Raw genomic sequence first — 1,153,433 nt, forward strand, 5'->3', positions numbered from 1 at the left:
AGAGCAAGAAATTAAAAGATATAAAACATGAGACAATGCACTTGATGTTAAGAATTAAGACAGGTGGAGTAACATGGACACCAGAGTTAGCTCAATGGCATCCAGAGAGATTCGGTAGAGCAGAAGGATATGTAGGATGTGAACAAAAAGAAGAAAATCTAGATCACTTTATTTATGAATGTGAAAGGTATAAACACCTGAGAGAGAACACGATTGATGAATTTAATAATGATAAGAAAAACGAAGTGCTCAAAAAAAGCATGAACATTGATAAAGTTTTCAAATACCTCTCAGAATATATAGAAAGGGCATACTAAATAAGATCCCAAATACTCAGGTATTGGGATAAAAACATGTAAATATATCACCCCCACCTTCCCTGAGCTTTCCAGGATGTTCAAGCGGACCATGTGCCTTTTTGGGAGCACATATCTGTGTGAAAAGCTCTTTTGCACCATGAACTTTAATAAGTCAAAGTACAGGTCCAAACTTACTGATGAGCATTTCAAGCCATACTGAGGGTCTCAATTGCTTCCTCCCTCAAGCCAAATGTGGCTCAGCTGTGTAAGAAGAGGAAGCGCTGCCAGGTCTCTGGAAACATGGAGTAGGTAAGAGAAGCCTATGTTCTGAAGAACCGTTCATGTTCTGAACTGTTATTAATAAAGATTGAGAAGATTGGATCAGTTGCACTTTTTTTTGGAATACTTGATGCGGCCCAGCCTCACCCAGACTCTACCTCCAGCGGCCCCCAGGTAAGTTGAGTTTGAGACTCCTGCTCTGAACGCATGTTTCTAAATATGGAGGGAAAAACTGGAAGACCTGGAGAACAATCCACCCGACCACAGGAGAGAGAGAGACATGCAAACTCCAAATATACAGGCGTCAGGGTCCGGATCGAACCCACAACCTCTTGCATACCAGGTGAAGGAGTTAACATCCCACCACCGCGGCACCCTTATGTACCAGGTTACACAGTCACGGACTCAAATGAAGACACAGTCCCTTCATTTAACAGTCTGTTCGATAAATAAGTTCTGTTAGCGAGCACCTATTAAGGCTAGCATGCCACACGAGGGGGTGGGTGGTCAGTTTTACCCAGGATAGCCCAATTGGCTCTTTTCAGGAGGGTTCTACCACATTTCCCAGCAATGATTACTAGGCACAGTATATTCCAACTGGGTAATTTGCGGGCAATTGTATTTAATTCGGTTAATCTGGTCCATGACGCTGGGATCTTCAACGTCCACTGAAGCAGACGGCACATGGTGTCTTTGCGGTGAACACGCCTGTAGCATTAAACAGGGCGGCCGCTGGATTCAAACCGCGAACATCTGCGGCAAGCGGCACACGTACAACTGCTACAGACACACGCCGAGTGTGTAATCACTCAATATGTGAGTGATTACACGCAACATTGTTGCGTGATTAAACACAACGTTGTTGTGTGTGTAATCACACACAAAAATATTGATGAGACGCAACGACGTTGTGTTGAGTGTAATCACAAACAACAACGTTGTGTTGAGTGTAATCACTAAAAACGACATTGTGTTGAGTGTAATCACTCACAACGACATTGTGTTGAGTGTAATTACACACAACGACGTTGTGTGTAATTACACACAGCGACGTTGTGTTTAGTGTAATCACTAACAACGACGTTGTGTTTAGTGTAATCACTAACAACGACGTTGTGTTTAGTGTAATCACTAACAACGACGTTGTGTTTAGTGTAATCACACACAGCGACGTTGTGTTGAGTGTAATCACAGGCAACAATGTTGATGACACACAGCGTCCAACAGAGGGCGTCGTAGTCGTGCCATGGGGAGGCGGCGAGTGATGAACGCCACTGCGGCGCCGCAAAGAGATCAGAGCCGTGATATTTATTTATTTGTACACTGGAGAAGGAATCCGATGAGCTACGAAGTTCTTTATCACAAACGTCCAGCGTCTTGGCCGTCACGATAGAACGAGGCCGATAAACGTGGAGGTATAAATGAGGGTGATGCTAAGTCGGTGTGACGTGCCCTAAGTGAGGTTGCATGGGCGTGTGCGTTGGCCGTGTCAGGAGCGGGTGAGGAGGACGAGGCAAGGGGTGAGGACGAGGTGAAGGGTAAGAGGAACGAGGTCAGGAGGTGAGGGGTGAGGAGGACGAGATGAGGGGTGAGGAGGACGAGGAGAGGGGTGAGGACGAGGTGTGAGGAGGTCGAGGGGTGAGGAGGACGAGGGGTGAGGAGGACGAGGGGTGAGGAGGACGAGGGGTGCCGAAGACGAGGGGTGAGGAGGACGAGGGGTGAGGAGAGTGAGGGGTGAGGAGGAAGAGGGGTGAGGAGGACGAGGGGTGAGCAGGACGAGGGGTGAGGAGAGTGAGGGGTGAGGAGTAAGAAGAACGAGCTGTGGGGGTGAGGACGAGGTGAGGGGTGAGAACGAGGTGAGGGTTGAGGACAAGTGAGGTGGACGAGGTGAGGGGTGAGAATGAGGTGAGGGGTCAAGCGGACGACGTGAGGGGTAAGGAGGACGAGGTGAGGGGTGAGGAGGATGAGGAGCAGGGTGCGGTGGACGAGCGAGGGGTGAGGAGGACGAGGGGCGAGGAGGACGGGGGGTGAGAAGTAAGAAGAACGAGGTGTGGGGGTGAGGAGGACGAGGGGTGAGGAGGACGAGGTGAGGGCTGAAGAGAGCGAGGCGTGAGGAGAGCGAGGGGTGAGTAGAGGGAGGGGTGAGGAGAGCGAGGGGTGAGGAGGACGAGGGGTGAGGAGGACGAGGGGTGAGGAGGACGAGGGGTGAGGAGGTGAGGAGCAGGGTGCGGTGGACGAGCGAGGGGTGAGGACGGGGGGTGAGAAGAAAAACGAGGTGTGGGGGTGAGGACGAGGGTTGAGAAGAGCGAGGGGTGAGGAGAGCAAGGGGAGAGCGAGGGGTGAGGAGGACGAGGGGTGAGGAGGACGAGGGGTGAGGAGGACGAGGGGTGAGGACGAGTCGAGGGGTGAGGAGGAAGAGGTGAGGGGTAAGAAGAACGCGGTGTGGGTGAGAAGGACGAGGTGAGGGATGAGGCGGGCGAGGCGTGAGGATGACGAGGCGCGGGGTGCGGTGGACGAGGTGAGGGGTGAGGAAGACGAGCTGAGGGGTGAGGAGAAAGAGGGGTGAGGAGAAAGAGGGGTGAGGAGAACGAGCGGTGAGGAGGACAATGGGTGAGGACGAGGGGTGAGGAGGGTGAGGTGAGGTGAGGGGTGAGTAGGATGAGTCGAGTGGTGAGGAGGACAAGATGAGGGGTAAGAAGAACGAGGTGTGGGGTGAGGAGGACGAGGGGTGAGGAGGACGAGGGGTGAGGAGGACGAGGGGTGAGGAGGACGAGGGGTGAGGATGACGAGAAGTGAGGAGGACGGGGGGTGAGAAGTAAGAAGAACGAGGTGTGGGAGTGAGGAGGACGAGGGGTGAGGAGGACGAGGCGAGGGGTGAGGAGCAGGGTGCGGTGGACGAGCGAGGGGTGAGGACGGGGGGGTGAGAAGAACGAGGTGTGGGGGTGAGGACGAGGGTTGAGGAGAGCGAGGGGTGAGGAGAGCGAGGGGTGAGGAGGACGAGGGGTGAGGAGGACGAGGGGTGAGGAGGACGAGGGGTGAGGAGGTGAGGGGTGAGGAGGACGAGGTGAGGAGGACGAGCTGAGGTGAGAGGTGAGGACGAGTCGAGGGGTGAAGAGGACGAGGTGAAAGGTGAGGCGGACTGTGGTTCACAATATCGTGCATAGTTTGGGTTGCATGGTCACAATCACACTGTGGCTTGACTTTAAATTTCTATTGCGTCGTTTCACGTTGTACGATCTGTTCTGGATGACCACAGTCAAACACTGGAGAGTTTTTAATTTTACATTTGTGCATCAGGTATCCGCATCTGCCATGGTTTGTGCAGATGCGGTTTAGGGGGACCATGATCTTCGTGGAATATCAAGCCCAGGGATCTTCTGCGTTGGGTTTTTCACAAGGTGTGTCAGTTCTTTTGAACTTACACTGATCATGTCAACTCTCTGCAGTGGCAATGTGAAACTATTAAAATAAAAAGGGATACAATTTTTCAAAAGTTGATTCTTACACGTGCAATTCAATACATGAATTGTCAGCTTAATAATAAATATTAATCGATTTAACCGATGTATCGCGCTGTTACTACTAACTAGCACAACTCTTTATTACGATCAGAGCATGTACAAAGTAAAATTTTAAGTAAAAATATATTTCCTGAAGTAATGATGGTTTATTCAAACTGTGTGCAATATCAAGCAACTTCGGAATGATTTCTGAAGCACTGCTGCAATGTTTGGTGCACTGCGATACTAACGCGGCGATCCGAGTTGGATTCCTAGCCATGGCTAACGTCAGTGGTGACTGATATCTGAACCAGTCCTGAACCTAATCCCCGCCCCCTTCACCAAGCGTGGTAAAGTTTGGTGCAACAACCCCCATGACCAAAGCAACGTGGCGAGGCCTTCATCAGGCAGTGGACTGCCAGAGGGGTGTAACACACACAATCATCAGTTTGTCTCGACAATCACTTGCATTGAACATTGAATCCTTAAGTTGCATTACCAATGGCATATTGGTGTGGCTCACTGACCCTTTGATGTGAAAGATTAAAGAACCCCAAGTGTCTGTCGCTGTGGCTCCAGATCCACCCAGGGCAGAGATCACAACCCCAGTCTCCTCCAACAGCTACCACAGACACAATAAAATCCGTCAACATCAGTTGGTTGACACCGCGGCGACCGCAAGGCAAACACCGGCTTAAAGCTAAACGATACGCATGGAGCTGCATCTCACAATGCAGTGCACGAAAACTGATTAAATATTACAGATTTAAGTTTGCATATTAAAACAAAATTCGCTCTCAATTTTAGTTTTCCAAATGCCCTATCGGCGTAATGTCAAGAGACAAATAAATCATCCATTCGTAAATCTCGCATAGCCGTGCAGGCCCTGTGTCATAAAATGCGGTGGGTGGCCTTTTATCTTGTACACAATAGGAGCCAACACTTTCACATTAGCTGTGTTATGAGATTGTGCGGCGCACGAGAGTCAAGCTGAAATTGTTATTCTCAGAGATGGAATTAGGAAAATGAAGTGCAAAACCCAAGTTTAATGAGACTGTAATTTTGTGCAGTCGCTGGTGAATGGGCTCGGACGATCGACTTGATAAGACTTGAGACCTCGGTTTCAACCCAAGCGGTCAAAATCCAGATTCAAGCCCAGAATCTCATTATTGCCAACACACCACTTTGATCTTTGAGCCACCCGTCCACTTTGCATATATAGTGTTATCATATATTTTATCTGAATGTCACCGCTGTACACTCAATTTTAACGGTGATTTTCAATATCTACCTTTGGGATGTTTGCCAAATTCACAGATATTTTTTAAGAGTGACAAGAGAAAACCCATGCATCTTACGTGACACTTTGTTGTGCTCTGCATTGGCAGTGATTACATAACGCTTAAACGTATTCGAGTTATCGACAAATGAGTTTTAAGTTCGTAATAATAAACTAATATTACCCCGCACAATTTTGGAAACAAACTTAACATTGAGCGCCACTCGGAGGCGGTAAGCAAACTCAAACTTTGCACGGGCAGTGTCGTACACCTACTTGCTGTACTGCCTCTTACCAGCTGGAGGCGGGTGGGCTCACGCACGCCACGTACGCACCTGGGCGTTGCGATGGAGGATGTCCAAGGAGCCGAGGCCCAGGCTGGGGAGGTCGCGCGAGTCAAAAGCTCGGCAAGCTGCTTCTCCACGCGTGACAGCGCAGATAGGCTCGGGGGCTCTGCCATCTTACTTGCGTGGCTCAGCAGACGGACCAGATGCTCGGCTACCGCCTCTGCGAAGGAGAGAAGCAATGCCATTGTAGGAGAGGACAACGATGCTGTAACTCGCTCCAATAGGCTCAACAACTGCAACTCTCTCTCTGCCCCCCCACCCCCACGTCTCATCTACGGCCTCCCGATACGTTTCATCATCACTCTCCAGATGACTAAAAAAACAAGTTTAACATGAAGGCCTTCGCGACCAATGATTATCCATAATTGAGATTTTTGGGTAACCATTCATATGAACCTTATGGCGGGACCCCGGGGTCCCATAAGTCCCCGCCTCCCGCATAAACATATTATATATAATATATAATATAATTTAAACATTATATTATAATGTAAACATAAAGTTTGCTCTTTTTCACCAATGGGTTTGAAGGATGGTGGCAAGTGTTGTCTTGTTAAACTACGCCTTTAAAACTGGAAACTACTTACCTACAGTAGCTCTATTTAAATATACTATCGAAAATAAAATTTACTCCCCTCTGTCAATCATCGTGTTTCTCAGTGTGGATTTGTAAACACACTTGTTAAACAATACATAAAATAGTACGCGTTTTCAATGCGCTGTTCATATTGTAAAATGTGTTTATACCAATGTGACTCTACAGCAGTTGCAGAGCCGCACTTTTATATTATTCAGGTCAAAGCCAGATAAACAGTGGAGGATGAACATCCCATGAAGGCGGGGCAATTGTTGTGCAATCATTTCAGGTCAAATTTACAGGTGCGTTTTATTCATGCCACACAGGTAGAGAGTTGAGAGTGAAACCTGGCCCACTGGCATCGTGAATCACGGATCATGAGTCACCCGGACTTGTTGTGTTTGCTTATGGTTGCTATACAAGCCATCAAATCTACACCACGAAGAGAGTTGATGAACAAGTAGGAGAGTGTGTAACTGGATTACATTCATGTGCACAGGCGTTTCACATGTGAATATAAAATAAGGTCGACTCAAACGCTACTCTTTAGGATTTGGCACACTCAATAACATTTTAATTGATAAATAAAGACCAATAAACCACAATCAAATGGGTCATGCATCGATGTATCAATTGTAGCTACGGACTGCTTAAGAAGAAAATGATGAATGCAGATTCGAAGCGAGTTTAAACATGAATCTACACCATTTAAATATATTTTAAACAACCCGTTGCAAACATGACAGTAATTTGAAATGTAGCACTGTACATCAGAACAATTTGAAAGACGTTAGAGATTTGAAACTGTCCAAAAAGAAAGGAGGAAAATAAATGTATTTTTACATAATACAGGTTTTTTGCGTAAGATTGCGTAAATATAAAAATATGTCGGTAAACCCACCACCACCCGACACAGCCAATTAGTAAGGTTTGTCACTTAAACAGAACATGCCAATGCGTTACTAGTACAGCACACCGGTTGTGTGTTAGAGAGCAAAGCCACAACATAAACAATCTGAGTACGTCGTTTCGCCAGTAATTACAACCAGCATCATCAGGAGACAGCCAGATTTGTGGATTTTTAAATGTAGATTTATTCAAATCTATATTTAAAAACATATAGAGAAACTGGAACATTATTATTACAGAATTTGGTTGGACATATGTCGAAAAGAGAATGACCCCAGCTTAGCTTGCAAGAACTAAGAGACACTGTGTGGCCATGTGGCCTTAATGAGAGAGACTGACTCCAGCTTAGCTTCTAATAACTAAGAGACACAGTGTGGCCATGTGGCCTTAATGAGAGAGACTCACTCCAACTTAGGTCGCAAGAACTAAGAGACAGTGGCCATGTGGCCTTAATGAGAGAGACTGACTCCAGCTTAGCTTGTAAGAATTAAGAGACAGTGTGGCCATGTGGCCTTAATGAGAGAGACTGACTCCAGCTTAGCTTGCAAAAACTAAGAGACACAGTGTGGCCATGTGGCCTTAATGAGATAGACTGACTCCAGCTTAGCTTGCAAGAACTAAGAGACACAGTGTGGCCATGTGGCCTTAATGAGAGAGACTGACTCCAGCTTAGCTTGCAAGAACTAAGAGACACAGTGTGGCCATGTGGCCTTAATGAGAGAGACTGGCTCCAGCTTAGCTTGCAAGAACGAAGAGACACAGTGTGGCCATGTGGCCTTAATGAGAGAGACTGACTCCAGCTTAGCTTGCAAGAACTAAGAGACACGGTGTGGCCATGTGGCCTTAATGAGAGAGACTGACTCTAGCTTCGCTTGCAAGAACTAAGAGACACAGTGTAGCCATGTGGCATTAATGAGAGAGACTCACTCCAACTTAGCTTGCAAGAACTAAGAGACACAGTGTGGCCATGTGGCCTTAATGAGAGAGACTCACTCCAGCTTAGCTTGCAAGAACTAAGAGACACAGTGTAGCCATGTGGCCTTAATGAGAGAGACTCACTCCAGCTTAGCTTGCAAGAACTAAGAGACACAGTCTAGCCATGTGGCCTTAATGAGAGAGACTCACTCCAGCTTAGCTTGCAAGAACTAAGAGACACAGTGTGGCCATGTGGCCTTAATGAGAGGGACTGACTCCAGATTAGCTTGCAAGAACTAAGAGACACAGTGTGGCCATGTGGCCTTAATGAGAGAGACTGACTCCAGCTTAGCTTGCAAGAACTAAGATACACTGTGGCCATGTGGCCTTAATGAGAGAGACTGACTCCAGCTTAGCTTGCAAGAACTAAGAGACACAGTGTGGCCATGTGGCCTTAATGAGAGAGACTGACTCCAGCTTAGCTTGCAATAACTAAGAGACACAGTGTGGCCATGTGGCCTTAATGAGAGAGACTGACTCCAGCTTAGCTTGCAAGAACTAAGAGACAGTGGCCATGTGGCCTTAATGAGAGAGACTGACTCCAGCTTAGCTTGTAAGAATTAAGAGACAGTGTGGTCATGTGGCCTTAATGAGAGAGACTGACTCCAGCTTAGCTTGCAATAACTAAGAGACACAGTGTGGCCATGTGGCCTTAATGAGATAGACTGACTCCAGCTTAGCTTGCAAGAACTAAGATACACTGTGGCCATGTGGCCTTAATGAGAGAGACTGACTCCAGCTTAGCTTGCAAGAACTAAGAGACACAGTGTGACCATGTGGCATTAATGAGAGAGACTGACTCCAGCTTAGCTTGCAAGAACTAAGAGACACAGTGTGGCCATGTGGCCTTAATGAGAAAGACTGGCTCCAGCTTAGCTTGCAAGAACTAAGAGACACAGTGTGGCCATGTGGCCTTAATGAGAGAGACTGACTCCAGCTTAGCTTGCAAGAACTAAGAGACACGGTGTGGCCATGTGGCCTTAATGAGAGAGACTGACTCCAGCTTAGCTTGCAAGAACTAAGAGACACAGTGTAGCCATGTGGCATTAATGAGAGAGACTCACTCCAACTTAGCTTGCAAAAACTAAGAGACACAGTGTGGCCATGTGGCCTTAATGAGAGAGACTCACTCCAGCTTAGCTTGCAAGAACTAAGAGACACAGTGCAGCCATGTGGCATTAATGAGAGAGACTCACTCCAGCTTAGCTTGCAAGAACTAAGAGACACAGTGTGGCCATGTGGCCTTAATGAGAGGGACTGACTCCAGCTTAGCTTGCAAGAACTAAGAGACACAGTGTGGCCATGTGGCCTTAATGAGAGAGACTGACTCCAGCTTAGCTTGCAAGAACTAAGAGACACAGTGTCGCCATGTGGCCTTAATGAGAGAGACTGGCTCCAGCTTAGCTTGCAAGAATTAAGAGACACAGTGTGGCCATGTGGCCTTAATGAGAGAGACTGACTCCAGCTTAGCTTGCAAGAACTAAGAGACACGGTGTGGCCATGTGGCCTTAATGAGAGAGACTGACTCCAGCTTAGCTTGCAAGAACTAAGAGACACAGTGTAGCCATGTGGCCTTAATGAGAGAGACTCACTCCAGCTTAGCTTGCAAGAACTAAGAGACACAGTGTGGCCATGTGGCCTTAATGAGAGGGACTGACTCCAGCTTAGCTTGCAAGAACTAAGAGACACAGTGTGGCCATGTGGCCTTAATGAGAGAGACACTGACTCCAGCTCAGCTTGCAAGAACTAAGATACACTGTGGCCATGTGGCCTTAATGAGAGAGACTGACTCCAGCTTATCTTGCAAGAACTAAGAGACACAGTGTGGCCATGTGGCCTTAATGAGAGAGACTGACTCCAGCTTAGCTTGCAAGAACTAAGAGACACAGTGTGGCCATGTGGCCTTAATGAGAGAGACTGACTCCAGCTTAGCTTGCCAGAACTAAGAGACACAGTGTGGCCATGTGGCCTTAATGAGAGAGACTGACTCCAGCTTAGCTTGCAAAAACTAAGAGACACAGTGTGGCCATGTGGCCTTAATGAGAGAGACTGACTCCAGCTTAGCTTGCAAGAACTAAGAGACAGTGTGGCCATGTGGCCTTAATGAGAGAGACTGACTCCAGCTTAGCTTGCAAGAACTAAGAGACACAGTGTGGCCATGTGGCCTTAATGAGAGAGACTGACTCCAGCTTAGCTTGCAAGAACTAAGAGACACAGTGTGGCCATGCGGCCTTAATGAGAGAGACTGACTCCAGCTTAGCTTGCAAGAACTAAGAGACACAGTGTGGCCATGTGGCCTTAATGAGAGAGACTGACTCCAGCTTAGCTTGCCAGAACTAAGAGACACAGTGTGGCCATGTGGCCTTAATGAGAGAGACTGACTCCAGCTCAGCTTGCAAGAACTAAGATACACTGTGGCCATGTGGCCTTAATGAGAGAGACTGACTCCAGCTTAGCTTGCAAGAACTAAGAGACACAGTGTGGCCATGCGGCCTTAATGAGAGAGACTGACTCCAGCTTAGCTTGCAAGAACTAAGAGACACAGTGTGGCCATGTGGCCTTAATGAGAGAGACTGACTCCAGCTTAGCTTTCCAGAACTAAGAGACACAGTGTGGCCATGTGGCCTTAATGAGAGAGACTGACTCCAGCTTAGCTTGCCAGAACTAAGAGACACAGTGTGGCCATGTGGCCTTAATGAGAGAGACTGACTCCAGCTTAGCTTGCAAAAACTAAGAGACACAGTGTGGCCATGTGGCCTTAATGAGAGAGACTGACTCCAGCTTAGCTTGCAAGAACTAAGAGACAGTGTGGCCATGTGGCCTTAATGAGAGAGACTGACTCCAGCTTAGCTTGCAAGAACTAAGAGACACAGTGTGGCCATGTGGCCTTAATGAGAGAGACTGACTCCAGCTTAGCTCGCAAGAACTAAGAGACACAGTGTGGCCATGTGGCCTTAATGAGAGAGACTGACTCCAGCTTAGCTTGCCAGAACTAAGAGACACAGTGTGGCCATGTGGCCTTAATGAGAGAGACTGACTCCAGCTTAGCTTGCAAGAACTAAGAGACACAGTGTGGCCATGTGGCCTTAATGAGAGAGACTGACTCCAGCTTAGCTTGCAAGAACTAAGAGACACAGTGTGGCCATGTGGCCTTAATGAGAGAGACCGGCAGAACAAAGTTGACGTTGGAATGAAGACAAATGGACGAGGAAGGACACGGACTGCGTTTCACGCATCACCGAGTGCGTCTCGAAACCTTACCACGCCTACATATATTAACGGACATCGATTAAAGTGGTCCCATTAGATGTACAATTAGTCTGCATCTTTAGTACACATTTAATGCCTAGGAATATAAAACATGTTGTAAGAGAATACAGGTCGTTTAAACAAATTCAAATATTGCTTACTACAACCAAAGCTCTTTGAAGAGTCGTAATTTAAAATCAAATGGCAGAGCAAAAGATTTTAATTAATTTCACTGCTCAATAAAGTCGTCCGCTCAGAAAGCGCGTTGTGACGGAGCGCGTTCCGCGTTGTGCGAGAAGCGTTCCCTAACGTAAAGAAAACGCGTTGAAGTGAAAACGCGTTATCGTGTGAACACGCGGGACAGACCCAGGTGTTGTGGGTTAACTCCCCGAGAAAAAACTTTCTTCCAACTTTGTGTTTTATACGCCCGGTGCTCCGCCAATAATTGTTGTGAGCGTCGCTCCTCTGCCCTCTGTTGTTCATGGAGGGAGACTGCACCCTAGTGCCCAGTATCATCCTCCGCGAGCCTCTTCAAAATGCTGATATTGATACCGCTGGAAGCAGTCATCGAGCTTGACCTCACCTCACAACAGTGCAATTTTAACAGCTCAACATCAAAACACAATGATGGGTCGCTTGCATCAATCGCACAACATCCCATCATTGACTCTCAGCTGTTACTTGTGTAGAGGGGGTCACGTGTGTCACCATAATTGCCCTAATCCTGCAACACGTGCTGCGTAATATTTTCCTTGCCACATTACCTGTGACACACATAATGAGGACAACCGGTAAGTCAAATGAAACCAGAGGTGGGAAACCTGTTCTTTATTATATTATTAATAAGCAATGTGAACACGACTTTTATAAACACTTATGCAGCTATACACGTGCCACATTGTCCAGAAATTCGGTTTGATACTAATAGGGTTTATTTGCCAGTATTGTAGATTATTTAAATTACATTTGTTTGGGCGGCAGGGTGGTGCAGTGGTCACGCCCATGCATGACATCTTCTGAAGAGCTGCCTGGCTTCGCTTTCCTCATTCTGGTCCCTTTCTCTGTGTGGGTTTACTCCCATAGCAAAACAACAACATACAATGTAACTGGTACTAGCCAAACATCCAAATTACTCCTGCGAAAAGTTGGCAGGCCCCTCCTGAAAAGGAGTCTTGAGACTCAGTGAGATTGCTTGTGTGGCGATCGAAACATCGTGATCCATTATTTTTTTTTCTACCTACGTGACTTTACCGAAAGAACCAAAGAGTAAGGATTCCTGCAGTCACGAAAGCTTCAAATCAAGATTAATGAGTGTTTACATGTGGGAAGAAATCGGAGCACCTGGAGAAATCCAAGCAAATGGGGGGGCCAACGCTCTACCACAAATCTTTAGATGGAACAGGCGGAGTCCACATTATTCCACACCGCCTTCTCTACCTCCTTGACGACCAAGGGGTGGGAGTTGTCGCAACATTTTTGTAATCCACCAACCCTCACCTCCACGCAGTCGTGGATTACAAGCATACATAGCCCCCACAACCACCCGGCTAAAGTAGCTGTAATGCACATCTAAAATTCTGCAAAAGTTGATGGGGCAAAGGTCGTAGGTCAATTGGTTTGATTTCTATGCACATTTAGATTCGCATTCGGCCGCCAATGGAACAGGTGGAGTCCAAAAGCAAAGTGGATGTACTGATTGTATCTTCATTGCGGGACTCATCCAGCAGTGGATTGACATGGGCTTCAGGTATCCACGTGTGGACGGGTAATAAACACTGGGGCCACCTGGCGGTAAATGTTTGCCGGTGCACATTGACACCGACACACGTCACTGGCCCCAGGCAGCCCCCAGCCACTGGCGTGCAACACAGCGAAGGGAATCTCCCACCAATGAGAACCACGCACAACCCAGGGTGCAGTCCTATAACTTGGACTCGCAAACACAACAAAACCCATGGCCGCCAACCCACACGGTTTACCCGTATTCTGTTGGGGGAAAGTGAGTTGTGAGGTCCATACGGCAGACGACCGTTTCAATACGGGCAACATTTTTGTTAAGTTTATTTGTGTGTTTCTCCCTTGTCATGGGACTTATAAGGGGCACGGGGTGACCAACAAGGTCTGAATTGTTCTGTAATAAGGTAGGCACTGATGAGGGGTTGACAGCAATGCAAACACCACACAATACAAAACGCCAAACGGCCAGTACCAATAAAAAATAATAATACATAACTGTCCAATGAGTAATAAGATAATTAAGATCAAAGAAACGCGTTCCTTAAATTGATCAAGTTTATTGTTGCAAGAGTTTGGGAAAACAGGAAGACCGGGTGTGGATTCCAGAGTGGAGCAGTGGAAACTGATAAATCTGAAAAGAAGAGTGAGGTGACCTGCATGGTGGTGAGCGGTTGGGTGAGTAAATGGGTGAGTGTTTGAGTAAACGAGTGGAGGAGTGTGTGATAGGGTGATTGAGTCAGTGACCGGATGAGTGAGTGACTGGATGCGTGGGTGACTGAATGCGTGGGTGATTAGATGAGTGGGTGATTGAGTGGGTGACTAGATGAGTGGGTGACTAGATGAGTGGGTGACTGGATGAGTGGGTGATAGGGTGATTTAATTAGTGACTAGATGAGTATGTGATAGGGTGATTGAGTGGGTGACTGGATGAGTGGGTTATAGGGTGATTGCGTGGATGACTGGATGAGTGGGTGACTGGATGCGTGGCTGATTTGATGAGTGGGTGATAGGGTGATTGAGTGGGTGACTGAATGAGTGGGTGACTGGATGAGTGGGTGACTGAATGAGTGGGTGACTGGATGAGTGGTTAACTGGATGAGTGGGTGATAGGGTGATTGAATTAGTGATGAGATAAGTGTGTGATAGGGTAATTGAGTTAGTGACTGGATGAGTTAGTGACTGGATGAATGTGTGATAGGGTGATTGAGTTAGTGACTGGATGAGTGGGTGACCGAGTTGTTTAGTTGAGTGCGTTGTTGTGAACTGCAGTGAGGCGCGGTGGTTGAACGTGGAGTGGATGAGACGAAGCGGTCAAAGTGTCTGGTAGACCGAGTCCCTTAACGTGGGTGGAGGGGAGAATCAACGAGGTGAAGTTCACTGCAACATTCACCATGGTGGTGCTAGTAGTCGCAGCGAAAGAAAGTGATACAGGGCTGACTGAATGAAGGTTGAGGCAAGGATGCAAGGTGGTGTAGAGGAGGCGAAGAGGAGGGTAGAGGAGGTGAGGTGGTGAGGAGGCGTAGAGGAGGGTGCCCCGCTCTTGGCGTTGATCTTGGTGAACACGTGTCCGCGCCCCGTCTCGTAGCTCTGCCCGGTGCTGATGCAGCCTCCACCGGCCGCAGCGTCCAGCGGCCTCGCCGAGTCCGTGCCCAGCTCCGTTCTGAGCAAGCTCTCCATTGCACGCTGTCTGCTCGCAGCGACAAACACAACGTTAAACTTCCCCCCCCCCCCCCCGTCCCGTGTGGCCTCTAACACAGGGGTCATCAACCCCCGGGTTGCAAGAGCACTTGCTTCAAGTACATTAAAACCCACTTTTGGTGTAGATATGTAGATGACACTTTGGTTGTCTGGCGACATGGTAAAGATACTTAATGAATGAATGTCTAAATCATCTCAATTTACAAAAAACGGCCATCCAGTTCATCATGGAAATGGAGGTGAATAACACACTCCCTTTCCTGGATATTTTGCTCGGACGAGGCCTAAATGGTAAAGTAACACACACAGCGTTTACCGAAAGGGAACACATACTGATGCCTATCTGAATGCAGATTGGCATCATCACCCCGCACAGAAATCCTTTCTCAACGAGATGCTCATACATCTGGCTAAAACAGTGTCAGATGGTCAAAGTTTGAGGAGAGAGATTAAACATGTCAAAGAAACGCTACGATTGAATGTCTACAATAATGCTCAAATTAACAGAGCAATGAATGCTAAACCAAGATCAAACAGCAATACTGCTGAATCAGGTTATTAAACAATTAAAATACCATATATCGTGGGAGTAACTGACAAATTAGCTAGTAGTCGCAGCTAAAAAAAAAGTGATACATTAATGACAGGGCTGAATGAATGAAGGTTGAGGCAAGGATGCGGGGTGGTGTAGAGGAGGCGAAGAGGAGGGTAGAGGAGGTCAAAAAAAAGTGATACATTAATGACAGGGCTGAATGAATGAAGGTTGAGGCAAGGATGCGGGGTGGTGTAGAGGAGGCGAAGAGGAGGGTAGAGGAGGTGAGGTGGTGAGGTGTTGAGGTGGCGTGGTGAGGAGGTGAGGTGGCGTGGTGGGGAGGTGAGGTGGCGTGGTGAGGAGGTGAGGTGGCGTGGTGAGGTGGCGTGGTGAGGAGGCGTAGAGGAGGCGAGGAGAAGGGTAGAGGAGGTGAGGTGGTGAGGAGGCATAGAGGAGGCGTAGAGGAGGGTGCCCCGCTCTTGGCGTTGATCTTGGTGAACACGTGTCCGCGCCCCGTCTCGTAGCTCTGCCCGGTGCTGATGCAGCCTCCACCGGCCGAAGCGCCCAGCGTCCTCGCTGAGTCCGTGCCCAGCTCCGCTCTGAGCAAGCTCTCCATTGCGCGCTATCTGCTCGCAGCAACAGACACAACGATAAACTCCCCCCCCCCCCCCCCTCGGTCCCGTGTGGCCTCTAAATACTTATTTCCTTTGGAGAGGTGATTTATCGGACGAGGCCTAAATGGTAAAATAACACACACAGCGTTTACCAAAAGGGAACGCATACTGATGCCTATCTGAATGCAGATTCGCATTATCACCCCGTACAGAAAACCTCTCTCATCAAGAAGCTCATACATCTGGCTAAAACAGTGTCAGATGGTGAATGTCTGGAGAGAGATTGAACATGTCAAAGAAACGCTACGATTGAATGTCTACAATAATGCTCAAATAATTAACAGCAATGAATGCTAAACCAAGATCGAACAGCAATACTGCTGAATCAGGTTATTAAACAATTAAAATACCATATATCGTGGGAGTAATTGAGAAATTAGCTCGAGTTTTGGAAAATCAAAAAGCTAAACATCTAAGTAAGATTTGGCACGGTACACAAAATTAAAAAAATAGTATCTTGTACTTAAGATGAATTGCCTAAGTTGTCAACGGATGGTGTGTATCGGATTAATGGCTTATGTGGCAGATGTTATATTGGACAGATGGGACGTAACATTAGCGTAAGACTAAAGGAACACCAAATAAATATTAAACACTCTCAAACATAACTGTCGGAAGTTGCAGTACATGCTTGCCAACAAGAACACTTAATGTATTTTGATAACGATGAAGTGTTGTGTAAAACTCATTATTACTGGCCAAGACTAATTCGAGAATCCATTGAAACTGAGAAAATTTGTATTATTTTAACCTCTCTGACAGCTACAGGCTTAGTGCGGCCTGGAAGCGTATTATTAAGTAATTGTGATTTTAAGATGAGGAGATGAAGGCAGAAGAAGACGTGGGGCGATGTGGTGATGCGGTCGAACGTGGTGGCCCGAGGAGCGGAGGGAGAGATGGCGCGGGACGGGGCGGTGTGGAGAAGGTGGCAAGGACGGCGGACCCCACGTGAGTGGAACAAACGCGTGTAGGAAGAAGACATCTTACATTTATCATTACTTATAGAGGAAACATAAACACCTAACCCTTTAAACCCCTTTAACCTTAAAACCCTAACCCTCTAAACCCCTAACTCTAGAATCCCCTAAACCCCTAACACTCTCAACCCCTAAACCCTATAACCCTCGAAATACCTAAACATATAAACCCCTTATCCCCAAAATACCCCAAAACCTCTAAACCCATAACTTTATAAATCCCTAACCCTCTAAACTCCTAGCTCTTTGTGTAGTGTGTGGTGGGTGTCACGGGGTGGGTGGGTGCAGGGTGTGTGTGGTGGGTGGTGGGTATCACAGGGGGGTGTATGTGTGGAGTGTGCATGTGGTGGGTGTGGTGATAGTGGTCGTGGTTCACAACTATCCATGACCATCACCTCTACTGTGTGGTGGACCGGCCACCACACAGCAGCGCGCGTCGGAGGAGTGAACGGATGGTTCTCCCTATGCGGGCCAGGCCCCCTCGCTTCCTCTTCTCCTGCATCACCATCGCCTGATCCTCTTTCCTTGTCATCTCCTTCTCCTCCACCACCATCTCCTGCACCACCATCTCCTCCTCCTGCTCCTTCATCGTCTCCACCTCCTCTGTCTCCCCCCCCATCTCCTCTTCGTCCTGCACCACCAGCTCCTCCACCCGGGTCTCCTCCTCCTGTACCACCAGCTCCTCCACCCGGGTCTCCTCCTCCTGCACCACCAGCTCCTCCACCCGGGTCTCCTCCTGCACCACCAGCTCCTCCACCAGGGTCTCCTCCTGCACCACCAGCTCCTCCAGCAGGGTCTCCTCGTCCTGCACCACCAGCTCCTCCACCAGGGTCTCCTCCTGCACCACCAGCTCCTCCACCAGGGTCTCCTCCTGCACCATCAGCTCCTCCACCAGGGTTTCCTCCTGCACCACCAGCTCCTCCAGCAGAGTCTCCTCTTCCTCCTGTACCACCAGCTCCTCCACCAGGGTCTCCTGCACCACCAGCTCCTCCACCAGGGTCTCCTCTCCCTGCACCACGAGCTCCTCCACCAGGGTCTCCTCTTCCACCACAACCGTCAGCTTCCATTTAGAGGCCAGGGCAAGCGCGGAGGATGGGGGCAGCGCCGGCTCCGCTCTGTGAAGAGATGCGCACGACACCGTTCCAACTTCCTGCTACAGCAGAGATCGCAGTCCGTCCCCCCCCCCCCATCGTCTGCGTACGGACTAACTGTGTGCAGAGATAGATTAACCAGGTTAATAACGATGCTGCAATAATGCAGCATACCATGCCCATCGTGGGTCTGGTTACAAAATGGGCATTAGTCTTGCGATATCACACTGGATGAAGGGCTAAATGGCAAAGATATGGCTGCCTCATTATTTGTCCTCACCCAGGAACCAATTATAAAAATACATCCGTATATAACCGAATGTACACGTGGGGTTTGAACTGTACATGTGTTCGTTTGCGGGCGGCAGGGCTGGAACTCAGTCAAAGAGGGACCTGGGTTTGATTCCCATACTTGGGTCACTTCTCCGTGTGGAATGTGGAGTGTGTTCTACCCCCCCCCCCCGTTTTGTCCTGCATTGGTTTCCAAATCAGAATACATTATTTAGACTGGATGAAGAGGAATCCGATAAGCTATGAAGCTCTTCCTTCACAGATATGCAGTCGAGGCACAGGGTAAGCAAGTTACAACAACAAACAAAAGGAGTGCAACGTGTAAAAATGTAAGCAAGTCACAAAAAATTGAGCACATAAGCACAAAGTACATAAAATCCTGCCAGTTTTCAACACTAACTGTAAATTTGGGCAAGGCAGCAAAACATCAACAAAAACAGCCCCAGACCCCACCAAGACAACACACAGTCCCTCAATAAAATTGTACATTAAAATGTAACTTTCATTCCTTTGGGTTTGGCATTTTCCTCCACGTAACTGAACCCTGACAAACGCAATGCAACCAGTTTTGGATGGACATCCTCGTTAGTGTTAGAAATTGAACCTCCAAATCATTCAATCGGGATCGCATAGCAGCAGTAGCAAAAGCAAATTTGTTCTGTACTGCAAACAACTTGGCAGGACTCTACTGAAAAAGAGTCTTGAGACTGAGTGAGGCTCATGCTGGCTAAATAAGGGTAGTAGTAATAAATATAAATACATTAACAGGAGCAGAGCCGTCCCCCGGGTACGGTGTACTGGGGAAACCGCCCCGGGCACCGTGCTTTTGGCGGCCCTGTGCTTCGATGTCACGGTGTCAGACGTAAAATGTATTTTTAACACGCAAGCTTTCGCACCAGATTGGCTCACAAATGATGACATCACATTCACATTTATCACTATTTAAGACTGAAACAGGAGTATTTCTCCACAATTCTGGCCGTCACCTTATGAGGCTGGTTGCAATCCCCGGCAAAATGTCGTACTCGAATAGTAAATGTGGTGGGTTTACTTTCCAACACACTGGTGTGCTGATCTAGTAACTAATTGGCACATTTTGTTTACATGATACACCTTACTAATTGGCTGTGTTGGGTGGTGGTGAGTTTAACAACACATGTATATCTATGCGATCTAACCGAAAAAAACCCTGTATTGTTGCTAATACTTCCGATTTAATTGTGACTTGCCCCGGGCCCCACACCTCCCTATGGACTGCCTTGAACATTGGACAAGCAGCTCGTGGCTTACCGTCGCTCAGCAGCTCCAAAACACTGTACCCTGCCAGGAGCAGCAATGGTGGTGGCGGTGGCGTTGCTGGTGGTGCTGGTGGCCACGGTCCGGAGCCAGCTGTGACCCAGCGCCTGCGCTGGCGTCATGCGACAATCCGGATCCCATCTGTTGAGAGACGCACCGGGGTCACACACAGCGCACGTGGTGAGAGAGGCGTGGTGAGAGGATTGACGTTCCTTCCCTTCTCCCACGAGGTCCAGGATCGCACGGCATCAGCGGTAGTCTTGGTAGCAGCGGCAATCCTTCATTACGCAGTACTCTAAAAATGCCCTGAGCCTCGCACTGCCGAGGATCATCTTTAACGGACCTCCAAAGAGGGCGATCTTAACAAGGGTGGTACTGGTTATCGGCAGGTTAACTCAGCTCCACATCTTCCTGGTGATCGGTGGAGGGCGATCGTTGATCACCTTGGTGGGAGAAATCCTCATGGGGAGGGGGGAGGGGGTGGGGGATGATTCTTACCGCAGGCAGGAGCTGACAAAGTCAACAAACTCCGGGTCGTGGCTTTTGAGTGCCCCGTGAAGTGACAAGCTCCCTGGCACCCTTCTCTTGACTGGGGAGAACATCATGCCCAAACGATCTGCAGGAGACATGCACAGCAGGAGAGACACACAGTCACCATTCACCACTTTGCCCACCTACCCACTTGCCCACGCGCCCAATTAGCCACCCACTCACCCAAGGAATTGAAAATACAAAGAGGCCCCCCCCCCATGGCCACCCCCCCAAAAAGAACTACAACAGCTCCAGGCCACACCCTAACACTGAATCCGGCCGGTTGCTCGCCCCACCCTTCAACTCACCAAAGTAGTGCATTCCGTCAGGAGATGCATCCATCATGCATCTTGGAGGCAACCCGAGGATCTGCACATGGTTGAAATAAAGGCAAAAGTCACCCGTGTAGCCGCAGCAGACTGTAGGGGCAAGTGCTTATAGTAGTGAGTAGAAACAGCAGCAGCAACAGTAGCGGCACCTGTTGAGGGCCAGGACTGTGGCACACACAGAGAGGGGATGGTTGGCTATATTGAAGCAGGTACACACGGCACCAGGTACTCATTTGAGGCTGATTTGTACTAGGGGATGCCCAGTACCGGTTCAGATAATCGTCACTGATGTTGGCCGTGAATTGGAATCAAACTCGCATTACCGGGTTTGTAGCTGAGCACGCTAACCGCTACACCACTGCTCCCACAACACGTACAGGACACACACGTGTACACACATACAACATACGATGGCTGCCATTCGCCAGATCACCAAGTAGCCAATCGCCCCCCTCTCCTGGCTCCCCACCCCCCCCCCCCATAGCCTACAACTTCAAGAAAGGAGGGGGGAATCACGAGCGGGTGAACGTCCAGTTGGAAATACCTCCATGCAGCACGGGAGGTGGTCGTCGCGGCTGTCCGACTGGAATAATTCCCTGCCGGTCGCCAACTCCGCCACTGTGCAGCCCAGTGCCCACATGTCCACTGCACACGTTAATCTGTAGCCCAGCAATACCTCCGGAGAGAGGTATGGCAGGGTCCCACCCACATACAGAGCTGCACAACAACAACAAATATATATGTACGTGTGTGTGTATACTCACTGTGTCATGAACAGCATCGTTATCACACACTGTCACATGTACAGACACTAAGAGACTTACACACACACACTGGAACACAGACACACCCACATGCAGAAACTCACACCCACACGCAGAAACTCACACCCAGGTGAGGTTACTCACGTTGCCTTTTCACAAAACAGCTGTTGCCAAAGTCCGTGACCCTGACGGTGCCGGTCACGGTATCCTTGAGTAGAACATTTTCCTAAAGGAAGAAAGGCAGAAGGAATTCACACTCGGAGGTTACGCCGATAGCATTCAGCCAGCAGTGGATCAATCACGTACCACGGTACAAGCTAAACAGGGGAACTAGGTGAGGCGTAGCGCCGTCATCAACCTTGAGTCAAGTGCAACATTCGCTGTTTTCTGACAGCTGCCACTGGGGGTGCCCCTTTCAAATGCATCAAGATGAGCGATGTTAGTCGAGGCTCATCATATTTAAAGCTCTCTGAAGCACCATCTAAGTAAAAGGGTGCGGCTCTATCGACAACTTATCCTAGTTGCTCACAGCTGCCCGATAACGAGTTATGGACCAAAAACCACACTCAAGGGCGCACGGATTTCGTGACGCTTTCCACCGCGCGTGTGTCTTGGGAAGTTTTCCATTCACAGCATGGAAACTGACAACGGGCAGCTGTCAGTTCAAACGCGTGTTTGGCACGTTTTGAAAATCATTCTTTTCGGCTCCGGTTTGTGTTTCTCAAAGTTTGGGGCAACGCTGTGATCTACATTGCTAGTTTTATCTGTGGTGAGTCCCCCAATAGCGACACGACTCTACACGACAGTTTAATTCATACCAGATCATCACCAGAGGTAACGTGACCCTGCCTCCTTCCAGATAGACGGACAGAGCTAACACATCGACCCTGTGACCAACGTGGTCGGTTTTCTCTATGGACCGAGTCCCCAATAATGACACAACTCTGGAACAAAGTCACGCTGATTGCTGTGTCCACTCACTGGCTTGATATCTGCATGGATGATGCTCCTGGCCTTGGTGTGGCAAAGGAACTTGAGGATGCCCCTGGTGTAAGTTTTCACCATCCCCATGTGCAATTTCCGGAGCCCCGCTTCCATAATCACATCATAGAGGCTCTCCCTGTGAAAGAGGCAGCAGCAGCAACAACAATGACAACAACGAAGCAGCGTCAGTGTCATACCCTGCAATACTGCGTGGATTCTGATAACGACAATATTAATATTCTATTTGCACATTCACGACTAATATGATTCATAGCTCAGTGTGGGTTTAGGTCATCGGTTTGCTGATAAACCAAATCAGTTAGCACATCTGTCCACTTGCTTTCATTGGCTCTGTTTCCGGGTGGTGGAATTATCCATTAGGAGATACAAACTCCACAGAGAAAGGCGTCCGAGTTGAGAATCGAACTCAGGGATTTTCACCGAGGGGCTCAAGCATTACCACTGCGCTGATCGAGTGGAGGCGTGGCTATATAAAAGTGGGCGGGGCTTATTGAGAAAAGAGGCGTGGCCTCATGCACCCGGGACACATGACAGCTCCACAGTATCACAATGCGTGGGTGGCACAGGAATCCCAAAAGTAACATCTAGCTCCGGTGGTGTGACGTTATCACCCTCCCCTGGTGTGGAAGAGATCGAGGCTTTGATCCCGACCGTGACGCATGTATATTTTGAGTTTGCATGTTCTACCCCTGGTCACGTGGCTTTTTCTCCGGGTTCTCTGGTTTTTCCCTCCACATTTCGAAACATGTGTTTAGAGTATTTGGCTGCTATACATTTCCACATCAGCCACTTTTTTTAGCTATCATTTGTAGCCAGGCCGCTTGTGAAAAATAACTGATAGGGCAGTGGGCTTCACCTGTTAAATAAAAGTTTTAGTTTAGCTAATGAAGTTAACCACGCTATGGGGGGGGGGGGGGGGGGGGTGGGAACACATGGTACGTACTTCAACAGCTCCAGGACAATGCAGTGGTGTCCTCTGAAGTCAAAATGATTCAGGACTTTGACAACGTTGTAGTCCTCATCACTGCCCTCGCCCTGAAGTTCCAGAGCCATCTGGAGCTCCTTTCTCTGAAATTTATAACGCTTGGAGCTGTGCAGAGAAAATCCACAAATGAATCATGACTTAGACTTGCTTAAGGAATGACCAGAAACAAATTCTATTCAGAAATAAATAAATAAATATACGTTCCCCAAGTGTAATGGCATTGTGAGTTCCGGTAGTGCGCTCATGGAAGGTTCCAGAAAGGATCGGGAAGAGGATCAAATAAGCAAGGGATAGAAGGGGGCTTGGGGTGCTGCCTGAACGTAGTGATTCCCTAATGTGTGAATTGAGCCGACTCCGAGCATGGCCCCAGCCACATTCAGGATTCCCAGGAGCTGAGCCAAGCCACGGCTGAGCCACTCATGTATCTTTAAAAGCAGCTGAGCGGCTCAAGCCTGGGCCAAACCACGGCTGAGCTAGAGCTGAGCCTGAGTTTTAGAGACTGAGCCACAGCTGAGTCGTGACTGAATGTGGCTCTCACAGAGCAAGACATTATAACGTGGAATATCATGGGACCTCCTTTGCCAGTACCAAAATATCAGAATATATTTTCTCCTTTTTTCTAGCAAGAAAACAGGTGTTAAGATGTTAAAACACCAAACTGAAACCTTTTACAAGGAATCATTACTGCATTAACCACAATACTTGTGGTCAGAATGCAAACAAAAAACATACTCTGATAATATATGCATTGTCTTTGAAACTGATTGGTCCACACCAGAAACAGCTTTCTTTTGAGCCTCGTCTCAAAAACGGTGTTAGACCAGGGACGCCAAAAGGCGTACAGCACAAAGACAAGCGTTATCAGAGCAATGAGAGCTCGGGGTGAATGGCTACATCATGGGACCTCCTTTGGGAGTATATTTTGGTACTGGCAAAGGAGGTCCAATGATGTAGCTGCTATAGCGCAGAACGCACACGTTATAACACGGAACACGCCCGTTATGACATGGGACAACTCCATTACAGTGTGGAACATGCCTTTTATAGCGTGGAACGTGCCCATGATAACGTGGAAGGCTCCCATTATAACGCGGACCGCACCCATTATAATCCGGAATGCTTCTGTTCTAATGCAGGAAAGCGCCCATTATAACGTGGAATGTGCCCGCTATAAAATTGCACGGCTGAGCGGTATGACACAGTAGGCGGAATGCGGAATGATCACGTGACGTGACAGCATGCCCTCCGTTATTGGTCTCTTCACATCACTGTGTGCGTGTATTATATCTTGCAAAACTTTATCGTTACATTATATATGGGGATATTATGTTTGCTTAATGTGCTTTCCCTTAACGTGGCACTTTTCAGGAATGCCTCTACTAGGTAAAATGAAGACTTAATGTAATGTAAGCGTGAACTGATCCAGAACAGGGGGAGAACATACAAACTCCACACAGGAGGGCACCCGAGTCAGGAGTCGAACCGGGGACCCTCTACGTGAGGCACGAGTTGTCACCACCTCATCACACGGCCGCCCACAGCACTCGACGTAACAACAACGTCGTCCTTGTGACGACACCACTCTGAATTCTTACCTCAATGGTGATACCAAGATCTTCACGGCCACCAGGGTGTTCATCTTGTGGTCAAGGCACCGGATCACCTGGCCTTGACCTCCGCGCCCAATCTTCTTCAGCACCTCATAGCGGTAGTGAAGGTGCTCATGGTGGACCTGCACAAAATTACACAAATTTAGACTGACTATATTTTGAAAATCACAACATGTGAGCATTATTTTACGAAATAATTGCTTTTTTAAGTGTTTGGTTTTCTTAAATCTGTAATTGTGGAATGCTCTGATGTCTGCTGGCCGAGTCACCCTAAAAAAAGCTCTTTAGCTCAATGGGCTTAACTTGGGAAATAAACTTCTGATTGTGAAGTGTGTGGGAGAGTGCACGTGTGCTTTCTCTGGTTGGTTGCTGCTTAAATTGCAATGACAAGAAGCCACGAACCCCGCGACCGCTGCGCCCTGTGACCGCCCCCACGGCGGGGGCTTTGTGGCGAGTCTCACCGGAATGTAATGATGTTCGTGGTCGTCGTATCCATCGTTGTTGTGTCCCCGGGATCTGTTGCTGAGCGCAAAGTACCATACTTTCTGTATGGCGACAAGCTCCAGCTTCTCCCGGTGGGTCATTTGTGGGCCAAAGAGAGCCAGGATTGCTGCAGGCAAGAGAATAACAACAGCTGTCGGTGATCTTTCGTTTACGCAGCACAGCCTCAAAAAGTCTCAAGATTCCTTTTCAGGAGGTTCCTGCAGATGATTTACAGAGAATGGGGGTGACGCTGCTGCCATTACGTCTGCTGTGTGATCCCAATTTGAGGAATTTGCAGGGGATTTGGATGTTTTGGCCAATACCAGTTATGTCCGTATGTTAAACCGTGCTTCGGCAGCCCTGCTAATCAGAAGTGAGGGGGAAAGACAACAAACTAACAAGTTCGCAAAAAATATTGATTTAAAAGTGCATCGCTCCAGTGGCTGCCTAATGTCAGAAGAGCATTCCAGATGACTGCAGAAGCACATCTGAAAGCGTGCCATGCAGTGACCATCTTTGTTTGATGTCCAGCTATATGCAGCTCTGAGGACATCTTAGGTTGCTTGGGTTTGACAACAGGGTTAATGAATTAGATAAATATAACACAGATATGCCATGAAGGATTTTATGAAATAAGAATAGCTTTTACCCTTTCTGGCACAAAAACAGGTTTTAATATGTTCAAACACCAAATAGCTACCTTTTGCAAGGCATCAAGTCTACATTTACCACACGTACTTGTGGAAAAATATGCAAACAAACATGCTCTGATAATATATGGGCATTGTCTTTGAAACTGACTGGCCCGCACCAGAGACAGCCTTCTTTATGACCTTGTCTCGTCGGTGTTAGACCAGAGAACGGCAAAAGTCGAACGGTACATCACCCATGCAACATGGCCACCATGAAGTCCCACCATGCATCATGGTCACTGTGACGTCCCCCTTGAAACATGACCATCGTGATGTCCCACCATTCAGCGTGGCCATCTTGACGTCACTCATTTCTGTTCTTACCTTGTGGCGATTTGCTGCGGATGGAGCCGGTGCGTGCTGAGGACAGCGCACTCCACGTGGTGCAAGACTCGCCGTTACTCCGAGCCTCTCCAGCTCGGCTGATCTACACACACAAAGACGAAGGTCCACCACATGGGCTTGATTAAGATGTTGGAGCAAGTGCAGTGGGCGAGCACTGAGCCAGCATCTCTGACATCCTGGGCTCCACATTCAGGAGGGTCCTGCCGAGATGTTGACAGTTCTCAGCGTTGGGATATTTGGCCAATATCAGTTGCCATGCTTGGATTTACAATGAAAGACGTGTGGATTTCGAGGTCACAGGCAGGTCAATGGGATCGTTCAAACTGTTAAGAGGAGTGAGTGGGACTCGGGCCGGACGAGCCATGGCTAGGAGGGACAACAATGGCTCACGGTCAAGAATAATAACTGAGCGACAACCAAGGAACAGAACACATCAGAGAGGAGAGCCGCCAGAGAGATGGTGCGACGAAATCGGCGCTTGGTGGATTATTCCATCACAGGATGTGAGGAGTAGTAGGGTCTCAGGGAGGGAGGCGTTCATCCATCAGTGGATAGATAACAGCGCTGTGGATGCTCACGCATAGACGGGCACGTACACCAACAGGATCTCAGAGAGACACTCTGATAGACGCGCACACACTTAGGCAGGCAAGGAGAAGCACACCCAGGTATACAGGTGACAGGTAGGCATACGCAGAGGGGAGAACACACGTCCACCCATACTTCACCACACGAGTCAAGGAGCCACATGTACCTCCATAGTTGCAACTTGCAGACGAGGGTGCTCAGAGCTCACTGTGTCTCTCGCGCGGTCCGGGTCTCTGCGTGGAGAGCGGGAGACAGAGGTGAGGGACACGCAGAGTTGAAGGGGCGTGACACACCCACGTCTAAACGCACGTCACGTCACAATGCGGACTCTCATCATCAACACGGACTCACATCCTCACCAGTCACCCACAATACGAAAAACACAAAAAACAACAACTGCCATTCGCCACTAAGTAGCGGTGATGTGACCACGGCGCCTGTGCCAGGCCAGGTGCACTTTGAGACCACGTGAAGTGCCGAAGGCTCACTGACAGGCGGTCGCAGGTCAGACCCAGGTGCCATGAGTTGTCTGACTGAGATGACTGTGCCAACTTGCTGCCTTTTAGATGCCCGGCTCAAAGGTTGTTGTCGTGAGCGTTGCTCCTCTGTTCGGACACCACTACTAACACTACTCCTAACACCACCAACACCACCACTACGAACACCACCACTACGAACACCACCACTACGAACACCACTACTACGAACACCACTACTAACACCACAATTAACACCACGAACAAAGACAACGATCCCCCGTTTAGCCTTAACAGACTGTTGGGGCAAGTGCTGTCCGCGAGCACCTATGAAGGCCGGCACGGCACACGAGGGGGTGGGTGGCCAACACCACGCCCGGCCGCCTTTGTCTCCCCAGTGGCAATGTTTGCACCTCGCACCAGGTACTTATTTAAGGCTGAGTCGATCTAGGGTGAGGCCCAGGACCAGTTCAGATAATCATCACCAATGTTGGCCGTGAGCGGGAATCAAACCCAGGTCGCCAGGTTCTTAGCGCAGCGCGCTAACCGCTACACTACCCCACTAACACCATCACTAACACCACTACTAACACCACCACCAATAATACCACCACCACTAACACCACCACTAAGACCACCACGAACACCACTACCAGCACCAATAATAGCACCATCACTAACACCACCACGACTAAGACCAGCAACAAAAATTCCACCATCACTAACACCAACAACAACAACAACCGACATTCGCCACTAAGTGGCGGTGATGTCACCACGACGCTTGTGCCAGGCCATGTGCACCTTGAGGCCACGTGAAGTGTCGAACGCCCGCCCGCTGGCAGGAGATCACAGGGCAGACCCAGGTGCCACAGGTCGACTGACTGAGATGACTGGCTGATGCACCACCTGTGCCCCTTACTGTGCCAACTTGCTGTGCTTTAGCCATCCGGCGCTCTGCTCGTTGTTGCGAGCGTCGTTCCTGCGCTCTCCGTTGTTGTTGGAGGGCGACTGCCTCCAACTGCCCAGTAGCGTCCTTCACGAGCCTCTTCCACAGAGGCCGATCTTGACACAGCTGGCACCAGTTATCGGCAAGTCCACTCAGCTCCACATCCTGCTGTACCACATCACTCCATCTCTTCTCTAGCCCGTGCCGCGTCCGTTCAGCCCCCTCAATCCGGCCGAATAAAAGCTGCTTGCGCATGCGGTGATTGGGCATGCGGGCTACATGGTCCAGCCAACGCAGCCTTGCCTGCTGGAGCTCACTGATGGGGCTTTGTCCAGATCTTTCGAGGATTTGTGAGCTCCTCACACAATCCAGCATGGGTAAACCCAGGATTGATCGGAGGCAGGCCAGCCTCAACGTTTCTAACTGGCAAAGATGTTCCATTAGGGGGGTCCACGTTTCACAAGCGTAGAGAAGGGAGGGAATGACTGCGGCTGAGAAGACCCGAAGCTTCGTGTGGAGCGACAGACCAGGTAGCTTCCACACAGCGTTACGCAACTGCTGAAAAGATAATGCCGCTCGACTGATTCGGAGTGAGACCTCTGCTGTTAAACCGGAGACGGTCATGAGCACACTGCCCAGGTATGGGAAACTTTCCACTCTCTCCACAACTGCCCCATCACCGATTGGGAGTTGTGGGGGTGGAGTGCCCGATGGTACAAAATACCCAGGCAGGTGCTTCGTTTTGGTGGGGCTGATGGTAAGGCCCCACCTCTTAGTGGCACACTCCAGTTTTAGCAGCAGCGCCTCCAACTCCTCCTCTGAGTGAGCCGCAATTATCACGTCATCGGCATACATAACGTGGTTGACCAATAGGGAGCCATCCCTTGACGGCATCCGGGCATTGATCAGCCTCCCACTGTATCTGTACCAGATGGAAATTCCTCCGGTACAGCTACTGAAGGCCTCACGAACTACGTGGTCGAAATAGATGTTAAATAATGTTGGAGCCAGAGGACATCCCTGTCGCACCCCAAGGTGAACAGGGAATGGCTCCGACTCCCGGCAATGTAGTTTTACCCGGGTCCGCTCACCATAATGAAGGTCCTTAAAGATCGTGAGCAGCGGGTCAGGGACTCCGAAAGCACGAAGGACCCAGAGCCCAGGCCTACTGATGGTGTCATAGGCCTTTACCAGGTCAATAAAGCAGAGATGTAGGTCTTGTTGGAATTCCCTACACCTCTGCTTTAGCAAACGGACAGAAAATATGGCATCTGTGCAGGACCACCCTTTCCTGAAACCACATTGGGGCTCCGCAAGCCTCTCCTCAGCATGCCTGGTAAGGCAGTGTTGAATAATCCTTGCCAGGACCTTTCTCAGCACACTGAGGAGTGAGATGCCCCTGTAGTTGTTACAGTCTGTGCGGTCTCCCTTCTTAAAGATGGGGACCACCATGGCATCCAATCACCTCACTTACACCACCATCATTAATACCACCAACACCAACACCACCATCACTAACACCAGTCACACCACCACTATCACCACTACTAACAACCACAATCACTAACACCACCATCACTAACACAACTAACACCACCACCATCACGAGCACCCCCACCACTAATACCACCAACATTAACACCACCACTCCTCCCCCTGCCAGTATGGGACACCAAAGACAAAGATCCCCGTAGAGACTTAACAGGCTGTAGGGGCAAGTGCTGTTAGCCAGCAGTACGTATGAAGGCCGGCACGACACACGAGGGGGTTGGATTGCCAGCACCACGCCCGGCCGCCTTTGTCTCCCCAGTGGCGATCTTTACACACCACACCAGGTACTCATTCGAGGTTGAGTCAACCTAGGGGAGGCCCAGCACCGGTTCAGATAATCGTTACTGCTGTTGGCCTTTAGAGGGAATCCAACTCGGGGTCGCCGGGTTCATAGCGCGGCGCGCTGTCAGCTCTACGACCGTTCCACACACACACACAGACTCACACAGAGACTCGCACACGTAGAGACTCACACACACAGAGACTCACACAGACTCACACACACAGACTCACACAGAGACTCGCACACATACAGACTCACACACACACAGACTCACACAGAGACTCACACACACACAGAGACTCACACACACACAGACACAGAGACTCACACACACACACAGAGACTCACACATACAGAGAGTCACACACACACAGACTCACACATACAGAGAGTCACACAGAGAGTCACACACACAGAGACTCACACAGAGAGTCATACACACACAGAGAGTCTCACACACACACACAGACTCACACAGAAACTCGCACACATGCAGAGAGTCACACACACACAGATTCACACACACAGACTCACACAGAGAGACTCACACACACACAGACTCACACAGAGAGACACACACACAGAGAGTCACACACACACAGACTCATATAGAAAGCCTCACACACACACAGACTCACACAGAGAGACTCACACCACCACCGCCACCACTCACCCACAGCTCGGTTCCACTCCTGCTCTGGGGTCGGTCCGCGTCTCTCTAACGGCCAAACTGCCAGTCGGAAGCACGTGGCGCGAGGCGCGGGGATGGTCCAAGGTAACCACGCCCCCGTGACGTCATAGCCATGAGCTCCTCCCCCTCACACCTGAGCTCCTCCCTCCCTGCCCCCCCTCGCGACCACGCCCCATGGTCCGCCATTTCCCTCCCCCTCGCTACCCCCCTGCCCCTCCTGCTCCTCCTCGTGACCCCCCTTCCCCCCCCGCCCCTCCACATTCGCAACCCCCCATGCCCCCTCACAACCCCCCATGCCCCCTCACAACCCCCCATGCCCCCCCTTTTTCTCCACCTAACGAACCCCCTCTATGCTCCCCCTCACCCCCCCCTTGCCCCCCCTGCCCCCCCCCTCGTGACCCGCCCCCTCACCCCCCATGCCCCGCCCCCCTCCCCCGCTGCTACTTCCGCTTAGGCCGGGGCCGAGTGGAGGCGGCGCGCGCTGTGGATTGTGGGTGGCGAGCGGCTGATTTGGATTCCCGCTCACGGCCACCGTCAGTGGCTCGCGAAAGCTTCTGAAGCGGCGGCTCGCTGGGCCTCCTCTACGTCGACTCAGCCTGAAGGTGAGAACCTCGCGCGGTGTGTCCACATCAGCAGTGGCGGCGGCGGCGGTGGGGGGAGACAGAGGAGGCGCCTGGCCCACAGCCGTCACGTTCTGCTGAGTTCACGGCGCTGCTTCAAGCAGAGCTCGGCCCTGCTGCTGCTGTTGAGAGGCACTCCCAGAGGGCCGTGTGGCTGATGGGAATTATAGTTGTGGTTAAATTATAGTTGTGGTTACAGTTGTTGGTCGTGGTTATTGTTGTGTGGTTGTTATTGTGGTGGTTGTGCAGGTGGTGGCACACGAGTTAACCCATAGCACCAGGGTCTAGCACTCCGCTTGTACCTAGCCAGGCAGAGCAGTCAACCCATGGCACCTGAGTCTGGCCCGTGGCCTCCTCCTGCACTTAGCCTGGCACAGCCGTCAAACCTTGGCACCTGAGTTATTGTGGGGACATCACCGCCACGTAGTGGTGAATGGCGACTGTTGATGTGTGTGGGCTTGTGTGTGAGTATGATGGTGAATGCGTGAGTATGATGGTGAGTATCATGGTGAGTGTATCATGGTTAGTAATACTGAGTGTGAGTTTGACTAATTCTCCTCTATCTCGCTGTCTCTGCTTTCCCCCCTAACTACCTCGCCTGGTGTACAGGAGGTTGTGGGTTCGACCCCGACCCTGATGCCTGCTGTATATTTGGAGTTTGCGTGTCTCTGTCTCTCCCCGTGGTCGTGTGGACTTTTTCTCCGGGTCCTCTGGTTTTTCCCTCCACATTTAGAAACATTCGTTTAAAGTTTTGACTTAAAACTTTCGTGACTGTGATGATGAGCCACTTCGTTGAGCTGTCATTGGTGCCAAGTCGCTTCTGAAGAAGAGATGTTTAGCTCAGTGGACCTTAGTCTAGTTTTCTCTCTCCTTCCCGAGCACAAAAACAAGCAGGAGCAGGAGTAGGAGCATTCTCCACTTAGTGGTGGTGACGACACCACGGCGCTTGTGCCAGGATATGTGCACCACAGATATCCATCACATAGAGACCCAGAGTCATCACACATAGACCTATACACTCACCACGCACATACCCTCAGACTTGCACAGAGAACCATAGACTCACCACAGAGACCCATAGACTCATCAGACAGAGAGCCACAGACTCAAACAGATCCACAGACTCGCACAGAGTCCTATAGACTCACCAAACAGAGACATAGACTCACCAGATAGATACCCATAGACTCAATCGTACCCATACTCACACAGAGACCCATAGACTCACCACAGAGACCCATAGACTCAGAGAGAGACCTATAGACTCAACAAACAGACCCATAGAATCACCACATAGAGACCCATAGAGTCATACAAAAACGCATAGACTCATCACATAGAGAACCACCGAATCAAACAGACTCGCACAGAGCCCTATAGACTCATAAAACGGAGACACATAAACTCACCACACAGAGACCCACGGACTCTCACAGAAACCCATAGACTCACCACACACAGATCCATCGACTCACAGAGAGACCCAAGGGCTCGCGTGTGTGGTTATTTAGTTGAAGGTGGAGGGGGATTACCAACCCCTTGCACCCATCCAGAACTCCCTGTTGCCACTGTGTGGCTGCGAGGCGACGTGAGGTTTACAGCTGGTCAGGTTTGGCGCCCCCCCCCCCCCCCAATGTCATTTCTCGCAACCACCGCTGCGTTATCGACCGTCGCCATTCGCCAATAAGTGACAGTGACATCACCACGGCGCCTGTGCCAGGCCAGGTGCACTTTGAAGCCACGTGAAGTGTCGAAGGCTCGCTGACCGGAGGTCCTGGAACAGACCCAGGTGCCATGGGTTGGCTGACTGAGATGACTGGCAGATGCACCACCTGTTCCCTGTACTGTGCCAAATTGCTGCATATTTATCATCCGGTGTTCCGCTCGTTGTTGTGAGCGTCACTCCTCTGTTGTTGATGGAGGGCGACTGTCTCCAACTGCCCAGTAAAAGCGTCCTTCACGAGCCTCCCTCGCAGAGGCCGATCCCGACACCGCTGGTACCAGTCGTCGGCAAAGCCCACTCAGCTCCACATCCTCCCGTACCGCATCAGTCCACCTTCACTCCAGCCCATGGCGTGCCCGCCCATCTACTCTCAACCACTTACACCACATATTCGTTAACGATGCGCACCCTAATCTGCCACTACAGTTGTGTGCAGGGTGTTGTGATGTCACGTAGTTAGACGTTTCTCCTGGCCCCCCCCCCTCCGTTATAACGCGCCGTCTATCTATGGCCTCGTCGCATTGGCCTTCATGGACGAGTGGTGATGGTGAAAGATGATTCAGCGGTGGACACTGAATTACCGGGGCCCCATTTAACGTTCAGGTGACACGGGGCACGGTACGTGAAGAACCTCTTATCTGTTCTGTAAGCAGACTCCTCTGCGTGGGATATTTAACACCTCTTAATGCACAGACAACAGCCAACTCAGCCTTGCCTGCCGGAGGAGCTCGCTGATGATCGGACAGTGTCCAGATCTCTCAAGGATCTGTGAGCTACTCGCACACAAAGATCCCCCGTGTAGCCTTTAACAGACTGTTGGGGCAAGTGCTTTATAACATCATCAAAGGGGCGCTGCAATATGATGCAATCAAAATCACCGATCAGAGATTTTCCTATATATGGTCTTTGTTGATCGTGAATCGAGTCTAATTGTATTGATTCCACTCAATCGATCCGGCAGCAAGCTCAAAATGTCCGATTTTATCTGCAATATTCTGCGTTTCACAGATCATTCAAAGCAACGGTATTGATGCCCGATTTGTATGAGTGGGTGGGTGGCAGGGTGAGTGGGTTTGTGAGTGGGTGAGTGAGTGTGTGGGTGGCTTTAGTAGTTGAGCGGGTGGGTGAGTCAGATAATGAGGCGCCGCAGTGGCGAGATGTTAACACCCTCGCCCAGAATACAGGATGTAATCAATTCGATCCCGACCCTGAAGCCTGTATATTTGGAGTTTTCATCTTCTTCCGTGGTCGCGTCGATTTTTTTGATTCCTTGGGGTTTGTTTTACACGTAGGCTTTCGCGACCAATATTATCCATAATAGGGGTTTTTTTGGGTTAGATCGCGTAAATATATAAATGTGTCGTTAAAACCCACCACCACCCGACACAGCCAACTACTAAGGGTTGTCACGTAATCAGAACATTCCAATTTGTAACTAATACAGCACACCGGTGTGTTGGAGAGTCAAGCCACAACATTTACAATCTGAGTACAACTTTTCGCCAGTAATTACGACTAGCTTCATCAGGCGACAGCCAGATTTGCGGAGAAGTTAGTCTGTTTCGTTCCTTATAAAGAGGCATAGATGTGGTGACCACACTTTGGCGCTCTTGATGCAAAGTGGGGAGGGGGGGGAGATTAATGAGTCAACGTACATTATGCATGCACATTATGTGAACCCTTTGCGCTTGTCCTTCTGGTCCATTGTGTGCATTAAAATAGCCGGGTTTTCCCTCCGCATTTCAAATCAACATGCGTTTAAAGGATTTGAATGCAATAAATGTTTACGTGATAAGCCACTTCGTCGACCTATTATTTGTAACCAGGTCACTTGATATACCTCTGTGGGCCTTACCTGGTAAAATAAAAAAAAATTGTTTAGTTTCAGTTTATTGGATGGTTGAGTGGGTAGGTGGGATTTTGAGTGCGTCGGTGGGTCAGTTGGAGATTGAGTGGGTGTCAGGGTGAGTGGGTGGGTAAATTGGTGAGTGAGTGTGTTTGAGATCCAGTGGGTGGGTTTGTGAGTGGGTGGTTGAGTAGGTGGCTGAGTCGGAGAGTGGAGTGCCATGGTGGCGAGATGTTAACTGCCTCGTCTTTTATAAACGAGGTCATGGGTTCGATCCCGACCCTGACGTCTGTATATTTAGAGTGAGTGGGTGTGTAGGTGGGTGCATAAGTAAGTTCTTGAGTGAGTGGCTTGGTGTGTTGATGAGTCAGTGGGTTAGTGAATGAGTGGGTTTGTGAGTGGGTGAGTGAGTGTGTGGGTGGCTTTAGTAGTTGAGTTGGTGGGTGAGTCAGATAATGAGGCGCCACAGTGGCGAGATGTTAACTCCCTCGCCTGGTATATTGGAGTTCGTAGGTTCCCCCCAACCCTAAAGCCTGTATACATTTGGAGTTTGCATCTTCTCCCCATGGTCGGGTGGAATTTTCTCCGGATTCTCCGGGTTGTCCCTCCGTATTTAGAAACATGCATTTATAGAACTTGGCTGCTATAACGTTCTATGTGAAAAGCCACTTCATTGAGCTGTTATTTGTGGGCAGATTGCTTCTGATAAAGATTTATATAGCTGTGGGCCTTACCTGGAAAAAAAAATAATTTTAGTTCAGTGTTTTTTTTTAATGATTGGCTGGGTGCGTGGGTGAGTGGGTTGGTGTGTGGGTGGGTGGATGAGTGGATGGGTGAGTAGCTGGATGCATAAGTGTGAGTTAGAGGTTGAGAGAGTGGCTTGGTGAGTGTGTGAGTGGCTCGGTGGTTGAGTTTGTGGGTGGTTGAGTAAGTAGCTGGTTGAGTAAGTGGCTGGTTGAGTTAGTAGGTGGATGAGTTCATGGGTTGTTGAGTTAATGGGTGGGTATTTGAGTGGGTGGGTGTGTGGGTTCATGGATGGGAGAGTCGGAGAATGGAGCGCCATTGTGGTGAGATGCGAACCACTTCACCTGGAAAACAGGAGGTTGTGGTTTCGATCTCGACCCTTCTGCCTGCATATTTGGAGTTTGCACGTTCTCCCCTTGGTCGCATGGATTTTTCTCCATGTCCTCCGGGTTTTCCCTCCGCATATAAAATCAACATGCATTTATAGGATTTGGCTGCAATAAATGTCTACGTGATAAGCCACTTCGTTGGCCTATCATTTGTAACCAGGTCACTACTGAAAACGATGTACAGTATATAGCTCTGTGAGCCTTACCTGGTAAAATAAAATTAGTTTAGTTTATTGGCTGGGTTGGTGAATGGGTAGGTGGGTTGTTGTGTGCTTGGGTTGGTGGGTTAGAGATTGAGTAGTTGTCAGGGTTGAGTGGGTTTGTTGTGAGTGGGTGGGTGAGTGGGTGGCTACGTCAGATAGTGGAGTGCCATTGTGGCGAGATGTTAACTTCCTCGTATTTTATGCAGGAGGTTGTGAGTTCAATCCCGACCCTGACGCCTGGAAATTTGGAGTGTGCATGTTGTTCCTGTGGTAGCGTGACATTTAATCAGAGTTCTCCGGGTTGTCCTGCTGCATTTAGACACATGCATTTGTAGAATTTAGCTTCTACGTGAAAAGCCACTTCATTGAACTGTTATTTGTGGTCACGTGGCTTCTGAAAAATATCTATTTTGCTGTGGGCTTGACCTGGTAAATTTTTTTTTTTTAAATTTAGTTTAGTGTGTGCATAATTAGGTGGGTGGGTGAGTGGGCAAGTGCATGGGTGAGTGCCTGGGTGGGTTTATGGGTACTGAGTGGCTGGGTGAGTCAGTGCCTGGATACATGTGACGGTGGGTGTTTAAGTGAGTGGGTGACTGTGTGGGTTAGTGGGTGGGAGAGTCATATAGTGGGGGGCCACAGTGGCGATATGTTAACTACCTCGCCTCGCATACAGAAGGTTGTGGGTTCGATCCTGACCCTAATGCCTGTATATTTCCCTCCACATTTGGAAACATGTATTTAGAGGAGTTGGTTGCTATAAATGTATACATGATAAGCCACTTTTTTGAGCTATAATTTTTGGCGATGGTGCTTCTGAAAACAATATTTATAGCTCAGTGGGCCTTACCTGGTAAAATAAACCTGGTTGAGTTAGTGGGTGGTTGAGTTAATGGGTAGTTTAATTATTGGGTGGCTTTATTATTGTTTGGTTGAGTGATGGGTGGGTGGATGATTAGTTATTTGGGTAGTGGGTAATTTGGTGAGTCGGTGAGTGGCTGAGGGAGTTGGAGGTGGTTGGGTGAGTGTGTGGGTTAGAAATGGAGTGGGTGGCAGGGTGAGTGAGTAGGTGAGTGGCTGGGTATGTCCGGAATCACATCTTTTACATACAATACCCTGGTGTCTACAAACTAAGTTGCCTCTGTGGTAGTAGTTACATTGGAGAAACCAAACGCCATGTCTCGGACCGCATTCGTGAACACAAAGCAGACCTTAAACACGGTAGGACCAACACCTCGGCCGTAGCAGATCATTGTTCTAATTCAGTAGGCTCACATGCCATTGACTTTTCCAAGACAGAGGTTCTTTGTAAGCCATCTGGCTTCCATGAGAGATTCGTTCATGAGGCTATCGACATATACAAGCACAGAGACAATTTCAACCGAGAAGATGGATTCTATCTTAGCAATCATTGGAAAGATTTGATAAACCATTTCAGTTCTTAATTGATTGTTCACGCTTACATTGGCTTTCAGACAGCATACATTATAAAATTTCATCTCCCCCCTCCTCTTTTCAAAATATAGATGGACTAGTCCTGGGTAAACTGCCAAATCGCTGCGCGTGACGCTAACGTCTTTTTATATATATATAAATAAATGCGCCGTTTAAAAATACATTTATGCAAACCAACACACCTCAAGATGACCGTTTGAGTTATGGTCGAAACGTCGTGAGAATTTTTTATTGTTTTATATATATTTTATTATTTTGTTGTTTCTCTTCAACGTGACTTTACCGAAAAAACTAAGAATATGAATTACTGCAGTCACGAAAGCTTTAAATCAAAATTTACATGGTATAACATCATATCATAGACAAATTCCACTTTTGAATTATACAATGCATTACTTTACACTACCCTATACTTTAGATTATAAACTATTAGACTTGTGATATTACACTACTATATACCACACTGATGTATATTCATTATGCAATTACGATGCTATATATTGCCTTATGAGTTATGTTAAACATTACAATGTTATACTATTAATTATTATACTACATGTTGTAAACCATACCATTGACCGTGGTGTGTGAAGTATTAAGAGGCAGTGCCAGCGAAAGGTCTGCGGTCTGAAAATCACCATCAAATACAATCAATTAAGAACCGAAATGGTTTAAAACATCTTTCCAATGGTTACTAAGCCAGAATCCATCTTTTCGGTTGAAATTGTCTCTGTGCTTGTATATGTGGATGGCCTCATGAACGAATCTCTCATGGTAGCCGGTTGGCTTGCAAAAAACCTCTGTCTTGGAGAAGTCAATGTCATGTGAGCCCACTGAATTATAACAGTGATCTGCCACGGCAGAGGAGTTCGTCCTACCGTGTTTCAAGTCTGCTTTATGTTCGCGGATGGGGTCCGATATATGTCGTATGGTTTCTCCAATGTAGCTGCTACCACAGAGGCACTTTAGTTTGTAAACGCCCGGGTACTGTATGTCTGGAACCACATCCTTTACAGATGGAACCAGATCACGGATTTTTGTACTGTGTTGAATCGGACCTGGATCTTGTGTTTATTCAGGATTTTGGAGATATTTTTGTGACCCCCGCAATGTACAGTGAGGGAAAAAAGTATTTGATCCTCTGCTGATTTTGTACGTTTGCCCACTGACAAAGAAATGATCAGTCTATAATTTTAATGGTCGGTTTATTTGTGGTGAAGGTTGTTTTGAAAACGAGCTATGTAGCTCATTGGACCTAACCTGGTAAAATAAACATAATTTAGTGTGTAGGTGAGTGAGCGGTGTGTGAGTGCATACGTGTGTAGGTGAGTGGGCGGTGGGTGAGTGAGATATTGGGTTAGAGATATAGTAGTGGGTGGCTTGCTGAGTGGGTGAGTGGCTCGGTGGTTAAGTTAGTGGGTGGTTGAGGTAGTGGGTGGTTTAATTAATAGGTGATTTAGTTTGTGAGTGGTTGAATTATTGGGTGGTTGACTGATGGGTGGGTGAATAATTCCGTGGTAATGGGTGAGTAGATGAGTGGGCGGGTGGTTGGGTGAGTGGGGGATTAGAAAGTGAGTGGATTGCAGGGTAAGTGGATGTGTAAGTGGGGTGGGTAAGTAGGTGAGTGGCTGAGGGAGTGGGCAGCTGGTTGGGTGAGTGGGTGGGTTAGAAATTGAGTGGGTGGCAGGGTTAGTTGATGTGTAAGTACTGGGTGAGAAGGTGAGTGGCTCATTGAGTAAGTGAGTGGATGGGCGAGTAGGTGAGTGGATGGATGAGGGAGTGAGTGGGTGGGTGAATTAGTGGGTGGGTGAGTGGATGTTTGGGTGGGTGGATGAGTGAGTGAGTGTGTGGGTAGGTGGTTAGGTGGTTAGTGTGTGGGCTATAAGTTGAGTGGGTTAGTACCTGAGTGAGTGAGTCGGCGGGTGGGTTGGTGAGTTCGTTGTTGGATGAGTGGGTGAGTATTAGTGGGTAGGTATGTAGGTGAGTGATTGACTGTGTGGGTGGGTGAGTGAGTGAAGAGATGGGTAGGTGGGTTGGTTGGTGGGTGCGTGAGTGAGTGAGTGAGGGAGTAAGTGGGTGCGTGAGTGCATAAATGGGTAGGTGAGTGAGTTAGTGGGTATGAGATTGCGTGGGTGGTTGGGTGAGTGGTTGAGAATTAATTTTGATGAGTTAGTGGGTGGGTGAGTCGGTGAGTGAGTGGTTGGGTTAGCGTATGGGTAAGTGAGCAAGTGGTTGGGTGAGTGTGTGGGGTAGTGAGTGATTGAATAAGTGAGTGAGTGAGGGGCTGGGTGGTTGGCTTGGGTAGTGAGATTGTGGGTGGGAAATGAGTGGGTGAATGGGTGTATTGGTCGGTGAGTGTGTGAGTAAGTTAGTCGGCACGTGATTGAGCGGGTGGCTGGCTGAGTGCGGGAGAAGATGGGTGGGTGAGTTAGTGGGTAGGTGAGTTGGTGCGTGGTTGGGTGAGTGAGGGGGTGGTTGGGTGAATGGGGGAGTGACTGGTGGGTGGGTAAGTTAATGTGGGAGGTTGAGTGGGTGAGTTAGTGTGTAATTGGGTGAGTGGGTCAGAGAGCGGGGTGCCACTATGGTGAGATATTAACTACCTCACTGAGTATACAGGAAATCGTGTATTCGATTCTGACCCTGCTGCTTGTATATTATGAGTTTTAATGTTTTGCCTGTGTCCTCGTGGATCTTTCTCCGGGTCCTCCAGATTTATCCCTCCGCATTTAGAGTCAAGATTTGTTTAGAAGATTTGGTTGCACTAAATGTCAGCTTGATAAGCCACTTCGTTCACGTATCAGTTGTAACCAGATCACTTCTAAAATGTTTTATATAGCTCTGTGGGGATTACCTGGTAAAATACAAAATAGTTTAGTTTTAGTTTATTGGATGGGTGATTGGGTAGGTGGGTAGTTCGGTGCGTGGGTGGGTTAGAGGTTGAGTAGGTGGCAGGATGAGTGGGTGGGTGAGTAGATAAGTGGCTGCTGCGCAGGTGGGTGGGTGAGTGCATGAGGTATAGATTAAGTGGGTGAATGGGTCAGTGTGTGATTTGGGGCATGAATAGGTGAGTGGGTGGGTTAGTGGAGTGTTGAGTGAGTGGGTCGTTGAGTTAGTGAGTGGGGGGTATGCAGGTGGGTTCGTAGGTAAGTGGTTAAGTGAGTGGCTGGGTGTGTTGATGAGTGAGTGGGTTTCGCGATTGAGTGGGTGCCAGGGTGATTGGGTTCATGAGTGCTTGGCTGGGTGTTTGAGTGGGTGGGTGGGAGGCGAGTGGGTGGGTGGGAGGCTGAGTCAGAGTGGAGCGCCAGGGTAGCGGAATGTTAACTCCCTCGCCATTTGTATAGGACATCGTGGGTTCGATCCGGATCGTGACGCCTGTATATTTGGAGTTTGCATGTTCTCCCTGTGGTTGCATGGATTTTTCTCTGGGACCTCCGAGTTTTTCATGCATATTTAGAAATATATATTTAGAGGCTTTGGCTGCTATAAATGTCCACGTGATAAGCCACTTCTTTGAGCTATCATTTGTATGCCACATCGTTTCCGACAAGGATCTGTATAGCTCAGTGGGCCTTACCTGGTGAATTTAAATTAAGTCAATTGTAGTTGAACTATTTAAAGTGAATAGGTGGATGAGTGGGTCGGTGGGTTGGTGAGTGGCTGGTTTAGCAAGTGAGAGGTTGGATGAGTGGGTGGGTGGTTGAGTTGTTGGTTTAGAGATTCAGTACGTGGCAGGGTGAGTGAGTGGGTGGGTGGCTTTACGAGTGGGTGGGTGGGTGGATAAGTCAGAGAATGGGGCGCCATGGTGGCTAGGAGATGTTAACTACCTCGCCTGGTATATTGAACTTCGTAGGTTCAATCCCGACCTTGACGCCTGCTGTATATTTGAAGTTTGCATGTTTTCCCCGTGGTCGTGCAGGGTTTTCTCCAGTTTCTCCAGTTTTTCCCTGCACATTTAGAAACATGAGTATTTTGAGCATTTGGCTGCTATAAATTTCCATGTGATAAGCCACTTCGTTAGGCTATCATTTGTGGCCAGGTCGGTTCTGAAAAATAGCTCTGGTAAAATAAAAAATGGTGTCATTTATAGTCTACATAGGATTGACTTCCCAGGAAGTAACACTCATTGTATAAACCCCAGAAGAATATTGTTTTGAGTCACCCAAACCAGAATGTGAACTGATATATTTGTATTTTCAAACGAGGTTCTCGGCCACAGACCACCTGGACAAATATGATGTAGTTTAGTTTGCATATGAATTATTACTTGGGGTTTGTTGACATGATAAAGTTAATGTTTTCTTTGACAGGTCTATTGTGTTGTACACTCTGACAGGGGCTCAGGCTTGTTGGGGCAGCATCTGGCTGAAATGCACCTTCACAACAGGAAGATTGGAGAGAGGCTTCACAAGGAAGAGAAAACTATCGGTATTGAATCATGAAAATGTAAAACATGTGGAAAACTAGGCCCACCGATCCAACCCTAGCATCATGTCAACTATGTATTATGTTGACATTCCTTCGCACTGAGAGTAGGCATGCTAATCGGATCTAATGAATATGTGTAAACAGGCGATTTGTGTGTAAACAAACACACATTTCATACAGCTGTTTATTAATCGTAAAAATCAAGCGATTGAGCTAGTGAATGAGATACACACATGCTGTCATTATTTCATACATGAACACAACCAGTGAGCCAGCGGTCATGATTTTCCACACCTAATCACATCTCTTTGTTTTAGCCATCTTTGTGATGAAGGGAACTGTATTGTTCATGTGTGTGCAATGTACTTTTATATGAATTATGTTGGGTAATATATGAAAGTCCATCAGGGCAAACTCTTCTGCAAAGGAGACTTAGAGAATTCAACATTGCGTCCCTTTATATTTTTGCTAATCGCAATATTTTTCGATTTAAAGCTTTCGTGACTGCAGGAATTCATATTCTTGGTTCTTTCGGTAAAGTCACGTGGAAGGGAAATAATAAAATAATACAAATAAAACATTATATAATAAAATTTTCACGAAGTTTCGGCCACAACGCAAGCAGACGTCCTCAGATGAAGAAACAGAGCTGTCGGAAAGACAGCGTCTTAATGAACACTGGGCAGTGAACACTGGGCAGTGTTCATTAAGACGCTGTCTTTCCGACAGCTCTGTTTCTTCACCTGAGGACGGCTGCTTGCGTTGTGGCCGAAATGTCGTGAGAATTTTATTATATTATGTTTTATTTGTATTATTTCCCTTCTACGTGACTTTGCCGAAAGAACCAAGAATATAATCGCAATATGTTCAGGAGATAAATGTCAAGGTCTGCTAGCCAAAAGAAGGCTTTAGGAGAGAGTTCATGTAGTTTTGCTATTCATTCATTAAAGGGCAATAGAGTAAATGCTCAAATAAATGTTTTCAGCTAATTTTTTTATATACGCTAGATTTACAAGTCTATAATGTACAGAAAATACCATGGTTGGCCAGACCATCGCTCGGCATCTGCATGTGGCTCCTGGGCAGTTCAAGTGTGGCTTTGCAGAGGCGCTGCTAATTTGTAACTCTTCAATTTAACTTTATATGAAGTGAGAACAATCTGGTATCGGAGGCAGGCCATGAGTACTCCCAGGGCACTGAGATTTCTAAACTCAAAATTCCACAGCCAGTCGACACGAGTCAACTTCTGTATGGCTAATCTTTATCTCTTGTGGCTCCCGCGGCCATCTGAAGATTATGGTATGCTGCTGGTAGGGTCAGGAAAGTTGGTCACCCTTGGTATATATCTGTATATGGGTTGATGATTTTGTGCAATGTTCAGCTGCTCCGTCACAACAGGGGTCCCAGTCAGTTTGAGACTGCTAAATTAAGGTTCTCATGTGCTTTACAGATTTTGATAAAAATTTCAGTCTTGAATTTCTCCCAACAGGTATGGACCCTGGGCAGGAGGATGTAGAGTATGTGGGATTCATACGGCTATATGCTGTGGTTACATCCCACATGTGATCTCCGCTTTAAAGTCATGAAACTGGTTGTAGCCCATTTAAATTTTAATATACCCGTTTAACACGTAGGCTTTCGCGGCCAATATCATCCATAATATCGTTTTTTTTGGGTTAGATCGTTGAAATATAAATTTGTCGTTAAACCCGCCACCACCGACACAGCCAATTCGTAAGGTTTGTCACATAAACAGAACATTCCAATTCGTGAAGGGCTCACAAGTGACGTAATCACATCTATCCCTCCAAGGAATGAAACAGGTGGATTTCTCTACGAATTTGGCTGTCCACCTAATGATGATAGTTGTAATTACTGGCGAAACGTCATACTCAGATTGTAAATGTTGTGGATTTTCTCTCCAACACTTCTGTTTGCTGTACAAGTAGCGGATTGGCATGTTCCGTTTACGTGACAACCTTACTAATTGGCTGTTAGGTGGTGGTGGGTTTAACGGCTCATTTATTTTTATGCGATCTAACCCAGAAAAACTATATTTTAGATTTAATGTACCCTTTTGTTGAAGGACAGCCTGGGTGAGCAAAGTTTTATAGGAACGGCAATAATGTTTACTTGATTAAATTAGTTTTATCATGGAGCGGTGAAATCAGCTGTTGTTCAGATGTCAGTCTAATTAGTATTACATCGTAGAAATATGAGAGTCCTTTGTGTAATAGTCTATTAACCACTGATGATGGTAACATTGGTTTAAGGTTACATTTTAAAAAGAACTAGATTGGCGTACATTTTATCTTGCATAAGTACACAAATTTATAAAACAATATATTTGATTAAAAAAATGCATATATTTTCTTCCATTGCACACAGTTGTACCATTGATAACAGGGCACACAGTTACAACTGACATCACCAGATGTCACTCAAGTTCCCTCAGAGATCGATCTTGCATAACCAGTGTTCACATAATCAGTTATGTTTTCGCTAATTACCAATTACACTCAGCCAGGTTTGACAGACTTGTATGAATGTATGTTGAACTTCCTTTCCACCGTACATAGCCAACCGTGCTAAACGGAGGTGTGGGAATTAAGTGCAGAACCTATCATTAGGATCAATGCTGTTGTATTTTTTATGAGGATATCAATTGGTGGCTGAAATGAGATGTTCAAAGACTACAGCATGATAATCGGTACATAACATGAGTGTCGAATTATGTCTTAAGAATTACCCAGCCATTTGTACGTAAATTTCAACGTTGCTGGGTGACATCTTAAGTCCGTGTTCTTCATTGCAAGGCCCGCGGGCCGGTGGCAGTCCCTGGTGTCCTTTTTACTGCGACCCCTGACGTGCAGTCCCCGACAATACACACAAGTGAAAACACCCCATCATGCTGTCAAACCCCCCAATGGTTTTAAATGTGAGGTGGCTCTTTCACTGATAATGTCTTATTCGCGAAAGTGGCCCCCCTCCGAAAATGAGTGAATATCCCTGTTTTAGGTCAAGGATTGGCCAAATAAAGTAGGTATTATTTGCTTATGTTTCTAAATGTCCGTAATAAACACTATATTTATGCCACCAGCTGAATGAGTGGCAGGAGGACTGGGTGACGTTCTTCTCACGGCAGCGACTGCAGCTTCAGCTGGACATGATAGAGAAGGACTACGGTGAACGGGAAACCCGCGAGCTCTGGTCTCGGCTTCAGGTTCGTAAGCTGTTTCACTCTCGCCCTTAACCCTTTCCTGTTCCGAGACGACTGCTCATTTCAGGATGGGTCTCGTTCACCGAATCTCGGGACGCGCAAGCGGTTCAGCGGTAATTTTATTTAGAGAGGAATAGCGCCGTTGTTTTTAAAGACATTGTACTCGCCACAGAGCACCGTAGCGACAGGACAGCACTCTGTTATAGCTGGTACCAAACTGTGCTACACACCTTCCCGCACGGCCTTGTGGGATCCTCGGTACTAATAAAGTTTTTTAATATTTACTTCCTATTACGTTCCGATGACGTACACGAGATTCAGCGGTGAACGGGATGCACCCCGCAACTTGCAGTCATCTCGGAGCAGGAAAGAGTTAATACATGTAGCAGTGTAGCTCATCATGTGCACAGCCATATGGGAAACCCATTTGATCGCAGTGGGTTTTCGAGGTGACTTTAAAGGTAAAGTGGTGTTTCACACGCAGGCTTTCGCGACCAATATTATTCATGATAAAGTTTTTTTTGGCTTAGATCGTGTCAGTGTAAATGCGTCGTACACCCACATCCACCCAACACAGCCCATTAGTAATGTTTCTGACATGAACAGAACGTGCCATTTATGTTATTGCTTCGGCACTCTGGTGTGTTAGAGAGGAAACGCAGAACATTTTCAAACGAGTACGACCTTTCGCTGGTGATTACACCCAGCATCATCAAGCAATTGCCAGAAGCGTTCTGGCCTCTGGCAATTGCCTAATGGCAATTGGAGGTGGGTGTACGACGCATGTAAATTTATGCGATCTAACTCGAAAACAACGTTATCATGAATAAAGTGGTGTTGTTTTTTGCGTGGTGTGCAGCTTCGGTTGGGGGATTTTTTTCCGGGATGTAGAGGTGGTTCCGGCACTGCTCCACGGTGACCTATGGACTGGGAACGCTGCAGAGATTCATGAAGGGCCCGTGATCTTTGACCCAGCCTCCTTCTATAGGCACTCGGAGTACGAGCTTGCCATCGCTGGGTAAAAAAAGCTACAAACAACCAAAACAATAGCAGCAACTGCCGTTCACTGCCCTGTCTGTGGCATGCAAGGTTCATTCGTATAACCTCTGTGGCAAGGGCTGGCTCATTAAATAAATAACAGAGACCAGGTAGAGTTGTGGTTGAGATCTCTACATGCTGAGGTCTCCATTCTCTATATTTGCTAACTTACAAAGACTCATCCTTCCTTGCTAAGGCTTTTTGGGCAAATCCTGTTAAAGCTGATACGGTGCACAAAACAATAGTGGAACGATAAAACTCTTATTTATCCACGGCGCTTGAGGATGCTTGAATGTTCCAGAAACTCAGTTTATCGAACAAGGAACCCCTGGTTCAGAGACAAGTTGCCACTGATGTGCTTTACCAGGAATCCAAGCTGAAGATAATTCATTACACGTCAAATGGAATTCAAACCCTCAGAGCTGGGATATGCTTCAGTGAACAAAAACACATTTGACATTATGCTTACTGAGCAGCCATTGGTGACCAAGTTGAGACCACAGCATTCCTGCCCTCAATTCGCAGGAACGTTTGTTGATAGATGGCTCACTGAATTTTGAACGGAGGACCTCAATGGCATTGGCTCGGTGCTCTGACATTGAAATTAACCTCGAGCCACTCAATTACCTGCATTACGTTGAATTTGTGAAAATGTTCATTTTGATTTTAAAGCTTTCGTGACTGCAGTAATTCATATTCTTAGTTTTTTCGGTAAAGTCACGTTGAAGAGAAACAACAAAATAATAAAATATATATAACAACTAAAAATTCTCACGACGTTTCGACCATAACTCAAACGGTCGTCTTCAGGTGTGTTGGTTCGCATAAATTAATTTTTAAACGGCGCATTTATTTATTTATAAAAACCGTTAGCGCCACGCGCAACGATTTGGCAGTTTACCCAGGACTAGTCCATCTATATTCTGAAAAGTGGAGGGGGGAGACGAAATTTTGTATAATGTATGCTGTCTGAAAGCCACTGTAAGCGTGAACAATCAATTAAGACCTGAAATGGTTTATCAAATCTTTCCAATTATTGCTAAGATAGAATCCATCTTCTCGGTTGAAATTGTCTCTGTGCTTGTATATGTGGATAGCCTCATGAACGAATCTCTCATGGAAGCCAGATGGCTTACAAAGAACCTCTGTCTTGGAAAAGTCAATGTCATGTGAGCCTACTGAATTATAACAATGATCTGCCACGGCCGAGGTGTTGGTCCTACCGTGTTTAAGGTCTGCTTTGTGTTCACGAATGCGGTCCGAGACATGGCGTTTGGTTTCTCCAATGTAACTACTACCACAGAGGCAACTTAGTTTGTAGACACCAGGGTATTGTATGTCCGGAATCACATCTTTTACAGACGGAACCAGATCACGGATTTTATGTAATGTGTTGAAATGGACCTGGATCTTGTGTTTATTCAAGATTTTGGAGATCTTTTTTTGTGATCCCAGCAATGTAGGGTAAAGTGATGGTTTTGAAAGGCTCCTCAAGAGGGTTCTTCTTCATGGTTTGAGTGATAGCTTTGCGGATTGTATAGTCGGAGTAACCATTAGCCCTAAGAGCTTGGTGTACGTGCTTGAGTTCACTGCTTGTGTGTTCCTGGTCGGATATGCATTGGGCTCTATGATACAGAGTCTTGATGAGAGAATTCTTCTGTGATGGATGGTGGTGGGAATCCGGTTTCAGATAAGCATCCGTATGGGTAGCTTTCCTGTAGACAGAGTGGCTCATTGAACCATCAGGTTTAATTAGGACATCCAAAAAAGGTATCTTGCCATCTATTTCGACTTCCATGGTAAATCTGATGGCTGGGTGTATGGAATTGATGTGGTCGAAGAATTGGTCTAGAGCAGGCCGGCCATGTGGCCAGATGACAAAAGTGTCATCCACGTACCTCTTCCATAAGGTTGGGCGCAGAGTGGCAGTCTGGATGGCGTCAGTCTCAAATTTCTCCATGAAAATGTTAGCTATAACTGGAGAAAGGGGGGAGCCCATTGGGGTGCCCTCAGTTTGTTTGTAGAAAGTTCCATTCCAAGTGCAGTATGTATTGGTTAAACAATGTCTCACCAGGGGGGGTACCTCAGTGTTTAGTCCTTGATGAACTAAGTCTTCAATGATTGCAATGGTGTCAGGTACAGGAACCTTGGTGAATAAGGAAACTACATCAAAACTGACAAGCAGGTCGTCTGGGGACAGGGAAATACCCTTGATTGTCGATACCAGGTGAGTAGAATTTTGTTCTGAAGACGACCGTTTGAGTTATGGTCGAAACGTCGTGATAATTTTTTATTGTTTTATATATATTTTATTATTTTGTTGTTTCTCTTCAACGTGACTTTACCGAAAAAACTAAGAATATGTTGTTCATTGTTATGTTGTTCGTGCTGGAACAGCAGCATTGTAAGATTTTGAATGTTTGGTGTTGTTTGGGTACAGGATGTTCCAGGAGCTTTAGCTCTACGCTTCACTCATCCTACCACGCTCTCATCCCAAAGTCACAAGGCTTCGGCAAGAACCAGAAGCTCTAGCAACTCTTCCACTACCTGAACCACTGGAATCACTTTGGGACAGGATACCGAGGGTCATCCATCTCCACCATGCGCAGTCTCCTCAAGTGAATGAACGGTGCAGGAAATCGTGGGCTATGGTGTATGACTATACAAATTCTTATCGGCCATGATATACATTGTTGAATAAAGGCCTTCCCTAAGCCACCACTCAATCTCACAAAACTAGTCCATTTAAATGCTGTGCAATGCCCTAGGCATTCCACGTGAGTGTGACCGGGGGTCCCTTTGTTCCACATCCTGGCCGTGATCTCCACGCGAAAACTGGGTCAGTTAATGTCCGAATCAGAATCTTTAATTAGGCTGGACGAATCTGATGAGCTATTAAGCTCTTTTTCACAGATGTCCAGTCGGGGCGAGTCAGAAAGTTACAACAACAAACAACAATACAAACAGATAGGAGGGCAAAGTAAAGGAACGCGAAGCAAATTTTGACTTAACTTTCGTGACTGCAGGAATTCATATTCTTGGTTCTTTCGGTAAAGTCACGTAAACACCAAACAAAAACAATAAAATAAAGACCGCTTGTGTTGCGATTGAAACGTCCTGGGTTTTTTGCTTTTATTATTTTCAATTTATTTTTTATTTGTTTTTTTATTGATTTTTTTTATTTAATTTGAATTTTATTTCTTGTTTTCTATTTACGTGACTTTACGGAAAGAACCAAGAATATGAACGCTAAGCAAGTCATGAAATAAAAATATATAAGAGTTCAAATTGCATTAGTGCATCAATTCCTGCCAAATTTTTTTATCACCAAATGCCATTTTGGGCAAGGCAGCATAACAAAAACAATCCCAGATGTTTGACTAGTACCAGTTACAGTGTATGTTTTTGTTGTTGTTTTGCTATGGGAGTAAACCCTTGCAGAGAAAGGGACCAGAATTAGGAAAGCGAAGCCAGGCACTCCTTCAGAAGATGCCATGCACGGGCGTGACCACTGCACCACCCTGACGCCCAAACAAATGGAATTCAAATAATCTGCAATACTGGCAAATAAACCCTATTAGTATCAACCGAATGTCTGGACAATCTGACCCCCTCTACACAAGCAACAGCTGAGAGTCAACGCTGTGATGCTGTGCGATTGGTGCAAGTGACCCATCGTTGTGTTTTAATGTTGAGCGGTTAAACTTGCACTGTTGTGGGGTGAGGTCAAGGCCAATGGCTGCTTCCAGCGGTGTCAAGATCAGCGTTTTGAAGAGGCTCACGAAGGATGATACTTGGCAGTTGGGTGCAGTCTCCCTCCATTAACAACAGAGGGCAGAGGAGCGACGCTCACAACAATTGGCTGAGCACTGGGCGTATACAACGCATGAAGTCGGCAGCAAGTTTATCTCATGGAGTTGACCCGCACACGACAACTGGGTCTGTCCCGCATGTTCACGCTATAACGCGGTTGCCTTCATTTAGGGAACGCGCACCGCCATAAGGCGACTTTCTTGAGCTGCGCGGTTGAGCGAGATGAGACGGTAACGCGGCGGCGTCCCCCCAAGTTATTTGTAACCCAATTCTGACTGCGCGTGGACATTCATTACGGGGGAAATATTTTCGCTTAGCGCTGCACTTTTCAGGAACGCATCTACTGCGTTAAACGAGGACCCGTCGTACAGGTGCTGTGCACACTGTACTCGGAATCAAAATCTGTTTTGACCCTGGAGAAATCCGAAGCGCTATCAAGCTCTCACTCACAGGTGTCCAGTAAGAGGCGGTGGGGGGGTCACCAAGTGACACGCAGCTTTACCGTGGAGTAGACCGCGAGGACGCCAGCGTCGCCTAGGCAATGCCCCCCCCCTCTGGCTCTGCCTGCCTCGCTCTGTGCACGTGAGGTGTCAACCACGTGACGCGGGCCACTGCGCGCGTTGCGTCACCGCCCACCGTGGGGGGCCCCTCTGCTACGTCCACATCGTACAGTCGCACATTCATTAATAGTTACTCTTAATCATGTTTATGGTCATCGTCATTAAAGGTGAGTTTAATAATACTACTACACAATGTGTGCATTAATATATACGGCATGAATAAAATGCACCTGTAAATATTCTAAGTAAGTTTGACCTGACATTATTGCACAACAATTGCCCAGCCACTGTGGGATGTTTATCCTCCAATGTGTATCTGGCTCTGACCTGACTTATATAAAAGTGCAGCTCTGCAATTGCTTGGTCACACCACCACTGGTGAAAAGACCTTCATGAGAGCGAACTCTTTACGAGTATTTGGTCTACTTTTCCATATAACAATAGGGTTTACCCTTTCTGGCAATACAACAGGTGTCAAGATGTTAAAACACCAAACAGAATCCTTATTCAAGGAATCCTGTCTGCATTAACCACACGTACTTGTGGTGAACATGGAAACATGCTCTGATAATATATGCATTGTCTTTGAAACTGATTAGTCCACACCAGGAAGGTCCCATATTCTACTTTTCCACGTTGACCAGATGTGTTGGAAGAGCCGGCTGAAAGCCACACTTTGCTGCATCACACACGACTTGCCGATCAGCTAACTGTGGTGTACCCATTTAGCGACCTCTGGTCTGTGAGTTCAGTTTACTAACCATTAACAGCATGGCAGATTTCTAAGTGGCTTTTGTGACAATTCACCTGTGTCATTATCTCTTGCACAGCCTGAAATAAGTTTTGGCGTAAGGGAAGGAAATTATGACTCACCCACCTGCACCTGCCTTGTGCTCCCAGACACCTAAGGACCTTACTACCGCTGTGAGAAATTGACGGGCGTAGACTGCTGCATGGCGATGATGTATTCACGTCGTTCCTGCTGTTTTCCTCTTTTGTTAGGTGATGCAATTGGTGTGCCAACACCTCCAGATGCAGTTCCTGAAGGACGTGGGCATTCGGGACATGTTCGTTTTGCCTGCGAGTTTGTCCGAACACACAGGGAAGTCAGCCTGTTCATCGAGGTGCGTTTCCCATGTTTATTTAACTCGATTGGTCGTCTGTTTGCAAGGTCATGCTGTGCCCAGAGGTCACCCACTGAGTTTTTTTTACCGTAACATTACCGTCACTTGGGTTTGGTGATCGATTCAACAGGGCAAAAATATTTGTAAGAAGCGTAAACATGGCAACGTGATCATTGTCAGGCCACGGAGGACCTTCAGAATGCCGAGTATGATCTTTAAATTTATCCTGGGCTGGTTCGGGGGATATTTGAACAATTTGAATATTGGGGAGATATCGTCTTGCTACGGGTCTGAGTGAGAAGTCTCCCAGCGGTTTTTTGAGTCCATAATCGAGATTTTTGGGTTAGAGCACGTAAACATGCACTCAATGATACACTAAATATGCACTATTTATTTATATATACAGTGAGGCAAAAAAGTATTTGATCCCCTGCTGATTTTGTATGCTTGCCCACTGACAAAGAAATTATCAGTCTATAATTTTAATGGTAGGTTTATGTGAACAGTGAGAGACAGAATAACAACAACAAAATCCGGAAAAACGCATGTCAAAAATGTTATAAATTGATTGCATTTTAATGAGTGAAAAAAGTATTTGACCCCTCTGCAAAACATGACTTAGTATTTGGTGGCAAAACCTTTGTTGGCAATCACAGAGGTCAGACGTTTCTTGTAGTTGGCCACCAGATTTGCACACATCTCAGGAGGGATTTTGTCCCACTCTACTTTGCAGATCTTCTCCAAGTCATTAAGGTTTTGAGGCTGACTTTTGGCAACTCGAACCTTCAGCTCCCTCCAGAGATTTTCTATGGGATTAAGGTCTGGAGACTGGCTAGGCCACTCCAGGACCTTAATGGGCTTCTTCTTGAGCCACCCCTTTGTTGCCTTGGCCGTGTGTTTTGGGTCATTGTCATGCTGGAATACCCATCCATGACCCATTTTCAATGCCCTGGCTGAGAGAAGGAGGTTCTCACCCAAGATTTGACGGTACATGGCTCTGTCCATCGTCCCTTTGATGCGGTGAAGTTGTCCTGTCCCCTTAGCAGAAAAACACCCCTAAAGCATTATGTTTCCACCTCCATGTTTGACGGTGGGGATGGTGTTCTTGGGGTCATAGGCAGCATTCCTCCTCCAAACACGGCGAGTTGAATCATTCAGATGTTCATTGGCAAACTTCAGACGGGCATGTATATGTGCTTTCTTGAGCAGGGGGACCTTGCGGGCTTTGCAGGATTTCAGTCCTTCACGGCGTAGTGTGTTACCAGTTGTTTTCTTGGTGACTGTGGCCCCAGCTGCCTTGAGATCATTGACAAGATCCTCCCGTGTAGTTCTGGGCTGATTCCTCACGGTTCTCATGATCATTGCAACTCCACGAGGTGAGATCTTGCATGGAGCCCCAGGCCGAGGGAGATTTACAGTTCTTTTGTGTTTCTTCCATTTGCGAATAATCAAACCAACTGTTGTCACCTTCTCACCAAGCTGCTTGGCAATGGTATTGTAGCCCATTCCAGCCTTGTGTAGGTCTACAATCTTGTCCCTGACTTCCTTGGAGAGCTCTTTGGTCTTGGCCATGGTGGAGAGTTTGGAATCTGATTGATTGATTGCATCTGTGGACAGGTGTCTTTTATACAGGTAACAAGTTGAGATTAGGAGCACTCCCTTTAAGAGTGTGCTCCTAATCTCAGCTTGTTACCTGTATAAAAGACACCTGGGAGCCAGAAATCTTTCTGATTGAGAGGGGGTCAAATACTTATTTCCCTCTTAAAATGCAAATCAATTTATAACATTTTTGACATGCGTTTTTCTGGATTTTTGTTGTTGTTATTCTGTCTCTCACTGTTCAAAAAAACCTACCATTAAAATTATAGACTGATAATTTCTTTGTCAGTGGGCAAACGTACAAAATCAGCAGGGGATCAAATACTTTTTTCCCTCAATGTATACTAAATTCTTCTGTTGATATGTAAACTCTGACTTTAACATAGCCACTTCCGTGACCAGTTACATGCTAATTCGTCACATTAACATTATGCTAATCTCCCAGTTACATGCTAATTTCTGACTTTAACATCCTGCTAATCTCTCACATTAACATAGCTACTTCAATGCAAAATTATTCTGTTGATATGTAAACTCCTTTGTCAAGGCGCTCTGCTCCTCCCATCCAGCTTAAAATACGCTGCCAAGCTTAGCAGTGTTCATTGGAGCGCTGTCTTTCCGACAGCTCTGTTTCTTCCCCTGAGGACGGCTGCTTGTGTTGTGGCCAAAACGTCGTGATAATTTTATTTTATTATGTTTTATTATTATTTTATTATTTCCCTTTTACGTGACTTTACCGAAAAAACCAAGAAGATTAATCCCTGCAGTCACGAAAGCTTTAAATCGAGATCAACACACGTGGTAGGAAACAAGTATCGTATGTTATAATAACAATATAAACATGTAATATTCACGGCAATGGCAGTGTTGTTCAGCGTGCTCTGCTGTGGAAGCCAGCCACATGAGTTTGATAACCAGTCATGGCTAGTATCAGTGGAAAGCAAAATCTGAACTGGTTCAATGCTTCGCTGACCCAGACTGAGCAGTATGGAGTACTAATAAGTTAACCCGATGATACATTATTATTTGGCAATGCTGTTGCTGCGTTGGCAGTGGTACCCAAGAACAATTAACTAAAAAGCTCAACACATTAGTCAGTAATGTTGTGGCCTCAATAGACACAACATTATATGCAACGTTTCGGGCAATGGTCCGTCTCCCATTTTTACAATGAAAAAGGGCCATTGCCCAAAAGTCTACATTTTTCCATTTTTATTTAATTTTAAGGTCATTGTTATTTACGAACGTGTTGAGTTCCCATGATAATTAAGAACAAATTTTGGTAAGAAAAGTCCTGTTACTATGATGAATGTATCCTATAGACAAACATACAAATTCATCACAGGGTTGCCTAAAGCTTGCCAATAGAAAATAATGCCGATCAAGTTGTGGGCACCCGACATTCACTTGCCCTGCGGCCACTCCCTCAATGACACGAGTCGCATCGACTCAGGGTCCCGCGGGTAGTTCCACGACTCGGTGGTCCAGGAGAGTGGCACGAGCGATGCGGGCATCAGCTGGGGCGCCACAGGGGCAGCCACGCTTCGAGTCACTCGCACAGCTCTCTGTTCAGCACGACGTGAACGCATTCCCAGCCTTCTGATCTATGTGGCTTTTCCGAATGAAGCAAATTGTCACTGATAATTTAGCACATTTGCTAAGCTATTTAAAAGTATATATAGCGATTCATTTTATATAGCGTCGTTCATGATAATTGCATCTCAGAATTGCTGAGGAGCCAAAGACCAAGCTGGAATATTGCAAGGGAGGTGAGCCTGCGCCAACAATTGCCCTGCATTTCTATATATGTCCAGATGTTGCCAGCCAATTAGTGAGTGTATATATGTGGAAGGAAACTGGAGCACACAGATAAGTCACTGCTGAGTGCATTAATCACCCTTTGTGACATTTGTTTGTTTTTAAGTAAGAGGAGAGCGGAGTTTTAATGCCATGTCCTGAATGGGCCTTCCACAACAAAGTCCTCATTCAGGATCCCAGTCCCACAACATTTCAAGCCTGCCTCTCAGTTCTACTGCTCTTTGCACTGAACATTTAAACCTACTTATTGGACCTTCTGATATGCCTTCTTTGGTATCATGACATGCCATTTCCTATACTGGGTCATTGTAATCAGCGCTCCATCATGCCTCCTTGTCAGTCAGTAAACTTCTAACATTGGTGTCGTGTGTGTCTGTTGCAGGGATACTCTGGGGGGCCCTTTGTTTGCCAGGACTCAAACGGCCGCTGGTTCCTTTCTGGAATCGCCAGCTGGGGCGTTGGCTGTGCACGGGCTTACCAGCCAGGTGTCTAGCGCACCGTCGCCAAGTTCATGGACTGGATTCACCAGAACATGCAGTAGTCTCTTACACATTTCTGCACAAGCAGAATACTATAGACCAGGGATATAAATATTATGGGAACTATACATCAAAATAATTAATTAAGGCAATAAATATATTTTTCAAAAACTGATTTAAAGTTAATGTTTAAAGGTTAATTTAATGAGCTGAATACTATATTTTAACTGCACCATAATGCAAAAATGATTTCCAAGTGAACACGGATTTTGGGTCAAATCAGAAAAGTCTTTTTTTTACATGCGTTGTCAATAGCGTTTTTAACTTTTGGGTTTGCCACACATGTCAACGGGCCTGGCAAAGCAAACATGAGCATGATGTTGGCATTGGCAGAAGATGAAGACAGAGCTTGCTATTTTTCAATGTTGCTTAATTCTTTCAAAACTGACACAATGGACAATGAATGCACTGTCTAAATATTTGGCCCAACCTGATTATACATGATAGCAAAGTGATTGTTGTCCAAACTACGTATGATACATTTATATTCTTGTTTTATTTTGACCTGGGTCATCAACTCGCATCTCCCATACATTAATTGCCATGGATGTTGAGCAGTCGGGGTACTCAGAGGGGGTCTATTGGCCTTCTAGGGGACCACTGCAATGATCGGGGCATCCAGAAGGGATGATGAGTTCCACAGGGAGAACGTCCTTTACAGAGGTTGTCTTAGAGTATGTCCATGGCAAGGTTATTGGTGATTATCTTCACCTCCCCCGGTCAACACAGTCCATGAGTTTGTGAGTTTTGCTTTACTAACGACGTGAAAACAAGACTGGTTTGCACAAGGAGCCTGCAAAAAAATTAATTTAGATAACCTCATGAAATGTGCTGCATGGCACTTATCTGAGACGCCCCTTATCTGAGACGCTCCTGTGTAAATGGCGTGATATCAAAACCATTATTATAGTGAACTACATGACGCGTGTAAGAAAACTATATAAACATCTATTGGAAACATTTCATGAAAATATGTACAAAAATGAACACTTTAATAGTGTTTCATGGTATTCCAAAAATCATAGCATATTTGATTGGTTAAGATGGTTTACTGGTCGGGATGATAAATGGCAATGATCCTTCATCATGTAAAAGACTGTAAGCTGCTCTCAAAAATATATATATTTGAACATTGTATTCACACTCTGCAACAGTCTATTTTCCACATCAAACCATAATGTGTCTGTCGACTGCAATTGGAAATTGATGCATGCTTAGTAGCAATCGGGTAAATAAACATTGAAATGTGTCACATGTTCGTGTCTGGTGGCTTTTTGCTTGAGATTAGGGATCTTGTGAAAACAGTTATAAGACTTTATATGAAAACCTCCTCCACAGAGGCCGATTTTGACACTGTTGGTACAAGTCATCAAAGTCCAATTAGCTCCATCCACATCCTTCTGTACCACATCATTCCATCTCTCTTCTAGCCTATGACACATCCATTTAGCCCCATCCAGCCAAACAAGCTGTATCATGGGACCTTTTTCCAGAATCAGTGTGAAAAATAACAAAAGGTTTTACCCTTTCTGGCAGTAAAACAGGAAGTGGTGTTAAAATGTTCAAACAACCAATTAGAAACCTGTTGCAATGAATCAAGTCTGCATTAACCACACACGGTACTTGTGGTGAATATGCAAACAAACATGCTCTGATAATATTTGAATTGTCTTTGAAACTGATTGGCCTACACCAGAGATCGCCAAAAGGCGAAGAGTACAAAGGCAATGCCACACGTATCGGAGCATTTATAGCTAACCACCGTGCCCACCGCTCCCCACTCACTCGGTGTGCTAACCGCGGTGCCACCACTCCCCCCTCACACAATGTGCAAACCACTACGCCACCAATCTCCACATTCTCACACTGCGCTCACCGCTGCGCCACCGGTCCCCACTCGCATCTAGAATATGAATTAAATGTCCACAGTCATCGTTTTCTGATTTCTGGAATAATTGTGCCAGAAATAATACGAGTTGCATTCCATTCAACATTGGGAAGGGGTCTGCCCTTCGTTTAAGTGCCTGGCTGCTTACAGAATTGTCGCAGACTGTTTTGCCTCAGCAGCTTTCCTCTTTTCTCCTGATGACGATCAAAACGTCGTAGTTTTTTTGTTATTTTTAAAAATTATTTTCTTTCAACTTATCTACGTGACTACCGAAAGACCCAAAGAATATGATTTCATGGATATTTATGAGGTCTGTTGCTGAGGGTTTCAAAGAAGTGGAGGCCTCTCTCAGTACATAAGAGTGAGGGGTTGTAGGTTTCGGCTTGGGTCATGGGTACGGGTTATTTTTTGGCATATTTTATTTTAAAAAAATCGAATTCCAATGTCGTGGATATTGTGATGTTTGGATTATTGACGGTAGAATTAATATTATTGCGAATATTTATTATATTCTCGTTTCATGCCACTGATTATTGATGTAAAAAATAGGTTCAAATTTAAACGGCATGCAAAGAAGGTTACAGTTAATTATGAAACAATTCGCAACTGTTGATTTATGTGTTGTAGTGTATGATTGTCTGCTCGACTCAATTTCTGAGGATCTCACGTTTATTTCTATATTATTGTACATTTTACAGTAGTGCTATAAAAATAAAATGAAAAAAAATGTGAGATTTTCACCACAAACTAGGCTACAATTAATTTTGATTTAAAGCTTTCGTGACTGCAGTAATTCATATTCTTAGTTTTTTCGGTAAATTCACGTTGAAGAGAAACAACGGTTATGGTTATATTACAATGGTTATGATATTGTGATAATTAGATTTTCACCACAAACAAGGCTACAATGGTTATGATATTGTGATAATTTGATTTTCACTACAAACTAGGCTACAATGGTTATGATATTGTGATAATTAGATTTTCACCACAAACTAGGCTATAATGGTTATGATATTGTGATAATTTGATTTTCACCACAAACTAGGCTACAATGGTTATGATATTGTGATAATTTGATTTTCTGCCACCAAATTACAATTAGATTCGTTGCTTCGCATATTCCCTGATATTTTGTTTAGACCGCAAGCGTGTATCTATTTAAACTTTTGCTAACTAGCTTGTTTATGTCATCTAGAAAATGAATACAATTTTCACCATCATCGTTTTCTTATTTCTGGGACAATTGTGCCGTAAATAATAGGAGTTGCATTACATTCAGATCCTGGCTGATGACGTAGTTGACTCCAGTCTGTGATGTCACAGTCATGTGGGTGGTACCTTTGACATCATGATGTCTATGACGTCATGCACCACGTGTCATTCATATTGGAAGAGCTGCGTTTATTGGTGGCTGTGTTTCTTGTCTCAGCTAAAATATGCGTGATATTATTTAGCCTCGTGGTTATTAAAGCCTCCACTACTGTTGATGAAACTGAAATTAATCTCAGCAGTTGTCAGCCTGCACATCATTTAACCGGTGAGCCTGAAAGGGGTGGTTTAAGGATTGTTTGCGTGTTAATGGGGTTTATTATTGAAGCTTTCAAGGGTGTGGGGGTCTCACTCACTACATGAGCATGAGGGGTTTGGGGGTTTAGCTTAGCTTAAGGTAACGTGTTGTAACAAATACTTTTGAATATACAATTTTAGCATATGTTATCAGAAAATCAAACTGCAATGTCGTGGATATTGTGATTCTTGACGGTAGAATTAATATTGATGTGGATATTTCTGACATTGTCGTTTTATGTGACTGATTATTGATGTAAAAATTAGTTTCAAATAGAAACGGCATGCAAAAGGTGAACATTAATCATTAAACAATTCCCAATTGTTAATTTGTGTAGCAGTGTATGATCATCTGCTTGACACAATTTATGATTTTCTCTTTAATTTCTATAATATTGTAAATGTTACAATAGCTTTTTTCATAAGGTGCCATTTTAAAAATATAATTTTACATTGTCACCTCAAACTAGACTCAAATATTCATAATATTGTGGTAATTGGATTGTCTGCCATCAAATTAAGACAATTAGATTCGTAACTTGGAATATCACTTCATATTATGCTGTTTCTAACATTGTTTAGACCGTAACCGTGTAACCATTCAAAACGTTGATAACGAGCCTGTTTAAGTCATCTAGATTACAAATAAAATGTACACAATCATCATTTTCTTATTACTGGGACAATTGTGCCCGAAATAATCTGAGTTACATTACATTTAACATTAGGAAGGGGTCTGCTGTTCAGGTCAGATCCTGGCTGATGACATAGTTGTCTCCAGTCTGTGTCACAGTCATGTGGGTGGTACCTTTGACATCATGATGTCTATGACATCATGTACCACGTGTCATTCATATTGGAAGAGCTGTGTTTATTGGTCGCTGTGTTTCTTGTCTCAGCTAAAATAAACGTGAGATTATTTAGCCTCGTGGTTATTAAAGCCTCCACTACTGTTGATGAAACTGAAATTAATCTCAGCAGTTGTCAGCCTGCACATCATTTAACCGGTGAGCCTGAAAGGGGTGGTTTAAGGATTGTTTGCGTGTTAATGGGGTTTATTATTGAGGCTTTCAAGGGTGTGGGAGTCTCACTCACTACATGAGCATGAGGGGTTTGGGGGTTTCGCTCAGCTTATGGTAACGTGTTGTAACAAATACGTTTAAATATATAATTTTAGCAAATGTTATTAGAAAATCAAACTGAAAGGGCTGGTTTAAGGATTGTTTGCGTGTAAATCGGGTTTATTATTGAAGCTTTCAAGGGTGTGGGGGTCTCACTCACTACATGAGCATGAGGGGTTTGGGGGTTTAGCTTAGCTTAAGGTAACGTGTTGTAACAAATACTTTTGAATATACAATTTTAGCATATGTTATCAGAAAATCAAACTGCAATGTCGTGGATATTGTGATTCTTGGATTCTTGACGGTAGAATTAATATTGATGTGGATATTTCTGACATCGTCGTTTTATGTGACTGATTATTGATGTAAAAATTAGTTTCAAATAGAAACGGCATGCAAAAGGTGAACATTAATCATTAAACAATGCCCAATTGTTAATTCGTAATGCAGTGTATGATCATCTGCTTGACACAATTTATGATTTTCTCTTTTATTTCTATAATATTGTAAATGTTACAATAGTTTTTTTCATAAGATGCCATTTTAAAAATATAATTTTACATTGTCACCTCAAACTAGACTCAAATATTCATAATATTGTGGTAATTGGATTGTCTGCCATCAAATTAAGACAATTAGATTCGTAACTTGGAATATCACTTCATATATTGCTGTTTCTAACATTGTTTAGACCGTAACCGTGTAACCATTCAAAACGTTGATAACGAGCCTGTTTAAGTCATCTAGATTACGAATAAAATGTACACAATCATCATTTTCTTATTACTGGGACAATTGTGCCCGAAATAATCTGAGTTACATTACATTTAACATTAGGAAGGGGTCTGCTGTTCAGGTCAGATCCTGGCTGATGACGTAGTTGTCTCCAGTCTGTGATGTCACAGTCATGTGGGTGGTACCTTTGACATCATGATATCTATGACGTCATGCACCACGTGTCATTCATATTGAAGAGCTGTGTTTATTGGTCGCTGTGTTTCTTGTCTCAGCTAAAATAAACGTGAGATTATTTAGCCTCGTGGTTATTAAAGCCTCCACTACTGTTGATGAAACTGAAATTATTCTCAGCAGTTGTCAGCCTGCACATCATTTAACCGGTGAGCCTGAAAGGGGTGGTTTAAGGATTGTTTGCGTGTTGATGGGGTTTTCATTGAGGCTTTCAAGGGTGTGGGGGTCTCACTCACTACATGAGCATGAGGGGTTTGGGGGTTTAGCTCAGCTTATGGTAACGTGTTGTAACAAATACGTTTAAATATATAATTTTAACAAATGTTATTATAAAATCAAACTACAATGTCGTGGATATTGTGATTTTTGGATTCTTGATGGTAGAATTAATATTGATGTAGATATTTCTTACATTGTTGTGAGAATTAGTTTCAAATAGAAACGGCATGCAAAAGAGGTGAACATTAATCATTAAACAATTCCCAATTGTTAATTTACGTGTTACAGTGTATGATCGTCTGCTTGACACAATTTATTATTTTCTCTCTTATTTCTATAATATTGTAAATGTTACAATAGTTTTTTCATAATAATGCAGATACTCGTGCATTTTGTCTTGTTATTCAACAATTATTTAATTGATGGAAAACATTGTTTGTAAAGCAAAATTATGTAAATGCATTTACAATTAAATAATGTGCAACTGGACGCGATTATTTCGCATTCTAGTTTTTAAAAGATGCACAACCGGTGATAAAAGTAAAGTTAATCTCGTCAGTTGTGAGCCTGGTCTTCATCACATCTGAAAAGTGAGCCCGACACGGGCGTTTTAAAAATGATCAGGGATCGTTGTTAATAATTAGGGGTGAAAAGTTGTGGTTATGGGCTACAGGCTGAGTTTTAGTGTTTGGGGATAGAGTGAAGGGTTAGAGTTCACAGTTATAATTAGAGGTTGGAGTTTGCCAAAAGGGTAGGTGTGATACAGTTACGGTTTAGGAGTTAGAGTTACGGTTGTGTGTTAGGGTTTGTGTATTAAGGGTTAGTGTTCGGTATGAGGGGTTAGGGTTGCCTATCAGGTGTTCGGGTTATGCTTGAGTAATAGTATTTTGATGTTTGGGCGAGGGATATTGCTCAGGTAATTCGATTGGTTGACCTCTGAATAGATTACCTGTTATGTTCCTGATTTCATCAGGTCTCAGATGCTAAGCAGGGTCTAGCTTGGGGAGTGATTGGATGTCCTAGCATTGGGTGGCCACCACGTGCTATAAATGGTGTAATAGCCATTGTGAGCATTGGAGGGCAGTGCAGAAATATATTTTCTTTTGCAGTCTCCCCGACCTTCACCAACCCACAGTGACCAGCGTTTTTAAGTATGGTTACATAACCCTCATCATCCATGAGGCATTAAGAGGCCTTTATCAACCAGTGGATTAATACAAATGGGTTCTACATGAACATGGTTAAGTCTGACGATTATGTTCAATGGAATAGTGGATTGGAATAAACATGTGTGAGTGGGTGAGTGAATGAGTGAGTGAGCGGGTGCACAAGTGAGTGAGTTGGCAGTAAGCAAGTAAATGAAGGGGCTTGTAAATCAACATGCACAAGAGTGAGTGAACTGGTACTGTGAGTGGAAAATGGTAATAATTGAGAGGATGAGTGATTAATTGAGTTGATAAATTTGATCCTTGTTCTAACCCCTCCAGGCCACCACCATCAAACAGACACGACACCTACAACATGGACAGACAACTTAAGTGGGCTGATATCTTGGAGCACTATGAGAGTAAGTTACATATACCTACATAAAATAGTTTGTTAGAATCAGAATATTTATATATTCTGGAGAATTCTGATGAGCTATAAACTTACTTTTCACAAATTACTAGGAAATGCAGAGGAGAACTCCATAATAATGGCATTCAGCAGAACTGGCTTGGTGGGTAAGGGATTAGACACTGATCCAGCATGGCAGAGAACGTTTATTAAGCTCTGGGTTTCAGCAACCTATAATTAAACTAGGGTCTCAAGTTTATGGAATGAATGATCTCAACATGCTCACAAAAATATGACATGTAAAGTGTTAATGCCATGTGATGAATATTTCTCAATAGCAGGGCCTGTAGTGTGATAAGAGGTAACTAGAGGGATCTCAGAATGAGTTCTGTGAAATCTCCATGTGTTTCGTTCTCTAACCCATCACTCATCCTTTGAATGAAATGTCTGTGCTCCGTAGTCCGGAAGTCGCAGCTCCAAACGACCACGTGGGGGGACATTATGGACAGAGTTGACCCTTTCCCGAACCAAGGTGACAAGAATGGCGACCAAAAGGTGTGTATGTGGTCGGTGAGGGTCAAGGACACCATCTGTACACTATAGCACACCATGCCACCACACGATAAAACTACAACATGACTACACATCACATCACCAAACCATCTCTCCACACCACCTTTCCCATCATACCACCCCACCATCCAGTCAATAACCCATCACAGAACCTCACCATGTGTCTACACCATCACATGACACGATCTCTCCATAACATTCCAACACATCACATCTAAATACCACCACATCATCTCCCGACATCACCCCATCTTGCCACCATGTCATGCCATATCCCACTCGTGCATGCACATAAATTGGGCTTTTTTTCAGGCAGTGACGCGACCTCTGTCTGTGAGCTCATTGGAAGGTGCTATTCCAGTTGCCCACGATGAGCGCTGCTGTTAGATTTTTCCAGATTATGGGCAGCTAGATCCTTACAATGGAACATTCTGTGGCACCTATTGCCCGTGATGAATGTTAATAACAATCGCCATTAAATTATCGCAGTTGATCAAGGCCTCAATGGGGTTCATGAGGTCTGTGGGGTCGATAGGTGTCTGTGGGAATATATGAGGGTGTAACATGTATCATTAGTTTGCAGGGTTTAGGTGATTTAGTGGTTAGGGCTACATTAATGCTGTGTTCAAAAGTACTGATTGGTAAAGGTTTGTTTTAACATCGGGTGATTGTGTATATGTATGTGTGTGCTCAGCATATTTTCATGAGTCAATATACATGTTTGCGTCCATGCATAGGTGTGTGAGTATGCATTTGTGTATGGGTGGAAATGCATGTTTGCGTGCGTGTGGGTATTATTTTGTGCATGTGTGTGCATGTTTGAATGTTCCTGTGCTTATCGTTGCGCATATGCACGAATAGAAGCAGCTCAAGTGTAGGCGCCCCAAGAACCAGAGGAGCATTCGGGAGGTGAATAACCTCGGCGAGGTGAAGCCTCTCGAGGAGGAGAAGCGCTTCACAAAATTGAAGCACCACTGCCTCCGGACCACGGCCACCAGCACCACCACCAGCACCACCACCAGCACCACCGCCAGCACCACCACCAGCACCACCACCAGCACCACCGCCAGCACCACCACCAGCACCACCACCAGCACCACCACCAGCACCACCGCCAGCACCGCCGCCAGCACCGCTGCCACCTCCTCCGCTACCGCTGCAACCACCACTACCACTCCTGTGCAGGGCCCAATCACACTGCACATTGGAGAAGATGTCTTTAGAGAAGGAGCCGCTGAGCCAGGGTAAGCAATTCTGCGTGTGTCCTGTGTGTATTTATTATTATTCTTTACGCAGGATAAGCATCAGTGAGTCTCAAGACCTTTTTTCAGCAGGGTCCTGCCAAGTTTTGTTAGTAATCGGGAACAAAATGACTGTTGTTTGCGATCCTAATTGAGTGATTTGCATTGCTTATGTGGGTTCAGTTATGGGGAGAAAGCTGCAGAGCCCACCCAGAACAGGGGGAGAGAACAAACTCCACACAGAGAAAGTGGCCCAGTTGGGAATCGAACCCAGATCCCTCTAGTTATGAGGCAAAGATGTTCCAGCTCTGCCACCCGCACAAACACACAGACAATGCAAACCCCACTTGTACATTCGGCGATAGAAATGTTCTCCATAATTGCTTTCTGGGTGAGACCACGTAACAATTCGGTAATATATTCACCATGTAACCCTACATCCACTATATTGTTGCCAGACTAATGCCCGTTTCCTGGCCAACTACCAAGTGTATTTTTACTGCACAAGGATAGCTGCCATTGGGAGGAGGGGGGTGCCCCCTTTCAAATGCATTAAGACGAGAAATGCAAGATGTGAGTGGCTCATCACGTGTAAAGCGCTCTGAGATGCCATCAAAGTCAAAGGGGGCAACTTAGTCGACCACGAATCACCATAGATATTTTTCCACAATCGTGCATGGGTGAAGCGGGCCAGCGATAGCGGGTTCATCACTCACTGCTTACAGTTCAGCTCTGGCGTCCTGCCCTGGGTATTAGTGCTGCTGCGTAAACCACAAAGACACGCACACTCTCTCCTTTCATAGCACACGTTAAAAATCTCCCCTGATGTCATTGGAAATGAGTATGCCATTGTGTGCCAGGGATCAATTATAGTACACATATACAAATGTCACTGCAAGTAATTCGATTGGATTTACACAGCAATGCCAGCCGCTACTGTGAAAGTACAGCAGTCTGTGTTAGATTCAGCAGCACCTTTCTTCGTGCTAGCCTTGCATTGAGAGAATGACAGCTGCAATGCCAAGCGTACTCACTGATTGTGATGTTTTGTGTGGTTATTAAATTCGAATTAATCCGCCACACAGTCCACCTACAGATTGTAAGGAGACGACTGCGATGTCTGCCATAGCAGGAAGGTTGAACGGTGTCATGCGCGTCTCTTCACAGAGCGGAGTCAGCGCAGCAATCCTCGCAGGCCGTTGAAGAGAAGAGAGAGGTTGAGGAGAAGAAGATGAAAGAGGAAGTGAAGGAGGAGGTGAAAGAGGAAATGGAGAAGGTGGAGAGGGAGTTGGAGAAGACAAATGAGGAGATAGCGGTGGAGGACGAAGAGGACGACAAGGAGATGGAGGAGAAGATGGCTGTGGAGGAGGAAAAGGAGAAGATGGTGGTGGTGGTGGTGATGGTGGTGGTGGTGATGGAAGAGATGGTGATGCAGGAGGTCGAAAAGACGGAGAAAGAGAAGACGGAGGAGACAGAGGAGGCGACGGGGAAGGAGACAGAGGAGGAGACACTCTGATGCCACTCTGCCCTAATGCCCCGCTGTTCCATTGCTCCACTTTCCCACTGCCATCACATCCATCACGAAGCAGCGAGACGTCCATACCACCTCATTAAATATTACCCTGATGTGCACGCAGAGAGAGAGACCCTCGTTTAGCATTGCATACTGGAGGGGGCTGCTGTGATGCAATGGCTCGTAAACTTCACTGGCAATGGAGAGATTGCTGGTTCCACCTTCTGGCACAGCAGTTGAAACAAATGGTCGAGTATCTGAAGTTCCCCTGCCACTGACCCACTGGGTGGGTCAGTGAGTTAGTTTGAATGAATCAGTGGTTGAGTGGCTAATTAAATGAATGGGGAGCTGGATACATGATTTGGTGCTTGGGTGGGTCAGTGGGTAATTGAGCGAGTGGGTGAATGAGTATAGGGGTGAGTGGATTTTTGAATGAGTGATTGGGTGAATGGGTGAGTTCGTAAGTCTGTGTGTGAGAGGGTAATGGAGTGGTTGGATGTGTGAGTGGGTAAATTAGTGGGTGAATGAGTGGTGGGTGAGTGGGGAGGTGATTGAGTGAGTGGGTGAGTTAGCTGGTGGGCAAGTGGGTGCGTGGGTGGGTGGGAGAGCGGGTGGGTGAGTTAGTAGGTGGGTGAGTGAGTGAGCGGGTGAGTGAGTGAGTGGGTGGCTGGGTGAGTGGGTGGTTGAATGGGTGGGTGGGTGAGTGGGTGGGCGAGTGAGTGGGTGGGTGAGTAGTTGAGTGGGTGGGTGAGTGGGTAATTGAGTGAGTGGGTGAATAAGTACGTGGGTAAGTGGTATTTGAATGATTGAGTGATTGGGTGAGTTGGTGAGTGTGTATGAGTGAGTGAGTGGGTGGGTGAGTGAGAGTGGGTGGGTGGGTGAGTCAGAGTGGATGGGTGAGTAGGTGGGTGGATGGGTGGGTGAGGGTGAGTGGGTGGGTGGGAGATTGAGTGAGTGGATTAGTGGGTGGGTGAGTGAGTGTGTCGATATGTGGTGAGTCTGTCCCTGGTGAGTGTCTCTGGTGAGTCTGAGGACCAGACACTGTTCTGACCATTCCGTCCCCTTCGAGCGCCTTGCTGGCCTTCATCGGGGCTCACTACCAACACGAGCTGCCCCAGATATGTATATAAGAATCAAAATCTGAATATGTAATCATACTGGAGGAATCCGATGAGCTATAAAGCTTTTTTCAGAGATGTCCAGTAGGGACGGCTTTGTACGTTACAGCAACAAACAATACAAAAAAACGATCGGAGTGCAACGTATAGGAAAAGTAAACAAATCACTAAACAAAGAATAAACTAAGCAATTTTTAAAAATATTATCAGGTAAAGTCCAATGAGGTATTAGCTTATTTTTCAGAAGCCACTTGACCACAAATGATCACTCATGTCTGGGGGCAGCTATTGAAGGCTGAATTTCTTTCGCACCGTATATAGCCAACCGTGCTAATCGGAGGTGCCGGGGAAGGACACCAAAAGCATTAGGTTAGGGTCAGGGCTATAGGGTCAGGGCTATAGGGTCAGAGCTATAGGGTCAGGGCTATAGGGTCAGGGCTATAGGGTCAGGGCTATAGGGTCAGGGCTATAGGGTCAGGGCTATAGGGTTAGGGCTACAGGATGTAGGGGCACTGCAGGTTCTCCACAAGGCACGTGATGCCCTCTAGTGGACAAATGCATAACTACAGCTGCTGCTGCAGCTCAAGGAACAAGATATCCGAGCTGTACAGCCTCCACATCGCCACTTCTCCACGCACACAATGCGAGTGGTGCTACTCAGCCGCACAAGCTTCTAAGAGTGCATCTCATCATCAACATTAACTCAACACAAGCAGCACCCTGAAACAGGCTTCGTCTCTCAGTGTCTCATCAGCAGTCAGGCTCGCTTGAACTGGTGAACTGCCAGATGTTACTGAGATGGGGGGGGGGGGTTCCATGTGGAGGACGTAACCTGTTCATGATTATTGAGGGCGGCTGTTCGATGTGGAGTGACGTCACTTGTTCATGATTATTAGTGAGGGGGGAGTACTGCATCTTGAGTGACGTCACCCGCTTATGATTATGAATGAGGGGTGGGGGTGTGTCCATTTGGAGGACGTCACCTTCTCATGAATATTAATGAGGGGGGCTGGTCGATGTGGAGTGACGTCACGAACGTTAAGGACATACATTCCTGGGTGATTACAGTAGATATATAACAACAACCGCCATTCGCCACTAAGTGGCGGTGACGTCACCACGACGCTTGTGCCAGGCCATGTGCACCTTGAGGCCACGTGAAGTGTCGAACGCCCGCTGGCAGGAGGTCACGGGGCAGACCCAGGTGCCACGGGTTGTCTGACTGAGATGACTGAGATGACTGGCTGATGCACCACCTGTGCCCCCTATTGTGCCAACCTGCTGTGCCCTAGCCACCCGGCGCTCCCCTCGTTGTTGTGAGCGTCGCTCCTCTGCCCTCCATTGTTGTTGGAGGGCGACTACCTCCAAATGCCCAGTATCGTCCTTCATGAGCCTCCTCCACAGAGGCCGATTTTGACACTGCTGGTACCAGTCATCGGCAACTCCACTCAGCTCCACGTCCTCCTGTACCACATCACTCCATCTCTTCTCTAGCCCGTGCCGCGCCCGTTTAGCCCCCTCGATCCGGCCGAACAAAAGCTGTTTCGGCATGCGGTGGCTGGGCATGCGGGCTACATGACCCAGCCATCGCAGCCTTGCCCGCCGGAGGAGCTCACCGATGGGACCTTGCCCAGATCTTTCAAGGATTTTTGAGCTCCTCACACAATCCAGTCTGGTTAAACCCAGGATGGATCGTAGGCAGGCCTGTCTAAATGTTTCTAACCGGCGAAGATGTTCCATTAGGGGGGTCCACGTTTCGCAAGCGTAGAGAAGTGAGGAAATGACCGTGACCGAGAAGACCCGAAGCTTCGTGTGGCGCGACAGACCAGGCAGCTTCCACACAACGTTACGCAACCGATGAAAAGATATTGCCACTCGACTTATTCAGAGTGAGACCTCTGCTGTTAAACTGGAGCCGGTCATAAGCACACTACCCAGGTATGGAAAACTCTCTACTCTCTCCACAACTGCCCCATCACCGATTGGGAGTTGTGGGGGTGGAGTGTCCGATGGTACAAAATACCCAGGCAGGTGCTTCGTTTTGGTGGGGCTGATGGTAAGGCCCCATCTATTAGTAGCACGCTCCAGTCTCAGCAGCAGCATCTCCAACTCCTCCTCTGAATGAGCAGCTATTACCAAATCATCGGCATACATAACATGACGATTTAAAGCTTTCGTGACTGCAATGATTCATCTTCTTTGGTTCTTTCGGTAAAGTCACGTAGAATGATAATAAAATAATAAATTGATAAAATAAAATAACACAATAATATTCTCACGACGTTTCGGCCACAACACAAGCGGCCTTCATCAGGTGAAGGGGGCGAGATTGTCTGGTAGGACAGCGCTGGAGTGAAAGAGCCACGTTCAGATACGGCCTTTAAGCTGTGTGAGAGGAACAAAGCGCCCTCAAATTTCAGCACCACGGATAGCTACGGGCCCCGTTCAGACGGACGAGTTCGTCCATGGTCGGAACAGAGGAGGGGGAGAGAAACAGCTGCGAGGCCCTAGTATGCTCCATGTTGTAAAACTATACCGTTAACCGTGGTGTGAGAGGTATTAAGAGGCAATGCTGGCGAAAGAGCTGCGGTCTGAAGGTCATCGTAAAAATACAATTAATTAAGAACAGAAATGATTTAAAACATCTTTCCAGTGGTTACTAAGCCTGAATCCATCTTCGCGGTTGAAATTGTCTCTGTGCTTGTATATGTGAATGGCCTCATGAACGAATCTCTCATGGTAGCCGGTTGGTTTGCAAAGAACCTCCGTCTTGGAGAAGTCAATGTCATGTGAGCCCACTGAATTATAACAGTGATCTGCCACGGCAGAGGAGTTCGTCCTACCGTGTTTCAAGTCTGCTTTGTGTTCGCGCATGCGGTCTGAGATATGTCTTTTGGTTTCTCCAATGTAGCTACTACCACAGAGGCACTTTAGTTTGTAAACGCCCGGGTACTGTATGTCTGGAACAGCATCTTTTACAGATGGAACAAAATCACGGATTTTATGTACTGTGTTGAATCGGACCTGGATCTTGTGTTTGTTCAGGATTTTGGAGATCTTTTTAGTGACCCCTGCAATGTAGGGTAAGGTGATGGTTTTGAGTGGCTCCACAAGAGGATCCTTCTTCATGACTGGAGTGATGGCTTTGCGGATTGTGTAGTCGGAGTAGCCATTAGCCCTGAGAGCCTGGTGTACGTGCTTGAGTTCACTGGTAATGTGTTCCTGGTCGGAAATGCATTGGGCTCTATGGTATAGAGTCTTGATGAGGGAGTTCTTCTGGGATGGATGGTGGTGGGAATCCGGTTTCAAGTAAGCATCTGTATGGGTAGCTTTCCTGTAGACAGAGTGGCTCATTGAACCATCATGTCTTCTTTTAATTAAGACATCCAAAAAGGGTAGGACGCACTCTTCTGCCGTGGCAGATCACTGTTATAATTCAGTGGGCTCACATGACATTGACTTCTCCAAGACGGAGGTTCTTTGCAAACCAACCGGCTACCATGAGAGATTCGTTCATGAGGCCATTCACATATACAAGCACAGAGACAATTTCAACCGAGAAGATGGATTCAGGCTTAGTAACCACTGGAAAGATGTTTTAAATCATTTCTGTTCTTAATTAATTGTATTTTTACGATGACCTTCAGACCGCAGCTCTTTCGCCAGCATTGCCTCTTAATACCTCTCACACCACGGTTAATGGTATAGTTTTACAACATGGAGCATACTAGGGCCTCGCAGCTGTCTCTCTCCCCCTCCTCTGTTCCGACCATGGACGAACTCGTCCGTCTGAACGGGGCCCGTAGCTATCCGTGGTGCTGAAATTTGAGGGTGCTTAGTTCCTCTCACACAGCTTAAAGGCCGTATCTGAACGTGGCTCTTTCACTCCAGCGCTGTACTACCAGACAGTCTCGCCCCCTTCACCTGATGAAGGCCGCTTGTGTTGTGGCCGAAACGTCGTGAGAATATTATTGTGCTATTTTATTTTATCAATTTATTATTTTATTATCATTCTACGTGACTTTACCGAAAGAACCAAAGAAGATACATAACATGGTTGAGCAATAGGGAGCCATCCCTTGACCGCACCCGGGCATCGATCAGCCTCCCATTATATCTGTACCATATGGAGATTCCCCCGGTACAGCTATTGAAGGCTTCACGAACTACGTGGTCAAAATAGATGTTAAATAATGTGGGAGCTAGAGGACATCCCTGTCGTACCCCAAGGTATACAGGGAATGGCTCGGACTCCCGGCCACGTAGTTTTACCCGGGCCCGCTCACCCTCATGAAGGTCCTTAATGATCGTGAGCAAAGGGTCAGGTACTCCAAAAGCACGAAGAACAAACCAGAGCCCAGGCCTACTGATGGTATCATAGGCCTTGACCAGGTCAATAAAGCAGAGATGTAGGTCTTGCTGGAATTCCCTACACCTCTGCTGTAGCAGACGGACAGAAAATATGGCATCTGTGCAGGACCGCCCTTTCCTGAAACCGCATTGGGGCTCCGCAAGCCTCTCCTCAGCGTGCCTGGAAAGGCGATGTTGAATAATCCTTGCCAGGACCTTTCCCGGCACACTGAGGAGTGAGATGCCCCTGTAGTTGTTACAGTCTGTGCGGTCTCCCTTCTTAAAGAGGGGGACCACCAGGGCATCCTTCCAATCCTGCGTAACCTGTCAAGTGGTCCTGACTGTTGTTATGATGTCATATAGGGCAGTCTGTGCACCAACGCCACCCTCCCTCAGCATTTCGCTTGGGAGATCATCTTTGCCCGCTGCCTTTCCTGGTCTCAGACTCCGGATTGCCTTCAGTACTTCCTCAACAGATGGCACTTCAGCCAGCCACTCACAGGCGGTGACTTCTTCCAATATTTGAGGCACCGCAGCCTCAGCAGAGTCATCCTCACTTTGTGCCACGATTTTTTCCTGGCTGAGGGATTTTCCCTCCCCCAGGACCTCACAGAAATGCTCAGCAGATCTGCAAACCTGTTTCACCGGGGGGTCAGAGATTGGATCACCGTTTTTTCCCCTAATGATGGTAATAGGTGTGGCGCTGCAGGTTACTTTTTTGATGGAGTTAAATAGAGATTTGTGATCGTGGGCCACTGAGGCAGACTCCATCTCCTCAGCAACCCGCGACCACCACCCATCCTTGCAGCGCCTCACGGCTCTCCGAACCTCCGAGCGAAGGCTGCGGTAAGCCTCCTCATTCTCTGACGTGGGATTCTGTAGCCAATGACAGTGGGCCTGTCGCTTTTTCTCAACCATCTTGAACGCCTCCTCTGTCAACCAGGGTCTCTGGGGAGGTCTGGACCGCGTACCCAAAAGCAGCCATTGCAGCTGCATGAGTCACAGTCCTAAACCTCGCCCATTTACCCTCGACATCAGGAGGAGTGGGGGACGATGCCAACCCCAGCCGCAGGCGATGATGAAATTCTCAGTAGATATATGGGCCCTGCTTCACCCACCCACCCATTCACTCCCTCATCCATCCACTCACCTACTCACCCATGCACTCACTTACTCAATGAGCCGCTCACCTTCTCACCCAGTACTTACACATTAACTGACCCTGCCACCCACTCAATTTCTAACCCACCCACTCAATTTCTAACCCACTCACTCACTCAACCAGCTGCCCACTCCCTCAGCCACTCACCTACTTACCCACCCACTTACACATCCACTTACCATGCAACCCACTCAATTTCTAACCCACCCACTCACCCAACCACCCGCCCACTCATCTGCTTACCCATTACCACGGAATTATTCACCCACTCACCCATCAGTGAACCACCCAATAATTCAACCACTCACAAGCTAAATCACCTATTAATTAAACCACCCACTAACTCAACCACCCACTAACTCGACCACCCACTAACTCAACCACCGATCCACTCACCCACTCAGCAAGCCACCCACTACTATATCTCTAACCCACTATTTCACTCACACACCGACTCACTCACCTATCCACTTATGCACTCACTCACCCACCTCCCACTCACCTACACACTAAACTAAATCTAAATTATGTTTATTTTACCAGGTAAGGCACACTGAGCTATATAGCTCGTTTTCAAAAAAACCTTCACCACAAATGATAGCTCAACAATTTGGCGTATCACGGATACATTTATAGCAGACAACTCCTCTAAATGCATGTTTCTAAATGTTTAGGGAAATAGAGACGCAACAAGGTAGGGATTGAACCTAGAAGCTCCTGGATACCAGGCAAGATAGTATCTCGTCACCATGGCGCTTCGCTCTTGGACTCTCTCACCCACTCAAACACCTACCCACTAACTTAACCACTCACTAACTCAACCAGCCACTTGCTCAACCACCCACAAACTCAACCACCGAGCCATTCACACACGCACCCACTCACCATGCCACCCACTGTTGTTATTCTGTCTCTCACTGTTCAAATAAACCTACCATTAAAATTATAGACTGATCATTGTTTTTGTCAGTGGGCAAACGTACAAAATCAGCAGGGGATCAAATACTTTTTTCCCTCACTGTATATGTGATAAACCACTTTTTTCCTGTCATTTGTAACAAGGTCGCTTTTGAAAAAGATCTATATATCTCTGTGGGCCTTAGCTAGTACGATGAAAAATAGTTCAGTTTTAGTTTATTGAGTGGGTAGGTGTGTGATTGAATCATGGGTGGTTGGGTAGGTGGGTGAGTAGGTAAGTGGCTGGGTGAGCGGGCGTGTGAGTGTGTGAGTTAGAGAGTGGGTGGGTGGATGGGTGGGTTTGTGAGTGGGGGAGTGAATAGGTGAGTGGGTGGGTGAGTGGAGTCTTGAGTGAGTGGGTCAGTGATTGAGTGAGTCGGTTGGTGGGTGGGTCGTAGAGTTAATGAGTGGGTGTGTAGGTGGGTGCACAGGTAAGTTTTTGAGTGGCTGGCTGTGTCCATGAGCGAGTGGGTTGGCGGCTGAGTGGGTGGCAGGGTGACTGGATTTGTGAGTGAGTTTGTGAGTAAGTGTGTGGGTGGCTTTAGTAGTTGACTGGGTGGTGAGTCAGATAATGAGGCGCCACAGTGGCGAGATGTTAACTCCCTCGCTTGGTATATTGGACATTGTAAGAAATAAAATAAAACCCCTCTTATGGATGATATTGGTCGCGAAAGTTGACGTGTTAAACTGGTATATTGGAATTCATAGGTTTGACCCCAACCCTGATGGCTGTATATTTGGAGTTTGCATGTTCTCCCTGTGGTCGTGGGCATTTTTCTCTGGGTTCTCTGGGTTTTCCCTCCACATTTACAAACATGCCTTTATAGGAAATTAGCTGCTATACATTTCTATGTGCTAACCCACTTGGTTGAGCCATCAATTGTGGCCACGTCGCTGCTGAAAAAGATCTATATAACTAACTTGTAGTTTTTGTTTATTGAGTGAGTGAGTGGGTTCCTGGGTGGTTGGGTGGGTGGGTTTGTGGGTGTTTGAGTGAGTGAGTCATTGTGTGAGTGGATAGGTTAATATGTGAGTGGTGAGTAGGTGAATGTGTGGGTGGTTGAGTGAGTGGGTGTTTGGATAAATGGTTGGGTGACTGGTGGGTGGGTAATTTAGTGTGGGAGGTTGAGTGGGTGAGTTAGTGTGTGAGTGGGTGGTTGAGTCAGAAAATGGGTCACTACGGTGTTGAGATGTTAACTACCTCGCCCAGTATACAGGAAGTCATCAATCCCAACCCTGAGCCTGTATATTTGGAGTTTGCATCTTCTCCCGTGGTTGCGTCGATTTTTCTCTGATTCCTTCGGGTTTGTTTAACACGTAGACTTTCATGACCAATATCATCCATAAGAGGTTTCTTTGGGGGTTAGATCGCGTAAATCTATAAATGTGTCGTTAAAACCCACCACCACCCGACACAGCCAACTAGTAAGGGTTGTCACGTAAACAGAACATTCCAATTTGTAACTAGTACAGCACACCGGTGTGTTGGAGAGTCAAGCCACAACATTTACAATCTGAGTACGACGTTTCGCCAGTAATTACAACTAGCTTCAGCAGGCGACTGCCAGATTTGTGGAGGCGTTCACCCTGTTTCGTTCCTTATATAGAGACGTAGATGTCGTGCCCGTCTTTATCATTTGCCTGTTATCAATTTAAAAGTAGAAATAGTTGTTATTATTGTTGTAATCACGTTATAAGGAGAAAAAATTGTGATTATTTCGTTAAAAGAAGAAATAAATATTGTTATCAAGTTGTAAGTGGAAATAATATTATTGGTATCATTCGCCTGTTCTTACCATTCGTCTGTTCTCATTCGCCTGTTGTTCTCATTCGCCTGTTGTTATCAAGTTATAAGTAGAAAGTTATTATTGTTATCATTCGCCTGGTGTTGGTAGCGCACGTCTCTAATCCAGCACTGTGGAAGGTAGCGAGGGTTGGCGAATCACCGCACAATGATGTTGTCAAATCCCCTTCCCGTGGGCGTCAAGGTGCTATAACCTGACTCGCCAGGAGAACGCAGTAGAGCAAGTGGACTAATCACCATCTTCACCTTGTTGTATATCTGTACAGGGATAGAGTGTTTCACCCTCGCACGCATGGGTTATCTATGGGTACTCCGGTTTCCCCCACGTGTATAAACACTCGTAATTAATTGGCGCATAATGCCTCCATAGAGGACAGCAGAGCTTGGACAATCGTTGGTACTGGCTCACCACGTGGCTTCCTTCCTGCACGTTTGTGGTTCCTCATGCCTCTGAGTCGTTCTTGTGCGCGCTAATAAACTTTAAATAATTACTATTATTCACCAGGCGGTCGTGTTGCAAGCCTGTAATCCAGCAGTGGAAGGCAGCAAAGGTTAGTTGACCACACAGTGAATGTTGTGAAACCCCCTTCCCGTGGGCGTCGAGGTGCCTTCTCCTGGCTGGCTGGCCAGGAGAAGACGGTACAGAAATTGGGATAATCGCCATCTTTGCCTGTACGGTTTAAAGTGCTGCCCCCTCGTATGCGTGGGTTTTCTCCAGGTGCTTTGGTTTCACCCACTTGTGTAAGCACTCATCATTCATTATAGCTTCAACCGAGAGGATGGTTTAAAATTAAGCAACCACTGGAAGGACGTTTTAAATCATACCAAAAGTCAACTAATTTCTAACAGCAATTTCAAGTAGTGGTATACCAAGCATATTCCTTCCGAACTTTCTATTTCCCTTTTTTATACTTCCCCCTTACATCACTTTCTTGCCGATCTTTAATTTTTATATATTTTTTCCGTTTCTATTGCACACACACAGTGACCCATCCCACGCACCCTCTACACAACAAAAGACGGATTAACTCAGCCCCGCACCCCACCAAGGTCCCCCTACATGGCTCCTCCCCCGCCCCTTAACCTGCATTTAAGCTGTTCTATTTCCACGGTTTTCTACTCCGCACCTTACAGCACATTCTTGCCGATCTTTATTTTTTTCTATTGTTCCTTTTCTATTGCACACACACAGTGACCCACCCCCTCACCCTCTACACAGCAAAAGACGGATTAACTCAGCCCCTCACCCCACCAAGGTCCCCCTACATGGCTCCCCCCCCCCCTCCCTTAACCTGTATTTAAGCCAGAGGTTCCCAGAGCCTCGCCACTTGGTGCAGCAATTTTTTGCTGTGACTGTTTCCACCTGAAGACGGAAGCTTGTGTTGCCTCCGAAACGTCGTTTTAATTTTTTTCTTTTATTTAATTTTAATTTGTTTTTTACCTACGTGACTTAACCGAATAAAACCAAAGAGTATGAATTCTTGCAGTCACGAAAGCTTCAAATCTAGAATTAACAACTTCTACGGGGAAGATTTTCACCTATCTGTCAGAGCTTTTAACAGACAACGAGACAAGAAGTCACAGCTCATCGAGACGCTGACCTTCCTCAAAAAATGCCGCGACCAGAAGGTAATACCCATCACTTTCACTCTCACATCTGCAGCTGTATCTTCACCGAACTCTAAACAGATTCTATTTAAGGCAAGTCTATCATTAATCTCAGAGAGGATTAGGTTAATTCTAGATTTAAAGCTTTCGTGACTGCAAGGATCCATACTCTTTGGTTCTATTCGGTAAAGTCACGTAGGTAAAAAATAAAACAGCAAAAATCACGACGTTTCGGCCACAACACAAGCGGCCTTCATCAGGTGAAGGAACCAGGCTGTCTCGAGGACAGCGCTGGAGTGAAACACAGCCACGCTCAGACCGCGACATTTAAGCTGTGTGCGAGGAAACAAGATGCCTTGACAAAGGAATTAGCATAAAAATAGCATTTGATTGGCCCACTTAGCATGATGAACGGTGTACATGCGGGTGCACATGCCGGTTGGCGCGGGGGGGGAGGGGGAGTTTACCTATTGATGGTGTGAAAAGGGAATTTTTAAGAGCTGCGAAAGTTTGGGGTACCACTACTTGAAAAATATACTGTACCATTGAAAATTAGTTTAATGTTTGGTTCGATTTAGAACATCTTTCCAATGGTTGCTTAATTTGAAACCATCTTCTCGGTTGAAATTGTGTCTGTGTTTGTAGATCTGAATTGCCTCGTGAACAAATCTCTGATAAAAACCCGTGGGTTTGCAAAGAACCTTGGTATCGGAGAAAATTATATCATGATCAATCACAGCGTTGTAACAGTGATCAGCTACGGCAGAAGAATTCGTTCTGCCGTGTTTCAAATCTGATTTGTGCTCGCGAATTCGGCCAGAGACATGTCGCTTTGTCTCCCCGATATAGCAATCACCGCAGGTACAACTCAATTTGTAAACCCCGGGGTACTGTAAGTCAGGAATGACATCCTTCATGGATGTGATCAGATCACGAATTTTGTCTACTGCATTGAACCGGACCTGGATCTTGTGTTTGTTTAGAATTTTGGAAATCTTTTTGTAACGCCTGCTATATATGGTAATGTGATGGTTTTGACCGGAGTATCAAGTGGTTGTTTCTGTATGGAGGGAGAAACAGCTTGGCGGATGGTACGGTCAGGGTATCCATTCCTTTTGAGGGCCAGTTGTACATGTTTTTCATTCACTGGTCAGGTGGTGTTGGTCCGAAATGCAATGAACCCTATGGTATAAAGTTTTGTTGAGATAATTATTTTGGGCTGGGTGGTGGTGGGAATCAGGTTTCAAGTAGGAATCTGTGTGGGTGGGTTTCCTGTAGACAAAATGCCCCAATGAGCCATCAGGTCTCCTCTCAAACAGAACATCTAAGAATGGTAGCTTGCCATCTTTCTCCACTTCCATGGTGAATTTGATGACGGGATGTCTGGAATTGATGTGGTGTAGGAAAAGGTTCAGAGCTGGGAGGCCATGTGGCCAAATGACGAAAGTGTCATCCACATATCTCTTCCAAAATGGAAGGTCTGAGGGTGGAAGTCTGGATGGCATCTGATTCAAATTTCTCCATGAAAATATTGGCTATCACTGGTGACAAGGGGGATCCCATGGGGGTACCCTTATTTTGTTTGTAGAAGGAGCCATTCCAAGTAAAGTAGGTATTGGTGAGGCAGTGCCTAACCAGTGCAGGTGTATCGGGGTCTAGTCCATGTTGGACCAAATTTTCAATTATTTCAATGGTATCAGGTACTGGGACCTTGGTGAACAAAGAGACCACATCGAAGCTGACAAGAATATCATCAGGGGACAGTACAACGTCTTTGACCATAGAGACCAATTGGGCTGAGTTAAGTACTGCTGAGGCGGTCTTGCCAGTGAAAGGCAGCAAGGTATCTGACAGAAAATGAGCTAGTCTATAGGTAGGGCAGTTGATCGTGGATACGATGGGTCGTAGTGGGGTGCCTTCTTTATGAATCTTGGGAAGACCATAGAATCTAGGAGTTCTTGCAGTAGAAGGTTTTAGGGAGGGACATTTAGTTGGGTCGATTAGGGAGGTCGAACTTGTGATGATCTTGTTGGTTTTCATCGCTAGGCTATTGGTAGGGTCATTTTTTTATTTTTGAGTAACTTCCATCGTTGAGCAGATTCTGAATTTTGTTGTTGTATGAATCTTTATCCATAATTACAGTAGCGTTGCCTTTATAGGCTGAGAGGATGACTATATCACTTCTGTTTTTTAAATTCGCAAGTTCATGACATTCAGTTTTGCTGATGTTACTAATGGGTTTCTTAGCATTCTTAAGAATAGTGGCTATTTCAGCTCTCGCAACGTCTGCTTGGATGTGTCCTACGCCTTTGAGGGCTACATCGACCTGAGAGATGATATCATCTACTGGTATGTGTTTTGAGGTGACAGCAAAATTCAGTCTTCTAGCCAGTACTGTTTCCAGATTATCCGAAATTGGGGTGCTACTCTGATTAATGACGATTTTGTTGACGTCTAGTTTTGTTATATGTGGAACTGGGTTCTTCTTTGATAGGTGGTTGAATTTAGAAATCAGGTTAGCTTTACATTTGACTGACAGTGAATCAGCAGAAGAAGCAGTCATGTTGTCTACGTGATTCCAATCCGCACCAACCGGCATGTGCACAGGCATGTACACCACCTCTACACCGTTCATCATGCTAAGTCGGCCAATCAAATGCTATTTTTTATGCTAATTCCTTTGTCAAGGCACCTTGTTTCCTCGCACATAGCTTAAAGGTCGCGGTCTGAGCGTGGCTGTGTTTCACTCCAGCGCTGTCTTCGAGACAGCCTGGTTCCTTCACCTGATGAAGGCCGCTTGTGTTGTGGCCGAAACGTCGTGATTTTTGTTGTTTTATTATTTACCTACGTGACTTTACCGAATAGAACCAAAGAGTATGGATCCTTGCAGTCACGAAAGCTTTAAATCTAGAATTGATAACCTCTACGGGGAGGGCTTTCACCTATCTGTTAGAGCTTTTAACAGACTACGGGACAAGAAGTCACAGCTCATCGAGACGCTGACCTTCCTCAAAAGATGCCGCAATCACAAGGTAATACCTATCGCTTTCACACTCATTTCTTCTGCTGTATTTTCTCCGAATTCTAAACAGATTCTGTTTAAGGCCAGCCTATCTTTAATCTCAGAGAGGATAAGGCTACTCCGATTTGAACTCGATACTTTAGACAGGACTCTCCTACAAGCTCATTTAATGTTAACACAAAAAATGTCACCTTCTGATTGGAATCACATAGACAACATGACTGCTTCTTCTGCTGATTCACTGTCAGTCAAATGTAAAGCTAACTTGATTTCCAAATTCAACCACCTATCAAAGAAGAACCCAGTTCCACATATAACAAAACTCGACATCAACAAAATCGTCATTAATCAGAGTAGCACCCCGATTTCGGACAATCTGAAAAAGTACTGGCTAGGGGACTGAATTTTGCTGTCACCCCAAAAAACATACCAGTAGATGATATCATCTCTCAGGTCGATGTAGCCTTCAAAGGCGTGGGACACATCCAAGCAGACGTTGCGAGAGCTGAAATAGCCACTATTCTTAAGAATGCTAAGAAACCCATTAGTAACATCAGCAAAAATGAACGCTCTGAACTCGCGAATTAAAAAAAAACAAAAGTGATATAGTCATCCTCTCAGCCGATAAAGGCAACGCTACTGTTATTATGGATAAAGATTCATACAACAACAAAATCCAGAATCTGCTCAACGATGGAAGTTACTCAAAAATTAAAAATGACCCTACCAATAGCCTAGCGATGAAAACCAACAAGATCATCACAAGTTCGACCTCCCTAATCGACCCAACTAAACGTCCCTCCCTAAATCCTTCTGCTGCAAGAACTCCTAGATTCTATGGTCTTTCCAAGATTCATAAAGAAGGCACCCCACTACGACCCATCGTATCCACGATCAACTCCCCTACCTATAGACTAGCCCGTTTTCTGTCAGATACCTTGCTGCCTTTCACTGGCAAGACCGCCTCAGCAGTACTTAACTCAGCCCAATTGGTCTCTATGGTCAAAGACGTTGTACTGTCCCCTGACGATATCCTTGTCAGCTTCGATGTGGTCTCTTTGTTCACCAAGATCCCAGTACCTGATACCATTGAAACAATTGAAAATTTGGTCCAACATGGACTAGACGCCGATACACCTGTACCGGTTAGGCACTGCCTCAACAATACCTACTTTACTTGGAATGGCTCCTTCTACAAAAGATATGAGGGTACCCCCTGCGATCCCCCTTGTCACCAGTGATAGCCAATATTTTCATGGAGAAATTTGAATCAGACGCCATCCAGACTTCCACCCTCAGACCTTCCCTGTGGAAGAGATATGTGGATGACACTTTCGTCATTTGGCCACATGGCCTCCCACCTCTGAACCTTTTTCTACACCACATAAATTCCAGACATCCCGCCATCAAATTCACCATGGAAGTGGAGAAAGATGGCAAGCTACCATTCTTAGATGTTCTGTTTGAGAGGAGACCTGATGGCTCATTGGGGCATTCTGTCTACAGGAAACGCACCCACACAGATTCCTACTTGAAACCTGATTCCCACTACCACCCAGCCCAAAAGAATTCTCTCATCATAACTTTATACCATAGGGTTCATTGCACTTCGGACCAACATCACCTGACCAGTGAATTAAAACATGTACACCTGGCCCTCAAAAGGAATGGATTCTCTGACCGTACCATCCGCCAAGCTGTTTCTCCCTCCATACAGAAACAACCACTTGATACTCCGGTCAAAACCATCACACTACCATATATAGCAGGCGTTACTAAAAAGATTTCCAATATTCTAAACAAACACAAGATCTAGGTCCGGTTCAATACAGTACACAAAATTCGTGATCTTATGTCATTCCTGACTTACAGTACCCCGGGGTTTACAAATTGAGTTGTACCTGCGGTGATTGCTATATCGGGGAGACAAAGCGACATGTCTCTGGCCGAATTCGCGAGCACAAATCAGATTTGAAACACGGCAGAACGAATTATTCTGCCGTAGCTGATCACTGTTACAACGCTCTGGGTGATCACGATATAATTTTCTCCGATACCAAAGTTCTTTGCAAACCCACGGGTTTTTATCAGAGATTTGTTCACGAGGCAATTCAGATCTACAAACACAGACACAATTTCAACCGAGAAGATGGTTTCAAATTAAGCAACCATTGGAAAGATGTTCTAAATCGAACCAAACATTAAACAAATTTTCAATGGTATAGAATATTTTTTAAGTAGTGGTACCCCAACTTTCGCAGCTCTTAAAAATTCCCTTTTCACACCATCAATAGGTAAACTCCCCCCCCCCCCCGCGCCAACCGGCATGTGCACCCGCATGTACACCACCTCTACACCGTTCATCATGCTAAGTCGGCCAATCAAATGCTAATTTTTATGCTACTTCCTTTGTCAAGGCACCTTGTTTCCTCGCACACAGCTTAAAGGTCGGGGTCTGAGCGTGGCTGTGTTTCACTCCAGCGCTGTCCTCGAGACAGCCTGGTTCCTTCACCTGATGAAGGCCGCTTGTGTTGTGGCCGAAACGTCGTGATTTTTGTTGTTTTATTCTTTACCTACGTGATGTTACCGAATAGAACCAATGGATTAGGTTACTCTGATTTGAACTCGGTAGTTTAGACAGGACTTTCCTACAATCTCATTTAATGCTAACACAAAAAATAAAACTTTATGATTGGAACCACTTTGATAATATGACTGTTTCTTCTGCTGATTCACTATCAGTCAAATGCAAGGCTAACCTAATTGCTAAATTCAACCACCTATCAAAGAAAAACCCAGTTCCACAGATCACAAAACTAGACGTGAACAAAATTGTTATCAATTAGAGTTGCACCCCGATTTCGGACAATCTGAAAACTGTATTGGCTAAAGGGCTAAATTTTGCTGTCACCCCAAAATATATACCAATAGATGATATCATTTGTCAGGTCGATGTAGCTCTCAAAGGTATAGGACACATCCAAGCAGACGTCACGAGAGCTGAAATAGCCACTATTCTTAAGAGTGCTAAGAAACCCGTTAGCAACATCAGCAAACATGAACGCTCTGAACTCGCTAAATTAAAAGAGAGAGATGATATAGTCATCCTCTCAGCCGATAAGGGCAATGCCACTGTAATTATGGATGAAGACTCATACAACAATAAAATTCAGGACCTACTCAATGATGGGAGTTATTCAAAAATTAAAAATGTCCCTACTAACAGCCTAACGATTAAAACCAACAAGATCATCACAAATTCGACCTCCCTAATTGAATCAACCAAAATTCCCTCCCTAAAACCCTCTGCTGCGAGACCTCCTAGATTCTATGGTCTTCCCAAGATCCATAAAGAAGGTACCCCACTATGACCCATCGTGTCCACGATCAACTCCCCTACCCACAAACTGGCCCGTTTTCTGTCAGATACTCTGCTTCCTTTTACTGGCAAGACCTCCTCAGCAGTACTTAACTCATCCCAATTGGTCTCTATGGTCAAAGACATTGCACTGGCCCCTGACGATATCCTCGTCAGCTTTGATGTGGTTTCTCTGTTCATCAAGGTCCCAATACCTGACACCATTAAAATAATTGTGGATCTGGTCCAACACGGACTAAACCCCGAGGTACCCACGTTGGTTAGGCACTGCCTCACCAACACCTACTTTACTTGGAATGGTACCTTATACAAGCAAAATGAGGGTACTCCCATGGGTCCCCCCTTGTCACAAGTGATAGCCAATGTTTTCATGGAGAAATTTGAATCGGACGCCATCCAGACATCCACCCTCAGTCCTTCCCTGTGGAAGAGATATGTGGATGACACTTTCGTCATTTGGCAACATGGCCTCCCAGCTTTGAACCTTTTCCTGGACCACATCAATTCCAGACACCCTTCCATCAAATTCACCATGGAAGTAGAGAAAAATGGCAAACTGCCATTCTTGGATGTTCTGTTTGAGAGGAGGTTTGATGGCTCGTTGGGACATTCTGTTTACAGAAAGCCCACCCACACAGATTCCTACTTGAAACCGGATTCCCACCACCACCACCCGGCTCAAAAGAATGCTCTCATCAAAACGTTACACCATAGGGCTCATTGCATCTCGGACCAACACCACTTGACCAGTGAATTAAAATTGGTACGGCTGGCCCTCAAGAGGAACGGATACTCTGACCGTACCATCCGCCAAGCTGTTTCTCCTACCACACAGAAACAACCACTTGATACTCTGATCAAAACCATCACACTACCATACATAGCAGGCGTTACAAAAAGATTTCCAAAATTCTAAACAAACACAAGATCCAAGTCGGGTTCAATACAGTACACAAAATTCGTGATCTGATCCCATCTGTAAAGGATGTCATCCCTGACTTACAGTACCCCGGAGTTTACAAATCGAGTTGTACCTGCGGTGATTGCTATATCGGGGAGGCGAAACGACATATCTCTGACCGAATTCGCGAGCACAAATCGGATCTGAAACACGGCAGAACGAATTCATCTGCTGTGGCAGATCATTGTTACAACGCTATGGGTGATCATGAGATTGTCTTCTCCGATACCAAGGTTCTCTGTAAACCTCTAGGTTATCACCAGAGATGTGTTCACCAAGCCATTCAGATATACAAATACAGGCATACCTTCAACCGAGAGGATAGTTTCAAATTAAGCAACCAATGGAAGGACGTTTAAAATCATACCAAACGTCAACTAATTTCTAACAGCAATTTCAAGTAGTGGTGTACCAAGCATATTCCTTCTGAACTTTCAATTTCCCTTTTTTCTACTTCCCCCTGACAGCACATTCTTGCCGATCTTAAATTTTTCTATTTTTTTCCGTTTCTATTGCACACACACAGTGACCCATCCCCCGCACCCTCTACACAACAAAAGACGGATTAACTCAGCCCCGCACCCCACCAAGGTCCCCCTACATGGCTCCTCCCACCCGCCCCCCTCCCCCCCCTTAACCAGCATTTAAGCTTTTCTATTTCCACGGTTTTCTACTCCGCATCTTACAGCACATTCTTGCCGATCTTTAATTTTTCCGTTTCTATTGCACACACACAGTGACCCACCCCCCACACCCTCTACACAACAAAAGACGGATTAACTCAGCCCCTCACCCCACCAAGGTCCCCCTACATGGCTCCTCCCCCCCCTCCCTTAACCTTTATTTAAGCCAGAGGTTTCCAGAGCCTCGCCACTTGGTGCAGCGATTTTTTGCTGTGACTGTTTCCACCTGAAGACGGAAGCTTGTGTTGCCTTCGAAACGTCGTGTTTAATTTTTTTTATTTAATTTTAATTTATTTTTTACCTACGTGTCTTAACAGAATAAAACCAAAGATTATAAAATAAAACCCCAATTCAGGACCCTACTGTGACTCAGTGTGGATTTCTTGGAGTAAGTCTTTTATTATTATAAAGAATTACAGGGGCTGTTTGATGACACGACTAGGGAGCTGGCTTGCAATGCGGAGAACTTAATATTCAACTTGGATTCTGCAACCCTCAATGGCCTTTTTAAGTTCCATTTGTGCATGTAAAACTCGCACAAACAACCATACCCAGAAACCCATAGACTCCAACAGAGACCCACACATTCCTACAGACACTCAGACTCACACGGCAACCCCATAGACTCACACAGAGTCATTTTGACATGCACAGAGACCAATAGCCTCACACAGAGATCCATACACTCAAGAGACCCAAAAACTCACACAGAAATCCATAGATTCGCACAGAGGTCAATATAATTTTAATCTGAATATTTATTTATACTGGATGAATCTGATGAGCTATAACGATCTGTTTTCACAGACGTCCAATCGGGCGGGTCAGAACATAACAAAAATACAATACAAAAACACGACAGGAAAGGTAAACAAATTGTTTAAATATATACAAATTAAACTGAACTGTTTTTATCTTACCATAGACTAAAATAAACCTGTTGGATTCGCACAGAGACCTTAACCACTAAACCTCGAACAAATAAAACCCTCTAAACCTCTAAACCCCATAACTATCTAAATCCCTAACCATTTAAACCCATAACCATCTAAACCGCTAATCCTCTCAAACCCTTTACCCTTAACCCTAACCCTCCAAAAACCCCTCACTCTCCAAACCCCTTAGTCTTTTAACCCTAACCTTCAAAGCCATTAAAAACCAAACCCTCAACCCTCTGAATCCCTAACCCTCTAAACCTTGAAACTCTATCCTTCTAAAACCCTAAATCCCTAATATTCAAAATACCAACCAATCTAAACCACAACCCTCTAATGAACTAACCCTCTAGACCCCTAACCCTCTGAACTCACAACCTTCTAAATCCTCAACTTCTAAAACCCTAACCCTCAAAACCCTAACGTTCTAAAACCCTAAATCCCTAATCTAATCCCAACACATTTAAACCCCAACCCTCTAAATAACTAACCCTCTAGATGCCTAACCCTTAAAACACCTATACCCCTAAAATGCTAACCCTCTAAACACATAACCCACTAAACCCCTAACCCTCTAAACCCATAAATGTTTTTTGGGGGTTAGCTTGTGTAACTATAAATGTGTCGTTAAACCAGCCACCACCCGACACAGCCAATTAGGAAAATTTGTCACATCAACAAAAAGTGCCATTTAGTGTTGGAGACTAACCCAATATTAGTTGTGAAAGTCTAGGTGTTAAACCCTCAACTCTCAAACCACTAAACCCCTAACACTCTAAATCCCTAACCCTTGAAACCCCTATACCTCTAAATCCCTAAACACATACCCTTATAACCTCCTCAACTCCTAACCATCTAAACCATTCAACCTCTAACAATCGAAACCCATAAACCTCTAAACACGTAACTCTCTAAACCCTCTAAACTCAAAACGTTCTAAACTCTAACGCTCTAAACACCAAATTCTCTAAAGGACTTTACCCTGAAGACTCCAACCGTCTAAACACCTCACCCTTTAGAACCCTAACCCATAAACCCCAAAAACTCTTAACTGTCTAAACCCTTAACCTTCTAAACCAGACATGGGCAAAGTACGGCCCGTTGGGCTTTTTAATCCGGCCCGCCGAACGTGTACAAATATTATTATTAAATTAAATTTTACCTTTCTCCTGTAATGCCCCCATTTCCCCATTAGATGGTGCACTTTGACCGGGAGTTACGACATGTTTTTGTATTGTTCATGTTGGTGCAATTTGTTAAATTGCCTTGCAAATAAATGCTTTGCTACCTGTTAAAGGCCAAATCCTTTCATGTTATTATTTTTACATGACATTTATATTAGTTCACACAAACACTCCATCCATCTGTTCCTGGCCCGGCCCCTCTGTCAAATTTTAGAACCCATTGTGGCCCGCAAGTCAAAAAATTTGCCCACCCCTGTTCTAAACCCTTACACCCCAAATTGTCTAAACCCATAAACCTGTAAAACCATAACCCTTTAAACCCCTCACCTTATAAGCCTCTAATCCCGGAAACACCGAAACCTCTAAACCCATAACCTTCTCAAACTCGTAACCTTGTAAACCAAAACACCGAGCAATCAAAACCCATAAACCCCATAAACCTCTAAACACCGACAGTAACTCTAAACCCTTAACCCTCTAAACCCATAACCTTCTAAACTCTACCAAATAAAGACCTCAACCCCTTCACCCTTAAAACCCTATCTGTCTAAACTCCTCACCCTTTGAAATCCTAACCCAAATACCCCAAAAACCCCAACCCTCTAAACCCCTCACCCTCTAATCCCCTAACCCTCTACACCCTTAACCCACTAAAACCCTAACCCTCAAAACCCCTAATACGCTCAAACCCTAAACATCATAACCCTTAAAACCCCCCAAACCTCTAAACTGCTTACCCCCTAACAACCCCAAAACCTCTAAACCCCTAAGCCCATAACCTTATAAACTCCTAACCCTCTAAACCACTAACCCTTTAACAATCAAACCCCATAAACCCTCTAAACACCTAATTCTCTAAACCGAGAACCCTTTAAAACCATAACCTTCTAAACTGTAACCCTCTAAAACTCAACCCTCAAAACCTCTTTACCCTTAAAACCATAACGGTCTAAACCCATCACGCACTAAAATCCTAACCCATAAACCCCCAAACCTCTAACCTACTGAACCCCTAACCTAAACCCTTAAACACAAAATCTTTAAACCCAAAACCCTCTAAATCCTAACCCTCTTAACCCCTCTACCCTTAAAACCATAACCCTCTGAACCCCTAAACCCCTAACTCTTTAAACCCCTATACCCCTAATAGCCTAATCCTCTAAACACCTAACCCTTTAAACCCCTTTACCCTTAAAACCCTAACCCTCTAAACCCCTAACTCTAGAATCCCCTAAACCCCTAACACTCTCAACCCCTAAACCCTATAACCCTCGAAATACCTAAACATATAAACCCCTTATCCCCAAAATACCCCAAAACCTCTAAACCCATAACTTTATAAACCCCTAACCCTCTAAACCCCTAGCCCTTTGTGTAGTGTGTGGTGGGTGTCATGGGGTTGGTGGGTGCAGGGTGTGTGTGGTGGGTGGTGGGTATCACAGGGGGGTGTATGTGTGGAGTGTGCATGTGGTGGGTGTGGTGATAGTGGTCGTGGTTCACAACGATCCATGACCACCACCTCTACTGTGTGGTGGACCGGCCACCACACAGCAGCGCGCGTCGGAGGAGTGAACGGATGGTTCTCCCTATGCGGGCCAGGCCCCCTCGCTTCCTCTTCTCCTCCTGCATCACCATCGCCTGATCCTCTTTCCTTGTCATCTCCTTCTCCTCCACCACTATCTCCTGCACCACCATCTCCTCCTCCTGCTCCTTCTTCATCTCCACCTCCTCTGTCTCCCCCTCCATCTCCTCTTCGTCCTGCACCACCAGCTCCTCCATCAAGGTCTCCTCCTCCTGCACCACCAGCTCCTCCACCAGACTCTCCTCCTGCACCACCAGCTCCTCCACCAGGGTTTCCTCCCCCTCCTGCACCACCAGCTCCTCCACCAGTGTCTCCTCCTGCACCACCAGCTCCTCCACCAGGGTGTCCTCCTCCTCCTGCACCACCAGCTCCTCCACAACGGTCTCCTCCTCCTGCACCACCAGCTCCTCCACAAGGGTCTCCTCCTCCTGCACCACCAGCTCCTCCACAAGGGTCTCCTCCTCCTGCACCACCAGCTCCTCCACTAGGGTCTCCTCCTCCTCCTGCACCACCAGCTCCTCCACCAGGGTCTCCTCTTCCACCACAAACGTCAGCATCCATTTAGAGGCCAGGGCAAGCGCGGAGGATGGGGGCAGCGCCGGCTCCGCTCTGTAAAGAGATGCGCACGACACCGTTCCAACTTCCTGCTACAGCAGAGATCACAGCCCCCCCACCATCGTCCGCGTACGGACTAACTGTGTGCAGAGATAGATTAACCAGGCTAATAACGATGCTGCAATAATGCAGCATACCTTTGCCCATCGTGGGTCTGGTTACAGAATGGGCATTAGTCTTACGATATCACAAAGGATGAAGGGCTACATGGCAAAGATATGGCTGTCTCATTATTTGTCCTCACCCAGGAACCAATTATAAAAATACATCCGTATATAACCGAATGTATACGTGGGGTTTGAACTGTACATGTGTTCGTTTGCAGGCGGCAGGGCTGGAACTCATTCAAAGAGGGACCTGGGTTTGATTCCCATACTTGGGCCACTTTCTCCGTGTGGAATGTGGAGTGTGTTCTACCCCCTCCCCCCCCCCCCGTTTTGTCCTGCATTGGTTTACAAAATCAGAATACATTATTTAGACTGGATGAAGAGGAATCCGATAAGCTATGAAGCTCTTCTTTCACAGATATGCAGTCGAGGCACACGGTCAGCAAGTTACAACAACAAACAAAAGGAGTGCAACGTGTAAAAATGTAAGCAAGTCACAAAAAATTGAGCACATAAGCACAAAGTACATAAAATCCTGCCAGATTTTCAACACTAAATGTAAACTTGGGCAAGGCAGCAAAACATCAACAAAAACAGCCCCAGACCCCTCCAAGACAACACACAGTCCCTCAATAAAATTGTACATTAAAATGTAACTTTCATTCCTTTGGGTTTGGCATTTTCCTCCACGTAACTGAACCCTGACACACGCCACGCAACCAGTGTTGGATGGACATCCTCGCCAGTGTTAGAAATTGAACCTCCAAATCATTCAATCGGGATCGCATAGCAGCAGTAGCAAAAGCAAATTTGTTCTGTACTGCAAACAACTTGGCAGGACTCTACTGAAAAAGAGTCTTGAGACTGAGTGAGGCTCATGCTGGCTAAATAAGGGTAGTAGTAATAAATATAAATACATTAACAGGAGCAGAGCCGTCCCCCGGGTACGGTGTACTGGGGAAACCGCCCCAGGCACCGTGCTTTTGGCGGCCCTGTGCTTCGATGTCACGGTGTCAGACGTCAAATGTCTTTTTAACACGTAGGTTTTCGCACCAGATTGGCTCACAAATGATGACATCACATTCACATTTATCACTATTTACGACCGAAACAGGAGTATTTCTCCACAATTCTGGCCGTCACCTTATGAGGCTGGTTGCAATCCCCGGCAAAATGTCGAAATCGAATAGTAAATGTGGTGGGTTTACTTTCCAACACTGGTGTGCTGATCTAGTAACTAATTGGCACATTTTGTTTACATGATACACCTTACTAATTGGCTGTGTTGGGTGGTGGTGAGTTTAACAACACATGTATATCTATGCGATCTAACCGAAAAAACCCCTGTATTGTTGCTAATACTTTCGATTTAATTGTGACTTGCCCCGGGCCCCACACCTCCCTATGGACTGCCTTGAACATTGGACAAGCAGCTCGTGGCTTACCGTCGCTCAGCAGCTCCAAAACACTGTACCCTGCCAGGAGCAGCAATGGTGGTGGCGGTGGCGTTGCTGTTGGTGCTGGTGGCCACGGTCCGGAGCCAGCTGTGACCCAGCGCCTGCGCTGGCGTCATACGACAATCCGGATCCCATCTGTTGAGAGACGCACGGGGGTCACACGCAGCGCACATGGTGAGAGAGGCGTGGTGAGAGGATTGACGTTCCTTCCCTTCTCCCACGAGGTCCAGGAATGCACGGCAGCAGCGGTAGTCTTGGTAGCAGCGTCAATCCTTCAATACGCAGTACTCTAAAAATGCCCTGAGCCTCGCACTGCCGAGGAGCATCTTTAACGGACCTCCAAAGAGGGCGATCTTAACACCGGTGGTACTGGTCATCGGCAGGTTAACTCAGCTCCACATCTTCCTGGTTATCGGTGGAGAGCGATCGTTGATCACCTTGGTGGGGGAAATCCTCATGGGGACGGGGGAGGGAGTGGGGGATGATTCTTACCGCAGGCAGGAGCTGACAAAGTCAACAAACTCCGGGTCGTGGCTTCTGAGTGCCCTCTGAAGTGACAAGCTCCCTGGCACCCTTCTCTTGACTGGGCAGAACATCATGCCCAAACGATCTGCAGGAGACATGCACAGCAGGAGAAACACACAGTCACCAACCACCACTTTGCCCACCTACCCACTCGCCCACGCCCCTATTTACCCACCCACTCACCCAAGGAATTGAAAATACAAAGAGACCCCCCCCCCCCATGGCCACCCCCCCAAAAAAACTACAACAGCTCCAGGCCACACCCTAACACTGAATCCGGTCGGATGCTCGCCCCACCCTTCAACTCACCAAAGTAGTGCATTCCGTCAGGAGCTGCATCCATCATGCATTTTGGAGGCAACCCGAGGATCTGCACATGGTTGAGATAAAGGCAAAAGTCACCCATGTAGCCGCAGCAGACTGTAGGGGCAAGTGTTTTTAGTAGTGAGTAGAAACAGCAGCAGCAACAGTAGCGGCACCTGTTGAGGGCTAGGACTGTGGCACACACAGAGAGGGGATGGTTGGCCATATTGAAGCAGGTACACACGGCACCAGGTACTCATTTGAGGCTGATTTGTACTAGGGGATGCCCAGTACCGGTTCAGATAATCCTCACTGATGTTGGCCGTGAATTGGAATCAAACTCGCATTAGCAGGTTTGTAGCTGAGCACGCTAACCGCTACACCACTGCTCCCCCCACACGTACAAGACACACACGTGTACACACATAAAACATACGATGGCTGCCATTCGCCAGATCACCAAGTAGCCAATCGCCCCCCCTCTCCTGGCTCCCCCCCATAGCCTACAACTTCAAGAAAGGAGGGGGGAATCACGAGCGGGTGAACGCCCAGTTGGAAATACCTCCATGCAGCACGGGAGGTGGTCGTCGCAGCTGTCCGACTGGAATAAATTCCTGCCGGTCGCCAACTTCGCCACTGTGCAGCCCAGTGCCCACATGTCCACTGCACACGTTAATCTGTAGCCCAGCAATACCTCCGGAGAGAGGTATTGCAGGGTCCCACCCACATGCAGAGCTGCACAACAACAACAAATATATATGTAGGTGTGTGTGTATACTCACTGTGTCATGAACAGCATCGTTATCACACACTGTCACATGTACAGACACTAAGAGACTTGCACACACACACACACACACTGGAACACAGACACACCCACAGGCAGAAACTCACACCCAGGTGAGGTTACTCACGTTGCCTTTTCACAAAAAAGCTGGTGCCAAAGTCCGTGACCCTGACGGTGCCGGTTACGGGATCCTTGAGTAGAACATTTTCCTAAAGGAAGAAAGGCAGAAGAAATTCACACTCGGAGGTTACGCCGATAGCATTCAGCCAGCAGTGGATCAATCACGTACCACGGTACAAGCTAAACAGGGGAACTAGGTGAGGCGTAGCGCCGTCATCAACCTTCAGTCCAGTGCAACATTCGCTGTTTTCTGACAGCTGCCACTGGGGGTGCCCCTTTCAAATGCGTCAAGATGAGCGATGTTAGTCGAGGCTCTATAGACAACTTATCCTAGTTGCTCAGCTGCCCGATAACGAGTTACGGACCAAAAACCACGCTCGAGGGCGCATGGATTTCGTGACGCCTTCCACCGCGCGTTTGTCTTGGGAAGTTTTCCATTCACAGCATGGAAGCTGACAACGGGCAGCTGTCAGTTCAAACGCGTGTTTGGCACGTTTTGAAAATCATTCTTTTCAGCTCCGGTTTGTGTTTCCCAAAGTTTGGGGCAACGCTGTGATCTACATTGCTAGTTTTATCTGTGGTGAGTCCCCCAATAGCGACACGACTCTACACGACAGTTTAATTCATACCAGATCATCACCAGAGGTAACGTGACCCTGCTTCCTTCCAGATAGACGGACAGAGCTAACACATCGACCCTGTGACCAACGTGGTTAGTTTTCTCTATGGACCGAGTCCCCAATAATGACACAACTCCGGAACAAAGTCACGCTGAATGCTGTGTCCACTCACTGGCTTGATGTCCGCATGGATGATGCTCCTGGCCTTGGTGTGGCAAAGGAACTTGAGGATGCCCCTGGTGTAAGTTTTCACCATCCCCATGTGCAATTTCCGGAACCCCGCTTCCGTAATCACATCATAGAGGCTCTCCCTGTGAAAGAGGCAGCAGCAGCAACAACAATGACAACAACGAAGCAGCGTCAGTGTCATACCCTGCAATACTGCGTGGATTCTGATAACGACAATATTAATATTATATTTGCACATTCACGACTAATATGATTCATAGCTCAGTGTGGGTTTAGGTCATCGGTTTGCTGATGAACCAAATCAGTTAGCACATCTGTCCACTTGCTTTCATTGGCTCTGTTTCCGGGTGGTGGAATTATCCATTAGGAGATACAAACTCCACGCAGAAAGGCGTCCGAGTTGAGAATCGAACTCAGGGATTTTCACCGAGGGGCACAAGCGTCACCACTGCGCTGCAGCCAACCTGCTGATCGAGTGGAGGCGTGGCTATATAAAAGTGGGCAGGGCTGATTGAGAAAAGAGGAGTGGCCTCGTGCACCCGGGACACATGACAGCTCCACAGTACCGCAATGCGTGGGTGGCACAGGAATCCCAAAAGTAACATCTAGCCCCGGTGGTGTGACGTTACCACCCTCCCCTGGTGTGGAAGAGATCGGGGCTTTGATCCCGACCGTGACGCATGTATATTTTGAGTTTGCATGTTATACCCCTGGTCACGTGGATTTTTCTCCGGGTTCTCTGGTTTGTCCCTCCACATTTAGAAACTTGTGTTTAGAGTATTTGGCTGCTATACATTTCCACATAAGCCACTTTTTTTAGCTATAATTTGTAACCAGGCCGCTTGTGAAAAATAACTGATAGGGCAGTGGGCTTTACCTGTTAAATAAAAGTTTTAGTTTAGCTAATGTAGTTAACCACGCTATGGGGGGTGGGGGGGCGGTGGGAACACATGGTACGTACTTCAACAGCTCCAGGACAATGCAGTGGTGTCCTCTGAAGTCAAAATGGTTCAGGACTTTGATAACGTTGTACTCCTCATCACTGCCCTCGCCCTGAAGTTCCAGAGCCATCTGGAGCTCCTTTCTCTGAAATTTATCATCCTTGGAGCTGTGCAGAGAAAATCCACAAATGAATCATGACTTAGACTTGCTAAAGGAATGACCAGAAACAAATTCTATTCCGAATTAAATAAATAAATATGCGTTCCCCAAGTGTAATGGCATTGTGAGTTCCGATAGCGCGCTCATGGAAGGTTCCAGAAAGGATCGGGAAGAGGATCAAATAAGCAAGGGATAGAAGGGGGTTTGGGGTGTTGCCTGAACGTAGTGATTCCCTAATGTGTGAATTGAGCCGACTCCGAGCATGGCCCCAGCCACACTCAGGATTCCCAGAAGCTGAGCCAAGCCACGGCTGAGCCACTCATGTATCTTTAACAGCAGCTGAGCGGCTCAAGCCTGAGCCAAACCACGGCTGAGCGAGAGCTGAGCCTGAGTTTTAGAGACTGAGCCACAGCTGAGTCGTGACTGAATGTGGCTCTCACAGAGCAAGGCATTATAACGTGGAATATCATGGGACCTCCTTTGCCAGTACCAAAATATCAGAATAGATTTTCCATTTTTTTCTGGCAACAAAACAGGTGTTAAGATGTTAAAACACCAAACTGAAACCTTTTACAAGGAATCATGTCTGCATTAACCATAATACTTGTGGTCAGAATGCAAACAAAAACATACTCTGATAATATATGCATTGTCTTTGAAACTGATTGGTCCACACCAGAGACAGCTTTCTTTTGAGCCTCGTCTCAAAAACGATGTTAGACCAGAGGACGCCAAAAGGCGTACAGCACAAAGACAAGCGTTATCAGAGTAATGAGAGCTCAGGGTGAACGGCTACATCATGGACCTTCTTTGGGAGTATATTTTGGTATTGGCAAAGGAGGTCCCATGATGTAGCTGCTATAACGCAGAACGCACACGTTATAACACGGAACACGCCCGTTATGACATGGGACAACCCCATTACAGCGTGGAACACGCCTTTTATAGCGTGGAACGTGCCCATGATAACATGGAAGGCTCCCGTTATAACACGGACCGCACCCATTATAATCCGGAATGCTTCTGTTCTAATGCAGGAAAGCGCCCATTATAACGTGGAATGTGCCCGCTATAAAATTGCAAAGCTGAGCGGTATGACACAGTAGGCGGAATGCGGAATGATCACGTGACGTGACAGCATGCCCTCCGTTATTGATCTCTTTACATCACTGTGTGCGTGTATTTTATCTTGCAAAACTTTATCGTTACATTATATATGGGGATATTATGTTTGCTTAATGTGCTTTCCCTTAATGCGGCACTTTTCAGGAATGCATCTACCGGGTTAAATGAAGACTTAATGTAATGTAAGAGTGAACTGATCCAGAACAGGGGGAGAACATACAAACTCCACACAGGAGGACACCCGAGTCAGGAGTCGAACCGGGGACCCTCTACGTGAGGCACGACTTGTCACCACCTCATCACACGGCCGCCCACAGCACTTGACGTAACAACAACGTCGTCCTTGTGACGACACCACTCTGAATTCTTACCTCAATGGTGATCTCAAGATCTTCACTGCCACCAGGGTGTTCATCTTGTGGTCAAGGCACCGGATCACCTGGCCTTGAGCTCCATCCCCAATCTTCTTCAGCACCTCATAGCGGTAGTGAAGGTGCTCATGGTGGACCTGCACAAAATTACACAAATTTAGACTGACTATATTTTGAAAATCACAACATGTGAGCATTATTTTACGAAATAATTGCTTTTATTAAGTATTTGGTTTTCTTAAATCTGTAATTGTGGAATGCTCTGATGTCTGCTGGCCGAGTCACCCTAAAAAAAGCTCTTTAGCTCAATGGGCTTAACTTGGGAAATAAACTTCTGATTGTGAAGTGTGTGGGAGAGTGCATGTGTGCTTTCTCTGGTTGGTTGCTGCTTAAATTGCAATGACAAGAAGCCACGAACCCCGCGACCGCTGCGCCCTGTGACCGCCCCCACGGCGGGGGCTTTGTGGCGAGTCTCACCGGAATGTAATGATGTTCGTGGTCGTCGTATCCATCGTTGTTGTGTCCCCGGGATCTGTTACGGAGCGCAAAGTACCATACTTCCTGTATGGCGACAAGCTCCAGCTTCTCCCGGTGGGTCATTTGTGGGCCAAAGAGAGCCAGGATTGCTGCAGGCAAGAGAATAACAACAGCTGTCGGTGATCTTTCATTTAAGCAACACTGCCTCAAAAAGTCTCAAGATTCCTTTTCAGGAGGTTCCTGCAGATGCTTTACAGAGAATGGGGGCGACGCTGCTGCCATTACGTCTGCTGTGTGATCCCAATTTGAGGAATTTGCAGGGGATTTGGATGTTTTGGCCAATACCAGTTATGTCCGTATGTTAAACCGTGCTTCGGCAGCCCTGCTAATCAGAAGTGAGGGGGAAAGGCAACAAACTAACAAGTTCGCAAAAATTATTGATTTAAAAGTGCATCGCTCCAGTGGCTGCCTAATGTCGGAAGAGCATTCCAGATGACTGCAGAAGCACATCTGAAAGCGTGCCATGCAGTGATCATCTTTGTTCGATGTCCAGCTATATGCAGCTCTGAGGACATCTTAGGTTGCTTGGGTTTGAAAACGGGGTTAACGAATTAGATAAATATAACACAGGTATGCCAAGAAGGATTTTATGAAATAAGAATAGCTTTTACCATTTCTGGCACAAAAACAGGTGTTAATATGTTCAAACACCAAATAGATACCTTTTGCAAGGCATCAAGTCTGCATTTACCACACGTACTTGTTGAAAAATATGCAAACAAACATGCTCCGATAATATATGGGCATTGTCTTTGAAACTGACTGGCCCGCACCAGAGACAGCCTTCTTTATGACCTTGTCTCGTCGGTGTTAGACCAGAGAACGGCAAAATTCGAACGGTACATCACCCATGCAACATGGCCACCATGAAGTCCCCCATGCATCATGGTCACTGTGACGTCCCCCTTGAAACATGACCGTCGTGATGTCCCACCATTCAGCGTGGCCATCTTGACGTCACTCATTTCTATTCTTACCTTGTGGCGATTTGCTGTGGATGGAGCCGGTGCGCGCTGAGGACAGCGCACTCCACGTGGTGCAAGACTCGCCGTTACTCCGAGCCTCTCCAGCTCGGCTGATCTACACACACAAAAACAAAGGTCCACCACATGGGCTTGATTAAGATGTTGGAGCAAGTGCAGTGGGCGAGCACTGAGCCAGCATCTCTGACATCCTGGGCTCCACATTCAGGAGGGTCCTGCCGAGATGTTGCCAGTTCTCAGCGTTGGGATATTTGGCCAATATCAGTTGCCATGCTTGGATTTACAATGAAAGACGTGTGGATTTCGAGGTCACACGCAGGTCAATGGGATCGTTCAAACTGTTAAGAGGAGTGAGTGGGACTCGGGCCGGACGAGCCATGGCTAGGAGGGACAACAATGGCTCACGGTCAAGAATAATAACGGAGCGACAACCAAGGAACAGAACACATCAGAGAGGAGAGCCGCCAGAGAGATGGTGCGACGAAATCGGCGCTTGGCGGATTATTCCATCACAGGATGTGAGGGGTAGTAGGGTCTCAGGGAGGGAGGCGTTCATCCATCAGTGGATAGATAACAGCGCTGTAGATGCTCACGCGTAGACGGGCACGTACACCAACAGGATCTCGGAGAGACACTCTGATAGACCCGCACACACTTAGGCGGGCAAGGAGAAGCACACCCAGGTATACAGGTGACAGGTAGGCACACGCAGAGGGGAGAACACACGTCCACCCATACTTCACCACACGAGTCGAGGAGCCACATGTACCTCCATGGTAGCAACTTGCAGACGAGGGTGCTCAGAGCTCACGGTGTCTCTCGCGCGGTCCGGGTCTCTGCGTGGAGAGCGGCAGACAGAGGCAAGGGACACGCAGAGTTGAAGGGGCATGACACACCCACGTCTAAACCCACGTCACGTCACAATGCGGACTCTCATCAACACGGACTCACATCCTCACCAGTCACACAATACGAAAAATACAAAAAACAACAACTGCCATTCGCCACTAAGTAGCGGTGATGTGACCACGGCGCCTGTGCCAGGCCAGGTGCACTTTGAGACCACGTGAAGTGCCGAAGGCTCACTGACAGGCGGTCACAGGTCAGACCCAGGTGCCATGAGTTGTCTGACTGAGATGACTGTGCCAACTTGCTGCATTTTAGATGCCCGGCTCAAAGGTTGTTGTCGTGAGCGTTGCTCCTCTGTTCGGACACCACTACTAACACTACTCCTAACACCACCAACACCACCACTACGAACACCACCACTACGAACACCACCACTACGAACACCACTACTACGAACACCACTACTAACACCACAATTAACACCACGAACAAAGATCCCCCGTATAGCCTTAACAGACTGTTGGGGTAAGTGCTGTCCGCGAGCACCTATGAAGGCCGCCACGGCACACGAGGGGGTGGGTAGCCAACACCACGCCCGGCCGCCTTTGTCTCCCCAGTGGCAATGTTTGCACCTCGCACCAGATACTCATTTAAGGCTGAGTCAATCTAGGGTGAGGCCCAGGACCAGTTCAGATAATCGTCACCAATGTTGACTGTGAGCGGGAATCAAACCCAGGTCGCCAGGTTCTTAGCGCAGCGCGCTAACTGCTACACTACCCCACTAACACCATCACTAACACCACTACTAACACCACCACCAATAATACCACCAACACTAACACCACCACTAAGACCACCACGAACACCACTACCAGCACCAATAATACCACCATCACGAACACCACCACGACTAACACCAGCAACAAAAATTCCACCATCACTAACACCAACAATAACAATCGCCATTCGCCACTAAGTGGCGGTGATGTCACCACGACGCTTGTGCCAGGCCATGTGCACCTTGAGGCCACGTGAAGTGTCGAACGCCCGCCCGCTGGCAGGAGGTCACGGGGCAGACCCAGGTGCCACAGGTCGACTGAGTGAGATGACTGGCTGATGCACCACCTGTGCCCCTTACTGTGCCAACTTGCTGTGCTTTAGCCATCCGGCGCTCTGCTCGTTGTTGTGAGCGTCGTTCCTGCGCTCTCCGTTGTTGTTGGAGGGCGACTGCCTCCAACTGCCCAGTAGCGTCCTTCACGAGCCTCTTCCACAGAGGCCGATCTTGACACAGCTGGTACCAGTTATCGGCAAGTCCACTCAGCTCCACATCCTGCTGTACCACATCATTCTATCTCTTCTCTAGCCCGTGCTGCGTCCCTTCAGCCCCCTCGATCCGGCCAAATAAAAGCTGCTTGGGCATGCGGTGATTGGGCATGCGGGCTACATGGCCCAGCCAACGCAGCCTTGCCTGCCGGAGGAGCTCACTGATGAGGCTTTGTCCAGATCTTTCGAGGATTTGTGAGTTCCTCACACAATCCAGCCTGGTTAAACCCAGGATTGATCAGAGGCAGGCCAGCCTCAACGTTTCTAACCGGCAAAGATGTTCCATTAGGGGGGTCCACGTTTCACAAGCATAGGGAAGGGAGGGAATGACTGTGGCTGAGAAGACCCGAAGCTTCGTGTGGAGCGACAGACCAGGTAGCTTCCACACAGCGTTACGCAACTGCTGAAAAGATAATGCCGCTCGACTGATTCGGAGTGAGACCTCTGCTGTTAAACCGGAGATGGTCATGAGCACACTGCCCAGGTATGGGAAACTTTCCACTCTCTCCACAACTGCCCCATTTACCGATTGGGAGTTGTGGAGGTGGAGTGCCCGATGGTACAAAATACTCAGGCAGGCGCTTCGTTTTGGTGGGGCTGATGGTAAGGCCCCACCTCTTAGTGGCACACTCCAGTTTTAGCAGCAGCGCCTCCAACTCCTCCTCTGAGTGAGCCGCAATTATCACGTCATCGGCATACATAACGTGGTTGACCAATAGGGAGCCATCCCTTGACGGCATCCGGGCATTGATCAGCCTCCCACTGTATCTGTACCAGATGGAAATTCCTCCGGTACAGCTACTGAAGGCCTCATGAACTACGTGGTCGAAATAGATGTTAAATAATGTTGGAGCCAGAGGACATCCCTGTCGCACCCCAAGGTGAACAGGGAATGGCTCCGACTCCCGGCAATGTAGTTTTACCCGGGTCCGCTCACCATAATGAAGGTCCTTAAAGATCGTGAGCAGCGGGTCAGGGACTCCGAAAGCACGAAGAACCCAGAGCCCAGGCCTACTGATGGTGTCATAGGCCTTTACCAGGTCAATAAAGCAGAGATGTAGGTCTTGTTGGAATTCCCTACACCTCTGCTTTAGCAAACGGACAGAAAATATGGCATCTGTGCAGGACCACCCTTTCCTGAAACCACATTGGGGCTCCGCAAGCCTCTCCTCAGCATGCCTGGTAAGGCAGTGTTGAATAATCCTTGCCAGGACCTTTCTCAGCACACTGAGGAGTGAGATGCCCCTGTAGTTGTTACAGTCTGTGCGGTCTCCCTTCTTAAAGATGGGGACCACCATGGCATCCAATCACCTCACTTACACCACCATCACTAATACCACCAACACCAACACCACCATCACTAACACCAGTAACACCACCACTATCACCACTACTAACAACCACAATCACTAACACCACCATCACTAACACAACTAACACCACCACCATCACGAGCACCCCCACCACTAATACCACCAACATTAACACCACCACTCCTCCCCCTGCCAGTATGGGACACCAAAGACAAAGATCCCCGTAGAGACTTAACAGGCTGTAGGGGCAAGTGCTGTTAGCCAGCAGTACGTATGAAGGCCGGCACGACACACGAGGGGGTTGGATTGCCAGCACCACGCCCGGCCGCCTTTGTCTCCCCAGTGGCGATCTTTACACACCACACCAGGTACTCATTCGAGGTTGAGTCGATCTAGGGGAGGCCCAGCACCGGTTCAGATAATCGTTACTGCTGTTGGCCTTTAGAGGGAATCCAACTCGGGGTCGCCGGGTTCATAGCGCGGCGCGCTGTCAGCTCTACGACCGTTCCACACACACACAGACTCACACAGAGACTCGCACACATACAGACTCACACACACAGAGACTCACACAGACTCTCACACACACATACAGACTCACACAGAGACTCACACACACACACAGAGACTCACACAGAGACTCACACACACACAGAGACTCACACACACACACAGACACAGAGACTCACACACACACACACAGAGACTCACACATACAGAGAGTCACACACACACACAGACTCACACATACAGAGAGTCACACAGAGAGTCACACACACAGAGACTCACACCGAGAGTCACACACACAGAGAGTCTCACACACACACAGACTCACACAGAGAGACTCACACACACACAGACTCACACAGATAGACTCACACACACACAGAGAGTCACACACACACAGACTCATATAGAAAGCCTCACACACACACACAGACTCGCACAGAGAGACTCACACCACCACCGCCACCACTCACCCACAGCCCGGTTCCACTCCTGCTCTGGGGTCGGTCCGCGTCTCTCTAACGGCCAAACTGCCAGTCGGAAGCACGTGGCGCGAGACGCGGGGGTGGTCCAAGGTAACCACGCCCCCGTGACGTCAGAGCCATGAGCTCCTCCCCCTCACACCTGAGCTCCTCCCCCCCTGCCCCCCCTCGCGACCACGCCCCATGGTCCGCCATTTCCCTCCCCCTCGCTACCCCCCTGCCCCCCCTGCCCCTCCTCGTGACCCCCCTTCCCCCCCCGCCCCTCCACATTCGCAACCCCCCATGCCCCCTCACAACCCCCCATGCCCCTTCACAACCCCCCATGCCCCCTCACAACCCCCCATGCCCCCTCACAACCCCCCATGCCCCTTCACAACCCCCCATGCCCCCTCACAACCCCCCATGCCCCCTCACAACCCCCCATGCCCCCCCTTTTTCTCCACCTAACGAACCCCCTCTATGCTCCCCCTCACCCCCCCCTTGCCCCCCCTGCCCCCCCCCTCGTGACCCGCCCCCTCACCCCCCATGCCCCGCCCCCCTCCCCCGCTGCTACTTCCGCTTAGGCCGGGGCCGAGTGGAGGCGGCGCGCGCTGTGGATTGTGGGTGGCGAGCGGCTGATTTGGATTCCCGCTCACGGCCACCGTCAGTGGCTCGCGAAAGCTTCTGAAGCGGCGGCTCGCTGGGCCTCCTCTACGTCGACTCAGCCTGAAGGTGAGAACCTCGCGCGGTGTGTCCACATCAGCAGTGGCGGCGGCGGCGGTGGGGGGAGACAGAGGAGGCGCCTGGCCCACAGCCGTCACGTTCTGCTGAGTTCACGGCGCTGCTTCAAGCAGAGCTCGGCCCTGCTGCTGCTGTTGAGAGGCACTCCCAGAGGGCCGTGTGGCTGATGGGAATTATAATTGTGGTTAAATTATAGTTGTGGTTACAGTTGTTGGTCGTGGTTATTGTTGTGTGGTTGTTATTGTGGTGGTTGTGCAGGTGGTGGCACACGAGTTAACCCATAGCACCAGGGTCTAGCACTCCGCTTGTACCTAGCCAGGCAGAGCAGTCAACCCATGGCACCTGAGTCTGGCCCGTGGCCTCCTCCTGCACTTAGCCTGGCACAGCCGTCAAACCTTGGCACCTGAGTTATTGTGGGGACATCACCGCCACGTAGTGGTGAATGGCGACTGTTGATGTGTGTGGGCTTGTGTGTGAGTATGATGGTGAATGCGTGAGTATGATGGTGAGTATCATGGTGAGTGTATCATGGTTAGTAATACTGAGTGTGAGTTTGACTAATTCTCCTCTATCTCGCTGTCTCTGCTTTCCCCCCTAACTACCTCGCCTGGTGTACAGGAGGTTGTGGGTTCGACCCCGACGCTGATGCCTGCTGTATATTTGGAGTTTGCGTGTCTCTGTCTCTCCCCGTGGTCGTGTGGACTTTTTCTCCGGGTCCTCTGGTTTTTCCCTCCACATTTAGAAACATTCGTTTAAAGTTTTGACTTAAAACTTTCGTGACTGTGATGATGAGCCACTTCGTTGAGCTGTCATTGGTGCCAAGTCGCTTCTGAAGAAGAGATGTTTAGCTCAGTGGACCTTAGTCTAGTTTTCTCTCTCCTTCCCGAGCACAAAAACAAGCAGGAGCAGGAGCATTCTCCACTTAGTGGTGGTGACGACACCACGGCGCTTGTGCCAGGATATGTGCACCACAGATATCCATCACATAGAGACCCAGAGTCATCACACATAGACCTATACACTCACCACGCACATACCCTCAGACTTGCACAGAGAACCATAGACTCACCACAGAGACCCATAGACTCATCAGACAGAGAGCCACAGACTCAAACAGATCCACAGACTCGCACAGAGTCCTATAGACTCACCAAACAGAGACATAGACTCACCAGATAGATACCCATAGACTCAATCGTACCCATACTCACACAGAGACCCATAGACTCACCACAGAAACCCATAGACTCAGAGAGAGACCCATAGACTCACCATACAGACCCATAGAATCACCACATAGAGACCCATAGAGTCATACAAAAACGCATAGACTCACCACACAGAGAACCACCGAATCAAACAGACTCGCACAGAGCCCTATAGACTCATAAAACAGAGACACATAAACTCACCACACAGAGACCCACGGACTCTCACAGAAACCCATAGACTCACCACACACAGATCCATCGACTCACAGAGAGACCCAAGGGCTCGCGTGTGTGGTTATTTAGTTGAAGGTGGAGGGGGATTACCAGCCCCTTGCACCCATCCAGAACTCCCTGTTGCCACTGTGTGGCTGCGAGGCGACGTGAGGTTTACAGCTGGTCAGGTTTGGCGCCCCCCCCCCCCCCCCCAAAATAGCATTTCTCACAACCACCGCTGCGTTATCGACCGTCGCCATTCGCCAATAAGTGACAGTGACGTCACCACGGCGCCTGTGCCAGGCCAGGTGCACTTTGAAGCCACGTGAAGTGTCGAAGGCTCGCTGACCGGAGGTCCTGGAACAGACCCAGGTGCCATGGGTTGGCTGACTGAGATGACTGGCAGATGCACCACCTGTTCCCTGTACTGTGCCAAATTGCTGCATATTTATCATCCGGTGTTCCGCTCGTTGTTGTGAGCGTCACTCCTCTGTTGTTGGTGGAGGGCGACTGTCTCCAACTGCCCAGTAGAAGCGTCCTTCACGAGCCTCCCTCGCAGAGGCCGATCCCGACACCGCTGGTACCAGTCGTCGGCAAAGCCCACTCAGCTCCACATCCTCCCGTACCGCATCAGTCCACCTCCACTCCAGCCCATGGCGTGCCCGCCCATCTACTCTCAACCACTTACACCACATATTCGTTAACGATGCGCACCCTAATCTGCCACTACAGTTGTGTGCAGGGTGTTGTGATGTCACGTAGTTAGACGTTTCTCCTGGTCCCCCCCCTCCGTTATAACGCGCCGTCTATCTTTGGCCTCGTCGCATTGGCCTTCATGGACGAGTGGTGATGGTGAAAGATGATTCAGCGGTGGACACTGAATTACCGGGGCCCCATTTAACGTTCAGGTGACACGGGGCACGGTACGTGAAGAACCTCTTATCTGTCCTGTAAGCAGACTCCTCTGCGTGGGATATTTAACACCTCTTAATGCACAGACAACAGCCAACTCAGCCTTGCCTGCCGGAGGAGCTCGCTGATGATCGGACAGTGTCCAGATCTCTCAAGGATCTGTGAGCTACTCGCACACAAAGATCCCCCGTGTAGCCTTTAACAGACTGTTGGGGCAAGTGCTTTATAACATCATCAAAGGGGCGCTGCAATATGATGCAATCAAAATCACCGATCAGAGATTTTCCTATATATTGTCTTTGTTGATCGTGAATCGAGACTAATTGTATTGATTCCACTCAATCGATCTGGCAGCAAGCTCAAAATGTCCGATTTTATCTGCAATATTCTGCATTTCACAGATCATTCAAAGCAACGGTATTGATGCCCGATTTGTATGAGTGGGTGGGTGGCAGGGTGAGTGGGTTTGTGAGTGGGTGAGTGAGTGTGTGGGTGGCTTTAGTAGTTGAGCGGGTGGGTGAGTCAGATAATGAGGCACCGCAGTGGTGAGATGTTAACTCCCTCGCCCAGAATGCAGGATGTAATCAATTCGATCCCGACCCTGAAGCTGTATATTTGGAGTTTTCATCTTCTTCCGTGGTCGCGTCGATTTTTTTGATTCCTTGGGGTTTGTTTTACACGTAGGCTTTCGCGACCAATATTATCCATAATAGAGGTTTTTTTTTTGGGTTAGATCGCGTAAATATATAAATGTGTCGTTAAAACCCACCACCACCCGACACAGCCAACTAGTAAGGGTTGTCACGTAATCAGAACATGCCAATTTATCACTAGTACAGCACACCGGTGTGTTGGAGAGTCAAGCCACAACATTTACAATCTGAGTACAACGTTTCGCCAGTAATTACAACTAGCTTCATCAGGCGACAGCCAGATTTGTGGAGAAGTTAGTCTGTTTCGTTCCTTATAAAGAGGCATAGATGTGGTGACCAAACTTTGGCGCTCTTGATGCAAAGTGGGGAGGGGGGGGGAGATTAATGAGTCAACGTACATTATGCATGCGCATTATGCGAACCCTTTGCGCTTGTCCTTCCGGTCCATTGTGTGCATTAAAATAGCCGGGTTTTCCCTCCGCATTTAAAATCAACATGCGTTTAAAGGCTTTGAATGCAATAAATGTTTACGTGATAAGCCACTTCGTCGACCTATTATTTGTAATCAGGTCACTTGATATACCTCTGTGGGCCTTACCTGGTAAAATAAAAAAAATTGTTTAGTTTCAGTTTATTGGATGGTTGAGTGGGTAGGTGGGATTTTGAGTGCGTGGGTGTGTCAGTTGGAGATTGAGTGGGTGTCAGGGTGAGTGGGTGGGTAAATTGGTGAGTGAGTGAGTGTGTTTGAGATCCAGTGGGTGGGTTTGTGTGAGTGGGTGGGTGAGTAGGTGGCTGAGCCGGAGAGTGGAGTGCCATGGTGGCGAGATGTTAACTGCCTCGTCTTTTATAAACTAGGTCATGGGTTCGATCCCGACCCTGACGTCTGTATATTTAGAGTGAGTGGGTGTGTAGGTGGGTGCATAGGTAAGTTCTTGAGTGAGTGGCTTGGTGTGTTGATGAGTCAGTGGGTTAGTGAGTGAGTGAGTGGGTTTGTGAGTGGGTGAGTGAGTGTGTGGGTGGCTTTAGTAGTTGAGTTGGTGGGTGAGTCAGATAATGAGGCGCCACAGTGGCGAGATGTTAACTCCCTCGCTTGGTATATTGGAGTTCGTAGGTTCCCCCCAACCCTAAAGCCTGTATACATTTGGAGTTTGCATCTTCTCCCCATGGTCGGGTGGAATTTTCTCCGGGTTCTCCGGGTTGTCCCTCCGTATTTAGAAACATGCATTTATAGAATTTGGCTGCTATAACGTTCTACGTGAAAAGCCACTTCATTGAACTGTTATTTGTGGTCACGTGGCTTCTGAAAAATATCTATTTTGCTGTGGGCCTGACCTGGTAAAATACAATTTTTTTTTTAAATGTAGTTTAGTGTGTGGATAATTGGGTGGGTGGGTGAGTGGGCAAGTGCATGGGTGAGTGCCTGGGTGGGTTTATGGGTACTGAGTGGCTGGGTGAGTCAGTGCCTGGATGCATGTGACGGTGGGTGTTTAAGTGAGTGGGTGACTGTGTGGGTTAGTGGGTGGGAGAGTCATATAGTGGGGGGCCACAGTGGCGATATGTCAACTACCTCGCCTCGTATACAGAAGGTTGTGGGTTCGATCCTGACCCTAATGCCTGTATATTTCCCTCCACATTTAGAAACATGTATTTAGAGGAGTTAGTTGCTATAAATGTATACATGATAAGCCTCTTTTTTGAGCTATAATTTTTGGCGATGGTGCTTCTGAAAACAATATTCATAGCTCAGTGGGCCTTACCTGGTAAAATAAACCTGGTTGAGTTAGTGGGTGGTTGAGTTAATGGGTAGTTTAATTATTGGGTGGCTTTATTATTGTTTGGTTGAGTGATGGGTGGGTGGATGATTAGTTATTTGGGTAGTGGGTGATTTGGTGAGTCGGTGAGTGGCTGAGGGAGTGGGAGGTGGTTGGGTGAGTGTGTGGGTTAGAAATGGAGTGGGTGGCAGGGTGAGTGGATGTGTAAGTGGGTGAGTGAGTAGGTGAGTGGCTGGGTAATTAGGTGAGTGGCTCGGTAAATAATTGAGCAGCTGGGCGAGTAGGTGAGTGTATGGGTGAGTGTGGGTGGGTATGTGGTTGGGTGAATGAGTGTGTGGGAAGGAGGTTAGGTGGGTAGTGGGTGGGTTATACATTGAGTGAGTGCGTTAGTGACTGGGTGAGTGAGTGGGTGGGTTAGCAATTGAGTGGCTCGGTGAGTGAGTGCTGGGTCGGTGAGTGGGTGAGTAGGTGAGTGTGTGGGTGTTAGTGGGTGGGTGATTGATGGGGTGGGTGTGTGAGTGAGGAGATGGGTGGGTGGGTTGGTGAGTGCATGAGGGAGTAAGTGGGTGGTTGGGCGTGTGCATAAGTGAGTGGGTCAGTGAGTGGGTGTGTGGGTGTGTGTAGATTAGTTTGGTATGAGATTGAGTGGGATGCTGGGTGAGTGGTTGAGAAGATAGGTGGGCAAGTTAATGAGTGAGTGGGTGGGTGAGCGGAGGGGTGAGTGACGGGTTGGGTGAGTGAATGGGTGAGTGACGGCTGGGTGGGTAATTTAACATGGGAAGTTGAGTGGGTAAGTTAGCGTGTAAGTGAGTGGATGGTTGAGTCAGAGAGTGAGGCGCCAAGGTGGTGAGATGTTCACTATTTTGCCTAGTATACAGGAGGTGGTGGATTCGATCCCGACCCTGTCGCCTGTATATTTGGAGTTTGTAAGTTCTCACCCGTGGTCGCCTGGATTTTGTTCTAGATCCTCAGGGTTTTCCCTCTGCATTTAGAAGCAACATGCGTTTAGAGGATTTGGCTGCAATAAATGTATCTGTGATAAGCCACTCGTATATCTATCATTTGTAGCCAGGTCTATTCTGAAAAGGATCTATATAGCTCAATGGGTCTTGCCTGGTGAAATAAAAAGTAAATTTCGGTTTAAAGCTTTCATGACTGCAAGGATTCATCTTCTTGGTTCTTTCGGTAAAGTCACGTAGAATGGTAATAAAATAATAAAATAAAATAAGACAATAAAATTCTCACGACGTTTTGGCCACAACACAAGTGGCCTTCTTCAAGTGAAGAGACAGGTCTGTCCGGAAGACAGAGCTTGAATGAACGCTGACATGCAAGGACCGCGTCTATTAAGCTGTGTGGGCGGAGTTAATATATGAATTTGCATGTTACCTGCATCACCTCCGGAGAGGAGGAGGGAGGGGGCTGGGAACACAGGCAGAGAGGAAACAAGAAAAGGGGCAAGTGCAACAGCCAAGGTGCGCTGTTGTGTCCTGAGTTGCCTTATGACTATGCTGTAAACTGGACTACTATATAATACAATATTATACCTTCCAATCTAAACTACATGGTATAACATCATATCATAGACAAATTCCACTTTTGAATTATGCAATACGTTACTTTACACTACCCTATACTTTAGATTATAAACTATTAGACTTGTGATATTACATTATGTCTTATTCTTTGAACCCAACTATATACCACACTGATGTATATTCATTATGCAATTACGATGCTATATATTGCCTTATGAGTTATGTTAAACATTACAATGTTATACTATTAATTATTATACTACATGTTGTAAACCATACCATTGACCGTGGTGTAAGAAGTATTAAGAGGCAGTGCCAGCGAAAGGGCTGCGGTCTGAAAATCACCATAAAATACAATCAATTAAGAACCGAAATGGTTTAAAACATCTTTCCAACGGTTACTAAGCCAGAATCCATCTTCTCGGTTGAAATTGTCTCTGTGCTTGTATATGTGGATGGCCTCATGAACGAATCTCTCATGGTAGCCGGTTGGCTTGCAAAGAACCTCTGTCTTGGAGAAGTCAATGTCATGTGAGCCCACTGAATTATAACAGTGATCTGCCACGGCAGAGGCGTTCGTCCTACCGTGTTTCATGTCTGCTTTATGTTCGCGGATGGGGTCCGATATATGTCGTATGGTTTCTCCAATGTAGCTGCTACCACAGAGGCACTTTAGTTTGTAAACGCCCGGGTACTGTATGTCTGGAACCACATCCTTTACAGATGGAACCAGATCACGGATTTTTTGTACTGTGTTGAATCGGACCTGGATCTTGTGTTTATTCAGGATTTTGGAGATATTTTTGTGACCCCCGCAATGTACAGTGAGGGAAAAAAGTATTTGATCCTCTGCTGATTTTGTACGTTTGCCCACTGACAAAGAAATTATCAGTCTATAATTTTAATGGTCGGTTTATTTGTGGTGAAGGTTGTTTTGAAAACGAGCTATGTAGCTCATTGGGCCTCACCTGGTAAAATAAACATAATTCATTGTGTAGGTGAGTGAGCAGTGTGTGAGTGAGTGCATACGTGTGTAGGTGAGTGGGCGGTGGGTGAGTGAGATATTGGGTTAGAGATATAGTAGTGGGTGGCTTGCTGAGTGGGTGAGTGGCTCGGTGGTTAAGTTAGTGGGTGGTTTAATTAATAGGTGATTTAGTTTGTGAGTGGTTGAATTATTGGGTGGTTGACTGATGGGTGGGTGAATAATTCCGTGGTAATGGGTGAGTAGATGAGTGGGCGGGTGGTTGGGTGAGTGGGGGATTAGAAATTGAGTGGATTGCAGGGTAAGTGGATGTGTAAGTGGGGTGGGTAAGTAGATGAGTGGCTGAGGGAGTGGGCAGCTGGTTGGGTGAGTGGGTGGGTTAGAAATTGAGTGGGTGGCAGGGTCAGTTGATGTGTAAGTACTGGGTGAGAAGGTGAGTGGCTCATTGAGTAAGTGAGTGGATGGGCGAGTAGGTGAGTGGATGGATGAGGGAGTGAGTGGGTGGGTGAATTAGTGGGTGGGTGAGTGGATGTTTGGGTGGGTGGATGAGTGAGTGTGTGGGTAGGTGGTTAGGTGGTTAGTGTGTGCGTTAGAAGTTGAGTGGGTTAGTACCTGAGTGAGTGAGTCGGCGGGTGGGTTGGTGAGTTCGTTGTTGGATGAGTGGGTGAGTATTAGTGGGTAGGTATGTAGGTGAGTGATTGACTGTATGGGTGGGTGAGTGAGTGAAGAGATGGGTAGGTGGGTTGGTTGGTGGGTGCGTGAGTGAGTGAGTAAGTGGGTGCGTGAGTGCATAAATGGCTAGGTGAGTGAGTTTGTGGGTATGAGATTGCGTGGGTGGTTGGGTGAGTGGTTGAGAATTAATTTTGATGAGTTAGTGGGTGGGTGAGTTGGTGAGTGAGTGGTTGGGTTAGCGTATGGGTAAGTGAGCAAGTGGTTGGGTGAGTGTGTGGGGTAGTGAGTGATTGAATAAGTGGGTGAGTGAGGGGCTGGGTGGTTGGCTTGGGTAGTGAGATTGTGGGTGGGTAAGTGAGTGGGTGAATGGGTGTATTGGTCGGTGAGTGTGTGAGTAAGTTAGTCGGCACATGATTGAGCGGGTGGCTGGCTGAGTGCGGGAGAAGATGGGTGGGTGAGTTAGTGGGTAGGTGAGTTGGTGCGTGGTTGGGTGAGTGAGGGAGTGACTGGTGGGTGGGTAAGTTAATGTGGGAGGTTGAGTGGGTGAGTTAGTGTGTAATTGGGTGAGCGGGTCAGAGAGAGGGGTGCCACTATGGTGAGATATTAACTACCTCACTGAGTATACAGGAAATCGTGTATTCGATTCTGACCCTGCTGCCTGTATATTATGAGTTTTAATGTTTTGCCTGTGTCCTCGGGGATCTTTCTCCGGGTCCTCCAGATTTATCCCTCCACATTTAGAGTCAAGATTTGTTTAGACGATTTGGCTGCACTAAATGTCAGCTTGATAAGCCACTTCGTTCACGTATCAGTTGTAGCCAGATCACTTCTAAAATGTTTTATATAGCTCTGTGGTGCTTACCTGTTAAAATACAAAATAGTTTAGTTGTAGTTTATTGGATGGGTGATTGGGTAGGTGGGTAGTTCGGTGCGTGGGTGGGTTAGAGGTTGGGTAGGTGGCAGGATGAGTGGGTGGGTGAGTAGATAAGTGGCTGGTGAGCAGGTGGGTGGGTGAGTGCATGAGTTATAGATTAAGTGGGTGGATGGGTCAGTGTGTGATTTGGGGCATGAATAGGTGAGTGGGTGGGTTAGTGGAGTGTTGAGTGAGTGGGTCGTTGAGTTAGTGAGTGGGGGGTATGCAGGTGGGTTCGTAGGTAAGTGGTTAAGTGAGTGGCTGGGTGTGTTGATGAGTGAGTGGGTTTCGCGATTGAGTGGGTGCCAGGGTGATTGGGTTCATGAGTGCTTTGGCTGGGTGTTTGAGTGGTTGGGTGGGAGGCTGAGTCAGAGTGGAGCGCCAGGGTATCAGAATGTTAACTCCCTCGCCATTTGTATAGGACATCGTGGGTTCGATCCCGATCGTGACGCCTGTATATTTGGAGTTTGCATGTTCTCCCTGTGGTTGCATGGATTTTTCTCTGGGACCTCAGAGTTTTTCATGTATATTTAGAAATATACATTTAGAGGCTTTGGCTGCTATAAATGTCCACGTGATAAGCCACTTCTTTGAGCTATCATTTGTTTGCCATGTCATTTCCGACAAGGATCTGTATAGCTCAGTGGGCCTTACCTGGTGAATTTAAAATAATTCAATTGTAGTTGAACTATTTTAAGTGAATAGGTGGATGAGTGGGTCGGTGGGTTGGTGAGTAGCTGGTTTAGTAAGTGAGAGGTTGGATGAGTGGGTGGGTGGTTGAGTTGTTGGTTTAGAGATTCGGTACGTGGCAGGGTGAGTGAGTGGGTGGGTGGCTTTACGAGTGGGTGGGTGGGTGGATAAGTCAGAGAATGGGGCGCCATGGTGGCTAGGAGATGTTAACTACCTCGCCTGGTATATTGAACTTCGTAGGTTCGATCCCGACCTTGACGCCTGCTGTATATTTGAAGTTTGCATGTTTTCCCCGTGGTCGTGCAGGTTTTTCTCCAGTTTCTCCAGTTTTTCCCTGCACATTTAGAAACATGAGTATTTTGAGCATTTGGCTGCTATAAATTTCCATGTGATAAGCCACTTCGTTAGGCTATCATTTGTGGCCAGGTCGGTTCTGAAAAATAGCTCTGGTAAAATAAAAAATGGTTTCATTTATAGTCTACATAGGATTGACTTCCCAGGAAGTAACACTCATTGTATAAACCCCATAAGAATATTGTTTTGAGTCACCCAAACCAGAATGTGAACTGATATATTCGTATTTTCAAGCGAGGTTCTCGGCCACAGACCACCTGGACAAATATGATGTAGTTTAGTTTGCATATGAATTATTACTTGGGGTTTGTTGACATGATAAAGTTAATGTTTTCTTTGACATGTCTATTGTGTTGTACACTCTGACAGGGGCTCAGGCTTGTTGGGGCAGCATCTGGCTGAAATGCACCTTCACAACAGGAAGATTGGAGAGAGGCTTCACAAGGAAGAGAAAACTATCGGTATTGAATCGTGAAAATGTAAAACATGTGGAAAACTAGGCCCACCGATCCAACCCTAGCATCATGTCAACTATGTATTATGTTGACATTCCTTCGCACTGAGAGTAGGCATGCTAATCGGATCTAATGAATATGTGTAAACAGGCGATTTGTGTGTAAACAAACACACATTTCATACAGCTGTTTATTAATCGTAAAAATCAAGCGATTGAGCTAGTGAATGAGATAGACACATGCTGTCATTATTTCATACATGAACACAACTAGCCAGCCAGCAGTCATGCTTTTCCACACCTAATCACATTCATCTCTTTGTTTTAGCCATCTTTGTGATGAAGGGAACTGTATTGTTCATGTGTGTGCAATGTACTTTTCAGAATATGAATTATGTTGGGTAATATATGAATTATGGCTATTAAAAGTATCTGTATTTAAGTCCATCAGGGCAAACTCTTCTGCAAAGGAGACTTAGAGCATTCAACATTGCGTCCCTTTATATTTTTGCTAATCGCAATATTTTTCGATTTAAAGCTTTCGTGACTGCAGGGATTCATATGCTTGGTTCTTTCGGTAAAGTCACGTGGAAGGGAAATAATAAAATAATACAAATAAAACATTATATAATAAAATTTTCACGAAGTTTCGACCACAACGCAAGCAGACGTCCTCAGATGAAGAAACAGAGCTGTCGGAAAGACAGCGTCTTAATGAACACTGGGCAGTGAACACTGGGCAGTGTTCATTAAGACGCTGTCTTTCCGACAGCTCTGTTTCTTCACCTGAGGACGGCTGCTTGCGTTGTGGCCGAAATGTCGTGAGAATTTTATTATATTATGTTTTATTTGTATTATTTCCCTTCTACGTGACTTTGCCGAAAGAACCAAGAATATAATCGCAATATGTTCAGGAGATAAATGTCAAGGTCTGCTAGCCAAAAGAAGGCTTTAGGAGAGAGTTCATGTAGTTTTGCTATTCATTCATTAAAGGGCAATAGAGTAAATGCTAAAATAAATGTTTCCAGCTAATTTTTTTATATACGCTAGATTTACAAGTCTATAATGTACAGAAAATACCATGGTTGGCCAGACCATCGCTCGGCATCTGCATGTGGCTCCTGGGCAGTTCAAGTGTGGCTCTGCAGAGGCGCTGCTAATTTGTAACTCTTCAATTTAACTTTATATGAAGTGAGAACAATCTGGTATCGGAGGCAGGCCATGAGTACTCCCAGGGCACTGAGATTTCTAAACTCAAAATTCCACAGCCAGTCAACACGAGTCAACTTCTGTATGGCTAATCTTTATCTCTTGTGGCTCCCGTGGCCATCTAAAGATTATGGTATGCTGCTGGTAGGGTCAGGAAAGTTGGTCACCCTTGGTATATGCGTTGATGATTTTGTGCAATGTTCAGCTGCTCCGTCACGACAGGGGTCCCAGTCAGTTTGAGACTGCTAAATTAAGGTTCTCATGTGCTTTACAGATTTTGATACAAATTTCAGTCTTGAATTTCTCCCAACAGGTATGGACCCTGGGCAGGAGGATGTAGAGTATGTGGGTTTCATACGGCTATATGCTGTGGTTACATCCCACATGTGATCTCCGCTTTAAAGTCATGAAACTGGTTGTAGCCCATTTAAATTTTAATATACCCGTTTAACACGTAGGCTTTCGCGGCCAATATCCATAATATCGGTTTTTTTGGGTTGGATCGTTGAAATAGAAATTTGTCGTTATACCCGCCACCGACACAGCCAATTCGTAAGGTTTGTCACATAAACAGAACATTCCAATTCGTGAAGGGCTCACAAGTGACGTCATCACATCTATCCCTCCAAGGAATGAAACAGGAGGATTTCTCTACGAATTTGGCTGTCCACCTAATGATGATAGTTGTAAATACTGGCGAAACGTCATACTCAGATTGTAAATGTTGTGGATTTTCTCTCCAACACTTCGGTTTGCTGTACTAGTAGCGGATTGGCATGTTCCGTTTACGTGACAACCTTACAAATTGGCTGTTAGGTGGTGGTAGGTTTAACGGCTCATTTATTTTTACGCGATCTAACCCAGAAAAAAGCATATTATAGATTTAATATACCCTTTTGTTGAAGGACAGCCTGGGTGAGCAAAGTTTTATAGGAGCGGCAATAATGTTTACTTGATTAAATTAGTTTTATCATGGAGCGGTAAAATCAGCTGTTGTTCAGATGTCAGTCTAATTAGTATTACATCGTAGAAATATGAGAGTCCTTTGTGTAATAGTCTATTAACCACTGATGATGGTAACATTGGTTTAAGGTTACATTTTAAGAACTAGATTGACGTACATTTTTTCTTGCATAAGTACACAAATTTATAAAACAGTATATTTGATGAAAAAATGCATATATTTTCTTCAATTGCACAGAGTTGTACCTTTGATAACAGGGCACACAGTTACAACTGACATCACCAGATGTCACTCAAGTTCCCTCAGAGATCGATCTTGCATAACCAGTGTTCACGTAATCAGTTATGTTTTCGCTAATTACCAATTACACTCAGCCGGGTTTGACAGACTTGTATGAATGTATGTTGCACTTCCTTTCCACCGTACATAGCCAACCGTGCTAAACGGAGGTGCGGGAATTAAGCGCAGAACCTATCGTTAGGATCAATGCTGTTGTAATTTTTTATGAGGATATCAATTGGTGGCTAGAATGAGATGTTCAAAGACTACAGCATGATAATCGGTACATAACATGAGTGTCGAATTATGTCTTAAGAATTACCCAGCCATTTGTACATAAAATTCAACGTTTCTGGGTGACCGTGTTCTTCATTGCAAGGCCCGCGGGCCGGTGGCAGTCCCTGGTGTCCTTTTTACTGCGACCCCTGACGTGCAGTCCTCGACAATACACACAAGTGAAAACACCCCATCATGCTGTCAAACCCCCCAATGGTTTCAAATGTGAGATGGCTCTTTCACTGATAATGTCTTATTCGCGAAAGTGGCCCGCCTCCGAAAATGAGTGAATATCACTGTTTTAGGTCAAGGATTGGCCAAATAAAGTAGGTATTATTTGCTTATGTTTTTAAATGTCTGTAATAAAACTATATTTATGCCACCAGCTGAATGAGTGGCAGGAGGACTGGGTGACGTTCTTCTCACGGCAGCGACTGCAGCTTCAGCTGGACATGATAGAGAAGGACTACGGTGAACGGGAAACCCGCGAGCTCTGGTCTCGGCTTCAGGTTCGTAAGCCGTTTCACTCTCGCCCTTAACCCTTTCCTGTTCCGAGACGACTGCTCATTTCAGGATGGGTCTCGTTCACCACCGAATCTCGGAACGCGCAAGTGGTTCAGCGGTAATTTTTTTTAGAGAGGCATAGCGCCGTTGTTTTTAAAGACATTGTACTCGCCGCAGAGCACCGTAGCGACAGGACAGCACTCTATTATAGCTGGTACCAAACTGTGCTACACACCTTCTCGCACGGCCTTGTGGGATCCTCGGTACCGATAAAGTTATTTAATATTTACTTCCTATTACGTTCCGATGACGTACACGAGATTCAGCGGTGAACGGGATGCACCCCGCAACTTGCAGTCATCTCGGAGCAGGAAAGAGTTAATACATGCAGCAGTGTAGCTCATCATGTGCACAGCCATATGGGAAACCCATTTGATCGCAGTGGGTTTTCGAGGTGACTTTAAAGGTAAAGTGGTGTTTCACACGCAGGCTTTCGCGACCAATATTATTCATGATAAAGTTTTTTTTGGCTTAGATATAGCGTAAGTGTAAATGCGTCGTACACCCACATCCACCCAACACAGCCCATTAGTAATGTTTCTGACATGAACAGAACGTGCCATTTATGTTATTGCTCGGCACTCTGGTGTGTTAGAGAGGAAACGCAGAACATTTTCAAACGAGTACGACCTTTCGCTGGTGATTACACCCAGCATCATCAAGCAATTGCCAGAAGCGTTCTGGCTTCTGGCAATTGCCTAATGGCAATTGGAGTGGGTGTACGACGCATGTAAATTTATGCGATCTAACTCTAAAAAAACGTTATCATGAATAAAGTGGTGTTGTTTTTTGCGTGGTGTGCAGCTTCGGTTGGGGGAATTTTTCCGGGACGTAGAGGTGGTTCCGGCACTGCTCCACGGTGACCTATGGACTGGGAACGCTGCAGAGATTAATGAAGGGCCCGTCATCTTTGACCCAGCCTCCTTCTATAGGCACTCGGAGTACGAGCTTGCCATCGCTGGGTAAGAAAAAACTACAAACAACCAAAACAATTGCAGCAACTGCCGTTCACTGCCCTGTCTATGGCATGCAAGGTTCATTCGTATAACCTCAGTGTGGCAAGGGCTGGCTCATTAAATAAATAACAGAGACCAGGTAGAGTTGTGGTTGAGATGTCTACATGCTTAGGTCTCCACCCTCTCTATTTGCTAACTTACAAAGACTCATCCTTCCTTGCTAAGGCTTTTTGGGCAAATCCTGTTAAAGCTGATACGGTGCACAAAACACTAGTGGAACGATAAAACTCTTACTTATCCACGGCACTTGAGGATGCTTGAATGTTCCAGAAACACAGTTTGTCGAACAAGGAAGACAAGTTGCCACTGATGTGCTTTACCAGAAATCCAAGCTGAAGATAATTCATTACACGTCAAATGGAATTCAAACCCTCAGAGCTGGGATATGCTTCAGTGAACAAAAACACATTTGACATGATGTTTACTGTGCAGCCATTGGTGACTAAGTTGAGACCACAGCATTCCTGCCCTCAATTCGCAGGAACGTTTGTTGATAGATGGCTCACTGAATTTTGAACGGAGGACCTCAATGGCATTGGCTCGGTGCTCTGACATTGAAATTAACCTCGAGCCACTCAATTTCCTGCATTACGTTGAATTTGTGAAAATGTTGTTCATTGTTATGTTGTTCATACTGGAACAGCAGCATTGTAAGATTTTGAATGTTTGGTGTTGTTTGGGTACAGGATGTTCCAGGAGCTTTAGCTCCACGCTTCACTCATCCTACCACGCTCTCATCCCAAAGTCACAAGGCTTCGGCAAGAGCCAGAAGCTCTAGCAACTCTTCCACTACCTGAACCACTAGAATCACTTTGGGACAGGATACCGAGGGTCATCCATCTCCACCATGCGCAGTCTTCTCAAGTGAATGAACGGTGCAGGAAATCGTGGGCTATGGTGTATGACTATAAAAATTATTATCGGCCATGATATACATTGTTGAATAAAGGCCTTCCCTAAGCCACCACTCAATCTCACAAAACTAGTCCATTTAAATGCTGTGCAATGCCCTAGGCATTCCACGTGAGTGTGACCGGGGGTCCCTTTGTTCCACATCCTGGCCGTGATCTCCACGCGAAAACTGGGTCAGTTAATGTCCGAATCAGAATCTTTAATTAGGCTGGACGAATCTGATGAGCTATGAAGCTCTTTTTTTCACAGATGTCCAGTCGGGGCGAGTCAGAAAGTTACAACAACAAACAACAGTACAAACAGATAGGAGGGCAAAGTAAAGGAACGCGAAGCAAATTTTGACTTAAAACTTTCGTGACTGCAGGAATTCATATTCTTGGTTCTTTCGGTAAAGTCACGTAAATAGAAAACAAAAAACAATAAAATAAAGACCGCTTGTGTTGCGATTGAAACGTCCTGGGTTTTTTGCTTTTATTATTTTCAATTTATTTTTTATTTGTTTTATGTATTTAATTATTTAATTTGAATTTGATTTCTTGTTTTCTATTTACGTGACTTTATTTACGTGACTTTACCAAGAATATGAACGCTAAGCAAGTCATGAAATAAAAATATGTAAGAGTTCAAATTGCATTAGTGCATCAATTCCTGCCAAATTTTTTTATCACCAAATGCCATTTTGGGCAATGCAGTATAACAAAAACAATCCCAGATGTTTGGCTAGTACCAGTTACAGTGTATGTTTTTGTTGTTGTTTTGCTATGGGAGTAAACCCATGCAGAGAAAGGGACCAGAATTAGGAAAGCGAAACCAGGCACTCCTTCAGAAGATGCCATGCACGGGCGTGACCACTGCACCACCCTGACGCCCAAACAAATGTAATTCAAATAATCTACAATACTGGCAAATAAACCCTATTAGTGTCAACCGAATATCCGGACAATCTGGCCTGTGTATAGCTGCATCGGTGTTTCTATAAGTCGTATTCAAATTGCCTGCTATGAATAATATTTTAAAGTACAGGTTGCCCACCTCTGGTTTTATTTAACTTACCAGTTGTACTCATTCTGTTTGTCACAGGTAATATGGCAAGGAAAATATTTCGCAGCACGATTAGGACAATTATGGTGACACATGTGACCCCCTCTACACAAGTAACAGTTGAGAGTCAATGCTGTGATGTTGTGCGATTGGTGCAAGCGACCCCATCGTTGTGTTTTAATGTTGAGCAGTTAAACTTGCACTGTTGTGGGGTGAGGTCAAGGCCGATGTCTGCTTGCAGCGGTGTCAAGATGAGCGTTTTGAAGAGGCTCGCGAAGGATGATACTTGGCAGTTGGGTGCAGTCTCCCTCCATTAACAACAGAGGGCAGAGGAGCGACACTCACAACAATTGGCTGAGCACTGGGCGTATACAACGCATGAAGTCGGCAGCAAGTTTATCTCAGGGAGTTGACCCGCACACGACAACTGGGTCTGTCCCGCGTGTTCACGCTATAACGCGGTTGCCTTCATTTAGGGAACGCGCACCGCCATAAGGCGACTTGTGAGCGGTCGACGCCGAACTACTTTCTTGAGCTGCGCGGTTGAGCGAGACGAGACGGTAACGCGGCGGCGTCCCCTCAAGTTGTTTGTAACCCAATTCTGACTGCGCAGTAAGAGGCGGTGGGGGGGTCACCAAGTGACACGCAGCTTGACCGTGGAGTAGACCGCGAGGACGCCAACGTCGCCTAGGCAACGCCGCCCCCCTCTGGCTCTGCCTGCCTCGCTCTGTGCACGTGAGGTGTCAACCACGTGACGCGGGCCACTGCGCGCGTTGCGTCACCGCTCACCGTGGGGGCCCCTCCGCTACGTCCACATCGTACAGTCGCACATTCATTAATAGTCACACTCTTAATCATGTTTATGGTCATCGTCATTAAAGGTGAGTTTAATAATACTACTACACAATGTGTGCATTAATATATACGGCATGAATAAAACGCACCTGTAAATATCCTAAGTAAGTTTGACCTGACATTATTGCACAACAATTGCCCAGCCACCGTGGGATGTTTATCCTCCAATGTGTATCTGGCTCTGACCTGACTTATATAAAAGTGCAGCTCTGCAATTGCTTGGTCACACCACCGCTGGTGAAAAGACCTTCATGAGAGCAAACTCTTTACGAGTATTTGGTCTACTTTTCCATATAACAATAGGTTTTACCCTTTCTGGCAATACAACAGGTGTCAAGATGTTAAAACACCAAACAGAATCCTCATTCAAGGAATCCTGTCTGCATTAACCACACGTACTTGTGGTGAACATTCTTTGAAACTGATTAGTCCACACCAGGAAGGTCCCATATTCTACTTTTCCACGTTGACCAGATGTGTTGGAAGAGCCGGCTGAAAGCCACACTTTGCTGCATCACACACGACTTGCCGATCAGCTGTGGTGTGCCCATTTAGCGACCTCTGGTCTGTGAGTTCAGTTTACTAACCATTAACAGCATGGCAGCTTTCTAATTGGCTTGTGTGACAATTCACCTGTGTCATTATCTCTTGCACTGCCTGAAATAAGTTTTGGCGTAAGGGAGGGAAATTATGACTCACCCACCTGCACCTGCCTTGTGCTCCCAGACACCTAAGGACCTTACTACCGCTGTGAGAAATTGACGAGCGTAGACTGCTGTATGGCGATGATGTATTCACGTCGTTCCTGCTGTTTTCCTCTTTTGCTAGGTGATGCAATTGGTGTGCCAACACCTCCAGATGCAGTTCCTGAAGGACCTGGGCATTCGGGACATGTTCGTTTTGCCTGTGATGAATGAGTTTGTCCGAACACACAGGGAAGTCAGCCTGTTCATCGAGGTGCGTTTCCCATGTTTATTTCACTCGATTGGTCGTCTGTTTGCAAGGTCATGCTCTGCCCAGAGGTCACCCACTGAGATTTTTTTTACCGTAACATTACCGTCACTTGGGTTTGGTGATCGATTCAACGGGGCAAAAATATTTGTAAGAAGCGTAAACATGGCAACGTGATCATTGTCAGACCACGGAGAACCTTCAGAATGCCGAGTATGATCTTTAAATTGATCCTGGACTCGTTCGGGGGATATTTGAACAATTTGAATATTGGGGCGATATTGTCTTGCTACGGGTCTGAGTGAGAAGTCTCCCAGCGGTTTTTTGAGTCCATAATCGAGATTTTTGGGTTAGAGCACGTAAACATGCACTCAATGATACACTAAATATGCACTATTTATTTATATATATGCTAAATTATTTTGTTGATATGTAAACTCTGACTTTAACATAGCCACTTCCATGACCAGTTACATGCTAATTCCTCACATTAACATTATGTTAATCTCCCATTTACATGCTAATTTCTGACTTTAACATCCTGCTAATATATCACATTAGCATAGCTACTTCAATGCTAAATCGTTCTGTTGATATGTAAACTCCTTTGTCAAGGTGCTCCGCTCCTCCCACCCAGCTTAAAATACGCTGCCAAGCTTAGCAGTGTTCATTGGAGCGCTGTCTTTCCGACAGCTCTGTTTCTTCACCTGAGGACGGCTGCTTGTGTTGTGGCCGAAACGTCGTGATAATTTTATTTAATAGTTTTTATTTTATTATTTTATTATTTCCCTTCTACTTGACTTTACCGAAAAAACCAAGAAGATGAATCCCTGCAGTCACGAAAGCTTTAAATCGAAAATCAACACACGTGGTACGAAACAAGTATCATATGTTATAAGAATAATATAAACATGCAATATTCACGGCAATGGCAGTGTTGTTCAGCGTGCCCTGCTGTGGAAGCCAGCCACATGAGTTTGATAACCAGTCATGGCTAGTATCAGTGGAAAGCAAAATCTGAACTGGTTCAATGCTTTGCTGACCCAGACTGAGCAGTATGGAGTGCTAATAAGTTAACCGGATGATACATTATTATTTGGCAATGCTGCTGCTGCGTTGGCAGTGGTGCCCAAGAACAATTAACTAAAAAACTCAACACATTAGTCAGTAATGTTGTGGCCTCAATAGACACAACATTATATGCAACGTTTCGGGCCATGGTCCTTCTCCCATTTGTACAATGAAAAAGGGCCATTGCCCAAAAGTCTACATTTTTTCATTTTTATTTAATTTTAAGGTCATTGTTATTGACGAACGTGTTGAGTTACCATGATAATTAAGAACAGATTTTGGTAGAAAGGTCCTGTTACTATGATGAATGTATCCTCTAGACAAACATACAAATTCATCACAGGGTTGCCTAAAGCTTGCCAATAGAAAATAATGCCGATTAAGTTGTGGGCACCCGACATTCACTTGCCCTGCGGCCACTCCCTCAACGACACGAGTCGCATTGACTCAGGGTCCCGCGGGTAGTTCCATGACTCGGTGGTCCAGGAGAGTGGCACGAGCGATGCGGGCATCAGCTGGGCGCCACAAGGGCAGCCATGCTTCGAGTCACTCGCACAGCTCCCTGTTCAGCACGACGTGAACGCATTCCCAGCCTTCTGATCTATGTGGCTTTTCCGAATCAAGCAAATTGTCACTGATAATTTAGCACATTTGCTATGCTATTTAAAAAATATCTAGCGATTCATTTTATATAGCGTCGTTCATGATTATTGCATCTCAGAATTTCTGAGGAGCCAAAGACCAAGCTGGAATATTGCAAGGGAGGTGAGCCTGCACCAACAATTGCCCTGCATTTCTATATATGTTCAGATGTTGCCAGCCAATTAGTGAGTGTGTATATATGTGGAAGGAAACTGGAGCACACAGATAAGTCACTGCTGAGTGCATTAATCACCCTTTGTGAGATTTGACGCAGCATGTAATTAAAATATATTTCCAATTTGTCTTCGGGTGATTTTGTAGGTGTTTGTTTTAAGCAAGAGGAGAGTGGAGTTTTAATGCCATGTCCTGAATGGGCCTTCCATTACAAAGTCCTCATTCAGGATCCCAGTCCCACAACATTTCAAGCCTCCCTCTCAGTTCTACTGCTCTTTGCACTGAACATTTAAACCTACTTATTGGGCCTTCTGATATGCCCTCTTTGGTATCATGACATGCCATTTCCTATACTGGATCATTGTAATCATCGCTCCATCATGCCTCCTTGTCAGTCAGTAAACTTCTAACATTGGTGTCGTGTGTGTCTGTTGCAGGGATACTCTGGGGGGCCCTTTCTTTGCCAGGACTCAAACGGCCGCTGGTTGCTTTCTGGAATCACCAGCTGGGGTGTTGGCTGTGCACGGGCATACCAGCCAGGTGTCTAGCGCACAGTCGCCAAGTTCATGGACTGGATTCACCAGAACATGCAGTAGTCTCTTATACATTTCTGCACAAGCAGAATACTATAGATCAGGGATATAAATATTATGGGAACTAAACATCAAAATAATTAATTAAGGCAATAAATATATTTTTCTAAAACTGATTTAAAGTTAATGTTAAAAGGTTAATTTAATGAGCTGAATGCTATATTTTAACTGCACCATAATGCAAAAAAAAATTCCAAGTGAACACAGATTTTGGGTCAAATCAGAAAAGTATTTTTTTTACATGCGTTGTCAATAGCGTTTTTATCTTTTGGGTTTGCCACACATGTCAACGGGCCTGGCAAAGCAAACATGAGCATGATGTTGGCATTGGCAGGAGATGAAGACAGAGCTTGCTATTTTTCAATGTTGCTTAATTCTTTCAAAACTGACACAATGGACAATGAATGCACTGTCTAAATATTTGGCCCAACCTGATTATACATGCTAGCAAAGTGAGTGTTGTCCAAACTACGTATGATACATTTATATTCTTGTTATATTTTGACCTGGGTCATCAACTCGCATCTCCCATACATTAATTGCCATGGATGTTGAGCAGTAGGGGTACTCAGAGGGGGTCTATTGGCCTTCTAGGGGACCACTGCAATGATCGGGGCATCCAGAAGGGATGATGAGTTCCACAGGGAGAACGTTCTTCATTGCCTTTGAGTGTCCATGGCAAGGTTATTGGTGATTACCTTCACCTCCCCCGGTCAACACAGTCCATGAGTTTGTGAGTTTTGCTTTACTAACGACATGAAAACAAGACTGGTTTGCACAAGGAGCCTGCAAAAATTTTATTTAGAAAACCTCATGAAACGTGATGCATGGCACTTATCTGAGACGCCCCTTATCTGAGACGCCCCTGTGTAAATGGCGTGATATCAAGACCATTATTATCATAGTGAACTACATGACGTGTGTAAGAAAACTATATAAACATCTATTGGAAACATTTCATGAAAATATGTACAAAAATGAACACTTTAATAGTGTTTCATGGTATTCCAAAAATTTAGACATTTGATTGGTTAAGATGGTTTACTCGTTGGGATGATAAATGGCAATGATCCTTCATCATGTAAAAGACTGTAAGCTGCTTTCAAAAATATATATTTTTTGAAGATCGTATTCACACTCTGCAACAGTCTATTTTCCACATCAAACCATAACGTGTCTGTCGACTGCAATTGAAAATTGATGCATGCTTAGTAGCGATCGGGTGAATAAACATTGCAATGTGTCACATGTTCGTGTCTGGGTGGCTTTTGCTTGAGATTAGGGATCTTGTGAAAAAAGTTATAAGACTTTATATGAAAACCTCCACAGAGGCCGATTTTGACACTGTTGGTACAAGTCATCAGAAAGTCCAATTAGCTCCATCCACATCCTTCTGAACCGCATAATTCCATCTCTCTTCTAGCCTATGACACATCCATTTAGCCCCATCCAGCCAAACAAGCTGTATCATGGGACCTTTTTCCAGAATCAAAGTGTGAAAAATAATAGGTTTTATCCTTTCTGGCAGTAAAGCAGGAAGTGGTGTTAAAATGTTCAAACAACCAATTAGAAACCTGTTGCAAGGAATCAAGTTACTGCATTAACCACACACGTGACTTGTGGTCAATATGCAAACAAACATGCTCTGATAATATTTGAATTGTCTTTGAAACTGATTGGCCTACACCAGAGACAGCCTTCTTTATGACCTAGTCTCACCACCAGTGTCAGATCAGAGATCGCCAAAAGGGGAACAGTGCAAAGGCAATGCCACACGTATCGGAGCATTTATAGCTAACCACTGCCCACAGCTCCCCAATCACTCGGTGTGCTCACCGCGGTGCCACCACTCCCCCCTCACAATGTGCAAACCACTACGCCACCAATCTCCACATTCTCACAGTGCGCTCACCGCTGCGCCACCGGTCCCCACTCACAGCTAGAATATGAATTAAATGTCCACAGTCATCGTTTTCTGATTTCCGAAATAATACGAGTTGCATTTCATTCAACATTGGGGAGGGGTCTGCCCTTCATTTAAGGCCCTGGCTGCTTACAGAATTGTCACAGACTGTTTTGCCTCAGCAGCTTTCCTCTTTTCTCCTGATGATGATCGAAACGTCGTAGTTTTTTGTTATTTTTAAAAATTATTTTCTCTCAACTTATCTACGTGACTACCGAAAGACCCAAAGAATATGATTTCATGGATGTTTATGAGGTCTGTTGCTGAGGGTTTCAAAGAAGTGGAGGCCTCTCTCAGTACATAAGAGTGAGGGGTTGTAGGTTTCGGCTTGGGTCATGGGTACGGGTTATTTTTTGGCATATTTTATTTTTAAAAAATCGAATTCCAACGTCGTGGATATTGTGATGTTTGGATTATTGACGGTAGAATTAATATTATTGCGAATATTTCTTATATTCTCGTTTTATGCCACTGATTATTGATGTAAAAAATAGGTTCAAATTTAAACGGCATGCAAAGAAGGTTTCAGTTAATTATGAAACAATTCGCAACTGTTGATTTATGTGTTGTAGTGTATGATTGTCTGCTCGACTCAATTTCTGAGGATCTCACGTTTATTTCTATATTATTGTACATTTTACAGTAGTGCTATAAAAATGAAATGAAAAAAATGTTAGCTTTTCACCACAAACAAGGCTACAATGGTTATGATATTGTGATAATTAGATTTTCACCACAAACTAGGCTACAATGGTTATGATGTGATAATTTGATTTTCACCACAAACAAGGCTACAATGGTTATGATATTGTGATAATTAGATTTTCACCACAAACTAGGCTACAATGGTTATGATATTGTGATAATTAAATTTTCACCACAAACTAGGCTACAATGGTTATGATAGTGATAATTAGATTTTCACCACAAACTAGGCTACAATGGTTATGATAGTGATAATTAGATTTTCACCACAAACTAGGCTACAATGGTTATGATATTGTGATAATTTGATTTTCACCACAAACAAGGCTACAATGCTTATGATATTGTGATAATTAGATTTTCATCACAAACAAGGCTACAATGGTTATGATATTGTGATAATTTGATTTTCACCACAAACTAGGCTATAATGGTTATGATATTGTGATAATTTGATTTTCACCACAAACTAGGCTACAATGGTTATGATATTGTGATAATTTGATTTTCTGCCACCAATTTACAATTAGATTCGTTGCTTCGCATATTCCCTGATATTTTGTTTAGACCGCAAGCGTGTATCCATTTAAACTTTTGCTAACTAGCTTGTTTATGTCATCTAGAATATGAATACAATTTTCACCATCATCGTTTTCTTATTTCTGGGACAATTGTGCCCTAAATAATAGGAGTTGCATTACATTCAGATCTTGGCTGATGACGTAGATGAATCCAGTCTGTGATGTCACAGTCATGTGGGAGGTACCTTTGACATCATGATGTCTATGACGTCATGCACCACGTGTCATTCATATTGGAAGAACTGCGTTTATTGGTGGCTGTGTTTCTTGTCTCAGCTAAAATAAGCGTGATATTATTTAGCCTCGTGGTTATTAAAGCCTCCACTACTGTTGATGAAACTGAAATTAATCTCAGCAGTTGTCAGCCTGCACATCATTTAACCGGTGAGCCTGAAAGGGGTGGTTTAAGGATTGTTTGCGTGTTAATGGGGTTTATTATTGAGGCTTTCAAGGGTGTGGGGGTCTCACTCACTACATGAGCATGAGGGGTTTGGGGGTTTCGCTCAGCTTATGGTAACGTGTTGTAACAAATACGTTTAAATATATAATTTTAGCAAATGTTATTAGAAAATCAAACTGAAAGGGGTGGTTAAAGGATTGTTTGCGTGTTAATCGGGTTTATTATTGAAGCTTTCAAGGGTGTGGGGGTCTCACTCACTACATGAGCATGAGGGGTTTGGGGGTTTAGCTTAGCTTAAGGTAACGTGTTGTAACAAATACTTTTGAATATACAATTTTAGCATATGTTATCAGAAAATCAAACTGCAATGTCGTGGATATTGTCATTCTTGGATTCTTGACGGTAGAATTAATATTGATGTGGATATTTCTGACATTGTCGTTTTATGTGACTGATTATTGATGTAAAAATTAGTTTCAAATAGAAACGGCATGCAAAAAAGGTGAACATTAATCATTAAACAATTCCCAATTGTTAATTTGTGTTGCAGTGTATGATCATCTGCTTGACACAATTTATGATTTTCTCTTTTATTTCTATAATATTGTAAATGTTACAATAGTTTTTTTTCATAAGATGCCATTTTAAAAATATAATTTTACATTGTCACCTCAAACTAGACTCAAATATTCATAATATTGTGGTAATTGGATTGTCTGCCATCAAATTAAGACAATTAGATTCGTAACTTGGAATATCACTTCATATATTGCTGTTTCTAACATTGTTGAGACCGTAACCGTGTAACCATTCAAAACGTTGATAACGAGCCTGTTTAAGTCATCTAGATTACGAATAAAATGTACACAATCATCATTTTCTTATTACTGGGACAATTGTGCCCGAAATAATCTGAGTTACATTACATTTAACATTGCGAAGGGGTCTGCTGTTCAGGTCAGATCCTGGCTGATGACGTAGTTGTCTCCAGTCTGTGATGTCACAGTCATGTGGGTGGTACCTTTGACATCATGATATCTATGACGTCATGCACCACGTGTCATTCATATTGGAAGAGCTGTGTTAATTGGTCGCTGTGTTTCTTGTCTCAGCTAAAATAAGCGTGAGATTATTTTGCCTCGTGGTTATTAAAGCCTCCACTATTGTTGATGAAACTGAAATTAATCTCAGCAGTTGTCAGCCTGCACATCATTTAACCGGTGAGCCTGAAAGGGGTGGTTTAAGGATTGTTTGCGTGTTAATGGGGTTTTCATTGAGGCTTTCAAGGGTGTGGGGGTCTCACTCACTACATGAGCATGAGGGGTTTGGGGGTTTAGCTCAGCTTATGGTAACGTGCTGTAACAAATACGTTTAAATATATAATTTTAGCAAATGTTATTATAAAATCAAACTACAATGTCGTGGATATTGTGATTTTTGGATTCTTGACGGTAGAATTAATATTGATGTAGATATTTCTTACATTGTTGTGAGAATTAGTTTCAAATAGAAACGGCATGCAAAAGAGGTGAACATTCATCATTAAACAATTCCCAATTGTTAATTTACGTGTTGCAGTGTATGATCGTCTGCTTGACACAATTTATTATTTTCTCTCTTATTTCTATAATATTGTAAATGTTACAATAGTTTTTTCATAATAATGCAGATACTCCTGCATTTTGTCTTGTTATTCAACAATTATTTAATTGATGGAAAACATTGTTTGTAAAGCAAAATTATGTAAATGCATTTACAATTAAATAATGTGCAACTGGACGCGATTATTTCGCATTCTAGTTTTTAAAAGATGCACAACCGGTGATAAAAGTAAAGTTAATCTCGTCAGTTGTGAGCCTGGTCTTCATCACATCTGAAAAGTGAGCCCGACACGGGCGTTTGAAAAATGATCAGGGATCGTTGTTAATAATTAGGGGTGAAAAGTTGTGGTTATGGGCTACAGGCTGAGTTTTAGTGTTTGGGGATAGAGTTAAGGGTTAGAGTTCACAGTTATAATTAGAGGTTGGAGTTTGCCATACGGGCAAGTGTGATACATATTCTTAGTTTTTTCGGTAAAGTCACGTTGAAGGGAAACAACTAAATAACAAAATATATATAAAACAATAAAAAATTCTCACGACGTTTCGACCATAACTCAAACGGTCATCATCAGTTATGGTCGAAACGTCGTGAGAATTTTTTATTGTTTTATATATATTTTGTTATTTAGTTGTTTCCCTTCAACGTGACTTTACCGAAAAAAACTAAGAATATGAATTACTGCAGTCACGAAAGCTTTAAATCAAAAGTGTGATACAGTTACGGTTTAGAACTTAGAGTTACGGTTGTGTATTAGGGTTTGTGTATTAAGGGTTAGTGTTCGGTATGACGGGTTAGGGTTGCCTATCAGGTGTTCGGGTTATGCTTGAGTAATAGTATTTTGATGTTTGGGCGAGGGATATTGCTCAGGTAATTCGATTGGTTGACCTCTGATTAGATTACCCGTTATGTTCCTAATTTCATCAGGTCTCAGAAGCTAAGCAGGGTCTAGCTTGGGGAGTGATTGGATGTCCTAGCATTGGGTGGCCACCACGTGCTATAAATGGTGTAATAGCCATTGTGAGCATTGGAGGGCAGTGCAGAAATATATTTTCTTTAGCAGTCTCCCCGACCTTCACCAACCCACACTGACCAGCGTTTTTAAGTATGGTTACATAACCCTCATCATCCATGAGGCATTGAGAGGCGTTTATCAACCAGTGGATTAATACAAATGGGTTCTACATGAACAGGGTTAAGTCTGACGATTATGTTCAATGGAATAGTGGATTGGAATAAACATGTGTGAGTGGGTGAGTGAATGAGTGAGTGAGCGGGTGCACAAGTGAGTGAGTTGGCGGTAAGCAAGTAAATGAAGGGGCTTGTAAATCAACATGCACAAGAGTGAGTGAACTGGTACTGTGAGTGGAAAATGGTAATTATTGAGAGGATGAGTGATTAATTGAGTTGATAAATTTGATCCTTGTTCTAACCCCTCCAGGCCACCAACATCAAACAGACACAACACCTACAACATGGACAGACAACTTAAGTGGGCTGATATCTTGGAGCACTATGAGAGTAAGTTACATATACCTACATAAAATAGTTTGTTAGAATCAGAATATTTATATATTCTGGAGAATTCTGATGAGCTATAAACTTACTTTTCACAAATTACTAGGAAATGCAGAGGAGAACTCCATAATAATGGCATTCAGCAGAACTGGCTTGGTGGGTAAGGGATTAGACACTGATCCAGCATGGCAGAGAACGTTTATTAAGCTCTGGGTTTCAGCAACCTATAATTAAACTAGGGTCTCAAGTTTATGGAATGAATGATCTCAACATGCTCACAAAAATATGACATGTAAAGTGTTAATGCCATGTGATGAATATTTCTCAATAGCAGGGCCTGTAGTGTGATAAGAGGTAACTAGAGGGATCTCAGAATGAGTTCTGTGAAATCTCCATGTGCTTCATTCTCTAACCCATCACTCATCCTTTGAATGAAATGTCTGTGCTCCGTAGTCCGGAAGTCGCAGCTCCAAACGACCACGTGGGGGGACATTATGGACAGAGTTGACCCTTTCCCGAACCAAGGTGACAAGAATTGCGACCAAAAGGTGTGTATGTGGTCGGTGAGGGTCAAGGACACCGTCTGTACACGATAGTACAGCATGCCACCACACGATTAAACTACAACATGACTACACATCACATCACCAAACCATCTCTCCACACCACCTTTCCCATCATACCACCCCATCATCCAGTCAATAACCCATCACAGAACCTCACCATGTGTCTACACCATCACACGACACGATCTCTCCATAACATTCCAACACATCACATCTAAATACCACCACATCATCTCCCGACATCACCCCATCTTGCCACCATGTCACGCCATATCCCACTCGTGCATGCACATAAATTGGCCTTTTTTTCAGGCAGTGACGCGACCTCTGTCTGTGAGCTCATTGGAAGGTGCTATTCCAGTTGCCCACGATGAGCGCTGCTGTTAGATTTTTCCAGATTATGGGCAGCTAGATCCTTACAATGGGACATTCTGTGGCACCTATTGCCCGTGATGAATGTTAATAACAATCGCCATTAAATTATCGCAGTTGATCAAGGCCTCAATGGGGTTCATGAGGTCTGTGGGGTCGATAGGTGTCTGTGGGAATATATGAGGGTGTAACATGTATCATTAGTTTGTAGGGTTTAGGCGAATTAGTGGTTAGGGATACATTAATGCTTTGTTCAAAAGTACTGATTGGTAAAGGTTTGTTTTAACATCGGGTGATTGTGTATATGTATGTGTGTGCTCAGCATATTTGGATGAGCCAATATACATGTTTGCCTCCATGCATAGGTGTGTGAGTATGCATTTGTGTATGGGTGGAAATGCATGTTTGCGTGCGTGTGGGTATTATTTTGTGCATGTGTGTGCATGTTTGAATGTTCCTGTGCTTATCGTTGCGCATATGCACGAATAGAAGCAGCTCAAGTGTAGGCGCCCCAAGAACCAGAGGAGCATTCGGGAGATGAATAACCTCGGCGAGGTGAAGCCTCTCGAGGAGGAGAAGCGCTTCACCAAATTGAAGCACCACTGCCTCCGGACCACGGCCACCAGCACCACCACCAGCACCACCACCAGCACCACCGCCAGCACCACCACCAGCACCACCGCCAGCACCACCACCAGCACCACCACCAGCACCACCACCAGCACCACCGCCACCTCCTCCGCTACCGCTACAACCACCACTACCACTCCTATACAGGGCCCAATCACACTGCACATTGGAGAAGATGTCTTTAGAGAAGGAGCCGCTGAGCCAGGGTAAGCAACTCTGCGTGTGTCCTGTGTGTATTTATTATGATTGTTTACGCAGGATAAGCATCAGTGAGTCTCAAGACCTTTTTTCAGCAGGGTCCTGCCAAGTTTTGTTAGTAATCGGGAACAAAATGACTGTTGTTTGCGATCCTAATTGAGTGATATGCATTGCTTATGTGGGTTCAGTTATGGGGAGAAAGCTGCAGAGCCCACCCAGAACAGGGGGAGAGAACAAACTCCACACAGAGAAAGTGGCCCAGTTGGGAATCGAACCTAGATCCCTCTAGTTATGAGGCAAAGATGTTCCAGCTCTGCCACCCGCACAAACACACAGACAATGCAAACCCCACATGTACATTCGGCGATAGAAATGTTCTCCATAATTGCTTTCTGGGTGAGACCACGTAACAATTCGGTAATATATTCACCATGTAACTCTACATCCACTATATTGTTGCCAGACTAATGCTCGTTTCCTGGCCAACTACCAAGTGTATTTTTACTGCACAAGGATAGCTGCCATTGGGAGGAGGGGGGTGCCCCCTTTCAAATGCATTAAGACGAGAAATGCAAGATGTGAGTGGCTCATCACGTGTAAAGCGCTCTGAGATGCCATCAAAGTCAAAGGGGGCAACTTAGTCGACCACGAATCACCATAGATATTTTTCCACAATCGTGCATGGGTGAAGCGGGCCAGCGATAGCGGGTTCATCACTCACTGCTTACAGTTCAGCTCTGGCGTCCTGCCCTGGGTATTAGTGCTGCTGCGTAAACCACAAAGACACGCACACCCTCTCCTTCATAGCACACGTTAAAAATCTCCCCTGATGTCATTGGAAATGAGTATGCCATTGTGTGCCAGGGATCAATTATAGTACACATATACAAATGTCACTGCAAGTTATTCCATTGGATTTACACAGCAATTCCAGCCACTACTGTGAAACTACAGCAGTCTGTGTTAGATTCAGCAGCACCTTTCTTCGTGCTAGCCTTGCATTGAGAGAATGACAGCTGCAATGCCAAGCGTACTCACTGATTGTGATGTTTTCTGTGGTTATTAAATTCGAATTAATCCGCCACACAGTCCACCTACAGATTGTAAGGAGACGACTGCGATGTCTGCCATAGCAAGAAGGTTGAACGGTGTCATGCGCGTCTCTTCACAGAGCGGAGTCAGCGCAGCAATCCTCGCAGGCCGTTGAAGAGAAGAGAGAGGTTGTGGAGAAGAAGATGAAAGAGGAAGTGAAGGAGGAGGTGAAAGAGGAAATGGAGAAGGTGGAGAGGGAGTTGGAGAAGACAAATGAGGAGATAGCGGTGGAGGACGAAGAGGACGACAAGGAGATGGAGGAGAAGATGGCTGTGGAGGAGGAAAAGGAGAAGATGGTGGTGGTGGTGGTGGAAGAGATGGTGATGCAGGAGGTCGAAAAGACGGAGAAAGAGAAGACGGAGGAGACAGAGGAGGCGACGGGGAAGGAGACAGAGGAGGAGACAGAGGAGGAGACAGAGTGGCAGGAGGCGGTGGTAGTGCAGGAACGAAAGGGCCTGGCTCGTGTGGCGAACGCGATCCATGCGCTCTTCCGCAGCATGATGCTGTTTGGTTGCGGCCGGTCGACCGCACAGTTGGGGTGATGGAGGTGCCACTGGGACCGCAGCCGGGGAAGGAAACTGAGCAGCAGATGCCAGGACTGTACTGGACACTGACTGCTGCCAACAGACTAACTCTGTTAAGAGTTAGCATCAATCCAATGCATTATGTAATAATTATCATTGTTGTTTTTATTATAAACTTTATGACATAAACCTATGAGGAAACAATGTAACTTTGCATTGCTTGTGAGCGCTGCCTGGGTTGGTTCAATGTGCCTTGGCTCGTGTGCAGTGTCCCGGCTGTGTGTGCGGCAGTACAATGACAACTATGTCATGAGAGAAGTTTCAGGCAATGGCCCTTCTTCAGAACGTGTACAAGCAGTGGTGGGAAAAGATCATCAGGCGATTCGTCTGACACATCCACCCCTTCACTGCCCCACTGCCCCTCTGCCAAGCTGCTTCCGCTGTCCTGCTGCCCCTCTGCCCACTGCCCCATTGCCTCACTGCCCCTCTGCTCCGCTGCCCCACTGCTTTGATGCCACTCTGCCCTAATGCCCCGCTGTTCCATTGCTCCACTTTCCCAATGCCATCACATCCATCACGAAGCAGCGAGACGTCCATACCACCTCATTAAATATTACCCTGATGTGCACGCAGAGAGAGAGACCCTCGTTTAGCATTGCATACTGGAGGGGGCTGCTGTGATGCAATGGCTCGTAAACTTCACTGGCAATAGAGAGATTGCTGGTTCCACCTTCTGGCACAGCAGTTGAAACAAATGGTCGAGTATCTGAAGTTCCCCTGCCTCTGTCCGCCAAACAGTACAACTGGGTACACCAAAATCGAGTGGCAAGTTGCGTGTGGTGGGTAAAAGTGTGGGTACTCCTTCCTCTTCAAAATCATCTGACGAGTATGGAAGAATAGACCAAAATATCGTTCAAACGCCTTTCTAGAGGTCTCTCTTGTGGAAATTCTTCCTGCCAGCAGAGGCATGAGAAAGCAATTGCAGGACTGCTCCACAATACCAATTGTGTTGGCAAAGTATTCCAATAATGCTGCGTTCTAAACAGGCTGCATATGTATTTAACATGGGGGGAGGTGTTGATTGTTTAGAGATGGTCCAGTGGCTCAGAGGTCAGAGCACTAAAATGGGGTTGAATCCAGGCATTCACCTACGATTAAAGCAGGTTCTCAAGTCTGGTGAATTAATGGTCTCAGCGCGGTTGCCATTGACTGCACATTATAAACCATCACATTACTGCTTGGGTGAGTGGGAAATTGAGTAAGTGGGTGGGTAGGTGGTGGATGAATGAGTGCATCGGTGTGTGGATATGTGGGTGAGTGGATGGGTAATTGGATCAGTTGGTGCCTGGTTGAGTGGATGGTTGGTGGTTGAATGGGTGGATGGGTAATTGAATGAGTTGGTTAGTGTGTAAATTGGTGGATGTGTGAATGTGTTAATGAGTAAGTGGATGGTTGAGTTGGTGAATTATTAGGTGGGTGGATGAGTGAGTGGGTGGGTCAGTGAGTTAGTTTGAATGAATCAGTGGTTGAGTGGCTAATTAAATGAATGGGGAGCTGAATACATGATTTGGTGCTTGGGTGGGTCAGTGGGTAATTGAGCGAGTGGGTGAATGAGTATAGGGGTGAGTGGATTTTTGAATGAGTGATTGGGTGAATGGGTGAGTTCGTGAGTCTGTGTGTGAGAGGGTAATGGAGTGGTTGGATGTGTGAGTGGGTAAATTAGTGGGTGAATGAGTGGTGGGTGAGTGGGGAGGTGATTGAGTGAGTGGGTGAGTTAGCTGGTGGGCAAGTGGGTGCGTGGGTGGGTGGGAGAGCGGGTGGGTGAGTTAGTAGGTGGGTGAGTGAGTGAGCGGGTCAGTGAGTGAGTGAGTGGGTGGCTGGGTGAGTGGGTGGTTGAATGGGTGGGTGGGTGAGTGGGTGGGTGAGTGAGTGGGTGAGTGGGTGGGTGAGTAGTTGAGTGGGTGGGTGAGTGGGTAATTGAGTGAGTGGGTGAATAAGTACGTGGGTAAGTGGTATTTGAATGATTGAGTGATTGGGTGAGTTGGTGAGTGTGTGTATGAGTGAGTGAGTGGGTGGGTGAGTGAGAGTGGGTGGGTGGGTGAGTCAGAGTGGATGGGTGAGTAGGTGGGTGGATGGGTGGGTGAGGGTGAGTGGGTGGGTGGGAGATTGAGTGAGTGGATGAGTGGGTGGGTGAGTGAGTGTGTCGATATGTGGTGAGTCTGTCCCTGGTGAGTGTCTCTGGTGAGTCTGAGAACCAGACACTGTTCTGACCATTCCGTCCCCTTCGAGCGCCTTGCTGGCCTTCATCGGGGCTCACTACCAACACGAGCTGCCCCAGATATGTATATAAGAATCAAAATCTGAATATGTAATCATACTGGAGGAATCCGATGAGCTATAAAGCTTTTTTCAGAGATGTCCAGTAGGGACGGCTTTGTACGTTACATCAACAAACAATACAAAAAAAACGATCGGAGTGCAAGGTATAGGAAATGTAAACAAATCACTAAAAAAAGAATAAACTAAGCAATTTTTAAAAATATTATCAGGTAAAGTCCAATGAGGTATTAGCTTATTTTTCAGAAGCCACTTGACCACAAATGATAACTCATGTCTGGGGGCAGCTATTGAAGGCTGAATTTCTTTCGCACCGTACATAGCCAACCGTGCTAATCGGAGGTGCCGGGGAAGGACACCAAAAGTATTAGGTTAGGGTCAGGGCTATAGGGTCAGGGCTATAGGGTCAGGGCTATAGGGTCAGGGCTATAGGGTCAGGGCTATAGGGTCAGGGCTATAGGGTCAGGGCTATAGGGTCAGGGCTATAGGGTTAGGGCTACAGGATGTAGGGGCACTGCAGGTTCTCCACAAGGCACGTGATGCCCTCTAGTGGACAAACGCATAACTACAGCTGCTGCTGCAGCTCAAGGAACAAGATATCCGAGCTGTACAGCCTCCACATCGCCACTTCTCCACGCACACAATGCGAGTGGTGCTACTCTGCCGCACAAGCTTCTAAGAGTGCATCTCATCATCAACATTAACTCAACACAAGCAGCACCCTGAAACAGGCTTCGTCTCTCAGTGTCTCATCAGCAGTCAGGCTCGCTTGAACTGGTGAACTGCCAGATGTTACTGAGATGGGGGGGGGGGGTTCCATGTGGAGGACGTAACCTGTTCATGATTATTGAGGGCGGCTGTTCGATGTGGAGTGACGTCACTTGTTCATGATTATTAGTGAAGGGGGGAGTACTGCATCTTGAGTGACGTCACCCGCTTATGATTATGAATGAGGGGTGGGGGTGTGTCCATTTGGAGGACGTCACCTTCTCATGAATATTAATGAGGGGGGCTGGTCGATGTGGAGTGACGTCACGAACGTTAAGGACATACATTCCTGGGTGATTACAGTAGATATATAACAACAACCGCCATTCGCCACTAAGTGGCGGTGACGTCACCACGACGCTTGTGCCAGGCCATGTGCACCTTGAGGCCACGTGAAGTGTCGAACGCCCGCTGGCAGGAGGTCACGGGGCAGACCCAGGTGCCACGGGTCGCTGCCTGAGATGACTGAGATGACTGGCTGATGCACCACCTGTGCCCCCTATTGTGCCAACCTGCTGTGCCCTAGCCACCCGGCGCTCCCCTCATTGTTGTGAGCGTCGCTCCTCTGCCCTCCATTGTTGTTGGAGGGCGACTACCTCCAAATGCCCAGTAGCGTCCTTCATGAGCCTCCTCCACAGAGGCCGATTTTGACACTGCTGGTACCAGTCATCGGCAACTCCACTCAGCTCCACGTCCTCCTGTACCACACCACTCCATCTCCTCTCTAGCCTGTGCCGCGCCCGTTTAGCCCCCTCGATCCGGCCGAACAAAAGCTGTTTCGGCATGCGGTGGCTGGGCATGCGGGCTACATGACCCAGCCATCGCAGCCTTGCCCGCCGGAGGAGCTCACCGATGGGACCTTGCCCAGATCTTTCAAGGATTTGTGAGCTCCTCACACAATCCAGTCTGGTTAAACCCAGGATGGATCGTAGGCAGGCCTGTCTAAATGTTTCTAACCGGCGAAGATTTTCCATTAGGGGGGTCCACGTTTCGCAAGCGTAGAGAAGTGAGGAAATGACCGTGACCGAGAGGCTTTCAAGGGTGTGGGGGTCTCACTCACTACATGAGCATGAGGGGTTTGGGGGTTTCGCTCAGCTTATGGTAACATGTTGTAACAAATACGTTTAAATATATAATTTTAGCAAATGTTATTATAAAATCAAACTGAAAGGGGTGGTTTAAGGATGGTTTGCGTGTTAATCGGGTTTATTATTGAAGCTTTCAAGGGTGTGGGGGTCTCACTCACTACATGAGCATGAGGGGTTTGGGGGTTTAGCTTAGCTTAAGGTAACGTGTTGTAACAAATACTTTTGAATATACAATTTTAGCATATGTTATCAGAAAATCAAACTGCAATGTCGTGGATATTGTGATTCTTGGATTCTTGACGGTAGAATTAATAATGATGTGGATATTTCTGACATTGTCGTTTTATGTGACTGATTCTTGATGTAAAAATTAGTTTCAAATAGAAACGGCATGCAAAAGGTGAACATTAATCATTAAACAATTCCCAATTGTTAATTTGTATTGCAGTGTATGATCATCTGCTTGACACAATTTATGATTTTCTCTTTTATTTCTATAATATTGTAAATGTTACAATAGTTTTTTTCATAAGATGCCATTTTAAAAATATAATTTTACATTGTCACCTCAAACTAGACTCAAATATTCATAATATTGTGGTAATTGGATTGTCTGCCATCAAATTAAGACAATTAGATTCGTAACTTGGAATATCACTTCATATATTGCTGTTTCTAACATTGTTTAGACCGTAACCGTGTAACCATTCAAAACGTTGATAACGAGCCTGTTTAAGTCATCTAGATTACCAATAAAATGTACACAATCATCATTTTCTTATTACTGGGACAATTGTGCCCGAAATAATCTGAGTTACATTACATTTAACATTAGGAAGGGGTCTGCTGTTCAGGTCAGATCCTGGCTGATGACGTAGTTGTCTCCAGTCTGTGATGTCACAGTCATGTGGGTGGTACCTTTGACATCATGATATCTATGACGTCATGCACCACGTGTCATTCATATTGGAAGAGCTGTGTTTATTGTTCGCCGTGTTTCTTGTCTCAGCTAAAATAAGCGTGAGATTATTTAGCCTCGTGGTTATTAAAGCCTCCACTATTGTTGATTAAACTGAAATTAATCTCAGCAGTTGTCAGCCTGCACATCATTTAACCGGTGAGCCTGAAAGGGGTGGTTTAAGGATTGTTTGCGTGTTAATGGGGTTTTTATTGAGGCTTTCAAGGGTGTGGGGGTCTCACTCACTACATGAGCATGAGGGGTTTGGGGGTTTAGCTCAGCTTATGGTAACGTGTTGTAACAAATACGTTTAAATATATAATTTTAGCAAATGTTATTATAAAATCAAACTACAATGTCGTGGATATTGTAATTTTTGGATTCTTGACGGAAGAATTAATATTGATGTAGATATTTCTTACATTGTTGTGAGAATTAGTTTCAAGTAGAAACGGCATGCAAAAGAGGTGAACATTAATCATTAAACAATTCCCAATTGTTAATTTACGTGTTGCAGTGTATGATCGTCTGCTTGACACAATTTATTATTTTCTCTCTTATTTCTATAATATTGTAAGTGTTACAATAGTTTTTTCATAATAATGCAGATACTCCTGCATTTTGTCTTGTTATTCAACAATTATTTAATTGATGGAAAACATTGTTTGTAAAGCAAAATTATGTAAATGCATTTACAATTAAATAATGTGCAACTGGACGCGATTATTTCGCATTCTAGTTTTTAAAAGATGCACAACCGGTGATAAAAGTAAAGTTAATCTCGTCAGTTGTGAGCCCGGTCTTCATCACATCTGAAAAGTGAGCCCGACACGGGCGTTTTAAAAATGATCAGGGATCGTTGTTAATAATTAGGGGTGAAAAGTTGTGGTTATGGGCTACAGGCTGAGTTTTAGTGTTTGGGGATAGAGTGAAGGGTTAGAGTTCACAGTTATAATTAGAGGTTGGAGTTTGCCATACGGGCAAGTGTGATACAGTTACGGTTTAGAACTTAGAGTTACGGTTGTGTATTAGGGTTTGTGTATTAAGGGTTAGTGTTCGGTATGACGGGTTAGGGTTGCCTATCAGGTGTTCGGGTTATGCTTGAGTAATAGTATTTTGATGTTTGGGCGAGGGATATTGCTCAGGTAATTCTATTGGTTGACCTCTGATTAGATTACCCGTTATGTTCCTGATTTCATCAGGTCTCAGAAGCTAAGTAGGGTCTAGCTTGGGGAGTGATTGGATGTCCTAGCATTGGGTGGCCACCACGTGCTATAAATGGTGTAATAGCCATTGTGAGCATTGGAGGGCAGTGCAGAAATATATTTTCTTTTGCAGTCTCCCCGACCTTCACCAACCCACACTGACCAGCGTTTTTAAGTATGGTTACATAACCCTCATCATCCATGAGGCATTGAGAGGCGTTTATCAACCAGTGGATTAATACAAATGGGTTTTACATGAACATGGTTAAGTCTGACGATTATGTTCAATGGAATAGTGGATTGGAATAAACATGTGTGAGTGGCTGAGTGAATGAGTGAGTGAGCGGGTGCACAAGTGAGTGAGTTGGCGGTAAGCAAGTAAATGAAGGGGCTTGTAAATCAACATGCACAAGAGTGAGTGAACTGGTACTGTGAGTGGAAAATGGTAATTATTGAGAGGATGAGTGATTAATTGAGTTGATAAATTTGATCCTTGTTCTAACCCCTCCAGGCCACCACCATCAAACAGACACAACACCTACAACATGGACAGACAACTTAAGTGGGCTGATATCTTGGAGCACTATGAGAGTAAGTTACATATACCTACATAAAATAGTTTGTTAGAATCAGAATATTTATATATTCTGGAGAATTCTGATGAGCTATAAACTTACTTTTCACAAATTACTAGGAAATGCAGAGGAGAACTCCATAATAATGGCATTCAGCAGAACTGGCTTGGTGGGTAAGGGATTAGACACTGATCCAGCATGGCAGAGAACGTTTATTAAGCTCTGGGTTTCAGCAACCTATAATTAAACTAGGGTCTCAAGTTTATGGAATGAATGATCTCAACATGCTCACAAAAATATGACATGTAAAGTGTTAATGCCATGTGATGAATATTTCTCAATAGCAGGGCCTGTAGTGTGATAAGAGGTAACTAGAGGGATCTCAGAATGAGTTCTGTGAAATCTCCATGTGCTTCATTCTCTAACCCATCACTCATCCTTTGAATGAAATGTCTGTGCTCCGTAGTCCGGAAGTCGCAGCTCCAAACGACCACGTGGGGGGACATTATGGACAGAGTTGACCCTTTCCCGAACCAAGGTGACAAGAATTGCGACCAAAAGGTGTGTATGTGGTCGGTGAGGGTCAAGGACACCGTCTGTACACGAAAGCACACCATGCCACCACACGATAAAACTACAACATGACTATACATCACATCACCAAACCATCTCTCCACACCACCTTTCCCATCATACCACCCCATCATCCAGTCAATAACCCATCACAGAACCTCACCATGTGTCTACACCATCACACGACACGATCTCTCCATAACATTCCAACACATCACATCTAAATACCACCACATCATCTCCCGACATCACCCCATCTTGCCACCATGTCACGCCATATCCCACTCGTGCATGCACATAAATTGGCCTTTTTTTCAGGCAGTGACGCGACCTCTGTCTGTGAGCTCATTGGAAGGTGCTATTCCAGTTGCCCACGATGAGCGCTGCTGTTAGATTTTTCCAGATTATGGGCAGCTAGATCCTTACAATGGAACATTCTGTGGCACCTATTGCCCGTGATGAATGTTAATAACAATCGCCATTAAATTATCGCAGTTGATCAAGGCCTCAATGGGGTTCATGAGGTCTGTGGGGTCGATAGGTGTCTGTGGGAATATATGAGGGTGTAACATGTATCATTAGTTTGTAGGGTTTAGGCGAATTAGTGGTTAGGGATACATTAATGTTGTGTCCAAAGTACTGATTGGTAAAGTTTTGTTTTAACATCGGGTGATTGTGTATATGTATGTGTGTGCTCAGCATATTTGGATGAGTCAATATACATGTTTGCCTCCATGCATAGGTGTGTGAGTATGCATTTGTGTATGGGTGGAAATGCATGTTTGCGTGCGTGTGGGTATTATTTTGTGCATGTGTGTGCATGTTTGAATGTTCCTGTGCTTATCGTTGTGCATATGCACGAATAGAAGCAGCTCAAGTGTAGGCGCCCCAAGAACCAGAGGAGCATTCGGGAGGTGAATAACCTCGGCGAGGTGAAGCCTCTCGAGGAGGAGAAGCGCTTCACCAAATTGAAGCACCACTGCCTCCGGACCAAGGCCACCAGCACCACCACCAGCACCACCACCAGCACCACCACCAGAAACACCGCCAGCACCACCACCAGCACCACCGCCAGCACCACCACCAACACCACCACCAGCACCACCACCAGCACCACCGCCACCTCCTCCGCTACCGCTACAACCACCACTACCACTCCTGTACAGGGCCCAATCACACTGCACATTGGAGAAGATGTCTTTAGAGAAGGAGCCGCTGAGCCAGGGTAAGCAACTCTGCGTGTGTCCTGTGTGTATTTATTATGATTGTTTACGCAGGATAAGCATCAGTGAGTCTCAAGACCTTTTTTCAGCAGGGTCCTGCCAAGTTTTGTTAGTAATCGGGAACAAAATGACTGTTGTTTGCGATCCTAATTGAGTGATTTGCATTGCTTATGTGGGTTCAGTTATGGGGAGAAAGCTGCAGAGCCCACCCAGAACAGGGGGAGAGAACAAACTCCACACAGAGAAAGTGGCCCAGTTGGGAATCGAACCTAGATCCCTCTAGTTATGAGGCAAAGATGTTCCAGCTCTGGCACCCGCACAAACACACAGACAATGCAAACCCCACATGTACATTCGGCGATAGAAATGTTCTCCATAATTGCTTTCTGGGTGAGACCACGTAACAATTCGGTAATATATTCACCATGTAAACCTACATCCACTATATTGTTGCCAGACTAATGCCCGTTTCCTGGCCAACTACCAAGTGTATTTTTACTGCACAAGGATAGCTGCCATTGGGAGGAGGGGGGTGCCCCCTTTCAAATGCATTAAGACGAGAAATGCAAGATGTGAGTGGCTCATCACGTGTAAAGCGCTCTGAGATGCCATCAAAGTCAAAGGGGGCAACTTAGTCGACCACGAATCACCATAGATATTTTTCCACAATCGTGCATGGGTGAAGCGGGCCAGCGATAGCGGGTTCATCACTCACTGCTTACAGTTCAGCTCTGGCGTCCTGCCCTGGGTATTAGTGCTGCTGCGTAAACCACAAAGACACGCACACCCTCTCCTTCATAGCACACGTTAAAAATCTCCCCTGATGTCATTGGAAATGAGTATGCCATTGTGTGCCAGGGATCAATTATAGTACACATATACAAATGTCACTGCAAGTTATTCCATTGGATTTACACAGCAATTCCAGCCACTACTGTGAAACTACAGCAGTCTGTGTTAGATTCAGCAGCACCTTTCTTCGTGCTAGCCTTGCATTGAGAGAATGACAGCTGCAATGCCAAGCGTACTCACTGATTGTGATGTTTTCTGTGGTTATTAAATTCGAATTAATCCGCCACACAGTCCACCTACAGATTGTAAGGAGACGACTGCGATGTCTGCCATAGCAAGAAGGTTGAACGGTGTCATGCGCGTCTCTTCACAGAGCGGAGTCAGCGCAGCAATCCTCGCAGGCCGTTGAAGAGAAGAGAGAGGTTGTGGAGAAGAAGATGAAAGAGGAAGTGAAGGAGGAGGTGAAAGAGGAAATGGAGAAGGTGGAGAGGGAGTTGGAGAAGACAAATGAGGAGATAGCGGTGGAGGACGAAGAGGACGACAAGGAGATGGAGGAGAAGATGGCTGTGGAGGAGGAAAAGGAGAAGATGGTGGTGGTGGTGGTGGAAGAGATGGTGATGCAGGAGGTCGAAAAGACGGAGAAAGAGAAGACGGAGGAGACAGAGGAGGCGACGGGGAAGGAGACAGAGGAGGAGACAGAGGAGGAGACAGAGTGGCAGGAGGCGGTGGTAGTGCAGGAACGAAAGGGCCTGGCTCGTGTGGCGAACGCGATCCGTGCGCTCTTCCGCAGCATGATGCTGTTTGGTTGCGGCCGGTCGACCGCACAGTTGGGGTGATGGAGGTGCCACTGGGACCGCAGCCGGGGAAGGAAACTGAGCAGCAGATGCCAGGACTGTACTGGACACTGACTGCTGCCAACAGACTAACTCTGTTAAGAGTTAGCATCAATCCAATGCATTATGTAATAATTATCATTGTTGTTTTTATTATAAACTTTATGACATAAACCTATGAGGAAACAATGTAACTTTGCATTGCTTGTGAGCGCTGCCTGGGTTGGTTCAATGTGCCTTGGCTCGTGTGCAGTGTCCCGGCTGTGTGTGCGCCGGTACAATGACAACTATGTCATGAGAGAAGTTTCAGGCAATGGCCCTTCTTCAGAACGTGTACAAGCAGTGGTGGGAAAAGATCATCAGGCGATTCGTCTGACACATCCACCCCTTCACTGCCCCACTGCCCCTCTGCCAAGCTGCTTCCGCTGTCCTGCTGCCCCTCTGCCCACTGCCCCATTGCCTCACTGCCCCTCTGCTCCGCTGCCCCACTGCTTTGATGCCACTCTGCCCTAATGCCCCGCTGTTCCATTGCTCCACTTTCCCAATGCCATCACATCCATCACGAAGCAGCGAGACGTCCATACCACCTCATTAAATATTACCCTGATGTGCACGCAGAGAGAGAGACCCTCGTTTAGCATTGCATACTGGAGGGGGCTGCTGTGATGCAATGGCTCGTAAACTTCACTGGCAATAGAGAGATTGCTGGTTCCACCTTCTGGCACAGCAGTTGAAACAAATGGTCGAGTATCTGAAGTTCCCCTGCCTCTGTCCGCCAAACAGTACAACTGGGTACACCAAAATCGAGTGGCAAGTTGCGTGTGGTGGGTAAAAGTGTGGGTACTCCTTCCTCTTCAAAATCATCTGACGAGTATGGAAGAATAGACCAAAATATCGTTCAAACGCCTTTCTAGAGGTCTCTATTGTGTAAATTCTTCTTGCCAGCAGAGGCATGAGAAAGCAATTGCAGGACTGCTCCACAATACCAATTGTCTTGGTAAAGTATTCCAATAATGCTTCTTACTAAACAGGCTGCTTATGTATTTAACATGGGGGGGGGTGTTGATTGTCTAGAGATGGTCCAGTGGCTCAGAGGTCAGAGCACTAAAATGGGGTTGAATCCAGGAATTCACCTACGATTAAAGCAGGTTCTCAAGTCTGGTGAATTAATGGTCTCAGCGCGGTTGCCATTAACTGCACATTATAAACCATCACATTACTGCTTGGGTGAGTGGGAAATTGAGTAAGTGGGTGGGTAGGTGGTGGATGAATGAGTGCATCGGTTTGTGGATATGTGGGTGAGTGGATGGGTAATTGGATCAGTTGGTGCCTGGGTGAGTGGATGGTTGGTGGTTGAATGGGTGGATGGGTAATTGAATGAGTGGGTTAGTGTGTAAATTGGTGGATGTGTGAATGTGTTAATGAGTAAGTGGATGGTTGAGTTGGTGAATTATTAGGTTAGTGGATGAGTGAGTGGGTGGGTCAGTGAGTTAGTTTGAATGAATCAGTGGTTGAGTGGCTAATTAAATGAATGGGGAGCTGGATACATGATTTGGTGCTTGGGTGGGTCAGTGGGTAATTGAGCGAGTGGGTGAATGAGTATAGGGGTGAGTGGATTTTTGAATGAGTGATTGGGTGAATGGGTGAGTTCGTGAGTCTGTGTGTGAGAGGGTAATGGAGTGGTTGGATGTGTGAATGGGTAAATTAGTGGGTGAATGAGTGGTGGGTGAGTGGGGAGGTGATTGAGTGAGTGGGTGAGTTAGCTGGTGGGCAAGTGGGTGCGTGGGTGGGTGGGAGAGCGGGTGGGTGAGTTAGTAGGTGGGTGAGTGAGTGAGCGGGTGAGTGAGTGAGTGAGTGGGTGGCTGGGTGAGTGGGTGGTTGAATGGGTGGGTGGGTGAGTGGGTGGGTGAGTGAGAGTGGGTGGGTGGGTGAGTCAGAGTGGATGGGTGAGTAGGTGGGTGGATGGGTGGGTGAGGGTGAGTGGGTGGGTGGGAGATTGAGTGAGTGGATGAGTGGGTGGGTGAGTGAGTGTTTCGATATGTGGTGAGTCTGTCCCTGGTGAGTGTCTCTGGTGAGTCTGAGGACCAGACACTGTTCTGACCATTCCGTCCCCTTCGAGCGCCTTGCTGGCCTTCATCGGGGCTCACTACCAACAGGAGCTGCCCCAGATATGTATATAAGAATCAAAATCTGAATATGTAATCATACTGGAGGAATCCGATGAGCTATAAAGCTTTTTTCAGAGATGTCCAGTAGGGACGGCTTTGTATGTTACAGCAACAAACAATACAAAAAAAAACGATCGGAGTGCAAGGTATAGGAAAAGTAAACAAATCACTAAAAAAAGAATAAACTAAGCAATTTTTAAAAATATTATCAGGTAAAGTCCAATGAGGTATTAGCTTATTTTTCAGAAGCCACTTGACCACAAATGATAACTCATGTCTGGGGGCAGCTATTGAAGGCTGAATTTCTTTCGCACCGTACATAGCCAACCGTGCTAATCGGAGGTGCCGGGGAAGGACACCAAAAGTATTAGGTTAGGGTCAGGGCTATAGGGTCAGGGCTATAGGGTCAGGGCTATAGGGTCAGGGCTATAGGGTCAGGGCTATAGGGTCAGGGCTATAGGGTCAGGGCTATAGGGTCAGGGCTATAGGGTCAGGGCTATAGGGTTAGGGCTACAGGATGTAGGGGCACTGCAGGTTCTCCACAAGGCACGTGCTGCCCTCTAGTGGACATACGCATAACTACAGCTGCTGCAGCTCAAGGAACAAGATATCCGAGCTGTACAGCCTCCACATCGCCACTTCTCCACGCACACAATGCGAGTGGTGCTACTCAGCCGCACAAGCTTCTAAGAGTGCATCTCATCATCAACATGAACTCAACACAAGCAGCACCCTGAAACAGGCTTCGTCTCTCAGTGTCTCATCAGCAGTCAGGCTCGCTTGAACTGGTGAACTGCCAGATGTTACTGAGATGGGGGGGGGGGGTTCCATGTGGAGGACGTAACCTGTTCATGATTATTGAGGGCGGCTGTTCGATGTGGAGTGACGTCACTTGTTCATGATTATAAGTGAGGGGGGGAGTACTGCATCTTGAGTGACGTCACCCGCTTATGATTATGAATGAGGGGTGGGGGTGTGTCCATTTGGAGGACGTCACCTTCTCATGAATATTAATGAGGGGGGCTGGTCGATGTGGAGTGACGTCACGAACGTTAAGGACATACATTCCTGGGTGATTACAGTAGATATATAACAACAACCGCCATTCGCCACTAAGTGGCGGTGACGTCACCACGACGCTTGTGCCAGGCCATGTGCACCTTGAGGCCACGTGAAGTGTCGAACGCCCGCTGGCAGGAGGTCACGGGGCAGACCCAGGTGCCACGGGTCGACTGACTGAGATGACTGAGATGACTGGCTGATGCACCACCTGTGCCCCCTATTGTGCCAACCTGCTGTGCCCTAGCCACCCGGCGCTCCGCTCGTTGTTGTGAGCGTCGCTCCTCTGCCCTCCATTGTTGTTGGAGGGCGACTACCTCCAAATGCCCAGTAGCGTCCTTCATGAGCCTCCTCCACAGAGGCCGATTTTGACACTGCTGGTACCAGTCATCGGCAACTCCACTCAGCTCCACGTCCTCCTGTACCACATCACTCCATCTCTTCTCTAGCCCGAGCCGCGCCCGTTTAGCCCCCTCGATCCGGCCGAACAAAAGCTGTTTCGGCATGCGGTGGCTGGGCATGCGGGCTACATGACCCAGCCATCGCAGCCTTGCCCGCCGGAGGAGCTCACCGTTGATACCTTGCCCAGATCTTTCAAGGATTTGTGAGCTCCTCACACAATCCAGTCTGGTTAAACCCAGGATGGATCGTAGGCAGGCCTGTCTAAATGTTTCTAACCGGCGAAGATGTTCCATTAGGGGGGTCCACGTTTCGCAAGCGTAGAGAAGTGAGGAAATGACCGTGACCGAGAGGCTTTCAAGGGTGTGGGGGTCTCACTCACTACATGAGCATGAGGGGTTTGGGGGTTTCGCTCAGCTTATGGTAACGTGTTGTAACAAATACGTTTAAATATATAATTTTAGCAAATGTTATTATAAAATCAAACTGAAAGGGGTGGTTTAAGGATTGTTTGCGTGTTAATCGGGTTTATTATTGAAGCTTTCAAGGGTGTGGGGGTCTCACTCACTACATGAGCATGAGGGGTTTGGGGGTTTAGCTTAGCTTAAGGTAATGTGTTGTAACAAATACTTTTGAATATACAATTTTAGCATACGTTATCAGAAAATCAAACTGCAATGTCGTGGATATTGTGATTCTTGGATTCTTGACGGTAGAAATATTATTGATGTGGATATTTCTGACATTGTCGTTTTATGTGACTGATTATTGATGTAAAAATTAGTTTCAAATAGAAACGGCATGCAAAAGGTGAACATTAATCATTAAACAATTCCCAATTGTTAATTTGTATTGCAGTGTATGATCATCTGCTTGACACAATTTATGATTTTCTCTTTTATTTCTATAATATTGTAAATGTTACAATAGTTTTTTTCATAAGATGCCATTTTAAAAATATAATTTTACATTGTCACCTCAAACTAGACTCAAATATTCATAATATTGTGGTATCTTCTTTGGTTCTTTCGGTAAAGTCACGGCCTTCATCAGGTGATGAAGGCCGCTTGTGTTGTGGCCGAAACGTCGTGATAATATTATTGTGTTATTTTATTTTATCAATTTATTATTTTATTATCATTCTACGTGACTTTACCGAAAGAACCAAAGAAGATGAATCATTGCAGTCATGAAAGCTTTAAACCGAAATATTGTGGTAATTGGATTGTCTGCCATCAAATTAAGACAATTAGATTCGTAACTTGGAATATCACTTCATATATTGCTGTTTCTAACATTGTTTAGACCGTAACCGTGTAACCATTCAAAACGTTGAAAACGAGCCTGTTTAAGTCATCTAGATTACGAATAAAATGTACACAATCATCATTTTCTTATTACTGGGACAATTGTGCCCGAAATAATCTGAGTTACATTACATTTAACATTAGGAAGGGGTCTGCTGTTCAGGTCAGATCCTGGCTGATGACGTAGTTGTCTCCAGTTAGGGGATGTCACAGTCATGTGGGTGGTACCTTTGACATCATGATATCTATGACGTCATGCACCACGTGTCATTCATATTGGAAGAGCTGTGTTTATTGGTCGCTGTGTTTCTTGTCTCAGCTAAAATAAGCGTGAGATTATTTAGCCTCGTGGTTATTAAAGCCTCCACTATTGTTGATGAAACTGAAATGAATCTCAGCAGTTGTAAGCCTGCACATCATTTAACCGGTGAGCCTGAAAGGGGTGGTTTAAGGATTGTTTGCGTGTTAATGGGGTTTATTATTGAGGCTTTCAAGGGTGTGGGAGTCTCACTCACTACATGAGCATGAGGGGTTTGGGGGTTTAGCTTAGCTTAAGGTAACGTGTTGTAACAAATACTTTTGAATATACAATTTTAGCATATGTTATCAGAAAATCAAACTGCAATGTCGTGGATATTGTGATTCTTGGATTCTTGACGGTAGAAATAATATTGATGTGGATATTTCTGACATTGTCGTTTTTTGTGACTGATTATTGATGTAAAAATTAGTTTCAAATAGAAACGGCATGCAAAAGAGGTGAACATTAATCATTAAACAATTCCCAATTGTTAATTTACGTGTTGCAGTGTATGATCGTCTGCTTGACACAATTTATTATTTTCTCTCTTATTTCTATAATATTGTAAATGTTACAATAGTTTTTTCATAATAATGCAGATACTCCTGCATTTTGTCTTGTTATTCAACAATTATTTAATTGATGGAAAACATTGTTTGTAAAGCAAAATTATGTAAATGCATTTACAATTAAATAATGTGCAACTGGACGCGATAATTTCGCATTCTAGTTTTTAAAAGATGCACAACCGGTGATAAAAGTAAAGTTAATCTCGTCAGTTGTGAGCCTGGTCTTCATCACATCTGAAAAGTGAGCCCGACACGGGCGTTTTAAAAATGATCAGGGATCGTTGTTAATAATTAGGGGTGAAAAGTTGTGGTTATGGGCTACAGGCTGAGTTTTAGTGTTTGGGGATAGAGTGAAGGGTTAGAGTTCACAGTTATAATTAGAGGTTGGAGTTTGCCAAAGGGGTAGGTGTGATACAGTTACGGTTTAGGAGTTAGAGTTACGGTTGTGTGTTAGGGTTTGTGTATTAAGGGTTAGTGTTCGGTATGAGGGGTTAGGGTTGCCTATCAGGTGTTCGGGTTATGCTTGAGTAATAGTATTTTGATGTTTGGGCGAGGGATATTGCTCAGGTAATTCGATTGGTTGACCTCTGAATAGATTACCTGTTATGTTCCTGATTTCATCAGGTCTCAGAAGCTAAGCAGGGTCTAGCTTGGGGAGTGATTGGATGTCCTAGCATTGGGTGGCCACCACGTGCTATAAATGGTGTAATAGCCATTGTGAGCATTGGAGGGCAGTGCAGAAATATATTTTCTTTTGCAGTCTCCCCGACCTTCACCAACCCACAGTGACCAGCGTTTTTAAGTATGGTTACATAACCCTCATCATCCATGAGGCATTAAGAGGCCTTTATCAACCAGTGGATTAATACAAATGGGTTCTACATGAACATGGTTAAGTCTGACGATTATGTTCAATGGAATAGTGGATTGGAATAAACATGTGTGAGTGGGTGAGTGAATGAGTGAGTGAGCGGGTGCACAAGTGAGTGAGTTGGCAGTAAGCAAGTAAATGAAGGGGCTTGTAAATCAACATGCACAAGAGTGAGTGAACTGGTACTGTGAGTGGAAAATGGTAATAATTGAGAGGATGAGTGATTAATTGAGTTGATAAATTTGATCCTTGTTCTAACCCCTCCAGGCCACCACCATCAAACAGACACGACACCTACAACATGGACAGACAACTTAAGTGGGCTGATATCTTGGAGCACTATGAGAGTAAGTTACATATACCTACATAAAATAGTTTGTTAGAATCAGAATATTTATATATTCTGGAGAATTCTGATGAGCTATAAACTTACTTTTCACAAATTACTAGGAAATGCAGAGGAGAACTCCATAATAATGGCATTCAGCAGAACTGGCTTGGTGGGTAAGGGATTAGACACTGATCCAGCATGGCAGAGAACGTTTATTAAGCTCTGGGTTTCAGCAACCTATAATTAAACTAGGGTCTCAAGTTTATGGAATGAATGATCTCAACATGCTCACAAAAATATGACATGTAAAGTGTTAATGCCATGTGATGAATATTTCTCAATAGCAGGGCCTGTAGTGTGATAAGAGGTAACTAGAGGGATCTCAGAATGAGTTCTGTGAAATCTCCATGTGTTTCGTTCTCTAACCCATCACTCATCCTTTGAATGAAATGTCTGTGCTCCGTAGTCCGGACGTCGCAGCTCCAAACGACCACGTGGGGGGACATTATGGACAGAGTTGACCCTTTCCCGAACCAAGGTGACAAGAATGGCGACCAAAAGGTGTGTATGTGGTCGGTGAGGGTCAAGGACACCATCTGTACACTATAGCACACGATGCCACCACACGATAAAACTACAACATGACTACACATCACATCACCAAACCATCTCTCCACACCACCTTTCCCATCATACCACCCCACCATCCAGTCAATAACCCATCACAGAACCTCACCATGTGTCTACACCATCACATGACACGATCTCTCCATAACATTCCAACACATCACATCTAAATACCACCACATCATCTCCCGACATCACCCCATCTTGCCACCATGTCACGCCATATCCCACTCGTGCATGCACATCAATTGGCCTTTTTTTCAGGCAGTGACGCGACCTCTGTCTGTGAGCTCATTGGAAGGTGCTATTCCAGTTGCCCACGATGAGCGCTGCTGTTAGATTTTTCCAGATTATGGGCAGCTAGATCCTTACAATGGAACATTCTGTGGCACCTATTGCCCGTGATGAATGTTAATAACAATCGCCATTAAATTATCGCAGTTGATCAAGGCCTCAATGGGGTTCATGAGGTCTGTGGGGTCGATAGGTGTCTGTGGGAATATATGAGGGTGTAACATGTATCATTAGTTTGCAGGGTTTAGGTGATTTAGTGGTTAGGGCTACATTAATGCTGTGTTCAAAAGTACTGATTGGTAAAGGTTTGTTTTAACATCGCGTGATTGTGTATATGTATGTGTGTGCTCAGCATATTTTCATGAGTCAATATACATGTTTGCGTCCATGCATAGGTGTGTGAGTATGCATTTGTGTATGGGTGGAAATGCATGTTTGCGTGCGTGTGGGTATTATTTTGTGCATGTGTGTGCATGTTTGAATGTTCCTGTGCTTATCGTTGCGCATATGCACGAATAGAAGCAGCTCAAGTGTAGGCGCCCCAAGAACCAGAGGAGCATTCGGGAGGTGAATAACCTCGGCGAGGTGAAGCCTCTCGAGGAGGAGAAGCGCTTCACAAAATTGAAGCACCACTGCCTCCGGACCACGGCCACCAGCACCACCACCAGCACCACCACCAGCACCACCACCAGCACCACCACCAGCACCACCGCCAGCACCATCACCAGCACCACCGCCAGCACCACCACCAGCACCACCACCAGCACCACCACCAGCACCACCACCAGCACCGCCGCCAGCACCGCTGCCACCTCCTCCGCTACCGCTGCAACCACCACTACCACTCCTGTGCAGGGCCCAATCACACTGCACATTGGAGAAGATGTCTTTAGAGAAGGAGCCGCTGAGCCAGGGTAAGCAACTCTGCGTGTGTCCTGTGTGTATTTATTATTATTCTTTACGCAGGATAAGCATCAGTGAGTCTCAAGACCTTTTTTCAGCAGGGTCCTGCCAAGTTTTGTTAGTAATCGGGAACAAAATGACTGTTGTTTGCGATCCTAATTGAGTGATTTGCATTGCTTATGTGGGTTCAGTTATGGGGAGAAAGCTGCAGAGCCCACCCAGAACAGGGGGAGAGAACAAACTCCACACAGAGAAAGTGGCCCAGTTGGGAATCGAACCCAGATCCCTCTAGTTATGAGGCAAAGATGTTCCAGCTCTGCCACCCGCACAAACACACAGACAATGCAAACCCCACATGTACATTCGGCGATAGAAATGTTCTCCATAATTGCTTTCTGGGTGAGACCACGTAACAATGCGGTAATATATTCACCATGTAACCCTACATCCACTATATTGTTGCCAGACTAATGCCCGTTTCCTGGCCAACTACCAAGTGTATTTTTACTGCACAAGGATAGCTGCCATTGGGAGGAGGGGGGTGCCCCCTTTCAAATGCATTGAGACGAGAAATGCAAGATGTGAGTGGCTCATCACGTGTAAAGTGCTCTGAGATGCCATCAAAGTCAAAGGGGGCAACTTAGTCGACCACGAATCACCATAGATATTTTTCCACAATCGTGCATGGGTGAAGCGGGCCAGCGATAGCGGGTTCATCACTCACTGCTTACAGTTCAGCTCTGGCGTCCTGCCCTGGGTATTACTGCTGCTGCGTAAACCACAAAGACACGCACACTCTCTCCTTCATAGCACACGTTAAAAATCTCCCCTGATGTCATTGGAAATGAGTATGCCATTGTGTGCCAGGGATCAATTATAGTACACATATACAAATGTCACTGCAAGTAATTCGATTGGATTTACACAGCAATGCCAGCCGCTACTGTGAAAGTACAGCAGTCTGTGTTAGATTCAGCAGCACCTTTCTTCGTGCTAGCCTTGCATTGAGAGAATGACAGCTGCAATGCCAAGCGTACTCACTGATTGTGATGTTTTGTGTGGTTATTAAATTCGAATTAATCCGCCACACAGTCCACCTACAGATTGTAAGGAGACGACTGCGATGTCTGCCATAGCAGGAAGGTTGAACGGTGTCATGCGCGTCTCTTCACAGAGCGGAGTCAGCGCAGCAATCCTCGCAGGCCGTTGAAGAGAAGAGAGAGGTTGTGGAGAAGAAGATGAAAGAGGAAGTGAAGGAGGAGGTGAAAGAGGAAATGGAGAAGGTGGAGAGGGAGTTGGAGAAGACAAATGAGGAGATAGCGGTGGAGGACGAAGAGGACGACAAGGAGATGGAGGAGAAGATGGCTGTAGAGGAGGAAAAGGAGAAGATGGTGGTGGTGGTGGTGATGGTGGTGGTGGTGATGGAAGAGATGGTGATGCAGGAGGTCTAAAAGACGGAGAAAGAGAAGACGGAGGAGACAGAGGAGGCGACGGGGAAGGAGACAGAGGAGGAGACAGAGGAGGAGACAGAGTGGCAGGAGGCGGTGGTAGTGCAGGAACGAAAGGGCCTGGCTCGTGTGGCGAACGCGATCCGTGCGCTCTTCCGCAGCATGATGCTGTTTGGTTGCGGCCGGTCGACCGCACAGTTGGGGTGATGGAGGTGCCACTGGGACCGCAGCCGGGGAAGGAAACTGAGCAGCAGATGCCAGGACTGTACTGGACACTGACTGCTGCCAACAGACTAACTCTGTTAAGAGTTAGCATCAATCCAATGCATTATGTAATAATTATCATTGTTGTTTTTATTATAAACTTTATGACATAAACCTATGAGGAAACAATGTAACTTTGCATTGCTTGTGAGCGCTGCCTGGGTTGGTTCAATGTGCCTTGGCTCGTGTGCAGTGTCCCGGCTGTGTGTGCGCCGGTACAATGACAACTATGTCATGAGAGAAGTTTCAGGCAATGGCCCTTCTTCAGAACGTGTACAAGCAGTGGTGGGAAAAGATCATCAGGCGATTCGTCTGACACATCCACCCCTTCACTGCCCCACTGCCCCTCTGCCAAGCTGCTTCCGCTGTCCTGCTGCCCCTCTGCCCACTGCCCCATTGCCTCACTGCCCCTCTGCTCCGCTGCCCCACTGCTTTGATGCCACTCTGCCCTAATGCCCCGCTGTTCCATTGCTCCACTTTCCCACTGCCATCACATCCATCACGAAGCAGCGAGACGTCCATACCACCTCATTCAATATTACCCTGATGTGCACGCAGAGAGAGAGACCCTCGTTTAGCATTGCATACTGGAGGGGGCTGCTGTGATGCAATGGCTCGTAAACTTCACTGGCAATGGAGAGATTGCTGGTTCCACCTTCTGGCACAGCAGTTGAAACAAATGGTCGAGTATCTGAAGTTCCCCTGCCTCTGTCCGCCAAACAGTACAACTGGGTACACCAAAATCGAGTGGCAAGTTGCGTGTGGTGGGTAAAAGTGTGGGTACTCCTTCCTCTTCAAAATCATCTGACGAGTATGGAAGAATAGACCAAAATATCGTTCAAACGTCTTTCTAGAGGTCTCTATTGTGTAAATTATTCTTGGCAGCAGAGGCATGAGAAAGCAATTGCAGGACTGCTCCACAATACCAATTGTCTTGGCAAAGTATTTCAATAATGCTTCTTACTAAACAGGCTGCTTATGTATTTAACATGGGGGGGGGGGGGGTGTTGATTGTTTAGAAATGGTCCAGTGGCTCAGAGGTCAGAGCACTAAAATGGGGTTGAATCCAGGCATTCACCTACGATTAAAGCAGGTTCTCAAGTCTGGTGAATTAATGGTCTCAGCGCGGTTGCCATTGACTGCACATTATAAACCATCACATTACTGCTTGGGTGAGTGGGAAATTGAGTAAGTGGGTGGGTAGGTGGTGGATGAATGAGTGCATCGGTGTGTGGATATGTGGGTGAGTGGATGGGTAATTGGATCAGTTGGTGCCTGGGTGAGTGGATGGTTGGTGGTTGAATGGGTGGATGGGTAATTGAATGAGTGGGTTAGTGTGTAAATTGGTGGATGTGTGAATGTGTTAATGAGTAAGTGGATGGTTGAGTTGGTGAATGATTAGGTGGGTGGATGAGTGAGTGGGTGGGTCAGTGAGTTAGTTTGAATGAATCAGTGGTTGAGTGGCTAATTAAATGAATGGGGAGCTGGATACATGATTTGGTGCTTGGGTGGGTCAGTGGGTAATTGAGCGAGTGGGTGAATGAGTATAGGGGTGAGTGGATTTTTGAATGAGTGATTGGGTGAATGGGTGAGTTCGTGAGTCTGTGTGTGAGAGGGTAATGGAGTGGTTGGATGTGTGAGTGGGTAAATTAGTGGGTGAATGAGTGGTGGGTGAGTGGGGAGGTGATTGAGTGAGTGGGTGAGTTAGCTGGTGGGCAAGTGGGTGCGTGGGTGGGTGGGAGAGCGGGTGGGTGAGTTAGTAGGTGGGTGAGTGAGTGAGCGGGTGAGTGAGTGAGTGAGTGGGTGGCTGGGTGAGTGGGTGGTTGAATGGGTGGGTGGGTGAGTGGGTGGGCGAGTGAGTGGGTGAGTGGGTGGGTGAGTAGTTGAGTGGGTGGGTGAGTGGGTAATTGAGTGAGTGGGTGAATAAGTACGTGGGTAAGTGGTATTTGAATGATTGAGTGATTGGGTGAGTTGGTGAGTGTGTGTATGAGTGAGTGAGTGGGTGGGTGAGTGAGAGTGGGTGGGTGGGTGAGTCAGAGTGGATGGGTGAGTAGGTGGGTGGATGGGTGGGTGAGGGTGAGTGGGTGGGTGGGAGATTGAGTGAGTGGATTAGTGGGTGGGTGAGTGAGTGTGTCGGTATGTGGTGAGTCTGTCCCTGGTGAGTGTCTCTGGTGAGTCTGAGGACCAGACACTGTTCTGACCATTCCGTCCCCTTCGAGCGCCTTGCTGGCCTTCATCGGGGCTCACTACCAACACGAGCTGCCCCAGATATGTATATAAGAATCAAAATCTGAATATGTAATCATACTGGAGGAATCCGATGAGCTATAAAGCTTTTTTCAGAGATGTCCAGTAGGGACGGCTTTGTACGTTACAGCAACAAACAATACAAAAAAACGATCGGAGTGCAACGTATAGGAAAAGTAAACAAATCACTAAACAAAGAATAAACTAAGCAATTTTTAAAAATATTATCAGGTAAAGTCCAATGAGGTATTAGCTTAATTTTTCAGAAGCCACTTGACCACAAATGATCACTCATGTCTGGGGGCAGCTATTGAAGGCTGAATTTCTTTCGCACCGTATATAGCCAACCGTGCTAATCGGAGGTGCCGGGGAAGGACACCAAAAGCATTAGGTTAGGGTCAGGGCTATAGGGTCAGGGCTATAGGGTCAGGGCTATAGGGTCAGGGCTATAGGGTCAGGGCTATAGGGTCAGGGCTATAGGGTCAGGGCTATAGGGTCAGGGCTATAGGGTCAGGGCTATAGGGTCAGGGCTATAGGGATTAGGGCTACAGGATGTAGGTTCACTGCAGGTTCTCCACAAGGCACGTGATGCCCTCTAGTGGACAAATGCATAACTACAGCTGCTGCTGCTGCAGCTCAAGGAACAAGATATCCGAGCTGTACAGCCTCCACATCGCCACTTCTCCACGCACACAATGCGAGTGGTGCTACTCAGCCGCACACGCTTCTAAGAGTGCATCTCATCATCAACATTAACTCAACACAAGCAGCACCCTGAAACAGGCTTCGTCTCTCAGTGTCTCATCAGCAGTCAGGCTCGCTTGAACTGGTGAACTGCCAGATGTTACTGAGATGGCGGGGGGGGGTTCCATGTGGAGGACGTAACCTGTTCATGATTATTGAGGGCGGCTGTTCGATGTGGAGTGACGTCACTTGTTCATGATTATAAGTGAGGGGGGGAGTACTGCATCTTGAGTGACGTCACCCGCTTATGATTATGAATGAGGGGTGGGGGTGTGTCCATTCGGAGGACGTCACCTTCTCATGAATATTAATGAGGGGGGCTGGTCGATGTGGAGTGACGTCACGAACGTTAAGGACATACATTCCTGGGTGATTACAGTAGATATATAACAACAACCGCCATTCGCCACTAAGTGGCGGTGACGTCACCACGACGCTTGTGCCAGGCCATGTGCACCTTGAGGCCACGTGAAGTGTCGAACGCCCGCTGGCAGGAGGTCACGGGGCAGACCCAGGCGCCACGGGTTGACTGACTGAGATGACTGAGATGACTGGCTGATGCACCACCTGTGCCCCCTATTGTGCCAACCTGCTGTGCCCTAGCCACCCGGCGCTCCCCTCGTTGTTGTGAGCGTCGCTCCTCTGCCCTCCATTGTTGTTGGAGGGCGACTACCTCCAAATGCCCAGTATCGTCCTTCATGAGCCTCCTCCACAGAGGCCGATTTTGACACTGCTGGTACCAGTCATCGGCAACTCCACTCAGCTCCACGTCCTCCTGTACCACATCACTCCATCTCTTCTCTAGCCCGTGCCGCGCCCGTTTAGCCCCCTCGATCCGGCCGAACAAAAGCTGTTTCGGCATGCGGTGGCTGGGCATGCGGGTTACATGACCCAGCCATCGCAGCCTTGCCCGCCGGAGGAGCTCACCGATGGGACCTTGCCCAGATCTTTCAAGGATTTGTGAGCTCCTCACACAATCCAGTCTGGTTAAACCCAGGATGGATCGTAGGCAGGCCTGTCTAAATGTTTCTAACCGGCGAAGATGTTCCATTAGGGGGGTCCACGTTTCGCAAGCATAGAGAAGTGAGGAAATGACCGTGAACGAGAAGACCCGAAACTTCGTGTGGCGCGACAGACCAGGCAGCTTCCACACAACGTTACGCAACCGATGAAAAGATATTGCCACTCGACTTATTCAGAGTGAGACCTCTGCTGTTAAACTGGAGCCGGTCATAAGCACACTACCCAGGTACGGGAAACTCTCTACTCTCTCCACAACTGCCCCATCACCGATTGGGAGTTGTGGGGGTGGAGTGTCCGATGGTACAAAATACCCAGGCAGGTGCTTCGTTTTGGTGTTGCTGATGGTAAGGCCCCATCTATTAGTAGCACGCTCCAGTCTCAGCAGCAGCATCTCCAACTCCTCCTCTGAATGAGCAGCTATTACCAAATCATCGGCATACATAACATGACGATTTAAAGCTTTCGTGACTGCAATGATTCATCTTCTTTGGTTCTTTCGGTAAAGTCACGTAGAATGATAATAAAATAATAAATTGATAAAATAAAATAACACAATAATATTCTCACGACGTTTCGGCCACAACACAAGCGGCCTTCATCAGGTGAAGGGGGCGAGACTGTCTGGTAGGACAGCGCTGGAGTGAAAGAGCCACGTTCAGATACGGCCTTTAAGCTGTGTGAGAGGAACAAAGCGCCCTCAAATTTCAGCACCACGGAGAGCTACGGGCCCCGTTCAGACGGACGAGTTCGTCCATGGTCGGAACAGAGGAGGGGGAGAGAAACAGCTGCGAGGCCCTAGTAAGCTCCATGTTGTAAAACTATACCGTTAACCGTGGTGTGAGAGGTATTAAGAGGCAATGCTGGCGAAAGAGCTGCGGTCTGAAGGTCATCGTAAAAATACAATTAATTAAGAACAGAAATGATTTAAAACATCTTTCCAGTGGTTACTAAGCCTGAATCCATCTTCGCGGTTGAAATTGTCTCTGTGCTTGTATATGTGAATGGCCTCATGAACGAATCTCTCATGGTAGCCGGTTGGTTTGCAAAGAACCTCTGTCTTGGAGAAGTCAATGTCATGTGAGCCCACTGAATTATAACAGTGATCTGCCACGGCAGAGGAGTTCGTCCTACCGTGTTTCAAGTCTGCTTTGTGTTCGCGCATGCGGTCTGAGATATGTCTTTTGGTTTCTCCAATGTAGCTACTACCACAGAGGCACTTTAGTTTGTAAACGCCCGGGTACTGTATGTCTGGAACAGCATCTTTTACAGATGGAACAAAATCACGGATTTTATGTACTGTGTTGAATCGGACCTGGATCTTGTGTTTGTTCAGGATTTTGGAGATCTTTTTAGTGACCCCTGCAATGTAGGGTAAGGTGATGGTTTTGAGTGGCTCCACAAGAGGATCCTTCTTCATGACTGGAGTGATGGCTTTGCGGATTGTGTAGTCGGAGTAGCCATTAGCCCTGAGAGCCTGGTGTACGTGCTTGAGTTCACTGGTAATGTGTTCCTGGTCGGAAATGCATTGGGCTCTATGGTATAGAGTCTTGATGAGGGAGTTCTTCTGGGATGGATGGTGGTGGGAATCCGGTTTCAAGTAAGCATCTGTATGGGTAGCTTTCCTGTAGACAGAGTGGCTCATTGAACCATCATGTCTTCTTTTAATTAAGACATCCAAAAAGGGTAGGACGCACTCTTCTGCCGTGGCAGATCACTGTTATAATTCAGTGGGCTCACATGACATTGACTTCTCCAAGACGGAGGTTCTTTGCAAACCAACCGACTACCATGAGAGATTCGTTCATGAGGCCATTCACATATACAAGCACAGAGACAATTTCAACCGAGAAGATGGATTCAGGCTTAGTAACCACTGGAAAGATGTTTTAAATCATTTCTGTTCTTAATTAATTGTATTTTTACGATGACCTTCAGACCGCAGCTCTTTCGCCAGCATTGCCTCTTAATACCTCTCACACCACGGTTAATGGTATAGTTTTACAACATGGAGCATACTAGGGCCTCGCAGCTGTCTCTCTCCCCCTCCTCTGTTCCGACCATGGACGAACTCGTCCGTCTGAACGGGGCCCGTAGCTCTCCGTGGTGCTGAAATTTGAGGGCGCTTTGTTCCTCTCACACAGCTTAAAGGCCGTATCTGAACGTGGCTCTTTCACTCCAGCGCTGTCCTACCAGACAGTCTCGCCCCCTTCACCTGATGAAGGCCGCTTGTGTTGTGGCCGAAACGTCGTGAGAATATTATTGTGTTATTTTATTTTATCAATTTATTATTTTATTATCATTCTACGTGACTTTACCGAAAGAACCAAAGAAGATACATAACATGGTTGAGCAATAGGGAGCCATCCCTTGACCGCACCCGGGCATCGATCAGCCTCCCATTATATCTGTACCATATGGAAATTCCCCCGGTACAGCTATTGAAAGCTTCACGAACTACGTGGTCAAAATAGATGTTAAATAATGTGGGAGCTAGAGGACATCCCTGTCGTACCCCAAGGTATACAGGGAATGGCTCGGACTCCCGGCCACGTAGTTTTACCCGGGCCCGCTCACCCTCATGAAGGTCCTTAATGATCGTGAGCAAAGGGTCAGGTACTCCAAAAGCACGAAGAACAAACCAGAGCCCAGGCCTACTGATGGTATCATAGGCCTTGACCAGGTCAATAAAGCAGAGATGTAGGTCTTGCTGGAATTCCCTACACCTCTGCTGTAGCAGACGGACAGAAAATATGGCATCTGTGCAGGACCGCCCTTTCCTGAAACCGCATTGGGGCTCTGCAAGCCTCTCCTCAGCGTGCCTGGAAAGGCGATGTTGAATAATCCTTGCCAGGACCTTTCCCGGCACACTGAGGAGTGAGATGCCCCTGTAGTTGTTACAGTCTGTGCGGTCTCCCTTCTTAAAGAGGGGGACCACCAGGGCATCCTTCCAATCCTGCGTAACCTGTCAAGTGGTCCTGACTGTTGTTATGATGTCATATAGGGCAGTCTGTGCACCAACGCCACCCTCCCTCAGCATTTCGCTTGGGAGATCATCTTTGCCCGCTGCCTTTCCTGGTCTCAGACTCCGGATTGCCTTCAGTACTTCCTCAACAGATGGCACTTCAGCCAGCCACTCACAGGCGGTGACTTCTTCCAATATTTGAGGCACCGCAGCCTCAGCAGAGTCATCCTCACTTTGTGCCACGATTTTTTCCTGGCTGAGGGATTTTCCCTCCCCCAGGACCTCACAGAAATGCTCAGCAGATCTGCAAACCTGTTTCACCGGGGGGTCAGAGATTGGATCACCGTTTTTTCCCCTAATGATGGTAATAGGTGTGGCGCTGCAGGTTACTTTTTTGATGGAGTTAAATAGAGATTTGTGATCGTGGGCCACTGAGGCAGACTCCATCTCCTCAGCAACCCGCGACCACCACCCATCCTTGCAGCGCCTCACGGCTCTCCGAACCTCCGAGCGAAGGCTGCGGTAAGCCTCCTCATTCTCTGACGTGGGATTCTGTAGCCAATGACAGTGGGCCTGTCGCTTTTTCTCAACCATCTTGAACGCCTCCTCTGTCAACCAGGGTCTCTGGGGAGGTCTGGACCGCGTACCCAAAAGCAGCCATTGCAGCTGCATGAGTCACAGTCCTAAACCTCGCCCATTTACCCTCGACATCAGGAGGAGTGGGGGACGATGCCAACCCCAGCCGCAGGCGATGATGAAATTCTCAGTAGATATATGGGCCCTGCTTCACCCACCCACCCATTCACTCCCTCATCCATCCACTCACCTACTCACCCATGCACTCACTTACTCAATGAGCTGCTCACCTTCTCACCCAGTACTTACACATTAACTGACCCTGCCACCCACTCAATTTATAACCCACCCACTCAATTTCTAACCCACTCACTCACTCAACCAGCTGCCCACTCCCTCAGCCACTCACCTACTTACCCACCCACTTACACATCCACTTACCATGCAACCCACTCAATTTCTAACCCACCCACTCACCCAACCACCCGCCCACTCATCTGCTTACCCATTACCACGGAATTATTCACCCACTCACCCATCAGTGAACCACCCAATAATTCAACCACTCACAAGCTAAATCACCTATTAATTAAACCACCCACTAACTCAACCACCCACTAACTCGACCACCCACTAACTCAACCACCGATCCACTCACCCACTCAGCAAGCCACCCACTACTATATCTCTAACCCACTATTTCACTCACACACCGACTCACTCACCTATCCACTTATGCACTCACTCACCCACCTCCCACTCACCTACACACTAAACTAAATCTAAATTATGTTTATTTTACCAGGTAAGGCACACTGAGCTATATAGCTCGTTTTCAAAAAAACCTTCACCACAAATGATAGCTCAACAATTTGGCGTATCACGGATACATTTATAGCAGACAACTCCTCTAAATGCATGTTTCTAAATGTTTAGGGAAATAGAGACGCAACAAGGTAGGGATTGAACCTAGAAGCTCCTGGATACCAGGCAAGATAGTATCTCGTCACCATGGCGCTTCGCTCTTGGACTCTCTCACCCACTCAAACACCTACCCACTAACTTAACCACTCACTAACTCAACCAGCCACTTACTCAACCACCCACAAACTCAACCACCGAGCCATTCACACACGCACCCACTCACCATGCCACCCACTGTTGTTATTCTGTCTCTCACTGTTCAAATAAACCTACCATTAAAATTATAGACTGATCATTTTTTTTGTCAGTGGGCAAACGTACAAAATCAGCAGGGGATCAAATACTTTTTTCCCTCACTTTATATGTGATAAACCACTTTTTTCCTGTCATTTGTAACAAGGTCGCTTTTGAAAAAGATCTATATATCTCTGTGGGCCTTAGCTAGTACGATGAAAAATAGTTCAGTTTTAGTTTATTGAGTGGGTAGGTGTGTGATTGAATCATGGGTGGTTGGGTAGGTGGGTGAGTAGGTAAGTGGCTGGGTGAGCGGGCGTGTGAGTGTGTGAGCTAGAGAGTGGGTGGGTGGATGGGTGGGTTTGTGAGTGGGGGAGTGAATAGGTGAGTGGGTGGGTGAGTGGAGTCTTGAGTGAGTGGGTCAGTGATTGAGTGAGTCGGTTGGTGGGTGGGTCGTAGAGTTAATGAGTGGGTGTGTAGGTGGGTGCACAGGTAAGTTTTTGAGTGGCTGGCTGTGTCCATGAGCGAGTGGGTTGGCGGCTGAGTGGGTGGCAGGGTGACTGGATTTGTGAGTGAGTTTGTGAGTAAGTGTGTGGGTGGCTTTAGTAGTTGACTGGGTGGTGAGTTAGATAATGAGGCGCCACAGTGGCGAGATGTTAACTCCCTCGCTTGGTATATTGGACATTGTAAGAAATAAAATAAAACCCCTCTTATGGATGATATTGGTCGCGAAAGCTGACGTGTTAAACTGGTATATTGGAATTCATAGGTTTGACCCCAACCCTGATGGCTGTATATTTGGAGTTTGCATGTTCTCCCTGTGGTCGTGGGCATTTTTCTCTGGGTTCTCTGGGTTTTCCCTCCACATTTACAAACATGCCTCTATAGGAAATTAGCTGCTATACATTTATATGTGCTAACCCACTTGGTTGAGCCATCATTTGTGGCCACGTCGCTGCTGAAAAAGATCTATATAACTAACTTGTAGTTTTTGTTTATTGAGTGAGTGAGTGGGTTCCTGGGTGGTTGGGTGGGTGGGTTTGTGGGTGTTTGAGTGAGTGAGTCATTGTGTGAGTGGATAGGTTAATATGTGAGTGGTGAGTAGGTGAATGTGTGGGTGGTTGAGTGAGTGGGTGTTTGGATAAATGGTTGGGTGACTGGTGGGTGGGTAATTTAGTGTGGGAGGTTGAGTGGGTGAGTTAGTGTGTGAGTGGGTGGTTGAGTCAGAAAATGGGTCACTACGGTGTTGAGATGTTAACTACCTCGCCCAGTATACAGGAAGTCATCAATCCCAACCCTGAGCCTGTATATTTGGAGTTTGCATCTTCTCCCGTGGTTGCGTCGATTTTTCTCTGATTCCTTCGGGTTTGTTTAACACGTAGACTTTCATGACCAATATCATCCATAAGAGGTTTCTTTGGGGGTTAGATCGCGTAAATCTATAAATGTGTCGTTAAAACCCACCACCACCCGACACAGCCAACTAGTAAGGGTTGTCACGTAAACAGAACATTCCAATTTGTAACTAGTACAGCACACCGGTGTGTTGGAGAGTCAAGCCACAACATTTACAATCTGAGTACGACGTTTCGCCAGTAATTACAACTAGCTTCAGCAGGCGACTGCCAGATTTGTGGAGGCGTTCACCCTGTTTTGTTCCTTATATAGAGACGTAGATGTCGTGCCCGTCTTTATCATTTGCCTGTTATCAATTTAAAAGTAGAAATAGTTGTTATTATTGTTGTAATCACGTTATAAGGAGAAAAAATTGTGATTATTTCGTTAAAAGAAGAAATAAATATTGTTATCAAGTTGTAAGTGGAAATAATATTATTGGTATCATTCGCCTGTTCTTACCATTCGTCTGTTCTCATTCGCCTGTTGTTCTCATTCGCCTGTTGTTATCAAGTCATAAGTAGAAAGTTATTATTGTTATCATTCGCCTGGTGTTGGTAGCGCACGTCTCTAATCCAGCACTGTGGAAGGTAGCGAGGGTTGGCGAATCACCGCACAATGATGTTGTCAAATCCCCTTCCCGTGGGCGTCAAGGTGCTATAACCTGACTCGCCAGGAGAACGCAGTAGAGCAAGTGGACTAATCACCATCTTCACCTTGTTGTATATCTGTACAGGGATAGAGTGTTTCACCCTCGCACGCATGGGTTTTCTATGGGTACTCCGGTTTCCCCCACGTGTATAAACACTTGTAATTAATTGGCGCATAATGCCTCCATAGAGGACAGCAGAGCTTGGACAATCGTTGGTACTGGCTCACCACGTGGCTTCCTTCCTGCACGTGTGTGGTTCCTCATGCCTCTGAGTCGTTCTTGTGCGCGCTAATAAACTTTAAATAATTACTATTATTCACCAGGCGGTCGTGTTGCAAGCCTGTAATCCAGCAGTGGAAGGCAGCAAAGGTTAGTGGACCACACAGTGAATGTTGTGAAACCCCCTTCCCGTGGGCGTCGAGGTGCCTTCTCCTGGCTGGCTGGCCAGGAGAAGACGGTACAGAAATTGGGATAATCGCCATCTTTGCCTGTACGGTTTAAAGTGCTGCCCCCTCGTATGCGTGGGTTTTCTCCAGGTGCTCTGGTTTCACCCACTTGTGTAAGCACTCATCATTCATTATAGCTTCAACCGAGAGGATGGTTTAAAATTAAGCAACCACTGGAATGACGTTTTAAATCATACCAAAAGTCAACTAATTTCTAACAGCAATTTCAAGTAGTGGTATACCAAGCATATTCCTTCCGAACTTTCTATTTCCCTTTTTTATACTTCCCCCTTACATCACTTTCTTGCCGATCTTTAATTTTTATATATTTTTTCCGTTTCTATTGCACACACACAGTGACCCATCCCACGCACCCTCTACACAACAAAAGACGGATTAACTCAGCCCCGCACCCCACCAAGGTCCCCCTACATGGCTCCTCCCCCGCCCCTTAACCTGCATTTAAGCTGTTCTATTTCCACGGTTTTCTACTCCGCACCTTACAGCACATTCTTGCCGATCTTTAATTTTTTCTATTGTTCCTTTTCTATTGCACACACACAGTGACCCACCCCCTCACCCTCTACACAGCAAAAGACGGATTAACTCAGCCCCTCACCCCACCAAGGTCCCCCTACATGGCTCCCCCCCCCCTCCCTTAACCTGTATTTAAGCCAGAGGTTCCCAGAGCCTCGCCACTTGGTGCAGCAATTTTTTGCTGTGACTGTTTCCACCTGAAGACGGAAGCTTGTGTTGCCTCCGAAACGTCGTTTTAATTTTTTCTTTTATTTAATTTTAATTTGTTTTTTACCTACGTGACTTAACCGAATAAAACCAAAGAGTATGAATTCTTGCAGTCACGAAAGCTTCAAATCTAGAATTAACAACTTCTACGGGGAAGATTTTCACCTATCTGTCAGAGCTTTTAACAGACAACGAGACAAGAAGTCACAGCTCATCGAGACGCTGACCTTCCTCAAAAAATGCCGCGACCAGAAGGTAATACCCATCACTTTCACTCTCACATCTGCAGCTGTATCTTCACCGAACTCTAAACAGATTCTATTTAAGGCAAGTCTATCATTAATCTCAGAGAGGATTAGGTTAATTCTAGATTTAAAGCTTTCGTGACTGCAAGGATCCATACTCTTTGGTTCTATTCGGTAAAGTCACGTAGGTAAAAAATAAAACAGCAAAAATCACGACGTTTCGGACACAACACAAGCGGCCTTCATCAGGTGAAGGAACCAGGCTGTCTCGAGGACAGCGCTGGAGTGAAACACAGCCACGCTCAGACCGCGACATTTAAGCTGTGTGCGAGGAAACAAGATGCCTTGACAAAGGAATTAGCATAAAAATAGCATTTGATTGGCCGACTTAGCATGATGAACGGTGTACATGCGGGTGCACATGCCGGTTGGCGCGGGGGGGGAGGGGGAGTTTACCTATTGATGGTGTGAAAAGGGAATTTTTAAGAGCTGCGAAAGTTTGGGGTACCACTACTTGAAAAATATACTGTACCATTGAAAATTAGTTTAATGTTTGGTTCGATTTAGAACATCTTTCCAATGGTTGCTTAATTTGAAACCATCTTCTCGGTTGAAATTGTGTCTGTGTTTGTAGATCTGAATTGCCTCGTGAACAAATCTCTGATAAAAACCCGTGGGTTTGCAAAGAACCTTGGTATCGGAGAAAATTATATCATGATCAATCACAGCGTTGTAACAGTGATCAGCTACGGCAGAAGAATTCGTTCTGCCGTGTTTCAAATCTGATTTGTGCTCGCGAATTCGGCCAGAGACATGTCGCTTTGTCTCCCCGATATAGCAATCACCGCAGGTACAACTCAATTTGTAAACCCCGGGGTACTGTAAGTCAGGAATGACATCCTTCATGGATGTGATCAGATCACGAATTTTGTCTACTGCATTGAACCGGACCTGGATCTTGTGTTTGTTTAGAATTTTGGAAATCTTTTTGTAACGCCTGCTATATATGGTAATGTGATGGTTTTGACCGGAGTATCAAGTGGTTGTTTCTGTATGGAGGGAGAAACAGCTTGGCGGATGGTACGGTCAGGGTATCCATTCCTTTTGAGGGCCAGTTGTACATGTTTTTCATTCACTGGTCAGGTGGTGTTGGTCCGAAATGCAATGAACCCTATGGTATAAAGTTTTGTTGAGATAATTCTTTTGGGCTGGGTGGTGGTGGGAATCAGGTTTCAAGTAGGAATCTGTGTGGGTGGGTTTCCTGTAGACAAAATGCCCCAATGAGCCATCAGGTCTCCTCTCAAACAGAACATCTAAGAATGGTAGCTTGCCATCTTTCTCCACTTCCATGGTGAATTTGATGACGGGATGTCTGGAATTGATGTGGTGTAGGAAAAGGTTCAGAGCTGGGAGGCCATGTGGCCAAATGACGAAAGTGTCATCCACATATCTCTTCCAAAGGGAAGGTCTGAGGGTGGAAGTCTGGATGGCATCTGATTCAAATTTCTCCATGAAAATATTGGCTATCACTGGTGACAAGGGGGATCCCATGGGGGTACCCTTATTTTGTTTGTAGAAGGAGCCATTCCAAGTAAAGTAGGTATTGGTGAGGCAGTACCTAACCAGTGCAGGTGTATCGGGGTCTAGTCCATGTTGGACCAAATTTTCAATTATTTCAATGGTATCAGGTACTGGGACCTTGGTGAACAAAGAGACCACATCGAAGCTGACAAGAATGTCATCAGGGGACAGTACAACGTCTTTGACCATAGAGACCAATTGGGCTGAGTTAAGTACTGCTGAGGCGGTCTTGCCAGTGAAAGGCAGCAAGGTATCTGACAGAAAATGGGCTAGTCTATAGGTAGGGCAGTTGATCGTGGATACGATGGGTCGTAGTGTGGTGCCTTCTTTATGAATCTTGGGAAGACCATAGAATCTAGGAGTTCTTGCAGTAGAAGGTTTTAGGGAGGGACGTTTAGTTGGGTCGATTAGGGAAGTCGAACTTGTGATGATCTTGTTGGTTTTCATCGCTAGGCTATTGGTAGGGTCATTTTTTATTTTTGAGTAACTTCCATCGTTGAGCAGATTCTGAATTTTGTTGTTGTATGAATCTTTATCCATAATTACAGTAGCGTTGCCTTTATAGGCTGAGAGGATGACTATATCACTTCTGTTTTTTAAATTCGCAAGTTCATGACATTCAGTTTTGCTGATGTTACTAATGGGTTTCTTAGCATTCTTAAGAAAAGTGGCTATTTCAGCTCTCGCAACGTCTGCTTGGATGTGTCCTACGCCTTTGAGGGCTACATCGACCTGAGAGATGATATCATCTACTGGTATGTGTTTTGAGGTGACAGCAAAATTCAGTCTTCTAGCCAGTACTGTTTCCAGATTATCCGAAATTGGGGTGCTACGATTTTGTTGACGTCTAGTTTTGTTATATGTGGAACTGGGTTCTTCTTTGATAGGTGGTTGAATTTAGAAATCAGGTTAGCTTTACATTTGACTGACAGTGAATCAGCAGAAGAAGCAGTCATGTTGTCTACGTGATTCCAATCCGCACCAACCGGCATGTGCACAGGCATGTACACCACCTCTACACCGTTCATCATGCTAAGTCGGCCAATCAAATGCTATTTTTTATGCTAATTCCTTTGTCAAGGCACCTTGTTTCCTCGCACACAGCTTAAAGGTCGCGGTCTGAGCGTGGCTGTGTTTCACTCCAGCGCTGTCTTCGAGACAGCCTGGTTCCTTCACCTGATGAAGGCCGCTTGTGTTGTGGCCGAAACGTCGTGATTTTTGTTGTTTTATTATTTACCTACGTGACTTTACCGAATAGAACCAAAGAGTATGGATCCTTGCAGTCACGAAAGCTTTAAATCTAGAATTGATAACCTCTACGGGGAGGGCTTTCACCTATCTGTTAGAGCTTTTAACAGACTACGGGACAAGAAGTCACAGCTCATCGAGACGCTGACCTTCCTCAAAAGATGCCGCAATCACAAGGTAATACCTATCGCTTTCACACTCATTTCTTCTGCTGTATCTTCTCCGAATTCTAAACAGATTCTGTTTAAGGCCAGCCTATCTTTAATCTCAGAGAGGATAAGGCTACTCCGATTTGAACTCGATACTTTAGACAGGACTCTCCTACAAGCTCATTTAATGTTAACACAAAAAATGTCACCTTCTGATTGGAATCACATAGACAACATGACTGCTTCTTCTGCTGATTCACTGTCAGTCAAATGTAAAGCTAACCTGATTTCCAAATTCAACCACCTATCAAAGAAGAACCCAGTTCCACATATAACAAAACTCGACATCAACAAAATCGTCATTAATCAGAGTAGCACCCCGATTTCGGACAATCTGAAAAAGTACTGGCTAGGGGACTGAATTTTGCTGTCACCCCAAAAAACATACCAGTAGATGATATCATCTCTCAGGTCGATGTAGCCTTCAAAGGCGTGGGACACATCCAAGCAGACGTTGCGAGAGCTGAAATAGCCACTATTCTTAAGAATGCTAAGAAACCCATTAGGAACATCAGCAAAAATGAACGCTCTGAACTCGCGAATTAAAAAAAAACAGAAGTGATATAGTCATCCTCTCAGCCGATAAAGGCAACGCTACTGTTATTATGGATAAAGATTCATACAACAACAAAATCCAGAATCTGCTCAACGATGGAAGTTACTCAAAAATTAAAAATGACCCTACCAATAGCCTAGCGATGAAAACCAACAAGATCATCACAAGTTCGACCTCCCTAATCGACCCAACTAAACGTCCCTCCCTAAATCCTTCTGCTGCAAAAACTCCTAGATTCTATGGTCTTTCCAAGATTCATAAAGAAGGCACCCCACTACGACCCATCGTATCCACGATCAACTCCCCTACCTATAGACTAGCCCGTTTTCTGTCAGATACCTTGCTGCCTTTCACTGGCAAGACCGCCTCAGCAGTACTTAACTCAGCCCAATTGGTCTCTATGGTCAAAGACGTTGTACTGTCCCCTGACGATATCCTTGTCAGCTTCGATGTGGTCTCTTTGTTCACCAAGGTCCCAGTACCTGATACCATTGAAACAATTGAAAATTTGGTCCAACATGGACTAGACGCCGATACACCTGTACCGGTTAGGCACTGCCTCAACAATACCTACTTTACTTGGAATGGCTCCTTCTACAAAAGATATGAGGGTACCCCCATGCGATCCCCCTTGTCACCAGTGATAGCCAATATTTTCATGGAGAAATTTGAATCAGACGCCATCCAGACTTCCACCCTCAGACCTTCCCTGTGGAAGAGATATGTGGATGACACTTTCGTCATTTGGCCACATGGCCTCCCACCTCTGAACCTTTTTCTACACTACATAAATTCCAGACATCCCGCCATCAAATTCACCATGGAAGTGGAGAAAGATGGCAAGCTACCATTCTTAGATGTTCTGTTTGAGAGGAGACCTGATGGCTCATTGGGGCATTCTGTCTACAGGAAACGCACCCACACAGATTCCTACTTGAAACCTGATTCCCACCACCACCCAGCCCAAAAGAATTCTCTCATCATAACTTTATACCATAGGGTTCATTGCACTTCGGACCAACATCACCTGACCAGTGAATTAAAACATGTACACCTGGCCCTCAAAAGGAATGGATTCTCTGACCGTACCATCCGCCAAGCTGTTTCTCCCTCCATACAGAAACAACCACTTGATACTCCGGTCAAAACCATCACACTACCATATATAGCAGGCGTTACTAAAAAGACTTCCAATATTCTAAACAAACACAAGATCTAGGTCCGGTTCAATACAGTACACAAAATTCGTGATCTGATGTCATTCCTGACTTACAGTACCCCGGGGTTTACAAATTGAGTTGTACCTGCGGTGATTGCTATATCGGGGAGACAAAGCGACATGTCTCTGGCCGAATTCGCGAGCACAAATCAGATTTAAAACACGGCAGAACGAATTATTCTGCCGTAGCTGATCACTGTTACAACGCTCTGGGTGATCACGATATAATTTTCTCCGATACCAAAGTTCTTTGCAAACCCACGGGTTTTTATCAGAGATTTGTTCACGAGGCAATTCAGATCTACAAACACAGACACAATTTCAACCGAGAAGATGGTTTCAAATTAAGCAACCATTGGAAAGATGTTCTAAATCGAACCAAACATTAAACAAATTTTCAATGGTATAGAATATTTTTTAAGTAGTGGTACCCCAACTTTCGCAGCTCTTAAAAATTCCCTTTTCACATCATCAATAGGTAAACTCCCCCTTCCCCCCCCCCGCGCCAACCGGCATGTGCACCCGCATGTACACCACCTCTACACCGTTCATCATGCTAAGTCGGCCAATGATATGCTAATTTTTATGCTACTTCCTTTGTCAAGGCACCTTGTTTCCTCGCACACAGCTTAAAGGTCGGGGTCTGAGCGTGGCTGTGTTTCACTCCAGCGCTGTCCTCGAGACAGCCTGGTTCCTTCACCTGATGAAGGCCGCTTGTGTTGTGGCCGAAACGTCGTGATTTTTGTTTTTTTATTTTTTACCTACGTGATGTTACCGAATAGAACCAATGGATTAGGTTACTCTGATTTGAACTCGGTAGTTTAGACAGGACTTTCCTACAATCTCATTTAATGCTAACACAAAAAATAACACTTTATGATTGGAACCACTTTGATAATATGACTGTTTCTTCTGCTGATTCACTATCAGTCAAATGCAAGGCTAACCTAATTGCTAAATTCAACCACCTATCAAAGAAAAACCCAGTTCCACAGATCACAAAACTAGACGTGAACAAAATTGTTATCAATTAGAGTTGCACCCCGATTTCGGACAATCTGAAAACTGTATTGGCTAAAGGGCTAAATTTTGCTGTCACCCCAAAATATATACCAATAGATGATATCATTTGTCAGGTCGATGTAGCTCTCAAAGGTATAGGACACATCCAAGCAGACGTCACGAGAGCTGAAATAGCCACTATTCTTAAGAGTGCTAAGAAACCCGTTAGCAACATCAGCAAACATGAACGCTCTGAACTCGCTAAATTAAAAGAGAGAGATGATATAGTCATCCTCTCAGCCGATAAGGGCAATGCCACTGTAATTATGGATGAAGACTCATACAACAATCAAATTCAGGACCTACTCAATGATGGGAGTTATTCAAAAATTAAAAATGTCCCTACTAACAGCCTAACGATTAAAACCAACAAGATCATCACCAATTCGACCTCCCTAATTGAATCAGCCAAAATTCCCAACCTAAAACCCTCCGCTGCGAGACCTCCTAGATTCTATGGTCTTCCCAAGATCCATAAAGAAGGTACCCCACTACGACCCATCGTGTCCACGATCAACTCCCCTACCCACAAACTGGCCCGTTTTCTGTCAGATACTCTGCTTCCTTTTACTGGCAAGACCTCCTCAGCAGTACTTAACTCATCCCAATTGGTCTCTATGGTCAAAGACATTGCACTGGCCCCTGACGATATCCTCGTCAGCTTTGATGTGGTTTCTCTGTTCATCAAGGTCCCAATACCTGACACCATTAAAATAATTGTGGATCTGGTCCAACACGGACTAAACCCCGAGGTACCCACGTTGGTTAGGCACTGCCTCACCAACACCTACTTTACTTGGAATGGTACCTTATACAAGCAAAATCAGGGTACTCCCATGGGTTCCCCCTTGTCACAAGTGATAGCCAATGTTTTCATGGAGAAATTTGAATCGGACGCCATCCAGACATCCACCCTCAGTCCTTCCCTGTGGAAGAGATATGTGGATGACACTTTCGTCATTTGGCAACATGGCCTCCCAGCTTTGAACCTTTTCCTGGACCACATCAATTCCAGACACCCTTCCATCAAATTCACCATGGAAGTAGAGAAAAATGGCAAACTGCCATTCTTGGATGTTCTGTTTGAGAGGAGGTTTGATGGCTCGTTGGGACATTCTGTTTACAGAAAGCCCACCCACACAGATTCCTACTTGAAACCGGATTCCCACCACCACCACCCGGCTCAAAAGAATGCTCTCATCAAAACGTTACACCATAGGGCTCATTGCATCTCGGACCAACACCACTTGACCAGTGAATTAAAATTGGTACGGCTGGCCCTCAAGAGGAACGGATACTCTGACCGTACCATCCGCCAAGCTGTTTCTCCTACCACACAGAAACAACCACTTGATACTCTGATCAAAACCATCACACTACCATACATAGCAGGCGTTACAAAAAGATTTCCAAAATTCTAAACAAACACAAGATCCAAGTCGGGTTCAATAAAGTACACAAAATTCGTGATCTGATCCCATGTGTAAAGGATGTCATCCCTGACTTACAGTACCCCGGAGTTTACAAATCGAGTTGTACCTGCGGTGATTGCTATATCGGGGAGGCGAAACGACATATCTCTGACCGAATTCGCGAGCACAAATCGGATCTGAAACACGGCAGAACGAATTCATCTGCTGTGGCAGATCATTGTTACAACGCTATGGGTGATCATGAGATTGTCTTCTCCGATACCAAGGTTCTCTGTAAACCTCTAGGTTATCACCAGAGATGTGTTCACCAAGCCATTCAGATATACAAATACAGGCATACCTTCAACCGAGAGGATAGTTTCAAATTAAGCAACCACTGGAAGGACGTTTAAAATCATACCAAACGTCAACTAATTTCTAACAGCAATTTCAAGTAGTGGTGTACCAAGCATATTCCTTCTGAACTTTCAATTTCCCTTTTTTCTACTTCCCCCTGACAGCACATTCTTGCCGATCTTAAATTTTTCTATTTTTTTCCGTTTCTATTGCACACACACAGTGACCCATCCCCCGCACCCTCTACACAACAAAAGACGGATTAACTCAGCCCCGCACCCCACCAAGGTCCCCCTACATGGCTCCTCCCCCCCCCCTCCCTTAACCTTTATTTAAGCCAGAGGTTTCCAGAGCCTCGCCACTTGGTGCAGCGATTTTTTGCTGTGACTGTTTCCACCTGAAGACGGAAGCTTGTGTTGCCTTCGAAACGTCGTGTTTAATTTTTTTATTTAATTTTAATTTATTTTTTACCTACGTGTCTTAACAGAATAAAACCAAAGATTATAAAATAAAACCCCAATTCAGGACCCTACTGTGACTCAGTGTGGATTTCTTGGAGTAAGTCTTTTATTATTATAAAGAATTACAGGGGCTGTTTGATGACACGACTAGGGAGCTGGCTTGCACTGCGGGGAACTTAATATTCAACTTGGATTCTGCAACCCTCAATGGCCTTTTTAAGTTCCATTTGTGCATGTAAAACTCGCACAAACAACCATACCCAGAAACCCATAGACTCCAACAGAGACCCACACATTCCTACAGACACTCAGACTCACACGGCAACCCCATAGACTCACACAGAGTCATTTTGACATGCACAGAGACCAATAGCCTCACACAGAGATCCATACACTCAAGAGACCCAAAAACTCACACAGAAATCCATAGATTCGCACAGAGGTCAATAGAATTTTAATCTGAATATTTATTTATACTGGATGAATCTGATGAGCTATAACGATCTGTTTTCACAGACGTCCAATCGGGCGGGTCAGAACATAACAAAAATACAATACAAAAACACGACAGGAAAGGTAAACAAATTGTTTAAATATATACAAATTAAACTGAACTGTTTTTATCTTACCATAGACTAAAATAAACCTGTTGGACTCGCACAGAGACCTTAACCACTAAACCTCGAACAAATAAAACCCTCTAAACCTCTAAACCCCGTAACTATCTAAATCCCTAACCATTTAAACCCATAACCATCTAAACCGCTAATCCTCTCAAACCCTTTACCCTTAACCCTAACCCTCCAAAAACCCCTCACTCTCCAAACCCCTTAGTCTTTTAACCCTAACCTTCAAAGCCATTAAAAACCAAACCCTCAACCCTCTGAATCCCTAACCCTCTAAACCTTGAAACTCTATCCTTCTAAAACCCTAAATCCCTAATATTCAAAATACCAACCAATCTAAACCACAACCCTCTAATGAACTAACCCTCTAGACCCCTAACCCTCTGAACTCACAACCTTCTAAATCCTCAACTTCTAAAACCCTAACCCTCAAAACCCTAACGTTCTAAAACCCTAAATCCCTAATCTAATCCCAACACATTTAAACCCCAACCCTCTAAAGAACTAACCCTCTAGATGCCTAACCCTTAAAACACCTATACCCCTAAAATGCTAACCCTCTAAACACATAACCCACTAAACCCCTAACCCTCTAAACCCATAAATGTTTTTTGGGGGTTAGCTTGTGTAACTATAAATGTGTCGTTAAACCAGCCACCACCCGACACAGCCAATTAGGAAAATTTGTCACATCAACAAAAAGTGCCATTTAGTATTGGAGACTAACCCAATATTAGTTGTGAAAGTCTAGGTGTTAAACCCTCAACTCTCAAACCACTAAACCCCTAACACTCTAAATCCCTAACCCTTGAAACCCCTATACCTCTAAATCCCTAAACACATACCCTTATAACCTCCTCAACTCCTAACCATCTAAACCATTCAACCTCTAACAATCGAAACCCATAAACCTCTAAACACGTAACTCTCTAAACCCTCTAAACTCAAAACGTTCTAAACTCTAACCCTCTAAACACCAAATTCTCTAAAGGACTTTACCCTGAAGACTCCAACCATCTAAACACCTCACCCTTTAGAACCCTAACCCATAAACCCCAAAAACTCTTAACTGTCTAAACCCTTAACCTTCTAAACCAGACATGGGCAAAGTACGGCCCGTTGGGCTTTTTAATCCGGCCCGCCGAACGTGTACAAATATTATTATTAAATTAAATTTTACCTTTCTCCTGTAATGCCCCCATTTCCCCATTAGATGGTGCACTTTGACCGGGAGTTACGACATGTTTTTGTATTTTTCATGTTGGTGCAATTTGTTAAATTGCCTTGCAAATAAATGCTTTGCTACCTGTTAAAGGCCAAATCCTTTCATGTTATTATTTTTACATGACATTTATATTAGTTCACACAAACACTCCATCCATCTGTTCCTGGCCCGGCCCCTCTGTCAAATTTTAGAACCCATTGTGGCCCGCGAGTCAAAAAATTTGCCCACCCCTGTTCTAAACCCTTAAACCCCAAATTGTCTAAACCCATAAACCTGTAAAACCATAACCCTTTAAACCCCTCACCTTATAAGCCTCTAATCCCCGAAACACCGAAACCTCTAAACCCATAACCTTCTCAAACTCGTAACCTTGTAAACCAAAACACCGAGCAATCAAAACCCATAAACCCCATAAACCTCTAAACACCGACAGTAACTCTAAACCCTTAACCCTCTAAACCCATAACCTTCTAAACTCTACCAAATAAAGACCTCAACCCCTTCACCCTTAAAACCCTATCTGTCTAAACTCCTCACCCTTTGAAATCCTAACCCAAATACCCCGAAAACCCCAACCCTCTAAACCCCTCACCCTCTAATCCCCTAACCCTCTACACCCTTAACCCACTAAAACCCTAACCCTCAAAACCCCTAATACGCTCAAACCCTAAACATCATAACCCTTAAAACCCCCCAAACCTCTAAACTGCTTACCCCCTAACAACCCCAAAACCTCTAAACCCCTAAGCCCATAACCTTATAAACTCCTAACCCTCTAAACCACTAACCCTTTAACAATCAAACCCCATAAACCCTCTAAACACCTAATTCTCTAAACCGAGAACCCTTTAAAACCATAACCTTCTAAACTGTAACCCTCTAAAACTCAACCCTCGAAACCTCTTTACCCTTAAAACCATAACGGTCTAAACCCATCACGCTCTAAAATCCTAACCCATAAACCCCCAAACCTCTAACCTACTGAACCCCTAACCTAAACCCTTAAACACAAAATCTTTAAACCCAAAACCCTCTAAATCCTAACCCTCTTAACCCCTCTACTCTTAAAACCATAACCCTCTGAACCCCTAAACCCCTAACTCTTTAAACCCCTATACCCCTAATAGCCTAATCCTCTAAACACCTAACCCTTTAAACCCCTTTACCCTTAAAACCCTAACCCTCTAAACCCCTAACTCTAGAATCCCCTAAACCCCTAACACTCTCAACCCCTAAACCCTATAACCCTCGAAATACCTAAACATATAAACCCCTTATCCCCAAAATACCCCAAAACCTCTAAACCCATAACTTTATAAACCCCTAACCCTCTAAACCCCTAGCCCTTTGTGTAGTGTGTGGTGGGTGTCATGGGGTTGGTGGGTGCAGGGTGTGTGTGGTGGGTGGTGGGTATCACAGGGGGGTGTATGTGTGGAGTGTGCATGTGGTGGGTGTGGTGATAGTGGTCGTGGTTCACAACGATCCATGACCACCACCTCTACTGTGTGGTGGACCGGCCACCACACAGCAGCGCGCGTCGGAGGAGTGAACGGATGGTTCTCCCTATGCGGGCCAGGCCCCCTCGCTTCCTCTTCTCCTCCTGCATCACCATCGCCTGATCCTCTTTCCTTGTCATCTCCTTCTCCTCCACCACTATCTCCTGCACCACCATCTCCTCCTCCTGCTCCTTCTTCATCTCCACCTCCTCTGTCTCCCCCTCCATCTCCTCTTCGTCCTGCACCACCAGCTCCTCCATCAAGGTCTCCTCCTCCTGCACCACCAGCTCCTCCACCAGACTCTCCTCCTGCACCACCAGTTCCTCCACCAGGGTCTCCTCCCCCTCCTGCACCACCAGCTCCTCCACCAGTGTCTCCTCCTGCACCACCAGCTCCTCCACCAGGGTGTCCTCCTCCTCCTGCACCACCAGCTCCTCCACAAGGGTCTCCTCCTCCTGCACCACCAGCTCCTCCACAAGGGTCTCCTCCTCCTGCACCACCAGCTCCTCCACTAGGGTCTCCTCCTCCTCCTGCACCACCAGCTCCTCCACCAGGGTCTCCTCTTCCACCACAAACGTCAGCATCCATTTAGAGGCCAGGGCAAGCGCGGAGGATGGGGGCAGCGCCGGCTCCGCTCTGTAAAGAGATGCGCACGACACCGTTCCAACTTCCTGCTACAGCAGAGATCACAGCCCCCCCACCATCGTCCGCGTACGGACTAACTGTGTGCAGAGATAGATTAACCAGGCTAATAACGATGCTGCAATAATGCAGCATACCTTTGCCCATCGTGGGTCTGGTTACAGAATGGGCATTAGTCTTACGATATCACAAAGGATGAAGGGCTACATGGCAAAGATATGGCTGTCTCATTATTTGTCCTCACCCAGGAACCAATTATAAAAATACATCCGTATATAACCGAATGTATACGTGGGGTTTGAACTGTACATGTGTTCGTTTGCAGGCGGCAGGGCTGGAACTCATTCAAAGAGGGACCTGGGTTTGATTCCCATACTTGGGCCACTTTCTCCGTGTGGAATGTGGAGTGTGTTCTACCCCCTCCCCCCCCCCCCCCGTTTTGTCCTGCATTGGTTTCCAAAATCAGAATACATTATTTAGACTGGATGAAGAGGAATCCGATAAGCTATGAAGCTCTTCTTTCACAGATATGCAGTCGAGGCACACGGTCAGCAAGTTACAACAACAAACAAAAGGAGTGCAACGTGTAAAAATGTAAGCAAGTCACAAAAAATTGAGCACATAAGCACAAAGTACATAAAATTCTGCCAGATTTTCAACACTAAATGTAAACTTGGGCAAGGCAGCAAAACATCAACTAAAACAGCCCCAGACCCCTCCAAGACAACACACAGCCCCTCAATAAAATTGTACATTAAAATGTAACTTTCATTCCTTTGGGTTTGGCATTTTCCTCCACGTAACTGAACCCTGACACACGCCACGCAACCAGTGTTGGATGGACATCCTCGCCAGTGTTAGAAATTGAACCTCCAAATCATTCAATCGGGATCGCATAGCAGCAGTAGCAAAAGCAAATTTGTTCTGTACTGCAAACAACTTGGCAGGACTCTACTGAAAAAGAGTCTTGAGACTGAGTGAGGCTCATGCTGGCTAAATAAGGGTAGTAGTAATAAATATAAATACATTAACAGGAGCAGAGCCGTCCCCCGGGTACGGTGTACTGGGGAAACCGCCCCAGGCACCGTGCTTTTGGCGGCCCTGTGCTTCGATGTCACGGTGTCAGACGTCAAATGTCTTTTTAACACGTAGGCTTTCGCACCAGATTGGCTCACAAATGATGACATCACATTCACATTTATCACTATTTACGACCGAAACAGGAGTATTTCTCCACAATTCTGGCCGTCACCTTATGAGGCTGGTTGCAATCCCCGGCAAAATGTCGAAATCGAATAGTAAATGTGGTGGGTTTACTTTCCAACACTGGTGTGCTGATCTAGTAACTAATTGGCACATTTTGTTTACATGATACACCTTACTAATTGGCTGTGTTGGGTGGTGGTGAGTTTAACAACACATGTATATCTATGCGATCTAACCGAAAAAACCCCTGTATTGTTGCAAATACTTCCGATTTAATTGTGACTTGCCCCGGGCCCCACACCTCCCTATGGACTGCCTTGAACATTGGACAAGCAGCTCGTGGCTTACCGTCGCTCAGCAGCTCCAAAACACTGTACCCTGCCAGGAGCAGCAATGGTGGTGGCGGTGGCGTTGCTGGTGGTGCTGGTGGCCACGGTCCGGAGCCAGCTGTGACCCAGCGCCTGCGCTGGCGTCATACGACAATCCGGATCCCATCTGTTGAGAGACGCACGGGGGTCACACGCAGCGCACATGGTGAGAGAGGCGTGGTGAGAGGATTGACGTTCCTTCCCTTCTCCCACGAGGTCCAGGAATGCACGGCAGCAGCGGTAGTCTTGGTAGCAGCGTCAATCCTTCAATACGCAGTACTCTAAAAATGCCCTGAGCCTCGCACTGCCGAGGAGCATCTTTAACGGACCTCCAAAGAGGGCGATCTTAACACCGGTGGTACTGGTCATCGGCAGGTTAACTCAGCTCCACATCTTCCTGGTTATCGGTGGAGAGCGATCGTTGATCACCTTGGTGGGGGAAATCCTCATGGGGAGGGGGGAGGGAGTGGGGGATGATTCTTACCGCAGGCAGGAGCTGACAAAGTCAACAAACTCCGGGTCGTGGCTTCTGAGTGCCCTCTGAAGTGACAAGCTCCCTGGCACCCTTCTCTTGACTGGGCAGAACATCATGCCCAAACGATCTGCAGGAGACATGCACAGCAGGAGAAACACACAGTCACCAACCACCACTTTGCCCACCTACCCACTCGCCCACGCCCCTATTTACCCACCCACTCACCCAAGGAATTGAAAATACAAAGAGACCCCCCCCCCCATGGCCACCCCCCCAAAAAAACTACAACAGCTCCAGGCCACACCCTAACACTGAATCCGGTCGGATGCTCGCCCCACCCTTCAACTCACCAAAGTAGTGCATTCCGTCAGGAGCTGCATCCATCATGCATTTTGGAGGCAACCCGAGGATCTGCACATGGTTGAGATAAAGGCAAAAGTCACCCGTGTAGCCGCAGCAGACTGTAGGGGCAAGTGTTTTTAGTAGTGAGTAGAAACAGCAGCAGCAACAGTAGCGGCACCTGTTGAGGGCTAGGACTGTGGCACACACAGAGAGGGGATGGTTGGCCATATTGAAGCAGGTACACACGGCACCAGGTACTCATTTGAGGCTGATTTGTACTAGGGGATGCCCAGTACCGGTTCAGATAATCCTCACTGATGTTGGCCGTGAATTGGAATCAAACTCGCATTAGCAGGTTTGTAGCTGAGCACGCTAACCGCTACACCACTGCTCCCCCCACACGTACAAGACACACACGTGTACACACATAAAACATACGATGGCTGCCATTCACCAGATCACCAAGTAGCCAATCGCCCCCCCTCTCCTGGCTCCCCCCCATAGCCTACAACTTCAAGAAAGGAGGGGGGAATCACGAGCGGGTGAACGCCCAGTTGGAAATACCTCCATGCAGCACGGGAGGTGGTCGTCGCAGCTGTCCGACTGGAATAAATTCCTGCCGGTCGCCAACTTCGCCACTGTGCAGCCCAGTGCCCACATGTCCACTGCACACGTTAATCTGTAGCCCAGCAATACCTCCGGAGAGAGGTATTGCAGGGTCCCACCCACATGCAGAGCTGCACAACAACAACAAATATATATGTAGGTGTGTGTGTATACTCACTGTGTCATGAACAGCATCGTTATCACACACTGTCACATGTACAGACACTAAGAGACTTGCACACACACACACACACTGGAACACAGACACACCCACAGGCAGAAACTCACACCCAGGTGAGGTTACTCACGTTGCCTTTTCACAAAAAAGCTGGTGCCAAAGTCCGTGACCCTGACGGTGCCGGTTACGGGATCCTTGAGTAGAACATTTTCCTAAAGGAAGAAAGGCAGAAGGAATTCACACTCGGAGGTTACGCCGATAGCATTCAGCCAGCAGTGGATCAATCACGTACCACGGTACAAGCTAAACAGGGGAACTAGGTGAGGCGTAGCGCCGTCATCAACCTTGAGTCCAGTGCAACATTCGCTGTTTTCTGACAGCTGCCACTGGGGGTGCCCCTTTCAAATGCGTCAAGATGAGCGATGTTAGTCGAGGCTCTATAGACAACTTATCCTAGTTGCTCAGCTGCCCGATAACGAGTTACGGACCAAAAACCACGCTCGAGGGCGCATGGATTTCGTGACGCCTTGCACCGCGCGTTTGTCTTGGGAAGTTTTCCATTCACAGCATGGAAGCTGACAACGGGCAGCTGTCAGTTCAAACGCGTGTTTGGCACGTTTTGAAAATCATTCTTTTCAGCTCCGGTTTGTGTTTCCCAAAGTTTGGGGCAACGCTGTGATCTACATTGCTAGTTTTATCTGTGGTGAGTCCCCCAATAGCGACACGACTCTACACGACAGTTTAATTCATACCAGATCATCACCAGAGGTAACGTGACCCTGCTTCCTTCCAGATAGACGGACAGAGCTAACACATCGACCCTGTGACCAACGTGGTTAGTTTTCTCTATGGACCGAGTCCCCAATAATGACACAACTCCGGAACAAAGTCACGCTGAATGCTGTGTCCACTCACTGGCTTGATGTCCGCATGGATGATGCTCCTGGCCTTGGTGTGGCAAAGGAACTTGAGGATGCCCCTGGTGTAAGTTTTCACCATCCCCATGTGCAATTTCCGGAACCCCGCTTCCGTAATCACATCATAGAGGCTCTCCCTGTGAAAGAGGCAGCAGCAGCAGCAACAACAATGACAACAACAAAGCAGCGACAGTGTCATACCCTGCAATACTGCGTGGATTCTGATAACGACAATATTAATATTATATTTGCACATTCACGACTAATATGATTCATAGCTCAGTGTGGGTTTAGGTCATCGGTTTGCTGATGAACCAAATCAGTTAGCACATCTGTCCACTTGCTTTCATTGGCTCTGTTTCCGGGTGGTGGAATTATCCATTAGGAGATACAAACTCCACGCAGAAAGGCGTCCGAGTTGAGAATCGAACTCAGGGATTTTCACCGAGGGGCACAAGCGTCACCACTGCGCTGCAGCCAACCTGCTGATCGAGTGGAGGCGTGGCTATATAAAAGTGGGCAGGGCTGATTGAGAAAAGAGGAGTGGCCTCGTGCACCCGGGACACATGACAGCTCCACAGTACCGCAATGCGTGGGTGGCACAGGAATCCCAAAAGTAACATCTAGCCCCGGTGGTGTGACGTTACCACCCTCCCCTGGTGTGGAAGAGATTGGGGCTTTGATCCCGACCGTGACGCATGTATATTTTGAGTTTGCATGTTCTACCCCTGGTCACGTGGATTTTTCTCCGGGTTCTCTGGTTTGTCCCTCCACATTTAGAAACTTGTGTTTAGAGTATTTGGCTGCTATACATTTCCACATAAGCCACTTTTTTTAGCTATAATTTGTAACCAGGCCGCTTGTGAAAAATAACTGATAGGGCAGTGGGCTTTACCTGTTAAATAAAAGTTTTAGTTTAGCTAATGTAGTTAACCACGCTATGGGGGGTGGGGGGGCGGTGGGAACACATGGTACGTACTTCAACAGCTCCAGGACAATGCAGTGGTGTCCTCTGAAGTCAAAATGGTTCAGGACTTTGATAACGTTGTACTCCTCATCACTGCCCTCGCCCTGAAGTTCCAGAGCCATCTGGAGCTCCTTTCTCTGAAATTTATCATCCTTGGAGCTGTGCAGAGAAAATCCACAAATGAATCATGACTTAGACTTGCTAAAGGAATGACCAGAAACAAATTCTATTCCGAATTAAATAAATAAATATGCGTTCCCCAAGTGTAATGGCATTGTGAGTTCCGATAGCGCGCTCATGGAAGGTTCCAGAAAGGATCGGGAAGAGGATCAAATAAGCAAGGGATAGAAGGGGGTTTGGGGTGTTGCCTGAACGTAGTGATTCCCTAATGTGTGAATTGAGCCGACTCCGAGCATGGCCCCAGCCACACTCAGGATTCCCAGAAGCTGAGCCAAGCCACGGCTGAGCCACTCATGTATCTTTAACAGCAGCTGAGCGGCTCAAGCCTGAGCCAAACCACGGCTGAGCGAGAGCTGAGCCTGAGTTTTAGAGACTGAGCCACAGCTGAGTCGTGACTGAATGTGGCTCTCACAGAGCAAGGCATTATAACGTGGAATATCATGGGACCTCCTTTGCCAGTACCAAAATATCAGAATAGATTTTCCATTTTTTTCTGGCAACAAAACAGGTGTTAAGATTTTGATTTAAAGCTTTCGTGACTGCAGTAATTCATATTCTTAGTTTTTTCGGTAAAGTCACGTTGAAGAGAAACAACAAAATAACAAAATATATATAAAACAATAAAAAAAAAAATTCTCACGACGTTTCGACCATAACTCAAACGGTCATCATCAGGTGTGTCGGTTTGCATACATTTATTTTGAAAACGGCATATTTATTTATATATATATTTATTTATAATATATAAAAAAATATGCCGTTTTCAAAATAAATTTATGCAAACCGACACACCTGATGATGACCGTTTGAGTTATGGTCGAAACGTCGTGAGAATTTTTTTATTGTTTTATATATATTTTGTTATTTTGTTGTTTCTCTTCAACGTGACTTTACCGAAAAAACTAAGAATATAGGTGTTAAGATGTTAAAACACCAAACTGAAACCTTTTACAAGGAATCATGTCTGCATTAACCATAATACTTGTGGTCAGAATGCAAACAAAAACATACTCTGATAATATATGCATTGTCTTTGAAACTGATTGGTCCACACCAGAGACAGCTTTCTTTTGAGCCTCGTCTCAAAAACGATGTTAGACCAGAGGACGCCAAAAGGCGTACAGCACAAAGACAAGCGTTATCAGAGTAATGAGAGCTCAGGGTGAACGGCTACATCATGGACCTTCTTTGGGAGTATATTTTGGTATTGGCAAAGGAGGTCCCATGATGTAGCTGCTATAACGCAGAACGCACACGTTATAACACGGAACACGCCCGTTATGACATGGGACAACCCCATTACAGCGTGGAACACGCCTTTTATAGCGTGGAACGTGCCCATGATAACATGGAAGGCTCCCATTATAACACGGACCGCACCCATTATAATCCGGAATGCTTCTGTTCTAATGCAGGAAAGCGCCCATTATAACGTGGAATGTGCCCGCTATAAAATTGCAAAGCTGAGCGGTATGACACAGTAGGCGGAATGCGGAATGATCACGTGACGTGACAGCATGCCCTCCGTTATTGATCTCTTTACATCACTGTGTGCGTGTATTTTATCTTGCAAAACTTTATCGTTACATTATATATGGGGATATTATGTTTGCTTAATGTGCTTTCCCTTAATGCGGCACTTTTCAGGAATGCATCTACCGGGTTAAATGAAGACTTAATGTAATGTAAGAGTGAACTGATCCAGAACAGGGGGAGAACATACAAACTCCACACAGGAGGACACCCGAGTCAGGAGTCGAACCGGGGACCCTCTACGTGAGGCACGACTTGTCACCACCTCATCACACGGCCGCCCACAGCACTTGACGTAACAACAACGTCGTCCTTGTGACGACACCACTCTGAATTCTTACCTCAATGGTGATCTCAAGATCTTCACTGCCACCAGGGTGTTCATCTTGTGGTCAAGGCACCGGATCACCTGGCCTTGAGCTCCATCCCCAATCTTCTTCAGCACCTCATAGCGGTAGTGAAGGTGCTCATGGTGGACCTGCACAAAATTACACAAATTTAGACTGACTATATTCTGAAAATCACAACATGTGAGCATTATTTTACGAAATAATTGCTTTTATTAAGTATTTGGTTTTCTTAAATCTGTAATTGTGGAATGCTCTGATGTCTGCTGGCCGAGTCACCCTAAAAAAAGCTCTTTAGCTCAATGGGCTTAACTTGGGAAATAAACTTCTGATTGTGAAGTGTGTGGGAGAGTGCACGTGTGCTTTCTCTGGTTGGTTGCTGCTTAAATTGCAATGACAAGAAGCCACGAACCCCGCGACCGCTGCGCCCTGTGACCGCCCCCACGGCGGGGGCTTTGTGGCGAGTCTCACCGGAATGTAATGATGTTCGTGGTCGTCGTATCCATCGTTGTTGTGTCCCCGGGATCTGTTACGGAGCGCAAAGTACCATACTTCCTGTATGGCGACAAGCTCCAGCTTCTCCCGGTGGGTCATTTGTGGGCCAAAGAGAGCCAGGATTGCTGCAGGCAAGAGAATAACAACAGCTGTCGGTGATCTTTCATTTAAGCAGCACTGCCTCAAAAAGTCTCAAGATTCCTTTTCAGGAGGTTCCTGCAGATGCTTTACAGAGAATGGGGGCGACGCTGCTGCCATTACGTCTGCTGTGTGATCCCAATTTGAGGAATTTGCAGGGGATTTGGATGTTTTGGCCAATACCAGTTATGTCCGTATGTTAAACCGTGCTTCGGCAGCCCTGCTAATCAGAACTGAGGGGGAAAGGCAACAAACTAACAAGTTCGCAAAAATTATTGATTTAAAAGTGCATCGCTCCAGTGGCTGCCTAATGTCGGAAGAGCATTCCAGATGACTGCAGAAGCACATCTGAAAGCGTGCCATGCAGTGATCATCTTTGTTCGATGTCCAGCTATATGCAGCTCTGAGGACATCTTAGGTTGCTTGGGTTTGAAAACGGGGTTAACGAATTAGATAAATATAACACAGGTATGCCAAGAAGGATTTTATGAAATAAGAATAGCTTTTACCATTTCTGGCAAAAAAACAGGTGTTAATATGTTCAAACACCAAATAGATACCTTTTGCAAGGCATCAAGTCTGCATTTACCACACGTACTTGTTGAAAAATATGCAAACAAACATGCTCCGATAATATATGGGCATTGTCTTTGAAACTGACTGGCCCGCACCAGAGACAGCCTTCTTTATGACCTTGTCTCGTCGGTGTTAGACCAGAGAACGGCAAAATTCGAACGGTACATCACCCATGCAACATGGCCACCATGAAGTCCCCCATGCATCATGGTCACTGTGACGTCCCCCTTGAAACATGACCGTCGTGATGTCCCACCATTCAGCGTGGCCATCTTGACGTCACTCATTTCTATTCTTACCTTGTGGCGATTTGCTGTGGATGGAGCCGGTGCGCGCTGAGGACAGCGCACTCCACGTGGTGCAAGACTCGCCGTTACTCCGAGCCTCTCCAGCTCGGCTGATCTACACACACAAAAACAAAGGTCCACCACATGGGCTTGATTAAGATGTTGGAGCAAGTGCAGTGGGCGAGCACTGAGCCAGCATCTCTGACATCCTGGGCTCCACATTCAGGAGGGTCCTGCCGAGATGTTGCCAGTTCTCAGCGTTGGGATATTTGGCCAATATCAGTTGCCATGCTTGGATTTACAATGAAAGACGTGTGGATTTCGAGGTCACACGCAGGTCAATGGGATCGTTCAAACTGTTAAGAGGAGTGAGTGGGACTCGGGCCGGACGAGCCATGGCTAGGAGGGACAACAATGGCTCACGGTCAAGAATAATAACGGAGCGACAACCAAGGAACAGAACACATCAGAGAGGAGAGCCGCCAGAGAGATGGTGCGACGAAATCGGCGCTTGGCGGATTATTCCATCACAGGATGTGAGGGGTAGTAGGGTCTCAGGGAGGGAGGCGTTCATCCATCAGTGGATAGATAACAGCGCTGTAGATGCTCACGCGTAGACGGGCACGTACACCAACAGGATCTCGGAGAGACACTCTGATAGACCCGCACACACTTAGGCGGGCAAGGAGAAGCACACCCAGGTATACAGGTGACAGGTAGGCACACGCAGAGGGGAGAACACACGTCCACCCATACTTCACCACACGAGTCGAGGAGCCACATGTACCTCCATGGTAGCAACTTGCAGACGAGGGTGCTCAGAGCTCACGGTGTCTCTCGCGCGGTCCGGGTCTCTGCGTGGAGAGCGGCAGACAGAGGCAAGGGACACGCAGAGTTGAAGGGGCATGACACACCCACGTCTAAACCCACGTCACGTCACAATGCGGACTCTCATCAACACGGACTCACATCCTCACCAGTCACACAATACGAAAAATACAAAAAACAACAACTGCCATTCGCCACTAAGTAGCGGTGATGTGACCACGGCGCCTGTGCCAGGCCAGGTGCACTTTGAGACCACGTGAAGTGCCGAAGGCTCACTGACAGGCGGTCACAGGTCAGACCCAGGTGCCATGAGTTGTCTGACTGAGATGACTGTGCCAACTTGCTGCATTTTAGATGCCCGGCTCAAAGGTTGTTGTCGTGAGCGTTGCTCCTCTGTTCGGACACCACTACTAACACTACTCCTAACACCACCAACACCACCACTACGAACACCACCACTACGAACACCACTACTACGAACACCACTACTAACACCACAATTAACACCACGAACAAAGATCCCCCGTATAGCCTTAACAGACTGTTGGGGTAAGTGCTGTCCGCGAGCACCTATGAAGGCCGCCACGGCACACGAGGGGGTGGGTAGCCAACACCACGCCCGGCCGCCTTTGTCTCCCCAGTGGCAATGTTTGCACCTCGCACCAGATACTCATTTAAGGCTGAGTCAATCTAGGGTGAGGCCCAGGACCAGTTCAGATAATCGTCACCAATGTTGACTGTGAGCGGGAATCAAACCCAGGTCGCCAGGTTCTTAGCGCAGCGCGCTAACTGCTACACTACCCCACTAACACCATCACTAACACCACTACTAACACCACCACCAATAATACCACCAACACTAACACCACCACTAAGACCACCACGAACACCACTACCAGCACCAATAATACCACCATCACTAACACCACCACGACTAACACCAGCAACAAAAATTCCACCATCACTAACACCAACAACAACAATCGCCATTCGCCACTAAGTGGCGGTGATGTCACCACGACGCTTGTGCCAGGCCATGTGCACCTTGAGGCCACGTGAAGTGTCGAACGCCCGCCCGCTGGCAGGAGGTCACGGGGCAGACCCAGGTGCCACAGGTCGACTGAGTGAGATGACTGGCTGATGCACCACCTGTGCCCCTTACTGTGCCAACTTGCTGTGCTTTAGCCATCCGGCGCTCTGCTCGTTGTTGTGAGCGTCGTTCCTGCGCTCTCCGTTGTTGTTGGAGGGCGACTGCCTCCAACTGCCCAGTAGCGTCCTTCACGAGCCTCTTCCACAGAGGCCGATCTTGACACAGCTGGTACCAGTTATCGGCAAGTCCACTCAGCTCCACATCCTGCTGTACCACATCATTCTATCTCTTCTCTAGCCCGTGCTGCGTCCCTTCAGCCCCCTCGATCCGGCCAAATAAAAGCTGCTTGGGCATGCGGTGATTGGGCATGCGGGCTACATGGCCCAGCCAACGCAGCCTTGCCTGCCGGAGGAGCTCACTGATGAGGCTTTGTCCAGATCTTTCGAGGATTTGTGAGTTCCTCACACAATCCAGCCTGGTTAAACCCAGGATTGATCAGAGGCAGGCCAGCCTCAACGTTTCTAACCGGCAAAGATGTTCCATTAGGGGGGTCCACGTTTCACAAGCGTAGGGAAGGGAGGGAATGACTGTGGCTGAGAAGACCCAAAGCTTCGTGTGGAGCGACAGACCAGGTAGCTTCCACACAGCGTTACGCAACTGCTGAAAAGATAATGCCGCTCGACTGATTCGAGTGAGACCTCTGCTGTTAAACCGGAGACGGTCATGAGCACACTGCCCAGGTATGGGAAACTTTCCACTCTCTCCACAACTGCCCCATCACCGATTGGGAGTTGTGGAGGTGGAGTGCCCGATGGTACAATATACCCAGGCAGGTGCTTCGTTTTGGTGGGGCTGATGGTAAGGCCCCACCTCTTAGTGGCACACTCCAGTTTTAGCAGCAGCGCCTCCAACTCCTCCTCTGAGTGAGCCGCAATTATCACATCATCGGCATACATAACGTGGTTGACCAATAGGGAGCCATCCCTTGACGGCATCCGGGCATTGATCAGCCTCCCACTGTATCTGTACCAGATGGAAATTCCTCCGGTACAGCTACTGAAGGCCTCACAAACTACGTGGTCGAAATAGATGTTAAATAATGTTGGAGCCAGAGGACATCCCTGTCGCACCCCAAGGTGAACAGGGAATGGCTCCGACTCCCGGCAATGTAGTTTTACCCGGGTCCGCTCACCATAATGAAGGTCCATAAAGATCGTGAGCAGCGGGTCAGGGACTCCGAAAGCACGAAGAACCCAGAGCCCAGGCCTACTGATGGTGTCATAGGCCTTTACCAGGCCAATAAAGCAGAGATGTAGGTCTTGTTGGAATTCCCTACACCTCTGCTTTAGCAAACGGACAGAAAATATGGCATCTGTGCAGGACCACCCTTTCCTGAAACCACAGTGGGGCTCCGCAAGCCTCTCCTCAGCATGCCTGGTAAGGCAGTGTTGAATAATCCTTGCCAGGACCTTTCCCGGCACACTGAGGAGTGAGATGCCCCTGTAGTTGTTACAGTCTGTGCGGTCTCCCTTCTTAAAGATGGGGACCACCATGGCATCCAATCACCTCACTTACACCACCATCACTAATACCACCAACACCACCATCACTAACACCAGTAACACCACCACTATCACCACTACTAACAACCACAATCACTAACACCACCATCACTAACACAACTAACACCACCACCATCACGAGCACCCCCACCACTAATACCACCAACATTAACACCACCACTCCTCCCCCTGCCAGTATGGGACACCAAAGACAAAGATCCCCGTAGAGACTTAACAGGCTGTAGGGGCAAGTGCTGTTAGCCAGCAGTACGTATGAAGGCCGGCACGACACACGAGGGGGTTGGATTGCCAGCACCACGCCCGGCCGCCTTTGTCTCCCCAGTGGCGATCTTTACACACCACACCAGGTACTCATTCGAGGTTGAGTCGATCTAGGGGAGGCCCAGCACCGGTTCAGATAATCGTTACTGCTGTTGGCCTTTAGAGGGAATCCAACTCGGGGTCGCCGGGTTCATAGCACGGCGCGCTGTCAGCTCTACGACCGTTCCACACACACAGACTCACACAGAGCCTCGCACACATACAGACTCACACACACAGAGACTCACACAGACTCACACACACACACACAGACTCACACAGAGACTCACACACACAGAGACTCACACAGAGACTCACACACACACACAGAGACTCACACACACACAGACACAGAGACTCACACACACACACACAGAGACTCACACATACAAAGAGTCACACACACACACAGACTCACACATACAGAGAGTCACACAGAGAGTCACACACACAGAGACTCACACAGAGAGTCACACACACAGAGAGTCTCACACACACACACAGACTCACACAGAGACTCACACACATACAGAGAGTCACACACACAGAGCCTCACACACAGACTCACACAGAGAGACTCACACACACACAGACTCACACAGAGAGACTCACACACACACACAGAGAGTCACACACACACAGACTCATATAGAAAGCCTCACACACACACAGACTTGCACAGAGAGACTCACACCACCACCGCCACCACTCACCCACAGCTCGGTTCCACTCCTGCTCTGGGGTCGGTCCGCGTCTCTCTAACGGCCAAACTGCCAGTCGGAAGCACGTGGCGCGAGAGGCGGGGGTGGTCCAAGGTAACCACGCCCCCCGTGACGTCAGAGCAATGAGCTCCTCCCCCTCACACCTGAGCTCCTCCCCCCCTGCCCCCCCTCGCGACCACCCCCCATGGTCCGCCATTTCTCTCCCCCTCGCTACCCCCCTGCCCCCCCTGGTGACCCCCCTTCCCCCCCCGCCCCTCCACATTCGCAACCCCCCATGCCCCCTCACAACCCCCCATGCCCCCTCACAACCCCCCATGCCCCCTCACAACCCCCCATGCCCCCCCTTTTTCTCCACCTAACGAACCCCCTCTATGCTCCCCCTCACCCCCCCCTTGCCCTCCCTGCCCTCCCCCTCGTGACCCGCCCCCTCACCCCCCATGCCCCGCCCCCCTCCCCCGCTGCTACTTCCGGTCAGGCAGGGGGCGAGTGGAGGCGGCGCGCGCTGTGGATTGTGGGTGGCGAGCGGCTGATTTGGATTCCCGCTCACGGCCACCGTCAGTGGCTCGCGAAAGCTTCTGAAGCTGCGGCTCGCTGGGCCTCCTCTACGTCGACTCAGCCTGAAGGTGAGAACCTCGCGCGGTGTGCACACATCAGCAGTGGCGGCGGTGGTGGGGGGAGACAGAGGAGGAGGCGCCTGGCCCACAGCCGTCACGTCCTAGACGCCTGCTGAGTTCACGGCGCTGCTTCAAGCAGAGCCCGGCCCTGCTGCTGCTGATGATGAGGCGCTGACGGTGGAAACCGGCCCCAGAGTGGCCCTCGTGTTGAGCCATAGCTGATGAGAGGTACTCCCAGACTGCCGTGTGTTTTTATCCCTGGAGGGACGGGTTTGTTGTGGAGGCGAATCGCCTGCTGCTGGAAAAGGCATCCACTAGAGGCCGCTATATAGAGGTATTTGGTCTACTCTTCCACGCTGGTCCGGACGTGTTGGAGCAAAGTGGCCATGCCCACACTTTACCCCATCACACGCAGGGCGTTAGCTCGCTGGACTTGCAATGCAGAGGTGCAGGTTAGATTTCATTCCCACTCACATACCCACCGACACTCACTCAGCCACCTACTCAGCCACTCTCTGGGCATCTATGAAAAAGAGCTTCATAGCTCATCGGATTCCTCCAGCAAAAACATACTGATTCTCACCCACCCACTCAGCCATTCACCCACCCACTCTGGCACTCATCCACTCACCAATTCACTCAGCCACCCACTCGGCCACCCACTCAGCCACCCACTCTCTCACCCACTTCGTCACCGGTCACCCACTGCCACCCACCCACTTGGTCACCGGTCACCCACTGCCACCCACCCACTTAGTCACCGGTCACCCACTGCCACCGGTCACTCACTCTGCCACCGGTCACTCACTCTGCCACCCACCCACTCTCTCACCAACCCACCGACTCTCTTGCCAACCCACCGACTCTCTCGCCAACCCATCCACTCACCCACAGGGAGACACAAGGAGACAAGGGGACCCACATGGTGTGAGAGTGTATCAGCATCATTGTGGTTGTTGTGGTGGTTATGTTGGTTGTTATGGTTGTGGTGGTTATGGTTATATTTGTGGCAGTAGTGTTTATACTTGTGGTTATGTAGCTGGTGGTTATGATTATATTTGTGGTTACGGCGATTATGGTCGCAGTGATTGTGATTATATTTGTTGTGGTTATAACCCGCGATGTATTTCGTCGAGGATGGATGCCGCCGCGTGCAGGAGTTGGGCGAGGCGGGAGTGAGCCACCTGAAGCGCCCTCTCCGACGGTGGTGAGCCGCCGGGCGGCCGGGCAGTGAGCAGCTCGGCCGGCGTCGCTTCTCCTCCCCCTTCCGGGGCTGCCAACCCCAGTGGTGTTGAGTCGTCCTCCTCTTCCACTGGAGCCCTGGTACGAGTTTTTCTTCGCGTCTCCATTATAGCGATTCATCTTACTATTTGGCTACTTCTGACGCCAGTTGTAGTGGGTGGAACGGAGAGCGAGACTTCTTACCGAAAGAACCAAAGAGTATGAACTTATATGGTTTATTTCATCTATTTTTAGTGGTTTGCTACCATTCCCTTTGCACTCCTATCGTTTTTGTATTGTTTGTTGTGACGTTATGACCCCGTGCCCCCTACTGGCACATCTTTGATCAAAGAGCTTTATAGCTCATTGGATTCCTCCAGCACAGAATCAATACCGATTCTGATGAGACCGGAACGAACACGTTTGAATCGAATCGCGTACTTCGCTTTACTAAAATAGTTGTGGAATCGATTCTTGTGGAATCTGTTCTCGTGGAATCGAATCATCGATATTAATTACAGAGATTCACCATCGATATTAATTACAGACATTAATCAACGACGTCGCTAGGAGTATCGTGGTGCCGCTCTGCAAACCTTCGGGCTACTATCAAAGGTTTGTTCATCAAGCCATCCAGATATATAAACACAGACATAACTTCAACCGAGAAGATGGATACAAATTGAGTAATCATTGGAAGAATGTTATTAACCAGGTAAAACCTTAACTGCTTTATGGTGTTGCCTTAACTTTCCGCATCTCTAATTTCTTAAGCTTCCCACTCCCAGCCCCGCTCTCTTCAGCACTCCCCTCCTCATACCCCCCCTCTCTATCTCTCCTCCCTGATCCTCCCCCCTTCTCTTACCTATATAGTCTCTTGTTTACAGCAGCTCTTTTGCCCACGTCGGCAATTGTTTCTTGCTGTGGTTTGTCCCACCTGATGATGGACGCTTGTGTTGTGCCCGAAACGTCGTGATTTAATTTATTTTATATTTTATGCCTATGTGACTTTACCGAAAGAACCAAAGAGTATAGCCCAAGAGAGTTTGTGTAGGTTGGAGCGGTAGTGTAGCACAGTAGGGGGCACAGGTGGTGCATCGGCCAGTCATCTCAGTCAAGCAACCAATGGCAACCTGGGTCTGTCTGTCTGTGACCTCCTGCTGCCAGCGGGCGTTCGACGCTTCATGTGGCCTTAACCTGCACGTAGCCTGGCACGAGCGCCGTGGTGACATCTCCACCACTTCGTGGCGAATGGCGGTTGTTGTTTATGGTCGTCTCGCGATTAGCACTACGCTGCACTACTAACCCAGCGACCCGAGTTCAATTCCCGCTCACGGCCAACACTGGTGACGATTCCGTTCCTGGGCCTCCCCTTGGTCAACTCAGCCTCAAATGAGTACCTGGTGCGTTGTGTAAACATCGCCACTGGGGAAATTAAGGCGGCCGGATGTGGTGCTGGCCACCTACCCCCCTTCGTGTATCAAAGGTGCTGCTCGTTAACAGCACTTGCACCCGACAGTCCTGTCGAAGGCTACATGGGGGATCTTTGTCTTTGTTTGGTGGTGCAGCTGAGGAGGCGCAACTGCACGGCGAGTACCTCTACCGCAAGGCGCAGGAGGCCAAGAAGGTCCTCGTAGAGGAGAAGGCGCGGCTCAAGAGGGCGCTCGATGGTAACGGGCGGCGAGACGGATCTAGAGATGGGCTCGCGACGACAAGACAGACGAGAGACAGCGAGACAGACTAGAGACGTTGAGACACGCAAGACAGACTAGAGACGGATCTAGAGACAATGAGACACGCAAGACGGACTAAGATGGGACAAGACGGTCTGACAATACAGGCGAGAAGACAACCGCGCGTTGGAAAGCGTTTCCGAATGAATCCATGCGTGCGCATGATTTTTCTTCCTTGTTAATTCTCCCCTGCCCGCCCCCCACCCACTGCCCCCTGTCCCCCTGACGTCGGCACCGAAGAAAACCTGGTGCTGCCTACGGACCTGCGGTGGGAGGCGCTTGAACTCCAGAAGGCCGTGGAGTTCGACCAGGGAGGGGAGGGTGATCTCACATCCCTCACCATCACGTCTCCTCGCATCTCTCTCTCTCTTCCTTCCCGCGAGACTCCCGAGGCAGAGGGATAAGCGTCGCGCGTCTCCGCCCGCTAGACACGCCGAGTCGGCGCGCATCCCCGGCTCGCCGTCGGTCCTTCCTGCCAAGCGGTGGCACCGTGTTTTGCCGCGGAGGTTCGCGGTTCGAGAACGGCGGGCCCTCAACCCCCCCCCCCCCCCACCGGTTTAATGGGTTTAATGCCGCAGTTGCGTTGACCGTAAATACTGCACGGCGATTGCTTCCCAAGTGGACTTTGAAAAATCCCGTGGCGTGAACGTGGAAAAAGAGTCGGCCGTGTGTGTGTGATGGCTGGCGTAAATTTTGGTGGAATGTCAAATGAAGGCCGTGGTCACCACATAACGTGTGCTTCTGGAGCAGTCTTCCTTCTGGAGCGGTCTTCCTTACAATATTAGGAAGCCACTGGAGCTTTGCACTTTTAAATCATCGTCTAGATTGACAAACTCATTTCTTGAGAACTACTTTTTGTGGTTAGTTTGTCACACTTCCGATTACCACGGTTGGCTACGTGCTGTAACAAAGAGGTTTAACATGCACTGACGCACTCATTCACTCACTCATCATTTTACTCAATTTACCCACTCACCTGCCATATCACCCACCCACTCTTGCAATTGGGACTCATCCAGGTCTCATTATTGCTCAGCTCGCTACACAAAATCAACGCGATCACTGCAGAGTGATATTCTCAACCATTCCTGGTCGCTCCTTCCATCCATCCACCCACACACACACCTTCACTCACCTGCACGGTGAAGTATGGCAAATGATAACTTACCCTCTCCGTCCCCCCTGCCCCATCTACCACCTCTTTCTATCCACCCCCCCCCCCCCCCGTGTCAGTAGGAGTGAGCAGCCACATGGATGACGAGTACCGCTGAGCCGGCGTGAAGGACCCACACATCATGGCGACGACCTCACGCGACCCCAGCTCCCTCCTCAAGCAGTTCATCAAGGTGCGGGCACGGGGTCACAGGGGCTACAGGGTTTGGAGTCACACGAGGAATGTGGGTCCTCGTGTATTGCATGTGTACAAGCGCGCAAAGACAGAGGTCCCCCATATAGCCTTAACAGGTTTTTGGGACAGGTGCTGTTTGCGAGGGTGTAGGTGGCTAGCACCACAACTGGCCACCTTTATCTCTCTGGTAATGATGTTTAAACACCGCACTAGGTACTCGTTTGAGGCTGAGTTGATCTAGGGGAGGCCCAGGACCAGTTCAGATAATCGCCACTGGTGTTGGCCATGAACGGAAATAAACCTCGGGTCACTAGGTTTGTGGGGCAGCATGCTAACTGCTAAATTACCGCACACACACACGTGTTCTCTATCGGCTTTAGAATCAGTTCCTTGCACCTCACACGAGTCGTGTCGACCAATCATCGGGCTTGTGCAGTGTGAGACAACTCGCATCCGTTGAGTTAACCAGAAGAAATCTGGTTGTTGATGAAAGGTGGAGGCTGTGTGGGGGGGGTCGTAAGTGGTGGAGCGTTGGACACTTTGGTTTGGTGCATGCAGCTTTTGTCAACTTCATTCCTCGCGATTCAGTCCGCCTTTTCGCGATGACCGATCCCTTCCATTCATCGAAAATGTATCTACTGTAGCACTACGCACGGTCGGTGGTCACGGAAAGATGTACCATTGGGGGCGCCACTGTGGCGAGATGTTAACTCCCTCACCTGGTATACAGGAGGTCGCAGGTTCAATCCTGACCCTGATGCCTGCTGTATATTTGGAGTTGCGTGCCTCTTTCCGAGGAGTCGCGTGGATTTCTCTCCAGGTCCTCCGGTTTTTCCCTCCGCATTTAGAATCAACGTCCGTTTAAGAGTATTTGGCTGCTATAAATTTCCACATGGCGATAAGCCACTTAGTTGAGCTATGATTTGTGGCCAGGTCGCTTCTGGAAAAGAGCTGCATAGCTCAGTGGGCCTTACCTGGTAAAATAAAAATAGTAAAGTTTTTCCAATGGTGCATCCCAGTTGTGCCAACACGGGGTTTGGCGACCCCGTATACCGGCACGGCTCGGCCGTGTCGCAGGTTCAATCCTGACCCTGATGCCTGCTGTATATTTGGAGTTGCGTGCCTCTTTCCGAGGAGTCGCGTGGATTTCTCTCCAGGTCCTCCGGTTTTTCCCTCCGCATTTAGAATCAACGTCCGTTTAAGAGTATTTGGCTGCTATAAATTTCCACATGGCGATAAGCCACTTAGTTGAGCTATGATTTGTGGCCAGGTCGCTTCTGGAAAAGAGCTGCATAGCTCAGTGGGCCTTACCTGGTAAAATAAAAATAGTAAAGTTTTTCCAATGGTGCATCCCAGTTGTGCCAACACGGGGTTTGGCGACCCCGTATACCGGCACGGCTCGGCTCGGCTCGGCTTCCGCAATGGAAAAAACAAACAACACAACCCGAGTCGGATACAGTGGGGGGGCGGGGAAGTGGGGGGGGCGAAAGCAGCGTGGCCGGGACGGACGCCGGTGGGAAGAGCGGACTCGGCGTGTGACCGCTTGCTGTCATGTTACCACACCACCACCACCCTCCCACCACCACCGCAGGAGATGAAGCTGATCCTGCCGAACGCTCAGCCGATGAACCACGGAGGCCACAAGCTGCAGGCGCTGGTGTGGGCGTGCTGCGCCAACGCCGTCAACGACTTCATTGTCCTGCATGAGCACCGCGGTATGCCAGGCACGCGCACGCACCGCAGTCGACAAAGCTCCCCCGTGTAGCCTTTAACAGGCTGTCAGGGCAAGTGCTGTTTGTCGAGCGACCTACGAAGGCCGGCAGGGCACACGGCGGGGTGGGTGGTGTGGTCATTACCGCATCTGGCCCCTTTTGTCTCCCCACTGTCGATGCTTGGACACACCGGAAATCGAAGTCAGGTCACCGGATTTGTAGTGTAATGAGATAGCCACTCCGCTCCCGCTCCCCGGTGTGATGCATGGTGTGACGTGTGTGATGCGGTGCAACAGACGGGGATGGAGGTGTATTTAGCTGTGCGTACGATGTGCGGTGTGTAGTATGACGCTGCAGACATGGAATTGTGGTGTTTTAACTGTGTATGTGGTGTGATGTGGTATGATGCCGCAGATGGAAGGGCAGTCTGTTTAACTCTCCAGTACAGTCTGTGTGACACCCGTGGTGTGTCTAACTTTCCGGCATGCTGTTCATGTGACACGTGGTACGATACCACGGTGTACTTGACACTCTCGAGCGTGGTGATGCGGCACGACATCTGGACGTGGACATGATGTCCGAGGCATTCCAACACCTCGTGATGCACAACTTCACGTCGCGACTCGGAAAGAGGGTGCGTGCGGGCACCGTGCCAGTCTCACCCACATCTTCCTCCCCCATCCCCAAAGCACAAAGATCCCTCGTATAGGCTATAACCCTTTCTCATTTCCATGATGTACATATACGTCGTCGAAACGGAACCGTAAGAAAAACTCAAGTACGTCTTCTGACCTGAAGACATACCTTTTGCTCCCATAAGACTATGCGGGAGGGCGTGTGGCACAGTTTTGTTCCATAGAGTGCCGGTCGTGTCACTACGGTTCTCTGCGGTGAGGGCAACGCCTTTTAAAAACAGCAGCGCTACGCCTCTATAAATAAAATTAACGCCGAGCCGCTCGCGCGTACCGAGATTCAGCGGTGAACGTGACACCTACCACCCGGCAACTTGCAGATGTCTCGGAATGGGAAAGAGTGAGCAGACTTTTGGGCCAGGTGCTGTGTGTCCGCCTGTATATTCGGAGTTTGCATGTTCTCCTCCTGGTCACTTTGATTTTTCTCCGGGTCCTCCGGGTTTTTCCCTACACATTTAGAAACTTGAATTTCGAGTATTTTGCTGCTATACATTTTTATGTGAAAAAGAGCTGCATAGCTCAGTGGTAAAATAAAAATAGTTTCGTTTTACTTTAGTTTTCGAGCAACAGCACAGAGTTTTTATTTAACGCCATCTCTGAAGCTGAAGGCGCGTAATGTTGTTCATTTGTTAATGCATCCGCAGTTTTAAACAGGGTGGCCGCTGGCCTCTAACTGGCAAACGTCTGCGAGGACACGTAATGAGAGTCCAGCGCCGTCCGTGTGACTTGCCGCGACCCCTCCCGTGACTTCTGTGCCCCCCTTCCCCCCTCCCAACAGGCACAACGTCTACAAGTGCGACGGCAAGGACATCGAGTTGAAGGAGGTGGGACCGTGATTCGAGATGGAGCGTAAGTCTGCCTGACACATTGTTACTCGTCTCCACTTTACACCCCTGCAGAGGCGGTGGAAATTCCACATTCCTTGTGGACTTCCCTACGAAGTGGTTGTAAATTTTATCGACCCCTGAGAGGATGATGGGCTGAATGTAAGAGTCTAGCCTCGGGCTAGGTGGCCCGCGGGTGACTTGTAGAGCGGATCGGAACTTGAGTCGGTGGGGTCGCTGCTCTGGTCGCATTCGCTGTACCGTGACCCGACTCGCATTCCCCCACCCCGGATGCGATGTGTAAATTCAAAGATGATCGGACGTAATGCTGGCCACCCACACCCACCCCTTGGTGTGCCGTGCTGGCTTTCCTACATGCTAACACACGAACAGCGCTTTTCCCACGCCGTCTGTTAAAGGCTGCATGGGGGTAATCTTTGCTTTTGTGTGTCGCGCAGTCTATGAGATTAAACTGGGCACGCTGGACAACGCGGCCACCGCCGAGGTGGAGTGGCCTTGGCGACCGTACATGAACACGGCGAAGAAGAGGAAGTTCCTGAGCGTGGAGTGAGGGAGGGGAGCGACTTCCCCCCCCCCCCCCCATGGGCCTGGGGGGAGGGGCATTGGGGGGGGGGGTTTCTCCCTGGAAAGCCGGAGTTGGAGTCGAACCTCGCGGCGCTCTCCGCCGAGGCTCGAGACGTTGAGGAGAGGTCGCCGCGTGGATAGGGCAGTGCGTGAATCGCTGTTCCAACCGTCGTCACACACGCGCATCATACGCGTCACACACACATTGCGGATGTACATTTATCAAACACAAACATGCACATCGTCGCATGCGTCGCACACAGAAGCACACAATTGCACAAAAAGACAAAGGTACTCCGTATCGCCGTTAACAGATTGCTGGGGCAAGTGCTGTTAACGGGTAGCACCTATGATGGCCGGCATGGCACAGAAGTGGTTTTGTGGCCAGCCCCACGTCTGGCTGCCTTTGTCCTCCCCAGTTTTGCGATGTTATACACACCCCACACCACGTACTCAGATGGCTGAGTTTGTAGTGCGCTAACTGCTGCACCACTGCTCCCCAAACGGTGTACATACACGCGTACACAAAACGAAACATTAACATTTATTTAAGTAACAAAAAAGAAAATACCAAGTCAGGCAGATGGAGAAAGTGGCGTGTCGCCGTGCACAGCACCGCTCTCGTAGCTACTCACCTAGGGTGGGAGCTCTTGGCTTCAATGCCACCCGGGATGTTTAGATGTGAAAACCTGCCATAAATAATATTTTTGGGAAGTCACAAGCGCCTTAAGTTGCATCTCATCTCGACCATTTTAATGGGCACCCCCCCCCCCCCTGTAGCTGTCCCCCTGTGGCACAAAATAAACTAACAAAACTAATCTCTTTTTATTTTACCAGGTAAGGCCCACTCAGCTGTATAGCTCTCTTTCAGGAACGACCGGGCCACAAATGAAAGCGCTATAAAGTGGCTTGTCACGCAGAAATATATAGCAGCCAAATACTTTTAAACGCATGTTTCTAAATGTGGAGGGAAAAACCGAAGAACCCAGAGAAAAATCCACGCGGTCACGGGGAGAACATGCAAACTCCAGATATACAGGCGTCGGGATTTAACCCACGACCTCTATACCAGGCGAGGCCCCAAGGCGAATCAGCACTTGGCCTGCGAGCGGGTATTATTAGTCTGTCAGTAGGCGGTAATGATTCCGGATTTCAGTCTCAATTGAAACTGAAATCTGGAACACTTTTGTCATATTTTGCTCGTATAAGTGTGTTCATAAAATACAAGTTTGGTCATTGAGAGAGTTATAAATGTCCTATACGCATTTCATGTTTATTGTGTTTATTGTATTTAATGTATGAAGAAAATACAATTTTGTATATGCTACAGTATGTTTCACACGTTATTCAGTGACACTGCATATGACGGGCAATGTTTGGGGCAATCGGCCTTCAACATGGAAAATACATCGAGGCCACATGACCCGTGGCCACCGCCACTTCAACCGTGGCCCCACCACTTCAACCGTGGCCCCATTGGCACGTTGATGTGTTACTCTGCCTTCACCTGTGGTGAGAATGAGACCAGAAAATTTACAGGAGGCCGACTCCATATGAGTCCGTCACGCTCTGGATCTCGCTAATGGGACGTCGGATGAAAATAAAACATGGAAGCGACAAGTTTCTTCTCTGGCGAGGACATTCCCACAAGATTGGCGCCTTTCCCAATTAATGGAATTTAATGCCCCAACATCACCCTGATCCAAACCAGCGGGAGCTGAAATCTTCCAGAAGGTTCAGGATTTATTGGTACAATCGTTCGGATGTTGGTGTCCGCATGGACTTGCATTTAAAACCCCCGGTCCGCTTGACGTCTTTTAAACAATACCTGTGGTCGGGTCCGCTCCCCCACCTTTCTATCCCCTGCTTTTTTTTTATAACCGGTGTAGTATATGTTGACGGTGTGTGCGTGTATCACAACGCGATGTAACCGGGCCCTCGAATTGCCTCAAGAAATGAATAAACAACACCTGTCGCTTTGCTGTTGTGATGTCACCACGAGGCGCCGAATGACGGTGGGACGGCGTCGTCGCACTCGTCGAGTGGACAAGGGCTCCGTGAAATGACGGTGCGGATTGCGCCAAGCGTATAGAGGTCGCCGATTGCGCGCCCCTGTGGCTCGACCACTCGTGGGTCCACCTCAAAGTTCCTGTGCCCATTTGAACCTCATTGCCTGCGATGATGCTGCTGCTGGCATGGAAGAACACACGTGGCGCCCTCTTGTCTCTCCATGTTGTCTTTCACGTCCCATCGCAGTTTTCAGGTCACTTGATGTTTACAGCCTCCGGTAAGGAGGCAGTGAGGTTCAGCCGCTCGATTTTTCTTCCTTTAGTGCACAGTACCGTACACGGATACGGGCACAGTACGACACCGTAGCTTTATTGATTGTTCAACAAAAAAGACCATCCCTCGCCCAATCTAGTTACCTATACGGTGTAATATATCGCGAGACATTTGTTAACGTAAAAAAATTGGAACTGTAATGCTGAAAATTGTACTCCATGAAACTCGGGGTTTTATGGAGTATCTGAGGGCTTCTCAACGCTTCATGCCTCGCCCCCACTGATGCCCTCTTCTCCTCACTCCTACTACTGACGATTGTATGTAGGGTGTGTAGGCATTTACTTCCGACTGTTGTATGTAGGGTGTGTAGGGTGGTGGTGGTGGTGGGAGTAAATGAGATTTAAAACTGGGTGCTCAACTTGAACTCACCACCACTCACATCATGTATGCACTCATCCGCCATCTCGCTCACTGACCCTGTGTTTCCGTGTTGATGGTGTGAGTCCGTATTGATGCTGTGAGTGTTGATCGTGGGAGTCTGTGTTGATCATGTGAGTCTGTGTTGATGCTGTGAGTCCGTGTTGATGGCTCGGGGGCACGGTACAGAAGGGCAGTACAACTGTAGAGTAATAGTTGTTGTCCAGCAGCGGCAACTGCGGTGGACGGGGAGTACACACGCCAGTGAGCCTCACGCGGGTTTGTCAGCAGGGCGGAGGCACTGGGGCAAGGATCACAGAGACCCTGTCTGGAAGACACTGGAACCCGCTCGTGGGTTGGAGAAGGGAGGCGCGGCCAGGGCGGAGCCAGGCCGCGCCGAGTCGGATAAAAGCAGCGGAGAGCGAGAGCTCGTGGTTGCAGGTTCTGGGAAGTGGAGTTGTCTCGTCGGCACTGTCGTCTTTGCCGACTTGGTCGCTGCCGTCTTCACTAGATAATTGGGCGGCCGAATAGTTGTTGGCTGTCTCGGTCGATGCCGTCAGTGTAACATGGTGAGGGTTGTGTCTAAGCTAGGCTATTTGACTTGGGAGAAGCGAGGGCGAGTCTGTGAACCTGATGGTGTTAAATAAGGAAGGTGCGGAAGGTACGGGAGAGGATGAGGAAGATCGTGGGATGGATGGGGGAGGATGAGAAGATAGTGGGAGGGACTGGGGAGGAAGGAAGTGGGAGGGATGGGAGAGAAAGAAGGAGATAGCGGGGGGGACGGGAGAGGAAGAGGGAGATAGTGGGAGGGAAGGGGGCGGAAGAGGGAGATAGTGGCAGGAAAGGGGAATGAAGAGGGAGATAGTTGGAGCGACTGGGGAAGTAGAGGGAGATAGTGGGAGTTATTTGGGAGGATTAGGCAGATCGGTTAGAGTAAGAAGGTGATAGTGGGAAGGAAGAGGAAGGAAGAGGGAGAGAGTGCGAGGGATTGGAGATGCAGAGGGAGATAGTGGGAAGGATGGGGGAAGAAAAGGGAGATAGTGCGAGGGACGGGAGAAGAGGGAGATAGTAGAGCCAAGTGGGAGGAAGAGGGAGATAGTGGAAGGTACTGGGGAGGAAGTGGGAGATGGTGGGAGGGACGAGGGAGGAAGAGGGAGATGGTGGGACGGATTGGAGAGGTAGATAGTGGGAGGGACGCGGGAAGAAGAGGGAGATAATAGCAGGGACGAGAGAGGAAGAGGGAGATAGCCACTGATGTTCGCCGTGGCCAGAAATTTAAACTCGGTTCACAAAGTTCATGGTGTAGTGGGTGTTGAGGTGGCATATCCTGGCTGGCCAGGAGAAGGCAGTACAGCAAGTGGGATAAGCACCATCTCTGTCTGCATGGGATAGAGGGTTGCCCCCTTGCACGAGTGGGTTTTCTCTGGGTACTCCTGTATCCCCTCACGTTTATGAACGCTCAGTAATTGCCCAATTGAATTATTGCTATGCACCGCGACGTTCGTTTTGCTATGTCATGTGATCAGAATTGGGCGCCACGGTGGCGAGATGTTAACTATTTTGTAGGGTATACAGGAGGTCGTGTATTAAAACCTTACCCTGACACCTTTGTATTTGGAGTTTGTATGTTATCTCCCCGTGGTCGCGTGTATTTTTCTCCGGATCCTCCGGGTTTTCCCTCCACATTTATTAACACATGTTTAGAGTATTTGGCTACTAATGTCCACGTAATAAGCCAATTTGTTGAGCTGTAATTGTGTGGCCGCTTCTGAAAGAGAGCTGTATAGCTCAGTGGGCCTTGCCTGGTTAAAGTAAAAAAAAATAGTCAAATAGTTTGCAATTGTTTATATCTGGGATAAATGCACCCGTGGCTTTAATGATGTGGGGATCTGCACCTGGCATTTTCAGGTGGGATCCGGAGCAATGAATGAGCCCTGACAAGGCAATGGCCCACCCGTTGATTTGCTCCATGAGGAACATTTAGGGGGCTCGGGACCGTGGCGCCAAGAAGACCAGCTATTGGACCATGGAGGCACCGAAGGGGGCGGTTTCCCCCCCACACGTAACGCTCCCTATCTGGTCGATAAAAACGTATCAATAGGGTCACAGAGCTTGGGCAATCGTTGGTGCCAGCTTACCAAGTGGCTTCCTTCCTGATTGTCTGTGGTTCCTCGCACCTCTGAGGCCTGCTTGATCACGTTATAAGTATAAATATTGTTGTTATCAAGTTCTAAGTGTAAATAATAATTGTTGTTATTACTCGCCTGTTCTAAACATACGCCTGTTGTTATCATTCGCCTGTTATCATTCGCCTGTTTTCATTTGCCTGTTATCATTCGCCTGTTTTAATTGGCCTGTTATAATTTGCCTGCTGTTTTCTTTCGCCTGTTGCTACCAAGTAATAAGTATAGTTATTGTTGTTGTTGTTATCATTCGCCTGGTGTTAGTGGTGCACGTCTCAAATCCAGCACTGGGGAAGGCAGCGAGGGTTCGTAAATCACCGCACAATGATGTTGTGAAATCCTCTTCCCGTGGGCGTCGAGGTGCATAACCTGCCTCGCCAGGCGAAGGCAGTACAGCAAGTGGACTCATCGCCATCGTCACCTGTACGGTTTAAAATGCTGCCCCTTCACACACGTGGCTTTTCTCTGGGTGCTCCGATTTCCCCCACTTGTACAAACACTCGTTATTAATTAGCCAATAATGCCTCCATACATAGAGTACCGTAGAGCCTGGACAATCGTTGGTGCTGGCTCACCACGTGGCTTCCTTCTTGCATGTCTGTGGCTCCTCGCGCCTCTTGAGTCGTTCTTGTGAGCGCTATATAGCTTTAAATAATAACTACAAATACTCGCCAGAAGGTGGTGACGCAAGCCTGCGATCCAGCACTGTAGAAGGCAGCAAGGGTTGGTGGATCACACAGTAAATATTGTGAAACCCCCTTCCCGTGGACATTGAGGTGCCTTCTCCTGGCTGGCCAGGAGAAAGCATCTGACTGGCCAGGAGAAGGCATTATAGCAAGTGGGATCATCGCCATCGTCACCTGTACGGTTTAAAATGCTGCCTGCTGCCCCTTCACATACATTTGTTTTCTCCGGGTGCTCCGGTTTCCCCCCACTTGTGTAAGCATTCGTTATTCATTGATTGAAAAGATCTTACAATAAAAAACAAATTCAGGACCTTACTATGACTCAGCGTGGCTTTCCTGGAGTAAGTCTAATTATTATTATAAAGAATTACAGGGGCTGTATGATGACACGACTAGAGAGCTGGCTTGCACTGCGGGAAGCTTAATAGTCAACTTGGATTCCGCATCCCTCAATGCCCTTTTTAAGTTCAGTTTGTGCACTTAAGACTCGCACAAACAACCATACTCAGAGAACCATAGATTCCCACTCAGACCCAGAACCAGAAACCCATAGACTCCAACAGAGACCCATACATTCCTTCAGACACTCAGACTCATACGGCGACCCTATATACTGACACAGGGATCCATAGACTCAGACAGAGACCCATACACTCACAGAGGCCCACAAACTCAGAAATCCATAGACTCGCACAGAGGTCAATAGAATTTAAATGTGAATATTTATTTACACTGGATGAAATCGATGAGCTACAAAGATCTGTTTTCACAGCTGTCCAATCGGGCAGGTCAGAACATAACTAAAAAAATACAAAAAATGACAGGAAAGACAAACTGTTCAAAAATAAACAAATTAAACTAAACTATTTTAATCTTTATTTGAAGCTTTCGTGACTTCAGGAATCCATACTCTTTGCTTCTTTCGGAAAAGTCACGTAGGTATAAATTAAATAAAATAAAACAAATCACGACGTTTCGATCGCAACATAAGTGATATTTTCAGGTGGGACAACCACAGCAAGAAAATGCTGAAGTCGGCGGGAGAGCTGCCGTGGCAAGAGGTTATACAGGTATGAGATGGGGGAGGAGGCAAGGGGGGAGAGAGAGAGGGGAGGGTGTGGGGTAGGGAGAGGAAGGGGAGCCGCGTGAGCGCTAGGAGAAGAGGACGTGAGGCTCGGTTGGGGGGACGTGGGTGGGGCTAGCAGTAATCGGCAGGTAATGATGGAAACAACAACACAAGTTAAGGCATTACCTGGTTGATAACATCCTTCCAGTGATTGTTTAATTTGTATCCATCTTCTCGATTGAAGTTTTGTCCTTGGCCTCCGAAAATAACAATATCATGCGAGCCCACAGCGTTATAACAATGGCCACTACGGCAGAGGTATTGGTTCTGCCATGTTTCAGATCCGCCTTGTGTTCGCGAACACGGTCCGAGACGTGTCGTTTTATTTCTCCAACGTAACTGCGGCCGAAGTTACAACTCAGTTTGTAGACTCCAGGGTATAGACAAAACTTCAACCGAGAAGATGGATACAAATTAAACAATCACTGGAAGGATGTTATCAACCAGGTAATGCCTTAACTTGTGTTGTTGTTTCCATCATTACCTGCCGGTTTTACTGCTGCCCCGCCCATGTCCCCCCACCAGCCTAACGTCCTCTTCCTCTAGCGCTTACGTGCCCCCCCCTCTTCCTACCCCACACCCCCCCCCCTTTTCTCTCTGTCCCCTTGCCTCTTCCCCCCACTCTTAACTATATAACCTCTTGCCATGGCAGCTCTCCCGCCGACTTCAGCATTTCTTGCTGTGGTTGTCCCACCTGATGAAGATCGCTTGTGTTTTGTCCCACCTGATGAAGATCGCTTGTGTTGCGATCAAAACGTCGTGATTTGTTTTATTTTATTTCTACCTATGTGACTTTACCGAAAGAACCAAAGAGTATGGATCCCTGCAGTCACGAAAACTTCAAATCTACATTTAACACCCATACCCTCTAAAGAACTAACCCTCAAGACACCTAACCCTTAAAACACCTATACCCCTAAAACGCTAACCCTCTAAACACATAACACTCTAAGCCCCTAACCCTCTAAACCCATAATAAATATATTTTCGGGTTAGATCGTGTAAATATAAATGTGTCGTTAAACCAGACACCACCCGACACAGCCAATTAGTAAAGTTTGTCATGACAATAAAAAAGTGCCATTAAGTGTCGGAGAGAAATCCAAAACACCTTTAGTATGGATAATATTAGTTGTCAAAGTCTTGGTGTTAAACCCTCTAAACTCCCAAATCCCAAAACCCATAACCCTCTAAACCGCTAAACCCCATTACCCTATAAACCCCTAACCCTCGAAACCCCCATACCTCTAAACCCCTAAACACATACAATTATAACCTCCTAAACTCCTAACCATCTAAACCATTCAACCTCTAACAATCAAAACCCATACATCTCTAAACACCTAACTCTCTAAACCCCCAACCCTCTTTACCCCAAAATCTTCTAAACTCTAACATTCTAAACACCTAATCCTCTAAACGACCTTACCCTTAAAACCCTAACTGTCTAAAAACCTCTCCCTCGAAAACCCCACCCATAAACCCCCAAAACTCTAACTGTCTAAACACCAAACCCTCTAAACTCCACAACCCCTAAAACCGTAACCCTCTCGGCACCTAACCTGCTAAACCCCTCACCCTCTAAACTCCTACACCACTAATAGCCCAATCCTCTAAACACCTAACACTATAAAGCCCTTTAACCTTAAAACCCTAACCCTCTAAACCCCTAACCCTTGAATCCCCTCAAGCGCTAACACTCTCAACCCCTAAACCCTCGAAGTCTATAAACCACGAAACCCCTTATCCCCGAAACACCCCGAAACTTCTAAGCTCCTAACCCTCTAAACCACTTAACCTATAACAATCGAAACCCATAAACCCATTAAACAGCTACTTCTCGAAACCCATAACACTCTAAACCCCTTTATCCTTAAAACCTTCACCCTCTAACCCCCTAAACTTCTAAACCCCTAAACCCATAACCCTGTAAACCTCTAAACGGCTCAACTTATAATCCTCTAAATCCCAAACCCTCTAAACGCCTTTACCCATTAAATCAAATCCTTTCTAAACTCCTCACCCTTTGAAACCAGAACCCAAATACCCTGAAACCCCAAACCCCCTAACACTCTAAACCCCTTTACCGTTAAAATCCGAATTCTCAAAAGCCCTAGATCTCTGCACCCCTAACCCTCTAAACACCAACCCTCTAAACCCCTAACCCTTAAAATCCTCAACCCCTAAAACGCTCAACCCCTAAACACCATAACCCTAGAAACCCCCAAAACATCGAAGATGCTTATCCCCTAAAAACCCCAAAACCTCTAAACCCTTAACACGTAACCTTATAAACTCCAAGCCCTCTAAACCACTAACCCTTTAACAATCGAAACCCATAAACCGTCTAAACCTCAGGACACCAAACTCCTTACAATTATAACCCTATAAACCCATAACCTTCTAAACTGTACCCCTCTAAAACCCTAACCCTCTAAGCTAATCACCTTCTAAACCGCTAAACCTCTAAAACATTTTACCCTTAAAACCCTCAGCCTCTAAACCCCTAAACCTCTAAACCACACACCCTCTAAATACCTAACCCTCTAAACCCCTAAACCCATCACCCTGTAAACCTCTAAACCCTTAACTTATAATCCTCTAAATCCCTAACCCTTTAAACCGATTTACCCATAAAACCCTATCCATCTAAACTCCTCACCTTTTGAAACCATAACCCAAATACAACAAAAAATCCCAAACCCCCTAACACTCTATACCCCTTTACTGTTAAAACCATAATTCTATAAACCCCTAGATCTCTCCACCCCTAATCCTTTAAACACGTAACCCTCAAAACCCTTAACCCTTTGTGTGGAGTGTGGTGTGTGGTGGTTGTCACGGGGTAGGTGGGTGCAGGGTGTGTGTGGAGTGTGGTGGGTGGTGGGTGTCACGGAGTGGGTGGGTGCAGGGGGTGTGTGGAGTGTGGTGGCTGGTGGGTGTCACGGGGTGGGTGCAGGGTGTGTGTGGAGTGTGGTTGGTGTCACAGGGTGAGTGGGTGCAGGGTGTGTGGAGTGTGGTGGGTGGTGCGTGTCACGGGGTGGGTGGGTGCAGGGTATGTGGTGGGTGATGGGTGTCACGGGGTGGGTGGGTGCAGGGTGTGTGTGGAGTGTGGTGGGTGGTGGGTGTCATGGGGTGGGTGGGTACAGGGTGTGTGGTGGGTGATGGGTGCCACGGGGTGGGTGGTTGCAGGGTGTGTGGTGAGTGGTGGGTGTCATGGGGTGGGTGAGTGCAGGGTGTGTGGAGTGTGTTGGGTGTCACAGGGTGGGTGGGTGCAGGGTGTGAGTGGATTGTGGTGGGTGGTGGGTGTCAAGGGGGTGGGTGGGTGCAGGGTGTGTGGTGTGTGGTGTGTGGTGGGTGTCACGGGGTGGGTGGTTGCAGGGTGTGTGGTGTGTGGAGTGTGGTGGGTGTCACGGGGTGGGTGGGTGCAGGGTGTTTGGAGTGTGGTGTGTGGTGGGTGTCACGGCGTGGGTGGGTACAGGGTGTGTGGAGTGTGGTGGGTGTCACGGGGTGGGTTGGTGCAGGGTGTGTGGTGGGTGATGGGTGTCACGGGGTGGGTGGGTGCAGGGTGTGTGTGGAATGTGGTGGATGGTGGGTGTCACGGGGTGGATGGGTGCAGGGTGTGAGTGGTGTGTGATGGGTGGTTGGTGCCACGGGGTGGGTGGGTGCAGGGTGTGTGTGTGGAGTGTGGTGGGTGGCGGGTGTCACGGGGTGGGTGGGTGCAGGGTGTGTGGTGTGTGGAGTGTGGTGGGTGTCACGGGGTGGGTGGGTGCAGGGTGTGTGGAGTGTGGTGTGTGGTGGGTGTCACGGCGTGGGTGGGTGCAGGGTGTGTGGAGTGTGGTGGGTGTCACGGGGTGGGTGGGTGCAGGGTGTGTGGTGGGTGATGGGTGTCACGGGGTGGGTGGGTGCAGGGTGTGTGTGGAATGTGGTGGATGGTGGGTGTCACGGGGTGGATGGGTGCAGGGTGTGTGTGGTGTGTGATGGGTGGTTGGTGCCACGGGGTGGGTGGGTGCAGGGTGTGTGTGTGGAGTGTGGTGGGTGGCGGGTGTCACGGGGTGGGTGGGTGCAGGGTGTGTGTGTGGAGTGTGGTGGATGGTGGGTGTCACGGGGTGGGTGGGTGCAGGGTGTGTGTGGAGTGTGGTGGGTGGTGGGTGTCACAGTGTGGGTAGGTGCAGGGTGTGTGTGGAGTGTGGCGGGTGTCATGGGGTGGGTGGGTGCAGGGTGTGTGTGTGGAGTGTGGTGGATGGTGGGTGTCACGGGGTGGGTGGGTGCAGGGTGTGTGTGGAGTGTGGTGGGTGTCACGGGGTGGGTGGGTACAGGGTGTGTGTGGTAGGTGTGGTGATAGTGGTCATGGATCAGACCGATCAACGACCACCACCATCTCTACTGTGCGGTGGACCGGCCACCACACAGCAGCATGCGTCGGAGGAGTGAGCGGATGACTCTCCCCATGCGGGCCAGGCCCCCTGGCTTCCTCTTCTCCTGCATCACCATCACTTGATCCTCTTTCCTTGTTTTCTCCTTCTCCTCCACCACCATCTCTTCCACAACGATCTCCTCCACCAGGGTGTCCTCCTCCTGCACCACCAGCTCCTCCACCAGAGTCTCCTCCTCTGGCAAAACCAGCTCCTCCACTAAGGTCCCCTCCTCCTGCAAAACCAGCTCCTCCACCAAGGTCTCCTCCTCCTGCAAAACCAGCTCCTCCACCAAGGTCTCCTCCTCCTGCACCACCAGCTCCTCCACCAGAGTCTCCTCCTCCTGCACCACTAGCTCCTCCACCAAGGCCTCCTCCTCCTGCAAAACCAGCTCCTCAACCAAGGTCTCCTCCTCCTGCACCACCAGCTCTTCCACCAGAGTCTCCTCCTCTTGCACCACCAGCTCCTCCACCAGGGTCTCTTCCTCCTGCAACACCAGCTCCTCCACCTGGGTTTCCTCTTCCTCCACAACCTTCAGCCTCCAATCAGAGGCCCAGGCGAGCAAAGAGAATGGGGGCAGCGCCGGCTCCGCTCTGTGAAGATATGCGCACGACATTGTTCCAACTTACTGCTACAGCAGAGATCGCAGCCATCCCCTCCCCCACCATCGGGGGGGAGGGGGGGAGCTGGCGATGTCACAGTGGATGAAGGGTTACCTACATGGCAAAGATATGGCCACTTCATTATTTGTCCTCACCCAGAAAGCAATTATAAAAATACATCCGTATATAACCGAATATACAGGTGAGATTTGAACTCTCCGTGTGTTAGTTTGTGGGCGGCAGGGCTGGAACTCACAGCCAAAGAGGGACCTGGGTTTGATGCCCATACTTGGGCCACTTTCTCCATGTGGGAGTTGTGACTTGCCCTGGGCCCCACACCTCTCTATGGACTGCCTTGAAAATTGGTCAGCAGAATGTGGGTTACCGTCGTTCAGCAGCTCCAAAGCACTGGACACGGCCAGGAGTAGCAGTGGTGGTGGCATTGCTGGTGGTGCTGGTGGCCGCGGTCCGGAGCCAGCTGTGATCCAGCGCCTGCGCTGGCGTCATACGAGAATCCGGAACCCATCTGTTGAGAGACGCGTGGGAGACACACGCGCCACACGTAGTGAGAGAAGCGTGGTGAGAGCATTGAAGTTGCTTCCCTTCTCCTACAAGGTCAGGAATGCACGGCAGCAGCGGAAGCAGCAGGAACAGTGGCAATCCTCTGATGCCCAGTAGACTAAAAATGCCCCGAGCATCGCATTGGCCAGCAGCATCTTGCACGGACCTCCCCATCCTCCACAGAGGGCGATCTTGACACCGGTGGTACTGCACATCGGCAGTCCCACTCAGCTCCACATTTTCCTGGCGATCGGTGGAGAGTGATCGCCGATCAATTGGAGGGGGGGGGGGGATCCTCATTGGGAGGGGGTGGTGGGTGTGTCTTACCGCAGACAGAAGCTGACGAATTCCACAAACGCCGGGTCGTGGCTTTTGAGCACACTTTCAAGTGGGAAGCTCCCCGGTACCCTTTTCTTGCCTGGGCACAACATCTTCCCTTGACGGTCTGCGGGAGCCATGCACAGCGGGACAGATGCAGTCACCAACCACCACGTCACCTACTTACCCACTTACCGACCCATCCATCAACCTACTCACCCACCCACCCACTCTTCCACCTACACAATCACTCACTCACCTACCCACCTACCCAATCACCGAACCACCCCCCCCACTCACCCGCCCACCCGCTTACCCACTGACCAATTCGCCCACTTACCCTACAACCTACTTGCCCACACACCGACTTACCCACCCACTCACCAAAGGAATGTAAAATAAAAAGAGGCCATTCCCCCCCCCCCCTCCCACCAAAAAAATAACAACAGCCGCAGGCCTCTTCTTAAAACTGAATCCGGTCCGTCACTCGCACCACCCTTTAACTCACCAAAAAACTGCCTTCTGTCGGGAGCTGAATTCACCATGTATCGTGGAGGCATTCCCAGAATCTGCACATGGTTGAGACAAAGACAAAGGTCACCCGTGTATCCTCGGCTGACTGTAGGGGCAAGTGATGTTAGTATAGCGTAACAACAGCAGCAGTGCTTGTTGAGGGCAAGCATTATGGCACACAGAGACAGGGGGTGGTGGGCCACATTGACCCAGGTATTTTACACACTGCACTAGGTACTCATTTAAGGCTGAGTCTAACTAAGGGAGGCCCAGGACCGGTTCAGATAATCATCACTAGTGTGGGCCATGAGCGCCGCATGCTAACCGCTACACTACTGCTCCCCTCACACGTACAAGATGGACACGTGTACACTCATACACAACATACGACGGCCGCTATTCGCCAGATCACTAAGTGGCCACCTCCCCTCCTGCCACCCCCAAAACCCACGACTCCAAGGAAAGAGAGGGGCATCACGAGCGGATGGACGCCCAGTGGGAAATACCTCAATGCAGCGCGGGAGGTAATCTTTGTCACTGTCGGACTGAAATAATTGCCTGCCCGTCGCCAACTCCGCCACCGTGCAACCCAGCGCCCACATGTCTACGCCACAGGTCAAGCTGCAGCCCAAGTGCAGCTCCGGAGCCGAGTATTCCAGAGTCCCACCAACATTCATAGCTGCACACCAATCACAAGAACAACACATATATGTGTTTGTGTACTCACTGTTTCTTAAACAGCATCCTCATCACACACATGAACAGTCACATGTACAGACACGCAGATACTCACACATATACACAATCAGACAAACACCCACACGCAGACGCTCACACACCCAGGAGAGGTCACTCACGTTGACTTTCCACAAAAAAGCTCGTGCCAAAGTCCGTGACCCTCACAGTGCCGGTCACGGTGTCCTTGATGAGAACATTTTCCTGCAGGAGAAGGGGCAGAATGAATTCAAATGCAGAGGTTATGCCGATAACATTCAGCCAGCAGTGCAACGATCACGTACCACCACCTACGCTAAACAGGGGAACTAGACGAGGCGTAGTGCCGTCAACGAGCGTCAGTCAAGTGCAACATTTGATGTTTGTTGACAGCTATTACTGGGGGTTGCCCCTTTCAATTGCATCTAGAAAAGAGATTTGATTTGAGGCTCATGTTCAAAGCACTCTAAGGGACCATCGAAGTAAAGGAGGGCAGCTCTATTGACAACTGATCATGGTTCCTCTGACAGGAGAGTGCATTGAGCTCACAGCTGCAATAGTGCCCTTTAACGGGTTACGGACCAAAAGCTACACATGAGAGCTCGCGTATTCCACGACGCTATCCACCGCGCGTTTGTCTTCGGAAGTTTTCCATTCGCAGTGTGGAAGCCGACAGCGGGCAGCTGTCAGGTCAAAATACACGTTTGGCACACTTAGGAAATAGTATTTATTTGCTCCAGTTTCTGTCTCCGAAGGACTGGGGCAACGCTGTGATCAACGTTGCCGGTTTTGTCTATGGTGAGTCCCCAATACCGACACGACTCTACACTACAGTTTAATTCATACCGCATTATCTTCACCAGGGGTACAATGACCCTGCCTCCTTCCAGTTAGATGGAAACAGCGAACGCATAGACCTTGTGACTAATGTGGCCGGTTTTCTCCGTGGAACGATTCCCTACTAACAATACGCCTCTGCAACAAAATCATACTGAATGCTGTGTCCACTCACTGGCTTGATGTCCGCGTGAACTATGTTCCTGGAAGAGATGTGGGACAGGAACATGAGGATTCCCCTGGTATAACTTTTCACCATTTCCATGTCCAACCGGAACCCCGATTCTCTCATCACATCATAAAGGCTCTCCCTGTGAGAGAGACAAAAGCAGAAACAACACCAACACAGTGTCAGTGTCATCTCCTTAAATGCTGTGCTGATTCTGCTAACAACAATCTTAATATTGTTCGTGCATGTTCACGACCAATATTCAGAGTCATAGTTCAGTGTAGGTTCAGGTCGTTGGTTTGTCGATGAACCAAATTAGTTGGCTCATTTGCCCACTTGACAACTTGATTTCATTGGCATTTTTGCCAGGTGGTAGAGGGTTATCCATGGGGAGAAGATAACAACTCCGCCTGGTAAGGTCGTGGGGTTTGATCCCGAACCTGACGCATGTACATTTGGAGTTTGCATGTTCTCCCTGTGATCATGTGGATTATTCTGTAGGTCCTCTGGTTTTCCCCTCCACATTTCGAATCGACATGCATTCATAGTATTTGGCTGCCGTACATTTCCACGTGATAAGTTACTTTGTTAAGCTATCATTTGTGGGCAGGTCGCTTACAAAAAAATAACTAATAGGTCAGTGGACTTTCCCACGAAAACAAAAAAGTTTGTTTAGTTAATCAGTTAACCACGCTATTAGCGGAGGGAGGGGGAGATGGAACACGCGGTACATACTTCAACAGCTCCAGGACAAGGCAGTGGTGTCCCCTGAAATCAAAGCTGTTTAGGACTTTGATGACGTTGTAATCTTCATTGCTGTCCTCACTCTGAAGTTCCAGAGCTATCTGGAGCTCCATCCGCTGCAATGTTTCTTCCTTGGAGCTGCGCAGAGGAAGTCCACAAATTAATAACTTACACTTGCTTAAGGGTCACCCAGAGGCAAATGCTATTCAGAATTAATAATTAAATATATTTTCACCAGGTCTAACGGCATTGTGAGCTAGAGTAGCGTTCTCGACTCTCATTGGTACCATACGGGGCGCAGGAGCTGGCGTAGGGTACCCAATAGGATTTGAAGGTGAAGAGCCATTCAAATCGGATTGGTCATTCGGGAAAACTAAATGCAAACTCCCGTTAAAACGCGTTTTCGTTATAACGTGGTTCTTCAACACTTTTTACACAATGCAGAATGTGTCCGTTGTAACAAGAAACGCGACCATTACAACATGGAACACGCACATTCTAACAAGATACGCACCCATTATAACACGGAATACGCCCATCATAACGTGGTTTGTGAGTAGTCGACAACAAAATACTTTTTTGAGCTGCACTGTTGAGCGGTATGATACAGTACTCGGAATGATAAAAGTAACGTGACAGCATAGCCTCATTATGAGACCTCCTTTGCCAGTAACAAGATATAGTAATAGGTTTTACCCTTTTAACTGGCACAAAAACTGACACCTTTATTCAAGGCATCATGTTTGCAATAACCACAACACAAGCAGTCAAAATGCAAACAAAAGAGACAACTCTGATAATAATATGCACTGTCCTTGAATTTGATTGGTCCACACCCGAGACGGCTTTTCTTAGAGCCTAGTCTCCACTCTTCTGGTCCAACACCAGTGGAGACTAAGCTCTAAGAAAAGCCGTCTCGGGTGTGTTGAGCTCTGTTGTCCCGACAGGTCTGTAACTTTCACCTGAAGACGGCCGCTTGCATTGTGGCCGAAACGTCATGAGAATTTTAGTGTATTATTTTATTATTTTATTCTCATTCTACGTGACATTACCGAAAGAACCAAAGAAGGTGTCAGTTTTTGTGCCAGTTAAAAGGGTAAAACCTATTACTATAGCATAGCCTCAGTTATTGGTCTCATCATCTCACAGTGTATGCATACATTGCATCTCGCCAAACTTTATTGTTACATTATTTATGGAGAGATTCTTTTCGCTCAATGCTTTTTCGCTTAACGCGGAACTTTTCATGAATGTATCTACAGCATTAAATGATGACTTACTGTAATGTGGAGGTAATCTTGTAGCAATGGGATGTTTTGGCCGATACCAGTTCACACTGTGTGTATGTATTTTAAGCTTTAGAGACGAAAAACCAGAGTACCTAGAAGGAACCGATGCAGAACAGGGGTAGAAGGTACACACTCCACACACGATGGTGCCCGAGTCAGGAGCCGAACCAAGGCCCCCCTTCTCGCTGTGAAGCATGAGTGTCACCACCGCATTGCACGGCAATGGACTTAACAACGTCGGCCTCGTGATGGCACGTCTCTGAAGTCTTACCTCGACGGTGACACCAGGATCTTTACAGCTACCAGGGTGTTCCTCTTGTGGTCAAGGCACTGGACCACCTGGCCTTGACCTCCTTCCCCAATCATCTTGAGCACCTCATAGCGGTAGTGGAGGTGATCATGTCGGAACTGAACAAAAGGTACAATCATTTAAACTGACTATTGTTAAAATCACAACGTTTAAGAAGTGCGAATGTAATTTTAACAAAAACATTTGCTTGGAATTATGAAGTTATTTTTAACCATAATTTGGAATGCTCAGATGTCTGCTGGCTGAGTCACCCTTAAAAAGAGCTTCTGAGCTCAATGGGCTTTACTCGGGAAATAAACTTCTGATTCAGATGTGTGCGGGTGAGTGCATTGGTGAGTGGGCGAGTGGGTCGGTGAGTGATTGAGTGGGTGAATGAGTGAGTGAGTCAGCAAATGAGTGCGTCTGGGGGTGGGTGAGTAATTGTGTGAGTGGGTGTAATTGTCGAATGCTTTGATACTGTCTGCTGGCGAAGATTCCCTTGAAAAATTGCTTCTTATCTAAAAGGGCTTTACTCGGGATTAAACATTCTGATTTTGAAGCGCGTTGGTGTGTGCCCTGGTTGGTAATTCAGGTGCAATAATAAGAAGCCACAAACCCCGCTACCTCTGGGCCCTGTGACCGCCCCCAAGGCTGTAGTTTTGTGGTGAGCCTCACCAGAATGTAATTACGTTCGTCGTCATCATATCCATGCCTGTTGCATCCCTTGGGTTTGTTGTCGAGGGCAAAGTACCACACTTCTTGCATGGCTGCGAGCTCCAGCTTTTCGCGGTCGGTCAAGTGAGGGCCAAAGTGAGCCAGGATTTCTGTAGGCACGAGGAGAATAACAACAACAGGTGTGTGAACCTAAATTTTGAGCAATTTATAGGGTAAATATTTCAGGATTGGGATGTTTTTGCCAATCCCAGCTATGTATGTTGAAATTCTTTTGCACCGCATGTAGCCAATGGTGCTAATCAACAGTGTGGGGGAAGGTTAATAAACTAACCACGCAAATAGGTTCCACACATCTGTTAGAACCTTTAACAGACTGCGAGACAAGAAGGCTCACATGATCGAGTCACTCACCTTTCTGAAGAGATGCCGCGACAACAAGATAATACCGACCACATTTAAACTCACATCTGCTTCTGTCACTTAACCCAACTCTAAACGGATCTTATTCAGAGCTAGCCTTTCTCTAATCTCAGAGAGGATAAGAATACTCCGGCTTGAACTTGATAATTTAGACAAATGTCTCCTACAATCACACTTAACATTAACAGATAAAAAGTCATAATCTTAGTTTTTTCGGTAAAGTCACGTTGAAGGGAAACAACAAAATAATAATATATATATAAAACAATAAAAAATTCTCACGACGTTTCGACCATAACTCAAACGGTCGTCTTCAGGTGTGTTGGTTTGCATAAATTTATTTGTAAACGGCGCATTTATTTATTTATAAAAAAAACGTTAGCGCCATGCGCAACGATTTGGCAGTTTATTTAGGACTAGTCCATCTATATTCTGAAAAGAGGAGGGGGGAGACGAATTTTTTTTATTTTTTTATTTTTTATAATGTATGCTGTCTGAAAGCCACTGTAAGCGTGAACAATCAATTAAGACCTGAAATGGTTTATCAAATCTTTCCAATGATTGCTAAGATAGAATCCATCTTCTCGGTTGAAATTGTCTCTGTGCTTGTATATGTGGATAGCCTCATGAACGAATCTCTCATGGAAGCCAGATGGCTTACAAAGAACCTCTGTCTTGGAAAAGTCAATGTCATGTGAGCCTACTGAATTATAACAATGATCTGTCACGGCCGAGGTGTTGGTCCAACACACCTGAAGACGACCGTTTGAGTTATGGTCGAAACGTCGAGAGAATTTTTGATTGTTATATATATTTTATTATTTTGTTGTTTCCCTTCAACGTGACTTTACCGAAAAAACTAAGAATATGAATTACTGCAGTCACGAAAGCTTTAAATCAAAAGATAAAATGTCCGCATCTGATTGGAACCTTGTAGATAACATGACTGCTTCTTCTGCCACAACAATGTCTTCCAAATGCAAGGTTAACCTTATTGCTAAATTCAATAACTTGTCAAAAAAGAAACCAGATCCACACATAAAAAAGACTGCTATTAATCAGAGTAACAGCACAATCTCCGATAGCCTAAAATCGGTACTAGCTAGAGGGCTGAATTTTGCTGTCACCCTCAAACACATCCCAGTGGATGATATAAAAACCCAGGTAGATGTAGCCCTCAAAGGCTTGGGACACATCCCGACAGACGTGGCAAGATTTAAAATTGCCACCATCTTTAAAAATGCTAAGAATCCTATTATTAACATCAGCAAGGACGAGCGCTCTGAATTCACCAAATTAAAAAATAGAGAGGACAAAGTCATCCTCTCAGCCGACAAGGGCAATGCTACTGTCATCATGGATAAAACCACATTCAGCAACATAATCCAGGACCTTCTTAATGATAGCAATTACACCAAAATCAACAAAGATCCGACCAACTGCCTGGCTATAAAAACAAACAATATCATTACCAATTCGACTTCTCTAATCGAACCATTCAAGCAGTTCTCCCTAAAACCTTCTGCTAATAGACCACCCAGATTATATGGTCTTCCAAAAATCCATAAAGAAGATACTCCACTTCGACCCATCGTTTCCACTATCAACTCACCTCCCTACAAACTGGCCCAATTTCTGTCTGAGACCTTGCTTCCATTCACGGGCAAGACTACCTCAGCAGTATGAAACTCAGCTCACTTTATCTCTCTAATCAAAGGCATTTCACTGTCCCCAGATGATTTGCTCGTCAGCTTTGATGTAGTCTCTCTGTTCACCAAGGTTCCAATACCTTACACCTTAGCAATAATTGAAGACTTGGTCCAACATGGACCAACTTTGGTTAGGAACTGCCTTACTAACATTTACTCTTTGTTTTTTTCGATAAAGTCACATATGGATAAAATAAAATAAATGACGACGTTTCGATCGCAACACAAGCGGTCGTCCTCAGGCGGAAAAAAATCATGCAGCAGTAGAAACGCTGAACCGGCACTTACTTCACCAGGAATGGTACTTTCTACAAACAAAATCAAGGTACCCACATGGGTCCCCCCTTATCACCAGTGATAGCGAATGTTTTCATGGAGAAATTTGAAACTGATGTCATCCAGACATGCACCCAACGTCCTTCCTTGGGAAGAGATACATAGATCACACTTTCGTCATTTGGCCACATGGCCTGCCAACATTGAATCAATTTCTCAACAACATAAATTCCATACACCCATCCATCAAATTCACCATGGAAGTGGAGAAGGATGGTAAGCTACTAATTCCTGGATGTTTTGTTTGAGAAGAGACCTATCTAAAACCTAATTCCCACCACCATCCGGCGCAGAAGAATTCCCTCATCAAACCACTACACCATAGGGCCACTGCATTTGCAACCAACACCACCAAGCCAGTGAACTGGAACACGTACACCAGACTCTTAAGATGAATGGGTACTGGGACAGCATTATTCGCAAAGCTGTTTCTCCAACCATGTAGAAACAATCCACTGAGACGCCTATCAAAACCATCACTTTACCATACATAGCAGGTGTTACCAAAAATATTTCCAAAATCTTAAACAAACACAAGATCCAAGTCCGATTCAATACAGTACACAAAATCCGTGATCTAATCCCATCCTGACATGCAATATCCTGGAGTCGACAAACTGAGTTGTACCTGCGGTAGCAGTTACATTGGGAAAACGAATTGACATGTCGCGGACCGTGTTAGTGAACACAAGGCAGATCTGAAACATCGCAGAACCAATACCTCTGCCGTGTCTGACCATTGTTATAACGCTGTGGGCTCGCGTGATATTGTTTTTTTCCGAGACCAAGGTACTCTGCAAACCTTCAGGTAACTATCAAAGGTTTTTTCATGAAGCCATAAAGATATACTAACATAGACATAACTTCAACCGAGAAGATGGATACAAATTGAGCAATCATTCGATGGATGTTATTAACTAGGTAAAGCCTTAACTGGTTGTGGGTGTTTCCATCACACGCGCCAGGTACTGGTAGATTTTTCAGATTTACTTTCCCACCATGTCCCATACTCAGCTTACCACTTCTACCTCCGCCTACGTCCCCCCCAGCCTCACTTCTTCTCCCCCTAGCGCTCACGCAGCTCCCCTCTCTCTCCCCCCCTTGCTCCTCCCCCCTTTCTTACCGATAACCTCTTGCCACAGCAGCTCTCTCACCTACTTCAGCATTTTATTATTGCTGTGGTTGTTCCACCTGATGAAGATTGATTGTGTTGCGATAGAAACGTCGTGATTTGTTTTATTTTATTTCTACCTACGTGACATTACCGAAAGAGCGAATGAGTATAGATATTAGTTGTCAAACTAGATGATTTAAACGCGCATAGCTTCAGTGGTTTCCTAATATTGGAAGAGCATTCAAGATGGCCGCAGAAGCAATTCTGAAAGCGTTTGATGTTGTTTCAGTACTGAGGCCAGAGCACAGATAATTATCCCCATGCAACATGGCCACCATGAAGTCCCCCATGTAACATGGCAACCATTATGCAGTCTCTAATGCAACATGATTACCATATTCTTGGTTCTTTCGGTAAAGTCACGTAGAAGGGAAACAATAAAATAATAAAATAATACAATTCTCACGACGTTTCGACTGCAACACAAGCAATCATCATCAGGTGTGAAAACCACAGCAAGAAAATTTCAATTTTTCTTGCTGTGGTTCTTGCTGTGGTTTTCACACCTGATGATGATTACTTGTGTTGCAGTCGAAACGTCGTGAGAATTTTATTGTTTTATATTTTTAAAATTTTTATTGTTGCCCTTCTACGTGAGTTTACCGAAAGAACCAAGAATATGAATCCCTGCAGCCACGAAAGCTTTAAATCAAAACATGATTACCATTAAGTCCCCCATGTAGCATTGCTATCTTGACATCACCCATACAATCACCATAAAATCTCTCATACACCAAAGGCACTGTGACGTCCCCCATGCAACATGGCCATCGTGATGTCCCACTATTTACCGTGGCCACTGTGACGTCCCTCATTACTGTTCTTACCTTTCGGCGATTTGCTACAGATGGAGCCGGTGCCCTCTGAGGACAGCGCACTCCACGTGGTGCAAGACGTGTCGTTACTCCGAGCCTCTCCAGCTCGGCTCATCTACACACACACAAAGACAAAGGTCCACCACATAGGCTTGATTAAGATGTTGGAGCAAGTGCAGAAGGCGAGCACTGAGCCAGCATCTCTGAGATCCTGGGCTCCACATTCAGGAGGGTCCTGCCGAGATGTTGGCGTTTCTCAGCATTGGGATATTTGGCCAATATCAGATGCCATGCTTGGATTCACAATGAAAGATGCGTGAATTTTGAGGTCACACGCAGGGATTGTTCAAATTGTTAAAGAGTGATTGGGGATCGGGCATGACGAGTCATGGCAAGGAGGGACAACAATGGCTGATAGTGAAGAATAATAACGGAGCAGCAGCCAAGGAAGGAAACACATCGGAGAGGAGAGCCACCAGAGAGATGGTGCGACAAAATCGGCGCTTGGCGGATTATTCCATCACAGCATTTGAGGGGTAGCAAGGTCTCAGGGAGGAAGGCATTCTCATTCATCAGTGGATAGATAATAGTGCTGTAAATGCTCACGCGTAGACAGGCAGGCACACCAACAGGATCTCGGAGACACGCTCTGATAGACATACACATACTCAGGCGGACAAGGAGAAGCACATCCAGGTATACAGGTAGGTGACAGGTAGGCACAAGTCGAGGGGAAAACACACGTCCACCCATATTTTACCACACGAGTTGAAGAGCCACACGTACCTCCATGGCAGCAACTTGCAGAGTAGGGTGCTCAGAGCTCACTGCGTTTCTCGCACGGTCCGGGTCTCTGCGTGGAGAGCGGGAGACGCAGGCGAGGGTCACACAAAACCGATGGTGTGCGACAATACTCATGTCTAAGCACGCGTCATGTCACAATGCGGACTCTCATCATCAACACGGACTCACATCATCATCACAGACTCACAACCTCACCACTCACCCACAACACGAAACACAACAAAAACAACAAAAACCGCCATTTGCCACTAAGTAGCGGCAAATGCCAGGCCAGGTGCACTTTGAGACCACGTGAAATGCTGAAGGCTCACTGACAGGTCACAGGTCAGACCCAGGTGCCAAGAGTTGACTGACCGAGATGACTGTGCCAACGTGCTACATTTCAGCCGCCCAGGTCAAAGGTCGTTGTTGTGACCATCGCTCCTTTGTTCGGACACCAGCAACACCGCGACAAACACCACCACTAGCACCACCACTAACACCACTGCTAACACCACCACCACTAACAAAGACAGATCCCCCGTATAGCCTGAATATACTGTAGGGGCAATTTCTGCTAGCGAGCACCTATAAAGGTCGGCATGGCACACGAGGGGGTGGGTGGCTAACACCACGCCTGGCCACCTTTGTCTCCCTAGCGGCGATGTTTACACATCGTACCAGGTATTCATTTGAGGCTGAATCTACCTAGGGGAGGCCCAGGACCGGTTCAGATAATCGTTACTGGTGTTGGCCGTGAGCGGAAATCGAACCCGGGTCGCCAGGTTTGTAGCGCAGCACGTTAACCGCTACACTACCGCTCCACTCAACTAACACCACAACTAACACCAGCACTAACACCACTCCTAACACCACCACTAACACTACGAACCCTAAAAACACCACCACCAACATCAACTCCACCACCACCAACACCACCACCAAAAACACCACCACCACTAACACTACCACCAATAATACCACCAATAATACCACCATCACTAACACGACCACCACTAATACCACCAACACCACCATCACTAACACCAGCAACAATACCTCGAACAACCACCACCACTAACACCACCATCACTAACACCAACACCACCATTATTAACACCACAAACACCACCACTAACACCACCATCACTAACACCACCACCACTAATACCACCAACATTAACACCACCACTCCTCCTGCTAATACAGGACACCAAAGACAACGATCCTCATAGAGCCTTAACAGGCTGTAGGGGCAAGTGCTGTTAGCCAGCAGTACGTATGAAGGCCGGCACGGTACACGAAGGGGTGGGTGGTTAGCACCATGCCCGACCGCCTTTGTCTCCCCAGTGGCGATGTTTACGCATCGCACCAGGTACTCATTTGAGACCGGGTCACTGCTACACACAGACTCACACTGACCCAGACACACGTACACAGACTCACACAGAGAGACTCACACACAGACTCACTTAGAGAGACTCACACAGACTCACGTAGAAAGACTCACACCACCACCGCCACCACTCACCCACAGCTCGGTTCCACGCCTAACGGCCAAACTGCCAGGGGAAGCACGTGGCGCGAGACGCGGCGTGGTGTAATAGCCATTAGCTCCTCCCCCTCACCTAAGCTCCTCCCCCATGCTCCCCCTTTCCCCCCATGCCCCTCCCCCTTCACAACCCCCCATTCCCCCCACACGACCCCCCCACGACCACCCCCCTTGCCCCCCCTGGCAACCCCCACCTATGCCCCCCTCGTGAACCCCCCTATCCGCTCGTCCAGACGGGGAGAATTCAATCACATTCATTCGATGCGACGTTACTTATGGGATTTAATAAGCGACAACATTTTGACCCCAAACCGAGAGGATTCTGGGATGTTTGTGTTTTTTTGGTAATAACTCTGGAAGGAAACGTCGCAGACCCATCAAGGTGGTACTCGTACTGCTCGCCTCGTCGAAAGGAATCCAAATATATGAATGGTTAAGCTAGGGGATATGAAATGGACGAGCGACCAATAAAACAGCATGTATTATGGGGTTGAATGCTTTTTGCTATTCACAAAATAAAACAAAAGCAGTCATGCAAATATCTGAATTTTCACAGCACAGCAAAATCAGTTGCACCATTCAATTCCGCTCGTCCAGACGGGGAGAATTCAATCACATTCATTCGATGTGACGTTTCTTATGGGATTTAATGAGGGACAACATTTTGACCCCAAACCGAGAGGATTCTGGGATGTTTGTGTTTTTTTGGTAATAACTCTGGAAGGAAACGTCGCATACCCATCAAGGTGGTACTGGTACTGCTCGCCTCGTCGAAAGGAATCCAAATATATGAATGGTTAAGCTATGGGATATGAAATGGACGAGCGACCAATAAAACAGCATGTATTATGGGGTTGAATGCTTTTTGCTATTCACAAAATTAAACAAAAGCAGTCATGCAAATATCTGAATTTTCACAGCACAGCAAAATCAGTTGCACCATTCAATTCCGCTCGTCGAGACGGGGAAAATTCAATCACATTCATTCGATGCGACGTTTCTTATGGGATTTAATGAGCGACAACATTTTGACCCCAAACCGAGACGATTCTGGGATGTTTGTGGTTTTTTGGTAATAACTCTGGAAGAAAACGTCGCAGACCCATCAATGTGGTACTCGTACTGCTCGCCTCATCGAGAGGAATCCAAATATATGAGTTGTTAAGCTATGGGATATGAAATGGACGAGCGACCAATAAAACAACATGTATTATGGGGTTGAATGCTTTTTGCTATTCACAAAATAAAACAAAAGCAGTCATGCAGATATTTGAATTTTCACAGCACAGCAAAATCAGTTGCACCATTCAATTCCGCTCGTCCAGACGGGGAGAATTCAATCACATTCATTCGATGCGACGTTTCTTATGGGATTTAATGAGCGACATCATTTTGACCCCAAACCGAGAGGATTCTGGGATGTTTGTGTTTTTTTGGTAATAACTCTGGAAGGAAACGTCGCAGACCCATCAAGGTGGTACTCGTACTGCTCGCCTCGTCGAGAGGAATCCAAATATATGAATGGTTAAGCTATGGGATATGAAATGGACGAGCGACCAATAAAACAGCATGTATTATGGGGTTGAATGCTTTTTCCTATTCACAAAATAAAACAAAAGCAGTCATGCAAATATCTGAATTTTCACAGCACAGCAAAATCAGTTGCACCATTCAATTCCGCTCGTCCAGACGGGGAAAATTCAATCACATTCATTCGATGCGACGTTTCTTATGGGATTTAATGAGCGACAACATTTTGACCCAAAACCGAGAGGATTCTGGGATGTTTGTGGTTTTTTGGTAATAACTCTGGAAGAAAACGTCGCAGACCCATCAAGGTGGTACTCGTACTGCTCACCTCATCGAGAGGAATCCAAATATATGAGTTGTTAAGCTATGGGATATGAAATGGACGAGCGACCAATAAAAAAACATGTATTATGGGGTTGAATGCTTTCTGCTATTCACAAAATAAAACAAAAGCAGTCATGCAAATATCTGAATTTTCACAGCACAGCAAAATCAGTTGCACCATTCAATTCCGCTCGTCCAGACGGGGAGAATTCAATCACATTCATTCGATGCGACGTTTCTTATGGGATTTAATGAGCGACAACATTTTGACCCCAAACCGAGAGGATTCTGGGATGTTTGTGGTTTTTTGGTTATAACTCTGGAAGAAAACGTTGTAGACCCATCAAGGTGGTACTCGTACTGCTCGCCTCGTCGAGAGGAATCCAAATATGTGAATGGTTAAGCTATGGGATATGAAATGGACGAGCTACCAATAAAACAGCATGTATTATGGGGTTGAATGCTTTTTCCTATTCACAAAATAAAACAAAAGCAGTCATGCAAATATCTGAATTTTCACAGCACAGCAAAATCAGTTGCACCATTCAATTCCGCTCGTCCAGACGGGGAAAATTCAATCACATTCATTCGATGCGACGTTTCTTATGGGATTTAATGAGCGACAACATTTTGACCCCAAACCGAGAGGATTCTGGGATGTTTGTGGTTTTTTGGTAATAACTCTGGAAGAAAACGTCGCAGACCCATCAAGGTGGTACTCGTACTGCTCGCCTCATCGAGAGGAATCCAAATATATGAGTTGTTAAGCTATGGGATATGAAATGGACGAGCGACCAATAAAACAACATGTATTATGGGGTTGAATGCTTTTTGCTATTCACAAAATAAAACAAAAGCAGTCATGCAAATATCTGAATTTTCACAGCACAGCAAAATCAGTTGCACCATTCATTTCCGCTCGTCCAGACGGGGAGAATTCAATCACATTCATTCGATGCGACGTTTCTTATGGGATTTAATGAGCGACAACATTTTGACCCCAAACCGAGAGGATTCTGGGATGTTTGTGGTTTTTTGGTAATAACTCTGGAAGGAAACGTCGCAGACACATCAAGGTGGTACTCGTACTGCTCGCCTCGTCGAGAGGAATCCAAATATATGAATGGTTAAGCTATGGGATATGAAATGGACGAGCGACCAATAAAAGAGCATGTATTATGGGGTTGAATGCTTTTTGCTATTCACAAAATAAAACAAAAGCAATCATGCAAATATCTGAATTTTCACAGCACAGCAAAATCAGTTGCACCATTCCATTCCGCTCGTCCAGACGGGGAGAATTCAATCACATTCATTCGATGCGACGTTTCTTATGGGATTTAATGAGCGACAACATTTTGACCCCAAACCGAGAGGATTCTGAGATGTTTGTGGTTTTTTGGTAATAACTCTGGAAGAAAACGTCGAAGACCCATCAAGGTGGTATTCGTACTGCTCGCCTCATCGATAGGAATCCAAATATATGAGTTGTTAAGCTATGGGATATGAAATGGACGAGCGACCAATAAAACAACATGTATTATGGGGTTGAATGCTTTTTGCTATTCACAAAATAAAACAAAAGCAGTCATGCAAATATTTGAATTTTCACAGCACAGCAAAATCAGTTGCACCATTCAATTCCGCTCGTCCAGACGGGGAGAATTCAATCACATTCATTCGATGCGACGTTTCTTATGGGATTTAATGAGCGACAACATTTTGACCCCAAACCGAGAGGATTCTGGGATGTTTGTGGTTTTTTGGTAAAAACTCTGGAAGGAAACGTCGCAGACCCATCAAGGTGGTACTCGTACTGCTCGCCTCGTCGAGAGGAATCCAAATATATGAATGCGTAAGCTATGGGATATGAAATGGACGAGCGACCAATAAAACAACCTGTATTATGGGGTTGAATGCTTTTTGCTATTCACAAAATAAAACAAAAGCAGTCATGCAAATATCTGAATTTTCACAGCACAGCAAAATCAGTTGCACCATTCAATTCCGCTCGTCCAGACGGAGAGAATTCAATCACATTCATTCGATGCGACGTTTCTTATGGGATTTAATGAGCGACAACATTTTGACCCAAAACCGAGAGGATTCTGGGATGTTTGTGTTTTTTTGGTAATAACTCTGGAAGGAAACGTCGCAGACCCATCAAGGTGGTACTCATACTGCTCGCCTCGTCGAGAGGAATCCAAATATATGAATGGTTAAGCTATGGGATATGAAATGGACGAGCGACCAATAAAACAGCATGTATTATGGGGTTGAATGCTTTTTCCTATTCACTAAATAAAACAAAAGCAGTCATGCAAATATCTGAATTTTCACAGCACAGCAAAATCAGTTGCACCATTCAATTCCGCTCGTCCAGACGGGGAAAATTCAATCACATTCATTCGATGCGACGTTTCTTATGGGATTTAATGAGCGACAACATTTTGACCCCAAACCGAGACGATTCTGGGATGTTTGTGGTTTTTTGGTAATAACTCTGGAAGAAAACGTCGCAGACCCATTAAGGTGGTACTCGTACTGCTCGCCTCATCGAGAGGAATCCAAATATATGAGTTGTTAAGCTATGGGATATGAAATGGACGAGCGACCAATAAAACAACATGTATTATGGGGTTGAATGCTTTTTGCTATTCACAAAATAAAACAAAAGCAGTCATGCAAATATTTGAATTTTCACAGCACAGCAAAATCAGTTGCACCATTCAATTCTGCTCGTCCAGACGGGGAGAATTCAATCACATTCATTCGATGCGACGTTTCTTATGGGATTTAATGAGCGACAACATTTTGACCCCAAACCGAGAGGATTCTGGGATGTTTGTGTTTTTTTGGTAATAACTCTGGAAGGAAACGTCGCAGACCCAACAAGGTGGTACTCGTACTGCTCGCCTCGTCGAGAGGAATCCAAATATATGAATGGTTAAGCTATGGGATATGAAATGGACGAGCGACCAATAAAACAGCATGTATTATGGGGTTGAATGCTTTTTGCTATTCACAAAATAAAACAAAAGCAGTCATGCAAATATCTGAATTTTCACAGCACAGCAAAATCAGTTGCACCATTCAATTCCGCTCGTCCAGACGGGGAAAATTCAATCACATTCATTCGATGCGACGTTTCTTATGGGATTTAATGAGCGACAACATTTTGACCCCAAACCGAGAGGATTCTGGGATGTTTGTGGTTTTTTGGTAATAACTCTGGAAGAAAACGTCGCAGACCCATCAAGGTGGTACTCGTACTGCTCGCCTCATCGAGAGGAATCCAAATATATGAGTTGTTAAGCTATGGGATATGAAATGGACGAGCGACCAATAAAACAACATGTATTATGGGGTTGAATGCTTTTTGCTATTCACAAAATAAAACAAAAGCAGTCATGCAAATATTTGAATTTTCACAGCACAGCAAAATCAGTTGCACCATTCAATTCCGCTCGTCCAGACGGGTAGAATTCAATCACATTCATTCGATGCGACGTTTCTTATGGGATTTAATGAGCGACAACATTTTGACCCCAAACCGAGAGGATTCTGGGATGTTTGTGTTTTTTTGGTAATAACTCTGGAAGGAAACGTCGCGGACCCATCAAGGTGGTACTCGTACTGCTCGCCTAGTCGAGAGGAATCCAAATATATGAATGGTTAAGCTATGGGATATGAAATGGACGAGCGACCAATAAAACAGCATGTATTATGGGGTTGAATGCTTTTTCCTATTCACAAAATAAAACAAAAGCAGTCATGCAAATATCTGAATTTTCACAGCACAGCAAAATCAGTTGCACCATTCAATTCCGCTCGTCCAGACAGGGGAAAATTCAATCACATTCATTCGATGCGACGTTTCTTATGGGATTTAATGAGCGACAACATTTTGACCCCAAACCGAGAGGATAATGGGATGTTTGTGTTTTTTTGGTAATAACTCTGGAAGAAAACGTCGCAGACCCATCAAGGTGGTACTCGTACTGCTCGCCTCATCGAGAGGAATCCAAATATATGAGTTGGTAAGCTATGGGATATGAAATGGACGAGCGACCAATAAAACAACATGTATTATGGGGTTGAATGCTTTTTGCTATTCACAAAATAAAACAAAAGCAGTCATGCAAATATCTGAATTTTCACAGCACAGCAAAATCAGTTGCACCATTCAATTCCGCTCGTCCAGACGGGGAGAATTCAATCACATTCATTCGATGCGACGTTTCTTATGGGATTTAATGAGCGACAACATTTTGACCCCAAACCGAGAGGATTCTGGGATGTTTGTGGTTTTTTGGTAATAACTCTGGAAGGAAACGTCGCAGACCCATCAAGTTGGTACTCGTACTGCTCGCCTCGTCGAGAGGAATCCAAATATATCAGTTGTTAAGCTATGGGATATGAAATGGACGAGCGAACAATAAAACAACATGTATTATGGGGTTGAATGCTTTTTGCTATTCACAAAATAAAACAAAAGCAGTCATGCAAATATCTGAATTTTCACAGCACAGCAAAATCAGTTGCACCATTCAATTCCGCTCGTCCAGACGGGGAGAATTCAATCACATTCATTCGATGCGACGTTTCTTATGGGATTTAATGAGCGACAACATTTTGACCCCAAACCGAGAGGATTCTGGGATGTTTGTGTTTTTTTGGTAATAACTCTGGAAGGAAACGTCACAGACCCATCAAGGTGGTACTCGTACTGCTCGCCTCGTCGAGAGGAATCCAAATATATGAATGGTTAAGCTATGGGATATGAAATGGACGAGCGACCAATAAAACAGCATGTATTATGGGATTGAATGCTTTTTGCTATTCACAAAATAAAACAAAAGCAGTCATGCAAATATCTGAATTTTCACAGCACAGCAAAATAAGTTGCACCATTCAATTCCGCTCGTCCAGACGGGGTGAATTCAATCACATTTATTCGATGCGACGCATAGGATTTAATGAGCGACAACATTTTGACCCCAAACCGAGAGGATTCTGGGATGTTTGTGTTTTTTTGGTAATAACTCTGGAAGGAAACGTCACAGACCCATCAAGGTGGTACTCGTACTGCTCGCCTCGTCGAGAGGAATCCAAATATATGAATGGTTAAGCTATGGGATATGAAATGGAGGAGCGACCAATAAAACAACATGTATTATGGGGTTGAATGCTTTTTGCTATTCACAAAATAAAACAAAAGCAGTCATGCAAATATCTGAATTTTCACAGCACAGCAAAATCAGTTGCACCATTCAATTCCGCTCGTCCAGACGGGGAAAATTCAATCACATTCATTCGATGCGACGTTTCTTATGGGATTTAATGAGCGACAACATTTTGACCCCAAACCGAGAAGATTCTGGGATGTTTGTGGTTTTTTGGTAATAACTCTGGAAGGAAACGTCGCAGACCCATCAAGGTGGTACTCGTACTGCTCGCCTCGTCGAGAGGAATCCAAATATATGAATGCTTAAGCTATGGGATATGAAATGGACGAGCGACCAATAAAACAACATGTATTATGGGGTTGAATGCTTTTTGCTATTCACAAAATAAAACAAAAGCAGTCATGCAAATATCTGAATTTTCACAGCACAGCAAAATCAGTTGCACCATTCAATTCCGCTCGTCCAGACGGGGAGAATTCAATCACATTCATTCGATGCGACATTTCTTATGGGATTTAATGAGCGACAACATTTTGACCCCAAACCGAGAGGATTCTGGGATGTTTGTGTTTTTTTGGTAATAACTCTGGAAGGAAACGTCGCAGACCCATCAAGGTGGTACTCGTACTGCTCGCCTCGTCGAGAGGAATCTAAATATATGAATGGTTAAGCTATGGGATATGAAATGGACGAGCGACCAATAAAACAGCATATATTATGGGGTTGAATGCTTTTTCCTATTCACAAAATTAAACAAAAGCAGTCATGCAAATATCTGAATTTTCACAGCACAGCAAAATCAGTTGCACCATTCAATTCCGCTCGTCCAGACGGGGAAAATTCAATCACATTCATTCGATGCGACGTTTCTTATGGGATTTAATGAGCGACAACATTTTGACCCCAAACCGAGAGGATTCTGGGATGTTTGTGTTTTTTTGGTAATAACTCTGGAAGGAAACGTCGCAGACCCATCAAGGTTGTACTCGTACTGCTCGCCTCGTCGAGAGGAATCCAAATATATGAATGGTTAAGCTATGGGATATGAAATGGACGAGCGACCAATAAAACAGCATGTATTATGGGGTTGAATGCTTTTTCCTATTCACAAAAGAAAACAAAAGCAGTCATGCAAATATCTGAATTTTCACAGCACAGCAAAATCAGTTGCACCATTCAATTCCGCTCGTCCAGACGGGGAAAATTCAATCACATTCATTCGATGCGACGTTTCTTATGGGATTTAATGAGCGACAACATTTTGACCCCAAACCGAGAGGATTCTGGGATGTTTGTGGTTTTTTGGTAATAACTCTGGAAGAAAACGTCGCAGACCCATCAAGGTGGTACTCGTACTGCTCGCCTCATCGAGAGGAATCCAAATATATGAGTTGTTAAGCTATGGGATATGAAATGGACGAGCGACCAATAAAACAACATGTATTATGGGGTTGAATGCTTTTTGCTATTCACAAAATAAAACAAAAGCAGTCATGCAAATATTTGAATTTTCACAGCACAGCAAAATCAGTTGCACCATTCAATTCCGCTCGTCCAGACGGGGAGAATTCAATCACATTCATTCGATGCGACGTTTCTTATGGGATTTAATGAGCGACAACATTTTGACCCCAAACCGAGAGGATTCTGGGATGTTTGTGTTTTTTTGGTAATAACTCTGGAAGGAAACGTCGCGGACCCATCAAGGTGGTACTCGTACTGCTCGCCTAGTCGAGAGGAATCCAAATATATGAATGGTTAAGCTATGGGATATGAAATGGACGAGCGACCAATAAAACAGCATGTATTATGGGGTTGAATGCTTTTTCCTATTCACAAAATAAAACAAAAGCAGTCATGCAAATATCTGAATTTTCACAGCACAGCAAAATCAGTTGCACCATTCAATTCTGCTCGTCCAGACGGGGAAAATTCAATCACATTCATTCGATGCGACGTTTCTTATGGGATTTAATGAGCGACAAAATTTTGACCCCAAACCGAGAGGATTCTGGGATGTTTGTGGTTTTTTGGTAATAACTCTGGAAGAAAACGTCGCAGACCCATCAAGGTGGTACTCGTACTGCTCGCCTCATCGAGAGGAATCCAAATATATGAGTTGTTAAGCTATGGGATATGAAATGGACGAGCGACCAATAAAACAACATGTATTATGGGGTTGAATGCTTTTTGCTATTCACAAAATAAAACAAAAGCAGTCATGCAAATATTTGAATTTTCACAGCACAGCAAAATCAGTTGCACCATTCAATTCCGCTCGTCCAGACGGGGAAAATTCAATCACATTCATTCGATGCGACGTTTCTTATGGGATTTAATGAGCGACAACATTTTGACCCCAAACCGAGAGGATTCTGGGATGTTTGTGGTTTTTTGGTAATAACTCTGGAAGAAAACGTCGCAGACCCATCAAGGTGGTACTCGTACTGCTCGCCTCATCGAGAGGAATCCAAATATATGAGTTGTTAAGCTATGGGATATGAAATGGACGAGCGACCAATAAAACAACATGTATTATGGGGTTGAATGCTTTTTGCTATTCACAAAATAAAACAAAAGCAGTCATGCAAATATCTGAATTTTCACAGCACAGCAAAATCAGTTGCACCATTCAATTCCGCTCGTCCAGACGGGGAAAATTCAATCACATTCATTCGATGCGACGTTTCTTATGGGATTTAATGAGCGACAACAATTTGACCCCAAACCGAGAGGATTCTGGGATGTTTGTGGTTTTTTGGTAATAACTCTGGAAGAAAACGTCGCAGACCCATCAAGGTGGTACTCGTACTGCTCGCCTCGTCGAGAGGAATCCAAATATATGAATGGTTAAGCTATGGGATATGAAATGGACGAGCGACCAATAAAACAGCATGTATTATGGGGTTGAATGCTTTTTCCTATTCACAAAAGAAAACAAAAGCAGTCATGCAAATATCTGAATTTTCACAGCACAGCAAAATCAGTTGCACCATTCAATTCCGCTCGTCCAGACGGGGAAAATTCAATCACATTCATTCGATGCGACGTTTCTTATGGGATTTAATGAGCGACAACATTTTGACCCCAAACCGAGAGGATTCTGGGATGTTTGTGGTTTTTTGGTAATAACTCTGGAAGAAAACGTCGCAGACCCATCAAGGTGGTACTCGTACTGCTCGCCTCATCGAGAGGAATCCAAATATATGAGTTGTTAAGCTATGGGATATGAAATGGACGAGCGACCAATAAAACAACATGTATTATGGGGTTGAATGCTTTTTGCTATTCACAAAATAAAACAAAAGCAGTCATGCAAATATTTGAATTTTCACAGCACAGCAAAATCAGTTGCACCATTCAATTCCGCTCGTCCAGACGGGGAGAATTCAATCACATTCATTCGATGCGACGTTTCTTATGGGATTTAATGAGCGACAACATTTTGACCCCAAACCGAGAGGATTCTGGGATGTTTGTGTTTTTTTGGTAATAACTCTGGAAGGAAACGTCGCAGACCCATCAAGGTGGTACTCGTACTGCTCGCCTCGTCGAGAGGAATCCAAATATATGAATGGTTAAGCTATGGGATATGAAATGGACGAGCGACCAATAAAACAGCATGTATTATGGGGTTGAATGCTTTTTCCTATTCACAAAATAAAACAAAAGCAGTCATGCAAATATCTGAATTTTCACAGCACAGCAAAATCAGTTGCACCATTCAATTCTGCTCGTCCAGACGGGGAAAATTCAATCACATTCATTCGATGCGACGTTTCTTATGGGATTTAATGAGCGACAAAATTTTGACCCCAAACCGAGAGGATTCTGGGATGTTTGTGGTTTTTTGGTAATAACTCTGGAAGAAAACGTCGCAGACCCATCAAGGTGGTACTCGTACTGCTCGCCTCATCGAGAGGAATCCAAATATATGAGTTGTTAAGCTATGGGATATGAAATGGACGAGCGACCAATAAAACAACATGTATTATGGGGTTGAATGCTTTTTGCTATTCACAAAATAAAACAAAAGCAGTCATGCAAATATTTGAATTTTCACAGCACAGCAAAATCAGTTGCACCATTCAATTCCGCTCGTCCAGACGGGGAAAATTCAATCACATTCATTCGATGCGACGTTTCTTATGGGATTTAATGAGCGACAACATTTTGACCCCAAACCGAGAGGATTCTGGGATGTTTGTGGTTTTTTGGTAATAACTCTGGAAGAAAACGTCGCAGACCCATCAAGGTGGTACTCGTACTGCTCGCCTCATCGAGAGGAATCCAAATATATGAGTTGTTAAGCTATGGGATATGAAATGGACGAGCGACCAATAAAACAACATGTATTATGGGGTTGAATGCTTTTTGCTATTCACAAAATAAAACAAAAGCAGTCATGCAAATATCTGAATTTTCACAGCACAGCAAAATCAGTTGCACCATTCAATTCCGCTCGTCCAGACGGGGAAAATTCAATCACATTCATTCGATGCGACGTTTCTTATGGGATTTAATGAGCGACAACAATTTGACCCCAAACCGAGAGGATTCTGGGATGTTTGTGGTTTTTTGGTAATAACTCTGGAAGAAAACGTCGCAGACCCATCAAGGTGGTACTCGTACTGCTCGCCTCGTCGAGAGGAATCCAAATATATGAATGGTTAAGCTATGGGATATGAAATGGACGAGCGACCAATAAAACAGCATGTATTATGGGGTTGAATGCTTTTTCCTATTCACAAAAGAAAACAAAAGCAGTCATGCAAATATCTGAATTTTCACAGCACAGCAAAATCAGTTGCACCATTCAATTCCGCTCGTCCAGACGGGGAAAATTCAATCACATTCATTCGATGCGACGTTTCTTATGGGATTTAATGAGCGACAACATTTTGACCCCAAACCGAGAGGATTCTGGGATGTTTGTGGTTTTTTGGTAATAACTCTGGAAGAAAACGTCGCAGACCCATCAAGGTGGTACTCGTACTGCTCGCCTCATCGAGAGGAATCCAAATATATGAGTTGTTAAGCTATGGGATATGAAATGGACGAGCGACCAATAAAACAACATGTATTATGGGGTTGAATGCTTTTTGCTATTCACAAAATAAAACAAAAGCAGTCATGCAAATATCTGAATTTTCACAGCACAGCAAAATCAGTTGCACCATTCAATTCCGCTCGTCCAGACGGGGAAAATTCAATCACATTCATTCGATGCGACGTTTCTTATGGGATTTAATGAGCGACAACAATTTGACCCCAAACCGAGAGGATTCTGGGATGTTTGTGGTTTTTTGGTAATAACTCTGGAAGAAAACGTCGCAGACCCATCAAGGTGGTACTCGTACTGCTCGCCTCATCGAGAGGAATCCAAATATATGAGTTGTTAAGCTATGGGATATGAAATGGACGAGCGACCAATAAAACAACATGTATTATGGGGTTGAATGCTTTTTGCTATTCACAAAATAAAACAAAAGCAGTCATGCAAATATTTGAATTTTCACAGCACAGCAAAATCAGTTGCACCATTCAATTCCGCTCGTCCAGACGGGGAGAATTCAATCACATTCATTCGATGCGACGTTTCTTATGGGATTTAATGAGCGACAACATTTTGACCCCAAACCGAGAGGATTCTGGGATGTTTGTTTTTTTTGGTAATAACTCTGGAAGGAAACGTCGCAGACCCATCAAGGTGGTACTCGTACTGCTCGCCTCGTCGAGAGGAATCCAAATATATGAATGCTTAAGCTATGGGATATGAAATGGACGAGCGACCAATAAAACAACATGTATTATGGGGTTGAATGCTTTTTGCTATTCACAAAATAAAACAAAAGCAGTCATGCAAATATCTGAATTTTCACAGCACAGCAAAATCAGTTGCACCATTCAATTCCGCTCGTCCAGACGGGGAGAATTCAATCACATTCATTCGATGCGACGTTTCTTATGGGATTTAATGAGCGACAACATTTTGACCCCAAACCGAGAGGATTCTGGGATGTTTGTGGTTTTTTGGTAATAACTCTGGAAGAAAACGTCGCAGACCAATCAAGGTGCTACTCGCACTGCTCGCCTCATCGAGAGGAATCCAAATATATGAGTTGTTAAGCTATGGGATATGAAATGGACGAGCGACCAATAAAACAACATGTATAATGGGGTTGAATGCTTTTTGCTATTCACAAAATAAAACAAAAGCAGTCATGCAAATATTTGAATTTTCACAGCACAGCAAAATCAGTTGCACCATTCAATTCCGCTCGTCCAGACGGGGAGAATTCAATCACATTCATTCGATGCGACGTTTCTTATGGGATTTAATGAGCGACAACATTTTGACCCCAAACCGAGAGGATTCTGGGATGTTTGTGTTTTTTTGGTAATAACTCTGGAAGGAAACGTCGCAGACCCATCAAGGTGGTACTCGTACTGCTCGCCTCGTCGAGAGGAATCCAAATATATGAATGCTTAAGCTATGGGATATGAAATGGACGAGCGACCAATAAAACAACATGTATTATGGGGTTGAATGCTTTTTGCTATTCACAAAATAAAACAAAAGCAGTCATGCAAATATCTGAATTTTCACAGCACAGCAAAATCAGTTGCACCATTCAATTCCGCTCGTCCAGACGGGGAGAATTCAATCACATTCATTCGATGCGACGTTTCTTATGGGATTTAATGAGCGACAACATTTTGACCCCAAACCGAGAGGATTCTGGGATGTTTGTTTTTTTTGGTAATAACTCTGGAAGGAAACGTCGCAGACCCATCAAGGTGGTACTCGTACTGCTCGCCTCGTCGAGAGGAATCCAAATATATGAATGCTTAAGCTATGGGATATGAAATGGACGAGCGACCAATAAAACAACATGTATTATGGGGTTGAATGCTTTTTGCTATTCACAAAATAAAACAAAAGCAGTCATGCAAATATCTGAATTTTCACAGCACAGCAAAATCAGTTGCACCATTCAATTCCGCTCGTCCAGACGGGGAGAATTCAATCACATTCATTCGATGCGACGTTTCTTATGGGATTTAATGAGCGACAACATTTTGACCCCAAACCGAGAGGATTCTGGGATGTTTGTGGTTTTTTGGTAATAACTCTGGAAGAAAACGTCGCAGACCCATCAAGGTGGTACTCGTACTGCTCGCCTCATCGAGAGGAATCCAAATATATGAGTTGTTAAGCTATGGTGTATGAAATGGACGAGCGACCAATAAAACAACATGTATTATGGGGTTGAATGCTTTTTGCTATTCACAAAATAAAACAAAAGCAGTCATGCAAATATCTGAATTTTCACAGCACAGCAAAATCAGTTGCACCATTCAATTCCGCTCGTCCAGACGGGGAAAATTCAATCACATTCATTCGATGCGACGTTTCTTATGGGATTTAATGAGCGACAACAATTTGACCCCAAACCGAGAGGATTCTGGGATGTTTGTGGTTTTTTGGTAATAACTCTGGAAGAAAACGTCGCAGACCCATCAAGGTGGTACTCGTACTGCTCGCCTCGTCGAGAGGAATCCAAATATATGAATGGTTAAGCTATGGGATATGAAATGGACGAGCGACCAATAAAACAGCATGTATTATGGGGTTGAATGCTTTTTCCTATTGACAAAAGAAAACAAAAGCAGTCATGCAAATATCTGAATTTTCACAGCACAGCAAAATCAGTTGCACCATTCAATTCCGCTCGTCCAGACGGGGAAAATTCAATCACATTCATTCGATGCGACGTTTCTTATGGGATTTAATGAGCGACAACATTTTGACCCCAAACCGAGAGGATTCTGGGATGTTTGTGGTTTTTTGGTAATAACTCTGGAAGAAAACGTCGCAGACCCATCAAGGTGGTACTCGCACTGCTCGCCTCATCGAGCGGAATCCAAATATATGAGTTGTTAAGCTATGGGATATGAAATGGACGAGCGACCAATAAAACAACATGTATAATGGGGTTGAATGCTTTTTGCTATTCACAAAATAAAACAAAAGCAGTCATGCAAATATTTGAATTTTCACAGCACAGCAAAATCAGTTGCACCATTCAATTCCGCTCGTCCAGACGGGGAGAATTCAATCACATTCATTCGATGCGACGTTTCTTATGGGATTTAATGAGCGACAACATTTTGACCCCAAACCGAGAGGATTCTGGGATGTTTGTGTTTTTTTGGTAATAACTCTGGAAGGAAACGTCGCAGACCCATCAAGGTGGTACTCGTACTGCTCGCCTCGTCGAGAGGAATCCAAATATATGAATGCTTAAGCTATGGGATATGAAATGGACGAGCGACCAATAAAACAACATGTATTATGGGGTTGAATGCTTTTTGCTATTCACAAAATAAAACAAAAGCAGTCATGCAAATATCTGAATTTTCACAGCACAGCAAAATCAGTTGCACCATTCAATTCCGCTCGTCCAGACGGGGAGAATTCAATCACATTCATTCGATGCGACGTTTCTTATGGGATTTAATGAGCGACAACATTTTGACCCTAAACCGAGAGGATTCTGGGATGTTTGTGTTTTTTTGGTAATAACTCTGGAACGAAACGTCGCAGACCCATCAAGGTGGTACTCGTACTGCTCGCCTCGTCGAGAGGAATCCAAATATATGAATGGTTAAGCTATGGGATATGAAATGGACGAGCGACCAATAAAACAGCATGTATTATGGGGTTGAATGCTTTTTCCTATTCACAAAATAAAACAAAAGCAGTAATGCAAATATCTGAATTTTCACAGCACAGCAAATCAGTTGCACCATTCAATTCCGCTCGTCCAGACGGGGAAAATTCAATCACATTCATTCGATGCGACGTTTCTTATGGGATTTAATGAGCGACAACATTTTGACCCCAAACCGAGAGGATTCTGGGATGTTTGTGGTTTTTTGGTAATAGCTCTGGAAGAAAACGTCGCAGACCCATCAAGGTGGTACTCGTACTGCTCGCCTCATCGAGAGGAATCCAAATATATGAGTTGTTAAGCTATGGGATATGAAATGGACGAGCGACCAATAAAACAACATGTATTATGGGGTTGAATGCTTTTTGCTATTCACAAAATAAAACAAAAGCAGTCATGCAAATATTTGAATTTTCACAGCACAGCAAAATCAGTTGCACCATTCAATTCCGCTCGTCCAGACGGGGAGAATTCAATCACATTCATTCGATGCGACGTTTCTTATGGGATTTAATGAGCGACAACATTTTGACCCCAAACCGAGAGGATTCTGGGATGTTTGTGTTTTTTTGGTAATAACTCTGGAAGGAAACGTCGCAGACCCATCAAGGTGGTACTCGTACTGCTCGCCTCGTCGAGAGGAATCCAAATATATGAATGCTTAAGCTATGGGATATGAAATGGACGAGCGACCAATAAAACAACATGTATTATGGGGTTGAATGCTTTTTGCTATTCACAAAATAAAACAAAAGCAGTCATGCAAATATCTGAATTTTCACAGCACAGCAAAATCAGTTGCACCATTCAATTCCGCTCGTCCAGACGGGGAGAATTCAATCACATTCATTCGATGCGACGTTTCTTATGGGATTTAATGAGCGACAACATTTTGACCCTAAACCGAGAGGATTCTGGGATGTTTGTGTTTTTTTGGTAATAACTCTGGAACGAAACGTCGCAGACCCATCAAGGTGGTACTCGTACTGCTCGCCTCGTCGAGAGGAATCCAAATATATGAATGGTTAAGCTATGGGATATGAAATGGACGAGCGACCAATAAAACAGCATGTATTATGGGGTTGAATGCTTTTTCCTATTCACAAAATAAAACAAAAGCAGTAATGCAAATATCTGAATTTTCACAGCACAGCAAATCAGTTGCACCATTCAATTCCGCTCGTCCAGACGGGGAAAATTCAATCACATTCATTCGATGCGACGTTTCTTATGGGATTTAATGAGCGACAACATTTTGACCCCAAACCGAGAGGATTCTGGGATGTTTGTGGTTTTTTGGTAATAGCTCTGGAAGAAAACGTCGCAGACCCATCAAGGTGGTACTCGTACTGCTCGCCTCATCGAGAGGAATCCAAATATATGAGTTGTTAAGCTATGGGATATGAAATGGACGAGCGACCAATAAAACAACATGTATTATGGGGTTGAATGCTTTTTGCTATTCACAAAATAAAACAAAAGCAGTCATGCAAATATCTGAATTTTCACAGCACAGCAAAATCAGTTGCACCATTCAATTCCGCTCGTCCAGACGGGGAGAATTCAATCACATTCATTCGATGCGACGTTTCTTATGGGATTTAATGAGCGACAACATTTTGACCCCAAACCGAGAGGATTCTGGGATGTTTGTAGTTTTTTGGTAATAACTCTGGAAGAAAACGTCGCAGACCCATCAAGGTGGTACTCGTACTGCTCGCCTCGTCGAGAGGAATCCAAATATATGAATGGTTAAGCTATGGGATATGAAATGGACGAGCGACCAATAAAACAGCATGTATTATGGGGTTGAATGCTTTTTCCTCTTCACAAAATAAAACAAAAGCAGTCATGCAAATATCTGAATTTTCACAGCACAGCAAAATCAGTTGCACCATTCAATTCCGCTCGTCCAGACGGGGAAAATTCAATCACATTCATTCGATGCGACGTTTCTTATGGGATTTAATGAGCGACAACATTTTGACCCCAAACCGAGAGGATTCTGGGATGTTTGTGGTTTTTTGGTAATAACTCTGGAAGAAAACGTCGCAGACCCATCAAGGTGGTACTCGTACTGCTCGCCTCATCGAGAGGAATCCAAATATATGAGTTGTTAAGCTATGGGATATGAAATGGAGGAGCGACCAATAAAACAACATGTATTATGGGGTTGAATGCTTTTTGCTATTCACAAAATAAAACAAAAGCAGTCATGCAAATATCTGAATTTTCACAGCACAGCAAAATCAGTTGCACCATTCAATTCCGCTCGTCCAGACGGGGAGAATTCAATCACATTCATTCGATGCGACGTTTCTTATGGGATTTAATGAGCGACAACATTTTGACCCCAAACCGAGAGGATTCTGGGATGTTTGTGTTTTTTTGGTAATAACTCTGGAAGGAAACGTCGCAGACCCATCAAGGTGGTACTCGTACTGCTCGCCTCGTCGAGAGGAATCCAAATATATGAATGCTTAAGCTATGGGATATGAAATGGACGAGCGACCAATAAAACAACATGTATTATGGGGTTGAATGCTTTTTGCTATTCACAAAATAAAACAAAAGCAGTCATGCAAATATCTGAATTTTCACAGCACAGCAAAATCAGTTGCACCATTCAATTCCGCTCGTCCAGACGGGGAGAATTCAATCACATTCATTCGATGCGACGTTTCTTATGGGATTTAATGAGCGACAACATTTTGACCCCAAACCGAGAGGATTCTGGGATGTTTGTGTTTTTTTGGTAATAACTCTGGAAGGAAACGTCGCAGACCCATCAAGGTGGTACTCGTACTGCTCGCCTCGTCGAGAGGAATCCAAATATATGAATGGTTAAGCTATGGGATATGAAATGGACGAGCGACCAATAAAACAGCATGTATTATGGGGTTGAATGCTTTTTCCTATTCACAAAAGAAAACAAAAGCAGTCATGCAAATATCTGAATTTTCACAGCACAGCAAAATCAGTTGCACCATTCAATTCCGCTCGTCCAGACGGGGAAAATTCAATCACATTCATTCGATGCGACGTTTCTTATGGGATTTAATGAGCGACAACATTTTGACCCCAAACCGAGAGGATTCTGGGATGTTTGTGGTTTTTTGGTAATAACTCTGGAAGAAAACGTCGCAGACCCATCAAGGTGGTACTCGTACTGCTCGCCTCATCGAGAGGAATCCAAATATATGAGTTGTTAAGCTATGGGATATGAAATGGACGAGAGACCAATAAAACAACATGTATTATGGGGTTGAATGCTTTTTGCTATTCACAAAATAAAACAAAAGCAGTCATGCAAATATCTGAATTTTCACAGCACAGCAAAATCAGTTGCACCATTCAATTCCGCTTGTCCAGACGGGGAAAATTCAATCACATTCATTCGATGCGACGTTTCTTATGGGATTTAATGAGCGACAACATTTTGACCCCAAACCGAGAGGATTCTGGGATGTTTGTGTTTTTTTGGTAATAACTCTGGAAGGAAACGTCGCAGACCCATCAAGGTGGTACTCGTACTGCTCGCCTCGTCGAGAGGAATCCAAATATATGAATGGTTAAGCTATGGGATATGAAATGGACGAGCGACCAATAAAACAGCATGTATTATGGGGTTGAATGCTTTTTCCTATTCACAAAAGAAAACAAAAGCAGTCATGCAAATATCTGAATTTTCACAGCACAGCAAAATCAGTTGCACCATTCAATTCCGCTCGTCCAGACGGGGAAAATTCAATCACATTCATTCGATGCGACGTTTCTTATGGGATTTAATGAGCGACAACATTTTGACCCCAAACCGAGAGGATTCTGGGATGTTTGTGGTTTTTTGGTAATAACTCTGGAAGAAAACGTCGCAGACCCATCAAGGTGGTACTCGTACTGCTCGCCTCATCGAGAGGAATCCAAATATATGAGTTGTTAAGCTATGGGATATGAAATGGACGAGCGACCAATAAAACAACATGTATTATGGGGTTGAATGCTTTTTGCTATTCACAAAATAAAACAAAAGCAGTCATGCAAATATCTGAATTTTCACAGCACAGCAAAATCAGTTGCACCATTCAATTCCGCTCGTCCAGACGGGGAGAATTCAATCACATTCATTCGATGCGACGTTTCTTATGGGATTTAATGAGCGACAACATTTTGACCCCAAACCGAGAGGATTCTGGGATGTTTGTGTTTTTTTGGTAATAACTCTGGAAGGAAACGTCGCAGACCCATCAAGGTGGTACTCGTACTGCTCGCCTCGTCGAGAGGAATCCAAATATATGAATGGTTAAGCTATGGGATATGAAATGGACGAGCGACCAATAAAACAGCATGTATTATGGGGTTGAATGCTTTTTCCTATTCACAAAAGAAAACAAAAGCAGTCATGCAAATATCTGAATTTTCACAGCACAGCAAAATCAGTTGCACCATTCAATTCCGCTCGTCCAGACGGGGAAAATTCAATCACATTCATTCGATGCGACGTTTCTTATGGGATTTAATGAGCGACAACATTTTGACCCCAAACCGAGAGGATTCTGGGATGTTTGTGGTTTTTTGGTAATAACTCTGGAAGAAAACGTCGCAGACCCATCAAGGTGGTACTCGTACTGCTCGCCTCATCGAGAGGAATCCAAATATATGAGTTGTTAAGCTATGGGATATGAAATGGACGAGAGACCAATAAAACAACATGTATTATGGGGTTGAATGCTTTTTGCTATTCACAAAATAAAACAAAAGCAGTCATGCAAATATCTGAATTTTCACAGCACAGCAAAATCAGTTGCACCATTCAATTCCGCTTGTCCAGACGGGGAAAATTCAATCACATTCATTCGATGCGACGTTTCTTATGGGATTTAATGAGCGACAACATTTTGACCCCAAACCGAGAGGATTCTGGGATGTTTGTGTTTTTTTGGTAATAACTCTGGAAGGAAACGTCGCAGACCCATCAAGGTGGTACTCGTACTGCTCGCCTCGTCGAGAGGAATCCAAATATATGAATGGTTAAGCTATGGGATATGAAATGGACGAGCGACCAATAAAACAGCATGTATTATGGGGTTGAATGCTTTTTCCTATTCACAAAAGAAAACAAAAGCAGTCATGCAAATATCTGAATTTTCACAGCACAGCAAAATCAGTTGCACCATTCAATTCCGCTCGTCCAGACGGGGAAAATTCAATCACATTCATTCGATGCGACGTTTCTTATGGGATTTAATGAGCGACAACATTTTGACCCCAAACCGAGAGGATTCTGGGATGTTTGTGGTTTTTTGGTAATAACTCTGGAAGAAAACGTCGCAGACCCATCAAGGTGGTACTCGTACTGCTCGCCTCATCGAGAGGAATCCAAATATATGAGTTGTTAAGCTATGGGATATGAAATGGACGAGCGACCAATAAAACAACATGTATTATGGGGTTGAATGCTTTTTGCTATTCACAAAATAAAACAAAAGCAGTCATGCAAATATCTGAATTTTCACAGCACAGCAAAATCAGTTGCACCATTCAATTCCGCTTGTCCAGACGGGGAGAATTCAATCACATTCATTCGATGCGACGTTTCTTATGGGATTTAATGAGCGACAACATTTTGACCCCAAACCGAGAGGATTCTGGGATGTTTGTGGTTTTTTGGTAATAACTCTGGAAGGAAACGTCGCAGACCCATCAAGTTGGTAGTCGTACTGCTCGCCTCGTCGAGAGGAATCCAAATATATGAATGCTTAAGCTATGGGATATGAAATGGACGAGCGACCAATAAAACAACATGTATTATGGGGTTGAATGCTTTTTGCTATTCACAAAATAAAACAAAAGCAGTCATGCAAATATCTGAATTTTCACAGCACAGCAAAATCAGTTGCACCATTCAATTCCGCTCGTCCAGACGGGGAGAATTCAATCACATTCATTCGATGCGACGTTTCTTATGGGATTTAATGAGCGACAACATTTTGACCCCAAACCGAGAGGATTCTGGGATGTTTGTGTTTTTTTGGTAATAACTCTGGAAGGAAACGTCGCAGACCCATCAAGGTGGTACTCGTACTGCTCGCCTCGTCGAGAGGAATCCAAATATATGAATGGTTAAGCTATGGGATATGAAATGGACGAGCGACCAATAAAACAGCATGTATTATGGGGTTGAATGCTTTTTCCTATTCACAAAAGAAAACAAAAGCAGTCATGCAAATATCTGAATTTTCACAGCACAGCAAAATCAGTTGCACCATTCAATTCCGCTCGTCCAGACGGGGAAAATTCAATCACATTCATTCGATGCGACGTTTCTTATGGGATTTAATGAGCGACAACATTTTGACCCCAAACCGAGAGGATTCTGGGATGTTTGTGGTTTTTTGGTAATAACTCTGGAAGAAAACGTCGCAGACCCATCAAGGTGGTACTCGTACTGCTCGCCTCATCGAGAGGAATCCAAATATATGAGTTGTTAAGCTATGGGATATGAAATGGACGAGAGACCAATAAAACAACATGTATTATGGGGTTGAATGCTTTTTGCTATTCACAAAATAAAACAAAAGCAGTCATGCAAATATCTGAATTTTCACAGCACAGCAAAATCAGTTGCACCATTCAATTCCGCTTGTCCAGACGGGGAAAATTCAATCACATTCATTCGATGCGACGTTTCTTATGGGATTTAATGAGCGACAACATTTTGACCCCAAACCGAGAGGATTCTGGGATGTTTGTGTTTTTTTGGTAATAACTCTGGAAGGAAACGTCGCAGACCCATCAAGGTGGTACTCGTACTGCTCGCCTCGTCGAGAGGAATCCAAATATATGAATGGTTAAGCTATGGGATATGAAATGGACGAGCGACCAATAAAACAGCATGTATTATGGGGTTGAATGCTTTTTCCTATTCACAAAAGAAAACAAAAGCAGTCATGCAAATATCTGAATTTTCACAGCACAGCAAAATCAGTTGCACCATTCAATTCCGCTCGTCCAGACGGGGAAAATTCAATCACATTCATTCGATGCGACGTTTCTTATGGGATTTAATGAGCGACAACATTTTGACCCCAAACCGAGAGGATTCTGGGATGTTTGTGGTTTTTTGGTAATAACTCTGGAAGAAAACGTCGCAGACCCATCAAGGTGGTACTCGTACTGCTCGCCTCATCGAGAGGAATCCAAATATATGAGTTGTTAAGCTATGGGATATGAAATGGACGAGCGACCAATAAAACAACATGTATTATGGGGTTGAATGCTTTTTGCTATTCACAAAATAAAACAAAAGCAGTCATGCAAATATCTGAATTTTCACAGCACAGCAAAATCAGTTGCACCATTCAATTCCGCTTGTCCAGACGGGGAGAATTCAATCACATTCATTCGATGCGACGTTTCTTATGGGATTTAATGAGCGACAACATTTTGACCCCAAACCGAGAGGATTCTGGGATGTTTGTGGTTTTTTGGTAATAACTCTGGAAGGAAACGTCGCAGACCCATCAAGTTGGTAGTCGTACTGCTCGCCTCGTCGAGAGGAATCCAAATATATGAGTTGTTAAGCTATGGGATATGAAATGGACGATCGACCAATAAAACAACATGTATTATGGGGTTGAATGCTTTTTGCTATTCACAAAATAAAACAAAAGCAGTCATGCAAATATCTGAATTTTCACAGCACAGCAAAATCAGTTGCACCATTCAATTCCGCTCGTCCAGACGGGGAAAATTCAATCACATTCATTCGATGCGACGTTTCTTATGGGATTTAATGAGCGACAACATTTTGACCCCAAACCGAGAGGATTCTGGGATGTTTGTGGTTTTTTGGTAATAACTCTGGAAGAAAACGTCGCAGACCCATCAAGGTGGTACTCGTACTGCTCGCCTCGTCGAGAGGAATCCAAATATATGAATGGTTAAGCTATGGGATATGAAATGGACGAGCGACCAATAAAACAGCATGTATTATGGGGTTGAATGCTTTTTCCTCTTCACAAAATAAAACAAAAGCAGTCATGCAAATATCTGAATTTTCACAGCACAGCAAAATCAGTTGCACCATTCAATTCCGCTCGTCCAGACGGGGAAAATTCAATCACATTCATTCGATGCGACGTTTCTTATGGGATTTAATGAGCGACAACATTTTGACCCCAAACCGAGAGGATTCTGGGATGTTTGTGGTTTTTTGGTAATAACTCTGGAAGAAAACGTCGCAGACCCATCAAGGTGGTACTCGTACTGCTCGCCTCATCGAGAGGAATCCAAATATATGAGTTGTTAAGCTATGGGATATGAAATGGAGGAGCGACCAATAAAACAACATGTATTATGGGGTTGAATGCTTTTTGCTATTCACAAAATAAAACAAAAGCAGTCATGCAAATATCTGAATTTTCACAGCACAGCAAAATCAGTTGCACCATTCAATTCCGCTCGTCCAGACGGGGAGAATTCAATCACATTCATTCGATGCGACGTTTCTTATGGGATTTAATGAGCGACAACATTTTGACCCCAAACCGAGAGGATTCTGGGATGTTTGTGTTTTTTTGGTAATAACTCTGGAAGGAAACGTCGCAGACCCATCAAGGTGGTACTCGTACTGCTCGCCTCGTCGAGAGGAATCCAAATATATGAATGCTTAAGCTATGGGATATGAAATGGACGAGCGACCAATAAAACAGCATGTATTATGGGGTTGAATGCTTTTTGCTATTCACAAAATAAAACAAAAGCAGTCATGCAAATATCTGAATTTTCACAGCACAGCAAAATCAGTTGCACCATTCAATTCCGCTCGTCCAGACGGGGAGAATTCAATCACATTCATTCGATGCGACGTTTCTTATGGGATTTAATGAGCGACAACATTTTGACCCCAAACCGAGAGGATTCTGGGATGTTTGTGTTTTTTTGGTAATAACTCTGGAAGGAAACGTCGCAGACCCATCAAGGTGGTACTCGTACTGCTCGCCTCGTCGAGAGGAATCCAAATATATGAATGGTTAAGCTATGGGATATGAAATGGACGAGCGACCAATAAAACAGCATGTATTATGGGGTTGAATGCTTTTTCCTATTCACAAAATAAAACAAAAGCAGTCATGCAAATATCTGAATTTTCACAGCACAGCAAAATCAGTTGCACCATTCAATTCCGCTCGTCCAGACGGGGAGAATTCAATCACATTCATTCGATGCGACGTTTCTTATGGGATTTAATGAGCGACAACATTTTGACCCCAAACCGAGAGGATTCTGGGATGTTTGTGTTTTTTTGGTAATAACTCTGGAAGGAAACGTCGCAGACCCATCAAGGTGGTACTCGTACTGCTCGCCTCGTCGAGAGGAATCCAAATATATGAATTGTTAAGCTATGGGATATGAAATGGACGATCGACCAATAAAACAACATGTATTATGGGGTTGAATGCTTTTTGCTATTCACAAAATAAAACAAAAGCAGTCATGCAAATATCTGAATTTTCACAGCACAGCAAAATCAGTTGCACCATTCAATTCCGCTCGTCCAGACGGGGAAAATTCAATCACATTCATTCGATGCGACGTTTCTTATGGGATTTAATGAGCGACAACATTTTGACCCCAAACCGAGAGGATTCTGGGATGTTTGTGGTTTTTTGGTAATAACTCTGGAAGAAAACGTCGCAGACCCATCAAGGTGGTACTCGTACTGCTCGCCTCGTCGAGAGGAATCCAAATATATGAGTTGTTAAGCTATGGGATATGAAATGGACGAGCGACCAATAAAACAGCATGTATTATGGGGTTGAATGCTTTTTCCTCTTCACAAACTAAAACAAAAGCAGTCATGCAAATATCTGAATTTTCACAGCACAGCAAAATCAGTTGCACCATTCAATTCCGCTCGTCCAGACGGGGAAAATTCAATCACATTCATTCGATGCGACGTTTCTTATGGGATTTAATGAGCGACAACATTTTGACCCCAAACCGAGAGGATTCTGGGATGTTTGTGGTTTTTTGGTAATAACTCTGGAAGAAAACGTCGCAGACCCATCAAGGTGGTACTCGTACTGCTCGCCTCATCGAGAGGAATCCAAATATATGAGTTGTTAAGCTATGGGATATGAAATGGAGGAGCGACCAATAAAACAACATGTATTATGGGGTTGAATGCTTTTTGCTATTCACAAAATAAAACAAAAGCAGTCATGCAAATATCTGAATTTTCACAGCACAGCAAAATCAGTTGCACCATTCAATTCCGCTCGTCCAGACGGGGAGAATTCAATCACATTCATTCGATGCGACGTTTCTTATGGGATTTAATGAGCGACAACATTTTGACCCCAAACCGAGAGGATTCTGGGATGTTTGTGTTTTTTTGGTAATAACTCTGGAAGGAAACGTCGCAGACCCATCAAGGTGGTACTCGTACTGCTCGCCTCGTCGAGAGGAATCCAAATATATGAATGCTTAAGCTATGGGATATGAAATGGACGAGCGACCAATAAAACAACATGTATTATGGGGTTGAATGCTTTTTGCTATTCACAAAATAAAACAAAAGCAGTCATGCAAATATCTGAATTTTCACAGCACAGCAAAATCAGTTGCACCATTCAATTCCGCTCGTCCAGACGGGGAGAATTCAATCACATTCATTCGATGCGACGTTTCTTATGGGATTTAATGAGCGACAACATTTTGACCCCAAACCGAGAGGATTCTGGGATGTTTGTGTTTTTTTGGTAATAACTCTGGAAGGAAACGTCGCAGACCCATCAAGGTGGTACTCGTACTGCTCGCCTCGTCGAGAGGAATCCAAATATATGAATGGTTAAGCTATGGGATATGAAATGGACGAGCGACCAATAAAACAGCATGTATTATGGGGTTGAATGCTTTTTCCTATTCACAAAATAAAACAAAAGCAGTCATGCAAATATCTGAATTTTCACAGCACAGCAAAATCAGTTGCACCATTCAATTCCGCTCGTCCAGACGGGGAAAATTCAATCACATTCATTCGATGCGACGTTTCTTATGGGATTTAATGAGCGACAACATTTTGACCCCAAACCGAGAGGATTCTGGGATGTTTGTGGTTTTTTGGTAATAACTCTGGAAGAAAACGTCGCAGACCCATCAAGGTGGTACTCGTACTGCTCGGCTCATCGAGAGGAATCCAAATATATGAGTTGTTAAGCTATGGGATATGAAATGGACGAGCGACCAATAAAACAGCATGTATTATGGGGTTGAATGCTTTTTCCTATTCACAAAAGAAAACAAAAGCAGTCATGCAAATATCTGAATTTTCACAGCACAGCAAAATCAGTTGCACCATTCAATTCCGCTCGTCCAGACGGGGAAAATTCAATCACATTCATTCGATGCGACGTTTCTTATGGGATTTAATGAGCGACAACATTTTGACCCCAAACCGAGAGGATTCTGGGATGTTTGTGGTTTTTTGGTAATAACTCTGGAAGAAAACGTCGCAGACCCATCAAGGTGGTACTCGTACTGCTCGCCTCGTCGAGAGGAATCCAAATATATGAGTTGTTAAGCTATGGGATATGAAATGGACGAGCGACCAATAAAACAGCATGTATTATGGGGTTGAATGCTTTTTCCTCTTCACAAACTAAAACAAAAGCAGTCATGCAAATATCTGAATTTTCACAGCACAGCAAAATCAGTTGCACCATTCAATTCCGCTCGTCCTGACGGGGAAAATTCAATCACATTCATTCGATGCGACGTTTCTTATGGGATTTAATGAGCGACAACATTTTGACCCCAAACCGAGAGGATTCTGGGATGTTTGTGGTTTTTTGGTAATAACTCTGGAAGAAAACGTCGCAGACCCATCAAGGTGGTACTCGTACTGCTCGCCTCATCGAGAGGAATCCAAATATATGAGTTGTTAAGCTATGGGATATGAAATGGAGGAGCGACCAATAAAACAACATGTATTATGGGGTTGAATGCTTTTTGCTATTCACAAAATAAAACAAAAGCAGTCATGCAAATATCTGAATTTTCACAGCACAGCAAAATCAGTTGCACCATTCAATTCCGCTCGTCCAGACGGGGAGAATTCAATCACATTCATTCGATGCGACGTTTCTTATGGGATTTAATGAGCGACAACATTTTGACCCCAAACCGAGAGGATTCTGGGATGTTTGTGTTTTTTTGGTAATAACTCTGGAAGGAAACGTCGCAGACCCATCAAGGTGGTACTCGTACTGCTCGCCTCGTCGAGAGGAATCCAAATATATGAATGCTTAAGCTATGGGATATGAAATGGACGAGCGACCAATAAAACAACATGTATTATGGGGTTGAATGCTTTTTGCTATTCACAAAATAAAACAAAAGCAGTCATGCAAATATCTGAATTTTCACAGCACAGCAAAATCAGTTGCACCATTCAATTCCGCTCGTCCAGACGGGGAGAATTCAATCACATTCATTCGATGCGACGTTTCTTATGGGATTTAATGAGCGACAACATTTTGACCCCAAACCGAGAGGATTCTGGGATGTTTGTGTTTTTTTGGTAATAACTCTGGAAGGAAACGTCGCAGACCCATCAAGGTGGTACTCGTACTGCTCGCCTCGTCGAGAGGAATCCAAATATATGAATGGTTAAGCTATGGGATATGAAATGGACGAGCGACCAATAAAACAGCATGTATTATGGGGTTGAATGCTTTTTCCTATTCACAAAATAAAACAAAAGCAGTCATGCAAATATCTGAATTTTCACAGCACAGCAAAATCAGTTGCACCATTCAATTCCGCTCGTCCAGACGGGGAAAATTCAATCACATTCATTCGATGCGACGTTTCTTATGGGATTTAATGAGCGACAACATTTTGACCCCAAACCGAGAGGATTCTGGGATGTTTGTGGTTTTTTGGTAATAACTCTGGAAGAAAACGTCGCAGACCCATCAAGGTGGTACTCGTACTGCTCGGCTCATCGAGAGGAATCCAAATATATGAGTTGTTAAGCTATGGGATATGAAATGGACGAGCGACCAATAAAACAACATGTATTATGGGGTTGAATGCTTTTTCCTCTTCACAAAATAAAACAAAAGCAGTCATGCAAATATCTGAATTTTCACAGCACAGCAAAATCAGTTGCACCATTCAATTCCGCTCGTCCAGACGGGGAGAATTCAATCACATTCATTCGATGCGACGTTTCTTATGGGATTTAATGAGCGACAACATTTTGACCCCAAACCGAGAGGATTCTGGGATGTTTGTGTTTTTTTGGTAATAACTCTGGAAGGAAACGTCGCAGACCCATCAAGGTGGTACTCGTACTGCTCGCCTCGTCGAGAGGAATCCAAATATATGAATTGTTAAGCTATGGGATATGAAATGGACGAGCGACCAATAAAACAGCATGTATTATGGGGTTGAATGCTTTTTCCTCTTCACAAAATAAAACAAAAGCAGTCATGCAAATATCTGAATTTTCACAGCACAGCAAAATCAGTTGCACCATTCAATTCCGCTCGTCCAGACGGGGAAAATTCAATCACATTCATTCGATGCGACGTTTCTTATGGGATTTAATGAGCGACAACATTTTGACCCCAAACCGAGAGGATTCTGGGATGTTTGTGGTTTTTTGGTAATAACTCTGGAAGAAAACGTCGCAGACCCATCAAGGTGGTACTCGTACTGCTCGCCTCATCGAGAGGAATCCAAATATATGAGTTGGTAAGCTATGGGATATGAAATGGACGAGCGACCAATAAAACAACATGTATTATGGGGTTGAATGCTTTTTGCTATTCACAAAATAAAACAAAAGCAGTCATGCAAATATCTGAATTTTCACAGCACAGCAAAATCAGTTGCACCATTCAATTCCGCTCGTCCAGACGGGGAGAATTCAATCACATTCATTCGATGCGACGTTTCTTATGGGATTTAATGAGCGACAACATTTTGACCCCAAACCGAGAGGATTCTGGGATGTTTGTGGTTTTTTGGTAATAACTCTGGAAGAAAACGTCGCAGACCCATCAAGGTGGTACTCGTACTGCTCGCCTCATCGAGAGGAATCCAAATATATGAATGGTTAAGCTATGGGATATGAAATGGACGAGCGACCAATAAAACAGCATGTATTATGGGGTTGAATGCTTTTTCCTATTCACAAAATAAAACAAAAGCAGTCATGCAAATATCTGAATTTTCACAGCACAGCAAAATCAGTTGCACCATTCAATTCCGCTCGTCCAGACGGGGAGAATTCAATCACATTCATTCGATGCGACGTTTCTTATGGGATTTAATGAGCGACAACATTTTGACCCCAAACCGAGAGGATTCTGGGATGTTTGTGTTTTTTTGGTAATAACTCTGGAAGGAAACGTCGCAGACCCATCAAGGTGGTACTCGTACTGCTCGCCTCGTCGAGAGGAATCCAAATATATGATTGCTTAAGCTATGGGATATGAAATGGACGAGCGACCAATAAAACAACATGTATTATGGGGTTGAATGCTTTTTGCTATTCACAAAATAAAACAAAAGCAGTCATGCAAATATCTGAATTTTCACAGCACAGCAAAATCAGTTGCACCATTCAATTCCGCTCGTCCAGACGGGGAGAATTCAATCACATTCATTCGATGCGACGTTTCTTATGGGATTTAATGAGCGACAACATTTTGACCCCAAACCGAGAGGATTCTGGGATGTTTGTGTTTTTTTGGTAATAACTCTGGAAGGAAACGTCGCAGACCCATCAAAGTGGTACTCGTACTGCTCGCCTCGTCGAGAGGAATCCAAATATATGAGTTGTTAAGCTATGGGATATGAAATGGACGAGCGACCAATAAAACAGCATGTATTATGGGGTTGAATGCTTTTTCCTATTCACAAAATAAAACAAAAGCAGTCATGCAAATATCTGAATTTTCACAGCACAGCAAAATCAGTTGCACCATTCAATTCCGCTCGTCCAGACGGGGAAAATTCAATCACATTCATTCGATGCGACGTTTCTTATGGGATTTAATGAGCGACAACATTTTGACCCCAAACCGAGAGGATTCTGGGATGTTTGTGGTTTTTTGGTAATAACTCTGGAAGAAAACGTCGCAGACCCATCAAGGTGGTACTCGTACTGCTCGCCTCATCGAGAGGAATCCAAATATATGAGTTGTTAAGCTATGGGATATGAAATGGACGAGCGACCAATAAAACAACATGTATTATGGGGTTGAATGCTTTTTGCTATTCACAAAATAAAACAAAAGCAGTCATGCAAATATCTGAATTTTCACAGCACAGCAAAATCAGTTGCACCATTCAATTCCGCTCGTCCAGCCGGGGAGAATTCAATCACATTCATTCGATGCGACGTTTCTTATGGGATTTAATGAGCGACAACATTTTGACCCCAAACCGAGAGGATTCTGGGATGTTTGTGTTTTTTTGGTAATAACTCTGGAAGGAAACGTCGCAGACCCATCAAGGTGGTACTCGTACTGCTCGCCTCGTCGAGAGGAATCCAAATATATGAATTGTTAAGCTATGGGATATGAAATGGACGAGTGACCAATAAAACAGCATGTATTATGGGGTTGAATGCTTTTTCCTCTTCACAAAATAAAACAAAAGCAGTCATGCAAATATCTGAATTTTCACAGCACAGCAAAATCAGTTGCACCATTCAATTCCGCTCGTCCAGACGGGGAGAATTCAATCACATTCATTCGATGCGACGTTTCTTATGGGATTTAATGAGCGACAACATTTTGACCCCAAACCGAGAGGATTCTGGAATGTTTGTGGTTTTTTGGTAATAACTCTGGAAGAAAACGTTGCAGACCCATCAAGGTGGTACTCGTACTGCTCGCCTCATCGAGAGGAATCCAAATATATGAGTTGTTAAGCTATGGGATATGAAATGGACGAGCGACCAATAAAACAACATGTATTATGGGGTTGAATGCTTTTTGCTATTCACAAAATAAAACAAAAGCAGTCAAGCAAATATCTGAATTTTCACAGCACAGCAAAATCAGTTGCACCATTCAATTCCGCTCGTCCAGACGGGGAGAATTCAATCACATTCATTCGATGCGACGTTTCTTATGGGATTTAATGAGCGACAACATTTTGACCCCAAACCGAGAGGATTCTGGGATGTTTGTGGTTTTTTGGTAATAACTCTGGAAGGAAACGTCGCAGACCCATCAAGGTGGTACTCGTACTGCTCGCCTCGTCGAGAGGAATCCAAATATATGAATGCTTAAGCTATGGGATATGAAATGGACGAGCGACCAATAAAACAACATGTATTATGGGGTTGAATGCTTTTTGCTATTCACAAAATAAAACAAAAGCAGTCATGCAAATATCTGAATTTTCACAGCACAGCAAAATCAGTTGCACCATTCAATTCCGCTCGTCCAGACGGGGAGAATTCAATCACATTCATTCGATGCGACGTTTCTTATGGGATTTAATGAGCGACAACATTTTGACCCCAAACCGAGAGGATTCTGGGATGTTTGTGGTTTTTTGGTAATAACTCTGGAAGAAAACGTCGCAGACCCATCAAGGTGGTACTCGTACTGCTCGCCTCATCGAGAGGAATCCAAATATATGAGTTGTTAAGCTATGGGATATGAAATGGACGAGCGACCAATAAAACAACATGTATTATGGGGTTGAATGCTTTTTGCTATTCACAAAATAAAACAAAAGCAGTCATGCAAATATCTGAATTTTCACAGCACAGCAAAATCAGTTGCACCATTCAATTCCGCTTGTCCAGACGGGGAGAATTCAATCACATTCATTCGATGCGACGTTTCTTATGGGATTTAATGAGCGACAACATTTTGACCCCAAACCGAGAGGATTCTGGGATGTTTGTGTTTTTTTGGTAATAACTCTGGAAGGAAAAGTCGCAGACCCATCAAGTTGGTAGTCGTACTGCTCGCCTCGTCGAGAGGAATCCAAATATATGAGTTGTTAAGCTATGGGATATGAAATGGACGAGCGACCAATAAAACAACATGTATTATGGGGTTGAATGCTTTTTGCTATTCACAAAATAAAACAAAAGCAGTCATGCAAATATCTGAATTTTCACAGCACAGCAAAATCAGTTGCACCATTCAATTCCGCTCGTCCAGACGGGGAGAATTCAATCACATTCATTCGATGCGACGTTTCTTATGGGATTTAATGAGCGACAACATTTTGACCCCAAACCGAGAGGATTCTGGGATGTTTGTGTTTTTTTGGTAATAACTCTGGAAGGAAACGTCACAGACCCATCAAGGTAGTACTCGTACTGCTCGCCTCGTCGAGAGGAATCCAAATATATGAATGGTTAAGCTATGGGATATGAAATGGACGAGCGACCAATAAAACAGCATGTATTATGGGGTTGAATGCTTTTTCCTATTCACAAAAGAAAACAAAAGCAGTCATGCAAATATCTGAATTTTCACAGCACAGCAAAATCAGTTGCACCATTCAATTCCGCTCGTCCAGACGGGGAAAATTCAATCACATTCATTCGATGCGACGTTTCTTATGGGATTTAATGAGCGACAACATTTTGACCCCAAACCGAGAGGATTCTGGGATGTTTGTGGTTTTTTGGTAATAACTCTGGAAGAAAACGTCGCAGACCCATCAAGGTGGTACTCGTACTGCTCGCCTCATCGAGAGGAATCCAAATATATGAGTTGTTAAGCTATGGGATATGAAATGGACGAGCGACCAATAAAACAACATGTATTATGGGGTTGAATGCTTTTTGCTATTCACAAAATAAAACAAAAGCAGTCATGCAAATATCTGAATTTTCACAGCACAGCAAAATCAGTTGCACCATTCAATTCCGCTCGTCCAGACGGGGAGAATTCAATCACATTCATTCGATGCGACGTTTCTTATGGGATTTAATGAGCGACAACATTTTGACCCCAAACCGAGAGGATTCTGGGATGTTTGTGTTTTTTTGGTAATAACTCTGGAAGGAAACGTCGCAGACCCATCAAGGTGGTACTCGTACTGCTCGCCTCGTCGAGAGGAATCCAAATATATGAATTGTTAAGCTATGGGATATGAAATGGACGAGTGACCAATAAAACAGCATGTATTATGGGGTTGAATGCTTTTTCCTCTTCACAAAATAAAACAAAAGCAGTCATGCAAATATCTGAATTTTCACAGCACAGCAAAATCAGTTGCACCATTCAATTCCGCTCGTCCAGACGGGGAAAATTCAATCACATTCATTCGATGCGACGTTTCTTATGGGATTTAATGAGCGACAACATTTTGACCCCAAACCGAGAGGATTCTGGGATGTTTGTGGTTTTTTGGTAATAACTCTGGAAGAAAACGTTGCAGACCCATCAAGGTGGTACTCGTACTGCTCGCCTCATCGAGAGGAATCCAAATATATGAGTTGTTAAGCTATGGGATATGAAATGGACGAGCGACCAATAAAACAACATGTATTATGGGGTTGAATGCTTTTTGCTATTCACAAAATAAAACAAAAGCAGTCATGCAAATATCTGAATTTTCACAGCACAGCAAAATCAGTTGCACCATTCAATTCCGCTCGTCCAGACGGGGAGAATTCAATCACATTCATTCGATGCGACGTTTCTTATGGGATTTAATGAGCGACAACATTTTGACCCCAAACCGAGAGGATTCTGGGATGTTTGTGTTTTTTTGGTAATAACTCTGGAAGGAAACGTCACAGACCCATCAAGGTAGTACTCGTACTGCTCGCCTCGTCGAGAGGAATCCAAATATATGAATGGTTAAGCTATGGGATATGAAATGGACGAGCGACCAATAAAACAGCATGTATTATGGGGTTGAATGCTTTTTCCTATTCACAAAAGAAAACAAAAGCAGTCATGCAAATATCTGAATTTTCACAGCACAGCAAAATCAGTTGCACCATTCAATTCCGCTCGTCCAGACGGGGAAAATTCAATCACATTCATTCGATGCGACGTTTCTTATGGGATTTAATGAGCGACAACATTTTGACCCCAAACCGAGAGGATTCTGGGATGTTTGTGGTTTTTTGGTAATAACTCTGGAAGAAAACGTCGCAGACCCATCAAGGTGGTACTCGTACTGCTCGCCTCATCGAGAGGAATCCAAATATATGAGTTGTTAAGCTATGGGATATGAAATGGACGAGCGACCAATAAAACAACATGTATTATGGGGTTGAATGCTTTTTGCTATTCACAAAATAAAACAAAAGCAGTCATGCAAATATCTGAATTTTCACAGCACAGCAAAATCAGTTGCACCATTCAATTCCGCTCGTCCAGACGGGGAGAATTCAATCACATTCATTCGATGCGACGTTTCTTATGGGATTTAATGAGCGACAACATTTTGACCCCAAACCGAGAGGATTCTGGGATGTTTGTGTTTTTTTGGTAATAACTCTGGAAGGAAACGTCGCAGACCCATCAAGGTGGTACTCGTACTGCTCGCCTCGTCGAGAGGAATCCAAATATATGAATTGTTAAGCTATGGGATATGAAATGGACGAGTGACCAATAAAACAGCATGTATTATGGGGTTGAATGCTTTTTCCTCTTCACAAAATAAAACAAAAGCAGTCATGCAAATATCTGAATTTTCACAGCACAGCAAAATCAGTTGCACCATTCAATTCCGCTCGTCCAGACGGGGAAAATTCAATCACATTCATTCGATGCGACGTTTCTTATGGGATTTAATGAGCGACAACATTTTGACCCCAAACCGAGAGGATTCTGGGATGTTTGTGGTTTTTTGGTAATAACTCTGGAAGAAAACGTTGCAGACCCATCAAGGTGGTACTCGTACTGCTCGCCTCATCGAGAGGAATCCAAATATATGAGTTGTTAAGCTATGGGATATGAAATGGACGAGCGACCAATAAAACAACATGTATTATGGGGTTGAATGCTTTTTGCTATTCACAAAATAAAACAAAAGCAGTCAAGCAAATATCTGAATTTTCACAGCACAGCAAAATCAGTTGCACCATTCAATTCCGCTCGTCCAGACGGGGAGAATTCAATCACATTCATTCGATGCGACGTTTCTTATGGGATTTAATGAGCGACAACATTTTGACCCCAAACCGAGAGGATTCTGGGATGTTTGTGGTTTTTTGGTAATAACTCTGGAAGGAAACGTCGCAGACCCATCAAGGTGGTACTCGTACTGCTCGCCTCGTCGAGAGGAATCCAAATATATGAATGCTTAAGCTATGGGATATGAAATGGACGAGCGACCAATAAAACAACATGTATTATGGGGTTGAATGCTTTTTGCTATTCACAAAATAAAACAAAAGCAGTCATGCAAATATCTGAATTTTCACAGCACAGCAAAATCAGTTGCACCATTCAATTCCGCTCGTCCAGACGGGGAGAATTCAATCACATTCATTCGATGCGACGTTTCTTATGGGATTTAATGAGCGACAACATTTTGACCCCAAACCGAGAGGATTCTGGGATGTTTGTGGTTTTTTGGTAATAACTCTGGAAGAAAACGTCGCAGACCCATCAAGGTGGTACTCGTACTGCTCGCCTCATCGAGAGGAATCCAAATATATGAGTTGTTAAGCTATGGGATATGAAATGGACGAGCGACCAATAAAACAACATGTATTATGGGGTTGAATGCTTTTTGCTATTCACAAAATAAAACAAAAGCAGTCATGCAAATATCTGAATTTTCACAGCACAGCAAAATCAGTTGCACCATTCAATTCCGCTCGTCCAGACGGGGAAAATTCAATCACATTCATTCGATGCGACGTTTCTTATGGGATTTAATGAGCGACAACATTTTGACCCCAAACCGAGAGGATTCTGGGATGTTTGTGTTTTTTTGGTAATAACTCTGGAAGGAAACGTCGCAGACCCATCAAGTTGGTAGTCGTACTGCTCGCCTCGTCGAGAGGAATCCAAATATATGAGTTATTAAGCTATGGGATATGAAATGGACGAGCGACCAATAAAACAACATGTATTATGGGGTTGAATGCTTTTTGCTATTCACAAAATAAAACAAAAGCAGTCATGCAAATATCTGAATTTTCACAGCACAGCAAAATCAGTTGCACCATTCAATTCCGCTCGTCCAGACGGGGAGAATTCAATCACATTCATTCGATGCGACGTTTCTTATGGGATTTAATGAGCGACAACATTTTGACCCCAAACCGAGAGGATTCTGGGATGTTTGTGTTTTTTTGGTAATAACTCTGGAAGGAAACGTCACAGACCCATCAAGGTAGTACTCGTACTGCTCGCCTCGTCGAGAGGAATCCAAATATATGAATGGTTAAGCTATGGGATATGAAATGGACGAGCGACCAATAAAACAGCATGTATTATGGGGTTGAATGCTTTTTCCTATTCACAAAAGAAAACAAAAGCAGTCATGCAAATATCTGAATTTTCACAGCACAGCAAAATCAGTTGCACCATTCAATTCCGCTCGTCCAGATGGGGAAAATTCAATCACATTCATTCGATGCGACGTTTCTTATGGGATTTAATGAGCGACAACATTTTGACCCCAAACCGAGAGGATTCTGGGATGTTTGTGGTTTTTTGGTAATAACTCTGGAAGAAAACGTCGCAGACCCATCAAGGTGGTACTCGTACTGCTCGCCTCATCGAGAGGAATCCAAATATATGAGTTGTTAAGCTATGGGATATGAAATGGACGAGCGACCAATAAAACAACATGTATTATGGGGTTGAATGCTTTTTGCTATTCACAAAATAAAACAAAAGCAGTCATGCAAATATCTGAATTTTCACAGCACAGCAAAATCAGTTGCACCATTCAATTCCGCTTGTCCAGACGGGGAGAATTCAATCACATTCATTCGATGCGACGTTTCTTATGGGATTTAATGAGCGACAACATTTTGACCCCAAACCGAGAGGATTCTGGGATGTTTGTGTTTTTTTGGTAATAACTCTGGAAGGAAACGTCGCAGACCCATCAAGTTGGTAGTCGTACTGCTCGCCTCGTCGAGAGGAATCCAAATATATGAGTTGTTAAGCTATGGGATATGAAATGGACGAGCGACCAATAAAACAACATGTATTATGGGGTTGAATGCTTTTTGCTATTCACAAAATAAAACAAAAGCAGTCATGCAAATATCTGAATTTTCACAGCACAGCAAAATCAGTTGCACCATTCAATTCCGCTCGTCCAGACGGGGAGAATTCAATCACATTCATTCGATGCGACGTTTCTTATGGGATTTAATGAGCGACAACATTTTGACCCCAAACCGAGAGGATTCTGGGATGTTTGTGTTTTTTTGGTAATAACTCTGGAAGGAAACGTCACAGACCCATCAAGGTAGTACTCGTACTGCTCGCCTCGTCGAGAGGAATCCAAATATATGAATGGTTAAGCTATGGGATATGAAATGGACGAGCGACCAATAAAACAGCATGTATTATGGGGTTGAATGCTTTTTCCTATTCACAAAAGAAAACAAAAGCAGTCATGCAAATATCTGAATTTTCACAGCACAGCAAAATCAGTTGCACCATTCAATTCCGCTCGTCCAGATGGGGAAAATTCAATCACATTCATTCGATGCGACGTTTCTTATGGGATTTAATGAGCGACAACATTTTGACCCCAAACCGAGAGGATTCTGGGATGTTTGTGGTTTTTTGGTAATAACTCTGGAAGAAAACGTCGCAGACCCATCAAGGTGGTACTCGTACTGCTCGCCTCATCGAGAGGAATCCAAATATATGAGTTGTTAAGCTATGGGATATGAAATGGACGAGCGACCAATAAAACAACATGTATTATGGGGTTGAATGCTTTTTGCTATTCACAAAATAAAACAAAAGCAGTCATGCAAATATCTGAATTTTCACAGCACAGCAAAATCAGTTGCACCATTCAATTCCGCTCGTCCAGACGGGGAAAATTCAATCACATTCATTCGATGCGACGTTTCTTATGGGATTTAATGAGCGACAACATTTTGACCCCAAACCGAGAGGATTCTGGGATGTTTGTGTTTTTTTGGTAATAACTCTGGAAGGAAACGTCGCAGACCCATCAAGTTGGTAGTCGTACTGCTCGCCTCGTCGAGAGGAATCCAAATATATGAGTTATTAAGCTATGGGATATGAAATGGACGAGCGACCAATAAAACAACATGTATTATGGGGTTGAATGCTTTTTGCTATTCACAAAATAAAACAAAAGCAGTCATGCAAATATCTGAATTTTCACAGCACAGCAAAATCAGTTGCACCATTCAATTCCGCTCGTCCAGACGGGGAGAATTCAATCACATTCATTCGATGCGACGTTTCTTATGGGATTTAATGAGCGACAACATTTTGACCCCAAACCGAGAGGATTCTGGGATGTTTGTGTTTTTTTGGTAATAACTCTGGAAGGAAACGTCACAGACCCATCAAGGTAGTACTCGTACTGCTCGCCTCGTCGAGAGGAATCCAAATATATGAATGGTTAAGCTATGGGATATGAAATGGACGAGCGACCAATAAAACAGCATGTATTATGGGGTTGAATGCTTTTTCCTATTCACAAAAGAAAACAAAAGCAGTCATGCAAATATCTGAATTTTCACAGCACAGCAAAATCAGTTGCACCATTCAATTCCGCTCGTCCAGATGGGGAAAATTCAATCACATTCATTCGATGCGACGTTTCTTATGGGATTTAATGAGCGACAACATTTTGACCCCAAACCGAGAGGATTCTGGGATGTTTGTGGTTTTTTGGTAATAACTCTGGAAGAAAACGTCGCAGACCCATCAAGGTGGTACTCGTACTGCTCGCCTCATCGAGAGGAATCCAAATATATGAGTTGTTAAGCTATGGGATATGAAATGGACGAGCGACCAATAAAACAACATGTATTATGGGGTTGAATGCTTTTTGCTATTCACAAAATAAAACAAAAGCAGTCATGCAAATATCTGAATTTTCACAGCACAGCAAAATCAGTTGCACCATTCAATTCCGCTTGTCCAGACGGGGAGAATTCAATCACATTCATTCGATGCGACGTTTCTTATGGGATTTAATGAGCGACAACATTTTGACCCCAAACCGAGAGGATTCTGGGATGTTTGTGTTTTTTTGGTAATAACTCTGGAAGGAAACGTCGCAGACCCATCAAGTTGGTAGTCGTACTGCTCGCCTCGTCGAGAGGAATCCAAATATATGAGTTGTTAAGCTATGGGATATGAAATGGACGAGCGACCAATAAAACAACATGTATTATGGGGTTGAATGCTTTTTGCTATTCACAAAATAAAACAAAAGCAGTCATGCAAATATCTGAATTTTCACAGCACAGCAAAATCAGTTGCACCATTCAATTCCGCTCGTCCAGACGGGGAGAATTCAATCACATTCATTCGATGCGACGTTTCTTATGGGATTTAATGAGCGACAACATTTTGACCCCAAACCGAGAGGATTCTGGGATGTTTGTGTTTTTTTGGTAATAACTCTGGAAGGAAACGTCACAGACCCATCAAGGTAGTACTCGTACTGCTCGCCTCGTCGAGAGGAATCCAAATATATGAATGGTTAAGCTATGGGATATGAAATGGACGAGCGACCAATAAAACAGCATGTATTATGGGGTTGAATGCTTTTTCCTATTCACAAAAGAAAACAAAAGCAGTCATGCAAATATCTGAATTTTCACAGCACAGCAAAATCAGTTGCACCATTCAATTCCGCTCGTCCAGATGGGGAAAATTCAATCACATTCATTCGATGCGACGTTTCTTATGGGATTTAATGAGCGACAACATTTTGACCCCAAACCGAGAGGATTCTGGGATGTTTGTGGTTTTTTGGTAATAACTCTGGAAGAAAACGTCGCAGACCCATCAAGGTGGTACTCGTACTGCTCGCCTCATCGAGAGGAATCCAAATATATGAGTTGTTAAGCTATGGGATATGAAATGGACGAGCGACCAATAAAACAACATGTATTATGGGGTTGAATGCTTTTTGCTATTCACAAAATAAAACAAAAGCAGTCATGCAAATATCTGAATTTTCACAGCACAGCAAAATCAGTTGCACCATTCAATTCCGCTTGTCCAGACGGGGAGAATTCAATCACATTCATTCGATGCGACGTTTCTTATGGGATTTAATGAGCGACAACATTTTGACCCCAAACCGAGAGGATTCTGGGATGTTTGTGTTTTTTTGGTAATAACTCTGGAAGGAAACGTCGCAGACCCATCAAGTTGGTAGTCGTACTGCTCGCCTCGTCGAGAGGAATCCAAATATATGAGTTGTTAAGCTATGGGATATGAAATGGACGAGCGACCAATAAAACAACATGTATTATGGGGTTGAATGCTTTTTGCTATTCACAAAATAAAACAAAAGCAGTCATGCAAATATCTGAATTTTCACAGCACAGCAAAATCAGTTGCACCATTCAATTCCGCTCGTCCAGACGGGGAGAATTCAATCACATTCATTCGATGCGACGTTTCTTATGGGATTTAATGAGCGACAACATTTTGACCCCAAACCGAGAGGATTCTGGGATGTTTGTGTTTTTTTGGTAATAACTCTGGAAGGAAACGTCACAGACCCAACAAGGTAGTACTCGTACTGCTCGCCTCGTCGAGAGGAATCCAAATATATGAATGGTTAAGCTATGGGATATGAAATGGACGAGCGACCAATAAAACAGCATGTATTATGGGGTTGAATGCTTTTTGCTATTCACAAAATAAAACAAAAGCAGTCATGCAAATATCTGAATTTTCACAGCACAGCAAAATCAGTTGCACCATTCAATTCCGCTCGTCCAGACGGGGAAAATTCAATCACATTCATTCGATGCGACGTTTCTTATGGGATTTAATGAGCGACAACATTTTGACCCCAAACCGAGAGGATTCTGGGATGTTTGTGTTTTTTTGGTAATAACTCTGGAAGAAAACGTTGCAGACCCATCAAGGTGGTACTCGTACTGCTCGCCTCATCGAGAGGAATCCAAATATATGAGTTGTTAAGCTATGGGATATGAAATGGACGAGCGACCAATAAAACAACATGTATTATGGGGTTGAATGCTTTTTCCTATTCACAAAATAAAACAAAAGCAGTCATGCAAATATCTGAATTTTCACAGCACAGCAAAATCAGTTGCACCATTCAATTCCGCTCGTCCAGACGGGGAGAATTCAATCACATTCATTCGATGCGACGTTTCTTATGGGATTTAATGAGCGAGAACATTTTGACCCCAAACCGAGAGGATTCTGGGATGTTTGTGTTTTTTTGGTAATAACTCTGGAAGGAAACGTCACAGACCCATCAAGGTGGTACTCGTACTGCTCGCCTCGTCGAGAGGAATCCAAATATATGAATGGTTAAGCTATGGGATATGAAATGGACGAGCGACCAATAAAACAGCATGTATTATGGGGTTGAATGCTTTTTCCTATTCACAAAATTAAACAAAAGCAGTCATGCAAATATGTGAATTTTCACAGCACAGCAAAATCAGTTGCACCATTCAATTCCGCTCGTCCAGACGGGGAAAATTCAATCACATTCATTCGATGCGACGTTTCTTATGGGATTTAATGAGCGACAACATTTTGACCCCAAACCGAGAGGATTCTGGGATGTTTGTGGTTTTTTGGTAATAACTCTGGAAGAAAACGTTGCAGACCCATCAAGGTGGTACTCGTACTGCTCGCCTCATCGAGAGGAATCCAAATATATGAGTTGTTAAGCTATGGGATATGAAATGGACGAGCGACCAATAAAACAACATGTATTATGGGGTTGAATGCTTTTTGCTATTCACAAAATGAAACAAAAGCAGTCATGCAAATATCTGAATTTTCACAGCACAGCAAAATCAGTTGCACCATTCAATTCCGCTCGTCCAGACGGGGAGAATTCAATCACATTCATTCGATGCGACGTTTCTTATGGGATTTAATGAGCGACAACATTTTGACCCCAAACCGAGAGGATTCTGGGATGTTTGTGGTTTTTTGGTAATAACTCTGGAAGAAAACGTCGCAGACCCATCAAGGTGGTACTCGTACTGCTCGCCTCGTCGAGAGGAATCCAAATATATGAATGGTTAAGCTATGGGATATGAAATGGACGAGCGACCAATAAAACAGCATGTATTATGGGGTTGAATGCTTTTTCCTATTCACAAAATAAAACAAAAGCAGTCATGCAAATATCTGAATTTTCACAGCACAGCAAAATCAGTTGCACCATTCAATTCCGCTCGTCCAGACGGGGAAAATTCAATCACATTCATTCGATGCGACGTTTCTTATGGGATTTAATGAGCGACAACATTTTGACCCCAAACCGAGAGGATTCTGGGATGTTTGTGGTTTTTTGGTAATAACTCTGGAAGAAAACGTCGCAGACCCATCAAGGTGGTACTCGTACTGCTCGCCTCATCGAGAGGAATCCAAATATATGAGTTTTTAAGCTATGGGATATGAAATGGACGAGCGACCAATAAAACAACATGTATTATGGGGTTGAATGCTTTTTGCTATTCACAAAATAAAACAAAAGCAGTCATGCAAATATCTGAATTTTCACAGCACAGCAAAATCAGTTGCACCATTCAATTCCGCTCGTCCAGACGGGGAGAATTCAATCACATTCATTCGATGCGACGTTTCTTATGGGATTTAATGAGCGACAACATTTTGACCCCAAACCGAGAGGATTCTGGGATGTTTGTGGTTTTTTGGTAATAACTCTGGAAGAAAACGTCGCAGACCCATCAAGGTGGTACTCGTACTGCTCGCCTCGTCGAGAGGAATCCAAATATATGAATGGTTAAGCTATGGGATATGAAATGGACGAGCGACCAATAAAACAGCATGTATTATGGGGTTGAATGCTTTTTCCTATTCACAAAATAAAACAAAAGCAGTCATGCAAATATCTGAATTTTCACAGCACAGCAAAATCAGTTGCACCATTCAATTCCGCTCGTCCAGACGGGGAAAATTCAATCACATTCATTCGATGCGACGTTTCTTATGGGATTTAATGAGCGACAACATTTTGACCCCAAACCGAGAGGATTCTGGGATGTTTGTGGTTTTTTGGTAATAACTCTGGAAGAAAACGTCGCAGACCCATCAAGGTGGTACTCGTACTGCTCGCCTCATCGAGAGGAATCCAAATATATGAGTTGTTAAGCTATGGGATATGAAATGGACGAGCGACCAATAAAACAACATGTATTATGGGGTTGAATGCTTTTTGCTATTCACAAAATAAAACAAAAGCAGTCATGCAAATATCTGAATTTTCACAGCACAGCAAAATCAGTTGCACCATTCAATTCCGCTCGTCCAGACGGGGAGAATTCAATCACATTCATTCGATGCGACGTTTCTTATGGGATTTAATGAGCGACAACATTTTGACCCCAAACCGAGAGGATTCTGGGATGTTTGTGGTTTTTTGGTAATAACTCTGGAATAAAACGTCGCAGACCCATCAAGGTGGTACTCGTACTGCTCGCCTCATCGAGAGGAATCCAAATATATGAGTTGTTAAGCTATGGGATATGAAATGGACGAGCGACCAATAAAACAACATGTATTATGGGGTTGAATGCTTTTTGCTATTCACAAAATAAAACAAAAGCAGTCATGCAAATATCTGAATTTTCACAGCACAGCAAAATCAGTTGCACCATTCAATTCCGCTTGTCCAGACGGGGAGAATTCAATCACATTCATTCGATGCGACGTTTCTTATGGGATTTAATGAGCGACAACATTTTGACCCCAAACCGAGAGGATTCTGGGATGTTTGTGGTTTTTTGGTAATAACTCTGGAAGGAAACGTCGCAGACCCATCAAGTTGGTACTCGTACTGCTCGCCTCGTCGAGAGGAATCCAAATATATGAATGGTTAAGCTATGGGATATGAAATGGACGAACGACCAATAAAACAGCATGTATTATGGGGTTGAATGCTTTTTCCTATTCACAAAATTAAACAAAAGCAGTCATGCAAATATGTGGATTTTCACAGCACAGCAAAATCAGTTGCACCATTCAATTCCGCTCGTCCAGACGGGGAAAATTCAATCACATTCATTCGATGCGACGTTTCTTATGGGATTTAATGAGCGACAACATTTTGACCCCAAACCGAGAGGATTCTGGGATGTTTGTGGTTTTTTGGTAATAACTCTGGAAGAAAACGTTGCAGACCCATCAAGGTGGTACTCGTACTGCTCGCCTCATCGAGAGGAATCCAAATATATGAGTTGTTAAGCTATGGGATATGAAATGGACGAGCGACCAATAAAACAACATGTATTATGGGGTTGAATGCTTTTTGCTATTCACAAAATAAAACAAAAGCAGTCATGCAAATATCTGAATTTTCACAGCACAGCAAAATCAGTTGCACCATTCAATTCCGCTCGTCCAGACGGGGAGAATTCAATCACATTCATTCGATGCGACGTTTCTTATGGGATTTAATGAGCGACAACATTTTGACCCCAAACCGAGAGGATTCTGGGATGTTTGTGGTTTTTTGGTAATAACTCTGGAAGAAAACGTCGCAGACCCATCAAGGTGGTACTCGTACTGCTCGCCTCGTCGAGAGGAATCCAAATATATGAATGGTTAAGCTATGGGATATGAAATGGACGAGCGACCAATAAAACAGCATGTATTATGGGGTTGAATGCTTTTTCCTATTCACAAAATAAAACAAAAGCAGTCATGCAAATATCTGAATTTTCACAGCACAGCAAAATCAGTTGCACCATTCAATTCCGCTCGTCCAGACGGGGAAAATTCAATCACATTCATTCGATGCGACGTTTCTTATGGGATTTAATGAGCGACAACATTTTGACCCCAAACCGAGAGGATTCTGGGATGTTTGTGGTTTTTTGGTAATAACTCTGGAAGAAAACGTTGCAGACCCATCAAGGTGGTACTCGTACTGCTCGCCTCATCGAGAGGAATCCAAATATATGAGTTGTTAAGCTATGGGATATGAAATGGACGAGCGACCAATAAAACAACATGTATTATGGGGTTGAATGCTTTTTGCTATTCACAAAATAAAACAAAAGCAGTCATGCAAATATCTGAATTTTCACAGCACAGCAAAATCAGTTGCACCATTCAATTCCGCTTGTCCAGACGGGGAGAATTCAATCACATTCATTCGATGCGACGTTTCTTATGGGATTTAATGAGCGACAACATTTTGACCCCAAACCGAGAGGATTCTGGGATGTTTGTGGTTTTTTGGTAATAACTCTGGAAGGAAACGTCGCAGACCCATCAAGTTGGTACTCGTACTGCTCGCCTCGTCGAGAGGAATCCAAATATATGAATGGTTAAGCTATGGGATATGAAATGGACGAGCGACCAATAAAACAGCATGTATTATGGGGTTGAATGCTTTTTCCTATTCACAAAATTAAACAAAAGCAGTCATGCAAATATGTGAATTTTCACAGCACAGCAAAATCAGTTGCACCATTCAATTCCGCTCGTCCAGACGGGGAAAATTCAATCACATTCATTCGATGCGACGTTTCTTATGGGATTTAATGAGCGACAACATTTTGACCCCAAACCGAGAGGATTCTGGGATGTTTGTGGTTTTTTGGTAATAACTCTGGAAGAAAACGTTGCAGACCCATCAAGGTGGTACTCGTACTGCTCGCCTCATCGAGAGGAATCCAAATATATGAGTTGTTAAGCTATGGGATATGAAATGGACGAGCGACCAATAAAACAACATGTATTATGGGGTTGAATGCTTTTTGCTATTCACAAAATAAAACAAAAGCAGTCATGCAAATATCTGAATTTTCACAGCACAGCAAAATCAGTTGCACCATTCAATTCCGCTCGTCCAGACGGGGAGAATTCAATCACATTCATTCGATGCGACGTTTCTTATGGGATTTAATGAGCGACAACATTTTGACCCCAAACCGAGAGGATTCTGGGATGTTTGTGGTTTTTTGGTAATAACTCTGGAAGAAAACGTCGCAGACCCATCAAGGTGGTACTCGTACTGCTCGCCTCGTCGAGAGGAATCCAAATATATGAATGGTTAAGCTATGGGATATGAAATGGACGAGCGACCAATAAAACAGCATGTATTATGGGGTTGAATGCTTTTTCCTATTCACAAAATAAAACAAAAGCAGTCATGCAAATATCTGAATTTTCACAGCACAGCAAAATCAGTTGCACCATTCAATTCCGCTCGTCCAGACGGGGAAAATTCAATCACATTCATTCGATGCGACGTTTCTTATGGGATTTAATGAGCGACAACATTTTGACCCCAAACCGAGAGGATTCTGGGATGTTTGTGGTTTTTTGGTAATAACTCTGGAAGAAAACGTCGCAGACCCATCAAGGTGGTACTCGTACTGCTCGCCTCATCGAGAGGAATCCAAATATATGAATGGTTAAGCTATGGGATATGAAATGGACGAGCGACCAATAAAACAGCATGTATTATGGGGTTGAATGCTTTTTCCTATTCACAAAATAAAACAAAAGCAGTCATGCAAATATCTGAATTTTCACAGCACAGCAAAATCAGTTGCACCATTCAATTCCGCTCGTCCAGACGGGGAGAATTCAATCACATTCATTCGATGCGACGTTTCTTATGGGATTTAATGAGCGACAACATTTTGACCCCAAACCGAGAGGATTCTGGGATGTTTGTGGTTTTTTGGTAATAACTCTGGAAGAAAACGTCGCAGACCCATCAAGGTGGTACTCGTACTGCTCGCCTCGTCGAGAGGAATCCAAATATATGAATGGTTAAGCTATGGGATATGAAATGGACGAGCGACCAATAAAACAGCATGTATTATGGGGTTGAATGCTTTTTCCTATTCACAAAATAAAACAAAAGCAGTCATGCAAATATCTGAATTTTCACAGCACAGCAAAATCAGTTGCACCATTCAATTCCGCTCGTCCAGACGGGGAGAATTCAATCACATTCATTCGATGCGACGTTTCTTATGGGATTTAATGAGCGACAACATTTTGACCCCAAACCGAGAGGATTCTGGGATGTTTGTGTTTTTTTGGTAATAACTCTGGAAGAAAACGTCGCAGACCCATCAAGGTGGTACTCGTACTGCTCGCCTCATCGAGAGGAATCCAAATATATGAGTTGTTAAGCTATGGGATATGAAATGGACGAGCGACCAATAAAACAACATGTATTATGGGGTTGAATGCTTTTTGCTATTCACAAAATAAAACAAAAGCAGTCATGCAAATATCTGAATTTTCAAAGCACAGCAAAATCAGTTGCACCATTCAATTCCGCTTGTCCAGACGGGGAGAATTCAATCACATTCATTCGATGCGACGTTTCTTATGGGATTTAATGAGCGACAACATTTTGACCCCAAACCGAGAGGATTCTGGGATGTTTGTGGTTTTTTGGTAATAACTCTGGAAGGAAACGTCGCAGACCCATCAAGTTGGTACTCGTACTGCTCGCCTCGTCGAGAGGAATCCAAATATATGAGTTGTTAAGCTATGGGATATGAAATGGACGAGCGACCAATAAAACAACATGTATTATGGGGTTGAATGCTTTTTGCTATTCACAAAATAAAACAAAAGCAGTCATGCAAATATCTGAATTTTCACAGCACAGCAAAATCAGTTGCACCATTCAATTCCGCTCGTCCAGACGGGGAGAATTCAATCACATTCATTCGATGCGACGTTTCTTATGGGATTTAATGAGCGACAACATTTTGACCCCAAACCGAGAGGATTCTGGGATGTTTGTGTTTTTTTGGTAATAACTCTGGAAGGAAACGTCACAGACCCATCAAGGTAGTACTCGTACTGCTCGCCTCGTCGAGCGGAATCCAAATATATGAATGGTTAAGCTATGGGATATGAAATGGACGAGCGACCAATAAAACAGCATGTATTATGGGGTTGAATGCTTTTTCCTATTCACAAAATAAAACAAAAGCAGTCATGCAAATATCTGAATTTTCACAGCACAGCAAAATCAGTTGCACCATTCAATTCCGCTCGTCCAGACGGGGAAAATTCAATCACATTCATTCGATGCGACGTTTCTTATGGGATTTAATGAGCGACAACATTTTGACCCCAAACCGAGAGGATTCTGGGATGTTTGTGGTTTTTTGGTAATAACTCTGGAAGAAAACGTTGCAGACCCATCAAGGTGGTACTCGTACTGCTCGCCTCATCGAGAGGAATCCAAATATATGAGTTGTTAAGCTATGGGATATGAAATGGACGAGCGACCAATAAAACAACATGTATTATGGGGTTGAATGCTTTTTGCTATTCACAAAAAAGAACAAAAGCAGTCATGCAAATATCTGAATTTTCACAGCACAGCAAAATCAGTTGCACCATTCAATTCCGCTCGTCCAGACGGGGAGAATTCAATCACATTCATTCGATGCGACGTTTCTTATGGGATTTAATGAGCGACAACATTTTGACCCCAAACCGAGAGGATTCTGGGATGTTTGTGGTTTTTTGGTAATAACTCTGGAAGAAAACGTCGCAGACCCATCAAGGTGGTACTCGTACTGCTCGCCTCGTCGAGAGGAATCCAAATATATGAATGGTTAAGCTATGGGATATGAAATGGACGAGCGACCAATAAAACAGCATGTATTATGGGGTTGAATGCTTTTTCCTATTCACAAAATAAAACAAAAGCAGTCATGCAAATATCTGAATTTTCACAGCACAGCAAAATCAGTTGCACCATTCAATTCCGCTCGTCCAGACGGGGAGAATTCAATCACATTCATTCGATGCGACGTTTCTTATGGGATTTAATGAGCGACAACATTTTGACCCCAAACCGAGAGGATTCTGGGATGTTTGTGTTTTTTTGGTAATAACTCTGGAAGGAAACGTCACAGACCCATCAAGGTGGTACTCGTACTGCTCGCCTCGTCGAGAGGAATCCAAATATATGAATGGTTAAGCTATGGGATATGAAATGGACGAGCGACCAATAAAACAACATGTATTATGGGGTTGAATGCTTTTTGCTATTCACAAAATAAAACAAAAGCAGTCATGCAAATATCTGAATTTTCACAGCACAGCAAAATCAGTTGCACCATTCAATTCCGCTCGTCCAGACGGGGAGAATTCAATCACATTCATTCGATGCGACGTTTCTTATGGGATTTAATGAGCGACAACATTTTGACCCCAAACCGAGAGGATTCTGGGATGTTTGTGGTTTTTTGGTAATAACTCTGGAAGGAAACGTCACAGACCCATCAAGGTGGTACTCGTACTGCTCGCCTCGTCGAGAGGAATCCAAATATATGAATGGTTAAGCTATGGGATATGAAATGGACGAGCGACCAATAAAACAACATGTATTATGGGGTTGAATGCTTTTTGCTATTCACAAAATAAAACAAAAGCAGTCATGCAAATATCTGAATTTTCACAGCACAGCAAAATCAGTTGCACCATTCAATTCCGCTCGTCCAGACGGGGAGAATTCAATCACATTCATTCGATGCGACGTTTCTTATGGGATTTAATGAGCGACAACATTTTGACCCCAAACCGAGAGGATTCTGGGATGTTTGTGGTTTTTTGGTAATAACTCTGGAAGAAAACGTCGCAGACCAATCAAGGTGGTAATCGTACTGCTCGCCTCATCGAGAGGAATCCAAATATATGAGTTGTTAAGCTATGGGATATGAAATGGACGAGCGACCAATAAAACAACATGTATTATGGGGTTGAATGCTTTTTGCTATTCACAAAATAAAACAAAAGCAGTCATGCAAATATCTGAATTTTCACAGCACAGCAAAATCAGTTGCACCATTCAATTCCGCTTGTCCAGACGGGGAGAATTCAATCACATTCATTCGATGCGACGTTTCTTATGGGATTTAATGAGCGACAACATTTTGACCCCAAACCGAGAGGATTCTGGGATGTTTGTGGTTTTTTGGTAATAACTCTGGAAGAAAACGTCGCAGACCCATCAAGGTGGTAATCGTACTGCTCGCCTCATCGAGAGGAATCCAAATATATGAGTTGTTAAGCTATGGGATATGAAATGGACGAGCGACCAATAAAACAACATGTATTATGGGGTTGAATGCTTTTTGCTATTCAGAAAATAAAACAAAAGCAGTCATGCAAATATCTGAATTTTCACAGCACAGCAAAATCAGTTGCACCATTCAATTCCGCTTGTCCAGACGGGGAGAATTCAATCACATTCATTCGATGCGACGTTTCTTATGGGATTTAATGAGCGACAACATTTTGACCCCAAACCGAGAGGATTCTGGGATGTTTGTGTTTTTTTGGTAATAACTCTGGAAGAAAACGTCGCAGACCCATCAAGGTGGTACTCGTACTGCTCGCCTCGTCGAGAGGAATCCAAATATATGAGTTGTTAAGCTATGGGATATGAAATGGACGAGCGACCAATAAAACAACATGTATTATGGGGTTGAATGCTTTTTGCTATTCACAAAATAAAACAAAAGCAGTCATGCAAATATCTGAATTTTCACAGCACAGCAAAATCAGTTGCACCATTCAATTCCGCTCGTCCAGACGGGGAGAATTCAATCACATTCATTCGATGCGACGTTTCTTATGGGATTTAATGAGCGACAACATTTTGACCCCAAACCGAGAGGATTCTGGGATGTTTGTGTTTTTTTGGTAATAACTCTGGAAGGAAACGTCACAGACCCATCAAGGTAGTACTCGTACTGCTCGCCTCGTCGAGCGGAATCCAAATATATGAATGGTTAAGCTATGGGATATGAAATGGACGAGCGACCAATAAAACAGCATGTATTATGGGGTTGAATGCTTTTTCCTATTCACAAAATAAAACAAAAGCAGTCATGCAAATATCTGAATTTTCACAGCACAGCAAAATCAGTTGCACCATTCAATTCCGCTCGTCCAGACGGGGAAAATTCAATCACATTCATTCGATGCGACGTTTCTTATGGGATTTAATGAGCGACAACATTTTGACCCCAAACCGAGAGGATTCTGGGATGTTTGTGGTTTTTTGGTAATAACTCTGGAAGAAAACGTTGCAGACCCATCAAGGTGGTACTCGTACTGCTCGCCTCATCGAGAGGAATCCAAATATATGAGTTGTTAAGCTATGGGATATGAAATGGACGAGCGACCAATAAAACAACATGTATTATGGGGTTGAATGCTTTTTGCTATTCACAAAAAAGAACAAAAGCAGTCATGCAAATATCTGAATTTTCACAGCACAGCAAAATCAGTTGCACCATTCAATTCCGCTCGTCCAGACGGGGAGAATTCAATCACATTCATTCGATGCGACGTTTCTTATGGGATTTAATGAGCGACAACATTTTGACCCCAAACCGAGAGGATTCTGGGATGTTTGTGGTTTTTTGGTAATAACTCTGGAAGAAAACGTCGCAGACCCATCAAGGTGGTACTCGTACTGCTCGCCTCGTCGAGAGGAATCCAAATATATGAATGGTTAAGCTATGGGATATGAAATGGACGAGCGACCAATAAAACAGCATGTATTATGGGGTTGAATGCTTTTTCCTATTCACAAAATAAAACAAAAGCAGTCATGCAAATATCTGAATTTTCACAGCACAGCAAAATCAGTTGCACCATTCAATTCCGCTCGTCCAGACGGGGAGAATTCAATCACATTCATTCGATGCGACGTTTCTTATGGGATTTAATGAGCGACAACATTTTGACCCCAAACCGAGAGGATTCTGGGATGTTTGTGTTTTTTTGGTAATAACTCTGGAAGGAAACGTCACAGACCCATCAAGGTGGTACTCGTACTGCTCGCCTCGTCGAGAGGAATCCAAATATATGAATGGTTAAGCTATGGGATATGAAATGGACGAGCGACCAATAAAACAACATGTATTATGGGGTTGAATGCTTTTTGCTATTCACAAAATAAAACAAAAGCAGTCATGCAAATATCTGAATTTTCACAGCACAGCAAAATCAGTTGCACCATTCAATTCCGCTCGTCCAGACGGGGAGAATTCAATCACATTCATTCGATGCGACGTTTCTTATGGGATTTAATGAGCGACAACATTTTGACCCCAAACCGAGAGGATTCTGGGATGTTTGTGGTTTTTTGGTAATAACTCTGGAAGAAAACGTCGCAGACCAATCAAGGTGGTAATCGTACTGCTCGCCTCATCGAGAGGAATCCAAATATATGAGTTGTTAAGCTATGGGATATGAAATGGACGAGCGACCAATAAAACAACATGTATTATGGGGTTGAATGCTTTTTGCTATTCACAAAATAAAACAAAAGCAGTCATGCAAATATCTGAATTTTCACAGCACAGCAAAATCAGTTGCACCATTCAATTCCGCTTGTCCAGACGGGGAGAATTCAATCACATTCATTCGATGCGACGTTTCTTATGGGATTTAATGAGCGACAACATTTTGACCCCAAACCGAGAGGATTCTGGGATGTTTGTGGTTTTTTGGTAATAACTCTGGAAGAAAACGTCGCAGACCCATCAAGGTGGTAATCGTACTGCTCGCCTCATCGAGAGGAATCCAAATATATGAGTTGTTAAGCTATGGGATATGAAATGGACGAGCGACCAATAAAACAACATGTATTATGGGGTTGAATGCTTTTTGCTATTCAGAAAATAAAACAAAAGCAGTCATGCAAATATCTGAATTTTCACAGCACAGCAAAATCAGTTGCACCATTCAATTCCGCTTGTCCAGACGGGGAGAATTCAATCACATTCATTCGATGCGACGTTTCTTATGGGATTTAATGAGCGACAACATTTTGACCCCAAACCGAGAGGATTCTGGGATGTTTGTGTTTTTTTGGTAATAACTCTGGAAGGAAACGTCACAGACCCATCAAGGTGGTACTCGTACTGCTCGCCTCGTCGAGAGGAATCCAAATATATGAATGGTTAAGCTATGGGATATGAAATGGACGAGCGACCAATAAAACAGCATGTATTATGGGGTTGAATGCTTTTTCCTATTCACAAAATTAAACAAAAGCAGTCATGCAAATATCTGAATTTTCACAGCACAGCAAAATCAGTTGCACCATTCAATTCCGCTCGTCCAGACGGGGAAAATTCAATCACATTCATTCGATGCGACGTTTCTTATGGGATTTAATGAGCGACAACATTTTGACCCCAAACCGAGAGGATTCTGGGATGTTTGTGGTTTTTTGGTAATAACTCTGGAAGAAAACGTTGCAGACCCATCAAGGTGGTACTCGTACTGCTCGCCTCATCGAGAGGAATCCAAATATATGAGTTGTTAAGCTATGGGATATGAAATGGACGAGCGACCAATAAAACAACATGTATTATGGGGTTGAATGCTTTTTGCTATTCACAAAATAAAACAAAAGCAGTCATGCAAATATCTGAATTTTCACAGCACAGCAAAATCAGTTGCACCATTCAATTCCGCTCGTCCAGACGGGGAGAATTCAATCACATTCATTCGATGCGACGTTTCTTATGGGATTTAATGAGCGACAACATTTTGACCCGAAACCGAGAGGATTCTGGGATGTTTGTGGTTTTTTGGTAATAACTCTGGAAGAAAACGTTGCAGACCCATCAAGGTGGTACTTGTACTGCTCGCCTCATCGAGAGGAATCCAAATTTATGAGTTGTTAAGCTATGGGATATGAAATGGACGAGCGACCAATAAAACAACATGTATTATGGGGTTGAATGCTTTTTGCTATTCACAAAATAAAACAAAAGCAGTCATGCAAATATCTGAATTTTCACAGCACAGCAAAATCAGTTGCACCATTCAATTCCGCTCGTCCAGACGGGGAGAATTCAATCACATTCATTCGATGCGACGTTTCTTATGGGATTTAATGAGCGACAACATTTTGACCCCAAACCGAGAGGATTCTGGGATGTTTGTGGTTTTTTGGTAATAACTCTGGAAAAAAACGTCGCAGACCCATCAAGGTGGTACTCGTACTGCTCGCCTCGTCGAGAGGAATCCAAATATATGAATGGTTAAGCTATGGGATATGAAATGGACGAGCGACCAATAAAACAGCATGTATTATGGGGTTGAATGCTTTTTCCTATTCACAAAAGAAAACAAAAGCAGTCATGCAAATATCTGAATTTTCACAGCACAGCAACATCAGTTGAACCATTCAATTCCGCTCGTCCAGACGGGGAGAATTCAATCACATTCATTCGATGCGACGTTTCTTATGGGATTTAATGAGCGACAACATTTTGACCCCAAACCGAGAGGATTCTGGGATGTTTGTGGTTTTTTGGTAATAACTCTGGAAGGAAACGTCGCAGACCCATCAAGTTGGTACTCGTACTGCTCGCCTCGTCGAGAGGAATCCAAATATATCAGTTGTTAAGCTATGGGATATGAAATGGACGAGCGACCAATAAAACAACATGTATTATGGGGTTGAATGCTTTTTGCTATTCACAAAATAAAACAAAAGCAGTCATGCAAATATCTGAATTTTCACAGCACAGCAAAATCAGTTGCACCATTCAATTCCGCTCGTCCAGACGGGGAGAATTCAATCACATTCATTCGATGCGACGTTTCTTATGGGATTTAATGAGCGACAACATTTTGACCCCAAACCGAGAGGATTCTGGGATGTTTGTGTTTTTTTGGTAATAACTCTGGAAGGAAACGTCACAGACCCATCAAGCTGGTACTCGTGCTGCTCGCCTCGTCGAGAGGAATCCAAATATATGAATGGTTAAGCTATGGGATATGAAATGGACGAGCGACCAATAAAACAGCATGTATTATGGGGTTGAATGCTTTTTCCTATTCAAAAAATTAAACAAGAGCAGTCATGCAAATATCTGAATTTTCACAGCACAGCAAAATCAGTTGCACCATTCAATTCCGCTCGTCCAGACGGGGAAAATTCAATCACATTCATTCGATGCGACGTTTCTTATGGGATTTAATGAGCGACAACATTTTGACCCGAAACCGAGAGGATTCTGGGATGTTTGTGTTTTTTTGGTAATAACTCTGGAAGAAAACGTTGCAGACCCATCAAGGTGGTACTCGTACTGCTCGCCTCATCGAGAGGAATCCAAATTTATGAGTTGTTAAGCTATGGGATATGAAATGGACGAGCGACCAATAAAACAACATGTATTATGGGGTTGAATGCTTTTTGCTATTCACAAAATAAAACAAAAGCAGTCATGCAAATATCTGAATTTTCACAGCACAGCAAAATCAGTTGCACCATTCAATTCCGCTCGTCCAGACGGGGAGAATTCAATCACATTCATTCGATGCGACGTTTCTTATGGGATTTAATGAGCGACAACATTTTGACCCCAAACCGAGAGGATTCTGGGATGTTTGTGTTTTTTTGGTAATAACTCTGGAAGGAAACGTCGCAGACCCATCAAGGTGGTACTCGTACTGCTCGACTCGTCGAGAGGAATCCAAATATATGAATGGTTAAGCTATGGGATATGAAATGGACGAGCGACCAATAAAACAGCATGTATTATGGGGTTGAATGCTTTTTCCTATTCACAAAAGAAAACAAAAGCAGTCATGCAAATATCTGAATTTTCACAGCACAGCAACATCAGTTGAACCATTCAATTCCGCTCGTCCAGACGGGGAAAATTCAATCACATTCATTCGATGCGACGTTTCTTATGGGATTTAATGAGCGACAACATTTTGACCCCAAACCGAGAGGATTCTGGGATGTTTGTGGTTTTTTGGTAATAACTCTGGAAGAAAACGTCGCAGACCCATCAAGGTGGTACTCATACTGCTCGCCTCATCGAGAGGAATCCAAATATATGAGTTGTTAAGCTATGGGATATGAAATGGACGAGCGACCAATAAAACAACATGTATTATGGGGTTGAATGCTTTTTGCTATTCACAAAATAAAACAAAAGCAGTCATGCAAATATCTGAATTTTCACAGCACAGCAAAATCAGTTGCACCATTCAATTCCGCTCGTCCAGACGGGGAGAATTCAATCACATTCATTCGATGCGACGTTTCTTATGGGATTTAATGAGCGACAACATTTTGACCCCAAACCGAGAGGATTCTGGGATGTTTGTGTTTTTTTGGTAATAACTCTGGAAGGAAACGTCGCAGACCCATCAAGTTGGTACTCGTACTGCTCGCCTCGTCGAGAGGAATCCAAATATATCAGTTGTTAAGCTATGGGATATGAAATGGACGAGCGACCAATAAAACAACATGTATTATGGGGTTGAATGCTTTTTGCTATTCACAAAATAAAACAAAAGCAGTCATGCAAATATCTGAATTTTCACAGCACAGCAAAATCAGTTGCACCATTCAATTCCGCTCGTCCAGACGGGGAGAATTCAATCACATTCATTCGATGCGACGTTTCTTATGGGATTTAATGAGCGACAACATTTTGACCCCAAACCGAGAGGATTCTGGGATGTTTGTGTTTTTTTGGTAATAACTCTGGAAGGAAACGTCACAGACCCATCAAGGTGGTACTCGTACTGCTCGCCTCGTCGAGAGGAATCCAAATATATGAATGGTTAAGCTATGGGATATGAAATGGACGAGCGACCAATAAAACAGCATGTATTATGGGGTTGAATGCTTTTTCCTATTCACAAAATTAAACAAAAGCAGTCATGCAAATATCTGAATTTTCACAGCACAGCAAAATCAGTTGCACCATTCAATTCCGCTCGTCCAGACGGGGAAAATTCAATCACATTCATTCGATGCGACGTTTCTTATGGGATTTAATGAGCGACAACATTTTGACCCCAAACCGAGAGGATTCTGGGATGTTTGTGGTTTTTTGGTAATAACTCTGGAAGAAAACGTTGCAGACCCATCAAGGTGGTACTCGTACTGCTCGCCTCATCGAGAGGAATCCAAATATATGAGTTGTTAAGCTATGGGATATGAAATGGACGAGCGACCAATAAAACAACATGTATTATGGGGTTGAATGCTTTTTGCTATTCACAAAATAAAACAAAAGCAGTCATGCAAATATCTGAATTTTCACAGCACAGCAAAATCAGTTGCACCATTCAATTCCGCTCGTCCAGACGGGGAGAATTCAATCACATTCATTCGATGCGACGTTTCTTATGGGATTTAATGAGCGACAACATTTTGACCCCAAACCGAGAGGATTCTGGGATGTTTGTGTTTTTTTGGTAATAACTCTGGAAGGAAACGTCGCAGACCCATCAAGGTGGTACTCGTACTGCTCGACTCGTCGAGAGGAATCCAAATATATGAATGGTTAAGCTATGGGATATGAAATGGACGAGCGACCAATAAAACAGCATGTATTATGGGGTTGAATGCTTTTTCCTATTCACAAAATTAAACAAAAGCAGTCATGCAAATATCTGAATTTTCACAGCACAGCAAAATCAGTTGCACCATTCAATTCCGCTCGTCCAGACGGGGAAAATTCAATCACATTCATTCGATGCGACGTTTCTTATGGGATTTAATGAGCGACAACATTTTGACCCCAAACCGAGAGGATTCTGGGATGTTTGTGTTTTTTTGGTAATAACTCTGGAATGAAACGTCGCAGACCCATCAAGGTGGTACTCGTACTGCTCGCCTCGTCGAGAGGAATCCAAATATATGAATGGTTAAGCTATGGGATATGAAATGGACGAGCGACCAATAAAACAGCATGTATTATGGGGTTGAATGCTTTTTCCTATTCACAAAATAAAACAAAAGCAGTCATGCAAATATCTGAATTTTCACAGCACAGCAAAATCAGTTGCACCATTCAATTCCGCTCGTCCAGACGGGGAAAATTCAATCACATTCATTCGATGCGACGTTTCTTATGGGATTTAATGAGCGACAACATTTTGACCCCAAACCGAGAGGATTCTGGGATGTTTGTGGTTTTTTGGTAATAACTCTGGAAGAAAACGTCGCAGACCCATCAAGGTGGTACTCGTACTGCTCGCCTCATCGAGAGGAATCCAAATATATGAGTTGTTAAGCTATGGGATATGAAATGGACGAGCGACCAATAAAACAACATGTATTATGGGGTTGAATGCTTTTTGCTATTCACAAAATAAAACAAAAGCAGTCATGCAAATATTTGAATTTTCACAGCACAGCAAAATCAGTTGCACCATTCAATTCCGCTCGTCCAGACGGGGAGAATTCAATCACATTCATTCGATGCGACGTTTCTTATGGGATTTAATGAGCGACAACATTTTGACCCCAAACCGAGAGGATTCTGGGATGTTTGTGTTTTTTTGGTAATAACTCTGGAAGGAAACGTCGCAGACCCATCAAGGTGGTACTCGTACTGCTCGCCTCGTCGAGCGGAATCCAAATATATGAATGGTTAAGCTATGGGATATGAAATGGACGAGCGACCAATAAAACAGCATGTATTATGGGGTTGAATGCTTTTTCCTATTCACAAAATTAAACAAAAGCAGTCATGCAAATATCCTAATTTTCACAGCACAGCAAAATCAGTTGCACCATTCAATTCCGCTCGTCCAGACGGGGAAAATTCAATCACATTCATTCGATGCGACGTTTCTTATGGGATTTAATGAGCGACAACATTTTGACCCGAAACCGAGAGGATTCTGGGATGTTTGTGGTTTTTTGGTAATAACTCTGGAAGAAAACGTTGCAGACCCATCAAGGTGGTACTCGTACTGCTCGCCTCATCGAGAGGAATCCAAATATATGAGTTGTTAAGCTATGGGATATGAAATGGACGAGCGACCAATAAAACAACATGTATTATGGGGTTGAATGCTTTTTGCTATTCACAAAATAAAACAAAAGCAGTCATGCAAATATTTGAATTTTCACAGCACAGCAAAATCAGTTGCACCATTCAATTCCGCTCGTCCAGACGGGGAGAATTCAATCACATTCATTCGATGCGACGTTTCTTATGGGATTTAATGAGCGACAACATTTTGACCCCAAACCGAGAGGATTCTGGGATGTTTGTGTTTTTTTGGTAATAACTCTGGAAGGAAACGTCGCAGACCCATCAAGGTGGTACTCGTACTGCTCGCCTCGTCGAGAGGAATCCAAATATATGAATGGTTAAGCTATGGGATATGAAATGGACGAGCGACCAATAAAACAGCATGTATTATGGGGTTGAATGCTTTTTCCTATTCACAAAATTAAACAAAAGCAGTCATGCAAATATCTGAATTTTCACAGCACAGCAAAATCAGTTGCACCATTCAATTCCACTCGTCCAGACGGGGAAAATTCAATCACATTCATTCGATGCGACGTTTCTTATGGGATTTAATGAGCGACAACATATTGACCCCAAACCGAGAGGATTCTGGGATGTTTGTGGTTTTTTGGTAATAACTCTGGAAGAAAACGTCGCAGACCCATCAAGGTGGTACTCGTACTGCTCGCCTCATCGAGAGAAATCCAAATATATGAGTTGTTAAGCTATGGGATATGAAATGGACGAGCGACCAATAAAACAACATGTATTATGGGGTTGAATGCTTTTTGCTATTCACAAAATAAAACAAAAGCAGTCATGCAAATATTTGAATTTTCACAGCACAGCAAAATCAGTTGCACCATTCAATTCCGCTCGTCCAGACGGGGAGAATTCAATCACATTCATTCGATGCGACGTTTCTTATGGGATTTAATGAGCGACAACATTTTGACCCCAAACCGAGAGGATTCTGGGATGTTTGTGTTTTTTTGGTAATAACTCTGGAAGGAAACGTCGCAGACCCATCAAGGTGGTACTCGTACTGCTCGCCTCGTCGAGAGGAATCCAAATATATGAATGGTTAAGCTATGGGATATGAAATGGACGAGCGACCAATAAAACAGCATGTATTATGGGGTTGAATGCTTTTTCCTATTCACAAAATTAAACAAAAGCAGTCATGCAAATATCTGAATTTTCACAGCACAGCAAAATCAGTTGCACCATTCAATTCCACTCGTCCAGACGGGGAAAATTCAATCACATTCATTCGATGCGACGTTTCTTATGGGATTTAATGAGCGACAACATATTGACCCCAAACCGAGAGGATTCTGGGATGTTTGTGGTTTTTTGGTAATAACTCTGGAAGAAAACGTCGCAGACCCATCAAGGTGGTACTCGTACTGCTCGCCTCATCGAGAGAAATCCAAATATATGAGTTGTTAAGCTATGGGATATGAAATGGACGAGCGACCAATAAAACAACATGTATTATGGGGTTGAATGCTTTTTGCTATTCACAAAATAAAACAAAAGCAGTCATGCAAATATTTGAATTTTCACAGCACAGCAAAATCAGTTGCACCATTCAATTCCGCTCGTCCAGACGGGGAGAATTCAATCACATTCATTCGATGCGACCTTTCTTATGGGATTTAATGAGCGACAACATTTTGACCCCAAACCGAGAGGATTCTGGGATGTTTGTGTTTTTTTGGTAATAACTCTGGAAGGAAACGTCGCAGACCCATCAAGGTGGTACTCGTACTGCTCGCCTCGTCGAGAGGAATCCAAATATATGAATGGTTAAGCTATGGGATATGAAATGGACGAGCGACCAATAAAACAGCATGTATTATGGGGTTGAATGCTTTTTCCTATTCACAAAATTAAACAAAAGCAGTCATGCAAATATCTGAATTTTCACAGCACAGCAAAATCAGTTGCACCATTCAATTCCACTCGTCCAGACGGGGAAAATTCAATCACATTCATTCGATGCGACGTTTCTTATGGGATTTAATGAGCGACAACATATTGACCCCAAACCGAGAGGATTCTGGGATGTTTGTGGTTTTTTGGTAATAACTCTGGAAGAAAACGTCCCAGACCCATCAAGGTGGTAATCGTACTGCTCGCCTCATCGAGAGAAATCCAAATATATGAGTTGTTAAGCTATGGGATATGAAATGGACGAGCGACCAATAAAACAACATGTATTATGGGGTTGAATGCTTTTTGCTATTCACAAAATAAAACAAAAGCAGTCATGCAAATATTTGAATTTTCACAGCACAGCAAAATCAGTTGCACCATTCAATTCCGCTCGTCCAGACGGGGAGAATTCAATCACATTCATTCGATGCGACCTTTCTTATGGGATTTAATGAGCGACAACATTTTGACCCCAAACCGAGAGGATTCTGGGATGTTTGTGTTTTTTTGGTAATAACTCTGGAAGGAAACGTCGCAGACCCATCAAGGTGGTACTCGTACTGCTCGCCTCGTCGAGAGGAATCCAAATATATGAATGGTTAAGCTATGGGATATGAAATGGACGAGCGACCAATAAAACAGCATGTATTATGGGGTTGAATGCTTTTTCCTATTCACAAAATTAAACAAAAGCAGTCATGCAAATATCTGAATTTTCACAGCACAGCAAAATCAGTTGCACCATTCAATTCCACTCGTCCAGACGGGGAAAATTCAATCACATTCATTCGATGCGACGTTTCTTATGGGATTTAATGAGCGACAACATATTGACCCCAAACCGAGAGGATTCTGGGATGTTTGTGGTTTTTGGTAATAACTCTGGAAGGAAACGTCGCAGACCCATCAAGGTGGTACTCGTACTGCTCGCCTCGTCGAGAGGAATCCAAATATATGAATGCTTAAGCTATGGGATATGAAATGGACGAGCGACCAATAAAACAACATGTATTATGGGGTTGAATGCTTTTTGCTATTCACAAAATAAAACAAAGCAGTCATGCAAATATCTGAATTTTCACAGCACAGCAAAATCAGTTGCACTATTCAATTCCGCTCGTCCAGACGGGGAGAATTCAATCACATTCATTCGATGCGACGTTTCTTATGGGATTTAATAAGCGACAACAGTTTGACCCCAAACCGAGAGGATTCTGGGATGTTTGTGGTTTTTGGTAATAACTCTGGAAGGAAACGTCGCAGACCCATCAAGGTGGTACTCGTACTGCTCGCCTCATCGATAGGAATCCAAATATATGAGTTGTTAAGCTATGGGATATGAAATGGAGGAGCGACCAATAAAACAACATGTATTATGGGGTTGAATGTTTTTTGCTATTCACAAAATAAAACAAAAGCAGTCATGCAAATATCTGAATTTTCACAGCACAGCAAAATCAGTTGCACCATTCAATTCCGCTCGTCCAGACGGGGAAAATTCAATCACATTCATTCGATGCGACGTTTCTTATGGGATTTAATGAGCGACAACATTTTGACCCCAAACCGAGAGGGTTCTGGGATGTTTGTGTTTTTTTGGTAATAACTCTGGAAGGAAACGTCGCAGACCCATCAAGGTGGTACTCGTACTGCTCGCCTCGTCGAGAGAAATCCAAATATATGAATGGTTAAGCTATGGGATATGAAATGGACGAGCGACCAATAAAACAGCATGTATTATGGGGTTGAATGCTTTTTCCTATTCACAAAATAAAACAAAAGCAGTCATGCAAATATCTGAATTTTCACAGCACAGCAAAATCAGTTGCACCATTCAATTCCGCTCGTCCAGACGGGGAAAATTTAATCACATTCATTCGATGCGACGTTTCTTATGGGATTTAATGAGCGACAACATTTTGACCCCAAACCGAGAGGATTCTGGGATGTTTGTGGTTTTTTGGTAATAACTCTGGAAGAAAACGTCGCAGACCCATCAAGGTGGTACTCGTACTGCTCGCCTCATCGAGAGGAATCCAAATATATGAGTTGTTAAGCTATGGGATATGAAATGGAGGAGCGACCAATAAAACAACATGTATTATGGGGTTGAATGCTTTTTGCTATTCACAAAATAAAACAAAAGCAGTCATGCAAATATCTGAATATTCACAGCACAGCAAAATCAGTTGCACCATTCAATTCCGCTCGTCCAGACGGGGAGAATTCAATCACATTCATTCGATGCGACGTTTCTTATGGGATTTAATGAGCGACAACATTTTGACCCCAAACCGAGAGGATTCTGGGATGTTTGTGTTTTTTTGGTAATAACTCTGGAAGGAAACGTCGCAGACCCATCAAGGTGGTACTCGTACTGCTCGCCTCGTCGAGAGGAATCCAAATATATGAATGTTTAAGCTATGGGATATGAAATGGACGAGCGACCAATAAAACAGCATGTATTATGGGGTTGAATGCTTTTTCCTATTCACAAAATTAAACAAAAGCAGTCATGCAAATATCTGAATTTTCACAGCACAGCAAAATCAGTTGCACCATTCAATTCCGCTCGTCCAGACGGGGAAAATTCAATCACATTCATTCGATGCGACGTTTCTTATGGGATTTAATGAGCGACAACATTTTGACCCCAAACCGAGAGGATTCTGGGATGTTTGTGTTTTTTTGGTAATAACTCTGGAAGGAAACGTCGCAGACCCATCAAGGTGGTACTCGTACTGCTCGCCTCGTCGAGAGGAATCCAAATATATGAATGGTTAAGCTATGGGATATGAAATGGACGAGCGACCAATAAAACAGCATGTATTATGGGGTTGAATGCTTTTTCCTATTCACAAAATTAAACAAAAGCAGTCATGCAAATATCTGAATTTTCACAGCACAGCAAAATCAGTTGCACCATTCAATTCCGCTCGTCCAGACGGGGAAAATTCAATCACATTCATTCGATGCGACGTTTCTTATGGGATTTAATGAGCGACAACATTTTGACCCCAAACCGAGAAGATTCTGGGATGTTTGTGGTTTTTTGGTAATAACTCTGGAAGGAAACGTCGCAGACCCATCAAGGTGGTACTCGTACTGCTCGCCTCGTCGAGAGGAATCCAAATATATGAATGCTTAAGCTATGGGATATGAAATGGACGAGCGACCAATAAAACAACATGTATTATGGGGTTGAATGCTTTTTGCTATTCACAAAATAAAACAAAAGCAGTCATGCAAATATCTGAATTTTCACAGCACAGCAAAATCAGTTGCACCATTCAATTCCGCTCGTCTAGACGGGGAGAATTCAATCACATTCATTCGATGCGACGTTTCTTATGGGATTTAATGAGCGACAACATTTTGACCCCAAACCGAGAGGATTCTGGGATGTTTGTGTTTTTTGGTAATAACTCTGGAAGGAAACGTCGCAGACCCATCAAGGTGGTACTCGTACTGCTCGCCTCGTCGAGAGGAATCCAAATATATGAATGGTTAAGCTATGGGATATGAAATGGACGAGCGACCAATAAAACAGCATGTATTATGGGGTTGAATGCTTTTTCCTATTCACAAAATTAAACAAAAGCAGTCATGCAAATATCTGAATTTTCACAGCACAGCAAAATCAGTTGCACCATTCAATTCCGCTCGTCCAGACGGGGAAAATTCAATCACATTCATTCGATGCGACGTTTCTTATGGGATTTAATGAGCGACAACATTTTGACCCCAAACCGAGAGGGTTCTGGGATGTTTGTGTTTTTTTGGTAATAACTCTGGAAGGAAACGTCGCAGACCCATCAAGGTGGTACTCGTACTGCTCGCCTCGTCGAGAGAAATCCAAATATATGAATGGTTAAGCTATGGGATATGAAATGGACGAGCGACCAATAAAACAGCATGTATTATGGGGTTGAATGCTTTTTCCTATTCACAAAATAAAACAAAAGCAGTCATGCAAATATCTGAATTTTCACAGCACAGCAAAATCAGTTGCACCATTCAATTCCGCTCGTCCAGACGGGGAAAATTTAATCACATTCATTCGATGCGACGTTTCTTATGGGATTTAATGAGCGACAACATTTTGACCCCAAACCGAGAGGATTCTGGGATGTTTGTGGTTTTTTGGTAATAACTCTGGAAGAAAACGTCGCAGACCCATCAAGGTGGTACTCGTACTGCTCGCCTCATCGAGAGGAATCCAAATATATGAGTTGTTAAGCTATGGGATATGAAATGGAGGAGCGACCAATAAAACAACATGTATTATGGGGTTGAATGCTTTTTGCTATTCACAAAATAAAACAAAAGCAGTCATGCAAATATCTGAATATTCACAGCACAGCAAAATCAGTTGCACCATTCAATTCCGCTCGTCCAGACGGGGAGAATTCAATCACATTCATTCGATGCGACGTTTCTTATGGGATTTAATGAGCGACAACATTTTGACCCCAAACCGAGAGGATTCTGGGATGTTTGTGTTTTTTTGGTAATAACTCTGGAAGGAAACGTCGCAGACCCATCAAGGTGGTACTCGTACTGCTCGCCTCGTCGAGAGGAATCCAAATATATGAATGTTTAAGCTATGGGATATGAAATGGACGAGCGACCAATAAAACAGCATGTATTATGGGGTTGAATGCTTTTTCCTATTCACAAAATTAAACAAAAGCAGTCATGCAAATATCTGAATTTTCACAGCACAGCAAAATCAGTTGCACCATTCAATTCCGCTCGTCTAGACGGGGAGAATTCAATCACATTCATTCGATGCGACGTTTCTTATGGGATTTAATGAGCGACAACATTTTGACCCCAAACCGAGAGGATTCTGGGATGTTTGTGTTTTTTGGTAATAACTCTGGAAGGAAACGTCGCAGACCCATCAAGGTGGTACTCGTACTGCTCGCCTCGTCGAGAGGAATCCAAATATATGAATGGTTAAGCTATGGGATATGAAATGGACGAGCGACCAATAAAACAGCATGTATTATGGGGTTGAATGCTTTTTCCTATTCACAAAATTAAACAAAAGCAGTCATGCAAATATCTGAATTTTCACAGCACAGCAAAATCAGTTGCACCATTCAATTCCGCTCGTCCAGACGGGGAAAATTCAATCACATTCATTCGATGCGACGTTTCTTATGGGATTTAATGAGCGACAACATTTTGACCCCAAACCGAGAGGATTCTGGGATGTTTGTGTTTTTTTGGTAATAACTCTGGAAGGAAACGTCGCAGACCCATCAAGGTGGTACTGGTACTGCTCGCCTCATCGAGAGGAATCCAAATATATGAGTTGTTAAGCTATGGGATATGAAATGGACGAGCGACCAATAAAACAACATGTATTATGGGGTTGAATGCTTTTTGCTATTCACAAAATAAAACAAAAGCAGTCATGCAAATATTTGAATTTTCACAGCACAGCAAAATCAGTTGCACCATTCAATTCCGCTCGTCTAGACGGGGATAATTCAATCACATTCATTCGATGCGACGTTTCTTATGGGATTTAATGAGCGACAACATTTTGACCCCAAACCGAGAGGATTCTGGGATGTTTGTGTTTTTTTGGTAATAACTCTGGAAGGAAACGTCGCAGACCCATCAAGGTGGTACTCGTACTGCTCGCCTCGTCAAGAGGAATCCAAATATATGAATGCTTAAGCTATGGGATATGAAATGGACGAGCGACCAATAAAACAGCATGTATTATGGGGTTGAATGCTTTTTGCTATTCACAAAATAAAACAAAAGCAGTCATGCAAATATCTGAATTTTCACAGCACAGCAAAATCAGTTGCACCATTCAATTCCGCTCGTCCAGACGGGGAGAATTCAATCACATTCATTCGATGCGACGTTTCTTATGGGATTTAATGAGCGACAACATTTTGACCCCAAACCGAGAGGATTCTGGGATGTTTGTGTTTTTTTGGTAATAACTCTGGAAGGAAACGTCGCAGACCTATCAAGGTGGTACTCGTACTGCTCGCCTCGTCGAGAGGAATCCAAATATATGAATGGTTAAGCTATGGGATATGAAATGGACGAGCGACCAATAAAACAGCATGTATTATGGGGTTGAATGCTTTTTCCTATTCACAAAATTAAACAAAAGCAGTCATGCAAATATCTGAATTTTCACAGCACAGCAAAATCAGTTGCACCATTCAATTCCGCTCGTCCAGACGGGGAAAATTCAATCACATTCATTCGATGCGACGTTTCTTATGGGATTTAATGAGCGACAACATTTTGACCCCAAACCGAGAAGATTCTGGGATGTTTGTGGTTTTTTGGTAATAACTCTGGAAGGAAACGTCGCAGACCCATCAAGGTGGTACTCGTACTGCTCGCCTCGTCGAGAGGAATCCAAATATATGAATGCTTAAGCTATGGGATATGAAATGGACGAGCGACCAATAAAACAACATGTATTATGGGGTTGAATGCTTTTTGCTATTCACAAAATAAAACAAAAGCAGTCATGCAAATATCTGAATTTTCACAGCACAGCAAAATCAGTTGCACCATTCAATTCCGCTCGTCCAGACGGGGAGAATTCAATCACATTCATTCGATGCGACGTTTCTTATGGGATTTAATGAGCGACAACATTTTGACCCCAAACCGAGAGGATTCTGGGATGTTTGTGTTTTTTGGTAATAACTCTGGAAGGAAACGTCGCAGACCCATCAAGGTGGTACTCGTACTGCTCGCCTCGTCGAGAGGAATCCAAATATATGAATGGTTAAGCTATGGGATATGAAATGGACGAGCGACCAATAAAACAGCATGTATTATGGGGTTGAATGCTTTTTCCTATTCACAAAATTAAACAAAAGCAGTCATGCAAATATCTGAATTTTCACAGCACAGCAAAATCAGTTGCACCATTCAATTCCGCTCGTCCAGACGGGGAAAATTCAATCACATTCATTCGATGCGACGTTTCTTATGGGATTTAATGAGCGACAACATTTTGACCCCAAACCGAGAGGATTCTGGGATGTTTGTGTTTTTTTGGTAATAACTCTGGAAGGAAACGTCGCAGACCCATCAAGGTGGTACTCGTACTGCTCGCCTCGTCGAGAGGAATCCAAATATATGAATGGTTAAGCTATGGGATATGAAATGGACGAGCGACCAATAAAACAGCATGTATTATGGGGTTGAATGCTTTTTGCTATTCACAAAATAAAACAAAAGCAGTCATGCAAATATCTGAATTTTCACAGCACAGCAAAATCAGTTGCACCATTCAATTCCGCTCGTCCAGACGGGGAAAATTCAATCACATTCATTCGATGCGACGTTTCTTATGGGATTTAATGAGCGACAACATTTTGACCCCAAACCGAGAGGATTCTGGGATGTTTGTGGTTTTTTGGTAATAACTCTGGAAGAAAACGTCGCAGACTCATCAAGGTGGTACTCGTACTGCTCGCCTCATCGAGAGGAATCCAAATATATGAGTTGTTAAGCTATGGGATATGAAATGGACGAGCGACCAATAAAACAACATGTATTATGGGGTTGAATGCTTTTTGCTATTCACAAAATAAAACAAAAGCAGTCATGCAAATATTTGAATTTTCACAGCACAGCAAAATCAGTTGCACCATTCAATTCCGCTCGTCTAGACGGGGATAATTCAATCACATTCATTCGATGCGACGTTTCTTATGGGATTTAATGAGCAACAACATTTTGACCCCAAACCGAGAGGATTCTGGGATGTTTGTGTTTTTTTGGTAATAACTCTGGAAGGAAACGTCGCAGACCCATCAAGGTGGTACTCGTACTGCTCGCCTCGTCAAGAGGAATCCAAATATATGAATGCTTAAGCTATGGGATATGAAATGGACGAGCGACCAATAAAACAGCATGTATTATGGGGTTGAATGCTTTTTGCTATTCACAAAAAAAACAAAAGCAGTCATGCAAATATCTGAATTTTCACAGCACAGCAAAATCAGTTGCACCATTCAATTCCGCTCGTCCAGACGGGGAGAATTCAATCACATTCATTCGATGCGACGTTTCTTATGGGATTTAATGAGCGACAACATTTTGACCCCAAACCGAGAGGATTCTGGGATGTTTGTGTTTTTTTGGTAATAACTCTGGAAGGAAACGTCGCAGACCCATCAAGGTGGTACTCGTACTGCTCGCCTCGTCGAGAGGAATCCAAATATATGAATGGTTAAGCTATGGGATATGAAATGGACGAGCGACCAATAAAACAGCATGTATTATGGGGTTGAATGCTTTTTGCTATTCACAAAATAAAACAAAAGCAGTCATGCAAATATCTGAATTTTCACAGCACAGCAAAATCAGTTGCACCATTCAATTCCGCTCGTCCAGACGGGGAAAATTCAATCACATTCATTCGATGCGACGTTTCTTATGGGATTTAATGAGCGACAACATTTTGACCCCAAACCGAGAGGATTCTGGGATGTTTGTGGTTTTTTGGTAATAACTCTGGAAGGAAACGTCGCAGACCTATCAAGGTGGTACTCGTACTGCTCGCCTCGTCGAGAGGAATCCAAATATATGAATGGTTAAGCTATGGGATATGAAATGGACGAGCGACCAATAAAACAGCATGTATTATGGGGTTGAATGCTTTTTCCTATTCACAAAATTAAACAAAAGCAGTCATGCAAATATCTGAATTTTCACAGCACAGCAAAATCAGTTGCACCATTCAATTCCGCTCGTCCAGACGGGGAAAATTCAATCACATTCATTCGATGCGACGTTTCTTATGGGATTTAATGAGCGACAACATTTTGACCCCAAACCGAGAAGATTCTGGGATGTTTGTGGTTTTTTGGTAATAACTCTGGAAGGAAACGTCGCAGACCCATCAAGGTGGTACTCGTACTGCTCGCCTCGTCGAGAGGAATCCAAATATATGAATGGTTAAGCTATGGGATATGAAATGGACGAGCGACCAATAAAACAGCATGTATTATGGGGTTGAATGCTTTTTCCTATTCACAAAATTAAACAAAAGCAGTCATGCAAATATCTGAATTTTCACAGCACAGCAAAATCAGTTGCACCATTCAATTCCGCTCGTCCAGACGGGGAAAATTCAATCACATTCATTCGATGCGACGTTTCTTATGGGATTTAATGAGCGACAACATTTTGACCCCAAACCGAGAGGATTCTGGGATGTTTGTGTTTTTTTGGTAATAACTCTGGAAGGAAACGTCGCAGACCCATCAAGGTGGTACTCGTACTGCTCGCCTCGTCGAGAGGAATCCAAATATATGAATGGTTAAGCTATGGGATATGAAATGGACGAGCGACCAATAAAACAGCATGTATTATGGGGTTGAATGCTTTTTGCTATTCACAAAATAAAACAAAAGCAGTCATGCAAATATCTGAATTTTCACAGCACAGCAAAATCAGTTGCACCATTCAATTCCGCTCGTCCAGACGGGGAAAATTCAATCACATTCATTCGATGCGACGTTTCTTATGGGATTTAATGAGCGACAACATTTTGACCCCAAACCGAGAGGATTCTGGGATGTTTGTGGTTTTTTGGTAATAACTCTGGAAGAAAACGTCGCAGACTCATCAAGGTGGTACTCGTACTGCTCGCCTCATCGAGAGGAATCCAAATATATGAGTTGTTAAGCTATGGGATATGAAATGGACGAGCGACCAATAAAACAACATGTATTATGGGGTTGAATGCTTTTTGCTATTCACAAAATAAAACAAAAGCAGTCATGCAAATATTTGAATTTTCACAGCACAGCAAAATCAGTTGCACCATTCAATTCCGCTCGTCTAGACGGGGATAATTCAATCACATTCATTCGATGCGACGTTTCTTATGGGATTTAATGAGCAACAACATTTTGACCCCAAACCGAGAGGATTCTGGGATGTTTGTGTTTTTTTGGTAATAACTCTGGAAGGAAACGTCGCAGACCCATCAAGGTGGTACTCGTACTGCTCGCCTCGTCAAGAGGAATCCAAATATATGAATGCTTAAGCTATGGGATATGAAATGGACGAGCGACCAATAAAACAGCATGTATTATGGGGTTGAATGCTTTTTGCTATTCACAAAAAAAACAAAAGCAGTCATGCAAATATCTGAATTTTCACAGCACAGCAAAATCAGTTGCACCATTCAATTCCGCTCGTCCAGACGGGGAGAATTCAATCACATTCATTCGATGCGACGTTTCTTATGGGATTTAATGAGCGACAACATTTTGACCCCAAACCGAGAGGATTCTGGGATGTTTGTGTTTTTTTGGTAATAACTCTGGAAGGAAACGTCGCAGACCCATCAAGGTGGTACTCGTACTGCTCGCCTCGTCGAGAGGAATCCAAATATATGAATGGTTAAGCTATGGGATATGAAATGGACGAGCGACCAATAAAACAGCATGTATTATGGGGTTGAATGCTTTTTGCTATTCACAAAATAAAACAAAAGCAGTCATGCAAATATCTGAATTTTCACAGCACAGCAAAATCAGTTGCACCATTCAATTCCGCTCGTCCAGACGGGGAAAATTCAATCACATTCATTCGATGCGACGTTTCTTATGGGATTTAATGAGCGACAACATTTTGACCCCAAACCGAGAGGATTCTGGGATGTTTGTGGTTTTTTGGTAATAACTCTGGAAGAAAACGTCGCAGACCCATCAAGGTGGTACTCGTACTGCTCGCCTCATCGAGAGGAATCCAAATATATGAGTTGTTAAGCTATGGGATATGAAATGGACGAGCGACCAATAAAACAACATGTATTATGGGGTTGAATGCTTTTTGCTATTCACAAAATAAAACAAAAGCAGTCATGCAAATATTTGAATTTTCACAGCACAGCAAAATCAGTTGCACCATTCAATTCCGCTCGTCTAGACGGGGATAATTCAATCACATTCATTCGATGCGACGTTTCTTATGGGATTTAATGAGCGACAACATTTTGACCCCAAACCGAGAGGATTCTGGGATGTTTGTGTTTTTTTGGTAATAACTCTGGAAGGAAACGTCGCAGACCCATCAAGGTGGTACTCGTACTGCTCGCCTCGTCAAGAGGAATCCAAATATATGAATGCTTAAGTTATGGGATATGAAATGGACGAGCGACCAATAAAACAGCATGTATTATGGGGTTGAATGCTTTTTGCTATTCACAAAATAAAACAAAAGCAGTCATGCAAATATCTGAATTTTCACAGCACAGCAAAATCAGTTGCACCATTCAATTCCGCTCGTCCAGACGGGGAGAATTCAATCACATTCATTCGATGCGACGTTTCTTATGGGATTTAATGAGCGACAACATTTTGACCCCAAACCGAGAGGATTCTGGGATGTTTGTGTTTTTTTGGTAATAACTCTGGAAGGAAACGTCGCAGACCCATCAAGGTGGTACTCGTACTGCTCGCCTCGTCGAGAGGAATCCAAATATATGAATGGTTAAGCTATGGGATATGAAATGGACGAGCGACCAATAAAACAGCATGTATTATGGGGTTGAATGCTTTTTGCTATTCACAAAATAAAACAAAAGCAGTCATGCAAATATCTGAATTTTCACAGCACAGCAAAATCAGTTGCACCATTCAATTCCGCTCGTCCAGACGGGGAGAATTCAATCACATTCATTCGATGCGACGTTTCTTATGGGATTTAATGAGCGACAACATTTTGACCCCAAACCGAGAGGATTCTGGGATGTTTGTGTTTTTTGGTAATAACTCTGGAAGGAAACGTCGCAGACCCATCAAGGTGGTACTCGTACTGCTCGCCTCGTCGAGAGGAATCCAAATATATGAATGGTTAAGCTATGGGATATGAAATGGACGAGCGACCAATAAAACAGCATGTATTATGGGGTTGAATGCTTTTTCCTATTCACAAAATTAAACAAAAGCAGTCATGCAAATATCTGAATTTTCACAGCACAGCAAAATCAGTTGCACCATTCAATTCCGCTCGTCCAGACGGGGAAAATTCAATCACATTCATTCGATGCGACGTTTCTTATGGGATTTAATGAGCGACAACATTTTGACCCCAAACCGAGAGGATTCTGGGATGTTTGTGTTTTTTGGTAATAACTCTGGAAGGAAACGTCGCAGACCCATCAAGGTGGTACTCGTACTGCTCGCCTCGTCGAGAGGAATCCAAATATATGAATGGTTAAGCTATGGGATATGAAATGGACGAGCGACCAATAAAACAGCATGTATTATGGGGTTGAATGCTTTTTGCTATTCACAAAATAAAACAAAAGCAGTCATGCAAATATCTGAATTTTCACAGCACAGCAAAATCAGTTGCACCATTCAATTCCGCTCGTCCAGACGGGGAGAATTCAATCACATTCATTCGATGCGACGTTTCTTATGGGATTTAATGAGCGACAACATTTTGACCCCAAACCGAGAGGATTCTGGGATGTTTGTGTTTTTTGGTAATAACTCTGGAAGGAAACGTCGCAGACCCATCAAGGTGGTACTCGTACTGCTCGCCTCGTCGAGAGGAATCCAAATATATGAATGGTTAAGCTATGGGATATGAAATGGACGAGCGACCAATAAAACAGCATGTATTATGGGGTTGAATGCTTTTTCCTATTCACAAAATTAAACAAAAGCAGTCATGCAAATATCTGAATTTTCACAGCACAGCAAAATCAGTTGCACCATTCAATTCCGCTCGTCCAGACGGGGAAAATTCAATCACATTCATTCGATGCGACGTTTCTTATGGGATTTAATGAGCGACAACATTTTGACCCCAAACCGAGAGGATTCTGGGATGTTTGTGTTTTTTGGTAATAACTCTGGAAGGAAACGTCGCAGACCCATCAAGGTGGTACTCGTACTGCTCGCCTCGTCGAGAGGAATCCAAATATATGAATGGTTAAGCTATGGGATATGAAATGGACGAGCGACCAATAAAACAGCATGTATTATGGGGTTGAATGCTTTTTCCTATTCACAAAATTAAACAAAAGCAGTCATGCAAATATCTGAATTTTCACAGCACAGCAAAATCAGTTGCACCATTCAATTCCGCTCGTCCAGACGGGGAAAATTCAATCACATTCATTCGATGCGACGTTTCTTATGGGATTTAATGAGCGACAACATTTTGACCCCAAACCGAGAGGATTCTGGGATGTTTGTGTTTTTTTGGTAATAACTCTGGAAGGAAACGTCGCAGACCCATCAAGGTGGTACTCGTACTGCTCGCCTCGTCGAGAGGAATCCAAATATATGAATGGTTAAGCTATGGGATATGAAATGGACGAGCGACCAATAAAACAGCATGTATTATGGGGTTGAATGCTTTTTCCTATTCACAAAATTAAACAAAAGCAGTCATGCAAATATCTGAATTTTCACAGCACAGCAAAATCAGTTGCACCATTCAATTCCGCTCGTCCAGACGGGGAAAATTCAATCACATTCATTCGATGCGACGTTTCTTATGGGATTTAATGAGCGACAACATTTTGACCCCAAACCGAGAGGATTCTGGGATGTTTGTGTTTTTTGGTAATAACTCTGGAAGGAAACGTCGCAGACCCATCAAGGTGGTACTCGTACTGCTCGCCTCGTCGAGAGGAATCCAAATATATGAATGGTTAAGCTATGGGATATGAAATGGACGAGCGACCAATAAAACAGCATGTATTATGGGGTTGAATGCTTTTTCCTATTCACAAAATTAAACAAAAGCAGTCATGCAAATATCTGAATTTTCACAGCACAGCAAAATCAGTTGCACCATTCAATTCCGCTCGTCCAGACGGGGAAAATTCAATCACATTCATTCGATGCGACGTTTCTTATGGGATTTAATGAGCGACAACATTTTGACCCCAAACCGAGAGGATTCTGGGATGTTTGTGTTTTTTTGGTAATAACTCTGGAAGGAAACGTCGCAGACCCATCAAGGTGGTACTCGTACTGCTCGCCTCGTCGAGAGGAATCCAAATATATGAATGGTTAAGCTATGGGATATGAAATGGACGAGCGACCAATAAAACAGCATGTATTATGGGGTTGAATGCTTTTTGCTATTCACAAAATAAAACAAAAGCAGTCATGCAAATATCTGAATTTTCACAGCACAGCAAAATCAGTTGCACCATTCAATTCCGCTCGTCCAGACGGGGAAAATTCAATCACATTCATTCGATGCGACGTTTCTTATGGGATTTAATGAGCGACAACATTTTGACCCCAAACCGAGAGGATTCTGGGATGTTTGTGGTTTTTTGGTAATAACTCTGGAAGAAAACGTCGCAGACCCATCAAGGTGGTACTCGTACTGCTCGCCTCATCGAGAGGAATCCAAATATATGAGTTGTTAAGCTATGGGATATGAAATGGACGAGCGACCAATAAAACAACATGTATTATGGGGTTGAATGCTTTTTGCTATTCACAAAATAAACAAAAGCAGTCATGCAAATATTTGAATTTTCACAGCACAGCAAAATCAGTTGCACCATTCAAGTCCGCTCGTCTAGACGGGGATAATTCAATCACATTCATTCGATGCGACGTTTCTTATGGGATTTAATGAGCGACAACATTTTGACCCCAAACCGAGAGGATTCTGGGATGTTTGTGTTTTTTTGGTAATAACTCTGGAAGGAAACGTCGCAGACCCATCAAGGTGGTACTCGTACTGCTCGCCTCGTCGAGAGGAATCCAAATATATGAATGGTTAAGCTATGGGATATGAAATGGACGAGCGACCAATAAAACAGCATGTATTATGGGGTTGAATGCTTTTTCCTATTCACAAAATAAAACAAAAGCAGTCATGCAAATATCTGAATTTTCACAGCACAGCAAAATCAGTTGCACCATTCAATTCCGCTCGTCCAGACGGGGAGAATTCAATCACATTCATTCGATGCGACGTTTCTTATGGGATTTAATGAGCGACAACATTTTGACCCCAAACCGAGAGGATTCTGGGATGTTTGTGTTTTTTGGTAATAACTCTGGAAGGAAACGTCGCAGACCCATCAAGGTGGTACTCGTACTGCTCGCCTCGTCGAGAGGAATCCAAATATATGAATGGTTAAGCTATGGGATATGAAATGGACGAGCGACCAATAAAACAACATGTATTATGGGGTTGAATGCTTTTTGCTATTCACAAAATAAACAAAAGCAGTCATGCAAATATTTGAATTTTCACAGCACAGCAAAATCAGTTGCACCATTCAAGTCCGCTTGTCTAGACGGGGATAATTCAATCACATTCATTCGATGCGACGTTTCTTATGGGATTTAATGAGCGACAACATTTTGACCCCAAACCGAGAGGATTCTGGGATGTTTGTGTTTTTTTGGTAATAACTCTGGAAGGAAACGTCGCAGACCCATCAAGGTGGTACTCGTACTGCTCGCCTCGTCAAGAGGAATCCAAATATATGAATGCTTAAGCTATGGGATATGAAATGGACGAGCGACCAATAAAACAGCATGTATTATGGGGTTGAATGCTTTTTCCTATTCACAAAATAAAACAAAAGCAGTCATGCAAATATCTGAATTTTCACAGCACAGCAAAATCAGTTGCACCATTCAATTCCGCTCGTCCAGACGGGGAGAATTCAATCACATTCATTCGATGCGACGTTTCTTATGGGATTTAATGAGCGACAACATTTTGACCCCAAACCGAGAGGATTCTGGGATGTTTGTGTTTTTTTGGTAATAACTCTGGAAGGAAACGTCGCAGACCCATCAAGGTGGTACTCGTACTGCTCGCCTCGTCGAGAGGAATCCAAATATATGAATGGTTAAGCTATGGGATATGAAATGGACGAGCGACCAATAAAACAGCATGTATTATGGGGTTGAATGCTTTTTGCTATTCACAAAATAAAACAAAAGCAGTCATGCAAATATCTGAATTTTCACAGCACAGCAAAATCAGTTGCACCATTCAATTCCGCTCGTCCAGACGGGGAAAATTCAATCACATTCATTCGATGCGACGTTTCTTATGGGATTTAATGAGCGACAACATTTTGACCCCAAACCGAGAGGATTCTGGGATGTTTGTGGTTTTTTGGTAATAACTCTGGAAGAAAACGTCGCAGACCCATCAAGGTGGTACTCGTACTGCTCGCCTCATCGAGAGGAATCCAAATATATGAGTTGTTAAGCTATGGGATATGAAATGGACGAGCGACCAATAAAACAACATGTATTATGGGGTTGAATGCTTTTTGCTATTCACAAAATAAAACAAAAGCAGTCATGCAAATATTTGAATTTTCACAGCACAGCAAAATCAGTTGCACCATTCAATTCCGCTCGTCTAGACGGGGATAATTCAATCACATTCATTCGATGCGACGTTTCTTATGGGATTTAATGAGCGACAACATTTTGACCCCAAACCGAGAGGATTCTGGGATGTTTGTGTTTTTTTGGTAATAACTCTGGAAGGAAACGTCGCAGACCCATCAAGGTGGTACTCGTACTGCTCGCCTCGTCAAGAGGAATCCAAATATATGAATGCTTAAGTTATGGGATATGAAATGGACGAGCGACCAATAAAACAGCATGTATTATGGGGTTGAATGCTTTTTGCTATTCACAAAATAAAACAAAAGCAGTCATGCAAATATCTGAATTTTCACAGCACAGCAAAATCAGTTGCACCATTCAATTCCGCTCGTCCAGACGGGGAGAATTCAATCACATTCATTCGATGCGACGTTTCTTATGGGATTTAATGAGCGACAACATTTTGACCCCAAACCGAGAGGATTCTGGGATGTTTGTGTTTTTTTGGTAATAACTCTGGAAGGAAACGTCGCAGACCCATCAAGGTGGTACTCGTACTGCTCGCCTCGTCGAGAGGAATCCAAATATATGAATGGTTAAGCTATGGGATATGAAATGGACGAGCGACCAATAAAACAGCATGTATTATGGGGTTGAATGCTTTTTGCTATTCACAAAATAAAACAAAAGCAGTCATGCAAATATCTGAATTTTCACAGCACAGCAAAATCAGTTGCACCATTCAATTCCGCTCGTCCAGACGGGGAGAATTCAATCACATTCATTCGATGCGACGTTTCTTATGGGATTTAATGAGCGACAACATTTTGACCCCAAACCGAGAGGATTCTGGGATGTTTGTGTTTTTTGGTAATAACTCTGGAAGGAAACGTCGCAGACCCATCAAGGTGGTACTCGTACTGCTCGCCTCGTCGAGAGGAATCCAAATATATGAATGGTTAAGCTATGGGATATGAAATGGACGAGCGACCAATAAAACAGCATGTATTATGGGGTTGAATGCTTTTTCCTATTCACAAAATTAAACAAAAGCAGTCATGCAAATATCTGAATTTTCACAGCACAGCAAAATCAGTTGCACCATTCAATTCCGCTCGTCCAGACGGGGAAAATTCAATCACATTCATTCGATGCGATGTTTCTTATGGGATTTAATGAGCGACAACATTTTGACCCCAAACCGAGAGGATTCTGGGATGTTTGTGTTTTTTGGTAATAACTCTGGAAGGAAACGTCGCAGACCCATCAAGGTGGTACTCGTACTGCTCGCCTCGTCGAGAGGAATCCAAATATATGAATGGTTAAGCTATGGGATATGAAATGGACGAGCGACCAATAAAACAGCATGTATTATGGGGTTGAATGCTTTTTCCTATTCACAAAATTAAACAAAAGCAGTCATGCAAATATCTGAATTTTCACAGCACAGCAAAATCAGTTGCACCATTCAATTCCGCTCGTCCAGACGGGGAAAATTCAATCACATTCATTCGATGCGACGTTTCTTATGGGATTTAATGAGCGACAACATTTTGACCCCAAACCGAGAGGATTCTGGGATGTTTGTGTTTTTTTGGTAATAACTCTGGAAGGAAACGTCGCAGACCCATCAAGGTGGTACTCGTACTGCTCGCCTCGTCGAGAGGAATCCAAATATATGAATGGTTAAGCTATGGGATATGAAATGGACGAGCGACCAATAAAACAGCATGTATTATGGGGTTGAATGCTTTTTGCTATTCACAAAATAAAACAAAAGCAGTCATGCAAATATCTGAATTTTCACAGCACAGCAAAATCAGTTGCACCATTCAATTCCGCTCGTCCAGACGGGGAAAATTCAATCACATTCATTCGATGCGACGTTTCTTATGGGATTTAATGAGCGACAACATTTTGACCCCAAACCGAGAGGATTCTGGGATGTTTGTGGTTTTTTGGTAATAACTCTGGAAGAAAACGTCGCAGACCCATCAAGGTGGTACTCGTACTGCTCGCCTCATCGAGAGGAATCCAAATATATGAGTTGTTAAGCTATGGGATATGAAATGGACGAGCGACCAATAAAACAACATGTATTATGGGGTTGAATGCTTTTTGCTATTCACAAAATAAACAAAAGCAGTCATGCAAATATTTGAATTTTCACAGCACAGCAAAATCAGTTGCACCATTCAAGTCCGCTCGTCTAGACGGGGATAATTCAATCACATTCATTCGATGCGACGTTTCTTATGGGATTTAATGAGCGACAACATTTTGACCCCAAACCGAGAGGATTCTGGGATGTTTGTGTTTTTTTGGTAATAACTCTGGAAGGAAACGTCGCAGACCCATCAAGGTGGTACTCGTACTGCTCGCCTCGTCAAGAGGAATCCAAATATATGAATGCTTAAGCTATGGGATATGAAATGGACGAGCGACCAATAAAACAGCATGTATTATGGGGTTGAATGCTTTTTGCTATTCACAAAATAAAACAAAAGCAGTCATGCAAATATCTGAATTTTCACAGCACAGCAAAATCAGTTGCACCATTCAATTCCGCTCGTCCAGACGGGGAGAATTCAATCACATTCATTCGATGCGACGTTTCTTATGGGATTTAATGAGCGACAACATTTTGACCCCAAACCGAGAGGATTCTGGGATGTTTGTGTTTTTTTGGTAATAACTCTGGAAGGAAACGTCGCAGACCCATCAAGGTGGTAGTCGTACTGCTCGCCTCGTCGAGAGGAATCCAAATATATGAATGGTTAAGCTATGGGATATTAAATGGACGAGCGACCAATAAAACAGCATGTATTATGGGGTTGAATGCTTTTTCCTATTCACAAAATAAAACAAAATCAGTCATGCAAATATCTGAATTTTCACAGCACAGCAAAATCAGTTGCACCATTCAATTCCGCTCGTCCAGACGGGGAGAATTCAATCACATTCATTCGATGCGACGTTTCTTATGGGATTTAATGAGCGACAACATTTTGACCCCAAACCGAGAGGATTATGGGATGTTTGTGTTTTTTGGTAATAACTCTGGAAGGAAACGTCGCAGACCCATCAAGGTGGTACTCGTACTGCTCGTCTCGTCGAGAGGAATCCAAATATATGAATGGTTAAGCTATGGGATATGAAATGGACGAGCGACCAATAAAACAACATGTATTATGGGGTTGAATGCTTTTTGCTATTCACAAAATAAACAAAAGCAGTCATGCAAATATTTGAATTTTCACAGCACAGCAAAATCAGTTGCACCATTCAAGTCCGCTCGTCTAGACGGGGATAATTCAATCACATTCATTCGATGCGACGTTTCTTATGGGATTTAATGAGCGACAACATTTTGACCCCAAACCGAGAGGATTCTGGGATGTTTGTGTTTTTTTGGTAATAACTCTGGAAGGAAACGTCGCAGACCCATCAAGGTGGTACTCGTACTGCTCGCCTCGTCAAGAGGAATCCAAATATATGAATGCTTAAGCTATGGGATATGAAATGGACGAGCGACCAATAAAACAGCATGTATTATGGGGTTGAATGCTTTTTGCTATTCACAAAATAAAACAAAAGCAGTCATGCAAATATCTGAATTTTCACAGCACAGCAAAATCAGTTGCACCATTCAATTCCGCTCGTCCAGACGGGGAGAATTCAATCACATTCATTCGATGCGACGTTTCTTATGGGATTTAATGAGCGACAACATTTTGACCCCAAACCGAGAGGATTCTGGGATGTTTGTGTTTTTTTGGTAATAACTCTGGAAGGAAACGTCGCAGACCCATCAAGGTGGTAGTCGTACTGCTCGCCTCGTCGAGAGGAATCCAAATATATGAATGGTTAAGCTATGGGATATTAAATGGACGAGCGACCAATAAAACAGCATGTATTATGGGGTTGAATGCTTTTTCCTATTCACAAAATAAAACAAAATCAGTCATGCAAATATCTGAATTTTCACAGCACAGCAAAATCAGTTGCACCATTCAATTCCGCTCGTCCAGACGGGGAGAATTCAATCACATTCATTCGATGCGACGTTTCTTATGGGATTTAATGAGCGACAACATTTTGACCCCAAACCGAGAGGATTATGGGATGTTTGTGTTTTTTGGTAATAACTCTGGAAGGAAACGTCGCAGACCCATCAAGGTGGTACTCGTACTGCTCGTCTCGTCGAGAGGAATCCAAATATATGAATGGTTAAGCTATGGGATATGAAATGGACGAGCGACCAATAAAACAACATGTATTATGGGGTTGAATGCTTTTTGCTATTCACAAAATAAACAAAAGCAGTCATGCAAATATTTGAATTTTCACAGCACAGCAAAATCAGTTGCACCATTCAAGTCCGCTCGTCTAGACGGGGATAATTCAATCACATTCATTCGATGCGACGTTTCTTATGGGATTTAATGAGCGACAACATTTTGACCCCAAACCGAGAGGATTCTGGGATGTTTGTGTTTTTTTGGTAATAACTCTGGAAGGAAACGTCGCAGACCCATCAAGGTGGTACTCGTACTGCTCGCCTCGTCAAGAGGAATCCAAATATATGAATGCTTAAGCTATGGGATATGAAATGGACGAGCGACCAATAAAACAGCATGTATTATGGGGTTGAATGCTTTTTGCTATTCACAAAATAAAACAAAAGCAGTCATGCAAATATCTGAATTTTCACAGCACAGCAAAATCAGTTGCACCATTCAATTCCGCTCGTCCAGACGGGGAGAATTCAATCACATTCATTCGATGCGACGTTTCTTATGGGATTTAATGAGCGACAACATTTTGACCCCAAACCGAGAGGATTCTGGGATGTTTGTGTTTTTTTGGTAATAACTCTGGAAGGAAACGTCGCAGACCCATCAAGGTGGTAGTCGTACTGCTCGCCTCGTCGAGAGGAATCCAAATATATGAATGGTTAAGCTATGGGATATGAAATGGACGAGCGACCAATAAAACAGCATGTATTATGGGGTTGAATGCTTTTTCCTATTCACAAAATAAAAAAAAAGCAGTCATGCAAATATCTGAATTTTCACAGCACAGCAAAATCAGTTGCACCATTCAATTCCGCTCGTCCAGACGGGGAGAATTCAATCACATTCATTCGATGCGACGTTTCTTATGGGATTTAATGAGCGACAACATTTTGACCCCAAACCGAGAGGATTCTGGGATGTTTGTGTTTTTTGGTAATAACTCTGGAAGGAAACGTCGCAGACCCATCAAGGTGGTACTCGTACTGCTCGCCTCGTCGAGAGGAATCCAAATATATGAATGGTTAAGCTATGGGATATGAAATGGACGAGCGACCAATAAAACAGCATTATTATGGGGTTGAATGCTTTTTCCTATTCACAAAATTAAACAAAAGCAGTCATGCAAATATCTGAATTTTCACAGCACAGCAAAATCAGTTGCACCATTCAATTCCGCTCGTCCAGACGGGGAGAATTCAATCACATTCATTCGATGCGACGTTTCTTATGGGATTTAATGAGCGACAACATTTTGACCCCAAACCGAGAGGATTCTGGGATGTTTGTGTTTTTTGGTAATAACTCTGGAAGGAAACGTCGCAGACCCATCAAGGTGGAACTCGTACTGCTCGCCTCATCGAGAGGAATCCAAATATATGAGTTGTTAAGCTATGGGATATGAAATGGACGAGCGACCAATAAAACAACATGTATTATGGGGTTGAATGCTTTTTGCTATTCACAAAATAAAACAAAAGCAGTCATGCAAATATTTGAATTTTCACAGCACAGCAAAATCAGTTGCACCATTCAATTCCGCTCGTCTAGACGGGGATAATTCAATCACATTCATTCGATGCGACGTTTCTTATGGGATTTAATGAGCGACAACATTTTGACCCCAAACTGAGAGGATTCTGGGATGTTTGTGTTTTTTTGGTAATAACTCTGGAAGGAAACGTCGCAGACCCATCAAGGTGGTACTCGTACTGCTCGCCTCGTCAAGAGGAATCCAAATATAAGAATGCTTAAGCTATGGGATATGAAATGGACGAGCGACCAATAAAACAGCATGTATTATGGGGTTGAATGCTTTTTGCTATTCACAAAATAAAACAAAAGCAGTCATGCAAATATCTGAATTTTCACAGCACAGCAAAATCAGTTGCACCATTCAATTCCGCTCGTCCAGACGGGTAGAATTCAATCACATTCATTCGATGCGACGTTTCTTATGGGATTTAATGAGCGACAACATTTTGACCCCAAACCGAGAGGATTCTGGGATGTTTGTGGTTTTTTGGTAATAACTCTGGAAGAAAACGTCTCAGACCCATCAAGGTGGTACTCGTACTGCTCGCCTCATCGAGAGGAATCCAAATATATGAGTTGTTAAGCTATGGGATATGAAATGGACGAGCGACCAATAAAACAACATGTATTATGGGGTTGAATGCTTTTTGCTTTTCACAAAATAAAACAAAAGCAGTCATGCAAATATTTGAATTTTCACAGCACAGCAAAATCAGTTGCACCATTCAATTCCGCTCGTCCAGACGGGGAGAATTCAATCACATTCATTCGATGCGACGTTTCTTATGGGATTTAATGAGCGACAACATTTTGACCCCAAACCGAGAGGATTCTGGGATGTTTGTGTTTTTTGGTAATAACTCTGGAAGGAAACGTCGCAGACCCATCAAGGTGGTACTCGTACTGCTCGCCTCGTCGAGAGGAATCCAAATATATGAATGGTTAAGCTATGGGATATGAAATGGACGAGCGACCAATAAAACAGCATGTATTATGGGGTTGAATGCTTTTTCCTATTCACAAAATTAAACAAAAGCAGTCATGCAAATATCTGAATTTTCACAGCACAGCAAAATCAGTTGCACCATTCAATTCCGCTCGTCCAGACGGGGAAAATTCAATCACATTCATTCGATGCGACGTTTCTTATGGGATTTAATGAGCGACAACATTTTGACCCCAAACCGAGAGGATTCTGGGATGTTTGTGGTTTTTTGGTAATAACTCTGGAAGAAAACGTCGCAGACCCATCAAGGTGGTACTCGTACTGCTCGCCTCATCGAGAGGAATCCAAATATATGAGTTGTTAAGCTATGGGATATGAAATGGACGAGCGACCAATAAAACAACATGTATTATGGGGTTGAATGCTTTTTGCTATTCACAAAATAAAACAAAAGCAGTCATGCAAATATTTGAATTTTCACAGCACAGCAAAATCAGTTGCACCATTCAATTCCGCTCGTCCAGACGGGGAGAATTCAATCACATTCATTCGATGCGACGTTTCTTATGGGATTTAATGAGCGACAACATTTTGACCCCAAACCGAGAGGATTCTGGGATGTTTGTGTTTTTTGGTAATAACTCTGGAAGGAAACGTCGCAGACCCATCAAGGTGGTACTCGTACTGCTCGCCTCGTCGAGAGGAATCCAAATATATGAATGGTTAAGCTATGGGATATGAAATGGACGAGCGACCAATAAAACAGCATGTATTATGGGGTTGAATGCTTTTTCCTATTCACAAAATTAAACAAAAGCAGTCATGCAAATATCTGAATTTTCACAGCACAGCAAAATCAGTTGCACCATTCAATTCCGCTCGTCCAGACGGGGAAAATTCAATCACATTCATTCGATGCGACGTTTCTTATGGGATTTAATGAGCGACAACATTTTGACCCCTAACCGAGAGGATTCTGGGATGTTTGTGGTTTTTTGGTAATAACTCTGGAAGAAAACGTCGCAGACCCATCAAGGTGGTACTCGTACTGCTCGCCTCATCGAGAGGAATCCAAATATATGAGTTGTTAAGCTATGGGATATGAAATGGACGAGCGACCAATAAAACAACATGTATTATGGGGTTGAATGCTTTTTGCTATTCACAAAATAAAACAAAAGCAGTCATGCAAATATTTGAATTTTCACAGCACAGCAAAATCAGTTGCACCATTCAATTCCGCTCGTCTAGACGGGGATAATTCAATCACATTCATTCGATGCGACGTTTCTTATGGGATTTAATGAGCGACAACATTTTGACCCCAAACTGAGAGGATTCTGGGATGTTTGTGTTTTTTTGGTAATAACTCTGGAAGGAAACGTCGCAGACCCATCAAGGTGGTACTCGTACTGCTCGCCTCGTCAAGAGGAATCCAAATATATGAATGCTTAAGCTATGGGATATGAAATGGACGAGCGACCAATAAAACAGCATGTATTATGGGGTTGAATGCTTTTTGCTATTCACAAAATAAAACAAAAGCAGTCATGCAAATATCTGAATTTTCACAGCACAGCAAAATCAGTTGCACCATTCAATTCCGCTCGTCCAGACGGGTAGAATTCAATCACATTCATTCGATGCGACGTTTCTTATGGGATTTAATGAGCGACAACATTTTGACCCCAAACCGAGAGGATTCTGGGATGTTTGTGGTTTTTTGGTAATAACTCTGGAAGAAAACGTCTCAGACCCATCAAGGTGGTACTCGTACTGCTCGCCTCATCGAGAGGAATCCAAATATATGAGTTGTTAAGCTATGGGATATGAAATGGACGAGCGACCAATAAAACAACATGTATTATGGGGTTGAATGCTTTTTGCTATTCACAAAATAAAACAAAAGCAGTCATGCAAATATTTGAATTTTCACAGCACAGCAAAATCAGTTGCACCATTCAATTCCGCTCGTCCAGACGGGGAGAATTCAATCACATTCATTCGATGCGACGTTTCTTATGGGATTTAATGAGCGACAACATTTTGACCCCAAACCGAGAGGATTCTGGGATGTTTGTGGTTTTTTGGTAATAACTCTGGAAGAAAACGTCGCAGACCCATCAAGGTGGTACTCGTACTGCTCGCCTCATCGAGAGGAATCCAAATATATGAGTTGTTAAGCTATGGGATATGAAATGGACGAGCGACCAATAAAACAACATGTATTATGGGGTTGAATGCTTTTTGCTATTCACAAAATAAAACAAAAGCAGTCATGCAAATATTTGAATTTTCACAGCACAGCAAAATCAGTTGCACCATTCAATTCCGCTCGTCTAGACGGGGATAATTCAATCACATTCATTCGATGCGACGTTTCTTATGGGATTTAATGAGCGACAACATTTTGACCCCAAACTGAGAGGATTCTGGGATGTTTGTGTTTTTTTGGTAATAACTCTGGAAGGAAACGTCGCAGACCCATCAAGGTGGTACTCGTACTGCTCGCCTCGTCAAGAGGAATCCAAATATATGAATGCTTAAGCTATGGGATATGAAATGGACGAGCGACCAATAAAACAGCATGTATTATGGGGTTGAATGCTTTTTGCTATTCACAAAATAAAACAAAAGCAGTCATGCAAATATCTGAATTTTCACAGCACAGCAAAATCAGTTGCACCATTCAATTCCGCTCGTCCAGACGGGTAGAATTCAATCACATTCATTCGATGCGACGTTTCTTATGGGATTTAATGAGCGACAACATTTTGACCCCAAACCGAGAGGATTCTGGGATGTTTGTGGTTTTTTGGTAATAACTCTGGAAGAAAACGTCTCAGACCCATCAAGGTGGTACTCGTACTGCTCGCCTCATCGAGAGGAATCCAAATATATGAGTTGTTAAGCTATGGGATATGAAATGGACGAGCGACCAATAAAACAACATGTATTATGGGGTTGAATGCTTTTTGCTATTCACAAAATAAAACAAAAGCAGTCATGCAAATATTTGAATTTTCACAGCACAGCAAAATCAGTTGCACCATTCAATTCCGCTCGTCCAGACGGGGAGAATTCAATCACATTCATTCGATGCGACGTTTCTTATGGGATTTAATGAGCGACAACATTTTGACCCCAAACCGAGAGGATTCTGGGATGTTTGTGTTTTTTGGTAATAACTCTGGAAGGAAACGTCGCAGACCCATCAAGGTGGTACTCGTACTGCTCGCCTCGTCGAGAGGAATCCAAATATATGAATGGTTAAGCTATGGGATATGAAATGGACGAGCGACCAATAAAACAGCATGTATTATGGGGTTGAATGCTTTTTCCTATTCACAAAATTAAACAAAAGCAGTCATGCAAATATCTGAATTTTCACAGCACAGCAAAATCAGTTGCACCATTCAATTCCGCTCGTCCAGACGGGGAAAATTCAATCACATTCATTCGATGCGACGTTTCTTATGGGATTTAATGAGCGACAACATTTTGACCCCAAACCGAGAGGATTCTGGGATGTTTGTGGTTTTTTGGTAATAACTCTGGAAGAAAACGTCGCAGACCCATCAAGGTGGTACTCGTACTGCTCGCCTCATCGAGAGGAATCCAAATATATGAGTTGTTAAGCTATGGGATATGAAATGGACGAGCGACCAATAAAACAACATGTATTATGGGGTTGAATGCTTTTTGCTATTCACAAAATAAAACAAAAGCAGTCATGCAAATATTTGAATTTTCACAGCACAGCAAAATCAGTTGCACCATTCAATTCCGCTCGTCTAGACGGGGATAATTCAATCACATTCATTCGATGCGACGTTTCTTATGGGATTTAATGAGCGACAACATTTTGACCCCAAACTGAGAGGATTCTGGGATGTTTGTGTTTTTTTGGTAATAACTCTGGAAGGAAACGTCGCAGACCCATCAAGGTGGTACTCGTACTGCTCGCCTCGTCAAGAGGAATCCAAATATATGAATGCTTAAGCTATGGGATATGAAATGGACGAGCGACCAATAAAACAGCATGTATTATGGGGTTGAATGCTTTTTGCTATTCACAAAATAAAACAAAAGCAGTCATGCAAATATCTGAATTTTCACAGCACAGCAAAATCAGTTGCACCATTCAATTCCGCTCGTCCAGACGGGGAGAATTCAATCACATTCATTCGATGCGACGTTTCTTATGGGATTTAATGAGCGACAACATTTTGACCCCAAACCGAGAGGATTCTGGGATGTTTGTGTTTTTTGGTAATAACTCTGGAAGGAAACGTCGCAGACCCATCAAGGTGGTACTCGTACTGCTCGCCTCGTCGAGAGGAATCCAAATATATGAATGGTTAAGCTATGGGATATGAAATGGACGAGCGACCAATAAAACAGCATGTATTATGGGGTTGAATGCTTTTTCCTATTCACAAAATTAAACAAAAGCAGTCATGCAAATATCTGAATTTTCACAGCACAGCAAAATCAGTTGCACCATTCAATTCCGCTCGTCCAGACGGGGAAAATTCAATCACATTCATTCGATGCGACGTTTCTTATGGGATTTAATGAGCGACAACATTTTGACCCCAAACTGAGAGGATTCTGGGATGTTTGTGTTTTTTTGGTAATAACTCTGGAAGGAAACGTCGCAGACCCATCAAGGTGGTACTCGTACTGCTCGCCTCGTCAAGAGGAATCCAAATATATGAATGCTTAAGCTATGGGATATGAAATGGACGAGCGACCAATAAAACAGCATGTATTATGGGGTTGAATGCTTTTTGCTATTCACAAAATAAAACAAAAGCAGTCATGCAAATATCTGAATTTTCACAGCACAGCAAAATCAGTTGCACCATTCAAGTCCGCTCGTCTAGACGGGGATAATTCAATCACATTCATTCGATGCGACGTTTCTTATGGGATTTAATGAGCGACAACATTTTGACCCCAAACCGAGAGGATTCTGGGATGTTTGTGTTTTTTTGGTAATAACTCTGGAAGGAAACGTCGCAGACCCATCAAGGTGGTAGTCGTACTGCTCGCCTCGTCGAGAGGAATCCAAATATATGAATGGTTAAGCTATGGGATATGAAATGGACGAGCGACCAATAAAACAGCATGTATTATGGGGTTGAATGCTTTTTCCTATTCACAAAATTAAACAAAAGCAGTCATGCAAATATCTGAATTTTCACAGCACAGCAAAATCAGTTGCACCATTCAATTCCGCTCATCCAGACGGGGAAAATTCAATCACATTCATTCGATGCGACGTTTCTTATGGGATTTACTGAGCGACAACATTTTGACCCCAAACCGAGAAGATTCTGGGATGTTTGTGGTTTTTTGGTAATAACTCTGGAAGGAAACGTCGCAGACCCATCAAGGTGGTACTCGTACTGCTCGCCTCGTCGAGAGGAATCCAAATATATGAATGCTTAAGCTATGGGATATGAAATGGACGAGCGACCAATAAAACAACATGTATTATGGGGTTGAATGCTTTTTGCTATTCACAAAATAAAACAAAAGCAGTCATGCAAATATCTGAATTTTCACAGCACAGCAAAATCAGTTGCACCATTCAATTCCGCTCGTCCAGACGGGGAGAATTCAATCACATTCATTCGATGCGACGTTTCTTATGGGATTTAATGAGCGACAACATTTTGACCCCAAACCGAGAGGATTCTGGGATGTTTGTGGTTTTTGGTAATAACTCTGGAAGAAAACGTTGCAGACCCATCAAGGTGGTACTCGTACTGCTCGCCTCATCGAGAGGAATCCAAATATATGAGTTGTTAAGCTATGGGATATGAAATGGACGAGCGACCAATAAAACAGCATGTATTATGGGGTTGAATGCTTTTTGCTATTCACAAAATAAAACAAAAGCAGTCATGCAAATATCTGAATTTTCACAGCACAGCAAAATCAGTTGCACCATTCAATTCCGCTCGTCCAGACGGGGAGAATTCAATCACATTCATTCGATGCGACGTTTCTTATGGGATTTAATGAGCGACAACATTTTTACCCCAAACCGAGAGGATTCTGGGATGTTTGTGTTTTTTTGGTAATAACTCTGGAAGGAAACGTCGCAGACCCATCAAGGTGGTACTCGTACTGCTCGACTCGTCGAGAGGAATCCAAATATATGAATGGTTAAGCTATGGGATATGAAATGGACGAGCGACCAATAAAACAGCATGTATTATGGGGTTGAATGCTTTTTCCTATTCACAAAATAAAACAAAAGCAGTCATGCAAATATCTGAATTTTCACAGCACAGCAAAATCAGTTGCACCATTCAATTACGCTCGTCCAGACGGGGAAAATTCAATCACATTCATTCGATGCGACGTTTCTTATGGGATTTAATGAGCGACAACATTTTGACCCCAAACCGTGAGGTTTCTGGGATGTTTGTGGTTTTTTGGTAATAACTCTGGAAGAAAACGTCGCAGACCCATCAAGGTGGTACTCGTACTGCTCGCCTCATTGAGAGGAATCCAAATATATGAGTTGTTAAGCTATGGGATATGAAATGGACGAGCGACCAATAAAACAACATGTATTATGGGGTTGAATGCTTTTTGCTATTCACAAAATAAAACAAAAGCAGTCATGCAAATATTTGAATTTTCACAGCACAGCAAAATCAGTTGCACCATTCAATTCCGCTCGTCCAGACGGGGAGAATTCAATCACATTCATTCGATGCGACGTTTCTTATGGGATTTAATGAGCGACAACATTTTGACCCCAAACCGAGAGGATTCTGGGATGTTTGTGTTTTTTTGGTAATAACTCTGGAAGGAAACGTCGCAGACCCATCAAGGTGGTACTCGTACTGCTCGCCTCGTCGAGAGGAATCCAAATATATGAATGGTTAAGCTATGGGATATGAAATGGACGAGCGACCAATAAAACAGCATGTATTATGGGGTTGAATGCTTTTTCCTATTCACAAAATTAAACAAAAGCAGTCATGCAAATATCTGAATTTTCACAGCACAGCAAAATCAGTTGCACCATTCAATTCCGCTCGTCCAGACGGGGAGAATTCAATCACATTCATTCGATGCGACGTTTCTTATGGGATTTAATGAGCGACAACATTTTGACCCCAAACCGAGAGGATTCTGGGATGTTTGTGTGTTTTTGGTAATAACTCTGGAAGGAAACGTCGCAGACCCATCAAGGTGGTAGTCGTACTGCTCGCCTCGTCGAGAGGAATCCAAATATATGAATGGTTAAGCTATGGGATATGAAATGGACGAGCGACCAATAAAACAGCATGTATTATGGGGTTGAATGCTTTTTCCTATTCACAAAATTAAACAAAAGCAGTCATGCAAATATCTGAATTTTCACAGCACAGCAAAATCAGTTGCACCATTCAATTCCGCTCATCCAGACGGGGAAAATTCAATCACATTCATTCGATGCGACGTTTCTTATGGGATTTAATGAGCGACAACATTTTGACCCCAAACCGAGAAGATTCTGGGATGTTTGTGGTTTTTTGGTAATAACTCTGGAAGGAAACGTCGCAGACCCATCAAGGTGGTACTCGTACTGCTCGCCTCGTCGAGAGGAATCCAAATATATGAATGCTTAAGCTATGGGATATGAAATGGACGAGCGACCAATAAAACAACATGTATTATGGGGTTGAATGCTTTTTGCTATTCACAAAATAAAACAAAAGCAGTCATGCAAATATCTGAATTTTCACAGCACAGCAAAATCAGTTGCACCATTCAATTCCGCTCGTCCAGACGGGGAGAATTCAATCACATTCATTCGATGCGACGTTTCTTATGGGATTTAATGAGCGACAACATTTTGACCCCAAACCGAGAGGATTCTGGGATGTTTGTGTTTTTTGGTAATAACTCTGGAAGGAAACGTCGCAGACCCATCAAGGTGGTACTCGTACTGCTCGCCTCGTCGAGAGGAATCCAAATATATGAATGGTTAAGCTATGGGATATGAAATGGACGAGCGACCAATAAAACAGCATGTATTATGGGGTTGAATGCTTTTTCCTATTCACAAAATTAAACAAAAGCAGTCATGCAAATATCTGAATTTTCACAGCACAGCAAAATCAGTTGCACCATTCAATTCCGCTCGTCCAGACGGGGAAAATTCAATCACATTCATTCGATGCGACGTTTCTTATGGGATTTAATGAGCGACAACATTTTGACCCCAAACCGAGAAGATTCTGGGATGTTTGTGGTTTTTTGGTAATAACTCTGGAAGGAAACGTCGCAGACCCATCAAGGTGGTACTCGTACTGCTCGCCTCGTCGAGAGGAATCCAAATATATGAATGCTTAAGCTATGGGATATGAAATGGACGAGCGACCAATAAAACAACATGTATTATGGGGTTGAATGCTTTTTGCTATTCACAAAATAAAACAAAAGCAGTCATGCAAATATCTGAATTTTCACAGCACAGCAAAATCAGTTGCACCATTCAATTCCGCTCGTCCAGATGGGGAAAATTCAATCACATTCATTCGATGCGACGTTTCTTATGGGATTTAATGAGCGACAACATTTTGACCCCAAACCGAGAGGATTCTGGGATGTTTGTGGTTTTTGGTAATAACTCTGGAAGAAAACGTTGCAGACCCATCAAGGTGGTACTCGTACTGCTCGCGCATCGAGAGGAATCCAAATATATGAGTTGTTAAGCTATGGGATATGAAATGGACGAGCGACCAATAAAACAGCATGTATTATGGGGTTGAATGCTTTTTGCTATTCACAAAATAAAACAAAAGCAGTCATGCAAATATCTGAATTTTCACAGCACAGCAAAATCAGTTGCACCATTCAATTACGCTCGTCCAGACGGGGAAAATTCAATCACATTCATTCGATGCGACGTTTCTTATGGGATTTAATGAGCGACAACATTTTGACCCCAAACCGTGAGGATTCTGGGATGTTTGTGGTTTTTTGGTAATAACTCTGGAAGAAAACGTCGCAGACCCATCAAGGTGGTACTCGTACTGCTCGCCTCATCGAGAGGAATCCAAATATATGAGTTGTTAAGCTATGGGATATGAAATGGACGAGCGACCAATAAAACAACATGTATTATGGGGTTGAATGCTTTTTGCTATTCACAAAATAAAACAAAAGCAGTCATGCAAATATTTGAATTTTCACAGCACAGCAAAATCAGTTGCACCATTCAATTCCGCTCGTCCAGACGGGGAGAATTCAATCACATTCATTCGATGCGACGTTTCTTATGGGATTTAATGAGCGACAACATTTTGACCCCAAACCGAGAGGATTCTGGGATGTTTGTGTTTTTTTGGTAATAACTCTGGAAGGAAACGTCGCAGACCCATCAAGGTGGTACTCGTACTGCTCGCCTCGTCGAGAGGAATCCAAATATATGAATGGTTAAGCTATGGGATATGAAATGGACGAGCGACCAATAAAACAGCATGTATTATGGGGTTGAATGCTTTTTCCTATTCACAAAATTAAACAAAAGCAGTCATGCAAATATCTGAATTTTCACAGCACAGCAAAATCAGTTGCACCATTCAATTCCACTCGTCCAGACGGGGAAAATTCAATCACATTCATTCGATGCGACGTTTCTTATGGGATTTAATGAGCGACAACATATTGACCCCAAACCGAGAGGATTCTGGGATGTTTGTGGTTTTTTGGTAATAACTCTGGAAGAAAACGTCGCAGACCCATCAAGGTGGTACTCGTACTGCTCGCCTCATCGAGAGAAATCCAAATATATGAGTTGTTAAGCTATGGGATATGAAATGGACGAGCGACCAATAAAACAACATGTATTATGGGGTTGAATGCTTTTTGCTATTCACAAAATAAAACAAAAGCAGTCATGCAAATATTTGAATTTTCACAGCACAGCAAAATCAGTTGCACCATTCAATTCCGCTCGTCCAGACGGAGAGAATTCAATCACATTCATTCGATGCGACGTTTCTTATGGGATTTAATGAGCGACAACATTTTGACCCCAAACCGAGAGGATTCTGGGATGTTTGTGTTTTTTTGGTAATAACTCTGGAAGGAAACGTCGCAGACCCATCAAGGTGGTACTCGTACTGCTCGCCTCGTCGAGAGGAATCCAAATATATGAATGGTTAAGCTATGGGATATGAAATGGACGAGCGACCAATAAAACAGCATGTATTATGGGGTTGAATGCTTTTTCCTATTCACAAAATAAAACAAAAGCAGTCATGCAAATATCTGAATTTTCACAGCACAGCAAAATCAGTTGCACCATTCAATTCCACTCGTCCAGACGGGGAAAATTCAATCACATTCATTCGATGCGACGTTTCTTATGGGATTTAATGAGCGACAACATATTGACCCCAAACCGAGAGGATTCTGGGATGTTTGTGGTTTTTTGGTAATAACTCTGGAAGAAAACGTCGCAGACCCATCAAGGTGGTACTCGTACTGCTCGCCTCATCGAGCGAAATCCAAATATATGAGTTGTTAAGCTATGGGATATGAAATGGACGAGCGACCAATAAAACAACATGTATTATGGGGTTGAATGCTTTTTGCTATTCACAAAATAAAACAAAAGCAGTCATGCAAATATTTGAATTTTCACAGCACAGCAAAATCAGTTGCACCATTCAATTCCGCTCGTCCAGACGGGGAGAATTCAATCACATTCATTCGATGCGACCTTTCTTATGGGATTTAATGAGCGACAACATTTTGACCCCAAACCGAGAGGATTCTGGGATGTTTGTGTTTTTTTGGTAATAACTCTGGAAGGAAACGTCGCAGACCCATCAAGGTGGTACTCGTACTGCTCGCCTCGTCGAGAGGAATCCAAATATATGAATGGTTAAGCTATGGGATATGAAATGGACGAGCGACCAATAAAACAGCATGTATTATGGGGTTGAATGCTTTTTCCTATTCACAAAATTAAACAAAAGCAGTCATGCAAATATCTGAATTTTCACAGCACAGCAAAATCAGTTGCACCATTCAATTCCACTCGTCCAGACGGGGAAAATTCAATCACATTCATTCGATGCGACGTTTCTTATGGGATTTAATGAGCGACAACATATTGACCCCAAACCGAGAGGATTATGGGATGTTTGTGGTTTTTTGGTAATAACTCTGGAAGAAAACGTCGCAGACCCATCAAGGTGGTACTCGTACTGCTCGCCTCATCGAGAGAAATCCAAATATATGAGTTGTTAAGCTATGGGATATGAAATGGACGAGCGACCAATAAAACAACATGTATTATGGGGTTGAATGCTTTTTGCTATTCACAAAATAAAACAAAAGCAGTCATGCAAATATTTGAATTTTCACAGCACAGCAAAATCAGTTGCACCATTCAATTCCGCTCGTCCAGACGGGGAGAATTCAATCACATTCATTCGATGCGACCTTTCTTATGGGATTTAATGAGCGACAACATTTTGACCCCAAACCGAGAGGATTCTGGGATGTTTGTGTTTTTTTGGTAATAACTCTGGAAGGAAACGTCGCAGACCCATCAAGGTGGTACTCGTACTGCTCGCCTCGTCGAGAGGAATCCAAATATTTGAATGGTTAAGCTATGGGATATGAAATGGACGAGCGACCAATAAAACAGCATGTATTATGGGGTTGAATGCTTTTTCCTATTCACAAAATTAAACAAAAGCAGTCATGCAAATATCTGAATTTTCACAGCACAGCAAAATCAGTTGCACCATTCAATTCCACTCGTCCAGACGGGGAAAATTCAATCACATTCATTCGATGCGAAGTTTCTTATGGGATTTAATGAGCGACAACATATTGACCCCAAACCGAGAGGATTCTGGGATGTTTGTGGTTTTTTGGTAATAACTCTGGAAGAAAACGTCGCAGACCCATCAAGGTGGTACTCGTACTGCTCGCCTCATCGAGAGAAATCCAAATATATGAGTTGTTAAGCTATGGGATATGAAATGGAGGAGCGACCAATAAAACAACATGTATTATGGGGTTGAATGCTTTTTGCTATTCACAAAATAAAACAAAAGCAGTCATGCAAATATCTGAATTTTCACAGCACAGCAAAATCAGTTGCACCATTCAATTCCGCTCGTCCAGACGGGGAAAATTCAATCACATTCATTCGATGCGACGTTTCTTATGGGATTTAATGAGCGACAACATTTTGACCCCAAACCGAGAGGGTTCTGGGATGTTTGTGTTTTTTTGGTAATAACTCTGGAAGGAAACGTCGCAGACCCATCAAGGTGGTACTCGTACTGCTCGCCTCGTCGAGAGAAATCCAAATATATGAATGGTTAAGCTATGGGATATGAAATGGACGAGCGACCAATAAAACAGCATGTATTATGGGGTTGAATGCTTTTTCCTATTCACAAAATAAAACAAAAGCAGTCATGCAAATATCTGAATTTTCACAGCACAGCAAAATCAGTTGCACCATTCAATTCCGCTCGTCCAGACGGGGAAAATTTAATCACATTCATTCGATGCGACGTTTCTTATGGGATTTAATGAGCGACAACATTTTGACCCCAAACCGAGAGGATTCTGGGATGTTTGTGTTTTTTTGGTAATAACTCTGGAAGGAAACGTCGCAGACCCATCAAGGTGGTACTCGTACTGCTCGCCTCGTCGAGAGGAATCCAAATATATGAATGTTTAAGCTATGGGATATGAAATGGACGAGCGACCAATAAAACAGCATGTATTATTGGGTTGAATGCTTTTTCCTATTCACAAAATTAAACAAAAGCAGTCATGCAAATATCTGAATTTTCACAGCACAGCAAAATCAGTTGCACCATTCAATTCCGCTCGTCCAGACGGGGAAAATTCAATCACATTCATTCGATGCGACGTTTCTTATGGGATTTAATGAGCGACAACATTTTGACCCCAAACCGAGAGGATTCTGGGATGTTTGTGTTTTTTTGGTAATAACTCTGGAAGGAAACGTCGCAGACCCATTAAGGTGGTACTCGTACTGCTCGCCTCGTCGAGAGGAATCCAAATATATGAATGGTTAAGCTATGGGATATGAAATGGACGAGCGACCAATAAAACAGCATGTATTATGGGGTTGAATGCTTTTTCCTATTCACAAAATTAAACAAAAGCAGTCATGCAAATATCTGAATTTTCACAGCACAGCAAAATCAGTTGCACCATTCAATTCCGCTCGTCCAGACGGGGAAAATTCAATCACATTCATTCGATGCGACGTTTCTTATGGGATTTAATGAGCGACAACATTTTGACCCCAAACCGAGAAGATTCTGGGATGTTTGTGGTTTTTTGGTAATAACTCTGGAAGGAAACGTCGCAGACCCATCAAGGTGGTACTCGTACTGCTCGCCTCGTCGAGAGGAATCCAAATATATGAATGCTTAAGCTATGGGATATGAAATGGACGAGCGACCAATAAAACAACATGTATTATGGGGTTGAATGCTTTTTGCTATTCACAAAATAAAACAAAAGCAGTCATGCAAATATCTGAATTTTCACAGCACAGCAAAATCAGTTGCACCATTCAATTCCGCTCGTCTAGACGGGGAGAATTCAATCACATTCATTCGATGCGACGTTTCTTATGGGATTTAATGAGCGACAACATTTTGACCCCAAACCGAGAGGATTCTGGGATGTTTGTGTTTTTTGGTAATAACTCTGGAAGGAAACGTCGCAGACCCATCAAGGTGGTACTCGTACTGCTCGCCTCGTCGAGAGGAATCCAAATATATGAATGGTTAAGCTATGGGATATGAAATGGACGAGCGACCAATAAAACAGCATGTATTATGGGGTTGAATGCTTTTTCCTATTCACAAAATTAAACAAAAGCAGTCATGCAAATATCTGAATTTTCACAGCACAGCAAAATCAGTTGCACCATTCAATTCCGCTCGTCCAGACGGGGAAAATTCAATCACATTCATTCGATGCGACGTTTCTTATGGGATTTAATGAGCGACAACATTTTGACCCCAAACCGAGAGGATTCTGGGATGTTTGTGTTTTTTTGGTAATAACTCTGGAAGGAAACGTCGCAGACATATCAAGGTGGTACTGGTACTGCTCGCCTCGTCGAAAGGAATCCAAATATATGAATCGTTAAGCTAGGGGATATGAAATGGACGAGCGACCAATAAAACAGCATGTATTATGGGGTTGAATGCTTTTTGCTATTCACAAAATAAAACAAAAGCAGTCATGCAAATATCTGAATTTTCACAGCACAGCAAAATCAGTTGCACCATTCAATTCCGCTCGTCCAGACGGGGAAAATTCAATCACATTCATTCGATGCGACGTTTCTTATGGGATTTAATGAGCGACAACATTTTGACCCCAAACCGAGAGGATTCTGGGATGTTTGTGGTTTTTTGGTAATAACTCTGGAAGAAAACGTCGCAGACCCATCAAGGTGGTACTCGTACTGCTCGCCTCATCGAGAGGAATCCAAATATATGAGTTGTTAAGCTATGGGATATGAAATGGACGAGCGACCAATAAAACAACATGTATTATGGGGTTGAATGCTTTTTGCTATTCACAAAATAAAACAAAAGCAGTCATGCAAATATTTGAATTTTCACAGCACAGCAAAATCAGTTGCACCATTCAATTCCGCTCGTCTAGACGGGGATAATTCAATCACATTCATTCGATGCGACGTTTCTTATGGGATTTAATGAGCGACAACATTTTGACCCCAAACCGAGAGGATTCTGGGATGTTTGTGTTTTTTTGGTAATAACTCTGGAAGGAAACGTCGCAGACCCATCAAGGTGGTACTCGTACTGCTCGCCTCGTCGAGAGGAATCCAAATATATGAATGGTTAAGCTATGGGATATGAAATGGACGAGCGACCAATAAAACAGCATGTATTATGGGGTTGAATGCTTTTTCCTATTCACAAAATTAAACAAAAGCAGTCATGCAAATATCTGAATTTTCACAGCACAGCAAAATCAGTTGCACCATTCAATTCCGCTCGTCCAGACGGGGAAAATTCAATCACATTCATTCGATGCGACGTTTCTTATGGGATTTAATGAGCGACAACATTTTGACCCCAAACCGAGAAGATTCTGGGATGTTTGTGGTTTTTTGGTAATAACTCTGGAAGGAAACGTCGCAGACCCATCAAGGTGGTACTCGTACTGCTCGCCTCGTCGAGAGGAATCCAAATATATAAATGCTTAAGCTATGGGATATGAAATGGACGAGCGACCAATAAAACAACATGTATTATGGGGTTGAATGCTTTTTGCTATTCACAAAATAAAACAAAAGCAGTCATGCAAATATCTGAATTTTCACAGCACAGCAAAATCAGTTGCACCATTCAATTCCGCTCGTCCAGACGGGGAGAATTCAATCACATTCATTCGATGCGACGTTTCTTATGGGATTTAATGAGCGACAACATATTGACCCCAAACCGAGAGGATTCTGGGATGTTTGTGGTTTTTTGGTAATAACTCTGGAAGAAAACGTCGCAGACCCATCAAGGTGGTACTCGTACTGCTCGCCTCATCGAGAGAAATCCAAATATATGAGTTGTTAAGCTATGGGATATGAAATGGAGGAGCGACCAATAAAACAACATGTATTATGGGGTTGAATGCTTTTTGCTATTCACAAAATAAAACAAAAGCAGTCATGCAAATATCTGAATATTCACAGCACAGCAAAATCAGTTGCACCATTCAATTCCGCTCGTCCAGACGGGGAGAATTCAATCACATTCATTCGATGCGACGTTTCTTATGGGATTTAATGAGCGACAACATTTTGACCCCAAACCGAGAGGATTCTGGGATGTTTGTGTTTTTTTGGTAATAACTCTGGAAGGAAACGTCGCAGACCCATCAAGGTGGTACTCGTACTGCTCGCCTCGTCGAGAGGAATCCAAATATATGAATGTTTAAGCTATGGGATATGAAATGGACGAGCGACCAATAAAACAGCATGTATTATGGGGTTGAATGCTTTTTCCTATTCACAAAATTAAACAAAAGCAGTCATGCAAATATCTGAATTTTCACAGCCAGCAAAATCAGTTGCACCATTCAATTCCGCTCGTCCAGACGGGGAAAATTCAATCACATTCATTCGATGCGACGTTTCTTATGGGATTTAATGAGCGACAACATTTTGACCCCAAACCGAGAGGATTCTGGGATGTTTGTGTTTTTTTGGTAATAACTCTGGAAGGAAACGTCGCAGACCCATCAAGGTGGTACTCGTACTGCTCGCCTCGTCGAGAGGAATCCAAATATATGAATGGTTAAGCTATGGGATATGAAATGGACGAGCGACCAATAAAACAGCATGTATTATGGGGTTGAATGCTTTTTCCTATTCACAAAATTAAACAAAAGCAGTCATGCAAATATCTGAATTTTCACAGCACAGCAAAATCAGTTGCACCATTCAATTCCGCTCGTCCAGACGGGGAAAATTCAATCACATTCATTCGATGCGACGTTTCTTATGGGATTTAATGAGCGACAACATTTTGACCCCAAACCGAGAAGATTCTGGGATGTTTGTGGTTTTTTGGTAATAACTCTGGAAGGAAACGTCGCAGACCCATCAAGGTGGTACTCGTACTGCTCGCCTCGTCGAGAGGAATCCAAATATATGAATGCTTAAGCTATGGGATATGAAATGGACGAGCGACCAATAAAACAACATGTATTATGGGGTTGAATGCTTTTTGCTATTCACAAAATAAAACAAAAGCAGTCATGCAAATATCTGAATTTTCACAGCCAGCAAAATCAGTTGCACCATTCAATTCCGCTCGTCTAGACGGGGAGAATTCAATCACATTCATTCGATGCGACGTTTCTTATGGGATTTAATGAGCGACAACATTTTGACCCCAAACCGAGAGGATTCTGGGATGTTTGTGTTTTTTGGTAATAACTCTGGAAGGAAACGTCGCAGACCCATCAAGGTGGTACTCGTACTGCTCGCCTCGTCGAGAGGAATCCAAATATATGAATGGTTAAGCTATGGGATATGAAATGGACGAGCGACCAATAAAACAGCATGTATTATGGGGTTGAATGCTTTTTCCTATTCACAAAATTAAACAAAAGCAGTCATGCAAATATCTGAATTTTCACAGCACAGCAAAATCAGTTGCACCATTCAATTCCGCTCGTCCAGACGGGGAAAATTCAATCACATTCATTCGATGCGACGTTTCTTATGGGATTTAATGAGCGACAACATTTTGACCCCAAACCGAGAGGATTCTGGGATGTTTGTGTTTTTTTGGTAATAACTCTGGAAGGAAACGTCGCAGACATATCAAGGTGGTACTGGTACTGCTCGCCTCGTCGAAAGGAATCCAAATATATGAATCGTTAAGCTAGGGGATATGAAATGGACGAGCGACCAATAAAACAGCATGTATTATGGGGTTGAATGCTTTTTGCTATTCACAAAATAAAACAAAAGCAGTCATGCAAATATCTGAATTTTCACAGCACAGCAAAATCAGTTGCACCATTCAATTCCGCTCGTCCAGACGGGGAAAATTCAATCACATTCATTCGATGCGACGTTTCTTATGGGATTTAATGAGCGACAACATTTTGACCCCAAACCGAGAGGATTCTGGGATGTTTGTGGTTTTTTGGTAATAACTCTGGAAGAAAACGTCGCAGACCCATCAAGGTGGTACTCGTACTGCTCGCCTCATCGAGAGGAATCCAAATATATGAGTTGTTAAGCTATGGGATATGAAATGGACGAGCGACCAATAAAACAACATGTATTATGGGGTTGAATGCTTTTTGCTATTCACAAAATAAAACAAAAGCAGTCATGCAAATATTTGAATTTTCACAGCACAGCAAAATCAGTTGCACCATTCAATTCCGCTCGTCTAGACGGGGATAATTCAATCACATTCATTCGATGCGACGTTTCTTCTGGGATTTAATGAGCGACAACATTTTGACCCCAAACCGAGAGGATTCTGGGATGTTTGTGTTTTTTTGGTAATAACTCTGGAAGGAAACGTCGCAGACCCATCAAGGTGGTACTCGTACTGCTCGCCTCGTCAAGAGGAATCCAAATATATGAATGCTTAAGCTATGGGATATGAAATGGACGAGCGACCAATAAAACAGCATGTATTATGGGGTTGAATGCTTTTTGCTATTCACAAAATAAAACAAAAGCAGTCATGCAAATATCTGAATTTTCACAGCACAGCAAAATCAGTTGCACCATTCAATTCCGCTCGTCCAGACGGGGAGAATTCAATCACATTCATTCGATGCGACGTTTCTTATGGGATTTAATGAGCGACAACATTTTGACCCCAAACCGAGAGGATTCTGGGATGTTTGTGTTTTTTTGGTAATAACTCTGGAAGGAAACGTCGCAGACCCATCAAGGTGGTACTCGTACTGCTCGCCTCGTCGAGAGGAATCCAAATATATGAATGGTTAAGCTATGGGATATGAAATGGACGAGCGACCAATAAAACAGCATGTATTATGGGGTTGAATGCTTTTTCCTATTCACAAAATTAAACAAAAGCAGTCATGCAAATATCTGAATTTTCACAGCACAGCAAAATCAGTTGCACCATTCAATTCCGCTCGTCCAGACGGGGAAAATTCAATCACATTCATTCGATGCGACGTTTCTTATGGGATTTAATGAGCGACAACATTTTGACCCCAAACCGAGAAGATTCTGGGATGTTTGTGGTTTTTTGGTAATAACTCTGGAAGGAAACGTCGCAGACCCATCAAGGTGGTACTCTTACTGCTCGCCTCGTCGAGAGGAATCCAAATATATAAATGCTTAAGCTATGGGATATGAAATGGACGAGCGACCAATAAAACAACATGTATTATGGGGTTGAATGCTTTTTGCTATTCACAAAATAAAACAAAAGCAGTCATGCAAATATCTGAATTTTCACAGCACAGCAAAATCAGTTGCACCATTCAATTCCGCTCGTCCAGACGGGGAGAATTCAATCACATTCATTCGATGCGACGTTTCTTATGGGATTTAATGAGCGACAACATTTTGACCCCAAACCGAGAGGATTCTGGGATGTTTGTGTTTTTTTGGTAATAACTCTGGAAGGAAACGTCGCAGACCCATCAAGGTGGTACTCGTACTGCTCGCCTCGTCGAGAGGAATCCAAATATATGAATGGTTAAGCTATGGGATATGAAATGGACGGGCGACCAATAAAACAGCATGTATTATGGGGTTGAATGCTTTTTGCTATTCACAAAATAAAACAAAAGCAGTCATGCAAATATCTGAATTTTCACAGCACAGCAAAATCAGTTGCACCATTCAATTCCGCTCGTCCAGACGGGGAAAATTCAATCACATTCATTCGATGCGACGTTTCTTATGGGATTTAATGAGCGACAACATTTTGACCCCAAACCGAGAGGATTCTGGGATGTTTGTGGTTTTTTGGTAATAACTCTGGAAGAAAACGTCGCAGACTCATCAAGGTGGTACTCGTACTGCTCGCCTCATCGAGAGGAATCCAAATATATGAGTTGTTAAGCTATGGGATATGAAATGGACGAGCGACCAATAAAACAACATGTATTATGGGGTTGAATGCTTTTTGCTATTCACAAAATAAAACAAAAGCAGTCATGCAAATATTTGAATTTTCACAGCACAGCAAAATCAGTTGCACCATTCAATTCCGCTCGTCTAGACGGGGATAATTCAATCACATTCATTCGATGCGACGTTTCTTATGGGATTTAATGAGCGACAACATTTTGACCCCAAACCGAGAGGATTCTGGGATGTTTGTGTTTTTTTGGTAATAACTCTGGAAGGAAACGTCGCAGACCCATCAAGGTGGTACTCGTACTGCTCGCCTCGTCAAGAGGAATCCAAATATATGAATGCTTAAGCTATGGGATATGAAATGGACGAGCGACCAATAAAACAGCATGTATTATGGGGTTGAATGCTTTTTGCTATTCACAAAATAAAACAAAAGCAGTCATGCAAATATCTGAATTTTCACAGCACAGCAAAATCAGTTGCACCATTCAATTCCGCTCGTCCAGACGGGGAGAATTCAATCACATTCATTCGATGCGACGTTTCTTATGGGATTTAATGAGCGACAACATTTTGACCCCAAACCGAGAGGATTCTGGGATGTTTGTGTTTTTTTGGTAATAACTCTGGAAGGAAACGTCGCAGACCCATCAAGGTGGTACTCGTACTGCTCGCCTCGTCGAGAGGAATCCAAATATATGAATGGTTAAGCTATGGGATATGAAATGGACGAGCGACCAATAAAACAGCATGTATTATGGGGTTGAATGCTTTTTGCTATTCACAAAATAAAACAAAAGCAGTCATGCAAATATCTGAATTTTCACAGCACAGCAAAATCAGTTGCACCATTCAATTCCGCTCGTCCAGACGGGGAAAATTCAATCACATTTATTCGATGCGACGTTTCTTATGGGATTTAATGAGCGACAACATTTTGACCCCAAACCGAGAGGATTCTGGGATGTTTGTGGTTTTTTGGTAATAACTCTGGAAGGAAACGTCGCAGACCCATCAAGGTGGTACTCGTACTGCTCGCCTCGTCAAGAGGAATCCAAATATATGAATGCTTAAGTTATGGGATATGAAATGGACGAGCGACCAATAAAACAGCATGTATTATGGGGTTGAATGCTTTTTGCTATTCACAAAATAAAACAAAAGCAGTCATGCAAATATCTGAATTTTCACAGCACAGCAAAATCAGTTGCACCATTCAATTCCGCTCGTCCAGACGGGGAGAATTCAATCACATTCATTCGATGCGACGTTTCTTATGGGATTTAATGAGCGACAACATTTTGACCCCAAACCGAGAGGATTCTGGGATGTTTGTGTTTTTTTGGTAATAACTCTGGAAGGAAACGTCGCAGACCCATCAAGGTGGTACTCGTAGTGCTCGCCTCGTCGAGAGGAATCCAAATATATGAATGGTTAAGCTATGGGATATGAAATGGACGAGCGACCAATAAAACAGCATGTATTATGGGGTTGAATGCTTTTTGCTATTCACAAAATAAAACAAAAGCAGTCATGCAAATATCTGAATTTTCACAGCACAGCAAAATCAGTTGCACCATTCAATTCCGCTCGTCCAGACGGGGAGAATTCAATCACATTCATTCGATGCGACGTTTCTTATGGGATTTAATGAGCGACAACATTTTGACCCCAAACCGAGAGGATTCTGGGATGTTTGTGTTTTTTGGTAATAACTCTGGAAGGAAACGTCGCAGACCCATCAAGGTGGTACTCGTACTGCTCGCCTCGTCGAGAGGAATCCAAATATATGAATGGTTAAGCTATGGGATATGAAATGGACGAGCGACCAATAAAACAGCAAGTATTATGGGGTTGAATGCTTTTTCCTATTCACAAAATTAAACAAAAGCAGTCATGCAAATATCTGAATTTTCACAGCACAGCAAAATCAGTTGCACCATTCAATTCCGCTCATCCAGACGGGGAAAATTCAATCACATTCATTCGATGCGACGTTTCTTATGGGATTTAATGAGCGACAACATTTTGACCCCAAACCGAGAGGATTCTGGGATGTTTGTGTTTTTTGGTAATAACTCTGGAAGGAAACGTCGCAGACCCATCAAGGTGGTACTCGTACTGCTCGCCTCGTCGAGAGGAATCCAAATATATGAATGGTTAAGCTATGGGATATGAAATGGACGAGCGACCAATAAAACAGCATGTATTATGGGGTTGAATGCTTTTTCCTATTCACAAAATTAAACAAAAGCAGTCATGCAAATATCTGAATTTTCACAGCACAGCAAAATCAGTTGCACCATTCAATTCCGCTCGTCCAGACGGGGAAAATTCAATCACATTCATTCGATGCGACGTTTCTTATGGGATTTAATGAGCGACAACATTTTGACCCCAAACCGAGAGGATTCTGGGATGTTTGTGTTTTTTTGGTAATAACTCTGGAAGGAAACGTCGCAGACCCATCAAGGTGGTACTCGTACTGCTCGCCTCGTCGAGAGGAATCCAAATATATGAATGGTTAAGCTATGGGATATGAAATGGCGGAGCGACCAATAAAACAGCATGTATTATGGGGTTGAATGCTTTTTCCTATTCACAAAATTAAACAAAAGCAGTCATGCAAATATCTGAATTTTCACAGCACAGCAAAATCAGTTGCACCATTCAATTCCGCTCGTCCAGACGGGGAAAATTCAATCACATTCATTCGATGCGACGTTTCTTATGGGATTTAATGAGCGACAACATTTTGACCCCAAACCGAGAGGATTCTGGGATGTTTGTGTTTTTTGGTAATAACTCTGGAAGGAAACGTCGCAGACCCATCAAGGTGGTACTCGTACTGCTCGCCTCGTCGAGAGGAATCCAAATATATGAATGGTTAAGCTATGGGATATGAAATGGACGAGCGACCAATAAAACAGCATGTATTATGGGGTTGAATGCTTTTTCCTATTCACAAAATTAAACAAAAGCAGTCATGCAAATATCTGAATTTTCACAGCACAGCAAAATCAGTTGCACCATTCAATTCCGCTCGTCCAGACGGGGAAAATTCAATCACATTCATTCGATGCGACGTTTCTTATGGGATTTAATGAGCGACAACATTTTGACCCCAAACCGAGAGGATTCTGGGATGTTTGTGTTTTTTTGGTAATAACTCTGGAAGGAAACGTCGCAGACCCATCAAGGTGGTACTCGTACTGCTCGCCTCGTCGAGAGGAATCCAAATATATGAATGGTTAAGCTATGGGATATGAAATGGACGAGCGACCAATAAAACAGCATGTATTATGGGGTTGAATGCTTTTTCCTATTCACAAAATTAAACAAAAGCAGTCATGCAAATATCTGAATTTTCACAGCACAGCAAAATCAGTTGCACCATTCAATTCCGCTCGTCCAGACGGGGAAAATTCAATCACATTCATTCGATGCGACGTTTCTTATGGGATTTAATGAGCGACAACATTTTGACCCCAAACCGAGAGGATTCTGGGATGTTTGTGTTTTTTGGTAATAACTCTGGAAGGAAACGTCGCAGACCCATCAAGGTGGTACTCGTACTGCTCGCCTCGTCGAGAGGAATCCAAATATATGAATGGTTAAGCTATGGGATATGAAATGGACGAGCGACCAATAAAACAGCATGTATTATGGGGTTGAATGCTTTTTCCTATTCACAAAATTAAACAAAAGCAGTCATGCAAATATCTGAATTTTCACAGCACAGCAAAATCAGTTGCACCATTCAATTCCGCTCGTCCAGACGGGGAAAATTCAATCACATTCATTCGATGCGACGTTTCTTATGGGATTTAATGAGCGACAACATTTTGACCCCAAACCGAGAGGATTCTGGGATGTTTGTGTTTTTTTGGTAATAACTCTGGAAGGAAACGTCGCAGACCCATCAAGGTGGTACTCGTACTGCTCGCCTCGTCGAGAGGAATCCAAATATATGAATGGTTAAGCTATGGGATATGAAATGGACGAGCGACCAATAAAACAGCATGTATTATGGGGTTGAATGCTTTTTGCTATTCACAAAATAAAACAAAAGCAGTCATGCAAATATCTGAATTTTCACAGCACAGCAAAATCAGTTGCACCATTCAATTCCGCTCGTCCAGACGGGGAAAATTCAATCACATTCATTCGATGCGACGTTTCTTATGGGATTTAATGAGCGACAACATTTTGACCCCAAACCGAGAGGATTCTGGGATGTTTGTGGTTTTTTGGTAATAACTCTGGAAGAAAACGTCACAGACCCATCAAGGTGGTACTCGTACTGCTCGCCTCATCGAGAGGAATCCAAATATATGAGTTGTTAAGCTATGGGATATGAAATGGACGAGCGACCAATAAAACAACATGTATTATGGGGTTGAATGCTTTTTGCTATTCACAAAATAAACAAAAGCAGTCATGCAAATATTTGAATTTTCACAGCACAGCAAAATCAGTTGCACCATTCAAGTCCGCTCGTCTAGACGGGGATAATTCAATCACATTCATTCGATGCGACGTTTCTTATGGGATTTAATGAGCGACAACATTTTGACCCCAAACCGAGAGGATTCTGGGATGTTTGTGTTTTTTTGGTAATAACTCTGGAAGGAAACGTCGCAGACCCATCAAGGTGGTACTCGTACTGCTCGCCTCGTCAAGAGGAATCCAAATATATGAATGCTTAAGCTATGGGATATGAAATGGACGAGCGACCAATAAAACAGCATGTATTATGGGGTTGAATGCTTTTTGCTATTCACAAAATAAAACAAAAGCAGTCATGCAAATATCTGAATTTTCACAGCACAGCAAAATCAGTTGCACCATTCAATTCCGCTCGTCCAGACGGGGAGAATTCAATCACATTCATTCGATGCGACGTTTCTTATGGGATTTAATGAGCGACAACATTTTGACCCCAAACCGAGAGGATTCTGGGATGTTTGTGTTTTTTTGGTAATAACTCTGGAAGGAAACGTCGCAGACCCATCAAGGTGGTAGTCGTACTGCTCGCCTCGTCGAGAGGAATCCAAATATATGAATGGTTAAGCTATGGGATATGAAATGGACGAGCGACCAATAAAACAGCATGTATTATGGGGTTGAATGCTTTTTCCTATTCACAAAATAAAACAAAAGCAGTCATGCAAATATCTGAATTTTCACAGCACAGCAAAATCAGTTGCACCATTCAATTCTGCTCGTCCAGACGGGGAGAATTCAATCACATTCATTCGATGCGACGTTTCTTATGGGATTTAATGAGCGACAACATTTTGACCCCAAACCGAGAGGATTCTGGGATGTTTGTGTTTTTTGGTAATAACTCTGGAAGGAAACGTCGCAGACCCATCAAGGTGGTACTCGTACTGCTCGCCTCGTCGAGAGGAATCCAAATATATGAATGGTTAAGCTATGGGATATGAAATGGACGAGCGACCAATAAAACAGCATGTATTATGGGGTTGAATGCTTTTTCCTATTCACAAAATTAAACAAAAGCAGTCATGCAAATATCTGAATTTTCACAGCACAGCAAAATCAGTTGCACCATTCAATTCCGCTCGTCCAGACGGGGAAAATTCAATCACATTCATTCGATGCGACGTTTCTTATGGGATTTAATGAGCGACAACATTTTGACCCCAAACCGAGAGGATTCTGGGATGTTTGTGGTTTTTTGGTAATAACTCTGGAAGAAAACGTCGCAGACCCATCAAGGTGGTACTCGTACTGCTCGCCTCATCGAGAGGAATCCAAATATATGAGTTGTTAAGCTATGGGATATGAAATGGACGAGCGACCAATATAACAACATGTATTATGGGGTTGAATGCTTTTTGCTATTCACAAAATAAAACAAAAGCAGTCATGCAAATATTTGAATTTTCACAGCACAGCAAAATCAGTTGCACCATTCAATTCCGCTCGTCTAGACGGGGATAATTCAATCACATTCATTCGATGCGACGTTTCTTATGGGATTTAATGAGCGACAACATTTTGACCCCAAACTGAGAGGATTCTGGGATGTTTGTGTTTTTTTGGTAATAACTCTGGAAGGAAACGTCGCAGACCCATCAAGGTGGTACTCGTACTGCTCGCCTCGTCAAGAGGAATCCAAATATATGAATGCTTAAGCTATGGGATATGAAATGGACGAGCGACCAATAAAACAGCATGTATTATGGGGTTGAATGCTTTTTGCTATTCACAAAATAAAACAAAAGCAGTCATGCAAATATCTGAATTTTCACAGCACAGCAAAATCAGTTGCACCATTCAATTCCGCTCGTCCAGACGGGTAGAATTCAATCACATTCATTCGATGCGACGTTTCTTATGGGATTTAATGAGCGACAACATTTTGACCCCAAACCGAGAGGATTCTGGGATGTTTGTGGTTTTTTGGTAATAACTCTGGAAGAAAACGTCTCAGACCCATCAAGGTGGTACTCGTACTGCTCGCCTCATCGAGAGGAATCCAAATATATGAGTTGTTAAGCTATGGGATATGAAATGGACGAGCGACCAATAAAACAACATGTATTATGGGGTTGAATGCTTTTTGCTATTCACAAAATAAAACAAAAGCAGTCATGCAAATATTTGAATTTTCACAGCACAGCAAAATCAGTTGCACCATTCAATTCCGCTCGTCCAGACGGGGAGAATTCAATCACATTCATTCGATGCGACGTTTCTTATGGGATTTAATGAGCGACAACATTTTGACCCCAAACCGAGAGGATTCTGGGATGTTTGTGTTTTTTGGTAATAACTCTGGAAGGAAACGTCGCAGACCCATCAAGGTGGTACTCGTACTGCTCGCCTCGTCGAGAGGAATCCAAATATATGAATGGTTAAGCTATGGGATATGAAATGGACGAGCGACCAATAAAACAGCATGTATTATGGGGTTGAATGCTTTTTCCTATTCACAAAATTAAACAAAAGCAGTCATGCAAATATCTGAATTTTCACAGCACAGCAAAATCAGTTGCACCATTCAATTCCGCTCGTCCAGACGGGGAAAATTCAATCACATTCATTCGATGCGACGTTTCTTATGGGATTTAATGAGCGACAACATTTTGACCCCAAACCGAGAGGATTCTGGGATGTTTGTGTTTTTTGGTAATAACTCTGGAAGGAAACGTCGCAGACCCATCAAGGTGGTACTCGTACTGCTCGCCTCGTCGAGAGGAATCCAAATATATGAATGGTTAAGCTATGGGATATGAAATGGACGAGCGACCAATAAAACAACATGTATTATGGGGTTGAATGCTTTTTGCTATTCACAAAATAAAACAAAAGCAGTCATGCAAATATTTGAATTTTCACAGCACAGCAAAATCAGTTGCACCATTCAAGTCCGCTCGTCTAGACGGGGATAATTCAATCACATTCATTCGATGCGACGTTTCTTATGGGATTTAATGAGCGACAACATTTTGACCCCAAACCGAGAGGATTCTGGGATGTTTGTGTTTTTTGGTAATAACTCTGGAAGGAAACGTCGCAGACCCATCAAGGTGGTACTCGTACTGCTCGCCTCGTCGAGAGGAATCCAAATATATGAATGGTTAAGCTATGGGATATGAAATGGACGAGCGACCAATAAAACAGCATGTATTATGGGGTTGAATGCTTTTTCCTATTCACAAAATTAAACAAAAGCAGTCATGCAAATATCTGAATTTTCACAGCACAGCAAAATCAGTTGCACCATTCAATTCCGCTCGTCCAGACGGGGAAAATTCAATCACATTCATTCGATGCGACGTTTCTTATGGGATTTAATGAGCGACAACATTTTGACCCCAAACCGAGAGGATTCTGGGATGTTTGTGGTTTTTTGGTAATAACTCTGGAAGAAAACGTCGCAGACCCATCAAGGTGGTACTCGTACTGCTCGCCTCGTCAAGAGGAATCCAAATATATGAATGCTTAAGCTATGGGATATGAAATGGACGAGCGACCAATAAAACAGCATGTATTATGGGGTTGAATGCTTTTTGCTATTCACAAAATAAAACAAAAGCAGTCATGCAAATATCTGAATTTTCACAGCACAGCAAAATCAGTTGCACCATTCAATTCCGCTCGTCCAGACGGGTAGAATTCAATCACATTCATTCGATGCGACGTTTCTTATGGGATTTAATGAGCGACAACATTTTGACCCCAAACCGAGAGGATTCTGGGATGTTTGTGGTTTTTTGGTAATAACTCTGGAAGAAAACGTCTCAGACCCATCAAGGTGGTACTCGTACTGCTCGCCTCATCGAGAGGAATCCAAATATATGAGTTGTTAAGCTATGGGATATGAAATGGACGAGCGACCAATAAAACAACATGTATTATGGGGTTGAATGCTTTTTGCTATTCACAAAATAAAACAAAAGCAGTCATGCAAATATTTGAATTTTCACAGCACAGCAAAATCAGTTGCACCATTCAATTCCGCTCGTCCAGACGGGGAGAATTCAATCACATTCATTCGATGCAACGTTTCTTATGGGATTTAATGAGCGACAACATTTTGACCCCAAACCGAGAGGATTCTGGGATGTTTGTGTTTTTTGGTAATAACTCTGGAAGGAAACGTCGCAGACCCATCAAGGTGGTACTCGTACTGCTCGCCTCGTCGAGAGGAATCCAAATATATGAATGGTTAAGCTATGGGATATGAAATGGACGAGCGACCAATAAAACAACATGTATTATGGGGTTGAATGCTTTTTGCTATTCACAAAATAAAACAAAAGCAGTCATGCAAATATTTGAATTTTCACAGCACAGCAAAATCAGTTGTACCATTCAAGTCCGCTCGTCTAGACGGGGATAATTCAATCACATTCATTCGATGCGACGTTTCTTATGGGATTTAATGAGCGACAACATTTTGACCCCAAACCGAGAGGATTCTGGGATGTTTGTGTTTTTTTGGTAATAACTCTGGAAGGAAACGTCGCAGACCCATCAAGGTGGTACTCGTACTGCTCGCCTCGTCGAGAGGAATCCAAATATATGAATGCTTAAGCTATGGGATATGAAATGGACGAGCGACCAATAAAACAACATGTATTATGGGGTTGAATGCTTTTTGCTATTCACAAAATAAAACAAAAGCAGTCATGCAAATATTTGAATTTTCACAGCACAGCAAAATCAGTTGTACCATTCAAGTCCGCTCGTCTAGACGGGGATAATTCAATCACATTCATTCGATGCGACGTTTCTTATGGGATTTAATGAGCGACAACATTTTGACCCCAAACCGAGAGGATTCTGGGATGTTTGTGTTTTTTTGGTAATAACTCTGGAAGGAAACGTCGCAGACCCATCAAGGTGGTACTCGTACTGCTCGCCTCGTCGAGAGGAATCCAAATATATGAATGCTTAAGCTATGGGATATGAAATGGACGAGCGACCAATAAAACAGCATGTATTATGGGGTTGAATGCTTTTTGCTATTCACAAAATAAAACAAAAGCAGTCATGCAAATATCTGAATTTTCACAGCACAGCAAAATCAGTTGCACCATTCAATTCCGCTCGTCCAGACGGGGAGAATTCAATCACATTCATTCGATGCGACGTTTCTTATGGGATTTAATGAGCGACAACATTTTGACCCCAAACCGAGAGGATTCTGGGATGTTTGTGTTTTTTTGGTAATAACTCTGGAAGGAAACGTCGCAGACCCATCAAGGTGGTAGTCGTACTGCTCGCCTCGTCGAGAGGAATCCAAATATATGAATGGTTAAGCTATGGGATATGAAATGGACGAGCGACCAATAAAACAGCATGTATTATGGGGTTGAATGCTTTTTCCTATTCACAAAATTAAACAAAAGCAGTCATGCAAATATCTGAATTTTCACAGCACAGCAAAATCAGTTGCACCATTCAATTCCGCTCGTCCAGACGGGGAAAATTCAATCACATTCATTCGATGCGACGTTTCTTATGGGATTTAATGAGCGACAACATTTTGACCCCAAACCGAGAAGATTCTGGGATGTTTGTGGTTTTTTGGTAATAACTCTGGAAGGAAACGTCGCAGACCCATCAAGGTGGTACTCGTACTGCTCGCCTCGTCGAGAGGAATCCAAATATATGAATGCTTAAGCTATGGGATATGAAATGGACGAGCGACCAATAAAACAACATGTATTATGGGGTTGAATACTTTTTGCTATTCACAAAATAAAACAAAAGCAGTCATGCAAATATCTGAATTTTCACAGCACAGCAAAATAAGTTGCACCATTCAATTCCGCTCGTCCAGACGGGAAGAATTCAATCACATTCATTCGATGCGACGTTTCTTATGGGATTTAATGAGCGACAACATTTTGACCCCAAACCGAGAGGATTCTGGGATGTTTGTGTTTTTTGGTAATAACTCTGGAAGGAAACGTCGCAGACCCATCAAGGTGGTACTCGTACTGCTCGCCTCGTCGAGCGGAATCCAAATATATGAATGGTTAAGCTATGGGATATGAAATGGACGAGCGACCAATAAAACAGCATGTATTATGGGGTTGAATGCTTTTTCCTATTCACAAAATTAAACAAAAGCAGTCATGCAAATATCTGAATTTTCACAGCACAGCAAAATCAGTTGCACCATTCAATTCCGCTCGTCCAGACGGGGAAAATTCAATCACATTCATTCGATGCGACGTTTCTTATGGGATTTAATGAGCGACAACATTTTGACCCCAAACCGAGAAGATTCTGGGATGTTTGTGGTTTTTTGGTAATAACTCTGGAAGGAAACGTCGCAGACCCATCAAGGTGGTACTCGTACTGCTCGCCTCGTCGAGAGGAATCCAAATATATGAATGCTTAAGCTATGGGATATGAAATGGACGAGCGACCAATAAAACAACATGTATTATGGGGTTGAATGCTTTTTGCTATTCACAAAATAAAACAAAAGCAGTCATGCAAATATCTGAATTTTCACAGCACAGCAAAATCAGTTGCACCATTCAATTCCGCTCGTCCAGACGGGGAGAATTCAATCACATTCATTCGATGCGACGTTTCTTATGGGATTTAATGAGCGACAACATTTTGACCCCAAACCGAGAGGATTCTGGGATGTTTGTGTTTTTTTGGTAATAACTCTGGAAGGAAACGTCGCAGACCCATCAAGGTGGTAGTCGTACTGCTCGCCTCGTCGAGAGGAATCCAAATATATGAATGGTTAAGCTATGGGATATGAAATGGACGAGCGACCAATAAAACAGCATGTATTATGGGGTTGAATGCTTTTTCCTATTCACAAAATTAAACAAAAGCAGTCATGCAAATATCTGAATTTTCACAGCACAGCAAAATCAGTTGCACCATTCAATTCCGCTCGTCCAGACGGGGAAAATTCAATCACATTCATTCGATGCGACGTTTCTTATGGGATTTAATGAGCGACAACATTTTGACCCCAAACCGAGAAGATTCTGGGATGTTTGTGGTTTTTTGGTAATAACTCTGGAAGGAAACGTCGCAGACCCATCAAGGTGGTACTCGTACTGCTCGCCTCGTCGAGAGGAATCCAAATATATGAATGCTTAAGCTATGGGATATGAAATGGACGAGCGACCAATAAAACAACATGTATTATGGGGTTGAATGCTTTTTGCTATTCACAAAATAAAACAAAAGCAGTCATGCAAATATCTGAATTTTCACAGCACAGCAAAATCAGTTGCACCATTCAATTCCGCTCGTCCAGACGGGGAGAATTCAATCACATTCATTCGATGCGACGTTTCTTATGAGATTTAATGAGCGACAACATTTTGACCCCAAACCGAGAGGATTCTGGGATGTTTGTGTTTTTTGGTAATAACTCTGGAAGGAAACGTCGCAGACCCATCAAGGTGGTACTCGTACTGCTCGCCTCGTCGAGAGGAATCCAAATATATGAATGCTTAAGCTATGGGATATGAAATGGACGAGCGACCAATAAAACAGCATGTATTATGGGGTTGAATGCTTTTTCCTATTCACAAAATTAAACAAAAGCAGTCATGCAAATATCTGAATTTTCACAGCACAGCAAAATCAGTTGCACCATTCAATTCCGCTCGTCCAGACGGGGAAAATTCAATCACATTCATTCGATGCGACGTTTCTTATGGGATTTAATGAGCGACAACATTTTGACCCCAAACGGAGAAGATTCTGGGATGTTTGTGGTTTTTTGGTAATAACTCTGGAAGGAAACGTCGCAGACCCATCAAGTTGGTACTCGTACTGCTCGCCTCGTCGAGAGGAATCCAAATATATGAATGCTTAAGCTATGGGATATGAAATGGACGAGCGACCAATAAAACAACATGTATTATGGGGTTGAATGCTTTTTGCTATTCACAAAATAAAACAAAAGCAGTCATGCAAATATCTGAATTTTCACAGCACAGCAAAATCAGTTGCACCATTCAATTCCGCTCGTCCAGACGGGGAAAATTCAATCACATTCATTCGATGCGACGTTTCTTATGGGATTTAATGAGCGACAACATTTTGACCCCAAACCGAGAAGATTCTGGGATGTTTGTGGTTTTTTGGTAATAACTCTGGAAGGAAACGTCGCAGACCCATCAAGGTGGTACTCGTACTGCTCGCCTCGTCGAGAGGAATCCAAATATATGAATGCTTAAGCTATGGGATATGAAATGGACGAGCGACCAATAAAACAACATGTATTATGGGGTTGAATGCTTTTTGCTATTCACAAAATAAAACAAAAGCAGTCATGCAAATATCTGAATTTTCACAGCACAGCAAAATCAGTTGCACCATTCAATTCCGCTCGTCCAGACGGGGAGAATTCAATCACATTCATTCGATGCGACGTTTCTTATGAGATTTAATGAGCGACAACATTTTGACCCCAAACCGAGAGGATTCTGGGATGTTTGTGTTTTTTGGTAATAACTCTGGAAGGAAACGTCGCAGACCCATCAAGGTGGTACTCGTACTGCTCGCCTCGTCGAGAGGAATCCAAATATATGAATGCTTAAGCTATGGGATATGAAATGGACGAGCGACCAATAAAACAGCATGTATTATGGGGTTGAATGCTTTTTCCTATTCACAAAATTAAACAAAAGCAGTCATGCAAATATCTGAATTTTCACAGCACAGCAAAATCAGTTGCACCATTCAATTCCGCTCGTCCAGACGGGGAAAATTCAATCACATTCATTCGATGCGACGTTTCTTATGGGATTTAATGAGCGACAACATTTTGACCCCAAACGGAGAAGATTCTGGGATGTTTGTGGTTTTTTGGTAATAACTCTGGAAGGAAACGTCGCAGACCCATCAAGTTGGTACTCGTACTGCTCGCCTCGTCGAGAGGAATCCAAATATATGAATGCTTAAGCTATGGGATATGAAATGGACGAGCGACCAATAAAACAACATGTATTATGGGGTTGAATGCTTTTTGCTATTCACAAAATAAAACAAAAGCAGTCATGCAAATATCTGAATTTTCACAGCACAGCAAAATCAGTTGCACCATTCAATTCCGCTCGTCCAGACGGGGAAAATTCAATCACATTCATTCGATGCGACGTTTCTTATGGGATTTAATGAGCGACAACATTTTGACCCCAAACCGAGAAGATTCTGGGATGTTTGTGGTTTTTTGGTAATAACTCTGGAAGGAAACGTCGCAGACCCATCAAGGTGGTACTCGTACTGCTCGCCTCGTCGAGAGGAATCCAAATATATGAATGCTTAAGCTATGGGATATGAAATGGACGATCGACCAATAAAACAACATGTATTATGGGGTTGAATGCTTTTTGCTATTCACAAAATAAAACAAAAGCAGTCATGCAAATATTTGAATTTTCACAGCACAGCAAAATCAGTTGCACCATTCAAGTCCGCTCGTCTAGACGGGGATAATTCAATCACATTCATTCGATGCGACGTTTCTTATGGGATTTAATGAGCGACAACATTTTGACCCCAAACCGAGAGGATTCTGGGATGTTTGTGTTTTTTGGTAATAACTCTGGAAGGAAACGTCGCAGACCCATCAAGGTGGTACTCGTACTGCTCGCCTCGTCGAGAGGAATCCAAATATATGAATGCTTAAGCTATGGGATATGAAATGGACGAGCGACCAATAAAACAGCATGTATTATGGGGTTGAATGCTTTTTCCTATTCACAAAATTAAACAAAAGCAGTCATGCAAATATCTGAATTTTCACAGCACAGCAAAATCAGTTGCACCATTCAATTCCGCTCGTCCAGACGGGGAAAATTCAATCACATTCATTCGATGCGACGTTTCTTATGGGATTTAATGAGCGACAACATTTTGACCCCAAACCGAGAGGATTCTGGGATGTTTGTGGTTTTTTGGTAATAACTCTGGAAGAAAACGTCGCAGACCCATCAAGGTGGTACTCGTACTGCTCGCCTCGTCAAGAGGAATCCAAATATATGAATGCTTAAGCTATGGGATATGAAATGGACGAGCGACCAATAAAACAGCATGTATTATGGGGTTGAATGCTTTTTGCTATTCACAAAATAAAACAAAAGCAGTCATGCAAATATCTGAATTTTCACAGCACAGCAAAATCAGTTGCACCATTCAATTCCGCTCGTCCAGACGGGTAGAATTCAATCACATTCATTCGATGCGACGTTTCTTATGGGATTTAATGAGCGACAACATTTTGACCCCAAACCGAGAGGATTCTGGGATGTTTGTGGTTTTTTGGTAATAACTCTGGAAGAAAACGTCTCAGACCCATCAAGGTGGTACGCGTACTGCTCGCCTCATCGAGAGGAATCCAAATATATGAGTTGTTAAGCTATGGGATATGAACTGGACGAGCGACCAATAAAACAACATGTATTATGGGGTTGAATGCTTTTTGCTATTCACAAAATAAAACAAAAGCAGTCATGCAAATATTTGAATTTTCACAGCACAGCAAAATCAGTTGCACCATTCAATTCCGCTCGTCCAGACGGGGAGAATTCAATCACATTCATTCGATGCGACGTTTCTTATGGGATTTAATGAGCGACAACATTTTGACCCCAAACCGAGAGGATTCTGGGATGTTTGTGTTTTTTGGTAATAACTCTGGAAGGAAACGTCGCAGACCCATCAAGGTGGTACTCGTACTGCTCGCCTCGTCGAGAGGAATCCAAATATATGAATGGTTAAGCTATGGGATATGAAATGGACGAGCGACCAATAAAACAGCATGTATTATGGGGTTGAATGCTTTTTCCTATTCACAAAATTAAACAAAAGCAGTCATGCAAATATCTGAATTTTCACAGCACAGCAAAATCAGTTGCACCATTCAATTCCGCTCGTCCAGACGGGGAAAATTCAATCACATTCATTCGATGCGACGTTTCTTATGGGATTTAATGAGCGACAACATTTTGACCCCAAACCGAGAAGATTCTGGGATGTTTGTGGTTTTTTGGTAATAACTCTGGAAGGAAACGTCGCAGACCCATCAAGGTGGTACTCGTACTGCTCGCCTCGTCGAGAGGAATCCAAATATATGAATGCTTAAGCTATGGGATATGAAATGGACGAGCGACCAATAAAACAACATGTATTATGGGGTTGAATGCTTTTTGCTATTCACAAAATAAAACAAAAGCAGTCATGCAAATATTTGAATTTTCACAGCACAGCAAAATCAGTTGTACCATTCAAGTCCGCTCGTCTAGACGGGGATAATTCAATCACATTCATTCGATGCGACGTTTCTTATGGGATTTAATGAGCGACAACATTTTGACCCCAAACCGAGAGGATTCTGGGATGTTTGTGTTTTTTTGGTAATAACTCTGGAAGGAAACGTCGCAGACCCATCAAGGTGGTACTCGTACTGCTCGCCTCGTCAAGAGGAATCCAAATATATGAATGCTTAAGCTATGGGATATGAAATGGACGAGCGACCAATAAAACAACATGTATTATGGGGTTGAATGCTTTTTGCTATTCACAAAATAAAACAAAAGCAGTCATGCAAATATCTGAATTTTCACAGCACAGCAAAATCAGTTGCACCATTCAATTCCGCTCGTCCAGACGGGGAGAATTCAATCACATTCATTCGATGCGACGTTTCTTATGGGATTTAATGAGCGACAACATTTTGACCCCAAACCGAGAGGATTCTGGGATGTTTGAGTTTTTTGGTAATAACTCTGGAAGGAAACGTCGCAGACCCATCAAGGTGGTACTCGTACTGCTCGCCTCGTCGAGAGGAATCCAAATATATGAATGGTTAAGCTATGGGATATGAAATGGACGAGCGACCAATAAAACAGCATGTATTATGGGGTTGAATGCTTTTTCCTATTCACAAAATTAAACAAAAGCAGTCATGCAAATATCTGAATTTTCACAGCACAGCAAAATCAGTTGCACCATTCAATTCCGCTCGTCCAGACGGGGAAAATTCAATCACATTCATTCGATGCGACGTTTCTTATGGGATTTAATGAGCGACAACATTTTGACCCCAAACCGAGAAGATTCTGGGATGTTTGTGGTTTTTTGGTAATAACTCTGGAAGGAAACGTCGCAGACCCATCAAGGTGGTACTCGTACTGCTCGCCTCGTCGAGAGGAATCCAAATATATGAATGCTTAAGCTATGGGATATGAAATGGACGAGCGACCAATAAAACAACATGTATTATGGGGTTGAATGCTTTTTGCTATTCACAAAATAAAACAAAAGCAGTCATGCAAATATCTGAATTTTCACAGCACAGCAAAATCAGTTGCACCATTCAATTCCGCTCGTCCAGACGGGGAGAATTCAATCACATTCATTCGATGCGACGTTTCTTATGGGATTTAATGAGCGACAACATTTTGACCCCAAACCGAGAGGATTCTGGGATGTTTGTGTTTTTTTGGTAATAACTCTGGAAGGAAACGTCGCAGACCCATCAAGGTGGTAGTCGTACTGCTCGCCTCGTCGAGAGGAATCCAAATATATGAATGGTTAAGCTATGGGATATGAAATGGACGAGCGACCAATAAAACAGCATGTATTATGGGGTTGAATGCTTTTTCCTATTCACAAAATTAAACAAAAGCAGTCATGCAAATATCTGAATTTTCACAGCACAGCAAAATCAGTTGCACCATTCAATTCCGCTCGTCCAGACGGGGAAAATTCAATCACATTCATTCGATGCGACGTTTCTTATGGGATTTAATGAGCGACAACATTTTGACCCCAAACCGAGAAGATTCTGGGATGTTTGTGGTTTTTTGGTAATAACTCTGGAAGGAAACGTCGCAGACCCATCAAGGTGGTACTCGTACTGCTCGCCTCGTCGAGAGGAATCCAAATATATGAATGCTTAAGCTATGGGATATGAAATGGACGAGCGACCAATAAAACAACATGTATTATGGGGTTGAATGCTTTTTGCTATTCACAAAATAAAACAAAAGCAGTCATGCAAATATCTGAATTTTCACAGCACAGCAAAATCAGTTGCACCATTCAATTCCGCTCGTCCAGACGGGGAGAATTCAATCACATTCATTCGATGCGACGTTTCTTATGGGATTTAATGAGCGACAACATTTTGACCCCAAACCGAGAGGATTCTGGGATGTTTGTGTTTTTTGGTAATAACTCTGGAAGGAAACGTCGCAGACCCATCAAGGTGGTACTCGTACTGCTCGCCTCGTCGAGAGGAATCCAAATATATGAATGGTTAAGCTATGGGATATGAAATGGACGAGCGACCAATAAAACAGCATGTATTATGGGGTTGAATGCTTTTTCCTATTCACAAAATTAAACAAAAGCAGTCATGCAAATATCTGAATTTTCACAGCACAGCAAAATCAGTTGCACCATTCAATTCCGCTCGTCCAGACGGGGAAAATTCAATCACATTCATTCGATGCGACGTTTCTTATGGGATTTAATGAGCGACAACATTTTGACCCCAAACCGAGAAGATTCTGGGATGTTTGTGGTTTTTTGGTAATAACTCTGGAAGGAAACGTCGCAGACCCATCAAGGTGGTACTCGTACTGCTCGCCTCGTCGAGAGGAATCCAAATATATGAATGCTTAAGCTATGGGATATGAAATGGACGAGCGACCAATAAAACAACATGTATTATGGGGTTGAATGCTTTTTGCTATTCACAAAATAAAACAAAAGCAGTCATGCAAATATCTGAATTTTCACAGCACAGCAAAATCAGTTGCACCATTCAATTCCGCTCGTCCAGACGGGGAGAATTCAATCACATTCATTCGATGCGACGTTTCTTATGGGATTTAATGAGCGACAACATTTTGACCCCAAACCGAGAGGATTCTGGGATGTTTGTGTTTTTTGGTAATAACTCTGGAAGGAAACGTCGCAGACCCATCAAGGTGGTACTCGTACTGCTCGCCTCGTCGAGAGGAATCCAAATATATGAATGGTTAAGCTATGGGATATGAAATGGACGAGCGACCAATAAAACAGCATGTATTATGGGGTTGAATGCTTTTTCCTATTCACAAAATTAAACAAAAGCAGTCATGCAAATATCTGAATTTTCACAGCACAGCAAAATCAGTTGCACCATTCAATTCCGCTCGTCCAGACGGGGAAAATTCAATCACATTCATTCGATGCGACGTTTCTTATGGGATTTAATGAGCGACAACATTTTGACCCCAAACCGAGAAGATTCTGGGATGTTTGTGGTTTTTTGGTAATAACTCTGGAAGGAAACGTCGCAGACCCATCAAGGTGGTACTCGTACTGCTCGCCTCGTCGAGAGGAATCCAAATATATGAATGCTTAAGCTATGGGATATGAAATGGACGAGCGACCAATAAAACAACATGTATTATGGGGTTGAATGCTTTTTGCTATTCACAAAATAAAACAAAAGCAGTCATGCAAATATCTGAATTTTCACAGCACAGCAAAATCAGTTGCACCATTCAATTCCGCTCGTCCAGACGGGGAAAATTCAATCACATTCATTCGATGCGACGTTTCTTATGGGATTTAATGAGCGACAACATTTTGACCCCAAACCGAGAGGATTCTGGGATGTTTGTGGTTTTTTGGTAATAACTCTGGAAGAAAACGTCGCAGACCCATCAAGGTGGTACTCGTACTGCTCGCCTCATCGAGAGGAATCCAAATATATGAGTTGTTAAGCTATGGGATATGAAATGGACGAGCGACCAATAAAACAACATGTATTATGGGGTTGAATGCTTTTTGCTATTCACAAAATAAAACAAAAGCAGTCATGCAAATATTTGAATTTTCACAGCACAGCAAAATCAGTTGCACCATTCAATTCCGCTCGTCTAGACGGGGATAATTCAATCACATTCATTCTATGCGACGTTTCTTATGGGATTTAATGAGCGACAACATTTTGACCCCAAACTGAGAGGATTCTGGGATGTTTGTGTTTTTTTGGTAATAACTCTGGAAGGAAACGTCGCAGACCCATCAAGGTGGTACTCGTACTGCTCGCCTCGTCAAGAGGAATCCAAATATATGAATGCTTAAGCTATGGGATATGAAATGGACGAGCGACCAATAAAACAGCATGTATTATGGGGTTGAATGCTTTTTGCTATTCACAAAATAAAACAAAAGCAGTCATGCAAATATCTGAATTTTCACAGCACAGCAAAATCAGTTGCACCATTCAATTCCGCTCGTCCAGACGGGGAGAATTCAATCACATTCATTCGATGCGACGTTTCTTATGGGATTTAATGAGCGACAACATTTTGACCCCAAACCGAGAGGATTCTGGGATGTTTGTGGTTTTTTGGTAATAACTCTGGAAGAAAACGTCTCAGACCCATCAAGGTGGTACTCGTACTGCTCGCCTCATCGAGAGGAATCCAAATATATGAGTTGTTAAGCTATGGGATATGAAATGGACGAGCGACCAATAAAACAACATGTATTATGGGGTTGAATGCTTTTGCTATTCACAAAATAAAACAAAAGCAGTCATGCAAATATTTGAATTTTCACAGCACAGCAAAATCAGTTGCACCATTCAATTCCGCTCGTCCAGACGGGGAGAATTCAATCACATTCATTCGATGCGACGTTTCTTATGGGATTTAATGAGCGACAACATTTTGACCCCAAACCGAGAGGATTCTGGGATGTTTGTCTTTTTTGGTAATAACTCTGGAAGGAAACGTCGCAGACCCATCAAGGTGGTACTCGTACTGCTCGCCTCGTCGAGAGGAATCCAAATATATGAAAGGTTAAGCTATGGGATATGAAATGGACGAGCGACCAATAAAACAGCATGTATTATGGGGTTGAATGCTTTTTCCTATTCACAAAATTAAACAAAAGCAGTCATGCAAATATCTGAATTTTCACAGCACAGCAAAATCAGTTGCACCATTCAATTCCGCTCGTCCAGACGGGGAAAATTCAATCACATTCATTCGATGCGACGTTTCTTATGGGATTTAATGAGCGACAACATTTTGACCCCAAACCGAGAGGATTCTGGGATGTTTGTGGTTTTTTGGTAATAACTCTGGAAGAAAACGTCGCAGACCCATCAAGGTGGTACTCGTACTGCTCGCCTCATCGAGAGGAATCCAAATATATGAGTTGTTAAGCTATGGGATATGAAATGGACGAGCGACCAATAAAACAACATGTATTATGGGGTTGAATGCTTTTTGCTATTCACAAAATAAAACAAAAGCAGTCATGCAAATATTTGAATTTTCACAGCACAGCAAAATCAGTTGCACCATTCAATTCCGCTCGTCTAGACGGGGATAATTCAATCACATTCATTCGATGCGACGTTTCTTATGGGATTTAATGAGCGACAACATTTTGACCCCAAACTGAGAGGATTCTGGGATGTTTGTGTTTTTTTGGTAATAACTCTGGAAGAAAACGTCTCAGACCCATCAAGGTGGTACTCGTACTGCTCGCCTCATCGAGAGGAATCCAAATATATGAGTTGTTAAGCTATGGGATATGAAATGGACGAGCGACCAATAAAACAACATGTATTATGGGGTTGAATGCTTTTTGCTATTCACAAAATAAAACAAAAGCAGTCATGCAAATATTTGAATTTTCACAGCACAGCAAAATCAGTTGCACCATTCAATTCCGCTCGTCCAGACGGGGAGAATTCAATCACATTCATTCGATGCGACGTTTCTTATGGGATTTAATGAGCGACAACATTTTGACCCCAAACCGAGAGGATTCTGGGATGTTTGTGTTTTTTGGTAATAACTCTGGAAGGAAACGTCGCAGACCCATCAAGGTGGTACTCGTACTGCTCGCCTCATCGAGAGGAATCCAAATATATGAGTTGTTAAGCTATGGGATATGAAATGGACGAGCGACCAATAAAACAACATGTATTATGGGGTTGAATGCTTTTGCTATTCACAAAATAAAACAAAAGCAGTCATGCAAATATTTGAATTTTCACAGCACAGCAAAATCAGTTGCACCATTCAATTCCGCTCGTCCAGACGGGGAGAATTCAATCACATTCATTCGATGCGACGTTTCTTATGGGATTTAATGAGCGACAACATTTTGACCCCAAACCGAGAGGATTCTGGGATGTTTGTCTTTTTTGGTAATAACTCTGGAAGGAAACGTCGCAGACCCATCAAGGTGGTACTCGTACTGCTCGCCTCGTCGAGAGGAATCCAAATATATGAAAGGTTAAGCTATGGGATATGAAATGGACGAGCGACCAATAAAACAGCATGTATTATGGGGTTGAATGCTTTTTCCTATTCACAAAATTAAACAAAAGCAGTCATGCAAATATCTGAATTTTCACAGCACAGCAAAATCAGTTGCACCATTCAATTCCGCTCGTCCAGACGGGGAAAATTCAATCACATTCATTCGATGCGACGTTTCTTATGGGATTTAATGAGCGACAACATTTTGACCCCAAACCGAGAGGATTCTGGGATGTTTGTGGTTTTTTGGTAATAACTCTGGAAGAAAACGTCGCAGACCCATCAAGGTGGTACTCGTACTGCTCGCCTCATCGAGAGGAATCCAAATATATGAGTTGTTAAGCTATGGGATATGAAATGGACGAGCGACCAATAAAACAACATGTATTATGGGGTTGAATGCTTTTTGCTATTCACAAAATAAAACAAAAGCAGTCATGCAAATATTTGAATTTTCACAGCACAGCAAAATCAGTTGCACCATTCAATTCCGCTCGTCTAGACGGGGATAATTCAATCACATTCATTCGATGCGACGTTTCTTATGGGATTTAATGAGCGACAACATTTTGACCCCAAACTGAGAGGATTCTGGGATGTTTGTGTTTTTTTGGTAATAACTCTGGAAGAAAACGTCTCAGACCCATCAAGGTGGTACTCGTACTGCTCGCCTCATCGAGAGGAATCCAAATATATGAGTTGTTAAGCTATGGGATATGAAATGGACGAGCGACCAATAAAACAACATGTATTATGGGGTTGAATGCTTTTTGCTATTCACAAAATAAAACAAAAGCAGTCATGCAAATATTTGAATTTTCACAGCACAGCAAAATCAGTTGCACCATTCAATTCCGCTCGTCCAGACGGGGAGAATTCAATCACATTCATTCGATGCGACGTTTCTTATGGGATTTAATGAGCGACAACATTTTGACCCCAAACCGAGAGGATTCTGGGATGTTTGTGTTTTTTGGTAATAACTCTGGAAGGAAACGTCGCAGACCCATCAAGGTGGTACTCGTACTGCTCGCCTCGTCGAGAGGAATCCAAATATATGAATGGTTAAGCTATGGGATATGAAATGGACGAGCGACCAATAAAACAGCATGTATTATGGGGTTGAATGCTTTTTCCTATTCACAAAATTAAACAAAAGCAGTCATGCAAATATCTGAATTTTCACAGCACAGCAAAATCAGTTGCACCATTCAATTCCGCTCGTCCAGACGGGGAAAATTCAATCACATTCATTCGATGCGACGTTTCTTATGGGATTTAATGAGCGACAACATTTTGACCCCAAACCGAGAAGATTCTGGGATGTTTGTGGTTTTTTGGTAATAACTCTGGAAGGAAACGTCGCAGACCCATCAAGGTGGTACTCGTACTGCTCGCCTCGTCGAGAGGAATCCAAATATATGAATGCTTAAGCTATGGGATATGAAATGGACGAGCGACCAATAAAACAACATGTATTATGGGGTTGAATGCTTTTTGCTATTCACAAAATAAAACAAAAGCAGTCATGCAAATATTTGAATTTTCACAGCACAGCAAAATCAGTTGCACCATTCAATTCCGCTCGTCTAGACGGGGATAATTCAATCACATTCATTCGATGCGACGTTTCTTATGGGATTTAATGAGCGACAACATTTTGACCCCAAACCGAGAGGATTCTGGGATGTTTGTGTTTTTTTGGTAATAACTCTGGAAGGAAACGTCGCAGACCCATCAAGGTGGTACTCGTACTGCTCGCCTCGTCAAGAGGAATCCAAATATATGAATGCTTAAGCTATGGGATATGAAATGGACGAGCGACCAATAAAACAGCATGTATTATGGGGTTGAATGCTTTTTGCTATTCACAAAATAAAACAAAAGCAGTCATGCAAATATCTGAATTTTCACAGCACAGCAAAATCAGTTGCACCATTCAATTCCGCTCGTCCAGACGGGGAGAATTCAATCACATTCATTCGATGCGACGTTTCTTATGGGATTTAATGAGCGACAACATTTTGACCCCAAACCGAGAGGATTCTGGGATGTTTGTGGTTTTTTGGTAATAACTCTGGAAGGAAACGTCGCAGACCCATCAAGGTGGTACTCGTACTGCTCGCCTCATCGAGAGGAATCCAAATATATGAGTTGTTAAGCTATGGGATATGAAATGGACGAGCGACCAATAAAACAACATGTATTATGGGGTTGAATGCTTTTTGCTATTCACAAAATAAAACAAAAGCAGTCATGCAAATATTTGAATTTTCACAGCACAGCAAAATCAGTTGCACCATTCAATTCCGCTCGTCTAGACGGGGATAATTCAATCACATTCATTCGATGCGACGTTTCTTATGGGATTTAATGAGCGACAACATTTTGACCCCAAACTGAGAGGATTCTGGGATGTTTGTGTTTTTTTGGTAATAACTCTGGAAGGAAACGTCGCAGACCCATCAAGGTGGTACTCGTACTGCTCGCCTCGTCAAGAGGAATCCAAATATATGAATGATTAAGCTATGGGATATGAAATGGACGAGCGACCAATAAAACAGCATGTATTATGGGGTTGAATGCTTTTTGCTATTCACAAAATAAAACAAAAGCAGTCATGCAAATATCTGAATTTTCACAGCACAGCAAAATCAGTTGCACCATTCAATTCCGCTCGTCCAGACGGGGAGAATTCAATCACATTCATTCGATGCGACGTTTCTTATGGGATTTAATGAGCGACAACATTTTGACCCCAAACCGAGAGGATTCTGGGATGTTTGTGGTTTTTTGGTAATAACTCTGGAAGAAAACGTCTCAGACCCATCAAGGTGGTACTCGTACTGCTCGCCTCATCGAGAGGAATCGAAATATATGAGTTGTTAAGCTATGGGATATGAAATGGACGAGCGACCAATAAAACAACATGTATTATGGGGTTGAATGCTTTTTGCTATTCACAAAATAAAACAAAAGCAGTCATGCAAATATTTGAATTTTCACAGCACAGCAAAATCAGTTGCACCATTCAATTCCGCTCGTCCAGACGGGGAGAATTCAATCACATTCATTCGATGCGACGTTTCTTATGGGATTTAATGAGCGACAACATTTTGACCCCAAACCGAGAGGATTCTGGGATGTTTGTGTTTTTTGGTAATAACTCTGGAAGGAAACGTCGCAGACCCATCAAGGTGGTACTCGTACTGCTCGCCTCGTCGAGAGGAATCCAAATATATGAATGGTTAAGCTATGGGATATGAAATGGACGAGCGACCAATAAAACAGCATGTATTATGGGGTTGAATGCTTTTTCCTATTCACAAAATTAAACAAAAGCAGTCATGCAAATATCTGAATTTTCACAGCACAGCAAAATCAGTTGCACCATTCAATTCCGCTCGTCCAGACGGGGAAAATTCAATCACATTCATTCGATGCGACGTTTCTTATGGGATTTAATGAGCGACAACATTTTGACCCCAAACCGAGAAGATTCTGGGATGTTTGTGGTTTTTTGGTAATAACTCTGGAAGGAAACGTCGCAGACCCATCAAGGTGGTACTCGTACTGCTCGCCTCGTCGAGAGGAATCCAAATATATGAATGCTTAAGCTATGGGATATGAAATGGACGAGCGACCAATAAAACAACATGTATTATGGGGTTGAATGCTTTTTGCTATTCACAAAATAAAACAAAAGCAGTCATGCAAATATTTGAATTTTCACAGCACAGCAAAATCAGTTGCACCATTCAATTCCGCTCGTCTAGACGGGGATAATTCAATCACATTCATTCGATGCGACGTTTCTTATGGGATTTAATGAGCGACAACATTTTGACCCCAAACCGAGAGGATTCTGGGATGTTTGTGTTTTTTTGGTAATAACTCTGGAAGGAAACGTCGCAGACCCATCAAGGTGGTACTCGTACTGCTCGCCTCGTCAAGAGGAATCCAAATATATGAATGCTTAAGCTATGGGATATGAAATGGACGAGCGACCAATAAAACAGCATGTATTATGGGGTTGAATGCTTTTTGCTATTCACAAAATAAAACAAAAGCAGTCATGCAAATATCTGAATTTTCACAGCACAGCAAAATCAGTTGCACCATTCAATTCCGCTCGTCCAGACGGGGAGAATTCATTCACATTCATTCGATGCGACGTTTCTTATGGGATTTAATGAGCGACAACATTTTGACCCCAAACCGAGAGGATTCTGGGATGTTTGTGGTTTTTTGGTAATAACTCTGGAAGAAAACGTCGCAGACCCATCAAGGTGGTACTCGTACTGCTCGCCTCATCGAGAGGAATCAAAATATATGAGTTGTTAAGCTATGGGATATGAAATGGACGAGCGACCAATAAAACAACATGTATTATGGGGTTGAATGCTTTTTGCTATTCACAAAATAAAACAAAAGCAGTCATGCAAATATTTGAATTTTCACAGCACAGCAAAATCAGTTGCACCATTCAATTCCGCTCGTCTAGACGGGGATAATTCAATCACATTCATTCGATGCGACGTTTCTTATGGGATTTAATGAGCGACAACATTTTGACCCCAAACCGAGAGGATTCTGGGATGTTTGTGTTTTTTTGGTAATAACTCTGGAAGGAAACGTCGCAGACCCATCAAGGTGGTACTCGTACTGCTCGCCTCGTCAAGAGGAATCCAAATATATGAATGCTTAAGCTATGGGATATGAAATGGACGAGCGACCAATAAAACAACATGTATTATGGGGTTGAATGCTTTTTGCTATTCACAAAATAAAACAAAAGCAGTCATGCAAATATCTGAATTTTCACAGCACAGCAAAATCAGTTGCACCATTCAATTCCGCTCGTCCAGACGGGGAGAATTCAATCACATTCATTCGATGCGACGTTTCTTATGGGATTTAATGAGCGACAACATTTTGACCCCAAACCGAGAAGATTCTGGGATGTTTGTGGTTTTTTGGTAATAACTCTGGAAGGAAACGTCGCAGACCCATCAAGGTGGTACTCGTACTGCTCGCCTCGTCGAGAGGAATCCAAATATATGAATGCTTAAGCTATGGGATATGAAATGGACGAGCGACCAATAAAACAACATGTATTATGGGGTTGAATGCTTTTTGCTATTCACAAAATAAAACAAAAGCAGTCATGCAAATATCTGAATTTTCACAGCACAGCAAAATCAGTTGCACCATTCAATTCCGCTCGTCCAGACGGGGAGAATTCAATCACATTCATTCGATGCGACGTTTCTTATGGGATTTAATGAGCGACAACATTTTGACCCCAAACCGAGAAGATTCTGGGATGTTTGTGGTTTTTTGGTAATAACTCTGGAAGGAAACGTCGCAGACCCATCAAGGTGGTACTCGTACTGCTCGCCTCGTCGAGAGGAATCCAAATATATGAATGCTTAAGCTATGGGATATGAAATGGACGAGCGACCAATAAAACAACATGTATTATGGGGTTGAATGCTTTTTGCTATTCACAAAATAAAACAAAAGCAGTCATGCAAATATTTGAATTTTCACAGCACAGCAAAATCAGTTGCACCATTCAATTCCGCTCGTCTAGACGGGGATAATTCAATCACATTCATTCGATGCGACGTTTCTTATGGGATTTAATGAGCGACAACATTTTGACCCCAAACCGAGAGGATTCTGGGATGTTTGTGTTTTTTTGGTAATAACTCTGGAAGGAAACGTCGCAGACCCATCAAGGTGGTACTCGTACTGCTCGCCTCGTCAAGAGGAATCCAAATATATGAATGCTTAAGCTATGGGATATGAAATGGACGAGCGACCAATAAAACAACATGTATTATGGGGTTGAATGCTTTTTGCTATTCACAAAATAAAACAAAAGCAGTCATGCAAATATCTGAATTTTCACAGCACAGCAAAATCAGTTGCACCATTCAATTCCGCTCGTCCAGACGGGGAGAATTCAATCACATTCATTCGATGCGACGTTTCTTATGGGATTTAATGAGCGACAACATTTTGACCCCAAACCGAGAAGATTCTGGGATGTTTGTGGTTTTTTGGTAATAACTCTGGAAGGAAACGTCGCAGACCCATCAAGGTGGTACTCGTACTGCTCGCCTCGTCGAGAGGAATCCAAATATATGAATGCTTAAGCTATGGGATATGAAATGGACGAGCGACCAATAAAACAACATGTATTATGGGGTTGAATGCTTTTTGCTATTCACAAAATAAAACAAAAGCAGTCATGCAAATATCTGAATTTTCACAGCACAGCAAAATCAGTTGCACCATTCAATTCCGCTCGTCCAGACGGGGAGAATTCAATCACATTCATTCGATGCGACGTTTCTTATGGGATTTAATGAGCGACAACATTTTGACCCCAAACCGAGAAGATTCTGGGATGTTTGTGGTTTTTTGGTAATAACTCTGGAAGGAAACGTCGCAGACCCATCAAGGTGGTACTCGTACTGCTCGCCTCGTCGAGAGGAATCCAAATATATGAATGCTTAAGCTATGGGATATGAAATGGACGAGCGACCAATAAAACAACATGTATTATGGGGTTGAATGCTTTTTGCTATTCACAAAATAAAACAAAAGCAGTCATGCAAATATTTGAATTTTCACAGCACAGCAAAATCAGTTGCACCATTCAATTCCGCTCGTCTAGACGGGGATAATTCAATCACATTCATTCGATGCGACGTTTCTTATGGGATTTAATGAGCGACAACATTTTGACCCCAAACCGAGAGGATTCTGGGATGTTTGTGTTTTTTTGGTAATAACTCTGGAAGGAAACGTCGCAGACCCATCAAGGTGGTACTCGTACTGCTCGCCTCGTCAAGAGGAATCCAAATATATGAATGCTTAAGCTATGGGATATGAAATGGACGAGCGACCAATAAAACAGCATGTATTATGGGGTTGAATGCTTTTTGCTATTCACAAAATAAAACAAAAGCAGTCATGCAAATATCTGAATTTTCACAGCACAGCAAAATCAGTTGCACCATTCAATTCCGCTCGTCCAGACGGGGAGAATTCAATCACATTCATTCGATGCGACGTTTCTTATGGGATTTAATGAGCGACAACATTTTGACCCCAAACCGAGAGGATTCTGGGATGTTTGTGGTTTTTTGGTAATAACTCTGGAAGAAAACGTCGCAGACCCATCAAGGTGGTACTCGTACTGCTCGCCTCATCGAGAGGAATCCAAATATATGAGTTGTTAAGCTATGGGATATGAAATGGACGAGCGACCAATAAAACAACATGTATTATGGGGTTGAATGCTTTTTGCTATTCACAAAATAAAACAAAAGCAGTCATGCAAATATTTGAATTTTCAAAGCACAGCAAAATCAGTTGCACCATTCAATTCCGCTCGTCTAGACGGGGATAATTCAATCACATTCATTCGATGCGACGTTTCTTATGGGATTTAATGAGCGACAACATTTTGACCCCAAACCGAGAGGATTCTGGGATGTTTGTGTTTTTTTGGTAATAACTCTGGAAGGAAACGTCGCAGACCCATCAAGGTGGTACTCGTACTGCTCGCCTCGTCAAGAGGAATCCAAATATATGAATGCTTAAGCTATGGGATATGAAATGGACGAGCGACCAATAAAACAACATGTATTATGGGGTTGAATGCTTTTTGCTATTCACAAAATAAAACAAAAGCAGTCATGCAAATATCTGAATTTTCACAGCACAGCAAAATCAGTTGCACCATTCAATTCCGCTCGTCCAGACGGGGAGAATTCAATCACATTCATTCGATGCGACGTTTCTTATGGGATTTAATGAGCGACAACATTTTGACCCCAAACCGAGAAGATTCTGGGATGTTTGTGGTTTTTTGGTAATAACTCTGGAAGGAAACGTCGCAGACCCATCAAGGTGGTACTCGTACTGCTCGCCTCGTCGAGAGGAATCCAAATATATGAATGCTTAAGCTATGGGATATGAAATGGACGAGCGACCAATAAAACAACATGTATTATGGGGTTGAATGCTTTTTGCTATTCACAAAATAAAACAAAAGCAGTCATGCAAATATCTGAATTTTCACAGCACAGCAAAATCAGTTGCACCATTCAATTCCGCTCGTCCAGACGGGGAGAATTCAATCACATTCATTCGATGCGACGTTTCTTATGGGATTTAATTAGCGACAACATTTTTACCCCAAACCGAGAGGATTCTGGGATGTTTGTGTTTTTTGGTAATAACTCTGGAAGGAAACGTCGCAGACCCATCAAGGTGGTACTCGTACTGCTCGCCTCGTCGAGAGGAATCCAAATATATGAATGGTTAAGCTATGGGATATGAAATGGACGAGCGACCAATAAAACAGCATGTATTATGGGGTTGAATGCTTTTTCCTATTCACAAAATTAAACAAAAGCAGTCATGCAAATATCTGAATTTTCACAGCACAGCAAAATCAGTTGCACCATTCAATTCCGCTCGTCCAGACGGGGAAAATTCAATCACATTCATTCGATGCGACGTTTCTTATGGGATTTAATGAGCGACAACATTTTGACCCCAAACCGAGAGGATTCTGGGATGTTTGTGGTTTTTTGGTAATAACTCTGGAAGAAAACGTCGCAGACCCATCAAGGTGGTACTCGTACTGCTCGCCTCATCGAGAGGAATCCAAATATATGAGTTGTTAAGCTATGGGATATGAAATGGACGAGCGACCAATAAAACAACATGTATTATGGGGTTGAATGCATTTTGCTATTCACAAAATAAAACAAAAGCAGTCATGCAAATATTTGAATTTTCACAGCACAGCAAAATCAGTTGCACCATTCAATTCCGCTCGTCTAGACGGGGATAATTCAATCACATTCATTCGATGCGACGTTTCTTATGGGATTTAATGAGCGACAACATTTTGACCCCAAACCGAGAGGATTCTGGGATGTTTGTGTTTTTTTGGTAATAACTCTGGAAGGAAACGTCGCAGACCCATCAAGGTGGTACTCGTACTGCTCGCCTCGTCAAGAGGAATCCAAATATATGAATGCTTAAGCTATGGGATATGAAATGGACGAGCGACCAATAAAACAACATGTATTATGGGGTTGAATGCTTTTTGCTATTCACAAAATAAAACAAAAGCAGTCATGCAAATATCTGAATTTTCACAGCACAGCAAAATCAGTTGCACCATTCAATTCCGCTCGTCCAGACGGGGAGAATTCAATCACATTCATTCGATGCGACGTTTCTTATGGGATTTAATGAGCGACAACATTTTGACCCCAAACCGAGAGGATTCTGGGATGTTTGTGATTTTTTGGTAATAACTCTGGAAGAAAACGTCGCAGACCCATCAAGGTGGTACTCGTACTGCTCGCCTCATCGAGAGGAATCCAAATATATGAGTTGTTAAGCTATGGGATATGAAATGGACGAGCGACCAATAAAACAGCATGTATTATGGGGTTGAATGCTTTTTCCTATTCACAAAATTAAACAAAAGCAGTCATGCAAATATCTGAATTTTCACAGCACAGCAAAATCAGTTGCACCATTCAATTCCGCTCGTCCAGACGGGGAAAATTCAATCACATTCATTCGATGCGACGTTTCTTATGGGATTTAATGAGCGACAACATTTTGACCCCAAACCGAGAGGATTCTGGGATGTTTGTGGTTTTTTGGTAATAACTCTGGAAGAAAACGTCGCAGACCCATCAAGGTGGTACTCGTACTGCTCGCCTCATCGAGAGGAATCCAAATATATGAGTTGTTAAGCTATGGGATATGAAATGGACGAGCGACCAATAAAACAACATGTATTATGGGGTTGAATGCATTTTGCTATTCACAAAATAAAACAAAAGCAGTCATGCAAATATTTGAATTTTCACAGCACAGCAAAATCAGTTGCACCATTCAATTCCGCTCGTCTAGACGGGGATAATTCAATCACATTCATTCGATGCGACGTTTCTTATGGGATTTAATGAGCGACAACATTTTGACCCCAAACCGAGAGGATTCTGGGATGTTTGTGTTTTTTTGGTAATAACTCTGGAAGGAAACGTCGCAGACCCATCAAGGTGGTACTCGTACTGCTCGCCTCGTCAAGAGGAATCCAAATATATGAATGCTTAAGCTATGGGATATGAAATGGACGAGCGACCAATAAAACAACATGTATTATGGGGTTGAATGCTTTTTGCTATTCACAAAATAAAACAAAAGCAGTCATGCAAATATCTGAATTTTCACAGCACAGCAAAATCAGTTGCACCATTCAATTCCGCTCGTCCAGACGGGGAGAATTCAATCACATTCATTCGATGCGACGTTTCTTATGGGATTTAATGAGCGACAACATTTTGACCCCAAACCGAGAGGATTCTGGGATGTTTGTGATTTTTTGGTAATAACTCTGGAAGAAAACGTCGCAGACCCATCAAGGTGGTACTCGTACTGCTCGCCTCATCGAGAGGAATCCAAATATATGAGTTGTTAAGCTATGGGATATGAAATGGACGAGCGACCAATAAAACAGCATGTATTATGGGGTTGAATGCTTTTTCCTATTCACAAAATTAAACAAAAGCAGTCATGCAAATATCTGAATTTTCACAGCACAGCAAAATCAGTTGCACCATTCAATTCCGCTCGTCCAGACGGGGAAAATTCAATCACATTCATTCGATGCGACGTTTCTTATGGGATTTAATGAGCGACAACATTTTGACCCCAAACCGAGAGGATTCTGGGATGTTTGTGTTTTTTTGGTAATAACTCTGGAAGGAAACGTCGCAGACCCATCAAGGTGGTACTCGTACTGCTCGCCTCGTCGAGAGGAATCCAAATATATGAATGGTTAAGCTATGGGATATGAAATGGACGAGCGACCAATAAAACAGCATGTATTATGGGGTTGAATGCTTTTTCCTATTCACAAAATTAAACAAAAGCAGTCATGCAAATATCTGAATTTTCACAGCACAGCAAAATCAGTTGCACCATTCAATTCCGCTCGTCCAGACGGGGAAAATTCAATCACATTCATTCGATGCGACGTTTCTTATGGGATTTAATGAGCGAAAACATTTTGACCCCAAACCGAGAGGATTCTGGGATGTTTGTGGTTTTTTGGTAATAACTCTGGAAGCAAACGTCGCAGACCCATCAAGGTGGTACTCGTACTGCTCGCCTCGTCGAGAGGAATCCAAATATATGAATGGTTAAGCTATGGGATATGAAATGGACGAGCGACCAATAAAACAGCATGTATTATGGGGTTGAATGCTTTTTCCTATTCACAAAATAAAACAAAAGCAGTCATGCAAATATCTGAATTTTCACAGCACAGCAAAATCAGTTGCACCATTCAATTCCGCTCGTCCAGACGGGGAAAATTCAATCACATTCATTCGATGCGACGTTTCTTATGGGATTTAATGAGCGACAACATTTTGACCCCAAACCGAGAGGATTCTGGGATGTTTGTGGTTTTTTGGTAATAACTCTGGAAGAAAACGTCGCAGACCCATCAAGGTGGTACTCGTACTGCTCGTCTCATCGAGAGGAATCCAAATATATGAGTTGTTAAGCTATGGGATATGAAATGGAGGAGCGACCAATAAAACAACATGTATTATGGGGTTGAATGCTTTTTGCTATTCACAAAATAAAACAAAAGCAGTCATGCAAATATCTGAATTTTCACAGCACAGCAAAATCAGTTGCACCATTCAATTCCGCTCGTCCAGACGGGGAGAATTCAATCACATTCATTCGATGCGACGTTTCTTATGGGATTTAATGAGCGACAACATTTTGACCCCAAACCGAGAGGATTCTGGGATGTTTGTGGTTTTTTGGTAATAACTCTGGAAGGAAACGTCGCAGACCCATCAAGTTGGTACTCGCACTGCTCGCCTCGTCGAGAGGAATCCAAATATATGAATGGTTAAGCTATGGGATATGAAATGGACGAGCGACCAATAAAACAGCATGTATTATGGGGTTGAATGCTTTTTCCTATTCACAAAATAAAATAAAAGCAGTCATGCAAATATCTGAATTTTCACAGCACAGCAAAATCAGTTGCACCATTCAATTCCGCTCGTCCAGACGGGGAAAATTCAATCACATTCATTCGATGCGACGTTTCTTATGGGATTTAATGAGCGACAACATTTTGACCCCAAACCGAGAGGATTCTGGGATGTTTGTGGTTTTTTGGTAATAACTCTGGAAGGAAACGTCGGAGACCCATCAAGGTGGTAATCGTACTGCTCGCCTCGTCGAGAGAAATCCAAATTTAGGAATGGTTAAGCTATGTGAGATGAAATGAACGAGCGACCAATAAAACAACATGTATTATGGGGTTGAATGCTTTTTGCTATTCACAAATTAAAACAAAAGCAGTCATGCAAATATCTGAATTTTCACAGCACAGCAAAATCAGTTGCACCATTCAATTCCGCTCGTCCAGACGGGGAGAATTCAATCACATTCATTCGATGCGACGTTTCTTATGGGATTTAATAAGCGACAACAGTTTGACCCCAAACCGAGAGGATTCTGGGATGTTTGTGGTTTTTGGTAATAACTCTGGAAGGAAACGTCGCAGACCCATCAAGGTGGTACTCGTACTGCTCGCATCGTCGAGCGGAATCCAAATATATGAGTGGTTCAGCTATGGGATATGAAATGGACAAGCGACCAATAAAACAACATGTATTATGGGGTTGAATGCTTTTTGCCATTCACAAAATAAAACAAAAGCAGTCATGCAAATATCTGAATTTTCACAGCACAGCAAAATCAGTTGCACCATTCAATTCCGCTCGTCCAGACGGGGAGAATTCAATCACATTCATTCGATGCGACGTTTCCTATGGGATTTAATAAGCGACAACATTTTGACCCCAAACCGAGAGGATTCTGGGATGTTTGTGGTTTTTTGGTAATAACTCTGGAAGGAAACGTCGCAGACCCATCAAGGTGGTACTCGTACTGCTCGCCTCGTCGAGAGGAATCCAAATATATGAATGCTTAAGCTATGGGATATGAAATGGACGAGCGACCAATAAAACAACATGCATTATGGGGTTGAATGCTTTTTGCTATTCACAAAATAAAACAAAAGAAGTCATGCAAATATCTGAATTTTCACAGCACAGCAAAATCAGTTGCACCATTCAATTCCGCTCGTCCAGACGGGGAGAATTCAATCACATTCATTCGATGCGACGTTTCCTATGGGATTTAATAAGCGACAACATTTTGACCCCAAACCGAGAGGATTCTGGGATGTTTGTGGTTTTTTGGTAATAACTCTGGAAGGAAACGTCGCAGACCCATCAAGGTGGTACTCGTACTGCTCGCCTCGTCGAGAGGAATCCAAATATATGAATGCTTAAGCTATGGGATATGAAATGGACGAGCGACCAATAAAACAACATGCATTATGGGGTTGAATGCTTTTTGCTATTCACAAAATAAAACAAAAGAAGTCATGCAAATATCTGAATTTTCACAGCACAGCAAAATCAGTTGCACCATTCAATTCCGCTCGTCCAGACGGGGAGAATTCAATCACATTCATTCGATGCGACGTTTCTTGTGGGATTTAATGAGCGACAACATTTTGACCCCAAACCGAGAGGATTCTGGGATGTTTGTGGTTTTTTGGTAATAACTCTGGAAGGAAACGTCGCAGACCCATCAAGGTGGTACTCGTACTGCTCGCCTCGTCGAGAGGAATCCAAATATATGAATGCTTAAGCTATGGGATATGAAATGGACGAGCGACCAATAAAACAACATGCATTATGGGGTTGAATGCTTGTTGCAATTCACAAAATAAAACAAAAGAAGTCATGCAAATATCTGAATTTTCACAGCACAGCAAAATCAGTTGCACCATTCAATTCCGCTCGTCCAGACGGGGAGAATTCAATCACATTCATTCGATGCGACGTTTCTTGTGGGATTTAATGAGCGACAACATTTTGACCCCAAACCGAGAGGATTCTGGGATGTTTGTGGTTTTTTGGTAATAACTCTGGAAGGAAACGTCGCAGACCCATCAAGGTGGTACTCGTACTGCTCGCCTCGTCGAGAGGAATCCAAATATATGAATGCTTAAGCTATGGGATATGAAATGGACGAGCGACCAATAAAACAACATGTATTATGGGGTTGAATGCTTTTTGCTATTCACAAAATAAAACAAAAGCAGTCATGCAAATATCTGAATTTTCACAGCACAGCAAAATCAGTTGCACCATTCAATTCCGCTCGTCCAGACGGGGAGAATTCAATCACATTCATTCGATGCGACGTGTTTTATGGGATTTAATGAGCGACAACATTTTGACCCCAAACCGAGAGGATTCTGGGATGTTTGTGTTTTTTTGGTAATAACTCTGGAAGGAAACGTCGCAGATCCATCAAGCTGGTACTCATACTGCTCGCCTCGTCGAGAGGAATCCAAATATGTGAATGGTTAAGCTATGGGATATGAAATGGACGAGCGACCAATAAAACAGCATGTATTATGGGGTTGAATGCGTTTTGCTATTCACAAAATAAAACAAAAGCAGTCATGCAAATATCTGAATTTTCACAGCACAGCAAAATCAGTTGCACCATTCAATTCCGCTCGTCCAGACGGGGAGAATTCAATCACATTCATTCGATGCGACGTTTCTTATGGGATTTAATAATCGACAACATTTTGACCCCAAACCGAGAGGATTCTGGGATGTTTGTGGTTTTTTGGTAATAACTCTGGAAGGAAACGTCGCAGAACCATCATGGTGGTACTCGTACTGCCCGGCTCGTCGAGCGGAATCCAAATATATGAGTGGTTCAGCTATGGGATATGAAATGGACGAGCGACTAATAAAACAACATGTATTATGGGGTGAATGATTTTTGCTATTCACAAAATAAAACAAAAGCAGTCATGCAAATATCTGAATTTTCACAGCACAGCAAAATCAGTTGCACCATTCAATTCCGCTCGTCCAGACGGGGAGAATTCAATCACATTCATTCGATGCGACGTTTCTTGTGGGATTTAATGAGCGACAACATTTTGACCCCAAACCGAGAGGATTCTGGGATGTTTGTGGTTTTTTGGTAATAACTCTGGAAGGAAACGTCGCAGACCCATCAAGGTGGTACTCGTACTGCTCGCCTCGTCGAGAGGAATCCAAATATATGAATGCTTAAGCTATGGGATATGAAATGGACGAGCGACCAATAAAACAACATGCATTATGGGGTTGAATGCTTGTTGCAATTCACAAAATAAAACAAAAGAAGTCATGCAAATATCTGAATTTTCACAGCACAGCAAAATCAGTTGCACCATTCAATTCCGCTCGTCCAGACGGGGAGAATTCAATCACATTCATTCGATGCGACGTTTCTTGTGGGATTTAATGAGCGACAACATTTTGACCCCAAACCGAGAGGATTCTGGGATGTTTGTGGTTTTTTGGTAATAACTCTGGAAGGAAACGTCGCAGACCCATCAAGGTGGTACTCGTACTGCTCGCCTCGTCGAGAGGAATCCAAATATATGAATGCTTAAGCTATGGGATATGAAATGGACGAGCGACCAATAAAACAACATGTATTATGGGGTTGAATGCTTTTTGCTATTCACAAAATAAAACAAAAGCAGTCATGCAAATATCTGAATTTTCACAGCACAGCAAAATCAGTTGCACCATTCAATTCCGCTCGTCCAGACGGGGAGAATTCAATCACATTCATTCGATGCGACGTGTTTTATGGGATTTAATGAGCGACAACATTTTGACCCCAAACCGAGAGGATTCTGGGATGTTTGTGTTTTTTTGGTAATAACTCTGGAAGGAAACGTCGCAGATCCATCAAGCTGGTACTCATACTGCTCGCCTCGTCGAGAGGAATCCAAATATGTGAATGGTTAAGCTATGGGATATGAAATGGACGAGCGACCAATAAAACAGCATGTATTATGGGGTTGAATGCGTTTTGCTATTCACAAAATAAAACAAAAGCAGTCATGCAAATATCTGAATTTTCACAGCACAGCAAAATCAGTTGCACCATTCAATTCCGCTCGTCCAGACGGGGAGAATTCAATCACATTCATTCGATGCGACGTTTCTTATGGGATTTAATAATCGACAACATTTTGACCCCAAACCGAGAGGATTCTGGGATGTTTGTGGTTTTTTGGTAATAACTCTGGAAGGAAACGTCGCAGAACCATCATGGTGGTACTCGTACTGCCCGGCTCGTCGAGCGGAATCCAAATATATGAGTGGTTCAGCTATGGGATATGAAATGGACGAGCGACTAATAAAACAACATGTATTATGGGGTTGAATGCTTTTTGCCATTCACAAAATAAAACAAAAGCAGTCATGCAAATATCTGAATTTTCACAGCACAGCAAAATCAGTTGCACCATTCAATTCCGCTCGTCCAGACGGGGAGAATTCAATCACATTCATTCGATGCGACGTTTCCTATGGGATTTAATAAGCGACAACATTTTGACCCCAAACAGAGAGGATTCTGGGATGTTTGTGGTTTTTTGGTAATAACTCTGGAAGGAAACGTCGCAGACCCATCAAGGTGGTACTCGTACTGCTCGCCTCGTCGAGAGGAATCCAAATATATGAATGGTTAAGCTATGGGATATGAAATGGACGAGCGACCAATAAAACAACATGTATTATGGGGTTGAATGCTTTTTGCTATTCACAAAATAAAACAAAAGCAGTCATGCAAATATCTGAATTTTCACAGCACAGCAAAATCAGTTGCACCATTCAATTCCGCTCGTCCAGACGGGGAGAATTCAATCACATTCATTCGATGCGACGTTTCTTATGGGATTTAATAAGCGACAACAGTTTGACCCCAAACCGAGAGGATTCTGGGATGTTTGTGGTTTTTGGTAATAACTCTGGAAGGAAACGTCGCAGACCCATCAAGGTGGTACTCGTACTGCTCGCATCGTCGAGCGGAATCCAAATATATGAGTGGTTCAGCTATGGGATATGAAATGGACAAGCGACCAATAAAACAACATGTATTATGGGGTTGAATGCTTTTTGCCATTCACAAAATAAAACAAAAGCAGTCATGCAAATATCTGAATTTTCACAGCACAGCAAAATCAGTTGCACCATTCAATTCCGCTCGTCCAGACGGGGAGAATTCAATCACATTCATTCGATGCGACGTTTCCTATGGGATTTAATAAGCGACAACATTTTGACCCCAAACCGAGAGGATTCTGGGATGTTTGTGGTTTTTTGGTAATAACTCTGGAAGGAAACGTCGCAGACCCATCAAGGTGGTACTCGTACTGCTCGCCTCGTCGAGAGGAATCCAAATATATGAATGCTTAAGCTATGGGATATGAAATGGACGAGCGACCAATAAAACAACATGCATTATGGGGTTGAATGCTTTTTGCTATTCACAAAATAAAACAAAAGAAGTCATGCAAATATCTGAATTTTCACAGCACAGCAAAATCAGTTGCACCATTCAATTCCGCTCGTCCAGACGGGGAGAATTCAATCACATTCATTCGATGCGACGTTTCCTATGGGATTTAATAAGCGACAACATTTTGACCCCAAACCGAGAGGATTCTGGGATGTTTGTGGTTTTTTGGTAATAACTCTGGAAGGAAACGTCGCAGACCCATCAAGGTGGTACTCGTACTGCTCGCCTCGTCGAGAGGAATCCAAATATATGAATGCTTAAGCTATGGGATATGAAATGGACGAGCGACCAATAAAACAACATGCATTATGGGGTTGAATGCTTTTTGCTATTCACAAAATAAAACAAAAGAAGTCATGCAAATATCTGAATTTTCACAGCACAGCAAAATCAGTTGCACCATTCAATTCCGCTCGTCCAGACGGGGAGAATTCAATCACATTCATTCGATGCGACGTTTCTTATGGGATTTAATAAGCGACAACAGTTTGACCCCAAACCGAGAGGATTCTGGGATGTTTGTGGTTTTTGGTAATAACTCTGGAAGGAAACGTCGCAGACCCATCAAGGTGGTACTCGTATTCCTCGCATCGTCGAGCGGAATCCAAATATATGAGTGGTTCAGCTATGGGATATGAAATGGACAAGCGACCAATAAAACAACATGTATTATGGGGTTGAATGCTTTTTGCCATTCACAAAATAAAACAAAAGCAGTCATGCAAATATCTGAATTTTCACAGCACAGCAAAATCAGTTGCACCATTCAATTCCGCTCGTCCAGACGGGGAGAATTCAATCACATTCATTCGATGCGACGTTTCCTATGGGATTTAATAAGCGACAACATTTTGACCCCAAACCGAGAGGATTCTGGGATGTTTGTGGTTTTTTGGTAATAACTCTGGAAGGAAACGTCGCAGACCCATCAAGGTGGTACTCGTACTGCTCGCCTCGTCGAGAGGAATCCAAATATATGAATGCTTAAGCTATGGGATATGAAATGGACGAGCGACCAATAAAACAACATGCATTATGGGGTTGAATGCTTTTTGCTATTCACAAAATAAAACAAAAGAAGTCATGCAAATATCTGAATTTTCACAGCACAGCAAAATCAGTTGCACCATTCAATTCCGCTCGTCCAGACGGGGAGAATTCAATCACATTCATTCGATGCGACGTTTCCTATGGGATTTAATAAGCGACAACATTTTGACCCCAAACCGAGAGGATTCTGGGATGTTTGTGGTTTTTTGGTAATAACTCTGGAAGGAAACGTCGCAGACCCATCAAGGTGGTACTCGTACTGCTCGCCTCGTCGAGAGGAATCCAAATATATGAATGCTTAAGCTATGGGATATGAAATGGACAAGCGACCAATAAAACAACATGCATTATGGGGTTGAATGCTTTTTGCCATTCACAAAATAAAACAAAAGCAGTCATGCAAATATCTGAATTTTCACAGCACAGCAAAATCAGTTGCACCATTCAATTCCGCTCGTCCAGACGGGGAGAATTCAATCACATTCATTCGATGCGACGTTTCCTATGGGATTTAATAAGCGACAACATTTTGACCCCAAACCGAGAGGATTCTGGGATGTTTGTGGTTTTTTGGTAATAACTCTGGAAGGAAACGTCGCAGACCCATCAAGGTGGTACTCGTACTGCTCGCCTCGTCGAGAGGAATCCAAATATATGAATGCTTAAGCTATGGGATATGAAATGGACGAGCGACCAATAAAACAACATGCATTATGGGGTTGAATGCTTTTTGCTATTCACAAAATAAAACAAAAGAAGTCATGCAAATATCTGAATTTTCACAGCACAGCAAAATCAGTTGCACCATTCAATTCCGCTCGTCCAGACGGGGAGAATTCAATCACATTCATTCGATGCGACGTTTCTTGTGGGATTTAATGAGCGACAACATTTTGACCCCAAACCGAGAGGATTCTGGGATGTTTGTGGTTTTTTGGTAATAACTCTGGAAGGAAACGTCGCAGACCCATCAAGGTGGTACTCGTACTGCTCGCCTCGTCGAGAGGAATCCAAATATATGAATGCTTAAGCTATGGGATATGAAATGGACGAGCGACCAATAAAACAACATGCATTATGGGGTTGAATGCTTGTTGCAATTCACAAAATAAAACAAAAGAAGTCATGCAAATATCTGAATTTTCACAGCACAGCAAAATCAGTTGCACCATTCAATTCCGCTCGTCCAGACGGGGAGAATTCAATCACATTCATTCGATGCGACGTTTCTTGTGGGATTTAATGAGCGACAACATTTTGACCCCAAACCGAGAGGATTCTGGGATGTTTGTGGTTTTTTGGTAATAACTCTGGAAGGAAACGTCGCAGACCCATCAAGGTGGTACTCGTACTGCTCGCCTCGTCGAGAGGAATCCAAATATATGAATGCTTAAGCTATGGGATATGAAATGGACGAGCGACCAATAAAACAACATGTATTATGGGGTTGAATGCTTTTTGCTATTCACAAAATAAAACAAAAGCAGTCATGCAAATATCTGAATTTTCACAGCACAGCAAAATCAGTTGCACCATTCAATTCCGCTCGTCCAGACGGGGAGAATTCAATCACATTCATTCGATGCGACGTGTTTTATGGGATTTAATGAGCGACAACATTTTGACCCCAAACCGAGAGGATTCTGGGATGTTTGTGTTTTTTTGGTAATAACTCTGGAAGGAAACGTCGCAGATCCATCAAGCTGGTACTCATACTGCTCGCCTCGTCGAGAGGAATCCAAATATGTGAATGGTTAAGCTATGGGATATGAAATGGACGAGCGACCAATAAAACAGCATGTATTATGGGGTTGAATGCGTTTTGCTATTCACAAAATAAAACAAAAGCAGTCATGCAAATATCTGAATTTTCACAGCACAGCAAAATCAGTTGCACCATTCAATTCCGCTCGTCCAGACGGGGAGAATTCAATCACATTCATTCGATGCGACGTTTCTTATGGGATTTAATAATCGACAACATTTTGACCCCAAACCGAGAGGATTCTGGGATGTTTGTGGTTTTTTGGTAATAACTCTGGAAGGAAACGTTCGAGAACCATCATGGTGGTACTCGTACTGCCCGGCTCGTCGAGCGGAATCCAAATATATGAGTGGTTCAGCTATGGGATATGAAATGGACGAGCGACTAATAAAACAACATGTATTATGGGGTGAATGCTTTTTGCTATTCACAAAATAAAACAAAAGCATATCATGCAAATATCTGAATTTTCACAGCACAGCAAAATCAGTTGCACCATTCAATTCCGCTCGTCCAGACGGGGAGAATTCAATCACATTCATTCGATGCGACGTTTCTTATGGGATTTAATGAGCGACAACAGTTTGACCCCAAACCGAGAGGATTCTGGGATGTTTGTGGTTTTTTGGTAATAACTCTGGAAGGAAACGTCGCAGACCGATCAAGGTGGTACTCGTACTGCTCGCCTCGTCGAGCGAAATCCAAATATATGAGTGGTTCAGCTATGGGATATGAAATGGACGAGCGACCAATAAAACAACATGTATTATGGGGTTGAATGCTTTTTGCCATTCACAAAATAAAACAAAAGCAGTCATGCAAATATCTGAATTTTCACAGCACAGCAAAATCAGTTGCACCATTCAATTCCGCTCGTCCAGACGGGGAGAATTCAATCACATTCATTCGATGCGACGTTTCTTATGGGATTTAATAAGCGACAACATTTTGACCCCAAACAGAGAGGATTCTGGGATGTTTGTGGTTTTTTGGTAATAACTCTGGAAGGAAACGTCGCAGACCCATCAAGGTGGTACTCGTACTGCTCGCCTCGTCGAGAGGAATCCAAATATATGAATGCTTAAGCTATGGGATATGAAATGGACGAGCGACCAATAAAACAACATGTATTATGGGGTTGAATGCTTTTTGCTATTCACAAAATAAAACAAAAGCAGTCATGCAAATATCTGAATTTTCACAGCACAGCAAAATCAGTTGCACAATTCAATTCCGCTCGTCCAGACGGGGAGAATTCAATCACATTCATTCGATGCGACGTTTCTTGTGGGATTTAATGAGCGACAACATTTTGACCCCAAACCGAGAGGATTCTGGGATGTTTGTGGTTTTTTGGTAATAACTCTGGAAGGAAACGTCGCAGACCCATCAAGGTGGTACTCGTACTGCTCGCCTCGTCGAGAGGAATCCAAATATATGAATGCTTAAGCTATGAGATATGAAATGGACGAGCGACCAATAAAACAACATGCATTATGGGGTTGAATGCTTGTTGCAATTCACAAAATAAAACAAAAGAAGTCATGCAAATATCTGAATTTTCACAGCACAGCAAAATCAGTTGCACCATTCAATTCCGCTCGTCCAGACGGGGAGAATTCAATCACATTCATTCGATGCGACGTTTCTTGTGGGATTTAATGAGCGACAACATTTTGACCCCAAACCGAGAGGATTCTGGGATGTTTGTGGTTTTTTGGTAATAACTCTGGAAGGAAACGTCGCAGACACATCAAGGTGGTACTCGTACTGCTCGCCTCTTCGAGAGGAATCCAAATATATGAATGCTTAAGCTATGGGATATGAAATGGACGAGCGACCAATAAAACAACATGTATTATGGGGTTGAATGCTTTTTGCTATTCACAAAATAAAACAAAAGCAGTCATGCAAATATCTGAATTTTCACAGCACAGCAAAATCAGTTGCACCATTCAATTCCGCTCGTCCAGACGGGGAGAATTCAATCACATTCATTCGATGCGACGTGTTTTATGGGATTTAATGAGCGACAACATTTTGACCCCAAACCGAGAGGATTCTGGGATGTTTGTGTTTTTTTGGTAATAACTCTGGAAGGAAACGTCGCAGATCCATCAAGCTGGTACTCATACTGCTCGCCTCGTCGAGAGGAATCTAAATATGTGAATGGTTAAGCTATGGGATATGAAATGGACGAGCGACCAATAAAACAGCATGTATTATGGGGTTGAATGCGTTTTGCTATTCACAAAATAAAACAAAAGCAGTCATGCAAATATCTGAATTTTCACAGCACAGCAAAATCAGTTGCACCATTCAATTCCGCTCGTCCAGACGGGGAGAATTCAATCACATTCATTCGATGCGACGTTTCTTATGGGATTTAATAATCGACAACATTTTGACCCCAAACCGAGAGGATTCTGGGATGTTTGTGGTTTTTTGGTAATAACTCTGGAAGGAAACGTCGCAGAACCATCATGGTGGTACTCGTACTGCCCGGCTCGTCGAGCGGAATCCAAATATATGAGTGGTTCAGCTATGGGATATGAAATGGACGAGCGACTAATAAAACAACATGTATTATGGGGTGAATGCTTTTTGCTATTCACAAAATAAAACAAAAGCAGTCATGCAAATATCTGAATTTTCACAGCACAGCAAAATCAGTTGCACCATTCAATTCCGCTCGTCCAGACGGGGAGAATTCAATCACATTCATTCGATGCGACGTTTCCTATGGGATTTAATAAGCGACAACATTTTGACCCCAAACAGAGAGGATTCTGGGATGTTTGTGGTTTTTTGGTAATAACTCTGGAAGGAAACGTCGCAGACCCATCAAGGTGGTAATCGTACTGCTCGCCTCGTCGAGAGGAATCCAAATATATGAATGGTTAAGCTATGGGATATGAAATGGACGAGCGACCAATAAAACAACATGTATTATGGGGTTGAATGCTTTTTGCTATTCACAAAATAAAACAAAAGCAGTCATGCAAATATCTGAATTTTCACAGCACAGCAAAATCAGTTGCACCATTCAATTCCGCTCGTCCAGACGGGGAGAATTCAATCACATTCATTCGATGCGACGTGTTTTATGAGATTTAATGAGCGACAACATTTTGACCCCAAACCGAGAGGATTCTGGGATGTTTGTGTTTTTTTGGTAATAACTCTGGAAGGAAACGTCGCAGATCCATCAAGCTGGTACTCATACTGCTCGCCTCGTCGAGAGGAATCTAAATATGTGAATGGTTAAGCTATGGGATATGAAATGGACGAGCGACCAATAAAACAGCATGTATTATGGGGTTGAATGCGTTTTGCTATTCACAAAATAAAACAAAAGCAGTCATGCAAATATCTGAATTTTCACAGCACAGCAAAATCAGTTGCACCATTCAATTCCGCTCGTCCAGACGGGGAGAATTCAATCACATTCATTCGATGCGACGTTTCTTATGGGATTTAATAATCGACAACATTTTGACCCCAAACCGAGAGGATTCTGGGATGTTTGTGGTTTTTTGGTAATAACTCTGGAAGGAAACGTCGCAGAACCATCATGGTGGTACTCGTACTGCCCGGCTCGTCGAGCGGAATCCAAATATATGAGTGGTTCAGCTATGGGATATGAAATGGACGAGCGACTAATAAAACAACATGTATTATGGGGTGAATGCTTTTTGCTATTCACAAAATAAAACAAAAGCATATCATGCAAATATCTGAATTTTCACAGCACAGCAAAATCAGTTGCACCATTCAATTCCGCTCGTCCAGACGGGGAGAATTCAATCACATTCATTCGATGCGACGTTTCTTATGGGATTTAATGAGCGACAACATTTTGACCCTAAACCGAGAGGATTCTGGGATTTTTGTGGTTTTTTGGTAATAACTCTGGAACGAAACGTCGCAGACCCATCAAGGTGGTAATCGTACTGCTCGCCTCGTCGAGAGAAATCCAAATATATGAATGGTTAAGCAATGTGATATGAAATGAACGAGCGACCAATAAAACAACATGTATTATGGGATTGAATGCTTTTTGCTATTCACAAAATAAAACAAAAGCAGTCATGCAAATATCTGAATTTTCACAGCACAGCAAAATCAGTTGCACCATTCAATTCCGCTCGTCCAGACGGGGAGAATTCAATCACATTCATTCGATGCGACGTTTCTTATGGGATTTAATAAGCGACAACAGTTTGACCCCAAACCGAGAGGATTCTGGGATGTTTGTGGTTTTTTGGTAATAACTCTGGAAGGAAACGTCGCAGACCCATCAAGGTGGTAATCGTACTGCTCGCCTCGTCGAGCGAAATCCAAATATATGAGTGGTTCAGCTATGGGATATGAAATGGACGAGCGACCAATAAAACAACATGTATTATGGGGTTGAATGCTTTTTGCCATTCACAAAATAAAACAAAAGCAGTCATGCAAATATCTGAATTTTCACAGCACAGCAAAATCAGTTGCACCATTCAATTCCGCTCGTCCAGACGGGGAGAATTCAATCACATTCATTCGATGCGACGTTTCTTATGGGATTTAATAATCGACAACATTTTGACCCCAAACCGAGAGGATTCTGGGATGTTTGTGGTTTTTTGGTAATAACTCTGGAAGGAAACGTCGCAGAACCATCATGGTGGTACTCGTACTGCCCGGCTCGTCGAGCGGAATCCAAATATATGAGTGGTTAAGCTATGGGATATGAAATGGACGAGCGACTAATAAAACAACATGTATTATGGGGTGAATGCTTTTTGCTATTCACAAAATAAAACAAAAGCATATCATGCAAATATCTGAATTTTCACAGCACAGCAAAATCAGTTGCACCATTCAATTCCGCTCGTCCAGACGGGGAGAATTCAATCACATTCATTCGATGCGACGTTTCTTATGGGATTTAATGAGCGACAACATTTTGACCCTAAACCGAGAGGATTCTGGGATTTTTGTGGTTTTTTGGTAATAACTCTGGAACGAAACGTCGCAGACCCATCAAGGTGGTAATCGTACTGCTCGCCTCGTCGAGAGAAATCCAAATATATGAATGGTTAAGCAATGTGATATGAAATGAACGAGCGACCAATAAAACAACATGTATTATGGGGTTGAATGCTTTTTGCTATTCACAAAATAAAACAAAAGCAGTCATGCAAATATCTGAATTTTCACAGCACAGCAAAATCAGTTGCACCATTCAATTCCGCTCGTCCAGACGGGGAGAATTCAATCACATTCATTCGATGCGACGTTTCTTATGGGATTTAATAAGCGACAACAGTTTGACCCCAAACCGAGAGGATTCTGGGATGTTTGTGGTTTTTTGGTAATAACTCTGGAAGGAAACGTCGCAGACCCATCAAGGTGGTACTCGTACTGCTCGCCTCGTCGAGCGGAATCCAAATATATGAGTGGTTTAGCTATGGGATATGAAATGGACGAGCGACCAATAAAACAACATGTATTATGGGGTTGAATGCTTTTTGCCATTCACAAAATAAAACAAAAGCAGTCATGCAAATATCTGAATTTTCACAGCACAGCAAAATCAGTTGCACCATTCAATTCCGCTCGTCCAGACGGGGAGAATTCAATCACATTCATTCGATGCGACGTTTCCTATGGGATTTAATAAGCGACAACATTTTGACCCCAAACAGAGAGGATTCTGGGATGTTTGTGGTTTTTTGGTAATAACTCTGGAAGGAAACGTCGCAGACCCATCAAGGTGGTACTCGTACTGCTCGCCTCGTCGAGAGGAATCCAAATATATGAATGCTTAAGCTATGGGATATGAAATGGACGAGCGACCAATAAAACAACATGTATTATGGGGTTGAATGCTTTTTGATATTCACAAAATAAAACAAAAGCAGTCATGCAAATATCTGAATTTTCACAGCACAGCAAAATCAGTTGCACCATTCAATTCCGCTCGTCCAGACGGGGAGAATTCAATCACATTCATTCGATGCGACGTTTCTTGTGGGATTTAATGAGCGACAACATTTTGACCCCAAACCGAGAGGATTCTGGGATGTTTGTGGTTTTTTGGTAATAACTCTGGAAGGAAACGTCGCAGACCCATCAAGGTGGTACTCGTACTGCTCGCCTCGTCGAGAGGAATCCAAATATATGAATGCTTAAGCTATGAGATATGAAATGAACGAGCGACCAATAAAACAACATGTATTATGGGGTTGAATGCTTTTTGCTATTCACAAAATAAAACAAAAGCAGTCATGCAAATATCTGAATTTTCACAGCACAGCAAAATCAGTTGCACCATTCAATTCCGCTCGTCCAGACGGGGAGAATTCAATCACATTCATTCGATGCGACGTTTCTTATGGGATTTAATAAGCGACAACAGTTTGACCCCAAACCGAGAGGATTCTGGGATGTTTGTGGTTTTTTGGTAATAACTCTGGAAGGAAACGTCGCAGACCCATCAAGGTGGTAATCGTACTGCTCGCCTCGTCGAGCGAAATCCAAATATATGAGTGGTTCAGCTATGGGATATGAAATGGACGAGCGACCAATAAAACAACATGTATTATGGGGTTGAATGCTTTTTGCCATTCACAAAATAAAACAAAAGCAGTCATGCAAATATCTGAATTTTCACAGCACAGCAAAATCAGTTGCACCATTCAATTCCGCTCGTCCAGACGGGGAGAATTCAATCACATTCATTCGATGCGACGTTTCCTATGGGATTTAATAAGCGACAACATTTTGACCCCAAACAGAGAGGATTCTGGGATGTTTGTGTTTTTTTGGTAATAACTCTGGAAGGAAACGTCGCAGATCCATCAAGCTGGTACTCATACTGCTCGCCTCGTCGAGAGGAATCCAAATATGTGAATGGTTAAGCTATGGGATATGAAATGGACGAGCGACCAATAAAACAGCATGTATTATGGGGTTGAATGCGTTTTGCTATTCACAAAATAAAACAAAAGCAGTCATGCAAATATCTGAATTTTCACAGCACAGCAAAATCAGTTGCACCATTCAATTCCGCTCGTCCAGACGGGGAGAATTCAATCACATTCATTCGATGCGACGTTTCTTATGGGATTTAATAATCGACAACATTTTGACCCCAAACCGAGAGGATTCTGGGATGTTTGTGGTTTTTTGGTAATAACTCTGGAAGGAAACGTCGCAGAACCATCATGGTGGTACTCGTACTGCCCGGCTCGTCGAGCGGAATCCAAATATATGAGTGGTTAAGCTATGGGATATGAAATGGACGAGCGACTAATAAAACAACATGTATTATGGGGTGAATGCTTTTTGCTATTCACAAAATAAAACAAAAGCATATCATGCAAATATCTGAATTTTCACAGCACAGCAAAATCAGTTGCACCATTCAATTCCGCTCGTCCAGACGGGGAGAATTCAATCACATTCATTCGATGCGACGTTTCTTATGGGATTTAATGAGCGACAACATTTTGACCCTAAACCGAGAGGATTCTGGGATTTTTGTGGTTTTTTGGTAATAACTCTGGAACGAAACGTCGCAGACCCATCAAGGTGGTAATCGTACTGCTCGCCTCGTCGAGAGAAATCCAAATATATGAATGGTTAAGCAATGTGATATGAAATGAACGAGCGACCAATAAAACAACATGTATTATGGGGTTGAATGCTTTTTGCTATTCACAAAATAAAACAAAAGCAGTCATGCAAATATCTGAATTTTCACAGCACAGCAAAATCAGTTGCACCATTCAATTCCGCTCGTCCAGACGGGGAGAATTCAATCACATTCATTCGATGCGACGTTTCTTATGGGATTTAATAAGCGACAACAGTTTGACCCCAAACCGAGAGGATTCTGGGATGTTTGTGGTTTTTTGGTAATAACTCTGGAAGGAAACGTCGCAGACCCATCAAGGTGGTACTCGTACTGCTCGCCTCGTCGAGCAGAATCCAAATATATGAGTGGTTTAGCTATGGGATATGAAATGGACGAGCGACCAATAAAACAACATGTATTATGGGGTTGAATGCTTTTTGCCATTCACAAAATAAAACAAAAGCAGTCATGCAAATATCTGAATTTTCACAGCACAGCAAAATCAGTTGCACCATTCAATTCCGCTCGTCCAGACGGGGAGAATTCAATCACATTCATTCGATGCGACGTTTCCTATGGGATTTAATAAGCGACAACATTTTGACCCCAAACAGAGAGGATTCTGGGATGTTTGTGGTTTTTTGGTAATAACTCTGGAAGGAAACGTCGCAGACCCATCAAGGTGGTACTCGTACTGCTCGCCTCGTCGAGAGGAATCCAAATATATGAATGCTTAAGCTATGGGATATGAAATGGACGAGCGACCAATAAAACAACATGTATTATGGGGTTGAATGCTTTTTGATATTCACAAAATAAAACAAAAGCAGTCATGCAAATATCTGAATTTTCACAGCACAGCAAAATCAGTTGCACCATTCAATTCCGCTCGTCCAGACGGGGAGAATTCAATCACATTCATTCGATGCGACGTTTCTTGTGGGATTTAATGAGCGACAACATTTTGACCCCAAACCGAGAGGATTCTGGGATGTTTGTGGTTTTTTGGTAATAACTCTGGAAGGAAACGTCGCAGACCCATCAAGGTGGTACTCGTACTGCTCGCCTCGTCGAGAGGAATCCAAATATATGAATGCTTAAGCTATGAGATATGAAATGGACGAGCGACCAATAAAACAACATGCATTATGGGGTTGAATGCTTGTTGCAATTCACAAAATAAAACAAAAGAAGTCATGCAAATATCTGAATTTTCACAGCACAGCAAAATCAGTTGCACCATTCAATTCCGCTCGTCCAGACGGGGAGAATTCAATCACATTCATTCGATGCGACGTTTCTTGTGGGATTTAATGAGCGACAACATTTTGACCCCAAACCGAGAGGATTCTGGGATGTTTGTGGTTTTTTGGTAATAACTCTGGAAGGAAACGTCGCAGACACATCAAGGTGGTACTCGTACTGCTCGCCTCGTCGAGAGGAATCCAAATATATGAATGCTTAAGCTATGGGATATGAAATGGACGAGCGACCAATAAAACAACATGTATTATGGGGTTGAATGCTTTTTGCTATTCACAAAATAAAACAAAAGCAGTCATGCAAATATCTATATTTTCACAGCACAGCAAAATCAGTTGCACCATTCAATTCCGCTCGTCCAGACGGGGAGAATTCAATCACATTCATTCGATGCGACGTGTTTTATGGGATTTAATGAGCGACAACATTTTGACCCCAAACCGAGAGGATTCTGGGATGTTTGTGTTTTTTTGGTAATAACTCTGGAAGGAAACGTCGCAGATCCATCAAGCTGGTACTCATACTGCTCGCCTCGTCGAGAGGAATCCAAATATGTGAATGGTTAAGCTATGGGATATGAAATGGACGAGCGACCAATAAAACAGCATGTATTATGGGGTTGAATGCGTTTTGCTATTCACAAAATAAAACAAAAGCAGTCATGCAAATATCTGAATTTTCACAGCACAGCAAAATCAGTTGCACCATTCAATTCCGCTCGTCCAGACGGGGAGAATTCAATCACATTCATTCGATGCGACGTTTCTTATGGGATTTAATAATCGACAACATTTTGACCCCAAACCGAGAGGATTCTGGGATGTTTGTGGTTTTTTGGTAATAACTCTGGAAGGAAACGTCGCAGAACCATCATGGTGGTACTCGTACTGCCCGGCTCGTCGAGCGGAATCCAAATATATGAGTGGTTAAGCTATGGCATATGAAATGGACGAGCGAATAATAAAACAACATGTATTATGGGGTGAATGCTTTTTGCTATTCACAAAATAAAACAAAAGCATATCATGCAAATATCTGAATTTTCACAGCACAGCAAAATCAGTTGCACCATTCAATTCCGCTCGTCCAGACGGGGAGAATTCAATCACATTCATTCGATGCGACGTTTCTTATGGGATTTAATGAGCGACAACATTTTGACCCTAAACCGAGAGGATTCTGGGATTTTTGTGGTTTTTTGGTAATAACTCTGGAACGAAACGTCGCAGACCCATCAAGGTGGTAATCGTACTGCTCGCCTCGTCGAGAGAAATCCAAATATATGAATGGTTAAGCAATGTGATATGAAATGAACGAGCGACCAATAAAACAACATGTATTATGGGGTTGAATGCTTTTTGCTATTCACAAAATAAAACAAAAGCAGTCATGCAAATATCTGAATTTTCACAGCACAGCAAAATCAGTTGCACCATTCAATTCCGCTCGTCCAGACGGGGAGAATTCAATCACATTCATTCGATGCGACGTTTCTTATGGGATTTAATAAGCGACAACAGTTTGACCCCAAACCGAGAGGATTCTGGGATGTTTGTGGTTTTTTGGTAATAACTCTGGAAGGAAACGTCGCAGACCCATCAAGGTGGTACTCATACTGCTCGCCTCGTCGAGAGGAATCCAAATATGTGAATTGTTAAGCTATGGGATATGAAATGGACGAGCGACCAATAAAACAGCATGTATTATGGGGTTGAATGCGTTTTGCTATTCACAAAATAAAACAAAAGCAGTCATGCAAATATCTGAATTTTCACAGCACAGCAAAATCAGTTGCACCATTCAATTCCGCTCGTCCAGACGGGGAGAATTCAATCACATTCATTCGATGCGACGTTTCTTATGGGATTTAATAATCGACAACATTTTGACCCCAAACCGAGAGGATTCTGGGATGTTTGTGGTTTTTTTGGTAATAACTCTGGAAGGAAACGTCGTAGAACCATCATGGTGGTACTCGTACTGCCCGGCTCGTCGAGCGGAATCCAAATATATGAGTGGTTCAGCTATGGGATATGAAATGGACGAGCGACTAATAAAACAACATGTATTATGGGGTGAATGCTTTTTGCTATTCACAAAATAAAACAAAAGCATATCATGCAAATATCTGAATTTTCACAGCACAGCAAAATCAGTTGCACCATTCAATTCCGCTCGTCCAGACGGGGAGAATTCAATCACATTCATTCGATGCGACGTTTCTTATGGGATTTAATGAGCGACAACATTTTGACCCTAAACCGAGAGGATTCTGGGATTTTTGTGGTTTTTTGGTAATAACTCTGGAACGAAACGTCGCAGACCCATCAAGGTGGTAATCGTACTGCTCGCCTCGTCGAGAGAAATCCAAATATATGAATGGTTAAGCAATGTGATATGAAATGAACGAGCGACCAATAAAACAGCATGTATTATGGGGTTGAATGCGTTTTGCTATTCACAAAATAAAACAAAAGCAGTCATGCAAATATCTGAATTTTCACAGCACAGCAAAATCAGTTGCACCATTCAATTCCGCTCGTCCAGACGGGGAGAATTCAATCACATTCATTCGATGCGACGTTTCTTATGGGATTTAATAAGCGACAACATTTTGACCCCAAACCGAGAGGATTCTGGGATGTTTGTGGTTTTTTGGTAATAACTCTGGAAGGAAACGTCGCAGAACCATCGTGGTGGTACTCGTACTGCCCGGCTCGTCGAGCGGAATCCAAATATATGAGTGGTTCAGCTATGGGATATGAAATGAACGAGCGACTAATAAAACAACATGTATTATGGGGTGAATGCTTTTTGCTATTCACAAAATAAAACAAAAGCAGTCATGCAAATATCTGAATTTTCACAGCACAGCAAAATCAGTTGCACCATTCAATTCCGCTCGTCCAGACGGGGAGAATTCAATCACATTCATTCGATGCGACGTTTCCTATGGGATTTAATAAGCGACAACATTTTGACCCCAAACCGAGAGGATTCTGGGATGTTTGTGGTTTTTTGGTAATAACTCTGGAAGGAAACGTCGCAGAACCATCATGGTGGTACTCGTACTGCCCGGCTCGTCGAGCGGAATCCAAATATATGAGTGGTTCAGCTATGGGATATGAAATGAACGAGCGACTAATAAAACAACATGTATTATGGGGTGAATGCTTTTTGCTATTCACAAAATAAAACAAAAGCAGTCATGCAAATATCTGAATTTTCACAGCACAGCAAAATCAGTTGCACCATTCAATTCCGCTCGTCCAGACGGGGAGAATTCAATCACATTCATTCGATGCGACGTTTCCTATGGGATTTAATAAGCGACAACATTTTGACCCCAAACCGAGAGGATTCTGGGATGTTTGTGGTTTTTTGGTAATAACTCTGGAAGGAAACGTCGCAGACCCATCAAGGTGGTACTCGTACTGCTCGCCTCGTCGAGAGGAATCCAAATATATGAATGGTTAAGCTATGGGATATGAAATGGACGAGCGACCAATAAAACAGCATGTATTATGGGGTTGAATGCGTTTTGCTATTCACAAAATAAAACAAAAGCAGTCATGCAAATATCTGAATTTTCACAGCACAGCAAAATCAGTTGCACCATTCAATTCCGCTCGTCCAGACGGGGAGAATTCAATCACATTCATTCGATGCGACGTTTCTTATGGGATTTAATAAGCGACAACATTTTGACCCCAAACCGAGAGGATTCTGGGATGTTTGTGGTTTTTTGGTAATAACTCTGGAAGGAAACGTCGCAGAACCATCATGGTGGTACTCGTACTGCCCGGCTCGTCGAGCAGAATCCAAATATATGAGTGGTTTAGCTATGGGATATGAAATGAACGAGCGACTAATAAAACAACATGTATTATGGGGTGAATGCTTTTTGCTATTCACAAAATAAAACAAAAGCAGTCATGCAAATATCTGAATTTTCACAGCACAGCAAAATCAGTTGCACCATTCAATTCCGCTCGTCCAGACGGGGAGAATTCAATCACATTCATTCGATGCGACGTTTCTTATGGGATTTAATAAGCGACAACAGTTTGACCCCAAACCGAGAGTATTCTGGGATGTTTGTTGTTTTTTGGTAATAACTCTGGAAGGAAACGTCGCAGACCCATCAAGGTGGTACTCGTACTGCTCGCCTCGTCGAGCGGAATCCAAATATATGAGTGGTTCAGCTATGGGATATGAAATGGACGAGCGACCAATAAAACAACATGTATTATGGGGTTGAATGCTTTTTGCCATTCACAAAATAAAACAAAAGCAGTCATGCAAATATCTGAATTTTCACAGCACAGCAAAATCAGTTGCACCATTCAATTCCGCTCGTCCAGACGGGGAGAATTCAATCACATTCATTCGATGCGACGTTTCTTATGGGATTTAATAAGCGACAACAGTTTGACCCCAAACCGAGAGTATTCTGGGATGTTTGTTGTTTTTTTGGTAATAACTCTGGAAGGAAACGTCGCAGACCCATCAAGGTGGTACTCGTACTGCTCGCCTCGTCGAGCGGAATCCAAATATATGAGTGGTTCAGCTATGGGATATGAAATGGACGAGCGACCAATAAAACAACATGTATTATGGGGTTGAATGCTTTTTGCCATTCACAAAATAAAACAAAAGCAGTCATGCAAATATCTGAATTTTCACAGCACAGCAAAATCAGTTGCACCATTCAATTCCGCTCGTCCAGACGGGGAGAATTCAATCACATTCATTCGATGCGACGTGTTTTATGGGATTTAATGAGCGACAACATTTTGACCCCAAACCGAGAGGATTCTGGGATGTTTGTGTTTTTTTGGTAATAACTCTGGAAGGAAACGTCGCAGACCCATCAAGGTGGTACTCGTACGGCTCGCCTCGTCGAGAGGAATCCAAATATATGAATGGTTAAGCTATGTGATATGAAATGGACGAGCGACCAATAAAACAGCATGTATTATGGGGTTGAATGCGTTTTGCTATTCACAAAATAAAACAAAAGCAGTCATGCAAATATCTGAATTTTCACAGCACAGCAAAATCAGTTGCACCATTCAATTCCGCTCGTCCAGACGGGGAGAATTCAATCACATTCATTCGATGCGACGTTTCTTATGGGATTTAATAAGCGACAACATTTTGACCCCAAACCGAGAGGATTCTGGGATGTTTGTGGTTTTTTGGTAATAACTCTGGAAGGAAACGTCGCAGACCCATCAAGGTGGTACTCTTACTGCTCGACTCGTCGAGAGGAATCCAAATATATGAATGCTTAAGCTATGGGATATGAAATGGACGAGCGACCAATAAAACAACATGCATTATGGGGTTGAATGCTTTTTGCTATTCACAAAATAAAACAAAAGAAGTCATGCAAATATCTGAATTTTCACAGCACAGCAAAATCAGTTGCACCATTCAATTCCGCTCGTCCAGACGGGGAGAATTCAATCACATTCATTCGATGCGACGTTTCTTGTGGGATTTAATGAGCGACAACATTTTGACCCCAAACCGAGAGGATTCTGGGATGTTTGTGGTTTTTTGGTAATAACTCTGGAAGGAAACGTCGCAGACCCATCAAGGTGGTACTCGTACTGCTCGCCTCGTCGAGAGGAATCCAAATATATGAATGCTTAAGCTATGGGATATGAAATGGACGAGCGACCAATAAAACAACATGCATTATGGGGTTGAATGCTTGTTGCTATTCACAAAATAAAACAAAAGAAGTCATGCAAATATCTGAATTTTCACAGCACAGCAAAATCAGTTGCACCATTCAATTCCGCTCGTCCAGACGGGGAGAATTCAATCACATTCATTCGATGCGACGTGTTTTATGGGATTTAATGAGCGACAACATTTTGACCCCAAACCGAGAGGATTCTGGGATGTTTGTGTTTTTTTGGTAATAACTCTGGAAGGAAACGTCGCAGATCCATCAAGCTGGTACTCATACTGCTCGCCTCGTCGAGAGGAATCCAAATATGTGAATGGTTAAGCTATGGGATATGAAATGGACGAGCGACCAATAAAACAGCATGTATTATGGGGTTGAATGCGTTTTGCTATTCACAAAATAAAACAAAAGCAGTCATGCAAATATCTGAATTTTCACAGCACAGCAAAATCAGTTGCACCATTTAATTCCGCTCGTCCAGACGGGGAGAATTCAATCACATTCATTCGATGCGACGTTTCTTATGGGATTTAATAATCGACAACATTTTGACCCCAAACCGAGAGGATTCTGGGATGTTTGTGGTTTTTTGGTAATAACTCTGGAAGGAAACGTCGCAGAACCATCATGGTGGTACTCGTACTGCCCGGCTCGTCGAGCGGAATCCAAATATATGAGTGGTTCAGCTATGGGATATGAAATGGACGAGCGACTAATAAAACAACATGTATTATGGGGTGAATGCTTTTTGCTATTCACAAAATAAAACAAAAGCATATCATGCAAATATCTGAATTTTCACAGCACAGCAAAATCAGTTGCACCATTCAATTCCGCTCGTTCAGACGGGGAGAATTCAATCACATTCATTCGATGCGACGTTTCTTATGGGATTTAATGAGCGACAACATTTTGACCCTAAACCGAGAGGATTCTGGGATTTTTGTGGTTTTTTGGTAATAACTCTGCAACGAAACGTCGCAGACCCATCAAGGTGGTAATCGTACTGCTCGCCTCGTCGAGAGAAATCCAAATATATGAATGGTTAAGCAATGTGATATGAAATGAACGAGCGACCAATAAAACAACATGTATTATGGGGTTGAATGTTTTTTGCTATTCACAAAATAAAACAAAAGCAGTCATGCAAATATCTGAATTTTCACAGCACAGCAAAATCAGTTGCACCATTCAATTCCGCTCGTCCAGACGGGGAGAATTCAATCACATTCATTCGATGCGACGTTTCTTATGGGATTTAATAAGCGACAACAGTTTGACCCCAAACCGAGAGGATTCTGGGATGTTTGTGGTTTTTTGGTAATAACTCTGGAAGGAAACGTCGCAGACCCATCAAGGTGGTACTCGTACTGCTCGCCTCGTCGAGCGGAATCCAAATATATGAGTGGTTCAGCTATGGGATATGAAATGGACGAGCGACCAATAAAACAACATGTATTATGGGGTTGAATGCGTTTTGCTATTCACAAAATAAAACAAAAGCAGTCATGCAAATATCTGAATTTTCACAGCACAGCAAAATCAGTTTCACCATTCAATTCCGCTCGTCCAGACGGGGAGAATTCAATCACATTCATTCGATGCGACGTTTCTTATGGGATTTAATAAGCGACAACATTTTGACCCCAAACCGAGAGGATTCTGGGATGTTTGTAGTTTTTTGGTAATAACTCTGGAAGGAAACGTCGCAGACCCATCAAGGTGGTACTCTTACTGCTCGACTCGTCGAGAGGAATCCAAATATATGAATGCTTAAGCTATGGGATATGAAATGGACGAGCGACCAATAAAACAACATGCATTATGGGGTTGAATGCTTTTTGCTATTCACAAAATAAAACAAAAGAAGTCATGCAAATATCTGAATTTTCACAGCACAGCAAAATCAGTTGCACCATTCAATTCCGCTCGTCCAGACGGGGAGAATTCAATCACATTCATTCGATGCGACGTTTCTTGTGGGATTTAATGAGCGACAACATTTTGACCCCAAACCGAGAGGATTCTGGGATGTTTGTGGTTTTTTGGTAATAACTCTGGAAGGAAACGTCGCAGACCCATCAAGGTGGTACTCGTACTGCTCGCCTCGTCGAGAGGAATCCAAATATATGAATGCTTAAGCTATGGGATATGAAATGGACGAGCGACCAATAAAACAACATGCATTATGGGGTTGAATGCTTGTTGCTATTCACAAAATAAAACAAAAGAAGTCATGCAAATATCTGAATTTTCACAGCACAGCAAAATCAGTTGCACCATTCAATTCCGCTCGTCCAGACGGGGAGAATTCAATCACATTCATTCGATGCGACGTTTCTTGTGGGATTTAATGAGCGACAACATTTTGACCCCAAACCGAGAGGATTCTGGGATGTTTGTGGTTTTTTGGTAATAACTCTGGAAGGAAACGTCGCAGACCCATCAAGGTGGTACTCGTACTGCTCGCCTCGTCGAGAGGAATCCAAATATATGAATGCTTAAGCTATGGGATATGAAATGGACGAGCGACCAATAAAACAACATGTATTATGGGGTTGAATGCTTTGTGCTATTCACAAAATAAAACAAAAGCAGTCATGCAAATATCTGAATTTTCACAGCACAGCAAAATCAGTTGCACCATTCAATTCCGCTCGTCCAGACGGGGAGAATTCAATCACATTCATTCGATGCGACGTGTTTTATGGGATTTAATGAGCGACAACATTTTGACCCCAAACCGAGAGGATTCTGGGATGTTTGTGGTTTTTTGGTAATAACTCTGGAAGGAAACGTCGCAGACCCATCAAGGTGGAACTCGTACTGCTCGACTCGTCGAGAGGAATCCAAATATATGAATGCTTAAGCTATGGGATATGAAATGGACGAGCGACCAATAAAACAACATGTATTATGGGGTTGAATGCTTTGTGCTATTCACAAAATAAAACAAAAGCAGTCATGCAAATATCTGAATTTTCACAGCACAGCAAAATCAGTTGCACCATTCAATTCCGCTCGTCCAGACGGGGAGAATTCAATCACATTCATTCGATGCGACGTGTTTTATGGGATTTAATGAGCGACAACATTTTGACCCCAAACCGAGAGGATTCTGGGATGTTTGTGTTTTTTTGGTAATAACTCTGGAAGGAAACGTCGCAGATCCATCAAGCTGATACTCATACTGCTCGCCTCGTCGAGAGGAATCCAAATATGTGAATGGTTAAGCTATGGGATATGAAATGGACGAGCGACCAATAAAACAGCATGTATTATGGGGTTGAATGCGTTTTGCTATTCACAAAATAAAACAAAAGCAGTCATGCAAATATCTGAATTTTCACAGCACAGCAAAATCAGTTGCACCATTCAATTCCGCTCGTCCAGACGGGGAGAATTCAATCACATTCATTCGATGCGACGTTTCTTATGGGATTTAATAATCGACAACATTTTGACCCCAAACCGAGAGGATTCTGGGATGTTTGTGGTTTTTTGGTAATAACTCTGGAAGGAAACGTCGCAGAACCATCATGGTGGTACTCGTACTGCCTGGCTCGTCGAGCGGAATCCAAATATATGAGTGGTTCAGCTATGGGATATGAAATGGACGAGCGACTAATAAAACAACATGTATTATGGGGTGAATGCTTTTTGCTATTCACAAAATAAAACAAAAGCATATCATGCAAATATCTGAATTTTCACAGCACAGCAAAATCAGTTGCACCATTCAATTCCGCTCGTTCAGACGGGGAGAATTCAATCACATTCATTCGATGCGACGTTTCTTATGGGATTTAATGAGCGACAACATTTTGACCCTAAACCGAGAGGATTCTGGGATTTTTGTGTTTTTTTGGTAATAACTCTGGAACGAAACGTCGCAGACCCATCAAGGTGGTAATCGTACTGCTCGCCTCGTCGAGAGAAATCCAAATATATGAATGATTAAGCAATGTGATATGAAATGAACGAGCGACCAATAAAACAACATGTATTATGGGGTTGAATGCTTTTTGCTATTCACAAAATAAAACAAAAGCAGTCATGCAAATATCTGAATTTTCACAGCACAGCAAAATCAGTTGCACCATTCAATTCCGCTCGTCCAGACGGGGAGAATTCAATCACATTCATTCGATGCGACGTTTCTTATGGGATTTAATAAGCGACAACAGTTTGACCCCAAACCGAGAGGATTCTGGGATGTTTGTGGTTTTTTGGTAATAACTCTGGAAGGAAACGTCGCAGAACCATCATGGTGGTAATCGTACTGCCCGGCTCGTCGAGCGGAATCCAAATATATGAGTGGTTCAGCTATGGGATATGAAATGGACGAGCGACTAATAAAACAACATGTATTATGGGGTGAATGCTTTTTGCTATTCACAAAATAAAACAAAAGCATATCATGCAAATATCTGAATTTTCACAGCACAGCAAAATCAGTTGCACCATTCAATTCCGCTCGTCCAGACGGGGAGAATTCAATCACATTCATTCGATGCGACGTTTCTTATGGGATTTAATGAGCGACAACATTTTGACCCTAAACCGAGAGGATTCTGTGATTTTTGTGGTTTTTTAGTAATAACTCTGGAAGGAAACGTCGCAGACCCATCAAGGTGGTAATCGTACTGCTCGCCTCGTCGAGAGGAATCCAAATATATGAATGGTTAAGCTATGTGATATGAAATGAACGAGCGACCAATAAAAGAACATGTATTATGGGGTTGAATGCTTTTTGCTATTCACAAAATAAAACAAAAGCAGTCATGCAAATATCTGAATTTTCACAGCACAGCAAAATCAGTTGCACCATTCAATTCCGCTCGTCCAGACGGGGAGAATTCAATCACATTCATTCGATGCGACGTTTCTTATGGGATTTAATAAGCGACAACAGTTTGACCCCAAACCGAGAGGATTCTGGGATGTTTGTGGTTTTTTGGTAATAACTCTGGAAGGAAACGTCGCAGACCCATCAAGGTGGTACTCGTACTGCTCGCCTCGTCGAGCGGAATCCAAATATATGAGTGGTTCAGCTATGGGATATGAAATGGACGAGCGACCAATAAAACAACGTGTATTATGGGGTTGAATGCTTTTGCCATTCACAAAATAAAACAAAAGCAGTCATGCAAATATCTGAATTTTCACAGCACAGCAAAATCAGTTGCACCATTCAATTCCGCTCGTCCAGAAGGGGAGAATTCAATCACATTCATTCGATGCGACGTTTCCTATGGGATTTAATAAGCGACAACATTTTGACCCCAAACCGAGAGGATTCTGGGATGTTTGTGGTTTTTTGGTAATAACTCTGGAAGGAAACGTCGCAGACCCATCAAGGTGGTACTCGTACTGCTCGCCTCGTCGAGAGGAATCCAAATACATGAATGCTTAAGCTATGGGATATGAAATGGACGAGCGACCAATAAAACAACATGTATTATGGGGTTGAATGCTTTTTGCTATTCACAAAATAAAACAAAAGAAGTCATGCAAATATCTGAATTTTCACAGCACAGCAAAATCAGTTGCACCATTCAATTCCGCTCGTCCAGACGGGGAGAATTCAATCACATTCATTCGATGCGACGTTTCTTGTGGGATTTAATGAGCGACAACATTTTGACCCCAAACCGAGAGGATTCTGGGATGTTTGTGGTTTTTTGGTAATAACTCTGGAAGGAAACGTCGCAGACCCATCAAGGTGGAACTCGTACTGCTCGACTCGTCGAGAGGAATCCAAATATATGAATGCTTAAGCTATGGGATATGAAATGGACGAGCGACCAATAAAACAACATGTATTATGGGGTTGAATGCTTTGTGCTATTCACAAAATAAAACAAAAGCAGTCATGCAAATATCTGAATTTTCACAGCACAGCAAAATCAGTTGCACCATTCAATTCCGCTCGTCCAGACGGGGAGAATTCAATCACATTCATTCGATGCGACGTGTTTTATGGGATTTAATGAGCGACAACATTTTGACCCCAAACCGAGAGGATTCTGGGATGTTTGTGTTTTTTTGGTAATAACTCTGGAAGGAAACGTCGCAGATCCATCAAGCTGATACTCATACTGCTCGCCTCGTCGAGAGGAATCCAAATATGTGAATGGTTAAGCTATGGGATATGAAATGGACGAGCGACCAATAAAACAGCATGTATTATGGGGTTGAATGCGTTTTGCTATTCACAAAATAAAACAAAAGCAGTCATGCAAATATCTGAATTTTCACAGCACAGCAAAATCAGTTGCACCATTCAATTCCGCTCGTCCAGACGGGGAGAATTCAATCACATTCATTCGATGCGACGTTTCTTATGGGATTTAATAATCGACAACATTTTGACCCCAAACCGAGAGGATTCTGGGATGTTTGTGGTTTTTTGGTAATAACTCTGGAAGGAAACGTCGCAGAACCATCATGGTGGTACTCGTACTGCCCGGCTCGTCGAGCGGAATCCAAATATATGAGTGGTTCAGCTATGGGATATGAAATGGACGAGCGACTAATAAAACAACATGTATTATGGGGTGAATGCTTTTTGCTATTCACAAAATAAAACAAAAGCATATCATGCAAATATCTGAATTTTCACAGCACAGCAAAATCAGTTGCACCATTCAATTCCGCTCGTTCAGACGGGGAGAATTCAATCACATTCATTCGATGCGACGTTTCTTATGGGATTTAATGAGCGACAACATTTTGACCCTAAACCGAGAGGATTCTGGGATTTTTGTGTTTTTTTGGTAATAACTCTGGAACGAAACGTCGCAGACCCATCAAGGTGGTAATCGTACTGCTCGCCTCGTCGAGAGAAATCCAAATATATGAATGATTAAGCAATGTGATATGAAATGAACGAGCGACCAATAAAACAACATGTATTATGGGGTTGAATGCTTTTTGCTATTCACAAAATAAAACAAAAGCAGTCATGCAAATATCTGAATTTTCACAGCACAGCAAAATCAGTTGCACCATTCAATTCCGCTCGTCCAGACGGGGAGAATTCAATCACATTCATTCGATGCGACGTTTCTCATGGGATTTAATAAGCGACAACAGTTTGACCCCAAACCGAGAGGATTCTGGGATGTTTGTGGTTTTTTGGTAATAACTCTGGAAGGAAACGTCGCAGAACCATCATGGTGGTAATCGTACTGCCCGGCTCGTCGAGCGGAATCCAAATATATGAGTGGTTCAGCTATGGGATATGAAATGGACGAGCGACTAATAAAACAACATGTATTATGGGGTGAATGCTTTTTGCTATTCACAAAATAAAACAAAAGCATATCATGCAAATATCTGAATTTTCACAGCACAGCAAAATCAGTTGCACCATTCAATTCCGCTCGTCCAGACGGGGAGAATTCAATCACATTCATTCGATGCGACGTTTCTTATGGGATTTAATGAGCGACAACATTTTGACCCTAAACCGAGAGGATTCTGTGATTTTTGTGGTTTTTTAGTAATAACTCTGGAAGGAAACGTCGCAGACCCATCAAGGTGGTAATCGTACTGCTCGCCTCGTCGAGAGGAATCCAAATATATGAATGGTTAAGCTATGTGATATGAAATGAACGAGCGACCAATAAAAGAACATGTATTATGGGGTTGAATGCTTTTTGCTATTCACAAAATAAAACAAAAGCAGTCATGCAAATATCTGAATTTTCACAGCACAGCAAAATCAGTTGCACCATTCAATTCCGCTCGTCCAGACGGGGAGAATTCAATCACATTCATTCGATGCGACGTTTCTTATGGGATTTAATAAGCGACAACAGTTTGACCCCAAACCGAGAGGATTCTGGGATGTTTGTGGTTTTTTGGTAATAACTCTGGAAGGAAACGTCGCAGACCCATCAAGGTGGTACTCGTACTGCTCGCCTCGTCGAGCGGAATCCAAATATATGAGTGGTTCAGCTATGGGATATGAAATGGACGAGCGACCAATAAAACAACGTGTATTATGGGGTTGAATGCTTTTGCCATTCACAAAATAAAACAAAAGCAGTCATGCAAATATCTGAATTTTCACAGCACAGCAAAATCAGTTGCACCATTCAATTCCGCTCGTCCAGACGGGGAGAATTCAATCACATTCATTCGATGCGACGTTTCCTATGGGATTTAATAAGCGACAACATTTTGACCCCAAACCGAGAGGATTCTGGGATGTTTGTGGTTTTTTGGTAATAACTCTGGAAGGAAACGTCGCAGACCCATCAAGGTGGTACTCGTACTGCTCGCCTGGTCGAGAGGAATCCAAATACATGAATGCTTAAGCTATGGGATATGAAATGGACGAGCGACCAATAAAACAACATGTATTATGGGGTTGAATGCTTTTTGCTATTCACAAAATAAAACAAAAGAAGTCATGCAAATATCTGAATTTTCACAGCACAGCAAAATCAGTTGCACCATTCAATTCCGCTCGTCCAGACGGGGAGAATTCAATCACATTCATTCGATGCGACGTTTCTTGTGGGATTTAATGAGCGACAACATTTTGACCCCAAACCGAGAGGATTCTGGGATGTTTGTGGTTTTTTGGTAATAACTCTGGAAGGAAACGTCGCAGACCCAACAAGGTGGTACTCGTACTGCTCGCCTCGTCGAGAGGAATCCAAATATTTGAATGGTTAAGCTATGGGATATGAAATGGACGAGCGACCAATAAAACAACATGTATTATGGGGTTGAATGCTTTTTGCTATTCACAAAATAAAACAAAAGGAGTCATGCAAATATCTGAATTTTCACAGCACAGCAAAATCAGTTGCACCATTCAATTCCGCTCGTCCAGACGGGGAGAATTCAATCACATTCATTCGATGCGACGTTTCTTATGGGATTTAATGAGCGACAACATTTTGACCCCAAACCGAGAGGATTCTGGGATGTTTGTGTTTTTTTGGTAATAACTCTGGAAGGAAACGTCACAGACCCATCAAGGTGGTACTCGTACTGCTCGCCTCGTCGAGAGGAATCCAAATATATGAATGGTTAAGCTATGGGATATGAAATGGACGAGCGACCAATAAAACAACATGTATTATGGGGTTGAATGCTTTTTGCCATTCACAAAATAAAACAAAAGCAGTCATGCAAATATCTGAATTTTCACAGCACAGCAAAATCAGTTGCACCATTCAATTCCGCTCGTCCAGACGGGGAGAATTCAATCACATTCATTCGATGCGACGTGTTTTATGGGATTTAATGAGCGACAACATTTTGACCCCAAACCGAGAGGATTCTGGGATGTTTGTGTTTTTTTGGTAATAACTCTGGAAGGAAACGTCGCAGACCCATCAAGGTGGTACTCGTACGGCTCGCCTCGTCGAGAGGAATCCAAATATATGAATGGTTAAGCTATGTGATATGAAATGGACGAGCGACCAATAAAACAGCATGTATTATGGGGTTGAATGCGTTTTGCTATTCACAAAATAAAACAAAAGCAGTCATGCAAATATCTGAATTTTCACAGCACAGCAAAATCAGTTTCACCATTCAATTCCGCTCATCCAGACGGGGAGAATTCAATCACATTCATTCGATGCGACGTTTCTTATGGGATTTAATAAGCGACAACATTTTGACCCCAAACCGAGAGGATTCTGGGATGTTTGTGGTTTTTTGGTAATAACTCTGGAAGGAAACGTCGCAGAACCATCATGGTGGTACTCTTACTGCTCGCCTCGTCGAGCGGAATCCAAATATATCAGTGGTTCAGCTATGGGATATGAAATGGACGAGCGACCAATAAAACAACATGTATTATGGGGTTGAATGCTTTTTGCCAATCACAAAATAAAACAAAAGCAGTCATGCAAATATCTGAATTTTCACAGCACAGCAAAATCAGTTGCACCATTCAATTCCGCTCGTCCAGACGGGGAGAATTCAATCAAATTCATTCGATGCGACGTGTTTTATGGGATTTAATGAGCGACAACATTTTGACCCCAAACCGAGAGGATTCTGGGATGTTTGTGTTTTTTTGGTAATAACTCTGGAAGGAAACGTCGCAGACCCATCAAGTTGGTACTCGTACGGCTCGCCTCGTCGAGAGGAATCCAAATATATGAATGGTTAAGCTATGTGATATGAAATGGACGAACGACCAATAAAACAGCATGTATTATGGGGTTGAATGCGTTTTGCTATTCACAAAATAAAACAAAAGCAGTCATGCAAATATCTGAATTTTCATAGCACAGCAAAATCAGTTTCACCATTCAATTCCGCTCGTCCAGACGGGGAGAATTCAATCACATTCATTCGATGCGACGTTTCTTATGGGATTTAATAAGCGACAACATTTTGACCCCAAACCGAGAGGATTCTGGGATGTTTGTGGTTTTTTGGTAATAACTCTGGAAGGAAACGTCGCAGAACCATCATGGTGGTAATCGTACTGCCCGGCTCGTCGAGCGGAATCCAAATATATGAGTGGTTCAGCTATGGGATATGAAATGGACGAGCGACTAATAAAACAACATGTATTATGGGGTGAATGCTTTTTGCTATTCACAAAATAAAACAAAAGCATATCATGCAAATATCTGAATTTTCACAGCACAGCAAAATCAGTTGCACCATTCAATTCCGCTCGTCCAGACGGGGAGAATTCAATCACATTCATTCGATGCGACGTTTCTTATGGGATTTAATGAGCGACAACATTTTGACCCTAAACCGAGAGGATTCTGTGATTTTTGTGGTTTTTTAGTAATAACTCTGGAAGGAAACGTCGCAGACCCATCAAGGTGGTAATCGTACTGCTCGCCTCGTCGAGAGGAATCCAAATATATGAATGGTTAAGCTATGTGATATGAAATGAACGAGCGACCAATAAAAGAACATGTATTATGGGGTTGAATGCTTTTTGCTATTCACAAAATAAAACAAAAGCAGTCATGCAAATATCTGAATTTTCACAGCACAGCAAAATCAGTTGCACCATTCAATTCCGCTCGTCCAGACGGGGAGAAGTCAATCACATTCATTCGATGCGACGTTTCTTATGGGATTTAATAAGCGACAACAGTTTGACCCCAAACCGAGAGGATTCTGGGATGTTTGTGGTTTTTTGGTAATAACTCTGGAAGGAAACGTCGCAGACCCATCAAGGTGGTACTCGTACTGCTCGCCTCGTCGAGCGGAATCCAAATATATCAGTGGTTCAGCTATGGGATATGAAATGGACGAGCGACCAATAAAACAACGTGTATTATGGGGTTGAATGCTTTTGCCATTCACAAAATAAAACAAAAGCAGTCATGCAAATATCTGAATTTTCACAGCACAGCAAAATCAGTTGCACCATTCAATTCCGCTCGTCCAGACGGGGAGAATTCAATCACATTCTTTCGATGCGACGTTTCCTATGGGATTTAATAAGCGACAACATTTTGACCCCAAACCGAGAGGATTCTGGGATGTTTGTGGTTTTTTTGGTAATAACTCTGGAAGGAAACGTCGCAGACCCATCAAGGTGGTACTCGTACTGCTCGCCTCGTCGAGAGGAATCCAAATATATGAATGGTTAAGCTATGGGATATGAAATGGACGAGCGACCAATAAAACAACATGTATTATGGGGTTGAATGCTTTTTGCTATTCACAAAATAAAACAAAAGCAGTCATGCAAATATCTGAATTTTCACAGCACAGCAAAATCAGTTGCACCATTCAATTCCGCTCGTCCAGACGGGGAGAATTCAATCACATTCATTCGATGCGACGTTTCTTATGGGATTTAATGAGCGACAACATTTTTACCCCAAACCGAGAGGATTCTGGGATGTTTGTGTTTTTTTGGTAATAACTCTGGAAGGAAACGTCACAGACCCATCAAGGTGGTACTCGTACTGCTCGCCTCGTCGAGAGGAATCCAAATATATGAATGGTTAAGCTATGGGATATGAAATGGACGAGCGACCAATAAAACAGCATGTATTATGGGGTTGAATGCTTTTTCCTATTCACAAAATAAAATAAAAGCAGTCATGCAAATATCTGAATTTTCACAGCACAGCAAAATCAGTTGCACCATTCAATTCCGCTCGTCCAGACGGGGAAAATTCAATCACATTCATTCGATGCGACGTTTCTTATGGGATTTAATGAGCGACAACATTTTGTCCCCAAACCGAGAGGATTCTGGGATGTTTGTGGTTTTTTGGTAATAACTCTGGAAGGAAACGTCGGAGACCCATCAAGGTGGTAATCGTACTGCTCGCCTCGTCGAGAGAAATCCAAATTTATGAATGGTTAAGCTATGTGAGATGAAATGAACGAGCGACCAATAAAACAACATGTATTATGGGGTTGAATGCTTTTTGCTATTCACAAATTAAAACAAAAGCAGTCATGCAAATATATGAATTTTCACAGCACAGCAAAATCAGTTGCACCATTCAATTCCGCTCGTCCAGACGGGGAGAATTCAATCACATTCATTCGATGCGACGTTTCTTATGGGATTTAATAAGCGACAACAGTTTGACCCCAAACCGAGAGGATTCTGGGATGTTTGTGGTTTTTGGTAATAACTCTGGAAGGAAACGTCGCAGACCCATCAAGGTGGTACTCGTACTGCTCGCATCGTCGAGCGGAATCCAAATATATGAGTGGTTCAGCTATGGGATATGAAATGGACGAGCGACCAATAAAACAACATGTATTATGGGTTTGAATGCTTTTTGCCATTCACAAAATAAAACAAAAGCAGTCATGCAAATATCTGAATTTTCACAGCACAGCAAAATCAGTTGCACCATTCAATTCCGCTCGTCCACACGGGGAGAATTCAATCACATTCATTCGATGCGACGTTTCCTATGGGATTTAATAAGCGACAACATTTTGACCCCAAACCGAGAGGATTCTGGGATGTTTGTGGTTTTTTGGTAATAACTCTGGAAGGAAACGTCGCAGACCCATCAAGGTGGTACTCGTACTGCTCGCCTCGTCGAGTGGAATCCAAATATATGAATGCTTAAGCTATGGGATATGAAATGGACGAGCGACCAATAAAACAACATGCATTATGGGGTTGAATGCTTTTTGCTATTCACAAAATAAAACAAAAGAAGTCATGCAAATATCTGAATTTTCACAGCACAGCAAAATCAGTTGCACCATTCAATTCCGCTCGTCCAGACGGGGAGAATTCAATCACATTCATTCGATGCGACGTTTCTTGTGGGATTTAATGAGCGACAACATTTTGACCCCAAACCGAGAGGATTCTGGGATGTTTGTGGTTTTTTGGTAATAACTCTGGAAGGAAACGTCGCAGACCCATCAAGGTGGTACTCGTACTGCTCGCCTCGTCGAGAGGAATCCAAATATATGAATGCTTAAGCTATGGGATATGAAATGGACGAGCGACCAATAAAACAACATGCATTATGGGGTTGAATGCTTTTTGCTATTCACAAAATAAAACAAAATAAGTCATGCAAATATCTGAATTTTCACAGCACAGCAAAATCAGTTGCACCATTCAATTCCGCTCGTCCAGACGGGGAGAATTCAATCACATTCATTCGATGCGACGTTTCTTGTGGGATTTAATGAGCGACAACATTTTGACCCCAAACCGAGAGGATTCTGGGATGTTTGTGGTTTTTTGGTAATAACTCTGGAAGGAAACGTCGCAGACCCATCAAGGTGGTACTCGTACTGCTCACCTCGTCGAGAGGAATCCAAATATATGAATGCTTAAGCTATGGGATATGAAATGGACGAGCGACCAATAAAACAACATGTATTATGGGGTTGAATGCTTTTTGCTATTCACAAAATAAAACAAAAGCAGTCATGCAAATATCTGAATTTTCACAGCACAGCAAAATCAGTTGCACCATTCAATTCCGCTCGTCCAGACGGGGAGAATTCAATCACATTCATTCGATGCGACGTTTCTTATGGGATTTAATAAGCGACAACAGTTTGACCCCAAACCGAGAGGATTCTGGGATGTTTGTGGTTTTTGGTAATAACTCTGGAAGGAAACGTCGCAGACCCATCAAGGTGGTACTCGTACTGCTCGCATCGTCGAGCGGAATCCAAATATATGAGTGGTTCAGCTATGGGATATGAAATGGACGAGCGACCAATAAAACAACATGTATTATGGGTTTGAATGCTTTTTGCCATTCACAAAATAAAACAAAAGCAGTCATGCAAATATCTGAATTTTCACAGCACAGCAAAATCAGTTGCACCATTCAATTCCGCTCGTCCACACGGGGAGAATTCAATCACATTCATTCGATGCGACGTTTCCTATGGGATTTAATAAGCGACAACATTTTGACCCCAAACCGAGAGGATTCTGGGATGTTTGTGGTTTTTTGGTAATAACTCTGGAAGGAAACGTCGCAGACCCATCAAGGTGGTACTCGTACTGCTCGCCTCGTCGAGAGGAATCCAAATATATGAATGCTTAAGCTATGGGATATGAAATGGACGAGCGACCAATAAAACAACATGCATTATGGGGTTGAATGCTTTTTGCTATTCACAAAATAAAACAAAAGAAGTCATGCAAATATCTGAATTTTCACAGCACAGCAAAATCAGTTGCACCATTCAATTCCGCTCGTCCAGACGGGGAGAATTCAATCACATTCATTCGATGCGACGTTTCTTGTGGGATTTAATGAGCGACAACATTTTGACCCCAAACCGAGAGGATTCTGGGATGTTTGTGGTTTTTTGGTAATAACTCTGGAAGGAAACGTCGCAGACCCATCAAGGTGGTACTCGTACTGCTCGCCTCGTCGAGAGGAATCCAAATATATAAATGCTTAAGCTATGGGATATGAAATGGACGAGCGACCAATAAAACAACATGCATTATGGGGTTGAATGCTTTTTGCTATTCACAAAATAAAACAAAAGAGTCATGCAAATATCTGAATTTTCACAGCACAGCAAAATCAGTTGCACCATTCAATTCCGCTCGTCCAGACGGGGAGAATTCAATCACATTCATTCGATGCGACGTGTTTTATGGGATTTAATGAGCGACAACATTTTGACCCCAAACCGAGAGGATTCTGGGATGTTTGTGGTTTTTTGGTAATAACTCTGGAAGGAAACGTCGCAGACCCATCAAGGTGGTACTCGTACTGCTCACCTCGTCGAGAGGAATCCAAATATATGAATGCTTAAGCTATGGGATATGAAATGGACGAGCGACCAATAAAACAACATGTATTATGGGGTTGAATGCTTTTTGCTATTCACAAAATAAAACAAAAGCAGTCATGCAAATATCTGAATTTTCACAGCACAGCAAAATCAGTTGCACCATTCAATTCCGCTCGTCCAGACGGGGAGAATTCAATCACATTCATTCGATGCGACGTTTCTTATGGGATTTAATAAGCGACAACAGTTTGACCCCAAACCGAGAGGATTCTGGGATGTTTGTGGTTTTTGGTAATAACTCTGGAAGGAAACGTCGCAGACCCATCAAGGTGGTACTCGTACTGCTCGCATCGTCGAGCGGAATCCAAATATATGAGTGGTTCAGCTATGGGATATGAAATGGACGAGCGACCAATAAAACAACATGTATTATGGGTTTGAATGCTTTTTGCCATTCACAAAATAAAACAAAAGCAGTCATGCAAATATCTGAATTTTCACAGCACAGCAAAATCAGTTGCACCATTCAATTCCGCTCGTCCACACGGGGAGAATTCAATCACATTCATTCGATGCGACGTTTCCTATGGGATTTAATAAGCGACAACATTTTGACCCCAAACCGAGAGGATTCTGGGATGTTTGTGGTTTTTTGGTAATAACTCTGGAAGGAAACGTCGCAGACCCATCAAGGTGGTACTCGTACTGCTCGCCTCGTCGAGAGGAATCCAAATATATGAATGCTTAAGCTATGGGATATGAAATGGACGAGCGACCAATAAAACAACATGCATTATGGGGTTGAATGCTTTTTGCTATTCACAAAATAAAACAAAAGAAGTCATGCAAATATCTGAATTTTCACAGCACAGCAAAATCAGTTGCACCATTCAATTCCGCTCGTCCAGACGGGGAGAATTCAATCACATTCATTCGATGCGACGTTTCTTGTGGGATTTAATGAGCGACAACATTTTGACCCCAAACCGAGAGGATTCTGGGATGTTTGTGGTTTTTTGGTAATAACTCTGGAAGGAAACGTCGCAGACCCATCAAGGTGGTACTCGTACTGCTCGCCTCGTCGAGAGGAATCCAAATATATAAATGCTTAAGCTATGGGATATGAAATGGACGAGCGACCAATAAAACAACATGCATTATGGGGTTGAATGCTTTTTGCTATTCACAAAATAAAACAAAAGAGTCATGCAAATATCTGAATTTTCACAGCACAGCAAAATCAGTTGCACCATTCAATTCCGCTCGTCCAGACGGGGAGAATTCAATCACATTCATTCGATGCGACGTGTTTTATGGGATTTAATGAGCGACAACATTTTGACCCCAAACCGAGAGGATTCTGGGATGTTTGTGGTTTTTTGGTAATAACTCTGGAAGGAAACGTCGCAGATCCATCAAGCTGGTACTCATACTGCTCGCCTCGTCGAGAGGAATCCAAATATATGAATGCTTAAGCTATGGGATATGAAATGGACGAGCGACCAATAAAACAACATGTATTATGGGGTTGAATGCGTTTTGCTATTCACAAAATAAAACAAAAGCAGTCATGCAAATATCTGAATTTTCACAGCACAGCAAAATCAGTTGCACCATTCAATTCCGCTCATCCAGACGGGGAGAATTCAATCACATTCATTCGATGCGACGTTTCTTATGGGATTTAATAAGCGACAACATTTTGACCCCAAACCGAGAGGATTCTGGGATGTTTGTGTTTTTTTGGTAATAACTCTGGAAGGAAACGCCGCAGAACCATCATGGTGGTAATCGTACTGCCCGGTTCGTCGAGCGGAATCCAAATATATGAGTGGTTCAGCTATGGGATATGAAATGGACGAGCGACTAATAAAACAACATGTATTATGGGGTGAATGCTTTTTGCTATTCACAAAATAAAACAAAAGCATATCATGCAAATATCTGAATTTTCACAGCACAGCAAAATCAGTTGCACCATTCAATTCCGCTCGTCCAGACGGGGAGAATTCAATCACATTCATTCGATGCGACGTTTCTTGTGGGATTTAATGAGCGACAACATTTTGACCCCAAACCGAGAGGATTCTGGGATGTTTGTGGTTTTTTGGTAATAACTCTGGAAGGAAACGTCGCAGACCCATCAAGGTGGTACTCGTACTGCTCGCCTCGTCGAGAGGAATCCAAATATATGAATGCTTAAGCTATGGGATATGAAATGGACGAGCGACCAATAAAACAACATGCATTATGGGGTTGAATGCTTTTTGCTATTCACAAAATAAAACAAAATAAGTCATGCAAATATCTGAATTTTCACAGCACAGCAAAATCAGTTGCACCATTCAATTCCGCTCGTCCAGACGGGGAGAATTCAATCACATTCATTCGATGCGACGTTTCTTGTGGGATTTAATGAGCGACAACATTTTGACCCCAAACCGAGAGGATTCTGGGATGTTTGTGGTTTTTTGGTAATAACTCTGGAAGGAAACGTCGCAGACCCATCAAGGTGGTACTCGTACTGCTCACCTCGTCGAGAGGAATCCAAATATATGAATTCTTAAGCTATGGGATATGAAATGGACGAGCGACCAATAAAACAACATGTATTATGGGGTTGAATGCTTTTTGCTATTCACAAAATAAAACAAAAGCAGTCATGCAAATATCTGAATTTTCACAGCACAGCAAAATCAGTTGCACCATTCAATTCCGCTCGTCCAGACGGGGAGAATTCAATCACATTCATTCGATGCGACGTTTCTTATGGGATTTAATAAGCGACAACAGTTTGACCCCAAACCGAGAGGATTCTGGGATGTTTGTGGTTTTTGGTAATAACTCTGGAAGGAAACGTCGCAGACCCATCAAGGTGGTACTCGTACTGCTCGCATCGTCGAGCGGAATCCAAATATATGAGTGGTTCAGCTATGGGATATGAAATGGACGAGCGACCAATAAAACAACATGTATTATGGGTTTGAATGCTTTTTGCCATTCACAAAATAAAACAAAAGCAGTCATGCAAATATCTGAATTTTCACAGCACAGCAAAATCAGTTGCACCATTCAATTCCGCTCGTCCACACGGGGAGAATTCAATCACATTCATTCGATGCGACGTTTCCTATGGGATTTAATAAGCGACAACATTTTGACCCCAAACCGAGAGGATTCTGGGATGTTTGTGGTTTTTTGGTAATAACTCTGGAAGGAAACGTCGCAGACCCATCAAGGTGGTACTCGTACTGCTCGCCTCGTCGAGAGGAATCCAAATATATGAATGCTTAAGCTATGGGATATGAAATGGACGAGCGACCAATAAAACAACATGCATTATGGGGTTGAATGCTTTTTGCTATTCACAAAATAAAACAAAAGAAGTCATGCAAATATCTGAATTTTCACAGCACAGCAAAATCAGTTGCACCATTCAATTCCGCTCGTCCAGACGGGGAGAATTCAATCACATTCATTCGATGCGACGTTTCTTGTGGGATTTAATGAGCGACAACATTTTGACCCCAAACCGAGAGGATTCTGGGATGTTTGTGGTTTTTTGGTAATAACTCTGGAAGGAAACGTCGCAGACCCATCAAGGTGGTACTCGTACTGCTCGCCTCGTCGAGAGGAATCCAAATATATAAATGCTTAAGCTATGGGATATGAAATGGACGAGCGACCAATAAAACAACATGCATTATGGGGTTGAATGCTTTTTGCTATTCACAAAATAAAACAAAAGAGTCATGCAAATATCTGAATTTTCACAGCACAGCAAAATCAGTTGCACCATTCAATTCCGCTCGTCCAGACGGGGAGAATTCAATCACATTCATTCGATGCGACGTGTTTTATGGGATTTAATGAGCGACAACATTTTGACCCCAAACCGAGAGGATTCTGGGATGTTTGTGGTTTTTTGGTAATAACTCTGGAAGGAAACGTCGCAGATCCATCAAGCTGGTACTCATACTGCTCGCCTCGTCGAGAGGAATCCAAATATATGAATGCTTAAGCTATGGGATATGAAATGGACGAGCGACCAATAAAACAACATGTATTATGGGGTTGAATGCGTTTTGCTATTCACAAAATAAAACAAAAGCAGTCATGCAAATATCTGAATTTTCACAGCACAGCAAAATCAGTTGCACCATTCAATTCCGCTCATCCAGACGGGGAGAATTCAATCACATTCATTCGATGCGACGTTTCTTATGGGATTTAATAAGCGACAACATTTTGACCCCAAACCGAGAGGATTCTGGGATGTTTGTGTTTTTTTGGTAATAACTCTGGAAGGAAACGCCGCAGAACCATCATGGTGGTAATCGTACTGCCCGGTTCGTCGAGCGGAATCCAAATATATGAGTGGTTCAGCTATGGGATATGAAATGGACGAGCGACTAATAAAACAACATGTATTATGGGGTGAATGCTTTTTGCTATTCACAAAATAAAACAAAAGCATATCATGCAAATATCTGAATTTTCACAGCACAGCAAAATCAGTTGCACCATTCAATTCCGCTCGTCCAGACGGGGAGAATTCAATCACATTCATTCGATGCGACGTTTCTTATGGGATTTAATGAGCGACAACATTTTGACCCTAAACCGAGAGGATTCTGTGATTTTTGTGGTTTTTTAGTAATAACTCTGGAAGGAAACGTCGCAGACACATCAAGGTGGTAATCGTACTGCTCGCCTCGTCGAGAGGAATCCAAATATATGAATGGTTAAGCTATGTGATATGAAATGAACGAGCGACCAATAAAACAACATGTATTATGGGGTTGAATGCTTTTTGCTATTCACAAAATAAAACAAAAGCATATCATGCAAATATCTGAATTTTCACAGCACAGCAAAATCAGTTGCACCATTCAATTCCGCTCGTCCACACGGGGAGAATTCAATCACATTCATTCGATGCGACGTTTCCTATGGGATTTAATAAGCGACAACATTTTGACCCCAAACCGAGAGGATTCTGGGATGTTTGTGGTTTTTTGGTAATAACTCTGGAAGGAAACGTCGCAGACCCATCAAGGTGGTACTCGTACTGCTCGCCTCGTCGAGAGGAATCCAAATATATGAATGCTTAAGCTATGGGATATGAAATGGACGAGCGACCAATAAAACAACATGCATTATGGGGTTGAATGCTTTTTGCTATTCACAAAATAAAACAAAAGAAGTCATGCAAATATCTGAATTTTCACAGCACAGCAAAATCAGTTGCACCATTCAATTCCGCTCGTCCAGACGGGGAGAATTCAATCACATTCATTCAATGCGACGTTTCTTGTGGGATTTAATGAGCGACAACATTTTGACCCCAAACCGAGAGGATTCTGGGATGTTTGTGGTTTTTTGGTAATAACTCTGGAAGGAAACGTCCCAGACCCATCAACGTGGTACTCGTACTGCTCGCCTCGTCGAGAGGAATCCAAATATATGAATGCTTAAGCTATGGGATATGAAATGGACGAGCGACCAATAAAACAACATGCATTATGGGGTTGAATGCTTTTTGCTATTCACAAAATAAAACAAAAGAAGTCATGCAAATATCTGAATTTTCACAGCACAGCAAAATCAGTTGCACCATTCAATTCCGCTCGTCCAGACGGGGAGAATTCAATCACATTCATTCGATGCGACGTTTCTTGTGGGATTTAATGAGCGACAACATTTTGACCCCAAACCGAGAGGATTCTGGGATGTTTGTGGTTTTTTGGTAATAACTCTGGAAGGAAACGTCGCAGACCCATCAAGGTGGTACTCGTACTGCTCGCCTCGTCGAGAGGAATCCAAATATATGAATGCTTAAGCTATGGGATATGAAATGGACGAGCGACCAATAAAACAACATGCATTATGGGGTTGAATGCTTTTTGCTATTCACAAAATAAAACAAAAGAAGTCATGCAAATATCTGAATTTTCACAGCACAGCAAAATCAGTTGCACCATTCAATTCCGCTCGTCCAGACGGGGAGAATTCAATCACATTCATTCGATGCGACGTGTTTTATGGGATTTAATGAGCGACAACATTTTGACCCCAAACCGAGAGGATTCTGGGATGTTTTTGGTTTTTTGGTAATAACTCTGGAAGGAAACGTCGCAGATCCATCAAGCTGGTACTCATACTGCTCGCCTCGTCGAGAGGAATCCAAATATATGAATGCTTAAGCTATGGGATATGAAATGGACGAGCGACCAATAAAACAACATGTATTATTGGGTTGAATGCGTTTTGCTATTCACAAAATAAAACAAAAGCAGTCATGCAAATATCTGAATTTTCACAGCACAGCAAAATCAGTTGAACCATTCAATTCCGCTCGTCCAGACGGGGAGAATTCAATCACATTCATTCGATGCGACGTTTCTTATGGGATTTAATAAGCGACAACATTTTGACCCCAAACCGAGAGGATTCTGGGATGTTTGTGTTTTTTTGGTAATAACTCTGGAAGGAAACGTCGCAGAACCATCATGGTGGTAATCGTACTGCCCGGTTCGTCGAGCGGAATCCAAATATATGAGTGGTTCAGCTATGGGATATGAAATGGACGAGCGACTAATAAAACAACATGTATTATGGGGTGAATGCTTTTTGCTATTCACAAAATAAAACAAAAGCATATCATGCAAATATCTGAATTTTCACAGCACAGCAACATCAGTTGCACCATTCAATTCCGCTCGTCCAGACGGGGAGAATTCAATCACATTCATTCGATGCGACGTTTCTTATGGGATTTAATGAGCGACAACATTTTGACCCTAAACCGAGAGGATTCTGTGATTTTTGTGGTTTTTTAGTAATAACTCTGGAAGGAAACGTCGCAGACCCATCAAGGTGGTAATCGTACTGCTCGCCTCGTCGAGAGGAATCCAAATATATGAATGGTTAAGCTATGTGATATGAAATTAACGAGCGACCAATAAAACAACATGTATTATGGGGTTGAATGCTTTTTGCTATTCACAAAATAAAACAAAAGCAGTCATGCAAATATCTGAATTTTCACAGCACAGCAAAATCAGTTGCACCATTCAATTCCGCTCGTCCAGACGGGGAGAATTCAATCACATTCATTCGATGCGACGTTTCCTATGGGATTTAATAAGCGACAACATTTTGACCCCAAACCGAGAGGATTCTGGGATGTTTGTGGTTTTTTGGTAATAACTCTGGAAGGAAACGTCGCAGACCCATCAAGGTGGTACTCGTACTGCTCGCCTCGTCGAGAGGAATCCAAATACATGAATGCTTAAGCTATGGGATATGAAATGGACGAGCGACCAATAAAACAACATGTATTATGGGGTTGAATGCTTTTTGCTATTCACAAAATAAAACAAAAGAAGTCATGCAAATATCTGAATTTTCACAGCACAGCAAAATCAGTTGCACCATTCAATTCCGCTCGTCCAGACGGGGAGAATTCAATCACATTCATTCGATGCGACGTTTCTTGTGGGATTTAATGAGCGACAACATTTTGACCCCAAACCGAGAGGATTCTGGGATGTTTGTGGTTTTTTGGTAATAACTCTGGAAGGAAACGTCGCAGACCCATCAAGGTGGTACTCGTACTGCTCGCCTCGTCGAGAGGAATCCAAATATATGAATGGTTAAGCTATGGGATATGAAATGGACGAGCGACCAATAAAACAACATGTATTATGGGGTTGAATGCTTTTTGCTATTCATAAAATAAAACAAAAGCAGTCATGCAAATATCTGAATTTTCACAGCACAGCAAAATCAGTTGCACCATTCAATTCCGCTCGTCCAGACGGGGAGAATTCAATCACATTCATTCGATGCGACGTTTCTTATGGGATTTAATGAGCGACAACATTTTGACCCCAAAACCGAGAGGATTCTGGAATGTTTGTGTTTTTTTGGTAATAACTCTGGAAGGAAACGTCACAGACCCATCAAGGTGGTACTCGTACTGCTCGCCTCGTCGAGAGGAATCCAAATATATGATTGGTTAAGCTATGTGAGATGAAATGAACGAGCGACCAATAAAAGAACATGTATTATGGGGTTGAATGCTTTTTGCTATTCACAAATTAAAACAAAAGCAGTCATGCAAATATCTGAATTTTCACAGCACAGCAAAATCAGTTGCACCATTCAATTCCGCTCGTCCAGACGGGGAGAATTCAATCACATTCATTCGATGCGACGTTTCTTATGGGATTTAATAAGCGACAACAGTTTGACCCCAAACCGAGAGGATTCTGGGATGTTTGTGGTTTTTGGTAATAACTCTGGAAGGAAACGTCGCAGACCCATCAAGGTGGTACTCGTACTGCTCGCATCGTCGAGCGGAATCCAAATACATGAGTGGTTCAGCTATGGGATATGAAATGGACGAGCGACCAATAAAACAACATGTATTATGGGGTTGAATGCTTTTTGCCATTCACAAAATAAAACAAAAGCAGTCATGCAAATATCTGAATTTTCACAGCACAGCAAAATCAGTTGCACCATTCAATTCCGCTCGTCCAGACGGGGAGAATTCAATCACATTCATTCGATGCGACGTTTCTTATGGGATTTAATAAGCGACAACAGTTTGACCCCAAACCGAGAGGATTCTGGGATGTTTGTGGTTTTTGGTAATAACTCTGGAAGGAAACGTCGCAGACCCATCAAGGTGGTACTCGTACTGCTCGCATCGTCGAGCGGAATCCAAATATATGAGTGGTTCAGCTATGGGATATGAAATGGACGAGCGACCAATAAAACAACATGTATTATGGGGTTGAATGCTTTTTGCCATTCACAAAATAAAACAAAAGCAGTCATGCAAATATCTGAATTTTCACAGCACAGCAAAATCAGTTGCACCATTCAATTCCGCTCGTCCAGACGGGGAGAATTCAATCACATTCATTCGATGCGACGTTTCCTATGGGATTTAATAAGTGACAACATTTTGACCCCAAACCGAGAGGATTCTGGGATGTTTGTGGTTTTTTGGTAATAACTCTGGAAGGAAACGTCGCAGACCCATCAAGGTGGTACTCGTACTGCTCGCCTCGTCGAGAGGAATCCAAATATATGAATGCTTAAGCTATGGGATATGAAATGGACGAGCGACCAATAAAACAACATGCATTATGGGGTTGAATGCTTTTTGCTATTCACAAAATAAAACAAAAGAAGTCATGCAAATATCTGAATTTTCACAGCACAGCAAAATCAGTTGCACCATTCAATTCCGCTCGTCCAGACGGGGAGAATTCAATCACATTCATTCGATGCGACGTTTCTTGTGGGATTTAATGAGCGACAACATTTTGACCCCAAACCGAGAGGATTCTGGGATGTTTGTGTTTTTTTGGTAATAACTCTGGAAGGAAAAGTCGCAGACCCATCAAGGTGGTACTCGTACTGCTCGCCTCGTCGAGAGGAATCCAAATATATGAATGCTTAAGCTATGGGATATGAAATGGACGAGCGACCAATAAAACAACATGTATTATGGGGTTGAATGCTTTTTGCTATTCACAAAATAAAACAAAAGCAGTCATGCAAATATCTGAATTTTCACAGCACAGCAAAATCAGTTGCACCATTCAATTCCGCTCGTCCAGACGGGGAGAATTCAATCACATTTATTCGATGCGACGTGTTTTATGGGATTTAATGAGCGACAACATTTTGACCCCAAACCGAGAGGATTCTGGGATGTTTGTGTTTTTTTGGTAATAACTCTGGAAGGAAACGTCGCAGATCCATCAAGGTGGTACTCATACTGCTCGCCTCGTCGAGAGGAATCCAAATATGTGAATGGTTAAGCTATGGGATATGAAATGGACGAGCGACCAATAAAACAGCATGTATTATGGGGTTGAATGCGTTTTGCTATTCACAAAATAAAACAAAAGCAGTCATGCAAATATCTGAATTTTCACAGCACAGCAAAATCAGTTGCACCATTCAATTCCGCTCGTCCAGACGGGGAGAATTAAATCACATTCATTCGATGCGACGTTTCTTATGGGATTTAATAAGCGACAACATTTTGACCCCAAACAGAGAGGATTCTGGGATGTTTGTGGTTTTTTGGTAATAACTCTGGAAGGAAACGTCGCAGAACCATCATGGTGGTACTCGTACTGCCCGGCTCGTCGAGCGGAATCCAAATATATGAGTGGTTCAGCTATGGGATATGAAATGGACGAGCGACTAATAAAACAACATGTATTATGGGGTTGAATGCTTTTTGCTATTCACAAATTAAAACAAAAGCAGTCATGCAAATATCTGAATTTTCACAGCACAGCAAAATCAGTTGCACCATTCAATTCCGCTCGTCCAGACGGGGAGAATTCAATCACATTCATTCGATGCGACGTTTCTTATGGGATTTAATAAGCGACAACAGTTTGACCCCAAACCGAGAGGATTCTGGGATGTTTGTGGTTTTTGGTAATAACTCTGGAAGGAAACGTCGCAGACCCATCAAGGTGGTACTCGTACTGCTCGCATCGTCGAGCGGAATCCAAATACATGAGTGGTTCAGCTATGGGATATGAAATGGACGAGCGACCAATAAAACAACATGTATTATGGGGTTGAATGCTTTTTGCCATTCACAAAATAAAACAAAAGCAGTCATGCAAATATCTGAATTTTCACAGCACAGCAAAATCAGTTGCACCATTCAATTCCGCTCGTCCAGACGGGGAGAATTCAATCACATTCATTCGATGCGACGTTTCTTATGGGATTTAATAAGCGACAACAGTTTGACCCCAAACCGAGAGGATTCTGGGATGTTTGTGGTTTTTGGTAATAACTCTGGAAGGAAACGTCGCAGACCCATCAAGGTGGTACTCGTACTGCTCGCATCGTCGAGCGGAATCCAAATATATGAGTGGTTCAGCTATGGGATATGAAATGGACGAGCGACCAATAAAACAACATGTATTATGGGGTTGAATGCTTTTTGCCATTCACAAAATAAAACAAAAGCAGTCATGCAAATATCTGAATTTTCACAGCACAGCAAAATCAGTTGCACCATTCAATTCCGCTCGTCCAGACGGGGAGAATTCAATCACATTCATTCGATGCGACGTTTCCTATGGGATTTAATAAGTGACAACATTTTGACCCCAAACCGAGAGGATTCTGGGATGTTTGTGGTTTTTTGGTAATAACTCTGGAAGGAAACGTCGCAGACCCATCAAGGTGGTACTCGTACTGCTCGCCTCGTCGAGAGGAATCCAAATATATGAATGCTTAAGCTATGGGATATGAAATGGACGAGCGACCAATAAAACAACATGCATTATGGGGTTGAATGCTTTTTGCTATTCACAAAATAAAACAAAAGAAGTCATGCAAATATCTGAATTTTCACAGCACAGCAAAATCAGTTGCACCATTCAATTCCGCTCGTCCAGACGGGGAGAAATCAATCACATTCATTCGATGCGACGTTTCTTGTGGGATTTAATGAGCGACAACATTTTGACCCCAAACCGAGAGGATTCTGGGATGTTTGTGTTTTTTTGGTAATAACTCTGGAAGGAAAAGTCGCAGACCCATCAAGGTGGTACTCGTACTGCTCGCCTCGTCGAGAGGAATCCAAATATATGAATGCTTAAGCTATGGGATATGAAATGGACGAGCGACCAATAAAACAACATGTATTATGGGGTTGAATGCTTTTTGCTATTCACAAAATAAAACAAAAGCAGTCATGCAAATATCTGAATTTTCACAGCACAGCAAAATCAGTTGCACCATTCAATTCCGCTCGTCCAGACGGGGAGAATTCAATCACATTCATTCGATGCGACGTGTTTTATGGGATTTAATGAGCGACAACATTTTGACCCCAAACCGAGAGGATTCTGGGATGTTTGTGTTTTTTTGGTAATAACTCTGGAAGGAAACGTCGCAGATCCATCAAGGTGGTACTCATACTGCTCGCCTCGTCGAGAGGAATCCAAATATGTGAATGGTTAAGCTATGGGATATGAAATGGACGAGCGACCAATAAAACAGCATGTATTATAGGGTTGAATGCGTTTTGCTATTCACAAAATAAAACAAAAGCAGTCATGCAAATATCTGAATTTTCACAGCACAGCAAAATCAGTTGCACCATTCAATTCCGCTCGTCCAGACGGGGAGAATTCAATCACATTCATTCGATGCGACGTTTCTTATGGGATTTAATAAGCGACAACATTTTGACCCCAAACAGAGAGGATTCTGGGATGTTTGTGGTTTTTTGGTAATAACTCTGGAAGGAAACGTCGCAGAACCATCATGGTGGTACTCGTACTGCCCGGCTCGTCGAGCGGAATCCAAATATATGAGTGGTTCAGCTATGGGATATGAAATGGACGAGCGACTAATAAAACAACATGTATTATGGGGTGAATGCTTTTTGCTATTCACAAAATAAAACAAAAGCATATCATGCAAATATCTGAATTTTCACAGCACAGCAAAATCAGTTGCACCATTCAATTCCGCTCGTCCAGACGGGGAGAATTCAATCACATTCATTCGATGCGACGTTTCTTATGGGATTTAATGAGCGACAACATTTTGACCCCAAACCGAAAGGATTCTGGGATGTTTGTGTTTTTTTGGTAATAACTCTGGAAGGAAACGTCACAGACCCATCAAGGTGGTACTCGTACTGCTCGCCTCGTCGAGAGGAATCCAAATATATGAATGGTTAAGCTTTGTGAGATGAAATGAACGAGCGACCAATAAAACAACATGTATTATGGGGTTGAATGCTTTTTGCTATTCACAAATTAAAACAAAAGCAGTCATGCAAATATCTGAATTTTCACAGCACAGCAAAATCAGTTGCACCATTCAATTCCGCTCGTCCAGACGGGGAGAATTCAATCACATTCATTCGATGCGACGTTTCTTATGGGATTTAATAAGCGACAACAGTTTGACCCCAAACCGAGAGGATTCTGGGATGTTTGTGGTTTTTGGTAATAACTCTGGAAGGAAACGTCGCAGACCCATCAAGGTGGTACTCGTACTGCTCGCATCGTCGAGCGGAATCCAAATATATGAGTGGTTCAGCTATGGGATATGAAATGGACGAGCGACCAATAAAACAACATGTATTATGGGGTTGAATGCTTTTTGCCATTCATAAAATAAAACAAAAGCAGTCATGCAAATATCTGAATTTTCACAGCACAGCAAAATCAGTTGCACCATTCAATTCCGCTCGTCCAGACGGGGAGAATTCAATCACATTCATTCGATGCGACGTTTCTTATGGGATTTAATGAGCGACAACATTTTGACCCCAAACCGAGAGGATTCTGGAATGTTTGTGTTTTTTTGGTAATAACTCTGGAAGGAAACGTCACAGACCCATCAAGGTGGTACTCGTACTGCTCGTCTCGTCGAGAGGAATCCAAATATATGAATGGTTAAGCTATGTGAGATGAAATGAACGAGCGACCAATAAAAGAACATGTATTATGGGGTTGAATGCTTTTTGCTATTCACAAATTAAAACAAAAGCAGTCATGCAAATATCTGAATTTTCACAGCACAGCAAAATCAGTTGCACCATTCAATTCCGCTCGTCCAGACGGGGAGAATTCAATCACATTCATTCGATGCGACGTTTCTTATGGGATTTAATAAGCGACAACAGTTTGACCCCAAACCGAGAGGATTCTGGGATGTTTGTGGTTTTTGGTAATAACTCTGGAAGGAAACGTCGCAGACCCATCAAGGTGGTACTCGTACTGCTCGCATCGTCGAGCGGAATCCAAATACATGAGTGGTTCAGCTATGGGATATGAAATGGACGAGCGACCAATAAAACAACATGTATTATGGGGTTGAATGCTTTTTGCCATTCACAAAATAAAACAAAAGCAGTCATGCAAATATCTGAATTTTCACAGCACAGCAAAATCAGTTGCACCATTCAATTCCGCTCGTCCAGACGGGGAGAATTCAATCACATTCATTCAATGCGACGTTTCTTATGGGATTTAATAAGCGACAACAGTTTGACCCCAAACCGAGAGGATTCTGGGATGTTTGTGGTTTTTGGTAATAACTCTGGAAGGAAACGTCGCAGACCCATCAAGGTGGTACTCGTACTGCTCGCATCGTCGAGCGGAATCCAAATATATGAGTGGTTCAGCTATGGGATATGAAATGGACGAGCGACCAATAAAACAACATGTATTATGGGGTTGAATGCTTTTTGCCATTCACAAAATAAAACAAAAGCAGTCATGCAAATATCTGAATTTTCACAGCACAGCAAAATCAGTTGCACCATTCAATTCCGCTCGTCCAGACGGGGAGAATTCAATCACATTCATTCGATGCGACGTTTCCTATGGGATTTAATAAGTGACAACATTTTGACCCCAAACCGAGAGGATTCTGGGATGTTTGTGGTTTTTTGGTAATAACTCTGGAAGGAAACGTCGCAGACCCATCAAGGTGGTACTCGTACTGCTCGCCTCGTCGAGAGGAATCCAAATATATGAATGCTTAAGCTATGGATATGAAATGGACGAGCGACCAATAAAACAACATGTATTATGGGGTTGAATGCTTTTTGCTATTCACAAAATAAAACAAAAGCAGTCATGCAAATATCTGAATTTTCACAGCACAGCAAAATCAGTTGCATCATTCAATTCCGCTCGTCCAGACGGGGAGAATTCAATCACATTCATTCGATGCGACGTGTTTTATGGGATTTAATGAGCGACAACATTTTGACCCCAAACCGAGAGGATTCTGGGATGTTTGTGTTTTTTTGGTAATAACTCTGGAAGGAAACGTCGCAGATCCATCAAGGTGGTACTCATACTGCTCGCCTCGTCGAGAGGAATCCAAATATGTGAATGGTTAAGCTATGGGATATGAAATGGACGAGCGACCAATAAAACAGCATGTATTATGGGGTTGAATGCGTTTTGCTATTCACAAAATAAAACAAAAGCAGTCATGCAAATATCTGAATTTTCACAGCACAGCAAAATCAGTTGCACCATTCAATTCCGCTCGTCCAGACGGGGAGAATTCAATCACATTCATTCGATGCGACGTTTCTTATGGGATTTAATAAGCGACAACATTTTGACCCCAAACAGAGAGGATTCTGGGATGTTTGTGGTTTTTTGGTAATAACTCTGGAAGGAAACGTCGCAGAACCATCATGGTGGTACTCGTACTGCCCGGCTCGTCGAGCGGAATCCAAATATATGAGTGGTTCAGCTATGGGATATGAAATGGACGAGCGACTAATAAAACAACATGTATTATGGGGTGAATGCTTTTTGCTATTCACAAAATAAAACAAAAGCATATCATGCAAATATCTGAATTTTCACAGCACAGCAAAATCAGTTGCACCATTCAATTCCGCTCGTCCAGACGGGGAGAATTCAATCACATTCATTCGATGCGACGTTTCTTATGGGATTTAATGAGCGACAACATTTTGACCCCAAACCGAAAGGATTCTGGGATGTTTGTGTTTTTTTGGTAATAACTCTGGAAGGAAACGTCACAGACCCATCAAGGTGGTACTCGTACTGCTCGCCTCGTCGAGAGGAATCCAAATATATGAATGGTTAAGCTATGTGAGATGAAATGAACGAGCGACCAATAAAACAACATGTATTATGGGTTTGAATGCTTTTTGCTATTCACAAATTAAAACAAAAGCAGTCATGCAAATATCTGAATTTTCACAGCACAGCAAAATCAGTTGCACCATTCAATTCCGCTCGTCCAGACGGGGAGAATTCAATCACATTCATTCGATGCGACGTTTCTTATGGGATTTAATAAGCGACAACAGTTTGACCCCAAACCGAGAGGATTCTGGGATGTTTGTGGTTTTTGGTAATAACTCTGGAAGGAAACGTCGCAGACCCATCAAGGTGGTACTCGTACTGCTCGCATCGTCGAGCAGAATCCAAATATATGAGTCGTTCAGCTATGGGATATGAAATGGACGAGCGACCAATAAAACAACATGTATTATGGGGTTGAATGCTTTTTGCCATTCACAAAATAAAACAAAAGCAGTCATGCAAATATCTGAATTTTCACAGCACAGCAAAATCAGTTGCACCATTCATTTCCGCTCGTCCAGACGGGGAGAATTCAATCACATTCATTCGATGCGACGTTTCTTATGGGATTTAATAAGCGACAACAGTTTGACCCCAAACCGAGAGGATTCTGGGATGTTTGTGGTTTTTGGTAATAACTCTGGAAGGAAACGTCGCAGACCCATCAAGGTGGTACTCGTACTGCTCGCATCGTCGAGCGGAATCCAAATATATGAGTGGTTCAGCTATGGGATATGAAATGGACGAGCGACCAATAAAACAACATGTATTATGGGGTTGAATGCTTTTTGCCATTCACAAAATAAAACAAAAGCAGTCATGCAAATATCTGAATTTTCACAGCACAGCAAAATCAGTTGCACCATTCAATTCCGCTCGTCCAGACGGGGAGAATTCAATCACATTCATTCGATGCGACGTGTTTTATGGGATTTAATGAGCGACAACATTTTGACCCCAAACCGAGAGGATTCTGGGATGTTTGTGTTTTTTTGGTAATAACTCTGGAAGGAAACGTCGCAGACCCATCAAGGTGGTACTCGTACGACTTGCCTCGTCGAGAGGAATCCAAATATATGAATGGTTAAGCTATGTGATATGAAATGGACGAGCGACCAATAAAACAACATGTATTATGGGGTTGAATGCTTTTTGCCATTCACAAAATAAAACAAAAGCAGTCATGCAAATATCTGAATTTTCACAGCACAGCAAAATCAGTTGCACCATTCAATTCCGCTCGTCCAGACGGGGAGAATTCAATCACATTCATTCGATGCGACGTGTTTTATGGGATTTAATGAGCGACAACATTTTGACCCCAAACCGAGAGGATTCTGGGATGTTTGTGTTTTTTTGGTAATAACTCTGGAAGGAAACGTCGCAGATCCATCAAGGTGGTACTCATACTGCTCGCCTCGTCGAGAGGAATCCAAATATGTGAATGGTTAAGCTATGGGATATGAAATGGACGAGCGACCAATAAAACAGCATGTATTATGGGGTTGAATGCGTTTTGCTATTCACAAAATAAAACAAAAGCAGTCATGCAAATATCTGAATTTTCACAGCACAGCAAAATCAGTTGCACCATTCAATTCCGCTCGTCCAGACGGGGAGAATTCAATCACATTCATTCGATGCGACGTTTCCTATGGGATTTAATAAGCGACAACATTTTGACCCCAAACCGAGAGGATTCTGGGATGTTTGTGGTTTTTTGGTAATAACTCTGGAAGGAAACGTCGCAGAACCATCATGGTGGTACTCGTACTGCCCGGCTCGTCGAGCGGAATCCAAATATATGAGTGGTTCAGCTATGGGATATGAAATGAACGAGCGACTAATAAAACAACATGTATTATGGGGTGAATGCTTTTTGCTATTCACAAAATAAAACAAAAGCAGTCATGCAAATATCTGAATTTTCACAGCACAGCAAAATCAGTTGCACCATTCAATTCCGCTCGTCCAGACGGGGAGAATTCAATCACATTCATTCGATGCGACGTTTCTTATGGGATTTAATAAGCGACAACAGTTTGACCCCAAACCGAGAGTATTCTGGGATGTTTGTTGTTTTTTGGTAATAACTCTGGAAGGAAACGTCGGAGACCCATCAAGGTGGTACTCGTACTGCTCGCCTCGTCGAGCGGAATCCAAATATATGAGTGGTTCAGCTATGGGATATGAAATGGACGAGCGACCAATAAAACAACATGTATTATGGGGTTGAATGCTTTTTGCCATTCACAAAATAAAACAAAAGCAGTCATGCAAATATCTGAATTTTCACAGCACAGCAAAATCAGTTGCACCATTCAATTCCGCTCGTCCAGACGGGGAGAATTCAATCACATTCATTCGATGCGACGTGTTTTATGGGATTTAATGAGCGACAACATTTTGACCCCAAACCGAGAGGATTCTGGGATGTTTGTGTTTTTTTGGTAATAACTCTGGAAGGAAACGTCGCAGACCCATCAAGGTGGTACTCGTACGACTTGCCTCGTCGAGAGGAATCCAAATATATGAATGGTTAAGCTATGTGATATGAAATGGACGAGCGACCAATAAAACAGCATGTATTATGGGGTTGAATGCGTTTTGCTATTCACAAAATAAAACAAAAGCAGTCATGCAAATATCTGAATTTTCACAGCACAGCAAAATCAGTTGCACCATTCAATTCCGCCCGTCCAGACGGGGAGAATTCAATCACATTCATTCGATGCGACGTTTCTTATGGGATTTAATAAGCGACAACATTTTGACCCCAAACCGAGAGGATTCTGGGATGTTTGTGGGTTTTTGGTAATAACTCTGGAAGGAAACGTCGCAGACCCATCAAGGTGGTACTCGTACTGCTCGCCTCGTCGAGAGGAATCCAAATATATGAATGCTTAAGCTATGGGATATGAAATGGACGCGCGACCAATAAAACAACATGCATTATGGGGTTGAATGCTTTTTGCTATTCACAAAATAAAACAAAAGAAGTCATGCAAATATCTGAATTTTCACAGCACAGCAAAATCAGTTGCACCATTCAATTCCGCTCGTCCAGACGGGGAGAATTCAATCACATTCATTCGATGCGACGTTTCTTGTGGGATTTAATGAGCGACAACATTTTGACCCCAAACCGAGAGGATTCTGGGATGTTTGTGGTTTTTTGGTAATAACTCTGGAAGGAAACGTCGCAGACCCATCAAGGTGGTACTCGTACTGCTCGCCTCGTCGAGAGGAATCCAAATATATGAATGCTTAAGCTATGGGATATGAAATGGACGAGCGACCAATAAAAAAACATGTATTATGGGGTTGAATGCTTTTTGCTATTCACAAAATAAAACAAAAGCAGTCATGCAAATATCTGAATTTTCACAGCACAGCAAAATCAGTTGCACCATTCAATTCCGCTCGTCCAGACGGGGAGAATTCAATCACATTCATTCGATGCGACGTGTTTTATGGGATTTAATGAGCGACAACATTTTGACCCCAAACCGAGAGGATTCTGGGATGTTTGTGTTTTTTTGGTAATAACTCTGGAAGGAAACGTCGCAGATCCATCAAGGTGGTACTCATACTGCTCGCCTCGTCGAGAGGAATCCAAATATGTGAATGGTTAAGCTATGGGATATGAAATGGACGAGCGACCAATAAAACAGCATGTATTATGGGGTTGAATGCGTTTTGCTATTCACAAAATAAAACAAAAGCAGTCATGCAAATATCTGAATTTTCACAGCACAGCAAAATCAGTTGCACCATTCAATTCCGCTCGTCCAGACGGGGAGAATTCAATCACATTCATTCGATGCGACGTTTCTTATGGGATTTAATAAGCGACAACATTTTGACCCCAAACCGAGAGGATTCTGGGATGTTTGTGGTTTTTTGGTAATAACTCTGGAAGGAAACGTCGCAGAACCATCATGGTGGTACTCGTACTGCCCGGCTCGTCGAGCGGAATCCAAATATATGAGTGGTTCAGCTATCGGATATGAAATGGACGAGCGACTAATAAAACAACATGTATTATGGGGTGAATGCTTTTTGCTATTCACAAAATAAAACAAAAGCATATCATGCAAATATCTGAATTTTCACAGCACAGGAAAATCAGTTGCACCATTCAATTCCGCTCGTCCAGACGGGGAGAATTCAATCACATTCATTCGATGCGACGTTTCTTATGGGATTTAATGAGCGACAACATTTTGACCCTAAACCGAGAGGATTCTGTGATTTTTGTGGTTTTTTGGTAATAACTCTGGAAGGAAACGTCGCAGACCCATCAAGATGGTAATCGTACTGCTCGCCTCGTCGAGAGAAATCCAAATATATGAATGGTTAAGCTATGTGATATGAAATGAACGAGCGACCAATAAAACAACATGTATTATGGGGTTGAATGCTTTTTGCTATTCACAAAATAAAACAAAAGCAGTCATGCAAATATCTGAATTTTCACAGCACAGCAAAATCAGTTGCACCATTCAATTCCGCTCGTCCAGACGGGGAGAATTCAATCACATTCATTCGATGCGACGTTTCTTATGGGATTTAATAAGCGACATCAGTTTGACCCCAAACCGAGAGGATTCTGGGATGTTTGTGGTTTTTTGGTAATAACTCTGGAAGGAAACGTCGCAGACCCATCAAGGTGGTACTCGTACTGCTCGCCTCGTCGAGCGGAATCCAAATATATGAGTGGTTCAGCTATGGGATATGAAATGGACGAGCGACCAATAAAACAACATGTATTATGGGGTTGAATGATTTTTGCCATTCACAAAATAAAACAAAAGCAGTCATGCAAATATCTGAATTTTCACAGCACAGCAAAATCAGTTGCACCATTCAATTCCGCTCGTCCAGACGGGGAGAATTCAATCACATTCATTCGATGCGACGTTTCCTATGGGATTTAATAAGCGACAACATTTTGACCCCAAACAGAGAGGATTCTGTGATGTTTGTGGTTTTTTGGTAATAACTCTGGAAGGAAACGTCGCAGACCCATCAAGGTGGTACTCGTACTGCTCGCCTCGTCGAGAGGAATCCAAATATATGAATGTTTAAGCTATTTGATATGAAATGGACGAGCGACCAATAAAACAACATGTATTATGGGGTTGAATGCTTTTTGCTATTCACAAAAATAAAACAAAAGAAGTCATGCAAATATCTGAATTTTCACAGCACAGCAAAATCAGTTGCACCATTCAATTCCGCTCGTCCAGACGGGGAGAATTCAATCACATTCATTCGATGCGACGTTTCTTGTGGGATTTAATGAGCGACAACATTTTGACCCCAAACCGAGAGGATTCTGGGATGTTTGTGGTTTTTTGGTAATAACTCTGGAAGGAAACGTCGCAGACCCATCAAGGTGGTACTCGTACTGCTCGCCTCGTCGAGAGGAATCCAAATATATGAATGGTTAAGCTATGGGATATGAAATGGACGAGCGACCAATAAAACAGCATGTATTATGGGGTTGAATGCGTTTTGCTATTCACAAAATAAAACAAAAGCAGTCATGCAAATATCTGAATTTTCACAGCACAGCAAAATCAGTTGCACCATTCAATTCCGCTCGTCCAGACGGGGAGAATTCAATCACATTCATTCGATGCGACGTTTCTTATGGGATTTAATAAGCGACAACAGTTTGACCCCAAACCGAGAGTATTCTGGGAAGTTTGTTGTTTTTTGGTAATAACTCTGGAAGGAAACGTCGCAGACCCATCAAGGTGGTACTCGTACTGCTCGCCTCGTCGAGCGAAATCCAAATATATGAGTGGTTCAGCTATGGGATATGAAATGGACGAGCGACCAATAAAACAACATGTATTATGGGGTTGAATGCTTTTTGCCATTCACAAAATAAAACAAAAGCAGTCATGCAAATATCTGAATTTTCACAGCACAGCAAAATCAGTTGCACCATTCAATTCCGCTCGTCCAGACGGGGAGAATTCAATCACATTCATTCGATGCGACGTGTTTTATGGGATATAATGAGCGACAACATTTTGACCCCAAACCGAGAGGATTCTGGGATGTTTGTGTTTTTTTGGTAATAACTCTGGAAGGAAACGTCGCAGACCCATCAAGGTGGTACTCGTACGACTTGCCTCGTCGAGAGGAATCCAAATATATGAATGGTTAAGCTATGTGATATGAAATGGACGAGCGACCAATAAAACAGCATGTATTATGGGGTTGAATGCGTTTTGCTATTCACAAAATAAAACAAAAGCAGTCATGCAAATATCTGAATTTTCACAGCACAGCAAAATCAGTTGCACCATTCAATTCCGCTCGTCCAGACGGGGAGAATTCAATCACATTCATTCGATGCGACGTTTCTTATGGGATTTAATAAGCGACAACAGTTTGACCCCAAACCGAGAGTATTCTGGGAAGTTTGTTGTTTTTTGGTAATAACTCTGGAAGGAAACGTCGCAGACCCATCAAGGTGGTACTCGTACTGCTCGCCTCGTCGAGCGAAATCCAAATATATGAGTGGTTCAGCTATGGGATATGAAATGGACGAGCGACCAATAAAACAACATGTATTATGGGGTTGAATGCTTTTTGCCATTCACAAAATAAAACAAAAGCAGTCATGCAAATATCTGAATTTTCACAGCACAGCAAAATCAGTTGCACCATTCAATTCCGCTCGTCCAGACGGGGAGAATTCAATCACATTCATTCGATGCGACGTGTTTTATGGGATATAATGAGCGACAACATTTTGACCCCAAACCGAGAGGATTCTGGGATGTTTGTGTTTTTTTGGTAATAACTCTGGAAGGAAACGTCGCAGACCCATCAAGGTGGTACTCGTACGACTTGCCTCGTCGAGAGGAATCCAAATATATGAATGGTTAAGCTATGTGATATGAAATGGACGAGCGACCAATAAAACAGCATGTATTATGGGGTTGAATGCGTTTTGCTATTCACAAAATAAAACAAAAGCAGTCATGCAAATATCTGAATTTTCACAGCACAGCAAAATCAGTTGCACCATTCAATTCCGCTCGTCCAGACGGGGAGAATTCAATAACATTCATTCGATGCGACGTTTCTTATGGGATTTAATAAGCGACAACATTTTGACCCCAAACCGAGAGGATTCTGGGATGTTTGTGGGTTTTTGGTAATAACTCTGGAAGGAAACGTCGCAGACCCATCAAGGTGGTACTCGTACTGCTCGCCTCGTCGAGAGGAATCCAAATATATGAATGCTTAAGCTATGGGATATGAAATGGACGCGCGACCAATAAAACAACATGCATTATGGGGTTGAATGCTTTTTGCTATTCACAAAATAAAACAAAAGAAGTCATGCAAATATCTGAATTTTCACAGCACAGCAAAATCAGTTGCACCATTCAATTCCGCTCGTCCAGACGGGGAGAATTCAATCACATTCATTCGATGCGACGTTTCTTGTGGGATTTAATGAGCGACAACATTTTGACCCCAAACCGAGAGGATTCTGGGATGTTTGTGTTTTTTTGGTAATAACTCTGGAAGGAAACGTCGCAGAACCATCATGGTGGTACTCGTACTGCCCGGCTCGTCGAGCGGAATCCAAATATATGAGTGGTTCAGCTATCGGATATGAAATGGACGAGCGACTAATAAAACAACATGTATTATGGGGTGAATGCTTTTTGCTATTCACAAAATAAAACAAAAGCATATCATGCAAATATCTGAATTTTCACAGCACAGGAAAATAAGTTGCACCATTCAATTCCGCTCGTCCAGACGGGGAGAATTCAATCACATTCATTCGATGCGACGTTTCTTATGGGATTTAATGAGCGACAACATTTTGACCCTAAACCGAGAGGATTCTGTGATTTTTGTGTTTTTTTGGTAATAACTCTGGAAGGAAACGTCGCAGACCCATCAAGATGGTAATCGTACTGCTCGCCTCGTCGAGAGAAATCCAAATATATGAATGGTTAAGCTATGTGATATGAAATGAACGAGCGACCAATAAAACAACATGTATTATGGGGTTGAATGCTTTTTGCTATTCACAAAATAAAACAAAAGCAGTCATGCAAATATCTGAATTTTCACAGCACAGCAAAATCAGTTGCACCATTCAATTCCGCTCGTCCAGACGGGGAGAATTCAATCACATTCATTCGATGCGACGTTTCTTATGGGATTTAATAAGCGACATCAGTTTGACCCCAAACCGAGAGGATTCTGGGATGTTTGTGGTTTTTTGGTAATAACTCTGGAAAAAATCGTCGCAGACCCATCAAGGTGGTACTCGTACTGCTCGCCTCGTCGAGCGGAATCCAAATATATGAGTGGTTCAGCTATGGGATATGAAATGGACGAGCGACCAATAAAACAACATGTATTATGGGGTTGAATGCTTTTTGCCATTCACAAAATAAAACAAAAGCAGTCATGCAAATATCTGAATTTTCACAGCACAGCAAAATCAGTTGCACCATTCAATTCCGCTCGTCCAGACGGGGAGAATTCAATCACATTCATTCGATGCGACGTTTCCTATGGGATTTAATAAGCGACAACATTTTGACCCCAAACAGAGATGATTCTGTGATGTTTGTGGTTTTTTGGTAATAACTCTGGAAGGAAACGTCGCAGACCCATCAAGGTGGTACTCGTACTGCTCGCCTCGTCGAGAGGAATCCAAATATATGAATGTTTAAGCTATGTGATATGAAATGGACGAGCGACCAATAAAACAACATGTATTATGGGGTTGAATGCTTTTTGCTATTCACAAAAATAAAACAAAAGAAGTCATGCAAATATCTGAATTTTCACAGCACAGCAAAATCAGTTGCACCATTCAATTCCGCTCGTCCAGACGGGGAGAATTCAATCACATTCATTCGATGCGACGTTTCTTGTGGGATTTAATGAGCGACAACATTTTGACCCCAAACCGAGAGGATTCTGGGATGTTTGTGGTTTTTTGGTAATAACTCTGGAAGGAAACGTCGCAGACCCATCAAGGTGGTACTCGTACTGCTCGCCTCGTCGAGAGGAATCCAAATATATGAATGGTTAAGCTATGGGATATGAAATGGACGAGCGACCAATAAAACAGCATGTATTATGGAGTTGAATGCGTTTTGCTATTCACAAAATAAAACAAAAGCAGTCATGCAAATATCTGAATTTTCACAGCACAGCAAAATCAGTTGCACCATTCAATTCCGCTCGTCCAGACGGGGAGAATTCAATCACATTCATTCGATGCGACGTTTCTTATGGGATTTAATAAGCGACAACAGTTTGACCCCAAACCGAGAGTATTCTGGGATGTTTGTTGTTTTTTGGTAATAACTCTGGAAGGAAACGTCGCAGACCCATCAAGGTGGTACTCGTACTGCTCGCCTCGTCGAGCGAAATCCAAATATATGAGTGGTTCAGCTATGGGATATGAAATGGACGAGCGACCAATAAAACAACATGTATTATGGGGTTGAATGCTTTTTGCCATTCACAAAATAAAACAAAAGCAGTCATGCAAATATCTGAATTTTCACAGCACAGCAAAATCAGTTGCACCATTCAATTCCGCTCGTCCAGACGGGGAGAATTCAATCACATTCATTCGATGCGACGTGTTTTATGGGATTTAATGAGCGACAACATTTTGACCCCAAACCGAGAGGATTCTGGGATGTTTGTGTTTTTTTGGTAATAACTCTGGAAGGAAACGTCGCAGACCCATCAAGGTGGTACTCGTACGACTCGCCTCGTCGAGAGGAATCCAAATATATGAATGGTTAAGCTATGTGATATGAAATGGACGAGCGACCAATAAAACAGCATGTATTATGGGGTTGAATGCGTTTTGCTATTCACAAAATAAAACAAAAGCATATCATGCAAATATCTGAATTTTCACAGCACAGCAAAATCAGTTGCACCATTCAATTCCGCTCGTCCAGACGGGGAGAATTCAATCACATTCATTCGATGCGACGTTTCTTATGGGATTTAATAAGCGACAACAGTTTGACCCCAAACCGAGAGGATTCTGGGATGTTTGTGGTTTTTTGGTAATAACTCTGGAAGGAAACGTCGCAGACCCATCAAGGTGGTACTCGTACTGCTCGCATCGTCGAGCAGAATCCAAATATATGAGTGGTTCAGCTATGGGATATGAAATGGACGAGCGACCAATAAAACAACGTGTATTATGGGGTTGAATGCTTTTTGCCATTCACAAAATAAAACAAAAGCAGTCATGCAAATATCTGAATTTTCACAGCACAGCAAAATCAGTTGCACCATTCAATTCCGCTCGTCCAGACGGGGAGAATTCAATCACATTCATTCGGTGCGACGTTTCTTATGGGATTTAATAAGCGACTACATTTTGACCCCAAACCGAGAGGATTCTGGGATGTTTGTGGTTTTTTGGTAATAACTCTGGAAGGAAACGTCGCAGAACCATCATGGTGGTAATCGTACTGCCCGGCTCGTCGAGCGGAATCCAAATATATGAGTGGTTCAGCTATGGGATATGAAATGGACGAGCGACTAATAAAACAACATGTATTATGGGGTGAATGCTTTTTGCTATTCACAAAATAAAACAAAAGCATATCATGCAAATATCTGAATTTTCACAGCACAGCAAAATCAGTTGCACCATTCAATTCCGCTCGTCCAGACGGGGAGAATTCAATCACATTCATTCGATGCGACGTTTCTTATGGGATTTAATGAGCGACAACATTTTGACCCTAAACCGAGAGGATTCTGTGATTTTTGTGGTTTTTTGGTAATAACTCTGGAAGGAAACGTCGCAGACCCATCAAGGTGGTAATCGTACTGCTCGCCTCGTCGAGAGGAATCCAAATATATGAATGGTTAAGCTATGTGATATGAAATGAACGAGCGACCAATAAAACAACATGTATTATGGGGTTGAATGCTTTTTGCTATTCACAAAATAAAACAAAAGCAGTCATGCAAATATCTGAATTTTCACAGCACAGCAAAATCAGTTGCACCATTCAATTCCGCTCGTCCAGACGGGGAGAATTCAATCACATTCATTCGATGCGACGTTTCTTATGGGATTTAATAAGCGACAACAGTTTGACCCCAAACCGAGAGGATTCTGGGATGTTTGTGGTTTTTTGGTAATAACTCTGGAAGGAAACGTCGCAGACCCATCAAGGTGGTACTCGTACTGCTCGCCTCGTCGAGCGGAATCCAAATATATGAGTGGTTCAGCTATGGGATATGAAATGGACGAGCGACCAATAAAACAACGTGTATTATGGGGTTGAATGCTTTTTGCCATTCACAAAATAAAACAAAAGCAGTCATGCAAATATCTGAATTTTCACAGCACAGCAAAATCAGTTGCACCATTCAATTCCGCTCGTCCAGACGGGGAGAATTCAATCACATTCATTCGATGCGACGTTTCCTATGGGATTTAATAAGCGACAACATTTTGACCCCAAACCGAGAGGATTCTGGGATGTTTGTGGTTTTTTGGTAATAACTCTGGAAGGAAACGTCGCAGAACCATCATGGTGGTACTCGTACTGCCCGGCTCGTCGAGCGGAATCCAAATATATGAGTGGTTCAGCTATGGGATATGAAATGAACGAGCGACTAATAAAACAACATGTATTATGGGGTGAATGCTTTTTGCTATTCACAAAATAAAACAAAAGCAGTCATGCAAATATCTGAATTTTCACAGCACAGCAAAATCAGTTGCACCATTCAATTCCGCTCGTCCAGACGGGGAGAATTCAATCACATTCATTCGATGCGACGTTTCTTATGGGATTTAATAAGCGACAACAGTTTGACCCCAAACCGAGAGTATTCTGGGATGTTTGTTGTTTTTTGGTAATAACTCTGGAAGGAAACGTCGCAGACCCATCAAGGTGGTACTCGTACTGCTCGCCTCGTCGAGCGGAATCCAAATATATGAGTGGTTCAGCTATGGGATATGAAATGGACGAGCGACCAATAAAACAACATGTATTATGGGGTTGAATGCTTTTTGCCATTCACAAAATAAAACAAAAGCAGTCATGCAAATATCTGAATTTTCACAGCACAGCAAAATCAGTTGCACCATTCAATTCCGCTCGTCCAGACGGGGAGAATTCAATCACATTCATTCGATGCGACGTGTTTTATGGGATTTAATGAGCGACAACATTTTGACCCCAAACCGAGAGGATTCTGGGATGTTTGTGTTTTTTTGGTAATAACTCTGGAAGGAAACGTCGCAGACCCATCAAGGTGGTACTCGTACGACTCGCCTCGTCGAGAGGAATCCAAATATATGAATGGTTAAGCTATGTGATATGAAATGGACGAGCGACCAATAAAACAGCATGTATTATGGGGTTGAATGCGTTTTGCTATTCACAAAATAAAACAAAGGCAGTCATGCAAATATCTGAATTTTCACAGCACAGCAAAATCAGTTGCACCATTCAATTCCGCTCGTCCAGACGGGGAGAATTCAATCACATTCATTCGATGCGACGTTTCTTATGGGATTTAATAAGCGAAAACATTTTGACCCCAAACCGAGAGGATTCTGGGATGTTTGTGGTTTTTTGGTAATAACTCTGGAAGGAAACGTCGCAGAACCATCATGGTGGTAATCGTACTGCCCGGCTCGTCGAGCGGAATCCAAATATATGAGTGGTTCAGCTATGGGATATGAAATGGACGAGCGACTAATAAAACAACATGTATTATGGGGTGAATGCTTTTTGCTATTCACAAAATAAAACAAAAGCATATCATGCAAATATCTGAATTTTCACAGCACAGCAAAATCAGTTGCACCATTCAATTCCGCTCGTCCAGACGGGGAGAATTCAATCACATTCATTCGATGCGACGTTTCTTATGGGATTTAATGAGCGACAACATTTTGACCCTAAACCGAGAGGATTCTGTGATTTTTGTGGTTTTTTGGTAATAACTCTGGAAGGAAACGTCGCAGACCCATCAAGGTGGTAATCGTACTGCTCGCCTCGTCGAGAGGAATCCAAATATATGAATGGTTAAGCTATGTGATATGAAATGAACGAGCGACCAATAAAACAACATGTATTATGGGGTTGAATGCTTTTTGCTATTCACAAAATAAAACAAAAGCAGTCATGCAAATATCTGAATTTTCACAGCACAGCAAAATCAGTTGCACCATTCAATTCCGCTCGTCCAGACGGGGAGAATTCAATCACATTCATTCGATGCGACGTTTCTTATGGGATTTAATAAGCGACAACAGTTTGACCCCAAACCGAGAGGATTCTGGGATGTTTGTGTTTTTTTGGTAATAACTCTGGAAGGAAACGTCGCAGACCCATCAAGGTGGTACTCGTACTGCTCGCCTCGTCGAGCGGAATCCAAATATATGAGTGGTTCAGCTATGGGATATGAAATGGACGAGCGACCAATAAAACAACGTGTATTATGGGGTTGAATGCTTTTTGCCATTCACAAAATAAAACAAAAGCAGTCATGCAAATATCTGAATTTTCACAGCACAGCAAAATCAGTTGCACCATTCAATTCCGCTCGTCCAGACGGGGAGAATTCAATCACATTCATTCGATGCGACGTTTCTTATGGGATTTAATAAGCGACTACATTTTGACCCCAAACCGAGAGGATTCTGGGATGTTTGTGGTTTTTTTGGTAATAACTCTGGAAGGAAACGTCGCAGACCCATCATGGTGGTAATCGTACTGCCCGGCTCGTCGAGCAGAATCCAAATATATGAGTGGTTCAGCTATGGGATATGAAATGGACGAGCGACTAATAAAACAACATGTATTATGGGGTGAATGCTTTTTGCTATTCACAAAATAAAACAAAAGCATATCATGCAAATATCTGAATTTTCACAGCACAGCAAAATCAGTTGCACCATTCAATTCCGCTCGTCCAGACGGGGAGAATTCAATCACATTCATTCGATGCGACGTTTTTTATGGGATTTAATGAGCGACAACATTTTGACCCTAAACCGAGAGGATTCTGTGATTTTTGTGGTTTTTTGGTAATAACTCTGGAAGGAAACGTCGCAGACCCATCAAGGTGGTAATCGTACTGCTCGCCTCGTCGAGAGGAATCCAAATATATGAATGGTTAAGCTATGTGATATGAAATGAACGAGCGACCAATAAAACAACATGTATTATGGGGTTGAATGCTTTTTGCTATTCACAAAATAAAACAAAAGCAGTCATGCAAATATCTGAATTTTCACAGCACAGCAAAATCAGTTGCACCATTCAATTCCGCTCGTCCAGACGGGGAGAATTCAATCACATTCATTCGATGCGACGTTTCTTATGGGATTTAATAAGCGACAACAGTTTGACCCCAAACCGAGAGGATTCTGGGATGTTTGTGGTTTTTTGGTAATAACTCTGGAAGGAAACGTCGCAGACCCATCAAGGTGGTACTCGTACTGCTCGCCTCGTCGAGCGGAATCCAAATATATGAGTGGTTCAGCTATGGGATATGAAATGGACGAGCGACCAATAAAACAACGTGTATTATGGGGTTGAATGCTTTTTGCCATTCACAAAATAAAACAAAAGCAGTCATGCAAATATCTGAATTTTCACAGCACAGCAAAATCAGTTGCACCATTCAATTCCGCTCGTCCAGACGGGGAGAATTCAATCACATTCATTCGATGCGACGTTTCCTATGGGATTTAATAAGCGACAACATTTTGACCCCAAACCGAGAGGATTCTGGGATGTTTGTGGTTTTTTGGTAATAACTCTGGAAGGAAACGTCGCAGAACCATCATGGTGGTACTCGTACTGCCCGGCTCGTCGAGCGGAATCCAAATATATGAGTGGTTCAGCTATGGGATATGAAATGAACGAGCGACTAATAAAACAACATGTATTATGGGGTGAATGCTTTTTGCTATTCACAAAATAAAACAAAAGCAGTCATGCAAATATCTGAATTTTCACAGCACAGCAAAATCAGTTGCACCATTCAATTCCGCTCGTCCAGTCGGGGAGAATTCAATCACATTCATTCGATGCGACGTTTCTTATGGGATTTAATAAGCGACAACAGTTTGACCCCAAACCGAGAGGATTCTGGGATGTTTGTGTTTTTTTGGTAATAACTCTGGAAGGAAACGTCGCAGACCCATCAAGGTGGTACTCGTACTGCTCGCCTCGTCGAGCGGAATCCAAATATATGAGTGGTTCAGCTATGGGATATGAAATGGACGAGCGACCAATAAAACAACGTGTATTATGGGGTTGAATGCTTTTTGCCATTCACAAAATAAAACAAAAGCAGTCATGCAAATATCTGAATTTTCACAGCACAGCAAAATCAGTTGCACCATTCAATTCCGCTCGTCCAGACGGGGAGAATTCAATCACATTCATTCGATGCGACGTTTCTTATGGGATTTAATAAGCGACTACATTTTGACCCCAAACCGAGAGGATTCTGGGATGTTTGTGGTTTTTTTGGTAATAACTCTGGAAGGAAACGTCGCAGACCCATCATGGTGGTAATCGTACTGCCCGGCTCGTCGAGCAGAATCCAAATATATGAGTGGTTCAGCTATGGGATATGAAATGGACGAGCGACTAATAAAACAACATGTATTATGGGGTGAATGCTTTTTGCTATTCACAAAATAAAACAAAAGCATATCATGCAAATATCTGAATTTTCACAGCACAGCAAAATCAGTTGCACCATTCAATTCCGCTCGTCCAGACGGGGAGAATTCAATCACATTCATTCGATGCGACGTTTCTTATGGGATTTAATGAGCGACAACATTTTGACCCTAAACCGAGAGGATTCTGTGATTTTTGTGGTTTTTTGGTAATAACTCTGGAAGGAAACGTCGCAGACCCATCAAGGTGGTAATCGTACTGCTCGCCTCGTCGAGAGGAATCCAAATATATGAATGGTTAAGCTATGTGATATGAAATGAACGAGCGACCAATAAAACAACATGTATTATGGGGTTGAATGCTTTTTGCTATTCACAAAATAAAACAAAAGCAGTCATGCAAATATCTGAATTTTCACAGCACAGCAAAATCAGTTGCACCATTCAATTCCGCTCGTCCAGACGGGGAAAATTCAATCACATTCATTCGATGCGACGTTTCTTATGGGATTTAATAAGCGACAACAGTTTGACCCCAAACCGAGAGGATTCTGGGATGTTTGTGGTTTTTTGGTAATAACTCTGGAAGGAAACGTCGCAGACCCATCAAGGTGGTACTCGTACTGCTCGCCTCGTCGAGCGGAATCCAAATATATGAGTGGTTCAGCTATGGGATATGAAATGGACGAGCGACCAATAAAACAACGTGTATTATGGGGTTGAATGCTTTTTGCCATTCACAAAATAAAACAAAAGCAGTCATGCAAATATCTGAATTTTCACAGCACAGCAAAATCAGTTGCACCATTCAATTCCGCTCGTCCAGACGGGGAGAATTCAATCACATTCATTCGATGCGACGTTTCCTATGGGATTTAATAAGCGACAACATTTTGACCCCAAACCGAGAGGATTCTGGGATGTTTGTGGTTTTTTGGTAATAACTCTGGAAGGAAACGTCGCAGAACCATCATGGTGGTACTCGTACTGCCCGGCTCGTCGAGCGGAATCCAAATATATGAGTGGTTCAGCTATGGGATATGAAATGAACGAGCGACTAATAAAACAACATGTATTATGGGGTGAATGCTTTTTGCTATTCACAAAATAAAACAAAAGCAGTCATGCAAATATCTGAATTTTCACAGCACAGCAAAATCAGTTGCACCATTCAATTCCGCTCGTCCAGACGGGGAGAATTCAATCACATTCATTCGATGCGACGTTTCTTATGGGATTTAATAAGCGACAACAGTTTGACCCCAAACCGAGAGTATTCTGGGATGTTTGTTGTTTTTTGGTAATAACTCTGGAAGGAAACGTCGCAGACCCATCAAGGTGGTACTCGTACTGCTCGCCTCGTCGAGCGGAATCCAAATATATGAGTGGTTCAGCTATGGGATATGAAATGGACGAGCGACCAATAAAACAACATGTATTATGGGGTTGAATGCTTTTTGCCATTCACAAAATAAAACAAAAGCAGTCATGCAAATATCTGAATTTTCACAGCACAGCAAAATCAGTTGCACCATTCAATTCCGCTCGTCCAGACGGGGAGAATTCAATCACATTCATTCGATGCGACGTGTTTTATGGGATTTAATGAGCGACAACATTTTGACCCCAAACCGAGAGGATTCTGGGATGTTTGTGTTTTTTTGGTAATAACTCTGGAAGGAAACGTCGCAGACCCATCAAGGTGGTACTCGTACGACTCGCCTCGTCGAGAGGAATCCAAATATATGAATGGTTAAGCTATGTGATATGAAATGGACGAGCGACCAATAAAACAGCATGTATTATGGGGTTGAATGCGTTTTGCTATTCACAAAATAAAACAAAGGCAGTCATGCAAATATCTGAATTTTCACAGCACAGCAAAATCAGTTGCACCATTCAATTCCGCTCGTCCAGACGGGGAGAATTCAATCACATTCATTCGATGCGACGTTTCTTATGGGATTTAATAAGCGACAACATTTTGACCCCAAACCGAGAGGATTCTGGGATGTTTGTGGTTTTTTGGTAATAACTCTGGAAGGAAACGTCGCAGACCCATCAAGGTGGTAATCGTACTGCTCGCCTCGTCGAGCGGAATCCAAATATATGAGTGGTTCAGCTATGGGATATGAAATGGACGAGCGACCAATAAAACAACGTGTATTATGGGGTTGAATGCTTTTTGCCATTCACAAAATAAAACAAAAGCAGTCATGCAAATATCTGAATTTTCACAGCACAGCAAAATCAGTTGCACCATTCAATTCCGCTCGTCCAGACGGGGAGAATTCAATCACATTCATTCGATGCGACGTTTCCTATGGGATTTAATAAGCGACAACATTTTGACCCCAAACCGAGAGGATTCTGGGATGTTTGTGGTTTTTTGGTAATAACTCTGGAAGGAAACGTCGCAGAACCATCATGGTGGTACTCGTACTGCCCGGCTCGTCGAGCGGAATCCAAATATATGAGTGGTTCAGCTATGGGATATGAAATGAACGAGCGACTAATAAAACAACATGTATTATGGGGTGAATGCTTTTTGCTATTCACAAAATAAAACAAAAGCAGTCATGCAAATATCTGAATTTTCACAGCACAGCAAAATCAGTTGCACCATTCAATTCCGCTCGTCCAGACGGGGAGAATTCAATCACATTCATTCGATGCGACGTTTCTTATGGGATTTAATAAGCGACAACAGTTTGACCCCAAACCGAGAGTATTCTGGGATGTTTGTTGTTTTTTGGTAATAACTCTGGAAGGAAACGTCGCAGACCCATCAAGGTGGTACTCGTACTGCTCGCCTCGTCGAGCGGAATCCAAATATATGAGTGGTTCAGCTATGGGATATGAAATGGACGAGCGACCAATAAAACAACATGTATTATGGGGTTGAATGCTTTTTGCCATTCACAAAATAAAACAAAAGCAGTCATGCAAATATCTGAATTTTCACAGCACAGCAAAATCAGTTGCACCATTCAATTCCGCTCGTCCAGACGGGGAGAATTCAATCACATTCATTCGATGCGACGTGTTTTATGGGATTTACTGAGCGACAACATTTTGACCCCAAACCGAGAGGATTCTGGGATGTTTGTGTTTTTTTAGTAATAACTCTGGAAGGAAACGTCGCAGACCCATCAAGGTGGTACTCGTACGACTCACCTCGTCGAGAGGAATCCAAATATATGAATGGTTAAGCTATGTGATATGAAATGGACGAGCGACCAATAAAACAGCATGTATTATGGGGTTGAATGCGTTTTGCTATTCACAAAATAAAACAAAGGCAGTCATGCAAATATCTGAATTTTCACAGCACAGCAAAATCAGTTGCACCATTCAATTCCGCTCGTCCAGACGGGGAGAATTCAATCACATTCATTCGATGCGACGTTTCCTATGGGATTTAATAAGCGACAACATTTTGACCCCAAACCGAGAGGATTCTGGGATGTTTGTGGTTTTTTGGTAATAACTCTGGAAGGAAACGTCGCAGAACCATCATGGTGGTACTCGTACTGCCCGGCTCGTCGAGCGGAATCCAAATATATGAGTGGTTCAGCTATGGGATATGAAATGAACGAGCGACTAATAAAACAACATGTATTATGGGGTGAATGCTTTTTGCTATTCACAAAATAAAACAAAAGCAGTCATGCAAATATCTGAATTTTCACAGCACAGCAAAATCAGTTGCACCATTCAATTCCGCTCGTCCAGACGGGGAGAATTCAATCACATTCATTCGATGCGACGTTTCTTATGGGATTTAATAAGCGACAACAGTTTGACCCCAAACCGAGAGTATTCTGGGATGTTTGTTGTTTTTTGGTAATAACTCTGGAAGGAAACGTCGCAGACCCATCAAGGTGGTACTCGTACTGCTCGCCTCGTCGAGCGGAATCCAAATATATGAGTGGTTCAGCTATGGGATATGAAATGGACGAGCGACCAATAAAACAACATGTATTATGGGGTTGAATGCTTTTTGCCATTCACAAAATAAAACAAAAGCAGTCATGCAAATATCTGAATTTTCACAGCACAGCAAAATCAGTTGCACCATTCAATTCCGCTCGTCCAGACGGGGAGAATTCAATCACATTCATTCGATGCGACGTGTTTTATGGGATTTACTGAGCGACAACATTTTGACCCCAAACCGAGAGGATTCTGGGATGTTTGTGTTTTTTTAGTAATAACTCTGGAAGGAAACGTCGCAGACCCATCAAGGTGGTACTCGTACGACTCACCTCGTCGAGAGGAATCCAAATATATGAATGGTTAAGCTATGTGATATGAAATGGACGAGCGACCAATAAAACAGCATGTATTATGGGGTTGAATGCGTTTTGCTATTCACAAAATAAAACAAAGGCAGTCATGCAAATATCTGAATTTTCACAGCACAGCAAAATCAGTTGCACCATTCAATTCCGCTCGTCCAGACGGGGAGAATTCAATCACATTCATTCGATGCGACGTTTCTTATGGGATTTAATAAGCGACAACATTTTGACCCCAAACCGAGAGGATTCTGGGATGTTTGTGGTTTTTTGGTAATAACTCTGGAAGGAAACGTCGCAGAACCATCATGGTGGTAATCGTACTGCCCGGCTCGTCGAGCGGAATCCAAATATATGAGTGGTTCAGCTATGGGATATGAAATGGACGAGCGACTAATAAAACAACATGTATTATGGGGTGAATGCTTTTTGCTATTCACAAAATAAAACAAAAGCATATCATGCAAATACCTGAATTTTCACAGCACAGCAAAATCAGTTGCACCATTCAATTCCGCTCGTCCAGACGGGGAGAATTCAATCACATTCATTCGATGCGACGTTTCTTATGGGATTTAATGAGCGACAACATTTTGACCCTAAACCGAGAGGATTCTGTGATTTTTGTGGTTTTTTGGTAATAACTCTGGAAGGAAACGTCGCAGACCCATCAAGGTGGTAATCGTACTGCTCGGCTCGTCGAGAGGAATCCAAATATATGAATGGTTAAGCTATGTGATATGAAATGAACGAGCGACCAATAAAACAACATGTATTATGGGGTTGAATGCTTTTTGCTATTCACAAAATAAAACAAAAGCAGTCATGCAAATATCTGAATTTTCACAGCACAGCAAAATCAGTTGCACCATTCAATTCCGCTCGTCCAGACGGGGAGAATTCAATCACATTCATTCGATGCGACGTGTTTTATGGGATTTAATGAGCGACAACATTTTGACCCCAAACCGAGAGGATTCTGGGATGTTTGTGTTTTTTTGGTAATAACTCTGGAAGGAAACGTCGCAGACCCATCAAGGTGGTACTCGTACGACTCGCCTCGTCGAGAGGAATCCAAATATATGAATGCTTAAGCTATGTGATATGAAATGGACGAGCGACCAATAAAACAGCATGTATTATGGGGTTGAATGCGTTTTGCTATTCACAAAATAAAACAAAAGCAGTCATGCAAATATCTGAATTTTCACAGCACAGCAAAATCAGTTGCACCATTCAATTCCGCTCGTCCAGACGGGGAGAATTCAATCACATTCATTCGATGCGACGTTTCTTATGGGATTTAATAAGCGACAACATTTTGACCCCAAACCGAGAGGATTCTGGGATGTTTGTGGTTTTTTGGTAATAACTCTGGAAGGAAACGTCGCAGAACCATCATGGTGGTAATCGTACTGCCCGGCTCGTCGAGCGGAATCCAAATATATGAGTGGTTCAGCTATGGGATATGAAATGGACGAGCGACTAATAAAACAACATGTATTATGGGGTGAATGCTTTTTGCTATTCACAAAATAAAACAAAAGCATATCATGCAAATATCTGAATTTTCACAGCACAGCAAAATCAGTTGCACCATTCAATTCCGCTCGTCCAGACGGGGAGAATTCAATCACATTCATTCGATGCGACGTTTCTTATGGGATTTAATGAGCGACAACATTTTGACCCTAAACCGAGAGGATTCTGTGATTTTTGTGGTTTTTTGGTAATAACTCTGGAAGGAAACATCGCAGACCCATCAAGGTGGTAATCGTACTGCTCGCCTCGTCGAGAGGAATCCAAATATATGAATGGTTATGCTATGTGATATGAAATGAACGAGCGACCAATAAAACAACATGTATTATGGGGTTGAATGCTTTTTGCTATTCACAAAATAAAACAAAAGCAGTCATGCAAATATCTGAATTTTCACAGCACAGCAAAATCAGTTGCACCATTCAATTCCGCTCGTCCAGACGGGGAGAATTCAATCACATTCATTCGATGCGACGTTTCTTATGGGATTTAATAAGCGACAACAGTTTGACCCCAAACCGAGAGTATTCTGGGATGTTTGTTGTTTTTTGGTAATAACTCTGGAAGGAAACGTCGCAGACCCATCAAGGTGGTACTCGTACTGCTCGCCTCGTCGAGCGGAATCCAAATATATGAGTGGTTCAGCTATGGGATATGAAATGGACGAGCGACCAATAAAACAACATGTATTATGGGGTTGAATGCTTTTTGCCATTCACAAAATAAAACAAAAGCAGTCATGCAAATATCTGAATTTTCACAGCACAGCAAAATCAGTTGCACCATTCAATTCCGCTCGTCCAGACGGGGAGAATTCAATCACATTCATTCGATGCGACGTTTCTTATGGGATTTAATAAGCGACAACATTTTGACCCCAAACCGAGAGGATTCTGGGATGTTTGTGGTTTTTTGGTAATAACTCTGGAAGGAAACGTCGCAGAACCATCATGGTGGTAATCGTACTGCCCGGCTCGTCGAGCGGAATCCAAATATATGAGTGGTTCAGCTATGGGATATGAAATGGACGAGCGACTAATAAAACAACATGTATTATGGGGTGAATGCTTTTTGCTATTCACAAAATAAAACAAAAGCATATCATTCAAATATCTGAATTTTCACAGCACAGCAAAATCAGTTGCACCATTCAATTCCGCTCGTCCAGACGGGGAGAATTCAATCACATTCATTCGATGCGACGTTTCTTATGGGATTTAATGAGCGACAACATTTTGACCCTAAACCGAGAGGATTCTGTGATTTTTGTGGTTTTTTGGTAATAACTCTGGAAGGAAACGTCGCAGACCCATCAAGGTGGTACTCGTACGACTCGCCTCGTCGAGAGGAATCCAAATATATGAATGGTTAAGCTATGTGATATGAAATGGACGAGCGACCAATAAAACAGCATGTATTATGGGGTTGAATGCGTTTTGCTATTCACAAAATAAAACAAAAGCAGTCATGCAAATATCTGAATTTTCACAGCACAGCAAAATCAGTTGCACCATTCAATTCCGCTCGTCCAGACGGGGAGAATTCAATCACATTCATTCGATGCGACGTTTCTTATGGGATTTAATAAGCGACAACATTTTGACCCCAAACCGAGAGGATTCTTGGATGTTTGTGGTTTTTTGGTAATGACTCTGGAAGGAAACGTCGCAGAACCATCATGGTGGTAATCGTACTGCCCGGCTCGTCGAGCGGAATCCAAATATATGAGTGGTTCAGCTATGGGATATGAAATGGACGAGCGACTAATAAAACAACATGTATTATGGGGTGAATGATTTTTGCTATTCACAAAATAAAACAAAAGCATATCATGCAAATATCTGAATTTTCACAGCACAGCAAAATCAGTTGCACCATTCAATTCCGCTCGTCCAGACGGGGAGAATTCAATCACATTCATTCGATGCGACGTTTCTTATGGGATTTAATGAGCGACAACATTTTGACCCTAAACCGAGAGGATTCTGTGATTTTTGTGGTTTTTTGGTAATAACTCTGGAAGGAAACGTCGCAGACCCATCAAGGTGGTAATCGTACTGCTCGCCTCGTCGAGAGGAATCCAAATATATGAATGGTTAAGCTATGTGATATGAAATGAACGAGCGACCAATAAAACAACATGTATTATGGGGTTGAATGCTTTTTGCTATTCACAAAATAAAACAAAAGCAGTCATGCAAATATCTGAATTTTCACAGCACAGCAAAATCAGTTGCACCATTCAATTCCGCTCGTCCAGACGGGGAGAATTCAATCACATTCATTCGATGCGACGTTTCTTATGGGATTTAATAAGCGACAACAGTTTGACCCCAAACCGAGAGGATTCTGGGATGTTTGTGGTTTTTTGGTAATAACTCTGGAAGGAAACGTCGCAGACCGATCAAGGTGGTAATCGTACTGCTCGCCTCGTCGAGAGGAATCCAAATATATGAATGGTTAAGCTATGTGATATGAAATGAACGAGCGACCAATAAAACAACATGTATAATGGGGTTGAATGCTTTTTGCTATTCACAAAATAAAACAAAAGCAGTCATGCAAATATCTGAATTTTCACAGCACAGCAAAATCAGTTGCACCATTCAATTCCGCTCGTCCAGACGGGGAGAATTCAATCACATTCATTCGATGCGACGTTTCTTATGGGATTTAATAAGCGACAACAGTTTGACCCCAAACCGAGAGGATTCTGGGATGTTTGTGTTTTTTTGGTAATAACTCTAGAAGGAAACGTCGCAGACCCATCAAGGTGGTACTCGTACTGCTCGCCTCGTCGAGCGGAATCCAAATATATGAGTGGTTCAGCTATGGGATATGAAATGGACGAGCGACCAATAAAACAACATGTATTATGGGGTTGAATGCTTTTTGCCATTCACAAAATAAAACAAAAGCAGTCATGCAAATATCTGAATTTTCACAGCACAGCAAAATCAGTTGCACCATTCAATTCCGCTCGTCCAGACGGGGAGAATTCAATCACATTCATTCGATGCGACGTGTTTTATGGGATTTAATGAGCGACAACATTTTGACCCCAAACCGAGAGGATTCTGGGATGTTTGTGTTTTTTTGGTAATAACTCTGGAAGGAAACGTCGCAGACCCATCAAGGTGGTACTCGTACGACTCGCCTCGTCGAGAGGAATCCAAATATATGAATGGTTAAGCTATGTGATATGAAATGGACGAGCGACCAATAAAACAGCATGTATTATGGGGTTGAATGCGTTTTGCTATTCACAAAATAAAACAAAAGCAGTCATGCAAATATCTGAATTTTCACAGCACAGCAAAATCAGTTGCACCATTCAATTCCGCTCGTCCAGACGGGGAGAATTCAATCACATTCATTCGATGCGACGTTTCTTATGGGATTTAATAAGCGACAACATTTTGACCCCAAACCGAGAGGATTCTTGGATGTTTGTGGTTTTTTGGTAATGACTCTGGAAGGAAACGTCGCAGAACCATCATGGTGGTAATCGTACTGCCCGGCTCGTCGAGCGGAATCCAAATATATGAGTGGTTCAGCTATGGGATATGAAATGGACGAGCGACTAATAAAACAACATGTATTATGGGGTGAATGCTTTTTGCTATTCACAAAATAAAACAAAAGCATATCATGCAAATATCTGAATTTTCACAGCACAGCAAAATCAGTTGCACCATTCAATTCCGCTCGTCCAGACGGGGAGAATTCAATCACATTCATTCGATGCGACGTTTCTTATGGGATTTAATGAGCGACAACATTTTGACCCTAAACCGAGAGGATTCTGTGATTTTTGTGGTTTTTTGGTAATAACTCTGGAAGGAAACGTCGCAGACCCATCAAGGTTGTAATCGTACTGCTCGCCTCGTCGAGAGGAATCCAAATATATGAATGGTTAAGCTATGTGATATGAAATGAACGAGCGACCAATAAAACAACATGTATTATGGGGTTGAATGCTTTTTGCTATTCACAAAATAAAACAAAAGCAGTCATGCAAATATCTGAATTTTCACAGCACAGCAAAATCAGTTGCACCATTCAATTCCGCTCGTCCAGACGGGGAGAATTCAATCACATTCATTCGATGCGACGTTTCTTATGGGATTTAATAAGCGACAACAGTTTGACCCCAAACCGAGAGGATTCTGGGATGTTTGTGGTTTTTTGGTAATAACTCTGGAAGGAAACGTCGCAGACCCATCAAGGTGGTAATCGTACTGCTCGACTCGTCGAGAGGAATCCAAATATATGAATGGTTAAGCTATGTGATATGAAATGAACGAGCGACCAATAAAACAACATGTATTATGGGGTTGAATGCTTTTTGCTATTCACAAAATAAAACAAAAGCAGTCATGCAAATATCTGAATTTTCACAGCACAGCAAAATCAGTTGCACCATTCAATTCCGCTCGTCCAGACGGGGAGAATTCAATCACATTCATTCGATGCGACGTTTCTTATGGGATTTAATAAGCGACAACAGTTTGACCCCAAACCGAGAGGATTCTGGGATGTTTGTGTTTTTTTGGTAATAACTCTGGAAGGAAACGTCGCAGACCCATCAAGGTGGTACTCGTACTGCTCGCCTCGTCGAGCGGAATCCAAATATATGAGTGGTTCAGCTATGGGATATGAAATGGACGAGCGACCAATAAAACAACATGTATTATGGGGTTGAATGCTTTTTGCCATTCACAAAATAAAACAAAAGCAGTCATGCAAATATCTGAATTTTCACAGCACAGCAAAATCAGTTGCACCATTCAATTCCGCTCGTCCAGACGGGGAGAATTCAATCACATTCATTCGATGCGACGTGTTTTATGGGATTTAATGAGCGACAACATTTTGACCCCAAACCGAGAGGATTCTGGGATGTTTGTGTTTTTTTGCTAATAACTCTGGAAGGAAACGTCGCAGACCCATCAAGGTGGTACTCGTACGACTCGCCTCGTCGAGAGGAATCCAAATATATGAATGGTTAAGCTATGTGATATGAAATGGACGAGCGACCAATAAAACAGCATGTATTATGGGGTTGAATGCGTTTTGCTATTCACAAAATAAAACAAAAGCAGTCATGCAAATATCTGAATTTTCACAGCACAGTAAAATCAGTTGCACCATTCAATTCCGCTCGTCCAGACGGGGAGAATTCAATCACATTCATTCGATGCGACGTTTCTTATGGGATTTAATAAGCGACAACATTTTGACCCCAAACCGAGAGGATTCTGGGATGTTTGTGGTTTTTTGGTAATAACTCTGGAAGGAAACGTCGCAGAACCATCATGGTGGTAATCGTACTGCCCGGCTCGTCGAGCGGAATCCAAATATATGAGTGGTTCAGCTATGGGATATGAAATGGACGAGCGACTAATAAAACAACATGTATTATGGGGTGAATGCTTTTTGCTATTCACAAAATAAAACAAAAGCATATCATGCAAATATCTGAATTTTCACAGCACAGCAAAATCAGTTGCACCATTCAATTCCGCTCGTCCAGACGGGGAGAATTCAATCACATTCATTCGATGCGACGTGTTTTATGGGATTTAATGAGCGACAACATTTTGACCCCAAACCGAGAGGATTCTGGGATGTTTGTGTTTTTTTGGTAATAACTCTGGAAGGAAACGTCGCAGACCCATCAAGGTGGTACTCGTACGACTCGCCTCGTCGAGAGGAATCCAAATATATGAATGGTTAAGCTATGTGATATGAAATGGACGAGCGACCAATAAAACAGCATGTATTATGGGGTTGAATGCGTTTTGCTATTCACAAAATAAAACAAAAGCAGTCATGCAAATATCTGAATTTTCACAGCACAGTAAAATCAGTTGCACCATTCAATTCCGCTCGTCCAGACGGGGAGAATTCAATCACATTCATTCGATGCGACGTTTCTTATGGGATTTAATGAGCGACAACATTTTGACCCTAAACCGAGAGGATTCTGTGATTTTTGTGGTTTTTTGGTAATAACTCTGGAAGGAAACGTCGCAGACCCATCAAGGTGGTACTCGTACTGCTCGCCTCGTCGAGCAGAATCCAAATATATGAGTGGTTCAGCTATGGGATATGAAATGGACGAGCGACCAATAAAACAACGTGTATTATGGGGTTGAATGCTTTTTGCCATTCACAAAATAAAACAAAAGCAGTCATGCAAATATCTGAATTTTCACAGCACAGCAAAATCAGTTGCACCATTCAATTCCGCTCGTCCAGACGGGGGTAATTCAATCACATTCATTCGATGCGACGTTTCCTATGGGATTTAATAAGCGACAACATTTTGACCCCAAACCGAGAGGATTCTGGGATGTTTGTGGTTTTTTGGTAATAACTCTGGAAGGAAACGTCGCAGAACCATCATGGTGGTAATCGTACTGCCCGGCTCGTCGAGCGGAATCCAAATATATGAGTGGTTCAGCTATGGGATATGAAATGGACGAGCGACTAATAAAACAACATGTATTATGGGGTGAATGCTTTTTGCTATTCACAAAATAAAACAAAAGCATATCATGCAAATATCTGAATTTTCACAGCACAGCAAAATCAGTTGCACCATTCAATTCCGCTCGTCCAGACGGGGAGAATTCAATCACATTCATTCGATGCGACGTTTCTTATGGGATTTAATGAGCGACAACATTTTGACCCTAAACCGAGAGGATTCTGTGATTTTTGTGGTTTTTTGGTAATAACTCTGGAAGGAAACGTCGCAGACCCATCAAGGTGGTAATCGTACTGCTCGCCTCGTCGAGAGGAATCCAAATATATGAATGGTTAAGCTATGTGATATGAAATGAACGAGCGACCAATAAAACAACATGTATTATGGGGTTGAATGCTTTTTGCTATTCACAAAATAAAACAAAAGCAGTCATGCAAATATCTGAATTTTCACAGCACAGCAAAATCAGTTGCACCATTCAATTCCGCTCGTCCAGACGGGGAGAATTCAATCACATTCATTCGATGCGACGTTTCTTATGGGATTTAATAAGCGACAACAGTTTGACCCCAAACCGAGAGGATTCTGGGATGTTTGTGGTTTTTTGGTAATAACTCTGGAAAGAAACGTCGCAGACCCATCAAGGTGGTACTCGTACTGCTCGCCTCGTCGAGCGGAATCCAAATATATGAGTGGTTCAGCTATGGGATATGAAATGGACGAGCGACAAATAAAACAACATGTATTATGGGGTTGAATGCTTTTTGCCATTCACAAAATAAAACAAAAGCAGTCATGCAAATATCTGAATTTTCACAGCACAGCAAAATCAGTTGCACCATTCAATTCCGCTCGTCCAGACGGGGGTAATTCAATCACATTCATTCGATGCGACGTTTCCTATGGGATTTAATAAGCGACAACATTTTGACCCCAAACCGAGAGGATTCTGGGATGTTTGTGGTTTTTCGGTAATAACTCTGGAAGGAAACGTCGCAGACCCATCAAGGTGGTACTCGTACTGCTCGCCTCGTCGAGAGGAATCCAAATACATGAATGATTAAGCTATGGGATATGAAATGGACGAGCGACTAATAAAACAACATGTATTATGGGGTTGAATGCTTTTTGCTATTCACAAAATACAACAAAAGAAGTCATGCAAATATCTGAATTTTCACAGCACAGCAAAATCAGTTGCACCATTCAATTCCGCTCGTCCAGACGGGGAGAATTCAATCACATTCATTCGATGCGACGTTTCTTATGGGATTTAATAAGCGACAACATTTTGACCCCAAACCGAGAGGATTCTGGGATGTTTGTGGTTTTTTGGTAATAACTCTGGAAGGAAACGTCGCAGAACCATCATGGTGGTACTCGTACTGCCCGGCTCGTCGAACGGAATCCAAATATATGAATGGTTAAGCTATGTGATATGAAATGAACGAGCGACCAATAAAACAACATGTATTATGGGGTTGAATGCTTTTTGCTATTCACAAAATAAAACAAAAGCAGTCATGCAAATATCTGAATTTTCACAGCACAGCAAAATCAGTTGCACCATTCAATTCCGCTCGTCCAGACGGGGAGAATTCAATCACATTCATTCGATGCGACGTTTCTTATGGGATTTAATAAGCGACAACAGTTTGACCCCAAACCGAGAGGATTCTGGGATGTTTGTGGTTTTTTGGTAATAACTCTGGAAAGAAACGTCGCAGACCCATCAAGGTGGTACTCGTACTGCTCGCCTCGTCGAGCGGAATCCAAATATATGAGTGGTTCAGCTATGGGATATGAAATGGACGAGCGACAAATAAAACAACATGTATTATGGGGTTGAATGCTTTTTGCCATTCACAAAATAAAACAAAAGCAGTCATGCAAATATCTGAATTTTCACAGCACAGCAAAATCAGTTGCACCATTCAATTCCGCTCGTCCAGACGGGGGTAATTCAATCACATTCATTCGATGCGACGTTTCCTATGGGATTTAATAAGCGACAACATTTTGACCCCAAACCGAGAGGATTCTGGGATGTTTGTGGTTTTTCGGTAATAACTCTGGAAGGAAACGTCGCAGACCCATCAAGGTGGTACTCGTACTGCTCGCCTCGTCGAGAGGAATCCAAATACATGAATGATTAAGCTATGGGATATGAAATGGACGAGCGACTAATAAAACAACATGTATTATGGGGTTGAATGCTTTTTGCTATTCACAAAATACAACAAAAGAAGTCATGCAAATATCTGAATTTTCACAGCACAGCAAAATCAGTTGCACCATTCAATTCCGCTCGTCCAGACGGGGAGAATTCAATCACATTCATTCGATGCGACGTTTCTTATGGGATTTAATAAGCGACAACATTTTGACCCCAAACCGAGAGGATTCTGGGATGTTTGTGGTTTTTTGGTAATAACTCTGGAAGGAAACGTCGCAGAACCATCATGGTGGTACTCGTACTGCCCGGCTCGTCGAACGGAATCCAAATATATGAGTGGTTCAGCTATGGGATATGAAATGAACGAGCGACTAATAAAACAACATGTATTATGGGGTGAATGCTTTTTGCTATTCACAAAATAAAACAAAAGCAGTCATGCAAATATCTGAATTTTCACAGCACAGCAAAATCAGTTGCACCATTCAATTCCGCTCGTCCAGACGGGGGTAATTCAATCACATTCATTCGATGCGACGTTTCCTATGGGATTTAATAAGCGACAACATTTTGACCCCAAACCGAGAGGATTCTGGGATGTTTGTGGTTTTTCGGTAATAACTCTGGAAGGAAACGTCGCAGACCCATCAAGGTGGTACTCGTACTGCTCGCCTCGTCGAGAGGAATCCAAATACATGAATGATTAAGCTATGGGATATGAAATGGACGAGCGACTAATAAAACAACATGTATTATGGGGTTGAATGCTTTTTGCTATTCACAAAATACAACAAAAGAAGTCATGCAAATATCTGAATTTTCACAGCACAGCAAAATCAGTTGCACCATTCAATTCCGCTCGTCCAGACGGGGAGAATTCAATCACATTCATTCGATGCGACGTTTCTTATGGGATTTAATAAGCGACAACATTTTGACCCCAAACCGAGAGGATTCTGGGATGTTTGTGGTTTTTTGGTAATAACTCTGGAAGGAAACGTCGCAGAACCATCATGGTGGTACTCGTACTGCCCGGCTCGTCGAACGGAATCCAAATATATGAGTGGTTCAGCTATGGGATATGAAATGAACGAGCGACTAATAAAACAACATGTATTATGGGGTGAATGCTTTTTGCTATTCACAAAATAAAACAAAAGCAGTCATGCAAATATCTGAATTTTCACAGCACAGCAAAATCAGTTGCACCATTCAATTCCGCTCGTCCAGACGGGGAGAATTCAATCACATTCATTCGATGCGACGTTTCTTATGGGATTTAATAAGCGACAACAGTTTGACCCCAAACCGAGAGTATTCTGGGATGTTTGTGGTTTTTTGGTAATAACTCTGGAAGGAAACGTCGCAGACCCATCAAGGTGGTACTCGTACTGCTCGCCTCGTCGAGCGGAATCCAAATATATGAGTGGTTCAGCTATGGGATATGAAATGGACGAGCGACCAATAAAACAACATGTATTATGGGGTTGAATGCTTTTTGCCATTCACAAAATAAAACAAAAGCAGTCATGCAAATATCTGAATTTTCACAGCACAGCAAAATCAGTTGCACCATTCAATTCCGCTCGTCCAGACGGGGAGAATTCAATCATATTCATTCGATGCGACGTGTTTTATGGGATTTAATGAGCGACAACATTTTGACCCCAAACCGAGAGGATTCTGGGATGTTTGTGTTTTTTTGGTAATAACTCTGGAAGGAAACGTCGCAGACCCATCAAGGTGGTACTCGTACGGCTCGCCTCGTCGAGAGGAATCCAAATATATGAATGTTTAAGCTATGTGATATGAAATGGACGAGCGACCAATAAAACAACGTGTATTATGGGGTTGAATGCTTTTTGCCATTCACAAAATAAAACAAAAGCAGTCATGCAAATATCTGAATTTTCACAGCACAGCAAAATCAGTTGCACCATTCAATTCCGCTCGTCCAGACGGGGAGAATTCAATTACATTCATTCGATGCGACGTTTCCTATGGGATTTAATAAGCGACAACATTTTGACCCCAAACCGAGAGGATTCTGGGATGTTTGTGGTTTTTTGGTAATAACTCTGGAAGGAAACGTCGCAGACCCATCAAGGTGGTACTCGTACTGCTCGCCTCGTCGAGTGGAATCCAAATACATGAATGCTTAAGCTATGGAATATGAAATGGACGAGCGACCAATAAAACAACATGTATTATGGGGTTGAATGCTTTTTGCTATTCACAAAATAAAACAAAAGAAGTCATGCAACTATCTGAATTTTCACAGCACAGCAAAATCAGTTGCACCATTCAATTCCGCTCGTCCAGACGGGGAGAATTCAATCACATTCATTCGATGCGACGTTTCTTGTGGGATTTAATGAGCGACAACATTTTGACCCCAAACCGAGAGGATTCTGGGATGTTTGTGGTTTTTTGGTAATAACTCTGGAAGCAAACGTCGCAGACCCATCAAGGTGGTACTCGTACTGCTCGCCTCGTCGAGAGGAATCCAAATATATGAATGCTTAAGCTATGGGATATGAAATGGACGAGGGACCAATAAAACAACATGTATTATGGGGTTGAATGCTTTTTGCTATTCACAAAATAAAACAAAAGCAGTCATGCAAATATCTGAATTTTCACAGCACAGCAAAATCAGTTGCACCATTCAATTCCGCTCGTCCAGACGGGGAGAATTCAATCACATTCATTCGATGCGACGTGTTTTATGGGATTTAATGAGCGACAACATGTTGACCCCAAACCGAGAGGATTCTGGGATGTTTGTGTTTTTTTGGTAATAACCCTGGAAGGAAACGTCGCAGACCCATCAAGGTGGTACTCGTATTGCTCGCCTCGTCGAGAGGAATCCAAATATATGAATGGTTAAGCTATGGGATATGAAATGGACGAGCGACCAATAAAACAGCATGTATTATGGGGTTGAATGCGTTTTGCTATTCACAAAATAAAACAAAAGCAGTCATGCAAATATCTGAATTTTCACAGCACAGCAAAATCAGTTGCACCATTCAATTCCGCTCGTCCAGACGGGGAGAATTCAATCACATTCATTCGATGCGACGTGTTTTATGGGATTTAATGAGCGACAACATGTTGACCCCAAACCGAGAGGATTCTGGGATGTTTGTGTTTTTTTGGTAATAACCCTGGAAGGAAACGTCGCAGACCCATCAAGGTGGTACTCGTATTGCTTGCCTCGTCGAGAGGAATCCAAATATATGAATGGTTAAGCTATGGGATATGAAATGGACGAGCGACCAATAAAACAGCATGTATTATGGGGTTGAATGCGTTTTGCTATTCACAAAATAAAACAAAAGCAGTCATGCAAATATCTGAATTTTCACAGCACAACAAAATCAGTTGCACCATTCAATTCCGCTCGTCCAGACGGGGAGAATTCAATCACATTCATTCGATGCGACGTTTCTTATGGGATTTAATAAGCGACAACATTTTGACCCCAAACCGAGAGGATTCTGGGATGTTTGTGGTTTTTTGGTAATAACTCTGGAAGGAAACGTCGCAGAACCATCATGGTGGTACTCGTACTGCCCGGCTCGTCGAGCGGAATCCAAATATATGAGTGGTTCAGCTATGGGATATGAAATGGACGAGCGACCAATAAAACAACATGTATTATGGGGTTGAATGCTTTTTGCCATTCACAAAATAAAACAAAAGCAGTCATGCAAATATCTGAATTTTCACAGCACAGCAAAATAAGTTGCACCATTCAATTCCGCTCGTCCAGACGGGGAGAATTCAATCACATTCATTCGATGCGACGTTTCTTGTGGGATTTAATGAGCGACAACATTTTGACCCCAAACCGAGAGGATTCTGGGATGTTTGTGGTTTTTTGGTAATAACTCTGGAAGGAAACGTCGCAGAACCATCATGGTGGTACTCGTACTGCCCGGCTCGTCGAACGGAATCCAAATATATGAGTGGTTCAGCTATGGGATATGAAATGAACGAGCGACTAATAAAACAACATGTATTATGGGGTGAATGCTTTTTGCTATTCACAAAATAAAACAAAAGCAGTCATGCAAATATCTGAATTTTCACAGCACAGCAAAATCAGTTGCACCATTCAATTCCGCTCGTCCAGACGGGGAGAATTCAATCACATTCATTCGATGCGACGTTTCTTATGGGATTTAATAAGCGACAACAGTTTGACCCCAAACCGAGAGTATTCTGGGATGTTTGTGGTTTTTTGGTAATAACTCTGGAAGGAAACGTCGCAGACCCATCAAGGTGGTACTCGTACTGCTCGCCTCGTCGAGCGGAATCCAAATATATGAGTGGTTCAGCTATGGGATATGAAATGGACGAGCGACCAATAAAACAACATGTATTATGGGGTTGAATGCTTTTTGCCATTCACAAAATAAAACAAAAGCAGTCATGCAAATATCTGAATTTTCACAGCACAGCAAAATCAGTTGCACCATTCAATTCCGCTCGTCCAGACGGGGAGAATTCAATCATATTCATTCGATGCGACGTGTTTTATGGGATTTAATGAGCGACAACATTTTGACCCCAAACCGAGAGGATTCTGGGATGTTTGTGTTTTTTTGGTAATAACTCTGGAAGGAAACGTCGCAGACCCATCAAGGTGGTACTCGTACGGCTCGCCTCGTCGAGAGGAATCCAAATATATGAATGTTTAAGCTATGTGATATGAAATGGACGAGCGACCAATAAAACAACGTGTATTATGGGGTTGAATGCTTTTTGCCATTCACAAAATAAAACAAAAGCAGTCATGCAAATATCTGAATTTTCACAGCACAGCAAAATCAGTTGCACCATTCAATTCCGCTCGTCCAGACGGGGAGAATTCAATTACATTCATTCGATGCGACGTTTCCTATGGGATTTAATAAGCGACAACATTTTGACCCCAAACCGAGAGGATTCTGGGATGTTTGTGGTTTTTTGGTAATAACTCTGGAAGGAAACGTCGCAGACCCATCAAGGTGGTACTCGTACTGCTCGCCTCGTCGAGTGGAATCCAAATACATGAATGCTTAAGCTATGGAATATGAAATGGACGAGCGACCAATAAAACAACATGTATTATGGGGTTGAATGCTTTTTGCTATTCACAAAATAAAACAAAAGAAGTCATGCAACTATCTGAATTTTCACAGCACAGCAAAATCAGTTGCACCATTCAATTCCGCTCGTCCAGACGGGGAGAATTCAATCACATTCATTCGATGCGACGTTTCTTGTGGGATTTAATGAGCGACAACATTTTGACCCCAAACCGAGAGGATTCTGGGATGTTTGTGGTTTTTTGGTAATAACTCTGGAAGCAAACGTCGCAGACCCATCAAGGTGGTACTCGTACTGCTCGCCTCGTCGAGAGGAATCCAAATATATGAATGCTTAAGCTATGGGATATGAAATGGACGAGGGACCAATAAAACAACATGTATTATGGGGTTGAATGCTTTTTGCTATTCACAAAATAAAACAAAAGCAGTCATGCAAATATCTGAATTTTCACAGCACAGCAAAATCAGTTGCACCATTCAATTCCGCTCGTCCAGACGGGGAGAATTCAATCACATTCATTCGATGCGACGTGTTTTATGGGATTTAATGAGCGACAACATGTTGACCCCAAACCGAGAGGATTCTGGGATGTTTGTGTTTTTTTGGTAATAACCCTGGAAGGAAACGTCGCAGACCCATCAAGGTGGTACTCGTATTGCTCGCCTCGTCGAGAGGAATCCAAATATATGAATGGTTAAGCTATGGGATATGAAATGGACGAGCGACCAATAAAACAGCATGTATTATGGGGTTGAATGCGTTTTGCTATTCACAAAATAAAACAAAAGCAGTCATGCAAATATCTGAATTTTCACAGCACAGCAAAATCAGTTGCACCATTCAATTCCGCTCGTCCAGACGGGGAGAATTCAATCACATTCATTCGATGCGACGTGTTTTATGGGATTTAATGAGCGACAACATGTTGACCCCAAACCGAGAGGATTCTGGGATGTTTGTGTTTTTTTGGTAATAACCCTGGAAGGAAACGTCGCAGACCCATCAAGGTGGTACTCGTATTGCTTGCCTCGTCGAGAGGAATCCAAATATATGAATGGTTAAGCTATGGGATATGAAATGGACGAGCGACCAATAAAACAGCATGTATTATGGGGTTGAATGCGTTTTGCTATTCACAAAATAAAACAAAAGCAGTCATGCAAATATCTGAATTTTCACAGCACAACAAAATCAGTTGCACCATTCAATTCCGCTCGTCCAGACGGGGAGAATTCAATCACATTCATTCGATGCGACGTTTCTTATGGGATTTAATAAGCGACAACATTTTGACCCCAAACCGAGAGGATTCTGGGATGTTTGTGGTTTTTTGGTAATAACTCTGGAAGGAAACGTCGCAGAACCATCATGGTGGTACTCGTACTGCCCGGCTCGTCGAGCGGAATCCAAATATATGAGTGGTTCAGCTATGGGATATGAAATGGACGAGCGACCAATAAAACAACATGTATTATGGGGTTGAATGCTTTTTGCCATTCACAAAATAAAACAAAAGCAGTCATGCAAATATCTGAATTTTCACAGCACAGCAAAATAAGTTGCACCATTCAATTCCGCTCGTCCAGACGGGGAGAATTCAATCACATTCATTCGATGCGACGTGTTTTATGGGATTTAATGAGCGACAACATTTTGACCCCAAACCGAGAGGATTCTGGGATGTTTGTGTTTTTTTGGTAATAACTCTGGAAGGGAACGTCGCAGACCCATCAAGGTGGTACTCGTACGGCTCGCCTCGTCGAGAGGAATCCAAATATATGAATGGTTAAGCTATGTGATATGAAATGGAGGAGCGACCAATAAAACAACGTGTATTATGGGGTTGAATGCTTTTTGCCATTCACAAAATAAAACAAAAGCAGTCATGCAAATATCTGAATTTTCACAGCACAGCAAAATCAGTTGCACCATTCAATTCCGCTCGTCCAGACGGGGAGAATTCAATCACATTCATTCGATGCGACGTTTCTTATGGGATTTAATAAGCGACAACAGTTTGACCCCAAACCGAGAGTATTCTGGGATGTTTGTGGTTTTTTGGTAATAACTCTGGAAGGAAACGTCGCAGACCCATCAAGGTGGTACTCGTACTGCTCGCCTCGTCGAGCGGAATCCAAATATATGAGTGGTTCAGCTATGGGATATGAAATGGACGAGCGACCAATAAAACAACATGTATTATGGGGTTGAATGCTTTTTGCCATTCACAAAATAAAACAAAAGCAGTCATGCAAATATCTGAATTTTAACAGCACAGCAAAATCAGTTGCACCATTCAATTCCGCTCGTCCAGACGGGGAGAATTCAATCACATTCATTCGATGCGACGTTTCTTATGGGATTTAATAAGCGACAACAGTTTGACCCCAAACCGAGAGTATTCTGGGATGTTTGTGGTTTTTTGGTAATAACTCTGGAAGGAAACGTCGCAGACCCATCAAGGTGGTACTCGTACTGCTCGCCTCGTCGAGCGGAATCCAAATATATGAGTGGTTCAGCTATGGGATATGAAATGGACGAGCGACCAATAAAACAACATGTATTATGGGGTTGAATGCTTTTTGCCATTCACAAAATAAAATAAAAGCAGTCATGCAAATATCTGAATTTTCACAGCACAGCAAAATAAGTTGCACCATTCAATTCCGCTCGTCCAGACGGGGAGAATTCAATCACATTCATTCGATGCGACGTGTTTTATGGGATTTAATGAGCGACAACATTTTGACCCCAAACCGAGAGGATTCTGGGATGTTTGTGTTTTTTTGGTAATAACTCTGGAAGGAAACGTCGCAGACCCATCAAGGTGGTACTCGTACGGCTCGCCTCGTCGAGAGGAATCCAAATATATGAATGGTTAAGCTATGTGATATGAAATGGAGGAGCGACCAATAAAACAACGTGTATTATGGGGTTGAATGCTTTTTGCCATTCACAAAATAAAACAAAAGAAGTCATGCAAATATCTGAATTTTCACAGCACAGCAAAATAAGTTGCACCATTCAATTCCGCTCGTCCAGACGGGGAGAATTCAATCACATTCATTCGATGCGACGTTTCTTATGGGATTTAATAAGCGACAACAGTTTGACCCCAAACCGAGAGTATTCTGGGATGTTTGTGGTTTTTTGGTAATAACTCTGGAAGGAAACGTCGCAGACCCATCAAGGTGGTACTCGTACTGCTCGCCTCGTCGAGCGGAATCCAAATATATGAGTGGTTCAGCTATGGGATATGAAATGGACGAGCGACCAATAAAACAACATGTATTATGGGGTTGAATGCTTTTTGCCATTCACAAAATAAAACAAAAGCAGTCATGCAAATATCTGAATTTTCACAGCACAGCAAAATAAGTTGCACCATTCAATTCCGCTCGTCCAGACGGGGAGAATTCAATCACATTCATTCGATGCGACGTGTTTTATGGGATTTAATGAGCGACAACATTTTGACCCCAAACCGAGAGGATTCTGGGATGTTTGTGTTTTTTTGGTAATAACTCTGGAAGGAAACGTCGCAGACCCATCAAGGTGGTACTCGTACGGCTTGCCTCGTCGAGAGGAATCCAAATATATGAATGGTTAAGCTATGTGATATGAAATGGAGGAGCGACCAATAAAACAACGTGTATTATGGGGTTGAATGCTTTTTGCCATTCACAAAATAAAACAAAAGCAGTCATGCAAATATCTGAATTTTCACAGCACAGCAAAATAAGTTGCACCATTCAATTCCGCTCGTCCAGACGGGGAGAATTCAATCACATTCATTCGATGCGACTTTTCCTATGGGATTTAATAAGCGACAACATTTTGACCCCAAACCGAGAGGATTCTGGGATGTTTGTGGTTTTTTGGTAATAACTCTGGAAGGAAACGTCGCAGACCCATCAAGGTGGTACTCGTACTGCTCGCCTCGTCGAGAGGAATCCAAATACATGAATGCTTAAGCTATGGGATATGAAATGGACGAGCGACCAATAAAACAACATGTATTATGGGGTTGAATGCTTTTTGCCATTCACAAAATAAAACAAAAGCAGTCATGCAAATATCTGAATTTTAACAGCACAGCAAAATCAGTTGCACCATTCAATTCCGCTCGTCCAGACGGGGAGAATTCAATCACATTCATTCGATGCGACGTTTCTTGTGGGATTTAATGAGCGACAACATTTTGACCCCAAACCGAGAGGATTCTGGGATGTTTGTGGTTTTTTGGTAATAACTCTGGAAGGAAACGTCGCAGACCCATCAAGGTGGTACTCGTACTGCTCGCCTCGTCGAGAGGAATCCAAATATATGAATGCTTAAGCTATGGGATATGAAATGGACGAGGGACCAATAAAACAACATGTATTATGGGGTTGAATGCTTTTTGCTATTCACAAAATAAAACAAAAGCAGTCATGCAAATATCTGAATTTTCACAGCACAGCAAAATCAGTTGCACCATTCAATTCCGCTCGTCCAGACGGGGAGAATTCAATCACATTCATTCGATGCGACGTGTTTTATGGGATTTAATGAGCGACAACATGTTGACCCCAAACCGAGAGGATTCTGGGATGTTTGTGTTTTTTTGGTAATAACCCTGGAAGGAAACGTCGCAGACCCATCAAGGTGGTACTCGTACTGCTCGCCTCGTCGAGAGGAATCCAAATATATGAATGGTTAAGCTATGGGATATGAAATGGACGAGCGACCAATAAAACAGCATGTATTATGGGGTTGAATGCGTTTTGCTATTCACAAAATAAAACAAAAGCAGTCATGCAAATATCTGAATTTTCACAGCACAGCAAAATCAGTTGCACCATTCAATTCCGCTCGTCCAGACGGGGAGAATTCAATCACATTCATTCGATGCGACGTTTCTTATGGGATTTAATAAGCGACAACATTTTGACCCCAAACCGAGAGGATTCTGGGATGTTTGTGGTTTTTTGGTAATAACTCTGGAAGGAAACGTCGCAGAACCATCATGGTGGTACTCGTACTGCCCGGCTCGTCGAGCGGAATCCAAATATATGAGTGGTTCAGCTATGGGATATGAAATGAACGAGCGACTAATAAAACAACATGTATTATGGGGTGAATGCTTTTTGCTATTCACAAAATAAAACAAAAGCAGTCATGCAAATATCTGAATTTTCACAGCACAGCAAAATCAGTTGCACCATTCAATTCCGCTCGTCCAGACGGGGAGAATTCAATCACATTCATTCGATGCGACGTTTCTTATGGGATTTAATAAGCGACAACAGTTTGACCCCAAACCGAGAGTATTCTGGGATATTTGTGGTTTTTTGGTAATAACTCTGGAAGGAAACGTCGCAGACCCATCAAGGTGGTACTCGTACTGCTCGCCTCGTCGAGCGGAATCCAAATATATGAGTGGTTCAGCTATGGGATATGAAATGGACGAGCGACCAATAAAACAACATGTATTATGGGGTTGAATGCTTTTTGCCATTCACAAAATAAAACAAAAGCAGTCATGCAAATATCTGAATTTTCACAGCACAGCAAAATCAGTTGCACCATTCAATTCCGCTCGTCCAGACGGGGAGAATTCAATCACATTCATTCGATGCGACGTGTTTTATGGGATTTAATGAGCGACAACATGTTGACCCCAAACCGAGAGGATTCTGGGATGTTTGTGTTTTTTTGGTAATAACCCTGGAAGGAAACGTCGCAGACCCATCAAGGTGGTACTCGTACGGCTCGCCTCGTCGAGAGGAATCCAAATATATGAATGGTAAAAGCTATGTGATATGAAATGGACGAGCGACCAATAAAACAGCATGTATTATGGGGTTGAATGCGTTTTGCTATTCACAAAATAAAACAAAAGCAGTTATGCAAATATCTGAATTTTCACAGCACAGCAAAATCAGTTGCACCATTCAATTCCGCTCGTCCAGACGGGGAGAATTCAATCACATTCATTCGATGCGACGTTTCTTATGGGATTTAATAAGCGACAACATTTTGACCCCAAACCGAGAGGATTCTGGGATGTTTGTGGTTTTTTGGTAATAACTTTGGAAGGAAACGTCGCAGAACCATCATGGTGGTACTCGTACTGCCCGGCTCGTCGAGCGGAATCCAAATATATGAGTGGTTCAGCTATGGGATATGAAATGGACGAGCGACTAATAAAACAACATGTATTATGGGGTGAATGCTTTTTGCTATTCACAAAATAAAACAAAAGCATATCATGCAAATATCTGAATTTTCACAGCACAGCAAAATCAGTTGCACCATTCAATTCCGCTCGTCCAGACGGGGAGAATTCAATCACATTCATTCGATGCAACGTTTCTTATGGGATTTAATAAGCGACAACAGTTTGACCCCAAACCGAGAGGATTCTGGGATGTTTGTGGTTTTTTGGTAATAACTCTGGAAGGAAACGTCGCAGACCCATCAAGGTGGTACTCGTACTGCTCGCCTCGTCGAGCGGAATCCAAATATATGAGTGGTTCAGCTATGGGATATGAAATGGACGAGCGACCAATAAAACAACGTGTATTATGGGGTTGAATGCTTTTTGCCATTCACAAAATAAAACAAAAGCAGTCATTCAAATATCTGAATTTTCACAGCACAGCAAAATCAGTTGCACCATTCAATTCCGCTCGTCCAGACGGGGAGAATTCAATCACATTCATTCGATGCGACGTTTCCTATGGGATTTAATAAGCGACAACATTTTGACCCCAAACCGAGAGGATTCTGGGATGTTTGTGGTTTTTTGGTAATAACTCTGGAAGGAAACGTCGCAGACCCATCAAGGTGGTACTCGTACTGCTCGCCTCGTCGAGAGGAATCCAAATATATGAATGCTTAAGCTATGGGATATGAAATGGACGAGCGACCAATAAAACAACGTGTATTATGGGGTTGAATGCTTTTTGCCATTCACAAAATAAAACAAAAGCAGTCATGCAAATATCTGAATTTTCACAGCACAGCAAAATCAGTTGCACCATTCAATTCCGCTCGTCCAGACGGGGAGAATTCAATCACATTCATTCGATGCGACGTTTCTTATGGGATTTAATAAGCGACAACAGTTTGACCCCAAACCGAGAGTATTCTGGGATGTTTGTGGTTTTTTGGTAATAACTCTGGAAGGAAACGTCGCAGACCCATCAAGGTGGTACTCGTACTGCTCGCCTCGTCGAGCGGAATCCAAATATATGAGTGGTTCAGCTATGGGATATGAAATGGACGAGCGACCCATAAAACAACATGTATTATGGGGTTGAATGCTTTTTGCCATTCACAAAATAAAACAAAAGCAGTCATGCAAATATCTGAATTTTCACAGCACAGCAAAATAAGTTGCACCATTCAATTCCGCTCGTCCAGACGGGGAGAATTCAATCACATTCATTCGATGCGACGTGTTTTATGGGATTTAATGAGCGACAACATTTTGACCCCAAACCGAGAGGATTCTGGGATGTTTGTGTTTTTTTGGTAATAACTCTGGAAGGAAACGTGGCAGACCCATCAAGGTGGTACTCGTACGGCTCGCCTCGTCGAGAGGAATCCAAATATATGAATGGTTAAGCTATGTGATATGAAATGGAGGAGCGACCAATAAAACAACGTGTATTATGGGGTTGAATGCTTTTTGCCATTCACAAAATATAACAAAAGCAGTCATGCAAATATCTGAATTTTCACAGCACAGCAAAATAAGTTGCACCATTCAATTCCGCTCGTCCAGACGGGGAGAATTCAATCACATTCATTCGATGCGACTTTTCCTATGGGATTTAATAAGCGACAACATTTTGACCCCAAACCGAGAGGATTCTGGGATGTTTGTGGTTTTTTGGTAATAACTCTGGAAGGAAACGTCGCAGACCCATCAAGGTGGTACTCGTACTGCTCGCCTCGTCGAGAGGAATCCAAATACATGAATGCTTAAGCTATGGGATATGAAATGGACGAGCGACCAATAAAACAACATGTATTATGGGGTTGAATGCTTTTTGCTATTCACAAAATAAAACAAAAGAAGTCATGCAAATATCTGAATTTTCACAGCACAGCAAAATCAGTTGCACCATTCAATTCCGCTCGTCCAGACGGGGAGAATTCAATCACATTCATTCGATGCGACGTTTCTTGTGGGATTTAATGAGCGACAACATTTTGACCCCAAACCGAGAGGATTCTGGGATGTTTGTGTTTTTTTGGTAATAACTCTGGAAGGAAACGTCGCAGACCCATCAAGGTGGTACTCGTACTGCTCGCCTCGTCGAGAGGAATCCAAATATATGAATGCTTAAGCTATGGGATATGAAATGGACGAGGGACCAATAAAACAACATGTATTATGGGGTTGAATGCTTTTTGCTATTCACAAAATAAAACAAAAGCAGTCATGCAAATATCTGAATTTTCACAGCACAGCAAAATCAGTTGCACCATTCAATTCCGCTCGTCCAGACGGGGAGAATTCAATCACATTCATTCGATGCGACGTTTCTTATGGGATTTAATAAGCGACAACAGTTTGACCCCAAACCGAGAGTATTCTGGGATATTTGTGGTTTTTTGGTAATAACTCTGGAAGGAAACGTCGCAGACCCATCAAGGTGGTACTCGTACTGCTCGCCTCGTCGAGCGGAATCCAAATATATGAGTGGTTCAGCTATGGGATATGAAATGGACGAGCGACCAATAAAACAACATGTATTATGGGGTTGAATGCTTTTTGCCATTCACAAAATAAAACAAAAGCAGTCATGCAAATATCTGAATTTTCACAGCACAGCAAAATCAGTTGCACCATTCAATTCCGCTCGTCCAGACGGGGAGAATTCAATCACATTCATTCGATGCGACGTGTTTTATGGGATTTAATGAGCGACAACATGTTGACCCCAAACCGAGAGGATTCTGGGATGTTTGTGTTTTTTTGGTAATAACCCTGGAAGGAAACGTCGCAGACCCATCAAGGTGGTACTCGTACGGCTCGCCTCGTCGAGAGGAATCCAAATATATGAATGGTAAAAGCTATGTGATATGAAATGGACGAGCGACCAATAAAACAGCATGTATTATGGGGTTGAATGCGTTTTGCTATTCACAAAATAAAACAAAAGCAGTTATGCAAATATCTGAATTTTCACAGCACAGCAAAATCAGTTGCACCATTCAATTCCGCTCGTCCAGACGGGGAGAATTCAATCACATTCATTCGATGCGACGTTTCTTATGGGATTTAATAAGCGACAACATTTTGACCCCAAACCGAGAGGATTCTGGGATGTTTGTGGTTTTTTGGTAATAACTTTGGAAGGAAACGTCGCAGAACCATCATGGTGGTACTCGTACTGCCCGGCTCGTCGAGCGGAATCCAAATATATGAGTGGTTCAGCTATGGGATATGAAATGGACGAGCGACTAATAAAACAACATGTATTATGGGGTGAATGCTTTTTGCTATTCACAAAATAAAACAAAAGCATATCATGCAAATATCTGAATTTTCACAGCACAGCAAAATCAGTTGCACCATTCAATTCCGCTCGTCCAGACGGGGAGAATTCAATCACATTCATTCGATGCAACGTTTCTTATGGGATTTAATAAGCGACAACAGTTTGACCCCAAACCGAGAGGATTCTGGGATGTTTGTGGTTTTTTGGTAATAACTCTGGAAGGAAACGTCGCAGACCCATCAAGGTGGTACTCGTACTGCTCGCCTCGTCGAGCGGAATCCAAATATATGAGTGGTTCAGCTATGGGATATGAAATGGACGAGCGACCAATAAAACAACGTGTATTATGGGGTTGAATGCTTTTTGCCATTCACAAAATAAAACAAAAGCAGTCATTCAAATATCTGAATTTTCACAGCACAGCAAAATCAGTTGCACCATTCAATTCCGCTCGTCCAGACGGGGAGAATTCAATCACATTCATTCGATGCGACGTTTCCTATGGGATTTAATAAGCGACAACATTTTGACCCCAAACCGAGAGGATTCTGGGATGTTTGTGGTTTTTTGGTAATAACTCTGGAAGGAAACGTCGCAGACCCATCAAGGTGGTACTCGTACTGCTCGCCTCGTCGAGAGGAATCCAAATATATGAATGCTTAAGCTATGGGATATGAAATGGACGAGCGACCAATAAAACAACGTGTATTATGGGGTTGAATGCTTTTTGCCATTCACAAAATAAAACAAAAGCAGTCATGCAAATATCTGAATTTTCACAGCACAGCAAAATCAGTTGCACCATTCAATTCCGCTCGTCCAGACGGGGAGAATTCAATCACATTCATTCGATGCGACGTTTCTTATGGGATTTAATAAGCGACAACAGTTTGACCCCAAACCGAGAGTATTCTGGGATGTTTGTGGTTTTTTGGTAATAACTCTGGAAGGAAACGTCGCAGACCCATCAAGGTGGTACTCGTACTGCTCGCCTCGTCGAGCGGAATCCAAATATATGAGTGGTTCAGCTATGGGATATGAAATGGACGAGCGACCCATAAAACAACATGTATTATGGGGTTGAATGCTTTTTGCCATTCACAAAATAAAACAAAAGCAGTCATGCAAATATCTGAATTTTCACAGCACAGCAAAATAAGTTGCACCATTCAATTCCGCTCGTCCAGACGGGGAGAATTCAATCACATTCATTCGATGCGACGTGTTTTATGGGATTTAATGAGCGACAACATTTTGACCCCAAACCGAGAGGATTCTGGGATGTTTGTGTTTTTTTGGTAATAACTCTGGAAGGAAACGTGGCAGACCCATCAAGGTGGTACTCGTACGGCTCGCCTCGTCGAGAGGAATCCAAATATATGAATGGTTAAGCTATGTGATATGAAATGGAGGAGCGACCAATAAAACAACGTGTATTATGGGGTTGAATGCTTTTTGCCATTCACAATATATAACAAAAGCAGTCATGCAAATATCTGAATTTTCACAGCACAGCAAAATAAGTTGCACCATTCAATTCCGCTCGTCCAGACGGGGAGAATTCAATCACATTCATTCGATGCGACTTTTCCTATGGGATTTAATAAGCGACAACATTTTGACCCCAAACCGAGAGGATTCTGGGATGTTTGTGGTTTTTTGGTAATAACTCTGGAAGGAAACGTCGCAGACCCATCAAGGTGGTACTCGTACTGCTCGCCTCGTCGAGAGGAATCCAAATACATGAATGCTTAAGCTATGGGATATGAAATGGACGAGCGACCAATAAAACAACATGTATTATGGGGTTGAATGCTTTTTGCTATTCACAAAATAAAACAAAAGAAGTCATGCAAATATCTGAATTTTCACAGCACAGCAAAATCAGTTGCACCATTCAATTCCGCTCGTCCAGACGGGGAGAATTCAATCACATTCATTCGATGCGACGTTTCTTGTGGGATTTAATGAGCGACAACATTTTGACCCCAAACCGAGAGGATTCTGGGATGTTTGTGTTTTTTTGGTAATAACTCTGGAAGGAAACGTCGCAGACCCATCAAGGTGGTACTCGTACTGCTCGCCTCGTCGAGAGGAATCCAAATATATGAATGCTTAAGCTATGGGATATGAAATGGACGAGGGACCAATAAAACAACATGTATTATGGGGTTGAATGCTTTTTGCTATTCACAAAATAAAACAAAAGCAGTCATGCAAATATCTGAATTTTCACAGCACAGCAAAATCAGTTGCACCATTCAATTCCGCTCGTCCAGACGGGGAGAATTCAATCACATTCATTCGATGCGACGTGTTTTATGGGATTTAATGAGCGACAACATGTTGACCCCAAACCGAGAGGATTCTGGGATGTTTGTGTTTTTTTGGTAATAACCCTGGAAGGAAACGTGGCAGACCCATCAAGGTGGTACTCGTACTGCTCGCCTCGTCGAGCGGAATCCAAATATATGAGTGGTTCAGCTATGGGATATGAAATGGACGAGCGACCCATAAAACAACATGTATTATGGGGTTGAATGCTTTTTGCCATTCACAAAATAAAACAAAAGCAGTCATGCAAATATCTGAATTTTCACAGCACAGCAAAATAAGTTGCACCATTCAATTCTGCTCGTCCAGACGGGGAGAATTCAATCACATTCATTCGATGCGACGTGTTTTATGGGATTTAATGAGCGACAACATTTTGACCCCAAACCGAGAGGATTCTGGGATGTTTGTGTTTTTTTGGTAATAACTCTGGAAGGAAACGTGGCAGACCCATCAAGGTGGTACTCGTACGGCTCGCCTCGTCGAGAGGAATCCAAATATATGAATGGTTAAGCTATGTGATATGAAATGGAGGAGCGACCAATAAAACAACGTGTATTATGGGGTTGAATGCTTTTTGCCATTCACAAAATATAACAAAAGCAGTCATGCAAATATCTGAATTTTCACAGCACAGCAAAATAAGTTGCACCATTCAATTCCGCTCGTCCAGACGGGGAGAATTCAATCACATTCATTCGATGCGACTTTTCCTATGGGATTTAATAAGCGACAACATTTTGACCCCAAACCGAGAGGATTCTGGGATGTTTGTGGTTTTTTGGTAATAACTCTGGAAGGAAACGTCGCAGACCCATCAAGGTGGTACTCGTACTGCTCGCCTCGTCGAGAGGAATCAAATACATGAATGCTTAAGCTATGGGATATGAAATGGACGAGCGACCAATAAAACAACATGTATTATGGGGTTGAATGCTTTTTGCTATTCACAAAATAAAACAAAAGAAGTCATGCAAATATCTGAATTTTCACAGCACAGCAAAATCAGTTGCACCATTCAATTCCGCTCGTCCAGACGGGGAGAATTCAATCACATTCATTCGATGCGACGTTTCTTGTGGGATTTAATGAGCGACAACATTTTGACCCCAAACCGAGAGGATTCTGGGATGTTTGTGTTTTTTTGGTAATAACTCTGGAAGGAAACGTCGCAGACCCATCAAGGTGGTACTCGTACTGCTCGCCTCGTCGAGAGGAATCCAAATATATGAATGCTTAAGCTATGGGATATGAAATGGACGAGGGACCAATAAAACAACATGTATTATGGGGTTGAATGCTTTTTGCTATTCACAAAATAAAACAAAAGCAGTCATGCAAATATCTGAATTTTCACAGCACAGCAAAATCAGTTGCACCATTCAATTCCGCTCGTCCAGACGGGGAGAATTCAATCACATTCATTCGATGCGACGTGTTTTATGGGATTTAATAAGCGACAACATTTTGACCCCAAACCGAGAGGATTCTGGGATGTTTGTGGTTTTTTGGTAATAACTCTGGAAGGAAACGTCGCAGAACCATCATGGTGGTACTCGTACTGCCCGGCTCGTCGAGCGGAATCCAAATATATGAGTGGTTCAGCTATGGGATATGAAATGAACGAGCGACTAATAAAACAACATGTATTATGGGGTGAATGCTTTTTGCTATTCACAAAATAAAACAAAAGCAGTCATGCAAATATCTGAATTTTCACAGCACAGCAAAATCAGTTGCACCATTCAATTCCGCTCGTCCAGACGGGGAGAATTCAATCACATTCATTCGATGCGACGTTTCTTATGGGATTTAATAAGCGACAACAGTTTGACCCCAAACCGAGAGTATTCTGGGATATTTGTGTTTTTTTGGTAATAACTCTGGAAAGAAACGTCGCAGACCCATCAAGGTGGTACTCGTACTGCTCGCCTCGTCGAGCGGAATCCAAATATATGAGTGGTTCAGCTATGGGATATGAAATGGACGAGCGACCAATAAAACAACATGTATTATGGGGTTGAATGCTTTTTGCCATTCACAAAATAAAACAAAAGCAGTCATGCAAATATCTGAATTTTCACAGCACAGCAAAATCAGTTGCACCATTCAATTCCGCTCGTCCAGACGGGGAGAATTCAATCACATTCATTCGATGCGACGTTTCTTATGGGATTTAATAAGCGACAACATTTTGACCCCAAACCGAGAGGATTCTGGGATGTTTGTGGTTTTTTGGTAATAACTCTGGAAGGAAACGTCGCAGAACCATCATGGTGGTACTCGTACTGCCCGGCTCGTCGAGCGGAATCCAAATATATGAGTGGTTCAGCTATGTGATATGAAATGAACGAGCGACCAATAAAACAACATGTATTATGGGGTTGAATGCTTTTTGCTATTCACAAAATAAAACAAAAGCAGTCATGCAAATATCTGAATTTTCACAGCACAGCAAAATCAGTTGCACCATTCAATTCCGCTCGTCCAGACGGGGAGAATTCAATCACATTCATTCGATGCGACGTTTCTTATGGGATTTAATAAGCGACAACAGTTTGACCCCAAACCGAGAGGATTCTGGGATGTTTGTGGTTTTTTGGTAATAACTCTGGAAGGAAACGTCGCAGACCCATCAAGGTGGTACTCGTACTGCTCGCCTCGTCGAGCGGAATCCAAATATATGAGTGGTTCAGCTATGGGATATGAAATGGACGAGCGACCAATAAAACAACGTGTATTATGGGGTTGAATGCTTTTTGCCATTCACAAAATAAAACAAAAGCAGTCATGCAAATATCTGAATTTTCACAGCACAGCAAAATCAGTTGCACCATTCAATTCCGCTCGTCCAGACGGGGAGAATTCAATCACATTCATTCGATGCGACGTTTCCTATGGGATTTAATAAGCGACAACATTTTGACCCCAAACCGAGAGGATTCTGGGATGTTTGTGGTTTTTTGGTAATAACTCTGGAAGGAAACGTCGCAGACCCATCAAGGTGGTACTCGTACTGCTCGCCTCGTCGAGAGGAATCCAAATATATGAATGCTTAAGCTATGGGATATGAAATGGACGAGCGACCAATAAAACAACGTGTATTATGGGGTTGAATGCTTTTTGCCATTCACAAAATAAAACAAAAGCAGTCATGCAAATATCTGAATTTTCACAGCACAGCAAAATCAGTTGCACCATTCAATTCCGCTCGTCCAGACGGGGAGAATTCAATCACATTCATTCGATGCGACGTTTCCTATGGGATTTAATAAGCGACAACATTTTGACCCCAAACCGAGAGGATTCTGGGATGTTTGTGGTTTTTTGGTAATAACTCTGGAAGGAAACGTCGCAGACCCATCAAGGTGGTACTGGTACTGCTCGCCTCGTCGAGAGGAATCCAAATATATGAATGCTTAAGCTATGGGATATGAAATGGACGAGCGACCAATAAAACAACGTGTATTATGGGGTTGAATGCTTTTTGCCATTCACAAAATAAAACAAAAGCAGTCATGCAAATATCTGAATTTTCACAGCACAGCAAAATCAGTTGCACCATTCAATTCCGCTCGTCCAGACGGGGAGAATTCCATCACATTAATTCGATGCGACGTTTCTTATGGGATTTAATAAGCGACAACAGTTTGACCCCAAACCGAGAGGATTCTGGGATGTTTGTGGTTTTTTGGTAATAACTCTGGAAGGAAACGTCGCAGACCCATCAAGGTGGTACTCGTACTGCTCGCCTCGTCGAGCGGAATCCAAATATATGAGTGGTTCAGCTATGGGATATGAAATGGACGAGCGACCAATAAAACAACGTGTATTATGGGGTTGAATGCTTTTTGCCATTCACAAAATAAAACAAAAGCAGTCATGCAAATATCTGAATTTTCACAGCACAGCAAAATCAGTTGCACCATTCAATTCCGCTCGTATAGACGGGGAGAATTCAATCACATTCATTCGATGCGACGTTTCCTATGGGATTTAATAAGCGACAACATTTTGACCCCAAACCGAGAGGATTCTGGGATGTTTGTGGTTTTTTGGTAATAACTCTGGAAGGAAACGTCGCAGACCCATCAAGGTGGTACTCGTACTGCTCGCCTCGTCGAGAGGAATCCAAATATATGAATGCTTAAGCTATGGGATATGAAATGGACGAGCGACCAATAAAACAACGTGTATTATGGGGTTGAATGCTTTTTGCCATTCACAAAATAAAACAAAAGCAGTCATGCAAATATCTGAATTTTCACAGCACAGCAAAATCAGTTGCACCATTCAATTCCGCTCGTCCAGACGGGGAGAATTCAATCACATTCATTCGATGCGACGTTTCCTATGGGATTTAATAAGCGACAACATTTTGACCCCAAACCGAGAGGATTCTGGGATGTTTGTGGTTTTTTGGTAATAACTCTGGAAGGAAACGTCGCAGACCCATCAAGGTGGTACTGGTACTGCTCGCCTCGTCGAGAGGAATCCAAATATATGAATGCTTAAGCTATGGGATATGAAATGGACGAGCGACCAATAAAACAACGTGTATTATGGGGTTGAATGCTTTTTGCCATTCACAAAATAAAACAAAAGCAGTCATGCAAATATCTGAATTTTCACAGCACAGCAAAATCAGTTGCACCATTCAATTCCGCTCGTCCAGACGGGGAGAATTCCATCACATTCATTCGATGCGACGTTTCTTATGGGATTTAATAAGCGACAACAGTTTGACCCCAAACCGAGAGGATTCTGGGATGTTTGTGGTTTTTTGGTAATAACTCTGGAAGGAAACGTCGCAGACCCATCAAGGTGGTACTCGTACTGCTCGCCTCGTCGAGCGGAATCCAAATATATGAGTGGTTCAGCTATGGGATATGAAATGGACGAGCGACCAATAAAACAACGTGTATTATGGGGTTGAATGCTTTTTGCCATTCACAAAATAAAACAAAAGCAGTCATGCAAATATCTGAATTTTCACAGCACAGCAAAATCAGTTGCACCATTCAATTCCGCTCGTCCAGACGGGGAGAATTCAATCACATTCATTCGATGCGACGTTTCCTATGGGATTTAATAAGCGACAACATTTTGACCCCAAACCGAGAGGATTCTGGGATGTTTGTGGTTTTTTGGTAATAACTCTGGAAGGAAACGTCGCAGACCCATCAAGGTGGTACTCGTACTGCTCGCCTCGTCGAGAGGAATCCAAATATATGAATGCTTAAGCTATGGGATATGAAATGGACGAGCGACCAATAAAACAACGTGTATTATGGGGTTGAATGCTTTTTGCCATTCACAAAATAAAACAAAAGCAGTCATGCAAATATCTGAATTTTCACAGCACAGCAAAATCAGTTGCACCATTCAATTCCGCTCGTCCAGACGGGGAGAATTCAATCACATTCATTCGATGCGACGTTTCCTATGGGATTTAATAAGCGACAACATTTTGACCCCAAACCGAGAGGATTCTGGGATGTTTGTGGTTTTTTGGTAATAACTCTGGAAGGAAACGTCGCAGACCCATCAAGGTGGTACTGGTACTGCTCGCCTCGTCGAGAGGAATCCAAATATATGAATGCTTAAGCTATGGGATATGAAATGGACGAGCGACCAATAAAACAACGTGTATTATGGGGTTGAATGCCTTTTGCCATTCACAAAATAAAACAAAAGCAGTCATGCAAATATCTGAATTTTCACAGCACAGCAAAATCAGTTGCACCATTCAATTCCGCTCGTCCAGACGGGGAGAATTCAATCACATTCATTCGATGCGACGTTTCCTATGGGATTTAATAAGCGACAACATTTTGACCCCAAACCGAGAGGATTCTGGGATGTTTGTGGTTTTTTGGTAATAACTCTGGAAGGAAACGTCGCAGACCCATCAAGGTGGTACTCGTACTGCTCGCCTCGTCGAGAGGAATCCAAATATATGAATTCTTAAGCTATGGGATATGAAATGGACGAGCGACCAATAAAACAACATGTATTATGGGGTTGAATGCTTTTTGCTATTCACAAAATAAAACAAAAGCAGTCATGCAAATATCTGAATTTTCACAGCACAGCAAAATCAGTTGCACCATTTAATTCCGCTCGTCCAGACGGGGAGAATTCAATCACATTCATTCGATGCGACGTGTTTTATGGGATTTAATGAGCGACAACATTTTGACCCCAAACCGAGAGGATTCTGGGATGTTTGTGTTTTTTTGGTAATAACTCTGGAAGGAAACGTCGCAGACCCATCAAGGTGGTACTCGTACTGCTCGCCTCGTCGAGAGGAATCCAAATATATGAATGCTTAAGCTATGGGATATGAAATGGACGAGCGACCAATAAAACAACGTGTATTATGGGGTTGAATGCTTTTTGCCATTCACAAAATAAAACAAAAGCAGTCATGCAAATATCTGAATTTTCACAGCACAGCAAAATCAGTTGCACCATTCAATTCCGCTCGTCCAGACGGGGAGAATTCAATCACATTCATTCGATGTGACGTTTCCTATGGGATTTAATAAGCGACAACATTTTGACCCCAAACCGAGAGGTTTCTGGGATGTTTGTGGGTTTTTGGTAATAACTCTGGAAGGAAACGTCGCAGACCCATCAAGGTGGTACTGGTACTGCTCGCCTCGTCGAGAGGAATCCAAATATATGAATGCTTAAGCTATGGGATATGAAATGGACGAGCGACCAATAAAACAACGTGTATTATGGGGTTGAATGCCTTTTGCCATTCACAAAATAAAACAAAAGCAGTCATGCAAATATCTGAATTTTCACAGCACAGCAAAATCAGTTGCACCATTCAATTCCGCTCGTCCAGACGGGGAGAATTCAATCACATTCATTCGATGCGACGTTTCCTATGGGATTTAATAAGCGACAACATTTTGACCCCAAACCGAGAGGATTCTGGGATGTTTGTGGTTTTTTGGTAATAACTCTGGAAGGAAACGTCGCAGACCCATCAAGGTGGTACTCGTACTGCTCGCCTCGTCGAGAGGAATCCAAATATATGAATGCTTAAGCTATGGGATATGAAATGGACGAGCGACCAATAAAACAACATGTATTATGGGGTTGAATGCTTTTTGCTATTCACAAAATAAAACAAAAGCAGTCATGCAAATATCTGAATTTTCACATCACAGCAAAATCAGTTGCACCATTTAATTCCGCTCGTCCATACGGGGAGAATTCAATCACATTCATTCGATGCGACGTGTTTTATGGGATTTAATGAGCGACAACATTTTGACCCCAAACCGAGAGGATTCTGGGATGTTTGTGTTTTTTTGGTAATAACTCTGGAAGGAAACGTCGCAGACCCATCAAGGTGGTACTCGTACTGCTCGCCTCGTCGAGAGGAATCCAAATATATGAATGCTTAAGCTATGGGATATGAAATGGACGAGCGACCAATAAAACAACGTGTATTATGGGGTTGAATGCTTTTTGCCATTCACAAAATAAAACAAAAGCAGTCATGCAAATATCTGAATTTTCACAGCACAGCAAAATCAGTTGCACCATTCAATTCCACTCGTCCAGACGGGGAGAATTCAATCACATTTATTCGATGCGACGTTTCCTATGGGATTTAATAAGCGACAACATTTTGACCCCAAACCGAGAGGATTCTGGGATGTTTGTGGTTTTTTGGTAATAACTCAGGAAGGAAACGTCGCAGACCCATCAAGGTGGTACTCGTACTGCTCGCCTCGTCGAGCGGAATCCAAATATATGAGGGGTTCAGCTATGGGATATGAAATGGACGAGCGACCAATAAAACAACATGTATTATGGGGTTGAATGCTTTTTGCCATTCACAAAATAAAACAAAAGCAGTCATGCAAATATCTGAATTTTCACAGCACAGCAAAATCAGTTGCACCATTCAATTCCGCTCGTCCAGACGGGGAGAATTCAATCACATTCATTCGATGCGACGTTTCTTGTGGGATTGAATGAGCGACAACATTTTGACCCCAAACCGAGAGGATTCTGGGATGTTTGTGGTTTTTTGGTAATAACTCTGGAAGGAAACGTCGCAGACCCATCAAGGTGGTACTCGTTCTGCTCGCCTCGTGGAGAGGAATCCAAATATATGAATGGTTAAGCTATGGGATATGAAATGGACGAGCGACCAATAAAACAACGTGTATTATGGGGTTGAATGCCTTTTGCCATTCACAAAATAAAACAAAAGCAGTCATGCAAATATCTGAATTTTCACAGCACAGCAAAATCAGTTGCACCATTCAATTCCGCTCGTCCAGACGGGGAGAATTCAATCACATTCATTCGATGTGACGTTTCCTATGGGATTTAATAAGCGACAACATTTTGACCCCAAACCGAGAGGTTTCTGGGATGTTTGTGGGTTTTTGGTAATAACTCTGGAAGGAAACGTCGCAGACCCATCAAGGTGGTACTGGTACTGCTCGCCTCGTCGAGAGGAATCCAAATATATGAATGCTTAAGCTATGGGATATGAAATGGACGAGCGACCAATAAAACAACGTGTATTATGGGGTTGAATGCCTTTTGCCATTCACAAAATAAAACAAAAGCAGTCATGCAAATATCTGAATTTTCACAGCACAGCAAAATCAGTTGCACCATTCAATTCCGCTCGTCCAGACGGGGAGAATTCAATCACATTCATTCGATGCGACGTTTCCTATGGGATTTAATAAGCGACAACATTTTGACCCCAAACCGAGAGGATTCTGGGATGTTTGTGGTTTTTTGGTAATAACTCTGGAAGGAAACGTCGCAGACCCATCAAGGTGGTACTCGTACTGCTCGCCTCGTCGAGAGGAATCCAAATATATGAATGCTTAAGCTATGGGATATGAAATGGACGAGCGACCAATAAAACAACATGTATTATGGGGTTGAATGCTTTTTGCTATTCACAAAATAAAACAAAAGCAGTCATGCAAATATCTGAATTTTCACATCACAGCAAAATCAGTTGCACCATTTAATTCCGCTCGTCCATACGGGGAGAATTCAATCACATTCATTCGATGCGACGTGTTTTATGGGATTTAATGAGCGACAACATTTTGACCCCAAACCGAGAGGATTCTGGGATGTTTGTGTTTTTTTGGTAATAACTCTGGAAGGAAACGTCGCAGACCCATCAAGGTGGTACTCGTACTGCTCGCCTCGTCGAGAGGAATCCAAATATATGAATGCTTAAGCTATGGGATATGAAATGGACGAGCGACCAATAAAACAACGTGTATTATGGGGTTGAATGCTTTTTGCCATTCACAAAATAAAACAAAAGCAGTCATGCAAATATCTGAATTTTCACAGCACAGCAAAATCAGTTGCACCATTCAATTCCACTCGTCCAGACGGGGAGAATTCAATCACATTTATTCGATGCGACGTTTCCTATGGGATTTAATAAGCGACAACATTTTGACCCCAAACCGAGAGGATTCTGGGATGTTTGTGGTTTTTTGGTAATAACTCTGGAAGGAAACGTCGCAGACCCATCAAGGTGGTACTCGTTCTGCTCGCCTCGTGGAGAGGAATCCAAATATATGAATGGTTAAGCTATGGGATATGAAATGGACGAGCGACCAATAAAACAACGTGTATTATGGGGTTGAATGCCTTTTGCCATTCACAAAATAAAACAAAAGCAGTCATGCAAATATCTGAATTTTCACAGCACAGCAAAATCAGTTGCACCATTCAATTCCGCTCGTCCAGACGGGGAGAATTCAATCACATTAATTCGATGCGACGTTTCCTATGGGATTTAATAAGCGACAACATTTTGACCCCAAACCGAGAGGATTCTGGGATGTTTGTGGTTTTTTGGTAATAACTCTGGAAGGAAACGTCGCAGACCCATCAAGGTGGTACTCGTACTGCTCGCCTCGTCGAGAGGAATCCAAATATATGAATGCTTAAGCTATGGGATATGAAATGGACGAGCGACCAATAAAACAACATGTATTATGGGGTTGAATGCTTTTTGCTATTCACAAAATAAAACAAAAGCAGTCATGCAAATATCTGAATTTTCACAGCACAGCAAAATCAGTTGCACCATTTAATTCCGCTCGTCCATACGGGGAGAATTCAATCACATTCATTCGATGCGACGTGTTTTATGGGATTTAATGAGCGACAACATTTTGACCCCAAACCGAGAGGATTCTGGGATGTTTGTGTTTTTTTGGTAATAACTCTGGAAGGAAACGTCGCAGACCCATCAAGGTGGTACTCGTACTGCTCGCCTCGTCGAGAGGAATCCAAATATATGAATGCTTAAGCTATGGGATATGAAATGGACGAGCGACCAATAAAACAACGTGTATTATGGGGTTGAATGCTTTTTGCCATTCACAAAATAAAACAAAAGCAGTCATGCAAATATCTGAATTTTCACAGCACAGCAAAATCAGTTGCACCATTCAATTCCGCTCGTCCAGACGGGGAGAATTCAATCACATTCATTCGATGCGACGTTTCCTATGGGATTTAATAAGCGACAACATTTTTACCCCAAACCGAGAGGATTCTGGGATGTTTGTGGTTTTTTGGTAATAACTCTGGAAGGAAACGTCGCAGACCCATCAAGGTGGTACTGGTACTGCTCGCCTCGTCGAGAGGAATCCAAATATATGAATGCTTAAGCTATGGGATATGAAATGGACGAGCGACCAATAAAACAACGTGTATTATGGGGTTGAATGCCTTTTGCCATTCACAAAATAAAACAAAAGCAGTCATGCAAATATCTGAATTTTCACAGCACAGCAAAATCAGTTGCACCATTCAATTCCGCTCGTCCAGACGGGGAGAATTCAATCACATTAATTCGATGCGACGTTTCCTATGGGATTTAATAAGCGACAACATTTTGACCCCAAACCGAGAGGATTCTGGGATGTTTGTGGTTTTTTGGTAATAACTCTGGAAGGAAACGTCGCAGACCCATCAAGGTGGTACTCGTACTGCTCGCCTCGTCGAGAGGAATCCAAATATATGAATGCTTAAGCTATGGGATATGAAATGGACGAGCGACCAATAAAACAACATGTATTATGGGGTTGAATGCTTTTTGCTATTCACAAAATAAAACAAAAGCAGTCATGCAAATATCTGAATTTTCACAGCACAGCAAAATCAGTTGCACCATTTAATTCCGCTCGTCCATACGGGGAGAATTCAATCACATTCATTCGATGCGACGTGTTTTATGGGATTTAATGAGCGACAACATTTTGACCCCAAACCGAGAGGATTCTGGGATGTTTGTGTTTTTTTGGTAATAACTCTGGAAGGAAACGTCGCAGACCCATCAAGGTGGTACTCGTACTGCTCGCCTCGTCGAGAGGAATCCAAATATATGAATGCTTAAGCTATGGGATATGAAATGGACGAGCGACCAATAAAACAACGTGTATTATGGGGTTGAATGCTTTTTGCCATTCACAAAATAAAACAAAAGCAGTCATGCAAATATCTGAATTTTCACAGCACAGCAAAATCAGTTGCACCATTCAATTCCGCTCGTCCAGACGGGGAGAATTCAATCACATTCATTCGATGCGACGTTTCCTATGGGATTTAATAAGCGACAACATTTTTACCCCAAACCGAGAGGATTCTGGGATGTTTGTGGTTTTTTGGTAATAACTCTGGAAGGAAACGTCGCAGACCCATCAAGGTGGTACTGGTACTGCTCGCCTCGTCGAGAGGAATCCAAATATATGAATGCTTAAGCTATGGGATATGAAATGGACGAGCGACCAATAAAACAACGTGTATTATGGGGTTGAATGCCTTTTGCCATTCACAAAATAAAACAAAAGCAGTCATGCAAATATCTGAATTTTCACAGCACAGCAAAATCAGTTGCACCATTCAATTCCGCTCGTCCAGACGGGGAGAATTCAATCACATTCATTCGATGCGACGTTTCCTATGGGATTTAATAAGCGACAACATTTTGACCCCAAACCGAGAGGATTCTGGGATGTTTGTGGTTTTTTGGTAATAACTCTGGAAGGAAACGTCGCAGACCCATCAAGGTGGTACTGGTACTGCTCGCCTCGTCGAGAGGAATCCAAATATATGAATGCTTAAGCTATGGGATATGAAATGGACGAGCGACCAATAAAACAACGTGTATTATGGGGTTGAATGCCTTTTGCCATTCACAAAATAAAACAAAAGCAGTCATGCAAATATCTGAATTTTCACAGCACAGCAAAATCAGTTGCACCATTCAATTCCGCTCGTCCAGACGGGGAGAATTCAATCACATTAATTCGATGCGACGTTTCCTATGGGATTTAATAAGCGACAACATTTTGACCCCAAACCGAGAGGATTCTGGGATGTTTGTGGTTTTTTGGTAATAACTCTGGAAGGAAACGTCGCAGACCCATCAAGGTGGTACTCGTACTGCTCGCCTCGTCGAGAGGAATCCAAATATATGAATGCTTAAGCTATGGGATATGAAATGGACGAGCGACCAATAAAACAACATGTATTATGGGGTTGAATGCTTTTTGCTATTCACAAAATAAAACAAAAGCAGTCATGCAAATATCTGAATTTTCACAGCACAGCAAAATCAGTTGCACCATTTAATTCCGCTCGTCCATACGGGGAGAATTCAATCACATTCATTCGATGCGACGTGTTTTATGGGATTTAATGAGCGATAACATTTTGACCCCAAACCGAGAGGATTCTGGGATGTTTGTGTTTTTTTGGTAATAACTCTGGAAGGAAACGTCGCAGACCCATCAAGGTGGTACTCGTACTGCTCGCCTCGTCGAGAGGAATCCAAATATATGAATGCTTAAGCTATGGGATATGAAATGGACGAGCGACCAATAAAACAACGTGTATTATGGGGTTGAATGCTTTTTGCCATTCACAAAATAAAACAAAAGCAGTCATGCAAATATCTGAATTTTCACAGCACAGCAAAATCAGTTGCACCATTCAATTCCGCTCGTCCAGACGGGGAGAATTCAATCACATTCATTCGATGCGACGTTTCCTATGGGATTTAATAAGCGACAACATTTTGACCCCAAACCGAGAGGATTCTGGGATGTTTGTGGTTTTTTGGTAATAACTCTGGAAGGAAACGTCGCAGACCCATCAAGGTGGTACTGGTACTGCTCGCCTCGTCGAGAGGAATCCAAATATATGAATGCTTAAGCTATGGGATATGAAATGGACGAGCGACCAATAAAACAACGTGTATTATGGGGTTGAATGCCTTTTGCCATTCACAAAATAAAACAAAAGCAGTCATGCAAATATCTGAATTTTCACAGCACAGCAAAATCAGTTGCACCATTCAATTCCGCTCGTCCAGACGGGGAGAATTCAATCACATTCATTCGATGCGACGTTTACTATGGGATTTAATAAGCGACAACATTTTGACCCCAAACCGAGAGGATTCTGGGATGTTTGTGTTTTTTTGGTAATAACTCTGGAAGGAAACGTCGCAGACCCATCACGGTGGTACTCGTACTGCTCGCCTCGTCGAGAGGAATCCAAATTTATAAATGGTTAAGCTATGTGATATGAAATGAACGAGCGACCAATAAAACAACATGTATTATGGGGTTGAATGCTTTTTGCTATTCACAAAATAAAACAAAGCAGTCATGCAAATATCTGAATTTTCACAGCACAGCAAAATCAGTTGCACCATTCAATTCCGCTCGTCCAGACGGGAAGAATTCAATCACATTCATTCGATGCGACGTTTCTTATGGGATTTAATAAGCGACAACAGTTTGACCCCAAACCGAGAGGATTCTGGGATGTTTGTGGTTTTTTGGTAATAACTCAGGAAGGAAACGTCGCAGACCCATCAAGGTGGTACTCGTACTGCTCGCCTCGTCGAGCGGAATCCAAATATATGAGGGGTTCAGCTATGGGATATGAAATGGACGAGCGACCAATAAAACAACATGTATTATGGGGTTGAATGCTTTTTGCCATTCACAAAATAAAACAAAAGCAGTCATGCAAATATCTGAATTTTCACAGCACAGCAAAATCAGTTGCACCATTCAATTCCGCTCGTCCAGACGGGGAGAATTCAATCACATTCATTCGATGCGACGTTTCTTGTGGGATTTAATGAGCGACAACATTTTGACCCCAAACCGAGAGGATTCTGGGATGTTTGTGGTTTTTTGGTAATAACTCTGGAAGGAAACGTCGCAGACCCATCAAGGTGGTACTCCTTCTGCTCGCCTCGTGGAGAGGAATCCAAATATATGAATGGTTAAGCTATGGGATATGAAATGGACGAGCGACCAATAAAACAGCATGTATTATGGGGTTGAATGCGTTTTGCTATTCACAAAATAAAACAAAAGCAGTCATGCAAATATCTGAATTTTCACAGCACAGCAAAATCAGTTGCACCATTCAATTCCGCTCGTCCAGACGGGGAGAATTCAATCACATTCATTCGATGCGACGTTTCTTATGGGATTTAATAAGCGACAACAATTTGACCCCAAACCGAGAGGATTCTGGGATGTTTGTGGTTTTTTGGTAATAACTCTGGAAGGAAACGTCGCAGAACCATCATGGTGGTACTCGTACTGCTCGCCTCGTCGAGCGGAATCCAAATATATGAGGGGTTCAGCTATGGGATATGAAATGGACGAGCGACCAATAAAACAACATGTATTATGGGGTTGAATGCTTTTTGCCATTCACAAAATAAAACAAAAGCAGTCATGCAAATATCTGAATTTTCACAGCACAGCAAAATCAGTTGCACCATTCAATTCCGCTCGTCCAGACGGGGAGAATTCAATCACATTCATTCGATGCGACGTTTCTTATGGGATTTAATGAGCTACAACATTTTTACCCCAAACCGAGAGGATTCTGGGATGTTTGTGTTTTTTGGTAATAACTCTGGAAGGAAACGTCGCAGACCCATCAAGGTGGTACTCGTACTGCTCGCCTCGTCGAGAGGAATCCAAATATATGATTGGTTCAGCTATGGGATATGAAATGGACGAGCGACCAATAAAACAGCATGTATTATGGGGTTGAATGCGTTTTGCTATTCACAAAATAAAACAAAAGCAGTCATGCAAATATCTGAATTTTCACAGCACAGCAAAATCAGTTGCACCATTCAATTCCGCTCGTCCAGACGGGAAGAATTTAATCACATTCATTCGATGCGACGTTTCTTATGGGATTTAATAAGCGACAACATTTTGACCCCAAACCGAGAGGATTCTGGGATGTTTGTGGTTTTTTGGTAATAACTCTGGAAGGAAACGTCGCAGACCCAACAAGGTGGTAATCGTACTGCTCGCCTCGTCGAGAGGAATCCAAATATATGAATGGTTAAGCTATGTGATATGAAATGAACGAGCGACCAATAAAACAACATGTATTATGGGGTTGAATGCTTTTTGCTATTCACAAAATAAAACAAAAGCAGTCATGCAAATATCTGAATTTTCACAGCACAGCAAAATCAGTTGCACCATTCAATTCCGCTCGTCCAGACGGGGAGAATTCAATCACATTCATTCGATGCGACGTTTCTTATGGGATTTAATGAGCGACAACATTTTGACCCCAAACCGAGAGGATTCTGGGATGTTTGTGTTTTTTTGGTAATAACTCTGGAAGGAAACGTCGCAGACCCATCAAGGTGGTACTCGTACTGCTCGCCTCGTCGAGAGGAATCCAAATATATGAATGTTTAAGCTATGTGATATGAAATGAACGAGCGACCAATAAAACAACATGTATTATGGGGTTGAATGCTTTTTGCTATTCACAAAATAAAACAAAAGCAGTCATGCAAATATCTGAATTTTCACAGCACAGCAAAATCAGTTGCACCATTCAATTCCGCTCGTCCAGACGGGGAGAATTCAATCACATTCATTCGATGCGACGTTTCTTATGGGATTTAATAAGCGACAACAGTTTGACCCCAAACCGAGAGGATTCCGGGATGTTTGTGGTTTTTTGGTAATAACTCTGGAAGGAAACGTCGCAGACCCATCAAGGTGGTACTCGTACTGCTCGCCTCGTCGAGCGGAATCCAAATATATGAGGGGTTCAGCTATGGGATATGAAATGGACGAGCGACCAATAAAACAACATGTATTATGGGGTTGAATGCTTTTTGCCATTCACAAAATAAAACAAAAGCAGTCATGCAAATATCTGAATTTTCACAGCACAGCAAAATCAGTTGCACCATTCAATTCCGCTCGTCCAGACGGGGAGAATTCAATCACATTCATTCGATGCGACGTTTCTTATGGAATTTAATAAGCGACAACATTTTGACCCCAAACCGAGAGGATTCTGGGATGTTTGTGGTTTTTTGGTAATAACTCTGGAAGGAAACGTCGCAGAACCATCATGGTGGTACTCGTACTACCCGGCTCGTCGAGCGGAATCCAAATATATGAGTGGTTAAGCTATGGGATATGAAATTGACGAGCGACCAATAAAACAGCATGTATTATGGGGTTGAATGCGTTTTGCTATTCACAAAATAAAACAAAAGCAGTCATGCAAATATCTGAATTTTCACAGCACAGCAAAATCAGTTGCATCATTCAATTCCGCTCGTCCAGACGGGGATAATTCAATCACATTCATTCGATGCGACGTTTCTTATGGAATTTAATAAGCGACAACATTTTGACCCCAAACCGAGAGGATTCTGGGATGTTTGTGGTTTTTTGGTAATAACTCTGGAAGGAAACGTCGCAGAACCATCATGGTGGTACTCGTACTACCCGGCTCGTCGAGCGGAATCCAAATATATGAGTGGTTCAGCTATGGGATATGAAATGGACGAGCGACTAATAAAACAACATGTATTATGGGGTGAATGCTTTTTGCTATTCACAAAATAAAACAAAAGCATATCATGCAAATATCTGAATTTTCACAGCACAGCAAAATCAGTTGCACCATTCAATTCCGCTCGTCCAGACGGGGAGAATTCAATCACATTCATTCGATGCGACGTTTCTTATGGGATTTAATGAGCGACAACATTTTGACCCTAAACCGAGAGGATTCTGGGATTTTTGTGGTTTTTTGGTAATAACTCTGGAAGGAAACGTCGCAGACCCATCAAGGTGGTAATCGTACTGCTCGCCTCGTCGAGAGGAATCCAAATATATGAATGGTTCAGCTATGGGATATGAAATGGACGCGCGACCAATAAAACAACATGTATTATGGGGTTGAATGCTTTTTGCTATTCACAAAATAAAACAAAAGCAGTCATGCAAATATCTGAATTTTCACAGCACAGCAAAATCAGTTGCACCATTCAATTCCGCTCGTCCAGACGGGGAGAATTCAATCACATTCATTCGATGCGACGTTTCTTATGGGATTTAATGAGCGACAACATTTTGACCCGAAACTGAGAGGATTCTGGGATGTTTGTGTTTTTTTGGTAATAACTCTGGAAGGAAACGTCGCAGACCCATCAAAGTGGTACTCGTACTGCTCGCCTCGTCGAGAGGAATCCAAATATATGAATGGTTAAGCTATGTGATATGAAATGAACGAGCGACCAATAAAACAACATGTATTATGGGGTTGAATGCTTTTTGCTATTCACAAAATAAAACAAAAGCAGTCATGCAAATATCTGAATTTTCACAGCACAGCAAAATCAGTTGCACCATTCAATTCCGCTCGTCCAGACGGGGAGAATTCAATCACATTCATTCGATGCGACGTTTCTTATGGAATTTAATAAGCGACAACATTTTGACCCCAAACCGAGAGGATTCTGGGATGTTTGTGGTTTTTTGGTAATAACTCTGGAAGGAAACGTCGCAGAACCATCATGGTGGTACTCGTACTACCCGGCTCGTCGAGCGGAATCCAAATATATGAGTGGTTAAGCTATGGGATATGAAATGGACGAGCGACCAATAAAACAGCATGTATTATGGGGTTGAATGCGTTTTGCTATTCACAAAATAAAACAAAAGCAGTCATGCAAATATCTGAATTTTCACAGCACAGCAAAATCAGTTGCACCATTCAATTCCGCTCGTCCAGACGGGGATAATTCAATCACATTCATTCGATGCGACGTTTCTTATGGGATTTAATGAGCGACAACATTTTTACCCTAAACCGAGAGGATTCTGGGATTTTTGTGGTTTTTTGGTAATAACTCTGGAAGGAAACGTCGCAGAACCATCAAGGTGGTAATCGTACTGCTCGCCTCGTCGAGAGGAATCCAAATATATGAATGGTTCAGCTATGGGATATGAAATGGACGCGCGACCAATAAAACAACATGTATTATGGGGTTGAATGCTTTTTGCTATTCACAAAATAAAACAAAAGCAGTCATGCAAATATCTGAATTTTCACAGCACAGCAAAATCAGTTGCACCATTCAATTCCGCTCGTCCAGACGGGGAGAATTCAATCACATTCATTCGATGCGACGTTTCTTATGGGATTTAATGAGCGACAACATTTTGACCCCAAACTGAGAGGATTCTGGGATGTTTGTGTTTTTTTGGTAATAACTCTGGAAGGAAACGTCGCAGACCCATCAAGGTGGTACTCGTACTGCTCGCCTCGTCGAGAGGAATCCAAATATATGAATGGTTAAGCTATGTGATATGAAATGAACGAGCGACCAATAAAACAACATGTATTATGGGGTTGAATGCTTTTTGCTATTCACAAAATAAAACAAAAGCAGTCATGCAAATATCTGAATTTTCACAGCACAGCAAAATCAGTTGCACCATTCAATTCCGCTCGTCCAGACGGGGAGAATTCAATCACATTCATTCGATGCGACGTTTCTTATGGGATTTAATAAGCGACAACAGTTTGACCCCAAACCGAGAGGATTCTGGGATGTTTGTGGTTTTTTGGTAATAACTCTGGAAGGAAACGGCGCAGACCCATCAAGGTGGTACTCGTACTGCTCGCCTCGTCGAGCGGAATCCAAATATATGAGGGGTTCAGCTATGGGATATGAAATGGACGAGCGACCAATAAAACAACATGTATTATGGGGTTGAATGCTTTTTGCCATTCACAAAATAAAACAAAAGCAGTCATGCAAATATCTGAATTTTCACAGCACAGCAAAATCAGTTGCACCATTCAATTCCGCTCGTCCAGACGGGGACAATTCAATCACATTAATTCGATGCGACGTTTCTTATGGGATTTAATGAGCGACAACATTTTGACCCCAAACCGAGAGGATTCTGGGATGTTTGTGTTTTTTGGTAATAACTCTGGAAGGAAACGTCGCAGACCCATCAAGGTGGTACTCGTACTGCTCGCCTCGTCGAGAGGAATCCAAATATATGAATGGTTAAGCTATGGGATATGAAATGGACGAGCGACCAATAAAACAGCATGTATTATGGGGTTGAATGCGTTTTGCTATTCACAAAATAAAACAAAAGCAGTCATGCAAATATCTGAATTTTCACAGCACAGCAAAATCAGTTGCACCATTCAATTCCGCTCGTCCAGACGGGGAGAATTCAATCACATTCATTCGATGCGACGTTTCTTATGGGATTTAATGAGCTACAACATTTTTACCCCAAACCGAGAGGATTCTGGGATGTTTGTGTTTTTTGGTAATAACTCTGGAAGGAAACGTCGCAGACCCATCAAGGTGGTACTCGTACTGCTTGCCTCGTCGAGAGGAATCCAAATATATGATTGGTTAAGCTATGGGATATGAAATGGACGAGCGACCAATAAAACAGCATGTATTATGGGGTTGAATGCGTTTTGCTATTCACAAAATAAAACAAAAGCAGTCATGCAAATATCTGAATTTTCACAGCACAGCAAAATCAGTTGCACCATTCAATTCCGCTCGTCCAGACGGGAAGAATTTAATCACATTCATTCGATGCGACGTTTCTTATGGGATTTAATAAGCGACAACATTTTGACCCCAAACCGAGAGGATTCTGGGATGTTTGTGGTTTTTTGGTAATAACTCTGGAAGGAAACGTCGCAGACCCAACAAGGTGGTAATCGTACTGCTCGCCTCGTCGAGAGGAATCCAAATATATGAATGGTTAAGCTATGTGATATGAAATGAACGAGCGACCAATAAAACAACATGTATTATGGGGTTGAATGCTTTTTGCTATTCACAAAATAAAACAAAAGCAGTCATGCAAATATCTGAATTTTCACAGCACAGCAAAATCAGTTGCACCATTCAATTCCGCTCGTCCAGACGGGGAGAATTCAATCACATTCATTCGATGCGACGTTTCTTATGGGATTTAATGAGCGACAACATTTTGACCCCAAACCGAGAGGATTCTGGGATGTTTGTGTTTTTTTGGTAATAACTCTGGAAGGAAACGTCGCAGACCCATCAAGGTGGTACTCGTACTGCTCGCCTCGTCGAGAGGAATCCAAATATATGAATGGTTAAGCTATGTGATATGAAATGAACGAGCGACCAATAAAACAACATGTATTATGGGGTTGAATGCTTTTTGCTATTCACAAAATAAAACAAAAGCAGTCATGCAAATATCTGAATTTTCACAGCACAGCAAAATCAGTTGCACCATTCAATTCCGCTCGTCCAGACGGGGAGAATTCAATCACATTCATTCGATGCGACGTTTCTTATGGGATTTAATAAGCGACAACAGTTTGACCCCAAACCGAGAGGATTCTGGGATGTTTGTGGTTTTTTGGTAATAACTCTGGAAGGAAACGTCGCAGACCCATCAAGGTGGTACTCGTACTGCTCGCCTCGTCGAGCGGAATCCAAATATATGAGGGGTTCAGCTATGGGATATGAAATGGACGAGCGACCAATAAAACAACATGTATTATGGGGTTGAATGCTTTTTGCCATTCACAAAATAAAACAAAAGCAGTCATGCAAATATCTGAATTTTCACAGCACAGCAAAATCAGTTGCACCATTCAATTCCGCTCGTCCAGACGGGGAGAATTCAATCACATTCATTCGATGCGACGTTTCTTATGGGATTTAATGAGCGACAACATTTTGACCCCAAACCGAGAGGATTCTGGGATGTTTGTGTTTTTTGGTAATAACTCTGGAAGGAAACGTCGCAGACCCATCAAGGTGGTACTCGTACTGCTCGCCTCGTCGAGAGGAATCCAAATATATGAATGGTTAAGCTATGGGATATGAAATGGACGAGCGACCAATAAAACAGCATGTATTATGGGGTTGAATGCGTTTTGCTATTCACAAAATAAAACAAAAGCAGTCATGCAAATATCTGAATTTTCACAGCACAGCAAAATCAGTTGCATCATTCAATTCCGCTCGTCCAGACGGGGATAATTCAATCACATTCATTCGATGCGACGTTTCTTATGGAATTTAATAAGCGACAACATTTTGACCCCAAACCGAGAGGATTCTGGGATGTTTGTGGTTTTTTGGTAATAACTCTGGAAGGAAACGTCGCAGCACCATCATGGTGGTACTCGTACTACCCGGCTCGTCGAGCGGAATCCAAATATATGAGTGGTTCAGCTATGGGATATGAAATGGACGAGCGACTAATAAAACAACATGTATTATGGGGTGAATGCTTTTTGCTATTCACAAAATAAAACAAAAGCATATCATGCAAATATCTGAATTTTCACAGCACAGCAAAATCAGTTGCACCATTCAATTCCGCTCGTCCAGACGGGGAGAATTCAATCACATTCATTCGATGCGACGTTTCTTATGGGATTTAATGAGCGACAACATTTTGACCCTAAACCGAGAGGATTCTGGGATTTTTGTGGTTTTTTTGGTAATAACTCTGGAAGGAAACGTCGCAGACCCATCAAGGTGGTAATCGTACTGCTCGCCTCGTCGAGAGGAATCCAAATATATGAATGGTTCAGCTATGGGATATGAAATGGACGCGCGACCAATAAAACAACATGTATTATGGGGTTGAATGCTTTTTGCTATTCACAAAATAAAACAAAAGCAGTCATGCAAATATCTGAATTTTCACAGCACAGCAAAATCAGTTGCACCATTCAATTCCGCTCGTCCAGACGGGGAGAATTCAATCACATTCATTCGATGCGACGTTTCTTATGGGATTTAATGAGCGACAACATTTTGACCCCAAACTGAGAGGATTCTGGGATGTTTGTGTTTTTTTGGTAATAACTCTGGAAGGAAACGTCGCAGACCCATCAAGGTGGTACTCGTACTGCTCGCCTCGTCGAGAGGAATCCAAATATATGAATGGTTAAGCTATGTGATATGAAATGAACGAGCGACCAATAAAACAACATGTATTATGGGGTTGAATGCTTTTTGCTATTCACAAAATAAAACAAAAGCAGTCATGCAAATATCTGAATTTTCACAGCACAGCAAAATCAGTTGCACCATTCAATTCCGCTCGTCCAGACGGGGAGAATTCAATCACATTCATTCGATGCGACGTTTCTTATGGGATTTAATAAGCGACAACAGTTTGACCCCAAACCGAGAGGATTCTGGGATGTTTGTGGTTTTTTGGTAATAACTCTGGAAGGAAACGTCGCAGACCCATCAAGGTGGTACTCGTACTGCTCGCCTCGTCGAGCGGAATCCAAATATATGAGGGGTTCAGCTATGGGATATGAAATGGACGAGCGACCAATAAAACAACATGTATTATGGGGTTGAATGCTTTTTGCCATTCACAAAATAAAACAAAAGCAGTCATGCAAATATCTGAATTTTCACAGCACAGCAAAATCAGTTGCACCATTCAATTCCGCTCGTCCAGACGGGAAGAATTTAATCACATTCATTCGATGCGACGTTTCTTATGGGATTTAATAAGCGACAACATTTTGACCCCAAACCGAGAGGATTCTGGGATGTTTGTGGTTTTTTGGTAATAACTCTGGAAGGAAACGTCGCAGACCCAACAAGGTGGTAATCGTACTGCTCGCCTCGTCGAGAGGAATCCAAATATATGAATGGTTAAGCTATGTGATATGAAATGAACGAGCGACCAATAAAACAACATGTATTATGGGGTTGAATGCTTTTTGCTATTCACAAAATAAAACAAAAGCAGTCATGCAAATATCTGAATTTTCACAGCACAGCAAAATCAGTTGCACCATTCAATTCCGCTCGTCCAGACGGGGAGAATTCAATCACATTCATTCGATGCGACGTTTCTTATGGGATTTAATGAGCGACAACATTTTGACCCCAAACCGAGAGGATTCTGGGATGTTTGTGTTTTTTTGGTAATAACTCTGGAAGGAAACGTCGCAGACCCATCAAGGTGGTACTCGTACTGCTCGCCTCGTCGAGAGGAATCCAAATATATGAATGGTTAAGCTATGTGATATGAAATGAACGAGCGACCAATAAAACAACATGTATTATGGGGTTGAATGCTTTTTGCTATTCACAAAATAAAACAAAAGCAGTCATGCAAATATCTGAATTTTCACAGCACAGCAAAATCAGTTGCACCATTCAATTCCGCTCGTCCAGACGGGGAGAATTCAATCACATTCATTCGATGCGACGTTTCTTATGGGATTTAATAAGCGACAACAGTTTGACCCCAAACCGAGAGGATTCCGGGATGTTTGTGGTTTTTTGGTAATAACTCTGGAAGGAAACGTCGCAGACCCATCAAGGTGGTACTCGTACTGCTCGCCTCGTCGAGCGGAATCCAAATATATGAGGGGTTCAGCTATGGGATATGAAATGGACGAGCGACCAATAAAACAACATGTATTATGGGGTTGAATGCTTTTTGCCATTCACAAAATAAAACAAAAGCAGTCATGCAAATATCTGAATTTTCACAGCACAGCAAAATCAGTTGCACCATTCAATTCCGCTCGTCCAGACGGGGAGAATTCAATCACATTCATTCGATGCGACGTTTCTTATGGGATTTAATGAGCTACAACATTTTTACCCCAAACCGAGAGGATTCTGGGATGTTTGTGTTTTTTGGTAATAACTCTGGAAGGAAACGTCGCAGACCCATCAAGGTGGTACTCGTATTGCTCGCCTCGTCGAGAGGAATCCAAATATATGATTGGTTAAGCTATGGGATATGAAATGGACGAGCGACCAATAAAACAGCATGTATTATGGGGTTGAATGCGTTTTGCTATTCACAAAATAAAACAAAAGCAGTCATGCAAATATCTGAATTTTCACAGCACAGCAAAATCAGTTGCACCATTCAATTCCGCTCGTCCAGACGGGAAGAATTTAATCACATTCATTCGATGCGACGTTTCTTATGGGATTTAATAAGCGACAACATTTTGACCCCAAACCGAGAGGATTCTGGGATGTTTGTGGTTTTTTGGTAATAACTCTGGAAGGAAACGTCGCAGACCCAACAAGGTGGTAATCGTACTGCTCGCCTCGTCGAGAGGAATCCAAATATATGAATGGTTAAGCTATGTGATATGAAATGAACGAGCGACCAATAAAACAACATGTATTATGGGGTTGAATGCTTTTTGCTATTCACAAAATAAAACAAAAGCAGTCATGCAAATATCTGAATTTTCACAGCACAGCAAAATCAGTTGCACCATTCAATTCCGCTCGTCCAGACGGGGAGAATTCAATCACATTCATTCGATGCGACGTTTCTTATGGGATTTAATGAGCGACAACATTTTGACCCCAAACCGAGAGGATTCTGGGATGTTTGTGTTTTTTTTGTAATAACTCTGGAAGGAAACGTCGCAGACCCATCAAGGTGGTACTCGTACTGCTCGCCTCGTCGAGAGGAATCCAAATATATGAATGGTTAAGCTATGTGATATGAAATGAACGAGCGACCAATAAAACAACATGTATTATGGGGTTGAATGCTTTTTGCTATTCACAAAATAAAACAAAAGCAGTCATGCAAATATCTGAATTTTCACAGCACAGCAAAATCAGTTGCACCATTCAATTCCGCTCGTCCATACGGGGAGAATTCAATCACATTCATTCGATGCGACGTTTCTTATGGGATTTAATAAGCGACAACAGTTTGACCCCAAACCGAGAGGATTCTGGGATGTTTGTGGTTTTTTGGTAATAACTCTGGAAGGAAACGTCGCAGACCCATCAAGGTGGTACTCGTACTGCTCGCCTCGTCGAGCGGAATCCAAATATATGAGGGGTTCAGCTATGGGATATGAAATGGACGAGCGACCAATAAAACAACATGTATTATGGGGTTGAATGCTTTTTGCCATTCACAAAATAAAACAAAAGCAGTCATGCAAATATCTGAATTTTCACAGCACAGCAAAATCAGTTGCACCATTCAATTCCGCTCGTCCAGACGGGGAGAATTCAATCACATTCATTCGATGCGACGTTTCTTATGGGATTTAATGAGCGACAACATTTTGACCCCAAACCGAGAGGATTCTGGGATGTTTGTGTTTTTTTGGTAATAACTCTGGAAGGAAACGTCGCAGACCCATCAAGGTGGTACTCGTACTGCTCGCCTCGTCGAGAGGAATCCAAATATATGAATGGTTAAGCTATGTGATATGAAATGAACGAGCGACCAATAAAACAACATGTATTATGGGGTTGAATGCTTTTTGCTATTCACAAAATAAAACAAAAGCAGTCATGCAAATATCTGAATTTTCACAGCACAGCAAAATCAGTTGCACCATTCAATTCCGCTCGTCCAGACGGGGAGAATTCAATCACATTCATTCGATGCGACGTTTCTTATGGGATTTAATGAGCGACAACATTTTGACCCCAAACCGAGAGGATTCTGGGATGTTTGTGTTTTTTTGGTAATAACTCTGGAAGGAAACGTCGCAGACCCATCAAGGTGGTACTCGTACTGCTCGCCTCGTCGAGAGGAATCCAAATATATGAATGGTTAAGCTATGTGATATGAAATGAACGAGCGACCAATAAAACAACATGTATTATGGGGTTGAATGCTTTTTGCTATTCACAAAATAAAACAAAAGCAGTCATGCAAATATCTGAATTTTCACAGCACAGCAAAATCAGTTGCACCATTCAATTCCGCTCGTCCAGACGGGGAGAATTCAATCACATTCATTCGATGCGACGTTTCTTATGGGATTTAATAAGCGACAACAGTTTGACCCCAAACCGAGAGGATTCTGGGATGTTTGTGGTTTTTTGGTAATAACTCTGGAAGGAAACGTCGCAGACCCATCAAGGTGGTACTCGTACTGCTCGCCTCGTCGAGCGGAATCCAAATATATGAGGGGTTCAGCTATGGGATATGAAATGGACGAGCGACCAATAAAACAACATGTATTATGGGGTTGAATGCTTTTTGCCATTCACAAAATAAAACAAAAGCAGTCATGCAAATATCTGAATTTTCACAGCACAGCAAAATCAGTTGCACCATTCAATTCCGCTCGTCCAGACGGGGAGAATTCAATCACATTCATTCGATGCGACGTTTCTTATGGGATTTAATGAGCGACAACATTTTGACCCCAAACCGAGAGGATTCTGGGATGTTTGTGTTTTTTTGGTAATAACTCTGGAAGGAAACGTCGCAGACCCATCAAGGTGGTACTCGTACTGCTCGCCTCGTCGAGAGGAATCCAAATATATGAATGGTTAAGCTATGTGATATGAAATGAACGAGCGACCAATAAAACAACATGTATTATGGGGTTGAATGCTTTTTGCTATTCACAAAATAAAACAAAAGCAGTCATGCAAATATCTGAATTTTCACAGCACAGCAAAATCAGTTGCACCATTCAATTCCGCTCGTCCAGACGGGGAGAATTCAATCACATTCATTCGATGCGACGTTTCTTATGGGATTTAATAAGCGACAACAGTTTGACCCCAAACCGAGAGGATTCTGGGATGTTTGTGGTTTTTTGGTAATAACTCTGGAAGGAAACGTCGCAGACCCATCAAGGTGGTACTCGTACTGCTCGCCTCGTCGAGCGGAATCCAAATATATGAGGGGTTCAGCTATGGGATATGAAATGGACGAGCGACCAATAAAACAACATGTATTATGGGGTTGAATGCTTTTTGCCATTCACAAAATAAAACAAAAGCAGTCATGCAAATATCTGAATTTTCACAGCACAGCAAAATCAGTTGCACCATTCAATTCCGCTCGTCCAGACGGGGAGAATTCAATCACATTCATTCGATGCGACGTTTCTTATGGGATTTAATGAGCGACAACATTTTGACCCCAAACCGAGAGGATTCTGGGATGTTTGTGTTTTTTGGTAATAACTCTGGAAGGAAACGTCGCAGACCCATCAAGGTGGTACTCGTACTGCTCGCCTCGTCGAGAGGAATCCAAATATATGAATGGTTAAGCTATGGGATATGAAATGGACGAGCGACCAATAAAACAGCATGTATTATGGGGTTGAATGCGTTTTGCTATTCACAAAATAAAACAAAAGCAGTCATGCAAATATCTGAATTTTCACAGCACAGCAAAATCAGTTGCATCATTCAATTCCGCTCGTCCAGACGGGGATAATTCAATCACATTCATTCGATGCGACGTTTCTTATGGAATTTAATAAGCGACAACATTTTGACCCCAAACCGAGAGGATTCTGGGATGTTTGTGGTTTTTTGGTAATAACGCTGGAAGGAAACGTCGCAGAACCATCATGGTGGTACTCGTACTACCCGGCTCGTCGAGCGGAATCCAAATATATGAGTGGTTCAGCTATGGGATATGAAATGGACGAGCGACTAATAAAACAACATGTATTATGGGGTGAATGCTTTTTGCTATTCACAAAATAAAACAAAAGCATATCATGCAAATATCTGAATTTTCACAGCACAGCAAAATCAGTTGCACCATTCAATTCCGCTCGTCCAGACGGGGAGAATTCAATCACATTCATTCGATGCGACGTTTCTTATGGGATTTAATGAGCGACAACATTTTGACCCTAAACCGAGAGGATTCTGGGATTTTTGTGGTTTTTTGGTAATAACTCTGGAAGGAAACGTCGCAGACCCATCAAGGTGGTAATCGTACTGCTCGCCTCGTCGAGAGGAATCCAAATATATGAATGGTTCAGCTATGGGATATGAAATGGACGCGCGACCAATAAAACAACATGTATTATGGGGTTGAATGCTTTTTGCTATTCACAAAATAAAACAAAAGCAGTCATGCAAATATCTGAATTTACACAGCACAGCAAAATCAGTTGCACCATTCAATTCCGCTCGTCCAGACGGGGAGAATTCAATCACATTCATTCGATGCGACGTTTCTTATGGGATTTAATGAGCGACAACATTTTGACCCCAAACTGAGAGGATTCTGGGATGTTTGTGTTTTTTTGGTAATAACTCTGGAAGGAAACGTCGCAGACCCATCAAGGTGGTACTCGTACTGCTCGCCTCGTCGAGAGGAATCCAAATATATGAATGGTTAAGCTATGTGATATGAAATGAACGAGCGACCAATAAAACAACATGTATTATGGGGTTGAATGCTTTTTGCTATTCACAAAATAAAACAAAAGCAGTCATGCAAATATCTGAATTTTCACAGCACAGCAAAATCAGTTGCACCATTCAATTCCGCTCGTCCAGACGGGGACAATTCAATCACATTCATTCGATGCGACGTTTCTTATGGGATTTAATGAGCGACAACATTTTGACCCCAAACCGAGAGGATTCTGGGATGTTTGTGTTTTTTGGTAATAGCTCTGGAAGGAAACGTCGCAGACCCATCAAGGTGGTACTCGTACTGCTCGCCTCGTCGAGAGGAATCCAAATATATGAATGGTTAAGCTATGGGATATGAAATGGACGAGCGACCAATAAAACAGCATGTATTATGGGGTTGAATGCGTTTTGCTATTCACAAAATAAAACAAAAGCAGTCATGCAAATATCTGAATTTTCACAGCACAGCAAAATCAGTTGCATCATTCAATTCCGCTCGTTCAGACGGGGAGAATTCAATCACATTCATTCGATGCGACGTTTCTTATGGGATTTAATGAGCGACAACATTTTGACCCTAAACCGAGAGGATTCTGGGATGTTTGTGGTTTTTTGGTAATAACTCTGGAAGGAAACGTCGCAGACCCATCAAGGTGGTAATCGTACTGCTCGCCTCGTCGAGAGGAATCCAAATATATGAATGGTTCAGCTATGGGATATGAAATGGACGAACGACCAATAAAACAACATGTATTATGGGGTTGAATGCTTATTGCTATTCACAAAATAAAACAAAAGCAGTCATGCAAATATCTGAATTTTCACAGCACAGCAAAATCAGTTGCACCATTCAATTCCGCTCGTCCAGACGGGGAGAATTCAATCACATTCATTCGATGCGACGTTTCTTATGGGATTTAATGAGCGACAACATTTTGACCCCAAACCGAGAGGATTCTGGGATGTTTGTGGTTTTTTGGTAATAACTCTGGAAGGAAACGTCGCAGACCCATCAAGGTGGTACTCGTACTGCTTGCCTCGTCGAGAGGAATCCAAATATATGAATGGTTAAGCTATGTGATATGAAATGAACGAGCGACCAATAAAACAACATGTATTATGGGTGTAAAGCTTTCGTGACTGCAATGATTCATCTTCTTTGGTTCTTTCGGTAAAGTCACGTAGAATGAGAATAAAATAATAAATTGATAAAATAAAATAACACAATAATATTCTCACGACGTTTCGGCCACAACACAAGCGGCCTTCATCAGGTGAAGGGAGCGAGACTGTCTGGTAGGACAGCGCTGGAGTGAGAGAGCCACGTTCACATCACGGCTTTTAAGCTGTGTGAGAGGAACAAAGAGCCTTGACGAAGAAATTAGCATAAAATTTAGCATTGAAAAGGCTGAATGATTAGCTTGTGACTGGTCACAGAAATAGCTATGTTAAAAGTTAAAGCATACACATCCGCAGAGGCACCCATTGTTAAAAGGAATTAGCATAGAATTTAGCATTGAAATAGCTAAATTAAGGCATTCGCTTGTAACTGCTACAGAAATAGTTACGTTGAAGTCAGAGCATACACATTCACCGAGGCACTTAGTACAAATCAAAACAGGAGAATTTAGCATTGAAATAACTAGGCGAATTTAGCATTGAAATAACTGGGTGATTTGCTAGTGACTGGTCACAGAAATGACTACACATCTGAGCTATTCACAGTACTATATAGTGAACCAATAAAAACTAAAATATAAATTACCTTCATGTTATCAATAAACTCTATATTCTCCAATCAGCTAAGCTACCAACCATAAGTCGTTATATATCACAATGCTATATGGCGAAAAAATGGGTGGATTCTTACCCTCAAATTTCCGTACCACGGATAGCTACGGGCCCCGTTCAGACGGACGAGTTCGTCCATGGTCGGAACAGAGGAGGGGGAGAGAGACAGCTGCGAAGCCCTAGTATACTCCATGTTGTAAACCATACCATTAACCGTGGTGTGAGAGGTATTAAGAGGCAATGCTGGCGAAAGAGCTGCGGTCTGAAGGTCATCGTAAAATTACAATTAATTAAGAACAGAAATGATTTAACACATCTTTCCAGTGGTTACTAAGCCTGAATCCATCTTCTCGGTTGAAATTGTCTCTGTGCTTGTATATGTGAATGGCCTCATGAACGAATCTCTCATGGTAGCCAGTTGGTTTGCAAAGAACCTCCGTCTTGGAGAAGTCAATGTCATGTGAGCCCACTGAATTGTAACAGTGATCTGCCACGGCAGAGGAGTTCGTCTTACCGTGTTTCAAGTCTGCTTTATGTTCGCGGATGCGGTCCGAGATATGTCTTTTGGTTTCTCCAATGTAGCTACTACCACAGAGGCACTTTAGTTTGTAAACGCCCGGGTACTGTATGTCTGGAAGAGCATCTTTTACAGATGGAACTAAATCACGGATTTTGTGTACTGTGTTGAATCGGACCTGGATCTTGTGTTTATTCAGGATTTTGGAGATCTTTTTAGTGACCCCTGCAATGTAGGGTAAGGTGATGGTTTTGAGTGGCTCCACAAGAGGATCCTTCTTCATGACTGGAGTGATGGCTTTGCGGATTGTGTAGTCGGAGTAGCCATTAGCCCTGAGAGCCTGGTGTACGTGCTTGAGTTCACTGGTAATGTGTTCCTGGTCGGAAATGCATTGGGCTCTATGGTATAGAGTCTTGATGAGGCAGTTCTTCTGGGATGGATGGTGGTGGGAATCCGGTTTCAAGTAAGCATCTGTATAGGTAGCTTTCCTGTAGACAGAGTGGCTCATTGAACCATCATGTCTCCTTTTAATTAAGACATCCAGAAAGGGTAGTTTGCCATTTTTTCGACCTCCATGGTAAATCTGATGGCTGGGTGTATGGAATTGATGTGGTCGCGGAATTGGTCTAGAGCAGGCTGGCCATGTGGCCAGATGACAAGCGGAAATGAATGGTGCAACTGATTTTGCTGTGCTGTGAAAATTCAGATATTTGCATGATATGCTTTTGTTTTATTTTGTGAATAGCAAAAAGCATTCACCCCATAATACATGTTGTTTTATTAGTCGCTCGTTCATTTCATATCCCATAGCTGAACCACTCATATATTTGGATTCCGCTCGACGAGCCGGGCAGTACGAGTACCACCATGATGGTTCTGCGACGTTTTCTTCCAGAGTTTTTACCAAAAAACCACAAACATCCCAGAATCCTCTCGGTTTGGGGTCAAAATGTTGTCGCTTATTAAATCCCATAAGAAACGTCGCATCGAATGAATGTGATTGAATTCTCCCCGTCTGGACGAGCGGAATTGAATGGTGCAACTGATTTTGCTGTGCTGTGAAAATTCAGATATTTGCATGACTGCTTTTGTTTTATTTTGTGAATAGCAAAACGCATTCAACCCCATAATACATGCTGTTTTATTGGTCGCTCGCCCATTTCATATCCCATAGCTTAAGCATTCATATATTTGGATTCCTCTCGACGAGGCGAGCAGTACGAGTACCACCTTGATGGGTCTGCGACGTTTCCTTCCAGAGTTATTACCAAAAAACCACAAACATCCCAGAATCCTCTCGGTTTGGGGTCAAAATGTTGTCGCTCATTAAATCCAATAAGAAACGTCGCATCGAATGAATGTGATTGAATTCTCCCCGTCTGGACGAGCGGAATTGAATGGTGCAACTGATTTTGCTGTGCTGTGAAAATTCAGATATTTGCATGACTGCTTTTGTTTTATTTTGTGAATAGCAAAAAGCATTCAACCCCATAATACATGTTGTTTTATTGGTCGCTCGTCCATTTCATATTCCATAGCTTAAGCATTCATATATTTGGATTCCTCTCGACGAGGCGAGCAGTACGAGTACCACCTTGATGGGTCTGCGACGTTTCCTTCCAGAGTTATTACCAAAAAACCACAAACATCCCAGAATCCTCTCGGTTTGGGGTCAAAATGTTGTCGCTCATTAAATCCAATAAGAAACGTCGCATCGAATGAATGTGATTGAATTCTCCCCGTCTGGACGAGCGGAATTGAATGGTGCAACTGATTTTGCTGTGCTGTGAAAATTCAGATATTTGCATGACTGCTTTTGTTTTATTTTGTGAATAGCAAAAAGCATTCAACCCCATAATACATGTTGTTTTATTGGTCGCTCATCCATTTCATATCCGATAGCTTAACCATTCATAGAGTTGGATTCCTCTCGACGAGCCGAGCAGTACGATTACCACCTTGATGGGTCTGCGACGTTTCCTTCCAGAGTTATTACCAAAAAACCACAAACATCCCAGAATCCTCTCGGTTTGGGGTCAAAATGTTGTCGCTCATTAAATCCAATAAGAAACGTCGCATCGAATGAATGTGATCGAATTCTCCCCGTCTGGACGAGCGGAATTGAATGGTGCAACTGATTTTGCTGTGCTGTGAAAATTCAGATATTTGCATGATATGCTTTTGTTTTATTTTGTGAATAGCAAAAAGCATTCACCCCATAATACATGTTGTTTTATTAGTCGCTCGTTCATTTCATATCCCATAGCTGAACCACTCATATATTTGGATTCCGCTCGACGAGCCGGGCAGTACGAGTACCACCATGATGGTTCTGCGACGTTTCCTTCCAGAGTTTTTACCAAAAAACCACAAACATTCCAGAATCCTCTCGGTTTGGGGTCAAAATGTTGTCGCTTATTAAATCCCATAAGAAACGTCGCATCGAATGAATGTGATTGAATTCTCCCCGTCTGGACGAGCGGAATTGAATGGTGCAACTGATTTTGCTGTGCTGTGAAAATTCAGATATTTGCATGACTGCTTTTGTTTTATTTTGTGAATAGCAAAACGCATTCAACCCCATAATACATGCTGTTTTATTGGTCGCTCGTCCATTTCATATCCCATAGCTTAAGCATTCATATATTTGGATTCCTCTCGACGAGGCGAGCAGTACGAGTACCACCTTGATGGGTCTGCGACGTTTCCTTCCAGAGTTATTACCAAAAAACCACAAACATCCCAGAATCCTCTCGGTTTGGGGTAAAAATGTTGTCGCTCATTAAATCCCATAAGAAACGTCGCATCGAATGAATGTGATTGAATTCTCCCCGTCTGGACGAGCGGAATTGAATGGTGCAACTGATATTGCCGTCCTGTGAAAATTCAGATATTTGCATGACTGCTTTTGTTTTATTTTGTGAATAGCAAAAAACATTCAACCCCATAATACATGTTGTTTTATTGGTCGCTCGTCCATTTCATATTCCATAGCTTAAGCATTCATATATTTGGATTCCTCTCGACGAGGCGAGCAGTACGAGTACCACCTTGATGGGTCTGCGACGTTTCCTTCCAGAGTCATTACCAAAAAACCACAAACATCCCAGAATCCTCTCGGTTTGGGGTCAAAATGTTGTCGCTCATTAAATCCAATAAGAAACGTCGCATCGAATGAATGTGATTGAATTCTCCCCGTCTGGACGAGCGGAATTGAATGGTGCAACTGATTTTGCTGTGCTGTGAAAATTCAGATATTTGCATGACTGCTTTTGTTTTATTTTGTGAATAGCAAAAAGCATTCAACCCCATAATACATGTTGTTTTATTGGTCGCTCGTCCATTTCATATTCCATAGCTTAAGCATTCATATATTTGGATTCCTCTCGACGAGGCGAGCAGTACGAGTACCACCTTGATGGGTCTGCGACGTTTCCTTCCAGAGTTATTACCAAAAATACACAAACATCCCAGAATCCTCTCGGTGTGGGGTCAAAATGTTGTCGCTCATTAAATCCAATAAGAAACGTCGCATCGAATGAATGTGATTGAATTCTCCCCGTCTGGACGAGCGGAATTGAATGGTGCAACTGATTTTGCTGTGCTGTGAAAATTCAGATATTTGCATGACTGCTTTTGTTTTATTTTGTGAATAGCAAAAAGCATTCAACCCCATAATACATGTTGTTTTATTGGTCGCTCATCCATTTCATGTCCGATAGCTTAACCATTCATATATTTGGATTCCTCTCGACGAGGTGAGCAGTAAGAATACCACCTTGATGGGTCTGCGACGTTTCCTTCCAGAGTTATTACCAAAAAACCACAAACATCCCAGAATCCTCTCGGTTAGGGGTCAAAATGTTGTCGCTCATTAAATCCAATAAGAAACGTCGCATCGAATGAATGTGATTGAATTCTCCCCGTCTGGACGAGCGGAATTGAATGGTGCAACTGATTTTGCTGTGCTGTGAAAATTCAGATATTTGCATGACTGCTTTTGTTTTATTTTGTGAATAGCAAAACGCATTCAACCCCATAATACATGCTGTTTTATTGGTCGCTCGTCCATTTCATATCCCATAGCTTAAGCATTCATATATTTGGATTCCTCTCGACGAGGCGAGCAGTACGAGTACCACCTTGATGGGTCTGCGACGTTTCCTTCCAGAGTTATTACCAAAAAACCACAAACATCCCAGAATCCTCTCGGTTTGGGGTAAAAATGTTGTCGCTCATTAAATCCCATAAGAAACGTCGCATCGAATGAATGTGATTGAATTCTCCCCGTCTGGACGAGCGGAATTGAATGGTGCAACTGATATTGCCGTCCTGTGAAAATTCAGATATTTGCATGACTGCTTTTGTTTTATTTTGTGAATAGCAAAAAACATTCAACCCCATAATACATGTTGTTTTATTGGTCGCTCGTCCATTTCATATTCCATAGCTTAAGCATTCATATATTTGGATTCCTCTCGACGAGGCGAGCAGTACGAGTACCACCTTGATGGGTCTGCGACGTTTCCTTCCAGAGTTATTACCAAAAAACCACAAACATCCCAGAATCCTCTCGGTTTGGGGTCAAAATGTTGTCGCTCATTAAATCCAATAAGAAACGTCGCATCGAATGAATGTGATTGAATTCTCCCCGTCTGGACGAGCGGAATTGAATGGTGCAACTGATTTTGCTGTGCTGTGAAAATTCAGATATTTGCATGACTGCTTTTGTTTTATTTTGTGAATAGCAAAAAGCATTCAACCCCATAATACATGTTGTTTTATTGGTCGCTCGTCCATTTCATATTCCATAGCTTAAGCATTCATATATTTGGATTCCTCTCGACGAGGCGAGCAGTACGAGTACCACCTTGATGGGTCTGCGACGTTTCCTTCCAGAGTTATTACCAAAAATACACAAACATCCCAGAATCCTCTCGGTGTGGGGTCAAAATGTTGTCGCTCATTAAATCCAATAAGAAACGTCGCATCGAATGAATGTGATTGAATTCTCCCCGTCTGGACGAGCGGAATTGAATGGTGCAACTGATTTTGCTGTGCTGTGAAAATTCAGATATTTGCATGACTGCTTTTGTTTTATTTTGTGAATAGCAAAAAGCATTCAACCCCATAATACATGTTGTTTTATTGGTCGCTCATCCATTTCATGTCCGATAGCTTAACCATTCATATATTTGGATTCCTCTCGACGAGGTGAGCAGTAAGAATACCACCTTGATGGGTCTGCGACGTTTCCTTCCAGAGTTATTACCAAAAAACCACAAACATCCCAGAATCCTCTCGGTTAGGGGTCAAAATGTTGTCGCTCATTAAATCCAATAAGAAACGTCGCATCGAATGAATGTGATTGAATTCTCCCCGTCTGGACGAGCGGAATTGAATGGTGCAAGTGATTTTGCTGTGCTGTGAAAATTCAGATATTTGCATGACTGCTTTTGTTTTATTTTGTGAATAGCAAAAAGCATTCAACCCCATAATACATGCTGTTTTATTGGTCGCTCGTCCATTTCATATCACATAGCTTAACCATTCATATATTTGGATTCCTCTCGACGAGGCGAGCAGTACGAGTACCACCTTGATGGGTCTGCGACGTTTCCTTCCAGAGTTATTACCAAAAATACACAAACATCCCAGAATCCTCTCGGTTTGGGGTCAAAATGTTGTCGCTCATTAAATCCAATAAGAAACGTCGCATCGAATGAATGTGATTGAATTCTCCCCGTCTGGACGAGCGGAATTGAATGGTGCAACTGATTTTGCTGTGCTGTGAAAATTCAGATATTTGCATGACTGCTTTTGTTTTATTTTGTGAATAGCAAAAAGCATTCCACCCCATAATACATGTTGTTTTATTGGTCGCTCATCCATTTCATATCCGATAGCTTAACCATTCATAGATTTGGATTCCTCTCGACGAGCCGAGCAGTACGAGTACCACCTTGATGGGTCTGCGACGTTTCCTTCCAGAGTTATTACCAAAAAACCACAAACATCCCAGAATCCTCTCGGTTTGGGGTCAAAATGTTGTCGCTCATTAAATCCAATAAGAAACGTCGCATCGAATGAATGTGATTGAATTCTCCCCGTCTGGACGAGCGGAATTGAATGGTGCAACTGATTTTGCTGTGCTGTGAAAATTCAGATATTTGCATGACTGCTTTTGTTTTATTTTGTGAATAGCAAAAAGCATTCAACCCCATAATACATGTTGTTTTATTGGTCGCTCATCCATTTCATATCCGATAGCTTAACCATTCATAGAGTTGGATTCCTCTCGACGAGCCGAGCAGTACGATTACCACCTTGATGGGTCTGCGACGTTTCCTTCCAGAGTTATTACCAAAAAACCACAAACATCCCAGAATCCTCTCGGTTTGGGGTCAAAATGTTGTCGCTCATTAAATCCAATAAGAAACGTCGCATCGAATGAATGTGATCGAATTCTCCCCGTCTGGACGAGCGGAATTGAATGGTGCAACTGATTTTGCTGTGCTGTGAAAATTCAGATATTTGCATGATATGCTTTTGTTTTATTTTGTGAATAGCAAAAAGCATTCACCCCATAATACATGTTGTTTTATTAGTCGCTCGTTCATTTCATATCCCATAGCTGAACCACTCATATATTTGGATTCCGCTCGACGAGCCGGGCAGTACGAGTACCACCATGATGGTTCTGCGACGTTTCCTTCCAGAGTTTTTACCAAAAAACCACAAACATTCCAGAATCCTCTCGGTTTGGGGTCAAAATGTTGTCGCTTATTAAATCCCATAAGAAACGTCGCATCGAATGAATGTGATTGAATTCTCCCCGTCTGGACGAGCGGAATTGAATGGTGCAACTGATTTTGCTGTGCTGTGAAAATTCAGATATTTGCATGACTGCTTTTGTTTTATTTTGTGAATAGCAAAACGCATTCAACCCCATAATACATGCTGTTTTATTGGTCGCTCGTCCATTTCATATCCAATAGCTTAAGCATTCATATATTTGGATTCCTCTCGACGAGGCGAGCAGTACGAGTACCACCTTGATGGGTCTGCGACGTTTCCTTCCAGAGTTATTACCAAAAAACCACAAACATCCCAGAATCCTCTCGGTTTGGGGTCAAAATGTTGTCGCTCATTAAATCCCATAAGAAACGTCGCATCGAATGAATGTGATTGAATTCTCCCCGTCTGGACGAGCGGAATTGAATGGTGCAACTGATATTGCCGTCCTGTGAAAATTCAGATATTTGCATGACTGCTTTTGTTTTATTTTGTGAATAGCAAAAAACATTCAACCCCATAATACATGTTGTTTTATTGGTCGCTCGTCCATTTCATATTCCATAGCTTAAGCATTCATATATTTGGATTCCTCTCGACGAGACGAGCAGTACGAGTACCACCTTGATGGGTCTGCGACGTTTCCTTCCAGAGTTATTACCAAAAAACCACAAACATCCCAGAATCCTCTCGGTTTGGGGTCAAAATGTTGTCGCTCATTAAATCCAATAAGAAACGTCGCATCGAATGAATGTGATCGAATTCTCCCCGTCTGGACGAGCGGAATTGAATGGTGCAACTGATTTTGCTGTGCTGTGAAAATTCAGATATTTGCATGACTGCTTTTGTTTTATTTTATGAATAGCAAAAAGCATTCAACCCATAATACATGTTGTTTTATTGGTCGCTCGTCCATTTCATATCCCATAGCTTAACCATTAATATATTTCGATTCCTCTCGACGAAGCGAGCAGTAAGAGTAAAAACCTTGACGGGTCTGCGACGTTTCCTTCCAGAGTTATTACCAAAAAAACACAAACATCCCAGAATCCTCTCGGTTTGGGGTCAAAATGTTGTCGCTCATTAAATCCCATAAGAAACGTCGCATCGAATGAATGTGATTGAATTCTCCTCGTCTGGACGAGCGGAATTGAATGGTGCAACTGATTTTGCTGTGCTGTGAAAATTCAGATATTTGCATGACTGCTTTTGTTTTATTTTGTGAATAGCAAAAGCATTCAACCCCATAATACATGTTGTTTTATTGGTCGCTCGTCCATTTCATATCCCATAGCTTAACAACTCATATATTTGGATTCCTCTCGATAAGGCGAGCAGTACGAGTACCACCTTGATGGGTCTGCGACGTTTTCTTCCAGAGTTATTACCAAAAAACCACAAAAATCCCAGAATCCTCTCGGTTTGGGGTCAAAATGTTGTCGCTCATTAAATCCCATGAGAAACGTCGCATCGAATGAATGTGATTGAATTCTCCCCGTCTGGACGAGCGGAATTGAATGGTGCAACTGATTTTGCTGTGCTGTGAAAATTCAGATATTTGCATGACTGCTTTTGTTTTATTTTGTGAATAGCAAAAGCATTCAACCCCATAATACATGTTGTTTTATTGGTCGCTCGTCCATTTCATATCCCATAGCTTAACAACTTATATATTTGGATTCCTCTCGATAAGGCGAGCAGTACGAGTACCACCTTGATGGGTCTGCGACGTTTTCTTCCAGAGTTATTACCAAAAAACCACAAAAATCCCAGAATCCTCTCGGTTTGGGGTAAAAATGTTGTCGCTCATTAAATCCCATGAGAAACGTCGCATAGAATGAATGTGATTGAATTCTCCCCGTCTGGACGAGCGGAATTGAATGGTGCAACTGATTTTGCTGTGCTGTGAAAATTCAGATATTTGCATGACTGCTTTTGTTTTATTTTGTGAATAGCAAAAAGCATTCAACCCCATAATACATGCTGTTTTATTGGTCGCTCGTCCATTTCATATCCCATAGCTTAACCATTCATATATTTGGATTCCTTTCGACGAGGCGAGCAGTGCGAGTACCACCGTGATGGGTATGCGACGTTTCCTTCCAGAGTTATTACCAAAAAAACACAAACATCCCAGAATCCTCTCGGTTTGGGGTCAAAATGTTGTCGGTCATTAAATCCCATAAGAAACGTCGCATCGAATGAATGTGATTGAATTCTCCCCGTCTGGACGAGCGGAATTGAATGGTGCAACTGATTTTGCTGTGCTGTGAAAATTCAGATATTTGCATGACTGCTTTTGTTTTATTTTGTGAATAGCAAAAAGCATTCAACCCCATAATACATGCTGTTTTATTGGTCGCTCGTCCATTTCATATCACATAGCTTAACCATTCATATATTTGGATTCCTCTCGACGAGGTGAGCAGTACGAGTACCACCTTGATGGGTCTGCGACGTTTCCTTCCAGAGTTATTACCAAAAAAACACAAACATCCCAGAATCCTCTCGGTTTGGGGTCAAAATGTTGTCGCTCATTAAATCCAATAAGAAACGTCGCATCGAATGAATGTGATCGAATTCTCCCCGTCTGGACGAGCGGAATTGAATGGTGCAACTGATTTTGCTGTGCTGTGAAAATTCAGATATTTGCATGACTGCTTTTGTTTTATTTTATGAATAGCAAAAAGCATTCAACCCATAATACATGTTGTTTTATTGGTCGCTCGTCCATTTCATATCCCATAGCTTAACCATTCATATATTTCGATTCCTCTCGACGAAGCGAGCAGTAAGAGTAAAAACCTTGACGGGTCTGCGACGTTTCCTTCCAGAGTTATTACCAAAAAAACACAAACATCCCAGAATCCTCTCGGTTTGGGGTCAAAATGTTGTCGCTCATTAAATCCCATAAGAAACGTCGCATCGAATGAATGTGATTGAATTCTCCTCGTCTGGACGAGCGGAATTGAATGGTGCAACTGATTTTGCTGTGCTGTGAAAATTCAGATATTTGCATGACTGCTTTTGTTTTATTTTGTGAATAGCAAAAGCATTCAACCCCATAATACATGTTGTTTTATTGGTCGCTCGTCCATTTCATATCCCATAGCTTAACAACTCATATATTTGGATTCCTCTCGATAAGGCGAGCAGTACGAATACCACCTTGATGGGTCTGCGACGTTTTCTTCCAGAGTTATTACCAAAAAACCACAAAAATCCCAGAATCCTCTCGGTTTGGGGTCAAAATGTTGTCGCTCATTAAATCCCATGAGAAACGTCGCATCGAATGAATGTGATTGAATTCTCCCCGTCTGGACGAGCGGAATTGAATGGTGCAACTGATTTTGCTGTGCTGTGAAAATTCAGATATTTGCATGACTGCTTTTGTTTTATTTTGTGAATAGCAAAAGCATTCAACCCCATAATACATGTTGTTTTATTGGTCGCTCGTCCATTTCATATCCCATAGCTTAACAACTCATATATTTGGATTCCTCTCGATAAGGCGAGCAGTACGAGTACCACCTTGATGGGTCTGCGACGTTTTCTTCCAGAGTTATTACCAAAAAACCACAAAAATCCCAGAATCCTCTCGGTTTGGGGTAAAAATGTTGTCGCTCATTAAATCCCATGAGAAACGTCGCATAGAATGAATGTGATTGAATTCTCCCCGTCTGGACGAGCGGAATTGAATGATGCAACTGATTTTGCTGTGCTGTGAAAATTCAGATATTTGCATGACTGCTTTTGTTTTATTTTGTGAATAGCAAAAAGCATTCAACCCCATAATACATGCTGTTTTATTGGTCGCTCGTCCATTTCATATCCCATAGCTTAACCATTCATATATTTGGATTCCTTTCGACGAGGCGAGCAGTGCGAGTACCACCGTGATGGGTATGCGACGTTTCCTTCCAGAGTTATTACCAAAAAAACACAAACATCCCAGAATCCTCTCGGTTTGGGGTCAAAATGTTGTCGGTCATTAAATCCCATAAGAAACATCGCATCGAATGAATGTGATTGAATTCTCCCCGTCTGGACGAGCGGAATTGAATGGTGCAACTGATTTTGCTGTGCTGTGAAAATTCAGATATTTGCATGACTGCTTTTGTTTTATTTTGTGAATAGCAAAAAGCATTCAACCCCATAATACATGCTGTTTTATTGGTCGCTCGTCCATTTCATATCACATAGCTTAACCATTCATATATTTGGATTCCTCTCGACGAGGTGAGCAGTACGAGTACCACCTTGATGGGTCTGCGACGTTTCCTTCCAGAGTTATTACCAAAAAAACACAAACATCCCAGAATCCTCTCGGTTTGGGGTCAAAATGTTGTCGCTCATTAAATCCCATAAGAAACGTCGCATCGAATGAATGTGATTGAATTCTCCCCGTCTGGAAGAGCGGAATTGAATGGTGCAACTGATTTTGCTGTGCTGTGAAAATTCAGATATTTGCATGATTGCTTTTGTTTTATTTTGTGAATAGCAAAAAGCATTCAACCCCATAATACATGTTGTTTTATTGGTCGCTCGTCCATTTCATATCCCATAGCTTAACAACTCATATATTTGCATTCCTCTCGATAAGGCGAGCAGTACGAGTACCACCTTGATGGGTCTGCGACGTTTTCTTCCAGAGTTATTACCAAAAAACCACAAACATCCCAGAATCCTCTCGGTTTGGGGTCAAAATGTTGTCGCTCATTAAATCCCATGAGAAACGTCGCATCGAATGAATGTGATTGAATTCTCCTCGTCTGGACGAGCGGAATTGAATGGTGCAACTGATTTTGCTGTGCTGTGAAAATTCAGATATTTGCATGACTGCTTTTGTTTTATTTTGTGAATAGCAAAAAGCATTCAACCCCATAATACATGCTGTTTTATTTGTCGCTCGTCCATTTCATATCCCATAGCTTAACCATTCATATATTTGGATTCCTTTCGACGAGGCGAGCAGTACGAGTACCACCTTGATGGGTATGCGACGTTTCCTTCCAGAGTTATTTCCAAAAAAACACAAACATCCCAGAATCCTCTCGGTTTGGGGTCAAAATGTTGTCGGTCATTAAATCCCATAAAAAACATCGCATCGAATGAAAGTGATTGAATTCTCCCCGTCTGGACGAGCGGAATTGAATGGTGCAACTGATTTTGCTGTGCTGTGAAAATTCAGATATTTGCATGACTGCTTTTGTTTTATTTTGTGAATAGCAAAAAGCATTCAACCCCATAATACATGTTGTTTTATTGGTCGCTCATCCATTTCATATCCGATAGCTTAATCATTCATAGATTTGGATTCCTCTCGACGAGCCGAGCAGTACGAGTACCACCTTGATGGGTCTGCGACGTTTCCTTCCAGAGTTATTACCAAAAAACCACAAACATCCCAGAATCCTCTCGGTTTGGGGTCAAAATATTGTCGCTCATTAAATCCAATAAGAAACGTCGCATCGAATGAATGTGATCGAATTCTCCCCGTCTGGACGAGCAGAATTGAATGGTGCAACTGATTTTGCTGTGCTGTGAAAATTCAGATATTTGCATGATATGCTTTTGTTTTATTTTGTGAATAGCAAAAAGCATTCACCCCATAATACATGTTGTTTTATTAGTCGCTCGTTCATTTCATATCCCATAGCTGAACCACTCATATATTTGAATTCCGCTCGACGAGCCGGGCAGTACGAGTACCACCATGATGGTTCTGCGACGTTTCCTTCCAGAGTTTTTACCAAAAAACCACAAACATCCCAGAATCCTCTCGGTTTGGGGTCAAAATGTTGTCGCTCATTAAATCCCATAAGAAACGTCGCATCGAATGAATGTGATTGAATTCTCCCCGTCTGGACGAGCGGAATTGAATGGTGTAACTGATTTTGCTGTGCTGTGAAAATTCAGATATTTGCATGACTGCTTTTGTTTTATTTTGTGAATAGCAAAACGCATTCAACCCCATAATACATGCTGTTTTATTGGTCGCTCGTCCATTTCATATCCCATAGCTTAAGCATTCATATATTTGGATTCTTCTCGACGAGGCGAGCAGTACGAGTACCACCTTGATGGGTCTGCGACGTTTCCTTCCAGAGTTATTACCAAAAAACCACAAACATCCCAGAATCCTCTCGGTTTGGGGTCAAAATGTTGTCGCTCATTAAATCCCATAAGAAACGTCGCATCGAATGAATGTGATTGAATTCTCCCCGTCTGGACGAGCGGAATTGAATGGTGCAACTGATATTGCTGTCCTGTGAAAATTCAGATATTTGCATGACTGCTTTTGTTTTATTTTGTGAATAGCAAAAAGCATTCAACCCCATAATACATGTTGTTTTATTGGTCGCTCGTCCATTTCATATTCCATAGCTTAAGCATTCATATATTTGGATTCCTCTCGACGAGGCGAGCAGTAGGAGTACCACCTTGATGGGTCTGCGACGTTTCCTTCCAGAGTTATTACCAAAAAACCACAAACATCCCAGAATCCTCTCGGTTTGGGGTCAAAATGTTGTCGCTCATTAAATCCAATAAGAAACGTCGCATCGAATGAATGTGATTGAATTCTCCCCGTCTGGACGAGCAGAATTGAATGGTGCAACTGATTTTGCTGTGCTGTGAAAATTCAGATATTTGCATGACTGCTTTTGTTTTATTTTGTGAATAGCAAAAAGCATTCAACCCCATAATACATGTTGTTTTATTGGTCGCTCGTCCATTTCATATTCCATAGCTTAAGCATTCATATATTTGGATTCCTCTCGACAAGGCGAGCAGTACGAGTACCACCTTGATGGGTCTGCGACGTTTCCTTCCAGAGTTATTACCAAAAATACACAAACATCCCAGAATCCTCTCGGGTTGGGGTCAAAATGTTGTCGCTCATTAAATCCAATAAGAAACGTCGCATCGAATGAATGTGATTGAATTCTCCCCGTCTGGACGAGCGGAATTGAATGGTGCAACTGATTTTGCTGTGCTGTGAAAATTCAGATATTTGCATGACTGCTTTTGTTTTATTTTGTGAATAGCAAAAAGCATTCAACCCCATAATACATGTTGTTTTATTGGTCGCTCATCCATTTCATATCACATAGCTTAACCATTCATAGATTTGGATTCCTCTCGACGAGCCGAGCAGTACGAGTACCACCTTGATGGGTCTGCGACGTTTCCTTCCAGAGTTATTACCAAAAAAACACAAACATCCCAGAATCCTCTCGGTTTGGGGTCAAAATGTTGTCGCTCATTAAATCCAATAAGAAACGTCGCATCGAATGAATGTGATCGAATTCTACCCGTCTGGACGAGCGGAATTGAATGGTGCAACTTATTTTGCTGTGCTGTGAAAATTCAGATATTTGCATGACTGCTTTTGTTTTATTTTATGAATAGCAAAAAGCATTCAACCCATAATACATGTTGTTTTATTGGTCGCTCGTCCATTTCATATCCCATAGCTTAACCATTCATATATTTCGATTCCTCTCGACGAGGCGAGCAGTACGAGTAAAAACCTTGATGGGTCTGCGACGTTTCCTTCCAGAGTTATTACCAAAAAAACACAAACATCCCAGAATCCTCTCGGTTTGGGGTCAAAATGTTGTCGCTCATTAAATCCCATAAGAAACGTCGCATCGAATGAATGTGATTGAATTCTCCCCGTCTGGAAGAGCGGAATTGAATGGTGCAACTGATTTTGCTGTGCTGTGAAAATTCAGATATTTGCATGACTGCTTTTGTTTTATTTTGTGAGTAGCAAAAAGCATTCAACCCCATAATACATGTTGTTTTATTGGTCGCTCGTCCATTTCATATCCCATAGCTTAAGCATTGATATATTTGGATTCCTCTCGACGAGGCGAGCAGTAGGAGTACCACCTTGACGGGTCTGCGACGTTTCCTTCCAGAGTTATTACCAAAAAACCACAAAAATCCCAGAATCCTCTCGGTTTGGGGTCAAAATGTTGTCGCTCATTAAATCCCATGAGAAACGTCGCATCGAATGAATGTGATTGAATTCTCCCCGTCTGGACGAGCGGAATTGAATGGTGCAACTGATTTTGCTGTGCTGTGAAAATTCAGATATTTGCATGACTGCTTTTGTTTTATTTTGTGAATAGCAAAAGCATTCAACCCCATAATACATGTTGTTTTATTGGTCGCTCGTCCATTTCATATCCCATAGCTTAACAACTCATATATTTGGATTCCTCTCGATAAGGCGAGCAGTACGAGTACCACCTTGATGGGTCTGCGACGTTTTCTTCCAGAGTTATTACCAAAAAACCACAAAAATCCCAGAATCCGCTCGGTTTGGGGTAAAAATGTTGTCGCTCATTAAATCCCATGAGAAACGTCGCATCGAATGAATGTGATTGAATTCTCCCCGTCTGGACGAGCGGAATTGAATGGTGCAACTGATTTTGCTGTGCTGTGAAAATTCAGATATTTGCATGACTGCTTTTGTTTTATTTTGTGAATAGCAAAAAGCATTCAACCCCATAATACATGCTGTTTTATTGGTCGCTCGTCCATTTCATATCCCATAGCTTAACCATTCATATATTTGGATTCCTTTCGACGAGGCGAGCAGTACGAGTACCACCTTGATGGGTATGCGACGTTTCCTTCCAGAGTTATTACCAAAAAAACACAAACATCCCAGAATCCTCTCGGTTTGGGGTCAAAATGTTGTCGGTCATTAAATCCCATAAGAAACATCGCATCGAATGAATGTGATTGAATTCTCCCCGTCTGGACGAGCGGAATTGAATGGTGCAACTGATTTTGCTGTGCTGTGAAAATTCAGATATTTGCATGACTGCTTTTGTTTTATTTTGTGAATAGCAAAAAGCATTCAACCCCATAATACATGCTGTTTTATTGGTCGCTCTTCCATTTCATATCACATAGCTTAACCATTCATATATTTGGATTCCTCTCGACGAGGTGAGCAGTACGAGTACCACCTTGATGGGTCTGCGACGTTTCCTTCCAGAGTTATTACCAAAAAAACACAAACATCCCAGAATCCTCTCGGTTTGGGGTCAAAATGTTGTCGCTCATTAAATCCCATAAGAAACGTCGCATCGAATGAATGTGATTGAATTCTCCCCGTCTGGAAGAGCGGAATTGAATGGTGCAACTGATTTTGCTGTGCTGTGAAAATTCAGATATTTGCATGATTGCTTTTGTTTTATTTTGTGAATAGCAAAAAGCATTCAACCCCATAATACATGTTGTTTTATTGGTCGCTCGTCCATTTCATATCCCATAGCTTAACAACTCATATATTTGCATTCCTCTCGATAAGGCGAGCAGTACGAGTACCACCTTGATGGGTCTGCGACGTTTTCTTCCAGAGTTATTACCAAAAAACCACAAACATCCCAGAATCCTCTCGGTTTGGGGTCAAAATGTTGTCGCTCATTAAATCCCATGAGAAACGTCGCATCGAATGAATGTGATTGAATTCTCCTCGTCTGGACGAGCGGAATTGAATGGTGCAACTGATTTTGCTGTGCTGTGAAAATTCAGATATTTGCATGACTGCTTTTGTTTTATTTTGTGAATAGCAAAAAGCATTCAACCCCATAATACATGCTGTTTTATTTGTCGCTCGTCCATTTCATATCCCATAGCTTAACCATTCATATATTAGGATTCCTTTCGACGAGGCGAGCAGTACGAGTACCACCTTGATGGGTATGCTACGTTTCCTTCCAGAGTTATTACCAAAAAAACACAAACATCCCAGAATCCTCTCGGTTTGGGGTCAAAATGTTGTCGGTCATTAAATCCCATAAAAAACATCGCATCGATTGAATGTGATTGAATTCTCCCCGTCTGGACGAGCGGAATTGAATGGTGCAACTGATTTTGCTGTGCTGTGAAAATTCAGATATTTGCATGACTGCTTTTGTTTTATTTTGTGAATAGCAAAAAGCATTCAACCCCATAATACATGCTGTTTTATTGGTCGCTCGTCCATTTCATATCACATAGCTTAACCATTCATATATTTGGATTCCTCTCGACGAGGTGAGCAGTACGAGTACCACCTTGATGGGTCTGCGACGTTTCCTTCCAGAGTTATTACCAAAAAAACACAAACATCCCAGAATCCTCTCGGTTTAGGGTCAAAATGTTGTCGCTCATTAAATCCCATAAGAAACGTCGCATCGAATGAATGTGATTGAATTCTCCCCGTCTGGAAGAGCGGAATTGAATGGTGCAACTGATTTTGCTGTGCTGTGAAAATTCAGATATTTGCATGATTGCTTTTGTTTTATTTTGTGAATAGCAAAAAGCATTCAACCCCATAATACATGTTGTTTTATTGGTCGCTCGTCCATTTCATATCCCATAGCTTAACAACTCATATATTTGCATTCCTCTCGATAAGGCGAGCAGTACGAGTACCACCTTGATGGGTCTGCGACGTTTTCTTCCAGAGTTATTACCAAAAAACCACAAACATCCCAGAATCCTCTCGGTTTGGGGTCAAAATGTTGTCGCTCATTAAATCCCATGAGAAACGTCGCATCGAATGAATGTGATTGAATTCTCCCCGTCTGGACGAGCGGAATTGAATGGTGCAACTGATTTTGCTGTGCTGTGAAAATTCAGATATTTGCATGACTGCTTTTGTTTTATTTTGTGAATAGCAAAAAGCATTCAACCCCATAATACATGTTGTTTTATTGGTCGCTCGTCCATTTCATATCCCATAGCTTAAGCATTGATATATTTGGATTTCTCTCGACGAGGCGAGCAGTAGGAGTACCACCTTGACGGGTCTGCGACGTTTCCTTCCAGAGTTATTACCAAAAAACCACAAACATCCCAGAATCCTCTCGGTTTGGGGTCAAAATGTTGTCGCTCATTAAATCCCATAAGAAACGTCGCATCGAATGAATGGGATTGAATTCTCCCCGTCTGGACGAGCGGAATTGAATGGTGCAACTGATTTTGCTGTGCTGTGAAAATTCAGATATTTGCATGACTGCTTTTGTTTTATTTTGTGAATAGCAAAAGCATTCAATCCCATAATACATGTTGTTTTATTGGTCGCTCGTCCATTTCATATCCCATAGCTTAACAACTCATATATTTGGATTCCTCTCGATAAGGCGAGCAGTACGAGTACCACCTTGATGGGTCTGCGACGTTTTCTTCCAGAGTTATTACCAAAAAACCACAAAAATCCCAGAATCCTCTCGGTTTGGGGTCAAAATGTTGTCGCTCATTAAATCCCATGAGAAACGTCGCATCGAATGAATGTGATTGAATTCTCCCCGTCTGGACGAGCGGAATTGAATGGTGCAACTGATTTTGCTGTGCTGTGAAAATTCAGATATTTGCATGACTGCTTTTGTTTTATTTTGTGAATAGCAAAAGCATTCAACCCCATAATACATGTTGTTTTATTGGTCGCTCGTCCATTTCATATCCCATAGCTTAACAACTCATATATTTGGATTCCTCTCGATAAGGCGAGCAGTACGAGTACCACCTTGATGGGTCTGCGACGTTTTCTTCCAGAGTTATTACCAAAAAAACACAAAAATCCCAGAATCCTCTCGGTTTGGGGTAAAAATGTTGTCGCTCATTAAATCCCATAAGAAACGTCGCATCGAATGAATGTGATTGAATTCTCCCCGTCTGGACGAGCGGAATTGAATGGTGCAACTGATTTTGCTGTGCTGTGAAAATTCAGATATTTGCATGACTGCTTTTGTTTTATTTTGTGAATAGCAAAAAGCATTCAACCCCATAATACATGCTGTTTTATTGGTCGCTCGTCCATTTCATATCACATAGCTTAACCATTCATATATTTGGATTCCTCTCGACGAGGTGAGCAGTACGAGTACCACCTTGATGGGTCTGCGACGTTTCCTTCCAGAGTTATTACCAAAAAAACACAAACATCCCAGAATCCTCTCGGTTTGGGGTCAAAATGTTGTCGCTCATTAAATCCCATAAGAAACGTCGCATCGAATGAATGTGATTGAATTCTCCCCGTCTGGAAGAGCGGAATTGAATGGTGCAACTGATTTTGCTGTGCTGTGAAAATTCAGATATTTGCATGATTGCTTTTGTTTTATTTTGTGAATAGCAAAAAGCATTCAACCCCATAATACATGTTGTTTTATTGGTCGCTCGTCCATTTCATATCCCATAGCTTAACAACTCATATATTTGCATTCCTCTCGATAAGGCGAGCAGTACGAGTACCACCTTGATGGGTCTGCGACGTTTTCTTCCAGAGTTATTACCAAAAAACCACAAACATCCCAGAATCCTCTCGGTTTGGGGTCAAAATGTTGTCGCTCATTAAATCCCATGAGAAACGTCGCATCGAATGAATGTGATTGAATTCTCCTCGTCTGGACGAGCGGAATTGAATGGTGCAACTGATTTTGCTGTGCTGCGAAAATTCAGATATTTGCATGACTGCTTTTGTTTTATTTTGTGAATAGCAAAAAGCATTCAACCCCATAATACATGCTGTTTTATTTGTCGCTCGTCCATTTCATATCCCATAGCTTAACCATTCATATATTTGGATTCCTTTCGACGAGGCGAGCAGTACGAGTACCACCTTGATGGGTATGCGACGTTTCCTTCCAGAGTTATTACCAAAAAAACACAAACATCCCAGAATCCTCTCGGTTTGGGGTCAAAATGTTGTCGGTCATTAAATCCCATAAAAAACATCGCATCGAATGAATGTGATTGAATTCTCCCCGTCTGGACGAGCGGAATTGAATGGTGCAACTGATTTTGCTGTGCTGTGAAAATTCAGATATTTGCATGACTGCTTTTGTTTTATTTTGTGAATAGCAAAAAGCATTCAACCCCATAATACATGCTGTTTTATTGGTCGCTCGTCCATTTCATATCACATAGCTTAACCATTCATATATTTGGATTCCTCTCGACGAGGTGAGCAGTACGAGTACCACCTTGATGGGTCTGCGACGTTTCCTTCCAGAGTTATTACCAAAAAAACACAAACATCCCAGAATCCTCTCGGTTTGGGGTCAAAATGTTGTCGCTCATTAAATCCCATAAGAAACGTCGCATCGAATGAATGTGATTGAATTCTCCCCGTCTGGAAGAGCGGAATTGAATGGTGCAACTGATTTTGCTGTGCTGTGAAAATTCAGATATTTGCATGATTGCTTTTGTTTTATTTTGTGAATAGCAAAAAGCATTCAACCCCATAATACATGTTGTTTTATTGGTCGCTCGTCCATTTCATATCCCATAGCTTAACAACTCATATATTTGCATTCCTCTCGATAAGGCGAGCAGTACGAGTACCATCTTGATGGGTCTGCGACGTTTTCTTCCAGAGTTATTACCAAAAAACCACAAACATCCCAGAATCCTCTCGGTTTGGGGTCAAAATGTTGTCGCTCATTAAATCCCATGAGAAACGTCGCATCGAATGAATGTGATTGAATTCTCCCCGTCTGGACGAGCGGAATTGAATGGTGCAACTGATTTTGCTGTGCTGTGAAAATTCAGATATTTGCATGACTGCTTTTGTTTTATTTTGTGAATAGCAAAAAGCATTCAACCCCATAATACATGCTGTTTTATTTGTCGCTCGTCCATTTCATATCCCATAGCTTAACCATTCATATATTTGGATTCCTTTCGACGAGACGAGCAGTACGAGTACCACCTTGATAGGTATGCGACGTTTCCTTCCAGAGTTATTACCAAAAAAACACAAACATCCCAGAATCCTCTCGGTTTGGGCTCAAAATGTTGTCGGTCATTAAATCCCATAAGAAACATCGCATCGAATGAATGTGATTGAATTCTCCCCGTCTGGACGAGCGGAATTGAATGGTGCAACTGATTTTGCTGTGCTGTGAAAATTCAGATATTTGCATGACTGCTTTTGTTTTATTTTATGAATAGCAAAAAGCATTCAACCCATAATACATGTTGTTTTATTGGTCGCTCGTCCATTTCATATCCCATAGCTTAACCATTCATATATTTCGATTCCTCTCGACGAGGCGAGCAGTACGAGTACCACCTTGATGGGTCTGCGACGTTTCCTTCCAGAGTTATTACCAAAAAAACACAAACATCCCAGAATCCTCTCGGTTTGGGGTCAAAATGTTGTCGCTCATTAAATCCCATAAGAAACGTCGCATCGAATGAATGTGATTGAATTCTCCCCGTCTGGAAGAGCGGAATTGAATGGTGCAACTGATTTTGCTGTGCTGTGAAAATTCAGATATTTGCATGACTGCTTTTGTTTTATTTTGTGAATAGCAAAAGCATTCAACCCCATAATACATGTTGTTTTATTGGTCGCTCGTCCATTTCATATCCCATAGCTTAAGCATTCATATATTTGGATTCCTCTCGACGAGGCGTGCAGTACGAGTACCACCTTGACGGGTCTGCGACGTTTCCTTCCAGAGTTATTACCAAAAAACCACAAACATCCCAGAATCCTCTCGGTTTGGGGTCAAAATGTTGTCGCTCATTAAATCCCATAAGAAACGTCGCATCGAATGAATGTGATTGAATTCTCCCCGTCTGGACGAGCGGAATTGAATGGTGCAACTGATTTTGCTGTGCTGTGAAAATTCAGATATTTGCATGACTGCTTTTGTTTTATTTTGTGAATAGCAAAAAGCATTCAACCCCATAATACATGCTGTTTTATTGGTCGCTCGTCCATTTCATATCACATAGCTTAACCATTCATATATTTGGATTCCTCTCGACGAGCCGAGCAGTACGAGTACCACCTTGATGGGTCTGCGACGTTTCCTTCCAGAGTTATTACCAAAAAAACACAAACATCCCAGAATCCTCTCGGTTTGGGGTCAAACTGTTGTCGCTCATTAAATCCCATAAGAAACGTCGCATCGAATGAATGTGATTGAATTCTCCCCGTCTGGAAGAGCGGAATTGAATGGTGCAACTGATTTTGCTGTGCTGTGAAAATTCAGATATTTGCATGACTGCTTTTGTTTTATTTTGTGAATAGCAAAAAGCATTCAACCCCATAATACATGTTGTTTTATTGGTCGCTCGTCCATTTCATATCCCATAGCTTAAGCATTCATATATTTGGATTCCTCTCGACGAGGCGTGCAGTACGAGTACCACCTTGACGGGTCTGCGACGTTTCCTTCCAGAGTTATTACCAAAAAACCACAAACATCCCAGAATCCTCTCGGTTTGGGGTCAAAATGTTGTCGCTCATTAAATCCCATAAGAAACGTCGCATCGAATGAATGTGATTGAATTCTCCCCGTCTGGACGAGCGGAATTGAATGGTGCAATTGATTTTGCTGTGCTGTGAAAATTCAGATATTTGCATGACTGCTTTTGTTTTATTTTGTGAATAGCAAAAAGCATTCAACCTCATAATACATGCTGTTTTATTGGTCGCTCGTCCATTTCATATCACATAGCTTAACAATTCATATATTTGGATTCCTCTCGACGAGGCGAGCAGTACGAGTACCACCTTGATGGGTCTGCGACGTTTCCTTCCAGAGTTATTACCAAAAAAACACAAACATCCCAGAATCCTCTCGGTTTGGGGTCAAACTGTTGTCGCTCATTAAATCCCATAAGAAACGTCGCATCGAATGAATGTGATTGAATTCTCCCCGTCTGGAAGAGCGGAATTGAATGGTGCAACTGATTTTGCTGTGCTGTGAAAATTCAGATATTTGCATGATTGCTTTTGTTTTATTTTGTGAATAGCAAAAAGCATTCAACCCCATAATACATGTTGTTTTATTGGTCGCTCGTCCATTTCATATCCCATAGCTTAACCATTCATATATTTGGATTCCTCTCGACGAGGCGAGCAGTACGAGTACCACCTTGATTGGTCTCCGACGTTTCCTTCCAGAGTTATTACCAAAAAACCACAAACATCCCAGAATCCTCTCGGTTTGGGGTCAAAATGTTGTCGCTCATTAAATCCCATAAGAAACGTCGCATCGAATGAATGTGATTGAATTCTCCCCGTCTGGACGAGCGGAATTGAATGGTGCAACTGATTTTGCTGTGCTGTGAAAATTCAGATATTTGCATGACTGCTTTTGTTTTATTTTGTGAATAGCAAAAAGCATTCAACCCCATAATACATGTTGTTTTATTGGTCGCTCGTCCATTTCATATCGCATAGCTTAACAACTCATATATTTGGATTCCTCTCGATAAGGCGAGCAGTACGAGTACCACCTTGATGGGTCTGCGACGTTTTCTTCCAGAGTTATTACCAAAAAACCACAAACATCCCAGAATCCTCTCGGTTTGGGGTCAAAATGTTGTCGCTCATTAAATCCCATAAGAAACGTCGCATCGAATGAATGTGATTGAATTCTCCCCGTCTGGACAAGCGGAATTGAATGGTGCAACTGATTTTGCTGTGCTGTGAAAATTCAGATATTTGCATGACTGCTTTTGTTTTATTTTGTGAATAGCAAAAAGCATTCAACCCCATAATACATGCTGTTTTATTGGTCGCGCGTCCATTTCATATCCCATAGCTTAACCATTCATATATTTGGATTCCTTTCGACGCGGCGAGCAGTACGAGTACCACCTTGATGGGTCTGCGACGTTTCCTTCCAGAGTTATTACCAACAAACCACAAACATCCCAGAATCCTCTCGGTTTGGGGTCAAAATGTTGTCGCTCATTAAATCCCATAAGAAACGTCGCATCGAATGAATGTGATTGAATTCTACCCGTCTGGACGAGCGGAATTGAATGGTGCAACTGATTTTGCTGTGCTGTGAAAATTCAGATATTTGCATGACTGCTTTTGTTTTATTTTGTGAATAGCAAAAAGCATTCAACCCCATAATACATGTTGTTTTATTGGTCGCTCGTCCATTTCATATCCCATAGCTTAACAACTCATATATTTGGATTCCTCTCGATAAGGCGAGCAGTACGAGTACCACCTTGATGGGTCTGCGACGTTTTCTTCCAGAGTTATTACCAAAAAAACACAAACATCCCAGAATCCTCTCGGTTTGGGGTCAAAATGTTGTCGCTCATTAAATCCCATAAGAAACGTCGCATCGAATGAATGTGATTGAATTCTCCCCGTCTGGACGAGCGGAATTGAATGGTGCAACTGATTTTGCTGTGCTGTGAAAATTCAGATATTTGCATGACTGCTTTTGTTTTATTTTGTGAATAGCAAAAAGGATTCAACCCCATAATACATGCTGTTTTATTGGTCGCTCGTCCATTTCATATCCCATAGCTTAACCATTCATATATTTGGATTCCTTTCGACGAGGCGAGCAGTAGGAGTACCACCTTGATGGGTATGCGACGTTTCCTTCCAGAGTTATTACCAAAAAAACACAAACATCCCAGAATCCTCTCGGTTTGGGCTCAAAATGTTGTCGCTCATTAAATCCCATAAGAAACGTCGCATCGAATGAATGTGATTGAATTCTCCCCGTCTGGACGAGCGGAATTGAATGGTGCAACTGATTTTGCTGTGCTGTGAAAATTCAGATATTTTCATGACTGCTTTTGTTTTATTTTGTGAATAGCAAAAAGCATTCAACCCCATAATACATGCTGTTTTATTGGTCGCTCGTCCATTTCATATCACATAGCTTAACCATTCATATATTTGGATTCCGCTCGACGAGGCGAGCAGTACGAGTACCACCTTGATGGGACTGCGACGTTTCCTTCCAGAGTTATTACCAAAAAACCACAAAAATCCCAGAATCCTCTCGGTTTGGGGTCAAAATGTTGTCGCTCATTAAATCCCATAAGAAACGTCGCATCGAATGAATGTGATTGAATTCTCCCCGTCTGGACGAGCGGAATTGAATGGTGCAACTGATTTTGCTGTGCTGTGAAAATTCAGATATTTGCATGGCTGCTTTTTTTTTATTTTGTGAATAGCAAAAAGCATTCAACCCCATAATACATGTTGTTTTATTGGTCGCTCGTCCATTTCATATCCCATAGCTTAACAACTCATATATTTGGATTCCTCTCGATAAGTCGAGCAGTACGAGTACCACCTTGATGGGTCTGCGACGTTTTCTTCCAGAGTTATTACCAAAAAACCACAAACATCCCAGAATCCTCTCGGTTTGGGGTCAAAATGTTGTCGCTCATTAAATCCCATAAGAAACGTCGCATCTAATGAATGTGATTGAATTCTCCCCGTCTGGACGAGCGGAATTGAATGGTGCAACTGATTTTGCTGTGCTGTGAAAATTCAGATATTTGCATGACTGCTTTTGTTTTATTTTGTGAATAGCAAAAAGCATTCAACCCCATAATACATGCTGTTTTATTGGTCGCTCGTCCATTTCATATCACATAGCTTAACCATTCATATATTTGGATTCCGCTCGACGAGGCGAGCAGTACGAGTACCACCTTGATGGGACTGCGACGTTTCCTTCCAGAGTTATTACCAAAAAACCACAAAAATCCCAAAATCCTCTCGGTTTGGGGTCAAAATGTTGTCGCTCATTAAATCCCATAAGAAACGTCGCATCGAATGAATGTGATTGAATTCTCCCCGTCTGGAAGAGCGGAATTGAATGGTGCAACTGATTTTGCTGTGCTGTGAAAATTCAGATATTTGCATTACTGCTTTTGTTTTATTTTGTGAATAGCAAAAAGCATTCAACCCCATAATACATGTTGTTTTATTGGTCGCTCGTCCATTTCATATCCCATAGCTTAAGCATTCATATATTTGGATTCCTCTCGACGCGGCGAGCAGTACGAGTACCACCTAGATGGGTCTGCGACGTTTCCTTCCAGAGTTATTACAAACAAACCACAAACATCCCAGAATCCTCTCGGTTTGGGCTCAAAATGTTGTCGCTCATTAAATCCCATAAGAAACGTCGCATCGAATGAATGTGATTGAATTCTCCCCGTCTGGACGAGCGGAATTGAATGGTGCAACTGATTTTGCTGTGCTGTGAAAATTCAGATATTTGCATGACAGCTTTTGTTTTATTTTGTGAATAGCAAAAAGCATTCAACCCCATAATACATGTTGTTTTATTGGTCGCTCGTCCATTTCATATCCCATAGCTTAACAACTCATATATTTGGATTCCTCTCGATAAGGCGAGCAGTACGAGTACCACCTTGATGGGTCTGCGACGTTTTCTTCCAGAGTTATTACCAAAAAACCACAAACATCCCAGAATCCTCTCGGTTTGGGGTCAAAATGTTGTCGCTCATTAAATCCCATAAGAAACGTCGCATCGAATGAATGTGATTGAATTCTCCCCGTCTGGACGAGCGGAATTGAATGGTGCAACTGATTTTGCTGTGTTGTGAAAATTCAGATATTTGCATGACTGCTTTTGTTTTATTTTGTGAATAGCAAAAAGCATTCAACCCCATAATACATGCTGTTTTATTGGTCGCTCGTCCATTTCATATCCCATAGCTTAACTATTCATATATTTGGATTCCTTTCGACGAGGCGAGCAGTACGAGTACCACCTTGATGGGTCTGCGACGTTTCCTTCCAGAGTTATTACCAAAAAAACACAAACATCCCAGAATCCTCTCGGTTTGGGCTCAAAATGTTGTCGCTCATTAAATCCCATAAGAAACGTCGCATCAAATGAATGTGATTGAATTCTCCCCGTCTGGACGAGCGGAATTGAATGGTGCAACTGATTTTGCTGTGCTGTGAAAATTCAGATATTTGCATGACTGCTTTTGTTTTATTTTGTGAATAGCAAAAAGCATTCAACCCCATAATACATGTTGTTTTATTGGTCGCTCGTCCATTTCATATCCCATAGCTTAAGCATTCATATATTTGGATTCCTCACGAGGAGGCGTGCAGTACGAGTACCACCTTGACGGGTCTGCGACGTTTCCTTCCAGAGTTATTACCAAAAAACCACAAACATCCCAGAATCCTCTCGGTTTGGGGTCAAAATGTTGTCGCTCATTAAATCCCATAAGAAACGTCGCATCGAATGAATGTGATTGAATTCTCCCCGTCTGGACGAGCGGAATTGAATGGTGCAACTGATTTTGCTGTGCTGTGAAAATTCAGATATTTGCATGACTGCATTTGTTTTATTTTGTGAATAGCAAAAAGCATTCAACCCCATAATACATGCTGTTTTATTGGTCGCTCGTCCATTTCATATCACATAGCTTAACAATTCATACATTTGGATTCCTCTCGACGAGGCGAGCAGTACGAGTACCACCTTGATGGGTCTGCGACGTTTCCTTCCAGAGTTATTACCAAAAAACACAAACCTCCCAGAATCCTCTCGGTTTGGTGTCAAACTGTTGTCGCTCATTAAATCCCATAAGAAACGTCGCATCGAAGGAATGTGATTGAATTCTCCCCGTCTGGAAGAGCGGAATTGAATGGTGCAACTGATTTTGCTGTGCTGTGAAAATTCAGATATTTGCATGATTGCTTTTGTTTTATTTTGTGAATAGCAAAAAGCATTCAACCCCATAATACATGTTGTTTTATTGGTCGCTCGTCCATTTCATATCCCATAGCTTAAGCATTCATATATTTGGATTCCTCTCGACGAGGCGAGCAGTACGAGTACCACCTTGATGGGTCTCCGACGTTTCCTTCCAGAGTTATTACCAAAAAACCACAAACATCCCAGAATCCTCTCGGTTTGGGGTCAAAATGTTGTCGCTCATTAAATCCCATAAGAAACGTCGCATCGAATGAATGTGATTGAATTCTCCCCGTCTGGACGAGCGGAATTGAATGGTGCAACTGATTTTGCTGTGCTGTGAAAATTCAGATATTTGCATGACTGCTTTTGTTTTATTTTGTGAATAGCAAAAAGCATTCAACCCCATAATACATGTTGTTTTATTGGTCGCTCGTCCATTTCATATCCCATAGCTTAACAACTCATATATTTGGATTCCTCTCGATAAGGCGAGCAGTACGAGTACCACCTTGATGGGTCTGCGACGTTTCCTTCCAGAGTTATTACCAAAAAAACACAAACATCCCAGAATCCTCTCGGTTTGGGGTCAAAATGTTGTCGCTCATTAAATCCCATAAGAAACGTCGCATCGAATGAATGTGATTGAATTCTCCCCGTCTGGACGAGCGGAATTGAATGGTGCAACTGATTTTGCTGTGCTGTGAAAATTCAGATATTTGCATGATTGCTTTTGTTTTATTTTGTGAATAGCAAAAAGCATTCAACCCCATAATACATGTTGTTTTATTGGTCGCTCGTCCATTTCATATCCCATAGCTTAAGCATTCATATATTTGGATTCCTCTCGACGAGGCGAGCAGTACGAGTACCACCTTGATGGGTCTCCGACGTTTCCTTCCAGAGTTATTACCAAAAAACCACAAACATCCCAGAATCCTCTCGGTTTGGGGTCAAAATGTTGTCGCTCATTAAATCCCATAAGAAACGTCGCATCGAATGAATGTGATTGAATTCTCCCCGTCTGGACGAGCGGAATTGAATGGTGCAACTGATTTTGCTGTGCTGTGAAAATTCAGATATTTGCATGACTGCTTTTGTTTTATTTTGTGAATAGCAAAAAGCATTCAACCCCATAATACATGTTGTTTTATTGGTCGCTCGTCCATTTCATATCCCATAGCTTAACAACTCATATATTTGGATTCCTCTCGATAAGGCGAGCAGTACGAGTACCACCTTGATGGGTCTGCGACGTTTCCTTCCAGAGTTATTACCAAAAAAACACAAACATCCCAGAATCCTCTCGGTTTGGGGTCAAAATGTTGTCGCTCATTAAATCCCATAAGAAACGTCGCATCGAATGAATGTGATTGAATTCTCCCCGTCTGGACGAGCGGAATTGAATGGTGCAACTGATTTTGCTGTGCTGTGAAAATTCAGATATTTGCATGACTGCTTTTGTTTTATTTTCTGAATAGCAAAAAGCATTCAACCCCATAATACATGCTGTTTTATTGGTCGCTCGTCCATTTCATATCCCATAGCTTAACCATTCATATATTTGGATTCCTTTCGACGCGGCGAGCAGTACGAGTACCACCTTGATGGGTCTGCGACGTTTCCTTCCAGAGTTATTACCAACAAACCACAAACATCCCAGAATCCTCTCGGTTTGGGGTCAAAATGTTGTCGCTCATTAAATCCCATAAGAAACGTCGCATCGAATGAATGTGATTGAATTCTCCCCGTCTGGACGAGCGGAATTGAATGGTGCAACTGATTTTGCTGTGTTGTGAAAATTCAGATATTTGCATGACTGCTTTTGTTTTATTTTGTGAATAGCAAAAAGCATTCAACCCCATAATACATGCTGTTTTATTGGTCGCTCGTCCATTTCATATCACATAGCTTAACCATTCATATATTTGGATTCCGCTCGACGAGGCGAGCAGTACGAGTACCACCTTGATGGGACTGCGACGTTTCCTTCCAGAGTTATTACCAAAAAACCACAAAAATCCCAGAATCCTCTCGGTTTGGGGTCAAAATGTTGTCGCTCATTAAATCCCATAAGAAACGTCGCATCGAATGAATGTGATTGAATTCTCCCCGTCTGGACGAGCGGAATTGAATGGTGCAACTGATTTTGCTGTGCTGTGAAAATTCAGATATTTGCATGACTGCTTTTGTTTTATTTTGTGAATAGCAAAAAGCATTCAACCCCATAATACATGTTGTTTTATTGGTCGCTCGTCCATTTCATATCCCATAGCTTAACAACTCATATATTTGGATTCCTCTCGATAAGGCGAGCAGTACGAGTACCACCTTGATGGGTCTGCGACGTTTTCTTCCAGAGTTATTACCAAAAAACCACAAACATCCCAGAATCCTCTCGGTTTGGGGTCAAAATGTTGTCGCTCATTAAATCCCATAAGAAACGTCGCATCGAATGAATGTGATTGAATTCTCCCCGTCTGGACGAGCGGAATTGAATGGTGCAACTGATTTTGCTGTGCTGTGAAAATTCAGATATTTGCATGACTGCTTTTGTTTTATTTTGTGAATAGCAAAAAGCATTCAACCCCATAATACATGCTGTTTTATTGGTCGCTCGTCCATTTCATATCCCATAGCTTAAGCATTCATATATTTGGATTCCTCTCGACGCGGCGAGCAGTACGAGTACCACCTTGATGGGTCTGCGACGTTTCCTTCCAGAGTTATTACCAACAAACCACAAACATCCCAGAATCCTCTCGGTTTGGGCTCAAAATGTTGTCGCTCATTAAATCCCATAAGAAACGTCGCATCGAATGAATGTGATTAAATTCTCCCCGTCTGGACGAGCGGAATTGAATGGTGCAACTGATTTTGCTGTGCTGTGAAAATTCAGATATTTGCATGACAGCTTTTGTTTTATTTTGTGAATAGCAAAAAGCATTCAACCCCATAATACATGTTGTTTTATTGGTCGCTCGTCCATTTCATATCCCATAGCTTAACAACTCATATATTTGGATTCCTCTCGATAAGGCGAGCAGTACGAGTACCACCTTGATGGGTCTGCGACGTTTTCTTCCAGAGTTATTACCAAAAAACCACAAACATCCCAGAATCCTCTCGGTTTGAGGTCAAAATGTTGTCGCTCATTAAATCCCATAAGAAACGTCGCATCGAATGAATGTGATTGAATTCTCCCCGTCTGGACGAGCGGAATTGAATGGTGCAACTGATTTTGCTGTGTTGTGAAAATTCAGATATTTGCATGACTGCTTTTGTTTTATTTTGTGAATAGCAAAAAGCATTCAACCCCATAATACATGCTGTTTTATTGGTCGCTCGTCCATTTCATATCACATAGCTTAACCATTCATATATTTGGATTCCGCTCGACGAGGCGAGCAGTACGAGTACCACCTTGATGGGACTGCGACGTTTCCTTCCAGAGTTATTACCAAAAAACCACAAAAATCCCAGAATCCTCTCGGTTTGGGGTCAAAATGTTGTCGCTCATTAAATCCCATAAGAAACGTCGCATCGAATGAATGTGATTGAATTCTCCCCGTCTGGACGAGCGGAATTGAATGGTGCAACTGATTTTGCTGTGCTGTGAAAATTCAGATATTTGCATGACTGCTTTTGTTTTATTTTGTGAATAGCAAAAAGCATTCAACCCCATAATACATGTTGTTTTATTGGTCGCTCGTCCATTTCATATCCCATAGCTTAACAACTCATATATTTGGATTCCTCTCGATAAGGCGAGCAGTACGAGTACCACCTTGATGGGTCTGCGACGTTTTCTTCCAGAGTTATTACCAAAAAACCACAAACATCCCAGAATCCTCTCGGTTTGGGGTCAAAATGTTGTCGCTCATTAAATCCCATAAGAAACGTCGCATCGAATGAATGTGATTGAATTCTCCCCGTCTGGACGAGCGGAATTGAATGGTGCAACTGATTTTGCTGTGCTGTGAAAATTCAGATATTTGCATGACTGCTTTTGTTTTATTTTGTGAATAGCAAAAAGCATTCAACCCCATAATACATGCTGTTTTATTGGTCGCTCGTCCATTTCATATCCCATAGCTTAACCATTCATATATTTGGATTCCTTTCGACGAGGCGAGCAGTACGAGTACCACCTTGATGGGTATGCGACGTTTCCTTCCAGAGTTATTACCAAAAAAACACAAACATCCCAGAATCCTCTCGGTTTGGGCTCAAAATGTTGTCGCTCATTAAATCCCATAAGAAACGTCGCATCGAATGAATGTGATTGAATTATCCCCGTCTGGACGAGCGGAATTGAATGGTGCAACTGATTTTGCTGTGCTGTGAAAATTCAGATATTTGCATGACAGCTTTTGTTTTATTTTGTGAATAGCAAAAAGCATTCAACCCCATAATACATGTTGTTTTATTGGTCGCTCGTCCATTTCATATCCCATAGCTTAACAACTCATATATTTGGATTCCTCTCGATAAGGCGAGCAGTACGAGTACCACCTTGATGGGTCTGCGACGTTTTCTTCCAGAGTTATTACCAAAAAACCACAAACATCCCAGAATCCTCTCGGTTTGGGGTCAAAATGTTGTCGCTCATTAAATCCCATAAGAAACGTCGCATCGAATGAATGTGATTGAATTCTCCCCGTCTGGACGAGCGGAATTGAATGGTGCAACTGATTTTGCTGTGTAGTGAAAATTCAGATATTTGCATGACTGCTTTTGTTTTATTTTGTGAATAGCAAAAAGCATTCAACCCCATAATACATGCTGTTTTATTGGTCGCTCGTCCATTTCATATCACATAGCTTAACCATTCAGATATTTGGATTCCGCTCGACGAGGCGAGCAGTACGAGTACCACCTTGATGGGACTGCGACGTTTCCTTCCAGAGTTATTACCAAAAAACCACAAAAATCCCAGAATCCTCTCGGTTTGGGGTCAAAATGTTGTCGCTCATTAAATCCCATAAGAAACGTCGCATCGAATGAATGTGATTGAATTCTCCCCGTCTGGACGAGCGGAATTGAATGGTGCAACTGATTTTGCTGTGCTGTGAAAATTCAGATATTTGCATGACTGCTTTTGTTTTATTTTGTGAATAGCAAAAAGCATTCAACCCCATAATACATGTTGTTTTATTGGTCGCTCGTCCATTTCATATCCCATAGCTTAACAACTCATATATTTGGATTCCTCTCGATAAGGCGAGCAGTACGAGTACCACCTTGATGGGTCTGCGACGTTTTCTTCCAGAGTTATTACCAAAAAACCACAAACATCCCAGAATCCTCTCGGTTTGGGGTCAAAATGTTGTCGCTCATTAAATCCCATAAGAAACGTCGCATCGAATTAATGTGATTGAATTCTCCCCGTCTGGACGAGCGGAATTGAATGGTGCAACTGATTTTGCTGTGCTGTGAAAATTCAGATATTTGCATGACTGCTTTTGTTTTATTTTGTGAATAGCAAAAAGCATTCAACCCCATAATACATGCTGTTTTATTGGTCGCTCGTCCATTTCATATCCCATAGCTTAACCATTCATATATTTGGATTCCTTTCGACGAGGCGAGCAGTACGAGTACCAGCTTGATGGGTATGCGACGTTTCCTTCCAGAGTTATTACCAAAAAAACACAAACATCCCAGAATCCTCTCGGTTTGGGCTCAAAATGTTGTCGCTCATTAAATCCCATAAGAAACGTCGCATCGAATGAATGTGATTGAATTATCCCCGTCTGGACGAGCGGAATTGAATGGTGCAACTGATTTTGCTGTGCTGTGAAAATTCAGATATTTGCATGACAGCTTTTGTTTTATTTTGTGAATAGCAAAAAGCATTCAACCCCATAATACATGTTGTTTTATTGGTCGCTCGTCCATTTCATATCCCATAGCTTAACAACTCATATATTTGGATTCCTCTCGATAAGGCGAGCAGTACGAGTACCACCTTGATGGGTCTGCGACGTTTTCTTCCAGAGTTATTACCAAAAAACCACAAACATCCCAGAATCCTCTCGGTTTGGGGTCAAAATGTTGTCGCTCATTAAATCCCATAAGAAACGTCGCATCGAATGAATGTGATTGAATTCTCCCCGTCTGGACGAGCGGAATTGAATGGTGCAACTGATTTTGCTGTGTAGTGAAAATTCAGATATTTGCATGACTGCTTTTGTTTTATTTTGTGAATAGCAAAAAGCATTCAACCCCATAATACATGCTGTTTTATTGGTCGCTCGTCCATTTCATATCACATAGCTTAACCATTCAGATATTTGGATTCCGCTCGACGAGGCGAGCAGTACGAGTACCACCTTGATGGGACTGCGACGTTTCCTTCCAGAGTTATTACCAAAAAACCACAAAAATCCCAGAATCCTCTCGGTTTGGGGTCAAAATGTTGTCGCTCATTAAATCCCATAAGAAACGTCGCATCGAATGAATGTGATTGAATTCTCCCCGTCTGGACGAGCGGAATTGAATGGTGCAACTGATTTTGCTGTGCTGTGAAAATTCAGATATTTGCATGACTGCTTTTGTTTTATTTTGTGAATAGCAAAAAGCATTCAACCCCATAATACATGTTGTTTTATTGGTCGCTCGTCCATTTCATATCCCATAGCTTAACAACTCATATATTTGGATTCCTCTCGATAAGGCGAGCAGTACGAGTACCACCTTGATGGGTCTGCGACGTTTTCTTCCAGAGTTATTACCAAAAAACCACAAACATCCCAGAATCCTCTCGGTTTGGGGTCAAAATGTTGTCGCTCATTAAATCCCATAAGAAACGTCGCATCGAATGAATGTGATTGAATTCTCCCCGTCTGTACGAGCGGAATTGAATGGTGCAACTGATTTTGCTGTGCTGTGAAAATTCAGATATTTGCATGACTGCTTTTGTTTTATTTTGTGAATAGCAAAAAGCATTCAACCCCATAATACATGCTGTTTTATTGGTCGCTCGTCCATTTCATATCCCATAGCTTAACCATTCATATATTTGGATTCCTTTCGACGAGGCGAGCAGTACGAGTACCAGCTTGATGGGTATGCGACGTTTCCTTCCAGAGTTATTACCAAAAAAACACAAACATCCCAGAATCCTCTCGGTTTGGGCTCAAAATGTTGTCGCTCATTAAATCCCATAAGAAACGTCGCATCGAATGAATGTGATTGAATTATCCCCGTCTGGACGAGCGGAATTGAATGGTGCAACTGATTTTGCTGTGCTGTGAAAATTCAGATATTTGCATGACTGCTTTTGTTTTATTTTGTGAATAGCAAAAAGCATTCAACCCCATAATACATGTTGTTTTATTGGTCGCTCGTCCATTTCATATCACATAGCTTAACCATTCATATATTTGGATTCCGCTCGACGAGGCGAGCAGTACGAGTACCACCTTGATGGGACTGCGACGTTTCCTTCCAGAGTTATTACCAAAAAACCACAAAAATCCCAAAATCCTCTCGGTTTGGGGTCAAAATGTTGTCGCTCATTAAATCCCATAAGAAACGTCGCATCGAATGAATGTGATTGAATTCTCCCCGTCTGGAAGAGCGGAATTGAATGGTGCAACTGATTTTGCTGTGCTGTGAAAATTCAGATATTTGCATGACTGCTTTTGTTTAATTTTGTGAATAGCAAAAAGCATTCAACCCCATAATACATGTTGTTTTATTGGTCGCTCGTCCATTTCATATCCCATAGCTTAAGCATTCATATATTTGGATTCCTCTCGACGCGGCGAGCAGTACGAGTACCACCTTGATGGGTCTGCGACGTTTCCTTCCAGAGTTATTACCAACAAACCACAAACATCCCAGAATCCTCTCGGTTTGGGCTCAAAATGTTGTCGCTCATTAAATCCCATAAGAAACGTCGCATCGAATGAATGTGATTAAATTCTCCCCGTCTGGACGAGCGGAATTGAATGGTGCAACTGATTTCGCTGTGCTGTGAAAATTCAGATATTTGCATGACAGCTTTTGTTTTATTTTGTGAATAGCAAAAAGCATTCAACCCCATAATACATGTTGTTTTATTGTTCGCTCGTCCATTTCATATCCCATAGCTTAACAACTCATATATTTGGATTCCTCTCGATAAGGCGAGCAGTACGAGTACCACCTTGATGGGTCTGCGACGTTTTCTTCCAGAGTTATTACCAAAAAACCACAAACATCCCAGAATCCTCTCGGTTTGGGGTCAAAATGTTGTCGCTCATTAAATCCCATAAGAAACGTCGCATCGAATGAATGTGATTGAATTCTCCCCGTCTGGACGAGCGGAATTGAATGGTGCAACTGATTTTGCTGTGTTGTGAAAATTCAGATATTTGCATGACTGCTTTTGTTTTATTTTGTGAATAGCAAAAAGCATTCAACCCCATAATACATTCTGTTTTATTGGTCGCTCGTCCATTTCATATCACATAGCTTAACCATTCATATATTTGGATTCCGCTCGACGAGGCGAGCAGTACGAGTACCACCTTGATGGGACTGCGACGTTTCCTTCCAGAGTTATTACCAAAAAAACACAAAAATCCCAGAATCCTCTCGGTTTGGGGTCAAAATGTTGTCGCTCATTAAATCCCATAAGAAACGTCGCATCGAATGAATGTGATTGAATTCTCCCCGTCTGGACGAGCGGAATTGAATGGTGCAACTGATTTTGCTGTGCTGTGAAAATTCAGATACTTGCATGACTGCTTTTGTTTTATTTTGTGAATAGCAAAAAGCATTCAACCCCATAATACATGTTGTTTTATTGGTCGCTCGTCCATTTCATATCCCATAGCTTAACAACTCATATATTTGGATTCCTCTCGACGCGGCGAGCAGTACGAGTACCACCTTGATGGGTCTGCGACGTTTCCTTCCAGAGTTATTACCAACAAACCACAAACATCCCAGAATCCTCTCGGTTTGGGCTCAAAATGTTGTCGCTCATTAAATCCCATAAGAAACGTCGCATCGAATGAATGTAATTGAATTCTCCCCGTCTGGAAGAGCGGAATTGAATGGTGCAACTGATTTTGCTGTGCTGTGAAAATTCAGATATTTGCATGACTGCTTTTGTTTTATTTTGTCAATAGCAAAAAGCATTCAACCCCATAATACATGTTGTTTTATTGGTCGCTCGCCCATTTCATATCCCATAGCTTAAGCATTCATATATTTGGATTCCTCTCGACGCGGCGAGCAGTACGAGTACCACCTTGATGGGTCTGCGACGTTTCCTTCCAGAGTTATTACCAACAAACCACAAACATCCCAGAATCCTCTCGGTTTGGGCTCAAAATGTTGTCGCTCATTAAATCCCATAAGAAACGTCGCATCGAATGAATGTGATTGAATTCTCCCCGTCTGGAAGAGCGGAATTGAATGGTGCAACTGATTTTGCTGTGCTGTGAAAATTCAGATATTTGCATGACTGCTTTTGTTTAATTTTGTGAATAGCAAAAAGCATTCAACCCCATAATACATGCTGTTTTATTGGTCGCTCGTCCATTTCATATCACATAGCTTAACCATTCATATATTTGGATTCCGCTCGACGAGGCGAGCAGTACGAGTACCACCTTGATGGGACTGCGACGTTTCCTTCCAGAGTTATTACCAAAAAACCACAAAAATCCCAAAATCCTCTCGGTTTGGGGTCAAAATGTTGTCGCTCATTAAATCCCATAAGAAACGTCGCATCGAATGAATGTGATTGAATTCTCCCCGTCTGGAAGAGCGGAATTGAATGGTGCAACTGATTTTGCTGTGCTGTGAAAATTCAGATATTTGCATGACTGCTTTTGTTTAATTTTGTGAATAGCAAAAAGCATTCAACCCCATAATACATGTTGTTTTATTGGTCGCTCGTCCATTTCATATCCCATAGCTTAAGCATTCATATATTTGGATTCCTCTCGACGCGGCGAGCAGTACGAGTACCACCTTGATGGGTCTGCGACGTTTCCTTCCAGAGTTATTACCAACAAACCACAAACATCCCAGAATCCTCTCGGTTTGGGCTCAAAATGTTGTCGCTCATTAAATCCCATAAGAAACGTCGCATCGAATGAATGTGATTGAATTCTCCCCGTCTGGAAGAGCGGAATTGAATGGTGCAACTGATTTTGCTGTGCTGTGAAAATTCAGATATTTGCATGACTGCTTTTGTTTTATTTTGTGAATAGCAAAAAGCATTCAACCCCATAATACATGTTGTTTTATTGGTCGCTCGTCCATTTCATATCCGATAGCTTAAGCATTCATATATTTGGATTCCTCTCGACGCGGCGAGCAGTACGAGTACCACCTTGATGGGTCTGCGACGTTTCCTTCCAGAGTTATTACCAACAAACCACAAACATCCCAGAATCCTCTCGGTTTGGGCTCAAAATGTTGTCGCTCATTAAATCCCATAAGAAACGTCGCATCGAATGAATGTGATTGAATTCTCCCCGTCTGGAAGAGCGGAATTGAATGGTGCAACTGATTTTGCTGTGCTGTGAAAATTCAGATATTTGCATGACTGCTTTTGTTTTATTTTGTGAATAGCAAAAAGCATTCAACCCTTTAATACATGTTGTTTTATTGGTCGCTCGTCCATTTCATATCCGATAGCTTAAGCATTCATATATTTGGATTCCGCTCGACGCGGCGAGCAGTACGAGTACCACCTTGATGGGTCTGCGACGTTTCCTTCCAGAGTTATTACCAACAAACCACAAACATCCCAGAATCCTCTCGGTTTGGGCTCAAAATGTTGTCGCTCATTAAATCCCATAAGAAACGTCGCATCGAATGAATGTGATTGAATTCTCCCCGTCTGGACGAGCGGAATTGAATGGTGCAACTGATTTTGCTGTGCTGTGAAAATTCAGATATTTGCATGACAGCTTTTGTTTTATTTTGTGAATAGCAAAAAGCATTCAACCCCATAATACATGTTGTTTTATTGGTCGCTCGTCCATTTCATATCCCATAGCTTAACCATTCATATATTTGGATTCCTTTCGACGAGGCGAGCAGTAGGAGTACCACCTTGATGGGTATGCGACGTTTCCTTCCAGAGTTATTACCAACAAACCACAAACATCCCAGAATCCTCTCGGTTTGGGCTCAAAATGTTGTCGCTCATTAAATCCCATAAGAAACGTCGCATCGAATGAATGTGATTGAATTCTCCCCGTCTGGACGAGCGGAATTGAATGGTGCAACTGATTTTGCTGTGCTGTGAAAATTCAGATATTTGCATGACTGCTTTTGTTTTATTTTGTGAATAGCAAAAAGCATTCAACCCCATAATACATGCTGTTTTATTGGTCGCTCGTCCATTTCATATCACATAGCTTAACCATTCATATATTTGGATTCCGCTCGACGAGGCGAGCAGTACGAGTACCACCTTGATGGGACTGCGACGTTTCCTTCCAGAGTTATTACCAAAAAAACACAAACATCCCAGAATCCTCTCGGTTTGGGCTCAAAATGTTGTCGCTCATTAAATCCCATAAGAAACGTCGCATCGAATGAATGTGCTTGAATTCTCCCCGTCTGGACGAGCGGAATTGAATGGTGCAACTGATTTTGCTGTGCTGTGAAAATTCAGATATTTGCATGACTGCTTTTGTTTTATTTTGTGAATAGCAAAAAGCATTCAACCCCATAATACATGCTGTTTTATTGGTCGCTCGTCCATTTCATATCCCATAGCTTAACCATTCATATATTTGGATTCCTTTCGACGAGGCGAGCAGTACGAGTACCACCTTGATGGGTATGCGACGTTTCCTTCCAGAGTTATTACCAAAAAAACACAAACATCCCAGAATCCTCTCGGTTTGGGCTCAAAATGTTGTCGCTCATTAAATCCCATAAGAAACGTCGCATCGAATGAATGTGATTGAATTCTCCCCGTCTGGACGAGCGGAATTGAATGGTGCAACTGATTTTGCTGTGCTGTGAAAATTCAGATATTTGCATGACTGCTTTTGTTTTATTTTGTGAATAGCAAAAAGCATTCAACCCCATAATACATGCTGTTTTATTGTTCGCTCGTCCATTTCATATCCCATAGCTTAACTATTCATATATTTGGATTCCTCTCGACGCGGCGAGCAGTACGAGTACCACCTTGATGGGTCTGCGACGTTTCCTTCCAGAGTTATTACCAACAAACCACAAACATCCCAGAATCCTCTCGGTTTGGGCTCAAAATGTTGTCGCTCATTAAATCCCATAAGAAACGTCGCATCGAATGAATGTGATTGAATTCTCCCCGTCTGGAAGAGCGGAATTGAATGGTGCAACTGATTTTGCTGTGCTGTGAAAATTCAGATATTTGCATGACTGCTTTTGTTTTATTTTGTGAATAGCAAAAAGCATTCAACCCCATAATACATGTTGTTTTATTGGTCGCTCGTCCATTTCATATCCCATAGCTTAAGCATTCATATATTTGGATTCCTCTCGACGCGGCGAGCAGTACGAGTACCACCTTGATGGGTCTGCGACGTTTCCTTCCAGAGTTATTACCAACAAACCACAAACATCCCAGAATCCTCTCGGTTTGGGCTCAAAATGTTGTCGCTCATTAAATCCCATAAGAAACGTCGCATCGAATGAATGTGATTGAATTCTCCCCGTCTGGAAGAGCGGAATTGAATGGTGCAACTGATTTTGCTGTGCTGTGAAAATTCAGATATTTGCATGACTGCTTTTGTTTTATTTTGTGAATAGCAAAAAGCATTCAACCCTTTAATACATGTTGTTTTATTGGTCGCTCGTCCATTTCATATCCGATAGCTTAAGCATTCATATATTTGGATTCCGCTCGACGCGGCGAGCAGTACGAGTACCACCTTGATGGGTCTGCGACGTTTCCTTCCAGAGTTATTACCAACAAACCACAAACATCCCAGAATCCTCTCGGTTTGGGCTCAAAATGTTGTCGCTCATTAAATCCCATAAGAAACGTCGCATCGAATGAATGTGATTGAATTCTCCCCGTCTGGACGAGCGGAATTGAATGGTGCAACTGATTTTGCTGTGCTGTGAAAATTCAGATATTTGCATGACAGCTTTTGTTTTATTTTGTGAATAGCAAAAAGCATTCAACCCCATAATACATGTTGTTTTATTGGTCGCTCGTCCATTTCATATCCCATAGCTTAACCATTCATATATTTGGATTCCTTTCGACGAGGCGAGCAGTAGGAGTACCACCTTGATGGGTATGCGACGTTTCCTTCCAGAGTTATTACCAACAAACCACAAACATCCCAGAATCCTCTCGGTTTGGGCTCAAAATGTTGTCGCTCATTAAATCCCATAAGAAACGTCGCATCGAATGAATGTGATTGAATTCTCCCCGTCTGGACGAGCGGAATTGAATGGTGCAACTGATTTTGCTGTGCTGTGAAAATTCAGATATTTGCATGACTGCTTTTGTTTTATTTTGTGAATAGCAAAAAGCATTCAACCCCATAATACATGCTGTTTTATTGGTCGCTCGTCCATTTCATATCACATAGCTTAACCATTCATATATTTGGATTCCGCTCGACGAGGCGAGCAGTACGAGTACCACCTTGATGGGACTGCGACGTTTCCTTCCAGAGTTATTACCAAAAAAACACAAACATCCCAGAATCCTCTCGGTTTGGGCTCAAAATGTTGTCGCTCATTAAATCCCATAAGAAACGTCGCATCGAATGAATGTGATTGAATTCTCCCCGTCTGGACGAGCGGAATTGAATGGTGCAACTGATTTTGCTGTGCTGTGAAAATTCAGATATTTGCATGACTGCTTTTGTTTTATTTTGTGAATAGCAAAAAGCATTCAACCCCATAATACATGCTGTTTTATTGGTCGCTCGTCCATTTCATATCACATAGCTTAACCATTCATATATTTGGATTCCGCTCGACGAGGCGAGCAGTACGAGTACCAGCTTGATGGGACTGCGACGTTTCCTTCCAGAGTTATTACCAAAAAAACACAAACATCCCAGAATCCTCTCGGTTTGGGCTCAAAATGTTGTCGCTCATTAAATCCCATAAGAAACGTCGCATCGAATGAATGTGCTTGAATTCTCCCCGTCTGGACGAGCGGAATTGAATGGTGCAACTGATTTTGCTGTGCTGTGAAAATTCAGATATTTGCATGACTGCTTTTGTTTTATTTTGTGAATAGCAAAAAGCATTCAACCCCATAATACATGCTGTTTTATTGGTCGCTCGTCCATTTCATATCCCATAGCTTAACCATTCATATATTTGGATTCCTTTCGACGAGGCGAGCAGTACGAGTACCACCTTGATGGGTATGCGACGTTTCCTTCCAGAGTTATTACCAAAAAAACACAAACATCCCAGAATCCTCTCGGTTTGGGCTCAAAATGTTGTCGCTCATTAAATCCCATAAGAAACGTCGCATCGAATGAATGTGATTGAATTCTCCCCGTCTGGACGAGCGGAATTGAATGGTGCAACTGATTTTGCTGTGCTGTGAAAATTCAGATATTTGCATGACTGCTTTTGTTTTATTTTGTGAATAGCAAAAAGCATTCAACCCCATAATACATGCTGTTTTATTGTTCGCTCGTCCATTTCATATCCCATAGCTTAACTATTCATATATTTGGATTCCTCTCGACGCGGCGAGCAGTACGAGTACCACCTTGATGGGTCTGCGACGTTTCCTTCCAGAGTTATTACCAACAAACCACAAACATCCCAGAATCCTCTCGGTTTGGGCTCAAAATGTTGTCGCTCATTAAATCCCATAAGAAACGTCGCATCGAATGAATGTGATTGAATTCTCCCCGTCTGGAAGAGCGGAATTGAATGGTGCAACTGATTTTGCTGTGCTGTGAAAATTCAGATATTTGCATGACTGCTTTTGTTTTATTTTGTGAATAGCAAAAAGCATTCAACCCCATAATACATGTTGTTTTATTGGTCGCTCGTCCATTTCATATCCCATAGCTTAAGCATTCATATATTTGGATTCCTCTCGACGCGGCGAGCAGTACGAGTACCACCTTGATGGGTCTGCGACGTTTCCTTCCAGAGTTATTACCAACAAACCACAAACATCCCAGAATCCTCTCGGTTTGGGCTCAAAATGTTGTCGCTCATTAAATCCCATAAGAAACGTCGCATCGAATGAATGTGATTGAATTCTCCCCGTCTGGAAGAGCGGAATTGAATGGTGCAACTGATTTTGCTGTGCTGTGAAAATTCAGATATTTGCATGACTGCTTTTGTTTTATTTTGTGAATAGCAAAAAGCATTCAACCCTTTAATACATGTTGTTTTATTGGTCGCTCGTCCATTTCATATCCGATAGCTTAAGCATTCATATATTTGGATTCCGCTCGACGCGGCGAGCAGTACGAGTACCACCTTGATGGGTCTGCGACGTTTCCTTCCAGAGTTATTACCAACAAACCACAAACATCCCAGAATCCTCTCGGTTTGGGCTCAAAATGTTGTCGCTCATTAAATCCCATAAGAAACGTCGCATCGAATGAATGTGATTGAATTCTCCCCGTCTGGACGAGCGGAATTGAATGGTGCAACTGATTTTGCTGTGCTGTGAAAATTCAGATATTTGCATGACAGCTTTTGTTTTATTTTGTGAATAGCAAAAAGCATTCAACCCCATAATACATGTTGTTTTATTGGTCGCTCGTCCATTTCATATCCCATAGCTTAACCATTCATATATTTGGATTCCTTTCGACGAGGCGAGCAGTAGGAGTACCACCTTGATGGGTATGCGACGTTTCCTTCCAGAGTTATTACCAACAAACCACAAACATCCCAGAATCCTCTCGGTTTGGGCTCAAAATGTTGTCGCTCATTAAATCCCATAAGAAACGTCGCATCGAATGAATGTGATTGAATTCTCCCCGTCTGGACGAGCGGAATTGAATGGTGCAACTGATTTTGCTGTGCTGTGAAAATTCAGATATTTGCATGACTGCTTTTGTTTTATTTTGTGAATAGCAAAAAGCATTCAACCCCATAATACATGCTGTTTTATTGGTCGCTCGTCCATTTCATATCACATAGCTTAACCATTCATATATTTGGATTCCGCTCGACGAGGCGAGCAGTACGAGTACCACCTTGATGGGACTGCGACGTTTCCTTCCAGAGTTATTACCAAAAAAACACAAACATCCCAGAATCCTCTCGGTTTGGGCTCAAAATGTTGTCGCTCATTAAATCCCATAAGAAACGTCGCATCGAATGAATGTGATTGAATTCTCCCCGTCTGGACGAGCGGAATTGAATGGTGCAACTGATTTTGCTGTGCTGTGAAAATTCAGATATTTGCATGACTGCTTTTGTTTTATTTTGTGAATAGCAAAAAGCATTCAACCCCATAATACATGCTGTTTTATTGGTCGCTCGTCCATTTCATATCCCATAGCTTAACCATTCATATATTTGGATTCCGCTCGACGAGGCGAGCAGTACGAGTACCAGCTTGATGGGACTGCGACGTTTCCTTCCAGAGTTATTACCAAAAAAACACAAACATCCCAGAATCCTCTCGGTTTGGGCTCAAAATGTTGTCGCTCATTAAATCCCATAAGAAACGTCGCATCGAATGAATGTGCTTGAATTCTCCCCGTCTGGACGAGCGGAATTGAATGGTGCAACTGATTTTGCTGTGCTGTGAAAATTCAGATATTTGCATGACTGCTTTTGTTTTATTTTGTGAATAGCAAAAAGCATTCAACCCCATAATACATGCTGTTTTATTGGTCGCTCGTCCATTTCATATCCCATAGCTTAACCATTCATATATTTGGATTCCGCTCGACGAGACGAGCAGTACGAGTACCACCTTGATGGGACTGCGACGTTTCCTTCCAGAGTTATTACCAAAAAACCACAAAAATCCCAAAATCCTCTCGGTTTGGGGTCAAAATGTTGTCGCTCATTAAATCTCATAAGAAACGTCGCATCGAATGAATGTGATTGAATTCTCCCCGTCTGGAAGAGCGGAATTGAATGGTGCAACTGATTTTGCTGTGCTGTGAAAATTCAGATATTTGCATGACTGCTTTTGTTTTATTTTGTGAATAGCAAAAAGCATTCAACCCCATAATACATGTTGTTTTATTGGTCGCTCGTCCATTTCATATCCCATAGCTTAAGCATTCATATATTTGGATTCCTCTCGACGCGGCGAGCAGTACGAGTACCACCTTGATGGGTCTGCGACGTTTCCTTCCAGAGTTATTACCAACAAACCACAAACATCCCAGAATCCTCTCGGTTTGGGCTCAAAATGTTGTCGCTCATTAAATCCCATAAGAAACGTCGCATCGAATGAATGTGATTGAATTCTCCCCGTCTGGACGAGCGGAATTGAATGGTGCAACTGATTTTGCTGTGCTGTGAAAATTCAGATATTTGCATGACAGCTTTTGTTTTATTTTGTGAATAGCAAAAAGCATTCAACCCCCATAATACATGTTGTTTTATTGGTCGCTCGTCCATTTCATATCCCATAGCTTAACTATTCATATATTTGGATTCCTTTCGACGAGGCGAGCAGTACGAGTACCACCTTGATGGGTATGCGACGTTTCCTTCCAGAGTTATTACCAAAAAAACACAAACATCCCAGAATCCTCTCGGTTTGGGCTCAAAATGTTGTCGCTCATTAAATCCCATAAGAAACGTCGCATCGAATGAATGTGATTGAATTCTCCCCGTCTGGACGAGCGGAATTGAATGGTGCAACTGATTTTGCTGTGCTGTGAAAATTCAGATATTTGCATGACTGCTTTTGTTTTATTTTGTGAATAGCAAAAAGCATTCAACCCCATAATACATGCTGTTTTATTGTTCGCTCGTCCATTTCATATCCCATAGCTTAACTATTCATATATTTGGATTCCTCTCGACGCGGCGAGCAGTACGAGTACCACCTTGATGGGTCTGCGACGTTTCCTTCCAGAGTTATTACCAACAAACCACAAACATCCCAGAATCCTCTCGGTTTGGGCTCAAAATGTTGTCGCTCATTAAATCCCATAAGAAACGTCGCATCGAATGAATGTGATTGAATTCTCCCCGTCTGGAAGAGCGGAATTGAATGGTGCAACTGATTTTGCTGTGCTGTGAAAATTCAGATATTTGCATGACTGCTTTTGTTTTATTTTGTGAATAGCAAAAAGCATTCAACCCCATAATACATGTTGTTTTATTGGTCGCTCGTCCATTTCATATCCCATAGCTTAAGCATTCATATATTTGGATTCCTCTCGACGCGGCGAGCAGTACGAGTACCACCTTGATGGGTCTGCGACGTTTCCTTCCAGAGTTATTACCAACAAACCACAAACATCCCAGAATCCTCTCGGTTTGGGCTCAAAATGTTGTCGCTCATTAAATCCCATAAGAAACGTCGCATCGAATGAATGTGATTGAATTCTCCCCGTCTGGAAGAGCGGAATTGAATGGTGCAACTGATTTTGCTGTGCTGTGAAAATTCAGATATTTGCATGACTGCTTTTGTTTTATTTTGTGAATAGCAAAAAGCATTCAACCCTTTAATACATGTTGTTTTATTGGTCGCTCGTCCATTTCATATCCGATAGCTTAAGCATTCATATATTTGGATTCCGCTCGACGCGGCGAGCAGTACGAGTACCACCTTGATGGGTCTGCGACGTTTCCTTCCAGAGTTATTACCAACAAACCACAAACATCCCAGAATCCTCTCGGTTTGGGCTCAAAATGTTGTCGCTCATTAAATCCCATAAGAAACGTCGCATCGAATGAATGTGATTGAATTCTCCCCGTCTGGACGAGCGGAATTGAATGGTGCAACTGATTTTGCTGTGCTGTGAAAATTCAGATATTTGCATGACAGCTTTTGTTTTATTTTGTGAATAGCAAAAAGCATTCAACCCCATAATACATGTTGTTTTATTGGTCGCTCGTCCATTTCATATCCCATAGCTTAACCATTCATATATTTGGATTCCTTTCGACGAGGCGAGCAGTAGGAGTACCACCTTGATGGGTATGCGACGTTTCCTTCCAGAGTTATTACCAACAAACCACAAACATCCCAGAATCCTCTCGGTTTGGGCTCAAAATGTTGTCGCTCATTAAATCCCATAAGAAACGTCGCATCGAATGAATGTGATTGAATTCTCCCCGTCTGGACGAGCGGAATTGAATGGTGCAACTGATTTTGCTGTGCTGTGAAAATTCAGATATTTGCATGACTGCTTTTGTTTTATTTTGTGAATAGCAAAAAGCATTCAACCCCATAATACATGCTGTTTTATTGGTCGCTCGTCCATTTCATATCACATAGCTTAACCATTCATATATTTGGATTCCGCTCGACGAGGCGAGCAGTACGAGTACCACCTTGATGGGACTGCGACGTTTCCTTCCAGAGTTATTACCAAAAAAACACAAACATCCCAGAATCCTCTCGGTTTGGGCTCAAAATGTTGTCGCTCATTAAATCCCATAAGAAACGTCGCATCGAATGAATGTGATTGAATTCTCCCCGTCTGGACGAGCGGAATTGAATGGTGCAACTGATTTTGCTGTGCTGTGAAAATTCAGATATTTGCATGACTGCTTTTGTTTTATTTTGTGAATAGCAAAAAGCATTCAACCCCATAATACATGCTGTTTTATTGGTCGCTCGTCCATTTCATATCCCATAGCTTAACCATTCATATATTTGGATTCCTTTCGACGAGGCGAGCAGTACGAGTACCACCTTGATGGGTATGCGACGTTTCCTTCCAGAGTTATTACCAAAAAAACACAAACATCCCAGAATCCTCTCGGTTTGGGCTCAAAATGTTGTCGCTCATTAAATCCCATAAGAAACGTCGCATCGAATGAATGTGATTGAATTCTCCCCGTCTGGACGAGCGGAATTGAATGGTGCAACTGATTTTGCTGTGCTGTGAAAATTCAGATATTTGCATGACTGCTTTTGTTTTATTTTGTGAATAGCAAAAAGCATTCAACCCCATAATACATGCTGTTTTATTGGTCGCTCGTCCATTTCATATCACATAGCTTAACCATTCATATATTTGGATTCCGCTCGACGAGGCGAGCAGTACGAGTACCACCTTGATGGGACTGCGACGTTTCCTTCCAGAGTTATTACCAAAAAACCACAAAAATCCCAAAATCCTCTCGGTTTGGGGTCAAAATGTTGTCGCTCATTAAATCCCATAAGAAACGTCGCATCGAATGAATGTGATTGAATTCTCCCCGTCTGGAAGAGCGGAATTGAATGGTGCAACTGATTTTGCTGTGCTGTGAAAATTCAGATATTTGCATGACTGCTTTTGTTTTATTTTGTGAATAGCAAAAAGCATTCAACCCCATAATACATGTTGTTTTATTGGTCGCTCGTCCATTTCATATCCCATAGCTTAAGCATTCATATATTTGGATTCCTCTCGACGCGGCGAGCAGTACGAGTACCACCTTGATGGGTCTGCGACGTTTCCTTCCAGAGTTATTACCAACAAACCACAAACATCCCAGAATCCTCTCGGTTTGGGCTCAAAATGTTGTCGCTCATTAAATCCCATAAGAAACGTCGCATCGAATGAATGTGATTGAATTCTCCCCGTCTGGACGAGCGGAATTGAATGGTGCAACTGATTTTGCTGTGCTGTGAAAATTCAGATATTTGCATGACAGCTTTTGTTTTATTTTGTGAATAGCAAAAAGCATTCAACCCCCATAATACATGTTGTTTTATTGGTCGCTCGTCCATTTCATATCCCATAGCTTAACAACTCATATATTTGGATTCCTCTCAATAAGGCGAGCAGTACGAGTACCACCTTAATGGGTCTGCGACGTTTTCTTCCAGAGTTATTACCAAAAAACCACAAACATCCCAGAATCCTCTCGGTTTGGGGTCAAAATGTTGTCGCTCATTAAATCCCATAAGAAACGTCGCATCGAATGAATGTGATTGAATTTTCCCCGTCTGGACGAGCGGAATTGAATGGTGCAACTGATTTTGCTGTGTTGTGAAAATTCAGATATTTGCATGACTGCTTTTGTTTTATTTTGTGAATAGCAAAAAGCATTCAACCCCATAATACATGCTGTTTTATTGTTCGCTCGTCCATTTCATATCCCATAGCTTAACTATTCATATATTTGGATTCCTTTCGACGAGGCGAGCAGTACGAGTACCACCTTGATGGGTATGCGACGTTTCCTTCCAGAGTTATTACCAAAAAAACACAAACATCCCAGAATCCTCTCGGTTTGGGCTCAAAATGTTGTCGCTCATTAAATCCCATAAGAAACGTCGCATCGAATGAATGTGATTGAATTCTCCCCGTCTGGACGAGCGGAATTGAATGGTGCAACTGATTTTGCTGTGCTGTGAAAATTCAGATATTTGCATGACTGCTTTTGTTTTATTTTGTGAATAGCAAAAAGCATTCAACCCCATAATACATGTTGTTTTATTGGTCGCTCGTCCATTTTATATCCCATAGCTTAAGCATTCATATATTTGGATTCCTCTCGACGCGGCGAGCAGTACGAGTACCACCTTGATGGGTCTGCGACGTTTCCTTCCAGAGTTATTACCAACAAACCACAAACATCCCAGAATCCTCTCGGTTTGGGCTCAAAATGTTGTCGCTCATTAAATCCCATAAGAAACGTCGCATCGAATGAATGTGATTGAATTCTCCCCGTCTGGACGAGCGGAATTGAATGGTGCAACTAATTTTGCTGTGCTTTGAAAATTCAGATATTTGCATGACTGCTTTTATTTTATTTTGTGAATAGCAAAAAGCATTCAACCCCATAATACATGTTGTTTTATTGGTCGCTCGTCCATTTCATATCCCATAGCTTAACAACTCATATATTTGGATTCCTCTCGATAAGCCGAGCAGTACGAGTACCACCTTGATGGGTCTGCGACGTTTTCTTCCAGAGTTATTACCAAAAAACCACAAACATCCCAGAATCCTCTCGGTTTGGGGTCAAAATGTTGTCGCTCATTAAATCCCATAAGAAACGTCGCATCGAATGAATGTGATTGAATTCTCCCCGTCTGGACGAGCGGAATTGAATGGTGCAACTGATTTTGCTGTGTTGTGAAAATTCAGATATTTGCATGACTGCTTTTGTTTTATTTTGTGAATAGCAAAAAGCATTCAACCCCATAATACATGCTGTTTTATTGGTCGCTCGTCCATTTCATATCCCATAGCTTAACCATTCATATATTTGGATTCCTTTCGACGAGGCGAGCAGTACGAGTACCACCTTGATGGGTATGCGACGTTTCCTTCCAGAGTTATTACCAACAAACCACAAACATCCCAGAATCCTCTCGGTTTGGGCTCAAAATGTTGTCGCTCATTAAATCCCATAAGAAACGTCGCATCGAATGAATGTGATTGAATTCTCCCCGTCCGGAAGAGCGGAATTGAATGGTGCAACTGATTTTGCTGTGCTGTGAAAATTCAGATATTTGCATGACTGCTTTTGTTTTATTTTGTGAATAGCAAAAAGCATTCAACCCCATAATACATGCTGTTTTATTGGTCGCTCGTCCATTTCATATCACATAGCTTAACCATTCATATATTTGGATTCCGCTCGACGAGGCGAGCAGTACGAGTACCACCTTGATGGGACTGCGACGTTTCCTTCCAGAGTTATTACCAAAAAACCACAAAAATCCCAAAATCCTCTCGGTTTGGGGTCAAAATGTTGTCGCTCATTAAATCCCATAAGAAACGTCGCATCGAATGAATGTGATTGAATTCTCCCCGTCTGGAAGAGCGGAAATGAATGGTGCAACTGATTTTGCTGTGCTGTGAAAATTCAGATATTTGCATGACTGCTTTTGTTTTATTTTGTGAATAGCAAAAAGCATTCAACCCCATAATACATGTTGTTTTATTGGTCGCTCGTCCATTTCATATCCCATAGCTTAAGCATTCATATATTTGGATTCCTCTCGACGCGGCGAGCAGTACGAGTACCACCTTGATGGGTCTGCGACGTTTCCTTCCAGAGTTATTACCAACAAACCACAAACATCCCAGAATCCTCTCGGTTTGGGCTCAAAATGTTGTCGCTCATTAAATCCCATAAGAAACGTCGCATCGAATGAATGTGATTGAATTCTCCCCGTCTGGACGAGCGGAATTGAATGGTGCAACTGATTTTGCTGTGCTGTGAAAATTCAGATATTTGCATGACAGCTTTTGTTTTATTTTGTGAATAGCAAAAAGCATTCAACCCCATAATACATGTTGTTTTATTGGTCGCTCGTCCATTTCATATCCCATAGCTTAACAACTCATATATTTGGATTCCTCTCGATAAGGCGAGCAGTACGAGTACCACCTTGATGGGTCTGCGACGTTTTCTTCCAGAGTTATTACCAAAAAACCACAAACATCCCAGAATCCTCTCGGTTTGGGGTCAAAATGTTGTCGCTCATTAAATCCCATAAGAAACGTCGCATCGAATGAATGTGATTGAATTTTCCCCGTCTGGACGAGCGGAATTGAATGGTGCAACTGATTTTGCTGTGTTGTGAAAATTCAGATATTTGCATGACTGCTTTTGTTTTATTTTGTGAATAGCAAAAAGCATTCAACCCCATAATACATGCTGTTTTATTGTTCGCTCGTCCATTTCATATCCCATAGCTTAACTATTCATATATTTGGATTCCTTTCGACGAGGCGAGCAGTACGAGTACCACCTTGATGGGTATGCGACGTTTCCTTCCAGAGTTATTACCAAAAAAACACAAACATCCCAGAATCCTCTCGGTTTGGGCTTAAAATGTTGTCGCTCATTAAATCCCATAAGAAACGTCGCATCGAATGAATGTGATTGAATTCTCCCCGTCTGGACGAGCGGAATTGAATGGTGCAACTGATTTTGCTGTGCTGTGAAAATTCAGATATTTGCATGACTGCTTTTGTTTTATTTTGTGAATAGCAAAAAGCATTCAACCCCATAATACATGTTGTTTTATTGGTCGCTCGTCCATTTCATATCCCATAGCTTAAGCATTCATATATTTGGATTCCTCTCGACGCGGTGAGCAGTACGAGTACCACCTTGATGGGTCTGCGACGTTTCCTTCCAGAGTTATTACCAACAAACCACAAACATCCCAGAATCCTCTCGGTTTGGGCTCAAAATGTTGTCGCTCATTAAATCCCATAAGAAACGTCGCATCGAATGAATGTGATTGAATTCTCCCCGTCTGGACGAGCGGAATTGAATGGTGCAACTGATTTTGCTGTGCTTTGAAAATTCAGATATTTGCATGACTGCTTTTGTTTTATTTTGTGAATAGCAAAAAGCATTCAACCCCATAATACATGTTGTTTTATTGGTCGCTCGTCCATTTCATATCCCATAGCTTAACAACTCATATATTTGGATTCCTCTCGATAAGGCGAGCAGTACGAGTACCACCTTGATGGGTCTGCGACGTTTTCTTCCAGAGTTATTACCAAAAAACCACAAACATCCCAGAATCCTCTCGGTTTGGGGTCAAAATGTTGTCGCTCATTAAATCCCATAAGAAACGTCGCATCGAATGAATGTGATTGAATTCTCCCCGTCTGGACGAGCGGAATTGAATGGTGCAACTGATTTTGCTGTGTTGTGAAAATTCAGATATTTGCATGACTGCTTTTGTTTTATTTTGTGAATAGCAAAAAGCATTCAACCCCATAATACATGCTGTTTTATTGGTCGCTCGTCCATTTCATATCCCATAGCTTAACCATTCATATATTTGGATTCCTTTCGACGAGGCGAGCATTACGAGTACCACCTTGATGGGTATGCGACGTTTCCTTCCAGAGTTATTACCAACAAACCACAAACATCCCAGAATCCTCTCGGTTTGGGCTCAAAATGTTGTCGCTCATTAAATCCCATAAGAAACGTCGCATCGAATGAATGTGATTGAATTCTCCCCGTCTGGACGAGCGGAATTGAATGGTGCAACTGATTTTGCTGTGCTGTGAAAATTCAGATATTTGCATGACTGCTTTTGTTTTATTTTGTGAATAGCAAAAAGCATTCAACCCCATAATACATGTTGTTTTATTGGTCGTTCGTCCATTTCATATCCCATAGCTAAACAACTCATATATTTGGATTCCGCTCGACGAGGCGAGCAGTACGAGTACCACCTTGATGGGTCTGCGATGTTTTCTTCCAGAGTTATTACCAAAAAACCACAAACATCCCAGAATCCTCTCGGTTTGGGGTCAAAATGTTGTCGCTCATTAAATCCCATAAGAAACGTCGCATCGAATGAATGTGATTGAATTCTCCCCGTCTGGACGAGCGGAATTGAATGGTGCAACTGATTTTGCTGTGTTGTGAAAATTCAGATATTTGCATGACTGCTTTTGTTTTATTTTGTGAATAGCAAAAAGCATTCAACCCCATAATACATGTTGTTTTATTGGTCGTTCGTCCATTTCATATCCCATAGCTAAACAACTCATATATTTGGATTCCGCTCGACGAGGCGAGCAGTACGAGTACCACCTTGATGGGTCTGCGACGTTTTCTTCCAGAGTTATTACCAAAAAACCACAAACATCCCAGAATCCTCTCGGTTTGGGGTCAAAATGTTGTCGCTCATTAAATCCCATAAGAAACGTCGCATCGAATGAATGTGATTGAATTCTCCCCGTCTGGACGAGCGGAATTGAATGGTGCAACTGATTTTGCTGTGTTGTGAAAATTCAGATATTTGCATGACTGCTTTTGTTTTATTTTGTGAATAGCAAAAAGCATTCAACCCCATAATACATGCTGTTTTATTGGTCGCTCGTCCATTTCATATCCCATAGCTTAACTATTCATATATTTGGATTCCTTTCGACGAGGCGAGCAGTACGAGTACCACCTTGATGGGTATGCGACGTTTCCTTCCAGAGTTATTACCAAAAAAACACAAACATCCCAGAATCCTCTCGGTTTGGGCTCAAAATGTTGTCGCTCATTAAATCCCATAAGAAACGTCGCATCGAATGAATGTGATTGAATTCTCCCCGTCTGGACGAGCGGAATTGAATGGTGCAACTGATTTTGCTGTGCTGTGAAAATTCAGATATTTGCATGACTGCTTTTGTTTTATTTTGTGAATAGCAAAAAGCATTCAACCCCATAATACATGCTGTTTTATTGGTCGCTCGTCCATTTCATATCACATAGCTTAAACATTCATATATTTGGATTCCGCTCGACGAGGCGAGCAGTACGAGTACCACCTTGATGGGACTGCGACGTTTCCTTCCAGAGTTATTACCAAAAAACCACAAAAATCCCAGAATCCTCTCGGTTTGGGGTCAAAATGTTGTCGCTCATTAAATCCCATAAGAAACGTCGCATCGAATGAATGTGATTGAATTCTCCCCGTCTGGACGAGCGGAATTGAATGGTGCAACTGATTTTGCTGTGCTGTCAAAATTCAGATATTTGCATGACTGCTTTTGTTTAATTTTGTGAATAGCAAAAAGCATTCAACCCCATAATACATGTTGTTTTATTGGTCGCTCGTCCATTTCATATCCCATAGCTTAACAACTCATATATTTGGATTCCTCTCGATAAGGCGAGCAGTACGAGTACCACCTTGATGGGTCTGCGACGTTTTCTTCCAGAGTTATTACCAAAAAACCACAAACATCCCAGAATCCTCTCGGTTTGGGGTCAAAATGTTGTCGCTCATTAAATCCCATAAGAAACGTCGCATCGAATGAATGTGATTGAATTCTCCCCGTCTGGACGAGCGGAATTGAATGGTGCAACTGATTTTGCTGTGCTGTGAAAATTCAGATATTTGCATGACTGCTTTTGTTTTATTTTGTGAATAGCAAAAAGCATTCAACCCCATAATACATGCTGTTTTATTGGTCGTTCGTCCATTTCATATCCCATAGCTAAACAACTCATATATTTGGATTCCGCTCGACGAGGCGAGCAGTACGAGTACCACCTTGATGGGTCTGCGATGTTTTCTTCCAGAGTTATTACCAAAAAACCACAAACATCCCAGAATCCTCTCGGTTTGGGGTCAAAATGTTGTCGCTCATTAAATCCCATAAGAAACGTCGCATCGAATGAATGTGATTGAATTCTCCCCGTCTGGACGAGCGGAATTGAATGGTGCAACTGATTTTGCTGTGTTGTGAAAATTCAGATATTTGCATGACTGCTTTTGTTTTATTTTGTGAATAGCAAAAAGCATTCAACCCCATAATACATGTTGTTTTATTGGTCGTTCGTCCATTTCATATCCCATAGCTAAACAACTCATATATTTGGATTCCGCTCGACGAGGCGAGCAGTACGAGTACCACCTTGATGGGTCTGCGACGTTTTCTTCCAGAGTTATTACCAAAAAACCACAAACATCCCAGAATCCTCTCGGTTTGGGGTCAAAATGTTGTCGCTCATTAAATCCCATAAGAAACGTCGCATCGAATGAATGTGATTGAATTCTCCCCGTCTGGACGAGCGGAATTGAATGGTGCAACTGATTTTGCTGTGTTGTGAAAATTCAGATATTTGCATGACTGCTTTTGTTTTATTTTGTGAATAGCAAAAAGCATTCAACCCCATAATACATGCTGTTTTATTGGTCGCTCGTCCATTTCATATCCCATAGCTTAACTATTCATATATTTGGATTCCTTTCGACGAGGCGAGCAGTACGAGTACCACCTTGATGGGTATGCGACGTTTCCTTCCAGAGTTATTACCAAAAAAACACAAACATCCCAGAATCCTCTCGGTTTGGGCTCAAAATGTTGTCGCTCATTAAATCCCATAAGAAACGTCGCATCGAATGAATGTGATTGAATTCTCCCCGTCTGGACGAGCGGAATTGAATGGTGCAACTGATTTTGCTGTGCTGTGAAAATTCAGATATTTGCATGACTGCTTTTGTTTTATTTTGTGAATAGCAAAAAGCATTCAACCCCATAATACATGCTGTTTTATTGGTCGCTCGTCCATTTCATATCACATAGCTTAAACATTCATATATTTGGATTCCGCTCGACGAGGCGAGCAGTACGAGTACCACCTTGATGGGACTGCGACGTTTCCTTCCAGAGTTATTACCAAAAAACCACAAAAATCCCAGAATCCTCTCGGTTTGGGGTCAAAATGTTGTCGCTCATTAAATCCCATAAGAAACGTCGCATCGAATGAATGTGATTGAATTCTCCCCGTCTGGACGAGCGGAATTGAATGGTGCAACTGATTTTGCTGTGCTGTCAAAATTCAGATATTTGCATGACTGCTTTTGTTTAATTTTGTGAATAGCAAAAAGCATTCAACCCCATAATACATGTTGTTTTATTGGTCGCTCGTCCATTTCATATCCCATAGCTTAACAACTCATATATTTGGATTCCTCTCGATAAGGCGAGCAGTACGAGTACCACCTTGATGGGTCTGCGACGTTTTCTTCCAGAGTTATTACCAAAAAACCACAAACATCCCAGAATCCTCTCGGTTTGGGGTCAAAATGTTGTCGCTCATTAAATCCCATAAGAAACGTCGCATCGAATGAATGTGATTGAATTCTCCCCGTCTGGACGAGCGGAATTGAATGGTGCAACTGATTTTGCTGTGCTGTGAAAATTCAGATATTTGCATGACTGCTTTTGTTTTATTTTGTGAATAGCAAAAAGCATTCAACCCCATAATACATGCTGTTTTATTGGTCGCTCGTCCATTTCATATCCCATCGCTTAACCATTCATATATTTGGATTCCTTTCGACGAGGCGAGCAGTACGAGTACCACCTTGATGGGTATGCGACGTTTCCTTCCAGAGTTATTACCAAAAAAACACAAACATCCCAGAATCCTCTCGGTTTGGGCTCAAAATGTTGTCGCTCATTAAATCCCATAAGAAACGTCGCATCGAATGAATGTGATTGAATTCTCCCCGTCTGGACGAGCGGAATTGAATGGTGCAACTGATTTTGCTGTGCTGTGAAAATTCAGATATTTGCATGACTGCTTTTGTTTTATTTTGTGAATAGCAAAAAGCATTCAACCCCATAATACATGCTGTTTTATTGGTCGCTCGTCCATTTCATATCCCATAGCTTAACTATTCATATATTTGGATTCCTTTCGACGAGGCGAGCAGTACGAGTACCACCTTGATGGGACTGCGACGTTTCCTTCCAGAGTTATTACCAACAAACCACAAACATCCCAGAATCCTCTCGGTTTGGGCTCAAAATGTTGTCGCTCATTAAATCCCATAAGAAACGTCGCATCGAATGAAGGTGATTGAATTCTCCCCGTCTGGACGAGTGGGATTGAATGGTGCAACTGATTTTGCTGTGCTGTGGAAATTCAGATATTTGCATGACTGCTTTTGTTTTATTTTGTGAATAGCAAAAAGCATTCAACCCCATAATACATGCTGTTTTATTGGTCGCTCGTCCATTTCATATCCCATAGCTTAACAACTCATATATTTGGATTATTCTCGATAAGGCGAGCAGTACGAGTACCACCTTGATGGGACTGCGACGTTTCCTTCCAGAGTTATTACCAAAAAACCACAAACATCCCAGAATCCTCTCGGTTTGGGGTCAAAATGTTGTCGCTCATTAAATCCCATAAGAAACGTCGCATCGAATGAATGTGATTGAATTCTCCCCGTCTGGACGAGCGGAATTGAATGGTGCAACTGATTTTGCTGTGCTGTGAAAATTCAGATATTTGCATGACTGCTTTTGTTTAATTTTGTGAATAGCAAAAAGCATTCAACCCCATAATACATGTTGTTTTATTGGTCGCTCGTCCATTTCATATCCCATAGCTTAACAACTCATATATTTGGATTCCTCTCGATAAGGCGAGCAGTACGAGTACCACCTTGATGGGTCTGCGACGTTTTCTTCCAGAGTTATTACCAAAAAAACACAAACATCCCAGAATCCTCTCGGTTTGGGCTCAAAATGTTGTCGCTCATTAAATCCCATAAGAAACGTCGCATCGAATGAATGTGATTGAATTCTCCCCGTCTGGACGAGCGGAATTGAATGGTGCAACTGATTTTGCTGTGCTGTGAAAATTCAGATATTTGCATGACTGCTTTTGTTTTATTTTGTGAATAGCAAAAAGCATTCAACCCCATAATACATGCTGTTTTATTGGTCGCTCGTCCATTTCATATCACATAGCTTAACCATTCATATATTTGGATTCCGCTCGACGAGGCGAGCAGTACGAGTACCACCTTGATGGGACTGCGACGTTTCCTTCCAGAGTTATTACCAACAAACCACAAACATCCCAGAATCCTCTCGGTTTGGGCTCAAAATGTTGTCGCTCATTAAATCCCATAAGAAACGTCGCATCGAATGAATGTGATTGAATTCTCCCCGTCTGGACGAGCGGAATTGAATGGTGCAACTGATTTTGCTGTGCTGTGAAAATTCAGATATTTGCATGACTGCTTTTGTTTTATTTTGTGAATAGCAAAAAGCATTCAACCCCATAATACATGTTGTTTTATTGGTCGCTCGTCCATTTCATATCCCATAGCTTAACAACTCATATATTTGGATTATTCTCGATAAGGCGAGCAGTACGAGTACCACCTTGATGGGTCTGCGACGTTTTCTTCCAGAGTTATTACCAAAAAACCACAAACATCCCAGAATCCTCTCGGTTTGGGGTCAAAATGTTGTCGCTCATTAAATCCCATAAGAAACGTCGCATCGAATGAATGTGATTGAATTCTCCCCGTCTGGACGAGCGGAATTGAATGGTGCAACTGATTTTGCTGTGCTGTGAAAATTCAGATATTTGCATGACTGCTTTTGTTTTATTTTGTGAATAGCAAAAAGCATTCAACCCCATAATACATGCTGTTTTATTGGTCTCTCGTCCATTTCATATCACATAGCTTAACCATTCATATATTTGGATTCCTCTCGACGAGGCGAGCAGTACGAGTACCACCTTGATGGGTCTGCGACGTTTCCTTCCAGAGTTATTACCAAAAAACCACAAAAATCCCAGAATCCTCTCGGTTTGGGGTCAAAATGTTGTCGCTCATTAAATCCCATAAGAAACGTCGCATCGAATGAATGTGATTGAATTCTCCCCGTCTGGAAGAGCGGAATTGAATGGTGCAACTGATTTTGCTGTGCTGTGAAAATTCAGATATTTGCATGACTGCTTTTGTTTTATTTTGTGAATAGCAAAAAGCATTCAACCCCATAATACATGTTGTTTTATTGGTCGCTCGTCCATTTCATATCCCATAGCTTAACAACTCATATATTTGGATTCCTCTCGATAAGTCGAGCAGTACGAGTACCACCTTGATGGGTCTGCGACGTTTTCTTCCAGAGTTATTACCAAAAAACCACAAACATCCCAGAATCCTCTCGGTTTGGGGTCAAAATGTTGTCGCTCATTAAATCCCATAAGAAACGTCGCATCGAATGAATGTGATTGAATTCTCCCCGTTTGGACGAGCGGAATTGAATGGTGCAACTGATTTTGCTGTGCTGTGAAAATTCAGATATTTGCATGACTGCTTTTGTTTAATTTTGTGAATAGCAAAAAGCATTCAACCCCATAATACATGTTGTTTTATTGGTCGCTCGTCCATTTCATATCCCATAGCTTAACCATTCATATATTTGGATTCCTCTCGATAAGGCGAGCAGTACGAGTACCACCTTGATGGGTCTGCGACGTTTTCTTCCAGAGTTATTACCAAAAAACCACAAACATCCCAGAATCCTCTCGGTTTGGGCTCAAAATGTTGTCGCTCATTAAATCCCATAAGAAACGTCGCATCGAATGAATGTGATTGAATTCTCCCCGTCTGGACGAGCGGAATTGAATGGTGCAACTGATTTTGCTGTGCTGTGAAAATTCAGATATTTGCATGACTGCTTTTGTTTTATTTTGTGAATAGCAAAAAGCATTCAACCCCATAATACATGTTGTTTTATTGGTCGCTCGTCCATTTCATATCCCATAGCTTAACAACTCATATATTTGGATTATTCTCGATAAGGCGAGCAGTACGAGTACCACCTTGATGGGTCTGCGACGTTTTCTTCCAGAGTTATTACCAAAAAACCACAAACATCCCAGAATCCTCTCGGTTTGGGGTCAAAATGTTGTCGCTCATTAAATCCCATAAGAAACGTCGCATCGAATGAATGTGATTGAATTCTCCCCGTCTGGAAGAGCGGAATTGAATGGTGCAACTGATTTTGCTGTGCTGTGAAAATTCAGATATTTGCATGACTGCTTTTGTTTTATTTTGTGAATAGCAAAAAGCATTCAACCCCATAATACATGCTGTTTTATTGGTCTCTCGTCCATTTCATATCACATAGCTTAACCATTCATAGATTTGGATTCCTCTCGACGAGGCGATCAGTACGAGTACCACCTTGATGGGTCTGCGACGTTTCCTTCCAGAGTTATTACCAAAAACCACAAAAATCCCACAATCCTCTCGGTTTGGGGTCAAAATGTTGTCGCTCATTAAATCCCATAAGAAACGTCGCATCGAATGAATGTGATTGAATTCTCCCCGTCTGGAAGAGCGGAATTGAATGGTGCAACTGATTTTGCTGTGCTGTGAAAATTCAGATATTTGCATGACTGCTTTTGTTTTATTTTGTGAATAGCAAAAAGCATTCAACCCCATAATACATGTTGTTTTATTAGTCGCTCGTCCATTTCATATCCCATAGCTGAACCACTCATATATTTGGATTCTGCTCGACGAGCCGAGCAGTACGAGTACCATCTTGATGGGTCTGCGACATTTCCTTTCAGAGTTATTACCAAAAAAACACAAACATCCCAGAATCCTCTCGGTTTGGGGTCAAAATGTTGTCGCTCATTAAATCCCATAAGTAACGTCGCATCGAATGAATGTGATTGAATTCTCCCCGTCTGGACGAGCGGATAGGGGGGTTCACGAGGGGGGCATAGGTGGGGGTTGCCAGGGGGGGCAAGGGGGGTGGTCGTGGAGGGGTCGTGTGGGGGGAATGGGGGGTTGTGAAGGGGGAGGGGCGGGGGGGGAAAGGAGGAGCATGGGGGAGGAGCTTAGGTGAGGGGGAGGAGCTAATGGCTATTACACCACGCCGCGTCTCGCGCCACGTGCTTCCCCTGGCAGTTTGGCCGTTAGGCGTGGAACCGAGCTGTGGGTGAGTGGTGGCGGTGGTGGTGTGAGTCTTTCTATGTGAGTCTGTGTGTGAGTCTCTCTAAGTGAGTCTGTGTGTGAGTCTCTCTGTGTGAGTCTGTGTACGTGTGTCTGGGTCAGTGTGAGTCTGTGTGTAGCAGTGACCCGGTCTCAAATGAGTACCTGGTGCGATGCGTAAACATCGCCACTGGGGAGACAAAGGCGGTCGGGCATGGTGCTAACCACCCACCCCTTCGTGTACCGTGCCGGCCTTCATACGTACTGCTGGCTAACAGCACTTGCCCCTACAGCCTGTTAAGGCTCTATGAGGATCGTTGTCTTTGGTGTCCTGTATTAGCAGGAGGAGTGGTGGTGTTAATGTTGGTGGTATTAGTGGTGGTGGTGTTAGTGATGGTGGTGTTAGTGGTGGTGTTTGTGGTGTTAATAATGGTGGTGTTAGTGATGGTGGTGTTAGTGGTGGTGGTGGTTGTTCGAGGTATTGTTGCTGGTGTTAGTGATGGTGGTGTTGGTGGTACTAGTGGTGGTCGTGTTAGTGATGGTGGTATTATTGGTGGTATTATTGGTGGTAGTGTTAGTGGTGGTGGTGTTTTTGGTGGTGGTGTTGGTGGTGGTGGAGTTGATGTTGGTGGTGGTGTTTTTAGGGTTCGTAGTGTTAGTGGTGGTGTTAGGAGTGGTGTTAGTGCTGGTGTTAGTTGTGGTGTTAGTTGAGTGGAGCGGTAGTGTAGCGGTTAACGTGCTGCGCTACAAACCTGGCGACCCGGGTTCGATTTCCGCTCACGGCCAACACCAGTAACGATTATCTGAACCGGTCCTGGGCCTCCCCTAGGTAGACTCAGCCTCAAATGAATACCTGGTACGATGTGTAAACATCGCTGCTAGGGAGACAAAGGTGGCCAGGCGTGGTGTTAGCCACCCACCCCCTCGTGTGCCATGCCGACCTTTATAGGTGCTCGCTAGCAGAAATTGCCCCTACAGTATATTCAGGCTATACGGGGGATCTGTCTTTGTTAGTGGTGGTGATGTTAGCAGTGGTGTTAGTGGTGGTGCTAGTGGTGGTGTTTGTCGCGGTGTTGCTGGTGTCCGAACAAAGGAGCGATGGTCACAACAACGACCTTTGACCTGGGCGGCTGAAATGTAGCACGTTGGCACAGTCATCTCAGTCAGTCAACTCTTGGCACCTGGGTCTGACCTGTGACCTGTCAGTGAGCCTTCAGCATTTCACGTGGTCTCAAAGTGCACCTGGCCTGGCATTTGCCGCTACTTAGTGGCAAATGGCGGTCTTTGTTGTTTTTGTTGTGTTTCGTGTTGTGGGTGAGTGGTGAGGTTGTGAGTCTGTGATGATGATGTGAGTCCGTGTTGATGATGAGAGTCCGCATTGTGACATGACGCGTGTTTAGACATGAGTATTGTCGCACACCATCGGTTTTGTGTGACCCTCGCCTGCGTCTCCCGCTCTCCACGCAGAGACCCGGACCGTGCGAGAAACGCAGTGAGCTCTGAGCACCCTACTCTGCAAGTTGCTGCCATGGAGGTACGTGTGGCTCTTCAACTCGTGTGGTAAAATATGGGTGGACGTGTGTTTTCCCCTCGACTTGTGCCTACCTGTCACCTACTTGTATACCTGGATGTGCTTCTCCTTGTCCGCCTGAGTATGTGTATGTCTATCAGAGCGTGTCTCCGAGATCCTGTTGGTGTGCCTGCCTGTCTACGCGTGAGCATTTACAGCACTATTATCTATCCACTGATGAATGAGAATGCCTTCCTCCCTGAGACCTTGCTACCCCTCAAATGCTGTGATGGAATAATCCGCCAAGCGCCGATTTTGTCGCACCATCCCTCTGGTGGCTCTCCTCTCCGATGTGTTTCCTTCCTTGGCTGCCGCTCCGTTATTATTCTTCACTATCAGCCATTGTTGTCCCTCCTTGCCATGGCTCGTCATGCCCGATCCCCAATCACTCTTTAACAATTTGAACAATCCCTGCGTGTGACCTCAAAATCCACGCATCTTTCATTGTGAATCCAAGCATGGCATCTGATATTGGCCAAATATCCCAATGCTGAGAAACGACAACATCTCGGCAGGACCCTCCTGAATGTGGAGCCCAGGATCTCAGAGATGCTGGCTCAGTGCTCGCCTTCTGCACTTGCTCCAACATCTTAATCAAGCCTATGTGGTGGACCTTTGTCTTTGTGTGTGTGTAGATGAGCCGAGCTGGAGAGGCTCGGAGTAACGACACGTCTTGCACCACGTGGAGTGCGCTGTCCTCAGAGGGCACCGGCTCCATCTGTAGCAAATCGCCGAAAGGTAAGAACAGTAATGAGGGACGTCACAGTGGCCACGGTAAATAGTGGGACATCACGATGGCCATGTTGCATGGGGGACGTCACAGTGCCTTTGGTGTATGAGAGATTTTATGGTGATTGTATGGGTGATGTCAAGATAGCAATGCTACATGGGGGACTTAATGGTAATCATGTTTTGATTTAAAGCTTTCGTGGCTGCAGGGATTCATATTCTTGGTTCTTTCGGTAAACTCACGTAGAAGGGCAACAATAAAATTATAAAAATATAAAACAATAAAATTCTCACGACGTTTCGACTGCAACACAAGTAATCATCATCAGGTGTGAAAACCACAGCAAGAACCACAGCAAGAAAAATTGAAATTTTATTGCTGTGGTTTTCACACCTGATGATGATTGCTTGTGTTGCAGTCGAAACGTCGTGAGAATTGTATTATTTTATTGTTTCCCTTCTACGTGACTTTACCGAAAGAACCAAGAATATGGTAATCATGTTGCATTAGAGACTGCATCATGGTTGCCATGTTACATGGGGGACTTCATGGTGGCCATGTTGCATGGGGATAATTATCTGTGCTCTGGCCTCAGTACTGAAACAACATCAAACGCTTTCAGAATTGCTTCTGCGGCCATCTTGAATGCTCTTCCAATATTAGGAAACCACTGAAGCTATGCGCGTTTAAATCATCTAGTTTGACAACTAATATCTATACTCATTCGCTCTTTCGGTAATGTCACGTAGGTAGAAATAAAATAAAACAAATCACGACGTTTCTATCGCAACACAATCAATCTTCATCAGGTGGAACAACCACAGCAATAATAAAATGCTGAAGTAGGTGAGAGAGCTGCTGTGGCAAGAGGTTATCGGTAAGAAAGGGGGGAGGAGCAAGGGGGGGAGAGAGAGGGGAGCTGCGTGAGCGCTAGGGGGAGAAGAAGTGAGGCTGGGGGGGACGTAGGCGGAGGTAGAAGTGGTAAGCTGAGTATGGGACATGGTGGGAAAGTAAATCTGAAAAATCTACCAGTACCTGGCGCGTGTGATGGAAACAACCACAACCAGTTAAGGCTTTACCTAGTTAATAACATCCATCGAATGATTGCTCAATTTGTATCCATCTTCTCGGTTGAAGTTATGTCTATGTTTGTATATCTGTATGGCTTCATGAAAAAACCTTTGATAGTTACCTGAAGGTTTGCAGAGTACCTTGGTCTCGGAAAAAAACAATATCACGCGAGCCCACAGCGTTATAACAATGGTCAGACACGGCAGAGGTATTGGTTCTGCGATGTTTCAGATCTGCCTTGTGTTCGCTAACACGGTCCGCGACATGTCAATTCGTTTTCCCAATGTAACTGCTACCGCAGGTAAAACTCAGTTTGTCGACTCCAGGATATTGCATGTCAGGATGGGATTAGATCACGGATTTTGTGTACTGTATTGAATCGGACTTGGATCTTGTGTTTGTTTAAGATTTTGGAAATATTTTTGGTAACACCTGCTATGTATGGTAAAGTGATGGTTTTGATAGGCGTCTCAGTGGATTGTTTCTACATGGTTGGAGAAACAGCTTTGCGAATAATGCTGTCCCAGTACCCATTCATCTTAAGAGTCTGGTGTACGTGTTCCAGTTCACTGGCTTGGTGGTGTTGTTTGCAAATGCAGTGGCCCTATGGTGTAGTGGTTTGATGAGGGAATTCTTCTGCGCCGGATGGTGGTGGGAATTAGGTTTTAGATAGGTCTCTTCTCAAACAAAACATCCAGGAATTAGTAGCTTACCATCCTTCTCCACTTCCATGTTGAATTTGATGGATGGGTGTATGGAATTTATGTTGTTGAGAAATTGATTCAATGTTGGCAGGCCATGTGGCCAAATGACGAAAGTGTGATCTATGTATCTCTTCCACAAGGAAGGACGTTGGGTGCATGTCTGGATGACATCAGTTTCAAATTTCTCCATGAAAACATTCGCTATCACTGGTGATAAGGGGGGACCCATGTGGGTACCTTGATTTTGTTTGTAGAAAGTACCATTCCTGGTGAAGTAAGTGCCGGTTCAGCGTTTCTACTGCTGCATGATTTTTTTTCCGCCTGAGGACGACCGCTTGTGTTGCGATCGAAACGTCGTCATTTATTTTATTTTATCCATATGTGACTTTACCGAAAAAAACAAAGAGTAAATGTTAGTAAGGCAGTTCCTGACCAAAGTTGGTCCATGTTGGACCAAGTCTTCAATTATTGCTAAGGTGTCAGGTACAGGAACCTTGGTGAACAGAGAGACTACATCAAAGCTGACGAGCAAATCATCTGGGGACAGTGAAATGCCTTTGATTAGAGAGATAAAGTGAGCTGAGTTTCATACTGCTGAGGTAGTCTTGCCCGTGAATGGAAGCAAGGTCTCAGACAGAAATTGGGCCAGTTTGTAGGGAGGTGAGTTGATAGTGGAAACGATGGGTTGAAGTGGAGTATCTTCTTTATGGATTTTTGGAAGACCATATAATCTGGGTGGTTTATTAGCAGAAGGTTTTAGGGAGAACTGCTTGAATGGTTCGATTAGAGAAGTCGAATTGGTAATGATATTGTTTGTTTTTATAGCCAGGCAGTTGGTCGGATCTTTGTTGATTTTGGTGTAATTGCTATCATTAAGAAGGTCCTGGATTATGTTGCTGAATGTGGTTTTATCCATGATGACAGTAGCATTGCCCTTGTCGGCTGAGAGGATGACTTTGTCCTCTCTATTTTTTAATTTGGTGAATTCAGAGCGCTCATCCTTGCTGATGTTATTAATAGGATTCTTAGCATTTTTAAAGATGGTGGCAATTTTAAATCTTGCCACGTCTGTCGGGATGTGTCCCAAGCCTTTGAGGGCTACATCTACCTGGGTTTTTATATCATCCACTGGGATGTGTTTGAGGGTGACAGCAAAATTCAGCCCTCTAGCTAGTACCGATTTTAGGCTATCGGAGATTGTGCTGTTACTCTGATTAATAGCAGTCTTTTTTATGTGTGGATCTGGTTTCTTTTTTGACAAGTTATTGAATTTAGCAATAAGGTTAACCTTGCATTTGGAAGACATTGTTGTGGCAGAAGAAGCAGTCATGTTATCTACAAGGTTCCAATCAGATGCGGACATTTTATCTTTTGATTTAAAGCTTTCGTGACTGCAGTAATTCATATTCTTAGTTTTTTCGGTAAAGTCACGTTGAAGGGAAACAACAAAATAATAAAATATATATAAACCAATAAAAAATTCTCACGACGTTTCGACCATAACTCAAACGGTCGTCTTCAGGTGTGTTGGACCAACACCTCGGCCGTGACAGATCATTGTTATAATTCAGTAGGCTCACATGACATTGACTTTTCCAAGACAGAGGTTCTTTGTAAGCCATCTGGCTTCCATGAGAGATTCGTTCATGAGGCTATCCACATATACAAGCACAGAGACAATTTCAACCGAGAAGATGGATTCTATCTTAGCAATCATTGGAAAGATTTGATAAACCATTTCAGGTCTTAATTGATTGTTCACGCTTACAGTGGCTTTCAGACAGCATACATTATAAAAAAATAAAAAAATAAAAAAAATTCGTCTCCCCCCTCCTCTTTTCAGAATATAGATGGACTAGTCCTAAATAAACTGCCAAATCGTTGCGCATGGCGCTAACGTTTTTTTTTTATAAATAAATAAATGCGCCGTTTACAAATAAATTTATGCAAACCAACACACCTGAAGACGACCGTTTGAGTTATGGTCGAAACGTCGTGAGTATTTTTTATTGTTTTATATATTTTATTATTTTGTTGTTTCCCTTCAACGTGACTTTACCGAAAAAACTAAGATTATGACTTTTTATCTGTTAATGTTAAGTGTGATTGTAGGAGACATTTGTCTAAATTATCAAGTTCAAGCCGGAGTATTCTTATCCTCTCTGAGATTAGAGAAAGGCTAGCTCTGAATAACATCCATTTAGAGTTGGGTTAAGTGACAGAAGCAGATGTGAGTTTAAATGTGGTCGGTATTATCTTGTTGTCGCGGCATCTCTTCAGAAAGGTGAGTGACTCGATCATGTGAGCCTTCTTGTCTCGCAGTCTGTTAAAGGTTCTAACAGATGTGTGGAACCTATTTGCGTGGTTAGTTTATTAACCTTCCCCCACACTGTTGATTAGCACCATTGGCTACATGCGGTGCAAAAGAATTTCAACATACATAGCTGGGATTGGCAAAAACATCCCAATCCTGAAATATTTACCCTATAAATTGCTCAAAATTTAGGTTCACACACCTGTTGTTGTTATTCTCCTCGTGCCTACAGAAATCCTGGCTCACTTTGGCCCTCACTTGACCGACCGCGAAAAGCTGGAGCTCGCAGCCATGCAAGAAGTGTGGTACTTTGCACTCGACAACAAACCCAAGGGATGCAACAGGCATGGATATGATGACGATGAACGTAATTACATTCTGGTGAGGCTCACCACAAAACTACAGCCTTGGGGGCGGTCACAGGGCCCAGAGGTAGCGGGGTTTGTGGCTTCTTATTATTGCACCTGAATTACCAACCAGGGCACACACCAACGCGCTTCAAAATCAGAATGTTTAATCCCGAGTAAAGCCCTTTTAGATAAGAAGCAATTTTTCAAGGGAATCTTCGCCAGCAGACAGTATCAAAGCATTCGACAATTACACCCACTCACACACTTACTCACCCACCCCCAGACGCACTCACTTGCTGACTCACTCACTCATTCACCCACTCAATCACTCACCGACCCACTCGCCCACTCACCAATGCACTCACCCGCACACATCTGAATCAGAAATTTATTTCCCGAGTAAAGCCCATTGAGCTCAGAAGCTCTTTTTAAGGGTGACTCAGCCAGCAGACATCTGAGCATTCCAAATTATGGTTAAAAATAACTTCATAATTCCAAGCAAATGTTTTTGTTAAAATTACATTAGCACTTCTTAAACGTTGTGATTTTAACAATAGTCAGTTTAAATGATTATACCTTTTGTTCAGTTCCGACATGATCACCTCCACTACCGCTATGAGGTGCTCAAGATGATTGGGGAAGGAGGTCAAGGCCAGGTGATCCAGTGCCTTGACCACAAGAGGAACACCCTGGTAGCTGTAAAGATCCTGGTGTCACCGTCGAGGTAAGACTTCAGAGACGTGCCATCACGAGGCCGACGTTGTTAAGTCCATTGTCGTGCAATGCGGTGGTGACACTCATGCTTCACAGCGAGAAGGGGGGCCTTGGTTCGGCTCCTGACTCGGGCACCATCGTGTGTGGAGTGTGTACCTTCTACCCCTGTTCTGCATCGGTTCCTTCTAGGTACTCTGGTTTTTCGTCTCTAAAGCTTAAAATACATACACACACAGTGTGAACTGGTATCGGCCAAAACATCCCATTGCTACAAGATTACCTCCACATTACAGTAAGTCATCATTTAATGCTGTAGATACATTCATGAAAAGTTCCGCGTTAAGCGAAAAAGCATTGAGCGAAAAGAATCTCTCCATAAATAATGTAACAATAAAGTTTGCCGAGATGCAATGTATGCATACACTGTGAGATGATGAGACCAATAACTGAGGCTATGCTATAGTAATAGGTTTTACCCTTTTAACTGGCACAAAAACTGACACCTTCTTTGGTTCTTTCGGTAATGTCACGTAGAATGAGAATAAAATAATAAAATAATACAATAAATTTTCTCACGACGTTTCGGCCACAACGCAAGCGGCCGTCTTCAGGTGAAAGTTACAGACCTGTCGGGACGACAGAGCTCAACACACCCGAGACGGCTTTTCTTAGAGCTTAGTCTCCACTGGTGTTGGACCAGAAGAGTGGAGACTAGGCTCTAAGAAAAGCCGTCTCGGGTGTGGACCAATCAAATTCAAGGACAGTGCATATTATTATTATCAGAGTTGTCTCTTTTGTTTGCATTTTGACTGCTTGTGTTGTGGTTATTGCAAACATGATGCCTTGAATAAAGGTGTCAGTTTTTGTGCCAGTTAAAAGGGTAAAACCTATTACTATATCTTGTTACTGGCAAAGGAGGTCTCATAATGAGGCTATGCTGTCACGTTACTTTTATCATTCCGAGTACTGTATCATACCGCTCAACAGTGCAGCTCAAAAAAGTATTTTGTTGTCGACTACTCACAAACCACGTTATGATATGCTTATTCCGTGTTATAATGGGTGCGTATCTTGTTAGAATGTGCGTGTTCCATGTTGTAATGGTCGCGTTTCTTGTTACAACGGACACATTCTGCATTGTGTAAAAAGTGTTGAAGAACCACGTTATAACGAAAACGCGTTGTTTTAACGGGCGTTTGCATTTAGTTTTCCCGAATGACCAATCCAATTTGAATGGCTCTTCACCTTCAAATCCTATTGGGTACCCTACGCCAGCTCCTGCACCCCGTATGGTACCAATGAGAGTCGAGAACGCTACTCTAGCTCACAATGCCGTTAGACCTGGTGAAAGTATAATTAATTATTAATTCTGAATAGCATTTGCCTCTGGGTGTCCCTTAAGCAAGTGTAAGTTATTAATTTGTGGACTTCCTCTGCGCAGCTCCAAGGAAGAAACATTGCAGAGGATGGAGCTCCAGATAGCTCTGGAACTTCAGAGTGAGGACAGCAATGAAGATTACAACGTCATCAAAGTCCTAAACAGCTTTGATTTCAGGGGACACCACTGCCTTGTCCTGGAGCTGTTGAAGTATGTACCGCGTGTTCCATCTCCCCCTCCCTCCGCTAATAGCGTGGTTAACTGATTAACTAAACAAACTTTTTTGTTTTCGTGGGAAAGTCCACTGACCTATTAGTTATTTTTTTGTAAGCGACCTGCCCACAAATGATAGCTTAACAAAGTAACTTATCACGTGGAAATGTATAGCAGCCAAATACTATGAATGCATGTCGATTCGAAATGTGGAGGGGAAAACCAGAGGACCTACAGAATAATCCACATGATCACAGGGAGAACATGCAAACTCCAAATGTACATGCGTCAGGTTCGGGATCAAACCCCACGACCTTACCAGGCGGAGTTGTTATCTTCTCCCCATGGATAACCCTCTACCACCTGGCAAAAATGCCAATGAAATCAAGTTGTCAAGTGGGCAAATGAGCCAACTAATTTGGTTCATCGACAAACCAACGACCTGAACCTACACTGAACTATGACTCTGAATATTGGTCGTGAACATGCACGAACAATATTAAGATTGTTGTTAGCAGAATCAGCACAGCATTTAAGGAGATGACACTGACACTGTGTTGGTGTTGTTTCTGCTTTTGTCTTTCTCACAGGGAGAGCCTTTATGATGTGATGAGAGAATCGGGGTTCCGGTTGGACATGGAAATGGTGAAAAGTTATACCAGGGGAATCCTCATGTTCCTGTCCCACATCTCTTCCAGGAACATAGTTCACGCGGACATCAAGCCAGTGAGTGGACACAGCATTCAGTATGATTTTGTTGCAGAGGCGTATTGTTAGTAGGGAATCGTTCCACGGAGAAAACCGGCCACATTAGTCACAAGATCTATGCGTTCGCTGTTTCCATCTAACTGGAAGGAGGCAGGGTCATTGTACCCCTGGTGAAGATAATGCGGTATGAATTAAACTGTAGTGTAGAGTCGTGTCGGTATTGGGGACTCACCATAGACAAAACCGGCAACGTTGATCACAGCGTTGCCCCAGTCCTTCGGAGACAGAAACTGGAGCAAATAAAGACTATTTCCTAAGTGTGCCAAACGTGTATTTTGACCTGACAGCTGCCCGTTGTCGGCTTCCACACTGCGAATGGAAAACTTCCGAAGACAAACGCGCGGTGGATAGTGTCATGGAATACGCGAGCTCTCATGTGTAGCTTTTGGTCCGTAACCCGTTAAAGGGCACTCTTGCAGCTGTGAGCTCAATGCACTCTCCTGTCAGAGGAACCATGATCAGTTGTCAATAGAGCTGCCCTCCTTTACTTCGATGGTCCCTTAGAGTGCTTTGAACATGAGCCTCAAATCAAATCTCTTTTCTAGATGCAATTGAAAGGGGCAACCCCCAGTAATAGCTGTCAACAAACATCAAATGTTGCACTTGACTGACGCTCGTTGACGGCACTACGCCTCGTCTAGTTCCCCTGTTTAGCGTAGGTGGTGGTACGTGATCGTTCCACTGCTGGCTGAATGTTATCGGCATAACCTCTGCATTTGAATTCATTCTGCCCCTTCTCCTGCAGGAAAATGTTCTCATCAAGGACACCGTGACCGGCACTGTGAGGGTCACGGACTTTGGCACGAGCTTTTTTGTGGAAAGTCAACGTGAGTGACCTCTCCTGGGTGTGTGAGCGTCTGCGTGTGGGTGTTTGTCTGATTGTGGATATGTGTGAGTATCTGCATCTCTGTACATGTGACTGTTCATGTGTGTGATGAAGATGCTGTTTAAGAAACAGTGAGTACACAAACACATATATGTGTTGTTCTTGTGATTGGTGTGCAGCTATGAATGTTGGTGGGACTCTGGAATACTCGGCTCCGGAGCTGCACTTGGGCTACAGCTTGACCTGTGGCGTAGACATGTGGGCGCTGGGTTGCACGGTGGCGGAGTTGGCGACGGGCAGACAATTATTTCAGTCCGACAGTGACAAAGATTACCTCCCGCGCTGCATTGAGGTATTTCCCACTGGGCGTCCATCCGCTCGTGATGCCCCTCTCTTTCCTTGGAGTCGTGGGTTTTGGGGGTGGCAGGAGGGGAGGTGGCCACTTAGTGATCTGGCGAATAGCGGCCGTCGTATGTTGTGTATGAGTGTACACGTGTCCATCTTGTACGTGTGAGGGGAGCAGTAGTGTAGCGGTTAGCATGCTGCGCTCATGGCCCACACTAGTGATGATTATCTGAACCGGTCCTGGGCCTCCCTTAGTTAGACTCAGCCTTAAATGAGTACCTAGTGCAGTGTGTAAAATACCTGGGTCAATGTGGCCCACCACCCCCTGTCTCTGTGTGCCATAATGCTTGCCCTCAACAAGCGCTGCTGCTGTTGTTACGCTATACTAACAGCACTTGCCCCTACAGTCAGCCGAGGATACACGGGTGACCTTTGTCTTTGTCTCAACCATGTGCAGATTCTGGGAATGCCTCCACGATACATGGTGAATTCAGCTCCCGACAGAAGGCAGTTTTTTGGTGAGTTAAAGGGTGGTGCGAGTGACGGACCGGATTCAGTTTTAAGAAGAGGCCTGCGGCTGTTGTTATTTTTTTGGTGGGAGGGGGGGGGGGGAATGGCCTCTTTTTATTTTAAATTCCTTGGGTGAGTGGGTGGGTAAGTCGGTGTGTGGGCAAGTAGGTTGTAGGGTAAGTGGGCGAATTGGTCAGTGGGTAAGCGGGTGGGCGGGTGAGTGGGAGGTGGTTCGGTGATTGGGTAGGTGAGTGAGTGATTGTGTAGGTGGAAGAGTGGGTGGATGGGTGAGTAGGTTGATGGATGGGTCGGTAAGTGGGTAAGTAGGTGACGTGGTGGTTGGTGACTGCATCTGTCCCGCTGTGCATGGCTCCCGCAGACCGTCAAGGGAAGATGTTGTGCCCAGGCAAGAAAAGGGTACCGGGGAGCTTCCCACTTGAAAGTGTGCTCAAAAGCCACGACCCGGCGTTTGTGGAATTCGTCAGCTTCTGTCTGCGGTAAGACACACCCACCACCCCCTCCCAATGAGGATCCCCCCCCTCCAATTGATCGGCGATCACTCTCCACCGATCGCCAGGAAAATGTGGAGCTGAGTGGGACTGCCGATGTGCAGTACCACCGGTGTCAAGATCGCCCTCTGTGGAGGATGGGGAGGTCCGTGCAAGATGCTGCTGGCCAATGCGATGCTCGGGGCATTTTTAGTCTACTGGGCATCAGAGGATTGCCACTGTTCCTGCTGCTTCCGCTGCTGCCGTGCATTCCTGACCTTGTAGGAGAAGGGAAGCAACTTCAATGCTCTCACCACGCTTCTCTCACTACGTGTGGCGCGTGTGTCTCCCACGCGTCTCTCAACAGATGGGTTCCGGATTCTCGTATGACGCCAGCGCAGGCGCTGGATCACAGCTGGCTCCGGACCGCGGCCACCAGCACCACCAGCAATGCCACCACCACTGCTACTCCTGGCCGTGTCCAGTGCTTTGGAGCTGCTGAACGACGGTAACCCACATTCTGCTGACCAATTTTCAAGGCAGTCCATAGAGAGGTGTGGGGCCCAGGGCAAGTCACAACTCCCACATGGAGAAAGTGGCCCAAGTATGGGCATCAAACCCAGGTCCCTCTTTGGCTGTGAGTTCCAGCCCTGCCGCCCACAAACTAACACACGGAGAGTTCAAATCTCACCTGTACATTCGGTTATATACGGATGTATTTTTATAATTGCTTTCTGGGTGAGGACAAATAATGAAGTGGCCATATCTTTGCCATGTAGGTAACCCTTCATCCACTGTGACATCGCCAGCTCCCCCCCTCCCCCCCGATGGTGGGGGAGGGGATGGCTGCGATCTCTGCTGTAGCAGTAAGTTGGAACAATGTCGTGCGCATATCTTCACAGAGCGGAGCCGGCGCTGCCCCCATTCTCTTTGCTCGCCTGGGCCTCTGATTGGAGGCTGAAGGTTGTGGAGGAAGAGGAAACCCAGGTGGAGGAGCTGGTGTTGCAGAAGGAAGAGACCCTGGTGGAGGAGCTGGTGGTGCAAGAGGAGGAGACTCTGGTGGAAGAGCTGGTGGTGCAGGAGGAGGAGACCTTGGTTGAGGAGCTGGTTTTGCAGGAGGAGGAGGCCTTGGTGGAGGAGCTGGTGGTGCAGGAGGAGGAGACTCTGGTGGAGGAGCTGGTGATGCAGGAGACCTTGGTGGAGGAGCTGGTTTTGCAGGAAGAGGAGACCTTGGTGGAGGAGCTGGTTTTGCAGGAGGAGGAGACCTTAGTGGAGGAGCTGGTTTTGCCAGAGGAGGAGACTCTGGTGGAGGAGCTGGTGGTGCAGGAGGAGGACACCCTGGTGGAGGAGATCGTTGTGGAAGAGATGGTGGTGGAGGAGAAGGAGAAAACAAGGAAAGAGGATCAAGTGATGGTGATGCAGGAGAAGAGGAAGCCAGGGGGACTGGCCCGCATGGGGAGAGTCATCCGCTCACTCCTCCGACGCGTGCTGCTGTGTGGTGGCCGGTCCACCGCACAGTAGAGATGGAGGTGGTCGTTGATCGGTCTGATCCATGACCACTATCACCACACCTACCACACACACCCTGTACCCACCCACCCCGTGACACCCACCACACTCCACACACACCCTGCACCCACCCACCCCGTGACACCCACCATCCACCACACTCCACACACACCCTGCACCCACCCCATGACACCCGCCACACTCCACACACACCCTGCACCTACCCACACTGTGACACCCACCACCCACCACACTCCACACACACCCTGCACCCACCCACCCCGTGACACCCACCATCCACCACACTCCACACACACACCCTGCACCCACCCACCCCGTGACACCCGCCACCCACCACACTCCACACACACACCCTGCACCCACCCACCCCGTGGCACCAACCACCCATCACACACCACACACACCCTGCACCCATCCACCCCGTGACACCCACCATCCACCACATTCCACACACACCCTGCACCCACCCACCCCGTGACACCCATCACCCACCACACACCCTGCACCCACCCACCCCGTGACACCCACCACACTCCACACACCCTGCACCCACCCACACCGTTACACCCACCACACACCACACTCCACACACCCTGCACCCACCCACCCCGTGACACCCACCACACTCCACACACCACACACCCTGCACCCACCCACCCCGTGACACCCGCCACCCACCACACTCCACACACACACCCTGCACCCACCCACCCCGTGGCACCAACCACCCATCACACACCACTCACACCCTGCACCCATCCACCCCGTGACACCCACCATCCACCACATTCCACACACACCCTGCACCCACCCACCCCGTGACACCCATCACCCACCACACACCCTGCACCCACCCACCCCGTGACACCCACCACACTCCACACACTCTGTACCCACCCACGCCGTGACACCCACCACACACCACACTCCAAACACCCTGCACCCACCCACCCCGTGACACCCACCACACTCCACACACCACACACCCTGCAACCATCCACCCCGTGACACCCACTACACACCACACACCCTGCACCCACCCACCCCCTTGACACCCACCACCCACCACAATCCACTCACACCCTGCACCCACCCACCCTGTGACACCCAACACACTCCACACACCCTGCACTCACCCACCCCATGACACCCACCACTCACCACACACCCTGCAACCACCCACCCCGTGGCACCCATCACCCACCACACACCCTGCACCCACCCACCCCGTGACACCCGCCACCCACCACACTCCACACACACACCCTGCACCCACCCACCCCGTGGCACCAACCACCCATCACACACCACACACACCCTGCACCCATCCACCCCGTGACACCCACCATCCACCACATTCCACACACACCCTGCACCCACCCACCCCGTGACACCCATCACCCACCACACACCCTGCACCCACCCACCCCGTGACACCCACCACACTCCACACACCCTGCACCCACCCACACCGTTACACCCACCACACACCACACTCCACACACCCTGCACCCACCCACCCCGTGACACCCACCACACTCCACACACCACACACCCTGCACCCACCCACCCCGTGACACCCGCCACCCACCACACTCCACACACACACCCTGCACCCACCCACCCCGTGGCACCAACCACCCATCACACACCACTCATACCCTGCACCCATCCACCCCGTGACACCCACCATCCACCACATTCCACACACACCCTGCACCCACCCACCCCGTGACACCCATCACCCACCACACACCCTGCACCCACCCACCCCGTGACACCCACCACACTCCACACACTCTGTACCCACCCACGCCGTGACACCCACCACACACCACACTCCAAACACCCTGCACCCACCCACCCCGTGACACCCACCACACTCCACACACCACACACCCTGCAACCATCCACCCCGTGACACCCACCACACACCACACACCCTGCACCCACCCACCCCCTTGACACCCACCACCCACCACAATCCACTCACACCCTGCACCCACCCACCCTGTGACACCCAACACACTCCACACACCCTGCACTCACCCACCCCATGACACCCACCACTCACCACACACCCTGCAACCACCCACCCCGTGGCACCCATCACCCACCACACACCCTGTACCCACCCACCCCATGACACCCACCACCCACCACACTCCACACACACCCTGCACCCACCCACCCCGTGACACCCATCACCCACCACATACCCTGAACGCACCCACCCCGTGACACGCACCACCCACCACACTCCACACACCCTGCACCAACTCACCCTGTGACACCAACCACACTCCAGACACACCCTGCACCCACCCCGCGACACCCACCACCCACCACACTCCACACACCCCCTGCACCCACCCACTCCGTGACACCCACCACCCACCACACTCCACACACACCCTGCACCCACCTACCCCGTGACAACCACCACACACCACACTCCACACAAAGGGTTAAGGGTTTTGAGGGTTACGTGTTTAAAGGATTAGGGGTGGAGAGATCTAGGGGTTTATAGAATTATGGTTTTAACAGTAAAGGGATATAGAGTGTTAGGGGGTTTGGGATTTTTGGTTGTATTTGGGTTATGGTTTCAAAAGGTGAGGAGTTTAGATGGATAGGGTTTTATGGGTAAATCGGTTTAAAGGGTTAGGGATTTAGAGGATTATAAGTTAAGGGTTTAGAGGTTTACAGGGTGATGGGTTTAGGGGTTTAGAGGGTTAGGTATTTAGAGGGTGTGTGGTTTAGAGGTTTAGGGGTTTAGAGGCTGAGGGTTTTAAGGGTAAAATGTTTTAGAGGTTTAGCGGTTTAGAAGGTGATTAGCTTAGAGGGTTAGGGTTTTAGAGGGGTACAGTTTAGAAGGTTATGGGTTTATAGGGTTATAATTGTAAGGAGTTTGGTGTCCTGAGGTTTAGACGGTTTATGGGTTTCGATTGTTAAAGGGATAGTGGTTTAGAGGGCTTGGAATTTATAAGGTTACGTGTTAAGGGTTTAGAGGTTTTTTAGGGGATAAGCGTCTTCGATGTTTTGGGGGTTTCTAGGGTTATGGTGTTTAGGGGTTGAGCGTTTTAGGGGTTGAGGATTTTAAGGGTTAGGGGTTTAGAGGGTTGGTGTTTAGAGGGTTAGGGGTGCAGAGATCTAGAGCTTTTGAGAATTCGGATTTTAACGGTAAAGGGGTTTAGAGTGTTAGGGGGTTTGGGGTTTCAGGGTATTTGGGTTCTGGTTTCAAAGGGTGAGGAGTTTAGAAAGGATTTGATTTAATGGGTAAAGGCGTTTAGAGGGTTTGGGATTTAGAGGATTATAAGTTGAGCCGTTTAGAGGTTTACAGGGTTATGGGTTTAGGGGTTTAGAGGTTTAGGGGGCTGGATGGGTGAAGGTTTTAAGGATAAAGGAGTTTAGAGTGTTATGGGTTTCGAGAAGTAGCTGTTTAATGGGTTTATGGGTTTCGATTGTTATAGGTTAAGTGGTTTAGAGGGTTAGGAGCTTAGAAGTTTCGGGGTGTTTCGGGGATAAGGGGTTTCGTGGTTTATAGACTTCGAGGGTTTAGGGGTTGAGAGTGTTAGCGCTTGAGGGGATTCAAGGGTTAGGGGTTTAGAGGGTTAGGGTTTTAAGGTTAAAGGGCTTTATAGTGTTAGGTGTTTAGAGGATTGGGCTATTAGTGGTGTAGGAGTTTAGAGGGTGAGGGGTTTAGCAGGTTAGGTGCCGAGAGGTTTACGGTTTTAGGGGTTGCGGAGTTTAGAGGGTTTGGTGTTTAGACAGTTAGAGTTTTGGGGGTTTATGGGTGGGGTTTTCGAGGGAGAGGTTTTTAGACAGTTAGGGTTTTAAGGGTAAGGTCGTTTAGAGGATTAGGTGTTTAGAATGTTAGAGTTTAGAAGATTTTGGGGTAAAGAGGGTTGGGGGTTTAGAGAGTTAGGTGTTTAGAGATGTATGGGTTTCGATTGTTAGAGGTTGAATGGTTTAGATGTTTAGGAGTTTAGGAGGTTATAATTGTATGTGTTTAGGGGTTTAGAGGTATGGGGGTTTTGAGGGTTAGGGGTTTATAGGGTAATGGGGTTTAGCGGTTTAGAGGGTTATGGGTTTTGGGATTTGGGAGTTTAGAGGGTTTAACACCAAGACTTTGACAACTAATATTATCCATACTAAAGGTGTTTTGGATTTCTCTCCAACACTTAATGGCACTTTTTTATTGTCATGACAAACTTTACTAATTGGCTGTGTCGGGTGGTGTCTGGTTTAACGACACATTTATATTTACACGATCTAACCCGAAAATATATTTATTATGCGTTTAGAGGGTTAGGGGCTTAGAGTGTTATGTGTTTAGAGGGTTAGCGTTTTAGGGGTATAGGTGTTTTAAGGGTTAGGTGTCTTGAGGGTTAGTTCTTTAGAGGGTATGGGTGTTAAATGTAGATTTGAAGTTTTCGTGACTGCAGGGATCCATACTCTTTGGTTCTTTCGGTAAAGTCACATAGGTAGAAATAAAATAAAACAAATCGCGACGTTTTGATCGCAACACAAGCGATCTTCATCAGGTGGGACAACCACAGCAAGAAATGCTGAAGTCGGCAGGAGAGCTGCCATGGCAAGAGGTTATATAGTTTAGAGAGGGGGGAAGAGGCAAGGGGACAGAGAGAAAAGGGGGGGGGAGTGGGGTAGGAAGAGGGGGGGCACGTAAGCGCTAGGGGAAGAGGACGTTAGGCTGATGGGGGGACATGGGCGGGGCAGCAGTAAAACCGGCAGGTAATGATGGAAACAACAACACAAGTTAAGGCATTACCTGATTGATAACATCCTTCCAGTGATTGTTTAATTTGTATCCATCTTCTCGGTTGAAGTTTTGTCTATACCCTGGAGTCTACAAACTGAGTTGTAACTTCGGCCGCAGTTACGTTGGAGAAATAAAACGACACGTCTCGGACCGTGTTCGCGAACACAAGGCGGATCTGAAACATAGCAAACCAATACCTCTGCCGTAGTGGCCATTGTTATAACGCTGTGGGCTCGCATGATATTGTTATTTTCGGAGGCCAAGGACAAAACTTCAATCGAGAAGATGGATACAAATTAAACAATCACTGGAAGGATGTTATCAACCAGGTAATGCCTTAACTTGTGTTGTTGTTTCCATCATTACCTGCCGATTACTGCTAGCCCCGCCCACGTCCCCCCACCCCAGCCTCACGTCATCTTCTCCTAGCGCTCACGCGGCCCCCCTTCCTCTCCCTACCCCACACCCTCCCCTCTCTCTCTCCCCCCTTGCCTCCTCCCCCATCTCATACCTGTATAACCTCTTGCCACGGCAGCTCTCCCGCCGACTTCAGCATTTTCTTGCTGTGGTTGTCCCACCTGAAAATATCACTTATGTTGCGATCGAAACGTCGTGATTTGTTTAATTTTATTTAATTTATACCTACGTGACTTTACTGAAAGAACCAAAGAGTATGGATTCCTGCAGTCACGAAAGCTTCAAATAAAGATTAAAATAGTTTAGTTTAATTTGTTTATTTTTGAACAGTTTGTCTTTCCTGTCATTTTTTGTATTTTTTTAGTTATGTTCTGACCTGCCCGATTGGACAGCTGTGAAAACAGATTTTTTGTAGCTCATCGATTTCATCCAGTGTAAATAAATATTCAGATTTAAATTTTATTGACCTCTGTGCGAGTCTATGGATTTCTGAGTTTGTGGGCCTCTGTGAGTGTATGGGTCTCTGTCTGAGTCTATGGATCCCTGTGTCAGTATATAGGGTCGCCGTATGAGTCTGAGTGTCTGAAGGAATGTATGGGTCTCTGTTGGAGTCTATGGGTTTCTGGTTCTGGGTCTGAGTGGGAATCTATGGTTCTCTGAGTATGGTTGTTTGTGCGAGTCTTAAGTGCACAAACTGAACTTAAAAAGGGCATTGAGGGGTGCGGAATCCAAGTTGACTATTAAGCTCCCCGCAGTGCAAGCCAGCTCTCTAGTCGTGTCATCATACAGCCCCTGTAATTCTTTATAATAATAATTAGACTTACTCCAGGAAAGCCACGCTGAGTCATAGTAAGGTCCTGAATTTGGTTTTTATTGTAAGATCTTTTCAATCAATGAATAACGAATGCTTACACAAGTGGGGGGAAACCGGAGCACCCGGAGAAAACAAACGTATGTGAAGGGGCAGCAGGCAGCATTTTAAACCGTACAGGTGACGATGGCGATGATCCCACTTGCTATAATGCCTTCTCCTGGCCAGTCAGATGCTTTCTCCTGGCCAGCCAGGAGAAGGCACCTCAATGTCCACGGGAAGGGGGTTTCACAATATTTACTGTGTGATCCACCAACCCTTGCTGCCTTCTACAGTGCTGGATCGCAGGCTTGCGTCACCACCTTCTGGCGAGTATTTGTAGTTATTATTTAAAGCTATATAGCACTCATAAGAACGACTCAAGAGGCGCGAGGAGCCACAGACATGCAGGAAGGAAGCCACGTGGTGAGCCAGCACCAACGATTGTCCAGGCTCTACGGTACTCTATGTATGGAGGCATTATTGGCTAATTAATAACGAGTGTTTGTACAAGTGGGGGAAATCGGAGCACCCAGAGAAAAGCCACGTGTGTGAAGGGGCAGCATTTTAAACCGTACAGGTGACGATGGCGATGAGTCCACTTGCTGTACTGCCTTCTCCTGGCGAGGCAGGTTATGCACCTCGACTTCCACGGGAAGAGGATTTCACAACATCATTGTGCGGTGATTTACGAACCCTCGCTGCCTTCCCCAGTGCTGGATTTGAGACGTGCACCACTAACATCAGGCGAATGATAACAACAACAATAACTATACTTATTACTTGGTAGCAACAGGCGAAAGAAAACAACAGGCAAATTATAACAGGCCAATTAAAACAGGCGAATGATAACAGGCAAATGAAAACAGGCGAATGATAACAGGCGAATGATAACAACAGGCGTATGTTTAGAACAGGCGAGTAATAACAACAACAATTATTATTTACACTTAGAACTTGATAACAACAATATTTATACTTATAACGTGATCAAGCAGGCCTCAGAGGTGCGAGGAACCACAGACAATCAGGAAGGAAGCCACTTGGTAAGCTGGCACCAACGATTGCCCAAGCTCTGTGACCCTATTGATACGTTTTTATCGACCAGATAGGGAGCGTTACGTGTGGGGGGGAAACCGCCCCCTTCGGTGCCTCCATGGTCCAATAGCTGGTCTTCTTGGCGCCACGGTCCCGAGCCCCCTAAAAGTTCCTCATGGAGCAAATCAACGGGTGGGCCATTGCCTTGTCAGGGCTCATTCATTGCTCCGGATCCCACCTGAAAATGCCAGGCGCAGATCCCCACATCATTAAAGCCACGGGTGCATTTATCCCAGATATAAACAATTGCAAACTATTTGACTATTTTTTTTTACTTTAACCAGGCAAGGCCCACTGAGCTATACAGCTCTCTTTCAGAAGCGGCCACACAATTACAGCTCAACAAATTGGCTTATTACGTGGACATTAGTAGCCAAATACTCTAAACATGTGCTAATAAATGTGGAGGGAAAACCCGGAGGATCCGGAGAAAAATACACGCGACCACGGGGAGATAGCATACAAACTCCAAATACAAAGGTGTCAGGGTAAGGATTTAATACACGACCTCCTGTATACCCTACAAAATAGTTAACATCTCGCCACCGTGGCGCCCAATTCTGATCACATGACATAGCAAAACGAACGTCGCGGTGCATAGCAATAATTCAATTGGGCAATTACTGAGCGTTCATAAACGTGAGGGGATACAGGAGTACCCAGAGAAAACCCACTCGTGCAAGGGGGCAACCCTCTATCCCATGCAGACAGAGATGGTGCTTATCCCACTTGCTGTACTGCCTTCTCCTGGCCAGCCAGGATATGCCACCTCAACACCCACTACACCATGAACTTTGTGAACCGAGTTTAAATTTCTGGCCACGGCGAACATCAGTGGCTATCTCCCTCTTCCTCTCTCGTCCCTGCTATCATCTCCCTCTTCTTCCCGCGTCCCTCCCACTATCTACCTCTCCAATCCGTCCCACCATCTCCCTCTTCCTCCCTCGTCCCTCCCACCATCTCCCACTTCCTCCCCAGTACCTTCCACTATCTCCCTCTTCCTCCCACTTGGCTCTACTAGTAATCTCCCTCTTCTCCCGTCCCTCGCACTATCTCCCTTTTCTTCCCCCATCCTTCCCACTATCTCCCTCTGCATCTCCAATCCCTCGCACTCTCTCCCTCTTCCTTCCTCTTCCTTCCCACTATCACCTTCTTACTCTAACCGATCTGCCTAATCCTCCCAAATAACTCCCAGTATCTCCCTCTACTTCCCCAGTCGCTCCAACTATCTCCCTCTTCATTCCCCTTTCCTGCCACTATCTCCCTCTTCCGCCCCCTTCCCTCCCACCATCTCCCTCTTCCTCTCCCGTCCCCCCCGCTATCTCCTTCTTTCTCTCACATCCCTCCCACCTCCTTACTCCCCCGTCCCTCCCACTATCTTCTCATCCTCCCCCATCCATCCCACGATCTTCCTCATCCTCTCCCGTACCTTCCGCACCTTCCTTATTTAACACCATCAGGTTCACAGACTCGCCCTCGCTTCTCCCAGTCAAATAGCCTAGCTTAGACACAACCCCCACCATGTTACACTGACGGCATCGACCGAGACAGCCAACAACTATCCGGCCGCCCAATTATCTAGTGAAGACGGCAGCGACCAAGTCGGAAAAGACGACAGTGCCGACGAGACGACTCCACTTCCCAGAACGTGCAACCACGAGCTCTCGCTCTCCGCTGCTTTTATCCGACTCGGCCGCGCCTCCCTTCTCCAACCCACGAGCGGGTTCCAGTGTCTTCCAGGGAGGGTCTCTGTGATCCTTGCCCCAGTGCCTCCGCCCTGCTGACAAACCCGCATGAGGCTCACTGGCGTGTGTACTCCCCGTCCACCGCAGTTGCCGCTGCTGGACAACAACTATTACTCTACAGTTGTACTGCCCCTCTGTACCGTGCCCCCGAGCCATCAACACGGACTCACAGCATCAACACAGACGCACATGATCAAAACAGACTCACAGCATCAACAGACTCACACGATCAACAGACTCACAGCATCAATACGGACTCACACCATCAACACGGAAACAGGGTCAGTGAGCAAGATGGCGGATGAGTGCATACATGATGAGTGGTGGTGAGTTCAAGTTAAGCACCCAGTTTTAAATCTCATTTACTCCCACCACCACCACCACCACCCTACATACAACAGTCGGAAGTAAATGCCTACACACCCTACATACAATCGTCAGTAGTAGTGGGGAGAAGAGGGCATCAGTGGGGGCGAGGCATGAAGCGTTGAGAAGCCCTCAGATACTCCATAAAACCCCGAGTTTCATGGAGTATAATTTTCAGCATTACAGTTCCATTTTTTTACGTTAACAAATGTCTCGCCATATATTACACCGTATAGGTAACTAGATTGGGCGAGGGATGGTCTTTTTTGTTGAACAATCAATAAAGCTACGGTGTTGTACTGTGCCCGTATCCGTGTACGGTACTGTGCACTAAAGGAAGAAAAATGGAGCGGCTGAACCTCACTGCCTCCTTACCGGAGGCTGTAAACATCAAGTGACCTGAAAACTGCGATGGGACGTGAAAGACAACATGGAGAGACAAGAGGGCGCCACGTGTGTTCTTCCATGACAGCAGCATCATCGCAGGCAATGAGGTTCAAATGGGCACAGGAACTTTGAGGTGGACCCACGAGTGTTTGAGCCACAGCGGCGTGCAATCGGCGACCTCTATACGCTTGGCGCAATCCGCACCGTCATTTCACGGAGCCCTTGTCCACTCGACGAGTGCGACGACGCCGTCCCACCGTCATTCGGCGCCTCGTGGTGACATCACAACAGCAAAGCAACAGGTGTTGTTTATTCATTTCTTGAGGCAATTCGAGGGCCCGGTTACATCGCGTTGTGATACACGCACACACCGTCAACATATACTACACCGGTTATAAAAAAAAAGCAGGGGATAGAAAGGTGGGGGAGCGGACCCGACCACAGGTATTGTTTAAAAGACGTCAAGCGGACCGGGGGTTTTAAATTTAAGTCCATGCGGACACCAACATCCGAACGATTGTACCAATAAATCCTGAACCTTCTGGAAGATTTCAGCTCCCGCTGGTTTGGATCAGGGTGATGTTGGGGCAAATTCCATTAATTGGGAAAGGTGGCAATCTTGTGGGAATGTCCTCGCCAGAGAAGAAACTTGTCGCTTCCATGTTTTATTTTCATCCGACGTCCCATTAGCGAGATCCAGAGCGTGACGGACTCATATGGAGTCGGCCTCCTGTAATTTTTCTGGTCTCATTCTCACCACAGGTGAAGGCAGAGCCACACATCAACGTGCCAATGGGGCCACGGTTGAAGTGGTGGGGCCACGGTTGAAGTGGCGGTGGCCACGGGTCATGTGGCCTCTATGTATTTTCCATGTTGAAGGCCGATTGCCCCAAACATTGCCCGTCATATGCAGTGTCACTGAATAACGTGTGAAACATACTGTAGCATATACAAAATTGTATTTTCTTCATACATTAAATACAAAAAACACAATAAACATGAAATGCGTATAGGACATTTATAACTCTCTCAATGACCAAACTTGTATTTTATGAACACACTTATACGAGCAAAATATGACAAAAGTGTTCCAGATTTCAGTTTCAATTGAGACTGAAATCCGGAATCATTACCCCCTACTGACAGACTAATAATACCCGCTCGCAGGCCAAGTGCTGATTCACCTTGGGGCCTCGCCTGGTATAGAGGTCGTGGGTTAAATCCCGACGCCTGTATATCTGGAGTTTGCATGTTCTCCCCGTGACCGCGTGGATTTTTCTCTGGGTCCTTCGGTTTTTCCCTCCACATTTAGAAACATGCGTTTAAAAGTATTTGGCTGCTATATATTTCTGCGTGACAAGCCACTTTATAGCGCTTTCATTTGTGGCCCGGTCGTTCCTGAAAGAGAGCTATACAGCTGAGTGGGCCTTACCTGGTAAAATAAAAAGAGATTAGTTTTGTTAGTTTATTTTGTGCCACAGGGGGACAGCTACAGGGGGGGGGGTGCCCATTAAAATGGTCGAGATGAGATGCAACTTAAGGCGCTTGTGACTTCCCAAAAATATTATTTATGGCAGGTTTTCACATCTAAACATCCCGGGTGGCATTGAAGCCAAGAGCTCCCACCCTAGGTGAGTAGCTACGAGCGGTGCTGTGCACGGCGACACGCCACTTTCTCCATCTGCCTGACTTGGTATTTTCTTTTTTGTTACTTAAATAAATGTTAATGTTTCGTTTTGTGTACGCGTGTATGTACACCGTTTGGGGAGCGGTGGTGCAGCAGTTAGCGCACTACGAACTCAGCCATCTGAGTACGTGGTGTGGGGTGTGTATAACATCGCAAAACTGGGGAGGACAAAGGCAGCCAGACGTGGGGCTGGCCACAAAACCACTTCTGTGCCATGCCGGCCATCATAGGTGCTACCCGTTAACAGCACTTGCCCCAGCAATCTGTTAACGGCGATACGGAGTACCTTTGTCTTTTTGTGCAATTGTGTGCTTCTGTGTGCGACGCATGCGACGATGTGCATGTTTGTGTTTGATAAATGTACATCCGCAATGTGTGTGTGACGCGTATGATGCGCGTGTGTGACGACGGTTGGAACAGCGATTCACGCACTGCCCTATCCACGCGGCGACCTCTCCTCAACATCTCGAGCCTCGGCGGAGAGCGCCGCGAGGTTCGACTCCAACTCCGGCTTTCCAGGGACAAACCCCCCCCCCCAATGCCCCTCCCCCCAGGCCCATGGGGGGGGGGGAAGTCGCTCCCCTCCCTCACTCCACGCTCAGGAACTTCCTCTTCTTCGCCGTGTTCATGTACGGTCGCCAAGGCCACTCCACCTCGGCGGTGGCCGCGTTGTCCAGCGTGCCCAGTTTAATCTCATAGACTGCGCGACACACAAAAGCAAAGATTACCCCCATGCAGCCTTTAACAGACGGCGTGGGAAAAGCGCTGTTCGTGTGTTAGCATGTAGGAAAGCCAGCATGGCACACCAAGGGGTGGGTGTGGGTGGCCAGCATTACGTCCGATCATCTTTGAATTTACACATCGCATCCGGGGTGGGGGAATGCGAGTCGGGTCACGGTACAGCGAATGCGACCAGAGCAGCGACCCCACCGACTCAAGTTCCGATCCGCTCTACAAGTCACCCGCGGGCCACCTAGCCCGAGGCTAGACTCTTACATTCAGCCCATCATCCTCTCAGGGGTCGATAAAATTTACAACCACTTCGTAGGGAAGTCCACAAGGAATGTGGAATTTCCACCGCCTCTGCAGGGGTGTAAAGTGGAGACGAGTAACAATGTGTCAGGCAGACTTACGCTCCATCTCGAATCACGGTCCCACCTCCTTCAACTCGATGTCCTTGCCGTCGCGCTTGTAGACGTTGTGCCTGTTGGGAGGGGGGAAGGGGGGCACAGAAGTCACGGGAGGGGTCGCGGCAAGTCACACGGACGGCGCTGGACTCTCATTACGTGTCCTCGCAGACGTTTGCCAGTTAGAGGCCAGCGGCCACCCTGTTTAAAACTGCGGATGCATTAACAAATGAACAACATTACGCACCTTCAGCTTCAGAGATGGCGTTAAATAAAAACTCTGTGCTGTTGCTCGAAAACTAAAGTAAAACGAAACTATTTTTATTTTACCACTGAGCTATGCAGCTCTTTTTCACATAAAAATGTATAGCAGCAAAATACTCGAAATTCAAGTTTCTAAATGTGTAGGGAAAAACCCGGAGGACCCGGAGAAAAATCAAAGTGACCAGGAGGAGAACATGCAAACTCCGAATATACAGGCGGACACACAGCACCTGGCCCAAAAGTCTGCTCACTCTTTCCCATTCCGAGACATCTGCAAGTTGCCGGGTGGTAGGTGTCACGTTCACCGCTGAATCTCGGTACGCGCGAGCGGCTCGGCGTTAATTTTATTTATAGAGGCGTAGCGCTGCTGTTTTTAAAAGGCGTTGCCCTCACCGCAGAGAACCGTAGTGACACGACCGGCACTCTATGGAACAAAACTGTGCCACACGCCCTCCCGCATAGTCTTATGGGAGCAAAAGGTATGTCTTCAGGTCAGAAGACGTACTTGAGTTTTTCTTACGGTTCCGTTTCGACGACGTATATGTACATCATGGAAATGAGAAAGGGTTATAGCCTATACGAGGGATCTTTGTGCTTTGGGGATGGGGGAGGAAGATGTGGGTGAGACTGGCACGGTGCCCGCACGCACCCTCTTTCCGAGTCGCGACGTGAAGTTGTGCATCACGAGGTGTTGGAATGCCTCGGACATCATGTCCACGTCCGGATGTCGTGCCGCATCACCACGCTCGAGAGTGTCAAGTACACCGTGGCATCGTACCACGTGTCACATGAACAGCACGCCGGAAAGTTAGACACACCACAGGTGTCACACAGACTGTACTGGAGAGTTAAACACACTGCCCTTCCATCAGCGGCATCATACCACATCACACCACATACACAGTTAAGACACCACAATTCCCCGTCTGCAGCATCATACTACACACCGCACATCGTACGCACAGCTAAATACACCTCCATCCCCCGTCTGTTGCACCGCATCACACACGTCACACCATGCATCACACCGGGGAGCGGGAGCGGAGTGGCTATCTCATTACACTACAAATCCGGTGACCTGACTTCGACTTCCGGTGTGTCCAAGCATCGACAGTGGGGAGACAAAAGGGGCCAGATGCGGTAATGACCACACCACCCACCCCGCCGTGTGCCCTGCCGGCCTTCGTAGGTCGCTCGACAAACAGCACTTGCCCTGACAGCCTGTTAAAGACTACACGGGGGAGCTTTGTCGACTGTGGTGCGTGCGCGTGCCTGGCATACCGCGGTGCTCATGCAGGATGATGAAGTCGTTGACGGCATTGGCGCAGCACGCCCACACCAGCGCCTGCAGCTTGTGGCCTCCGTGGTTCATCGGCTGAGCGTTCGGCAGGATCAGCTTCTTCTCCTGCGGTGGTGGTGGGATGGTGGTGGTGGTGTGGTAACATGACAGCAAGCGGTCACACGCCGAGTCCGCTCTTCCCACCGGCGTCCGTCCCGGCCACGCTGCGTTCGCCCCCCCACCTCCCCGCCCTCCCACTGTATCCGACTCGGGTTGTGTTGTTTGTTTTTTCCATTGCGGAAGCCGAGCCGAGCCGTACCGGTATACGGGGTCGCCAAACCCCGTGTTGGCACAACTGGGATGCACCATTGGAAAAACTTTACTATTTATATTTTACCAGGTAAGGCCCACTGAGCTATGCAGCTCTTTTCCAGAAGCGACCTGGCCACAAATCATAGCTCAACTAAGTGGCTTATCGTCATGTGTAAATTTATAGCAGCCAAATACTCTTAAACGGACGTCGATTCTAAATGCGGAGGGAAAAACCGGAGAACCTGGAGAGAAATCCACGCGACTCCTCGGAAAGAGGCACGCAACTCCAAATATACAGCAGGCATCAGGGTCAGGATTGAACCTGCGACCTCCTGTATACCAGGTGAGGGAGTTAACATCTCGCCACAGTGGCACCCCCAATGGTACATCTTTCCGTGACCACCGACCGTGCGTAGTGCTACAGTAGATACATTTTCGATGAATGGAAGGGATCGGTCATCGGGAAAAGGCGGACTGAATCGCGAGGAATGAAGTTGACAAAAGCTGCATGCACCAAACCAAAGTGTCCAACGCTCCACCACTTACGACCACCCCCCCCCCCCCCACACAGCCTCCACCTTTCATCAACAACCAGATTTCTTCTGGTTAACTCAACGGATGCGAGTTATCTCACACTGCACAAGCCCGATGATTGGTCGACACGGCTCGTGTGAGGTGCAAGGAACTGATTCTAAAGCCGATAGAGAACATGTGTGTGTGTGCGGTAATTTAGCAGTTAGCATGCTGCCCGACAAACCTAGTGACCCGAGGTTGATTTTCGTTCATGGCCAACACCAGTGGCGATTATCTGAACTGGTCCTGGGCCTCCCCTAGATCAACTCAGCCTCAAATGAGTACCTAGTGCGGTGTGTAAACATTACTAGAGAGATAAAGGTGGCCAGTTGTGGTGCTAGCCACCAACACCCTCGCAAACAGCACCTGTCCCAAAAGCCTGTTAAGGCTATATGGGGGACCTCTGTCTTTGCGCGCTTGTACTCATGCAATACACGAGGACCCACATTCCTCGTGTGACCCCAAACCCTGTAGCCCCTGTGACCCCGTGCCCGCACCTTGATGAACTGCTTGAGGAGGGAGCTGGGGTCGCGTGAGGTCGTCGCCATGATGTGTGGGTCCTTCACGCCGGCTCAGCGGTACTCGTCATCCATGTGGCTGCTCACTCCTACTGACACGGGGGGGTGGATAGAAAGAGGTGGTAGATGGGGCAGGGGGGACGGAGAGGGTAGGTTACCATTTGCCATACTTCACCGTGCAGGTGAGTGAAGGTGTGTGTGTGGGTGGATGGAAGGAGCGACCAGGAATGGTTGAGAATATCACTCTGCAGTGATCGCGTTGATTTTGTGTAGCAAGCTGAGCAATAATGAGACCTGGATGAGTCCCAATTGCAAGAGTGGGTGGGTGATATGGCAGGTGAGTGGGTAAATTGAGTAAAATGATGAGTGAGTGAATGAGTGCGTCAGTGCATGTTAAACCTCTTTGTTACAGCACGTAGCCAACCGTGGTAATCGGAAGTGTGACAAACTAACCACAAAAAGTAGTTCTCAAGAAATGAGTTTGTCAATCTAGACGATGATTTAAAAGTGCAAAGCTCCAGTGGCTTCCTAATATTGTAAGGAAGACCGCTCCAGAAGGAAGACTGCTCCAGAAGCACACGTTATGTGGTGACCACGGCCTTCATTTGACATTCCACCAAAATTTACGCCAGCCATCACACACACACACACACGGCCGACTCTTTTTCCACGTTCACGCCACGGGATTTTTCAAAGTCCACTTGGGAAGCAATCGCCGTGCAGTATTTACGGTCAACGCAACTGCGGCATTAAACCCATTAAACCGGTGGGGGGGGGGGGGGGGGGGTTGAGGACCCGCCGTTCTCGAACCGCGAACCTCCGCGGCAAAACACGGTGCCACCGCTTGGCAGGAAGGACCTACGGCGAGCCGGGGATGCACGCCGACTCGGCGTGTCTAGCGGGCGGAGACGCGCGACGCTTATCCCCCTGCCTCAAGAGTCTCGCGGGAAGGAAGAGAGAGAGAGATGCGAGGAGACGTGATGGTGAGGGATGTGAGATCACCCTCCCCTCCCTGGTCGAATTCCACGGCCTTCTGGAGTTCAAGCGCCTCCCACCGCAGGTCCGTAGGCAGCACCAGGTTTTCTTCGGTGACGACGTCAGGGGGACAGGGGGCAGTGGGTAGGGGGCGGGCAGGAGAGAATTAACAAGGAAGAAAAATCATGCGCACGCATGGATTCATTTGTAAACGCTTTCCACGCGCGGTTGTCTTCTCGCCTGTATTGTCAGACCGTCTTGTCCCATCTTAGTCCGTCTTGCGTGTCTCATTGTCTCTAGATCCGTCTCTAGTCTGTCTTGCGCGTCTCAATGTCTCTAGTCTGTCTCGCTGTCTCTCGTCCGTCTTGTCGTCGCGACCCCATCTCTAGATCCGTCTCGCCGCCCGTTACCATCGAGCGCCCTCTTGAGCCGCGCCTTCTCCTCTACGAGGATCTTCTTGGCCTCCTGCGCCTTGCGGTAGAGGTACTCGCCGTGCAGTTGCGCCTCCTCAGCTGCACCACCAAACAAAGACAAAGATCCCCCATGTAGCCTTCGACAGGACTGTCGGGTACAAGTGCTGTTAACGAGCAGCAGCTTTGATACACGAAGGGGGGTAGGTGGCCAGCACCACATCCGGCCGCCTTAATCTCCCCAGTGGCGATGTTTACACAACGCACCAGGTACTCATTTGAGGCTGAGTTGACCAAGGGAAGGCCCAGGAACGGAATCGTCACCAGTGTTGGCCGTGAGCGGGAATTGAACTCGGGTCGCTGGGTTCGTAGTGCAGCGTAGTGCTAATCGCGAGACGACCATAAACAACCGCCATTCGCCACGAAGTGGTGGAGATGTCACCACGGCGCTCATGCCAGGCTATGTGCAGGTTAAGGCCACATGAAGTGTCGAACGCCCGCTGGCAGTAGGAGGTCACAGACAGACAGACCCAGGTTGCCATTGGTTGCTTGACTGAGATGACTGGCCGATGCACCACCTGTGCCCCCGACTGTGCTACACCACCGCTCCCACCTACACAAACTCTCTTGGGCTATACTCTTTGGTTCTTTCGGTAAAGTCATATAGGCATAAAATATACAATAAATTAAATCACGACGTTTCGGGCGCAACACAAGCGTCCATCATCAGGTGGGACAAACCACAGCAAGAAACAATTGCCGACGTGGGCAAAAGAGCTGCTGTAAACAAGAGACTATATAGGTAAGAGAAGGGGGGAGGATCAGGGAGGAGAGATAGAGAGGGGGGGGGGGGTATGAGGAGGGGAGTGCTGAAGAGAGCGGGGCTGGGAGTGGGAAGCTTAAGAAATTAGAGATGCGGAAAGTTAAGGCAACACCATAAAGCAGTTAAGGTTTTACCTGGTTAATAACATTCTTCCAATGATTACTCAATTTGTATCCATCTTCTCGGTTGAAGTTATGTCTGTGTTTATATATCTGGATGGCTTCATGAACAAACCTTTGATAGTAGCCCGAAGGTTTGCAGAGCGGCACCACGATACTCCTAGCGACGTCGTTGATTAATGTCTGTAATTAATATCGATGGTGAATCTCTGTAATTAATATCGATGATTCGATTCCACGAGAACAGATTCACAAGAATCGATTCCACAACTATTTTAGTAAAGCGAAGTACGCGATTCGATTCAAACGTGTTCGTTCCGGTCTCATCAGAATCGGTATTGATTCTGTGCTGGAGGAATCCAATGAGCTATAAAGCTCTTTGATCAAAGATGTGCCAGTAGGGGGCACGGGGTCATAACGTCACAACAAACAATACAAAAACGATAGGAGTGCAAAGGGAATGGTAGCAAACCACTAAAAATAGATGAAATAAACCATATAAGTTCATACTCTTTGGTTCTTTCGGTAAGAAGTCTCGCTCTCCGTTCCACCCACTACAACTGGCGTCAGAAGTAGCCAAATAGTAAGATGAATCGCTATAATGGAGACGCGAAGAAAAACTCGTACCAGGGCTCCAGTGGAAGAGGAGGACGACTCAACACCACCGGGGTTGGCAGCCCCGGAAGGGGGAGGAGAAGCGACGCCGGCCGAGCTGCTCACTGCCCGGCAGCCCGGCGGCTCACCGTCGGAGAGGGCGCTTCAGGTGGCTCACTCCCGCCTCGCCCAACTCCTGCACGCGGCGGCATCCATCCTCGACGAAATACATCGCGGGTTATAACCACAACAAATATAATCACAATCACTGCGACCATAATCGCCGTAACCACAAATATAATCATAACCACCAGCTACATAACCACAAGTATAAACACTACTGCCACAAATATAACCATAACCACCACAACCATAACAACCAACATAACCACCACAACAACCACAATGATGCTGATACACTCTCACACCATGTGGGTCCCCTTGTCTCCTTGTGTCTCCCTGTGGGTGAGTGGATGGGTTGGCGAGAGAGTCGGTGGGTTGGCAAGAGAGTCGGTGGGTTGGTGAGAGAGTGGGTGGGTGGCAGAGTGAGTGACCGGTGGCAGAGTGAGTGACCGGTGGCAGTGGGTGACCGGTGACTAAGTGGGTGGGTGGCAGTGGGTGACCGGTGACCAAGTGGGTGGGTGGCAGTGGGTGACCGGTGACGAAGTGGGTGAGAGAGTGGGTGGCTGAGTGGGTGGCCGAGTGGGTGGCTGAGTGAATTGGTGAGTGGATGAGTGCCAGAGTGGGTGGGTGAATGGCTGAGTGGGTGGGTGAGAATCAGTATGTTTTTGCTGGAGGAATCCGATGAGCTATGAAGCTCTTTTTCATAGATGCCCAGAGAGTGGCTGAGTGGGTGGCTGAGTGAGTGTCGGTGGGTGTGAGTGGGAATGAAATCTAACCTGCACCTCTGCATTGCAAATCCAGCGAGCTAACGCCCTGCGTGTGGTGGGGTAAAGTGTGGGCATGGCCACTTTGCTCCAACACGTCCGGACCAGCGTGGAAGAGTAGACCAAATACCTCTATATAGCGGCCTCTAGTGGATGCCTTTTCCAGCAGCAGGCGATTCGCATCCACAACAAACCCGTCCCTCCAGGGATAAAAACACACGGCAGTCTGGGAGTGCCTCTCATCAGCTATGGCTCAACACGAGGGCCACTCTGGGGCCGGTTTCCACCGTCAGCGCCTCATCAGCAGCAGCAGGGCCGGGCTCTGCTTGAAGCAGCGCCGTGAACTCAGCAGGCGTCTAGGACGTGACGGCTGTGGGCCAGGCGCCTCCTCCTCTGTCTCCCCCCACCACCGCCGCCACTGCTGATGTGTGCACACCGCGCGAGGTTCTCACCTTCAGGCTGAGTCGACGTAGAGGAGGCCCAGCGAGCCGCCGCTTCAGAAGCTTTCGCGAGCCACTGACGGTGGCCGTGAGCGGGAAACCAAATCAGCCGCTCGCCACCCACAATCCACAGCGCGCGCCGCCTCCACTCGCCCCCTGCCTGACTGTAAGTAGCAGCGGGGGGAGGGGGGTGGGCAATGGGGGCGTGAGGGGGGGGGGTTTGAGGGGGAGCATGGGCGGGGGTTGCCAGGGGGGGCAAGGGGGGTCGCGAGGGGGGGGATGCTTGGGGGGGGGGGTTGTGAAGGGGGAGGGGCAGGGGGGGAAAGAGGGAGCATGGGGGAGGAGCTTAGGTGAGGGGGAGGAGCTAATGGCTATTACACCACGCCGCGTCTCGCGCCACGTGCTTCCCCTGGCAGTTTGGCCGTTAGGCGTGGAACCGAGCTGTGGGTGAGTGGTGGCGGTGGTGGTGTGAGTCTTTCTATGTGAGTCTGTGTGTGAGTCTCTCTAAGTGAATCTCTGTGTGAGTCTCTCTGTGTGAGTCTGTGTACGTGTGTGTGGGTCTGTGTGAGTCTGTGTGTAGCAGTGACCCGGTCTCAAATGAGTACCTGGTGCGATGCGTAAACATCGCCACTGGGGAGACAAAGGCGGTCGGGCGTGGTGCTAACCACCCACCCCTTCGTTTACCGTGCCGGCCTTCATACGTACTGCTTGCTAACAGCACTTGCCCCTACAGCCTGTTAAGGCTCTATGAGGATCGTTGTCTTTGGTGTCCTGTATTAGCAGGAGGAGGAGTGGTGGTGTTAATGTTGGTGGTATTAGTGGTGGTGGTGTTAGTGATGGTGGTGTTAGTGGTGGTGTTTGTGGTCTTAATAATGGTGGTGTTGGTGTTAGTGATGGTGGTGTTAGTGGTGGTGGTTGTTCGAGGTATTGTTGCTGGTGTTAGTGATGGTGGTATTTGGTGGTATTAGTGGTGGTCGTGTTAGTGATGGTGGTATTATTGGTGGTATTATTGGTGGTAGTGTTAGTGGTGGTGGTGTTAGTGGTAGTGGTGTTGGTGGTGGTGGAGTTGATGTTGGTGGTGGTGTTTTTAGGGTTCGTAGTGTTAGTGGTGGTGTTAGGAGTGGTGTTAGTGCTGGTGTTAGTTGAGGGGAGCGGTAGTGTAGCGGTTAACGTGCTGCGCTACAAACCTGGCGACCCGGGTTCGATTTCCGCTCACGGCCAACACCAGCAACGATTATCTGAACCGGTCCTGGGCCTCCCCTAGGTAGACTCAGCCTCAAATGAATACCTGGTACGATGTGTAAACATCGCCGCTAGGGAGACAAAGGCGGCCAGGCGTGGTGTTAGCCACCCACCCCCTCGTGTGCCATGCCGACCTTTATAGGTGCTCGCTAGCAGAAATTGCCCCTACAGTATATTCAGGCTATACGGGAGATCTGTCTTTGTTAGTGGTGGTGGTGTTAGTAGTGGTGTTAGTGGTGGTGCTAGTGGTGGTGTTTGTCGCGGTGTTGCTGGTGTCCGAACAAAGGAGCGACGCTCACAACAACGACCTTTGACCTGGGCGGCTGAAATGTAGCACGTTGGCACAGTCATCTCAGTCAGTCAACTCTTGGCACCTGGGTCTGACCTGTGACCTGTCAGTGAGCCTTCAGCATTTCACGTGGTCTCAAAGTGCACCTGGCCTGGCATTTGCTGCTGCTTAGTGGCAAATGGCGGTCTTTGTTGTTTTTGTTGTGTTTCGTGTTGTGGGTGAGTGGTGAGGTTGTGAGTCTGTGATGATGATGTGAGTCCGTGTTGATGATGAGAGTCCGCATTGTGACATGACGCGTGTTTAGACATGAGTATTGTCGCACACCATCGGTTTTGTGTGACCCTCACCTGCGTCTCCCGCTCTCCACGCAGAGACCCGGACCGTGCGAGAAACGCAGTGAGCTCTGAGCACCCTACTCTGCAAGTTGCTGCCATGGAGGTACGTGTGGCTCTTCAACTCGTGTGGTAAAATATGGGTGGACGTGTGTTTTCCCCTCGACTTGTGCCTACCTGTCACCTACCTGTATACCTGGATGTGCTTCTCCTTGTCCGCCTGAGTATGTGTATGTCTATCAGAGTGTGTCTCCGAGATCCTGTTGGTGTGCCTGCCTGTCTACGCGTGAGCATTTACAGCACTATTATCTATCCACTGATGAATGAGAATGCCTTCCTCCCTGAGACCTTGCTACCCCTCAAATGCTGTGATGGAATAATCCGCCAAGCGCCGATTTTGTCGCACCATCTCTCTGGTGGCTCTCCTCTCCGATGTGTTTCCTTCCTTGGCTGCCGCTCCGTTATTATTCTTCACTATCAGCCATTGTTGTCCCTCCTTGCCATGGCTCGTCATGCCCAATCCCCAATCACTCTTTAACAATTTGAACAATCCCTGCGTGTGACCTCAAAATCCACGCATCTTTCATTGTTAATCCAAGCATGGCATCTGATATTGGCCAAATATTCCAATGCTGAGAAACGACAACATCTCGGCAGGACCCTCCTGAATGTGGAGCCCAGGATCTCAGAGATGCTGGCTCAGTGCTCACCTTCTGCACTTGTTCCAACATCTTAATCAAGCCTATGTGGTGGACCTTTGTCTTTGTGTGTGTGTAGATGAGCCGAGCTGGAGAGGCTCGGAGTAACGACACGTCTTGCACCACGTGGAGTGCGCTGTCCTCAGACGGCACCGGCTCCATCTGTAGCAAATCGCCGAAAGGTAAGAACAGTAATGAGGGACGTCACAGTGGCCACGGTAAATAGTGGGACATCATGATGGCCATGTTGCATGGGGGACGTCACAGTGCCTTTGGTGTATGAGAGATTTTATGGTGATTGTATGGGTGATATCAAGATAGCAATGCTACATGGGGGACTTAATGGTAATCATGTTTTGATTTAAAGCTTTCGTGGCTGCAGGGATTCATATTCTTGGTTCTTTCGGTAAAATCACGTAGAAGGGCAACAATAAAATTATAAAAATATAAAACAATAAAAATCTCACGACGTTTCGACTGCAACACAAGTAATCATCATCAGGTGTGAAAACCACAGCAAGAACCACAGCAAGAAAAATTGAAATTTTCTTGCTGTGGTTTTCACACCTGATGATGATTGCTTGTGTTGCAGTCGAAACGTCGTGAGAATTGTATTATTTTATTATTTTATTGTTTCCCTTCTACGTGACTTTACCGAAAGAACCAAGAATATGGTAATCATGTTGCATTAGAGACTGCATCATGGTTGCCATGTTACATGGGGGACTTCATGGTGGCCATGTTGCATGGGGATAATTATCTGTGCTCTGGCCTCAGTACTGAAACAACATCAAACGCTTTCAGAATTGCTTCTGCTGCCATCTTGAATGCTCTTCCAATATTAGGAAACCACTGAAGCTATCCGCGTTTAAATCATCAAGTTTGACAACTAATATCTATACTCATTCGCTCTTTCGGTAATGTCACCTAGGTAGAAATAAAATAAAACAAATCACGACGTTTCTATCGCAACACAATCAATCTTCATCAGGTGGAACAACCACAGCAATAATAAAATGCTGAAGTAGGTGAGAGAGCTGTTGTGGCAAGAGGTTATCGGTAAGAAAGGGGGGAGGAGCAAGGGGGGGAGAGAGAGGGGAGCTGCGTGAGCGCTAGGGGGAGAAGAAGTGAGGCTGGGGGGGGACGTAGGCGGAGGTAGAAGTGGTAAGCTGAGTATGGGACATGGTGGGAAAGTAAATCTGAAAAATCTACTAGTACCTGGCGCGTGTGATGGAAACAACCACAACCAGTTAAGGCTTTACCTAGTTAATAACATCCATCGAATGATTGCTCAATTTGTATCCATCTTCTCGGTTGAAGTTATGTCTATGTTTGTATATCTGGATGGCTTCATGAAAAAACCTTTGATAGTTACCTGAAGGTTTGCAGAGTACCTTGGTCTCGGAAAAAAACAATATCACGCGAGCCCACAGCGTTATAACAATGGTCAGACACGGCAGAGGTATTGGTTCTGCGATGTTTCAGATCTGCCTTGTGTTCGCTAACACGGTCCGCGACATGTCAATTCGTTTTCCCAATGTAACTGCTACCGCAGGTACAACTCAGTTTGTCGACTCCAGGATATTGCATGTCAGGATGGGATTAGATCACGGATTTTGTGTACTGTATTGAATCGGACTTGGATCTTGTGTTTGTTTAAGATTTTGGAAATATTTTTGGTAACACCTGCTATGTATGGTAAAGTGATGGTCTTGATAGGCGTCTCAGTGGATTGTTTCTACATGGTTGGAGAAACAGCTTTGCGAATAATGCTGTCCCAGTACCCATTCATCTTAAGAGTCTGGTGTACGTGTTCCAGTTCACTGGCTTGGTGGTGTTGGTTGCAAATGCAGTGGCCCTATGGTGTAGTGGTTTGATGAGGGAATTCTTCTGCGCCGGATGGTGGTGGGAATTAGGTTTTAGATAGGTCTCTTCTCAAACAAAACATCCAGGAATTAGTAGCTTACCATCATTCTCCACTTCCATGGTGAATTTGATGGATGGGTGTATGGAATTTATGTTGTTGAGAAATTGATTCAATGTTGGCAGGCCATGTGGCCAAATGACGAAAGTGTGATCTGCGTATCTCTTCCACAAGGAAGGACGTTGGGTGCATGTCTGGATGACATCAGTTTCAAATTTCTCCATGAAATCAATCGCTATCACTGGTGATAAGGGGGGACCCATGTGGGTACCTTCATTTTGTTTGTAGAAAGTACCATTCCTGGTGAAGTAAGTGCTGGTTCAGCGTTTCTACTGCTGCATGCATTTTTTTTCCGCCTGAGGACGACCGCTTGTGTTGCGATCGAAACGTCGTCATTTATTTTATTTTATCCATATGTGACTTTACCGAAAAAAACAAAGAGGAAGTGTTAGTAAGGCAGTTCCTAACCAAAGTTGGTACATCAGCATTCAGTCCATGTTGGACCAAGTCTTCAATTATTGCTAAGGTGTCAGGTACAGGAACCTTGGTGAACAGAAAGACTACATCAAAGCTGACGAGCAAATCATCTGGGGACAGTGAAATGCCTTTGATTAGAGAGATAAAGTGAGCTGAGTTTCATACTGCTGAGGTAGTCTTGCCCGTGAATGGAAGCAAGGTCTCAGACAGAAATTGGGCCAGTTTGTAGGGAGGTGAGTTGATAGTGGAAACGATGGGTCGAAGTGGAGTATCTTCTTTATGGATTTTTGGAAGACCATATAATCTGGGTGGTCTATTAGCAGAAGGTTTTAGGGAGAACTGCTTGAATGGTTCGATTAGAGAAGTCGAATTGGTAATGATATTGTTTGTTTTTAAAGCCAGGCAGTTGGTCGGATCTTTGTTGATTTTGGTGTAATTGCTATCATTAAGAAGGTCCTGGATTATGTTGCTGAATGTGGTTTTATCCATGACGACAGTAGCATTGCCCTTGTTGGCTGAGAGGATCACTTTGTCCTCTCTATTTTTTAATTTGGTGAGTTCAGAGCGCTCGTCCTTGCTGATGTTATTAATAGGATTCTTAGCATTTTTAAAGATGGTGGCAATTTTAAATCTTGCCACGTCTGTCGGGATGTGTCCCAAGCCTTTGAGGGCTACATCTACCTGGGTTTTTATATCATCCACTGGGATGTGTTTGAGGGTGACAGCAAAATTCAGCCCTCTAGCTAGTACCGATTTTAGGCTATCGGAGATTGTGCTGTTACTCTGATTAATAGCAGTCTTTTTTATGTGTGGATCTGGTTTCTTTTTTGACAAGTTATTGAATTTAGCAATAAGGTTAACCTTGCATTTGGAAGACATTGTTGTGGCAGAAGAAGCAGTCATGTTATCTACAAGGTTCCAATCAGATGCGGACATTTTATCTGTTAATGTTAAGTGTGATTGTAGGAGACATTTGTCTAAATTATCAAGTTCAAGCCGGAGTAGTCTTATCCTCTCTGAGATTAGAGAAAGGCTAGCTCTGAATAAGATCCGTTTAGAGTTGGGTTAAGTGACAGAAGCAGATGTGAGTTTAAATGTGGTCGGTATTATCTTGTTGTCGCGGCATCTCTTCAGAAAGGTGAGTGACTCGATCATGTGAGCCTTCTTGTCTCGCAGTCTGTTAATGGTTCTAACAGATGTGTGGAACCTATTTGCGTGGTTAGTTTATTAACCTTCCCCCACACTGTTGATTAGCACCATTGGCTACATGCGGTGCAAAATAATTTCAACATACATAGCTGGGATTGGCAAAAACATCCCAATCCTGAAATATTTACTCTATAAATTGCTCAAAAGTTTGGTTCACACACCTGTTGTTGTTATTCTCCTCGTGCCTACAGAAATCCTGGCTCACTTTGGCCCTCACTTGACCGACCGCGAAAAGCTGGAGCTCGCAGCCATGCAAGAAGTGTGGTACTTTGCGCTCGACAACAAACCCAAGGGATGCAACAGGCATGGATATGATGACGACGAACGTAATTACATTCTGGTGAGGCTCACCACAAAACTACAGCCTTGGGGGCGGTCACAGGGCCCAGAGATAGCGGGGTTTGTGGCTTCTTATTATTGCACCTGAATTACCAACCAGGGCACACACCAACGCGCTTCAAAATCAGAATGTTTAATCCCGAGTAAAGCCCTTTTAGATAAGAAGCAATTTTTCAAGGGAATCTTCGCCAGCAGACAGTATCAAAGCATTCGACAATTACACCCACTCACACACTTACTCACCCACCCCCAGACGCACTCACTTGCTGACTCACTCACTCATTCACCCACTCAATCACTCACCGACCCACTCGCCCACTCACCAATGCACTCACCCGCACACATCTGAATCAGAAGTTTATTTCCCGAGTAAAGCCCATTGAGCTCAGAAGCTCTTTTTAAGGGTGACTCAGCCAGCAGACATCTGAGCATTCCAAATTACGGTTAAAATAACTTCATAATTCCAAGCAAATGTTTTTGTTAAAATTACATTCTCACTTCTTAAACGTTGTGATTTTAACAATAGTCAGTTTAAATGATTGTACCTTTTGTTCAGTTCCGACATGATCACCTCCACTACCGCTATGAGGTGCTCAAGATGATTGGGGAAGGAGGTCAAGGCCAGGTGATCCAGTGCCTTGACCACAAGAGGAACACCCTGGTAGCTGTAAAGATCCTGGTGTCACCGTCGAGGTAAGACTTCAGAGACGTGCCATCACGAGGCCGACGTTGTTAAGTCCATTGCCGTGCAATGCGGTGGTGACACTCATGCTTCACAGCGAGAAGGGGGGCCTTGGTTCGGCTCCTGACTCGGGCACCATCGTGTGTGGAGTGTGTACCTTCTACCCCTGTTCTGCATCGGTTCCTTCTAGGTACTCTGGTTTTTCGTCTCTAAAGCTTAAAATACATACACACACAGTGTGAACTGGTATCGGCCAAAACATCCCATTGCTACAAGATTACCTCCACATTACAGTAAGTCATCATTTAATGCTGTAGATACATTCATGAAAAGTTCCGCGTTAAGCGAAAAAGCATTGAGCGAAAAGAATCTCTCCATAAATAATGTAACAATAAAGTTTGGCGAGATGCAATGTATGCATACACTGTGAGATGATGAGACCAATAACTGAGGCTATGCTATAGTAATAGGTTTTACCCTTTTAACTGGCACAAAAACTGACACCTTCTTTGGTTCTTTCGGTAATGTCACGTAGAATGAGAATAAAATAATAAAATAATACAATAAAATTCTCACGACGTTTCGGCCACAATGCAAGCGGCCGTCTTCAGGTGAAAGTTACAGACCTGTCGGGACGACAGAGCTCAACACACCCGAGACGGCTTTTCTTAGAGCTTAGTCTCCACTGGTGTTGGACCAGAAGAGTGGAGACTAGGCTCTAAGAAAAGCCGTCTCGGGTGTGGACCAATCAAATTCAAGGACAGTGCATATTATTATCAGAGTTGTCTCTTTTGTTTGCATTTTGACTGCTTGTGTTGTGGTTATTGCAAACATGATGCCTTGAATAAAGGTGTCAGTTTTTGTGCCAGTTAAAAGGGTAAAACCTATTACTATATCTTGTTACTGGCAAAGGAGGTCTCATAATGAGGCTATGCTGTCACGTTACTTTTATCATTCCGAGTACTGTATCATACCGCTCAACAGTGCAGCTCAAAAAAGTATTTTGTTGTCGACTACTCACAAACCACGTCATGATGGGCTTATTCCGTGTTATAATGGGTGCGTATCTTGTTAGAATGTGCGTGTTCCATGTTGTAATGGTCGCGTTTCTTGTTACAACGGACACATTCTGCATTGTGTAAAAAGTGTTGAAGAACCACGTTATAACGAAAACGCGTTGTTTTAACGGGCGTTTGCATTTAGTTTTCCCGAATGACCAATCCAATTTGAATGGCTCTTCACCTTCAAATCCTATTGGGTACCCTACGCCAGCTCCTGCGCCCCGTATGGTACCAATGAGAGTCGAGAACGCTACTCTTGCTCACAATGCCGTTAGACCTGGTGAAAGTATATTTAATTATTAATTCTGAATAGCATTTGCCTCTGGGTGTCCCTTAAGCAAGTGTAAGTTATTAATTTGTGGACTTCCTCTGCGCAGCTCCAAGGAAGAAACATTGCAGAGGATGGAGCTCCAGATAGCTCTGGAACTTCAGAGTGAGGACAGCAATGAAGATTACAACGTCATCAAAGTCCTAAACAGCTTTGATTTCAGGGGACACCACTGCCTTGTCCTGGAGCTGTTGAAGTATGTACCGCGTGTTCCATCTCCCCCTCCCTCCGCTAATAGCGTGGTTAACTGATTAACTAAACAAACTTTTTTTGTTTTCGTGGGAAAGTCCACTGACCTATTAGTTATTTTTTTGTTTAAGCGACCTGCCCACAAATGATAGCTTAACAAAGTAACTTATCACGTGGAAATGTATAGCAGCCAAATACTACGAATGCATGTCGATTCGAAATGTGGAGGGGAAAACCAGAGGACCTACAGAATAATCCACATGATCACAGGGAGAACATGCAAACTCCAAATGTACATGCGTCAGGTTCGGGATCAAACCCCACAACCTTACTAGGCGGAGTTGTTATCTTCTCCCCATGGATAACCCTCTACCACCTGGCAAAAATGCCAATGAAATCAAGTTGTCAAGTGGGCAAATGAGCCAACTAATTTGGTTTATCGACAAACCAACGACCTGAACCTACACTGAACTATGACTCTGAATATTGGTCGTGAACATGCACGAACAATATTAAGATTGTTGTTAGCAGAATCAGCACAGCATTTAAGGAGATGACACTGACACTGTGTTGGTGTTGTTTCTGCTTTTGTCTCTCTCACAGGGAGAGCCTTTATGATGTGATGAGAGAATCGGGGTTCCGGTTGGACATGGAAATGGTGAAAAGTTATACCAGGGGAATCCTCATGTTCCTGTCCCACATCTCTTCCAGGAACATAGTTCACGCGGACATCAAGCCAGTGAGTGGACACAGCATTCAGTATGATTTTGTTGCAGAGGCGTATTGTTAGTAGGGAATCGTTCCACGGAGAAAACCGGCCACATTAGTCACAAGGTCTATGCGTTCGCTGTTTCCATCTAACTGGAAGGAGGCAGGGTCATTGTACCCCTGGTGAAGATAATGCGGTATGAATTAAACTGTAGTGTAGAGTCGTGTCGGTATTGGGGACTCACCATAGACAAAACCGGCAACGTTGATCACAGCGTTGCCCCAGTCCTTCGGAGACAGAAGCTGGAGCAAATAAAGACTATTTCCTAAGTGTGCCAAACGTGTATTTTGACCTGACAGCTGCCCGTTGTCGGCTTCCACACTGCGAATGGAAAACTTCCGAAGACAAACGCGCGGTGGATAGCGTCATGGAATACGCGAGCTCTCATGTGTAGCTTTTGGTCCGTAACCCGTTAAAGGGCACTCTTGCAGCTGTGAGCTCAATGCACTCTCCTGTCAGAGGAACCATGATCAGTTGTCAATAGAGCTGCCCTCCTTTACTTCGATGGTCCCTTAGAGTGCTTTGAACATGAGCCTCAAATCAAATCTCTTTTCTAGATGCAATTGAAAGGGGCAACCCCCAGTAATAGCTGTCAACAAACATCAAATGTTGCACTTGACTGACGCTCGTTGACGGCACTACGCCTCGTCTAGTTCCCCTGTTTAGCGTAGGTGGTGGTACGTGATCGTTCCACTGCTGGCTGAATGTTATCGGCATAACCTCTGCATTTGAATTCATTCTGCCCCTTCTCCTGCAGGAAAATGTTCTCATCAAGGACACCGTGACCGGCACTGTGAGGGTCACGGACTTTGGCACGAGCTTTTTTGTGGAAAGTCAACGTGAGTGACCTCTCCTGGGTGTGAGCGTCTGCGTGTGGGTGTTTGTCTGATTGTGTATATGTGTGAGTATCTGCGTGTCTGTACATGTGACTGTTCATGTGTGTGATGAAGATGCTGTTTAAGAAACAGTGAGTACACAAACACATATATGTGTTGTTCTTGTGATTGGTGTGCAGCTATGAATGTTGGTGGGACTCTGGAATACTCGGCTCCGGAGCTGCACTTGGGCTACAGCTTGACCTGTGGCGTAGACATGTGGGCGCTGGGTTGCACGGTGGCGGAGTTGGCGACGGGCAGGCAATTATTTCAGTCCGACAGTGACAAAGATTACCTCCCGCGCTGCATTGAGGTATTTCCCACTGGGCGTCCATCCACTCGTGATGCCCCTCTCTTTCCTTGGAGTCGTGGGTTTTGGGGGTGGCAGGAGGAGAGGTGGCCACTTAGTGATCTGGCGAATAGCGGCCGTCGTATGTTGTGTATGACTGTAGACGTGTCCATCTTGTACGTGTGAGGGGAGCAGTAGTGTAGCGGTTAGCATGCTGCGCTCATGGCCCACACTAGTGATGATTATCTGAACCGGTCCTGGGCCTCCCTTAGTTAGACTCAGCCTTAAATGAGTACCTAGTGCAGTGTGTAAAATACCTGGGTCAATGTGGCCCACCACCCCCTGTCTCTGTGTGCCATAATGCTTGCCCTCAACAAGCGCTGCTGCTGTTGTTACGCTATACTAACAGCACTTGCCCCTACAGTCAGCCGAGGATACACGGGTGACCTTTGTCTTTGTCTCAACCATGTGCAGATTCTGGGAATGCCTCCACGATACATGGTGAATTCAGCTCCCGACAGAAGGCAGTTTTTTGGTGAGTTAAAGGGTGGTGCGAGTGACGGACCGGATTCAGTTTTAAGAAGAGGCCTGCGGCTGTTGTTATTTTTTTGGTGGGAGGGGGGGGGGAATGGCCTCTTTTTATTTTAAATTCCTTGGGTGAGTGGGTGGGTAAGTCGGTGTGTGGGCAAGTAGGTTGTAGGGTAAGTGGGCGAATTGGTCAGTGGGTAAGCGGGTGGGCGGGTGAGTGGGGGGTGGTTCGGTGATTGGGTAGGTGGGTAGGTGAGTGAGTGATTGTGTAGGTGGAAGAGTGGGTGGGTGGGTGAGTAGGTTGATGGATGGGTCGGTAAGTGGGTAAGTAGGTGACGTGGTGGTTGGTGACTGCATCTGTCCCGCTGTGCATGGCTCCCGCAGACCGTCAAGGGAAGATGTTGTGCCCAGGCAAGAAAAGGGTACCGGGGAGCTTCCCACTTGAAAGTGTGCTCAAAAGCCACGACCCGGCGTTTGTGGAATTCGTCAGCTTCTGTCTGCGGTAAGACACACCCACCACCCCCTCCCAATGAGGATCCCCCCCCCCCTCCAATTGATCGGCGATCACTCTCCACCGATCGCCAGGAAAATGTGGAGCTGAGTGGGACTGCCGATGTGCAGTACCACCGGTGTCAAGATCGACCTCTGTGGAGGATGGGGAGGTCCGTGCAAGATGCTGCTGGCCAATGCGATGCTCGGGGCATTTTTAGTCTACTGGGCATCAGAGGATTGCCACTGTTCCTGCTGCTTCCGCTGCTGCCGTGCATTCCTGACCTTGTAGGAGAAGGGAAGCAACTTCAATGCTCTCACCACGCTTCTCTCACTACGTTTGGCGCGTGTGTCTCCCACGCGTCTCTCAACAGATGGGTTCCGGATTCTCGTATGACGCCAGCGCAGGCGCTGGATCACAGCTGGCTCCGGACCGCGGCCACCAGCACCACCAGCAATGCCACCACCACTGCTACTCCTGGCCGTGTCCAGTGCTTTGGAGCTGCTGAACGACGGTAACCCACATTCTGCTGACCAATTTTCAAGGCAGTCCATAGAGAGGTGTGGGGCCCAGGGCAAGTCACAACTCCCACATGGAGAAAGTGGCCCAAGTATGGGCATCAAACCCAGGTCCCTCTTTGGCTGTGAGTTCCAGCCCTGCCGCCCACAAACTAACACACGGAGAGTTCAAATCTCACCTGTACATTCGGTTATATACGGATGTATTTTTATAATTGCTTTCTGGGTGAGGAAAAATAATGAAGTGGCCATATCTTTGCCATGTAGGTAACCCTTCATCCACTGTGACATCGCCAGCTCCCCCCCGATGGTGGGGGAGGGGATGCCTGCGATCTCTGCTGTAGCAGTAAGTTGGAACAATGTCGTGCGCATCTCTTCACAGAGCGGAGCCGGCGCTGCCCCCATTCTCTTTGCTCGCCTGGGCCTCTGAATGGAGGCTGAAGGTTGTGGAGGAAGAGGAAACCCTGGTGGAGGAGCTGGTGTTGCAGGAGGAAGAGACCCTGGTGGAGGAGCTGGTGGTGCAAGAGGAGGAGACTCTGGTGGAAGAGCTGGTGGTGGAGGAGGAGGAGACCTTGGTTGAGGAGCTGGTTTTGCAGGAGGAGGAGGCCTTGGTGGAGGAGCTGGTGGTGCAGGAGGAGGAGACTCTGGTGGAGGAGCTGGTGGTGCAGGAGACCTTGGTGGAGGAGCTGGTTTTGCAGGAGGAGGAGACCTTGGTGGAGGAGCTGGTTTTGCAGGAGGAGGAGACCTTAGTGGAGGAGCTGGTTTTGCCAGAGGAGGAGACTCTGGTGGAGGAGCTGGTGGTGCAGGAGGAGGAGACACTGGTGGAGGAGCTGGTGGTGCAGAAGGAGGACACCCTGGTGGAGGAGATCGTTGTGGAAGAGATGGTGGTGGAGGAGAAGGAGAAAACAAGGAAAGAGGATCAAGTGATGGTGATGCAGGAGAAGAGGAAGCCAGGGGGCCTGGCCCGCATGGGGAGAGTCATCCGCTCACTCCTCCGACGCGTGCTGCTGTGTGGTGGCCGGTCCACCGCACAGTAGAGATGGTGGTGGTCGTTGATCGGTCTGATCCATGACCACTATCACCACACCTACCACACACACCCTCTACCCACCCACCCCGTGACACCCACCACACTCCACACACACCCTGCACCCACCCACCCCGTGACACCCACCATCCACCACACTCCACACACACACCCTGCACCCACCCACCCCATGACACCCGCCACACTCCACACACACCCTGCACCTACCCACACTGTGACACCCACCACCCACCACACTCCACACACACCCTGCACCCACCCACCCCGTGACATCCACCATCCACCACACTACACACACACACGCTGCACCCACCCACCCCGTGGCACCAACCACCCATCACACACCACACACACCCTGCACCCATCCACCCCGTGACACCCACCATCCACCACATTCCACACACACCCTGCACCCACCCACCCCGTGACACCCATCACCCACCACACACCCTGCACCCACCCACCCCGTGACACCCACCACACTCCACACACCCTGCACCCACCCACCCCGTGACACCCACCACACACCACACTCCACACACCCTGCACCCACCCACCCCGTGACACCCACCACACTCCACACACCCTGCACCCACCCACCCCGTGACACCCACCACCCACCACACACCCTGCAACCACCTACCCCGTGACACCCACCACACACCACACACCCTGCACCCACCCACCCCCTTGACACCCACCACCCACCACAATCCACTCACACCCTGCACCCACCCACCCTGTGACACCCACCACACTCCACACACCCTGCACTCACCCACCCCGTGGCACCCATCACCCACCACACACCCTGTACCCACCCACCCCATGACACCCACCACCCACCACACTCCACACACACCCTGCACCCACCCACCCCGTGACACCCATCACCCACCACATACCCTGCACCCACCCACCCCGTGACACGCACCACCCACCACACTCCACACACCCTGCACCCACTCACCCTGTGACACCAACCACACTCCACACACACCCTGCACCCACCCCGTGACACCCACCAGCCACCACACTCCACACACCCCCTGCACCCACCCACTCCGTGACACCCACCACCCACCACACTCCACACACACCCTGCACCCACCTACCCCGTGACAACCACCACACACCACACTCCACACAAAGGGTTAAGGGTTTTGAGGGTTACGTGTTTAAAGGATTAGGGGTGGAGAGATCTAGGGGTTTATAGAATTATGGTTTTAACAGTAAAGGGGTATAGAGTGTTAGGGGGTTTGGGATTTTTTGTTGTATTTGGGTTATGGTTTCAAAAGGTGAGGAGTTTAGATGGATAGGGTTTTATGGGTAAATCGGTTTAAAGGGTTAGGGATTTAGAGGATTATAAGTTAAGGGTTTAGAGGTTTACAGGGTGATGGGTTTAGGGGTTTAGAGGGTTAGGTATTTAGAGGGTGTGTGGTTTAGAGGTTTAGGGGTTTAGAGGCTGAGGGTTTTAAGGGTAAAATGTTTTAGAGGTTTAGCGGTTTAGAGGGTGATTAGCTTAGAGGGTTAGGGTTTTAGAGGGGTACAGTTTAGAAGGTTATGGGTTTATAGGGTTATAATTGTAAGGAGTTTGGTGTCCTGAGGTTTAGACGGTTTATGGGTTTCGATTGTTAAAGGGATAGTGGTTTAGAGGGCTTGGAGTTTATAAGGTTTTGGGGTTTTTTAGGGGATAAGCATCTTAGATGTTTTGGGGGTTTCTAGGGTTATGGTGTTTAGGGGTTGAGCGTTTTAGGGGTTGAGGATTTTAAGGGTTAGGGGTTTAGAGGGTTGGTGTTTAGAGGGTTAGGGGTGCAGAGATCTAGGGCTTTTGAGAATTCGGATTTTAACGGTAAAGGGGTTTAGAGTGTTAGGGGGTTTGGGGTTTCAGGGTATTTGGGTTCTGGTTTCAAAGGGTGAGGAGTTTAGAAAGGATTTGATTTAATGGGTAAAGGCGTTTAGAGGGTTAGGGATTTAGAGGATTATAAGTTGAGCCGTTTAGAGGTTTACAGGGTTATGGGTTTAGGGGTTTAGAGGTTTAGAGGGTTAGAGGGTGAGGGTTTTAAGGATAAAGGGGTTTAGAGTGTTATGGGTTTTGAGAAGTAGCTGTTTAATGGGTTTATGGGTTTCGATTCTTATAGGTTAAGTGGTTTAGAGGGTTAGGAGCTTAGAAGTTTCGGGGTGTTTCGGGGATAAGGGGTTTCGTGGTTTATAGACTTCGAGGGTTTAGGGGTTGAGAGTGTTAGCGCTTGAGGGGATTCAAGGGTTAGGGGTTTAGATGCTTAGGGTTTTAAGGTTAAAGGGCTTTATAGTGTTAGATGTTTAGAGGATTGGGCTATTAGTGGTGTAGGAGTTTAGAGGGTGAGGGGTTTAGCAGGTTAGGTGCCGAGAGGGTTACGGTTTTAGGGGTTGCGGAGTTTAGAGGGTTTGGGGTTTAGACAGTTAGAGTTTTGGGGGTTTATGGGTGGGGTTTTCGAGGGAGAGGTTTTTAGACAGTTAGGGTTTTAAGGGTAAGGTCGTTTAGAGGATTAGGTGTTTAGGATGTTAGAGTTTAGAAGATTTTGGGGTTAGAGGGTTGGGGGTTTAGAGAGTTAGGTGTTTAGAGATGTATGGGTTTCGATTGTTAGAAGTTGAATGGTTTAGATGGTTAGGAGTTGAGGAGGTTATAATTGTATGTGTTTAGGGGTTTAGAGGTATGGGGGTTTTGAGGGTTAGGGGTTTATAGGGTAATGGGGTTTAGCGGTTTAGAGGGTTTTGGGATTTGGGAGTTTAGAGGGTTTAACACCAAGACTTTGACAACTAATATTATCCATACTAAACGTGTTTTGGATTTCTCTCCAACACTTAATGGCACTTTTTTATTGTCATGACAAACTTTACTAATTGGCTGTGTCGGGTGATGTCTGGTTTAACGACACATTTATATTTACACGATCTAACCCGAAAATATATTTATTATGGGTTTAGAGGGTTAGGGGCTTAGAGTGTTATGTGTTTAGAGGGTTAGCGTTTTAGGGGTATAGGTGTTTTAAGGGTTAGGTGTCTTGAGGGTTAGTTCTTTAGAGGGTATGGGTGTTAAATGTAGATTTGAAGTTTTCGTGACTGCAGGGATCCATACTCTTTGGTTCTTTCGGTAAAGTCACATAGGTAGAAATAAAATAAAACAAATCGCGACGTTTTGATCGCAACACAAGCGATCTTCATCAGGTGGGACAACCACAGCAAGAAATGCTGAAGGCGGCGGGAGAGCTGCCATGGCAAGAGGTTATATAGTTTAGAGAGGGGGGAAGAGGCAAGGGGACAGAGAGAAAAGGGGGGGGGTGTGGGGTAGGAAGAGGGGGGGGCACGTAAGCGCTAGAGGAAGAGGACGTTAGGCTGGTGGGGGGACATGGGCGGGGCAGCAGTAAAACCGGCAGGTAATGATGGAAACAACAACACAAGTTAAGGCATTACCTGGTTGATAACATCCTTCCAGTGATTGTTTAATTTGTATCCATCTTCTCGGTTGAAGTTTTGTCTATACCCTGGAGTCTACAAACTGAGTTGTAACTTCGGCCGCAGTTACGTTGGAGAAATAAAACCGTGTTCGCGAACACAAGGCGGATCTGAAACATGGCAGAACCAATACCTCTGCCGTAGTGGCCATTGTTATAACGCTGTAGGCTCGCATGATATTGTTATTTTCGGAGGCCAAGGACAAAACTTCAATCGAGAAGATGGATACAAATTAAACAATCACTGGAAGGATGTTATCAACCAGGTAATGCCTTAACTTGTGTTGTTGTTTCCATCATTACCTGCCGATTACTGCTAGCCCCGCCCACGTCCCCCCACCCCAGCCTCACGTCCTCTTCCCCTAGCGCTCACGCGGCCCCCCTTCCTCTCCCTACCCCACACCCTCCCCTCTCTCTCTCCCCCCTTGCCTCCTCCCCCATCTCATACCTGTATAACCTCTTGCCACGGCAGCTCTCCCGCCGACTTCAGCATTTTCTTGCTGTGGTTGTCCCACCTGAAAATATCACTTATGTTGCGATCGAAACGTCGTGATTTGTTTAATTTTATTTAATTTATACCTACGTGACTTTACCGAAAGAACCAAAGAGTATGGATTCCTGCAGTCACGAAAGCTTCAAATAAAGATTAAAATAGTTTAGTTTAATTTGTTTATTTTTGAACAGTTTGTCTTTCCTGTCATTTTTTGTATTTTTTTTAGTTATGTTCTGACCTGCCCGATTGGACAGCTGTGAAAACAGATCTTTGTAGCTCATCGATTTCATCCAGTGTAAATAAATATTCAGATTTAAATTTTATTGACCTCTGTGCGAGTCTATGGATTTCTGAGTTTGTGGGCCTCTGTGAGTGTATGGGTCTCTGTCTGAGTCTATGGATCCCTGTGTCAGTATATAGGGTCGCCGTATGAGTCTGAGTGTCTGAAGGAATGTATGGGTCTCTGTTGGAGTCTATGGGTTTCTGGTTCTGGGTCTGAGTGGGAATCTATGGTTCTCTGAGTATAGTTGTTTGTGCGAGTCTTAAGTGCACAAACTGAACTTAAAAAGGGCATTGAGGGGTGCGGAATCCAAGTTGACTATTAAGCTCCCCGAAGTGCAAGCCAGCTCTCTAGTCGTGTCATCATACAGCCCCTGTAATTCTTTATAATAATAATTAGACTTACTCCAGGAAAGCCACGCTGAGTCATAGTAAGGTCCTGAATTTGTTTTTTATTGTAAGATCTTTTCAATCAATGAATAACGAATGCTTACACAAGTGGGGTGAAACCGGAGCACCCGGAGAAAACAAACGTATGTGAAGGGGCAGCAGGCAGCATTTTAAACCGTACAGGTGACGATGGCGATGATCCCACTTGCTATAATGCCTTCTCCTGGCCAGTCAGATGCTTTCTCCTGGCCAGCCAGGAGAAGGCACCTCAATGTCCACGGGAATGGGGTTTCACAATATTTACTGTGTGATCCACCAACCCTTGCTGCCTTCTACAGTGCTGGATCGCAGGCTTGCGTCACCACCTTCTGGCGAGTATTTGTAGTTATTATTTAAAGCTATATAGCACTCACAAGAACGACTCAAGAGGCACGAGGAGCCACAGACATGCAGGAAGGAAGCCACGTGGTGAGCCAGCACCAACGATTGTCCAGGCTCTACGGTACTCTATGTATGGAGGCATTATTGGCTAATTAATAACGAGTGTTTGTACAAGTGGGGGAAATCGGAGCACCCAGAGAAAAGCCACGTGTGTGAAGGGGCAGCATTTTAAACCGTACAGGTGACGATGGCGATGAGTCCACTTGCTGTACTGCCTTCTCCTGGCGAGGCAGGTTATGCACCTCGACGCCCACAGGAAGAGGATTTCACAACATCATTGTGCGGTGATTTACGAACCCTCGCTGCCTTCCCCAGTGCTGGATTTGAGACGTGCACCACTAACACCAGGCGAATGATAACAACAACAACAATAACTATACTTATTACTTGGTAGCAACAGGCGAAAGAAAACAACAGGCAAATTATAACAGTCCAATTAAAACAGGCGAATGATAACAGGCAAATGAAAACAGGCGAATGATAACAGGCGAATCATAACAACAGGCGTATGTTTAGAACAGGCGAGTAATAACAACAACAATTATTATTTACACTTAGAACTTGATAACAACAATATTTATACTTATAACGTGATCAAGCAGGCCTCAGAGATGCGAGGAACCACAGACAATCAGGAAGGAAGCCACTTGGTAAGCTGGCACCAACGATTGCCCAAGCTCTGTGACCCTATTGATACGTTTTGATCGACCAGATAGGGAGCGTTACGTGTGGGGGGGAAACCGCCCCCTTCGGTGCCTCCATGGTCCAATAGCTGGTCTTCTTGGCGCCACGGTCCCGAGCCCCCTAAAAGTTCCTCATGGAGCAAATCAACGGGTGGGCCATTGCCTTGTCAGGGCTCATTCATTGCTCCGGATCCCATCTGAAAATGCCAGGCACAGATCCCCACATCATTAAAGCCACGGGTGCATTTATCCCAGATATAAACAATTGCAAACTATTTGACTATTTTTTTTTACTTTAACCAGGCAAGGCCCACTGAGCTATACAGCTCTCTTTCAGAAGCGGCCACACAATTACAGCTCAACAAATTGGCTTATTACGTGGACATTAGTAGCCAAATACTCTAAACATGTGTTAATAAATGTGGAGGGAAAACCCGGAGGATCCGGAGAAAAATACACGCAACCACGGGGAGATAACATACAAACTCCAAATACAAAGGTGTCAGGGTAAGGATTTAATACACGACCTCCTGTATACCCTACAAAATAGTTAACATCTCGCCACCGTGGCGCCCAATTCTGATCACATGACATAGCAAAACGAACGTCGCGGTGCATAGCAATAATTCAATTGGGCAATTACTGAGCGTTCATAAACGTGAGGGGATACAGGAGTACCCAGAGAAAACCCACTCGTGCAAGGGGGCAACCCTCTATCCCATGCAGACAGAGATGGTGCTTATCCCACTTGCTGTACTGCCTTCTCCTGGCCAGCCAGGATATGCCACCTCAACACCCACTACACCATGAACTTTGTGAACCGAGTTTAAATTTCTGGCCACGGCGAACATCAGTGGCTATCTCCCTCTTCCTCTCTCGTCCCTGCTATTATCTCCCTCTTCTTCCCGCGTCCCTCCCACTATCTACCTCTCCAATCCGTCCCACCATCTTCCTCCCTCGTCCCTCCCACCATCTCCCACTTCCTCCCCAGTACCTTCCACTATCTCCCTCTTCCTCCCACTTGGCTCTACTATCTCCCTCTTCTCCCGTCCCTCGCACATCTCCATTTTCTTCCCCCATCCTTCCCACTATCTCCCTCTGCATCTCCAATCCCTCGCACTCTCTCCCTCTTGCTTCCCCTTCCTTCCCACTATCACCTTCTTACTCTAACCGATCTGCCTAATCCTCCCAAATCACTCCCACTATCTCCCTCTACTTCCCCAGTCGCTCCAACTATCTCCCTCTTCATTCCCCTTTCCTGCCACTATCTCCCTCTTCCACCCCCTTCCCTCCCACTATCTCCCTCTTCCTCTCCCGTCCCCCCCGCTATCTCCTTCTTTCTCTCCCATCCCTCCCACTTTCTTCCTCCCCCGTCCCTCCCCCTATCTTCTCATCCTCCCCCATCCATCCCACGATCTTCCTCATCCTCTCCCGTACCTTCCGCACCTTCCTTATTTAACACCATCAGGTTCACAGACTCGCCCTCGCTTCTCCCAAGTCAAATAGCCTAGCTTAGACACAACCCTCACCATGTTACACTGACGGCATCGACCGAGACAGCCAACAACTATCCGGCCGCCCAATTATCTAGTGAAGACGGCAGCGACCAAGTCGGCAAAGACAGTGCCAACGAGACGACTCCACTTCCCAGAACCTGCAACCACGAGCTCTCGCTCTCCGCTGCTTTTATCCGACTCGGCGCGGCCTGGCTCCGCCCTGGCCGCGCCTCCCTTCTCCAACCCACGAGCGGGTTCCAGGGTCTTCCAGACAGGGTCTCTGTGATCCTTGACCCAGTGCCTCCGCCCTGCTGACATCCCAGAATCCTCTCGATTTGGGGTCAAAATGTTGTCGCTCATTAAATTCCATAAGAAACGTCGCATCGAATGAATGTGATTGAATTCTCCCCGTCTGGACGAGCGGAATTGAATGGTGCAACTGATTTTGCTGTGCTGTGAAAATTCAGATATTTGCATGACTGCTTTTGTTTTATTTTGTGAATAGCAAAAAGCATTCAACCCCATAATACATGTTGTTTTATTGGTCGCTCATCAATTTCATATCCCATAGCTTAACAACTCATGTATTTGGATTCCTCTCGATGAGGCGAGCAGTACGAGTACCACCTTGATGGGTCTACGACGTTTCGTTCCAGAGTTATTACCAAAAAAACACAAACATCCCGAGAATCCTCTCGATTTGGGGTCAAAATGTTGTCGCTCATTAAATTCCATAAGAAACGTCGCATCGAATGAATGTGATTGAATTCTCCCCGTCTGGACGAGCGGAATTGAATGGTGCAACTGATTTTGCTGTGCTGTGAAAATTCAGATATTTGCATGACTGCTTTTGTTTTATTTTGTGAATAGCAAAAAGCATTCAACCCCATAATACATGCTGTTTTATTGGTCGCTCGTCCATTTCATATCCCCTAGCTTAACCATTCATATATTTGGATTTCTATCGACGAGGCGAGCAGTACGAGTACCACCTTGATGGGTCTGCGACGTTTCCTTCCAGAGTTATTACCAAAAAAACACAAACATCCCAGAATCCTCTCGGTTTGGGGTCAAAATGTTGTCGCTCATTAAATCCCATAAGAAACGTCGCATCGAATGAATGTGATTGAATTCTCCCCGTCTGGACGAGCGGAATTGAATGGTGCAACTGATTTTGCTGTGCTGTGAAAATTCAGATATTTGCATGACTGCTTTTGTTTTATTTTGTGAATAGCAAAAAGCATTCAACACCATAATACATGTTGTTTTATTGGTCGCTCGTCCATTTCATATCCCATAGCTTAAACATTCATATATTTGGATTCTTCTCGACGAGGCGAGCAGTATGAGTACCACCTTGATGGGTCTGCGACGTTTCCTTCCAGAGTTATTACCAAAAAACCACAAACATCCCAGAATTCTCTCGATTTGGGGTCAAAATGTTGTCGCTCATTAAATTCCATAAGAAACGTCGCATCGAATGAATGTGATTGAATTCTCCCCGTCTGGACGAGCGGAATTGAATGGTGCAACTGATTTTGCTGTGCTGTGAAAATTCAGATATTTGCATGACTGCTTTTGTTTTATTTTGTGAATAGCAAAAAGCATTCAACCCCATAATACATGCTGTTTTATTGGTCGCTCGTCCATTTCATATCCCATAGCTTAACCATTCATATATTTGGATTTCTCTCGACGAGGCGAGCAGTACGAGTACCACCTTGATGGGTCTGCGACGTTTCCTTCCAGAGTTATTACCAAAAAAACACAAACATCCCAGAATCCTCTCGGTTTGGGGTCAAAATGTTGTCGCTCATTAAATCCCATAAGAAACGTCGCATCGAATGAATGTGATTGAATTCTCCCCGTCTGGACGAGCGGAATTGAATGGTGCAACTGATTTTGCTGTGCTGTGAAAATTCAGATATTTGCATGACTGCTTTTGTTTTATTTTATGAATAGCAAAAAGCATTCAACCCCATAATACATGCTGTTTTATTGGTCGCTCGTCCATTTCATATCCCATAGCTTAACAACTCATGTATTTGGATTCCTCTCGATGAGGCGAGCAGTACGAGTACCACCTTGATGGGTCTACGACGTTTCGTTCCAGAGTTATTACCAAAAAAACACAAACATCCCAGAATCCTCTCGATTTGGGGTCAAAATGTTGTCGCTCATTAAATTCCATAAGAAACGTCGCATCGAATGAATGTGATTGAATTCTCCCCGTCTGGACGAGCGGAATTGAATGGTGCAACTGATTTTGCTGTGCTGTGAAAATTCAGATATTTGCATGACTGCTTTTGTTTTATTTTGTGAATAGCAAAAAGCATTCAACCCCATAATACATGCTGTTTTATTGGTCGCTCGTCCATTTCATATCCCATAGCTTAACCATTCATATATTTGGATTTCTCTCGACGAGGCGAGCAGTACGAGTACCACCTTGATGGGTCTGCGACGTTTCCTTCCAGAGTTATTACCAAAAAAACACAAACATCCCAGAATCCTCTCGGTTTGGGGTCAAAATGTTGTCGCTCATTAAATCCCATAAGAAACGTCGCATCGAATGAATGTGATTGAATTCTCCCCGTCTGGACGAGCGGAATTGAATGGTGCAACTGATTTTGCTGTGCTGTGAAAATTCAGATATTTGCATGACTGCTTTTGTTTTATTTTATGAATAGCAAAAAGCATTCAACCCCATAATACATGCTGTTTTATTGGTCGCTCGTCCATTTCATATCCCATAGCTTAACAACTCATGTATTTGGATTCCTCTCGATGAGGCGAGCAGTACGAGTACCACCTTGATGGGTCTACGACGTTTCGTTCCAGAGTTATTACCAAAAAAACACAAACATCCCAGAATCCTCTCGATTTGGGGTCAAAATGTTGTCGCTCATTAAATTCCATAAGAAACGTCGCATCGAATGAATGTGATTGAATTCTCCCCGTCTGGACGAGCGGAATTGAATGGTGCAACTGATTTTGCTGTGCTGTGAAAATTCAGATATTTGCATGACTGCTTTTGTTTTATTTTGTGAATAGCAAAAAGCATTCAACCCCATAATACATGCTGTTTTATTGGTCGCTCGTCCATTTCATATCCCATAGCTTAACCATTCATATATTTGGATTTCTATCGACGAGGCGAGCAGTACGAGTACCACCTTGATGGGTCTGCGACGTTTCCTTCCAGAGTTATTACCAAAAAAACACAAACATCCCAGAATCCTCTCGGTTTGGGGTCAAAATGTTGTCGCTCATTAAATCCCATAAGAAACGTCGCATCGAATGAATGTGATTGAATTCTCCCTGTCTGGACGAGCGGAATTGAATGGTGCAACTGATTTTGCTGTGCTGTGAAAATTCAGATATTTGCATGACTGCTTTTGTTTTATTTTGTGAATAGCAAAAAGCATTCAACCCCATAATACATGTTGTTTTATTGGTCGCTCGTCCATTTCATATCCCATAGCTTAAACATTCATATATTTGGATTCTTCTCGACGAGGCGAGCAGTATGAGTACCACCTTGATGGGTCTGCGACGTTTCCTTCCAGAGTTATTACCAAAAAACCACAAACATCCCAGAATTCTCTCGATTTGGGGTCAAAATGTTGTCGCTCATTAAATTCCATAAGAAACGTCGCATCGAATGAATGTGATTGAATTCTCCCCGTCTGGACGAGCGGAATTGAATGGTGCAACTGATTTTGCTGTGCTGTGAAAATTCAGATATTTGCATGACTGCTTTTGTTTTATTTTGTGAATAGCAAAAAGCATTCAACCCCATAATACATGCTGTTTTATTGGTCGCTCGTCCATTTCATATCCCATAGCTTAACCATTCATATATTTGGATTTCTCTCGACGAGGCGAGCAGTACGAGTACCACCTTGATGGGTCTGCGACGTTTCCTTCCAGAGTTATTACCTAAAAAACACAAACATCCCAGAATCCTCTCGGTTTGGGGTCAAAATGTTGTCGCTCATTAAATCCCATAAGAAACGTCGCATCGAATGAATGTGATTGAATTCTCCCCGTCTGGACGAGCGGAATTGAATGGTGCAACTGATTTTGCTGTGCTGTGAAAATTCAGATATTTGCATGACTGCTTTTGTTTTATTTTATGAATAGCAAAAAGCATTCAACCCCATAATACATGCTGTTTTATTGGTCGCTCGTCCATTTCATATCCCATAGCTTAACCATTCATATATTTGGATTCCTCTCGACGAGTCGAGCAGTACGAGTACCACCTTGATGGGTCTGTGACGTTTCCTTCCAGAGTTATTACCAAAAATACACAAACATCCCAGAATCCTCTCGGTTTGGGGTCAAAATGTTGTCGCTCATTAAATCCAATAAGAAACGTCGCATCGAATGAATGTGATTGAATTCTCCCCGTCTGGACGAGCGGAATTGAATGGTGCAACTGATTTTGCTGTGCTGTGAAAATTCAGATATTTGCATGACTGCTTTTGTTTTATTTTATGAATAGCAAAAAGCATTCAACCCATAATACATGTTGTTTTATTGGTCGCTCGTCCATTTCATATCCCATAGCTTAAACATTCATATATTTGGATTCTTCTCGACGATGCGAGCAGTACGAGTACCACCTTGATGGGTCTGCGACGTTTCCTTCCAGAGTTATTACCAAAAAACCACAAACATCCCAGAATTCTCTCGATTTGGGGTCAAAATGTTGTCGCTCATTAAATTCCATAAGAAACGTCGCATCGAATGAATGTGATTGAATTCTCCCCGTCTGGACGAGCGGAATTGAATGGTGCAACTGATTTTGCTGTGCTGTGAAAATTCAGATATTTGCATGACTGCTTTTGTTTTATTTTGTGAATAGCAAAAAGCATTCAACCCCATAATACATGCTGTTTTATTGGTCGCTCGTCCATTTCATATTCCATAGCTTAACCATTCATATATTTGGATTTCTCTCGACGAGGCGAGCAGTACGAGTACCACCTTGATGGGTCTGCGACGTTTCCTTCCAGAGTTATTACCAAAAAAACACAAACATCCCAGAATCCTCTCGGTTTGGGGTCAAAATGTTGTCGCTCATTAAATCCCATAAGAAACGTCGCATCGAATGAATGTGATTGAATTCTCCCCGTCTGGACGAGCGGAATTGAATGGTGCAACTGATTTTGCTGTGCTGTGAAAATTCAGATATTTGCATGACTGCTTTTGTTTTATTTTGTGAATAGCAAAAAGCATTCAACCCCATAATACATGCTGTTTTATTGGTCGCTCGTCCATTTCATATCCCATAGCTTAACCATTCATATATTTGGATTTCTCTGGACGAGGCGAGCAGTACGAGTACCACCTTGATGGGTCTGCGACGTTTCCTTCCAGAGTTATTACCAAAAAAACACAAACATCCCAGAATCCTCTGGGTTTGGGGTCAAAATGTTGTCGCTCATTAAATCCCATAAGAAACGTCGCATCGAATGAATGTGATTGAATTCTCCCCGTCGGGACGAGCGGAATTGAATGGTGCAACTGATTTTGCTGTGCTGTGAAAATTCAGATATTTGCATGACTGCTTTTGTTTTATTTTGTGAATAGCAAAAAGCATTCAACCCCATAATACATGCTGTTTTATTGGTCGCTCGTCCATTTCATATCCCATAGCTTAACCATTCATATATTTGGATTCCTCTCGACGAGGCGAGCAGTACGAGTACCACCTTGATGGGTGTGCGACGTTTCCTTCCAGAGTTATTACCAAAAATACACAAACATCCCAGAATCCTCTCGGTTTGGGGTCAAAATGTTGTCGCTCATTAAATCCAATAAGAAACGTCGCATCGAATGAATGTGATTGAATTCTCCCCGTCTGGACGAGCGGAATTGAATGGTGCAACTGATTTTGCTGTGCTGTGAAAATTCAGATATTTGCATGACTGCTTTTGTTTTATTTTATGAATAGCAAAAAGCATTCAACCCATAATACATGTTCTTTTATTGGTCGCTCGTCCATTTCATATCCCATAGCTTAACCATTCATATATTTGGATTCCTCTCGACGAGGCGAGCAGTACGAGTACCACCTTGATGGGTCTGCGACGTGTCGTTCCAGAGTTATTACCAAAAAACCACAAACATCCCAGAATTCTCTCGGTTTGGGGTCAAAATGTTGTCGCTCATTAAATCCCACAAGAAACGTCGCATCGAATGAATGTGATTGAATTCTCCACGTCTGGACGAGCAGAATTGAATGGTGCAACTGATTTTGCTGTGCTGTGAAAATTCAGATATTTGCATGACTGCTTTTGTTTTATTTTGTGAATAGCAAAAAGCATTCAACCCCATAATACATGCTGTTTTATTGGTCGCTCGTCCATTTCATATCCCATAGCTTAACCATTCATATATTTGGATTTCTCTCGACGAGGCGAGCAGTACGAGTACCACCTTGATGGGTCTGCGACGTTTCCTTCCAGAGTTATTACCAAAAAAACACAAACATCCCAGAATCCTCTCGGTTTGGGGTCAAAATGTTGTCGCTCATTAAATCCCATAAGAAACGTCGCATCGAATGAATGTGATTGAATTATCCCCGTCTGGACGAGCGGAATTGAATGGTGCAACTGATTTTGCTGTGCTGTGAAAATTCAGATATTTGCATGACTGCTTTTGTTTTATTTTGTGAATAGCAAAAAACATTCAACCCCATAATACATGTTGTTTTATTGGTTGCTCGTCCATTTCATATCCCATAGCTTAAACATTCATATATTTGGATTTCTCTCGACGAGGCGAGCAGTACGAGTACCACCTTGATGGGTCTGCGACGTTTCCTTCCAGAGTTATTACCAAAAAACACAAACATCCCAGAATCCTCTCGGTTTGGGGTCAAAATGTTGTCGCTCATTAAATCCCATAAGAAACGTCGCATCGAATGAATGTGATTGAATTCTCCCCGTCTGGACGAGCGGAATTGAATGGTGCAACTGATTTTGCTGTGCTGTGAAAATTCAGATATTTGCATGACTGCTTTTGTTTTATTTTGTGAATAGCAAAAAGCATTCAACCCCATAATACATGCTGTTTTATTGGTCGCTCGTCCATTTCATATCCCATAGCTTAACCATTCATATATTTGGATTCCTCTCGACGAGTCGAGCAGTACGAGTACCACCTTGATGGGTCTGCGACGTTTCCTTCCAGAGTTATTACCAAAAATACACAAACATCCCAGAATCCTCTCGGTTTGGGGTCAAAATGTTGTCGCTCATTAAATCCAATAAGAAACGTCGCATCGAATGAATGTCATTGAATTCTCCCCGTCTGGACGAGCGGAATTGAATGGTGCAACTGATTTTGCTGTGCTGTGAAAATTCAGATATTTGCATGACTGCTTTTGTTTTATTTTATGAATAGCAAAAAGCATTCAACCCATAATACATGTTGTTTTATTGGTCGCTCGTCCATTTTATATCCCATAGCTTAAACATTCATATATTTGGATTTCTCTCGACGAGGCGAGCAGTACGAGTACCACCTTGATGGGTCTGCGACGTTTCCTTCCAGAGTTATTACCAAAAAAACACAAACATCCCAGAATCCTCTCGGTTTGGGGTCAAAATGTTGTCGCTCATTAAATCCCATAAGAAACGTCGCATCGAATGAATGTGATTGAATTATCCCCGTCTGGACGAGCGGAATTGAATGTTGCAACTGATTTTGCTGTGCTGTGAAAATTCAGATATTTGCATGACTGCTTTTGTTTTATTTTGTGAATAGCAAAAAACATTCAACCCCATAATACATGTTGTTTTATTGGTCGCTCGTCCATTTCATATCCCATAGCTTAAACATTCATATATTTGGATTTCTCTCGACGAGGCGAGCAGTACGAGTACCACCTTGATGGGTCTGCGACGTTTCCTTCCAGAGTTATTACCAAAAAAACACAAACATCCCAGAATCCTCTCGGTTTGGGGTCAAAATGTTGTCGCTCATTAAATCCCATAAGAAACGTCGCATCGAATGAATGTGATTGAATTCTCCCCGTCTGGACGAGCGGAATTGAATGGTGCAACTGATTTTGCTGTGCTGTGAAAATTCAGATATTTGCATGACTGCTTTTGTTTTATTTTGTGAATAGCAAAAAGCATTCAACCCCATAATACATGCTGTTTTATTGGTCGCTCGTCCATTTCATATCCCATAGCTTAACCATTCATATATTTGGATTCCTCTCGACGAGTCGAGCAGTACGAGTACCACCTTGATGGGTGTGCGACGTTTCCTTCCAGAGTTATTACCAAAAATACACAAACATCCCAGAATCCTCTCGGTTTGGGGTCAAAATGTTGTCGCTCATTAAATCCAATAAGAAACGTCGCATCGAATGAATGTGATTGAATTCTCCCCGTCTGGACGAGCGGAATTGAATGGTGCAACTGATTTTGCTGTGCTGTGAAAATTCAGATATTTGCATGACTGCTTTTGTTTTATTTTATGAATAGCAAAAAGCATTCAACCCATAATACATGTTCTTTTATTGGTCGCTCGTCCATTTCATATCCCATAGCTTAACCATTCATATATTTGGATTCCTCTCGACGAGCCGAGCAGTACGAGTACCACCTTGATGGGTCTGCGACGTGTCGTTCCAGAGTTATTACCAAAAAACCACAAACATCCCAGAATTCTCTCGGTTTGGGGTCAAAATGTTGTCGCTCATTAAATCCCACAAGAAACGTCGCATCGAATGAATGTGATTGAATTCTCCACGTCTGGACGAGCAGAATTGAATGGTGCAACTGATTTTGCTGTGCTGTGAAAATTCAGATATTTGCATGACTGCTTTTGTTTTATTTTGTGAATAGCAAAAAGCATTCAACCCCATAATACATGCTGTTTTATTGGTCGCTCGTCCATTTCATATCCCATAGCTTAACCATTCATATATTTGGATTTCTCTCGACGAGGCGAGCAGTACGAGTACCACCTTGATGGGTCTGCGACGTTTCCTTCCAGAGTTATTACCAAAAAAACACAAACATCCCAGAATCCTCTCGGTTTGGGGTCAAAATGTTGTCGCTCATTAAATCCCATAAGAAACGTCGCATCGAATGAATGTGATTGAATTATCCCCGTCTGGACGAGCGGAATTGAATGGTGCAACTGATTTTGCTGTGCTGTGAAAATTCAGATATTTGCATGACTGCTTTTGTTTTATTTTGTGAATAGCAAAAAACATTCAACCCCATAATACATGTTGTTTTATTGGTCGCTCGTCCATTTCATATCCCATAGCTTAAACATTCATATATTTGGATTTCTCTCGACGAGGCGAGCATTACGAGTACCACCTTGATGGGTCTGCGACGTTTCCTTCCAGAGTTATTACCAAAAAACACAAACATCCCAGAATCCTCTCGGTTTGGGGTCAAAATGTTGTCGCTCATTAAATCCCATAAGAAACGTCGCATCGAATGAATGTGATTGAATTCTCCCCGTCTGGACGAGCGGAATTGAATGGTGCAACTGATTTTGCTGTGCTGTGAAAATTCAGATATTTGCATGACTGCTTTTGTTTTATTTTGTGAATAGCAAAAAGCATTCAACCCCATAATACATGCTGTTTTATTGGTCGCTCGTCCATTTCATATCCCATAGCTTAACCATTCATATATTTGGATTCCTCTCGACGAGTCGAGCAGTACGAGTACCACCTTGATGGGTCTGCGACGTTTCCTTCCAGAGTTATTACCAAAAATACACAAACATCCCAGAATCCTCTCGGTTTGGGGTCAAAATGTTGTCGCTCATTAAATCCAATAAGAAACGTCGCATCGAATGAATGTCATTGAATTCTCCCCGTCTGGACGAGCGGAATTGAATGGTGCAACTGATTTTGCTGTGCTGTGAAAATTCAGATATTTGCATGACTGCTTTTGTTTTATTTTATGAATAGCAAAAAGCATTCAACCCATAATACATGTTGTTTTATTGGTCGCTCGTCCATTTTATATCCCATAGCTTAAACATTCATATATTTGGATTTCTCTCGACGAGGCGAGCAGTACGAGTACCACCTTGATGGGTCTGCGACGTTTCCTTCCAGAGTTATTACCAAAAAAACACAAACATCCCAGAATCCTCTCGGTTTGGGGTCAAAATGTTGTCGCTCATTAAATCCCATAAGAAACGTCGCATCGAATGAATGTGATTGAATTATCCCCGTCTGGACGAGCGGAATTGAATGGTGCAACTGATTTTGCTGTGCTGTGAAAATTCAGATATTTGCATGACTGCTTTTGTTTTATTTTATGAATAGCAAAAAGCATTCAACCCATAATACATGTTGTTTTATTGGTCGCTCGTCCATTTCATATCCCATAGCTTAAACATTCATATATTTGGATTCTTCTCGACGAGGCGAGCAGTACGAGTACCACCTTGATGGGTCTGCGACGTTTCCTTCCAGAGTTATTACCAAAAAACCACAAACATCCCAGAATTCTCTCGATTTGGGGTCAAAATGTTGTCGCTCATTAAATTCCATAAGAAACGTCGCATCGAATGAATGTGATTGAATTCTCCCCGTCTGGACGAGCGGAATTGAATGGTGCAACTGATTTTGCTGTGCTGTGAAAATTCAGATATTTGCATGACTGCTTTTGTTTTATTTTGTGAATAGCAAAAAGCATTCAACCCCATAATACATGCTGTTTTATTGGTCGCTCGTCCATTTCATATCCCATAGCTTAACCATTCATATATTTGGATTTCTCTCGACGAGGCGAGCAGTACGAGTACCACCTTGATGGGTCTGCGACGTTTCCTTCCAGAGTTATTACCAAAAAAACACAAACATCCCAGAATCCTCTCGGTTTGGGGTCAAAATGTTGTCGCTCATTAAATCCCATAAGAAACGTCGCATCGAATGAATGTGATTGAATTATCCCCGTCTGGACGAGCGGAATTGAATGGTGCAACTGATTTTGCTGTGCTGTGAAAATTCAGATATTTGCATGACTGCTTTTGTTTTATTTTGTGAATAGCAAAAAACATTCAACCCCATAATACATGTTGTTTTATTGGTCGCTCGTCCATTTCATATCCCATAGCTTAAACATTCATATATTTGGATTTCTCTCGACGAGGCGAGCAGTACGAGTACCACCTTGATGGGTCTGCGACGTTTCCTTCCAGAGTTATTACCAAAAAAACACAAACATCCCAGAATCCTCTCGGTTTGGGGTCAAAATGTTGTCGCTCATTAAATCCCATAAGAAACGTCGCATCGAATGAATGTGATTGAATTCTCCCCGTCTGGACGAGCGGAATTGAATAGTGCAACTGATTTTGCTGTGCTGTGAAAATTCAGATATTTGCATGACTGCTTTTGTTTTATTTTGTGAATAGCAAAAAGCATTCAACCCCATAATACATGCTGTTTTATTGGTCGCTCGTCCATTTCATATCCCATAGCTTAACCATTCATATATTTGGATTCCTCTCGACGAGTCGAGCAGTACGAGTACCACCTTGATGGGTCTGCGACGTTTCCTTCCAGAGTTATTACCAAAAATACACAAACATCCCAGAATCCTCTCGGTTTGGGGTCAAAATGTTGTCGCTCATTAAATCCAATAAGAAACGTCGCATCGAATGAATGTGATTGAATTCTCCCCGTCTGGACGAGCGGAATTGAATGGTGCAACTGATTTTGCTGTGCTGTGAAAATTCAGATATTTGCATGACTGCTTTTGTTTTATTTTATGAATAGCAAAAAGCATTCAACCCATAATACATGTTGTTTTATTGGTCGCTCGTCCATTTCATATCCCATAGCTTAAACATTCATATATTTGGATTCTTCTCGACGAGGCGAGCAGTACGAGTACCACCTTGATGGGTCTGCGACGTTTCCTTCCAGAGTTATTACCAAAAAACCACAAACATCCCAGAATTCTCTAGATTTGGGGTCAAAATGTTGTCGCTCATTAAATTCCATAAGAAACGTCGCATCGAATGAATGTGATTGAATTCTCCCCGTCTGGACGAGCGGAATTGAATGGTGCAACTGATTTTGCTGTGCTGTGAAAATTCAGATATTTGCATGACTGCTTTTGTTTTATTTTATGAATAGCAAAAAGCATTCAACCCATAATACATGTTGTTTTATTGGTCGCTCGTCCATTTCATATCCCATAGCTTAAACATTCATATATTTGGATTCTTCTCGACGAGGCGAGCAGTACTAGTACCACCTTGATGGGTTTCCGATGTTTCCTTCCAGAGTTATTACCAAAAAACCACAAACATCCCAGAATCCTCTCGGTTTGCTGTCAAAATGTTGTCGCTCATTAAATCCCATAAGAAACGTCGCATCGAATGAATGTGATTGAATTCTCCCCGTCTGGACGAGCGGAATTGAATGGTGCAACTGATTTTGCTGTGCTGTGAAAATTCAGATATTTGCATGACTGCTTTTGTTTTATTTTGTGAATAGCAAAAAGCATTCAACCCCATAATACATGCTGTTTTATTGGTCGCTCGTCCATTTCATATCCCATAGCTTAACCATTCATATATTTGGATTCCTCTCGACGAGGCGAGCAGTACGAGTACCACCTTGATGGGTCTGCGACGTTTCCTTCCAGAGTTATTACCAAAAATACACAAACATCCCAGAATCCTCTCGGTTTGGGGTCAAAATGTTGTCACTCATTAAATCCAATAAGAAACGTCGCATCGAATGAATGTGATTGAATTCTCCCCGTCTGGACGAGCGGAATTGAATGGTGCAACTGATTTTGCTGTGCTGTGAAAATTCAGATATTTGCATGACTGCTTTTGTTTTATTTTATGAATAGCAAAAAGCATTCAACCCATAATACATGTTGTTTTATTGGTCGCTCGTCCATTTCATATCCCATAGCTTAACCATTCATATATTTGGATTCCTCTCGACGAGGCGAGCAGTACGAGTACCACCTTGATGGGTCTGCGACGTGTCCTTCCAGAGTTATTACCAAAAAACCACAAACATCCCAGAATTCTCTCGGTTTGGGGTCAAAATGTTGTCGCTCATTAAATCCCACAAGAAACGTCACATCGAATGAATGTGATTGAATTCTCCACGTCTGGACGAGCGGAATTGAATGGTGCAACTGATTTTGCTGTGCTGTGAAAATTCAGATATTTGCATGACTGCTTTTGTTTTATTTTGTGAATAGCAAAAAGCATTCAACCCCATAAAACATGTTGTTTTATTGGTCGCTCGTCCATTTCATATCCCATAGCTTAACCATTCATATATTTGGATTTCTATCGACGAGGCGAGCAGTACGAGTACCACCTTGATGGGTCTGCGACGTTTCCTTCCAGAGTTATTACCAAAAAAACACAAACATCCCAGAATCCTCTCGGTTTGGGGTCAAAATGTTGTCGCTCATTAAATCCCATAAGAAACGTCGCATCGAATGAATGTGATTGAATTATCCCCGTCTGGACGAGCGGAATTGAATGGTGCAACTGATTTTGCTGTGCTGTGAAAATTCAGATATTTGCATGACTGCTTTTGTTTTATTTTGTGAATAGCAAAAAGCATTCAACCCCATAATACATGTTGTTTTATTGGTCGCTCGTCCATTTCATATCCCATAGCTTAAACATTCATATATTTGGATTTCTCTCGACGAGGCGAGCAGTACGAGTACCACCTTGATGGGTCTGCGACGTTTCCTTCCAGAGTTATTACCAAAAAAACACAAACATCCCAGAATCCTCTCGGTTTGGGGTCAAAATGTTGTCGCTCATTAAATCCCATAAGAAACGTCGCATCGAATGAATGTGATTGAATTCTCCCCGTCTGGACGAGCGGAATTGAATGGTGCAACTGATTTTGCTGTGCTGTGAAAATTCAGATATTTGCATCACTGCTTTTGTTTTATTTTGTGAATAGCAAAAAGCATTCAACCCCATAATACATGCTGTTTTATTGGTCGCTCGTCCATTTCATATCCCATAGCTTAACCATTCATATATTTGGATTCCTCTCGACGAGTCGAGCAGTACGAGTACCACCTTGATGGGTCTGCGACGTTTCCTTCCAGAGTTATTACCAAAAATACACAAACATCCCAGAATCCTCTCGGTTTGGGGTCAAAATGTTGTCGCTCATTAAATCCCACAAGAAACGTCGCATCGAATGAATGTGATTGAATTCTCCACGTCTGGACGAGCGGAATTGAATGGTGCAACTGATTTTGCTGTGCTGTGAAAATTCAGATATTTGCATGACTGCTTTTGTTTTATTTTGTGAATAGCAAAAAGCATTCAACCCCATAAAACATGTTGTTTTATTGGTCGCTCGTCCATTTCATATCCCATAGCTTAAACATTCATATATTTGGATTCTTCTCGACGAGGCGAGCAGTACGAGTACCACCTTGATGGGTTTCCGATGTTTCCTTCCAGAGTTATTACCAAAAAACCACAAACATCCCAGAATCCTCTCTGTTTGCTGTCAAAATGTTGTCGCTCATTAAATCCCATAAGAAACGTCGCATCGAATGAATGTGATTGAATTCTCCCCGTCTGGACGAGCGGAATTGAATGGTGCAACTGATTTTGCTGTGCTGTGAAAATTCAGATATTTGCATGACTGCTTTTGTTTTATTTTGTGAATAGCAAAAAGCATTCAACCCCATAATACATGCTGTTTTATTGGTCGCTCGTCCATTTCATATCCCATAGCTTAACCATTCATATATTTAGATTTCTCTCGACGAGGCGAGCAGTACGAGTACCACCTTGATGGGTCTGCGACGTTTCCTTCCAGAGTTATTACCAAAAAACCACAAACATCCCAGAATCCTCTCGATTTGGGGTCAAAATGTTGTCGCTCATTAAATTCCATAAGAAACGTCGCATCGAATGAATGTGATTGAATTCTCCCCGTCTGGACGAGCGGAATTGAATGGTGCAACTGATTTTGCTGTGCTGTGAAAATTCAGATATTTGCATGACTGCTTTTGTTTTATTTTGTGAATAGCAAAAAGCATTCAACCCCATAATACATGCTGTTTTATTGGTCGCTCGTCCATTTCATATCCCATAGCTTAACCATTCATATATTTGGATTTCTCTCGACGAGGCGAGCAGTACGAGTACCACCTTGATGGGTCTGCGACGTTTCCTTCCAGAGTTATTACCAAAAAACCACAAACATCCCAGAATCCTCTCGATTTGGGGTCAAAATGTTGTCGCTCATTAAATTCCATAAGAAACGTCGCATCGAATGAATGTGATTGAATTCTCCCCGTCTGGACGAGCGGAATTGAATGGTGCAACTGATTTTGCTGTGCTGTGAAAATTCAGATATTTGCATGACTGCTTTTGTTTTATTTTGTGAATAGCAAAAAGCATTCAACCCCATAATACATGCTGTTTTATTGGTCGCTCGTCCATTTCATATCCCATAGCTTAACCATTCATATATTTGGATTTCTCTCGACGAGGCGAGCAGTACGAGTACCACCTTGATGGGTCTGCGACGTTTCCTTCCAGAGTTATTACCAAAAAACCACAAACATCCCAGAATCCTCTCGATTTGGGGTCAAAATGTTGTCGCTCATTAAATCCCACAAGAAACGTCGCATCGAATGAATGTGATTGAATTCTCCACGTCTGGACGAGCGGAATTGAATGGTGCAACTGATTTTGCTGTGCTGTGAAAATTCAGATATTTGCATGACTGCTTTTGTTTTATTTTGTGAATAGCAAAAAGCATTCAACCCCACAAAACATGTTGTTTTATTGGTCGCTCGTCCATTTCATATCCCATAGCTTAAACATTCATATATTTGGATTCTTCTCGACGAGGCGAGCAGTACGAGTACCACCTTGATGGGTTTCCGATGTTTCCTTCCAGAGTTATTACCAAAAAACCACAAACATCCCAGAATCCTCTCGATTTGGGGTCAAAATGTTGTCGCTCATTAAATTCCATAAGAAACGTCGCATCGAATGAATGTGATTGAATTCTCCCCGTCTGGACGAGCGGAATTGAATGGTGCAACTGATTTTGCTGTGCTGTGAAAATTCAGATATTTGCATGACTGCTTTTGTTTTATTTTGTGAATAGCAAAAAGCATTCAACCCCATAATACATGTTGTTTTATTGGTCGCTCGTCCATTTTATATCCCATAGCTTAACCATTCATATATTTGGATTTCTCTCGACGAGGCGAGCAGTACGAGTACCACCTTGATGGGTCTGCGACGTTTCCTTCCAGAGTTATTACCAAAAAACCACAAACATCCCAGAATCCTCTCGATTTGGGGTCAAAATGTTGTCGCTCATTAAATTCCATAAGAAACGTCGCATCGAATGAATGTGATTGAATTCTCCCCGTCTGGACGAGCGGAATTGAATGGTGCAACTGATTTTGCTGTGCTGTGAAAATTCAGATATTTGCATGACTGCTTTTGTTTTATTTTGTGAATAGCAAAAAGCATTCAACCCCATAATACATGCTGTTTTATTGGTCGCTCGTCCATTTCATATCCCATAGCTTAAACATTCATATATTTGGATTCTTCTCGACGAGGCGAGCAGTACGAGTACCACCTTGATGGGTCTGCGACGTTTCCTTCCAGAGTTATTACCAAAAAACCACAAACATCCCAGAATTCTCTCGGTTTGGGGTCAAAATGTTGTCGCTCATTAAATCCCACAAGAAACGTCGCATCGAATGAATGTGATTGAATTCTCCACGTCTGGACGAGCGGAATTGAATGGTGCAACTGATTTTGCTGTGCTGTGAAAATTCAGATATTTGCATGACTGCTTTTGTTTTATTTTGTGAATAGCAAAAAGCATTCAACCCCATAATACATGCTGTTTTATTGGTAGCTCGTCCATTTCATATCCCATAGCTTAACCATTCACATATTTGGATTCCTCTCGACGAGGCGAGCAGTACGAGTACCACCTTGATGAGTCCGCGACGTTTCGTTCCAGAGTTATTACTAAAAAAACACAAACATCCCAGAATCCTCTCGGTTTGGGGTCAAAATGTTGTCGCTCATTAAATCCCACAAAAAACGTCGCATCAAATGAATGTGATTGAATTATCCCCGTCTAGACGAGCGGAATTGAATGGTGCAACTGATTTTGCTGTGCTGTGAAAATTCAGATATTTGCATGACTGCTTTTGTTTTATTTTGTGAATAGCAAAAAGCATTCAACCCCATAATACATGTTGTTTTATTGGTCGCTCGTCCATTTCATATCCCATAGCTTAACAACTCATGTATTTGGATTTGTCTCGATGAGGCGAGCAGTACGAGTACCACCTTGATGGGTCTACGACGTTTCCTTCCAGAGTTATTACCAAAAAACCACAAACATCCCAGAATCCTCTCGATTTGGGGTCAAAATGTTGTCGCTCATTAAATTCCATAAGAAACGTCGCATCGAATGAATGTGATTGAATTCTCCCCGTCTGGCCGAGCGGAATTGAATGGTGCAACTGATTTTGCTGTGCTGTGAAAATTCAGATATTTGCATGACTGCTTTTGTTTTATTTTGTGAATAGCAAAAAGCATTCAACCCCATAATACATGCTGTTTTATTGGTCGCTCGTCCATTTCATATCCCATAGCTTAACCATTCATATATTTGGATTTCTCTCGACGAGGCGAGCAGTACGAGTACCACCTTGATGGGTCTGCGACGTTTCCTTCCAGAGTTATTACCAAAAAACCACAAACATCCCAGAATCCTCTCGATTTGGGGTCAAAATGTTGTCGCTCATTAAATCCCATAAGAAACGTCGCATCGAATGAATGTGATTGAATTATCCCCGTCTGGACGAGCGGAATTGAATGGTGCAACTGATTTTGCTGTGCTGTGAAAATTCAGATATTTGCATGACTGCTTTTGTTTTATTTTGTGAATAGCAAAAAGCATTCAACCCCATAATACATGTTGTTTTATTGGTCGCTCGTCCATTTCATATCCCATAGCTTAAACATTCATATATTTGGATTCTTCTCGACGAGGCGAGCAGTACGAGTACCACCTTGATGGGTTTCCGATGTTTGCTTCCAGAGTTATTACCAAAAAACCACAAACATCCCAGAATCCTCTCGGTTTGCTGTCAAAATGTTGTCGCTCATTAAATCCCATAAGAAACGTCGCATCGAATGAATGTGATTGAATTCTCCCCGTCTGGACGAGCGGAATTGAATGGTGCAACTGATTTTGCTGTGCTGTGAAAATTCAGATATTTGCATGACTGCTTTTGTTTTATTTTGTGAATAGCAAAAAGCATTCAACCCCATAATACATGTTGTTTTATTGGTCGCTCGTCCATTTGATATCCCATAGCTTAAACATTCATATATTTGGATTCTTCTCGACGAGGCGAGCAGTACGAATACCAGCTTGATGGGTCTGCGACGTTTCCTTCCAGAGTTATTACCAAAAAACCACAAACATCCCAGAATTCTCTCGGTTTGGGGTCAAAATGTTGTCGCTCATTAAATCCCACAAGAAACGTCGCATCGAATGAATGTGATTGAATTCTCCCCGTCTGGACGAGCGGAATTGAATGGTGCAACTGATTTTGCTGTGCTGTGAAAATTCAGATATTTGCATGACTGCTTTTGTTTTATTTTGTGAATAGCAAAAAGCATTCAACCCCATAATACATGTTGTTTTATTGGTCGTTCGTCCATTTCATATCCCATAGCTTAACAACTCATATATTTGGATTCCTCTCGATGAGGCGAGCAGTACGAGTACCACCTTGATGGTTCTGCGACGTTTCCTTCCAGAGTTATTACCAAAAAAACACAAACATCCCAGAATCCTCTCGGTTTGGGGTCAAAATTTTGTCGCTCATTAAATCCCATAAGAAACGTCGCATCGAATGATAGTGATTGAATTCTCCCCGTCTGGACGAGCGGAAGTGAATGGTGCAACTGATTTTGCTGTGCTGTGAAAATTCAGATATTTGCATGACTGCTTTTGTTTTATTTTGTGAATAGCAAAAAGCATTCAACCCCATAATACATGCTGTTTTATTGGTAGCTCGTCCATTTCATATCCCATAGCTTAACCATTCACATATTTGGATTCCTCTCGACGAGGCGAGCAGTACGAGTACCACCTTGATGAGTCCGCGACGTTTCGTTCCAGAGTTATTACTAAAAAAACACAAACATCCCAGAATCTTCTCGGTTTGGGGTCAAAATTTTGTCGCTCATTAAATCCCACAAGAAACGTCGCATCAAATGAATGTGATTTAATTATCCCCGTCTAGACGAGCGGAATTGAATGGTGCAACTGATTTTGCTGTGCTGTGAAAATTCAGATATTTGCATGACTGCTTTTGTTTTATTTTGTGAATAGCAAAAAGCATTCAACCCCATAATACATGTTGTTTTATTGGTCGCTCGTCCATTTCATATCCCATAGCTTAACAACTCATGTATTTGGATTTGTCTCGATGAGGCGAGCAGTACGAGTACCACCTTGATGGTTCTGCGACGTTTCCTTCCAGAGTTATTACCAAAAAAATACAAACATCCCAGAATCCTCTCGGTTTGGGGTCAAAATTTTGTCGCTCATTAAATCCCATAAGAAACGTCGCATCGAATGATAGTGATTGAATTCTCCCCGTCTGGACGAGCGGAAGTGAATGGTGCAACTGATTTTGCTGTGCTGTGAAAATTCAGATATTTGCATGACTGCTTTTGTTTTATTTTGTGAATAGCAAAAAGCATTCAACCCCATAATACATGCTGTTTTATTGGTAGCTCGTCCATTTCATATCCCATAGCTTAACCATTCACATATTTGGATTCCTCTCGACGAGGCGAGCAGTACGAGTACCACCTTGATGAGTCCGCGACGTTTCGTTCCAGAGTTATTACTAAAAAAACACAAACATCCCAGAATCTTCTCGGTTTGGGGTCAAAATTTTGTCGCTCATTAAATCCCACAAGAAACGTCGCATCAAATGAATGTGATTGAATTATCCCCGTCTAGACGAGCGGAATTGAATGGTGCAACTGATTTTGCTGTGCTGTGAAAATTCAGATATTTGCATGACTGCTTTTGTTTTATTTTGTGAATAGCAAAAAGCATTCAACCCCATAATACATGTTGTTTTATTGGTCGCTCGTCCATTTCATATCCCATAGCTTAACAACTCATGTATTTGGATTTGTCTCGATGAGGCGAGCAGTACGAGTACCACCTTGATGGGTCTACGACGTTTCCTTCCAGAGTTATTACCAAAAAACCACAAACATCCCAGAATCCTCTCGATTTGGGGTCAAAATGTTGTCGCTCATTAAATTCCATAAGAAACGTCGCATCGAATGAATGTGATTGAATTCTCCCCGTCTGGACGAGCGGAATTGAATGGTGCAACTGATTTTGCTGTGCTGTGAAAATTCAGATATTTGCATGACTGCTTTTGTTTTATTTTGTGAATAGCAAAAAGCATTCAACCCCATAATACATGCTGTTTTATTGGTCGCTCGTCCATTTCATATCCCATAGCTTAACCATTCATATATTTGGATTTCTCTCGACGAGGCGAGCAGTACGAGTACCACCTTGATGGGTCTGCGACGTTTCCTTCCAGAGTTATTACCAAAAAACCACAAACATCCCAGAATCCTCTCGATTTGGGGTCAAAATGTTGTCGCTCATTAAATTCCATAAGAAACGTCGCATCGAATGAATGTGATTGAATTCTCCCCGTCTGGACGAGCGGAATTGAATGGTGCAACTGATTTTGCTGTGCTGTGAAAATTCAGATATTTGCATGACTGCTTTTGTTTTATTTTGTGAATAGCAAAAAGCATTCAACCCCATAATACATGCTGTTTTATTGGTCGCTCGTCCATTTCATATCCCATAGCTTAAACATTCATATATTTGGAATCTTCTCGACGAGGCGAGCAGTACGAGTACCACCTTGATGGGTCTGCGACGTTTCCTTCCAGAGTTATTACCAAAAAACCACAAACATCCCAGAATCCTCTCGATTTGGGGTCAAAATGTTGTCGCTCATTAAATTCCATAAGAAACGTCGCATCGAATGAATGTGATTGAATTCTCCCCGTCTGGACGAGCGGAATTGAATGGTGCAACTGATTTTGCTGTGCTGTGAAAATTCAGATATTTGCATGACTGCTTTTGTTTTATTTTGTGAATAGCAAAAAGCATTCAACCCCATAATACATGCTGTTTTATTGGTCGCTCGTCCATTTCATATCCCATAGCTTAACCATTCATATATTTGGATTTCTCTCGACGAGGCGAGCAGTACGAGTACCACCTTGATGGGTCTGCGACGTTTCCTTCCAGAGTTATTACCAAAAAACCACAAACATCCCAGAATTCTCTCGGTTTGGGGTCAAAATGTTGTCGCTCATTAAATCCCACAAGAAACGTCGCATCGAATGAATGTGATTGAATTCTCCCCGTCTGGACGAGCGGAATTGAATGGTGCAACTGATTTTGCTGTGCTGTGAAAATTCAGATATTTGCATGACTGCTTTTGTTTTATTTTGTGAATAGCAAAAAGCATTCAACCCCATAATACATGTTGTTTTATTGGTCGTTCGTCCATTTCATATCCCATAGCTTAACAACTCATATATTTGGATTCCTCTCGATGAGGCGAGCAGTACGAGTACCACCTTGATGGTTCTGCGACGTTTCCTTCCAGAGTTATTACCAAAAAAACACAAACATCCCAGAATCCTCTCGGTTTGGGGTCAAAATTTTGTCGCTCATTAAATCCCATAAGAAACGTCGCATCGAATGATAGTGATTGAATTCTCCCCGTCTGGACGAGCGGAAGTGAATGGTGCAACTGATTTTGCTGTGCTGTGAAAATTCAGATATTTGCATGACTGCTTTTGTTTTATTTTGTGAATAGCAAAAAGCATTCAACCCCATAATACATGCTGTTTTATTGGTCGCTCGTCCATTTCATATCCCATAGCTTAACCATTCATATATTTGGATTTCTCTCGACGAGGCGAGCAGTACGAGTACCACCTTGATGGGTCTGCGACGTTTCCTTCCAGAGTTATTACCAAAAAACCACAAACATCCCAGAATTCTCTCGGTTTGGGGTCAAAATGTTGTCGCTCATTAAATCCCACAAGAAACGTCGCATCGAATGAATGTGATTGAATTCTCCCCGTCTGGACGAGCGGAATTGAATGGTGCAACTGATTTTGCTGTGCTGTGAAAATTCAGATATTTGCATGACTGCTTTTGTTTTATTTTGTGAATAGCAAAAAGCATTCAACCCCATAATACATGCTGTTTTATTGGTCGCTCGTCCATTTCATATCCCATAGCTTAACCATTCATATATTTGGATTTCTCTCGACGAGGCGAGCAGTACGAGTACCACCTTGATGGGTCTGCGACGTTTCCTTCCAGAGTTATTACCAAAAAACCACAAACATCCCAGAATCCTCTCGATTTGGGGTCAAAATGTTGTCGCTCATTAAATTCCATAAGAAACGTCGCATCGAATGAATGTGATTGAATTCTCCCCGTCTGGACGAGCGGAATTGAATGGTGCAACTGATTTTGCTGTGCTGTGAAAATTCAGATATTTGCATGACTGCTTTTGTTTTATTTTGTGAATAGCAAAAAGCATTCAACCCCATAATACATGCTGTTTTATTGGTCGCTCGTCCATTTCATATCCCATAGCTTAAACATTCATATATTTGGAATCTTCTCGACGAGGCGAGCAGTACGAGTACCACCTTGATGGGTCTGCGACGTTTCCTTCCAGAGTTATTACCAAAAAACCACAAACATCCCAGAATCCTCTCGATTTGGGGTCAAAATGTTGTCGCTCATTAAATTCCATAAGAAACGTCGCATCGAATGAATGTGATTGAATTCTCCCCGTCTGGACGAGCGGAATTGAATGGTGCAACTGATTTTGCTGTGCTGTGAAAATTCAGATATTTGCATGACTGCTTTTGTTTTATTTTGTGAATAGCAAAAAGCATTCAACCCCATAATACATGCTGTTTTATTGGTCGCTCGTCCATTTCATATCCCATAGCTTAACCATTCATATATTTGGATTTCTCTCGACGAGGCGAGCAGTACGAGTACCACCTTGATGGGTCTGCGACGTTTCCTTCCAGAGTTATTACCAAAAAACCACAAACATCCCAGAATTCTCTCGGTTTGGGGTCAAAATGTTGTCGCTCATTAAATCCCACAAGAAACGTCGCATCGAATGAATGTGATTGAATTCTCCCCGTCTGGACGAGCGGAATTGAATGGTGCAACTGATTTTGCTGTGCTGTGAAAATTCAGATATTTGCATGACTGCTTTTGTTTTATTTTGTGAATAGCAAAAAGCATTCAACCCCATAATACATGTTGTTTTATTGGTCGTTCGTCCATTTCATATCCCATAGCTTAACAACTCATATATTTGGATTCCTCTCGATGAGGCGAGCAGTACGAGTACCACCTTGATGGTTCTGCGACGTTTCCTTCCAGAGTTATTACCAAAAAAACACAAACATCCCAGAATCCTCTCGGTTTGGGGTCAAAATTTTGTCGCTCATTAAATCCCATAAGAAACGTCGCATCGAATGATAGTGATTGAATTCTCCCCGTCTGGACGAGCGGAAGTGAATGGTGCAACTGATTTTGCTGTGCTGTGAAAATTCAGATATTTGCATGACTGCTTTTGTTTTATTTTGTGAATAGCAAAAAGCATTCAACCCCATAATACATGCTGTTTTATTGGTCGCTCGTCCATTTCATATCCCATAGCTTAACCATTCATATATTTGGATTTCTCTCGACGAGGCGAGCAGTACGAGTACCACCTTGATGGGTCTGCGACGTTTCCTTCCAGAGTTATTACCAAAAAACCACAAACATCCCAGAATTCTCTCGGTTTGGGGTCAAAATGTTGTCGCTCATTAAATCCCACAAGAAACGTCGCATCGAATGAATGTGATTGAATTCTCCCCGTCTGGACGAGCGGAATTGAATGGTGCAACTGATTTTGCTGTGCTGTGAAAATTCAGATATTTGCATGACTGCTTTTGTTTTATTTTGTGAATAGCAAAAAGCATTCAACCCCATAATACATGTTGTTTTATTGGTCGTTCGTCCATTTCATATCCCATAGCTTAACAACTCATATATTTGGATTCCTCTCGATGAGGCGAGCAGTACGAGTACCACCTTGATGGTTCTGCGACGTTTCCTTCCAGAGTTATTACCAAAAAAACACAAACATCCCAGAATCCTCTCGGTTTGGGGTCAAAATTTTGTCGCTCATTAAATCCCATAAGAAACGTCGCATCGAATGATAGTGATTGAATTCTCCCCGTCTGGACGAGCGGAAGTGAATGGTGCAACTGATTTTGCTGTGCTGTGAAAATTCAGATATTTGCATGACTGCTTTTGTTTTATTTTGTGAATAGCAAAAAGCATTCAACCCCATAATACATGCTGTTTTATTGGTCGCTCGTCCATTTCATATCCCATAGCTTAACCATTCATATATTTGGATTTCTCTCGACGAGGCGAGCAGTACGAGTACCACCTTGATGGGTCTGCGACGTTTCCTTCCAGAGTTATTACCAAAAAACCACAAACATCCCAGAATTCTCTCGGTTTGGGGTCAAAATGTTGTCGCTCATTAAATCCCACAAGAAACGTCGCATCGAATGAATGTGATTGAATTCTCCCCGTCTGGACGAGCGGAATTGAATGGTGCAACTGATTTTGCTGTGCTGTGAAAATTCAGATATTTGCATGACTGCTTTTGTTTTATTTTGTGAATAGCAAAAAGCATTCAACCCCATAATACATGTTGTTTTATTGGTCGTTCGTCCATTTCATATCCCATAGCTTAACAACTCATATATTTGGATTCCTCTCGATGAGGCGAGCAGTACGAGTACCACCTTGATGGTTCTGCGACGTTTCCTTCCAGAGTTATTACCAAAAAAACACAAACATCCCAGAATCCTCTCGGTTTGGGGTCAAAATTTTGTCGCTCATTAAATCCCATAAGAAACGTCGCATCGAATGATAGTGATTGAATTCTCCCCGTCTGGACGAGCGGAAGTGAATGGTGCAACTGATTTTGCTGTGCTGTGAAAATTCAGATATTTGCATGACTGCTTTTGTTTTATTTTGTGAATAGCAAAAAGCATTCAACCCCATAATACATGCTGTTTTATTGGTCGCTCGTCCATTTCATATCCCATAGCTTAACCATTCATATATTTGGATTTCTCTCGACGAGGCGAGCAGTACGAGTACCACCTTGATGGGTCTGCGACGTTTCCTTCCAGAGTTATTACCAAAAAACCACAAACATCCCAGAATTCTCTCGGTTTGGGGTCAAAATGTTGTCGCTCATTAAATCCCACAAGAAACGTCGCATCGAATGAATGTGATTGAATTCTCCCCGTCTGGACGAGCGGAATTGAATGGTGCAACTGATTTTGCTGTGCTGTGAAAATTCAGATATTTGCATGACTGCTTTTGTTTTATTTTGTGAATAGCAAAAAGCATTCAACCCCATAATACATGTTGTTTTATTGGTCGTTCGTCCATTTCATATCCCATAGCTTAACAACTCATATATTTGGATTCCTCTCGATGAGGCGAGCAGTACGAGTACCACCTTGATGGTTCTGCGACGTTTCCTTCCAGAGTTATTACCAAAAAAACACAAACATCCCAGAATCCTCTCGGTTTGGGGTCAAAATTTTGTCGCTCATTAAATCCCATAAGAAACGTCGCATCGAATGATAGTGATTGAATTCTCCCCGTCTGGACGAGCGGAAGTGAATGGTGCAACTGATTTTGCTGTGCTGTGAAAATTCAGATATTTGCATGACTGCTTTTGTTTTATTTTGTGAATAGCAAAAAGCATTCAACCCCATAATACATGCTGTTTTATTGGTAGCTCGTCCATTTCATATCCCATAGCTTAACCATTCACATATTTGGATTCCTCTCGACGAGGCGAGCAGTACGAGTACCACCTTGATGAGTCCGCGACGTTTCGTTCCAGAGTTATTACCAAAAAACCACAAACATCCCAGAATCCTCTCGATTTGGGGTCAAAATGTTGTCGCTCATTAAATTCCATAAGAAACGTCGCATCGAATGAATGTGATTGAATTCTCCCCGTCTGGACGAGCGGAATTGAATGGTGCAACTGATTTTGCTGTGCTGTGAAAATTCAGATATTTGCATGACTGCTTTTGTTTTATTTTGTGAATAGCAAAAAGCATTCAACCCCATAATACATGCTGTTTTATTGGTCGCTCGTCCATTTCATATCCCATAGCTTAAACATTCATATATTTGGAATCTTCTCGACGAGGCGAGCAGTACGAGTACCACCTTGATGGGTCTGCGACGTTTCCTTCCAGAGTTATTACCAAAAAACCACAAACATCCCAGAATCCTCTCGATTTGGGGTCAAAATGTTGTCGCTCATTAAATTCCATAAGAAACGTCGCATCGAATGAATGTGATTGAATTCTCCCCGTCTGGACGAGCGGAATTGAATGGTGCAACTGATTTTGCTGTGCTGTGAAAATTCAGATATTTGCATGACTGCTTTTGTTTTATTTTGTGAATAGCAAAAAGCATTCAACCCCATAATACATGCTGTTTTATTGGTCGCTCGTCCATTTCATATCCCATAGCTTAACCATTCATATATTTGGATTTCTCTCGACGAGGCGAGCAGTACGAGTACCACCTTGATGGGTCTGCGACGTTTCCTTCCAGAGTTATTACCAAAAAACCACAAACATCCCAGAATTCTCTCGGTTTGGGGTCAAAATGTTGTCGCTCATTAAATCCCACAAGAAACGTCGCATCGAATGAATGTGATTGAATTCTCCCCGTCTGGACGAGCGGAATTGAATGGTGCAACTGATTTTGCTGTGCTGTGAAAATTCAGATATTTGCATGACTGCTTTTGTTTTATTTTGTGAATAGCAAAAAGCATTCAACCCCATAATACATGTTGTTTTATTGGTCGTTCGTCCATTTCATATCCCATAGCTTAACAACTCATATATTTGGATTCCTCTCGATGAGGCGAGCAGTACGAGTACCACCTTGATGGTTCTGCGACGTTTCCTTCCAGAGTTATTACCAAAAAAACACAAACATCCCAGAATCCTCTCGGTTTGGGGTCAAAATTTTGTCGCTCATTAAATCCCATAAGAAACGTCGCATCGAATGATAGTGATTGAATTCTCCCCGTCTGGACGAGCGGAAGTGAATGGTGCAACTGATTTTGCTGTGCTGTGAAAATTCAGATATTTGCATGACTGCTTTTGTTTTATTTTGTGAATAGCAAAAAGCATTCAACCCCATAATACATGCTGTTTTATTGGTCGCTCGTCCATTTCATATCCCATAGCTTAACCATTCATATATTTGGATTTCTCTCGACGAGGCGAGCAGTACGAGTACCACCTTGATGGGTCTGCGACGTTTCCTTCCAGAGTTATTACCAAAAAACCACAAACATCCCAGAATTCTCTCGGTTTGGGGTCAAAATGTTGTCGCTCATTAAATCCCACAAGAAACGTCGCATCGAATGAATGTGATTGAATTCTCCCCGTCTGGACGAGCGGAATTGAATGGTGCAACTGATTTTGCTGTGCTGTGAAAATTCAGATATTTGCATGACTGCTTTTGTTTTATTTTGTGAATAGCAAAAAGCATTCAACCCCATAATACATGTTGTTTTATTGGTCGTTCGTCCATTTCATATCCCATAGCTTAACAACTCATATATTTGGATTCCTCTCGATGAGGCGAGCAGTACGAGTACCACCTTGATGGTTCTGCGACGTTTCCTTCCAGAGTTATTACCAAAAAAACACAAACATCCCAGAATCCTCTCGGTTTGGGGTCAAAATTTTGTCGCTCATTAAATCCCATAAGAAACGTCGCATCGAATGATAGTGATTGAATTCTCCCCGTCTGGACGAGCGGAAGTGAATGGTGCAACTGATTTTGCTGTGCTGTGAAAATTCAGATATTTGCATGACTGCTTTTGTTTTATTTTGTGAATAGCAAAAAGCATTCAACCCCATAATACATGCTGTTTTATTGGTAGCTCGTCCATTTCATATCCCATAGCTTAACCATTCACATATTTGGATTCCTCTCGACGAGGCGAGCAGTACGAGTACCACCTTGATGAGTCCGCGACGTTTCGTTCCAGAGTTATTACTAAAAAAACACAAACATCCCAGAATTTTCTCGGTTTGGGGTCAAAATTTTGTCGCTCATTAAATCCCACAAGAAACGTCGCATCAAATGAATGTGATTGAATTATCCCCGTCTAGACGAGCGGAATTGAATGGTGCAACTGATTTTGCTGTGCTGTGAAAATTCAGATATTTGCATGACTGCTTTTGTTTTATTTTGTGAATAGCAAAAAGCATTCAACCCCATAATACATGTTGTTTTATTGGTCGCTCGTCCATTTCATATCCCATAGCTTAACAACTCATGTATTTGGATTTGTCTCGATGAGGCGAGCAGTACGAGTACCACCTTGATGGTTCTGCGACGTTTCCTTCCAGAGTTATTACCAAAAAAACACAAACATCCCAGAATCCTCTCGGTTTGGGGTCAAAATTTTGTCGCTCATTAAATCCCATAAGAAACGTCGCATCGAATGATAGTGATTGAATTCTCCCCGTCTGGACGAGCGGAAGTGAATGGTGCAACTGATTTTGCTGTGCTGTGAAAATTCAGATATTTGCATGACTGCTTTTGTTTTATTTTGTGAATAGCAAAAAGCATTCAACCCCATAATACATGCTGTTTTATTGGTAGCTCGTCCATTTCATATCCCATAGCTTAACCATTCACATATTTGGATTCCTCTCGACGAGGCGAGCAGTACGAGTACCACCTTGATGAGTCCGCGACGTTTCGTTCCAGAGTTATTACTAAAAAAACACAAACATCCCAGAATCTTCTCGGTTTGGGGTCAAAATTTTGTCGCTCATTAAATCCCACAAGAAACGTCGCATTAAATGAATGTGATTGAATTATCCCCGTCTAGACGAGCGGAATTGAATGGTGCAACTGATTTTGCTGTGCTGTGAAAATTCAGATATTTGCATGACTGCTTTTGTTTTATTTTGTGAATAGCAAAAAGCATTCAACCCCATAATACATGTTGTTTTATTGGTCGCTCGTCCATTTCATATCCCATAGCTTAACAACTCATGTATTTGGATTTGTCTCGATGAGGCGAGCAGTACGAGTACCACCTTGATGGGTCTACGACGTTTCCTTCCAGAGTTATTACCAAAAAACCACAAACATCCCAGAATCCTCTCGATTTGGGGTCAAAATGTTGTCGCTCATTAAATTCCATAAGAAACGTCGCATCGAATTAATGTGATTGAATTCTCCCCGTCTGGACGAGCGGAATTGAATGGTGCAACTGATTTTGCTGTGCTGTGAAAATTCAGATATTTGCATGACTGCTTTTGTTTTATTTTGTGAATAGCAAAAAGCATTCAACCCCATAATACATGCTGTTTTATTGGTCGCTCGTCCATTTCATATCCCATAGCTTAACCATTCATATATTTGGATTTCTCTCGACGAGGCGAGCAGTACGAGTACCACCTTGATGGGTCTGCGACGTTTCCTTCCAGAGTTATTACCAAAAAACCACAAACATCCCAGAATCCTCTCGATTTGGGGTCAAAATGTTGTCGCTCATTAAATTCCATAAGAAACGTCGCATCGAATGAATGTGATTGAATTCTCCCCGTCTGGACGAGCGGAATTGAATGGTGCAACTGATTTTGCTGTGCTGTGAAAATTCAGATATTTGCATGACTGCTTTTGTTTTATTTTGTGAATAGCAAAAAGCATTCAACCCCATAATACATGCTGTTTTATTGGTCGCTCGTCCATTTCATATCCCATAGCTTAAACATTCATATATTTGGAATCTTCTCGACGAGGCGAGCAGTACGAGTACCACCTTGATGGGTCTGCGACGTTTCCTTCCAGAGTTATTACCAAAAAACCACAAACATCCCAGAATCCTCTCGATTTGGGGTCAAAATGTTGTCGCTCATTAAATTCCATAAGAAACGTCGCATCGAATGAATGTGATTGAATTCTCCCCGTCTGGACGAGCGGAATTGAATGGTGCAACTGATTTTGCTGTGCTGTGAAAATTCAGATATTTGCATGACTGCTTTTGTTTTATTTTGTGAATAGCAAAAAGCATTCAACCCCATAATACATGCTGTTTTATTGGTCGCTCGTCCATTTCATATCCCATAGCTTAACCATTCATATATTTGGATTTCTCTCGACGAGGCGAGCAGTACGAGTACCACCTTGATGGGTCTGCGACGTTTCCTTCCAGAGTTATTACCAAAAAACCACAAACATCCCAGAATTCTCTCGGTTTGGGGTCAAAATGTTGTCGCTCATTAAATCCCACAAGAAACGTCGCATCGAATGAATGTGATTGAATTCTCCCCGTCTGGACGAGCGGAATTGAATGGTGCAACTGATTTTGCTGTGCTGTGAAAATTCAGATATTTGCATGACTGCTTTTGTTTTATTTTGTGAATAGCAAAAAGCATTCAACCCCATAATACATGTTGTTTTATTGGTCGTTCGTCCATTTCATATCCCATAGCTTAACAACTCATATATTTGGATTCCTCTCGATGAGGCGAGCAGTACGAGTACCACCTTGATGGTTCTGCGACGTTTCCTTCCAGAGTTATTACCAAAAAACCACAAACATCCCAGAATCCTCTCGGTTTGGGGTCAAAATTTTGTCGCTCATTAAATCCCATAAGAAACGTCGCATCGAATGAAAGTGATTGAATTCTCCCCGTCTGGACGAGCGGAATTGAATGGTGCAACTGATTTTGCTGTGCTGTGAAAATTCAGATATTTGCATGACTGCTTTTGTTTTATTTTGTGAATAGCAAAAAGCATTCAACCCCATAATACATGCTGTTTTATTGGTAGCTCGTCCATTTCATATCCCATAGCTTAACCATTCACATATTTGGATTCCTCTCGACGAGGCGAGCAGTACGAGTACCACCTTGATGGGTCTGCGACGTTTCCTTCCAGAGTTATTCCTAAAAAAACACAAACATCCCAGAATCCTCTCGGTCTGGGGTCAAAATGTTGTCGCTCATTAAATCCCACAAGAAACGTCGCATCAAATGAATGTGATTGAATTCTCCCCGTCTGGACGAGCGGAATTGAATGGTGCAACTGATTTTGCTGTGCTGTGAAAATTCAGATATTTGCATGACTGCTTTTGTTTTATTTTGTGAATAGCAAAAAGCATTCAACCCCATAATACATGTTGTTTTATTGGTCGCTCGTCCATTTCATATCCCATAGCTTAACAACTCATGTATTTGGATTCCTCTCGATGAGGCGAGCAGTACGAGTAACACCTTGATGGGTCTACGACGTTTCCTTCCAGAGTTATTACCAAAAAACCACAAACATCCCAGAATCCTCTCGATTTGGGGTCAAAATGTTGTCGCTCATTAAATTCCATAAGAAACGTCGCATCGAATGAATGTGATTGAATTCTCCCCGTCTGGACGAGCGGAATTGAATGGTGCAACTGATTTTGCTGTGCTGTGAAAATTCAGATATTTGCATGACTGCTTTTGTTTTTTTTGTGAATAGCAAAAAGCATTCAACCCCATAATACATGCTGTTTTATTGGTCGCTCGTCCATTTCATATCCCATAGCTTAACCATTCATATATTTGGATTTCTCTCGACGAGGCGAGCAGTACGAGTACCACCTTGATGGGTCTGCGACGTTTCCTTCCAGAGTTATTACCAAAAAAACACAAACATCCCAGAATCCTCTCGGTTTGGGGTCAAAATGTTGTCGCTCATTAAATCCCATAAGAAACATCGCATCGAATGAATGTGATTGAATTCTCCCCGTCTGGACGAGCGGAATTGAATGGTGCAACTGATTTTGCTGTGCTGTGAAAATTCAGATATTTGCATGACTGCTTTTGTTTTATTTTGTGAATAGCAAAAAGCATTCAACCCCATAATACATGCTGTTTTATTGGTCGCTCGTCCATTTCCTATCCAATAGCTTAACCATTCACATACTTGGATTCCTCTCGACGAGGCGAGCAGTACGAGTACAACCTTGATGGGTCTGCGACGTTTCCTTCCAGAGTTATTACCAAAAAACCACAAACATCCCAGAATCCTCTCGATTTGGGGTCAAAATGTTGTCGCTCATTAAATTCCATAAGAAACGTCGCATCGAATGAATGTGATTGAATTCTCCCCGTCTGGACGAGCGGAATTGAATGGTGCAACTGATTTTGCTGTGCTGTGAAAATTCAGATATTTGCATGACTGCTTTTGTTTTATTTTGTGAATAGCAAAAAGCATTCAACCCCATAATACATGCTGTTTTATTGGTCGCTCGTCCATTTCATATCCCATAGCTTAAACATTCATATATTTGGATTCTTCTCGACGAGGCGAGCAGTACGAGTACCACCTTGATGGGTCTGCGACGTTTCCATCCAGAGTTATTACCAAAAAACCACAAACATCCCAGAATCCTCTCGATTTGGGGTCAAAATGTTGTCGCTCATTAAATCCCATAAGAAACATCGCACCGAATGAATGTGATTGAATTTTCCCCGTCTCGACGAGCGGAATTGAATGGTGCAACTGATTTTGCTGTGCTGTGAAAATTCAGATATTTGCATGACTGCTTTTGTTTTATTTTGTGAATAGCAAAAAGCATTCAACCCCATAATACATGTTGTTTTATTGGTCGCTCGTCCATTTCATATCCCATAGCTTAACAACTCATGTATTTGGATTCCTCTCGATGAGGCGAGCAGTACGAGTAACACCTTGATGGGTCTACGACGTTTCCTTCCAGAGTTATTACCAAAAAACCACAAACATCCCAGAATCCTCTCGATTTGGGGTCAAAATGTTGTCGCTCATTAAATTCCATAAGAAACGTCGCATCGAATGAATGTGATTGAATTCTCCCCGTCTGGACGAGCGGAATTGAATGGTGCAACTGATTTTGCTGTGCTGTGAAAATTCAGATATTTGCATGACTGCTTTTGTTTTTTTTGTGAATAGCAAAAAGCATTCAACCCCATAATACATGCTGTTTTATTGGTCGCTCGTCCATTTCATATCCCATAGCTTAACCATTCATATATTTGGATTTCTCTCGACGAGGCGAGCAGTACGAGTACCACCTTGATGGGTCTGCGACGTTTCCTTCCAGAGTTATTACCAAAAAAACACAAACATCCCAGAATCCTCTCGGTTTGGGGTCAAAATGTTGTCGCTCATTAAATCCCATAAGAAACATCGCATCGAATGAATGTGATTGAATTCTCCCCGTCTGGACGAGCGGAATTGAATGGTGCAACTGATTTTGCTGTGCTGTGAAAATTCAGATATTTGCATGACTGCTTTTGTTTTATTTTGTGAATAGCAAAAAGCATTCAACCCCATAATACATGCTGTTTTATTGGTCGCTCGTCCATTTCCTATCCAATAGCTTAACCATTCACATACTTGGATTCCTCTCGACGAGGCGAGCAGTACGAGTACAACCTTGATGGGTCTGCGACGTTTCCTTCCAGAGTTATTACCAAAAAACCACAAACATCCCAGAATCCTCTCGATTTGGGGTCAAAATGTTGTCGCTCATTAAATTCCATAAGAAACGTCGCATCGAATGAATGTGATTGAATTCTCCCCGTCTGGACGAGCGGAATTGAATGGTGCAACTGATTTTGCTGTGCTGTGAAAATTCAGATATTTGCATGACTGCTTTTGTTTTATTTTGTGAATAGCAAAAAGCATTCAACCCCATAATACATGCTGTTTTATTGGTCGCTCGTCCATTTCATATCCCATAGCTTAAACATTCATATATTTGGATTCTTCTCGACGAGGCGAGCAGTACGAGTACCACCTTGATGGGTCTGCGACGTTTCCTTCCAGAGTTATTACCAAAAAACCACAAACATCCCAGAATCCTCTCGATTTGGGGTCAAAATGTTGTCGCTCATTAAATTCCATAAGAAACGTCGCATCGAATGAATGTGATTGAATTCTCCCCGTCTGGACGAGCGGAATTGAATGGTGCAACTGATTTTGCTGTGCTGTGAAAATTCAGATATTTGCATGACTGCTTTTGTTTTATTTTGTGAATAGCAAAAAGCATTCAACCCCATAATACATGCTGTTTTATTGGTCGCTCGTCCATTTCATATCCCATAGCTTAACCATTCATATATTTGGATTTCTCTCGACGAGGCGAGCAGTACGAGTACCACCTTGATGGGTCTGCGACGTTTCCTTCCAGAGTTATTACCAAAAAACCACAAACATCCCAGAATCCTCTCGATTTGGGGTCAAAATGTTGTCGCTCATTAAATTCCATAAGAAACGTCGCATCGAATGAATGTGATTGAATTCTCCCCGTCTGGACGAGCGGAATTGAATGGTGCAACTGATTTTGCTGTGCTGTGAAAATTCAGATATTTGCATGACTGCTTTTGTTTTATTTTGTGAATAGCAAAAAGCATTCAACCCCATAATACATGCTGTTTTATTGGTAGCTCGTCCATTTCATATCCCATAGCTTAACCATTCACATATTTGGATTCCTCTCGACGAGGCGAGCAGTAGGAGTACCACCTTGATGGTTCTGCGACGTTTCCTTCCAGAGTTATTCCTAAAAAAACACAAACATCCCAGAATCCTCTCGGTCTGGGGTCAAAATGTTGTCGCTCATTAAATCCCACAAGAAACGTCGCATCAAATGAATGTGATTGAATTCTCCCCGTCTGGACGAGCGGAATTGAATGGTGCAACTGATTTTGCTGTGCTGTGAAAATTCAGATATTTGCATGACTGCTTTTGTTTTATTTTGTGAATAGCAAAAAGCATTCAACCCCATAATACATGTTGTTTTATTGGTCGCTCGTCCATTTCATATCCCATAGCTTAACAACTCATGTATTTGGATTCCTCTCGATGAGGCGAGCAGTACGAGTAACACCTTGATGGGTCTACGACGTTTCCTTCCAGAGTTATTACCAAAAAACCACAAACATCCCAGAATCCTCTCGATTTGGGGTCAAAATGTTGTCGCTCATTAAATTCTATAAGAAACGTCGCATCGAATGAATGTGATTGAATTCTCCCCGTCTGGACGAGCGGGATTGAATGGTGCAACTGATTTTTGCTGTGCTGTGAAAATTCAGATATTTGCATGACTGCTTTTGTTTTATTTTGTGAATAGCAAAAAGCATTCAACCCCATAATACATGCTGTTTTATTGGCCGCTCGTCCATTTCCTATCCAATAGCTTAACCATTCACATATTTGGATTCCTCTCGACGAGGCGAGCAGTACGAGTACAACCTTGATGGGTCTGCGACGTTTCCTTCCAGAGTTATTACCAAAAAACCACAAACATCCCAGAATCCTCTCGATTTGGGGTCAAAATGTTGTCGCTCATTAAATCCCATAAGAAACGTCGCATCGAATGAATGTGATTGAATTTTTCCCGCCTGGACGAGCGGAATTGAATGGTGCAACTGATTTTGCTGTGCTGTGAAAATTCAGATATTTGCATGACTGCTTTTGTTTTATTTTGTGAATAGCAAAAAGCATTCAACCCCATAATACATGCTGTTTTATTGGTCGCTCGTCCATTTCATATCCCATAGCTTAACCATTCATATATTTGGATTTCTCTCGACGAGGCGAGCAGTACGAGTACCACCTTGATGGGTCTGCGACGTTTCCTTCCAGAGTTATTACCAAAAAAACACAAACATCCCAGAATCCTCTCGGTTTGGGGTCAAAATGTTGTCGCTCATTAAATCCCATAAGAAACATCGCATCGAATGAATGTGATTGAATTCTCCCCGTCTGGACGAGCGGAATTGAATGGTGCAACTGATTTTGCTGTGCTGTGAAAATTCAGATATTTGCATGACTGCTTTTGTTTTATTTTGTGAATAGCAAAAAGCATTCAACCCCATAATACATGCTGTTTTATTGGTCGCTCGTCCATTTCCTATCCAATAGCTTAACCATTCACATACTTGGATTCCTCTCGACGAGGCGAGCAGTACGAGTACAACCTTGATGGGTCTGCGACGTTTCCTTCCAGAGTTATTACCAAAAAACCACAAACATCCCAGAATCCTCTCGATTTGGGGTCAAAATGTTGTCGCTCATTAAATTCCATAAGAAACGTCGCATCGAATGAATGTGATTGAATTCTCCCCGTCTGGACGAGCGGAATTGAATGGTGCAACTGATTTTGCTGTGCTGTGAAAATTCAGATATTTGCATGACTGCTTTTGTTTTATTTTGTGAATAGCAAAAAGCATTCAACCCCATAATACATGCTGTTTTATTGGTCGCTCGTCCATTTCATATCCCATAGCTTAAACATTCATATATTTGGATTCTTCTCGACGAGGCGAGCAGTACGAGTACCACCTTGATGGGTCTGCGACGTTTCCTTCCAGAGTTATTACCAAAAAACCACAAACATCCCAGAATCCTCTCGATTTGGGGTCAAAATGTTGTCGCTCATTAAATTCCATAAGAAACGTCGCATCGAATGAATGTGATTGAATTCTCCCCGTCTGGACGAGCGGAATTGAATGGTGCAACTGATTTTGCTGTGCTGTGAAAATTCAGATATTTGCATGACTGCTTTTGTTTTATTTTGTGAATAGCAAAAAGCATTCAACCCCATAATACATGCTGTTTTATTGGTCGCTCGTCCATTTCATATCCCATAGCTTAACCATTCATATATTTGGATTTCTCTCGACGAGGCGAGCAGTACGAGTACCACCTTGATGGGTCTGCGACGTTTCCTTCCAGAGTTATTACCAAAAAACCACAAACATCCCAGAATCCTCTCGATTTGGGGTCAAAATGTTGTCGCTCATTAAATTCCATAAGAAACGTCGCATCGAATGAATGTGATTGAATTCTCCCCGTCTGGACGAGCGGAATTGAATGGTGCAACTGATTTTGCTGTGCTGTGAAAATTCAGATATTTGCATGACTGCTTTTGTTTTATTTTGTGAATAGCAAAAAGCATTCAACCCCATAATACATGCTGTTTTATTGGTAGCTCGTCCATTTCATATCCCATAGCTTAACCATTCACATATTTGGATTCCTCTCGACGAGGCGAGCAGTAGGAGTACCACCTTGATGGTTCTGCGACGTTTCCTTCCAGAGTTATTCCTAAAAAAACACAAACATCCCAGAATCCTCTCGGTCTGGGGTCAAAATGTTGTCGCTCATTAAATCCCACAAGAAACGTCGCATCAAATGAATGTGATTGAATTCTCCCCGTCTGGACGAGCGGAATTGAATGGTGCAACTGATTTTGCTGTGCTGTGAAAATTCAGATATTTGCATGACTGCTTTTGTTTTATTTTGTGAATAGCAAAAAGCATTCAACCCCATAATACATGTTGTTTTATTGGTCGCTCGTCCATTTCATATCCCATAGCTTAACAACTCATGTATTTGGATTCCTCTCGATGAGGCGAGCAGTACGAGTAACACCTTGATGGGTCTACGACGTTTCCTTCCAGAGTTATTACCAAAAAACCACAAACATCCCAGAATCCTCTCGATTTGGGGTCAAAATGTTGTCGCTCATTAAATTCTATAAGAAACGTCGCATCGAATGAATGTGATTGAATTCTCCCCGTCTGGACGAGCGGGATTGAATGGTGCAACTGATTTTTGCTGTGCTGTGAAAATTCAGATATTTGCATGACTGCTTTTGTTTTATTTTGTGAATAGCAAAAAGCATTCAACCCCATAATACATGCTGTTTTATTGGCCGCTCGTCCATTTCCTATCCAATAGCTTAACCATTCACATATTTGGATTCCTCTCGACGAGGCGAGCAGTACGAGTACAACCTTGATGGGTCTGCGACGTTTCCTTCCAGAGTTATTACCAAAAAACCACAAACATCCCAGAATCCTCTCGGTTTGGGGTCAAAATGTTGTCGCTCATTAAATCCCATAAGAAACGTCGCATCGAATGAATGTGATTGAATTTTTCCCGCCTGGACGAGCGGAATTGAATGGTGCAACTGATTTTGCTGTGCTGTGAAAATTCAGATATTTGCATGACTGCTTTTGTTTTATTTTGTGAATAGCAAAAAGCATTCAACCCCATAATACATGCTGTTTTATTGGTCGCTCGTCCATTTCATATCCCATAGCTTAACCATTCATATATTTGGATTTCTCTCGACGAGGCGAGCAGTACGAGTACCACCTTGATGGGTCTGCGACGTTTCCTTCCAGAGTTATTACCAAAAAAACACAAACATCCCAGAATCCTCTCGGTTTGGGGTCAAAATGTTGTCGCTCATTAAATCCCATAAGAAACATCGCATCGAATGAATGTGATTGAATTCTCCCCGTCTGGACGAGCGGAATTGAATGGTGCAACTGATTTTGCTGTGCTGTGAAAATTCAGATATTTGCATGACTGCTTTTGTTTTATTTTGTGAATAGCAAAAAGCATTCAACCCCATAATACATGCTGTTTTATTGGTCGCTCGTCCATTTCCTATCCAATAGCTTAACCATTCACATACTTGGATTCCTCTCGACGAGGCGAGCAGTACGAGTACAACCTTGATGGGTCTGCGACGTTTCCTTCCAGAGTTATTACCAAAAAACCACAAACATCCCAGAATCCTCTCGATTTGGGGTCAAAATGTTGTCGCTCATTAAATTCCATAAGAAACGTCGCATCGAATGAATGTGATTGAATTCTCCCCGTCTGGACGAGCGGAATTGAATGGTGCAACTGATTTTGCTGTGCTGTGAAAATTCAGATATTTGCATGACTGCTTTTGTTTTATTTTGTGAATAGCAAAAAGCATTCAACCCCATAATACATGCTGTTTTATTGGTCGCTCGTCCATTTCATATCCCATAGCTTAAACATTCATATATTTGGATTCTTCTCGACGAGGCGAGCAGTACGAGTACCACCTTGATGGGTCTGCGACGTTTCCTTCCAGAGTTATTACCAAAAAACCACAAACATCCCAGAATCCTCTCGATTTGGGGTCAAAATGTTGTCGCTCATTAAATTCCATAAGAAACGTCGCATCGAATGAATGTGATTGAATTCTCCCCGTCTGGACGAGCGGAATTGAATGGTGCAACTGATTTTGCTGTGCTGTGAAAATTCAGATATTTGCATGACTGCTTTTGTTTTATTTTGTGAATAGCAAAAAGCATTCAACCCCATAATACATGCTGTTTTATTGGTCGCTCGTCCATTTCATATCCCATAGCTTAACCATTCGTATATTTGGATTTCTCTCGACGAGGCGAGCAGTACGAGTACCACCTTGATGGGTCTGCGACGTTTCCTTCCAGAGTTATTACCAAAAAACCACAAACATCCCAGAATCCTCTCGATTTGGGGTCAAAATGTTGTCGCTCATTAAATTCCATAAGAAACGTCGCATCGAATGAATGTGATTGAATTCTCCCCGTCTGGACGAGCGGAATTGAATGGTGCAACTGATTTTGCTGTGCTGTGAAAATTCAGATATTTGCATGACTGCTTTTGTTTTATTTTGTGAATAGCAAAAAGCATTCAACCCCATAATACATGCTGTTTTATTGGTAGCTCGTCCATTTCATATCCCATAGCTTAACCATTCACATATTTGGATTCCTCTCGACGAGGCGAGCAGTAGGAGTACCACCTTGATGGTTCTGCGACGTTTCCTTCCAGAGTTATTCCTAAAAAAACACAAACATCCCAGAATCCTCTCGGTCTGGGGTCAAAATGTTGTCGCTCATTAAATCCCACAAGAAACGTCGCATCAAATGAATGTGATTGAATTCTCCCCGTCTGGACGAGCGGAATTGAATGGTGCAACTGATTTTGCTGTGCTGTGAAAATTCAGATATTTGCATGACTGCTTTTGTTTTATTTTGTGAATAGCAAAAAGCATTCAACCCCATAATACATGTTGTTTTATTGGTCGCTCGTCCATTTCATATCCCATAGCTTAACAACTCATGTATTTGGATTCCTCTCGATGAGGCGAGCAGTACGAGTAACACCTTGATGGGTCTACGACGTTTCCTTCCAGAGTTATTACCAAAAAACCACAAACATCCCAGAATCCTCTCGATTTGGGGTCAAAATGTTGTCGCTCATTAAATTCTATAAGAAACGTCGCATCGAATGAATGTGATTGAATTCTCCCCGTCTGGACGAGTGGAATTGAATGGTGCAACTGATTTTGCTGTGCTGTGAAAATTCAGATATTTGCATGACTGCTTTTGTTTTATTTTGTGAATAGCAAAAAGCATTCAACCCCATAATACATGCTGTTTTATTGGCCGCTCGTCCATTTCCTATCCAATAGCTTAACCATTCACATATTTGGATTCCTCTCGACGAGGCGAGCAGTACGAGTACAACCTTGATGGGTCTGCGACGTTTCCTTCCAGAGTTATTACCAAAAAACCACAAACATCCCAGAATCCTCTCGGTTTGGGGTCAAAATGTTGTCGCTCATTAAATCCCATAAGAAACGTCGCATCGAATGAATGTGATTGAATTTTTCCCGCCTGGACGAGCGGAATTGAATGGTGCAACTGATTTTGCTGTGCTGTGAAAATTCAGATATTTGCATGACTGCTTTTGTTTTATTTTGTGAATAGCAAAAAGCATTCAACCCCATAATACATGTTGTTTTATTGGTCGCTCGTTCATTTTATATCACATAGCTTAACCATTCATATATTTGGATTCCGCTCGACGAGCCGGGCAGTATGAGTACCACCATGATTGTTCTGCGACGTTTCCTTCCAGAGTTATTACCAAAAAACCACAAACATCCCAGAATCCTCTCGGTTTGGGGTCAAAATGTTGTCGCTTATTAAATCCCATAAGACACGTCGCATCGAATGAATGTGATTGAATTCTCCCCGTCTGGACGAGCGGAATTGAATGGTGCAACTGATTTTGCTGTGCTGTGAAAATTCAGATATTTGCATGACTGCTTTTGTTTTATTTTGTGAATAGCAAAACGCATTCAACCCCATAATACATGCTGTTTTATTGGTCGCTCGTCCATTTCATATCCCATAGCTTAACCATTCATATATTTGGATTCCTCTCGACGAGGCGAGCAGTACGAGTACCACCTTGATGGGTCTGCGACGTTTCCTTCCAGAGTTATTACCAAAAAAACACAAACATCCCAGAATCCTCTCGGTTTGGGGTCAAAATGTTGTCGCTCATTAAATCCCATAAGACACGTCGCATCGAATGAATGTGATTGAATTATCCCCGTCTGGACGAGCGGAATTGAATGGTGCAACTGATTTTGCTGTGCTGTGAAAATTCAGATATTTGCATGACTGCATTTGTTTTATTTTGTGAATAGCAAAAAGCATTCAACCCCATAATACATGCTGTTTTATTGGTCGCTCGTCCATTTCCTATCCAATAGCTTAACCATTCACATATTTGGATTCCTCTCGACGAGGCGAGCAGTAGGAGTACCACCTTGATGGTTCTGCGACGTTTCCTTCCAGAGTTATTACCAAAAAACCACAAACATCCCAGAATCCTCTCGGTTTGGGGTCAAAATGTTGTCGCTCATTAAATCCCATAAGAAACGTCGCATCGAATGAATGTGATTGAATTTTTCCCGCCTGGACGAGCGGAATTGAATGGTGCAACTGATTTTGCTGTGCTGTGAAAATTCAGATATTTGCATGACTGCTTTTGTTTTATTTTGTGAATAGCAAAAAGCATTCAACCCCATAATACATGTTGTTTTATTGGTCGCTCGTTCATTTCATATCACATAGCTTAACCATTCATATATTTGGATTCCGCTCGACGAGCCGGGCAGTATGAGTACCACCATGATTGTTCTGCGACGTTTCCTTCCAGAGTTATTACCAAAAAACCACAAACATCCCAGAATCCTCTCGGTTTGGGGTCAAAATGTTGTCGCTTATTAAATCCCATAAGACACGTCGCATCGAATGAATGTGATTGAATTCTCCCCGTCTGGACGAGCGGAATTGAATGGTGCAACTGATTTTGCTGTGCTGTGAAAATTCAGATATTTGCATGACTGCTTTTGTTTTATTTTGTGAATAGCAAAACGCATTCAACCCCATAATACATGCTGTTTTATTGGTCGCTCGTCCATTTCATATCCCATAGCTTAACCATTCATATATTTGGATTCCTCTCGACGAGGCGAGCAGTACGAGTACCACCTTGATGGGTCTGCGACGTTTCCTTCCAGAGTTATTACCAAAAAAACACAAACATCCCAGAATCCTCTCGGTTTGGGGTCAAAATGTTGTCGCTCATTAAATCCCATAAGACACGTCGCATCGAATGAATGTGATTGAATTATCCCCGTCTGGACGAGCGGAATTGAATGGTGCAACTGATTTTGCTGTGCTGTGAAAATTCAGATATTTGCATGACTGCTTTTGTTTTATTTTGTGAATAGCAAAAAGCATTCAACCCCATAATACATGCTGTTTTATTGGTCGCTCGTCCATTTCCTATCCAATAGCTTAACCATTCACATATTTGGATTCCTCTCGACGAGGCGAGCAGTAGGAGTACCACCTTGATGGTTCTGCGACGTTTCCTTCCAGAGTTATTCCTAAAAAAACACAAACATCCCAGAATCCTCTCGGTCTGGGGTCAAAATGTTGTCGCTCATTAAATCCCACAAGAAACGTCGCATCAAATGAATGTGATTGAATTCTCCCCGTCTGGACGAGCGGAATTGAATGGTGCAACTGATTTTGCTGTGCTGTGAAAATTCAGATATTTGCATGACTGCTTTTGTTTTATTTTGTGAATAGCAAAAAGCATTCAACCCCATAATACATGTTGTTTTATTGGTCGCTCGTCCATTTCATATCCCATAGCTTAACAACTCATGTATTTGGATTCCTCTCGATGAGGCGAGCAGTACGAGTAACACCTTAATGGGTCTACGACGTTTCCTTCCAGAGTTATTACCAAAAAACCACAAACATCCCAAAATCCTCTCGATTTGGGGTCAAAATGTTGTCGCTCATTAAATTCTATAAGAAACGTCGCATCGAATGAATGTGATTGAATTCTCCCCGTCTGGACGAGCGGAATTGAATGGTGCAACTGATTTTGCTGTGCTGTGAAAATTCAGATATTTGCATGACTGCTTTTGTTTTATTTTGTGAATAGCAAAAAGCATTCAACCCCATAATACATGCTGTTTTATTGGTCGCTCGTCCATTTCATATCCCATAGCTCAACCATTCATATATTTGGATTTCTCTCGACGAGGCGAGCAGTACGAGTACCACCTTGATGGGTCTGCGACGTTTCCTTCCAGAGTTATTACCAAAAAAACACAAACATCCCAGAATCCTCTCGGTTTGGGGTCAAAATGTTGTCGCTCATTAAATCCCATAAGAAACATCGCATCGAATGAATGTGATTGAATTCTCCCCGTCTGGACGAGCGGAATTGAATGGTGCAACTGATTTTGCTGTGCTGTGAAAATTCAGATATTTGCATGACTGCTTTTGTTTTATTTTGTGAATAGCAAAAAGCATTCAACCCCATAATACATGCTGTTTTATTGGTCGCTCGTCCATTTCCTATCCAATAGCTTAACCATTCACATATTTGGATTCCTCTCGACGAGGCGAGCAGTACGAGTACAACCTTGATGGGTCTGCGACGTTTCCTTCCACAGTTATTACCAAAAAACCACAAACATCCCAGAATCCTCTCGGTTTGGGGTCAAAATGTTGTCGCTCATTAAATCCCATAAGAAACGTCGCATCGAATGAATGTGATTGAATTTTTCCCGCCTGGACGAGCGGAATTGAATGGTGCAACTGATTTTGCTGTGCTGTGAAAATTCAGATATTTGCATGACTGCTTTTGTTTTATTTTGTGAATAGCAAAAAGCATTCAACCCCATAATACATGTTGTTTTATTGGTCGCTCGTTCATTTCATATCACATAGCTTAACCATTCATATATTTGGATTCCGCTCGACGAGCCGGGCAGTATGAGTACCACCATGATTGTTCTGCGACGTTTCCTTCCAGAGTTATTACCAAAAAACCACAAACATCCCAGAATCCTCTCGGTTTGGGGTCAAAATGTTGTCGCTTATTAAATCCCATAAGACACGTCGCATCGAATGAATGTGATTGAATTCTCCCCGTCTGGACGAGCGGAATTGAATGGTGCAACTGATTTTGCTGTGCTGTGAAAATTCAGATATTTGCATGACTGCTTTTGTTTTATTTTGTGAATAGCAAAACGCATTCAACCCCATAATACATGCTGTTTTATTGGTCGCTCGTCCATTTCAAATCCCATAGCTTAACCATTCATATATTTGGATTCCTCTCGACGAGGCGAGCAGTACGAGTACCACCTTGATGGGTCTGCGACGTTACCTTCCAGAGTTATTACCAAAAAAACACAAACATCCCAGAATCCTCTCGGTTTGGGGTCAAAATGTTGTCGCTCATTAAATCCCATAAGAAACGTCGCATCGAATGAATGTGATTGAATTTTTCCCGCCTGGACGAGCGGAATTGAATGGTGCAACTGATTTTGCTGTGCTGTGAAAATTCAGATATTTGCATGACTGCTTTTGTTTTATTTTGTGAATAGCAAAAAGCATTCATCCCCATAATACATGTTGTTTTATTGGTCGCTCGTTCATTTCATATCACATAGCTTAACCATTCATATATTTGGATTCCGCTCGACGAGCCGGGCAGTATGAGTACCACCATGATTGTTCTGCGACGTTTCCTTCCAGAGTTATTACCAAAAAACCACAAACATCCCAGAATCCTCTCGGTTTGGGGTCAAAATGTTGTCGCTTATTAAATCCCATAAGACACGTCGCATCGAATGAATGTGATTGAATTCTCCCCGTCTGAACGAGCGGAATTGAATGGTGCAACTGATTTTGCTGTGCTGTGAAAATTCAGATATTTGCATGACTGCTTTTGTTTTATTTTGTGAATAGCAAAAAGCATTCAACCCCATAATACATGCTGTTTTATTGGTCGCTCGTCCATTTCAAATCCCATAGCTTAACCATTCATATATTTGGATTCCTCTCGACGAGGCGAGCAGTACGAGTACCACCTTGATGGGTCTGCGACGTTTCCTTCCAGAGTTATTACCAAAAAAACACAAACATCCCAGAATCCTCTCGGTTTGGGGTCAAAATGTTGTCGCTCATTAAATCCCATAAGACACGTCGCATCGAATGAATGTGATTGAATTATCCCCGTCTGGACGAGCGGAATTGAATGGTGCAACTGATTTTGCTGTGCTGTGAAAATTCAGATATTTGCATGACTGCTTTTGTTTTATTTTGTGAATAGCAAAAAGCATTCAACCCCATAATACATGCTGTTTTATTGGTCGCTCGTCCATTTCCTATCCAATAGCTTAACCAGTCAGATATTTGGATTCCCCTCGACGAGGCGAGCAGTACGAGTACAACCTTGATGGGTCTGCGACGTTTCCTTCCAGAGTTATTACCAAAAAACCACAAACATCCCAGAATCCTCTCGGTTTGGGGTCAAAATGTTGTCGCTCATTAAATCCCATAAGAAACGTCGCATCGAATGAATGTGATTGAATTTTTCCCGCCTGGACGAGCGGAATTGAATGGTGCAACTGATTTTGCTGTGCTGTGAAAATTCAGATATTTGCATGACTGCTTTTGTTTTATTTTGTGAATAGCAAAAAGTATTCAACCCCATAATACATGTTGTTTTATTGGTCGCTCGTTCATTTCATATCACATAGCTTAACCATTCATATATTTGGATTCCGCTCGACGAGCCGGGCAGTATGAGTACCACCATGATTGTTCTGCGACGTTTCCTTCCAGAGTTATTAACAAAAAAACACAAACATCCCAGAATCCTCTCGGTTTGGGGTCAAAATGTTGTCGCTTATTAAATCCCATAAGAAACGTCGCATCGAATGAATGTGATTGAATTCTCCCCGTCTGGACGAGCGGAATTGAATGGTGCAACTGATTTTGCTGTGCTGTGAAAATTCAGATATTTGCATGACTGCTTTTGTTTTATTTTGTGAATAGCAAAACGCATTCAACCCCATAATACATGCTGTTTTATTGGTCACTCGTCCATTTCAAATCCCATAGCTTAACCATTCATATATTTGGATTCCTCTCGACGAGGCGAGCAGTACGAGTACCACCTTGATGGGTCTGCGACGTTTCGTTCCAGAGTTATTACCAAAAAAACACAAACATCCCAGAATCCTCTCGGTTTGGGGTCAAAATGTTGTCGCTCATTAAATCCCATAAGACACGTCGCATCGAATGAATGTGATTGAATTATCCCCGTCTGGACGAGCGGAATTGAATGGTGCAACTGATTTTGCTGTGCTGTGAAAATTTAGATATTTGCATGACTGCTTTTGTTTTATTTTGTGAATAGCAAAAAGCATTCAACCCCATAATACATGTTGTTTTATTGGTCGCTCGTCCATTTCATATCCCATAGCTTAAGCATTCATATATTTGGATTCCTCTCGACGAGGCGAGCAGTACGAGTACCACCTTGATGGGTCTGCGACGTTTCCTTCCAGAGTTATTACCAAAAAACCACAAACATCCCAGAATCCTCTCGGTTTTGGGGTCAAAATGTTGTCGCTCATTAAATCCCATAAGAAACGTCGCATCGAATGAATGTGATTGAATTCTCCCCGTCTGGACGAGCGGAATTGAATGGTGCAACTGATATTGCTGTCCTGTGAAAATTCAGATATTTGCATGATATGCTTTTGTTTTATTTTGTGAATAGCAAAAAGCATTCAACCCCATAATACATGTTGTTTTATTGGTCGCTCGTCCATTTCATATTCCATAGCTTAAACATTCATATATTTGGATTCCTCTCGACGATGCGAGCAGTACGAGTACCACCTTGATGGATCTGCGACGTTTCCTTCCAGAGTTATTACCAAAAAAACACAAACATCCCAGAATCCTCTCGGTTTGGGGTCAAAATGTTGTCGCTCATTAAATCCCAAAAGACACGTCGCATCGAATGAATGTGATTGAATTCTCCCCGTCTGGACGAGCGGAATTGAATGGTGCAACTGATTTTGCTGTGCTGTGAAAATTCAGATATTTGCATGACTTCTTTTGTTTTATTTTGTGAATAGCAAAAAGCATTCAACCCCATAATACATGTTCTTTTATTGGTCGCTCGTCCATTTCATATCCCATAGCTTAAGCATTCATATATTTGGATTCCTCTCGACGAGGCGAGCAGTACGAGTACCACCTTGATGGGTCTGCGACGTTTCCTTCCAGAGTTATTACCAAAATAACACAAACATCCCAGAATCCTCTCGGTTTGGGGTCAAAATGTTGTCGCTCATTAAATCCAATAAGAAACGTCGCATCGAATGAATGTGATTGAATTCTCCCCGTCTGGACGAGCGGAATTGAATGGTGCAACTGATTTTGCTGTGCTGTGAAAATTCAGATATTTGCATGACTGCTTTTGTTTTATTTTGTGAATAGCAAAAAGCATTCAACCCCATAATACATGTTGTTTTATTGGTCGCTCGTCCATTTCATATCCGATAGCTTAACCATTCATATATTTGGATTCCCCTCGACGAGGCGAGCAGTGCGAGTACCAACTTGATGGGTCTTGCGACGTTTCCTTCCAGAGTTATTACCAAAAAACCACAAACATCCCAGAATCCTCTCGATTTGGGGTCAAAATGTTGTCGCTCATTAAATTCCATAAGAAACGTCGCATCGAATGAATGTGATTGAATTCTCTCCGTCTGGACGAGCGGAATTGAATGGTGCAACTGATTTTGCTGTGCTGTGAAAATTCAGATATTTGCATGACTGCTTTTGTTTTATTTTGTGAATAGCAAAAAGCATTCAACCGCATAATACATGCTGTTTTATTGGTCGCTCGTCCATTTCATATCCCATAGCTTAACCATTCATATATTTGGATTTCTCTCGACGAGGCGAGCAGTACGAGTACCACCTTGATGGGTCTGCGACGTTTCCTTCCAGAGTTATTACCAAAAAAACACAAACATCCCAGAATCCTCTCGGTTTGGGGTCAAAATGTTGTCGCTCATTAAATCCCATAAGAAACGTCACATCGAATGAATGTGATTGAATTCTCCCCGTCTGGACGAGCGGAATTGAATGGTGCAACTGATTTTGCTGTGCTGTGAAAATTCAGATATTTGCATTACTGCTTTTGTTTTATTTTGTGAATAGCAAAATGCATTCAACCCCATAATACATGCTGTTTTATTGGTCGCTCGTCCATTTCATATCCAATAGCTTAACGATTCACATACTTGGATTCCTCTCGACGAGGCGAGCAGTACAAGTACAACCTTGATGGGTCTGCGACGTTTCCTTCCAGAGTTATTACCAAAAAAACACAAACATCCCAGAATCCTCTCGGTTTGGGGTCAAAATGTTGTCGCTCATTAAATCCCATAAGACACGTCGCATCGAATGAATGTGATTGAATTATCCCCGTCTGGACGAGCGGAATTGAATGGTGCAACTGATTTTGCTGTGCTGTGAAAATTCAGATATTTGCATGACTGCTTTTGTTTTATTTTGTGAATAGCAAAAAGCATTCAACCCCATAATACATGTTGTTTTATTGGTCGCTCGTCCATTTCATATCCCATAGCTTAAGCATTCATATATTTGGATTCCTCTCGACGAGGCGAGCAGTACGAGTACCACCTTGATGGGTCTGCGACGTTTCCTTCCAGAGTTATTACCAAAAAACCACAAACATCCCAGAATCCTCTCGGTTTTGGGGTCAAAATGTTGTCGCTCATTAAATCCCATAAGAAACGTCGCATCGAATGAATGTGATTGAATTCTCCCCGTCTGGACGAGCGGAATTGAATGGTGCAACTGATATTGCTGTCCTGTGAAAATTCAGATATTTGCATGATATGCTTTTGTTTTATTTTGTGAATAGCAAAAAGCATTCAACCCCATAATACATGTTGTTTTATTGGTCGCTCGTCCATTTCATATTCCATAGCTTAAACATTCATATATTTGGATTCCTCTCGACGATGCGAGCAGTACGAGTACCACCTTGATGGATCTGCGACGTTTCCTTCCAGAGTTATTACCAAAAAAACACAAACATCCCAGAATCCTCTCGGTTTGGGGTCAAAATGTTGTCGCTCATTAAATCCCAAAAGACACGTCGCATCGAATGAATGTGATTGAATTCTCCCCGTCTGGACGAGCGGAATTGAATGGTGCAACTGATTTTGCTGTGCTGTGAAAATTCAGATATTTGCATGACTTCTTTTGTTTTATTTTGTGAATAGCAAAAAGCATTCAACCCCATAATACATGTTCTTTTATTGGTCGCTCGTCCATTTCATATCCCATAGCTTAAGCATTCATATATTTGGATTCCTCTCGACGAGGCGAGCAGTACGAGTACCACCTTGATGGGTCTGCGACGTTTCCTTCCAGAGTTATTACCAAAATAACACAAACATCCCAGAATCCTCTCGGTTTGGGGTCAAAATGTTGTCGCTCATTAAATCCAATAAGAAACGTCGCATCGAATGAATGTGATTGAATTCTCCCCGTCTGGACGAGCGGAATTGAATGGTGCAACTGATTTTGCTGTGCTGTGAAAATTCAGATATTTGCATGACTGCTTTTGTTTTATTTTGTGAATAGCAAAAAGCATTCAACCCCATAATACATGTTGTTTTATTGGTCGCTCGTCCATTTCATATCCGATAGCTTAACCATTCATATATTTGGATTCCCCTCGACGAGGCGAGCAGTGCGAGTACCAACTTGATGGGTCTTGCGACGTTTCCTTCCAGAGTTATTACCAAAAAACCACAAACATCCCAGAATCCTCTCGATTTGGGGTCAAAATGTTGTCGCTCATTAAATTCCATAAGAAACGTCGCATCGAATGAATGTGATTGAATTCTCTCCGTCTGGACGAGCGGAATTGAATGGTGCAACTGATTTTGCTGTGCTGTGAAAATTCAGATATTTGCATGACTGCTTTTGTTTTATTTTGTGAATAGCAAAAAGCATTCAACCGCATAATACATGCTGTTTTATTGGTCGCTCGTCCATTTCATATCCCATAGCTTAACCATTCATATATTTGGATTTCTCTCGACGAGGCGAGCAGTACGAGTACCACCTTGATGGGTCTGCGACGTTTCCTTCCAGAGTTATTACCAAAAAAACACAAACATCCCAGAATCCTCTCGGTTTGGGGTCAAAATGTTGTCGCTCATTAAATCCCATAAGAAACGTCACATCGAATGAATGTGATTGAATTCTCCCCGTCTGGACGAGCGGAATTGAATGGTGCAACTGATTTTGCTGTGCTGTGAAAATTCAGATATTTGCATTACTGCTTTTGTTTTATTTTGTGAATAGCAAAATGCATTCAACCCCATAATACATGCTGTTTTATTGGTCGCTCGTCCATTTCATATCCAATAGCTTAACGATTCACATACTTGGATTCCTCTCGACGAGGCGAGCAGTACAAGTACAACCTTGATGGGTCTGCGACGTTTCCTTCCAGAGTTATTACCAAAAAAACACAAACATCCCAGAATCCTCTCGGTTTGGGGTCAAAATGTTGTCGCTCATTAAATCCCATAAGACACGTCGCATCGAATGAATGTGATTGAATTATCCCCGTCTGGACGAGCGGAATTGAATGGTGCAACTGATTTTGCTGTGCTGTGAAAATTCAGATATTTGCATGACTGCTTTTGTTTTATTTTGTGAATAGCAAAAAGCATTCAACCCCATAATACATGTTGTTTTATTGGTCGCTCGTCCATTTCATATCCCATAGCTTAAGCATTCATATATTTGGATTCCTCTCTACGAGGCGAGCAGTACGAGTACCACGTTGATGGGTCTGCGACGTTTCCTTCCAGAGTTATTACCAAAAAACCACAAACATCCCAGAATCCTCTCGGTTTTGGGGTCAAAATGTTGTCGCTCATTAAATCCCATAAGACACTTCGCATCGAATGAATGTGATTGAATTCTCCCCGTCTAGACGAGCGGAATTGAATGGTGCAACTGATATTGCTGTCCTGTGAAAATTCAGATATTTGCATGAATGCTTTTGTTTTATTTTGTGAATAGCAAAAAGCATTCAACCCCATAATACATGTTGTTTTATTGGTCGCTCGTCCATTTCATATTCCATAGCTTAAGCATTCATATATTTGGATTCCTCTCGACGAGGCGAGCAGTACGAGTACCACCTTGATGGGTCTGCGACGTTTCCTTCCAGAGTTATTACCAAAAAAACACAAACATCCCAGAATCCTCTCGGTTTGGGGTCAAAATGTTGTCGCTCATTAAATCCCAAAAGACACGTCGCATCGAATGAATGTGATTGAATTATCCCCGTCTGGACGAGCGGAATTGAATGGTGCAACTGATATTGCTGGCCTGTGAAAATTCAGATATTTGCATGACTGCTTTTGTTTTATTTTGTGAATAGCAAAAAGCATTCAACCCCATAATACATGTTGTTTTATTGGTCGCTCGTCCATTTCATATTCCATAGCTTAAGCATTCATATATTTGGATTCCTCTCGACGAGGCGAGCAGTACGAGTACCACCTTGATGGGTCTGCGACGTTTCCTTCCAGAGTTATTACCAAAAATCCACAAACATCCCAGAATCCTCTCGATTTGGGGTCAAAATGTTGTCGCTCATTAAATTCCATAAGAAACGTCGCATCGAATGAATGTGATTGAATTCTCTCCGTCTGGACGAGCGGAATTGAATGGTGCAACTGATTTTGCTGTGCTGTGAAAATTCAGATATTTGCATGACTGCTTTTGTTTTATTTTGTGAATAGCAAAAAGCATTCAACCGCATAATACATGCTGTTTTATTGGTCGCTCGTCCATTTCATATCCCATAGCTTAACCATTCATATATTTAGATTCCTCTCGACGAGGCGAGCAGTACGAGTACCACCTTGATGGGTCTGCGACGTTTCCTTCCAGAGTTATTACAAAAAAAAACACAAACATCCCAGAATCCTCTCGGTTTGGGGTCAAAATGTTGTCGCTCATTAAATCCCATAAGAAACGTCACATCGAATGAATGTGATTGAATTCTCCCCGTTTGGACGAGCGGAATTGAATGGTGCAACTGATTTTGCTGTGCTGTGAAAATTCAGATATTTGCATTACTGCTTTTGTTTTATTTTGTGAATAGCAAAAAGCATTCAACCGCATAATACATGCTGTTTTATTGGTCGCTCGTCCATTTCATATCCCATAGCTTAACCATTCATATATTTAGATTCCTCTCGACGAGGCGAGCAGTACGAGTACCACCTTGATGGGTCTGCGACGTTTCCTTCCAGAGTTATTACAAAAAAAATCACAAACATCCCAGAATCCTCTCGGTTTGGGGTCAAAATGTTGTCGCTCATTAAATCCCATAAGAAACGTCACATCGAATGAATGTGATTGAATTCTCCCCGTTTGGACGAGCGGAATTGAATGTTGCAACTGATTTTGCTGTGCTGTGAAAATTCAGATATTTGCATTACTGCTTTTGTTTTATTTTGTGAATAGCAAAATGCATTCAACCCCATAATACATGCTGTTTTATTGGTCGCTCGTCCATTTCATATCCAATAGCTTAACGATTCACATACTTGGATTCCTCTCGACGAGGCGAGCAGTACGAGTACAACCTTGATGGGTCTGCGACGTTTCCTTCCAGAGTTATTACCAAAAAAAACACAAACATCCCAGAATCCTCTCGGTTTGGGGTCAAAATGTTGTCGCTCATTAAATCCCATAAGACACGTCGCATCGAATGAATGTGATTGAATTATCCCCGTCTGGACGAGCGGAATTGAATGGTGCAACTGATTTTGCTGTGCTGTGAAAATTCAGATATTTGCATGACTGCTTTTGTTTTATTTTGTGAATAGCAAAAAGCATTCAACCCCATAATACATGCTGTTTTATTGGTCGTTCGTCCATTTCATATCCAATAGCTTAACGATTCACATACTTGGATTCCTCTCGACGAGGCGTGCAGTACGAGTACAACCTTGATGGGTCTGCGACGTTTCCTTCCAGAGTTATTACCAAAAAAAACACAAACATCCCAGAATCCTCTCGGTTTGGGGTCAAAATGTTGTCGCTCATTAAATCCCATAAGACACGTCGCATCGAATGAATGTGATTGAATTATCCCCGTCTGGACGAGCGGAATTGAATGGTGCAACTGATTTTGCTGTGCTGTGAAAATTCAGATATTTGCATGACTGCTTTTGTTTTATTTTGTGAATAGCAAAAAGCATTCAACCCCATAATACATGTTGTTTTATTGGTCGCTCGTCCATTTCATATCCCATAGCTTAAGCATTCATATATTTGGATTCCTCTCTACGAGGCGAGCAGTACGAGTACCACCTTGATGGGTCTGCGACGTTTCCTTCCAGAGTTATTACCAAAAAACCACAAACATCCCAGAATCCTCTCGGTTTTGGGGTCAAAATGTTGTCGCTCATTAAATCCCATAAGACACGTCGCATCGAATGAATGTGATTGAATTCTCCCCGTCTGGACGAGCGGAATTGAATGGTGCAACTGATATTGCTGTCCTGTGAAAATTCAGATATTTGCATGAATGCTTTTGTTTTATTTTGTGAATAGCAAAAAGCATTCAACCCCATAATACATGTTGTTTTATTGGTCGCTCGTCCATTTCATATTCCATAGCTTAAGCATTCATATATTTGGATTCCTCTCGACGAGGCGAGCAGTACCAGTACCACCTTGATGGGTCTGCGACGTTTCCTTCCAGAGTTATTACCAAAAAAACACAAACATCCCAGAATCCTCTCGGTTTGGGGTCAAAATGTTGTCGCTCATTAAATCCCATAAGAAACGTCACATCGAATGAATGTGATTTAATTCTCCCCGTCTGGACGAGCGGAATTGAATGGTGCAACTGATTTTGCTGTGCTGTGAAAATTCAGATATTTGCATTACTGCTTTTGTTTTATTTTGTGAATAGCAAAATGCATTCAACCCCATAATACATGCTGTTTTATTGGTCGCTCGTCCATTTCATATCCAATAGCTTAACGATTCACATATTTGGATTCCTCTCGACGAGGCGAGCAGTACGAGTACAACCTTGATGGGTCTGCGACGTTTCCTTCCAGAGTTATTACCAAAAAACCACAAACATCCCAGAATCCTCTCGGTTTGGGGTCAAAATGTTGTCGCTCATTAAATCCCATAAGACACGTCGCATCGAATGAATGTGATTGAATTCTCCCCGTCTGGACGAGCGGAATTGAATGGTGCAACTGATTTTGCTGTGCTGTGAAAATTCAGATATTTGCATGACTGCTTTTGTTTTATTTTGTGAATAGCAAAAAGCATTCAACCCCATAATACATGTTGTTTTATTGGTCGCTCGTCCATTTCATATCCCATAGCTTAAGCATTCATATATTTGGATTCCTCTCTACGAGGCGAGCAGTACGAGTACCACCTTGATGGGTCTGCGACGTTTCCTTCCAGAGTTATTACCAAAAAACCACAAACATCCCAGAATCCTCTCCGTTTTGGGGTCAAAATGTTGTCGCTCATTAAATCCCATAAGAAACGTCGCATCGAATGAATGTGATTGAATTCTCCCCGTCTGGACGAGCGGAATTGAATGGTGCAACTGATTTTGCTGTCCTGTGAAAATTCAGATATTTGCATGACGGCTTTTGTTTTATTTTGTGAATAGCAAAAAGCATTCACCCCCATAATACATGTTGTTTTATTGGTCGCTCGTCCATTTCATATCCCATAGCTTAAGCATTCATATATTTGGATTCCTCTCTACGAGGCGAGCAGTACGAGTACCACCTTGATGGGTCTGCGACGTTTCCTTCCAGAGTTATTACCAAAAACCCACAAACATCCCAGAATCCTCTCGGTTTTGGGGTCAAAATGTTGTCGCTCATTAAATCCCATAAGAAACGTCGCATCGAATGAATGTGATTGAATTCTCCCCGTCTGGACGAGCGGAATTGAATGGTGCAACTGATTTTGCTGTGCTGTGAAAATTCAGATATTTGCATGACTGCTTTTGTTTTATTTTGTGAATAGCAAAAAGCATTCAACCGCATAATACATGCTATTTTATTGGTCGCTCGTCCATTTCATATCCCATAGCTTAACCATTCATATATTTGGATTTCTCTCGACGAGGCGAGCAGTACGAGTACCACCTTGATGGGTCTGCGACGTTTCCTTCCAGAGTTATTACCAAAAAAAACACAAGCATCCCAGAATCCTCTCGGTTTGGGGTCAAAATGTTGTCGCTCATTAAATCCCATAAGAAACGTCACATCGAATGAATGTGATTGAATTCTCCCCGTCTGGACGAGCGGAATTGAATGGTGCAAGTGATTTTGCTGTGCTGTGAAAATTCAGATATTTGCATGACTGCTTTTGTTTTATTTTGTGAATAGCAAAAAGCATTCAACCCCATAATACATGCTGTTTTATTGGTCGCTCGTCCATTTCATATCCCATAGCTTAACCATTCATATATTTGGATTCCTCTCGACGAGGCGAGCAGTACGAGTACCACCTTGATGGGTCTGCGACGTTTCCTTCCAGAGTTATTACCAAAAAACCACAAACATCCCAGAATCCTCTCGGTTTGGGGTCAAACTGTTGTCGCTTATTAAATCCCATAAGAAACGTCGCATCGAATGAATGTGATTGATTTCTCCCCGTCTGGACGAGCGGAATTGAATGGTGCAAATGATTTTGCTGTGCTGTGAAAATTCAGATATTTGCATTACTGCTTTTGTTTTATTTTGTGAATAGAAAAATGCATTCAACCCCATAATACATGCTGTTTTATTGGTCGCTCGTCCATTTCATATCCAATAGCTTAACGATTCACATATTTGGATTCCTCTCGACGAGGCGAGCAGTACGAGTACCACCTTGATGGGTCTGCAACGTTTCCTTCCAGAGTTATTACCAAAAAACCACAAACATCCCAGAATCCTCTCGATTTGGGGTCAAAATGTTGTCGCTCATTAAATTCCATAAGAAACGTCGCATCGAATGAATGTGATTGAATTCTCCCCGTCTGGACGAGCGGAATTGAATGGTGCAACTGATTTTGCTGTGCTGTGAAAATTCAGATATTTGCATGACTGCTTTTGTTTTATTTTGTGAATAGCAAAAAGCATTCAACCGCATAATACATGCTATTTTATTGGTCGCTCGTCCATTTCATATCCCATAGCTTAACCATTCATATATTTGGATTTCTCTCTACGAGGCGAGCAGTACGAGTACCACCTTGATGGGTCTGCGACGTTTCCTTCCAGAGTTATTACCAAAAAAAACACAAACATCCCAGAATCCTCTCGGTTTGGGGTCAAAATGTTGTCGCTCATTAAATCCCATAAGAAACGTCACATCGAATGAATGTGATTGAATTCTCCCCGTCTGGACGAGCGGAATTGAATGGTGCAAGTGATTTTGCTGTGCTGTGAAAATTCAGATATTTGCATTACTGCTTTTGTTTTATTTTGTGAATAGAAAAATGCATTCAACCCCATAATACATGCTGTTTTATTGGTTGCTCGTCCATTTCATATCCAATAGCTTAACCATTCAAATATTTGGATTCCTCTCGACGAGGCGAGCAGTAGGAGTACAACCTTGATGGGTCTGCGACGTTTCCTTCCAGAGTTATTACCAAAAAACCACAAACATCCCAGAATCCTCTCGGTTTGGGGTCAAAATGTTGTCGCTCATTAAATCCCATAATAAACGTCGCATCGAATGAATGTGATTGAATTTTCCCCGTCTGGACGTGCGGAATTGAATGGTGCAACTGATTTTGCTGTGCTGTGAAAATTCAGATATTTGCATGACTTCTTTTGTTTTATTTTGTGAATAGCAAAAAGCATTCAACCCCATAATACATGTTGTTTTATTGGTCGCTCGTCCATTTCATATCCCATAGCTTAAGCATTCATATATTTGGATTCCTCTCGACGAGGCGAGCAGTACGAGTACCACCTTGATGGGTCTGCGACGTTTCCTTCCAGAGTTATTACCAAAAAACCACAAACATCCCAGAATCCTCTCGGTTTTGGGGTCAAAATGTTGTCGCTCATTAAATCCCATAAGACACGTCGCATCGAATGAATGTGATTGAATTCTCCCCGTCTGGACGAGCGGAATTGAATGGTGCAACTGATATTGCTGTCCTGTGAAAATTCAGATATTTGCATGAATGCTTTTGTTTTATTTTGTGAATAGCAAAAAGCATTCAACCCCATAATACATGTTGTTTTATTGTTCGCTCGTCCATTTCATATTCCATAGCTTAAGCATTCATATATTTGGATTCCTCTCGACGAGGCGAGCAGTACGAGTACCACCTTGATGGGTCTGCGACGTTTCCTTCCAGAGTTATTACCAAAAAACCACAAACATCCCAGAATCCTCTCGGTTTGGGGTCAAACTGTTGTCGCTTATTAAATCCCATAAGAAACGTCGCATCGAATGAATGTGATTGAATTCTCCCCGTCTGGACCAGCGGAATTGAATGGTGCAACTGATTTTGCTGTGCTGTGAAAATTCAGATATTTGCATGACTGCTTTTGTTTTATTTTGTGAATAGCAAAAAGCATTCAACCGCATAATACATGCTATTTTATTGGTCGCTCGTCCATTTCATATCCCATAGCTTAACCATTCATATATTTGGATTTCTCTCGACGAGGCGAGCAGTACGAGTACCACCTTGATGGGTCTGCGACGTTTCCTTCCAGAGTTATTACCAAAAAAAACACAAACATCCCAGAATCCTCTCGGTTTGGGGTCAAAATGTTGTCGCTCATTAAATCCCATAAGAAACGTCACATCGAATGAATGTGATTGAATTCTCCCCGTCTGGACGAGCGGAATTGAATGGTGCAAGTGATTTTGCTGTGCTGTGAAAATTCAGATATTTGCATTACTGCTTTTGTTTTATTTTGTGAATAGAAAAATGCATTCAACCCCATAATACATGCTGTTTTATTGGTTGCTCGTCCATTTCATATCCAATAGCTTAACCATTCAAATATTTGGATTCCTCTCGACGAGGCGAGCAGTAGGAGTACAACCTTGATGGGTCTGCGACGTTTCCTTCCAGAGTTATTACCAAAAAACCACAAACATCCCCGAATCCTCTCGGTTTGGGGTCAAAATGTTGTCGCTCATTAAATCCCATAAGAAACGTCGCATCGAATGAATGTGATTGAATTTTCCCCGTCTGGACGAGCGGAATTGAATGGTGCAACTGATTTTGCTGTGCTGTGAAAATTCAGATATTTGCATGACTTCTTTTGTTTTATTTTGTGAATAGCAAAAAGCATTCAACCCCATAATACATGTTTTTTTATTGGTCGCTCGTCCATTTCATATCCCATAGCTTAAGCATTCATATATTTGGATTCCTCTCGACGAGGCGAGCAGTACGAGTACCACCTTGATGGGTCTGCGACGTTTCCTTCCAGAGTTATTACCAAAAAACCACAAACATCCCAGAATCCTCTCGGTTTTGGGGTCAAAATGTTGTCGCTCATTAAATCCCATAAGACACGTCGCATCGAATGAATGTGATTGAATTCTCCCCGTCTGGACGAGCGGAATTGAATGGTGCAACTGATATTGCTGTCCTGTGAAAATTCAGATATTTGCATGAATGCTTTTGTTTTATTTTGTGAATAGCAAAAAGCATTCAACCCCATAATACATGTTGTTTTATTGGTCGCTCGTCCATTTCATATTCCATAGCTTAAGCATTCATATATTTGGATTCCTCTCGACGAGGCGAGCAGTACGAGTACCACCTTGATGGGTCTGCGACGTTTCCTTCCAGAGTTATTACCAAAAAACCACAAACATCCCAGAATCCTCTCGGTTTGGGGTCAAACTGTTGTCGCTTATTAAATCCCATAAGAAACGTCGCATCGAATGAATGTGATTGAATTCTCCCCGTCTGGACCAGCGGAATTGAATGGTGCAACTGATTTTGCTGTGCTGTGAAAATTCAGATATTTGCATGACTGCTTTTGTTTTATTTTGTGAATAGCAAAAAGCATTCAACCGCATAATACATGCTGTTTTATTGGTCGCTCGTCCATTTCATATCCCATAGCTTAACCATTCATATATTTGGATTTCTCTCGACGAGGCGAGCAGTACGAGTACCACCTTGATGGGTCTGCGACGTTTCCTTCCAGAGTTATTACCAAAAAAAACACAAACATCCCAGAATCCTCTCGGTTTGGGGTCAAAATGTTGTCGCTCATTAAATCCCATAAGAAACGTCACATCGAATGAATGTGATTGATTTCTCCCCGTCTGGACGAGCGGAATTGAATGGTGCAAATGATTTTGCTGTGCTGTGAAAATTCAGATATTTGCATTACTGCTTTTGTTTTATTTTGTGAATAGAAAAATGCATTCAACCCCATAATACATGCTGTTTTATTGGTTGCTCGTCCATTTCATATCCAATAGCTTAACCATTCACATATTTGGATTCCTCTCGACGAGGCGAGCAGTACGAGTACAACCTTGATGGGTCTGCGACGTTTCCTTCCAGAGTTATTACCAAAAAACCACAAACATCCCAGAATCCTCTCGGTTTGGGGTCAAAATGTTGTCGCTCATTAAATCCCATAAGAAACGTCGCATCGAATGAATGTGATTGAATTTTCCCCGTCTGGACGAGCGGAATTGAATGGTGCAACTGATTTTGCTGTGCTGTGAAAATTCAGATATTTGCATGACTGCTTTTGTTTTATTTTGTGAATAGCAAAAAGCATTCAACCCCATAATACATGCTGTTTTATTGGTCGCTCGTCCATTTCATATCCCATAGCTTAACCATTCATATATTTGGATTCCGCTCGACGAGGCGAGCAGTACGAGTACCACCTTGATGGGTCTGCGACGTTTCCTTCCAGAGTTATTACCAAAAAACCACAAACATCCCAGAATCCTCTCGGTTTGGGGTCAAACTGTTGTCGCTTATTAAATCCCATAAGAAACGTCGCATCGAATGAATGTGATTGAATTCTCCCCGTCTGGACGAGCGGAATTGAATGGTGCAACTGATTTTGCTGTGCTGTGAAAATTCAGATATTTGCATGACTGCTTTTGTTTTATTTTGTGAATAGCAAAAAGCATTCAACCCCATAATACATGTTGTTTTATTGGTCGCTCGTTCATTTCATATTACATAGCTTAACCATTCATATATTTCGATTCCGCTCGACGAGCCGGGCAGTACGAGTACCACCATGATGGTTCTGCGACGTTTCCTTCCAGAGTTATTAAACCAAAAAACCACAAACATCCCAGAATCCTCTCGGTTTGGGGTCAAAATGTTGTCGCTTATTAAATCCCATAAGAAACGTCGCATCGAATGAATGTGATTGAATTCTCCCCGTCTGGACGAGCGGAATTGAATGGTGCAACTGATTTTGCTGTGCTGTGAAAATTCAGATATTTGCATGACTGCTTTTGTTTTATTTTGTGAATAGCAAAACGCATTCAACCCCATAATACATGCTGTTTTATTGGTCGCTCGTCCATTTCATATCCCATAGCTTAACCGTTCATATATTTGGATTCCACTCGACGAGGCGAGCAGTACGAGTACCACTTTGATGGGTCTGCGACGTTTCCTTCCAGAGTTATTACCAAAAAAACACAAACATCCCAGAATCCTCTCGGTTTGGGGTCAAAATGTTGTCGCTCATTAAATCCCACTAGAAACGTCGCATCGAATGAATGTGATTAAATTCTCCCCGTCTGGACGAGCGGAATTGAATGGTGCAACTGATTTTGCTGTGCTGTGAAAATTCAGATATTTGCATGACTTCTTTTGTTTTATTTTGTGAATAGCAAAAAGCATTCAACCCCATAATACATGTTGTTTTATTGGTCGCTCGTCCATTTCATATCCCATAGCTTAAGCATTCATATATTTGGATTCCTCTCGACGAGGCGAGCAGTACGAGTACCACCTTGATGGGTCTGCGACGTTTCCTTCCAGAGTTATTACCAAAAAAACACAAACATCCCAGAATCCTCTCGGTTTGGGGTCAAAATGTTGTCGCTCATTAAATCCCATAAGATACGTCGCATCGAATGAATGTGATTGAATTATCCCCGTCTGGACGAGCGCAATTGAATGGTGCAACTGATTTTGCTGTGCTGTGAAAATTCAGATATTTGCATGACTGCTTTTGTTTTATTTTGTGAATAGCAAAAAGCATTCAACCCCATAATACATGTTGTTTTATTGGTCGCTCGTCCATTTAATATCCCATAGCTTAAGCATTCATATATTTGGATTCCGCTCGACGAGTCGAGCAGTACGAGTACCACCTTGATGGGTCTACGACGTTTCCTTCCAGAGTTATTACTAAAAAACCACAAACATCCCAGAATCATCTCGGTTTGGGGTCAAAATGTTGTCGCTCATTAAATCCCACTAGAAACGTCGCATCGAATGAATGTGATTGAATTCTCCCCGTCTGGACGAGCGGAATTGAATGGTGCAACTGATTTTGCTGTGCTGTGAAAATTCAGATATTTGCATGACTTCTTTTGTTTTATTTTGTGAATAGCAAAAAGCATTCAACCCCATAATACATGTTGTTTTATTGGTCGCTCGTCCATTTCATATCCCATAGCTTAAGCATTCATATATTTGGATTCCTCTCGACGAGGCGAGCAGTACGAGTACCACCTTGATGGGTCTGCGACGTTTCCTTCCAGAGTTATTACCAAAAAACCACAAACATCCCAGAATCCTCTCGGTTTTGGGGTCAAAATGTTGTCGCTCATTAAATCCCATAAGACACGTCGCATCGAATGAATGTGATTGAATTCTCCCCGTCTGGACGAGCGGAATTGAATGGTGCAACTGATATTGCTGTCCTGTGAAAATTCAGATATTTGCATGAATGCTTTTGTTTTATTTTGTGAATAGCAAAAAGCATTCAACCCCATAATACATGTTGTTTTATTGGTCGCTCGTCCATTTCATATTCCATAGCTTAAGCATTCATATATTTGGATTCCTTTCGACGAGGCGAGCAGTACGAGTACCACCTTGATGGGTCTGCGACGTTTCCTTCCAGAGTTATTACCAAAAAAACACAAACATCCCAGAATCCTCTCGGTTTTGGGTCAAAATGTTGTCGCTCATTAAATCCCATAAGAAACGTCACATCGAATGAATGTGATTGAATTCTCCCCGTCTGGACGAGCGGAATTGAATGGTGCAACTGATTTTGCTGTGCTGTGAAAATTCAGATATTTGCATTACTGCTTTTGTTTTATTTTGTGAATAGCAAAATGCATTCAACCCCATAATACATGCTGTTTTATTGGTCGCTCGTCCATTTCATATCCAATAGCTTAACGATTCACATATTTGGATTCCTCTCGACGAGGCGAGCAGTACGAGTACAACCTTGATGGGTCTGCGACGTTTCCTTCCAGAGTTATTACCAAAAAAACACAAACATCCCAGAATCCTCTCGGTTTGGGGTCAAAATGTTGTCGCTCATTAAATCCCATAAGACACGTCGCATCGAATGAATGTGATTGAATTCTCCCCGTCTGGACGAGCGGAATTGAATGGTGCAACTGATTTTGCTGTGCTGTGAAAATTCAGATATTTGCATGACTGCTTTTGTTTTATTTTGTGAATAGCAAAAAGCATTCAACCCCATAATACATGTTGTTTTATTGGTCGCTCGTCCATTTCATATCCCATAGCTTAAGCATTCATATATTTGGATTCCTCTCTACGAGGCGAGCAGTACGAGTACCACCTTGATGGGTCTGCGACGTTTCCTTCCAGAGTTATTACCAAAAAACCACAAACATCCCAGAATCCTCTCCGTTTTGGGGTCAAAATGTTGTCGCTCATTAAATCCCATAAGAAACGTCGCATCGAATGAATGTGATTGAATTCTCCCCGTCTGGACGAGCGGAATTGAATGGTGCAACTGATTTTGCTGTCCTGTGAAAATTCAGATATTTGCATGACGGCTTTTGTTTTATTTTGTGAATAGCAAAAAGCATTCAACCCCATAATACATGTTGTTTTATTGGTCGCTCGTCCATTTCATATCCCATAGCTTAAGCATTCATATATTTGGATTCCTCTCTACGAGGCGAGCAGTACGAGTACCACCTTGATGGGTCTGCGACGTTTCCTTCCAGAGTTATTACCAAAAACCCACAAACATCCCAGAATCCTCTCGGTTTTGGGGTCAAAATGTTGTCGCTCATTAAATCCCATAAGAAACGTCGCATCGAATGAATGTGATTGAATTCTCCCCGTCTGGACGAGCGGAATTGAATGGTGCAACTGATTTTGCTGTGCTGTGAAAATTCAAATATTTGCATGACTGCTTTTGTTTTATTTTGTGAATAGCAAAAAGCATTCAACCGCATAATACATGCTGTTTTATTGGTCGCTCGTCTATTTTATATCCCATAGCTTAACCATTCATATATTTGGATTTCTCTCGACGAGGCGAGCAGTACGAGTACCACCTTGATGGATCTGCGACGTTTCCTTCCAGAGTTATTACCAAAAAAAACACAAACATCCCAGAATCCTCTCGGTTTGGGGTCAAAATGTTGTCGCTCATTAAATCCCATAAGAAACGTCACATCGAATGAATGTGATTGAATTCTCCCCGTCTGGACGAGCGGAATTGAATGGTGCAAATGATTTTGCTGTGCTGTGAAAATTCAGATATTTGCATTACTGCTTTTGTTTTATTTTGTGAATAGCAAAATGCATTCAACCCCATAATACATGCTGTTTTATTGGTCGCTCGTCCATTTCATATCCAATAGCTTAACGATTCACATATTTGGATTCCTTTCGACGAGGCGAGCAGTACGAGTACCACCTTGATGGGTCTGCAACGTTTCCTTCCAGAGTTATTACCAAAAAACCACAAACATCCCAGAATCCTCTCGATTTGGGGTCAAAATGTTGTCGCTCATTAAATTCCATAAGAAACGTCGCATCGAATGAATGTGATTGAATTCTCCCCGTCTGGACGAGCGGAATTGAATGGTGCAACTGATTTTGCTGTGCTGTGAAAATTCAGATATTTGCATGACTGCTTTTGTTTTATTTTGTGAATAACAAAAAGCATTCAACCGCATAATACATGCTATTTTATTGGTCGCTCGTCTATTTCATATCCCATAGCTTAACCATTCATATATTTGGATTTCTCTCGACGAGGCGAGCAGTACGAGTACCACCTTGATGGGTCTGCGACGTTTCCTTCCAGAGTTATTACCAAAAAAAACACAAACATCCCAGAATCCTCTCGGTTTGGGGTCAAAATGTTGTCGCTCATTAAATCCCATAAGAAACGTCACATCGAATGAATGTGATTGAATTCTCCCCGTCTGGACGAGCGGAATTGAATGGTGCAAGTGATTTTGCTGTGCTGTGAAAATTCAGATATTTGCATTACTGCTTTTGTTTTATTTTGTGAATAGAAAAATGCATTCAACCCCATAATACATGCTGTTTTATTGGTTGCTCGTCCATTTCATATCCAATAGCTTAAGCATTCATATATTTGGATTCCTCTCTACGAGGCGAGCAGTAGGAGTACAACCTTGATGGGTCTGCGACGTTTCCTTCCAGAGTTATTACCAAAAAACCACAAACATCCCAGAATCCTCTCGGTTTGGGGTCAAAATGTTGTCGCTCATTAAATCCCATAAGAAACGTCGCATCGAATGAATGTGATTGAATTTTCCCCGTCTGGACGAGCGGAATTGAATGGTGCAACTGATTTTGCTGTGCTGTGAAAATTCAGATATTTGCATGACTGCTTTTGTTTAATTTTGTGAATAGCAAAAAGCATTCAACCCCATAATACATGCTGTTTTATTGGTCGCTCGTCCATTTCATATCCCATAGCTTAACCATTCATATATTTGGATTCCTCTCGACGAGGCGAGCAGTACGAGTACCACCTTGATGGGTCTGTGACGTTTCCTTCCAGAGTTATTACCAAAAAACCACAAACATCCCAGAATCCTCTCGGTTTGGGGTCAAACTGTTGTCGCTTATTAAATCCCATAAGAAACGTCGCATCGAATGAATGTGATTGAATTCTCCCCGTCTGGACGAGCGGAATTGAATGGTGCAACTGATTTTGCTGTGCTGTGAAAATTCAGATATTTGCATGACTGCTTTTGTTTTATTTTGTGAATAGCAAAAAGCATTCAACCCCATAATACATGCTGTTTTATTGGTTGCTCGTCCATTTCATATCCAATAGCTTAACCATTCACATATTTGGATTCCTCTCGACGAGGCGAGCAGTACGAGTACAACCTTGATGGGTCTGCGACGTTTCCTTCCAGAGTTATTACCAAAAAACCACAAACATCCCAGAATCCTCTCGGTTTGGGGTCAAAATGTTGTCGCTCATTAAATCCCATAAGAAACGTCGCATCGAATGAATGTGATTGAATTTTCCCCGTCTGGACGAGCGGAATTGAATGGTGCAACTGATATTGCTGTCCTGTGAAAATTCAGATATTTGCATGAATGCTTTTGTTTTATTTTGTGAATAGCAAAAAGCATTCAACCCCATAATACATGTTGTTTTATTGGTCGCTCGTCCATTTCATATTCCATAGCTTAAGCATTCATATATTTGGATTCCTCTCGACGAGGCGAGCAGTACGAGTACCACCTTGATGGGTCTGCGACGTTTCCTTCCAGAGTTATTACCAAAAAAACACAAACATCCCAGAATCCTCTCGGTTTGGGGTCAAAATGTTGTCGCTCATTAAATCCCATAAGAAACGTCACATCGAATGAATGTGATTGAATTCTCCCCGTCTGGACGAGCGGAATTGAATGGTGCAAGTGATTTTGCTGTGCTGTGAAAATTCAGATATTTGCATTACTGCTTTTGTTTTATTTTGTGAATAGAAAAATGCATTCAACCCCATAATACATGCTGTTTTATTGGTTGCTCGTCCATTTCATATCCAATAGCTTAAGCATTCATATATTTGGATTCCTCTCTACGAGGCGAGCAGTAGGAGTACAACCTTGATGGGTCTGCGACGTTTCCTTCCAGAGTTATTACCAAAAAACCACAAACATCCCAGAATCCTCTCGGTTTGGGGTCAAAATGTTGTCGCTCATTAAATCCCATAAGAAACGTCGCATCGAATGAATGTGATTGAATTTTCCCCGTCTGGACGAGCGGAATTGAATGGTGCAACTGATATTGCTGTCCTGTGAAAATTCAGATATTTGCATGAATGCTTTTGTTTTATTTTGTGAATAGCAAAAAGCATTCAACCCCATAATACATGTTGTTTTATTGGTCGCTCGTCCATTTCATATTCCATAGCTTAAGCATTCATATATTTGGATTCCTCTCGACGAGGCGAGCAGTACGAGTACCACCTTGATGGGTCTGCGACGTTTCCTTCCAGAGTTATTACCAAAAAAACACAAACATCCCAGAATCCTCTCGGTTTGGGGTCAAAATGTTGTCGCTCATTAAATCCCATAAGAAACGTCACATCGAATGAATGTGATTGAATTCTCCCCGTCTGGACGAGCGGAATTGAATGGTGCAACTGATTTTGCTGTGCTGTGAAAATTCAGATATTTGCATTACTGCTTTTGTTTTATTTTGTGAATAGCAAAATGCATTCAACCCCATAATACATGCTGTTTTATTGGTCGCTCGTCCATTTCATATCCAATAGCTTAACGATTCACATATTTGGATTCCTCTCGACGAGGCGAGCAGTACGAGTACAATCTTGATGGGTCTGCGACGTTTCCTTCCAGAGTTATTACCAAAAAAACACAAACATCCCAGAATCCTCTCGGTTTGGGGTCAAAATGTTGTCGCTCATTAAATCCCATAAGACACGTCGCATCGAATGAATGTGATTGAATTCTCCCCGTCTGGACGAGCGGAATTGAATGGTGCAACTGATTTTGCTGTGCTGTGAAAATTCAGATATTTGCATGACTGCTTTTGTTTTATTTTGTGAATAGCAAAAAGCATTCAACCCCATAATACATGTTGTTTTATTGGTCGCTCGTCCATTTCATATCCCATAGCTTAAGCATTCATATATTTGGATTCCTCTCTACGAGGCGAGCAGTAGGAGTACCACCTTGATGGGTCTGCGACGTTTCCTTCCAGAGTTATTACCAAAAAACCACAAACATCCCAGAATCCTCTCCGTTTTGGGGTCAAAATGTTGTCGCTCATTAAATCCCATAAGAAACGTCGCATCGAATGAATGTGATTGAATTCTCCCCGTCTGGACGAGCGGAATTGAATGGTGCAACTGATTTTGCTGTCCTGTGAAAATTCAGATATTTGCATGACGGCTTTTGTTTTATTTTGTGAATAGCAAAAAGCATTCAACCCCATAATACATGTTGTTTTATTGGTCGCTCGTCCATTTCATATCTCATAGCTTAAGCATTCATATATTTGGATTCCTCTCTACGAGGCGAGCAGTACGAGTACCACCTTGATGGGTCTGCGACGTTTCCTTCCAGAGTTATTACCAAAAACCCACAAACATCCCAGAATCCTCTCGGTTTTGGGGTCAAAATGTTGTCGCTCATTAAATCCCATAAGAAACGTCGCATCGAATGAATGTGATTGAATTCTCCCCGTCTGGACGAGCGGAATTGAATGGTGCAACTGATTTTGCTGTGCTGTGAAAATTCAGATATTTGCATGACTGCTTTTGTTTAATTTTGTGAATAGCAAAAAGCATTCAACCGCATAATACATGCTGTTTTATTGGTCGCTCGTCTATTTTATATCCCATAGCTTAACCATTCATATATTTGGATTTCTCTCGACGAGGCGAGCAGTACGAGTACCACCTTGATGGATCTGCGACGTTTCCTTCCAGAGTTATTACCAAAAAAAACACAAACATCCCAGAATCCTCTCGGTTTGGGGTCAAAATGTTGTCGCTCATTAAATCCCATAAGAAACGTCACATCGAATGAATGTGATTGAATTCTCCCCGTCTGGACGAGCGGAATTGAATGGTGCAAATGATTTTGCTGTGCTGTGAAAATTCAGATATTTGCATTACTGCTTTTGTTTTATTTTGTGAATAGCAAAATGCATTCAACCCCATAATACATGCTGTTTTATTGGTCGCTCGTCCATTTCATATCCAATAGCTTAACGATTCACATATTTGGATTCCTCTCGACGAGGCGAGCAGTACGAGTACCACCTTGATGGGTCTGCAAAGTTTCCTTCCAGAGTTATTACCAAAAAACCACAAACATCCCAGAATCCTCTCGATTTGGGGTCAAAATGTTGTCGCTCATTAAATCCCATAAGAAACGTCGCATCGAATGAATGTGATTGAATTCTCCCCGTCTGGACGAGCGGAATTGAATGGTGCAACTGATTTTGCTGTGCTGTGAAAATTCAGATATTTGCATGACTGCTTTTGTTTTATTTTGTGAATAACAAAAAGCATTCAACCGCATAATACATGCTATTTTATTGGTCGCTCGTCCATTTCATATCCCATAGCTTAACCATTCATATATTTGGATTTCTCTCGACGAGGCGAGCAGTACGAGTACCACCTTGATGGGTCTGCGACGTTTCCTTCCAGAGTTATTACCAAAAAAAACACAAACATCCCAGAATCCTCTCGGTTTGGGGTCAAAATGTTGTCGCTCATTAAATCCCATAAGAAACGTCGCATCGAATGAATGTGATTGAATTTTCCCCGTCTGGACGAGCGGAATTGAATGGTGCAACTGATTTTGCTGTGCTGTGAAAATTCAGATATTTGCATGACTGCTTTTGTTTAATTTTGTGAATAGCAAAAAGCATTCAACCCCATAATACATGCTGTTTTATTGGTCGCTCGTCCATTTCATATCCCATAGCTTAACCATTCATATATTTGGATTCCTCTCGACGAGGCGAGCAGTACGAGTACAACCTTGATGGGTCTGCGACGTTTCCTTCCAGAGTTATTACCAAAAAACCACAAACATCCCAGAATCCTCTCGGTTTGGGGTCAAAATGTTGTCGCTCATTAAATCCCATAAGAAACGTCGCATCGAATGAATGTGATTGAATTTTCCCCGTCTGGACGAGCGGAATTGAATGGTGCAACTGATTTTGCTGTGCTGTGAAAATTCAGATATTTGCATGACTGCTTTTGTTTTATTTTGTGAATAGCAAAAAGCATTCAACCCCATAATACATGCTGTTTTATTGGTCGCTCGTCCATTTCATATCCCATAGCTTAACCATTCATATATTTGGATTCCTCTCGACGAGGCGAGCAGTACGAGTACCACCTTGATGGGTCTGCGACGTTTCCTTCCAGAGTTATTACCAAAAAACCACAAACATCCCAGAATCCTCTCGGTTTGGGGTCAAACTGTTGTCGCTTATTAAATCCCATAAGAAACGTCGCATCGAATGAATGTGATTGAATTCTCCCCGTCTGGACGAGCGGAATTGAATGGTGCAACTGATTTTGCTGTGCTGTGAAAATTCAGATATTTGCATGACTGCTTTTGTTTTATTTTGTGAATAGCAAAAAGCATTCAACCCCATAATACATGTTGTTTTATTGGTCGCTCGTTCATTTCATATCACATAGCTTAACCATTCATATAGTTCGATTCCGCTCGACGAGCCGGGCAGTACGAGTACCACCATGATGGTTCTGCGACGTTTCCTTCCAGAGTTATTAAACCAAAAAACCACAAACATCCCAGAATCCTCTCGGTTTGGGGTCAAAATGTTGTCGCTCATTAAATCCCATAAGAAACGTCACATCGAATGAATGTGATTGAATTCTCCCCGTCTGGACGAGCGGAATTGAATGGTGCAAATGATTTTGCTGTGCTGTGAAAATTCAGATATTTGCATTACTGCTTTTGTTTTATTTTGTGAATAGCAAAATGCATTCAACCCCATAATACATGCTGTTTTATTGGTCGCTCGTCCATTTCATATCCAATAGCTTAACGATTCACATATTTGGATTCCTCTCGACGAGGCGAGCAGTACGAGTACCACCTTGATGGGTCTGCAACGTTTCCTTCCAGAGTTATTAAACCAAAAAACCACAAACATCCCAGAATCCTCTCGATTTGGGGTCAAAATGTTGTCGCTCATTAAATTCCATAAGAAACGTCGCATCGAATGAATGTGATTGAATTCTCCCCGTCTGGACGAGCGGAATTGAATGGTACAACTGATTTTGCTGTGCTGTGAAAATTCAGATATTTGCATGACTGCTTTTGTTTTATTTTGTGAATAGCAAAAAGCATTCAACCGCATAATACATGCTATTTTATTGGTCGCTCGTCCATTTCATATCCCATAGCTTAACCATTCATATATTTGGATTTCTCTCGACGAGGCGAGCAGTACGAGTACCACCTTGATGGGTCTGCGACGTTTCCTTCCAGAGTTATTACCAAAAAAAACACAAACATCCCAGAATCCTCTCGGTTTGGGGTCAAAATGTTGTCGCTCATTAAATCCCATAAGAAACGTCACATCGAATGAATGTGATTGAATTCTCCCCGTCTGGACGAGCGGAATTGAATGGTGCAAGTGATTTTGCTGTGCTGTGAAAATTCAGATATTTGCATTACTGCTTTTGTTTTATTTTGTGAATAGAAAAATGCATTCAACCCCATAATACATGCTGTTTTATTGGTTGCTCGTCCATTTCATATCCAATAGCTTAACCATTCAAATATTTGGATTCCTCTCGACGAGGCGAGCAGTAGGAGTACAACCTTGATGGGTCTGCGACGTTTCCTTCCAGAGTTATTACCAAAAAACCACAAACATCCCAGAATCCTCTCGGTTTGGGGTCAAAATGTTGTCGCTCATTAAATCCCATAAGAAACGTCGCATCGAATGAATGTGATTGAATTTTCCCCGTCTGGACGAGCGGAATTGAATGGTGCAACTGATTTTGCTGTGCTGTGAAAATTCAGATATTTGCATGACTGCTTTTGTTTTATTTTGTGAATAGCAAAAAGCATTCAACCCCATAATACATGCTGTTTTATTGGTCGCTCGTCCATTTCATATCCCATAGCTTAACCATTCATACATTTGGATTCCTCTCGACGAGGCGAGCAGTACGAGTACCACCTTGATGGGTCTGCGACGTTTCCTTCCAGAGTTATTACCAAAAAACCACAAACATCCCAGAATCCTCTCGGTTTGGGGTCAAACTGTTGTCGCTTATTAAATTTCATAAGAAACGTCGCATCGAATGAATGTGATTGAATTCTCCCCGTCTGGACGAGCGGAATTGAATGGTGTAACTGATTTTGCTGTGCTGTGAAAATTCAGATATTTGCATGACTGCTTTTGTTTTATTTTGTGAATAGCAAAAAGCATTCAACCCCATAATACATGTTGTTTTATTGGTCGCTCGTTCATTTCATATCACATAGCTTAACCATTCATATATTTCGATTCCGCTCGACGAGCCGGGCAGTACGAGTACCACCATGATGGTTCTGCGACGTTTCCTTCCAGAGTTATTAAACCAAAAAACCACAAACATCCCAGAATCCTCTCGGTTTGGGGTCAAAATGTTGTCGCTCATTAAATCCCATAAGAAACGTCACATCGAATGAATGTGATTGAATTCTCCCCGTCTGGACGAGCGGAATTGAATGGTGCAAATGATTTTGCTGTGCTGTGAAAATTCAGATATTTGCATTACTGCTTTTGTTTTATTTTGTGAATAGCAAAATGCATTCAACCCCATAATACATGCTGTTTTATTGGTCGCTCGTCCATTTCATATCCAATAGCTTAACGATTCACATATTTGGATTTCTCTCGACGAGGCGAGCAGTACGAGTACCACCTTGATGGGTCTGCAACGTTTCCTTCCAGAGTTATTACCAAAAAACCACAAACATCCCAGAATCCTCTCGATTTGGGGTCAAAATGTTGTCGCTCATTAAATTCCATAAGAAACGTCGCATCGAATGAATGTGATTGAATTCTCCCCGTCTGGACGAGCGGAATTGAATGGTGCAACTGATTTTGCTGTGCTGTGAAAATTCAGATATTTGCATGACTGCTTTTGTTTTATTTTGTGAATAGCAAAAAGCATTCAACCGCATAATACATGCTATTTTATTGGTCGCTCGTCCATTTCATATCCCATAGCTTAACCATTCATATATTTGGATTTCTCTCGACGAGGCGAGCAGTACGAGTACCACCTTGACGGGTCTGCGACGTTTCCTTCCAGAGTTATTACCAAAAAAAACACAAACATCCCAGAATCCTCTCGGTTTGGGGTCAAAATGTTGTCGCTCATTAAATCCCATAAGAAACGTCACATCGAATGAATGTGATTGAATTCTCCCCGTCTGGACGAGCGGAATTGAATGGTGCAAGTGATTTTGCTGTGCTGTGAAAATTCAGATATTTGCATTACTGCTTTTGTTTTATTTTGTGAATAGAAAAATGCATTCAACCCCATAATACATGCTGTTTTATTGGTTGCTCGTCCATTTCATATCCAATAGCTTAACCATTCAAATATTTGGATTCCTCTCGACGAGGCGAGCAGTAGGAGTACAACCTTGATGGGTCTGCGACGTTTCCTTCCAGAGTTATTACCAAAAAACCACAAACATCCCAGAATCCTCTCGGTTTGGGGTCAAAATGTTGTCGCTCATTAAATCCCATAAGAAACGTCGCATCGAATGAATGTGATTGAATTTTCCCCGTCTGGACGAGCGGAATTGAATGGTGCAACTGATTTTGCTGTGCTGTGAAAATTCAGATATTTGCATGACTGCTTTTGTTTAATTTTGTGAATAGCAAAAAGCATTCAACCCCATAATACATGCTGTTTTATTGGTCGCTCGTCCATTTCATATCCCATAGCTTAACCATTCATATATTTGGATTCCTCTCGACGAGGCGAGCAGTACGAGTACCACCTTGATGGGTCTGCGACGTTTCCTTCCAGAGTTATTACCAAAAAACCACAAACATCCCAGAATCCTCTCGGTTTGGGGTCAAACTGTTGTCGCTTATTAAATCCCATAAGAAACGTCGCATCGAATGAATGTGATTGAATTCTCCCCGTCTGGACGAGCGGAATTGAATGGTGCAACTGATTTTGCTGTGCTGTGAAAATTCAGATATTTGCATGACTGCTTTTGTTTTATTTTGTGAATAGCAAAAAGCATTCAACCGCATAATACATGCTGTTTTATTGGTCGCTCGTCCATTTCATATCCCATAGCTTAACCATTCATATATTTGGATTTCTCTCGACGAGGCGAGCAGTACGAGTACCACCTTGATGGGTCTGCGACGTTTCCTTCCAGAGTTATTACCAAAAAAAACACAAACATCCCAGAATCCTCTCGGTTTGGGGTCAAAATGTTGTCGCTCATTAAATCCCATAAGAAACGTCACATCGAATAAATGTGATTGATTTCTCCCCGTCTGGACGAGCGGAATTGAATGGTGCAAATGATTTTGCTGTGCTGTGAAAATTCAGATATTTGCATTACTGCTTTTGTTTTATTTTGTGAATAGCAAAAAGCATTCAACCCCATAATACATGCTGTTTTATTGGTTGCTCGTCCATTTCATATCCAATAGCTTAACCATTCACATATTTGGATTCCTCTCGACGAGGCGAGCAGTACGAGTACAACCTTGATGGGTCTGCGACGTTTCCTTCCAGAGTTATTACCAAAAAACCACAAACATCCCAGAATCCTCTCGGTTTGGGGTCAAAATGTTGTCGCTCATTAAATCCCATAAGAAACGTCGCATCGAATGAATGTGATTGAATTTTCCCCGTCTGGACGAGCGGAATTGAATGGTGCAACTGATTTTGCTGTGCTGTGAAAATTCAGATATTTGCATGACTGCTTTTGTTTTATTTTGTGAATAGCAAAAAGCATTCAACCCCATAATACATGCTGTTTTATTGGTCGCTCGTCCATTTCATATCCCATAGCTTAACCATTCATATATTTGGATTCCTCTCGACGAGGCGAGCAGTACGAGTACCACCTTGATGGGTCTGCGACGTTTCCTTCCAGAGTTATTACCAAAAAACCACAAACATCCCAGAATCCTCTCGGTTTGGGGTCAAACTGTTGTCGCTTATTAAATCCCATAAGAAACGTCGCATCGAATGAATGTGATTGAATTCTCCCCGTCTGGACGAGCGGAATTGAATGGTGCAACTGATTTTGCTGTGCTGTGAAAATTCAGATATTTGCATGACTGCTTTTGTTTTATTTTGTGAATAGCAAAAAGCATTCAACCCCATAATACATGTTGTTTTATTGGTCGCTCGTTCATTTCATATCACATAGCTTAACCATTCATATATTTCGATTCCGCTCGACGAGCCGGGCAGTACGAGTACCACCATGATGGTTCTGCGACGTTTCCTTCCAGAGTTATTAAACCAAAAAACCACAAACATCCCAGAATCCTCTCGGTTTGGGGTCAAAATGTTGTCGCTTATTAAATCCCATAAGAAACGTCGCATAGAATGAATGTGATTGAATTCTCCCCGTCTGGACGAGCGGAATTGAATGGTGCAACTGATTTTGCTGTGCTGTGAAAATTCAGATATTTGCATGACTGCTTTTGTTTTATTTTGTGAATAGCAAAAAGCATTCAACCCCATAATACATGTTGTTTTATTGGTCGCTCGTCCATTTCATATCCCATAGCTTAAGCATTCATATATTTGGATTCCTCTCGACGAGTCGAGCAGTACGAGTACCACCTTGATAGGTCTACGACGTTTCCTTCCAGAGTTATTACTAAAAAACCACAAACATCCCAGAATCCTCTCGGTTTGGGGTCAAAATGTTGTCGCTAATTAAATCCCACTAGAAACGTCGCATCGAATGAATGTGATTGAATTCTCCCCGTCTGGTCGAGCGGAATTGAATGGTGCAACTGATTTTGCTGTGCTGTGAAAATTCAGATATTTGCATGACTTCTTTTGTTTTATTTTGTGAATAGCAAAAAGCATTCAACCCCATAATACATGTTGTTTAATTGGTCGCTCGTCCATTTCATATCCCATAGCTTAAGCATTCATATATTTGGATTCCTCTCGACGAGGCGAGCAGTACGAGTACCACCTTGATGGGTCTGCGACGTTTCCTTCCAGAGTTATTACCAAAAATACACAAACATCCCAGAATCCTCTCAGTTTGGGGTCAAAATGTTGTCGCTCATTAAATCCAATAAGAAACGTCGCATCGAATGAATGTGATTCAATTCTCCCCGTCTGGACGAGCGGAATTGAATGGTGCAACTGATTTTGCTGTGCTGTGAAAATTCAGATATTTGCATGACTGCTTTTGTTTTATTTTGTGAATAGCCAAAAGCATTCAACCCCATAATACATGTTGTTTTATTGTTCGCTCGTCCATTTCATATCCCATAGCTTAAGCATTCATATATTTGGATTCCTCTCGACGAGGCGAGCAGTACGAGAACCACCTTGATGGGTCTGCGACGTTTCCTTCCAGAGTTATTACCAAAAAACCACAAACATCCCAGAATCCTCTCGGTTTTGGGGTCAAAATGTTGTCGCTCATTAAATCCCATAAGAAACGTCGCATCGAATGAATGTGATTGAATTCTCCCCGTCTGCACGAGCGGAATTGAATGGTGCAACTGATATTGCTGTCCTGTGAAAATTCAGATATTTGCATGACTGCTTTTGTTTTATTTTGTGAATAGCAAAAAGCATTCAACCGCATAATACATGCTATTTTATTGGTCGCTCGTCCATTTCATATCCCATAGCTTAACCATTCATATATTTGGATTTCTCTCGACGAGGCGAGCAGTACGAGTACCACCTTGACGGGTCTGCGACGTTTCCTTCCAGAGTTATTACCAAAAAAAACACAAACATCCCAGAATCCTCTCGGTTTGGGGTCAAAATGTTGTCGCTCATTAAATCCCATAAGAAACGTCACATCGAATGAATGTGATTGAATTCTCCCCGTCTGGACGAGCGGAATTGAATGGTGCAAGTGATTTTGCTGTGCTGTGAAAATTCAGATATTTGCATTACTGCTTTTGTTTTATTTTGTGAATAGAAAAATGCATTCAACCCCATAATACATGCTGTTTTATTGGTTGCTCGTCCATTTCATATCCAATAGCTTAACCATTCAAATATTTGGATTCCTCTCGACGAGGCGAGCAGTAGGAGTACAACCTTGATGGGTCTGCGACGTTTCCTTCCAGAGTTATTACCAAAAAACCACAAACATCCCAGAATCCTCTCGGTTTGGGGTCAAAATGTTGTCGCTCATTAAATCCCATAAGAAACGTCGCATCGAATGAATGTGATTGAATTTTCCCCGTCTGGACGAGCGGAATTGAATGGTGCAACTGATTTTGCTGTGCTGTGAAAATTCAGATATTTGCATGACTGCTTTTGTTTAATTTTGTGAATAGCAAAAAGCATTCAACCCCATAATACATGCTGTTTTATTGGTCGCTCGTCCATTTCATATCCCATAGCTTAACCATTCATATATTTGGATTCCTCTCGACGAGGCGAGCAGTACGAGTACCACCTTGATGGGTCTGCGACGTTTCCTTCCAGAGTTATTACCAAAAAACCACAAACATCCCAGAATCCTCTCGGTTTGGGGTCAAACTGTTGTCGCTTATTAAATCCCATAAGAAACGTCGCATCGAATGAATGTGATTGAATTCTCCCCGTCTGGACGAGCGGAATTGAATGGTGCAACTGATTTTGCTGTGCTGTGAAAATTCAGATATTTGCATGACTGCTTTTGTTTTATTTTGTGAATAGCAAAAAGCATTCAACCGCATAATACATGCTGTTTTATTGGTCGCTCGTCCATTTCATATCCCATAGCTTAACCATTCATATATTTGGATTTCTCTCGACGAGGCGAGCAGTACGAGTACCACCTTGATGGGTCTGCGACGTTTCCTTCCAGAGTTATTACCAAAAAAAACACAAACATCCCAGAATCCTCTCGGTTTGGGGTCAAAATGTTGTCGCTCATTAAATCCCATAAGAAACGTCACATCGAATAAATGTGATTGATTTCTCCCCGTCTGGACGAGCGGAATTGAATGGTGCAAATGATTTTGCTGTGCTGTGAAAATTCAGATATTTGCATTACTGCTTTTGTTTTATTTTGTGAATAGCAAAAAGCATTCAACCCCATAATACATGCTGTTTTATTGGTTGCTCGTCCATTTCATATCCAATAGCTTAACCATTCACATATTTGGATTCCTCTCGACGAGGCGAGCAGTACGAGTACAACCTTGATGGGTCTGCGACGTTTCCTTCCAGAGTTATTACCAAAAAACCACAAACATCCCAGAATCCTCTCGGTTTGGGGTCAAAATGTTGTCGCTCATTAAATCCCATAAGAAACGTCGCATCGAATGAATGTGATTGAATTTTCCCCGTCTGGACGAGCGGAATTGAATGGTGCAACTGATTTTGCTGTGCTGTGAAAATTCAGATATTTGCATGACTGCTTTTGTTTTATTTTGTGAATAGCAAAAAGCATTCAACCCCATAATACATGCTGTTTTATTGGTCGCTCGTCCATTTCATATCCCATAGCTTAACCATTCATATATTTGGATTCCTCTCGACGAGGCGAGCAGTACGAGTACCACCTTGATGGGTCTGCGACGTTTCCTTCCAGAGTTATTACCAAAAAACCACAAACATCCCAGAATCCTCTCGGTTTGGGGTCAAACTGTTGTCGCTTATTAAATCCCATAAGAAACGTCGCATCGAATGAATGTGATTGAATTCTCCCCGTCTGGACGAGCGGAATTGAATGGTGCAACTGATTTTGCTGTGCTGTGAAAATTCAGATATTTGCATGACTGCTTTTGTTTTATTTTGTGAATAGCAAAAAGCATTCAACCCCATAATACATGTTGTTTTATTGGTCGCTCGTTCATTTCATATCACATAGCTTAACCATTCATATATTTCGATTCCGCTCGACGAGCCGGGCAGTACGAGTACCACCATGATGGTTCTGCGACGTTTCCTTCCAGAGTTATTAAACCAAAAAACCACAAACATCCCAGAATCCTCTCGGTTTGGGGTCAAAATGTTGTCGCTTATTAAATCCCATAAGAAACGTCGCATAGAATGAATGTGATTGAATTCTCCCCGTCTGGACGAGCGGAATTGAATGGTGCAACTGATTTTGCTGTGCTGTGAAAATTCAGATATTTGCATGACTGCTTTTGTTTTATTTTGTGAATAGCAAAAAGCATTCAACCCCATAATACATGTTGTTTTATTGGTCGCTCGTCCATTTCATATCCCATAGCTTAAGCATTCATATATTTGGATTCCTCTCGACGAGTCGAGCAGTACGAGTACCACCTTGATAGGTCTACGACGTTTCCTTCCAGAGTTATTACTAAAAAACCACAAACATCCCAGAATCCTCTCGGTTTGGGGTCAAAATGTTGTCGCTAATTAAATCCCACTAGAAACGTCGCATCGAATGAATGTGATTGAATTCTCCCCGTCTGGTCGAGCGGAATTGAATGGTGCAACTGATTTTGCTGTGCTGTGAAAATTCAGATATTTGCATGACTTCTTTTGTTTTATTTTGTGAATAGCAAAAAGCATTCAACCCCATAATACATGTTGTTTAATTGGTCGCTCGTCCATTTCATATCCCATAGCTTAAGCATTCATATATTTGGATTCCTCTCGACGAGGCGAGCAGTACGAGTACCACCTTGATGGGTCTGCGACGTTTCCTTCCAGAGTTATTACCAAAAATACACAAACATCCCAGAATCCTCTCAGTTTGGGGTCAAAATGTTGTCGCTCATTAAATCCAATAAGAAACGTCGCATCGAATGAATGTGATTCAATTCTCCCCGTCTGGACGAGCGGAATTGAATGGTGCAACTGATTTTGCTGTGCTGTGAAAATTCAGATATTTGCATGACTGCTTTTGTTTTATTTTGTGAATAGCCAAAAGCATTCAACCCCATAATACATGTTGTTTTATTGTTCGCTCGTCCATTTCATATCCCATAGCTTAAGCATTCATATATTTGGATTCCTCTCGACGAGGCGAGCAGTACGAGAACCACCTTGATGGGTCTGCGACGTTTCCTTCCAGAGTTATTACCAAAAAACCACAAACATCCCAGAATCCTCTCGGTTTTGGGGTCAAAATGTTGTCGCTCATTAAATCCCATAAGAAACGTCGCATCGAATGAATGTGATTGAATTCTCCCCGTCTGCACGAGCGGAATTGAATGGTGCAACTGATATTGCTGTCCTGTGAAAATTCAGATATTTGCATGACTGCTTTTGTTTTATTTTGTGAATAGCAAAAAGCATTCAAACCCATAATACATGTTGTTTTATTGGTCGCTCGTCCATTTAATATTCCATAGCTTAAGCATTCATATATTTGGATTCCTCTCGATGAGGCGAGCAGTACGAGTACCACCTTGATGGGTCTGCGACGTTTCCTTCCAGAGTTATTACCAAAAATACACAAACATCCCAGAATCCTCTCGATTTTGGGGTCAAAATGTTGTCGCTCATTAAATCCCATAAGAAACGTCGCATCGAATGAATGTGATTGAATTCTCCCCGTCTGCACGAGCGGAATTGAATAGTGCAACTGATATTGCTGTCCTGTGAAAATTCAGATATTTGCATGACTGCTTTTGTTTTATTTTGTGAATAGCCAAAAGCATTCAACCCCATAATACATGTTGTTTTATTGGTCGCTCGTCCATTTCATATCTGATAGCTTAACCATTCATATATTTGGATTCCTCTCGACGAGGCGAGCAGTTCGAGTACCACCTTGATGGGTCTGCGACGTTTCCTTCCAGAGTTATTACCAAAAAACCACAAACATCCCAGAATCCTCTCGATTTGGGGTCAAAATGTTGTCGCTCATTAAATTCCATAAGAAACGTCGCATCGAATGAATGTGATTGAATTCTCCCCGTCTGGACGAGCGGAATTGAATGGTGCAACTGATTTTGCTGTGCTGTGAAAATTCAGATATTTGCATGACTGCTTTTGTTTTATTTTGTGAATAGCATAAAGCATTCAACCCCATAATACATGCTGTTTTATTTGTCGCTCGTCCATTTCATATCCCATAGCTTAACCATTCATATATTTGGATTTCTCTCGACGAGGCGAGCAGTACGAGTACCACCTTGATGGGTCTGCGACGTTTCCTTCCAGAGTTATTACCAAAAAACCACAAAAATCCCAGAATCCTCTCGGTTTAGGGTCAAAATGTTGTCGCTCATTAAATCCCATAAGAAACGTCGCATCGAATGAATGTGATTGAATTCTCCCCGTCTGGACGAGCGGAATTGAATGGTGCAACTGATTTTGATGGCTGTGAAAATTCAGATATTTGCATGATATGCTTTTGTTTTATTTTGTGAATAGCAAAAAGCATTCACCCCATAATACATGTTGTTTTATTAGTCGCTCGTTCATTTCATATCCCATAGCTGAACCACTCATATATTTGGATTCCTCTCGACGAGGCGAGCAGTACGAGTACAACCTTGATGGGTCTGCGACGTTTCCTTCCAGAGTTATTACCAAAAAATCACAAACATCCCAAAATCCTCTCGGTTTGGGGTCAAAATGTTGTCGCTCATTAAATCCCATAAGAAACGTCGCATCGAATGAATGTGATTTAATTTTCCCCGTCTGGACGAGCGGAATTGAATGGTGCAACTGATTTTGCTGTGCTGTGAAAATTCAGATATTTGCATGACTGCTTTTGTTTTATTTTGTGAATAGCAAAAAGCATTCAACCCCATAATACATGCTGTTTTATTGGTCGCTCGTCCATTTCATATCCCATAGCTTAAACATTCATATATTTGGATTCCTCTCGACGAGGCGAGCAGTACGAGTACCACCTTGATGGGTCTGCGACGTTTCCTTCCAGAGTTATTACCAAAAAACCACAAACATCCCAGAATCCTCTCGGTTTGGGGTCAAACTGTTGTCGCTTATTAAATCCCATAAGATTCGTCGCATCGAATGAATGTGATTGAATTCTCCCCGTCTAGACGAGCAGAATTGAATGGTGCAACTGATTTTGCTGTGCTGTGAAAATTCAGATATTTGCATGACTGCTTTTGTTTTATTTTGTGAATAGCAAAAAGCATTCAACCCCATAATACATGTGGTTTTATTGGTCGCTCGTTCATTTCATATCACATAGCTTAACCATTCATATATTTCGATTCCGCTCGACGAGCCGGGCAGTACGAGTACCACCATGATGGTTCTGCGACGTTTCCTTCCAGAGTTATTAAACCAAAAAACCACAAACATCCCAGAATCCTCTCGGTTTGGGGTTAAAATTTTGTCGCTTATTAAATCCCATAAGAAACGTCGCATCGAATGAATGTGATTGAATTCTCCCCGTCTGGACGAGCGGAATTGAATGGTGCAACTGATTTTGCTGTGCTGTGAAAATTCAGATATTTGCATGACTGCTTTTGTTTTATTTTGTGAATAACATAAAGCATTCAACCCCATAATACATGCTGTTTTATTTGTCGCTCGTCCATTTCATATCCCATAGCTTAACCATTCATATATTTGGATTTCTCTCGACGAGGCGAGCAGTACGAGTACCACCTTGATGGGTCTGCAACGTTTCCTTCCAGAGTTATTACCAAAAAACCACAAAAATCCCAGAATCCTCTCGGTTTAGGGTCAAAATGTTGTCGCTCATTAAATCCCATAAGAAACGTCGCATCGAATGAATGTGATTGAATTCTCCCCGTCTGGACGAGCGGAATTGAATGGTGCAACTGATTTTGCTGGCTGTGAAAATTCAGATATTTGCATGATATGCTTTGGTTTTATTTTGTGAATAGCAAAAAGCATTCACCCCATAATACATGTTGTTTTATTAGTCGCTCGTTCATTTCATATCCCATAGCTGAACCACTCATATATTTGGATTCCTCTCGACGAGGCGAGCAGTACGAGTACAACCTTGATGGGTCTGCGACGTTTCCTTCCAGAGTTATTACCAAAAAATCACAAACATCCCAGAATCCTCTCGGTTTGGGGTCAAAATGTTGTCGCTCATTAAATCCCATAAGAAACGTCGCATAGAATGAATGTGATTTAATTTTCCCCGTCTGGACGAGCGGAATTGAATGGTGCAACTGATTTTGCTGTGCTGTGAAAATTCAGATATTTGCATGACTGCTTTTGTTTTATTTTGTGAATAGCAAAAAGAATTCAACCCCATAATACATGCTGTTTTATTGGTCGCTCGTCCATTTCATATCGCATAGCTTAACCATTCATATATTTGGATTCCTCTCCACGAGGCGAGCAGTACGAGTACCACCTTGATGGGTCTGCGACGTTTCCTTCCAGAGTTATTACCAAAAAACCACAAACATCCCAGAATCCTCTCGGTTTGGGGTCAAACTGTTGTCGCTTATTAAATCCCATAAGATTCGTCGCATCGAATGAATGTGATTGAATTCTCCCCGTCTAGACGAGCGGAATTGAATGGTGCAACTGATTTTGCTGTGCTGTGAAAATTCAGATATTTGCATGACTGCTTTTGTTTTATTTTGTGAATAGCAAAAAGCATTCAACCCCATAATACATGTTGTTTTATTGGTCGCTCGTTCATTTCATATCACATAGCTTAACCATTCATATATTTCGATTCCGCTCGACGAGCCGGGCAGTACGAGTACCACCATGATGGTTCTGCGACGTTTCCTTCCAGAGTTATTAAACCAAAAAACCACAAACATCCCAGAATCCTCTCGGTTTGGGGTCAAAATGTTGTCGCTTATTAAATCCCATAAGAAACGTCGCATCGAATGAATGTGATTTAATTCTCCCCGTCTGGACGAGCGGAATTGAATGGTGCAACTGATTTTGCTGTGCTGTGAAAATTCAGATATTTGCATGACTGCTTTTGTTTTATTTTGTGAATAGCATAAAGCATTCAACCCCATAATACATGCTGTTTTATTTGTCGCTCGTCCATTTCATATCCCATAGCTTAACCATTCATATATTTGGATTTCTCTCGACGAGGCGAGCAGTACGAGTACCACCTTGATGGGTCTGCGACGTTTCCTTCCAGAGTTATTACCAAAAAACCACAAAAATCCCAGAATCCTCTCGGTTTAGGGTCAAAATGTTGTCGCTCATTAAATCCCATAAGAAACGTCGCATCGAATGAATGTGATTGAATTCTCCCCGTCTGGACGAGCGGAATTGAATGGTGCAACTGATTTTGCTGGCTGTGAAAATTCAGATATTTGCATGATATGCTTTTGTTTTATTTTGTGAATAGCAAAAAGCATTCACCCCATAATACATGTTGTTTTATTAGTCGCTCGTTCATTTCATATCCCATAGCTGAACCACTCATATATTTGGATTCCTCTCGACGAGGCGAGCAGTACGAGTACCACCTTGATGGGTCTGCGACGTTTCCTTCCAGAGTTATTACCAAAAAACCACAAAAATCCCAGAATCCTCTCGGTTTAGGGTCAAAATGTTGTCGCTCATTAAATCCCATAAGAAACGTCGCATCGAATGAATGTGATTGAATTCTCCCCGTCTGGACGAGCGGAATTGAATGGTGCAACTGATTTTGCTGGCTGTGAAAATTCAGATATTTGCATGATATGCTTTTGTTTTATTTTGTGAATAGCAAAAAGCATTCAACCCCATAATACATGTTGTTTTATTGGTCGCTCGTTCATTTCATATCACATAGCTTAACCATTCATATATTTCGATTCCGCTCGACGAGCCGGGCAGTACGAGTACCACCATGATGGTTCTGCGACGTTTCCTTCCAGAGTTATTAAACCAAAAAACCACAAACATCCCAGAATCCTCTCGGTTTGGGGTCAAAATGTTGTCGCTTATTAAATCCCATAAGAAACGTCGCATCGAATGAATGTGATTGAATTCTCCCCGTCTGGACGAGCGGAATTGAATGGTGCAACTGATTTTGCTGTGCTGTGAAAATTCAGATATTTGCATGACTGCTTTTGTTTTATTTTGGGAATAGCATAAAGCATTCAACCCCATAATACATGCTGTTTTATTTGTCGCTCGTCCATTTCATATCCCATAGCTTAACCATTCATATATTTGGATTTCTCTCGACGAGGCGAGCAGTACGAGTACCACCTTGATGGGTCTGCGACGTTTCCTTCCAGAGTTATTACCAAAAAACCACAAAAATCCCAGAATCCTCTCGGTTTAGGGTCAAAATGTTGTCGCTCATTAAATCCCATAAGAAACGTCGCATCGAATGAATGTGATTGAATTCTCCCCGTCTGGACGAGCGGAATTGAATGGTGCAACTGATTTTGCTGGCTGTGAAAATTCAGATATTTGCATGATATGCTTTTGTTTTATTTTGTGAATAGCAAAAATCATTCACCCCATAATACATGTTGTTTTATTAGTCGCTCGTTCATTTCATATCCCATAGCTGAACCACTCATATATTTGGATTCCTCTCGACGAGGCGAGCAGTACGAGTACAACCTTGATGGGTCTGCGACGTTTCCTTCCAGAGTTATTACCAAAAAATCACAAACATCCCAGAATCCTCTCGGTTTGGGGTCAAAATGTTGTCGCTCATTAAATCCCATAAGAAACGTCGCATCGAATGAATGTGATTTAATTTTCCCCGTCTGGACGAGCGGAATTGAATGGTGCAACTGATTTTGCTGTGCTGTGAAAATTCAGATATTTGCATGACTGCTTTTGTTTTATTTTGTGAATAGCAAAAAGCATTCAACCCCATAATACATGCTGTTTTATTGGTCGCTCGTCCATTTCATATCCCATAGCTTAACCATTCATATATTTGGATTCCTCTCGACGAGGCGAGCAGTACGAGTACAACCTTGATGGGTCTGCGACGTTTCCTTCCAGAGTTATTACCAAAAAATCACAAACATCCCAGAATCCTCTCGGTTTGGGGTCAAAATGTTGTCGCTCATTAAATCCCATAAGAAACGTCGCATCGAATGAATGTGATTGAATTCTCCCCGTCTGGACGAGCGGAATTGAATGGTGCAACTGATTTTGCTGGCTGTGAAAATTCAGATATTTGCATGATATGCTTTTGTTTTATTTTGTGAATAGCAAAAAGCATTCACCCCATAATACATGTTGTTTTATTAGTCGCTCGTTCATTTCATATCCCATAGCTGAACCACTCATATATTTGGATTCCTCTCGACGAGGCGAGCAGTACGAGTACAACCTTGATGGGTCTGCGACGTTTCCTTCCAGAGTTATTACCAAAAAATCACAAACATCCCAGAATCCTCTCGGTTTGGGGTCAAAATGTTGTCGCTCAATAAATCCCATAAGAAACGTCGCATCGAATGAATGTGATTTAATTTTCCCCGTCTGGACGAGCGGAATTGAATGGTGCAACTGATTTTGCTGTGCTGTGAAAATTCAGATATTTGCATGACTGCTTTTGTTTTATTTTGTGAATAGCAAAAAGCATTCAACCCCATAATACATGCTGTTTTATTGGTCGCTCGTCCATTTCATATCCCATAGCTTAACCATTCATATATTTGGATTCCTCTCGACGAGGCGAGCAGTACGAGTACCACCTTGATGGGTCTGCGACGTTTCCTTCCAGAGTTATTACCAAAAAACCACAAACATCCCAGAATCCTCTCGGTTTGGGGTCAAACTGTTGTCGCTTATTAAATCCCATTAGATTCGTCGCATCGAATGAATGTGATTGAATTCTCCCCGTCTAGACGAGCGGAATTGAATGGTGCAACTGATTTTGCTGTGCTGTGAAAATTCAGGTATTTGCATGACTGCTTTTGTTTTATTTTGTGAATAGCAAAAAGCATTCAACCCCATAATACATGTTGTTTTATTGGTCGCTCGTTCATTTCATATCACATAGCTTAACCATTCATATATTTCGATTCCGCTCGACGAGCCGGGCAGTACGAGTACCACCATGATGGTTCTGCGACGTTTCCTTCCAGAGTTATTAAACCAAAAAACCACAAACATCCCAGAATCCTCTCGGTTTGGGGTCAAAATGTTGTCGCTTATTAAATCCCATAAGAAACGTCGCATCGAATGAATGTGATTGAATTCTCCCCGTCTGGACGAGCGGAATTGAATGGTGCAACTGATTTTGCTGTGCTGTGAAAATTCAGATATTTGCATGACTGCTTTTGTTTTATTTTGTGAATAGCATAAAGCATTCAACCCCATAATACATGCTGTTTTATTTGTCGCTCGTCCATTTCATATCCCATAGCTTAACCATTCATATATTTGGATTTATCTCGACGAGGCGAGCAGTACGAGTACCACCTTGATGGGTCTGCGACGTTTCCTTCCAGAGTTATTACCAAAAAACCACAAAAATCCCAGAATCCTCTCGGTTTAGGGTCAAAATGTTGTCGCTCATTAAATCCCATAAGAAACGTCGCATCGAATGAATGTGATTGAATTCTCCCCGTCTGGACGAACGGAATTGAATGGTGCAACTGATTTTGCTGGCTGTGAAAATTCAGATATTTGCATGATATGCTTTTGTTTTATTTTGTGAATAGCAAAAATCATTCACCCCATAATACATGTTGTTTTATTAGTCGCTCGTTCATTTCATATCCCATAGCTGAACCACTCATATATTTGGATTCCTCTCGACGAGGCGAGCAGTACGAGTACAACCTTGATGGGTCTGCGATGTTTCCTTCCAGAGTTATTACCAAAAAATCACAAACATCCCAGAATCCTCTCGGTTTGGGGTCAAAATGTTGTCGCTCATTAAATCCCATAAGAAACGTCGCATCGAATGAATGTGATTTAATTTTCCCCGTCTGGACGAGCGGAATTGAATGGTGCAACTGATTTTGCTGTGCTGTGAAAATTCAGATATTTGCATGACTGCTTTTGTTTTATTTTGTGAATAGCAAAAAGCATTCAACCCCATAATACATGCTGTTTTATTGGTCGCTCGTCCATTTCATATCCCATAGCTTAACCATTCATATATTTGGATTCCTCTCGACGAGGCGAGCAGTACGAGTACAACCTTGATGGGTCTGCGACGTTTCCTTCCAGAGTTATTACCAAAAAATCACAAACATCCCAGAATCCTCTCGGTTTGGGGTCAAAATGTTGTCGCTCATTAAATCCCATAAGAAACGTCGCATCGAATGAATGTGATTTAATTTTCCCCGTCTGGACGAGCGGAATTGAATGGTGCAACTGATTTTGCTGTGCTGTGAAAATTCAGATATTTGCATGACTGCTTTTGTTTTATTTTGTGAATAGCAAAAAGCATTCAACCCCATAATACATGCTGTTTTATTGGTCGCTCGTCCATTTCATATCCCATAGCTTAACCATTCATATATTTGGATTCCTCTCGACGAGGCGAGCAGTACGAGTACCACCTTGATGGGTCTGCGACGTTTCCTTCCAGAGTTATTACCAAAAAACCACAAACATCCCAGAATCCTCTCGGTTTGGGGTCAAACTGTTGTCGCTTATTAAATCCCATAAGATTCGTCGCATCGAATGAATGTGATTGAATTCTCCCCGTCTAGACGAGCGGAATTGAATGGTGCAACTGATTTTGCTGTGCTGTGAAAATTCAGATATTTGCATGACTGCTTTTGTTTTATTTTGTGAATAGCAAAAAGCATTCAACCCCATAATACATGTGGTTTTATTGGTCGCTCGTTCATTTCATATCACATAGCTTAACCATTCATATATTTCGATTCCGCTCGACGAGCCGGGCAGTACGAGTACCACCATGATGGTTCTGCGACGTTTCCTTCCAGAGTTATTAAACCAAAAAACCACAAACATCCCAGAATCCTCTCGGTTTGGGGTTAAAATGTTGTCGCTTATTAAATCCCATAAGAAACGTCGCATCGAATGAATGTGATTGAATTCTCCCCGTCTGGACGAGCGGAATTGAATGGTGCAACTGATTTTGCTGTGCTGTGAAAATTCAGATATTTGCATGACTGCTTTTGTTTTATTTTGTGAATAACATAAAGCATTCAACCCCATAATACATGCTGTTTTATTTGTCGCTCGTCCATTTCATATCCCATAGCTTAACCATTCATATATTTGGATTTCTCTCGACGAGGCGAGCAGTACGAGTACCACCTTGATGGGTCTGCAACGTTTCCTTCCAGAGTTATTACCAAAAAACCACAAAAATCCCAGAATCCTCTCGGTTTAGGGTCAAAATGTTGTCGCTCATTAAATCCCATAAGAAACGTCGCATCGAATGAATGTGATTGAATTCTCCCCGTCTGGACGAGCGGAATTGAATGGTGCAACTGATTTTGCTGTGCTGTGAAAATTCAGATATTTGCATGACTGCTTTTGTTTTATTTTGTGAATAGCAAAAAGCATTCAACCCCATAATACATGCTGTTTTATTGGTCGCTCGTCCATTTCATATCCCATAGCTTAACCATTCATATATTTGGATTCCTCTCGACGAGGCGAGCAGTACGAGTACCACCTTGATGGGTCTGCGACGTTTCCTTCCAGAGTTATTACCAAAAAACCACAAACATCCCAGAATCCTCTCGGTTTGGGGTCAAACTGTTGTCGCTTATTAAATCCCATAAGATTCGTCGCATCGAATGAATGTGATTGAATTCTCCCCGTCTAGACGAGCGGAATTGAATGGTGCAACTGATTTTGCTGTGCTGTGAAAATTCAGATATTTGCATGACTGCTTTTGTTTTATTTTGTGAATAGCAAAAAGCATTCAACCCCATAATACATGTGGTTTTATTGGTCGCTCGTTCATTTCATATCACATAGCTTAACCATTCATATATTTCGATTCCGCTCGACGAGCCGGGCAGTACGAGTACCACCATGATGGTTCTGCGACGTTTCCTTCCAGAGTTATTAAACCAAAAAACCACAAACATCCCAGAATCCTCTCGGTTTGGGGTTAAAATGTTGTCGCTTATTAAATCCCATAAGAAACGTCGCATCGAATGAATGTGATTGAATTCTCCCCGTCTGGACGAGCGGAATTGAATGGTGCAACTGATTTTGCTGTGCTGTGAAAATTCAGATATTTGCATGACTGCTTTTGTTTTATTTTGTGAATAACATAAAGCATTCAACCCCATAATACATGCTGTTTTATTTGTCGCTCGTCCATTTCATATCCCATAGCTTAACCATTCATATATTTGGATTTCTCTCGACGAGGCGAGCAGTACGAGTACCACCTTGATGGGTCTGCAACGTTTCCTTCCAGAGTTATTACCAAAAAACCACAAAAATCCCAGAATCCTCTCGGTTTAGGGTCAAAATGTTGTCGCTCATTAAATCCCATAAGAAACGTCGCATCGAATGAATGTGATTGAATTCTCCCCGTCTGGACGAGCGGAATTGAATGGTGCAACTGATTTTGCTGGCTGTGAAAATTCAGATATTTGCATGATATGCTTTTGTTTTATTTTGTGAATAGCAAAAAGCATTCACCCCATAATACATGTTGTTTTATTAGTCGCTCGTTCATTTCATATCCCATAGCTGAACCACTCATATATTTGGATTCCTCTCGACGAGGCGAGCAGTACGAGTACAACCTTGATGGGTCTGCGACGTTTCCTTCCAGAGTTATTACCAAAAAATCACAAACATCCCAGAATCCTCTCGGTTTGGGGTCAAAATGTTGTCGCTCATTAAATCCCATAAGAAACGTCGCATAGAATGAATGTGATTTAATTTTCCCCGTCTGGACGAGTGGAATTGAATGGTGCAACTGATTTTGCTGTGCTGTGAAAATTCAGATATTTGCATGACTGCTTTTGTTTTATTTTGTGAATAGCAAAAAGCATTCAACCCCATAATACATGCTGTTTTATTGGTCGCTCGTCCATTTCATATCGCATAGCTTAACCATTCATATATTTGGATTCCTCTCCACGAGGCGAGCAGTACGAGTACCACCTTGATGGGTCTGCGACGTTTCCTTCCAGAGTTATTACCAAAAAACCACAAACATCCCAGAATCCTCTCGGTTTGGGGTCAAACTGTTGTCGCTTATTAAATCCCATAAGATTCGTCGCATCGAATGAATGTGATTGAATTCTCCCCGTCTAGACGAGCGGAATTGAATGGTGCAACTGATTTTGCTGTGCTGTGAAAATTCAGATATTTGCATGACTGCTTTTGTTTTATTTTGTGAATAGCAAAAAGCATTCAACCCCATAATACATGTTGTTTTATTGGTCGCTCGTTCATTTCATATCACATAGCTTAACCATTCATATATTTCGATTCCGCTCGACGAGCCGGGCAGTACGAGTACCACCATGATGGTTCTGCGACGTTTCCTTCCAGAGTTATTAAACCAAAAAACCACAAACATCCCAGAATCCTCTCGGTTTGGGGTCAAAATGTTGTCGCTTATTAAATCCCATAAGAAACGTCGCATCGAATGAATGTGATTGAATTCTCCCCGTCTGGACGAGCGGAATTGAATGGTGCAACTGATTTTGCTGTGCTGTGAAAATTCAGATATTTGCATGACTGCTTTTGTTTTATTTTGTGAATAGCATAAAGCATTCAACCCCATAATACATGCTGTTTTATTTGTCGCTCGTCCATTTCATATCCCATAGCTTAACCATTCATATATTTGGATTTCTCTCGACGAGGCGAGCAGTACGAGTACCACCTTGATGGGTCTGCGACGTTTCCTTCCAGAGTTATTACCAAAAAACCACAAAAATCCCAGAATCCTCTCGGTTTAGGGTCAAAATGTTGTCGCTCATTAAATCCCATAAGAAACGTCGCATCGAATGAATGTGATTGAATTCTCCCCGTCTGGACGAGCGGAATTGAATGGTGCAACTGATTTTGCTGGCTGTGAAAATTCAGATATTTGCATGATATGCTTTTGTTTTATTTTGTGAATAGCAAAAAGCATTCACCCCATAATACATGTTGTTTTATTAGTCGCTCGTTCATTTCATATCCCATAGCTGAACCACTCATATATTTGGATTTCTCTCGACGAGGCGAGCAGTACGAGTACCACCTTGATGGGTCTGCGACGTTTCCTTCCAGAGTTATTACCAAAAAACCACAAAAATCCCAGAATCCTCTCGGTTTAGGGTCAAAATGTTGTCGCTCATTAAATCCCATAAGAAACGTCGCATCGAATGAATGTGATTGAATTCTCCCCGTCTGGACGAGCGGAATTGAATGGTGCAACTGATTTTGCTGGCTGTGAAAATTCAGATATTTGCATGATATGCTTTTGTTTTATTTTGTGAATAGCAAAAAGCATTCACCCCATAATACATGTTGTTTTATTAGTCGCTCGTTCATTTCATATCCCATAGCTGAACCACTCATATTTTTGGATTCCTCTCGACGAGGCGAGCAGTACGAGTACAACCTTGATGGGTCTGCGACGTTTCCTTCCAGAGTTATTACCAAAAAATCACAAACATCCCAGAATCCTCTCGGTTTGGGGTCAAAATGTTGTCGCTCATTAAATCCCATAAGAAACGTCGCATCGAATGAATGTGATTTAATTTTCCCCGTCTGGACGAGCGGAATTGAATGGTGCAACTGATTTTGCTGTGCTGTGAAAATTCAGATATTTGCATGACTGCTTTTGTTTTATTTTGTGAATAGCAAAAAGCATTCAACCCCAATAATACATGCTGTTTTATTGGTCGCTCGTCCATTTCATATCCCATAGCTTAACCATTCATATATTTGGATTCCTCTCGACGAGGCGAGCAGTACGAGTACCACCTTGATGGGTCTGCGACGTTTCCTTCCAGAGTTATTACCAAAAAACCACAAACATCCCAGAATCCTCTCGGTTTGGGGTCAAACTGTTGTCGCTTATTAAATCCCATTAGATTCGTCGCATCGAATGAATGTGATTGAATTCTCCCCGTCTAGACGAGCGGAATTGAATGGTGCAACTGATTTTGCTGTGCTGTGAAAATTCAGATATTTGCATGACTGCTTTTGTTTTATTTTGTGAATAGCAAAAAGCATTCAACCCCATAATACATGTTGTTTTATTGGTCGCTCGTTCATTTCATATCACATAGCTTAACCATTCATATATTTCGATTCCGCTCGACGAGCCGGGCAGTACGAGTACCACCATGATGGTTCTGCGACGTTTCCTTCCAGAGTTATTAAACCAAAAAACCACAAACATCCCAGAATCCTCTCGGTTTGGGGTCAAAATGTTGTCGCTTATTAAATCCCATAAGAAACGTCGCATCGAATGAATGTGATTGAATTCTCCCCGTCTGGACGAGCGGAATTGAATGGTGCAACTGATTTTGCTGTGCTGTGAAAATTCAGATATTTGCATGACTGCTTTTGTTTTATTTTGTGAATAGCATAAAGCATTCAACCCCATAATACATGCTGTTTTATTTGTCGCTCGTCCATTTCATATCCCATAGCTTAACCATTCATATATTTGGATTTCTCTCGACGAGGCGAGCAGTACGAGTACCACCTTGATGGGTCTGCGACGTTTCCTTCCAGAGTTATTACCAAAAAAACACAAAAATCCCAGAATCCTCTCGGTTTAGGGTCAAAATGTTGTCGCTCATTAAATCCCATAAGAAACGTCGCATCGAATGAATGTGATTGAATTCTCCCCGTCTGGACGAGCGGAATTGAATGGTGCAACTGATTTTGCTGGCTGTGAAAATTCAGATATTTGCATGATATGCTTTTGTTTTATTTTGTGAATAGCAAAAATCATTCACCCCATAATACATGTTGTTTTATTAGTCGCTCGTTCATTTCATATCCCATAGCTGAACCACTCATATATTTGGATTCCTCTCGACGAGGCGAGCAGTACGAGTACAACCTTGATGGGTCTGCGACGTTTCCTTCCAGAGTTATTACCAAAAAATCACAAACATCCCAGAATCCTCTCGGTTTGGGGTCAAAATGTTGTCGCTCATTAAATCCCATAAGAAACGTCGCATCGAATGAATGTGATTTAATTTTCCCCGTCTGGACGAGCGGAATTGAATGGTGCAACTGATTTTGCTGTGCTATGAAAATTCAGATATTTGCATGACTGCTTTTGTTTTATTTTGTGAATAGCAAAAAGCATTCAACCCCATAATACATGCTGTTTTATTGGTCGCTCGTCCATTTCATATCCCATAGCTTAACCATTCATATATTTGGATTCCTCTCGACGAGGCAAGCAGTACGAGTACCAGCTTGATGGGTCTGCGACGTTTCCTTCCAGAGTTATTACCAAAAAACCACAAACATCCCAGAATCCTCTCGGTTTGGGGTCAAACTGTTGTCGCTTATTAAATCCCATAAGATTCGTCGCATCGAATGAATGTGATTGAATTCTCCCCGTCTAGACGAGCGGAATTGAATGGTGCAACTGATTTTGCTGTGCTGTGAAAATTCAGATATTTGCATGACTGCTTTTGTTTTATTTTGTGAATAGCAAAAAGCATTCAACCCCATAATACATGTTGTTTTATTGGTCGCTCGTTCATTTCATATCACATAGCTTAACCATTCATATATTTCGATTCCGCTCGACGAGCCGGGCAGTACGAGTACCACCATGATGGTTCTGCGACGTTTCCTTCCAGAGTTATTAAATCAAAAAACCACAAACATCCCAGAATCCTCTCGGTTTGGGGTCAAAATGTTGTCGCTTATTAAATCCCATAAGAAACGTCGCATCGAATGAATGTGATTGAATTCTCCCCGTCTGGACGAGCGGAATTGAATGGTGCAACTGATTTTGCTGTGCTGTGAAAATTCAGATATTTGCATGACTGCTTTTGTTTTATTTTGTGAATAGCAAAACGCATTCAACCCCATAATACATGCTGTTTTATTGGTCGCTCGTCCATTTCATATCCCATAGCTTAACCATTCATATATTTGGATTCCTCTCGACGAGGCGAGCAGTACGAGTACCACCTTGATGGGTCTGCGACGTTTCCTTCCAGAGTTATTACCAAAAAAACACAAACATCCCAGAATCCTCTCGGTTTGGGGTCAAAATGTTGTCGCTCATTAAATTCCATAAGAAACGTCACATCGAATGAATGTGATTGAATTCTCCCCGTCTGGACGAGCGGAATTGAATGGTGCAACTGATTTTGCTGTGCTGTGAAAATTCAGATATTTGCATGACTGCTTTTGTTTTATTTTGTGAATAGCATAAAGCATTCAACCCCATAATACATGCTGTTTTATTTGTCGCTCGTCCATTTCATATCCCATAGCTTAACCATTCATATATTTGGATTTCTCTCGACGAGGCGAGCAGTACGAGTACCACCTTGATGGGTCTGCGACGTTTCCTTCCAGAGTTATTACCAAAAAATCACAAACATCCCAGAATCCTCTCGGTTTGGGGTCAAAATGTTGTCGCTCATTAAATCCCATAAGAAACGTCGCATCGAATGAATGTGATTTAATTTTCCCCGTTCTGGACGAGCGGAATTGAATGGTGCAACTGATTTTGCTGTGCTGTGAAAATTCAGATATTTGCATGACTGCTTTTGTTTTATTTTGTGAATAGCAAAAAGCATTCAACCCCATAATACATGCTGTTTTATTGGTCGCTCGTCCATTTCATATCCCATAGCTTAACCATTCATATATTTGGATTCCTCTCGACGAGGCGAGCAGTACGAGTACCACCTTGATGGGTCTGCGACGTTTCCTTCCAGAGTTATTACCAAAAAACCACAAACATCCCAGAATCCTCTCGGTTTGGGGTCAAACTGTTGTCGCTTATTAAATCCCATTAGATTCGTCGCATCGAATGAATGTGATTGAATTCTCCCCGTCTAGACGAGCGGAATTGAATGGTGCAACTGATTTTGCTGTGCTGTGAAAATTCAGATATTTGCATGACTGCTTTTGTTTTATTTTGTGAATAGCAAAAAGCATTCAACCCCATAATACATGTTGTTTTATTGGTCGCTCGTTCATTTCATATCACATAGCTTAACCATTCATATATTTCGATTCCGCTCGACGAGCCGGGCAGTACGAGTACCACCATGATGGTTCTGCGACGTTTCCTTCCAGAGTTATTAAACCAAAAAACCACAAACATCCCAGAATCCTCTCGGTTTGGGGTCAAAATGTTGTCGCTTATTAAATCCCATAAGAAACGTCGCATCGAATGAATGTGATTGAATTCTCCCCGTCTGGACGAGCGGAATTGAATGGTGCAACTGATTTTGCTGTGCTGTGAAAATTCAGATATTTGCATGACTGCTTTTGTTTTATTTTGTGAATAGCATAAAGCATTCAACCCCATAATACATGCTGTTTTATTTGTCGCTCGTCCATTTCATATCCCATAGCTTAACCATTCATATATTTGGATTTCTCTCGACGAGGCGAGCAGTACGAGTACCACCTTGATGGGTCTGCGACGTTTCCTTCCAGAGTTATTACCAAAAAACCACAAAAATCCCAGAATCCTCTCGGTTTAGGGTCAAAATGTTGTCGCTCATTAAATCCCATAAGAAACGTCGCATCGAATGAATGTGATTGAATTCTCCCCGTCTGGACGAGCGGAATTGAATGGTGCAACTGATTTTGCTGGCTGTGAAAATTCAGATATTTGCATGATATGCTTTTGTTTTATTTTGTGAATAGCAAAAATCATTCACCCCATAATACATGTTGTTTTATTAGTCGCTCGTTCATTTCATATCCCATAGCTGAACCACTCATATATTTGGATTCCTCTCGACGAGGCGAGCAGTACGAGTACAACCTTGATGGGTCTGCGACGTTTCCTTCCAGAGTTATTACCAAAAAATCACAAACATCCCAGAATCCTCTCGGTTTGGGGTCAAAATGTTGTCGCTCATTAAATTCCATAAGAAACGTCACATCGAATGAATGTGATTGAATTCTCCCCGTCTGGACGAGCGGAATTGAATGGTGCAACTGATTTTGCTGTGCTGTGAAAATTCAGATATTTGCATGACTGCTTTTGTTTTATTTTGTGAATAGCATAAAGCATTCAACCCCATAATACATGCTGTTTTATTTGTCGCTCGTCCATTTCATATCCCATAGCTTAACCATTCATATATTTGGATTTCTCTCGACGAGGCGAGCAGTACGAGTACCACCTTGATGGGTCTGCGACGTTTCCTTCCAGAGTTATTACCAAAAAATCACAAACATCCCAGAATCCTCTCGGTTTGGGGTCAAAATGTTGTCGCTCATTAAATCCCATAAGAAACGTCGCATCGAATGAATGTGATTTAATTTTCCCCGTTCTGGACGAGCGGAATTGAATGGTGCAACTGATTTTGCTGTGCTGTGAAAATTCAGATATTTGCATGACTGCTTTTGTTTTATTTTGTGAATAGCAAAAAGCATTCAACCCCATAATACATGCTGTTTTATTGGTCGCTCGTCCATTTCATATCCCATAGCTTAACCATTCATATATTTGGATTCCTCTCGACGAGGCGAGCAGTACGAGTACCACCTTGATGGGTCTGCGACGTTTCCTTCCAGAGTTATTACCAAAAAACCACAAACATCCCAGAATCCTCTCGGTTTGGGGTCAAACTGTTGTCGCTTATTAAATCCCATTAGATTCGTCGCATCGAATGAATGTGATTGAATTCTCCCCGTCTAGACGAGCGGAATTGAATGGTGCAACTGATTTTGCTGTGCTGTGAAAATTCAGATATTTGCATGACTGCTTTTGTTTTATTTTGTGAATAGCAAAAAGCATTCAACCCCATAATACATGTTGTTTTATTGGTCGCTCGTTCATTTCATATCACATAGCTTAACCATTCATATATTTCGATTCCGCTCGACGAGCCGGGCAGTACGAGTACCACCATGATGGTTCTGCGACGTTTCCTTCCAGAGTTATTAAACCAAAAAACCACAAACATCCCAGAATCCTCTCGGTTTGGGGTCAAAATGTTGTCGCTTATTAAATCCCATAAGAAACGTCGCATCGAATGAATGTGATTGAATTCTCCCCGTCTGGACGAGCGGAATTGAATGGTGCAACTGATTTTGCTGTGCTGTGAAAATTCAGATATTTGCATGACTGCTTTTGTTTTATTTTGTGAATAGCATAAAGCATTCAACCCCATAATACATGCTGTTTTATTTGTCGCTCGTCCATTTCATATCCCATAGCTTAACCATTCATATATTTGGATTTCTCTCGACGAGGCGAGCAGTACGAGTACCACCTTGATGGGTCTGCGACGTTTCCTTCCAGAGTTATTACCAAAAAACCACAAAAATCCCAGAATCCTCTCGGTTTAGGGTCAAAATGTTGTCGCTCATTAAATCCCATAAGAAACGTCGCATCGAATGAATGTGATTGAATTCTCCCCGTCTGGACGAGCGGAATTGAATGGTGCAACTGATTTTGCTGGCTGTGAAAATTCAGATATTTGCATGATATGCTTTTGTTTTATTTTGTGAATAGCAAAAATCATTCACCCCATAATACATGTTGTTTTATTAGTCGCTCGTTCATTTCATATCCCATAGCTGAACCACTCATATATTTGGATTCCTCTCGACGAGGCGAGCAGTACGAGTACAACCTTGATGGGTCTGCGACGTTTCCTTCCAGAGTTATTACCAAAAAATCACAAACATCCCAGAATCCTCTCGGTTTGGGGTCAAAATGTTGTCGCTCATTAAATCCCATAAGAAACGTCGCATCGAATGAATGTGATTTAATTTTCCCCGTCTGGACGAGCGGAATTGAATGGTGCAACTGATTTTGCTGTGCTATGAAAATTCAGATATTTGCATGACTGCTTTTGTTTTATTTTGTGAATAGCAAAAAGCATTCAACCCCATAATACATGCTGTTTTATTGGTCGATCGTCCATTTCATATCCCATAGCTTAACCATTCATATATTTGGATTCCTCTCGACGAGGCGAGCAGTACGAGTACCAGCTTGATGGGTCTGCGACGTTTCCTTCCAGAGTTATTACCAAAAAACCACAAACATCCCAGAATCCTCTCGGTTTGGGGTCAAACTGTTGTCGCTCATTAAATCCCATAAGATTCGTCGCATCGAATGAATGTGATTGAATTCTCCCCGTCTAGACGAGCGGAATTGAATGGTGCAACTGATTTTGCTGTGCTGTGAAAATTCAGATATTTGCATGACTGCTTTTGTTTTATTTTGTGAATAGCAAAAAGCATTCAACCCCATAATACATGTTGTTTTATTGGTCGCTCGTTCATTTCATATCACATAGCTTAACCATTCATATATTTCGATTCCGCTCGACGAGCCGGGCAGTACGAGTACCACCATGATGGTTCTGCGACGTTTCCTTCCAGAGTTATTAAACCAAAAAACCACAAACATCCCAGAATCCTCTCGGTTTGGGGTCAAAATGTTGTCGCTTATTAAATCCCATAAGAAACGTCGCATCGAATGAATGTGATTGAATTCTCCCCGTCTGGACGAGCGGAATTGAATGGTGCAACTGATTTTGCTGTGCTGTGAAAATTCAGATATTTGCATGACTGCTTTTGTTTTATTTTGTGAATAGCAAAACGCATTCAACCCCATAATACATGCTGTTTTATTGGTCGCTCGTCCATTTCATATCCCATAGCTTAACCATTCATATATTTGGATTCCTCTCGACGAGGCGAGCAGTACGAGTACCACCTTGATGGGTCTGCGACGTTTCCTTCCAGAGTTATTACCAAAAAAACACAAACATCCCAGAATCCTCTCGGTTTGGGGTCAAAATGTTGTCGCTCATTAAATTCCATAAGAAACGTCACATCGAATGAATGTGATTGAATTCTCCCCGTCTGGACGAGCGGAATTGAATGGTGCAACTGATTTTGCTGTGCTGTGAAAATTCAGATATTTGCATGACTGCTTTTGTTTTATTTTGTGAATAGCATAAAGCATTCAACCCCATAATACATGCTGTTTTATTTGTCGCTCGTCCATTTCATATCCCATAGCTTAACCATTCATATATTTGGATTTCTCTCGACGAGGCGAGCAGTACGAGTACCACCTTGATGGGTCTGCGACGTTTCCTTCCAGAGTTATTACCAAAAAACCACAAAAATCCCAGAATCCTCTCGGTTTAGGGTCAAAATGTTGTCGCTCATTAAATCCCATAAGAAACGTCGCATCGAATGAATGTGATTGAATTCTCCCCGTCTGGACGAGCGGAATTGAATGGTGCAACTGATTTTGCTGGCTGTGAAAATTCAGATATTTGCATGATATGCTTTTGTTTTATTTTGTGAATAGCAAAAAGCATTCACCCCATAATACATGTTGTTTTATTAGTCGCTCGTTCATTTCATATCCCATAGCTGAACCACTCATATATTTGGATTCCTCTCGACGAGGCGAGCAGTACGAGTACAACCTTGATGGGTCTGCGACGTTTCCTTCCAGAGTTATTACCAAAAAACCACAAAAATCCCAGAATCCTCTCGGTTTAGGGTCAAAATGTTGTCGCTCATTAAATCCCATAAGAAACGTCGCATCGAATGAATGTGATTGAATTCTCCCCGTCTGGACGAGCGGAATTGAATGGTGCAACTGATTTTGCTGGCTGTGAAAATTCAGATATTTGCATGATATGCTTTTGTTTTATTTTGTGAATAGCAAAAAGCATTCACCCCATAATACATGTTGTTTTATTAGTCGCTCGTTCATTTCATATCCCATAGCTGAACCACTCATATATTTGGATTCCTCTCGACGAGGCGAGCAGTACGAGTACAACCTTGATGGGTCTGCGACGTTTCCTTCCAGAGTTATTACCAAAAAATCACAAACATCCCAGAATCCTCTCGGTTTGGGGTCAAAATGTTGTCGCTCATTAAATCCCATAAGAAACGTCGCATCGAATGAATGTGATTTAATTTTCCCCGTTCTGGACGAGCGGAATTGAATGGTGCAACTGATTTTGCTGTGCTGTGAAAATTCAGATATTTGCATGACTGCTTTTGTTTTATTTTGTGAATAGCAAAAAGCATTCAACCCCATAATACATGCTGTTTTATTGGTCGCTCGTCCATTTCATATCCCATAGCTTAACCATTCATATATTTGGATTCCTCTCGACGAGGCGAGCAGTACGAGTACCACCTTGATGGGTCTGCGACGTTTCCTTCCAGAGTTATTACCAAAAAACCACAAACATCCCAGAATCCTCTCGGTTTGGGGTCAAACTGTTGTCGCTTATTAAATCCCATTAGATTCGTCGCATCGAATGAATGTGATTGAATTCTCCCCGTCTAGACGAGCGGAATTGAATGGTGCAACTGATTTTGCTGTGCTGTGAAAATTCAGATATTTGCATGACTGCTTTTGTTTTATTTTGTGAATAGCAAAAAGCATTCAACCCCATAATACATGTTGTTTTATTGGTCGCTCGTTCATTTCATATCACATAGCTTAACCATTCATATATTTCGATTCCGCTCGACGAGCCGGGCAGTACGAGTACCACCATGATGGTTCTGCGACGTTTCCTTCCAGAGTTATTAAACCAAAAAACCACAAACATCCCAGAATCCTCTCGGTTTGGGGTCAAAATGTTGTCGCTTATTAAATCCCATAAGAAACGTCGCATCGAATGAATGTGATTGAATTCTCCCCGTCTGGACGAGCGGAATTGAATGGTGCAACTGATTTTGCTGTGCTGTGAAAATTCAGATATTTGCATGACTGCTTTTGTTTTATTTTGTGAATAGCATAAAGCATTCAACCCCATAATACATGCTGTTTTATTTGTCGCTCGTCCATTTCATATCCCATAGCTTAACCATTCATATATTTGGATTTCTCTCGACGAGGCGAGCAGTACGAGTACCACCTTGATGGGTCTGCGACGTTTCCTTCCAGAGTTATTACCAAAAAACCACAAAAATCCCAGAATCCTCTCGGTTTAGGGTCAAAATGTTGTCGCTCATTAAATCCCATAAGAAACGTCGCATCGAATGAATGTGATTGAATTCTCCCCGTCTGGACGAGCGGAATTGAATGGTGCAACTGATTTTGCTGGCTGTGAAAATTCAGATATTTGCATGATATGCTTTTGTTTTATTTTGTGAATAGCAAAAATCATTCACCCCATAATACATGTTGTTTTATTAGTCGCTCGTTCATTTCATATCCCATAGCTGAACCACTCATATATTTGGATTCCTCTCGACGAGGCGAGCAGTACGAGTACAACCTTGATGGGTCTGCGACGTTTCCTTCCAGAGTTATTACCAAAAAATCACAAACATCCCAGAATCCTCTCGGTTTGGGGTCAAAATGTTGTCGCTCATTAAATCCCATAAGAAACGTCGCATCGAATGAATGTGATTTAATTTTCCCCGTCTGGACGAGCGGAATTGAATGGTGCAACTGATTTTGCTGTGCTATGAAAATTCAGATATTTGCATGACTGCTTTTGTTTTATTTTGTGAATAGCAAAAAGCATTCAACCCCATAATACATGCTGTTTTATTGGTCGCTCGTCCATTTCATATCCCATAGCTTAACCATTCATATATTTGGATTCCTCTCGACGAGGCGAGCAGTACGAGTACCAGCTTGATGGGTCTGCGACGTTTCCTTCCAGAGTTATTACCAAAAAACCACAAACATCCCAGAATCCTCTCGGTTTGGGGTCAAACTGTTGTCGCTTATTAAATCCCATAAGATTCGTCGCATCGAATGAATGTGATTGAATTCTCCCCGTCTAGACGAGCGGAATTGAATGGTGCAACTGATTTTGCTGTGCTGTGAAAATTCAGATATTTGCATGACTGCTTTTGTTTTATTTTGTGAATAGCAAAAAGCATTCAACCCCATAATACATGTTGTTTTATTGGTCGCTCGTTCATTTCATATCACATAGCTTAACCATTCATATATTTCGATTCCGCTCGACGAGCCGGGCAGTACGAGTACCACCATGATGGTTCTGCGACGTTTCCTTCCAGAGTTATTAAACCAAAAAACCACAAACATCCCAGAATCCTCTCGGTTTGGGGTCAAAATGTTGTCGCTTATTAAATCCCATAAGAAACGTCGCATCGAATGAATGTGATTGAATTCTCCCCGTCTGGACGAGCGGAATTGAATGGTGCAACTGATTTTGCTGTGCTGTGAAAATTCAGATATTTGCATGACTGCTTTTGTTTTATTTTGTGAATAGCAAAACGCATTCAACCCCATAATACATGCTGTTTTATTGGTCGCTCGTCCATTTCATATCCCATAGCTTAACCATTCATATATTTGGATTCCTCTCGACGAGGCGAGCAGTACGAGTACCACCTTGATGGGTCTGCGACGTTTCCTTCCAGAGTTATTACCAAAAAAACACAAACATCCCAGAATCCTCTCGGTTTGGGGTCAAAATGTTGTCGCTCATTAAATTCCATAAGAAACGTCACATCGAATGAATGTGATTGAATTCTCCCCGTCTGGACGAGCGGAATTGAATGGTGCAACTGATTTTGCTGTGCTGTGAAAATTCAGATATTTGCATGACTGCTTTTGTTTTATTTTGTGAATAGCATAAAGCATTCAACCCCATAATACATGCTGTTTTATTTGTCGCTCGTCCATTTCATATCCCATAGCTTAACCATTCATATATTTGGATTTCTCTCGACGAGGCGAGCAGTACGAGTACCACCTTGATGGGTCTGCGACGTTTCCTTCCAGAGTTATTACCAAAAAACCACAAAAATCCCAGAATCCTCTCGGTTTAGGGTCAAAATGTTGTCGCTCATTAAATCCCATAAGAAACGTCGCATCGAATGAATGTGATTGAATTCTCCCCGTCTGGACGAGCGGAATTGAATGGTGCAACTGATTTTGCTGGCTGTGAAAATTCAGATATTTGCATGATATGCTTTTGTTTTATTTTGTGAATAGCAAAAAGCATTCACCCCATAATACATGTTGTTTTATTAGTCGCTCGTTCATTTCATATCCCATAGCTGAACCACTCATATATTTGGATTCCTCTCGACGAGGCGAGCAGTACGAGTACAACCTTGATGGGTCTGCGACGTTTCCTTCCAGAGTTATTACCAAAAAATCACAAACATCCCAGAATCCTCTCGGTTTGGGGTCAAAATGTTGTCGCTCATTAAATCCCATAAGAAACGTCGCATCGAATGAATGTGATTTAATTTTCCCCGTCTGGACGAGCGGAATTGAATGGTGCAACTGATTTTGCTGTGCTGTGAAAATTCAGATATTTGCATGACTGCTTTTGTTTTATTTTGTGAATAGCAAAAAGCATTCAACCCCATAATACATGTTGTTTTATTGGTCGCTCGTCCATTTCATATCCCATAGCTTAACCATTCATATATTTGGATTCCTCTCGACGAGGCGAGCAGTACGAGTACCACCTTGATGGGTCTGCGACGTTTCCTTCCAGAGTTATTACCAAAAAACCACAAACATCCCAGAATCCTCTCGGTTTGGGGTCAAACTGTTGTCGCTTATTAAATCCCATTAGATTCGTCGCATCGAATGAATGTGATTGAATTCTCCCCGTCTAGACGAGCGGAATTGAATGGTGCAACTGATTTTGCTGTGCTGTGAAAATTCAGATATTTGCATGACTGCTTTTGTTTTATTTTGTGAATAGCAAAAAGCATTCAACCCCATAATACATGTTGTTTTATTGGTCGCTCGTTCATTTCATATCACATAGCTTAACCATTCATATATTTCGATTCCGCTCGACGAGCCGGGCAGTACGAGTACCACCATGATGGTTCTGCGACGTTTCCTTCCAGAGTTATTAAACCAAAAAACCACAAACATCCCAGAATCCTCTCGGTTTGGGGTCAAAATGTTGTCGCTTATTAAATCCCATAAGAAACGTCGCATCGAATGAATGTGATTGAATTCTCCCCGTCTGGACGAGCGGAATTGAATGGTGCAACTGATTTTGCTGTGCTGTGAAAATTCAGATATTTGCATGACTGCTTTTGTTTTATTTTGTGAATAGCATAAAGCATTCAACCCCATAATACATGCTGTTTTATTTGTCGCTCGTCCATTTCATATCCCATAGCTTAACATTCATATATTTGGATTTCTCTCGACGAGGCGAGCAGTACGAGTACCACCTTGATGGGTCTGCGACGTTTCCTTCCAGAGTTATTACCAAAAAACCACAAAAATCCCAGAATCCTCTCGGTTTAGGGTCAAAATGTTGTCGCTCATTAAATCCCATAAGAAACGTCGCATCGAATGAATGTGATTGAATTCTCCCCGTCTGGACGAGCGGAATTGAATGGTGCAACTGATTTTGCTGGCTGTGAAAATTCAGATATTTGCATGATATGCTTTTGTTTTATTTTGTGAATAGCAAAAAGCATTCACCCCATAATACATGTTGTTTTATTAGTCGCTCGTTCATTTCATATCCCATAGCTGAACCACTCATATATTTGGATTCCTCTCGACGAGGCGAGCAGTACGAGTACAACCTTGATGGGTCTGCGACGTTTCCTTCCAGAGTTATTACCAAAAAATCACAAACATCCCAGAATCCTCTCGGTTTGGGGTCAAAATGTTGTCGCTCATTAAATCCCATAAGAAACGTCGCATCGAATGAATGTGATTTAATTTTCCCCGTTCTGGACGAGCGGAATTGAATGGTGCAACTGATTTTGCTGTGCTGTGAAAATTCAGATATTTGCATGACTGCTTTTGTTTTATTTTGTGAATAGCAAAAAGCATTCAACCCCATAATACATGCTGTTTTATTGGTCGCTCGTCCATTTCATATCCCATAGCTTAACCATTCATATATTTGGATTCCTCTCGACGAGGCGAGCAGTACGAGTACCACCTTGATGGGTCTGCGACGTTTCCTTCCAGAGTTATTACCAAAAAACCACAAACATCCCAGAATCCTCTCGGTTTGGGGTCAAACTGTTGTCGCTTATTAAATCCCATTAGATTCGTCGCATCGAATGAATGTGATTGAATTCTCCCCGTCTAGACGAGCGGAATTGAATGGTGCAACTGATTTTGCTGTGCTGTGAAAATTCAGATATTTGCATGACTGCTTTTGTTTTATTTTGTGAATAGCAAAAAGCATTCAACCCCATAATACATGTTGTTTTATTGGTCGCTCGTTCATTTCATATCACATAGCTTAACCATTCATATATTTCGATTCCGCTCGACGAGCCGGGCAGTACGAGTACCACCATGATGGTTCTGCGACGTTTCCTTCCAGAGTTATTAAACCAAAAAACCACAAACATCCCAGAATCCTCTCGGTTTGGGGTCAAAATGTTGTCGCTTATTAAATCCCATAAGAAACGTCGCATCGAATGAATGTGATTGAATTCTCCCCGTCTGGACGAGCGGAATTGAATGGTGCAACTGATTTTGCTGTGCTGTGAAAATTCAGATATTTGCATGACTGCTTTTGTTTTATTTTGTGAATAGCATAAAGCATTCAACCCCATAATACATGCTGTTTTATTTGTCGCTCGTCCATTTCATATCCCATAGCTTAACCATTCATATATTTGGATTTCTCTCGACGAGGCGAGCAGTACGAGTACCACCTTGATGGGTCTGCGACGTTTCCTTCCAGAGTTATTACCAAAAAACCACAAAAATCCCAGAATCCTCTCGGTTTAGGGTCAAAATGTTGTCGCTCATTAAATCCCATAAGAAACGTCGCATCGAATGAATGTGATTGAATTCTCCCCGTCTGGACGAGCGGAATTGAATGGTGCAACTGATTTTGCTGGCTGTGAAAATTCAGATATTTGCATGATATGCTTTTGTTTTATTTTGTGAATAGCAAAAATCATTCACCCCATAATACATGTTGTTTTATTAGTCGCTCGTTCATTTCATATCCCATAGCTGAACCACTCATATATTTGGATTCCTCTCGACGAGGCGAGCAGTACGAGTACAACCTTGATGGGTCTGCGACGTTTCCTTCCAGAGTTATTACCAAAAAATCACAAACATCCCAGAATCCTCTCGGTTTGGGGTCAAAATGTTGTCGCTCATTAAATCCCATAAGAAACGTCGCATCGAATGAATGTGATTTAATTTTCCCCGTCTGGACGAGCGGAATTGAATGGTGCAACTGATTTTGCTGTGCTATGAAAATTCAGATATTTGCATGACTGCTTTTGTTTTATTTTGTGAATAGCAAAAAGCATTCAACCCCATAATACATGCTGTTTTATTGGTCGCTCGTCCATTTCATATCCCATAGCTTAACCATTCATATATTTGGATTCCTCTCGACGAGGCGAGCAGTACGAGTACCAGCTTGATGGGTCTGCGACGTTTCCTTCCAGAGTTATTACCAAAAAACCACAAACATCCCAGAATCCTCTCGGTTTGGGGTCAAACTGTTGTCGCTTATTAAATCCCATAAGATTCGTCGCATCGAATGAATGTGATTGAATTCTCCCCGTCTAGACGAGCGGAATTGAATGGTGCAACTGATTTTGCTGTGCTGTGAAAATTCAGATATTTGCATGACTGCTTTTGTTTTATTTTGTGAATAGCAAAAAGCATTCAACCCCATAATACATGTTGTTTTATTGGTCGCTCGTTCATTTCATATCACATAGCTTAACCATTCATATATTTCGATTCCGCTCGACGAGCCGGGCAGTACGAGTACCACCATGATGGTTCTGCGACGTTTCCTTCCAGAGTTATTAAACCAAAAAACCACAAACATCCCAGAATCCTCTCGGTTTGGGGTCAAAATGTTGTCGCTTATTAAATCCCATAAGAAACGTCGCATCGAATGAATGTGATTGAATTCTCCCCGTCTGGACGAGCGGAATTGAATGGTGCAACTGATTTTGCTGTGCTGTGAAAATTCAGATATTTGCATGACTGCTTTTGTTTTATTTTGTGAATAGCAAAACGCATTCAACCCCATAATACATGCTGTTTTATTGGTCGCTCGTCCATTTCATATCCCATAGCTTAACCATTCATATATTTGGATTCCTCTCGACGAGGCGAGCAGTACGAGTACCACCTTGATGGGTCTGCGACGTTTCCTTCCAGAGTTATTACCAAAAAAACACAAACATCCCAGAATCCTCTCGGTTTGGGGTCAAAATGTTGTCGCTCATTAAATTCCATAAGAAACGTCACATCGAATGAATGTGATTGAATTCTCCCCGTCTGGACGAGCGGAATTGAATGGTGCAACTGATTTTGCTGTGCTGTGAAAATTCAGATATTTGCATGACTGCTTTTGTTTTATTTTGTGAATAGCATAAAGCATTCAACCCCATAATACATGCTGTTTTATTTGTCGCTCGTCCATTTCATATCCCATAGCTTAACCATTCATATATTTGGATTTCTCTCGACGAGGCGAGCAGTACGAGTACCACCTTGATGGGTCTGCGACGTTTCCTTCCAGAGTTATTACCAAAAAACCACAAAAATCCCAGAATCCTCTCGGTTTAGGGTCAAAATGTTGTCGCTCATTAAATCCCATAAGAAACGTCGCATCGAATGAATGTGATTGAATTCTCCCCGTCTGGACGAGCGGAATTGAATGGTGCAACTGATTTTGCTGGCTGTGAAAATTCAGATATTTGCATGATATGCTTTTGTTTTATTTTGTGAATAGCAAAAAGCATTCACCCCATAATACATGTTGTTTTATTAGTCGCTCGTTCATTTCATATCCCATAGCTGAACCACTCATATATTTGGATTCCTCTCGACGAGGCGAGCAGTACGAGTACAACCTTGATGGGTCTGCGACGTTTCCTTCCAGAGTTATTACCAAAAAATCACAAACATCCCAGAATCCTCTCGGTTTGGGGTCAAAATGTTGTCGCTCATTAAATCCCATAAGAAACGTCGCATCGAATGAATGTGATTTAATTTTCCCCGTCTGGACGAGCGGAATTGAATGGTGCAACTGATTTTGCTGTGCTGTGAAAATTCAGATATTTGCATGACTGCTTTTGTTTTATTTTGTGAATAGCAAAAAGCATTCAACCCCATAATACATGTTGTTTTATTGGTCGCTCGTCCATTTCATATCCCATAGCTTAACCATTCATATATTTGGATTCCTCTCGACGAGGCGAGCAGTACGAGTACCACCTTGATGGGTCTGCGACGTTTCCTTCCAGAGTTATTACCAAAAAACCACAAACATCCCAGAATCCTCTCGGTTTGGGGTCAAACTGTTGTCGCTTATTAAATCCCATTAGATTCGTCGCATCGAATGAATGTGATTGAATTCTCCCCGTCTAGACGAGCGGAATTGAATGGTGCAACTGATTTTGCTGTGCTGTGAAAATTCAGATATTTGCATGACTGCTTTTGTTTTATTTTGTGAATAGCAAAAAGCATTCAACCCCATAATACATGTTGTTTTATTGGTCGCTCGTTCATTTCATATCACATAGCTTAACCATTCATATATTTCGATTCCGCTCGACGAGCCGGGCAGTACGAGTACCACCATGATGGTTCTGCGACGTTTCCTTCCAGAGTTATTAAACCAAAAAACCACAAACATCCCAGAATCCTCTCGGTTTGGGGTCAAAATGTTGTCGCTTATTAAATCCCATAAGAAACGTCGCATCGAATGAATGTGATTGAATTCTCCCCGTCTGGACGAGCGGAATTGAATGGTGCAACTGATTTTGCTGTGCTGTGAAAATTCAGATATTTGCATGACTGCTTTTGTTTTATTTTGTGAATAGCATAAAGCATTCAACCCCATAATACATGCTGTTTTATTTGTCGCTCGTCCATTTCATATCCCATAGCTTAACATTCATATATTTGGATTTCTCTCGACGAGGCGAGCAGTACGAGTACCACCTTGATGGGTCTGCGACGTTTCCTTCCAGAGTTATTACCAAAAAACCACAAAAATCCCAGAATCCTCTCGGTTTAGGGTCAAAATGTTGTCGCTCATTAAATCCCATAAGAAACGTCGCATCGAATGAATGTGATTGAATTCTCCCCGTCTGGACGAGCGGAATTGAATGGTGCAACTGATTTTGCTGGCTGTGAAAATTCAGATATTTGCATGATATGCTTTTGTTTTATTTTGTGAATAGCAAAAATCATTCACCCCATAATACATGTTGTTTTATTAGTCGCTCGTTCATTTCATATCCCATAGCTGAACCACTCATATATTTGGATTCCTCTCGACGAGGCGAGCAGTACGAGTACAACCTTGATGGGTCTGCGACGTTTCCTTCCAGAGTTATTACCAAAAAATCACAAACATCCCAGAATCCTCTCGGTTTGGGGTCAAAATGTTGTCGCTCATTAAATCCCATAAGAAACGTCGCATCGAATGAATGTGATTTAATTTTCCCCGTCTGGACGAGCGGAATTGAATGGTGCAACTGATTTTGCTGTGCTGTGAAAATTCAGATATTTGCATGACTGCTTTTGTTTTATTTTGTGAATAGCAAAAAGCATTCAACCCCATAATACATGCTGTTTTATTGGTCGCTCGTCCATTTCATATCCCATAGCTTAACCATTCATATATTTGGATTCCTCTCGACGAGGCGAGCAGTACGAGTACCAGCTTGATGGGTCTGCGACGTTTCCTTCCAGAGTTATTACCAAAAAACCACAAACATCCCAGAATCCTCTCGGTTTGGGGTCAAACTGTTGTCGCTTATTAAATCCCATAAGATTCGTCGCATCGAATGAATGTGATTGAATTCTCCCCGTCTAGACGAGCGGAATTGAATGGTGCAACTGATTTTGCTGTGCTGTGAAAATTCAGATATTTGCATGACTGCTTTTGTTTTATTTTGTGAATAGCAAAAAGCATTCAACCCCATAATACAGGTTGTTTTATTGGTCGCTCGTTCATTTCATATCACATAGCTTAACCATTCATATATTTCGATTCCGCTCGACGAGCCGGGCAGTACGAGTACCACCATGATGGTTCTGCGACGTTTCCTTCCAGAGTTATTAAACCAAAAAACCACAAACATCCCAGAATCCTCTCGGTTTGGGGTCAAAATGTTGTCGCTTATTAAATCCCATAAGAAACGTCGCATCGAATGAATGTGATTGAATTCTCCCCGTCTGGACGAGCGGAATTGAATGGTGCAACTGATTTTGCTGTGCTGTGAAAATTCAGATATTTGCATGACTGCTTTTGTTTTATTTTGTGAATAGCATAAAGCATTCAACCCCATAATACATGCTGTTTTATTTGTCGCTCGTCCATTTCATATCCCATAGCTTAACATTCATATATTTGGATTTCTCTCGACGAGGCGAGCAGTACGAGTACCACCTTGATGGGTCTGCGACGTTTCCTTCCAGAGTTATTACCAAAAAACCACAAAAATCCCAGAATCCTCTCGGTTTAGGGTCAAAATGTTGTCGCTCATTAAATCCCATAAGAAACGTCGCATCGAATGAATGTGATTGAATTCTCCCCGTCTGGACGAGCGGAATTGAATGGTGCAACTGATTTTGCTGGCTGTGAAAATTCAGATATTTGCATGATATGCTTTTGTTTTATTTTGTGAATAGCAAAAATCATTCACCCCATAATACATGTTGTTTTATTAGTCGCTCGTTCATTTCATATCCCATAGCTGAACCACTCATATATTTGGATTCCTCTCGACGAGGCGAGCAGTACGAGTACAACCTTGATGGGTCTGCGACGTTTCCTTCCAGAGTTATTACCAAAAAATCACAAACATCCCAGAATCCTCTCGGTTTGGGGTCAAAATGTTGTCGCTCATTAAATCCCATAAGAAACGTCGCATCGAATGAATGTGATTTAATTTTCCCCGTCTGGACGAGCGGAATTGAATGGTGCAACTGATTTTGCTGTGCTGTGAAAATTCAGATATTTGCATGACTGCTTTTGTTTTATTTTGTGAATAGCAAAAAGCATTCAACCCCATAATACATGCTGTTTTATTGGTCGCTCGTCCATTTCATATCCCATAGCTTAACCATTCATATATTTGGATTCCTCTCGACGAGGCGAGCAGTACGAGTACCAGCTTGATGGGTCTGCGACGTTTCCTTCCAGAGTTATTACCAAAAAACCACAAACATCCCAGAATCCTCTCGGTTTGGGGTCAAACTGTTGTCGCTTATTAAATCCCATAAGATTCGTCGCATCGAATGAATGTGATTGAATTCTCCCCGTCTAGACGAGCGGAATTGAATGGTGCAACTGATTTTGCTGTGCTGTGAAAATTCAGATATTTGCATGACTGCTTTTGTTTTATTTTGTGAATAGCAAAAAGCATTCAACCCCATAATACAGGTTGTTTTATTGGTCGCTCGTTCATTTCATATCACATAGCTTAACCATTCATATATTTCGATTCCGCTCGACGAGCCGGGCAGTACGAGTACCACCATGATGGTTCTGCGACGTTTCCTTCCAGAGTTATTAAACCAAAAAACCACAAACATCCCAGAATCCTCTCGGTTTGGGGTCAAAATGTTGTCGCTTATTAAATCCCATAAGAAACGTCGCATCGAATGAATGTGATTGAATTCTCCCCGTCTGGACGAGCGGAATTGAATGGTGCAACTGATTTTGCTGTGCTGTGAAAATTCAGATATTTGCATGACTGCTTTTGTTTTATTTTGTGAATAGCAAAACGCATTCAACCCCATAATACATGCTGTTTTATTGGTCGCTCGTCCATTTCATATCCCATAGCTTAACCATTCATATATTTGGATTCCTCTCGACGAGGCGAGCAGTACGAGTACCACCTTGATGGGTCTGCGACGTTTCCTTCCAGAGTTATTACCAAAAAAACACAAACATCCCAGAATCCTCTCGGTTTGGGGTCAAAATGTTGTCGCTCATTAAATTCCATAAGAAACGTCACATCGAATGAATGTGATTGAATTCTCCCCGTCTGGACGAGCGGAATTGAATGGTGCAACTGATTTTGCTGTGCTGTGAAAATTCAGATATTTGCATGACTGCTTTTGTTTTATTTTGTGAATAGCATAAAGCATTAAACCCCATAATACATGCTGTTTTATTTGTCGCTCGTCCATTTCATATCCCATAGCTTAACCATTCATATATTTGGATTTCTCTCGACGAGGCGAGCAGTACGAGTACCACCTTGATGGGTCTGCGACGTTTCCTTCCAGAGTTATTACCAAAAAACCACAAAAATCCCAGAATCCTCTCGGTTTAGGGTCAAAATGTTGTCGCTCATTAAATCCCATAAGAAACGTCGCATCGAATGAATGTGATTGAATTCTCCCCGTCTGGACGAGCGGAATTGAATGGTGCAACTGATTTTGCTGGCTGTGAAAATTCAGATATTTGCATGATATGCTTTTGTTTTATTTTGTGAATAGCAAAAAGCATTCACCCCATAATACATGTTGTTTTATTAGTCGCTCGTTCATTTCATATCCCATAGCTGAACCACTCATATATTTGGATTCCTCTCGACGAGGCGAGCAGTACGAGTACAACCTTGATGGGTCTGCGACGTTTCCTTCCAGAGTTATTACCAAAAAATCACAAACATCCCAGAATCCTCTCGGTTTGGGGTCAAAATGTTGTCGCTCATTAAATCCCATAAGAAACGTCGCATCGAATGAATGTGATTTAATTTTCCCCGTCTGGACGAGCGGAATTGAATGGTGCAACTGATTTTGCTGTGCTGTGAAAATTCAGATATTTGCATGACTGCTTTTGTTTTATTTTGTGAATAGCAAAAAGCATTCAACCCCATAATACATGTTGTTTTATTGGTCGCTCGTCCATTTCATATCCCATAGCTTAACCATTCATATATTTGGATTCCTCTCGACGAGGCGAGCAGTACGAGTACCACCTTGATGGGTCTGCGACGTTTCCTTCCAGAGTTATTACCAAAAAACCACAAACATCCCAGAATCCTCTCGGTTTGGGGTCAAACTGTTGTCGCTTATTAAATCCCATTAGATTCGTCGCATCGAATGAATGTGATTGAATTCTCCCCGTCTAGACGAGCGGAATTGAATGGTGCAACTGATTTTGCTGTGCTGTGAAAATTCAGATATTTGCATGACTGCTTTTGTTTTATTTTGTGAATAGCAAAAAGCATTCAACCCCATAATACATGTTGTTTTATTGGTCGCTCGTTCATTTCATATCACATAGCTTAACCATTCATATATTTCGATTCCGCTCGACGAGCCGGGCAGTACGAGTACCACCATGATGGTTCTGCGACGTTTCCTTCCAGAGTTATTAAACCAAAAAACCACAAACATCCCAGAATCCTCTCGGTTTGGGGTCAAAATGTTGTCGCTTATTAAATCCCATAAGAAACGTCGCATCGAATGAATGTGATTGAATTCTCCCCGTCTGGACGAGCGGAATTGAATGGTGCAACTGATTTTGCTGTGCTGTGAAAATTCAGATATTTGCATGACTGCTTTTGTTTTATTTTGTGAATAGCATAAAGCATTCAACCCCATAATACATGCTGTTTTATTTGTCGCTCGTCCATTTCATATCCCATAGCTTAACCATTCATATATTTGGATTTCTCTCGACGAGGCGAGCAGTACGAGTACCACCTTGATGGGTCTGCGACGTTTCCTTCCAGAGTTATTACCAAAAAACCACAAAAATCCCAGAATCCTCTCGGTTTAGGGTCAAAATGTTGTCGCTCATTAAATCCCATAAGAAACGTCGCATCGAATGAATGTGATTGAATTCTCCCCGTCTGGACGAGCGGAATTGAATGGTGCAACTGATTTTGCTGGCTGTGAAAATTCAGATATTTGCATGATATGCTTTTGTTTTATTTTGTGAATAGCAAAAATCATTCACCCCATAATACATGTTGTTTTATTAGTCGCTCGTTCATTTCATATCCCATAGCTGAACCACTCATATATTTGGATTCCTCTCGACGAGGCGAGCAGTACGAGTACAACCTTGATGGGTCTGCGACGTTTCCTTCCAGAGTTATTACCAAAAAATCACAAACATCCCAGAATCCTCTCGGTTTGGGGTCAAAATGTTGTCGCTCATTAAATCCCATAAGAAACGTCGCATCGAATGAATGTGATTTAATTTTCCCCGTCTGGACGAGCGGAATTGAATGGTGCAACTGATTTTGCTGTGCTGTGAAAATTCAGATATTTGCATGACTGCTTTTGTTTTATTTTGTGAATAGCAAAAAGCATTCAACCCCATAATACATGCTGTTTTATTGGTCGCTCGTTCATTTCATATCACATAGCTTAACCATTCATATATTTCGATTCCGCTCGACGAGCCGGGCAGTACGAGTACCACCATGATGGTTCTGCGACGTTTCCTTCCAGAGTTATTAAACCAAAAAACCACAAACATCCCAGAATCCTCTCGGTTTGGGGTCAAAATGTTGTCGCTTATTAAATCCCATAAGAAACGTCGCATCGAATGAATGTGATTGAATTCTCCCCGTCTGGACGAGCGGAATTGAATGGTGCAACTGATTTTGCTGTGCTGTGAAAATTCAGATATTTGCATGACTGCTTTTGTTTTATTTTGTGAATAGCAAAAAGCATTCAACCCCATAATACAGGTTGTTTTATTGGTCGCTCGTTCATTTCATATCACATAGCTTAACCATTCATATATTTCGATTCCGCTCGACGAGCCGGGCAGTACGAGTACCACCATGATGGTTCTGCGACGTTTCCTTCCAGAGTTATTACCAAAAAACCACAAACATCCCAGAATCCTCTCGGTTTGGGGTCAAACTGTTGTCGCTTATTAAATCCCATTAGATTCGTCGCATCGAATGAATGTGATTGAATTCTCCCCGTCTAGACGAGCGGAATTGAATGGTGCAACTGATTTTGGTGTGCTGTGAAAATTCAGATATTTGCATGACTGCTTTTGTTTTATTTTGTGAATAGCAAAAAGCATTCAACCCCATAATACATGTTGTTTTATTGGTCGCTCGTTCATTTCATATCACATAGCTTAACCATTCATATATTTCGATTCCGCTCGACGAGCCGGGCAGTACGAGTACCACCATGATGGTTCTGCGACGTTTCCTTCCAGAGTTATTAAACCAAAAAACCACAAACATCCCAGAATCCTCTCGGTTTGGGGTCAAAATGTTGTCGCTTATTAAATCCCATAAGAAACGTCGCATCGAATGAATGTGATTGAATTCTCCCCGTCTGGACGAGCGGAATTGAATGGTGCAACTGATTTTGCTGTGCTGTGAAAATTCAGATATTTGCATGACTGCTTTTGTTTTATTTTGTGAATAGCATAAAGCATTCAACCCCATAATACATGCTGTTTTATTTGTCGCTCGTCCATTTCATATCCCATAGCTTAACCATTCATATATTTGGATTTCTCTCGACGAGGCGAGCAGTACGAGTACCACCTTGATGGGTCTGCGACGTTTCCTTCCAGAGTTATTACCAAAAAACCACAAAAATCCCAGAATCCTCTCGGTTTAGGGTCAAAATGTTGTCGCTCATTAAATCCCATAAGAAACGTCGCATCGAATGAATGTGATTGAATTCTCCCCGTCTGGACGAGCGGAATTGAATGGTGCAACTGATTTTGCTGGCTGTGAAAATTCAGATATTTGCATGATATGCTTTTGTTTTATTTTGTGAATAGCAAAAATCATTCACCCCATAATACATGTTGTTTTATTAGTCGCTCGTTCATTTCATATCCCATAGCTGAACCACTCATATATTTGGATTCCTCTCGACGAGGCGAGCAGTACGAGTACAACCTTGATGGGTCTGCGACGTTTCCTTCCAGAGTTATTACCAAAAAATCACAAACATCCCAGAATCCTCTCGGTTTGGGGTCAAAATGTTGTCGCTCATTAAATCCCATAAGAAACGTCGCATCGAATGAATGTGATTTAATTTTCCCCGTCTGGACGAGCGGAATTGAATGGTGCAACTGATTTTGCTGTGCTGTGAAAATTCAGATATTTGCATGACTGCTTTTGTTTTATTTTGTGAATAGCAAAAAGCATTCAACCCCATAATACATGCTGTTTTATTGGTCGCTCGTTCATTTCATATCACATAGCTTAACCATTCATATATTTCGATTCCGCTCGACGAGCCGGGCAGTACGAGTACCACCATGATGGTTCTGCGACGTTTCCTTCCAGAGTTATTAAACCAAAAAACCACAAACATCCCAGAATCCTCTCGGTTTGGGGTCAAAATGTTGTCGCTTATTAAATCCCATAAGAAACGTCGCATCGAATGAATGTGATTGAATTCTCCCCGTCTGGACGAGCGGAATTGAATGGTGCAACTGATTTTGCTGTGCTGTGAAAATTCAGATATTTGCATGACTGCTTTTGTTTTATTTTGTGAATAGCAAAAAGCATTCAACCCCATAATACAGGTTGTTTTATTGGTCGCTCGTTCATTTCATATCACATAGCTTAACCATTCATATATTTCGATTCCGCTCGACGAGCCGGGCAGTACGAGTACCACCATGATGGTTCTGCGACGTTTCCTTCCAGAGTTATTAAACCAAAAAACCACAAACATCCCAGAATCCTCTCGGTTTGGGGTCAAAATGTTGTCGCTTATTAAATCCCATAAGAAACGTCGCATCGAATGAATGTGATTGAATTCTCCCCGTCTGGACGAGCGGAATTGAATGGTGCAACTGATTTTGCTGTGCTGTGAAAATTCAGATATTTGCATGACTGCTTTTGTTTTATTTTGTGAATAGCATAAAGCATTCAACCCCATAATACATGCTGTTTTATTTGTCGCTCGTCCATTTCATATCCCATAGCTTAACCATTCATATATTTGGATTTCTCTCGACGAGGCGAGCAGTACGAGTACCACCTTGATGGGTCTGCGACGTTTCCTTCCAGAGTTATTACCAAAAAACCACAAAAATCCCAGAATCCTCTCGGTTTAGGGTCAAAATGTTGTCGCTCATTAAATCCCATAAGAAACGTCGCATCGAATGAATGTGATTGAATTCTCCCCGTCTGGACGAGCGGAATTGAATGGTGCAACTGATTTTGCTGGCTGTGAAAATTCAGATATTTGCATGATATGCTTTTGTTTTATTTTGTGAATAGCAAAAATCATTCACCCCATAATACATGTTGTTTTATTAGTCGCTCGTTCATTTCATATCCCATAGCTGAACCACTCATATATTTGGATTCCTCTCGACGAGGCGAGCAGTACGAGTACAACCTTGATGGGTCTGCGACGTTTCCTTCCAGAGTTATTACCAAAAAATCACAAACATCCCAGAATCCTCTCGGTTTGGGGTCAAAATGTTGTCGCTCATTAAATCCCATAAGAAACGTCGCATCGAATGAATGTGATTTAATTTTCCCCGTCTGGACGAGCGGAATTGAATGGTGCAACTGATTTTGCTGTGCTATGAAAATTCAGATATTTGCATGACTGCTTTTGTTTTATTTTGTGAATAGCAAAAAGCATTCAACCCCATAATACATGCTGTTTTATTGGTCGATCGTCCATTTCATATCCCATAGCTTAACCATTCATATATTTGGATTCCTCTCGACGAGGCGAGCAGTACGAGTACCAGCTTGATGGGTCTGCGACGTTTCCTTCCAGAGTTATTACCAAAAAACCACAAACATCCCAGAATCCTCTCGGTTTGGGGTCAAACTATTGTCGCTTATTAAATCCCATAAGATTCGTCGCATCGAATGAATGTGATTGAATTCTCCCCGTCTAGACGAGCGGAATTGAATGGTGCAACTGATTTTGCTGTGCTGTGAAAATTCAGATATTTGCATGACTGCTTTTGTTTTATTTTGTGAATAGCAAAAAGCATTCAACCCCATAATACATGTTGTTTTATTGGTCGCTCGTTCATTTCATATCACATAGCTTAACCATTCATATATTTCGATTCCGCTCGACGAGCCGGGCAGTACGTGTACCACCATGATGGTTCTGCGACGTTTCCTTCCAGAGTTATTAAACCAAAAAACCACAAACATCCCAGAATCCTCTCGGTTTGGGGTCAAAATGTTGTCGCTTATTAAATCCCATAAGAAACGTCGCATCGAATGAATGTGATTGAATTCTCCCCGTCTGGACGAGCGGAATTGAATGGTGCAACTGATTTTGCTGTGCTGTGAAAATTCAGATATTTGCATGACTGCTTTTGTTTTATTTTGTGAATAGCAAAACGCATTCAACCCCATAATACATGCTGTTTTATTGGTCGCTCGTCCATTTCATATCCCATAGCTTAACCATTCATATATTTGGATTCCTCTCGACGAGGCGAGCAGTACGAGTACCACCTTGATGGGTCTGCGACGTTTCCTTCCAGAGTTATTACCAAAAAAACACAAACATCCCAGAATCCTCTCGGTTTGGGGTCAAAATGTTGTCGCTCATTAAATTCCATAAGAAACGTCACATCGAATGAATGTGATTGAATTCTCCCCGTCTGGACGAGCGGAATTGAATGGTGCAACTGATTTTGCTGTGCTGTGAAAATTCAGATATTTGCATGACTGCTTTTGTTTTATTTTGTGAATAGCATAAAGCATTCAACCCCATAATACATGCTGTTTTATTTGTCGCTCGTCCATTTCATATCCCATAGCTTAACCATTCATATATTTGGATTTCTCTCGACGAGGCGAGCAGTACGAGTACCACCTTGATGGGTCTGCGACGTTTCCTTCCAGAGTTATTACCAAAAAACCACAAAAATCCCAGAATCCTCTCGGTTTAGGGTCAAAATGTTGTCGCTCATTAAATCCCATAAGAAACGTCGCATCGAATGAATGTGATTGAATTCTCCCCGTCTGGACGAGCGGAATTGAATGGTGCAACTGATTTTGCTGGCTGTGAAAATTCAGATATTTGCATGATATGCTTTTGTTTTATTTTGTGAATAGCAAAAAGCATTCACCCCATAATACATGTTGTTTTATTAGTCGCTCGTTCATTTCATATCACATAGCTTAACCATTCATATATTTCGATTCCGCTCGACGAGCCGGGCAGTACGTGTACCACCATGATGGTTCTGCGACGTTTCCTTCCAGAGTTATTAAACCAAAAAACCACAAACATCCCAGAATCCTCTCGGTTTGGGGTCAAAATGTTGTCGCTTATTAAATCCCATAAGAAACGTCGCATCGAATGAATGTGATTGAATTCTCCCCGTCTGGACGAGCGGAATTGAATGGTGCAACTGATTTTGCTGTGCTGTGAAAATTCAGATATTTGCATGACTGCTTTTGTTTTATTTTGTGAATAGCAAAACGCATTCAACCCCATAATACATGCTGTTTTATTGGTCGCTCGTCCATTTCATATCCCATAGCTTAACCATTCATATATTTGGATTCCTCTCGACGAGGCGAGCAGTACGAGTACCACCTTGATGGGTCTGCGACGTTTCCTTCCAGAGTTATTACCAAAAAAACACAAACATCCCAGAATCCTCTCGGTTTGGGGTCAAAATGTTGTCGCTCATTAAATTCCATAAGAAACGTCACATCGAATGAATGTGATTGAATTCTCCCCGTCTGGACGAGCGGAATTGAATGGTGCAACTGATTTTGCTGTGCTGTGAAAATTCAGATATTTGCATGACTGCTTTTGTTTTATTTTGTGAATAGCATAAAGCATTCAACCCCATAATACATGCTGTTTTATTTGTCGCTCGTCCATTTCATATCCCATAGCTTAACCATTCATATATTTGGATTTCTCTCGACGAGGCGAGCAGTACGAGTACCACCTTGATGGGTCTGCGACGTTTCCTTCCAGAGTTATTACCAAAAAACCACAAAAATCCCAGAATCCTCTCGGTTTAGGGTCAAAATGTTGTCGCTCATTAAATCCCATAAGAAACGTCGCATCGAATGAATGTGATTGAATTCTCCCCGTCTGGACGAGCGGAATTGAATGGTGCAACTGATTTTGCTGGCTGTGAAAATTCAGATATTTGCATGATATGCTTTTGTTTTATTTTGTGAATAGCAAAAAGCATTCACCCCATAATACATGTTGTTTTATTAGTCGCTCGTTCATTTCATATCCCATAGCTGAACCACTCATATATTTGGATTCCTCTCGACGAGGCGAGCAGTACGAGTACAACCTTGATGGGTCTGCGACGTTTCCTTCCAGAGTTATTACCAAAAAATCACAAACATCCCAGAATCCTCTCGGTTTGGGGTCAAAATGTTGTCGCTCATTAAATCCCATAAGAAACGTCGCATCGAATGAATGTGATTTAATTTTCCCCGTTCTGGACGAGCGGAATTGAATGGTGCAACTGATTTTGCTGTGCTGTGAAAATTCAGATATTTGCATGACTGCTTTTGTTTTATTTTGTGAATAGCAAAAAGCATTCAACCCCATAATACATGCTGTTTTATTGGTCGCTCGTCCATTTCATATCCCATAGCTTAACCATTCATATATTTGGATTCCTCTCGACGAGGCGAGCAGTACGAGTACCACCTTGATGGGTCTGCGACGTTTCCTTCCAGAGTTATTACCAAAAAACCACAAACATCCCAGAATCCTCTCGGTTTGGGGTCAAACTGTTGTCGCTTATTAAATCCCATTAGATTCGTCGCATCGAATGAATGTGATTGAATTCTCCCCGTCTAGACGAGCGGAATTGAATGGTGCAACTGATTTTGCTGTGCTGTGAAAATTCAGATATTTGCATGACTGCTTTTGTTTTATTTTGTGAATAGCAAAAAGCATTCAACCCCATAATACATGTTGTTTTATTGGTCGCTCGTTCATTTCATATCACATAGCTTAACCATTCATATATTTCGATTCCGCTCGACGAGCCGGGCAGTACGAGTACCACCATGATGGTTCTGCGACGTTTCCTTCCAGAGTTATTAAACCAAAAAACCACAAACATCCCAGAATCCTCTCGGTTTGGGGTCAAAATGTTGTCGCTTATTAAATCCCATAAGAAACGTCGCATCGAATGAATGTGATTGAATTCTCCCCGTCTGGACGAGCGGAATTGAATGGTGCAACTGATTTTGCTGTGCTGTGAAAATTCAGATATTTGCATGACTGCTTTTGTTTTATTTTGTGAATAGCATAAAGCATTCAACCCCATAATACATGCTGTTTTATTTGTCGCTCGTCCATTTCATATCCCATAGCTTAACCATTCATATATTTGGATTTCTCTCGACGAGGCGAGCAGTACGAGTACCACCTTGATGGGTCTGCGACGTTTCCTTCCAGAGTTATTACCAAAAAACCACAAAAATCCCAGAATCCTCTCGGTTTAGGGTCAAAATGTTGTCGCTCATTAAATCCCATAAGAAACGTCGCATCGAATGAATGTGATTGAATTCTCCCCGTCTGGACGAGCGGAATTGAATGGTGCAACTGATTTTGCTGGCTGTGAAAATTCAGATATTTGCATGATATGCTTTTGTTTTATTTTGTGAATAGCAAAAATCATTCACCCCATAATACATGTTGTTTTATTAGTCGCTCGTTCATTTCATATCCCATAGCTGAACCACTCATATATTTGGATTCCTCTCGACGAGGCGAGCAGTACGAGTACAACCTTGATGGGTCTGCGACGTTTCCTTCCAGAGTTATTACCAAAAAATCACAAACATCCCAGAATCCTCTCGGTTTGGGGTCAAAATGTTGTCGCTCATTAAATCCCATAAGAAACGTCGCATCGAATGAATGTGATTTAATTTTCCCCGTCTGGACGAGCGGAATTGAATGGTGCAACTGATTTTGCTGTGCTATGAAAATTCAGATATTTGCATGACTGCTTTTGTTTTATTTTGTGAATAGCAAAAAGCATTCAACCCCATAATACATGCTGTTTTATTGGTCGCTCGTCCATTTCATATCCCATAGCTTAACCATTCATATATTTGGATTCCTCTCGACGAGGCGAGCAGTACGAGTACCAGCTTGATGGGTCTGCGACGTTTCCTTCCAGAGTTATTACCAAAAAACCACAAACATCCCAGAATCCTCTCGGTTTGGGGTCAAACTGTTGTCGCTTATTAAATCCCATAAGATTCGTCGCATCGAATGAATGTGATTGAATTCTCCCCGTCTAGACGAGCGGAATTGAATGGTGCAACTGATTTTGCTGTGCTGTGAAAATTCAGATATTTGCATGACTGCTTTTGTTTTATTTTGTGAATAGCAAAAAGCATTCAACCCCATAATACATGTTGTTTTATTGGTCGCTCGTTCATTTCATATCACATAGCTTAACCATTCATATATTTCGATTCCGCTCGACGAGCCGGGCAGTACGAGTACCACCATGATGGTTCTGCGACGTTTCCTTCCAGAGTTATTAAACCAAAAAACCACAAACATCCCAGAATCCTCTCGGTTTGGGGTCAAAATGTTGTCGCTTATTAAATCCCATAAGAAACGTCGCATCGAATGAATGTGATTGAATTCTCCCCGTCTGGACGAGCGGAATTGAATGGTGCAACTGATTTTGCTGTGCTGTGAAAATTCAGATATTTGCATGACTGCTTTTGTTTTATTTTGTGAATAGCAAAACGCATTCAACCCCATAATACATGCTGTTTTATTGGTCGCTCGTCCATTTCATATCCCATAGCTTAACCATTCATATATTTGGATTCCTCTCGACGAGGCGAGCAGTACGAGTACCACCTTGATGGGTCTGCGACGTTTCCTTCCAGAGTTATTACCAAAAAAACACAAACATCCCAGAATCCTCTCGGTTTGGGGTCAAAATGTTGTCGCTCATTAAATTCCATAAGAAACGTCACATCGAATGAATGTGATTGAATTCTCCCCGTCTGGACGAGCGGAATTGAATGGTGCAACTGATTTTGCTGTGCTGTGAAAATTCAGATATTTGCATGACTGCTTTTGTTTTATTTTGTGAATAGCATAAAGCATTCAACCCCATAATACATGCTGTTTTATTTGTCGCTCGTCCATTTCATATCCCATAGCTTAACCATTCATATATTTGGATTTCTCTCGACGAGGCGAGCAGTACGAGTACCACCTTGATGGGTCTGCGACGTTTCCTTCCAGAGTTATTACCAAAAAACCACAAAAATCCCAGAATCCTCTCGGTTTAGGGTCAAAATGTTGTCGCTCATTAAATCCCATAAGAAACGTCGCATCGAATGAATGTGATTGAATTCTCCCCGTCTGGACGAGCGGAATTGAATGGTGCAACTGATTTTGCTGGCTGTGAAAATTCAGATATTTGCATGATATGCTTTTGTTTTATTTTGTGAATAGCAAAAAGCATTCACCCCATAATACATGTTGTTTTATTAGTCGCTCGTTCATTTCATATCCCATAGCTGAACCACTCATATATTTGGATTCCTCTCGACGAGGCGAGCAGTACGAGTACAACCTTGATGGGTCTGCGACGTTTCCTTCCAGAGTTATTACCAAAAAATCACAAACATCCCAGAATCCTCTCGGTTTGGGGTCAAAATGTTGTCGCTCATTAAATCCCATAAGAAACGTCGCATCGAATGAATGTGATTTAATTTTCCCCGTCTGGACGAGCGGAATTGAATGGTGCAACTGATTTTGCTGTGCTGTGAAAATTCAGATATTTGCATGACTGCTTTTGTTTTATTTTGTGAATAGCAAAAAGCATTCAACCCCATAATACATGTTGTTTTATTGGTCGCTCGTCCATTTCATATCCCATAGCTTAACCATTCATATATTTGGATTCCTCTCGACGAGGCGAGCAGTACGAGTACCACCTTGATGGGTCTGCGACGTTTCCTTCCAGAGTTATTACCAAAAAACCACAAACATCCCAGAATCCTCTCGGTTTGGGGTCAAACTGTTGTCGCTTATTAAATCCCATTAGATTCGTCGCATCGAATGAATGTGATTGAATTCTCCCCGTCTAGACGAGCGGAATTGAATGGTGCAACTGATTTTGCTGTGCTGTGAAAATTCAGATATTTGCATGACTGCTTTTGTTTTATTTTGTGAATAGCAAAAAGCATTCAACCCCATAATACATGTTGTTTTATTGGTCGCTCGTTCATTTCATATCACATAGCTTAACCATTCATATATTTCGATTCCGCTCGACGAGCCGGGCAGTACGAGTACCACCATGATGGTTCTGCGACGTTTCCTTCCAGAGTTATTAAACCAAAAAACCACAAACATCCCAGAATCCTCTCGGTTTGGGGTCAAAATGTTGTCGCTTATTAAATCCCATAAGAAACGTCGCATCGAATGAATGTGATTGAATTCTCCCCGTCTGGACGAGCGGAATTGAATGGTGCAACTGATTTTGCTGTGCTGTGAAAATTCAGATATTTGCATGACTGCTTTTGTTTTATTTTGTGAATAGCATAAAGCATTCAACCCCATAATACATGCTGTTTTATTTGTCGCTCGTCCATTTCATATCCCATAGCTTAACATTCATATATTTGGATTTCTCTCGACGAGGCGAGCAGTACGAGTACCACCTTGATGGGTCTGCGACGTTTCCTTCCAGAGTTATTACCAAAAAACCACAAAAATCCCAGAATCCTCTCGGTTTAGGGTCAAAATGTTGTCGCTCATTAAATCCCATAAGAAACGTCGCATCGAATGAATGTGATTGAATTCTCCCCGTCTGGACGAGCGGAATTGAATGGTGCAACTGATTTTGCTGGCTGTGAAAATTCAGATATTTGCATGATATGCTTTTGTTTTATTTTGTGAATAGCAAAAATCATTCACCCCATAATACATGTTGTTTTATTAGTCGCTCGTTCATTTCATATCCCATAGCTGAACCACTCATATATTTGGATTCCTCTCGACGAGGCGAGCAGTACGAGTACAACCTTGATGGGTCTGCGACGTTTCCTTCCAGAGTTATTACCAAAAAATCACAAACATCCCAGAATCCTCTCGGTTTGGGGTCAAAATGTTGTCGCTCATTAAATCCCATAAGAAACGTCGCATCGAATGAATGTGATTGAATTCTCCCCGTCTGGACGAGCGGAATTGAATGGTGCAACTGATTTTGCTGTGCTGTGAAAATTCAGATATTTGCATGACTGCTTTTGTTTTATTTTGTGAATAGCATAAAGCATTCAACCCCATAATACATGCTGTTTTATTTGTCGCTCGTCCATTTCATATCCCATAGCTTAACATTCATATATTTGGATTTCTCTCGACGAGGCGAGCAGTACGAGTACCACCTTGATGGGTCTGCGACGTTTCCTTCCAGAGTTATTACCAAAAAACCACAAAAATCCCAGAATCCTCTCGGTTTAGGGTCAAAATGTTGTCGCTCATTAAATCCCATAAGAAACGTCGCATCGAATGAATGTGATTGAATTCTCCCCGTCTGGACGAGCGGAATTGAATGGTGCAACTGATTTTGCTGGCTGTGAAAATTCAGATATTTGCATGATATGCTTTTGTTTTATTTTGTGAATAGCAAAAATCATTCACCCCATAATACATGTTGTTTTATTAGTCGCTCGTTCATTTCATATCCCATAGCTGAACCACTCATATATTTGGATTCCTCTCGACGAGGCGAGCAGTACGAGTACAACCTTGATGGGTCTGCGACGTTTCCTTCCAGAGTTATTACCAAAAAATCACAAACATCCCAGAATCCTCTCGGTTTGGGGTCAAAATGTTGTCGCTCATTAAATCCCATAAGAAACGTCGCATCGAATGAATGTGATTTAATTTTCCCCGTCTGGACGAGCGGAATTGAATGGTGCAACTGATTTTGCTGTGCTGTGAAAATTCAGATATTTGCATGACTGCTTTTGTTTTATTTTGTGAATAGCAAAAAGCATTCAACCCCATAATACATGCTGTTTTATTGGTCGCTCGTCCATTTCATATCCCATAGCTTAACCATTCATATATTTGGATTCCTCTCGACGAGGCGAGCAGTACGAGTACCAGCTTGATGGGTCTGCGACGTTTCCTTCCAGAGTTATTACCAAAAAACCACAAACATCCCAGAATCCTCTCGGTTTGGGGTCAAACTGTTGTCGCTTATTAAATCCCATAAGATTCGTCGCATCGAATGAATGTGATTGAATTCTCCCCGTCTAGACGAGCGGAATTGAATGGTGCAACTGATTTTGCTGTGCTGTGAAAATTCAGATATTTGCATGACTGCTTTTGTTTTATTTTGTGAATAGCAAAAAGCATTCAACCCCATAATACAGGTTGTTTTATTGGTCGCTCGTTCATTTCATATCACATAGCTTAACCATTCATATATTTCGATTCCGCTCGACGAGCCGGGCAGTACGAGTACCACCATGATGGTTCTGCGACGTTTCCTTCCAGAGTTATTAAACCAAAAAACCACAAACATCCCAGAATCCTCTCGGTTTGGGGTCAAAATGTTGTCGCTTATTAAATCCCATAAGAAACGTCGCATCGAATGAATGTGATTGAATTCTCCCCGTCTGGACGAGCGGAATTGAATGGTGCAACTGATTTTGCTGTGCTGTGAAAATTCAGATATTTGCATGACTGCTTTTGTTTTATTTTGTGAATAGCAAAACGCATTCAACCCCATAATACATGCTGTTTTATTGGTCGCTCGTCCATTTCATATCCCATAGCTTAACCATTCATATATTTGGATTCCTCTCGACGAGGCGAGCAGTACGAGTACCACCTTGATGGGTCTGCGACGTTTCCTTCCAGAGTTATTACCAAAAAAACACAAACATCCCAGAATCCTCTCGGTTTGGGGTCAAAATGTTGTCGCTCATTAAATTCCATAAGAAACGTCACATCGAATGAATGTGATTGAATTCTCCCCGTCTGGACGAGCGGAATTGAATGGTGCAACTGATTTTGCTGTGCTGTGAAAATTCAGATATTTGCATGACTGCTTTTGTTTTATTTTGTGAATAGCATAAAGCATTCAACCCCATAATACATGCTGTTTTATTTGTCGCTCGTCCATTTCATATCCCATAGCTTAACCATTCATATATTTGGATTTCTCTCGACGAGGCGAGCAGTACGAGTACCACCTTGATGGGTCTGCGACGTTTCCTTCCAGAGTTATTACCAAAAAACCACAAAAATCCCAGAATCCTCTCGGTTTAGGGTCAAAATGTTGTCGCTCATTAAATCCCATAAGAAACGTCGCATCGAATGAATGTGATTGAATTCTCCCCGTCTGGACGAGCGGAATTGAATGGTGCAACTGATTTTGCTGGCTGTGAAAATTCAGATATTTGCATGATATGCTTTTGTTTTATTTTGTGAATAGCAAAAAGCATTCACCCCATAATACATGTTGTTTTATTATTCGCTCGTTCATTTCATATCCCATAGCTGAACCACTCATATATTTGGATTCCTCTCGACGAGGCGAGCAGTACGAGTACAACCTTGATGGGTCTGCGACGTTTCCTTCCAGAGTTATTACCAAAAAATCACAAACATCCCAGAATCCTCTCGGTTTGGGGTCAAAATGTTGTCGCTCATTAAATCCCATAAGAAACGTCGCATCGAATGAATGTGATTTAATTTTCCCCGTCTGGACGAGCGGAATTGAATGGTGCAACTGATTTTGCTGTGCTGTGAAAATTCAGATATTTGCATGACTGCTTTTGTTTTATTTTGTGAATAGCAAAAAGCATTCAACCCCATAATACATGTTGTTTTATTGGTCGCTCGTCCATTTCATATCCCATAGCTTAACCATTCATATATTTGGATTCCTCTCGACGAGGCGAGCAGTACGAGTACCACCTTGATGGGTCTGCGACGTTTCCTTCCAGAGTTATTACCAAAAAACCACAAACATCCCAGAATCCTCTCGGTTTGGGGTCAAACTGTTGTCGCTTATTAAATCCCATTAGATTCGTCGCATCGAATGAATGTGATTGAATTCTCCCCGTCTAGACGAGCGGAATTGAATGGTGCAACTGATTTTGCTGTGCTGTGAAAATTCAGATATTTGCATGACTGCTTTTGTTTTATTTTGTGAATAGCAAAAAGCATTCAACCCCATAATACATGTTGTTTTATTGGTCGCTCGTTCATTTCATATCACATAGCTTAACCATTCATATATTTCGATTCCGCTCGACGAGCCGGGCAGTACGAGTACCACCATGATGGTTCTGCGACGTTTCCTTCCAGAGTTATTAAACCAAAAAACCACAAACATCCCAGAATCCTCTCGGTTTGGGGTCAAAATGTTGTCGCTTATTAAATCCCATAAGAAACGTCGCATCGAATGAATGTGATTGAATTCTCCCCGTCTGGACGAGCGGAATTGAATGGTGCAACAGATTTTGCTGTGCTGTGAAAATTCAGATATTTGCATGACTGCTTTTGTTTTATTTTGTGAATAGCATAAAGCATTCAACCCCATAATACATGCTGTTTTATTTGTCGCTCGTCCATTTCATATCCCATAGCTTAACCATTCATATATTTGGATTTCTCTCGACGAGGCGAGCAGTACGAGTACCACCTTGATGGGTCTGCGACGTTTCCTTCCAGAGTTATTACCAAAAAACCACAAAAATCCCAGAATCCTCTCGGTTTAGGGTCAAAATGTTGTCGCTCATTAAATCCCATAAGAAACGTCGCATCGAATGAATGTGATTGAATTCTCCCCGTCTGGACGAGCGGAATTGAATGGTGCAACTGATTTTGCTGGCTGTGAAAATTCAGATATTTGCATGATATGCTTTTGTTTTATTTTGTGAATAGCAAAAATCATTCACCCCATAATACATGTTGTTTTATTAGTCGCTCGTTCATTTCATATCCCATAGCTGAACCACTCATATATTTGGATTCCTCTCGACGAGGCGAGCAGTACGAGTACAACCTTGATGGGTCTGCGACGTTTCCTTCCAGAGTTATTACCAAAAAATCACAAACATCCCAGAATCCTCTCGGTTTGGGGTCAAAATGTTGTCGCTCATTAAATCCCATAAGAAACGTCGCATCGAATGAATGTGATTTAATTTTCCCCGTCTGGACGAGCGGAATTGAATGGTGCAACTGATTTTGCTGTGCTGTGAAAATTCAGATATTTGCATGACTGCTTTTGTTTTATTTTGTGAATAGCAAAAAGCATTCAACCCCATAATACATGCTGTTTTATTGGTCGCTCGTTCATTTCATATCACATAGCTTAACCATTCATATATTTCGATTCCGCTCGACGAGCCGGGCAGTACGAGTACCACCATGATGGTTCTGCGACGTTTCCTTCCAGAGTTATTAAACCAAAAAACCACAAACATCCCAGAATCCTCTCGGTTTGGGGTCAAAATGTTGTCGCTTATTAAATCCCATAAGAAACGTCGCATCGAATGAATGTGATTGAATTCTCCCCGTCTGGACGAGCGGAATTGAATGGTGCAACTGATTTTGCTGTGCTGTGAAAATTCAGATATTTGCATGACTGCTTTTGTTTTATTTTGTGAATAGCAAAAAGCATTCAACCCCATAATACAGGTTGTTTTATTGGTCGCTCGTTCATTTCATATCACATAGCTTAACCATTCATATATTTCGATTCCGCTCGACGAGCCGGGCAGTACGAGTACCACCATGATGGTTCTGCGACGTTTCCTTCCAGAGTTATTAAACCAAAAAACCACAAACATCCCAGAATCCTCTCGGTTTGGGGTCAAAATGTTGTCGCTTATTAAATCCCATAAGAAACGTCGCATCGAATGAATGTGATTGAATTCTCCCCGTCTGGACGAGCGGAATTGAATGGTGCAACTGATTTTGCTGTGCTGTGAAAATTCAGATATTTGCATGACTGCTTTTGTTTTATTTTGTGAATAGCAAAACGCATTCAACCCCATAATACATGCTGTTTTATTGGTCGCTCGTCCATTTCATATCCCATAGCTTAACCATTCATATATTTGGATTCCTCTCGACGAGGCGAGCAGTACGAGTACCACCTTGATGGGTCTGCGACGTTTCCTTCCAGAGTTATTACCAAAAAAACACAAACATCCCAGAATCCTCTCGGTTTGGGGTCAAAATGTTGTCGCTCATTAAATTCCATAAGAAACGTCGCATCGAATGAATGTGATTGAATTCTCCCCGTCTGGACGAGCGGAATTGAATGGTGCAACTGATTTTGCTGTGCTGTGAAAATTCAGATATTTGCATGACTGCTTTTGTTTTATTTTGTGAATAGCATAAAGCATTCAACCCCATAATACATGCTGTTTTATTTGTCGCTCGTCCATTTCATATCCCATAGCTTAACCATTCATATATTTGGATTTCTCTCGACGAGGCGAGCAGTACGAGTACCACCTTGATGGGTCTGCGACGTTTCCTTCCAGAGTTATTACCAAAAAACCACAAAAATCCCAGAATCCTCTCGGTTTAGGGTCAAAATGTTGTCGCTCATTAAATCCCATAAGAAACGTCGCATCGAATGAATGTGATTGAATTCTCCCCGTCTGGACGAGCGGAATTGAATGGTGCAACTGATTTTGCTGGCTGTGAAAATTCAGATATTTGCATGATATGCTTTTGTTTTATTTTGTGAATAGCAAAAAGCATTCACCCCATAATACATGTTGTTTTATTAGTCGCTCGTTCATTTCATATCCCATAGCTGAACCACTCATATATTTGGATTCCTCTCGACGAGGCGAGCAGTACGAGTACAACCTTGATGGGTCTGCGACGTTTCCTTCCAGAGTTATTACCAAAAATCACAAACATCCCAGAATCCTCTCGGTTTGGGGTCAAAATATTGTCGCTCATTAAATCCCATAAGAAACGTCGCATCGAATGAATGTGATTTAATTTTCCCCGTCTGGACGAGCGGAATTGAATGGTGCAACTGATTTTGCTGTGCTGTGAAAATTCAGATATTTGCATGACTGCTTTTGTTTTATTTTGTGAATAGCAAAAAGCATTCAACCCCATAATACATGTTGTTTTATTGGTCGCTCGTTCATTTCATATCCCATAGCTTAACCATTCATATATTTGGATTCCTCTCGACGAGGCGAGCAGTACGAGTACCACCTTGATGGGTCTGCGACGTTTCCTTCCAGAGTTATTACCAAAAAACCACAAACATCCCAGAATCCTCTCGGTTTGGGGTCAAACTGTTGTCGCTTATTAAATCCCATAAGATTCGTCGCATCGAATGAATGTGATTGAATTCTCCCCGTCTAGACGAGCGGAATTGAATGCTGCAACTGATTTTGCTGTGCTGTGAAAATTCAGATATTTGCATGACTGCTTTTGTTTTATTTTGTGAATAGCAAAAAGCATTCAACCCCATAATACATGTTGTTTTATTGGTCGCTCGTTCATTTCATATCACATAGCTTAACCATTCATATATTTCGATTCCGCTCGACGAGCCGGGCAGTACGAGTACCACCATGATGGTTCTGCGACGTTTCCTTCCAGAGTTATTAAACCAAAAAACCACAAACATCCCAGAATCCTCTCGGTTTGGGGTCAAAATGTTGTCGCTTATTAAATCCCATAAGAAACATCGCATCGAATGAATGTGATTGAATTCTCCCCGTCTGGACGAGCGGAATTGAATGGTGCAACTGATTTTGCTGTGCTGTGAAAATTCAGATATTTGCATGACTGCTTTTGTTTTATTTTGTGAATAGCAAAACGCATTCAACACCATAATACATGCTGTTTTATTGGTCGCTCGTCCATTTCATATCCCATAGCTTAACCATTCATATACTTGGATTCCTCTCGACGAGGCGAGCAGTACGAGTACCACGTTGATGGGTCTGCGACGTTTCCTTCCAGAGTTATTACCAAAAAAACACAAACATCCCAGAATCCTCTCGGTTTGGGGTCAAAATGTTGTCGCTCATTAAATCCCATAAGACACGTCGCATCGAATGAATGTGATTGAATTATCCCCGTCTGGACGAGCGGAATTGAATGGTGCAACTGATTTTGCTGTGCTGTGAAAATTCAGATATTTGCATGACTGCTTTTGTTTTATTTTGTGAATAGCAAAAAGCATTCAACCCCATAATACATGTTGTTTTATTGGTCGGTCGTCCATTTCATATCCCATAGCTTAAGCATTCATATATTTGGATTCCTCTCGACGAGGCGAGCAGTACGAGTACCACCTTGATGGGTCTACGACGTTGCCTTCCAGAGTTATTACTAAAAAACCACAAACATCCCAGAATCCTCTCGGTTTGGGGTCAAAATGTTGTCGCTCATTAAATCCCACTAGAAACGTCGCATCGAATGAATGTGATTGAATTCTCCCCGTCTGGACGAGCGGAATTGAATGGTGCAACTGATTTTGCTGTGCTGTGAAAATTCAGATATTTGCATGACTTCTTTTGTTTTATTTTGTGAATAGCAAAAAGCATTCAACCCCATAATACATGTTGTTTTATTTGTCGCTCGTCCATTTCATATCCCATAGCTTAAGCATTCATATATTTGGATTCCGCTCGACGAGGCGAGCAGTACGAGTACCACCTTGATGGGTCTGCGACGTTTCCTTCCAGAGTTATTACCAAAAAACCACAAACATCGCAGAATCCTCTCGGTTTTGGGGTCAAAATGTTGTCGCTCATTAAATCCCATAAGAAACGTCGCATCGAATGAATTAGATTGAATTCTCCCCGTCTGGACGAGCGGAATTGAATGGTGCAACTGATATTGCTGTCCTGTGAAAATTCAGATATTTGCATGACTGCTTTTGTTTTATTTTGTGAATAGCATAAAGCATTCAACCCCATAATACATGCTGTTTTATTTGTCGCTCGTCCATTTCATATCCCATAGCTTAACCATTCATATATTTGGATTTCTCTCGACGAGGCGAGCAGTACGAGTACCACCTTGATGGGTCTGCGACGTTTCCTTCCAGAGTTATTACCAAAAAACCACAAAAATCCCAGAATCCTCTCGGTTTAGGGTCAAAATGTTGTCGCTCATTAAATCCCATAAGAAACGTCGCATCGAATGAATGTGATTGAATTCTCCCCGTCTGGACGAGCGGAATTGAATGGTGCAACTGATTTTGCTGGCTGTGAAAATTCAGATATTTGCATGATATGCTTTTGTTTTATTTTGTGAATAGCAAAAAGCATTCACCCCATAATACATGTTGTTTTATTAGTCGCTCGTTCATTTCATATCCCATAGCTGAACCACTCATATATTTGGATTCCTCTCGACGAGGCGAGCAGTAGGAGTACAACCTTGATGGGTCTGCGACGTTTCCTTCCAGAGTTATTACCAAAAAATCACAAACATCCCAGAATCCTCTCGGTTTGGGGTCAAAATGTTGTCGCTCATTAAATCCCATAAGAAACGTCGCATCGAATGAATGTGATTTAATTTTCCCCGTCTGGACGAGCGGAATTGAATGGTGCAACTGATTTTGCTGTGCTGTGAAAATTCAGATATTTGCATGACTGCTTTTGTTTTATTTTGTGAATAGCAAAAAGCATTCAACCCCATAATACATGATGTTTTATTGGTCGCTCGTCCATTTCATATCCCATAGCTTAACCATTCATATATTTGGATTCCTCTCGACGAGGCGAGCAGTACGAGTACCACCTTGATGGGTCTGCGACGTTTCCTTCCAGAGTTATTACCAAAAAACCACAAACATCCCAGAATCCTCTCGGTTTGGGGTCAAACTGTTGTCGCTTATTAAATCCCATAAGATTCGTCGCATCGAATGAATGTGATTGAATTCTCCCCGTCTAGACGAGCGGAATTGAATGCTGCAACTGATTTTGCTGTGCTGTGAAAATTCAAATATTTGCATGACTGCTTTTGTTTTATTTTGTGAATAGCAAAAAGCATTCAACCCCATAATACATGTTGTTTTATTGGTCGCTCGTTCATTTCATATCACATAGCTTAACCATTCATATATTTCGATTCCGCTCGACGAGCCGGGCAGTACGAGTACCACCATGATGGTTCTGCGACGTTTCCTTCCAGAGTTATTAAACCAAAAAACCACAAACATCCCAGAATCCTCTCGGTTTGGGGTCAAAATGTTGTCGCTCATTAAATCCCATAAGAAACATCGCATCGAATGAATGTGATTGAATTCTCCCCGTCTGGACGAGCGGAATTGAATGGTGCAACTGATTTTGCTGTGCTGTGAAAATTCAGATATTTGCATGACTGCTTTTGTTTTATTTTGTGAATAGCAAAACGCATTCAACACCATAATACATGCTATTTTATTGGTCGCTCGTCCATTTCATATCCCATAGCTTAACCATTCATATACTTGGATTCCTCTCGACGAGGCGAGCAGTACGAGTACCACGTTGATGGGTCTGCGACGTTTCCTTCCAGAGTTATTACCAAAAAAACACAAACATCCCAGAATCCTCTCGGTTTGGGGTCAAAATGTTGTCGCTCATTAAATCCCATAAGACACGTCGCATCGAATGAATGTGATTGAATTATCCCCGTCTGGACGAGCGGAATTGAATGGTGCAACTGATTTTGCTGTGCTGTGAAAATTCAGATATTTGCATGACTGCTTTTGTTTTATTTTGTGAATAGCAAAAAGCATTCAACCCCATAATACATGTTGTTTTATTTGTCGCTCGTCCATTTCATAGCCCATAGCTTAAGCATTCATATATTTGGATTCCGCTCGACGAGGCGAGCAGTACGAGTACCACCTTGATGGGTCTGCGACGTTTCCTTCCAGAGTTATTACCAAAAAACCACAAACATCGCAGAATCCTCTCGGTTTTGGGGTCAAAATGTTGTCGCTCATTAAATCCCATAAGAAACGTCGCATCGAATGAATTAGATTGAATTCTCCCCGTCTGGACGAGCGGAATTGAATGGTGCAACTGATATTGCTGTCCTGTGAAAATTCAGATATTTGCATGACTGCTTTTGTTTTATTTTGTGAATAGCAAAACGCATTCAACCCCATAATACATGCTGTTTTATTGGTCGCTCGTCCATTTCATATCCCCTAGCTTAACCATTCATATACTTGGATTCCTCTCGACGAGGCGAGCAGTACGAGTACCACCTTGATGGGTCTGCGACGTTTCCTTCCAGAGTTATTACCAAAAAAACACAAACATCCCAGAATCCTCTCGGTTTGGGGTCAAAATGTTGTCGCTCATTAAATCCCATAAGACACGTCGCATCGAATGAATGTGATTGAATTATCCCCGTCTGGACGAGCGGAATTGAATGGTGCAACTGATATTGCTGTCCTGTGAAAATTCAGATATTTGCATGACTGCTTTTGTTTTATTTTGTGAATAGCAAAAAGCATTCAACCCCATAATACATGCTGTTTTATTGGTCGCTCGTCCATTTCATATCACATAGCTTAACCATTCATATATTTGGATTCCTCTCGACGAGGCGAGCAGTACGAGTACCACCTTGATGGGTCTGCGACGTTTCCTTCCAGAGTTATTACCAAAAAACCACAAACATCCCAGAATCCTCTCGATTTGGGGTCAAAATGTTGTCGCTCATTAAATTCCATAAGAAACGTCGCATCGAATGAATGTGATTGAATTCTCCCCGTCTGGACGAGCGGAATTGAATGGTGCAACTGATTTTGCTGTGCTGTGAAAATTCAGATATTTGCATGACTGCTTTTGTTTTATTTTGTGAATGGCAAAAAGCATTCAACCCCATAATACATGTTGTTTTATTGGTCGCTCGTCCATTTCATATCCCATAGCTGAACCACTCATATATTTGGATTCCGCTCGACGAGGCGAGCAGTACGAGTACCACCTTGATGGGTCTACGACGTTGCCTTCCAGAGTTATTACTAAAAAACCACAAACATCCCAGAATCCTCTCGGTTTGGGGTCAAAATGTTGTCGCTCATTAAATCCCACTAGAAACGTCGCATCGAATGAATGTGATTGAATTCTCCCCGTCTGGACGAGCGGAATTGAATGGTGCAACTGATTTTGCTGTGCTGTGAAAATTCAGATATTTGCATGACTTCTTTTGTTTTATTTTGTGAATAGCAAAAAGCATTCAACCCCATAATACATGTTGTTTTATTTGTCGCTCGTCCATTTCATATCCCATAGCTTAAGCATTCATATATTTGGATTCCGCTCGACGAGGCGAGCAGTACGAGTACCACCTTGATGGGTCTGCGACGTTTCCTTCCAGAGTTATTACCAAAAAACCACAAACATCGCAGAATCCTCTCGGTTTTGGGGTCAAAATGTTGTCGCTCATTAAATCCCATAAGAAACTTCGCATCGAATGAATTAGATTGAATTCTCCCCGTCTGGACGAGCGGAATTGAATGGTGCAACTGATATTGCTGTCCTGTGAAAATTCAGATATTTGCATGACTGCTTTTGTTTTATTTTGTGAATAGCATAAAGCATTCAACCCCATAATACATGCTGTTTTATTTGTCGCTCGTCCATTTCATATCCCATAGCTTAACCATTCATATATTTGGATTTCTCTCGACGAGGCGAGCAGTACGAGTACCACCTTGATGGGTCTGCGACGTTTCCTTCCAGAGTTATTACCAAAAAACCACAAAAATCCCAGAATCCTCTCGGTTTAGGGTCAAAATGTTGTCGCTCATTAAATCCCATAAGAAACGTCGCATCGAATGAATGTGATTGAATTCTCCCCGTCTGGACGAGCGGAATTGAATGGTGCAACTGATTTTGCTGGCTGTGAAAATTCAGATATTTGCATGATATGCTTTTGTTTTATTTTGTGAATAGCAAAAAGCATTCACCCCATAATACATGTTGTTTTATTAGTCGCTCGTTCATTTCATATCCCATAGCTGAACCACTCATATATTTGGATTCCTCTCGACGAGGCGAGCAGTACGAGTACAACCTTGATGGGTCTGCGACGTTTCCTTCCAGAGTTATTACCAAAAAATCACAAAAATCCCAGAATCCTCTCGGTTTAGGGTCAAAATGTTGTCGCTCATTAAATCCCATAAGAAACGTCGCATCGAATGAATGTGATTGAATTCTCCCCGTCTGGACGAGCGGAATTGAATGGTGCAACTGATTTTGCTGGCTGTGAAAATTCAGATATTTGCATGATATGCTTTTGTTTTATTTTGTGAATAGCAAAAAGCATTCACCCCATAATACATGTTGTTTTATTAGTCGCTCGTTCATTTCATATCCCATAGCTGAACCACTCATATATTTGGATTCCTCTCGACGAGGTGTGCAGTACGAGTACAACCTTGATGGGTCTGCGACGTTTCCTTCCAGAGTTATTACCAAAAAATCACAAACATCCCAGAATCCTCTCGGTTTGGGGTCAAAATGTTGTCGCTCATTAAATCCCATAAGAAACGTCGCATCGAATGAATGTGATTTAATTTTCCCCGTCTGGACGAGCGGAATTGAATGGTGCAACTGATTTTGCTGTGCTGTGAAAATTCAGATATTTGCATGACTGCTTTTGTTTTATTTTGTGAATAGCAAAAAGCATTCAACCCCATAATACATGATGTTTTATTGGTCGCTCGTCCATTTCATATCCCATAGCTTAACCATTCATATATTTGGATTCCTCTCGACGAGGCGAGCAGTACGAGTACCACCTTGATGGGTCTGCGACGTTTCCTTCCAGAGTTATTACCAAAAAACCACAAACATCCCAGAATCCTCTCGGTTTGGGGTCAAACTGTTGTCGCTTATTAAATCCCATAAGATTCGTCGCATCGAATGAATGTGATTGAATTCTCCCCGTCTAGACGAGCGGAATTGAATGGTGCAACTGATTTTGCTGTGCTGTGAAAATTCAGATATTTGCATGACTGCTTTTGTTTTATTTTGTGAATAGCAAAAAGCATTCAACCCCATAATACATGTTGTTTTATTGGTCGCTCGTTCATTTCATATCACATAGCTTAACCATTCATATATTTCGATTCCGCTCGACGAGCCGGGCAGTACGAGTACCACCATGATGGTTCTGCGACGTTTCCTTCCAGAGTTATTAAACCAAAAAACCACAAACATCCCAGAATCCTCTCGGTTTGGGGTCAAAATGTTGTCGCTCATTAAATCCCATAAGAAACATCGCATCGAATGAATGTGATTGAATTCTCCCCGTCTGGACGAGCGGAATTGAATGGTGCAACTGATTTTGCTGTGCTGTGAAAATTCAGATATTTGCATGACTGCTTTTGTTTTATTTTGTGAATAGCAAAACGCATTCAACACCATAATACATGCTATTTTATTGGTCGCTCGTCCATTTCATATCCCATAGCTTAACCATTCATATACTTGGATTCCTCTCGACGAGGCGAGCAGTACGAGTACCACGTTGATGGGTCTGCGACGTTTCCTTCCAGAGTTATTACCAAAAAAACACAAACATCCCAGAATCCTCTCGGTTTGGGGTCAAAATGTTGTCGCTCATTAAATCCCATAAGACACGTCGCATCGAATGAATGTGATTGAATTATCCCCGTCTGGACGAGCGGAATTGAATGGTGCAACTGATTTTGCTGTGCTGTGAAAATTCAGATATTTGCATGACTGCTTTTGTTTTATTTTGTGAATAGCAAAAAGCATTCAACCCCATAATACATGTTGTTTTATTTGTCGCTCGTCCATTTCATAGCCCATAGCTTAAGCATTCATATATTTGGATTCCGCTCGACGAGGCGAGCAGTACGAGTACCACCTTGATGGGTCTGCGACGTTTCCTTCCAGAGTTATTACCAAAAAACCACAAACATCGCAGAATCCTCTCGGTTTTGGGGTCAAAATGTTGTCGCTCATTAAATCCCATAAGAAACGTCGCATCGAATGAATTAGATTGAATTCTCCCCGTCTGGACGAGCGGAATTGAATGGTGCAACTGATATTGCTGTCCTGTGAAAATTCAGATATTTGCATGACTGCTTTTGTTTTATTTTGTGAATAGCAAAACGCATTCAACCCCATAATACATGCTGTTTTATTGGTCGCTCGTCCATTTCATATCCCCTAGCTTAACCATTCATATACTTGGATTCCTCTCGACGAGGCGAGCAGTACGAGTACCACCTTGATGGGTCTGCGACGTTTCCTTCCAGAGTTATTACCAAAAAAACACAAACATCCCAGAATCCTCTCGGTTTGGGGTCAAAATGTTGTCGCTCATTAAATCCCATAAGACACGTCGCATCGAATGAATGTGATTGAATTATCCCCGTCTGGACGAGCGGAATTGAATGGTGCAACTGATTTTGCTGTGCTGTGAAAATTCAGATATTTGCATGACTGCTTTTGTTTTATTTTGTGAATAGCAAAAAGCATTCAACCCCATAATACATGTTGTTTTATTGGTCGCTCGTCCATTTCATATCCCATAGCTTAAGCATTCATATATTTGGATTCCTCTCGACGAGGCGAGCAGTACGAGTACCACCTTGATGGGTCTGCGACGTTTCCTTCCAGAGTTATTACCAAAAAACCACAAACATCGCAGAATCCTCTCGGTTTTGGGGTCAAAATGTTGTCGCTCATTAAATCCCATAAGAAACGTCGCATCGAATGAATTAGATTGAATTCTCCCCGTCTGGACGAGCGGAATTGAATGGTGCAACTGATATTGCTGTCCTGTGAAAATTCAGATATTTGCATGACTGCTTTTGTTTTATTTTGTGAATAGCAAAAAGCATTCAACCCCATAATACATGCTGTTTTATTGGTCGCTCGTCCATTTCATATCACATAGCTTAACCATTCATATATTTGGATTCCTCTCGACGAGGCGAGCAGTACGAGTACCACCTTGATGGGTCTGCGACGTTTCCTTCCAGAGTTATTACCAAAAAACCACAAACATCCCAGAATCCTCTCGATTTGGGGTCAAAATGTTGTCGCTCATTAAATTCCATAAGAAACGTCGCATCGAATGAATGTGATTGAATTCTCCCCGTCTGGACGAGCGGAATTGAATGGTGCAACTGATTTTGCTGTGCTGTGAAAATTCAGATATTTGCATGACTGCTTTTGTTTTATTTTGTGAATAGCATAAAGCATTCAACCCCATAATACATGCTGTTTTATTTGTCGCTCGTCCATTTCATATCCCATAGCTTAACCATTCATATATTTGGATTTCTCTCGACGAGGCGAGCAGTACGAGTACCACCTTGATGGGTCTGCGACGTTTCCTTCCAGAGTTATTACCAAAAAACCACAAAAATCCCAGAATCCTCTCGGTTTAGGGTCAAAATGTTGTCGCTCATTAAATCCCATAAGAAACGTCGCATCGAATGAATGTGATTGAATTCTCCCCGTCTGGACGAGCGGAATTGAATGGTGCAACTGATATTGCTGTCCTGTGAAAATTCAGATATTTGCATGACTGCTTTTGTTTTATTTTGTGAATAGCAAAAAGCATTCAACCCCATAATACATGTTGTTTTATTGGTCGCTCGTCCATTTCATATTCCATAGCTTAAGCATTCATATATTTGGATTCCTCTCGACGAGGCGAGCAGTACGAGTACCACCTTGATGGGTCTGCGACGTTTCCTTCCAGAGTTATTACCAAAAATACACAAACATCCCAGAATCCTCTCGGTTTGGGGTCAAAATGTTGTCGCTCATTAAATCCAATAAGAAACGTCGCATCGAATGAATGTGATTGAATTCTCCCCGTCTGGACGAGCGGAATTGAATGGTGCAACTGATTTTGCTGTGCTGTGAAAATTCAGATATTTGCATGACTGCTTTTGTTTTATTTTGTGAATAGCCAAAAGCATTCATCCCCATAATACATGTTGTTTTATTGGTCGCTCGTCCATTTCATATCCGATAGCTTAACCATTCATATATTTGGATTCCTCTCGACGAGGCGAGCAGTTCGAGTACCACCTTGATGGGTCTGTGACGTTTCCTTCCAGAGTTATTACCAAAAAACCACAAACATCCCAAATCCTCTCGATTTGGGGTCAAAATGTTGTCGCTCATTAAATTCCATAAGAAACGTCGCATCGAATGAATGTGATTGAATTCTCCCCGTCTGGACGAGCGGAATTGAATGGTGCAACTGATTTTGCTGTGCTGTGAAAATTCAGATATTTGCATGACTGCTTTTGTTTTATTTTGTGAATAGCAAAAAGCATTCAACCCCATAATACATGCTGTTTTATTTGTCGCTCGTCCATTTCATATCCCATAGCTTAACCATTCATATATTTGGATTCCTCTCGACGAGGCGAGCAGTACGAGTACAACCTTGATGGGTCTGCGACGTTTCCTTCCAGAGTTATTACCAAAAAACCACAAACATCCCAGAATCCTCTCGGTTTTGGGGTCAAAATGTTGTCGCTCATTAAATCCCATAAGAAACGTCGCATCGAATGAATGTGATTGAATTCTCCCCGTCTGGACGAGCGGAATTGAATGGTGCAACTGATATTGCTGTCGTGTGAAAATTCAGATATTTGCATGACTGCTTTTGTTTTATTTTGTGAATAGCAAAAAGCATTCAACCCCATAATACATGTTGTTTTATTGGTCGCTCGTCCATTTCATATTCCATAGCTTAAGCATTCATATATTTGGATTCCTCTCGACGAGGCGAGCAGTACGAGTACCACCTTGATGGGTCTGCGACGTTTCCTTCCAGAGTTATTACCAAAAATACACAAACATCCCAGAATCCTCTCGGTTTGGGGTCAAAATGTTGTCGCTCATTAAATCCAATAGGAAACGTCGCATCGAATGAATGTGATTGAATTCTCCCCGTCTAGACGAGCGGAATTGAATGGTGCAACTGATTTTGCTGTGCTGTGAAAATTCAGATATTTGCATGTCTGCTTTTGTTTTATTTTGTGAATAGCCAAAAGCATTCATCCCCATAATACATGTTGTTTTATTGGTCGCTCGTCCATTTCATATCCGATAGCTTAACCATTCATATATTTGGATTCCTCTCGACGAGGCGAGCAGTTCGAGTACCACCTTGATGGGTCTGCGACGTTTCCTTCCAGAGTTATTACCAAAAAACCACAAACATCCCAAATCCTCTCGATTTGGGGTCAAAATGTTGTCGCTCATTAAATTCCATAAGAAACGTCGCATCGAATGAATGTGATTGAATTCTCCCCGTCTGGACGAGCGGAATTGAATGGTGCAACTGATTTTGCTGTGCTGTGAAAATTCAGATATTTGCATGACTGCTTTTTTTTTATTTTGTGAATAGCAAAAAGCATTCAACCCCATAATACATGCTGTTTTATTTGTCGCTCGTCCATTTCATATCCCATAGCTTAACCATTCATATATTTGGATTTCTCTCGACGAGGCGAGCAGTACGAGTACCACCTTGATGGGTCTGCGACGTTTCCTTCCAGAGTTATTACCAAAAAACCACAAAAATCCCAGAATCCTCTCGGTTTAGGGTCAAAATGTTGTCGCTCATTAAATCCCATAAGAAACGTCGCATCGAATGAATGTGATTGAATTCTCCCCGTCTGGACGAGCGGAATTGAATGGTGCAACTGATTTTGCTGTGCTGTGAAAATTCAGATATTTGCATGATATGCTTTTGTTTTATTTTGTGAATAGCAAAAAGCATTCACCCCATTATACATGTTGTTTTATTAGTCGCCCGTTCATTTCATATCCCATAGCTGAACCACTCATATATTTGGATTCCGCTCGACGAGCCGGGCAGTACGAGTACCACAATGATGGTTCTGCGACGTTTCCTTCCAGAGTTATTACCAAAAAACCACAAACATCCCAGAATCCTCTGGGTTTGGGGTCAAACTGTTGTCGCTCATTAAATCCCATAAGACACGTCGCATCGAATGAATGTGATTGAATTCTCCCCGTCTGGACGAGCGGAATTGAATGGTGCAACTGATTTTGCTGTGCTGTGAAAATTCAGATATTTGCATGACTGCTTTTGTTTTATTTTGTGAATAGCAAAAAGCATTCAACCCCATAATACATGCTGTTTTATTGGTCGCTCGTCCATTTCATATCCCATAGCTTAACCATTCATATATTTGGATTTCTCTCGACGAGGCGAGCAGTACGAGTACCACCTTGATGGGTCTGCGACGTTTCCTTCCAGAGTTATTACCAAAAAAACACAAACATCCCAGAATCCTCTCGGTTTCGGGTCAAAATGTTGTCGCTCATTAAATCCCATAAGAAACGTCGCATCGAATGAATGTGATTGAATTCTCCCCGTCTGGACGAGCGGAATTGAATGGTGCAACTGATTTTGCTGTGCTGTGAAAATTCAGATATTTGCATTACTGCTTTTGTTTTATTTTGTGAATAGCAAAAAGCATTCAACCCCATAATACATGCTGTTTTATTGGTCGCTCGTCCATTTCATATCCAATAGCTTAACCATTCACATATTTGGATTCCTCTCGACGAGGCGAGCAGTACGAGTACAACCTTGATGGGTCTGCGACGTTTCCTTCCAGAGTTATTACCAAAAAACCACAAACATCCCAGAATCCTCTCGATTTGGGGTCAAAATGTTGTCGCTCATTAAATTCCATAAGAAACGTCGCATCGAATGAATGTGATTGAATTCTCCCCGTCTGGACGAGCGGAATTGAATGGTGCAACTGATTTTGCTGTGCTGTGAAAATTCAGATATTTGCATGACTGCTTTTGTTTTATTTTGTGAATAGCAAAAAGCATTCAACCCCATAATACATGCTGTTTTATTTGTCGCTCGTCCATTTCATATCCCATAGCTTAACCATTCATATATTTGGATTTCTCTCGACGAGGCGAGCAGTACGAGTACCACTTTGATGGGTCTGCGACGTTTCCTTCCAGAGTTATTACCAAAAAACCACAAAAATCCCAGAATCCTCTCGGTTTAGGGTCAAAATGTTGTCGCTCATTAAATCCCATAAGAAACGTCGCATCGAATGAATGTGATTGAATTCTCCCCGTCTGGACGAGCGGAATTGAATGGTGCAACTGATTTTGCTGTGCTGTGAAAATTCAGATATTTGCATGATATGCTTTTGTTTTATTTTGTGAATAGCAAAAAGCATTCACCCCATTATACATGTTGTTTTATTAGTCGCTCGTTCATTTCATATCCCATAGCTGAACCACTCATATATTTGGATTCCGCTCGACGAGCCGGGCAGTACGAGTACCACCATGATGGTTCTGCGACGTTTCCTTCCAGAGTTATTACCAAAAAACCACAAACATCCCAGAATCCTCTCGGTTTGGGGTCAAAATGTTGTCGCTTATTAAATCCCATAAGAAACGTCGCATCGAATGAATGTGATTGAATTCTCCCCGTCTGGACGAGCGGAATTGAATGGTGCAACTGATTTTGCTGTGCTGTGAAAATTCAGATATTTGCATGACTGCTTTTGTTTTATTTTGTGAATAGCAAAACGCATTCAACCCCATAATACATTCTGTTTTATTGGTCGCTCGTCCATTTCATATCCCATAGCTTAACCATTCATATATTTGGATTCCTCTCGACGAGGCGAGCAGTACGAGTACCACCTTGATGGGTCTGCGACGTTTCCTTCCAGAGTTATTACCAAAAAAACACAAACATCCCAGAATCCTCTCGGTTTGGGGTCAAAATGTTGTCGCTCATTAAATCCCATAAGACACGTCGCATCGAATGAATGTGATTGAATTCTCCCCGTCTGGACGAGCGGAATTGAATGGTGCAACTGATTTTGCTGTGCTGTGAAAATTCAGATATTTGCATGACTGCTTTTTTTTTTATTTTGTGAATAGCAAAAAGCATTCAACCCCATAATACATGCTGTTTTATTGGTCGCTCGTCCATTTCATATCCCATAGCTTAACCATTCATATATTTGGATTTCTCTCGACGAGGCGAGCAGTACGAGTACCACCTTGATGGGTCTGCGACGTTTCCTTCCAGAGTTATTACCAAAAAAACACAAACATCCCAGAATCCTCTCGGTTTGGGGTCAAAATGTTGTCGCTCATTAAATCCCATAAGAAACGTCGCATCGAATGAATGTGATTGAATTCTCCCCGTCTGGACGAGCGGAATTGAATGGTGCAACTGATTTTGCTGTGCTGTGAAAATTCAGATATTTGCATTACTGCTTTTGTTTTATTTTGTGAATAGCAAAAAGCATTCAACCCCATAATACATGCTGTTTTATTGGTCGCTCGTCCATTTCATATCCAATAGCTTAACCATTCACATATTTGGATTCCTCTCGACGAGGCGAGCAGTACGAGTACAACCTTGATGGGTCTGCGACGTTTCCTTCCAGAGTTATTACCAAAAAACCACAAACATCCCAGAATCCTCTCGATTTGGGGTCAAAATGTTGTCGCTCATTAAATTCCATAAGAAACGTCGCATCGAATGAATGTGATTGAATTCTCCCCGTCTGGACGAGCGGAATTGAATGGTGCAACTGATTTTGCTGTGCTGTGAAAATTCAGATATTTGCATGACTGCTTTTGTTTTATTTTGTGAATAGCAAAAAGCATTCAACCCCATAATACATGCTGTTTTATTTGTCGCTCGTCCATTTCATATCCCATAGCTTAACCATTCATATATTTGGATTTCTCTCGACGAGGCGAGCAGTACGAGTACCACCTTGATGGGTCTGCGACGTTTCCTTCCAGAGTTATTACCAAAAAAACACAAACATCCCAGAATCCTCTCGGTTTGGGGTCAAAATGTTGTCGCTCATTAAATCCCATAAGACACGTCGCATCGAATGAATGTGATTGAATTCTCCCCGTCTGGACGAGCGGAATTGAATGGTGCAACTGATTTTGCTGTGCTGTGAAAATTCAGATATTTGCATGACTGCTTTTTTTTATTTTGTGAATAGCAAAAAGCATTCAACCCCATAATACATGCTGTTTTATTGGTCGCTCGTCCATTTCATATCCCATAGCTTAACCATTCATATATTTGGATTTCTCTCGACGAGGCGAGCAGTACGAGTACCACCTTGATGGGTCTGCGACGTTTCCTTCCAGAGTTATTACCAAAAAAACACAAACATCCCAGAATCCTCTCGGTTTGGGGTCAAAATGTTGTCGCTCATTAAATCCCATAAGAAACGTCGCATCGAATGAATGTGATTGAATTCTCCCCGTCTGGACGAGCGGAATTGAATGGTGCAACTGATTTTGCTGTGCTGTGAAAATTCAGATATTTGCATTACTGCTTTTGTTTTATTTTGTGAATAGCAAAAAGTATTCAACCCCATAATACATGCTGTTTTTTGGTCGCTCGTCCATTTCATATCCAATAGCTTAACCATTCACATATTTGGATTCCTCTCGACGAGGCGAGCAGTACGAGTACAACCTTGATGGGTCTGCGACGTTTCCTTCCAGAGTTATTACCAAAAAACCACAAACATCCCAGAATCCTCTCGATTTGGGGTCAAAATGTTGTCGCTCATTAAATTCCATAAGAAACGTCGCATCGAATGAATGTGATTGAATTCTCCCCGTCTGGACGAGCGGAATTGAATGGTGCAACTGATTTTGCTGTGCTGTGAAAATTCAGATATTTGCATGACTGCTTTTGTTTTATTTTGTGAATAGCAAAAAGCATTCAACCCCATAATACATGCTGTTTTATTTGTCGCTCGTCCATTTCATATCCCATAGCTTAACCATTCATATATTTGGATTTCTCTCGACGAGGCGAGCAGTACGAGTACCACCTTGATGGGTCTGCGACGTTTCCTTCCAGAGTTATTACAAAAAAAACACAAACATCCCAGAATCCTCTCGGTTTGGGGTCAAAATGTTGTCGCTCATTAAATCCCATAAGACACGTCGCATCGAATGAATGTGATTGAATTCTCCCCGTCTGGACGAGCGGAATTGAATGGTGCAACTGATTTTGCTGTGCTGTGAAAATTCAGATATTTGCATGACTGCTTTTTTTTTATTTTGTGAATAGCAAAAAGCATTCAACCCCATAATACATGCTGTTTTATTGGTCGCTCGTCCATTTCATATCCCATAGCTTAACCATTCACATATTTGGATTCCTCTCGACGAGGCGAGCAGTACGAGTACAACCTTGATGGGTCTGCGACGTTTCCTTCCAGAGTTATTACCAAAAAACCACAAACATCCCAGAATCCTCTCGATTTGGGGTCAAAATGTTGTCGCTCATTAAATTCCATAAGAAACGTCGCATCGAATGAATGTGATTGAATTCTCCCCGTCTGGACGAGCGGAATTGAATGGTGCAACTGATTTTGCTGTGCTGTGAAAATTCAGATATTTGCATGACTGCTTTTGTTTTATTTTGTGAATAGCAAAAAGCATTCAACCCCATAATACATGCGGTTTTATTTGTCGCTCGTCCATTTCATATCCCATAGCTTAACCATTCATATATTTGGATTTCTCTCGACGAGGCGAGCAGTACGAGTACCACCTTGATGGGTCTGCGACGTTTCCTTCCAGAGTTATTACCAAAAAAACACAAACATCCCAGAATCCTCTCGGTTTGGGGTCAAAATGTTGTCGCTCATTAAATCCCATAAGACACGTCGCATCGAATGAATGTGATTGAATTCTCCCCGTCTGGACGAGCGGAATTGAATGGTGCAACTGATTTTGCTGTGCTGTGAAAATTCAGATATTTGCATGACTGCTTTTTTTTTATTTTGTGAATAGCAAAAAGCATTCAACCCCATAATACATGCTGTTTTATTGGTCGCTCGTCCATTTCATATCCCATAGTTTAACCATTCATATATTTGGATTTCTCTCGACGAGGCGAGCAGTACGAGTACCACCTTGATGGGTCTGCGACGTTTCCTTCCAGAGTTATTACCAAAAAAACACAAACATCCCAGAATCCTCTCGGTTTGGGGTCAAAATGTTGTCGCTCATTAAATCCCATAAGAAACGTCACATCGAATGAATGTGATTGAATTCTCCCCGTCTGGACGAGCGGAATTGAATGGTGCAACTGATTTTGCTGTGCTGTGAAAATTCAGATATTTGCATTACTGCTTTTGTTTTATTTTGTGAATAGCAAAAAGCATTCAACCCCATAATACATGCTGTTTTATTGGTCGCTCGTCCATTTCATATCCAATAGCTTAACCATTCACATATTTGGATTCCTCTCGACGAGGCGAGCAGTACGAGTACAACCTTGATGGGTCTGCGACGTTTCCTTCCAGAGTTATTACCAAAAAACCACAAACATCCCAGAATCCTCTCGATTTGGGGTCAAAATGTTGTCGCTCATTAAATTCCATAAGAAACGTCGCATCGAATGAATGTGATTGAATTCTCCCCGTCTGGACGAGCGGAATTGAATGGTGCAACTGATTTTGCTGTGCTGTGAAAATTCAGATATTTGCATGACTGCTTTTGTTTTATTTTGTGAATAGCAAAAAGCATTCAACCCCATAATACATGCTGTTTTATTTGTCGCTCGTCCATTTCATATCCCATAGCTTAACCATTCATATATTTGGATTTCTCTCGACGAGGCGAGCAGTACGAGTACCACCTTGATGGGTCTGCGACGTTTCCTTCCAGAGTTATTACCAAAAAACCACAAAAATCCCAGAATCCTCTCGGTTTAGGGTCAAAATGTTGTCGCTCATTAAATCCCATAAGAAACGTCGCATCGAATGAATGTGATTGAATTCTCCCCGTCTGGACGAGCGGAATTGAATGGTGCAACTGATTTTGCTGTGCTGTGAAAATTCAGATATTTGCATGATATGCTTTTGTTTTATTTTGTGAATAGCAAAAAGCATTCACCCCATAATACATGTTGTTTTATTAGTCGCTCGTTCATTTCATATCCCATAGCTGAACCACTCATATATTTGGATTCCGCTCGACGAGCCGGACAGTACGAGTACCACCATGATGGTTCTGCGACGTTTCCTTCCAGAGTTATTACCAAAAAACCACAAACATCCCAGAATCCTCTCGGTTTGGGGTCAAAATGTTGTCGCTTATTAAATCCCATAAGAAACGTCGCATCGAATGAATGTGATTGAATTCTCCCCGTCTGGACGAGCGGAATTGAATGGTGCAACTGATTTTGCTGTGCTGTGAAAATTCAGATATTTGCATGACTGCTTTTGTTTTATTTTGTGAATAGCAAAACGCATTCAACCCCATAATACATGCTGTTTTATTGGTCGCTCGTCCATTTCATATCCCATAGCTTAACCATTCATATATTTGGATTCCTCTCGACGAGGCGAGCAGTTCGAGTACCACCTTGATGGGTCTGCGACGTTTCCTTCCAGAGTTATTACCAAAAAAACACAAACATCCCAGAATCCTCTCGGTTTGGGGTCAAAATGTTGTCGCTCATTAAATCCCATAAGACACGTCGCATCGAATGAATGTGATTGAATTCTCCCCGTCTGGACGAGCGGAATTGAATGGTGCAACTGATTTTGCTGTGCTGTGAAAATTCAGATATTTGCATGACTGCTTTTTTTTTATTTTGTGAATAGCAAAAAGCATTCAACCCCATAATACATGCTGTTTTATTGGTCGCTCGTCCATTTCATATCCCATAGCTTAACCATTCATATATTTGGATTTCTCTCGACGAGGCGAGCAGTACGAGTACCACCTTGATGGGTCTGCGACGTTTCCTTCCAGAGTTATTACCAAAAAAACACAAACATCCCAGAATCCTCTCGGTTTGGGGTCAAAATGTTGTCGCTCATTAAATCCCATAAGAAACGTCGCATCGAATGAATGTGATTGAATTCTCCCCGTCTGGACGAGCGGAATTGAATGGTGCAACTGATTTTGCTGTGCTGTGAAAATTCAGATATTTGCATTACTGCTTTTGTTTTATTTTGTGAATAGCAAAAAGCATTCAACCCCATAATACATGCTGTTTTATTGGTCGCTCGTCCATTTCATATCCAATAGCTTAACCATTCACATATTTGGATTCCTCTCGACGAGGCGAGCAGTACGAGTACAACCTTGATGGGTCTGCGACGTTTCCTTCCAGAGTTATTACCAAAAAACCACAAACATCCCAGAATCCTCTCGATTTGGGGTCAAAATGTTGTCGCTCATTAAATTCCATAAGAAACGTCGCATCGAATGAATGTGATTGAATTCTCCCCGTCTGGACGAGCGGAATTGAATGGTGCAACTGATTTTGCTGTGCTGTGAAAATTCAGATATTTGCATGACTGCTTTTGTTTTATTTTGTGAATAGCAAAAAGCATTCAACCCCATAATACATGCTGTTTTATTTGTCGCTCGTCCATTTCATATCCCATAGCTTAACCATTCATATATTTGGATTTCTCTCGACGAGGCGAGCAGTACGAGTACCACCTTGATGGGTCTGCGACGTTTCCTTCCAGAGTTATTACCAAAAAACCACAAAAATCCCAGAATCCTCTCGGTTTAGGGTCAAAATGTTGTCGCTCATTAAATCCCATAAGAAACGTCGCATCGAATGAATGTGATTGAATTCTCCCCGTCTGGACGAGCGGAATTGAATGGTGCAACTGATTTTGCTGTGCTGTGAAAATTCAGATATTTGCATGATATGCTTTTGTTTTATTTTGTGAATAGCAAAAAGCATTCACCCCATAATACATGTTGTTTTATTAGTCGCTCGTTCATTTCATATCCCATAGCTGAACCACTCATATATTTGGATTCCGCTCGACGAGCCGGACAGTACGAGTACCACCATGATGGTTCTGCGACGTTTCCTTCCAGAGTTATTACCAAAAAACCACAAACATCCCAGAATCCTCTCGGTTTGGGGTGAAAATGTTGTCGCTTATTAAATCCCATAAGAAACGTCGCATCGAATGAATGTGATTGAATTCTCCCCGTCTGGACGAGCGGAATTGAATGGTGCAACTGATTTTGCTGTGCTGTGAAAATTCAGATATTTGCATGACTGCTTTTGTTTTATTTTGTGAATAGCAAAACGCATTCAACCCCATAATACATGCTGTTTTATTGGTCGCTCGTCCATTTCATATCCCATAGCTTAACCATTCATATGTTTGGATTCCTCTCGACGAGGCGAGCAGTTCGAGTACCACCTTGATGAGTCTGCGACGTTTCCTTCCAGAGTTATTACCAAAAAAACACAAACATCCCAGAATCCTCTCGATTTGGGGTCAAAATGTTGTCGCTCATTAAATTCCATAAGAAACGTCGCATCGAATGAATGTGATTGAATTCTCCCCGTCTGGACGAGCGGAATTGAATGGTGCAACTGATTTTGCTGTGCTGTGAAAATTCAGATATTTGCATGACTGCTTTTGTTTTATTTTGTGAATAGCAAAAAGCATTCAACCCCATAATACATGCTGTTTTATTTGTCGCTCGTCCATTTCATATCCCATAGCTTAACCATTCATATATTTGGAATTCTCTCGACGAGGCGAGCAGTACGAGTACCACCTTGATGGGTCTGCGACGTTTCCTTCCAGAGTTATTACCAAAAAACCACAAAAATCCCAGAATCCTCTCGGTTTAGGGTCAAAATGTTGTCGCTCATTAAATCCCATAAGAAACGTCGCATCGAATGAATGTGATTGAATTCTCCCCGTCTGGACGAGCGCAATTGAATGGTGCAACTGATTTTGCTGTGCTGTGAAAATTCAGATATTTGCATGATATGCTTTTGTTTTATTTTGTGAATAGCAAAAAGCATTCACCCCATAATACATGTTGTTTTATTAGTCGCTCGTTCATTTCATATCCCATAGCTGAACCACTCATATATTTGGATTCCGCTCGACGAGCCGGGCAGTACGAGTACCGCCATGATGGTTCTGCGACGTTTCCTTCCAGAGTTATTACCAAAAAACCACAAACATCCCAGAATCCTCTCGGTTTGGGGTCAAAATGTTGTCGCTTATTAAATCCCATAAGAAACGTCGCATCGAATGAATGTGATTGAATTCTCCCCGTCTGGACGAGCGGAATTGAATGGTGCAACTGATTTTGCTGTGCTGTGAAAATTCAGATATTTGCATGACTGCTTTTGTTTTATTTTGTGAATAGCAAAAAGCATTCAACCCCATAGTACATGCTGTTTTATTTGTCGCTCGTCCATTTCATATCCCATAGCTTAACCATTCATATATTTGGATTTCTCTCGACGAGGCGAGCAGTACGAGTACCACCTTGATGGGTCTGCGACGTTTCCTTCCAGAGTTATTACCAAAAAACCACAAAAATCCCAGAATCCTCTCGGTTTAGGGTCAAAATGTTGTCGCTCATTAAATCCCATAAGAAACGTCGCATCGAATGAATGTGATTGAATTCTCCCCGTCTGGACGAGCGGAATTGAATGGTGCAACTGATTTTGCTGTGCTGTGAAAATTCAGATATTTGCATGACTGCTTTTGTTTTATTTTGTGAATAGCAAAAAGCATTCAACCCCATAATACATGCTGTTTTATTGGTCGCTCGTCCATTTCATATCCAATAGCTTAACCATTCACATATTTGGATTCCTCTCGACGAGGCGAACAGTACGAGTACAACCTTGATGGGTCTGCGACGTTTCCTTCCAGAGTTATTACCAAAAAACCACAAACATCCCAGAATCCTCTCGGTTTGGGGTCAAAATGTTGTCGCTCATTAAATCCCATAAGAAACGTCGCATCGAATGAATGTGATTGAATTTTCCCCGTCTGGACGAGCGGAATTGAATGGTGCAACTGATTTTGCTGTGCTGTGAAAATTCAGATATTTGCATGACTGCTTTTGTTTTATTTTGTGAATAGCAAAAAGCATTCAACCCCATAATACATGCTGTTTTATTGGTCGCTCGTCCATTTCATATCCCATAGCTTAACCATTCATATATTTGGATTCCACTCGACGAGTCGAGCAGTACGAGTACCACCTTGATGGGTCTGCGACGTTTCCTTCCAGAGTTATTACCAAAAAACCACAAACATCCCAGAATCCTCTCGGTTTGGGGTCAAACTGTTGTCGCTTATTAAATCCCATAAGAAACGTCGCATCGAATGAATGTGATTGAATTCTCCCCGTCTGGACGAGCGGAATTGAATGGTGCAACTGATTTTGCTGTGCTGTGAAAATTCAGATATTTGCATGACTGCTTTTGTTTTATTTTGTGAATAGCAAAACGCATTCAACCCCATAATACATTCTGTTTTATTGGTCGCTCGTCCATTTCATATCCCATAGCTTAACCATTCATATATTTGGATTTCTCTCGACGAGGCGAGCAGTACGAGTACCACCTTGATGGGTCTGCGACGTTTCCTTCCAGAGTTATTACCAAAAAAACACAAACATCCCAGAATCCTCTCGGTTTGGGGTCAAAATGTTGTCGCTCATTAAATCCCATAAGAAACGTCGCATCGAATGAATGTGATTGAATTCTCCCCGTCTGGACGAGCGGAATTGAATGGTGCAACTGATTTTGCTGTGCTGTGAAAATTCAGATATTTGCATTACTGCTTTTGTTTTATTTTGTGAATAGCAAAAAGCATTCAACCCCATAATACATGCTGTTTTATTGGTCGCTCGTCCATTTCATATCCAATAGCTTAACCATTCACATATTTGGATTCCTCTCGACGAGGCGAGCAGTACGAGTACAACCTTGATGGGTCTGCGACGTTTCCTTCCAGAGTTATTACCAAAAAACCACAAACATCCCAGAATCCTCTCGATTTGGGGTCAAAATGTTGTCGCTCATTAAATTCCATAAGAAACGTCGCATCGAATGAATGTGATTGAATTCTCCCCGTCTGGACGAGCGGAATTGAATGGTGCAACTGATTTTGCTGTGCTGTGAAAATTCAGATATTTGCATGACTGCTTTTGTTTTATTTTGTGAATAGCAAAAAGCATTCAACCCCATAATACATGCTGTTTTATTTGTCGCTCGTCCATTTCATATCCCATAGCTTAACCATTCATATATTTGGATTTCTCTCGACGAGGCGAGCAGTACGAGTACCACCTTGATGGGTCTGCGACGTTTCCTTCCAGAGTTATTACCAAAAAACCACAAAAATCCCAGAATCCTCTCGGTTTAGGGTCAAAATGTTGTCGCTCATTAAATCCCATAAGAAACGTCGCATCGAATGAATGTGATTGAATTCTCCCCGTCTGGACGAGCGGAATTGAATGGTGCAACTGATTTTGCTGTGCTGTGAAAATTCAGATATTTGCATGATATGCTTTTGTTTTATTTTGTGAATAGCAAAAGCATTCACCCCATTATACATGTTGTTTTATTAGTCGCTCGTTCATTTCATATCCCATAGCTGAACCACTCATATATTTGGATTCCGCTCGACGAGCCGGGCAGTACGAGTACCACCATGATGGTTCTGCGACGTTTCCTTCCAGAGTTATTACCAAAAAACCACAAACATCCCAGAATCCTCTCGGTTTGGGGTAAAAATGTTGTCGCTTATTAAATCCCATAAGAAACGTCGCATCGAATGAATGTGATTGAATTCTCCCCGTCTGGACGAGCGGAATTGAATGGTGCAACTGATTTTGCTGTGCTGTGAAAATTCAGATATTTGCATGACTGCTTTTGTTTTATTTTGTGAATAGCAAAACGCATTCAACCCCATAATACATTCTGTTTTATTGGTCGCTCGTCCATTTCATATCCCATAGCTTAACCATTCATATATTTGGATTCCTCTCGACGAGGCGAGCAGTACGAGTACCACCTTGATGGGTCTGCGACGTTTCCTTCCAGAGTTATTACCAAAAAAACACAAACATCCCAGAATCCTCTCGGTTTGGGGTCAAAATGTTGTCGCTCATTAAATCCCATAAGACACGTCGCATCGAATGAATGTGATTGAATTCTCCCCGTCTGGACGAGCGGAATTGAATGGTGCAACTGATTTTGCTATGCTGTGAAAATTCAGATATTTGCATGACTGCTTTTTTTTTATTTTGTGAATAGCAAAAAGCATTCAACCCCATAATACATGCTGTTTTATTGGTCGCTCGTCCATTTCATATCCCATAGCTTAACCATTCATATATTTGGATTTCTCTCGACGAGGCGAGCAGTACGAGTACCACCTTGATGGGTCTGCGACGTTTCCTTCCAGAGTTATTACCAAAAAAACACAAACATCCCAGAATCCTCTCGGTTTGGGGTCAAAATGTTGTCGCTCATTAAATCCCATAAGAAACGTCGCATCGAATGAATGTGATTGAATTCTCCCCGTCTGGACGAGCGGAATTGAATGGTGCAACTGATTTTGCTGTGCTGTGAAAATTCAGATATTTGCATTACTGCTTTTGTTTTATTTTGTGAATAGCAAAAAGCATTCAACCCCATAATACATGCTGTTTTATTGGTCGCTCGTCCATTTCATATCCAATAGCTTAACCATTCACATATTTGGATTCCTCTCGACGAGGCGAACAGTACGAGTACAACCTTGATGGGTCTGCGACGTTTCCTTCCAGAGTTATTACCAAAAAACCACAAACATCCCAGAATCCTCTCGGTTTGGGGTCAAAATGTTGTCGCTCATTAAATCCCATAAGAAACGTCGCATCGAATGAATGTGATTGAATTTTCCCCGTCTGGACGAGCGGAATTGAATGGTGCAACTGATTTGGCTGTGCTGTGAAAATTCAGATATTTGCATGACTGCTTTTGTTTTATTTTGTGAATAGCAAAAAGCATTCAACCCCATAATACATGCTGTTTTATTGGTCGCTCGTCCATTTCATATCCCATAGCTTAACCATTCATATATTTGGATTCCTCTCGACGAGTCGAGCAGTACGAGTACCACCTTGATGGGTCTGCGACGTTTCCTTCCAGAGTTATTACCAAAAAACCACAAACATCCCAGAATCCTCTCGGTTTGGGGTCAAACTGTTGTCGCTTATTAAATCCCATAAGAAACGTCGCATCGAATGAATGTGATTGAATTCTCCCCGTCTGGACGAGCGGAATTGAATGGTGCAACTGATTTTGCTGTGCTGTGAAAATTCAGATATTTGCATGACTGCTTTTGTTTTATTTTGTGAATAGCAAAACGCATTCAACCCCATAATACATTCTGTTTTATTGGTCGCTCGTCCATTTCATATCCCATAGCTTAAGCATTCATATATTTGGATTCCTCTCGACGAGGCGAGCAGTACGAGTACCACCTTGATGGGTCTGCGACGTTTCCTTCCAGAGTTATTACCAAAAAACACAAACATCCCAGAATCCTCTCGGTTTGGGGTCAAAATGTTGTCGCTCATTAAATCCCATAAGACACGTCGCATCGAATGAATGTGATTGAATTCTCCCCGTCTGGACGAGCGGAATTGAATGGTGCAACTGATTTTGCTGTGCTGTGAAAATTCAGATATTTGCATGACTGCTTTTTTTTTATTTTGTGAATAGCAAAAAGCATTCAACCCCATAATACATGCTGTTTTATTGGTCGCTCGTCCATTTCATATCCCATAGCTTAACCATTCATATATTTGGATTTCTCTCGACGAGGCGAGCAGTACGAGTACCACCTTGATGGGTCTGCGACGTTTCCTTCCAGAGTTATTACCAAAAAAACACAAACATCCCAGAATCCTCTCGGTTTGGGGTCAAAATGTTGTCGCTCATTAAATCCCATAAGAAACGTCGCATCGAATGAATGTGATTGAATTCTCCCCGTCTGGACGAGCGGAATTGAATGGTGCAACTGATTTTGCTGTGCTGTGAAAATTCAGATATTTGCATTACTGCTTTTGTTTTATTTTGTGAATAGCAAAAAGCATTCAACCCCATAATACATGCTGTTTTATTGGTCGCTCGTCCATTTCATATCCAATAGCTTAACCATTCACATATTTGGATTCCTCTCGACGAGGCGAGCAGTACGAGTACAACCTTGATGGGTATGCGACGTTTCCTTCCAGAGTTATTACCAAAAAACCACAAACATCCCAGAATCCTCTCGATTTGGGGTCAAAATGTTGTCGCTCATTAAATTCCATAAGAAACGTCGCATCGAATGAATGTGATTGAATTCTCCCCGTCTGGACGAGCGGAATTGAATGGTGCAACTGATTTTGCTGTGCTGTGAAAATTCAGATATTTGCATGACTGCTTTTGTTTTATTTTGTGAATAGCAAAAAGCATTCAACCCCATAATACATGCTGTTTTATTTGTCGCTCGTCCATTTCATATCCCATAGCTTAACCATTCATATATTTGGATTTCTCTCGACGAGGCGAGCAGTACGAGTACCACCTTGATGGGTCTGCGACGTTTCCTTCCAGAGTTATTACCAAAAAACCACAAAAATCCCAGAATCCTCTCGGTTTAGGGTCAAAATGTTGTCGCTCATTAAATCCCATAAGAAACGTCGCATCGAATGAATGTGATTGAATTCTCCCCGTCTGGACGAGCGGAATTGAATGGTGCAACTGATTTTGCTGTGCTGTGAAAATTCAGATATTTGCATGACTGCTTTTGTTTTATTTTGTGAATAGCAAAAAGCATTCAACCCCATAATACATGCTGTTTTATTTGTCGCTCGTCCATTTCATATCCCATAGCTTAACCATTCATATATTTGGATTTCTCTCGACGAGGCGAGCAGTACGAGTACCACCTTGATGGGTCTGCGACGTTTCCTTCCAGAGTTATTACCAAAAAACCACAAAAATCCCAGAATCCTCTCGGTTTAGGGTCAAAATGTTGTCGCTCATTAAATCCCATAAGAAACGTCGCATCGAATGAATGTGATTGAATTCTCCCCGTCTGGACGAGCGGAATTGAATGGTGCAACTGTTTTTGCTGTGCTGTGAAAATTCAGATATTTGCATGACTGCTTTTGTTTTATTTTGTGAATAGCAAAAAGCATTCAACCCCATAATACATGCTGTTTTATTTGTCGCTCGTCCATTTCATATCCCATAGCTTAACCATTCATATATTTGGATTTCTCTCGACGAGGCGAGCAGTACGAGTACCACCTTGATGGGTCTGCGACGTTTCCTTCCAGAGTTATTACCAAAAAACCACAAAAATCCCAGAATCCTCTCGGTTTAGGGTCAAAATGTTGTCGCTCATTAAATCCCATAAGAAACGTCGCATCGAATGAATGTGATTGAATTCTCCCCGTCTGGACGAGCGGAATTGAATGGTGCAACTGATTTTGCTGTGCTGTGAAAATTCAGATATTTGCATGATATGCTTTTGTTTTATTTTGTGAATAGCAAAAAGCATTCACCCCATTATACATGTTGTTTTATTAGTCGCTCGTTCATTTCATATCCCATAGCTGAACCACTCATATATTTGGATTCCGCTCGACGAGCCGGGCAGTACGAGTACCACCGTGATGGTTCTGCGACGTTTCCTTCCAGAGTTATTACCAAAAAACCACAAACATCCCAGAATCCTCTCGGTTTGGGGTAAAAATGTTGTCGCTTATTAAATCCCATAAGAAACGTCGCATCGAAAGAATGTGATTGAATTCTCCCCGTCTGGACGAGCGGAATTGAATGGTGCAACTGATTTTGCTGTGCTGTGAAAATTCAGATATTTGCATGACTGCTTTTGTTTTATTTTGTGAATAGCAAAACGCATTCAACCCCATAATACATTCTGTTTTATTGGTCGCTCGTCCATTTCATATCCCATAGCTTAACCATTCATATATTTGGATTCCTCTCGACGAGGCGAGCAGTACGAGTACCACCTTGATGGGTCTGCGACGTTTCCTTCCAGAGTTATTACCAAAAAAACACAAACATCCCAGAATCCTCTCGGTTTGGGGTCAAAATGTTGTCGCTCATTAAATCCCATAAGACACGTCGCATCGAATGAATGTGATTGAATTCTCCCCGTCTGGACGAGCGGAATTGAATGGTGCAACTGATTTTGCTGTGCTGTGAAAATTCAGATATTTGCATGACTGCTTTTTTTTTATTTTGTGAATAGCAAAAAGCATTCAACCCCATAATACATGCTGTTTTATTGGTCGCTCGTCCATTTCATATCCCATAGCTTAACCATTCATATATTTGGATTTCTCTCGACGAGGCGAGCAGTACGAGTACCACCTTGATGGGTCTGCGACGTTTCCTTCCAGAGTTATTACCAAAAAAACACAAACATCCCAGAATCCTCTCGGTTTGGGGTCAAAATGTTGTCGCTCATTAAATCCCATAAGAAACGTCGCATCGAATGAATGTGATTGAATTCTCCCCGTCTGGACGAGCGGAATTGAATGGTGCAACTGATTTTGCTGTGCTGTGAAAATTCAGATATTTGCATTACTGCTTTTGTTTTATTTTGTGAATAGCAAAAAGCATTCAACCCCATAATACATGCTGTTTTATTGGTCGCTCGTCCATTTCATATCCAATAGCTTAACCATTCACATATTTGGATTCCTCTCGACGAGGCGAGCAGTACGAGTACAACCTTGATGGGTATGCGACGTTTCCTTCCAGAGTTATTACCAAAAAACCACAAACATCCCAGAATCCTCTCGATTTGGGGTCAAAATGTTGTCGCTCATTAAATTCCATAAGAAACGTCGCATCGAATGAATGTGATTGAATTCTCCCCGTCTGGACGAGCGGAATTGAATGGTGCAACTGATTTTGCTGTGCTGTGAAAATTCAGATATTTGCATGACTGCTTTTGTTTTATTTTGTGAATAGCAAAAAGCATTCAACCCCATAATACATGCTGTTTTATTGGTCGCTCGTCCATTTCATATCCCATAGCTTAACCATTCATATATTTGGATTCCTCTCGACGAGGCGAGCAGTTCGAGTACCACCTTGATGGGTCTGCGACGTTTCCTTCCAGAGTTATTACCAAAAAACCACAAAAATCCCAGAATCCTCTCGGTTTAGGGTCAAAATGTTGTCGCTCATTAAATCCCATAAGAAACGTCGCATCGAATGAATGTGATTGAATTCTCCCCGTCTGGACGAGCGGAATTGAATGGTGCAACTGATTTTGCTGTGCTGTGAAAATTCAGATATTTGCATGACTGCTTTTGTTTTATTTTGTGAATAGCAAAAAGCATTCAACCCCATAATACATGCTGTTTTATTTGTCGCTCGTCCATTTCATATCCCATAGCTTAACCATTCATATATTTGGATTTCTCTCGACGAGGCGAGCAGTACGAGTACCACCTTGATGGGTCTGCGACGTTTCCTTCCAGAGTTATTACCAAAAAACCACAAAAATCCCAGAATCCTCTCGGTTTAGGGTCAAAATGTTGTCGCTCATTAAATCCCATAAGAAACGTCGCATCGAATGAATGTGATTGAATTCTCCCCGTCTGGACGAGCGGAATTGAATGGTGCAACTGTTTTTGCTGTGCTGTGAAAATTCAGATATTTGCATGACTGCTTTTGTTTTATTTTGTGAATAGCAAAAAGCATTCAACCCCATAATACATGCTGTTTTATTTGTCGCTCGTCCATTTCATATCCCATAGCTTAACCATTCATATATTTGGATTTCTCTCGACGAGGCGAGCAGTACGAGTACCACCTTGATGGGTCTGCGACGTTTCCTTCCAGAGTTATTACCAAAAAACCACAAAAATCCCAGAATCCTCTCGGTTTAGGGTCAAAATGTTGTCGCTCATTAAATCCCATAATAAACGTCGCATCGAATGAATGTGATTGAATTCTCCCCGTCTGGACGAGCGGAATTGAATGGTGCAACTGATTTTGCTGTGCTGTGAAAATTCAGATATTTGCATGACTGCTTTTGTTTTATTTTGTGAATAGCAAAAAGCATTCAACCCCATAATACATGCTGTTTTATTTGTCGCTCGTCCATTTCATATCCCATAGCTTAACCATTCATATATTTGGATTTCTCTCGACGAGGCGAGCAGTACGAGTACCACCTTGATGGGTCTGCGACGTTTCCTTCCAGAGTTATTACCAAAAAACCACAAAAATCCCAGAATCCTCTCGGTTTAGGGTCAAAATGTTGTCGCTCATTAAATCCCATAAGAAACGTCGCATCGAATGAATGTGATTGAATTCTCCCCGTCTGGACGAGCGGAATTGAATGGTGCAACTGTTTTTGCTGTGCTGTGAAAATTCAGATATTTGCATGACTGCTTTTGTTTTATTTTGTGAATAGCAAAAAGCATTCAACCCCATAATACATGCTGTTTTATTTGTCGCTCGTCCATTTCATATCCCATAGCTTAACCATTCATATATTTGGATTTCTCTCGACGAGGCGAGCAGTACGAGTACCACCTTGATGGGTCTGCGACGTTTCCTTCCAGAGTTATTACCAAAAAACCACAAAAATCCCAGAATCCTCTCGGTTTAGGGTCAAAATGTTGTCGCTCATTAAATCCCATAAGAAACGTCGCATCGAATGAATGTGATTGAATTCTCCCCGTCTGGACGAGCGGAATTGAATGGTGCAACTGATTTTGCTGTGCTGTGAAAATTCAGATATTTGCATGATATGCTTTTGTTTTATTTTGTGAATAGCAAAAAGCATTCACCCCATTATACATGTTGTTTTATTAGTCGCTCGTTCATTTCATATCCCATAGCTGAACCACTCATATATTTGGATTCCGCTCGACGAGCCGGGCAGTACGAGTACCACCGTGATGGTTCTGCGACGTTTCCTTCCAGAGTTATTACCAAAAAACCACAAACATCCCAGAATCCTCTCGGTTTGGGGTAAAAATGTTGTCGCTTATTAAATCCCATAAGAAACGTCGCATCGAATGAATGTGATTGAATTCTCCCCGTCTGGACGAGCGGAATTGAATGGTGCAACTGATTTTGCTGTGCTGTGAAAATTCAGATATTTGCATGACTGCTTTTGTTTTATTTTGTGAATAGCAAAACGCATTCAACCCCATAATACATTCTGTTTTATTGGTCGCTCGTCCATTTCATATCCCATAGCTTAACCATTCATATATTTGGATTCCTCTCGACGAGGCGAGCAGTACGAGTACCACCTTGATGGGTCTGCGACGTTTCCTTCCAGAGTTATTACCAAAAAAACACAAACATCCCAGAATCCTCTCGGTTTGGGGTCAAAATGTTGTCGCTCATTAAATCCCATAAGACACGTCGCATCGAATGAATGTGATTGAATTCTCCCCGTCTGGACGAGCGGAATTGAATGGTGCAACTGATTTTGCTGTGCTGTGAAAATTCAGATATTTGCATGACTGCTTTTTTTTTATTTTGTGAATAGCAAAAAGCATTCAACCCCATAATACATGCTGTTTTATTGGTCGCTCGTCCATTTCATATCCCATAGCTTAACCATTCATATATTTGGATTTCTCTCGACGAGGCGAGCAGTACGAGTACCACCTTGATGGGTCTGCGACGTTTCCTTCCAGAGTTATTACCAAAAAAACACAAACATCCCAGAATCCTCTCGGTTTGGGGTCAAAATGTTGTCGCTCATTAAATCCCATAAGAAACGTCGCATCGAATGAATGTGATTGAATTCTCCCCGTCTGGACGAGCGGAATTGAATGGTGCAACTGATTTTGCTGTGCTGTGAAAATTCAGATATTTGCATTACTGCTTTTGTTTTATTTTGTGAATAGCAAAAAGCATTCAACCCCATAATACATGCTGTTTTATTGGTCGCTCGTCCATTTCATATCCAATAGCTTAACCATTCACATATTTGGATTCCTCTCGACGAGGCGAGCAGTACGAGTACAACCTTGATGGGTATGCGACGTTTCCTTCCAGAGTTATTACCAAAAAACCACAAACATCCCAGAATCCTCTCGATTTGGGGTCAAAATGTTGTCGCTCATTAAATTCCATAAGAAACGTCGCATCGAATGAATGTGATTGAATTCTCCCCGTCTGGACGAGCGGAATTGAATGGTGCAACTGATTTTGCTGTGCTGTGAAAATTCAGATATTTGCATGACTGCTTTTGTTTTATTTTGTGAATAGCAAAAAGCATTCAACCCCATAATACATGCTGTTTTATTGGTCGCTCGTCCATTTCATATCCCATAGCTTAACCATTCATATATTTGGATTCCTCTCGACGAGGCGAGCAGTTCGAGTACCACCTTGATGGGTCTGCGACGTTTCCTTCCAGAGTTATTACCAAAAAACCACAAAAATCCCAGAATCCTCTCGGTTTAGGGTCAAAATGTTGTCGCTCATTAAATCCCATAAGAAACGTCGCATCGAATGAATGTGATTGAATTCTCCCCGTCTGGACGAGCGGAATTGAATGGTGCAACTGATTTTGCTGTGCTGTGAAAATTCAGATATTTGCATGACTGCTTTTGTTTTATTTTGTGAATAGCAAAAAGCATTCAACCCCATAATACATGCTGTTTTATTTGTCGCTCGTCCATTTCATATCCCATAGCTTAACCATTCATATATTTGGATTTCTCTCGACGAGGCGAGCAGTACGAGTACCACCTTGATGGGTCTGCGACGTTTCCTTCCAGAGTTATTACCAAAAAACCACAAAAATCCCAGAATCCTCTCGGTTTAGGGTCAAAATGTTGTCGCTCATTAAATCCCATAAGAAACGTCGCATCGAATGAATGTGATTGAATTCTCCCCGTCTGGACGAGCGGAATTGAATGGTGCAACTGTTTTTGCTGTGCTGTGAAAATTCAGATATTTGCATGACTGCTTTTGTTTTATTTTGTGAATAGCAAAAAGCATTCAACCCCATAATACATGCTGTTTTATTTGTCGCTCGTCCATTTCATATCCCATAGCTTAACCATTCATATATTTGGATTTCTCTCGACGAGGCGAGCAGTACGAGTACCACCTTGATGGGTCTGCGACGTTTCCTTCCAGAGTTATTACCAAAAAACCACAAAAATCCCAGAATCCTCTCGGTTTAGGGTCAAAATGTTGTCGCTCATTAAATCCCATAAGAAACGTCGCATCGAATGAATGTGATTGAATTCTCCCCGTCTGGACGAGCGGAATTGAATGGTGCAACTGATTTTGCTGTGCTGTGAAAATTCAGATATTTGCATGATATGCTTTTGTTTTATTTTGTGAATAGCAAAAAGCATTCACCCCATTATACATGTTGTTTTATTAGTCGCTCGTTCATTTCATATCCCATAGCTGAACCACTCATATATTTGGATTCCGCTCGACGAGCCGGGCAGTACGAGTACCACCGTGATGGTTCTGCGACGTTTCCTTCCAGAGTTATTACCAAAAAACCACAAACATCCCAGAATCCTCTCGGTTTGGGGTAAAAATGTTGTCGCTTATTAAATCCCATAAGAAACGTCGCATCGAATGAATGTGATTGAATTCTCCCCGTCTGGACGAGCGGAATTGAATGGTGCAACTGATTTTGCTGTGCTGTGAAAATTCAGATATTTGCATGACTGCTTTTGTTTTATTTTGTGAATAGCAAAACGCATTCAACCCCATAATACATTCTGTTTTATTGGTCGATCGTCCATTTCATATCCCATAGCTTAACCATTCATATATTTGGATTCCTCTCGACGAGGCGAGCAGTACGAGTACCACCTTGATGGGTCTGCGACGTTTCCTTCCAGAGTTATTACCAAAAAAACACAAACATCCCAGAATCCTCTCGGTTTGGGGTCAAAATGTTGTCGCTCATTAAATCCCATAAGACACGTCGCATCGAATGAATGTGATTGAATTCTCCCCGTCTGGACGAGCGGAATTGAATGGTGCAACTGATTTTGCTGTGCTGTGAAAATTCAGATATTTGCATGACTGCTTTTTTTTTATTTTGTGAATAGCAAAAAGCATTCAACCCCATAATACATGCTGTTTTATTGGTCGCTCGTCCATTTCATATCCCATAGCTTAACCATTCATATATTTGGATTTCTCTCGACGAGGCGAGCAGTACGAGTACCACCTTGATGGGTCTGCGACGTTTCCTTCCAGAGTTATTACCAAAAAAACACAAACATCCCAGAATCCTCTCGGTTTGGGGTCAAAATGTTGTCGCTCATTAAATCCCATAAGAAACGTCGCATCGAATGAATGTGATTGAATTCTCCCCGTCTGGACGAGCGGAATTGAATGGTGCAACTGATTTTGCTGTGCTGTGAAAATTCAGATATTTGCATTACTGCTTTTGTTTTATTTTGTGAATAGCAAAAAGCATTCAACCCCATAATACATGCTGTTTTATTGGTCGCTCGTCCATTTCATATCCAATAGCTTAACCATTCACATATTTGGATTCCTCTCGACGAGGCGAGCAGTACGAGTACAACCTTGATGGGTCTGCGACGTTTCCTTCCAGAGTTATTACCAAAAAACCACAAACATCCCAGAATCCTCTCGATTTGGGGTCAAAATGTTGTCACTCATTAAATTCCATAAGAAACGTCGCATCGAATGAATGTGATTGAATTCTCCCCGTCTGGACGAGCGGAATTGAATGGTGCAACTGATTTTGCTGTGCTGTGAAAATTCAGATATTTGCATGACTGCTTTTGTTTTATTTTGTGAATAGCAAAAAGCATTCAACCCCATAATACATGCTGTTTTATTTGTCGCTCGTCCATTTCATATCCCATAGCTTAACCATTCATATATTTGGATTTCTCTCGACGAGGCGAGCAGTACGAGTACCACCTTGATGGGTCTGCGACGTTTCCTTCCAGAGTTATTACCAAAAAACCACAAAAATCCCAGAATCCTCTCGGTTTAGGGTCAAAATGTTGTCGCTCATTAAATCCCATAAGAAACGTCGCATCGAATGAATGTGATTGAATTCTCCCCGTCTGGACGAGCGGAATTGAATGGTGCAACTGATTTTGCTGTGCTGTGAAAATTCAGATATTTGCATGATATGCATTTGTTTTATTTTGTGAATAGCAAAAAGCATTCACCCCATTATACATGTTGTTTTATTAGTCGCTCGTTCATTTCATATCCCATAGCTGAACCACTCATATATTTGGATTCCGCTCGACGAGCCGGACAGTACGAGTACCACCATGATGGTTCTGCGACGTTTCCTTCCAGAGTTATTACCAAAAAACCACAAACATCCCAGAATCCTCTCGGTTTGGGGTCAAAATGTTGTCGCTTATTAAATCCCATAAGAAACGTCGCATCGAATGAATGTGATTGAATTCTCCCCGTCTGGACGAGCGGAATTGAATGGTGCAACTGATTTTGCTGTGCTGTGAAAATTCAGATATTTGCATGACTGCTTTTGTTTTATTTTGTGAATAGCAAAACGCATTCAACCCCATAATACATGCTGTTTTATTGGTCGCTCGTCCATTTCATATCCCATAGCTTAACCATTCATATATTTGGATTCCTCTCGACGAGGCGAGCAGTTCGAGTACCACCTTGATGGGTCTGCGACGTTTCCTTCCAGAGTTATTACCAAAAAAACACAAACATCCCAGAATCCTCTCGATTTGGGGTCAAAATGTTGTCGCTCATTAAATTCCATAAGAAACGTCGCATCGAATGAATGTGATTGAATTCTCCCCGTCTGGACGAGCGGAATTGAATGGTGCAACTGATTTTGCTGTGCTGTGAAAATTCAGATATTTGCATGACTGCTTTTGTTTTATTTTGTGAATAGCAAAAAGCATTCAACCCCATAATACATGCTGTTTTATTTGTCGCTCGTCCATTTCATATCCCATAGCTTAACCATTCATATATTTGGAATTCTCTCGACGAGGCGAGCAGTACGAGTACCACCTTGATTGGTCTGCGACGTTTCCTTCCAGAGTTATTACCAAAAAACCACAAAAATCCCAGAATCCTCTCGGTTTAGGGTCAAAATGTTGTCGCTCATTAAATCCCATAAGAAACGTCGCATCGAATGAATGTGATTGAATTCTCCCCGTCTGGACGAGCGGAATTGAATGGTGCAACTGATTTTGCTGTGCTGTGAAAATTCAGATATTTGCATGATATGCTTTTGTTTTATTTTGTGAATAGCAAAAAGCATTCACCCCATAATACATGTTGTTTTATTAGTCGCTCGCTCATTTCATATCCCATAGCTGAACCACTCATATATTTGGATTCCGCTCGACGAGCCGGGCAGTACGAGTACCGCCATGATGGTTCTGCGACGTTTCCTTCCAGAGTTATTACCAAAAAACCACAAACATCCCAGAATCCTCTCGGTTTGGGGTCAAAATGTTGTCGCTTATTAAATCCCATAAGAAACGTCGCATCGAATGAATGTGATTGAATTCTCCCCGTCTGGACGAGCGGAATTGAATGGTGCAACTGATTTTGCTGTGCTGTGAAAATTCAGATATTTGCATGACTGCTTTTGTTTTATTTTGTGAATAGCAAAACGCATTCAACCCCATAATACATGCTGTTTTATTGGTCGCTCGTCCATTTCATATCCCATAGCTTAACCATTCATATATTTGGATTCCTCTCGACGAGGCGAGCAGTTCGAGTACCACCTTGATGGGTCTGCGACGTTTCCTTCCAGAGTTATTACCAAAAAAACACAAACATCCCAGAATCCTCTCGATTTGGGGTCAAAATGTTGTTGCTCATTAAATTCCATAAGAAACGTCGCATCGAATGAATGTGATTGAATTCTCCCCGTCTGGACGAGCGGAATTGAATGGTGCAACTGATTTTGCTGTGCTGTGAAAATTCAGATATTTGCATGACTGCTTTTGTTTTATTTTGTGAATAGCAAAAAGCATTCAACCCCATAATACATGCTGTTTTATTGGTCGCTCGTCCATTTCATATCCAATAGCTTAACCATTCACATATTTGGATTCCTCTCGACGAGGCGAACAGTACGAGTACAACCTTGATGGGTCTGCGACGTTTCCTTCCAGAGTTATTACCAAAAAACCACAAACATCCCAGAATCCTCTCGGTTTGGGGTCAAAATGTTGTCGCTCATTAAATCCCATAAGAAACGTCGCATCGAATGAATGTTATTGAATTTTCCCCGTCTGGACGAGCGGAATTGAATGGTGCAACTGATTTTGCTGTGCTGTGAAAATTCAGATATTTGCATGACTGCTTTTGTTTTATTTTGTGAATAGCAAAAAGCATTCAACCCCATAATACATGCTGTTTTATTGGTCGCTCGTCCATTTCATATCCCATAGCTTAACCATTCATATATTTGGATTCCTCGCGACGAGTCGAGCAGTACGAGTACCACCTTGATGGGTCTGCGACGTTTCCTTCCAGAGTTATTACCAAAAAACCACAAACATCCCAGAATCCTCTCGGTTTGGGGTCAAACTGTTGTCGCTTATTAAATCCCATAAGAAACGTCGCATCGAATGAATGTGATTGAATTCTCCCCGTCTGGACGAGCGGAATTGAATGGTGCAACTGATTTTGCTGTGCTGTGAAAATTCAGATATTTGCATGACTGCTTTTGTTTTATTTTGTGAATAGCAAAACGCATTCAACCCCATAATACATTCTGTTTTATTGGTCGCTCGTCCATTTCATATCCCATAGCTTAACCATTCATATATTTGGATTCCTCTCGACGAGGCGAGCAGTATGAGTACCACCTTGATGGGTCTGCGACGTTTCCTTCCAGAGTTATTACCAAAAAAACACAAACATCCCAGAATCCTCTCGGTTTGGGGTCAAAATGTTGTCGCTCATTAAATCCCATAAGACACGTCGCATCGAATGAATGTGATTGAATTCTCCCCGTCTGGACGAGCGGAATTGAATGGTGCAACTGATTTTGCTGTGCTGTGAAAATTCAGATATTTGCATGACTGCTTTTTTTTAATTTTGTGAATAGCAAAAAGCATTCAACCCCATAATACATGCTGTTTTATTGGTCGCTCGTCCATTTCATATCCAATAGCTTAAGCATTCACATATTTGGATTCCTCTCGACGAGGCGAGCAGTACGAGTACAACCTTGATGGGTCTGCGACGTTTCCTTCCAGAGTTATTACCAAAAAACCACAAACATCCCAGAATCCTCTCGGTTTGGGGTCAAAATGTTGTCGCTCATTAAATTCCATAAGAAACGTCGCATCGAATGAATGTGATTGAATTCTCCCCGTCTGGACGAGCGGAATTGAATGGTGCAACTGATTTTGCTGTGCTGTGAAAATTCAGATATTTGCATGACTGCTTTTGTTTTATTTTGTGAATAGCAAAAAGCATTCAACCCCATAATACATGTTGTTTTATTGGTCGCTCGTTCATTTCATATCACATAGCTTAACCAATCATATATTTGGATTCCTCTCGACGAGGCGAGCAGTACGATTACCACCTTGATGCGTCTGCGACGTATCCTTGCAGAGTTATTACCAAAAAACCACAAAAATCCCAGAATCCTCTCGGTTTAGGGTCAAAATGTTGTCGCTCATTAAATCCCATAAGAAACGTCGCATCGAATGAATGTGATTGAATTCTCCCCGTCTGGACGAGCGGAATTGAATGGTGCAACTGATTTTGCTGTGCTGTGAAAATTCAGATATTTGCATGATATGCTTTTGTTTTATTTTGTGAATAGCAAAAAGCATTCACCCCATAATACATGTTGTTTTATTAGTCGCTCGTTCATTTCATATCCCATAGCTGAACCACTCATATATTTGGATTCCGCTCGACGAGCCGGGCAGTATGAGTACAACCATGATGGTTCGGCGACGTTTCCTTCCAGAGTTATTACCAAAAAACCACAAACATCCCAGAATCCTCTCGGTTTGGGGTCAAAATGTTGTCACTTATTAAATCCCATAAGAAACGTCGCATCGAATGAATGTGATTGAATTCTCCCCATCTGGACGAGCGGAATTGAATGGTGCAACTGATTTTGCTGTGCTGTGAAAATTCAGATATTTGCATGACTGCTTTTGTTTTATTTTGTGAATAGCAAAACGCATTCAACCCCATAATACATTCTGTTTTATTGGTCGCTCGTCCATTTCATATCCCATAGCTTAACCATTCATATATTTGGATTCCTCTCGACGAGGCGAGCAGTACCATTACCACCTTGATGGGTCTGCGACGTTTCCTTCCAGAGTTATTACCAAAAAAACACAAACATGCCAGAATCCTCTCGGTTTGGGGTCAAAATGTTGTCGCTCATTAAATCCCATAAGACACGTCGCATCGAATGAATGTGATTGAATTCTCCCCGTCTGGACGAGCGGAATTGAATGGTGCAACTGATTTTGCTGTGCTGTGAAAATTCAGATATTTGCATGACTGCTTTTTTTTTATTTTGTGAATAGCAAAAAGCATTCAACCCCATAATACATGCTGTTTTATTGGTCGCTCGTCCATTTCATATCCCATAACTTAACCATTCATATATTTGGATTTCTCTCGACGAGGCGAGCAGTACGAGTACCACCTTGATGGGTCTGCGACGTTTCCTTCCGGAGTTATTACCAAAAAAACACAAACATCCCAGAATCCTCTCGGTTTGGGGTCAAAATGTTGTCGCTCATTAAATCCCATAAGAAACGTCGCATCGAATGAATGTGATTGAATTCTCCCCGTCTGGACGAGCGGAATTGAATGGTGCAACTTATTTTGCTGTGCTGTGAAAATTCAGATATTTGCATGACTGCTTTTGTTTTATTTTGTGAATAGCAAAAAGCATTCAACCCCATAATACATGCTGTTTTATTGGTCGCTCGTCCATTTCATATCCCATAGCTTAACCATTCATATACTTGGATTCCTCTCGACGAGGCGAGCAGTACGAGTACCACCTTGATGGGTCTGCGACGTTTCCTTCCAGAGTTATTACCAAAAAAACACAAACATCCCAGAATCCTCTCGGTTTGGGGTCAAAATGTTGTCGCTCATTAAATCCCATAAGAAACGTCGCATCGAATGAATGTGATTGAATTCTCCCCGTCTGGACGAGCGGAATTGAATGGTGCAACTGATTTTGCTGTGCTGTGAAAATTCAGATATTTGCATGACTGCTTTTGTTTTATTTTGTGAATAGCAAAAAGCATTCAACCCCATAATACATGCTGTTTTATTGGTCGCTCGTCCATTTCATATCCAATAGCTTAACCATTCACATATTTGGATTCCTCTCGACGAGGCGAGCAGTACGAGTACAACCTTGATGGGTCTGCGACGTTTCCTTCCAGAGTTATTACCAAAAAACCACAAACATCCCAGAATCCTCTCGGTTTGGGGTCAAAAAGTTGTCGCTCATTAAATCCCATAAGAAACGTCGCATCGAATGAATGTGATTGAATTTTCCCCGTCTGGACGAGCGGAATTGAATGGTGCAACTGATTTTGCTGTGCTGTGAAAATTCAGGTATTTGCATGACTGCTTTTGTTTTATTTTGTGAATAGCAAAAAGCATTCAACCCCATAATACATGCTGTTTTATTGGTCGCTCGTCCATTTCATATCCCATAGCTTAACCATTCATATATTTGGATTCCTCTCGACGAGGCGAGCAGTACGAGTACCACCTTGATGGGTCTGCGACGTTTCCTTCCAGAGTTATTACCAAAAAACCACAAACATCCCAGAATCCTCTCGGTTTGGGGTCAAACTGTTGTCGCTTATTAAATCCCATAAGAAACGTCGCATCGAATGAATGTGATTGAATTCTCCCCGTCTGGACGAGCGGAATTGAATGGTGCAACTGATTTTGCTGTGCTGTGAAAATTCAGATATTTGCATGATATGCTTTTGTTTTATTTTGTGAATAGCAAAAAGCATTCACCCCATAATACATGTTGTTTTATTAGTCGCTCGTTCATTTCATATCCCATAGCTGAACCACTCATATATTTGGATTCCGCTCGACGAGCCGGGCAGTACGAGTACAACCATGATGGTTCGGCGACGTTTCCTTCCAGAGTTATTACCAAAAAACCACAAACATCCCAGAATCCTCTCGGTTTGGGGTCAAAATGTTGTCACTTATTAAATCCCATAAGAAACGTCGCATCGAATGAATGTGATTGAATTCTCCCCATCTGGACGAGCGGAATTGAATGGTGCAACTGATTTTGCTGTGCTGTGAAAATTCAGATATTTGCATGACTGCTTTTGTTTTATTTTGTGAATAGCAAAACGCATTCAACCCCATAATACATTCTGTTTATTGGTCGCTCGTCCATTTCATATCCCATAGCTTAACCATTCATATATTTGGATTCCTCTCGACGAGGTGAGCAGTACGAGTACCACCTTGATGGGTCTGCGACGTTTCCTTCCAGAGTTATTACCAAAAAAACACAAACATGCCAGAATCCTCTCGGTTTGGGGTCAAAATGTTGTCGCTCATTAAATCCCATAAGACACGTCGCATTGAATGAATGTGATTGAATTCTCCCCGTCTGGACGAGCGGAATTGAATGGTGCAACTGATTTTGCTGTGCTGTGAAAATTCAGATATTTGCATGACTGCTTTTTTTTTATTTTGTGAATAGCAAAAAGCATTCAACCCCATAATACATGCTGTTTTATTGGTCGCTCGTCCATTTCATATCCCATAGCTTAACCATTCATATATTTGGATTTCTCTCGACGAGGCGAGCAGTACGAGTACCACCTTGATGGGTCTGCGACGTTTCCTTCCGGAGTTATTACCAAAAAAACACAAACATCCCAGAATCCTCTCGGTTTGGGGTCAAAATGTTGTCGCTCATTAAATCCCATAAGAAACGTCGCATCGAATGAATGTGATTGAATTCTCCCCGTCTGGACGAGCGGAATTGAATGGTGCAACTGATTTTGCTGTGCTGTGAAAATTCAGATATTTGCATGACTGCTTTTGTTTTATTTTGTGAATAGCAAAAAGCATTCAACCCCATAATACATGCTGTTTTATTGGTCGCTCGTCCATTTCATATTCCATAGCTTAAGCATTCATATATTTGGATTCCTCTCGACGAGGCGAGCAGTACGAGTACCACCTTGATGGGTCTGCGACGTTTCCTTCCAGAGTTATTACCAAAAAACCACAAACATCCCAGAATCCTCTCGGTTTGGGGTCAAACTGTTGTCGCTTATTAAATCCCATAAGAAACGTCGCATCGAATGAATGTGATTGAATTCTCCCCGTCTGGACGAGCGGAATTGAATGGTGCAACTGATTTTGCTGTGCTGTGAAAATTCAGATATTTGCATGACTGCTTTTGTTTTATTTTGTGAATAGCAAAACGCATTCAACCCCATAATACATTCTGTTTTATTGGTCGCTCGTCCATTTCATATCCCATAGCTTAACCATTCATATATTTGGATTCCTCTCGACGAGGCGAGCAGTACGAGTACCACCTTGATGGGTCTGCGACGTTTCCTTCCAGAGTTATTACCAAAAAACCACAAACATCCCAGAATCCTCTCGGTTTGGGGTCAAAATGTTGTCGCTCATTAAATCCCATAAGAAACGTCGCATCGAATGAATGTGATTGAATTTTCCCCGTCTGGACGAGCGGAATTGAATGGTGCAACTGATTTTGCTGTGCTGTGAAAATTCAGGTATTTGCATGACTGCTTTTGTTTTATTTTGTGAATAGCAAAAAGCATTCAACCCCATAATACATGCTGTTTTATTGGTCGCTCGTCCATTTCATATCCCATAGCTGAACCACTCATATATTTGGATTCCGCTCGACGAGCCGGGCAGTACGAGTACAACCATGATGGTTCGGCGACGTTTCCTTCCAGAGTTATTACCAAAAAACCACAAACATCCCAGAATCCTCTCGGTTTGGGATCAAAATGTTGTCACTTATTAAATCCCATAAGAAACGTCGCATCGAATGAATGTGATTGAATTCTCCCCATCTGGACGAGCGGAATTGAATGGTGCAACTGATTTTGCTGTGCTGTGAAAATTCAGATATTTGCATGACTGCTTTTTTTTTATTTTGTGAATAGCAAAAAGCATTCAACCCCATAATACATGCTGTTTTATTGGTCGCTCGTCCATTTCATATCCCATAGCTTAACCATTCATATATTTGGATTTCTCTCGACGAGGCGAGCAGTACGAGTACCACCTTGATGGGTCTGCGACGTTTCCTTCCGGAGTTATTACAAAAAAACACAAACATCCCAGAATCCTCTCGGTTTGGGGTCAAAATGTTGTCGCTCATTAAATCCCATAAGAAACGTCGCATCGAATGAATGTGATTGAATTCTCCCCGTCTGGACGAGCGGAATTGAATGGTGCAACTTATTTTGCTGTGCTGTGAAAATTCAGATATTTGCATGACTGCTTTTGTTTTATTTTGTGAATAGCAAAAAGCATTCAACCCCATAATACATGCTGTTTTATTGGTCGCTCGTCCATTTCATATCCCATAGCTTAACCATTCATATATTTGGATTCCTCTCGACGAGGCGAGCAGTACGAGTACCACCTTGATGGGTCTGCGACGTTTCGTTCCAGAGTTATTACCAAAAAACCACAAACATCCCAGAATCCTCTCGGTTTGGGGTCAAACTGTTGTCGCTTATTAAATCCCATAAGAAACGTCGCATCGAATGAATGTGATTGAATTCTCCCCGTCTGGACGAGCGGAATTGAATGGTTCAACTGATTTTGCTGTGCTGTGAAAATTCAGATATTTGCATGACTGCTTTTGTTTTATTTTGTGAATAGCAAAACGCATTCAACCCCATAATACATTCTGTTTTATTGGTCGCTCGTCCATTTCATATCCCATAGCTTAACCATTCATATATTTGGATTCCTCTCGACGAGGCGAGCAGTACGAGTACCACCTTGATGGGTCTGCGACGTTTCCTTCCAGAGTTATTACCAAAAAAACACAAACATCCCAGAATCCTCTCGGTTTGGGGTCAAAATGTTGTCGCTCATTAAATCCCATAAGAAACGTCGCATCGAATGAATGTGATTGAATTTTCCCCGTCTGGACGAGCGGAATTGAATGGTGCAACTGATTTTGCTGTGCTGTGAAAATTCAGGTATTTGCATGACTGCTTTTGTTTTATTTTGTGAATAGCAAAAAGCATTCAACCCCATAATACATGCTGTTTTATTGGTCGCTCGTCCATTTCATATCCCATAGCTTAACCATTCATATATTTGGATTCCTCTCGACGAGGCGAGAAGTACGAGTACAACCTTGATGGGTCTGCGACGTTTCCTTCCAGAGTTATTACCAAAAAACCACAAACATCCCAGAATCCTCTCGGTTTGGGGTCAAAATGTTGTCGCTCATTAAATCCCATAAGAAACGTCGCATCGAATGAATGTGATTGAATTTTCCCCGTCTGGACGAGCGGAATTGAATGGTGCAACTGATTTTGCTGTGCTGTGAAAATTCAGGTATTTGCATGACTGCTTTTGTTTTATTTTGTGAATAGCAAAAAGCATTCAACCCCATAATACATGCTGTTTTATTGGTCGCTCGTCCATTTCATATCCCATAGCTTAACCATTCATATATTTGGATTCCTCTCGACGAGGCGAGCAGTACGAGTACCACCTTGATGGGTCTGCGACGTTTCCTTCCAGAGTTATTACCAAAAAAACACAAACATGCCAGAATCCTCTCGGTTTGGGGTCAAAATGTTGTCGCTCATTAAATCCCATAAGACACGTCGCATCGAATGAATGTGATTGAATTCTCCCCGTCTGGACGAGCGGAATTGAATGGTGCAACTGATTTTGCTGTGCTGTGAAAATTCAGATATTTGCATGACTGCTTTTTTTTTATTTTGTGAATAGCAAAAAGCATTCAACCCCATAATACATGCTGTTTTATTGGTCGCTCGTCCATTTCATATCCCATAGCTTAACCATTCATATATTTGGATTTCTCTCGACGAGGCGAGCAGTACGAGTACCACCTTGATGGGTCTGCGACGTTTCCTTCCAGAGTTATTACCAAAAAACCACAAACATCCCAGAATCCTCTCGGTTTGGGGTCAAACGGTTGTCGCTTATTAAATCCCATAAGAAACGTCGCATCGAATGAATGTGATTGAATTCTCCCCGTCTGGACGAGCGGAATTGAATGGTGCAACTGATTTTGCTGTGCTGTGAAAATTCAGATATTTGCATGACTGCTTTTGTTTTATTTTGTGAATAGCAAAACGCATTCAACCCCATAATACATTCTGTTTTATTGGTCGCTCGTCCATTTCATATCCCATAGCTTAACCATTCATATATTTGGATTCCTCTCGACGAGGCGAGCAGTACGAGTACCACCTTGATGGGTCTGCGACGTTTCCTTCCAGAGTTATTACCAAAAAACCACAAACATCCCAGAATCCTCTCGGTTTGGGGTCAAAATGTTGTCGCTCATTAAATCCCATAAGAAACGTCGCATCGAATGAATGTGATTGAATTTTCCCCGTCTGGACGAGCGGAATTGAATGGTGCAACTGATTTTGCTGTGCTGTGAAAATTCAGGTATTTGCATGACTGCTTTTGTTTTATTTTGTGAATAGCAAAAAGCATTCAACCCCATAATACATGCTGTTTTATTGGTCGCTCGTCCATTTCATATCCCATAGCTGAACCACTCATATATTTGGATTCCGCTCGACGAGCCGGGCAGTACGAGTACAACCATGATGGTTCGGCGACGTTTCCTTCCAGAGTTATTACCAAAAAACCACAAACATCCCAGAATCCTCTCGGTTTGGGATCAAAATGTTGTCACTTATTAAATCCCATAAGAAACGTCGCATCGAATGAATGTGATTGAATTCTCCCCATCTGGACGAGCGGAATTGAATGGTGCAACTGATTTTGCTGTGCTGTGAAAATTCAGATATTTGCATGACTGCTTTTTTTTTATTTTGTGAATAGCAAAAAGCATTCAACCCCATAATACATGCTGTTTTATTGGTCGCTCGTCCATTTCATATCCCATAGCTTAACCATTCATATATTTGGATTTCTCTCGACGAGGCGAGCAGTACGAGTACCACCTTGATGGGTCTGCGACGTTTCCTTCCGGAGTTATTACAAAAAAACACAAACATCCCAGAATCCTCTCGGTTTGGGGTCAAAATGTTGTCGCTCATTAAATCCCATAAGAAACGTCGCATCGAATGAATGTGATTGAATTCTCCCCGTCTGGACGAGCGGAATTGAATGGTGCAACTTATTTTGCTGTGCTGTGAAAATTCAGATATTTGCATGACTGCTTTTGTTTTATTTTGTGAATAGCAAAAAGCATTCAACCCCATAATACATGCTGTTTTATTGGTCGCTCGTCCATTTCATATCCCATAGCTTAACCATTCATATATTTGGATTCCTCTCGACGAGGCGAGCAGTACGAGTACCACCTTGATGGGTCTGCGACGTTTCCTTCCAGAGTTATTACCAAAAAACCACAAACATCCCAGAATCCTCTCGGTTTGGGGTCAAACTGTTGTCGCTTATTAAATCCCATAAGAAACGTCGCATCGAATGAATGTGATTGAATTCTCCCCGTCTGGACGAGCGGAATTGAATGGTTCAACTGATTTTGCTGTGCTGTGAAAATTCAGATATTTGCATGACTGCTTTTGTTTTATTTTGTGAATAGCAAAACGCATTCAACCCCATAATACATGCTGTTTTATTGGTCGCTCGTCCATTTCATATCCCATAGCTTAACCATTCATATATTTGGATTCCTCTCGACGAGGCGAGAAGTACGAGTACAACCTTGATGGGTCTGCGACGTTTCCTTCCAGAGTTATTACCAAAAAACCACAAACATCCCAGAATCCTCTCGGTTTGGGGTCAAAATGTTGTCGCTCATTAAATCCCATAAGAAACGTCGCATCGAATGAATGTGATTGAATTTTCCCCGTCTGGACGAGCGGAATTGAATGGTGCAACTGATTTTGCTGTGCTGTGAAAATTCAGGTATTTGCATGACTGCTTTTGTTTTATTTTGTGAATAGCAAAAAGCATTCAACCCCATAATACATGCTGTTTTATTGGTCGCTCGTCCATTTCATATCCCATAGCTTAACCATTCATATATTTGGATTCCTCTCGACGAGGCGAGCAGTACGAGTACCACCTTGATGGGTCTGCGACGTTTCCTTCCAGAGTTATTACCAAAAAAACACAAACATGCCAGAATCCTCTCGGTTTGGGGTCAAAATGTTGTCGCTCATTAAATCCCATAAGACACGTCGCATCGAATGAATGTGATTGAATTCTCCCCGTCTGGACGAGCGGAATTGAATGGTGCAACTGATTTTGCTGTGCTGTGAAAATTCAGATATTTGCATGACTGCTTTTTTTTTATTTTGTGAATAGCAAAAAGCATTCAACCCCATAATACATGCTGTTTTATTGGTCGCTCGTCCATTTCATATCCCATAGCTTAACCATTCATATATTTGGATTTCTCTCGACGAGGCGAGCAGTACGAGTACCACCTTGATGGGTCTGCGACGTTTCCTTCCGGAGTTATTACCAAAAAAACACAAACATCCCAGAATCCTCTCGGTTTGGGGTCAAAATGTTGTCGCTCATTAAATCCCATAAGAAACGTCGCATCGAATGAATGTGATTGAATTCTCCCCGTCTGGACGAGCGGAATTGAATGGTGCAACTGATTTTGCTGTGCTGTGAAAATTCAGATATTTGCATGACTGCTTTTGTTTTATTTTGTGAATAGCAAAAAGCATTCAACCCCATAATACATGCTGTTTTATTGGTCGCTCGTCGATTTCATATCCCATAGCTTAACCATTCATATATTTGGATTCCTCTCGACGAGGCGAGCAGTACGAGTACCACCTTGATGGGTCTGCGACGTTGCCTTCCAGAGTTATTACCAAAAAACCACAAACATCCCAGAATCCTCTCGGTTTGGGGTCAAACTGTTGTCGCTTATTAAATCCCATAAGAAACGTCGCATCGAATGAATGTGATTGAATTCTCCCCGTCTGGACGAGCGGAATTGAATGGTGCAACTGATTTTGCTGTGCTGTGAAAATTCAGATATTTGCATGACTGCTTTTGTTTTATTTTGTGAATAGCAAAACGCATTCAACCCCATAATACATTCTGTTTTATTGGTCGCTCGTCCATTTCATATCCCATAGCTTAACCATTCATATATTTGGATTCCTCTCGACGAGGCGAGCAGTACGAGTACCACCTTGATGGGTCTGCGACGTTTCCTTCCAGAGTTATTACCAAAAAACACAAACATCCCAGAATCCTCTCGGTTTGGGGTCAAAATGTTGTCGCTCATTAAATCCCATAAGAAACGTCGCATCGAATGAATGTGATTGAATTCTCCCCGTCTGGACGAGCGGAATTGAATGGTGCAACTGATTTTGCTGTGCTGTGAAAATTCAGATATTTGCATGACTGCTTTTGTTTTATTTTGTGAATAGCAAAAAGCATTCAACCCCATAATACATGCTGTTTTATTGGTCGCTCGTCCATTTCATATCCAATAGCTTAACCATTCACATATTTGGATTCCTCTCGACGAGGCGAGCAGCACGAGTACAACCTTGATGGGTCTGCGACGTTTCCTTCCAGAGTTATTACCAAAAAACCACAAACATCCCAGAATCCTCTCGGTTTGGGGTCAAAATGTTGTCGCTCATTAAATCCCATAAGAAACGTCGCATCGAATGAATGTGATTGAATTTTCCCCGTCTGGACGAGCGGAATTGAATGGTGCAACTGATTTTGCTGTGCTGTGAAAATTCAGGTATTTGCATGACTGCTTTTGTTTTATTTTGTGAATAGCAAAAAGCATTCAACCCCATAATACATGCTGTTTTATTGGTCGCTCGTCCATTTCATATCCCATAGCTTAACCATTCATATATTTGGATTCCTCTCGACGAGGCGAGCAGTACGAGTACCACCTTGATGGGTCTGCGACGTTTCCTTCCAGAGTTATTACCAAAAAACCACAAACATCCCAGAATCCTCTCGGTTTGGGGTCAAACTGTTGTCGCTTATTAAATCCCATAAGAAACGTCGCATCGAATGAATGTGATTGAATTCTCCCCGTCTGGACGAGCGGAATTGAATGGTGCAACTGATTTTGCTGTGCTGTGAAAATTCAGATATTTGCATGACTGCTTTTTTTTTATTTTGTGAATAGCAAAAAGCATTCAACCCCATAATACATGTTGTTTTATTGGTCGCTCGTTCATTTCATATCACATAGCTTAACCAATCATATATTTGGATTCCTCTCGACGAGGCGAGCAGTACGATTACCACCTTGATGGGTCTGCGACGTGTCCTTGCAGAGTTATTACCAAAAAAACCACAAAAATCCCAGAATCCTCTCGGTTTAGGGTCAAAATGTTGTCGCTCATTAAATCCCATAAGAAGCGTCGCATCGAATGAATGTGATTGAATTCTCCCCGTCTGGACGAGCGGAATTGAATGGTGCAACTGATTTTGCTGTGCTGTGAAAATTCAGATATTTGCATGACTGCTTTTGTTTTATTTTGTGAATAGCATAAAGCATTCAATCCCATAATACATGCTGTTTTATTGGTCGCTCGTCCATTTCATATCCCATAGCTTAAGCATTCATATATTTGGATTCCTCTCGACGAGGCGAGCAGTACGATTACCACCTTGATGGGTCTGCGAAGTTTCCTTCCAGAGTTATTACCAAAAAACCACAAACATCCCAGAATCCTCTCGGTTTGGGGTCAAAATGTTGTCGCTCATTAAATCCCACAAGAAACGTCGCATCGAATGAATGTGATTGAATTCTCCCCGTCTGGACGAGCGGAATTGAATGGTGCAACTGATTTTGCTGTGCTGTGAAAATTCAGATATTTGCATGACTGCTTTTGTTTTATTTTGTGAATAGCAAAAAGCATTCAACCCCATAATACATGCTGTTTTATTGGTCGCTCGTCCATTTCATATCCCATAGCTTAACCATTCATATATTTGGATTCCTCTCGACGAGGCAAGCAGTACGAGTACCACCTTGATGGGTCTGCGACGTTTCCTTCCAGAGTTATTACCAAAAAACCACAAACATCCCAGAATCCTCTCGGTTTGGGGTCAAACTGTTGTCGCTTATTAAATCCCATAAGAAACGTCGCATCGAATGAATGTGATTGAATTCTCCCCGTCTGGACGAGCGGAATTGAATGGTGCAACTGATTTTGCTGTGCTGTGAAAATTCAGATATTTGCATGACTGCTTTTGTTTTATTTTGTGAATAGCAAAACGCATTCAACCCCATAATACATTCTGTTTTATTGGTCGCTCGTCCATTTCATATCCCATAGCTTAACCATTCATATATTTGGATTCCTCTCGACGAGGCGAGCAGTACGAGTACGACCTTGATGGGTCTGCGACGTTTCCTTCCAGAGTTATTACCAAAAAAACACAAACATCCCAGAATCCTCTCGGTTTGGGGTCAAAATGTTGTCGCTCATTAAATACCATAAGACACGTCGCATCGAATGAATGTGATTGAATTCTCCCCGTCTGGACGAGCGGAATTGAATGGTGCAACTGATTTTGCTGTGCTGTTAAAATTCAGATATTTGCATGACTGCTTTTTTTTTATTTTGTGAATAGCAAAAAGCATTCAATCCCATAATACATGCTGTTTTATTGGTCGCTCGTCCATTTCATATCCCATAGCTTAAGCATTCATATATTTGGATTCCTCTCGACGAGGCGAGCAGTACGATTACCACCTTGATGGGTCTGCGAAGTTTCCTTCCAGAGTTATTACCAAAAAACCACAAACATCCCAGAATCCTCTCGGTTTGGGGTCAAAATGTTGTCGCTCATTAAATCCCACAAGAAACGTCGCATCGAATGAATGTGATTGAATTCTCCCCGTCTGGACGAGCGGAATTGAATGGTGCAACTGATTTTGCTGTGCTGTGAAAATTCAGATATTTGCATGACTGCTTTTGTTTTATTTTGTGAATAGCAAAAAGCATTCAACCCCATAATACATGCTGTTTTATTGGTCGCTCGTCCATTTCATATCCCATAGCTTAACCATTCATATATTTGGATTCCTCTCGACGAGGCAAGCAGTACGAGTACCACCTTGATGGGTCTGCGACGTTTCCTTCCAGAGTTATTACCAAAAAACCACAAACATCCCAGAATCCTCTCGGTTTGGGGTCAAACTGTTGTCGCTTATTAAATCCCATAAGAAACGTCGCATCGAATGAATGTGATTGAATTCTCCCCGTCTGGACGAGCGGAATTGAATGGTGCAACTGATTTTGCTGTGCTGTGAAAATTCAGATATTTGCATGACTGCTTTTGTTTTATTTTGTGAATAGCAAAACGCATTCAACCCCATAATACATTCTGTTTTATTGGTCGCTCGTCCATTTCATATCCCATAGCTTAACCATTCATATATTTGGATTCCTCTCGACGAGGCGAGCAGTACGAGTACGACCTTGATGGGTCTGCGACGTTTCCTTCCAGAGTTATTACCAAAAAAACACAAACATCCCAGAATCCTCTCGGTTTGGGGTCAAAATGTTGTCGCTCATTAAATACCATAAGACACGTCGCATCGAATGAATGTGATTGAATTCTCCCCGTCTGGACGAGCGGAATTGAATGGTGCAACTGATTTTGCTGTGCTGTTAAAATTCAGATATTTGCATGACTGCTTTTTTTTTATTTTGTGAATAGCAAAAAGCATTCAACCCCATAATACATGCTGTTTTATTGGTCGTTCGTCCATTTCATATCCCATAGCTTAACCATTCATATATTTGGATTTCTCTCGACGAGGCGAGCAGTACGAGTACCACCTTGATGGGTCTGCGACGTTTCCTTCCAGAGTTATTACCAAAAAAACACAAACATCCCAGAATCCTCTCGGTTTGGGGTCAAAATGTTGTCGCTCATTAAATCCCATAAGAAACATCGCATCGAATGAATGTGATTGAATTCTCCCCGTCTGGACGAGCGGAATTGAATGGTGCAACTGATTTTGCTGTGCTGTGAAAATTCAGATATTTGCATGACTGCTTTTGTTTTATTTTGTGAATAGCAAAAAGCATTCAACCCCATAATACATGCTGTTTTATTGGTCGCTCGTCCATTTCATATCCCATAGCTTAACCATTCATATATTTGGATTTCTCTCGACGAGGCGAGCAGTACGAGTACCACCTTGATGGGTCTGCGATGTTTCCTTCCGGAGTTATTACCAAAAAAACACAAACATCCCAGAATCCTCTCGGTTTGGGGTCAAAATGTTGTCGCTCATTAAATCCCATAAGAAACGTCGCATCGAATGAATGTGATTGAATTCTCCCCGTCTGGACGAGCGGAATTGAATGGTGCAACTGATTTTGCTGTGCTGTGAAAATTCAGATATTTGCATGACTGCTTTTGTTTTATTTTGTGAATAGCAAAAAGCATTCAACCCCATAATACATGCTGTTTTATTGGTCGCTCGTCCATTTCATATTCCATAGCTTAAGCATTCATATATTTGGATTCCTCTCGACGAGGCGAGCAGTACGAGTACCACCTTGATGGGTCTGCGACGTTTCCTTCCAGAGTTATTACCAAAAAACCACAAACATCCCAGAATCCTCTCGGTTTGGGGTCAAACTGTTGTCGCTTATTAAATCCCATAAGAAACGTCGCATCGAATGAATGTGATTGAATTCTCCCCGTCTGGACGAGCGGAATTGAATGGTGCAACTGATTTTGCTGTGCTGTGAAAATTCAGATATTTGCATGACTGCTTTTGTTTTATTTTGTGAATAGCAAAACGCATTCAACCCCATAATACATTCTGTTTTATTGGTCGCTCGTCCATTTCATATCCCATAGCTTAACCATTCATATATTTGGATTCCTCTCGACGAGGCGAGCAGTACTAGTACCACCTTGATGGGTCTGCGACGTTTCCTTCCAGAGTTATTACCCAAAAACACAAACATCCCAGAATCCTCTCGGTTTGGGGTCAAAATGTTGTCGCTCATTAAATCCCATAAGAAACGTCGCATCGAATGAATGTGATTGAATTCTCCCCTTCTGGACGAGCGGAATTGAATGGTGCAACTGATTTTGCTGTGCTGTGAAAATTCAGATATTTGCATGACTGCTTTTGTTTTATTTTGTGAATAGCAAAAAGCATTCAACCCCATAATACATGCTGTTTTATTGGTCGCTCGTCCATTTCATATCCAATAGCTTAACCATTCACATATTTGGATTCCTCTCGACGAGGCGAGCAGTACGAGTACAACCTTGATGGGTCTGCGACGTTTCCTTCCAGAGTTATTACCAAAAAACCACAAACATCCCAGAATCCTCTCGGTTTGGGGTCAAACTGTTGTCGCTTATTAAATCCCATAAGAAACGTCGCATCGAATGAATGTGATTCAATTCTCCCCGTCTGGACGAGCGGAATTGAATGGTGCAACTGATTTTGCTGTGCTGTGAAAATTCAGATATTTGCATGACTGCTTTCTTTTTTATTTTGTGAATAGCAAAAAGCATTCAACCCCATAATACATGTTGTTTTATTGGTCGCTCGTTCATTTCATATCACATAGCTTAACCAATCATATATTTGGATTCCTCTCGACGAGGCGAGCAGTACGATTACCACCTTGATGGGTCTGCGACGTGTCCTTGCAGAGTTATTACCAAAAAAAACACAAAAATCCCAGAATCCTCTCGGTTTAGGGTCAAAATGTTGTCGCTCATTAAATCCCATAAGAAACGTCGCATCGAATGAATGTGATTGAATTCTCCCCGTCTGGACGAGCGGAATTGAATGGTGCAACTGATTTTGCTGTGCTGTGAAAATTCAGATATTTGCATGACTGCTTTTGTTTTATTTTGTGAATAGCATAAAGCATTCAATCCCATAATACATGCTGTTTTATTGGTCGCTCGTCCATTTCATATCCCATAGCTTAAGCATTCATATATTTGGATTCCTCTCGACGAGGCGAGCAGTACGATTACCACCTTGATGGGTCTGCGAAGTTTCCTTCCAGAGTTATTACCAAAAAACCACAAACATCCCAGAATCCTCTCGGTTTGGGGTCAAAATGTTGTCGCTCATTAAATCCCACAAGAAACGTCGCATCGAATGAATGTGATTGAATTCTCCCCGTCTGGACGAGCGGAATTGAATGGTGCAACTGATTTTGCTGTGCTGTGAAAATTCAGATATTTGCATGACTGCTTTTGTTTTATTTTGTGAATAGCAAAAAGCATTCAACCCCATAATACATGCTGTTTTATTGGTCGCTCGTCCATTTCATATCCCATAGCTTAACCATTCATATATTTGGATTCCTCTCGACGAGGCAAGCAGTACGAGTACCACCTTGATGGGTCTGCGACGTTTCCTTCCAGAGTTATTACCAAAAAACCACAAACATCCCAGAATCCTCTCGGTTTGGGGTCAAACTGTTGTCGCTTATTAAATCCCATAAGAAACGTCGCATCGAATGAATGTGATTGAATTCTCCCCGTCTGGACGAGCGGAATTGAATGGTGCAACTGATTTTGCTGTGCTGTGAAAATTCAGATATTTGCATGACTGCTTTTGTTTTATTTTGTGAATAGCAAAACGCATTCAACCCCATAATACATGCTGTTTTATTGGTCGCTCGTCCATTTCATATCCAATAGCTTAACCATTCACATATTTGGATTCCTCTCGACGAGGCGAGCAGTACGAGTACAACCTTGATGGGTCTGCGACGTTTCCTTCCAGAGTTATTACCAAAAAACCACAAACATCCCAGAATCCTCTCGGTTTGGGGTCAAACTGTTGTCGCTTATTAAATCCCATAAGAAACGTCGCATCGAATGAATGTGATTCAATTCTCCCCGTCTGGACGAGCGGAATTGAATGGTGCAACTGATTTTGCTGTGCTGTGAAAATTCAGATATTTGCATGACTGCTTTCTTTTTTATTTTGTGAATAGCAAAAAGCATTCAACCCCATAATACATGCTGTTTTATTGGTCGTTCGTCCATTTCATATCCCATAGCTTAACCATTCATATATTTGGATTTCTCTCGACGAGGCGAGCAGTACGAGTACCACCTTGATGGGTCTGCGACGTTTCCTTCCAGAGTTATTACCAAAAAAACACAAACATCCCAGAATCCTCTCGGTTTGGGGTCAAAATGTTGTCGCTCATTAAATCCCATAAGAAACGTCGCATCGAATGAATGTGATTGAATTCTCCCCGTCTGGACGAGCGGAATTGAATGGTGCAACTGATTTTGCTGTGCTGTGAAAATTCAGATATTTGCATGACTGCTTTTGTTTTATTTTGTGAATAGCAAAAAGCATTCAACCCCATAATACATGCTGTTTTATTGGTCGCTCGTCCATTTCATATCCCATAGCTTAACCATTCATATATTTGGATTTCTCTCGACGAGGCGAGCAGTACGAGTACCACCTTGATGGGTCTGCGACGTTTCCTTCCGGAGTTATTACCAAAAAAACACAAACATCCCAGAATCCTCTCGGTTTGGGGTCAAAATGTTGTCGCTCATTAAATCCCATAAGAAACGTCGCATCGAATGAATGTGATTGAATTCTCCCCGTCTGGACGAGCGGAATTGAATGGTGCAACTGATTTTGCTGTGCTGTGAAAATTCAGATATTTGCATGACTGCTTTTGTTTTATTTTGTGAATAGCAAAAAGCATTCAACCCCATAATACATGCTGTTTTATTGGTCGCTCGTCCATTTCATATTCCATAGCTTAAGCATTCATATATTTGGATTCCTCTCGACGAGGCGAGCAGTACGAGTACCACCTTGATGGGTCTGCGACGTTTCCTTCCAGAGTTATTACCAAAAAACCACAAACATCCCAGAATCCTCTCGGTTTGGGGTCAAACTGTTGTCGCTTATTAAATCCCATAAGAAACGTCGCATCGAATGAATGTGATTGAATTCTCCCCGTCTGGACGAGCGGAATTGAATGGTGCAACTGATTTTGCTGTGCTGTGAAAATTCAGATATTTGCATGACTGCTTTTGTTTTATTTTGTGAATAGCAAAACGCATTCAACCCCATAATACATTCTGTTTTATTGGTCGCTCGTCCATTTCATATCCCATAGCTTAACCATTCATATATTTGGATTCCTCTCGACGAGGCGAGCAGTACTAGTACCACCTTGATGGGTCTGCGACGTTTCCTTCCAGAGTTATTACCCAAAAACACAAACATCCCAGAATCCTCTCGGTTTGGGGTCAAAATGTTGTCGCTCATTAAATCCCATAAGAAACGTCGCATCGAATGAATGTGATTGAATTCTCCCCTTCTGGACGAGCGGAATTGAATGGTGCAACTGATTTTGCTGTGCTGTGAAAATTCAGATATTTGCATGACTGCTTTTGTTTTATTTTGTGAATAGCAAAAAGCATTCAACCCCATAATACATGCTGTTTTATTGGTCGCTCGTCCATTTCATATCCAATAGCTTAACCATTCACATATTTGGATTCCTCTCGACGAGGCGAGCAGTACGAGTACAACCTTGATGGGTCTGCGACGTTTCCTTCCAGAGTTATTACCAAAAAACCACAAACATCCCAGAATCCTCTCGGTTTGGGGTCAAACTGTTGTCGCTTATTAAATCCCATAAGAAACGTCGCATCGAATGAATGTGATTCAATTCTCCCCGTCTGGACGAGCGGAATTGAATGGTGCAACTGATTTTGCTGTGCTGTGAAAATTCAGATATTTGCATGACTGCTTTCTTTTTTATTTTGTGAATAGCAAAAAGCATTCAACCCCATAATACATGTTGTTTTATTGGTCGCTCGTTCATTTCATATCACATAGCTTAACCAATCATATATTTGGATTCCTCTCGACGAGGCGAGCAGTACGATTACCACCTTGATGGGTCTGCGACGTGTCCTTGCAGAGTTATTACCAAAAAAACCACAAAAATCCCAGAATCCTCTCGGTTTAGGGTCAAAATGTTGTCGCTCATTAAATCCCATAAGAAACGTCGCATCGAATGAATGTGATTGAATTCTCCCCGTCTGGACGAGCGGAATTGAATGGTGCAACTGATTTTGCTGTGCTGTGAAAATTCAGATATTTGCATGACTGCTTTTGTTTTATTTTGTGAATAGCATAAAGCATTCAATCCCATAATACATGCTGTTTTATTGGTCGCTCGTCCATTTCATATCCCATAGCTTAAGCATTCATATATTTGGATTCCTCTCGACGAGGCGAGCAGTACGATTACCACCTTGATGGGTCTGCGAAGTTTCCTTCCAGAGTTATTACCAAAAAACCACAAACATCCCAGAATCCTCTCGGTTTGGGGTCAAAATGTTGTCGCTCATTAAATCCCACAAGAAACGTCGCATCGAATGAATGTGATTGAATTCTCCCCGTCTGGACGAGCGGAATTGAATGGTGCAACTGATTTTGCTGTGCTGTGAAAATTCAGATATTTGCATGACTGCTTTTGTTTTATTTTGTGAATAGCAAAAAGCATTCAACCCCATAATACATGCTGTTTTATTGGTCGCTCGTCCATTTCATATCCCATAGCTTAACCATTCATATATTTGGATTCCTCTCGACGAGGCAAGCAGTACGAGTACCACCTTGATGGGTCTGCGACGTTTCCTTCCAGAGTTATTACCAAAAAACCACAAACATCCCAGAATCCTCTCGGTTTGGGGTCAAACTGTTGTCGCTTATTAAATCCCATAAGAAACGTCGCATCGAATGAATGTGATTGAATTCTCCCCGTCTGGACGAGCGGAATTGAATGGTGCAACTGATTTTGCTGTGCTGTGAAAATTCAGATATTTGCATGACTGCTTTTGTTTTATTTTGTGAATAGCAAAACGCATTCAACCCCATAATACATTCTGTTTTATTGGTCGCTCGTCCATTTCATATCCCATAGCTTAACCATTCATATATTTGGATTCCTCTCGACGAGGCGAGCAGTACGAGTACCACCTTGATGGGTCTGCGACGTTTCCTTCCAGAGTTATTACCAAAAAAACACAAACATCCCAGAATCCTCTCGGTTTGGGGTCAAAATGTTGTCGCTCATTAAATCCCATAAGACACGTCGCATCGAATGAATGTGATTGAATTCTCCCCGTCTGGACGAGCGGAATTGAATGGTGCAACTGATTTTGCTGTGCTGTGAAAATTCAGATATTTGCATGACTGCTTTTTTTTTATTTTGTGAATAGCAAAAAGCATTCAACCCCATAATACATGCTGTTTTATTGGTCGTTCGTCCATTTCATATCCCATAGCTTAACCATTCATATATTTGGATTTCTCTCGACGAGGCGAGCAGTACGAGTACCACCTTGATGGGTCTGCGACGTTTCCTTCCAGAGTTATTACCAAAAAAACACAAACATCCCAGAATCCTCTCGGTTTGGGGTCAAAATGTTGTCGCTCATTAAATCCCATAAGAAACGTCGCATCGAATGAATGTGATTGAATTCTCCCCGTCTGGACGAGCGGAATTGAATGGTGCAACTGATTTTGCTGTGCTGTGAAAATTCAGATATTTGCATGACTGCTTTTGTTTTATTTTGTGAATAGCAAAAAGCATTCAACCCCATAATACATGCTGTTTTATTGGTCGCTCGTCCATTTCATATCCAATAGCTTAACCATTCACATATTTGGATTCCTCTCGACGAGGCGAGCAGTACGAGTACAACCTTGATGGGTCTGCGACGTTTCCTTCCAGAGTTATTACCAAAAAACCACAAACATCCCAGAATCCTCTCGGTTTGGGGTCAAAATGTTGTCGCTCATTAAATCCCATAAGAAACGTCGCATCGAATGAATGTGATTGAATTCTCCCCGTCTGGACGAGCGGAATTGAATGGTGCAACTGATTTTGCTGTGCTGTGAAAATTCAGATATTTGCATGACTGCTTTTGTTTTATTTTGTGAATAGCAAAAAGCATTCAACCCCATAATACATGCTGTTTTATTGGTCGCTCGTCCATTTCATATCCCATAGCTTAACCATTCATATATTTGGATTCCTCTCGACGAGGCGAGCAGTACGAGTACCACCTTGATGGGACTGCGACGTTTCCTTCCAGAGTTATTACCAAAAAACCACAAACATCCCAGAATCCTCTCGGTTTGGGGTCAAAATGTTGTCGCTCATTAAATCCCATAAGAAACGTCGCATCGAATGAATGTGATTGAATTTTCCCCGTCTGGACGTGCGGAATTGAATGGTGCAACTGATTTTGCTGTGCTGTGAAAATTCAGATATTTGCATGACTGCTTTTGTTTTATTTTGTGAATAGCAAAAAGCATTCAACCCCATAATACATGCTGTTTTATTGGTCGCTCGTCCATTTCATATCCCATAGCTTAACCATTCATATATTTGGATTCCTCTCGACGAGGCGAGCAGTACGAGTACCACCTTGATGGGTCTGCGACGTTTCCTTCCAGAGTTATTACCAAAAAACCACAAACATCCCAGAATCCTCTCGGTTTGGGGTCAAACTGTTGTCGCTTATTAAATCCCATAAGAAACGTCGCATCGAATGAATGTGATTGAATTCTCCCCGTCTGGACGAGCGGAATTGAATGGTGCAACTGATTTTGCTGTGCTGTGAAAATTCAGATATTTGCATGACTGCTTTTGTTTTATTTTGTGAATAGCAAAAAGCATTCAACCCCATAATACATGTTGTTTTATTGGTCGCTCGTTCATTTCATATCACATAGCTTAACCAATCATATATTTGGATTCCTCTCGACGAGGCGAGCAGTACGATTACCACCTTGATGGGTCTGCGACGTGTCCTTGCAGAGTTATTACCAAAAAACCACAAAAATCCCAGAATCCTCTCGGTTTAGGGTCAAAATGTTGTCGCTCATTAAATCCCATAAGAAACGTCGCATCGAATGAATGTGATTGAATTCTCCCCGTCTGGACGAGCGGAATTGAATGGTGCAACTGATTTTGCTGTGCTGTGAAAATTCAGATATTTGCATGACTGCTTTTTTTTTATTTTGTGAATAGCAAAAAGCATTCAACCCCATAATACATGCTGTTTTATTGGTCGCTCGTCCATTTCATATCCCATAGCTTAACCATTCATATATTTGGATTCCTCTCGACGAGGCAAGCAGTACGAGTACCACCTTGATGGGTCTGCGACGTTTCCTTCCAGAGTTATTACCAAAAAACCACAAACATCCCAGAATCCTCTCGGTTTGGGGTCAAACTGTTGTCGCTCATTAAATCCCATAAGAAACGTCGCATCGAATGAATGTGATTGAATTCTCCCCGTCTGGACGAGCGGAATTGAATGGTGCAACTGATTTTGCTGTGCTGTGAAAATTCAGATATTTGCATGACTGCTTTTGTTTTATTTTGTGAATAGCAAAACGCATTCAACCCCATAATACATGCTGTTTTATTGGTCGCTCGTCCATTTCATATCCAATAGCTTAACCATTCACATATTTGGATTCCTCTCGACGAGGCGAGCAGTACGAGTACAACCTTGATGGGTCTGCGACGTTTCCTTCCAGAGTTATTACCAAAAAACCACAAACATCCCAGAATCCTCTCGGTTTGGGGTCAAACTGTTGTCGCTTATTAAATCCCATAAGAAACGTCGCATCGAATGAATGTGATTCAATTCTCCCCGTCTGGACGAGCGGAATTGAATGGTGCAACTGATTTTGCTGTGCTGTGAAAATTCAGATATTTGCATGACTGCTTTCTTTTTTATTTTGTGAATAGCAAAAAGCATTCAACCCCATAATACATGCTGTTTTATTGGTCGTTCGTCCATTTCATATCCCATAGCTTAACCATTCATATATTTGGATTTCTCTCGACGAGGCGAGCAGTACGAGTACCACCTTGATGGGTCTGCGACGTTTCCTTCCAGAGTTATTACCAAAAAAACACAAACATCCCAGAATCCTCTCGGTTTGGGGTCAAAATGTTGTCGCTCATTAAATCCCATAAGAAACGTCGCATCGAATGAATGTGATTGAATTCTCCCCGTCTGGACGAGCGGAATTGAATGGTGCAACTGATTTTGCTGTGCTGTGAAAATTCAGATATTTGCATGACTGCTTTTGTTTTATTTTGTGAATAGCAAAAAGCATTCAACCCCATAATACATGCTGTTTTATTGGTCGCTCGTCCATTTCATATCCCATAGCTTAACCATTCATATATTTGGATTTCTCTCGACGAGGCGAGCAGTACGAGTACCACCTTGATGGGTCTGCGACGTTTCCTTCCGGAGTTATTACCAAAAAAACACAAACATCCCAGAATCCTCTCGGTTTGGGGTCAAAATGTTGTCGCTCATTAAATCCCATAAGAAACGTCGCATCGAATGAATGTGATTGAATTCTCCCCGTCTGGACGAGCGGAATTGAATGGTGCAACTGATTTTGCTGTGCTGTGAAAATTCAGATATTTGCATGACTGCTTTTGTTTTATTTTGTGAATAGCAAAAAGCATTCAACCCCATAATACATGCTGTTTTATTGGTCGCTCGTCCATTTCATATTCCATAGCTTAAGCATTCATATATTTGGATTCCTCTCGACGAGGCGAGCAGTACGAGTACCACCTTGATGGGTCTGCGACGTTTCCTTCCAGAGTTATTACCAAAAAACCACAAACATCCCAGAATCCTCTCGGTTTGGGGTCAAACTGTTGTCGCTTATTAAATCCCATAAGAAACGTCGCATCGAATGAATGTGATTGAATTCTCCCCGTCTGGACGAGCGGAATTGAATGGTGCAACTGATTTTGCTGTGCTGTGAAAATTCAGATATTTGCATGACTGCTTTTGTTTTATTTTGTGAATAGCAAAACGCATTCAACCCCATAATACATTCTGTTTTATTGGTCGCTCGTCCATTTCATATCCCATAGCTTAACCATTCATATATTTGGATTCCTCTCGACGAGGCGAGCAGTACTAGTACCACCTTGATGGGTCTGCGACGTTTCCTTCCAGAGTTATTACCCAAAAACACAAACATCCCAGAATCCTCTCGGTTTGGGGTCAAAATGTTGTCGCTCATTAAATCCCATAAGAAACGTCGCATCGAATGAATGTGATTGAATTCTCCCCTTCTGGACGAGCGGAATTGAATGGTGCAACTGATTTTGCTGTGCTGTGAAAATTCAGATATTTGCATGACTGCTTTTGTTTTATTTTGTGAATAGCAAAAAGCATTCAACCCCATAATACATGCTGTTTTATTGGTCGCTCGTCCATTTCATATCCAATAGCTTAACCATTCACATATTTGGATTCCTCTCGACGAGGCGAGCAGTACGAGTACAACCTTGATGGGTCTGCGACGTTTCCTTCCAGAGTTATTACCAAAAAACCACAAACATCCCAGAATCCTCTCGGTTTGGGGTCAAACTGTTGTCGCTTATTAAATCCCATAAGAAACGTCGCATCGAATGAATGTGATTCAATTCTCCCCGTCTGGACGAGCGGAATTGAATGGTGCAACTGATTTTGCTGTGCTGTGAAAATTCAGATATTTGCATGACTGCTTTCTTTTTTATTTTGTGAATAGCAAAAAGCATTCAACCCCATAATACATGTTGTTTTATTGGTCGCTCGTTCATTTCATATCACATAGCTTAACCAATCATATATTTGGATTCCTCTCGACGAGGCGAGCAGTACGATTACCACCTTGATGGGTCTGCGACGTGTCCTTGCAGAGTTATTACCAAAAAAACCACAAAAATCCCAGAATCCTCTCGGTTTAGGGTCAAAATGTTGTCGCTCATTAAATCCCATAAGAAACGTCGCATCGAATGAATGTGATTGAATTCTCCCCGTCTGGACGAGCGGAATTGAATGGTGCAACTGATTTTGCTGTGCTGTGAAAATTCAGATATTTGCATGACTGCTTTTGTTTTATTTTGTGAATAGCATAAAGCATTCAATCCCATAATACATGCTGTTTTATTGGTCGCTCGTCCATTTCATATCCCATAGCTTAAGCATTCATATATTTGGATTCCTCTCGACGAGGCGAGCAGTACGATTACCACCTTGATGGGTCTGCGAAGTTTCCTTCCAGAGTTATTACCAAAAAACCACAAACATCCCAGAATCCTCTCGGTTTGGGGTCAAAATGTTGTCGCTCATTAAATCCCACAAGAAACGTCGCATCGAATGAATGTGATTGAATTCTCCCCGTCTGGACGAGCGGAATTGAATGGTGCAACTGATTTTGCTGTGCTGTGAAAATTCAGATATTTGCATGACTGCTTTTGTTTTATTTTGTGAATAGCAAAAAGCATTCAACCCCATAATACATGCTGTTTTATTGGTCGCTCGTCCATTTCATATCCCATAGCTTAACCATTCATATATTTGGATTCCTCTCGACGAGGCAAGCAGTACGAGTACCACCTTGATGGGTCTGCGACGTTTCCTTCCAGAGTTATTACCAAAAAACCACAAACATCCCAGAATCCTCTCGGTTTGGGGTCAAACTGTTGTCGCTTATTAAATCCCATAAGAAACGTCGCATCGAATGAATGTGATTGAATTCTCCCCGTCTGGACGAGCGGAATTGAATGGTGCAACTGATTTTGCTGTGCTGTGAAAATTCAGATATTTGCATGACTGCTTTTGTTTTATTTTGTGAATAGCAAAACGCATTCAACCCCATAATACATTCTGTTTTATTGGTCGCTCGTCCATTTCATATCCCATAGCTTAACCATTCATATATTTGGATTCCTCTCGACGAGGCGAGCAGTACGAGTACCACCTTGATGGGTCTGCGACGTTTCCTTCCAGAGTTATTACCAAAAAAACACAAACATCCCAGAATCCTCTCGGTTTGGGGTCAAAATGTTGTCGCTCATTAAATCCCATAAGACACGTCGCATCGAATGAATGTGATTGAATTCTCCCCGTCTGGACGAGCGGAATTGAATGGTGCAACTGATTTTGCTGTGCTGTGAAAATTCAGATATTTGCATGACTGCTTTTTTTTTATTTTGTGAATAGCAAAAAGCATTCAACCCCATAATACATGCTGTTTTATTGGTCGTTCGTCCATTTCATATCCCATAGCTTAACCATTCATATATTTGGATTTCTCTCGACGAGGCGAGCAGTACGAGTACCACCTTGATGGGTCTGCGACGTTTCCTTCCAGAGTTATTACCAAAAAAACACAAACATCCCAGAATCCTCTCGGTTTGGGGTCAAAATGTTGTCGCTCATTAAATCCCATAAGAAACGTCGCATCGAATGAATGTGATTGAATTCTCCCCGTCTGGACGAGCGGAATTGAATGGTGCAACTGATTTTGCTGTGCTGTGAAAATTCAGATATTTGCATGACTGCTTTTGTTTTATTTTGTGAATAGCAAAAAGCATTCAACCCCATAATACATGCTGTTTTATTGGTCGCTCGTCCATTTCATATCCAATAGCTTAACCATTCACATATTTGGATTCCTCTCGACGAGGCGAGCAGTACGAGTACAACCTTGATGGGTCTGCGACGTTTCCTTCCAGAGTTATTACCAAAAAACCACAAACATCCCAGAATCCTCTCGGTTTGGGGTCAAAATGTTGTCGCTCATTAAATCCCATAAGAAACGTCGCATCGAATGAATGTGATTGAATTCTCCCCGTCTGGACGAGCGGAATTGAATGGTGCAACTGATTTTGCTGTGCTGTGAAAATTCAGATATTTGCATGACTGCTTTTGTTTTATTTTGTGAATAGCAAAAAGCATTCAACCCCATAATACATGCTGTTTTATTGGTCGCTCGTCCATTTCATATCCCATAGCTTAACCATTCATATATTTGGATTCCTCTCGACGAGGCGAGCAGTACGAGTACCACCTTGATGGGACTGCGACGTTTCCTTCCAGAGTTATTACCAAAAAACCACAAACATCCCAGAATCCTCTCGGTTTGGGGTCAAAATGTTGTCGCTCATTAAATCCCATAAGAAACGTCGCATCGAATGAATGTGATTGAATTTTCCCCGTCTGGACGTGCGGAATTGAATGGTGCAACTGATTTTGCTGTGCTGTGAAAATTCAGATATTTGCATGACTGCTTTTGTTTTATTTTGTGAATAGCAAAAAGCATTCAACCCCATAATACATGCTGTTTTATTGGTCGCTCGTCCATTTCATATCCCATAGCTTAACCATTCATATATTTGGATTCCTCTCGACGAGGCGAGCAGTACGAGTACCACCTTGATGGGTCTGCGACGTTTCCTTCCAGAGTTATTACCAAAAAACCACAAACATCCCAGAATCCTCTCGGTTTGGGGTCAAACTGTTGTCGCTTATTAAATCCCATAAGAAACGTCGCATCGAATGAATGTGATTGAATTCTCCCCGTCTGGACGAGCGGAATTGAATGGTGCAACTGATTTTGCTGTGCTGTGAAAATTCAGATATTTGCATGACTGCTTTTGTTTTATTTTGTGAATAGCAAAAAGCATTCAACCCCATAATACATGTTGTTTTATTGGTCGCTCGTTCATTTCATATCACATAGCTTAACCAATCATATATTTGGATTCCTCTCGACGAGGCGAGCAGTACGATTACCACCTTGATGGGTCTGCGACGTGTCCTTGCAGAGTTATTACCAAAAAACCACAAAAATCCCAGAATCCTCTCGGTTTAGGGTCAAAATGTTGTCGCTCATTAAATCCCATAAGAAACGTCGCATCGAATGAATGTGATTGAATTCTCCCCGTCTGGACGAGCGGAATTGAATGGTGCAACTGATTTTGCTGTGCTGTGAAAATTCAGATATTTGCATGACTGCTTTTTTTTTATTTTGTGAATAGCAAAAAGCATTCAACCCCATAATACATGCTGTTTTATTGGTCGTTCGTCCATTTCATATCCCATAGCTTAACCATTCATATATTTGGATTTCTCTCGACGAGGCGAGCAGTACGAGTACCACCTTGATGGGTCTGCGACGTTTCCTTCCAGAGTTATTACCAAAAAAACACAAACATCCCAGAATCCTCTCGGTTTGGGGTCAAAATGTTGTCGCTCATTAAATCCCATAAGAAACGTCGCATCGAATGAATGTGATTGAATTCTCCCCGTCTGGACGAGCGGAATTGAATGGTGCAACTGATTTTGCTGTGCTGTGAAAATTCAGATATTTGCATGACTGCTTTTGTTTTATTTTGTGAATAGCAAAAAGCATTCAACCCCATAATACATGCTATTTTATTGGTCGCTCGTCCATTTCATATCCAATAGCTTAACCATTCACATATTTGGATTCCTCTCGACGAGGCGAGCAGTACGAGTACAACCTTGATGGGTCTGCGACGTTTCCTTCCAGAGTTATTACCAAAAAACCACAAACATCCCAGAATCCTCTCGGTTTGGGGTCAAAATGTTGTCGCTCATTAAATCCCATAAGAAACGTCGCATCGAATGAATGTGATTGAATTTTCCCCGTCTGGACGAGCGGAATTGAATGGTGCAACTGATTTTGCTGTGCTGTGAAAATTCAGATATTTGCATGACTGCTTTTGTTTTATTTTGTGAATAGCAAAAAGCATTCAACCCCATAATACATGCTGTTTTATTGGTCGCTCGTCCATTTCATATCCCATAGCTTAACCATTCATATATTTGGATTCCTCTCGACGAGGCGAGCAGTACGAGTACCACCTTGATGGGTCTGCGACGTTTCCTTCCAGAGTTATTACCAAAAAACCACAAACATCCCAGAATCCTCTCGGTTTGGGGTCAAACTGTTGTCGCTTATTAAATCCCATAAGAAACGTCGCATCGAATGAATGTGATTGAATTCTCCCCGTCTGGACGAGCGGAATTGAATGGTGCAACTGATTTTGCTGTGCTGTGAAAATTCAGATATTTGCATGACTGCTTTTGTTTTATTTTGTGAATAGCAAAAAGCATTCAACCCCATAATACATGTTGTTTTATTGGTCGCTCGTTCATTTCATATCACATAGCTTAACCAATCATATATTTGGATTCCTCTCGACGAGGCGAGCAGTACGATTACCACCTTGATGGGTCTGCGACGTGTCCTTGCAGAGTTATTACCAAAAAACCACAAAAATCCCAGAATCCTCTCGGTTTAGGGTCAAAATGTTGTCGCTCATTAAATCCCATAAGAAACGTCGCATCGAATGAATGTGATTGAATTCTCCCCGTCTGGACGAGCGGAATTGAATGGTGCAACTGATTTTGCTGTGCTGTGAAAATTCAGATATTTGCATGACTGCTTTTTTTTTATTTTGTGAATAGCAAAAAGCATTCAACCCCATAATACATGCTGTTTTATTGGTCGTTCGTCCATTTCATATCCCATAGCTTAACCATTCATATATTTGGATTTCTCTCGACGAGGCGAGCAGTACGAGTACCACCTTGATGGGCCTGCGACGTTTCCTTCCAGAGTTATTACCAAAAAAACACAAACATCCCAGAATCCTCTCGGTTTGGGGTCAAAATGTTGTCGCTCATTAAATCCCATAAGAAACGTCGCATCGAATGAATGTGATTGAATTCTCCCCGTCTGGACGAGCGGAATTGAATGGTGCAACTGATTTTGCTGTGCTGTGAAAATTCAGATATTTGCATGACTGCTTTTGTTTTATTTTGTGAATAGCAAAAAGCATTCAACCCCATAATACATGCTGTTTTATTGGTCGCTCGTCCATTTCATATCCAATAGCTTAACCATTCACATATTTGGATTCCTCTCGACGAGGCGAGCAGTACGAGTACAACCTTGATGGGTCTGCGACGTTTCCTTCCAGAGTTATTACCAAAAAACCACAAACATCCCAGAATCCTCTCGGTTTGGGGTCAAAATGTTGTCGCTCATTAAATCCCATAAGAAACGTCGCATCGAATGAATGTGATTGAATTTTCCCCGTCTGGACGAGCGGAATTGAATGGTGCAACTGATTTTGCTGTGCTGTGAAAATTCAGATATTTGCATGACTGCTTTTGTTTTATTTTGTGAATAGCAAAAAGCATTCAACCCCATAATACATGCTGTTTTATTGGTCGCTCGTCCATTTCATATCCCATAGCTTAACCATTCATATATTTGGATTCCTCTCGACGAGGCGAGCAGTACGAGTACCACCTTGATGGGTCTGCGACGTTTCCTTCCAGAGTTATTACCAAAAAAACACAAACATCCCAGAATCCTCTCGGTTTGGGGTCAAAATGTTGTCGCTCATTAAATCCCATAAGAAACGTCGCATCGAATGAATGTGATTGAATTCTCCCCGTCTGGACGAGCGGAATTGAATGGTGCAACTGATTTTGCTGTGCTGTGAAAATTCAGATATTTGCATGACTGCTTTTGTTTTATTTTGTGAATAGCAAAAAGCATTCAACCCCATAATACATGTTGTTTTATTGGTCGCTCGTTCATTTCATATCACATAGCTTAATCAATCATATATTTAGATTCCTCTCGACGAGGCGAGCAGTACGATTACCACCTTGATGGGTCTGCGACGTGTCCTTGCAGAGTTATTACCAAAAAACCACAAAAATCCCAGAATCCTCTCGGTTTAGGGTCAAAATATTGTCGCTCATTAAATCCCATAAGAAACGTCGCATCGAATGAATGTGATTGAATTCTCCCCGTCTGGACGAGCGGAATTGAATGGTGCAACTGATTTTGCTGTGCTGTGAAAATTCAAATATTTGCATGACTGCTTTTGTTTTATTTTGTGAATAGCAAAAAGCATTCAACCCCATAATACATGTTGTTTTATTGGTCGCTCGTTCATTTCATATCACATAGCTTAACCAATCATATATTTGGATTCCTCTCGACGAGGCGAGCAGTACGATTACCACCTTGATGGGTCTGCGACGTGTCCTTGCAGAGTTATTACCAAAAAAACACAAAAATCCCAGAATCCTCTCGGTTTAGGGTCAAAATGTTGTCGCTCATTAAATCCCATAAGAAACGTCGCATCGAATGAATGTGATTGAATTCTCCCCGTCTGGACGAGCGGAATTGAATGGTGCAACTGATTTTGCTGTGCTGTGAAAATTCAGATATTTGCATGACTGCTTTTGTTTTATTTTGTGAATAGCAAAAAGCATTCAACCCCATAATACATGTTGTTTTATTGGTCGCTCGTCCATTTCATATCCCATAGCTTAAGCATTCATATATTTGGATTCCTCTCGACGAGGCGAGCAGTACGATTACCACCTTGATGGGTCTACGACGTTGCCTTCCAGAGTTATTACTAAAAAACCACAAACATCCCAGAATCCTCTCGGTTTGGGGTCAAAATGTTGTCGCTCATTAAATCCCACTAGAAACGTCGCATCGAATGAATGTGATTGAATTCTCCCCGTCTGGACGAGCGGAATTGAATGGTGCAACTGATTTTGCTGTGCTGTGAAAATCCAGATATTTGCATGACTTCTTTTGTTTTATTTTGTGAATAGCAAAAAGCATTCAACCCCATAATACATGTTGTTTTATTGGTCGCTCGTCCATTTCATATCCCATAGCTTAAGCATTCATATATTTGGATTCCGCTCGACGAGGCGAGCAGTACGAGTACCACCTTGATGGGTCTGCGACGTTTCCTTCCAGAGTTATTACCAAAAAACCACAAACATCGCAGAATCCTCTCGGTTTTGGGGTCAAAATGTTGTCGCTCATTAAATCCTATAAGAAACGTCGCATCGAATGAATGTGATTGAATTCTCCCCGTCTGGACGAGCGGAATTGAATGGTGCAACTGATATTGCTGTCCTGTGAAAATTCAGATATTTGCATGACTGCTTTTGTTTTATTTTGTGAATAGCAAAAAGCATTCAACCCCATAATACATGTTGTTTTATTGGTCGCTCGTCCATTTCATATTCCATAGCTTAAGCATTCATATATTTGGATTCCTCTCGACGAGGCGAGCAGTACGAGTACCACCTTGATGGGTCTGCGACGTTTCCTTCCAGAGTTATTACCAAAAATACACAAACATCCCAGAATCCTCTCGGTTTGGGGTCAAAATGTTGTCGCTCATTAAATCCAATAAGAAACGTCGCATCGAATGAATGTGATTGAATTCTCCCCGTCTGGACGAGCGGAATTGAATGGTGCAACTGATTTTGCTGTGCTGTGAAAATTCAGATATTTGCATGACTGCTTTTGTTTTATTTTGTGAATAGCCAAAAGCATTCAACCCCATAATACATGTTGTTTTATTAGTCGCTCGTTCATTTCATATCCCATAGCTGAACAACTCATATATTTGTATTCCTCTCGACGAGGCGAGCAGTACGAGTACAACCTTGATGGGTCTGCGACGTTTCCTTCCAGAGTTATTACCAAAAAACCACAAACATCCCAGAATCCTCTCGGTTTTGGGGTCAAAATGTTGTCGCTCATTAAATCCCATAAGAAACGTCGCATCGAATGAATGTGATTGAATTCTCCCCGTCTGGATGAGCGGAATTGAATGGTGCAACTGATATTGCTGTCCTGTGAAAATTCAGATATTTGCATGACTGCTTTTGTTTTATTTTGTGAATAGCAAAAAGCATTCAACCCCATAATACATGCTGTTTTATTGGTCGCTCGTCCATTTCATATCCCATAGCTTAACCATTCATATATTTGGATTCCTCTCGACGAGGCGAGCAGTACGAGTACCACCTTGATGGGTCTGCGACGTTTCCTTCCAGAGTTATTACCAAAAAACCACAAACATCCCAGAATCCTCTCGGTTTGGGGTCAAACTGTTGTCGCTTATTAAATCCCATAAGAAACGTCGCATCGAATGAATGTGATTGAATTCTCCCCGTCTGGACGAGCGGAATTGAATGGTGCAACTGATTTTGCTGTGCTGTGAAAATTCAGATATTTGCATGACTGCTTTTGTTTTATTTTGTGAATAGCAAAAAGCATTCAACCCCATAATACATGTTGTTTTATTGGTCGCTCGTTCATTTCATATCACATAGCTTAACCAATCATATATTTGGATTCCTCTCGACGAGGCGAGCAGTACGATTACCACCTTGATGGGTCTGCGACGTGTCCTTGCAGAGTTATTACCAAAAAACCACAAAAATCCCAGAATCCTCTCGGTTTAGGGTCAAAATGTTGTCGCTCATTAAATCCCATAAGAAACGTCGCATCGAATGAATGTGATTGAATTCTCCCCGTCTGGACGAGCGGAATTGAATGGTGCAACTGATTTTGCTGTGCTGTGAAAATTCAGATATTTGCATGACTGCTTTTGTTTTATTTTGTGAATAGCAAAAAGCATTCAACCCCATAATACATGTTGTTTTATTGGTCGCTCGTCCATTTCATATCCCATAGCTTAAGCATTCATATATTTGGATTCCTCTCGACGAGGCGAGCAGTACGATTACCACCTTGATGGGTCTACGACGTTGCCTTCCAGAGTTATTACTAAAAAACCACAAACATCCCAGAATCCTCTCGGTTTGGGGTCAAAATGTTGTCGCTCATTAAATCCCATAAGAAACGTCGCATCGAATGAATGTGATTGAATTCTCCCCGTCTGGATGAGCGGAATTGAATGGTGCAACTGATATTGCTGTCCTGTGAAAATTCAGATATTTGCATGACTGCTTTTGTTTTATTTTGTGAATAGCAAAAAGCATTCAACCCCATAATACATGCTGTTTTATTGGTCGCTCGTCCATTTCATATCCCATAGCTTAACCATTCATATATTTGGATTCCTCTCGACGAGGCGAGCAGTACGAGTACCACCTTGATGGGTCTGCGACGTTTCCTTCCAGAGTTATTACCAAAAAACCACAAACATCCCAGAATCCTCTCGGTTTGGGGTCAAACTGTTGTCGCTTATTAAATCCCATAAGAAACGTCGCATCGAATGAATGTGATTGAATTCTCCCCGTCTGGACGAGCGGAATTGAATGGTGCAACTGATTTTGCTGTGCTGTGAAAATTCAGATATTTGCATGACTGCTTTTGTTTTATTTTGTGAATAGCAAAAAGCATTCAACCCCATAATACATGTTGTTTTATTGGTCGCTCGTTCATTTCATATCACATAGCTTAACCAATCATATATTTGGATTCCTCTCGACGAGGCGAGCAGTACGATTACCACCTTGATGGGTCTGCGACGTGTCCTTGCAGAGTTATTACCAAAAAACCACAAAAATCCCAGAATCCTCTCGGTTTAGGGTCAAAATGTTGTCGCTCATTAAATCCCATAAGAAACGTCGCATCGAATGAATGTGATTGAATTCTCCCCGTCTGGACGAGCGGAATTGAATGGTGCAACTGATTTTGCTGTGCTGTGAAAATCCAGATATTTGCATGACTTCTTTTGTTTTATTTTGTGAATAGCAAAAAGCATTCAACCCCATAATACATGTTGTTTTATTGGTCGCTCGTCCATTTCATATCCCATAGCTTAAGCATTCATATATTTGGATTCCGCTCGACGAGGCGAGCAGTACGAGTACCACCTTGATGGGTCTGCGACGTTTCCTTCCAGAGTTATTACCAAAAAACCACAAACATCGCAGAATCCTCTCGGTTTTGGGGTCAAAATGTTGTCGCTCATTAAATCCTATAAGAAACGTCGCATCGAATGAATGTGATTGAATTCTCCCCGTCTGGACGAGCGGAATTGAATGGTGCAACTGATATTGCTGTCCTGTGAAAATTCAGATATTTGCATGACTGCTTTTGTTTTATTTTGTGAATAGCAAAAAGCATTCAACCCCATAATACATGTTGTTTTATTGGTCGCTCGTCCATTTCATATTCCATAGCTTAAGCATTCATATATTTGGATTCCTCTCGACGAGGCGAGCAGTACGAGTACCACCTTGATGGGTCTGCGACGTTTCCTTCCAGAGTTATTACCAAAAATACACAAACATCCCAGAATCCTCTCGGTTTGGGGTCAAAATGTTGTCGCTCATTAAATCCAATAAGAAACGTCGCATCGAATGAATGTGATTGAATTCTCCCCGTCTGGACGAGCGGAATTGAATGGTGCAACTGATTTTGCTGTGCTGTGAAAATTCAGATATTTGCATGACTGCTTTTGTTTTATTTTGTGAATAGCCAAAAGCATTCAACCCCATAATACATGTTGTTTTATTAGTCGCTCGTTCATTTCATATCACATAGCTTAACCAATCATATATTTGGATTCCTCTCGACGAGGCGAGCAGTACGATTACCACCTTGATGGGTCTGCGACGTGTCCTTGCAGAGTTATTACCAAAAAACCACAAAAATCCCAGAATCCTCTCGGTTTAGGGTCAAAATGTTGTCGCTCATTAAATCCCATAAGAAACGTCGCATCGAATGAATGTGATTGAATTCTCCCCGTCTGGACGAGCGGAATTGAATGGTGCAACTGATTTTGCTGTGCTGTGAAAATCCAGATATTTGCATGACTTCTTTTGTTTTATTTTGTGAATAGCAAAAAGCATTCAACCCCATAATACATGTTGTTTTATTGGTCGCTCGTCCATTTCATATCCCATAGCTTAAGCATTCATATATTTGGATTCCGCTCGACGAGGCGAGCAGTACGAGTACCACCTTGATGGGTCTGCGACGTTTCCTTCCAGAGTTATTACCAAAAAACCACAAACATCGCAGAATCCTCTCGGTTTTGGGGTCAAAATGTTGTCGCTCATTAAATCCTATAAGAAACGTCGCATCGAATGAATGTGATTGAATTCTCCCCGTCTGGACGAGCGGAATTGAATGGTGCAACTGATATTGCTGTCCTGTGAAAATTCAGATATTTGCATGACTGCTTTTGTTTTATTTTGTGAATAGCAAAAAGCATTCAACCCCATAATACATGTTGTTTTATTGGTCGCTCGTCCATTTCATATTCCATAGCTTAAGCATTCATATATTTGGATTCCTCTCGACGAGGCGAGCAGTACGAGTACCACCTTGATGGGTCTGCGACGTTTCCTTCCAGAGTTATTACCAAAAATACACAAACATCCCAGAATCCTCTCGGTTTGGGGTCAAAATGTTGTCGCTCATTAAATCCAATAAGAAACGTCGCATCGAATGAATGTGATTGAATTCTCCCCGTCTGGACGAGCGGAATTGAATGGTGCAACTGATTTTGCTGTGCTGTGAAAATTCAGATATTTGCATGACTGCTTTTGTTTTATTTTGTGAATAGCCAAAAGCATTCAACCCCATAATACATGTTGTTTTATTAGTCGCTCGTTCATTTCATATCCCATAGCTGAACAACTCATATATTTGTATTCCTCTCGACGAGGCGAGCAGTACGAGTACAACCTTGATGGGTCTGCGACGTTTCCTTCCAGAGTTATTACCAAAAAACCACAAACATCCCAGAATCCTCTCGGTTTTGGGGTCAAAATGTTGTCGCTCATTAAATCCCATAAGAAACGTCGCATCGAATGAATGTGATTGAATTCTCCCCGTCTGGATGAGCGGAATTGAATGGTGCAACTGATATTGCTGTCCTGTGAAAATTCAGATATTTGCATGACTGCTTTTGTTTTATTTTGTGAATAGCAAAAAGCATTCAACCCCATAATACATGCTGTTTTATTGGTCGCTCGTCCATTTCATATCCCATAGCTTAACCATTCATATATTTGGATTCCTCTCGACGAGGCGAGCAGTACGAGTACCACCTTGATGGGTCTGCGACGTTTCCTTCCAGAGTTATTACCAAAAAACCACAAACATCCCAGAATCCTCTCGGTTTGGGGTCAAACTGTTGTCGCTTATTAAATCCCATAAGAAACGTCGCATCGAATGAATGTGATTGAATTCTCCCCGTCTGGACGAGCGGAATTGAATGGTGCAACTGATTTTGCTGTGCTGTGAAAATTCAGATATTTGCATGACTGCTTTTGTTTTATTTTGTGAATAGCAAAAAGCATTCAACCCCATAATACATGTTGTTTTATTGGTCGCTCGTTCATTTCATATCACATAGCTTAACCAATCATATATTTGGATTCCTCTCGACGAGGCGAGCAGTACGATTACCACCTTGATGGGTCTGCGACGTGTCCTTGCAGAGTTATTACCAAAAAACCACAAAAATCCCAGAATCCTCTCGGTTTAGGGTCAAAATGTTGTCGCTCATTAAATCCCATAAGAAACGTCGCATCGAATGAATGTGATTGAATTCTCCCCGTCTGGACGAGCGGAATTGAATGGTGCAACTGATTTTGCTGTGCTGTGAAAATTCAGATATTTGCATGACTGCTTTTGTTTTATTTTGTGAATAGCAAAAAGCATTCAACCCCATAATACATGTTGTTTTATTGGTCGCTCGTCCATTTCATATCCCATAGCTTAAGCATTCATATATTTGGATTCCTCTCGACGAGGCGAGCAGTACGATTACCACCTTGATGGGTCTACGACGTTGCCTTCCAGAGTTATTACTAAAAAACCACAAACATCCCAGAATCCTCTCGGTTTGGGGTCAAAATGTTGTCGCTCATTAAATCCCACTAGAAACGTCGCATCGAATGAATGTGATTGAATTCTCCCCGTCTGGACGAGCGGAATTGAATGGTGCAACTGATATTGCTGTCCTGTGAAAATTCAGATATTTGCATGACTGCTTTTGTTTTATTTTGTGAATAGCAAAAAGCATTCAACCCCATAATACATGTTGTTTTATTGGTCGCTCGTCCATTTCATATTCCATAGCTTAAGCATTCATATATTTGGATTCCTCTCGACGAGGCGAGCAGTACGAGTACCACCTTGATGGGTCTGCGACGTTTCCTTCCAGAGTTATTACCAAAAATACACAAACATCCCTGAATCCTCTCGGTTTGGGGTCAAAATGTTGTCGCTCATTAAATCCAATAAGAAACGTCGCATCGAATGAATGTGATTGAATTCTCCCCGTCTGGACGAGCGGAATTGAATGGTGCAACTGATTTTGCTGTGCTGTGAAAATTCAGATATTTGCATGACTGCTTTGTTTTATTTTGTGAATAGCCAAAAGCATTCAACCCCATAATACATGTTGTTTTATTAGTCGCTCGTTCATTTCATATCCCATAGCTGAACAACTCATATATTTGGATTCCTCTCGACGAGGCGAGCAGTACGAGTACAACCTTGATGGGTCTGCGACGTTTCCTTCCAGAGTTATTACCAAAAAACCACAAACATCCCAGAATCCTCTCGGTTTTGGGGTCAAAATGTTGTCGCTCATTAAATCCCATAAGAAACGTCGCATCGAATGAATGTGATTGAATTCTCCCCGTCTGGACGAGCGGAATTGAATGGTGCAACTGATATTGCTGTCCTGTGAAAATTCAGATATTTGCATGACTGCTTTTGTTTTATTTTGTGAATAGCAAAAAGCATTCAACCCCATAATACATGCTGTTTTATTGGTCGCTCGTCCATTTCATATCCCATAGCTTAACCATTCATATATTTGGATTCCTCTCGACGAGGCGAGCAGTACGAGTACCACCTTGATGGGTCTGCGACGTTTCCTTCCAGAGTTATTACCAAAAAACCACAAACATCCCAGAATCCTCTCGGTTTGGGGTCAAACTGTTGTCGCTTATTAAATCCCATAAGAAACGTCGCATCGAATGAATGTGATTGAATTCTCCCCGTCTGGACGAGCGGAATTGAATGGTGCAACTGATTTTGCTGTGCTGTGAAAATTCAGATATTTGCATGACTGCTTTTGTTTTATTTTGTGAATAGCAAAAAGCATTCAACCCCATAATACATGTTGTTTTATTGGTCGCTCGTTCATTTCATATCACATAGCTTAACCAATCATATATTTGGATTCCTCTCGACGAGGCGAGCAGTACGATTACCACCTTGATGGGTCTGCGACGTGTCCTTGCAGAGTTATTACCAAAAAACCACAAAAATCCCAGAATCCTCTCGGTTTAGGGTCAAAATGTTGTCGCTCATTAAATCCCATAAGAAACGTCGCATCGAATGAATGTGATTGAATTCTCCCCGTCTGGACGAGCGGAATTGAATGGTGCAACTGATTTTGCTGTGCTGTGAAAATTCAGATATTTGCATGACTGCTTTTGTTTTATTTTGTGAATAGCAAAAAGCATTCAACCCCATAATACATGTTGTTTTATTGGTCGCTCGTCCATTTCATATCCCATAGCTTAAGCATTCATATATTTGGATTCCTCTCGACGAGGCGAGCAGTACGATTACCACCTTGATGGGTCTACGACGTTGCCTTCCAGAGTTATTACTAAAAAACCACAAACATCCCAGAATCCTCTCGGTTTGGGGTCAAAATGTTGTCGCTCATTAAATCCCACTAGAAACGTCGCATCGAATGAATGTGATTGAATTCTCCCCGTCTGGACGAGCGGAATTGAATGGTGCAACTGATATTGCTGTCCTGTGAAAATTCAGATATTTGCATGACTGCTTTTGTTTTATTTTGTGAATAGCAAAAAGCATTCAACCCCATAATACATGTTGTTTTATTGGTCGCTCGTCCATTTCATATTCCATAGCTTAAGCATTCATATATTTGGATTCCTCTCGACGAGGCGAGCAGTACGAGTACCACCTTGATGGGTCTGCGACGTTTCCTTCCAGAGTTATTACCAAAAATACACAAACATCCCAGAATCCTCTCGGTTTGGGGTCAAAATGTTGTCGCTCATTAAATCCAATAAGAAACGTCGCATCGAATGAATGTGATTGAATTCTCCCCGTCTGGACGAGCGGAATTGAATGGTGCAACTGATTTTGCTGTGCTGTGAAAATTCAGATATTTGCATGACTGCTTTTGTTTTATTTTGTGAATAGCCAAAAGCATTCAACCCCATAATACATGTTGTTTTATTAGTCGCTCGTTCATTTCATATCCCATAGCTGAACAACTCATATATTTGGATTCCTCTCGACGAGGCGAGCAGTACGAGTACAACCTTGATGGGTCTGCGACGTTTCCTTCCAGAGTTATTACCAAAAAACCACAAACATCCCAGAATCCTCTCGGTTTTGGGGTCAAAATGTTGTCGCTCATTAAATCCCATAAGAAACGTCGCATCGAATGAATGTGATTGAATTCTCCCCGTCTGGACGAGCGGAATTGAATGGTGCAACTGATATTGCTGTCCTGTGAAAATTCAGATATTTGCATGACTGCTTTTGTTTTATTTTGTGAATAGCAAAAAGCATTCAACCCCATAATACATGCTGTTTTATTGGTCGCTCGTCCATTTCATATCCCATAGCTTAACCATTCATATATTTGGATTCCTCTCGACGAGGCGAGCAGTACGAGTACCACCTTGATGGGTCTGCGACGTTTCCTTCCAGAGTTATTACCAAAAAACCACAAACATCCCAGAATCCTCTCGGTTTGGGGTCAAACTGTTGTCGCTTATTAAATCCCATAAGAAACGTCGCATCGAATGAATGTGATTGAATTCTCCCCGTCTGGACGAGCGGAATTGAATGGTGCAACTGATTTTGCTGTGCTGTGAAAATTCAGATATTTGCATGACTGCTTTTGTTTTATTTTGTGAATAGCAAAAAGCATTCAACCCCATAATACATGTTGTTTTATTGGTCGCTCGTTAATTTCATATCACATAGCTTAACCAATCATATATTTGGATTCCTCTCGACGAGGCGAGCAGTACGATTACCACCTTGATGGGTCTGCGACGTGTCCTTGCAGAGTTATTACCAAAAAACCACAAAAATCCCAGAATCCTCTCGGTTTAGGGTCAAAATGTTGTCGCTCATTAAATCCCATAAGAAACGTCGCATCGAATGAATGTGATTGAATTCTCCCCGTCTGGACGAGCGGAATTGAATGGTGCAACTGATTTTGCTGTGCTGTGAAAATTCAGATATTTGCATGACTGCTTTTGTTTTATTTTGTGAATAGCAAAAAGCATTCAACCCCATAATACATGTTGTTTTATTGGTCGCTCGTCCATTTCATATCCCATAGCTTAAGCATTCATATATTTGGATTCCTCTCGACGAGGCGAGCAGTACGATTACCACCTTGATGGGTCTACGACGTTGCCTTCCAGAGTTATTACTAAAAAACCACAAACATCCCAGAATCCTCTCGGTTTGGGGTCAAAATGTTGTCGCTCATTAAATCCCACTAGAAACGTCGCATCGAATGAATGTGATTGAATTCTCCCCGTCTGGACGAGCGGAATTGAATGGTGCAACTGATTTTGCTGTGCTGTGAAAATCCAGATATTTGCATGACTTCTTTTGTTTTATTTTGTGAATAGCAAAAAGCATTCAACCCCATAATACATGTTGTTTTATTGGTCGCTCGTCCATTTCATATCCCATAGCTTAAGCATTCATATATTTGGATTCCGCTCGACGAGGCGAGCAGTACGAGTACCACCTTGATGGGTCTGCGACGTTTCCTTCCAGAGTTATTACCAAAAAACCACAAACATCGCAGAATCCTCTCGGTTTTGGGGTCAAAATGTTGTCGCTCATTAAATCCTATAAGAAACGTCGCATCGAATGAATGTGATTGAATTCTCCCCGTCTGGACGAGCGGAATTGAATGGTGCAACTGATATTGCTGTCCTGTGAAAATTCAGATATTTGCATGACTGCTTTTGTTTTATTTTGTGAATAGCAAAAAGCATTCAACCCCATAATACATGTTGTTTTATTGGTCGCTCGTCCATTTCATATTCCATAGCTTAAGCATTCATATATTTGGATTCCTCTCGACGAGGCGAGCAGTACGAGTACCACCTTGATGGGTCTGCGACGTTTCCTTCCAGAGTTATTACCAAAAATACACAAACATCCCAGAATCCTCTCGGTTTGGGGTCAAAATGTTGTCGCTCATTAAATCCAATAAGAAACGTCGCATCGAATGAATGTGATTGAATTCTCCCCGTCTGGACGAGCGGAATTGAATGGTGCAACTGATTTTGCTGTGCTGTGAAAATTCAGATATTTGCATGACTGCTTTTGTTTTATTTTGTGAATAGCCAAAAGCATTCAACCCCATAATACATGTTGTTTTATTAGTCGCTCGTTCATTTCATATCCCATAGCTGAACAACTCATATATTTGGATTCCTCTCGACGAGGCGAGCAGTACGAGTACAACCTTGATGGGTCTGCGACGTTTCCTTCCAGAGTTATTACCAAAAAACCACAAACATCCCAGAATCCTCTCGGTTTTGGGGTCAAAATGTTGTCGCTCATTAAATCCCATAAGAAACGTCGCATCGAATGAATGTGATTGAATTCTCCCCGTCTGGACGAGCGGAATTGAATGGTGCAACTGATATTGCTGTCCTGTGAAAATTCAGATATTTGCATGACTGCTTTTGTTTTATTTTGTGAATAGCAAAAAGCATTCAACCCCATAATACATGCTGTTTTATTGGTCGCTCGTCCATTTCATATCCCATAGCTTAACCATTCATATATTTGGATTCCTCTCGACGAGGCGAGCAGTACGAGTACCACCTTGATGGGTCTGCGACGTTTCCTTCCAGAGTTATTACCAAAAAACCACAAACATCCCAGAATCCTCTCGGTTTGGGGTCAAACTGTTGTCGCTTATTAAATCCCATAAGAAACGTCGCATCGAATGAATGTGATTGAATTCTCCCCGTCTGGACGAGCGGAATTGAATGGTGCAACTGATTTTGCTGTGCTGTGAAAATTCAGATATTTGCATGACTGCTTTTGTTTTATTTTGTGAATAGCAAAAAGCATTCAACCCCATAATACATGTTGTTTTATTGGTCGCTCGTTCATTTCATATCACATAGCTTAACCAATCATATATTTGGATTCCTCTCGACGAGGCGAGCAGTACGATTACCACCTTGATGGGTCTGCGACGTTTCCTTCCAGAGTTATTACCAAAAAACCACAAACATCCCAGAATCCTCTCGGTTTTGGGGTCAAAATGTTGTCGCTCATTAAATCCCATAAGAAACGTCGCATCGAATGAATGTGATTGAATTCTCCCCGTCTGGACGAGCGGAATTGAATGGTGCAACTGATATTGCTGTCCTGTGAAAATTCAGATATTTGCATGACTGCTTTTGTTTTATTTTGTGAATAGCAAAAAGCATTCAACCCCATAATACATGCTGTTTTATTGGTCGCTCGTCCATTTCATATCCCATAGCTTAACCATTCATATATTTGGATTCCTCTCGACGAGGCGAGCAGTACGAGTACCACCTTGATGGGTCTGCGACGTTTCCTTCCAGAGTTATTACCAAAAAACCACAAACATCCCAGAATCCTCTCGGTTTGGGGTCAAACTGTTGTCGCTTATTAAATCCCATAAGAAACGTCGCATCGAATGAATGTGATTGAATTCTCCCCGTCTGGACGAGCGGAATTGAATGGTGCAACTGATTTTGCTGTGCTGTGAAAATTCAGATATTTGCATGACTGCTTTTGTTTTATTTTGTGAATAGCAAAAAGCATTCAACCCCATAATACATGTTGTTTTATTGGTCGCTCGTTCATTTCATATCACATAGCTTAACCAATCATATATTTGGATTCCTCTCGACGAGGCGAGCAGTACGATTACCACCTTGATGGGTCTGCGACGTGTCCTTGCAGAGTTATTACCAAAAAACCACAAACATCCCAGAATCCTCTCGGTTTGGGGTCAAACTGTTGTCGCTCATTAAATCCCATAAGAAACGTCGCATCGAATGAATGTGATTGAATTCTCCCCGTCTGGACGAGCGGAATTGAATGGTGCAACTGATTTTGCTGTGCTGTGAAAATTCAGATATTTGCATGACTGCTTTTTTTTATTTTGTGAATAGCAAAAAGCATTCAACCCCATAATACATGCTGTTTTATTGGTCGTTCGTCCATTTCATATCCCATAGCTTAACCATTCATATATTTGGATTTCTCTCGACGAGGCGAGCAGTACGAGTACCAACTTGATGGGTCTGCGACGTTTCCTTCCAGAGTTATTACCAAAAAAACACAAACATCCCAGAATCCTCTCGGTTTGGGGTCAAAATGTTGTCGCTCATTAAATCCCATAAGAAACGTCGCATCGAATGAATGTGATTGAATTCTCCCCGTCTGGACGAGCGGAATTGAATGGTGCAACTGATTTTGCTGTGCTGTGAAAATTCAGATATTTGCATGACTGCTTTTGTTTTATTTTGTGAATAGCAAAAAGCATTCAACCCCATAATACATGCTGTTTTATTGGTCGCTCGTCCATTTCATATCCAATAGCTTAACCATTCACATATTTGGATTCCTCTCGACGAGGCGAGCAGTACGAGTACAACCTTGATGGGTCTGCGACGTTTCCTTCCAGAGTTATTACCAAAAAACCACAAACATCCCAGAATCCTCTCGGTTTGGGGTCAAAATGTTGTCGCTCATTAAATCCCATAAGAAACGTCGCATCGAATGAATGTGATTGAATTTTCCCCGTCTGGACGAGCGGAATTGAATGGTGCAACTGATTTTGCTGTGCTGTGAAAATTCAGATATTTGCATGACTGCTTTTGTTTTATTTTGTGAATAGCAAAAAGCATTCAACCCCATAATACATGCTGTTTTATTGGTCGCTCGTCCATTTCATATCCCATAGCTTAACCATTCATATATTTGGATTCCTCTCGACGAGGCGAGCAGTACGAGTACCACCTTGATGGGTCTGCGACGTTTCCTTCCAGAGTTATTACCAAAAAACCACAAACATCCCAGAATCCTCTCGGTTTGGGGTCAAACTGTTGTCGCTTATTAAATCCCATAAGAAACGTCGCATCGAATGAATGTGATTGAATTCTCCCCGTCTGGACGAGCGGAATTGAATGGTGCAACTGATTTTGCTGTGCTGTGAAAATTCAGATATTTGCATGACTGCTTTTGTTTTATTTTGTGAATAGCAAAAAGCATTCAACCCCATAATACATGTTGTTTTATTGGTCGCTCGTTCATTTCATATCACATAGCTTAACCAATCATATATTTGGATTCCTCTCGACGAGGCGAGCAGTACGATTACCACCTTGATGGGTCTGCGACGTGTCCTTGCAGAGTTATTACCAAAAAACCACAAAAATCCCAGAATCCTCTCGGTTTAGGGTCAAAATGTTGTCGCTCATTAAATCCCATAAGAAACGTCGCATCGAATGAATGTGATTGAATTCTCCCCGTCTGGACGAGCGGAATTGAATGGTGCAACTGATTTTGCTGTGCTGTGAAAATTCAAATATTTGCATGACTGCTTTTGTTTTATTTTGTGAATAGCAAAAAGCATTCAACCCCATAATACATGTTGTTTTATTGGTCGCTCGTTCATTTCATATCACATAGCTTAACCAATCATATATTTGGATTCCTCTCGACGAGGCGAGCAGTACGATTACCACCTTGATGGGTCTGCGACGTGTCCTTGCAGAGTTATTACCAAAAAAACACAAAAATCCCAGAATCCTCTCGGTTTAGGGTCAAAATGTTGTCGCTCATTAAATCCCATAAGAAACGTCGCATCGAATGAATGTGATTGAATTCTCCCCGTCTGGACGAGCGGAATTGAATGGTGCAACTGATTTTGCTGTGCTGTGAAAATTCAGATATTTGCATGACTTCTTTTGTTTTATTTTGTGAATAGCAAAAAGCATTCAACCCCATAATACATGTTGTTTTATTGGTCGCTAGTCCATTTCATATCCCATAGCTTAAGCATTCATATATTTGGATTCCTCTCGACGAGGTGAGCAGTACGATTACCACCTTGATGGGTCTGCGACGTGTCCTTCCAGAGTTATTACCAAAAAAACACAAAAATCCCAGAATCCTCTCGGTTTGGGGTCAAAACGTTGTCGCTCATTAAATCCCATAAAACACGTCGCATCGAATGAATGTGATTGAATTATCCCCGTCTGGACGAGCGGAATTGAATGGTGCAACTGATTTTGCTGTGCTGTGAAAATTCAGATATTTGCATGACTGCTTTTGTTTTATTTTGTGAATAGCCAAAAGCATTCAACCCCATAATACATGTTGTTTTATTAGTCGCTCGTTCATTTCATATCCCATAGCTGAACAACTCATATATTTGGATTCCTCTCGACGAGGCGAGCAGTACGAGTACAACCTTGATGGGTCTGCGACGTTTCCTTCCAGAGTTATTACCAAAAAACCACAAACATCCCAGAATCCTCTCGGTTTTGGGGTCAAAATGTTGTCGCTCATTAAATCCCATAAGAAACGTCGCATCGAATGAATGTGATTGAATTCTCCCCGTCTGGACGAGCGGAATTGAATGGTGCAACTGATATTGCTGTCCTGTGAAAATTCAGATATTTGCATGACTGCTTTTGTTTTATTTTGTGAATAGCAAAAAGCATTCAACCCCATAATACATGCTGTTTTATTGGTCGCTCGTCCATTTCATATCCCATAGCTTAACCATTCATATATTTGGATTCCTCTCGACGAGGCGAGCAGTACGAGTACCACCTTGATGGGTCTGCGACGTTTCCTTCCAGAGTTATTACCAAAAAACCACAAACATCCCAGAATCCTCTCGGTTTGGGGTCAAACTGTTGTCGCTTATTAAATCCCATAAGAAACGTCGCATCGAATGAATGTGATTGAATTCTCCCCGTCTGGACGAGCGGAATTGAATGGTGCAACTGATTTTGCTGTGCTGTGAAAATTCAGATATTTGCATGACTGCTTTTGTTTTATTTTGTGAATAGCAAAAAGCATTCAACCCCATAATACATGCTGTTTTATTGGTCGCTCGTCCATTTCATATCCCATAGCTTAACCATTCATATATTTGGATTCCTCTCGACGAGGCGAGCAGTACGAGTACCACCTTGATGGGTCTGCGACGTTTCCTTCCAGAGTTATTACCAAAAAACCACAAACATCCCAGAATCCTCTCGGTTTGGGGTCAAACTGTTGTCGCTTATTAAATCCCATAAGAAACGTCGCATCGAATGAATGTGATTGAATTCTCCCCGTCTGGACGAGCGGAATTGAATGGTGCAACTGATTTTGCTGTGCTGTGAAAATTCAGATATTTGCATGACTGCTTTTGTTTTATTTTGTGAATAGCAAAAAGCATTCAACCCCATAATACATGTTGTTTTATTGGTCGCTCGTTCATTTCATATCACATAGCTTAACCAATCATATATTTGGATTCCTCTCGACGAGGCGAGCAGTACGATTACCACCTTGATGGGTCTGCGACGTGTCCTTGCAGAGTTATTACCAAAAAAACACAAAAATCCCAGAATCCTCTCGGTTTAGGGTCAAAATGTTGTCGCTCATTAAATCCCATAAGAAACGTCGCATCGAATGAATGTGATTGAATTCTCCCCGTCTGGACGAGCGGAATTGAATGGTGCAACTGATTTTGCTGTGCTGTGAAAATTCAGATATTTGCATGACTGCTTTTTTTTATTTTGTGAATAGCAAAAAGCATTCAACCCCATAATACATGCTGTTTTATTGGTCGTTCGTCCATTTCATATCCCATAGCTTAACCATTCATATATTTGGATTTCTCTCGACGAGGCGAGCAGTACGAGTACCACCTTGATGGGTCTGCGACGTTTCCTTCCAGAGTTATTACCAAAAAAACACAAACATCCCAGAATCCTCTCGGTTTGGGGTCAAAATGTTGTCGCTCATTAAATCCCATAAGAAACGTCGCATCGAATGAATGTGATTGAATTCTCCCCGTCTGGACGAGCGGAATTGAATGGTGCAACTGATTTTGCTGTGCTGTGAAAATTCAGATATTTGCATGACTGCTTTTGTTTTATTTTGTGAATAGCAAAAAGCATTCAACCCCATAATACATGCTGTTTTATTGGTCGCTCGTCCATTTCATATCCAATAGCTTAACCATTCACATATTTGGATTCCTCTCGACGAGGCGAGCAGTACGAGTACAACCTTGATGGGTCTGCGACGTTTCCTTCCAGAGTTATTACCAAAAAACCACAAACATCCCAGAATCCTCTCGGTTTGGGGTCAAAATGTTGTCGCTCATTAAATCCCATAAGAAACGTCGCATCGAATGAATGTGATTGAATTTTCCCCGTCTGGACGAGCGGAATTGAATGGTGCAACTGATTTTGCTGTGCTGTGAAAATTCAGATATTTGCATGACTGCTTTTGTTTTATTTTGTGAATAGCAAAAAGCATTCAACCCCATAATACATGCTGTTTTATTGGTCGCTCGTCCATTTCATATCCCATAGCTTAACCATTCATATATTTGGATTCCTCTCGACGAGGCGAGCAGTACGAGTACCACCTTGATGGGTCTGCGACGTTTCCTTCCAGAGTTATTACCAAAAAACCACAAACATCCCAGAATCCTCTCGGTTTGGGGTCAAACTGTTGTCGCTTATTAAATCCCATAAGAAACGTCGCATCGAATGAATGTGATTGAATTCTCCCCGTCTGGACGAGCGGAATTGAATGGTGCAACTGATTTTGCTGTGCTGTGAAAATTCAGATATTTGCATGACTGCTTTTGTTTTATTTTGTGAATAGCAAAAAGCATTCAACCCCATAATACATGTTGTTTTATTGGTCGCTCGTTCATTTCATATCACATAGCTTAACCAATCATATATTTGGATTCCTCTCGACGAGGCGAGCAGTACGATTACCACCTTGATGGGTCTGCGACGTGTCCTTGCAGAGTTATTACCAAAAAACCACAAAAATCCCAGAATCCTCTCGGTTTAGGGTCAAAATGTTGTCGCTCATTAAATCCCATAAGAAACGTCGCATCGAATGAATGTGATTGAATTCTCCCCGTCTGGACGAGCGGAATTGAATGGTGCAACTGATTTTGCTGTGCTGTGAAAATTCAAATATTTGCATGACTGCTTTTGTTTTATTTTGTGAATAGCAAAAAGCATTCAACCCCATAATACATGTTGTTTTATTGGTCGCTCGTTCATTTCATATCACATAGCTTAACCAATCATATATTTGGATTCCTCTCGACGAGGCGAGCAGTACGATTACCACCTTGATGGGTCTGCGACGTGTCCTTGCAGAGTTATTACCAAAAAAACACAAAAATCCCAGAATCCTCTCGGTTTAGGGTCAAAATGTTGTCGCTCATTAAATCCCATAAGAAACGTCGCATCGAATGAATGTGATTGAATTCTCCCCGTCTGGACGAGCGGAATTGAATGGTGCAACTGATTTTGCTGTGCTGTGAAAATTCAGATATTTGCATGACTTCTTTTGTTTTATTTTGTGAATAGCAAAAAGCATTCAACCCCATAATACATGTTGTTTTATTGGTCGCTAGTCCATTTCATATCCCATAGCTTAAGCATTCATATATTTGGATTCCTCTCGACGAGGTGAGCAGTACGATTACCACCTTGATGGGTCTGCGACGTGTCCTTCCAGAGTTATTACCAAAAAAACACAAAAATCCCAGAATCCTCTCGGTTTGGGGTCAAAATGTTGTCGCTCATTAAATTCCATAAGAAACGTCGCATCGAATGAATGTGATTGAATTCTCCCCGTCTGGACGAGCGGAATTGAATGGTGCAACTGATTTTGCTGTGCTGTGAAAATTCAGATATTTGCATGACTGCTTTTGTTTTATTTTGTGAATAGCATAAAGCATTCAACCCCATAATACATGCTGTTTTATTTGTCGCTCGTCCATTTCATATCCCATAGCTTAACCATTCATATATTTGGATTCCTCTCGACGAGGCGAGCAGTACGAGTACCACCTTGATGGGTCTGCGACGTTTCCTTCCAGAGTTATTACCAAAAAACCACAAACATCCCAGAATCCTCTCGGTTTGGGGTCAAACTGTTGTCGCTTATTAAATCCCATAAGAAACGTCGCATCGAATGAATGTGATTGAATTCTCCCCGTCTGGACGAGCGGAATTGAATGGTGCAACTGATTTTGCTGTGCTGTGAAAATTCAGATATTTGCATGACTGCTTTTGTTTTATTTTGTGAATAGCAAAAAGCATTCAACCCCATAATACATGTTGTTTTATTGGTCGCTCGTTCATTTCATATCACATAGCTTAACCAATCATATATTTGGATTCCTCTCGACGAGGCGAGCAGTACGATTACCACCTTGATGGGTCTGCGACGTGTCCTTGCAGAGTTATTACCAAAAAACCACAAAAATCCCAGAATCCTCTCGGTTTAGGGTCAAAATGTTGTCGCTCATTAAATCCCATAAGAAACGTCGCATCGAATGAATGTGATTGAATTCTCCCCGTCTGGACGAGCGGAATTGAATGGTGCAACTGATTTTGCTGTGCTGTGAAAATTCAAATATTTGCATGACTGCTTTTGTTTTATTTTGTGAATAGCAAAAAGCATTCAACCCCATAATACATGTTGTTTTATTGGTCGCTCGTTCATTTCATATCACATAGCTTAACCAATCATATATTTGGATTCCTCTCGACGAGGCGAGCAGTACGATTACCACCTTGATGGGTCTGCGACGTGTCCTTGCAGAGTTATTACCAAAAAAACACAAAAATCCCAGAATCCTCTCGGTTTAGGGTCAAAATGTTGTCGCTCATTAAATCCCATAAGAAACGTCGCATCGAATGAATGTGATTGAATTCTCCCCGTCTGGACGAGCGGAATTGAATGGTGCAACTGATTTTGCTGTGCTGTGAAAATTCAGATATTTGCATGACTTCTTTTGTTTTATTTTGTGAATAGCAAAAAGCATTCAACCCCATAATACATGTTGTTTTATTGGTCGCTAGTCCATTTCATATCCCATAGCTTAAGCATTCATATATTTGGATTCCTCTCGACGAGGTGAGCAGTACGATTACCACCTTGATGGGTCTGCGACGTGTCCTTCCAGAGTTATTACCAAAAAAACACAAAAATCCCAGAATCCTCTCGGTTTGGGGTCAAAATGTTGTCGCTCATTAAATTCCATAAGAAACGTCGCATCGAATGAATGTGATTGAATTCTCCCCGTCTGGACGAGCGGAATTGAATGGTGCAACTGATTTTGCTGTGCTGTGAAAATTCAGATATTTGCATGACTGCTTTTGTTTTATTTTGTGAATAGCATAAAGCATTCAACCCCATAATACATGCTGTTTTATTTGTCGCTCGTCCATTTCATATCCCATAGCTTAACCATTCATTTATTTGGATTTCTCTCGACGAGGCGAGCAGTACGAGTACCACCTTGATGGGTCTGCGACGTTTCCTTCCAGAGTTATTACCAAAAAACCACAAAAATCCCAGAATCCTCTCGGTTTAGGGTCAAAATGTTGTCGCTCATTAAATCCCATAAGAAACGTCGCATCGAATGAATGTGATTGAATTCTCCCCGTCTGGACGAGCGGAATTGAATGGTGCAACTGATTTTGCTGTGCTGTGAAAATTCAGATATTTGCATGATATGCTTTTGTTTTATTTTGTGAATAGCAAAAAGCATTCACCCCATAATACATGTTGTTTTATTAGTCGCTCGTTCATTTCATATCCCATAGCTGAACAACTCATATATTTGGATTCCTCTCGACGAGGCGAGCAGTACGAGTACAACCTTGATGGGTCTGCGACGTTTCCTTCCAGAGTTATTACCAAAAAACCACAAACATCGCAGAATCCTCTCGGTTTTGGGGTCAAAATGTTGTCGCTCATTAAATCCCATAAGAAACGTCGCATCGAATGAATGTGATTGAATTCTCCCCGTCTGGACGAGCGGAATTGAATGGTGCAACTGATTTTGCTGTGCTGTGAAAATTCAGATATTTGCATGACTGCTTTTGTTTTATTTTGTGAATAGCAAAAAGCATTCAACCCCATAATACATGCTGTTTTATTGGTCGCTCGTCCATTTCATATCCCATAGCTTAACCATTCATATATTTGGATTCCTCTCGACGAGGCGAGCAGTACGAGTACCACCTTGATGGGTCTGCGACGTTTCCTTCCAGAGTTATTACCAAAAAACCACAAACATCCCAGAATCCTCTCGGTTTGGGGTCAAACTGTTGTCGCTTATTAAATCCCATAAGAAACGTCGCATCGAATGAATGTGATTGAATTCTCCCCGTCTGGACGAGCGGAATTGAATGGTGCAACTGATTTTGCTGTGCTGTGAAAATTCAGATATTTGCATGACTGCTTTTGTTTTATTTTGTGAATAGCAAAAAGCATTCAACCCCATAATACATGTTGTTTTATTGGTCGCTCGTTCATTTCATATCACATAGCTTAACCAATCATATATTTGGATTCCTCTCGACGAGGCGAGCAGTACGATTACCACCTTGATGGGTCTGCGACGTGTCCTTGCAGAGTTATTACCAAAAAACCACAAAAATCCCAGAATCCTCTCGGTTTAGGGTCAAAATGTTGTCGCTCATTAAATCCCATAAGAAACGTCGCATCGAATGAATGTGATTGAATTCTCCCCGTCTGGACGAGCGGAATTGAATGGTGCAACTGATTTTGCTGTGCTGTGAAAATTCAAATATTTGCATGACTGCTTTTGTTTTATTTTGTGAATAGCAAAAAGCATTCAACCCCATAATACATGTTGTTTTATTGGTCGCTCGTTCATTTCATATCACATAGCTTAACCAATCATATATTTGGATTCCTCTCGACGAGGCGAGCAGTACGATTACCACCTTGATGGGTCTGCGACGTGTCCTTGCAGAGTTATTACCAAAAAAACACAAAAATCCCAGAATCCTCTCGGTTTAGGGTCAAAATGTTGTCGCTCATTAAATCCCATAAGAAACGTCGCATCGAATGAATGTGATTGAATTCTCCCCGTCTGGACGAGCGGAATTGAATGGTGCAACTGATTTTGCTGTGCTGTGAAAATTCAGATATTTGCATGACTTCTTTTGTTTTATTTTGTGAATAGCAAAAAGCATTCAACCCCATAATACATGTTGTTTTATTGGTCGCTAGTCCATTTCATATCCCATAGCTTAAGCATTCATATATTTGGATTCCTCTCGACGAGGTGAGCAGTACGATTACCACCTTGATGGGTCTGCGACGTGTCCTTCCAGAGTTATTACCAAAAAAACACAAAAATCCCAGAATCCTCTCGGTTTGGGGTCAAAATGTTGTCGCTTATTAAATTCCATAAGAAACGTCGCATCGAATGAATGTGATTGAATTCTCCCCGTCTGGACGAGCGGAATTGAATGGTGCAACTGATTTTGCTGTGCTGTGAAAATTCAGATATTTGCATGACTGCTTTTGTTTTATTTTGTGAATAGCATAAAGCATTCAACCCCATAATACATGCTGTTTTATTTGTCGCTCGTCCATTTCATATCCCATAGCTTAACCATTCATTTATTTGGATTTCTCTCGACGAGGCGAGCAGTACGAGTACCACCTTGATGGGTCTGCGACGTTTCCTTCCAGAGTTATTACCAAAAAACCACAAAAATCCCAGAATCCTCTCGGTTTAGGGTCAAAATGTTGTCGCTCATTAAATCCCATAAGAAACGTCGCATCGAATGAATGTGATTGAATTCTCCCCGTCTGGACGAGCGGAATTGAATGGTGCAACTGATTTTGCTGTGCTGTGAAAATTCAGATATTTGCATGACTGCTTTTGTTTTATTTTGTGAATAGCAAAAAGCATTCAACCCCATAATACATGTTGTTTTATTGGTCGCTCGTCCATTTCATATCCCATAGCTTAAGCATTCATATATTTGGATTCCTCTCGACGAGGCGAGCAGTACGATTACCACCTTGATGGGTCTACGACGTTGCCTTCCAGAGTTATTACTAAAAAACCACAAACATCCCAGAATCCTCTCGGTTTGGGGTCAAAATGTTGTCGCTCATTAAATCCCACTAGAAACGTCGCATCGAATGAATGTGATTGAATTCTCCCCGTCTGGACGAGCGGAATTGAATGGTGCAACTGATTTTGCTGTGCTGTGAAAATCCAGATATTTGCATGACTTCTTTTGTTTTATTTTGTGAATAGCAAAAAGCATTCAACCCCATAATACATGTTTTTTTATTGGTCGCTCGTCCATTTCATATCCCATAGCTTAAGCATTCATATATTTGGATTCCGCTCGACGAGGCGAGCAGTACGAGTACCACCTTGATGGGTCTGCGACGTTTCCTTCCAGAGTTATTACCAAAAAACCACAAACATCGCAGAATCCTCTCGGTTTTGGGGTCAAAATGTTGTCGCTCATTAAATCCTATAAGAAACGTCGCATCGAATGAATGTGATTGAATTCTCCCCGTCTGGACGAGCGGAATTGAATGGTGCAACTGATATTGCTGTCCTGTGAAAATTCAGATATTTGCATGACTGCTTTTGTTTTATTTTGTGAATAGCAAAAAGCATTCAACCCCATAATACATGTTGTTTTATTGGTCGCTCGTCCATTTCATATTCCATAGCTTAAGCATTCATATATTTGGATTCCTCTCGACGAGGCGAGCAGTACGAGTACCACCTTGATGGGTCTGCGACGTTTCCTTCCAGAGTTATTACCAAAAATACACAAACATCCCAGAATCCTCTCGGTTTGGGGTCAAAATGTTGTCGCTCATTAAATCCAATAAGAAACGTCGCATCGAATGAATGTGATTGAATTCTCCCCGTCTGGACGAGCGGAATTGAATGGTGCAACTGATTTTGCTGTGCTGTGAAAATTCAGATATTTGCATGACTGCTTTTTTTTTATTTTGTGAATAGCAAAAAGCATTCAACCCCATAATACATGCTGTTTTATTGGTCGTTCGTCCATTTCATATCCCATAGCTTAACCATTCATATATTTGGATTTCTCTCGACGAGGCGAGCAGTACGAGTACCACCTTGATGGGTCTGCGACGTTTCCTTCCAGAGTTATTACCAAAAAAACACAAACATCCCAGAATCCTCTCGGTTTGGGGTCAAAATGTTGTCGCTCATTAAATCCCATAAGAAACGTCGCATCGAATGAATGTGATTGAATTCTCCCCGTCTGGACGAGCGGAATTGAATGGTGCAACTGATTTTGCTGTGCTGTGAAAATTCAGATATTTGCATGACTGCTTTTGTTTTATTTTGTGAATAGCAAAAAGCATTCAACCCCATAATACATGCTGTTTTATTGGTCGCTCGTCCATTTCATATCCAATAGCTTAACCATTCACATATTTGGATTCCTCTCGACGAGGCGAGCAGTACGAGTACAACCTTGATGGGTCTGCGACGTTTCCTTCCAGAGTTATTACCAAAAATACACAAACATCCCAGAATCCTCTCGGTTTGGGGTCAAAATGTTGTCGCTCATTAAATCCCATAAGAAACGTCGCATCGAATGAATGTGATTGAATTTTCCCCGTCTGGACGAGCGGAATTGAATGGTGCAACTGATTTTGCTGTGCTGTGAAAATTCAGATATTTGCATGACTGCTTTTGTTTTATTTTGTGAATAGCAAAAAGCATTCAACCCCATAATACATGCTGTTTTATTGGTCGCTCGTCCATTTCATATCCCATAGCTTAACCATTCATATATTTGGATTCCTCTCGACGAGGCGAGCAGTACGAGTACCACCTTGATGGGTCTGCGACGTTTCCTTCCAGAGTTATTACCAAAAAACCACAAACATCCCAGAATCCTCTCGGTTTGGGGTCAAACTGTTGTCGCTTATTAAATCCCATAAGAAACGTCGCATCGAATGAATGTGATTGAATTCTCCCCGTCTGGACGAGCGGAATTGAATGGTGCAACTGATTTTGCTGTGCTGTGAAAATTCAGATATTTGCATGACTGCTTTTGTTTTATTTTGTGAATAGCAAAAAGCATTCAACCCCATAATACATGTTGTTTTATTGGTCGCTCGTTCATTTCATATCACATAGCTTAACCAATCATATATTTGGATTCCTCTCGACGAGGCGAGCAGTACGATTACCACCTTGATGGGTCTGCGACGTGTCCTTGCAGAGTTATTACCAAAAAACCACAAAAATCCCAGAATCCTCTCGGTTTAGGGTCAAAATGTTGTCGCTCATTAAATCCCATAAGAAACGTCGCATCGAATGAATGTGATTGAATTCTCCCCGTCTGGACGAGCGGAATTGAATGGTGCAACTGATTTTGCTGTGCTGTGAAAATTCAAATATTTGCATGACTGCTTTTGTTTTATTTTGTGAATAGCAAAAAGCATTCAACCCCATAATACATGTTGTTTTATTGGTCGCTCGTTCATTTCATATCACATAGCTTAACCAATCATATATTTGGATTCCTCTCGACGAGGCGAGCAGTACGATTACCACCTTGATGGGTCTGCGACGTGTCCTTGCAGAGTTATTACCAAAAAAACACAAAAATCCCAGAATCCTCTCGGTTTAGGGTCAAAATGTTGTCGCTCATTAAATCCCATAAGAAACGTCGCATCGAATGAATGTGATTGAATTCTCCCCGTCTGGACGAGCGGAATTGAATGGTGCAACTGATTTTGCTGTGCTGTGAAAATTCAGATATTTGCATGACTTCTTTTGTTTTATTTTGTGAATAGCAAAAAGCATTCAACCCCATAATACATGTTGTTTTATTGGTCGCTAGTCCATTTCATATCCCATAGCTTAAGCATTCATATATTTGGATTCCTCTCGACGAGGTGAGCAGTACGATTACCACCTTGATGGGTCTGCGACGTGTCCTTCCAGAGTTATTACCAAAAAAACACAAAAATCCCAGAATCCTCTCGGTTTGGGGTCAAAATGTTGTCGCTCATTAAATTCCATAAGAAACGTCGCATCGAATGAATGTGATTGAATTCTCCCCGTCTGGACGAGCGGAATTGAATGGTGCAACTGATTTTGCTGTGCTGTGAAAATTCAGATATTTGCATGACTGCTTTTGTTTTATTTTGTGAATAGCATAAAGCATTCAACCCCATAATACATGCTGTTTTATTTGTCGCTCGTCCATTTCATATCCCATAGCTTAACCATTCATTTATTTGGATTTCTCTCGACGAGGCGAGCAGTACGAGTACCACCTTGATGGGTCTGCGACGTTTCCTTCCAGAGTTATTACCAAAAAACCACAAAAATCCCAGAATCCTCTCGGTTTAGGGTCAAAATGTTGTCGCTCATTAAATCCCATAAGAAACGTCGCATCGAATGAATGTGATTGAATTCTCCCCGTCTGGACGAGCGGAATTGAATGGTGCAACTGATTTTGCTGTGCTGTGAAAATTCAGATATTTGCATGATATGCTTTTGTTTTATTTTGTGAATAGCAAAAAGCATTCACCCCATAATACATGTTGTTTTATTAGTCGCTCGTTCATTTCATATCCCATAGCTGAACAACTCATATATTTGGATTCCTCTCGACGAGGCGAGCAGTACGAGTACAACCTTGATGGGTCTGCGACGTTTCCTTCCAGAGTTATTACCAAAAAACCACAAACATCGCAGAATCCTCTCGGTTTTGGGGTCAAAATGTTGTCGCTCATTAAATCCCATAAGAAACGTCGCATCGAATGAATGTGATTGAATTCTCCCCGTCTGGACGAGCGGAATTGAATGGTGCAACTGATTTTGCTGTGCTGTGAAAATTCAGATATTTGCATGACTGCTTTTGTTTTATTTTGTGAATAGCAAAAAGCATTCAACCCCATAATACATGCTGTTTTATTGGTCGCTCGTCCATTTCATATCCCATAGCTTAACCATTCATATATTTGGATTCCTCTCGACGAGGCGAGCAGTACGAGTACCACCTTGATGGGTCTGCGACGTTTCCTTCCAGAGTTATTACCAAAAAACCACAAACATCCCAGAATCCTCTCGGTTTGGGGTCAAACTGTTGTCGCTTATTAAATCCCATAAGAAACGTCGCATCGAATGAATGTGATTGAATTCTCCCCGTCTGGACGAGCGGAATTGAATGGTGCAACTGATTTTGCTGTGCTGTGAAAATTCAGATATTTGCATGACTGCTTTTGTTTTATTTTGTGAATAGCAAAAAGCATTCAACCCCATAATACATGTTGTTTTATTGGTCGCTCGTTCATTTCATATCACATAGCTTAACCAATCATATATTTGGATTCCTCTCGACGAGGCGAGCAGTACGATTACCACCTTGATGGGTCTGCGACGTGTCCTTGCAGAGTTATTACCAAAAAACCACAAAAATCCCAGAATCCTCTCGGTTTAGGGTCAAAATGTTGTCGCTCATTAAATCCCATAAGAAACGTCGCATCGAATGAATGTGATTGAATTCTCCCCGTCTGGACGAGCGGAATTGAATGGTGCAACTGATTTTGCTGTGCTGTGAAAATTCAAATATTTGCATGACTGCTTTTGTTTTATTTTGTGAATAGCAAAAAGCATTCAACCCCATAATACATGTTGTTTTATTGGTCGCTCGTTCATTTCATATCACATAGCTTAACCAATCATATATTTGGATTCCTCTCGACGAGGCGAGCAGTACGATTACCACCTTGATGGGTCTGCGACGTGTCCTTGCAGAGTTATTACCAAAAAAACACAAAAATCCCAGAATCCTCTCGGTTTAGGGTCAAAATGTTGTCGCTCATTAAATCCCATAAGAAACGTCGCATCGAATGAATGTGATTGAATTCTCCCCGTCTGGACGAGCGGAATTGAATGGTGCAACTGATTTTGCTGTGCTGTGAAAATTCAGATATTTGCATGACTTCTTTTGTTTTATTTTGTGAATAGCAAAAAGCATTCAACCCCATAATACATGTTGTTTTATTGGTCGCTAGTCCATTTCATATCCCATAGCTTAAGCATTCATATATTTGGATTCCTCTCGACGAGGTGAGCAGTACGATTACCACCTTGATGGGTCTGCGACGTGTCCTTCCAGAGTTATTACCAAAAAAACACAAAAATCCCAGAATCCTCTCGGTTTGGGGTCAAAATGTTGTCGCTTATTAAATTCCATAAGAAACGTCGCATCGAATGAATGTGATTGAATTCTCCCCGTCTGGACGAGCGGAATTGAATGGTGCAACTGATTTTGCTGTGCTGTGAAAATTCAGATATTTGCATGACTGCTTTTGTTTTATTTTGTGAATAGCATAAAGCATTCAACCCCATAATACATGCTGTTTTATTTGTCGCTCGTCCATTTCATATCCCATAGCTTAACCATTCATTTATTTGGATTTCTCTCGACGAGGCGAGCAGTACGAGTACCACCTTGATGGGTCTGCGACGTTTCCTTCCAGAGTTATTACCAAAAAACCACAAAAATCCCAGAATCCTCTCGGTTTAGGGTCAAAATGTTGTCGCTCATTAAATCCCATAAGAAACGTCGCATCGAATGAATGTGATTGAATTCTCCCCGTCTGGACGAGCGGAATTGAATGGTGCAACTGATTTTGCTGTGCTGTGAAAATTCAGATATTTGCATGATATGCTTTTGTTTTATTTTGTGAATAGCAAAAAGCATTCACCCCATAATACATGTTGTTTTATTAGTCGCTCGTTCATTTCATATCCCATAGCTGAACAACTCATATATTTGGATTCCTCTCGACGAGGCGAGCAGTACGAGTACAACCTTGATGGGTCTGCGACGTTTCCTTCCAGAGTTATTACCAAAAAACCACAAACATCGCAGAATCCTCTCGGTTTTGGGGTCAAAATGTTGTCGCTCATTAAATCCCATAAGAAACGTCGCATCGAATGAATGTGATTGAATTCTCCCCGTCTGGACGAGCGGAATTGAATGGTGCAACTGATATTGCTGTCCTGTGAAAATTCAGATATTTGCATGACTGCTTTTGTTTTATTTTGTGAATAGCAAAAAGCATTCAACCCCATAATACATGTTGTTTTATTGGTCGCTCGTCCATTTCATATTCCATAGCTTAAGCATTCATATATTTGGATTCCTCTCGACGAGGCGAGCAGTACGAGTACCACCTTGATGGGTCTGCGACGTTTCCTTCCAGAGTTATTACCAAAAATACACAAACATCCCAGAATCCTCTCGGTTTGGGGTCAAAATGTTGTCGCTCATTAAATCCAATAAGAAACGTCGCATCGAATGAATGTGATTGAATTCTCCCCGTCTGGACGAGCGGAATTGAATGGTGCAACTGATTTTGCTGTGCTGTGAAAATTCAGATATTTGCATGACTGCTTTTGTTTTATTTTGTGAATAGCAAAAAGCATTCATCCCCATAATACATGTTGTTTTATTGGTCGCTCGTCCATTTCATATCCGATAGCTTAACCATTCATATATTTGGATTCCTCTCGACGAGGCGAGCAGTTCGAGTACCACCTTGATGGGTCTGCGACGTTTCCTTCCAGAGTTATTACCAAAAAACCACAAACATCCCAGAATCCTCTCGATTTGGGGTCAAAATGTTGTCGCTCATTAAATTCCATAAGAAACGTCGCATCGAATGAATGTGATTGAATTCTCCCCGTCTGGACGAGCGGAATTGAATGGTGCAACTGATTTTGCTGTGCTGTGAAAATTCAGATATTTGCATGACTGCTTTTGTTTTATTTTGTGAATAGCATAAAGCATTCAACCCCATAATACATGCTGTTTTATTTGTCGCTCGTCCATTTCATATCCCATAGCTTAACCATTCATATATTTGGATTTCTCTCGACGAGGCGAGCAGTACGAGTACCACCTTGATGGGTCTGCGACGTTTCCTTCCAGAGTTATTACCAAAAACCCACAAAAATCCCAGAATCCTCTCGGTTTAGGGTCAAAATGTTGTCGCTCATTAAATCCCATAAGAAACGTCGCATCGAATGAATGTGATTGAATTCTCCCCGTCTGGACGAGCGGAATTGAATGGTGCAACTGATTTTGCTGTGCTGTGAAAATTCAGATATTTGCATGATATGCTTTTGTTTTATTTTGTGAATAGCAAAAAGCATTCACCCCATAATACATGTTGTTTTATTAGTCGCTCGTTCATTTCATATCCCATAGCTGAACAACTCATATATTTGGATTCCTCTCGACGAGGCGAGCAGTACGAGTACAACCTTGATGGGTCTGCGACGTTTCCTTCCAGAGTTATTACCAAAAAACCACAAACATCCCAGAATCCTCTCGGTTTTGGGGTCAAAATGTTGTCGCTCATTAAATCCCATAAGAAACGTCGCATCGAATGAATGTGATTGAATTCTCCCCGTCTGGACGAGCGGAATTGAATGGTGCAACTGATATTGCTGTCCTGTGAAAATTCAGATATTTGCATGACTGCTTTTGTTTTATTTTGTGAATAGCAAAAAGCATTCAACCCCATAATACATGTTGTTTTATTGGTCGCTCGTCCATTTCATATCCCATAGCTTAACAACTCATATATTTGGATTCCTCTCGATAAGGCGAGCAGTACGAGTACCACCTTGATGGGTCTGCGACGTTTTCTTCCAGAGTTATTACCAAAAAACCACAAACATCCCAGAATCCTCTCGGTTTGGGGTCAAAATGTTGTCGCTCATTAAATCCCATAAGAAACGTCGCATCGAATGAATGTGATTGAATTCTCCCCGTCTGGACGAGCGGAATTGAATGGTGCAACTGATTTTGCTGTGCTGTGAAAATTCAGATATTTGCATGACTGCTTTTGTTTTATTTTGTGAATAGCAAAAAGCATTCAACCCCATAATACATGCTGTTTTATTGGTCGCTCGTCCATTTCATATCACATAGCTTAACCATTCATATATTTGGATTCCTCTCGACGAGGCGAGCAGTACGAGTACCACCTTGATGGGTCTGCGACGTTTCCTTCCAGAGTTATTACCAAAAAACCACAAAAATCCCAGAATCCTCTCGGTTTAGGGTCAAAATGTTGTCGCTCATTAAATCCCATAAGAAACGTCGCATCGAATGAATGTGATTGAATTCTCCCCGTCTGGACGAGCGGAATTGAATGGTGCAACTGATATTGCTGTCCTGTGAAAATTCAGATATTTGCATGACTGCTTTTGTTTTATTTTGTGAATAGCAAAAAGCATTCAACCCCATAATACATGTTGTTTTATTGGTCGCTCGTCCATTTCATATCCCATAGCTTAACAACTCATATATTTGGATTCCTCTCGATAAGGCGAGCAGTACGAGTACCACCTTGATGGGTCTGCGACGTTTTCTTCCAGAGTTATTACCAAAAAACCACAAACATCCCAGAATCCTCTCGGTTTGGGGTCAAAATGTTGTCGCTCATTAAATCCCATAAGAAACGTCGCATCGAATGAATGTGATTGAATTCTCCCCGTCTGGACGAGCGGAATTGAATGGTGCAACTGATTTTGCTGTGCTGTGAAAATTCAGATATTTGCATGACTGCTTTTGTTTTATTTTGTGAATAGCAAAAAGCATTCAACCCCATAATACATGCTGTTTTATTGGTCGCTCGTCCATTTCATATCACATAGCTTAACCATTCATATATTTGGATTCCTCTCGACGAGGCGAGCAGTACGAGTACCACCTTGATGGGTCTGCGACGTTTCCTTCCAGAGTTATTACCAAAAAAACACAAACATCCCAGAATCCTCTCGATTTGGGGTCAAAATGTTGTCGCTCATTAAATTCCATAAGAAACGTCGCATCGAATGAATGTGATTGAATTCTCCCCGTCTGGACGAGCGGAATTGAATGGTGCAACTGATTTTGCTGTGCTGTGAAAATTCAGATATTTGCATGACTGCTTTTGTTTTATTTTGTGAATAGCAAAAAGCATTCAACCCCATAATACATGCTGTTTTATTGGTCGCTCGTCCATTTCATATCACATAGCTTAACCATTCATATATTTGGATTCCTCTCGACGAGGCGAGCAGTACGAGTACCACCTTGATGGGTCTGCGACGTTTCCTTCCAGAGTTATTACCAAAAAACCACAAACATCCCAGAATCCTCTCGATTTGGGGTCAAAATGTTGTCGCTCATTAAATTCCATAAGAAACGTCGCATCGAATGAATGTGATTGAATTCTCCCCGTCTGGACGAGCGGAATTGAATGGTGCAACTGATTTTGCTGTGCTGTGAAAATTCAGATATTTGCATGACTGCTTTTGTTTTATTTTGTGAATAGCAAAAAGCATTCAACCCCATAATACATGCTGTTTTATTGGTCGCTCGTCCATTTCATATCACATAGCTTAACCATTCATATATTTGGATTCCTCTCGACGAGGCGAGCAGTACGAGTACCACCTTGATGGGTCTGCGACGTTTCCTTCCAGAGTTATTACCAAAAAAACACAAACATCCCAGAATCCTCTCGATTTGGGGTCAAAATGTTGTCGCTCATTAAATTCCATAAGAAACGTCGCATCGAATGAATGTGATTGAATTCTCCCCGTCTGGACGAGCGGAATTGAATGGTGCAACTGATTTTGCTGTGCTGTGAAAATTCAGATATTTGCATGACTGCTTTTGTTTTATTTTGTGAATAGCAAAAAGCATTCAACCCCATAATACATGCTGTTTTATTGGTCGCTCGTCCATTTCATATCACATAGCTTAACCATTCATATATTTGGATTCCTCTCGACGAGGCGAGCAGTACGAGTACCACCTTGATGGGTCTGCGACGTTTCCTTCCAGAGTTATTACCAAAAAACCACAAACATCCCAGAATCCTCTCGATTTGGGGTCAAAATGTTGTCGCTCATTAAATTCCATAAGAAACGTCGCATCGAATGAATGTGATTGAATTCTCCCCGTCTGGACGAGCGGAATTGAATGGTGCAACTGATTTTGCTGTGCTGTGAAAATTCAGATATTTGCATGACTGCTTTTGTTTTATTTTGTGAATAGCATAAAGCATTCAACCCCATAATACATGCTGTTTTATTTGTCGCTCGTCCATTTCATATCCCATAGCTTAACCATTCATTTATTTGGATTTCTCTCGACGAGGCGAGCAGTACGAGTACCACCTTGATGGGTCTGCGACGTTTCCTTCCAGAGTTATTACCAAAAAAACACAAAAATCCCAGAATCCTCTCGGTTTAGGGTCAAAATGTTGTCGCTCATTAAATCCCATAAGAAACGTCGCATCGAATGAATGTGATTGAATTCTCCCCGTCTGGACGAGCGGAATTGAATGGTGCAACTGATTTTGCTGTGCTGTGAAAATTCAGATATTTGCATGATATGCTTTTGTTTTATTTTGTGAATAGCAAAAAGCATTCACCCCATAATACATGTTGTTTTATTAGTCACTCGTTCATTTCATATCCCATAGCTGAACAACTCATATATTTGGATTCCTCTCGACGAGGCGAGCAGTACGAGTACAACCTTGATGGGTCTGCGACGTTTCCTTCCAGAGTTATTACCAAAAAACCACAAACATCCCAGAATCCTCTCGGTTTTGGGGTCAAAATGTTGTCGCTCATTAAATCCCATAAGAAACGTCGCATCGAATGAATGTGATTGAATTCTCCCCGTCTGGACGAGCGGAATTGAATGGTGCAACTGATATTGCTGTCCTGTGAAAATTCAGATATTTGCATGACTGCTTTTGTTTTATTTTGTGAATAGCAAAAAGCATTCAACCCCATAATACATGTTGTTTTATTGGTCGCTCGTCCATTTCATATTCCATAGCTTAAGCATTCATATATTTGGATTCCTCTCGACGAGGCGAGCAGTACGAGTACCACCTTGATGGGTCTGCGACGTTTCCTTCCAGAGTTATTACCAAAAATACACAAACATCCCAGAATCCTCTCGGTTTGGGGTCAAAATGTTGTCGCTCATTAAATCCAATAAGAAACGTCGCATCGAATGAATGTGATTGAATTCTCCCCGTCTGGACGAGCGGAATTGAATGGTGCAACTGATTTTGCTGTGCTGTGAAAATTCAGATATTTGCATGACTGCTTTTGTTTTATTTTGTGAATAGCCAAAAGCATTCAACCCCATAATACATGTTGTTTTATTGGTCGCTCGTCCATTTCATATCCGATAGCTTAACCATTCATATATTTGGATTCCTCTCGACGAGGCGAGCAGTTCGAGTACCATCTTGATGGGTCTGCGACGTTTCCTTCCAGAGTTATTACCAAAAAACCACAAACATCCAAGAATCCTCTCAATTTGGGGTCAAAATGTTGTCGCTCATTAAATTCCATAAGAAACGTCGCATCGAATGAATGTGATTGAATTCTCCCCGTCTGGACGAGCAGAATTGAATGGTGCAACTGATTTTGCTGTGCTGTGAAAATTCAGATATTTGCATGACTGCTTTTGTTTTATTTTGTGAATAGCATAAAGCATTCAACCCCATAATACATGCTGTTTTATTTGTCGCTCGTCCATTTCATATCCCATAGCTTAACCATTCATATATTTGGATTTCTCTCGACAAGGCGAGCAGTACGAGTACCACCTTGATGGGTCTGCGACGTTTCCTTCCAGAGTTATTACCAAAAAACCACAAAAATCCCAGAATCCTCTCGGTTTAGGGTCAAAATGTTGTCGCTCATTAAATCCCATAAGAAACGTCGCATCGAATGAATGTGATTGAATTCTCCCCGTCTGGACGAGCGGAATTGAATGGTGCAACTGATTTTGCTGTGCTGTGAAAATTCAGATATTTGCATGATATGCTTTTGTTTTATTTTGTGAATAGCAAAAAGCATTCACCCCATAATACATGTTGTTTTATTAGTAGCTCGTTCATTTCATATCCCATAGCTGAACAACTCATATATTTGGATTCCTCTCGACGAGGCGAGCAGTACGAGTACAACCTTGATGGGTCTGCGACGTTTCCTTCCAGAGTTATTACCAAAAAACCACAAACATCCCAGAATCCTCTCGGTTTTGGGGTCAAAATGTTGTCGCTCATTAAATCCCATAAGAAACGTCGCATCGAATGAATGTGATTGAATTCTCCCCGTCTGGACGAGCGGAATTGAATGGTGCAACTGATATTGCTGTCCTGTGAAAATTCAGATATTTGCATGACTGCTTTTGTTTTATTTTGTGAATAGCAAAAAGCATTCAACCTCATAATACATGTTGTTTTATTGGTCGCTCGTCCATTTCATATTCCATAGCTTAAGCATTCATATATTTGGATTCCTCTCGACGAGGCGAGCAGTACGAGTACCACCTTGATGGGTCTGCGACGTTTCCTTCCAGAGTTATTACCAAAAATACACAAACATCCCAGAATCCTCTCGGTTTGGGGTCAAAATGTTGTCGCTCATTAAATCCAATAAGAAACGTCGCATCGAATGAATGTGATTGAATTCTCCCTGTCTGGACGAGCGGAATTGAATGGTGCAACTGATTTTGCTGTGCTGTGAAAATTCAGATATTTGCATGATATGCTTTTGTTTTATTTTGTGAATAGCAAAAAGCATTCACCCCATAATACATGTTGTTTTATTAGTCGCTCGTTCATTTCATATCCCATAGCTGAACAACTCATATATTTGGATTCCTCTCGACGAGGCGAGCAGTACGAGTACAACCTTGATGGGTCTGCGACGTTTCCTTCCAGAGTTATTACCAAAAAACCACAAACATCACAGAATCCTCTCGGTTTTGGGGTCAAAATGTTGTCGCTCATTAAATCCCATAAGAAACGTCGCATCGAATGAATGTGATTGAATTCTCCCCGTCTGGACGAGCGGAATTGAAAGGTGCAACTGATATTGCTGTCCTGTGAAAATTCAGATATTTGCATGACTGCTTTTGTTTTATTTTGTGAATAGCAAAAAGCATTCAACCCCATAATACATGTTGTTTTATTGGTCGCTCGTCCATTTCATATTCCATAGCTTAAGCATTCATATATTTGGATTCCTCTCGACGAGGCGAGCAGTACGAGTACCACCTTGATGGGTCTGTGACGTTTCCTTCCAGAGTTATTACCAAAAATACACAAACATCCCAGAATCCTCTCGGTTTGGGGTCAAAATGTTGTCGCTCATTAAATCCAATAAGAAACGTCGCATCGAATGAATGTGATTGAATTCTCCCCGTCTGGACGAGCGGAATTGAATGGTGCAACTGATTTTGCTGTGCTGTGAAAATTCAGATATTTGCATGACTGCTTTTGTTTTATTTTGTGAATAGCCAAAAGCATTCAACCCCATAATACATGTTGTTTTATTGGTCGCTCGTCCATTTCATATCCGATAGCTTAACCATTCATATATTTGGATTCCTCTCGACGAGGCGAGCAGTTCGAGTACCACCTTGATGGGTCTGCGACGTTTCCTTCCAGAGTTATTACCAAAAAACCACAAACATCCCAGAATCCTCTGGATTTGGGGTCAAAATGTTGTCGCTCATTAAATTCCATAAGAAACGTCGCATCGAATGAATGTGATTGAATTCTCCCCGTCTGGACGAGCGGAATTGAATGGTGCAACTGATTTTGCTGTGCTGTGAAAATTCAGATATTTGCATGACTTCTTTTGTTTTATTTTGTGAATTGCAACAAGCATTCACCCCATAATACCTGTTGTTTTATTAGTCGCTCGTTCATTTCATATCCCATAGCTGAACAACTCATATATTTGGATTCCTCTCGACGAGGCGAGCAGTACGAGTACAACCTTGATGGGTCTGCGACGTTTCCTTCCAGAGTTATTACCAAAAAACCACAAACATCCCAGAATCCTCTCGGTTTTGGGGTCAAAATGTTGTCGCTCATTAAATCCCATAAGAAACGTCGCATCGAATGAATGTGATTGAATTCTCCCCGTCTGGACGAGCGGAATTGAATGGTGCAACTGATTTTGCTGTGCTGTGAAAATTCAGATATTTACATGACTGCTTTTGTTTTATTTTGTGAATAGCAAAAAGCATTCAACCCCATAATACATGCTGTTTTATTTGTCGCTCGTCCATTTCATATCCCATAGCTTAACCATTCATATATTTGGATTTCTCTCGACGAGGCGAGCAGTACGAGTACCACCTTGATGGGTCTGCGACGTTTCCTTCCAGAGTTATTACCAAAAAACCACAAAAATCCCAGAATCCTCTCGGTTTAGGGTCAAAATGTTTTCGCTCATTAAATCCCATAAGAAACGTCGCATCGAATGAATGTGATTGAATTCTCCCCGTCTGGACGAGCGGAATTGAATGGTGCAACTGATATTGCTGTCCTGTGAAAATTCAGATATTTGCATGACTGCTTTTGTTTTATTTTGTGAATAGCAAAAAGCATTCAACCCCATAATACATGTTGTTTTATTGGTCGCTCGTCCATTTCATATTCCATAGCTTAAGCATTCATATATTTGGATTCCTCTCGACGAGGCGAGCAGTACGAGTACCACCTTGATGGGTCTGCGACGTTTCCTTCCAGAGTTATTACCAAAAATACACAAACATCCCAGAATCCTCTCGGTTTGGGGTCAAAACGTTGTCGCTCATTAAATCCCATATGAAACGTCGCATCGAATGAATGTGATTGAATTCTCCCCGTCTGAACGAGCGGAATTGAATGGTGCAACTGATTTTGCTGTGCTGTGAAAATTCAGATATTTGCATGATATGCTTTTGTTTTATTTTGTGAATAGCAAAAAGCATTCACCCCATAATACATGTTGTTTTATTAGTCGCTCGTTCATTTCATATCCCATAGCTGAACCACTCATATATTTGGATTCCGCTCGACGAGCCGGGCAGTACGAGTACCACCATGATGGTTCTGCGACGTTTCCTTCCAGAGTTATTACCAAAAAACCACAAACATCCCAGAATCCTCTCGGTTTGGGGTCAAAATGTTGTCGCTTATTAAATCCCATAAGAAACGTCGCATCGAATGAATGTGATTGAATTCTCCCCGTCTGGACGAGCGGAATTGAATGGTGCAACTGATTTTGCTGTGCTGTGAAAATTCAGATATTTGCATGACTGCTTTTGTTTTATTTTGTGAATAGCAAAACGCATTCAACCCCATAATACATGCTGTTTTATTGGTCGCTCGTCCATTTCATATCCCATAGCTTAACCATTCATATATTTGGATTTCTCTCGACGAGGCGAGCAGTACGAGTACCACCTTGATGGGTCTGCGACGTTTCCTTCCAGAGTTATTACCAAAAAACCACAAAAATCCCAGAATCCTCTCGGTTTAGGGTCAAAATGTTGTCGCTCATTAAATCCCATAAGAAACGTCGCATCGAATGAATGTGATTGAATTCTCCCCGTCTGGACGAGCGGAATTGAATGGTGCAACTGATTTTGCTGTGCTGTGAAAATTCAGATATTTGCATGATATGCTTTTGTTTTATTTTGTGAATAGCAAAAAGCATTCACCCCATAATACATGTTGTTTTATTAGTCGCTCGTTCATTTCATATCCCATAGCTGAACAACTCATATATTTGGATTCCTCTCGACGAGGCGAGCAGTACGAGTACAACCTTGATGGGTCTGCGACGTTTCCTTCCAGAGTTATTACCAAAAAACCACAAACATCCCAGAATCCTCTCGGTTTTGGGGTCAAAATGTTGTCGCTCATTAAATCCCATAAGAAACGTCGCATCGAATGAATGTGATTGAATTCTCCCCGTCTGGACGAGCGGAATTGAATGGTGCAACTGATTTTGCTGTGCTGTGAAAATTCAGATATTTGCATGACTGCTTTTGTTTTATTTTGTGAATAGCAAAAAGCATTCAACCCCATAATACATGCTGTTTTATTTGTCGCTCGTCCATTTCATATCCCATAGCTTAACCATTCATATATTTGGATTTCTCTCGACGAGGCGAGCAGTACGAGTACCACCTTGATGGGTCTGCGACGTTTCCTTCCAGAGTTATTACCAAAAAACCACAAAAATCCCAGAATCCTCTCGGTTTAGGGTCAAAATGTTGTCGCTCATTAAATCCCATAAGAAACGTCGCATCGAATGAATGTGATTGAATTCTCCCCGTCTGGACGAGCAGAATTGAATGGTGCAACTGATTTTGCTGTGCTGTGAAAATTCAGATATTTGCATGATATGCTTTTGTTTTATTTTGTGAATAGCAAAAAGCATTCACCCCATAATACATGTTGTTTTATTAGTCGCTCGTTCATTTCATATCCCATAGCTGAACCACTCATATATGTGGATTCCGCTCGACGAGCCGGGCAGGACGAGTACCACCATGATGGTTCTGCGACGTTTCCTTCCAGAGTTATTACCAAAAAACCACAAACATCCCAGAATCCTCTCGGTTTGGGGTCAAAATGTTGTCGCTTATTAAATCCCATAAGAAACGTCGCATCGAATGAATGTGATTGAATTCTCCCCGTCTGGACGAGCGGAATTGAATGGTGCAACTGATTTTGCTGTGCTGTGAAAATTCAGATATTTGCATGACTGCTTTTGTTTTATTTTGTGAATAGCAAAACGCATTCAACCCCATAATACATGCTGTTTTATTGGTCGCTCGTCCATTTCATATCCCATAGCTTAACCATTCATATATTTGGATTTCTCTCGACGAGGCGAGCAGTACGAGTACCACCTTGATGGGTCTGCGACGTTTAATTCCAGAGTTATTACCAAAAAACCACAAACATCCCAGAATCCTCTCGGTTTTGGGGTCAAAATGTTGTCGCTCATTAAATCCCATAAGAAACGTCGCATCGAATGAATGTGATTGAATTCTCCCCGTCTGGACGAGCGGAATTGAATGGTGCAACTGATATTGCTGTCCTGTGAAAATTCAGATATTTGCATGACTGCTTTTGTTTTATTTTGTGAATAGCAAAAAGCATTCAACCCCATAATACATGTTGTTTTATTGGTCGCTCGTCCATTTCATATTCCATAGCTTAAGCATTCATATATTTGGATTCCTCTCGACGAGGCGAGCAGTACGAGTACCACCTTGATGGGTCTGCGACGTTTCCTTCCAGAGTTATTACCAAAAATACACAAACATCCCAGAATCCTCTCGGTTTGGGGTCAAAATGTTGTCGCTCATTAAATCCAATAAGAAACGTCGCATCGAATGAATGTGATTGAATTCTCCCTGTCTGGACGAGCGGAATTGAATGGTGCAACTGATTTTGCTGTGCTGTGAAAATTCAGATATTTGCATGATATGCTTTTGTTTTATTTTGTGAATAGCAAAAAGCATTCACCCCATAATACATGTTGTTTTATTAGTCGCTCGTTCATTTCATATCCCATAGCTGAACAACTCATATATTTGGATTCCTCTCGACGAGGCGAGCAGTACGAGTACAACCTTGATGGGTCTGCGACGTTTCCTTCCAGAGTTATTACCAAAAAACCACAAACATCCCAGAATCCTCTGGATTTGGGGTCAAAATGTTGTCGCTCATTAAATTCCATAAGAAACGTCGCATCGAATGAATGTGATTGAATTCTCCCCGTCTGGACGAGCGGAATTGAATGGTGCAACTGATTTTGCTGTGCTGTGAAAATTCAGATATTTGCATGACTGCTTTTGTTTTATTTTGTGAATAGCAAAAAGCATTCAACCCCATAATACATGCTGTTTTATTTGTCGCTCGTCCATTTCATATCCCATAGCTTAACCATTCATATATTTGGATTTCTCTCGACGAGGCGAGCAGTACGAGTACCACCTTGATGGGTCTGCGACGTTTCCTTCCAGAGTTATTACCAAAAAACCACAAAAATCCCAGAATCCTCTCGGTTTAGGGTCAAAATGTTGTCGCTCATTAAATCCCATAAGAAACGTCGCATCGAATGAATGTGATTGAATTCTCCCCGTCTGGACGAGCGGAATTGAATGGTGCAACTGATTTTGCTGTGCTGTGAAAATTCAGATATTTGCATGATATGCTTTTGTTTTATTTTGTGAATAGCAAAAAGCATTCACCCCATAATACATGTTGTTTTATTAGTCGCTCGTTCATTTCATATCCCATAGCTGAACAACTCATATATTTGGATTCCTCTCGACGAGGCGAGCAGTACGAGTACAACCTTGATGGGTCTGCGACGTTTCCTTCCAGAGTTATTACCAAAAAACCACAAACATCCCAGAATCCTCTCGGTTTTGGGGTCAAAATGTTGTCGCTCATTAAATCCCATAAGAAACGTCGCATCGAATGAATGTGATTGAATTCTCCCCGTCTGGACGAGCGGAATTGAATGGTGCAACTGATTTTGCTGTGCTGTGAAAATTCAGATATTTGCATGACTGCTTTTGTTTTATTTTGTGAATAGCAAAAAGCATTCAACCCCATAATACATGCTGTTTTATTTGTCGCTCGTCCATTTCATATCCCATAGCTTAACCATTCATATATTTGGATTTCTCTCGACGAGGCGAGCAGTACGAGTACCACCTTGATGGGTCTGCGACGTTTCCTTCCAGAGTTATTACCAAAAAACCACAAAAATCCCAGAATCCTCTCGGTTTAGGGTCAAAATGTTGTCGCTCATTAAATCCCATAAGAAACGTCGCATCGAATGAATGTGATTGAATTCTCCCCGTCTGGACGAGCAGAATTGAATGGTGCAACTGATTTTGCTGTGCTGTGAAAATTCAGATATTTGCATGATATGCTTTTGTTTTATTTTGTGAATAGCAAAAAGCATTCACCCCATAATACATGTTGTTTTATTAGTCGCTCGTTCATTTCATATCCCATAGCTGAACCACTCATATATGTGGATTCCGCTCGACGAGCCGGGCAGGACGAGTACCACCATGATGGTTCTGCGACGTTTCCTTCCAGAGTTATTACCAAAAAACCACAAACATCCCAGAATCCTCTCGGTTTGGGGTCAAAATGTTGTCGCTTATTAAATCCCATAAGAAACGTCGCATCGAATGAATGTGATTGAATTCTCCCCGTCTGGACGAGCGGAATTGAATGGTGCAACTGATTTTGCTGTGCTGTGAAAATTCAGATATTTGCATGACTGCTTTTGTTTTATTTTGTGAATAGCAAAACGCATTCAACCCCATAATACATGCTGTTTTATTGGTCGCTCGTCCATTTCATATCCCATAGCTTAACCATTCATATATTTGGATTTCTCTCGACGAGGCGAGCAGTACGAGTACCACCTTGATGGGTCTGCGACGTTTCCTTCCAGAGTTATTACCAAAAAACCACAAAAATCCCTGAATCCTCTCGGTTTAGGGTCAAAATGTTGTCGCTCATTAAATCCCATAAGAAACGTCGCATCGAATGAATGTGATTGAATTCTCCCCGTCTGGACGAGCGGAATTGAATGGTGCAACTGATTTTGCTGTGCTGTGAAAATTCAGATATTTGCATGATATGCTTTTGTTTTATTTTGTGAATAGCAAAAATCATTCACCCCATAATACATGTTGTTTTATTAGTCGCTCGTTCATTTCATATCCCATAGCTGAACAACTCATATATTTGGATTCCTCTCGACGAGGCGAGCAGTACGAGTACAACCTTGATGGGTCTGCGACGTTTCCTTCCAGAGTTATTACCAAAAAACCACAAACATCCCAGAATCCTCTCGGTTTTGGGGTCAAAATGTTGTCGCTCATTAAATCCCATAAGAAACGTCGCATCGAATGAATGTGATTGAATTCTCCCCGTCTGGACGAGCGGAATTGAATGGTGCAACTGATATTGCTGTCCTGTGAAAATTCAGATATTTGCATGACTGCTTTTGTTTTATTTTGTGAATAGCAAAAAGCATTCAACCCCATAATACATGTTGTTTTATTGGTCGCTCGTCCATTTCATATTCCATAGCTTAAGCATTCATATATTTGGATTCCTCTCGACGAGGCGAGCAGTACGAGTACCACCTTGATGGGTCTGCGACGTTTCCTTCCAGAGTTATTACCAAAAATACACAAACATCCCAGAATCCTCTCGGTTTGGGGTCAAAATGTTGTCGCTCATTAAATCCAATAAGAAACGTCGCATCGAATGAATGTGATTGAATTCTCCCCGTCTGGACGAGCGGAATTGAATGGTGCAACTGATTTTGCTGTGCTGTGAAAATTCAGATATTTGCATGACTGCTTTTGTTTTATTTTGTGAATATCCAAAAGCATTCAACCCCATAATACATGTTGTTTTATTGGTCGCTCGTCCATTTCATATCCGATAGCTTAACCATTCATATATTTGGATTCCTCTCGACGAGGCGAGCAGTTCGAGTACCACCTTGATGGGTCTGCGACGTTTCCTTCCAGAGTTATTACCAAAAAACCACAAACATCCCAGAATCCTCTGGATTTGGGGTCAAAATGTTGTCGCTCATTAAATTCCATAAGAAACGTCGCATCGAATGAATGTGATTGAATTCTCCCCGTCTGGACGAGCGGAATTGAATGGTGCAACTGATTTTGCTGTGCTGTGAAAATTCAGATATTTGCATGACTGCTTTTGTTTTATTTTGTGAATAGCAAAAAGCATTCAACCCCATAATACATGCTGTTTTATTTGTCGCTCGTCCATTTCATATCCCATAGCTTAACCATTCATATATTTGGATTTCTCTCGACGAGGCGAGCAGTACGAGTACCACCTTGATGGGTCTGCGACGTTTCCTTCCAGAGTTATTACCAAAAAACCACAAAAATCCCAGAATCCTCTCGGTTTAGGGTCAAAATGTTGTCGCTCATTAAATCCCATAAGAAACGTCGCATCGAATGAATGTGATTGAATTCTCCCAGTCTGGACGAGCGGAATTGAATGGTGCAACTGATTTGCTGTGCTGTGAAAATTCAGATATTTGCATGATATGCTTTTGTTTTCTTTTGTGAATAGCAAAAAGCATTCACCCCATAATACATGTTGTTTTATTAGTCGCTCGTTCATTTCATATCCCATAGCTGAACCACTCATATATTTGGATTCCGCTCGACGAGCCGGGCAGTACGAGTACCACCATGATGGTTCTGCGACGTTTCCTTCCAGAGTTATTACCAAAAAACCACAAACATCCCAGAATCCTCTCGGTTTGGGGTCAAAATGTTGTCGCTTATTAAATCCCATAAGAAACGTCGCATCGAATGAATGTGATTGAATTCTCCCCGTCTGGACGAGCGGAATTGAATGGTGCAACTGATTTTGCTGTGCTGTGAAAATTCAGATATTTGCATGACTGCTTTTGTTTTATTTTGTGAATAGCAAAACGCATTCAACCCCATAATACATGCTGTTTTATTGGTCGCTCGTCCATTTCATATCCCATAGCTTAACCATTCATATATTTGGATTTCTCTCGACGAGGCGAGCAGTACGAGTACCACCTTGATGGGTCTGCGACGTTTAATTCCAGAGTTATTACCAAAAAACCACAAACATCCCAGAATCCTCTCGGTTTTGGGGTCAAAATGTTGTCGCTCATTAAATCCCATAAGAAACGTCGCATCGAATGAATGTGATTGAATTCTCCCCGTCTGGACGAGCGGAATTGAATGGTGCAACTGATATTGCTGTCCTGTGAAAATTCAGATATTTGCATGACTGCTTTTGTTTTATTTTGTGAATAGCAAAAAGCATTCAACCCCATAATACATGTTGTTTTATTGGTCGCTCGTCCATTTCATATTCCATAGCTTAAGCATTCATATATTTGGATTCCTCTCGACGAGGCGAGCAGTACGAGTACCACCTTGATGGGTCTGCGACGTTTCCTTCCAGAGTTATTACCAAAAATACACAAACATCCCAGAATCCTCTCGGTTTGGGGTCAAAATGTTGTCGCTCATTAAATCCAATAAGAAACGTCGCATCGAATGAATGTGATTGAATTCTCCCTGTCTGGACGAGCGGAATTGAATGGTGCAACTGATTTTGCTGTGCTGTGAAAATTCAGATATTTGCATGATATGCTTTTGTTTTATTTTGTGAATAGCAAAAAGCATTCACCCCATAATACATGTTGTTTTATTAGTCGCTCGTTCATTTCATATCCCATAGCTGAACAACTCATATATTTGGATTCCTCTCGACGAGGCGAGCAGTACGAGTACAACCTTGATGGGTCTGCGACGTTTCCTTCCAGAGTTATTACCAAAAAACCACAAACATCCCAGAATCCTCTGGATTTGGGGTCAAAATGTTGTCGCTCATTAAATTCCATAAGAAACGTCGCATCGAATGAATGTGATTGAATTCTCCCCGTCTGGACGAGCGGAATTGAATGGTGCAACTGATTTTGCTGTGCTGTGAAAATTCAGATATTTGCATGACTGCTTTTGTTTTATTTTGTGAATAGCAAAAAGCATTCAACCCCATAATACATGCTGTTTTATTTGTCGCTCGTCCATTTCATATCCCATAGCTTAACCATTCATATATTTGGATTTCTCTCGACGAGGCGAGCAGTACGAGTACCACCTTGATGGGTCTGCGACGTTTCCTTCCAGAGTTATTACCAAAAAACCACAAAAATCCCAGAATCCTCTCGGTTTAGGGTCAAAATGTTGTCGCTCATTAAATCCCATAAGAAACGTCGCATCGAATGAATGTGATTGAATTCTCCCCGTCTGGACGAGCGGAATTGAATGGTGCAACTGATTTTGCTGTGCTGTGAAAATTCAGATATTTGCATGATATGCTTTTGTTTTATTTTGTGAATAGCAAAAAGCATTCACCCCATAATACATGTTGTTTTATTAGTCGCTCGTTCATTTCATATCCCATAGCTGAACCACTCATATATTTGGATTCCGCTCGACGAGCCGGGCAGTACGAGTACCACCATGATGGTTCTGCGACGTTTCCTTCCAGAGTTATTACCAAAAAACCACAAACATCCCAGAATCCTCTCGGTTTGGGGTCAAAATGTTGTCGCTTATTAAATCCCATAAGAAACGTCGCATCGAATGAATGTGATTGAATTCTCCCCGTCTGGACGAGCAGAATTGAATGGTGCAACTGATTTTGCTGTGCTGTGAAAATTCAGATATTTGCATGACTGCTTTTGTTTTATTTTGTGAATAGCAAAACGCATTCAACCCCATAATACATGCTGTTTTATTGGTCGCTCGTCCATTTCATATCCCATAGCTTAACCATTCATATATTTGGATTTCTCTCGACGAGGCGAGCAGTACGAGTACCACCTTGATGGGTCTGCGACGTTTCCTTCCAGAGTTATTACCAAAAAACCACAAAAATCCCAGAATCCTCTCGGTTTAGGGTCAAAATGTTGTCGCTCATTAAATCCCATAAGAAACGTCGCATCGAATGAATGTGATTGAATTCTCCCCGTCTGGACGAGCGGAATTGAATGGTGCAACTGATTTTGCTGTGCTGTGAAAATTCAGATATTTGCATGATATGCTTTTGTTTTATTTTGTGAATAGCAAAAAGCATTCACCCCATAATACATGTTGTTTTATTAGTCGCTCGTTCATTTCATATCCCATAGCTGAACAACTCATATATTTGGATTCCTCTCGACGAGGCGAGCAGTACGAGTACAACCTTGATGGGTCTGCGACGTTTCCTTCCAGAGTTATTACCAAAAAACCACAAACATCCCAGAATCCTCTGGATTTGGGGTCAAAATGTTGTCGCTCATTAAATTCCATAAGAAACGTCGCATCGAATGAATGTGATTGAATTCTCCCCGTCTGGACGAGCGGAATTGAATGGTGCAACTGATTTTGCTGTGCTGTGAAAATTCCGATATTTGCATGACTGCTTTTGTTTTATTTTGTGAATAGCAAAAAGCATTCAACCCCATAATACATGCTGTTTTATTTGTCGCTCGTCCATTTCATATCCCATAGCTTAACCATTCATATATTTGGATTTCTCTCGACGAGGCGAGCAGTACGAGTACCACCTTGATGGGTCTGCGACGTTTCCTTCCAGAGTTATTACCAAAAAACCACAAAAATCCCAGAATCCTCTCGGTTTAGGGTCAAAATGTTGTCGCTCATTAAATCCCATAAGAAACGTCGCATCGAATGAATGTGATTGAATTCTCCCCGTCTGGACGAGCGGAATTGAATGGTGCAACTGATTTTGCTGTGCTGTGAAAATTCAGATATTTGCATGATATGCTTTTGTTTTATTTTGTGAATAGCAAAAAGCATTCACCCCATAATACATGTTGTTTTATTAGTCGCTCGTTCATTTCATATCCCATAGCTGAACCACTCATATATTTGGATTCCGCTCGACGAGCCGGGCAGTACGAGTACCACCATGATGGTTCTGCGACGTTTCCTTCCAGAGTTATTACCAAAAAACCACAAACATCCCAGAATCCTCTCGGTTTGGGGTCAAAATGTTGTCGCTTATTAAATCCCATAAGAAACGTCGCATCGAATGAATGTGATTGAATTCTCCCCGTCTGGACGAGCAGAATTGAATGGTGCAACTGATTTTGCTGTGCTGTGAAAATTCAGATATTTGCATGACTGCTTTTGTTTTATTTTGTGAATAGCAAAACGCATTCAACCCCATAATACATGCTGTTTTATTGGTCGCTCGTCCATTTCATATCCCATAGCTTAACCATTCATATATTTGGATTTCTCTCGACGAGGCGAGCAGTACGAGTACCACCTTGATGGGTCTGCGACGTTTCCTTCCAGAGTTATTACCAAAAAACCACAAAAATCCCAGAATCCTCTCGGTTTAGGGTCAAAATGTTGTCGCTCATTAAATCCCATAAGAAACGTCGCATCGAATGAATGTGATTGAATTCTCCCCGTCTGGACGAGCGGAATTGAATGGTGCAACTGATTTTGCTGTGCTGTGAAAATTCAGATATTTGCATGATATGCTTTTGTTTTATTTTGTGAATAGCAAAAAGCATTCACCCCATAATACATGTTGTTTTATTAGTCGCTCGTTCATTTCATATCCCATAGCTGAACAACTCATATATTTGGATTCCTCTCGACGAGGCGAGCAGTACGAGTACAACCTTGATGGGTCTGCGACGTTTCCTTCCAGAGTTATTACCAAAAAACCACAAACATCCCAGAATCCTCTGGATTTGGGGTCAAAATGTTGTCGCTCATTAAATTCCATAAGAAACGTCGCATCGAATGAATGTGATTGAATTCTCCCCGTCTGGACGAGCGGAATTGAATGGTGCAACTGATTTTGCTGTGCTGTGAAAATTCAGATATTTGAATGACTGCTTTTGTTTTATTTTGTGAATAGCAAAAAGCATTCAACCCCATAATACATGCTGTTTTATTTGTCGCTCGTCCATTTCATATCCCATAGCTTAACCATTCATATATTTGGATTTCTCTCGACGAGGCGAGCAGTACGAGTACCACCTTGATGGGTCTGCGACGTTTCCTTCCAGAGTTATTACCAAAAAACCACAAAAATCCCAGAATCCTCTCGGTTTAGGGTCAAAATGTTGTCGCTCATTAAATCCCATAAGAAACGTCGCATCGAATGAATGTGATTGAATTCTCCCCGTCTGGACGAGCGGAATTGAATGGTGCAACTGATTTTGCTGTGCTGTGAAAATTCAGATATTTGCATGATATGCTTTTGTTTTATTTTGTGAATAGCAAAAAGCATTCACCCCATAATACATGTTGTTTTATTAGTCGCTCGTTCATTTCATATCCCATAGCTGAACCACTCATATATTTGGATTCCGCTCGACGAGCCGGGCAGTACGAGTACCACCATGATGGTTCTGCGACGTTTCCTTCCAGAGTTATTACCAAAAAACCACAAACATCCCAGAATCCTCTCGGTTTGGGGTCAAAATGTTGTCGCTTATTAAATCCCGTAAGAAACGTCGCATCGAATGAATGTGATTGAATTCTCCCCGTCTGGACGAGCGGAATTGAATGGTGCAACTGATTTTGCTGTGCTGTGAAAATTCAGATATTTGCATGACTGCTTTTGTTTTATTTTGTGAATAGCAAAACGCATTCAACCCCATAATACATGCTGTTTTATTGGTCGCTCGTCCATTTCATATCCCATAGCTTAACCATTCATATATTTGGATTTCTCTCGACGAGGCGAGCAGTACGAGTACCACCTTGATGGGTCTGCGACGTTTCCTTCCAGAGTTATTACCAAAAAACCACAAAAATCCCAGAATCCTCTCGGTTTAGGGTCAAAATGTTGTCGCTCATTAAATCCCATAAGAAACGTCGCATCGAATGAATGTGATTGAATTCTCCCCGTCTGGACGAGCGGAATTGAATGGTGCAACTGATTTTGCTGTGCTGTGAAAATTCAGATATTTGCATGATATGCTTTTGTTTTATTTTGTGAATAGCAAAAAGCATTCACCCCATAATACATGTTGTTTTATTAGTCGCTCGTTCATTTCATATCCCATAGCTGAACCACTCATATATTTGGATTCCGCTCGACGAGCCGGGCAGTACGAGTACCACCATGATGGTTCTGCGACGTTTCCTTCCAGAGTTATTACCAAAAAACCACAAACATCCCAGAATCCTCTCGGTTTGGGGTCAAAATGTTGTCGCTTATTAAATCCCATAAGAAACGTCGCATCGAATGAATGTGATTGAATTCTCCCCGTCTGGACGAGCGGAATTGAATGGTGCAACTGATTTTGCTGTGCTGTGAAAATTCAGATATTTGCATGACTGCTTTTGTTTTATTTTGTGAATAGCAAAACGCATTCAACCCCATAATACATGCTGTTTTATTGGTCGCTCGTCCATTTCATATCCCATAGCTTAACCATTCATATATTTGGATTTCTCTCGACGAGGCGAGCAGTACGAGTACCACCTTGATGGGTCTGCGACGTTTCCTTCCAGAGTTATTACCAAAAAACCACAAAAATCCCAGAATCCTCTCGGTTTAGGGTCAAAATGTTGTCGCTCATTAAATCCCATAAGAAACGTCGCATCGAATGAATGTGATTGAATTCTCCCCGTCTGGACGAGCGGAATTGAATGGTGCAACTGATTTTGCTGTGCTGTGAAAATTCAGATATTTGCATGATATGCTTTTGTTTTATTTTGTGAATAGCAAAAAGCATTCACCCCATAATACATGTTGTTTTATTAGTCGCTCGTTCATTTCATATCCCATAGCTGAACAACTCATATATTTGGATTCCTCTCGACGAGGCGAGCAGTACGAGTACAACCTTGATGGGTCTGCGACGTTTCCTTCCAGAGTTATTACCAAAAAACCACAAACATCCCAGAATCCTCTCGGTTTTGGGGTCAAAATGTTGTCGCTCATTAAATCCCATAAGAAACGTCGCATCGAATGAATGTGATTGAATTCTCCCCGTCTGGACGAGCGGAATTGAATGGTGCAACTGATATTGCTGTCCTGTGAAAATTCAGATATTTGCATGACTGCTTTTGTTTTATTTTGTGAATAGCAAAAAGCATTCAACCCCATAATACATGTTGTTTTATTGGTCGCTCGTCCATTTCATATTCCATAGCTTAAGCATTCATATATTTGGATTCCTCTCGACGAGGCGAGCAGTACGAGTACCACCTTGATGGGTCTGCGACGTTTCCTTCCAGAGTTATTACCAAAAATACACAAACATCCCAGAATCCTCTCGGTTTGGGGTCAAAATGTTGTCGCTCATTAAATCCAATAAGAAACGTCGCATCGAATGAATGTGATTGAATTCTCCCCGTCTGGACGAGCGGAATTGAATGGTGCAACTGATTTTGATGTGCTGTGAAAATTCAGATATTTGCATGACTGCTTTTGTTTTATTTTGTGAATAGCCAAAAGCATTCAACCCCATAATACATGTTGTTTTATTGGTCGCTCGTCCATTTCATATCCGATAGCTTAACCATTCATATATTTGGATTCCTCTCGACGAGGCGAGCAGTTCGAGTACCACCTTGATGGGTCTGCGACGTTTCCTTCCAGAGTTATTACCAAAAAACCACAAACATCCCAGAATCCTCTGGATTTGGGGTCAAAATGTTGTCGCTCATTAAATTCCATAAGAAACGTCGCATCGAATGAATGTGATTGAATTCTCCCCGTCTGGACGAGCGGAATTGAATGGTGCAACAGATTTTGCTGTGCTGTGAAAATTCAGATATTTGCATGACTGCTTTTGTTTTATTTTGTGAATAGCAAAAAGCATTCAACCCCATAATACATGCTGTTTTATTTGTCGCTCGTCCATTTCATATCCCATAGCTTAACCATTCATATATTTGGATTTCTCTCGACGAGGCGAGCAGTACGAGTACCACCTTGATGGGTCTGCGACGTTTCCTTCCAGAGTTATTACCAAAAAACCACAAAAATCCCAGAATCCTCTCGGTTTAGGGTCAAAATGTTGTCGCTCATTAAATCCCATAAGAAACGTCGCATCGAATGAATGTGATTGAATTCTCCCCGTCTGGACGAGCGGAATTGAATGGTGCAACTGATTTTGCTGTGCTGTGAAAATTCAGATATTTGCATGATATGCTTTTGTTTTATTTTGTGAAGAGCAAAAAGCATTCACCCCATAATACATGTTGTTTTATTAGTCGCTCGTTCATTTCATATCCCATAGCTGAACCACTCATATATTTGGATTCCGCTCGACGAGCCGGGCAGTACGAGTACCACCATGATGGTTCTGCGACGTTTCCTTCCAGAGTTATTACCAAAAAACCACAAACATCCCAGAATCCTCTCGGTTTGGGGTCAAAATGTTGTCGCTTATTAAATCCCATAAGAAACGTCGCATCGAATGAATGTGATTGAATTCTCCCCGTCTGGACGAGCGGAATTGAATGGTGCAACTGATTTTGCTGTGCTGTGAAAATTCAGATATTTGCATGACTGCTTTTGTTTTATTTTGTGAATAGCAAAACGCATTCAACCCCATAATACATGCTGTTTTATTGGTCGCTCGTCCATTTCATATCCCATAGCTTAACCATTCATATATTTGGATTTCTCTCGACGAGGCGAGCAGTACGAGTACCACCTTGATGGGTCTGCGACGTTTCCTTCCAGAGTTATTACCAAAAAACCACAAAAATCCCAGAATCCTCTCGGTTTAGGGTCAAAATGTTGTCGCTCATTAAATCCCATAAGAAACGTCGCATCGAATGAATGTGATTGAATTCTCCCCGTCTGGACGAGCGGAATTGAATGGTGCAACTGATTTTGCTGTGCTGTGAAAATTCAGATATTTGCATGATATGCTTTTGTTTTATTTTGTGAATAGCAAAAAGCATTCACCCCATAATACATGTTGTTTTATTAGTCGCTCGTTCATTTCATATCCCATAGCTGAACAACTCATATATTTGGATTCCTCTCGACGAGGCGAGCAGTACGAGTACCACCTTGATGGGTCTGTGACGTTTCCTTCCAGAGTTATTACCAAAAAACCACAAAAATCCCAGAATCCTCTCGGTTTAGGGTCAAAATGTTGTCGCTCATTAAATCCCATAAGAAACGTCGCATCGAATGAATGTGATTGAATTCTCCCCGTCTGGACGAGCGGAATTGAATGGTGCAACTGATTTTGCTGTGCTGTGAAAATTCAGATATTTGCATGATATGCTTTTGTTTTATTTTGTGAATAGCAAAAAGCATTCACCCCATAATACATGTTGTTTTATTAGTCGCTCGTTCATTTCATATCCCATAGCTGAACCACTCATATATTTGGATTCCGCTCGACGAGCCGGGCAGTACGAGTACCACCATGATGGTTCTGCGACGTTTCCTTCCAGAGTTATTACCAAAAAACCACAAACATCCCAGAATCCTCTCGATTTGGGGTCAAAATGTTGTCGCTTATTAAATCCCATAAGAAACGTCGCATCGAATGAATGTGATTGAATTCTCCCCGTCTGGACGAGCGGAATTGAATGGTGCAACTGATTTTGCTGTGCTGTGAAAATTCAGATATTTGCATGACTGCTTTTGTTTTATTTTGTGAATAGCAAAACGCATTCAACCCCATAATACATGCTGTTCTATTGGTCGCTCGTCCCTTTCATATCCCATAGCTTAACCATTCATATATTTGGATTTCTCTCGACGAGGCGAGCAGTACGAGTACCACCTTGATGGGTCTGCGACGTTTCCTTCCAGAGTTATTACCAAAAAACCACAAAAATCCCAGAATCCTCTCGGTTTAGGGTCAAAATGTTGTCGCTCATTAAATCCCATAAGAAACGTCGCATCGAATGAATGTGATTGAATTCTCCCCGTCTGGACGAGCGGAATTGAATGGTGCAACTGATTTTGCTGTGCTGTGAAAATTCAGATATTTGCATGATATGCTTTTGTTTTATTTTGTGAATAGCAAAAAGCATTCACCCCATAATACATGTTGTTTTATTAGTCGCTCGTTCATTTCATATCCCATAGCTGAACAACTCATATATTTGGATTCCTCTCGACGAGGCGAGCAGTACGAGTACAACCTTGATGGGTCTGCGACGTTTCCTTCCAGAGTTATTACCAAAAAACCACAAACATCCCAGAATCCTCTCGGTTTTGGGGTCAAAATGTTGTCGCTCATTAAATCCCATAAGAAACGTCGCATCGAATGAATGTGATTGAATTCTCCCCGTCTGGACGAGCGGAATTGAATGGTGCAACTGATATTGCTGTCCTGTGAAAATTCAGATATTTGCATGACTGCTTTTGTTTTATTTTGTGAATAGCAAAAAGCATTCAACCCCATAATACATGTTGTTTTATTGGTCGCTCGTCCATTTCATATTCCATAGCTTAAGCATTCATATATTTGGATTCCTCTCGACGAGGCGAGCAGTACGAGTACCACCTTGATGGGTCTGCGACGTTTCCTTCCAGAGTTATTACCAAAAATACACAAACATCCCAGAATCCTCTCGGTTTGGGGTCAAAATGTTGTCGCTCATTAAATCCAATAAGAAACGTCGCATCGAATGAATGCGATTGAATTCTCCCTGTCTGGACGAGCGGAATTGAATGGTGCAACTGATTTTGCTGTGCTGTGAAAATTCAGATATTTGCATGATATGCTTTTGTTTTATTTTGTGAATAGCAAAAAGCATTCACCCCATAATACATGTTGTTTTATTAGTCGCTCGTTCATTTCATATCCCATAGCTGAACAACTCATATATTTGGATTCCTCTCGACGAGGCGAGCAGTACGAGTACAACCTTGATGGGTCTGCGACGTTTCCTTCCAGAGTTATTACCAAAAAACCACAAACATCCCAGAATCCTCTCGGTTTTGGGGTCAAAATGTTGTCGCTCATTAAATCCCATAAGAAACGTCGCATCGAATGAATGTGATTGAATTCTCCCCGTCTGGACGAGCGGAATTGAATGGTGCAACTGATATTGCTGTCCTGTGAAAATTCAGATATTTGCATGACTGCTTTTGTTTTATTTTGTGAATAGCAAAAAGCATTCAACCCCATAATACATGTTGTTTTATTGGTCGCTCGTCCATTTCATATTCCATAGCTTAAGCATTCATATATTTGGATTCCTCTCGACGAGGCGAGCAGTACGAGTACCACCTTGATGGGTCTGCGACGTTTCCTTCCAGAGTTATTACCAAAAATACACAAACATCCCAGAATCCTCTCGGTTTGGGGTCAAAATGTTGTCGCTCATTAAATCCAATAAGAAACGTCGCATCGAATGAATGTGATTGAATTCTCCCCGTCTGGACGAGCGGAATTGAATGGTGCAACTGATTTTGCTGTGCTGTGAAAATTCAGATATTTGCATGACTGCTTTTGTTTTATTTTGTGAATAGCAAAAAGCATTCAACCCCATAATACATGCTGTTTTATTTGTCGCTCGTCCATTTCATATCCCATAGCTTAACCATTCATATATTTGGATTTCTCTCGACGAGGCGAGCAGTACGAGTACCACCTTGATGGGTCTGCGACGTTTCCTTCCAGAGTTATTACCAAAAAACCACAAAAATCCCAGAATCCTCTCGGTTTAGGGTCAAAATGTTGTCGCTCATTAAATCCCATAAGAAACGTCGCATCGAATGAATGTGATTGAATTCTCCCCGTCTGGACGAGCGGAATTGAATGGTGCAACTGATTTTGCTGTGCTGTGAAAATTCAGATATTTGCATGATATGTTTTGGTTTATTTTGTGAATAGCAAAAAGCATTCACCCCATAATACATGTTGTTTTATTAGTCGCTCGTTCATTTCATATCCCATAGCTTAACCATTCATATATTTGGATTCCGCTCGACGAGCCGGGCAGTACGAGTACCACCATGATGGTTCTGCGACGTTTCCTTCCAGAGTTATTACCAAAAAACCACAAACATCCCAGAATCCTCTCGGTTTGGGGTCAAAATGTTGTCGCTTATTAAATCCCATAAGAAACGTCGCATCGAATGAATGTGATTGAATTCTCCCCGTCTGGACGAGCGGAATTGAATGGTGCAACTGATTTTGCTGTGCTGTGAAAATTCAGATATTTGCATGACTGCTTTTGTTTTATTTTGTGAATAGCAAAACGCATTCAACCCCATAATACATGCTGTTTTATTGGTCGCTCGTCCATTTCATATCCCATAGCTTAACCATTCATAGATTTGGATTCCTCTCGACGAGGCGAGCAGTTCGAGTACCACCTTGATGGGTCTGCGACGTTTCCTTCCAGAGTTATTACCAAAAAAACACAAACATCCCAGAATCCTCTCGGTTTGGGGTCAAAATGTTGTCGCTCATTAAATCCAATAAGAAACGTCGCATCGAATGAATGTGATTGAATTCTCCCCGTCTGGACGAGCGGAATTGAATGGTGCAACTGATTTTGCTGTGCTGTGAAAATTCAGATATTTGCATGACTGCTTTTGTTTTATTTTGTGAATAGCAAAAAGCATTCAACCCCATAATACATGCTGTTTTATTTGTCGCTCGTCCATTTCATATCCCATAGCTTAACCATTCATATATTTGGATTTCTCTCGACGAGGCGAGCAGTACGAGTACCACCTTGATGGGTCTGCGACGTTTCCTTCCAGAGTTATTACCAAAAAACCACAAAAATCCCAGAATCCTCTCGGTTTAGGGTCAAAATGTTGTCGCTCATTAAATCCCATAAGAAACGTCGCATCGAATGAATGTGATTGAATTCTCCCCGTCTGGACGAGCGGAATTGAATGGTGCAACTGATTTTGCTGTGCTGTGAAAATTCAGATATTTGCATGATATGCTTTTGTTTTATTTTGTGAATAGCAAAAAGCATTCACCCAATAATACATGTTGTTTTATTAGTCGCTCGTTCATTTCATATCCCATAGCTGAACCACTCATATATTTGGATTCCGCTCGACGAGCCGGGCAGTACGAGTACCACCATGATGGTTCTGCGACGTTTCCTTCCAGAGTTATTACCAAAAAACCACAAACATCCCAGAATCCTCTCGGTTTGGGGTCAAAATGTTGTCGCTTATTAAATCCCATAAGAAACGTCGCATCGAATGAATGTGATTGAATTCTCCCCGTCTGGACGAGCGGAATTGAATGGTGCAACTGATTTTGCTGTGCTGTGAAAATTCAGATATTTGCATGACTGCTTTTGTTTTATTTTGTGAATAGCAAAACGCATTCAACCCCATAATACATGCTGTTTTATTGGTCGCTCGTCCATTTCATATCCCATAGCTTAACCATTCATAGATTTGGATTCCTCTCGACGAGGCGAGCAGTTCGAGTACCACCTTGATGGGTCTGCGACGTTTCCTTCCAGAGTTATTACCAAAAAAACACAAACATCCCAGAATCCTCTCGATTTGGGGTCAAAATGTTGTCGCTCATTAAATTCCATAAGAAACGTCGCATCGAATGAATGTGATTGAATTCTCCCCGTCTGGACGAGCGGAATTGAATGGTGCAACTGATTTTGCTGTGCTGTGAAAATTCAGATATTTGCATGACTGCTTTTGTTTTATTTTGTGAATAGCAAAAAGCATTCAACTCCATAATACATCCTGTTTTATTTGTCGCTCGTCCATTTCATATCCCATAGCTTAACCATTCATATATTTGGATTTCTCTCGACGAGGCGAGCAGTACGAGTACCACCTTGATGGGTCTGGGACGTTTCCTTCCAGAGTTATTACCAAAAAACCACAAAAATCCCAGAATCCTCTCGGTTTAGGGTCAAAATGTTGTCGCTCATTAAATCCCATAAGAAACGTCGCATCGAATGAATGTGATTGAATTCTCCCCGTCTGGACGAGCGGAATTGAATGATGCAACTGATTTTGCTGTGCTGTGAAAATTCAGATATTTGCATGATATGCTTTTGTTTTATTTTGTGAATAGCAAAAAGCATTCACCCCATAATACATGTTGTTTTATTAGTCGCTCGTTCATTTCATATCCCATAGCTGAACCACTCATATATTTGGATTCTGCTCGACGAGCCGGGCAGTACGAGTACCACCATGATGGTTCTGCGACGTTTCCTTCCAGAGTTATTACCAAAAAAACACAAACATCCCAGAATCCTCTCGGTTTGGGGTCAAAATGTTGTCGCTTATTAAATCCCATAAGAAACGTCGCATCGAATGAATGTGATTGAATTCTCCCCGTCTGGACGAGCGGAATTGAATGGTGCAACTGATTTTGCTGTGCTGTGAAAATTCAGATATTTGCATGACTGCTTTTGTTTTATTTTGTGAATAGCAAAACGCATTCAACCCCATAATACATTCTGTTTTATTGGTCGCTCGTCCATTTCATATCCCATAGCTTAACCATTCATATATTTGGATTCCTCTCGACGAGGCGAGCAGTACGAGTACCACCATGATGGGTCTGCGACGTTTCCTTCCAGAGTTATTACCAAAAAAACACAAACATCCCAGAATCCTCTCGGTTTGGGGTCAAAATGTTGTCGCTCATTAAATCCCATAAGACACGTCGCATCGAATGAATGTGATTGAATTCTCCCCGTCTGGTCGAGCGGAATTGAATGGTGCAACTGATTTTGCTGTGCTGTGAAAATTCAGATATTTGCATGACTGCTTTTTTTTTATTTTGTGAATAGCAAAAAGCATTCAACCCCATAATACATGCTGTTTTATTGGTCGCTCGTCCATTTCATATCCCATAGCTTAACCATTCATATATTTGGATTTCTCTCGACGAGGCGAGCAGTACGAGTACCACCTTGATGGGTCTGCGACGTTTCCTTCCAGAGTTATTACCAAAAAAACACAAACATCCCAGAATCCTCTCGGTTTGGGGTCAAAATGTTGTCGCTCATTAAATCCCATAAGAAACGTCGCATCGAATGAATGTGATTGAATTCTCCCCGTCTGGACGAGCGGAATTGAATGGTGCAACTGATTTTGCTGTGCTGTGAAAATTCAGATATTTGCATTACTGCTTTTGTTTTATTTTGTGAATAGCAAAAAGCATTCAACCCCATAATACATGCTGTTTTATTGGTCGCTCGTCCATTTCATATCCAATAGCTTAACCATTCACATATTTGGATTCCTCTCGACGAGGCGAGCAGTACGAGTACAAACTTGATGGGTCTGCGACGTTTCCTTCCAGAGTTATTACCAAAAAACCACAAACATCCCAGAATCCTCTCGGTTTGGGGTCAAAATGTTGTCGCTCATTAAATCCCATAAGAAACGTCGCATCGAATGAATGTGATTGAATTTTCCCCGTCTGGACGAGCGGAATTGAATGGTGCAACTGATTTTGCTGTGCTGTGAAAATTCAGATATTTGCATGACTGCTTTTGTTTTATTTTGTGAATAGCAAAAAGCATTCAACCCCATAATACATGCTGTTTTATTGGTCGCTCGTCCATTTCATATCCCATAGCTTAACCATTCATATATTTGGATTCCTCTCGACGAGGCGAGCAGTACGAGTACCACCTTGATGGGTCTGCGACGTTTCCTTCCAGAGTTATTACCAAAAAACCACAAACATCCCAGAATCCTCTCGGTTTGGGGTCAAACTGTTGTCGCTTATTAAATCCCATAAGAAACGTCGCATCGAATGAATGTGATTGAATTCTCCCCGTCTGGGCGAGCGGAATTGAATGGTGCAACTGATTTTGCTGTGCTGTGAAAATTCAGATATTTGCATGACTGCTTTTGTTTTATTTTGTGAATAGCAAAAAGCATTCAACCCCATAATACATGCTGTTTTATTGGTCGCTCGTTCATTTCATATCACATAGCTTAACCAATCATATATTTGGATTCCTCTTGACGAGGCGAGCAGTACGATTACCACCTTGATGGGTCTGCGACGTGTCCTTGCAGAGTTATTACCAAAAAACCACAAAAATCCCAGAATCCTCTCGGTTTAGGGTCAAAATGTTGTCGCTCATTAAATCCCATAAGAAACGTCGCATCGAATGAATGTGATTGAATTCTCCCCGTCTGGACGAGCGGAATTGAATGGTGCAACTGATTTTGCTGTGCTGTGAAAATTCAGATATTTGCATGATATGCTTTTGTTTTATTTTGTGAATAGCAAAAAGCATTCACCCCATAATACATGTTGTTTTATTAGTCGCTCGTTCATTTCATATCCCATAGCTGAACCACTCATATATTTGGATTCCGCTCGACGAGCCGGGCAGTACGAGTACCACCATGATGGTTCTGCGACGTTTCCTTCCAGAGTTATTACCAAAAAACCACAAACATCCCAGAATCCTCTCGGTTTGGGGTCAAAATGTTGTCACTTATTAAATCCCATAAGAAACGTCGCATCGAATGAATGTGATTGAATTCTCCCCGTCTGGACGAGCGGAATTGAATGGTGCAACTGATTTTGCTGTGCTGTGAAAATTCAGATATTTGCATGACTGCTTTTGTTTTATTTTGTGAATAGCAAAACGCATTCAACCCCATAATACATGTTGTTTTATTGGTCGCTCGTCCATTTCATATCCCATAGCTTAAGCATTCATATATTTGAATTCCTCTCGACGAGGCGAGCAGTACGATTACCACCTTGATGGGTCTGCGAAGTTTCCTTCCAGAGTTATTACCAAAAAACCACAAACATCCCAGAATCCTCTCGGTTTGGGGTCAAAATGTTGTCGCTCATTAAATCCCACAAGAAACGTCGCATCGAATGAATGTGATTGAATTCTCCCCGTCTGGACGAGCGGAATTGAATGGTGCAACTGATTTTGCTGTGCTGTGAAAATTCAGATATTTGCATGACTTCTTTTGTTTTATTTTGTGAATAGCAAAAAGCATTCAACCCCATAATACATGTTGTTTTATTGGTCGCTAGTCCATTTCATATCCCATAGCTTAAGCATTCATATATTTGGATTCCTCTCGACGAGGTGAGCAGTACGATTACCACCTTGATGGGTCTGCGACGTGTCCTTCCAGAGTTATTACCAAAAAAACACAAAAATCCCAGAATCCTCTCGGTTTAGGGTCAAAATGTTGTCGCTCATTAAATCCCATAAGAAACGTCGCATCGAATGAATGTGATTGAATTCTCCCCGTCTGGACGAGCGGAATTGAATGGTGCAACTGATTTTGCTGTGCTGTGAAAATTCAGATATTTGCATGATATGTTTTGGTTTATTTTGTGAATAGCAAAAAGCATTCACCCCATAATACATGTTGTTTTATTAGTCGCTCGTTCATTTCATATCCCATAGCTGAACCACTCATATATTTGGATTCCGCTCGACGAGCCGGGCAGTACGAGTACCACCATGATGGTTCTGCGACGTTTCCTTCCAGAGTTATTACCAAAAAACCACAAACATCCCAGAATCCTCTCGGTTTGGGGTCAAAATGTTGTCGCTTATTAAATCCCATAAGAAACGTCGCATCGAATGAATGTGATTGAATTCTCCCCGTCTGGACGAGCGGAATTGAATGGTGCAACTGATTTTGCTGTGCTGTGAAAATTCAGATATTTGCATGACTGCTTTTGTTTTATTTTGTGAATAGCAAAACGCATTCAACCCCATAATACATGCTGTTTTATTGGTCGCTCGTCCATTTCATATCCCATAGCTTAAACATTCATATATTTGGATTCCTCTCGACGAGGCGAGCAGTACGAGTACCACCTTGATGGGTCTGCGACGTTTCCTTCCAGAGTTATTACAAAAAAAAACACAAACATCCCAGAATCCTCTCGGTTTGGGGTCAAAATGTTGTCGCTCATTAAATCCCATAAGACACGTCGCATCGAATGAATGTGATTGAATTCTCCCCGTCTGGACGAGCGGAATTGAATGGTGCAACTGATTTTGCTGTGCTGTGAAAATTCAGATATTTGCATGACTGCTTTTGTTTTATTTTGTGAATAGCAAAAAGCATTCAACCCCATAATACATGTTGTTTTATTGGTCGCTCGTCCATTTCATATCCCATAGCTTAAGCATTCATATATTTGAATTCCTCTCGACGAGGCGAGCAGTACGATTACCACCTTGATGGGTCTACGACGTGTCCTTCCAGAGTTATTACCAAAAAAACACAAAAATCCCAGAATCCTCTCGGTTTAGGGTCAAAATGTTGTCGCTCATTAAATCCCATAAGAAACGTCGCATCGAATGAATGTGATTGAATTCTCCCCGTCTGGACGAGCGGAATTGAATGGTGCAACTGATTTTGCTGTGCTGTGAAAATTCAGATATTTGCATGATATGTTTTGGTTTATTTTGTGAATAGCAAAAAGCATTCACCCCATAATACATGTTGTTTTATTAGTCGCTCGTTCATTTCATATCCCATAGCTGAACCACTCATATATTTGGATTCCGCTCGACGAGCCGGGCAGTAAGAGTACCACCATGATGGTTCTGCGACGTTTCCTTCCAGAGTTATTACCAAAAAACCACAAACATCCCAGAATCCTCTCGGTTTGTGGTCAAAATGTTGTCGCTTATTAAATCCCATAAGAAACGTCGCATCGAATGAATGTGATTGAATTCTCCCCGTCTGGACGAGCGGAATTGAATGGTGCAACTGATTTTGCTGTGCTGTGAAAATTCAGATATTTGCATGACTGCTTTTGTTTTATTTTGTGAATAGCAAAACGCATTCAACCCCATAATACATGCTGTTTTATTGGTCGCTCGTCCATTTCATATCCCATAGCTTAAACATTCATATATTTGGATTCCTCTCGACGAGGCGAGCAGTACGAGTACCACCTTGATGGGTCTGCGACGTTTCCTTCCAGAGTTATTACAAAAAAAAACACAAACATCCCAGAATCCTCTCGGTTTGGGGTCAAAATGTTGTCGCTCATTAAATCCCATAAGACACGTCGCATCGAATGAATGTGATTGAATTCTCCCCGTCTGGACGATCGGAATTGAATGGTGCAACTGATTTTGCTGTGCTGTGAAAATTCAAATATTTGCATGACTGCTTTTGTTTTATTTTGTGAATAGCAAAAAGCATTCAACCCCATAATACATGTTGTTTTATTGGTCGCTCGTCCATTTCATATCCCATAGCTTAAGCATTCATATATTTGGATTCCGCTCGACGAGGCGAGCAGTACGAGTACCACCTTGATGGGTCTGCGACGTTTCCTTCCAGAGTTATTACCAAAAAACCACAAACATCCCAGATTCCTCTCGGTTTGGGGTCAAAATGTTGTCGCTCATTAAATCCCATAAGAAACGTCGCATCGAATGAATGTGATTGAATTTTCCCCGTCTGGACGAGCGGAATTGAATGGTGCAACTGATTTTGCTGTGCTGTGAAAATTCAGATATTTGCATGACTGCTTTTGTTTTATTTTGTGAATAGCAAAAAGCATTCAACCCCATAATACATGTTGTTTTATTGGTCGCTCGTCCATTTCATATCCCATAGCTTAAGCATTCATATATTTGGATTCCTCTCGACGAGGCGAGCAGTACGAGTACCACCTTGATGGGTCTGCGACGTTTCCTTCCAGAGTTATTACCAAAAAACCACAAACATCCCAGATTCCTCTCGGTTTGGGGTCAAAATGTTGTCGCTCATTAAATCCCATAAGAAACGTCGCATCGAATGAATGTGATTGAATTTTCCCCGTCTGGACGAGCGGAATTGAATGGTGCAACTGATTTTGCTGTGCTGTGAAAATTCAGATATTTGCATGACTGCTTTTGTTTTATTTTGTGAATAGCAAAAAGCATTCAACCCCATAATACATGCTGTTTTATTGGTCGCTCGTCCATTTCATATCCCATAGCTTAACCATTCATATATTTGGATTCCTCTCGACGAGGCGAGCAGTACGAGTACCACCTTGATGGGTCTGCGACGTTTCCTTCCAGAGTTATTACCAAAAAACCACAAAAATCCCAGAATCCTCTCGGTTTGGGGTCAAACTGTTGTCGCTTATTAAATCCCATAAGAAACGTCGCATCGAATGAATGTGATTGAATTCTCCCCGTCTGGACGAGCGGAATTGAATGGTGCAACTGATTTTGCTGTGCTGTGAAAATTCAGATATTTGCATGACTGCTTTTGTTTTATTTTGTGAATAGCAAAAAGCATTCAACCCCATAATACATGTTGTTTTATTGGTCGCTCGTCCATTTCATATCCCATAGCTTAAGCATTCATATATTTGGATTCCGCTCGACGAGGCGAGCAGTACGAGTACCACCTTGATGGGTCTGCGACGTTTCCTTCCAGAGTTATTACCAAAAAACCACAAACATCCCAGATTCCTCTCGGTTTGGGGTCAAAATGTTGTCGCTCATTAAATCCCATAAGAAACGTCGCATCGAATGAATGTGATTGAATTTTCCCCGTCTGGACGAGCGGAATTGAATGGTGCAACTGATTTTGCTGTGCTGTGAAAATTCAGATATTTGCATGACTGCTTTTGTTTTATTTTGTGAATAGCAAAAAGCATTCAACCCCATAATACATGTTGTTTTATTGGTCGCTCGTCCATTTCATATCCCATAGCTTAAGCATTCATATATTTGGATTCCTCTCGACGAGGCGAGCAGTACGAGTACCACCTTGATGGGTCTGCGACGTTTCCTTCCAGAGTTATTACCAAAAAACCACAAACATCCCAGATTCCTCTCGGTTTGGGGTCAAAATGTTGTCGCTCATTAAATCCCATAAGAAACGTCGCATCGAATGAATGTGATTGAATTTTCCCCGTCTGGACGAGCGGAATTGAATGGTGCAACTGATTTTGCTGTGCTGTGAAAATTCAGATATTTGCATGACTGCTTTTGTTTTATTTTGTGAATAGCAAAAAGCATTCAACCCCATAATACATGCTGTTTTATTGGTCGCTCGTCCATTTCATATCCCATAGCTTAACCATTCATATATTTGGATTCCTCTCGACGAGGCGAGCAGTACGAGTACCACCTTGATGGGTCTGCGACGTTTCCTTCCAGAGTTATTACCAAAAAACCACAAACATCCCAGAATCCTCTCGGTTTGGGGTCAAACTGTTGTCGCTTATTAAATCCCATAAGAAACGTCGCATCGAATGAATGTGATTGAATTCTCCCCGTCTGGACGAGCGGAATTGAATGGTGCAACTGATTTTGCTGTGCTGTGAAAATTCAGATATTTGCATGATATGCTTTTGTTTTATTTTGTGAATAGCAAAAAGCATTCACCCCATAAAACATGTTGTTTTATTAGTCGCTCGTTCATTTCATATCCCATAGCTGAACCACTCATATATTTGGATTCCGCTCGACGAGCCGGGCAGTACGAGTACCACCATGATGGTTCTGCGACGTTTCCTTCCAGAGTTATTACCAAAAAACCACAAACATCCCAGAATCCTCTCGGTTTGGGGTCAAAATGTTGTCACTTATTAAATCCCATAAGAAACGTCGCATCGAATGAATGTGATTGAATTCTCCCCGTCTGGACGAGCGGAATTGAATGGTGCAACTGATTTTGCTGTGCTGTGAAAATTCAGATATTTGCATGACTGCTTTTGTTTAATTTTGTGAATAGCAAAAAGCATTCAACCCCATAATACATGCTGTTTTATTGGTCGCTCGTCCATTTCATATCCCATAGCTTAAGCATTCATATATTTGAATTCCTCTCGACGAGGCGAGCAGTACGATTACCACCTTGATGGGTCTGCGAAGTTTCCTTCCAGAGTTATTACCAAAAAACCACAAACATCCCAGAATCCTCTCGGTTTGGGGTCAAAATGTTGTCGCTCATTAAATCCCACAAGAAACGTCGCATCGAATGAATGTGATTGAATTCTCCCCGTCTGGACGAGCGGAATTGAATGGTGCAACTGATTTTGCTGTGCTGTGAAAATTCAGATATTTGCATGACTTCTTTTGTTTTATTTTGTGAATAGCAAAAAGCATTCACCCCATAATACATGTTGTTTTATTAGTCGCTCGTTCATTTCATATCCCATAGCTGAACCACTCATACATTGGATTCCGCTCGACGAGCCGGGCAGTACGAGTACCACCATGATGGTTCTGCGACGTTTCCTTCCAGAGTTATTACCAAAAAACCACAAACATCCCAGAATCCTCTCGGTTTGGGGTCAAAATGTTGTCGCTTATTAAATCCCATAAGAAACGTCGCATCGAATGAATGTGATTGAATTCTCCCCGTCTGGACGAGCGGAATTGAATGGTGCAACTGATTTTGCTGTGCTGTGAAAATTCAGATATTTGCATGACTGCTTTTGTTTTATTTTGTGAATAGCAAAACGCATTCAACCCCATAATACATGCTGTTTTATTGGTCGCTCGTCCATTTCATATCCCATAGCTTAAACATTCATATATTTGGATTCCTCTCGACGAGGCGAGCAGTACGAGTACCACCTTGATGGGTCTGCGACGTTTCCTTCCAGAGTTATTACCAAAAAAACACAAACATCCCAGAATCCTCTCGGTTTGGGGTGAAAATGTAGTCGCTCATTAAATCCCATAAGACACGTCGCATCGAATGAATGTGATTGAATTCTCCCCGTCTGGACGAGCGGAATTTAATGGTGCAACTGATTTTGCTGTGCTGTGAAAATTCAGATATTTGCATGACTGCTTTTGTTTTATTTTGTGAATAGCAAAAAGCATTCAACCCCATAATACATGTTGTTTTATTGGTCGCTCGTCCATTTCATATCCCATAGCTTAAGCATTCATATATTTGAATTCCTCTCGACGAGGCGAGCAGTACGATTACCACCTTGATGGGTCTGCGAAGTTTCCTTCCAGAGTTATTACCAAAAAACCACAAACATCCCAGAATCCTCTCGGTTTGGGGTCAAAATGTTGTCGCTCATTAAATCCCACAAGAAACGTCGCATCGAATGAATGTGATTGAATTCTCCCCGTCTGGACGAGCGGAATTGAATGGTGCAACTGATTTTGCTGTGCTGTGAAAATTCAGATATTTGCATGACTTCTTTTGTTTTATTTTGTGAATAGCAAAAAGCATTCACCCCATAATACATGTTGTTTTATTAGTCGCTCGTTCATTTCATATCCCATAGCTGAACCACTCATATATTTGGATTCCGCTCGACGAGCCGGGCAGTAGGAGTACCACCATGATGGTTCTGCGACGTTTCCTTCCAGAGTTATTACCAAAAAACCACAAACATCCCAGAATCCTCTCGGTTTGGGGTCAAAATGTTGTCGCTTATTAAATCCCATAAGAAACGTCGCATCGAATGAATGTGATTGAATTCTCCCCGTCTGGACGAGCGGAATTGAATGGTGCAACTGATTTTGCTGTGCTGTGAAAATTCAGATATTTGCATGACTGCTTTTGTTTTATTTTGTGAATAGCAAAACGCATTCAACCCCATAATACATGCTGTTTTATTGGTCGCTCGTCCATTTCATATCCCATAGCTTAAACATTCATATATTTGGATTCCTCTCGACGAGGCGAGCAGTACGAGTACCACCTTGATGGGTCTGCGACGTTTCCTTCCAGAGCTATTACAAAAAAAAACACAAACATCCCAGAATCCTCTCGGTTTGGGGTCAAAATGTTGTCGCTCATTAAATCCCATAAGACACGTCGCATCGAATGAATGTGATTGAATTCTCCCCGTCTGGACGATCGGAATTGAATGGTGCAACTGATTTTGCTGTGCTGTGAAAATTCAGATATTTGCATGACTGCTTTTGTTTTATTTTGTGAATAGCAAAAAGCATTCAACCGCATAATACATGTTGTTTTATTGGTCGCTCGTCCATTTCATATCCCATAGCTTAAGCATTCATATATTTGGATTCCTCTCGACGAGGCGAGCAGTACGAGTACCACCTTGATGGGTCTGCGACGTTTCCTTAAAGAGTTATTACCAAAAAACCACAAACATCCCAGATTCCTCTCGGTTTGGGGTCAAAATGTTGTCGCTCATTAAATCCCATAAGAAACGTCGCATCGAATGAATGTGATTGAATTCTCCCCGTCTGGACGAGGGGAATTGAATGGTGCAACTGATATTGCTGTCCTGTGAAAATTCTGATATTTGCATGACTGCTTTTGTTTTATTTTGTGAATAGCAAAAAGCATTCAACCCCATAATACATGTTGTTTTATTGGTCGCTCGTCCATTTCATATTCCATAGCTTAAGCATTCATATATTTGGATTCCTCTCGACGAGGCGAGCAGTACGAGTACCACCTTGATTGGTCTGCGACGTTTCCTTCCAGAGTTATTACCAAAAATACACAAACATCCCAGAATCCTCTCGGTTTGGGGTCAAAATGTTGTCGCTCATTAAATCCAATAAGAAACGTCGCATCGAATGAATATGGTTGAATTCTCCCCGTCTGGACGAGCGGAATTGAATGGTGCAACTGATTTTGCTGTGCTGTGAAAATTCAGATATTTGCATGACTGCTTTTGTTTTATTTAGTGAATAGCAAAAAGCATTCAACCCCATAATACATGTTGTTTTATTGGTCGCTCGTCCATTTCATATCGATAGCTTAACAATTCATAGATTTGGATTCCTCTCGACGAGCCGAGCAGTATGAGTACCACCTTGATGGGTCTGCGACGTTTCGTTCCAGAGTTATTACCAAAAAACCACAAACATCCCAGAATCCTCTCGGTTTGGGATCAAAATGTTGTCGCTCATTAAATCCAATAAGAAACGTCGCATCGAATGAATGTGATTGAATTCTCCCCGTCTGGACGAGCGGAATTGAATGGTGCAACTGATTTTGCTGTGCTGTGAAAATTCAGATATTTGCATGACTGCTTTTGTTTTATATTATGAATAGCAAAAAGCATTCAACCCATAATACATGCTGTTTTATTGGTCCCTCGTCCATTTCATATCCCATAGCTTAACCATTCATATATTTTGATTCCTCTCGACGAGTCGAGCAGTTCGAGTACCACCTTGATGGGTCTGCGACGTTTCCTTCCAGAGTTATTACAAAAAAAACCACAAACATCCCAGAATCCTCTCGGTTTGGGGTCAAAATGTTGTCGCTCATTAAATCCCATAAGAAACGTCGCATCGAATGAATGTGATTGAATTCTCCCCGTCTGGACGAGCGGAATTGAATGGTGCAACTGATATTGCTGTCCTGTGAAAATTCAGATATTTGCATGACTGCTTTTGTTTTATTTTGTGAATAGCAAAAAGCATTCAACGCCATAATACATGTTGTTTTATTGGTCGCTCGTCCATTTCATATTCCATAGCTTAAGCATTCCTATATTTGGATTCCTCTCGACGAGGCGAGCAGTACGAGTACCACCTTGATGAGTCTTCGACGTTTCCTTCCAGAGTTATTACCAAAAATACACAAACATCCCAGAATCCTCTCGGTTTGGGGTCAAAATGTTGTCGCTCATTAAATCCAATAAGAAACGTCGCATCGAATGAATGTGATTGAATTCTCCCCGTCTGGACGAGCGGAATTGAATGGTGCAACTGATTTTGCTGTGCTGTGAAAATTCAGATATTTGCATGACTGCTTTTGTTTTATTTTATGAATAGCAAAAAGCATTCAACCCATAATACATGTTGTTTTATTGGTCGCTCGTCCATTTCATATCCCATAGCTTAACCATTCATATATTTGGATTCCGCTCGACGAGGCGAGCAGTTCGAGTACCACCTTGATGGGTCTGCGACGTTTCCTTCCAGAGTTATTACAAAAAAACCACAAACATCCCAGAATCATCTCGGTTTGGGGTCAAAATGTTGTCGCTCATTAAATCCCATAAGAAACGTCGCATCGAATGAATGTGATTGAATTCTCCCCGTCTGGACGAGCGGAATTGAATGGTGCAACTGATATTGCTGTCCTGTGAAAATTCAGATATTTGCATGACTGCTTTTGTTTTATTTTGTGAATAGCAAAAAGCATTCAACCCCATAATACATGTTGTTTTATTGGTCGCTCGTCCATTTCATATTCCATAGCTTAAGCATTCATATATTTGGATTCCTCTCGACGAGGCGAGCAGTACGAGTACCACCTTGATGGGACTGCGACGTTTCCTTCCAGAGTTATTACCAAAAATACACAAACATCCCAGAATCCTCTCGGTTTGGGGTCAAAATGTTGTCGCTCATTTAAATCCAATAAGAAACGTCGCATCGAATGAATGTGATTGAATTCTCCCCGTCTGGACCAGCGGAATTGAATGGTGCAACTGATTTTGCTGTCCTGTGAAAATTCAGATATTTGCATGACTGCTTTTGTTTTATTTTGTGAATAGCAAAAAGCATTCAACCCCATAATACATGTTGTTTTATTGGTCGCTCGTCCATTTCATATTCCATAGCTTAAGCATTCATATATTTGGATTCCTCTCGAAGAGGCGAGCAGTACGAGTACCACCTTGATGGGTCTGCGACGTTTCCTTCCAGAGTTATTACCAAAAATACACAAACATCCCAGAATCCTCTCGGTTTGGGGTGAAAATGTTGTCGCTCATTAAATCCAATAAGAAACGTCGCATCGAATGGATGTGATTGAATTCTCCCCATCTGGACGAGCGGAATTGAATGGTGCAACTGATTTTGCTGTGCTGTGAAAATTCAGATATTTGCATGACTGCTTTTGTTTTATTTTATGAATAGCAAAAAGCATTCAACCCATAATACATGGTGTTTTATTGGTCGCTCGTCCATTTCATATCCCATAGCTTAACCATTCATATATTCGGATTCCTCTCGACGAGGCGAGCAGTTCGAGTACCACCTTGATGGGTCTACGACGTTTCCTTCCAGAGTTATTACCAAAAAACCACAAACATCCCAGAATCCTCTCGGTTTGGGGTCAAAATGTTGTCGCTCATTAAATCCCATAAGACACGTCGCATCGAATGAATGTGATTGAATTCTCCCCGTCTGGACGATCGGAATTGAATGGTGCAACTGATTTTGCTGTGCTGTGAAAATTCAGATATTTGCATGACTGCTTTTGTTTTATTTTGTGAATAGCAAAAAGCATTCAACCCCATAATACATGTTGTTTTATTGGTCGCTCGTCCATTTCATATCCCATAGCTTAAGCATTCATATATTTGGATTCCTCTCGACGAGGCGAGCAGTACGAGTACCACCTTGATGGGTCTGCGACGTTTCCTTCCAGAGTTATTACCAAAAAACCACAAACATCCCAGATTCCTCTCGGTTTGGGGTCAAAATGTTGTCGCTCATTAAATCCCATAAGAAACGTCGCATCGAATGAATGTGATTGAATTCTCCCCGTCTGGACGAGGGGAATTGAATGGTGCAACTGATATTGCTGTCCTGTGAAAATTCTGATATTTGCATGACTGCTTTTGTTTTATTTTGTGAATAGCAAAAAGCATTCAACCCCATAATACATGTTGTTTTATTGGTCGCTCGTCCATTTCATATTCCATAGCTTAAGCATTCATATATTTGGATTCCTCTCGACGAGGCGAGCAGTACGAGTACCACCTTGATTGGTCTGCGACGTTTCCTTCCAGAGTTATTACCAAAAATACACAAACATCCCAGAATCCTCTCGGTTTGGGGTCAAAATGTTGTCGCTCATTAAATCCAATAAGAAACGTCGCATCGAATGAATATGGTTGAATTCTCCCCGTCTGGACGAGCGGAATTGAATGGTGCAACTGATTTTGCTGTGCTGTGAAAATTCAGATATTTGCATGACTTCTTTTGTTTTATTTTGTGAATAGCAAAAAGCATTCAACCCCATAATACATGTTGTTTTATTGGTCGCTCGTCCATTTCATATCCGATAGCTTAACAATTCATAGATTTGGATTCCTCTCGACGAGCCGAGCAGTACGAGTACCACCTTGATGGGTCTGCGACGTTTCGTTCCAGAGTTATTACCAAAAAACCACAAACATCCCAGAATCCTCTCGGTTTGGGGTCAAAATGTTGTCGCTCATTAAATCCAATAAGAAACGTCGCATCGAATGAATGTGATTGAATTCTCCCCGTCTGGACGAGCGGAATTGAATGGTGCAACTGATTTTGCTGTGCTGTGAAAATTCAGATATTTGCATGACTGCTTTTGTTTTATATTATGAATAGCAAAAAGCATTCAACCGATAATACATGCTGTTTTATTGGTCCCTCGTCCATTTCATATCCCATAGCTTAACCATTCATATATTTGGATTCCTCTCGACGAGGCGAGCAGTTCGAGTACCACCTTGATGGGTCTGCGACGTTTCCTTCCAGAGTTATTACAAAAAAAACCACAAACATCCCAGAATCCTCTCGGTTTGGGGTCAAAATGTTGTCGCTCATTAAATCCCATAAGAAACGTCGCATCGAATGAATGTGATTGAATTCTCCCCGTCTGGACGAGCGGAATTGAATGGTGCAACTGATATTGCTGTCCTGTGAAAATTCAGATATTTGCATGACTGCTTTTGTTTTATTTTGTGAATAGCAAAAAGCATTCAACGCCATAATACATGTTGTTTTATTGGTCGCTCGTCCATTTCATATTCCATAGCTTAAGCATTCCTATATTTGGATTCCTCTCGACGAGGCGAGCAGTACGAGTACCACCTTGATGAGTCTTCGACGTTTCCTTCCAGAGTTATTACCAAAAATACACAAACATCCCAGAATCCTCTCGGTTTGGGGTCAAAATGTTGTCGCTCATTAAATCCAATAAGAAACGTCGCATCGAATGAATGTGATTGAATTCTCCCCGTCTGGACGAGCGGAATTGAATGGTGCAACTGATTTTGCTGTGCTGTGAAAATTCAGATATTTGCATGACTGCTTTTGTTTTATTTTATGAATAGCAAAAAGCATTCAACCCATAATACATGTTGTTTTATTGGTCGCTCGTCCATTTCATATCCCATAGCTTAACCATTCATATATTTGGATTCCTCTCGACGAGGCGAGCAGTTCGAGTACCACCTTGATGGGTCTGCGACGTTTCCTTCCAGAGTTATTACAAAAAAACCACAAACATCCCAGAATCATCTCGGTTTGGGGTCAAAATGTTGTCGCTCATTAAATCCCATAAGAAACGTCGCATCGAATGAATGTGATTGAATTCTCCCCGTCTGGACGAGCGGAATTGAATGGTGCAACTGATATTGCTGTCCTGTGAAAATTCAGATATTTGCATGACTGCTTTTGTTTTATTTTGTGAATAGCAAAAAGCATTCAACCCCATAATACATGTTGTTTTATTGGTCGCTCGTCCATTTCATATTCCATAGCTTAAGCATTCATATATTTGGATTCCTCTCGACGAGGCGAGCAGTACGAGTACCACCTTGATGGGTCTGCGAAGTTTCCTTCCAGAGTTATTATCAAAAAACCACAAACATCCCAGAATCCTCTCGGTTTGGGGTCAAAATGTTGTCGCTCATTAAATCCCATAAGACACGTCGCATCGAATGAATGTGATTGAATTCTCCCCGTCTGGACGATCGGAATTGAATGGTGCAACTGATTTTGCTGTGCTGTGAAAATTCAGATATTTGCATGACTGCTTTTGTTTTATTTTGTGAATAGCAAAAAGCATTCAACCCCATAATACATGTTGTTTTATTGGTCGCTCGTCCATTTCATATCCCATAGCTTAAGCATTCATATATTTGGATTCTTCTCGACGAGGCGAGCAGTACGAGTACCACCTTGATGGGTCTGCGACGTTTCCTTCCAGAGTTATTACCAAAAAACCACAAACATCCCAGATTCCTCTCGGTTTGGGGTCAAAATGTTGTCGCTCATTAAATCCCATAAGAAACGTCGCATCGAATGAATGTGATTGAATTCTCCCCGTCTGGACGAGCGGAATTGAATGGTGCAACTGATATTGCTGTCCTGTGAAAATTCAGATATTTGCATGACTGCTTTTGTTTTATTTTGTGAATAGCAAAAAGCATTCAACCCCATAATACATGTTGTTTTATTGGTCGCTCGTCCATTTCATATTCCATAGCTTAAGCATTCATATATTTGGATTCCTCTCGACGAGGCGAGCAGTACGAGTACCACCTTGATGGGACTGCGAAGTTTCCTTCCAGAGTTATTATCAAAAAACCACAAACATCCCAGAATCCTCTCGGTTTGGGGTCAAAATGTTGTCGCTCATTAAATCCCATAAGACACGTCGCATCGAATGAATGTGATTGAATTCTCCCCGTCTGGACGATCGGAATTGAATGGTGCAACTGATTTTGCTGTGCTGTGAAAATTCAGATATTTGCATGACTGCTTTTGTTTTATTTTGTGAATAGCAAAAAGCATTCAACCCCATAATACATGTTGTTTTATTGGTCGCTCGTCCATTTCATATCCCATAGCTTAAGCATTCATATATTTGGATTCCTCTCGACGAGGCGAGCAGTACGAGTACCACCTTGATGGGTCTGCGACGTTTCCTTCCAGAGTTATTACCAAAAAACCACAAACATCCCAGATTCCTCTCGGTTTGGGGTCAAAATGTTGTCGCTCATTAAATCCCATAAGAAACGTCGCATCGAATGAATGTGATTGAATTCTCCCCGTCTGGACGAGCGGAATTGAATGGTGCAACTGATATTGCTGTCCTGTGAAAATTCAGATATTTGCATGACTGCTTTTGTTTTATTTTGTGAATAGCAAAAAGCATTCAACCCCATAATACATGTTGTTTTATTGGTCGCTCGTCCATTTCATATTCCATAGCTTAAGCATTCATATATTTGGATTCCTCTCGACGAGGCGAGCAGTACGAGTACCACCTTGATGGGTCTGCGAAGTTTCCTTCCAGAGTTATTATCAAAAAACCACAAACATCCCAGAATCCTCTCGGTTTGGGGTCAAAATGTTGTCGCTCATTAAATCCCATAAGACACGTCGCATCGAATGAATGTGATTGAATTATCCCCGTCTGGACGATCGGAATTGAATGGTGCAACTGATTTTGCTGTGCTGTGAAAATTCAGATATTTGCATGACTGCTTTTGTTTTATTTTGTGAATAGCAAAAAGCATTCAACCCCATAATACATGTTGTTTTATTGGTCGCTCGTCCATTTCATATCCCATAGCTTAAGCATTCATATATTTGGATTCCTCTCGACGAGGCGAGCAGTACGAGTACCACCTTGATGGGTCTGCGACGTTTCCTTCCAGAGTTATTACCAAAAAACCACAAACATCCCAGATTCCTCTCGGTTTGGGGTCAAAATGTTGTCGCTCATTAAATCCCATAAGAAACGTCGCATCGAATGAATGTGATTGAATTCTCCCCGTCTGGACGAGGGGAATTGAATGGTGCAACTGATATTGCTGTCCTGTGAAAATTCTGATATTTGCATGACTGCTTTTGTTTTATTTTGTGAATAGCAAAAAGCATTCAACCCCATAATACATGTTGTTTTATTGGTCGCTCGTCCATTTCATATTCCATAGCTTAAGCATTCATATATTTGGATTCCTCTCGACGAGGCGAGCAGTACGAGTACCACCTTGATTGGTCTGCGACGTTTCCTTCCAGAGTTATTACCAAAAATACACAAACATCCCAGAATCCTCTCGGTTTGGGGTCAAAATGTTGTCGCTCATTAAATCCAATAAGAAACGTCGCATCGAATGAATATGGTTGAATTCTCCCCGTCTGGACGAGCGGAATTGAATGGTGCAACTGATTTTGCTGTGCTGTGAAAATTCAGATATTTGCATGACTGCTTTTGTTTTATTTTGTGAATAGCAAAAAGCATTCAACCCCATAATACATGTTGTTTTATTGGTCGCTCGTCCATTTCATATCCGATAGCTTAACAATTCATAGATTTGGATTCCTCTCGACGAGCCGAGCAGTACGAGTACCACCTTGATGGGTCTGCGACGTTTCGTTCCAGAGTTATTACCAAAAAACCACAAACATCCCAGAATCCTCTCGGTTTGGGGTCAAAATGTTGTCGCTCATTAAATCCAATAAGAAACGTCGCATCGAATGAATGTGATTGAATTCTCCCCGTCTGGACGAGCGGAATTGAATGGTGCAACTGATTTTGCTGTGCTGTGAAAATTCAGATATTTGCATGACTGCTTTTGTTTTATATTATGAATAGCAAAAAGCATTCAACCGATAATACATGCTGTTTTATTGGTCCCTCGTCCATTTCATATCCCATAGCTTAAGCATTCCTATATTTGGATTCCTCTCGACGAGGCGAGCAGTACGAGTACCACCTTGATGAGTCTTCGACGTTTCCTTCCAGAGTTATTACCAAAAATACACAAACATCCCAGAATCCTCTCGGTTTGGGGTCAAAATGTTGTCGCTCATTAAATCCAATAAGAAACGTCGCATCGAATGAATGTGATTGAATTCTCCCCGTCTGGACGAGCGGAATTGAATGGTGCAACTGATTTTGCTGTGCTGTGAAAATTCAGATATTTGCATGACTGCTTTTGTTTTATTTTATGAATAGCAAAAAGCATTCAACCCATAATACATGTTGTTTTATTGGTCGCTCGTCCATTTCATATCCCATAGCTTAACCATTCATATATTTGGATTCCTCTCGACGAGGCGAGCAGTTCGAGTACCACCTTGATGGGTCTGCGACGTTTCCTTCCAGAGTTATTACAAAAAAACCACAAACATCCCAGAATCATCTCGGTTTGGGGTCAAAATGTTGTCGCTCATTAAATCCCATAAGAAACGTCGCATCGAATGAATGTGATTGAATTCTCCCCGTCTGGACGAGCGGAATTGAATGGTGCAACTGATATTGCTGTCCTGTGAAAATTCAGATATTTGCATGACTGCTTTTGTTTTATTTTGTGAATAGCAAAAAGCATTCAACCCCATAATACATGTTGTTTTATTGGTCGCTCGTCCATTTCATATTCCATAGCTTAAGCATTCATATATTTGGATTCCTCTCGACGAGGCGAGCAGTACGAGTACCACCTTGATGGGTCTGCGACGTTTCCTTCCAGAGTTATTACCAAAAATACACAAACATCCCAGAATCCTCTCGGTTTGGGGTCAAAATGTTGTCGCTCATTTAAATCCAATAAGAAACGTCGCATCGAATTAATGTGATTGAATTCTCCCCATCTTGACGAGCGGAATTGAATGGTGCAACTGATTTTGCTGTGCTGTGAAAATTCAGATATTTGCATGACTGCTTTTGTTTTATTTTGTGAATAGCAAAAAGCATTCAACCCCATTATACATGTTGTTTTATTGGTCGCTCGTCCATTTCATATCCGATAGCTTAACCATTCATACATTTGGATTCCTCTCGACGAGCCGAGCAGTACGAGTACCACCTTGATGGGTCTGCGACGTTTCCTTCCAGAGTTATTACCAAAAAACCACAAACATCCCAGAATCCTCTCGGTTTTGGGGTCAAAATGTTGTCGCTCATTAAATCCAATAAGAAACGTCGCATCGAATGAATGTGATTGAATTCTCCCCGTCTGGACGAGCGGAATTGAATGGTGCAACTGATTTTGCTGTGCTGTGAAATTTCAGATATTTGCATGACTGCTTTTGTTTTATTTTATGAATAGCAAAAAGCATTCAACCCATAATACATGTTGTTTTATTGTTCGCTCGTCCATTTCATATCCCATAGCTTAACCATTCATATATTTGGATTCCGCTCGACGAGGCGAGCAGTTCGAGTACCACCTTGATGGGTCTGCGACGTTTCCTTCCAGAGTTATTACCAAAAAACCACAAACATCCCAGAATCCTCTCGGTTTGGGGTCAAAATGTTGTCGCTCATTAAATCCCATAAGAAACGTCGCATCGAATGAATGTGATTGAATTCTCCCCGTCTGGACGAGCGGAATTGAATGGTGCAACTGATATTGCTGTCCTGTGAAAATTCAGATATTTGCATGACTGCTTTTGTTTTATTTTGTGAATAGCAAAAAGCATTCAACCCCATAATACATGTTGTTTTATTGGTCGCTCGTCCATTTCATATTCCATAGCTTAAGCATTCATATATTTGGATTCCTCTCGACGAGGCGAGAAGTACGAGTACCACCTTGATGGGTCTGCGACGTTTCCTTCCAGAGTTATTACAAATTAACCACAAACATCCCAGAATCCTCTCGGTTTGGGGTCAAAATGTTGTCGCTCATTAAATCCCATAAGAAACGTCGCATCGAATGAATGTGATTGAATTCTCCCCGTCTGGACGAGCGGAATTGAATGGTGCAACTGATATTGCTGTCCTGTGAAAATTCAGATATTTGCATGACTGCTTTTGTTTTATTTTGTGAATAGCAAAAAGCATTCAACCCCATAATACATGTTGTTTTATTGGTCGCTCGTCCATTTCATATTCCATAGCTTAAGCAGTCATATATTTGGATTCCTCTCGACGAGGCGAGCAGTACGAGTACCACCTTGATGGGTCTGCGACGTTTCCTTCCAGAGTTATTACCAAAAATACACAAACATCCCAGAATCCTCTCGGTTTGGGGTCAAAATGTTGTCGCTCATTAAATCCAATAAGAAACGTCGCATCGAATGAATGTGATTGAATTCTCCCCATCTTGACGAGCGGAATTGAATGGTGCAACTGATTTTGCTGTGCTGTGAAAATTCAGATATTTGCATGACTGCTTTTGTTTTATTTTGTGAATAGCAAAAAGCATTCAACCCCATAATACATGTTGTTTTATTGGTCGCTCGTCCATTTCATATCCGATAGCTTAACCATTCATAGATTTGGATTCCTCTCGACGAGCCGAGCAGTACGAGTACCACCTTGATGGGTCTGCGACGTTTCCTTCCAGAGTTATTACCAAAAAACCACAAACATCCCAGAATCCTCTCGGTTTGGGGTGAAAATGTTGTCGCTCATTAAATCCAATAAGAAACGTCGCATCGAATGAATGTGATTGAATTCTCCCCGTCTGGACGAGCGGAATTGAATGGTGCAACTGATATTGCTGTCCTGTGAAAATTCAGATATTTGCATGACTGCTTTTGTTTTATTTTGTGAATAGCAAAAAGCATTCAACCCCATAATACATGTTGTTTTATTGGTCGCTCGTCCATTTCATATTCCATAGCTTAAGCATTCATATATTTGGATTCCTCTCGACGAGGCGAGCAGTACGAGTACCACCTTGATGGGTCTGCGACGTTTCCTTCCAGAGTTATTACCAAAAATACACAAACATCCCAGAATCCTCTCGGTTTGGGGTCAAAATGTTGTCGCTCATTAAATCCCATAAGAAACATCGCACCGAATGAATGTGATTGAATTTTCCCCGTCTCGACGAGCGGAATTGAATGGTGCAACTGATTTTGCTGTGCTGTGAAAATTCAGATATTTGCATGACTGCTTTTGTTTTATTTTGTGAATAGCAAAAAGCATTCAACCCCATAATACATGCTGTTTTATTGGTCGCTCGTCCATTTCATATCCCATAGCTTAACCATTCATATATTTGGATTCGTCTCGACGAGGCGAGCAGTACGAGTACCACCTTGATGGGTCTGCGACGTTTCCTTCCAGAGTTATTACAAAAAAACCACAAACATCCCAGAATCCTCTCGGTTTGGGGTCAAAATGTTGTCGCTCATTAAATCCAATAAGAAACGTCGCATCGAATGAATGTGATTGAATTCTCCCCATCTTGACGAGCGGAATTGAATGGTGCAACTGATTTTGCTGTGCTGTGAAAATTCAGATATTTGCATGACTGCTTTTGTTTTATTTTGTGAATAGCAAAAAGCATTCAACCCCATAATACATGTTGTTTTATTGGTCGCTCGTCCATTTCATATCCGATAGCTTAACCATTCATAGATTTGGATTCCTCTCGACGAGCCGAGCAGTACGAGTACCACCTTGATGGGTCTGCGACGTTTCCTTCCAGAGTTATTACCAAAAAACCACAAACATCCCAGAATCCTCTCGGTTTGGGGTGAAAATGTTGTCGCTCATTAAATCCAATAAGAAACGTCGCATCGAATGAATGTGATTGAATTCTCCCCGTCTGGACGAGCGGAATTGAATGGTGCAACTGATTTTGCTGTGCTGTGAAAATTCAGATATTTGCATGACTGCTTTTGTTTTATTTTATGAATAGCAAAAAGCATTCAACCCATAATACATGTTGTTTTATTGGTCGCTCGTCCATTTCATATCCCATAGCTTAACCATTCATATATTTGTATTCCTCTCGACGAGGCGAGCAGTTCGAGTACCACCTTGATGGGTCTGCGACGTTTCCTTCCAGAGTTATTACAAAAAAACCACAAACATCCCAGAATCCTCTCGGTTTGGGGTCAAAATGTTGTCGCTCATTAAATCCCATAAGAAACATCGCACCGAATGAATGTGATTGAATTTTCCCCGTCTCGACGAGCGGAATTGAATGGTGCAACTGATTTTGCTGTGCTGTGAAAATTCAGATATTTGCATGACTGCTTTTGTTTTATTTTGTGAATAGCAAAAAGCATTCAACCCCATAATACATGCTGTTTTATTGGTCGCTCGTCCATTTCATATCCCATAGCTTAACCATTCATATATTTGGATTCGTCTCGACGAGGCGAGCAGTACGAGTACCACCTTGATGGGTCTGCGACGTTTCCTTCCAGAGTTATTACAAAAAAACCACAAACATCCCAGAATCCTCTCGGTTTGGGGTCAAAATGTTGTCGCTCATTAAATCCAATAAGAAACGTCGCATCGAATGAATGTGATTGAATTCTCCCCATCTTGACGAGCGGAATTGAATGGTGCAACTGATTTTGCTGTGCTGTGAAAATTCAGATATTTGCATGACTGCTTTTGTTTTATTTTGTGAATAGCAAAAAGCATTCAACCCCATAATACATGTTGTTTTATTGGTCGCTCGTCCATTTCATATCCGATAGCTTAACCATTCATAGATTTGGATTCCTCTCGACGAGCCGAGCAGTACGAGTACCACCTTGATGGGTCTGCGACGTTTCCTTCCAGAGTTATTACCAAAAAACCACAAACATCCCAGAATCCTCTCGGTTTGGGGTGAAAATGTTGTCGCTCATTAAATCCAATAAGAAACGTCGCATCGAATGAATGTGATTGAATTCTCCCCGTCTGGACGAGCGGAATTGAATGGTGCAACTGATTTTGCTGTGCTGTGAAAATTCAGATATTTGCATGACTGCTTTTGTTTTATTTTATGAATAGCAAAAAGCATTCAACCCATAATACATGTTGTTTTATTGGTCGCTCGTCCATTTCATATCCCATAGCTTAACCATTCATATATTTGTATTCCTCTCGACGAGGCGAGCAGTTCGAGTACCACCTTGATGGGTCTGCGACGTTTCCTTCCAGAGTTATTACAAAAAAACCACAAACATCCCAGAATCCTCTCGGTTTGGGGTCAAAATGTTGTCGCTCATTAAATCCCATAAGAAACGTCGCATCGAATGAATGTGATTGAATTCTCCCCGTCTGGACGAGCGGAATTGAATGGTGCAACTGATATTGCTGTCCTGTGAAAATTCAGATATTTGCATGACTGCTTTTGTTTTATTTTGTGAATAGCAAAAAGCATTCAACCCCATAATACATGTTGTTTTATTGGTCGCTCGTCCATTTCATATTCCATAGCTTAAGCATTCATATATTTGGATTCCTCTCGACGAGGCGAGCAGTACGAGTACCACCTTGATGGGTCTGCGACGTTTCCTTCCAGAGTTATTACCAAAAAACCACAAACATCCCAGAATCCTCTCGGTTTGGGGTCAAAATGTTGTCGCTCATTAAATCCAATAAGAAACGTCGCATCGAATGAATGTGATTGAATTCTCCCCGTCTGGACGAGCGGAATTGAATGGTGCAACTGATTTTGCTGTGCTGTGAAAATTCAGATATTTGCATGACTGCTTTTGTTTTATTTTATGAATAGCAAAAAGCATTCAACCCATAATACATGTTGTTTTATTGGTCGCTCGTCCATTTCATATCCCATAGCTTAACCATTCATATATTTGGATTCCGCTCGACGAGGCGAGCAGTTCGAGTACCACCTTGATGGGTCTGCGACGTTTCCTTCCAGAGTTATTACCAAAAAACCACAAACATCCCAGAATCCTCTCGGTTTGGGGTGAAAATGTTGTCGCTCATTAAATCCAATAAGAAACGTCGCATCGAATGAATGTGATTGAATTCTCCCCGTCTGGACGAGCGGAATTGAATGTTGCAACTGATTTTGCTGTGCTGTGAAAATTCAGATATTTGCATGACTGTTTTTGTTTTATTTTGTGAATAGCAAAAAGCATTCAACCCCATAATACATGTTGTTTTATTGGTCGCTCGTCCATTTCATATTCCATAGCTTAAGCATTCATATATTTAGATTCCTCTCGACGAGGCGAGAAGTACGAGTACCACCTTGATTGGTCTGCGACGTTTCCTTCCAGAGTTATTACCAAAAATACACAAACATCCCAGAATCCTCTCGGTTTGGGGTCAAAATGTTGTCGCTCATTAAATCCAATAAGAAACGTCGCATCGAATGAATGTGATTGAATTCTCCCCGTCTGGACGAGCGGAATTGAATGGTGCAACTGATATTGCTGTGCTGTGAAAATTCAGATATTTGCATGACTGCTTTTGTTTTATTTTGTGAATAGCAAAAAGCATTCAACCCCATAATACATGTTGTTTTATTGGTCGCTCGTCCATTTCATATCCGATAGCTTAACGATTCATAGATGTGGATTCCTCTCGACGAGCCGAGCAGTACGAGTACCACCTTGATGGGTCTGCGACGTTTCCTTCCAGAGTTATTACAAAAAAAACACAAACATCCCAGAATCCTCTCGGTTTGGGGTCAAAATGTTGTCGCTCATTAAATCCAAAAAGAAACGTCGCATCGAACGAATGTGATTGAATTCTCCCCGTCTGGACGAGCGGAATTGAATGGTGCAACTGATTTTGCTGTGCTGTGAAAATTCAGATATTTGCATGACTGCTTTTTTTTATTTTATGAATAGCAAAAAGCATTCAACCCATAATACATGTTGTTTTATTGTTCACTCGTCCATTTCATATCCCATAGCTTAACCATTCATATATTTGGATTCCGCTCGACGAGGCGAGCAGTTCGAGTACCACCTTGATGGGTCTGCGACGTTTCCTTCCAGAGTTATTACCAAAAAACCACAAACATCCCAGAATCCTCTCGGTTTGGGGTGAAAATGTTGTCGCTCATTAAATCCAATAAGAAACGTCGCATCGAATGAATGTGATTGAATTCTCCCCGTCTGGACGAGCGGAATTGAATTTTGCAACTGATTTTGCTGTGCTGTGAAAATTCAGATATTTGCATGACTGTTTTTGTTTTATTTTGTGAATAGCAAAAAGCATTCAACCCCATAATACATGTTGTTTTATTGGTCGCTCGTCCATTTCATATTCCATAGCTTAAGCATTCATATATTTAGATTCCTCTCGACGAGGCGAGAAGTACGAGTACCACCTTGATTGGTCTGCGACGTTTCCTTCCAGAGTTATTACCAAAAATACACAAACATCCCAGAATCCTCTCGGTTTGGGGTCAAAATGTTGTCGCTCATTAAATCCAATAAGAAACGTCGCATCGAATGAATGTGATTGAATTCTCCCCGTCTGGACGAGCGGAATTGAATGGTGCAACTGATATTGCTGTGCTGTGAAAATTCAGATATTTGCATGACTGCTTTTGTTTTATTTTGTGAATAGCAAAAAGCATTCAACCCCATAATACATGTTGTTTTATTGGTCGCTCGTCCATTTCATATCCGATAGCTTAACGATTCATAGATGTGGATTCCTCTCGACGAGCCGAGCAGTACGAGTACCACCTTGATGGGTCTGCGACGTTTCCTTCCAGAGTTATTACAAAAAAAACACAAACATCCCAGAATCCTCTCGGTTTGGGGTCAAAATGTTGTCGCTCATTAAATCCAAAAAGAAACGTCGCATCGAACGAATGTGATTGAATTCTCCCCGTCTGGACGAGCGGAATTGAATGGTGCAACTGATTTTGCTGTGCTGTGAAAATTCAGATATTTGCATGACTGCTTTTGTTTTATTTTATGAATAGCAAAAAGCATTCAACCCATAATACATGTTGTTTTATTGGTCGCTCGTCCATTTCATATCCCATAGCTTAACCATTCATATATTTGGATTCCTCTCGACGAGGTGAGCAGTTCGAGTACCACCTTGATGGGTCTAGGACGTTTCCTTCCAGAGTTATTACCAAAAAACCACAAACATCCCAGAATCCTCTCGGTTTGGGGTCAAAATGTTGTCGCTCATTAAATCCCATAAGAAACATCGCACCGAATGAATGTGATTGAATTTTCCCCGTCTCGACGAGCGGAATTGAATGGTGCAACTGATTTTGCTGTGCTGTGAAAATTCAGATATTTGCATGACTGCTTTTGTTTTATTTTGTGAATAGCAAAAAGCATTCAACCCCATAATACATGCTGTTTTATTGGTCGCTCGTCCATTTCATATCCCATAGCTTAACCATTCATATATTTGGATTCGTCTCGACGAGCCGAGCAGTACGAGTACCACCTTGATGGGTCTGCGACGTTTCCTTCCAGAGTTATTACAAAAAAACCACAAACATCCCAGAATCCTCTCGGTTTGGGGTCAAAATGTTGTCGCTCATTAAATCCCATAAGAAACGTCGCATCGAATGAATGTGATTGAATTCTCCCCGTCTGGACGAGCGGAATTGAATGGTGCAACTGATATTGCTGTCCTGTGAAAATTCAGATATTTGCATGACTGCTTTTGTTTTATTTTGTGAATAGCAAAAAGCATTCAACCCCATAATACATGTTGTTTTATTGGTCGCTCGTCCATTTCATATTCCATAGCTTAAGCATTCATATATTTGGATTCCTCTCGACGAGGCGAGCAGTACGAGTACCACCTTGATGGGTCTGCGACGTTTCCTTCCAGAGTTATTACCAAAAATACACAAACATCCCAGAATCCTCTCGGTTTGGGGTCAAAATGTTGTCGCTCATTAAATCCAATAAGAAACGTCGCATCGAATGAATGTGATTGAATTCTCCCCATCTTGACGAGCGGAATTGAATGGTGCAACTGATTTTGCTGTGCTGTGAAAATTCAGATATTTGCATGACTGCTTTTGTTTTATTTTGTGAATAGCAAAAAGCATTCAACCCCATAATACATGTTGTTTTATTGGTCGCTCGTCCATTTCATATCCGATAGCTTAACCATTCATAGATTTGGATTCCTCTCGACGAGCCGAGCAGTACGAGTACCACCTTGATGGGTCTGCGACGTTTCCTTCCAGAGTTATTACCAAAAAACCACAAACATCCCAGAATCCTCTCGGTTTGGGGTGAAGATGTTGTCGCTCATTAAATCCAATAAGAAACGTCGCATCGAATGAATGTGATTGAATTCTCCCCGTCTGGACGAGCGGAATTGAATGGTGCAACTGATATTGCTGTCCTGTGAAAATTCAGATATTTGCATGACTGCTTTTGTTTTATTTTGTGAATAGCAAAAAGCATTCAACCCCATAATACATGTTGTTTTATTGGTCGCTCGTCCATTTCATATCCGATAGCTTAACGATTCATAGATGTGGATTCCTCTCGACGAGCCGAGCAGTACGAGTACCACCTTGATGGGTCTGCGACGTTTCCTTCCAGAGTTATTACAAAAAAAACACAAACATCCCAGAATCCTCTCGGTTTGGGGTCAAAATGTTGTCGCTCATTAAATCCAAAAAGAAACGTCGCATCGAACGAATGTGATTGAATTCTCCCCGTCTGGACGAGCGGAATTGAATGGTGCAACTGATTTTGCTGTGCTGTGAAAATTCAGATATTTGCATGACTGCTTTTTTTTATTTTATGAATAGCAAAAAGCATTCAACCCATAATACATGTTGTTTTATTGTTCACTCGTCCATTTCATATCCCATAGCTTAACCATTCATATATTTGGATTCCGCTCGACGAGGCGAGCAGTTCGAGTACCACCTTGATGGGTCTGCGACGTTTCCTTCCAGAGTTATTACCAAAAAACCACAAACATCCCAGAATCCTCTCGGTTTGGGGTGAAAATGTTGTCGCTCATTAAATCCAATAAGAAACGTCGCATCGAATGAATGTGATTGAATTCTCCCCGTCTGGACGAGCGGAATTGAATTTTGCAACTGATTTTGCTGTGCTGTGAAAATTCAGATATTTGCATGACTGTTTTTGTTTTATTTTGTGAATAGCAAAAAGCATTCAACCCCATAATACATGTTGTTTTATTGGTCGCTCGTCCATTTCATATTCCATAGCTTAAGCATTCATATATTTAGATTCCTCTCGACGAGGCGAGAAGTACGAGTACCACCTTGATTGGTCTGCGACGTTTCCTTCCAGAGTTATTACCAAAAATACACAAACATCCCAGAATCCTCTCGGTTTGGGGTCAAAATGTTGTCGCTCATTAAATCCAATAAGAAACGTCGCATCGAATGAATGTGATTGAATTCTCCCCGTCTGGACGAGCGGAATTGAATGGTGCAACTGATATTGCTGTGCTGTGAAAATTCAGATATTTGCATGACTGCTTTTGTTTTATTTTGTGAATAGCAAAAAGCATTCAACCCCATAATACATGTTGTTTTATTGGTCGCTCGTCCATTTCATATCCGATAGCTTAACGATTCATAGATGTGGATTCCTCTCGACGAGCCGAGCAGTACGAGTACCACCTTGATGGGTCTGCGACGTTTCCTTCCAGAGTTATTACAAAAAAAACACAAACATCCCAGAATCCTCTCGGTTTGGGGTCAAAATGTTGTCGCTCATTAAATCCAAAAAGAAACGTCGCATCGAACGAATGTGATTGAATTCTCCCCGTCTGGACGAGCGGAATTGAATGGTGCAACTGATTTTGCTGTGCTGTGAAAATTCAGATATTTGCATGACTGCTTTTGTTTTATTTTATGAATAGCAAAAAGCATTCAACCCATAATACATGTTGTTTTATTGGTCGCTCGTCCATTTCATATCCCATAGCTTAACCATTCATATATTTGGATTCCTCTCGACGAGGTGAGCAGTTCGAGTACCACCTTGATGGGTCTAGGACGTTTCCTTCCAGAGTTATTACCAAAAAACCACAAACATCCCAGAATCCTCTCGGTTTGGGGTCAAAATGTTGTCGCTCATTAAATCCCATAAGAAACATCGCACCGAATGAATGTGATTGAATTTTCCCCGTCTCGACGAGCGGAATTGAATGGTGCAACTGATTTTGCTGTGCTGTGAAAATTCAGATATTTGCATGACTGCTTTTGTTTTATTTTGTGAATAGCAAAAAGCATTCAACCCCATAATACATGCTGTTTTATTGGTCGCTCGTCCATTTCATATCCCATAGCTTAACCATTCATATATTTGGATTCGTCTCGACGAGCCGAGCAGTACGAGTACCACCTTGATGGGTCTGCGACGTTTCCTTCCAGAGTTATTACAAAAAAACCACAAACATCCCAGAATCCTCTCGGTTTGGGGTCAAAATGTTGTCGCTCATTAAATCCCATAAGAAACGTCGCATCGAATGAATGTGATTGAATTCTCCCCGTCTGGACGAGCGGAATTGAATGGTGCAACTGATATTGCTGTCCTGTGAAAATTCAGATATTTGCATGACTGCTTTTGTTTTATTTTGTGAATAGCAAAAAGCATTCAACCCCATAATACATGTTGTTTTATTGGTCGCTCGTCCATTTCATATTCCATAGCTTAAGCATTCATATATTTGGATTCCTCTCGACGAGGCGAGCAGTACGAGTACCACCTTGATGGGTCTGCGACGTTTCCTTCCAGAGTTATTACCAAAAATACACAAACATCCCAGAATCCTCTCGGTTTGGGGTCAAAATGTTGTCGCTCATTAAATCCAATAAGAAACGTCGCATCGAATGAATGTGATTGAATTCTCCCCATCTTGACGAGCGGAATTGAATGGTGCAACTGATTTTGCTGTGCTGTGAAAATTCAGATATTTGCATGACTGCTTTTGTTTTATTTTGTGAATAGCAAAAAGCATTCAACCCCATAATACATGTTGTTTTATTGGTCGCTCGTCCATTTCATATCCGATAGCTTAACCATTCATAGATTTGGATTCCTCTCGACGAGCCGAGCAGTACGAGTACCACCTTGATGGGTCTGCGACGTTTCCTTCCAGAGTTATTACCAAAAAACCACAAACATCCCAGAATCCTCTCGGTTTGGGGTGAAGATGTTGTCGCTCATTAAATCCAATAAGAAACGTCGCATCGAATGAATGTGATTGAATTCTCCCCGTCTGGACGAGCGGAATTGAATGGTGCAACTGATATTGCTGTCCTGTGAAAATTCAGATATTTGCATGACTGCTTTTGTTTTATTTTGTGAATAGCAAAAAGCATTCAACCCCATAATACATGTTGTTTTATTGGTCGCTCGTCCATTTCATATTCCATAGCTTAAGCATTCATATATTTGGATTCCTCTCGACGAGGCGAGCAGTACGAGTACCACCTTGATGGGTCTGCGACGTTTCCTTCCAGAGTTATTACCAAAAATACACAAACATCCCAGAATCCTCTCGGTTTGGGGTGAAAATGTTGTCGCTCATTAAATCCCATAAGAAACATCGCACCGAATGAATGTGATTGAATTTTCCCCGTCTCGACGAGCGGAATTGAATGGTGCAACTGATTTTGCTGTGCTGTGAAAATTCAGATATTTGCATGACTGCTTTTGTTTTATTTTGTGAATAGCAAAAAGCATTCAACCCCATAATACATGCTGTTTTATTGGTCGCTCGTCCATTTCATATCCCATAGCTTAACCATTCATATATTTGGATTCATCTCGACGAGTTGAGCAGTACCAGTACCACCTTGATGGGTCTGCGACGTTTCCTTCCAGAGTTATTACAAAAAAACCACAAACATCCCAGAATCCTCTCGGTTTGGGGTCAAAATGTTGTCGCTCATTAAATCCCATAAGAAACGTCGCATCGAATGAATGTGATTGAATTCTCCCCGTCTGGACGAGCGGAATTGAATGGTGCAACTGATATTGCTGTCCTGTGAAAATTCAGATATTTGCATGACTGCTTTTGTTTTATTTTGTGAATAGCAAAAAGCATTCAACCCCATAATACATGTTGTTTTATTGGTCGCTCGTCCATTTCATATTCCATAGGTAAAGCATTCATATATTTGGATTCCTCTCGACGAGGCGAGCAGTACGAGTACCACCTTGATGGGTCTGCGACGTTTCCTTCCAGAGTTATTACCAAAAATACACAAACATCCCAGAATCCTCTCGGTTTGGGGTCAAAATGTTGTCGCTCATTAAATCCCATAAGAAACGTCGCATCGAATGAATGTGATTGAATTCTCCCCATCTTGACGAGCGGAATTGAATGGTGCAACTGATTTTGCTGTGCTGTGAAAATTCAGATATTTGCATGACTGCTTTTGTTTTATTTTGTGAATAGCAAAAAGCATTCAACCCCATAATACATGTTGTTTTATTGGTCGCTCGTCCATTTCATATCCGATAGCTTAACCATTCATATTTTTTGATTCCTCTCGACGAGCCGAGCAGTACGAGTACCACCTTGATGGGTCTGCGACGTTTCCTTCCAGAGTTATTACCAAAAAACCACAAACATCCCAGAATCCTCTCGGTTTGGGGTGAAAATGTTGTCGCTCATTAAATCCAATAAGAAACGTCGCATCGAATGAATGTGATTGAATTCTCCCCGTCTGGACGAGCGGAATTGAATGGGGCAACTGATTTTGCTGTGCTGTGAAAATTCAGATATTTGCATGACTGCTTTTGTTTTATTTTATGAATAGCAAAAAGCATTCAACCCATAATACATGTTGTTTTATTGGTCGCTCGTCCATTTCATATCCCATAGCTTAACCATTCATATATTTGTATTCCTCTCGACGAGGCGAGCAGTTCGAGTACCACCTTGATGGGTCTGCGACGTTTCCTTCCAGAGTTATTACAAAAAAACCACAAACATCCCAGAATCCTCTCGGTTTGGGGTCAAAATGTTGTCGCTCATTAAATCCCATAAGAAACGTCGCATCGAATGAATGTGATTGAATTCTCCCCGTCTGGACGAGCGGAATTGAATGGTGCAACTGATATTGCTGTCCTGTGAAAATTCAGATATTTGCATGACTGCTTTTGTTTTATTTTGTGAATAGCAAAAAGCATTCAACCCCATAATACATGTTGTTTTATTGGTCGCTCGTCCATTTCATATTCCATAGCTTAAGCATTCATATATTTGGATTCCTCTCGACGAGGCGAGCAGTACGAGTACCACCTTGATGGGTCTGCGACGTTTCCTTCCAGAGTTATTACCAAAAATACACAAACATCCCAGAATCCTCTCGGTTTGGGGTCAAAATGTTGTCGCTCATTAAATCCAATAAGAAACGTCGCATCGAATGAATGTGATTGAATTCTCCCCATCTTGACGAGCGGAATTGAATGGTGCAACTGATTTTGCTGTGCTGTGAAAATTCAGATATTTGCATGACTGCTTTTGTTTTATTTTGTGAATAGCAAAAAGCATTCAACCCCATAATACATGTTGTTTTATTGGTCGCTCGTCCATTTCATATCCGATAGCTTAACCATTCATAGATTTGGATTCCTCTCGACGAGCCGAGCAGTACGAGTACCACCTTGATGGGTCTGCGACGTTTCCTTCCAGAGTTATTACAAAAAAAACACAAACATCCCAGAATCCTCTCGGTTTGGGGTCAAAATGTTGTCGCTCATTAAATCCAAAAAGAAACGTCGCATCGAATGAATGTGATTGAATTCTCCCCGTCTGGACGAGCGGAATTGAATGGTGCAACTGATTTTGCTGTGCTGTGAAAATTCAGATATTTGCATGACTGCTTTTCTTTTCTTTTATGAATAGCAAAAAGCATTCAACCCATAATACATGTTGTTTTATTGGTCGCTCGTCCATTTCATATCCCATAGCTTAACCATTCATATATTTGGATTCCGCTCGACGAGGCGAGCAGTTCGAGTACCACCTTGATGGGTCTGCGACGTTTCCTTCCAGAGTTATTACAAAAAAACCACAAACATCCCAGAATCCTCTCGGTTTGGGGTCAAAATGTTGTCGCTCATTAAATCCCATAAGAAACGTCGCATCGAATGAATGTGATTGAATTCTCCCCATCTTGACGAGCGGAATTGAATGGTGCAACTGATTTTGCTGTACTGTGAAAATTCAGATATTTGCATGACTGCTTTTGTTTTATTTTGTGAATAGCAAAAAGCATTCAACCCCATAATACATGTTGTTTTATTGGTCGCTCGTCCATTTCATATCCGATAGCTTAACCATTCATAGATTTGGATTCCTCTCGACGAGCCGAGCAGTACGAGTACCACCTTGATGGGTCTGCGACGTTTCCTTCCAGAGTTATTACCAAAAAACCACAAACATCCCAGAATCCTCTCGGTTTGGGGTGAAAATGTTGTCGCTCATTAAATCCAATAAGAAACGTCGCATCGAATGAATGTGATTGAATTCTCCCCGTCTGGACGAGCGGAATTGAATGGTGCAACTGATTTTGCTGTGCTGTGAAAATTCAGATATTTGCATGACTGCTTTTGTTTTATTTTATGAATAGCAAAAAGCATTCAACCCATAATACATGTTGTTTTATTGGTCGCTCGTCCATTTCATATCCCATAGCTTAACCATTCATATATTTGTATTCCTCTCGACGAGGCGAGCAGTTCGAGTACCACCTTGATGGGTCTGCGACGTTTCCTTCCAGAGTTATTACAAAAAAACCACAAACATCCCAGAATCCTCTCGGTTTGGGGTCAAAATGTTGTCGCTCATTAAATCCCATAAGAAACGTCGCATCGAATGAATGTGATTGAATTCTCCCCGTCTGGACGAGCGGAATTGAATGGTGCAACTGATATTGCTGTCCTGTGAAAATTCAGATATTTGCATGACTGCTTTTGTTTTATTTTGTGAATAGCAAAAAGCATTCAACCCCATAATACATGTTGTTTTATTGGTCGCTCGTCCATTTCATATCACATAGCTTAACCATTCATATATTTGGATTCCTCTCGACGAGGCGAGCAGTACGAGTACCACCTTGATGGGTCTGCGACGTTTCCTTCCAGAGTTATTACAAAAAAACCACAAACATCCCAGAATCCTCTCGGTTTGGGGTCAAAATGTTGTCGCTCATTAAATCCAATAAGAAACGTCGCATCGAATGAATGTGATTGAATTCTCCCCATCTTGACGAGCGGAATTGAATGGTGCAACTGATTTTGCTGTGCTGTGAAAATTCAGATATTTGCATGACTGCTTTTGTTTTATTTTGTGAATAGCAAAAAGCATTCAACCCCATAATACATGTTGTTTTATTGGTCGCTCGTCCATTTCATATCCGATAGCTTAACCATTCATAGATTTGGATTCCTCTCGACGAGCCGAGCAGTACGAGTACCACCTTGATGGGTCTGCGACGTTTCCTTCCAGAGTTATTACCAAAAAACCACAAACATCCCAGAATCCTCTCGGTTTGGGGTGAAAATGTTGTCGCTCATTAAATCCAATAAGAAACGTCGCATCGAATGAATGTGATTGAATTCTCCCCGTCTGGACGAGCGGAATTGAATGGTGCAACTGATTTTGCTGTGCTGTGAAAATTCAGATATTTGCATGACTGCTTTTGTTTTATTTTATGAATAGCAAAAAGCATTCAACCCATAATACATGTTGTTTTATTGGTCGCTCGTCCATTTCATATCCCATAGCTTAACCATTCATATATTTGTATTCCTCTCGACGAGGCGAGCAGTTCGAGTACCACCTTGATGGGTCTGCGACGTTTCCTTCCAGAGTTATTACAAAAAAACCACAAACATCCCAGAATCCTCTCGGTTTGGGGTCAAAATGTTGTCGCTCATTAAATCCCATAAGAAACGTCGCATCGAATGAATGTGATTGAATTCTCCCCGTCTGGACGAGCGGAATTGAATGGTGCAACTGATATTGCTGTCCTGTGAAAATTCAGATATTTGCATGACTGCTTTTGTTTTATTTTGTGAATAGCAAAAAGCATTCAACCCCATAATACATGTTGTTTTATTGGTCGCTCGTCCATTTCATATTCCATAGCTTAAGCATTCATATATTTGGATTCCTCTCGACGAGGCGAGCAGTACGAGTACCACCTTGATGGGTCTGCGACGTTTCCTTCCAGAGTTATTACCAAAAAACCACAAACATCCCAGAATCCTCTCGGTTTGGGGTCAAAATGTTGTCGCTCATTAAATCCAATAAGAAACGTCGCATCGAATGAATGTGATTGAATTCTCCCCGTCTGGACGAGCGGAATTGAATGGTGCAACTGATTTTGCTGTGCTGTGAAAATTCAGATATTTGCATGACTGCTTTTGTTTTATTTTATGAATAGCAAAAAGCATTCAACCCATAATACATGTTGTTTTATTGGTCGCTCGTCCATTTCATATCCCATAGCTTAACCATTCATATATTTGGATTCCGCTCGACGAGGCGAGCAGTTCGAGTACCACCTTGATGGGTCTGCGACGTTTCCTTCCAGAGTTATTACCAAAAAACCACAAACATCCCAGAATCCTCTCGGTTTGGGGTGAAAATGTTGTCGCTCATTAAATCCAATAAGAAACGTCGCATCGAATGAATGTGATTGAATTCTCCCCGTCTGGACGAGCGGAATTGAATGTTGCAACTGATTTTGCTGTGCTGTGAAAATTCAGATATTTGCATGACTGTTTTTGTTTTATTTTGTGAATAGCAAAAAGCATTCAACCCCATAATACATGTTGTTTTATTGGTCGCTCGTCCATTTCATATTCCATAGCTTAAGCATTCATATATTTAGATTCCTCTCGACGAGGCGAGAAGTACGAGTACCACCTTGATTGGTCTGCGACGTTTCCTTCCAGAGTTATTACCAAAAATACACAAACATCCCAGAATCCTCTCGGTTTGGGGTCAAAATGTTGTCGCTCATTAAATCCAATAAGAAACGTCGCATCGAATGAATGTGATTGAATTCTCCCCGTCTGGACGAGCGGAATTGAATGGTGCAACTGATATTGCTGTGCTGTGAAAATTCAGATATTTGCATGACTGCTTTTGTTTTATTTTGTGAATAGCAAAAAGCATTCAACCCCATAATACATGTTGTTTTATTGGTCGCTCGTCCATTTCATATCCGATAGCTTAACGATTCATAGATGTGGATTCCTCTCGACGAGCCGAGCAGTACGAGTACCACCTTGATGGGTCTGCGACGTTTCCTTCCAGAGTTATTACAAAAAAAACACAAACATCCCAGAATCCTCTCGGTTTGGGGTCAAAATGTTGTCGCTCATTAAATCCAAAAAGAAACGTCGCATCGAACGAATGTGATTGAATTCTCCCCGTCTGGACGAGCGGAATTGAATGGTGCAACTGATTTTGCTGTGCTGTGAAAATTCAGATATTTGCATGACTGCTTTTTTTTATTTTATGAATAGCAAAAAGCATTCAACCCATAATACATGTTGTTTTATTGTTCACTCGTCCATTTCATATCCCATAGCTTAACCATTCATATATTTGGATTCCGCTCGACGAGGCGAGCAGTTCGAGTACCACCTTGATGGGTCTGCGACGTTTCCTTCCAGAGTTATTACCAAAAAACCACAAACATCCCAGAATCCTCTCGGTTTGGGGTGAAAATGTTGTCGCTCATTAAATCCAATAAGAAACGTCGCATCGAATGAATGTGATTGAATTCTCCCCGTCTGGACGAGCGGAATTGAATTTTGCAACTGATTTTGCTGTGCTGTGAAAATTCAGATATTTGCATGACTGTTTTTGTTTTATTTTGTGAATAGCAAAAAGCATTCAACCCCATAATACATGTTGTTTTATTGGTCGCTCGTCCATTTCATATTCCATAGCTTAAGCATTCATATATTTAGATTCCTCTCGACGAGGCGAGAAGTACGAGTACCACCTTGATTGGTCTGCGACGTTTCCTTCCAGAGTTATTACCAAAAATACACAAACATCCCAGAATCCTCTCGGTTTGGGGTCAAAATGTTGTCGCTCATTAAATCCAATAAGAAACGTCGCATCGAATGAATGTGATTGAATTCTCCCCGTCTGGACGAGCGGAATTGAATGGTGCAACTGATATTGCTGTGCTGTGAAAATTCAGATATTTGCATGACTGCTTTTGTTTTATTTTGTGAATAGCAAAAAGCATTCAACCCCATAATACATGTTGTTTTATTGGTCGCTCGTCCATTTCATATCCGATAGCTTAACGATTCATAGATGTGGATTCCTCTCGACGAGCCGAGCAGTACGAGTACCACCTTGATGGGTCTGCGACGTTTCCTTCCAGAGTTATTACAAAAAAAACACAAACATCCCAGAATCCTCTCGGTTTGGGGTCAAAATGTTGTCGCTCATTAAATCCAAAAAGAAACGTCGCATCGAACGAATGTGATTGAATTCTCCCCGTCTGGACGAGCGGAATTGAATGGTGCAACTGATTTTGCTGTGCTGTGAAAATTCAGATATTTGCATGACTGCTTTTGTTTTATTTTATGAATAGCAAAAAGCATTCAACCCATAATACATGTTGTTTTATTGGTCGCTCGTCCATTTCATATCCCATAGCTTAACCATTCATATATTTGGATTCCTCTCGACGAGGTGAGCAGTTCGAGTACCACCTTGATGGGTCTAGGACGTTTCCTTCCAGAGTTATTACCAAAAAACCACAAACATCCCAGAATCCTCTCGGTTTGGGGTCAAAATGTTGTCGCTCATTAAATCCCATAAGAAACATCGCACCGAATGAATGTGATTGAATTTTCCCCGTCTCGACGAGCGGAATTGAATGGTGCAACTGATTTTGCTGTGCTGTGAAAATTCAGATATTTGCATGACTGCTTTTGTTTTATTTTGTGAATAGCAAAAAGCATTCAACCCCATAATACATGCTGTTTTATTGGTCGCTCGTCCATTTCATATCCCATAGCTTAACCATTCATATATTTGGATTCGTCTCGACGAGCCGAGCAGTACGAGTACCACCTTGATGGGTCTGCGACGTTTCCTTCCAGAGTTATTACAAAAAAACCACAAACATCCCAGAATCCTCTCGGTTTGGGGTCAAAATGTTGTCGCTCATTAAATCCCATAAGAAACGTCGCATCGAATGAATGTGATTGAATTCTCCCCGTCTGGACGAGCGGAATTGAATGGTGCAACTGATATTGCTGTCCTGTGAAAATTCAGATATTTGCATGACTGCTTTTGTTTTATTTTGTGAATAGCAAAAAGCATTCAACCCCATAATACATGTTGTTTTATTGGTCGCTCGTCCATTTCATATTCCATAGCTTAAGCATTCATATATTTGGATTCCTCTCGACGAGGCGAGCAGTACGAGTACCACCTTGATGGGTCTGCGACGTTTCCTTCCAGAGTTATTACCAAAAATACACAAACATCCCAGAATCCTCTCGGTTTGGGGTCAAAATGTTGTCGCTCATTAAATCCAATAAGAAACGTCGCATCGAATGAATGTGATTGAATTCTCCCCATCTTGACGAGCGGAATTGAATGGTGCAACTGATTTTGCTGTGCTGTGAAAATTCAGATATTTGCATGACTGCTTTTGTTTTATTTTGTGAATAGCAAAAAGCATTCAACCCCATAATACATGTTGTTTTATTGGTCGCTCGTCCATTTCATATCCGATAGCTTAACCATTCATAGATTTGGATTCCTCTCGACGAGCCGAGCAGTACGAGTACCACCTTGATGGGTCTGCGACGTTTCCTTCCAGAGTTATTACCAAAAAACCACAAACATCCCAGAATCCTCTCGGTTTGGGGTGAAGATGTTGTCGCTCATTAAATCCAATAAGAAACGTCGCATCGAATGAATGTGATTGAATTCTCCCCGTCTGGACGAGCGGAATTGAATGGTGCAACTGATATTGCTGTCCTGTGAAAATTCAGATATTTGCATGACTGCTTTTGTTTTATTTTGTGAATAGCAAAAAGCATTCAACCCCATAATACATGTTGTTTTATTGGTCGCTCGTCCATTTCATATTCCATAGCTTAAGCATTCATATATTTGGATTCCTCTCGACGAGGCGAGCAGTACGAGTACCACCTTGATGGGTCTGCGACGTTTCCTTCCAGAGTTATTACCAAAAATACACAAACATCCCAGAATCCTCTCGGTTTGGGGTGAAAATGTTGTCGCTCATTAAATCCCATAAGAAACATCGCACCGAATGAATGTGATTGAATTTTCCCCGTCTCGACGAGCGGAATTGAATGGTGCAACTGATTTTGCTGTGCTGTGAAAATTCAGATATTTGCATGACTGCTTTTGTTTTATTTTGTGAATAGCAAAAAGCATTCAACCCCATAATACATGCTGTTTTATTGGTCGCTCGTCCATTTCATATCCCATAGCTTAACCATTCATATATTTGGATTCATCTCGACGAGTTGAGCAGTACCAGTACCACCTTGATGGGTCTGCGACGTTTCCTTCCAGAGTTATTACAAAAAAACCACAAACATCCCAGAATCCTCTCGGTTTGGGGTCAAAATGTTGTCGCTCATTAAATCCCATAAGAAACGTCGCATCGAATGAATGTGATTGAATTCTCCCCGTCTGGACGAGCGGAATTGAATGGTGCAACTGATATTGCTGTCCTGTGAAAATTCAGATATTTGCATGACTGCTTTTGTTTTATTTTGTGAATAGCAAAAAGCATTCAACCCCATAATACATGTTGTTTTATTGGTCGCTCGTCCATTTCATATTCCATAGGTAAAGCATTCATATATTTGGATTCCTCTCGACGAGGCGAGCAGTACGAGTACCACCTTGATGGGTCTGCGACGTTTCCTTCCAGAGTTATTACCAAAAATACACAAACATCCCAGAATCCTCTCGGTTTGGGGTCAAAATGTTGTCGCTCATTAAATCCCATAAGAAACGTCGCATCGAATGAATGTGATTGAATTCTCCCCATCTTGACGAGCGGAATTGAATGGTGCAACTGATTTTGCTGTGCTGTGAAAATTCAGATATTTGCATGACTGCTTTTGTTTTATTTTGTGAATAGCAAAAAGCATTCAACCCCATAATACATGTTGTTTTATTGGTCGCTCGTCCATTTCATATCCGATAGCTTAACCATTCATATTTTTTGATTCCTCTCGACGAGCCGAGCAGTACGAGTACCACCTTGATGGGTCTGCGACGTTTCCTTCCAGAGTTATTACCAAAAAACCACAAACATCCCAGAATCCTCTCGGTTTGGGGTGAAAATGTTGTCGCTCATTAAATCCAATAAGAAACGTCGCATCGAATGAATGTGATTGAATTCTCCCCGTCTGGACGAGCGGAATTGAATGGGGCAACTGATTTTGCTGTGCTGTGAAAATTCAGATATTTGCATGACTGCTTTTGTTTTATTTTATGAATAGCAAAAAGCATTCAACCCATAATACATGTTGTTTTATTGGTCGCTCGTCCATTTCATATCCCATAGCTTAACCATTCATATATTTGTATTCCTCTCGACGAGGCGAGCAGTTCGAGTACCACCTTGATGGGTCTGCGACGTTTCCTTCCAGAGTTATTACAAAAAAACCACAAACATCCCAGAATCCTCTCGGTTTGGGGTCAAAATGTTGTCGCTCATTAAATCCCATAAGAAACGTCGCATCGAATGAATGTGATTGAATTCTCCCCGTCTGGACGAGCGGAATTGAATGGTGCAACTGATATTGCTGTCCTGTGAAAATTCAGATATTTGCATGACTGCTTTTGTTTTATTTTGTGAATAGCAAAAAGCATTCAACCCCATAATACATGTTGTTTTATTGGTCGCTCGTCCATTTCATATTCCATAGCTTAAGCATTCATATATTTGGATTCCTCTCGACGAGGCGAGCAGTACGAGTACCACCTTGATGGGTCTGCGACGTTTCCTTCCAGAGTTATTACCAAAAATACACAAACATCCCAGAATCCTCTCGGTTTGGGGTCAAAATGTTGTCGCTCATTAAATCCAATAAGAAACGTCGCATCGAATGAATGTGATTGAATTCTCCCCATCTTGACGAGCGGAATTGAATGGTGCAACTGATTTTGCTGTGCTGTGAAAATTCAGATATTTGCATGACTGCTTTTGTTTTATTTTGTGAATAGCAAAAAGCATTCAACCCCATAATACATGTTGTTTTATTGGTCGCTCGTCCATTTCATATCCGATAGCTTAACCATTCATAGATTTGGATTCCTCTCGACGAGCCGAGCAGTACGAGTACCACCTTGATGGGTCTGCGACGTTTCCTTCCAGAGTTATTACAAAAAAAACACAAACATCCCAGAATCCTCTCGGTTTGGGGTCAAAATGTTGTCGCTCATTAAATCCAAAAAGAAACGTCGCATCGAATGAATGTGATTGAATTCTCCCCGTCTGGACGAGCGGAATTGAATGGTGCAACTGATTTTGCTGTGCTGTGAAAATTCAGATATTTGCATGACTGCTTTTCTTTTCTTTTATGAATAGCAAAAAGCATTCAACCCATAATACATGTTGTTTTATTGGTCGCTCGTCCATTTCATATCCCATAGCTTAACCATTCATATATTTGGATTCCGCTCGACGAGGCGAGCAGTTCGAGTACCACCTTGATGGGTCTGCGACGTTTCCTTCCAGAGTTATTACAAAAAAACCACAAACATCCCAGAATCCTCTCGGTTTGGGGTCAAAATGTTGTCGCTCATTAAATCCCATAAGAAACGTCGCATCGAATGAATGTGATTGAATTCTCCCCATCTTGACGAGCGGAATTGAATGGTGCAACTGATTTTGCTGTACTGTGAAAATTCAGATATTTGCATGACTGCTTTTGTTTTATTTTGTGAATAGCAAAAAGCATTCAACCCCATAATACATGTTGTTTTATTGGTCGCTCGTCCATTTCATATCCGATAGCTTAACCATTCATAGATTTGGATTCCTCTCGACGAGCCGAGCAGTACGAGTACCACCTTGATGGGTCTGCGACGTTTCCTTCCAGAGTTATTACCAAAAAACCACAAACATCCCAGAATCCTCTCGGTTTGGGGTGAAAATGTTGTCGCTCATTAAATCCAATAAGAAACGTCGCATCGAATGAATGTGATTGAATTCTCCCCGTCTGGACGAGCGGAATTGAATGGTGCAACTGATTTTGCTGTGCTGTGAAAATTCAGATATTTGCATGACTGCTTTTGTTTTATTTTATGAATAGCAAAAAGCATTCAACCCATAATACATGTTGTTTTATTGGTCGCTCGTCCATTTCATATCCCATAGCTTAACCATTCATATATTTGTATTCCTCTCGACGAGGCGAGCAGTTCGAGTACCACCTTGATGGGTCTGCGACGTTTCCTTCCAGAGTTATTACAAAAAAACCACAAACATCCCAGAATCCTCTCGGTTTGGGGTCAAAATGTTGTCGCTCATTAAATCCCATAAGAAACGTCGCATCGAATGAATGTGATTGAATTCTCCCCGTCTGGACGAGCGGAATTGAATGGTGCAACTGATATTGCTGTCCTGTGAAAATTCAGATATTTGCATGACTGCTTTTGTTTTATTTTGTGAATAGCAAAAAGCATTCAACCCCATAATACATGTTGTTTTATTGGTCGCTCGTCCATTTCATATTCCATAGCTTAAGCATTCATATATTTGGATTCCTCTCGACGAGGCGAGCAGTACGAGTACCACCTTGATGGGTCTGCGACGTTTCCTTCCAGAGTTATTACCAAAAATACACAAACATCCCAGAATCCTCTCGGTTTGGGGTCAAAATGTTGTCGCTCATTAAATCCAATAAGAAACGTCGCATCGAATGAATGTGATTGAATTCTCCCCATCTTGACGAGCGGAATTGAATGGTGCAACTGATTTTGCTGTGCTGTGAAAATTCAGATATTTGCATGACTGCTTTTGTTTTATTTTGTGAATAGCAAAAAGCATTCAACCCCATAATACATGTTGTTTTATTGGTCGCTCGTCCATTTCATATCCGATAGCTTAACCATTCATAGATTTGGATTCCTCTCGACGAGCCGAGCAGTACGAGTACCACCTTGATGGGTCTGCGACGTTTCCTTCCAGAGTTATTACCAAAAAACCACAAACATCCCAAGAATCCTCTCGGTTTGGGGTCAAAATGTTGTCGCTCATTAAATCCAATAAGAAACGTCGCATCGAATGAATGTGATTGAATTCTCCCCGTCTGGACGAGCGGAATTGAATGGTGCAACTGATTTTGCTGTGCTGTGAAAATTCAGATATTTGCATGACTGCTTTTGTTTTATTTTGTGAATAGCAAAAAGCATTCAACCCCATAATACATGTTGTTTTATTGGTCGCTCGTCCATTTCATATCCGATAGCTTAACCATTCATAGATTTGGATTCCTCTCGACGAGCCGAGCAGTACGAGTACCACCTTGATGGGTCTGCGACGTTTCCTTCCAGAGTTATTACCAAAAAACCACAAACATCCCAAGAATCCTCTCGGTTTGGGGTCAAAATGTTGTCGCTCATTAAATCCAATAAGAAACGTCGCATCGAATGAATGTGATTGAATTCTCCCCGTCTGGACGAGCGGAATTGAATGGTGCAACTGATTTTGCTGTGCTGTGAAAATTCAGATATTTGCATGACTGCTTTTCTTTTCTTTTATGAATAGCAAAAAGCATTCAACCCATAATACATGTTGTTTTATTGGTCGCTCGTCCATTTCATATCCCATAGCTTAACCATTCATATATTTGGATTCCGCTCGACGAGGCGAGCAGTTCGAGTACCACCTTGATGGGTCTGCGACGTTTCCTTCCAGAGTTATTACAAAAAAACCACAAACATCCCAGAATCCTCTCGGTTTGGGGTCAAAATGTTGTCGCTCATTAAATCCCATAAGAAACGTCGCATCGAATGAATGTGATTGAATTCTCCCCGTCTGGACGAGCGGAATTGAATGGTGCAACTGATATTGCTGTCCTGTGAAAATTCAGATATTTGCATGACTGCTTTTGTTTTATTTTGTGAATAGCAAAAAGCATTCAACCCCATAATACATGTTGTTTTATTGGTCGCTCGTCCATTTCATATTCCATAGCTTAAGCATTCATATATTTGGATTCCTCTCGACGAGGCGAGCAGTAGGAGTACCACCTTGATGGGTCTGCGACGTTTCCTTCCAGAGTTATTACCAAAAATACACAAACATCCCAGAATCCTCTCGGTTTGGGGTCAAAATGTTGTCGCTCATTAAATCCAATAAGAAACGTCGCATCGAATGAATGTGATTGAATTCTCCCCATCTTGACGAGCGGAATTGAATGGTGCAACTGATTTTGCTGTGCTGTGAAAATTCAGATATTTGCATGACTGCTTTTGTTTTATTTTGTGAATAGCAAAAAGCATTCAACCCTAAAATACATGTTGTTTTATTGGTCGCTCGTCCATTTCATATCCGATAGCTTAACCATTCATAGATTTGGATTCCTCTCGACGAGCCGAGCAGTACGAGTACCACCTTGATGGGTCTGCGACGTTTCCTTCCAGAGTTATTACCAAAAAACCACAAACATCCCAGAATCCTCTCGGTTTGGGGTGAAGATGTTGTCGCTCATTAAATCCAATAAGAAACGTCGCATCGAATGAATGTGATTGAATTCTCCCCGTCTGGACGAGCGGAATTGAATGGTGCAACTGATATTGCTGTCCTGTGAAAATTCAGATATTTGCATGACTGCTTTTGTTTTATTTTGTGAATAGCAAAAAGCATTCAACCCCATAATACATGTTGTTTTATTGGTCGCTCGTCCATTTCATATTCCATAGCTTAAGCATTCATATATTTGGATTCCTCTCGACGAGGCGAGCAGTACGAGTACCACCTTGATGGGTCTGCGACGTTTCCTTCCAGAGTTATTACCAAAAATACACAAACATCCCAGAATCCTCTCGGTTTGGGGTGAAAATGTTGTCGCTCATTAAATCCAATAAGAAACGTCGCATCGAATGAATGTGATTGAATTCTCCCCGCCTGGACGAGCGGAATTGAATGGTGCAACTGATTTTGCTGTGCTGTGAAAATTCAGATATTTGCATGACTGCTTTTGTTTTATTTTATGAATAGCAAAAAGCATTCAACCCATAATACATGTTGTTTTATTGGTCGCTCGTCCATTTCATATCCCATAGCTTAACCATTCATATATTCGGATTCTTCTCGACGAGGCGAGCAGTTCGAGTACCACCTTGATGGGTCTACGACGTTTCCTTCCAGAGTTATTACCAAAAAACCACAAACATCCCAGAATCCTCTCGGTTTGGGGTCAAAATGTTGTCGCTCATTAAATCCCATAAGAAACATCGCACCGAATGAATGTGATTGAATTTTCCCCGTCTCGACGAGCGGAATTGAATGGTGCAACTGATTTTGCTGTGCTGTGAAAATTCAGATATTTGCATGACTGCTTTTGTTTTATTTTGTGAATAGCAAAAAGCATTCAACCCCATAATACATGCTGTTTTATTGGTCGCTCGTCCATTTCATATCCCATAGCTTAACCATTCATATATTTGGATTCATCTCGACGAGCCGAGCAGTACCAGTACCACCTTGATGGGTCTGCGACGTTTCCTTCCAGAGTTATTACAAAAAAACCACAAACATCCCAGAATCCTCTCGGTTTGGGGTCAAAATGTTGTCGCTCATTAAATCCCATAAGAAACGTCGCATCGAATGAATGTGATTGAATTCTCCCCGTCTGGACGAGCGGAATTGAATGGTGCAACTGATATTGCTGTCCTGTGAAAATTCAGATATTTGCATGACTGCTTTTGTTTTATTTTGTGAATAGCAAAAAGCATTCAACCCCATAATACATGTTGTTTTATTGGTCGCTCGTCCATTTCATATTCCATAGCTTAAGCATTCATATATTTGGATTCCTCTCGACGAGGCGAGCAGTACGAGTACCACCTTGATGGGTCTGCGACGTTTCCTTCCAGAGTTATTACCAAAAATACACAAACATCCCAGAATCTTCTCGGTTTGGGGTCAAAATGTTGTCGCTCATTAAATCCCATAAGAAACGTCGCATCGAATGAATGTGATTGAATTCTCCCCATCTTGACGAGCGGAATTGAATGGTGCAACTGATTTTGCTGTGCTGTGAAAATTCAGATATTTGCATGACTGCTTTCGTTTTATTTTGTGAATAGCAAAAAGCATTCAACCCCATAATACATGTTGTTTTATTGGTCGCTCGTCCATTTCATATCCGATAGCTTAACCATTCATAGATTTTGATTCCTCTCGACGAGCCGAGCAGTACGAGTACCACCTTGATGGGTCTGCGACGTTTCCTTCCAGAGTTATTACCAAAAAACCACAAACATCCCAGAATCATCTCGGTTTGGGGTGAAAATGTTGTCGCTCATTAAATCCAATAAGAAACGTCGCATCGAATGAATGTGATTGAATTCTCCCCGTCTGGACGAGCGGAATTGAATGGTGCAACTGATTTTGCTGTGCTGTGAAAATTCAGATATTTGCATGACTGCTTTTGTTTTATTTTATGAATAGCAAAAAGCATTCAACCCATAATACATGTTGTTTTATTGGTCGCTCGTCCATTTCATATCCCATAGCTTAACCATTCATATATTTGTATTCCTCTCGACGAGGCGAGCAGTTCGAGTACCACCTTGATGGGTCTGCGACGTTTCCTTCCAGAGTTATTACCAAAAATACACAAACATCCCAGAATCCTCTCGGTTTGGGGTCAAAATGTTGTCGCTCATTAAATCCAATAAGAAACGTCGCATCGAATGAATGTGATTGAATTCTCCCCATCTTGACGAGCGGAATTGAATGGTGCAACTGATTTTGCTGTGCTGTGAAAATTCAGATATTTGCATGACTGCTTTTGTTTTATTTTGTGAATAGCAAAAAGCATTCAACCCTAAAATACATGTTGTTTTATTGGTCGCTCGTCCATTTCATATCCGATAGCTTAACCATTCATAGATTTGGATTCCTCTCGACGAGCCGAGCAGTACGAGTACCACCTTGATGGGTCTGCGACGTTTCCTTCCAGAGTTATTACCAAAAAACCACAAACATCCCAGAATCCTCTCGGTTTGGGGTGAAGATGTTGTCGCTCATTAAATCCAATAAGAAACGTCGCATCGAATGAATGTGATTGAATTCTCCCCGTCTGGACGAGCGGAATTGAATGGTGCAACTGATATTGCTGTCCTGTGAAAATTCAGATATTTGCATGACTGCTTTTGTTTTATTTTGTGAATAGCAAAAAGCATTCAACCCCATAATACATGTTGTTTTATTGGTCGCTCGTCCATTTCATATTCCATAGCTTAAGCATTCATATATTTGGATTCCTCTCTACGAGGCGAGCAGTACGAGTACCACCTTGATGGGTCTGCGACGTTTCCTTCCAGAGTTATTACCAAAAATACACAAACATCCCAGAATCCTCTCGGTTTGGGGTCAAAATGTTGTCGCTCATTAAATCCAATAAGAAACGTCGCATCGAATGAATGTGATTGAATTCTCCCCATCTTGACGAGCGGAATTGAATGGTGCAACTGATTTTGCTGTGCTGTGAAAATTCAGATATTTGCATGACTGCTTTTGTTTTATTTTGTGAATAGCAAAAAGCATTCAACCCTAAAATACATGTTGTTTTATTGGTCGCTCGTCCATTTCATATCCGATAGCTTAACCATTCATAGATTTGGATTCCTCTCGACGAGCCGAGCAGTACGAGTACCACCTTGATGGGTCTGCGACGTTTCCTTCCAGAGTTATTACCAAAAAACCACAAACATCCCAGAATCCTCTCGGTTTGGGGTGAAGATGTTGTCGCTCATTAAATCCAATAAGAAACGTCGCATCGAATGAATGTGATTGAATTCTCCCCGTCTGGACGAGCGGAATTGAATGGTGCAACTGATATTGCTGTCCTGTGAAAATTCAGATATTTGCATGACTGCTTTTGTTTTATTTTGTGAATAGCAAAAAGCATTCAACCCCATAATACATGTTGTTTTATTGGTCGCTCGTCCATTTCATATTCCATAGCTTAAGCATTCATATATTTGGATTCCTCTCGACGAGGCGAGCAGTACGAGTACCACCTTGATGGGTCTGCGACGTTTCCTTCCAGAGTTATTACCAAAAATACACAAACATCCCAGAATCCTCTCGGTTTGGGGTGAAAATGTTGTCGCTCATTAAATCCAATAAGAAACGTCGCATCGAATGAATGTGATTGAATTCTCCCCGCCTGGACGAGCGGAATTGAATGGTGCAACTGATTTTGCTGTGCTGTGAAAATTCAGATATTTGCATGACTGCTTTTGTTTTATTTTATGAATAGCAAAAAGCATTCAACCCATAATACATGTTGTTTTATTGGTCGCTCGTCCATTTCATATCCCATAGCTTAACCATTCATATATTCGGATTCTTCTCGACGAGGCGAGCAGTTCGAGTACCACCTTGATGGGTCTACGACGTTTCCTTCCAGAGTTATTACCAAAAAACCACAAACATCCCAGAATCCTCTCGGTTTGGGGTCAAAATGTTGTCGCTCATTAAATCCCATAAGAAACATCGCACCGAATGAATGTGATTGAATTTTCCCCGTCTCGACGAGCGGAATTGAATGGTGCAACTGATTTTGCTGTGCTGTGAAAATTCAGATATTTGCATGACTGCTTTTGTTTTATTTTGTGAATAGCAAAAAGCATTCAACCCCATAATACATGCTGTTTTATTGGTCGCTCGTCCATTTCATATCCCATAGCTTAACCATTCATATATTTGGATTCATCTCGACGAGCCGAGCAGTACCAGTACCACCTTGATGGGTCTGCGACGTTTCCTTCCAGAGTTATTACAAAAAAACCACAAACATCCCAGAATCCTCTCGGTTTGGGGTCAAAATGTTGTCGCTCATTAAATCCCATAAGAAACGTCGCATCGAATGAATGTGATTGAATTCTCCCCGTCTGGACGAGCGGAATTGAATGGTGCAACTGATATTGCTGTCCTGTGAAAATTCAGATATTTGCATGACTGCTTTTGTTTTATTTTGTGAATAGCAAAAAGCATTCAACCCCATAATACATGTTGTTTTATTGGTCGCTCGTCCATTTCATATTCCATAGCTTAAGCATTCATATATTTGGATTCCTCTCGACGAGGCGAGCAGTACGAGTACCACCTTGATGGGTCTGCGACGTTTCCTTCCAGAGTTATTACCAAAAATACACAAACATCCCAGAATCTTCTCGGTTTGGGGTCAAAATGTTGTCGCTCATTAAATCCCATAAGAAACGTCGCATCGAATGAATGTGATTGAATTCTCCCCATCTTGACGAGCGGAATTGAATGGTGCAACTGATTTTGCTGTGCTGTGAAAATTCAGATATTTGCATGACTGCTTTCGTTTTATTTTGTGAATAGCAAAAAGCATTCAACCCCATAATACATGTTGTTTTATTGGTCGCTCGTCCATTTCATATCCGATAGCTTAACCATTCATAGATTTTGATTCCTCTCGACGAGCCGAGCAGTACGAGTACCACCTTGATGGGTCTGCGACGTTTCCTTCCAGAGTTATTACCAAAAAACCACAAACATCCCAGAATCATCTCGGTTTGGGGTGAAAATGTTGTCGCTCATTAAATCCAATAAGAAACGTCGCATCGAATGAATGTGATTGAATTCTCCCCGTCTGGACGAGCGGAATTGAATGGTGCAACTGATATTGCTGTGCTGTGAAAATTCAGATATTTGCATGACTGCTTTTGTTTTATTTTATGAATAGCAAAAAGCATTCAACCCATAATACATGTTGTTTTATTGGTCGCTCGTCCATTTCATATCCCATAGCTTAACCATTCATATATTTGTATTCCTCTCGACGAGGCGAGCAGTTCGAGTACCACCTTGATGGGTCTGCGACGTTTCCTTCCAGAGTTATTACAAAAAAACCACAAACATCCCAGAATCCTCTCGGTTTGGGGTCAAAATGTTGTCGCTCATTAAATCCCATAAGAAACGTCGCATCGAATGAATGTGATTGAATTCTCCCCGTCTGGACGAGCGGAATTGAATGGTGCAACTGATATTGCTGTCCTGTGAAAATTCAGATATTTGCATGACTGCTTTTGTTTTATTTTGTGAATAGCAAAAAGCATTCAACCCCATAATACATGTTGTTTTATTGGTCGCTCGTCCATTTCATATTCCATAGCTTAAGCATTCATATATTTGGATTCCTCTCGACGAGGCGAGCAGTACGAGTACCACCTTGATGGGTCTGCGACGTTTCCTTCCAGAGTTATTACCAAAAATACACAAACATCCCAGAATCCTCTCGGTTTGGGGTCAAAATGTTGTCGCTCATTAAATCCAATAAGAAACGTCGCATCGAATGAATGTGATTGAATTCTCCCCATCTTGACGAGCGGAATTGAATGGTGCAACTGATTTTGCTGTGCTGTGAAAATTCAGATATTTGCATGACTGCTTTTGTTTTATTTTGTGAATAGCAAAAAGCATTCAACCCCATAATACATGTTGTTTTATTGGTCGCTCGTCCATTTCATATCCGATAGCTTAACCATTCATAGATTTGGATTCCTCTCGACGAGCCGAGCAGTACGAGTACCACCTTGATGGGTCTGCGACGTTTCCTTCCAGAGTTATTACCAAAAAACCACAAACATCCCAAGAATCCTCTCGGTTTGGGGTCAAAATGTTGTCGCTCATTAAATCCAATAAGAAACGTCGCATCGAATGAATGTGATTGAATTCTCCCCGTCTGGACGAGCGGAATTGAATGGTGCAACTGATTTTGCTGTGCTGTGAAAATTCAGATATTTGCATGACTGCTTTTCTTTTATTTTATGAATAGCAAAAAGCATTCAACCCATAATACATGTTGTTTTATTGGTCGCTCGTCCATTTCATATCCCATAGCTTAACCATTCATATATTTCGATTCCGCTCGACGAGGCGAGCAGTTCGAGTACCACCTTGATGGGTCTGCGACGTTTCCTTCCAGAGTTATTACCAAAAAACCACAAACATCCCAGAATCCTCTCGGTTTGGGGTCAAAATGTTGTCGCTCATTAAATCCCATAAGAAACGTCGCATCGAATGAATGTGATTGAATTCTCCCCGTCTGGACGAGCGGAATTGAATGGTGCAACTGATATTGCTGTCCTGTGAAAATTCAGATATTTGCATGACTGCTTTTGTTTTATTTTGTGAATAGCAAAAAGCATTCAACCCCATAATACATGTTGTTTTATTGGTCGCTCGTCCATTTCATATTCCATAGCTTAAGCATTCCTATATTTGGATTCCTCTCGACGAGGCGAGCAGTACGAGTACCACCTTGATGAGTCTGCGACGTTTCCTTCCAGAGTTATTACCAAAAATACACAAACATCCCAGAATCCTCTCGGTTTGGGGTCAAAATGTTGTCGCTCATTAAATCCAATAATAAACGTCGCATCGAATGAATGTGATTGAATTCTCCCCGTCTGGACGAGCGGAATTGAATGGTGCAACTGATTTTGCTGTGCTGTGAAAATTCAGATATTTGCATGACTGCTTTTGTTTTATTTTATGAATAGCAAAAAGCATTCAACCCATAATACATGTTGTTTTATTGGTCGCTCGTCCATTTCATATCCCATAGCTTAAACATTCATATATTTGGATTCCTCTCGACGAGGCGAGCAGTACGAGTACCACCTTGATGGGTCTGCGACGTTTCCTTCCAGAGTTATTACCAAAAAACCACAAACATCCCAGAATCATCTCGGTTTGGGGTGAAAATGTTGTCGCTCATTAAATCCAATAAGAAACGTCGCATCGAATGAATGTGATTGAATTCTCCCCGTCTGGACGAGCGGAATTGAATGGTGCAACTGATTTTGCTGTGCTGTGAAAATTCAGATATTTGCATGACTGCTTTTGTTTTATTTTATGAATAGCAAAAAGCATTCAACCCATAATACATGTTGTTTTATTGGTCGCTCGTCCATTTCATATCCCATAGCTTAACCATTCATATATTTGGATTCCTCTCGACGAGGCGAGCAGTTCGAGTACCACCTTGATGGGTCTGCGACGTTTCCTTCCAGAGTTATTACAAAAAAACCACAAACATCCCAGAATCCTCTCGGTTTGGGGTCAAAATGTTGTCGCTCATTAAATCCCATAAGAAACGTCGCATCGAATGAATGTGATTGAATTCTCCCCGTCTGGACGAGCGGAATTGAATGGTGCAACTGATATTGCTGTCCTGTGAAAATTCAGATATTTGCATGACTGCTTTTGTTTTATTTTGTGAATAGCAAAAAGCATTCAACCCCATAATACATGTTGTTTTATTGGTCGCTCGTCTATTTCATATTCCATAGCTTAAGCATTCATATATTTGGATTCCTCTCGACGAGGCGAGCAGTACGAGTACCACCTTGATGGGTCTGCGACGTTTCCTTCCAGAGTTATTACCAAAAATACACAAACATCCCAGAATCCTCTCGGTTTGGGGTCAAAATGTTGTCGCTCATTAAATCCAATAAGAAACATCGCATCGAATGAATGTGATTGAATTCTCCCCATCTTGACGAGCGGAATTGAATGGTGCAACTGATTTTGCTGTGCTGTGAAAATTCAGATATTTGCATGACTGCTTTTGTTTTATTTTGTGAATAGCAAAAAGCATTCAACCCCATAATACATGTTGTTTTATTGGTCGCTCGTCCATTTCATATCCGATAGCTTAATCATTCATAGATTTGGATTCCTCTCGACGAGCCGAGCAGTACGAGTACCACCTTGATGGGTCTGCGACGTTTCCTTCCAGAGTTATTACCAAAAAAACACAAACATCCCAGAATCCTCTCGGTTTGGGGTCAAAATGTTGTCGCTCATTAAATCCAATAAGAAACGTCGCATCGAATGAATGTGATTGAATTCTCCCCGTCTGGACGAGCGGAATTGAATGGTGCAACTGATTTTGCTGTGCTGTGAAAATTCAGATATTTGCATGACTGCTTTTCTTTTATTTTATGAATAGCAAAAAGCATTCAACCCATAATACATGCTGTTTTATTGGTCGCTCGTCCATTTCATATCCCATAGCTTAACCATTCATATATTTGGATTCCGCTCGACGAGGCGAGCAGTTCGAGTACCACCTTGATGGGTCTGCGACGTTTCCTTCCAGAGTTATTACCAAAAAACCACAAACATCCCAGAATCCTCTCGGTTTGGGGTCAAAATGTTGTCGCTCATTAAATCCCATAAGAAACGTCGCATCGAATGAATGTGATTGAATTCTCCCCGTCTGGACGAGCGGAATTGAATGGTGCAACTGATATTGCTGTCCTGTGAAAATTCAGATATTTGCATGACTGCTTTTGTTTTATTTTGTGAATAGCAAAAAGCATTCAACCCCATAATACATGTTGTTTTATTGGTCGCTCGTCCATTTCATATTCCATAGCTTAAGCATTCCTATATTTGGATTCCTCTCGACGAGGCGAGCAGTACGAGTACCACCTTGATGAGTCTGCGACGTTTCCTTCCAGAGTTATTACCAAAAATACACAAACATCCCAGAATCCTCTCGGTTTGGGGTCAAAATGTTGTCGCTCATTAAATCCAATAAGAAACGTCGCATCGAATGAATGTGATTGAATTCTCCCCGTCTGGACGAGCGGAATTGAATGGTGCAACTGATTTTGCTGTGCTGTGAAAATTCAGATATTTGCATGACTGCTTTTGTTTTATTTTATGAATAGCAAAAAGCATTCAACCCATAATACATGTTGTTTTATTGGTCGCTCGTCCATTTCATATCCCATAGCTTAACCATTCATATATTTGGATTCCTCTCGACGAGGCGAGCAGTTCGAGTACCACCTTGATGGGTCTGCGACGTTTCCTTCCAGAGTTATTACAAAAAAACCACAAACATCCCAGAATCCTCTCGGTTTGGGGTCAAAATGTTGTCGCTCATTAAATCCCATAAGAAACGTCGCATCGAATGAATGTGATTGAATTCTCCCCGTCTGGACGAGCGGAATTGAATGGTGCAACTGATATTGCTGTCCTGTGAAAATTCAGATATTTGCATGACTGCTTTTGTTTTATTTTGTGAATAGCAAAAAGCATTCAACCCCATAATACATGTTGTTTTATTGGTCGCTCGTCCATTTCATATTCCATAGCTTAAGCATTCATATATTTGGATTCCTCTCGACGAGGCGAGCAGTACGAGTACCACCTTGATGGGTCTGCGACGTTTCCTTCCAGAGTTATTACCAAAAATACACAAACATCCCAGAATCCTCTCGGTTTGGGGTCAAAATGTTGTCGCTCATTAAATCCAATAAGAAACATCGCATCGAATGAATGTGATTGAATTCTCCCCATCTTGACGAGCGGAATTGAATGGTGCAACTGATTTTGCTGTGCTGTGAAAATTCAGATATTTGCATGACTGCTTTTGTTTTATTTTGTGAATAGCAAAAAGCATTCAACCCCATAATACATGTTGTTTTATTGGTCGCTCGTCCATTTCATATCCGATAGCTTAACCATTCATAGATTTGGATTCCTCTCGACGAACCGAGCAGTACGAGTACCACCTTGATGGGTCTGCGACGTTTCCTTCCAGAGTTATTACCAAAAAAACACAAACATCCCAGAATCCTCTCGGTTTGGGGTCAAAATGTTGTCGCTCATTAAATCCAATAAGAAACGTCGCATCGAATGAATGTGATTGAATTCTCCCCGTCTGGACGAGCGGAATTGAATGGTGCAACTGATTTTGCTGTGCTGTGAAAATTCAGATATTTGCATGACTGCTTTTGTTTTATTTTATGAATAGCAAAAAGCATTCAACCCATTATACATGTTGTTTTATTGTTCGCTCGTCCATTTCATATCCCATAGCTTAACCATTCATATATTTGGATTCCGCTCGACGAGGCGAGCAGTTCGACTACCACCTTGATGGGTCTGCGACGTTTCCTTCCAGAGTTATTACAAAAAAACCACAAACATCCCAGAATCCTCTCGGTTTGGGGTCAAAATGTTGTCGCTCATTAAATCCCATAAGAAACGTCGCATCGAATGAATGTGATTGAATTCTCCCCGTCTGGACGAGCGGAATTGAATGGTGCAACTGATATTGCTGTCCTGTGAAAATTCAGATATTTGCATGACTGCTTTTGTTTTATTTTGTGAATAGCAAAAAGCATTCAACCCCATAATACATGTTGTTTTATTGGTCGCTCGTCCATTTCATATTCCATAGCTTAAGCATTCATATATTTGGATTCCTCTCGAGGAGGCGAGAAGTACGAGTACCACCTTGATGGGTCTGCGAAGTTTCCTTCCAGAGTTATTACCAAAAAAACCACAAACATCCCAGAATCCTCTCGGTTTGGGGTCAAAATGTTGTCGCTCATTAAATCCCATAAGAAACGTCGCATCGAATGAATGTGATTGAATTCTCCCCGTCTGGACGAGCGGAATTGAATGGTGCAACTGATTTTGCTGTGCTGTGAAAATTCAGATATTTGCATGACTGCTTTTGTTTTATTTTGTGAATAGCAAAAAGCATTCAACCCCATAATACATGTTGTTTTATTGGTCGCTCGTCCATTTCATATCCGATAGCTTAACCATTCATAGATTTGGATTCCTCTCGACGAGCCGAGCAGTACGAGTACCACCTTGATGGGTCTGCGACGTTTCCTTCCAGAGTTATTACCAAAAAACCACAAACATCCCAGAATCCTCTCGGTTTGGGGTCAAAATGTTGTCGCTCATTAAATCCAATAAGAAACGTCGCATCGAATGAATGTGATTGAATTCTCCCCGTCTGGACGAGCGGAATTGAATGGTGCAACTGATTTTGCTGTGCTGTGAAAATTCAGATATTTGCATGACTGCTTTTGTTTTATTTTGTGAATAGCAAAAAGCATTCAACCCCATAATACATGTTGTTTTATTGGTCGCTCGTCCATTTCATATCCGATAGCTTAACCATTCATAGATTTGGATTCCTCTCGACGAGCCGAGCAGTACGAGTACCACCTTGATGGGTCTGCGACGTTTCCTTCCAGAGTTATTACCAAAAAACCACAAACATCCCAGAATCCTCTCGGTTTGGGGTCAAAATGTTGTCGCTCATTAAATCCAATAAGAAACGTCGCATCGAATGAATGTGATTGAATTCTCCCCGTCTGGAGGAGCGGAATTGAATGGTGCAACTGATTTTGCTGTGCTGTGAAAATTCAGATATTTGCATGACTGCTTTTGTTTTATTTTGTGAATAGCAAAAAGCATTCAACCCCATAATACATGTTGTTTTATTGGTCGCTCGTCCATTTCATATCCGATAGCTTAACCATTCATAGATTTGGATTCCTCTCGACGAGCCGAGCAGTACGAGTACCACCTTGATGGGTCTGCGACGTTTCCTTCCAGAGTTATTACCAAAAAACCACAAACATCCCAGAATCCTCTCGGTTTGGGGTCAAAATGTTGTCGCTCATTAAATCCAATAAGAAACGTCGCATCGAATGAATGTGATTGAATTCTCCCCGTCTGGACGAGCGGAATTGAATGGTGCAACTGATATTGCTGTCCTGTGAAAATTCAGATATTTGCATGACTGCTTTTGTTTTATTTTGTGAATAGCAAAAAGCATTCAACCCCATAATACATGTTGTTTTATTGGTCGCTCGTCCATTTCATATTCCATAGCTTAAGCATTCATATATTTGGATTCCTCTCGACGAGGCGAGAAGTACGAGTACCACCTTGATGGGTCTGCGACGTTTCCTTCCAGAGTTATTACCAAAAATACACAAACATCCCAGAATCCTCTCGGTTTGGGGTCAAAATGTTGTCGCTCATTAAATCCAATAAGAAACGTCGCATCGAATGAATGTGATTGAATTCTCCCCGTCTGGACGAGCGGAATTGAATGGTGCAACTGATTTTGCTGTGCTGTGAAAATTCAGATATTTGCATGACTGCTTTTGTTTTATTTTATGAATAGCAAAAAGCATTCAACCCATAATACATGTTGTTTTATTGTTCGCTCGTCCATTTCATATCCCATAGCTTAACCATTCATATATTTGGATTCCGCTCGATGAGGCGAGCAGTTCGAGTACCACCTTGATGGGTCTGCGACGTTTCCTTCCAGAGTTATTACCAAAAAACCACAAACATCCCAGAATCCTCTCGGTTTGGGGTCAAAATGTTGTCGCTCATTAAATCCCATAAGAAACGTCGCATCGAATGAATGTGATTGAATTCTCCCCGTCTGGACGAGCGGAATTGAATGGTGCAACTGATATTGCTGTCCTGTGAAAATTCAGATATTTGCATGACTGCTTTTGTTTTATTTTGTGAATAGCAAAAAGCATTCAACCCCATAATACATGTTGTTTTATTGGTCGCTCGTCCATTTCATATTCCATAGCTTAAGCATTCATATATTTGGATTCCTCTCGACGAGGCGAGAAGTACGAGTACCACCTTGATGGGTCTGCGACGTTTCCTTCCAGAGTTATTACCAAAAATACACAAACATCCCAGAATCCTCTCGATTTGGGGTCAAAATGTTGTCGCTCATTAAATCCAATAAGAAACGTCGCATCGAATGAATGTGATTGAATTCTCCCCGTCTGGACGAGCGGAATTGAATGGTGCAACTGATTTTGCTGTGCTGTGAAAATTCAGATATTTGCATGACTGCTTTTGTTTTATTTTATGAATAGCAAAAAGCATTCAACCCATAATACATGTTGTTTTATTGTTCGCTCGTCCATTTCATATCCCATAGCTTAACCATTCATATATTTGGATTCCGCTCGACGAGGCGAGCAGTTCGAGTACCACCTTGATGGGTCTGCGACGTTTCCTTCCAGAGTTATTACCAAAAAACCACAAACATCCCAGAATCCTCTCGGTTTGGGGTCAAAATGTTGTCGCTCATTAAATCCCATAAGAAACGTCGCATCGAATGAATGTGATTGAATTCTCCCCGTCTGGACGAGCGGAATTGAATGGTGCAACTGATATTGCTGTCCTGTGAAAATTCAGATATTTGCATGACTGCTTTTGTTTTATTTTGTGAATAGCAAAAAGCATTCAACCCCATAATACATGTTGTTTTATTGGTCGCTCGTCCATTTCATATTCCATAGCTTAAGCATTCATATATTTGGATTCCTCTCGACGAGGCGAGAAGTACGAGTACCACCTTGATGGGTCTGCGACGTTTCCTTCCAGAGTTATTACCAAAAATACACAAACATCCCAGAATCCTCTCGGTTTGGGGTCAAAATGTTGTCGCTCATTAAATCCAATAAGAAACGTCGCATCGAATGAATGTGATTGAATTCTCCCCGTCTGGACGAGCGGAATTGAATGGTGCAACTGATTTTGTTGTGCTGTGAAAATTCAGATATTTGCATGACTGCTTTTGTTTTATTTTGTGAATAGCAAAAAGCATTCAACCCCATAATACATGTTGTTTTATTGGTCGCTCGTCCATTTCATATCCGATAGCTTAACCATTCATAGATTTGGATTCCTCTCGACGAGCCGAGCAGTACGAGTACCACCTTGATGGGTCTGCGACGTTTCCTTCCAGAGTTATTACCAAAAAACCACAAACATCCCAGAATCCTCTCGGTTTGGTGTGAAAATGTTGTCGCTCATTAAATCCAATAAGAAACGTCGCATCGAATGAATGTGATTGAATTCTCCCCGTCTGGACGAGCGGAATTGAATGGTGCAACTGATTTTGCTGTGCTGTGAAAATTCAGATATTTGCATGACTGTTTTTGTTTTATTTTGTGAATAGCAAAAAGCATTCAACCCCATAATACATGTTGTTTTATTGGTCGCTCGTCCATTTCATATTCCATAGCTTAAGCATTCATATATTTAGATTCCTCTCGACGAGCCGAGCAGTACGAGTACCACCTTGATGGGTCTGCGACGTTTCCTTCCAGAGTTATTACCAAAAAAACACAAACATCCCAGAATCCTCTCGGTTTGGGGTCAAAATGTTGTCGCTCATTAAATCCAATAAGAAACGTCGCATCGAATGAATGTGATTGAATTCTCCCCGTCTGGACGAGCGGAATTGAATGGTGCAACTGATTTTGCTGTGCTGTGAAAATTCAGATATTTGCATGACTGCTTTTGTTTTATTTTATGAATAGCAAAAAGCATTCAACCCATAATACATGTTGTTTTATTGTTCACTCGTCCATTTCATATCCCATAGCTTAACCATTCATATATTTGGATTCCGCTCGACGAGGCGAGCAGTTCGACTACCACCTTGATGGGTCTGCGACGTTTCCTTCCAGAGTTATTACCAAAAAACCACAAACATCCCAGAATCCTCTCGGTTTGGGGTCAAAATGTTGTCGCTCATTAAATCCCATAAGAAACGTCGCATCGAATGAATGTGATTGAATTTTCCCCGTCTCGACGAGCGGAATTGAATGGTGCAACTGATATTGCTGTCCTGTGAAAATTCAGATATTTGCATGACTGCTTTTGTTTTATTTTGTGAATAGCAAAAAGCATTCAACCCCATAATACATGTTGTTTTATTGGTCGCTCGTCCATTTCATATTCCATAGCTTAAGCATTCATATATTTGGATTCCTCTCGAGGAGGCGAGAAGTACGAGTACCACCTTGATGGGTCTGCGACGTTTCCTTCCAGAGTTATTACCAAAAATACACAAACATCCCAGAATCCTCTCGGTTTGGGGTCAAAATGTTGTCGCTCATTAAATCCAATAAGAAACGTCGCATCGAATGAATGTGATTGAATTCTCCCCGTCTGGACGAGCGGAATTGAATGGTGCAACTGATTTTGCTGTGCTGTGAAAATTCAAATATTTGCATGACTGCTTTTGTTTTATTTTGTGAATAGCAAAAAGCATTCAACCCCATAATACATGTTGTTTTATTGGTCGCTCGTCCATTTCATATCCGATAGCTTAACCATTCATAGATTTGGATTCCTCTCGACGAGCCGAGCAGTACGAGTACCACCTTGATGGGTCTGCGACGTTTCCTTCCAGAGTTATTACCAAAAAACCACAAACATCCCAGAATCCTCTCGGTTTTGGGGTGAAAATGTTGTCGCTCATTAAATCCAATAAGAAACGTCGCATCGAATGAATGTGATTGAATTCTCCCCGTCTGGACGAGCGGAATTGAATGGTGCAACTGATTTTGCTGTGCTGTGAAAATTCAGATATTTGCATGACTGCTTTTGTTTTATTTTGTGAATAGCAAAAAGCATTCAACCCCATAATACATGTTGTTTTATTGGTCGCTCGTCCATTTCATATCCGATAGCTTAACCATTCATAGATTTGGATTCCTCTCGACGAGCCGAACAGTACGAGTACCACCTTGATGGGTCTGCGACGTTTCCTTCCAGAGTTATTACCAAAAAACCACAAACATCCCAGAATCCTCTCGGTTTGGGGTCAAAATGTTGTCGCTCATTAAATCCAATAAGAAACGTCGCATCGAATGAATGTGATTGAATTCTCCCCGTCTGGACGAGCGGAATTGAATGGTGCAACTGATTTTGCTGTGCTGTGAAAATTCAGATATTTGCATGACTGCTTTTGTTTTATTTTATGAATAGCAAAAAGCATTCAACCCATAATACATGTTGTTTTATTGTTCGCTCGTCCATTTCATATCCCATAGCTTAACCATTCATATATTTGGATTCCGCTCGACGAGGCGAGCAGTTCGAGTACCACCTTGATGGGTCTGCGACGTTTCCTTCCAGAGTTATTACCAAAAAACCACAAACATCCCAGAATCCTCTCGGTTTGGGGTCAAAATGTTGTCGCTCATTAAATCCCATAAGAAACGTCGCATCGAATGAATGTGATTGAATTCTCCCCGTCTGGACGAGCGGAATTGAATGGTGCAACTGATATTGCTGTCCTGTGAAAATTCAGATATTTGCATGACTGCTTTTGTTTTATTTTGTGAATAGCAAAAAGCATTCAACCCCATAATACATGTTGTTTTATTGGTCGCTCGTCCATTTCATATTCCATAGCTTAAGCATTCATATATTTGGATTCCTCTCGACGAGGCGAGAAGTACGAGTACCACCTTGATGGGTCTGCGACGTTTCCTTCCAGAGTTATTACCAAAAATACACAAACATCCCAGAATCCTCTCGGTTTGGGGTCAAAATGTTGTCGCTCATTAAATCCAATAAGAAACGTCGCATCGAATGAATGTGATTGAATTCTCCCCGTCTGGACGAGCGGAATTGAATGGTGCAACTGATTTTGCTGTGCTGTGAAAATTCAGATATTTGCATGACTGCTTTTGTTTTATTTTATGAATAGCAAAAAGCATTCAACCCATAATACATGTTGTTTTATTGTTCGCTCGTCCATTTCATATCCCATAGCTTAACCATTCATATATTTGGATTCCGCTCGACGAGGCGAGCAGTTCGAGTACCACCTTGATGGGTCTGCGACGTTTCCTTCCAGAGTTATTACCAAAAAACCACAAACATCCCAGAATCCTCTCGGTTTGGGGTCAAAATGTTGTCGCTCATTAAATCCCATAAGAAACGTCGCATCGAATGAATGTGATTGAATTCTCCCCGTCTGGACGAGCGGAATTGAATGGTGCAACTGATATTGCTGTCCTGTGAAAATTCAGATATTTGCATGACTGCTTTTGTTTTATTTTGTGAATAGCAAAAAGCATTCAACCCCATAATACATGTTGTTTTATTGGTCGCTCGTCCATTTCATATTCCATAGCTTAAGCATTCATATATTTGGATTCCTCTCGACGAGGCGAGAAGTACGAGTACCACCTTGATGGGTCTGCGACGTTTCCTTCCAGAGTTATTACCAAAAATACACAAACATCCCAGAATCCTCTCGGTTTGGGGTCAAAATGTTGTCGCTCATTAAATCCAATAAGAAACGTCGCATCGAATGAATGTGATTGAATTCTCCCCGTCTGGACGAGCGGAATTGAATGGTGCAACTGATTTTGTTGTGCTGTGAAAATTCAGATATTTGCATGACTGCTTTTGTTTTATTTTGTGAATAGCAAAAAGCATTCAACCCCATAATACATGTTGTTTTATTGGTCGCTCGTCCATTTCATATCCGATAGCTTAACCATTCATAGATTTGGATTCCTCTCGACGAGCCGAGCAGTACGAGTACCACCTTGATGGGTCTGCGACGTTTCCTTCCAGAGTTATTACCAAAAAACCACAAACATCCCAGAATCCTCTCGGTTTGGTGTGAAAATGTTGTCGCTCATTAAATCCAATAAGAAACGTCGCATCGAATGAATGTGATTGAATTCTCCCCGTCTGGACGAGCGGAATTGAATGGTGCAACTGATTTTGCTGTGCTGTGAAAATTCAGATATTTGCATGACTGTTTTTGTTTTATTTTGTGAATAGCAAAAAGCATTCAACCCCATAATACATGTTGTTTTATTGGTCGCTCGTCCATTTCATATTCCATAGCTTAAGCATTCATATATTTAGATTCCTCTCGACGAGCCGAGCAGTACGAGTACCACCTTGATGGGTCTGCGACGTTTCCTTCCAGAGTTATTACCAAAAAAACACAAACATCCCAGAATCCTCTCGGTTTGGGGTCAAAATGTTGTCGCTCATTAAATCCAATAAGAAACGTCGCATCGAATGAATGTGATTGAATTCTCCCCGTCTGGACGAGCGGAATTGAATGGTGCAACTGATTTTGCTGTGCTGTGAAAATTCAGATATTTGCATGACTGCTTTTGTTTTATTTTATGAATAGCAAAAAGCATTCAACCCATAATACATGTTGTTTTATTGTTCACTCGTCCATTTCATATCCCATAGCTTAACCATTCATATATTTGGATTCCGCTCGACGAGGCGAGCAGTTCGACTACCACCTTGATGGGTCTGCGACGTTTCCTTCCAGAGTTATTACCAAAAAACCACAAACATCCCAGAATCCTCTCGGTTTGGGGTCAAAATGTTGTCGCTCATTAAATCCCATAAGAAACGTCGCATCGAATGAATGTGATTGAATTTTCCCCGTCTCGACGAGCGGAATTGAATGGTGCAACTGATATTGCTGTCCTGTGAAAATTCAGATATTTGCATGACTGCTTTTGTTTTATTTTGTGAATAGCAAAAAGCATTCAACCCCATAATACATGTTGTTTTATTGGTCGCTCGTCCATTTCATATTCCATAGCTTAAGCATTCATATATTTGGATTCCTCTCGAGGAGGCGAGAAGTACGAGTACCACCTTGATGGGTCTGCGACGTTTCCTTCCAGAGTTATTACCAAAAATACACAAACATCCCAGAATCCTCTCGGTTTGGGGTCAAAATGTTGTCGCTCATTAAATCCAATAAGAAACGTCGCATCGAATGAATGTGATTGAATTCTCCCCGTCTGGACGAGCGGAATTGAATGGTGCAACTGATTTTGCTGTGCTGTGAAAATTCAAATATTTGCATGACTGCTTTTGTTTTATTTTGTGAATAGCAAAAAGCATTCAACCCCATAATACATGTTGTTTTATTGGTCGCTCGTCCATTTCATATCCGATAGCTTAACCATTCATAGATTTGGATTCCTCTCGACGAGCCGAGCAGTACGAGTACCACCTTGATGGGTCTGCGACGTTTCCTTCCAGAGTTATTACCAAAAAACCACAAACATCCCAGAATCCTCTCGGTTTTGGGGTGAAAATGTTGTCGCTCATTAAATCCAATAAGAAACGTCGCATCGAATGAATGTGATTGAATTCTCCCCGTCTGGACGAGCGGAATTGAATGGTGCAACTGATTTTGCTGTGCTGTGAAAATTCAGATATTTGCATGACTGCTTTTGTTTTATTTTGTGAATAGCAAAAAGCATTCAACCCCATAATACATGTTGTTTTATTGGTCGCTCGTCCATTTCATATCCGATAGCTTAACCATTCATAGATTTGGATTCCTCTCGACGAGCCGAACAGTACGAGTACCACCTTGATGGGTCTGCGACGTTTCCTTCCAGAGTTATTACCAAAAAACCACAAACATCCCAGAATCCTCTCGGTTTGGGGTCAAAATGTTGTCGCTCATTAAATCCAATAAGAAACGTCGCATCGAATGAATGTGATTGAATTCTCCCCGTCTGGACGAGCGGAATTGAATGGTGCAACTGATTTTGCTGTGCTGTGAAAATTCAGATATTTGCATGACTGCTTTTGTTTTATTTTATGAATAGCAAAAAGCATTCAACCCATAATACATGTTGTTTTATTGTTCGCTCGTCCATTTCATATCCCATAGCTTAACCATTCATATATTTGGATTCCGCTCGACGAGGCGAGCAGTTCGAGTACCACCTTGATGGGTCTGCGACGTTTCCTTCCAGAGTTATTACCAAAAAACCACAAACATCCCAGAATCCTCTCGGTTTGGGGTCAAAATGTTGTCGCTCATTAAATCCCATAAGAAACGTCGCATCGAATGAATGTGATTGAATTCTCCCCGTCTGGACGAGCGGAATTGAATGGTGCAACTGATATTGCTGTCCTGTGAAAATTCAGATATTTGCATGACTGCTTTTGTTTTATTTTGTGAATAGCAAAAAGCATTCAACCCCATAATACATGTTGTTTTATTGGTCGCTCGTCCATTTCATATTCCATAGCTTAAGCATTCATATATTTGGATTCCTCTCGACGAGGCGAGAAGTACGAGTACCACCTTGATGGGTCTGCGACGTTTCCTTCCAGAGTTATTACCAAAAATACACAAACATCCCAGAATCCTCTCGGTTTGGGGTCAAAATGTTGTCGCTCATTAAATCCAATAAGAAACGTCGCATCGAATGAATGTGATTGAATTCTCCCCGTCTGGACGAGCGGAATTGAATGGTGCAACTGATTTTGCTGTGCTGTGAAAATTCAGATATTTGCATGACTGCTTTTGTTTTATTTTATGAATAGCAAAAAGCATTCAACCCATAATACATGTTGTTTTATTGTTCGCTCGTCCATTTCATATCCCATAGCTTAACCATTCATATATTTGGATTCCGCTCGACGAGGCGAGCAGTTCGAGTACCACCTTGATGGGTCTGCGACGTTTCCTTCCAGAGTTATTACCAAAAAACCACAAACATCCCAGAATCCTCTCGGTTTGGGGTCAAAATGTTGTCGCTCATTAAATCCCATAAGAAACGTCGCATCGAATGAATGTGATTGAATTCTCCCCGTCTGGACGAGCGGAATTGAATGGTGCAACTGATATTGCTGTCCTGTGAAAATTCAGATATTTGCATGACTGCTTTTGTTTTATTTTGTGAATAGCAAAAAGCATTCAACCCCATAATACATGTTGTTTTATTGGTCGCTCGTCCATTTCATATTCCATAGCTTAAGCATTCATATATTTGGATTCCTCTCGACGAGGCGAGAAGTACGAGTACCACCTTGATGGTCTGCGACGTTTCCTTCCAGAGTTATTACCAAAAATACACAAACATCCCAGAATCCTCTCGGTTTGGTGTGAAAATGTTGTCGCTCATTAAATCCAATAAGAAACGTCGCATCGAATGAATGTGATTGAATTCTCCCCGTCTGGACGAGCGGAATTGAATGGTGCAACTGATTTTGCTGTGCTGTGAAAATTCAGATATTTGCATGACTGTTTTTGTTTTATTTTGTGAATAGCAAAAAGCATTCAACCCCATAATACATGTTGTTTTATTGGTCGCTCGTCCATTTCATATTCCATAGCTTAAGCATTCATATATTTGGATTCCTCTCGACGAGGCGAGAAGTACGAGTACCACCTTGATGGTCTGCGACGTTTCCTTCCAGAGTTATTACCAAAAATACACAAACATCCCAGAATCCTCTCGGTTTGGTGTGAAAATGTTGTCGCTCATTAAATCCAATAAGAAACGTCGCATCGAATGAATGTGATTGAATTCTCCCCGTCTGGACGAGCGGAATTGAATGGTGCAACTGATTTTGCTGTGCTGTGAAAATTCAGATATTTGCATGACTGTTTTTGTTTTATTTTGTGAATAGCAAAAAGCATTCAACCCCATAATACATGTTGTTTTATTGGTCGCTCGTCCATTTCATATTCCATAGCTTAAGCATTCATATATTTAGATTCCTCTCGACGAGGCGAGAAGTACGAGTACCACCTTGATGGGTCTGCGACGTTTCCTTCCAGAGTTATTACCAAAAATACACAAACATCCCAGAATCCTCTCGGTTTGGGGTCAAAATGTTGTCGCTCATTAAATCCAATAAGAAACGTCGCATCGAATGAATGTGATTGAATTCTCCCCGTCTGGACGAGCGGAATTGAATGGTGCAACTGATATTGCTGTGCTGTGAAAATTCAGATATTTGCATGACTGCTTTTGTTTTATTTTGTGAATAGCAAAAAGCATTCAACCCATAATACATGTTGTTTTATTGGTCGCTCGTCCATTTCATATCCCATAGCTTAACCATTCATATGTTTGGATTCCTTTCGACGAGGTGAGCAGTACGAGTACCACCTTGATGGGTCTGCGACGTTTCCTTCCAGAGTTATTACCAAAAAACCACAAACATCCCAGAATCCTCTCGGTTTGGGGTCAAAATGTTGTCGCTCATTAAATCCCATAAGAAACGTCGCATCGAATGAATGTGATTGAATTCTCCCCGTCTGGACGAGCGGAATTGAATGGTGCAACTGATATTGCTGTCCTGTGAAAATTCAGATATTTGCATGACTGCTTTTGTTTTATTTTGTGAATAGCAAAAAGCATTCAACCCCATAATACATGTTGTTTTATTGGTCGCTCGTCCATTTCATATTCCATAGCTTAAGCATTCATATATTTGGATTCCTCTCGACGAGGCGAGAAGTACGAGTACCACCTTGATGGGTCTGCGACGTTTCCTTCCAGAGTTATTACCAAAAATACACAAACATCCCAGAATCCTCTCGGTTTGGGGTCAAAATGTTGTCGCTCATTAAATCCAATAAGAAACGTCGCATCGAATGAATGTGATTGAATTCTCCCCGTCTGGACGAGCGGAATTGAATGGTGCAACTGATTTTGCTGTGCTGTGAAAATTCAGATATTTGCATGACTGCTTTTGTTTTATTTTATGAATAGCAAAAAGCATTCAACCCATAATACATGTTGTTTTATTGTTCGCTCGTCCATTTCATATCCCATAGCTTAACCATTCATATATTTGGATTCCGCTCGACGAGGCGAGCAGTTCGAGTACCACCTTGATGGTCTGCGACGTTTCCTTCCAGAGTTATTACCAAAAATACACAAACATCCCAGAATCCTCTCGGTTTGGTGTGAAAATGTTGTCGCTCATTAAATCCAATAAGAAACGTCGCATCGAATGAATGTGATTGAATTCTCCCCGTCTGGACGAGCGGAATTGAATGGTGCAACTGATTTTGCTGTGCTGTGAAAATTCAGATATTTGCATGACTGTTTTTGTTTTATTTTGTGAATAGCAAAAAGCATTCAACCCCATAATACATGTTGTTTTATTGGTCGCTCGTCCATTTCATATCCCATAGCTTAACCATTCATATATTTGGATTCCGCTCGACGAGGCGAGCAGTTCGAGTACCACCTTGATGGTCTGCGACGTTTCCTTCCAGAGTTATTACCAAAAATACACAAACATCCCAGAATCCTCTCGGTTTGGTGTGAAAATGTTGTCGCTCATTAAATCCAATAAGAAACGTCGCATCGAATGAATGTGATTGAATTCTCCCCGTCTGGACGAGCGGAATTGAATGGTGCAACTGATTTTGCTGTGCTGTGAAAATTCAGATATTTGCATGACTGTTTTTGTTTTATTTTGTGAATAGCAAAAAGCATTCAACCCCATAATACATGTTGTTTTATTGGTCGCTCGTCCATTTCATATTCCATAGCTTAAGCATTCATATATTTGGATTCCTCTCGACGAGGCGAGAAGTACGAGTACCACCTTGATGGTCTGCGACGTTTCCTTCCAGAGTTATTACCAAAAATACACAAACATCCCAGAATCCTCTCGGTTTGGTGTGAAAATGTTGTCGCTCATTAAATCCAATAAGAAACGTCGCATCGAATGAATGTGATTGAATTCTCCCCGTCTGGACGAGCGGAATTGAATGGTGCAACTGATTTTGCTGTGCTGTGAAAATTCAGATATTTGCATGACTGTTTTTGTTTTATTTTGTGAATAGCAAAAAGCATTCAACCCCATAATACATGTTGTTTTATTGGTCGCTCGTCCATTTCATATTCCATAGCTTAAGCATTCATATATTTAGATTCCTCTCGACGAGGCGAGAAGTACGAGTACCACCTTGATGGGTCTGCGACGTTTCCTTCCAGAGTTATTACCAAAAATACACAAACATCCCAGAATCCTCTCGGTTTGGGGTCAAAATGTTGTCGCTCATTAAATCCAATAAGAAACGTCGCATCGAATGAATGTGATTGAATTCTCCCCGTCTGGACGAGCGGAATTGAATGGTGCAACTGATATTGCTGTGCTGTGAAAATTCAGATATTTGCATGACTGCTTTTGTTTTATTTTGTGAATAGCAAAAAGCATTCAACCCATAATACATGTTGTTTTATTGGTCGCTCGTCCATTTCATATCCCATAGCTTAACCATTCATATATTTGGATTCCTTTCGACGAGGTGAGCAGTACGAGTACCACCTTGATGGGTCTGCGACGTTTCCTTCCAGAGTTATTACCAAAAAACCACAAACATCCCAGAATCCTCTCGGTTTGGGGTCAAAATGTTGTCGCTCATTAAATCCCATAAGAAACGTCGCATCGAATGAATGTGATTGAATTCTCCCCGTCTGGACGAGCGGAATTGAATGGTGCAACTGATATTGCTGTCCTGTGAAAATTCAGATATTTGCATGACTGCTTTTGTTTTATTTTGTGAATAGCAAAAAGCATTCAACCCCATAATACATGTTGTTTTATTGGTCGCTCGTCCATTTCATATTCCATAGCTTAAGCATTCATATATTTGGATTCCTCTCGACGAGGCGAGAAGTACGAGTACCACCTTGATGGGTCTGCGACGTTTCCTTCCAGAGTTATTACCAAAAATACACAAACATCCCAGAATCCTCTCGGTTTGGGGTCAAAATGTTGTCGCTCATTAAATCCAATAAGAAACGTCGCATCGAATGAATGTGATTGAATTCTCCCCGTCTGGACGAGCGGAATTGAATGGTGCAACTGATTTTGCTGTGCTGTGAAAATTCAGATATTTGCATGACTGCTTTTGTTTTATTTTATGAATAGCAAAAAGCATTCAACCCATAATACATGTTGTTTTATTGTTCGCTCGTCCATTTCATATCCCATAGCTTAACCATTCATATATTTGGATTCCGCTCGACGAGGCGAGCAGTTCGAGTACCACCTTGATGGTCTGCGACGTTTCCTTCCAGAGTTATTACCAAAAATACACAAACATCCCAGAATCCTCTCGGTTTGGTGTGAAAATGTTGTCGCTCATTAAATCCAATAAGAAACGTCGCATCGAATGAATGTGATTGAATTCTCCCCGTCTGGACGAGCGGAATTGAATGGTGCAACTGATTTTGCTGTGCTGTGAAAATTCAGATATTTGCATGACTGTTTTTGTTTTATTTTGTGAATAGCAAAAAGCATTCAACCCCATAATACATGTTGTTTTATTGGTCGCTCGTCCATTTCATATCCCATAGCTTAACCATTCATATATTTGGATTCCGCTCGACGAGGCGAGCAGTTCGAGTACCACCTTGATGGTCTGCGCCGTTTCCTTCCAGAGTTATTACCAAAAATACACAAACATCCCAGAATCCTCTCGGTTTGGTGTGAAAATGTTGTCGCTCATTAAATCCAATAAGAAACGTCGCATCGAATGAATGTGATTGAATTCTCCCCGTCTGGACGAGCGGAATTGAATGGTGCAACTGATTTTGCTGTGCTGTGAAAATTCAGATATTTGCATGACTGTTTTTGTTTTATTTTGTGAATAGCAAAAAGCATTCAACCCCATAATACATGTTGTTTTATTGGTCGCTCGTCCATTTCATATTCCATAGCTTAAGCATTCATATATTTGGATTCCTCTCGACGAGGCGAGAAGTACGAGTACCACCTTGATGGTCTGCGACGTTTCCTTCCAGAGTTATTACCAAAAATACACAAACATCCCAGAATCCTCTCGGTTTGGTGTGAAAATGTTGTCGCTCATTAAATCCAATAAGAAACGTCGCATCGAATGAATGTGATTGAATTCTCCCCGTCTGGACGAGCGGAATTGAATGGTGCAACTGATTTTGCTGTGCTGTGAAAATTCAGATATTTGCATGACTGTTTTTGTTTTATTTTGTGAATAGCAAAAAGCATTCAACCCCATAATACATGTTGTTTTATTGGTCGCTCGTCCATTTCATATTCCATAGCTTAAGCATTCATATATTTAGATTCCTCTCGACGAGGCGAGAAGTACGAGTACCACCTTGATGGGTCTGCGACGTTTCCTTCCAGAGTTATTACCAAAAATACACAAACATCCCAGAATCCTCTCGGTTTGGGGTCAAAATGTTGTCGCTCATTAAATCCAATAAGAAACGTCGCATCGAATGAATGTGATTGAATTCTCCCCGTCTGGACGAGCGGAATTGAATGGTGCAACTGATATTGCTGTGCTGTGAAAATTCAGATATTTGCATGACTGCTTTTGTTTTATTTTGTGAATAGCAAAAAGCATTCAACCCATAATACATGTTGTTTTATTGGTCGCTCGTCCATTTCATATCCCATAGCTTAACCATTCATATATTTGGATTCCTTTCGACGAGGTGAGCAGTACGAGTACCACCTTGATGGGTCTGCGACGTTTCCTTCCAGAGTTATTACCAAAAAACCACAAACATCCCAGAATCCTCTCGGTTTGGGGTCAAAATGTTGTCGCTCATTAAATCCCATAAGAAACGTCGCATCGAATGAATGTGATTGAATTCTCCCCGTCTGGACGAGCGGAATTGAATGGTGCAACTGATATTGCTGTCCTGTGAAAATTCAGATATTTGCATGACTGCTTTTGTTTTATTTTGTGAATAGCAAAAAGCATTCAACCCCATAATACATGTTGTTTTATTGGTCGCTCGTCCATTTCATATTCCATAGCTTAAGCATTCATATATTTGGATTCCTCTCGACGAGGCGAGAAGTACGAGTACCACCTTGATGGGTCTGCGACGTTTCCTTCCAGAGTTATTACCAAAAATACACAAACATCCCAGAATCCTCTCGGTTTCTGGTCAAAATGTTGTCGCTCATTAAATCCAATAAGAAACGTCGCATCGAATGAATGTGATTGAATTCTCCCCGTCTGGACGAGCGGAATTGAATGGTGCAACTGATTTTGCTGTGCTGTGAAAATTCAGATATTTGCATGACTGCTTTTGTTTTATTTTATGAATAGCAAAAAGCATTCAACCCATAATACATGTTGTTTTATTGTTCGCTCGTCCATTTCATATCCCATAGCTTAACCATTCATATATTTGGATTCCGCTCGACGAGGCGAGCAGTTCGAGTACCACCTTGATGGGTCTGCGACGTTTCCTTCCAGAGTTATTACCAAAAAACCACAAACATCCCAGAATCCTCTCGGTTTGGGGTCAAAATGTTGTCGCTCATTAAATCCCATAAGAAACGTCGCATCGAATGAATGTGATTGAATTCTCCCCGTCTGGACGAGCGGAATTGAATGGTGCAACTGATATTGCTGTCCTGTGAAAATTCAGATATTTGCATGACTGCTTTTGTTTTATTTTGTGAATAGCAAAAAGCATTCAACCCCATAATACATGTTGTTTTATTGGTCGCTCGTCCATTTCATATTCCATAGCTTAAGCATTCATATATTTGGATTCCTCTCGACGAGGCGAGAAGTACGAGTACCACCTTGATGGTCTGCGACGTTTCCTTCCAGAGTTATTACCAAAAATACACAAACATCCCAGAATCCTCTCGGTTTGGGGTCAAAATGTTGTCGCTCATTAAATCCAATAAGAAACGTCGCATCGAATGAATGTGATTGAATTCTCCCCGTCTGGACGAGCGGAATTGAATGGTGCAACTGATTTTGTTGTGCTGTGAAAATTCAGATATTTGCATGACTGCTTTTGTTTTATTTTGTGAATAGCAAAAAGCATTCAACCCCATAATACATGTTGTTTTATTGGTCGCTCGTCCATTTCATATCCGATAGCTTAACCATTCATAGATTTGGATTCCTCTCGAGGAGCCGAGCAGTACGAGTACCACCTTGATGGGTCTGCGACGTTTCCTTCCAGAGTTATTACCAAAAAACCACAAACATCCCAGAATCCTCTCGGTTTGGTGTGAAAATGTTGTCGCTCATTAAATCCAATATGAAACGTCGCATCGAATGAATGTGATTGAATTCTCCCCGTCTGGACAAGCGGAATTGAATGGTGCAACTGATTTTGCTGTGCTGTGAAAATTCAGATATTTGCATGACTGTTTTTGTTTTATTTTGTGAATAGCAAAAAGCATTCAACCCCATAATACATGTTGTTTTATTGGTCGCTCGTCCATTTCATATTCCATAGCTTAAGCATTCATATATTTGGATTCCTCTCGACGAGGCGAGAAGTACGAGTACCACCTTGATGGTCTGCGACGTTTCCTTCCAGAGTTATTACCAAAAATACACAAACATCCCAGAATCCTCTCGGTTTGGTGTGAAAATGTTGTCGCTCATTAAATCCAATAAGAAACGTCGCATCGAATGAATGTGATTGAATTCTCCCCGTCTGGACGAGCGGAATTGAATGGTGCAACTGATTTTGCTGTGCTGTGAAAATTCAGATATTTGCATGACTGTTTTTGTTTTATTTTGTGAATAGCAAAAAGCATTCAACCCCATAATACATGTTGTTTTATTGGTCGCTCGTCCATTTCATATTCCATAGCTTAAGCATTCATATATTTAGATTCCTCTCGACGAGGCGAGAAGTACGAGTACCACCTTGATGGGTCTGCGACGTTTCCTTCCAGAGTTATTACCAAAAATACACAAACATCCCAGAATCCTCTCGGTTTGGGGTCAAAATGTTGTCGCTCATTAAATCCAATAAGAAACGTCGCATCGAATGAATGTGATTGAATTCTCCCCGTCTGGACGAGCGGAATTGAATGGTGCAACTGATATTGCTGTGCTGTGAAAATTCAGATATTTGCATGACTGCTTTTGTTTTATTTTGTGAATAGCAAAAAGCATTCAACCCATAATACATGTTGTTTTATTGGTCGCTCGTCCATTTCATATCCCATAGCTTAACCATTCATATATTTGGATTCCTTTCGACGAGGTGAGCAGTACGAGTACCACCTTGATGGGTCTGCGACGTTTCCTTCCAGAGTTATTACCAAAAAACCACAAACATCCCAGAATCTTCTCGGTTTGGGGTCAAAATGTTGTCGCTCATTAAATCCCATAAGAAACGTCGCATCGAATGAATGTGATTGAATTCTCCCCGTCTGGACGAGCGGAATTGAATGGTGCAACTGATATTGCTGTCCTGTGAAAATTCAGATATTTGCATGACTGCTTTTGTTTTATTTTGTGAATAGCAAAAAGCATTCAACCCCATAATACATGTTGTTTTATTGGTCGCTCGTCCATTTCATATTCCATAGCTTAAGCATTCATATATTTGGATTCCTCTCGACGAGGCGAGAAGTACGAGTACCACCTTGATGGGTCTGCGACGTTTCCTTCCAGAGTTATTACCAAAAATACACAAACATCCCAGAATCCTCTCGGTTTCTGGTCAAAATGTTGTCGCTCATTAAATCCAATAAGAAACGTCGCATCGAATGAATGTGATTGAATTCTCCCCGTCTGGACGAGCGGAATTGAATGGTGCAACTGATTTTGCTGTGCTGTGAAAATTCAGATATTTGCATGACTGCTTTTGTTTTATTTTATGAATAGCAAAAAGCATTCAACCCATAATACATGTTGTTTTATTGTTCGCTCGTCCATTTCATATCCCATAGCTTAACCATTCATATATTTGGATTCCGCTCGACGAGGCGAGCAGTTCGAGTACCACCTTGATGGGTCTGCGACGTTTCCTTCCAGAGTTATTACCAAAAAACCACAAACATCCCAGAATCCTCTCGGTTTGGGGTCAAAATGTTGTCGCTCATTAAATCCCATAAGAAACGTCGCATCGAATGAATGTGATTGAATTCTCCCCGTCTGGACGAGCGGAATTGAATGGTGCAACTGATATTGCTGTCCTGTGAAAATTCAGATATTTGCATGACTGCTTTTGTTTTATTTTGTGAATAGCAAAAAGCATTCAACCCCATAATACATGTTGTTTTATTGGTCGCTCGTCCATTTCATATTCCATAGCTTAAGCATTCATATATTTGGATTCCTCTCGACGAGGCGAGAAGTACGAGTACCACCTTGATGGTCTGCGACGTTTCCTTCCAGAGTTATTACCAAAAATACACAAACATCCCAGAATCCTCTCGGTTTGGGGTCAAAATGTTGTCGCTCATTAAATCCAATAAGAAACGTCGCATCGAATGAATGTGATTGAATTCTCCCCGTCTGGACGAGCGGAATTGAATGGTGCAACTGATTTTGTTGTGCTGTGAAAATTCAGATATTTGCATGACTGCTTTTGTTTTATTTTGTGAATAGCAAAAAGCATTCAACCCCATAATACATGTTGTTTTATTGGTCGCTCGTCCATTTCATATCCGATAGCTTAACCATTCATAGATTTGGATTCCTCTCGAGGAGCCGAGCAGTACGAGTACCACCTTGATGGGTCTGCGACGTTTCCTTCCAGAGTTATTACCAAAAAACCACAAACATCCCAGAATCCTCTCGGTTTGGTGTGAAAATGTTGTCGCTCATTAAATCCAATATGAAACGTCGCATCGAATGAATGTGATTGAATTCTCCCCGTCTGGACAAGCGGAATTGAATGGTGCAACTGATTTTGCTGTGCTGTGAAAATTCAGATATTTGCATGACTGTTTTTGTTTTATTTTGTGAATAGCAAAAAGCATTCAACCCCATAATACATGTTGTTTTATTGGTCGCTCGTTCATTTCATATTCCATAGCTTAAGCATTCATATATTTAGATTCCTCTCGACGAGGCGAGAAGTACGAGTACCACCTTGATGGGTCTGCGACGTTTCCTTCCAGAGTTATTACCAAAAATACACAAACATCCCAGAATCCTCTCGGTTTGGGGTCAAAATGTTGTCGCTCATTAAATCCAATAAGAAACGTCGCATCGAATGAATGTGATTGAATTCTCCCCGTCTGGACGAGCGGAATTGAATGGTGCAACTGATATTGCTGTGCTGTGAAAATTCAGATATTTGCATGACTGCTTTTGTTTTATTTTGTGAATAGCAAAAAGCATTCAACCCATAATACATGTTGTTTTATTGGTCGCTCGTCCATTTCATATCCCATAGCTTAACCATTCATATATTTGGATTCCTCTCGACGAGGCGAGCAGTTTGAGTACCACCTTGATGGGTCCACGACGTTTCCTTCCAGAGTTATTACCAAAAAACCACAAACATCCCAGAATCCTCTCGGTTTGGGGTCAAAATGTTGTCGCTCATTAAATCCCATAAGAAACATCGCACCGAATGAATGTGATTGAATTTTCCCCGTCTCGACGAGCGGAATTGAATGGTGCAACTGATTTTGCTGTGCTGTGAAAATTCAGATATTTGCATGACTGCTTTTGTTTTATTTTGTGAATAGCAAAAAGCATTCAACCCCATAATACATGCTGTTTTATTGGTCGCTCGTCCATTTCATATCCCATAGCTTAACCATTCATATATTTGGATTCGTCTCGACGAGCCGAGCAGTACGAGTACCACCTTGATGGGTCTGCGACGTTTCCTTCCAGAGTTATTACAAAAAAAACCACAAACATCCCAGAATCCTCTCGGTTTGGGGTCAAAATGTTGTCGCTCATTAAATCCCATAAGAAACGTCGCATCGAATGAATGTGATTGAATTCTCCCCGTCTGGACGAGCGGAATTGAATGGTGCAACTGATATTGCTGTCCTGTGAAAATTCAGATATTTGCATGACTGCTTTTGTTTTATTTTGTGAATAGCAAAAAGCATTCAACCCCATAATACATGTTGTTTTATTGGTCGCTCGTCCATTTCATATTCCATAGCTTAAGCATTCATATATTTGGATTCCTCTCGACGAGGCGAGCAGTACGAGTACCGCCTTGATGGGTCTGCGACGTTTCCTTCCAGAGTTATTACCAAAAATACACAAACATCCCAGAATCCTCTCGGTTTGGGGTCAAAATGTTGTCGCTCATTAAATCCAATAAGAAACGTCGCATCGAATGAATGTGATTGAATTCTCCCCATCTTGACGAGCGGAATTGAATGGTGCAACTGATTTTGCTGTGCTGTGAAAATTCAGATATTTGCATGACTGCTTTTGTTTTATTTTGTGAATAGCAAAAAGCATTCAACCCCATAATACATGTTGTTTTATTGGTCGCTCGTCCATTTCATATCCGATAGCTTAACCATTCATAGATTTGGATTCCTCTCGACGAGCCGAGCAGTACGAGTACCACCTTGATGGGTCTGCGACGTTTCCTTCCAGAGTTATTACCAAAAAACCACAAACATCCCAGAATCCTCTCGGTTTGGGGTCAAAATGTTGTCGCTCATTAAATCCAATAAGAAACGTCGCATCGAATGAATGTGATTGAATTCTCCCCGTCTGGACGAGCGGAATTGAATGGTGCAACTGATTTTGCTGTGCTGTGAAAATTCAGATATTTGCATGACTGCTTTTGTTTTATTTTATGAATAGCAAAAAGCATTCAACCCATAATACATGTTGTTTTATTGTTCGCTCGTCCATTTCATATCCCATAGCTTAACCATTCATATATTTGGATTCCGCTCGACGAGGCGAGCAGTTCGAGTACCACCTTGATGGGTCTGCGACGTTTCCTTCCAGAGTTATTACCAAAAAACCACAAACATCCCAGAATCCTCTCGGTTTGGTGTGAAAATGTTGTCGCTCATTAAATCCAATATGAAACGTCGCATCGAATGAATGTGATTGAATTCTCCCCGTCTGGACAAGCGGAATTGAATGGTGCAACTGATTTTGCTGTGCTGTGAAAATTCAGATATTTGCATGACTGTTTTTGTTTTATTTTGTGAATAGCAAAAAGCATTCAACCCCATAATACATGTTGTTTTATTGGTCGCTCGTTCATTTCATATTCCATAGCTTAAGCATTCATATATTTAGATTCCTCTCGACGAGGCGAGAAGTACGAGTACCACCTTGATGGGTCTGCGACGTTTCCTTCCAGAGTTATTACCAAAAATACACAAACATCCCAGAATCCTCTCGGTTTGGGGTCAAAATGTTGTCGCTCATTAAATCCAATAAGAAACGTCGCATCGAATGAATGTGATTGAATTCTCCCCGTCTGGACGAGCGGAATTGAATGGTGCAACTGATATTGCTGTGCTGTGAAAATTCAGATATTTGCATGACTGCTTTTGTTTTATTTTGTGAATAGCAAAAAGCATTCAACCCATAATACATGTTGTTTTATTGGTCGCTCGTCCATTTCATATCCCTTAGCTTAACCATTCATATATTTGGATTCCTCTCGACGAGGCGAGCAGTTTGAGTACCACCTTGATGGGTCCACGACGTTTCCTTCCAGAGTTATTACCAAAAAACCACAAACATCCCAGAATCCTCTCGGTTTGGGGTCAAAATGTTGTCGCTCATTAAATCCCATAAGAAACATCGCACCGAATGAATGTGATTGAATTTTCCCCGTCTCGACGAGCGGAATTGAATGGTGCAACTGATTTTGCTGTGCTGTGAAAATTCAGATATTTGCATGACTGCTTTTGTTTTATTTTGTGAATAGCAAAAAGCATTCAACCCCATAATACATGCTGTTTTATTGGTCGCTCGTCCATTTCATATCCCATAGCTTAACCATTCATATATTTGGATTCGTCTCGACGAGCCGAGCAGTACGAGTACCACCTTGATGGGTCTGCGACGTTTCCTTCCAGAGTTATTACAAAAAAAACCACAAACATCCCAGAATCCTCTCGGTTTGGGGTCAAAATGTTGTCGCTCATTAAATCCCATAAGAAACGTCGCATCGAATGAATGTGATTGAATTCTCCCCGTCTGGACGAGCGGAATTGAATGGTGCAACTGATATTGCTGTCCTGTGAAAATTCAGATATTTGCATGACTGCTTTTGTTTTATTTTGTGAATAGCAAAAAGCATTCAACCCCATAATACATGTTGTTTTATTGGTCGCTCGTCCATTTCATATTCCATAGCTTAAGCATTCATATATTTGGATTCCTCTCGACGAGGCGAGCAGTACGAGTACCGCCTTGATGGGTCTGCGACGTTTCCTTCCAGAGTTATTACCAAAAATACACAAACATCCCAGAATCCTCTCGGTTTGGGGTCAAAATGTTGTCGCTCATTAAATCCAATAAGAAACGTCGCATCGAATGAATGTGATTGAATTCTCCCCATCTTGACGAGCGGAATTGAATGGTGCAACTGATTTTGCTGTGCTGTGAAAATTCAGATATTTGCATGACTGCTTTTGTTTTATTTTGTGAATAGCAAAAAGCATTCAACCCCATAATACATGTTGTTTTATTGGTCGCTCGTCCATTTCATATCCGATAGCTTAACCATTCATAGATTTGGATTCCTCTCGACGAGCCGAGCAGTACGAGTACCACCTTGATGGGTCTGCGACGTTTCCTTCCAGAGTTATTACCAAAAAACCACAAACATCCCAGAATCCTCTCGGTTTGGGGTCAAAATGTTGTCGCTCATTAAATCCAATAAGAAACGTCGCATCGAATGAATGTGATTGAATTCTCCCCGTCTGGACGAGCGGAATTGAATGGTGCAACTGATTTTGCTGTGCTGTGAAAATTCAGATATTTGCATGACTGCTTTTGTTTTATTTTATGAATAGCAAAAAGCATTCAACCCATAATACATGTTGTTTTATTGTTCGCTCGTCCATTTCATATCCCATAGCTTAACCATTCATATATTTGGATTCCGCTCGACGAGGCGAGCAGTTCGAGTACCACCTTGATGGGTCTGCGACGTTTCCTTCCAGAGTTATTACCAAAAAACCACAAACATCCCAGAATCCTCTCGGTTTGGTGTGAAAATGTTGTCGCTCATTAAATCCAATATGAAACGTCGCATCGAATGAATGTGATTGAATTCTCCCCGTCTGGACAAGCGGAATTGAATGGTGCAACTGATTTTGCTGTGCTGTGAAAATTCAGATATTTGCATGACTGTTTTTGTTTTATTTTGTGAATAGCAAAAAGCATTCAACCCCATAATACATGTTGTTTTATTGGTCGCTCGTTCATTTCATATTCCATAGCTTAAGCATTCATATATTTAGATTCCTCTCGACGAGGCGAGAAGTACGAGTACCACCTTGATGGGTCTGCGACGTTTCCTTCCAGAGTTATTACCAAAAATACACAAACATCCCAGAATCCTCTCGGTTTGGGGTCAAAATGTTGTCGCTCATTAAATCCAATAAGAAACGTCGCATCGAATGAATGTGATTGAATTCTCCCCGTCTGGACGAGCGGAATTGAATGGTGCAACTGATATTGCTGTGCTGTGAAAATTCAGATATTTGCATGACTGCTTTTGTTTTATTTTGTGAATAGCAAAAAGCATTCAACCCATAATACATGTTGTTTTATTGGTCGCTCGTCCATTTCATATCCCATAGCTTAACCATTCATATATTTGGATTCCTCTCGACGAGGCGAGCAGTTTGAGTACCACCTTGATGGGTCCACGACGTTTCCTTCCAGAGTTATTACCAAAAAACCACAAACATCCCAGAATCCTCTCGGTTTGGGGTCAAAATGTTGTCGCTCATTAAATCCCATAAGAAACATCGCACCGAATGAATGTGATTGAATTTTCCCCGTCTCGACGAGCGGAATTGAATGGTGCAACTGATTTTGCTGTGCTGTGAAAATTCAGATATTTGCATGACTGCTTTTGTTTTATTTTGTGAATAGCAAAAAGCATTCAACCCCATAATACATGCTGTTTTATTGGTCGCTCGTCCATTTCATATCCCATAGCTTAACCATTCATATATTTGGATTCGTCTCGACGAGCCGAGCAGTACGAGTACCACCTTGATGGGTCTGCGACGTTTCCTTCCAGAGTTATTACAAAAAAAACCACAAACATCCCAGAATCCTCTCGGTTTGGGGTCAAAATGTTGTCGCTCATTAAATCCCATAAGAAACGTCGCATCGAATGAATGTGATTGAATTCTCCCCGTCTGGACGAGCGGAATTGAATGGTGCAACTGATATTGCTGTCCTGTGAAAATTCAGATATTTGCATGACTGCTTTTGTTTTATTTTGTGAATAGCAAAAAGCATTCAACCCCATAATACATGTTGTTTTATTGGTCGCTCGTCCATTTCATATTCCATAGCTTAAGCATTCATATATTTGGATTCCTCTCGACGAGGCGAGCAGTACGAGTACCGCCTTGATGGGTCTGCGACGTTTCCTTCCAGAGTTATTACCAAAAATACACAAACATCCCAGAATCCTCTCGGTTTGGGGTCAAAATGTTGTCGCTCATTAAATCCAATAAGAAACGTCGCATCGAATGAATGTGATTGAATTCTCCCCATCTTGACGAGCGGAATTGAATGGTGCAACTGATTTTGCTGTGCTGTGAAAATTCAGATATTTGCATGACTGCTTTTGTTTTATTTTGTGAATAGCAAAAAGCATTCAACCCCATAATACATGTTGTTTTATTGGTCGCTCGTCCATTTCATATCCGATAGCTTAACCATTCATAGATTTGGATTCCTCTCGACGAGCCGAGCAGTACGAGTACCACCTTGATGGGTCTGCGACGTTTCCTTCCAGAGTTATTACCAAAAAACCACAAACATCCCAGAATCCTCTCGGTTTGGGGTCAAAATGTTGTCGCTCATTAAATCCAATAAGAAACGTCGCATCGAATGAATGTGATTGAATTCTCCCCGTCTGGACGAGCGGAATTGAATGGTGCAACTGATTTTGCTGTGCTGTGAAAATTCAGATATTTGCATGACTGCTTTTGTTTTATTTTATGAATAGCAAAAAGCATTCAACCCATAATACATGTTGTTTTATTGTTCGCTCGTCCATTTCATATCCCATAGCTTAACCATTCATATATTTGGATTCCGCTCGACGAGGCGAGCAGTTCGAGTACCACCTTGATGGGTCTGCGACGTTTCCTTCCAGAGTTATTACCAAAAAACCACAAACATCCCAGAATCCTCTCGGTTTGGTGTGAAAATGTTGTCGCTCATTAAATCCAATATGAAACGTCGCATCGAATGAATGTGATTGAATTCTCCCCGTCTGGACAAGCGGAATTGAATGGTGCAACTGATTTTGCTGTGCTGTGAAAATTCAGATATTTGCATGACTGTTTTTGTTTTATTTTGTGAATAGCAAAAAGCATTCAACCCCATAATACATGTTGTTTTATTGGTCGCTCGTTCATTTCATATTCCATAGCTTAAGCATTCATATATTTAGATTCCTCTCGACGAGGCGAGAAGTACGAGTACCACCTTGATGGGTCTGCGACGTTTCCTTCCAGAGTTATTACCAAAAATACACAAACATCCCAGAATCCTCTCGGTTTGGGGTCAAAATGTTGTCGCTCATTAAATCCAATAAGAAACGTCGCATCGAATGAATGTGATTGAATTCTCCCCGTCTGGACGAGCGGAATTGAATGGTGCAACTGATATTGCTGTGCTGTGAAAATTCAGATATTTGCATGACTGCTTTTGTTTTATTTTGTGAATAGCAAAAAGCATTCAACCCATAATACATGTTGTTTTATTGGTCGCTCGTCCATTTCATATCCCATAGCTTAACCATTCATATATTTGGATTCCTCTCGACGAGGCGAGCAGTTTGAGTACCACCTTGATGGGTCCACGACGTTTCCTTCCAGAGTTATTACCAAAAAACCACAAACATCCCAGAATCCTCTCGGTTTGGGGTCAAAATGTTGTCGCTCATTAAATCCCATAAGAAACATCGCACCGAATGAATGTGATTGAATTTTCCCCGTCTCGACGAGCGGAATTGAATGGTGCAACTGATTTTGCTGTGCTGTGAAAATTCAGATATTTGCATGACTGCTTTTGTTTTATTTTGTGAATAGCAAAAAGCATTCAACCCCATAATACATGCTGTTTTATTGGTCGCTCGTCCATTTCATATCCCATAGCTTAACCATTCATATATTTGGATTCGTCTCGACGAGCCGAGCAGTACGAGTACCACCTTGATGGGTCTGCGACGTTTCCTTCCAGAGTTATTACAAAAAAAACCACAAACATCCCAGAATCCTCTCGGTTTGGGGTCAAAATGTTGTCGCTCATTAAATCCCATAAGAAACGTCGCATCGAATGAATGTGATTGAATTCTCCCCGTCTGGACGAGCGGAATTGAATGGTGCAACTGATATTGCTGTCCTGTGAAAATTCAGATATTTGCATGACTGCTTTTGTTTTATTTTGTGAATAGCAAAAAGCATTCAACCCCATAATACATGTTGTTTTATTGGTCGCTCGTCCATTTCATATTCCATAGCTTAAGCATTCATATATTTGGATTCCTCTCGACGAGGCGAGCAGTACGAGTACCGCCTTGATGGGTCTGCGACGTTTCCTTCCAGAGTTATTACCAAAAATACACAAACATCCCAGAATCCTCTCGGTTTGGGGTCAAAATGTTGTCGCTCATTAAATCCAATAAGAAACGTCGCATCGAATGAATGTGATTGAATTCTCCCCATCTTGACGAGCGGAATTGAATGGTGCAACTGATTTTGCTGTGCTGTGAAAATTCAGATATTTGCATGACTGCTTTTGTTTTATTTTGTGAATAGCAAAAAGCATTCAACCCCATAATACATGTTGTTTTATTGGTCGCTCGTCCATTTCATATCCGATAGCTTAACCATTCATAGATTTGGATTCCTCTCGACGAGCCGAGCAGTACGAGTACCACCTTGATGGGTCTGCGACGTTTCCTTCCAGAGTTATTACCAAAAAACCACAAACATCCCAGAATCCTCTCGGTTTGGGGTCAAAATGTTGTCGCTCATTAAATCCAATAAGAAACGTCGCATCGAATGAATGTGATTGAATTCTCCCCGTCTGGACGAGCGGAATTGAATGGTGCAACTGATTTTGCTGTGCTGTGAAAATTCAGATATTTGCATGACTGCTTTTGTTTTATTTTATGAATAGCAAAAAGCATTCAACCCATAATACATGTTGTTTTATTGTTCGCTCGTCCATTTCATATCCCATAGCTTAACCATTCATATATTTGGATTCCGCTCGACGAGGCGAGCAGTTCGAGTACCACCTTGATGGGTCTGCGACGTTTCCTTCCAGAGTTATTACCAAAAAACCACAAACATCCCAGAATCCTCTCGGTTTGGGGTCAAAATGTTGTCGCTCATTAAATCCCATAAGAAACGTCGCATCGAATGAATGTGATTGAATTCTCCCCGTCTGGACGAGCGGAATTGAATGGTGCAACTGATATTGCTGTCCTGTGAAAATTCAGATATTTGCATGACTGCTTTTGTTTTATTTTGTGAATAGCAAAAAGCATTCAACCCCATAATACATGTTGTTTTATTGGTCGCTCGTCCATTTCATATTCCATAGCTTAAGCATTCATATATTTGGATTCCTCTCGACGAGGCGAGAAGTACGAGTACCACCTTGATGGGTCTGCGACGTTTCCTTCCAGAGTTATTACCAAAAATACACAAACATCCCAGAATCCTCTCGGTTTGGGGTCAAAATGTTGTCGCTCATTAAATCCCATAAGAAACGTCGCATCGAATGAATGTGATTGAATTCTCCCCGTCTGGACGAGCGGAATTGAATGGTGCAACTGATATTGCTGTCCTGTGAAAATTCAGATATTTGCATGACTGCTTTTGTTTTATTTTGTGAATAGCAAAAAGCATTCAACCCCATAATACATGTTGTTTTATTGGTCGCTCGTCCATTTCATATTCCATAGCTTAAGCATTCATATATTTGGATTCCTCTCGACGAGGCGAGCAGTACGAGTACCGCCTTGATGGGTCTGCGACGTTTCCTTCCAGAGTTATTACCAAAAATACACAAACATCCCAGAATCCTCTCGGTTTGGGGTCAAAATGTTGTCGCTCATTAAATCCAATAAGAAACGTCGCATCGAATGAATGTGATTGAATTCTCCCCATCTTGACGAGCGGAATTGAATGGTGCAACTGATTTTGCTGTGCTGTGAAAATTCAGATATTTGCATGACTGCTTTTGTTTTATTTTGTGAATAGCAAAAAGCATTCAACCCCATAATACATGTTGTTTTATTGGTCGCTCGTCCATTTCATATCCGATAGCTTAACCATTCATAGATTTGGATTCCTCTCGACGAGCCGAGCAGTACGAGTACCACCTTGATGGGTCTGCGACGTTTCCTTCCAGAGTTATTACCAAAAAACCACAAACATCCCAGAATCCTCTCGGTTTGGGGTCAAAATGTTGTCGCTCATTAAATCCAATAAGAAACGTCGCATCGAATGAATGTGATTGAATTCTCCCCGTCTGGACGAGCGGAATTGAATGGTGCAACTGATTTTGCTGTGCTGTGAAAATTCAGATATTTGCATGACTGCTTTTGTTTTATTTTATGAATAGCAAAAAGCATTCAACCCATAATACATGTTGTTTTATTGTTCGCTCGTCCATTTCATATCCCATAGCTTAACCATTCATATATTTGGATTCCGCTCGACGAGGCGAGCAGTTCGAGTACCACCTTGATGGGTCTGCGACGTTTCCTTCCAGAGTTATTACCAAAAAACCACAAACATCCCAGAATCCTCTCGGTTTGGGGTCAAAATGTTGTCGCTCATTAAATCCCATAAGAAACGTCGCATCGAATGAATGTGATTGAATTCTCCCCGTCTGGACGAGCGGAATTGAATGGTGCAACTGATATTGCTGTCCTGTGAAAATTCAGATATTTGCATGACTGCTTTTGTTTTATTTTGTGAATAGCAAAAAGCATTCAACCCCATAATACATGTTGTTTTATTGGTCGCTCGTCCATTTCATATTCCATAGCTTAAGCATTCATAGATTTGGATTCCTCTCGACGAGGCGAGAAGTACGAGTACCACCTTGATGGGTCTGCGACGTTTCCTTCCAGAGTTATTACCAAAAATACACAAACATCCCAGAATCCTCTCGGTTTGGGGTCAAAATGTTGTCGCTCATTAAATCCAATAAGAAACGTCGCATTGAATGAATGTGATTGAATTCTCCCCGTCTGGACGAGCGGAATTGAATGGTGCAACTGATTTTGCTGTGCTGTGAAAATTCAGATATTTGCATGACTGCTTTTGTTTTATTTTATGAATAGCAAAAAGCATTCAACCCATAATACATGTTGTTTTATTGTTCGCTCGTCCATTTCATATCCCATAGCTTAACCATTCATATATTTGGATTCCGCTCGACGAGGCGAGCAGTTCGAGTACCACCTTGATGGGTCTGCGACGTTTCCTTCCAGAGTTATTACCAAAAAACCACAAACATCCCAGAATCCTCTCGGTTTGGGGTCAAAATGTTGTCGCTCATTAAATCCCATAAGAAACGTCGCATCGAATGAATGTGATTGAATTCTCCCCGTCTGGACGAGCGGAATTGAATGGTGCAACTGATATTGCTGTCCTGTGAAAATTCAGATATTTGCATGACTGCTTTTGTTTTATTTTGTGAATAGCAAAAAGCATTCAACCCCATAATACATGTTGTTTTATTGGTCGCTCGTCCATTTCATATTCCATAGCTTAAGCATTCATATATTTGGATTCCTCTCGACGAGGCGAGAAGTACGAGTACCACCTTGATGGTCTGCGACGTTTCCTTCCAGAGTTATTACCAAAAATACACAAACATCCCAGAATCCTCTCGGTTTGGTGTGAAAATGTTGTCGCTCATTAAATCCAATAAGAAACGTCGCATCGAATGAATGTGATTGAATTCTCCCCGTCTGGACGAGCGGAATTGAATGGTGCAACTGATTTTGCTGTGCTGTGAAAATTCAGATATTTGCATGACTGTTTTTGTTTTATTTTGTGAATAGCAAAAAGCATTCAACCCCATAATACATGTTGTTTTATTGGTCGCTCGTCCATTTCATATTCCATAGCTTAAGCATTCATATATTTGGATTCCTCTCGACGAGGCGAGAAGTACGAGTACCACCTTGATGGTCTGCGACGTTTCCTTCCAGAGTTATTACCAAAAATACACAAACATCCCAGAATCCTCTCGGTTTGGTGTGAAAATGTTGTCGCTCATTAAATCCAATAAGAAACGTCGCATCGAATGAATGTGATTGAATTCTCCCCGTCTGGACGAGCGGAATTGAATGGTGCAACTGATTTTGCTGTGCTGTGAAAATTCAGATATTTGCATGACTGTTTTTGTTTTATTTTGTGAATAGCAAAAAGCATTCAACCCCATAATACATGTTGTTTTATTGGTCGCTCGTCCATTTCATATTCCATAGCTTAAGCATTCATATATTTAGATTCCTCTCGACGAGGCGAGAAGTACGAGTACCACCTTGATGGGTCTGCGACGTTTCCTTCCAGAGTTATTACCAAAAATACACAAACATCCCAGAATCCTCTCGGTTTGGGGTCAAAATGTTGTCGCTCATTAAATCCAATAAGAAACGTCGCATCGAATGAATGTGATTGAATTCTCCCCGTCTGGACGAGCGGAATTGAATGGTGCAACTGATATTGCTGTGCTGTGAAAATTCAGATATTTGCATGACTGCTTTTGTTTTATTTTGTGAATAGCAAAAAGCATTCAACCCATAATACATGTTGTTTTATTGGTCGCTCGTCCATTTCATATCCCATAGCTTAACCATTCATATATTTGGATTCCTTTCGACGAGGTGAGCAGTACGAGTACCACCTTGATGGGTCTGCGACGTTTCCTTCCAGAGTTATTACCAAAAAACCACAAACATCCCAGAATCCTCTCGGTTTGGGGTCAAAATGTTGTCGCTCATTAAATCCCATAAGAAACATCGCACCGAATGAATGTGATTGAATTTTCCCCGTCTCGACGAGCGGAATTGAATGGTGCAACTGATTTTGCTGTGCTGTGAAAATTCAGATATTTGCATGACTGCTTTTGTTTTATTTTGTGAATAGCAAAAAGCATTCAACCCCATAATACATGCTGTTTTATTGGTCGCTCGTCCATTTCATATCCCATAGCTTAACCATTCATATATTTGGATTCGTCTCGACGAGCCGAGCAGTACGAGTACCACCTTGATGGGGCTGCGACGTTTCCTTCCAGAGTTATTACAAAAAAAACCACAAACATCCCAGAATCCTCTCGGTTTGGGGTCAAAATGTTGTCGCTCATTAAATCCCATAAGAAACGTCGCATCGAATGAATGTGATTGAATTCTCCCCGTCTGGACGAGCGGAATTGAATGGTGCAACTGATATTGCTGTCCTGTGAAAATTCAGATATTTGCATGACTGCTTTTGTTTTATTTTGTGAATAGCAAAAAGCATTCAACCCCATAATACATGTTGTTTTATTGGTCGCTCGTCCATTTCATATTCCATAGCTTAAGCATTCATATATTTGGATTCCTCTCGACGAGGCGAGCAGTACGAGTACCGCCTTGATGGGTCTGCGACGTTTCCTTCCAGAGTTATTACCAAAAATACACAAACATCCCAGAATCCTCTCGGTTTGGGGTCAAAATGTTGTCGCTCATTAAATCCAATAAGAAACGTCGCATCGAATGAATGTGATTGAATTCTCCCCATCTTGACGAGCGGAATTGAATGGTGCAACTGATTTTGCTGTGCTGTGAAAATTCAGATATTTGCATGACTGCTTTTGTTTTATTTTGTGAATAGCAAAAAGCATTCAACCCCATAATACATGTTGTTTTATTGGTCGCTCGTCCATTTCATATCCGATAGCTTAACCATTCATAGATTTGGATTCCTCTCGACGAGCCGAGCAGTACGAGTACCACCTTGATGGGTCTGCGACGTTTCCTTCCAGAGTTATTACCAAAAAACCACAAACATCCCAGAATCCTCTCGGTTTGGGGTCAAAATGTTGTCGCTCATTAAATCCAATAAGAAACGTCGCATCGAATGAATGTGATTGAATTCTCCCCGTCTGGACGAGCGGAATTGAATGGTGCAACTGATTTTGCTGTGCTGTGAAAATTCAGATATTTGCATGACTGCTTTTGTTTTATTTTATGAATAGCAAAAAGCATTCAACCCATAATACATGTTGTTTTATTGTTCGCTCGTCCATTTCATATCCCATAGCTTAACCATTCATATATTTGGATTCCGCTCGACGAGGCGAGCAGTTCGAGTACCACCTTGATGGGTCTGCGACGTTTCCTTCCAGAGTTATTACCAAAAAACCACAAACATCCCAGAATCCTCTCGGTTTGGGGTCAAAATGTTGTCGCTCATTAAATCCCATAAGAAACGTCGCATCGAATGAATGTGATTGAATTCTCCCCGTCTGGACGAGCGGAATTGAATGGTGCAACTGATATTGCTGTCCTGTGAAAATTCAGATATTTGCATGACTGCTTTTGTTTTATTTTGTGAATAGCAAAAAGCATTCAACCCCATAATACATGTTGTTTTATTGGTCGCTCGTCCATTTCATATTCCATAGCTTAAGCATTCATATATTTGGATTCCTCTCGACGAGGCGAGAAGTACGAGTACCACCTTGATGGGTCTGCGACGTTTCCTTCCAGAGTTATTACCAAAAATACACAAACATCCCAGAATCCTCTCGGTTTGGGGTCAAAATGTTGTCGCTCATTAAATCCAATAAGAAACGTCGCATCGAATGAATGTGATTGAATTCTCCCCGTCTGGACGAGCGGAATTGAATGGTGCAACTGATTTTGCTGTGCTGTGAAAATTCAGATATTTGCATGACTGCTTTTGTTTTATTTTATGAATAGCAAAAAGCATTCAACCCATAATACATGTTGTTTTATTGTTCGCTCGTCCATTTCATATCCCATAGCTTAACCATTCATATATTTGGATTCCGCTCGACGAGGCGAGCAGTTCGAGTACCACCTTGATGGGTCTGCGACGTTTCCTTCCAGAGTTATTACCAAAAAACCACAAACATCCCAGAATCCTCTCGGTTTGGGGTCAAAATGTTGTCGCTCATTAAATCCCATAAGAAACGTCGCATCGAATGAATGTGATTGAATTCTCCCCGTCTGGACGAGCGGAATTGAATGGTGCAACTGATATTGCTGTCCTGTGAAAATTCAGATATTTGCATGACTGCTTTTGTTTTATTTTGTGAATAGCAAAAAGCATTCAACCCCATAATACATGTTGTTTTATTGGTCGCTCGTCCATTTCATATTCCATAGCTTAAGCATTCATATATTTGGATTCCTCTCGACGAGGCGAGAAGTACGAGTACCACCTTGATGGTCTGCGACGTTTCCTTCCAGAGTTATTACCAAAAATACACAAACATCCCAGAATCCTCTCGGTTTGGTGTGAAAATGTTGTCGCTCATTAAATCCAATAAGAAACGTCGCATCGAATGAATGTGATTGAATTCTCCCCGTCTGGACGAGCGGAATTGAATGGTGCAACTGATTTTGCTGTGCTGTGAAAATTCAGATATTTGCATGACTGTTTTTGTTTTATTTTGTGAATAGCAAAAAGCATTCAACCCCATAATACATGTTGTTTTATTGGTCGCTCGTCCATTTCATATTCCATAGCTTAAGCATTCATATATTTGGATTCCTCTCGACGAGGCGAGAAGTACGAGTACCACCTTGATGGTCTGCGACGTTTCCTTCCAGAGTTATTACCAAAAATACACAAACATCCCAGAATCCTCTCGGTTTGGTGTGAAAATGTTGTCGCTCATTAAATCCAATAAGAAACGTCGCATCGAATGAATGTGATTGAATTCTCCCCGTCTGGACGAGCGGAATTGAATGGTGCAACTGATTTTGCTGTGCTGTGAAAATTCAGATATTTGCATGACTGTTTTTGTTTTATTTTGTGAATAGCAAAAAGCATTCAACCCCATAATACATGTTGTTTTATTGGTCGCTCGTCCATTTCATATTCCATAGCTTAAGCATTCATATATTTAGATTCCTCTCGACGAGGCGAGAAGTACGAGTACCACCTTGATGGGTCTGCGACGTTTCCTTCCAGAGTTATTACCAAAAATACACAAACATCCCAGAATCCTCTCGGTTTGGGGTCAAAATGTTGTCGCTCATTAAATCCAATAAGAAACGTCGCATCGAATGAATGTGATTGAATTCTCCCCGTCTGGACGAGCGGAATTGAATGGTGCAACTGATATTGCTGTGCTGTGAAAATTCAGATATTTGCATGACTGCTTTTGTTTTATTTTGTGAATAGCAAAAAGCATTCAACCCATAATACATGTTGTTTTATTGGTCGCTCGTCCATTTCATATCCCATAGCTTAACCATTCATATATTTGGATTCCTTTCGACGAGGTGAGCAGTACGAGTACCACCTTGATGGGTCTGCGACGTTTCCTTCCAGAGTTATTACCAAAAAACCACAAACATCCCAGAATCCTCTCGGTTTGGGGTCAAAATGTTGTCGCTCATTAAATCCCATAAGAAACGTCGCATCGAATGAATGTGATTGAATTCTCCCCGTCTGGACGAGCGGAATTGAATGGTGCAACTGATATTGCTGTGCTGTGAAAATTCAGATATTTGCATGACTGCTTTTGTTTTATTTTGTGAATAGCAAAAAGCATTCAACCCCATAATACATGTTGTTTTATTGGTCGCTCGTCCATTTCATATTCCATAGCTTAAGCATTCATATATTTGGATTCCTCTCGACGAGGCGAGAAGTACGAGTACCACCTTGATGGGTCTGCGACGTTTCCTTCCAGAGTTATTACCAAAAATACACAAACATCCCAGAATCCTCTCGGTTTGGGGTCAAAATGTTGTCGCTCATTAAATCCAATAAGAAACGTCGCATCGAATGAATGTGATTGAATTCTCCCCGTCTGGACGAGCGGAATTGAATGGTGCAACTGATTTTGCTGTGCTGTGAAAATTCAGATATTTGCATGACTGCTTTTGTTTTATTTTATGAATAGCAAAAAGCATTCAACCCATAATACATGTTGTTTTATTGTTCGCTCGTCCATTTCATATCCCATAGCTTAACCATTCATATATTTGGATTCCGCTCGACGAGGCGAGCAGTTCGAGTACCACCTTGATGGGTCTGCGACGTTTCCTTCCAGAGTTATTACCAAAAAACCACAAACATCCCAGAATCCTCTCGGTTTGGGGTCAAAATGTTGTCGCTCATTAAATCCCATAAGAAACGTCGCATCGAATGAATGTGATTGAATTCTCCCCGTCTGGACGAGCGGAATTGAATGGTGCAACTGATATTGCTGTCCTGTGAAAATTCAGATATTTGCATGACTGCTTTTGTTTTATTTTGTGAATAGCAAAAAGCATTCAACCCCATAATACATGTTGTTTTATTGGTCGCTCGTCCATTTCATATTCCATAGCTTAAGCATTCATATATTTGGATTCCTCTCGACGAGGCGAGAAGTACGAGTACCACCTTGATGGTCTGCGACGTTTCCTTCCAGAGTTATTACCAAAAATACACAAACATCCCAGAATCCTCTCGGTTTGGGGTCAAAATGTTGTCGCTCATTAAATCCAATAAGAAACGTCGCATCGAATGAATGTGATTGAATTCTCCCCGTCTGGACGAGCGGAATTGAATGGTGCAACTGATTTTGTTGTGCTGTGAAAATTCAGATATTTGCATGACTGCTTTTGTTTTATTTTGTGAATAGCAAAAAGCATTCAACCCCATAATACATGTTGTTTTATTGGTCGCTCGTCCATTTCATATCCGATAGCTTAACCATTCATAGATTTGGATTCCTCTCGAGGAGCCGAGCAGTACGAGTACCACCTTGATGGGTCTGCGACGTTTCCTTCCAGAGTTATTACCAAAAAACCACAAACATCCCAGAATCCTCTCGGTTTGGTGTGAAAATGTTGTCGCTCATTAAATCCAATATGAAACGTCGCATCGAATGAATGTGATTGAATTCTCCCCGTCTGGACAAGCGGAATTGAATGGTGCAACTGATTTTGCTGTGCTGTGAAAATTCAGATATTTGCATGACTGTTTTTGTTTTATTTTGTGAATAGCAAAAAGCATTCAACCCCATAATACATGTTGTTTTATTGGTCGCTCGTTCATTTCATATTCCATAGCTTAAGCATTCATATATTTAGATTCCTCTCGACGAGGCGAGAAGTACGAGTACCACCTTGATGGGTCTGCGACGTTTCCTTCCAGAGTTATTACCAAAAATACACAAACATCCCAGAATCCTCTCGGTTTGGGGTCAAAATGTTGTCGCTCATTAAATCCAATAAGAAACGTCGCATCGAATGAATGTGATTGAATTCTCCCCGTCTGGACGAGCGGAATTGAATGGTGCAACTGATATTGCTGTGCTGTGAAAATTCAGATATTTGCATGACTGCTTTGTTTTATTTTGTGAATAGCAAAAAGCATTCAACCCATAATACATGTTGTTTTATTGGTCGCTCGTCCATTTCATATCCCATAGCTTAACCATTCATATATTTGGATTCCTCTCGACGAGGCGAGCAGTTTGAGTACCACCTTGATGGGTCCACGACGTTTCCTTCCAGAGTTATTACCAAAAAACCACAAACATCCCAGAATCCTCTCGGTTTGGGGTCAAAATGTTGTCGCTCATTAAATCCCATAAGAAACATCGCACCGAATGAATGTGATTGAATTTTCCCCGTCTCGACGAGCGGAATTGAATGGTGCAACTGATTTTGCTGTGCTGTGAAAATTCAGATATTTGCATGACTGCTTTTGTTTTATTTTGTGAATAGCAAAAAGCATTCAACCCCATAATACATGCTGTTTTATTGGTCGCTCGTCCATTTCATATCCCATAGCTTAACCATTCATATATTTGGATTCGTCTCGACGAGCCGAGCAGTACGAGTACCACCTTGATGGGTCTGCGACGTTTCCTTCCAGAGTTATTACAAAAAAAACCACAAACATCCCAGAATCCTCTCGGTTTGGGGTCAAAATGTTGTCGCTCATTAAATCCCATAAGAAACGTCGCATCGAATGAATGTGATTGAATTCTCCCCGTCTGGACGAGCGGAATTGAATGGTGCAACTGATATTGCTGTCCTGTGAAAATTCAGATATTTGCATGACTGCTTTTGTTTTATTTTGTGAATAGCAAAAAGCATTCAACCCCATAATACATGTTGTTTTATTGGTCGCTCGTCCATTTCATATTCCATAGCTTAAACATTCATATATTTGGATTCCTCTCGACGAGGCGAGCAGTACGAGTACCGCCTTGATGGGTCTGCGACGTTTCCTTCCAGAGTTATTACCAAAAATACACAAACATCCCAGAATCCTCTCGGTTTGGGGTCAAAATGTTGTCGCTCATTAAATCCAATAAGAAACGTCGCATCGAATGAATGTGATTGAATTCTCCCCATCTTGACGAGCGGAATTGAATGGTGCAACTGATTTTGCTGTGCTGTGAAAATTCAGATATTTGCATGACTGCTTTTGTTTTATTTTGTGAATAGCAAAAAGCATTCAACCCCATAATACATGTTGTTTTATTGGTCGCTCGTCCATTTCATATCCGATAGCTTAACCATTCATAGATTTGGATTCCTCTCGATGAGCCGAGCAGTACGAGTACCACCTTGATGGGTCTGCGACGTTTCCTTCCAGAGTTATTACCAAAAAACCACAAACATCCCAGAATCCTCTCGGTTTGGGGTCAAAATGTTGTCGCTCATTAAATCCAATAAGAAACGTCGCATCGAATGAATGTGATTGAATTCTCCCCGTCTGGACGAGCGGAATTGAATGGTGCAACTGATTTTGCTGTGCTGTGAAAATTCAGATATTTGCATGACTGCTTTTGTTTATTTTATGAATAGCAAAAAGCATTCAACCCATAATACATGTTGTTTTATTGGTCGCTCGTCCATTTCATATCCCATAGCTTAACCATTCATATATTTGGATTCCTCTCGACGAGGCGAGCAGTTCGAGTACCACCTTGATGGGTCTGCGACGTTTCCTTCCAGAGTTATTACAAAAAAACCACAAACATCCCAGAATCCTCTCGGTTTGGGGTCAAAATGTTGTCGCTCATTAAATCCCATAAGAAACGTCGCATCGAATGAATGTGATTGAATTCTCCCCGTCTGGACGAGCGGAATTGAATGGTGCAACTGATATTGCTGTCCTGTGAAAATTCAGATATTTGCATGACTGCTTTTGTTTTATTTTGTGAATAGCAAAAAGCATTCAACCCCATAATACATGTTGTTTTATTGGTCGCTCGTCCATTTCATATTCCATAGCTTAAGCATTCATATATTTGGATTCCTCTCGACGAGGCGAGCAGTACGAGTACCACCTTGATGGGTCTGCGACGTTTCCTTCCAGAGTTATTACCAAAAATACACAAACATCCCAGAATCCTCTCGGTTTGGGGTCAAAATGTTGTCGCTCATTAAATCCAATAAGAAACGTCGCATCGAATGAATGTGATTGAATTCTCCCCATCTTGACGAGCGGAATTGAATGGTGCAACTGATTTTGCTGTGCTGTGAAAATTCAGATATTTGCATGACTGCTTTTGTTTTATTTTGTGAATAGCAAAAAGCATTCAACCCCATAATACATGTTGTTTTATTGGTCGCTCGTCCATTTCATATCCCATAGCTTAACCATTCATATATTTGGATTCCTCTCGACGAGGCGAGCAGTACGAGTACCGCCTTGATGGGTCTGCGACGTTTCCTTCCAGAGTTATTACCAAAAATACACAAACATCCCAGAATCCTCTCGGTTTGGGGTCAAAATGTTGTCGCTCATTAAATCCAATAAGAAACGTCGCATCGAATGAATGTGATTGAATTCTCCCCATCTTGACGAGCGGAATTGAATGGTGCAACTGATTTTGCTGTGCTGTGAAAATTCAGATATTTGCATGACTGCTTTTGTTTTATTTTGTGAATAGCAAAAAGCATTCAACCCCATAATACATGTTGTTTTATTGGTCGCTCGTCCATTTCATATCCGATAGCTTAACCATTCATAGATTTGGATTCCTCTCGATGAGCCGAGCAGTACGAGTACCACCTTGATGGGTCTGCGACGTTTCCTTCCAGAGTTATTACCAAAAAACCACAAACATCCCAGAATCCTCTCGGTTTGGGGTCAAAATGTTGTCGCTCATTAAATCCAATAAGAAACGTCGCATCGAATGAATGTGATTGAATTCTCCCCGTCTGGACGAGCGGAATTGAATGGTGCAACTGATTTTGCTGTGCTGTGAAAATTCAGATATTTGCATGACTGCTTTTGTTTATTTTATGAATAGCAAAAAGCATTCAACCCATAATACATGTTGTTTTATTGGTCGCTCGTCCATTTCATATCCCATAGCTTAAACATTCATATATTTGGATTCCTCTCGACGAGGCGAGCAGTTCGAGTACCACCTTGATGGGTCTGCGACGTTTCCTTCCAGAGTTATTACAAAAAAACCACAAACATCCCAGAATCCTCTCGGTTTGGGGTCAAAATGTTGTCGCTCATTAAATCCCATAAGAAACGTCGCATCGAATGAATGTGATTGAATTCTCCCCGTCTGGACGAGCGGAATTGAATGGTGCAACTGATATTGCTGTCCTGTGAAAATTCAGATATTTGCATGACTGCTTTTGTTTTATTTTGTGAATAGCAAAAAGCATTCAACCCCATAATACATGTTGTTTTATTGGTCGCTCGTCCATTTCATATTCCATAGCTTAAGCATTCATATATTTGGATTCCTCTCGACGAGGCGAGCAGTACGAGTACCACCTTGATGGGTCTGCGACGTTTCCTTCCAGAGTTATTACCAAAAATACACAAACATCCCAGAATCCTCTCGGTTTGGGGTCAAAATGTTGTCGCTCATTAAATCCAATAAGAAACGTCGCATCGAATGAATGTGATTGAATTCTCCCCATCTTGACGAGCGGAATTGAATGGTGCAACTGATTTTGCTGTGCTGTGAAAATTCAGATATTTGCATGACTGCTTTTGTTTTATTTTGTGAATAGCAAAAAGCATTCAACCCCATAATACATGTTGTTTTATTGGTCGCTCGTCCATTTCATATCCCATAGCTTAACCATTCATATATTTGGATTCGTCTCGACGAGCCGAGCAGTACGAGTACCACCTTGATGGGTCTGCGACGTTTCCTTCCAGAGTTATTACAAAAAAACCACAAACATCCCAGAATCCTCTCGGTTTGGGGTCAAAATGTTGTCGCTCATTAAATCCCATAAGAAACGTCGCATCGAATGAATGTGATTGAATTCTCCCCGTCTGGACGAGCGGAATTGAATGGTGCAACTGATATTGCTGTCCTGTGAAAATTCAGATATTTGCATGACTGCTTTTGTTTTATTTTGTGAATAGCAAAAAGCATTCAACCCCATAATACATGTTGTTTTATTGGTCGCTCGTCCATTTCATATTCCATAGCTTAAGCATTCATATATTTGGATTCCTCTCGACGAGGCGAGCAGTACGAGTACCACCTTGATGGGTCTGCGACGTTTCCTTCCAGAGTTATTACCAAAAATACACAAACATCCCAGAATCCTCTCGGTTTGGGGTCAAAATGTTGTCGCTCATTAAATCCAATAAGAAACGTCGCATCGAATGAATGTGATTGAATTCTCCCCATCTTGACGAGCGGAATTGAATGGTGCAACTGATTTTGCTGTGCTGTGAAAATTCAGATATTTGCATGACTGCTTTTGTTTTATTTTGTGAATAGCAAAAAGCATTCAACCCCATAATACATGTTGTTTTATTGGTCGCTCGTCCATTTCATATCCGATAGCTTAACCATTCATAGATTTGGATTCCTCTCGACGAGCCGAGCAGTACGAGTACCACCTTGATGGGTCTGCGACGTTTCCTTCCAGAGTTATTACCAAAAAACCACAAACATCCCAGAATCCTCTCGGTTTGGGGTCAAAATGTTGTCGCTCATTAAATCCAATAAGAAACGTCGCATCGAATGAATGTGATTGAATTCTCCCCGTCTGGACGAGCGGAATTGAATGGTGCAACTGATTTTGCTGTGCTGTGAAAATTCAGATATTTGCATGACTGCTTTTGTTTATTTTATGAATAGCAAAAAGCATTCAACCCATAATACATGTTGTTTTATTGGTCGCTCGTCCATTTCATATCCCATAACTTAACCATTCATATATTTGGATTCCTCTCGACGAGGCGAGCAGTTCGAGTACCACCTTGATGGGTCTGCGACGTTTCCTTCCAGAGTTATTACAAAAAAACCACAAACATCCCAGAATCCTCTCGGTTTGGGGTCAAAATGTTGTCGCTCATTAAATCCCATAAGAAACGTCGCATCGAATGAATGTGATTGAATTCTCCCCGTCTGGACGAGCGGAATTGAATGGTGCAACTGATATTGCTGTCCTGTGAAAATTCAGATATTTGCATGACTGCTTTTGTTTTATTTTGTGAATAGCAAAAAGCATTCAACCCCATAATACATGTTGTTTTATTGGTCGCTCGTCCATTTCATATTCCCTAGCTTAAGCATTCATATATTTGGATTCCTCTCGACGAGGCGAGCAGTACGAGTACCACCTTGATGGGTCTGCGACGTTTCCTTCCAGAGTTATTACCAAAAATACACAAACATCCCAGAATCCTCTCGGTTTGGGGTCAAAATGTTGTCGCTCATTAAATCCAATAAGAAACGTCGCATCGAATGAATGTGATTGAATTCTCCCCATCTTGACGAGCGGAATTGAATGGTGCAACTGATTTTGCTGTGCTGTGAAAATTCAGATATTTGCATGACTGCTTTTGTTTTATTTTGTGAATAGCAAAAAGCATTCAACCCATAATACATGTTGTTTTATTGGTCGCTCGTCCATTTCATATCCCATAGCTTAACCATTCATATATTTGGATTCGTCTCGACGAGCCGAGCAGTACGAGTACCACCTTGATGGGTCTGCGACGTTTCCTTCCAGAGTTATTACAAAAAAACCACAAACATCCCAGAATCCTCTCGGTTTGGGGTCAAAATGTTGTCGCTCATTAAATCCCATAAGAAACGTCGCATCGAATGAATGTGATTGAATTCTCCCCGTCTGGACGAGCGGAATTGAATGGTGCAACTGATATTGCTGTCCTGTGAAAATTCAGATATTTGCATGACTGTTTTTGTTTTATTTTGTGAATAGCAAAAAGCATTCAACCCCATAATACATGTTGTTTTATTGGTCGCTCGTCCATTTCATATCCCATAGCTTAACCATTCATATATTTGGATTCCTCTCGACGAGGCGAGCAGTTTGAGTACCACCTTGATGGGTCCACGACGTTTCCTTCCAGAGTTATTACCAAAAAACCACAAACATCCCAGAATCCTCTCGGTTTGGGGTCAAAATGTTGTCGCTCATTAAATCCCATAAGAAACATCGCACCGAATGAATGTGATTGAATTTTCCCCGTCTCGACGAGCGGAATTGAATGGTGCAACTGATTTTGCTGTGCTGTGAAAATTCAGATATTTGCATGACTGCTTTTGTTTTATTTTGTGAATAGCAAAAAGCATTCAACCCCATAATACATGCTGTTTTATTGGTCGCTCGTCCATTTCATATCCCATAGCTTAACCATTCATATATTTGGATTCGTCTCGACGAGCCGAGCAGTACGAGTACCACCTTGATGGGTCTGCGACGTTTCCTTCCAGAGTTATTACAAAAAAAACCACAAACATCCCAGAATCCTCTCGGTTTGGGGTCAAAATGTTGTCGCTCATTAAATCCCATAAGAAACGTCGCATCGAATGAATGTGATTGAATTCTCCCCGTCTGGACGAGCGGAATTGAATGGTGCAACTGATATTGCTGTCCTGTGAAAATTCAGATATTTGCATGACTGCTTTTGTTTTATTTTGTGAATAGCAAAAAGCATTCAACCCCATAATACATGTTGTTTTATTGGTCGCTCGTCCATTTCATATTCCATAGCTTAAGCATTCATATATTTGGATTCCTCTCGACGAGGCGAGCAGTACGAGTACCACCTTGATGGGTCTGCGACGTTTCCTTCCAGAGTTATTACCAAAAATACACAAACATCCCAGAATCCTCTCGGTTTGGGGTCAAAATGTTGTCGCTCATTAAATCCAATAAGAAACGTCGCATCGAATGAATGTGATTGAATTCTCCCCATCTTGACGAGCGGAATTGAATGGTGCAACTGATTTTGCTGTGCTGTGAAAATTCAGATATTTGCATGACTGCTTTTGTTTTATTTTGTGAATAGCAAAAAGCATTCAACCCCATAATACATGTTGTTTTATTGGTCGCTCGTCCATTTCATATCCGATAGCTTAACCATTCATAGATTTGGATTCCTCTCGATGAGCCGAGCAGTACGAGTACCACCTTGATGGGTCTGCGACGTTTCCTTCCAGAGTTATTACCAAAAAACCACAAACATCCCAGAATCCTCTCGGTTTGGGGTCAAAATGTTGTCGCTCATTAAATCCAATAAGAAACGTCGCATCGAATGAATGTGATTGAATTCTCCCCGTCTGGACGAGCGGAATTGAATGGTGCAACTGATTTTGCTGTGCTGTGAAAATTCAGATATTTGCATGACTGCTTTTGTTTATTTTATGAATAGCAAAAAGCATTCAACCCATAATACATGTTGTTTTATTGGTCGCTCGTCCATTTCATATCCCATAGCTTAACCATTCATATATTTGGATTCCTCTCGACGAGGCGAGCAGTTCGAGTACCACCTTGATGGGTCTGCGACGTTTCCTTCCAGAGTTATTACAAAAAAACCACAAACATCCCAGAATCCTCTCGGTTTGGGGTCAAAATGTTGTCGCTCATTAAATCCCATAAGAAACGTCGCATCGAATGAATGTGATTGAATTCTCCCCGTCTGGACGAGCGGAATTGAATGGTGCAACTGATATTGCTGTCCTGTGAAAATTCAGATATTTGCATGACTGCTTTTGTTTTATTTTGTGAATAGCAAAAAGCATTCAACCCCATAATACATGTTGTTTTATTGGTCGCTCGTCCATTTCATATTCCATAGCTTAAGCATTCATATATTTGGATTCCTCTCGACGAGGCGAGCAGTACGAGTACCACCTTGATGGGTCTGCGACGTTTCCTTCCAGAGTTATTACCAAAAATACACAAACATCCCAGAATCCTCTCGGTTTGGGGTCAAAATGTTGTCGCTCATTAAATCCAATAAGAAACGTCGCATCGAATGAATGTGATTGAATTCTCCCCATCTTGACGAGCGGAATTGAATGGTGCAACTGATTTTGCTGTGCTGTGAAAATTCAGATATTTGCATGACTGCTTTTGTTTTATTTTGTGAATAGCAAAAAGCATTCAACCCCATAATACATGTTGTTTTATTGGTCGCTCGTCCATTTCATATCCCATAGCTTAAGCATTCATATATTTGGATTCGTCTCGACGAGCCGAGCAGTACGAGTACCACCTTGATGGGTCTGCGACGTTTCCTTCCAGAGTTATTACAAAAAAACCACAAACATCCCAGAATCCTCTCGGTTTGGGGTCAAAATGTTGTCGCTCATTAAATCCCATAAGAAACGTCGCATCGAATGAATGTGATTGAATTCTCCCCGTCTGGACGAGCGGAATTGAATGGTGCAACTGATATTGCTGTCCTGTGAAAATTCAGATATTTGCATGACTGCTTTTGTTTTATTTTGTGAATAGCAAAAAGCATTCAACCCCATAATACATGTTGTTTTATTGGTCGCTCGTCCATTTCATATTCCATAGCTTAAGCATTCATATATTTGGATTCCTCTCGACGAGGCGAGCAGTACGAGTACCACCTTGATGGGTCTGCGACGTTTCCTTCCAGAGTTATTACCAAAAATACACAAACATCCCAGAATCCTCTCGGTTTGGGGTCAAAATGTTGTCGCTCATTAAATCCAATAAGAAACGTCGCATCGAATGAATGTGATTGAATTCTCCCCATCTTGACGAGCGGAATTGAATGGTGCAACTGATTTTGCTGTGCTGTGAAAATTCAGATATTTGCATGACTGCTTTTGTTTTATTTTGTGAATAGCAAAAAGCATTCAACCCCATAATACATGTTGTTTTATTGGTCGCTCGTCCATTTCATATCCGATAGCTTAACCGTTCATAGATTTGGATTCCTCTCGACGAGCCGAGCAGTACGAGTACCACCTTGATGGGTCTGCGACGTTTCCTTCCAGAGTTATTACCAAAAAACCACAAACATCCCAGAATCCTCTCGGTTTGGGGTCAAAATGTTGTCGCTCATTAAATCCCATAAGAAACGTCGCATCGAATGAATGTGATTGAATTCTCCCCGTCTGGACGAGCGGAATTGAATGGTGCAACTGATATTGCTGTCCTGTGAAAATTCAGATATTTGCATGACTGCTTTTGTTTTATTTTGTGAATAGCAAAAAGCATTCAACCCCATAATACATGTTGTTTTATTGGTCGCTCGTCCATTTCATATTCCATAGCTTAAGCATTCATATATTTGGATTCCTCTCGACGAGGCGAGCAGTACGAGTACCACCTTGATGGGTCTGCGACGTTTCCTTCCAGAGTTATTACCAAAAATACACAAACATCCCAGAATCCTCTCGGTTTGGGGTCAAAATGTTGTCGCTCATTAAATCCAATAAGAAACGTCGCATCGAATGAATGTGATTGAATTCTCCCCATCTTGACGAGCGGAATTTAATGGTGCAACTGATTTTGCTGTGCTGTGAAAATTCAGATATTTGCATGACTGCTTTTGTTTTATTTTGTGAATAGCAAAAAGCATTCAACCCCATAATACATGTTGTTTTATTGGTCGCTCGTCCATTTCATATCCCATAGCTTAACCATTCATATATTTGGATTCGTCTCGACGAGCCGAGCAGTACGAGTACCACCTTGATGGGTCTGCGACGTTTCCTTCCAGAGTTATTACAAAAAAACCACAAACATCCCAGAATCCTCTCGGTTCGGGGTCAAAATGTTGTCGCTCATTAAATCCCATAAGAAACGTCGCATCGAATGAATGTGATTGAATTCTCCCCGTCTGGACGAGCGGAATTGAATGGTGCAACTGATATTGCTGTCCTGTGAAAATTCAGATATTTGCATGACTGCTTTTGTTTTATTTTGTGAATAGCAAAAAGCATTCAACCCCATAATACATGTTGTTTTATTGGTCGCTCGTCCATTTCATATTCCATAGCTTAAGCATTCATATATTTGGATTCCTCTCGACGAGGCGAGCAGTACGAGTACCACCTTGATGGGTCTGCGACGTTTCCTTCCAGAGTTATTACCAAAAATACACAAACATCCCAGAATCCTCTCGGTTTGGGGTCAAAATGTTGTCGCTCATTAAATCCAATAAGAAACGTCGCATCGAATGAATGTGATTGAATTCTCCCCATCTTGACGAGCGGAATTGAATGGTGCAACTGATTTTGCTGTGCTGTGAAAATTCAGATATTTGCATGACTGCTTTTGTTTTATTTTGTGAATAGCAAAAAGCATTCAACCCCATAATACATGTTGTTTTATTGGTCGCTCGTCCATTTCATATTCCATAGCTTAAGCATTCATATATTTGGATTCCTCTCGACGAGGCGAGCAGTACGAGTACCACCTTGATGGGTCTGCGACGTTTCCTTCCAGAGTTATTACCAAAAATACACAAACATCCCAGAATCCTCTCGGTTTGGGGTCAAAATGTTGTCGCTCATTAAATCCAATAAGAAACGTCGCATCGAATGAATGTGATTGAATTCTCCCCATCTTGACGAGCGGAATTGAATGGTGCAACTGATTTTGCTGTGCTGTGAAAATTCAGATATTTGCATGACTGCTTTTGTTTTATTTTGTGAATAGCAAAAAGCATTCAACCCCATAATACATGTTGTTTTATTGGTCGCTCGTCCATTTCATATCCGATAGCTTAACCATTCATAGATTTGGATTCCTCTCGACGAGCCGAGCAGTACGAGTACCACCTTGATGGGTCTGCGACGTTTCCTTCCAGAGTTATTACCAAAAAACCACAAACATCCCAGAATCCTCTCGGTTTGGGGTGAAAATGTTGTCGCTCATTAAATCCAATAAGAAACGTCGCATCGAATGAATGTGATTGAATTCTCCCCGTCTGGACGAGCGGAATTGAATGGTGCAACTGATTTTGCTGTGCTGTGAAAATTCAGATATTTGCATGACTGCTTTTGTTTTATTTTATGAATAGCAAAAAGCATTCAACCCATAATACATGTTGTTTTATTGGTCGCTCGTCCATTTCATATCCCATAGCTTAACCATTCATATATTTGGATTCCTCTCGACGAGGCGAGCAGTTCGAGTACCACCTTGATGGGTCTGCGACGTTTCCTTCCAGAGTTATTACAAAAAAACCACAAACATCCCAGAATCCTCTCGGTTTGGGGTCAAAATGTTGTCGCTCATTAAATCCCATAAGAAACGTCGCATCGAATGAATGTGATTGAATTCTCCCCGTCTGGACGAGCGGAATTGAATGGTGCAACTGATATTGCTGTCCTGTGAAAATTCAGATATTTGCATGACTGCTTTTGTTTTATTTTGTGAATAGCAAAAAGCATTCAACCCCATAATACATGTTGTTTTATTGGTCGCTCGTCCATTTCATATTCCATAGCTTAAGCATTCATATATTTGGATTCCTCTCGACGAGGCGAGAAGTACGAGTACCACCTTGATGGGTCTGCGACGTTTCCTTCCAGAGTTATTACCAAAAATACACAAACATCCCAGAATCCTCTCGGTTTGGGGTGAAAATGTTGTCGCTCATTAAATCCAATAAGAAACGTCGCATCGAATGAATGTGATTGAATTCTCCCCATCTTGACGAGCGGAATTGAATGGTGCAACTGATTTTGCTGTGCTGTGAAAATTCAGATATTTGCATGACTGCTTTTGTTTTATTTTGTGAATAGCAAAAAGCATTCAACCCCATAATACATGTTGTTTTATTGGTCGCTCGTCCATTTCATATCCGATAGCTTAACCATTCATAGATTTGGATTCCTCTCGACGAGCCGAGCAGTACGAGTACCACCTTGATGGGTCTGCGACGTTTCCTTCCAGAGTTATTACCAAAAAACCACAAACATCCCAGAATCCTCTCGGTTTGGGGTCAAAATGTTGTCGCTCATTAAATCCAATAAGAAACGTCGCATCGAATGAATGTGATTGAATTCTCCCCGTCTGGACGAGCGGAATTGAATGGTGCAACTGATTTTGCTGTGCTGTGAAAATTCAGATATTTGCATGACTGCTTTTGTTTTATTTTGTGAATAGCAAAAAGCATTCAACCCATTAATACATGTTGTTTTATTGGTCGCTCGTCCATTTTATATTCCATAGCTTAAGCATTCATATATTTAGATTCCTCTCGACGAGGCGAGAAGTACGAGTACCAACTTGATGGGTCTGCGACGTTTCCTTCCAGAGTTATTACCAAAAATACACAAACATCCCAGAATCCTCTCGGTTTGGGGTCAAAATGTTGTCGCTCATTAAATCCAATAAGAAACGTCGCATCGAATGAATGTGATTGAATTCTCCCCGTCTGGACGAGCGGAATTGAATGGTGCAACTGATTTTGCTGTGCTGTGAAAATTCAGATATTTGCATGACTGCTTTTGTTTTATTTTGTGAATAGCAAAAAGCATTCAACCCATAATACATGTTGTTTTATTGGTCGCTCGTCCATTTCATATCCCATAGCTTAACCATTCATAGATTTGGATTCCTCTCGACGAGCCGAGCAGTTCGAGTACCACCTTGATGGGTCTGCGACGTTTCCTTCCAGAGTTATTACCAAAAAACCACAAACATCCCAGAATCCTCTCGGTTTGGGGTCACAATGTTGTCGCTCATTAAATCCAATAAGAAACATCTCACCGAATGAAAGTGATTGAATTTTCCCCGTCTCGACGAGCGGAATTGAATGGTGCAACTGATTTTGCTGTGCTGTGAAAATTCAGATATTTGCATGACTGCTTTTGTTTTATTTTGTGAATAGCAAAAAGCATTCAACCCCATAATACATGTTGTTTTATTGGTCGCTCGTCCATTTCATATCCGATAGCTTAACCATTTATAGATTTGGATTCCTCTCGACGAGCCGAGCAGTAAGAGTACCACCTTGATGGGTCTGCGACGTTTCCTTCCAGAGTTATTACCAAAAACCACAAACATCCCAGAATCCTCTCGGTTTGGGGTGAAAATGTTGTCGCTCATTAAATCCAATAAGAAACGTCGCATCGAATGAATGTGATTGAATTCTCCCCGTCTGGACGAGCGGAATTGAATGGTGCAACTGATTTTGCTGTGCTGTGAAAATTCAGATATTTGCATGACTGCTTTTGTTTTATTTTGTGAATAGCAAAAAGCATTCAACCCCATAATACATGTTGTTTTATTGGTCGCTCGTCCATTTCATATTCCATAGCTTAAGCATTCATATATTTAGATTCCTCTCGACGAGGCGAGAAGTACGAGTACCACCTTGATGGGTCTGCGACGTTTCCTTCCAGAGTTATTACCAAAAATACACAAACATCCCAGAATCCTCTCGGTTTGGGGTCAAAATGTTGTCGCTCATTAAATCCAATAAGAAACGTCGCATCGAATGAATGTGATTGAATTCTCCCCGTCTGGACGAGCGGAATTGAATGGTGCAACTGATTTTGCTGTGCTGTGAAAATTCAGATATTTGCATGACTGCTTTTGTTTTATTTTGTGAATAGCAAAAAGCATTCAACCCCATAATACATGTTGTTTTATTGGTCGCTCGTCCATTTCATATCCGATAGCTTAACGATTCATAGATGTGGATTCCTCTCGACGAGCCGAGCAGTACGAGTACCACCTTGATGGGTCTGCGACGTTTCCTTCCAGAGTTATTACAAAAAAAAACACAAACATCCCAGAATCCTCTCGGTTTGGGGTCAAAATGTTGTCGCTCATTAAATCCAATAAGAAACGTCGCATCGAATGAATGTGATTGAATTCTCCCCGTCTGGACGAGCGGAATTGAATGGTGCAACTGATTTTGCTGTGCTCTGAAAATTCAGATATTTGCATGACTGCTTTTGTTTTATTTTATGAATAGCAAAAAGCATTCAACCCATAATACATGTTGTTTTATTGGTCGCTCGTCCATTTCATATCCCATAGCTTAACCATTCATATATTTGGATTCCTCTCGACGAGGCGAGCAGTTCGAGTACCACCTTGATGGGTCTGCGACGTTTCCTTCCAGAGTTATTACCAAAAAACCACAAACATCCCAGAATCCTCTCGGTTTGGGGTCAAAATGTTGTCGCTCATTAAATCCCATAAGAAACATCGCACCGAATGAATGTGATTGAATTCTCCCCGTCTGGACGAGCGGAATTGAATGGTGCAACTGATATTGCTGTCCTGTGAAAATTCAGATATTTGCATGACTGCTTTTGTTTTATTTTGTGAATAGCAAAAAGCATTCAACCCCATAATACATGTTGTTTTATTGGTCGCTCGTCCATTTCATATTCCATAGCTTAAGCATTCATATATTTGGATTCCTCTCGACGAGGCGAGCAGTACGAGTACCACCTTGATGGGTCTGCGACGTTTCCTTCCAGAGTTATTACCAAAAATACACAAACATCCCAGAATCCTCTCGGTTTGGGGTCAAAATGTTGTCGCTCATTAAATCCAATAAGAAACGTCGCATCGAATGAATGTGATTGAATTCTCCCCATCTTGACGAGCGGAATTGAATGGTGCAACTGATTTTGCTGTGCTGTGAAAATTCAGATATTTGCATGACTGCTTTTGTTTTATTTTGTGAATAGCAAAAAGCATTCAACCCATAATACATGTTGTTTTATTGGTCGCTCGTCCATTTCATATCCCATAGCTTAACCATTCATATATTTGGATTCCTCTCGACGAGGCGAGCAGTTCGAGTACCACCTTGATGGGTCTGCGACGTTTCCTTCCAGAGTTATTACCAAAAAACCACAAACATCCCAGAATCCTCTCGGTTTGGGGTCAAAATGTTGTCGCTCATTAAATCCCATAAGAAACATCGCACCGAATGAATGTGATTGAATTCTCCCCGTCTGGACGAGCGGAATTGAATGGTGCAACTGATATTGCTGTCCTGTGAAAATTCAGATATTTGCATGACTGCTTTTGTTTTATTTTGTGAATAGCAAAAAGCATTCAACCCCATAATACATGTTGTTTTATTGGTCGCTCGTCCATTTCATATTCCATAGCTTAAGCATTCATATATTTGGATTCCTCTCGACGAGGCGAGCAGTACGAGTACCACCTTGATGGGTCTGCGACGTTTCCTTCCAGAGTTATTACCAAAAATACACAAACATCCCAGAATCCTCTCGGTTTGGGGTCAAAATGTTGTCGCTCATTAAATCCAATAAGAAACGTCGCATCTAATGAATGTGATTGAATTCTCCCCATCTTGACGAGCGGAATTGAATGGTGCAACTGATTTTGCTGTGCTGTGAAAATTCAGATATTTGCATGACTGCTTTTGTTTTATTTTGTGAATAGCAAAAAGCATTCAACCCCATAATACATGTTGTTTTATTGGTCGCTCGTCCATTTCATATCCGATAGCTTAACCATTCATAGATTTGGATTCCTCTCGACGAGCCGAGCAGTACGAGTACCACCTTGATTGGTCTGCGACGTTTCCTTCCAGAGTTATTACCAAAAAACCACAAACATCCCAGAATCCTCTCGGTTTGGGGTCAAAATGTTGTCGCTCATTAAATCCAATAAGAAACGTCGCATCGAATGAATCTGATTGAATTCTCCCCGTCTGGACGAGCGGAATTGAATGGTGCAACTGATTTTGCTGTGCTCTGAAAATTCAGATATTTGCATGACTGCTTTTGTTTTATTTTATGAATAGCAAAAAGCATTCAACCCATAATACATGTTGTTTTATTGGTCGCTCGTCCATTTCATATCCCATAGCTTAACCATTCATATATTTGGATTCCTCTCGACGAGGCGAGCAGTTCGAGTACCACCTTGATGGGTCTGCGACGTTTCCTTCCAGAGTTATTACCAAAAAACCACAAACATCCCAGAATCCTCTCGGTTTGGGGTCAAAATGTTGTCGCTCATTAAATCCCATAAGAAACATCGCACCGAATGAATGTGATTGAATTCTCCCCGTCTGGACGAGCGGAATTGAATGGTGCAACTGATATTGCTGTCCTGTGAAAATTCAGATATTTGCATGACTGCTTTTGTTTTATTTTGTGAATAGCAAAAAGCATTCAACCCCATAATACATGTTGTTTTATTGGTCGCTCGTCCATTTCATATTCCATAGCTTAAGCATTCATATATTTGGATTCCTCTCGACGAGGCGAGCAGTACGAGTACCACCTTGATGGGTCTGCGACGTGTCCTTCCAGAGTTATTACCAAAAATACACAAACATCCCAGAATCCTCTCGGTTTGGGGTCAAAATGTTGTCGCTCATTAAATCCAATAAGAAACGTCGCATCGAATGAATGTGATTGAATTCTCCCCATCTTGACGAGCGGAATTGAATGGTGCAACTGATTTTGCTGTGCTGTGAAAATTCAGATATTTGCATGACTGCTTTTGTTTTATTTTGTGAATAGCAAAAAGCATTCAACCCCATAATACATGTTGTTTTATTGGTCGCTCGTCCATTTCATATCCGATAGCTTAACCATTCATAGATTTGGATTCCTCTCGACGAGCCGAGCAGTACGAGTACCACCTTGATGGGTCTGCGACGTTTCCTTCCAGAGTTATTACCAAAAAAACACAAACATCCCAGAATCCTCTCGGTTTGGGGTCAAAATGTTGTCGCTCATTAAATCCAATAAGAAACGTCGCATCGAATGAATGTGATTGAATTCTCCCCGTCTGGACGAGCGGAATTGAATGGTGCAACTGATTTTGCTGTGCTGTGAAAATTCAGATATTTGCATGACTGCTTTTGTTTTATTTTATGAATAGCAAAAAGCATTCAACCCATAATACATGTTGTTTTATTGGTCGCTCGTCCATTTCATATCCCATAGCTAAACCATTCATATATTTGGATTCCGCTCGACGAGGCGAGCAGTTCGAGTACCACCTTGATGGGTCTGCGACGTTTCCTTCCAGAGTTATTACCAAAAAACCACAAACATCCCAGAATCCTCTCGGTTTGGGGTCAAAATGTTGTCGCTCATTAAATTCCATAAGAAACGTCGCATCGAATGAATGTGATTGAATTCTCCCCGTCTGGACGAGCGGAATTGAATGGTGCAACTGATATTGCTGTCCTGTGAAAATTCAGATATTTGCATGACTGCTTTTGTTTTATTTTGTGAATAGCAAAAAGCATTCAACCCCATAATACATGTTGTTTTATTGGTCGCTCGTCCATTTCATATTCCATAGCTTAAGCATTCATATATTTGGATTCCTCTCGACGAGGCGAGAAGTACGAGTACCACCTTGATGGGTCTGCGACGTTTCCTTCCAGAGTTATTACCAAAAATACACAAACATCCCAGAATCCTCTCGGTTTGGGGTCAAAATGTTGTCGCTCATTAAATCCAATAAGAAACGTCGCATCGAATGAATGTGATTGAATTCTCCCCGTCTGGACGAGCGGAATTGAATGGTGCAACTGATTTTGCTGTGCGGTGAAAATTCAGATATTTGCATGACTGCTTTTGTTTTATTTTGTGAATAGCAAAAAGCATTCAACCCCATAATACATGTTGTTTTATTGGTCGCTCGTCCATTTCATATCCGATAGCTTAACCATTCATAGATTTGGATTCCTCTCGACGAGCCGAGCAGTACGAGTACCAACTTGATGGGTCTGCGACGTTTCCTTCCAGAGTTATTACCAAAAAACCACAAACATCCCAGAATCCTCTCGGTTTGGGGTGAAAATGTTGTCGCTCATTAAATCCAATAAGAAACGTCGCATCGAATGAATGTGATTGAATTCTCCCCGTCTGGACGAGCGGAATTGAATGGTGCAACTGATTTTGCTGTGCTGTGAAAATTCAGATATTTGCATGACTGCTTTTGTTTTATTTTGTGAATAGCAAAAAGCATTCAACCCCATAATACATGTTGTTTTATTGGTCGCTCGTCCATTTCATATTCCATAGCTTAACCATTCATATATTTAGATTCCTCTCGACGAGGCGAGAAGTACGAGTACCACCTTGATGGGTCTGCGACGTTTCGTTCCAGAGTTATTACCAAAAATACACAAACATCCCAGAATCCTCTCGGTTTGGGGTCAAAATGTTGTCGCTCATTAAATCCAATAAGAAACGTCGCATCGAATGAATGTGATTGAATTCTCCCCGTCTGGACGAGCGGAATTGAATGGTGCAACTGATTTTGCTGTGCTGTGAAAATTCAGATATTTGCATGACTGCTTTTGTTTTATTTTGTGAATAGCAAAAAGCATTCAACCCCATAATACATGTTGTTTTATTGGTCGCTCGTCCATTTCATATCCGATAGCTTAACGATTCATAGATGTGGATTCCTCTCGACGAGCCGAGCAGTACGAGTACCACCTTGATGGGTCTGCGACGTTTCCTTCCAGAGTTATTACAAAAAAAACACAAACATCCCAGAAACCTCTCGGTTTGGGGTCAAAATGTTGTCGCTCATTAAATCCAATAAGAAACGTCGCATCGAATGAATGTGATTGAATTCTCCCCGTCTGGACGAGCGGAATTGAATGGTGCAACTGATTTTGCTGTGCTGTGAAAATTCAGATATTTGCATGACTGCTTTTGTTTTATTTTATGAATAGCAAAAAGCATTCAACCCATAATACATGTTGTTTTATTGGTCGCTCGTCCATTTCATATCCCATAGCTTAACCATTCATATATTTGGATTCCGCTCGACGAGGCGAGCAGTTCGAGTACCACCTTGATGGGTCTGCGACGTTTCCTTCCAGAGTTATTACCAAAAAACCACAAACATCCCAGAATCCTCTCGGTTTGGGGTCAAAATGTTGTCGCTCATTAAATCCAATAAGAAACGTCGCATCGAATGAATGTGATTGAATCATCCCCGTCTGGACGAGCGGAATTGAATGGTGCAACTGATTTTGCTGTGCTGTGAAAATTCAGATATTTGCATGACTGCTTTTGTTTTATTTTATGAATAGCAAAAAGCATTCAACCCATAATACATGTTGTTTTATTGGTCGCTCGTCCATTTCATATCCCATAGCTAAACCATTCATATATTTGGATTCCGCTCGACGAGGCGAGCAGTTCGAGTACCACCTTGATGGGTCTGCGACGTTTCCTTCCAGAGTTATTACCCAAAAACCACAAACATCCCAGAATCCTCTCGGTTTGGGGTCAAAATGTTGTCGCTCATTAAATTCCATAAGAAACGTCGCATCGAATGAATGTGATTGAATTCTCCCCGTCTGGACGAGCGGAATTGAATGGTGCAACTGATATTGCTGTCCTGTGAAAATTCAGATATTTGCATGACTGCTTTTGTTTTATTTTGTGAATAGCAAAAAGCATTCAACCCCATAATACATGTTGTTTTATTGGTCGCTCGTCCATTTCATATTCCATAGCTTAAGCATTCATATATTTGGATTCCTCTCGACGAGGCGAGAAGTACGAGTACCACCTTGATGGGTCTGCGACGTTTCCTTCCAGAGTTATTACCAAAAATACACAAACATCCCAGAATCCTCTCGGTTTGGGGTCAAAATGTTGTCGCTCATTAAATCCAATAAGAAACGTCGCATCGAATGAATGTGATTGAATTCTCCCCGTCTGGACGAGCGGAATTGAATGGTGCAACTGATTTTGCTGTGCTGTGAAAATTCAGATATTTGCATGACTGCTTTTGTTTTATTTTGTGAATAGCAAAAAGCATTCAACCCCATAATACATGTTGTTTTATTGGTCGCTCGTCCATTTCATATCCGATAGCTTAACCATTCATAGATTTGGATTCCTCTCGACGAGCCGAGCAGTACGAGTACCAACTTGATGGGTCTGCGACGTTTCCTTCCAGAGTTATTACCAAAAAACCACAAACATCCCAGAATCCTCTCGGTTTGGGGTGAAAATGTTGTCGCTCATTAAATCCAATAAGAAACGTCGCATCGAATGAATGTGATTGAATTCTCCCCGTCTGGACGAGCGGAATTGAATGGTGCAACTGATTTTGCTGTGCTGTGAAAATTCAGATATTTGCATGACTGCTTTTGTTTTATTTTGTGAATAGCAAAAAGCATTCAACCCCATAATACATGTTGTTTTATTGGTCGCTCGTCCATTTCATATTCCATAGCTTAAGCATTCATATATTTAGATTCCTCTCGACGAGGCGAGAAGTACGAGTACCACCTTGATGGGTCTGCGACGTTTCGTTCCAGAGTTATTACCAAAAATACACAAACATCCCAGAATCCTCTCGGTTTGGGGTCAAAATGTTGTCGCTCATTAAATCCAATAAGAAACGTCGCATCGAATGAATGTGATTGAATTCTCCCCGTCTGGACGAGCGGAATTGAATGGTGCAACTGATTTTGCTGTGCTGTGAAAATTCAGATATTTGCATGACTGCTTTTGTTTTATTTTGTGAATAGCAAAAAGCATTCAACCCCATAATACATGTTGTTTTATTGGTCGCTCGTCCATTTCATATCCGATAGCTTAACCATTCATAGATTTGGATTCCTCTCGATGAGCCGAGCAGTACGAGTACCAACTTGATGGGTCTGCGACGTTTCCTTCCAGAGTTATTACCAAAAAACCACAAACATCCCAGAATCCTCTCGGTTTGGGGTCAAAATGTTGTCGCTCATTAAATTCCATAAGAAACGTCGCATCGAATGAATGTGATTGAATTCTCCCCGTCTGGACGAGCGGAATTGAATGGTGCAACTGATATTGCTGTCCTGTGAAAATTCAGATATTTGCATGACTGCTTTTGTTTTATTTTGTGAATAGCAAAAAGCATTCAACCCCATAATACATGTTGTTTTATTGGTCGCTCGTCCATTTCATATTCCATAGCTTAAGCATTCATATATTTGGATTCCTCTCGACGAGGCGAGAAGTACGAGTACCACCTTGATGGGTCTGCGACGTTTCCTTCCAGAGTTATTACCAAAAATACACAAACATCCCAGAATCCTCTCGGTTTGGGGTCAAAATGTTGTCGCTCATTAAATCCAATAAGAAACGTCGCATCGAATGAATGTGATTGAATTCTCCCCGTCTGGACGAGCGGAATTGAATGGTGCAACTGATTTTGCTGTGCTGTGAAAATTCAGATATTTGCATGACTGCTTTTGTTTTATTTTGTGAATAGCAAAAAGCATTCAACCCCATAATACATGTTGTTTTATTGGTCGCTCGTCCATTTCATATCCGATAGCTTAACCATTCATAGATTTCGATTCCTCTCGACGAGCCGAGCAGTACGAGTACCAACTTGATGGGTCTGCGACGTTTCCTTCCAGAGTTATTACCAAAAAACCACAAACATCCCAGAATCCTCTCGGTTTGGGGTGAAAATGTTGTCGCTCATTAAATCCAATAAGAAACGTCGCATCGAATGAATGTGATTGAATTCTCCCCGTCTGGACGAGCGGAATTGAATGGTGCAACTGATTTTACTGTGCTGTGAAAATTCAGATATTTGCATGACTGCTTTTGTTTTATTTTGTGAATAGCAAAAAGCATTCAACCCCATAATACATGTTGTTTTATTGGTCGCTCGTCCATTTCATATTCCATAGCTTAAGCATTCATATATTTAGATTCCTCTCGACGAGGCGAGAAGTACGAGTACCACCTTGATGGGTCTGCGACGTTTCCTTCCAGAGTTATTACCAAAAATACACAAACATCCCAGAATCCTCTCGGTTTGGGGTCAAAATGTTGTCGCTCATTAAATCCAATAAGAAACGTCGCATCGAATGAATGTGATTGAATTCTCCCCGTCTGGACGAGCGGAATTGAATGGTGCAACTGATTTTGCTGTGCTGTGAAAATTCAGATATTTGCATGACTGCTTTTGTTTTATTTTGTGAATAGCAAAAAGCATTCAACCCCATAATACATGTTGTTTTATTGGTCGCTCGTCCATTTCATATCCGATAGCTTAACCATTCATAGATTTGGATTCCTCTCGACGAGCCGAGCAGTACGAGTACCAACTTGATGGGTCTGCGACGTTTCCTTCCAGAGTTATTACCAAAAAACCACAAACATCCCAGAATCCTCTCGGTTTGGGGTCAAAATGTTGTCGCTCATTAAATTCCATAAGAAACGTCGCATCGAATGAATGTGATTGAATTCTCCCCGTCTGGACGAGCGGAATTGAATGGTGCAACTGATATTGCTGTCCTGTGAAAATTCAGATATTTGCATGACTGCTTTTGTTTTATTTTGTGAATAGCAAAAAGCATTCAACCCCATAATACATGTTGTTTTATTGGTCGCTCGTCCATTTCATATTCCATAGCTTAAGCATTCATATATTTGGATTCCTCTCGACGAGGCGAGAAGTACGAGTACCACCTTGATGGGTCTGCGACGTTTCCTTCCAGAGTTATTACCAAAAATACACAAACATCCCAGAATCCTCTCGGTTTGGGGTCAAAATGTTGTCGCTCATTAAATCCAATAAGAAACGTCGCATCGAATGAATGTGATTGAATTCTCCCCGTCTGGACGAGCGGAATTGAATGGTGCAACTGATTTTGCTGTGCTGTGAAAATTCAGATATTTGCATGACTGCTTTTGTTTTATTTTGTGAATAGCAAAAAGCATTCAACCCCATAATACATGTTGTTTTATTGGTCGCTCGTCCATTTCATATCCGATAGCTTAACCATTCATAGATTTCGATTCCTCTCGACGAGCCGAGCAGTACGAGTACCAACTTGATGGGTCTGCGACGTTTCCTTCCAGAGTTATTACCAAAAAACCACAAACATCCCAGAATCCTCTCGGTTTGGGGTGAAAATGTTGTCGCTCATTAAATCCAATAAGAAACGTCGCATCGAATGAATGTGATTGAATTCTCCCCGTCTGGACGAGCGGAATTGAATGGTGCAACTGATTTTGCTGTGCTGTGAAAATTCAGATATTTGCATGACTGCTTTTGTTTTATTTTGTGAATAGCAAAAAGCATTCAACCCCATAATACATGTTGTTTTATTGGTCGCTCGTCCATTTCATATTCCATAGCTTAAGCATTCATATATTTAGATTCCTCTCGACGAGGCGAGAAGTACGAGTACCACCTTGATGGGTCTGCGACGTTTCCTTCCAGAGTTATTACCAAAAATACACAAACATCCCAGAATCCTCTCGGTTTGGGGTCAAAATGTTGTCGCTCATTAAATCCAATAAGAAACGTCGCATCGAATGAATGTGATTGAATTCTCCCCGTCTGGACGAGCGGAATTGAATGGTGCAACTGATTTTGCTGTGCTGTGAAAATTCAGATATTTGCATGACTGCTTTTGTTTTATTTTGTGAATAGCAAAAAGCATTCAACCCCATAATACATGTTGTTTTATTGGTCGCTCGTCCATTTCATATCCGATAGCTTAACGATTCATAGATGTGGATTCCTCTCGACGAGCCGAGCAGTACGAGTACCACCTTGATGGGTCTGCGACGTTTCCTTCCAGAGTTATTACAAAAAAAACACAAACATCCCAGAAACCTCTCGGTTTGGGGTCAAAATGTTGTCGCTCATTAAATCCAATAAGAAACGTCGCATCGAATGAATGTGATTGAATTCTCCCCGTCTGGAAGAGCGGAATTGAATGGTGCAACTGATTTTGCTGTGCTGTGAAAATTCAGATATTTGCATGACTGCTTTTGTTTTATTTTGTGAATAGCAAAAAGCATTCAACCCCATAATACATGTTGTTTTATTGGTCGCTCGTCCATTTCATATCCGATAGCTTAACCATTCATAGATTTCGATTCCTCTCGACGAGCCGAGCAGTACGAGTACCAACTTGATGGGTCTGCGACGTTTCCTTCCAGAGTTATTACCAAAAAACCACAAACATCCCAGAATCCTCTCGGTTTGGGGTGAAAATGTTGTCGCTCATTAAATCCAATAAGAAACGTCGCATCGAATGAATGTGATTGAATTCTCCCCGTCTGGACGAGCGGAATTGAATGGTGCAACTGATTTTACTGTGCTGTGAAAATTCAGATATTTGCATGACTGCTTTTGTTTTATTTTGTGAATAGCAAAAAGCATTCAACCCCATAATACATGTTGTTTTATTGGTCGCTCGTCCATTTCATATTCCATAGCTTAAGCATTCATATATTTGGATTCCTCTCGACGAGGCGAGAAGTACGAGTACCACCTTGATGGGTCTGCGACGTTTCCTTCCAGAGTTATTACCAAAAATACACAAACATCCCAGAATCCTCTCGGTTTGGGGTCAAAATGTTGTCGCTCATTAAATCCAATAAGAAACGTCGCATCGAATGAATGTGATTGAATTCTCCCCGTCTGGACGAGCGGAATTGAATGGTGCAACTGATTTTGCTGTGCTGTGAAAATTCAGATATTTGCATGACTGCTTTTGTTTTATTTTGTGAATAGCAAAAAGCATTCAACCCCATAATACATGTTGTTTTATTGGTCGCTCGTCCATTTCATATCCGATAGCTTAACCATTCATAGATTTGGATTCCTCTCGACGAGCCGAGCAGTACGAGTACCAACTTGATGGGTCTGCGACGTTTCCTTCCAGAGTTATTACCAAAAAACCACAAACATCCCAGAATCCTCTCGGTTTGGGGTGAAAATGTTGTCGCTCATTAAATCCAATAAGAAACGTCGCATCGAATGAATGTGATTGAATTCTCCCCGTCTGGACGAGCGGAATTGAATGGTGCAACTGATTTTGCTGTGCTGTGAAAATTCAGATATTTGCATGACTGCTTTTGTTTTATTTTGTGAATAGCAAAAAGCATTCAACCCCATAATACATGTTGTTTTATTGGTCGCTCGTCCATTTCATATCCGATAGCTTAACCATTCATATATTTAGATTCCTCTCGACGAGGCGAGAAGTACGAGTACCACCTTGATGGGTCTGCGACGTTTCGTTCCAGAGTTATTACCAAAAATACACAAACATCCCAGAATCCTCTCGGTTTGGGGTCAAAATGTTGTCGCTCATTAAATCCAATAAGAAACGTCGCATCGAATGAATGTGATTGAATTCTCCCCGTCTGGACGAGCGGAATTGAATGGTGCAACTGATTTTGCTGTGCTGTGAAAATTCAGATATTTGCATGACTGCTTTTGTTTTATTTTGTGAATAGCAAAAAGCATTCAACCCCATAATACATGTTGTTTTATTGGTCGCTCGTCCATTTCATATCCGATAGCTTAACCATTCATAGATTTGGATTCCTCTCGATGAGCCGAGCAGTACGAGTACCAACTTGATGGGTCTGCGACGTTTCCTTCCAGAGTTATTACCAAAAAACCACAAACATCCCAGAATCCTCTCGGTTTGGGGTCAAAATGTTGTCGCTCATTAAATTCCATAAGAAACGTCGCATCGAATGAATGTGATTGAATTCTCCCCGTCTGGACGAGCGGAATTGAATGGTGCAACTGATATTGCTGTCCTGTGAAAATTCAGATATTTGCATGACTGCTTTTGTTTTATTTTGTGAATAGCAAAAAGCATTCAACCCCATAATACATGTTGTTTTATTGGTCGCTCGTCCATTTCATATTCCATAGCTTAAGCATTCATATATTTGGATTCCTCTCGACGAGGCGAGAAGTACGAGTACCACCTTGATGGGTCTGCGACGTTTCCTTCCAGAGTTATTACCAAAAATACACAAACATCCCAGAATCCTCTCGGTTTGGGGTCAAAATGTTGTCGCTCATTAAATCCAATAAGAAACGTCGCATCGAATGAATGTGATTGAATTCTCCCCGTCTGGACGAGCGGAATTGAATGGTGCAACTGATTTTGCTGTGCTGTGAAAATTCAGATATTTGCATGACTGCTTTTGTTTTATTTTGTGAATAGCAAAAAGCATTCAACCCCATAATACATGTTGTTTTATTGGTCGCTCGTCCATTTCATATCCGATAGCTTAACCATTCATAGATTTCGATTCCTCTCGACGAGCCGAGCAGTACGAGTACCAACTTGATGGGTCTGCGACGTTTCCTTCCAGAGTTATTACCAAAAAACCACAAACATCCCAGAATCCTCTCGGTTTGGGGTGAAAATGTTGTCGCTCATTAAATCCAATAAGAAACGTCGCATCGAATGAATGTGATTGAATTCTCCCCGTCTGGACGAGCGGAATTGAATGGTGCAACTGATTTTACTGTGCTGTGAAAATTCAGATATTTGCATGACTGCTTTTGTTTTATTTTGTGAATAGCAAAAAGCATTCAACCCCATAATACATGTTGTTTTATTGGTCGCTCGTCCATTTCATATTCCATAGCTTAAGCATTCATATATTTAGATTCCTCTCGACGAGGCGAGAAGTACGAGTACCACCTTGATGGGTCTGCGACGTTTCGTTCCAGAGTTATTACCAAAAATACACAAACATCCCAGAATCCTCTCGGTTTGGGGTCAAAATGTTGTCGCTCATTAAATCCAATAAGAAACGTCGCATCGAATGAATGTGATTGAATTCTCCCCGTCTGGACGAGCGGAATTGAATGGTGCAACTGATTTTGCTGTGCTGTGAAAATTCAGATATTTGCATGACTGCTTTTGTTTTATTTTGTGAATAGCAAAAAGCATTCAACCCCATAATACATGTTGTTTTATTGGTCGCTCGTCCATTTCATATCCGATAGCTTAACCATTCATAGATTTGGATTCCTCTCGACGAGCCGAGCAGTACGAGTACCAACTTGATGGGTCTGCGACGTTTCCTTCCAGAGTTATTACCAAAAAACCACAAACATCCCAGAATCCTCTCGGTTTGGGGTCAAAATGTTGTCGCTCATTAAATTCCATAAGAAACGTCGCATCGAATGAATGTGATTGAATTCTCCCCGTCTGGACGAGCGGAATTGAATGGTGCAACTGATATTGCTGTCCTGTGAAAATTCAGATATTTGCATGACTGCTTTTGTTTTATTTTGTGAATAGCAAAAAGCATTCAACCCCATAATACATGTTGTTTTATTGGTCGCTCGTCCATTTCATATTCCATAGCTTAAGCATTCATATATTTGGATTCCTCTCGACGAGGCGAGAAGTACGAGTACCACCTTGATGGGTCTGCGACGTTTCCTTCCAGAGTTATTACCAAAAATACACAAACATCCCAGAATCCTCTCGGTTTGGGGTCAAAATGTTGTCGCTCATTAAATCCAATAAGAAACGTCGCATCGAATGAATGTGATTGAATTCTCCCCGTCTGGACGAGCGGAATTGAATGGTGCAACTGATTTTGCTGTGCTGTGAAAATTCAGATATTTGCATGACTGCTTTTGTTTTATTTTGTGAATAGCAAAAAGCATTCAACCCCATAATACATGTTGTTTTATTGGTCGCTCGTCCATTTCATATCCGATAGCTTAACCATTCATAGATTTCGATTCCTCTCGACGAGCCGAGCAGTACGAGTACCAACTTGATGGGTCTGCGACGTTTCCTTCCAGAGTTATTACCAAAAAACCACAAACATCCCAGAATCCTCTCGGTTTGGGGTGAAAATGTTGTCGCTCATTAAATCCAATAAGAAACGTCGCATCGAATGAATGTGATTGAATTCTCCCCGTCTGGACGAGCGGAATTGAATGGTGCAACTGATTTTGCTGTGCTGTGAAAATTCAGATATTTGCATGACTGCTTTTGTTTTATTTTGTGAATAGCAAAAAGCATTCAACCCCATAATACATGTTGTTTTATTGGTCGCTCGTCCATTTCATATTCCATAGCTTAACCATTCATATATTTAGATTCCTCTCGACGAGGCGAGAAGTACGAGTACCACCTTGATGGGTCTGCGACGTTTCCTTCCAGAGTTATTACCAAAAATACACAAACATCCCAGAATCCTCTCGGTTTGGGGTCAAAATGTTGTCGCTCATTAAATCCAATAAGAAACGTCGCATCGAATGAATGTGATTGAATTCTCCCCGTCTGGACGAGCGGAATTGAATGGTGCAACTGATTTTGCTGTGCTGTGAAAATTCAGATATTTGCATGACTGCTTTTGTTTTATTTTGTGAATAGCAAAAAGCATTCAACCCCATAATACATGTTGTTTTATTGGTCGCTCGTCCATTTCATATCCGATAGCTTAACGATTCATAGATGTGGATTCCTCTCGACGAGCCGAGCAGTACGAGTACCACCTTGATGGGTCTGCGACGTTTCCTTCCAGAGTTATTACAAAAAAAACACAAACATCCCAGAAACCTCTCGGTTTGGGGTCAAAATGTTGTCGCTCATTAAATCCAATAAGAAACGTCGCATCGAATGAATGTGATTGAATTCTCCCCGTCTGGAAGAGCGGAATTGAATGGTGCAACTGATTTTGCTGTGCTGTGAAAATTCAGATATTTGCATGACTGCTTTTGTTTTATTTTGTGAATAGCAAAAAGCATTCAACCCCATAATACATGTTGTTTTATTGGTCGCTCGTCCATTTCATATCCGATAGCTTAACCATTCATAGATTTCGATTCCTCTCGACGAGCCGAGCAGTACGAGTACCAACTTGATGGGTCTGCGACGTTTCCTTCCAGAGTTATTACCAAAAAACCACAAACATCCCAGAATCCTCTCGGTTTGGGGTGAAAATGTTGTCGCTCATTAAATCCAATAAGAAACGTCGCATCGAATGAATGTGATTGAATTCTCCCCGTCTGGACGAGCGGAATTGAATGGTGCAACTGATTTTACTGTGCTGTGAAAATTCAGATATTTGCATGACTGCTTTTGTTTTATTTTGTGAATAGCAAAAAGCATTCAACCCCATAATACATGTTGTTTTATTGGTCGCTCGTCCATTTCATATTCCATAGCTTAAGCATTCATATATTTAGATTCCTCTCGACGAGGCGAGAAGTACGAGTACCACCTTGATGGGTCTGCGACGTTTCGTTCCAGAGTTATTACCAAAAATACACAAACATCCCAGAATCCTCTCGGTTTGGGGTCAAAATGTTGTCGCTCATTAAATCCAATAAGAAACGTCGCATCGAATGAATGTGATTGAATTCTCCCCGTCTGGACGAGCGGAATTGAATGGTGCAACTGATTTTGCTGTGCTGTGAAAATTCAGATATTTGCATGACTGCTTTTGTTTTATTTTGTGAATAGCAAAAAGCATTCAACCCCATAATACATGTTGTTTTATTGGTCGCTCGTCCATTTCATATCCGATAGCTTAACCATTCATAGATTTGGATTCCTCTCGACGAGCCGAGCAGTACGAGTACCAACTTGATGGGTCTGCGACGTTTCCTTCCAGAGTTATTACCAAAAAACCACAAACATCCCAGAATCCTCTCGGTTTGGGGTCAAAATGTTGTCGCTCATTAAATTCCATAAGAAACGTCGCATCGAATGAATGTGATTGAATTCTCCCCGTCTGGACGAGCGGAATTGAATGGTGCAACTGATATTGCTGTCCTGTGAAAATTCAGATATTTGCATGACTGCTTTTGTTTTATTTTGTGAATAGCAAAAAGCATTCAACCCCATAATACATGTTGTTTTATTGGTCGCTCGTCCATTTCATATTCCATAGCTTAAGCATTCATATATTTGGATTCCTCTCGACGAGGCGAGAAGTACGAGTACCACCTTGATGGGTCTGCGACGTTTCCTTCCAGAGTTATTACCAAAAATACACAAACATCCCAGAATCCTCTCGGTTTGGGGTCAAAATGTTGTCGCTCATTAAATCCAATAAGAAACGTCGCATCGAATGAATGTGATTGAATTCTCCCCGTCTGGACGAGCGGAATTGAATGGTGCAACTGATTTTGCTGTGCTGTGAAAATTCAGATATTTGCATGACTGCTTTTGTTTTATTTTGTGAATAGCAAAAAGCATTCAACCCCATAATACATGTTGTTTTATTGGTCGCTCGTCCATTTCATATCCGATAGCTTAACCATTCATAGATTTGGATTCCTCTCGACGAGCCGAGCAGTACGAGTACCAACTTGATGGGTCTGCGACGTTTCCTTCCAGAGTTATTACCAAAAAACCACAAACATCCCAGAATCCTCTCGGTTTGGGGTGAAAATGTTGTCGCTCATTAAATCCAATAAGAAACGTCGCATCGAATGAATGTGATTGAATTCTCCCCGTCTGGACGAGCGGAATTGAATGGTGCAACTGATTTTGCTGTGCTGTGAAAATTCAGATATTTGCATGACTGCTTTTGTTTTATTTTGTGAATAGCAAAAAGCATTCAACCCCATAATACATGTTGTTTTATTGGTCGCTCGTCCATTTCATATTCCATAGCTTAAGCATTCATATATTTAGATTCCTCTCGACGAGGCGAGAAGTACGAGTACCACCTTGATGGGTCTGCGACGTTTCCTTCCAGAGTTATTACCAAAAATACACAAACATCCCAGAATCCTCTCGGTTTGGGGTCAAAATGTTGTCGCTCATTAAATCCAATAAGAAACGTCGCATCGAATGAATGTGATTGAATTCTCCCCGTCTGGACGAGCGGAATTGAATGGTGCAACTGATTTTGCTGTGCTGTGAAAATTCAGATATTTGCATGACTGCTTTTGTTTTATTTTGTGAATAGCAAAAAGCATTCAACCCCATAATACATGTTGTTTTATTGGTCGCTCGTCCATTTCATATCCGATAGCTTAACGATTCATAGATGTGGATTCCTCTCGACGAGCCGAGCAGTACGAGTACCACCTTGATGGGTCTGCGACGTTTCCTTCCAGAGTTATTACAAAAAAAACACAAACATCCCAGAAACCTCTCGGTTTGGGGTCAAAATGTTGTCGCTCATTAAATCCAATAAGAAACGTCGCATCGAATGAATGTGATTGAATTCTCCCCGTCTGGACGAGCGGAATTGAATGGTGCAACTGATTTTGCTGTGCTGTGAAAATTCAGATATTTGCATGACTGCTTTTGTTTTATTTTATGAATAGCAAAAAGCATTCAACCCATAATACATGTTGTTTTATTGGTCGCTCGTCCATTTCATATCCCATAGCTTAACCATTCATATATTTGGATTCCTCTCGACGAGTCGAGCAGTTCGAGTACCACCTTGATGGGTCTGCGACGTTTCCTTCCAGAGTTATTACCAAAAAACCACAAACATCCCAGAATCCTCTCGGTTTGGGGTCAAAATGTTGTCGCTCATTAAATCCCATAAGAAACATCGCACCGAATGAATGTGATTGAATTTTCCCCGTCTCGACGAGCGGAATTGAATGGTGCAACTGATTTTGCTGTGCTGTGAAAATTCAGATATTTGCATGACTGCTTTTGTTTTATTTTGTGAATAGCAAAAAGCATTCAACCCCATAATACATGTTGTTTTATTGGTCGCTCGTCCATTTCATATCCGATAGCTTAACCATTCATACATTTGGATTCCTCTCGACGAGCCGAGCAGTACGAGTACCACCTTGATGGGTCTGCGACGTTTCCTTCCAGAGTTATTACCAAAAAACCACAAACATCCCAAAATCCTCTCGGTTTGGGGTGAAAATGTTGTCGCTCATTAAATCCAATAAGAAACGTCGCATCGAATGAATGTGATTGAATTCTCCCCGTCTGGACGAGCGGAATTGAATGGTGCAACTGATTTTGCTGTGCTGTGAAAATTCAGATATTTGCATGACTGCTTTTGTTTTATTTTGTGAATAGCAAAAAGCATTCAACCCCATAATACATGTTGTTTTATTGGTCGCTCGTCCATTTCATATTCCATAGCTTAAGCATTCATATATTTAGATTCCTCTCGACGAGGCGAGAAGTACGAGTACCACCTTGATGGGTCTGCGACGTTTCCTTCCAGAGTTATTACCAAAAATAGACAAACATCCCAGAATCCTCTCGGTTTGGGGTCAAAATGTTGTCGCTCATTAAATCCAATAAGAAACGTCGCATCGAATGAATGTGATTGAATTCTCCCCGTCTGGACGAGCGGAATTGAATGGTGCAACTGATTTTGCTGTGCTGTGAAAATTCAGATATTTGCATGACTGCTTTTGTTTTATTTTGTGAATAGCAAAAAGCATTCAACCCCATAATACATGTTGTTTTATTGGTCGGTCGTCCATTTCATATCCGATAGCTTAACGATTCATAGATGTGGATTCCTCTCGACGAGCCGAGCAGTACGAGTACCACCTTGATGGGTCTGCGACGTTTCCTTCCAGAGTTATTACAAAAAAAACACAAACATCCCAGAATCCTCTCGGTTTGGGGTCAAAATGTTGTCGCTCATTAAATCCCATAAGAAACATCGCACCGAATGAATGTGATTGAATTTTCCCCGTCTCGACGAGCGGAATTGAATGGTGCAACTGATTTTGCTGTGCTGTGAAAATTCAGATATTTGCATGACTGCTTTTGTTTTATTTTGTGAATAGCAAAAAGCATTCAACCCCATAATACATGTTGTTTTATTGGTCGCTCGTCCATTTCATATCCGATAGCTTAACCATTCATAGATTTGGATTCCTCTCGACGAGCCGAGCAGTACGAGTACCACCTTGATGGGGCTGCGACGTTTCCTTCCAGAGTTATTACCAAAAAACCACAAACATCCCAGAATCCTCTCGGTTTGGGGTGAAAATGTTGTCGCTCATTAAATCCCATTAGAAACGTCGCATCGAATGAATGTGATTGAATTCTCCCCGTCTGGACGAGCGGAATTGAATGGTGCAACTGATTTTGCTGTGCTGTGAAAATTCAGATATTTGCATGACTGCTTTTGTTTTATTTTGTGAATAGCAAAAAGCATTCAACCCCATAATACATGCTGTTTTATTGGTCGCTCGTCCATTTCATATCCCATAGCTTAACCATTCATATAATTGGATTCGTCTCGACGAGCCGAGCAGTACGAGTACCACCTTGATGGGTCTGCGACGTTTCCTTCCAGAGTTATTACAAAAAACCCACAAACATCCCAGAATCCTCTCGGTTTGGGGTCAAAATGTTGTCGCTCATTAAATCCCATTAGAAACGTCGCATCGAATGAATGTGATTGAATTCTCCCCGTCTGGACGAGCGGAATTGAATGGTGCAACTGATATTGCTGTCCTGTGAAAATTCAGATATTTGCATGACTGCTTTTGTTTTATTTTGTGAATAGCAAAAAGCATTCAACCCCATAATACATGTTGTTTTATTGGTCGCTCGTCCATTTCATATTCCTTAGCTTAAGCATTCATAGATTTGGATTCCTCTCGACGAGCCGAGCAGTACGAGTACCAACTTGATGGGTCTGCGACGTTTCCTTCCAGAGTTATTACCAAAAAACCACAAACATCCCAGAATCCTCTCGGTTTGGGGTGAAAATGTTGTCGCTCATTAAATCCAATAAGAAACGTCGCATCGAATGAATGTGATTGAATTCTCCCCGTCTGGACGAGCGGAATTGAATGGTGCAACTGATTTTGCTGTGCTGTGAAAATTCAGATATTTGCATGACTGCTTTTGTTTTATTTTGTGAATAGCAAAAAGCATTCAACCCCATAATACATGTTGTTTTATTGGTCGCTCGTCCATTTCATATTCCATAGCTTAAGCATTCATATATTTAGATTCCTCTCGACGAGGCGAGAAGTACGAGTACCACCTTGATGGGTCTGCGACGTTTCGTTCCAGAGTTATTACCAAAAATACACAAACATCCCAGAATCCTCTCGGTTTGGGGTCAAAATGTTGTCGCTCATTAAATCCAATAAGAAACGTCGCATCGAATGAATGTGATTGAATTCTCCCCGTCTGGACGAGCGGAATTGAATGGTGCAACTGATTTTGCTGTGCTGTGAAAATTCAGATATTTGCATGACTGCTTTTGTTTTATTTTGTGAATAGCAAAAAGCATTCAACCCCATAATACATGTTCTTTTATTGGTCGCTCGTCCATTTCATATCCGATAGCTTAACGATTCATAGATGTGGATTCCTCTCGACGAGCCGAGCAGTACGAGTACCACCTTGATGGGTCTGCGACGTTTCCTTCCAGAGTTATTACAAAAAAAACACAAACATCCCAGAATCCTCTCGGTTTGGGGTCAAAATGTTGTCGCTCATTAAATCCAATAAGAAACGTCGCATCGAATGAATGTGATTGAATTCTCCCCGTCTGGACGAGCGGAATTGAATGGTGCAACTGATTTTGCTGTGCTGTGAAAATTCAGATATTTGCATGACTGCTTTTGTTTTATTTTATGAATAGCAAAAAGAATTCAACCCATAATACATGTTGTTTTATTGGTCGCTCGTCCATTTCATATCCCATAGCTTAAGCATTCATATATTTAGATTCCTCTCGACGAGGCGAGAAGTACGAGTACCACCTTGATGGGTCTGCGACGTTTCGTTCCAGAGTTATTACCAAAAATACACAAACATCCCAGAATCCTCTCGGTTTGGGGTCAAAATGTTGTCGCTCATTAAATCCAATAAGAAACGTCGCATCGAATGAATGTGATTGAATTCTCCCCGTCTGGACGAGCGGAATTGAATGGTGCAACTGATTTTGCTGTGCTGTGAAAATTCAGATATTTGCATGACTGCTTTTGTTTTATTTTGTGAATAGCAAAAAGCATTCAACCCCATAATACATGTTCTTTTATTGGTCGCTCGTCCATTTCATATCCGATAGCTTAACGATTCATAGATGTGGATTCCTCTCGACGAGCCGAGCAGTACGAGTACCACCTTGATGGGTCTGCGACGTTTCCTTCCAGAGTTATTACAAAAAAAACACAAACATCCCAGAATCCTCTCGGTTTGGGGTCAAAATGTTGTCGCTCATTAAATCCAATAAGAAACGTCGCATCGAATGAATGTGATTGAATTCTCCCCGTCTGGACGAGCGGAATTGAATGGTGCAACTGATTTTGCTGTGCTGTGAAAATTCAGATATTTGCATGACTGCTTTTGTTTTATTTTGTGAATAGCAAAAAGCATTCAACCCCATAATACATGTTGTTTTATTGGTCGCTCGTCCATTTCATATTCCATAGCTTAAGCATTCATATATTTAGATTCCTCTCGACGAGGCGAGAAGTACGAGTACCACCTTGATGGGTCTGCGACGTTTCGTTCCAGAGTTATTACCAAAAATACACAAACATCCCAGAATCCTCTCGGTTTGGGGTCAAAATGTTGTCGCTCATTAAATCCAATAAGAAACGTCGCATCGAATGAATGTGATTGAATTCTCCCCGTCTGGACGAGCGGAATTGAATGGTGCAACTGATTTTGCTGTGCTGTGAAAATTCAGATATTTGCATGACTGCTTTTGTTTTATTTTGTGAATAGCAAAAAGCATTCAACCCCATAATACATGTTCTTTTATTGGTCGCTCGTCCATTTCATATCCGATAGCTTAACGATTCATAGATGTGGATTCCTCTCGACGAGCCGAGCAGTACGAGTACCACCTTGATGGGTCTGCGACGTTTCCTTCCAGAGTTATTACAAAAAAAACACAAACATCCCAGAATCCTCTCGGTTTGGGGTCAAAATGTTGTCGCTCATTAAATCCAATAAGAAACGTCGCATCGAATGAATGTGATTGAATTCTCCCCGTCTGGACGAGCGGAATTGAATGGTGCAACTGATTTTGCTGTGCTGTGAAAATTCAGATATTTGCATGACTGCTTTTGTTTTATTTTATGAATAGCAAAAAGAATTCAACCCATAATACATGTTGTTTTATTGGTCGCTCGTCCATTTCATATCCCATAGCTTAAGCATTCATATATTTAGATTCCTCTCGACGAGGCGAGAAGTACGAGTACCACCTTGATGGGTCTGCGACGTTTCGTTCCAGAGTTATTACCAAAAATACACAAACATCCCAGAATCCTCTCGGTTTGGGGTCAAAATGTTGTCGCTCATTAAATCCAATAAGAAACGTCGCATCGAATGAATGTGATTGAATTCTCCCCGTCTGGACGAGCGGAATTGAATGGTGCAACTGATTTTGCTGTGCTGTGAAAATTCAGATATTTGCATGACTGCTTTTGTTTTATTTTGTGAATAGCAAAAAGCATTCAACCCCATAATACATGTTCTTTTATTGGTCGCTCGTCCATTTCATATCCGATAGCTTAACGATTCATAGATGTGGATTCCTCTCGACGAGCCGAGCAGTACGAGTACCACCTTGATGGGTCTGCGACGTTTCCTTCCAGAGTTATTACAAAAAAAACACAAACATCCCAGAATCCTCTCGGTTTGGGGTCAAAATGTTGTCGCTCATTAAATCCAATAAGAAACGTCGCATCGAATGAATGTGATTGAATTCTCCCCGTCTGGACGAGCGGAATTGAATGGTGCAACTGATTTTGCTGTGCTGTGAAAATTCAGATATTTGCATGACTGCTTTTGTTTTATTTTATGAATAGCAAAAAGAATTCAACCCATAATACATGTTGTTTTATTGGTCGCTCGTCCATTTCATATCCCATAGCTTAACCATTCATATATTTGGATTCCTCTCGACGAGGCGAGCAGTTCGAGTACCACCTTGATGGGTCTGCGACGTTTCCTTCCAGAGTTATTACCAAAAAACCACAAACATCCCAGAATCCTCTCGGTTTGGGGTCAAAATGTTGTCGCTCATTAAATCCCATAAGAAACATCGCACCGAATGAATGTGATTGAATTTTCCCCGTCTCGACGAGCGGAATTGAATGGTGCAACTAATTTTGCTGTGCTGTGAAAATTCAGATATTTGCATGACTGCTTTTGTTTTATTTTGTGAATAGCAAAAAGCATTCAACCCCATAATACATGTTGTTTTATTGGTCGCTCGTCCATTTCATATCCGATAGCTTAACCATTCATACATTTGGATTCCTCTCGACGAGCCGAGCAGTACGAGAACCACCTTGATGGGTCTGCGACGTTTCCTTCCAGAGTTATTACCAAAAAACCACAAACATCCCAGAATCCTCTCGGTTTGGGGTGAAAATGTTGTCGCTCATTAAATCCAATAAGAAACGTCGCATCGAATGAATGTGATTGAATTCTCCCCGTCTGGACGAGCGGAATTGAATGGTGCAACTGATTTTGCTGTGCTGTGAAAATTCAGATATTTGCATGACTGCTTTTGTTTTATTTTGTGAATAGCAAAATGCATTCAACCCCATAATACATGTTGTTTTATTGGTCGCTCGTCCATTTCATATTCCATAGCTTAAGCATTCATATATTTAGATTCCTCTCGACGAGGCGAGAAGTACGAGTACCACCTTGATGGGTCTGCGACGTTTCCTTCCAGAGTCATTACCAAAAATAGACAAACATCCCAGAATCCTCTCGGTTTGGGGTCAAAATGTTGTCGCTCATTAAATCCAATAAGAAACGTCGCATCGAATGAATGTGATTGAATTCTCCCCGTCTGGACGAGCGGAATTGAATGGTGCAACTGATTTTGCTGTGCTGTGAAAATTCAGATATTTGCACGACTGCTTTTGTTTTATTTTGTGAATAGCAAAAAGCATTCAACCCCATAATACATGTTGTTTTATTGGTCGCTCGTCCATTTCATATCCGATAGCTTAACCATTCATAGATTTGGATTCCTCTCGACGAGCCGAGCAGTACGAGTACCACCTTGATGGGTCTGCGACGTTTCCTTCCAGAGTTATTACCAAAAAACCACAAACATCCCAGAATCCTCTCGGTTTGGGGTGAAAATGTTGTCGCTCATTAAATCCAATAAGAAACGTCGCATCGAATGAATGTGATTGAATTCTCCCCGTCTGGACGAGCGGAATTGAATGGTGCAACTGATTTTGCTGTGCTGTGAAAATTCAGATATTTGCATGACTGCTTTTGTTTTATTTTGTGAATAGCAAAAAGCATTCAACCCCATAATACATGTTGTTTTATTGGTCGCTCGTCCATTTCATATTCCATAGCTTAAGCATTCATATATTTAGATTCCTCTCGACGAGGCGAGAAGTACGAGTACCACCTTGATGGGTCTGCGACGTTTCCTTCCAGAGTTATTACCAAAAATACACAAACATCCCAGAATCCTCTCGGTTTGGGGTCAAAATGTTGTCGCTCATTAAATCCAATAAGAAACGTCGCATCGAATGAATGTGATTGAATTCTCCCCGTCTGGACGAGCGGAATTGAATGGTGCAACTGATTTTGCTGTGCTGTGAAAATTCAGATATTTGCATGACTGCTTTTGTTTTATTTTATGAATAGCAAAAAGCATTCAACCCATAATACATGTTGTTTTATTGGTCGCTCGTCCATTTCATATTCCTTAGCTTAAGCATTCATATATTTGGATTCCTCTCGACGAGGCGAGCAGTACGAGTACCACCTTGATGGGTCTGCGACGTTTCCTTCCAGAGTTATTACCAAAAATACACAAACATCCCAGAATCCTCTCGGTTTGGGGTCAAAATGTTGTCGCTCATTAAATCCAATAAGAAACGTCGCATCGAATGAATGTGATTGAATTCTTCCCATCTTGACGAGCGGAATTGAATGGTGCAACTGATTTTGCTGTGCTGTGAAAATTCAGATATTTGCATGACTGCTTATGTTTTATTTTGTGAATAGCAAAACGCATTCAACCCCATAATACATGTTGTTTTATTGGTCGCTCGTCCATTTCATATCGACGAGTCGAGCAGTACGAGTACCACCTTGATGGGTCTGCGACGTTTCCTTCCAGAGTTATTACCAAAAAACCACAAACATCCCAGAATCCTCTCGGTTTGGGGTCAAAATGTTGTCGCTCATTAAATCCCATAAGAAACGTCGCATCGAATGAATGTGATTGAATTCTCCCCGTCTGGACGAGCGGAATTGAATGGTGCAACTGATATTGCTGTCCTGTGAAAATTCAGATATTTGCATGACTGCTTTTGTTTTATTTTGTGAATAGCAAAAAGCATTCAACCCCATAATACATGTTGTTTTATTGGTCGCTCGTCCATTTCATATTCCATAGCTTAAGCATTCATATATTTGGATTCCTCTCGACGAGGCGAGAAGTACGAGTACCACCTTGATGGGTCTGCGACGTTTCCTTCCAGAGTTATTACCAAAAATACACAAACATCCCAGAATCCTCTCGGTTTGGGGTCAAAATGTTGTCGCTCATTAAATCCAATAAGAAACGTCGCATCGAATGAATGTGATTGAATTCTCCCCGTCTGGACGAGCGGAATTGAATGGTGCAACTGATTTTGCTGTGCTGTGAAAATTCAGATATTTGCATGACTGCTTTTGTTTTATTTTGTGAATAGCAAAAAGCATTCAACCCCATAATACATGTTGTTTTATTGGTCGCTCGTCCATTTCATATCCGATAGCTTAACCATTCATAGATTTGGATTCCTCTCGACGAGCCGAGCAGTACGAGTACCACCTTGATGGGTCTGCGACGTTTCCTTCCAGAGTTATTACCAAAAAACCACAAACATCCCAGAATCCTCTCGGTTTGGGGTGAAAATGTTGTCGCTCATTAAATCCAATAAGAAACGTCGCATCGAATGAATGTGATTGAATTCTCCCCGTCTGGACGAGCGGAATTGAATGGTGCAACTGATTTTGCTGTGCTGTGAAAATTCAGATATTTGCATGACTGCTTTTGTTTTATTTTGTGAATAGCAAAAAGCATTCAACCCCATAATACATGTTGTTTTATTGGTCGCTCGTCCATTTCATATTCCATAGCTTAAGCATTCATATATTTAGATTCCTCTCGACGAGGCGAGAAGTACGAGTACCACCTTGATGGGTCTGCGACGTTTCCTTCCAGAGTTATTACCAAAAATACACAAACATCCCAGAATCCTCTCGGTTTGGGGTCAAAATGTTGTCGCTCATTAAATCCAATAAGAAACGTCGCATCGAATGAATGTGATTGAATTCTCCCCGTCTGGACGAGCAGAATTGAATGGTGCAACTGATTTTGCTGTGCTGTGAAAATTCAGATATTTGCATGACTGCTTTTGTTTTATTTTGTGAATAGCAAAAAGCATTCAACCCCATAATACATGTTGTTTTATTGGTCGCTCGTCCATTTCATATCCGATAGCTTAACGATTCATAGATGTGGATTCCTCTCGACGAGCCGAGCAGTACGAGTACCACCTTGATGGGTCTGCGACGTTTCCTTCCAGAGTTATTACAAAAAAAACACAAACATCCCAGAATCCTCTCGGTTTGGGGTCAAAATGTTGTCGCTCATTAAATCCAATAAGAAACGTCGCATCGAATGAATGTGATTGAATTCTCCCCGTCTGGACGAGCGGAATTGAATGGTGCAACTGATTTTGCTGTGCTGTGAAAATTCAGATATTTGCATGACTGCTTTTGTTTTATTTTATGAATAGCAAAAAGCATTCAACCCATAATACATGTTGTTTTATTGGTCGCTCGTCCATTTCATATCCCATAGCTTAACCATTCATATATTTGGATTCCACTCGACGAGGCGAGCAGTTCGAGTACCACCTTGATGGGTCTGCGACGTTTCCTTCCAGAGTTATTACCAAAAAACCACAAACATCCCAGAATCCTCTCGGTTTGGGGTCAAAATGTTGTCGCTCATTAAATCCCATAAGAAACATCGCACCGAATGAATGTGATTGAATTTTCCCCGTCTCGACGAGCGGAATTGAATGGTGCAACTGATTTTGCTGTGCTGTGAAAATTCAGATATTTGCATGACTGCTTTTGTTTTATTTTGTGAATAGCAAAAAGCATTCAACCCCATAATACATGCTGTTTTATTGGTCGCTCGTCCATTTCATATCCCATAGCTTAACCATTCATATATTTGGATTCGTCTCGACGAGCCGAGCGTACGAGTACCACCGTGATGGGTCTGCGACGTTTCCTTCCAGAGTTATTACCAAAAAAACACAAACATCCCAGAATCCTCTCGGTTTGGGGTCAAAATGTTGTCGCTCATTAAATCCCATAAGAAACGTCGCATCGAATGAATGTGATTGAATTCTCCCCGTCTGGAAGAGCGGAATTGAATGGTGCAACTGATTTTGCTGTGCTGTGAAAATTCAGATATTTGCATGACTGCTTTTGTTTTATTTTGTGAATAGCAAAAAGCATTCAACCCCATAATACATGTTGTTTTATTGGTCGCTCGTCCATTTCATATCCCATAGCTTAAGCATTCATATATTTGGATTCCTCTCGACGAGGCGAGCAGTACGAGTACCACCTTGATGGGTCTGCGACGTTTCCTTCCAGAGTTATTACCAAAAAACCACAAACATCCCAGAATCCTCTCGGTTTGGGGTCAAAATGTTGTCGCTCATTAAATCCCATAAGAAACGTCGCATCGAATGAATGTGATTGAATTCTCCCCGTCTGGACGAGCGGAATTGAATGGTGCAACTGATTTTGCTGTGCTGTGAAAATTCAGATATTTGCATGACTGCTTTTGTTTTATTTTGTGAATAGCAAAAAGCATTCAACGCCATAATACATGTTGTTTTATTGGTCGCTCGTCCATTTCATATCCGATAGCTTAACAATTCATAGATGTGGATTCCTCTCGACGAGCCGAGCAGTACGAGTACCACCTTGATGGGTCTGCGACGTTTCCTTCCAGAGTTTTACCAAAAAAACACAAACATCCCAGAATCCTCTCGGTTTGGGGTCAAAATGTTGTCGCTCATTAAATCCAATAAGAAACGTCGCATCGAATGAATGTGATTGAATTCTCCCCGTCTGGACGAGCGGAATTGAATGGTGCAACTGATTTTGCTGTGCTGTGAAAATTCAGATATTTGCATGACTGCTTTTGTTTTATTTTGTGAATAGCAAAAAGCATTCAACCCCATAATACATGCTGTTTTATTGGTCGCTCGTCCATTTCATATCCCATAGCTTAACCATTCATATATTTGGATTCGTCTCGACGAGCCGAGCGTACGAGTACCACCGTGATGGGTCTGCGACGTTTCCTTCCAGAGTGATTACCAAAAAAACACAAACATCCCAGAATCCTCTCGGTTTGGGGTCAAAATGTTGTCGCTCATTAAATCCCATAAGAAACGTCGCATCGAATGAATGTGATTGAATTCTCCCCGTCTGGAAGAGCGGAATTGAATGGTGCAACTGATTTTGCTGTGCTGTGAAAATTCAGATATTTGCATGACTGCTTTTGTTTTATTTTGTGAATAGCAAAAAGCATTCAACCCCATAATACATGTTGTTTTATTGGTCGCTCGTCCATTTCATATCCCATAGCTTAAGCATTCATATATTTGGATTCCTCTCGACGAGGCGAGCAGTACGAGTACCACCTTGATGGGTCTGCGACGTTTCCTTCCAGAGTTATTACCAAAAAACCACAAACATCCCAGAATCCTCTCGGTTTGGGGTCAAAATGTTGTCGCTCATTAAATCCCATAAGAAACGTCGCATCGAATGAATGTGATTGAATTCTCCCCGTCTGGACGAGCGGAATTGAATGGTGCAACTGATTTTTTTGTGCTGTGAAAATTCAGATATTTGCATGACTGCTTTTGTTTTATTTTGTGAATAGCAAAAAGCATTCAACGCCATAATACATGTTGTTTTATTGGTCGCTCGTCCATTTCATATCCGATAGCTTAACAATTCATAGATGTGGATTCCTCTCGACGAGCCGAGCAGTACGAGTACCACCTTGATGGGTCTGCGACGTTTCCTTCCAGAGTTTTACCAAAAAAACACAAACATCCCAGAATCCTCTCGGTTTGGGGTCAAAATGTTGTCGCTCATTAAATCCAATAAGAAACGTCGCATCGAATGAATGTGATTGAATTCTCCCCGTCTGGACGAGCGGAATTGAATGGTGCAACTGATTTTGCTGTGCTGTGAAAATTCAGATATTTGCATGACTGCTTTTGTTTTATTTTATGAATAGCAAAAAGCATTCAACCCATAATACATGTTGTTTTATTGGTCGCTCGTCCATTTCATATCCCATAGCTTAACCATTCATATATTTGGATTCCTCTCGACGAGGCGAGCAGTTCGAGTACCACCTTGATGGGTCTGCGACGTTTCCTTCCAGAGTTATTACCAAAAAACCACAAACATCCCAGAATCCTCTCGGTTTGGGGTCAAAATGTTGTCGCTCATTAAATCCCATAAGAAACATCGCACCGAATGAATGTGATTGAATTTTCCCCGTCTCGACGAGCGGAATTGAATGGTGCAACTGATTTTGCTGTGCTGTGAAAATTCAGATATTTGCATGACTGCTTTTGTTTTATTTTGTGAATAGCAAAAAGCATTCAACCCCATAATACATGCTGTTTTATTGGTCGCTCGTCCATTTCATATCCCATAGCTTAACCAATCATATATTTGGATTCGACTCGACGAGCCGAGCAGTACGAGTACCACCTTGATGGGTCTGCGACGTTTCCTTCCAGAGTTATTACCAAAAAAACACAAACATCCCAGAATCCTCTCGGTTTGGGGTCAAAATGTTGTCGCTCATTAAATCCAATAAGAAACGTCGCATCGAATGAATGTGATTGAATTCTCCCCGTCTGGACGAGCGGAATTGAATGGTGCAACTGATTTTGCTGTGCTGTGAAAATTCAGATATTTGCATGACTGCTTTTGTTTTATTTTGTGAATAGCAAAAAGCATTCAACCCCATAATACATGCTGTTTTATTGGTCGCTCGTCCATTTCATATCACATAGCTTAACCATTCATATATTTGGATTCCTCTCGACGAGGCGAGCAGTACGAGTACCACCTTGATGGGTCTGCGACGTTTCCTTCCAGAGTTATTACCAAAAAAACACAAACATCCCAGAATCCTCTCGGTTTGGGGTCAAAATGTTGTCGCTCATTAAATCCCATAAGAAACGTCGCATCGAATGAATGTGATTGAATTCTCCCCGTCTGGAAGAGCGGAATTGAATGGTGCAACTGATTTTGCTGTGCTGTGAAAATTCAGATATTTGCATGACTGCTTTTGTTTTATTTTGTGAATAGCAAAAAGCATTCAACCCCATAATACATGTTGTTTTATTGGTCGCTCGTCCATTTCATATCACATAGCTTAACCATTCATATATTTGGATTCCTCTCGACGAGGCGAGCAGTACGAGTACCACCTTGATGGGTCTGCGACGTTTCCTTCCAGAGATATTACCAAAAATACACAAACATCCCAGAATCCTCTCGGTTTGGGGTCAAAATGTTGTCGCTCATTAAATCCCATAAGAAACGTCGCATCGAATGAATGTGATTGAATTCTCCCCGTCTGGACGAGCGGAATTGAATGGTGCAACTGATTTTGCTGTGCTGTGAAAATTCAGATATTTGCATGACTGCTTTTGTTTTATTTTGTGAATAGCAAAAAGCATTCAACCCCATAATACATGCTGTTTTATTGGTCGCTCGTCCATTTCATATCCCATAGCTTAACCATTCATATATTTGGATTCCTTTCGACGAGTCGAGCAGTAGGAGTACCACCTTGATGGGTATGCGACGTTTCCTTCCAGAGTTATTACCAAAAAAACACAAACATCCCAGAATCCTCTCGGTTTGGGCTCAAAATGTTGTCGCTCATTAAATCCCATAAGAAACGTCGCATCGAATGAATGTGATTGAATTCTCCCCGTCTTGACGAGCGGAATTGAATGATGCAACTGATTTTGCTGTGCTGTGAAAATTCAGATATTTGCATGACTGCTTTTGTTTTATTTTGTGAATAGCAAAAAAGCATTCAACCCCATAATACATGCTGTTTTATTGGTCGCTCGTCCATTTCATATCACATAGCTTAACCATTCATATATTTGGATTCCTCTCGACGAGGCGAGCAGTACGAGTACCACCTTGATGGGTCTGCGACGTTTCCTTCCAGAGTTATTACCAAAAAAACACAAACATCCCAGAATCCTCTCGGTTTGGGGTCAAAATGTTGTCGCTCATTAAATCCCATAAGAAACGTCGCATCGAATGAATGTGATTGAATTCTCCCCGTCTGGAAGAGCGGAATTGAATGGTGCAACTGATTTTGCTGTGCTGTGAAAATTCAGATATTTGCATGACTGCTTTTGTTTTATTTTGTGAATAGCAAAAAGCATTCAACCCCATAATACATGTTGTTTTATTGGTCGCTCGTCCATTTCATATCCCATAGCTTAACCATTCACATATTTGGATTCCTCTCGACGAGGCGAGCAGTACGAGTACCACCTTGATGGGTCTGCGACGTTTCCTTCCAGAGTTATTACCAAAAAAACACAAAAATCCCAGAATCCTCTCGGTTTGGGGTCAAAATGTTGTCGCTCATTAAATCCCATAAGAAACGTCGCATCGAATGAATGTGATTGAATTCTCCCCGTCTGGAAGAGCGGAATTGAATGGTGCAACTGATTTTGCTGTGCTGTGAAAATTCAGATATTTGCATGACTGCTTTTTTTTTTGTGAATAGCAAAAAGCATTCAACCCCATAATACATGTTGTTTTATTGGTCGCTCGTCCATTTCATATCCCATAGCTTAACCATTCATATATTTGGATTCCTCTCGACGAGGCGAGCAGTAAGAGTACCACCTTGATGGGTCTGCGACGTTTCCTTCCAGAGTTATTACCAAAAAAACACAAACATCCCAGAATCCTCTCGGTTTGGGGTCAAAATGTTGTCGCTCATTAAATCCCATAAGAAACGTCGCATCGAATGAATGTGATTGAATTCTCCCCGTCTGGAAGAGCGGAATTGAATGGTGCAACTGATTTTGCTGTGCTGTGAAAATTCAGATATTTGCATGACTGCTTTTGTTTTATTTTTTGAATAGCAAAAAGCATTCAACCCCATAATACATGTTGTTTTATTGGTCGCTCGTCCATTTCATATCCCATAGCATAAGCATTCATATATTTGGATTCCTCTCGACGAGGCGAGCAGTACGAGTACCACCTTGATGGGTCTGCAACGTTTCCTTCCAGAGTTATTACCAAAAAACCACAAACATCCCAGAATCCTCACGGTTTGGGGTCAAAATGTTGTCGCTCATTAAATCCCATAAGAAACGTCGCATCAAATGAATGTGATTGAATTCTCCCCGTCTGGACGAGCGGAATTGAATGGTGCAACTGATTTTGCTGTGCTGTGAAAATTCAGATATTTGCATGACTGCTTTTGTTTTATTTTGTGAATAGCAAAAAGCATTCAACCCCATAATACATGTTGTTTTATTGGTCGCTCGTCCATTTCATATCCCATAGCTTAACCATTCATATATTTGGATTCCTCTCGACGAGGCGAGCAGTACGAGTACCACCTTGATGGGTCTGCGACGTTTCCTTCCAGAGTTATTACCAAAAAACCACAAACATCCCAGAATCCTCTCGGTTTGGGGTGAAAATGTTGTCGCTCATTAAATCCAATAAGAAACGTCGCATCGAATGAATGTGATTGAATTCTCCCCGTCTGGACGAGCGGAATTGAATGGTGCAACTGATTTTGCTGTGCTGTGAAAATTCAGATATTTGCATGACTGCTTTTGTTTTATTTTGTGAATAGCAAAAAGCATTCAACCCCATAATACATGCTGTTTTATTGGTCGCTCGTCCATTTCATATCCCATAGCTTAACCAATCATATATTTGGATTCGACTCGACGAGCCGAGCAGTACGAGTACCACCTTGATGGGTCTGCGACGTTTCCTTCCAGAGTTATTACCAAAAAAACACAAACATCCCAGAATCCTCTCGGTTTGGGGTCAAAATGTTGTCGCTCATTAAATCCAATAAGAAACGTCGCATCGAATGAATGTGATTGAATTCTCCCCGTCTGGACGAGCGGAATTGAATGGTGCAACTGATTTTGCTGTGCTGTGAAAATTCAGATATTTGCATGACTGCTTTTGTTTTATTTTGTGAATAGCAAAAAGCATTCAACCCCATAATACATGCTGTTTTATTGGTCGCTCGTCCATTTCATATCACATAGCTTAACCATTCATATATTTGGATTCCTCTCGACGAGGCGAGCAGTACGAGTACCACCTTGATGGGTCTGCGACGTTTCCTTCCAGAGTTATTACCAAAAAAACACAAACATCCCAGAATCCTCTCGGTTTGGGGTCAAAATGTTGTCGCTCATTAAATCCCATAAGAAACGTCGCATCGAATGAATGTGATTGAATTCTCCCCGTCTGGAAGAGCGGAATTGAATGGTGCAACTGATTTTGCTGTGCTGTGAAAATTCAGATATTTGCATGACTGCTTTTGTTTTATTTTGTGAATAGCAAAAAGCATTCAACCCCATAATACATGTTGTTTTATTGGTCGCTCGTCCATTTCATATCACATAGCTTAACCATTCATATATTTGGATTCCTCTCGACGAGGCGAGCAGTACGAGTACCACCTTGATGGGTCTGCGACGTTTCCTTCCAGAGATATTACCAAAAATACACAAACATCCCAGAATCCTCTCGGTTTGGGGTCAAAATGTTGTCGCTCATTAAATCCCATAAGAAACGTCGCATCGAATGAATGTGATTGAATTCTCCCCGTCTGGACGAGCGGAATTGAATGGTGCAACTGATTTTGCTGTGCTGTGAAAATTCAGATATTTGCATGACTGCTTTTGTTTTATTTTGTGAATAGCAAAAAGCATTCAACCCCATAATACATGCTGTTTTATTGGTCGCTCGTCCATTTCATATCCCATAGCTTAACCATTCATATATTTGGATTCCTTTCGACGAGTCGAGCAGTAGGAGTACCACCTTGATGGGTATGCGACGTTTCCTTCCAGAGTTATTACCAAAAAAACACAAACATCCCAGAATCCTCTCGGTTTGGGCTCAAAATGTTGTCGCTCATTAAATCCCATAAGAAACGTCGCATCGAATGAATGTGATTGAATTCTCCCCGTCTTGACGAGCGGAATTGAATGATGCAACTGATTTTGCTGTGCTGTGAAAATTCAGATATTTGCATGACTGCTTTTGTTTTATTTTGTGAATAGCAAAAAAGCATTCAACCCCATAATACATGCTGTTTTATTGGTCGCTCGTCCATTTCATATCACATAGCTTAACCATTCATATATTTGGATTCCTCTCGACGAGGCGAGCAGTACGAGTACCACCTTGATGGGTCTGCGACGTTTCCTTCCAGAGTTATTACCAAAAAAACACAAACATCCCAGAATCCTCTCGGTTTGGGGTCAAAATGTTGTCGCTCATTAAATCCCATAAGAAACGTCGCATCGAATGAATGTGATTGAATTCTCCCCGTCTGGAAGAGCGGAATTGAATGGTGCAACTGATTTTGCTGTGCTGTGAAAATTCAGATATTTGCATGACTGCTTTTGTTTTATTTTGTGAATAGCAAAAAGCATTCAACCCCATAATACATGTTGTTTTATTGGTCGCTCGTCCATTTCATATCCCATAGCTTAACCATTCACATATTTGGATTCCTCTCGACGAGGCGAGCAGTACGAGTACCACCTTGATGGGTCTGCGACGTTTCCTTCCAGAGTTATTACCAAAAAAACACAAAAATCCCAGAATCCTCTCGGTTTGGGGTCAAAATGTTGTCGCTCATTAAATCCCATAAGAAACGTCGCATCGAATGAATGTGATTGAATTCTCCCCGTCTGGAAGAGCGGAATTGAATGGTGCAACTGATTTTGCTGTGCTGTGAAAATTCAGATATTTGCATGACTGCTTTTTTTTTTGTGAATAGCAAAAAGCATTCAACCCCATAATACATGTTGTTTTATTGGTCGCTCGTCCATTTCATATCCCATAGCTTAACCATTCATATATTTGGATTCCTCTCGACGAGGCGAGCAGTAAGAGTACCACCTTGATGGGTCTGCGACGTTTCCTTCCAGAGTTATTACCAAAAAAACACAAACATCCCAGAATCCTCTCGGTTTGGGGTCAAAATGTTGTCGCTCATTAAATCCCATAAGAAACGTCGCATCGAATGAATGTGATTGAATTCTCCCCGTCTGGAAGAGCGGAATTGAATGGTGCAACTGATTTTGCTGTGCTGTGAAAATTCAGATATTTGCATGACTGCTTTTGTTTTATTTTTTGAATAGCAAAAAGCATTCAACCCCATAATACATGTTGTTTTATTGGTCGCTCGTCCATTTCATATCCCATAGCATAAGCATTCATATATTTGGATTCCTCTCGACGAGGCGAGCAGTACGAGTACCACCTTGATGGGTCTGCAACGTTTCCTTCCAGAGTTATTACCAAAAAACCACAAACATCCCAGAATCCTCACGGTTTGGGGTCAAAATGTTGTCGCTCATTAAATCCCATAAGAAACGTCGCATCAAATGAATGTGATTGAATTCTCCCCGTCTGGACGAGCGGAATTGAATGGTGCAACTGATTTTGCTGTGCTGTGAAAATTCAGATATTTGCATGACTGCTTTTGTTTTATTTTGTGAATAGCAAAAAGCATTCAACCCCATAATACATGTTGTTTTATTGGTCGCTCGTCCATTTCATATCCCATAGCTTAACCATTCATATATTTGGATTCCTCTCGACGAGGCGAGCAGTACGAGTACCACCTTGATGGGTCTGCGACGTTTCCTTCCAGAGTTATTACCAAAAAACCACAAACATCCCAGAATCCTCTCGGTTTGGGGTGAAAATGTTGTCGCTCATTAAATCCAATAAGAAACGTCGCATCGAATGAATGTGATTGAATTCTCCCCGTCTGGACGAGCGGAATTGAATGGTGCAACTGATTTTGCTGTGCTGTGAAAATTCAGATATTTGCATGACTGCTTTTGTTTTATTTTGTGAATAGCAAAAAGCATTCAACCCCATAATACATGTTGTTTTATTGGTCGCTCGTCCATTTCATATTCCATAGCTTAAGCATTCATATATTTAGATTCCTCTCGACGAGGCGAGAAGTACGAGTACCACCTTGATGGATCTGCGACGTTTCCTTCCAGAGTTATTACCAAAAATACACAAACATCCCAGAATCCTCTCGGTTTGGGGTCAAAATGTTGTCGCTCATTAAATCCAATAAGAAACGTCGCATCGAATGAATGTGATTGAATTCTCCCCGTCTGGACGAGCAGAATTGAATGGTGCAACTGATTTTGCTGTGCTGTGAAAATTCAGATATTTGCATGACTGCTTTTGTTTTATTTTGTGAATAGCAAAAAGCATTCAACCCCATAATACATGTTGTTTTATTGGTCGCTCGTCCATTTCATATCCGATAGCTTAACGATTCATAGATGTGGATTCCTCTCGACGAGCCGAGCAGTACGAGTACCACCTTGATGGGTCTGCGACGTTTCCTTCCAGAGTTATTACAAAAAAAACACAAACATCCCAGAATCCTCTCGGTTTGGGGTCAAAATGTTGTCGCTCATTAAATCCAATAAGAAACGTCGCATCGAATGAATGTGATTGAATTCTCCCCGTCTGGACGAGCGGAATTGAATGGTGCAACTGATTTTGCTGTGCTGTGAAAATTCAGATATTTGCATGACTGCTTTTGTTTTATTTTATGAATAGCAAAAAGCATTCAACCCATAATACATGTTGTTTTATTGGTCGCTCGTCCATTTCATATCCCATAGCTTAACCATTCATATATTTGGATTCCACTCGACGAGGCGAGCAGTTCGAGTACCACCTTGATGGGTCTGCGACGTTTCCTTCCAGAGCTATTACCAAAAAACCACAAACATCCCAGAATCCTCTCGGTTTGGGGTCAAAATGTTGTCGCTCATTAAATCCCATAAGAAACATCGCACCGAATGAATGTGATTGAATTTTCCCCGTCTCGACGAGCGGAATTGAATGGTGCAACTGATTTTGCTGTGCTGTGAAAATTCAGATATTTGCATGACTGCTTTTGTTTTATTTTGTGAATAGCAAAAAGCATTCAACCCCATAATACATGCTGTTTTATTGGTCGCTCGTCCATTTCATATCCCATAGCTTAACCATTCATATATTTGGATTCGTCTCGACGAGCCGAGCGTACGAGTACCACCGTGATGGGTCTGCGACGTTTCCTTCCAGAGTTATTACCAAAAAAACACAAACATCCCAGAATCCTCTCGGTTTGGGGTCAAAATGTTGTCGCTCATTAAATCCCATAAGAAACGTCGCATCGAATGAATGTGATTGAATTCTCCCCGTCTGGAAGAGCGGAATTGAATGGTGCAACTGATTTTGCTGTGCTGTGAAAATTCAGATATTTGCATGACTGCTTTTGTTTTATTTTGTGAATAGCAAAAAGCATTCAACCCCATAATACATGTTGTTTTATTGGTCGCTCGTCCATTTCATATCCCATAGCTTAAGCATTCATATATTTGGATTCCTCTCGACGAGGCGAGCAGTACGAGTACCACCTTGATGGGTCTGCGACGTTTCCTTCCAGAGTTATTACCAAAAAACCACAAACATCCCAGAATCCTCTCGGTTTGGGGTCAAAATGTTGTCGCTCATTAAATCCCATAAGAAACGTCGCATCGAATGAATGTGATTGAATTCTCCCCGTCTGGACGAGCGGAATTGAATGGTGCAACTGATTTTGCTGTGCTGTGAAAATTCAGATATTTGCATGACTGCTTTTGTTTTATTTTGTGAATAGCAAAAAGCATTCAACGCCATAATACATGTTGTTTTATTGGTCGCTCGTCCATTTCATATCCGATAGCTTAACAATTCATAGATGTGGATTCCTCTCGACGAGCCGAGCAGTACGAGTACCACCTTGATGGGTCTGCGACGTTTCCTTCCAGAGTTTTACCAAAAAAACACAAACATCCCAGAATCCTCTCGGTTTGGGGTCAAAATGTTGTCGCTCATTAAATCCAATAAGAAACGTCGCATCGAATGAATGTGATTGAATTCTCCCCGTCTGGACGAGCGGAATTGAATGGTGCAACTGATTTTGCTGTGCTGTGAAAATTCAGATATTTGCATGACTGCTTTTGTTTTATTTTGTGAATAGCAAAAAGCATTCAACCCCATAATACATGTTGTTTTATTGGTCGCTCGTCCATTTCATATCCGATAGCTTAACGATTCATAGATGTGGATTCCTCTCGACGAGCCGAGCAGTACGAGTACCACCTTGATGGGTCTGCGACGTTTCCTTCCAGAGTTATTACAAAAAAAACACAAACATCCCAGAATCCTCTCGGTTTGGGGTCAAAATGTTGTCGCTCATTAAATCCAATAAGAAACGTCGCATCGAATGAATGTGATTGAATTCTCCCCGTCTGGACGAGCGGAATTGAATGGTGCAACTGATTTTGCTGTGCTGTGAAAATTCAGATATTTGCATGACTGCTTTTGTTTTATTTTATGAATAGCAAAAAGCATTCAACCCCATAATACATGTTGTTTTATTGGTCGCTCGTCCATTTCATATCCGATAGCTTAACGATTCATAGATGTGGATTCCTCTCGACGAGCCGAGCAGTACGAGTACCATCTTGATGGGTCTGCGACGTTTCCTTCCAGAGTTATTACAAAAAAAACACAAACATCCCAGAATCCTCTCGGTTTGGGGTCAAAATGTTGTCGCTCATTAAATCCCATAAGAAACATCGCACCGAATGAATGTGATTGAATTTTCCCCGTCTCGACGAGCGGAATTGAATGGTGCAACTGATTTTGCTGTGCTGTGAAAATTCAGATATTTGCATGACTGCTTTTGTTTTATTTTGTGAATAGCAAAAAGCATTCAACCCCATAATACATGCTGTTTTATTGGTCGCTCGTCCATTTCATATCCCATAGCTTAACCATTCATATATTTGGATTCGTCTCGACGAGCCGAGCGTACGAGTACCACCGTGATGGGTCTGCGACGTTTCCTTCCAGAGTTATTACCAAAAAAACACAAACATCCCAGAATCCTCTCGGTTTGGGGTCAAAATGTTGTCGCTCATTAAATCCCATAAGAAACGTCGCATCGAATGAATGTGATTGAATTCTCCCCGTCTGGAAGAGCGGAATTGAATGGTGCAACTGATTTTGCTGTGCTGTGAAAATTCAGATATTTGCATGACTGCTTTTGTTTTATTTTGTGAATAGCAAAAAGCATTCAACCCCATAATACATGCTGTTTTATTGGTCGCTCGTCCATTTCATATCCCATAGCTTAACCATTCATATATTTGGATTCGTCTCGACGAGCCGAGCGTACGAGTACCACCGTGATGGGTCTGCGACGTTTCCTTCCAGAGTTATTACCAAAAAAACACAAACATCCCAGAATCCTCTCGGTTTGGGGTCAAAATGTTGTCGCTCATTAAATCCCATAAGAAACGTCGCATCGAATGAATGTGATTGAATTCTCCCCGTCTGGAAGAGCGGAATTGAATGGTGCAACTGATTTTGCTGTGCTGTGAAAATTCAGATATTTGCATGACTGCTTTTGTTTTATTTTGTGAATAGCAAAAAGCATTCAACCCCATAATACATGTTGTTTTATTGGTCGCTCGTCCATTTCATATCCCATAGCTTAAGCATTCATATATTTGGATTCCTCTCGACGAGGCGAGCAGTACGAGTACCACCTTGATGGGTCTGCGACGTTTCCTTCCAGAGTTATTACCAAAAAACCACAAACATCCCAGAATCCTCTCGGTTTGGGGTCAAAATGTTGTCGCTCATTAAATCCCATAAGAAACGTCGCATCGAATGAATGTGATTGAATTCTCCCCGTCTGGACGAGCGGAATTGAATGGTGCAACTGATTTTGCTGTGCTGTGAAAATTCAGATATTTGCATGACTGCTTTTGTTTTATTTTGTGAATAGCAAAAAGCATTCAACGCCATAATACATGTTGTTTTATTGGTCGCTCGTCCATTTCATATCCGATAGCTTAACAATTCATAGATGTGGATTCCTCTCGACGAGCCGAGCAGTACGAGTACCACCTTGATGGGTCTGCGACGTTTCCTTCCAGAGTTTTACCAAAAAAACACAAACATCCCAGAATCCTCTCGGTTTGGGGTCAAAATGTTGTCGCTCATTAAATCCAATAAGAAACGTCGCATCGAATGAATGTGATTGAATTCTCCCCGTCTGGACGAGCGGAATTGAATGGTGCAACTGATTTTGCTGTGCTGTGAAAATTCAGATATTTGCATGACTGCTTTTGTTTTATTTTGTGAATAGCAAAAAGCATTCAACCCCATAATACATGTTGTTTTATTGGTCGCTCGTCCATTTCATATCCGATAGCTTAACGATTCATAGATGTGGATTCCTCTCGACGAGCCGAGCAGTACGAGTACCACCTTGATGGGTCTGCGACGTTTCCTTCCAGAGTTATTACAAAAAAAACACAAACATCCCAGAATCCTCTCGGTTTGGGGTCAAAATGTTGTCGCTCATTAAATCCAATAAGAAACGTCGCATCGAATGAATGTGATTGAATTCTCCCCGTCTGGACGAGCGGAATTGAATGGTGCAACTGATTTTGCTGTGCTGTGAAAATTCAGATATTTGCATGACTGCTTTTGTTTTATTTTATGAATAGCAAAAAGCATTCAACCCCATAATACATGTTGTTTTATTGGTCGCTCGTCCATTTCATATCCGATAGCTTAACGATTCATAGATGTGGATTCCTCTCGACGAGCCGAGCAGTACGAGTACCACCTTGATGGGTCTGCGACGTTTCCTTCCAGAGTTATTACAAAAAAAACACAAACATCCCAGAATCCTCTCGGTTTGGGGTCAAAATGTTGTCGCTCATTAAATCCAATAAGAAACGTCGCATCGAATGAATGTGATTGAATTCTCCCCGTCTGGACGAGCGGAATTGAATGGTGCAACTGATTTTGCTGTGCTGTGAAAATTCAGATATTTGCATGACTGCTTTTGTTTTATTTTATGAATAGCAAAAAGCATTCAACCCATAATACATGTTGTTTTATTGGTCGCTCGTCCATTTCATATCCCATAGCTTAACCATTCATATATTTGGATTCCACTCGACGAGGCGAGCAGTTCGAGTACCACCTTGATGGGTCTGCGACGTTTCGTTCCAGAGTTATTACCAAAAAACCACAAACATCCCAGAATCCTCTCGGTTTGGGGTCAAAATGTTGTCGCTCATTAAATCCCATAAGAAACATCGCACCGAATGAATGTGATTGAATTTTCCCCGTCTCGACGAGCGGAATTGAATGGTGCAACTGATTTTGCTGTGCTGTGAAAATTCAGATATTTGCATGACTGCTTTTGTTTTATTTTGTGAATAGCAAAAAGCATTCAACCCCATAATACATGCTGTTTTATTGGTCGCTCGTCCATTTCATATCCCATAGCTTAACCATTCATATATTTGGATTCGTCTCGACGAGCCGAGCGTACGAGTACCACCGTGATGGGTCTGCGACGTTTCCTTCCAGAGTTATTACCAAAAAAACACAAACATCCCAGAATCCTCTCGGTTTGGGGTCAAAATGTTGTCGCTCATTAAATCCCATAAGAAACGTCGCATCGAATGAATGTGATTGAATTCTCCCCGTCTGGAAGAGCGGAATTGAATGGTGCAACTGATTTTGCTGTGCTGTGAAAATTCAGATATTTGCATGACTGCTTTTGTTTTATTTTGTGAATAGCAAAAAGCATTCAACCCCATAATACATGTTGTTTTATTGGTCGCTCGTCCATTTCATATCCCATAGCTTAAGCATTCATATATTTGGATTCCTCTCGACGAGGCGAGCAGTACGAGTACCACCTTGATGGGTCTGCGACGTTTCCTTCCAGAGTTATTACCAAAAAACCACAAACATCCCAGAATCCTCTCGGTTTGGGGTCAAAATGTTGTCGCTCATTAAATCCCATAAGAAACGTCGCATCGAATGAATGTGATTGAATTCTCCCCGTCTGGACGAGCGGAATTGAATGGTGCAACTGATTTTGCTGTGCTGTGAAAATTCAGATATTTGCATGACTGCTTTTGTTTTATTTTGTGAATAGCAAAAAGCATTCAACGCCATAATACATGTTGTTTTATTGGTCGCTCGTCCATTTCATATCCGATAGCTTAACAATTCATAGATGTGGATTCCTCTCGACGAGCCGAGCAGTACGAGTACCACCTTGATGGGTCTGCGACGTTTCCTTCCAGAGTTTTACCAAAAAAACACAAACATCCCAGAATCCTCTCGGTTTGGGGTCAAAATGTTGTCGCTCATTAAATCCAATAAGAAACGTCGCATCGAATGAATGTGATTGAATTCTCCCCGTCTGGACGAGCGGAATTGAATGGTGCAACTGATTTTGCTGTGCTGTGAAAATTCAGATATTTGCATGACTGCTTTTGTTTTATTTTATGAATAGCAAAAAGCATTCAACCCATAATACATGTTGTTTTATTGGTCGCTCGTCCATTTCATATCCCATAGCTTAACCATTCATATATTTGGATTCCACTCGACGAGGCGAGCAGTTCGAGTACCACCTTGATGGGTCTGCGACGTTTCCTTCCAGAGTTATTACCAAAAAACCACAAACATCCCAGAATCCTCTCGGTTTGGGGTCAAAATGTTGTCGCTCATTAAATCCCATAAGAAACATCGCACCGAATGAATGTGATTGAATTTTCCCCGTCTCGACGAGCGGAATTGAATGGTGCAACTGATTTTGCTGTGCTGTGAAAATTCAGATATTTGCATGACTGCTTTTGTTTTATTTTGTGAATAGCAAAAAGCATTCAACCCCATAATACATGCTGTTTTATTGGTCGCTCGTCCATTTCATATCCCATAGCTTAACCATTCATATATTTGGATTCGACTCGACGAGCCGAGCAGTACGAGTACCACCTTGATGGGTCTGCGACGTTTCCTTCCAGAGTTATTACCAAAAAAACACAAACATCCCAGAATCCTCTCGGTTTGGGGTCAAAATGTTGTCGCTCATTAAATCCAATAAGAAACGTCGCATCGAATGAATGTGATTGAATTCTCCCCGTCTGGACGAGCGGAATTGAATGGTGCAACTGATTTTGCTGTGCTGTGAAAATTCAGATATTTGCATGACTGCTTTTGTTTTATTTTGTGAATAGCAAAAAGCATTCAACCCCATAATACATGCTGTTTTATTGGTCGCTCGTCCATTTCATATCACATAGCTTAACCATTCATATATTTGGATTCCTCTCGACGAGGCGAGCAGTACGAGTACCACCTTGATGGGTCTGCGACGTTTCCTTCCAGAGTTATTACCAAAAAAACACAAACATCCCAGAATCCTCTCGGTTTGGGGTCAAAATGTTGTCGCTCATTAAATCCCATAAGAAACGTCGCATCGAATGAATGTGATTGAATTCTCCCCGTCTGGAAGAGCGGAATTGAATGGTGCAACTGATTTTGCTGTGCTGTGAAAATTCAGATATTTGCATGACTGCTTTTGTTTTATTTTGTGAATAGCAAAAAGCATTCAACCCCATAATACATGTTGTTTTATTGGTCGCTCGTCCATTTCATATCCCATAGCTTAACCATTCATATATTTGGATTCCTCTCGACGAGGCGAGCAGTACGAGTACCACCTTTGTTGGGTCTGCGCCGTTTCCTTCCAGAGTTATTACCAAAAAACCACAAAAATCCGAGAATCCTCTCGGTTTGGGGTCAAAATGTTGTCGCTCATTAAATCCCATAAGAAACGTCGCATCGAATGAATGTGATTGAATTCTCCCCGTCTGGAAGAGCGGAATTGAATGGTGCAACTGATTTTGCTGTGCTGTGAAAAGTCAGATATTTGCATGACTGCTTTTGTTTTATTTTGTGAATAGCAAAAAGCATTCAACCCCATAATACATGTTGTTTTATTGGTCGCTCGTCCATTTCATATCCCATAGCTTAATCATTCATATATTTGGATTCCTCTCGACAAGGCGAGCAGTACGAGTACCACCTTGATGGATCTGCGACGTTTCCTTCCAGAGTTATTACCAAAAATACACAAACATCCCAGAATCCTCTCGGTTTGGGGTCAAAATGTTGTCGCTCATTAAATCCCATAAGAAACGTCGCATCGAATGAATGTGATTTAATTCTCCCCGTCTGGACGAGCGGAATTGAATGGTGCAACTGATTTTGCTGTGCTGTGAAAATTCAGATATTTGCATGACTGCTTTTGTTTTATTTTATGAATAGCAAAAAGCATTCAACCCATAATACATGTTGTTTTATTGGTCGCTCGTCCATTTCATATCCCATAGCTTAACCATTCATATATTTGGATTCCACTCGACGAGGCGAGCAGTTCGAGTACCACCTTGATGGGTCTGCGACGTTTCCTTCCAGAGTTATTACCAAAAAACCACAAACATCCCAGAATCCTCTCGGTTTGGGGTCAAAATGTTGTCGCTCATTAAATCCCATAAGAAACATCGCACCGAATGAATGTGATTGAATTTTCCCCGTCTCGACGAGCGGAATTGAATGGTGCAACTGATTTTGCTGTGCTGTGAAAATTCAGATATTTGCATGACTGCTTTTGTTTTATTTTGTGAATAGCAAAAAGCATTCAACCCCATAATACATGCTGTTTTATTGGTCGCTCGTCCATTTCATATCCCATAGCTTAACCATTCATATATTTGGATTCGTCTCGACGAGCCGAGCGTACGAGTACCACCGTGATGGGTCTGCGACGTTTCCTTCCAGAGTTATTACCAAAAAAACACAAACATCCCAGAATCCTCTCGGTTTGGGGTCAAAATGTTGTCGCTCATTAAATCCCATAAGAAACGTCGCATCGAATGAATGTGATTGAATTCTCCCCGTCTGGAAGAGCGGAATTGAATGGTGCAACTGATTTTGCTGTGCTGTGAAAATTCAGATATTTGCATGACTGCTTTTGTTTTATTTTGTGAATAGCAAAAAGCATTCAACCCCATAATACATGTTGTTTTATTGGTCGCTCGTCCATTTCATATCCCATAGCTTAAGCATTCATATATTTGGATTCCTCTCGACGAGGCGAGCAGTACGAGTACCACCTTGATGGGTCTGCGACGTTTCCTTCCAGAGTTATTACCAAAAAACCACAAACATCCCAGAATCCTCTCGGTTTGGGGTCAAAATGTTGTCGCTCATTAAATCCCATAAGAAACGTCGCATCGAATGAATGTGATTGAATTCTCCCCGTCTGGACGAGCGGAATTGAATGGTGCAACTGATTTTGCTGTGCTGTGAAAATTCAGATATTTGCATGACTGCTTTTGTTTTATTTTGTGAATAGCAAAAAGCATTCAACGCCATAATACATGTTGTTTTATTGGTCGCTCGTCCATTTCATATCCGATAGCTTAACAATTCATAGATGTGGATTCCTCTCGACGAGCCGAGCAGTACGAGTACCACCTTGATGGGTCTGCGACGTTTCCTTCCAGAGTTTTACCAAAAAAACACAAACATCCCAGAATCCTCTCGGTTTGGGGTCAAAATGTTGTCGCTCATTAAATCCAATAAGAAACGTCGCATCGAATGAATGTGATTGAATTCTCCCCGTCTGGACGAGCGGAATTGAATGGTGCAACTGATTTTGCTGTGCTGTGAAAATTCAGATATTTGCATGACTGCTTTTGTTTTATTTTATGAATAGCAAAAAGCATTCAACCCATAATACATGTTGTTTTATTGGTCGCTCGTCCATTTCATATCCCATAGCTTAACCATTCATATATTTGGATTCCACTCGACGAGGCGAGCAGTTCGAGTACCACCTTGATGGGTCTGCGACGTTTCCTTCCAGAGTTATTACCAAAAAACCACAAACATCCCAGAATCCTCTCGGTTTGGGGTCAAAATGTTGTCGCTCATTAAATCCCATAAGAAACATCGCACCGAATGAATGTGATTGAATTTTCCCCGTCTCGACGAGCGGAATTGAATGGTGCAACTGATTTTGCTGTGCTGTGAAAATTCAGATATTTGCATGACTGCTTTTGTTTTATTTTGTGAATAGCAAAAAGCATTCAACCCCATAATACATGCTGTTTTATTGGTCGCTCGTCCATTTCATATCCCATAGCTTAACCATTCATATATTTGGATTCGACTCGACGAGCCGAGCAGTACGAGTACCACCTTGATGGGTCTGCGACGTTTCCTTCCAGAGTTATTACCAAAAAAACACAAACATCCCAGAATCCTCTCGGTTTGGGGTCAAAATGTTGTCGCTCATTAAATCCTATAAGAAACGTCGCATCGAATGAATGTGATTGAATTCTCCCCGTCTGGAAGAGCGGAATTGAATGGTGCAACTGATTTTGCTGTGCTGTGAAAATTCAGATATTTGCATGACTGCTTTTGTTTTATTATGTGAATAGCAAAAAGCATTCAACCCCATAATACATGTTGTTTTATTGGTCGCTCGTCCATTTCATATCCCATAGCTTAACCATTCATATATTTGGATTCCTCTCGACGAGGCGAGCAGTACGAGTACCACCTTTGTTGGGTCTGCGCCGTTTCCTTCCAGAGTTATTACCAAAAAACCACAAAAATCCGAGAATCCTCTCGGTTTGGGGTCAAAATGTTGTCGCTCATTAAATCCCATAAGAAACGTCGCATCGAATGAATGTGATTGAATTCTCCCCGTCTGGAAGAGCGGAATTGAATGGTGCAACTGATTTTGCTGTGCTGTGAAAAGTCAGATATTTGCATGACTGCTTTTGTTTTATTTTGTGAATAGCAAAAAGCATTCAACCCCATAATACATGTTGTTTTATTGGTCGCTCGTCCATTTCATATCCCATAGCTTAATCATTCATATATTTGGATTCCTCTCGACAAGGCGAGCAGTACGAGTACCACCTTGATGGATCTGCGACGTTTCCTTCCAGAGTTATTACCAAAAATACACAAACATCCCAGAATCCTCTCGGTTTGGGGTCAAAATGTTGTCGCTCATTAAATCCCATAAGAAACGTCGCATCGAATGAATGTGATTGAATTCTCCCCGTCTGGACGAGCGGAATTGAATGGTGCAACTGATTTTGCTGTGCTGTGAAAATTCAGATATTTGCATGACTGCTTTTGTTTTATTTTGTGAATAGCAAAAAGCATTCAACCCATAATACATGCTGTTTTATTGGTCGCTCGTCCATTTCATATCCCATAGCTTAACCATTCATATATTTGGATTCCTTTCGACGAGGCGAGCAGTACGAGTACCACCTTGATGGGTATGCGACGTTTCGTTCCAGAGTTATTACCAAAAAAAACACAAACATCCCAGAATCCTCTCGGTTTGGGCTCAAAATGTTGTCGCTCATTAAATCCCATAAGAAACGTCGCATCGAATGAATGTGATTGAATTCTCCCCGTCTGGACGAGCGGAATTGAATGGTGCAACTGATTTTGCTGTGCTGTGAAAATTCAGATATTTGCATGACTGCTTTTGTTTTATTTTGTGAATAGCAAAAAGCATTCAACCCATAATACATGCTGTTTTATTGGTCGCTCGTCCATTTCATATCCCATAGCTTAACCATTCATATATTTGGATTCCTTTCGACGAGGCGAGCAGTACGAGTACCACCTTCATGGGTCTGCGACGTTTCCTTCCAGAGTTATTACCAAAAAAACACAAACATCCCAAAATCCTCTCGGTTTGGGGTCAAAATGTTGTCGCTCATTAAATCCCATAAGAAACGTCGCATCGAATGAATGTGATTGAATTCTCCCCGTCTGGAAGAGCGGAATTGAATGGTGCAACTGATTTTGCTGTGCTGTGAAAATTCAAATGTTTGCATGACTGCTTTTGTTTTATTTTGTGAATAGCAAAAAGCATTCAACCCCATAATACATGTTGTTTTATTGGTCGCTCGTCCATTTCATATCCCATAGCTTAAGCATTCAGATATTTGGATTCCTCTCGACGAGGCGAGCAGTACGAGTACGACCTTGATGGGTCTGCGACGTTTCCTTCCAGAGTTATTACCAAAAAACCACAAACATCCCAGAATCCTCTCGGTTTGGGGTCAAAATGTTGTCGCTCATTAAATCCCATAAGAAACGTCGCATCGAATGAATGTGATTGAATTCTCCCCGTCTGGAAGAGCGGAATTGAATGGTGCAACTGATTTTGCTGTGCTGTGAAAATTCAAATGTTTGCATGACTGCTTTTGTTTTATTTTGTGAATAGCAAAAAGCATTCAACCCCATAATACATGTTGTTTTATTGGTCGCTCGTCCATTTCATATCCCATAGCTTAAGAATTCATATATTTGGATTCCTCTCGACGAGGCGAGCAGTACGAGTACCACCTTGATGGGTCTGCGACGTTTCCTTCCAGAGTTATTACCAAAAAAACACAAACATCCCAGAATCCTCTCGGTTTGGGGTCAAAATGTTGTCGCTCATTAAATCCCATAAGAAACGTCGCATCGAATGAATGTGATTGAATTCTCCCCGTCTGGAAGAGCGGAATTGAATGGTGCAACTGATTTTGCTGTGCTGTGAAAATTCAGATATTTGCATGACTGCTTTTGTTTTATTTTGTGAATAGCAAAAAGCATTCAACCCCATAATACATGTTGTTTTATTGGTCGCTCGTCCATTTCATATCCCATAGCTTAAGCATTCATATATTTGGATTCCTCTCGACGAGGCGAGCAGTACGAGTACCACCTTGATGGGTCTGCGACGTTTCCTTCCAGAGTTATTACCAAAAAACCACAAACATCCCAGAATCCTCTTGGTTTGGGGTCAAAATGTTGTCGCTCATTAAATCCCATAAGAAACGTCGCATCGAATGAATGTGATTGAATTCTCCCCGTCTGGAAGAGCGGAATTGAATGGTGCAACTGATTTTGCTGTGCTGTGAAAATTCAGATATTTGCATGACTGCTTTTGTTTTATTTTGTGAATAGCAAAAAGCATTCAACCCCATAATACATGTTGTTCTATTGGTCGCTCGTCCATTTCATATCCCATAGCTTAACCATTCATATATTTGGATTCCTCTCGACGAGGCGAGCAGTACGAGTACCACCTTTGTTGGGTCTGCGCCGTTTCCTTCCAGAGTTATTACCAAAAAAACACAAAAATCCCAGAATCCTCTTGGTTTGGGGTCAAAATGTTGTCGCTCATTAAATCCCATAAGAAACGTCGCATCGAATGAATGTGATTGAATTCTCCCCGTCTGGACGAGCGGAATTGAATGGTGCAACTGATTTTGCTGTGCTGTGAAAATTCAGATATTTGCATGACTGCTTTTGTTTTATTTTGTGAATAGCAAAAAGCATTCAACCCCATAATACATGCTGTTTTATTGGTCGCTCGTCCATTTCATATCACATAGCTTAACCATTCATATATTTGGATTCCTCTCGACGAGGCGAGCAGTACGAGTACCACCTTCATGGGTCTGCGACGTTTCCTTCCAGAGTTATTACCAAAAAAACACAAACATCCCAGAATCCTCTCGGTTTGGGGTCAAAATGTTGTCGCTCATTAAATCCCATAAGAAACGTCGCATCGAATGAATGTGATTGAATTCTCCCCGTCTGGACGAGCGGAATTGAATGGTGCAACTGATTTTGCTGTGCTGTGAAAATTCAGATATTTGCATGACTGCTTTTGTTTTATTTTGTGAATAGCAAAAAGCATTCAACCCCATAATACATGTTGTTTTATTGGTCGCTCGTCCATTTCATATCCCATAGCTTAAGCATTCAGATATTTGGATTCCTCTCGACGAGGCGAGCAGTACGAGTACCACCTTGATGGGTCTGCGACGTTTCCTTCCAGAGTTACTACCAAAAATACACAAACATCCCAGAATCCTCTCGGTTTGGGGTCAAAATGTTGTCGCTCATTAAATCCCATAAGAAACGTCGCATCGAATGAATGTGATTGAATTCTCCCCGTCTGGACGAGCGGAATTGAATGGTGCAACTGATTTTGCTGTGCTGTGAAAATTCAGATATTTGCATGACTGCTTTTGTTTTATTTTGTGAATAGCAAAAAGCATTCAACCCCATAATACATGCTGTTTTATTGGTCGCTCGTCCATTTCATATCACATAGCTTAACCATTCATATATTTGGATTCCTCTCGACGAGGCGAGCAGTACGAGTACCACCTTCATGGGTCTGCGACGTTTCCTTCCAGAGTTATTACCAAAAAAACACAAACATCCCAGAATCCTCTCGGTTTGGGGTCAAAATGTTGTCGCTCATTAAATCCCATAAGAAACGTCGCATCGAATGAATGTGATTGAATTCTCCCCGTCTGGAAGAGCGGAATTGAATGGTGCAACTGATTTTGCTGTGCTGTGAAAATTCAGATATTTGCATGACTGCTTTTGTTTTATTTTGTGAATAGCAAAAAGCATTCAACCCCATAATACGTGTTGTTTTATTGGTCGCTCGTCCATTTCATATCCCATAGCTTAAGCATTCAGATATTTGGATTCCTCTCGACGAGGCGAGCAGTACGAGTACCACCTTCATGGGTCTGCGACGTTTCCTTCCAGAGTTATTACCAAAAAACCACAAACATCCCAGAATCCTCTCGGTTTGGGGTCAAAATGTTGTCGCAAATTAAATCCCATAAGAAACGTCGCATCGAATGAATGTGATTGAATTCTCCCCGTCTGGAAGAGCGGAATTGAATGGTGCAACTGATTTTGCTGTGCTGTGAAAATTCACATATTTGCATGACTGCTTTTGTTTTATTTTGTGAATAGCAAAAAGCATTCAACCCCATAATACATGTTGTTTTATTGGTCGCTCGTCCATTTCATATCCCATAGCTTAACAACTCATATATTTGGATTCCTCTCGACGAGGCGAGCAGTACGAGTACCACCTTGATGGGTCTGCGACGTTTCCTTCCAGAGTTATTACCAAAAAAACACAAACATCCCAGAATCCTCTCGGTTTGGGGTCAAAATGTTGTCGCTCATTAAATCCCATAAGAAACGTCGCATCGAATGAATGTGATTGAATTCTCCCCGTCTGGACGAGCGGAATTGAATGGTGCAATTGATTTTGCTGTGCTGTGAAAATTCAGATATTTGCATGACTGCTTTTGTTTTATTTTGTGAATAGCAAAAAGCATTCAACCCCATAATACATGCTGTTTTATTGGTCGCTCGTCCATTTCATATCCCATAGCTTAACCATTCATATATTTGGATTCCTTTCGACGAGGCGAGCAGTACGAGTACCACCTTGATGGGTATGCGACGTTTCCTTCCAGAGTTATTACCAAAAAAACACAAACATCCCAGAATCCTCTCGGTTTGGGCTCAAAATGTTGTCGCTCATTAAATCCCATAAGAAACGTCGCATCGAATGAATGTGATTGAATTCTCCCCGTCTGGAAGAGCGGAATTGAATGGTGCAACTGATTTTGCTGTGCTGTGAAAATTCAGATATTTGCTTGACTGCTTTTGTTTTATTTTGTGAATAGCAAAAAGCATTCAACCCCATAATACATGTTGTTTTATTGGTCGCTCGTCCATTTCATATCCCATAGCTTAAGCATTCATATATTTGGATTCCTCTCGACGAGGCGAGCAGTACGAGTACCACCTTGATGGGTCTGCGACGTTTTCTTCCAGAGTTATTACCAAAAATACACAAACATCCCAGAATCCTCTCGGTTTGGGGTCAAAATGTTGTCGCTCATTAAATCCCATAAGAAACGTCGCATCGAATGAATGTGATTGAATTCTCCCCGTCTGGAAGAGCGGAATTGAATGGTGCAACTGATTTTGCTGTGCTGTGAAAATTCAGATATTTGCATGACTGCTTTTGTTTTATTTTGTGAATAGCAAAAAGCATTCAACCCCATAATACATGTTGTTTTATTGGTCGCTCGTCCATTTCATATCCCATAGCTTAAGCATTCAGATATTTGGATTCCTCTCGACGAGGCGAGCAGTACGAGTACCACCTTGATGGGTCTGCGACGTTTCCTTCCAGAGTTATTACCAAAAAACCACACACATCCCAGAATCCTCTCGGTTTGGGGTCAAAATGTTGTCGCAAATTAAATCCCATAAGAAACGTCGCATCGAATGAATGTGATTGAATTCTCCCCGTCTGGACGAGCGGAATTGAATGGTGCAACTGATTTTGCTGTGCTGTGAAAATTCAGATATTTGCATGACTGCTTTTGTTTTATTTTGTGAATAGCAAAAAGCATTCAACCCCATAATACATGTTGTTTTATTGGTCGCTCGTCCATTTCATATCCCATAGCTTAAGCATTCAGATATTTGGATTCCTCTCGACGAGGCGAGCAGTACGAGTACCACCTTGATGGGTCTGCGACGTTTCCTTCCAGAGTTATTACCAAAAAACCACACACATCCCAGAATCCTCTCGGTTTGGGGTCAAAATGTTGTCGCAAATTAAATCCCATAAGAAACGTCGCATCGAATGAATGTGATTGAATTCTCCCCGTCTTGACGAGCTGAATTGAATGGTGCAACTGATTTTGCTGTGCTGTGAAAATTCAGATATTTGCATGACTGCTTTTGTTTTATTTTGTGAATAGCAAAAAGCATTCAACCCCATAATACATGTTGTTTTATTGGTCGCTCGTCCATTTCATATCCCATAGCTTAACAACTCATATATTTGGATTCCTCTCGATAAAGCGAGCAGTACGAGTACCACCTTGATGGGTCTGCGACGTTTTCTTCCAGAGTTATTACCAAAAAAACACAAACATCCCAGAATCCTCTCGGTTTGGGGTCAAAATGTTGTCGCTCATTAAATCCCATAAGAAACGTCGCATCGAATGAATGTGATTGAATTCTCCCCGTCTGGACGAGCGGAATTGAATGGTGCAATTGATTTTGCTGTGCTGTGAAAATTCAGATATTTGCATGACTGCTTTTGTTTTATTTTGTGAATAGCAAAAAGCATTCAACCCCATAATACATGCTGTTTTATTGGTCGCTCGTCCATTTCATATCCCATAGCTTAACCATTCATATATTTGGATTCCTTTCGACGAGGCGAGCAGTGCGAGTACCACCTTGATGGGTATGCGACGTTTCCTTCCAGAGTTATTACCAAAAAAACACAAACATCCCAGAATCCTCTCGGTTTGGGCTCAAAATGTTGTCGCTCATTAAATCCCATAAGAAACGTCGCATCGAATGAATGTGATTGAATTCTCCCCGTCTGGAAGAGCGGAATTGAATGGTGCAACTGATTTTGCTGTGCTGTGAAAATTCAGATATTTGCTTGACTGCTTTTGTTTTATTTTGTGAATAGCAAAAAGCATTCAACCCCATAATACATGTTGTTTTATTGGTCGCTCGTCCATTTCATATCCCATAGCTTAAGCATTCATATATTTGGATTCCTCTCGACGAGGCGAGCAGCACGAGTACCACCTTGATGGGTCTGCGACGTTTCCTTCCAGAGTTATTACCAAAAATACACAAACATCCCAGAATCCTCTCGGTTTGGGGTCAAAATGTTGTCGCTCATTAAATCCCATAAGAAACGTCGCATCGAATGAATGTGATTGAATTCTCCCCGTCTGGACGAGCGGAATTGAATGGTGCAACTGATTTTGCTGTGCTGTGAAAATTCAGATATTTGCATGACTGCTTTTGTTTTATTTTGTGAATAGCAAAAAGCATTCAACCCCATAATACATGTTGTTTTATTGGTCGCTCGTCCATTTCATATCCCATAGCTTAAGCATTCATATATTTGGATTCCTCTCGACGAGGCGAGCAGTACGAGTACCACCTTGATGGGTCTACGACGTTTCCTTCCAGAGTTATTACCAAAAATACACAAACATCCCAGAATCCTCTCGGCTTGGGGTCAAAATGTTGTCGCTCATTAAATCCCATAAGAAACGTCGCATCGAATGAATGTGATTGAATTCTCCCCGTCTGGACGAGCGGAATTGAATGGTGCAACTGATTTTGCTGTGCTGTGAAAATTCAGATATTTGCATGACTGCTTTTGTTTTATTTTGTGAATAGCAAAAAGCATTCAACCCCATAATACATGTTGTTTTATTGGTCGCTCGTCCATTTCATATCCCATAGCTTAACAACTCATATATTTGGATTCCTCTCGATAAGGCGAGCAGTACGAGTACCACCTTGATGGGTCTGCGACGTTTTCTTCCAGAGTTATTACCAAAAAACCACAAACATCCCAGAATCCTCTCGGTTTGGGGTCAAAATGTTGTCGCTCATTAAATCCCATAAGAAACGTCGCATCGAATGAATGTGATTGAATTCTCCCCGTCTGGACGAGCGGAATTGAATGGTGCAACTGATTTTGCTGTGCTGTGAAAATTCAGATATTTGCATGACTGCTTTTGTTTTATTTTGTGAATAGCAAAAAGCATTCAACCCCATAATACATGCTGTTTTATTGGTCGCTCGTCCATTTCATATCACATAGCTTAACCATTCATATATTTGGATTCCTCTCGACGAGGCGAGCAGTACGAATACCACCTTGATGGGTCTGCGACGTTTCCTTCCAGAGTTATTACCAAAAAAACACAAACATCCCAGAATCCTCTCGGTTTGGGGTCAAAATGTTGTCGCTCATTAAATCCCATAAGAAACGTCGCATCGAATGAATGTGATTGAATTCTCCCCGTCTGGAAGAGCGGAATTGAATGGTGCAACTGATTTTGCTGTGCTGTGAAAATTCAAATGTTTGCATGACTGCTTTTGTTTTATTTTGTGAATAGCAAAAAGCATTCAACCCCATAATACATGTTGTTTTATTGGTCGCTCGTCCATTTCATATCCCATAGCTTAGGCATTCATATATTTGGATTCCTCTCGACGAGGCGAGCAGTACGAGTACCACCTTGATGGGTCTGCGACGTTTCCTTCCAGAGTTATTACCAAAAAAACACAAACATCCCAGAATCCTCTCGGTTTGGGGTCAAAATGTTGTCGCTCATTAAATCCCATAAGAAACGTTGCATCGAATGAATGTGATTGAATTCTCCCCGTCTGGAAGAGCGGAATTGAATGGTGCAACTGATTTTGCTGTGCTGTGAAAATTCAAATGTTTGCATGACTGCTTTTGTTTTATTTTGTGAATAGCAAAAAGCATTCAACCCCATAATACATGTTGTTTTATTGGTCGCTCGTCCATTTCATATCCCATAGCTTAGGCATTCATATATTTGGATTCCTCTCGACGAGGCGAGCAGTACGAGTACCACCTTGATGGGTCTGCGACGTTTCCTTCCAGAGTTATTACCAAAAAACCACAAACATCCCAGAATCCTCTCGGTTTGGGGTCAAAATGTTGTCGCTCATTAAATCCCATAAGAAACGTCGCATCGAATGAATGTGATTGAATTCTCCCCGTCTGGACGAGCGGAATTGAATGGTGCAACTGATTTTGCTGTGCTGTGAAAATTCAGATATTTGCATGACTGCTTTTGTTTTATTTTGTGAATAGCAAAAAGCATTCAACCCCATAATACATGCTGTTTTATTGGTCGCTCGTCCATTTCATATCCCATAGCTTAACCATTCATATATTTGGATTCCTTTCGACGAGGCGAGCAGTACGAGTACCACCTTGATGGGTATGCGACGTTTCCTTCCAGAGTTATTACCAAAAAAAAAAACATCCCAGAATCCTCTCGGTTTGGGCTCAAAATGTAGTCGCTCATTAAATCCAATAAGAAACGTCGCATCGAATGAATGTGATTGAATTCTCCCCGTCTGGACGAGCGGAATTGAATGGTGCAACTGATTTTGCTGTGCTGTGAAAATTCAGATATTTGCATGACTGCTTTTGCTTTATTTTGTGAATAGCAAAAAGCATTCAACCCCATAATACATGCTGTTTTATTGGTCGCTCGTCCATTTCATATCACATAGCTTAACCATTCATATATTTGGATTCCTCTCGACGAGGCGAGCAGTACGAGTACCATCTTGATGGGTCTGCGACGTTTCCTTCCAGAGTTATTACCAAAAAACCACAAAAATCCCAGAATCCTCTCGGTTTGGGGTCAAAATGTTGTCGCTCATTAAATCCCATAAGAAACGTCGCATCGAATTAATGTGATTGAATTCTCCCCGTCTGGAAGAGCGGAATTGAATGGTGCAACTGATTTTGCTGTGCTGTGAAAATTCAGATATTTGCATGACTGCTTTTGTTTTATTTTGTGAATAGCAAAAAGCATTCAACCCCATAATACATGTTGTTTTATTAGTCGCTCGTCCATTTCATATCCCATAGCTGAACCACTCATATATTTGGATTCCGCTCGACGAGCCGAGCAGTACGAGTACCATCTTGATGGGTCTGCGACGTTTCCTTTCAGAGTTATTACCAAAAAAACACAAACATCCCAGAATCCTCTCGGCTTGGGGTCAAAATGTTGTCGCTCATTAAATCCCATAAGAAACGTCGCATCGAATGAATGTGATTGAATTCTCCCCGTCTGGACGAGCGGAATTGAATGGTGCAACTGATTTTGCTGTGCTGTGAAAATTCAGATATTTGCATGACTGCTTTTGTTTTATTTTATGAATAGCAAAAAGCATTCAACCCCATAATACATGTTGTTTTATTGGTCGCTCGTCCATTTCATATCCCATAGCTTAACAACTCATATATTTGGATTCCTCTCGATAAGGCGAGCAGTACGAGTACCACCTTGATGGGTCTGCGACGTTTTCTTCCAGAGTTATTACCAAAAAACCACAAACATCCCAGAATCCTCTCGGTTTGGGGTCAAAATGTTGTCGCTCATTAAATCCCATAAGAAACGTCGCATCGAATGAATGTGATTGAATTCTCCCCGTCTGGACGAGCGGAATTGAATGGTGCAACTGATTTTGCTGTGCTGTGAAAATTCAGATATTTGCATGACTGCTTTTGTTTTATTTTGTGAATAGCAAAAAGCATTCAACCCCATAATACATGCTGTTTTATTGGTCGCTCGTCCATTTCATATCACATAGCTTAACCATTCATATATTTGGATTCCTCTCGACGAGGCGAGCAGTACGAATACCACCTTGATGGGTCTGCGACGTTTCCTTCCAGAGTTATTACCAAAAAAACACAAACATCCCAGAATCCTCTCGGTTTGGGGTCAAAATGTTGTCGCTCATTAAATCCCATAAGAAACGTCGCATCGAATGAATGTGATTGAATTCTCCCCGTCTGGAAGAGCGGAATTGAATGGTGCAACTGATTTTGCTGTGCTGTGAAAATTCAAATGTTTGCATGACTGCTTTTGTTTTATTTTGTGAATAGCAAAAAGCATTCAACCCCATAATACATGTTGTTTTATTGGTCGCTCGTCCATTTCATATCCCATAGCTTAGGCATTCATATATTTGGATTCCTCTCGACGAGGCGAGCAGTACGAGTACCACCTTGATGGGTCTGCGACGTTTCCTTCCAGAGTTATTACCAAAAAAACACAAACATCCCAGAATCCTCTCGGTTTGGGGTCAAAATGTTGTCGCTCATTAAATCCCATAAGAAACGTTGCATCGAATGAATGTGATTGAATTCTCCCCGTCTGGAAGAGCGGAATTGAATGGTGCAACTGATTTTGCTGTGCTGTGAAAATTCAAATGTTTGCATGACTGCTTTTGTTTTATTTTGTGAATAGCAAAAAGCATTCAACCCCATAATACATGTTGTTTTGTTGGTCGCTCGTCCATTTCATATCCCATAGCTTAGGCATTCATATATTTGGATTCCTCTCGACGAGGCGAGCAGTACGAGTACCACCTTGATGGGTCTGCGACGTTTCCTTCCAGAGTTATTACCAAAAAACCACAAACATCCCAGAATCCTCTCGGTTTGGGGTCAAAATGTTGTCGCTCATTAAATCCCATAAGAAACGTCGCATCGAATGAATGTGATTGAATTCTCCCCGTCTGGACGAGCGGAATTGAATGGTGCAACTGATTTTGCTGTGCTGTGAAAATTCAGATATTTGCATGACTGCTTTTGTTTTATTTTGTGAATAGCAAAAAGCATTCAACCCCATAATACATGCTGTTTTATTGGTCGCTCGTCCATTTCATATCCCATAGCTTAACCATTCATATATTTGGATTCCTTTCGACGAGGCGAGCAGTACGAGTACCACCTTGATGGGTATGCGACGTTTCCTTCCAGAGTTATTACCAAAAAAAAAAACATCCCAGAATCCTCTCGGTTTGGGCTCAAAATGTAGTCGCTCATTAAATCCAATAAGAAACGTCGCATCGAATGAATGTGATTGAATTCTCCCCGTCTGGACGAGCGGAATTGAATGGTGCAACTGATTTTGCTGTGCTGTGAAAATTCAGATATTTGCATGACTGCTTTTGCTTTATTTTGTGAATAGCAAAAAGCATTCAACCCCATAATACATGCTGTTTTATTGGTCGCTCGTCCATTTCATATCACATAGCTTAACCATTCATATATTTGGATTCCTCTCGACGAGGCGAGCAGTACGAGTACCATCTTGATGGGTCTGCGACGTTTCCTTCCAGAGTTATTACCAAAAAACCACAAAAATCCCAGAATCCTCTCGGTTTGGGGTCAAAATGTTGTCGCTCATTAAATCCCATAAGAAACGTCGCATCGAATTAATGTGATTGAATTCTCCCCGTCTGGAAGAGCGGAATTGAATGGTGCAACTGATTTTGCTGTGCTGTGAAAATTCAGATATTTGCATGACTGCTTTTGTTTTATTTTGTGAATAGCAAAAAGCATTCAACCCCATAATACATGTTGTTTTATTAGTCGCTCGTCCATTTCATATCCCATAGCTGAACCACTCATATATTTGGATTCCGCTCGACGAGCCGAGCAGTACGAGTACCATCTTGATGGGTCTGCGACGTTTCCTTTCAGATTTATTACCAAAAAAACACAAACATCCCAGAATCCTCTCGGTTTGGGGTCAAAATGTTGTCGCTTATTAAATCCCATAAGTAACGTCGCATCGAATGAATGTGATTGAATTCTCCCCGTCTGGACGAGCGGATAGGGGGGTTCACGAGGGGGGCATAGGTGGGGGTTGCCAGGGGGGGCAAGGGGGGTGGTCGTGGAGGGGTCGTGTGGGGGGAATGGGGGGTTGTGAAGGGGGAGGGGCTGGGGGGGAAAGGGGGAGCATGGGGGAGGAGCTTAGGTGAGGGGGAGGAGCTAATGGCTATTACACCACGCCGCGTCTCGCGCCACGTGCTTCCCCTGGCAGTTTGGCCGTTAGGCGTGGAACCGAGCTGTGGGTGAGTGGTGGCGGTGGTGGTGTGAGTCTTTCTATGTGAGTCTGTGTGTGAGTCTCTCTAAGTGAGTCTCTGTGTGAGTCTCTCTGTGTGAGTCTGTGTACGTGTGTGTGGGTCTGTGTGAGTCTGTGTGTAGCAGTGACCCGGTCTCAAATGAGTACCTGGTGCGATGCGTAAACATCGCCACTGGGGAGACAAAGGCGGTCGGGCATGGTGCTAACCACCCACCCCTTCGTGTACCGTGCCGGCCTTCATACGTACTGCTGGCTAACAGCACTTGCCCCTACAGCCTGTTAAGGCTCTATGAGGATCGTTGTCTTTGGTGTCCTGTATTAGCAGGAGGAGTGGTGGTGTTAATGTTGGTGGTATTAGTGGTGGTGGTGTTAGTGATGGTGGTGTTAGTGGTGGTGTTTGTGGTGTTAATAATGGTGGTGTTGGTGTTAGTGATGGTGGTGTTAGTGGTGGTGGTGGTTGTTCGAGGTATTGTTGCTGGTGTTAGTGATGGTGGTGTTGGTGGTATTAGTGGTGGTCGTGTTAGTGATGGTGGTATTATTGGTGGTATTATTGGTGGTAGTGTTAGTGGTGGTGGTGTTTTTGGTGGTGGTGTTGGTGGTGGTGGAGTTGATGTTGGTGGTGGTGTTTTTAGGGTTCGTAGTGTTAGTGGTGGTGTTAGGAGTGGTGTTAGTGCTGGTGTTAGTTGTGGTGTTAGTTGAGTGGAGCGGTAGTGTAGCGGTTAACGTGCTGCACTACAAACCTGGCGACCCGGGTTCGATTTCCGCTCACGGCCAACACCAGTAACGATTATCTGAACCGGTCCTGGGCCTCCCCTAGGTAGACTCAGCCTCAAATGAATACCTGGTACGATGTGTAAACATCGCTGCTAGGGAGACAAAGGCGGCCAGGCGTGGTGTTATCCACCCACCCCCTCGTGTGCCATGCCGACCTTTATAGGTGCTCGCTAGCAGAAATTGCCCCTACAGTATATTCAGGCTATACGGGGGATCTGTCTTTGTTAGTGGTGGTGGTGTTAGTAGTGGTGTTAGTGGTGGTGCTAGTGGTGGTGTTTGTCGCGGTGTTGCTGGTGTCCGAACAAAGGAGCGACGCTCACAACAACGACCTTTGACCTGGGCGGCTGAAATGTAGCACGTTGGCACAGTCATCTCAGTCAGTCAACTCTTGGCACCTGGGTCTGACCTGTGACCTGTCAGTGAGCCTTCAGCATTTCACGTGGTCTCAAAGTGCACCTGGCCTGGCATTTGCTGCTGCTTAGTGGCAAATGGCGGTCTTTGTTGTTTTTGTTGTGTTTCGTGTTGTGGGTGAGTGGTGAGGTTGTGAGTCTGTGATGATGATGTGAGTCCGTGTTGATGATGAGAGTCCGCATTGTGACATGACGCGTGTTTAGACATGAGTATTGTCGCACACCATCGGTTTTGTGTGACCCTCGCCTGCGTCTCCCGCTCTCCACGCAGAGACCCGGACCGTGCGAGAAACGCAGTGAGCTCTGAGCACCCTACTCTGCAAGTTGCTGCCATGGAGGTACGTGTGGCTCTTCAACTCGTGTGGTAAAATATGGGTGGACGTGTGTTTTCCCCTCGACTTGTGCCTACCTGTCACCTACTTGTATACCTGGATGTGCTTCTCCTTGTCCGCCTGAGTATGTGTATGTCTATCAGAGCGTGTCTCCGAGATCCTGTTGGTGTGCCTGCCTGTCTACGCGTGAGCATTTACAGCACTATTATATATCCACTGATGAATGAGAATGCCTTCCTCCCTGAGACCTTGCTACCCCTCAAATGCTGTGATGGAATAATCCGCCAAGCGCCGATTTTGTCGCACCATCTCTCTGGTGGCTCTCCTCTCCGATGTGTTTCCTTCCTTGGCTGCTGCTCCGTTATTATTCTTCACTATCAGCCATTGTTGTCCCTCCTTGCCATGGCTCGTCATGCCCGATCCCCAATCACTCTTTAACAATTTGAACAATCCCTGCGTGTGACCTCAAAATCCACGCATCTTTCATTGTGAATCCAAGCATGGCATCTGATATTGGCCAAATATCCCAATGCTGAGAAACGACAACATCTCGGCAGGACCCTCCTGAATGTGGAGCCCAGGATCTCAGAGATGCTGGCTCAGTGCTCGCCTTCTGCACTTGCTCCAACATCTTAATCAAGCCTATGTGGTGGACCTTTGTCTTTGTGTGTGTGTAGATGAGCCGAGCTGGAGAGGCTCGGAGTAACGACACGTCTTGCACCACGTGGAGTGCGCTGTCCTCAGAGGGCACCGGCTCCATCTGTAGCAAATCGCCGAAAGGTAAGAACAGTAATGAGGGACGTCACAGTGGCCACGGTAAATAGTGGGACATCACGATGGCCATGTTGCATGGGGGACGTCACAGTGCCTTTGGTGTATGAGAGATTTTATGGTGATTGTATGGGTGATGTCAAGATAGCAATGCTACATGGGGGACTTAATGGTAATCATGTTTTGATTTAAAGCTTTCGTGGCTGCAGGGATTCATATTCTTGGTTCTTTCGGTAAACTCACGTAGAAGGGCAACAATACAATTATAAAAATATAAAACAATTAAATTCTCACGACGTTTCGACTGCAACACAAATAATCATCATCAGGTGTGAAAACCACAGCAAGAACCACAGCAAGAAAAATTGAAATTTTCTTGCTGTGGTTTTCACACCTGATGATGATTGCTTGTGTTGCAGTCGAAACGTCGTGAGAATTGTATTATTTTATTATTTTATTGTTTCCCTTCTACGTGACTTTACCGAAAGAACCAAGAATATGGTAATCATGTTGCATTCGAGACTGCATCATGGTTGCCATGTTACATGGGGGACTTCATGGTGGCCATGTTGCATGGGGATAATTATCTGTGCTCTGGCCTCAGTACTGAAACAAAATCAAACGCTTTCAGAATTGCTTCTGTGGCCATCTTGAATGCTCTTCCAATATTAGGAAACCACTGAAGCTATGCGCGTTTAAATCATCTAGGTTGACAACTAATATCTATACTCATTCGCTCTTTCGGTAATGTCACCTAGGTAGAAATAAAATCAAACAAATCACGACGTTTCTATCGCAACACAATCAATCTTCATCAGGTGGAACAACCACAGCAATAATAAAATGCTGAAGTAGGTGAGAGAGCTGCTGTGGCAAGAGGTTATCGGTAAGAAAGGGGGGAGGAGCAAGGGGGGGAGAGAGAGGGGAGCTGCGTGAGCGCTAGGGGGAGAAGAAGTGAGGCTGGGGGGGACGTAGGCGGAGGTAGAAGTGGTAAGCTGAGTATGGGACATGGTGGGAAAGTAAATCTGAAAAATCTACCAGTACCTGGCGCGTGTGATGGAAACAACCACAACCAGTTAAGGCTTTACCTAGTTAATAACATCCATCGAATGATTGCTCAATTTGTATCCATCTTCTCGGTTGAAGTTATGTCTATGTTAGTATATCTTTATGGCTTCATGAAAAAACCTTTGATAGTTACCTGAAGGTTTGCAGAGTACCTTGGTCTCGGAAAAAAACAATATCACGCGAGCCCACAGCGTTATAACAATGGTCAGACACGGCAGAGGTATTGGTTCTGCGATGTTTCAGATCTGCCTTGTGTTCGCTAACACGGTCCGCGACATGTCAATTCGTTTTCCCAATGTAACTGCTACCGCAGGTACAACTCAGTTTGTCGACTCCAGGATATTGCATGTCAGGATGGGATTAGATCACGGATTTTGTGTACTGTATTGAATCGGACTTGGATCTTGTGTTTGTTTAAGATTTTGGAAATATTTTTGGTAACACCTGCTATGTATGGTAAAGTGATGGTTTTGATAGGCGTCTCAGTGGATTGTTTCTACATGGTTGGAGAAACAGCTTTGCGAATAATGCTGTCCCAGTACCCATTCATCTTAAGAGTCTGGTGTACGTGTTCCAGTTCACTGGCTTGGTGGTGTTGGTTGCAAATGCAGTGGCCCTATGGTGTAGTGGTTTGATGAGGGAATTCTTCTGCGCCGGATGGTGGTGGGAATTAGGTTTTAGATAGGTCTCTTCTCAAACAAAACATCCAGGAATTAGTAGCTTACCATCCTTCTCCACTTCCATGGTGAATTTGATGGATGGGTGTATGGAATGTATGTTGTTGAGAAATTGATTCAATGTTGGCAGGCCATGTGGCCAAATGACGAAAGTGTGATCTACGTATCTCTTCCACAAGGAAGGACGTTGGGTGCATGTCTGGATGACATCAGTTTCAAATTTCTCCATGAAAACATTCGCTATCACTGGTGATAAGGGGGGACCCATGTGGGTACCTTGATTTTGTTTGTAGAAAGTACCATTCCTGGTGAAGTAAGTGCCGGTTCAGCGTTTCTACTGCTGCATGATTTTTTTCCGCCTGAGGACGACCGCTTGTGTTGCGATCGAAACGTCGTCATTTATTTTATTTTATCCATATGTGACTTTATCGAAAAAAACAAAGAGTAAATGTTAGTAAGGCAGTTCCTAACCAAAGTTGGTCCATGTTGGACCAAGTCTTCAATTATTGCTAAGATGTCAGGTACAGGAACCTTGGTGAACAGAGAGACTACATCAAAGCTGACGAGCAAATCATCTGGGGACAGTGAAATGCCTTTGATTAGAGAGATAAAGTGAGCTGAGTTTCATACTGCTGAGGTAGTCTTGCCCGTGAATGGAAGCAAGGTCTCAGACAGAAATTGGGCCAGTTTGTAGGGAGGTGAGTTGATAGTGGAAACGATGGGTCGAAGTGGAGTATCTTCTTTATGGATTTTTGGAAGACCATATAATCTGGGTGGTCTATTAGCAGAAGGTTTTAGGGAGAACTGCTTGAATGGTTCGATTAGAGAAGTCGAATTGGTAATGATATTGTTTGTTTTTATAGCCAGGCAGTTGGTCGGATCTTTGTTGATTTTGGTGTAATTGCTATCATTAAGAAGGTCCTGGATTATGTTGCTGAATGTGGTTTTATCCATGATGACAGTAGCATTGCCCTTGTCGGCTGAGAGGATGACTTTGTCCTCTCTATTTTTTAATTTGGTGAATTCAGAGCGCTCGTCCTTGCTGATGTTAATAATAGGATTCTTAGCATTTTTAAAGATGGTGGCAATTTTAAATCTTGCCACGTCTGTCGGGATGTGTCCCAAGCCTTTGAGGGCTACATCTACCTGGGTTTTTATATCATCCACTGGGATGTGTTTGAGGGTGACAGCAAAATTCAGCCCTCTAGCTAGTACCGATTTTAGGCTATCGGAGATTGTACTGTTACTCTGATTAATAGCAGTCTTTTTTATGTGTGGATCTGGTTTCTTTTTTGACAAGTTATTGAATTTAGCAATAAGGTTAACCTTGCATTTGGAAGACATTGTTGTGGCAGAAGAAGCAGTCATGTTATCTACAAGGTTCCAATCAGATGCGGACATTTTATCTTTTGATTTAAAGCTTTCGTGACTGCAGTAATTCATATTCTTAGTTTTTTCGGTAAAGTCACGTTGAAGGGAAACAACAAAATAATAAAATATATATAAACCAATAAAAAATTCTCACGACGTTTCGACCATAACTCAAACGGTCGTCTTCAGGTGTGTTGGACCAACACCTCGGCCGTGACAGATCATTGTTATAATTCAGTAGGCTCACATGACATTGACTTTTCCAAGACAGAGGTTCTTTGTAAGCCATCTGGCTTCCATGAGAGATTCGTTCATGAGGCTATCCACATATACAAGCACAGAGACAATTTCAACCGAGAAGATGGATTCTATCTTAGCAATCATTGGAAAGATTTGATAAACCATTTCAGGTCTTAATTGATTGTTCACGCTTACAGTGGCTTTCAGACAGCATACATTATAAAAAATAAAAAAATAAAAAAAATTCGTCTCCCCCCTCCTCTTTTCAGAATATAGATGGACTAGTCCTAAATAAACTGCCAAATCGTTGCGCATGGCGCTAACGTTTTTTTTAATAAATAAATAAATGCGCCGTTTACAAATAAATTTATGCAAACCAACACACCTGAAGACGACCGTTTGAGTTATGGTCGAAACGTCGTGAGTATTTTTTATTGTTTTATATATTTTATTATTTTGTTGTTTCCCTTCAACGTGACTTTACCGAAAAAACTAAGATTATGACTTTTTATCTGTTAATGTTAAGTGTGATTGTAGGAGACATTTGTCTAAATTATCAAGTTCAAGCCGGAGTATTCTTATCCTCTCTGAGATTAGAGAAAGGCTAGCTCTGAATAACATCCGTTTAGAGTTGGGTTAAGTGACAGAAGCAGATGTGAGTTTAAATGTGGTCGGTATTATCTTGTTGTCGCGGCATCTCTTCAGAAAGGTGAGTGACTCGATCATGTGAGCCTTCTTGTCTCGCAGTCTGTTAAAGGTTCTAACAGATGTGTGGAACCTATTTGCGTGGTTAGTTTATTAACCTTCCCCCACACTGTTGATTAGCACCATTGGCTACATGCGGTGCAAAATAATTTCAACATACATAGCTGGGATTGGCAAAAACATCCCAATCCTGAAATATTTACTCTATAAATTGCTCAAAAGTTTGGTTCACACACCTGTTGTTGTTATTCTCCTCGTGCCTACAGAAATCCTGGCTCACTTTGGCCCTCACTTGACCGACCGCGAAAAGCTGGAGCTCGCAGCCATGCAAGAAGTGTGGTACTTTGCGCTCGACAACAAACCCAAGGGATGCAACAGGCATGGATATGATGACGACGAACGTAATTACATTCTGGTGAGGCTCACCACAAAACTACAGCCTTGGGGGCGGTCACAGGGCCCAGAGGTAGCGGGGTTTGTGGTTTCTTATTATTGCACCTGAATTACCAACCAGGGCACACACCAACGCGCTTCAAAATCAGAATGTTTAATCCCGAGTAAAGCCCTTTTAGATAAGAAGCAATTTTTCAAGGGAATCTTCGCCAGCAGACAGTATCAAAGCATTCGACAATTACACCCACTCACACACTTACTCACCCACCCCCAGACGCACTCACTTGCTGACTCACTCACTCATTCACCCACTCAATCACTCACCGACCCACTCGCCCACTCACCAATGCACTCACCCGCACACATCTGAATCAGAAGTTTATTTCCCGAGTAAAGCCCATTGAGCTCAGAAGCTCTTTTTAAGGGTGACTCAGCCAGCAGACATCTGAGCATTCCAAATTATGGTTAAAAATAACTTCATAATTCCAAGCAATTTTTTTTGTTAAAATTACATTCGCACTTCTTAAACGTTGTGATTTTAACAATAGTCAGTTTAAATGATTGTACCTTTTGTTCAGTTCCGACATGATCACCTCAACTACCGCTATGAGGTGCTCAAGATGATTGGGGAAGGAGGTCAAGGCCAGGTGGTCCAGTGCCTTGACCACAAGAGGAACACCCTGGTAGCTGTAAAGATCCTGGTGTCACCGTCGAGGTAAGACTTCAGAGACGTGCCATCACGAGGCCGACGTTGTTAAGTCCATTGCCGTGCAATGCGGTGGTGACACTCATGCTTCACAGCGAGAAGGGGGGCCTTGGTTCGGCTCCTGACTCGGGCACCATCGTGTGTGGAGTGTGTACCTTCTACCCCTGTTCTGCATCGGTTCCTTCTAGGTACTCTGGTTTTTCGTCTCTAAAGCTTAAAATACATACACACAGTGTGAACTGGTATCGGCCAAAACATCCCATTGCTACAAGATTACCTCCACATTACAGTAAGTCATCATTTAATGCTGCAGATACATTCATGAAAAGTTCCGCGTTAATCGAAAAAGCATTGAGCGAAAAGAATCTCTCCATAAATAATGTAACAATAAAGTTTGCCGAGATGCAATGTATGCATACACTGTGAGATGATGATACCAATAACTGAGGCTATGCTATAGTAATAGGTTTTACCCTTTTAACTGGCACAAAAACTGACACCTTCTTTGGTTCTTTCGGTAATGTCACGTAGACTGAGAATAAAATAATAAAATAATACAATAAATTTTCTCACGACGTTTCGGCCACAACGCAAGCGGCCGTCTTCAGGTGAAAGTTACAGACCTGTCGGGACGACAGAGCTCAACACACCCGAGACGGCTTTTCTTAGAGCTTAGTCTCCACTGGTGTTGGACCAGAAGAGTGGAGACTAGGCTCTAAGAAAAGCCGTCTCGGGTGTGGACCAATCAAATTCAAGGACAGTGCATATTATTATCAGAGTTGTCTCTTTTGTTTGCATTTTGACTGCTTGTGTTGTGGTTATTGCAAACATGATGCCTTGAATAAAGGTGTCAGTTTTTGTGCCAGTTAAAAGGGTAAAACCTATTACTATATCTTGTTACTGGCAAAGGAGGTCTCATAATGAGGCTATGCTGTCACGTTACTTTTATCATTCCGAGTACTGTATCATACCGCTCAACAGTGCAACTCAAAAAAGTATTTTGTTGTCGACTACTCACAAACCACGTCATGATGGGCTTATTCCGTGTTATAATGGGTGCGTATCTTGTTAGAATGTGCGTGTTCCATGTTGTAATGGTCGCGTTTCTTGTTACAACGGACACATTCTGCATTGTGTAAAAAGTGTTGAAGAACCACGTTATAACGAAAACGCGTTGTTTTAACGGGCGTTTGCATTTAGTTTTCCCGAATGACCAATCCGATTTGAATGGCTCTTCACCTTCAAATCCTATTGGGTACCCTACGCCAGCTCCTGCGCCCCGTATGGTACCAATGAGAGTCGAGAACGCTACTCTAGCTCACAATGCCGTTAGACCTGGTGAAAGTATATTTAATTATTAATTCTGAATAGCATTTGCCTCTGGGTGTCCCTTAAGCAAGTGTAAGTTATTAATTTGTGGACTTCCTCTGCGCAGCTCCAAGGAAGAAACATTGCAGAGGATGGAGCTCCAGATAGCTCTGGAACTTCAGAGTGAGGACAGCAATGAAGATTACAACGTCATCAAAGTCCTAAACAGCTTTGATTTCAGGGGACACCACTGCCTTGTCCTGGAGCTGTTGAAGTATGTACCGCGTGTTCCATCTCCCCCTCCCTCCGCTAATAGCGTGGTTAACTGATTAACTAAACAAACTTTTTTGTTTTCGTGGGAAAGTCCACTGACCTATTAGTTATTTTTTTGTAAGCGACCTGCCCACAAATGATAGCTTAACAAAGTAACTTATCACGTGGAAATGTATAGCAGCCAAATACTATGAATGCATGTCGATTCGAAATGTGGAGGGGAAAACCAGAGGACCTACAGAATAATCCACATGATCACAGGGAGAACATGCAAACTCCAAATGTACATGCGTCAGGTTCGGGATCAAACCCCACGACCTTACCAAGCGGAGTTGTTATCTTCTCCCCATGGATAACCCTCTACCACCTGGCAAAAATGCCAATGAAATCAAGTTGTCAAGTGGGCAAATGAGCCAACTAATTTGGTTCATCGACAAACCAACGACCTGAACCTACACTGAACTATGACTCTGAATATTGGTCGTGAACATGCACGAACAATATTAAGATTGTTGTTAGCAGAATCAGCACAGCATTTAAGGAGATGACACTGACACTGTGTTGGTGTTGTTTCTGCTTTTGTCTCTCTCACAGGGAGAGCCTTTATGATGTGATGAGAGAATCGGGGTTCCGGTTGGACATGGAAATGGTGAAAAGTTATACCAGGGGAATCCTCATGTTCCTGTCCCACATCTCTTCCAGGAACATAGTTCACGCGGACATCAAGCCAGTGAGTGGACACAGCATTCAGTATGATTTTGTTGCAGAGGCGTATTGTTAGTAGGGAATCGTTCCACGGAGAAAACCGGCCACATTAGTCACAAGGTCTATGCGTTCGCTGTTTCCATCTAACTGGAAGGAGGCAGGGTCATTGTACCCCTGGTGAAGATAATGCGGTATGAATTAAACTGTAGTGTAGAGTCGTGTCGGTATTGGGGACTCACCATAGACAAAACCGGCAACGTTGATCACAGCGTTGCCCCAGTCCTTCGGAGACAGAAGCTGGAGCAAATAAAGACTATTTCCTAAGTGTGCCAAACGTGTATTTTGACCTGACAGCTGCCCGTTGTCGGCTTCCACACTGCGAATGGAAAACTTCCGAAGACAAACGCGCGGTGGATAGCGTCATGGAATACGCGAGCTCTCATGTGTAGCTTTTGGTCCGTAATCCGTTAAAGGGCACTCTTGCAGCTGTGAGCTCAATGCACTCTCCTGTCAGAGGAACCATGATCAGTTGTCAATAGAGCTGCCCTCCTTTACTTCGATGGTCCCTTAGAGTGCTTTGAACATGAGCCTCAAATCAAATCTCTTTTCTAGATGCAATTGAAAGGGGCAACCCCCAGTAATAGCTGTCAACAAACATCAAATGTTGCACTTGACTGACGCTCGTTGACGGCACTACGCCTCGTCTAGTTCCCCTGTTTAGCGTAGGTGGTGGTACGTGATCGTTCCACTGCTGGCTGAATGTTATCGGCATAACCTCTGCATTTGAATTCATTCTGCCCCTTCTCCTGCAGGAAAATGTTCTCATCAAGGACACCGTGACCGGCACTGTGAGGGTCACGGACTTTGGCACGAGCTTTTTTGTGGAAAGTCAACGTGAGTGACCTCTCCTGGGTGTGTGAGCGTCTGCGTGTGGGTGTTTGTCTGATTGTGGATATGTGTGAGTATCTGCATCTCTGTACATGTGACTGTTCATGTGTGTGATGAAGATGCTGTTTAAGAAACAGTGAGTACACAAACACATATATGTGTTGTTCTTGTGATTGGTGTGCAGCTATAAATGTTGGTGGGACTCTGGAATACTCGGCTCCGGAGCTGCACTTGGGCTACAGCTTGACCTGTGGCGTAGACATGTGGGCGCTGGGTTGCACGGTGGCGGAGTTGGCGACGGGCAGGCAATTATTTCAGTCCGACAGTGACAAAGATTACCTCCCGCGCTGCATTGAGGTATTTCCCACTGGGCGTCCATCCGCTCGTGATGCCCCTCTCTTTCCTTGGAGTCGTGGGTTTTGGGGGTGGCAGGAGGGGAGGTGGCCACTTAGTGATCTGGCGAATAGCGGCCGTCGTATGTTGTGTATGAGTGTACACGTGTCCATCTTGTACGTGTGAGGGGAGCAGTAGTGTAGCGGTTTGCATGCTGCGCTCATGGCCCACACTAGTGATGATTATCTGAACCGGTCCTGGGCCTCCCTTAGTTAGACTCAGCCTTAAATGAGTACCTAGTGCAGTGTGTAAAATACCTGGGTCAATGTGGCCCACCACCCCCTGTCTCTGTGTGCCATAATGCTTGCCCTCAACAAGCGCTGCTGCTGTTGTTACGCTATACTAACAGCACTTGCCCCTACAGTCAGCCGAGGATACACGGGTGACCTTTGTCTTTGTCTCAACCATGTGCAGATTCTGGGAATGCCTCCACGATACATGGTGAATTCAGCTCCCGACAGAAGGCAGTTTTTTGGTGAGTTAAAGGGTGGTGCGAGTGACGGACCGGATTCAGTTTTAAGAAGAGGCCTGCGGCTGTTGTTATTTTTTTGGTGGGAGGGGGGGGGGGGGAATGGCCTATTTTTATTTTAAATTCCTTGGGTGAGTGGGTGGGTAAGTCGGTGTGTGGGCAAGTAGGTTGTAGGGTAAGTGGGCGAATTGGTCAGTGGGTAAGCGGGTGGGCGGGTGAGTGGGAGGTGGTTCGGTGATTGGGTAGGTGAGTGAGTGATTGTGTAGGTGGAAGAGTGGGTGGGTGGGTGAGTAGGTTGATGGATGGGTCGGTAAGTGGGTAAGTAGGTGACGTGGTGGTTGGTGACTGCATCTGTCCCGCTGTGCATGGCTCCCGCAGACCGTCAAGGGAAGATGTTGTGCCCAGGCAAGAAAAGGGTACCGGGGAGCTTCCCACTTGAAAGTGTGCTCAAAAGCCACGACCCGGCGTTTGTGGAATTCGTCAGCTTCTGTCTGCGGTAAGACACACCCACCACCCCCTCCCAATGAGGATCCCCCCCCCCCTCCAATTGATCGGCGATCACTCTCCACCGATCGCCAGGAAAATGTGGAGCTGTGTGGGACTGCCGATGTACAGTACCACCGGTGTCAAGATCGCCCTCTGTGGAGGATGGGGAGGTCCGTGCAAGATGCTGCTGGCCAATGCGATGCTCGGGGCATTTTTAGTCTACTGGGCATCAGAGGATTGCCACTGTTCCTGCTGCTTCCGCTGCTGCCGTGCATTCCTGACCTTGTAGGAGAAGGGAAGCAACTTCAATGCTCTCACCACGCTTCTCTCACTACGTGTGGCGCGTGTGTCTCCCACGCGTCTCTCAACAGATGGGTTCCGGATTCTCGTATGACGCCAGCGCAGGCGCTGGATCACAGCTGGCTCCGGACCGCGGCCACCAGCACCACCAGCAATGCCACCACCACTGCTACTCCTGGCCGTGTCCAGTGCTTTGGAGCTGCTGAACGACGGTAACCCACATTCTGCTGACCAATTTTCAAGGCAGTCCATAGAGAGGTGTGGGGCCCAGGGCAAGTCACAACTCCCACATGGAGAAAGTGGCCCAAGTATGGGCATCAAACCCAGGTCCCTCTTTGGCTGTGAGTTCCAGCCCTGCCGCCCACAAACTAACACACGGAGAGTTCAAATCTCACCTGTACATTCGGTTATATACGGATGTATTTTTATAATTGCTTTCTGGGTGAGGACAAATAATGAAGTGGCCATATCTTTGCCATGTAGGTAACCCTTCATCCACTGTGACATCGCCAGCTCCCCCCCTCCCCCCCGATGGTGGGGGAGGGGATGGCTGCGATCTCTGCTGTAGCAGTAAGTTGGAACAATGTCGTGCGCATATCTTCACAGAGCGGGGCCGGCGCTGCCCCCATTCTCTTTGCTCGCCTGGGCCTCTGATTGGAGGCTGAAGGTTGTGGAGGAAGAGGAAACCCAGGTGGAGGAGCTGGTGTTGCAGGAGGAAGAGACCCTGGTGGAGGAGCTGGTGGTGCAAGAGGAGGAGACTCTGGTGGAAGAGCTGGTGGTGCAGGAGGAGGAGACCTTGGTTGAGGAGCTGGTTTTGCAGGAGGAGGAGGCCTTGGTGGAGGAGCTGGTGGTGCAGGAGGAGGAGACTCTGGTGGAGGAGCTGGTGGTGCAGGAGACCTTGGTGGAGGAGCTGGTTTTGCAGGAGGAGGAGACCTTGGTGGAGGAGCTGGTTTTGCAGGAGGAGGAGACCTTAGTGGAGGAGCTGGTTTTGCCAGAGGAGGAGACTCTGGTGGAGGAGCTGGTGGTGCAGGAGGAGGACACCCTGGTGGAGGAGATCGTTGTGGAAGAGATGGTGGTGGAGGAGAAGGAGAAAACAAGGAAAGAGGATCAAGTGATGGTGATGCAGGAGAAGAGGAAGCCAGGGGGCCTGGCCCGCATGGGGAGAGTCATCCACTCACTCCTCCGACGCGTGCTGCTGTGTGGTGGCCGGTCCACCGCACAGTAGAGATGGAGGTGGTCGTTGATCGGTCTGATCCATGACCACTATCACCACACCTACCACACACACCCTGTACCCACCCACCCCGTGACACCCACCACACTCCACACACACCCTGCACCCACCCACCCCGTGACACCCACCATCCACCACACTCCACACACACCCTGCACCCACCCCATGACACCCGCCACACTCCACACACACCCTGCACCTACCCACACTGTGACACCCACCACCCACCACACTCCACACACACCCTGCACCCACCCACCCCGTGACACCCACCATCCACCACACTCCACACACACACCCTGCACCCACCCACCCCGTGACACCCGCCACCCACCACACTCCACACACACACCCTGCACCCACCCACCCCGTGGCACCAACCACCCATCACACACCACACACACCCTGCACCCATCCACCCCGTGACACCCACCATCCACCACATTCCACACACACCCTGCACCCACCCACCCCGTGACACCCATCACCCACCACACACCCTGCACCCACCCACCCCGTGACACCCACCACACTCCACACACCCTGCACCCACCCACACCGTTACACCCACCACACACCACACTCCACACACCCTGCACCCACCCACCCCGTGACACCCACCACACTCCACACACCACACACCCTGCACCCACCCACCCCGTGACACCCGCCACCCACCACACTCCACACACACACCCTGCACCCACCCACCCCGTGGCACCAACCACCCATCACACACCACTCACACCCTGCACCCATCCACCCCGTGACACCCACCATCCACCACATTCCACACACACCCTGCACCCACCCACCCCGTGACACCCATCACCCACCACACACCCTGCACCCACCCACCCCGTGACACCCACCACACTCCACACACCCTGTACCCACCCACGCCGTGACACCCACCACACACCACACTCCAAACACCCTGCACCCACCCACCCCGTGACACCCACCACACTCCACACACCACACACCCTGCAACCACCCACCCCGTGACACCCACCACACACCAAACACCCTGCACCCACCCACCCCCTTGACACCCACCACCCACCACAATCCACTCACACCCTGCACCCACCCACCCTGTGACACCCAACACACTCCACACACCCTGCACTCACCCACCCCATGACACCCACCACTCACCACACACCCTGCAACCACCCACCCCGTGGCACCCATCACCCACCACACACCCTGTACCCACCCACCCCATGACACCCACCACCCACCACACTCCACACACACCCTGCACCCACCCACCCCGTGACACCCATCACCCACCACATACCCTGCACCCACCCACCCCGTGACACGCACCACCCACCACACTCCACACACCCTGCACCCACTCACCCTGTGACACCAACCACACTCCACACACACCCTGCACCCACCCCGTGACACCCACCAGCCACCACACTCCACACACCCCCTGCACCCACCCACTCCGTGACACCCACCACCCACCACACTCCACACACACCCTGCACCCACCTACCCCGTGACAACCACCACACACCACACTCCACACAAAGGGTTAAGGGTTTTGAGGGTTACGTGTTTAAAGGATTAGGGGTGGAGAGATCTAGGGGTTTATAGAATTATGGTTTTAACAGTAAAGGGGTATAGAGTGTTAGGGGGTTTGGGATTTTTTGTTGTATTTGGGTTATGGTTTCAAAAGGTGAGGAGTTTAGATGGATAGGGTTTTATGGGTAAATCGGTTTAAAGGGTTAGGGATTTAGAGGATTATAAGTTAAGGGTTTAGAGGTTTACAGGGTGATGGGTTTAGGGGTTTAGAGGGTTAGGTATTTAGAGGGTGTGTGGTTTAGAGGTTTAGGGGTTTAGAGGCTGAGGGTTTTAAGGGTAAAATGTTTTAGAGGTTTAGCGGTTTAGAAGGTGATTAGCTTAGAGGGTTAGGGTTTTAGAGGGGTACAGTTTAGAAGGTTATGGGTTTATAGGGTTATAATTGTAAGGAGTTTGGTGTCCTGAGGTTTAGACGATTTATGGGTTTCGATTGTTAAAGGGTTAGTGGTTTAGAGGGCTTGGAGTTTATAAGGTTACGTGTTAAGGGTTTAGAGGTTTTTTAGGGGATAAGCGTCTTCGATGTTTTGGGGGTTTCTAGGGTTATGGTGTTTAGGGGTTGAGCGTTTTAGGGGTTGAGGATTTTAAGGGTTAGGGGTTTAGAGGGTTGGTGTTTAGAGGGTTAGGGGTGCAGAGATCTAGGGCTTTTGAGAATTCGGATTTTAACGGTAAAGCGGTTTAGAGTGTTAGGGGGTTTGGGGTTTCAGGGTATTTGGGTTCTGGTTTCAAAGGGTGAGGAGTTTAGAAAGGATTTGATTTAATGGGTAAAGGCGTTTAGAGGGTTTGGGATTTAGAGGATTATAAGTTGAGCCGTTTAGAGGTTTACAGGGTTATGGGTTTAGGGGTTTAGAGGTTTAGGGGGTTAGAGGGTGAAGGTTTTAAGGATAAAGGGGTTTAGAGTGTTATGGGTTTCGAGAAGTAGCTGTTTAATGGGTTTATGGGTTTCGATTGTTATAGGTTAAGTGGTTTAGAGGGTTAGGAGCTTAGAAGTTTCGGGGTGTTTCGGGGATAAGGGGTTTCGTGGTTTATAGACTTCGAGGGTTTAGGGGTTGAGAGTGTTAGCGCTTGAGGGGATTCAAGGGTTAGGGGTTTAGAGGGTTAGGGTTTTAAGGTTAAAGGGCTTTATAGTGTTAGGTGTTTAGAGGATTGGGCTATTAGTGGTGTAGGAGTTTAGAGGGTGAGGGGTTTAGCAGGTTAGGTGCCGAGAGGGTTTCGGTTTTAGGGGTTGCGGAGTTTAGAGGGTTTGGTGTTTAGACAGTTAGAGTTTTGGGGGTTTATGGGTGGGGTTTTCGAGGGAGAGGTTTTTAGACAGTTAGGGTTTTAAGGGTAAGGTCGTTTAGAGGATTAGGTGTTTAGAATGTTAGAGTTTAGAAGATTTTGGGGTAAAGAGGGTTGGGGGTTTAGAGAGTTAGGTGTTTAGAGATGTATGGGTTTCGATTGTTAGAGGTTGAATGGTTTAGATGGTTAGGAGTTTAGGAGGTTATAATTGTATGTGTTTAGGGGTTTAGAGGTATGGGGGTTTTGAGGGTTAGGGGTTTATAGGGTAATGGGGTTTAGCGGTTTAGAGGGTTATGGGTTTTGGGATTTGGGAGTTTAGAGGGTTTAACACCAAGACTTTGACAACTAATATTATCCATACTAAAGGTGTTTTGGATTTCTCTCCAACACTTAATGGCACTTTTTTATTGTCATGACAAACTTTACTAATTGGCTGTGTCGGGTGGTGTCTGGTTTAACGACACATTTATATTTACACGATCTAACCCGAAAATATATTTATTATGCGTTTAGAGGGTTAGGGGCTTAGAGTGTTATGTGTTTAGAGGGTTAGCGTTTTAGGGGTATAGGTGTTTTAAGGGTTAGGTGTCTTGAGGGTTAGTTCTTTAGAGGGTATGGGTGTTAAATGTAGATTTGAAGTTTTCGTGACTGCAGGGATCCATACTCTTTGGTTCTTTCGGTAAAGTCACATAGGTAGAAATAAAATAAAACAAATCGCGACGTTTTTATCGCAACACAAGCGATCTTCATCAGGTGAGACAAAACACAAGCGATCTTCATCAGGTGGGACAACCACAGCAAGAAATGCTGAAGTCGGCGGGAGAGCTGCCATGGCAAGAGGTTATATAGTTAAGAGTGGGGGGAAGAGGTAAGGGGACAGAGAGAAAAGGGGGGGGGGTGTGGGGTAGGAAAAGGGGGGGGGGCACGTAAGCGCTAGGGGAAGAGGACGTTAGGCTGGTGGGGGGACATGGGCGGGGCAGCAGTAAAACCGGCAGGTAATGATGGAAACAACAACACAAGTTAAGGCATTACCTGGTTGATAACATCCTTCCAGTGATTGTTTAATTTGTATCCATCTTCTCGGTTGAAGTTTTGTCTATACCCTGGAGTCTACAAACTGAGTTGTAACTTCGGCCGCAGTTACGTTGGAGAAATAAAACGACACGTCTCGGACCGTGTTCGCGAACACAAGGCGGATCTGAAACATGGCAGAACCAATACCTCTGCCGTAGTGGCCATTGTTATAACGCTGTAGGCTCGCATGATATTGTTATTTTCGGAGGCCAAGGACAAAACTTCAATCGAGAAGATGGATACAAATTAAACAATCACTGGAAGGATGTTATCAACCAGGTAATGCCTTAACTTGTGTTGTTGTTTCCATCATTACCTGCCGATTACTGCTAGCCCCGCCCACGTCCCCCCACCCCAGCCTCACGTCCTCTTCTCCTAGCGCTCACGCGGCCCCCCTTCCTCTCCCTACCCCACACCCTCCCCTCTCTCTCTCCCCCCTTGCCTCCTCCCCCATCTCATACCTGTATAACCTCTTGCCACGGCAGCTCTCCCGCCGACTTCAGCATTTTCTTGCTGTGGTTGTCCCACCTGAAAATATCACTTATGTTGCGATCGAAACGTCGTGATTTGTTTAATTTTATTTAATTTATACCTACGTGACTTTACCGAAAGAACCAAAGAGTATGGATTCCTGCAGTCACGAAAGCTTCAAATAAAGATTAAAATAGTTTAGTTTAATTTGTTTATTTTTGAACAGTTTGTCTTTCCTGTCATTTTTTGTATTTTTTTAGTTATGTTCTGACCTGCCCGATTGGACAGCTGTGAAAACAGATCTTTGTAGCTCATCGATTTCATCCAGTGTAAATAAATATTCAGATTTAAATTCTATTGACCTCTGTGCGAGTCTATGGATTTCTGAGTTTGTGGGCCTCTGTGAATGTATGGGTCTCTGTCTGAGTCTATGGATCCCTGTGTCAGTATATAGGGTCGCCGTATGAGTCTGAGTGTCTGAAGGAATGTATGGGTCCCTGTTGGAGTCTATGGGTTTCTGGTTCTGGGTCTGAGTGGGAATCTATGGTTCTCTGAGTATGGTTGTTTGTGCGAGTCTTAAGTGCACAAACTGAACTTAAAAAGGGCATTGAGGGGTGCGGAATCCAAGTTGACTATTAAGCTCCCCGCAGTGCAAGCCAGCTCTCTAGTCGTGTCATCATACAGCCCCTGTAATTCTTTATAATAATAATTAGACTTACTCCAGGAAAGCCACGCTGAGTCATAGTAAGGTCCTGAATTTGTTTTTTATTGTAAGATCTTTTCAATCAATGAATAACGAATGCTTACACAAGTGGGGGGAAACCGGAGCACCCGGAGAAAACAAACGTATGTGAAGGGGCAGCAGGCAGCATTTTAAACCGTACAGGTGACGATGGCGATGATCCCACTTGCTATAATGCCTTCTCCTGGCCAGTCAGATGCTTTCTCCTGGCCAGCCAGGAGAAGGCACCTCAATGTCCACGGGAAGGGGGTTTCACAATATTTACTGTGTGATCCACCAACCCTTGCTGCCTTCTACAGTGCTGGATCGCAGGCTTGCGTCACCACCTTCTGGCGAGTATTTGTAGTTATTATTTAAAGCTATATAGCACTCACAAGAACGACTCAAGAGGCACGAGGAGCCACAGACATGCAGGAAGGAAGCCACGTGGTGAGCCAGCACCAACGATTGTCCAGGCTCTACGGTACTCTATGTATGGAGGCATTATTGGCTAATTAATAACGAGTGTTTGTACAAGTGGGGGAAATCGGAGCACCCAGAGAAAAGCCACGTGTGTGAAGGGCAGCATTTTAAACCGTACAGGTGACGATGGCGATGAGTCCACTTGCTGTACTGCCTTCTCCTGGCGAGGCAGGTTATGCACCTCGACGCCCACGGGAAGAGGATTTCACATCATTGTGCGGTGATTTACGAACCCTCGCTGCCTTCCCCAGTGCTAGATTTGAGACGTGCACCACTAACACCAGGCGAATGATAACAACAACAATAACTATACTTATTACTTGGTAGCAACAGGCGAAAGAAAACAACAGGCAAATTATAACAGTCCAATTAAAACAGGCGAATGATAACAGGCAAATGAAAACAGGCGAATGATAACAGGCGAATGATAACAACAGGCGTATGTTTAGAACAGGCGAGTAATAACAACAACAATTATTATTACACTTAGAACTTGATAACAACAATATTTATACTTATAACGTGATCAAGCAGGCCTCAGAGGTGCGAGGAACCACAGACAATCAGGAAGGAAGCCACTTGGTAAGCTGGCACCAACGATTGCCCAAGCTCTGTGACCCTATTGATACGTTTTTATCGACCAGATAGGGAGCGTTACGTGTGGGGGGGAAACCGCCCCCTTCGGTGCCTCCATGGTCCAATAGCTGGTCTTCTTGGCGCCACGGTCCCGAGCCCCCTAAAAGTTCCTCATGGAGCAAATCAACGGGTGGGCCATTGCCTTGTCAGGGCTCATTCATTGCTCCGGATCCCACCTGAAAATGCCAGGCGCAGATCCCCACATCATTAAAGCCACGGGTGCATTTATCCCAGATATAAACAATTGCAAACTATTTGACTATTTTTTTTTTACTTTAACCAGGCAAGGCCCACTGAGCTATACAGCTCTCTTTCAGAAGCGGCCACACAATTACAGCTCAACAAATTGGCTTATTACGTGGACATTAGTAGCCAAATACTCTAAACATGTGTTAATAAATGTGGAGGGAAAACCCGGAGGATCCGGAGAAAAATACACGCGACCACGGGGAGATAACATACAAACTCCAAATACAAAGGTGTCAGGGTAAGGATTTAATACACGACCTCCTGTATACCCTACAAAATAGTTAACATCTCGCCACCGTGGCGCCCAATTCTGATCACATGACATAGCAAAACGAACGTCGCGGTGCATAGCAATAATTCAATTGGGCAATTACTGAGCGTTCATAAACGTGAGGGGATACAGGAGTACCCAGAGAAAACCCACTCGTGCAAGGGGGCAACCCTCTATCCCATGCAGACAGAGATGGTGCTTATCCCACTTGCTGTACTGCCTTCTCCTGGCCAGCCAGGATATGCCACCTCAACACCCACTACACCATGAACTTTGTGAACCGAGTTCAATGATAGCGATGGTGTCACCATCGCTATCATTGAAGACCTGGTTCATCAAGGACTGCATACTGATGTACCCCCCCTGGTGAGACATTGCTTAACCAACACTTACTTCACCTGGAATGGAACTTTCTACAAACAAACTGAGGGCACCCCAATGGTCTCCCCCCTATCTCCGGTTGTAGCCAACGTATTCATGGAAAAATTTGAAACTGACGCCATCCAGACTGCCACTCTACGCCCGACCTTATGGAAGAGGTACGTTGATGACACCTTTGTCATCTGGCCACATGGCCAGCCTGCTCTAGACCAATTCCGCGACCACATCAATTCCATACACCCAGCCATCAGATTTACCATGGAGGTCGAAAAAGATGGCAAACTACCCTTTTTGGATGTCTTAATTAAAAGAAGACATGATGGTTCAATGAGCCACTCTGTCTACAGGAAAGCTACCCATACAGATGCTTACTTGAAACCGGATTCCCACCACCATCCATCCCAAAAAAACTCCCTCATCAAGACTCTATACCATAGAGCCCAATGCATTTCCGACCAGGAACACATTACCAGTGAACTCAAGCACGTACACCAGGCTCTCAGGGCTAATGGCTACTCCGACTACACAATCCGCAAAGCCATCACTCCAGTCATGAAGAAGGATCCTCTTGTGGAGCCACTCAAAACCATCACCTTACCCTACATTGCAGGGGTCACTAAAAAGATCTCCAAAATCCTGAACAAACACAAGATCCAGGTCCGATTCAACACAGTACATAAAATCCGTGATTTAGTTCCATCTGTAAAAGATGCTGTTCCAGACATACAGTACCCGGGCGTTTACAAACTAAAGTGCCTCTGTGGTAGTAGCTACATTGGAGAAACCAAAAGACATATCTCGGACCGCATCCGCGAACACAAAGCAGACTTGAAACACGGTAGGACGAACGCCTCTGCCGTGGCAGATCACTGTTATAATTCAGTGGGCTCACATGACATTGACTTCTCCAAGACGGAGGTTCTTTGCAAACCAACCGGCTACCATGAGAGATTCGTTCATGAGGCCATTCACATATACAAGCACAGAGACAATTTCAACCGAGAAGATGGATTTAGGCTTAGTAACCACTGGAAAGATGTTTTAAATCATTTCTGTTCTTAATTAATTGTATTTTTACGATGACCTTCAGACCGCAGCTCTTTCGCCAGCCTTGCCTCTTAATACCTCTCACACCACGGTTAATGGTATAGTTTTACAATATGGAGCATACTAGGGCCTCGCAGCTGTCTCTCTCCCCCTCCTCTGTTCCGACCATGGACGAACTCGTCCGTCTGAACGGGACCCGTAGCTATCCGTGGGGCTGAAATTTGAGGGTAAGAATCCACCCATTTTTTCGCCATATAGCATTGTGATATATAACGACTTATTGTTGGTAGCTTAGCTGATTGGAGAATATAGAGTTTATTGATAACATGAAGGTAATTTATATTTTAGTTTTTATTGGTTCACTATATAGTACTGTGAATAGCTCAGATGTGTAGTCATTTCTGTGACCAGTCACTAGCTAATCACTCAGTTGTTTCAATGCTGGATTCGCCTAGTTATTTCAATGCTAAATTCTCCTGTTTGATTTGTACTAAGGGCCTCGGTGAATGTGTATGCTCTGACTTTAACGTAGTTATTTCTGCAGCAGGTACAAGCTAACCACTCAGCTATCTCAATGCTAAATTCTATGCTAATTCCATTGTCAAGATGTGTATGCCTTAACTTAGCTATTTCAATGCTAAATTCTATGCTAATCCCTTTAACAATGGGTGCCTCTGCGGGTGTGTATGCTTTAACTTTTAACATAGCTATTTCTGTGACCAGTCACAAGCTAATCATTCAGCCATTTCAATGCTAAAATCTATGCTAATTCCTTTGTCAAGGCGCTTTGTTCCTCTCACACAGCTTAAAGGCCGTATCTGAACGTGGCTCTTTCACTCCAGCGCTGTCCTACCAGACAGTCTCGCTCCCTTCACCTGATGAAGGCCGCTTGTGTTGTGGCCGAAACGTCGTGAGAATATTATTGTGTTATTTTATTTTATCAATTTATTATTTTATTATCATTCTACGTGACTTTACCGAAAGAACCAAAGAAGATGAATCATTGCAGTCACGAAAGCTTTAAATCGAAACTCTAAACATGTGTTAATAAATGTGGAGGGAAAACCCGGAGGATCCGGAGAAAAATACACGCGACCACGGGGAGATAACATACAAACTCCAAATACAAAGGTGTCAGGGTAAGGATTTAATACACGACCTCCTGTATACCCTACAAAATAGTTAACATCTCGCCACCGTGGCGCCCAATTCTGATCACATGACATAGCAAAACGAACGTCGCGGTGCATAGCAATAATTCAATTGGGCAATTACTGAGCGTTCATAAACGTGAGGGGATACAGGAGTACCCAGAGAAAACCCACTCGTGCAAGGGGGCAACCCTCTATCCCATGCAGACAGAGATGGTGCTTATCCCACTTGCTGTACTGCCTTCTCCTGGCCAGCCAGGATATGCCACCTCAACACCCACTACACCATGAACTTTGTGAACCGAGTTTAAATTTCTGGCCACGGCGAACATCAGTGGCTATCTCCCTCTTCCTCTCTCGTCCCTGCTATTATCTCCCTCTTCTTCCCGCGTCCCTCCCACTATCTACCTCTCCAATCCGTCCCACCATCTTCCTCCCTCGTCCCTCCCACCATCTCCCACTTCCTCCCCAGTACCTTCCACTATCTCCCTCTTCCTCCCACTTGGCTCTACTATCTCCCTCTTCTCCCGTCCCTCGCACCATCTCCCTTTTCTTCCCCCATCCTTCCCACTATCTCCCTCTGCATCTCCAATCCCTCGCACTCTCTCCCTCTTCTTTCCCCTTCCTTCCCACTATCACCTTCTTACTCTAACCGATCTGCCTAATCCTCCCAAATCACTCCCACTATCTCCCTCTACTTCCCCAGTCGCTCCAACTATCTCCCTCTTCATTCCCCTTTCCTGCCACTATCTCCCTCTTCCACTCCCTTCCCTCCCACTATCTCCCTCTTCCTCTCCCGTCCCCCCCGCTATCTCCTTATTTCTCTCCCATCCCTCCCACTTTCTTCCTCCCCCGTCCCTCCCACTATCTTCTCATCCTCCCCCATCCATCCCACGATCTTCCTCATCCTCTCCCGTACCTTCCGCACCTTCCTTATTTAACACCATCAGGTTCGCAGACTCGCCCTCGCTTCTCCCAAGTCAAATAGCCTAGCTTAGACACAACCCTCACCATGTTACACTGACGGCATCGACCGAGACAGCCAACAACTATCCGGCCGCCCAATTATCTAGTGAAGACGGCAGCGACAAAGTCGGCAAAGACAGTGCCAACGAGACGACTCCACTTCCCAGAACCTGCAACCACGAGCTCTCGCTCTCTGCTGCTTTTATCCGACTCGGCGCGGCCTGGCTCCGCCCTGGCCGCGCCTCCCTTCTCCAACCCACGAGCGGGTTCCAGGGTCTTCCAGACAGGGTCTCTGTGATCCTTGCCCCAGTGCCTCCGCCCTGCTGACAAACACGCGTGAGGCTCACTGGCGTGTGTACTCCCCGTCCACCGCAGTTGCCGCTGCTGGACAACAACTATTACTCTACAGTTGTACTGCCCTTCTGTACCGTGCCCCCGAGCCATCAACACGGACTCACAGCATCAACACAGACTCACATGATCAACACAGACTCCCACGATCAACACTCACAGCATCAATACGGACTCACACCATCAACACGGAAACACAGGGTCAGTGAGCGAGATGGCGGATGAGTGCATACATGATGTGAGTGGTGGTGAGTTCAAGTTGAGCACCCAGTTTTAAATCTCATTTACTCCCACCACCCTACACACCCTACATACAACAGTCGGAAGTAAATGCCTACACACCCTACATACAATCGTCAGTAGTAGGAGTGGGGAGAAGAGGGCATCAGTGGGGGCGAGGCATGAAGCGTTGAGAAGCCCTCAGATACTCCATAAAACCCCGAGTTTCATGGAGTATAATTTTCAGCATTACAGTTCCATTTTTTTTACGTTAACAAATGTCTCGCGATATATTACACCGTATAGGTAACTAGATTGGGCGAGGGATGGTCTTTTTTGTTGAACAATCAATAAAGCTACGGTGTCGTACTGTGCCCATATCCGTGTACGGTACTGTGCACTAAAGGAATAAAAATCGAGCGGCTGAACCTCACTGCCTCCTTACCGGAGGCTGTAAACATCAAGTGACCTGAAAACTGCGATGGGACGTGAAAGACAACATGGAGAGACAAGAGGGCGCCACGTGTGTTCTTCCATGCCAGCAGCAGCATCATCGCAGGCAATGAGGTTCAAATGGGCACAGGAACTTTGAGGTGGACCCACGAGTGGTCGAGCCACAGGGGCGCGCAATAGGCGACCTCTATACGCTTGGCGCAATCCGCACCGTCATTTCACGGAGCCCTTGTCCGCTCGACGAGTGCGACGACGCCGTCCCACCGTCATTCGGCGCCTCGTGGTGACATCACAACAGCAAAGCGACAGATGTTGATTATTCATTTCTTGAGGCAATTCGAGGGCCCGGTTACATCACGTTGTGATACACGCACACACCGTCAACATATACTACACCGGTCATAAAAAAAAAGCAGGGGATAAAAAGGTGGGGGAGCGGACCCGACCACAGGTATTGTTTAAAAGACGTCAAGCGGACCGGTGGTTTTAAATGCAAGTCCATGCAAACACCAACATCCGAACGATTGTACCAATAAATCCTGAACCTTCTGGAAGATTTCAGCTCCCGCTGGTTTGGATCAGGGTGATGTTGGGGCAAATTCCATTAATTGGGAAAGGTGGCAATCTTGTGGGAATGTCCTCGCCAGAGAAGAAACTTGTCGTTTCATCCAACGTCCCATTAGCGAGATCCAGAGCGTGACGGACTCATATGGAGTCGGCCTCCTGTAATTTTTCTGGTCTCATTCTCACCACAGGTGAAAGCAGAGCCACACATCAACGTGCCAATGGGGCCACGGTTGAAGTGGTGGGGCCACGGTTGAAGTGGCGGTGGCCACGGGTCATGTGGCCTCGATGTATTTTCCATGTTGAAGGCCGATTGCCCCAAACATTGCCCGTCATATGCAGTGTCACTGAATAACGTGTGAAACATACTGTAGCATATACAAAATTTTATTTTCTTCATACATTAAATACAATAAACACAATAAACATGAAATGCATATAGGACATTTATAACTCTCTCAATGACCAAACTTGTATTTTATGAACACACTTATACAAGCAAAATATGACAAAAGTGTTCCAGATTACAGTTTCAATTGAGACTGAAATCCGGAATCATTACCCCCTACTGACAGACTAATAATACCCGCTCGCAGGCCAAGTGCTGATTCACCTTGGGGCCTCGCCTGGTATAGAGGTCGTGGGTTAAATCCCGACGCCTGTATATCTGGAGTTTGCATGTTCTCCCCGTGACCGCGTGGATTTTTCTCTGGGTCCTTCGGTTTTTCCCTCCACATTTAGAAACATGCGTTTAAAAGTATTTGGCTGCTATATATTTCTGCGTGACAAGCCACTTTATAGCGCTTTCATTTGTGGCCCGGTCGTTCCTGAAAGAGAGCTATACAGCTGAGTGGGCCTTACCTGGTAAAATAAAAAGAGATTAGTTTTGTTAGTTTATTTTGTGCCACAGGGGGACAGCTACAGGGGGGGGGGGGTGCCCATTAAAATGGTCGAGATGAGATGCAACTTAAGGCGCTTGTGACTTCCCAAAAATATTATTTATGGCAGGTTTTCACATCTAAACATCCCGGGTGGCATTGAAGCCAAGAGCTCCCACCCTAGGTGAGTAGCTACGAGAGCGGTGCTGTGCACGGCGACACGCCACTTTCTCCATCTGCCTGACTTGGTATTTTCTTTTTTGTTACTTAAATAAATGTTAATGTTTCGTTTTGTGTACGCGTGTATGTACACCGTTTGGGGAGCGGTGGTGCAGCAGTTAGCGCACTACGAACTCAGCCATCTGAGTACGTGGTGTGGGGTGTGTATAACATCGCAAAACTGGGGAGGACAAAGGCAGCCAGACGTGGGGCTGGCCACAAAACCACTTCTGTGCCATGCCGGCCATCATAGGTGCTACCCGTTAACAGCACTTGCCCCAGCAATCTGTTAACGGCGATACGGAGTACCTTTGTCTTTTTGTGCAATTGTGTGCTTCTGTGTGCGACGCATGCGACGATGTGCATGTTTGTGTTTGATAAATGTACATCCGCAATGTGTGTGTGACGCATATGATGCGCGTGTGTGACGACGGTTGGAACAGCGATTCACGCACTGCCCTATCCACGCGGCGACCTCTCCTCAACGTCTCGAGCCTCGGCGGAGAGCGCCGCGAGGTTCAACTCCAACTCCGGCTTTCCAGGGACAAACCCCCCCCCCCAATGCCCCTCCCCCCAGGCCCATGGGGGGGGGGGGAAGTCGCTCCCCTCCCTCACTCCACGCTCAGGAACTTCCTCTTCTTCGCCGTGTTCATGTACGGTCGCCAAGGCCACTCCACCTCGGCGGTGGCCGCGTTGTCCAGCGTGCCCAGTTTAATCTCATAGACTGCGCGACACACAAAAGCAAAGATTACCCCCATGCAGCCTTTAACAGACGGCGTGGGAAAAGCGCTGTTCGTGTGTTAGCATGTAGGAAAGCCAGCACGGCACACCAAGGGGTGGGTGTGGGTGGCCAGCATTACGTCCGATCATCTTTGAATTTACACATCGCATCCGGGGTGGGGGAATGCGAGTCGGGTCACGGTACAGCGAATGCGACCAGAGCAGCGACCCCACCGACTCAAGTTCCGATCCGCTCTACAAGTCACCCGCGGGCCACCTAGCCCGAGGCTAGACTCTTACATTCAGCCCATCATCCTCTCAGGGGTCGATAAAATTTACAACCACTTCGTAGGGAAGTCCACAAGGAATGTGGAATTTCCACCGCCTCTGCTGGGGTGTAAAGTGGAGACGAGTAACAATGTGTCAGGCAGACTTACGCTCCATCTCGAATCACGGTCCCACCTCCTTCAACTCGATGTCCTTGCCGTCGCGCTTGTAGACGTTGTGCCTGTTGGGAGGGGGGAAGGGGGGCACAGAAGTCACGGGAGGGGTCGCGGCAAGTCACACGGACGGCGCTGGACTCTCATTACGCGTCCTCGCAGACGTTTGCCAGTTAGAGGCCAGCGGCCACCCTGTTTAAAACTGCGGATGCATTAACAAATGAACAACATTACGCGCCTTCAGCTTCAGAGATGGCGTTAAATAAAAACTCTGTACTGTTGCTCGAAAACTAAAGTAAAACGAAACTATTTTTATTTTACCACTGAGCTATGTAGCTCTTTTTCACATAAAAATATATAGCAGCAAAATACTCGAAATTCAAGTTTCTAAATGCGTAGGGAAAAACCCGGAGGACCCGGAGAAAAATCAAAGTGACCAGGAGGAGAACATGCAAACTCCGAATATACAGGCGGACACACAGCACCTGGCCCAAAAGTCTGCTCACTCTTTCCCATTCCGAGACATCTGCAAGTTGCCGGGTGGTAGGTGTCACGTTCACCGCTGAATCTCGGTACGCGCGAGCGGCTCGGCGTTAATTTTATTTATAGAGGCGTAGCGCTGCTGTTTTTAAAAGGCGTTGCCCTCACCGCAGAGAACCGTAGTGACACGACCGGCACTCTATGGAACAAAACTGTGCCACACGCCCTCCCGCATAGTCTTATGGGAGCAAAAGGTATGTCTTCAGGTCAGAAGACGTACTTGAGTTTTTCTTACGGTTCCGTTTCGACGACGTATATGTACATCATGGAAATGAGAAAGGGTTATAGCCTATACGAGGGATCTTTGTGCTTTGGGGATGGGGGAGGAAGATGTGGGTGAGACTGGCACGGTGCCCGCACGCACCCTCTTTCCGAGTCGCGACGTGAAGTTGTGCATCACGAGGTGTGGGAATGCCTCGGACATCATGTCCACGTCCGGATGTCGTGCCGCATCACCACGCTCGAGAGTGTCAAGTACACCGTGGTATCGTACCACGTGTCACATGAACAGCATGCCGGAAAGTTAGACACACCACAGGTGTCACACAGACTGTACTGGAGAGTTAAACAGACTGCCCTTCCATCTGCGGCATCATACCACATCACACCACATACACAGTTAAAACACCACAATTCCATGTCTGCAGCGTCATACTACACACCGCACATCGTACGCACAGCTAAATACACCTCCATCCCCGTCTGTTGCACCGCATCACACACGTCACACCATGCATCACACCGGGGAGCGGGAGCGGAGTGGCTATCTCATTACACTACAAATCCGGTGACCTGACTTTGATTTCCGGTGTGTCCAAGCATCGACAGTGGGGAGACAAAAGGGGCCAGATGCGGTAATGACCACACCACCCACCCCGCCGTGTGCCCTGCCGGCCTTCGTAGGTCGCTCGACAAACAGCATTTGCCCTGACAGCCTGTTAAAGGCTACACGGGGGAGCTTTGTCGACTGCGGTGCGTGCGCGTGCCTGGCATACCGCGGTGCTCATGCAGGACGATGAAGTCGTTGACGGCGTTGGCGCAGCACGCCCACACCAGCGCCTGCAGCTTGTGGCCTCCGTGGTTCATCGGCTGAGCGTTCGGCAGGATCAGCTTCATCTCCTGCGGTGGTGGTGGGAGGGTGGTGGTGGTGTGGTAACATGACAGCAAGCGGTCACACGCCGAGTCCGCTCTTCCCACCGGCGTCCGTCCCGGCCACGCTGATTTCGCCCCCCCCACTTCCCCGCCCCCCCACTGTATCCGACTCGGGTTGTGTTGTTTGTTTTTTCCATTGCGGAAGCCGAGCCGAGCCGTGCCGGTATACGGGGTCGCCAAACCCCGTGTTGGCACAACTGGGATGCACCATTGGAAAAACTTTACTATTTATATTTTACCAGGTAAGGCCCACTGAGCTATGCAGCTCTTTTCCAGAAGCGACCTGGCCACAAATCATAGCTCAACTAAGTGGCTTATCGCCATGTGGAAATTTATAGCAGCCAAATACTCTTAAACGGACGTTGATTCTAAATGCGGAGGGAAAAACCGGAGGACCTGGAGAGAAATCCACGCGACTCCTCGGAAAGAGGCACGCAACTCCAAATATACAGCAGGCATCAGGGTCAGGATTGAACCTGCGACCTCCTGTATACCAGGTGAGGGAGTTAACATCTCGCCACAGTGGCGCCCCCAATGGTACATCTTTCCGTGACCACCGACCGTGCGTAGTGCTACAGTAGATACATTTTCGATGAATGGAAGGGATCGGTCATCGCGAAAAGGCGGACTGAATCGCGAGGAATGAAGTTGACAAAAGCTGCATGCACCAAACCAAAGTGTCCAACGCTCCACCACTTACGACCCCCCCCCCCCCCACCACACAGCCTCCACCTTTCATCAACAACCAGATTTCTTCTGGTTAACTCAACGGATGCGAGTTGTCTCACACTGCACAAGCCCGATGATTGGTCGACACGACTCGTGTGAGGTGCAAGGAACTGATTCTAAAGCCGATAGAGAACACGTGTGTGTGTGCGGTAATTTAGCAGTTAGCATGCTGCCCCACAAACCTAGTGACCCGAGGTTTATTTCCGTTCATGGCCAACACTAGTGGCGATTATCTGAACTGGTCCTGGGCCTCCCCTAGATCAACTCAGCCTCAAACGAGTACCTAGTGCGGTGTTTAAACATCATTACCAGAGAGATAAAGGTGGCCAGTTGTGGTGCTAGCCACCTACACCCTCGCAAACAGCACCTGTCCCAAAAACCTGTTAAGGCTATATGGGGGACCTCTGTCTTTGCGCGCTTGTACACATGCAATACACGAGGACCCACATTCCTCGTGTGACCCCAAACCCTGTAGCCCCTGCGACCCCGTGCCCGCACCTTGATGAACTGCTTGAGGAGGGAGCTGGGGTCGCGTGAGGTCATCGCCATGATGTGTGGGTCCTTCACGCCGGCTCAGCGGTACTCGTCATCCATGTGGCTGCTCACTCCTACTGACACGGGGGGGGGGGGGGGGGGTGGATAGAAAGAGGTGGTAGATGGGGCAGGGGGGACGGAGAGGGTAGGTTATCATTTGCCATACTTCACCGTGCAGGTGAGTGCAGGTGTGTGTGTGGGTGGATGGAAGGAGCGACCAGGAATGGTTGAGAATATCACTCTGCAGTGATCGCGTTGATTTTGTGTAGCGAGCTGAGCAATAATGAGACCTGGATGAGTCCCAATTGCAAGAGTGGGTGGGTGATATGGCAGGTGAGTGGGTAAATTGAGTAAAATGATGAGTGAGTGAATGAGTGCGTCAGTGCATGTTAAACCTCTTTGTTACAGCACGTAGCCAACCGTGGTAATCGGAAGTGTGACAAACTAACCACAAAAAGTAGTTCTCAAGAAATGAGTTTGTCAATCTAGACGATGATTTAAAAGTGCAAAGCTCCAGTGGCTTCCTAATATTGTAAGGAAGACCACTCCAGAAGGAAGACTGCTCCAGAAGCACACGTTATGTGGTGACCACGGCCTTCATTTGACATTCCACAAAAATTTACGCCAGCCATCACACACACACGGCCGACTCTTTTTCCACGTTCACGCCACGGGATTTTTCAAAGTCCACTTGGGAAGCAATCGCCATGCAGTATTTACGGTCAACGCAACTGCGGCATTAAACCCATTAAACCGGTGGGGGGGGGGGGGGGGGGTTGAGGGCCCGCCGTTCTCGAACCGCGAACCTCCGCGGCAAAACACGGTGCCACCGCTTGGCAGGAAGGACCGACGGCGAGCCGGGGATGCGCGCCGACTCGGCGTGTCTAGCGGGCGGAGACGCGCGACGCTTATCCCTCTGCCTCGGGAGTCTCGCGGGAAGGAAGAGAGAGAGAGATGCGAGGAGACGTGATGGTGAGGGATGTGAGATCACCCTCCCCTCCCTGGTCGAACTCCACGGCCTTCTGGAGTTCAAGCGCCTCCCACCGCAGGTCCGTAGGCAGCACCAGGTTTTCTTCGGTGACGACGTCAGGGGGACAGGGGGCAGTGGGTGGGGGGCGGGCAGGGGAGAATTAACAAGGAAGAAAAATCATGCGCACGCATGGATTCATTCGGAAATGCTTTCCAACGCGCGGTTGTCTTCTCGCCTGTATTGTCAGACCGTCTTGTCCCATCTTAGTCCGTCTTGCGTGTCTCATTGTCTCTAGATCCGTCTCTAGTCTGTCTTGCGTGTCTGAACGTCTCTAGTCTGGCTCGCTGTCTCTCGTTTGTCTTGTCGTCGCGAGCCCATCTCTAGATCCGTCTCGCCGCCCGTTACCATCGAGCGCCCTCTTGAGCCGCGCCTTCTCCTCTACGAGGACCTTCTTGGCCTCCTGCGCCTTGCGGTAGAGGTACTCGCCGTGCAGTTGCGCCTCCTCAGCTGCACCACCAAACAAAGACAAAGATCCCCCATGTAGCCTTCGACAGGACTGTCGGGTGCAAGTGCTGTTAACGAGCAGCACCTTTGATACACGAAGGGGGGTAGGTGGCCAGCACCACATCCGGCCGCCTTAATTTCCCCAGTGGCGATGTTTACACAACGCACCAGGTACTCATTTGAGGCTGAGTTGACCAAGGGGAGGCCCAGGAACGGAATCGTCACCAGTGTTGGCCGTGAGCGGGAATTGAACTCGGGTCGCTGGGTTAGTAGTGCAGCGTAGTGCTAATCGCGAGACGACCATAAACAACAACCGCCATTCGCCACGAAGTGGTGGAGATGTCACCACGGCGCTCGTGCCAGGCTACGTGCAGGTTAAGGCCACATGAAGCGTCGAACGCCCGCTGGCAGCAGGAGGTCACAGACAGACAGACCCAGGTTGCCATTGGTTGCTTCACTGAGATGACTGGCCGATGCACCACCTGTGCCCCCTACTGTGCTACACTACCGCTCCCACCTACACAAACTCTCTTGGGCTATACTCTTTGGTTCTTTCGGTAAAGTCACATAGGCATAAAATATAAAATAAATTAAATCACGACGTTTCGGGCGCAACACAAGCGTCCATCATCAGGTGGGACAAACCACAGCAAGAAACAATTGCCGACGTGGGCAAAAGAGCTGCTGTAAACAAGAGACTATATAGGTAAGAGAAGGGGGGAGGATCAGGGAGGAGAGATAGAGAGGGGGGGTATGAGGGGAGTGCTGAAGAGAGCGGGGCTGGGAGTGGGAAGCTTAAGAAATTAGAGATGCAGAAAGTTAAGGCAACACCATAAAGCAGTTAAGGTTTTACCTGGTTAATAACATTCTTCCAATGATTACTCAATTTGTATCCATCTTCTCGGTTGAAGTTATGTCTGTGTTTATATATCTGGATGGCTTGATGAACAAACCTTTGATAGTAGCCCGAAGGTTTGCAGAGCGGCACCACGATACTCCTAGCGACGTCGTTGATTAATGTCTGTAATTAATATCGATGGTGAATCTCTGTAATTAATATCGATGATTCGATTCCACGAGAACAGATTCCACAAGAATCGATTCCACAACTATTTTAGTAAAGCGAAGTACGCGATTCGATTCAAACGTGTTCGTTCCGGTCTCATCAGAATCGGTATTGATTCTGTGCTGGAGGAATCCAATGAGCTATAAAGCTCTTTGATCACAGATGTGCCAGTAGGGGGCACGGGGTCAAACGTCACAACAACAAACAATACAAAAACGATAGGAGTGCAAAGGGAATGGTAGCAAACCACTAAAAATAGATGAAATAAACCATATAAGTTCATACTCTTTGGTTCTTTCGGTAAGAAGTCTCGCTCTCCGTTCCACCCACTACAACTGGCGTCAGAAGTAGCCAAATAGTAAGATGAATCGCTATAATGGAGACGCGAAGAAAAACTCGTACCAGGGCTCCAGTGGAAGAGGAGGACGACTCAACACCACTGGGGTTGGCAGCCCCGGAAGGGGGAGGAGAAGCGACGACGGCCGAGCTGCTCACTGCCCGGCCGCCCGGCGGCTCACCACCGTCGGAGAGGGCGCTTCAGGTGGCTCACTCCCGCCTCGCCCAACTCCTGCACGCGGCGGCATCCATCCTCGACGAAATACATCGCGGGTTATAACCACAACAAATATAATCACAATCACTGCGACCATAATCGCCGTAACCACAAATATAATCATAACCACCAGCTACATAACCACAAGTATAAACACTACTGCCACAAATATAACCATAACCACCACAACCATAACAACCAACATAACTACCACAACAACCACAATGATGCTGATACACTCTCACACCATGTGGGTCCCCTTGTCTCCTTGTGTCTCCCTGTGGGTGAGTGGATGGGTTGGCGAGAGAGTCGGTGGGTTGGCAAGAGAGTCGGTGGGTTGGTGAGAGAGTGGGTGGGTGGCAGAGTGAGTGACCGGTGGCAGAGTGAGTGACCGGTGGCAGTGGGTGACCGGTGACTAAGTGGGTGGGTGGCAGTGGGTGACCGGTGACCAAGTGGGTGGGTGGCAGTGGGTGACCGGTGACGAAGTGGGTGAGAGAGTGGGTGGCTGAGTGGGTGGCCGAGTGGGTGGCTGAGTGAATTGGTGAGTGGATGAGTGCCAGAGTGGGTGGGTGAATGGCTGAGTGGGTGGGTGAGAATCAGTATGTTTTTGCTGGAGGAATCCGATGAGCTATGAAGCTCTTTTTCATAGATGCCCAGAGAGTGGCTGAGTGGGTGGCTGAGTGAGTGTCGGTGGGTGTGAGTGGGAATTAAATCTAACCTGCACCTCTGCATTGCAAATCCAGCGAGCTAACGCCCTGCGTGTGGTGGGGTAAAGTGTGGGCATGGCCACTTTGCTCCAACACGTCCGGACCAGCGTGGAAGAGTAGACCAAATACCTCTATATAGCGGTCTCTAGTGGATGCCTTTTCCAGCAGCAGGCGATTCGCATCCACAACAAACCCGTCCCTCCAGGGATAAAAACACACGGCAGTCTGGGAGTGCCTCTCATCAGCTATGGCTCAACACGAGGGCCACTCTGGGGCCGGTTTCCACCGTCAGCGCCTCATCATCAGCAGCAGCAGGGCCGGGCTCTGCTTGAAGCAGCGCCGTGAACTCAGCAGGCGTCTAGGACGTGACGGCTGTGGGCCAGGCGCCTCCTCCTCTGTCTCCCCCCACCACCGCCGCCACTGCTGATGTGTGCACACCGCGCGAGGTTCTCACCTTCAGGCTGAGTCGACGTAGAGGAGGCCCAGCGAGCCGCCGCTTCAGAAGCTTTCGCGAGCCACTGACGGTGGCCGTGAGCGGGAAACCAAATCAGCCGCTCGCCACCCACAATCCACAGCGCGCGCCGCCTCCACTCGCCCCCTGCCTGACTGTAAGTAGCAGCGGGGGGAGGGGGGTGGGCAATGGGGGCGTGAGGGGGGGGGGGTTTGAGGGGGAGCATGGGCGGGGGTTGCCAGGGGGGGCAAGGGGGGTCGCGAGGGGGGGGATGCTTGGGGGGGGGGTTGTGAAGGGGGAGGGGCAGGGGGGGAAAGAGGGAGCATGGGGGAGGAGCTTAGGTGAGGGGGAGGAGCTAATGGCTATTACACCACGCCGCGTCTCGCGCCACGTGCTTCCCCTGGCAGTTTGGCCGTTAGGCGTGGAACCGAGCTGTGGGTGAGTGGTGGCTGTGGTGGTGTGAGTCTTTCTACGTGAGTCTGTGTGTGAGTCTCTCTAAGTGAGTCTGTGTGTGAGTCTCTCTGTGTGAGTCTGTGTACGTGTGTGTGGGTCTGTGTGAGTCTGTGTGTAGCAGTGACCCGGTCTCAAATGAGTACCTGGTGCGATGCGTAAACATCGCCACTGGGGAGACAAAGGCGGTCGGGCGTGGTGCTAACCACCCACCCCTTCGTTTACCGTGCCGGCCTTTATACGTACTGCTTGCTAACAGCACTTGCCCCTACAGCCTGTTAAGGCTCTATGAGGATCGTTGTCTTTGGTGTCCTGTATTAGCAGGAGGAGGAGTGGTGGTGTTAATGTTGGTGGTATTAGTGGTGGTGGTGTTAGTGATGGTGGTGTTAGTGGTGGTGTTTGTGGTCTTAATAATGGTGGTGTTGGTGTTAGTGATGGTGGTGTTAGTGGTGGTGGTTGTTCGAGGTATTGTTGCTGGTGTTAGTGATGGTGGTGTTGGTGGTATTAGTGGTGGTCGTGTTAGTGATGGTGGTATTATTGGTGGTAGTGTTAGTGGTGGTGGTGTTAGTGGTAGTGGTGTTGGTGGTGGTGGAGTTGATGTTGGTGGTGGTGTTTTTAGGGTTCGTAGTGTTAGTGGTGGTGTTAGGAGTGGTGTTAGTGCTGGTGTTAGTTGTGGTGTTAGTTGAGGGGAGCGGTAGTGTAGCGGTTAACGTGCTGCGCTACAAACCTGGCGACCCGGGTTCGATTTCCGCTCACGGCCAACACCAGCAACGATTATCTGAACCGGTCCTGGGCCTCCCCTAGGTAGACTCAGCCTCAAATGAATACCTGGTACGATGTGTAAACATCGCCGCTAGGGAGACAAAGGCGGCCAGGCGTGGTGTTATCCACCCACCCCCTCGTGTGCCATGCCGACCTTTATAGGTGCTCGCTAGCAGAAATTGCCCCTACAGTATATTCAGGCTATACGGGGGATCTGTCTTTGTTAGTGGTGGTGGTGTTAGTAGTGGTGTTAGTGGTGGTGCTAGTGGTGGTGTTTGTCGCGGTGTTGCTGGTGTCCGAACAAAGGAGCGATGGTCACAACAACGACCTTTGACCTGGGCGGCTGAAATGTAGCACGTTGGCACAGTCATCTCAGTCAGTCAACTCTTGGCACCTGGGTCTGACCTGTGACCTGTCAGTGAGCCTTCAGCATTTCACGTGGTCTCAAAGTGCACCTGGCCTGGCATTTGCTGCTGCTTAGTGGCAAATGGCGGTCTTTGTTGTTTTTGTTGTGTTTCGTGTTGTGGGTGAGTGGTGAGGTTGTGAGTCTGTGATGATGATGTGAGTCCATGTTGATGATGAGAGTCCGCATTGTGACATGACACGTGTTTAGACATGAGTATTGTCGCACACCATCGGTTTTGTGTGACCCTCACCTGCGTCTCCCGCTCTCCACGCAGAGACCCGGACCGTGCGAGAAACGCAGTGAGCTCTGAGCACCCTACTCTGCAAGTTGCTGCCATGGAGGTACGTGTGGCTCTTCAACTCGTGTGGTAAAATATGGGTGGACGTGTGTTTTCCCCTCGACTTGTGCCTACCTGTCACCTACCTGTATACCTGGATGTGCTTCTCCTTGTCCGCCTGAGTATGTGTATGTCTATCAGAGTGTGTCTCCGAGATCCTGTTGGTGTGCCTGCCTGTCTACGCGTGAGCATTTACAGCACTATTATCTATCCACTGATGAATGAGAATGCCTTCCTCCCTGAGACCTTGCTACCCCTCAAATGCTGTGATGGAATAATCCGCCAAGCGCCGATTTTGTCGCACCATCTCTCTGGTGGCTCTCCTCTCCGATGTGTTTCCTTCCTTGGCTGCCGCTCCGTTATTATTCTTCACTATCAGCCATTGTTGTCCCTCCTTGCCATGGCTCGTCATGCCCGATCCCCAATCACTCTTTAACAATTTGAACAATCCCTGCGTGTGACCTCAAAATCCACGCATCTTTCATTGTTAATCCAAGCATGGCATCTGATATTGGCCAAATATTCCAATGCTGAGAAACGACAACATCTCGGCAGGACCCTCCTGATTGTGGAGCCCAGGATCTCAGAGATGCTGGCTCAGTGCTCGCCTTCTGCACTTGCTCCAACATCTTAATCAAGCCTATGTGGTGGACCTTTGTCTTTGTGTGTGTGTAGATGAGCCGAGCTGGAGAGGCTCGGAGTAATGACACGTCTTGCACCACGTGGAGTGCGCTGTCCTCAGACGGCACCGGCTCCATCTGTAGCAAATCGCCGAAAGGTAAGAACAGTAATGAGGGACGTCACAGTGGCCACGGTAAATAGTGGGACATCATGATGGCCATGTTGCATGGGGGACGTCACAGTGCCTTTGGTGTATGAGAGATTTTATGGTGATTGTATGGGTGATATCAAGATAGCAATGCTACATGGGGGACTTAATGGTAATCATGTTTTGATTTAAAGCTTTCGTGGCTGCAGGGATTCATATTCTTGGTTCTTTCGGTAAAATCACGTAGAAGGGCAACAATAAAATTATAAAAATATAAAACAATAAAAATCTCACGACGTTTCGACTGCAACACAAGTAATCATCATCAGGTGTGAAAACCACAGCAAGAACCACAGCAAGAAAAATTGAAATTTTCTTGCTGTGGTTTTCACACCTGATGATGATTGCTTGTGTTGCAGTCGAAACGTCGTGAGAATTGTATTATTTTATTATTTTATTGTTTCCCTTCTACGTGACTTTACCGAAAGAACCAATAATATGGTAATCATGTTGCATTAGAGACTGCATCATGGTTGCCATGTTACATGGGGGACTTCATGGTGGCCATGTTGCATGGGGATAATTATCTGTGCTCTGGCCTCAGTACTGAAACAACATCAAACGCTTTCAGAATTGCTTCTGCGGCCATCTTGAATGCTCTTCCAATATTAGGAAACACTGAAGCTATCCGCGTTTAAATCATCAAGTTTGACAACTAATATCTATACTCATTCGCTCTTTCGGTAATGTCACCTAGGTAGAAATAAAATCAAACAAATCACGACGTTTCTATCGCAACACAATCAATCTTCATCAGGTGGAACAACCACAGCAATAATAAAATGCTGAAGTAGGTGAGAGAGCTGCTGTGGCAAGAGGTTATCGGTAAGAAAGGGGGGAGGAGCAAGCGGGGGAGAGAGAGGGGAGCTGCAGGGGAGAAGAAGTGAGGCTGGGGGGGGACGTAGGCGGAGGTAGAAGTGGTAAGCTGAGTATGGGACATGGTGGGAAAGTAAATCTGAAAAATCTACTAGTACCTGGCGCGTGTGATGGAAACAACCACAACCAGTTAAGGCTTTACCTAGTTAAAAACATCCATCGAATGATTGCTCAATTTGTATCCATCTTCTCGGTTGAAGTTATGTCTATGTTTGTATATCTGGATGGCTTCATGAAAAAACCTTTGATAGTTACCTGAAGGTTTGCAGAGTACCTTGGTCTCGGAAAAAAACAATATCACGCGAGCCCACAGCGTTATAACAATGGTCAGACACGGCAGAGGTATTGGTTCTGCGATGTTTCAGATCTGCCTTGTGTTCGCTAACACGGTCCGCGACATGTCAATTCGTTTTCCCAATGTAACTGCTACCGCAGGTACAACTCAGTTTGTCGACTCCAGGATATTGCATGTCAGGATGGGATTAGATCACGGATTTTGTGTACTGTATTGAATCGGACTTGGATCTTGTGTTTGTTTAAGATTTTGGAAATATTTTTGGTAACACCTGCTATGTATGGTAAAGTGATGGTCTTGATAGGCGTCTCAGTGGATTGTTTCTACATGGTTGGAGAAACAGCTTTGCGAATAATGCTGTCCCAGTACCCATTCATCTTAAGAGTCTGGTGTACGTGTTCCAGTTCACTGGCTTGGTGGTGTTGGTTGCAAATGCAGTGGCCCTATGGTGTAGTGGTTTGATGAGGGAATTCTTCTGCGCCGGATGGTGGTGGGAATTAGGTTTTAGATAGGTCTCTTCTCAAACAAAACATCCAGGAATTAGTAGCTTACCATCATTCTCCACTTCCATGGTGAATTTGATGGATGGGTGTATGGAATTTATGTTGTTGAGAAATTGATTCAATGTTGGCAGGCCATGTGGCCAAATGACGAAAGTGTGATCTACGTATCTCTTCCACAAGGAAGGACGTTGGGTGCATGTCTGGATGACATCAGTTTCAAATTTCTCCATGAAAACATTCGCTATCACTGGTGATAAGGGGGGACCCATGTGGGTACCTTCATTTTGTTTGTAGAAAGTACCATTCCTGGTGAAGTAAGTGCTGGTTCAGCGTTTCTACTGCTGCATGCATTTTTTTTCCGCCTGAGGACGACCGCTTGTGTTGCGATCGAAACGTCGTCATTTATTTTATTTTATCCATATGTGACTTTACCGAAAAAAACAAAGAGGAAGTGTTAGTAAGGCAGTTCCTAACCAAAGTTGGTACATCAGCATTCAGTCCATGTTGGACCAAGTCTTCAATTATTGCTAAGGTGTCAGGTACAGGAACCTTGGTGAACAGAAAGACTACATCAAAGCTGACGAGCAAATCATCTGGGGACAGTGAAATGCCTTTGATTAGAGAGATAAAGTGAGCTGAGTTTCATACTGCTGAGGTAGTCTTGCCCGTGAATGGAAGCAAGGTCTCAGACAGAAATTGGGCCAGTTTGTAGGGAGGTGAGTTGATAGTGGAAACGATGGGTCGAAGTGGAGTATCTTCTTTATGGATTTTTGGAAGACCATATAATCTGGGTGGTCTATTAGCAGAAGGTTTTAGGGAGAACTGCTTGAATGGTTCGATTAGAGAAGTCGAATTGGTAATGATATTGTTTGTTTTTAAAGCCAGGCAGTTGGTCGGATCTTTGTTGATTTTGGTGTAATTGCTATCATTAAGAAGGTCCTGGATTATGTTGCTGAATGTGGTTTTATCCATGACGACAGTAGCATTGCCCTTGTTGGCTGAGAGGATCACTTTGTCCTCTCTATTTTTTAATTTGGTGAGTTCAGAGCGCTCGTCCTTGCTGATGTTATTAATAGGATTCTTAGCATTTTTTAAGATGGTGGCAATTTTAAATCTTGCCACGTCTGTCGGGATGTGTCCCAAGCCTTTGAGGGCTACATCTACCTGGGTTTTTATATCATCCACTGGGATGTGTTTGAGGGTGACAGCAAAATTCAGCCCTCTAGCTAGTACCGATTTTAGGCTATCAGAGATTGTGCTGTTACTCTGATTAATAGCAGTCTTTTTTATGTGTGGATCTGGTTTCTTTTTTTACAAGTTATTGAATTTAGCAATAAGGTTAACCTTGCATTTGGAAGACATTGTTGTGGCAGAAGAAGCAGTCATGTTATCTACAAGGTTCCAATCAGATGCGGACATTTTATCTGTTAATGTTAAGTGTGATTGTAGGAGACATTTGTCTAAATTATCAAGTTCAAGCCGGAGTAGTCTTATCCTCTCTGAGATTAGAGAAAGGCTAGCTCTGAATAAGATCCGTTTAGAGTTGGGTTAAGTGACAGAAGCAGATGTGAGTTTAAATGTGGTCGGTATTATCTTGTTGTCGCGGCATCTCTTCAGAAAGGTGAGTGACTCGATCATGTGAGCCTTCTTGTCTCGCAGTCTGTTAATGGTTCTAACAGATGTGTGGAACCTATTTGCGTGGTTAGTTTATTAACCTTCCCCCACACTGTTGATTAGCACCATTGGCTACATGCGGTGCAAAATAATTTCAACATACATAGCTGGGATTGGCAAAAACATCCCAATCCTGAAATATTTACTCTATAAATTGCTCAAAAGTTTGGTTCACACACCTGTTGTTGTTATTCTCCTCGTGCCTACAGAAATCCTGGCTCACTTTGGCCCTCACTTGACCGACCGCGAAAAGCTGGAGCTCGCAGCCATGCAAGAAGTGTGGTACTTTGCGCTCGACAACAAACCCAAGGGATGCAACAGGCATGGATATGATGACGACGAACGTAATTACATTCTGGTGAGGCTCACCACAAAACTACAGCCTTGGGGGCGGTCACAGGGCCCAGAGATAGCGGGGTTTGTGGCTTCTTATTATTGCACCTGAATTACCAACCAGGGCACACACCAACGCGCTTCAAAATCAGAATGTTTAATCCCGAGTAAAGCCCTTTTAGATAAGAAGCAATTTTTCAAGGGAATCTTCGCCAGCAGACAGTATCAAAGCATTCGACAATTACACCCACTCACACACTTACTCACCCACCCCCAGACGCACTCACTTGCTGACTCACTCACTCATTCACCCACTCAATCACTCACCGACCCACTCGCCCACTCACCAATGCACTCACCCGCACACATCTGAATCAGAAGTTTATTTCCCGAGTAAAGCCCATTGAGCTCAGAAGCTCTTTTTAAGGGTGACTCAGCCAGCAGACATCTGAGCATTCCAAATTATGGTTAAAATAACTTCATAATTCCAAGCAAATGTTTTTGTTAAAATTACATTCTCACTTCTTAAACGTTGTGATTTTAACAATAGTCAGTTTAAATGATTGTACCTTTTGTTCAGTTCCGACATGATCACCTCCACTACCGCTATGAGGTGCTCAAGATGATTGGGGAAGGAGGTCAAGGCCAGGTGATCCAGTGCCTTGACCACAAGAGGAACACCCTGGTAGCTGTAAAGATCCTGGTGTCACCGTCGAGGTAAGACTTCAGAGACGTGCCATCACGAGGCCGACGTTGTTAAGTCCATTGCCGTGCAATGCGGTGGTGACACTCATGCTTCACAGCGAGAAGGGGGGCCTTGGTTCGGCTCCTGACTCGGGCACCATCGTGTGTGGAGTGTGTACCTTCTACCCCTGTTCTGCATCGGTTCCTTCTCGGTACTCTGGTTTTTCGTCTCTAAAGCTTAAAATACATACACACACAGTGTGAACTGGTATCGGCCAAAACATCCCATTGCTACAAGATTACCTCCACATTACAGTAAGTCATCATTTAATGCTGTAGATACATTCATGAAAAGTTCCGCGTTAAGCGAAAAAGCATTGAGCGAAAAGAATCTCTCCATAAATAATGTAACAATAAAGTTTGGCGAGATGCAATGTATGCATACACTGTGAGATGATGAGACCAATAACTGAGGCTATGCTATAGTAATAGGTTTTACCCTTTTAACTGGCACAAAAACTGACACCTTCTCTGGTTCTTTCGGTAATGTCACGTAGAATGAGAATAAAATAATAAAATAATACACTAAAATTCTCATGACGTTTCGGCCACAATGCAAGCGGCCGTCTTCAGGTGAAAGTTACAGACCTGTCGGGACGACAGAGCTCAACACACCCGAGACGGCTTTTCTTAGAGCTTAGTCTCCACTGGTGTTGGACCAGAAGAGTGGAGACTAGGCTCTAAGAAAAGCCGTCTCGGGTGTGGACCAATCAAATTCAAGGACAGTGCATATTATTATCAGAGTTGTCTCTTTTGTTTGCATTTTGACTGCTTGTGTTGTGGTTATTGCAAACATGATGCCTTGAATAAAGGTGTCAGTTTTTGTGCCAGTTAAAAGGGTAAAACCTATTACTATATCTTGTTACTGGCAAAGGAGGTCTCATAATGAGGCTATGCTGTCACGTTACTTTTATCATTCCGAGTACTGTATCATACCGCTCAACAGTGCAGCTCAAAAAAGTATTTTGTTGTCGACTACTCACAAACCACGTCATGATGGGCTTATTCCGTGTTATAATGGGTGCGTATCTTGTTAGAATGTGCGTGTTCCATGTTGTAATGGTCGCGTTTCTTGTTACAACGGACACATTCTGCATTGTGTAAAAAGTGTTGAAGAACCACGTTATAACGAAAACGCGTTGTTTTAACGGGCGTTTGCATTTAGTTTTCCCGAATGACCAATCCAATTTGAATGGCTCTTCACCTTCAAATCCTATTGGGTACCCTACGCCAGCTCCTGTGCCCCGTATGGTACCAATGAGAGTCGAGAACGCTACTCTAGCTCACAATGCCGTTAGACCTGGTGAAAGTATATTTAATTATTAATTCTGAATAGCATTTGCCTCTGGGTGTCCCTTAAGCAAGTGTAAGTTATTAATTTGTGGACTTCCTCTGCGCAGCTCCAAGGAAGAAACATTGCAGAGGATGGAGCTCCAGATAGCTCTGGAACTTCAGAGTGAGGACAGCAATGAAGATTACAACGTCATCAAAGTCCTAAACAGCTTTGATTTCAGGGGACACCACTGCCTTGTCCTGGAGCTGTTGAAGTATGTACCGCGTGTTCCATCTCCCCCTCCCTCCGCTAATAGCGTGGTTAACTGATTAACTAAACAAACTTTTTTTGTTTTCGTGGGAAAGTCCACTGACCTATTAGTTATTTTTTTGTTTAAGCGACCTGCCCACAAATGATAGCTTAACAAAGTAACTTATCACGTGGAAATGTATAGCAGCCAAATACTACGAATGCTTGTCGATTCGAAATGTGGAGGGGAAAACCAGAGGACCTACAGAATAATCCACATGATCACAGGGAGAACATGCAAACTCCAAATGTACATGCGTCAGGTTCGGGATCAAACCCCACGACCTTACCAGGCGGAGTTGTTATCTTCTCCCCATGGATAACCCTCTACCACCTGGCAAAAATTCCAATGAAATCAAGTTGTCAAGTGGGCAAATGAGCCAACTAATTTGGTTTATCGACAAACCAACGACCTGAACCTACACTGAACTATGACTCTGAATATTGGTCGTGAACATGCACGAACAATATTAAGATTGTTGTTAGCAGAATCAGCACAGCATTTAAGGAGATGACACTGACACTGTGTTGGTGTTGTTTCTGCTTTTGTCTCTCTCACAGGGAGAGCCTTTATGATGTGATGAGAGAATCGGGGTTCCGGTTGGACATGGAAATGGTGAAAAGTTATACCAGGGGAATCCTCATGTTCCTGTCCCACATCTCTTCCAGGAACATAGTTCACGCGGACATCAAGCCAGTGAGTGGACACAGCATTCAGTATGATTTTGTTGCAGAGGCGTATTGTTAGTAGGGAATCGTTCCACGGAGAAAACCGGCCACATTAGTCACAAGGTCTATGCGTTCGCTGTTTCCATCTAACTGGAAGGAGGCAGGGTCATTGTACCCCTGGTGAAGATAATGCGGTATGAATTAAACTGTAGTGTAGAGTCGTGTCGGTATTGGGGACTCACCATAGACAAAACCGGCAACGTTGATCACAGCGTTGCCCCAGTCCTTCGGAGACAGAAGCTGGAGCAAATAAAGACTATTTCCTAAGTGTGCCAAACGTGTATTTTGACCTGACAGCTGCCCGTTGTCGGCTTCCACACTGCGAATGGAAAACTTCCGAAGACAAACGCGCGGTGGATAGCGTCATGGAATACGCGAGCTCTCATGTGTAGCTTTTGGTCCGTAACCCGTTAAAGGGCACTCTTGCAGCTGTGAGCTCAATGCACTCTCCTGTCAGAGGAACCATGATCAGTTGTCAATAGAGCTGCCCTCCTTTACTTCGATGGTCCCTTAGAGTGCTTTGAACATGAGCCTCAAATCAAATCTCTTTTCTAGATGCAATTGAAAGGGGCAACCCCCAGTAATAGCTGTCAACAAACATCAAATGTTGCACTTGACTGACGCTCGTTGACGGCACTACGCCTCGTCTAGTTCCCCTGTTTAGCGTAGGTGGTGGTACGTGATCGTTCCACTGCTGGCTGAATGTTATCGGCATAACCTCTGCATTTGAATTCATTCTGCCCCTTCTCCTGCAGGAAAATGTTCTCATCAAGGACACCGTGACCGGCACTGTGAGGGTCACGGACTTTGGCACGAGCTTTTTTGTGGAAAGTCAACGTGAGTGACCTCTCCTGGGTGTGAGCGTCTGCGTGTGGGTGTTTGTCTGATTGTGTATATGTGTGAGTATCTGCGTGTCTGTACATGTGACTGTTCATGTGTGTGATGAAGATGCTGTTTAAGAAACAGTGAGTACACAAACACATATATGTGTTGTTCTTGTGATTGGTGTGCAGCTATGAATGTTGGTGGGACTCTGGAATACTCGGCTCCGGAGCTGCACTTGGGCTACAGCTTGACCTGTGGCGTAGACATGTGGGCGCTGGGTTGCACGGTGGCGGAGTTGGCGACGGGCAGGCAATTATTTCAGTCCGACAGTGACAAAGATTACCTCCCACGCTGCATTGAGGTATTTCCCACTGGGCGTCCATCCGCTCGTGATGCCCCTCTCTTTCCTTGGAGTCGTGGGTTTTGGGGGTGGCAGGAGGGGAGGTGGCCACTTAGTGATCTGGCGAATAGCGGCCGTCGTATGTTGTGTATGAGTGTACACGTGTCCATCTTGTACGTGTGAGGGGAGCAGTAGTGTAGCGGTTAGCATGCTGCGCTCATGGCCCACACTAGTGATGATTATCTGAACCGGTCCTGGGCCTCCCTTAGTTAGACTCAGCCTTAAATGAGTACCTAGTGCAGTGTGTAAAATACCTGGGTCAATGTGGCCCACCACCCCCTGTCTCTGTGTGCCATAATGCTTGCCCTCAACAAGCGCTGCTGCTGTTGTTACGCTATACTAACATCACTTGCCCCTACAGTCAGCCGAGGATACACGGGTGACCTTTGTCTTTGTCTCAACCATGTGCAGATTCTGGGAATGCCTCCACGATACATGGTGAATTCAGCTCCCGACAGAAGGCAGTTTTTTGGTGAGTTAAAGGGTGGTGCGAGTGACGGACCGGATTCAGTTTTAAGAAGAGGCCTGCGGCTGTTGTTATTTTTTTGGTGGGAGGGGGGGGGGGGGGGAATGGCCTCTTTTTATTTTAAATTCCTTTGGTGAGTGGGTGGGTAAGTCGGTGTGTGGGCAAGTAGGTTGTAGGGTAAGTGGGCGAATTGGTCAGTGGGTAAGCGGGTGGGCGGGTGAGTGGGGGGGGTGGTTCGGTGATTGGGTAGGTGGGTAGGTGAGTGAGTGATTGTGTAGGTGGAAGAGTGGGTGGGTGGGTGAGTAGGTTGATGGATGGGTCGGTAAGTGGGTAAGTAGGTGACGTGGTGGTTGGTGACTGCATCTGTCCCGCTGTGCATGGCTCCCGCAGACCGTCAAGGGAAGATGTTGTGCCCAGGCAAGAAAAGGGTACTGGGGAGCTTCCCACTTGAAAGTGTGCTCAAAAGCCACGACCCGGCGTTTGTGGAATTCGTCAGCTTCTGTCTGCGGTAAGACACACCCACCACCCCCTCCCAATGAGGATCCCCCCCCCTCCAATTGATCGGCGATCACTCTCCACCGATCGCCAGGAAAATGTGGAGCTGAGTGGGACTGCCGATGTGCAGTACCACCGGTGTCAAGATCGCCCTCTGTGGAGGATGGGGAGGTCCGTGCAAGATGCTGCTGGCCAATGCGATGCTCGGGGCATTTTTAGTCTACTGGGCATCAGAGGATTGCCACTGTTCCTGCTGCTTCCGCTGCTGCCGTGCATTCCTGACCTTGTAGGAGAAGGGAAGCAACTTCAATGCTCTCACCACGCTTCTCTCACTACGTGTGGCGCGTGTGTCTCCCACGCGTCTCTCAACAGATGGGTTCCGGATTCTCGTATGACGCCAGCGCAGGCGCTGGATCACAGCTGGCTCCGGACCGCGGCCACCAGCACCACCAGCAATGCCACCACCACTGCTACTCCTGGCCGTGTCCAGTGCTTTGGAGCTGCTGAACGACGGTAACCCACATTCTGCTGACCAATTTTCAAGGCAGTCCATAGAGAGGTGTGGGGCCCAGGGCAAGTCACAACTCCCACATGGAGAAAGTGGCCCAAGTATGGGCATCAAACCCAGGTCCCTCTTTGGCTGTGAGTTCCAGCCCTGCCGCCCACAAACTAACACACGGAGAGTTCAAATCTCACCTGTACATTCGGTTATATACGGATGTATTTTTATAATTGCTTTCTGGGTGAGGACAAATAATGAAGTGGCCATATCTTTGCCATGTAGGTAACCCTTCATCCACTGTGACATCGCCAGCTCCCCCCCTCCCCCCCGATGGTGGGGGAGGGGATGGCTGCGATCTCTGCTGTAGCAGTAAGTTGGAACAATGTCGTGCGCATATCTTCACAGAGCGGAGCCGGCGCTGCCCCCATTCTCTTTGCTCGCCTGGGCCTCTGATTGGAGGCTGAAGGTTGTGGAGGAAGAGGAAACCCAGGTGGAGGAGCTGGTGTTGCAGGAGGAAGAGACCCTGGTGGAGGAGCTGGTGGTGCAAGAGGAGGAGACTCTGGTGGAAGAGCTGGTGGTGCAGGAGGAGGAGACCTTGGTTGAGGAGCTGGTTTTGCAGGAGGAGGAGGCCTTGGTGGAGGAGCTGGTGGTGCAGGAGGAGGACACTCTGGTGGAGGAGCTGGTGGTGCAGGAGGAGGAGACCTTGGTGGAGGAGCTGGTTTTGCAGGAGGAGGAGACCTTGGTGGAGGAGCTGGTTTTGCAGGAGGAGGGGACCTTAGTGGAGGAGCTGGTTTTGCCAGAGGAGGAGACTCTGGTGGAGGAGCTGGTGGTGCAGGAGGAGGACACCCTGGTGGAGGAGATCGTTGTGGAAGAGATGGTGGTGGAGGAGAAGGAGAAAACAAGGAAAGAGGATCAAGTGATGGTGATGCAGGAGAAGAGGAAGCCAGGGGGCCTGGCCCGCATGGGGAGAGTCATCCGCTCACTCCTCCGACGCGTGCTGCTGTGTGGTGGCCGGTCCACCGCACAGTAGAGATGGTGGTGGTCGTTGATCGGTCTGATCCATGACCACTATCACCACACCTACCACACACACCCTGTACCCACCCACCCCGTGACACCCACCACACTCCACACACACCCTGCACCCACCCACCCCGTGACACCCACCATCCACCACACTCCACACACACACCCTGCACCCACCCACCCTGTGACACCCGCCACCCACCACACTCCACACACACACACCCTGCACCCACCCACCCCGTGGCACCAACCACCCATCACACACCACACACACCCTGCACCCATCCACCCCGTGACACCCACCATCCACCACATTCCACACACACCCTGCACCCACCCACCCCGTGACACCCATCACTCACCACACACCCTGCACCCACCCACCCCGTGACACCCACCACACTCCACACACCCTGCACCCACCCACCCCCTTGACACCCACCACACTCCACACACCACACACCCTGCACCCACCCACCCCGTGACACCCGCCACCCGCCACACTCCACACACACACCCTGCACCCACCCACCCCGTGGCACCAACCACCCATCACACACCACTCACACCCTGCACCCATCCACCCCGTGACACCCACCATCCACCACATTCCACACACACCCTGCACCCACCCACCCCGTGACACCCATCACCCACCACACACCCTGCACCCACCCACCCCGTGACACCCACCACACACCACACACCCTGCACCCACCCACCCCCTTGACACCCACCACCCACCACAATCCACTCACACCCTGCACCCACCCACCCTGTGACACCCAACACACTCCACACACCCTGCACTCACCCACCCCATGACACCCACCACTCACCACACACCCTGCAACCACCCACCCCGTGGCACCCATCACCCACCACACACCCTGTACCCACCCACCACATGACACCCACCACCCACCACACTCCACACACACCCTGCACCCACCCACCCCGTGACACCCATCACCCACCACATACCCTGCACCCACCCACCCCGTGACACGCACCACCCACCACACTCCACACACCCTGCACCCACTCACCCTGTGACACCAACCACACTCCACACACACCCTGCACCCACCCCGTGACACCCACCAGCCACCACACTCCACACACCCCCTGCACCCACCCACTCCGTGACACCCACCACCCACCACACTCCACACACACCCTGCACCCACCTACCCCGTGACAACCACCACACACCACACTCCACACAAAGGGTTAAGGGTTTTGAGGGTTACGTGTTTAAAGGATTAGGGGTGGAGAGATCTAGGGGTTTATAGAATTATGGTTTTAACAGTAAAGGGGTATAGAGTGTTAGGGGGTTTGGGATTTTTTGTTGTATTTGGGTTATGGTTTCAAAAGGTGAGGAGTTTAGATGGATAGGGTTTTATGGGTAAATCGGTTTAAAGGGTTAGGGATTTAGAGGATTATAAGTTAAGGGTTTAGAGGTTTACAGAGTGATGGGTTTAGTGGTTTAGAGGGTTAGGTATTTAGAGGGTGTGTGGTTTAGAGGTTTAGGGGTTTAGAGGCTGAGGGTTTTAAGGGTAAAATGTTTTAGAGGTTTAGCGGTTTAGAAGGTGATTAGCTTAGAGGGTTAGGGTTTTAGAGGGGTACAGTTTAGAAGGTTATGGGTTTATAGGGTTATAATTGTAAGGAGTTTGGTGTCCTGAGGTTTAGACGGTTTATGGGTTTCGATTGTTAAAGGGTTAGTGGTTTAGAGGGCTTGGAGTTTATAAGGTTACGTGTTAAGGGTTTAGAGGTTTTGGGGTTTTTTAGGGGATAAGCGTCTTCGATGTTTTGGGGGTTTCTAGGGTTATGGTGTTTAGGGGTTGAGCGTTTTAGGGGTTGAGGATTTTAAGGGTTAGGGGTTTAGAGGGTTGGTGTTTAGAGGGTTAGGGGTGCAGAGATCTAGGGCTTTTGAGAATTCGGATTTTAACGGTAAAGGGGTTTAGAGTGTTAGGGGGTTTGGGGTTTCAGGGTATTTGGGTTCTGGTTTCAAAGGGTGAGGAGTTTAGAAAGGATTTGATTTAATGGGTAAAGGCGTTTAGAGGGTTTGGGATTTAGAGGATTATAAGTTGAGCCGTTTAGAGGTTTACAGGGTTATGGGTTTAGGGGTTTAGAGGTTTAGGGGGTTAGAGGGTGAAGGTTTTAAGGATAAAGGGGTTTAGAGTGTTATGGGTTTCGAGAAGTAGCTGTTTAATGGGTTTATGGGTTTCGATTGTTATAGGTTAAGTGGTTTAGAGGGTTAGGAGCTTAGAAGTTTCGGGGTGTTTCGGGGATAAGGGGTTTCGTGGTTTATAGACTTCGAGGGTTTAGGGGTTGAGAGTGTTAGCGCTTGAGGGGATTCAAGGGTTAGGGGTTTAGAGGGTTAGGGTTTTAAGGTTAAAGGGCTTTATAGTGTTAGGTGTTTAGAGGATTGGGCTATTAGTGGTGTAGGAGTTTAGAAGGTGAGGGGTTTAGCAGGTTAGGTGCCGAGAGGGTTACGGTTTTAGGGGTTGCGGAGTTTAGAGGGTTTGGTGTTTAGACAGTTAGAGTTTTGGGGGTTTATGGGTGGGGTTTTCGAGGGAGAGGTTTTTAGACAGTTAGGGTTTTAAGGGTAAGGTCGTTTAGAGGATTAGGTGTTTAGAATGTTAGAGTTTAGAAGATTTTGGGGTAAAGAGGGTTGGGGTTTAGAGAGTTAGGTGTTTAGAGATGTATGGGTTTCGATTGTTAGAGGTTGAATGGTTTAGATGGTTAGGAGTTTAGGAGGTTATAATTGTATGTGTTTAGGGGTTTAGAGGTATGGGGGTTTTGAGGGTTAGGGGTTTATAGGGTAATGGGGTTTAGCGGTTTAGAGGGTTATGGGTTTTGGGATTTGGGAGTTTAGAGGGTTTAACACCAAGACTTTGACAACTAATATTATCCATACTAAAGGTGTTTTGGATTTCTCTCCGACACTTAATGGCACTTTTTTATTGTCATGACAAACTTTACTAATTGGCTGTGTCGGGTGGTGTCTGGTTTAACGACACATTTATATTTACACGATCTAACCCGAAAATATATTTATTATGGGTTTAGAGGGTTAGGGGCTTAGAGTGTTATGTGTTTAGAGGGTTAGCGTTTTAGGGGTATAGGTGTTTTAAGGGTTAGGTGTCTTGAGGGTTAGTTCTTTAGAGGGTATGGGTGTTAAATGTAGATTTGAAGTTTTCGTGACTGCAGGGATCCATACTCTTTGGTTCTTTCGGTAAAGTCACATAGGTAGAAATAAAATAAAACAAATCACGACGTTTTGATCGCAACACAAGCGATCTTTTCAGGTGGGACAACCACAGCAAGAAATGCTGAAGTCGGCGGGAGAGCTGCCATGGCAAGAGGTTATATAGTTAAGAGAGGGGGGAAGAGGCAAGGGGACAGAGAGAAAAGGGGGGGGGGTGTGGGGTAGGAAAAGGGGGGGGCACGTAAGCGCTAGGGGAAGAGGACGTTAGGCTGGTGGGGGGACATGGGCGGGGCAGCAGTAAAACCGGCAGGTAATGATGGAAACAACAACACAAGTTAAGGCATTACCTGGTTGATAACATCCTTCCAGTGATTGTTTAATTTGTATCCATCTTCTCGGTTGAAGTTTTGTCTATACCCTGGAGTCTACAAACTGAGTTGTAACTTCGGCCGCAGTTACGTTGGAGAAATAAAACGACACGTCTCGGACCGTGTTCGCGAACACAAGGCGGATCTGAAACATGGCAGAACCAATACCTCTGCCGTAGTGGCCATTGTTATAACGCTGTGGGCTCGCATGATATTGTTATTTTCGGAGGCCAAGGACAAAACTTCAATCGAGAAGATGGATACAAATTAAACAATCACTGGAAGGATGTTATCAACCAGGTAATGCCTTAACTTGTGTTGTTGTTGTTTCCATCATTACCTACCGATTACTGCTAGCCCCGCCCACGTCCCCCCACCCCAGCCTCACGTCCTCTTCTCCTAGCGCTCACGCGGCCCCCCTTCCTCTCCCTACCCCACACCCTCCCCTCTCTCTCTCCCCCCTTGCCTCCTCCCCCATCTCATACCTGTATAACCTCTTGCCACGGCAGCTCTCCCGCCGACTTCAGCATTTTCTTGCTGTGGTTGTCCCACCTGAAAATATCACTATGTTGCGATCGAAACGTCGTGATTTGTTTAATTTTATTTAATTTATACCTACGTGACTTTACCGAAAGAACCAAAGAGTATGGATTCCTGCAGTCACGAAAGCTTCAAATAAAGATTAAAATAGTTTAGTTTAATTTGTTTATTTTTGAACAGTTTGTCTTTCCTGTCATTTTTTGTATTTTTTTAGTTATGTTCTGACCTGCCCGATTGGACAGCTGTGAAAACAGATCTTTGTAGCTCATCGATTTCATCCAGTGTAAATAAATATTCAGATTTAAATTCTATTGACCTCTGTGCGAGTCTATGGATTTCTGAGTTTGTGGGCCTCTGTGAGTGTATGGGTCTCTGTCTGAGTCTATGGATCCCTGTGTCAGTATATAGGGTCGCCGTATGAGTCTGAGTGTCTGAAGGAATGTATGGGTCCCTGTTGGAGTCTATGGGTTTCTGGTTCTGGGTCTGAGTGGGAATCTATGGTTCTCTGAGTATGGTTGTTTGTGCGAGTCTTAAGTGCACAAACTGAACTTAAAAAGGGCATTGAGGGGTGCGGAATCCAAGTTGACTATTAAGCTCCCCGCAGTGCAAGCCAGCTCTCTAGTCGTGTCATCATACAGCCCCTGTAATTATTTATAATAATAATTAGACTTACTCCAGGAAAGCCACGCTGAGTCATAGTAAGGTCCTGAATTTGGTTTTTATTGTAAGATCTTTTCAATCAATGAATAACGAATGCTTACACAAGTGGGGGGAAACCGGAGCACCCGGAGAAAACAAACGTATGTGAAGGGGCAGCAGGCAGCATTTTAAACCGTACAGGTGACGATGGCGATGATCCCACTTGCTATAATGCCTTCTCCTGGCCAGTCAGATGCTTTCTCCTGGCCAGCCAGGAGAAGGCACCTCAATGTCCACGGGAAGGGGGTTTCACAATATTTACTGTGTGATCCACCAACCCTTGCTGCCTTCTACAGTGCTGGATCGCAGGCTTGCGTCACCACCTTCTGGCGAGTATTTGTAGTTATTATTTAAAGCTATATAGCACTCACAAGAACGACTCAAGAGGCGCGAGGAGCCACAGACATGCAGGAAGGAAGCCACGTGGTGAGCCAGCACCAACGATTGTCCAGGCTCTACGGTACTCTATGTATGGAGGCATTATTGGCTAATTAATAACGAGTGTTTGTACAAGTGGGGGAAATCGGAGCACCCAGAGAAAAGCCACGTGTGTGAAGGGGCAGCATTTTAAACCGTACAGGTGACGATGGCGATGAGTCCACTTGCTGTACTGCCTTCTCCTGGCGAGGCAGGTTATGCACCTCGACTTCCACGGGAAGAGGATTTCACAACATCATTGTGCGGTGATTTACGAACCCTCGCTGCCTTCCCCAGTGCTGGATTTGAGACGTGCACCACTAACATCAGGCGAATGATAACAACAACAATAACTATACTTATTACTTGGTAGCAACAGGCGAAAGAAAACAACAGGCAAATTATAACAGGCCAATTAAAACAGGCGAATGATAACAGGCAAATGAAAACAGGCGAATGATAACAGGCGAATGATAACAACAGGCGTATGTTTAGAACAGGCGAGTAATAACAACAATTATTATTTACACTTAGAACTTGATAACAACAATATTTATACTTATAACGTGATCAAGCAGGCCTCAGAGGTGCGAGGAACCACAATCAGGAAGGAAGCCACTTGGTAAGCTGGCACCAACGATTGCCCAAGCTCTGTGACCCTATTGATACGTTTTTATCGACCAGATAGGGAGCGTTACGTGTGGGGGGGAAACCGCCCCCTTCGGTGCCTCCATGGTCCAATAGCTGGTCTTCTTGGCGCCACGGTCCCGAGCCCCCTAAAAGTTCCTCATGGAGCAAATCAACGGGTGGGCCATTGCCTTGTCAGGGCTCATTCATTGCTCCGGATCCCACCTGAAAATGCCAGGCGCAGATCCCCACATCATTAAAGCCACGGGTGCATTTATCCCAGATATAAACAATTGCAAACTATTTGACTATTTTTTTTTACTTTAACCAGGCAAGGCCCACTGAGCTATACAGCTCTCTTTCAGAAGCGGCCACACAATTACAGCTCAACAAATTGGCTTATTACGTGGACATTAGTAGCCAAATACTCTAAACATGTGCTAATAAATGTGGAGGGAAAACCCGGAGGATCCGGAGAAAAATACACGCGACCACGGGGAGATAGCATACAAACTCCAAATACAAAGGTGTCAGGGTAAGGATTTAATACACGACCTCCTGTATACCCTACAAAATAGTTAACATCTCGCCACCGTGGCGCCCAATTCTGATCACATGACATAGCAAAACGAACGTCGCGGTGCATAGCAATAATTCAATTGGGCAATTACTGAGCGTTCATAAACGTGAGGGGATACAGGAGTACCCAGAGAAAACCCACTCGTGCAAGGGGGCAACCCTCTATCCCATGCAGAGATGGTGCTTATCCCACTTGCTGTACTGCCTTCTCCTGGCCAGCCAGGATATGCCACCTCAACACCCACTACACCATGAACTTTGTGAACCGAGTTTAAATTTCTGGCCACGGCGAACATCAGTGGCTATCTCCCTCTTCCTCTCTCGTCCCTGCTATTATCTCCCTCTTCTTCCCGCGTCCCTCCCACTATCTACCTCTCCAATCCGTCCCACCATCTCCCTCTTCCTCCCTCGTCCCTCCCACCATCTCCCACTTCCTCCCCAGTACCTTCCACTATCTCCCTCTTCCTCCCACTTGGCTCTACTAGTAATCTCCCTCTTCTCCCGTCCCTCGCACTATCTCCCTTTTCTTCCCCCATCCTTCCCACTATCTCCCTCTGCATCTCCAATCCCTCGCACTCTCTCCCTCTTCCTTCCTCTTCCTTCCCACTATCACCTTCTTACTCTAACCGATCTGCCTAATCCTCCCAAATAACTCCCACTATCTCCCTCTACTTCCCCAGTCGCTCCAACTATCTCCCTCTTCATTCCCCTTTCCTGCCACTATCTCCCTCTTCCGCCCCCTTCCCTCCCACCATCTCCCTCTTCCTCTCCCGTCCCCCCCGCTATCTCCTTCTTTCTCTCACATCCCTCCCACCTCCTTCCTCCCCCGTCCCTCCCACTATCTTCTCATCCTCCCCCATCCATCCCACTATCTCCCTCTCCCGTCCCCCCCGCTATCTCCTTCTTTCTCTCCCATCCCTCCCACTTTCTTCCTCCCCCGTCCCTCCCACTATCTTCTCATCCTCCCCCATCCATCCCACGATCTTCCTCATCCTCTCCCGTACCTTCCGCACCTTCCTTATTTAACACCATCAGGTTCACAGACTCGCCCTCGCTTCTCCCAGTCAAATAGCCTAGCTTAGACAAAACCCCCACCATGTTACACTGACGGCATCGACCGAGACAGCCAACAACTATCTGGCCGCCCAATTATCTAGTGAAGACGGCAGCGACCAAGTCGGCAAAGACGACAGTGCCGACGAGACGACTCCACTTCCCAGAACCTGCAACCACGAGCTCTCGCTCTCCGCTGCTTTTATCCGACTCGGCGCGGCCTGGCTCCGCCCTGGCCGCGCCTCCCTTCTCCAACCCACGAGCGGGTTCCAGTGTCTTCCAGGGAGGGTCTCTGTGATCCTTGCCCCAGTGCCTCCGCCCTGCTGACAAACCCGCATGAGGCTCACTGGCGTGTGTACTCCCCGTCCACCGCAGTTACCGCTGCTGGACAACTATTACTCTACAGTTGTACTGCCCCTCTGTACCGTGCCCCCGAGCCATCAACATGGACTCACAGCATCAACACAGACTCACATGATCAACACAGACTCACAGCATCAACAGACTCACACGATCAACAGACTCACAGCATCAATACGGACTCACACCATCAACACGGAAACAGGGTCAGTGAGCAAGATGGCGGATGAGTGCATACATGATGTGAGTGGTGGTGAGTTCAAGTTAAGCACCCAGTTTTAAATCTCATTTACTCCCACCACCACCACCACCACCCTACATACAACAGTCGGAAGTAAATGCCTACACACCCTACATACAATCGTCAGTAGTAGTGGGGAGAAGAGGGCATCAGTGGGGGCGAGTCATGAAGCGTTGAGAAGCCCTCAGATACTCCATAAAACCCCGAGTTTCATGGAGTATAATTTTCAGCATTACAGTTCCATTTTTTTGACGTTAACAAATGTCTCGCCATATATTACACCGTATAGGTAACTAGATTGGGCGAGGGATGGTCTTTTTTGTTGAACAATCAATAAAGCTACGGTGTTGTACTGTGCCCGTATCCGTGTACGGTACTGTGCACTAAAGGAAGAAAAATGGAGCGGCTGAACCTCACTGCCTCCTTACCGGAGGCTGTAAACATCAAGTGACCTGAAAACTGCGATGGGACGTGAAAGACAACATGGAGAGACAAGAGGGCGCCACGTGTGTTCTTCCATGGCAGCAGCTGCATCATCGCAGGCAATGAGGTTCAAATGGGCACAGGAACTTTGAGGTGGACCCACGAGTGTTTGAGCCACAGCGGCGTGCAATCGGCGACCTCTATACGCTTGGCGCAATCCGCACCGTCATTTCACGGAGCCCTTGTCCACTCGACGAGTGCGACGACGCCGTCCCACCGTCATTCGGCGCCTCGTGGTGACATCACAACAGCAAAGCGACAGGTGTTGTTTATTCATTTCTTGAGGCAATTCGAGGGCCCGGTTACATTGCGTTGTGATACACGCACACACCGTCAACATATACTACACCGGTTATAAAAAAAAAAGCAGGGGATAGAAAGGTGGGGGAGCGGACCCGACCACAGGTATTGTTTAAAAGACGTCAAGCGGACCGGGGGTTTTAAATGCAAGTCCATGCGGACACCAACATCCGAACGATTGTACCAATAAATCCTGAACCTTCTGGAAGATTTCAGCTCCCGCTGGTTTGGATCAGGGTGATGTTGGGGCAAATTCCATTAATTGGGAAAGGTGGCAATCTTGTGGGAATGTCCTCGCCAGAGAAGAAACTTGTCGCTTCCATGTTTTATTTTCATCCGACGTCCCATTAGTGAGATCCAGAGCGTGACGGACTCATATGGAGTCGGCCTCCTGTAATTTTTCTGGTCTCATTCTCACCACAGGTGAAGGCAGAGCCACACATCAACGTGCCAATGGGGCCACGGTTGAAGTGGTGGGGCCACGGTTGAAGTGGCGGTGGCCACGGGTCATGTGGCCTCTATGTATTTTCCATGTTGAAGGCCGATTGCCCCAAACATTGCCCGTCATATGCAGTGTCACTGAATAACGTGTGAAACATACTGTAGCATATACAAAATTGTATTTTCTTCATACATTAAATACAATAAACACAATAAACATGAAATGCGTATAGGACATTTATAACTCTCTCAATGACCAAACTTGTATTTTATGAACACACTTATACGAGCAAAATATGACAAAAGTGTTCCAGATTTCAGTTTCAATTGAGACCGAAATCCGGAATCATTACCCCCTACTGACAGACTAATAATACCCGCTCGCAGGCCAAGTGCTGATTCACCTTGGGGCCTCGCCTGGTATAGAGGTCGTGGGTTAAATCCCGACGCCTGTATATCTGGAGTTTGCATGTTCTCCCCGTGACCGCGTGGATTTTTCTCTGGGTCCTTCGGTTTTTCCCTCCACATTTAGAAACATGCGTTTAAAAGTATTTGGCTGCTATATATTTCTGCGTGACAAGCCACTTTATAGCGCTTTCATTTGTGGCCCGGTCGTTCCTGAAAGAGAGCTATACAGCTGAGTGGGCCTTACCTGGTAAAATAAAAAGAGATTAGTTTTGTTAGTTTATTTTGTGCCACAGGGGGACAGCTACAGGGGGGGGGGGGTGCCCATTAAAATGGTCGAGATGAGATGCAACTTAAGGCGCTTGTGACTTCCCAAAAATATTATGGCAGGTTTTCACATCTAAACATCCCGGGTGGCATTGAAGCCAAGAGCTCCCACCCTAGGTGAGTAGCTACGAGAGCGGTGCTGTGCACGGCGACACGCCACTTTCTCCATCTGCCTGACTTGGTATTTTCTTTTTTGTTACTTAAATAAATGTTAATGTTTCGTTTTGTGTACGCGTGTATGTACACCGTTTGGGGAGCGGTGGTGCAGCAGTTAGCGCACTACGAACTCAGCCATCTGAGTACGTGGTGTGGGGTGTGTATAACATCGCAAAACTGGGGAGGACAAAGGCAGCCAGACGTGGGGCTGGCCACACAACCACTTCTGTGCCATGCCGGCCATCATAGGTGCTACCCGTTAACAGCACTTGCCCCAGCAATCTGTTAACGGCGATACGGAGTACCTTTGTCTTTTTGTGCAATTGTGTGCTTCTGTGTGCGACGCATGCGACGATGTGCATGTTTGTGTTTGATAAATGTACATCCGCAATGTGTGTGTGACGCGTATGATGCGCGTGTGTGACGACGGTTGGAACAGTGATTCACGCACTGCCCTATCCACGCGGCGACCTCTCCTCAACGTCTCGAGCCTCGGCGGAGAGCGCCGCGAGGTTCGACTCCAACTCCGGCTTTCCAGGGACAAACCCCCCCCCCAATGCCCCTCCCCCCAGGCCCATGGAGGGGGGGGGAAGTCGCTCCCCTCCCTCACTCCACGCTCAGGAACTTCCTCTTCTTCGCCGTGTTCATGTACGGTCGCCAAGGCCACTCCACCTCGGCGGTGGCCGCGTTGTCCAGCGTGCCCAGTTTAATCTCATAGACTGCGCGACACACAAAAGCAAAGATCCCCCCCATGCAGCCTTTAACAGACGGCGTGGGAAAAGCGCTGTTCGTGTGTTAGCATGTAGGAAAGCCAGCACGGCACACCAAGGGGTGGGTGTGGGTGGCCAGCATTACGTCCGATCATCTTTGAATTTACACATCGCATCCGGGGTGGGGGAATGCGAGTCGGGTCACGGTACAGCGAATGCGACCAGAGCAGCGACCCCACCGACTCAAGTTCCGATCCGCTCTACAAGTCACCCGCGGGCCACCTAGCCCGAGGCTAGACTCTTACATTCAGCCCATCATCCTCTCAGGGGTCGATAAAATTTACAACCACTTCGTAGGGAAGTCCACAAGGAATGTGGAATTTCCACCGCCTCTGCAGGGGTGTAAAGTGGAGACGAGTAACAATGTGTCAGGCAGACTTACGCTCCATCTCGAATCACGGTCCCACCTCCTTCAACTCGATGTCCTTTCCGTCGCGCTTGTAGACGTTGTGCCTGTTGGGAGGGGGGAAGGGGGGCACAGAAGTCACGGGAGGGGTCGCGGCAAGTCACACGGACGGCGCTGGACTCTCATTACGTGTCCTCGCAGACGTTTGCCAGTTAGAGGCCAGCGGCCACCCTGTTTAAAACTGCGGATGCATTAGCAAATGAACAACATTACGCGCCTTCAGCTTCAGAGATGGCGTTAAATAAAAACTCTGTGCTGTTGCTCGAAAACTAAAGTAAAACGAAACTATTTTTATTTTACCACTGAGCTATGTAGCTCTTTTTCACATAAAAATGTATAGCAGCAAAATACTCGAAATTCAAGTTTCTAAATGTGTAGGGAAAAACCCGGAGGACCCGGAGAAAAATCAAAGTGACCAGGAGGAGAACATGCAAACTCCGAATATACAGGCGGACACACAGCACCTGGCCCAAAAGTCTGCTCACTCTTTCCCATTCCGAGACATCTGCAAGTTGCCGGGTGGTAGGTGTCACGTTCACCGCTGAATCTCGGTACGCGCGAGCGGCTCGGCGTTAATTTTATTTATAGAGGCGTAGCGCTGCTGTTTTTAAAAGGCGTTGCCCTCACCGCAGAGAACCGTAGTGACACGACCGGCACTCTATGGAACAAAACTGTGCCACACGCCCTCCCGCATAGTCTTATGGGAGCAAAAGGTATGTCTTCAGGTCAGAAGACGTACTTGAGTTTTTCTTACGGTTCCGTTTCGACGACGTATATGTACATCATGGAAATGAGAAAGGGTTATAGCCTATACGAGGGATCTTTGTGCTTTGGGGATGGGGGAGGAAGATGTGGGTGAGACTGGCACGGTGCCCGCACGCACCCTCTTTCCGAGTCGCGACGTGAAGTTGTGCATCACGAGGTGTTGGAATGCCTCGGACATCATGTCCACGTCCGGATGTCGTGCCGCATCACCACGCTCGAGAGTGTCAAGTACACCGTGGTATCGTACCACGTGTCACATGAACAGCATGCCGGAAAGTTAGACACACCACAGGTGTCACACAGACTGTACTGGAGAGTTAAACAGACTGCCCTTCCATCTGCGGCATCATACCACATCACACCACATACACAGTTAAAACACCACAATTCCATGTCTGCAGCGTCATACTACACACCGCACATCGTACGCACAGCTAAATACACCTCCATCCCCGTCTGTTGCACCGCATCACACACGTCACACCATGCATCACACCGGGGAGCGGGAGCGGAGTGGCTATCTCATTACACTACAAATCCGGTGACCTGACTTCGATTTCCGGTGTGTCCAAGCATCGACAGTGGGGAGACAAAAGGGGCCAGATGCGGTAATGACCACACTACCCACCCCGCCGTGTGCCCTGCCGGCCTTCGTAGGTCGCTCGACAAACAGCACTTGCCCTGACAGCCTGTTAAAGGCTACACGGGGGAGCTTTGTCGACTGCGGTGCGTGCGCGTGCCTGGCATACCGCGGTGCTCATGCAGGACGATGAAGTCGTTGACGGCGTTGGCGCAGCACGCCCACACCAGCGCCTGCAGCTTGTGGCCTCCGTGGTTCATCGGCTGAGCGTTCGGCAGGATCAGCTTCATCTCCTGCGGTGGTGGTGGGAGGGTGGTGGTGGTGTGGTAACATGACAGCAAGCGGTCACACGCCGAGTCCGCTCTTCCCACCGGCGTCCGTCCCGGCCACGCTGCTTTCGCCCCCCCCACTTCCCCGCCCCCCCACTGTAGCCGACTCGGGTTGTGTTGTTTGTTTTTTCCATTGCGGAAGCCGAGCCGAGCCGTGCCGGTATACGGGGTCGCCAAACCCCGTGTTGGCACAACTGGGATGCACCATTGGAAAAACTTTACTATTTTTATTTTACCAGGTAAGGCCCACTGAGCTATGCAGCTCTTTTCCAGAAGCGACCTGGCCACAAATCATAGCTCAACTAAGTGGCTTATCGCCATGTGGAAATTTATAGCAGCCAAATACTCTTAAACGGACGTTGATTCTAAATGCGGAGGGAAAAACCGGAGGACCTGGAGAGAAATCCACGCGACTCCTCGGAAAGAGGCACGCAACTCCAAATATACAGCAGGCATCAGGGTCAGGATTGAACCTGCGACCTCCTGTATACCAGGTGAGGGAGTTAACATCTCGCCACAGTGGCGCCCCCAATGGTACATCTTTCCGTGACCACCGACCGTGCGTAGTGCTACAGTAGATACATTTTCGATGAATGGAAGGGATCGGTCATCGCGAAAAGGCGGACTGAATCGCGAGGAATGAAGTTGACAAAAGCTGCATGCACCAAACCAAAGTGTCCAACGCTCCACCACTTACGACCCCCCCCCCCCCCCCACACAGCCTCCACCTTTCATCAACAACCAGATTTCTTCTGGTTAACTCAACGGATGCGAGTTGTCTCACACTGCACAAGCCCGATGATTGGTCGACACGACTCGTGTGAGGTGCAAGGAACTGATTCTAAAGCCGATAGAGAACACGTGTGTGTGTGCGGTAATTTAGCAGTTAGCATGCTGCCCCACAAACCTAGTGACCCGAGGTTTATTTCCGTTCATGGCCAACACCAGTGGCGATTATCTGAACTGGTCCTGGGCCTCCCCTAGATCAACTCAGCCTCAAACGAGTACCTAGTGCGGTGTTTAAACATCATTACCAGAGAGATAAAGGTGGCCAGTTGTGGTGCTAGCCACCTACACCCACGCAAACAGCACCTGTCCCAAAAACCTGTTAAGGCTATATGGGGGACCTCTGTCTTTGCGCGCTTGTACACATGCAATACACGAGGACCCACATTCCTCGTGTGACCCCAAACCCTGTAGCCCCTGTGACCCCGTGCCCGCACCTTGATGAACTGCTTGAGGAGGGAGCTGGGGTCGCGTGAGGTCGTCGCCATGATGTGTGGGTCCTTCACGCCGGCTCAGCGGTACTCGTCATCCATGTGGCTGCTCACTCCTACTGACACGGGGGGGGGGGGGTGGATAGAAAGAGGTGGTAGATGGGGCAGGGGGGACGGAGAGGGTAGGTTATCATTTGCCATACTTCACCGTGCAGGTGAGTGAAGGTGTGTGTGTGGGTGGATGGATGGAAGGAGCGACCAGGAATGGTTGAGAATATCACTCTGCAGTGATCGCGTTGATTTTGTGTAGCGAGCTGAGCAATAATGAAACCTGGATGAGTCCCAATTGCAAGAGTGGGTGGGTGATATGGCAGGTGAGTGGGTAAATTGAGTAAAATGATGAGTGAGTGAATGAGTGCGTCAGTGCATGTTAAACCTCTTTGTTACAGCACGTAGCCAACCGTGGTAATCGGAAGTGTGACAAACTAACCACAAAAAGTAGTTCTCAAGAAATGAGTTTGTCAATCTAGACGATGATTTAAAAGTGCAAAGCTCCAGTGGCTTCCTAATATTGTAAGGAAGACCGCTCCAGAAGGAAGACTGCTCCAGAAGCACACGTTATGTGGTGACCACGGCCTTCATTTGACATTCCACAAAAATTTACGCCAGCCATCACACACACACGGCCGACTCTTTTTCCACGTTCACGCCACGGGATTTTTCAAAGTCCACTTGAGAAGCAATCGCCGTGCAGTATTTACGGTCAACGCAACTGCGGCATTAAACCCATTAAACCGGTGGGGGGGGGGGGGGGGGGGGGTTGAGGGCCAGCCGTTCTCGAACCGCGAACCTCCGCGGCAAAACACGGTGCCACCGCTTGGCAGGAAGGACCGACGGCGAGCCGGGGATGCGCGCCGACTCGGCGTGTCTAGCGGGCGGAGACGCGCGACGCTTATCCCTCTGCCTCGGGAGTCTCGCGGGAAGGAAGAGAGAGAGAGATGCGAGGAGACGTGATGGTGAGGGATGTGAGATCACCCTCCCCTCCCTGGTCGAACTCCACGGCCTTCTGGAGTTCAAGCGCCTCCCACCGCAGGTCCGTAGGCAGCACCAGGTTTTCTTCGGTGACGACGTCAGGGGGACAGGGGGCAGTGGGTGGGGGGCGGGCAGGGGAGAATTAACAAGGAAGAAAAATCATGCGCACGCATGGATTCATTCGGAAACGCTTTCCAACGCGCGGTTGTCTTCTCGCCTGTATTGTCAGACCGTCTTGTCCCATCTTAGTCCGTCTTGCGTGTCTCATTGTCTCTAGATCCGTCTCTAGTCTGTCTTGCGTGTCTCAACGTCTCTAGTCTGTCTCGCTGTCTCTCGTCTGTCTTGTCGTCGCGAGCCCATCTCTAGATCCGTCTCGCCGCCCGTTACCATCGAGCGCCCTCTTGAGCCGCGCCTTCTCCTCTACGAGGACCTTCTTGGCCTCCTGCGCCTTGCGGTAGAGGTACTCGCCGTGCAGTTGCGCCTCCTCAGCTGCACCACCAAACAAAGACAAAGATCCCCCATGTAGCCTTCGACAGGACTGTCGGGTGCAAGTGCTGTTAACGAGCAGCACCTTTGATACACGAAGGGGGGTAGGTGGCCAGCACCACATCCGGCCGCCTTAATTTCCCCAGTGGCGATGTTTACACAACGCACCAGGTACTCATTTGAGGCTGAGTTGACCAAGGGGAGGCCCAGGAACGGAATCGTCACCAGTGTTGGCCGTGAGCGGGAATTGAACTCGGATCGCTGGGTTAGTAGTGCAGCGTAGTGCTAATCGCGAGACGACCATAAACAACAACCGCCATTCGCCACGAAGTGGTGGAGATGTCACCACGGCGCTCGTGCCAGGCTACGTGCAGGTTAAGGCCACATGAAGCGTCGAACGCCCGCTGGCAGCAGGAGGTCACAGACAGACAGACCCAGGTTGCCATTGGTTGCTTGACTGAGATGACTGGCCGATGCACCACCTGTGCCCCCTACTGTGCTACACTACCGCTCCAACCTACACAAACTCTCTTGGGCTATACTCTTTGGTTCTTTCGGTAAAGTCACATAGGCATAAAATATAAAATAAATTAAATCACGACGTTTCGGGCACAACACAAGCGTCCATCATCAGGTGGGACAAACCACAGCAAGAAACAATTGCCGACGTGGGCAAAAGAGCTGCTGTAAACAAGAGACTATATAGGTAAGAGAAGGGGGGAGGATCAGGGAGGAGAGATAGAGAGGGGGGGTATGAGGAGGGGAGTGCTGAAGAGAGCGGGGCTGGGAGTGGGAAGCTTAAGAAATTAGAGATGCGGAAAGTTAAGGCAACACCATAAAGCAGTTAAGGTTTTACCTGGTTAATAACATTCTTCCAATGATTACTCAATTTGTATCCATCTTCTCGGTTGAAGTTATGTCTGTGTTTATATATCTGGATGGCTTGATGAACAAACCTTTGATAGTAGCCCGAAGGTTTGCAGAGCGGCACCACGATACTCCTAGCGACGTCGTTGATTAATGTCTGTAATTAATATCGATGGTGAATCTCTGTAATTAATATCGATGATTCGATTCCACGAGAACAGATTCCACAAGAATCGATTCCACAACTATTTTAGTAAAGCGAAGTACGCGATTCGATTCAAACGTGTTCGTTCCGGTCTCATCAGAATCGGTATTGATTCTGTGCTGGAGGAATCCAATGAGCTATAAAGCTCTTTGATCAAAGATGTGCCAGTAGGGGGCACGGGGTCATAACGTCACAACAAACAATACAAAAACGATAGGAGTGCAAAGGGAATGGTAGCAAACCACTAAAAATAGATGAAATAAACCATATAAGTTCATACTCTTTGGTTCTTTCGGTAAGAAGTCTCGCTCTCCGTTCCACCCACTACAACTGGCGTCAGAAGTAGCCAAATAGTAAGATGAATCGCTATAATGGAGACGCGAAGAAAAACTCGTACCAGGGCTCCAGTGGAAGAGGAGGACGACTCAACACCACCGGGGTTGGCAGCCCCGGAAGGGGGAGGAGAAGCGACGCCGGCCGAGCTGCTCACTGCCCGGCCGCCCGGCGGCTCACCACCGTCGGAGAGGGCGCTTCAGGTGGCTCACTCCCGCCTCGCCCAACTCCTGCACGCGGCGGCATCCATCCTCGACGAAATACATCGCGGGTTATAACCACAACAAATATAATCACAATCACTGCGACCATAATCGCCGTAACCACAAATATAATCATAACCACCAGCTACATAACCACAAGTATAAACACTACTGCCACAAATATAACCATAACCACCACAACCATAACAACCAACATAACCACCACAACAACCACAATGATGCTGATACACTCTCACACCATGTGGGTCCCCTTGTCTCCTTGTGTCTCCCTGTGGGTGAGTGGATGGGTTGGCGAGAGAGTCGGTGGGTTGGCAAGAGAGTCGGTGGGTTGGTGAGAGAGTGGGTGGGTGGCAGAGTGAGTGACCGGTGGCAGAGTGAGTGACCGGTGGCAGTGGGTGACCGGTGACTAAGTGGGTGGGTGGCAGTGGGTGACCGGTGACCAAGTGGGTGGGTGGCAGTGGGTGACCGGTGACGAAGTGGGTGAGAGAGTGGGTGGCTGAGTGGGTGGCCGAGTGGGTGGCTGAGTGAATTGGTGAGTGGATGAGTGCCAGAGTGGGTGGGTGAATGGCTGAGTGGGTGGGTGAGAATCAGTATGTTTTTGCTGGAGGAATCCGATGAGCTATGAAGCTCTTTTTCATAGATGCCCAGAGAGTGGCTGAGTAGGTGGCTGAGTGAGTGTCGGTGGGTATGTGAGTGGGAATGAAATCTAACCTGCACCTCTGCATTGCAAGTCCAGCGAGCTAACGCCCTGCGTGTGATGGGGTAAAGTGTGGGCATGGCCACTTTGCTCCAACACGTCCGGACCAGCGTGGAAGAGTAGACCAAATACCTCTATATAGCGGCCTCTAGTGGATGCCTTTTCCAGCAGCAGGCGATTCGCCTCCACAACAAACCCGTCCCTCCAGGGATAAAAACACACGGCAGTCTGGGAGTGCCTCTCATCAGCTATGGCTCAACACGAGGGCCACTCTGGGGCCGGTTTCCACCGTCAGCGCCTCATCAGCAGCAGCAGCAGGGCCGGGCTCTGCTTGAAGCAGCGCCGTGAACTCAGCAGGCGTCTAGGACGTGACGGCTGTGGGCCAGGCGCCTCCTCCTCTGTCTCCCCCCACCACCGCCGCCACTGCTGATGTGTGCACACCGCGCGAGGTTCTCACCTTCAGGCTGAGTCGACGTAGAGGAGGCCCAGCGAGCCGCAGCTTCAGAAGATTTCGCGACCCACTGACGGTGGCCGTGAGCGGGAATCCAAATCAGCCGCTCGCCACCCACAATCCACAGCGCGCGCCGCCTCCACTCGCCCCCTGCCTGACCGGAAGTAGCAGCGGGGGAGGGGGGCGGGGCATGGGGGGTGAGGGGGCGGGTCACGAGGGGGAGGGCAGGGAGGGCAAGGGGGGGGTGAGGGGGAGCATAGAGGGGGTTCGTTAGGTGGAGAAAAAGGGGGGGCATGGGGGGTTGTGAAGGGGCATGGGGGGTTGTGAGGGGGCATGGGGGGTTGTGAGGGGGCATGGGGGGTTGTGAGGGGGCATGGGGGGTTGTGAGGGGGCATGGGGGGTTGCGAATGTGGAGGGGCGGGGGGGGAAGGGGGGTCACCAGGGGGGGCAGGGGGGTAGCGAGGGGGAGAGAAATGGCGGACCATGGGGGGTGGTCGCGAGGGGGGGCAGGGGGGGAGGAGCTCAGGTGTGAGGGGGAGGAGCTCATTGCTCTGACGTCACGGGGGGCGTGGTTACCTTGGACCACCCCCGCCTCTCGCGCCACGTGCTTCCGACTGGCAGTTTGGCCGTTAGAGAGACGCGGACCGACCCCAGAGCAGGAGTGGAACCGAGCTGTGGGTGAGTGGTGGCGGTGGTGGTGTGAGTCTCTCTGTGCAAGTCTGTGTGTGTGTGAGGCTTTCTATATGAGTCTGTGTGTGTGTGACTCTCTGTGTGTGTGTGTGAGTCTCTCTGTGTGAGTCTGTGTGTGTGTGAGTCTCTCTGTGTGAGTCTGTGTGTGAGGCTCTGTGTATGTGACTCTCTGTATGTGTGTGAGTCTCTGTGTGAGTCTGTGTGTGTGTGTGAGACTCTCTGTGTGTGTGACTCTCTGTGTGACTCTCTGTGTGTGTGACTCTCTGTGTGACTCTCTGTATGTGTGAGTCTGTGTGTGTGTGTGACTCTTTGTATGTGTGAGTCTCTGTGTGTGTGTGTGAGTCTCTGTGTCTGTGTGTGTGTGAGTCTCTGTGTGTGTGTGTGAGTCTCTGTGTGAGTCTCTGTGTGTGTGAGTCTCTGTGTGAGTCTGTGTGTGTGTGTGAGTCTGTGTGAGTCTCTGTGTGTGTGAGTCTGTATGTGTGCGAGGCTCTGTGTGAGTCTGTGTGTGTGTGGAACGGTCGTAGAGCTGACAGCGCGCCGTGCTATGAACCCGGCGACCCCGAGTTGGATTCCCTCTAAAGGCCAACAGCAGTAACGATTATCTGAACCGGTGCTGGGCCTCCCCTAGATCGACTCAACCTCGAATGAGTACCTGGTGTGGTGTGTAAAGATCGCCACTGGGGAGACAAAGGCGGCCGGGCGTGGTGCTGGCAATCCAACCCCCTCGTGTGTCGTGCCGGCCTTCATACGTACTGCTGGCTAACAGCACTTGCCCCTACAGCCTGTTAAGTCTCTACGGGGATCTTTGTCTTTGGTGTCCCATACTGGCAGGGGGAGGAGTGGTGGTGTTAATGTTGGTGGTATTAGTGGTGGGGGTGCTCGTGATGGTGGTGGTGTTAGTTGTGTTAGTGATGGTGGTGTTAGTGATTGTGGTTGTTAGTAGTGGTGATAGTGGTGGTGTTACTGGTGTTAGTGATGGTGGTGTTGGTGGTATTAGTGATGGTGGTGTAAGTGAGGTGATTGGATGCCATGGTGGTCCCCATCTTTAAGAAGGGAGACCGCACAGACTGTAACAACTACAGGGGCATCTCACTCCTCAGTGTGCCGGGAAAGGTCCTGGCAAAGATTATTCAACACTGCCTTACCAGGCATGCTGAGGAGAGGCTTGCGGAGCCCCACTGTGGTTTCAGGAAAGGGTGGTCCTGCACAGATGCCATATTTTCTGTCCGTTTGCTAAAGCAGAGGTGTAGGGAATTCCAACAAGACCTACATCTCTGCTTTATTGGCCTGGTAAAGGCCTATGACACCATCAGTAGGCCTGGGCTCTGGGTTCTTCGTGCTTTCGGAGTCCCTGACCCGCTGCTCACGATCTTTATGGACCTTCATTATGGTGAGCGGACCCGGGTAAAACTACATTGCCGGGAGTCGGAGCCATTCCCTGTTCACCTTGGGGTGCGACAGGGATGTCCTCTGGCTCCAACATTATTTAACATCTATTTCGACCACGTAGTTTGTGAGGCCTTCAGTAGCTGTACCGGAGGAATTTCCATCTGGTACAGATACAGTGGGAGGCTGATCAATGCCCGGATGCCATCAAGGGATGGCTCCCTATTGGTCAACCACGTTATGTATGCCGATGATGTGATAATTGCGGCTCACTCAGAGGAGGAGTTGGAGGCGCTGCTGCTAAAACTGGAGTGTGCCACTAAGAGGTGGGGCCTTACCATCAGCCCCACCAAAACGAAGCACCTGCCTGGGTATATTGTACCATCGGGCACTCCACCTCCACAACTCCCAATCGGTGATGGGGCAGTTGTGGAGAGAGTGGAAAGTTTCCCATACCTGGGCAGTGTGCTCATGACCGTCTCCGGTTTAACAGCAGAGGTCTCACTCGAATCAGTCGAGCGGCATTATCTTTTCAGCAGTTGCGTAACGCTGTGTGGAAGCTACCTGGTCTGTCGCTCCACACGAAGCTTCGGGTCTTCTCAGCCACAGTCATTCCCTCCCTTCCCTACGCTTGTGAAACGTGGACCCCCCTAATGGAACATCTTTGCCGGTTAGAAACGTTGAGGCTGGCCTGCCTCTGATCAATCCTGGGTTTAACCAGGCTGGATTGTGTGAGGAACTCACAAATCCTCGAAAGATCTGGACAAAGCCTCATCAGTGAGCTCCTCCGGCAGGCAAGGCTGCGTTGGCTGGGCCATGTAGCCCGCATGCCCAATCACCGCATGCCCAAGCAGCTTTTATTTGGCCGGATCGAGGGGGCTGAAGGGACGCAGCACGGGCTAGAGAAGAGATAGAATGATGTGGTACAGCAGGATGTGGAGCTGAGTGGACTTGCCGATAACTGGTACCAGCTGTGTCAAGATTGGCCTCTGTGGAAGAGGCTCGTGAAGGACGCTACTGGGCAGTTGGAGGCAGTCGCCCTCCAACAACAACGGAGAGCGCAGGAACGACGCTCACAACAACGAGCAGAGCGCCGGATGACTAAAGCACAGCAAGTTGGCACAGTAAGGGGCACAGGTGGTGCATCAGCCAGTCATCTCACTCAGTCGACCTGTGGCACCTGGGTCTGCCCCGTGACCTCCTGCCAGCGGGCGGGCGTTCGACACTTCACGTGGCCTCAAGGTGCACATGGCCTGGCACAAGCGTCGTGGTGACATCACCGCCACTTAGTGGCGAATGGCGATTGTTGTTGTTGGTGTTAGTGATGGTGGAATTTTTGTTGCTGGTGTTAGTCGTGGTGGTGTTAGTGATGGTGGTATTATTGGTGCTGGTAGTGGTGTTCGTGGTGGTCTTAGTGGTGGTGTTAGTGTTGGTGGTATTATTGGTGGTGGTGTTAGTAGTGGTGTTAGTGATGGTGTTAGTGGGGTAGTGTAGCAGTTAGCGCGCTGCGCTAAGAACCTGGCGACCTGGGTTTGATTCCCGCTCACAGTCAACATTGGTGACGATTATCTGAACTGGTCCTGGGCCTCACCCTAGATTGACTCAGCCTTAAATGAGTATCTGGTGCGAGGTGCAAACATTGCCACTGGGGAGACAAAGGCGGCCGGGCGTGGTGTTGGCTACCCACCCCCTCGTGTGCCGTGGCGGCCTTCATAGGTGCTCGCGGACAGCACTTACCCCAACAGTCTGTTAAGGCTATACGGGGGATCTTTGTTCGTGGTGTTAATTGTGGTGTTAGTAGTGGTGTTCGTAGTAGTGGTGTTCGTAGTGGTGGTGTTCGTAGTGGTGGTGTTCGTAGTGTTGGTGGTGTTAGGAGTAGTGTTAGTAGTGGTGTCCGAACAGAGGAGCAACGCTCACGACAACAACCTTTGAGCCGGGCATCTAAAATGCAGCAAGTTGGCACAGTCATCTCAGTCAGACAACTCATGGCACCTGGGTCTGACCTGTGACCGCCTGTCAGTGAGCCTTCGGCACTTCACGTGGTCTCAAAGTGCACCTGGCCTGGCACAGGCGCCGTGGTCACATCACCGCTACTTAGTGGCGAATGGCAGTTGTTGTTTTTTGTATTTTTCGTATTGTGTGACTGGTGAGGATGTGAGTCCGTGTTGATGAGAGTCCGCATTGTGACGTGACGTGGGTTTAGACGTGGGTGTGTCATGCCCCTTCAACTCTGCGTGTCCCTTGCCTCTGTCTGCCGCTCTCCACGCAGAGACCCAGACCGCCCGAGAGACACCGTGAGCTCTGAGCACCCTCGTCTGCAAGTTGCTACCATGGAGGTACATGTGGCTCCTCGACTCGTGTGGTGAAGTATGGGTGGACGTGTGTTCTCCCCTCTGCGTGTGCCTACCTATCACCTGTATACCTGGGTGTGCTTCTCCTTGCCCGCCTAAGTGTGTGCGGGTCTATCAGAGTGTCTCTCCGAGATCCTGTTGGTGTACGTGCCCGTCTACGCATGAGCATCTACAGCGCTGTTATCTATCCACTGATGGATGAACGCCTCCCTCCCTGAGACCCTACTACCCCTCACATCCTGTGATGGAATAATCCGCCAAGCGCCGATTTCGTCGCACCATCTCTCTGGCGGCTCTCCTCTCTGATGTGTTCTGTTCCTTGGTTGTCGCTCCGTTATTATTCTTGACCGTGAGCCATTGTTGTCCCTCCTAGCCATGGCTCGTTCGGCCCGAGTCCCACTCACTCCTCTTAACAGTTTGAACGATCCCATTGACCTGCGTGTGACCTCGAAATCCACACGTCTTTCATTGTAAATCCAAGCATGGCAACTGATATTGGCCAAATATCCCAACGCTGAGAACTGGCAACATCTCGGCAGGACCCTCCTGAATGTGGAGCCCAGGATGTCAGAGATGCTGGCTCAGTGCTCGCCCACTGCACTTGCTCCAACATCTTAATCAAGCCCATGTGGTGGACCTTTGTTTTTGTGTGTGTAGATCAGCCGAGCTGGAGAGGCTCGGAGTAACGGCGAGTCTTGCACCACGTGGAGTGCGCTGTCCTCAGCGCGCACCGGCTCCATCCACAGCAAATCGCCACAAGGTAAGAATAGAAATGAGTGACGTCAAGATGGCCACGCTGAATGGTGGGACATCACGACGGTCATGTTTCAAGGGGGACGTCACAGTGACCATGATGCATGGGGGACTTCATGGTGGCCATGTTGCATGGGTGATGTACCGTTCGAATTTTGCCGTTCTCTGGTCTAACACCGACGAGACAAGGTCATAAAGAAGGCTGTCTCTGGTGCGGGCCAGTCAGTTTCAAAGACAATGCCCATATATTATCGGAGCATGTTTGTTTGCATATTTTTCAACAAGTACGTGTGGTAAATGCAGACTTGATGCCTTGCAAAAGGTATCTATTTGGTGTTTGAACATATTAACACCTGTTTTTGTGCCAGAAATGGTAAAAGCTATTCTTATTTCATAAAATCCTTCTTGGCATACCTGTGTTATATTTATCTAATTCGTTAACCCCGTTTTCAAACCCAAGCAACCTAAGATGTCCTCAGAGCTGCATATAGCTGGACATCGAACAAAGATGATCACTGCATGGCACGCTTTCAGATGTGCTTCTGCAGTCATCTGGAATGCTCTTCCGACATTAGGCAGCCACTGGAGCGATGCACTTTTAAATCAATAATTTTTGCGAACTTGTTAGTTTGTTGCCTTTCCCCCTCACTTCTGATTAGCAGGGCTGCCGAAGCACGGTTTAACATACGGACATAACTGGTATTGGCCAAAACATCCAAATCCCCTGCAAATTCCTCAAATTGGGATCACACAGCAGACGTAATGGCAGCAGCGTCGCCCCCATTCTCTGTAAAGCATCTGCAGGAACCTCCTGAAAAGGAATCTTGAGACTTTTTGAGGCAGTGCTGCTTAAATGAAAGATCACTGACAGCTGTTGTTATTCTCTTGCCTGCAGCAATCCTGGCTCTCTTTGGCCCACAAATGACCCACCGGGAGAAGCTGGAGCTTGTCGCAATACAGGAAGTATGGTACTTTGCGCTCCGTAACAGATCCCGGGGACACAACAACGATGGATACGACGACCACGAACATCATTACATTCCGGTGAGACTCGCCACAAAGCCCCCGCCGTGGGGGCGGTCACAGGGCGCAGCGGTCGCGGGGTTCGTGGCTTCTTGTCATTGCAATTTAAGCAGCAACCAACCAGAGAAAGCACACGTGCACTCTCCCACACACTTCACAATCAGAAGTTTATTTCCCAAGTTAAGCCCATTGAGCTAAAGAGCTTTTTTTAGGGTGACTCGGCCAGCAGACATCAGAGCATTCCACAATTACAGATTTAAGAAAACCAAATACTTAATAAAAGCAATTATTTCGTAAAATAATGCTCACATGTTGTGATTTTCAAAATATAGTCAGTCTAAATTTGTGTAATTTTGTGCAGGTCCACCATGAGCACCTTCACTACCGCTATGAGGTGCTGAAGAAGATTGGGGATGGAGCTCAAGGCCAGGTGATCCGGTGCCTTGACCACAAGATGAACACCCTGGTGGCAGTGAAGATCTTGAGATCACCATTGAGGTAAGAATTCAGAGTGGTGTCGTCACAAGGACGACGTTGTTGTTACGTCAAGTGCTGTGGGCGGCCGTGTGATGAGGTGGTGACAAGTCGTGCCTCACGTAGAGGGTCCCCGGTTCGACTCCTGACTCGGGTGTCCTCCTGTGTGGAGTTTGTATGTTCTCCCCCTGTTCTGGATCAGTTCACTCTTACATTACATTAAGTCTTCATTTAACCCGGTAGATGCATTCCTGAAAAGTGCCGCATTAAGGGAAAGCACATTAAGCAAACATAATATCCCCATATATAATGTAACGATAAAGTTTTGCAAGATAAAATACACGCACACAGTGATGTAAAGAGATCAATAACGGAGGGCATGCTGTCACGTCACGTGATCATTCCGCATTCCGCCTACTGTGTCATACCGCTCAGCTTTGCAATTTTATAGCGGGCACATTCCACGTTATAATGGGCGCTTTCCTGCATTAGAACAGAAGCATTCCGGATTATAATGGGTGCGGTCCGTGTTATAACGGGAGCCTTCCATGTTATCATGGGCACGTTCCACGCTATAAAAGGCGTGTTCCACGCTGTAATGGGGTTGTCCCATGTCATAACGGGCGTGTTCCGTGTTATAACGTGTGCGTTCTGCGTTATAGCAGCTACATCATGGGACCTCCTTTGCCAATACCAAAATATACTCCCAAAGAAGGTCCATGATGTAGCCGTTCACCCTGAGCTCTCATTACTCTGATAACGCTTGTCTTTGTGCTGTACGCCTTTTGGCGTCCTCTGGTCTAACATCGTTTTTGAGACGAGGCTCAAAAGAAAGCTGTCTCTGGTGTGGACCAATCAGTTTCAAAGACAATGCATATATTATCAGAGTATGTTTTTGTTTGCATTCTGACCACAAGTATTATGGTTAATGCAGACATGATTCCTTGTAAAAGGTTTCAGTTTGGTGTTTTAACATCTTAACACCTGTTTTGTTGCCAGAAAAAAATGGAAAATCTATTCTGATATTTTGGTACTGGCAAAGGAGGTCCCATGATATTCCACGTTATAATGCCTTGCTCTGTGAGAGCCACATTCAGTCACGACTCAGCTGTGGCTCAGTCTCTAAAACTCAGGCTCAGCTCTCGCTCAGCCGTGGTTTGGCTCAGGCTTGAGCCGCTCAGCTGCTGTTAAAGATACATGAGTGGCTCAGCCGTGGCTTGGCTCAGCTTCTGGGAATCCTGAGTGTGGCTGGGGCCATGCTCGGAGTCGGCTCAATTCACACATTAGGGAATCACTACGTTCAGGCAACACCCCAAACCCCCTTCTATCCCTTGCTTATTTGATCCTCTTCCCGATCCTTTCTGGAACCTTCCATGAGCGCGCTATCGGAACTCACAATGCCATTACACTTGGGGAACGCATATTTATTTATTTAATTCGGAATAGAATTTGTTTCTGGTCATTCCTTTAGCAAGTCTAAGTCATGATTCATTTGTGGATTTTCTCTGCACAGCTCCAAGGATGATAAATTTCAGAGAAAGGAGCTCCAGATGGCTCTGGAACTTCAGGGCGAGGGCAGTGATGAGGAGTACAACGTTATCAAAGTCCTGAACCATTTTGACTTCAGAGGACACCACTGCATTGTCCTGGAGCTGTTGAAGTACGTACCATGTGTTCCCACCGCCCCCCCACCCCCCATAGCGTGGTTAACTACATTAGCTAAACTAAAACTTTTATTTAACAGGTAAAGCCCACTGCCCTATCAGTTATTTTTCACAAGCGGCCTGGTTACAAATTATAGCTAAAAAAAGTGGCTTATGTGGAAATGTATAGCAGCCAAATACTCTAAACACAAGTTTCTAAATGTGGAGGGACAAACCAGAGAACCCGGAGAAAAATCCACGTGACCAGGGGTAGAACATGCAAACTCAAAATATACATGCGTCACGGTCGGGATCAAAGCCCCGATCTCTTCCACACCAGGGGAGGGTGGTAACGTCACACCACCGGGGCTAGATGTTACTTTTGGGATTCCTGTGCCACCCACGCATTGCGGTACTGTGGAGCTGTCATGTGTCCCGGGTGCACGAGGCCACTCCTCTTTTCTCAATCAGCCCTGCCCACTTTTATATAGCCACGCCTCCACTCGATCAGCAGGTTGGCTGCAGCGCAGTGGTGACGCTTGTGCCCCTCGGTGAAAATCCCTGAGTTCGATTCTCAACTCGGACGCCTTTCTGCGTGGAGTTTGTATCTCCTAATGGATAATTCCACCACCCGGAAACAGAGCCAATGAAAGCAAGTGGACAGATGTGCTAACTGATTTGGTTCATCAGCAAACCGATGACCTAAACCCACACTGAGCTATGAATCATATTAGTCGTGAATGTGCAAATATAATATTAATATTGTCGTTATCAGAATCCACGCAGTATTGCAGGGTATGACACTGACGCTGCTTCGTTGTTGTCATTGTTGTTGCTGCTGCTGCCTCTTTCACAGGGAGAGCCTCTATGATGTGATTACGGAAGCGGGGTTCCGGAAATTGCACATGGGGATGGTGAAAACTTACACCAGGGGCATCCTCAAGTTCCTTTGCCACACCAAGGCCAGGAGCATCATCCATGCGGACATCAAGCCAGTGAGTGGACACAGCATTCAGCGTGACTTTGTTCCGGAGTTGTGTCATTATTGGGGACTCGGTCCATAGAGAAAACTAACCACGTTGGTCACAGGGTCGATGTGTTAGCTCTGTCCGTCTATCTGGAAGGAAGCAGGGTCACGTTACCTCTGGTGATGATCTGGTATGAATTAAACTGTCGTGTAGAGTCGTGTCGCTATTGGGGGACTCACCACAGATAAAACTAGCAATGTAGATCACAGCGTTGCCCCAAACTTTGGGAAACACAAACCGGAGCTGAAAAGAATGATTTTCAAAACGTGCCAAACACGCGTTTGAACTGACAGCTGCCCGTTGTCAGCTTCCATGCTGTGAATGGAAAACTTCCCAAGACAAACGCGCGGTGGAAGGCGTCACGAAATCCATGCGCCCTCGAGCGTGGTTTTTGGTCCGTAACTCGTTATCGGGCAGCTGAGCAACTAGGATAAGTTGTCTATAGAGCCTCGACTAACATCGCTCATCTTGACGCATTTGAAAGGGGCACCCCCAGTGGCAGCTGTCAGAAAACAGCGAATGTTGCACTGGACTCAAGGTTGATGACGGCGCTACGCCTCACCTAGTTCCCCTGTTTAGCTTGTACCGTGATACGTGATTGATCCACTGCTGGCTGAATGCTATCGGCGTAACCTCCGAGTGTGAATTCCTTCTGCCTTTCTTCCTTTAGGAAAATGTTCTACTCAAGGATCCTGTAACCGGCACCGTCAGGGTCACGGACTTTGGCACTAGCTTTTTTGTGAAAAGGCAACGTGAGTAACCTCACCTGGGTGTGAGTTTCTGCCTGTGGGTGTGTCTGTGTTCCAGTGTGTGTGTGTGTGCAAGTCTCTTAGTGTCTGTACATGTGACAGTGTGTGATAACGATGCTGTTCATGACACAGTGAGTATACACACACACCTACATATATATTTGTTGTTGTTGTGCAGCTCTGCATGTGGGTGGGACCCTGCAATACCTCTCTCCGGAGGTATTGCTGGGCTACAGATTAACGTGTGCAGTGGACATGTGGGCACTGGGCTGCACAGTGGCGAAGTTGGCGACCGGCAGGAATTTATTCCAGTCGGACAGCTGCGACGACCACCTCCCGTGCTGCATGGAGGTATTTCCAACTGGGCGTTCACCCGCTCGTGATTCCCCCCTCCTTTCTTGAAGTTGTAGGCTATGGGGGGGAGCCAGGAGAGGGGGGGCGATTGGCTACTTGGTGATCTGGCGAATGGCAGCCATCGTATGTTTTATGTGTGTACACGTGTGTGTCTTGTACGTGTGGGGGGAGCAGTGGTGTAGCGGTTAGCGTGCTCAGCTACAAACCTGCTAATGCGAGTTTGATTCCAATTCACGGCCAACATCAGTGAGGATTATCTGAACCGGTACTGGGCATCCCCTAGTACAAATCAGCCTCAAATGAGTACCTGGTGCCGTGTGTACCTGCTTCAATATGGCCAACCATCCCCTCTCTGTGTGTGCCACAGTCCTAGCCCTCAACAGGTGCCGCTACTGTTGCTGCTGCTGTTTCTACTCACTACTAAAAACACTTGCCCCTACAGTCTGCTGCGGCTACACGGGTGACTTTTGCCTTTATCTCAACCATGTGCAGATCCTCGGGTTGCCTCCAAAATGCATGATGGATGCAGCTCCTGACGGAATGCACTACTTTGGTGAGTTGAAGGGTGGGGCGAGCATCCGACCGGATTCAGTGTTAGGGTGTGGCCTGGAGCTGTTGTAGTTTTTTTGGGGGGGTGGCCATGGGGGGGGGGGGTCTCTTTGTATTTTCAATTCCTTGGGTGAGTGGGTGGGTAAATAGGGGCGTGGGCGAGTGGGTAGGTGGGCAAAGTGGTGGTTGGTGACTGTGTGTTTCTCCTGCTGTGCATGTCTCCTGCAGATCGTTTGGGCATGATGTTCTGCCCAGTCAAGAGAAGGGTGCCAGGGAGCTTGTCACTTCAGAGGGCACTCAGAAGCCACGACCCGGAGTTTGTTGACTTTGTCAGCTCCTGCCTGCGGTAAGAATCATCCCCCACTCCCTCCCCCCTCCCCATGAGGATTTCCCCCACCAAGGTGATCAACGATCGCTCTCCACCGATAACCAGGAAGATGTGGAGCTGAGTTAACCTGCCGATGACCAGTACCACCGGTGTTAAGATCGCCCTCTTTGGAGGTCCGTTAAAGATGCTCCTCGGCAGTGCGAGGCTCAGGGCATTTTTAGAGTACTGCGTATTGAAGGATTGACGCTGCTACCAAGACTACCGCTGCTGCCGTGCATTCCTGGACCTCGTGGGAGAAGGGAAGGAACGTCAATCCTCTCACCACGCCTCTCTCACCATGTGCGCTGCGTGTGACCCCCGTGCGTCTCTCAACAGATGGGATCCGGATTGTCGTATGACGCCAGCGCAGGCGCTGGGTCACAGCTGGCTCCGGACCGTGGCCACCAGCACCACCAGCAACGCCACCGCCACCACCATTGCTGCTCCTGGCAGGGTACAGTGTTTTGGAGCTGCTGAGCGACGGTAAGCCACGAGCTGCTTGTCCAATGTTCAAGGCAGTCCATAGGGAGGTGTGGGGCCCGGGGCAAGTCACAATTAAATCGGAAGTATTAGCAACAATACAGGGGTTTTTTCGGTTAGATCGCATAGATATACATGTGTTGTTAAACTCACCACCACCCAACACAGCCAATTAGTAAGGTGTATCATGTAAACAAAATGTGCCAATTAGTTACTAGATCAGCACACCAGTGTTGGAAAGTAAACCCACCACATTTACTATTCGATTTCGACATTTTGCCGGGGATTGCAACCAGCCTCATAAGGTGACGGCCAGAATTGTGGAGAAATACTCCTGTTTCGGTCGTAAATAGTGATAAATGTGAATGTGATGTCATCATTTGTGAGCCAATCTGGTGCGAAAGCCTACGTGTTAAAAAGACATTTGACGTCTGACACCGTGACATCGAAGCACAGGGCCGCCAAAAGCACGGTGCCTGGGGCGGTTTCCCCAGTACACCGTACCCGGGGGACGGCTCTGCTCCTGTTAATGTATTTATATTTATTACTACTACCCTTATTTAGCCAGCATGAGCCTCACTCAGTCTCAAGACTCTTTTTCAGTAGAGTCCTGCCAAGTTGTTTGCAGTACAGAACAAATTTGCTTTTGCTACTGCTGCTATGCGATCCCGATTGAATGATTTGGAGGTTCAATTTCTAACACTGGCGAGGATGTCCATCCAACACTGGTTGCGTGGCGTGTGTCAGGGTTCAGTTACGTGGAGGAAAATGCCAAACCCAAAGGAATGAAAGTTACATTTTAATGTACAATTTTATTGAGGGACTGTGTGTTGTCTTGGAGGGGTCTGGGGCTGTTTTTGTTGATGTTTTGCTGCCTTGCCCAAGTTTACATTTAGTGTTGAAAATCTGGCAGAATTTTATGTACTTTGTGCTTATGTGCTCAATTTTTTGTGACTTGCTTACATTTTTACACGTTGCACTCCTTTTGTTTGTTGTTGTAACTTGCTGACCGTGTGCCTCGACTGCATATCTGTGAAAGAAGAGCTTCATAGCTTATCGGATTCCTCTTCATCCAGTCTAAATAATGTATTCTGATTTTGGAAACCAATGCAGGACAAAACGGGGGGGGGGGGAGGGGGTAGAACACACTCCACATTCCACACGGAGAAAGTGGCCCAAGTATGGGAATCAAACCCAGGTCCCTCTTTGAATGAGTTCCAGCCCTGCCGCCTGCAAACGAACACATGTACAGTTCAAACCCCACGTATACATTCGGTTATATACGGATGTATTTTTATAATTGGTTCCTGGGTGAGGACAAATAATGAGACAGCCATATCTTTGCCATGTAGCCCTTCATCCTTTGTGATATCGTAAGACTAATGCCCATTCTGTAACCAGACCCACGATGGGCAAAGGTATGCTGCATTATTGCAGCATCGTTATTAGCCTGGTTAATCTATCTCTGCACACAGTTAGTCCGTACGCGGACGATGGTGGGGGGGCTGTGATCTCTGCTGTAGCAGGAAGTTGGAACGGTGTCGTGCGCATCTCTTTACAGAGCGGAGCCGGTGCTGCCCCCATCCTCCGCGCTTGCCCTGGCCTCTAAATGGATGCTGACGTTTGTGGTGGAAGAGGAGACCCTGGTGGAGGAGCTGGTGGTGCAGGAGGAGGAGGAGACCCTAGTGGAGGAGCTGGTGGTGCAGGAGGAGGAGACCCTTGTGGAGGAGCTGGTGGTGCAGGAGGAGGAGACCCTTGTGGAGGAGCTGGTGGTGCAGGAGGAGGAGGACACCCTGGTGGAGGAGCTGGTGGTGCAGGAGGAGACACTGGTGGAGGAGCTGGTGGTGCAGGAGGGGGAGGAGACCCTGGTGGAGGAGCTGGTGGTGCAGGAGGAGAGTCTGGTGGAGGAGCTGGTGGTGCAGGAGGAGGAGACCTTGATGGAGGAGCTGGTGGTGCAGGACGAAGAGGAGATGGAGGGGGAGACAGAGGAGGTGGAGATGAAGAAGGAGCAGGAGGAGGAGATGGTGGTGCAGGAGATAGTGGTGGAGGAGAAGGAGATGACAAGGAAAGAGGATCAGGCGATGGTGATGCAGGAGGAGAAGAGGAAGCGAGGGGGCCTGGCCCGCATAGGGAGAACCATCCGTTCACTCCTCCGACGCGCGCTGCTGTGTGGTGGCCGGTCCACCACACAGTAGAGGTGGTGGTCATGGATCGTTGTGAACCACGACCACTATCACCACACCCACCACATGCACACTCCACACATACACCCCCCTGTGATACCCACCACCCACCACACACACCCTGCACCCACCAACCCCGTGACACCCACCACACACTACACAAAGGGCTAGGGGTTTAGAGGGTTAGGGGTTTATAAAGTTATGGGTTTAGAGGTTTTGGGGTATTTTGGGGATAAGGGGTTTATATGTTTAGGTATTTCGAGGGTTATAGGGTTTAGGGGTTGAGAGTGTTAGGGGTTTAGGGGATTCTAGAGTTAGGGGTTTAGAGGGTTAGGGTTTTAAGGGTAAAGGGGTTTAAAGGGTTAGGTGTTTAGAGGATTAGGCTATTAGGGGTATAGGGGTTTAAAGAGTTAGGGGTTTAGGGGTTCAGAGGGTTATGGTTTTAAGGGTAGAGGGGTTAAGAGGGTTAGGATTTAGAGGGTTTTGGGTTTAAAGATTTTGTGTTTAAGGGTTTAGGTTAGGGGTTCAGTAGGTTAGAGGTTTGGGGGTTTATGGGTTAGGATTTTAGAGCGTGATGGGTTTAGACCGTTATGGTTTTAAGGGTAAAGAGGTTTTGAGGGTTGAGTTTTAGAGGGTTACAGTTTAGAAGGTTATGGTTTTAAAGGGTTCTCGGTTTAGAGAATTAGGTGTTTAGAGGGTTTATGGGGTTTGATTGTTAAAGGGTTAGTGGTTTAGAGGGTTAGGAGTTTATAAGGTTATGGGCTTAGGGGTTTAGAGGTTTTGGGGTTGTTAGGGGGTAAGCAGTTTAGAGGTTTGGGGGGTTTTAAGGGTTATGATGTTTAGGGTTTGAGCATATTAGGGGTTTTGAGGGTTAGGGTTTTAGTGGGTTAAGGGTGTAGAGGGTTAGGGGATTAGAGGGTGAGGGGTTTAGAGGGTTGGGGTTTTCGGGGTATTTGGGTTAGGATTTCAAAGGGTGAGGAGTTTAGACAGATAGGGTTTTAAGGGTGAAGGGGTTGAGGTCTTTATTTGGTAGAGTTTAGAAGGTTATGGGTTTAGAGGGTTAAGGGTTTAGAGTTACTGTCGGTGTTTAGAGGTTTATGGGGTTTATGGGTTTTGATTGCTCGGTGTTTTGGTTTACAAGGTTACGAGTTTGAGAAGGTTATGGGTTTAGAGGTTTCGGTGTTTCGGGGATTAGAGGCTTATAAGGTGAGGGGTTTAAAGGGTTATGGTTTTACAGGTTTATGGGTTTAGACAATTTGGGGTTTAAGGGTTTAGAACAGGGGTGGGCAAATTTTTTGACTCGCGGGCCACAATGGGTTCTAAAATTTGACAGAGGGGCCGGGCCAGGAACAGATGGATGGAGTGTTTGTGTGAACTAATATAAATGTCATGTAAAAATAATAACATGAAAGGATTTGGCCTTTAACAGGTAGCAAAGCATTTATTTGCAAGGCAATTTAACAAATTGCACCAACATGAAAAATACAAAAACATGTCGTAACTCCCGGTCAAAGTGCACCATCTAATGGGGAAATGGGGGCATTACAGGAGAAAGGTAAAATTTAATTTAATAATAATATTTGTACACGTTCGGCGGGCCGGATTAAAAAGCCCAACGGGCCGTACTTTGCCCATGTCTGGTTTAGAAGGTTAAGGGTTTAGACAGTTAAGAGTTTTTGGGGTTTATGGGTTAGGGTTCTAAAGGGTGAGGTGTTTAGATGGTTGGAGTCTTCAGGGTAAAGTCCTTTAGAGAATTTGGTGTTTAGAGGGTTAGAGTTTAGAACGTTTTGAGTTTAGAGGGTTTAGAGAGTTACGTGTTTAGAGGTTTATGGGTTTCGATTGTTAGAGGTTGGATGGTTTAGATGGTTAGGAGTTGAGGAGGTTATAAGGGTATGTGTTTAGGGATTTAGAGGTATAGGGGTTTCAAGGGTTAGGGATTTAGAGTGTTAGGGGTTTAGTGGTTTGAGAGTTGAGGGTTTAACACCTAGACTTTCACAACTAATATTGGGTTAGTCTCCAATACTAAATGGCACTTTTTGTTGATGTGACAAATTTTCCTAATTGGCTGTGTCGGGTGGTGGCTGGTTTAACGACACATTTATAGTTACACAAGCTAACCCCCAAAAAACATTTATGGGTTTAGAGGGTTAGGGGTTTAGTGGGTTATGTGTTTAGAGGGTTAGCATTTTAGGGGTATAGGTGTTTTAAGGGTTAGGCATCTAGAGGGTTAGTTCTTTAGAGGGTTGGGGTTTAAATGTGTTGGGATTAGATTAGGGATTTAGGGTTTTAGAACGTTAGGGTTTTGAGGGTTAGGGTTTTAGAAGTTGAGGATTTAGAAGGTTGTGAGTTCAGAGGGTTAGGGGTCTAGAGGGTTAGTTCATTAGAGGGTTGTGGTTTAGATTGGTTGGTATTTTGAATATTAGGGATTTAGGGTTTTAGAAGGATAGAGTTTCAAGGTTTAGAGGGTTAGGGATTCAGAGGGTTGAGGGTTTGGTTTTTAATGGCTTTGAAGGTTAGGGTTAAAAGACTAAGGGGTTTGGAGAGTGAGGGGTTTTTGGAGGGTTAGGGTTAAGGGTAAAGGGTTTGAGAGGATTAGCGGTTTAGATGGTTATGGGTTTAAATGGTTAGGGATTTAGATAGTTACGGGGTTTAGAGGTTTAGAGGGTTTTATTTGTTCGAGGTTTAGTGGTTAAGGTCTCTGTGCGAGTCCAACAGGTTTATTTTAGTCTATGGTAAGATAAAAACAGTTCAGTTTAATTTGTATATATTTAAACAATTTGTTTACCTTTCCTGTCGTGTTTTTGTATTGTATTTTTGTTATGTTCTGACCCGCCCGATTGGACGTCTGTGAAAACAGATCGTTATAGCTCATCAGATTCATCCAGTATAAATAAATATTCAGATTAAAATTCTATTGACCTCTGTGCGAATCTATGGATTTCTGTGTGAGTTTTTGGGTCTCTTGAGTGTATGGATCTCTGTGTGAGGCTATTGGTCTCTGTGCATGTCAAAATGACTCTGTGTGAGTCTATGGGGTTGCCGTGTGAGTCTGAGTGTCTGTAGGAATGTGTGGGTCTCTGTTGGAGTCTATGGGTTTCTGGGTATGGTTGTTTGTGCGAGTTTTACATGCACAAATGGAACTTAAAAAGGCCATTGAGGGTTGCAGAATCCAAGTTGAATATTAAGTTCCCCGCAGTGCAAGCCAGCTCCCTAGTCGTGTCATCAAACAGCCCCTGTAATTCTTTATAATAATAAAAGACTTACTCCAAGAAATCCACACTGAGTCACAGTAGGGTCCTGAATTGGGGTTTTATTTTATAATCTTTGGTTTTATTCTGTTAAGACACGTAGGTAAAAAATAAATTAAAATTAAATAAAAAAATTAAACACGACGTTTCGAAGGCAACACAAGCTTCCGTCTTCAGGTGGAAACAGTCACAGCAAAAAATCGCTGCACCAAGTGGCGAGGCTCTGGAAACCTCTGGCTTAAATAAAGGTTAAGGGAGGGGGGGGGGAGGAGCCATGTAGGGGGACCTTGGTGGGGTGCGGGGCTGAGTTAATCCGTCTTTTGTTGTGTAGAGGGTGCGGGGGATGGGTCACTGTGTGTGTGCAATAGAAACGGAAAAAAATAGAAAAATTTAAGATCGGCAAGAATGTGCTGTTAGGGGGAAGTAGAAAAAAGGGAAATTGAAAGTTCAGAAGGAATATGCTTGGTACACCACTACTTGAAATTGCTGTTAGAAATTAGTTGACGTTTGGTATGATTTTAAACGTCCTTCCAGTGGTTGCTTAATTTGAAACTATCCTCTCGGTTGAAGGTATGCCTGTATTTGTATATCTGAATGGCTTGGTGAACACATCTCTGGTGATAACCTAGAGGTTTACAGAGAACCTTGGTATCGGAGAAGACAATCTCATGATCACCCATAGCGTTGTAACAATGATCTGCCACAGCAGATGAATTCGTTCTGCCGTGTTTCAGATCCGATTTGTGCTCGCGAATTCGGTCAGAGATATGTCGTTTCGCCTCCCCGATATAGCAATCACCGCAGGTACAACTCGATTAGTAAACTCCGGGGTACTGTAAGTCAGGGATGACATCCTTTACAGATGGGATCAGATCACGAATTTTGTGTACTGTATTGAACCCGACTTGGATCTTGTGTTTGTTTAGAATTTTGGAAATCTTTTTGTAACGCCTGCTATGTATGGTAGTGTGATGGTTTTGATCAGAGTATCAAGTGGTTGTTTCTGTGTGGTAGGAGAAACAGCTTGGCGGATGGTACGGTCAGAGTATCCGTTCCTCTTGAGGGCCAGCCGTACCAATTTTAATTCACTGGTCAAGTGGTGTTGGTCCGAGATGCAATGAGCCCTATGGTGTAACGTTTTGATGAGAGCATTCTTTTGAGCCGGGTGGTGGTGGTGGGAATCCGGTTTCAAGTAGGAATCTGTGTGGGTGGGCTTTCTGTAAACAGAATGTCCCAACGAGCCATCAAACCTCCTCTCAAACAGAACATCCAAGAATGGCAGTTTGCCATTTTTCTCTACTTCCATGGTGAATTTGATGGAAGGGTGTCTGGAATTGATGTGGTCCAGGAAAAGGTTCAAAGCTGGGAGGCCATGTTGCCAAATGACGAAAGTGTCATCCACATATCTCTTCCACAGGGAAGGACTGAGGGTGGATGTCTGGATGGCGTCCGATTCAAATTTCTCCATGAAAACATTGGCTATCACTTGTGACAAGGGGGAACCCATGGGAGTACCCTCATTTTGCTTGTATAAGGTACCATTCCAAGTAAAGTAGGTGTTGGTGAGGCAGTGCCTAACCAACGTGGGTACCTCGGGGTTTACTCCCTGTTGGACCAGATCCACAATTATTTTAATGGTGTCAGGTATTGGGACCTTGATGAACAGAGAAACCACATCAAAGCTGACGAGGATATCGTCAGGGGCCAGTGCAATGTCTTTGACCATAGAGACCAATTGGGATGAGTTAAGTACTGCTGAGGAGGTCTTGCCAGTAAAAGGAAGCAGAGTATCTGACAGAAAACGGGCCAGTTTGTGGGTAGGGGAGTTGATCGTGGACACGATGGGTCGTAGTGGGGTACCTTCTTTATGGATCTTGGGAAGACCATAGAATCTAGGAGGTCTCGCAGCGGAGGGTTTTAGGGAGGGAATTTTGGCTGATTCAATTAGGGAGGTCGAATTTGTGATGATCTTGTTGGTTTTAATCGTTAGGCTGTTAGTAGGGACATTTTTAATTTTTGAATAACTCCCATCATTGAGTAGGTCCTGAATTTGATTGTTGTATGAGTCTTCATCCATAATTACAGTGGCATTGCCCTTATCGGCTGAGAGGATGACTATATCATCTCTCTCTTTTAATTTAGCGAGTTCAGAGCGTTCATGTTTGCTGATGTTGCTAACGGGTTTCTTAGCACTCTTAAGAATAGTGGCTATTTCAGCTCTCGTGACGTCTGCTTGGATGTGTCCTATACCTTTGAGAGCTACATCGACCTGACAAATGATATCATCTATTGGTATATATTTTGGGGTGACAGCAAAATTTAGCCCTTTAGCCAATACAGTTTTCAGATTGTCCGAAATCGGGGTGCAACTCTAATTGATAACAATTTTGTTCACGTCTAGTTTTGTGATCTGTGGAACTGGGTTTTTCTTTGATAGGTGGTTGAATTTAGCAATTAGGTTAGCCTTGCATTTGACTGATAGTGAATCAGCAGAAGAAACAGTCATATTATCAAAGTGGTTCCAATCATAAAGTGTTATTTTTTGTGTTAGCATTAAATGAGATTGTAGGAAAGTCCTGTCTAAACTACCGAGTTCAAATCAGAGTAACCTAATCCATTGGTTCTATTCGGTAACATCACGTAGGTAAAAAATAAAAAAACAAAAATCACGACGTTTCGGCCACAACACAAGCGGCCTTCATCAGGTGAAGGAACCAGGCTGTCTCGAGGACAGCGCTGGAGTGAAACACAGCCACGCTCAGACCCCGACCTTTAAGCTGTGTGCGAGGAAACAAGGTGCCTTGACAAAGGAAGTAGCATAAAAATTAGCATTTGATTGGCCGACTTAGCATGATGAACGGTGTAGAGGTGGTGTACATGCGGGTGCACATGCCGGTTGGCGCGGGGGGGGGGGGGGAGGGGGAGTTTACCTATTGATGGTGTGAAAAGGGAATTTTTAAGAGCTGCGAAAGTTGGGGTACCACTACTTAAAAAATATTCTATACCATTGAAAATTTGTTTAATGTTTGGTTCGATTTAGAACATCTTTCCAATGGTTGCTTAATTTGAAACCATCTTCTCGGTTGAAATTGTGTCTGTGTTTGTAGATCTGAATTGCCTCGTGAACAAATCTCTGATAAAAACCCGTGGGTTTGCAAAGAACTTTGGTATCGGAGAAAATTATATCGTGATCACCCAGAGCGTTGTAACAGTGATCAGCTACGGCAGAATAATTCGTTCTGCCGTGTTTCAAATCTGATTTGTGCTCGCGAATTCGGCCAGAGACATGTCGCTTTGTCTCCCCGATATAGCAATCACCGCAGGTACAACTCAATTTGTAAACCCCGGGGTACTGTAAGTCAGGAATGACATCAGATCACGAATTTTGTGTACTGTATTGAACCGGACCTAGATCTTGTGTTTGTTTAGAATATTGGAAGTCTTTTTAGTAACGCCTGCTATATATGGTAGTGTGATGGTTTTGACCGGAGTATCAAGTGGTTGTTTCTGTATGGAGGGAGAAACAGCTTGGCGGATGGTACGGTCAGAGAATCCATTCCTTTTGAGGGCCAGGTGTACATGTTTTAATTCACTGGTCAGGTGATGTTGGTCCGAAGTGCAATGAACCCTATGGTATAAAGTTATGATGAGAGAATTCTTTTGGGCTGGGTGGTGGTGGGAATCAGGTTTCAAGTAGGAATCTGTGTGGGTGCGTTTCCTGTAGACAGAATGCCCCAATGAGCCATCAGGTCTCCTCTCAAACAGAACATCTAAGAATGGTAGCTTGCCATCTTTCTCCACTTCCATGGTGAATTTGATGGCGGGATGTCTGGAATTTATGTAGTGTAGAAAAAGGTTCAGAGGTGGGAGGCCATGTGGCCAAATGACGAAAGTGTCATCCACATATCTCTTCCACAGGGAAGGTCTGAGGGTGGAAGTCTGGATGGCGTCTGATTCAAATTTCTCCATGAAAATATTGGCTATCACTGGTGACAAGGGGGATCGCATGGGGGTACCCTCATATCTTTTGTAGAAGGAGCCATTCCAAGTAAAGTAGGTATTGTTGAGGCAGTGCCTAACCGGTACAGGTGTATCGGCGTCTAGTCCATGTTGGACCAAATTTTCAATTGTTTCAATGGTATCAGGTACTGGGACCTTGGTGAACAAAGAGACCACATCGAAGCTGACAAGGATATCGTCAGGGGACAGTACAACGTCTTTGACCATAGAGACCAATTGGGCTGAGTTAAGTACTGCTGAGGCGGTCTTGCCAGTGAAAGGCAGCAAGGTATCTGACAGAAAACGGGCTAGTCTATAGGTAGGGGAGTTGATCGTGGATACGATGGGTCGTAGTGGGGTGCCTTCTTTATGAATCTTGGAAAGACCATAGAATCTAGGAGTTTTTGCAGCAGAAGGATTTAGGGAGGGACGTTTAGTTGGGTCGATTAGGGAGGTCGAACTTGTGATGATCTTGTTGGTTTTCATCGCTAGGCTATTGGTAGGGTCATTTTAAATTTTTGAGTAACTTCCATCGTTGAGCAGATTCTGGATTTTGTTGTTGTATGAATCTTTATCCATAATAACAGTAGCGTTGCCTTTATCGGCTGAGAGGATGACTATATCACTTCTGTTTTTTTTTAATTCGCGAGTTCAGAGCGTTCATTTTTGCTGATGTTACTAATGGGTTTCTTAGCATTCTTAAGAATAGTGGCTATTTCAGCTCTCGCAACGTCTGCTTGGATGTGTCCCACGCCTTTGAAGGCTACATCGACCTGAGAGATGATATCATCTACTGGTATGTTTTTTGGGGTGACAGCAAAATTCAGTCCCCTAGCCAGTACTTTTTCAGATTGTCCGAAATCGGGGTGCTACTCTGATTAATGACGATTTTGTTGATGTCGAGTTTTGTTATATGTGGAACTGGGTTCTTCTTTGATAGGTGGTTGAATTTGGAAATCAGGTTAGCTTTACATTTGACTGACAGTGAATCAGCAGAAGAAGCAGTCATGTTGTCTATGTGATTCCAATCAGAAGGTGACATTTTTTGTGTTAACATTAAATGAGCTTGTAGGAGAGTCCTGTCTAAAGTATCGAGTTCAAATCGGAGTAGCCTTATCCTCTCTGAGATTAAAGATAGGCTGGCCTTAAACAGAATCTGTTTAGAATTCGGAGAAGATACAGCAGAAGAAATGAGTGTGAAAGCGATAGGTATTACCTTGTGATTGCGGCATCTTTTGAGGAAGGTCAGCGTCTCGATGAGCTGTGACTTCTTGTCCCGTAGTCTGTTAAAAGCTCTAACAGATAGGTGAAAGCCCTCCCCGTAGAGGTTATCAATTCTAGATTTAAAGCTTTCGTGACTGCAAGGATCCATACTCTTTGGTTCTATTCGGTAAAGTCACGTAGGTAAATAATAAAACAACAAAAATCACGACGTTTCGGCCACAACACAAGCGGCCTTCATCAGGTGAAGGAACCAGGCTGTCTCGAAGACAGCGCTGGAGTGAAACACAGCCACGCTCAGACCGCGACCTTTAAGCTGTGTGCGAGGAAACAAGGTGCCTTGACAAAGGAATTAGCATAAAAAATAGCATTTGATTGGCCGACTTAGCATGATGAACGGTGTAGAGGTGGTGTACATGCCTGTGCACATGCCGGTTGGTGCGGATTGGAATCACGTAGACAACATGACTGCTTCTTCTGCTGATTCACTGTCAGTCAAATGTAAAGCTAACCTGATTTCTAAATTCAACCACCTATCAAAGAAGAACCCAGTTCCACATATAACAAAACTAGACGTCAACAAAATCGTCATTAATCAGAGTAGCACCCCAATTTCGGATAATCTGGAAACAGTACTGGCTAGAAGACTGAATTTTGCTGTCACCTCAAAACACATACCAGTAGATGATATCATCTCTCAGGTCGATGTAGCCCTCAAAGGCGTAGGACACATCCAAGCAGACGTTGCGAGAGCTGAAATAGCCACTTTTCTTAAGAATGCTAAGAAACCCATTAGTAACATCAGCAAAACTGAATGTCATGAACTTACGAATTTAAAAAACAGAAGTGATATAGTCATCCTCTCAGCCTATAAAGGCAACGCTACTGTAATTATGGATAAAGATTCATACAACAACAAAATTCAGAATCTGCTCAACGATGGAAGTTACTCAAAAATAAAAAATGACCCTACCAATAGCCTAGCGATGAAAACCAACAAGATCATCACAAGTTCGACTTCCCTAATCGACCCAACTAAACGTCCCTCCCTAAAACCTTCTACTGCAAGAACTCCTAGATTCTATGGTCTTCCCAAGATTCATAAAGAAGGCACCACACTACGACCCATCGTATCCACGATCAACTGCCCTACCTATAGACTAGCCCATTTTCTGTCAGATACCTTGCTGCCTTTCACTGGCAAGACCGCCTCAGCAGTACTTAACTCAGCCCAATTGGTCTCTATGGTCAAAGACGTTGTACTGTCCCCTGATGACATTCTTGTCAGCTTCGATGTGGTCTCTTTGTTCACCAAGGTCCCAGTACCTGATACCATTGAAATAATTGAAAATTTGGTCCAACATGGACTAGACCCCGATACACCTGCACTGGTTAGGCACTGCCTCACCAATACCTACTTTACTTGGAATGGCTCCTTCTACAAACAAAATAAGGGTACCCCCATGGGATCCCCCTTGTCACCAGTGATAGCCAATATTTTCATGGAGAAATTTGAATCAGATGCCATCCAGACTTCCACCCTCAGACCTTCCCTTTGGAAGAGATATGTGGATGACACTTTCGTCATTTGGCCACATGGCCTCCCAGCTCTGAACCTTTTCCTACACCACATCAATTCCAGACATGTGTGGGTGCGTTTCTACAGGAAACGCACCCACACAGATTCCTACTTGAAACCTGATTCCCACCACCACCCAGCCCAAAAGAATTATCTCAACAAAACTTTATACCATAGGGTTCATTGCATTTCGGACCAACACCACCTGACCAGTGAATGAAAAACATGTACAACTGGCCCTCAAAAGGAATGGATACCCTGACCGTACCATCCGCCAAGCTGTTTCTCCCTCCATACAGAAACAACCACTTGATACTCCGGTCAAAACCATCACATTACCATATATAGCAGGCGTTACAAAAAGATTTCCAAAATTCTAAACAAACACAAGATCCAGGTCCGGTTCAATGCAGTAGACAAAATTCGTGATCTGATCACATCCATGAAGGATGTCATTCCTGACTTACAGTACCCCGGGGTTTACAAATTGAGTTGTACCTGCGGTGATTGCTATATCGGGGAGACAAAGCGACATGTCTCTGGCCGAATTCGCGAGCACAAATCAGATTTGAAACACGGCAGAACGAATTCTTCTGCCGTAGCTGATCACTGTTACAACGCTGTGATTGATCATGATATAATTTTATCCGATACCAAGGTTCTTTGCAAACCCACGGGTTTTTATCAGAGATTTGTTCACGAGGCAATTCAGATCTACAAACACAGACACAATTTCAACCGAGAAGATGGTTTCAAATTAAGCAACCATTGGAAAGATGTTCTAAATCGAACCAAACATTAAACTAATTTTCAATGGTACAGTATATTTTTCAAGTAGTGGTACCCCAAACTTTCGCAGCTCTTAAAAATTCCCTTTTCACACCATCAATAGGTAAACTCCCCCTCCCCCCCCGCGCCAACCGGCATGTGCACCCGCATGTACACCGTTCATCATGCTAAGTCGGCCAATCAAATGCTATTTTTATGCTAATTCCTTTGTCAAGGCATCTTGTTTCCTCGCACACAGCTTAAATGTCGCGGTCTGCGCGTGGCTGTGTTTCACTCCAGCGCTGTCCTCGAGACAGCCTGGTTCCTTCACCTGATGAAGGCCGCTTGTGTTGTGTCCGAAACGTCGTGATTTTTGCTGTTTTATTTTTTACCTACGTGACTTTACCGAATAGAACCAAAGAGTACGGATCCTTGCAGTCACGAAAGCTTTAAATCTAGAATTAACCTAATCCTCTCTGAGATTAATGATAGACTTGCCTTAAATAGAATCTGTTTAGAGTTCGGTGAAGATACAGCTGCAGATGTGAGAGTGAAAGTGATGGGTATTACCTTCTGGTCGCGGCATTTTTTGAGGAAGGTCAGCGTCTCGATGAGCTGTGACTTCTTGTCTCGTTGTCTGTTAAAAGCTCTGACAGATAGGTGAAAATCTTCCCCGTAGAAGTTGTTAATTCTAGATTTGAAGCTTTCGTGACTGCAAGAATTCATACTCTTTGGTTTTATTCGGTTAAGTCACGTAGGTAAAAAACAAATTAAAATTAAATAAAAGAAAAAATTAAAACGACGTTTCGGAGGCAACACAAGCTTCTGTCTTCAGGTGGAAACAGTCACAGCAAAAAATTGCTGCACCAAGTGGCGAGGCTCTGGGAACCTCTGGCTTAAATACAGGTTAAGGGAGGGGGGGGGGAGCCATGTAGGGGGACCTTGGTGGGGTGAGGGGCTGAGTTAATCCGTCTTTTGCTGTGTAGAGGGTGAGGGGGTGGGTCACTGTGTGTGTGCAATAGAAAAGGAACAATAGAAAAAATTAAAGATCGGCAAGAATGTGCTGTAAGGTGCGGAGTAGAAAACCGTGGAAATAGAACAGCTTAAATGCAGGTTAAGGGGCGGGGGAGGAGCCATGTAGGGGGACCTTGGTGGGGTGCGGGGCTGAGTTAATCCGTCTTTTGTTGTGTAGAGGGTGCGTGGGATGGGTCACTGTGTGTGTGCAATAGAAACGGAAAAAATATATAAAAATTAAAGATCGGCAAGAAAGTGATGTAAGGGGGAAGTATAAAAAAGGGAAATAGAAAGTTCGGAAGGAATATGCTTGGTATACCACTACTTGAAATTGCTGTTAGAAATTAGTTGACTTTTGGTATGATTTAAAACGTCATTCCAGTGGTTGCTTAATTTTAAACCATCCTCTCGGTTGAAGCTATAATGAATGATGAGTGCTTACACAAGTGGGTGAAACCAGAGCACCTGGAGAAAACCCACGCATACGAGGGGGCAGCACTTTAAACCGTACAGGCAAAGATGGCGATTATCCCAATTTCTGTACCGTCTTCTCCTGGCCAGCCAGCCAGGAGAAGGCACCTCGACGCCACGGGAAGGGGGTTTCACAACATTCACTGTGTGGTCCACTAACCTTTGCTGCCTTCCACTGCTGGATTACAGGCTTGCAACACGACCGCCTGGTGAATAATAGTAATTATTTAAAGTTTATTAGCGCGCACAAGAACGACTCAGAGGCATGAGGAACCACACACGTGCAGGAAGGAAGCCACGTGGTGAGCCAGTACCAACGATTGTCCAAGCTCTGCAGTCCTCTATGGAGGCATTATGCGCCAATTAATTACAAGTGTTTATACACGTGGGGGAAACCGGAGTACCCATAGAAAACCCATGCGTGCGAGGGTGAAACACTCTATCCCTGTACAGATATACAACAAGGTGAAGATGGTGATTAGTCCACTTGCTCTACTGCGTTCTCCTGGCGAGTCAGGTTATAGCACCTTGACGCCCACGGGAAGGGGATTTGACAACATCATTGTGCGGTGATTCGCCAACCCTCGCTACCTTCCACAGTGCTGGATTAGAGACGTGCGCTACCAACACCAGGCGAATGATAACAATAATAACTTTCTACTTATGACTTGATAACAACAGGCGAATGAGAACAACAGGCGAATGAGAACAGACGAATGGTAAGAACAGGCGAATGATACCAATAATATTATTTCCACTTACAACTTGATAACAATATTTATTTCTTCTTTTAACGAAATAATCACAATTTTTTCTCCTTATAACGTGATTACAACAATAATAACAACTATTTCTACTTTTAAATTGATAACAGGCAAATGATAAAGACGGGCACGACATCTACGTCTCTATATAAGGAACGAAACAGGGTGAACGCCTCCACAAATCTGGCAGTCGCCTGCTGAAGCTAGTTGTAATTACTGGCGAAACGTCGTACTCAGATTGTAAATGTTGTGGCTTGACTCTCCAACACACCGGTGTGCTGTACTAGTTACAAATTGGAATGTTCTGTTTACGTGACAACCCTTACTAGTTGGCTGTGTCGGGTGGTGGTGGGTTTTAACGACACATTTATAGATTTACGCGATCTAACCCCCAAAGAAACCTCTTATGGATGATATTGGTCATGAAAGTCTACGTGTTAAACAAACCCGAAGGAATCAGAGAAAAATCGACGCAACCACGGGAGAAGATGCAAACTCCAAATATACAGGCTCAGGGTTGGGATTGATGACTTCCTGTATACTGGGCGAGGTAGTTAACATCTCAACACCGTAGTGACCCATTTTCTGACTCAACCACCCACTCACACACTAACTCACCCACTCAACCTCCCACACTAAATTACCCACCCACCAGTCACCCAACCATTTATCCAAACACCCACTCACTCAACCACCCACACATTCACCTACTCACCACTCACATATTAACCTATCCACTCACACAATGACTCACTCACTCAAACACCCACAAACCCACCCACCCAACCACCCAGGAACCCACTCACTCACTCAATAAACAAAAACTACAAGTTAGTTATATAGATCTTTTTCAGCAGCGACGTGGCCACAAATGATGGCTCAACCAAGTGGGTTAGCACATATAAATGTATAGCAGCTAATTTCCTATAGAGGCATGTTTGTAAATGTGGAGGGAAAACCCAGAGAACCCAGAGAAAAATGCCCACGACCACAGGGAGAACATGCAAACTCCAAATATACAGCCATCAGGGTTGGGGTCAAACCTATGAATTCCAATATACCAGTTTAACACGTCAGCTTTCGCGACCAATATCATCCATAAGAGGGGTTTTATTTTATTTCTTACAATGTCCAATATACCAAGCGAGGGAGTTAACATCTCGCCACTGTGGCGCCTCATTATCTAACTCACCACCCAGTCAACTACTAAAGCCACCCACACACTTACTCACAAACTCACTCACAAATCCAGTCACCCTGCCACCCACTCAGCCGCCAACCCACTCGCTCATGGACACAGCCAGCCACTCAAAAACTTACCTGTGCACCCACCTACACACCCACTCATTAACTCTACGACCCACCCACCAACCGACTCACTCAATCACTGACCCACTCACTCAAGACTCCACTCACCCACCCACTCACCTATTCACTCCCCCACTCACAAACCCACCCATCCACCCACCCACTCTCTAACTCACACACTCACACGCCCGCTCACCCAGCCACTTACCTACTCACCCACCTACCCAACCACCCATGATTCAATCACACACCTACCCACTCAATAAACTAAAACTGAACTATTTTTCATCGTACTAGCTAAGGCCCACAGAGATATATAGATCTTTTTCAAAAGCGACCTTGTTACAAATGACAGGAAAAAAGTGGTTTATCACATATAAAGTGAGGGAAAAAAGTATTTGATCCCCTGCTGATTTTGTACGTTTGCCCACTGACAAAAAAAATGATCAGTCTATAATTTTAATGGTAGGTTTATTTGAACAGTGAGAGACAGAATAACAACAGTGGGTGGCATGGTGAGTGGGTGCGTGTGTGAATGGCTCGGTGGTTGAGTTTGTGGGTGGTTGAGTAAGTGGCTGGTTGAGTTAGTGAGTGGTTAAGTTAGTGGGTAGGTGTTTGAGTGGGTGAGAGAGTCCAAGAGCGAAGCGCCATGGTGACGAGATACTATCTTGCCTGGTATCCAGGAGCTTCTAGGTTCAATCCCTACCATGTTGCGTCTCTATTTCCCTAAACATTTAGAAACATGCATTTAGAGGAGTTGTCTGCTATAAATGTATCCGTGATACGCCAAATTGTTGAGCTATCATTTGTGGTGAAGGTTTTTTTGAAAACGAGCTATATAGCTCAGTGTGCCTTACCTGGTAAAATAAACATAATTTAGATTTAGTTTAGTGTGTAGGTGAGTGGGAGGTGGGTGAGTGAGTGCATAAGTGGATAGGTGAGTGAGTCGGTGTGTGAGTGAAATAGTGGGTTAGAGATATAGTAGTGGGTGGCTTGCTGAGTGGGTGAGTGGATCGGTGGTTGAGTTAGTGGGTGGTCGAGTTAGTGGGTGGTTGAGTTAGTGGGTGGTTTAATTAATAGGTGATTTAGCTTGTGAGTGGTTGAATTATTGGGTGGTTCACTGATGGGTGAGTGGGTGAATAATTCCGTGGTAATGGGTAAGCAGATGAGTGGGCGGGTGGTTGGGTGAGTGGGTGGGTTAGAAATTGAGTGGGTTGCATGGTAAGTGGATGTGTAAGTGGGTGGGTAAGTAGGTGAGTGGCTGAGGGAGTGGGCAGCTGGTTGAGTGAGTGAGTGGGTTAGAAATTGAGTGGGTGGGTTATAAATTGAGTGGGTGGCAGGGTCAGTTAATGTGTAAGTACTGGGTGAGAAGGTGAGCAGCTCATTGAGTAAGTGAGTGCATGGGTGAGTAGGTGAGTGGATGGATGAGGGAGTGAATGGGTGGGTGGGTGAAGCAGGGCCCATATATCTACTGAGAATTTCATCATCGCCTGCGGCTGGGGTTGGCATCGTCCCCCACTCCTCCTGATGTCGAGGGTAAATGGGCGAGGTTTAGGACTGTGACTCATGCAGCTGCAATGGCTGCTTTTGGGTACGCGGTCCAGACCTCCCCAGAGACCCTGGTTGACAGAGGAGGCGTTCAAGATGGTTGAGAAAAAGCGACAGGCCCACTGTCATTGGCTACAGAATCCCACGTCAGAGAATGAGGAGGCTTACCGCAGCCTTCGCTCGGAGGTTCGGAGAGCCGTGAGGCGCTGCAAGGATGGGTGGTGGTCGCGGGTTGCTGAGGAGATGGAGTCTGCCTCAGTGGCCCACGATCACAAATCTCTATTTAACTCCATCAAAAAAGTAACCTGCAGCGCCACACCTATTACCATCATTAGGGGAAAAAACGGTGATCCAATCTCTGACCCCCCGGTGAAACAGGTTTGCAGATCTGCTGAGCATTTCTGTGAGGTCCTGGGGGAGGGAAAATCCCTCAGCCAGGAAAAAATCGTGGCACAAAGTGAGGATGACTCTGCTGAGGCTGCGGTGCCTCAAATATTGGAAGAAGTCACCGCCTGTGAGTGGCTGGCTGAAGTGCCATCTGTTGAGGAAGTACTGAAGGCAATCCGGAGTCTGAGACCAGGAAAGGCAGCGGGCAAAGATGATCTCCCAAGCGAAATGCTGAGGGAGGGTGGCGTTGGTGCACAGACTGCCCTATATGACATCATAACAACAGTCAGGACCACTTGACAGGTTACGCAGGATTGGAAGGATGCCCTGGTGGTCCCCCTCTTTAAGAAGGGAGACCGCACAGACTGTAACAACTACAGGGGCATCTCACTCCTCAGTGTGCCGGGAAAGGTCCTGGCAAGGATTATTCAACATCGCCTTTCCAGGCACGCTGAGGAGAGGCTTGCGGAGCCCCAATGCGGTTTCAGGAAAGGGCGGTCCTGCACAGATGCCATATTTTCTGTCCGTCTGCTACAGCAGAGGTGTAGGGAATTTCAGCAAGACCTACATCTCTGCTTTATTGACCTGGTCAAGGCCTATGATACCATCAGTAGGCCTGGGCTCTGGTTTGTTCTTCGTGCTTTTGGAGTACCTGACCCTTTGCTCACGATCATTAAGGACCTTCATGAGGGTGAGCGGGCCCGGGTAAAACTACGTGGCCGGGAGTCCGAGCCATTCCCTGTATACCTTGGGGTACGACAGGGATGTCCTCTAGCTCCCACATTATTTAACATCTATTTTGACCACGTAGTTCGTGAAGCTTTCAATAGCTGTACCGGGGGAATCTCCATATGGTACAGATATAATGGGAGGCTGATCGATGCCCGGGTGCGGTCAAGGGATGGCTCCCTATTGCTCAACCATGTTATGTATCTTCTTTGGTTCTTTCGGTAAAGTCACGTAGAATGATAATAAAATAATAATTTGATAAAATAAAATAACACAATAATATTCTCACGACGTTTCGGCCACAACACAAGCGGCCTTCATCAGGTGAAGGGGGCGAGACTGTCTGGTAGGACAGCGCTGGAGTGAAAGAGCCACGTTCAGATACGGCCTTTAAGCTGTGTGAGAGGAACTAAGCACCCTCAAATTTCAGCACCACGGATAGCTACGGGCCCCGTTCAGACGGACGAGTTCGTCCATGGTCGGAACAGAGGAGGGGGAGAGAGACAGCTGCGAGGCCCTAGTATGCTCCATGTTGTAAAACTATACCATTAACCGTGGTGTGAGAGGTATTAAGAGGCAATGCTGGCGAAAGAGCTGCGGTCTGAAGGTCATCGTAAAAATACAATTAATTAAGAACAGAAATGATTTAAAACATCTTTCCAGTGGTTACTAAGCCTGAATCCATCTTCTCGGTTGAAATTGTCTCTGTGCTTGTATATGTGAATGGCCTCATGAACGAATCTCTCATGGTAGTCGGTTGGTTTGCAAAGAACCTCCGTCTTGGAGAAGTCAATGTCATGTGAGCCCACTGAATTATAACAGTGATCTGCCACGGCAGAAGAGTGCGTCCTACCCTTTTTGGATGTCTTAATTAAAAGAAGACATGATGGTTCAATGAGCCACTCTGTCTACAGGAAAGCTACCCATACAGATGCTTACTTGAAACCGGATTCCCACCACCATCCATCCCAGAAGAACTCCCTCATCAAGACTCTATACCATAGAGCCCAATGCATTTCCGACCAGGAACACATTACCAGTGAACTCAAGCACGTACACCAGGCTCTCAGGGCTAATGGCTACTCCGACTACACAATCCGCAAAGCCATCACTCCAGTCATGAAGAAGGATCCTCTTGTGGAGCCACTCAAAACCATCACCTTACCCTACATTGCAGGGGTCACTAAAAAGATCTCCAAAATCCTGAACAAACACAAGATCCAGGTCCGATTCAACACAGTACATAAAATCCGTGATTTTGTTCCATCTGTAAAAGATGCTGTTCCAGACATACAGTACCCGGGCGTTTACAAACTAAAGTGCCTCTGTGGTAGTAGCTACATTGGAGAAACCAAAAGACATATCTCAGACCGCATGCGCGAACACAAAGCAGACTTGAAACACGGTAGGACGAACTCCTCTGCCGTGGCAGATCACTGTTATAATTCAGTGGGCTCACATGACATTGACTTCTCCAAGACAGAGGTTCTTTGCAAACCAACCGGCTACCATGAGAGATTCGTTCATGAGGCCATTCACATATACAAGCACAGAGACAATTTCAACCGCGAAGATGGATTCAGGCTTAGTAACCACTGGAAAGATGTTTTAAATCATTTCTGTTCTTAATTAATTGTATTTTTACGATGACCTTCAGACCGCAGCTCTTTCGCCAGCATTGCCTCTTAATACCTCTCACACCACGGTTAACGGTATAGTTTTACAACATGGAGCTTACTAGGGCCTCGCAGCTGTTTCTCTCCCCCTCCTCTGTTCCGACCATGGACGAACTCGTCCGTCTGAACGGGGCCCGTAGCTCTCCGTGGTGCTGAAATTTGAGGGCGCTTTGTTCCTCTCACACAGCTTAAAGGCCGTATCTGAACGTGGCTCTTTCACTCCAGCGCTGTCCTACCAGACAGTCTCGCCCCCTTCACCTGATGAAGGCCGCTTGTGTTGTGGCCGAAACGTCGTGAGAATATTATTGTGTTATTTTATTTTATCAATTTATTATTTTATTATCATTCTACGTGACTTTACCGAAAGAACCAAAGAAGATGAATCATTGCAGTCACGAAAGCTTTAAATCGTCATGTTATGTATGCCGATGATTTGGTAATAGCTGCTCATTCAGAGGAGGAGTTGGAGATGCTGCTGCTGAGACTGGAGCGTGCTACTAATAGATGGGGCCTTACCATCAGCAACACCAAAACGAAGCACCTGCCTGGGTATTTTGTACCATCGGACACTCCACCCCCACAACTCCCAATCGGTGATGGGGCAGTTGTGGAGAGAGTAGAGAGTTTCCCATACCTGGGTAGTGTGCTTATGACCGGCTCCAGTTTAACAGCAGAGGTCTCACTCTGAATAAGTCGAGTGGCAATATCTTTTCATCGGTTGCGTAACGTTGTGTGGAAGCTGCCTGGTCTGTCGCGCCACACGAAGCTTCGGGTCTTCTCGGTCACGGTCATTTCCTCACTTCTCTATGCTTGCGAAACGTGGACCCCCCTAATGGAACATCTTCGCCGGTTAGAAACATTTAGACAGGCCTGCCTACGATCCATCCTGGGTTTAACCAGACTGGATTGTGTGAGGAGCTCACAAATCCTTGAAAGATCTGGGCAAGGTCCCATCGGTGAGCTCCTCCGGCGGGCAAGGCTGCGATGGCTGGGTCATGTAACCCGCATGCCCAGCCACCGCATGCCGAAACAGCTTTTGTTCGGCCGGATCGAGGGGGCTAAACGGGCGCGGCACGGGCTAGAGAAGAGATGGAGTGATGTGGTACAGGAGGACGTGGAGCTGAGTGGAGTTGCCGATGACTGGTACCAGCAGTGTCAAAATCGGCCTCTGTGGAGGAGGCTCATGAAGGACGCTACTGGGCATTTGGAGGTAGTCGCCCTCCAACAACAATGGAGGGCAGAGGAGCGACGCTCACAACAACGAGGGGAGCGCCGGGTGGCTAGGGCACAGCAGGTTGGCACAATAGGGGGCACAGGTGGTGCATCAGCCAGTCATCTCAGTCATCTCAGTCAGTCAACCCGTGGCGCCTGGGTCTGCCCCGTGACCTCCTGCCAGCGGGCGTTCGACACTTCACGTGGCCTCAAGGTGCACATGGCCTGGCACAAGCGTCGTGGTGACGTCACCGCCACTTAGTGGCGAATGGCGGTTGTTGTTATATATCTACTGTAATCACCCAGGAATGTATGTCCTTAACGTTCGTGACGTCACTCCACATCGACCAGCCCCCCTCATTAATATTCATGAGAAGGTGACGTCCTCCAAATGGACACACCCCCACCCCTCATTCATAATCATAAGCGGGTGACGTCACTCAAGATGCAGTACTCCCCCCCTCACTAATAATCATGAACAAGTGACGTCACTCCACATCGAACAGCCGCCCTCAATAATCATGAACAGGTTACGTCCTCCACATGGAACCCCCCCCCCATCTCAGTAACATCTGGCAGTTCACCAGTTCAAGCGAGCCTGACTGCTGATGAGACACTGAGAGACGAAGCCTGTTTCAGGGTGCTGCTTGTGTTGAGTTAATGTTGATGATGAGATGCACTCTTAGAAGCGTGTGCGGCTGAGTAGCACCACTCGCATTGTGTGCGTGGAGAAGTGGCGATGTGGAGGCTATACAGCTCGGATATCTTGTTCCTTGAGCTGCAGCAGCAGCAGCTGTAGTTATGCATTTGTCCACTAGAGGGCATCACGTGCCTTGTGGAGAACCTGCAGTGCCCCTACATCCTGTAGCCCTAACCCTATAGCCCTGACCCTATAGCCCTGACCCTATAGCCCTGACCCTATAGCCCTGACCCTATAGCCCTGACCCTATAGCCCTGACCCTATAGCCCTGACCCTATAGCCCTGACCCTAACCTAATGCTTTTGGTGTCCTTCCCCGGCACCTCCGATTAGCACGGTTGGCTATATACGGTGCGAAAGAAATTCAGCCTTCAATAGCTGCCCCCAGACATGAGTGATCATTTGTGGTCAAGTGGCTTCTGAAAAATAAGCTAATACCTCATTGGACTTTACCTGATAATATTTTTAAAAATTGCTTAGTTTATTCTTTGTTTAGTGATTTGTTTACTTTTCCTATACGTTGCACTCCGATCGTTTTTTTGTATTGTTTGTTGCTGTAACGTACAAAGCCGTCCCTACTGGACATCTCTGAAAAAAGCTTTATAGCTCATCGGATTCCTCCAGTATGATTACATATTCAGATTTTGATTCTTATATACATATCTGGGGCAGCTCGTGTTGGTAGTGAGCCCCGATGAAGGCCAGCAAGGCGCTCGAAGGGGACGGAATGGTCAGAACAGTGTCTGGTCCTCAGACTCACCAGAGACACTCACCAGGGACAGACTCACCACATATCGACACACTCACTCACCCACCCACTAATCCACTCACTCAATCTCCCACCCACCCACTCACCCTCACCCACCCATCCACCCACCTACTCACCCATCCACTCTGACTCACCCACCCACCCACTCTCACTCACCCACCCACTCACTCACTCATACACACACTCACCAACTCACCCAATCACTCAATCATTCAAATACCACTTACCCACGTACTTATTCACCCACTCACTCAATTACCCACTCACCCACCCACTCAACTACTCACCCACCCACTCACCCACTCACTCGCCCACCCACTCACCCACCCACCCATTCAACCACCCACTCACCCAGCCACCCACTCACTCACTCACTCACCCGCTCACTCACTCACCCACCTACTAACTCACCCACCCGCTCTCCCACCCACCCACGCACCCACTTGCCCACCAGCTAACTCACCCACTCACTCAATCACCTCCCCACTCACCCACCACTCATTCACCCACTAATTTACCCACTCACACATCCAACCACTCCATTACCCTCTCACACACAGACTCACGAACTCACCCATTCACCCAATCACTCATTCAAAAATCCACTCACCCCTATACTCATTCACCCACTCGCTCAATTACCCACTGACCCACCCAAGCACCAAATCATGTATCCAGCTCCCCATTCATTTAATTAGCCACTCAACCACTGATTCATTCAAACTAACTCACTGACCCACCCACTCACTCATCCACCCACCTAATCATTCACCAACTCAACCATCCACTTACTCATTAACACATTCACACATCCACCAATTTACACACTAACCCACTCATTCAATTACCCATCCACCCATTCAACCACCAACCATCCACTCACCCAGGCACCAACTGATCCAATTACCCATCCACTCACCCACATATCCACACACCGATGCACTCATTCATCCACCACCTACCCACCCACTTACTCAATTTCCCACTCACCCAAGCAGTAATGTGATGGTTTATAATGTGCAGTCAATGGCAACCGCGCTGAGACCATTAATTCACCAGACTTGAGAACCTGCTTTAATCGTAGGTGAATGCCTGGATTCAACCCCATTTTAGTGCTCTGACCTCTGAGCCACTGAACCATTTCTAAACAATCAACACCCCCCCCCCCCATGTTAAATACATAAGCAGCCTGTTTAGTAAGAAGCATTATTGAAATACTTTGCCAAGACAATTGGTATTGTGGAGCAGTCCTGCAATTGCTTTCTCATGCCTCTGCTGCCAAGAATAATTTACACAATAGAGACCTCTAGAAAGGCGTTTGAACGATATTTTGGTCTATTCTTCCATACTCGTCAGATGATTTTGAAGAGGAAGGAGTACCCACACTTTTACCCACCACACGCAACTTGCCACTCGATTTTGGTGTACCCAGTTGTACTGTTTGGCGGACAGAGGCAGGGGAACTTCAGATACTCGACCATTTGTTTCAACTGCTGTGCCAGAAGGTGGAACCAGCAATCTCTCCATTGCCAGTGAAGTTTACGAGCCATTGCATCACAGCAGCCCCCTCCAGTATGCAATGCTAAACGAGGGTCTCTCTCTCTGCGTGCACATCAGGGTAATATTGAATGAGGTGGTATGGACGTCTCGCTGCTTCGTGATGGATGTGATGGCAGTGGGAAAGTGGAGCAATGGAACAGCGGGGCATTAGGGCAGAGTGGCATCAAAGCAGTGGGGCAGCGGAGCAGAGGGGCAGTGAGGCAATGGGGCAGTGGGCAGAGGGGCAGCAGGACAGCGGAAGCAGCTTGGCAGAGGGGCAGTGGGGCAGTGAAGGGGTGGATGTGTCAGACGAATCGCCTGATGATCTTTTCCCACCACTGCTTGTACACGTTCTGAAGAAGGGCCATTGCCTGAAACTTCTCTCATGACATAGTTGTCATTGTACCGGCGCACACACAGCCGGGACACTGCACACGAGCCAAGGCACATTGAACCAACCCAGGCAGCGCTCACAAGCAATGCAAAGTTACATTGTTTCCTCATAGGTTTATGTCATAAAGTTTATAATAAAAACAACAATGATAATTATTACATAATGCATTGGATTGATGCTAACTCTTAACAGAGTTAGTCTGTTGGCAGCAGTCAGTGTCCAGTACAGTCCTGGCATCTGCTGCTCAGTTTCCTTCCCCGGCTGCGGTCCCAGTGGCACCTCCATCACCCCAACTGTGCGGTCGACCGGCCGCAACCAAACAGCATCATGCTGCGGAAGAGCGCACGGATCGCGTTCGCCACACGAGCCAGGCCCTTTCGTTCCTGCACTACCACCGCCTCCTGCCACTCTGTCTCCTCCTCTGTCTCCTCCTCTGTCTCCTTCCCCGTCGCCTCCTCTGTCTCCTCCGTCTTCTCTTTCTCCGTCTTTTAGACCTCCTGCATCACCATCTCTTCCATCACCACCACCACCATCACCACCACCACCACCACCATCTTCTCCTTTTCCTCCTCCACAGCCATCTTCTCCTCCATCTCCTTGTCGTCCTCTTCGTCCTCCACCGCTATCTCCTCATTTGTCTTCTCCAACTCCCTCTCCACCTTCTCCATTTCCTCTTTCACCTCCTCGTTCACTTCCTCTTTCATCTTCTTCTCCACAACCTCTCTCTTCTCTTCAACGGCCTGCGAGGATTGCTGCGCTGACTCCGCTCTGTGAAGAGACGCGCATGACACCGTTCAACCTTCCTGCTATGGCAGACATCGCAGTCGTCTCCTTACAATCTGTAGGTGGACTGTGTGGCGGATTAATTCGAATTTAATAACCACACAAAACATCACAATCAGTGAGTACGCTTGGCATTGCAGCTGTCATTCTCTCAATGCAAGGCTAGCACGAAGAAAGGTGCTGCTGAATCTAACACAGACTGCTGTACTTTCACAGTAGCGGCTGGCATTGCTGTGTAAATCCAATCGAATTACTTGCAGTGACATTTGTATATGTGTACTATAATTGATCCCTGGCACACAATGGCATACTCATTTCCAATGACATCAGGGGAGATTTTTAACGTGTGCTATGAAGGGGAGAGTGTGCGTGTCTTTGTGGTTTACGCAGCAGCAGTAATACCCAGGGCAGGACGCCAGAGCTGAACTGTAAGCAGTGAGTGATGAACCCGCTATCGCTGGCCCGCTTCACCCATGCACGATTGTGGAAAAATATCTATGGTGATTCGTGGTCGTCTAAGTTGCCCCCTTTGACTTTGATGGCATCTCAGAGCACTTTACACGTGATGAGCCACTCACATCTTGCATTTCTCGTCTCAATGCATTTGAAAGGGGGCACCCCCCTCCTCCCAATGGCAGCTATCCTTGTGCAGTAAAAATACACTTGGTAGTTGGCCAGGAAACGGGCATTAGTCTGGCAACAATATAGTGGATGTAGGGTTACATGGTGAATATATTACCGCATTGTTACGTGGTCTCACCCAGAAAGCAATTATGGAGAACATTTCTATCGCCGAATGTACATGTGGGGTTTGCATTGTCTGTGTGTTTGTGCGGGTGGCAGAGCTGGAACATCTTTGCCTCATAACTAGAGGGATCTGGGTTCGATTCCCAACTGGGCCACTTTCTCTGTGTGGAGTTTGTTCTCTCGCCCTGTTCTGGGTGGGCTCTGCAGCTTTCTCCCCATAACTGAACCCACATAAGCAATGCAAATCACTCAATTAGGATCGCAAACAACAGTCATTTTGTTCCCGATTACTAACAAAACTTGGCAGGACCCTGCTGAAAAAAGGTCTTGAGACTCACTGATGCTTATCCTGCGTAAAGAATAATAATAAATACACACAGGACACACGCAGAGTTGCTTACCCTGGCTCAGCGGCTCCTTCTCTAAAGACATCTTCTCCAATGTGCAGTGTGATTGGGCCCTGCACAGGAGTGGTAGTGGTGGTTGCAGCGGTAGCGGAGGAGGTGGCAGCGGTGCTGGCGGCGGTGCTGGTGGTGGTGCTGGTGGTGGTGCTGGTGGTGGTGCTGGTGGTGGTGCTGGCGGTGGTGCTGGTGATGGTGCTGGCGGTGGTGCTGGTGGTGGTGCTGGTGGTGGTGCTGGTGGTGGTGCTGGTGGCCGTGGTCCGGAGGCAGTGGTGCTTCAATTTTGTGAAGCGCTTCTCCTCCTCGAGAGGCTTCACCTCGCCGAGGTTATTCACCTCCCGAATGCTCCTCTGGTTCTTGGGGCGCCTACACTTGAGCTGCTTCTATTCGTGCATATGCGCAACGATAAGCACAGGAACATTCAAACATGCACACACATGCACAAAATAATACCCACACGCACGCAAACATGCATTTCCACCCATACACAAATGCATACTCACACACCTATGCATGGACGCAAACATGTATATTGACTCATGAAAATATGCTGAGCACACACATACATATACACAATCACCCGATGTTAAAACAAACCTTTACCAATCAGTACTTTTGAACACAGCATTAATGTAGCCCTAACCACTAAATCACCTAAACCCTGCAAACTAATGATACATGTTACACCCTCATATATTCCCACAGACACCTATCGACCCCACAGACCTCATGAACCCCATTGAGGCCTTGATCAACTGCGATAATTTAATGGCGATTGTTATTAACATTCATCACGGGCAATAGGTGCCACAGAATGTTCCATTGTAAGGATCTAGCTGCCCATAATCTGGAAAAATCTAACAGCAGCGCTCATCGTGGGCAACTGGAATAGCATCTTCCAATGAGCTCACAGACAGAGGTCGCGTCACTGCCTGAAAAAAAAGGCCAATTGATGTGCATGCACGAGTGGGATATGGCGTGACATGGTGGCAAGATGGGGTGATGTCGGGAGATGATGTGGTGGTATTTAGATGTGATGTGTTGGAATGTTATGGAGAGATCGTGTCATGTGATGGTGTAGACACATGGTGAGGTTCTGTGATGGGTTATTGACTGGATGGTGGGGTGGTATGATGGGAAAGGTGGTGTGGAGAGATGGTTTGGTGATGTGATGTGTAGTCATGTTGTAGTTTTATCGTGTGGTGGCATCGTGTGCTATAGTGTACAGATGGTGTCCTTGACCCTCACCGACCACATACACACCTTTTGGTCGCCATTCTTGTCACCTTGGTTCGGGAAAGGGTCAACTCTGTCCATAATGTCCCCCCACGTGGTCGTTTGGAGCTGCGACGTCCGGACTACGGAGCACAGACATTTCATTCAAAGGATGAGTGATGGGTTAGAGAACGAAACACATGGAGATTTCACAGAACTCATTCTGAGATCCCTCTAGTTACCTCTTATCACACTACAGGCCCTGCTATTGAGAAATATTCATCACATGGCATTAACACTTTACATGTCATATTTTTGTGAGCATGTTGAGATCATTCATTCCATAAACTTGAGACCCTAGTTTAATTATAGGTTGCTGAAACCCAGAGCTTAATAAACGTTCTCTGCCATGCTGGATCAGTGTCTAATCCCTTACCCACCAAGCCAGTTCTGCTGAATGCCATTATTATGGAGTTCTCCTCTGCATTTCCTAGTAATTTGTGAAAAGTAAGTTTATAGCTCATCAGAATTCTCCAGAATATATAAATATTCTGATTCTAACAAACTATTTTATGTAGGTATATGTAACTTACTCTCATAGTGCTCCAAGATATCAGCCCACTTAAGTTGTCTGTCCATGTTGTAGGTGTCGTGTCTGTTTGATGGTGGTGGCCTGGAGGGGTTAGAACAAGGATCAAATTTATCAACTCAATTAATCACTCATCCTCTCAATTATTACCATTTTCCACTCACAGTACCAGTTCACTCACTCTTGTGCATGTTGATTTACAAGCCCCTTCATTTACTTGCTTACTGCCAACTCACTCACTTGTGCACCCGCTCACTCACTCATTCACTCACCCACTCACACATGTTTATTCCAATCCACTATTCCATTGAACATAATCGTCAGACTTAACCATGTTCATGTAGAACCCATTTGTATTAATACACTGGTTGATAAAGGCCTCTTAATGCCTCATGGATGATGAGGGTTATGTAACCATACTTAAAAACGCTGGTCACTGTGGGTTGGTGAAGGTCGGGGAGACTGCAAAAGAAAATATATTTCTGCACTGCCCTCCAATGCTCACAATGGCTATTACACCATTTATAGCACGTGGTGGCCACCCAATGCTAGGACATCCAATCACTCCCCAAGCTAGACCCTGCTTAGCTTCTGAGACCTGATGAAATCAGGAACATAACAGGTAATCTATTCAGAGGTCAACCAATCGAATTACCTGAGCAATATCCCTCGCCCAAACATCAAAATACTATTACTCAAGCATAACCCGAACACCTGATAGGCAACCCTAACCCCTCATACCGAACACTAACCCTTAATACACAAACCCTAACACACAACCGTAACTTTAACTCCTAAACCGTAACTGTATCACACCTACCCCTTTGGCAAACTCCAACCTCTAATTATAACTGTGAACTCTAACCCTTCACTCTATCCCCAAACACTAAAACTCAGCCTGTAGCCCATAACCACAACTTTTCACCCCTAATTATTAACAACGATCCCTGATCATTTTTCAAACGCCCGTGTCGGGCTCACTTTTCAGATGTGATGAAGACCAGGCTCACAACTGACGAGATTAACTTTACTTTTATCACCGGTTGTGCATCTTTTAAAAACTAGAATGCGAAATTATCGCGTCCAGTTGCACATTATTTAATTGTAAATGCATTTACATAATTTTGCTTTACAAACAATGTTTTCCATCAATTAAATAATTGTTGAATAACAAGACAAAATGCAGGAGTATCTGCATTATTATGAAAAAACTATTGTAACATTTACAATATTATAGAAATAAGAGAGAAAATAATAAATTGTGTCAAGCAGACGATCATACACTGCAACACGTAAATTAACAATTGGGAATTGTTTAATGATTAATGTTCACCTCTTTTGCATGCCGTTTCTATTTGAAACTAATTTTTACATCAATAATCAGTCACAAAAAACGACAATGTCAGAAATATCCACATCAATATTATTTCTACCGTCAAGAATCCAAGAATCACAATATCCACGACATTGCAGTTTGATTTTCTGATAACATATGCTAAAATTGTATATTCAAAAGTATTTGTTACAACACGTTACCTTAAGCTAAGCTAAACCCCCAAACCCCTCATGCTCATGTAGTGAGTGAGACTCCCACACCCTTGAAAGCCTCAATAATAAACCCCATTAACACGCAAACAATCCTTAAACCACCCCTTTCAGGCTCACCGGTTAAATGATGTGCAGGCTTACAACTGCTGAGATTCATTTCAGTTTCATCAACTATAGTGGAGGCTTTAATAACCACGAGGCTAAATAATCTCACGCTTATTTTAGCTGAGACAAGAAACACAGCGACCAATAAACACAGCTCTTCCAATATGAATGACACGTGGTGCATGACGTCATAGATATCATGATGTCAAAGGTACCACCCACATGACTGTGACATCCCTAACTGGAGACAACTACGTCATCAGCCAGGATCTGACCTGAACAGCAGACCCCTTCCTAATGTTAAATGTAATGTAACTCAGATTATTTCGGGCACAATTGTCCCAGTAATAAGAAAATGATGATTGTGTACATTTTATTCGTAATCTAGATGACTTAAACAGGCTCGTTTTCAACGTTTTGAATGGTTACACGGTTACGGTCTAAACAATGTTAGAAACAGCAATATATGAAGTGATATTCCAAGTTACGAATCTAATTGTCTTAATTTGATGGCAGACAATCCAATTACCACAATATTTCGGTTTAAAGCTTTCGTGACTGCAATGATTCATCTTCTTTGGTTCTTTCGGTAAAGTCACGTAGAATGATAATAAAATAATAAATTGATAAAATAAAATAACACAATAATATTCTCACGACGTTTCGGCCACAACACAAGCGGCCTTCATCACCTGATGAAGGCCGTGACTTTACCGAAAGAACCACAGAAGATACCACAATATTATGAATATTTGAGTCTAGTTTGAGGTGACAATGTAAAATTATATTTTTAAAATGGCATCTTATGAAAAAAACTATTGTAACATTTACAATATTATAGAAATAAAAGAGAAAATCATAAATTGTGTCAAGCAGATGATCATACACTGCAATACAAATTAACAATTGGGAATTGTTTAATGATTAATGTTCACCTTTTGCATGCCGTTTCTATTTGAAACTAATTTTTACATCAATAATCAGTCACATAAAACGACAATGTCAGAAATATCCACATCATTATTAATTCTACCGTCAAGAATCCAAGAATCACAATATCCACGACATTGCAGTTTGATTTTCTGATAACATATGCTAAAATTGTATATTCAAAAGTATTTGTTACAACACGTTACCTTAAGCTAAGCTAAACCCCCAAACCCCTCATGCTCATGTAGTGAGTGAGACCCCCACACCCTTGAAAGCTTCAATAATAAACCCGATTAACACGCAAACCATCCTTAAACCACCCCTTTCAGTTTGATTTTATAATAACATTTGCTAAAATTATATATTTAAACGTATTTGTTACAACACGTTACCATAAGCTGAGCGAAACCCCCAAACCCCTCATGCTCATGTAGTGAGTGAGACCCCCACACCCTTGAAAGCCTCTCGGTCACGGTCATTTCCTCACTTCTCTACGCTTGCGAAACGTGGACCCCCCTAATGGAAAATCTTCGCCGGTTAGAAACATTTAGACAGGCCTGCCTACGATCCATCCTGGGTTTAACCAGACTGGATTGTGTGAGGAGCTCACAAATCCTTGAAAGATCTGGGCAAGGTCCCATCGGTGAGCTCCTCCGGCGGGCAAGGCTGCGATGGCTGGGTCATGTAGCCCGCATGCCCAGCCACCGCATGCCGAAACAGCTTTTGTTCGGCCGGATCGAGGGGGCTAAACGGGCGCGGCACAGGCTAGAGAGGAGATGGAGTGGTGTGGTACAGGAGGACGTGGAGCTGAGTGGAGTTGCCGATGACTGGTACCAGCAGTGTCAAAATCGGCCTCTGTGGAGGAGGCTCATGAAGGACGCTACTGGGCATTTGGAGGTAGTCGCCCTCCAACAACAATGGAGGGCAGAGGAGCGACGCTCACAACAATGAGGGGAGCGCCGGGTGGCTAGGGCACAGCAGGTTGGCACAATAGGGGGCACAGGTGGTGCATCAGCCAGTCATCTCAGTCATCTCAGTCAGTCGACCCGTGGCACCTGGGTCTGCCCCGTGACCTCCTGCCAGCGGGCGTTCGACACTTCACGTGGCCTCAAGGTGCACATGGCCTGGCACAAGCGTCGTGGTGACGTCACCGCCACTTAGTGGCGAATGGCGGTTGTTGTTATATATCTACTGTAATCACCCAGGAATGTATGTCCTTAACGTTCGTGACGTCACTCCACATCGACCAGCCCCCCTCATTAATATTCATGAGAAGGTGACGTCCTCCAAATGGACACACCCCCACCCCTCATTCATAATCATAAGCGGGTGACGTCACTCAAGATGCAGTACTCCCCCCCTCACTAATAATCATGAACAAGTGACGTCACTCCACATCGAACAGCCGCCCTCAATAATCATGAACAGGTTACGTCCTCCACATGGAACCCCCCCCCCCATCTCAGTAACATCTGGCAGTTCACCAGTTCAAGCGAGCCTGACTGCTGATGAGACACTGAGAGACGAAGCCTGTTTCAGGGTGCTGCTTGTGTTGAGTTAATGTTGATGATGAGATGCACTCTTAGAAGCTTGTGCGGCAGAGTAGCACCACTCGCATTGTGTGCGTGGAGAAGTGGCGATGTGGAGGCTGTACAGCTCGGATATCTTGTTCCTTGAGCTGCAGCAGCAGCTGTAGTTATGCGTTTGTCCACTAGAGGGCATCACGTGCCTTGTGGAGAACCTGCAGTGCCCCTACATCCTGTAGCCCTAACCCTATAGCCCTGACCCTATAGCCCTGACCCTATAGCCCTGACCCTATAGCCCTGACCCTATAGCCCTGACCCTATAGCCCTGACCCTATAGCCCTGACCCTAACCTAATACTTTTGGTGTCCTTCCCCGGCACCTCCGATTAGCACGGTTGGCTATGTACGGTGCGAAAGAAATTCAGCCTTCAATAGCTGCCCCCAGACATGAGTTATCATTTGTGGTCAAGTGGCTTCTGAAAAATAAGCTAATACCTCATTGGACTTTACCTGATAATATTTTTAAAAATTGCTTAGTTTATTCTTTTTTTAGTGATTTGTTTACATTTCCTATACCTTGCACTCCGATCGTTTTTTTTGTATTGTTTGTTGATGTAACGTACAAAGCCGTCCCTACTGGACATCTCTGAAAAAAGCTTTATAGCTCATCGGATTCCTCCAGTATGATTACATATTCAGATTTTGATTCTTATATACATATCTGGGGCAGCTCGTGTTGGTAGTGAGCCCCGATGAAGGCCAGCAAGGCGCTCGAAGGGGACGGAATGGTCAGAACAGTGTCTGGTTCTCAGACTCACCAGAGACACTCACCAGGGACAGACTCACCACATATCGACACACTCACTCACCCACCCACTCATCCACTCACTCAATCTCCCACCCACCCACTCACCCTCACCCACCCATCCACCCACCTACTCACCCATCCACTCTGACTCACCCACCCACCCACTCTCACTCACCCACCCACTCACTCACTCATACACACACTCACCAACTCACCCAATCACTCAATCATTCAAATACCACTTACCCACGTACTTATTCACCCACTCACTCAATTACCCACTCACCCACCCACTCAACTACTCACCCACCCACTCACCCACTCACTCACCCACCCACTCACCCACCCACCCATTCAACCACCCACTCACCCAGCCACCCACTCACTCACTCACTGACCCGCTCACTCACTCACCCACCTACTAACTCACCCACCCGCTCTCCCACCCACCCACGCACCCACTTGCCCAACAGCTAACTCACCCACTCACTCAATCACCTCCCCACTCACCCACCACTCATTCACCCACTAATTTACCCACTCACACATCCAACCACTCCATTACCCTCTCACACACAGACTCACGAACTCACCCATTCACCCAATCACTCATTCAAAAATCCACTCACCCCTATACTCATTCACCCACTCGCTCAATTACCCACTGACCCACCCAAGCACCAAATCATGTATTCAGCTCCCCATTCATTTAATTAGCCACTCAACCACTGATTCATTCAAACTAACTCACTGACCCACCCACTCACTCATCCACCCACCTAATAATTCACCAACTCAACCATCCACTTACTCATTAACACATTCACACATCCACCAATTTACACACTAACCAACTCATTCAATTACCCATCCACCCATTCAACCACCAACCATCCACTCAACCAGGCACCAACTGATCCAATTACCCATCCACTCACCCACATATCCACACACCGATGCACTCATTCATCCACCACCTACCCACCCACTTACTCAATTTCCCACTCACCCAAGCAGTAATGTGATGGTTTATAATGTGCAGTCAATGGCAACCGCGCTGAGACCATTAATTCACCAGACTTGAGAACCTGCTTTAATCGTAGGTGAATGCCTGGATTCAACCCCATTTTAGTGCTCTGACCTCTGAGCCACTGGACCATCTATAAACAATCAACACCTCCCCCCATGTTAAATACATATGCAGCCTGTTTAGAACGCAGCATTATTGGAATACTTTGCCAACACAATTGATATTGTGGAGCAGTCCTGCAATTGCTTTCTCATGCCTCTGCTGGCAGGAAGAATTTCCACAAGAGAGACCTCTAGAAAGGCGTTTGAACGATATTTTGGTCTATTCTTCCATACTCGTCAGATGATTTTGAAGAGGAAGGAGTACCCACACTTTTACCCACCACACGCAACTTGCCACTCGATTTTGGTGTACCCAGTTGTACTGTTTGGCGGACAGAGGCAGGGGAACTTCAGATACTCGACCATTTGTTTCAACTGCTGTGCCAGAAGGTGGAACCAGCAATCTCTCTATTGCCAGTGAAGTTTACGAGCCATTGCATCACAGCAGCCCCCTCCAGTATGCAATGCTAAACGAGGGTCTCTCTCTCTGCGTGCACATCAGGGTAATATTTAATGAGGTGGTATGGACGTCTCGCTGCTTCGTGATGGATGTGATGGCAGTGGGAAAGTGGAGCAATGGAACAGCGGGGCATTAGGGCAGAGTGGCATCAAAGCAGTGGGGCAGCGGAGCAGAGGGGCAGTGAGGCAATGGGGCAGTGGGCAGAGGGGCAGCAGGACAGCGGAAGCAGCTTGGCAGAGGGGCAGTGGGGCAGTGAAGGGGTGGATGTGTCAGACGAATCGCCTGATGATCTTTTCCCACCACTGCTTGTACACGTTCTGAAGAAGGGCCATTGCCTGAAACTTCTCTCATGACATAGTTGTCATTGTACTGCCGCACACACAGCCGGGACACTGCACACGAGCCAAGGCACATTGAACCAACCCAGGCAGCGCTCACAAGCAATGCAAAGTTACATTGTTTCCTCATAGGTTTATGTCATAAAGTTTATAATAAAAACAACAATGATAATTATTACATAATGCATTGGATTGATGCTAACTCTTAACAGAGTTAGTCTGTTGGCAGCAGTCAGTGTCCAGTACAGTCCTGGCATCTGCTGCTCAGTTTCCTTCCCCGGCTGCGGTCCCAGTGGCACCTCCATCACCCCAACTGTGCGGTCGACCGGCCGCAACCAAACAGCATCATGCTGCGGAAGAGCGCATGGATCGCGTTCGCCACACGAGCCAGGCCCTTTCGTTCCTGCACTACCACCGCCTCCTGCCACTCTGTCTCCTCCTCTGTCTCCTCCTCTGTCTCCTTCCCCGTCGCCTCCTCTGTCTCCTCCGTCTTCTCTTTCTCCGTCTTTTCGACCTCCTGCATCACCATCTCTTCCACCACCACCACCACCATCTTCTCCTTTTCCTCCTCCACAGCCATCTTCTCCTCCATCTCCTTGTCGTCCTCTTCGTCCTCCACCGCTATCTCCTCATTTGTCTTCTCCAACTCCCTCTCCACCTTCTCCATTTCCTCTTTCACCTCCTCCTTCACTTCCTCTTTCATCTTCTTCTCCACAACCTCTCTCTTCTCTTCAACGGCCTGCGAGGATTGCTGCGCTGACTCCGCTCTGTGAAGAGACGCGCATGACACCGTTCAACCTTCTTGCTATGGCAGACATCGCAGTCGTCTCCTTACAATCTGTAGGTGGACTGTGTGGCGGATTAATTCGAATTTAATAACCACAGAAAACATCACAATCAGTGAGTACGCTTGGCATTGCAGCTGTCATTCTCTCAATGCAAGGCTAGCACGAAGAAAGGTGCTGCTGAATCTAACACAGACTGCTGTAGTTTCACAGTAGTGGCTGGAATTGCTGTGTAAATCCAATGGAATAACTTGCAGTGACATTTGTATATGTGTACTATAATTGATCCCTGGCACACAATGGCATACTCATTTCCAATGACATCAGGGGAGATTTTTAACGTGTGCTATGAAGGAGAGGGTGTGCGTGTCTTTGTGGTTTACGCAGCAGCACTAATACCCAGGGCAGGACGCCAGAGCTGAACTGTAAGCAGTGAGTGATGAACCCGCTATCGCTGGCCCGCTTCACCCATGCACGATTGTGGAAAAATATCTATGGTGATTCGTGGTCGACTAAGTTGCCCCCTTTGACTTTGATGGCATCTCAGAGCGCTTTACACGTGATGAGCCACTCACATCTTGCATTTCTCGTCTTAATGCATTTGAAAGGGGGCACCCCCCTCCTCCCAATGGCAGCTATCCTTGTGCAGTAAAAATACACTTGGTAGTTGGCCAGGAAACGGGCATTAGTCTGGCAACAATATAGTGGATGTAGGGTTACATGGTGAATATATTACCGAATTGTTACGTGGTCTCACCCAGAAAGCAATTATGGAGAACATTTCTATCGCCGAATGTACATGTGGGGTTTGCATTGTCTGTGTGTTTGTGCGGGTGGCAGAGCTGGAACATCTTTGCCTCATAACTAGAGGGATCTAGGTTCGATTCCCAACTGGGCCACTTTCTCTGTGTGGAGTTTGTTCTCTCCCCCTGTTCTGGGTGGGCTCTGCAGCTTTCTCCCCATAACTGAACCCACATAAGCAATGCATATCACTCAATTAGGATCGCAAACAACAGTCATTTTGTTCCCGATTACTAACAAAACTTGGCAGGACCCTGCTGAAAAAAGGTCTTGAGACTCACTGATGCTTATCCAGCGTAAACAATCATAATAAATACACACAGGACACACGCAGAGTTGCTTACCCTGGCTCAGCGGCTCCTTCTCTAAAGACATCTTCTCCAATGTGCAGTGTGATTGGGCCCTGTATAGGAGTGGTAGTGGTGGTTGTAGCGGTAGCGGAGGAGGTGGCGGTGGTGCTGGTGGTGGTGCTGGTGGTGGTGCTGGTGGTGGTGCTGGCGGTGGTGCTGGTGGTGGTGCTGGCGGTGGTGCTGGTGGTGGTGCTGGTGGTGGTGCTGGTGGCCGTGGTCCGGAGGCAGTGGTGCTTCAATTTGGTGAAGCGCTTCTCCTCCTCGAGAGGCTTCACCTCGCCGAGGTTATTCATCTCCCGAATGCTCCTCTGGTTCTTGGGGCGCCTACACTTGAGCTGCTTCTATTCGTGCATATGCGCAACGATAAGCACAGGAACATTCAAACATGCACACACATGCACAAAATAATACCCACACGCACGCAAACATGCATTTCCACCCATACACAAATGCATACTCACACACCTATGCATGGAGGCAAACATGTATATTGGCTCATCCAAATATGCTGAGCACACACATACATATACACAATCACCCGATGTTAAAACAAACCTTTACCAATCAGTACTTTTGAACAAAGCATTAATGTATCCCTAACCACTAATTCGCCTAAACCCTACAAACTAATGATACATGTTACACCCTCATATATTCCCACAGACACCTATCGACCCCACAGACCTCATGAACCCCATTGAGGCCTTGATCAACTGCGATAATTTAATGGCGATTGTTATTAACATTCATCACGGGCAATAGGTGCCACAGAATGTTCCATTGTAAGGATCTAGCTGCCCATAATCTGGAAAAATCTAACAGCAGCGCTCATCGTGGGCAACTGGAATAGCACCTTCCAATGAGCTCACAGACAGAGGTCGCGTCACTGCCTGAAAAAAAGGCCAATTTATGTGCATGCACGAGTGGGATATGGCGTGACATGGTGGCAAGATGGGGTGATGTCGGGAGATGATGTGGTGGTATTTAGATGTGATGTGTTGGAATGTTATGGAGAGATCGTGTCGTGTGATGGTGTAGACACATGGTGAGGTTCTGTGATGGGTTATTGACTGGATGATGGGGTGGTATGATGGGAAAGGTGGTGTGGAGAGATGGTTTGGTGATGTGATGTGTAGTCATGTTGTAGTTTAATCGTGTGGTGGCATGCTGTACTATCGTGTACAGACGGTGTCCTTGACCCTCACCGACCACATACACACCTTTTGGTCGCAATTCTTGTCACCTTGGTTCGGGAAAGGGTCAACTCTGTCCATAATGTCCCCCCACGTGGTCGTTTGGAGCTGCGACTTCCGGACTACGGAGCACAGACATTTCATTCAAAGGATGAGTGATGGGTTAGAGAATGAAGCACATGGAGATTTCACAGAACTCATTCTGAGATCCCTCTAGTTACCTCTTATCACACTACAGGCCCTGCTA

The 1,153,433-nt window shown here is 43.3% G+C and overlaps 2 protein-coding genes and 4 long non-coding RNA genes across 11 annotated transcripts; 3 read left to right on the forward strand and 3 right to left on the reverse strand.

Annotated features, from left to right (window-relative positions):
* Positions 1–45,486: 45,486 nt before the first annotated feature.
* Positions 45,487–57,357, forward strand: LOC142922831 (uncharacterized). 2 transcript variants are annotated; one of them, XR_012940376.1, is made up of 5 exons: positions 45,487–45,617; positions 46,474–46,632; positions 48,789–48,879; positions 49,093–52,149; positions 55,949–57,357. It is a non-coding gene; the product is annotated as an uncharacterized LOC142922831 (long non-coding RNA). The 2 variants fall into 2 exon arrangements; XR_012940375.1 differs by lacking the exon at positions 48,789–48,879.
* Positions 57,358–117,009: 59,652 nt separating this feature from the next.
* On the forward strand, positions 117,010–120,050 carry LOC142922828 (fructosamine-3-kinase-like). Its single transcript, XM_076063750.1, has 3 exons — positions 117,010–117,135; positions 117,995–118,152; positions 118,893–120,050. The coding sequence occupies exons 1-3, from the start codon at positions 117,079–117,081 to the stop codon at positions 118,909–118,911; spliced, it is 234 nt and encodes a 77-aa protein (XP_075919865.1). The 5' UTR covers positions 117,010–117,078; the 3' UTR covers positions 118,912–120,050.
* A 77,394-nt stretch (positions 120,051–197,444) lies between these two features.
* Positions 197,445–202,968, forward strand: LOC142922812 (U3 small nucleolar ribonucleoprotein IMP4-like). Of its 2 annotated transcripts, none has more exons than XM_076063748.1 (5): positions 197,445–197,824; positions 199,418–199,541; positions 200,077–200,172; positions 201,009–201,054; positions 201,513–202,968. In XM_076063748.1, the coding sequence occupies exons 2-5, from the start codon at positions 199,530–199,532 to the stop codon at positions 201,623–201,625; spliced, it is 267 nt and encodes an 88-aa protein (XP_075919863.1). In that variant the 5' UTR covers positions 197,445–197,824; positions 199,418–199,529; the 3' UTR covers positions 201,626–202,968. The 2 variants fall into 2 exon arrangements, 1 of the variants encoding a protein (XP_075919863.1); XR_012940356.1 differs by having other exon boundaries at positions 197,448–197,824; positions 201,009–201,079.
* A 380,950-nt stretch (positions 202,969–583,918) lies between these two features.
* Positions 583,919–589,087, reverse strand: LOC142922816 (uncharacterized). The gene is made up of 6 exons (XR_012940360.1): positions 588,901–589,087; positions 587,332–587,433; positions 586,949–587,029; positions 585,926–586,035; positions 584,546–584,669; positions 583,919–584,009 (listed from the first exon to the last, which is right to left on the reverse strand). It is a non-coding gene; the product is annotated as an uncharacterized LOC142922816 (long non-coding RNA).
* Positions 589,088–1,061,224: 472,137 nt separating this feature from the next.
* On the reverse strand, positions 1,061,225–1,069,189 carry LOC142922811 (uncharacterized). 4 transcript variants are annotated; one of them, XR_012940353.1, is made up of 8 exons: positions 1,069,008–1,069,189; positions 1,067,441–1,067,542; positions 1,067,057–1,067,137; positions 1,066,030–1,066,139; positions 1,064,646–1,064,769; positions 1,064,015–1,064,110; positions 1,063,108–1,063,178; positions 1,061,225–1,062,674 (listed from the first exon to the last, which is right to left on the reverse strand). It is a non-coding gene; the product is annotated as an uncharacterized LOC142922811 (long non-coding RNA). The 4 variants fall into 4 exon arrangements; XR_012940352.1 differs by lacking the exon at positions 1,064,015–1,064,110 and having other exon boundaries at positions 1,069,008–1,069,184; XR_012940354.1 differs by lacking the exons at positions 1,064,015–1,064,110; positions 1,067,057–1,067,137 and having other exon boundaries at positions 1,069,008–1,069,182.
* A 23,194-nt stretch (positions 1,069,190–1,092,383) lies between these two features.
* On the reverse strand, positions 1,092,384–1,096,010 carry LOC142922820 (uncharacterized). Its single transcript, XR_012940364.1, has 3 exons — positions 1,095,820–1,096,010; positions 1,094,913–1,094,983; positions 1,092,384–1,094,479 (listed from the first exon to the last, which is right to left on the reverse strand). It is a non-coding gene; the product is annotated as an uncharacterized LOC142922820 (long non-coding RNA).
* Positions 1,096,011–1,153,433: the final 57,423 nt, after the last annotated feature.

Source organism: Petromyzon marinus, unplaced genomic scaffold (assembly GCF_048934315.1).
Source record: "Petromyzon marinus isolate PM22_M1 ecotype Great Lakes invasive population unplaced genomic scaffold, UKy_Petmar_22M1.pri1.0 PM_Scaffold_18, whole genome shotgun sequence".
NCBI lineage: Eukaryota > Metazoa > Chordata > Hyperoartia > Petromyzontiformes > Petromyzontidae > Petromyzon > Petromyzon marinus.

Bases quoted from the DNA above. Each gene is read 5' to 3' on its own strand.
- LOC142922828 (XM_076063750.1), top strand. From the start codon at position 117,079: ATGATAGAGAAGGACTACGGTGAACGGGAAACCCGCGAGCTCTGGTCT. The intron at 117,136-117,994 runs GTTCGTAAGCCG...CGTGGTGTGCAG, and splicing joins AGCTCTGGTCTCGGCTTCAG to CTTCGGTTGGGGGAATTTTT.
- LOC142922812 (XM_076063748.1), top strand. The intron at 200,173-201,008 runs GTGCGTGCGGGC...CCCTCCCAACAG, and splicing joins CGTCGCGACTCGGAAAGAGG to GCACAACGTCTACAAGTGCG. The intron at 201,055-201,512 runs GTGGGACCGTGA...TGTGTCGCGCAG, and splicing joins AGGACATCGAGTTGAAGGAG to TCTATGAGATTAAACTGGGC.